This window comes from Schistocerca piceifrons, chromosome 1 (assembly GCF_021461385.2).
Source record: "Schistocerca piceifrons isolate TAMUIC-IGC-003096 chromosome 1, iqSchPice1.1, whole genome shotgun sequence".
NCBI classification, from domain to species: domain Eukaryota; kingdom Metazoa; phylum Arthropoda; class Insecta; order Orthoptera; family Acrididae; genus Schistocerca; species Schistocerca piceifrons.
The window spans coordinates 226235288-227388720 of record NC_060138.1 but is presented as its reverse complement, the minus strand read 5'-3'; the positions used below and the strand labels follow the sequence as shown (position 1 = coordinate 227388720).

Sequence of the window (1153433 nt, the reverse complement as noted above, 5' to 3'; positions counted from 1 at the left end):
AAGAGTTACGGAGATGATAGATAAACTCCAGTGGAAGGCTCTGCAGGAGAGATGCTCAGCAGCTCGGTACGGGCTTTTGTTGAAGTTTCGAGAACATACCTTCACCGAGGAGTCAAGCAGTATATTGCTCCCTCCTACGTATATCTCGCGAAGAGACCATGAGGATAAAATCAGAGACATTAGAGCCCACACAGAGGCATACCGACAATCTTTCTTTCCACGAACAATACGAGACTGGAATAGAAGGGAGAACCTATAGAGGTACTCAAAGTACCCTCCGCCACACACCGTCAGGTGGCTTGCGGCGTATGGATGTAGATGTAGATGTACCGCCACGCATTAATATGGGATTCAGCATGGGTCGATACAGCCGGCCGAAGTGGCCGCGCGGTTCTGGCGCTGCAGTCTGGAACCGCGAGACCGCTACGGTCTCAGGTTCGAATGCTGCCTCGGGCATGGATGTGTGTGATGTCCTTAGGTTAGTTAGGTTTAACTAGTTCTAAGTTCTAGGGGACTAATGACCTCAGCAGTTGAGTCCCATAGTGCTCAGAGCCATTTGAACCATTTTTGATGGGCCGATACATGGTACCTCAGATTGATTGTGCTATTGATCTGTAAACGTAATCATTTCATGGACACCATATGCACTGTTGTAACAATGAATCTTGAGTAAATTGGAAATCTCTAAATGGGTGTACTAATTTTTTCCGGCAATGTATTTAAACTATTGAGAAGAAAACCAGTTAGCATACTCTTAACCAGTGAATATCCACTTGCGTGGCAATCCAGAAAATGCCAATACAGTTCGACAAATTCACTAAGCTTCAAATACAAACCAAAAGACTTAACCAAGAAAGATGAGGCAATCAATAACTCAGAAGTATTTGTTCCAAATAACATTTTATTATTTTTTCCGGCAATGTATTTAAACTATTGAGAAGAAAACCAGTTAGCATACTCTTAACCAGTGAATATCCACTTGAGTGGCAATCCAGAAAATGCCAATACAGTTCGACAAATTCACTAAGCTTCAAATACAAACCAAAAGACTTAACCAAGAAAGATGAGGCAATCAACAACTCAGAAGTATTTGTTCCAAATAACATTTTATTATTTTTTTTATTATTTTCGGTTTTCACTTGCACTGTAGATAGAGGATGCGGTGTCGCTCGTAATCGAGTACTGCAGAGATGCTGTGTGATTACGTAGTATCTCCAGGCACCAGTGATGAAGAAGGAGTAAGACACGCTTGCTGCAGTTCCGAGGCGCCACCGCTACGCCACGCTGTTCAAATACCGCTGCACAAGAAAAACGGAACGAGCGCAGTCTGGGTCGACGAGAGTGCCAGCAGTTTCGTCACCAGTACAGACACGTAGTTCCACATCAGCCTACAGAGGACCGTATCGCCATATGTTGCTCAGATCAAGCCTCGTTCCCGCTTACGTGGACACAGCATTGAGAGCCACCAACGGACACGTATTTGTCACGATTGCAGTGAACAGTTCGTGTTCCGTTACTGCAGACTTGTACTGTCTGCAGCTCAGTGACTTTGGTTGTATTTGAATCTCCACGCGTGCTCTCACAGCCACAGCAACCAGGAGAAAAAGTTAAGTGCGTACTTTTTGTATTAATAAACTCCTCTGTTCGTTGACAGGTCACTTGTATATGTGTTCTAAGCAGTACACCACACAAGGGGACAGGAATAACGGCCAACTTGAGATTATCAAAAGTTTTCAAGAAAGAAAACTTGGATGTACATGTTACCCAAAATTCCTCTTATTACCCATTTGCACAGTTCACAGGTTAATCACAATTAGAAAAATTAGTTGGTTGGTATAACTAACCGTGACGCAGTCCAAATACAAAATCTGTAAGTCTGGTACTCCTTCACTTAACAGCTATTTCAACTTTTAAATCTAAATGGGGTGAAAGGGCTGACCCAATAAAGTGAACATTTCAATTCCAATGGTTTTATTGACTACCCAAAACAATCTCAGGTACCACTCGAGTAAGATTATTTAAGAGACATTCATTACATAAATCATAAGCAAGTTAATAAATAACTTTAACAAACAACTCTAGTTAAGACACATTACTTAAGACACATTCAATTAACATTACATGTAGCCCGCGATTTCCCACCAAAATTGGCCGGCCGGAGTGGCCGAGTGGATCTGGGCGCTACAGTCTGGAACCGCGCGACCGCTACGGTCGCAGGTTCGAATCCTGCCTCGGCCATGGATGTGTGTGATGTCCTTAGGTTAGTTAGGTTTAAGTAGTTCTAAGTTCTAGGGGACTGATGATCTCAGAAGTTAAGTCCCATAGTGCTCAGAGCCATTTGAACCCACCAAGATTCACAGCAGCCACTGAGGCTGAATTTAACCATAACTTTAACAAACAACTCTGGTTAAGACGCATTATTTAAGACCTTTTCAATTAACATTACATGTAGCCCACGATTTTCCGCCAAAATTGAGAGAAGTCACTGAGGCTGAATTTAACCCTAGCTTTTACAAACAACTCTAGTTAAGAAACATTATTTAAGACCTTTTCAATTAAAACTTTACGTTACACTTAGAATAACAGCCCATTGACTTGTAAGATGGACCTTTAGGGCATAGAAAGCTACAACCTTGTGCGATGATGAATGTGTAATAACAGAAGCAAGGTTCAAGCCTGTAAGGCCGAACGGTGGAACCGACTTCGAACCAAGACGTGGCTCCGTTTCCAACCCCACATCGAGTAGACCACCAAAATGTGAACCAAGCAAACGTTACCGAAGAGGAACACCCGAGCTCAGGCGAAGTCCACAGCCCGTAAGGCAAACTTGTAATCTAAAGGGAAACTCTGCGCTTCGGTTGCCCGCTGCCTCAGCTCACTGAAACAAAGACCACATCCGACGACAGGAGGCCAAAAAATCTTTTCTTCACTTCAGCATTCAAGATTGACCAGTGAATTAACATTATAAAATCAAGGCTAAACAACAACTAATGTCACTCGCAAGTGGTTTCTTTAAACGAAACAGTACCTGATAAACAAACGCTTAGCGTGGGGCCCGCATCTCGTGGTCGTGCGGTAGCGTTCTCGCTTCCCACGCCCGGGTTCCCGGGTTCGATTCCCGGCGGGGTCAGGGATTTTCTCTGCCTCGTGATGGCTGGGTGTTGTGTGCTGTCCTTAGGTTAGTTAGGTTTACTTAGTTCTAAGTTCTAGGGGACTGATGACCATAGATGTTAAGTCCCATAGTGCTCAGAGCCATTTTGAGCTTAGCGTGGGAAATGAACTGCCTCACGAGAACTAACACTCACTAGAACTTAATGACACACATATTGGCCACCTTAAGTGGATCTGCAAAGCTCAACACGGTGACCTTTAGAAATAAAAACTCAGATTGCCCGCAGAGGACATATTGACGTGGATTAACCGATATCGCAAGCAAATTAAACACTTGCTAATAATAGCTAATGAACTAAGATTCTGTAAATACATCAATATTATGCGGAAGCAGAGCACACGCTTAGTAAGAGGCATCAAATGAAATCGGACACACATAACATCACGCGTCCGGCAACGTCTTACTTTACCAAGAGCGATCACAATCACAGTTAACTAAGCGCTCTTAATAGTCAGACTACTTAACTGGGAGTCTCGATGCTGGGGCGATTTTGCGAAGATGCCAGACCAACACTTCGCAAGACCATAACAGCGTGTCCCTCCAAGGAAGCGGGCACATCCAGAGCTCACGAGGTTGCCGGAGAATGCACAGCGCCGGCCAACTCCCGCCGACTCCAGTACAACCACGTGACAATCGCCGCCCGGCCTCAGGCACGCCGTCTTCGCTTCTGTCCGCCAACCAATCGCCGACTCGCGCGCCGCCGCGTTCCGTTCTCAAACGTTGTGTCCTCCCCCTTTACTAGCGGTCGACATTCTCTTATATCTCGAGCCGACCCAAGCCCCAAGACAAACCTCTGCACTAGGAAATCGATCGTACTCGTGTCAGAGATACTACTGGCGCCAGTCCCGCAACGGATCAAAGTCAATAGAGAACAATTTGAATGCAGAGTTTAGCAGTCAAGTGCAGTGCTGTAGGACAAGAAAAACACTCATGAATAATAGAATTAATGATAACAGTACTAGAAACGGTGAATGTGAAGCACTTCGTAAGAATGTAATGAAATAATTACATGGAACTCGCCGATCAACTGAAGACTGGGATACAACTCACCGGCTTTGACCAGTGACTTCATATTTTAGTCACAGATATCGATTTATTTTCAAGCCGTAGGTAATAAATCGGTTATCTTCTGTGGCGAAGCGCCATAGTCGTAAATAGAAATAAATGAACGTGTTATTAAGAGACAGATATTGTGTACGCTTTTTATCGCTTGTAGTAATTTTAAATCATTTGTGCACATGTTGTGAGTTATACCTTTGTCTGATAGTGAGTCGTTCCAGTTACTGTTTTCTCTGCAATTGGCTCGTATCTTGTACATGTAGGTCAGCTGAAAGATTGGATACTAGTACTAGCGAAAGCAAAAAAAAAAAAGAGACTTACCTAACACTGGCATCCTGTACCTCAGCTTAACTTCTTCAGTTGACCTTTACTTTTGCCGCTTTTTTCGTCATCGCTAGTGCTAGTATCCTATTCTTCAGTTGATATTAGTACTAGCGAAAGCGAAAAAACCGACATACGTAAAATATGTGTATATACACTATGTCATCAAAAGTATCCAGACACCCCTAAAAGTAACGTTTTTCATATTAGGTGCATTTTGCTGCCACCTACTCCCAGGTACTCCATATCAGCAACCTCAGCAGTCATTAGACATCGTGAGAGAGCAGAATGGGGCGCTCTACAGAACTCACGGGCATCGAACGTGGTCAGCTGATTGAATGTCACTGCGACGGTACATTCACGTGAGCACCATTACCAGCAGCCATGTAGTGTGATTACATTCCTGCCAAGTCTTTCTGCAATATCGCAGAAGGAACATCCAGCTTCTAGTAGTCGTATTACACCACCTCGTTCAAATTTAGCGAGTTGTGGATAATGACGTCTTTGTCACCCTGATTGCATGCTTGACTTCCATCAACTCACCATATCCAGTCTCAAAAGTAATTAACGCTCACAGCCGGTACAGCGTGTACTTAAAGCAAACCTCATTCCATCCTCATAGAGGCGCTACTAGTGCCACTTTTATGCGACCTGTGCGCAATTTGATTAGACAAAATCTTTCAGATGTAGAAACAGGCTTACCAACTTCCGCTAGTCTTGTAGGACTCCTTCTTGGTGTTGCGATTTTTTTTTCGTAAGTGTATATACCAGACGTTTGCCTCTGCCGTTGCGTGACTATCTACTATATGCTACTTTGATATAAATGAACGAGATGTGGTGGTTTCTTTCCTGTTGTAAAACTGATTCTCGTTCCTCTCCCTACGCGTGAGCTGTGGCACTAAATGTGTCGATACTCGTGCCTTTAATGCTCATTTCAGGGGAAAAAAGAGTCTCCGCTCACTTCGTCATGGAAACAGTACTAACTGAACTTTTGTGTTTCATTCTCGATCTACATGACAAAATTAGAGTTTTCTTATCGCCATATCCTGTCATTGTGCACACTGACTTCTTCAAAAAGGTGGGATAATAAAGGATAAATTATTTCCTTAAGGTAGGACACTCATATTTTTACATGAACTCTTTCACAACCATTATTTCGCCAACACTATTTCTTGTGGTGTTGGACCATGTGACGAAGAGAGTGATGGGGGGACGAAAGAGAGATGTCCAATGGGGGATGCGGGATAGGGTCGAAGATCTAGATTTCGCAGACGACATCTGGTTAATGGCACAACGATATCGAAATATCGAAGAGAAATTGGCCAGGTTACAGAGAGAGGTGGAAGTTGCAGGCCTCAAGATAAATGTTCGCAAAACCAAAGAAATGCGGATAAATTCGACCATCACGGATAGGATGGCCATTAATGGAGAGGACGTAGAACAGGTCCAATCTTTCCTCTGTCTCGAAAGTATAGTAATGATTACAGGAGGCGCTGAGGAGGACGTCCGTAGTCGCATCCGCAAGGCAAATGGTGCATTTGTACAACTGTTCCCTGTCTGGAGGAATAGGAACATCTCAAAGAATACCAAACTCCGGATTTTCTGTAGCAATGTGGAGGCTGTTCTGTTGTATGGTTGCGAAACTTGGAAGGTGATTCACCACATCAAAAACCAGCTCCAAGTTTTTAACAACCATGTCTCCGGCATATTTTAAATGTGAGATGGCCAGATATAATGACAAATGAAGATCTTTCGAGGGAGACAAATCAGCAACCAATCAATATATAAATCAAGGAAAGAAAATGGAAGTGAATTGGGGATACTTTGAGGAAACCAGATGGAACTGTTGAAAGGGTGGCATTGGATTGGAACCCTCAAGGAGTTAGAAAACGTGGTCGTCCCAAATAGACCTGGAAAAGGACGATCGAGAGAGAAGCTGCAGAGTATGGGAAAAACTGGAGTGAAGTGAAGAGACTTGCTAGATATCGTACCAGGAGGAGGAATTTCGTCACGGCCCTAACTTCCAGAGGGAATGACAGGAACTAAGTCAAGTAAGTAAATAAGTTTCACAACTACACAAAATGGTCCCTTCAGATCAGTGTCCAGCACAGTGGTCTTAACCGTTTTTGAGGACCATTCATTATCACAAATTAGTGATCTTGGGTATATCCAAATGATCATAATATTGTACTCCAAGGAATTATCCTCAACTGGTCTTCATGATCCGTTCTGCTGAAGACAATTCATTAATGACACAATTATTAAATTCCACTGCTTTATGTGTTTGTTAAAATATCCTTTATGTGCCAGTTGCTGTTTGTATGAGAACCACTTCCCTTCTGGCAGCTCTGATTGAAAATGTTGGTTAGCTTTTCACACAGATCTATAGGAATATTTCAGCCACTCCGTCAGTTGGAAATCCACTTCAAGTGATGTTCCAGAACCTTTTTTAATTCATACATAAGTGAATAGTTGAAGTCTGCAGGCACCATGACTACTAATACAGTGTAAGCATGGTCATTTGAAGACTACAAACAACTACAGCAGAGTTAAGCTGACTCAGGAGACTGTTGACCTCACAGCAGGGCTGCAGGTATGTAGAACCAGGTGGTCGGTCATCGGAGAATCTTACAAGCAGATAGAAAATAATAACCAGTTAATTTATCGTAAGAAATACAGCAGTCAATGGCAACTTCTTGCTGCAGTCAACGCACATCGGCGCAGGCCGGTTCCCATTAGGGCTGCCACGCGTCAAAACCGCGCAGCCGAGCCTTGGTTGCCATGGAAATGCAGTCAGCGACGCAACATAGCCAGTTCTGCGTCGCTTTTTGCCCATGTCGAACCGCGATCACTGCCGCGTGCCGTGCTCCAGGTCCGTGCCGCCAATCAGTGAACGCGCTGAGCATGACGTCAGGTACAGAACCCCCGGCGCGGACGCGGAGGCAGCTATGAAATACTTACCATCCGAAACCATTCGACGAAAAAATTTGATTCTTCTGCATCTTACAGCCTGATATCTTCACTCGATGAAGAACTGAATTTCTTTTTGTTATCGTCGTGGTTACTTGCTGTAACACATTTAAGTCAAAACCCATTGCGCAGGCTTTACTTTTAGTTCATTTTAGGTAATAAATTATTGCATATGAAATTTAACCAATACATCGAAATTGTTTTTAAAGTTTTGAGTAGAACGATAGCTATCACCATTCTCGAGATATTGGATGAGACATCAGCGCGAGGGCCGCGCAAGACGCGACCAGTACTCTGCCTTGCTCGTCCTAAATCATGTTGGTGTATCAGCTCCAAACTACGTAAACGGTTCAAGATACTGAACCGTGGTTTTTTGCGAATGATAGATCGTAGAGAGTAACGTATTTTCTCGTATGGTAAGTATGCAAAATTTATTTATCTATCGAGATTTAAAAGTAACTATAGTTTTACACAATGGATCATCTATTCAAACAGAATTTAACAGCGTGTGAAATGAGAATTAACAGTGACATGGAACACATTAATATTTACAATATTCTATACAGACCAACAGAAGTTAAACCGAAACTAATTTACTGGTATGTCATCAGACGTAATTTCCTAAGTATCCACACCTATTGATTATTGGGTTCTGTTTGTAACAAAAGCTTTTTTCTTGCTGCAATGCATTTTATTTGTTCCAGGCGCATTTCGCCTTTTACTTTAAGACATCTGCAGTGGTATCTGTAATGATTCAATTTTGTTTTGATATGCGATATTTGTATAGTATAAAACAGTGCACATCTTATTCTTTTACATTAATAAGTGATTACCAACAGTTAACCGAGTTTTTGACTGACATCTGGGTTTCCTCTCATTTGGTCTTATGCTGGTGGTCGCACTAAACTTAACTTACGGAACATAACATATTTTCACGTTCTCGACTGATTTTGAGAAGAGAGTTAAGTTCTCGGAGGCTTTAGTTTTCAGCGTGCACTCATAGATCATTTCTCACATTATGTGGGGACGGTCGCTATGAGAAATCTGCAAGCCAGCGTGCTAGCATAGGAAATGGAGAATAACTGAGTACTAAATTTCGGTGTTCCGAAAACGATAATCATGGATCGGGACACCAACTTTATGTCGGAATTGATGAAACAGTTACGCAGTTTGTTACATCTTTGCAAACTTTGGGAGCCCATTACTTCCACAGGCCAATTGAAGAACTGCATGTGGACATCAAACGATAGCGAAAGTACTGAGCCACTGCGGGAACAGTCATCACTGTAATTTGGATACTCTGTTGCTGTGCATGGTAGTGGTGTACAAGTCTAAAACTCATGAAATTATAGGCGTATCGCTATACCAGGTGGCATTTGGTGGAAAATACCATCACTATCTGAAGTGATCAAACGATAGGTGGGCGAAAACGGCGAACCGATACGAAATTTCGCGAGGACGTTGAGAGAAGTATGGAAATGGGTACAAAGAACTAATGCTAAGCCCCTTGCAGCCACAGCAAGTGTGCCGCCTGTCCTGTCCTGATGGAGCTCTAGACTCGCTGTGGCGACGACAAGTTTGTTCCGCTGCTGGTTGTCTGGTTGTTTACTCTGTGTCGCTGGCCGCCTCTTGCTGCAGTGTGATGAAAGGCCGACTCCCACTACAGACCGGCAGCGAGGCGCGCGGTAACTTCAGCCGCAAGCCTTTTAAGCGGTGAAGCGGCAGCTCGCAGAATTGGCGTTCCAATCTGGAAGCGGCAGACGCTACCGGTAGCCAATGACGGACCTCCACTCAGGCTTGGGGTGGGAACCACTGAAACGCGCGGTGGATTTGATCAACTAAACTGTGTACTCACACGAAAGAAAGACGAAGTTGGGTGAAGACGCACCAATTTTTTATGTTTTTTGACGATATAATCTTTCACATATTACAGTATTCGTGTTTTCTTATTCCACCATTAACAGATTTGATGATTGCCATTCATAATTGTTCACTATCTCAATTCGAAAACCGATCACTCCAGTACAGAAACTTATTGTTACTCTCATAACAGCTATTAGTCTTGCAAATTGCACTACCTAAACGCACTTTACCTTTTATGTGGTAGACATCTATTTGTAATTGAAAATGTCTGGCATTTGATCCTCAGTATTTCCTACGTTAAGATCATGTATTTTAATCACTCTGTGAGTGTTAGCTATTGGAACTACCAATGATGGAATATCATACAACTGAGCTCCATCTCTAAACTGCCATTAACATTATCATAACCAAGATAGGCATAACGTTATCAGCCACACCACAATGATACATGTTTACATACCTACGTACACCACAGATGATAAACAGATCGAAACAATGCCCGATGAAACAGATTATTCAGATAGTTAAGCGAGACAAAAATTTAAAATGTGATGAGAAACTGGAATTTGGTAGCAAGCATGAGAAGAGAAAATAGTATGAAAACAAAGACTTGGGGGAAGGGATGAAAGGGCAGGCCACCGGGTATAATTTTGCACAGAGCATAATTTAATCATCTCCAACACTTTTCTTAAGAATCATGAAATAATGATTCATATTTGGAACAGAGTTCCCGTAACCAGATTTTAAATTGTTAGATATTTCCCAGTGGAGACACAAGCCGACAATAATTTATTGGCTTTGAGCTGCAGTTAGTAAAAGGTAACAAATTAAGGAGATGGAACCAGAATAGTCTTAAAGGGACCATTAGGCAATGACCGACTGATATAGATGAAGGAATTCATTGCAGTACGAATGGACGTCTTTGAGAGAAGAAGTAGTGAAGGCAGCAGAGGATGCAAATGGGAGAAAGGTTCCGTAGAAATCCTTGGATAAAAACCGATGTATTGAATAAAAAATATAAAATGCAGCAAATAAAGTATGCAAAAGGGACTAGAGATGTCTAAAAAATAATGTTGACAGAGAGTCCAAAATCGCAGTTGCGATTTTACACTTCGAAAACATAGATGACGAAATTAAATAAGAAAAAGAGCGAAAAAAACTTTGCTCAAAAGAGAAGCAACTGTCAAGAGCTCATTTGGCAAGCCAGAACTAAGCAAAGAATAGAAGGCTGGGAGGTGGAAGGAATATGTAGAAAGAAGACGGGGAGGGGCTATACAAACTAACATGAGCACAATGTTAGATTCCTGTGAAATGTCCGAATACGCAAGGCAATACTCATCCTAACTGTTAGCTTAGTAGACGGACTGAAAAAAGGCTAGCCTGTGTTTATAGGATTTGTATATTTTGAAAAAGGTTTTGACAGTTTTAACTGAAAGACACTCTTTGAGGCTCTTGGAGGTATCAGCGATTAAACAGAGGGACACATGATGACCTATAGCTTGTACAGAAACCAAAATGCAGTTGTCAAACTTCAATGACTTGAAAGGGAAGCAGTAATTGAGAAGGCAGAAGTAGAGAGGATATAAAGTGCAAACTGCCAACAGCAAGAAAAGCGTTTCTGAAAAAGAAAATTTGTTGACATCGAGCATAAATTTAAGTGATTGGGTGGTATTTTGTAAGGTATTTGTGTGGGGTGCAGTTTTGTATATAAGTGAAACGTGGACGATGAACAGTTCTGTCAAGAAAACAACGGATGCATTCAAAATATGGTGCTAAAGAAGAATGCTGGAGGTTAGATATGTAGATCGTATAACTAAAGATGAGGTTCTGAATTAAACCGAGGAGGAAAAGGAAATCGTGCTAGAACTGTCTTAAAGAGGGGATTGTTTGACAGGACATATTCTGAGGCATCAAGGTTCAAAATGGTTCAAATGGCTCTGAGCACTATGGGACTCAACTGCTGTGGTCATAAGTCCCCTAGAACTTAGAACTACTTAAACCTAACTAACCTAAGGACATCACACACATCCATGCCCGAGGCAGGATTCGAACCTGCGACCGTAGCGGTCGTGCGGTTCCAGACTGTAGCGCCTTTAACCGCGCGGCCACTCCGGCCGGCCGGCGAGGCATCAAGGAATCGTCAGTTTGGTAACGGAGGCTAATTTGTAGAGAGATCAAGGCTTGCCAAAGGTAAGCAGATTAGAATGGGTGTAGGATGCAGTAGTTACGTAGGGATGAAGAGGCCTGCGCAGGATCGACTACTGTGTAGCACTGTACCAACACAGTCTTCAGGTTGAAGACCACAGCAAACAAATAGTGAGATGAATTCTATTTCTTGTTAATGCAACCCAACAACAAATAACATCACATTTTATTAAGTAGCTTTGCTGCGTATTTATTCCGAGAATATTTCTTGAACATAGCCTCTAGCACATATCACCTGTGATGCATTTGTGCATGCATCTCTATTATTCACTGCAGACAGCCTTAAGTTATGGAAAATTTACAACTTGGATGCGGTTTTCTTATGGTGACTGTTAGCAAATGATAAAGTTGAATTACTGTTTTAGCCACTCTGGCATTTGTGGTATTTTCCATAAGACATGCAGTCCTTCATGAACCAACAACAAATGACTGGTTACGTATTATCCATGACTTTCGAATGCACTAGCATTTCTCAAACTGTGTAGATGTCATCGATGGTAATACATCGTAATGCAGTTCTGCATATGTTGCCATACGTTTTTTGTGCAGTGGAGGTTTCTCCGCAGACTTAAAATATCATCATATCTCAGGCCTGTTAAAAGATGCAATAATGGCGCATGAAATTATTTTTAATTACAGTTTGTGTCGGGAAAGCTGGTTAGTCAGAAAATAAATACGGCGTATTGGCAACCAAATATCGGATCGGCAATAGGATCATAATACCTAAAGTGTTAACTGTGAACCCAATTATTATAACTGGTCCTTCATAACAGTGAGACTTTATGGATATTGAAGACGATGCACAGATTTTTATATTTGGTAATTTATGCCAATGTGTTTGGCACAAAGATTCGATCATGAATGTAAAATCATTCGATAAAAGAAATCGACTTATCAGAGGCTATATACTCTGGCTGTAAAGACTATTTGAGGGATGCTGCAAATAGTAATTGGCAATCTGGTGTTATTACACGTAATTGTAAAGTATTCTAACCGTTGGCAATAAACAAAATGTCTTACGGCAGAATGAAATAATTAATATCAAGTTTGATTACGTAGCCATCACAAGTATCAAGCACAGAAATATTCGTTTTGTAAATAACAAACGCCTTGCAACTTCCTGATAGATTAAAACTGTGTGCCAGACCGCGATTCGAACTCGGGACCTTTGCTTTTCGCGGGCAAGTGCTCTACCGTCTTTTTTTATCTCATTTTTGTTCTGCATTTTTCGTTGAACTCGTTCAGGGCGGACGTCCGACGACACCCACTCAGGTTGTTCGTTGATCAGTTCACTCAGCTTTTTTAATGCAGAGGGTAGCTAACTCTGTGACCGAACACGCTGAGCTACTGTGCCGGCATGAGCTACCCAAGCTCGACTCACAGCCAGTCCTCACAGCTTTACTTCTGCCAGTACCTCGTCTTCTACTTTCCAAACTTCCCAGAAGCTCTCGTGCTTTGTGAAGTTTAGAGGGTAGAAGACGAGGTACTGGCAGAAGTAAAGCTATAAGCATGCGCTCCGAGTCGTGCTTGGGTAGCTCAGCTGGAAGAGCACTTGCTCGCTAAAGGCAAAGGTCCCGAGTTCCAGTCTCAGTCTGGTGCACAGTTTCAATGTGCCACGAAATTTCGTACCAGCGCACCCTCCGCTACAGAGTTAAAATCTCATTCTGAAAACAAACGCCTTTTTTTCTGTGATATATTTTACGAGTATTTGTTCCAGACATGTTTCGCCTTTTACTTTAAGGCATCTCCAGTGGAATCTTTGCGAAATTTGTATATTACAAAATACTTCACGTTTTATTTCTTTTTTTACATGCATAAGTGATTACTCACAGTTAATCGAGATTTTGGCTGACATATGCGTTTCCTTTCATCTGGTCACAGGCTGTAGGTCGCACTATAACTTCGTGTACGAGACATAAGCACATTTTCACGTTATAACCTTTTTTCTTCAGAATTTTCATGATCTTTGCGTTAATTATTCTTTTGTCATTAACCGTGGACATTTTACCGAAAACTGTGATTTAAGGTCATCGATACATTGTGTTCACTTTGTCTCTTCCTATTTGGTTTGTTAATGTACATGTTGCCAACAAAACGAACTATGTGTTGAAAACTAACGTCTGTTCATTTCTGCTCTCCTTCTGTTCTCCAGAGCCAGGTATAGAAAGTTGAATGTGAATGCAATAGCTGTCGGAGAGTGGCTGAAAGTTTTCGTGTTCAGCTGATTTGCGTTTTGGTCTAAATGTTTTGTGGAGGGGTTCTTGTAAGGGTAAACTCACTGCTTATATTAATCGATAAAATAGTATAATAACTCTTCAACAAATGATTATCATCAGAATACGAACGTTTTTCGGAAAGTAAGGGGCGATCAGTCACGAAATGGAAAATACAGTGGGAATCTGATGAAGCTTTGCACAGATGCGTTGGGCACTGTGTCTAGTACGCCAGTCGATCACATCATGTCACTCTTTTCAGTTCTGAGCTCACACTGAGAACGTAAAGATGGCTAGAAATTAGCGTCTCCCACCAAGTATGAGAGCCTGGCGAAAGATTTCGCATTAAGCTATGCAATCTACGTAACATAACTGTCATGTGGTTCATTCAACACAATTCTTGGCCGCACTCTGCATGGGCAATGAAGATGCTCCTGCAGCGTTTTCAATGGGAAGTGTTTGATCACCCACAATACAGCCCGTAATTGGCTACCCCTGAGGTTCATCTCAAGTGATCCGGTGCCTATGAAAGAAATATTTTGACACCGACAACGAGCTGCATTCCAGAGTAGAAAATTGTCGGAAAGCACTGGCGTCTGTCCTCTATAACGAGGGAATTGAAAAGTTGGCACGACACTACGACAGGTGTCTAAGTCTGACCGGCGACTGTGTGGAGAAGTAACTGAAAGGTGTAGTTAACCATTGCAAATAAAACAGTTTTGATTTTCATTGTGGTTTCCACTTCGCGACCTATCGTTCCTTACTTTCCGAATATCCCTCTTATTAGCACCAAACAGCTTTGGCCTCACCTCTCCACAAAGCAGTTAAACTAAAATTCGAATCAGCTGAATTCGACAACATCCAACCACTCTCTGACACCTATCATATTCACATTCAACTTTCTACAACTCGCCCTGACTAACGACACACAAGCGCGCGTGCGCTCACGCACACATGCACAGATACAACAAGAACAGAAATGAACAGACGCTTGTTTTCAGCACATGTTTCGTTACGTTGGCATTATGTAAATAAACAAACCAAATAAGAAGAGACATAAACTGAACATACTGTAGTTTCGATTTTAAATCAGTTTTTGGTAAAATATCCGCAGCTAGTGACAGAAGAATAATAGCGATCCGCATTAAGTAGCTGAAAGAGCAGGAAAATTGTGAAGAAAAAAGGTTATAACGTGAAAATGTGCTTATGTCTCGTACATGAAGTTATAGTGCGACCTACAGCCTGCGACCAGATGAAATGGAACATATATGCCAGCCAAAAACTCGATTAACTGTAAGTAATCACTTATTCATGTAAAAAAATAAAACGTGAAGTGTTTTGTAATACACAAATATCGCAAGATTCCACTGGAGGTGCCTTAGAGTAGAAGTTGCAACTCTCTGCTCCTAGAAGCCCCTGAGTTACAGTGTGTAATGTGGTGGAGAATAAGGTAACTATGTGGGTGCATGAGAAACCTTAGAAAACTAAAAGCCCGAATTCAAAGAATTTTGGGTTGTTTGGGGGAAGAGACCAAACTGCGAGGTCATCGGTCTCATCGGATTAGGGAAGGAGGGAGAAGAAAGCTGCCGCTGTGACCGAGCGGTTCTAGGCCCTTCAGTATGGAACCTCGCCACTCCTGCGATCGCAGGTTCGAATCCTGCCTTGAGCATGGGTGTGTGTGATGTCCGTAGGTTAGTTAGGTTTAAGTAGTTCTAAGTCTAGGGTACTGATGACCTCAGATGTTCAGTCCCATAGAAAAAAAAAGAAGAAGAAGTAAGGAACCATCCCGAAATTTGCCTGGAGTGATTTAGGGAAATCATGGAAAACCTAAATCAGGATGGCCAGAGGTGGGATTTAACCGTCGTTCTCCTGAATGTGAGTCCAGTGTGCTAACCACTGCGCCACCTCGCTCGGTCAGCATGACAATGATAGACCACGCATGAGCACTGCAATATCTATGACAACCTGACGTCTTCAGTTCACTGTCTCGATCATTGTTCATACAGTCCCGACTTGGCCCCGTCTAATATTCATCTGTTTTCAGAACTTAAAGAACGTCTTCGAGAACATCACACTGAGAGTGATGAAGTGGTGTGTACGGCAAGATTGTGGCTCCATCAACAAAGACAAACACACTCCAGTGATGGGAGCAACAAACTGGTGTCTTGTAGGGAGAAATTTGTTTGGCACCAGGATAATAACGTTGAGAAATAAATACGTACGTAGACATGAAGAATAAAATTGTAGAATGTTAATAAAGTTTTTTTTTTTTTCAAAATGCTGTATGAGCCTCGCATTAAAACATTGGAGGCATTATTTTTCAGCACACCCTCATGTAACGCTCAGGTGTCCTGCAAGTATCTAGCTCAAAGGTCCTAAAATGTCTATCCCAACCATTTCAAACGTTTACTAGCTTCCAAAAATCTTTTTAGATGTACGCATTGATGGTTAAATTCCACACAGTGTACACAGGGCACTCAGTTTCCACAATACCGCACTAAGGCTTGTCTACACATTTTTCAGCAGTAATGTTCGGCCACTATTCAAAGTATGAGTCTGTGCTCTCCATGACCAGATGACATGTTCAAATGGCTCTGAGCACTATGGGACTTAACATCTATGGTCATCAGTCCCCTAGAACTTAGAACTACTTAAACCTAACTAACCTAAGGACATCACACAAACACCCAGCCATCACGAGGCAGAGAAAATCCCTGACCCCGCCGGGAATCGAACCCGGGAACCCGGGCGTGGGAAGCGAGAACGCTACCGCACGACCACGAGATGCGGGCCCAGATGACATGTAATCATGTGCTTGTTTCAAAGCTCCTTCTTGCTGCATGACAGGAAGAACTACAGGAGGCCCAAGGCTTGTGGTATTACACAACATACTGTCATGAATGTTGAACTATGGTTGCATTACAAATACTTTGTAGTTCTCAATCCACAGCAAGCAGTATGTGCTCTTCGCCGCTCGGCAGTGCTGTAATCTACTATATGTAAGACTCCAGTTTCTCTGCTGAGGCCACCTGCATTAACACACTTCTTACTGAGTTTATGAGTGACTTCTAACACATCCGATGGTGGTTGACCCATGCCATCTCTTTTTTGCCATACTGCCGCCGCATTATGTTAGTTTCAATTACTTGTGTCACTGAGTTGCTGCTTTGCCTGCCCCATGAGAGGCAGCAGCAGCGCTTATCGATATAAGCCTTTTGCGTATTAACTTTGCTGGACTGCTATCACTTCCCAGTTGTCGTGTGTCAACCAGTCAGTTGTAGCGTGCCAGCAGTTAGTTCAGACCTGGCAGTGCTTGAGTTGGCATGAAGCATAAGTTCAGTCAGGGCTCGGCAGGAGTGAGGTCCAGACCACCATGACTCACCCGACGGTTGCTGACACACATGATTGGAGTGGCGACGACTTTGGTTGGTCGCCGGTCGGTCGTCTTGCTGGACAATGTGTATTTGGTCGGCAATCGCTTACGTGTTGTCTGTGTGTGTGCCGACTCGTGATTCATCCCTTTTAGTGTACACTCACTGCCATTAGCATTGTCTGGTTCTTAGTGCAAGTGTTTGTGAAACTGTGTGTAGATTGTGTGATTTTGATTGACAAGTTATTTTAAATGTTGTCGGCGTACTGGCTCTGACTAGTCGGTCGGTTGGTGTGGAGCAGCAAGGAAACCTCTGTGGGGCATAGTTTCGCTGGGCCCGTTGGCAGTCTCTACACTGTGTCAGTGTGTGTGGGGCTGTTCCCATTGGTACGAGGTCTTTGGCTCACTGACCCTGATCACAAAAGTGGAGTTCAAATTTAATTTACCAGCAAGTCAAGACTGTTCACATTGTGTAGTTTGGTTCTCGTTGTTTGCTGTTGGGACATTCCCGTGAACAACAATGTGTGTGTTTGAGTTGGCGAAGGTTTAGCCACTGTATGGTTGAGTCTAACTGTATTTGGTTATTTGCAATTGAAGTGAACCAGCGGCATTTTCTGCCTTGTGGCCGTTATCATTCCAGTTACCTGCCCTGGCCGTTGACGTGAATTTAGGCAGTGTCCTTTCCTCACCGTGTTGTCACTGCCCAGCATGGTGTGTAGTTCGACAGCTTAATGTATGCTTGGTTGTGGGCATCCATGCCTTTCACGTTTGCATTGAACTGGTTGTGTGCTGGTCGAGTGGAGCACATTTTACCTTGTCGGTGGGTCCATTAACTTTCTGTTGGTTGGGTTGTCATCGGATCGGGAATGGTTGGGCCGACTGCCTGTCTCCCCTAAGTGAACGTCAGTATTTCAAGCGCTGGCCGACCCCCGAAACTTCTGAGTACCGTTAGCTGCACTGCCTTTTCTTATTCTCTGTTGTGTGTATTTGTATGGTTCATAGCCGATTGTTTTGAATTTAAGTTGAATCGTTTTTAGTGATGTTTTAAGTTATAGGCCTTCAGCCGTTGTAGAATTAAAGGTTTCTTGCTTGTCAGATTTTAGATTGTTTGGGCCTTCATCCTGATTAATATATTGTTTAAAGATAAAGCCTTGAGCCTTCTGCCTAGTAAAATTATTTTAGTTATGTTTTAAATCATGGACCTTCAGCCATTTAAAAATTAAAATTCCTTGCTTGTCAAGTGTTAGATTGCTTGGCGTCTTCAGCCTAGTTTAAGATAAGGCTTTGTTGTTTAAATTTATTTTACATTGAGTTTTAAGTCACGGGGCCATCAGCCGTTTTTAAATTAAGGATCTTTGTCTTTCGAACATCAGACTGTTTGAGGCCTTCAGCCTAATTGAAGATAAGGTCTTCTGCCTTGTGTTGTTTTTATGTAATTTTACCTTGCGTCTTAAATCATCGGCCTTCATCCGTCCTTAAATTATGGTTGTTGTTTTTCAGGTGTTAGATTTTGGGGCCTTCAGCCATATAGTAGAACTTACTTAACGTGAGGCCTTCTGCCTTCTAAATATTCTTTTTGGTGTCTGAATTTTGAGATAATGGCTTTCAGCCATTTTTTTTTAAATTAAAGTGGTTGTTCCCTTAAGGCATAAGATAGTATGGCGTATTCAGCCGATAACTAAGTTCAAGAATTTCTACTGTAATGTTTGGTCAAATAAATAAAGGTATATGCGTTCGAGTGTAACTGACAGCGGCTCATTTTGGCCCCTTTCCACAACTCCAACTACCTGTCCTGCCCTGCGGTTTTAGCAGGGCGTTCACTGGTAGCAGGGCGTGGTTACGCTTGTGCATGCCATTCTAGTTGCTGTAGTTTCACTCTTGCTTCTGTTTCTGTTTGGTGGTACCATATTGTTTTCGCTGTTACATGTTTTGGGTGCTTACCGTAATGGCAGTCAGTGTCCAGGGATCAGCCTCGGTAAGGGCCACCTTGTTTCCGAGTTGGCAACAGGCGCCAACCAGTTGAAGGAAGTGTTCCGGAATTGGTAGTAGCCCGTTTGTATACTGCCGTGCTTCAGCAGGTTGACATCACATCGGTGGTGGTGGGTGGGACAGGAGCGGCAACTGAATATTTGTTTGAGGCTATTAAAGGCCTTGACGACACTATTTGTCTTTTGCAGGAAACGCAGCCAACTGACAGTCAGTTGGATAGGGTGCAGTCACTGATAATGCTTCAGTTCAGACATCACCTTCTTGTCTTAAGGTTCTGGTAGCTGTTTGGTTGTCAACTTCGAACAGTTCCTTCAACTTCGTCATCTTTTGAGGTTTACCTCGGTGCCTTCTTCAGTGTAGGCAAGTCAGGTTGCCAATGGGCATGTTTCCTCTGCATTGTTGAAGTCAGAGAGGATATCTCGCTTCTTTCATTACTGACTTAGTAATGATTTTGAATGGGTCGTCTTGCAGGACTTAGCTCAGTCCCTTTCTGGTGCAGGGATGTTTGGTAGCCAGTGAGCGTGTTCCCTCCGCACAGGGGGGTCCGAGCGAGTGTTTTGCTTGCGGCTGTTCTGATCCATTGTCTTTGCCTTCATTAGGAGCTGCTAGTTATTTCATTTCAGCATGTGACCTCCAGGTTCATGTTTGCACTGGGGAGGTTGAGCTGTGTGTGACTCGTGTTCGTGCCATCTCTTAATAACATCCTGTTTTTTGTTGTACTTCTACCTTGTTATGCTAGTTCCAATTACTTGTGTCACTGAGGTGCTGCTTTACCTGCCTGTAAGAGGCAGCAGCAGCGCTTATCGACGTAAGCTCTGCTGTATTATCTTTGCTGGACTGCTATTACTTTCCAGTCATTGTGTGTCAACCAGTCAGTTGGAACGTACCAGCAGTTAGTTCAGACCCGGCAGTGCTTGAGTTGGCACGTGGCGTAAGTTCAGTCAGGGTGCAGCAACAGTGAGGTCCGGGTCGCCATGACTCGCCCGACGGTTACTGATACACATGATGGGAGTGGTGACGACTTTGGTTGGTTGTCCATCGGTCGTCTTGCTGGACGATGTGTATTTGGCCGGCGATCGCTTATGGGTTGACTGTGTGTGTACCAACTTGTGATTCGTCCCTGTTAGCGTACACTCACTGCCATTAGCTTTGTCTGGTTCTTAGTGCAAGTGTTTGAGAAACTGTGTGTAGCTTGTGTGATTTTGACTGACAAGTTATTTTAAATGTTGTCGACAAACTGGCTCTGAGCAGTCAGTCGGTTGGCATAGAACAGCGAGGAAATCTCCATGCGGCGTGGTTTGGCCGTGCCCGCTGGCGGTCTCTACACAGTGTCGGAGTGTGTTGGGCTGTTCCCATTGCTACGAGGTCCGTGGCACACCGACCCTGGTCACGAAAGTTGAGTCTGGATTTAATTTACCAGCAAGTCAAGACTGTTAACATTGTGTAGTTTGGTTCTCGTTGTTGGCCGTTGGGACATTCCCGCAAGCAACAACGTGTGTTTTTTCGAGTTGGCGAAGGTTTAGCCACCGTCCTGTTGAGTCTAACTGCATTTGGTTATTACGTTCCGGTTCCCTGCCCTGGCCATTGACGTAAATTTAGGCAGTGTCCTTTCCTCACAGTGTTGTCGCTGTCCAGCACGGTTTGGAGTTCGACAGCTTAATGTATGCTTGGTTTTGGGCATCCATGACTCTTACGTTTGCATTGAAATTCCGGTTGTGTGCTGGTCGAGTGGAGCGCAAGGTACCTTGTAGGTGGGTCCGTTTCCTGTCTGTTGGTTGTGTTGTCGTTGGATCGAGTATGGCTGGACCTACTGCCTGTCTCACCTAAGTGAAGGTTAGTATTTCAAGTGCTGGCCGAACTCCGAAACTTCTGAGTACCGTTAGCTACACAACCATTTCTTATTTTCTGTTGTGTGTTTTTGTATGGCTCATATCCGATGGTTTTGAATTGAAGTTGAATTGTTTTTAGTGGTGTTTTAAGTTATGGTCCTTCAGCCGTTTTAAAATTGAAAAATTCCTTGCTTGTCAAGTGTTAGACTGCTTGGGGCCTTCAGCCTAGATTAAGATGAGGCTTTTTTGTTTAAATTTATTTTACCTTGAGTTTTATGTCATGAGACCATCAGCCATTTTTAAATTAAGGATCTTTGTTTTTCGAGCATCAGACTGTTTGGGGCCATCAGCCTAATTGAAGATAAGGCCTTCTGCCTTGTGTTGTTTTTATTTAATTTTACCTTGGGTCATAAATCATCGGCCTTCAGCCGTCCTTAAATTAAGGTTGATTTTCGAGTGTTGGATTTTGGGGCCTTCAGCCAAATAATGTTGTTGTTGTTGTTGTGGTCTTCAGTCCTGAGACTGGTTTGATGCAGCTCTCCATGCTACTCTATCCTGTGCAAGCTTCTTCATCTCCCAGTACCTACTGCAGCCTACATCCTTCTGAATCTCCTTAGTGTATTCATCTCTTGGTCTCCCTCTACGATTCTTACCCTCCACGCTGCCCTCCAATACTAAATTGGTGATCCCTCGATGTCTCAAAACATATCCTACCAACCGATCCCTTCTTCTAGTCAAGTTGTGCCACAAGCTCCTCTTCTCCCCAATTCTATTCAATACCTCCTCATTATTATGTGATCTACTCATCTAATCTTCAGCATTCTTCTGTAGCACCACATTTCAAAAGCTTCTATTCTCTTCTTGTCTAAACTATTTATCGTCCACGTTTCACTTCCATACATGGCTACACTCCATACAAATACTTTCAGAATCGACTTCCTGATATTTAAATCTATTCTCGATGTTAACAAATTTTTCTTCTTCAGAAACACTTTCCTTGCCATTGCCAGTCTACATTTTATATCCTCTCTACTTCAACCATCGTCAGTTATTTTGCTCCCCAAATAGCAAAACTCCTTTACTACTTTAAGTGTCTCATTTCGTAATCTAATTCCCTCAGCATCACCCGACTTAATTCGACTACATTCCATTATCCTCGTTTTGCTTTTGTTGATGTTCATCTTGTACCCTCCTTTCAAGACACTGTCCATTCTATTCAGCTGCTCTTTCATGTCCTTTGCTGTCTCTGACAGAATTACAATGTCATCGGCGAACCTCAAAGTTTCCTTGCTTGCTCAATATACAGACTGAATAACATCGGGGAGAGGCTACAACCCTGTGTCACTCCCTTCCCAACCACTGCTTCCCTTTCATGTCCCTCGACTCTTATAACTGCCATCTGCTTTCTGTACAAATTGTAAATAGCCTCTCGCTCCCTGTATTTTACCCCTGCCACCTTCAGAATTTGAAAGAGAGTATTCCAATCAACATTGTCAAAAGCTTTCTCTAAGTCTACAAATGCTACAAGCGTAGGTTTGCCTTTCCTTAACCTTTCTTCTAAGATAAGTCGTAGGGTCAGTATTGTCTCACGTGTTCCAACATTTCTATGGTATCTAAACTGATCTTCCGCGAGGTCGGTTTCTATCAGTTTTTCCATTCGTCTGTAAAGAATTCGCGTTAGTATTTTGGTCGCCCTTGTATAGACCCTCTATATACTCCTTCCACCTTTCTGCTTTCCATTCTTTGCTTAGAACTGGGTTTCCATCAAAGCTCTTGATATTCATGCAAGTGGTTCTCCTTTCTCCAAATGTCTCTTTAATTTTCCTGTAAGCAGTATCTATGTTACCCCTAGTGAGATAAGCCTCTACATCCTTACATTTGTCCTCTAGCCATCCCTGCTTAGCCATTTTGCACTTCCTGTCGATCTCATTTTTGAGACCTTTGTATTTCCTTTTTGCCTGCTTCATTTACTGCATTTTTATATTTTCTCCTTTCATCAATTAAATACAATATTTCTTCTGTTATGCAAGGGTTTCTACTAGCCCTCATATTTTTACCTATTTGATCCTCTGCTGCCTTCACTATTTCATCCCTCAAAGCTACCCATTCTTCTTCTACTGTATTCCTTTCCCCCATTACTGTCAATTGTTCCCTTATCCTCTCCCTGAAACTCTGTACAACCTCTGGTTTAGTCAGTTTATCCAGGTCCCATCTCCTTAAATTTCCACCTTTTTGCAGTTTCTTCACTTTTAGTCTACAGTTCATAACCAATAGATTGTGGTCAGAGTCCACATCTGCCGCTGGAAATGTCTTACAATTTAAAGCCTGGTTCCTAAATCTCTGTCTTACCATTATATAATCTATCTGATACCTATTAGTATCTCCAGGGTTCTTCCATGTATACAACCTTCTTTCATGATTCTTGAACCAAGTGTTAGCTATGATTAAGTTATGCTCTGTGCAAAATTCTACCAGGCGGCTTCCTCTTTCATTTCTTAGCCCCAATCCATATTCACCTACTATGTTTCCTTCTCTCTCTTTTCCTACCGACGAATTCCAGTCACCCATGACTATTAAATTTTCGTCACCCTTCACTACCTGAATAATTTCTTTTATCTCGTCATACATTTCATCAATTTCTTCGTCATCTGCAGAGATAGTTGGCACATAAACTTGTACTACTGCAGTAGACGTGGGCTTCGTATCTATCTTGGCCACAATAATGCGTTCACTATGTTGTTTCTAGTAGCTTACCCGCATGCCTATTTTTTTATTCATTATTATACCTACTCCTGCATTACCTCTATTTGATTTTGTATTTATAACCCTGTATTCACCTGACCAAATGTCTTGTTCCTCCTGCCACCGAACTTCACTAATTCCCACTATATCTAACTTTAACCTATCCATTTCCCTTTTTAAATTTTCTAACCTACCTGCCCGATTAAGGGATCTGACATTCCACGCTCCGATCCGTAGAACGCCAGTTTTCTTTCTCCTGATAATGACATCCCCTTGAGTAGTCCCCGCCCGGAGATCCGAATGGGGGACTATTTCACCTCCGGAATATTTTACCCAAGAGGATGCCATCCCCCATTTAATCATACAGTAAAGCTGCATGCCCTCGGGAAAAATTACGGCTGTAGTATCCCTTTGCTTTCAGCCGTTCGCAGTACCATAACAGCAAGGCCATTTTGGTTAGTGTTACAAGGCCAGAATAGTCAATCATCCACTGTTGCCCCTGCACCTACTAAAAAGGCTACTTCAGGAACCATACGTTTGTCTGGCCTCTCAACAGATACCCCTCCGTTGTGGTTGCACCTACGGTACGGCTGTCTGCTGTCTGTATCGCTGAGGCACGCAAGCCTAGGTCCATGGTTCAAGGGGGGGGGGGGGACAAATAATAGATCTTACTTAACGTGAGGCCTTATTGTTTTCGGCGTCTGAATTTTGATTTAATGGCTTTCAGCCATTTTTTTTTTAAATTAAAGTGGTTGTGCGCTTAAGGCATAAGATAGTGTGGCGTATTCAGCGTATTTGTACTGTAATGTTTGGTCAAATAAATAAAGTTATGTGTTCGAGTGTAACTGACAGCCACTCATTTTGATCCTTTTCCACAATTCCAACTACCTTTCCTATGTTGCGGGTTTAGCAGGGCGTTTCAGTTATCTCCACAAACATGCGTTTAACTCCCTTTGTTCCGCTCTCTGCAGAACGGCCTATTTGTTGTCACTATCTACCAATTATTGACAGGTTTTAACATGAAATTTCGTATCCTGTTTACAAAATATTGACTTTCATTTTACTTCTGCGACGTCCGAGTTAACTCTTCACGATAGTATTGTAGCTATTTTATCTCCTGGATCGCTGTATCAATCCTATCCTTAGTTCAATGAACGACTGAGCATTCCGAATGTCCCCATGGTACATAACACACGTTTTCGCGTCCCGTGTAAAACGTAACTTGACGAATTGCAACAACTGTTTGTCCGCCCAGCAACCCATATTTGCAGCTGTCAAAGGGTTATCTACAAACGGTAAAACATCCTCACCTGTCTTTCCTTAAAAATGACCAAGTTTATGAAACCGTGCTATAACTTGCAAGGAAACAACAGCGCAAACAAAGAGGATCAACACAAGGACTCTTAACTGCAACGCTACCGTAATACAACTTGCTACAACTCAGTTTACCAAGATGTTGCCAGTGATTGGCAGTCTGCGCATTCCAGAACGAAGCAAGTGGACTTTGAGTTATGCCAGTTATTCACAATAAATTACATGTCCCATTATAATAGGGCACACTCCAGTATATGTTCCTTTCAAAATTCACTTTACGCACCCTCAAATCATCATCTGAGTCTAATGTTGTTAATTGCACTCGAGAACTACACGAAAATTTAGTTTCACCCTTTATTTCGACACTCTGACTGATTTGATGCTCCTCACGTGTTGACACCTTTTCATCTCAGAGTGACAATTTTGCTACCTTTGTCCTCAGTTGTTTGCTGGATGTATTCCTCTACAGTTTCTATTACCCTCTGCAACTCCCTCTAGAACCCTAGAAGCTACACCTGATGTGTTAACAGATGTTTATCATCCTGTTCCTTCTTCCTGTCAGTGTTTTCCATATGTTCCTCTTCTCACCGCTTCTGCGAGAAGCTCCTCATTCCTTACCTCCTCATTTCACCTAACTTTCAACAATATTCTGTAGCTCTAGTATTCTAATTCGTCGATACTCTTTTTTTCTGGTTTTCCCACAGTCCATGCTTCACTACTGCATAATACTGTGCTCCGAATTCTCAGAAATTTCTTCCTCACATTAAGGCTTTTGCTTGATACTAGTGGACTCCTCTTGGCTGGGAATGCCATATTTCCTAGTCTGATTTTCATGTCCTCCGTGCTCCACCCCACATGGGTTATTTTGCTGCCAAGGTAGCAAAATTCCGTAACTTCATCTACTTCGTGATCAGCAATTCTGATGTTAGGTTTCTCGCTGCTCTCATTTCTGCTATTTCTCGCTACTTCCGCCTTTCTTCGATTTAATCTCGAACCATATTCTGTACTCATTAGAGCGCTCGTTCCACTCAGAAGATCCTGTAATTCACGGATAGTAACAAAGTAATTAAAGGAATCTTACCATAGATAACCTTTCATCTCTCTGCGACTATCAGGGTACAAACAGATCCGAGTTTAGTCCGTAAGCAACACACGATGCAATCCTGGAAATTCCATTGAGCATGATTTCTTGTCCATCTACAACAGTGTCCATCTGCAACAGCATTCATGGTGCTGTGGTATCCGTCGAGGCACTCCTCATTGTCGCCATGAATGGGGATTCGCATCATGTATTTGTTTCCTATCATTTCATGCGATACATGGCGTCCTGTAGCCTATTTGAACGGGGAATTCAGTTGTAGAGCAGTTAGCCAAGATTCCTTTGTCTCAAAAGTCGTAGATACAGCACAGTCAAAAAAATGTTCAAATGTCTTTGAAATCTTATAGGACTTGACTGATAAGGTCATCAGTCCCTAAGATTACACACTACTTAACCTAAATTATCCTAAGGACAAACACACACACCCATGCCCGAGGGAGGACTCGAACCTCCGCCGGGACCAGCCGCACAGTCCACGACTGCAGCGCCCAAGACCGCTCGGCTATCCCGCGCGGCCAGCACAGTCAGTGCACCTTTCGAACGACCTGTGGGTGACAGTTCTCACCGCTATCTGTCAATTGGAATGGATTCCACGTCCGCACCACACGACTTTGACTCCGATACACACGTCGATCAACTTCCCTGGTTGCAGCCTTCTGTGCATAACGTGGTGATGCAAACTCGACCATTGGTCCTGAGTGGCCTTCGTGGCATGAGGCATGTTCACACTGCTGTCTCATAGACATCTCAAATGCGTCCCTACTGGTGCTCTACTTTCAACTGAAATGATGCACTCAATAAGAGTGCGGCGCTCTACACGCAGGGAGCGCTCTTGGTAACTGTGTGTACGTTTACAGACAACGTTATGGAAGACCTTCGGATCGATTCAGGAAGAATCACAGTAGCAACACATACATACGACATGTCGGGGAGATTCAAAAATTTTGTTGGTGTGTGTTGAACTATATGTTGGACTGAAGATCTGTGCCACTACACAGCATTTGAAGGAGTCACAAGTAGGAAAGATAATTTCTCTGTACTCACTCTACTGTGCTGATGATGCTATACATCGACCCACGACATTGCTCCGAGTTGCTAGTCGCATCTGATACAAGACGTAGCGGGGTCAAGTTGCCTCAACTGCTTATTGGTCTCACTGCAGGACGTTGCGGAACAGTTGAGAGGGCAGCAGTTATGTAGAATCAGGTGGTCGACCATCGTAGAATCTCAGAAGCAGAGATAAAATGTAAATCTGTTTATTTACCATAAGCGATAAAGCAATTGAAGACGCCGTATTATTGCGTTCAAAGCCCGGTGGCGTGGTTTGGTCCTGGATGGTGGTGTCTGCTAGCGCAGCACATTGTGGTAAAAAGCGGCCAGTGGAACAGAGTCGGCAACAGGAGAGGCGGCAGCAGAAGAAACGACGTCGGCATCTCGGCGAGTGTAAAGCTGAATCAGACCTGGACAGGCAGCAGGCAAGCTTTAGCTGCAAGCTCCGTTGTAAGCTGGTCGCCTCGTTAGCACAAATGCGCAATCATGTAACAGTCTGTATTGGGCTCGGTACAGATAGCATCGAAAAGTGGTGACGAACCAAGGACTCTCGACGTAGTAGGCAGCATCAGTGCACCGCGGATGCAAGGCTTTGGTAGCAGAGGGTGTACGTACAGAACAGGTGGTGGTGTGGCGGGAGTCTGGTACGGATGGCACCTGAGCCCAGGCTGCAAACCACGGTCTCCTGGACGAGCGCCCTGTTAATGTCAACCAGTAGATGGCTCCCAGATGGAATGTACCAGGTTGTTCCTCGCAGCATCAGGTCTAGGCACAGACCGTAGACCAACAGCTGGTGGAGGCAGCGTCAAGTAACAGGTATGTAGGAAGACCGACATCAGGTCGACGACGGGAGTAGAGTACTCGGTGCTGCCTTCGTGCGATGACAGATACAGCATAGCTGGAGAGGGCAGGCCCCAGAAGAGACCCACCACCAGGCTCAGACGTAGTGTAATCCAGGTCACCACTGCGACGATCTGGCCCTCGTATTATGCTGCGTCGACAGTGTTCTAGCCTCAGCAGCAGGCAGTGGAGCTATGCGTGTGGCAACCAGACTCGCCTCAGAGACAGATTGGCCTCTTCGAGATTCTGGTCGAGGAATGTGGTGACAGTTTTCAGCACACTTGGCTACAGGATCTGAAAGGCAGTGGCGCAACAGAACTATGCGAGATGCAGCTAAAAGAAGAAGGGAGATTGGGTTTGACGTCCCGTCGACATTGAGGACATTCGAGATCGAGCACAAACTCTGAATGTGTCAAAAATGGGCAAGGAAATCGACCGTGTCCTTTCAAAGAAACCATCACAGCGTTTTCCCGGAGAGATGTAGAGAAATCATGGAAAACCTAAATCTGGATGGCCGGAAGTGGAACGGTCCGTGCAACTCCTCACGTCGGACGTTCGAGTCCTCACTCGGGCATGGGTGCGTGTGTTGTCCATAGAGTAAATTAGTTTAAGTTAGATTAAGTAGTGTGTAGGCTTAGCGACCGATGACCTCAGCAGTTTGGTCCCATAAGACCTTACCACAAATTTCCAAATTTTTCCGGGCGCGGGTATGAACCATAGTCCTTCCCAGTACAAGTCCAGTGTGCTAACTACTGCGCTACCTCGTTCGGTGAGATGCAGCTATGCATTCTTTTTTTCAAAGCTCAACTTGTAAAATTTTTTATTGATACAGTTCCAAATGAGATTCGCTTTTTAACCGTAGAAGAGCCTAGGTGACACTCAGTGTCTCTCCATGTCTTTGCCAAATCTCTCCCACCACCGCCTGTACATCTTCTAGTATTGGCGCCCCTTAAAAGGCTAGATATGTTAGGTCTGATGAACGTAGTGGTCGTGATATTGGACCGTCGCTACTAATCCATCTGTCCGAAAACGCTTCATCCAAGAACCAGCGAACAAATAACACAGAGTGTTGAGGTACAGTATCTTGTTGGAACACTACCCATGACTGCAGTACCTGTAGCCGACATGCAACGTAAAGTTCCAACATGTTCACGTAAACTCTTGTAATGATGGCTTGAGAGAAAAATAATAGCCCAAAAATTGTGTTGTGCATTATACACCACAGTACATTCAGTTTCTGACTGTCTTATTTGCTACATTACAATACGTGGATTCTCCAACACCCGATTCGGACATTATGTCTGCTTACTTTACCGGAGACGCGAAAACTCCCTTCATCGAAAAAAAGAAACTTTATTAAGGCAGTCATTATCCGCATCGATTCGTTCCAGCGTGTTGTTAGTGAACCCAGCAAGTGTGGCCCTCTCATGTTGTCCAAAGCTTGCAGGAGTATGTGTGCACGGAAATACAGCCGTTTGCGTAAAATCTTCACAACTGTGCTCTGTGGTATGACTGTTTCTCTGGAAAACAGTGCGTCTATTTCCGCGGACTGCGTTGAAACTCTGAAAGCATTGTATCAACATCGTCGTCCGTCACTCCAGGTCTGCCACTTCTTGCCTTGTCGCCATCATTGCCAGACTCTTTAAGCTAATTATTCCATCGTTTAACGATCTGGATCTGGTGGATCTCGACCATAAGCACTTTAGAACTATTGCTGAACTGCATTAGGCGACCGTGTTTCGTGAAACCACAAAACACATCACGCTTTCTCCTGCTTATACGCCATTGTGACAGCAGCACTTCTAAATTACGTGCTTCGAAGTAATTCCTCCGAATTTTTCGTGTGAAAATTCTCAAACCTTTTTAAATACGACACACGTTATCAACATTCTAAATGTTCATTCTTCATGTCTACATATTCATTTCTCAACAGTCACCCCAGCGAAGAACACATTTCTCCCAGCAAGAGACCAGGCTGTTGATACCGTCACTGAAGAATGGATTTGTTGACGGAGCCACAACCTCACTTGTGGTTGCACCGCGTCATCAATATAAAGTGACTTCCTCGAAGTTTTGGAAACAGATGGAAATCGGAATGGGGCCGAGTTGGGACTGTATGCTCGATGACAGCGAACCCAAGGCATCGGATTGTTGCAGATGTCGCAGCGCTCGTGTGTGGTCCGGCATTGTAATGCTGAAAAAAAAAGAGTGGTCCGTGTGTGGACGAACTCTTAGAATTCGAAACTCGGTTACAGCACGCCGTTTCTCACGCACTGGCATAGTAACGTCACACGTTCGGAGCCCTCTAGCAGTAGAGGGCTGCAGATATGTAAATACGAAGAATAGAGTTGTACAACGTTAATAACGTTTGTTGTATTTAAAAAGCTGTAAGAGCTTCCACGTAAAAAAATCGGAGGAGCTATTCGGCATGCCCTGGTATGCTACCTATAACAGGAGAGAGAGATAAATCAGAACCGTTCAAAGAATCCACTCCACACGGGGTAGCCGCACTGTCTTGGGTGCCTTATCACGGTTCGCGCGGCTCCCCCCGTCGGAGGTTCGAGTCCTCCCTCAGGCATGGGTGTGTGTGTTGTCCGTAGCGTAAGTTACAGTTAGATTAAGCAGTTTGTAAGCCTCCGGACCGATGACCTTAGCAGTTTCGTCCCATAGGAACTTATCACCAAAAGAATACACAAAATTGCTTATAAGCTACCAGATGCAACAAACCACGTAACTGTACCTAGCATAGTGCCTTAGAGATACCTTTTTGCACTTATGGAAAGACAATATGCTCAACCTGTATAATGGTAGACGCCAACTAAGCCACATTTTAAGTTTATTCGGATTACTGAATCTCCACCCTACAGACGAATTGCGGTTGGCAGTAGTTGAACATTGGATCTGAAGAGCACCTGTGACAAAAAAACTGATAATCCTTTATTTTTTTGTCGTAGGTTTCTCTGACAATGTTGATTTATTCTGTAATACAAATACATTTATTTCACACATTCAATTTATGGCAATAGTTCTACGTGTAGGTATGTAAGCAGTTCGAGAGTTACGTAAAAACTGGGCTTGGACACGGTAAAATTAAAGTTCAAATTGACCGTCCAGTAATTCTAATTTACGTTTTCTGCAGCTACCCTAAACGGATTAGAACAGAGTCCTTTGTGGCTTCTTTCAAAATAACACAGATCATTATTTTATCGCATGCGTGTTGACTCCGTGCTAGAATGTCGTATCTAACGATTTCATTGCCGACGTTAAATTTTCCTTTCGTTGTCCTATCCCATAAGGCTAGAGTAAAAACATGGAGCAGCTGGATGAGGTTATTACGCTGCGCGGGAAAAAAAATGCAACACGCTAAAGCACTATGCTCAGTGGAACCCCAGTATGATACAATACTGGCCATTAAAATTGCTAAACCAAGAAGATATGCAGACGATAAACGGGTATTCATTGGACAAATATATTATACTAGAACTGACATGTGATTACATTTTCAGGCAGTTTGGGTGCATAGATCCTGAGAAATCAGTACGCAGAACAACCACCTCTGGCCGTAATAACGGCCTTGATACGCCTGGGCATTGAGTCAAACGGAGATTGGATGGCGTGTACAGGTACAGCTGCCCATGCAACTTCAACACGATACCACATTCATCAAGAGTAGTGACTGGCGTATTGTGACGAGCCAGTTGCTCGGCCACCATTGACCAATTGGTGAGACATCTGGAGAATGTGCTGGCCAGGTCAGCAGTCGAACATTTTCTGTATCCAGAAAGGCCCGTACAGGACCTGCAACATGCGGTCGTGCATTATCCTGCTGAAATGTAGGGTTTCTCAGGGATCGATTGATGGGTAGAGTCACGGGTCGTAACACATCTGAAATGTAACGTCTACTGTTCAACGTGCCGTCAATGTGAACAAGAGGTGACCGAGACGTGTAACCAATGGCACCCCGTAGTATCACGCCGGGTGATAAGCCAGTATGGCGATGACGAATACACGCCTCCAATGTGCGTTCACCGCGATGTCGCCAAACACGGATGCGACCATCATGATGCTGTAAACAGGACCTGGATTCATCCTAAAAAATGACATTCTGCCATTCGTGCACCCAGGTTCGTCGTTGAGTACACCATCACAGGCGCTCCTGTCTGTGATGCAGCGTCAAGGGTAACCGCAGCCATGGTCTCCGAGCTGATAGTCCATGCTGCTGAAAACGTTGTCGAACTGTTCGTGCAGATGGTTGATGACTCGGGGATCGAGACGTGGTTGCACGATCCGTTACAGCCTTGTGGATAAGATGCCTGTCACCTCGACTGCTAGTGATACGAGGCTGTTGGGATCCAGCACGGCGTTCCGTATTACCCTCCTGAACCCACCGATTCCATATTCTGCTAACAGTCATTGGATCTCAACCAACGCGAGCAGCAATGTCGCGATACGATAAACCGCAATCGCGATAAGCTACAATCCGACCTTTATCAAAGTCGGAGACGCGATGGTACGCATTTCTCCTCCTTACACGAGGCATTACAACAACGTTTCACCAGGCGACGCCGGTCAACTGCTGTTTGTGTATGAGAAATCGGTTGGAAACTTTCCTCATGTCAGCACGTTGTAGGTGTCGCCACCGGCGCCAGCCTTGTATGAATACTCTGAAAAGCTAATCATTTGCATATCACAGCATCTTCTTCCTGTCGGTTAAATTTCGCGTCTGTAGCACGTCATCTTCGTGGTGTAGCAATTTTAATGGCCAGCAGCGTACGTCAAAGGCGTAGGGAAAAGACGTATAAAAAAGCGAGCCCGAGGCTGAAATGGGAGGGGGGAGGGGGAGGGGCGCTCATTGTGTTGTGCGTCTAGAACCGGAGAGAATGACGATTGTTTAAGTTGCAGGTAAACCACGACGACCATCTAGTGATGGATATTGGCGATCAATCGGCCCGCTGAAGCTACCTCCAACCTTTGCTCCACGGATCCGTCATAGCTGTGCCGGCGCGGGCCGCACCTTGGAACTGCAGCGGCATGACGGGCGAGAGGTCTGCTGGACTCCGCTCTCTGGGTGGCATCGTCCGGCGGACTGCAAGCTGGGTGGGGCAGAGCCGCAAACTCGCGGCTTCCCATATGCGGAGCTGTGTGCGGTCACTGACCGAGCTGCCCTGGGCGGATGGCCGGAGCTGCTAAGGCTCACTACAGTGACAGCGGTCGGTTGTTTCCCTTCGGCGCCCTACATGGGTTCCACGAGTTGCGTTTGAGGGAGCAGCCAGCCGTGGCCCGGGCTACCGGCGCAGCCAACACACGCGGCGGTCACTTAGCCGCGACGTGAGTGGTAGCGCTACGTCTGCAAGGCTGGGGGGTCGGAAGCCGGCGCTGCAGATTCCGGCAGTCGCGATTAGCGTTGACCCACGCTCACCTGCGCAGCACCTCACCAGGATCAGTGGAAGGCCCACTGAGTGCCTTCGATGCAGTAAAGTCAATGACACACTTGCCGGAGTTTCTCTGCCCGCTTCGCCGTTAGTCACCCCTCTCTTCCAAACCATACCTCTCGGTCGCTCTGACATATGACAACAGCAGATCAGGTTGTCATTCAGTACCTTTATGAGGGGCGTACACTGTACGACTTCTTGGGAGCCCTTTACTGCGACACGTGTTTCATTTGGTCTGCATTTATTATCATATGCTCCTACAATGATGAACTGTCACATCACTTGTCAATAAAAGGGGCGGCATTTATTCCGGCAGTGTATTAAGCGATAGAGGGAAGGAAGTTGGAATGGTTCAAATGGTTCAAATGGCTCTGAGCACTATGGGACTCAACTGCTGTGGTCATCACTTCCCTAGAACTTAGAACTACTTAAACCTAACTAACCTAAGGACATCACACACATCCATGCCCGAGGCAGGATTCGAACCTGCGACCGCAGCGGTCGTGCGGTTCCAGACTGTAGCGCCTTTAACCGCTCGGCCACCTCGGGCGGCTTGGAATGGTTCTGGGAAAATGCAGTATATCTGTAAAGGCAATCCAGTACAAGAAGCCTGAGTGACTAATTCAAGAGCATTGTTCCAGTGTCTGGAGTCGTTACTCAGTAGCCATCACGACAGGCGTCGAACTAATTTAGAAGCATACTCAGGGTATGATTGTAACAGGTCGGTGTAGCCCATGCAAGAATGTAACAGAAATGCTACAGGAAATCCTTTGAAGAAAGAAAAATGTCTCAAAACCCTTAATTAATGTGATAATGAATTGCATCAGTCAATGACTGAATAGTTTTAACAGAATTTTTTTAATTTCCGCCCGAGAGATTAATACATTCTTTGGCAATTATTCGTTTTGGTCTATTTAACAACCGCTCTTCAGGTTTTCCAACAATACAGTAGAGTGCTTAAGAAGGATAATACCAAAGAGGATTTAGACCTTGGAGAAGCTGCCCAGAACAGACAATCAGTTTGAAAATGGTAATGAATTACCTCATAAGAAGACAGAAACAGTACGTCATAGCCTTTGTAGACTTCGAAAGAGCTTATGATTGTATTCACAGGTCTTTAGTGATGAAGGTACTAAGAATTTCGGTCTCTATCCCAAATTAACGAAAATGATAAACTCAGCTCTAACAAACACCACACCTAAAGTAAAGTTCAGAGGAGAAATATCTAAGCCATTTAGATTAAAACAGGATTGAAACAGAGAGATGATTTATCACCATTACTTGCTCTGGAGAAAGTGATGCGGGAATGGTACAAGTAAAATCCTAAAAACATAAGAGTTGGAACCAAGAAAAATCAAACATACTTAAATTGCTTCGGATTTGAGATCACTTAGCGTTACCAGCTAACAACACTCAGGAAATCAAAAATCAGATAACAAGCCTACAAAATACATCACGAAGATAGGACTCCAGATTCCATCCGAAAAGACCGGATAATGGAAGCAGATAACGCTGTCAGTTATATTCCTTTACTTATTTAGATCGTTTGCGTGATTAAGGAATTTACGAAGTATGGTAGGCAACGACGAAATTCTTCTCCTTCTTGCTTTTACGGCCTCATTGGACCACTGTAGTCAATCATTTTTTGGCCATCTTCTTCAACAAGTTTTCTTCCCATATTGATCTTTTTTGTCGTACCTCATCTGTAAATACTCTTTGTATTGTTTGTCGCTTTTCTATTTTTTATCTTATTTTCATGTTTTCAGTTTCTTTAATTTGTCTATTTGGTTTTGCAAATCGTCCAGGTTAAATTCTAGCTCTTTCGTATCTTCCCCGATTTTCTTTATCAATCCTGCTTACCGCTTCATGTTCCAAAGTTTCTTTATAATTTTACTTTGTAATCTGATTTCTGGTGTCCTCGTAATGTGACCAGAAAAAGAATTCCTTTTTTCCGTGTAGTGCCCGTAATGGGCTACAGCTCGCTGTACATCACTTCATTTGGCACTACCCACCTTTGTCCATCTTTCCTGATATTTCTTATTTATGTATGTTCTAGATATTCTTCTCTCTATTTCTAGGATTTTATCGAATATGTTTTCCAGGGTGACTTCGAAAAGAGAATCACTTTCGTATGTCACCTCTGGTTGAACCACCGCCTTGTTAAGGTTTAAGTTTGTTTCGAGTAATACTCATTTTTCCGGAGTGGGGAGGAGCGCCTGGTCCCCAGCACGAATCCGCCCGGTGGACTTGTGTCGAGGTCTTGTGAGCCAGCCAGTCTGTGGATGGTTTTTAGGCGGTTTTCCATCTGCCTCGGCGAATGCGGTCTGGTTCCCCTTATTCCGCCTCAGCTACACTATGTCGGCGATTGCTGCGCAAACAAGTTCCTCACTTACGCGTACACCACCATTCCTCTACCACGAAAACGTAGGGGTTACACTCGTCTGAAGTGAGACGTTCCCTGGGGGAGGGGGGCGGGGGGGTGTCCACTGTGGGACGAACCGCACAATAAGCCTGGGTTCGGTGTGGGGTGGCGGAGGGGTGAAGTGGACTGCGGTAGTCCTCGTGGGGTTGTGGTCCACTGCGGCTGCGGCGGGGACGGAGTCTCTCCGTCGTTTTTAGGTCCCCAGTTAACATACAATACAATACATACAAATATTCATTTTCTATTGTATGTGGACCGTATTAATTTTTGAACTTTCATCACTTTGTTAGTTCTTTCTTGCCAAGCAGATTTCTCGCCCAAGTTGAATATTATAATTTCTCCAAGTGTTCAAATAGTTTCACTGTTTTTACTTTTCTGTTATTTACAGTTATGCTGTTGATTACTAGTGGATCTGCTTCCATTATCCAGTCTTTTTGAATGACATCTGGAGTCCTATCTTCGTGCTGTATTTTGTAGGCTTGTTATCTGATTTCTGATTTCCGACCGGGAGAAAAGAGCATGCTATAAATCATCCCTGCTAAAAGAGACATTATCCCTGCTGCAAGTGAGTAAATAATTATTCTCGCTGTCGTATTGCGCAATGTGAGTTGCAGATCTGAAATAGAAATTATCTATTTTCTCAGAACTTCCAGATCTCTAGAAATGTTTTCATTTCAATTCCGTACGCCCAGAAATTCTGTGCCGAGCTTACAAACTCCCCGAAACTTCGGAGAAGATCCGCAGCAATGCCAAGGCTACATTTATATATACAGAGCACTGGTTGACGCAAGGCGTTTGCCGACCTGTGAACTCGAGAGAAACTTGGAAAGTTCGCTGGCATTTTAAGCTTGGCAGTTAGACTCAAGCAAAACGCAGCTAATCTCTGCTATATCCTAAATCGCGTCGCCTCTTTATTCATTTCTCAACCATAAACATGACGTTCACGGTGGAGAAGCCGTTTCTTCAAAGTCAGCAACAAGTTTGTTTAACGTTCAGTCTATATGTGTTTTGCAGGTCATTTTGAATTTATTAAATACACTGCTGATCATTAAATCCTGAAACGGGTCAGTTGAGTCTGTTTCATAAATGTTAAATGCATCTGGCCCCTTGACATTTATGCGGTGCTTAATCCGCTTATCATTTCACTCTACCGTACCTACACGTAGCCCCTGGAAAAGGGAGGAGCGGTTATATTTTGTTTATTCACCTCTGTATAGGCTGCTTTGTTCTCACTCTTCTTTGTAAATACGTGTGCGAGTGAAAGCGCGCGTGCGAGTACTTTGAAAAAGGCGTCCAGTAGGGCCAGAGTTCATAGAGAAATGAGTTTGTATTACCAGCCTAACAGAGTAGACGGTAAGCGTGGAAACTGGAGAGCTTTCCGGTCAATGACAGAGCGAGAGTGAGGGTTAATACGTAACAGGAACGCGGTTAGTACTCGGCCACTGCTAATGGTAACATCTCCCACTACTGGTGGACGGTCCGAACAGGGCAATTTCCGATACACTGCTTGTTCCACTTGTGCCATGTTGTACGTCTGTAGTAGCTCTCCACTGGTAGATGGACAAGATATTGGTGTTACTTAAGCTAACTTAAGATTAAGATTAATTTCATTTATTTCAATCCGTTGGGGCAACCGCCTTGGCGCAGTAGATACACCGGTCCCCGTCAGATCACCGAAGTTAAGCGCTGTCGGGCGTGGCCGGAACTTTGATGGGTGACCATCCTAGCTGCCATGCGCTGTTGCCATTTTTCGGGGTGCACTCAGCCTCGTGATGCCAATTGCGGAGCTACTCGACCGAATAGTAGCGGCTCCGGTCAAGGAAAACCATCAAAACGACCGGGAGAGCGGTGTGCTGACCCCACGCCCCTCCTATCCACATCCTCACTTGAGGATGGCGCGGCGGTCGGATGGTCCCGATGGGCCACTTGTGGCCTGAAGACGGAGTGCTTTATTTCAGTCCGTTGGTTAGGGAACTGTCTTGCGATTCATTTGTTTGCATCTCGTGTTTTTTTGTATGTACTTGAAATTAAACCCTTTGTTCCGGTAGTATAGACACCAGACGTGTATTTTTGCCTTGTAATGTAAAGTATCCTTCACTTAGTTGTTATACTTATTAATAATGGACTTTCATTCTTGGATATTCAACGTGTTGATTGGTGAGAAGTAATTTTCGAATACCCTGACATGCTTGTTTTTGTGTCTGGCAAGGCAACGTTTGACCGTTAACTTGTCCGCGTGTTCGAAAGTTAGTTGTTATAATTAGACGGTGTTGCTCAAATTGTAGATCATAAAGCGTAGAGTGGAACTAGTACCTATAGGTGCAGTTGATTTCTATTTGTTTTATTATTTCTAAATTTGCTGGAAATGGTGTAAATCTTGTCCACCAGCGCATCTCGTGCTTCCCAAGATGCCAGTATGTTTATATAGTATTGCTCAAATTGTTGATCGTAAAGTATAAATGCCAACGAAAACTTGCACACGTTGATTAAAATTCTTCTGCATGTTGTATGTCGTCATTGTACAAAATACTTTAATTACAAACTTAGAAAACAACGTATTTTATACAATGACACGGTACATCACCCAGAAGAGTTTTAATCACCGGCCGCGGAAGCTTACGTAATTATGACCTGCACATGTGTTGAACTTCCCTTAGTATCCCCATTTTCTGAAGTAAATGGAGATGGTCTATATCTGTGTCTTTAGCCCATCATGTATCTTGAGTACCGCCATTTAGGATGCGTGTGCCGAATCACATCATCCTGAGTAAAATGACTACCTATTAATGCAGAAAAATTATTTCAGTCGCAGATTTGACTGTTTTTATTCCTTTCAACGTGTAGATTTTGGAGACCCTCCCCAGGTCCAGTAGGCATCCCTGATACTTTTGATTGCTCTCTGGTCATTCAGATGTCAATAAATTGTGGGGTAAATGTTGTTGCGCCTCTGCCTGTGTTTACTTATGATTTGCATGCTCTCTGTTCTCATTTGTTTTTATCGATTCATGAACATCTATGGCATAATCCACAAGCCACCTAACAGTGTGTAGCGGAGAATACTTCTGGTACGAGGCGTGTTTTTTTAAGTAAGGTCCGTTTTGTTGTAGACATTTAGTAGTTCGCGCGCATACCGCAACGAGCGCATGCGTCGTGTACCGGCATGCCTCGGGAACAACTGTGCTCAGTTTCAGCTCCCTAGCTAACCTGAACAGTTCTGTTCTGTGCTTTCAAAATGTTTAAGACTATCAACTCGCCCGCAGCGTGTGATATTCGCTCAGTGACACGGTTTTTGTCAGCAAGGAAACTGTCTGCTGCAGAAATTCATCGACAGGTTTCCGAAGTCTATTGTGATACTGTTATGAGTGAAAACAAAGTGCGTAAGCGGGTAAGAGAATTCAAAGATGGCTATGGCAACGTCCACGGTGAGGATCGCTCCGGTTGCCCTTCTTTGATTAAAGACGATTTGGTGGCTTCAGTTGAAGCGGGGATTCGTGAGAACAGGCGCTTCACAATAACAGGCCTCTCAAACGTATTTCCTGACATGTCGTGATCAGTGCTTTACAACATTTTTTGTGAACACCTAAAGTTTAGGAAACTGTGCTCCCGCTGGGTCTGGAAACTCCTAACAGAGGACCACAATAACCAAAGATTTGAGTGTGCAACGAAGTTCTTGATTCGTTATCACGAAGGAGGTGACGGCTTCTTGAGTCAGATCGTAACTGGAGACGAAACATAGGTTTCATATATCAAGCCCGAATCGAAGCAACAGAGCGTGGAATGAAGACACACACACACACACTCGCCTGTGAAGGTGAAGGCCAAACAGACTCTGTCCCAGCACAAAATCATGGCGTCGGTGTTTTGGGATAGGCATGGTGTTTTGTTGGTCGACTTCATGCAACGAGGAACTACTATCAATGCAGAAGCATACTGCCAAACCCTGAGAAAGCTACGCAGAGCAATTCAAAACAAAAGACGCGGAATGCTGACAAAGGGAATTGTCCTTCTCCATGACAATGCAAGACCTCACACTGCAGGTCAGACCCGCGATTTATTGGACAGTTTTGGCTGGGAAGTTTTAGACCACCCACCCTACAGTCCTGATCTTGCGCCAAGCGATTACCATCTGTTCCTCCACCTCAAACAACACCTCAGTGGCAACCGTTACAATGATGACGACGACGTGAAAACGGCAGTGAGCTCTTGGTTATCGGAACAGGCGACAAGTTTTTATGAAAAAGGTATTTTGAAATTGGTTGAGAGGTATGATAAGTGTTTCAACAAACTTGGCAACTATGTCGAAAAATAGAGTGAAGTGTGTACTTTCGGAAAATAATTTACTTTTTTTAAATAACCTTTCGTTGTGTACTTATTTTCAAACGGACCTTACTTAAAAAACACGCCTCGTACCACTAACTGATTCCCTGCGAACGGCGCATGGAAGAATGATTGTCAGCAAGCCTCTGCATTAGCTCAGATTTCAAATGCTCTCGTCGTCGACATTCTGTGAGATGTATGTTGGAGGAAGTAATATGCTGCTCGACTTTTTCCGGAAAGTGCTCAATCCGAAATTTTAGTTGTAGCCTCTCTGTGATACACAATGCCTCCCATGTAGCGTCTGCCACTGAGAACTATTGAGCATATCTGTAACACTCTCAGGACTACATGATCTCGTGACGCAACACGCCACTATTGGATCTTCTTTATCTTTTCTCCAAACCTGTCCGTTGGGGGTGCTAGATTTATGAACAATACTTTATGTTCAAAAATGGCTCTGAGCACTATGGAACTTAACATCTATGGTCATCAGTCCCCTAGAACTTAGAACTACTTAAACCTAACTAACCTAAGGACAGCACACAACACCCAGCCATCACGAGCAGAGAAAATCCCTGACCCCGCCGGGAATCGAACCCGGGAACCCGGGCGTGGGAAGCGAGAACGCTACCGCACGACCACGAGATGCGGGCAATACTTTATGTTATCAGAGTGCTTATTAGGGGACTGTTTATGGAAAATTTGACTTTGTAGTCCAGACGTCTATTGAACAATGCACCTCGCGATCCCGTAAAAGTGTAATGTTGATGTATAGAGATATGCTTCAGATATTAACATATTTAATAAAGTCACATTGTAATTATCGAACCTCGTCGCGCTCAAAACATACCCCCCCCCCCCCTTGCACCACATCATTTTCTAATCCGCTCCCTATGACGATGCTTCAGTGTTAATGTGCACGACGCCTAGTTGAGATTCTGAAATTGAGAAAGAGCCAATGATTAAGAAGCAGATCAGTGAATTTGAAAATCATGTATCAACAGTAACGTCACCCTCCTCCTCCTCAACATGGCTATTGCGCAGTAAGTCAGCTACATCCGAGTTACACGTTGTGCGTAATAATAATAAAATAACTTTAAGTATTGAGCCGTTACTCCAACTTGAACATGCAGGGTTATGAATACGACATTTAACGAGCTGCTCGCCACGTCGTGAAGGCCCAAAGGATGCCTACTGGCTACTGTGTCATCATCTGCCTTGTGGACTGTGGAGTCGCTACTATTAGGTCAAGTAATTCCTCAATGAGCATCACGATGCTGAGTAGACCCCACTAAGGAAAAGACCTTGGAAATACCGGGAATTGAACCCGAGCCCTCTCTATGGCAGCCATCTAAACTAGCGACCCATATGCGAAGGTGGACACGAATGTGACACAGACACATACAAATACAATCCCAGACGACCCCTGGGGTCAGAACTAAGACTCAAAAATAAGCGTTATCAGGGAGTGCATCTTAAACAAAGCAGGTAAAGGCACAGCGTATATAAAACTCTCCCATTTCATACTGCAACACCGCCGGCCGCTGTGGTCGATCAGTTCTAGGCGCTTCAGTCCGGAACCACGCGGCTGCTACGGTCGCAGGTTCGAATCCTGCCTCGGGCATGGATGTGCGTGATGTCCTTAGGTTAGTTAGGTTTAAGTATTTTTAAGTCTGATGACCTCAGATGTTAAGCCCCATGGTGCTTAGAGCCATTTGAACCATCTGAACCATACTGCAACACCACGATGGCGACATGCAACAAACATCACACTAACGTACCGTACGTTGCCTTTCATGTCGAGGCCTTCGTCTGACGTTTGCTTAATACTTTTTATGACGTGTCCTCGAAAGCCTCGAGGATTTTGTAAAATGTCAATTTGGCATGAAGTGGTTGCATGCACGGATGAGCTAAAACATATTGCCACCTGCTTAATAGCTTGTTGCCTGTCTTTGGAACGAAATACATCGCCGATTCTGCGTATCAGGGATCCGACAGTTTGTTGGTAGGTTTGTGGAGATATATGACACTAGATGTCTACGCACACGGAAACCTGGTAATCAGGTAAGGCAGGATTCCGTTAAGATTGTGGACGGGGCAGTAATCAGTTACTGTTGCAATTACACACATTTATTTTAAAACGGTAATTCCAGACTCAGGAATAAATAAAGATATCACACGTTATTAATGAAGGAATAAACAACTGTGTCATTAATAGTGCTTTCGGTGTGTTACAATTTACCACAATGAGCATAAAACACAGACGCAGCAAGTAATATTTTAAAAACAAGCCAATGTGATCCCAATTAGAATTTTAAGGCAAGTAACCACAGTCATAGGTGAAGACCTTTAAGGCCAAGAACGGCAATTATAAGAAAATTTAACAAACACACTGTAAAACAGCAATGTAATAGCAAGGTTAATTTAAAAGACAGGCAACCGACCACCGAACGGCTGAGACAAAATGATGGTAAACTCGGTAGCACAGCCATTTAAACCAGCTGTAACGCCAAGAATGGCAATTATATAAAAACATTTAGAAACATACAATAAAACAGCAAATACAGTAACAAAACACAAGAGCCAGTTACAGACGGTGCCCCAGGAATCGACCTCTGAGTAGGTCCGGCAAAAAAACACTTTCGCGAGCGATGAGATAGGCAGCCAAGAGTTGCATTCACTTCACAAGATGGTAACTCAGACTAGTGGCAGTCTAACGAATGACTAACGATAATCTTGCTGAGGCTACCTTACATCCAATAAACCAAATGCAAAATGTAAAAATACGCCAAAGCCGGAACCAGCAGTGTGGACTCCACCCGCAGAATACTGTGCTTAGAGCGCCTGCGCCTGGAACGAGAAAGGAATTTCTACCACCAGAGTAGAAGAATCGCCAACCAACCTACAATCAAGAAAGCTGTCAAAACTACACGCTTCACCGGACAGCAGCGGCCGTTTCATACACTAACTCATAGGGCAGGTAGCTGGGGCGTTAGCGGCCACGAGGTAGGACAAATACGTTGGTTGAACTTAACAAATGGTAACAAACTGAGCGTAATAAATAGTAATTAGAAGTCCAGGAAAGCTAATCAGATCCGCCTTCGCCAAGCACTCCACTCGCTGCTCTTCACCTCGGCAACACTACGAGCAGCAACACGAAAACAAGTCACTGGAGAATCGCAAGATGTAACAATGGCGGAGGTTTCTCTACTTGAATCCAAATGCACTCAACTTAAAACTTGCAGGATCCGGTTTACGACGAGGTCGTGCACCCTTGTGACCACAGGCCTTCGATCCAGCCGTCCATGAGCGCCGCCAGCAGTCCCGTCGTGTCCACGCACTGCACGGACCTGACTCCTGAGTCCCCAACCGAACTGCCACACTCACATGACACGGAAAAGCAATGACGTCGCCCCAAAGATAGGGCAACTGTTACTACATATCGATAACCGCCGCTGCTGCCACTAGAGGACAGGCAACCCTTGCGAAACGACTGGCGCCAGTCAAGACGAGAAGGAGACAAACAACCGCAACCATGCCAACTAATGGATACAGTCTGGCCTCCAACAGAGTGCGGAAACCTACAAACAACACCAATGCGAGACACAGCATGGCTCACACACATCATGTAACTCTCGTAAATAATGGGCCACTGATATGCATAGTGGTGATGGAGCCTGATAGCGACCCAGATTTGCATCAGGCGAATTTGGTCGCCGAGACACCAACATGGCTGCGAGACCCAGACAGTAATACTGCTGAAAGTCGGCGAAGACATCAAGTATGAAGGGATGCGGGTGGTTCCCAGTCGTTAGAGTGTCTTCGACTACTACCATAGGTCCCATTCAAATGCAGGATAATGTCTCCCATAGCATAATAGTGCTCCCATCAGCCTGCAACCATGTTGCCCTGCACGTTTCGAGCCATCGTGCACCTCGATGGCGTTTGTGGAGAGGACCATCGACCTAAGGTAGCAAAAATGTGATTCACCCGAAGAGCCGACACGTTTTCATTGATCGACGGTCGAATCTCGGTGGGTTCGTACCCACTGCAATCTTAATTGACGATGTCGTTGAGTGAACACATAGGGGTGGTCTGCTATGGAGCTCCATGTTGAAGAAAGTACGATGGAGGATGTGCTCCAAAACACTTATGCGCGTGCTCGAGCATTATACTCGTTCGGAAGACAAGCCACAGGTAACCATCTATCCTACTGCACAGAGCAGTAAGCCTTCGAACCCCATCTTCTGTGAAGAATCGTTGACGTCCTACCATTTAGCACCTAGTGATGGTTTCACTGGCCTCCTACCTCTTCCCACAGATGCTCATGACAGAAGCACTTGAACATTCGACCAGATCCGCCGTTTCCGAGATACTCGCCGACAGGCTCTGCGTTATAATGATCTACCTTTTGCCAAAGTCGCTTATATCAATAGATTTTCCCATAACTTCTCTAGGGTGACTCCTGTCCGCGGCTGCTCTGCTTCCATACTTTTGTTACCACGTCACGTGCCCGCAACGCCACCAGGCGGCATCCAGCGTTGCGGTGGGCAGTCGCCATAGTGGTTCTGGTTGATCAGTTTATGCAAATGATCAGTGTATGTATATGATCAGTGTATGCAAATGACGAGCAGCGCAATCGCACAGCGTAGGTGGGGGTAACCCCATCTGCATAAAACGAAAGATTAAGAGGTTATCACTCAGAAATCACTTTTGAATTTCTGCGAGAAGGTCTCACGAAAGAGAAATATGTACCAGCAGGTAGCTCGAGCGTGACCTGTCGAGACAAGCATGTCGTTCCACGATATTGCTACTTGCGTTGAGTTCAGGAGGTCCACACTCACCACCATGCAGGATCTCAATAGCCCAAAGCTACTAGCAACCCGGAGGACATATACATAATTTGCTCAGCTGTGTAGGATCGTACAGCCAAGTCGCGTGCGTTGATTCACAAAATGGACTTGTTAGCATCAAGAAGAGTATCCACAGGAACAGTGCGACGTCGTCTGGAGCACCTCAGAGTGTCACCACAGCGACCATTGTTGTGGCTTTCATTGACATGACTCCAGAATGCGCGACGACAGTGATGAGACCAGCGACAACTTCAGACAAAGCAGTAGCTTAATGTCGCATTTTCAGACGGATTCCATTTCTGTGTACAGCATCACAATGGACGTATCCCTGTGTGGTGGCTCCAGTGAGAACAGTGCCAAATTGTATTCGGCATCTTCATACGAGTCCACGTTTGCCGTGGCGGTATAGGGCTCTAGCTGTGGCGGCAGATGCAACAGGCGCCAACATCTATCCAGACAAACATATCACGGAGCGAGGCTGAAATTCAAACCAGACAACTTACTAGCAGCAAAATAAATGGCGACGACAGTCGTCGGGCCAGCAGCAGCTGCGAGGCGAGCGCGCAGCCCCAATCGACGCGCGCAGGCCGAACTATTTCATACTTCCGCCGACACTAAGTTAAATCTTACAAAACAGAAGTGTCGCTCCGCAAGACGACTATTTAGGCCCGCGCCGCGATGTCAGACGGTAGTTTTGCATCGGGGAGACCTCGCCTGCACGACGCGCTACCAAGGTCTGCTCATCTACCCTTCGCCGTCGCCGTGCAGATGGACTTTGCCAACTGGATACCGCCGGGTGGAGAGAACTTGGTGTTCTCTTTTTGCTACATCTCACACATATGCAGAGTGTCGGACTTAGTGCCACTGCAACAAACTTCATTCATAGAGACTCTAAAGGATTCAACCTGTGACATTTTTGAAACTCAGTTCATCTGAATTTCTTTATGTTTTCTTTTTCTTCAGAAGTTAATTGTTCTGTTAGTGCCAAATCTGTGAATTTATTTCTTGTATTGCAAATAAAATGGTTTAATGGTACACCTGGCTAAGTTTAGTGTGATACAACCGAAGTGTGTCGCTGGGTAAACAACACTATCACCTCTGTCTCGCATAATCGACAATTTCGACAGCAGCTGTTACATGCCTGACATGTTAAGGCCGGGGGCAGTAACGCATCTTTCAACCAGGTAACGAAAGACCGCAAGTTGTTTGTGTTCTCCAGACCCAATATGATACAGAGGGTTTTCTACTGTGGCCCTGGCCAGCAGATTCTCACAGATCTCCCACACACTGAAGATATGTGGGCCTAGGGTGCCGAGATACTAGCCCACCACCACTCACAGGCCTTCATGGTGAACTCTGGCATAGAGTTCAAGCAGCACATAATTACGTACCCTCATGTGTCTCCCATGTCACGAAAACTGACAACGGCCGGGAGAGCGGTATGCAGACCCCATGCCCCTTCCTACCGCATCCAGTGACGCCACTGGCTTAACATAACACGGTAGTTTGCCGGTGCCAATAGGTTCGCCAGGGCCTATGGACGGAGCTTACGTTGACGTGTCTGTTGGCTTGGTGCCCATAAGGGCTAGCGCCGTTAGTGCTGCCAGAGTTGGCAACTCTGGGTACAATATCTCGCACTCTGTGCACTTCCACATCACCTGAAAAGTTAATCATGTACTCTTCCTGCTGTGCAGTATCTACAGAATATGTGAAACTTATTTGTTATGCTTCCTAGTGTTGCTGCCGTGCACATTACAACACAAAAGACTTTTCTACCGAGCACTGAACAATCTGAGCTGGAAAAAGACAGTAGCAACCGATGTCGTAAACCTGTCCCTGGGACTAATGAAAACCTTGCAGAGACGCAGTAACCTGAAGGTTATTTGAGTTGGTTTTAAATAAGTTTAAAGACTGTCGGCCGATCGATCTGAAATGTTACCTTTTAAAGATACTAATCAGAGTCTATGAGGCAAAATAACAGAAGGAAAAACGGAAGAGATACTGCATGGATTTCAGTTTGGGTACAGAATAGGGTAAGTTGTTACAGAAGCAACTGTGATAAAGTGCATAAGAATATAAACAATCAGAGAAAGCCTTTGACCATGTAAGGTGGCATAACATCGCCTCAAGATTGAAACGCGATGCGCTAAGATACACACACACACAGAGAGAGAGAGAGAGAGAGAGAGAGAGAGAGAGAGAGAGAGACATGAGTCAGGAACAACTGCGACAACAATCATATGAGAGTAACGAAGGTAGAATATAAGACAAGTTAATATCGGAAATGGTCGCTGTTTATGACCGATGTTGCTTAAGCCGTCGGAACAAGGGACAAGTTAGTAACGCTGACGTGTGCTCTACGAGTTTTGTGACGTCACTTCCTGCTATTACACTTTCAGGAGCCATTACGTCACGTGGAACATAATAAAAGCTCTTTGATATTTCGGCAACGCACCACGTAAAGTAGAATCAATAGGAAGTTAGAACATTTCCTCCGTATCAAACAGGAAGAAAGTCGCCATAATCTATTTCTTGTGTTCAGAAGAAGCCCGTATTGGTGGGTTTTATGTTATACGTTACCACCATATGAATATATGCTGTTTATAAGCACAAACACCATTAAATCTCGCGAACGAACCGTTATTGGTACGATTTGTCATAATAAAATGACGGGAAATGTCATACTGGTCGTTGAGAATTTTCGAATTTAATTATTTTCGCGTTATACCTCGTGTGTTATGAGAGTAAGCCGTTATAAGACCAACGACCCATTGAAGATTACGAAAACATGTCATTCTTGTTAGGATTTGTCAAAATTATGTGTCAGTTAATAACATTTCAGCGAGACTGTAACATAAAGTACACGGAAAAGCCAAGAAACTGGTACACCTACCTAATATCATGTGTGGCCCCCGCGAGCACGCAGAAGTTCCGCAGCACAACGTGGCATGGACTCAACTAATGTCTGAAGTAGAGCTGAAGGGGAACTGACACCATGAATCCTGCTGGAATGTCCATAAATCCGTAAAAGTACGAGGGGGTGGAGATCTCTTCTGAACAGTACATTGCAAGGCACCCCAGATATGCTCAATAATGTTCATGTCTGTGGAGTTTGGTGGCCGGCGGAAGTTTTTAAACTCAGAAGGGTATTCCTGGAGCCACTCTGTAGTAATTCTGGACGTGTGGGGTGTCGAATTTTCCTGCTAGAATTGACACAATGGACATGAATGGGTGCAGGTCAGAGTCGTATCTAGACGTATCAGTGGTTCCATACCACTCCAACTGCACACACCCCATACCATTACAGAGTCTCCACCAGTTTAAACAGTCCCCTGCTGACATGCAGGGTCCGTGGATTCGTGAGGTTGTCTCAGTACCCGTCATCCAACCAGGATCACAAAATTATACAACCTTTTTGAATACATGCTTTCAGAAGAAACGCTGCTAAGCAAGAAAAGAAAAGACGTTGCTGAGACACCAGATTTATCTTTAAAAGAAGTCGCTAGAGAATATACAGTCCGAAGATATATAAGGGAGTCATGCTATGTTTGAAATCGGAAAGCTGTGAGAGTGAAACTAAAATATGGGATTACAACGGGTCGACAGGGTATATGATGTTATTTTAGTGGTTACGAAATCGAGTAAAATTAAAAATGAATTTGGCACTATGAGCTCACTTGGCAATATGCCCTCGCTTACCCTCTGGCCAGCCGGCCGCTGTGGCCGAGCGGTTCTAGGTGCTTCAGTCCGGAACCGCGCTGCTGCTACGGTCGCAGGTTCGAATCCTGCCTCGAGTATGGATGTGTGTGATGGCCTTAGGTTAGTTAGGTTTAAGTAGTTATTAGTCTAGGGGACTGATGACCTCAGATGGTAAGTCCTATAGTGCTCAGAGCCATTTGAATCCCTCTGGCCTTAATGCATATGTTATAGCGGGAGTGGAAGATTAGGGATGAACACCATCACTAAAATGATCATTAAGAGCTTACAATAAACTGAGAAAAACACATCCACTAGTAAAGGTGAACCATCACTGTACTCGGCTAGGGAAAGTGTAGGCCTACAGTAGCGTATTATCTACCAGTGAAGGGGTAACATCGCTGCTCCCGGGTTATTAACTGTGCTAAATCACTAAAATCTGGACGAAAGAGGGACGGCAAAGACTACAAGTTTTTGAACAGATATGAAGTGCTGGAAGTGAATGGAGTAACCAAATTAATACAACCTGTAAATGAAGAAGGTAAGATTAAATACTATGTTTATGATGATGAACTGTATGATATTCTGCATGATGCTCGCGTAATAACTGGCCACAGTGGAAGCGACCGAATGATGAAATACATGAAGTCTTAGTTGTATAATATAACTTACAGAGATGTCCATATTTATCTTAGTTCGTGTTAGCCTTCTTTACAAAAGCAAAAGGGTCAGAAAAAAGGAACAGTAGTGAAGCAAATGCTGTTCAAGCAGCTAAATTCCAGATGTCAAGTTGATCCCATCGACTGCCAATCGCAGCCAGACGGAGATTACAAATTCGTAATGGTTTATCAGGACCACCTCACTAAATTCGTTGTTCACAGGCCACTGATGTCCAAAACAGCTGAAGAGGTATGAGATAGCATTATTGACATTTTTACGTTGTTAGGCGCTCCCTCAGTATTGCAGCCTAATAATGGTAGAGAGTTCGTCGGCAAAATAATGATCAGCTTAACTGAACTATGGCCCAATTTTAAGATTGTTCACGGTAAACATAGACACAGTCACAGCCAAGGCAGCTTAGAGCGAGGAAATCAAGACAGAAAATATGCTAAATACGTGGATACAGGAGCACAACACCGCGGAGTGGTGCTGTGCATTAAGATTTGTGGCCGGCCGTTGTGGCCGAGCGGTTCTAGGCGCTTCAGTCCGGAACCGCGTGGCTGCTACGGTCGCAGGTTCGAATCCTGCCTCGGACATGGATGTTTGTGGTGTCCTTAGGTTAGTTAGGTTTAACTAGTTCTAAGTTCTAGGGGACTAATGACCTCAGCAGTTGAGTCCCATAGTGCTCAGAGCCATTTGAACCATTTTTTTTTTTTTTTTTTTTTGAGGACAGTTGCGACGTCTCAATCGATGGAAAGCGGCCAGGGAGTCTTCAAATGCAACTGCCAGTAAAAAAGTCAGACTCTGAGGTGCTTTTGCAAAAACAAAATTGTGTCGTGCAGCTCGAAGTTCCATAGTGCACGTCCTTGCTGCAATAAATCATTTTTACATAATACTTCCACTATAACACATACATAGATTCGTTTGGAAAGGATGTCTTGAAACCGTTGTATCCTCCCCTGATGCAAGGTAGCCCACTATTGTTGTAACCCGTCCTTGATAACCTCGATACGGTCAGTGGAACATAGTTGACCTCCGACCTTGTTATATACATGTTCTCATGTTCTGTCGGTGACAGATCTGGAGACTTTGGTGGCCATGGGAGTATATAAACACTAAGCAGACAGTTTATATTGACAAGTACCAAGGGCGCGCACAGTCCTGTTGAAAAATGGCAACATGATACTCTCTAAAAATGGCTCTGAGCACTATGGGACTTAACATCTGAGGTCATCAGTGCCCTAGAACTTAAAACTACTTAAACCTAACTAACCTAAGGTCATCACACGCATCCATTCCCCAGGCAGGATTCGAATCTACGTCCGTAACGGTCTTGCGGTTCCAGACTGAAGCGCCTAGAGCCGCTCGGCCACAGCGGCCAGCCAGAATACTCTCTCATGAGAAGAAACACTCAGGATGTCTGTGAAGTACCATTGTAGTGTAAGAGTTCCCTCAGTCACTACGACGACCAGAAATCATACCCGATGGGTGCCCACACCATGATGCCACCACTAAACCACAGCGCCTCTCCAAGACAATGGAAGAACGAGACCTCTCCCCAGCTCGCCAACATACTCGCCGAAGACGGTCACCCATGGTAGTGCAGAAATGCAGTTTATCGCTGAACATAATGTGACGCAATTTACCAGCAGTCCATGCACTTGACCTCTTAGCGAAGTACCTCATGAATGGACCATGATTAGTGATCACAATGTCGTTGTAACGAAACTAGTTAAAAGAACATCCAAATATGCCAAAACACCGCAAAATATATCTGATTTAAAGAGCAGATACAAGTTCGCTTGACGCCGTCCTAAAAGGCTGTCTCCACTCCTTCCAAACTGTGTAGTTATAGAAAAGATGTGGTCGAAATTCAAAGAAATAGTATCGACGGCAATTGAGATTTTTTCCAAATAAATGAGTAAAAAAACCGGAATGATCCCCCCATGGTACAACAAAACAGGTCATAACACAGTTGCGAGAGCAGCGGAAAAGGTGTACCAAATTTAAAACAATGCAGGGTTAGCGATTTCAAAGAGAGACATCTTCAATAGTTTTCACAAATTCAGTCTCGAAATATGACAGAAAATCCAATGAGATTCTGGTTGCATGTGTGGTACAGCAGCAGCAAGATACAATCGCTACCTTAACTGTGTGATAACAGTCGCAACGATACCAATCACAATGCCATTAAAGAGGGTCTAATACGGTTTTCCGAAATTCCTTGCCAAAGAAGACGAAGTAAATATTCTGTAATTCGAATCAAGAATACCTACAAACATGAGGAACTTAGAAGTCGATATCCTCGCTGTAGAGAAGAAACTTAAATTTCTTAAGTGGGTCGGTTAAGTGGAATGGAAAGAAGACAAGAATTGCTAATCAGATGACTATACGGTAACATCAACAACAGCATAAAATTCGATAACGGGAGTAGGATTCCTTTCGAATAGGAAAGCAGGACAGAGAGTGTGTTACAGTGAACAATTGAGTGAGAGGATTGTTCTCATCAGAGTCGACAGCAAACCGACACCGATAACGGTAGTTCAAGTATGCATGTCAACGTCGCAAGTAGAAGATGAACACACACAGAAAGTGTCCTATATGAGGATATTGAAAAGGTAATCCAGGACGCAAAAGGAGATGGAAATATAACAATCGTGGGAGACTGGATTGCGGGTGCAGGGGAAGAAGTAGATGAAGGGGTTACGGGAGAACATAGACTTGGTAGTAAGAATGAGAGAGGAGAAAAACTAATTGAGACCTGTAATAAATTTCAGCTACTAATAGGCAATATCCGGTTCCAGAATCGCAAGAGCACAAGGTATACTTGGAAAAAGTCGGGAGTTACAGGAAGATTACCGCGCGACCGCTACGGTCGCAGGTTCGAATCCTGCCAAGGGCATGGATGTGTGTGATGTCCTTAGGTTAGTTAGGTTTAAGTAGTTCTAAGTTCTAGGGGACTTATGACCTCAGCAGTTACGTCCCATAGTGCTCAGAGCCATTTGAACCATTTGAACAGGAAGATTCCATTTTGATTACACATGGTCAAGCAGAGATTCAGAAATCAGATACTGGATTGTAAAGCGTAGAGCAGATATAGACTCAATTACAATTTAGTAATGATGAAGAGTAAACTGAAGTTTAAGATGCTAGGAAGAATCAATGCGCAAAGCAGTGGGATACGGTCGTACTAAGGAGTCTAGGGACACGCTTGGAGTTCTCTGAGGCTATATATACTGCGAGAATGAATAGCTGAATAGGCAGTTCAGTTGAAGAGTAAGAGATGTCACTAAAATCATACAAGTTGGAAAGAAAAACATAGATACAACGAAGCTAACTGCGAAGAAACCACGAGTAACAGAGAAGTGCTTAAGTTTAACTACGAAGGAAAGAAGTGCAAAAATGTTGAAGGAAATTCAGAAATACAGAAATACAAGTCACTTAGAACTGAAATAAACAGTAAAAATGCAGGGAGGCTAAGGCGAATTGGATACATGAAAAACATGAAGAAATCGAAAACAAATGTTTCTTGGAAGGACTGACTCAGCATATAGAATAGTCAAATAACTTCCGATGAAATTAAAAACAAGAGCGGTAACATTAAGAATGTAATGGTAATTCCATTGCTGAGTGCAGAGGAGAGAGCGGATAGGTGGAAAGAGTACATTGAAGGCATCTATGAGAGGGGGACTTGTCTGAAGATGTGACAGAAGAAGAAACAGGAGTCGACATGAGAGAGACTGCGGGTTCAGCCTATTAGAGTCAGGATTTAAAAGAGCATTGGACGAGTTCATGTAAGGGGGAATCATTGGGGGAAGTGTCACCAAAACGGCTATTCATGTTGGTATGTAGACTGTACGAGACTCTCGATATACCATCATACTTTCGAAAAACATATCTCGCACATTTCCGAAGATAGTATGAGCCGACAAGTCCGAGAATTATCGAATAATCAGCTTGACAGAGCATGGATCCTAGTTGCTGACAATAATAACATACGCAAGAATGGAAAAGAATATTGAGGATAAGTTAGGTGACGATAAGTGTGTCTTTAGGGAAGGAAAAGGCACCAGAGAGGCAGTTCTGACGTTGCGATTGATAATGGACGCAAGGCTAAAGAAAAATCAGGACACCTTCATAAGGTTTGTCGACCTGGAGAGAGAGTTCGACAATGTAAAATGGTATAAGATGTTAGAAATTCTGAGAAAACAGAGGTAAGCTATAGGGGAAGATGGGAAATATACAATATGTACAAAAACCAAAAGTGACCAACAGACAGGAGGAGGAAGAACGAAGTGCCCGGATTAAAAAGCATGTTAGCCATGGATGTAGTCTTTCGCTCCTGCTGTTATTAATGATAAGACTCAATGATGACGTTGCTATCCTCGGTGAAAGTGAAGAAGAATTACATATATGTTGAAGGGAATGAACAGTCTAATGAGTACAGAATATGGATTGAGAGTAGGTCGAAGAAGGCGAAAGTAATAAGAAGTAGCAGAAATGAGGAAAGCAAGAAACGTAACATTAGATTTCGGGACCAGGAAGTAGAAGAAATTAAGAAATTTTGCCAGCTAGGCAGCAACATAATCCATGATGGACGGAACAAGGAGGACATAAAAAGCAGACTACCATTAGTAAAGAGGGCATTCCTCACCAGGAATACCAAACAAAGGTCTTAATTTGAGGAAGAGGATTCTGAGAATGTGCGTTTGCAGCACAGCATTGCATGGTAGTGAAACATGGACTATAGGAAAACTGAAACAGAAGAAGAGAATCGAAGTAGTTGAGATGTGTGCTGCAGATGAGGAAAATTAGGTGGACTGATAAGGTAAGAAATGTGGAGGTTCTCTGCAGAATCGATGAGGGAAAGAATATATGGAAAACACTGACAAGAAGAAGGGACTGGATTATAGCCAGGATATCTGCTAATACTTCAGGGAATAGCTTCCATATTACCAGAGAGAGCTATATAGGTTAAAAACTGCAGAGGAAGACAGAGATTGGAATGCATCCAGCAAATAATTGATGACATAGGTTGGCACAGGAGAGGAATTCATGGGGGACCGGATGAAAGCAGTCAAAAGACTAATAAAAAAACGCTCGCTAGACGAAAGAATCGTATCTAAATTCTGGAAAGCTGAATAGTCCACACCAGCACACAAGAAGGGAAATAAGAGTACTCCTCTTAATTACAGACCAATATCACTGACGTTGATTTGCAGCAGTAATTTGAAATATACAGGATGGAGAAAAATTGTCTGTCGAAATGCCAGTAGGAAGCAAAATCACTAATGTTGTGTAGGTCGACAACAGACAATTTTTAAACTACAGAAACTTGGCGCCACGCGCTCCGATTGGCCGCGGGATTGCCCTGTTGCCAGATGCTCTGGACAACGCATGACTGCGAATGCTTTGCCTGCTGGAGATCGCGATGTATCCAAGGCGGCACCATCTTTCCACTCTGGGGAGCCTGGGGTCGAATCCTACCGGGGTCCTGACACATTCATTGTAGTTTCATGATAATACGTACCGGGAACAAACCCGTCAACAGCTGTTAGTTCGTGTGAACCGGCAACCATAGCTCTGCCCGTCAATCGAAGAATGGCAACAGGGCAATCCCACGGCCAATCGGAGGACGTGGCGCCACGTTTCCATAGTTCAAAAATGATGCGTTGTCGACCTATACAACATTAGTAATTTTGGTTCCTACTGGCATCAGCTATCCAGGGCTCAAATGGCTCTGAGCACTATGGGACTTAACATCTGAGGTCATCAGTCCCCTAGAACTTAGAAATACTTAAACCTAACTAACCTAAAGACATCACACACATCCATGCCCGAGGCAGGATTCGAACCTGCGACTGTAGCAGTCACGCGGTTCCGGACTGAAGCGCCTAGAACCGCTCGGCCACCGCGGCCGACAGCTATCCAGGGTTAAAATTTCGTGATACAATTTTTCTCCACCCAGTATACTGTGTTCTAACAATAGGTACTACCTCGAAGAAACTCTATATTGAGATTTAGCACAGATAAAGAAAATATCATTCTTGTGAAACACAACCAGCACTTTATTCACATGAAGTAATGAGTGTTATTTAAGGGGATCTCAAATTGATTCCATATTTCTAGATTACCAGAAGGTTTTCAATACCGTTCTTCACAAGCGGCTTCTAATCGAATTACGTGCGTGTGGAGTATCATCTTAGTTGTGCTACTGGATTCATGTTCATTCCATACTACAGGTCCTGTAATTTTTCACTTTCACTGAGGATAGCAATGTCATCAGCTAATCTTATCACCAGTATTATTCAACCCTACAATTAATCCCACTCTTGAACCTTTCTGTCTTTCATGGCTTCTCGGGGAAGCTCGTCCGAGCACTTCGTTCTCGCCGTTCCCGTCTTATTGTTCCCCCTCTTGGTGCTAGTATATATCGCATAATACCCATTTTCCGCTATTGCTTATTCCAGTTTTTCTCAGTATTCCGGATATGTTGCACCATTTTATACTGTAGGGCGCTTTTTCTACGTCAAATATATGAGCGTGTGTTGGTTTTATTGTCAAAGCCAAACCGAGTGTCATCTAGCGGATCCTCAATTCCTTCATCCAGTCTTCTGTGCATTATTGTTGTCAGAAACTTGCATATGTGAGCAGTTAAGCTTTTATTCAGCCGTTGTGCCTTATCTGATCGCAAGTTTTCTAGATCTGTACTCAGCTCGACTCTAATATTGGACCCCCTTTTGTCTTCCATCTCCACTTCCAGTTCTTCTTCTGTCACGTCCACAGACAAGTTCTCTCCCTCGTAGGGCCTTCAGTGTACTCTTCCCACCTACCCGCTCTCTACTCTGCGTTTAAAGCGGAATTTCCTTTGCACCCTCTCGACACAAAGAGCAACAGTGGGACATATTCGGCGGCATACAGCTGTTAGGATACCACAAAAAGAGCATAAGAGTGGAGAAAGTGCAGGTCAGGCAAAAGGTATAGCAGACACTATAGGGGATATTGGGCGTAGCAGTTGCATAGGGCCGATGACCTCGCTGTTTTGTCCCCTCACCCTAATCGATCAGTTGCGTAGATATCAAAACTTTACCCCCTTTAAAAGAATAGATGGAAGATGACAAATACGGTTTCTCAATGTGAGCTATCCGCTAACATATGCTGTGAAACGATAATTTAAGCAAGAACCTCAGCTGTCGACAGGCTTTGGTATACGTCAACGGGACTGTTGAAAATACGAGGTGCCCCGACCAGGACTCGAACCCAGGATCTCCTGCTTACATGGCCGACACTCTGTGCCTCTGAGCCACCGAGGGCACAGATTATAGTGCGACTGCAGCGATTTATCCCTTGCATGGTCCCCTTGAGATCCGCATTCCAAAGTTATTATCCACACACTACATTCGTAGGGCCCCTGCCCTTACACTCATTACTCGTGGCAGACAATCTTACCGAGTCCCGTAAGAGTTCGGGCAATGCGTGTTCATCAAGCACAGGAGAAGAAGTTCAATGGCCGGTTAGCCTTAAATATATGGAGATGGTATCTGTTCTTTCGGAAATGTCCGAAAGTACTGATACCATCTTCATATATCCTGTTGTTGTCTCATACTAGAGGCACTGATTTGAGAGATAAATTCTGGGTTCAAACATTGAGAGAAAGTAAATCGCAAACATTAAGAGTTTAAATTGACTACAATAGAAAGCCTGCAAAAGATTTACAGAGCAGGATAAAATGGTTACAATAGTAATCTTTAGTCTGAAGACTGGTTTCACGTAGCTCTCCACGCTAATCTTTCCTGTGCAAGCCTCTTCATCTCGGCATAACTATTGCAACCTAAATCGATTTGAACTTGCTTACTTCATTAAATACGCCTTGGTCTCCCTCTATAATTGTTACCCCTGATCCATTACCACGCCATAATCATTGCCTGTCTGACGATTAACAGATGCCTCAGAATGTGCCCCATCCCACGAGCCCTCCTGTTAATAATTTTGTGCCACAAATTTCTTTTCATCCCTTTTCGATTCATATCTTGTCTTATTGTGCTTTTGTTGATATACATCTTACAGCCTCTTTCAAGACACTACCCATTCCGTACAGTTTATCTCCCAAGACCTTTTCCGCCTCTGACAGAATGACAATGTCTTCGGCAAACTTCAGAGTCACGATTTTTTCTCGCAGTTGTTTAATTCCCTTTAGTAACCTGTCTTCCATTTCCTTCGCAGCTTGTTCGTCGCTCAGATTAATAGCTTGTTTAGGCTATACACTATCTCCCTCATTTTTCAACTTCTGCGTTTGGTCACGTTCTTCGGCTCTTACAGATGCAGTCTGTTTCCTGTACAAGCCTTCCGGCCGCTGTATTTTATCTGTCACCCTCAGAATTTCAGTGCATTGTTGTTTCTTAAGCTACCAGCATTAAATGCTGAAACGAGTGCCATCAGCATGGTCGTTGAAGGATATGCTGGGACCCCACTGTCAGGTGAAGTGCCCAGGGAGCCCCGCCCGTCGGCTTAGACGCGCTCACCTGCTCTCAACCGTGAACGCCCACCAGGCGGCTCACCTATTATGGAAACGGGCTGCTCAGGGCATGCAGCAATGTCAGTGTCCTGTAGAAACGCCCAAAGCCCATACCTGACCCGCGTATCTAGGCAACTACCACTGATATCGCGACTACTATTGCATTTTCTAATCGTTTGTGTCCAGCAGCTTGAATGGATTTGTTTAAAATGTCAACCATTTTTTTGTTTCTTTAGGTTCAAAAGAAATTTCTTGTAGGATATGTCCGGTCCCACGTTTCTTCCTCTTTGTTCAGTTACTTATTTTTAATGTGATAGGTAGCAAAGTATTTCTCGTCTATGGCACCCTCTCAAGAAACGAACATTTGAAAGGTTGAAAGCTTACCGTCCAACCTCCTTGCCTAGGGACGCCAGATGAAAGTTGATGTCGTCAAGCCCTGAATCAAAATTGCGCAACGGATAACTGGGGAGGGGAGCCTGAGAGCGCTACCTAGAGAGCGTGCCCTTTCTGTACGATACTAGGCAAGGGGCTGGAGGGCTCACACGCTGATGTGTGGGTCCCTGCCTTCTATATCTTTTATTTTAAATGAATTCCTTTAACTTGACTACTATGTGATTTTCGGGGTATGTTAAAGATGGATGACAGTTGATTTCCTATTTATTTTAAACAGTATCACTGAACTTTACAGCGATAGCAGCAATTGTTCCAGTTTTCAGATATTACAATTTTACAACTTATAGCTCGGGTATATTATATACCAATCTGCACGCACTTTTCTACGGGCAAGACGGAATTGCGTTGGCCAAATGTATACCACCAAAGCCTCCCAATATTTTACATAGGACATCCACTACGTGAGGAGGATAACAGGCAAACTGGGGACCAGATACTTTAACACAGGGGGTCAAATTTCCGAAATTAAACGAGAACATTCATTTCCTTGCACAATCCGAAGCTGGAAATAAAATAATTAGTACAAATATTCAAATACCTCTCTTCCATGCTTGAACATTGAGACAGACGCACTGAGGGCCCGTCTGCTCACTTACCCGTCTTCTGTAACACCCCCACCAATATGGCGGGCACCCGGAGGTCTTCCTGGGCCCCGGTGGAGGGGGTGGTCGAACCACTTGGCCGTGACCAACCTCTCCACCCCAAATCTTGTGACACTGGAAAGTCTTTGACTTTTACCTGCCTGTGCTGTCTCTCTGATCCCCTACCCAGGAGTAAGGTTGGCACTACTATACTACAGAACTACTTCCTAACAAAGATTTGGCCACGCTTTACGGAAAGGTGTGAGAAGGATTAGGAAAGTTCATGTGCAGATTCACATTCACGTACAAGCAATGCGTAATATACGACATATATAAATACGTATTATAAAGCCTGACACATTTCTTTCCACCCGTCCACATGGGTTCTGTTGCACCCGCGGCCGGCCGCGTCGTGTAATAGAATTGGCTGCGGAGCCGCCTCTGTTTCTATTTCCCGGGGCGAGCGAGCAGCGAAACCTGCTGCTTATAGAGCGGAAACTACTGTACCGTTTCAAGGTAAGCAAGACAATAATGGATGGAAAAAATTAGGAAGTAATTCATCAAGTTGGACAACTTTGTCTATAGGAATAAGAGCGATCAGGTGATAAAACTGAGTTATAAAACAGTTTGGTTCAAAATGGTATCTGTTAATGATCGTTTTCGACGTCACGTAGATGTCATCTTCAAAAAATGAGCACAGGAAGAGCAAGAATAGCAGAGTTCGAGAAGGTTTGATGAGGATGCCGTGAGAGGGGAGAACAATGAAGTAGCGGTGTAGCATTTAACCACCTGGATGTTGCGGCGGCTCATCGGATGCCCACGCGGCAAACGATCGTTGAGTGCAGACTGATGGCTGCAGAACCACGGGTTAAATACCTTCATGACGTAAACGGATTGCGTCAGCCCCAGGAAATGTTAAGCGCTTCACAAAATGTGAGCTACTTACGTTACGTGGAAATTGCAAAATAAGTTATCGTGAGCTAAATATGAATACATAAAAGTCACTCCATTCCACGACTACCACAGAGGCACTGCTACAGCAAACGTAATACATCTTCAGAACAGGAAAAACAGTCTTGATTGCACAGGAAAGGCTTATTTAACCTTCACATGTGACACGTTTTGCCTGTCCTAGGCATCAGCAGACAACCTGGAGAAATTACACACTGGTGTAAGTACAAATTGCTATTAAAGGCAATGATAAACTAAGAAATTAAAAATAACAAGTCAAGATATACACCAATTGGACTATGGAGCATAGGACCACATTTGCGTTTCGTGGTGTCTACATCTACATCTACATCTACATATATACTCCGCTAGCCACCAAGCGGTGTGTGGCGGAGGGCACAATTCGCGCCAAAGTCATATCCCCTCCCCCCCCCCTGCTTCACTTGCGAATCGCACGAGGAAAAAACGACTGTCTGAATGCCTCAGTACGACCTCTAATTTCCCTTATCTTTGAATGGTGATCATTGCGCGATTAGAGATTTGGTGGTAATAATATATGCTCTACATCCTCGGTGAAGATCGGATTTCGGAATTTAGTGAACAGCCCCTTCCGTCTAGTGCTCCGTCTATCTGCAAGTGTGTCCCACTTCAAACTTTCTATGACATTTGTAACGCTCTCGCGATGGCTAAATGTACCAGTCACGAATCTTGCCGCTCTTCTTTGGACCTTCTCAATCTCTTGAATCATACCGAACTAGTAAAGGTCCCATACAGACGAACAATATTCTAAGACTGGACAAACTAATATATTGTAAGCTATTTCCTTTGTTGAAGGACTGCATCGCTTCAGGATTCTACCAATAAACCGCAATATAGAGTTTTCCTTACCCGTTACTTGTGTAATCTGATCATTCCATTTGAGATCATTTCGAATAGTCACACCCAGATACTTGACGGATGTTACTGCTTCCAAAGACTGGGCATTTATTTATAGGTGATGAGGGTTTTAAATTTCAACTCATAAAATATTGTACCAGAAGTAAGCTTGCCGATAAAAACTTCTTGCTAATCGTAACCATTGATCTTTTAATATATTTTACATTTTCAGTACCTGGCTTGTCATTGTATTATACGCTACGTAACGCCAATACATAAAGATATTCTGCTAATAGCCACTGTTTACCAGCTGGACATCGTCGTGTGGTAACGATGTCTTTCAGTTTTGCAGCAATCCTTTGAGGATATCGACTTATACGTTTACCATGACTACAGTCAGCGTCCCTGTGTGTTCTCTGACTTCTTAGCTGCTATCTTTGTCTCTGAGTTAACTTGAGGACGGTGTCACTTCCAGTACACACTAAACGGTATTGCTTAACAGCTGTACGGCAACATGTAAATATTTCAGTGTTTTCATCGTTTAATATAATTAACTCCTACTTGGACGTCAATTTATGACAGCAAGTACATTAAAATTTTGTGGTCTTTTGCTTATCGGCTTGAAACTATAAGGGAAGATCAGTTTGTAACTCGTACCAGCAGCACTAGATGACACTTCATATTCTCTCGAAGTTCTAAGCTCACTTATTTTAATATAAGAAAGGCTACTTGTCAAGTGATCTGTCACTATTTATCTATTTTATATTCGTATTTAGTTTACGATAACTTATTTTGTAAATTCCATGTAGCATCAAAATCTCACATTTTGTGAAGCATTTGCCATTGGCTAGGACTGATGTAATTCGTTTTCGGCGAGAGATTTGCTCACTATTCAACCCGTGTCCGACGAAGGAGGCCAGTACTATGATTATACGTGACAGATTGCAACAATAGGCTTTACCTCCATTGTTACAAGAACTCAAATACCAGAAATATGGAACCAGGAAAAGGTGGCAACAATCTAGAGACCCCAATGAAGGGCGGAACTTAACTAGATTGCAATGTTAACTACAGGAGCGACTAATTGAAATGGGAAACTGAAAAATGGGAAGACATGAAGTCGAGTGGTAACTTGGTAACTTGTTAGAAGACTGCTAGGGTGAAAAAACCTGAAACACCAGCTGGACACTGGGAACGGACTTAACGTACAACCTGTTCGAAAAAGCACAAGCCTTTACTAAGGATTTCACAACACATAATCGACTCATATAGGAACATCTGCACATACTGGAAAGAGAGTACGAAATAACAAAAAAATGGTTCAAATGGCTCTGAGCACTATGGGACTCAACTGCTGAGGTCATTAGTCCCCTAGAACTTAGAACTAGTTAAACCTAACTAACCTAAGGACATCACACACATCCATGCCCAAGGCAGGATTCGAACCTGCGACCGTAGCGGTCTCGCGGTTCCAGACTGCAGCGCCAGAACCGCGCGGCCACTTCGGCCGGCACGAAATAACAGCTAACCAAAAGCACTACAGATAGCCATACAGGATACCAGGATTGCACCTCGACTAAAAAATTCCAGCTAAGTCAGGACCAAATTAACGAATCTTGCATACAACGAAGCACCTAATTCAGATGCAGTAATATATGACCGGCTCAAGAGACTAACAAAGAAGGTACTCATCCTATCGATTAGAACTTACAACAGTGCTTGCTGAAGTGATATTTCTCGAAAACAAATGGCGACTATCCCACGTCATTCCTATTCCAGAACCAAGGAAAGATTTAACTCAACCAGTAAATCACTGACCAATCGATTTACTGAGCAGTACTGGAAAAACTTTCGAAAGGATCATTATGAACAAACTACCAGATATTTTAACTGAAAATAAGACGATCCGACCAGAGCAATATGGGATTCAGCGGAAGATTTCGGCAGAGCTCCAAGTGTTGAGCATTACGGAAAATGTCACGAAGAATTTCAATTGGAAAACCTCGATCGCTGCTGTTTTTCTAGACGTGGGACAGGCCTATGATAAGGTCTGGCTTCAGGACTTGTTGCGTAATATGAGAGACTAAACAACGATCCCAGACAACTATATTAAACTTATAGCGAGCTTTCGCTAAAACATAAAATGCGAGTGCAGACTGAGGACATCAGATCTGAGGTCAGACTTGTAGAGGCCAGAAGTCCGCAAGGCTCGATCTTGTCACCACTCTTGTTTATAATCCACTTCGACGACATGCCGGCGATTTAAAACATTCAACTGACACACTTCGCAAATGACAATGCGTGCTTTACGAGTGGACACCAACATAACGCGAAGATCAAATGGTTCAAATGGCTCTGAGCACTATGGGACTTACCAACTGAGGTCATCAGTCCCCTAGAGTTAGAACTACTTAAACCTAACTAACCTGAGGACAGCACATACATCCATGCCGAGGCAGGATTTGAACCTGCGACCGTAGCAGCAGCGCGGTTCCGGACAGAAGTGCCTAGAACCGCTCGGTCACAACGGTCGGCTACGCCAAGATCAGGAGACTACAGACACAATTGAACCTTACGACGGTGTGGTGCTGAAATAACAGGTTTAAAATTAAACCAGCCAAAACAACAGCAATGTCTTTAGCAAAAAACGTCCACTACTAGACAGAAACCTTACTATGCAAGGGCAAGAGGTACCATGGAAAACTGTCGAGTATGGAATCACTTAACCTTAAAGACTCTTGCATGGCTAGGAATTGATGAGACTATTCTTCAGTAGGGAGCTCAACATCTTAACAAAAGTAAGACTCTACAAGGCAGTTTTTACAATCAGAAATTTTTTATGCGAGCACGTCATGGGGCCTCGCTACCAAGACCCAAATACAGCACATCCACGTATTACAAAGTACTGTCTTTCGGTGTATTCTTATGGCATCGCTATACACGCGCACCTGAACACCGCATGAGGAGCTGAATATGGAACACCTTGCAGAAATAAACTCAGGTGCAAAAAAGTTCATGAGAAATTTGACCAACGGCGGCATGTCATACGTCACATACGAGAAGTAGGTACAACTAGATCAAAACCCTGTTATCGGTACAGAGTCCCGAGGGCATTAGTTGAGCGGGAAATTAGAAATGAGACACTGCAAATAAAGAGAGAAAACCTCAAAGGAGAGACTTATGGACCTGTGGCCCTAACAAGTCCTCCTGAAGTGCGATATTGTTGAAAGAAAATAACAAGCACTCAACAGTTTACGACCGTTTTGCCGCATGAATATCCGAGGAGTCGCCAGCAGCGACCAGATAGGTAAATGCTACAGCGTCACTTATTATATTTTCCTCTGACGCTATACTCATCCAACTTTCTGTAACTCTGCATTCTTTTTCCTAAGTTCTCATTTTCTGAAGCTGAATTTTACATGTAGTCGAAGCCCGTCATTAATTAAATATTATTGTGATCTAGACAGTTGATCTAACATAGGAAATAATTGTTTAAAAATAATAATTGTCTACTCGCGATTACATTGAATAATAAGCGTTGGTGAGAAACAATTTGAAAAGCTTGTAAGGGCGTTGCAGGGGACGTTGTATTAAGAAATTATTGTTGAGAAGAAAATCGATACGTTGCGCCGTTTCCGAGTTATTTAGCACTGAAGTTAGCCAATCAGGTCATTGCGCGCAAATCGAAGCATTTGCACGCTCTAAAACGCGGTAATGCACAGACATCTATGTGTCCGTGAGTTACACCTTGTTGAAATGCTCATTACCAGTTAAAATGTGCCTTTTTTGGGAAGTGATGAATTTAACCCTGTTGAGCAGAAGCTGCGATTGTTAGATTTAAGGAAACAAAAGGAAGCACACGTATTTAGTAGTAGTAGTAGTAGTAGCTTTATTCGTTCGTAGATCTCTTTTTACAAGGATATACGACGTGTCAAACTATTTACTAGCTTAGACCAATTTAAAATAAGCTAATTCGTATACACATACATTTACACATTTCTAGTTAGAGACAATCATTAGATTTACTCCTGATATACAATACTTTTTTTGACAAGTAACTTATTAAATGAGCTCGTCCACCATTTTTGCACACAATATACGCACATTGCTTCACAACACTTCACTCACTACACACACACAACCCCCCCCCCTCCCACATACACACACACACACGCTGGTGATCTCTGAGCCATTTTCTGTACCACAACTTCCCATTTGCTATCCTGAAAAACTGAGTCAGCATCCCTCTATAATGAGTGAGATGTTAAGCTCAGAAAGAGGAAGATGTGTTAGTATTGTGCAATGCATACCTTGGGGATAAGTTTTTCTAGAAAAGGAAAAACGAAGGAAAAACATAGTGTGAAGGTGTTATATGGAATGTTGGATGTTTTGTAATCATTATTAATATTTATTTGTACAACATTTTTTTACCAAACCCTTACTCTGTTTTATCCAAGTAATCCTTCAATGAATAAAATGTATTGCATAACAGGTACTTTTTAGCTGCCTTTTTAAATAAATTCATTTTTGCAATTTCTTTTACCTTTTTTGGTAATTTATTGTACAGTTTTATTCCTTGGTAGAAAATTCTGTTTTGTGTTTTATGTTTATTTTTTCTTGGCAAATGTAAGTTGAGTCTAGCTCTCGTTCCATGGTCATGGACAGTAATTACCAATGTTTTTTTTTGATGTGTACAACTGACTGGTAAATGTATTCACGCTGAGCAGTTAAAATCCCCAGTGTTTTGAACAGATCTTTACAATGAGCTCGACTTCGATTTTTGGTTATGAATTTTATGGCTCTTCCCTGGAGTTTGAAAACTGTGTTCATATTTTGTGCATTTGCTCCCCATAAAGAATGCCATAGCTAAGAACTGAGTGCACATATGAACAGTATGTAACTAAAAGACACTGCATGTTACACACTGATGATAGGCTTCTAAGGGCATAACATGCTGATGACATTCTGTTTGCATTTGTTACAAAGTCTATAGATGTGCCATCTACATTTAATTTAACATAGTCATTTTCCCTCTTTAAACTGAAATTCATGCCATTAGTTTTCTTTACGTTCAATGTCACTTTATTGCTTATTGACCAGTCGTAAACTTCCTTTAGAGCTTCATTTGCTTTCTCTGTAAGGAGTTCTCTCTTGTTTTCTCAGTGATTATAATATTGCTGTCATCACCGAAGATAATTTTTTCACCATGAGTAACACTACTAGGAAAGCCATTTATGTGTATCAGGAATAGTATTGGTCCTAATATGCTACCTTTGGGAACCACTATATTAATGTATTTTGGTTCTGATATGTGTTTTACTAAATGTTTAGATCTATTTGAAGTATGTGTTATCTCTACCCTTCGTATCCTATATGCTAGGTATGACCGAAACCAATCATTAGCTACCCCTCTTATTCCTAATTGTGGTCAACTGTATCAAAGGCCTTAGAAAGATCCAAAAATATGCCTGTGACACACTCATCTTTGTCAAGAGCATCGAGTACAGCCTTTGTGAATTCTACTATGGCTGACTCCGTATTTTTGCCACTTCGGAAACCAAACTGTGATTCGCTTAAAAGGTTGTATTTATTCAAGTAATTCATTAATCTGTCTTTCATAATTGCTTCTATTATTTTTGAGAATGGTGACAGCAGGGAAATGGGCAGGTTATTTTCCATATCTTTTGAATTACCTTTCTTAAGCAAAGGTACAACTCTTGCCTGTGACACTGTCTCTGGCAGACTGCTTGAATTTGAGCGCGAGACGACCTTATTGGCCAATATCAGTGCTAAATAACTCGGGAACGGCGCAGCGTATCGAATTGTTTTCCTAATAATTAATTCTCAGCACAACGCCCCCTGTAACACCCTTGCAAGTTTTTCAGACTGTTTCTGATCAACCTGCTGAGAATTTCAAAATTAAATAAATCATTATTTACTTTAAAAAATGGTTCAAACGGCTCTATGGGACTTAACATCTGAGGTCACCTGTCCAGTAGAACTTAGAACTACTTAAACCTAGCTAACCTATGGGTATCACACACATCCATGCCCGAGGCAGGATTCGAACCTCCGACCGTAGCGGTCGCGCGGTTCCAGACTGAAGCGCCTAGAATCGCTCGGCCACACTGGCCGGCCATTGTTTACTGCCTGACTTGGAGCTTTTATGCAGTTTCACCTCTACCTGTGTCCGCCTCCGTAGCTGAGTTGTCAACGCAGGTGACTGTCATACGGGGGGGGGGGGTCCCGCACTGGACACCAGGCACAGATGTTTCCCTTGCTGGGAGAAGTGGTACGGGTGCAGTTAGCCTTGTGACGCCAACTGAGGAGCTACTCGACTCATTAGTAGCGGTTCCAAGATCAAGAAACCCGACAACGACAGGGAGAGTGGTATACTGACCACATGCCACTCCATACAAAGCTTCCTAGACATTTCCAGAATGAAATTTTCACTCTGCAGCGGAGTGTGCGCTGATATCAAACTTTCTGGCAGATTGAAACTGTGTGCCGGACCGAGATTCAAACGCGGGATCTTTGCCTTTTCGCAAGAAAGGTCCCGAGTTCGAGTCTCGGTCCAACACACAGTTTTAATCTGCCAGGAAGAAACTTTCTATACACATTCGTTGTTTTGCTGTTAGGGGACTCCGTTTCCTGCGTTCGTTATCGTTTTGCACGTATTATTGTTCTTCACTAAATATGACAGCTTTGACGTTTGCAGGCCATGACTTTGATATGTGAAGACAACGTAGGACTCGTCGTTGTCACATTTTCATTTATTTTAAAAGATAAAAGTTTCGTCTCTAAGCCATCATCAGTTCTATTAAAGCAGTGTGGTAAGATCTTATGACGGCCGAAATGTATTTAGGTGTTGGTTATACTTCGTGCACATCGAAATTTCTTAATCTCTATATACGAGTAGAAAAGGCAATGTCTGAATCACTGACTCATCATCACCTAGCCTAAACCGCTAAGGATAGAAACTTGAAATTTGGAGAGGGTGTTGACCTTATAACGTATGTATCGTTTAAGATGGAATTTTTCGAAATTCCTCCCCTAAGGAAATAGGGGACGAAAGGTATTTTTCTTTTTAAATCAGTCGCTGCAAACTCAGCAGATGAAGGCGATGCTGTAATTTTCCTACACATCGGTCTGGGGACCTGAAATTGCCGTAGTAAATCGCCGAAACTGGTTGGAAATTAGACTGCTGAGAGGCGTTTGATTTGTCAAAAAATGTTTCATTGTTTTTGGAAATTCAACACATAAGGGGGTGCAAAAGAGGATAAAGTGGTTTATGAAAATATTTCAACGTGAAAGTATTTTTAAAGCTAAATCTTTGAAAACTGGTATTTGCTTCTCGGCTGGAAATGAAAAAAATACTCTCCAGAAAGTCATCACGGAATTTATTTCAAGGCTCCACACACTCACTGCCGCAGAAGGAAAGCACTCTGAAGACCTTCGGTGTTACATTTCAGTTTATCTGCTCTAGCATAAATATAACACAAATCTGTCACCCCATATTACGTCGTAATACACGAAAACTTTTTAACGCCTTTTCTGCGCCGCCCTGGTCTGATCTCAAGACGGTCATTGCTCACCTACCCCGGTAACCTAATGACCAAAAATTTTGTGATCATTACTGCAATAAAAGAAATTCACTACAATGTATCCCTGTTATTTATTTCCTATTTATGGCAAGCTGTGACCAGCGTATGTAAACTGATTTCCGAGGTATGAATTTTCAATGAAATCCAGACCATTTGGTGCTTACAGGTATTGATCAATATCAACGGAGAGAGTTGAAAATGTGTGCCCCGACCGGGACTCGAACCTTGGATCTCATGCTTACATGGGAGACGCTCTATTTTTTTTTCTTCTTCTTTTAATTTTTTTCGGTAATGTTCGTTGCATTTGGTCCGGGCAGACGTCACAGGACATCCGTTCAAGTTGATCGTTGATTCCTTTACTCACAAGGGGAGGCCGCCAATTGTGAAATTCAGATTCGATTCATACTGCGCATAATAAAAGCTCATGGCCAGAGGTGTAATGTGGCAAAGTACCAAGATGCACTTCTCGACAGTTAAAAGAAACCGTTGCGGTGAAATGCTCTCTACGGTTAACGATTTTATACAGCACGTAGATGCACTTCTCAGCCGTTGTCGAGAAAATCGACAGTTAAAATAAACCGTTGCCGTGAAACACTCTCAACGATTAATAATTGTAGACAGCGTCGTGGCGCAGCGGTAAGCGCTAGGGTTCGTAATCGGAAGGTCGCCGGATCGAATCTCGCGCCATGCAACATTTTTTTTATTATTAGTTTTTTGTAATTCATATATATATATATATATATATATATATATATATATATATATATATAAACTATTAATGAATTGCTTATGCATTTTGGTGAAGGCGGATCGCTCTCCAATTGTACCGCCTCCATTTTCCGTTTGTTTAACAGGGTGTACCAAAGCTCTCACGTCCACACTGATTTTCGACGATGTTATAAGTTGCGCTAGGGACCGCATCTACCTTCTTTCGAAGTTATCAGGCAACTACGCTTTTATGCGGCGGCTCGTTTCGGCCCATTCAACATCTGTCCTTCAAGTCTAACGAGCGAGTAACGGAGCTTATATTTCATACCTGCCACAGCAAATTTGTGTTCGTGGGGTCTCTATTCTAATTCGAACGTTTGACTTACGCTGTACGTATTCGTTTCGGAATATCGTTTCTACGTTTTCCGTTAACTATACGTGGTTAACATTATGAAGACAATTAATAACATTTGTGAAATACAACTGTTTGCGGAAAACATAATGATGTTCGAAGTCGCCAGTTTTTCCACGACAAACGACTTTCAACAACTTATTTTATGCATAATTGTTGCAACTTATTGCCGGGAATTATATATATATATATATATATATATATATATATATATATATATATATATGTGTGTGTGTGTGTGTGTGTGTGTGTGTGTGTGTGTGTGTGTGTGTGTGTGTGTGTATAGACACATTTGAATAACAAAAAACAAATACTAAAAAAAAAATTGCATGGCGCGAGATTCAATCCGGCGACCTTCGGATTACAAACCCGAGCGCTTACCGCTGCGCCACGACGCTGTCTACAATTATTAATCGTTGAGAGTGTTTCACCGCAACGGTTTATTTTAACTGTCGATTTTCTCGACAACGGCTGAGAAGTGCATCTACGTGCTTTGCCACATTACACCTCTGGCCATGAGCTTTTATTATGCGCAGTATGAATTGAATCTGAATTTCACAATTGGCGGCCTCCCCTTGTCAGTGTTCTTATTACGGAGGGCCAGCGCCTCTCTGACCGAACATGCTGAGCTAATGTGCCAGCTATCCGACTGAGCCATCGACGACACATAGGACAGAGCGACGGCAGGGACTTATCTCTGGCACGCTCCCAGTGGGACTCACACTTCAACTTACTGTCCACACACTACATTTATGATGCCCCTGCCCACTATACACGTTACTCGCGGCAGTCAGTCTACCGATTCCCGCAAGAATTTGAGCAACGTGAGTGGATCCGCACTGAAGAAGATCATTGACAGGTAAGCCTTATCTATATGAAGATGATATTTGTTCTTTTAGACATGTCCATTGGCGATATTGTAGTTCTCTAAGAATGAAATTACAATGAAATCCAGACCATTAGCTACTTACAGGCGTTGATAAATATCAACGGGAACACTTTAAAGCTGGCCACTGTGGCCGAGCGGTTCTAGGCACTTCAGTCCGGAACCGCGCTGCTGCTACGGTCGCAGGTTCGAATCCCTGCCTCGGGCATGGATGTGTGTGATGTACTTAGGTTAGTTAGGTTTAAGTAGTTCTAAGTCTAGGGGACTGATGACCTCAGATGTTAAGTCCCATAGCGCTTGGAGCCATTTGAACAGTTGAAAATGTGTGCCCTGATTTAGACTCGAACCCGGGATCTCCTGCTTACAGTGTCCTTGATGGCTCAGTCGGATAGAGCGTCTGCCCTGTTAGCAGGAGATCCTAGGTTCGAGTCCATGTCGGTGCACGCGCTTTCCACGGCCCCCGTTGATATTTATCAACGACAGTTAGCAGCTAATGGTCTGGATTTCATCGTAATTTCATTCTTCAAGAGCTACAAGATCACCAACGGACATGTCCGAAAGAACAGATACCATCTTCATACATAATTTCTGAGGTTGTCCCTGTTTGAGTAATCACAACTGAATAGCGGAAATTTAGATGGTTAGACTAGAACGAACTCTAGCAGCTTATTTGAACAGTAACAAAGATTCGGACTACATTCATGCAGGTTAAAGTACTTGAAATATAGACAACACAAGGGACATAATATAAACCAAAATTTTTGGTTCACTTCAGTATCATCGTTTGATTGTGAACTTTCAGATTTCAGCGATGGACTGATAGAGCAGCTCTTTAACATGTATCTGAGACAAAAATGTTTGAACTAGTAGAAAAGAAATCAGTGAAACAACGAAGCAACAACTGTCCACTGCCGATGATTAACAATGAATTATATCCAAATCGGCCTTCACTGGGGCGTTAGATAGGATTCACGACCTGCAGGTGATTAACCATGCGTTGTAGCAAGTCGCCTCGCAGGGTAGCCGTGTGGTCTATGGCGCCTTGCCACAGTTCGCGTGGCTGCCCCCGTCAGAGGTTCGAGTCCTCCCTTGGGCATGGGCGTGTGCGTTGTCCTTAGTGTAAGTTAAAGTTAGATTAAGTAGTGCGTAAGCCAAGGGACCGATGACCTCAGCAGCTTGGTCCCATAGAACTTACCACAAATTTCCAATTTTGTATCAAGTCGTCCTCCAGCTAAACTCAAATGAAACAACAGTTATTTTCCATAAATAGGGAAGCATATGATGTCCCATTTTGATTTACAATGGTGACATCATATCAGGCTCTGTATTATCTATAGTGAGTTAAAGTCGCGAAGGGTAGTAAATTTTTAGTTTTGTGGATTTCCGTAAGTAATTTGTACACTTTACATGAGATTAAATCAGGAGCGTGCAAGTCTGAGTGTAACAGAAATAATCGGTGTAACGTGTGAAACCTGCACGGTATAGGAATACAGCGTTTATGTGGTGAAATCTGGTGGGAAGTAGCTGAAACCATGATTTGCAGTGCATCATTCGATGAGCGGTAAGGTAACCACAGCTGAATAATTGACATCGAAATTACTAATTAGGGCCAGCATGAGCCGTTCGCCACCGTTTATAAATCATTCATGCTACGATAGGAATCAACGCTCATTCATCACTGCTCGTTTTAGAGCTGCATGCAGCAGCTTTAGGAGCCGATGTAATTACGTGATGGGACACAAACCGCTGTTTTTTTTTCAAGTGCTGTTAACGGCTATTCGAATAGCTGAAAATTGGAATAGTTAGTGACATTTAGAATTACTAGCAACTCAATTATTTGTTGGATATTTTCCAGTACCTACCTTTCACAACAGTTTTTTACTCTCTACAGCTCCCTCTAATATCGTGAAAGTTATTTCCTGATGACTTTACAGATGCGCTGTCATCCTGTCCCTCATTCCTGTCAGTGTTTTCTACGTATTCATTTCTTCGCTGATTATGCAGAGAAGCTCTTCATTCCTTATCAGTCAACCTAATCTTCAACATCACTTTATAGCACTTAATCTCAAACGCTTCAATTCTCTTCAGTTCTGGTTTTACCACCGTCCTTGATTCACTACCATACAAACGCACATTTTCAAAAATTTCTTCCTCAAATTAAGGCCAATATTTGATGTTAGTAGATATTTTCGGTGATGAATACTCTCATTGTCTGTGCTAGTCTGCTTTTTACGTCCTTCTTGCTCCGTCCGTCAGTGTTATTTTGCTGCCACAGTAGCAGATTTCCTTAACTTCGTATACTTCACGGTCTCCAATTTCGATGTTAAGTTTATCAGTAATTTTATTTCTTCTAATTCTCATCAGTCTCGTCTTTCTTCCGTTTACTCTCAATCCATACTCTATTTTCATTACACAGTTCGTTCAGTTCCTGAAATCCTTCCTCCCTTTCAATGAGGATAGCAAAGTCGTCAACGAGTCATATCATTGATGTTCTTTCTGAATGAATAGTTTTTCCACACTTGAACCATTATTTTATTTCCGTCACTATTTCTTCGGTGAATAAATTGAACAATAGGGTAAAACAGTGCATTCCTGTCTTACACCACATTCAATCCACGTACTTAGTTGTTGGTCTTCCACTGCTATTGTTTCTCTTGGCTCTTGTCCATACTGTGCTGTACATCACCCTTTTTCCCCTATTGCTTCATCTCATTTTTTTCGGAATTTCGGATGTCTTGAACCATTTTACATTGTCGGATGTTTTTTCTTGGTCGATGAATGTTATGAGTGTCGCTTTATTGTTCTTAAGTCTTGCTTTCGTCATGAAGCACAACATCACAACTGCCTCTCTGGTACCTATATCCGGTACCTTTATCTTTCCTAAAGCCAAACTGATCGCCATTTAACACATCCTCAATTTTCTTTTCCATTCTTCTGCATATTGTTCTTGTAAGCCACATGGATTCGTGAGTTGTTAAGCTGATTGTGTGAGACAGATAAAAAAATTAAAAATAATAATAGTTACGTGTAGTTGCATGAGTATGTGTTCATTAATGTTAACACAATCGTGTATACGTATCCTGTAAACTGACTTGTTCCACATCAGTTCAATAAAAGAATCGTTCAAATGATATATGAGCATGTAACTATCTTCATCTGACCTTCCTGCCTTCGGGATTGAGTTGAGATACTTTTCGGGAAGCCTAATGAAAATTCCCAGCATAATAAATTCCATGCATCAAACTGAATAAGCGTTTGGGTGCCACATTCCCTAATAATTTTAAAAATAACGAAGGAGTTTAATCCAAACGTTCCGCCTTATTTGATCGTAAGTGTACCCAGGTTCTGTTAAGCTCACTCTAATATTGAATCCCCTATGTCTTCCAAATCGCCTCCAATTTTTCTCGTATTACGTCATCATCCAAGTTCTCTTCCTCCTCCCCCTACTCCTCATAGAAGTCTTCCACGATCTTTCCAGATTTCCAGTATCTCCCCTGCGTTCAACAGTAGCTACTCCCATTGAACTGTAAATGTTGACGTCTTTGCTTTTAATTTCAGGCAGAGATTATGGGAATCAGTTATAAGCATTATGACTCGGTGAACAACGTGACGAAATATATTTTCTGCAACACCGAGTTAATATTTTCAATTTTTTTCGCCATTAATTCTATTATATTTGTGTCGTCTTTCAAACAAATCGCAACAATTATGAAAGAAAGTAGTGCGTAAGTTAAGGAATACCAGCGTACTTGATGGGAGACACAAGAATAGTAAAGAACACATTACTTGCAGCTGCACATTCAGTTCATTAAATCTGAAATAGTAATAGCCTAATTGAAATAGCTAATTATGTTAGGAAAATCACCATTACCTTGTGAATAATGACGAGAAATAATAAAATCGCATTCTTTATAACATGTGATAAACAGTAGATTAATTCTGAATTCGCAAGGCCATGGAATTGGAGGCTATATCAGATAATAATTAGTTCCCCGTGTTAATTTTTTTTGGCAGTTTCTAATCTCTGGTGCATGTTTCAAAAGAAATCTCTTTATTTGAAACTTAATTCGACATGTTAAATATTCATCAAACCGCATTTCCTTTGTTTAGAACAATTCCATCAATATCTCAGAGTTTACATAACAAGATACAATCTCTCCAATGAACACATTATCCTTATCATCCCCTAATGCCTACTATACTATTGTTTTCAATACAATTAGAGGATAAATGTAATACGTAAGATATCTTGCGATTATATCTAATTACGTATCTTTTTTTTCAATGGCAGATAATATTACCGAAAGTTTACTTCACTCAAATACCAATTAAATATTTTGACGCAGTTGTATAATTTACACTAGTAGTTCATGATAGTGCCAACGGCCTTGCCTCAATGGTAACACCAGTTCCGGCAGATCACCGAAGTTAAGTTCTGTCGCGCTTGGCTAGCACTTGGATGGGTTACCGTTTGGTCTGCCAAGCACTGTTGACAAGCAGGGTGCACTCAGACCTTTTGAGGCCAATTGAGGAGTTACCTGACTGCGATCTAATAGCTCCAGCCATGAAAACTAACAACGGCCGGGAGAGCTGTGCGCTGACCACATGAGCCTCCATATTCGCATCCAGTGATGCCTATCGATTGAGGATGACACGACAGTAGGTCGGTACCGTTCGGCCTCTTGAGCCCTGTCCGGACGGAGTTTAGTTTAGTCTATGGTAAAAATCTGCTATATTTATCACTCGTATGTATGTTTGTATTAAATCGGGGGCCTAGAAACGACTGAGAGGCATCGTCCCGCCATAGCTCTCAGTTGTTCACAGCCCCACAACAGGCCACAGCAGTCCACCCATCCCACTGCCGTCCCACACCGAACCCAATGTTACTGTGCAGTTAGGCCACCAGTGGACCCCCCCCCCCCCCCCCCCCCCCCGGGAACGTCCCATACCAGACGAGTGTAACCCCAAATATTTGCGTGGTAGAATAATTATGGTGTACGCGTACGTGGCACGGTGTTTTCGCAGCAATCGCCGACACAGTGTAACTGAGGCGGAATAAAGGGAACCAGCCGGCATTTGCAGAGGTAGATGAAAAATCACCTTAAAAACCATCCACAGGCTGGCCAGCACACCGGACCTCAACACTAATCCGCCAGGCGGATTCGTGCCCGGGGACTTACACGCCATTCTGCTCAGGAAGCAGCATCTTTGACCGCGCAGCTAGCCGGGCGGGCTTCTTTATCATTTAGTTTACAAAGAGACTGAAAGAATACAGCGAGCGTAGTTGGATTGCAGAACACTGCAGAAAATTTGGACAAGTCAAATCTCGCTTAGGTATTAATCTGATTTATTAGCGGAGTGGTCAACCACTTGTTGTGTTCTCTGCAGATTACGTCTGGTACAGACTTCTCAGAACTAAGGCGGAATCTTGCAAGAACTTAATAATGGAAATTAATTCCTCGAATGACCCACCTGTCATCACGTACTTTTGCAAATAATACTGTGTAGATCGCTCAGTCGTAAAAATCATTATCAAATTGTGGAGCGTTTAGCTTCAACTTATTAATAAAGGAAATAAAATCCTGGAACGAACATTTTCAAATACAAGTATTGCTGTCAGCCTCATTAATTAAATAGTATGGAAAGTACTGTTCACATAACCTGCCAGAATTTTCCATATAGACGTACAGACCCCAATGACACGTAGTGTAGATTCGCACAATCAGCCAACAATATCTTACATCTATATCTGTACTCTGCAAATCATTGTGGAGAGTACAGTAGAAGCTAGTTCCCATTTTATTGGTAATTAAGACTACATCTCTTTGTATTTACGTATGATTGTTTCAATATTTATACGCCCACTACAACTTGTGAAATCGAGCCTTCCCTTTCTCTGCAGGAGTGAGTCGTCGTAGTGTATATGTCATACATATTTATCATTGATAATGCTACAAAAGTTGGAAATTTTTGATAGGTTCCTATGGGACCTAACAGCGAAGTCATCGGTCCCTAGGCTTACACGCTACTTAATATGACTTAACCTAACTTACGCTAAGGGCAAGACACGCACACACCCATGCCCGAGGGAGGACTCGAACCTCCGACAGGATGATGGATGGATGGAGAGGGTTGTACGGGCGCACGACGGCAAGGTCTTCACCGCCTGCTCAGTAACAGATTGAGACGGGTGTCAAGAAAAGACTCAGAACAGTAAGATAAAAGATAACGTAAAACACAGGTAGCAGGCTTGGAAAAATGTGGCCCTACCCACACCGAAGCGTGGAATGAAGCATGCCCCAGCAGTAAAACATGGACAACACAGGAAGAAAGTGGTAGAGGGAGCTAAAACAATATAGCAGATGGAAGTGGCTGGCTGACCGCAAGGAAAAAGGGAGGAGCCAGCCACTGTGCAACACACTAAAACCTCCAGCCTAAACGTTTAGGCCAGAGTCCAGACACATCACAAAACTTTAAAACCCTAAACACACACGTCTCATCATTAGCTGAAACACAGGGCAGATCCCCATCAACTTGTGCTTCTGCCCTTTCATCACGGTATAAAATGCAGTCTGTTAAAATAAGGCGGACAGAGATGTGCACACCACAAGCATCCCGCCGTAATAGAAAGCTATGTGTGAGAGGACAGTGCCCAATCCTAAGACGCGTGAGGGTCACTTCTTCCCCCCTAAGCAACCGGCAGGAGGAACGCCACCGCCGAGTTGTTGACTTCACCAACCGCAGTTTATTGGCCGTCAACGCCAGCCATTCTTCCTCCCACAACTCCATGCACTTCTTGTGGAGTGCAGAAATGACAGACTGCAAGGGAATAGGACACTGGACCACATCCTGCTCTCTGCAGGCTTCCTTGGCAGCCCGATCGGCCCGTATTCCTACATGACCAGGCACCCAGCAGAAGGACACCTCCTTACCCCGCCGTTGGAGCAAGTACAGTTGGTCATATATCAGCTGGACCATCTCCTGAGTTGGGTACAGATTCTGAAATGATTGTAAGGCACTAAGAGAATCGGAGCAGAGGAGAAACAGATTGCCCCGAACACGATTCATCCGCTCCAGTGCCTTCAGGATCGCGTGGAGCTCCGCTTCGAAAACGGTATATTCATCAGTGAGGCGAATCCGAGTAACATGATCAGGGAACACTACAGAAACGCCAAGGAAATTCTACTGTTTGAAGCCATCGGTGCAAACGACGGTAAAACCATGATGCGCATCTAAAATGTTAAAAAACTGAGATTGGAATGTAAAATCTGGTGTACTATCTTCCTTAAAATTAGTCAAATCTAAAATAAGTCTAGGTCTCCGGAGGAGCCAAGGTGGAAATTTGCTCCAACCGCGACAGAAAACATGAAGACCAGCTATATCCATCGCAGATAGGCAATCCTGCGCGCGAATCCCACAGGGCCGCGTCGCTCTTTGCCGGTTATGAAATAGCCGTGCCACAGGAAGCTGAGCAACGGTATGGTATGCAGGTGTGTGCGGTGTGGACAAAGTTTTATACGCCTGGCGCACCGTAAGTAACCGCCGCCGCATATGAAGTGGCGGTTCATCAGGCTCTGCTCAGAGGCTTGGTATGGGGCTAGTTCTGAATGCCCCAGTGGCCTACCGAAGCCCTTCATGGTGCACAACGTCCAACATCTTTAAGTAAGAAGGCCTCGCAGACCCATACACCGTGCACCCATAATCGAGCCGAGATCGCACAAACGCCCTGTAAAACTGGAGCAGACAAGTCCTGTCGGCTCCCCATGTACTGTGGCTAAGACATTTTAAAATACTTAAAGCCTTAAGCGACCGTCGTTTCAGGTCTTTAAGATGAGGTAACCACGTAAGCTTCGAGTCAAAAATGAGCTCCAGAAATCTCACCGTGTCCTTAAAAGTAAGGACAGTGTCCCTCATCCTCAACTCAGGATAGGTTAAAACCGAACGACAAAGGTGAAAAAGAACGCATACGGACTTCTCGGTGGAAAACTTGAAACCATTCTTCTGCGTCCAGTCATCCAACCGTCTAAGAGTAAGTTGCAGCTGACGCGTTGTCGTTGCAAGGTTTGAAGAAGAGCAAAACAAAGAGAAACCATCCACAAATAAGGAACACTGGACAGGACTCTTCACTATGGAGGTAATGCTACTAATAGCGATTGCAAAGACAGTCACACTTAAAACGCACAGGAGAAGCCGCGCGAACCGTAGCAAGGCGCGCGGCTTCACAGCTCGCATAATGCTACGAATACAGGGTGCGTTATGAGGAAAGATACATGGTTTGAGGGGTGATAACATTGATGACTCTGAACAAAAAAGTTCTAATGAACAATGCCCTTTTCCAACCGAATCCAACCTACAGTTATTTGAAAACGGCGGGCAGCAGTCCCTGTCCCTCTTCACCAGCACTCACATGCGAATGCAACGAAAGCGACATTGTGCTACGTAGCGTTGTCTTTACTGATAATTTCAGTGATGACCATCACATCAGTGCAGTTTTAGACAAACGTCCTAATGGAGTTCGGTATCTTGGTTTCCTTAAAAATACACTCCTGGAAATGGAAAAAAGAACACATTGACACCGGTGTGTCAGACCCACCATACTTGCTCCGGACACTGCGAGAGGGCTGTACAAGCAATGATCACACGCACGGCACAGCGGACACACCAGGAACCGCGGTGTTGGCCGTCGAATGGCGCTAGCTCCGCAGCATTTGTGCACCGCCGCCGTCAGTGTCAGCCAGTTTGCCGTGGCATACGGAGCTCCATCGCAGTCTTTAACACTGGTAGCATGCCGCGACAGCGTGGACTGAACCGTATGTGCAGTTGACGGACTTTGAGCGAGGGCGTATAGTGGGCATGCGGGAGGCCGGGTGGACGTACCGCCGAATTGCTCAACACGTGGGGCGTGAGGTTTCCACAGTACATCGATGCTGTCGCCAGTGGTCGGCGGAAGGTGCACGTGCCCGTCGACCTGGGACCGGACCGCAGCGACGCACGGATGCACGTCAAGACCGTAGGATCCTACGCAGTGCCGTAGGGGACCGCACCGCCACTTCCCAGCAAATTAGGGACACTGTTGCTCCTAGGGTATCGGCGAGGACCGTTCGCAACTGTCTCCATGAAGCTGGGCTACGGTCACGCACACCGTTAGGCCGTCTTCCGCTCACGCCCCAACATCGTGCAGCCCGCCTCCAGTGGTGTCGCGACAGGCGTGAATGGAGGGACGAATGGAGACGTGTCGTCTTCAGCGATGAGAGTCGCTTCTGCCTTGGTGCCAATGATGGTCGTATGCGTGTTTGGCACCGTGCAGGTGAGCGCCACAATCAGGACTGCATACGACCGAGGCACACAGGGCCAACACCCGGCATCATGGTGTGGGGAGCAATCTCCTACACTGGCCGTACACCACTGGTGATCGTCGAGGGGACACTGAATAGTGCACGGTACATCCAAACCGTCATCGAACGCATCGTTCTACCATTCCTAGACCGGCAAGGGAACTTGCTGTTCCAACAGGACAATGCACGTCCGCATGTATCCCGTGCCACCCAACGTGCTCTAGAATGTGTAAGTCAACTACCCTGGCCAGCAAGATCTCCGGATCTGTCCCCCATTGAGCATGTTTGGGACTGGATGAAGCGTCGTCTCACGCGGTCTGCACGTCCGGCACGAACGCTGGTCCAACTGAGGCGCCAGGTGGAAATGGCATGGCAAGCCGTTCCACAGGACTACATCCAGCATCTCTACGATCGTCTCCATGGGAGAATAGCAGCCTGCATTGCTGCGAAAGGTGGATATACACTGTACTAGTGCCGATATTGTGCATGCTCTGTTGCCTGTGTCTATGTGCCTGTGGTTCTGTCAGTGTGATCATGTGATGTGTCTGACCCCAGGAATGTGTCAATAAAGTTTTCCCTTCCTGGGACAATGAATTCACGGTGTTCTTATTTCAATTTCCAGGAGTGTATGTTACGAGAATACTTGGTGAGTATTCCTTTGGCAGTACGACGTCGTATGTAAATTTTCAGCACGACGGATTCCTGCACATATCATATGGCTTGTGACGCAGTGCCTCACTGAAACGTATCCTGGTGGTTGGATTGGTCTCCATGGAATTATTTCTTGGCCACCGAGGTCACCCGATCTTACTACATTAGACTATTGTTTGTGGGGTTGGCTTAAGAGAGAAACCTACAAACTCAGAGTGTACACAAAGGACGAACCTCGCTGTATTTTACATGAGTGCGCTCAAGCAAAGAACTGTGCTAACAAGTTCAGATCAGTAACACAGAAACTGTTTACAGGAGCTGCAAACCGCATTGTCGCCAATGGGGATTTTTTTTTACCATTTTTGTGAGGAAGTATGCATAACTAAACAAAATATTAGATCACAACGTTTCATTTACTATCACCTGCGTTTGTCCAGTTCCCCTTTGTTTTCGTTAGTTATCCCGGAAATTGTTAAGAACAGAACCTATGTTCACAGGACGTTCTTTGTTCAGAATCACTAATACTATTACCCCTCAAACCATGGACTTTTCCTCTTGACTCACCTTGTATAATAACGTCACTTCCCACCCGGTGTACAAAATCTGGGGTACCTCATCAATTTCTTACCTCTCCTAACGATCTACACATAACCTATAACTTCCTGCAGTCGTGGTCATTGTCAGTGTTAAAATGAGTCAATAATTAAAAGTGTGTGGATCTCACTTTCCCTGCATTAAGAGTGAAATAAAAATTTCGCGATACGCGGAGGTACGCAGAAAACATCACCCGAAATTGTGCTAAACGCATTCTCTGAAGCTTATTTCGAGCAGGTAGTTCATGAGCCCACGCGAAGAGTAAACGGTTGTCAAAGGACACTGGACCTCTTAGCAACAAATAAACCTGAGATAATAACGAGTATCAAAACGGATACAGAGATTAGTGAACAGAGAGTTGTCGTTGCGAGATTTAATATTGTAGCCCCAAATCCAACAAAAATAAAAGGAAAATACTCCTATTCAACAAAACCAGATACAAATTCACTTGACACCTTCCTGAGAGACGATCTCCACTCCATCCAAATTAAAAATATAAGTGTAGACCAGATGTGGTTTGAATTCAGAGAAGTAGTATAGGCAGCAATTGAGAGATTACTTAAAAAGGTAATAACACATAGAAAATGTTGTGGGGAGAGCTAACCGAAGACTGTGTTTTAGTTGCAGGACACTTAGAAAATGTAACAGATCTACTAAAGACACTGCCTACGACATGCTTGTCCTGTGCTCTTTTAGAACGCTGCTGCGCTGTGTGGGATCCTTGCCACACAGGACTGACGGAGCACATCCAAAAAGTTCAAAAAAGGGCAGCACGTTTTGTATTATCGCGAAATAGGAGAGAGAGTGTCACTGAAATGATACAGGACCTGGGCTGGACATAATTAAAACGAAGGCGTTTTTCGTTGCGGTGAAATCTTCTCAGGAAATTCCAGTCACGAACTTTCTCCTCCGAACGCGAAAATATTTTGTTGATGCCGACCTATATAGGGAGAAATGATCACCATAGTAAAATGAGGGAAATCAGAGCTGCCACGGAGAGATATAGGTGTTCGTTTATTCTGCGCTCTGTACGGGATTGGAATAATAGAGAACTGTGAAGGTGGTTGATGAACCCTCTGCCAGGCACTTAAATGTCATTTGCAGAGTATCCATGTAGATGTAGATGAAAGGCCGTGTCTTTTAAGTCGTTCCATACCACACTGGAGGCGTATATTTCCGCTGCCGGCGGTCATTTTGAACACAATCCGTGATGGTAAGTCAAAAATAAATTTATTTTTCTACATAACCCGTTTAGGCTAGTCCACAGTGAGTGAACTGTAGTCTATAATGTTGTTTTGGAAGATTTACAATAAGTAACTACAGCTACTATAAAAAACGTCACTCAATTCGAAACTTTTAGACCTACAAATTTCTTTAAATGTTGAAATTGGTGTAAGTCGTGGGGTGCCAAATTCGCGAAATAGTTTATGTGTTACAAAATTTCATATTTAAAACACCACAATCGCCCGTTGTCAAGGGACCTATATTTTAATTTTTTCCTATTGAAAGTTTTAATTTCACATCCACGATTTAATCATCCGCTTCGTCTAGTACAGAGCTTCCCAACCTTTTCAGCTGGCGGACCCCTTCTTCAGTCGAAAATCCATGGCGGACCCCTAGTCAGTCAAGAACACAGTAACTTCAAATTTCAGAGCGAAACCCATGGGGCCGGCCGCGGTGGTCTAGCGGTTCAGGCGCTCAGTCCGGAACCGCGCGACTACTACGGTCGCAGGTTCGAATCCTGCCTCGGGTATGGATGTGTGTGATGTCCTTAGGTTAGTTAGGTTTAAGTAGTTCTAAGTTCTAGGGGACTGATGACCACAGATGTTAAGTCCCATAGTGCTCAGAGCCATTTGAACCATTTTTGAAACCCATGGGAACTAAAAGCTTCTTAATGCAGGTGCCATGTTCCCAATGACCCTATATCCAGACACTTACTAGTGGATTTACTCCCTTTGTTCAACACACTATAGCCTGATTAAAATTACTAGGTAATTGAAATTTCCAACGATGCAGCTTTCTTCCTCCAAGAGCAATCGACGTCACGTCCAAACTGTTCGCTGTTGACAAGCTATCGCTTATGGTTTGTTCACTTCCACTGTTTGGCTACTGTTGTGTAAGGAGCATGCATATTTCGTAACAGTCGTGTGTGTGTGTGTGTGTGTGTGTGTGTGTGTGTGTGTGTGTGTGTGTGTGTGTGTGTGGTTTTTCGTGAAATCCGCAAATGTGTGTAAAGTCTTCCTTTGGTCGTCCTCCCTCCTCATTCATTTCAACTGGAAACTTCCCTTGTTGTGAAGGCAATGGAGAAACTGCAGCCATCTTCAATGATCCTGACTTCGGCCACCGATCCATTTTAGAAGTAATCAACTGGTCAAAAATCGACTTATGAAACAGGTAGTGCACTGACAAGGCAAGTTTAAGATTTAATGATGCTGGGGCCGCATACATGCCAGCGAGCACTGTGATTGGTTGACAAAGCTCGCTCCGCGCATTCGTAAAAGGTTTCAGCGCATCTAGCGCCGTGAGCCAGCGCACAAACGACCCGCGTATTGGTGCTAAACAGTCGATCAGAGAAGCCACATTTTCCGGCACTAAACTGTGTATACATTCTCACTTAGGAACCGCAAAGACTGCTTGGGGATACGACTTGAAGTAAAAGTACACATGTTTTTTACACGAAAAAAATAGTGATGAATTTGATTTTCACATTTTTATTCAATTATTTTACTCATTATTTTACACGATTTGGTGAAAGGTGGCCGCGGACCCCCTAGAAAGAGCCGGCGGACCCCTAAGGGGTCCGCGGACCACAGGTTGGGAAGCCCTGGTCTAGTACATTCGTGTTCGCAAGTTATTGCACTGCCCTTTGCAGGACAATCAGCAAGATGAATAATTTTTGCATTTCGAAAAAACTAGGGCGTAGCCTTTCAGATACACGAAATAGCCCACAGCTGATTACTTTTCATGCCTGACGTCAAATGGTTGTCTCGTGTCATTCACAATAACAAAAAGCAGCGCAAAATCGGATAATCCGAACATAACTGAGAAATGTTTTTCTGTTTGCTTTTGATCAGAATTCAACAAAATTTTTAACCATGCTGCATTTCTTCTTGTGAATTCTTCAAATATAATGTACACTCCTGGAAATGGAAAAAAGAACACATTGACACCGGTGTGTCAGACCCACCATACTTGCTCCGGACACTGCGAGAGGGCTGTACAAGCAATGATCACACGCACGGCACAGCGGACACACCAGGAAACACGGTGTTGGCCGTCGAATGGCGCTAGCTGCGCAGCATTTGTGCACCGCCGCCGTCAGTGTCAGCCAGTTTGCCGTGGCATACGGAGCTCCATCGCAGTCTTTAACACTGGTAGCATGCCGCGACAGCGTGGACGTGAACCGTATGTGCAGTTGACGGACTTTGAGAGAGGGCGTATAGTGGGCATGCGGGAGGCCGGGTGGACGTACCGCCGAATTGCTCAACACGTGGGGCGTGAGGTCTCCACAGTACATCGATGTTGTCGCCAGTGGTCGGCGGAAGGTGCACGTGCCCGTCGACCTGGGACCGGACCGCAGCGACGCACGGATACACGCCAAGACCGTAGGATCCTACGCAGTGCCGTAGGGGACCGCACCGCCACTTCCCAGCAAATTAGGGACACTGTTGCTCCTGGGGTATCGGCGAGGACCATTCGCAACCGTCTCCATGAAGCTGGGCTACGGTCCCGCACACCGTTAGGCCGTCTTCCGCTCACGCCCCAACATCGTGCAGCCCGCCTCCAGTGGTGTCGCGACAGGCGTGAATGGAGGGACGAATGGAGACGTGTCGTCTTCAGCGATGAGAGTCGCTTCTGCCTTGGTGCCAATGATGGTCGTATGCGTGTTTGGCGCCGTGCAGGTGAGCGCCAAAATCAGGACTGCATACGACCGAGGCACACAGGGCCAACACCCGGCATCATGGTGTGGGGAGCGATCTCCTACACTGGCCGTACACCACTGGTGATCGTCGAGGGGACACTGAATAGTGCACGGTACATCCAAACCGTCATCGAACCCATCGTTCTACCATTCCTAGACCGGCAAGGGAACTTGCTGTTCCAACAGGACAATGCACGTCCGCATGTATCCCGTGCCACCCAACGTGCTCTAGAAGGTGTAAGTCAACTACCCCGGCCAGCAAGATCTCCGGATCTGTCCCCCATTGAGCATGTTTGGGACTGGATGAAGCGTCGTCTCACGCGGTCTGCACGTCCAGCACGAACGCTGGTCCAACTGAGGGGCCAGGTGGAAATAGCATGGCAAGCCGTTCCACAGGACTACATCCAGTATCTCTACGATCGTCTCCATGGGAGAATAGCAGCCTGCATTGCTGCGAAAGGTGGATATACACTGTACTAGTGCCGACATTGTGCATGCTCTGTTGCCTGTGTCTATGTGCCTGTGGTTCTGTCAGTGTGATCATGTGATGTATCTGACCCCAGGAATGTTTCAATAAAGTTTCCCCTTCCTGGGACAATGAATTCACGGTGTTCTTATTTCAATTTCCAGGAGTGTAACTTAGCTTTAATTACCATTCACAGAATGACATATTGTGATCTGTTGCATCTTATGATAGTGTTTTGGGACGTCGCTGATGTGGATCTTTTTCAAGATAACTACTAATGCTTTTCTAATTCAGTGGTCCACATCTTATGTTTTGAACAGATGAAAGTATATTCCTTATCAGCTAAGAGTAATCGGACGAATTCCCATTACTAATTGTACGGGAGAACATTACTCCAGATTATCCGTTTGAACAAACAACTGGAATGATACTAAAATGCCGTAAAAACTAGCGCAGTTCTGTACATTGACACTTGAGTGACTTTACAACACGCACCACGTAGAGACAAATACACAGCCATCGACATTACTGCCTCCTTTGTTGCAGCCAGAGGATATTTCACTATAGCCTCGTTTTGCTGCAGCTTATATCAGGCGAAAGTTTTCCAGTAACTTACTGCGAGACTGAATAGTAACCCTAACCTAGCTTATTAGGCTTCACTTATTACATCTAATACCTTCACATACAGAAAATATGGATATTGTGCAATTAATTTTCGTAATTGTCTAGAAAGTTACCTAGAAACGATTTCCCGTCCCATAGTTTCTCAAACGTTATTTTCAAGATTTTTTTTGCAGTAAGTTGTCGCCCCGTGCTTTGATCGGTATATCATATCCTCCTTGATCCAGTGTTTTTGATTCCTAATTTACAGAAACTCTCCCCTTTATGCTATGTAGCATCGATTTTTACCAGATTATTCTTCTTGTTATTTCTTGCCTAGAAGCAGAAATCATTGACACACAATTCTTTCTTTTACATCGAGACGAGCAGTATCATTCTCGAACCGAATGAAGAAAATATTTACCTTGAGTTCTATATCTTCCGTTTCACACTACATTTTTCTTTCCTTTTGCTTTCCTACCTTTAGTACAAAGAATCTGCTGATCCTTTTTTTATTATAGATAAAATACAATTTTTATTTCTCTTGACACACACTATGTTGTCATTTTAACCTAATATGGCACAGAAATTGGTTAAGATATTTTTGTGTCTATTTATTTATGATATGCCACTGAAACGGGCAGCAGAGGTCAAACATTCGTTTAGATGCTCTTCAGGAACCGTACATAAACCACACTCTGTGTGCACCATGTATCCAGGTGTGAGCAACTGTACGACTTTACAGGGTTCCTGGCCTGTTAAATACGAAAAGTAGACACTACATCCCTGACACTTTTCTCACTTATCCTGCTCTGTACTTAATACGTATTACCATTATTAGTTCTGGATTTGAAATTCTCGTTTCAGATACTTGCGTATGCAAATTACTTACCACTCTCTACATGTTTTTTACTGAATCTGGATTTTCTTCCTTTTCAGAGCTACAAATTCTTGATATACCTTCCCTAACTAAGTTTCAGTATTGAGTATCAAAGTCTTAATTCATTCTCACTTCCTTTGGTTTTCTTAAGTATTTAATACAGTATTATGATGATGATGTTTGGTTTGTCGGACGCTCAACTGCGCGGTTATCAGCGCCCGTACAAAGTCCCAATCTTTACACAGTCCAATCTCGCCACGAATGATGATGAAATGATGAGGACAACACAAACACCCAGTCCCCCGGAAGAGAAAATCCCCAATCCGGCCGGGCATTGAACCCGAGACCCCGTGATCCAGAGGCAGCATTAATACAGTATATCAGTCAGTAGTTGATTACTCTATGTGATCAAAAGTATCCGGACACCTGGCTGATAATCACTTACAAGTTCGTGGCGCCCTCCGTCGGTAATGATGGAATTCAATATGGTGTTGGCCCATCCTTAGCCTTGATGACAGCTTCCACTCTCGCAGGCATACGTTAAGTCAGGTGCTGGAAGGTTTCTTGAGGAATGGCAGCCCATTCTTCATTGAGTGCTGCACTGAGGAGAGGTATCGATATCGATCGATGACGCCTGGCGCGAAGTCGCCATTCCAAAACATCCCAAACGTGTTCTATAGGATTCAGGTCAGGACTCTGTGCAGGTCAGTCCACTACAGAATGATACTGTCGTTTAACCACCCCATCACAGGCCGTGCATTATGAACAGGTGCTCGATCGTGTTGAAAGATTTAATCGCCAATCCGGAATTGCTCTTCAACAGTGGGAAGCAGGAAGGTGCTTAAAACATCAGTGTAAGCCTCTGTGATAGCGCCACGCAAAACAACAAGGAGTGCAAGCCCCTTCCATGAAAAACAAGACCACACCGTAACACCACAGTCTCCGCATTTTACTGTTGGCACTACACATGCTGGCAGATGACGTTCACTGGGCATTCGCCATACCAAACCACACACCCTGCCATCGGATCGCCACATTGTGTACCGTGATTCGTCACTCCACACAAAGTTTTTCCAGTGTTCAATCGTCCAATGTTTACGGCCTGACACCAAGCGAGGCGTTATTTGGCATTTATCGGCTTGTGTGGCTTATGAGCAGCCGCTCGACCATGAAATCCAAGTTTTCTGACCTCTCGCCTAACTGTCATAGTACTTGCAGTGGATCCTGATGCAGCTTGGCGGTCCCTGTCAGTCAACAGGCGAGGTCAGCCTGTACGCTTCTGTGCTGTACGTGTCCCTTCACTTTTCCACCTCACTATCACCGGAAACAGTGGACCTATGGATGTTTAGGGGTGTGGAAATCTCACGTACAGACGTATGACACAAGTGACACCCAATCGCCTGACCACGTTCGAAGTCCGTGAGTTCCATGGAGCGCCCCATTCTGTTGTCTCTGAATGTCTAATAAGGTCGCTGATATTGAGTACCTGGCAGTAGGTGGCAGCACAGTGCACCTAATGTGAAAAAAGTACGTTTTTGGGGGTGTCCGGATACTTTTGATCCCCATAGTGTATCTCTACACCACTTTGAATATCATTTCAGTTTGAAAGCGTAAGAAACTGATCTCAATATGTAGTTGTTGTTGTTGTTGTGGTCTTCAGTCCTGAGACTGGTTTGAAGCAGCTCTCCATGCTACTCTATCCTGTGCAACCTTCTTCATCTCCCAGTACCTACTGCAACCTACATCCTTCTGAATCTGCTTAGTGTTTTCAACTCTTGGTCCCCCTCTACGATTTTTACCCTCCACGCTGCCCTCCAATACTAAATTAGTGATCCCTTGATGCCTCAGAACATGTCCTACCAACCGATCCCTTCTTGTAGTCAAGTTGTGCCACAAACACCTCTTCTCCCCAATTCTATTAAATCCCGCCTCATTAGTTATGTGATCTACCCATCTAATCTTCAGCATTCTTCTGTAGCACCACATTTCGAAAGCTTCTACTCTCTTCTTGTCTAAACTATTTATCGTCCATGTTTCACTTCCATACATGGCTACACTCCATACAAATACTTTCAGAAACGACTTACTGACACTTAAATCAATACTCGATGTTAACAAATTTCTCTTCTTCAGAAACGCTTTCCTTGCCATTGCCAGTCTACATTTTATATCCTCTCTACTTCGACCATCATCAGTTATTTTGCTCCCCAAATAGCAAAACTCCTTTACCATTTTAAGTGTCTCATTTCCTAATCTAATTCCCTCAGCATCACCCGACTTAATTCGACTACATTCCATTATCCTCGTTTTGCTTTTGTTGATGTTCATCTTATACCCTCCTTTCAAGACAATGTCCATTCCTTTCAACTGCTCTTCCAAGTCCTTTGCTGTCTCTGACAGAATTACAATGTCATCGGCGAACCTCAAAGTCTTTATTTCTGCTCCATGGATTTTAATACCTACTCCGAACTTTTCTTTTGTTTCCTTTACTGCTTGCTCAATATACAGATTGAATAGCATCGGGGAGAGGCTACAACCCTGTCTCACTCCTTCCCAGCCACTGCTTCCCTTTCATGTCCATCGACTCTTATAACTGCCACCTGCTTTCTGTACAAATTGTAAATAGCCTTTCGCTTACTGTATTTTTCCCCTGCCACCTTCAGAATTTGAAAGAGAGTATTCCAGTCAACATTGTCAAAAGCTTTCTCTAAGTCTACAAATGCTAGAAACGTAGGTTTGCCTTTCCTTAATCTTTCTTCTAACATAAGTCGTAGGGTCAGTATTACCTCATGTGTTCCAACATTTCTACGGAATCCAAACTCATCTTCCCCGAGGTCGGCTTCTACCAGTTTTTCTATTCGTCTGTAAAGAATTCGCGTTAGTATTTTGCAGCTGTGACTTATTAAACTGATGGTTCGGTAATTATCACTTCTGTCAACACCTGCTTTCTTTGTGATTGGAATTATTATATTCTTCTTGAAGTCTGAGGGTACTTCGCCTATCTCATACATCTTGCTCACCAGATGGTAGAGCTTTGTCAGGACTGGCTCTCCCAAGGCTGTCAGTAGTTCTAATGGAATGTTGGCTACTCCCTGGGCCTTGTTTCGACTCAGGTCTTTCAGTGCTCTGTCAAACTCTTCACGCAGTATCATATCTCCCATTTCATCTTCATCTACATCCTGTTCCATTTCTATAATATTGCCCTCAAGAACGTCGCCCCTGTATAGTCCCTCTATATACTCCTGCCACCTTTCTGCTTTCCCTTTTTTGCTTAGAACTGGGTTTCCATCTGAGCTCTTGATATTCATACAAGTTGTTCTCTTTTCTCTAAAGGTCTCTTTAATTTTCCTGTAGGTAGTATCTATCTTACTCCTCGTGAGATAAGCCTCTACATCCTTATATTTGCCCTCTAGCCATCCCTGCTTAGCCATTTTGCACTTCCTGTCGATCTCATTTTTGAGACTTTTGTATTCCTTTTTGCTTGCTTCACTTATTGCATTTTTGTATGTTCTCCTTTCATTAATTATATTCAGTATCTCTTCTGTTACCCAAGGATTTCTATTAGCACTCGTCTTTTTACCTACTTGATCCTCTGCTGCCTTCACTATTTCATTCCTCAAAGCTACCCATTCTTCTTCTACTGTATTTCTTTCCCCCATTCCTGTCAATTGTTCCCTTACGCTCTCCCTGAAACTCTGTACACCCTCTGGTTCTTTCAGTTTATCCAGGTCCCATCTCCTTAAATTCCCACCTTTTTGCAGTTTCTTCAGTTTTAATCTACAGTTCATAACCAATAGATTGTGGTCAGAGTCCACATCTGCCCCTGGAAATGTCTTACAATTTAAAATCTGGTTACTAAATCTCTGTCTTACCATTATATAATCTATCTGAAACCTTTTAGTATCTCCACGGTTCTTCCATGTATACAACTTTCTTTCATGATTCTTGAACCAAGTGTTAACTCTGGTTAGGTTATGCTCTGCGCAAAATTCTACCAGGCGGCTTCCTCTTTCATTTCTTAGCCCCAATCCATATTCACCTACTACGTTTCCTTCTCTTCCTATTCCTACTGTAGAATTCCAGTCACCCATGACTATTAAATTTTCGTCTCCCTTCACTACTTGAATAATTTCTTTTATCTCACCATACATTTCATCAATTGAGTGCAGGGCTAGTTGGCATATAAACTTGTACTACTGTAGTAGGCGTGGGCTTCGTATCTATCTTGGCCACAATAATGCGTTCACTATGCTGTTGGTAGTAGCTTAACCGCACTCCTATTTTTTTATTCATTATACCCGTATTTGATTTTGTATTTATAACCCTGTATTCACCTGACCAAAAGTCTTGTTCCTCCTGCCACCGAACTTCACTAATTCCCACTACATCTAACTTTAACCTATCCATTTCCCTTTTTAAATTTTCTAACCTACCTCCCCGATTAAGGGATCTGACATTCCACGCTCCGATCCGTAGAACACCAGTTTTCTTTCTCCTGATAACGACGTCATCTTGAGTAGTACCAGCTCGGAGATCCGAATGGGGGACTATTTTACCTCCGGAATATTTTACCCAAGAGGAGACCATCATCATTTAATCATACAGTAAAGCTGCATGCCCTCGGGAAAAATTACGGTTGTAGTTTCCCCTTGCTTTCAGCCGTTTGCAGTACCAGCACAGCAAGGCCGTTTTGGTTAATGTTACAAGCCCAGATCAGTCAATCATCCAGACTGTTGCCCTTGCAACTACTGAAAAGGCTGCTGCCCCTCTTCAGGAACCACACGTTTGTCTGGCCTCTCAACAGATACCTCTCCGTTGTGGTTGCACTTACGGTACGGCTATCTGTATCGTTGAGGTACGCAAGCCTTCCCACCAACGGCAAGATCTATGGTTCAGGGGGGGGGGGGGGGGGGGGGGCTCAATATGTATCAGTTCTTAATTATTCGTTCGCTTTTGTTTGGCACAGGAACATTAGTTTATCGAAATGAGCGCACTGTCTACAGTTGACGGTTTCTAACAATTTTCTCAATAGTTTCATTGACTATATCTGAAATTAAACTATATTCGTGAGCACAGTTGTTGAGGAACTACAAAATCTAAACGTCAGGAGTTGCAGAAATTTTAACTTACTTAGGCTTAACGAAAGGTTTGTCGCAGTACAAAATGTAATAAGGACTGTTTTTGAGCCGGCCGACGTGGCCGTGCGGTTAAAGGCGCTGCAGTCTGGAACCGCAAGACCGCTACGGTCGCAGGTTCGAATCCTGCCTCGGGCATGGATGTTTGTGATGTGCTTAGGTTAGTTAGGTTTAACTAGTTCTAAGTTCTAGGGGACTAATGACCTCAGCAGTTGAGTCCCATAGTGCTCAGAGCCATTTTTTTTGACTGTTTTTGGTGAGACCAGATTTTGAGTAATTGCTGAAAGTATTCAAGTTTTAGCGGCAGGTAAAGTACACTGACGTGACAAAAGTCAGCCTTTTGCCCAGCGTACTACAACAATTCGACGTAGCATGAACTCAACAAGTCGTTTGAAGTCCCTTGCAGAATTATTGAGCCATGCTGTCTCTATAGTGGTCAGTAATTGCGAAAGTGTTACCAGTGCAGTATTTTGTGCACGAAGTGACCTCTCGATTGTGTCCCATAAATATTCGATGGGATTCTTGTCTGGCGCTCTGGGTGGTGAAATCAATCGCTCAAATTGTCCAGAATGCTCTTTAAATAAATCGCGAATAATTGTGGCCCGGTGACACGGAGCATTCTTATTCATAAAAGTCCACCTTCGAATGGCTACAAATGGTCTCCAAGTAGCTGAATATAAACATTTCCAGGCAACTATCACTGGACATATTTACACAAACGCCGCCTTCTCTCGGTTGTCAAGTAAAGGCCGTCGGCCACTGCGTTGCGCATGGTGAGAGGTAATCCCTGAAATTTGGTATTCTCGGCACTGACGCTTTGTATCTCGGAATATTTAATTCCCTAATGATTTCCGAAATGGAATGACCCATGCGTTTAACTCCAACCTCCATTCCTTGTTCAAAGTCAAATTCCTGTCGTGCGAGCATAATGACGTCGGAATCCTTTGGCACTTGAATCACAAATGACACCTCCGGCAGAGCACTGCTCTTACACAGTGAGTAACCATTTCTATGTGCGTGTATCACTAGTCCGTGACTTTTGTCACCTCAGTGTATTATCAGATTGTATTCTTTTTTTTTTAACTTTGTGTTCTGCCTTACGGCAGGAATTGTCATGGGGGAAGCCTCGTCAGAAGGGTGCACCGCATGAGCGTCTAGCGAAGTGGTATCCCGTTACCTTACACTGATAATGATGAAATGATAATGAGGACAACACAACATCAGTCCCTGAGCGGAGAAAATCGCCGACACAGCCGGGAATCGAACGCGGATCCCTTGGCGTGACAGACCGCCGCGCTGACCACTCAGCTATCGGGGCGGACGTATTTTGTTTGGCGATATTAAAAATATATTGATACGATGTGGAACACTCGGCGTGGTTCACAGTTGTCCAACTATGGATGAAATTTAGTTTTTGTTTTATTTATACTCTTTGCACAGTCAGGCAACTCAAGTGTGATTAAATTCTGCGTAATTGTTTCATTAATAGAGAACTCTCAAGTAGATTTGTTGCTTGCTTTGTTTCTAGTCGATAAACTTGACTCCCGTGGCGTCATAAAATTAGGCTGCACTGTCCATCACCAAAGAAAATTCGTTAGAAACTGGCGAAGCCTTTTCACGAGTCTGATATTTTAATTTATACAGTTAAGCAAAGCATGCATGGGATGTACGTTGCTATACGTGTCTTAAAGATTTATATGAATGTACGGGGTGAATCACTTAAAACTTGCACCGTAAATATTGTGGAAACGGAAAGTGCTATTGATGTTGGCCAATAATAGATTGTAATAAGACATAGAAAGTGTATTTTTTCTGCGGACACATACTTTTTTAAATGGCATACTGCCTATTGTTCACAAATGTTCGAATGTGTGTGAATCCGTAAGGGACCAAACTGCTGAGGTCATCGGTCCCTAGACTTACACACTACTTAAACTGACTTTATGCTAAGAGCAACACACACACCCATGGCCGAGGGAGGATTCGAACCTCCGGCGGGAGGGGCCGCTAAGTCCGTGACATGGCGCCTCAAACCGCGCGGCCACTCCGTGCGGCAATGTCTATTGTCTTTAGCACATTAAAAGTAGGATAAATCAGAATGTCAATGATGTTTGTTGCAGCATTCTGGTGCGAGTCGTTTATAAGATGTGATATTTTAGAAGGTTCCTACACCGACACCTGTTTGTACCATTCAACCCGCGTAGTTGCTTGGTACGATGTTGTTGCGTTTGCTTACAGTGTGCTTGTGTGTTCCTTGAGTGAATTACGACGTGCTGGTCAGTGTGTGACAGTCCAAGCAGTAGGTCGTGAGTGGATGATGGGATTTGCCGCGGCAGAAAAAGCCGACATGCTCTTGGTTTATGGAGAGTATAGCAAGAACGCTGTTCGTTCTTGCACGGTGTGTGCGGCAAGATACTCCCACAGACGTCAAAAAACTTGGCAGTTACTTGTCAACCTCTTCAACCAGTTTCTAACATTCTGCGTGGTGTCTGTTCTAAGTCGTGTCTCCCTACCACTATCGCGCAACGACGCTCTGGGCGTGTTTTTTAGGGAATTGACTAGTTTGAAACTGGGACCTGTTGCTGGTAAGGAGACGCCAGACCACACATGACATGTAGAGTTCAGAAGAGTTCAGTGAGACTAGCGATGATATAACCAAATACTTAATGATTTCAGGGTCAGCTCCACTGCACTCCCTGTAAAAGAATCTTAATACTAACTAAATTTAGTGGAAGGGGTTCAAGGCTTTCCTATTTTTAGTTAGCTGGTAAAATAACGTCGAAAAAGCAGTTGAGCTTACCATTGGAAATTTTATTCTACTCACAAATGATTGTTTATAAATTGCACTATTGATAAAAGGAAATGTTTTAATACAGGATGATAAAAACCAACTGCGTTCAACAAAAATGTGAACGAATACTCCCTGAATGGGTTTCCAAGTTCTACAATGGATCGAAGGATGACCTATGCCATATCACATCTATAATCTAGGTTTAAATTAAGTTTCACAAAAGAGAAAACTATCAAAATGGTCTACAGTGACCTTCAATTATCTTTAATTACTTATATAACTTGTCGTAAATTACAGTGGCTGATGTGGCTCTCAATAATTATATAACAGAAAAATCATCGCGTTTCAGATTTTAACTTACGTAGCAAATGTGAATACCATGAGCTTCAATTGACGATCGACACTATTATTACGTAAAAAGGGGATGTAACAGATGAGACTTCTGCAGTTCTGAGTGAAGCCTTATGCGCTCAAAAATGCGGCAACGCGTGCGTTCATTACCTTGTCGGTGTTTGTCAGGGGGCGGCGGGCAGCACAGCTCCGCTCACCTCGCCGTCTCGGAAGCAACTCCCTCCTAACTTTTCGTTACTACAATTTACCGAAGTTGGTTTAAAAAAAAACTATCTGGCTGTGTTTTCATCTGACCAATCAGGGTCTCAATGTTAACCTTAAGCTCCGCCTACAAAAATTCTGTCTATCCAATGAGAAACGTTATACTTTTCGTGATGGGGCAATGTTTTTAACGTTTGCAACGTAACAGAGACGCGAGAAAGTCTCACGCTAAAATTTGCGGCTGGTGTGGCCCTTTTAGTGTTATCGTAAGATCTATACTGTTCTTCTGGAGGGCTCTAGCTTTTAACATGGGCTGGAGGTGGTCCTGTCGGTTAGCTGGCAACGTGGGTGTCCGTCCCTTATCGTAGGGCCTTCTAGCTTAACACGGTTCTGCTCTCGGCTTCTGTTCTCGTTTCTCCCCTCGGAACTGCGTCTGTCTCACGGTGGGAAGGTATGACATGCATTTAGGCGTGCTGGTGTTAGTCTGTGGTATTCCATTTGCTCACTCGTTACTCGTATTACTTTGGTTAATTTAATGTCACGACTTATTTGGAGCTATGTGACATACTACTGGATTTGCTTATCATGTCAGGGTTTTCATGGAAAGTGTTGGATTTGCCTGACACAAGTTGCGTGGAAGTGGTAGCGTAACACTTAGACAACGTAACAGAAGGAAACAAGTGACGACAGTAGAAGGGAAAATTAATGACCTTGTTGCTGTTGCAGTTGACCCGCACGTTTGCTCCCGCGGAATCGCACGAGAAAGTGTCATGAGTGAGGCAAGTGTTCTACGCATCTTCCATCGAAAACGGTTCCATCCATATCACACGTCTCTCCATCAAGAGTCGCGAAGACGCAATTATGAGAATCGTGTTAACTTCTGTACATGGGCACTGAGAAAGAATACTCCAGATGTTTGTATGTTGTTTAATGATGAAGTCATATTTACCAATTATGGTCAGGCAAAGCGCCGAAACATGCTCTATTAATCTTTCGACAATGGCTTCGTCATTGTGAAACATCAGCATCCATGGATTGTAGACATGTGGTGTGGGTTAGTGAACCATCCGCTCATAGGCCCGTTTTTCATAGACGGAACACTGAACACGCAAAAGTACTGCGGCCTCCTAACAGACAATAATCCGCGAATGCCAGAAGGCGTTCCTGTGCAGACCAGAAGGAACCTCTGGTGTCAGCATGAGACTGCCCAGGCCATAGTGCACTAAGTACTACAGCAAGTCTTAGAAGGATTGTTTCCAGATCGTCAGATTGGACGCAGAAGATCTGAACCTTCGGCCGACCCGTTCTCCGGTTTCGACGCCTGCAGAATTATTTTCTATGATGGAAAGCTGAAAGCCGCTGTGTACAAGGACATACCAACTACACGCGATGATATACAACGTTGTATTACTCCAGCCTGATCGGACATCTCCGCCGAAGTGCTTCCACATGAGCAACAATCACTCCATACCAGACAGGAAGCGCATATTGCCACGGCCGGTGGCCATTTTGAACACAACCATTGATGGTGAGTTGTCTTGCTACTGGTCAGAACCCACATAGCTAGTGAATACACTTGTATTGTTCTTCAGTGTGTGCTACCGTGGGTATTGTACAAGTGTCGATGTGGGAACTTTTCAAGATACGATATCTCGTAAATGACTCGCACTAAAATGCTGCAACAAACACCACTGACATTGTAATGTACTCTACTTTTAGTCTGTTAATATCAATAGGCATTGTTCCATTTTAAAAAGTATGTTTGCACAAAAAATACACTAAGTATTATTACAGTCTGTTGATTGGCTATCAATACGAACCCCTGACTACCAACCCATCCTGTGAAAAACCGCACATTAGCAGCAATAATCGTTTCCGCAATTTTTGCGGTCCATGTTCACAAGCTTGTTCGAGTTTGTGCACGCTATAGTCTTGAAAGGAAGACAACTAAAGGCGTACGAAATATCTAAAGCCATAAAAAGGTCAGATGGTCGAACACGATAGATTTTACACGACGGAGCGACAATGGCAAGGTCTTCGAGATATTTATCGCTTTCTTGAATACTGGTCAAAGCCAAGTGCGAAAACGGACGTTCTGATATTTTTTTTATAAATAAAAGGTCCGCCAGAAAAATTCGCTTGGCTACAAAGGCCGTTTCCCAGAGCGAGAACTAGCACATTGTAAGTGTGAAACATTGGTCCACCTAACCGGTTTCGGCAACCTTGTACTTTGCGCTGTTCCCACAATTGAAAATCCTCGCTCGAAAACATTTTGAGCCCAACAAAGTGATCAAACCAGCATGCGGGTGTTTTTCAGATCTTATAGAACGATAATTCAAGGATGAAATTTACGCACTAGAGTAACTTTTTGCAAAGCGAACTAACGTAAATATTAATTATACAAGGTTTTTTTACGTATTTTCACTGGTTTACTGGCTTTCAGGTGACCCTATTTCGCCGCCAATGCTACCACACTCGATTGAATATATTAATATGATATATTACAGATAAATAGTAATCCATGTTGCTTAACTATTCTAAAAATATAGCAGATATGATTACAGTCGGATTCCAACACTAAAATAATTACTTTAAATTTCATGAATGTTTCACGTAGCTACTTTTGCTTCGGCTAAAAACGTATATAATGATCTATAAGTTCACAAGTGTCTTAAGGTAAGTCTGCTGTTAGTAACAAGTTTCAGATGACTCATATGTGGGATGCACACTAGGGATTCCCTTTCACAGTTGAGACCTCGGTGGCAATTTTTTTTTATTTTGTTGGTCCTAGTCGAAAGACGCCAAAACTGTAGATTTACTACGAGCGTGTTCACAGTTTTATAACTTGCTACACCCACTGAGTAAGTATCTGTATTATTTTGGAAATTTATGGTAAGTTCCTACGGGACCAAACTGAGGTTATCGGTCCCTAGGCTTACACACTACTTAATCTTACTTTAACTTGCGCAAGGACAACACACGCACCAATGCTCGTGAGTGGATTCGCACCTCCAGGGGGGTGAGGGGGCGGGGCGGGAGCCAAGAGGCCTCATACGCCGCGCGGTAACAGAAGTGATCTCTGTTGCTTTAAAGTACTCAGTAACGAATTCTCTGCTTTACTATGATGTGAACCACATCAGTTGATTTCTATTGCATTGCCCCTAGCGTAGTAAAATTACCAGACACACACACTGTTAAGTTAGAGTGACAGACATTTGCTTACCTTTTGTTTGGTTTCTGACGTAAATCATTCTCAATGCAGGTTAACTGCGCCGTCTCTTCTTCCTGGATCGGAAAAAACTGTTACTCGAGATATCACCAAGTGCTTCAGATGAGTCGCAGAAAAAATTGTGTTAACCAATTTTTTTAGAAACGGCTTCTATCATTATTTGCCTTTCTGATGCTGTCATTTGAACCAGTATGGCCTTGTTCTGAATTTTTTCGCAGTTGCAGTTGCACAATTTTATACATATCTGGCATACTGTTATTTCCAAAAAGTATTTTTATGATCTGGTGATGACTTTACCGAAAACCAATGTGTTTATTTTAATTTTTAAAAATGTATGATTAAGAGAACATTTGAAGAGTAGAAGTGGAGAACGTTCTAAGAGATAAATCTCACATTTGTTGAGACAGTGGGTAAAACAATGGATCTCTACTACATATACATAATTTATTTGTATCCAAAATATTCAGTGTCACTTAGCCACGACGTTTTATCTTTGACTGAACAGAAATACATTAGCAAGTTTGTAACTATTAGAACTGTAGTCAACAAAAAGCACTTTTAGTATCTTTTAAATTTTGAAACCACAGATGGAAGCACTTATTGGCAAAAGGGCGATGCGATATCTACGAAACCACATCTGCAACACTACCTCCGCGATTTGGCACATAGGACAAGTCTAGGAACATGAAAGGCTGCCGATAACACGACAGCACTGAAAAAAATGGTACTTAGTTTTCCGTTTCGACTCATACAATTATGTGAAAACGTTATTCAGATGCGTCTAAGGCTGATTTCAGCAATTGCATCATGTTAGTTCGCAGTCAAGCATCTTTCTTTACCAAAGACAAAGTTCCCTTCCAAGGGTAAAAAAAACTCTAGGCATCAACGTGGCAAACAAATTCTCATTCCTTGATAGTGACTGTGTCAACCCTTGACACCAGGTACTTGGAAAAGATCCAGTTCTCTGCTACGCTGCTAATTATTGTTGACAACTAAGTGAACAAGCAAAGTGCCTTTAGTTCAATAATTTCAATTTTAAACTAATCCTTTAAGTTTCTCATTCTACTGGAACAGCTGCAGCGCCTTTTCCCAGGAAAATGTATTAACACTATTACTATCACATTTCCTTTTGTTTGCTAATAGCGGTACAGACATGCTGTTAATTAGATTGGGTAGTGGTATTGAAAAAAACACATTTTTGGTTAAGACAGTTTATTGAACGGAGAGAATACAGAGTAGTCAGAATCTCATCGCTTTCTTCACAAGTTGTTCCATCACGTTCGGTGTCACAACACGACGATCCGCTGCAAACCTCTGCTTGGCCGACTGCAGGCTGCTGGTGCTCTTCCTCTTGACGGCTTTGTTGACCCCTAGAGGCTCAGCTAGCAGCTGCGCACCACCTGGAACGGTACAGAACTGCCAATGCATTACACTCATCAGGGAATCTACCCTTCACACTTCAGCATGCAGTATTAATCAGAATGTGTGCTAGCAGCATATATGATCTCTCAGTTTCAAACCAAAACTGCATCCAATTTATCTACGAAATATAATAGATTAGTACTTGTTCCACAGATCATGAATACACTTCGTGATGAGGTGGTACGTGTCAGGTTAATAAAAGGTGTCTATACAAGATATTACATTGCACAGAATATTAGATGACAATATTTTTATTTTTTGGGGGGTGGGGATGGGGAAATTACCACTTACTACATCCAAAAATTCATCTAATGAGTAGAAGGATTTCCGATTCAGAAATTCTTTCAACTTCCTTTCAAATGCTATACAGCTATCTGTCAGACTTTTGATGCTATTACCCCCTTCTGAGCCAAAGTTAGATTTAACCTTGAGTAGTGAAGATCATCCTTTCTGCTAGTGGTGTAGCCATGTACACTGCTATTACTTTTGAATTCGTTCGGATTGTTAATAACAAATTTCACAAGTAAATGTATATATTGTGAGGCTACAATGAAGATTTCTAGCTCTTTAAATAAGTGTCTGCAGGATGATCTTGGATGAGCTCCAGCAATTATCCTGATTACACGCTTTTGTGCAATGAACACTCTTTTATACAATTATGAGTTGCCCCAAAATATGATGCCATACGACAACAGATAATGCAAATAGCAGTGGTAAGCTAGTTTACTGATATGTATATCGCCAAAATTTGCAATGGCCCTAATAGCATAAGTAGCTGAACTCAAACGTTTCAGCAGATCTTCAGTTTGTTTTTTCCAGTTCAACCCCTCATCAATGCATACACCTATAAATTTTGAATATTCTACCTTAGCTACCGATTTCTGATCGAAGTCTATATTTATTAATGGTGTCATTCCATTTACTGTGTGGAACTGTATATACTGTGTTTTGTCAAAGTTAATGAGAGCCCACTTGCAGAGAAACACTTGATGATTTCATCTGTTAATTCTTGTCTGTTGGGTGTGATTGCTATACTTGTATCATCGTCAGAAAGTACCAGCTTTTCATCTTCGTGAATATAGAATGGCAAGTCATTAATATATATTAATGAACAGCAGAGGATCCAAGACAGAACCTTGCGGCACAGCATTCTTGATTGTTCCCCAGTTTGATAAATCACCAGTTTTTTGCATATTATGTGAACTGCTTATTTCAACTTTCTGCACTCTTCCAGTTAGGTATGATTTAAACCATTTGAGCGCTGTCCCATTCATACCACAGTACTTTATCTTATCTAGAAGTATTCCATTCCAATACATTACCTTGTAATCAAACTTTTGTTTTTCTGTGAGATTATATATAGTTTTGTAGTATGCAAGATTTGTAATGTAGACTCAAATTTGACAGATATGACTAACATTTGTCATTAGCTCAAGTTCATTAAATATGAACTCGACAAGGAAAGATGCTGAGAGTATAGACATGAGGGGAACATTTGTGAAAACTGTTTTGGAACATGAACATACTCATAACACTAATGTATTCTGAAACATGTGAAAAATGAATATTTAAAATTACAGATATATGAGGTAGGTTGTCGCCCCTAATGAACTGCGTGCCAAGACCTGAAGACTCATTTGTTTTGTACTAACTATGGACTTGTAAGTAATCTTCATCGGACAAGTTGTGACATTCATAGATTTTTGATGTCCAGTAACAGACACCGACACGAAGACTTCACTCTTCCCTAACAAATGCTCTAAAACTTTATATTTATGTATTTTGTGCTCTGACATGCAATGTAGCTGCGCCATTGTTTGTACGTCTTTTACACTCAGAAGTTGCTTCGCCATTATCGTGTAAGAGTATCCCACCACTGGAATTCCTATAAATTTCGTGAATAATTACGACTTTTAATTTGGATAAATGTTATGCATAATTATCTTTTTCAATCTCAAAATTTTCGGGCTTTCCTGCAGGAGGGAAAGACATATTCACGGGGCAATGTCTTATTCTCCTACGACACTTTGAAGAAGTGTCTACACTATTCCCATTTGAGTCCTGCAAAGTAACTTTCTGAACTGTGTTTCTCTAGTACACAGTGGTTCAAATATTTAATTGCACTTCCGTGGTCGGAGTATCTCTCATATGCACTAGTCGCAATGTGCCTCTGAGCACTATGGGACTTAACATCTATGGTCATCAGTCCCCTAGAACTTAGAACTACTTAAACCTAACTAACCTAAGGACATCACACACATCCATGCCCGAGGCAAGATTCGAACCTGCGACCGTAGCAGTCGCGCGGCTCCGGACTGAGCGCCTAGAATCGCTAGACCACCGCGGCCGGCAGTCGCAACGTTTCTCATACCTAATTCAGCAGTCAAAACAGTGTGCCAATTTACAGAACAAAACGCAACGATTTTCTTTCCCACTACAATCCAGGAAATTTATTTGTTTAGCTATTTATTATGCAATAGCATAGCTGAACATATGGATCTTTAAAAACTGAAAGGGCTATTTTTGCAACACTAAGATGTACTTCCTTTCATGACAGGAAGGAATGAGTTCAGGTCGCTGGTTCAATGAAGTACAGAGAAATATGGTAACACACTAACATGGAAACACGCTGAAAAATGCACGCTTTAACATAAATGCAGACGCTGGCGAAGCCTGCTGATTGCGCTGTTTTATTTGAATGCGAACGGCGCTTGTGCAATGTCCTCAATACATTGTGTCATTCGAATGCGAGCAAATCGTTGGAGCTCATGTGCTGGATGTTTCCATAACAGAGACAGACTTCGTTTTTGGCGTTTCAATAGGCACCGTAACGGAGATTTATACCGCATACAGCGAAAGCGAAGAACATCATTCACTAAACCACAAAGCGGACGGAAATGTGTGTTGAGTGAACCAGATGGACCATCATTGAAGTTTATTGTGACAAACGTAATGTACGACAGCTGGAAAGTTCACTGCAGAACTGAATGTTGCACTCGCGAACCATGTCGGCGCTAAAACACGAGACTGGGAAATGGAGGGCTATCTGGGATGCCAAGACCACAAATCAGTGGTGCCAATTCCCGTAACAGGAGAACGTGGTGCCGAAGACATAAAAACTTGTCTATGGAATAATGAAGTAGAGTCTCTTGGTCGGATGAGTCGTTTCACACTGTTTCCAACTTCTGGCCGTGATTACTTCGCAAGAGTGAAACATGGCGGTAGTTCAGTGATGATTTTGGCTGCAATATCGTTGGATTCCACGGGCCCTGTGGTTTCTCTGCACGGTCGCATTACTAACACGGATTATGTGACCATTTTGGCTGATCGGGCCCATCCTATGGGTACAATGTTTGTTCCGTAATAATGGTGATGCGTTCCAAGCAGACAGGGCCCCTGTTCAAACAATTCGCATCGCCCAAGACTGGTTTTCTGAGCTCTAAGATGAAGTGTCGCATCGACTCTGGCCACCAGTCTGCCGATCTAAATATTATTGAGCTCTTCTGGTCTACTTTGGAGGATAAGCTGCGTGATCGCTGACCATCCGCATCATGGTTATCGGAACTTGCCACTCTTTTGCAGTGAGAATCGAGTACTATTCCCTCGAAAACCGTGAAGGACTTTCAGAATGAGATTTTCACTCTGCAGCGGAGTGTACGCTGGTATGAAACTTCCTGGCAGATTAAAACTGTCTGCCGGACCGAGACTCCAAAGGCAAAGGTCCCGAGTTCGAGTCTCGGTCAGGCGCACAGTTTTAATCTGCCAGGAAGTTTCTTACCAGCGCACACTCCGCTGCAGAGTGAAAATCTCATTCTGGAAACATCCCCTAGGCTGTGGCTAAGCCATGTCTCCGCAATATCCTTTCTTTCAGGAGTGCTAGTTCTGCAATGTTCGCAGGAGAGCTTTTATAAAGTTTAGAAGGTAGGAGACGAGGTACTGGTAGAAGTAAAGCTGTCAGGACGGGGCGTGAGTCGTGCTTGGGTAGCTCAGTTGGTAAAGCACTTGCCCGCGAAAGGCAAAGGTCACGAGTTCGAGTCTCGGTCTGGCACACAGTTTCGTGAAGGACTTTATCTATTCAGAGACGACTGGAAGCTTGGACGAATGCCAACGGTTTTCTTACACCGTAAGAGGCAAATAGAAGTAGAAGTAGAATTAGTAGTTGCTTGTAAATATTCTGACACTTCCGATACAGTCTCTGGAATAAATTCATCAGCATCTTGCAGACTTAAACGTATGTGAATACTGCCTAATGATTATAGTAACATGGAAGCACCCTTAAAAGTTGTCAGATACACGTATCCTGTCCAACACAATGAAGGTTCACACTGTACTGAAACAATATTTTTCTACTGTTGTAATTAAGAGTATTTTCGTGATGTGAGGCTCAGTACAAACACACATAACTGAACCTGAACTGATGACTGGAGTACAACTTGAAATAGGCCTCATTAGGAAATCCAGTAAAAATGAAAGTGCACATGTTACAGTGCAACTGACCTGAGAAACTGTAATACGGTTGTGGGAATTCCTTATGTTTAGGATCAAAAATGGAATATATGAATGAATGTGAGACACTTAACATGAAACACATCTCTTGATTATATTTTATTTCGGAAAGTATTATTTGTTATGGTCTCTTGAGGAAGAACAAACAAAGGTTTGAGAGCGCCAGAAAAATGTTTTTCGGGCGGCTTTTGGATTCTTGCTATTCGCGGCCCAAGCGGCTAACAGCCCCACTCCAAGTAGCCACAATCTGGGGAAAACGCTGCTCAGTGCGACTTCAGCTACATGCTGGCAGCTGCTCAAACGAATCTATTGTCACTGGTCATTAGTCTTACACAAGACTGGCAATGGTCTGTAAGGTGCTATCCTCTGGCGGGGGATTTAGAAGCGCTATTGGGACGGCCGTCAGAGAGGAAATTTCGCCCCCTGCAAACTAGCCTAGTCGGCTACAAACGGCACCCGTTTAGAAGCATTAGGGAAAATCCAGTCCCTCTTCTTCAGGCCCCTTCCCCTGCCGCTGCAAACGGGACAAGAACACCTGGGCAGCTAACGAAAATATCGCACCCGCTCGTCATCACAGACTCCGTCGAAATTTGTTGTCTGTGCAGAGATTGGGCAGAAACGAAAGTGATAGAAGCGGGAACTCCACGTGGCAAAATCGTCCAGAAATAAGTATCATTTCTGGCGCCGCTAGGACGAGGCATGGGCATTTACGTTAGCGTAGACACCTGACTGTAGAGCTGTAAAGGTAAAAACTGTAGAGGAAGACAGGGGTTGCAATACCTCCAACAAATAATTGAAGATGCAGATTGTAAGTGCTACTCTGAGGTGAAAAGATTGGTACGGGAGAGGAATTGGTGGCAGACCCACATCAAACCAGACAGAAGACCGACGACTCCAAAAAAAATTAAATTTTTACGTTACTTGCATTGGAAATAAACGGAAATAATGCTCAGTATATTTATTAATATTTTCACGAGAGGCATGAAAAGGAAAATCTGAAGGAAATTTGGAGTTGCAAGTAAATTTTCTGGAAAGATTTGTAACCCGCACGAGATAACTTCGTATATGAAATTAGATACTTTAATCTTTTTACGGTTAATAGTTCACACATGCTGCGAAGACATAAGAACAGCGCAAGCAGTAACTTACTCGATCTCTTGTACACGTTATAAACGCAGCATTTTATTGACATGGTTTTAGAGTTTCTGTAGAAAAAATTCTCACTGTGTTGTCACAATTCTATCCGAGAACTTCGCGTTACTCGGTCTAGAACGAACAAGCGAATGAGCTCCGTTGAAGTAGCTAGGGTTGTTCGAAACGGCCGGTGGGCCGAGTTTACCAGCACCGGGAACCTATTTTTTGCGCGTCAACTCCCTAGTGCTGTTCGGAGGTTAAAAATGAAACCAATAGAGTAAATCCGTACACATTAATAACATATCCTCCTTGGAAAGTTATCTGCGAGTCCCCGAGGGTGCTGCAAGTACAATACTTTCTTGGGATTTTTTTTTTTTTTTTTTTGCAATCCTGAATTTTCCTTTGCCGTTTCCTTTTCATGACTGAAGAAAATATTAATAGATACAATACATTGAGCATTATTTCCGTTTATTTGCTGTCTAATGAACGTAAGAACTGAAAGTACAATTTAAAAAAGTTTTCGCATAGATACTCGACCTTCCGATTACCATTCTATGTGCTTTCCGCTCGGTTAGCTGCTGCCTGTTAACTACTTTAACATATATGCCTCACGCCTCGTCCGACCTGCTGTTTTTTCTTCCAAACGGTTGGCCATCTGTATCTCCCACTTAGAACAGTTTCATTTCTGGTAAAGCCCTGCACATACCATGAATTTCAAAGTAATCGCTGATGACAAGCAGGCGGGGCTCCATTGGAAGTAATGGTGTGTTACGTCTCTTCGAAAATTCTTGCGATCGGGTCTTCAAGACCGCTGACTACCACGCACTCTTCCCTGATTGGCTGTCTTGTGCTCGTAGCTACACATCAGTGCATTTCCACCCGAAGATTATTAGGGTGAGCTTTCTATATTCACTAGATTCAACTTACTGTTATGATTTTCTACCCCCGTGTTCTTTATGACAAATTCGATTGGGGAATAATTACATTGCGAGGCAGCAGTTCTTTGAACAGGCTTCTGCAGATTGTTCTCGAGTTCACATAAAACTAATTCGTATAAAATGCCTTTCGGGGCTGGAAACTTAACTTGTTGAAATCAGAATGGGAGAGGGGGGTGGGGGAGAGAAGATATTGTCTCACGAAAGAGTTTTTTCAGCACCTTACCTCAGAAGAGGATGTATAAATACAAAATTAAACCACTCTTCGTACTCACCATTGTCGGGTTTGGTGACGGCGAAGCGTCCGTTGCGGTCTGCGAACGGTTTCGGCATAGAGTGCGGCGTCCTCAGCGGCTGGTAGCCGGCAGCGAACACCCGGGCCTCGCGCTGACCCCGCACGATCTTCTTCTGTCTCCTAAGCCTGCGTGCCAGCAACGAGTCCGACTGGATGAGGCTCAACCAGCTGGCGTTGACTTCACTTGCCGCCAACAGCGACGGGCCGTCCAGCTTCCTGCAGAATAAAAATAACAGCTATTGATACTGACAACAAAGAACTCGTCTTTGATTTACATAAGCAGAAAAGAGTCTCTAGAGTTTCAGACGTGTTAGTACTACAAAATATTTATTTTATCTCACAAGATTAAGGCCTTCAGGCCCTCTCGTGAAACTAAGCAGGCATCCATGGTGAGTTAACAATACAATAGGCATGAACAGTACATAATGATGAAATAATACAAGTTAATAAACCTACTAGAACAACCAGTGACTGTAACTGACCTCAAAATTCAGCTGAAAACAAAAATTCATTAGAAACATACGATGATGATGGGTTTGTGGGGCGTGGGGCGCTGAACTGCGCGGTCATAAGCGCCCATACAAAGTCCCAAGTTGTTATTACGCAGTCCAATTATTACCCAGTACGATTATTACCCAGAACAATTGTTACGCAGTACAATCTAGCCACTGTCACAGATGGTGGTGGTGGTGGTAACGAACACCCAGTCCCCTGGCAGAGAAAATTCCCCATCCGTGCGGGGATCTACCACGGGAACCCGTAATCCAGAGGCAGCAACGCTAGCCACTAGACCACGAGCTGAGGACAGAAACACATGAAATGCACCAGAACACGTAGAAACACAAATAGGTAAAATAGAGCGAATTAGTAAATTTAAGTATCTCAGAAATTATACAGCAAAACAAACTAGGAAAATGTTACAGTTAAAGGGAAAGACGGCATGTTTTGACAAAATGTCTACAACAAGCAGTACGTACCTAGAAAAACAAAACACTGTATCACAGTGGTGAGACCAGAATGTCTATATGCCGGATCGGCATGCCAATGCTTAACGTAGAACTAAGTTGGGCAGAACATGGGTACCTGAAAGAGGGAGTAATACCAACAACAGATCGTTGGAAAACAGCAACTAAGCAACTAATGAGTAGATCGACGAAAACAGAAAGTATCAGAAGTAACAGCAAAGTGAAGATTAATCTTCCTTGGACACCTCTATCGAATGGATAAGAAGAGACTAACAAAACATTTCTGTATTTCTGGAAGAAGAAATTGACAGTAGCATGTATTACAGGAATACGCAAAGTAGAAAACACCAAATAATCTGAAACAGAATTTTTTTTAAATACTGAAACACTTATTTTAGTAGGCTGCGGAGGCAGAAATAAGAAATGCGTAACAAGACGACGAGACAAAGGTAAAGAAAATGTTGAGAAAAGTGCTGGAAAATACGGAACAACTAATAATTGTTGCGTGATTCTAGTTGCTCAATACAAACATCAGTAGTAGTATCATCTTAGTAGTTGTAATAATAATTATAATAATTATTGGCAAATACGTGCTCAGCACGTGTATGATCCATTCACGCGAAAAATAATTCAGACACACAGCAAATAGAAACAGGCTGATTATTGCCAGTGTAAGAACATTGAAAGGAAGTTCTCACAAAGCGCAAAGTAACATTATAATGGAAACGCAGAATGAATTATCTGCGGGTCATTACCCTGTCAGTCTATGGAACTTAAATATTGACGAAGATCAAACATCTACAGCTTATATAAGAAAGAATAAGAGCAGAGTCTTAACCTCTAATAACAGCTGTATAAAATCAGAACGAAAAACTACAAGAGAATTACAGTAAGATACCTCAATATCATAGATATCGACTGTAAAGCAACAGACCATTGGGCGTAGTTCCACGCTGCGACGTGAAGAATTAATACAGTATAGTATCCTGTACGATTAAAAAATACGTTACGACCGAACGGTTGCAACTAAGAAGCCTGGCATCGTTATACACAATGTTCCTCGTAATCGACCTATCAATGACATTTTATACGAACGTTACTGATTAAGACGGCTCATCCAATAAAATGTGGGATGTAAAATTTGATGTAAACCACCTCAGTACAGGCGCCCTGGGATCAGTGTCACATAACCCGAAGGGTGCTCTCTGACAAGGAAACCTCCCCGTCGCACCCCCCCCTCAGATTTAGTTATAATTTGGCACAGTGGATAGGCCTTGAAAAACTGAACACAGATCAATCGAGAAAACAGGAAGAAGTTGTGTGGAACTATGAAAAAATAAGCAAAATATACAAGCTGAGTAGTTCATGGGCAACATATGCAACATCAAGGATGATGAGAGCACAGGAGCGCCGTGGTCCTGTGGTTAGCGTGAGGAGCTGCGGAGCGAGAGGTGGTTGGTTCAAGTCTTCCCTCGAGACAAAAGTTTACTTACTTTATTTTTTGCAAAGTTGTGATCTGTCCGTTCGTTCATTGACGTCTCTGTTCACTGTAATCAGTTTAGTGTCTGTGTTTTGCGACCGCACCGCAAAACCGTGCGATTAGTAGACGAAAGGACGTGCCTCTCCAATGGGAACCGAAAACATTTGATCCAGGAAAACACATCTGATATATTCTATACGACACTGGTGACGGCATGTGCGTCACATGACAGGAATATGTTGTCGACCCACCTAACTTGCACACTTGGCGAGTAGGTAAAAAGATTCTTCTACCTTGCCCGATTTAGGTTTTCTTGTGGATGTGATAATCACTCCCAAAAAAGTGATGAAAACATAAGAGTGTGTCACATAAACTGCAACAAATGAATGCAACAGTTTCGCAGTCGCACAGTTTTCTCTGTGCTCTGTCAAAACATATGTTTTTAACGTTTTCAAATTTTTCCGTGTGTAGACCGTCAAATCCTGCATATGTCCAAGCAAATCTGAACATGTCCTGCAATTTTGGAGGGCGAAGTTGATTATGTGTGAGTGCCTGAACTCTGATAATTGTCTGAAAATAAAATTTTAAACTTTTCACTCGAGGGAAGACTTGAACCAAGGACCTCTCCTTCCGCAGCTGCTCACGCTAACCACGGGACCACGGCGCTCTTGAGCTCACATTATCCTTGATGTGAGCTATGCTTCCCATGGACTACTCAGTTTGTATATTTTGCTTATATTTTCATAGTTCCACACAACTTCTTCCTGTTTTCTCGATTGAGCTGTGTTCAGTTTTTCAAGGCCTATCCACTGTGCTAACGTATAACTAAATCTGCGGGGGGGGGGGGGGGGGGGGGCGATGGGGGAGAGGTTTCCCTTGTGCGTAGAAACCCAGAGTACAGCAAAGACAGAAATACGAAGTATCGTTCTGATCTGAAGCGCTCATACCTTGCGTATTGCGAAATCACTGCGAATTCAGTCCCTCCTTGGTCACATAATTATCAAAGCCTAAGGGTTCCTTTGAAGAGAGAAGGATGAACAATGGTCTTTTGGGGCTTCGTCTGAGGCTTAGAGTAAGATAAGAGGAAAGAGCAGGAAGAATGGCGTTGAGGGAGGAGATGCGTTACCAGAAATCCACCCCTCCCCTCCCTCTAGCTGGCGGGACTTTGCGACTGGTGGTCCGCTACTGCAGCCAATTTGTGGTCCCTGCCGCCTCTAGAATTCAGGCATAATGCTCTCACCTAGAGATCGCGATCACTAAATAAGTCTTCCGACAGCTGACGATACGCAAATGGTAAGGTCTGCATGGGTAACACTGTTACTGAAGCATCTGTATCACATAAGACCAAGAAGAAGAGAGACAAAGCGACGAAGATTTTTATTTTAGTAACAATTTAAACGCGGACCTAGGGGTGTCAGTTTCAGCTATTTTATGCAATGAGTCATTGCTGGGACACGGTATTACAGCGAAAAGATATGAAGAAGGATTAAATCAGAGTTCTCGTATACACCAAGCTTAGTGAATTCTTCCTAAAGGGGCAGAGGGGCTACAAACTGTTTGGCAATCAGTCGCTCTCCACCGAAATTCACTAGATTCAAACTATTCCGGAGTTCAAAATGAAAAGTGGGAGAGGAAAACTTTTTAAAAGCAGTAGAGGTCTATCTTAGTTTACGGACTCATTTATCAGGCGTGGAACCACTAACGACTCTTCACTCTTTGAAGGGTTCGATATTTGCTGACTTCCGATGCCACGAATTCTCCAAGGGATAAGACCTGGGATTCGAACATTATTCGAAAGATAGATGCCTCATCGAGTACTAGCAGTCACTACAACTAGTTCATTAAGTCTTCCCATCCTGTTTGTCCTGTTGTCACACAGGAAATATCTGAAAGTTGACAGAGCCAAATTAGCAATGAAATAGCCAAACCTATTTACTACTTTTACGACAACCAACTTACGGTGGAGTAATATTTACATCTGTTCTTGTTAACAATCAAAACATTCATTAATTAGCATTTAACGTAGTGCAAAGAAGCATTTGAGTTCTGTTCATTTAAGTAGTACCAATCATCCCACTATATATATTATTTTATATCACTTCCCAATGCCGTTAAATGAACAAAATTATACATATAAAAGGTACGTCTGTATTACAGTTGAAAAAATTTGATCTTACCGAAGTATTCTGACATGTTACCACCTAACACAAATTTTCAGCACCTGCCACTGTGAATGAAGCCTCATGAGCGTTCATTTTACGTGAGGCACTTGGTAAACTTTGATCTTTAGTAAGATTACAGTGTAAGTTTTTCTCGTTTTGCGGCGTGTGACCAATATTCAGTCTTTTACTGGAAGTGACCTGCTGTAAAAACCCTATACGCATTTTGCTCCTTGCAAAAAATGACATTTCATTTTTTCAGTCATTATACGTATTATTGTTAAGAAGTGGCAACATTATCAATATTCTATAATAGTTTTAGTAACTCCTGCACGCTTTAAATTCATTAGGCTACAGAGTATGAAATAAAATTTATGTAGTTTCATCATGAATTACGCGTGAACCTACGTCTCATTTATCAGTTCCATGCATCAATGGAAATGGAAGTACGGTGCCTGCAGCAAAATAAGCCGTTACCAGTGGAGGAAACTGAAAGAACACACGAATTCCGTAATTCCTGTCGCAATACAACTGTATCAATCCTGTGTGTTGGGATTTCTGCATAATTGTCTAGATACGTAGAAAAGACTACTTAAAATAGTAAATATATACTCTAGTGTAAAATGAAAGAGTTTTCGAAAAACAAAAACGATGTCCTTCAAACAAAACATTTAGTATGAACTAATTTTTAACTATGTGCCACCAGAATCATTCTTGTTCTGACAACATCTAATATTGCAATAGACACAGAATGTTAATGGCTTCATATCCAGAGAAATAAAGGGCCACAGAAAAGCAGTAACGGTCACGTCTAGCACTTTAAAAGACAACTGCTGTCCCGATCTTGCTGTAAAGTGAGCCACTGCATTTAAATAGGAAAGAAGGCGTAGATTTGAAACTATGTAATAAGACGAAATCCGAACTCTCGTATTTAACTAGCGTGCGAAGAATAGTTTGTGGCAAACGATAAATAACCGGTATCTTCAACACTGGACCCACAGAACTGCTGATGAAAGTAAAAGTAATTGAACAAAAGATATCGAGGCACGCAAAAGGAAAGGGAAGTGCCATAACAGAGCTTAATGTGGAAACTAAAGATAAAAACATTTATATTAATAAACTCGTTATCGCACAATCTCAGTGCAAATATGGAGCACTGCACAAAAAATATAGCGTCAGTCACCATTACATTACCCTGGGAAGCTTGAAATGGGGCTGTCCTATTTCCCATGATCATTTTCAGGAAGTTTTGCCCATAAATGTCAATGAAGTTGCAAATTTGATAAATGTACTCAACGTCTGCAATACCGATATAGTGATCATATTCTTTGTAAAACCGAGCGGGGTGGCGCAGTGGTCAGCACACTAGACTCGCATTCGGGAGGGCGAGGGCTCAAACCCACGTCCGGCCATCCTGATTTAGGCTCTCCGTTATTTCTTTAATTCGCATAGGGCAAATGCCGGAATGGTTCCTTCTAAAGGGCATAGCCGCTTTACTTCTCCATCCTTCCCCAATCCGAGCTTGAACTCCGTCTCTAAATGAACTCTTGTCGACGGGACGTTAAACAAATCTCCTCCTCATCGTAAGAGACTAAAAATCTGGGTTCAGAGTGTCAGAGTAGCAGGGGTAGTATGAGTTGGACAGTCTGGCAATGTACTTCGCTTGAAAGGATGGAAGCTGGCCTGGTGTATAGTGAAGGCAGCATTATTTAAAAAATGACTTTGTAATAATGTTTCGAGGAAGGATATTGAGCAAATGAGATTATATTAATGGGAGAATGATAAAAGCCAACTTTTAACGTAATGCCGTTTTTTAATATATTTAACTGTGTAGCTTCTTAATGTTATAACACTGCTTAGGGTTGAAGTTTGCTATAGAAATTTTATAATGCAGCATAAGGTTTTGACCTGCAGTTGAAACAAGTGTCAAAGAAAGCAACTGTGTAGAAGAGTTATTAAGAAACATTTTTTGCGAACGTCATGTGCGGGAACTTAATGATAAGGTATATTGTTATAGCTTAATGATACATAGCTAAACTTTGAGTTTTTGTTCTCATTTATCAATCGTCTTAGGTACCGATTTTCATTTTACTTTCATGATTGTTTGCACACTCTTATTGCACAACGCGAGTTGTGCACTGAGAAGCATATGTGAAAACTAATAAGATACCGTCTTGTAATGGACATTGCAAGTACGGTAAATGATATTTTATTTTTGACACATCATTGTTCCTAATAGCAACAAATGGTGCAAATGGCTCTGAGCACTTTGCGACTTAACTTCTGAGGTCATCAGTCGCCTAGAACTTAGAACTACTTAAACCTAACTAACCTAAGGACATCACACACATCCATGCCCGAGGCAGGATTCGAACCTGCGACCGTCGCGGTCACGCGGTTCCAGACTGAAGCGCCTTTAACCGCACGGCCATACCGGCCGGCCTAATAGCAACAAGTTGAGAGCAAACGAGCGTTCCGTGCGCACAGATGTGTCAACAACTTTAAGTACCATCAAAGTTTATGTCCACTAAAACGCACAGTGATTGTCAGAGTGTATTTGTGAAAAAGTTTCAGTTCAGAGGGCTAATACCAGTAGATTTCAGTAAAGTGTTAGCTTGTGAGTTTTCAAGCACTTTTATCAGAAAGTCGCGTTACATTTTGATTTAAATTTCTGTGTAATTACAACAACAGTTCTGATACAGTACTTGTTTGTAAGACTAAAGCTAAATATTTGCAAGATTCAAAAAATAAATGGCAATGAGCACTATGGGACTTAACATCTGAGGTCATCAGTCCCCTAGAACTTAGAACTACTTAAACCTAACGAACCTAAGGACATCACACACAACCATGCCCAAGACAGGATTCGAACCTGCGAACGTAGAGGTCGCGCTGTTCCAGACTGAAGCGACTAGAACCGCTCGGCCACATCGGCCGGCTGCAAGATTCGAGGCCAACATTTTAATCTTAGCCATTTTGTTTTCCAGTCAGATGACATACGTAAATTTCGTTGAAAACGAACTGCTTTGTCGCAGACGAATTGTTTGATGAACCGGATAGTGTGGCTTTGGCATCGTGTAGCGTAGGCTTCACATATTTCCGTTCAAAATTAATTTTTCACGTTCTGGTGCCCTGCACCGAGATTTGCATGTTCCGATGTCAATACAAGTTTTACACATTTCTCAGATAGCAATTGGACATCTACGGACACAAGTTTAAAAATGTATAAGAAACTTTGAAGTTGACTTGAACGACAAATTCTTATATGATATAAAATTTTGATTAGTTTTACAACACGACTGAACAACAGTGAAGAATCTGATGGTAACTGACTTCGGCTGGGAAACTGTCGTAGCAATAATATTACACTTGTTTGAATTACCGCTAATATTAAGTATTGTCCTAAAAGTTTGTTTTTGTGCCTGAGAAATGACTTACCATGAAAGAAGCTCCAACAGTGTCAACCATTGTGGTGCTGATATATTCCTCTGTAGGAGCCGATGCTATTGGTGTGTCACCAGTACCACAGCATCGATGGCGGTTGATGGATGCAGTAGCAACCTTTAAAATGTGACGATAATTTTAAAAGAGCGGGCAAGTGCCGTATAAGACTTTCTACTTATGGACTACAGTTCTTCGTCTAAAACTAAAGCGTGGCAGAAATTATGACTATTACTTATTCTACGTTAACAGTGGAGTATCACTACAGATCGTCCATTTCGAACTACTATTCGACTTCGTTATACAATTTCTGAAAGCAAGGGGAAACTACGGCTGTAATTTTTCCCGAGGGCATGCAGCTTTACTGTATGATTAAATGATGATGTCGTCCTCTTGGGTAAAATATTCCAGAGGTAAAATAGTCCCCCATTCGGATCTCCGGGCGGGGACTACTCAAGAGGATGTCGTTATCAGGAGAAAGAAAACTGGCGTTCTGCGGGTCGGAGCATGGAATGTCAGATCACTTAATCGGGCAGGTAGTTTAGAAAATTTAAAAAGGGAAATGGATAGGTTAAAGTTAGATATAGTGGGAATTAGTGAAGTTCGGTGGCAGGAGGAACAAGATTTCTGGTCAGGTGACTACAGGGTTATAAACACAAAATCAAATAGGGGTAACGCAGGAGTGGGTTTAATAATGAATGGGAAAATAGGAATGCGGGTAAGCTACTACAAACAGCATAGTGAACGCATTATTGTGGCCAAGATAGATACGAAGCCCACACCTACTACAGTAGTACAAGTTTCTATGCCAACTAGCTCTGCAGATGACGAAGAAATCGAAGAAATGTATGATGAAATAAAAGAAATTATTCAGATAGTGAAGGGTGACGAAAATTTAATAGTCATGGGTGACGAATTCGGTAGTAGGAAAAGGGAGAGAAGGAAACGTAGTAGGTGAATATGGACTGGGGCTAAGAAATGAAAGAGGAAGCCGCCTGGTAGAATTTTGCGCAGAGCATAACCTAACCAGAGCTAACACTTGGTTCAAGAATCATGAAAGAAGGTTGTATACATGGAAGAACCGTGGAGATACTAAAAGGTTTCAGATAGATTATATAATGGTAAGACAGAGATTTAGTAACCAGATTTTAAATTGTAAGACATTTCCAGGGGCAGATGTGGACTCTGACCACAATCTATTGGTTATGAACTGTAGATTAAAACTGAAGAAACTGCAAAAAGGTGGGAATTTAAGGAGATGGGACCTGGATAAACTGAAAGAAACAGAGGTTGTACAGAGTTTCACGGAGAGCATAAGGGAACAATTGACAGGAATGGGGTAAAGAAATACAGTAGAAGAAGAATGGGTAGCTCTGAGGGATGAAGTAGTGAAATCAGCAGAGGATCAAGTAGGTAAAAAGACGAGGGCTAGTAGAAATCCTTGGGTAACAGAAGAAATATTGAATTTAATTGATGAAAGGAGAAAATATAAAAATGCAGTAAATGAAGCAGGCAAAAAGGAATACAAACGTCTCAAAAATGAGATCGACAGGAAGTCCAAAATGGCTAAGCAGGGATGGCTAAAGGACAAATGTAAGGATGTAGAGGCTTATCTCACTAGGGGTAAGATAGATACCGGCTACAGGAAAATTAAAGAGACCTTTGGAGATAAGAGAACCACTTGTATGAACATCAAGAGCTCAGATGGCAACCCAGTTCTAAGCAAAGAAGGGAAAGCAGAAAGGAGGAAGGAGTATATAGAAGGTCTGTACAAGGGCGATGTACTTGAGGACAATATTATGGAAATGGAAGAGGCTGTAGATGAAGATGAAATGGGAGATACGATACTGCGTGAAGAGTTTGACAGAGCACTGAAAGACCTGAGTCGAAACAAGGCCCCGGGAGTAGACAACATTCCATTGGAACTACTGACGGCCTTGGGAGAGCCAGTCCTGACAAAACTCTACCATGTGGTGAGCAAGATGTATGAAACAGGCGAAATACCATCAGACTTCAAGAAGAATATAATAATCCCAATCCCAAAGAAAGCAGGTGTTGACAGATGCGAAAATTACCGAACTATCAGTTTAATAAGCCACAGCTGCAAAATAATAACACGAATTCTTTACAGACGAATGGCAAAACTAGTAGAAGCTGACCTCGGGGAAGATCAGTTTGGATTCCGTAGAAATACTGGAGCACGTGAGGCAATACTGACCTTACGACTTATCTTAGAAGAAACATTACGGAAAGGCAAACCTATGTTTCTAGCATTTGTAGACTTAGAGAAAGCTTTTGACAATGTTGAGTGGAATACTCTTTCAAATTCTAAAGGTGGCAGGGGTAAAATACAGAGAGCGAAAGGCTGTTTACAATTTGTACAGAAACCAGATGGCAGTTATAAGAGTCGAGGGGCATGAAAGGGAAGCAGTGGTTGGGAAGGGAGTGAGACAGGGTTGTAGCCTCTCCCCGATGTTATTCAATCTGTATATTGAGCAAGCAGTAAAGGAAACAAAAGAAAAATTCGGAGTAGGTATTAAAATCCATGGAGAAGAAATAAAAACTTTCCGGTTCGCCGATGACATTGTAATTCTGTCAGAGAAAGCAAAGGACTTGGAAGAGCAGTTGATGGAATGGATAGCGTCTTGAAAGGAGGATATAAGATGAACATCAGCAAAAGCAAAACGAGGATAATGGAATGTAGTCGAATTGAGTGATGCTGAGGGAATTAGATTAGTAAATGAGACACTTAAAGTAGTTTTGCTATTTGGGGAACAAAATAACTGATGGTCGAAGTAGAGAGGATATAAAATGTAGACTGGCAATGGCAAGGAAAGCGTTTCTGAAGAAGAGAAATTTGTTAACATCGAGTATAGATTTAAGTGTCAGGAAGTCATTTCTGAAAGTATTTGTATGGAAGTGAAACATGGACGATAAATATTTTGGACAAGATGAGAATAGAAGCTTTCGAAATGTGGTGCTACAGAAGAATGCTGAAGATTAGATGGGTAGATCACATAACTAATGAGGAAGTATTGAATAGGATTGGGGAGAAGAGAAGTTTGTGGCACAACTTGACCAGAAAAAGGGATCGGTTGGTAGGACATGTTCTGAGGCATCAAGGGATCACCAATTTAGTATTGGAGGGCAGCGTGGAGGGTAAAAATCGTAGAGGGAGACCAAGAGGTGAATACACTAAGCAGATTCAGAAGGATGTAGCTTGCAGTAGGTACTGGGAGATGAAGAAGCTGGCACAGGATAGAGTAGCATGGAGAGCTGCACCAAACCAGTCTCAGGACCGGAGACCACACAACAACAACACCCTGCCCTTTTCATGTGCCACTATCTATTGATCGCATACTCCAATGCAGCCATAAAAATGACCTTTCACAAATCATCTCCACAGCTGTGACCGAATAAAACTACTTCGGTATCTTTCGTTTCGGCTGAATAACTCTGGCTCCGTAGGTCTGCGAAAGAATGGAAGTGAAAAATTCTGCACGAATAGGAAGGAGCGTTTGTTCAAAGTTTGTAAGTCGGGTAGTGTTACTGTCATTGCGCCACCCAACCAAGTTATAAAAATTATGGAGGGTAACACGATGGAAACTATAATCTACTTTCGCAAAAAAGACGAAAACGGCTGAAGCGAATGATATCACGACTATCAAAATGCGAAATTAACCTCTAAATGACATCGCAATACCAGAAAACACAGTAGCAGGTATCTGAACTGAGTGCTTATTTATTGAACTACCTTTGGCTAAAGCCTCATCACGCGTTTCAAAGCTGGCAATTCATTTCAGGTACGGAGCCAGCAAACCAAAATCCACCTACAGTCGATATATTGATATCGCGTTCACTGTATTTATGTTTATATGAATACAGAAGTGTATTTAGGATCTGGGAAGAACTTGGATCCGGAATTGTCGGCATCTCAAAGTATGAAGTCGTGGAAGAATTGGGACCAATCTACATTTAAAAAAACATGGTTACATACTTTATGTGATGCCGATAATTCATCAAAGTAAACTTTGGCACCAGGCCCTATTCATTCGATTGCCCTTAGTTGTAATATAACCCTAGCTCATGTACACCATTTGAAACCATCTTCACGTGTATCTACTTCAACACACAATATTACGTCCCACTATTCACTTATATACATTGTCAGCAAGAACAGTACTTAAAATTAATAAAATAAACAGTGCATCTGAGAAGTGAACGTGATCTTTACAAAAACACAAAAAATCTCAGCAAGCAACGGAAGGGAGTACATCATTCACCCATAAACGTATGCAATAAGCTTGCAGGTCAGTATTCAGTGGAACAAATGTAATGAAACAGCCTGCATAGCAGTAGTGATACATATAGCTTAGTTCGAGGCAGTAGTGTGTATATCTTGCTTTGTAGTTAGACATTGTCATAACTGATCTTTTACAGTTTCATTATTTTGCTAAATCCATATTATACAACTTTGCTGAACATACTGCATTAGTATGTTGTGCGGCTTAATATAATGCCTTTACTATGAGATACGTTTATTGCGAATATACTTTGTGGTTTTTTTGACTGTGGATATCTATGGAGTTACTATTAACGTATCGCGCAGATTAACTGTGAAACACATTTATGACAAAATGTCTAGCAACGAAGATCGATGTAGACACTACTTCCTTGTAGTAAGTGATATGTAATACTATTGCTGTACGGTTTTCTTATATACAAGGTGATTCACGAAGTTATGCAAATATTTTAATATGTATACTCATTGAATATTGGCGGGTAATGTGTTTCCTAAATGTTTTCTCATCTGAAGACGGCAATCTGCAAAACTAGTTCCCTATGTGCAGATATTTGTGATTGAGGCTAATAAAGTGCTCCCACACGAAGACTACTGCGCCGATGATTATTTACTGCTTCATGTAGAGGCACATGAAGTTATCGGTTAACATTAAGACTTAAGTTTTTTTTTAAATAAATATGGCTTCAACAAAATGTGAAACAAGATCATAAACATCATCGGAAACAACACGAAGACAGAGGAACAGCTACAGGAAAGTGAAGCCTCCCGCTGTTATCACCATTATCCCCTTTAGTACTCAGGATTAAAGCATCGACCAAAGTCAATACTTGATACGACGAAGATGAACATTCCATCTGATTAACTACAAATGCATTCTAATGAAGTGCTACACAACAACGTAATTTTCCTTAACCTCGTTCGTATTGGCTAAACAATGACCAACAAGGAGAAATCTTATCCATCTTATTTGTCCATGCCTTCCGTTTTTGGAAATTCTGTCTCTTCTTCTTCTGTCTCTTACGTAAGATACCTAAAAATCGTGTTGATTATGTTAGCACACACACGTGGAGTATCCATTCATTTGTAAAGTAAATGCATTCTTTATGAAGATCTGACAGAAGGAGGGTGATCCAATGAAATTGCACTTCATCGCACACCCCATACGAAAACCTCTGCCTTCGCTAACGCTATTGGAAGGAAGGAACGTGTCAAGCACTACTGGCTGCATGTAATTATAATGAAAAATGCTTACTCCAGCAATTATCCGATCACTTCTGTTACTTTGACAAAAGTGAACGTAAGTCTCGTATCGTGAAGAAAGTGGAAACTACTAATTTTAAAAGATCGTAGTAACGTAACCGCTGACGCTCTGTAGTCACATGACTAAAGCAAAAAAAAAACTTAATTCCATTCACTAGGGTTTTACCGACTTATTACCCCCGATCAATACAAGCTTAGCTTACTTCATTAAGTCCAATTACGGTCTAGAACAGAAGCAAAAGACATCTGTTCCACAAATCGTAAAACTGTTCCAGAGCAGTACCTACGGTAGTAAAGCAAGCTTCCTTACGAACAAATTTTTTCACAAGATTGTACGGTGTCAGGCTCAAAAAATTACTTCCTACAAACGAACAATATTGTGCAAAATTAGGACAAGGGTCTCATCAATGAACTGGAAGTATTACAGAGCCCACGAGAAATATTTACGTATTCCGTCAACAAATTTTCTGAAACTGATCCCGCCCATAAATTTTCTGCAACTGATGATGTAGCAATCAGAATATAACATGAAACGAACCATCTAGAAGATATAAACAATCTACCGTAACACACCAGTGCTTTGCGTCGCTGCTTCCTAGTTACTTTTAGATCTACATACCGACTTCCGTGATCATACATCTTTACTGGAGGAGGAATAACCTCACGACAGGCTAACGTTGAGCACATAAGTGGGAGGATACTTCATAATCATTAAAAATTGTGCCCTGAAAGCCACATAATACCCAGTACAGCGTTGTATTACCTCAGACATTTCATGATTGTGGAACTATTTAGCAGTATCTACTTTCTTTTGTTTAAATGTTCATCTAGCACACGTAAAATACAAGTATCTCCATTACTGTCTGCATACTCAAAAATACTGCAGCATCCAGTTCAGTTTTGGTCCAAATTAGCAGTTCTTAACGCAAGTCCGCATAAATATACATACTGTACAATAACTAGCGTAGACATTTCAAATCTCTAAAGTTGGTACCTAGCAATATTAAATCATTTTCCACACATACCAAACACTTTAGGAACAGTACCCAGCACATGTGAACTCACGAATGTAGCACATGTTGTATTCTTCAATAGGGTACAGTTTCGATAACCATGCACATTTACTAACAATACCAGATTTGCCGTTAACAGATAATGACGAAAATCTACTGGCTCTAGAACAAATAGGTTCTGGTGGACCTCAAGGTGCTAAACAGGGATTTTCTTCTAGGAAACTTCGCGAAGACGTTTTGAACCTACAGTAACACATCTGTGTTTCTGGAATATTTAAAGCGTTCCATAGCATTAGTGTACACGGCCAAGTAACTGAAGCACAGTGTTCCATTGCGTTTTATAAATGCTGAAGAGAAATTAAGGAAATAAAAAAATAAAATTTTCGGTGCGTAACATTTTATCGACTCGTCTAAAATGAGTCCAGAAGTGAAAACCCATTTACTTCAACCCTTCCTTGCATTAGTTAAATATGAATAGTGTATTCACTTGGCGACGTGAGTTAATTACTACTCTGATACTGAAAATACCACAGCAGTAAAAAGTTCGCAAATTTTCAGTGAAAGCAAACAGTACCTTCTTAAACTACCTTGAACCTTCCACGGCTAAATATGGACAAGCGATGCACAAAGAATCAGTTTTGCATTATTACTCTCCGGATATATCTATCAGAAACACTCATACACAGTAAAGATCCACACTGTACGGCCGAATCAACGAGCGCTTAGCATAAAGATTCTGCTCACAGCTCAGAATAAAACAGCGGAGATGCAGTATCTGACAACTTTAATATTTACGCTTAATTATAGAAGATAATTATAGGAAAACTTACCTGAGAATCATCACGGCTATCTCTGGTGGCAGCATCCCAACGATGTCCAAATCTCCACTGCTTGAACAAGCGCTCGAGAGTCCCACGAAACACAACAGCGAGTAGAACGGCTCCATAGCGATACTCCACTACTACTGATGCACTGCACAGTCAACGAGCAAATGGCGCGCGCGCCTCCAAACGCATGTCTTATACCCGAGCTACGGAGATGACGTCATCCCACTGTTATCTGCGCGTGCATACCTACATGTCCACGCCTGCTTGTGGTTGCCGAAGGTTTGAGTAAACTACACACACTTCTAGATCCAACTTGCTCTTTTGTACGTCTTCAGTAAGTAGTAGTTGTGGTGAAATTGATCATAAACGTGATGGAAACAGGATGAGCTAAAATGATAGGTATTAGATAATTCTTCACGGATTTATTTTCCGTCAACACCTCCCTAAGCTGTAGCACCCAGCACCTGTACTTAATCGGTACCAACATTTGCCTGGTTGTCATCCATAGCGATTTTATCCACCTCCAAGCATCAGGGAAAGTAGCCAAACCTTCTGCATCAGAAAAATCTGCTACAGTTTACCTTTCCTGCCTCACGTTACGTCGGATCCAGCTGACTTATTTCTGTGATAAACTGAAATGTATCCATGGTGAATTCTAAATAGGTATAGAATGTTGCTTCATGTAGGCTAAAGCGCCTTAAATTTTACTGCTTTTAACTGGAATTTAACAACAGGCACAGAACACTGGTGGAATACTTCTGTAAATAAGCAATTGCAGTGCTATATATTGTACTGTATTTGCTGTATGTAGCTCCATAACAGCAAACCGACCTTATTCATGATAAGCCGTCATTTCAGTGTTCAGTTGAATAAGTATTTTTTCTAGAATTGTGTGTATGTCTTGAAGTAGAAATGGTGTTAGTGGAAAATACAGCTGAATACAGTCCGGTATAAACGTGTTTTATTGATGTGTGTCGCACAGGTAACAGAATCAGTTAAAAAGGAACGTACGTGATAAGAACTCAGCTATGGTATGGTGAACCTCACATGTACACTAGTTCCACGTAATTGACTGAGATTTATAATTCGCTATTTAATTCAGTTGGAAGATTCACGTGTGGCAGAGAAGACATTGAAAAGAAACGGCTTAAAGTGTACATGTTACTATATTTCACTCCTGTGGATGCTACAATTATGTACTTCATTCCTTGTATCAGATTTTGAAAACCGTTTCCTATCTGCGTATATTTTGCACTCTTGTTTCGAGATCTGTAAAGAGAAAAAGTAATTTTTTCAGTCTGATATTTCTTTCATAACTAATTTTGATAAACTCTTTTAACAAGCGTTCTGCTACTGTGCCCTTAACCAAGACTTGTTTTAATAGTCATCTAGCAAATCGTTCCATGTTACGGTTAGTGTCTCATCAATTTCTGTATGACAATGATTCATCATAACATGTGGAAGCATCAAAATTGTAGTTAAGCATTTTGTTGTAAAAATGCATTTAAGCATATGAACATATCAAATATTTTGGAAGCCATGGTAGAATGTATCAGGCCGCAACTCTTACTGTGGTTTTAACTTGTCAGTTCTATACAAATGTCTTTATACCGGTACTTACACGCTTTTTGACTTCATCAAACTGAAGCTTAAATTACTATGGATCTTTTCTTCGTTTCCAAATGCCTAAGCGTGAAGAGTTTATGCAATTTAGAGTATTTGCAAGCGATACTGTTAGTCTAACGACATTCTTTGCTAATATTGCGAGATAAATAATACAAGCTCTCCAATTTGAGATTTTTTTTCAGTTCGCTTTATATGCGAGTGTAGTTAATTCATTGACTTTTGTAAACAACTTGTATTCTGACAAAATTTGCTGTTGGCGTTCAAATCCATTTTCCGTACGTTACATCTTAGTATATAATTATGAACGTGATGCTGCTGTGTGTCCTTACATCTGTCATTTCCTTCTTTGTTGCTTTTGTGTTCTTAATTCTAATTAAACGGTATTGGCACATGATTTTCGTGTGGTAGAGCTAATTGTGATCTCTTATTGCAGTGTGACTGGGTGCTGTAATCATCTGCCTTTCGTTGTTAATCACTAACTGCTCTAAGCAGCCCTTAATTGGGTAGTAGTATGCATTGCTTATGAAGAATGCGTTAGCTACCTTTTTAAACAGATGTGTTTTAGCACTCTTTTCATTTCTTTGTTCACTTTATTACACAATTTTTTTCTCTAATTGAGACTGCTCTTTTGAGTTTTTTGTTGTTGTTTTTTTCCTTGCTAAATGTACTTCCAAATTCGCTGCTATTCCACGGTTATGTATAGAACTATTCCTGAAATACTTTCAGTAATGTTTTCCAAATATACGCCATAGACTGATAGATTGGTTACTTGCTGCAGTAAGGATACCTAGTTTCTTAGATAGTTTTTCCTACTGATTCTAGCTACTATTATCACGGCGCTGCTCTGCAGTTTAAAAACTGGGTTCATGTTTTGTGCCTTGGATCCCCAGAAAACAATCAAATAACTAATAATTGAGTGAGCGTAGAAACAGCACGTCGTTGCTAGACGTCGGTTCTTACAAACTGATAACGAAACCCTAACAGCATAAGAATCTGATGATATTCCTTTTCACCAGCATCTTTTTGTGTTCACTCCATGTCAACTAACACTCAGCACTCAATCCAAAAGCTTTTCATAGTTGATAAACTTATCATCTGTGCTTAATGCGACAGAGCTGCCATCGTTGGTCAGTATTCTCCTCTAGTTTTTTTCGGCGAGCCATTCAGTGATTGAAACCTTATTTCCGTTAGGCAGGCCTAGTTAAAAGAGAAACATGCGCAAATTATTGCGCGCTGAAATTGATAAGAGGTGTTCCTCTTCTGCCTCGCCTCTCGTTTAATCGCCAGAGAAGATAATTTCAGCCATCGTTTCCTACCGATAATTACCCAAGGTTAATAGGATCATGCGGCCTGGGACCCACGCCCCATGTGATCGTAAAATCGACGCTAAAACATCTAACACCATTACATCTGACTGCGCCTCGCATATTAATTCCTACAGCAGGCTAATAAGCATCTTAATTTAATAGCCTATTCGCAAAGCGTTAAATACCCCCGGCGTAATTAAGCGTGATAGTTTACGCAAGAAGCTGTTGTGGTCCGCATGTTCGGAAGAAGATGCAGGGCAGTGTGCATTACACACATGTTTAAGTTGTCAAACTAGAGGAGTAGCACGGCAATATAGACCTTCACCGCTTATTGTAGACATAGAAACACTTTGCACTCTTTTTCTGAGAAGCCGTGACCAGAAACGTATGTTCTCTCTCTCTCATTCCTTACCTTATCACTCCACCTCATTTTTAACAGTCTTCTGCGGCGTCACATCCTTTGTTCTGATTTCCCCCAAGTCCTCGGTTCATTACTATATAATGTTGCTCTCGAAACGTACACTCTCAGAAATTTCTTCCTAAAATTAAGGCTTATATTTCATACCAGTAGGCTTCTCTTGGACAGGGATGCCCTCTTTGCATGTACTAGCCTGCTTTTTATGTCCACCTTGCTTCGCCCGTCATTAGTTATTTTGCTTCCAAAGTAGCAGAATCCTAAACTTCGTGATTACCAATTGTGGCGTTAAGCTTCTCACTATTCTCATTTCTGCTACTTCTCATTCATTTTACCTTTTCCCGGTTTATTTTCAATCCGTATTCTGTACTCATTGAACTGTTCATTCCATTCAGCAGGTCCTGTATTTCTTTCATACTTTCACTCAGGATAGCAATGTCATCAGCGGATCGTATCATTGGTGTCCTTTCACCTTTAATTTTAATCCTACTCTTGAAACTTTGTTTTATTTCCTTTATTACTTCTTCGAGATATATACATTTAAAAGTAGGGGCGAAAGACTGAATCCCTGTTTTACAGCCTTTTTAATCCGGGTACTTCGTTTTTGGTCTTCCAGGCTAACTGTTCTCTCTTTGACATATACATATTGTTATATTAAATATACCTTATCCTTATTTTTGTCAAAATTTCGAACATCTTGGACCATTTCACATCGTTGAACGCTTTTTCTTGGTCGACATATCCAATGTACGCGTCTTCATTCTTTTTTCCGGTCTTGCTTCCATTGTCAAGCGCAACGCTAGGAACACTGCCTGTTTGTTAACTTTACCTTACCTAAAGTCAAACTGATTGTCCTGCCAGCTTGTATGCATGAACCGTTAAGCTTATTGTTCAATACTTGTCGCACTCAGCTGTAATTAAAATTAGAAACAAGGCCAGCGTTGGCCGTAATATTGATGGTTTATTGACAGTAAAATCTATTTTCAGTCACTTAGTGATCATCTTCAGTGCTGTGGTGTACAAATTAAACTCACAGGCACTGGTGTCAAGTTATTATCAGTAACCAAAGCCATGAAACGATCACAATTGTGAGTTTAATTTGTACACCGCAGCACTGAAGATGATCACTACGTGACTGAAAATCGATTTTACCGTCAATAAACCATCAATATTACGGCCAACGCTAACCTTCTTTCTAATTTCACGTATATGGTCGTTGTGTACACAGCACTCTATGGAGTCGCCAATCAATCAACTGCTACTTTCGGAATTCTGTGGATGACTTTTTTCCGAAAGTCTGATTATACTTCGCCAATCTCTCACATTCTACGCACCAGCTTAAATAGTACGATACGATACGATGTGTACTATATTGCATTGCCCGTGTTATTCTGATTACGATGCAAAGTTCCTTTCGACATGCATGCGTATCACAGGCACTGCAGTATCGTATTTATCTGCCGATACCGAGCAAGAGACTTTCAATTAAAAAGTTAGTTCAGTACGGGAATATACATAATGGATGTACGAGTACAGGTTGTAGACGCATGGTTGACGACATATGGACGTTTGGGTCTGGTAGTGAGTTGTGCAAGGATAGCGAAACGGTAAGGCGACCGATCACGAAACGCGGAAAATCCGGGTTCGAGTCCCGGCCCGGCACAAATGTTCGTTGTCCTCATTCCATTCTACAGCTGATGATAGTCTTTATTCGTAATTGCGAATTCATTTCATGTGAACGTGAATAGTTGTTCGATCGCCGCTTCCCCCATTGATTTTAGAAGTCCAGATTGAATGTTATCCACCGCTTTTGCCACATTTGATTGCATACCTCGCAGAGCTCTTTTAAATTCTGACTCTAATACTGCTCTATATCTACACTTCATAAATATCCTTAAGACGAGAGTGAAGTGCATGATAGACAGTAGTTCCATTCGCGGTTGCAGCGCAGGAAAAACTGAAAAGTATAGTGCCTTTTATACACCACGAAACTGCACCGTGCTATGCGTATGTCACTTGTTCATTTACAGTCAGTCAGTCAGTCACGAGTCATCGATCTGCGAGAGCGACGCAGGTTTTCAAAAACAAGGAATTCACGTATCCCTTCCTACGCTATCAGAAGTTTGACTGGAGGCGACCAATGAAAGCAGAAAGCACACGGCATTCGTTTAGTTCCATCTTGCGTTGAAATACAATCACTCTTTCATCTCATCCATTGCTATGGCCAACACGCAGTAGCAACCAGTATTCTTACATTTTTCTTGTGTTTTATATGGACGCATTCGGCCATCAACATTCGGTGTAATGATGAGATTGCAGCAAACAGCGAGCATTCGTATGACTGGGATCCATAATAACATCCAGATTAGGTAAAATGGCGTCTCTTCCGCGTCGTCTTCTGCACGTGGACTTCAGGAGTACTACGTCTTTTTTCCTCGTTTTCAGTAGTTTTAGAGTAAGTGGTGATCGGATTCGTCTCTGTGCCACTTATCTGTAAATCTATGTGACTTAGCTTCTCTAAATCGCGATTAGGTTTCTAAAACATTCGTAACGTTATTTTTGTAGTTCTACGGTATGACGTTTGGAATTGATGCTGAATTTTCTGACAATGTGTTTGTCCATAGCTACCAGGGGTAACCTGCAACTCTACTCTGCTTGTAAACTATATTAGGTTTATCTCAGATTTCGCAAATTCATTACTTTACACCCTTCTCGTTGATCTGCCGATTCTATCACGTGTGTGTATTTTGTCTTCAGTCTTTCAGCTGGGTTTCATGGGAAATGTGTTCCATACACTTATGTTGCATTTTGCTCATGGGCTTCATTGCACAAGCGTGCCCTTCTTGCACTTATTTTTTGAAGAAATTTTCGTTGACGGCTGAGACGACGTAATTGCAAATCATAACATTCATCACCTACGCTCTGTATTTCTTCGTTATGGTACGCAGCTCGTGGTCGTGCGGTAGCGTTCTCGCTTCCCGCGCCCGGGTTCCCGGGTTCGATTCCCGGCGGGGTCAGGGGTTTTCTCCGCCTCGTGATGACTGGGTGTTGTGTGATGTCCTTAGGTTAGTTAGGTTTAAGTAGTTCTAAGTTCTAGGGGACTGATGACCATAGATGTTAAGTCCCATAGTGCTCAGAGCCAATTTTTTCTACGTTATGAGGCAGACGACAGAAACATTAGTCCTTACTCAAATCGGGCCTATACGGCGCTATTTCTGATACTTAACATTACTTTGAGGTATGTGTTCTGCAGTCCATGCTCAGGTACAATATTCAAATGTGTTACTTCCGCCGTTTATACCGGAAACGGGGCTCGAATGTAGATGAAGTAGTGCGAAACAATGCGCCTAGGCCATGTGTCTGCATTATTTGCGTGGTTGCAGCGGAGCTACCTAAAATAAAAGAAGCTGGGATAGGCCAGGAAAGGAATGTATGAAATCGGTTTTTATTTTTTTAATTTTGGGGAAGAGTTAATAACTAAAGAAAAGTGAAACAATGGTGAGAATGAATCGAATTGCATGCTGAAGTGTTTGGAAGAGAACAGAGGTAATGTTTGATACCTGTAAAAGTGGAATATAGACAACAATTGAAGACCAAAGGATGAGTAAAGCTAACACGTTCCAACGGATATGGCTTGTAGTAATTATACGGAGGTGAAGAGCCTTGCATAGGACAGACAATACAGAGCGCTGCATCAAAACCAGTCTCTGGACAGAAGACGAGAACAGCACCACTTCGAGTGTTACTATTAAATAACTGCACTTATTTTGTATGAGAGCTGCTGTTGCTGCTGTATAGCGATTAAGAAACCAGAAACCAAATCAGGCATTCTAAAGTCAGGAAAAAATTGCACCTGACCCAGAATCGGACACGAGTATTCTAGTGTAAAATTCTATCCCCTGAGCTGACTGGGTAGCGCCACTACACAGTAATGAATGAAGATACTTGTCCAACATGTAATTACGGTGTTGCTAATTTGTAAATCTTGACAGTCCATTTTTTACCGAAAATGTGCAAGAGACGACACTTTGTTAGAAACTTTTTGAACTGTTAGTATGAAACGAATCGCGCTCTGGCTTCCGAATGCGCGGATTGTTCTTCACCGAGAATATGGCGCGTGTGTTCTGCAAGGTGCTCAGTGCGGTGCGAATCGTTTGGTCAGTACTGATCCCTCCGCTTTGACAGGGGGCACGTACACACTGGGCACTCCACAAACTACGACCTACGCTCTCTTTAATGGGGCGTAACATGCCCCAGAAGAATTATCTGTTTGATGACGATCAGTCTGGCTTTAGGAGAGGCAAAGGCAGCAGAGCGGTGGTACAATAAGAAAATGTCCGTGCAGAGTACGGTGGCCGATACGCAGTGACAAATTTTCGCCCAAACAGCTGGGCGAGTTCATTCGTTTGTTTGGAAGGGGAGGTCGACACTACCACCTAACGACCAATCGGCGGTGACAATATGGAGGCGCACGTCCTGCAATCTTTCTCAACAGAAACGATTCGGTAAAAAAAAATTCAGTTTTGCTTTACTTGTAGCTTTATACGTCAGGTTCATTATGATGTGCCTTTCATTTCATTAATGGTCAAAGTTATTGCGATATTTCCGTGGAAGTAAGACATTGCGCGAAATTCGAAAAAGTTTTCAATTAAAAATAGGGGTCGCTATGATTTCAAGTTTGCCGCTATTACATAATCTGTTACTGCACATGAAATTTAGCTAACGTACTGAATTTTTCTTTAGGCTCGAGTGGAGGTCTCTATCTGTCACTGATCTCGAAGAAATTGATCTGACGTAGCTCATTTGCGATAATGGCACGCCAGCGATAAAGCCAGAGTGAAATATCCTCAACATTCTTCATATTTCATGAACGGTTTGAAACATCGAAATGAGATTTTTGCAAATGATAGTACTCAATGAGGAGAGTTTTTTGCTTTATAGTTATTACGCTAAACTTCATTATCTACCATGTTATTCCACTAACTACATACTGTTTCTATAACAGAATGTAATTTTTAAGGGCCATAGACAGCTGGTGAAACGAAAAATGCTATGGGTCTAAAAACAACGTAAGTGAAGACATTACACATTTATTTTGTACCGAGGATGTGCTTTTTCATAAGATACTGACCTTACTTTTTCTCAGTTCCTCAGTTAATAAAGCTAATAAACTACTGCTTCAGAATTCTCTCACAGCCGCGTCTGCACAACATGTTAGTGGCGCGATAGCGTGTAAACTCCTCTGTGTTTTGGCAAAAGAAGCAAATTTTAACTCGACAACTAGAAAAATGTGTAGGTTTTACTACAAATTCGCCAGTCATGACACTTCTCTGAAAGCTGCAAAGGGTTAACAAGACAGGCGAAATTAAATGACTGCATTTTCGGCGAAATTCTTTTTAGATACAGAGGTAACAGATCTTCTTGAATGGTCACCATGCAAGTGTGGGAGTGGAGGGGGCCTACTTAACCCTTTATTTAGCAAATGGTGAAAATAAAAACATAAAAAAAATTTCAGTGCTTATATTTATTTATTATGCTTAAAGAAATACAATTCAGTCAGTTTTAGAAATTTTTGACAAAAATTATGAAATGTTGCTTATAAGCAACATTGCCAGCAATAGACCACATTTATACATATTATAGAAAAAAAGTGTTTGCCAATAACCTCAAGCAAAAGGTTTCCTGTACATGAATAATTTAATTTATAAACACATTTATGCATTCCTGCTGTGTAATAGAACTGTTTCATTTTCCCTTCTAGTTGAGCCGGCCGGAGTGGCCGTGCGGTTCTGGGCGCTACAGTCTGGAACCGAGCGACCGCTACGGTCGCAGGTTCGAATCCTGCCTCGGGCATGGATGTGTGTGATGTCCTTAGGTTAGTTAGGTTTAATTAGTTCTAAGGTCTAGGCGACTGATGACCTCAGAAATTAAGTCACATAGTGCTCAGAGCCAATCAATTCTAGTTCTTCTTGCAATGGAATTTTTGGAAACTCCAGACACACCAGCACGAACAAAAATCTTAAAACCCCATTTGTGTGGCTTGTTTTGAATATATTGGCGCAAATTACCTGCTCTTGTACCCTTATATGGAACCATCATCTCATCTATAGATAATTCCGACTCTTGTTTCTGCTCATGGTAGTTCTTTATAATTCAATAGGCATTGTTCCATTTTAAAAAATATGTTTGCACAAAAAATACCCTAAGTATTATTACAGTCGGTTGATTGGCTATCAATACGAGCCCCTGATTACCAACCCATCCTGTGAAAAACCGCACTTAGCAGCAATAATCGTTTCCGCAATTTTTGCGGTCCATGTTCACAAGTTTGTTCGAGTTTGTGCACGCTATAGTCTTGAAAGGAAGACAACTAAAGGCGTACGAAATATCTAAAGCCATAAAAAGGTCAGATGGTCGAACACGATAGATTTTACACGAAGGAGCGACAATGGCAAGGTCTTCGAGATATTTATCGCTTTCTTGAATACTGGTCAAAGCCAAGTGCGAAAACGGACGTTCTGATATTTTTTTTATAAATAAAAGGTCCGCCAGAAAAATTCGCTTGGCTACAAAGGCCGTTTCCCAGAGCGAGAACTAGCACACTGTAAGTGTGAAACATTGGTCCACCTAACCGGTTTCGGCAACCTTGTACTTTGCGCTGTTCCCACAATTGAAAATCCTCGCTCGAAAACATTTTGAGCCCAACAAAGTGATCAAACCAGCATGCGGGTGTTTTGCAGATCTTATAGAACGATAATTCAAGGATGAAATTTACGCACTAGAGTAACTTTTTGCAAAGCGAACTAACGTAAATATTAATTATACAAGGGTTTTTTACGTATTTTCACTGGTTTACTGGCTTTCAGGTGACCCTATTTCGCCGCCAATGCTACCACACTTGATTGAATATATTAATATGATATTACAGGCAAATAGTAATCCATGTTGCTTAACTATTCTAAAAATATAGCAGATATGATTACAGTCGGATTCCAACACTAAAATAATTGCTTTAAATTTCATGAATGTTTCACGTAGCTACTTTTGCTTCGGCTAAAAACGTATATAATGATCTATAAGTTCACAAGTGTCTTAAGGTAAGTCTGCTGTTAGTAACAAGTTTCAGATGACTCATATGTGGGATGCACACTAGGGATTCCCTTTCACAGTTGAGACCTCGGTTGCAATTTTTTTTTATTTTGTTGGTCCTAGTCGAAAGACGCCAAAACTGTAGATTTACTAAGAGCGTGTTCACAGTTTTATAACTTGCTACACCCACTGAGTAAGTATCTGTATTATTTTGGAAATTTATGGTAAGTTCCTACGGGACCAAACTGAGGTTATCGGTCCCTAGGCTTACACACTACTTAATCTTACTTTAACTTGCGCAAGGACAACACACGCACCAATGCTCGTGAGTGGATTCGCACCTCCAGGGGGGTGAGGGGGCGGGGCGGGAGCCAAGAGGCCTCATACGCCGCGCGGTAACAGAAGTGATCTCTGTTGCTTTAAAGTACTCAGTAACGAATTCTCTGCTTTACTATGATGTGAACCACATCGGTTGATTTCTATTGCATTGCCCTTAGCGTAGTAAAATTACCAGACACACACACTGTTAAGTTAGAGTGACACATTTGCTTACCTTTTGTTTGGTTTCTGACGTAAATCATTCTCAATGCAAGTTAACTGCGCCGTCTCTTCTTCCTGGATCGGAAAAAACTGTTACTCGAGATATCACCAAGTGCTTCAGATGAGTCGCAGAAAAAATTGTGTTAACCAATTTTTTTAGAAACGGCTTCTATCATTATTTGCCTTTCTGATGCTGTCATTTGAACCAGTATGGCCTTGTTCTGAATTTTTTCGCAGTTGCAGTTGCACAATTTTATACATATCTGGCATACTGTTATTTCCAAAAAGTATTTTTATGATCTGGTGATGACTTTACCGAAAAGCAATGTGTTTATTTTAATTTTTAAAAATGTATGATTAAGAGAACATTTGAAGAGTAGAAGTGGAGACTGTTCTAAGAGATAAATCTCACATTTGTTGAGACAGTGGGTAAAACAATGGATCTCTGCTACATATACATAATTTATTTGTATCCAAAATATTCAGTGTCACTTAGTCACGACGTTTTATCTTTGACTGAACAGAAATACATTAGCAAGTTTGTAACTATTAGAACTGTAGTCAACAAAAAGCACTTTTAGTATCTTTTAAATTTTGAAACCACAGATGGAAGCACTTATTGGCAAAAGGGCGATGCGATATCTACGAAACCACATCTGCAACACTACCCCCGCGATTTGGCACATAGGACAAGTCTAGGAACATGAAAGGCTGCCGATAACACGACAGCACTGAAAAAATGGTACTTAGTTTTCCGTTTCGACTCATACAATTATGTGAAAACGTTATTCAGATGCGTCTAAGGCTGATTTCAGCAATTGCATCATGTAAGTTCGCAGTCAAGCATCTTTCTTTACCAAAGATAAAGTTCCCTTCCAAGGGTAAAAAAAACTCTAGGCATCAACGTGGCAAACAAATTCTCATTCCTTGATAGTGACTGTGTCAACCCTTGACACCAGGTACTTGGAAAAGATCCAGTTCTCTGCTACGCTGCTAATTATTGTTGACAACTAAGTGAACAAGCAAAGTGCCTTTAGTTCAATAATTTCAATTTTAAACTAATCCTTTAAGTTTCTCATTCTACTGGAACAGCTGCAGCGCCCTTTCCCAGGAAAATGTATTAACACTATTACTATCACATTCCCTTTTGTTTGCTAGTAGCGGTACAGACATGCTGTTAATTAGGTTGGGTAGTGGTATTGAAAAAAACACATTTTTGGTTAAGACAGTTTATTGAACGGAGAGAATACAGAGTAGTCAGAATCTCATCGCTTTCTTCACAAGTTGTTCCATCACGTTCGGTGTCACAACACGACGATCCGCTGCAAACCTCTGCTTGGCCGACTGCAGGCTGCTGGTGCTCTTCCTCTTGACGGCTTTGTTGACCCCTAGAGGCTCACCTAGCAGCTGCGCACCACCTGGAACGGTACAGAACTGCCAATGCATTACACTCATCAGGGAATCTACCCTTCACACTTCAGCATGCAGTATTAATCAGAATGTGTGCTAGCAGCATATATGATCTCTCAGTTTCAAACCAAAACTGCATCCAATTTATCTACGAAATATAATAGATTAGTACTTGTTCCACAGGTCATGAATACACTTCGTAATGAGGTGGTACGTGTCAGGTTAATAAAAGGTGTCTATACAAGATATTACATTGCACAGAATATTAGATGACAATATTTTTATTTTTTTGGGGGTGGGGATGGGGAAATTACCACTTACTATATCCAAAAATTCATCTAATGAGTAGAAGGATTTCCCATTCAGAAATTCTTTCAACTTCCTTTCAAATTCTATACAGCTATCTGTCAGACTTTTAATGCTATTACCCCCTTCTGAGCCAAAGTTAGATTTAACCTTGAGTAGTAGCCATGTACACTGCTACTACTTTTGAATTCGTTCGGATTGTTAATAACAAATTTCACAAGTAAATGTATATATTGTGAGGCTACAATGAAGATTTCTAGCTCTTTAAATAAGTGGCTGCAGGATGATCTTGGATGAGCTCCAGCAATTATCCTGATTACACGCTTTTGTGCAATGAACACTCTTTTACACAATGATGAGTTACCCCAAAATGTGATGCCATACGACAACAGATAATGCAAATAGCAGTGGTAAGATAGTTTACTGATATGTATATCGCCAAAATTTGCAATGGCCCTAATAGCATAAGTAGCTGAACTCAAACGTTTCAGCAGATCTTCAGTGTGTTTTTTCCAGTTCAACCCCTCATCAATGCATACACCTATAAATTTTGAATATTCTACCTTAGCTACCGATTTCTGATCGAAGTCTATATTTATTAATGGTGTCATTCCTGTGTGGAACTGTATATACTGTGTTTTGTCGAAGTTAATGAGAGCCCACTTGCAGAGAAACACTTGATGATTTCATCTGTTAATTCTTGTCTGTTGGGTGTGATTGCTATACTTGTATCATCGTCAGAAAGTACCAGCTTTTCATCTTCGTGAATATAGAATGGCAAGTCATTAATATATATTAATGAACAGCAGAGGATCCAAGACAGAACCTTGCGGCACAGCATTCTTGATTGTTCCCCAGTTTGATAAATCACCAGTTTTTTGCATATTATGTGAACTGCTTATTTCAACTTTCTGCACTCTTCCAGTTAGGTATGATTTAAACCATTTGAGCGCTGTCCCATTCATACCACAGTACTTTATCTTATCTAGAAGTATTCCATTCCAATACATTACCTTGTAATCAAACTTTTGTTTTTCTGTGAGATTATATATAGTTTTGTAGTATGCAAGATTTGTAATGTAGACTCAAATTTGACAGATATGACTAACATTTGTCATTAGCTCAAGTTCATTAAATATGAACTCGACAAGGAAAGATGCTGAGAGTATAGACATGAGGGGAACATTTGTGAAAACTGTTTTGGAACATGAACATACTCATAACACTAATGTATTCTGAAACATGTGAAAAATGAATATTTAAAATTACAGATATATGAGGTAGGTTGTCGCCCCTAATGAACTGCGTGCCAAGACCTGAAGACTCATTTGTTTTGTACTAACTATGGACTTGTAAGTAATCTTCATCGGACAAGTTGTGACATTCATAGATTTTTGATGTCCAGTAACAGACACCGACACGAAGACTTCACTCTTCCCTAACAAATGCTCTAAAACTTTATATTTATGTATTTTGTGCTCTGACATGCAATGTAGCTGCGCCATTGTTTGTACGTCTTTTACACTCAGAAGTTGCTTCGCCATTATCGTGTAAGAGTATCCCACCACTGGAATTCCTATAAATTTCGTGAGTAATTACGACTTTTATTTTGGATAAATGTTATGCATAATTATCTTTTTCAATCTCAAAATCTTCGGGCTTTCCTGCAGGAGGGAAAGACACATTCACGGGGCAATTTCTTATTCTCCTACGACACTTTGAAGAAGTGTCTACACTATTCCCATTTGAGTCCTGCAAAGTAACTTTCTGAACTGTGTTTCTCTAGTACACAGTGGTCCAAATATTTAATTGCACTTCCGTGGTCGGAGTATCTCTCATATGCACTAGTCGCAATGTGGCTCTGAGCACTATGGGACTTAACATCTATGGTCATCAGTCCCCTAGAACTTAGAACTACTTAAACCTAACTAACCTAAGGACATCACACACATCCATGCCCGAGGCAAGATTCGAACCTGCGACCGTAGCAGTCGCGCGGCTCCGGACTGAGCGCCTAGAATCGCTAGACCACCGCGGCCGGCAGTCGCAATGTTTCCCATACCTAATTCAGCAGTCAAAACAGTGTGCCAATTTACAGAACAAAACGCAACGATTTTCTTTCCCACTACAATCCAGAACATTTATTTGTTTAGCTATTTATTATGCAATAGCATAGCTGAACATACGGAAAAACTGAAAGGGCTATTTTTGCAACACTTAGATGTACTTCCTTTCATGACAGGAAGGAATGAGTTCAGGTCGCTGCTTCAATGAAGTACAGAGAAATATGGTAACACACTAACATGGAAACACGCTGAAAAATGCACGCTTTAACATAAATGCAGACGCTGGCGAAGCCTGCTGATTGCGCTGTTTTATTTGAATGCGAACGGCGCTTGTGCAATGTCCTCAATACATTGTGTCATTCGAATGCGAGCAAATCGTTGGAGCTCATGTGCTGGATGTTTCCATAACAGAGACAGACTTCGTTTTTGGCGTTTCAATAGGCACCGTAACGGAGATTTATACCGCATACAGCGAAAGCGAAGACCATCATTCACTAAATCACAAAGCGGACGGAAATGTGTGTTGAGTGAACCTGATGGACCATCATTGAAGTTTATTGTGACAAACGTAATGTACGACAGCTGGAAAGTTCACTGCAGAACTGAATGTTGCACTCGCGAACCATGTCGGCGCTAAAACACGATACTGGGAAATGGAGGGCTATCTGGGATGCCAAAACCACAAATCAGTGGTGCCAATTCCCGTAACAGGAGAACGTGGTGCCGAAGACATAAAAACTTGTCTATGGAATAATGAAGTAGAGTCTCTTGGTCGGATGAGTCGTTTCACACTGTTTCCAACTTCTGGCCGTGATTACATCGCAAGAGTGAAACATGGCGGTAGTTCAGTGATGATTTTGGCTGCAATATCGTTGGATTCCACGGGCCCTGTGGTTTCTCTGGACGGTCGCATTACTAACACGGATTATGTGACCATTTTGGCTGATCGGGCCCATCCTATGGGTACAATGTTTGTTCCGTAATAATGGTGATGCGTTCCAAGCAGACAGGGCCCCTGTTCAAACAATTCGCATGGGCCAAGACTGGTTTTCTGAGCTCTAAGATGAAGTGTCGCATCTACTCTGGCCACCAGTCTGCCGATCTAAATATTATTGAGCTCTTCTGGTCTACTTTGGAGGATAAACTGCGTGATCGCTGACCATCCGCATCATGGTTATCGGAACTTGCCACTCTTTTGCAGTGACAATCGAGTACTATTCCCTCGAAAACCGTGAAGGACTTTTAGAATGAGATTTTCACTCTGCAGCGGAGTGTACGCTGGTATGAAACTTCCTGGCAGATTAAAACTGTCTGCCTGACCGAGACTCCAAAGGCAAAGGTCCCGAGTTCGAGTCTCTGTCAGGCGCACAGTTTTAATCTGCCAGGAAGTTTCTTACCAGCGCACACTCCGCTGCAGAGTGAAAATCTCATTCTGGAAACATCCCCTAGGCTGTGGCTAAGCCATGTCTCCGCAATATCCTTTCTTTCAGGAGTGCTAGTTCTGCAATGTTCGCAGGAGAGCTTTTATAAAGTTTAGAAGGTAGGAGACGAGGTACTGGTAGAAGTAAAGCTGTCAGGACGGGGCGTGAGTCATGCTTGGGTAGCTCAGTTGGTAAAGCACTTGCCCGCGAAAGGCAAAGGTCCCGAGTTCGAGTCTCGGTCTGGCACACAGTTTCGTGAAGGACTTTATCTATTCAGAGACGACTGGAAGCTTGGACGAATGCCAACGGTTTTCTTACACCGTAAGAGGCAAATAGAAGTAGAAGTAGAATTAGTAGTTGCTTGTAAATATTCTGACACTTCCGATACAGTCTCTGGAATAAATTCATCAGCATCTTGCAGACTTAAACGTATGTGAATACTGCCTAATGATTATAGTAACATGGAAGCACCCTTAAAAGTTGTCAGATAGACGTATCCTGTCCAACACAATGAAGGTTCACACTGTACTGAAACAATATTTTTCTACTGTTGTAATAAAGAGTATTTTCGTGATGTGAGGCTCAGTACAAACACACGTAACTGAACCTGAACTGATGACTGGAGTAATGTCACGAGTACAACTTGAAATAGGCCTCATTAGGAAATCCAGTAAAAATGAAAGTGCACATGTTACAGTGCAACTGGCCTGAGAAACTGTAATGCAGTTGTGGGAATTCTTTATGTTTAGGATCAAAAATGGAATATATGAATGAATGTGAGACACTTAACATGAAACACATCTCTTGATTATATTTTATTTCGGAAAGTATTATTTGTTAAGGTCTCTTGAGGAAGAACAAACAAAGGTTTGAGAGCGCCAGAAAAATGTTTTTCGGGCGGCTTTTGGATTCTTGCTATTCGCGGCCCAAGCGGCTAACAGCCCCACTCCAAGTAGCCACAATCTGGGGAAAACGCTGCTCAGTGCGACTTCAGCTACATGCTAGCAGCTGCTCAAACGAATCTATTGTCACTGGTCATTAGTCTTACACAAGACTGGCAATGGTCCTGTAAGGTGCTATCCTCTGGCGGGGGATTTAGAAGCGCTATTGGGACGGCCGTCAGAAAGGAAATTTCGCCCCCTGCAAACTAGCCTAGTCGGCTACAAACGGCACCCGTTTAGAAGGATTAGGGAAAATCCAGTCAATCTTCTTCAGGCCCCTTCCCCTGCCGCTGCAAACGGGACGAGAACACCTGGGCAGCTAACGAAGATATCGCACCCGCTCGTCATCACAGACTCCGTCGAAATTTGTTGTCTGTGCAGAGATTGGGCAGAAACGAAAGTGATAGAAGCGGGAACTCCACGTGGCAAAATCGTCCAGAAAAAAGTATCATTTCTGGCGCCGCTAGGACGAGGCATGGGCATTTACGTTAGCGTAGACACCTGACTGTAGAGCTGTAAAGGTAAAAACTGTAGAGGAAGACAGGGGTTGCAATGCCTCCAACAAATAATTGAAGATGCAGATTGTAAGTGCTACTCTGAGGTGAAAAGATTGGTACGGGAGAGGAACTGGTGGCAGACCCACATCAAACCAGACAGAAGACCGACGACTCCAAAAAAAATTAAATTTTTACGTTACTTGCATTGGAAATAAACGGAAATACTGCTCAGTATATTTATTAATATTTTCACGAGAGGCATGAAAAGGAAAATCAGAAGGAAATTTGTAGTTGCAAGTAAATTTTCTGGAAAGATTTGTAACCCGCACGAGATAACTTCGTATATGAAATTAGATACTTCAATCTTTTTACGGTTAATAGTTCACACATGCTGCGAAGACAATCATAAAAACAGCGCAAGCTGTTTCTCGAACTCTTGTACACGTTATAAACGCAGCATTTTATTGACATGGTTTTAGAGTTTCTGTAGAAAAAATTCTCACTGTGTTGTCACAATTCTATCCGAGAACTTCGCGTTACTCGGTCTAGAACGAACAAGCGAGTGAGCTCCGTTGAAGTAGCTAGGGTTGTTCGAAACGGCCGATGGGCCGAGTTTACCAGCACCGGGAACCTATTTTCTGCGCGTCAACTCCCTAGTGCTGTTCGGAGGTTAAAATGGAACCAATAGAGTAAATCCGTACACATTAATAACAAATCCTCCTTGGAAAGTTGTCTGTGAGTCCCCGAGGGTGCTGCAAGTACAATACTTTCTTGGGAATTTTTTTTGCAATCCTGAATTTTCCTTTGCCGTTTCCTTTTCATGACTGAAGAAAATATTAATAGATACAATACATTGAGCATTATTTCCGTTTATTTGCTGTCTAATGAACGTAAGAACTGAAAGTACAATTTAAAAAAGTATAGATACTCGACCTTCCGATTACCATTCAGTGTGCTTTCCGCTCGGTTAGCTGCTGCCTGTTAACTACTTTAACATATATGCCTCACGCCTCGTCCGACCTGCTGTTTTTTCTTCCAAACGGTTGGCCATCTGTATCTCCCACTTAGAACAGTTTCATTTCTGGTAAAGCCCTGCACATACCATGAATTTCAAAGTAATCGCTGATGACAAGAAGGCGGGGCTCCATTGTAAGTAATGGTTTATTACGTCTCTTCGAAAATTCTTGCGATCGGGTTTCAAGACCGCTGACTACCAAGCACTCTTCCATGATTTGCTGTCTTGTGCTCGTAGCTACACATCAGTGCATTTCCACCCGAAGATTATTAGGGTGAGCTTTCTATATTCACTAGATTCAACTTACTGTTATGATTTTCTACCCCCGTGTTCTTTATGACAAATTCGATTGGGGAATAATTACATTGCGAGGCAGCAGTTCTTTGAACAGGCTTCTGCAGATCGTTCTCGAGTTCACATAAAAATAATTCGTATAAAATGCCTTTCGGGGCTGGAAACTTATCTTGTTGAAATCAGATTGGGAGAGGGGGGTGGGGGAGAGAAGATATTTTCTCACGAAAGAGTTTTTTCAGCATCTTACCTCAGAGGAGGATGTATAAATACAAAATTAAACCACTCTTCGTACTCACCATTGCCGGGTTTGGTGACGGCGAAGCGTCCGTTGCGGTCTGCGAACGGTTTCGGCATAGAGTGCGGCGTCCTCAGCGGCTGGTAGCCAGCAGCGAACACCCGGGCCTCGCGCTGACCCCGCACGATCTTCTTCTGTCTCCTAAGCCTGCGTGCCAGCAACGAGTCCGACTGGACGAGGCTCAACCAGCTGGCGTTGACTCCACTTGCCGCCAACAGCGACGGGCCGTCCAGCTTCCTGCAGAATAAAAATAACAGCTATTAATACTGACAACAAAGAACTCGTCTTTGATTTACGTAAGCAGAAAGGAGTCTCTAGAGTTTCAGACGTGTTAGTACTACAAAATATTTATTTCTTCTCACAAGATTAAGGCCTTCAGGCCCTCTCGTGAAACTAAGCAGGCATCCATGGTGAGTTAACAATACAATAGGCATGAACAGTACATAATGATGAAATAATACAAGTTAATAAACCTACTAGAACAACCAGTGACTGTAACTGACCTCAAAATTCAGCTGAAAACAAAAATTCATTAGAAACATACGATGATGATGGGTTTGTGGGGCGTGGGGCGCTGAACTGCGCGGTCATAAGCGCCCATACAAAGTCCCAAGTTGTTATTACGCAGTCCAATTATTACCCAGTACGATTATTACCCAGAACAATTGTTACGCAGTACAATCTAGCCACTGTCACAGATGGTGGTGGTGGTGGTAACGAACACCCAGTCCCCTGGCAGAGAAAATTCCCCATCCGTGCGGGGATCTACCACGGGAACCCGTAATCCAGAGGCAGCAACGCTAGCCACTAGACCACGAGCTGAGGACAGAAACACATGAAATGCACCAGAACACGTAGAAACACAAATAGGTAAAATAGAGCGAATTAGTAAATTTAAGTATCTCAGAAATTATACAGCAAAACAAACTAGGAAAATGTTACAGTTAAAGGGAAAGACGGCATGTTTTGACAAAATGTCTACAACAAGCAGTACGTACCTAGAAAAACAAAACACTGTATCACAGTGGTGAGACCAGAATGTCTATATGCCGGATCGGCATGCCAATGCTTAACGTAGAACTAAGTTGGGCAGAACATGGGTACCTGGAAGAGGGAGTAATACCAACAACAGATCGTTGGAAAACAGCAACTAAGCAACTAATGAGTAGATCGACGAAAACAGAAAGTATCAGAAGTAACAGCAAAGTGAAGATTAATCTTCCTTGGACACCTCTATCGAATGGATAAGAAGAGACTAACAAAACATTTCTGTATTTCTGGAAGAAGAAATTGACAGTAGCATGTATTACAGGAATACGCAAAGTAGAAAACACCAAATAATCTGAAACAGATTTTTTTTTAATACTGAAACACTTATTTTAGTAGGCTGCGGAGGCAGAAATAAGAAATGCGTAACAAGACGACGAGACAAAGGTAAAGAAAATGTTGAGGAAAGTGCTGGAAAATACGGAACAACTAATAATTGTTGCGTGATTCTAGTTGCTCAATACAAACATCAGTAGTAGTATCATCTTAGTAGTTGTAATAATAATTATTGGCAAATACGTGCTCAGCACGTGTATGATCCATTCACGCGAAAAATAATTCAGACACACAGCAAATAGAAACAGGCTGATTATTGCCAGTGTAAGAACATTGAAAGGAAGTTCTCACAAAGCGCAAAGTAACATTATAATGGAAACGCAGAATAAATTCTCTGCGGGTCATTACCCTGTCAGTCTATGGAACTTAAATATTGACGAAGATCAAACATCTACAGCTTATATAAGAAAGAATAAGAGCAGAGTCTTAACCTCTAATAACAGCTGTATAAAATCAGAACGAAAAACTACAAGAGAATTACAGTAAGATACCTCAATATCATAGATATCGACTGTAAAGCAACAGACCATTGGGCATACTTTCACGCTGCGACGCGAAGAATTAATACAGTATAGTATCCTGTACGATTAAAAAATACGTTACGACCGAACGGTTGCAGCTAAGAAGCCTGGCATCGTTATACACAATGTTCCTCGTAACCGACCTATCAATGACATTTTATACGAACGTTACTGATTAAGACGGCTCATCCAATAAAATGTGGGATGTAAAATTTGATGTAAACTACCTCAGTACATGCGCCCTGGGATCAGTGTCAAATAACCTGAAGGGTGCTCTCTGACAAGGAAACCTCCCCGTCGCACCCCCCTCAGATTTAGTTATAATTTGGCACAGTGGATAGGCCTTGAAAAACTGAACACAGATCAATCGAGAAAACAGGAAGAAGTTGTGTGGAACTATGAAAAAATAAGCAAAATATACAAGCTGAGTAGTTCGTGGGCAACATATGCAACATCAAGGATGATGAGAGCACAGGAGCGCCGTGGTCCTGTGGTTAGCGTGAGGAGCTGCTTCCCTCGAGACAAAAGTTTACTTACTTTATTTTTTGCAAAGTTGTGATCTGTCCGTTCGTTCATTGACGTCTCTGTTCACTGTAATAAGTTTAGTGTCTGTGTTTTGCGACCGCACCGCAAAACCGTGCGATTAGTAGACGAAAGGACGTGCCTCTCCAATGGGAACCGAAAACATTTGATCCAGGAAAACACATCTATACGACACTGGTGACGGCATGTGCGTCACATGACAGGAATATGTTGTCGACCCACCTAACTTGCACACTTGGCGAGTAGGTAAAAAGATTCTTCTACCTTGCCCGATTTAGGTTTTCTTGTGGGTGTGATAATCACTCCCAAAAAAGTGATGAAAACATAAGAGTGTGTCACATAAACTGCAACAAATGAATGCAACAGTTTCGCAGTCGCACAGTTTTCTCTGTGCTCTGTCAAAACATATGTTTTTAACGTTTTCAAATTTTTCCGTGTGTAGACCGTCAAATCCTGCATATGCCCAAGCAAATCTGAACATGTCCCGCAATTTTGGAGGGCGAAGTTGATTATGTGTGAGTGGCTGAACTCTGATAATTGTCTGAAAATAAAATTTTAAACTTTTCACTCGAGGGAAGACTTGAACCAAGGACCTCTCCTTCCGCAGCTGCTCACGCTAACCACGGGACCACGGCGCTCTTGAGCTCACATTATCCTTGATGTGGCCTATGTTGCCCATGGACTACTCAGTTTGTATATTTTGCTTATATTTTCATAGTTCCACACAACTTCTTCCTGTTTTCTCGATTGAGCTGTGTTCAGTTTTTCAAGGCCTATCCACTGTGCTAACGTATAACTAAATCAGCGGGGGGGGGGGGGGTGCGATGGGGGGGAGGTTCCCTTGTGCGTAGAAACCCAGAGTACAGCAAAGACAGAAATATGAAGTTTCGTTCTGATCTGAAGCGCTCATACCTTGCGTACTGCGAAATCACTGCGAATTCAGTCCCTCCTTGGTCTCACAATTATCAAAGCCTAAGGTATCCTTTGAAGAGAGAAGGATGAACAATGGTCTTTTGGGGCTTCGTATGAACTAATTTTTAACTATGTGCCACCAGAATCATTCTTGTTCTGACAACATCTAATATTGCAATAGACACAGAAAATGGCTTCATATCCAGAGAAATAAAGGGCCACAGAAAAGCAGTAACGGTCACGTCTAGCACTTTAAAAGACAACTGCTGTCCCGATCTTGCTGTAAAGTCAGCCACTGCATTTAAATAGGAAAGAAGGCGTAGATTTGAAACTATGTAATAAGACGAAATCCGAACTCTCGTATTTAACTAGCGTGCGAAGAATAGTTTGTGGCAAACGATAAATAACCGGTATCTTCAACACTGGACCCACAGAACTGCTGATGAAAGTAAAAGTAATTGAACAAAAGATATCGAGGCACGCAAAAGGAAAGGGAAGTGCCATAACAGAGCTTAATGTGGAAACTAAAGATAAAAACATTTATATTAATAAACTCGTTATCGCACAATCTCAGTGCAAATATGGAGCACTGCACAAAAAATATAGCGTCAGTCACCATTACATTACCCTGGGAAGCTTGAAATGGGGCTGTCCTATTTCCCATGATCATTTTCAGGAAGTTTTGCCCATAAATGTCAATGAAGTTGCAAATTTGATAAATGTACTCAACGTCTGCAATACCGATATAGTGATCATATTCTTTGTAAAACCGAGCGGGGTGGCGCAGTGGTCAGCACACTAGACTCGCATTCGGGAGGGCGAGGGCTCAAACCAACGTCCGGCCATCCTGATTTAGGCTCTCCGTTATTTCTTTAATTCGCATAGGGCAAATGCCGGAATGGTTCCTTCTAAAGGGCATAGCCGCTTTACTTCTCCATCCTTCCCCAATCCGAGCTTGAACTCCGTCTCTAAATGAACTCTTGTCGACGGGACGTTAAACAAATCTCCTCGTCATCGCAAGAGACTAAAAATCTGGGTTCAGAGTAAGTCAGAGTAGCAGGGGTAGTATGTGTTGGACAGTCTGGCAATGTACTTCGCTTGAAGGGATGGAAGCTGGCCTGGTGTATAGTGAATGCAGCATTATTTAAAAAATGACTTTGTAATAATATGTTTCGAGGAAGGATATTGAGCAAATGAGATTATATTAATGGGAGAATGATAAAAGCCAACTTTTAACGTAATGCCGTTTTTTAATATATCTAACTGTGTAGCTTTTTAATGTTATAACACTGCTTAGGGTTGAAGTTTGCTATAGAAATTTTATAATGCAGCATAAGGTTTTGACCTGCAGTTGAAACAAGTGTCAAGGAAGGCAACTGTGTAGAAGAGTTATTAAGAAACATTTCTTGCGAAGGTCATGTGCGGGAACTTAATGATAAGGTATATTGTTATAGCTTAATGATACATAGTTAAACTTTGAGTTTTTGTTCTCATTTATCAATCGTTTTAGGTACCCATTTTCATTTTACTTTCATGATTGTTTGCACACTCTTATTGCACAACGCGAGTTGTGCACTGAGAAGCATATGTGAAAACTAATAAGATACCGTCTTGTAACGGACATTGCAAGTACGGTAAATGATATTTTATTTTTGACACATCATTGTTCCTAATAGCAACAAGTTGAGAGCAAACGAGCGTTCCGTGCGCACAGATGAGCCAACAACTTTAAGTACCATCAAAGTTTATGTCCACTAAAACGCACAGTGATTGTCAGAGTGTATTTGTGAAAAAGTTTCAGTTCAGAGGGCTAATACCAGTAGATTTCAGTAAAGTGTTAGCTTGTGAGTTTTCAAGCACTTTTATCAGAAAGTCAGACGCGTTACATTTTGATTTAAATTTCTGTGTAATTACAACAATAGTTCTGATACAGTACTTGTTTGTAAGACTAAAGCTAAATATTTGCAAGATTCAAAAAATAAATGGCAATGAGCACTATGGGTCTTAACATCTGAGGTCATCAGTCCCCTAGAACTTAGAACTACTTAAACCTAACGAACCTAAGGACATCACACACAACCATGCCCAAGACAGGATTCGAACCTGCGAACGTAGAGGTCGCGCTGTTCCAGACTGAAGCGACTAGAACCGCTCGGCCACATCGTCCGGCTGCAAGATTCAATGCCAACATTTTAATCTTAGCCATTTTGTTTTCCAGTCAGATGACATACGTAAATTTCGTTGAAAACGAACTGCTTTGTCGCAGACGAATTGTTTGATGAACCGGATAGTGTGGCTTTGGCATCGTGTAGCGTAGGCTTCACATATTTCCGTTCAAAATTAATTTTTCACGTTCTGGTGCCCTGCACCGAGATTTGCATGTTCCGATGTCAATACAAGTTTTACACATTTCTCAGATAGCAATTGGACATCTACGGACAAGTTTAAAAATGTATAAGAAACTTTGAAGTTGACTTGAACGACAATTCTTATATGATATAAAATTTTGATTAGTTTTACAACACGACTGAACAACAGTGAAGAATCTGATGGTAACTGACTTCGGCTGGGAAACTGTCGTAGCAATAATATTACACTTGTTTGAATTACCGCTAATATTAAGTATTGTCCTAAAAGTTTGTTTTTCGTGCCTGAGAAATGACTTACCATGAAAGAAGCTCCAACAGTGTCAACCATTGTGGTGCTGATATACTCCTCTGTAGGAGCCGATGCTATTGGTGTGTCACCAGTACCACAGCATCGATGGCGGTTGATGGATGCAGTAGCAACCTTTAAAATGTGACGATAATTTAAAGAGCGGGCAAATGCCGTATAAGACTTTCTACTTATGGACTACAGTTCTTCGTCTAAAAGTAAAGCGTGGCAGAAATTATGACTATGACTTATTCTACGTTAACAGTGGAGTATCACTACAGATCGTCCATTTCGAACTACTATTCGACTTCGTTATACAACTTCTGAAAGCAAGGGGAAACTACGGCTGTAATTTTTCCCGAGGGCATGCAGCTTTACTGTATGATTAAATGATGATGTCATCCTCTTGGGTAAAATATTCCGGAGGTAAAATAGTCCCCCATTCGGATCTCCGGGCGGGGACTACTCAAGAGGATGTCGTTATCAGGAGAAAGAAAACTGGCGTTCTGCGGATCGGAGCGTGGAATGTCAGATCACTTAATCGGGCAGTTAGTTTAGAAAATTTAAAAAGGGAAATGGATAGGTTAAAGTTAGATATAGTGGGAATTAGTGAAGTTCGGTGGCAGGAGGAACAAGATTTCTGGTCAAGTGACTACAGGGTTATAAACACAAAATCAAATAGGGGTAATGCAGGAGTGCGTTTAATAATGAATAGGAAAATAGGAATGCGGGTAAGCTACTACAAACAGCATAGTGAGCGCATTATTGTGGCCAAGATAGACACGAAGCCGACACCTACTACAGTAGTACAAGTTTCTATGCCAACTAGCTCTGCAGATGACGAAGAAAGCGAAGAAATGTATGATGAAAAAAAAAGAAATTATTCAGATAGTGAAGGGTGACGAAAATTTAATAGTCATGGGTGACGAATTCGGTAGTAGGAAAAGGGAGAGAAGGAAACGTAGTAGGTGAATATGGATTGGGGCTAAGAAATGAAAGAGGAAGCCGTCTGGTAGAATTCTGCACAGAGCACAACTTAATCATAGCTAACACTTGGTTTAAGAATCATGAAAGAAGGTTGTATACATGGAAGAACCCTGGAGATACCAAAAGGTATCAGATAGATTATATAATGGTAAGACAGAGATTTAGGAACCAGGTTTTAAATTGTAAGACATATCCAGAGGCAGATGTGGACACTGACCACAATCTATTGGTTATGACCTGTAGATTAAAACTGAAGAAACTGCAAAAAGGTGGGAATTTAAGGAGATGGGACCTGGATAAACTGAAAGAACCAGAGGCTGTACAGAGTTTCACGGAGAGCATAAGGGAACAATTGACAGGAATGGGTGAAAGTAATACAGTAGAAGAAGAATGGGTAGCTTTGAGGGATGAAGTAGTGAAGTCAGCAGAGGATCAAGTAGGTAAAAAGACGAGGGCTAGTAGAAATCCTTGGGTAACAGAAGAAATACTGCATTTGATTGATAAAAGGGGAAAATATAAAAATGCAGTAAATGAAGCAGGCAAAAAAGAATACAAACGTCTCAAAAATGAGATCGACAGGAAGTGCAAAATGGCTAAAGGACAAATGTAAGGATGTAGAGGCTTATCTCACTAGGGGTAAGATAGATACTGCCTACAGGAAAATTAAAGAGGTCTTTGGAGATAAGAGAACCACTTGTATGAACATCAAGAGCTCAGATGGAAACCCAGTTCTAGGCAAAGAAGGGAAAGCAGAAAGGTGGGAGGAGTATATAGAGAGTCTATACAAGGGCGATGTACTTGAGGACAATATTATGGGAATGGAAGAGGATGTAGATGAAGATGAAATGGGAGATACGATACTGCGTGAAGAGTTTGACGGAGCACTGAACGACCTGAGTCGAAACAAGGCCCCCGGAGTAGATAACATTCCATTGGAGCTACTGACTGCCTTGGGAGAGCCAGTCCTGACAAAACTCTACCATCTGGTGAGCAAGATGTATGAAACAAGCGAAATACCCTCAGACTTCAAGAAGAATATAATAATTCCAATCCCAAAGAAAGCAGGTGTTGACAGATGCGAAAATTACCGAACTATCAGTTTAAAAGCCACAGCTGCAAAATACTAACACAAATTCTTTACAGACGAATGGAAAAACTAGTAGAAGCTGACCTCGGGGAAGATCAGTTTGGATTCCGTAGAAATACTGGAGCACGTGAGGCAATACTGACCTTACGACTTATGTTAGAAGAAAGATTAAGGAAAGGCAAACCTACGTTTCTAGCATTTGTAGACTTAGAGAAAGCTTTTGACAATGTTGAGTGGAATACTCTCTTTCAAATTCTAAAGGTGGCAGGGGTAAAATACAGAGAGCGAAAGGCTATTTACAATTTGTACAGAAACCAGATGGCAGTTATAAGAGTCGAGGGGCATGAAAGGGAAGCAGTGGTTGGGAAGGGAGTGAGACAGGGTTGTAGCCTCTCCCCGATGTTATTCAATCGGTATATTGAGCAAGCAATAAAGGAAACAAAAGAAAAATTCGGAGTAGGTATTAAAATCCATGGAGAAGAAATAAAAACTTTGAGGTTCGCCGATGACATTGTAATTCTGTCAGAGACAGCAAAGGATTGGAAGAGCAGTTGAATGGAATGGATAGCGTCTTGAAAGTAGGATATAAGATGAACATCAATAAAAGCAAAACGAGGATAATGGAATGTAGTCGAATTGAGTGATGCTGAGGGAATTAGATTAGTAAATGAAACACTTAAAGTAGTAAAGGAGTGTTGCTATTTGGGGAACAAAATAACTGATGGTCGAAGTAGAGAGGATATAAAATGTAGACTGACAATGGCAAGGAAAGCGTTTCTGAAGAAGAGAAATTTGTTAACATCGAGTATAGATTTAAGTACTAGGAAGTCATTTCTGAAAGTATTTGTATGGAGTGTAGCCATGTATGGAAGTGAAACATGGACGATAAATAGTTTGGACAAGATGAGAATAGAAGCTTTCGAAATGTGGTGCTACAGAAGAATGCTGAAGATTAGATGGGTAGATCACATAACTAATGAGGAAGTACTGAATAGGATTGGGGAGAAGAGAAGTTTGTGACACAACTTGACCAGAAGAAGAGATCGGTTGGTAGGACATGTTCTGAGGCATCAAGTGATCACCAATTTAGTACTGGAGGGCAGCGTGGAGGGTAAAAATCGTAGAGGGAGACCAAGAGGTGAATACACTAAGCAGATTCAGCAGGATGTAGGTTTCAGTAGGTACTGGGAGATGAAGAAGCTGGCACAGGATAGAGTAGCATGGAGAGCTGCATCAAACCAGTCTCAGGACCGGAGACCACACAACAACAACACCCTGCCCTTTTCACGTGCCACTATATATTGATCGCATACTCCAATGCAGCCATAAAAATGACCTGTGTCCCACATTTCATACAATTTCACAAATCATCTCCACAGCTGTGACCGAATAAAACTACTTCGGTATCTTTCGTTTCGGCTGAATAACTCTGGCCCCGTAGGTCTGCGAAAGAATGGAAGTGAAAAATTCTGCACGAGTAGGAAGGAGCGTTTGTTCAAAGTTTGTAAGTCGGGTAGTGTTACTGTCATTGCGCCACCCAACCAAGTTATAAAAATTATGGAGGGTAACACGATGGAAACTATAATCTACTTTCGCAAAAAAGACGAAAACGGCTGAAGCGAATGATATCACGACTATCAAAATGCGAAATTAACCTCTAAATGACATTGCAATACCAGAAAACACAGTAGCAGGTATCCGAACTGAGTGCTTATTTATTGAACTACCTTTGGCTAAAGCCTCATCACGCGTTTCAAAGCTGGCAATTCATTTCAGGTACGGAGCCAGCAAACCAAAATCCACCTACAGTCGATATATTGATATGGCGTTCACTGTATTTATGTTTATATGAATACAGGAGTGTATTTAGCATCTGGGAAGAACTTGGATCCGGAATTGTCAGCATCTCAAAGTATGAAGTCGTGGAAGAATTGGGACCAATCTACATTAAAAAAAAACATGGTTACATACTTTATGTGATGCCGATAATTCATCAAAGTAAACTTTGGCACCAGGCCCTATTCATTTGATTGCCCTCAGTTGTAATATAACCCTAGCTCATGTACACCATTTGAAACCATCTTCACGTGTATCTACTTCAACACACAATATTACGTCCCACTATTCACTTATATACATTGTCAGCAAGAACAGTACTTAAAATTAATAAAATAAACAGTGCATCTGAGAAGTGAACGTGATCTTTACAAAAACACACAAAATCTCAGCAAGCAACGGAAGGGAGTACATCATTCACCCATAAACGTATGCAATAAGCTTGCAGGTCAGTATTCAGTGGAACAAATATAATGAAACAGCCTGCATAGCAGTAGTGTTACATATAGCTTAGTTCGAGGCAGTAGTTAGACATTTTGCTATAACTGATCTTTTACAGTTTCATTATTTTGCTAAATCCATATTATACAACTTTGCTGAACATACTGCATTAGTAATGTTGTGCGGCGTAAAATAATGCCTTTACTATGAGATACGTTTATTACGAATATACTTTGTGGTTTTTTTGACTGTGGATATCTATGGAGTTACTATTAACGTATCGCGCAGATGAACTGTGAAACACATTTATGACAAAATGTCTAGCAACGAAGATCGATGTAGACACTACTTCCTTGTAGTAAGTGATATGTAATACTATTGCTGTACGGTTTTCTTATATACAGGGTGATTCACGAAGTTATGCAAATATTTTAATATGTATACTCATTGAATATTGGCGGGTAATGTGTTTCCTAAATGTTTTCTCATTTGAAGACGGCAATCTGCAAAACTAGTTCCCTATGTGCAGATATTTGTGATCGAGGCTAATAAAGTGCTCCCACACGAAGACTACTGCGCCGATGATTATTTACTGCTTCATGTAGAGGCACATGAAGTTATCGGTTAACATTAAGACTAAAGTTTTTTTAAATAAATATGCCTTCAACAAAATGTGGAACAAGATCGTAAACATCATCGGAAACAACACGAAGACAGAGGAACAGCTACAGGAAAATGAAGCCTCCCGCTGTTATCACCATTATCCCCTTTAGTACTCAGGATTAAAGCATCGACCAAAGTCAATACTTGATACGACGAAGATGAACATTCCATCTGATTAACTACAAATGCATTCTAATGAAGTGCTACACACACGTGGAATATCCATTCGTTTGTAAAGTAAATGCGTTCTTTATGAAGATCTGACAGAAGGAGGGTGATCCAATGAAATTGCACTTCATCGCACATCCCATACGAAAACCTCTGCCTTCGCTAACGCTGTTGGAAGGAAGGAACGTGTCAAGTACTACTGGCTGCATGTAATTATAATGAAAAATGCTTACTCCAGCAATTATCCGATCACTTCTGTTACTTTGACAAAAGTGAACGTAAGTCTCGAATCGTGAATATAGTGGAAACTACTAATTTTAAAAGATCGTAGTAACATGGCCGCTGACGCTCTGTCGTCACATGACTAATGCAAAAAAAAAATACTTAATTCCATTCACTAGGGTTTTACCGACTTATTACCCCCGATCAATACAAGCTTGGCTTACTTCATTAAGTCCAATTACGGTCTAGAACAGAAGCAAAAGACATCTGTTCCACAAATCGTAAAACTGTTCCAGAGCAGTACCTACGGTAGTAAAGCAAGCTTCCTTACGAACAAATTTTTTCACAAGATTGTACGGTGTCAGGCTCAAAAAATTACTTCCTACAAACGAACAATATTGTGCAAAATTAGGACAAGGGTCTCATCAATGAACCGGAAATATTACAGAGCCCACGAGAAATATTTACGTATTCCGTCTACAAATTTTCTGAAACTGATCCCGCCCATAAATTTTCTGCAACTGATGATGTAGCAATCAGAATATAACATAACATGAAACGAACCATCTAGCAGATATAAACAATCTACCGTAACACACCAGTGCTTTGCGTCGCTGCTTCCTAGTTACTTTTAGATCTACATACCGACTTCCGTGATCATACATCTTTACTGGAGGAGGAATAACCTCACGACAGGCTAACGTTGAGCACATAAGTGGGAGGATACTTCGTAATCATTAAAAATTGTGCCCTGAAAGCCACATAATACCCAGTACAGCGTTGTATTACCTCACACATTTCATGATTGTGGAACTATTTAGCAGTATCTACTTTCTTTTGTTTAAATGTTCATCTAGCACACGTAAAATACAAGTATCTCCATTACTGTCTGCATACTCAAAAATACTGCAGCATCCAGTTCAGTTTTGGTCCAAATTAGCAGTTCTTAACGCAAGTCCGCATAAATATACATACTGTGCAATAACTAGCGTAGACATTTCAAATCTCTAAAGTTGGTACCTAGCAATATTAAATCATTTTCCACACATACCAAACACTTTAGGAACAGTACCTAGCACATGTGAACTCACGAATGTAGCACATGTTGTATTCTTCAATAGGGTACAGTTTGGATAACCATGCACGTTTACTAACAAAACCAGATTTGCCGTTAACAGATAATGACGAAAACCTACTGGCTCTGGAACAAATAGGTTCTGGCGGACCTCAAGGTGCTAAACAGGGATTTTCTTCTAGGAAACTTCGCGAAGACGTTTTGAACCTACAGTAACACATCTGTGTTTCTGGAATATTTAAAGCGTTCCATAGCATTTGTGTACACGGCCAAGTAACTGAAGCACAGTATTCCATTGCGTTTTATAAATGCTGAAGAGAAATTAGGGAAATAAAAAAATAAAATTTTCGGTGCGTAACATTTTATCGCCTCGTCTAAAATGAGTCCAGGAGTGAAAACCCATTTACTTCAACCCTTCCTTGCAATAGTTAAATATGAATAGTGTATTCACTTGGCGACGTGAGTTAATTACTACTCTGATACTGAAAATACCACAGCAGTAAAAAGTTCGCAAATTTTCAGTGAAAGCAAACAGTACCTTCTTTAACTACCTTGAACCTTCCACGGCTAAATATGGACAAGCGATGCACAAAGAATCAGTTTTGCATTACTACTCTCCGGATATATCTATCAGAAACACTCATACACAGTAAAGATCCACACTGTACGGCCGAATCAACGAGCGCTTAGCATAAAGATTCTGCTCACAGCTCAGAATAAAACAGCGGAGATGCAGTATCTGACAACTTTAATATTTACGCTTAATTATAGAAGATAATTATAGGAAAACTTACCTGAGAATCATCACGGCTATCTCTGGTGGCAGCATCCGAACGATGTCCAAATCTCCACTGCTTGAACAAGCGCTCGAGAGTCCCACGAAACACAACAGCGAGTAGAACGGCTCCATAGCGATACTCCACTACTACTGATGCACTGCACAGTCAACGAGCAAATGGCGCGCGCGCCTCCAAACGCATGTCTTATACCCGAGCTACGGAGATGACGTCATCCCACTGTTATCTGCGCGTGCATACCTACATGTCGACGCCTGCTTGTGGTTGCCGAAGGTTTGAGTAAACTACACACACTTCTAGATCCAACTTGCTCTTTTGTACGTCTTCAGTAAGTAGTAGTTGTGGTGAAATTGATCATTTACATACTTAGCACAATACAGTCCGGGATAAACGTGGTGGAAACAGGATGAGCTAAAATGATAGGTATGAGATAATTCTTCACGGATTTATTTTCCGTCAACACCTCCCTAAGATGTAGCACCTAGCAACCTAGCACCTGTACTTAATCGGTACCAACATTTGCCTGGTTGTCATCCATAGCGATTTTATCCACCTCCAAGCATCACGGAAAATAGCCAAACCTTCTGCATCAGAAAAATCTGCTACAGTTTACCTTTCCTGCCTCACGTTACGTCGGATCCAGCTGACTTATTTCTGTGATAAACTGAAATGTATCCATGGTGAATTCTAAATAGGTATAGAATGTTGCTTCATGTAGGCTAAAGCGCCTTAAATATTACTGCTTTTAACTGGAATTTAACAACAGGCACAGAACACTGATGGAATACTTCTGTAAAGAAGCAATTGCAGTGCTATATATTGTACTGTATTTGCTGTATGTAGCTCCATAACAGCAAACTGACCTTATTCATGATAAGCCGTCATTTCAGTGTTCAGTTGAATGAGTATTTTTTCTAGAATTGTGTGTATTTCTTGAAGTAGAAATGGTGTTAGTGGAAAATACAGCTGAATACAGTCCGGTATAAACGTGTTTTATTGATGTGTGTCGCACAGGTAACAGAATCAGTTAAAAAGGAACGTACGTGATAAGAACTCAGCTATGGTATGGTGCACCTCACATGTACACTAGTTCCACGTAATTGACTGAGATTTATAATTCGCTATTTAATTCAGTTGAAAGATTCACGTGTGGCAGAGAAGACATTGAAAAGAAACGGCTTAAAGTGTACATGTTACTATATTTCACTCCTGTGGATGCTACAATTATGTACTTCATTCGTTGTATCAGATTTTGAAAACCGTTTCCTATCTGCGTATATTCTGCACTCTTGTTTCGAGATCTGTAAAGAGAAAAAGTAACTTTTTCAGTCTGATATTTCTTTCATAACTAATTTTGATAAACTCTTTTAACAAGCGTTGTACTACTGTGCCCTTAACCAAGACTTGTTTTAATAGTCATCTAGCAAATCGTTCCATGTTACGGTTAGTGTCTCATCAATTTCTGTATGACAATCATTCATCATAACATGTGGAAGCATCAAAATTGTAGTTAAGCATTTTGTTGTAAAAATGCATTTAAGCATATGAACATATCAAATATTTTGGAAGCCACGGTAGAATGTATCAGGCCGCAACTCTTACTGTGGTTTTAACTTGTCAGTTCTATACAAATGTCTTTATACCGGTACTTACACGCTTTTTGACTTCATCAAACTGAAGCTTAAATTACTATGGATCTTTTTTTCGTTTCCAAATGCCTAAGCGTGAAGAGTTTATGCAATTTAGAGTATTTGCAAGCGATACTGTTAGTCTAACGACATTCTTTGCTAATATTGCGAGATAAATAATACAAGCTTTCCGATTTGAGATTTTTTTTCAGTTCGCTTTATATGCTAGTGTAGTTAATTCATTGACTTTTGTGAACAACTTGTATTCTGACAAAATTTGCTGTTGGCGTTCAAATCCATTTTCCGTACGTTACATCTTAGTATATAATTATGAACGTGATGCTGTGTGCCCTTACATCTGTCATTTCCTTCTTTGTTGCTTTTGTGTTCTTAATTCTAATTAAACGATATTGGCACATGATTTTCGTGTGGTAGAGCTAAATTGTGATCTCTTATTGCAGTGTGACTGGGTGCTGTAATCATCTGCCTTTCGTTGTTAATCACTAACTCCTCTAAGCAGCCCTTAATTGGGTAGTAGTATGCATTACTTATGAAGAATGCGTTAGCTACCTTTTTAAACAGATGTGTTTTAGCACTCTTTTCATTTCTTTGTTCAATTTATTATACAATTTTTTTCTCTAATTGAAACTGCTCTTTTGAGTTTTTTGTTGTTTTTTTTTCCTTGCTAAATGTACTTCCAAATTCGCTGCTATTCCACGGTTATGTATAGAACTATTCCTGAAATACTTTCAGTAATGTTTTCCAAATATACGCCATAGACTGGTAGATTGCTTACTTGCTGCAGTAAGGATACCTAGTTTCTTAGATAGTTTTTCCTACTGATTCTAGCTACTATTATCACGGCGCTGCTCTGCAGTTTAAAAACTGGGTTCATGTTTTGTGCCTTGGATCCCCAGAAAACAATCAAATAACTAAGAATTGAGTGAGCGTAGAAACAGCACGTCGCTGCTAGACGTCGGTTCTTACAAACTGATAACGAAACCCTAACAGCATAAGAATCTGATGATATTCCTTTTCACCAGTATCTTTTTGTGTTCACTCCATGTCAACTAACACTCAGCACTCAATCCAAAAGCTTTTCGTAGTTGATAAACTTATCATCTGTGCTTAATGCGACAGAGCTGATTTCACTCTTTCGCTGCAGTGCATACTGTTTGCTTCATGGAAGTCACAGCAATAAACAAGTGGGCTTCCTGCCATCGTTGGTCAGTATTCTCCTCTAGTTTTTTTCGGCGAGCCATTCAGTGATTGAAACCTTATTTCCGCTAGGCAGGCCTAGTTAAAAGAGAAACATGCGCAAATTATTACGCGCTGAAATTGATAAGAGGTGTTCCTCTTCTGCCTCGCCTCTCGTTTAATCGCCAGAGAAGATAATTTCAGCCATCGTTTCCTACCGATAATTACCTAAGGTTAATAGGTTCGTGCGGCCTGGGACCCACGCCCCATGTGATCGTAAAATCGACGCTAAAACATCTAACACCATTACATCTGACTGCGCCTCGCATATTAATTCCTATAGCAGGCTAATAAGCATCTTAATTTAATAGCCTATTCGCAAAGCGTTAAATACCCCCGGCGTAATTAAGCGTGATAGTTTACGCAAGAAGCTGTTGTGGTCCGCATGTTCGAAAGAAGATGCAGGGCAGTGTGCATTACACACATGTTTAAGTTGTCAAACTAGAGGAGTAACACGGCAATATAGACCTTCACCGCTTATTGTAGACATAGAAACACTTTGCACTCTTTTTTCCGAGAAGCCGTGACCAGAAACGTATGTTTCTCTCTCTCTCTCTCTCTCTCTCTCTCTCTCTCTCTCTCTCTCTCCATACTGCATTTGTTCCTGCCATCGTCGATTCTGCAAAGAACCTCCTCATTCCTTACCTTATCACTCCACCTCATTTTTAACAGTCTTCTGCGGCGTCACATCCTTTGTTCTGATTTCCCCCAAGTCCTCGGTTCATTACTATATAATGTTGCTCTCGAAACGTACACTCTCAGAAATTTCTTCCTAAAATTAAGGCTTATATTTCATACCAGTAGGCTTCTCTTGGACAGGGATGCCCTCTTTGCATGTACTAGCCTGCTTTTTATGTCCTCCTTGCTTCGCCCGTCATTAGTTATTTTGCTTCCAAAGTAGCAGAATCCTAAACTTCGTGATTACCAATTGTGGCGTTAAGCTTCTCACTATTCTCATTTCTGCTACTTCTCATTCATTTTACCTTTTCCCGGTTTATTTTCAATCCGTATTCTGTACTCATTGAACTGTTCATTCCATTCAGCAGGTCCTGTATTTCTTTCATACTTTCACTCAGGATAGCAATGTCATCAGCGGATCGTATCATTGATGTCCTTTCACCTTTAATTTTAATCCTACTCTTGAAACTTTGTTTTATTTCCTTTATTACTTCTTCGAGATATATACATTTAAAAGTAGGGGCGAAAGACTGAATCCCTGTTTTACAGCCTTTTTAATCCGGGTACTTCGTTTTTGGTCTTCCAGGCTAACTGTTCTCTCTTTGACATATACATATTGTTATATTACCTATACCTTATCCTTATTTTTGTCAAAATTTCGAACATCTTGGACCATTTCACACCGTTGAACGCTTTTTCTTGGTCGACATATCCAATGTACGCGTCTTCATTCTTTTTTCCGGTCTTGCTTCCATTGTCAAGCGCAACGTTAGGAACACTGCCTGTTTGGTGACTTTACCTTTCCTAAAGTCAAACTGATTGTCCTGCCAGCTTGTATGCATGAACCGTTAAGCTTATTGTTCAATACTTGTCGCACTCAGCTGTACTTAAAATTAGAAACAAGGTCAGCGTTGGCCGTAATATTGATGGTTTATTGACAGTAAAATCGATTTTCACTCACTTAGTGATCATCTTCAGTGCTGTGGTGTACAAATTAAACTCACAGGCACTGGTGTCAAGTTATTATCAGTAACCAAACCCAGAAACGATCACAATTGTGAGTTTAATTTGTACACCGCAGCACTGAAGATGATCACTACGTGATTGAAAATCGATTTTACCGTCAATAAACCATCAATATTACGGCCAACGCTAACCTTCTTTCTAATTTCACGTATATGGTCGTTGTGTACACAGCACTCTATGGAGTCGCCAATCAATCAACTGCTACTTTCGGAATTCTGTGGATGACTTTTTTCCGAAAGTCTGATTATACTTCGCCAATCTCTCACATTCTAGGCACCAGCTTAAATAGTACGATACGATACGATGTGTACGATATTGCATTGCCCGTGTTATTCTGATTACGATGCAAAGTTCCTTTCGACATGCATGCGTATCACAGGCACTGCAGTATCGTATTTATCTGCCGATACCGAGCAAGAGACTTTCAATTAAAAAGTTAGTTCAGTACGGGAATATACATAATGGATGTACGAGTACAGGTTGTAGGCGCATGGTTGACGACATATGGACGTTTGGGTCTGGCAGTGAGTTGTGCAAGGATAGCGAAACGTAAGGCGACCGATCGCGAAACGCGGAAAATCCGGGTTCGAGTCCCGGCCCGGCACAAATGTTCGTTGTCCTCATTCCATTCTACAGCTGATGATAGTCTTTATTCGTAATTGCGAATTCATTTCATGTGAACGTGAATAGTTGTTTGATCGCCGCTTCCCCCATTGATTTTAGAAGTCCAGATTGAATGTTATCCACCGCTTTTGCCACATTTGATTGCATATCTCGCAGAGCTCTTTTAAATTCTGACTCTAATACTGCTCTATATCTACACTTCATAAATATCCTTAAGACGAGAGTGAAGTGCATGATAGACAGTAGTTCCATTCGCGGTTGCAGCGCAGGAAAAACTGAAAAGTATAGTGCCTTTTATACACCACGAAACTGCACCGTGCTATGCGTATGTCACTTATTCATTTACAGTCAGTCAGTCACGAGTCATCGATCTGCGAGAGCGACGCATGTTTTCAAAAACAAGGAATTCACGTATCCCTTCCTACGATATCAGAAGTTTGACTGGAGGCGACCAATGAAAGCAGAAAGCACACGGCATTCGTTTAGTTCCATCTTGCGTTGAAATACAATCGCTCTTTCATCTCATCCATTGCTATGGCCAACACGCAGTAGCAACCAGTATTATTACATTTTTCTTGTGTTTTATATGGACGCATTCGGCCATCAACATTCGGTGTAATGGTGAGATTGCAGCAAACAGCGAGCATTCGTATGACTGGGATCCATAATAACATTCAGGTTTGGTAAAATCGCGTTTCTTCCGCGTCGTCTTCTGCACGCGGACTTCAGGAGTACTACGTCTTTTTTCCTCGTTTTCAGTAGTTTTAGAGTAAGTGGTGATCGGATTCGTCTCTGTGCCACTTATCTGTAAATCTATGTGACTTAGCTTCTCTAAATCGTGATCAGGTTTCTAAAACATTCGTAACGTTATTTTTGTAATTCTACGGTATGACGTTTGGAATTGATGCTGCATTTTCTGACAATGTGTTTGCCCATAGCTACCAGGGGTAACCTGCAACTCTACTCTGCTTGTAAACTATATTAGGTTTATCTCAGATTTCGCAAATTCATTACTTTACACCCTTCTCGTTGGTCTGCCGATTCTATCACGTGTGTGTATTTTGTCTTCAGTCTTTCAGCTGGGTTTCATGGGAAATGTGTTCCATACACTTATGTTGCATTTTGCTCATGGGCTTCATTGCACAAGCGTGCCCTTCTTGCACTTATTTTTTAAAGAAATTTTCGCTGACGGCTGAGACGACGTAATTGCAAATCATAGCATTCATCACCTACGCTCTGTATTTCTACGTTATGGTACGCAGCTCGTGGTCGTGCGGTAGCGCTCTCGCTTCCCGCGCCCGGGTTCCCGGGTTCGATTCCCGGCGGGGTCAGAGGTTTTGCCTGCCTCGTGATGACTGGGTGTTGTGTGATGTCCTTAGGTTAGTTAGGTTTAAGTAGTTCTAAGTTCTAGGGGACTGATGACCATAGATGTTAAGTCCCATAGTGCTCAGAGCCATTTTTTTCTACGTTATGAGGCAGACGACAGAAACATTAGTCCTTACTCAAATCGGGCCTATACGGCGCTATTTCTGATACTTAACATTACTTTGAGGTATGTGTTCTGCAGTCCATGCTCAGGTACAATATTCAAATGTGTTACTTCCGCCGTTTATACCGGAAACGGGGCTCGAATGTAGATGAAGTAGTGCGAAACAATGCGCCTAGGCCACGTGTCTGCATTATTTGCGTGGTTGCAGCGGAGCTACCTAAAATAAAAGAAGCTGGGATAGGCCAGGAAAGGAATGTATGAAATCGGTTTTTATTTTTTTAATTTTGGGGAAGATTTAATAACTAAAGAAAAGTGAAACAATGGTGAGAATGAATCGAATTGCATGCTGAAGTGTTTGGAAGAGAACAGAGGTAATGTTTGATACCTGTAAAAGTGGAATATAGACAGCAATTGAAGACCAAAGGATGAGTAAAGCTAACACGTTCTAACGGATATGGCTTGTAGTAATTATACGGAGGTGAAGAGCCTTGCATAGGACAGACAATACAGAGCGCTGCATCAAAACCAGTCTCTGGACAGAAGACGAGAACAGCACCACTTCGAGTGTTACTATTAAATAACTGCACTTATTTTGTATGAGAGCTGCTGTTGCTGCTGTATAGCGATTAAGAAACCAGAAACCAAATCAGGCATTCTAAAGTCAGGAAAAAATTGCACCTGACCCAGAATCGGACACGAGTATTCTAGTGTAAAATTCTATCCCCTGAGCTGACTGGGTAGCGCCACTACACAGTAATGAATGAAGATACTTGTCCAACATGTAATTACGGTGTTGCTAATTTGTAAATCTTGACAGTCCATTTTTTACCGAAAATGTGCAAGAGACGACACTTTGTTAGAAACTTTTTGAACTGTTAGTATGCAACGAATCGCGCTCTGGCTTCCGAATGCGCGGATTGTTCTTCACCGAAAATATGGCGCGTGTGTTCTGCAAGGTGCTCAGTGCGGTGCGAATCGATTGGTCAGTACTGATCCCTCCGCTTTGACAGGGGGCACGTACACACTGGGCACTCCACAAACTACGACCTACGCTCTCTTTAATGGGGCGTAACATGCCCCAGAAGAATTATCTGTTTGATGACGATCAGTCTGGCTTTAGGAGAGGCAAAGGCAGCAGAGCGGTGGTACAATAAGAAAATGTCCGTGCAGAGTACGGTGGCCGATACGCAGTGACAAATTTTCGCCCAAACAGCTGGGCGAGTTCATTCGTTTGTTTGGAAGGGGAGGTCGACACTACCACCTAACGACCAATCGGCGGTGACAATATGGAGGCGCACGTCCTGCAATCTTTCTCAACAGAAACGATTCGGTAAAAAAAAATTCAGTTTCGCTTTACTTGTAGCTTTATACGTCAGGTTCATTATGATGTGCCTTTCATTTCATTAATGGTCAAAGTTATTGTGATATTTCCGTGGAAGTAAGACATTGCGCGAAATTCGAAAAAGTTTTCAATTAAAAATAGGGGTCGCTATGATTTCAAGTTTGCCGCTACTACATAATCTGTTACTGCACATGAAATTTAGCTAACGTACTGAATTTTTCTTTAGGCTCGAGTGGAGGTCTCTATCTGTCACTGATCTCGAAGAAATTGATCTGACGTAGCACACTCATTTGCGATAATGGCACGCCAGCGATAAAGCCAGAGTGAAATATCCTCAACATTCTTCATATTTCATGAACTGTTTGAAACATCGAAATGAGATTTTTGCAAATGATAGTACTCAATGAGGAGAGTATTTTGCTTTATAGTTATTACGCTAAACTTCATTATCTACCATGTTATTCCACTAACTACATACTGTTTCTATAACAGAATGTAATTTTTAAGGGCCATAGACAGCTGGTGAAACGAAAAATGCTATGGGTCTAAAAACAACGTAAGTGAAGACATTACACATTTATTTTGTACCGAGGATGTGCTTTTTCATAAGATACTGACCTTACTTTTTCTCAGTTCCTCAGTTAATAAAGCTAATAAACTACTGCTTCAGAATTCTCTCACAGCCGCGTCTGCACAACATGTTAGTGGCGCGATAGTGTGTAAACTCCTCTGTGTTTTGGCAAAAGAAGCAAATTTTTAACTCGACAACTAGAAAAATGTGTAGGTTTTACTACAAATTCGCCAGTCATGACACTTCTCTGAAAGCTGCAAAGGGTTAACAAGACAGGCGAAATTAAATGACTGCATTTTCGGCGAAATTCTTTTTAGATACTAGTCACAGCAGAGGTAACAGATCTTCTTGAATGGTCACCATGCAAGTGTGGGAGTGGAGGGGGCCCACTTAACCCTTTATTTAGCAAATGGTGAAAATAAAAACAAAAAAAAAATTTCAGTGCTTATATTTATTTATTATGCTTAAAGAAATACAATTCAGTCAGTTTTAGAAATTTTTGACAAAAATTATGAAATGTTGCTTATAAGCAACATTGCCAGCAGTAGTCCACATTTATACATATTATAGAAAAAAAGTGTTTGCCAATAACCTCAAGCAAAAGGTTTCCTGTACATGAATAATTTAATTTATAAACACATTTATGCATTCCTGCTGTGTAATAGAACTGTTTCATTTTCCCTTCTAGTTGAGCCGGCCGGAGTGGCCGTGCGGTTCTGGGCGCTACAGTCTGGAACCGAGCGACCGCTACGGTCGCAGGTTCGAATCCTGCCTCGGGCATGGATGTGTGTGATGTCCTTAGGTTAGTTAGGTTTAATTAGTTCTAAGTTCTAGGCGACTGATGACCTCAGAAGTTAAGTCGCATAGTGCTCAGAGCCAATCCCTTCTAGTTCTTCTTGCAATGGAATTTTTGGAAACTCCAGACACACCAGCACGAACAAAAATCTTAAAACCCCATTTGTGTGGCTTGTTTTGAATATATTGGCGCAAATTACCTGCTCTTGTACCTTTATATGGAACCATCATCTCATCTATAGAAAATTCCGACTTTTGTTTCTGCTCATGGCAGTTCTTTACAATTGACTCAAGAACAGGTCTTATTTTGAAAAGTCTGTCAGAAGAGTTCACAGCATTCTCATTGTTCGTAAAATGCAGGTATCGGCGGAGTTCCTGAAAGCGCTTCAAACTGAAAATGCTGGTGATTTTTTTTTTCACAATTCATTGACTGAGACCAATAGTCAGTGTACGAAGGCATAGAAACAAGACCCATGTATATCAGAACACCGAAAAATTGTTCCATTTCATTTATATTGGTGTTTACTGACGTGGTAGTTCGTTGCACAGAGTATAAGTTCGTTTCCTGCACAATTTTGTCAATTAGTTCTGAATCAAAGAATCTTCTGAAATAACGCAGTGGTGTATTGCCTTCATCAGAAAACACAGGAGAGAGGCTTTCTGCCCTAGCAGTTATATCTTCCTTTACCCACATGTAAGTGAGTGCTTTTGTAATTTTCTTTTTCACTTGATTGACACTTGAACTAGAAGGATTCACTACAGAACGTCCTTGCACATGTTCAGCTTCTGAGATTTCACTTCCTGAATCAGAATGTATCTCGTATAACCAGGTTATGGAACTGAGATTGACGCTCTGGAATATAGTCTGGATCATCATCACTATAGTCTGCCAAAACTTCGAGTTCAGAGTCTTCAGATTCGCTTAGATCAGACAAAGCCGGGTTTTTGGGTGGAACTACTATTCCTCTCGCTTTTTTAATTCCATAAAATATTCTCTAATCCATAGCTAAAAGCCCCCGAAAATAAAAATGTCTACTCTGTCACGCTGTAAGAATATGTGATACACTAATGGCACATGTCCCAACTATGGGCAATGTTGCTAACAGGCAATATAAAAGTTTTATACTATTTACATAATTCAAAACAATATTAGATTGAAATATTTCTGCTGTAAACTCACCTCTGGGTATTTCTTGAAGAAAATCTACTAAGATTACTGCCAATTTACTGAAAGCCATTCTTTCAGAACCAAATTAAGACACCCCTGTTGCTCACACGAGGAAATCTCTCTAACACCACTGCACAAACTGCCATCTCGTGTGGAAAACCTTGAACTATTACAAAAACTGCATTCGCAGTGCGTAAAGGAACGTTGACTGGAGGCAACAATGCCAGTGTAAGTCCCTGGGAAGTGTTTGTTGTCCCATAAGGCCAACAAAAATTTCATGTTGCTTGAGAGCAACACTGCCAAATAAAGGGTTAATATGTGCAAAAAAATGTTAGTGTAGGCTTCAGCTTAGAATGGCACTTCCTCACATGTGCTTGGCATTTCCCTTACAGCACCTGCCTGCACCCCTACGGTATTTTGTGCGGACTCCATTGATGTCCAAGACTACAGTTTTCTTGCAACAAAGTAATCAGAAAATATCCTTGGACAAACTTGGAATTTTTTCCTGCTGAGCTCGGGTTCAATCTGTATACGATATCTGCATAGGTTCTGATCCTGGGACTACTTAGAAAAAGGTGACATATATTTGTTAAGTTATTTGCTCTCTTATTACAAGTTAAACTCTATATCAGATATCAAATGAATTTCTGTTGAAGGAAGATAATTCCCCAAAACAGTGAAAATGTTGTCGAGAACTGCAAACGAAACCTATTTTGGAGCATACCTTCACAATAATGTTGTGAAGTAGACCTACTTTAAGTTACCTAAATAGCTGTTCCGCTATAAGGTGTCCCAGTTAGAAACAGGCTCTGAGGCATTCCAGACCTGAGAACGGCAGGCGGATGTAATTAACATCTAAACTGGGTAATTAGTTTGTAGGCAAACAGAGGAAGCCTTGGACGAGAAGTAGGCCTGCCGTAGCAATCGAAGATTAGTACTCACCCTGCGTCTGAGAGCCTATAAAGACTACACAGGACCCTTCCCGGGTTGTAATCAACTGCTCTGGGCTGAAACACAAAGTGCGGGAAATAGTCCTTCATTTGGCGTCCCCATTTAGTGCCGTCGCTTACAGATTCTGTATCAGGACAAGCGAAACTACGAGTTACTTTCTTAGTAAACAAAGAGGAAACATAAAATTGTTCAAAACAGAATAATGAAATCAAACTCTTTGCTATAAAAGTACTGAAGGGCGGTACCTGGAGATACTCATAATTTTCTTCGTAAGAATCATTGCAGATGTAGTTTAGGGTTACTTTCTACGTGGATGGCGTATCTGACGCGAAACTACACTGCTGGCCACCGTAAATCCAACACCCTGAAGGAAGCATCCGAATCAAGTGAAATTTACACCATGGGTTTGCAGCGATGAGATATGCAACTGATTAGAATTTCAGCGCTGACGCACATCACGCGCGCCTGTGGCGCCACCTCATAGCGCCATTTAAGGCTTGGCGATTTCGACGAGTGTACGTTCGGCACGTGTGTTTACCTTGTGGTTGTTTCAGAAGACGATCAGTTATGCCTCGTAGACAACAGCGAACATCGTTTGATCAAGTATCCGAGTTCGACAGAGGAAGGATAGTGGCTTACCGAGATTGTGGATTATCATACAGAGAAATCGCTAGTCGTGTTGGATGAAACCAAACAACTGTAATGCGGATATGTGACCGTTGGATGTAGGAGGGTACGACGGACCGACGTGGTCGATCGCATTCACCTCGGTGCACAACTGCACGTGCTGATAGGCAAATTGTGCGCATGGCAGTGACGGATCGCTCAGTGACATCCCGAACCATAGCACAGCACATTGCGTCTGTAACGCATCATCCAGTGTCTGTGCGTACAATTTGACGCCGTTTACAGCAGAGTGGTCTGTCCGCAAGACGTCCATTGCTTCGTCTACCATTGACGCAGAACCACAGATGTCTCCGTCGCCAATGGTGTGATGACAGACGGATGTGGACGGCAGAATGGAATGACGTTGCCTTTACTGACGAGGCACGCTCCTGTCTGCAGCACCACGATGGTCGGATTCGAGTGTGGAGACACCGTGGAGAGAGGATGCTGGACAGCTGCATTATGCACCGCCACACTGGTCTTGCACCGGGTATTATGGTATGGGGCGGTATTGGATATTACTCTCGCACGCCTCTAGTACGCATTGCCGGTACTTTAAATAGCCGGCGCTACATATCCGAGGTTCTGGAGCCAGTTGTCCTTCCTTACCTTCAGGGCTCGGCCACAGCCACATTTCAACAGGATAATGGGCGACCACACGTGGCACACATTGTCCAAAGGCTCTTCGTCAATAACCAGATTGAATTGCTTCCCTGGCCGGCTCGCTCTCCGGATCTTTCGCCGATAGAAAACATGTGGTCCATGGTTGCTCAACGAGTGACCCAGATTACATCCCCAGCTGTCACACCAGATGATCTTTGGCAACGTGTGGAAGCTGCTTGGGCTGCTGTACCCCAGGAACACATCCAACGTCTCTTTGACTCAATGCCGAGACGTGTGACAGCGGTGATCTCCAACAATGGCGGCTACTCTGGCTACTGATTCTGGCAGGAACCACATGTCACGCACGTCTGTAAACGTAATCATTTGATACTTGGTCAACATGTTATCTACAAAATAAATTTTGTTGTGCTACCTCTTGTCTTTCTTGGTGTTGCATTTATGGTGGCTAGCAGTGTATTTTCTATGGATGACTAATCGGTTGTGCGGTGTAATGCTTGTTTGCACAGGAGTGAAAGCAGGGTTGTGAGATTCTAATACGTTTTCTGCTATTGTTAATTCACCTCTACTGTACTGGGACAAAGATGAATGAGCGCACTGCTTGAGTAGTGAATAAGATCCTTCACTCTGTGTTTAGTTTTATCTGTGGATGACTAGTTAGTCATCAGTTGTACAGCTCTGAGACAGTGTTATTTGAGGCGCTACAGCGAGCAGTTGAGGTTTTTAGGGTATGAAATATGTCACTTGTTAATCTCGGAGAAACTATCTGGAATACTTTATTATGGAGATGAAAACTCCTTTATAAAACTTTCTCGTTCTCTATGCTGATGGAGAAGATTTTGGAGGAATGTCAAAGGTGACGATAACTTATAACTTTCATTATTATGTTAATTTCATCTCTTTGTTTCTCATTATGACACAAATAACTCAGCTGGTCGAAATCTTTGCAGTTTCTCAAACAACGGAAACTCCAGGATGGAATGTAACAATATTATGAGAAGGAAAGTTGCTACTGACCATATAGCGGAGATGATGAGTAGAAAAGATTTTCACATTTAACCATTTGTGGCCCAAGGAACCAAATTGAGTTTTGAAAAAGAAAATTATTTTGTATAATTACATTACAAATTATACATAAAACTAATACATAAAGTGAGAAAAGTACTCGAGTGTTTAAACATTCTTTATAAGACATGATTATGTAGTGAAACGACCGGTCCAGTACAAAAAAGTTCTGACGTACGGTACACAATACATTTCGTGGTACAAAGCAAAACAGTTTTTTACATTACTGACGCAGAGACCTACGCCACATATTTCACAATTCCATTTTGTGCAATGAGGCTTAGCTGCTGTGCTACAAAGTGCACATCTACTGGCTGTGTCTCACAGGTATGTGTTTTGCATTATCGAAACGTTTCTCTGGTGCCATGGTGCCACATAGGGCTTGAAATAATTTTATTTTTTTCAAGTCTCTTTCCTCCACTGGGGGGACAGCTTTGTAGCTTCTATTATCAAACCTGCAATGACTGCAAGGCGAAACTCTTTGAGTGACGTGAATCTGCTCTCTTGACATATTTCGTTGACGATCAGGTATAAGTTGGCAACAGTCACTTCTACGAAGTGCCACAGTATGCAATGCCACCACTTTTTACTTTTTCTGTCAATTTAGTACACTGATTTGAATGTATCTGCGTTATCCACATAAGCCACATGGTTGTTGTAATCCTTGACTAATTGTGGACATGAAATTACAGCGACTGTACCATCCTCATTTTCCCTTGCAGCTGTCGACACGTCCTCAACGCTATGATAATTGGAGAGAAACAAGATTCCTTTTTTATCCTTCCACAATATAGCAACAATTCCTTTCGCAGAACACCTGAACTGCAAGTCTCCCCTGCTTTTGTCTTTTCACTGGTAAAATCCTTAGGCATTCAAGCTCGCCCTTGTCGTACAGTTCCACATGCGTACACTTGATGTTGCAGGAGATCCTTCATGAGAGGTAACGAAGTAAAATAATTATCGACAAATATCTTGTGACCCAATCCATGTAGACTTTAAGTCATAGTTTTGACAGCTCTAACACCAAATTTTTTTTCTACAGTATTTCCCACTTTTCCAGTATAAATCTCAAATTGTGAGATGTAGCAATTTTCTTTTGCTCACACCCATATTTTATACCCCTCTTTTTATTGGCTTCTTGGGTATATATTGATTCAAACTGAAACGCCCTTTGAATCTAATCATCGATTCATGCACACTGGTTCTCTGTTGGTTTATAAGAGTTGCAAAAAGTGGAGGAGAGCAAGAGGGCGTACCATATATAATTTGTCATAGCCTCCTTTTTCTTTCTTTGGTTGCTTGTCATTGTCATTTAGGTGAATGTTACCTTCCAACCAAGAAAATATGTTGCGTGAAAATGTCACAGAAATGTACGTATCTCGCATTGCAGGATCAGAAAACCGGTAATCCTTGTAACTGGGTGATTTTTTTTTATGCCGGTTAGTAGATTTATTGCAAGAAATCTACGTATTTCTTCATTTGTATGCACAAAATTTGTTGAGCCACCCATAATTTGCGTTGCATATAGATCTGTTTCATGTGCTATCATTTGTAACTGCTCTGGAGAGAATAGTGTTAGCAAAAATGTCTGTACGTGTTTCTTTGTCCTCTGCAATATTACTGCCTGTATCACCGCAAAACTGTTTTGGACCTTTGGAAATTGGAAACTGTTCCCATACAACAGCAGCATCAGCTGTTTCCAGCACATCTTGCTCTTCATTTGGAGGGTCAAATTTAGTTACAAAGATGGTACCGTTTCTTCATCAAAACGAAGTCGATTTGGTGCTTCAGAAATTTGTATTTCGTTGCCGTCACTTTCACTATCTGATATGCAAGACTCAGTATCATTTGGTATGGCATCACGTATTTGCATCAGCATTTCGGTGTTCAATTCACTTGCTTTGACTCTTCCTCTAGAAGCCATCAGACACACTACATCTACAATAATAGAGCAGCCCTCACTAACCGATGTGTCACAGTGGTTTCGTTAACTTCCCGCGCTGCCCGAGCCGGCAGCGAGCCGTTTATCTAGAAGAGAGGATAGTACATTCCAGTGCCGTGGTGGTTTCACGGAGCAGCCACTGAGCCGCATTTGAGACATTAAATTAAAGGTTGTCTGAAACCATTTGTACGCAAAGGGTTATAGCCCTCGGCTAATGGTCTTAGTCAACAATAGACACACACACAGTCTCGTGTGTGTGTGTGTGTGTGTGTGTGTGTGTGTGTGTGTGTGTGTGTGTGTGTGGTTGACATTGACCGAAAGCTTTAAGTGTGAAAATCTTTTTGTTGTCCCTATCTGCGACTCAGCATTCTCGCTATATGATGCGTAGCAACTTTCTTTCTCATAATATTATTTGTAGTTTCTTTGTCATGAGAGAGTTTTCAGTTGTTGGAATTTTCTAATGTTGTGCAGTCATTTTGTCAATAATCAGAGTCCGACTTTACAAAAACGATTTTCTTTAGAGTAAAACCCATCTTCATGATACATAGTAAACGTTTAAATATTCTGTCACGTGTACATTGCACCTTAGGTCACTCGCAGCAACAGATTGTTTCTGACAAGCAAAAAAAAAATTAGAGTAGATTATTTACCTTTATCTTTTGCATCTGCTCGTTTGTATTTGCTTTCGAGAACTCAGTACTCCAGACAAAAATATAGCAGAGTAAGAGGTAAGTCACTTTTCTTTCAGCGCAGATCTCACCTTGCATTCTTGAGCAAACTGTGTGTAGGATTGTCAAGTGTCATGCTAGGAAGTAGACTAATTGTCAGTAAATGGTATTGGTAGTTTAAAACAGTTGCGCTGTTCCGAGTAGAGTAGTAATTTATTTTTGTCGATATTCCAAGTCAAACATTGCACTTCATATCACGAAAGGTTCATAACGTACGTTGGTACTGAGTTTTAGTTGTATAGTTTTCATTGAGCACACAATTATTTTCCTTTGTCATTTAATTAGATTCATTTTCTTTATTTTAAATTTTGCATTTCACGGCACTCTTCACATGCGCACAGGGCCACCAAGTCTGTTTTGCTCAGCAAGTGAATATGATACCTAACGTACAAGTTACGTGAGGAGAAAGTTTATGAAATCAATATATTCAGTTTCCTCACATACAGACAATTTTCTATAGAAAGCTTACAAGGTAGCCATGTGCTACTCTTCTCTAAGCTGCATCCCACAACGCCCTATCTGTTCAACTTTCCGGATCTTAAGAGGCTTATGTAGTCACCATTAGTTAATGGAAAAGACATGGGAAAGTAATAAACATATACGGCAAGATAGTAGACAGTGGCTCTGGTATAGAAAGAGACAAGGAGACAATGGCTTTGTGAGAGAAAGATAGGGACACAGTGGCATTGGAACATAGCTGACAGTGACAGAACGGTGCTAGGAAAACAGTGAAGGAGACAGTACCAGTGGCACAGGAATCAACAGAAGGAGAAAGTAGAATTCGGTGAGAGCCAGTGATAATGATAGAATCTACGACAGTGACAACAAGGAAGAGAGAGAGTGTGTGACAGTGAGGAGAGAGAGCAGCCGTGGGAAGGAACGAATGAGATAGTAGCAGTAAGAGGCACCAAGAGGGAGACAGTGATAGTAAGACAATAATAGTAGGACAAAACGAAAGAGACATTGGTTGCGAGACAAGAAAGTGAGGGCTAGAGAGAGACAGAGAGATAATGACAATGAGTTGGACTGAATAAGTGAGTGGGAATGGGAAAGTGGGAGTGGATGGGTATAAGCGACTTACAGCGAAGGGCTAGTGGCTATGAATGAGTTACAGTTAGAGGAGCTAATTAGTGTTATTGAGAAGTGATCTGTATTTTAAGAAGAGCGGAATATGTTCTCACACCAAAATTTTGGTGAAAATTTTTAAAGGTGATGAGGAAGGTAGAATGAGACAGCTGGTAACCCACTTTTCACTCGGTCATTTAAAGAGGGGCTTATTCGTTTTTTATATGCTGTGATAGGAGCGTTTTTCCGCTGGTTGTTTTTTTAGTGCTAATAATTGGCACGCTGGATACAACACTAATTTGTTAAAGCCACGAAGCAAAAAGCGAGCGCTGTCGTTAGCACACTGCACTTGCATTCGCAGGACGACAGTTCAAATCCGCGTCCAGCCATCCAGACTTAGGTTTTCTGTGATTTCCGTAAATCGCTCCAGGCAAATGAAGGGATGGTTCCTTTGAAAGGGGTCGGCCGATTTCCTTCCCAATACTATAGACCAGTCAGAATTTGTGCTCCGTCTCTAATGACCTCGTTGTCAACGGGGTGATTAACCCTAATTTCCCTTCCTCCTTCCTTCTATGATGCAAAACTATGATAGTCAGAAAGGATTATTTCGTATGGAAAGAGCACCGTGTTTGACGAAGTAAGCAATATGGCGTTCGAAAAGGTGTCTCAGTTTGTAAGTAAACCTGAAATGCGTGGAGGTAGTGCACTGAAATCTGAATTCGAACTTCAGATTTCCTTTGCATTAGTCTGAAACTCCCCCCCATGAACCATGGACCTTGCCGTTGGTGGGGAGGCTTGCGTGCCTCAGCGATACAGATAGCCGTACCGTAGGTGCAACCACAACGGAGGGGTATCTGTTGAGAGGCCAGACAAACGTGTGGTTCCTGAAGAGGGGCAGCAGCCTTTTCAGTAGTTGCAAGGGCAACAGTCTGGATGATTGACTGATCTGGCCTTGTAACAATAACCAAAACGGCCTTGCTGTGCTGGTACTGCGAACGGCTGAAAGCAAGGGGAAACTACAGCCGTAATTTTTCCCGAGGGCATGCAGCTTTACTGTATGATTACATGATGATGGAGAAAGAAAACTGGCGTTCTACGGGTCGGAGCGTGGAATGTCAGATCCCTTAATCGGGCAGGTAGGTTAGAAAATTTAAAAAGGGAAATGGATAGGTTGAAGTTAGATATAGTGGGAATTAGTGAAGTTCGGTGGCAGGAGGAACAAGACTTCTGATCAGGTGACTACAGGGTTATAAACACAAAATCAAATAGGGGTAATGCAGGAGTAGGTTTAATAATGAATAGGAAAATAGGAATGCGGGTAAGCTACTACAAACAGCATAGTGAACGCATTATTGTGGCCAAGATAGATACGAAGCCCACACCTACTACAGTAGTACAAGTTTATATGCCAACTAGCTCTGCAGATGACGAAGAAATTGAAGAAATGTATGATGAAATAAAAGAAATTATTCAGATTGTAAAGCGAGACGAAAATTTAATAGTCATGGGTGACTGGAATTCGAGTGTAGGAAAAGGGAGAGAAGGAAACATAGTAGGTGAATATGGATTTGGGGACAGAAATGAAAGAGGAAGCCGCCTGGTAGAATTTTGCACAGAGCACAACATAATCATAACTAACACTTGGTTTAAGAATCATGAAAGAAGGTTGTACACATGGAAGAACCCTGGAGATACTAAAAGGTATCAGATAGATTATATAATGGTAAGACAGAGATTTAGGAACCAGGTTTTAAATTGTAAGACATTTCCAGGGGCAGATGTGGACTCTGACCACAATCTATTGGTTATGACCTGTAGATTAAAACTGAAGAAACTGCAAAAAGGTGGGAATTTAAGGAGATGGGACCTGGATAAACTAAAAGAACCAGAGGTTGTACAGAGATTCAGGGAGAGCATAAGGGAGCAATTGACAGGAATGGGGGAAATAAATACAGTAGAAGAAGAATGGGTAGCTTTGAGGGATGAAGTAGTGAAGGCAGCAGAGGATCAAGTAGGTAAAAAGACGAGGGCTAGTAGAAATCCTTGGGTAACAGAAGAAATACTGAATTTAATTGATGAAAGGAGAAAATATAAAAATGCAGTAAGTGAAACAGGCAAAAAGGAATACAAACGTCTCAAAAATGAGATCGACAGGAAGTGCAAAATGGCTAAGCAGGGATGGCTAGAGGACAAATGTAAGGATGTAGAGGCCTATCTCACTAGGGGTAAGATAGATACCGCCTACAGGAAAATTAAAGAGACCTTTGGAGATAAGAGAACGACTTGTATGAATATCAAGAGCTCAGATGGAAATCCAGTTCTAAGCAAAGAAGGGAAAGCAGAATGGTGGAAGGAGTATATAGAGGGTCTATTCAAAGGCGATGTACTTGAGGACAATATTATGGAAATGGAAGAGGATGTAGATGAAGATGAAATGGGAGATACGATACTGCGTGAAGAGTTTGACAGAGCACTGAAAGACCTGAGTCGAAACAAGGCCCCCGGAGTAGACAATATTCCATTGGAACTACTGACAGCCGTGGGAGAGCCAGTCCTGACAAAACTCTACCATCTGGTGAGCAAGATGTATGAAACAGACGAAATACCCTCAGACTTCAAGAAGAATATAATAATTCCAATCCCAAAGAAAGCAGGTGTTGACAGATGTGAAAATTACCGAACTATCAGCTTAATAAGTCACAGCTGCAAAATACTAACACGAATTCTTTACAGACGAATGGAAAAACTAGTAGAAGCCAACCTCGGGGAAGATCAGTATGGATTCCGTAGAAACACTGGAACACGTGAGGCAATACTGACCTTACGACTTATCTTAGAAGAAAGATTAAGGAAAGGCAAACCTACATTTCTAGCATTTGTAGACTTAGAGAAAGCTTTTGACAATGTTGACTGGAATACTCTCTTTCAAATTCTGAAGGTGGCAGGGGTAAAATACAGGGAGCGAAAGGCTATTTACAATTTGTACAGAAACCAGATGGCAGTTATAAGAGTCGAGGGACATGAAAGGGAAGCAGTGGTTGGGAAGGGAGTAAGACAGGGTTGTAGCCTCTCCCCGATGTTGTTCAATCTGTATATTGAGCAAGCAGTAAAGGAAACAAAAGAAAAATTCGGAGTAGGTATTAAAATTCATGGAGAATTAATAAAAACTTTGAGGTTCGCCGATGACATTGTAATTGTCAGAGACAGCAAAGGACTTGGAAGAGCAGTTGAATGGAATGGACAGTGTCTTGAAAGGAGGATATAAGATGAACATCAACAAAAGCAAAACAAGGATAATGGAATGTAGTCTAATTAAGTCGGGTGATGCTGAGGGAATTAGATTAGGAAATGAGGCACTTAAAGTAGTAAGGGAGTTTTGCTATTTGGGGAGCAAAATAACTGATGATGGTCGAAGTAGAGAGGATATAAAATGTAGGCTGGCAATGGCAAGGAAAGCGTTTCTGAAGAAGAGAAATTTGTTAACATCCAGTATTGATTTAAGTGTCAGGAAGTCATTTCTGAAAGTATTCGTATGGAGTGTAGCCATGTATGGAAGTGAAACATGGACGATAAATAGTTTGGACAAGAAGAGAATAGAAGCTTTCGAAATGTGGTGCTACAGAAGAATGCTGAAGATTAGATGGGTAGATCACATAACTAATGAGGAAGTATTGAATAGGATTGGGGAGAAGCGAAGTTTGTGGCACAACTTGACCAGAAGAAGGGATCGGTTGGTAGGACATGTTCTGAGGCATCAAGGGATCACCAATTTAGTATTTGAGGGCAGCGTGGAGGGTAAAAATCGTAGGGGGAGACCAAGAGATGAATACACTAAGCAGATTCAGAAGGATGTAGGTTGCAGTAGGTACTGGGAGATGAAAAAGCTTGCACAGGATAGAGTAGCATGGAAAGCTGCATCAAACCACTCTCAGGACTGAAGACCACAACAACAACAACAGTCTGAAACTTTACACATCTGTTTGTCGACACTTTTCGCTGGCTTCTCGTTACAGTTGAAGAGGAAATATAAAAGCAGAACACTAATTACCAGGGATCAACATTACCTGAGCAAAGGCTAGAATTTACACTATGGTTATTAGCGACTGGAGATATTTACGTTAGTGATTATTTTGCATTTCAAACGATGCTGTATCTCAGATACTGTAGTTTCTGATGTATTCAGTGACATATGCGAAGCACTTCAAGGATTTTACGAAATTATGTGGAAGGAATGTCAATGAATTATGATTAATCAAACACATACGACCTGTCATATACGCTACTTGTGCAAAAGTGCTAAATTGTTCGTTAGACGGCTGATAGCGTGATCCCGAGTAAACCATTTTTATTTATCAGTAAAAATCTTTAATATGATAATGATTAATCAGTCATGTAATTACAGATACCGTGAACGCAAGCTACGAGGATGATCAAGTCTCCCGTATATTTTTAATTTTAATCACCGTAATAGATACAAACACCCACTTTTTCACTTCCAAGGAAATTAATTGTGCTTTTAATTTTTTAACAAAAAGATTTACAAAGCTTGTGTTTTATTCACTTCGTGGCTGGCTAAAGCAACTTACCGTCTTTCTCATGTCCCCAGTACGATCACTGCACGCTTCGGCGATTTTCAGCCAGTTATATTTCTTTTCCTTCGACATTTGAGCTGTGGATCTCTTGGGTCCCAGAAGCAAATATGATATCTATGTTCGTCTATAGCTGGCTCATCCAAGAAATGCGCCCGGCGCGCAAGACGGTGTTCAGCGCTCCGTCCGCGACCGTGTGTCGCTAGTGTCGGCAATCGGCATAGGAGCAAGAGAGAGAGAGAGAGAGAGAGAGAGAGAGAGAGAGCGAGCGCGCTGCAGAGCGAGTGAGACCGCGCAGCACTGCTCTGCGCTGAACTGTCCCGCGGTCAGATCTAACATAAACAAAATATTCTATTTTAGAATTCATTTTATGTTATGGATATAGAGTCTTATTCTTACTGTTGGTAGTTACAAGTAAGTATTTTTGTTATACTTCGTGCTACAATTTTTTGTATCCCTTTTCAGAGTTTACAAACCGGATCCTTAGTTTGCTGTTTTGTACGTAATAATTTTAACTGACCAAGTTTGAAAACTTATTAAAACAGAATTAAGGTTATAAAGCTCTTTAATTCTTACAGTCAACATTGTTAAAGAAGACAATTAACATTTTACACGTTTTTCTTTTTCGAGGAAACGATTTTGTCTAGGCTTGGTACAATATTCCGTGAGACTGCTAACCTCAAGGAATTGGTCAAATTTTTATCGCCAAGGAATGAACGGTTCTTAGTTTTAGCAAGCTTTAAAAGAGGGAAAAAGCGCTCACAAATATACGTGGAACCAAACATTGAGAGAACTTTGGCCGCGTGTTTGTGCAAAAGAGGATATTTCTCTCGTGGAAGACAGCTGTAAAAGTCATCCAAAGTTTTATACATAAGAAAGCGGTCCTTCAGGCGGATATGGCACTGTAGGTCAGTCAGTTCTAGTTGAAGTACTTGTGAGACGTCCTCTGTCCGAAGGGAAAACGGGCGAACAAATATATCTATCGGCTGCCGTTCGGAGGGTCCGCACGGCCAGCTAAGCGCCACGGCTCGGCCACTGCAGCAACATACGAATTCGCCCGGGGCGCTGGCCGCGGGCGATCGCGGGCGCTAGCGCCCCGGGGGCACAGTTTGGACGAGCCTGGTCTATAGCAATATTACATTCCCTTCTGATCGCTCACGCAACTCATATCAATAACAAAAGTGGGCAAAATAGCAGATGGAAGCTTTCTGTATTGTTAGCGCTGAAGCGGAGATGCGAACTTTCTTTGTTGGTAGCTGAAAGAGTGACAACCAACAGAACACGAACGAAAATAGGCGAATGCGAATCGAACGCGCGCGAATGGTGGTTGCTCACGTGCGCCAGTGAGAATTCTCGTTCTTTGCTGCACTTCAGCTTTTGTTCGCTTCGATGTAAAGTGGGCTTAAGACGCGCGTCACATCACTTAATTTAGCGACCTTGACAAGAATCTTGTGCACCTTTTAGCCAAAAATATACACTGGCGATCAGATGTTGTCCATGTGTAAAGTATGTGTTGCATGACGTCTTTCGCCATTCGTTTCCTCCTCCTAATGGGTAGTGCTCTTCGAAAAAATAAAAAATAAAAACGATTTTTCCTTCTTAAAATGATCTCTTGATTGATGGGCGACTCCATGGAGTGTCCTGTGCACCACGACCATATAATGGGTATACTTGGAAGGAGAGACAGCATTGGTCGTATTCTTTTTTTTTTTTTTTTTTTTATTAAACGCAAAATCGATTTTTGGTCACTTAGTGACCATCTTCAGTGCTGTAACATATAATTTAAATTGGTAGGCACTGGTGTCAACAAGCTTACAGCGATCACATGTGATCGCTGTAAGCTTGTTGACACCAGTGCCTACCAATTTAAATTATATGTTACAGCACTGCAGATGATCACTAAGTGACCAAAAATCGATTTTGCGTTTAATTAAAAAAAAAAAAAAAAAAAGAATACGACCAATGCTGTCTCTCCTTGCAAGATCTCTTGATTGTCTAATTTATTGTAGTGTTCATCCCATGTTCGCCAGAAATCTGTTTCGAGTGAAAAGGCGATTTGTGATAAAGTCTCCAAAATCCTTTCATAGCGGAAAAAGAAGATACGTTAAAGAAAGGCAAAACTACGATTGTAGTATTTGTAGTTATAGAGAAAACTTTCGACAGTTTTGACTCGCCTAGACCGTTTGAAATTCTCAAGGTAGCAGGAATATAAAATGGGAGCGAAAGATGGTTTACAACTTCTATACAAACCAGACTGCAGTTGCAAGAGTCAAAAGGACATGTAAGGGAAGTCATAGTTGAGAAGGGAGTGAGGTAGGGTTGTAGCTTATTCCTGATGTTATTCAATCTGTACACTGAGCAAGCTGTGGCGTAAGCCAAGGGCATATTTGGAACGAAAATTAAAGGTCAGAGAGAAGAAACAAAAGTTTTGATGTTTGATGATGTCATTGTAAGTCTTGTATTCCATTCTTTCTCTATTTGCTGGCTAGATTATGAACTAGAGTTTTTGAATTAAAAATGTTTTAGGACTTTTAACTCCTAAGTTATAAATGGAAGTTATGAAATGCTTTTACAGCTGGCTGCCGAACAGACACCAAATCTGAAATAAACTTTCTAGGACAATGGTTCTCAAACTGTGTGGCGCGAACCCGGCAGAGGGGGGGGGGGGGGGCTTATGCTAGGAAAAAAATTATATACCTAGTAACAAAGAAGTTGGTTTATCTTTTGTCGAACAAACGACATGCCGGTGATCTGGTTTGAATTTCGCCCGACGTCGGTGTTAACGCTAGATGTGGTCGACGACAATGAAACCGCTGTCACATTTTCAGCATTGTTTGAAATGATTGGTGGAGCTGCGCGACTCCCTTCAACGCCACCTAGGAACAAAGACTATACACGCGGGCTGAGTAGGTTTTGTTCCTGGGCGGCGTTGCTTCCTTCGATAGTTGGCGGAATATCCTTTGTCTCTTGCGCCATTAGTGTTTCCGTAATTATCCCGCACAGCGCAAGGTTTGGCTCGTGTATCTCAACGCATCCTTATAGTGACAACTATAATTATAGTCTTGTAATTTTGCGAGGAAGACTTGACTGCAGTATGAAGCGGTTCCTCATTATTGGCAAACATCAAGACATTAGTGGTTCGTCAGCTGGCGGAGGGGAGACAGATACTCCAAAGGCGAAAACGAGGAAGTATGATGACAACTATTTATTGCAAGGCTTCACAAAAACTACAATCAATGGTGAAGAACGTCTGCAGTGTGTAGTTTGTTTAACGATTTTAGCTGCTGATAGCATGAAACCTAACAAGACACATCGTGGAACCAAACATCCTGAATTAACGGGAAAACCAAAAGATTTTTTCGTCAGCAAACTAGATGTTTTATTCTCTGCCTGGAAGAACTTTGCCAGAACGATGAATGTGTAGTGTAAGTCCCTTTTAGCCTCTTACCAGATTTCCCACGGAATTGCTAAATACAAGAAACCACGCACGGTTGCGGAAACTCTGGTTATACCAGCAACGTGTAGCGACATTTGCTCAACATTTGAAAAGTATTTCTGTCTGTAAAGACGCAGTGCGTAGAAGAATTTTAGACATTTCTGATGATTTACTCGAAAAGTTAATCGATAAATTGCGCAACAACTATTTTGCACTTCCAAGTGGACGAAGCAACTGACGTTCATAAAGATGCTCATTTGGTTGCTTATGTTCGTTTCGTTAATGAATTTAACATTCGAGAGGAATTTCTTTTCTGTGAGCCGATACTGAAAACAGCTACAGCTGAAAACCTTTTTCACACGTTCAAGACTTTTTTTTTAATGAAAACGGTGTATCATTGAATAGGTGCATTGGAGTATGCACAGACGGAGCTCACTCAATATCTGGAATTCATAGTGGATTGCAAGCGAAAGTTAAAGCTTTAGCGCCTGATGCTGTATGGACTCACTGGCCGCTAAAGAAGTTAGTCCACCTCTTCATGAAATTCTGCAAACGGTTGTACAAACAGTTAATATTATTAAGGCAAAAGTTATAAATTCGAGACTTTTTAAAGTGCTGTGTGAGGAGATGGGAACACACTCGGTTGCTCTTTTTTCAGTAATGCTCGATGGCTTTCAAGGGGTAAAGTATTGAAAAGAAGGTTAGAACTGAGGAATGAGATATTCTGTTTCTTAAAGGTGAGAAGTGTCTCTTTGGCAGACTTTCAACAGCAGAGATTTAAAATGACGTACCTCACTGATATTCTCAATACTTCACTTCAATGTAATCGGGCAACTGTACTATCTTGGAATCAAGAGGTAAAGGCGTTCATAAAGAATTAGAGATGTGGCAAAACCGAATGTAGAGTGGCATACTAGATATTTTCCCTACAATATAGTCACTGTTACAGGATACAGATAATCCGATACTTCCAATGGCGATAAAATCTTCATCATCATCTTGAGCAACATTAAAAGTTCACTTCGAGAAACATTTCACCAAATATTTTGATAAATTTAATTGGATGAAAAATCCATTCACAAATGCTCCTGGACCATCATTTCTCAATATAGAAAAGCAAGAACAACTTATTGCACTCACTTGTGATACCTCACTGATGAGTAAATTTAATGAAGTGCCTTTGTTGGAGTCTTGGATAAATATTAGCAAGGACTTCCCAACGCTAAGCCAAAATGCAATGAAGATCCTGATTCCTTGTGCAACAACATAGTTGTGCGAGACTGGATTTTCAACTTGGTCAGCTATGAAGTCGAATTAATGTTCAAAGCTAAATTAAAGAAAGAGCTTTGAGTGGCTCTTTTTGCTATTCCTCCACTTTTTGAGAAACTTTCTTCTCAAAAGCAAGCTCATCCATCAAACTGAACTTTTTAATTAAAATTTTTATTGCTCTTGTAATTCTTGTTTGCTGAATTGTAAATAATGTTCATTTCATAGTTTTTGAATAAAAGAAAACGTGATAAAGAGAAAAAATTTGTTCCGTATTTTCGTTATAATAAGTCATGTTATTTTTGGTTTCTGCTGCGTAAAATCGTTTTAAATTGAGTTCGGTAAACATAATAAGGAAAAATCTTAAATATGACTATTTTCATCAATAACAATAGGCTAGGAGGGCTTGATACCATTTTTCGTAGTGAGCGGGGGCCCTGAGGAAAAAAGTTTGGGAACCACTATTTCTAGGAGATTTAACAATAAATGTTCTTAATTGTATTTTCTTCTCAGTGGGAAACTTTACCTCTTCCTTCTGCTGCTATTGTCGTCTCGAATACAGCTGCTAATTGTTGACCGTGTCGCCTAATGGGATAAACTTCTATTTCGATGCGGTGAGATGAACTGTTGGTGAAATAAATAGACACGCACTGTGTTTCACTTCACTTTTATTTTAACCCAAAACACTATCATATTTAGAAAACTGCTACAATAGGAAGAGCAATAAAAGTGTTCTCACCCTATCTTCCTCAAGACATCTAGGACACCTCTCTGTGTGCTCACTGAAAAAAAAGTGACAGTCACGTCTCTCTCTCATCTAATAGCACTTCAGCTGCAGCGCATCGCTTCTTTTTTTAACCTACGAATACCTCTTTGGAAATATTTAGCAAGTGCCATTACATTCTGCCAGAGACAGCAACGAACTTGGAAGAGCAGTTAACCGGAACTGAAAGTGCCTTTAATACAATTTACGAGATGAACAACAACATACGTAAAAGAAGGGTAATGGAAGGCAGTCGAATTAAATCAAATGACGCTGAGGGAATTAGATCAGGAATTGAGACTCTAAAAGTAGTAGACGAGTTCTGCTATTTGGGCAGCAAAATAATTAATGATTGCCGAAACACAGAAGATATAAAATGCAGACTGGCCATAGCAAAGAAAAGCATTTGTGAAAAAGAGGAATTTGTTAATATCTGACATCAATTTAAGTTAGGATTTTCTGAAGTTACCTGTCTGGAGCGCAGCCTTGTCTGGAAGTGAAGCGTGTACGATAAGGAATTCAGAAAAGAAGAGAATAGAAGCTTTTGAAATAGTGAGTGCTGAAGATTAGCTGGGTAGATCAAACAACAAGTAACGAGGTAAGGAACCGAAGTGGGAAAAATTTAATTTTTGGCACAGCTTGAGGAAAAAAAAGGGATTGGTTGATAGGACACATGCTGAGCCATCAGAGGATTATCGGTTTCGTACTGGAAGTATGGGGGCTAAAAACCGTCAAGGGGGACCAAGGCTTGAACACAATAAGCAAATACCAACGTATGTGGATTGCGTTGGTTATGTAAAGATGAAGAGACTTGCACGGGCGAAACTAACATAGAGAGCTGCATCAAACCGATTTTCGGAATAAAGTCTACAATAACATATGGCCTACAATTCTGATTCACTCTACGGTTTTTAATGACGTAGCCTTGTATCAGGAGCATTCTCTCTCTCTCTCTCTCTCTCTCTCTGTATCTCTCTCTGTCTCTCTGTCTCTCTCTCTCTCTCTCTCTCTCTCTCTCTCTCTCTGTCTCTCTCTCTCTCTCTCTCTCTCTCTCTCTCTGTGTGTGTGTGTGTGTGTGTGTGTGTGTGTGTGTCGTCTCCCCTGTTGCAAAATCCTAACCGAACTCGTTGTACAAGGACTGGTAAAGCACTCTCTGGACTTATCTGAAAATCGTCACGTGATGTTAGTAGAGTCCGCGCAGACTCTGGTCCTTGGCATATGGTGAACTCGCAATTTGTTCAGTATACCTGGGTGGTTTGGCGACCTGATGACCACTAAAACAGCGAACAGTTTCAATAACTACTGGGATAAAGGAAAGCCGACATTGGCTTGCAGAACATATGGCACACGAGAGGTTCTCTGGGTGGTGGGATGGTGTAGTTGCAGTCGTTGTAAACATTTGCTGGTTTTTGAACTTCCGTTATTCGAAATTTTCTCTGGCATTCCACACTGCAATTAGCAAACGAATACCTGTCAATAGTTACGGTTATAAAAAAAGAACACACGATTTTACGGTTTGGGCATCCCAGATTAGATACATGATAGAAATACGTTTTTAAAACTTTTTAAAGCTATTAAAATCTTCTACAATACTTTTGGTAGTTCCTTTAGCTATCAGAAGTTCCTTTATAACATGATCATGCACAACTAGTTTCGCAAACATGTAATTGCATCCTCAGATGCATACACGTAACTAATTTAACATTGGTTCGTTAAAAATACACGGTCTCCAACGTTCGGTTAGCCGCTTGAGTTTCCAGAACCGCCTGGACTGTATGGTTGTAAGATGAAACATCAAAAATTCCAAGAGGCAGCAGGCCCAGGAAGTGTACTTGAGCACTGTGAGCTGCCGCTGCCAGCAAAATCCACATGGTGGAGACGTGTGTTATTGAAACTTCGCGCTGGCAAAAGCTTTTTAGAAGATTGTAATAGTTTTTTAAATTAAAATATTTCTATCATTAGAAAGGGGCTGAATTTCATTCAGCTATTATTAATTGTTTAAAAAGTTTTCTCCCACATGCATGACTTGTGTAGATATATATATACTGGAAATCTTTCTGAATACCCTTTCGACCACAGGAAGCTGTTACTGTGTGCTGTAGGCAAAAGCAAATTCTGCATCCTCAATAGTGCGTGATGTGTCTTCAGGCGTGGACGAAGCAGTGGAGCTTCTATATGCTGTTCACTACGTCAATTGGCCATTACGGTCACACAACCTGTATCCACAGGATATGTGGTCTCTAATTGAAAAATGTTATGACGATCTCTCCTTTGCCAGAAAATTCCGGATTAGTCCCCTATTCGAACATCCAGGAGCTGTCAAGGCGGAGGTGACCATGGAAAAAAGATGGAGTAACCAACGACGAGATGACATTCCGCGAGGCGGAGGATGGAATTTCAAGGGAAACGCTAAGGCTGGATATAATGATCAGTGAAGTAAAATGGAAAGAAGACAAGGATTTGCAGTCAGGCGAATATAGGATAATATTAACAGCAGCAGTTTATGGTATAGTGAGAGTGGGATTCTTTACGAATAGGAAAGGGTGGGAGAGAATTAGCGACCGTGAAGAGTTCAGTGATAGACTTGTTCTGTCCAGATTACACATCAAACCAACGCCGACGACAGTTCAGACATACGAGTACATGTCGACGTCGCAAGCAGAATATGAAGAGAGAGACTCAGTATATGAGGATATTGAACGGGTAATTCAGTATGTAAACGGAAATGAAAATCTAATAACCGTGGAGGATTGGGCCGCGTTTGTAGGGGTAGGAATAGAAGAGAGGATGCGCGAGAAAATGGGCTTTGTAGTAAGAACGAGAGTCGAGAAAGACCAACTGAATTCTGCAATAAAATTCAGATGCTAATAGCAAATACTCTGATCAAGAATCGCGATAGGAGGAGGTATGTTTGGAAAAGGCAGGGAGACACCGAAATATTCCATATGGATTACGTCATGCTCAGACAGAAATCTGAAATCAGGTATCGGACAGCAAATCATACCCAGGAAGAGATATAGACTCAGATCATAATTTAATAATAATGAAAAACAGGCTGAAATTTAAGAGACTAATCACGAAGAATCAGTGTCAAAGAAAGCGGGGTACATAAGTACTGGGCACTGATGAGACGCGTTTGAAGTTCGCAAAGGATGTGGATACTGCGATAAGGAATATCGTAATAGGAGGTCAGTTGAAGAGGAGTGGACGTCACTAAAAATGGCAATGACAGGTACAAAGAAGGTAAATGCGAAGAAACCTTCGATAACAGATAAATACTTCAGCTGATGGACGAATGAACGAAGTATAAAAAGATACTGGCAGAAGCGGGGCTGTGAGGGCGGGGCGTGAGTCGTGCTTGGGTAGCTCAGATGGTAGAGCACTTCCCCGCGAAAGGCAAAGGTCCCGAGTTCGAGTCTCGGTCCGGCACACAGTTTTACTCTGTCAGGAAGTTTCATTTCAGCGCACACTCCGCTACAGAGTGAAAATCTCATTCTGGAAAGTATAAAAACTTTCATGGAATAACAGGAACATAGCATTATAAACCACTTAGGAGTGAAACAAATAGGAAACGATGGGCGGCCAAGGCGATATGGCTGCTTGGAAAAAATGCGAAGGAATCGAAAAAGAAATGATCGTCGGAGGGACTGACTCAGCATGTAGAAAAGTCAAAAAAAGCTTCTGTGAAATTAAATGCGAGCATGGTAATGTTAAGAATGCTATGGGAATTCCACTGTTAAATGCGAACGGATAGGTGGAAGGAGTACTTTGAGGGCCTCTACGTGGGGGACGACTTGTCTGACAACGTAACAGAAGAAGAAACAGGAATCGATATTAGAATTTAAGACTTAATATCGAATAAGGCAGAAGGGATAGATAACACTCCATCGGAATTTTTAAATCGATGGTACAGCGATCGCTGCAGACGATGATCTGAGCCAGCGAGCCAATACTGCGATTTCCGCTCTGTGATTCCCATAATGATGACTAAGATAATTTGCGATGTAAAAAGCGGGGTTATTTGTATTTTCTGTGTGGAATCACTTCCCTCTACTCAAAACCATAAATTTAATCTCATGAAAATCACTCAGATTAGTTAATGGAAACCACAAGAAAATGTCAAGTGATTCTAGCAGGAGAATTCTTTGCCACTCCACGAAGTACGTAATTCGACCAACACAGAGGCTAATTCTACAGTGTTGTCAATTATACTAGCCACAGGAAGAATACGTCTCCGCAGTTGACTGTTTTCCTGAGTGATCTTGGAATTGAAGAGAGCAGCTCGCATTGCAAAGACCCAGGTCCGAAGTACAAAAAGTATAAGCCAATGAGTTTTACTCTCATTTCTGTAATTAGGCATAAGGGCTAGAGCGAAGATACTACTAATACCCAAATGCATCGACTGCTAAGTAAACATCATTAATCAGAAGCTGTCAATTATTTTGCTTGTGTTTCTTGGCGAACTTCAAACAAAAATGCTCATTGACCAGATGTGATTAACTTTTTTGGAGCATCCGTGATGGATATAGACTTAGTATTTCGCTTAGGTAACAAGTCTTTTGTTTTTTATAAACTTAAAACTAAAGCACTATCCTGAAATAGATAAATGTAAAACACGAACATCCACCGAGAAATTGTCTTAGCTACGAGTAATAAGAGTAATATCCTCAAATTATTCAAGTGAATCGTAAAAAGAAGCAATGTACAATGACCAGGAAATGTGCTGTGATGACGTAAAGAAATAAAAGCAGGGAACGTAAAAAGGAACATAATGCGCTGACAGTGAAGCGTTTAATATGTCACTGTAAAGCAGAACTGCCATTCAATGTACATTAATCACAGAACTAAAAATAACTTTTACCCATAAGTCATTACTGATGCGTTGTCCACAAAAGATAAAAACTCTGCAATGATTAAGCTGTTTACTTTGTAGTTGCACCTGTAACAGGGAAACAGAAACTGCAATAATAGCTTGAGCGTGCGGCACATCTGCAATACGGAGCCTCGCAGGGAGTGCAGTTTGTTCTTACTTTATTGCCTGATAGTTTCATTCTAAACCATCACAACATTTGTATGGAGATCATCAAGGAGTAATTGCCAGAAAAGAACTGCTGCATTAGGAGTAATTAGTAAAATATTTGTTGCTTATGTTCTGAGAGACCCAATGGCATCATATTCTTAAATTAAATATTTACAAAAATTAACTTGGAATTGCATTTATGTCCAAAGCCCCATTGTTACATTAGGGAATGCGAATGGGACGGTTCGTATTGGAATCGATCCAGGAATGTGAGGAAGCTATACAGGTTATTAATTCACTATGCCAAACTACCAGCATTCCCTAACAGCGGTCGTTATAAGCTGGATTGTAACCCACATTTAATTTATGCCAGTGAAAGAATGGCTCTGCAATGTGTAAAGAGCATCTACACGTCTTTACCCCACACTCAACACAGACAACTCATGCGATGATTATTTGCAGAAATGTCTCCTATCCTACAACTTCCTGCAGACAGTTAAATTTCTTCCTCAGCAGACGATAGACGATTGTAGCAAGAAATTTGTAGGTGTAGTAGGAAATTCACTTTTAGATGCTTCATGTTAAACAATTAAGCCTGAATGATCAATAGTCAGCCCTTACAAACGCACTCTAAAATTTATATAGCTTCCTTGCCTCGTATATGTTGGTATCCAGTAGCTGTCGCCGCTTTTCGAACATTCAGCCAGGTCCATAATCTGTTTCATACCAAGCAGGCGTTCTGGACAACACTTACACGCAGGGCATTGGCAGTTAAGCTGTGAGGAGTCAGGTATCTCACATTTTTTCCTGAGCGACTCACTTTCTCTCTCTGACATCTTACCCTGTACCTTTCTTTTTTGCCAAAGGTCCAAAAGAACTTTCTGCGGTTTTGTCTGCAGTGGCCCAATTTTTGCTGACGACTGTATCTACGCAATATATGCAACATAAACTAAATAATATAATTGTATTGTTGTTCTGTGATCATGTGTTTTTAATAAAATAAACCATAATAATGATTATAATAAAATCCAACAAACTTAATTTTGTATTTCTCAGGTTCAGGAATTACAACAGAAATCTATTTTTTAACATGAAATAAGTACTTCATATGTTCAATCCAGTTGTCAGCTAACGAAGCCATTACCCTCTTTCTCCATTCCTTTTACTGGTGTCTGGGAGGATTTCTTACAACCAACGCTGTTTCATTGCTAACTGATATATTGCAATCTAGTAAAGCTTCCAATCTGCTAATAACGATCGGGGATCCAGATTGACTAAAGAGTGCTTAAAACTATTTCTTCTCCGATAGTAAAGATGGTTTTGGGACCAGTTTAGCGAACCTCACATTAAAGCATTTACCGACTTGTATCAGTTAACGCAATCGAAGGACATAATCTGGGAACAGATTCTCGGCCTCTGCGTTAATATCGAAGTGTACATTGTCCTCCTGCTTTAGATTGTGCTTCACAGCATTTATGAAAGACTTTTTTTGTACAACCAAAAATCAGGTGCTGTAAATAGTTTCGACAATGTGTCATCATATGGCAGAGTTTAGAATTTTAAAAACGTGTACATCTTGGAAGACGGTCGCTATATACGAAGCGCCTTCCCAATTTCGAGCACCTACGCTCTGCCTGTGTCACTTGGTGATTCACAGACAATCAATCACTTGTCGTCCCGGTTCGCGGAAGCGGTTCACCTTTGCCAAAACGGGAAAGTGGAGGGATCTCTTACTACAAGGCCAAAGCTTTGACCGGAGCCTGCCAATCGGAATGCTATGCGTGCATCGTTCAATTGTTTCTCTCATGCTCTTTGAAAAGGCACTATCGTCTCGTCTTTCAACCCGGTCACATCAGATCAGATATATTCAGACTCATGTCTTGGGTATTTCATATGCGCGCATTCGACGAGCAACCTTCTGCATAACGGTGAGACAGCAGCAAGCAGAATGCATACCACTTACATTCACGTGATTGAGGACAATGATAACACTGAAGCTATATTTTTCATGTCGGCTTACCGTGAATAATGCTCATCTCGTTTGTTTCAAAACACGTGGTCATTGATATTCGTCTCAGAGTTAATTTTCAGTAAATTCCACAGGCTCACAAACAGCTTCTCACACTCGCAAGCTTGTCTTGCTTGATGTTTATCCGTAAGCGCAACATCTAATTTGAATATCGCGTCTGTATATGGATTACTGACTTTTTCATACAGCTGAGCTTCGCGGATGTATTATCTGACACACCTCCTTCGTTCACAAGTTATACGTCGTGTATCTTGCCTCTGAGTATTTGAGCTTGTTTTCTTACGAAACGTGCTCCAGTCACTTAAATTACATTACACACGCATGCTCGCACTGCCAACATTTATTTTCCTAAGGAAATTCGACAAACCAGGTAAGGCGATGCTGAAGCAACGCTTAAAGCTGTACGCCTGTGGAGAAGGCGTCGTATCACCACACAAACTCTATATTTTCAGATTATTAGGTAGAATAGGCACAGACGAGAAAAACATTTGTTCGTACACAAATTGGCTTATAAGGCACGATTTCTTGGATGCAGAGGCTGTGTGGTATGAAGTTTGCAGTTAATGTTCAAGTTCGCTATTCAGTTATGTTACTTCCGAGTAATTTCTATGCCTTTCGTTGCGCTTTGCGTAGGCTTTGCCACATTTTATTTCTAATTCAAAATCAGATCGTGTTTTCAATGGTTCACATTCAGTGTCTGGGCGTACATTTCAGAGCATACTCCGGATTATTATTTTGTATGATTACTCGGGTACAGTTTTTAACGGAGTGGCGAGTTACAACCTCATGTCCATAGTTTCAAAATACCCTGATGCGCAAAGCTTAAAGATGAATGTAACTATCGCTTGATTTGTTACTGCCAAGTAACATATGTCGATGAAATCTGGACCATACATAGAAAAAACTGCTACAGTGTGGTACACAAGGTAACTGAAAGAAATACGCAATGAAACGAACAGATATGACACTTTAAATAACACAATAACTACACTGTCACCGTAATTCGTGATGGTGTCCTGGACCTTACAAAAGGCTGAACATGATCCTTCATAGGTTGTTTCTACATCTACATGGATACTCTGTAAATCACATTTAAGTCCCTGGCAGACGCTTCATCGAACTACCTTCAAAATTCTCAGTTATTCCGATCTCGTGTAGCGCGGAGAAAGAACGAACTACTACACCTTCACGTACGAGCTCTGACTTCCCTTATTTTATCATGGTGATCGTTACTCCCTATGTAGGTCGGCGACAGCAAAATATTTTCGCATTTAAACTGGTGATTGGAATTCCGTGAGAAGATTCCTCCGCAACGAAAAAGCCTTCGTTTTAATGATGTCCATCCCAAATCCTGTATCATTTCGGTGACACTCTGTCCCCTTCTTCGCGGTAATACAAAACGTGCTACCTTTCTTTGAACTTTTTCGATGTACTCCGTCAGTACTGTCTGGTAAGGATTCCACACCGCGCGGCAGTATTGTAAAAGCGGACGGACAAGCATAGGCATCTGCTTAGTAGATCTGTTACACTTTTTGATTGTCCTGTCAATAAAACGAAGTCTTTGGTTAGCTTTCCCCTTTACATTCTCTGTTTTCCTTGCAATTTAAGTTGTTTGTAATTGTAATTCCTGGCCGGCCGTTGTGGCCGTGCGGTTCTAGGCGCTTCAGTCTGGAACCGCGTGACCGCTACGGTCGCAGGTTCGAATCCTGCCTCGGGCATGGACCTGTGTGATGTCCTTAGGTTAGTTAGGTTTAAGTAGTTCTAAGTTCTAGGGGACTGATGACCACAGATGTTAAGTCCCATAGTGCTCAGAGCCATTTTTGTAATTCCTAGGTGTTCAGGTGAATGTACGCCCTTTAGATTTGACTGATTTATCGTGTAACCGATTCCTTTTAGCACTCACGTTGATGACCTCAGACTTTTCTTTATTTAGGGTCAATTGCCAATTTTCGCACCATACAGATATCTTATCTAAATCGTTTTGCAATTTGTTTTGATCTTCTGATAGTTTTACTACTCGATAAACGACAGCGTCATCTGCAAACAACCTAAGACGGCTGCTGAAATTGTCGCCCAAATGGTTTATATAGATAAGGAACAGTAAAGGGCCTATAACACTACCTTGAGGAACGCCAAAAATCGCTTCTGGTTTAATCGATGACTTTCAGTCAGTTAATACGAACTGTGACCTCTCTGAGAGGAAATCGCGAACCCAGTCACCTAACTGAGACGATATTCCATAAGCACGCAATTTCACTGCAAGTCGCTTGTGTGGTACAGTGTCAAAAGCCTTTCGGAAATCCAGAATCGATTTGAAATCCCTTGTCAGTAGCACCCGACACTTCATGAGAATAAAGAGCTAGTTGTTATTTCACAAGAACGATGTTTTCTAAACCCTTGTTAACTGTGTGTCAATAGACCATTTTCTTCAAGATAATTCATAATGTTCGAACACAATATATGTTCCAAAATTCTGCTGCATATCGACGTTAATGATATGGGCCTGTAATTCAATGGATTACTCCTACTACGTTTCTTGGATATTGGTGTGACCTGTGCGACTTTCCAGACTTTGGGTACCGATCTTTCGTCGAGCGAACGGTTGTATATTATTGTTAAGTATGGAGCTATTGCATCAACATACTCTGAAAGGGACCTAGTTGGAATACAGTCTGCACCAGAAGACTTACTTTTATTAAATCATTTGAGCTGCTTCACTACTCCGAGCATATCTACTGAAACGTTACTGATGTTGGCAGCTGTTCGTGATTCTAATTCTGGAATATTTACTTCGTCTTCTTTTGTGAAGGCATTTCGGAAGGCTGTGTTTACTAAGTCTGCTTTGGCAGCACTGTCTTCGATAGTATCTCCATCGCTATCACGCAGAGAAGGCACTGACTGTCTCTTGCCGTCAGCATACTTCACATACGACCAGAATCACTTTGGATTTTCTGCCGGGTTTCGAGACAGTCGTTGTGGAAACTATTAGAAGGATCTCGCACTGAAGTCCACGCTAAATTTCGAGCTTCTGTAAAAGATCGTCAGTCTTGGAAATACTGCGTCTGTTTAAATTTGGCAAGTTTTTATGGTTGTTCCTGCAACAGTGTTCTGACCCGCTTTGTTTACGAAAGATGATCGGCTCCGTCGTTTGTTAATTTATTTGGTATAAACCTGTCAATTGCTGCCAATATTATTTCTTTGAATTCAAGCCGAATCTCGTGTGATCACCATGGACGGCAAAACATGCTCTGCAACGTGCTCCCATGCTGACCACAGGGTTGGTAAAGGGTTCTTATGACATAGAGTCCAATTCCTCCACAAACGCATATGACAACAGCTGGATGGGTCGGTGGTGCATGTGGACGTTCTGCAGTACGTCTCTCCAAGGCATCCCATACGTGCTCCAGGGGGTTTAAGCGCGGTGGCGGACAGGCCAGTTCGTTCGGCGATTATTCTCTCGTTGCCAGAGCACCTCTACCTGTGCTGTTCGATGTGGTCGCGTATTGTCGTCATGGAAAAATAATTTCAGGGCCGAATGCAGCCCTGAAGAGACGCACGTGGGGAAGTTACCGTGTTCAACGATTTGCGATGGTACCAGAAGCGTAGGGAGTGGATCAACGAGAAGTGGGATCATGTTCTCTTCTCGGATGAGAACAAGTTCTGTCTTTTTTTCCTTATTTAAATTTCCGCTATTTGAATGTAAAATGTTCACTTATTTTAACAATCATGGAAATAAGTAATAATTAATTGAAACCCTCGGCTGCCGACAGGTGTTGCTGATATACCTCGATGGGGACAGCTGAAAATGTGTGCCCCGACCGGGACTCGAACCCGGGATCTCTTACGAGAATCGTCACCTTAGTTGGCGCGAGTAATGAGTGGATGGGCAAATATCTATAAGGAACATTGCGTAGGTAGATTGTGGACAGTTGGGAATATGGGTCTCACGGGAAGCGTGCAAGGTGTAAGTCCCTGCAGTCGCGCTATTCATCTGTGTCCTCGGTGGCTCAGATGGACTGACGGCACGGTAACTCAGCGTGTTCGGTCAGAGGGTTAGCTGCCCTCTGTAATAAAAAAACAGAGTTAATCGATCAACAACGAACTTAAACGGATGTCTTACGACGTCCGCCTCGAGCAGATGCAACGAACAAAAGCGAACAAAATGAGATTAAAAAAAAAAGATGGATAGAGGGTCTGCCATGTCAGCAGGAGATCCCAGGATCGAGTCCTGGTCGGGGCACACATTTTCAGCTGTCCCCATCGAGGTATATCAACAACACCAGTCGGCAGCTGAGGGCTTCAATTAATTATCATTTATTCTAGGGAAGCTGCGCGGTTATCAAAGGTATCTGTTCTTTCGAGAACAGTTACCATCTTCATATATAATCAAACTGCTGAAATCATCGGTCCTTGGACCTGCGCACTACTTAATCCAACTTAAACTAACTTACGCTAAGGACAACGCACACACAATCCCATGCCCGACGGAGGACTCGTACCTCCGACGGGGGGGGGGAGTGAGTCGCGAGTCGCGTGAACCGTGACAAAGCGCCCGAGACCACGCGCTGCCCCACGTGGCTACCAACTATAATTTCGGATTGTGTGCGTAGGTACCCTCGTATGGCGTGAGGTGGGAACAAGTAATGCCCCCAGGAACATTGTAGCACACCAAGAAGAAATGCAGATGATAAACGGGTATTCATTGGACAAATATATGATACTAGAACTGACATGTGATTACATTTTCACGCAATTTAGGTGCATAGATCCTGAGAAATCAGTACCCAGTAATAACGGCCTTGATACGCCTGGGCATTGAGTCAAACAGAGCTTGGATGGCGTGTACAGGTACAGCCGTCCACGCAGCTTCAACGCGATACCACAGTTCTTCAAGAGTAGTGACTGGCGTATTGTGACGAGCCAGTTGCTCGGCCACCATTGACCAGACGTTTTCAATTGGTGAGACATCTGGAGAATGTTCTGGCCAGGGCAGCAGTCGAACATTTTCTGTGTCCAGAAAGGCCCGTACAGAACCTGCAACATGCGGTCGTGCATTATCCTGCTGAAATGTTGGGTTTCTCAGGGATCGATTGAAGGGTAGAGCCACGGGTCGTAACACATCTGAAATGTAACGTCCACTGTTCAAAGTGCCGTCAATGTGAACAAGAGGTGACCGAGACGTGTAACCAATGGCACCCCATATCATCACGCCGGGTGATACGCCAGTATGGCGATGACGAATACACGCTTCCAATGTGCGTTCACCGCGATGTAGCAAAACACGGATGCGACCATCATGATGTTGTAAACAGAATCTGGATTCATCCGAAAAAATGACGTTTTGCCATTCGTGCACCCAGGTTCGTCCTTGAGTACACCATCGCAGGCGCTCCTGTCAGTGATGCAGCGTCACGGGTAACCGCAGCCGTGGTCTCCGACCTGATACTCCATGCTGCTGCAAACGCCGTCGAACTGTTCGTGCAGATGGTTGTTGTCTTGCAAACGTCTCCATCTGTTGACTCAGGGATCGAGACGTGGCTGCACGATCCGTTACAGCCATGCGATTAAGGTGATTGTCAATTCGACTGCTAGTGATACGAGGCCGTTGGGATCCAGCACGGCGTTCCGTATTACCCTCCTGAACCCACCGATTCCATATTCTGCTAACAGCCATTGGATCTCGACTAACGAGAGCAGCAACGTTGCGGTACGATAAACCACAATCGCAATAGCCTACAATCCGGCCTTTATCAAAGTCGGAAACGTGATGGTACGCATTTCTCCTTCTTACACTAGGCATCACAACAACGTTTCACCAGGCAACGCCGGTCAACTGCTGTTTGTGTACGAGAAATCGGTTGGAAACTTTCCTCATGTCAGCGTGTTGTAGGTGTCGCCACCGGCGCCAACCTTGTGTAAATGGTCTGAAAAGCTAATCATTTGCATATCACAGCATCTTTTTCCTGTCGGTTAACTTTCGCGTCTGTAGCACGTCATCTTCGTGGTTTAGCAATTTTAATGGCCAGTAGTGTACTTTCACGGCATTAAAGAGCTGTATAACATGTTTTAAAATCATAGATATTTGGTATACACCATTTTAAGATTTTAAATTCTTCCATATGATGATTTTCTATGGAAAGCATTTGCACCACAGTAGAGAATTTAGTAGCTTTGTGGTCGTATGTGTAAAACTGAATATTGCGTCTCTCCACCAAATGCGTACAAAGGGATTGTTGCAAAAACGATACTGTGGAGACATTTCGTAAAGCCGATACGATATTGCAGTGCCTGTATTATTCCACATTACGATGCAGTGTCCATTTGGACATACAGGCATGTCTAAAGGAACAGGCACTGCGGTGGCAACCGCCGTTATGAAATACATTAAATGTATTCGCAATTCCGAATATAGACAGCAATTAACTATATAATGGAATGACGACAATGAAAATTTGTATCGCACTGTGACTCGAACCCGGATTTCCCTCTAATTGCGAGCGGTCGCCTTACCATATGGCTATCGGAGCACGACTTCCATACGTCGTTAATCATGAGTCTACATCCATTATGTATATTCCCATACCGGCGAGACATTTTATTTGAAAGTCATTTTTCCAGTGTCGGCAGATAAATACAATACTACAGCGCCTGCGTTATTCCGAATTACGATGCAATGTTCATTTGGACACGCATATTCACCTGTTACAGCACCGTCCTGTTGTGATTTGTTTGTAAATTGTTCAAATGGCTCTGAGCACTATGGGACTTAACTTCTAAGGTCATAAGTCCCCTAGAACTTAGAACTACTGAAACCTAACTAACCTAAGGACATCACACACATCCATGCCCGAGGCAGGATCGAACCTGCGACGGTAGTAGTCGCGCGGTTCCAGACTGTAGCGCCTAGAACCACTCGGCAGCCCCGGCCGGCTGATATGTTTATAGAAAGCTCATTGAGTTTATCTTGTACAAGATCCCACTTGGTTAAGAAACGAAAAATTTGGTTTGCTTTGATTCTGTTGTAGGTGCCAAGGCCAAACGTTCGCAGCTTGTGGTCTCGCGGTTGCGTTCTCGCATCCCGAGCACGGGGTCCCGGGTTCGATTCCCCGCGGGGTCAGGGATTTTCCCCTGCCTCGAGATGATTGGGTGTTTGTGTTGGCATCATTTCATCACCACTCATGAAAGTGGCGAAGGACCGAGCAGCGGTTGGGAATTTGTACGGGCGCTGATAACCGCGCCGGCCGGAGTGGCCGTGCAGTTCTAGGCGCTACAGTCTGGAACCGAGCGGCCGCAACGGTCGCAGGTTCGAATCCTGCCTCGGGCATGGATGCGTGTAATGTCCTTAGGTTAGTTAGGTTTAATTAGTTCTAAGTTCTAGGCGACTGATGACCTCAGAAGTCAAGTCGCATAGTGCTCAGAGCCATTTGAACCATTTGATAACCACGCAGTGCAGCACCCCACAAACCAAACATCATCATCAAGGCCAAACAACGCCGAGAGAAAGCTGCAGGCTAAAGAACTGGATAATGCAAAGAAAAAAAGTCAGCTCCGCTATGTTACTTAAGTTGTCTAAGAATGGATGCAACATCTTTATCGGAGCTGGTGAACATCATCACGCCATTCTTAAATAAAAAGAATACAGTTATGAGAGGGGCTGTAAGCTGTGTAGAGAGGCTGTTAGCTATCTTGGTGTCTATCCTCTGGCAGCAGTTAAAGATGACCTCAAATTCAGTGCTGTTATGTTCCCACAATTAGTATCTAAAATGAGCCCTGAAAGCAGCAAAGTGGTTAATTGATCGTAAATCCATCACAAAAATATGGGGTAAGGAACAGAGGCCGGTCGAACTGTTGTAGAAATACATACACTGACGAAAAAAGATCGCAACACCAAGAAGAGGCTGTGTAACAGAAACGAAAGTTTGCTAGCTGTGTTTCTATTCAACATTCGTGCAAGTCGCATAAGAGTGGCGTTAATAGCGCCACTATGAGGATGCAGATCAGTTTTGCTACAAATACTCGCTGTAATTGTAGATGAGCGTTAGTTAACTTTGGTATTGGACGAGGTGAGTTGATGTTAGGCAAGAATGCTTTTAAGGCGACAAAGACGCCATTATCAACGCCTCACTGAGGTTGAATGAGGTCGTGCAATAGGGCTACGAGAAGCTGGATGTTGCTTCTGTGATAATGCATGAAAACTTGGCAGGGATGCAGCCACTGCTCATGACTGCAGGCAGCGATGATCAAGAGAATGTACGGCCGCTAGAAGACCGGTCTCTGGACGGCCAAGTGGCACTACCGAGAGGAAAGACCATCATTTTCGGTGTATGGCTCTGGCGCACCTGCAGCAGTAACGTGATCAGCAGTTGACACCACGGTAACACGACGAGCTGTCACAAACTGGTTACTTCAAGAGCATCTCCGAGCCCGGTGTCCTGTAGCATACGTTCCACTGATCCCAAACTACCACTATTTGCGACTTCAGTTGTGTCAGGCGAGAGCTCATTGTAGAATACGGTGCACGTGTGTTCTGTTTTATCATGACAGCTGATTCAGCCTCGGTGCTAGTGACGGCGGTGTGTTGGTTAGAATGAGGGCAGTTGAGGACCTGCACTCAACCTGTCTGTGTTCTGGACACACTGGACTTATACCTGGAGTGACGAGGGGCGCTTGAAAAGTCCGTGCAAAAATAAAAACCTTTTTTATTTTTCGGCATAGTCTCCTTCTAGATTTATACACTTCGTCCAACGCTGTTCTAATTTGTTGATCCCTTCCAAATGACAGAAACTGTCCAAGTCTGCAAAATAGCTATTAGTTGCTGCAATCAGCTCTTTCTCTGAATAAAATCCTTGTCCTGCCAGCCATTTCTTCAAATTGGGAAACAAATAGTAGTCTGAGGGAGCCAAGTCTGGAGAATAGGGGGGGGGGGGGATGTGAAACGAGTTGGAATCCTATTTTCATTAATTTTGCGACCACAACTGCTGAGGTGTGTGCTGGTGCATTATCGTGATGGAAAAGGACTTTTTTGCGGTCCAATCGCCGGCGTTTTTCTTGCAGCTCGATTTTCAAACGGTCCAATAACGATGAATAATATAAAGCTGTAATAGTTTTACCCTCTTCCAGATAGTCGATGAGGATTATCTCTTGCGAATCCCAAAAGACTGTTACCATAACCTTTTCGGCCGAAGGACTGGTCTTCGCCTTTTTTGGTGCAGATTCTCCCTTGGTAACCCATTTTTTAGTTTGTTGTTTGGCCTCAGGATTATAGTAACGTATCCGTGTTTCATCAACAGTGACGACGCTTAAAGTCCTGTGGATTCTTCCTGAACAGCTGGAAACCATCCTTGCAACACTTCACACGATTCCGTGTTTGGTCAAGCGTGAGCAATCGCGGAACCCATCTTACGGATAGCTTTCTCATGTCCAAATGTTTATGCTAAATATTATGTACCCATTCATTCGAGATGTCCACAGCACTAGCAATCTCACGCAACTTTTCTGTCATCCATCACCATATCATCGATTTTATCAACGATTTCTGGAGCCATATCCACAGGGCGTCCAGAACGTTCAGCATCACTTGTGCCCATATGGCCACTCCGAAAATTTTGAAACCACTTATAAACTGTTTTAGTTGAAGGTGCAGAGTCACCGTAATGTTTATCAAACTTCTCTTTAGTCTCCTGAGGCGTTTTGCCTTTCGTAGAGTAATGTTATTCATCACACTAAATTCTTCTTCGCCCATTTTTTGACAATCACTCGACTTCCCTGATTCACACGAATGCCAAACACAAAGAAATAGACCAATATGGCTGAAACTTGGTGTGCGTTCCTTCCAAAGATGCTACTAACTCAAGATGACCTCGATACGCGCTGGTGGTGCCATCTCTCTGACTTTGCACGGACTTTTCAAACGACCCTCGTATAGCCTGGGGTGCGATTTCGTATGGAAGCAGGAGCACTCAAGTGGCTATCCCACTCACCCTGATTACAAAATTATACGACAATCTTGTCATTCGGTCTGTTGTGGTGCCATTCATAAACAGCATTGAAGCAGGTGTTTTCCCATATGATAACGCTCGCCCAGATGCTCTACAGAGTGTCGACGTATTGATGGCCCCGCCTGCTCGATCCAATCGAGCACATCATAGTCAGACAACTCCAGCGTTACCCACAAATTTCATTTACCATCGTGTACTGACCTACCAAGTGCAACTGGCATGGAACTCCAAGCGACAAACTGACACCCGGCATCTATACAACCTAATGCATGCACGTTTGCGTTCCTGTATTCAGTATTCTGGAAGTTACAATGGTCATTAATGGACCAGCGTCTCATGTTTGCAACGTCTTATCTCGGTCTTACATATCTTGCTAATGTTAAACATTTAAATGTGTTACCTAGATAATTGTATTTCGGAAAATTTCCTTACTCTGCATTAATTATTTTTTCTTGTTGCGATTTTTTCCGTCAGTGTAGTATCAGCCGTTATTATGGAAAGCTTTATTTAGGCTACTAGATTCAACGCCTCAGTAGCGCGCAATATTCCAGTCGCATGTGTGCGTAATACAGAAATCCCTGTAGTAACTGGATTCCTTAAAAGTCTTTCGAAAAATATGTGCTCTCCGCACATGTAACACATTCTGGTGTCACATGTGAGGAGAGGACATACTGTTTGAAAGACTTCTACGGAAACTAGATACCACAGAGGTTTCTGTATTACGCACACACATGACTGGAATACTCCGGACGTTCGCTGTATTGCGGCTTGAAGAAGACGCTACTAAGACGATGAAACTATCAGCGTAAATAAAATTTTTTAAAAAAAGAATGATGGTATATATTGCTACAACACATTGCTTTATGGTTGGCTGGATAAATACACCATTATAAAGAGTAATAAATAAAGCAATTTATTTATGTACACACATAAAAATTGTTTTGCATCACCCCAGTTCTCAGAGCTCCTGAAGATAGACGTTGACTGTGGATATTGTATCACAGACACAGTCCCTTTGAGTGTTCAAAGATGTCACTAAATCCTCCCAAAGATATAAACAACCATGCATGAGCAGCGCCTATTAGACGGTGGGGGTCCACCAGGAAGGAGGTACACAGCTCGTGTTGTCTGTAGTTCAACCATGCCCAAACGGTCAATACCGCGGTTCGATATCGTCCCCATCGTTACTTCGTGCCAGGAAGGGCTCTCAACAAGGGAAGTGTCCAGGCGTCTCGGAGTGAACCAAAGTGATATTGTTCGGACATGGAGGAGATACAGGGAGACAGGAACTGTCGATGACATGCCTCGCTCAGGCCGCCCAAGGGCTACTACTGCAGTGGATGACCGCTACCTATTAATTATGGCTAGGAGGAACTCTGACAGCAACGCCACCATGTTGAATAGTGCTTTTCGTGCAGCCACAAGGCGTCGTGTTACGACTCAAACTGTGCCCAATAGGCTGCATGATGCGCAACTTCACTCCCGACGTCCATGGCGAGGTCCATCTTTGCAACTACGACACCATGCAGGGCAGTACAGACGGACCAAAAAACATGCCGAACGGACCGCTCAGGATTGGCATCACATTCTCTTCACCGATTAATGTCGCATATGCCTTCAACCAGACAATCGTCGGAGGCGTGTTTGGAGGCAACTCGGTCAGGCTGAACGCCTTAGACACACTGTCCAGCGAATGCAGCAAGGTGGAGGTTCCCTGCTGTTTTGGGGTGGCATTACGTGGGGCGACTTACGCCGTTGGTGGTCATGGAAGGCGCCGTAACAGCTGTACGATACTTGAATGCCGTCCTCCGACCGATAGTGCAACCATATCAGCAGCATATTGGCAAGGCATTCGTCTTCATGGACGGCAATTCGCGCCCCCATCTTGCACATCTAGTGAATGACTTCCTTCAGGATAAGGACATCGCTCGACTAGAGTTGTCAGCATGTTCTCCAGACATGAACCCCATCGAACATGCCTGGGATAGATTGAATTTATGGACACTATTCCACGACGAATACAGGCAAGCATCAATGCAAGAGGACGTGCTACTGGGTATTAGAGGTACCGGTGTGTACAGCTGTCTGGACCACTACATCTGAAGGTGTCGCTTTATGGTGGTACAACATGCTATGTGTGGTTTTTATGAGCAATAAAAAGGGCGGAAATGATGTTTATGTTGATCTCTATTCCAGTTTTTTGTACAGGTTTCGGAACTCTCGGAACGGGGGTAATGCAAAACTTTCATGATGTGTGTATGTAGCATAGAAAATGTCCTCGTAAGTTTAAGAAACTCGTTTCGAACTAATAGAAGACCGAATACAAATGGTGGAGGCGCACATCATACAATAAAAACAACAAAATATACATCTGAAAAGAAGCTTTTAGCAGCTGTTAGAAATGTAAAGAAAATAATAAATCCCACACTTTGGTCTTCACAGCAGAAGGCTTGTATATAGGCTGTACTATTTAAAACTTATAACAATGAAACAAGTACATTTTATGGATAAATGTCTACTGACTGCCTGTGTTTCTGTTTTTAAGTTGGGCATCTGATACGTATCGGAAAATCGACTCAAGTTGCAAACCAGATGTCTCACGTTTGATAGAATCGTTAATAGTGATTTTCACAGAGAAAATGGCAAGTTGGGTGCTAACTAGAGGTACTGGAGGTATTTACCAATTGTTGCCAAAATATTTATTACCTTGTGTATACCTTAACAGTATTTGTATCATATTTAGATTTAAATAAAACGCTTCTGAAACCATTCATATACATCGTTCAAAGCGTCCCAATACACTGTTTATATTGTGGATGACACCTGTCATCCGCGCGAGTAACCATGTCAGGTATTATCGCGCGAGAAACGGAGGGTTAAGGAGGGTAGACGGGAGTATAAAAGTACTCCGCCAAATACTTAAGCTGGAGAGCGAGCGCGAAACTTCTCGCGAGGGCTAAAGGTGTTACAGGTTAAGCTAAATATGAGAGACGGGACTGATGACCTCGCCGTTCAGTCCCATAACCCCCTTAGTCACTCAAAGGTAAGATAAAACTTCTTGTCGTTAAAAATTTCCTAACAGTCGTATTGACTTTTCTTTTCTTGTGAATCATTTTCATTATACTCTTCACAAATAATCACACACAATATACAAGAATCTCCTACTATAATGAAACATGTGATTTCTGTTAATAGCTCAGCAGACACAGATTTTAGAGTTCAGAAATAGAGATTAACTGGCATACAACATCTCTAAACATTTCATCCATCTAATACGATACTTTTCTTTTTTTCTTTAACAATGTATGATAATAAAATAATGCGACGCAGATGATCCAGCGGTGTATTTTCGTGTGGGGTGGCTGTCGGCGGGTAGGACACCCCGCGTCGGTGGTAATCAGACCTGCAAAAAGGAAATATACGACGCTGGTCTCCTCTGCTCTCGCTCAGGTACATATACCAGTCAAAATAAACACAATTACGTAGTTTCATTTACTACTTTGACTGAAATACAAGGACTGTTCAATAAAGAATAATTTGTACGGTCATAATTTATCGCTCTGGAATTTAACCTTATGATACTCTGTTAGCATAAAATGTAACAAACACGCCGTTCTAGTTTCATTGTTAGCACTCTCCGCTCCCGCCTTTAAGAGGTGGGTAAGCTGAGGCATATTCAGTACCAAACACGTCGTACTTGCTTCATAGTTGGCACTCTCCGCTCCCGCCTTTGAGAGGTGGGTAAGCTGAGACATATTCAGTACCGTCGACAATCGAGGTGGCGCCACGAACAATATGTAGCTTTGAAAGTGTGCTTTCGCTTCAAGAAACCTTCAGGTGAGGCCTAAGCAATGGCAATGTTACAGAAGAATAGAGAAGAGCCTGTCCTTCCGTGAGGTAACGCAGTTAATTTCAAAGCAAGGTGGATCTGGCCCCCCAGTTACTGCTCTTAGGGAAGAAAACATCAACACAGCAGCTGTTGTTACGAGAGAGAGTCCACAAACTACCTAGCGAACACTTCATGAAATGTTGACAATTTCGTTGAGTACCACTCACAAGTTGGTGAAAATTTACACATGAGACGTGTTTGTGCGCGGTGGGTTCCAAAACTGCTGATCCCAGAACAACAGGACATTCGCGTGTGTGTCTGCTTGCAGTTGAAGCCGATGCCGGTGGAAGATCCGACTTTTCTTTCTAAGGTAATCACTGCTGATGAAACTACAACAAAGCTCAGTGTGAAAATATCATTCAACACCTACCCCCGACGAAGCAAAAGTCGTTGCTTCTGCTGGGAAAGTTGAGACCTTTTCGTTTTTTGGAATTCATGGAATGGTTTATCCACATGTACTACCTGCACATACATCAACTGGACAATACTGTAGGAATGTCCTGAATATTTTGCGAGTTCATATCAGGCGTAAGATACCACATATCCACGAAACAGTGCTGCACCACAGTATAGTACAGATGCTTACTCTAATAAATAATGAAAAATTTTCAAGAATGGAAATGGGTGTTTTTTATGTATTTTGACCCGCCCCCCCTTCCCCCAGCACGAATATGTTCTTTTTTTTGTAGCACCCTCAGTTTTAAAAATAATTTATTACATAAAAATGGTTATAAAAGCAAATGTGTAGGTTTCTTAAGAAATATAACCCATTAAGGCCGCCCCGTGACACGACTGCCGGAAAGATTTTTCATAATAAATCTTTTACAGCATGGCAACAGTGCGTGTGACTCATTGTCTGTTGCTCCTGAGCACCATCTTCGTATCAGTCGCGAGGAAATGTTTCCTTTGTTTGGCTGTGCATTCACAATCTAAATATACCTTTGCGGAGTCTTTCGTTTCGTTTTAGTGGCGCATTTGTGTTTTATAATGTCGGGAGTAAGTTTAAATCACTCAAATAACTTTTTCTACACCTGGGGAGTACACTGTTAAGTCATGCTGACGACATGTAACATTTGTAGTGAAGAAATTGTATGAGCTTTATTTTGGGTGCAATTTAGGTGATCAGGACCGAAATTGGGCTCCACAAATTTTCTGTGTGAACTGTTGGTCACATCGTAATGGCTGGGTGAAGAAAATGGTTAAGTTGCAATGCCTTTTGCTATTCCGATGATGTGGAGGGAACCGACCAATCACATAGGTGATTGCTATTTCTGCTTGGTTAAAATACCGTGGATGAAGGTCAAGGATAGAAAGACGATCAGGTCAGCTATTCGATCGTTGGAAGTTGAAATCCAAGTCTAATCTAATGCAGACACGGAGAATACAAGCTCTGATTTAAATTACAACAGATGATGCCACATCTCTCGACACAAAATAGTTTGTATGCCCTTGTTAGGGACCTGAATCTTTCTAAGGCACAAGCAGAACTTTTGGGTTCACTTATGAAACAATGGAATTCCCTAGACAAAGATTCTATGGTTTGTTTCTTCCACTACATCGTCAGACTACCTTCGCATCAATTTTGGCCTGGAAGACTCACTCTGTTACTGCAGTGACGTGAATGGTCTGTTTAATGCTAAGGGAATGAAATACCAGTGGAATTGCGACTATTAGTTGACGGCTCCAAAACAAGTCACAAAGCGGTATTTCTTCACAATAGCAATGTGTATCCTCCAGTTCACGAAGCTTATGCTACTGTCTTGAAGATAACGTACAGCAGTATGGACCTAACAGCCACAAGAGGCAAATCTGTGTTGACTTCCGAGTAATTGGGATACTTACAGGATTACAATCTGGGTATACAAAGCATTGCTGTTTCCTTTGCTAATGGGACAGTCGTGACGGGAAGAGTCATCACGACAGACAGATTTGGCCTACCTGTGCACAAATGGAACTTCAAAATGGTTCAAATGACTCTGAGCACTATGCGACTTAATGTCTGAGGTCATCAGTCGCTTAGAACTTAGAACTAATTAAACCTAACTAACCTAAGGACATCACACACATCCATGCCCGAGGCAGGATTCGAACCTGCAACCGTAGCGATCGCTCGGTTCCAGACTGTAGCGCCTAGAACCGCACGGCCACTACGGCCGGCGAATGGAACTTGGTTGGGAGAACGTTGCAAACGTTCCTTTGGTGAATTTTAAAACTCTTTGTTACCACCACTTCACATAAAACTCGGACTTATGAAGTCGTTCGTTCTTGAGATGGACAAAAGTGGATCTGGTTTTATGTACTTACGCCAGAAATTCCCTGCATTGAGCGAAGCCAAAGAGAAAGCAGGTGTGCTTGTTGGCCCTCTGATTAGACAGCTTATTCACGATCCTGATTTTGTCACAGCTTTGAGCCCTCTTGAACTAGACTGCCGAAATTCTTTCAAAAAACAGTGTTCTGATTTCTTGGGAAAAAGAGAGCAGACAATAGAGATGTCAGTCAATGAACTACTACAGTCATTGCCGCAATCTCGGTTGTAACACGTCGTTAAAAATGCACGTTCTTCGCTGACACTTGGATTCTTTGCCTGCTGGTGCTCCTGCACAAGTCTCCCATGAACATGGGGAAAGAGTTCATCAAATCATAACTACAGTGGAGAACACTATCACAGACAATATGCCGCAAATATGATGGTTTACAACTGTTAGACACTACTGCAGGATAGTAGTGCCACACATAAGATGCGCATCAAACGTCCAAAAATAATTTAGTTATCTATAAAAACGTATTTCATTAGCATTTCACGCTCTTTGTGTTCATAAATTAGCATTTACAGATGAAATCATATTGTTTGAGCAACACAAAAACCAGTTACAATTAGTGACTATAATCCTTTCATCACAAGAATGTTGTTGTTGTTGTTGTTGTTGTTGTGGTCTTCAGTCCTGAGACTGGTTTGATGCAGCTCTCCATGCTACTCTATCCTGTGCAAGCTGCTTCATCTCCCAGTACCTACTGCAACCTACATCCTTCTGAATCTGCTTGGTGTATTCATCTCTTGGTCTCCCTCTACGGTTTTTACCCTCCATGCTGCCCTCCAATACTAAATTGGTGATCCCTTGATGCCTCAGAACATGTCCTGCCAACCAATCCCTTCTTCTAGTCAAGTTGTGCCACAAACTTCTCTTCTCCCCAATCCTATTCAACACCTCCCCATTAGTTATGTGATCTACCCGTCTAATCTTCAGCATTCTTCTGTAGCATCAGAAGAATAATCCTGATGTAAACATTGCACTATGTATTCTTCCGCGCTTGCTGAAATTTTCATTGGATTTCTGTTTCAAGTGGGACTGCAGCCAAACTGACTCGAGTACTGTCAAGTACGATAATAAGGGTACGCACATCGACTTAGCGATAGTACGGGACAACAGATTTACCGGTTAACTTGGACAGCACTGGCCGGTCAGCTGGTACAGCTAGCCTGCAGTGACGTGGCCAGCTATAGTTCACACGCAAAAAGAGACGAGCAGAGGAGCAATGAGGCTACGGATGTCATTTAATTTTTAAGCAGAATGAAATAATACACTGCAAATCTCCCACAATATGCCCCTTAGACGACTAGACGAAAACCGCAACATGCTATCGTTTTTAGCTAACGTACTGTTGCAATTAAAAACAAGAATGATGAAAATTCCCGGCTTAAATATAGGGTAAGTTTTCTGCATGAGCTGTGTGCAACGTAAGAGAGTATTGAAGGATTTCACCGTGTAGTTAAATATTGAAGCCGCTGAAGGTCAGTCAGTCAGTCGTCTGATAATCTCTTAGCTCCTTCCTTATCCGAACCCGAGAAATACATTTCAGTACTGGAAGTGTCACCTGCTACGTTGATAACAAGCTTATCAACAACAGAATCCACGAAGCCAATCAGAAGCAGCATTTTCTCTTTTATGTCGAACCGTTGTATATCCCGACAGCGTTCGCCAGTTACGTGTGAGAAAGCTGCGTGCGTTAGTTCCGGCATCGTAACAGTATGTTTACTTCTCGGGCCAAATCTCGCAGCTTGGCTCCAGATCAGTTCTATTGGGTTCATATTGTAATGGCACAGTAGCAAACGTAAAAATGTAGCATTTTTATGATGTGCTCGATGCTGTGAAAATGATTGTTTTCCGTTCTACGATACTTATCTCCTTCTGTGGTATAAGACGATGGACATAGTCCAGATAAACAGGATTTGGTTTTTCATTTCTGCCTTAAAAATTAAATTGTTATGTTTTCTTAATTTAAATAACTTTTATGAATCGGAACAATCTTTCATAAAACATCGATAATTATGAATTTGTATTTGAAATGGAAACAGGAATTTCGCGTCCAGCAGTAAGTAGAAACAAGAAGACGTACATCATTTATAAAAAATGATGGGTCTCATAATTACGAGATGTAGGTTTTTCAAATGGAACGACAAAAAAAATGATGCTGGGGAGACGCACGCATAACCCGCGTGTTGGTCACAGTCCCATTGCGCTACTAACTGCGCTGCACATTCAATGTCGTTTGTTGTCAACAGCAATACGTGGAGAGCCCGGAAAACGTCAAAGCCCATTATCTCCGAAAATGTATGAAAAACGTGAAGAACAGCCTGTTTCTCGGCACTTTTTAACTGTGCTCCACGCGCGTCTTTCACTACGAATCAGAAAGCAGCCTCAGCCATTTTCATACTGCGCATTAAAAGCGCGACAGTCAGAGTACAACGCTGCAGAGGCTGTGACTGTACACGATTTTTGAAATAAAAACTACGTAACTAAGAAAAACGTTGATGGCTGTTAATACATTTGGATATTTTAAAATTTCATTTAATGTAACTTGGTAATAAAATATCTAATACATAAGTAGGACCTACTTCCAAGAGCGTAACAACACCAGTGAACGTGTACTATGGCTTCTGACCAATGATCGCGTTTGTGTTTGTTTACATCAGGTTTATTCTTATGATGAACGGATTATAGTACAATTTACACAAACACACTAATACAATGTACACAAAAACCGTGGGTGCTGTGAAAAAAAAAACAATGCCAGATTCGTATTCAGAAGTTCGAAATACATTCAGATAAATTGTTTTGGAGATCGAAAATTTTACAAAGTTGAATTTTGTAGGCCAGTGTTGTTGCATATATTGTTACTGAATACCTTGCAAAAATCAATGTGGAGCGCATCCCTCGCCTTCATTATAGTCCGGATTTAGCCTCGTCTGACTTTTCTCTGCTCCCTAATCTGAAGAAATACCTTCGTGGGAGGCATTTTCCATCATCGGGAGCAGTAGTGAAGACTGCAGAGGCGATTCTGAAGAACCTTTCAAAAACTGGCTACTAGCACGTCTTTGCGGGCTAATAGAAGGGACAAGTGCGTAGCACCCAAAGGAGGTACTTTCAGAAGGACCACAAAAATTTAGAGCAGGCGTCTCCAAACTACGGCCCGCGGGCCAAAACCGGCCCGCGACGGCCGGCAAACCGACCCGCGTTAGCTGGCCGGACATCCCCGGTATCCGGCCCTCCAAATATTTGAGGTGGTACCTATACTGCCAACAATTGAGTTTCGAGGCCTATCGCGACCAATACACCGCGACATTGTCGGAGCTCTATCTTTACGAAGCGGAAGGTCATGGTTAAACTTGTGGTTATCCACAATAAACAGACAGACTCCGTGCAATAGTGAGAAAAAAAGAACGATTAACAGACTAGTTTGGCGAAAACATTTTAAGTAAAAAAATTCTTTGCATTTTGTTCTACTCACGAGTCTGGTGCAAGTCTTTCAAATGGACGCCACTTCGGCGACTAGCCTTAGTAATCAATCATTATGGAAGATGCTTCTTAAGCGAGGTTTCACTTTCTTTTGATTACGTTGTAAAATACACATAGCAAGTAAATTGTATAAAATATTTTTATTTAGAGGTAATTTAGAGAAAATACAACACCTGGTGTACATAATGATATTCTATATTTTAGTTGTAACTGATGTATAAAAATAACTGAAATCAATTTATATCTTGAAAACTGACAGCGTTAGAGCATTCACGTAAAGAAATTTAACATCTTAGTGATAATTAGTGACTTTCATGTAGTTCTAACTTTCCTTTCATAATTACCTCCAGCCGGCCGCGCTGGTCTAGTGGTTCTAGGCGCGCAGTCCGGAACCGCGCGACTGCTACGGTCGCAGGTTCGAATCCTGCCTCGGGCATGGATGTGTGTGATGTCCTTAGGTTAGTTAGGTTTAAGTAGTTCTAAGTTCTAGGGGACTGATGACCTCAGATGTTAAGTCCCATAGTGCTCAGAGCCAATTGAACCATTTTCATAATTACCTCCAGTTTTGGATCAAGTTTACTGGTAGAGATAATCATCAGCGACTTCAAATGCTCATCACTTAATTTTGATCTGTAAATACTTTTTGCATGTTTCATTTTGGAGAAAGTTTTTTCACACAAATAAGTAGTGCCAAAAGCGGAAAAAAAGCCAAGGGCAAATTTATGTAAATATGGAAACTGTGTGGAAGACACTTATAAAATTCCAGTAACGTTGACTAAGAATGTCACTACATTGCAAATCAATAATTTCAAACTGAAGTTCTGCGGGTAATGCTTCTATATCGACGTCAAAGGGATTTTGAAATATCTTGATGTCGTTTGAATTTCCATCGATATCTGAAAAACGTGATTCAAAATTAATTTTTAAAGCGTCCAAAGCTTCAATTGCGAAAGTTACAGGAAACGGAATCTCAGTTTGCTGACTGAATGTTTGTCATCTATTAAAATGCGTGAAGCATACTTTGTTCAACTGAGATTGAAACAAAGCAATCTTTTGTCGAAAGGACTTAACATGCCAGTATAAATCAAGCAGAAACTGGTTTTCACCATGCAATTTTAAATTAAGGTCATTCATATGATAAGTTTGTATAAAATGCTAGCTTCCATAACCACTCACCGTTCCGTAACTCAGCCAGAGGGCGATTCCTTTCGTTCAAAAAAATTTCAATTACTGTTCGGAGTTTAAAAAAACGGGCCACAACTTTACCGCAGCTACGCCAGCGCACTGCAGTATAATACGGCAAGTCGCTTTCCTCAATATCGTCAAGAAACTCGCGGAACTGGCGATGACTGAGTACATGGGATCTGATATAGTTAACCGAAATAACTGGCTTTAAAACTGACACATCTAAATGTTTTCCACACAAAGACTGTTGATGAATAATGCAATGCACTACTAATGGTTTTGAGCCAACGTTATTTTCTACGGCCTTACAAAGGAGATCAACAACACCTTTATTTTTCCCACACATGTTTTTGCCACCATCAGTTGTAAAACCTGTTAATTTCTTCCACTGAAGATTGTTTTTCTGAACTGCCCTTTCAACTTCTTTAAAAATATCTTCGCCAGTGGTCGTCCCGTGAATACTGTGAACATCAAGGAGCTCTTCATACACTTCATAACTTTTGTCAATCCTTCGAATAAAAAGTAGTACTTGAGCAGTATCTGATACATCTGTTGACTCATCTACGGCCAAAGATAACCAGTCTAAGTCTTGATTTTTGTCACGCAGTTGTGATGATATATTTTGTGCAATGTCATCTATTCTTCGAGCCACAGTGTTTGCCGACAAACTTATGTTTTTAAATAAATTAACTTTTTCTCGACACATTTCTTCTGCTGTTGCAATAATGCAGCTCTTAATTAATTCACCGTCGGTAAATGGCTTACACTGTTTCGCTACTAAATGAGACACACGAAAACTAGCACGAGTTGCTGCATGTTGTTCAGTATTTACTTTCTTAAACAGCGACTGCTGGGTCTTTAGCTGGCGTTTCAGAGACTCATACATTTCTAATCGTTCGCATTCTGTAAACTGGTATTCTAAGAGTGCTTAGACTCATATTGACGCTTTATATTGTATTCTTTGAAGACTGATATTGCTTCATTGCAAATAATACACATTGATTTGTTGCTTGATTCTACCACGAAATATTGACATCCCCACTGCTCTTTAAAAATTCTACATTCACTGTCAACCTTTCGTTTCTTTTCCATATTTGTACAGAACTTCACAAAAGATTGTAACCTGAAAATAAAATTGTGCTATTTAATACTAATAAAACTAGGGAGTAGTCTGCCTAAACAAAATGCAGTGAATTTATTTTTAAGGTACTTTAACTACTAGATTACTCACAATTACTCTGTAGTTCCACTAAAAAATACAGTGAAAAAATACTCAAGTCGTGCTATACGTATTTCGATTTTCAGATTTTCCTTGTCTCTTCGAATTCAAACTTTGAATTGTCCCACACTTCGTCGTCTCACCTACTAGTACAGCGCATAAAACACTAAAAAACTCGTGGGACACTTGCAACACAGACACAATCACGCAACAGAACTATCAAATATATGCTCTGGCTCTGCTACTCGCTACAAGACTACGTAACTAAACTTATTGTTGCGCCGCTTGAAATAACAATGCGTTGACATACTCCACCTCTGTTACGTCTTGCAGTAATAATGTTGCTAACAATGATTTTGAGATTTCGTTAACTTTGCAGTACGCTTTCGTGAAGAATGTGCAGTGACATACTTTTTTGTCCGTGAAATACGCCAGAATTTCGGTCAGGTACGTCCACCAATCAAAATTATGTAATTAAATAAAAATCGTAGTTAGTTTCAGTGCTAGCTATTCCCACAACATTAGATTTTTGCGATTTCATCTTTCCTTTAGCCTTACATTTCGGTGATGATGGAGTGCTAGAGTGCTTTAATCCCACTAGGTAGATCTTGGCCCTTATGACTCCGTGGAGGAGTCAACGTGGCCCGCGGACTAAAAAGTTTGGAGACCCCTGATTTAGAGGATGAGTGAAGGTATGTTGCCAAATAAAATTATGATCATTCTTCATTGAACAGCCCTCGTATATTATAGACATCACTTAAACGTAGTATAAATTCACCCGACGTCACTCGGCTCTGCAGGAACATAGCGCACCGAAAGGTTTGGCGCGTAACAAAACATTGGGCTCAGGATATTTCTATGTGGAACTGCCATTGCTCAGTACTATACAGATGACGTGTCAGCTTTTTACGCACAGTCTGTAAGCGGAAACTTAATCACCATAGAATATTATGTTCATCGCTGTTGTTAAGCAGCATTACTTTCTTTTAATGGCAATTCTTTGTTTTGTAACATCTACGGGGCCGATTTTCACGACGCCATAATTGTGTGAACATACTGTATTCACTACTGCGATAGCAGACTTACTCTACTTTGAGTATTTCCACTTCGTCTCCCCCCTGACATCATTTGTTTCTCTGAGACCCTATGCTTCCTTCCAGTCTCCAACTACTTTGCGTTCCAGACACCCGTAAAGCGAAACTACGAAATACATTCCAAGGACGACACACTGTCCCATTTAACGTCTCCGCAAAAATTCCTTGGCCCGGGTGTGACGTGAACAACTTGTCAATTCCAGTTGCGAGGCAGCCTCTGTCGAGGAGTGTTTGGAAGGGGGAGGTACGTCACGAACAGGCCTCCACGATATCGGACGCGCAGTTAACAGCATTATGCAAACAGCGTTATGCAAACAAACAGGCCCCGTCTTTCTCAATAGTTATTATGTCAGTGGCTGCTCGTGAAACAAAACTAACCGTTCAGTTTTGTAGAACACTACTGTTATTTCTGGTGGATCACTTACGAGACCATAACTGAATCAGGGAAGTGACAATAAGTGGATAAGCATCATCATCATTGTGAAAATAAATTAACCGGTGCCACTCCAGGCCAAAAAATAGTTCGTTACTCAAGGTGAAATGGGACATTTGGTTAATGTCGTTTCGGTGGCTGATATAAGAATCCTTCATTTGTATTGAATTTATACTGTTTTCCAAATAAGGAGAACGGCGGTATGCGCCGCCGGAAATCGCAACTTGAGATTACTCATATACTGCACAGAATATAATTGTTTTCCCTTTCTATTTCTTACAGTACCAACAAAGAAACTTTCTCAATGAATAAACCTTTGTTGTCATTCATAGCTATTTAGAATCAAACTACGTCCAACAAATGTCACTCGTTGCGACGAGAGAATAGGCGATCATTTTATATACACTTTTTTTATTTAAATCGCATTCTCACTCCTAAAGGGAGAGAGTACACTGATGAGAGAGCTTATGTTCTTTTCGGTCATAGGTTTGCTTGTTCGATTTGGGCCCCATTTATTTGTAGTGGAGAGAAAGAAGAATTTTGATTTTTTTAAATTTGATATCTGTCAAAGGGGTAAATTGTAATCGTGGCATTCACCTTACAAATGGAGGAAACCACTCTAAAGCCTGGAATGATATTGTGAACAGTACGTTTGATTGGTATTTTTATAGTTTTTCTTTCTTAGGTTTCTTATAGGATATGGTTCCTGTTGCTGGCTAATCTTTCTCGCATTTCTTTTTCGTTGTACTCTTTTTACGCAGTGGGCCACTGCGTTTGGCGGGTAACTGTACTGAAATCTTGGAGAATTGAAAGCAATAATTTTAAGTAGATCCGACGCCATTGTATTGGTACTTCATCTGTTCTGTCCAGTTTTACTATCGAGTTCGGTGAGTCGGTAATTTAAGGTTTACGAAGGCTACTCATAAATTAACTTCCGTTTGGCTATTAAAAAATAGCTGCATATTCACCAACCAGATTCAAACAGTTATCGTACTGTAATACCAGCTTATTTACACCGTTCGATCAAAGAATGGTGATGCCTGGTGCTTCAACCAGTTCTTGACTGCCTCTTTGAGCTCATCGCTAATCGTGATGTGCTGAATAGGCAGCCAAGTCTTCGGCCTGGGGGAACAGATTGGAAGTCACATGATGCCAAGTCCGAACTGGAGGGAGAAAACTGAAAAATCTCTCGGCCAAAAGGTCTGAATTTCTCCTTCGATCGATTCGCAGCATGAAGTGTAAGGACGCACATTGCGTGAAATTTGATGATGATGATGATGATTGGATTATTGTGCGCTCAACTGAGCGGTTGTCAGCGCCCGTACAAATTCCCAACCTTTGCTCAGTCCATTCTCGCCATTGGCATGAATGATGATAAAATGATGTGGACAACACAAACACCCAGTCATCTCAAGGCAGGTGAACATCCCTGACCCCGCCGGGAATCTAACCCGGGACTAGTGCCGTTTGTTTTAACCGTGTGATGTCACAGATTTCTCAGGCGTTTATCTCATGGCATCTATTGTCAAAATTCCTTTGCGATCCGAAAAAAAGTATAACCGTAGGTTTGACACTTTTTGCATTTTTGGGCTTATTGGGAGAATGCGTGTTCATCTACTGTTTGGACTGTTTCGTAGTTTCACAATTCTCGTACTGCAATCCATATCTCGTTCGCAGTCACTATTCTATTCAGAAATTCCTCCCATCAGCCAATAAATAGGTAGCAGCCTTGATGGAAACAATAAAAACATCTTTTCTTCAAAAGATCATCAGTATAATCTGAATGTCTTCCTTGACCACTTTCACCATGCACGTCAGCACATGTGAGTTATCTGTCATGAATTTACTACACCACTCCCTCACTGCACCATCCCTCATAGCCGTATCTCCATACACACGACACAGTGATGGTGAATCTCTTCGGCAGGAAACGATTACGGAACATACCTAGCTTTGGTGGGAGACGCAGCAATCCGTCCATTTTCCTTACACACAAATGGACATAACAGAGAGCTGACAAACGGAGTGTGACCTTCAAAGCCTACTTTTACACCCACGCTAGTGTCATACAACAATAAAAATTTATTTTTAATAACCAATCGAAGGTTAATTTATCAATAGCCCCGTGTTTTGGCTGTTACACAAGTGGTGGCATTTGGTGTAAGTGTGCTAGAACTTGTAGCTATTCTTAAAATTTTCTTTCTGTACTGAATAATAGTTATGTTTGGTTTCGGTTAGCCATTCAGAAAGACCTACATATTCGAGAATTGGTCTAATAAAGGTCTTGTATGTATGAAGTATACTTATTGTTAGAATCACGAACGATGGCGGGCAGCCAATGAGTGTTCTGCAGTGTTCCGAGTGCTCTGCTGTCGTAGCCTATGCGAGCATTAAACGTGGTCGTAGCGAGTTAATTAGTTAATTTTTATTCCATTTGTTGCGACTTATCATGTGGGGGGAGCTGATGCTGCTCTTAGGCTAGATAGATTAAATGTACTTTTCGTTCTAATTGATCCATATTGAGGAGATCCTCTGTGATGTGGAACATTTCAGAAAACAAGAATATACACTTAACATTTGCAAAATAAGGACTGATATGCTTACGTACTTTCCAGAGATCTCAAATGAAATTGCCCTTATGGATGTGGAATTGGTAAAGTAAGTAAATAAATCTTAAGCATACCAACATTTAAAAGGACATAGAACTTGTCACCATATATTAAATGTCCAATAAGCTTAGCTGCATACGATAATCCTTAGGCTATTGGAGCCAAGCATCATCAAATAAAGGGAAATGAAAAACATTTTACAGCACTTATTTACAATGATAGCATTGCTGCACAAAATTTGTACAGAAGTCAGATTGTATGTGATACTCACATTATAACATACACACATCAGTCGATTCTGCTAAGAACTTCATGAATGTAGTAGGAGTTGGCCACTAATAAACACTTTAGACTCTTCTCAAACTGAACTTTATTATTAGTTAAACTTTTTATGGCTGCTGGAATGTTATTGACAATGTGTATTGCTGAAGAGTTGGCACTTTTCTGAATCAAAGGAAGTGACTTTAAATCTTTATGAAAGTTATTCTTATTTCTAGTATTGATTCCATGATTGAGCTGTTGAAAAATAACAACCTTCATTAAGGAATAAATATATTGAGGAGCAGTAGTTAACACCCCCAGTTCCTTCCTTAAACAACCCTCTGCAGAACATTCTTGAGTTCCCACCACAAATAATCCGTATTGCATGTTTTTGGGCTTGGAAAACTTTAGCTTAGTTTGATGAGATACACCAGAAAATAATTCCATATGACATTATGGAATGAAAGTCAGCGTAGTCTGCTAGCTTTCTTATTTTTATATCTCATATGTCTGACAACATTCACATAGAGAATAGAGCTTTGTTTGGGTGCTTCAGCAGTTTTCTGGTATGTTCCTCCCAGTTAAATTTATTATCCATGTGAAATTCTAAGAATGTAAAACTGCCAACTTCCTCTGTCTGTTTGTCGTCATATTTTAGGTATAAACGGGCAGGAAAACATGTACAAGTTCTTGGCAAGGTTCAAGTAGAGGTGCTTTGCCATTGTCTTCCTCCGACCATTTATGAAATATCTACTGTGTATGTGTGTTGTGTTGATGGCTGTGACGAGTGTTTATACGGTTAAGTGTTGGATTTGTGTGGTTGTGGATGAAATTAAGGGAGATGGTGATATCCAGTGCTGGCACACAGCTTCATCTTCTCAAAGAACACCAAGGGGGGCCGTCAAGCGTAACGTCCCCATCCAACGGAAGGTACACCAGTAATACTATCACATGTCCTTACTTCATGAGGCACAGTGAATAGGTTTTGAATTTAATCCAGGACACAGGCGCAAAGAATTTTACATCATGTCTCCTCCCCTTGCCGACCAAATACTGTCAATGAGCATTTTGTCACCACCAGGATTCGAACCGGCGTACCACCGAGTCAAGCGCAGTCACACAGGCAAGCATTATTGGCCTCGACTATTTGAAAAATTGTTGTCATGATCAGCTATAAGTGACTCTTACAAGTTGCAGTGAATAATACAAGGGTGAACAAAAATATGGACACATCAAAAAACACAACACATTATCATGCCAGGGGCCCTGCCATAACGGAACACACCATCGCCACTGGGGATGAATTTGATCAGTCAAAATGGTCACATAATCCTTGACAGTATTGCAACCTTGCAGAGTGACCATGAGCTCTTCAAATAACATGATAAGGCTGCCCCAATCATCCAGGACATTTTCACTCTTGAGATGTAAACTCAACCAGAAGTTGCAAACAGTGTCAAAAAGATTAAGTGACAAAATGTCTTTGTTCCACTGCTCCATAGTCCAGGTTTCATGGCTTCAGCACCATATTTTCCTGCTACACATACTTTGATCAGTGACGAGTGGTTTTGGAATTCCAGTTCACCCTACAGTTCCATGGAGTTCCCTTTATGTTGTTTTGACACTGACAGCATTCATGAGTGCGACATTCAGTTCTGCAGTGTGATTTGCAGCTGTTGTTCCCTTATTTCTCATCAAATCCTCCTCAATTACCGTCTACCAGTTCATCCAACACACACTTTCATCTGTATTGTAACTCATCAGATGATGTTTTTCTGCTTTCCCTGTATGTGGCGTAAATCTGTGATATGGTGCCTCTTGAAACACCAAACTCTTTGGCTACCTTTGTTATGGAAGCACCCACAATATGAACGCTGACAATTTGGCCACATTTGAATTCGCTTAGGATGGACATAATGTTCTCACATCTGCATAGAACAACTATTCTGGCTGTTACACTTGCAACATATTGAGGTCATTGTACTGGTGTCATTCATGGTCAAATAGAACAGCACATCTGCCAGCTTGGCTAGCATCCACATTTGTGTTCAAGCATGCATTCCTCAAGGTTTCTCCATATTTTTATCCAATCCCTATATAACTGGTATTCCTGGAATCCACATCCAGTTCTTGGCAACAGTTAAATCTGGATACTGATGACTGTGGCTGTAACATGTCTTAATATGTAATGTGGGAAGCACCAAGCAATTAGACTTCAATCTTTTAATCACCTCCGATAGCACAAAGAAGTAATTTTGCAAAAATGTACTTTATCTTCAATGCTACTACCAATATTTTGTAAGCTTTCTGATGTTAGGGGTAGCAAGGTGAGAAGTTCTCAGGCTATGCTGCGTTCAAAATTAATTAATTAATCAAGACTTCGGGAAGAGCATGAAGAGTTGCAGAGCAGAGTTGCTACATCATACATGAAACACACACCTCAAGTCACTCAAATGCAAAAACTGTTCAGTTGACAAAGACTGACCTGAGAATAGTGTGCTCTGAAAGATCTGTATTATGTTTTCATTTTTATTTTATCTAGAAAGATGTTTGAACAGTTCAGAGAAAGTTTCTGTAATTGCATTCCCTGATGACGTAATGAAACTTTAAATTATTGAATTTGGGTGAACACATTACACAAACAAACTCTTAAGAATTAATCATATTTTCTTCGTTTCCTCACTGGAACTATATCAGATACCAGTATCTCTAACATTATGTAATTTAAGTTAAATGGGACATATAATATCTTATTCTCACATCAAGATGTAAGTAGTTGACTATTGGACTTTATTTTGAGAGACAGATTGCTAGGTTTATAATTAACCTGTACTTAATTATTCTTATTAACCTTTTTATTGCTATCATAGCAAAACAAACTAAAATCCATGCTTGTTATAACAGGTGAGGACATTTACCTCAAATAAAACTACCAGTACTTGAAGACAGAACAGTAATATATATTGGTCCCTTAGGAATCCTGCACATAAAATTAGACTAATTACAGTATGCACAAAGGAATTAAAACAGTAATTTTTCCAACACTCCATACACAATTGATGTGGGAGCAAACCTTAACATGTCATAATGTTGTAAGTATCCTCTGGCAGGCTTTTCACAGTGGTTTGATGAGAGAGAGAGAGAGAGAGAGAGAGAGAGAGAGAGAGAGAGAGAGAGAGAGTGTATAATAGAGGGAAACATTCCACTTGGGAAAAATATATATAAAAAACAAAGATGCTTTAACTTACCAAACGAGAAAGAGGTGGTATGTTGATAGACACAATAAAATAAAAAACTCACAAACACACACACAAATATTCAAGCTTTCATAACCCATGGTTGCTTCATCAGGAAAGAAGGAAGGAGAGGGAAAGACGAAAGGATGTGGGTTTGGGAAAAATATATCTAAAAACACAGATGATGTGACTTACCGAACGAAAGTGCTGGCAGGTCGATAGACACACAACAAACACAAACATACACACGAAATTCAAGCTTTTGCAACAAACTGTTGCCTCATCAGGAAAGAGGGAAGGAGAGGGAAAGGAGGTATATCGACCTGCCAGCACTTTCGTTCGGTAAGTCACATCATCTGTCTGCTTATGTCTGTATAAGTGTGGATGGATATGTGTGTGTGCGAGTGTATACCCGTCCTTTTTCCCCCCTAAGGTAAGTCTTTCCACTCCCGGGATTGGAATGACTCCTTACCCTCTCCCTTAAAACCCACATCCTTTCGTCTTTCCCTCTCCTTCCCTCTTTCCTGATGAGGCAACAGTTTGTTGCAAAAGCTTGAATTTTGTGTGTATGTTTGTGTGTCTATCGACCTGCCAGCGCTTTCGTTTGGTAAGTCACATCATCTTTGTTTATATATATATTTTTCTAAGGTGATCTTCACTCACACTCAGTTTCTGATAATGGCCTTCTTATTAAAAATGTTGAAAGCTATGAAAATATAATGTTACTGGGTAGTTACTTACTATTGTAAACCATCACTCCAAACTATTAGCTGAATCTGCATAATAGTGAATGACTTTAACTGCTAATACAGATGCTTGAAATCGGTGTCACTGACATTATAATGAAATGACTTTTTCTTACCTTTTAATTATTCAAAATATCTTAATTCTGCCATGCTTTCCTCTGATATTCTGTGCACAATTAATGGCTTTCTACCAGTATTCAGAGATGACTTTATTAACAGCTTATTCGGTGAGTTCATCAGCTGCAGACAGGGGAACATTTTAACTATTCCTGGCAATGTAGCCTTTAATCTGTGCCCATGTCACTTCTATTGGGTTAAAATGACAGTGATGAAGTGGAAGTGTAATGACTGTATGCCTATATGTTTTTGACAACTTTTCAATTTCATGTCTGGAGAAAAAATTATTAAAAAATATTAGTTCCATAAGTACAATATTTTTTTAAGATTAGTGCTTACTTACATTGCTGTTCCAAAACAAATAATCTCTTTTTCTGACATTGCCATGGCAGGCACCTATTTCAACAACAGAATAGTACAGAGCGTTACCAACAGCAAATGTTGGAAGTTTTCTCATATTTTAGTTGCCTAAGAACCACTTGGAAAAATATCACGAGCCATTTCTTCATGAAAACTTCCTGTCTGTATTGATTTAAAAAGCAAGAGTCTGTTGATAAGTGAAACCTTGTGAGGTATCAGTGTGCAAAAAAATAAGTCAACCTTATTTGCCAGCAGGAATTGCCGTTGTTCCTTTAGTTGCATCATCTGTTCAACACTTCTCAACAATGTGGCCAGGATCGATCCACTTTTCATTAAGCCATACTACTTCATTATTGACTACTTTGATCTGCCTTAAAAGTATTGTTGTCACTCAATTCTATCTTCTCTCCCTGTCAAAAGCTTATTCCCACAGACATCATAGTGAAGACCTACCCATAGGTTATGCAGAACTGTAAATAGTAACATGTGATTGCTTTGAAAAAGGCCAGCTACTTTAAGGGTGCCTGGCAGTTTATTTTATTGGAAGTTCCTTTCTGTGATAATAAGCATCAACATGAGAACATATTGCATTACGGCGTACAGTCAAATGCTGGCACTTCAGTCCGGAATGAGAGAGCAGAGAGGGCTGTGAACAAGATGTCAGCCGATTGCACATTGACTGGCCCCTCTCCACGATGTCAATGCAACAGCAGTGGCCTCTATGCTAAAAGAACATAAGCACCATGCCCAACTGGCTGCAGCCCAGTTCTACAGTAGCTTCAAGACTAGTCATTTCGCTTGTACTATGTACGAGTAGCATTGTCTATACTGAAGAAATGCTTATTTTTTCTGTCCCCCTTTGCTTGAGACATATCTATGTAATTCTCAGAGTTAAGCATTGTTAATTACTTTTCATAATAAAACTCATTAATATGATTTGTTTGAATTGTTTGTCTAGCGATCCAAGGAGCAGGTTTCCTAGACACCCCACAGTTGATAACTAGGCAGGTTCCAACATATTGCTTATTCAGAAAATGAATCTGTCTTCATAACCCACTTTTCCATAAACATTTTCTCCTTGTTTCCAGCTTTTTCTTTTTTTTTTGTCACATATTTTCTCACTAATTTTCGCGATAGTACTCCTGTTTATACTCGGTGCTAATTCTTTCAGTCACCTAGTTAACCAAGAAAATAGGGTCACCATTGGGTTTTTCTTTTTCAAAAGTAGATGTGCAATGGACAAACCATTTCTCTCAACTGATCCAAGAGCAACAGCAAATATTTTCTTTGTCTTGCTTCCGGCAAAACAGAACACACAACAATTCATAGTAACAACAAATAAAATATTAACCCCTGCAAAACAAGATTATGTGCGCAACAAATGGTCACAAAATCTAGAAAGCTGCTGGAAATAGAAGTACAGTCCATGTGAGAAATACTGTAATGGTAGGGATGAAGGTTTGGCAACTGTGGGTAGTTGCTGTAGCTGCAGAAATCATGGGCTTGACTGAGTGTGTGTCACACTTCCCATGTGTGATCACCTCACTACTTCTCTCATAGCTGTCAAATTTAAGTAAGTTTTACATAGTGTAGTACTAACTTGACATTGATAACAGTGAGACTTTTTATTACTGCCCATATTTCAGGTAAACTCACATACCGTATGTCAGAAGAAGGCCTAAGCGGGTGTGCTGGTGGAATAGAAGGTATGAGTAGGGCTAGAATGGTAGCAGGGAAGGGGACACACAGGTTGGGGGACAGGGACTAGAGAAAGTTGAGGTGAGTGGGGTTACAGGAACAAAGTCACAGACTTCCCACTAGTGCCACTCTAAAAAGCTTTTGTTGGTGTGCAAAATCCAGATGACAGAGGCTATGAAGCAATCACTGTGAAGCAATCATTGTGTTGGGTGGCATGCTCAGCAACTGGATAGTCCAGCTGTCTCCTGGCAAAGTCGTTTCTCATTTCATGACCACATTTGAAAGCAACCATATGATCTACCAACTTAGCTATAAGCACCATGCGGCATTCTGTGTGGGCATTACAACTAACAAGCTGTCTGTAAACATGACTGGCCACTGCCAAACTATGGTCAGGAGCCACCTGGACCACCCAGTTGCTGAGCTTACCACACAGCATGATGTCCCTGACTTCAGTGACTGCTTCACTGGCTGTGCCATTTGGATTCTTCCCATCAACACCAGCTCCCATAACCCCCCTGGCCTCAATTTCTCCAATCACAGCCTCCTGATGCACATCCCTATCCCTCCCCACCCCACGTCACACCTGTTCTGTAGCCCCCCCCCCCTTCCCCCTACTACCCATATCAGTAAAGACTGCTAGATTGTTACTCACTTCAGATGAAGTCTCAGCAAGGCAGTGCCCGGAGATGACAGAGACTCTCTCTCTCTCTCTCTCTCTCTCTCTCTCTCTCTCTCTGTGTGTGTGTGTGTGTGTGTGTGTGTGTGTGTGTGTGTGTGTTTTTTTGCCTCTCAGTGCCACCTTTATGTTATGCTTTATGTGATGAATAGTATCTATCCTTTCACACTACTGTTATTCCATATGGGATTTTCCACTACTCAATACCAAAACAGAAATTACAAAAAGCATTATTATATTGTAATCTGAAAATCTGTATAATCATGGAGAACATTATCATGAAAATTGGCAATAATGATTGTGGAGCAATTGGCAATAATGATTGTGGTGCAAAAGTTCTGCAAAAAGCAATCTCTGATAATTGTGGGTTAGTATGTTACATCTACAACATGACCTCTAAAATAGAAACAAAGCAAGACACTAGAGAAATTAAGATTATCAATCAACAAAACAGGAACAGTTTTAAAATTACACTCAGAAATGGAAATTGCACTGAAACAATGCAACCACAGGGCACAAATAAGTAATACGATGCATTTATGAACACAATCATGCACCATTTGTGTGTAACATTCCCCTGAGTAATCTGTCTGAAAAAGCAAGGTCACTATAGGCAATGGTTTATAAAATAAATAATCAAACTCCAGGATCTCAAAGACACACAGGATATGGATACATGTTAATAGTCTCCTAGAATACTTCGGCAAATATCTCATTCAATGTTTGTGGATTCAGTAACAAAACAGGTACTCATAAAAATCATTCAGAGACTGAAATCCAAGAAGTCTGCAGAAAATGATGAAATATCACAGCACATAATATGACATGTGAGTCAGCCAACAGCTAAACCACCTAAGGATAAAGCAAACTGCTCATTCAGAGGTGTGCTATTTACAGAAAAATTAAAAATAAGCAAAGCAGTTCAAATATAAGGTGGAATGGGGTAAGTGCAACATAAAATTTGATTAGTTTAAATTCAAAGGCAGAGAACTGTGTTCCTGTACTCAAACTGTGAGACACTTCAATAAGGGATCTCTTTAGCAAAATGCTTGAGTGATTTTGATGTAACTTCAGTAATGGGAGGATAATGTTAATTTCTATGTGATCATCAACATAATTAGCTGCATATGGAGTAAGCATATATTCATGCTAATACATCCACACAGTTGATAGTATAAGAATATGGGTGGAGCAAGTGCTCACAGACTGTTTCTCTGATTCAGAATTTTTACTTCATTCAAATAGATTAATTATAATCCAAGTTATGAAGTATTTAGTAGAGTAGGGTGCAATATGATGTGATTTCAGCTCATGATGAACTTTGAAAATGACACATCAAACAACAATTCTCCTCTCCTTCCTATGCCTGGTTCTGGCAAAACCATCTGAATGTCAGTATCTAAAACCTCACAGATATCTTCTACCAGCAGTCAGAAGAAAGTAAGCCTAGATGCTACTTTTCTTGTAAATTTAACAACTGAACAGTCCTCACTATTCTTCAAGATAACCTTCCTGATATAATGTTTGCAGGTCTTCTTTGTTGCAAAGTTTACTAGCAACCACTTCCCTAGATTTGAAGTGGAAGAACAGGATTCTGTATCCATACTTTCTTCTTCTTCTTCTCCCCCCCCCCCCCCCACCCCCTCCCCAAAGATCTCATTCTGTAAATTAAAGATGTCTGGAGTGGGGCTTCTGCTACTGGGAATACAGAGAGCACTTTACTCTGAATCAGAATCTAGTTGTTGCTTCTTGCTGCCTGTTGAGTTTTTATTCTATTTTGTCTTTGCTTCACATTCCTCCTCAATTTGGGTTTTACTTTGAATAGCGAGTTCCACAGATGTTATAACTTCTGTACCAGTAGCAACACATCTCCTTCTTTTCCCCATCTCTTTTGGAATCTGCTTCACTGAAGAAGAAGCTCCTCAAAAGGAGCACCATCATCCACAGTTTGGTTGGGTGACTGAAGAAAAGGTGTTCCACATTCTCTTGGCTCAGTGCCTGTTTCTATGTTGTTGAGAATAGCTTCAGCTTCTTCACTTGCCTCCATCTTACGATCCTCCCACTGTTTTAGTGCCTCACATCATATTTATCCCTTGGCACTATGTTTCTATCAAAAGGATTTATTCCAGCTTTCCTGAAACCACTGATGGTAAGGTGAGGCCAAATACTTAACCAGGTTTCTCTCTTGAGTTGCAAGAACACACTTTAGGGATTTTCACACCATGGCGATTACGTTACCACTGAACAAGTTTTGTATCCCAAGTGTTCTTCGAGGAACAAAAGACACAAAGATGTAGTGGCTGAAGAAGATGAGTAGTTTAAGGTGGAAGTTTTAGACTGGTGAGATTGGCTTCCACAGCTGCTTCCACAAATCTGTTGTCAACATGGCTTTTGTGGCCATCATATATCAAAAGCACTGGCCTGTTTTCACCAACTGCTGTCAACAGAGAATTATATAAATATGAGAGGAAGATGTCACTGTCTATCCATCCATTGTTGCTACCAGCATAGACGGTTCTGGGATATCTATTAGGGGCAACCCATTGGTCCCAAATGTAGTTACCATTAAATGTAAGAAGTGGAGGGGCTTTCCTCCAGAACCACTGAAGGCTGCTAAGACCATAGTGTTCTCCTTCCTTGTTCTACTAGAAGGCGAAGTCTTTTGACCAACAACTTTAATTATGGTTGGATCTATGCAAAGACTAGTTTCATTGAGATTCTATATATTCTTCTGGGTTAGAATGAAGCTGTAGCTCATCCAAGCATGTTAACAAGTCAAAGTAGTCACTGATGACAAATGGATTGGTCATTTTCATCCTGGAATATTCCACACTTTGTGGCTTCTTCACATACAAATTGTGGTGCTTCTTAAATCCCAGAAACCAGTCCTCTCCTGGAATCCTACTCCTAAAATGAGTCATGAGATCATTCTTTATGACATAACCTGCCACGATATTAATACCTTCTTTTTGGCGTAAGCCAAACCCCCATTTTTCCATTATTTTTAAGCTTGAGGCAACCCTGATGTTGATTACATTTCTTAAGAAACGCAGTACTCCGGTACCAGCACAACAGGATTACCAAAAGGGGACTCCTACAAAAACAGCTGTTTCTAGCCTACCATAATGGTTGGTTAGTTTTATGTTCCATGGGCCATTTGTACAGTTAATCATAATGATGTGGAGTGAGTCATTTTACACTCACATCACACATTCATATGTCAATATGGCTGCATGCTGACTACATAAAGTATGAATGTGGCTTATTAATTACTACCCACCACCTTTTACATATTACAAGTATAGAAATTCTTCTACAGAATAGAAGTAGTTGTCAAGCATAAACTTTTTGAGTTTATTCTCAAATTTATCTTTTCTGACTTCAAGATATTATATATCACTGGACACACAGTCAAAAATTTTGGAGGCAGCATTGTGTTCCCCATTTTGTGATAAAGTCAACCTTGGTGTGGGGTAATGAATATCAATTTTCTTTCTGATACTGTAATAATGTACGTCATTCTTCCTTTTGAACAGCAGAGGGTTATCTTCTTAAGTATTTTGGAAAATGTTATCAGTTATTAAATGAGTCAATAATTATTAACACCTTTTCTATCACCTTTCTATCTTTAACAGTGGTATATTTCAGTCTATTTTGGAACAATGCCTCAAGCTAGTGATGCATAACAATTTCAAAAGAAATACAGCACTTATTATACAGGGACAAGTATTTATTACTCTGTTGGAAACACCATCAAATTATTTTATTTTTGAGAGACTATAAAACTGTCTTAATTTCGAAGGAGAAGTGGCTGAATCATCCATCTGATGAATTTTCAGTGAGTTTCTTTTTCAGCATACTGCTTTGATTTTTTCTTGAACTGTTTGTCGCTGTATTTTATTCTACGTCTAAAAAATGATTGTTAAATAGACATACTGCCTGTGAATGATGATTTATAGTCCTTCCAATTGAAGCTACAATGATATAATCCTGTTCTGTGGCCTGTTGTCCCTGTCTCCCATTTCACAACATTCCATACAGACTTAAGTCTGTTGTTTGAATCACTGACTGCTGATGTGATGTGCTTGTTCCACAATTTTTAGTAAAATCTCCCGCAATTCTGAGTAGTTTTTGTAGCCTGCAACTACTGCAGACTCTTTACTTGTTCTTGCCAACAGATGCACTTAGCTTTTTCTTTCTCAAGATATTTTAATCTCTATGGTTACCAATGTTTCTTCACATGGCTGTTTAATGCCCTTTCTCATTAGCTTATGTGGAAAGCTGTTTTGAAAAATTGGTTTGAATTTTTCATGGACCAGATAAAATTTGTCAGTATTTGATTCCCTCTTGCAAACTATTCTTAAAAACATTTGTCCTGGAGTTGTTAATTATTCTAGTTGATTTCTACTGAGGTGCAGCTGTACGGTAAGGCATTGCCATCCTTATGCAAACAAGCCATTCTTATGTAAACAACATTAAAGTCATTGTGAAGGAACAGAAAATACCCTTATGTTGATGACATGACATTAGTAAATGGAGACAAAAAAAATATGTTCGTGGTGTTCACTAAGAAAGAAAAGTAATATCATGTACATTTCTGGATGAAATTTGGGAATTATATCAGATGACAGTCCCAGTGCAGACAACATATAGTTTATGTCTACTGTAAGTGAAGCGCTGTAATATTCTTTATGGAACAGCATGCACATTACACCAATACTCAACTTGTGCATGCAATGTTCCATGCTCTTTTTGAAATGTATTTACACTGTAGAATCACTGTATGAGGAAACTCCAAAAACAAAAGGCCATTAAGACAATTCTGAATTAAATAAACTGATTTGTGCAGAACAGCCTTCCAAAGTCTGTAAATCATGACGTTTCCACCTATGTACATAATCAGAAAAATAGTTTTATTAATAGAAGATATTACTAGAAAAAAATGCAGTTGCTCATTTATATGACACAAAAAATAAAGACAAACTGTGAACCAGAGCACACAGATATGTTGAAAAAGGCCCTCAGTGATCAAGATGCACAACTTGTACAGTGTCTGCCAGAGTTTGTGAGACAGTATGGGTGAGAAGACATCTCAGAAACTTCTTAACATAATATAATGCAAAAAAAATTGGAGTTCAGAGGAATATATATGTAAATAATTAGGAATGTTTTCTTGCCTGTGTGTGTATTGTAGTCATCTGAGCGAAAGAGTGTATGAAAATAAAACCACAGATAAAATGTAAGTTATAGTATTAATGAATGTTTTTGTATGTCTGTGCTATAGTCACTAGAGTTAAAGAGTTTCTGAGTTTTTTTTAAGTCCTAAATGTGAATCAAGAGACAAATACATACAACATTACTATCATGGTTGCCAATTTGGTGTTTTAAATTGTAATATGTAGGCTATATAGTTTAAGACATTAGATAAAGCTGACTTGTCCTGTATTACAAGTACACAATCTGTACATAAGTTAGCCAAAAGGGACCAAATAAAAACCAATGAAGCAACTACCCATTCTAAGACATGAAAGAATCATTAAATGCATAGGTTAGAGGAAGAAGGGAAACATTACACACTTTCCAAAATGAACTGACATACTGTTTCACTCAATGAGTGAAAAAACTGCATATTTCAGTATCACATGGAAACTGAGGGCAGCATGAAAAGATAAGCAGAAGGAGTGACATATTCGAGGAATATGTCCATTTTTATGAATACAGCATTCTTTCACTATCCATTTATGGCCAGGCCATTGTTATGCTGTGTATATCAAGATACGAAACAGAAGAAATTAAGTGACATGTACATTCAAAGGAGACTGAAAAAACGCAGTTCTTACAATTTACTTATATCCACAGTTTACAGAAATAAAGTCTGACATTGTTGATCAGAGATGAGACTTACAAAGTGTTGCAGAGGTGAATAGTGTCTCAGTAATTTTGACTGTATGTTTGGGAGATCACAGGTGCACACGTCTGACCTGTGAAGATCTACAGGTAACTATCAAATCTGACACACTAAGCCACATAACAAAATGTAATGCAGTAGCTTGTATTTCATAAAAAGCAAGATGAAAAATTTTGTTGTAAATTGCAAGAACTTTAAAAGTTATCAAAAGAAGACCTGATGTTGTGGGCATTGTAAGTGATTACATACAATATCTCTCTCTGCTGCATTAACCCAAACAAGAAATTTTTACCTCAGAAGTATAATGTACTTAATTTTCAATGTTTATGATTTGAAAAATGATAAGGCAATATTTACAGTTGTAGAGGTCTTAGGTATCAGCCCAGGTCATGTTACTTCAGCAAACAGATTTGTTGCCATCTTGAAGTGGTTGCTGACGACTGCTGCTCTGCTGGGGTCAACATCCTGTATACATTGGCCGTTACCTCTTATCACTGGTGGTTGTCTGCAGAGTGCTGGGGTCAATGTCCTACAAATGTTGGCCATTTTCCCCTCCATCACTCCACTCCTACTACTGTCCATGCAGCTACCATTTTGGAGTTGTCAGTAGTGGACTGCAGACTGCAATCCCCTAGTTGCCAAGGTATCACCATGAGGTTAAGACCTCACTATATGGGAACACTTTGCTTTTTCACAGCTCAGTGAAGGACCCCATGTCTGATTCAGTGTAGGCCACTATCATTGTTAATTAGATTATCTTGGATGCTACTTTAAATGGCCTGTTTCAATCACACAGCCCCCGAAGGAGGAAGATCTTGATCTCCATTTTACTATAATATAAAATATGGCCAGTTTTTATACTACGTTCAACCAAAGCTGATTTGGTGGTATCCGGGCACTGGCAAGTGTAGGGCATCCTCTCTTTTACTAGTGCTTGTTTTGTGATGGTTGGTTGGTTGGTTGGTGGGCGTTGAAGGGACCAGATTACAAAGGCCATCGATCCCTTTGTTATGTGATGCAAATGATCACTGCCATCATTAAGCAGTAAGATATCTTGGTGAAAAGTGGTATCATAGTACCATCTTGACATCAGTAGTCCCCATTGCCTTGATAACACCATAAAAATGTATTAATTGTCCATAGCTCCTTGGGTATAGGTTGATGCTGTCTCATGAACACAGACTGACAACATTGCACAAAACAAATATTTCTCCACCCCCCCCCCCCCTGCCCCCCCTTCTTCCTATCTCAACGTTGTGGAAAGGTTTGGTATTTAAACTAAGTTATTGGCACAAAATCTAGTGATCATAAACTTTATGCCACCACCTCTCTCTCCTTCCCTTGCCAGCCAAATACTGCCAGTGAAAATTTTTTCCACCACCAAGATTCGAATCGGCTTAGCCCTGGGTCAAGTGCCACTGCACAAACAAGCGTTAGTGATCTTGGTGATGGGGGCAGGTGTTGCAACATATTAAAAATGGCTCTGTGCTTCAGTGAAGCACGCTTCAAATCAGATGAACTCGCAGCGACCATTTATTTTCATAAAATTTTAAAAATACTTAAAACAGCTCTATGCACAAGTCAAATTGGTTGAACCCACAGGAACCTAGTCAAAAACAACTAATACAATGTCATGTGACTGTGGGATAGAATGCTGAATAAATAATCAAACTGAACAAAATGTACTGTAATAAAGTCATACAAGCAGGCCTCACTGGTGCAATGGTAGGATCACACTCACAAAGACAAGTGCACATTTAAACATAATACACAGAGATGCTGCCGTAACTTAATGTCGGGAGCACCAAGTGGGCACACAGATGAGCAATGGAATGGGTCTGCAGAGGACGCACATAGATGGTGCTCAAAGCAGTCATGTGACAGTCAGCATATTTATATCTAAAATTTGTTGATTCACTATAATGATATCAGATCAGTCACCAATTAAGGAACCTTTAAATTACTTCTGGTAGATAAAATAATAACATCAGTTGTTACTAAATAAAACTGTAGTGTAATCTCCAAATATGGGTGTCATCCCAATAACCAAATAGTAAACAAATTCTTAAAACAACAAGTATCAACTTGACTTTAAAAGTATAATGACTAAGAATAAATCATTTGCAGGGGTGTGGGGATGGGGGAGGAGACCAATAGGACCAAAATGGAATCCATTGGAAGAGACTAACCAGATTTATGTGAAATGTTTGGTTGGATGCCATGCGGGCATTTATGTGTGTGAATTCCGTGGAGCAAAAATATTTTAAGGGAAACCCCCAGTCATACAATAAAATATTTGTTTATTGGCAGTCTGTAGATGATATATTTATAACATTCAGTGGACCTGACATTGATGTTTCTAGGTTAACAATTGAATTTAATACTTTAATACTTTACATGAATCATGATGGGCATCTTAATTATAGATTTACAATTGCAGTTTGAGAACAATACTATTCATTTTAATATTTTTAGAAAGCCCTCAACCAGTAATGCAATTATCCATGCTTCATCACATCATTTGTATCATCACAAACAAAGTTTCTCAATCAGTGATTGACTCTCTCTGGAGCATCTCCCTCAGTGCTTTATTTATAAACAGAGACCCTGATAAGTTAAAGGTCATTGCAGCTACTAATGGTTATGACCCACAGATGATAAGACTATACAAAGGAAGTTATTGGGTAACAGGAAAATACAAAATCGAATCTTTTGTCATCACCACAGAGGTATATAAAGCTTCCATTCATGGGGAAATTATCACATCAGTTAGCCAAGTTATTTAAAATTCTCTACATCCATGTCAGTTTTTCACTACATAACAAACTTCAGAAGTATTGCAAGCATAATGAGACGCCAGCTCTCAGTTGATATATGTCTACAGTGTGGCAAGTTAAGTGTCTGTCATTTTCTGTGTTTTCCTCTTATTATATTTGTAAAATTTTGTGATTTTTTTCTGTTTGAGAAGTTTAATCTCACATTTTTGTAAGTATAAATTCATTCACTCTGTAGTGGAGTAGTTACTCACTGAACAGCGAGCTACATAGTTCATTAATGCATCAGTGTCATTTGGTGACACATCAGGAGGGTAGCAAGTTGCATACCTAGGATTCTGTCTGCTTTTACAGTCTACTTCTTCAGTTAGTGTTGCAAGGACAGTTAAGATGTGTGTATATTGTGTGCGGATGCAGGAGTAGCTGACTGCAATTCGTGAATAGCAGAATACAATTTTGATATGGTCGATTATCTGCAGGCTGCTGCCTGTAGTGGTGGCAGATGTCACTTGTTTTGACCATGTGCTCTGCTTTTGAGGCACCTCCTCGTGCACTCAATGTGGTGGACCCGCCCTCACAGTAGGGTGGGTCGTGGGTGGTAATGCATTCATGTCACTCAAGGCAAAGGGCCAGTGTGTAGACTGGCCACCTGGCCATGCCTTTTCATTCTGTGAGTAGACAACATTCCTTCAACAGGGTCCAAGCAGGCACAGGGTGGGAGAGAGGGGTGGGGGGTGGGGGGAGGGGTTTTCTAGTTATTGGGACCTCCAACATTAGGCATGTTATGGAGCCCCTTAGGCAGATAGCATTCAGGGCTGGAAAGAAAGCCAATTTGCACTCAGTATGTCGGCGTGGGTCTCATCCGAGATGTGGAGGCAGCCTTTCCTGCAGCTATCGAACATGCAGGGTGCAGTCATCTGCAAGTTACAGCTCACATTGACACCAACAACACCTGTCACGTGGGTTCTGAGGCCATCCTAATTTCATATGGCTAGGTGGTGGAGGTGAAGGTTGTTGGCCTCACATGTGGGATACAGAGCTCACAATTTAAAGTGTTGTTCCCAGAGTTGATCAGGTCCCTTTGGTTTGGAGCTGAGTGGAGGGTCTCAACCAAAGGCTTCATTGACTCTGTGACAGTCTTGGCTGCAGATTTCTAAGCCTATGTTACATTGTGGGGATTTGTAGGACTTCTCTTGATAGGTTAAGGATGCACTACATGAAGGAAGCAGCTACTCAGGTAGCAGAGTACATAGAGTGAACATGGAGATTTTTTAGGCTGGAGGGTAGTGTGAAGTGCTGTGATGAACATTTTCCAGTCGATATGCAGGCAGGGAAGTCAGACTGTTTTCAGAATAGAGACTCTTCGACTGTCAAAATTTCATCAGTAAACTGTTGAAGTATTTGTAATAAGTTTGTGAATTCACTGACCTCCAGGAAAGTTCACACACTAAAATTATTCTTGGGGCTGAGACCTGACTGAAACCCAAGCTGAGATATTTAGCAAACTATGGAACATATATCAGAAAGGCAGGTGAGAGCCCATAGGAGAAGGAGTGTTCATTATTGTTGACAAAAGTGTTGTCTTATTGAGGTTGATGTTGACTGTGATAGTGAATTTATTTGGTCAGGTGTTGGTGTAACCAAAGTAATTGTTGAATGTTTTACCAGCCACCTGAGTCTGCTGTGACAGTTCTAGTCATTCAAAGAAAGTCTACAGTCAATAGCACGTAAATATGCAGTGCCTGCAGTACTAGTTTGAGGTGACTTCAGCCTACCGAGTAAAGACTGAGATGTCTATGGATACATTGCGGGGGGGGGGATTCAGATGGGCAGTCATCAGTCATTCAAAATACTTTTGAACATGTTTTCTGAAAACTGTCCTGAGCAGCTAGTTCAACAGTCCACATACAATGGAAATATTTTAGACATTGTAGCTACAAACAGACCAGAACTGATTGACAGTGTCAGTATAGAAATGAGGATTAGCGATCATGATGTCTTTACAGCAACTATGATTATGGAAAATTTGGGAATTTGTGGTAAGGTCTTATGGGACAAACTGCTGAGGTCATCGGTCCCTAAGCTTACACACTACTTAAAGTAACTTACGCTAAGGACAACATGCACACACCCATGCCCGAGGGAGGACTCGAACCTCCGACGGGCGGGAAGCCGCACGGACTGCGACAAGACGCCTCAGACCACATGGCTACCCCATGCGACTGATTATGAAAGTTGATAAATCAACCAAGAAGGCTAGGAGAGTGTTTCTGCTAGATCAGATAAGCCATTGTTAGCATCTCACTTAGACAGTGAATTGACATCACTTAATTCCAATAAGATGGATGTAGAGGTGTTATGGGCAAAGTTTAAGCAGATTGTAAAACATGGCCTAGTAAGTGGATAAAGGATGGAAAAGATCCACTCTGATTTAACAACAAGATTCAAAAGATGCTGAGGTAGCAGAGGCTATTGCACTCACATTTCAAAAGAGAATGCACAAATGATGACAAGTGAAGATTAGTAGAGATTTGTGCATGTGCAAAAAGATCTATGCATGAAGCATACAACAACTACCACTATCACACCTTAGCAAAAGATTTGGCAGAGAACCCGAGAAAATTCTGGTCTCATGTAAAATCGCTAAATGAGTCTAAGTCTTCCATTCAATCCCTTGTTGACCAATTTGGCATGGCAGTTGAAGATTGCAAAATGAAAGCCAAAGTTTTAAATTTCATGTTCAAGAATTCATTCACAAAGGAGAACCGTGCAAATATACCATCATTTACCCTTGAACAGACTACCGTATGGACAGCATAGTAGTAAGCTATTAAAAAACTAAAAACCCGCCTTGATTGCGAAAAAAGCACCTAGTGTTAAGTGTTAACCCAGGCTTCGGCGTAGATAACTACACCTTCTTCAGAACAACAATAAAACCCACGTGTGCCTAAGAAGACCTTTGTCAATGATTTTATTGTTGTTCTGAAGAAGGTGTAGTTATCTATGCCGAAACCTGGGTTAACACTTAAAACTAGGTGCTTTTTTCACAATCGAGGTGGGTTTTTAGATTTTTAATATATTAACCAACGATTGCTGATGCGCTGCAATGTTGAAGGTTCTTATAATAGTAAGCGTCCCTGGCATAGAGAAAAAGCTGACAGATTTGAAAGAAAATAAATCACCAGGTCTGGATTGAATCACAATTCAATTTTACAAAGAGTATTGTACAGCATTGCTCCCTTACCTAGCTTGCATTTATCATGAATCTCTCGCCCAGCACAAAGTCCCAACTGACTGGAAAAAAAGTGTAGGTGACTCCATTATACAAGAAAGGTAAAAGAAGAGACCCACAAAATTGCAGACCAATATCCCTCACTTCCGTTTGCTGCGAAACACTTGAACATATTCTCAGTTTGAGTATATTGAACTTTCTTGAGACAGAGAAGCTTATGTCCATGAATCAACAGCATTTTAGAAATCATCACTTTTGTGAAACTCAGTTTGCTGTTTTCTCACATGATATACTGCAAACTATGGATGAAGCACAAAAGGCAGATTCCATATTTCTAGATTTCTGGAAAGCATTTGACATAGTGCCCCATTGCAGGCTGTTAATGAAGGTACAAACATATGGAATAAGTTCACAGATATGTGAGTGGCTCAAAGACTTCTTAAGTAATAGAACCCAGTGTGTTGTCCTCAACAATGAGTGTTCATCAGGAGTTCCCCAGGGAAGTGTGATAGGACAACTGTTGTTCTCTAGATACATAAATGATTTGGGGGACAGGGTAGGTTGCTTGCTCATGAGGCTGTGGTGTACAGTAAGGTGTTGAAATTGAGTGACTGTAGGAAGTTACAAGATGACTTAGACAAAGTTTCTACTCAGTGTGTCAAATGGCAGGTAGCTCTAGATGTGGAAAAATGTACATTAATGTGGATGAGTAGGAAACAAATCTGTAATGTTTGGATAATGTATCATTAGTGTCATGAAACTTCAACCACAAGCTACTGCTCCATTACAGCTGTATGGGCTACCAAAGGGCCACAAAGATGGCATCCTGCTGCAGTCTGTAGTCAGTAACATATGATATTGAACTTGGACAAACACCTAAATGAACTCCTGAGTCCAGTTGTTGGGGAATGCCAACATCTCATCCATAATTCCATTAATTTTGTACAATAGCTACAGGAACATCACCTCAAGGATAATGATCTGATGGTGAGTTTTAACATGGTTTATTTCTTCACCAGAGTACAACTAAAGCAAACCATGAAATTAATAAACAGGAAATATGAGATCAACCCAATGAGATTTTTTGAGTTTGTGCACACATCCAGATACTTGCTTCTTGATGGAAATTATTACAAGCAGACAGACAGTGTCATCATGGGGTGTCTTCTGTCACCAGTAGTAGTGAATTTCTCAATGGAAGATTTTGAAGAGAAGGCCCTAGAGCAAGTCCAACTAAAACTAAGCTGTTTCTATTGTTATGTGGATGACATTTTTTGTAATTTGGCCAGTTGGATGGGACAGCTCAACTTGCTCCACCCCAACAAACAATTTACAATGGAGGGGGAACAGGATTGCATCCTTCCATTTCTTGATGTCTTGATGAAATGAAAACTGTATAGAAAACTTGAACACAGTTTTTACAGAAAACCTACCTCCAGTAGTCATCAGAACTCCCAGTGTGCACGAGTTTTGTACACACTTACTCAGAGAGTGCAATCCATCTGCAGCCTAAAGAGCCCTGCAAATGAGCTGAAGCACAGGGAGGCAACATTCTGAAGGAATGGATACAGTGGCATGCAGATATGGTGTCCATTTAGACAGGTTGTATCTAGACAACATCAGGAAGAAAAAGAGTAGCCTAAATCACTAGTGTGCATCCCGTTCACTGACAATACCTCCAGAAAAATCAGCAGATGCTGGAGCAACACAGTTTCAAAATTTGTATTTTACTCACCCCCTAGAACCTTCACACTACTAGGGTTAGTAAAGGAAAGATGATCTAGGCCTTAGCAGGAAGGAATCCCCTGCCAATGCAGCAAGGAATAAATTGGGAAAACATAGCAGAAAAGGTGTTGTAAACATGGATTCCACATTGAATTGTGCCAGACCATCAAATCAGCTGGGACTTATTTGATTTAATTCTTTTGGCCCCTATAGGGCCTAGGGCATCCAGGAGAATCTGCCATCCATCTCTGCCTTTGGCCATTTCCCTCAATTCCACCCAGGTCTTGCCTGCTCTTCATGCTTTCGCTTACATCATCATCTTCCTTGTAACTTTAAGCCTGCCTCTGTTCCTTATTCCTTGAGGATTCCATTTCAATGTCTTCTCTTTCATTGCTGCATCTAGCTTTCTCAATGCATACCCCAGCCATCTCCACCTTCTCTCAAGTATCTGTTCTCCTATAGATGTCTGGCTTGTTTTCTCCAAAGATCCTTATTACTTTTTTTCTGGCCACCAGATATTCATTATGTGCCAGAGACACCTATTTATGAAGCTTTGTAGCTGTGATGTTATCCTTTTTTCCTACTTTCCGACTTTCACTGGCATAAGGACAGCTTTCACATTTATATTAAAAATATGAATTTTAGTTTTGCACATTGTGTTTCTGTTTCTCCATATTGGATGCAGTTGTATGAAGGCAACATTTGCGTTCTTTGTATGGTTCTTTGCACCTCTCTGGCTCCTCCATCTTCTGTCATCACACTACCCAAATACAGGAATGAATTGACATTCTCTACATGCTGCTCCCCTGTAAGCAGTGGCACTTCTATGCTCCCAGAATTTATTTTCATTTCCTTTGCTTTACGTACGTTTATTTTGAGCCCAAAAATCTTCATTTCTGTCAGCCTTTGGCTAGTAAAACTATGTTGTCTGCAATATCCAAATTCTCCAGACGTTTCTGGATCCCTCGTTGGATTCCTCATCTCCTGCTCACCATGATGCATGGCGCACACAAAGCACTCCTAATTCGCCCACTGTAAGACACTGCAAATTTGTATCTTTATCTGCTTCAACTTCGTCTGGAGTAACCCTCAGCTGTGGCTCTTGGATGTCTTTATTATTTAACAGCTCCTTAAAATGCCCCTCCCACCTATGTAGCTGCACCTTTTGGTTTCTAATCATCATCCCATCCTTGCTTTTAACTGGTCTTTCATGTCTGAAGTTCTTTGTTGAGAGTCATTTGGTGATATTGTACTGCTTCTTTATATTTCCCTGTCTTGCTGCCTCTTCTACTAACCGTGCCTGTTCATCTATCCATTTCATTTTATGTCACCTTATTCCCATTTTCACTCTTTTGTTTGCCTCCATGTATTCTTTACGCACTTTGATCTTCTGCTCTCTTGTCTCAGAAAAATTCAGTTTCATTTTAGTTCTTTCCTGCAGCTAGTTTCATTCCAAATGTCATCAGACATTCATTCTTTCCTTTATCATGTCTTAAATCATAATATGCTCTCTTCAGCATCTAGATAGCAGGCTTTAAATTTTTGCCAACCTGTTTCAGTTCCTTCCTGCATAAAGTTGTCAGAGAGGACCTTGAATCTGTTTTGTAGTTCAAGGGGAAATCTGTGATATGTTGGTCTTTTAACCATACTCCATCTATTTTTTGCTCCCATCTTCAATCTGAGCTCACTGAAAACTAGGTAATTGTCACTTCCAGTGTCCAGTTGTCCCTTATTTCTGACATTTAACAGAGAGTGTCAAAACTTATGGCTTAGGGCTATATGATCTATCTGATTTTCAGTGGCATGATCTGGTGAGACATTATGGCAGATGCAATGTGGAAACAGTGTGCCTCCAATAAATAGGTCATGCTCAGTGCATGTATCCGTCAGCAGTTTGCCATTTACATTTCTATTCCCAATGCTGTGTACACCTATTGCCTGCCAGCCCTGCATTTTCTGAACCCATTTTTGTGTTCAAGTCTCCTGTTAAAATTTTATGTCTCTACTATTAGTTTGTCTAAGGATTCCATTCAGCTCTGCATAAAATGCATCTTTTATTTCTTGTTCAGCCACTTTAGTAGGTGAATAGCGCTGAATTACAGTTATATTTCACACATTTGTTGTAGAGAGTGTGGCTATTATCCTTTCTGACACTGGTTTCCACTCCAGTAAGCACATTTTGCAGTTTTTAGATACTAAGAGCCCTATGCTGTTCCTATGCACTGCATCTTGATCTGTCTGTCCTATATACAGCATCACTCCACAATTTTGTGTTTGAACTTCTCCAGATTCAGGCCACCTTATTTCATTTAGTCCCAACACATCAAATCTATAGGTCCCCATCTCTTTTTTGAACTGTCTTGTTCTTCCTACCTCTCTCAATGTTTGTACATTCCTAAATTTAATATGTATTTTCCTTTTCAGGCCAAAGGTCATATCCTTGAGATCCATCGGGTTATTTCTCTTTTTAGTTTCTCTGATTTGAATATTTTTGGTGGTGCGATTTATCCACCCATAGCCCCTGAGTACCCTGGCAGAGCTGCCATCTCATTGCCTGGGCACGAGCCAAGGTTTTATTTCAAGGCCTTACTCTTTAGATAGCTTGTGTTCACCTCATCCTCAGAATGCTATCCATCCCTCTATTGTGGGGTGTATGTGCAGCACCGTTGTCCTGGTTACCAAGGCTCTTCTGCTGCCCACATTAGGTGACTATGCCTGCTGCCAAACAATCACAAAGAGGAAAAGGAAGGGATAGGATACTAGACATGACATTTTGAGACACATTTTGTCTGAATCCTCTGTGGAAACCTGCTAGGCTTGGGAGACCCTGCTAGCAGTTACACTATTGCCACTATAGCCCACAACTTCATTGGAACATACAGACTCCACCACCTATATAGACGGCATTTCATTAAGGCAGTGTCTCCTGAGGAAAATCAGTTGTGGCTCGATGAAGTCTGCACCCTGCAACAGTAGCATTGATACTGGTGTCTGCAGTTCGCAGCCCACCATTGGCACCTCCCACCAGGCTGCACAGTCAGTGACATGAGCGGAGTGGTGGAGGAAGTAATGGCCACCATTGCGACACACTACCTATGGTGATGGTCATGATTTTTTAAAATATTTTAATACATGACCTTGTTTCCAGTTTTTTTAGTAACAAGGCTGCAAAGAAGCTGACAGACAACCAGTGGGATGGATTATTTTCTGTGTGTAAAATGGATTGAAACTGTTTCGGAATGTAGTAATAACTTGATCTAAGGTGCCCTTAGTGTGACCAATGGACTGAGCAGCTGGCCATTAGCAACAAGCTCCACAGCAGCAATTTGACAATGGACAATTGTCAAGGAGCCCCCAAATCACTGGAAAAATGATGCATTAATAAAATATTGTACTAGCAGTCTTGTATTGTCTAGTTACATATGATGTCTTATATAGTGTGTGCGCACTAGGACAGATTTGTTGTTGTAACTTTGAACTGGAAAAATATTAATTCATATTAGCCGGGGAATCGTGGCACAAGTAACAGAAATATGCATTGCGAGTGATTTACAGAATTGGTTGTTTGACTTACTGAGCAGACTGCTTAGTGTGATGAATGATTTGTAGTTTAATATTAAAAAGTTATGTTCTTTTCAGTGCAAGAAAATATGTTACTCTCAGGAAGAGCTATAAGTTCTGTGAAGTTGCAGTCATTATTTCTCTCTATCCTGAGATAAGGAGTCAGATGGTTCAAATATTTCAGGTCTTGTTAACTATTATACTTAGTGGTTAATATGGGACTTAGCTCTGATCACTTTTGAGTGTATCTTCTTGGATTGATGACAATATCTATATGCATCCGACTTTGTGTGGGACATTGGTCAGCTATAGACCTAACCACTGAGAATAATCTAGATCCAATAGACACAAGCATCACGACAAGGTGCATACAATGTTGACTTGAGCAGAGCAGCAGTCATCAGCAGTCATCCTCAGATGGTTCATCTGAATATGTCAACAATCTCATTTGCTGAAATATTGTGGAGAGCTTACAAAGTGACGTGGGCAGACTTGAAAATAGTATAAATTAGAAATACACCAAACAGTCATATTGATGAGAGGCTAGTTGAATTTTATACATTCAGTAGTGTGTATGGGAGTCAAAACTACAACCATACCTTGTTTTGGCATGTCACAGTTCTTCCCATGAATGGACAGTTGAAGCCTATTCATCAGTATTACCCAATAAGAGGGTACAGCTTTGTGCCTTATGAGTAACCTGTTGGTGTTGTAAAGTGAGATGGGAAGTGATATGATCAGATTTTTTCCTCTAGACTAACACGAAACCATCACTCAGAGTCCCAAAAGAAATGTAAAAACTTTTCAATTTATAAAATTAATTCAAATATTGGTGGCCCAAGCACTTTATAAAACTACTAAAAAGCCTTGAATACAAAAACCTGTAATTTTCAATAAACAGTTGTGGCCACATTGTTTGCAGCAGTGAGCTGAGTGGATATGTCAAGACGCCATTGTTTATTAACATCTTAGTTACGTTTATATTCAAGCTGCAAAAAGTCACCCAATGTAATGCTGTCTACAACAAAACTTTGCAGCTACATCTAGTTGTTACAATGGAAAGGTTCCATTGAAGGGATAGTCAAAATAATCCAGTAAATCCAAGAATCCAGCAACAGTTTTACCAGGAATGATGGAAGGGGCTTATTGCTAAGGCTGTATTCATTGAAGACAGTAATGATTGTGTACAAATTCCTTTAACGAAAGTATATTAGTCTGTTGAATGTCTAATGTGAAACAAATAATATTGGTACAGTCATAATTTAGAAAAAAATATCTGAATGGTGCGAAAAGTGGCAGTTGACCCTAAATAACGAGAAACGTGAGGTCATTCACATGAGTACTAAAAGGAACTCATTAAACTTCAGTTACACGATAAATCAGTCTAATCTAAAAGCCAAAAATTCAAATAAATACCTAGGTATTACAAATACGAACAACTTTTCTGTGTCCATAAGATCCTTTTTCATACTTCGAATAGGGTAAAGAACATACTCCAGTATACCAAAACATACTATAATGGGATAATTTATGTCATATGATTTCTTCAGTTCTGAGTAAATGTCTTCAGACTTGTGTTGCAAATGTCTAACTGCAAAGTTCTGATTTGGTATACCATTTGACTTTTACTGTCTCCTGAAAGCTCAGGTTTTCAGAACATATCCCTTTTTCTGATAAAATACATTGTCAGTAGCTAGCCCACAATACTAATGTAGTATGTGTTTCATGTTATCTATTTCTGTAATGTCTAAAAAACTTTGCCCTCAAAGTTTCATTCAGTGTATGATCATTAATATCTACTTCTGGTGCTAGCAGGCCATTTTTGCTTGTCTGAAACTGCATTATATGAGTCTTTTTGAATTTAAGACTTGAACTGTTGACTGTAAACCTGTAGTAGGCCAATTCATCTGCACTGACAGCTATGGAACGTGTTACACTAAGAACAAACTGAATGGATGCATTATCCTTTGCATAATCTATGAGTAATTTGTAGCAAATCAGCATTTGTTATTTATTACTGTAGCATGTTTAGGTTGAGTTTTTCCTTAAAGAGAAGTAACACCATATATTACCTGCAATTTTTATAAATTAGCTCTGGTTTTGAGTTTGCTAACAACTATAATTAACCTTGAAACGTTTTAGGAAACTATGGTTATTCTTAGTCAGTCCAGCAACTCACAGAGAAGGTTGAGAAGATCAGCCTTACATATGGAGTTTCTACAAAGCTCAAAATTTGTAGAATTGTCCCCAGAACTGATCATGTTCCTTTGGTTCTGAGTTGAGTGTAAGGAATGAACCAAGGAGTTTGAAAGTTCTCTGAAAAGCTAGGCTGTGACTTCCTGGAATTGCGCCATAGTGTTGAGAACTGTAGGGTCCCCTAAATCGGTCGAGTATGCACTACATATCAGAGGCTGCTACTCAGGTAGCTGACTGTGTGTGGAATGCACACAAGGTTTCTTTTAGATTATGTGACTCTCCAGCTAATCCAGATAATGACAGCTGTAGGAAATGCAGAAGTATCAGTGTAAGATCTAAAGAAATGACTCTCACAGGTGAAAGTATTAAACTCCTAATGGTAAACTGACAGAGCATTCACAACAAAGTGCCATAGTTTGAAGCACTCCTGAAAATCAGTGGAGCTCACATAATACTAAGTATGAAAAGCTGGTTGGAACTTGAAATTGATAGCAGTGAGATTTTTGGGCAAAAATTTAAGTGCATATCAAAAGGATGGGCAAATGGGAAATGGAGGTGGTGTAGACAAGAAACTCGAATCTGCCATGCTAGCAATTGAAGCTGCATGTGAGACTGTTTGTCCAAGACTCAGTATCATAGGAGGCATAAAATGATAATTGGATCCTTCTATCGCCCACCAGACTCATTTCCTACTATAAACAAAAACTTTAGAGACAACTCCAGTTCACTTGTAAGTTTCCCAATCATACTGTAATCATCGGCGGATACTTAAATCGTCCAATTATTAACAGGGAAAATTACAGTTTTGTTAGTGGTGGGTGTGATAAGACAGCCCATGAAACTACTAAATGTTTTCTCTGAAAACAATGTAAGACAGATAATTAGGAGCCCCACTCATTATGGAAATATATTGGATCTAATGGCAACAAACAGACCTGACCTCTTTGAGGATGTCCACATTGAAGCTGGTACCAGTGACCATGACACAGTTGTGGCAACAATAATTACCAATGTACAAAGGATGACAAAAACAAGCAGAAAGATACATATGTTCAGTAAACTAGATAAAAAATCAGTAGTAATGTCATTTCTCAGTGAGGAACCTGAAACTTTCAGCACAGCACTGGATAGATATGTACCCTATAGAACAGTTCATAATGGGAACCTCCATGCTATACAGTCACTATAAAGAAACTGCTAAAGAAATAGAGATTATTGCATAATAAAACAAAGCGTAGGGCTACAGATAGAGAGGTGTTGAGTGAAACGCATTTGGTTGTAAAGAGAGCAATGTGTGATTCCTTCAATGACTACCATAGCAGAATATTGTCAAGCGATCTTTCACATAACACAAAGAAATTCCAGTCATATGTCAAGGCTATTAGTGGCACCAAGTTAGTGTCCAGTCCCTAATGGATGAAAAAGGAACTGAAATTGTGGATAGCAAAGCAAAACCTGAAATGCTTAACTCTGTTTCCAAATGTTTCTTTACATTGGAAAAGCCAGGAGAATGGCCCCAATTTAATCCTCACGCCACTGAGAAAATGAGTGAAATAAGTATTAGTGTCAGTGGTGTTGAGAAACAGCCAAAAACATTAAAATTGAGCAAAGCTCCAGGGTCTGATGGAATCCCAGTCAAAATCTATCTCAATATGTGGCTGAGTTAGCCCCTCTTCTAACTATAATCTATCATAGATCCCTTGAACAAAACATCATGCCCAGTTCTTAGAAAAAGGCACAGGTCACACCTATGTACAAGAAGGATAGTAGAAGTGATCCACAAAACTACCATCCAGTATCCATGATGTTGAATTTGTTGTAGAGTCTTAGAACAATTATGAGTTCAAATATAATGAGGTATCTTGAACAGAATGACTACCTCAATGCCCACCAGCATGAATTATGAAAACATTGATCAGGTGAAACCCAACTTGCACTTATCTTACATGACATCAGAAAACTTTCAATCAAGGCTGTGAGGTAGATGCTGTATTTCTTGATTTCTGAAAAGCATTTGACTCAGTACCACACCTACGCTTATTGTCAAAAATACAGTCATATGGGGTATCAAGCGTAATTCATGACTGGACTGTGGACTTTTTGGTAGGGAGGACACAGCATGTTATCTTGGATGGAGAGTCATCATCAGTTGTAGAAATAGCTTCAAATATGCCCTAATGTCCTAGGGAAGTGTATTGGGACCCTTCATGTTTTTTATTAATAGTAAAATTGGGGTTTTTGAAGATGATGCAATTACCTATAATGAAGTACTATCTGAAAGAATCTGCATAAACAGTCAGTCAGATTTTGATAATATTTCAAAGTGGTGAAGAGATTAGCAACTTGCTTTAAATGTTCAGAAATGTAAAATTTTGCACTTCATAAAATGAAAAAACATAGTATCCTATGACTGTAATATGAGTGAGTTACCGTTGGAATTGGCCCACTCATGCAAAAACACAGGGTGTATTTAAAAGTCTGGGAACACTTTCAGTTATTTATTGCACAAGAACTGAACATTTTACGGATATCATGCATATCACATTTTGAAGAGAAACTCTGAACTTTTTTTTTTTTTTTTTTTTTTTTTTACAAACATTCGATATGCAAACCATGAGTGACTCAGCAGATGTAAAAACGGTAAACGAATTCTTGTCATACCTGTCCCAGCATATCATCATTGACTGTGGCAGTTGCTTCCTGTAATCTCTCCCAGAGCTCTGCTAGATCACGTGGTAGAGGCTGTACATACACCAGATCTTTAATGTGTTCCCACAGAAAAAAGTCACACAGAGTGGGATCTGGTGATTGGGAAGGCCATTTCATAAAACAGCTGTCCCCTTCTGTAGCATGGCTGACCCATCAATGTGGCAGCTCCGTGTTTGCGACTAACACTGACTATTGGCAAATTACCAAACTATGCTATGGCGGTATATGTGAAAAAAAAATCTGTCAGGGTTTCTCTTCAAAATGATGTATGTATGATACCTGTAAAATGTTTGGTTCTTGTGAAATAAATAATTGAAAGTGTTCCCAGACTTGACACAAAGTATTTATAGAAGAATGGAAAAATTAATAGAGGATGACATTAGTAATTATCAGTTTTTGTACCAGAGAAATGTATGTCTGACCCTATGACTTGTATTATAAGACAGGTAAAGAGTTAACAACATTTGTGGATTTGGAGAAAAATTTTGACAGTGTTGTTTGAACTATACTGTTTACAATTCTGAAGGAAACAAGGATAAAATACAGGGAGCAAATAGTTATCTACAACTTGTACAGAAACCAGAGTGCAGTTGTAAGAGTCAAAGAACATGAAATGGAAGCAGTAGTTGAGAAGGGAATAGACAGGGTTTTAGTCTATCCCTGATGAAATTCGGTCTGTACACTGAGCAAGCAGTAATGGAAACAAAGGAGAAATTTGTAAAGGGAATTAAAGTAGTTCAGGGAGAAGAAATTAAAACTTCGAATTTAGCTGATGACATTGTAATTCTGTAAGAAAAAGCAAAGGACTTGAAAGAGTAGTTGAATGGAATGGACAGCTTATTTAATAGAAGTTGTTGGCTTATCAACAACAAATGTAAAACAAAGGGAATGGAATTTAATCAAATTAAATCAGGTGATACATATTGAATTGGATTAGGAAATGAGACAATAAAAGTAATCAATATGCAGCAAAATAACTGATGATAGCCAAAGTAGAGAGGACATAAAATTAACAATAGCAAGTAAAACATTTCCAAAAAAAGAAATTTTATGACATTGAATATAAATTTAAATGTTAGGCAGTCTTGCCTGATATTATTTGTTTGGACTGAAGCTTTGTACAGAAGTGAAATGTGGGTGATAAACAGTTCAGACAAGAAGAGAACAGAAACTTTTGAAATATGGTGCTACAGAATAATGCCGGAGATTAGATGGGCAGTTTGAAAACTAACAAGGAGGTAGCGAACCTAGCCCAGGAAAAAAGAAATATAGTCTCAACTTGACCAAAAGAAGGGACTCATCATGGTTATCAAAACATTGTAAATTTAGTAATGGACAGAAACGTAGTGAGTAAAAATGGTTGATGGAGACCACAGCTCAAGTACAGTAAGCAGGTTCCAATGGATGTTGGCTGCATTAATTACACGGAGATGATGAGACTTACACGGGATGATTGTACATGGAAAGCTGCAACAAAACAACTGAAAACTACAATAGCTGATTTTTTTGAGTCCAAAAGTTTCATCATGGTACTTTAGTTAGCTGACCTTTCTTCAATAACTTTCTGTATTTGAACAATTTTTCTCTGTAGACAAAGGGAACAATTGACAGGAATGGTGGAAAGAAGTACAGTAGAAGAAGAATGGGTAGCGCTGAGGGATGAAGTAGTGAAGGCAGCAGAGGATCAAGTAGGTAAAAAGATGAGGGCTAGTAGAAATCCTTGGGTAACAGAAGAAATATTGAACTTAATTGACGAAAGGAGAAAATACAAAAATGGAGTAAATGAAGCAGGCAAAAAGGAATACAGACGTCTCAAAAATGAGATCGACAGGCAAAATGGCTAAGCAGGGATGGCTAGAGGACAAATGTAAGGATGTAGAGGCTTATCTCACTAGGGGTAAGATAGATACTGCCTACAGGAAAATTAAAGAGACCGTTGGAGAAAAGAGAACAACTTGTATGAATATCAAGAGCTCAGATGGAAACCCAGTTCTAAGCAAAGAAGGGAAAGCAGAAAGGTGGAAGGAGTATATAGAGGGTCTATACAAGGGCGATGTACTTGAGGACAATATTATGGAAATGGAAGAGGCTATAGATGAAGATGAAATGGGAGATACGATATTGCGTGAAGAGTTTGACAGAGCACTGAAAGACCCGAGTCGAAACAAGGCCCCGGGAGTAGACAACATTCCATTAGAACTACTGATGGCCTTGGGAGAGCCAGTCCTGACAAAACTCTACCATCTGGTGAGCAAGATGTACGAGACAGGCGAAATATCCTCAGACTTGAAGAAGAATATAATAATTCTAATCCCAAAGAAAGCAGGTGTTGACAGATGTGAAATTTACCGAACTATCAGTTTAATAAGTCACAGCTGCAAAATACTAACACAAATTCTTTACAGACGAATGGAAAAGCTGTTAGAAGCCAACCTCGGGGAAGATCAGTTTGGATTCCATAGAAATATTGGAACACGTGAGGCAATACTGACCTTACAAATTATCTTAGAAGAAAGATTAAGGAAAGGCAAACCTATGTTTCTAGCATTTGTAGACTTAGAGAAAGCTTTTGACAATGTTGAGTGGAATACTCTCTTTCAAATTCTAAAGGTGGCAGGGGTAAAAAACAGGGAGCGAAAGGCTATTTACAATTTGTACAGAAACCAGATGGCAGTTATAAGAGTCGATGGGCATGAAAGGGAAGCAGTGGTTGGGAAGGGAGTGAGACAGGGTTGTAGCCTATCCCTGATGTTATTCAATCTGTATATTGAGCAAGCAGTAAAGGAAACAAAAGAAAAATTCGGAGTAGGTATTAAAATCCATGGAGAAGAAATAAAAACTTTGAGGTTCGCCGATGATATTGTAATTCTATCAGAGACAGCAAAGGACTTGGAAGAGCAGTTGAATGGAATGGACAGTGTCTTGAAAGGAGGATATAAGATGAACATCAACAAAATCAAAACGAGGATAATGGAATGTAGTCGAATTAAGTTGGGTGATGCTGAGGGAATTAGATTAGGAAATGAGACAGTTAAAGTAGTAAAGGAGTTTTGCTATTTGGGAAGCAAAATAACTGATGATGGTTGAAGTAGAGAGGTTATAAAATGTAGACTGGCAGTGGCAAGGAAAGCGTTTCTGAAGAAGAGAAATTTGTTAACATCGAGTATAGATTTAAGTGTCAGGAAGTCGTTTCTGAAAGTATTTGTATGGAGTGTAGCCATGTATGGAAGTGAAATGTGGACGATAAATAGTTTGGACAGGAACAGAATAGAAGCTTTTGAAATGTGGTGCTACAGAAGAATGCTGAAGATTAGATGGGTAGATCACATAACTAATGATGAAGTATTGAATAGAATTGGGGAGAAGAGGAGTACGTGGCACAATGTGACAAAAAGAACGGACCGGTTAGTAGGACATATTCTGAGGCATCAAGGGATCACAAATTTAGCATTGGAGGGCAGCGTGGAGGGTAAAAATCGTAGAGGGAGACCAAGAGATGAATACACTAAGCAGATTCCGAAGGATGTGGGTTGCAGTAAGTACTGGGAGATGAAGAAGCTTGCACAGGATAGGGTAGCATGGAGAGCTGCATCAAACCAGTCTCAGGACTGAAGACCACAACAACAACAACAGACAAAAGCAAGGAGATATTATGCTAGCAGTACAACATTAAGAGCAACTATTGTATATGCAATTCCTCTTCCAAAGTGGGAGCATTCCTTCAAACCAAAAAGGTGGCCCAGTGGTTAGCACACTGGACTCGCATTTGGGAGGACGACGGTTCAATCCCGTGTCTGGCCATTCTGATTTAGGTTTTCCGTGATTTCCCTAAATCACTCCAGGCAAATGCTGGGAGGTTTTCCTTTGAAAGGGCACGGCTGACTTTCTTCCCCGCCCTTCCCTAATCCAATGAGACCGATGACTTCACAGTTTGGTCTCTTCCCCTAAACAACCCAACCCCCTTCAAATTTTAATTTGTTACTGAGCAAGCTAAAAAAAGTCAGTAGCAGTTTAATGATAGTCAGCACAGGTTGTAACAGCTGCTTCCTTGGTTAATTTGTAGCTTGATTGATTCCTAATCCCACATGTTCCTGTTTCATAAACAGAATGAATGAATGGCAGCAAAATACATTACCACATAAAATACTTCCAGTAGAATTTTTCTTTTTACTCAGTGTTACTGACATTCCTTTGTGTCATGTTGACGCAATTGATAAAATAATGAAAACTTAGATCACACTACTATCAGTACCATGTAAGCAATTATTACAGTCAGGGCTGCCATGCTAAAATCAATGACATTGTAGTTACATTGGATATAATTTATGTCCATTTGAGAAAAAAAATATACAAGGCAGAAAGAGAGAAGTATGGAAGTTAGAACAATTAATAAAAACTATTTGGAAAACCTAAAGCTATTAATCAGCATTAGTTTAATCATGTTGAGCTCGAACTTCTTAGCCAAGATTTCTATAAAATACATCATTGTAGGTAACCAGTTTCAGTAAAACTAAGTTACCATCTTCAGATCTTCATAAAGGTTATTATAAACATCTTGTTGCAGGTACACTCAAAATTTTTCCAGTATTATATACCCGGAAATTTAATGGGGGGGGGGGGGGAACAGGAAATGAGTGATGCGTTGCCACACCAAAATCAATGTTACTATGTACATCACAGTTTGCCAAAACATCTTTCCCATAAATAACACATCACCCCTACAAGGGTACCAAAGGAATTACTGTTACTTAGGTGCTTATCTACAATAAAGTCTTTTAGAGCGATCTCACCCAGGGAGTTCTTCTTCTCTTGAGTAACTGTTAATCAGCATTATTTCTCCCATAATCTCCTCTAATACAGGTTTTCTTGCCTCTCACACTGACCGCATTTCATTTCATTCTTCATATGTCCAGATAGTCTATAAATTTTGTTTCAAATGCTTCAAATATGTTTGTTTCTTTTTGCCACTATCCAACTTTAATATACTATAGCACTATCCTATGGAAGTTTAATTTTTGAGCAAATTCTGTTTAATGATTTGATACTAATAAATTCCTTTTATTCCAAATTGTTTTCTGTGTGTGTATTAATTCAGGTTTCATCTCTTTCTTCTTTCGAATATCTTCTGTGTGTGTATTAATTCGGGTTTCATCTCTTTCTTCCTTTCAACATCTTATGTAACATTAATTTCCACTTCTTCTGTTTTAAAATGTTTAGACACTTTTTATTTGTAATTTATGCTCCTATTCATTACTTTTTTTACCCTTAGGATAAAAATTGTACAAAGCAACTATTCTTTCTTATTTTCAATTAGAAGGCATATCTTAGCATATTATGCATTTTTACATGTGTTCCATATTTTTTCTTTGATGTTGTGTATTGCTTTTTTAGTATATCTGCCTCTGTATTTACACGACTGCTCTGCAGTTCACACTTAAGCGTCTGGTGAAGGATTCATTGAACCACCTGCAGACTATTTCCCTATTGTACCACTCTCAAATAGCATGTGGGAATGTGAACACATAAATCTTTCTGTGTGAGCTCTGATTTCTCTTATTTCATAACAGTGATTATTTTCCCATATGTAGGTGGGCACCAACAAAATATTTTCACATTTTGAGGAGAAAGTTGGTGACTGAAATCTTATGAAAACTTTTCACCACTCCATGAAAAACGTCTTTGTTGTAATAATTGCCACCCCAACAAGTATGTCATATCTGTGACACTCTCTCCTGTATTTCATGATAAATCAAAATGAGCTGTTTTTCTTTTAAATTTTTCAGTGTCCTCCACCAATCCTATGTGGTACTGATATCACATCATGCAGCAGTAATCCAGAAGTTTATTAGGTAAACTGAAATTTAACAAGCTACAACCCTATTTTAACACTTTTTATTGCAGGCTTATCCTGCTTGGTTACTAATTCTGTAACCCAGGCATTGAAAACGAAATAAATATTAAACATTTCCATTTTTACAAATTTCAGTTTATTATGACAGATTTCAACTGTCATATTTGCAAACTCAAGTCAAAATAGACATCACATTATAACTACAGCATCAGTTGGCCTGTGGGCCTCTAACTGTCCCATATTGGCCATTATGATAAATGTGAATTGATATGTGTAGTGGCTGCACTTGACATCACTATGCAAACCGAGTAGCTGGCACAACATTACTGTCAACTGTCATGTCACCACTACCCAGAGGGCCCTTGTCATCAGGAGTGTCCTCTGATGAATCTTGCTCCTAGGTCCAATCTGAGCCAGTTGTAATTCAATTAGTAAAGTACATGCTAATCAGCCTATTTGTTTCGATTACTGTGCTTACCTTCAGGGCTTTGTATCTAGCTGAACTCTAATATTGCATGAGCTGGACTTTGATCAGCTTGCACTGCTCAAAGGAGCATTTTGTAGCCTCTATTAGTTTTGTGTGTAGCTTGCCTTTAGAGAAATTGCAATGTCTGGGACTTGTGACACATGAAAATCAGAATTGTAAAATTTTTGTGATTAGGCAAGAGTGTGGGTTTCCAACCATGTAGGAATTACAAAAAGCCTAATACAAACTGTGCAGAGTTATTAGGAGTAAAGCAGGCAGGCAAAAAAAGTATTAGCAAACTGTAACAAGAATGTCCTTCATGCTGACAATGTTTAAGAGTTTTTCCTTCATTGAATGAACAAAGTCAAGAGTGGAATGCTTACCACTGAAGACTACAGTTACATTTTAGAGCTAGTCAAATTTCAGATCCAGAAAGACAAAAGACTGTGTCCTCGTCAGAAAATCCTCAACTGTATCATCTAACATGGTTACTTGAACCACTAATGAATCCAACAGAACTTGAGTTGTATATAACCTTTTCTAAATCACAAGAAAGAAGAAAAAATATGTGATTACAAAAATATGTAATTACAATCTGGTTAAAATTTTGGTAGTGGAAAAAGGGACCTAATCAATCTCATGAAGACTGGGCTACCAACCTGCATGGGTCAAACAGGAACTGCAGTTTTGAGGTTCGTGCAACCAGAACTATGCTGAGTCCCTAATTTAGGGCATTGTAAGGCATCGTAACCTCAACTTGGAAGCCATGAATAATGTATTGATAGAAGATGTAAATAGCTCATGTCTTTGAAACTGCCTGTGGAGCCCACAGTTTGTTTACAACAGAAGAAAATTTCATGGCAGTCAGCTCTCCAGCAACAGTCATATGGGACATCACACCACCTCCAACAGTGCCCTCACTTGCTCCATGACCAGTAACAGAACAATATGGAACTGTCCTACGTGTTCTTGTACCACTCCTGATGTCAGTTATATTTTTTTCCCTGTTCTGATATATTTTCATTAGTAGTCATTACACTACCTCATCGAAATTATGTGGTAACGCCTATGTAATGCAAAATTGATCACTAGATGTCATGAGAGGCGAAACTGCCAGTATAAAAGGAGATTGGAGGATATTTTGTCGTCATTGGATAAGCAGTAACAGCAGAATTGGTGTTGTGAGAGTTCAGGGGCTTCAAAAATGGACTAATCGTTCAATGTCACCTGAGTAACAAATGTAAAAGGGGCATTTAAACCATTCTAAAACTGCCAAGTTGTCTCTTGGTGATGTTGTTGTTGTTGTGGTCTTCAGTCCTGAGACTGGTTTGATGCAGCTCTCCATGCTACTCTATCCTGTGCAAGCTTTTTCATCTCCCAGTACCTACTGCAACCTACATCCTTCTGAATCTGCTTAGTGTATTCATCTCTTGGTCTCCCTCTATGATTTTTACCCTCCACGCTGCCCTCCAATACTAAATTGGTGATCCCTTGATGCCTCAGAACATGTCCTACCAACCGATCCCTTCTTCTGGTCAAGTTGTGCCACAAACTTCTCTTCTCCCCAATCCTATTCAATACTTCCTCATTAGTTAAGTGATCTACCCATCTAATCTTCAGCATTCTTCTGTAGCACCACATTTCGAAAGCTTATATTCTCTTCTTGTCCAAACTATTTATCGTCCATGTTTCACTTCCATACATGGCTACACTCCATACGAATACTTTCAGAAATGACTTCCTGACACTTAAATCAATACTGGATGTTAACAAATTTCTCTTCTTCAGAAACGCTTTCCTTGCCATTGCCAGCCTACATTTTATATCCTCTCTACTTCGACCATCATCAGTTATTTTGCTCCCCAAATAGCAAAACTCCTTTACTACTTTAAGTGCCTCATTTCCTAATCTAATTCCCTCAGCATCACCCTACTGGCAGTCCAGCTTGCACAATAACTGTATGCAGAAAGTTAAAAAGAAAGTGATACAGTCTTTGAGCAGCTCCTCATGAGCCAGACTTTTCTGTTGTCAGTGTGAAATGTCACTTGAGGTGGGTAAAGAGTGATGTCGTTGGACAGTGGATGCCTGGAAACAAGGGATTTGAAGTGATAAATCTCACTATATCAGAGCCACATGTGCACCCATATCAATGCCTTTGCTTGCAGGTCTTTGAGTTCCTTTGCTTGCAGGTCTTTGAGTTTTATTAACTAGCTACCATTTCTCTGTCGTCTCAGTAGGTGACACCATATTAGTGCCTCAATCAGGATTAAGCACATATGCAGCTCTCACTGCAGGTTCATCTGCTGGAGTGATTGTTTCAAGAGGCGTTTCTCTGGATCACGACCTGAGCTTGCTATCTGTGGAGGTCTGCTCACTCCATTTGGATGGTGGATGTTTGCTTTGAGGAGCTTGCTTACGCCTACTGGACAATCACGCTTCCCTCTGCCAGTGCAGTAGCAGGCCATACTCTGGAGTTCAGCTAGGCCTGTTTCCTGCTGCCTTGGTCAATGAATGTGGCCACATATACTGCCCTATATCTCCTATACCCACAGGCGCCGACTCTACGGGGCCCTAGGGGGCCCGAGCTCCATCAGAAATTCGTTTGGGGGAGGGGGAGGGGCAGAGCCCCAAAAATAATTAAGAAAATTATTAGTTATGTTATGCTTTGTAAAACCACAGAATTATGTTGGAATTTTTTATTTTCCTTGTTTGACGATAGTTACCTTTTAAAATACATTCAGTAATGAGTTAAAACAAATAATTATTAAGGTAGTAAGCAGGTTAACTGAAAACAAGTGGTGTGAATCATGATAGTGTTATGGTGCTGCGGGCACACTTAGAATTTGTCCCAGTGCGTGAACATTCGGGTAAAGTCTGATGCTGGCGCGCCAGCACTGTGGCCGCGGTGACATCAAAAGGACTGGAGCAGAAGTGCCTGGAACTCTCTGCCTTGCATCGCCTTGACGCTTCGAGACATTAAGATGCCATGGCTATATAAAGCCCACCCTGCTGTCACAGTCATTCAGTGTAGATAGTTTCGTTCAGATGTGTTTAGTGTTCCGTCTTTAGTTTCTAGTGGACTATTTTATATGACTATATTTTATTTGTTTACTTTAGTCTCTTTGTGTATTGTGAATTAAGTTTGCAATGGATTAATTTGTTACCAAAAAGGGGCGCTTGGAAGTTGATGATACTGCAAGTCAACCTCCAACAATTATTGTGTCGTGAATTTCTTCATCGTCTTCAGGAGAGAACCATTCACAGTTGAAACCTGGTCAATCCATTAAGGAAAGATCATTTCAGAGGTCTTGGTTGATCAAATATAAATGGCTAGAATATGAAGCATCTACCGAAAATTTGTTTTTTGCAAAACCTGCAAAGAGGCAGATGCTGAAAATCTATTACAATTTGCTTAAAAAAAAAAAAGAAGATGCATTTACTTCCATTTGCTAACTGGAAAAAGGCTTTGGAAAAATTCTGTGTTCATGAAAATATGTTTACGCATAAAGAAGGTGTTCTGAAACTATATTCTATCACCAACCGAAGTGTGGCCTCCCAATTGAATGAACAGTTAAACAGTGATATGAAGAAAGGCCGTTTAGCTCTTGAGACAATTTTTACTACGATGCAGTTTCTATGCCAACAAGGACTAGCAATTAGAGGGCATGAAGATGTAAACTCAAACTTTTTTCAATTGTTGGAACACCAAAAGAATGACATACCTGAGCCTAAAGATTGGTTAGGGCATTCGAGGTATAAGTGGACTTCCCACGATATTCAAAATGAGATTATTGATCTACTAGGAAAGTCTGTGTTGAGAAAGGTTTTGGATTCAATGAAGAGGACTGAACATTTTTCTATTATGGTTGAAAAAAAACAAGTGATTCTTCGATTCACAAACAAGTGTCATTTTGTATTCATACTGTCGATGATTCCTTAACCATCAATGAAACTTTATTGGCTTATACGAGACCCCCAACACTGAATTGCAAACTCTGTGTGGTACCTTAAAAGACGTTTTTGTCAATGGATAACTTAAGAGGACAGTGCCTTGAATATGAAGTAAGTTCGAAGGACTAAAAAAGTTAGTTTTGGATATACAACCAAAAGCACATTATGTGTACTGCACTTCTCACAGTTTAAACTTGGAAGTTGTAGACAGTCTCCACCATATTACGTCTATGAGGGATATTATGGCTTTAGCCAAGGACTTAATAAACACCATAAGGGAATCCAGCAAAAGGATGGGACTTTTCAGAATCATACGCTGTGAGAGCACCAATGCCTAAGCTGGTCTATGACCTCTTTGTCCGACTTGATGGACTATGTGAGCTTCTAGTATCCTCAGAATATTGAAAAACTTCGAGGAACTTCTGGAGGTTTTGAAACATTTTCTGCAGAGGACAAAACAGAGGCAGGTTACAAATGTGCAGGCTACCTTGAGTCAATGAAACAATTCAAGACTTATTTCTTTTTACATCTTTATTGCCATGCAGTGAGCCCAGTAGTAGATGTCAACGAAAAAATTCAATGCCCTCATCTAAGTGTTGCTGATCTGGAAAAAATGTATGAGGGCTTGATTTGTATATTTAAAGGAAGACGTGATAGTTTTGAATACTTTTGGGAATTGTGTTTAAAAGAAACACCTTCAAAAGTTGATGATCTTTTGCTTCCTCGGAATCAAAGTATACCGAAGAAGCATGGAAACAACAAAGCCAGCTCACCGCACACTTTCAAAACCCCAAAGGAATACTACAAAGCTTTTTACATCGAAGTTTGTGAAATGGTGCAATCTTGCATTACCGAGCGGTTTGCTTCAACTAGACTCACACAGGTCATTGCAGACGAACAAGAGTGCTTGCTTTTGGTAAACAGAGGTGAAATAAATTTGGATAAATTAACTGAGTTTTTCAAAAATGACCTAGACATTGAGAGATTGTGCTTACCCTTGAATATGTTAGCCGATATCGCTAATAAAAAACAACTGGTCTTAAAAAACATGTGTGATGTAAGAAAGTACATTACACTAGAGCCTGCAGTTGAAGAAATGTTATGTGAAGTAGTGATGTGCATTAAGGTTCTCCAAGTAGTTCCAATCATGACAGCAACAGCAGAATGGTCAATTAGCGCCCTTAGATGTCTGAAGTCATACCTCCGATCAACAATGGGACAGAAGCGATTGAAAAACTTGGCTGTTCTTCATGCCCACCGAGATGTTTTGGATGAATAAGTCATCAACGACTTCATATTCAGTAATCCAGTCAGACGGTTTACACCTTTCTAAAGGCACTCTAGCCCTAATAATGGCATTTAGGGCAATATCAAAATTCTTTATAAAATAGAGAATTAAATACATATATAATGTTAAATTTTCAGTTTCAAAATATTAGTACTAGTTAAGTACTGTATTACTATATTACTATAGTACTGTATTAGTTATTTTCAAATACTTAAAAATATTTTTAGGGTGTAAGACCCAATTAAAACCCGCTATTTACATGCATTTTGAATGAAAGTATTAGGCATACTGTATTAACTTTATTAACTGTATTAAAGCATTAACTTTGACATATTGTTTTTATTTAATGAACCATGAGCCTCATTCAAAGTAAGCTTAAATTAGCTATTTCACTTATTAATCAAAGTTGCTATTACTGTGCGACTGCAATATTTTATGATTTATTCTTTTAATGATAGTTTAGGATTTATTTAAATATAATTTCAGTCTTTTCAGAGCTGTATATTCACTGCTCTGTAATAGTCTATAAGCATGATTATTACTGTAAATTAAATTACGTTTTGTTTCTTTTTTCAAAGCCAAAAAATGTGTCAGGCTTGTCAAGTTTCCTGGAGTGTTGAGTTATCGAGAGTCCTGTTTTCAGGGTTCTAATGTTGATGACTCGAAAATCCTTAAAAAAAAAAAAAACTTTAAAACTCACTATTTTTCATCTAAAATTTAGAAAATTTCCCAGGGCAAAACCCCCAGTATGGGCCCCTCCAATATTTTTTTTAATAAGTCGGCACCCCTGCTTGTACTTGGTGCAGGAATAACTGTGAGCACCATTTCTTGTGTGCAGTAAAGTGCGCACAGTCCACAAAAACTCCTGTGCCTTTGCTACTGAATTTCATTTGACGATTTTGCAGTAAGCTGATTGATCTTATACTGCTAGCCATTGTTTTGAACAAAGTCCTTAAAGTGGATCAGCACCCCAGTAATAAAGCAATGCCCCAGTTACATTTATTCAGTTGCTAAGAGAGTTTGCAGCTTAGATTGTTCTGTTTGTGAGAACCTGGTCTACAAAGACTAGCTTTTACCTGCACTGCTGGTGCACATTTCCTACGATCAGGTATCTTTAAAAAATGTTATTGTTTTCTGTTAACATTGCTCTAGGAAGATTTCTCTCTACTTACACTATTGGTGTGTGTATTTTATAGGTTTAGGCACCTTTAATTTCTTTTTACTGTCAGTTAACTTTGACTGAGAAAGATTTGCCTTTTCCTGCACTACTGGTGGATGTACTATCTGGGTTTAGGTATCTTCAATATTTTTCATTGTCAGTTAAGACTTAAGTCCATGTGTGTGTTATAATTTATTTAGTTATGTAAATTCTTCTATATTAACCCAATGTATTTGTGGGCTGCACTGTCTCAGCTGCCACTCCTGATTTTCCCTGTCATGCAACCGTTCAGGGTGTGAGCCAAGCTCAAGTTGGTTGCCATGTGTTGGTTCTTCCATGTGTTTCACCGCCTTTGTTTGCTTCTAATTTGTTCTTGGTTGCGCTTGTGCATAATTGGTTATGTTTACTGATTTTTTAATGTTCACTTTCGTATTTTAAGCCTGTACAGAATTTGTATATTCTGTTATCTTGAGAATGTTTGTTCTTAATGATTAAAGTGTATGCACATTGTGGTCTTTGTAATATTGATTTCCAAACAGCCAAAAATATTATTGGAACCAGTAAGTGCGTTTGGGGCAGCTCTCTAATTTTTATAAGGTTCAAAGAGTTTGTTTGGTTTTGATCGTAAAAAGGGGAATTTTTTGTACTGTTATAGAATTATAAATTTCAATTATTCGTTTGTGATGTTCCCATGAGCTTAATGGTTTGTAATTATTATTTATGTTAAACTTGGCCTATGTGGCTAATAGGTATATTTCTAATCTTTGATGATGTTAAATTTAGCCTCTGTGTAAAATACATACCATATCTTAAAAGGATAATTTTATGTATGTTCAGCACCTCACCACTCCCATATCCTAGCTCCTTACCATTTCAGTAGCCTGTGGCAATCCAATGGGAGGGTTTGGGTTTGATGAATGCCTGGAGAATTTTACCTGCCATCACTTGTAATGCCAACAGTGAAGTACAAATGAGGTGGTGTTACAGTATGGAGATTATTTTTCATGGTTAGGATGTAGTGTCATTATTATGTTTAAGAAAATGCTAAATGCATGATATGAACACATTTTACAGTCCTGTGTACTGCGTACAGTAGAGGAACAGTTTGGAGACAACTGTCATAAAGCAGTGTCTGTGAGGTGGTGCGTTGAGGACAATAACATTCCTCTGCACAGAGTCAGACACCTCATGGAAAGCCTCCCCAGCAGAGTTCAATGGTCATAATGGCAAAGCATACACACCCCACATATTACATCCACTGGTAGGTGTCTTGATACTTTTGATCAGGTACTACATGTGATAGAAACACTATGTAGTTAGTTTCTTGTTCATGCTCTATTTTATTAAAATTTATTATTCACGGGATAATTTTCAGACTTCTGGTGATAATAGCACATTTGGTTCTTATGAAAACATTTTCTGTAAAGAAATATTAATGATTAACTATACATGCTAATCACTCAAAGGTAAAATTTTCTTTGAGCAAACAGTTTTTACTGCTAAATGCCAATATCAATGTCCGCATGCACTTGTTTTCAACAATCATTTCACTTTTTTAAAAAATAACTTCATATCTCAAAAGTTACTCATATTCAAAATTTTCATCTTCTGCAATGTTTCAATCAGAAATTGTCATTCTTTCCTAAATTCACTACAACTGTTTTGTATCCCTGATTTTTTTGGTTTCAAAAAATGACTACTTTCACTAAAATAACATGTTAGTTTGTTAATTATTCCAATTAGAAAATTTTACTTTCTCAAACCTTTTTGTGGGCTTCAGAAATCGCTGCACACCTTAAAATCAGTCTTATCAAGAAGTATCTATTGTTTTTGATATATCTAGTTACACTGCTCTTAGTTAGACAACCTTATGTCAATGCCTGTTGCCTATTATGTCTTTGTTCCTTGTAGTTTTCCTGATTTTTAAATTAGTATCTAAATTATAATAAGATTGTATTCCAACAAACTGTAATTTATGGTATTATGTGTGTCTATAAGTAGGTGTTCTACACACAGCCTGAATCAGTCGCTAGTTGACAGTAAATATGTTAGTCGGTCAAAGATTACCATTCAATTTGTAAAGATAATGTAATTTACAATCTGTGTCCAGCAGCCATTACGTTAATATCATGTAGACAGTCTGTATTTAGTTATTATCATTCCATGTCCAAATTATTTAATTTAATGCATTAGTTGGCCACTGGAGAACTCAGTGATATGGTGCTAATATGTGTAGCTTACTAATTGGGTGCTGCTGGGTGCAAATAAATATTGAGAGATTGAAAATAAACTGCTGCAGTGGGATGCATTTTATTTAACATATGTTCATCAAGTCCATTAATAGTGGGAGGACAATGAACAACAAAAGACCAAGAGATTTCTGGGGCATAGTACCACATCAGTTAAGTTACTATGACCTCATAAACAACTACATCAGCAGTGATGGACCACAACGACAGTGCTGTTCCCTTGCTGTAAACATTGCTTCCTGCACTATGCATATATCACATGCCTCCATCAGTGTACAACATGCCACAGGTGTGGCAAAGAGAGATGTTCGCAAAAGGTATGATTTAAACAGTACCGTTGCAAGTGTGTCCCAATCTGCACAAATGAACAAAGTGAGTGATAAATCTACAGAAGTGCAGGCTTCTCAGAATGCAGCCCAACAAATGTAATGGAACTCCGATGTGTTCATAGGTAAACACTCTGTGAGGTTACTTCTGGACATTGGTGCTTCCCTGTTCTTACCAAACAAATCCACTTACTTGAGTTTACAGTCACCACCTACGAAGGCAACTGAAACAAATATTAGGAGTTATGGATGCCATTATGTGCCCTTGCTATGGCAGTTTTCAGTTTTATTCACACACATTACTAGTAAATGTTCTTTTGACAATTTATCCCAAAGTGGACAATTTTTTCGGGGCAGACTCTATACAAGCTTTTGGATTTATAATCCATGAAATAGTACACACCATGCAATCCAAAGGGCTTTGTGCTGCCTAAAGACTCTCTGTGACAGATATGCTCACATCTTCTTAACTACATTAGGGAATGGTATTCTTAACATGATAGGTGGCACGTGCTTCTTCAAAGTTCAGCCGATGCCCCTGTTTCCGACAACTTCAAAACAGAAATGAATAGACTTGCTCGACTTGCTCATGACATTACATTACAAAACTTATCCCCTACTGATACTGGATGAATTCTTTGCAATGTTAGGCTGTGGCAGCCTGTTAAGTAAAACTGTTATCACACAGACATATTTTCAAATGCCCTTGGATGCAGCAAAAGTTTGCCTAGTGCTTAACACAACATTCAGCCTCTGCCATTACAATGTTTTACAAATCAATTGCTAAAAGGTATTTCAAACTGTGCCACATACGTCCTATGATACCATGGTTACAGGTATGGCTCCTCTTTTGTTCTGAAGGCTGGCAACAAAGGACTGAAATGCAACCTGTGGAAGTGTTCTCTCATGTAACTTTCCATGATACATTTAGAGTTCAAAATCTCAACCAATGAACTTAACGAACGGAAGACTGCCGTGGCAATCAACACATGAATGTAATAGATTTACATATGTTTCTGTGTGAGATCAACTATTTGGCCACTTCACTGCAAGCTTAGCTGAGCTCTGTTACCCAGCTATGATGCCAAGGTGTGCATTTTGAATGGTCATCTCACAGTCAACAGGCTTTCAATGCATTAAAAAATTGACTTAAGTGGACACCATCCTTGACAATATATACCCCAGGCATGCCACTGGTAATACTAACAGCTGTCCCCATGCTGCAGTACAGGCAGTGTCAGTCCCAAAAATATCATAATGGCACAGAGCACCTTATTGGATATGCCTTTTAGACCTTATTTGCCTGTTCTCAAATCAAACTGAAGGCTCTCGGTATCACATTTCAGGAATTTAAATTATTCCTTTATAAACAGAAATTTCAACTTGTCACAGTCTACTGACCATTGCTCACCATCTTTGGCCTGAAGCGTTGTTTCCCATGCCACTGCATTTGTATAATTTTCACTATTCTATCCAATATGCGGCAGTGATGCTCCATACTAACACAGATGCATTGTCCCTGTTCCCCATGGACCACAACCTACCTTTTGACAAACACAAATTGGTGTCTTGTCATAGCTGCCACCCACATGAATCCGACATTCCACTGCCTCTCACTTTGTGCAGAATAGGTGACTGGATACATTTCCCAACCTCATGTTCACATCTACTGGCCTTGACTACATCAGCTGCACCTAAGCCAAAAGGTTCTGTTGTAGGTCTCTGAGGAAGCCACTGCCACATCCTGGTTCCCCCCCCCCCCCCCCCCCCCCCCCATTCAGCTATGAGTTCTGTGCTTTCTGAATGTTGTCAGCAGGAGAACCCTCTGATAAATCCTGCATACAAGCCAGTCTGTTGTTGTTGTGGTCTTCAGTCCTGAGACTGGTTTGATGCAGCTCTCCATGCTACTCTATCCTGTGCAAGCTTCTTCATCTCCCAGTACCTACTGCAACCTACATCCTTCTGAATCTGCTTAGTGTATTCATCTCTTGCCTCCAATACTAAATTGGTGATCCCTTGATGCCTCAGAACATGTCCTACCAACCGATCCCTTCTTCTGGTCAAGCTGTGCCACAAAGTTCTCTTCTCTCCAATCCTATTCAATACTTCCTCATTAGTTATGTGATCTATGGCAGCTGTAATTCTATCAGTGAGGTGCACACAGATTACCCTATTGGTTTGATTTATCCTGTTTGCATCTGTAGTGTGTGTTAGTTTTTTGTGTAGTTTGTCTTTACCAAAATATGTTTTGGTTCAGTTCTGTGCCATATACTCAAAGTACACAGCACATTAACCACAAATGCACATTTACTGAAGCATAGCTCTTATACAGAATAAATTTGGTATGTTTATCAATAGTAGCTTCATCTATGTCATTTGAGAAAGTAGAAGAAATTAACAGTTTTGTCAAGTAAAGTATACACTGCTGATTCCCTTGTTTTGATGAAAAGTTTTAACCACAATTAAACTTGCTTTAAAACACACATTATAATTGAAAGATGGTAACAATTCATTGATTGTACATAATCAGTAATGCACTGAAAGCTGCATTCAAATGATTAAAAAGGCCTAACATTTCAATGTGACACAACTGTGCCTGATGAACTGAATACTCTTGCTATGTCTTTAAATTTAAGTCAAGGGCCTCAAACTCTGTGAAAATGCAAACAAGCTCCGAGTACAAACATATCAAAAATTGTTTAAATATATAACTTTTTCTCTGGGTCATATAAGTACTAGAAACTTTGGCAACACAGTTCTGAAGGTTCTGAAGTGAAGTGGTTCATTAACCCAGAACAAAAGGGGGAGTGTGAGTGGGGACCAGCGCTTTATCATAACAGAGTTACATCCTTTGAATAACTGTAGGAAACAATCAATGGTAGAGAGCTGTCATTCAGTGCATGTTGTAATGTAATATGGTCTTTTCAGATTTTCACAAAATAACACGACAGCAGTTATTTTAGGGAATTTAATGCAGTATTTAGTTTCTGTAGTTTTCGTATCTTAATTCCTCCTTGTACAATATATGACAGTTACTTTAGAATGAAACGTATTCCGAGAATAAAGTGTATTTGTCAAAATGTATCTTCAACAAGAAATAATGGGGAACAATATGATAAATTACATAGTTAAGTCTACTTCCTCAAATCAGCAGAACAAGTAATGTGAGTAGCCAAATAAATTTATATCTTCATATACATTGTTGGGATTTTTAACCCACCACATCAAAGAAATAAAATCACTAAACAACCGTACTCTTTATTATACATGTCTTTATTTTTATCTCCAGTAACAGATGACAACAGATTCTGAACATTAGTTATTCAATCTGAATATTTTCTCAAAATATTTGTAAGATGTATGTTAGAACTTGCATGAAATGTGACTGAAAGGTTGTAATTGTGATATGTTGGTGTGATTGGCAATGTGTTTTTCTAGTGGTATGTCATATTCATTTGACATTTCTACATATGGTATTAGCTATGACATCACTTACTTGATCATGCATGGATACAGCAGAGATCATTTTACTTCATCAGTATCCAGTAATGAAACTGACAGTTACAAGTCAACCCATTACAACAGTTTTTAAAAGCATTCAGTGTTATTCTAAGACAATATCTTGGAGTTATTCACTAGAAAGTTATATTTTATTTCTGAGATCAGTTTTTAAGTCTGAACCAGTTTGACTGATGGTTGTGTCAAACATACAATTGAACAATGTTTACAGGCCTCAGTATAAACTGTTTAGTAGCCTTTTTTCACTTTAGTATCAATTTGACAAAATAAGAACAGGTGCTGTTATGAAAAAAGAAAACTGCTCATCAAATTCATATGTTCTTAAGAATTAATAGTAAGCTTGAAGTACTTGTAATAACAGTTTTTTATCATTATACAAAATCATTTTGTACAATATCAATAAGTAGAGCTGACTAGAGATCAAGCTGTTTAAATGAGGAAAGCTGATCTTCAAAAACTGAATACCAAGGAATTTTGGTTAATTAACTATTATTGAGAAACCTTGTAGAGATCAATAAGTCCCCTTTAGCAACAAAGATAGCATGCATTTGATGTACCCTGAGATTTGGCTCTATTCAGAGTGATCTGAATGCGACATTCTTAGGACATTCAGCAGAAATCATTGTCATTAGAATTTGTTTGGAAAGCTAAAATATATCACAATCTCACCAACATAATCACAAACACTTGTTCATAAATTTTTACAGTGGACAAAAGAGAGAATGAATAATCTTTAAGTTTTTCATTTATTAATTATGTATGAAATTATCAAGCAGTTTCAGCTTAGGCAAACTATTCAGGTAAATATTACTTACATACTCCATGAATAAAAACACTTCAGGCTTCCTCATATGTATGTGTACTCCAAAGGCCACTGGTTATAATCTCAGAGATGATAGAGTATTTCACTGACAAAGGTTCAATTTGTGACCATAGTCAATATTTCCACTTCAACAAACTTGGATCATGTGTAACATTATAGCATAACTGAGTATATGTTTCAAATCTCCCCTTTGAAAGTGACCAACTTATATTTTAAAATCTAATATGTATATAAGAAAACAATATATCTGAGGTTCTCATTTACAAACAATTTAACATTAATCCTAAGATTACGATCACAAACACTTTACCTAAGCCAGAAGTGTAAAAACTGATAAAAACTTAACACCTAGTCCTCCAGAGTTTTGATGTCAAAATTGGTAGTTTATGCAACACAACAATTTAATCATTAGTACCAAGTGTCGACCTATCAACATATTAGTGCACTTGAAACTGAGCTTATATATTCGTAATACAATACAATACTGCATCTCAAACTATTTCCAGATTGGATGCCTTACTCGTTTACAGCAATGGAAAATTACGATAACTGAACAATGCATATTAGTCAAGCACATGAAACAGGTTGCAAGTAACATGCATTCGTCACATTGAAACCAATGACTTCTAACAAACAATTTAGATGACAATGCATTAAGGGATCATGTCACAAGGCCTTGTTTCAAATTACAACTCATCTGAGAAAATGTCTTCAAAAGAAAAATTTGGAGTGACTTCCTTTGACTACTACATCTGTATGAATGTGATACATTATAGCAACATTACACAACAAACTGTCATAGAGAACAAAATGTTAAGTAAATGATATTCAGCATTATTTACTAATTTCTGACTCCTTGTTTTAATAATGTGACATGATAAACTGCTCTGTATGACACTTGTGATTTAATTATTTTTTATTGATGATTATTACTGATATGTAGCAATCACATGTTGTATGACTTTTGAAATAATTTGCAAAGCCAGCATTCTACTTGTACGCACTTAACAAGAACAAGGAAATTACTCATCAATTCAATCACAAAATTTATTGCTAACTTAAGAAAATTTGTTTATTCATTTATTGTTCTAACAGGAAGCGAACATTTGTTCCAGTACTTCCCAACACCATGTAAAAATATAGTATAAGTTAAATAAATAAAGAAATTATAAATTCTTTACACTGTGTGTAGCATCTAACACTAAAGATCTAGGCTTTTTATATATTTCATAAACAGTACATATTTCCAGAAAAAATATGAGAGATTTCTGCATATAAATGCATTTTATAATTTACTATAATTAAAATCTTTAAGGAACAGTATTTATATATGTGCCACTGTATTTAATTAATATTTCATTAAAATATAAATAGGCACCATGTAGGATATATGCTGCAATTGTGACACCCATGGTGTACAGCTTATATGTGCTATGGTTGAGATGCCATTCGAATTCTTGCTGTCTCTCTTGACCTGTTGTGTACTTCTGCTGTACGGCAATGTAATTCCAAAAATGTCCTCATGATATCGGTTTTCATCCTGTGAACATTTATTTGGAAAATTTTAAGTGATATTACTGTTTGACAGATTTTAGTTGCTAAGTTAAAATAAATGTGACTAACCAATCTCCATTTCAGCTAACTCTAGCATCAAACATAAAGTGATTTTAGACTCACAAACAAGGAGAGGTCCCCAGATGTGGGCTTCACTTTCTGAATCCATCTATACAGTGGTGTTGGTTAGGGTCCCAGTTATCATACCTTGCAGGCATTCATCAAAGTGGGTCCCCATTTGCGAGTAATTAAAAGGATTTTGTGTGCTGCTCCAAAGCCTTATAATACGATAATTATTTTGAGTGGCAGCTTAGTGTGGTGGTTAACGCTTGAACAGGTGCACCTACGTATAAAGTGTACCATACACAAATAACATTTTCTTGTACCATTTCATTGTTGTTTTCCAATTGTGAGCCCATATCTATTCCTTCATTATTGCTTCAGCTAACACAGTGCTAAGTTGTGCTGTCATACATATGAATGAGCAGCGGTAATATACAATAAACAATGAGCTAGGTGAGAAAAAAATTTGCGATGTGTGCAAGAAAATAACCAAAATTCTAAGCTAGTGGCACACTGCCACAGCTAGCGGCACACTGCCACAATGAGGCAGTTATCTACAAGGTAATTAGCAACCGAATAAGTGCTTGGTTGGGATCTTATTCAACTGTGCTGTTCAGTGCTTCGAGTGGGTCATTACTCTGGGGTAACATTTGTACATGGCAATAGAGTGATATATGAAATTTTATTTTATTGTTGTTTAATTAAACTAATATTAAACTGTGATTTTGCTCATGAATGTTTACCTCGGTAACACACCGACAGCTATTCTTTACAAATGTACAAAGTACAATGCATGCCCGCATAATTTACAAAAAATGGCACATCTGCTCAAGTATGTAAATGATTTGCTGAAGGTGATGGATTCAAATTTGGTCAGGTGCTTATCCTTTTTTGATCTTTTTCAAATTGACTATGATCAATATTTTTATCAATTAAATCTTTCAAATGGAATTTTATTGTTTCTAATCCTTTGCTCTATCATTTTAATGACCATACTAACTTTTTTCTAGACTCTCATTCTCTTTTAATTTGGAATCTTTGGCCATGTGATTTCAATTACATCTATGTATTAACTTCAATACAATTTATTCTATTTTATCATGTTATATATTCATCCATATTACTTGACTCACCATCCCTTGTGTACACCATGTGGCATATATTTTTGTCATCAGTGAAAAATATGATAAAAAAGTTCAGAGAGCATCTGAATTACTTCATGATGAATCCAAAACTGCTAAGCAGTAAGACACAGTCAAACTCCATTCAATCATCCATTCAATTCTGTGTGCACCACCATGTACTAATATGATATGGTATGTCTGGTATGGATTGAAGTTAGGTCATGAAAAGATTAATTTCATAAAATTAACGAAGTTGCTTCCCTTTGAATTTTTTGATAAAACAATGTGAATGCAGAAAGGCAGCATTTATTTTTTGTCCATGGTGCAAGAAGAATTTATGTTTTAAGTGTATGCATGGTGATTACCAACCAACCAACCAAAATACATCTCAAAAACTAAAAATAAATTTATGATTATTGCACAAATGATGAGCCAAACATTAGAAATAAAAAATATATTTGAACCGATTAACTGAATAAAAATAATGTCAAAATCAATTCAATAAAGACTTAGAAATAAAAATTTAAAAGCATCTAATGTGATTTAAATATGTCACTTCAGCATATCAGCTATATACCTTCCCACCCCTGTCGACATCTCCTTGTCAGTTAGAAAAACGCTAGACCATGCAATTCCTTGTTAATATTCAACAGAAACCATACAGTTTAACATGGGTCTAAGCTGACTGATTTCTACTGTGGCATAATTGACTGATTTAATACTGTCCGCTTATTCTCATCTTACAGCAATAGTATTACCTTTACATAATTATTACACTTATCTTTAATAAGCTGTTTAAAACATTCTCATTTTTCTGTATCTATAAGTTTCCTCATCCAGTGCTCAATTTCAGTGCCAAGTAAGCTAATCCTAGGTAACATAACAGATGGTAGCAAACCAGTCCCTTTTTCTAGCAAGCATTATCTATAATTTCCTTCCCTTCCAAATCATTCTAATATTTCTTCATTTTTTCACTTTATAAGTTCTTTTAATTTTAACATCATTTTATTCCATGATGTTTTGAATAATTCCATGTTCCTCTTTCCCCGTATTCCTTTGATCTACATTTGGTTTCCCTTCCAATGCTTCTCTGTACAAGTACACTTACAGAATGTTGTTTCACAACTGCACAATCATATCTGATCACAACTGCATAATCATATCTGAGCATTTTTTTAAAAAGAAACAGTTCTTCACTTGAACTTATTTAGGTTGGGTGTGATGTGGTCACCATGAAGATAACAGCGATCCCATGTTTGAGAATATGTGAAAACCAAAAGATCTATGACCACAAATATTTGTTTTATTCAGTGACTGGTTTGAATTTTTATGATCATTATCAGATTCATCTTTCTTCTTCTTGAAGTTAATAGAAGAGGTAAATAAAATTTACAGCCTCTACTGACATCAAATAGTATAAAAACATGATAAAATTGTAATAAACAGTCATGACCCTGAAGTATGACCTTCGTTAGCACAACAATGACACTACATCACAGGTCATGAGTGTTTTTTACAATTTTATAGTGTTTTTACACTATGTAATGATTCCAATCATGGCTATAAATTTTATTTCCTTCTTTTGTTGACTTCAAGGAGACACATCAATATGATGACGATCATAAAATCAAAACTGGTCATTGAAAAAAAGAAATATATGTGGTCATAGTCTGTATTGGATTTAACATATTACACCAATTTACTCTATGCTATCAGTTTAATGTCTTGAGTACCATAGGTGATTACAGTCAGAATCACAGTCACTCTTCACTATAATTTGTTAGTGGCCTACTGTTCTGATCTAATCTGTGGGTGAATGCTTCTTTGCTGTACTACATTGTTGTAACTTTCAACACCTTTCCCTCTTTTTTTTTAACATTATCAATGTTTCTTTTAACAATGCCACATAAGTTATGTGATTAACTACCCAAAAAGAACAACTTACCGTATGTTTTTACTTGCTTTGAATATTTATTTATTACATATACTTCCTCACATTTGAAGATACGGAGATAAGCGAACAACATGATGGGGAACATATTTGTAAACTGCTTATTTGCTTCGGATAGTGACTTAAATAATGAGATAAAGCTTTCAAACAATTGCTGCATTTCTCCAGCAACATTATGTCTGTCCTCATACATTTTTAAACACTTCTATAATCACATAAATACAATGGGAAAGAAGGATCTAGAGTATCTATTACAGCATGAGAATTCCTCCTGCAATGAGTTACAAAGAAAATTTCATACCAATGAGTGCAGAGAAGAGATAATGACACACTGAAATCACCCACAGCAAAAGTGCTACAGCAAGGTTCTACATTTAAAATTAATGCAACATCACTACATATTCAGTGAAACGGTTGTGAGGATGTATGGCGATATTCTTGCAGTTTTTTTTTTTCAGATAAACTATCCTAGCTGTAAAACAGGTTTTATTATGTTATACTTTGCCAATAACACATTTGGCCTTGTTTAAGGCATCTTGAGATTGATTGGCCTACAAAGAAAAATACAAAGCGCATAACAGGTGTTACACACATGTGCTGCCTTCCAACCAAATGTCTTAGCAGGCAAACAGTCAAATTTTAAGAGACTTCATGCAGTGTCCTTGTAAGCATATCAAGCAGTCCAAAGGACACCAAACGTGGGATCAGGCCAAAAGAAATGCATCACAATATGTAAACATTTAAAGTGCTGTTTTGCACCTGCTGATGGTTTTTTTTATATTTAAAATATGACTTACCATATTTTCAGCACTATTTTATGTCAGGGCACTACACAATGTTCTTAAAATATTGCCAACATTATGTGTTTGCTAAGACATTTGCATAGACAGCAGCATATGCATTTAACAGTTGTTATGCCATTTGTATTTTGCTTTGTAGGCCAGTCCAAAGATGTATTAAACAAGGCAAAATGCAGTATTGACAAAATATAAGATGATGAAGCATGTTTTGAGCCATGAATTGGAAAAAAGTTCAGTAGTCGTGCATGCTACTTTCTAATGATAAAATAACATAAAGGTGATCATAATGAGAGTACATTACTTACCTCATGGGGATGATTACAAGACCTGAACAATCTAATTCAATAAGCTAGTACATAATGCAGATCACAAAACACTGCTTTTACAGTTCATATGTTCTTCCAAAGAATATAATAGGCAAGAAGTAGCCTACCTTAAACCTGAAATCCTGATTTCTCAATTCCTGGCAGATTCTTGAAATATACAAAAGACCAACGTAGTCAATCCATACAATATTTCAGCAGTATTATTTGCCATCTTATTCTAACTTGTACTGAGGAATTAAGAAGAATTCCTCTATACATGTGGGAAGAAAAAAGCAGTTCAGCACTCCGTAATACATCAAGAAGAAGCTAAGGAACACTGTCAATATATTCTGCAAAATATGTGCAGTCATATAATTAGATAGCCGGAAACTCATATCACATACCAGAGTAAGGAGACAATTCCTTGTCCTGGCAGAGACAAGACAATTACATCACTGAGATTTTATATCTGTTATTTTGGCCTAGTTGCAAAAGACTGTAAGTCAAGTGTCGACTTGAGGAGTATTTTCTTTATACACATGTGTGTTGTAAGTCTCTAGTTCAAATGGATAAACTGAAAGAGAGGGCCAATATAAAATCCTATTTTTAGAAAGGTTTATTGCAAGGGAACTCATATGACATTGGTGAAGGTTTGTAAGGGGTCTGTTCCTATGTTTTAAACAGTTAAGGAATGAGCATCTGAATTAAAAATTTTCTTGAAGATGCAGAATATGGTATTTGAGGTTTGGTAATAAAAGGTGAGTGAAATATATGAGGCTGTGGCATCTTAAAGACTTTCCAGAATCACAATTCAGTCATGGAATTTACTTATTGAAAAAATCAATTGCCAGGGTATGTAGAACTAAAAATAAACTTGTGTTCTAAAATGCATAACATAAGAACTATGAGTACTTGATCATCTTTGCCACTTTGAGACACATCTCTTCTACAGAACAAGTGCTCATAGCTCTCATGGTTTGCATTTTGGTGCCCATATCAACTGCACTTTTTTTCTTGATTTAGTCCATGCTACTTTCTCTCAAAATATGGGAAGCAAGACAGTGTAGTAAAAGGGGCGTTACACAGTATTGAAGATGACATGTGATAATAGCTCGTGAAGTATGCATTTTAGACCCATATTTACTAGACATTTTGTCCTTGTTTTGGCCCATAATACGACATCCAAAAAATTTTCAATGGAGTTCTGGTTCACCCTGTGTCTATCACATTTGCAACTTACATCAGTGTGTTTCATGGCCTGGCTGAAAAATATTTCAACGCATCTTTGCAACTTAAGAGCTAAAGTCAAAGATTCCATTGGCTCCATAGGCTGCTCCCTCTAAATTAAAATATGAACAGATCATTTTATGTAAATATCTAATGACAATAAACTAATTTGCTCACCCTCATTTTAAGCATGTAGCTCTCAACATCTGCATCTGTCATAGACCCATGTTCCTGTATTATTAACTTCAGCATTTGATACACATGTTCAGCCATTGTACAGTCTCCACATACATAAAAATGGCCATCTTCCTCCACCAGTTTCTTGTACACTGAAGCAGCTTCTTTGCGTATTAAATCTTGAACGTATGTCTGAAAAATAGTAAACAGAATTCCATTATGCATGTGTCTAATTTTCCAACTATGTTTCTCTTGTAGGTAAAATTAAAACCATAAAATGTACACATTCCTTTTTGTTAGTCATAAACTGTGGTGCACATGAGCCCATCCATATGTGAACATGTGCTTACACCTTCCCTCACACACACACACACACACACACACACACACACACACACACACACACACACACAGAGAGTACAGTCTCTGGCTGTTGAGGCCAGACTGTGAGTAGCAGGGCATCATGGGAGAAGCAGCCGGGTGGTGAGTATAAGGAGGCTGGGGCACGGAGGGGGAGGGATAGCAGGGTAAGGGTGTGGGACAGTAAAGTTCTGCTTGTGAGAGCATACAGGGATGAGGTCCTGAGAGAGTAAGACAGCTAGTTGCAGTCGTGAGGTTAGACAGAGGGCAGGAGGAGGGGGTGACGGGGGACGGAAAAGGAGAGGACTGGGTGCATTGGTGGAAGAGAGGGCTGTGTAGTGTTGGAATGGCAACAGGTAAGGGGCTAGATGGTGGATTGGACTATGACTAATGAAAATTGAGGCCATGAGGGTTACACAAACGTAGGATATATTTCAGGCAGAGTTCCCACCTGCACAATTCAGAAAAGCTGGTGTTGGTGGAAAGAATCCTGATGGCACAGGTTGTGAAGCAGTCACTGAATTGAAGAACATTGTGTTGTGTGGCATGCTCAGCAACAGGATGGTCCAACTGTTTCTTGGTCAGTCTGTCAGTGGCCATTCATGTGGACAGACAGCTTGTTGGCTATCATGCCTATGTAGAATGCAGCACAGCAGTTGCAGCTTAAATTATCAATCATATGCCTGGTTTCACAGGTAATCCTGCCTTTATTGGGATAGGTGATGCTTGTGACTGTACTGGTGTTGGTGGTGTGGGAGGATGTATAGCACAGGTCTTGCATCTAGGTCTACTACAGTGATATGAGCCACCAGTCAAGGGGTTGGGAGCAGGGATGTTTACAGATGAAAGAGGATATTATGTAGGTTCAGTGGGCAGCAGAATACCACTGTGGGACAGATGGGAGGAATAGTGGGTAGGACATTCATCATTTCAGGGCATTATGAGAGGTAGTCAAAACCCTGGTGGAGAATCTGCTACCTTGATATCCCCCCTCCCCCCTACTCCAGCCTCCATTTGAGTCCGTGTGTATGTGTGTGTGTGTGTGTGTGTGTGTGTGTGTGTGTGTGTTTTGCAACTCAGCATTTCCACTATATGGTGAAGGGCACTGTTACATTCCATCCTGGATTTTCCTTTGTTATATTTTTTACTGTTTTTGTAATCTAATCAAAATGGAACCTACAAGATCAAGCACATCTTTCTAAGAATGCGGATCAAAATGTAATGCCTCCTATCTCATAAGAATCTAATAATAAACATACAACAGTGCAATTAATGCAGATGATAGCCTGAAGTGTCCTCTACAAAATATTATGTTCACCATAGCCACAATGCACTTTTACAAATTTGTGTCATTGTTGAACCCAGACATCAAAACAAGTCCAAAATTTTGCTTTTGATCCATTATTTTAAAGCTGTTTTAACCTCATGCATGGGGACACAGTAATGGATGTCAAAATTGTGTGGTGTTAGCTAAAGAAGTTTAGTAATGGAGAAATGAGTATTGCAGGTAAAACATGCTGCGGCTGGCTGACAGGATCTGTCACACATTCCAATTGAGAACCTGCTGATGAAATGATTCGAGGAGACAAATGTGTTATCAGAATCAACAGTGAAACCTCTGTAACCGCATTCAAGAAACTCAAGGAGGCAATAAGAAAGAAGAAACCAAGCTTCATCATGATAAAGCATGCCCTAACATACTGTTTTTCACAACCAAGCAACTGCAAAAAAGGGCTAGTCAGTGGAGCCTTAGGCACTCTATCTCCCTGATTTGCCACATCTGGTTTCTAGCCATTTGGACCTATGAAGGAACACCTACATAGTTACAGAATAAACATCTTGGATGAGGTTGAAAGAGCTTTAAAATCATGGGTCAAGAAGCAAAACCCTAAATTTTTCCACTCTAGTTTTGATTTCTCAGTTCAGCAATAGTGTAAATGTGTACAAATGCATGGTGTCTGTTGAAAGGTAGTGTTGCATATAGTATAGTTCAATTCTCATCTGCACAAATTCTGCTGTTATATATTCATTATTTATTTTTTCATGACACAGGAGCCATTACGTTTCGATCCACCTTTGTATATGAAAGGTCTGTTATTCAATAACAAATGAATTTTCTGTCTAGTTAACAGAGTGAATGGTACAGTTCTTTCTCAACTCATATGTCCTTTTATCAGAGATCAAAAGAGGATTGATTGAGAAAAGTTGGAAAGGAGGAGAAGGTCAATCAATGCTCAGATTCAGAAGGACCCATCCACTGCGAGGCTGACAGAAGACAAAGATGAAGTTCTAGTAGCTTAGTTTCTTATATTCAAATTTTGGATGGACATAAACTTACTGGAAGAGCTGAAGTGCAGCAGTTAATGTTTGTAGCTTCCTGAATCTACAATTTTACATTTTGTAGCAGCTGGCAAGTAATCCCATATATTACTTCTCAGCTCACTGTCATATGCCCTCTCCAGTTCTAGGAGCATTTTTATTAGGTCATTTATTTACATAAAATTATTTCTCACTTTGATATATCATTAAAATATTAGGAGAAAGGAAAATACCCAATAATATTGTTCTTAGATTAAGAGAAGACGCATGATAGTGTGCTGAGGTATAAAATATGGAACTGCTGGTAAAATGGAATGCACCCAAGTCTCTAATTAAACAGACTCAGATGCTCTATGACAAATGTGAGACCAGAAAGTGAAAGTCAATGTGGTTTAAAACAAAGAGAGCTGTGTGTTATTTGGTTTCAATTATTACAACCGTAAATATGGCATTATTTTAATTTCACCAAAGGTTAGGAACAATGCAGTCATGTAAGTGTAGCTAAATTTCCTTTCTCTAGTACAAGCATAATGTGTCAAAAGATGGAAAACTGTTTCTTATGAGGAAAATGTCAATTGATGGGGCAAGGAAAGTTGTTTATAATTGAATTTTGAGAAGATTTAATACTAGATGTAGTCAGTGCTCAGATTTGGACTCTATGGAATGGATCACACACTTCACTTGAAATCCTGTATGCTAGGGTTAATGAAAAGCTTAGTTCACCTACATTTGCAGTACACATGATTTAAAAATGACGATATTAATCTATTCTTGATTTTTCTATTCATAATAAGTGTGAAAGTTGACTTACAAGTGTAAGATATTAAGAATACCAGAAGTTTATTCTAATGAGGTATAATTGTTTTACTATTGGAGTCTCATGTGCAGATATCTTCAGAAACTTGGTATTTTGATAACTGTCTCACAATGCATATAGGTTAATTAATATCCTTTATCATTACTAGTACCTTTCTTTTCTCAAAACAAATGTAAAGTACGAATACAACCAAAAGCAACCTATACAAAAACTTTGAGGGCCTAGTAATGGTAAAGAAAGGAGGACAAATGTATTCAACAATCTGCTAAGCATGTTAAATGTTTTCTGGGTAAAATAGTGAAGTTTAAGATTGAATTAAAGTACTTCCTTTTAGACCACTCTGTTTACTTCATTGAAGAATATTACTGAAAATCTTAAAATTAATGTTTCAGGTTATATTACAATATAATATGGTTGCATAAAAAATAGACTCACTAAGCAATAGTGAGAGAAAACTAATGTGCAAGCTCTCGGAGCTAGTGGCTCCTTCTTCTAGCCAGGGAGGGGGGGGGGGGGGTCTGAAGAGAAAAGAAAAGAGAACAAGGAAAAAGGACTGGTTAGGTTTATAGAATGGAAGAGTTATGAAAAAGTTGTGCAGAACCCCTTGACAAGGTGTTCTTGGCAATTCTCCCCATTTTTCCTGCCATGTCTACAGAGGAGATTTTTTTATCTATCCATATTACATTATATTTTCAAACACTCGTTATTTAGGTTATAATATAAATAATATTAGCTGCACAGTAGTACAATAATTTGTAAAGTTCATTAATTTCATTGTATTGCACTTCTGTAAAATGTACAGCTTTCAATTCTTTACACATCACAGGGACCCAGTCTGAGTGATCCACTGAATAGGGCTCATGGAAGTTAAAAAATGTAAAATAAAAGAAGGGTGAAGGGTAATATGTTTAAAGCTAAAATCCTTCCATAAGAAATTCTTATGTTTCAATGTTATTTCTGGGTATTGTGAAAGCAATTGTGAGGCAGCATGAAAAATACACAAACAATAATTTTTAGTAGAAAAACAATTGATCCCAAGCTGTGTTATTTAAGGACCCAAAACTTATACATGATATTGCACAACATCTTTCGGCTGCTGGATACTGAGTCATTCTCATAGTTAAGTGAATTTTCATTTATATCAACAACTTTTGTTCTTATGCAACGTCCTTGATGCTTAAATGTTAAAAGCTAAATCAAAGGTAGTGCATCACACTGCAAAACCATTCTCCAACTTCAAAAAAATAAACAGACTGTAATCATAACAGACCAGAAGCAATCCAATCAGTAGAGAATCTTGACCAAATAGAAGGAAAATCTGGGGTGCAAATACACTGCATGTAAGGGGTCAGATCAAGATTCAACAGCCAACATGTAATTAACAAATTTAGCAAAATCTTTCAAGCAGACAAATTTTTAAGTACTGAGATAGAAAATATTGAACTAACAGGGATAAATAAGGAATCTAACAAAGAAAGAATTGCAAAACTAAATAAGAGCATACAGACTCATCTGGAACAGATACAACAAAAAATCTGTACCAAAAAATGGAAAATTATGACATTGTAACAAAGTTGTTAAAACAGAAGCTCTACATGCATCTGTTAATTGATGGCAGACCCAAATAAAAATCATTGAAAAACATGAAAGGAAAATTCTCAGACAAATCTCAGGACGAAATAGAAATCGGATGAAAAATAAATCACAGATCAATGAAGACACAGCAAAAGATCACAGGTATCATCAGGAAATAGTGAATACAGTTCTATGGTTACCTATACAGGGTGGACAACTGGCAAAAACGGAAGCTAACAGAGAAGCCTTTCAAGATAGAATGAAATTTATAACATTAATTCACAAAGACCTGAGAAGATTACCTGGCAGAATTCAGAGTGGGCAGAAGAATGTAAAAAGAAACAAAATGAAGCAACAGAGAGGTACTGGGAGAAAAAGAAGAGTAAATTGCTGAACAAGTACAAATGGTCTCTTCAGTAGGGCACAACAAAAATAATAAAGAAAGGTATGTTTGGCAGCCAGTTTCAGTTGTTCTTATTTTGGCATTTTATCTCAAAACCTGGCAGAAAATCCAGAGAACTTCTGGTCATATATGAAGAATGCTACCAGCAAGACACAGTAAATACCTTCTCTGGACAATAGCAATCTAAATACTATTGACAGAGTGCCACGAAAGCGGAGTTACTAAACACAGCCTTTCAAAATCCCTTCACCAAAGGAGACAAAGTAAATATTCCAGGATTCAAATTACAAACCGCTGCCAGCATGAGTAACTTAGAAGTAGATATCCTTGGAGCAGTGAAGCAACTTAATACCACTTAATAAAAGCAAGTCTTCTGATACAGACTGTATACCAATTAGGTTCCTTTCAGAGTAAGCTGATGCAATAGCTCCATACTTAACACTCATATACAACCACTTGCTCAATGAAAGATCTGTACCTAAAGACTGGAAAGTTGCACAGGTCACACCAATATTTGGAGTAATCCGATAAATTACAGGCCCATATCATTAATGTCAATATGCAGCAGGACTTTGCAACACACATTGTATTCAAACATTATGAATTACCTTGAAGAGAATGGTCTATTGACACACAGTCAACACAGATTTAGGAAACATTGTTCTTGTTAAACACAAGTAGCTCTTTGCACACACAAAGTGTTGAGTGTTATTGACAATGGATTTCAAACTGATTCTGTATTTCTAGATTTCAAAAGGGCTTTTGACACTGTACCGCACAAGCAGCATGTAGTGAAATGGCATGCTTATGGAAAATAATCTCGGTTATCTACATCTACATTTATACTCCGCAAGCCACCCAACGGTGTGTGGCGGAGGGCACTTTACGTGCCACTGTCATTACCTCCCTTTCCTGTTCGAGTCGCGTATGGTTCGCGGGAAGAACGACTGTCTGAAAGCCTCCGTGCGCGCTCTAATCTCTCTAATTTTACATTCGTGATCTCCTCGGGAGGTATAAGTAGGGGGAAGCAATATATTCGATACCTCATCCAGAAACGCACCCTCTCGAAACCTGGCGAGCAAGCTACACCGCAATGCAGAGCGCCTCTCTTGCAGAGTCTGCCACTTGAGTTTATTAAACATCTCTGTAACGCTATCACGGTTACCAAATAACCCTGTGACGAAACGCACCGCTCTTCTTTGGATCTTCTCTGTCTCCTCCGTCAAACCGATCTGGTACGGATCCCACACTGATGAGCAATACTCAAGTATAGGTCGAACAAGTGTTTTGTAAGCCACCTCCTTTGTTGATGGACTACATTTTCTAAGCACTCTCCCAATGAATCTCAACCTGGTACCCGCCTTACCAACAATTAATTTTATATGATCATTTCACTTCAAATCGTTCCGCACGCATACTCCCAGATATTTTACAGAAGTAACTGCTACCAGTGTTTGTTCCGCTATCATATAATCATACAATAAAGGATCCTTCTTTCTATGTATTCGCAATACATTACATTTGTCTATGTTAAGGGTCAGTTGCCACTCCTTGCACCAAGTGCCTATCCGCTGCAGATCTTCCTGCATTTCGCTACAATTTTCTAATGCTGCAACTTCTCTGTATACTACAGCATCATCCGCGAAAAGCCGCATGCAACTTCCGACACTATCTACTAGGTCATTTATATACATTGTGAAAAGCAATGGTCCCATAACACTCCCCTGTGGCACGCCAGAGGTTACTTCAATGTCTGTAGACGTCTCTCCATTGATAACAAAATGCTGTGTTCTGTTTGCTAAAAACTCTTCGATCCAGCCACACAGCTGGTCTGATATTCCATAGGCTCTTACTTTGTTTATCAGGCGACAGTGCGGAACTGTATCGAACGCCTTCCGGAAGTCAGGAAAAATAGCATCTACCTGGGAGCCTGTATCTAATATTTTCTGGGTCTCATGAACAAATAAAGCGAGTTGGGTCTCACACGATCGCTGTTTCCGGAATCCATGTTGATTCCTACATAGTAGATTCTGGGTTTCCAAAAACGACATGATACTCGAGCAAAAAACATGTTCTAAAATTCTACAACAGATCGACGTCAGAGATATAGGTCTATAGTTTTGCGCATCTGCTCGATGACCCTTCTTGAAGACTGGGACTATCTGTGCTCTTTTCCAATCATTTGGAACCCTCCGTTCCTCTAGAGACTTGCGGTACACGGCTGTTAGAAGGGGGGCAAGTTCTTTCGCGTACTCTGTGTAGAATCGAATTGGTATCCCGTCAGGTCCAGTGGACTTTCCTCTATTGAGTGATTCCAGTTGCTTTTCTATTCCTTGGACACTTATTTCGATGTCAGCCATTTTTTCGTTTGTGCGAGGATTTAGAGAAGGAACTGCAGTGCGGTCTTCCTCTGTGAAACAGCTTTGGAAAAAGGTGTTTAGTATTTCAGCTTTACGCGTGTCATCCTCTGTTTCAATGCCATCATCATCCCGGAGTGTCTGGATATGCTGTTTTGAGCCACTTACTGATTTAACATAAGACCAGAACTTCCTAGGATTTTCTGTCAAGTCGGTACATAGAATTTTACTTTCGAATTCACTGAACGCTTCACGCATAGCCCTCCTTATGCTAACTTTGACATCGTTTAGCTTCTGTTTGTCTGAGAGGTTTTGGCTGCATTTAAACTTGGAGTGGAGCTCTCTTTGCTTTCGCAGTAGTTTCCTAACTTTGTTGTTGTACCACGGTGGGTTTTTCCCGTCCCTCACAGTTTTACTCGGCACGTACCTGTCTAAAACGCATTTTACGATTGCCTTGAACTTTTTCCATAAACACTCAACATTGTCAGTGTCGGAACAGAAATTTTCGTTTTGGTCTGTTAGGTAGTCTGAAATCTGCCTTCTATTACTCTTGCTAAACAGATAAACCTTTCTCCCTTTTTTTATATTCCTATTAACTTCCATATTCAGGGATGCTGCAACGGCCTTATGATCACTGATTCCCTGTTCTGTACATACAGAGTCGAAAAGTTCGGGTCTGTTTGTTATCAGTAGGTCCAAGATGTTATCTCCATGGGTCGGTTCTCTGTTTAATTGGTCGAGGTAATTTTCGGATAGTGTACTCAGTATAATGTCACTCGATGCTCTGTCCCTACCACCCGTCCTAAACATCTGAGTGTCCCAGTCTATATCTGGTAAATTGAAATCTCCACCTAAGACTATAACATGCTGAGAAAATTTATGTGAAATGTATTCCAAATTTTCTCTCAGTTGTTCTGCCACTAATGCTGCTGAGTCGGGAGGTCGGTAAAAGGAGCCAATTATTAACCTAGTTCGGTTGTTGAGTGTAACCTCCACCCATAATAATTCACAGGAACTATCCACTTCTACTTCACTACAGGATAAACTACTACTAACAGCGACGAACACTCCACCACCGGTTGCATGCAATCTACTGGACTGGATTTGTGATTTCCCCCTTTTGGAGGGTCACAGTTCATAGTAACTGACGTAAAGTCATCAAGTAAAGCAGAAGTGATTTCTGGCGCTCACCAAGCTAGTGTTATAGGCTCTCTGCTGCTCTTTATCTATATTAATGATTTAGGAGACAATCTGAGCAGCCGTCTTAGGTTGTTTGCAGATGATGCTGTAATTTATCATTTAGTATACTTATCAGGAGATCAAACAAATTGCAAAATGATCTCTAAAAGATATCTGAATGGTGCACAAATTGGTAGTGGACCCTAAATAAAGAAAAGCATGAGGTCATCCCTATAAGTGCTAAAAGGAATCTGTTAAACTTCAGTTACACGATAAATCAGTCTAATCTAAAGGCCAAAATTTCCACTAAATACCAAGGAATTACAACAATTATGAACAATTAAAATGGGAAAGAATACATAGAACATGTTGCAGGGAAGGCACACCAAAGACTGTGTTTTATCAGCAGAACACTTAGAAAATGTAAGAGATCTACTAAAGAGACTGCCTACACCACATTTGTTCATTCTCTTTGGAGTATTGTTGCACAGTCTGGTATCCTTACCACATAGGATTAATGGTGTACATAGAGAAAGTTCAAAGAAGAGCAGCACATTTCGTATTATCGCGAAATATAGGAGAGAGAGAGAGAGAGAGAGAGAGAGAGAGAGAGAGAGTGTGTGTGTGTGTGTGTGTGTGTGTGTGTGTGTGTATATCTCGGACATGATACAGGATTTGGGATAGACACCATTAAAGCAAAGGCGTTTTTTGCTGCGGCAGAACCTTCTAATGAAATTTCAATCACTAACTTTCTCCTCCAAATGCAAAAATATTTTGTTGAAACCCATCTAAGTAGGAAGAAACCAACATCACAATAAAATAAGGAAAATCAGAGCTTCCATGGAAAGATATAGGTGTTCGTTTATTCCGCGCACTGTTCGATAGTGGAATAATAAAGAATTAATGTGGAGATGGTTCAATGACCACTATGCCAGACATTTAGGTGTGATTTGCAGAGTATCCATGTAGATATAGATGTAGTTCTTCTACAGAAAATAATCAGTTTACATCAGGGTTTCCAATTTGATCTACAGCAAATTATGCTATTATTTGTTGATTAATACTTCACCTTAGGTATATCAGCTTCACGAGAAAGGGCAAGGAATACTTTGTCCAACACTTTTTCTTCCAGCATTGCTGCTTTTTCATCATGATACAGATCAAGAGCTCGTTGTCGGCAGCCAAAGAACAACCACATTTTGCCAAAACCATCAGTGCCTAAAAACAAAAAGGATCTTTAGAGCTGATTCTCATCTTTTGCCAGAACACTTAACTTCTACTCTTGGTGTTAGTTCAAGAATGTTATTAGTTTCACAGAAACCTTGTTGTGAAGCTTGTAACTGGGCCATCCGGTGCTGCCAGAATCCCCTGAAAGGTGCAATTCCTGTGCCAGGACCCACCATTATAACTGGCCGTTTGACGTCCGTAGGAAGGTAGAAGTTGGGTGCACTGAAAAGGAAGAGAATTTCACTTAAATGAAACAGAAAGAGCATACAATGATTTCCTGCAATTTACAATGAAGGACTATTTTTCCAAAATCTTAAATGTTTTTTCACTGTGATTGTTTATGATTCAGTTCATCCTCGATGTACTTAGTATCTACCAACCTTTCCTTTCCATAATAATGTTATATACATACAAACCATAAAATGATTACATTAAAACTTTAATGAAATATCAAATGTGTTCCATGAAGGAATAATGATAATCGAATAAAAGCCTGAAAGAAGTGAGGGAGGGTTGGGAAAGGGTGGGTGATGTGTGGTAGGGCGGCAACAGCATCAACCATCTTTCCCCAAACCTCCATCCCACTGCTTCCCACTTCCTTTCTCCTGTTGCCCACTCCACCTGACACAAGATCTCATCCCCCTGAAGCTGCAAAACTACTTTAACCATACTGTAGTTAGCTGGTACAATGTAGCTCTATACAGGTGCATGCAAGTGTGTGCATATGTATATATGTGTACTGCAGCTCAAAACGAATTCAGCCAAAAGCTAGCAAAGTTTTCAGTCTTGATTACATTCCTGTCAACAAGTCAATGCCTCTGCTAATTGATGGGGTGCTACCTCTGTTCTTAAATTATTTGTATTTACCAAGTCAGGCCATCACCATATATGTCGTTGTTGTGGTCTTCAGTCCAGAGACTGGTTTTATGCAGCTCTCCATGCTACTGTATCCTGTGCAAGCTTCTTCATCTCCCAGTACTTACTGCAGCCTACATCTACATCTACATTTATACTCCACAAGCCACCCAACGGTGTGTGGCGGAGGGCACTTTAAGTGCCACTGTCATTACCTCCCTTTCCTGTTCCAGTCGCGTATGGTTCGCGGGAAGAACGACTGCCGGAAAGCCTCCGTGTGCACTCGAATCTCTCTAATTTCACACTCGTGATCTCCTCTGGAGGTATAAGTAGGGGGAAGCAATATATTCGATACCTCATCCAGAAACGCACCCTCTCGAAACCTGGACAGCAAGCTACACTGCGATGCAGAGCGCCTCTCTTGCAGAGTCTGCCACTTGAGTTTACTAAACATCTCCGTAATGCTATCACACTTACCAAATAACCATGTGACAAAATGTGCAGCTCTTCTTTGGATCTTTTCTATCTCCTCTGTCAACCCGACCTGGTACGGATCCCACACTGATGAGCAATTCTCAAGTATAGGTCGAACAAGTGTTTTGTAAGCCACCTCCTTTGTTGATGGACTACATTTTCTAAGGACTCTCCCAATGAATCTCAACCTGGTACCCGCCTTACCAACAATTAATTTTATATGATCATTCCACTTCAAATCGTTCTGCATGCATACTCCCAGATATTTTACAGAAGTAACTGCCACCAGTGTTTGTTCAGCTATCATATAATCATACAATAAAGGATCCTTCTTTCTATATATTCACAATACATTACATTTATCTGTGTTAAGGGTCAGTTGCCACTCTCTGCACCAAGTGCCTATCCACTGCAGATCTTCCTGCATTTCACTGCAATTTTCTAATGCTGCAACTTCTCTGTATACTACAGCATCATCCGCGAAATCCGCATGGAACTTCCAACACTATCTACTAGGTCATTTATATATACTGTGAAAAGCAATGGTCCCGTAACACTCCCCTGTGGCACGCCAGAGGTTACTTTAACTCTTCAATCCAGCCACACATCTGGTCTGATATTCCGTAGGCTCTTACTTTGTTTATCATTCAACAGTGCGGCACTGTATCGAACGCCTTCCGGAAGTCAAGGTAAATGGCATCAAATGGCTCTGAGCACTATGGGACCTAACATCTGTGGTCATCAGTCCCCTAGAAATTAGAACTACTTAAACCTAACCAACCTAAGGACATCACACACATCCATGCCCGAGGCAGGATTCGAACCTGCGACCGGAGCGGTCATGCGGTTCCAGACTGAAGCGCCTAGACCGCACGGCCACACAGGCCGGCAAAAATGGCATCTACCTGGGAGCCCGTGTCTAATATTTTCTGGGTCTCATGAACAAATAAAGCGAGTTGAGTCTCACATGATCCCTGTTTCCAGAATCCATGTTGGTTCCTACAGAGTAGATTCTGGGTTTCCAGAAATGACATGATACGCGAGCAAAAAACATGTTCTAAAATTGTAAACAGATCGATGTCAGGGACATAGGTCTATAGTTTTTCGCATCTGCTCGACGACCCTTCTTGAAGAGTGGGACTACCTGTGCTCTTTTCCAATAATTTGGAACCTTCCGTTCCTCTAGAGACTTGGGGTACACGGCTGTTAGAAGGGGGGCAAGTTCTTTGGTGTACTCTGTATAGAATCGAATTGGTATCCCATCAGGTCCAGTGGACTTCGCTCTGTTGAGTGATTTCAGTTGCTTTTCTATTCCTTGGACACTTATTTCGATGTCAGCCATTTTATTGTTTGTGAGAGGATTTAGAGAAGGAACTGCAGTGCGGTCTTCCTCTGTGAAACAGCTTTGGAAAAAGGTGTTTAGTATTTCAGCTTTACGCATGTCATCCTGCCATCATCATCCCAGAGTGTCTGGATATGCTGTTTCAAGCCACTTACTGATTTAACGTAAGACCAGAACTTCCTAGGATTTTCTGTCAAGTCGGTACATAGAATTTTACTTTCAAATTCATTGAACGCTTCAGGCATACCCCTCCTTATGCTAACTTTGACATCGTTTAGCTTCTGTTTGTCTGAGAGGTTTTGGCTGCGTTCAAACTTGCAGTGAAGCTCTCTTTGCTTTCGCAGTAGTTTCCTAACTTTGTTGTTGAACCACGGTGGGTTTTTCCCATCCCTCACAGTTTTACTCCGGACGTACCTGTCTAAAACGCATTTTACGATTGCCTTGAACTTTTTCCATAAAGACTCAACATTGTCAGTGTCGGAACAGAAATTTTCGTTTTGATCTGTTAGGCAGTCTGAAATCCGCCTTCTATTACTCTTGCTAAACAGATAACCTTCCTCCCTTTTTTATATTCCTATTTACTTCCATATTCAGGGATGCTGCAATGGCCTTATGATCACTGATTCCCTGTTCTGCGCTTACAGAGTTGAAAAGTTCAGGTCTGTTTGTTATCAGTAGGTCCAAGATGTTATCTCCACAAGTCGGTTCTCTGTTTAATTGCTGGAGGTAATTTTCGGATAGTGCACTCAGTATAACGTCGCTCGATGCTCTGTCCCTACCACCTGTCCTAAACATCTGAGTGTTCCAGTCTATATCTGGTAAATTGAAATCTCCACCTAAGACTATAACATGCTGAGAAAATGTATGTGAAATGTATTCCAGATTTTCTCTCAGTTGTTCTGCCACTAATGCTTCTCAGTCGGGAGGTCGGTAAAAGGAGCCAATTATTAACCTAGCTCGGTTGTTGAGTGTAACCTCCACCCATAGTAATTCACAGGAACTATCCACTTCTACTTCACTACAGGATAAACTACTACTAACAGCGAGAAACACACCACCACTGGTTGTATGCAATCTATCCTTTCTAAACACCGTCTGTGCCTTTCTAAAAATTTCGGCAGTATTTATCTCTTTCCGTATCTATATCGATTTCAGCTTCAGTGCTTTCTATGCAGCTTCGACAGTTTACAATTACAATACCAATTGCTGCTTAGTCCCCACATGTCCTGACTTTGCCCTGCACCCTTTGAGACTGTTGCCATTTCTGTACTTGCCCGAGACCATCTAACCTGCCTGCTGTGCCTAGTGGACTCCTGACCTATCCAGCGGAACCCGAAACCCCACCACCCTATGGCGCAAGTCGAGGAATTTGCAGCCCACATGGTCACAGAACCGTCTCAGCCTCTGATTCAGACCCTCCACTCGGCTCTGTACCAAAGGTCCACAGTCAGTCCTGTCGACAATGCTGCAGACGATGAGCTCTGCTTTCATCCCGCTAGCGAGACTGGCAGTCTTCACCAAATGAGATAGCCGCTGGAAGACAGAGAGGATTTCCTCCGATCCATAGTTACACACATCACTGGTGCCGACATGAGCGACTGCCAGCAGATGGGTGCACCCTGTACCCTTCATGGCATCCGGAAGGACCCTTTCCACATCTGGAATGACTCCCCCCGGTATGCACATGGAATGCACATTGGTTTTCTTTCCCTCTCTTGCTACCATATCCCTAAGAGGTCCCATTACGTGCCTGACGTTGGAACTTCCAACTACCAGTAAGCCCACCCTCTGCGACCATCCAGATCTTGCAGACTGAGGGGCAACCTCTGGAACAGGACAAGCAGCCATGTCCGGCCAAAGATCAGTATCAGACGGAGACAGAGCCTGAAACCGGTTCATCAGACAAACTGGAGAGGCCTTCCGTTCAGCCCTCTGGAATGTCTTTCACCCCCTGCCACACTTCGAGACGACCTCCCACTCTACCACAGGTGACGTGTCAGCCTCAATGTGGGCAGTATCCCGGGCAGCCACAGCCGTAGTGTGATCGGGATGCGTGGGACGAGCTGGCCGTCCTCAACAAACCCCCATCCGGACCCCCACAGTGATGCCCATTGGCAACAGCCTCAAGCTATGTGACCGAAGCCAACACTGCCTGAAGCTGGGAGCGAAGGGATGCCAACTCAGCCCGCATCTGAACACTGCAGTTGCAGTCCCTATCCATGCTAAATACTACTGTGCAAAGAACGTCTGAACTAATCTACAGAGAGCACAAACAATTCGACACAAAATTTAAATGGTTATTAAAATACACGACTGCCTAGTAAATGCAGTAATGCTGCTACTTGCACACTGCTGACACACTGCTCGGCGGCAGAAGGAGACTACATGATTTTACACTATTCAGGTACTAAAACACGATGCTACAACTCTCAAATACTATAACATGACCAAAATTTATGAATTAAACAATGCAAGTACCCAAAAACACGCAAAGAAATTAAGAATTAAACTATGTAACAAATAAGTGAGCTAAGAGTATACGACTTGCTGCTGGCAGCTGCTTATCCAACAGCGGCAGGGAGCATCCTTCTGAATCTGTTTAGTGTATTCATCTCTTGGTCTACCTCTACAATTTTTACCCTCCACGCTGCCCTCCAATACTAAACTGGTGATCCCTTGATGCCTCAGAATATGTCCTACCAACCGATCCCTTCTTCTGGTCAAGTTGTGCCACAAACTTCTCTTCTCCCCAATCCTATTCAATACTTCCTCATTAGTTATGTGATCTACCCATCTAATCCTCAGCATTCTTCTGTAGCACCACATTTCGAAACCTTCTGTTCTCTTCTTGTCCAAACTATTTATCATCCACGTTTCACTTCCATACATGGCTACACTCCATACAAATACTTTCAGAAAAGTCTTCCTGACACTTAAATCTATACTCGATGTTAACAAATTTCTCTTCTTCAGAAACGCTTTCCTTGCCATTGCCAGTCTACATTTTATATCCTCTTACTCCCCAAGTAGCAAAACTCATTTACTACTTTAAGCATCTCATTTACTAATCTAATACCCTTAGCATCACCCTATTTAATTCGACTACATTCCATTATTCTCGTTTTCCTTTTGTTGATGTTCATCTTATATCCTCCTTTCAAGACACTGTCCATTCCGTTCAGCTGCTCTTCCAGGTCCTTTGCTGTCTCTGACAGAATTACAATGTCATCAGTGAACCTCAACAGTTTTATTTCTTCTCCATGAATTTTAATTCCTACTCCAAATTTTTCTTTTGTTTCCTTTACTGCTTGCTCAATAAACAGATTGAATAAAATCGGGGATAGGCTACAACCCTGTCTCCCTCCCTTCCCAACCACTGCTTCCCTTTCATGCCCCTCGACTCTTATAACTGCCATCTGGTTTCTGTATAAATTGTAAATAGCGTTTTGCTCAATGTATTTTACCCCTTCCACCTTCAGAATCTGAAAGAGAGTATTCCAGTCAACACTGGTAAAAGATTTCTCTAAATCTACAGATGCTGGGAACGCAAGTTTGTCTTTCCTTAAGCCATCTTCTAAGATAATTATTATGGTCAGTATTGCCTCACGTGTTCCAACATTTCTATTGAATCCAAACTGATCTTCCCTGATGTCAGCTTCTAACAGTTTTTCCATTTGTCTGTAAAGAATTCGTGTTAGTATTTTGCAGCTGTGGCTTAATAAACTGATAGTTTGATAATTTTCACAACTGTCAACACCTGCTTTCTTTGTGATTGGAATTATTATATTCTTCTTGAAGTCTGAGGGTATTTCGCGTGTCTCATACATCTTGCTCACCAGATGGTAGAGTTTTGTCAGGGTTGGCTCTTCCAAGACTATCAGTAGTTCTAAGGGAATGTTGTCTACTCCCTGGGCCTTGTTTCAACTTAGGTCTTTCAGTGCTCTGTGAACCCACCAAAAAAAGTTAAGCATATAATTGGTTCTCATATCTTGAAATGAGATAGATGTCTTGTTGTTGTTGTTGTTGTTGTTGTCTTCAGTCCTGAGACTGGTTTGATGCAGCTCTCCATGCTACTCTATCCTGTGCAAGCTTTTTCATCTCCCAGTACCTACTGCAACCTACATCCTTCTGAATCTGCTTAGTGTATTCATCTCTTGGTCTCCCTCTACGATTTTTACTCTCCACACTGCCCTCCAATACCAAATTGGTGATCCCTTGATGCCTCAGAACATGTCCTACCAACCGATCCCTTCTTCTGGTCAAGTTGTGCCACAAACTTCTCTTCTCCCCAATCCTATTCAATAGTTCCTCATTAGTTATGTGATCTACCCATCTAATCTTCAGCATTCTTCGGTAGCACCACATTTCGAAAGCTTCTATTCTGTTCTTGTCCAAACTATTTATCGTCCATGTTTCACTTCCATACATGGCTCTGAATTTTTTGATAACACAGCATATCATGCAAAGGAAACTACATTATATGTTCTCTTTGAACTGAATATGAAATGAAAAAGAAACGTTATTCTAAAAAACAAAAATATTGCAACATCCCACAACATCAAAAACATACAATAGCATATTCAGTAATGTGTAGGTCCTCAATGAACCCTCAGACACTCTTGAATGTGATTAGGCATTCTCAGTACCAACTCATTGCAAGCCTCTTGAGATGTATTTTTCCCCTCCTCAATGGTAGTATTCCTGAGAGCTTTAGTCATTAATGGAGGATGGTGATGCCTGGAAATAGCTCTTTCGAGCAAGCACCATGCATGCTCTATGCAATTCATATCCACTGAGCACAATGGCCTATCCATTCTTTGGATCCCACATGCTATCAGATGCCATCGCATACTGTGAGCATGATGAGGTCAGAAGTTATCACCTTGTAGAGTGAACCCTTCCCCTATAGCCTCTGCAAAACCAGTAAGGGTCACTGAGCCAGGTGGTGCAGTGGTTAGCACACTGAACTCGCATTCAGGAGGACGGCGGTTCAATCATGCCTCCAGCCATCCTCATTTAGGTTTTCCATGATTTCCCTAAATCGCTTCAGGCAAATGCCAGGATGGTTCCTTTGAAAGGGCACAGCCGACTTCCTTTTCTAATCCAATGAGACCGATGACCTTGCTGATTGGTCTCTTCCACCAAATCAACCCAACCCCACTAAGGGCCAGAGACACTGCAGTAGTCACAACGCCTTCAATTGGAAAAAGTGGTGTGTGGCAACCATATATGATCACTGCGCAAAATATGACTGAACCACTGGATTCTTGGTAACATTCCACAGTCATTGACAGATAACTGCATTCCCCTATTTGCTTCCGTATGTGAACAGAGTTGTTGTCAGGATGCAAGCCTCTTTGTACTTCATCTGTGAACAGTGTTTTGGTCCATTGGTCTTGTGTAAAATATTTATGTGCTCTAGCCCATCTTACAGAAGCACCCCTGTGATGTAGACAGAGTGGTGGAGCCCTGAGAAGTCTTGGGCTGTACACCTCCCATCATGAAGTCTGTTGTGCACAGTTTGGGTACTTGCGGTAATCCCTGTTGCTTCTCAAAGCTCAGAACACAGGGTAGTCACAGTCTTTGAAGGGGGTCTCCATACAGATATTACATGCTGGTCCTGAGCTGCTGCAGATTTGCATGCACGGGCTTCACAATGTCGATCTGCTACTGAATGTGTTTCCTGGAACTTTTTCTACAGCCTGGAGTCAACACTTGGCTTAATGTTAACAATATTCACAATGTCAACTTGTCTTGTGTTTTGTCCCATTAATGTGATGATTTTGATATGGTCTGCCATGGAGAGCCCGTTCCAAGGCATTGTGCTACATTATGAGGCCCACAGATGATTGTGCATTCACAAGAACTGTGTTTGTTTACAAGCCATGACTGCCTGGCCCCTGATGAGGCAGAGTGGCAATGTTGAACGAGTTCGAATTATGTAAACAGTCACACTCCTACATAAACACAACAGGAACATCCATAGTGACTAAGGGGTGGGTAATTTGGAAATATGCTAACTTTTTTTGATGAGTGTAGGTAACAACTACTGGTTGACAAATTATTTAGAATCTGGCTTTTAATGCTTCTTTTAGTTTTTTCTGGACATTTTTGCATGGCAACACTCAGTGTTTTGCCTGTGATGAGGATTTTATAGACTCAAATGAGGACATCCTGTTTATCAGAATTGTCTGATGCCTCTTGGGGTAAACTGCTGTTAATAAAAATACTTAATTACAAATTGATGAATACACTAAGCAGATTCAGAAGGATGTAGGTTGCCGTAGTTACTGGGAGATGGAGAAGCTTGCACAGGATAGAGTAGCATGGAGAGTTGCATCAAACCAGTCTCTGGACTGAAGACCACAACAACAACAATTACAAATCTTTCCTTAAAAGAATATGATGTTATGGATGACAAAAGAGGATGACTCACCTTCTTACAAATAAATAAATTTGATCATTTTCTTCAGCATCTCTCAAGAAATTTGAACACACGCCATAGTGCAGTGGACCATCACCATCTACAATAGAAAAAAAGTAATTTCACTTTCTTTGAAAACCATAAAAATTTTGAGTTAGAAATGGTAATATACTTCAGATTTTACATACAGTAATAAACATGGGGCACACAAAGAATTCACTCAATTTAGGCAGTTTCTTGTCTTTTACAAGAACAAAGCAAGTGGCATTCTCCATTGTCACAAATGGTGCAATACCCTCTCACTTAATACTATTCAATTATCAAGTTCAGCATTATTACATACCCTCATTCTCATTACAGAAGGGTCCCTCTCACCCTGCTCACACCCCCCCCCCCCCTCCCCCCTGCACTCCTTCTCTGAGAGCTAGGAAGTGAGGAAGTGTATCGATTGTGCTTTCATGTGAGTCTACTGCGTGTTAAATAAAACTACTTACCGTATACCATATTTTGAGAGGTGGTAGTATGGAACAAAACAAGAAAAAAATGTCCAGTAAACATGGGCTCCAACTTGCGAACCTTAAGAGCTATGAGTACTTGTTCATCCTTCTTACTGTGAAAGATCTTTTCTACTGCACTCTCTGTGCTATTACAAACGATCTACAGAATGCAGTAAGGAAACGAGGTCACATTCCTCTGTTGTTTTCTATGGATACAGAGCACAATAAATGTCTGTTACTGTAAGCACATTCACAATTGGGTAAGCATCACACATGCATTAGCTCTAATGGAAACAGGCTGTGTTGGAACAAGTTTGTGTAATCCTTTTACAGTGTAGTTTTATCTTTGCACTTACTGGTTTAATGCAAGCCTGTTATTCCACATGGGAAATGGTAGACATGATCTTCCGTTATGGTCAGAGATAATAGATAGTGAAGGATATTAAATGACACAAAAGTAGATAGAAAAATATAGGAAATGATTTTTTTGGAGGGGGGGGGGAGGGGGGAAGAGACAGAGGAAAGAGAGAGAGAGAGAGAGAGAGAGAGAGAGAGAGAGAGAGAGAGAGAGAGAGAGAGAGAGAGAGAGAGCAGCTGACACATAAGATAAAACACACAAGACAGAACTGCTACAAGGAAAAATGGTTTCAAAATCTAACTGTTTTCAAGCAGTTAGAAAAAAATTCTATTTATCATGTGGAAACCAAAAAATCACACAAAGAAGATGCTGAAAATGCCAGTTTACAGACCAGAATTTAAGGAAGGGAACAATCAAAGACAAAAAAAAGTTATCCAGGGATTAGAGAAAGAAAGTCAATATGCATATTTTGGGACACAACAGCTGAGAGGGAAATTAATTACTGAAAGTAAATTATCATCTTTCTGTTATTATCACTTTTCTGTTAATTAATCTTTCAAAAATTCTTGAAAAGATGGGTGGGGATGCAGGAAATCAACAACTAACAGTAAATTAAAGCCTGTTAAGTATACTGTACTCTTCCAGAAATTGACTTTCCAAAGTTTTTTGAAATAAGTGCATTCACATATCAATAGAAGAGGCATATCCAGCACAAATTTAAATCTTCTTTTATAATTACTTTGTTTCATGACATACATTAGAAAGTATAGCTGCCAGTCATAGGCCTGTATAGTGTCTTCGCTCTTTTGTAACAGTAAAACTGCAGATATAATCATTGTGTCATCTTTTGATACAGTATATTCACTTTAATTTTTTCAGCTGTTTGTAAGGTCTGACAGGCTCCATAATGTAGATTCACATTTGTATGTGCACAATCTGTACTGTGGTTCTCTATCACATACTCAAAAGAAAAATATATTTGCCTTATTATGAAATTTGAGACTCAAATTCGTTTTGGCCTTACTATTTTTACCTCAGAAATATTAACACCAATATATTGTCTCCAGAATACAGAATTCATATACAACTGCATTGTGTCAGAAAGTTTTAATTCTCAAATGAACTATCTGTTAAAGCTAGCAAGCCAATCACACAGATAACAGTGCAGGTTAAAGCACTTGCTTGTGGGACATGGGAAAGTATGCTGGCCCTAGTTTGAATTTGCCTGATGAAATAGTGGTGAGGGTTGGTGTGCTAACAAACCTGGATGTGGTTTTTAAATGGTTTCCCACATCCCACTAGGTGAATTCCACACTGGCACCTATGTGCTGCCTCAGATACATGCTACGCAAATGTTTAGGAAAGTTTCCCAAACTTGCACATAGAATTTACTCTAGAGGTACTATTTCCATCTAGGCACACTAATTCCATACTACTGGGTGAATAGGAGGCTGATAACCTTAGATGTTCAGTCTCTTTAAATATGCAAGTAGCAGCAACTAGTACGCCAGCTTTGATAAATAATTATAATTAATTATACTGATAATGGACAGCTATAAACAAATTTTTTGGATACAGTAATTTTGAATGATGAAAAAATTAAATTTTTTCTTAACTTTATTAAATTAAGTAGTCTTCCCTGATTGCACTGATATATATTGTATTTTGTTTGGGATGCGAAATGACAGCTATGCACTAAATTTTACAGTTTCGGTTGTGGCCAAATGAAAAGGAGATTACGGTTTATGTAAAGATATTTTAATAACAACATTACAACTACAGTTCATGTGGAACAGTACAACTATACAAAACTGCCACTGATATTGTTACACTGATCCCAGCATGGAGGAAGAGAGTGACTGGCTTCAATGTAGAAATTTCGGAGTTGCTGATGGATTGAGTTTTCCACCATGTCCTGCCCTTCCTTGCCAAAGGTGAACCTCTGACCTTTCACAGATTGTTTTAAGAGGCTGATAATATGTGAGTCCTAAGGGAAGATATCAGAGCTCCCATCAAAATTTGTTAAGGAGCTCAAGGGTTTTCTTGGCCTCACATCCCACCTCATAATGGTGATGCCAACAGAATATAGTGAACCATGCGAGACACTGCTTCCATACAACTCTTTCATCTTGCGATAAATTTGTGAAGTATGCTTTCCCTTACGCATGTGATTAAATTGGGTAACCACTCTTTGTTCTGATTGAGAAGAATTTGTCACGCAACAAACTGTGGAAACTACTCTCCAGAATTGAGGAAATTGCTATGAAGCCAACTGGGAATACCACCACACCATTTCTTAGTAAAAACACTCACACCACTGGGATTATACACAATGCTGCCACAGCAGAGGTCTTCTTTTCAAATGGGCTTACCTCATATATGTTGCTAACACTGCTGATTTCCAGCACCAGTAAATTATCATCTCTGCTGCTTCTTATTTTGGGTTTGGTGAAGTGTTCTGTTTACATCCTACTGAAAGTTTGCGGTCAAAGTGCTACAGATTTCTGCAGGTGTATATATTTATTAGTGTGCAGTAAATATTTGCAATGCCACACATGAAGAGGTATGCTAAAATAAAATTACAAAATTACAAAATAAAATTACAAACAAAGCAGTCCACACTGTTGAGAGGATCCTGTGTATCAGTTCCCCAGGGATGAAAGTCACACATGGCTCCCCTTCTGCTAATTCCAATTTTTATGTTAACAATAATGCTGATTGTAGTGGGTGCCAAACCCCTCCTAATACTTCGTTGTTCAGTTAATTCCAGGCAATCTACACAGTCATATTTTTTACATTTCACCACTTATGTTTTCAAAGAAGAAGCTTAAATAATTGATTATGCAATTGTATCACAATACCCTCTGTATTTTACACATTATGATGATGTAAGTGTAAGATATTACTGCTAGGCAGATATAATTCTTTTTAAGCAATTATTTATTCATTTATGTTAAATGTATTTATTTTTCTAGTAACCTCATAGAACAAAAAGGAATGTAATAATTATTTTTATTGAATTATGTGGATATAAATATAATTAATGTACATTCACATAAGATGCAAGAAGTGCTAACTGGAATGCCAACAGGAAGCTTGAAGATGAAAACTGCAGCACGATGTAGGCTATATAAACATTCTGAGACACATTTTAATATGACTCAAACCTTCATTCACAATTTCCCGCAAGTTGTAGTTTTCAAAATCTCAGTATGCATATATTCTTAAGTTTATAAAGTATAATAGAGGGAAAAATTCCACATGGGAAAAATATATGTGTGGATGGATATGTGTGGATGGATATGTGTGTGTGTGCAAGTGTATACCCGTCCTTTTTTCCCCCTAAGGTAAGTCTTTCCGCTCCCGGGATTGGAATGACTCCTTACCCTCTCCCTTAAAACCCAAATCCTTTTGTCTTTCCCTCTCCTTCCCTCTTTACTGACGAGGCAACCGTTGGTTGCGAAAGCTAGAATTTTGTGTGTGTGTTTGTGTTTGTTTGTGTGTCTATCGACCTGCCAGTGCTTTCGTTCGGTAAGTCACATCATCTTTATTAAGTTTATAAAGTATTGCACAAATTTTCTTCTGTAATTTGTCATTGTCTATGGCTATCTTGTGGATCCAAAATTAAAAGCAGTTGCAACTAAATTACAGAGAAATAAAATTTGCAGTTATGAGAAATATTTTAAAAATTAAAAAAATATTTTTTTCTAGTTAACATACTTAATGTGCAGAATTAAATAGGTCTAGTAACTCAGCCATCATGTCATGCATATATGGTGATTATTTGGTCGCCTTCATATGTGTATTATTGGATTACATCGTACGTGAGTTTGACAGAACACTTTAGAATATCTTTTTTATTATTAGTTCATATAAATATCAATGCATCCTACATTAGTTTTTATAAACATCAATGCATCCTAAATTGTTCAAAATACTTACAAATTGTTTAGAAAGTATCATGCATTAGATGTGATAAATTACAAAACTGTAAAGAATATACATAAGAAATAGTGCTTGAAAGAAAATGGCACTATTTTTCACATAATATGCAGCCAAAAAGTACTCTGTGTCCTTAAGACATGTATCATACCTACAGACATTTTTCTTTCTCGGATTTCCAATGTAGCACACTAGAGGTGGCTCATCTCTCTCTTAATTGAAATACAATTTAGAAATAAAACAATATTATCATACTCACAACAATGGTAAATGACAAGGTACAAAAATATGTGACATACCTTGGGTTCTGTAGACAACAACAGCAACTGTGATGTGTATTTGCTTCTGATAAACACTAGGTGACGACGATATACTATAGAACCGTGGCTGCAGAGGTGTCAACTGTGCTACTAACAAAGCAGCAGAAGGCCGCACAGATGGAAACTCTTCTAAGACCTCCAAAAGGTGAGGAAACCTCCAATGCCTCCAGTCTTCATAAGCTGCTGGTTCCTGTAATGAACAAATTCATTTTTCAAATAAAGCATAAATATATCTGTGGAAGTTTCCAGAATGAGGTTCGCCAAGGCTTGAACTTTTCTTTTTCTCTTCTCAAGCAGAAAATCTGTGAAGTTATACAATTACATGGCCTAAAAAATTAAAACATTTACAGGGATCTGATGTTGTCGTAGTTCTGTTTCACTTAACTATCTCATTGTGCTTGTGTGCTATAGCTTGGTTCAAGACCCAAGGTATACACGTTAACATGCTGTGTACAAGAAATAAATGGCAGATATAAAAGTGATACTGAGACTATGACAGGTAAAAATGAATAAAAAACACACACACACACACACACACACACACACACACACACACACACACACACATCTAGATGCCGGTATTAAATTTTTAAGCTGAACTTCAGAAAAATACAGATTCAGTTTGCCACAATACATTCAAGTCCTACTCTGACCTTCAACTCTATAAAAATTGTATACCTCTGCTGTTATAACTTTTTAAAAATTTCTTCCTGAATATTATCATCAATAAAAATGCAGCTAAAAGCGAAGAGTACTGTGTGAGTTCCACTTAAGGCTTATCATATTTTCACAGCTTATTGTACTTTCTTCCTTTTATTCTCAATTTAAACTTCTCCATTTCATTTCTTTTTTGGTTTTTCACTTCTGGTATCAATATTTTTTCCAGCCAGTTTTTCCCTCTTTGTTTTTATCTCTGATATTCTCCTTTTCACTTGTCATTGTTTGTTGATTTCTGTCATAGTCACATACCAATTAATGTACCAAATCAGATGGAATGTTGCTATTTCACTGTAAACAATGGTCTAAACTTTTGCACAGTCATCATTCTATTTAGTAATTAAATGGAAGATACAGACTTACTGATATGTGTTTACACTGCCCATGTCCAGTACACTTGCCTTGGGGAGGGAAGCGACTGATAATGCAGCCCAGTCATGTGAAATTCTGCAGCAGCCCAATATAAGGCTGCCTGGAAACAATACACATGCACAAGCAAGTGTGTGTGTGTGTGTGTGTGTGTGTGTGTGTGTGTTTTTTGCGTGTGCCTGTCGACAAATTAATGCTTCAGCTTTTTAGTGAGTGATCTCCTTTACTCCTAAAGTATTTGGATTTGACCAGAACTTTTTTGCATAATGAAAATAATACAGGGAAATGGTAAAATAAAAAGTTTAGTAGCTCACAAATTATAAATTAAAAATTAGTCCTAATAGTTACACAAACACAGTACAATAAGAACATCATTTGCAGTAAGCCAGTTGCTCTGCATTATAGATTTAAATAATATTTGTTGCATACATGTTGGCACGAGAAGAGATTGACTATGTTCTTACCCTCACATAGCAACATCTTTTATAATTATTTTGAGCTCCTTAATTGCCTTGTACACTCACTCTGCAGTTTCAGTGTATTAACACTTTGTAGACCAAGGCAGAGCATAGTCAGGCAACAACTTTGTGTTAAAAAGACCGTGCCCAAATATAGGTTAGGCTGCAACTATCTCAAGCTATCTATCACTCAAAAAGTGGACTCATTGCATATGAAAATAATTTACCACCTGTCACTTGAATCATGCTGCATTCTGTTTTCTAGAATTATTTCAAAAGAAACACTAGCGAATTTAACAGCTACTGCTGTGAATGGCTGAGCCAATATGATCACACTGAAATAATTTCATGCATGTTCGTGTTGAGTTTTGCAAGTGAGCAAGGTATTTTACAATCTCAAGAGGAAGAAATTGCCCAATAACCCATATCACACTTTTTTGGGAAGGATAATTATACTTCATGTCATCAGTTACATATGTGACAGCAAAACTTTAAACAACAGAATAAATTGACAGCTTCCTAGGCCTGATGTTCTTCTAAATGGCTGGTGTTAAGCAGTAACAAATTAGTGTCTGTATTAATTTTTTTTTAAATGTCTTACAGTGGCAAGAAGGTTCAAACGTCTCTTGTCCTCTGGATCACTGGCTATGGAAGCAAAATGCTGCAACAAATCTGGTGTTGGTGGTGTAGTGATATCCAAAAATCGTGTGAAAAGTGTCCTCAGAGAACACGGTGGGAGGCGTTCATGAGGTTCCCAGTTTTTGAGAACACCTGAAAAAAAGAGAAAGTTGTCACAAAATTTTTTGTTTTGTTTTGTTTTGTTTGGTGCTCCCTAGACTGCAAGAGGGAGAATATATTTCTCAAATAATGAATTTCACTTAATCAAGTAGGACACACAGAAAACAGAACCAAATGAAAATGTGTTATGCCACAGAATGTTACCTACAGGTTCTGTATTTGGAGTGTAGCATATCTGGTTCATCTTTAATTTATTATGCTGGTTCCACTCCTGCCTTTTTACATATACATAGTAAGGAAAACAATGACAGGAGTAACCTAAAGATTGAATATTGTATAATTTGTCTAATGAATAGCTGAAAGATGTGGATTGGTAGGAAGGATATCAGGAAGGGCTTGATGATGCATAATAGAAGCCTAATGGTGGAAAAGAAAAGTGGATATGTTCCACTGTGGATAAGGACTACATATTACATGTCACATGGAAGACATACTTGTGGAGTAGGTGTAAGGTCTTGGCAATACATTTAGCACAGTTAAAGAGGAATTGTTCATCAAAGTAAATCTGGAGGTTTGGTGGCTATTAAAGTGGAGGTGTAAATCAGATTCCAACAATAATTACTTGCAGAAGTTCTACACTATTTAAAATTTATACAGTATACACAGGATGTCTCAGGATGCGTGCCCATGCAGTCCACCAGTGCAGTGTTTATATCTGGCATCAGCGGCGGCTGGGCTAATAAGTACACCACTACTGCCCACAGCCAGCACCATGGCTGGCAAATACAAACATGTTGGGGGACATTGTCTACTTGTATCTTCTCTGTTGTATGTAAACATTATCAAGACAGACCAGTTCCGTGCCAGTGTGCATTCAGTTGTCAGTGATAGGATTCAGTACTTGGATCATTGATTGTGTATTAATGTTTCTCTAACTTTGTCATGATTCAGCATGCCATTATCAGCCATCATAATTTTTGTGTATGTAATTATTGTCAATAAAGAATGTAGATACAGTACAATGTTATTAGTTACTGAGATCACATTTTGATTTGTTACTGAGATGCAGCTGTTTAAAATGTAACCCAACCAAATGTCCACAGGAGGTCTTAAGCAAAGACAAATTATTAAGTTCAAAAATGATTTTCATAAACTGCACCTCCTACTTCAATGCACTCTCAAATTCTCTTGACAACATCACATGTAGCTATCCTGAGATGATCTAGGGGTTCTCTTATGAGAGCAGCATTATTCATAATCTGAGTTATCAATTTGTCTCTTGTGTTTACGTCTCTTTGTGGTCTTCACCTTTAAACCATGCCAACAATCTAATGAGACAATGTCTACAGACCTTGGTGGTCAAGAAATGTGATCATTTCTGCCAATCCATCTTACGGTGAATGTTATGTTTCAATGATGTGTCATGTGATGTGATGACTAGGATAGCCATACATGTAGCCAAAGAAGCCTCAAACAATAATGCTGGAAGCTTGTTTCCATAATGGGGCTCTGTAGGATGATGCGGTAACAAAACAGGCCCAATATACTGAAGGCTATCACACCAAACCACCAATTTACAGAGAAGTATTCTTAAAAAAGTGGCTCCATTAAGTCTTGTGGGTTTTCACTGGACCATCAATGTGAATTATCTGTGTTGCTGACACAGTCAAGAGTGAAAGTGGCATCAGTAAACAGTATTGATGGGATCGCTTGGCAATTTGCAATTAGCCAACAACAAAAATTTTAATTATCTACCGTCACCTCTTTCTTAAAGATGTTGAGGCCACCGTACATAATAAGGACAGAGGGTGTGCATATTTGATGTCCACCATATATGGTACTCGTACGTCGAACACCGATATGTGTAGAAGTTTTGTGTGTGTGTTTGTGAATGACTGTTCTACCAACTGAATAATGTGTGCCACTCCATACACACACTATTCATTTGCATGTTCTGATGAAATATGACTGTTGGGCACTGCACCAGACTCACACAGTTTAGTGCAAACTGAGTAAACATACTTTAATCTGGGACTCTGCAGTTACAACATGGTCTTTTGTACTCTCTACAAGCAGCAGCAGCGTTTCCATTACAAAAGCTGTATATAAATACCATAATGGTGTAAGCAATTGTAAAAGTGTTGTGGCAAGCTTAAATGATACAGTAAAATTGGCCAAAAAATTACAACCACAGTTGAGAAATTCAGTTACATAAAATGAAGCACAATTTCACAACCTGAACCTAAAAACAAAAATGGCAATTGATACAGAGACCTGCAACACCTTTAGTATTAACATTTGAAATGAAAACTTACCTCTGTAACCACACGCATTTCTGTAACCAATAAAAAGTGGATACACGTCATATGAGTGTTTTATTCACATTTATCTATAATACCACCTCCTAAAATATTTGTTATTCCTCCTGAAGCGCCTTATATATTTTTCATTTGTGAAAAATTAAAGTATAAGGTGGGTGTAATTGCAAGGCATGAGATGACTGGGATAATTAACAGTGTATGAAGAAAATCTGCTAAAGGAATTCAGTTTATTACGGCAAATATCAAGAACTTAAGACAGAAAACAAGTCCTAAGCAAAGAAGGGAAATCTGAATGGTGGGAGGAGTATACAGAGGGTCTATACAAGAGAGATGTACTGAAGGCAGTATTACAGAAATGGAAGATGACACAGAAGGAGATGAGATGGGCGATATTATACTGCGAGAAGAATTTGACGGAGCACTGAAATACAAAACTCTTCAATCTGGTGCGTAAGATGTATGAGACAGATGAAATACTCTCAGACTTCAAGAAGAATATAATAATTACAATTTCAAAGAAAATAGGTGCCGACAGCTGTGTATTACTGAACTATCAATTTAATAAGTCATGGCTGCAAAACACTAACATGATTTATTTACAGAAGAATGGAAAAAATGGTAGAGACCCACCTCAGAAAAGATCAGTTTGGATTCCAGAGTAATGTAGGAACACGTGACACGATAATGACCCTACAACTTCTCCTAGAAGATAGGTTATCAAAAGGCAAACCTACATTTATAACATTTGTAGACCTACAACAAGCTTTTGACAATGTTGAGTGAAATGTTCTGCTTGAAATGCTGAAGGTAGAAGAGGTAAAATACAAGAAGGACAGGGCTATTTACTACTTGTAAAGAACCACGTGGCAGTTATAAGTGTTGAGGGGCTTGAAAGGGATGGAAGGTTGAGAAGGGAGTGAGAAAGAGTTATTCAATCCATACACTGAGCAAGCTGTGAAGGGAACCAAATAAAAATTTGGAGTAGGTTTGCTGATGACATTGTAATTCTTTCAGAGACAGCAAAGGACACGGAAGAGCAGTTGAACAGAATGGACTGTGTCTTCAAAGGAGGATATAAGATGAGCGCCAACAAAAGCAAAGTAAGGATACTGGAATGTTTTTGAATTAAATCAGGTCACACTGATGGAATTAGATTGGCAAATGAGATTTAAAGTAGTAGATGAGTTTTGTTATTTGGGCAGCACAATAACTGACAATGGATGAAGTAGGACATCAAATGTAGACTGGCAATGGCAAGAAGAGTGTTTCTGAAGAAGGGAAATTTGTTAACATCTAATATAGATTTTAAGTGTCAGGAAGTATTTTCTGGAAGTATTTGTATGTAGTGTAGCCATGTATCGAAGTGAAACATGGATGATAAACAGTTTAGATGACAAGAAATAGAAGTTTTTTAAATGTTGTGCTTCAGGAAAATGCTGAAGATTAGATGGTTAAATTGGTTACTGAATAGAACTGAGGAGAAAAGAAATTTGTGGCACAACCTGACTAGAAGAAGGAATCGGTTGATAGGACTCATTGTAATACGTCAAGGGGGTCTTCAATTTAGTACTGAAGGGAAGTGTGGGGTCTAAAAATCAAAGAAGGAGACCAAGAGATGCAACAGTATTTCAATTCAGAAGGATGTAGGGTGCAGTAGTTATTCAGAGATGAGGATGCCTGCACAGTATAGAGTAGTATAGACAGCTGCATCAAACCAGTATTCAGGATGAAGACCATAATGAATTGCACTGTAACAATAGAATCTATGAATAATCTAGAGAAAATTAGAAGTGCCATCTGCACAAAGTTGACTCCACACCTCTTCATGAAACAGTGACATTTCTTGCCACTTTCATACACTTCTTAATGTTTGAAAACATGCATTGAAATTACTTTGGGAAGTAAATATGAATAATAATAATAATAATAATAATAATAATAATGTCACCAAAAATATTCTTCTAATGTTTCTTCTGCACATTGTATGTATGTTTGTTTCTAACAGACACACAGCACTATGTGTTATCACAATAAATATCTGAGGGAAGAATGGATGGAAAAAATTCTAGATATATAAAGGTTCATGCAAGTGGGATACTGAAGTTCACTGACAATCTTACCATTTGAAGTATGTGTCTCCTTCAACATTTGTAGTTCAATTGGCTGGTCGGGGTCAAAACTAGACTGAAGGCGTGCTAAAATACCATCAACAAGCTCACGCCTATTGCAAGGGAAAACCCCAACATGATCTCCTGGTTGGTAAGCTAGCTCACATCCTAACTGGAGAAGCATTGTTGCACGGCTGCAATCAAGAATAAAAGTTTCTGAGTTGTTGTAATGAAACATGCCACAAATACTTTACCATTAGCTTTAGTCTAATACACAGCTATGACATACTTTTTACATTACACCGTGTCTACTAAAATTACAGAGATGAAACAGCCACTAATTTGCCACACTGATTTGCGTTTGGTGAAAGATTCAGCAATGATTCCACTAGAATAATGAGAGTAATTCTTCCCATTAATTTTCCCATAAATGACATAAACACAAATTAATTACGTAAATTATGGCAAATAATTCAGCCATAAATTCTCTCCTAGATCAAGTACATACAGCACTAGAATTTATTAACAATATTATGTCATAATATCATTGGTGTTTATTAAAGTAGCCATGTATGAGATAATAAAAGATTTCATATGGGAGATTTGAGTTGCCTATGAAAACTAGCAGATGACACAATATAGTTGGATATGCTGAAATACAGGTGGAATTATACTCAGGTGCCTGGTTTCCATAAAAATGTCACATAATTTGTAAATACTCAGAATTTAAATTATGAAACTGATCTTGCAGAACTTATTAACTAGCTATATGTATGTCATGTTAATCCTGGTATCACTTTGCTATAATGAGGATTGTGTCACCTAGTTTGCAATGCACTTTTCCAGTGAATAAATGGCTATATGCAGACCATTTACATGACTGATTTGTAAAATACAAACTTTTGTCAAATTTATGAAACTGTTCTGGGTTATTATGTCACGGTCCAATGATTTAACCTTCTCAAAATCCAAATGTTTTGACTCCATTCACGGACGACATAATCATAAGAGGCTGTAATGTACTGTGCAACTGATACATATGATGATGAGACATAACAACACATCAGAAAATTTTTACTAGTTAATGACTTATTTCTAGAAGAAAAGAATAGTTCACTTTAAATACTTTACTTCAAAGCCATAAATTACACCCAGATTAAATGAACAATTACACCCAGGTTAAATGAAATAACATTTAGGCAAGGAAGCATAGCATGACATTTTAAAAAAAAAATCTGTTGTGGAGTTGTTGACTGTTCATTTTGTGCTACTACTGAAGTAAAAATTTTTAGTTAAATGGTGGCATATGTTACACTTAACAAAAGATAAGTATGAGGAAAGTACAGCATGAATGGATGGCAGTTAACCTTAGTATTGCTGTTTGTCATGCTGACAGCTGCAATCTTGAATCTATGGAATGAGATGGTCAGGTGATTTGTTGAAGAAGTGGCTAATAAAGTAAGATTTTTAATATATTCTGTTTTTATAGGGCTTCTGTATTTCTTGTTTAGCACTAGACTAAACGTTCTCAGTCTAACTATAACTAAGGAGGAAAACTGACATGAAAATTACATTTGTATTTAGTGTTATGGTTGTACAATCCACCAATCTCCAAGAACTAATTTCTATTTGTAGCAACATATACTTGTACAAAATCAGTGTAAGGGATGAGACAATAGGTGAAAGTTTGCAAAATGATCCATCACCTTAGTCTTCAAGGCAACACAGTGACAGTCTTGATGACATTTAAATCCTACAGGTGTAAATGGCGGTAGGGAAGGTGACGTGTAAAGCGTAAGTATGGGACTTGCAACAATTTCAAGTGAACTTAAAGCACATATGACTTGCTATCTGGGAAAAAACTGTAGTGGATTTAGTGCCTACCTAACATTCCTGTGGATGGGTTGGGAGCAAGGTGAGGGAAGTGAACCAATTGTAAGTATAACTCTGAAACACCTGGGAAATTTCAAGCAGGAGGTTGGAAGAAGGTGACAAGGAAAAATAATCAAATAGTTTATATTGCTTGCTCAAGACTGGATTTGCCCAAGAATTTGTTCGTTCTGTACCTGGAAGGGAAATTACCAACACTGTATATAATCAGGTTGTGTTTTTAATTAATGCTGCAATGAATTTGTAAAAGATTTTGCTTTATAATTTGCCTACTGCATTTATACTTTTTATAACATAAATAAATTAAGTTTGTTTTTTAGGCTATTGAAAGATTTCGTTTCTTTTCCTATCTAATAAAAGATTGAGATAAACAAGAAATGGTACAACTATGGGTGATCAACTAGTTGTTGATAAATATTAATTACAATTCTGATAGCTTCATATACAGGGTTTGCGAGCTAGGCATTTAAAATAGGGTAGTAACAGACGAAAGTTCCATAGCACATACCGGTATTCAACAAATTCTGGAATTTTGTTTGTGTCAATAACAATAGCTTACAGAGGATTTAGAAATTAAGGGCCTTTCTTCTTGTGTGATAGAAGAGAAAGGAAAGTAAAGAAATGTCATCAGATTATAAAGAAATTTTCAACATTTTACTGTCCAAATAAAATTAAAAGAATAATTAATGTCTGTTATTCGTTAACAACAGAATATTAAATATACTATTAAAAAGCAGCAGAACACTTTTGTTTCACAACTTACTTTGTGGAATATTCTCTCCTGATATTAACATCAGTGGCATTTCCTCACTTGTAACCTGAAGACAACTACTAATTTTAAGTCTTTAATTACACATGAAATTGCCCTCTTCCATGCAAAGCTTAACATATAATGCTATTTTTTTTATATTTATCTAAATCCTAATATTTGGCGACAATGGGCATGTATTGCAGTCTGTTCAGTTTCTTTTTCTGCACATGTGATGGTTCGCATGGCCACGAAGGCAATAAATATAAATGAGCTTTATGTCTGTTTCTCATGTGATCTTACCTGGCATCGTTTCCATGAAGATTAATTTTCCTTACAAGAGTACATCCAGATACTTTCTTGTTGTGACATTTTGAGAGTGCTGTAATAAAAAAGAACAATGCAAAACTATCATTTTGTGGGTTTGTGTTTTGTTTCCTTCTCTATTCTTACTTTATCAGTGATCATATTTAAAAGCAAATAGTTAACATTAACATTCACATTTCATTCCTGACCTTTTGCTAAATCTGCTTGTTTTGATTCAACAAATCTCACTGTAGCAGATGATAAAGTTGGTGCCCTCAAAGCTTGTGTGGCTTCCAGGAATGTTTCATCATCATCAAGACAGAATGTCTCACAGGCAAGCTGTGACATAAATACATTTGTCTCAGATACACAAGAAATTAATTACTTTCTAAAAGGATGTACATGCAGTACAATGAATTAGAAATTAATAGTATCTACTTACACCGAATACATCTGATGCCCATTTTCTGAATGCCTGTTCTTGGCCACAAAGCTCGTCTCCGTGGGACAATTTCAGCAGACGTTCTCCTCCAAGTTCACCAAGTAAGTTATCAACATACTTCCCAAATGCGCAGAAATTTGGGTATGCACTTGAGCCTAAGGCAAACACAGCAAACCTATAAAGGAGTAAGATATTTTTAGTAACTGCTTATAGACAAATAGTTTGAAATCAGGAAGAAATAATGAAACCTATACAATTGGCCATATATAAACCAAACATATACCTAGGGAACAAAGAAAAATAGTTAACCAGATAGCTATTGTTTTTCTTGTATTTAAACTGAAATGGAGTTTGTGTTTGTCAGAATAAATTTACCATAAAATGGCTCATGTAGTTGTATGATGAAAAACGAGCTCAATCAACATGCTTCCCTGAAAATTGTAACCTGAAAAATTCATTTTAAACTGCAAGACTTCACTGACTAGTTTGGTACCTCTAGATACCTTGCCCTGCTCTCTCTCTCTCTCTCTCTCTCTCTCTCTCTCTCGTTATAAATTAGAGTATTTGCTTCTTTTTCCACTCACAGTTTAACAAAAATCACATTAATCAGAAAAATCTACAAACATTTAACTAACCTGTAGTCTCAATGTTGCTACATTGGTGTTCTTTGTGATGATTATGTTATTTTTTATGGTTATGAGTGTCAGCTTTGCAATTTCTATGATCTTTAAAGTAATATTTTATACAAGTATAAAACCAAAGATTAAATTATTTATCAATATTATGAAAATGATAGTTGCTGCTCACTATATAGTGGAGATGCTGAGTCACTGATCGGGACAACTGAAAGACTGTCGGAAGTGGATCCTTCCCACTAACAGCAGATTTTCTGAACTGTGCAAATAATTATAAGTAAGCGAGGTTTCTTGCGTTATCAATGACCCTTTGAGACAAATGCTTAAAAAACTATCTCCTCTTGATTGCACTACTATAATGATCAATATGCTTATGCAAAGAGTCATGTAAGCAAGGTTGTTATACTATCATATGACTTGAGATAAGATCTTAAAAAAGGCTTGTGAAGTAAATTCTCCCTTTTAATTTCTTTTGAAGATAAACAGCTATTATACATTAAAACAAAATTTGTTATGAATTAACTAACTGCTGTTTTCAATTAACAAATTCATGAAGGAACAAGAGTGTGACACACACAATGAGGTCAGTGACCAACTCCATTTATTTTGTGTATTTTGATGAAAATGTGACTTTACCTGAGGTATGCAAAGTAGCTGTAAGAGTTCAGTTCCCCACATGTTACAAAATGTGTGTAAATGTGGTGTGAGGTTTTAGAGTGTTCCTACAATGAGAGAATCACAGTTCGTATACACATTAGATACACACTTTCACTGATGATAACTGATATTATATTTCTCATGCCGTAGCTTATAATAAAATTGTGAAATGATGGGGTGGGTGTAATTATGCTTGTTTATTAACAAAAATTTGTAACTAAACTTTTTTATAAACGACGCCAGAAAAATCTTTATTTGTCAGTTACTGTTTACTGAAGTTACTAAAATGCATTCCTTCAGCAACACACTTGTTTCACTTCAGTAAGTGGTAGCATTTTCCTCCTCTGTTGCCTGTTTACATCAACATCATGGCATCACACTTATTTGCTGTTACTTTTGATATTATCATTGATTTTCCTGAGCGTTATGTATTTTTGGTGTGGCTTGGTGGTTCAGTGCCAGACTTCATATTCAAAGGTCTAGGGTTAAGTAATGAAATGTCACAAAGAGAATGTGTTCAAAGAGGGACAACACCAGGATGTCTAACAGACACACTTATTTACAAGAAAGACATGGGCACATCTGTGTGCATCAAGACCACAGGAACTTACAGTGCTTTGTTAATGAGATATTAACTATAATTCAATTTTCTAATGAATCATTAGTAGTAGTAATAGCAATAATGGTGGTGGCAGTGGTAGTAGTAGTAGTAGTAGTAGTAGTAGTAGTGGTAGTGGTAGTAGTAGTAAATAAAAAAAATAGTACACCCTTTTAGAGGGCTCCAATTCACTCAAGATTTATTCTTGCGACAGTGAATATGGAGTACATGAAATGATTACATTTACAGATCAATAGCACAAGCTTTCTCTGCCTCATGATGACTGGGTGTTGTGTGCTGTCCTTAGGTTAGTTAGGTTTAAGTAGTTCTAAGTTCTAGGGGACTGATAACCATAGATGTTAAGTCCCATAGTGGTCAGAGCCATTTGAACCATTTGAATAGGACAAGCAGTTCTGAGGTACTAGGTATCAACCCATGCTGAAACACCCATATTAGTACATGGTGTAGCCTCCATGGGCAGCAATGTAAACGCTGACTCTGACATCTAGTCGATCATGCAGAGGGTGAATACTACCCTGGGGCACGTTATCCCATGCCTGCTTGACTTATTCACGTAGTTCTGCAAGAACTGCTGGTTGACGGGTCGCATGAGTTACTTCTCTTCCCATCACATCCCACCTGTGCTCGTTTGGAAATAACTCCGGAGATTGTACTGGCCAGGGAAATTGCTGCACATCTTGCAAAGCACATGGAGTTTCATGGGCAGTGCGTGGGCGAGCACTATACTGTTGGAAAACACATCACCTTCTTGTTGCATGAACAGAAAAGGAAGGATCTAACAACATTCTGCATGCACCGAATCGTGGTTACGTCCCCTCAAGAAACACCAAATGTGAATGAGAGTTATGGCTTATCACATGCCAGATATAAGGCCTGGGGTGGGGCCAGTGTGTCTTGCATGGATGAACTATATGAGACAGCACTCTACAGGCCTACACTGCACGTGCAAATGACCATTGTTTGCGTGCAGACATAATCTGCTTTCATCAGTGGAGACGAGACCATGACGCACCATTCTGTCTTCCAATTGATCCTGCGACGGCACCAGTTAAGTAGTGTATGTCAATGCTGTGGCACAAGTGGAAGATGGGCTACAGGTGTGCTTGGCTGTAGCCCCACTGATAATAACCAGTTCACAATAGTTCATGTTGACACGTCTGGACTCACAAGCCCTATTATATATGCTGTGATAGCTCTACGATCTGCCACTGCTACCCTTACAATATGACAATCCTGGTGGGGGTCTGTGCTGTGTATGTCAACAACCTTGTCTATGGGTGTGAGAATGTTGACGTGACCACTGATACCAGCATCATTGCACACCTGATGCAGCTCATCCAACATGTGTGGCAATTCTCCAAAAGGACCATCCCATCACTTGGAGGGCCACAATTTGACCCCTTTCAAACTCGCTCACTTGGTTGTAGGAAGCACAAGTGTGTCTTTGTGGCATGGTTGCCTGCTTGCTTCGCACAAGCTGTTCCTCACTTGACATTGATATATGGGCATCAGACCTTAGGTTTACAAAATGCCCTCAGTGCATCATTTTTATGGTAAGTGACACATCACAAGAAGCCTCCTGGCTGTGAACATTCCCTATTAAAGGGTAGATACAGATGATGCTCTGGTATCTATGCCACTAGGCTATCTTTTGGCTGATGACATTGAAACCATTATCAGTACATCTACTATCACCCAGGTGGCACACGCCATGATTGGATCAAAATTGACAATGTCTTCCCAGGTGTACTAATTTTTTTCTGGCAGTGTAATTTTGACTTACTGCCTGTTGGTTTCTGTCCTTGAATGTTTATCTGACATCTGCTTAACCATCTCCCTGATGTCTCAGCAACAAAAGTGGCTGGCATTGCCTAAGGTTCATCATCCACGGCTGGTGGTGTACTGGAGTTGAGGTCACAGCCACAGATTATAGTACCTGTCACATAAATGTCTAAGGCTTTTTCCCTGGTCATTACCACTGTGCTTTTTCCCTTGCTACCTGCAACAAGCTGTAGCATGGGAATCCAGGATCTGTTTAATTTGAGGCTTTCATCCTTCTTGTTGAAACTATTATCATGTTTGCCAAATTCTATGCCCTTGGATGTCACAGCTCTTCTCCACAGCGAGATCCTACATGTCAACAAATTTTATTATGTGGTCCTCCTCATACAGCACATGATTTGTCACAACCAATTCATGATGGATCACCCAGTCATTTGAATTAGGCTCTTCCACATGTTCATAGTATGCAGTATATTACCAACATTGTGAGTGGGTCTCTTTGGCCGTTTGCCAATCTGAGACACTCTTTGATCTTCTTGGTCAGTTTGTAAACAGCCTTTACACTATGTTTGCACAACGTACAACTGATTCTATCTGTCACTCTGGGGGTGTATGACAGAAAGCCCATACTTGAAAGTTCTTCTTGTGATGTGTCATTTACCATAAAAATGACGCACTGTGGGCATTTTGTAAACCTAAGGTCTGATGCCCATACATCAATGTCATGCGAGGAACAGCTTGTCAATTTCATAAGACATCTGAACAGTGTCTGTGGCAACATAAAATATACTGTCTAGGTAGAAAAGGATCAACAGCTATCCTTTTTAGATGTGCTGGTGATAAGGGAGGGTGAGAACTGATACACACTGACCAATATGTGCACAAACTGTCAAGTCATCACCTCAACAACAATTGCATAGTAAGTATCATAAAACCTAACACTCAGCCAAGTGATACAGTGTCACAACTGCAGTTTCGATACTTCTGCCATACTTCCCCAGGGTAATGGACAGAATCAACCATATATTGCGTAACCCCAGAATAAAGACTATTTTCAAGCAGATCAAGAAGAGCACATATTGTCTTAGGTTGGCAAAGGACAATAGGGTTTCACCACAATGTTAGTAATATACCACACACCATGTTCATGTGGGAAGGTCTATGCTGGAATGGCAGGGCAATCCATCAACACTATGATCACTGAACGTAAACGGTATTGCAGGTTGCTCTATCAGCCATGATAGAGCAAGTGCTGTGCGAGGCAGAACATGTAATAAAAGTCACTGACACAGCAGGTCTTGCTGTGGACAAGAGCTACCACAGCTGCCTGTTCAGAGAACACAAAAATCCACAAACATGGCAATAATTCGAACAAGGAGGAGGTGGATGGATCCTGGACACCCATGCTGAAGCAAACAATCATTTTAGGTAGTAAGGGAAGAAATGCAGAGGTAATTATCAGGGAAAATCCCTCAGACATTGACACAATAGCTATATATAATCTCAAACCGCAGGCTCAACTCCAATCTACCACCAGCATTTGAGGGTGAATCTTTGATGATGTATAAAATAGGAAGTTGGGACCACTCCATCTGATATGACTGCACTCCTGTCAATACTTAATTTTAAATATTTATACTAGCTATAGGTAATACATACATGGTCTAAGCACAAATCTGTCAAAAATTAAACACACTTGGAATCATTGCAATGTATTATGCAAACAATTGTTATAGATATGTTGAGTCCTACAGTCCCACTAGTTTCATTAAAAACCATGTTATTTAAGATATATCAAGAATTGAAATTATTACTACAGCAAGACTTTGAAAATTCTGTGTGAGCTAATATGTATTTATAGCCACCCCTCATTGAAAAGGCTGCCATCTCAATTTTTAAGAAACATACTTTGGTTCCTTGAAACTAATTAACTTAACAGACAACTGTAATCAAAGTTCAGATACACCTAAAACTACTTTAGCTATCTACACTGTTATGCGTGCTAGATTCCTTTATACTTCAACCGTTCTATTTTTCAAAATCAGATGGCACCTTTAATTAAGAACTTGCATCAATGACTGTAAATCTAAATATGGCAGCTGTACTTGTAAATGGGTTATTCACAATCTGAATGCATAACTTGGTTGTGTGATCTTTTGTATTTTCTGAAACCACCACATATTTCACTAACAAAATTATAATCATAACATATAGCTCAATCTAATCAGTAAAATCTAATCTAGCCCTTTTTCAAAATATTATGCAGTTTCATAAGTAACATTTTTTACACCAGTCTTTGTAAGACAACCCCCACCCCAAAACAATCAGTCCTAGGCGAGTTAGTAAATGAGCAACATCTATGTCAAGCAACAGTGACGTAACATTGTCATGAAAGTCTGGGCTAGCAACACTGTAAAGAAGTCTGCCACCAGTGATGTTCACTCAATGCATCTGTGTGACTAAATATGTCAACTTTAGTGAAGTGTATGATTATGAATTTCTTTCGGTGACTATATTGGTGGATTAATAGTATTTTGAAATAGCATTACAGTTATTACTCTCTACATATTTATATATTTCTTTGACTTCCTCAATAACTTGTAGGAGTGCACTGTTTCAATGGCACACACCTGCTGTGTTCTGTGACAACTGTATTTGTTAGTATTCTACTTGATTGTTCTGTCACTGACATACTGACGAGTGGAGAGGTGGAGCTACTTACTTGCATAAAACGTGATGTGAAACTGAATTTCATCATCCTAACATCTATAGAGATAATGAATGTCGAAAAAGTGACATTACTTGAAAATTTATGTAATGTATATCATTAGCACAATTCCCAGAAATCTATTTACAGCTGTTTGACCAATGAGTCTCCGAGGGTTTAATGAACAATGCAGATATGTACTGTCACAAATGTCAGCCACCTATGCTGATGAACAGCCAATACATAAGTTGCCACAAAAGCCTCAACAATTTTGTAATAGTAGTTTTATTCATCTGTAAAAAAAGATCAATTTTATAAGATGATGCTGGAAGTCATGTGGCATTGCAGTTTAAGAACACACACACACACACACACACACACACACACAGACACACACAAGGTTATTCCTATAATTACTTACAAGTCTAGTTCAGCAGGGATGGTATAGGCCCTATTCAGGAAGAGCTTCAGGATTCGATGAGGATTGTTTAACGCATTAATCCATAATGTGATAACTGGCAAATGTGTGGAATTCACATGCAAAGGGGAAGGTTCTAAAATTGGGTGTATGGATTTCTGCTTGTTTGTCTACAACTGGCTTGTGAACAACACCAGTCATTCTTATCCTGTATCATTAATGGGGATAAGAAATGGTTTCTTTCTGCTAACATAAGGCACAAAAAGGAATGGTCAAGACCAAACAAAGCAGCAACTTCTCATATGCAAACCTGCACACATCCACAAAGATAAGGTATGCATCTGGTGGAACGGTGACTGTGTGGTGTACTGTGAATTAATTCCCCACAGTGTAAACATCACTGATGACCTTTGTTGTCAACAAATGGACTGTTTGGAGATGGAATCTAAGAACAATGACCAGGAACATGGCATAAAGTGATGCTATTCCACGATAATGCCTCTCCGTGTTCTGCTAGACTGACAAAAAACTTTAAACATGATTTTGGTTGGAAAGTCATTCTGCACCCACACTATTCACCAGATCTTGCACCCTCAGAGTTTCACCCTTTTTGCTCTCTATACAACAATCATCACAGAGCTTCCCTTCCTGATGAAAATGTGCTCCAAACATGGCTCAATGAGTTCACCTCAAAACCACGTGATTCCTACAGCTGCAGAATTGAAAAGTTACCCCAGCATTGACAGATATTATAAATAGTGTAGGAGATTATATTATTAATGACTAAAGTCTCTGTTAAGTGTATCTGTTGTGTTTATTAAACTTATGGAACAATGCTACAAACTTGTACACCAATCCAATACTATTTTGTTTATATGTACTTGCATTGATGTTATTTAATAATGTAAAAAGCTAGTGCTATGTTGTTGATTTACTTCTCAACACCAATCACTAAGGCATGCACTACAGATACATTTTTCCATGTTGTAGCACTATACACATGAACAGCTTACAGAAGGACCATGACAATGATGATTACCATTTTGCGTACCACACTTTCCATTTGCCTTTGGTGTTTAAGCAAGCATAGTTTTGAAGCACATGCCAAGAATTTGTGAGGCAGTCTTATCTGCAGATTATGTGGAGCACACTGAGGAGATCCATTTGAGAGAAACACGTAACATTTAACATTCATTAACTGTCTCACTCCAGGATGTGCGAGAATATTCTTAAGAGGAGGTTTGGTGATGAATTACGTGTTGAGAAACACTGAAAAACAGTGGGTGAAAATGAGATGCAGAAAACTACTGAGAATGATGGATGATGTTTGTATGATGATAATAATATCTGACTTTATAAGTTATCTGTTATGGCAAGTATTTTCAAAGCTGCAAATCTATGATATCTATGATGAAGCACTAAGAAGGTGCTTCAGATATCTGGGAAGCACGCTAACAAAGAAAGGAATCATCAAAGATGGAATTTTAGAGAGGATACAGAATTGCTCAAAATTTTATATTGTGTATTGGACACAATTAGGAATTAGAAAATATCTACCAAAGCAAAGATAATGGTGGACATGTACTAGTTTTGACCTAAGCATTAGAATGTTGAACTGGAACAAAGAAAGATCTGAGCAGAATATAAGTGACAGAAATGCGCTTTCTGCGAGGGATCCTTGGTAAGATGATTAGGACCAGGATAAGTAGTGAAACAATATGCAGCACACTTCCAATCAGTCCTCTAGAAGAACCTATGGGGGGGGGATTGGCTTAAATGGTTTGGTAACGTTAAAAGAATGGGGCAAGAAAGACTTCGAAGAATAGTTCTGGAATGGACAAAATCTGGAAGAAGATAAATTGGATGACCACGAACAAAATGGGGGGGGGGGGGGGGGGCGGCAAGTGAAGGATGATGTCAACTGAAGAGGCCTACAATGAGATAATATGCCGAACGATGGAATGTGCGAGAAATGTGAAGACTGGAAGAGGCTATGTCACCAGCCTGCATAAGCAGATCCATTTCAGGAAGGGAGGAGGAGGATGAGGAGGAGGAGGAGAAGAAGAAGAAGAAGAAGAAGAAGAAGAGTCAATCACAGCATACGAAAAGTGACCTCGTCAGCAAATTATAGATAACAATTGTATTCTTGCTAGTCTCAAATAATCTGCCTTTGCTCCGAGTACGGTACGTTGCTGTTTATGAGGGTGTAGTTAGGCAGGAGCCTTACACCACTGTTTAAGTTGTTGGGAGTGAAACAGGCAGCAATATTTATTTTGTTGCTTGTAACAATTATTTAATGCCCCCATACACGATCGAACAATTTGTGAAAGTTTACTAGGTAGCCTACGTAATGTATGTGACCATGTACAGTGCCGTTTGATGTGTTTATCATGCATGGACGTGTTTGAGAGAAATTTTGACTAACAGCACATTTGGTAAGATGGCAGATTTTGTTTGTGCTGGTGTCTCGGCGCGCATGGTTACAGAAAATGAGTTTTATTACAATTATCTTAAGTACAGCACAAATTTTTGCACTCTGAGGGAGTTAACGTAATCAAAAGGTTCACGAGTATATTTCTCTCTCTCAATTTCCACCATTTTCTTGACCAGCATCTTGTTTCCTTTATCTTCTTTACACACTAGTGTCAAAGCAAATGCAAGAATTGCTTTGTCAAATTACTTCGCGAGACGAACAGCGTCTGCTTCAGATGAGTCAATAAACTGACATACGGGTACTTTGTTGGTACATGTATTACGAGCTTGTTTGACAAACTCACGGACACAAAAGAACGAAATGACAGACAAGTTCGATCGTGTGCCGGGATTGTTACTGTTGGTTTACTATCACGTGTCGTGTGCTCTGGCTGCCAGAAACAAATCGAGCAGCCGCGATCTTGATTTCAATGCCTGTGTCGCTAAAATTTTCGTAGTATATGCTTGCACGATACGAAATTGGTCAGTTTCGGTGGCACACGGTATTACAGAACTCTCCAAACCGCGGTTGTCGGCACGGTACGGTTTGTTGCGCCACAGCTGCAGGAAGTACGATAACTGTACATAAAACAGTTACGAAACTAAAACTGCGGAGGTTTTGACTTCCTGCTTCATAATGAGCACCGCCACTATTGGCAAAAGTAGGGGAGGTTTTTTCTTCTTTTTTATAAAAAAAGCTTACAAGTTTCTAATTATTGAAACAGCCGAACGCAATAACATGTTTAATAAATTACAACATAGATCCACCGAATCTGATGTTGTTATAAGCAGTAACAACGATGACATGGAAGAAAACTAAATTACTGCTTGCAAAGAAACGCAATATGGGAGGAAAGAGGTAAGTAACGTAGAATCAGTTTGCAAAACCATCTTTGGTTTCCAATACCGTACTTTCATCTTTACCTGTATCCCGCACTGCTCAAACAACCTTTAAGGAAAATTATTGTAACAAGGTACTATTGGATGTGTGTTCATCACGATGCCACATATGATTTACTGAAGATCTTTTTGACTGAAGAAGATGCAGTGCTTTTTGTGTATGTAGATCCTTACAAATGTTCGTCTGCTAATATGAGCAAGACACAGGCGATGAACAGAGCTGCCAACAGCTTCGGAAATAATGCTGTAAACACGTACATTGTTTGATACTGAGGGCACTTCTGTAATAGGCCCCCGATACTCACATCAAAATTTTAGACTTTGGTAGCAGTATAGTTGTGATTTGCCGAAGACAACCAACAATACTATGCGAACTGGTTGTTATGATAACAGACCCCTTCCGACCCTAATGGTTGGGAACCACTGGCATCGTAACCCAGTCGGACTACAATGAAAGATGTTTGTGCTGTGGATCAATACAATATATAGGTGGAATTTCGGTTAGCAAGGAAGATATTGTTTCTTTATTAAATTGGTTAGTTTTTATAGAACAGAAACGTAACTACATACAACGCTGTACGTAGTATTTCTGGTTAAAAATGGCAGCTGTAATGGCTAATGTTGAGAAATCGGAAGAAAAATTGCCTGATAAAGAGTTCGCTCACGAAATAGACGATGGGGAGGCGGAAGAAGGAACACCTGATGCCTCGAAAAAGAAGAGAAGAAAAAAGAAGAGAAAAGAAGAGGCTGCAGCAGCTACTACAGATGCCACACAAGGCTATATCCAGAGACAAGATGAGGACAAAATAGAACAACGTTTGAGGGGTATGAGCATCAGTGGATTTATTGACATATTATCTGGAGATGTTTCTGGAGCAGCTGCACAGAGAAACAATGTAGTGGCACATACTAGCTGTGAAGATGGTGCTAAGGATGGCAAGACGAAGAAAAAGAAGAAGAAAAGAATTGTTGCAACAAAGGAAAAAGGCAACGACAATGGCAAGAAGGAAGAGCAAATAAAGCAGACGGACCCACCATCCATACCTATTGTAGATCTTTTCCCAAATGGTTGCTATCCCGTAGGACAATGTATGGACTATCCCGTTATAGGTGACTATCGTACTGCTAGGCAACGTGTCACTTCAGAAGAACAGAAAGCAATTGACCGCATGAACGTTGACATTTATAATGAGTTTAGAATAGCTGCAGAAGCTCATCGACAGACTAGAGAATACATTCGGCGATGGATGAAACCTGGCATGACTATGATACAGATTTGTGAGGAACTTGAATCAGTAGCTCGCAGATTAATTAAGGAGAACGGTTTGAAGGCAGGTCTGGCCTTCCCTACTGGATGTTCTCGCAACCATTGTGCAGCTCATTATACGCCAAACAGCGGTGATTCTACTGTTTTGTTATATGACGATGTTACAAAGATAGATTTTGGAACTCACATTAATGGTCGAATAATAGACTGTGCGTTCACATTGACTTTCAATCCAAAATATGATAAACTTGTTGAAGCTGTACGAGAAGCAACAAATACTGGAATAAGGTGTGCCGGTATTGATGTTCCACTTTGTGATGTTGGTGCTGAGATCCAAGAAGTTATGGAGTCTTACGAGGTAGAAATTGATGGTAAAACATATCCAGTAAAATCAATTTGCAATCTTAACGGCCACTCCATATCACAGTACAGAATTCATGCTGGAAAAACAGTGCCTATAGTAAAAGGTGGTGACGCTACACTAATGGAAGAAAATGAAGTGTATGCAATAGAGACATTTGGCTCTACTGGTCGTGGTCAGGTCCATGCAGATATGGGAGTTTCTCATTACATGAAGAATTTTGATGCATCACCCGGTCACTTACGGTTGCAGTCCTCACAGTCATTACTGAATACAATAAACAAGCATTTTAGCACACTAGCATTTTGCCGTCGCTGGTTAGAAAGAGTTGGTTGTACTAAATATCATATGGCTTTGAAGGATCTGAAGGACAAACACATAGTTAATGCATATCCACCACTTTGTGATGTTAAAGGATCATACACTGCACAGTTTGAACATACAATTTTGTTGCGTCCAACGTGCAAAGAAGTTGTAAGCCGGGGTAGTGATTACTGAATTCTTGCTGCAGTGTTTTTCTCTTTTTTGTAACAGTTTCTTTGCTTTACTTGCTTGATACACAGTGTTGAATCTTTTGTTACGAAAAGCAGCTTCCTGAGTAAGAGCCGAATCCCATTGCCCATACAAAGGTATGTAGAAGACTTTGAAACACACATTACATACTTGCTTTGTGAAATGTCCAGTAATAGGATTGACCTCCATATTCTGAACGTTGATAAAATGTATCATTTATTGACACATGAAACAAATCAGTGCCAGTGTTTATTGTACAAATGCCCTACTTTCTTGTTCAAATTTTTAATGAATTTGATAGTAAATTTTATTGTGTCTTCCTTAACGTGATTAATTTTTTTTGAATTTATAACGTAACAAAAGTTTAAGATACAGCGTAACTATCAAGTAAGAATTCAGCCTTTTTTTAAAAAACTAAAACGAGCAAAAGACAAAGAGGATGAAACGTTTTGATTCCGACCCCACACATTAATAATTCCATGTATCAGTTTCTGCGAAAATGTATTATTATTATTATTGTTTTTGCTTTATTCATCGCAAATAGTGGATTTACAGATAGTGCACATCACCGTTTCGGTTTACTAGTTGTACAAGGGCAGTGTTTCTGTAAAAGCAGTATTCCCCATTACATGAAGAAAATTGAGAAAGTTGGCACCGTCGGATTGGAGAGGTTTGAATGACGTGGTCAGCAGCAAACTTCAAACTAGATAAAATTTGTGATATGAAACGTATTAATGTTTTGTATGGATATGAACTTCTGTTACTGAATCTCTCTGAAGGAAAAATAAATTGTTAGCGTCGCTGTCTGCAGTGCGGAAAGACCAAGTTCTACCCCCAGGATCTCCTCGGATTTTTGCTGAGGGAGAGATGTGTTGTACAGGCTCCACTCAGCCTCGTGATTCTAAATGAAGAGCTGTTTGAATACAGAAGTCCAGACGTAATCCTGGTTCATCTACTGGCAATAACGGCTGGAGGGGTTGGTGACGTGCTCATCACACGTCCCACGATCATAGATCGCTCGTCGTACTGTTTTGCAGGCAGCAGTTGGCCAGTAGGAACATACTTAAAGTTCGATGATTACGTTTACGTTTCTGGTAACAATAGGATGTCAGTAAGCATTCTGCACTGCTATTGGCTAACGCTGTGAGATCACTCAGGAATACGCTTTGTCTCAGATGTGAGCCATGCATTTAGCAAGGCATTTATTGAATGTTTTAGTTGCTACTGCAGTAATAAAGTGTAAATTGTTATTTTCCTATTGCTAGTTCATTACTGCTACATTCTGTAACTTACCCGGGTTTTAAACTGAACTGGCGACGTTAAAAATACGTACAGAGCTCAGAAAGCGCAAAACATAGTCTGTTTTTGCAGTTTTCTGTCAAAGTGAATGTTGGAAATGAGCATGCGATTTTCTGAATTAGCTATGAGAAATGTTAATTTAAAATCATTAAATAATATGCATCATACGTTTAAAAAACAACTGATAGGTGTACATTTTTCACTCCTGTAATCATACAAGTGCCTCAATTCTAGAGAGTATTGAATCAGCTCATCGCATCGTCGCATATACCCCTGTACTAGTTTTCTTAACTAAAGTGGGAGGAGAATGTTGATCCAAGTTGTCGAAATTCACCCATGTAAAATGACATTAGCTCGAGAGCTTTACAGCGCTGCAAAATGCGATGTACAGGAAACATGCGATGAAAGTCGTAGCCAACATGGCGGCTATAAAGTAATATCAGAGGTGATTGTTTCAAGCGGGCTAGGCTACAAATCAGTCTGTCTGCACAATCTCGTTTTCCGCTTTCGTTTTCGCTGGCTTCGCCAACTAACTAGCAAACTCCGAAAAAGACATGAAAATACGCACCAAAAAGATGACGTCACAGCATTGATTAATATTACGTCATTGGTCAAAGCCGACGACTAGTATGGAATATTCCTCTTGACCTCACCAAAACTGGCATTTAGTGTGCAAAATAGCCAAACCCTGACATCATCAATCTTGGAATCTTGCTTGATAGTTGGTGTTCCAGTGCTGTCAAACAAACGGGGGCAGATGAGCTTCACTTGTCAGTAATCTATCTTCCTACACAACGTAATTCCACAGTAAAGCGATGAAAAAAATGGTTCAAATGGCTCTGAGCACTATGGGACTTAACTTCTAAGGTCATCAGTCCCCTAGAATTTAGAACTACTTAAACCTAACTAACCTAAGGACATCACACACATCCATGCCCGAGGCAGGATTCGAACCTGCGACCGTAGCGGTCGCGCGGTTCCAGACTGTAGCGCCTTTAACCGCTTGGCCACCTCGGCCGGCTAAAGCGATGACAAGAGACACTTTCTTGTTTTGTGATGGGTAGCTGCCTTTGCATTGTCTTTTGACGACAACCAATGGAAACGGGGGCTTCACGCGTCACTCATCACCCACTACTAATTCACAGGAACACGAACTTCTTTAAAAGGATTCTAGCGTAAATTTTAATTACAGTATTCTGGATGAACAGTGGGGATACGCCGGGCACATGTGGAACACAGATTCTTAATTATACCAATTTCCGTGGAGAAACTGTCGTGTTTATGGATCTATGCAAAAATTAATTCGAATTTGTTGAATGTTTCAAGCAACGTAGAGTTAGTTATTTGGCACTCATGTGGATGACTTCACATTTTTCATTATTTAGAGTCAATTGCCACCTTTCGTATCATACAGATACCTTGTCTAAATCATTATGCAATTCGTTTTGATCGTCTGATGAAATGGCAGCATCATCTGCAAACAATCTAAGAGGGCTTCTGAGGTTGTTTCCTAAATTGTTTAAGTAGATCAGGAACAGCAGAAGGGCCATAACACTTCCTTGGGAAACGCCAGATATTACTTCTGTTTTACTCCATGACATTCAGTCACTTACTACGAACCGTTACCTTTCTGACAGGAAATCGCGGATCCAGTCGTACAAAGAGACGATAGACCATATGGACGCAATTTAATTAGAAGTGGCCTGTGAGGTACCGTCTCAAAAGCCTTGCGGAAATCCAAAAATACGGAATCAGTTTGAGATTCCCTGTCAATAGCACTCATTACTTCGTGAGAAATAAAGAGCTAGTTGTTTTACACAAGAACGATATTTTCTGAATTCCTGTTGACTATTTGTCAATAAATCGTTTTCTTCGAAATAACTCACAATGTTCGAATTTTTTTTCAGTCATCAGTCTTCTGACTGGTTTGATGCGGACCGCTACGAATTCCACACCTGTGCCAAACTCTTCATCTCGGTGTAGCACTTGCAACTTACGTCCTCAGTTATTTGCTGGATGTATTCCAACCTCTGTCTTGCTATACAATTTTAACCTCAACAGCTCCCTAAGCACCGTGGAAGTATTACATGATGTCTTAACTGATGTCTTACCACCCTATCCCTTCTTCTTGTTAGTGTTTTCCATTTATTCCTTCCCTTACCGATTCTGCAGAGAACCTCCTCATTCCTTACCTTATCAGTTCACCTAATTTTCAATATTCTTCTACAGCACCACATCTTAAATGCTTCGAGTCTCTTTTGGGTTTTCCCACAGTCCATGTCTCACTGCCATACAGTGCAGTGCTCCAAACGAACATTCTGAGATGTTTCTTCCTCAAATTAAGGTCTGCGTTTGATACTAGTCGAGTTCTCTTGGCCAGAAATGCTCTTTCTGTCAGCGCTAGTCCTCCGTCCGCCATGGGCTATTTTGCTACCTAGATAGCAGAATTCCTTAACTTCATCTACTTCTTGATCACTAATCCTCATGTTTAGTTTCTCATTGTTCTAATTTCTGCTACTTCTCATCACTTTCGTATTTCTTCACTTTATTCTCAATCCATATTTTGTACTCATTAAGCCGGCCAGTGTGGCCGAGCGGTTCTAGGCGCTTCAGTCTGGAACCGTTCGACCGCTACGGTCGCAGGTTCGAATCCTGCCTCGGGCATGGATGTGTGTGATGTCCTTAGGTTAGTTAGGTTTAAGTAGTTCTAAGTTATAGGGGACTGATAGTGCTCAGAGCCATTTGAACCATTTTTTGTACTCATTAGACTGTCCATTCCATTCAGCAGATCCTGTAATTCTTCTTCACTTCCACTGAGGGTAATAATGTCATTAGCGAATCTTCTTTTTGATATCCTTCTACCTTTAATTTCAGTCTCACTCTTGAATCTGTATTTCCGTTATTGCTTCTTCGATGTACACATTGAACAGCAGGGGCAAAAGGCTACATCCCTATCTTACACCCTTTTTAATCCCAGCGTTTCGTACTTGGTCCTCCAATTATTTCCTCTTGGTTCTTGTACATATTGTATATTACCCGACTTTCCCTATAGCTTACTCCACAGTATATGTTCCACAATCCTACTGCAAATAGAGTATTTCTTTTTTTGGATATTGGTGTGACTTGTGCAACTTTCGAATCCTTAGGCATGGAGCTGTCAACAAGCGATCGGTCGTATCTGATTGCTAAATATGGAGCTATTGTTTTTGCATACTCTGAGAGGAACCTAACTGGCGTACAATCAGGTCTGAATGCCCTGCCTTCATTAACTGATTTAAGCTACTTAGCTGCACCTAGAATTCTACTTCTAACTTACCCATGTTGGCTATTCTTCTTAGTTCGAATTCTGGATTGTTTAATCTTCTTCGGTGAAGCAATTTTTTCCAGCCTCATTCTAAAATAACTGTAGAACCTATCTGGATTATTACTAAGGTCGTTCTTCTCTTCTTTTATATCTCACATTTACCCACCTCTTCCTCAGCCTTCACCTCAGCAAAAGAGAATTGTCACTAAGATAGAGATACGTAACGTTAGTTGCTAATATGCAGTTTCTGACAAATACGCGTGCAGTGTACGAGCTTATGTCGCACCACCCAGGTCATACGTGTACAAGCAGCCTTATCAATTTCCCGTCTGTCAATCTAATGCATCGTGCGGCTATTTAAGTAGATTCTGTTACTGGACGTTTATTACGTCAGTTGTATTAGTTACTAAATGTTGTATTCCGTATAGTGTTAATACGTTTAGTGAAAAATACACTCCCACGGCGACTTAAACTCGCACATTGCACACGTATTAGTTAGCCAGCGCATTTGTCAGCCTTTTATAAAACTGGTAGCTTTCAAAATCATGTCTTTTTCCGCGTTTCTTCGCTAGCCAGAAGTCCAGTTCCACAATAACACAGAAATCGCTGCCCAATTTATCCATGTAGTCAGTGGGATATACAATTGTTTTTTTCATCTTTGGGGATGGTACTTGAATCGCAATCCGTTCAGCATCGTGTACCTGTTGCCGTAATCTGCACACCATCGACTTAGTCAACTGTAACACTTTCTTTGCACGTACCATTACTTCTTCCGTCAGCACTGTTTCTATTTTTCCCCATGTCATCACGAATAACTCCAACCACGTTAACAGCAGTCTCTCCTGGCTGCCCACGAAGGGAAGTTCCGTGCTTTCACTATGTGGTGACAACACACATTACTTTGAGCTGGAACGTGGCTGTGCCTTGTTAGGTAGCTGGTTACGCTAGATGAGAATTTCGTATGAAGTTTACTGGGCGAACGTTTACTATTAAATCAGTTACGCTGAAAGTATCATAAAATAATTAATTTGTTAAGACAATAGGGGGTACTACAGAAGCCGGCCGGAGTGGCCGAGCGGTTCTAGACGCTACAGTCTGGAACTGGGCGACCGCTACGGTCGGAGGTTCGAATCCTGCCTCGGGCTTGGATGTGTGTGATGTCCTTCGGTTGGTTAAGTTTAAGTAGTTCTAAGTTATAGGGGACTGATGACCTCGGAAGTTAAGTCTCATAGTACTCAGAGCCATTTGAACCATTTCTTTGTACTACAGGAACAACGCCGGAGTAAGATAGCCGCTAAATTGCAACGTTGTACATAAAGAAATCTAAATGCCACATGTTGTAATGTACAGTGAACATGAATGAACTTTTATTTTATAACTTACAGTAATTCAGTAAGTGTAAATTCAGACCCTGGTGAAACGATCAACGTTTCGACCCCTTTGCTGGGATCCTTCTAGGATCTTGTGCTGTCCACTATTTATTGAGTGTTCAATCATTAGTAGACACCACAATATCCTGAAGAGTTTCCCTGCAGAGGGGTCGAACGTCGATCATTTTAAAGAGTTATGACGCCGCTTAACAGTTCGGAAGATTTTAACTTCAGTGACATCGGCCACGGAAGTCTGCAGAGATGTGTAATTTGTTTACTGGGTGGGTATAAGCTGTACCCTTCTTCTTCATCATCATCTTCTTTTTCCTCCATTTCAAGGAGTAGGTGTTGGCCCATCCCGAAATCAAAGGAATTTAACAAAACTGTTGTCTCCGTCTCAGCATTGGCCTTCCTATATCCCGTTTCCTAATTTGGTTGAAATGTACTGCTTACCGTGGCAGATGTTCAGGTAGCTTCCTTTTGATGTAGTAGTGTCTAACCCCTTCTGTCATTATTGTTTTTACGTCTAGTTGTTGTCTTATATCATCACTCCACACTTTTCTCTTAGCGTTAGTTCAAAAAGTGATCTCAGAAACCTCATCTCAGAAGCTTCAATTCTTCGTTGATCTTTTCTTAGCGTGCTGTTCTCCATACATAAGAGCCAACGTAGCTACCACGTGGTGTAGTTTTACTGTTATCCTCATAGTACTACCAAGGTACCTCCTTGCACAACCATTTATAGCATTATATTTCGATATATCTTGAACCACATCTGAATTAGTTTTGTGTATTCATATCTCTGTTCCGAGATATTTAAATGAATTTACCTATTCTACTGTTGTTTCCCTTTCCTTTTGTTTTATTTGCGGATACAACCATTTCACAATATTGTTAACATTATTCAGTTTCAACATATTTTCGAGGCGCTTTCACTATCTGTTAGCAGAACTTTGTCGCCTTCAAATAAAATAGTGTTTATAAATTTGTTTCTTTCTAGATCCATCATTAATGTCGTTCTCAGATTACAAAAAATTATTTCTGACGAACTGTGCTAGAGACAGCTATGCCGTTTGTTGCAAATGATAGCTTCCCTCGAAGCTTTTATAGCTTCCCTCAAAGCTTTTAATGGATAAAATCCCACATGCCTATTCAGTTTTTTTGCAAATTGTAGTTTTTATGGATACTTTTCTACACGTCCTCTGACGACATCTGATTTCTTTTCTCTCTCTCATATTACAGGTAGCGTAATATAAAAGTGCTGCTGTCACAATGGCTTCTTGGAGGAGAAAACGAATGTGTTTTATGGTTTCTTGAAACACGGGCGCCTATTACAGTTCAACTAAAGTTCCCAATTGCCTGTGGCCGAGATCCGCCAGATGTGAAGAGCATCAAAGGATGGTATGAAAAGTGTAAAGAGACGGGCAGTGTTCGTAACAAGACAAGAAGCATTAGACGTGACGTGAAAACCCTGTTGATATCGTGCATACAGCAGTCCAACGCCGTCTGCAGAAATCAACGCGTCGTGTTACCGGGGAAACAGCAGTACTTCAGCACACTGTGGTGATCTTACACAAACAGCTGCATTTCCATGCATACAAAGTGCAACTTCTGTTAGTTTTGCAGCTGGATGATAGGCCCATTGGTGCTGAGTTTGCTAACACGCTCGAACAAATCCATGCAAACAATGGCCGGCCGCTGTGGTCGAGCGGTTCTAGGCGCTTCAGTCCGGAACCGCGCTGCTGCTACGGTCGCAGGCTCGAATCCTGCCTCGGGAGGTCATCAGTCCCCTAGACTTAGAACTACTTAAACCTAACTAACCTAAGGACACCACACACATCCATGCCCGAGGTAGGATTCGAACCTGTGACCGTAGCAGCAGCGCGGTTCCGGACTGAAGCGTCTACAAACGCTCGGCCACGGCGGCCGGCGCATCCTTTTTCACTGGGCCTAGTATTACGGCAACAGTTTACATTGACACGTTCGAATTTTACGTTGCACCCCACCTACAGGCATTTCAATCTTGGTGCGTTTCAACAACAAAGTGTACCGCAACACTGGGTGTTATTTGTTCTCCAGTTCTCGGATGAAACCTTTCCGGACTGATGGATCGGTAGGGACGGGCCAACATCATGGCCAGAACGTTCGCGAAACATAGTCTCTATTACGATATTGCAGTGCCCGCGTTCTTCATAAATACAATGCAATATTTCCTCGGACAAACATGCATGGCCGAAGAAACAGACACTGCGGCGACTACAGCTCGTGCGAAATACTTGGAATGTATTCGCAGTTGCGATGGACAACCATCAACAGTTGAATGACGTCAATTAAAATTTGTGGCTGACCAGGATTCGAACCCGGATTTCCCGCTTATTGCGCGCTGTGGCCTTACCGTTAGGCTATCCGAGCACTTTTTGCGGCCATACCCAAACTTCCGTATGTTGTCAATCATTTGTCTACAACCTGCACTCCTACATCCATTATGTATACTGTCATACAGGGCAGACATTTTAAATGAAAGTCGATTGCCCGATGTCGGCAGATAAATGCGATATTGCAGTGCCCGTATTGTGCAGTGACTGTTCCTTCGGACATGCATGTATGTCAAAAGGAACATTGCACTGTAATTCTCAATAATAAGGACATTGCAATATCGTATTTATCCATCGACACCAGGCAAGCGATTTTCAACTAAAATGTCTCCTCTGTGCGAGAACATACGTAATGGACGTACGAGCGCAGGTCGTAGACACATAATTGACGACATATGGAAGTTTGGTCTGGTCTTGAAGCGTGCTCGGATAGTCTAGTGGTAAGCCCACCGGAAGCGGGAAATCCGGTTTCGAATTCCGGTGCGGCACAAATTTTCATTGTCGTCATTCCATTTTACAGCTGATGTTTGTCCACATTGGGAACTGCGAATACTTTTCATGTATAATCTCTCTCTTGTCTTTTTTGTGGATTTAAGTTAAGGATAAACTGTGTAATTGATCAGTTGCCGATGTTCAAACTCTTACGGTACGAATAAAAGATGCTCTACCGGCAGTGACTGAAGATCTATTGGCAATCATATGGACGGATATTGAATATCATCTAGACGTTCTATGGAAAACAAACAGAGCAAATGGGGAGCTGTAAAAAAACTTCCTGAGTTAAGCTACCATTTGCAACAAATCGCATAGTTGTATCGAAAGTAGTTCCTTAGAAATGTTCTTTTTAGTCAGGGAAAGGCCTTATGTTCGTGCTATCCGCACAATCCAAACTGACATTAGACACGATGTTTCATGGGAGCGACTGTATTTAACCGAAGACAAAACATAACTTGCATGACAAGTGTTATGTATGGATGGAGCGCGGGACATTTTGTACCGTGCTGCTGCTGCTTCACGCACAAGTACACTTTAACTTTGCTTTTAAAGTATTTCCTGTTCCTGTGAATTAGCAGAGAGCGGTGAGTGACGCGTAAAGCCTTCCCCCCCCCCCCCCCGCCATCGCCCCCTCCCCCTCCTCAATCAAAATCTCGACTGGGGCGCAGCGAAGCGGCCATTAGTTTTTCAAGGGCCTCGGCTTTCGTGTCCGGATAACGCGTGGCACACAATTTGTCGACTGAGAAGCCGCTAAGATTAGTCGCCGACTCCGCTAGTGGGAAGCAGAGGATGCCAGACGCGAATATGTTACTGTCAGCAGTTAATTCGACGTAGTTTTGCCTTCTTTGCTCGCTCTCCTTCTTGCGCCTTCTCCGGTGCCGTATACTTTGAGTTTGATTTCACGAGCAGCCACTCCATTGGACGAGTTCCCCTGCTGTACCGGGCCGGCCGCCGTGACCGAGCGGTTCTAGGCGCTTCAGTCCGGTACCGCGCAGCTGCTACGGTCGCAGGTTCGAATCCTGCCTCGGGCATGGATGTGTGTAATGTCCAAAGGTTAGTTAGGTTTAAGTAGTTCTAAGTCTAGGTGACTGATGACCTCAGATGTTAAGTCCCATAGTGCGTAGAGCCATTTGAACCATTTGCTGTACCGGTTCCGCGAAATTTCGGGATAGGTTCGTTGAAGCCTGTGAGTTTTAAATTAAGCTTCCATAACCGAAATAATGCAGAAGTGAGAGCCACTACCAGTGGTTAAGATAGCAGCGGTTTTTGCACGGAAGGAGGTCAGAGAAGAATCTAATCCCTGAACACCCGCTGTGCACATAGATCTGTACTGCGCAGAGTTGTATATAACTGCTGCTATAAGTCTGCTGTAAAAAGCTGGACACCAGTGCTGTTAGAAGTCTGATATAGAGCTATTCCTCTTGTTTCCCAGCTTATGACAGAGTTCTTTTACAAAACATTTTTGACGTTTCATAACTCGTAATTAATCATATCTGAAGATGATCATTAATTGATAGAAACTAGTAATCATTTATGGACATTTTGATTTGAGACTGTTAAAAGAAATGTTTTTAAAAAGGATTCGATTATGGTTCACCCGGGCTGGTTGTGCGTGCTGTGTGTGGTCCAAGTCTCTGGTTGTCTCGGCTTTGCTCGTAACTTCCCCAAGTGTTCGGTACAGCGTGACATAGCATATGTTGCTATGTGGCATTTTTCGTTCGGTAAGACGCTGTTCAATTCGGCAGAATCGTGGTGTCAGCACTGTTTGTCCTTCGCTATTTGTTCGTGGTATGAAGGATTTTCGCAGGTAAAGTAGTTGTTTGCACACAAAGAGGCAGAAAGATAGTCAAAAGCCTTTAAAAATGAATGGGAATGACAGAAGAGAGGAACGAGAATTTTCATTACGTATTATGCAGTCGACATGTGCTGCAAATTTGCTACGAAATGATATTACGATACCGCGAAGAAAGAATTTAAAGTTTTAGCTGACAATGGAAGAGCAAAGAATTACAACGAGCGGCACATTGTTCTGTACCTGTGCTAAATTTGCGGGCATGCACCACATGAAGAAGTTGGTGGTATGAATAATAAAATTTCTGAAGTCGTGCGTACTATTCCACTGTCAGTTACAACAATTCTCAAACGAACTGAACGAAAAATGTGGGGACTTAATATATTACAGCAAAATACCATGGTTAAAACTCGCTTTTGCTGAATTTATGAAGCAAAAAGGAGTGCTGGAACAGAAATTAGAACACCTGGAATGGATTGCAGACCTCGTATTTTAAGTGGACTTGACGGCGCGCCGCCTACAGTAAGACACTGGAAGGTAACTTCTTTCTGATCTGATAGGGACGCGTTTATAAAAAAAAAATCGGATTATAAAAGGGACAAATTCTGACAATCACAGTCCAGATTCCTAAGCTCACTACTGTCAAAGATAAAGCGAAGTCCGAGGAATTCATTGTGACCTTGAAAAAAATTAAATGCATAGTTTCCTAAACGTTTTGAGAACACTGCCAATTTTACAAGTATTGATTTAAAACAATTACGTTTTCCTGGAGACATACAGAGTCTCGAACTTCATCTTCGATAAGGATAGAAGCTGAAGTAATGAACTGATATTTGTGGCTCCAGGAAAATGTAATTACATCAGATAAACAGATCACCTACACCTAAGGTACATGTAAGATTTCCCCATTACATACAAAACCGGGGTGTTATTCCAATATCGGAGAGCGTCGGCAGAATTGGTGATTTAATAAAGGAAAAATCAAGATGGCCTGGAATGTGAATTGCAATTTTCTTGTGGAGGGCTTTGGACTAGGATAGTCTGAGCAGCTGTGTTAGCCACAACGGCAGGATGGTGTAGTGAATAAGCAGCAGACCTGGGTTCATGTCCTGAAGCTGGCACAAATTGTAGCTGCGCGGAGTGGCCGAGCGGTCTGAGGCGTCATGCCACGGACTGCGCGGCCCCTTCCGCCGGAGGTTCGAGTCCTCTTCGGGCATGGGTGTTTGTGTTGTTCTTAGCAGACGTTTGAGTAGTGTATAAAACTAGGGACCGATGACCTCAGCAGTTTGGTCCCTTAGAAATTCACACACATTTGAACATTTGGCACAAATTGTAGTTCATTCCTTTGGCTTCCAACCTTATCGAAGAATATTACCTCTGTCTTCGAGACCGTTTCGCTTCAAAGTGTCCCTGTCCATGTGCAAATGTAACTGGCTGACCTACAAGGTAATTCCACTTTTAATGACAAATCCTTTCACGCTAAAAATATCGAAGACCTCTATGTTGATTTCCTCAGGTAGAGTTTAGACGTCTCCATATTGAGGCTGCAAAAGTGTTACAATATTTCGATCGACACGTTTGTGTAAAAAACCTTTTTTCGATTATGAAACTAAATAAGTCACGATTATGTGGAAACCCCAGTGCGAAAATGTGTGAACTGTCTGCACCTATCCGTATGCTGACAGTTTGTACCAGATAAAAATTATATTATGCCTGCACCGTGCCTAAAGTAATTAAATAATATGGAAATTTGTTTTGCTTGTGATTTATGTTGTTGCGAAATGTGGAATGTTTTTAAGACCAAGTCGTATGGAGTGCGACTGTACTGCAATGTAAATGTGGCGCGTTTTCCCCCTCTTCCGCCTCCTTAAGCTCACGCTCAGGCAGCGTGACCTGGCGGTGGGGGAAACAAGCAGCAACGCTGAGCGCTATGCCACTAGTGCCAGCGAATGGCTTGCGGGCCTTATTCTTGGCCGCCCGTGCTCAAAGTCACCTTTAAAAAAGATTGTATATTATCAGCATTTCGGTAGGCAGTAATATTTAATATTGATCATTTGACATCTGATTAATATAATGAAACCCGCCATACATTTTTACATGTATTATACGTCTTTAGCGATACACACCCATATTTTCTAGCAACTGTTGGACCATTTACCAACCATCTACCCACATGTATATGCCGGTTATCACATGAAGAATGATGAGTATTCAGGCACATGACAGGAACGATCATTCGAAGCTGTAGAGGATCGAGACTTTTTTCGCCTCGTGAAACTACTGTCGATGGAGCCTTTCCCTCCATTGTATCATTGTATGTTGTAGCCCTGCAACGAGTGCTATAGTGTCTCGCTAAAGAGGCATCATGCCCCACTTGCGTGGTTTAAGAGCACTGCGTATGTACTCTTGCTCACAGTTTGTGGTCCCCGCGCGGTGGCCGTGATTCAAATGCTGTGATGCGGTGTGTTGGACGTGAAGCTTGGCACCACTGGAGGAGCCGCACTCGGCAAAGTGCGCGTCTGAGACCTCAGTGTAAAGGGTCGCGCTAGTGGCAGAACACGGACAGCGTTAGCAGCTGTTTTGACGGCACCGCGAGTGGAGTACCGGAGAAAAGTTAATCCAGTGGGAAACGTTTTATAACTAAAAGCTTTGAGCTTTTCTGTCTACCACAGCGGAGCGATTTCTGGTTTCCTGTGCACGGTCTTTGCAAGAGTGACCTTAGCTAACTTTTTACTTAAATTGCAAAGCACCATTTTTTTCTTTGAGTGTCGTTGCAGTATTGTCTGGCTCTGGTTGTGTTTTCAGCTGTAATGGTCATAGCTTCCTTCCCAGAAAATAAGAAAAAAATTATATGTTCGATTATGACTGCTTTGCAGGGATTATGTACACAAGCTATTATAACCCAGATTTCTATATTCATAGGGTTTAAAAGTGTATTTACATAACATTAATAGTTCATTTATTTTATATTAACATCTTCAAGAATTTATAAATATTTATTCTAAATGTTGAAAGTTTCTCATATTATCTGTTTTATGTATTTTTATTGTCTATGTTTTACCTGTTACCATATTTATGACAGTTTTTTAAATGTTGTATGGTGCCTTTAATGCCATAGAACAACTGCAAAATTACATCATCTTATCATGAGATGTGCACATCAAGACTTGGTGACAGAGATCAGCTGCTTATCGTAAATTTGGTTCACCAATACAATTTTTTATAAATTCTTTTAGTGCTGGTCGAGCACGTGATTAATTCTTAAATACTAGTGAAAATCCTGACAGCAATAAGGTTGTTAAGAACAGCACTGACCTCGAATCAAAATAATTTTGGTTTTTTGGGGAACAGGTTTTTCATGGCAACTTCCAGTTCCTCGCTCTGTACCTTCTCCATGATAAAAGATTTTTTTTTTTTTAAAAATGCTGATGTTCGATAGGGATCCACAATGGAATATTTTTATGTTACAAATAGTATTAAAGAACCTACTTCTTACGACCCCGCAGACTACGCAACCGTTATTAATTGCAGTAATGACTGCAGTAGTACAAACTTTTTTGTGAAAATATTACAAGTATTCAAACATTTTTAAGTGGATACTATTTTTGTTGATGCAAACAAAACCCAGTAAATGTTTTTAAATTTAAAGGAGAACACTTTGTCAGTACTAGTTCTTACTTCTTGGGTGTCTTTTTTAGCTGACATAGTACAATGAGATGAGCGTGCAATATACTCGCATAATGGGAAGTTGTTACCAATAATTTATTTCATTAAGAGCATTCTTTAAAGTAGTATACCATTTTGAGAGACAACTCCAGCCACATTTGTGATTGTATTTCTTGCAGAAGAAAATCATCACAACCATGTTTTTGTTGTTGTTGTGTGCAAAGACTGGTTTCTTGCAGCTCTCCAAGTTAGTCTACCTTGTGTAAGACTCTTCATGTCTCCTTAGTTACTGCAACCGACATCCATTTGCACCTGCTTACTGTATTCAATTTCTCTTTTCCCAGTTCGGTTAAGCACCTGTTCGATAGTTATTCGATCTACCCACCTAATCTTCAGCATTTTCCTGCATTACTATACATCAAAGCTTCTATTCTCTTCTTGTAGATCCTATTCTCCTCTTGTCTGAAATGTTTGTCAGACACGTTTCACTTTCACACTTCAGACAAATACCTTGAGAAATAACTTACGAACACTTATGTTTGTATCCGATATTTAACAACTGCCTCTTTTTCAGGAAAGCTTTTCTTGCTATTGCCAGTGTAAATCTTCTTTTCTCCAACACAAATGTATAATTATAATAAATTTGTTCATTGAACAGTCACATTAATGTGACCACCCGTCAAAAGTCTGACTGACCACCTTTTTCAGCACAGACCGCTGCAAGACGTGCAGAAACAAGGTCAATGAGAGTGCCAGCTGCGTTAGGTTTCTCGGTTGAGGATCCAATGGGCGAACCGCCCAATCCAAGTTGTCCTGCAGATTCTCGATTGTGTTTAAAGCTGGAGAGTTTGGTACCATTCTGCTGCTCTTCGATCTATCTACGTACACTGTGAGCTGTGTAACACATTGCTTTGTCCTGTTGCTAGATGCCTTCATGCCGAGGGAAAAACAATTTGCATATAGGGGTGGACATGGTCCCCAATGATACATGCATACTTGTATTGATCCATTGTGCGTTCCAGGATGACGAGATCACACAGGGAATCCCTTCTGGCCTGGAACATTTCGACGAGTGTTGCAGGATGTTTGCTTTCAGACGTTTCGCACCGTACACCCCAACGGCCATTTGTTCAGTGGAGCCTAAAATGAGATTCATCTGAAAAGGCTACCTGTCGCCACTCATTGAACGTTCAGTTGTAGTATTGACATCCAAATCCCAGCCTTCGTCGCCGATAAACTTCAGTCAACATGGGTGCACGAAAGGGGCACCTGCTGCAGAGGCCCACGGTCGTTGACGACATTCCGCTGGTAGCCCCTTGGTTCATCTGGGCTGCTCAGCAGGTGCACATCTATAAGCCCGCATACCTCTCTGCAGCCGTCATTGATCCCTGTCATCTATGGCCCGTGGTGCACCACAGTTGGATCGGTCCCAGTATAGGATTGAGCCATTCTGTCATGCACGGTATGCTTTAGCCACGGCAGAACTCGAACACTTTACAAATGTAGCGCTTCGGAGGTGCCTCCACACTTGGCGCTAAAGCCAGTCATCGTGCCCTTTTGCACGTTAGATAAATCGCTCCGTTTATGCATTATGACAGCGACTGCACGGTCTTGCGTGTCCCCCAGACACGTTTTACATACCCTCCACTCTTGTTGCTGGCACCTGACGGCTGACTGGTTATTACACGTTGACGTCGAACATAGGCGATGCTCACAGTAATGTGACTGGACCGTGTTTATCTACTACGGTGTAATTCATATGCAGGGGAATGCGTCACAGTCAAAATGCAGAGAAAATACCCATTCTGAAATTATAGGCCTGTATTCATGTATTCAAACATATTGGTAAAATATATTTACATATATATTACTTAATTAAAGTCCACTGGCGCGTTTTTCTATCTATCTGAAGTCCAATCTCAGAAAGTACTGCACAGATTTTGTTGTGGTTTCACTAATAGACTGATTCACAAGGTAGATTTACGCATATAAATTGTAAACATTTCGTGGAAAATAGCTGAACTGTGATGAATTAAAGTCCCCTGCCGCGTTTTTCTGTTGGTATGTGAAGGCTAATCTCGGAACTAATATAGGAATTTTGATACGGTTGCACTAACAGCCTGTTTCATGAGGAAGATTTGTATGTATAATTTATAAACATTTTGTGCAACTTGGCTGAACTACGATGAATTAAAGTGTCCCCTGCCGCTTTTTTTCTTTTTTTGTGTGTGGAAGCTAAGCTGAGAATGTGCTTTAGGGATTTTGATACGTTTTTCACTAACAGATAGAGTCATTCACAAGGGAGGTTTCTCCCTACATACACTACTGACGTATGTACTTTGTACCACACACACTGTAGATCTAAAGATTGGCGCCAGTGATAGAGGGCATAAAGCGAAACTAGCACCTGAGATTCCTTTCAAATTTACGTTTTACACAGTGGAGAGAAATTTACCGAACCGACTTCTAATAAGTTGGTAACGTCAATTGGGGAAGAAAATTCATTTTATCAGATCCCATCAAGCCTAAAAGAACACTTAAACGGTGGTGAGCATATGAAGTGCGGCCCATAAGAAAGGAATTAAACAAAACACCAGTGGTGACAAAGAGTGTCATTAATTACATGTCCGCATTTATGTTTCTGGTTTAGCCACTTAGCTGCTGTGATGTTTTTGGTTTAATTCAACATGATCATCAATTTTTGCTTCCTTCTGGAGAGTGCAAAGGATGATCTCCCTAAAACACGTGTTTTGAACGTATAATTTGTAGTCGTATCATGTCGGAAAACAGCTCGATTACCTTGTACCCAGATACCAATTTCAATTTTTTGATGAGTTTTTACTTGCTGTTACATATCTGTGATTTTTTTTAACAACTGAGGAAATCCATTAGCACAACTTATTGTATAAACATTGCAATGTACATTTTATTTCCTTCACTTAGACAGATTTTATACAAAGTACTGGAGACAATTTTTGCTCATATTTGGGGGGGGGGGGGGGGGTTATAACATTTTCCTCAGTTTTGCATTTTCATCAATTTTGCGTTTTTCACGTCTGGACCGCATGGAAACGTAAAATAGGGGTTTCACTTATTAGCACTTTGACTCCATAGCTCACACTCTTTTTATGTTATCTCTGCCCTTTTGTGATCCATTTACCATGCCTAATATACGAGATTTAAAGTTTAATTTAAGTGTTTATATAATTATTTCACCAGCTTTCTAACACGAGTGGTATGTGGAACAGCAGATAAAGTCACACCACTACGTGCCAACTGCTCCTACACAGCATATCACAGCTTTATTAGTACTTGTATTACACTGAAGCGTCAAAGAAACTGGTATAGGCATGTGTCTTCAAATACAGATATATGTAAACAGGCAGAATACGGCGCTTCGGTCGGCAACGCCTATATAAAGCGAGTGTCTGGCGCAGTTGTTAGATCGGTTACTGCTGCTACAACGGAAGATTATCCAGATCTAAGTGAGTTTGAACGTGATGTTATAGTCGGCGCTAGAGCGATGGGATGCAGCATATCCGAAGTAGCGGTGAAGTGGGGATTTTCCCGTACGACCATTTCATCAGTGTGTCGTGAAAATCAGGAATTCGCTAAAAGAACCAACGAACGCTCAAGAGAATCGTTCAACTCAACAAAAGTGCAACCCTTTCGCAAATTGCTGCAGATTCCAATGCTGGGCCATCAACAAGTGTCAGCGTACGAATCACTCAACGAAACATCACCGATATGGGCTTTCGGAGCCGAAGGCTCACTCGTGGACCCTTGATCAACACAAAGATTTAGTCCTCTCCTGGGTCTGTCTGCGCCGACATTGGACTCTTGATGACTGGAAACATGTTGCCTGGTCAGAAGAGTCTCGTTTCAAATTGTATCGAGCAGATGGAATGTGTACGGGTATGGTAGACCACATCATGAACCCTGCATGTCAGTAGGAGGCTGTTCCATCTGCTGGAGGCTCTTTAATAGTGTAAGGCGTGCGCCGTTGGATTGATATAGGACCCCTGATACGTCTAGATACGCCTCTGAAAGGTGACATGTACGTAACCACCCTGTCTTCGAATGGTTCAAATGGCTCTAAGCACTATGGAACTTAAGATCTGAGGTCATCAGTCCCCCAGACTCAGAACTACTTAAACGTAACTAACCTAAGGACATCACACACATCCATGCCCGAGGCAGGATTCGAACCTGCGACCGTAGCACCTGTGCGGTTCCGGAGTGAAGCGCCTAGAACCGCTTGGCCACACCATCCTGTCTGATCACCTGCATCCATTCATGTCCATTGTGCATCCCGACGGACTTGGACAGTTCCAGCAGGACATTGCGATACCCCACACATCCAGAATTTCTGCAGAAGCACTCTTCTGAGTTTAAACACTTCCGCTGTCCCCCAAAGTCACCATACATGAACATTATTGAGCATATCGGGAATGCCTTTCAACGTGCTGCTCAGAAGATATCTCCACCGCCTCGTACTCTTACGGTTTTATCAACAGCCCTGCGGGATTCATTGAGTCAATTCCCTCCAGCACTACTTCAGACATTAGTCAAGCCCATGCCACGTCGTATTGCGCACTTCTGCGTGCCCTTATTAGGCACGTGTACCAGTTTCTTTGGCTTTTCAGTGTATTTCCCCACGTAAGTAGATTTGAAATTTTTTCTTTCAACGTTTGTTAATTTCACATTTACATGTACGTTATTTGACGACTGACTGCTTTGAGACTGCTTTGAAAATGACATATCTCGAAATTGTAATCGCAATAAAAAATGTTTTAACAGCCTAAAGCGGAATGATTTCATTTAAAAATTTCAAAGGGGCTGTGGACCCACTCATCGCCAAATTTCTGAAAGCATTGGAACTTACACCTTTCTGCCAGAGTTGAGGTTCAGACAGGTACACAGTAAGCTAAACACACAGCAGGCGTGCGGCACAGGCAGCAGGCGGAAGCGCTTACCTGACGTTGCTGAGCGGGCCGAACGTGTCCTCGGACATGATGTCGCTGACGGAGCCGCGCAGAGAGTCCAGGCGGTCCAGCTTGCGGTCCACCTGTAGGCCGGCCAGCTCCGTCTGACTGTTGGCCTTGATGAACGACTTGGAGCTCGCCATGCTGCGGCATCAGAAAGCGATCAGCGGTCGGCGCACTACCGCCACACGTCACTACCCTGACAGCCCCCTTCCCAGCCTGCGGCGGGAGCCCCATTACCTAGACGAGCTACTCGCTCGTTATTTATGGCAGCAATCTCCAGCAAAATCGTAAAGTATTCCCTGCCTTCCCTAACAGAAAAGAGCCACGCAAAGGGAATCGATCTTACTCTCGAAAGATGACAGGTGGTGTTCCCTGCAACGGATACTAGTCAGTACTCTGCGTGGTAACTGGTCTTAGAGCCAGTACCTACTACCTACACTGCATGCCGTTTCCATTTCTAATGTTTCAGCTCCAAAACGCTGTAGAAAGAGAACCACTGCTCAGAATGAAGTCATATTTGAACAGCATATTATTGATGCAGGGAGAAACGTCATGGAATAAAAATTTTACCAATTGATGGCACTGTAAGCGTCTTATTGGGTTTGGCTACAAATGACAGATGAAGGGCGTTACGAGGCCTGTGGTTTCAGTTGCACATTACACCATCAGTAACGTTCTATATGCATGACTGCACAAGTTCGTCAGTCAACAGTTGTGGCACTGTTTTAGGTTGACGCATCTGTGGTGTGCGTACTGTAAGACCTTCGGTACACACACCATCAGATTATTTGACTTGTCGCTCTAACGGAGTAGGCGAGTGTCAGCAATATGTCTCGTGGTCTTATCGTGGCGTGTTTATCTTCTGCCGTTAGGTCAGACGACAGAAATGCCACTTGCACGCTTAGAGTAGCAGATTGACGGTGACCAACTTTAAACAGCTCTTGATTAATTTTCACACACATTTATTAAAATAATAAAAGTCATAGATATTACGTAACTTGATTCTGGATGCTGTTTACAGTTGACAATCTGAAGTTCCTTTGGTCTTATTCTCACATATCTCTGATACTTGACAAAGTGTCTATACATTTCTCTTCATGGCTATGTACAGGAATATGATAATCTTATTAGGCGCGGACTGAAACTTGACTATAGACTGGTACAGACAAATGCAGACTGACTAATCGGAGGTCTGTACACTCGTTATAATAACTCGCGCGTTCAGGTATCACTGCGCGAGTCTGATACGCGAGGAGGAAAGGTTCTACGTTAGCAGCAATCTCATTGGCTGCGTTACATATTAATACGCGGATCGGCGGAAGCAGAATTTGGTCCGTCTCTAAGACAGCACCATCTCGTAGTGCGGAGACGGACGAACGCTGCGCCTGCGCTGTTGTGCTTAGCGGGGCGCGCTCTATTGGGAAAGTTGTGTACGCGCTGACTACGCGGAACTATGTACACAACATCCATCAAGGGAAGGTCGTACAACATGGGATGGGGAAAAATCGGTTTTTTATTCGTCCTGAGGCCAGAAACAGCATAAAAAGCAAAATAGCACCGGTAATTTTTGAGACCATTTCTCTTAGAGAACAGCGTTTCTCTTTTTCTTTTTTTACTTTAACATGAAAGTGGAAATGGAAATGAGCGTTTAGCGCCATTGGCTGGGAGGTCCCTTACCGGACAGGTCCGGCCGCTTTGGTGCAGGTCTTATTACATTCGACGCCACATTGGGCTACCTGCGCGCCGGATGGGGATGAAATGATGATGAAGACAACACAACACCCAGTCCCTGAGCGGAGAAAATCCCCGACCCAGCCGGGAATCGAACCCGGGCCCCTTAGCACGGAAGTCCGTAATCCTGACCATTCAGCTAACGAGGCGGACAAAATGAACGTAAACAGTCATAACTGCAAGAAACTTTTTTTTTTTTTTTAGATTAGTGGTTTCGGTCTGTCTAAGACCATCTTCAGACATACCATAATGAACGGAGCAGGCGCTACAACTCCACGAACGCTAACTGATCTGAGCATGAAGATGGTCTAAAATAGACCGAACCGTTAACCTCAAAAAAAGTTTCCGCTATTGTGACTTTACGTTCAATTTAAAATGACATCGGTTTTTAACTGTTGTGAGACTGGCGCGGGACATGTTCAACAGGGTGTTTAGCGCTTTCGGCAGCAAGTGGAAATCGAGAAACAGCATGTTTCACAACATATCCGAGTGTCTCCGGCGTCACGTTCAGAATGCATTGCGCATTGCGTGCCTTCAGTTCAGCTACGTTCGTAATTGGGACACTGAACACATCTTTCAGATAACCTCACAGCCAGGAGTCGTATGATTAAAGGTCACGTTAACTGGACGGCCAGGTTGTAGGGAAATGACGGCTGATAAATCTGTTATTTCCGAAACGTCTCTGCTGCAACTGCTTTGTTGCCTGTGCAATGTGCGGAGCACCGCTGTCTTGCGTAAAAATGACCCTACCCACAAATCCACGCTGTTGTAGGGTCGGTATGGCGTTGGTATTCAAACAACTATCATAGCGTTTACTAGAGACGGTACAGGTAAAAGGACCCGCAGGACTTATCTCCTCGAAAAATAACGGCCCTACGGCAAAAGATGCGTCAACCCGCATCACATGGTCAGCTTTGCAGAATGAAGTGGTTCCGGCTGATGCGCCTGAGGATTTTCCCTTGCCCATATTCTGCAATTCTGTATGTTGACATGTCAATGGATATGGGCTTCGTCTGTCCACAGAATGTTTCATGGCTGTTCATTGTCCATTTCCGTTTGAGCTAGAAATTACTGAGCGAACGTTGGTCTTGCTGGCAGATCAGCAGGAAGCAACTCCTGAACATGAGTGATTTTGTGCGGATAGCAATGCATCAAGTTTTGTAGGATCTTATGCACCATGCTTGCAGGCATGTCCAGCGTTCGGGCAATTCCCCGTGCACTGCGTGTTTGCACACCATCACACGATCGGCCGATCTCCCCCACCCCTCCCCTCTCTCCCGGCAATGCTATGGCCACATGCCACATCTTCGACAGATGATTGATCAACTGCTTTCTTTCCTCTGCCACATTGCACTTCAAAAGAATCTATCTTTTTGTCGGATTTTGTAACAAGTTTCTCCTGGCCCTTAGCAGGCACGGGAACGGTGCCTTATTCCATACCTTGGGTGTCCAGGACTTCTGCAGAGCTACTGACGCACAGTCGCCTTTCTTGTAAAAAGAGCTTTGCCAGCAGCTCGTAATCTTTCACCGAGACGGTCATGTTGGGCGTACGTTGGCGTGCATATTCTGACGCTGTATATTGACCAAATTTTCGTTAATTTTTTTTGTGCCATGATATTTCTCCCTGAGTCAGTAATATGTTGTTTAAATTTGACGCCATTGTGAACAGTGTTTCTATTTCTACAGCCTTTTTAAACTGGAATGTTAATTATGGACATACTGTACTTAAGTGAGAGTCATAGGCGTCCGCAAGGAGGCTGGGAAAGTGGAGAGCGGAAGAAAAGGGAGCAAAATAAATCTTTTGTCCCTTCCTGGAATATGAGGTTATAAATTTTATGTGGCGCCTGTCCAAAAGAAATGCACAACGTTAAAGTCCCCAGAAGATTACCGACGAAGGCTTGGATTTGGTTTTAGGCGGTATCCCACACCCCAACAGGTGAATACCGCACTGGTATCCACGATCTGCCTCATATACAATTTACGCAAACATTTATGGAACTTTCTCACACTTGCACGTAGAACTTACTATAGACGCAGACGGAAAGGGTACATTGATTCCGCTCTGGGGGTGGGGAAGGGAGAGGTTGAAAAAGAGACTGATGATCCTAGGTGTTAAGTCTCCTGAAACCAATAATCAGTAGCAGCACTTGATTTTTCTCTGAAGCCACGTGCTGTTGTAGAGTTCCTGTGTTATGAGAAAGACACAGTGAAAAACATTCACAAGAGGTTGAAGAAGGTGTATGTGGATTGCGCTGTTGATCGCCGTACGGTTAGTCTGTTGAAACTGGGGACGCCAATTCTCGGGACCTACTGCGCAATGGCAGATCGAGCACTGCACCGGCTAGAGGCAATGTGAAGCGAATTCACAATCTGATTTTGGCTGACAAACGCGTAAAAGTGAATGAACTGTCAACACTGGCAAAACAGCAAATGTTTTGCTGTTGCATGATAACGCGGGGCCACATGGCAGTGAGAAAACCACCACCGAGATCACAAAGCTTGCGAGAACGCCACTGCAGCACTCACCCTACAGTCCTCACCAGGCACTGTGCCATTACCTAGTGTTATTACTTCGTTTACCACAGTGTTATTACCAGCTCTTCGGTAAACTGAAGGAATCCCTTCGTGGGACGAGATCTGAAGATGATGTGTCCCTTGTAAGGGTTACTAAATAGTGCTTCAAACGTGCTGGTCCTACCTTCTCTCGCGCATGTGTACAGCCCTTAGTTCCACGGTCGCGTAAGGCAGTTGAAACGGTCGGAAACAGTCTGGAGGGATGGCATTTTGTCTCTCAAGCATGTATCAACATACTGTAAAAATATCAGAGGTATGGAAAATAATTAATTGGATGTTTACAAGAGAACATTGTGCATTTCTTTTGCTCTGACTCTCACAAAAGGCAAATTTCGCTTTACCGGTGGTAAATGCTATACTTTTTTCAAAAAGCTTAATTCTGTTTCTACCGTTTGAGAAGAATTAATTTGGCATTTTTCCTAGGTTTTTGTTGCTCTCGGTCGTTCGGTTTTTTTTAGTAACTGGACATTACTGATATGTGAATAAAAACATTTCTTGTGAATATCTATATTCGTATTAATAACACAGAAAATGTATCTACTAATGAAACGTGTTTATCATTTCTACATCAAAACAATCTAGTTAAAAAACTCTGAGAAGATCAATATAGTAAGATACAACTTCTGAGAGATTCCTGTCAAAGTTATTTCTTATGGCCCTACAAGTTGTCAAACTCACGGGGTCAGTTATGGCAATATAGGAATCTTACGCCCTCCTGGATAAATTTCTACGGACGCCCATGTACTAAGAGAGTACAGATTTTTGAGGTTTATACATATTATTTTGCTCTCAGGCTGGTAAAATTCAGAAGCTTGCGAATATTTTCTTTATCCACATTATTGGTTTTTACGTTGCTTGTAAGACTAGAAAGCCTGTCGCGAGTTGGGGGTACAATGCTGTTGGAAACTTTTAGATGCGGGGTCATTTGTCATTTTCTATCGCGAAATGGAATAGTGGCAAATGGCGAAGTAGTTTCGAGAATTCACGACAAATAGCTCTGAATATACTTATCGTTTGTCAATATCCATTACATACTCTGGGATTCTTAAAATTGATACTGAACCGATGCGTCTGTCTACGTCACGGGGCAGGATTCGAAAGTTCCCTGAACTTAACGTAGATTTCTTTAAAGCAACTACAACGTTACCATGAGGACAAGACTTCAAATTTTGAGCAACAACACTGACTCGAATATAATGGTGAAATAAACCATTGGTGCAACTAGAGATGTGTATTTAATCATCATTGAAATTAGAAACAGACGTTACTCGAGCATAATAAAGCTCCATACGCAAGCGCCACAGATGCATGACGACCACAGGACACATAGCACGAATATGAAACAAAAAAGCATGTCTTATTAACGAAGCCAGTTTTTGGACAAAATTAAGAAATTAAAATATATATAACACATACATTATGAAGGAATAACAGAGACCTTTTAGTGCTTCGGATAAAAGTTCCTGGAGGTGAAAGGATCTGCCTGGGGAATGAACAGAAACAAATCATTAAACGTTGAGATTCTTCTGTTGCTCTTGTGGCGGACTGAATGGTGCCTATCACAACGTTTATGCCATACTCAGAGAAAATAAGTAACAGATTCTTGACCAGTTGTGGATTGTAAATCGTGGGGGGAGGGGGGGGGGTGACGTACAGATCCCGACTGTTGTGAGGTGCACCGAAATCCATTCACAATACGTTCTCAATAATACGAGTATGCACTTTCTGCGGAACTCATTGACAGCACTGCTACTCGAATTCAGTGTGTATAAATCTTTATATAGTGAGACATGATTACTGAAGAATACACAGAACATTTCTTTGTGTCATGTCAAAGTCTCATTGAATTATTGCAGCACTCGTAAGAACTGCTCCAAATGTTGATACATTATTAACATTTCTACAGTTATTAGTGTGCTTTGATGAAGTACCTCCATAAATTAAAATCAAGTCTACACAACATTCATTTGTTAAAAATGTCTTGCAAACCTAGAAATAAAGATCTGGGACCTATACGAAGATTTCACTAAGCAAATCTTTACTACGAATGTAGCCTTCTGTAAACGAACTGAAGCATATCTCGTAATGAACTTGAATAACGCTGTCAGTGCTCGCAATGAATCTTATTCAAATCCTTCAACATGGTGAAGTGTAACTGACTGGTGAAGTATAACTAACCAAGGGTCCTTTATACCAACGACTACAGTGGCATAAACGTTGGTGTGGCTCGCCTTCCAACAAGTAAGGACAAGAGAAGCACCACAATTTGAAATGTTTTTTTAATCGTCTATTTCGTGTCAGACCTACAAAATACTAATATCAATTTTTCACATCCAGAATCACTTTTTTTCTTTGAGTCAAAACAGAATGTAGTGTCATTTAAAAATCACAAAGCTGACCTTCGTACTGCTCAATCTATTCAACTACGAATACTGATGCATGGCATTTATGCCCTATCACCTCCAGCAACTTTTATTTGAGTGATTTTTGTGTGTCATTGAAAGTAAACACATTATTATGAATGCACTGTTTCACATGCCTCGCCCACTGTATAGGCAGTGAATTCATTACATTCGCTACACTGGGTGCTGCTGAAATAAATTTGTTTTCTTTATCCGTATTTCACTCCCCAGCCAAACAAAAATTACTTAAAGATAAGGATGACGGTTATTAATAAGCCGAAAGACGACACTGAAAAGCTGCGAATGACGTCACACTGAAGCTACAGCGTGAAATATATCAATACTGGCTGGCTGTTTATTTTAAGTGGAGCTCTGCGGTCTATTTCTTCTACAGGTTAGTGAATGTACATGGCAGTAACAAAGTTAATAACAGCGAACCTAAAGTGTCTCGGATTTCAACAGCTCCCGCAGCCCAGTACAACTGGAATAATGATGTACACCTAACTCCGCCAATTATAGCCAGGCAACTCAATACTCACGTGAATTTGTTGGAGCCGTCCGTAGACTCCTCGTCCATTTTCATAGCGTACAGGTTCTGTGCGAACATCTGGAACACAGAAACAAATGCAAGGTCACAATTATTTGATAGCTATGGAATGCTTGTGTGTATGTGTGTGTCTTGAATTGTTCCACGTAAGAAGGTTGTCGACAGTTTATGGATGTGATATAACGTGTAACGCAGTCTGCTACGTAAGCATAATTTTTGGTCATACGAATCATCGTGGGATGAAGAGAAATAATCAGTACCGTAAATACGTACCGCATGTGTCGGTATATTCAGCCGTCGGCAAAACTCATAGTTCTGTATGTCATATACAGGGAACCAAACTTGTTTTCCCACCTCTACGCTATCGTCATTACTTCTTGGAAGTTGTAATGTGAATCATTATGTCTGACATGGCATATGCAATACTTACGTTTTTGTTCTGTTTGAAACACTGTCTGATTTACGGTTAAAGTATTTTGGTCATTACTATTAAAATATCAGTCTACTGAAAATAAATGGTCACGTCTGTGATAATAATTAAACGCAGAAACGTATCCAATAACTGTGGCCATGAAAGGGGCTAGAGCCCCGTCAAGATTTCAGCTTCTAACCTAGGAGGAACATGTCTGAGGGTTAATAATTATAACGTGACTGGATAAAAAAATAGTCTTTCCAATGCACACGCATAGACAAATCGTTAAACCTTTACAGATGGTGCAACAATCGAGTCATATTCTTAACTGCGAGCGCACTGCCTCTACGTGAGCATAAAGCAAAAATGGCTCTGAGCACTATGGGACTTAACAGCTGAGGTCATCAGTACCCCAGAACTTAGAACTACTGAAACCTAACTAACCTGAGGATATCACAAACATCCATGCCCGAGGCAGGATCCGAACCTGCGATCGTAGTGGTCGCGCGGTTCCAGACTGAAGCGCCTAGAACCGCTCGACCACTCCGGCCGGCAGCATAAGGCAGCAGCGATCAGTGAGACATTTGTATTCCAAGCGAACATTGTTCACAAACAGGGGTAAATGTAAACCCGTTGCAAACCCGTGCTCTAGGGGTAGCGTCTTTGATTATTAATCAAAACGTCCTTGGTCCTGGGTTCCAAACCCGCCACCGCTTAACGTCTGATTAATAAACAGCATTGGTGGCCGAAGACTTCCGGCGTAAGAAGCCACCCTCATTATGCAAACGGCCTTGTCAAAGAGGGCGGAAGAGCGGACAGAGGCTCAGGGCAATCTCTTGTCCTTGGGGTGGGTAACTGTTGCCCCTAAAGTCGGAAGAATCGGCAATCACCAACGACATGAGGATGAAGAAGGCAATGGAAAGCACTGCATTAAAGACACATAAAGTGTGTTCACAGGACATGTAGCCTGTATCTGAGAAAAAGTGTCATGATGATCACTCCATTGGCAAAGGATTCCGGAATAGTCCCCCATTCGCATCTCCAGGAGGGGGCTGCCAAAGGGGCGATGACCATGAGAAAAAGATTGAATAACCAACGGAAGGATAACGTTCTGCGAGGTGGGGCAAGGAATGTCAGAAGCTTGAATGTGGTACGGAATGTAGAAAATCTGAAAAGGGAAATGCAAAGGCTCGATCTAGATAAGGTAGGAGTCAATGAAATGAAGTGGTAGAAGACAAGGATTTCTGGTTTGATGAGTATAGGGTAATACCAACAGCAGCAGAAAATGGTATAGCGGGATGTGGATTCGTTATGAATAGGGAGATAGGACAGAGAGTATGTTACGGTGAACAGTTCAGTGATAGGGATGCTTTTATCAGAATTGACAGCAAATCAACACTGACAACGATAGTTCAGGTATACAGGCCGACGATACAAGCTGAAGATGAAGAGAGAGAGAAGGTATGGGAGGATATTGAAAGGGTAATATAGTGCGTAAAAGGTGATGAAAATATAATAGTCTTGGGGGACTGGAATGCAGTTTTAAGGAAAGGAGTAGAGGAAAAGGTTACAGGAGAATACGGGCTTGGGACAAGTAAGGGGAGAGGAGAAATACTAATCGAATTCTGTAATAAATTTCAGCTAGTGATAACGAACTGTCTGTTCAAAAAACACAAAAGAAGGAGGTGTACTTGGAAAAGGACAGGTGATACGTGAAGGTTTGAGTTAGATTACATGATGGTCAGACAGAGGTTCCGAAATCAGTTACTGGATTGCAAGGCGTACCCAGGAGCAGATGTAGACTTAGATTACAATGTAGTAGTGATGAAGAGTAGGCTGAAGTGTAAGAAATTAGTCAGGAAGAATCAATACGCAAAGAATTGGGATACGGAAGTGCTAGCGAATAACGAGATACACTTGAAATTCTCTAAGACAAAGAGGAATAGTTCAGTAGGCAGTACAGTTGGAGAGGAATGGACAGCCGGCCGAAGTGGCCGTGCGGTTCTAGGCGCTGCAGTCTGGAACCGCGAGACCGCTACGGTCGCAGGTTCGAATCCTGCCTCGGGCATGGATGTTTGTGATGTCCTTAGGTTAGTTAGGTTTAACTAGTTCTAAGTTCTAGGTAACTAATGACCTGAGAAGTTGAGTTCCATAGTGCTCAGAGCCATTTGAACCAGGAACGGACATCTCTAAAAAAGGCAGTCGCAGAAGTTGGAAAGGAAAACATAGGTACAAAGAAGGTAACTGAGAAGAAACCATGATCAAATGAGGGAGAGGAGATTGATAACATCCCATCAAAATTCCTAAAATCATTGGGGGAAGTGGAAACAAAACGACTATTCACGTTGCTGTGTAGAATGTATGAGTGGCGACATACCATCTGACTTTCGGAAAAATATCATTCACGCAATTGCGAAGACTGCAAGAGCTGACAAGTGCGAGATTTATCGCACAATCAGCTTCACAGCTCATGCATCCAATTTGCTGCAAAACGTAATACACAGAAGAATGGAAAAGAAAATGGAAAAGAAAATTGAGGATACGTTAGATGACGATCAGTTTAGTTTAGGAAAGGTAAAGGCTCCAGAGAGGCAATTCTGAATTTGCAGCTGATAATGGAAGAAAGACTAAAGAAAAATTTAGACGCGTTCATAGGATCTGTCGACCTGGAAAAAGCGTTCGACTATATAAAATGGTGGAAGATGTTCGAAATTCTGAGAAAAATAGGGGTAAGCTACAGGGAGAGACGGGTAATATATAATAAGTACAAGAGCCACGATGGAATAAAAACAGCGGACGTCCAAGAACGAAGTGCTCGGATCGAAAAGGGTGTAAGACAGGGATGTACTCTTTCGCCCCTACTGTATTTCGAAGAAACAATGATGGAAAGTTTCAGGAGTAGAATCAAAATTCAAGGTGAAAGAATATCATTGATACGATTCGCTAATGACATTGCTATCCCGAATGAAAGTGAATAAGAATTACGTGGCATGCTGAATGGAATTATCAGTATAATGAGTACAGAATATGGGCTGATGGTAAATCGAAGAAAGACGAAAGTAATGAGAAGTAGCAGACATGAGAACAGCGAGAAATTTAACTTCAGGATTAATGGTCACGAAGTAGATGAAGTTAAGGAGTTCTGCTACCTAGGCAGCAAAATAACCAATGACGGACGGAGCAAGGAGAACTTCAAAAGCAGACTAGTACTGGCAGAAAGGGCATTTCTGGCCATGATAAATATACCTGAATCAAACATAGGCCTTGATTTGAGAAAGAAATTTCTAAGAATGCACGTTTGGAGCACAGCATTGTATGGATGTGAAACATGGACTGTGGAAAAATCGAAGCAGAAGAGAATCACAGATGTGGTGCTACAGACGAATATTGATAGGTGGAATGATAAGTTAAGGAACGAGGAGGTCCTGCGCAGAATCAGAGAGGAAGGGAATATGCGGAAAACACTGACATGGAGAAGGGACAGGATGATAGGACATCTGTTGAGACATGAGGGAATCATTTCCATGGTACTAGAGGGAGCAAAAACTGTAGAGGAGGACAGAGAGTGGAATACATACAACAAGTAATCGAGGACGTACGTTGCAAATGGTACTCTGAGATGAAGAGTTTTGCGCAGGAGAAAAATTCGTGGCAGACCGCATTAAACTAGTCAGAAGAACGATGACTCAAAAAATTAGGACGTGACCGAGTCACGAAAAGGGGCAATCGTGTTTGGCCGTGCCCATAGCCACGCTGTGTATGAAGTTGCTGGATTTGTTGGTGTTTCGCGGCGGAATGTTAGGCGTGTCTACGTGCAGTGGTGCATAACACATGGCCACGTAGCACGGCGTCAGAATGGTGATCGGAAGAAGATCCTAACTGAGAGGGACTGGAGACGTCTTTCACCGCTTGTAAATGATAATCACTTCCAAATCCGACAGGAATTGCTGCAGGCAGTGAATGAGGGTCCATCCCAACACGTCAGCGAAAGAACATTGCGACGGGAACTACGGGAACTGCATGCAATGGACACTCGGAGTCGGTCGCCTCGCAAGAGGCCATTCCTCATACAGGCATATAAAGCTGCGGATCTTCGATGGGCTAAAATCATAGAACTTGGACAGTAGCTGACTAGTGGCAGGTAACGTTGTCTGACGAATTACTTCTGCGCCTATATTCAAATGACGCATATCGTCGAGTGCACCGAAGGCCAATTGAAGGATTTCGTGCTGAATATGTGCATGGTACGGTGCAAGCCGAAAGTGTCTGCGATTTTTGGGTGTGTTTCTCTTACCATGAATATGGCCCACCGGCATGCAGCTCGTAACATGATCATTTTATTTCATTGGTTTTCTTTATGGATTTTAAATATTCCTACTTTTCAAGCCCTGATCGTAGGGGCCAGTATATTTAATAATGTGTACAATAATTCGTGCTGACAACATATTTTGGTTCGACAATCGTCAGACCGTCTCATTATTTGGCGTTTTTCCAATGGGAAATTTTAACTACGTGTATTTCTGAAGAAGACGGGTTTAAATTCGTCGAAACAATGGTATACGGTTGAATAAAACCACCTTTTTTCTACTGGTTGACTGATATGTATTCATTTAGTGATATCTAACCGTCGCTGAAGCGGAGCAGTGCTCAAAATAATGTAGTTGTGTACCTATATATTAATGCGCTGAATTGTTTACTTTTCTACAGGAGCCCTGGAACCACTAGTCCGGACATGGGCGTAATATCTGGCAGCATAACGTAATGATGACAAATGCGACCAATCACTAGCCGTCCATGGGCTATCAATGATCACCACGACAGCAGTCACAAAAGTTCGTTACGAAGACGATGGAAGATTTCATAGAAAGCTCGAGATTGTACCCAGATTTGAGGTAACAAGTAAACCGAGAATGTTTTATACACGGATGTAGTCGCGAGAAACTTAGATCTCAAGCGACTTCGAATGATTAAGGGGCCGAAGTCTCGGCGATTTCTGTATAGAGATGGTAGGTTAACTTTCGGCAGTAATCAATATTCAGCATCGTAATTGGTAACTCGGTCCGAGTGGCAATATTGGGTTTGGACTTCGCTGAAGACGCTCCTCCGACAAAAGTGAAGACAACAGGAGAAAGATATCGCCACAGGAGAGGACATATCAACAAAACCACTTCTAAAGTAAGCATGGACGTCATCATAGATTGGCGTGCGGGTGTATATGTCTCCTTGAGCTTTCCAGAATGTAACAACTTGTTTTATCACAACAATACTCACATGATGTCGAAAATACAATTATATCTTAGGCAGTATCGAATCGAGACTGTACCATATCAACTATGCAGTGCATTGTGATGCCTTTCTCTTCCAAAGAGTGGAATAAGTCATCCTTGCTTGTTGCCGGCCGAAGTGGCCGTGCGGTTAAAGGCGCTGCAGTCTGGAACCGCAAGACCGCTACGGTCGCAGGTTCCAATTCTGCCTCGGGCATGGATGTTTGTGATGTCCTTAGGTTAGTTCTAGGGGACTAATGACCTCAGCAGTTGAGTCCCATAGTGCTCAGAGCCATTTGAACCAAGCCATCCTTGCTTGTTATTGATTACGCCCTACGGTTTGATACTACTGTACGGGAGCAAGAGGTAACGATTACCTGTGGCTGTAATTTCTGATGGAGAGCGTCACCTCAGCCGCCTGTTATTGCTAGAAGAGAGTCCATTGTCGCGGATATTAGGGTTTGGAGGCACAGTGCCGTATTTACTAATATCGAAGTTAGCATCAGCATGAACACCGACGAACCCTCGGAGTCCAATACATCATCGGCAATCCAATTATCAGTTACGCGTCTCATTTAGTCTCTAAGTGATCACAATGGGTGTTCTCGCATTATTGTAGACAGCAGCAGACAAAAAATTCTTTCATTATTCGAGCTAATCATATACCACAGACGATACCACTGAAAACCGAAATGTGGATGGAGTTTTGTGACCTGATCCTCCGGAATGCAAGTGCGCTCGATCGTGATGGACGAGACGATACTGATCGAGCCACGTCGTAATCCATATGTAACTTTGTTTGTAGTGTCCAGTCAGCGTTACTGATGTCGTGCTGCGGTTCGCGGTCGGTGCTTGCACTCGTTGGGCGGCAGTTTATTATTCAGTAATCGCAGATTCATGTAGTCAAACCGCGGACACGACTCGCAGGCGAAGCGGAAGCGGGGATTCGCTCTTCGCCGCTCCCAACACTCCGCACTGATGGCGAAATGATAATGAGTGGACGGCACTCTTGAGTAGTCAGAAGCGCGCGGGTGTACAAAATTCAGGCCTGCCTCCCTTTGGCTCACCCACACTGGTATCTTCAGAATATTGTACTTCTTTCCACTCTTGTGCTACCTTGAAACGTCCCCTTTGAACAATTTATACACGACTGTCCTTAAACTGACACACAATATTTTGTTAGCGCAACGCAATCTGACTTTCAAAATTCCCTACAAAAGAATGGCCCTGACTAACATTAAACTATACCTTTCACAAATCACTTACATCACAAAAATCTTCGCTGCTCAAGCTACTGCAACACTGCAAGCGCCACTACTGCCAGCTAAATAAAAGATTCAAACTATGGAAGGCACTAACTACTGATAGGGATAGTTAGCAAATGAAAGATATTAATAGAGAACAAACAATGTATTTACCTTGATATCATCATATAGAAATATAGCAGTTCATGACAAATTTCAAAAGTCCGCCATCTCTCTCCCCACATCCACCACTGCTGGCGGCTCACCTCCAACTGCGCAACGCTACGCGCTGTTCACAGCCAGCTGCCTAACACTACAATGGCGAGTATTACAACAATGCAAAGCAGCCACAGACTGCACACAGCACAGCCAGTGATTTTCATACAGAGGTGGCGTTACCAATAAAAAAAACCTAAACAGCCTACTTACAACCTTACCTCTCCCTACAATTTATCTGTAGCAGTAGGTTTAAGCTTCTGGTCACGAAAACTGACAACGGCATGCTGACCACATGCCCCGCCATATCCGCATCCACTGACGCGTATCGGCTGAGGATGACACGGTGGTAGGTCAGTACCGTTGGGCCTGCCGACGGTTGTTCCGGCGGAGTTTCGCTTAGTTCTTAGTAGATCTAATTTCAACTGGCCAATGATAACGCAGAAAAATTGGTACTTGGCATTTCAGTATCCATCATGGACGCGCCAAAGCAAAAGCAGGAATGCTCAACGTCATTCTCAAATATCCACAAAGGCAAATTCAGAAGTATTGCAACACTTCAATTCTCACAACATTGCGAAGATCAGTGATAAAAGGGGTGATCAGAAACAGTCTGAAAAGCTTGAAAAGAATGTGCAGGGGAGATTGTGGTGGGAAATAACTATTGAGAAAAAAAATCATGATGTTGCGCCGTCTCCGAGTTATTTAGCTTTGAAATTACCGAATCAAGTCGTTGCGAGAGCAAGTTCAAGCATTTGCATGCGCTAAAACGCGGCACAGCACAGACATATGTGAGTCCGCAAGTTACCATTTGTTGAAATGAAACTTCCCAGTTAAAATGTGCCGGCCGGTGTGGCCGTGCGGTTCTAGGCGCTTCTGTCTGGAACCGCGAGGCCGCTACGGTCGCAGGTTCGAATCCTGCCTCGGGCATGAATGTGTGTGATCTCCTTAGGTTAGTTAGGTTTAAGTAGTTATAATTCTAGAGGACTGATGACCTCAGGTGTTAAGTACCATACTGCTCAGAGCCATTTGAACCATTTTTGAGTTAAAATGTGATTCTTTCCGAAGTGACGAATTTCAGCAAGGTGAGCGAAGGCTTTGTTTGTTCAGTTTGAGGAAAACAAACAAAGAACGCTTTTGGCAACACCGCCTCTGGCAGACTGCTTGATTTTGCGCGTTCATGACTGGACTGGCTAACTTCAACCCATACCCATACTAATATTATAAATGAGAAAATAGGTCTGTCTGTTACACTGCTGACTCGACTTTCGAGAAAATTTGGATGCATGAATGCTGAGGAAGAACATAGGCTACTTCAGAAAGCGTGTAGTACAACATTTTTTCTGATTTGAAGGATATAACGCGAAACATGGAAGAATGAAGACTCTCTCAGAAAGCTATTAACTCTTTGACTTTAGGTTTATTGTATCTGTGAAAATGCTTTTATTGTTCCATATGTATGATATAAGATGATTCGACGTAATGGATGCAATGCTTATACAATGAAGAGCCAAAGAAACAGGTACGCCTGCCAAATATCGCGTAGGGCCCCCGTGAGCACGCAGAAGCGCCGCAAGACGACGTGGCATGGACTCGGCTAATCTCCGAAGTAGTGACACCATGAATCCTGCAGGTCTGTCCATAAATCCGTAGGAGTACGAGGGGGTGGAGATCTCTTCTGAACAGCATGTTGCAAGGCATCCATGATATGCTCAATAATTTGGAATTTGGCGGCCAGCGGGAGTGTTTAAAGTCGGAAGTGTGTCCCTGGAAGCACTCTGCAGCAATTATGGACGTGTGGGGTGTCACATTGTCGTGCTGGAACTGCCCAAGTCCGTCGGTATGCACAATGGACATGAATGGATGCAGGTGATCAGACAGGATGCTTACGTGTCACCTGTCAGACGTATCAGGGGTCCTATATCACTCCAACTGCACACGCACCACACCATTGCAGAGCCTCCACCAGCTTGAATGGTCCGCTGCTGACATGCAAGGTCCATGGATTCATAAGGTTGTCTGCATACCCGTACACTCCATGCGCTCGATACAGTGTGAAACGAGACTCGCCCGACCAGGCAACGTGTTTCCAGCCATCAACAGTCCAATGCCGGTGTTGACGACCCCAGGCGGGGCGTAAAGCTTTGTGTCGTGCAGTCATCAAGGGTACACGAGTGGGCCTTCGGCTGCGGAAGCCCATATCGATGATGTTTCGTTGAATGGTTCGCACGCTGACACTTGTTGATGGCCCAGCACTGAAATCTGCAGCAGTTTGCCGAAGGGTTGCATTTCTGTCACGTTGAATGATTCTCTTAAGTTGTCGTTGGTCCCGTTCTTGCAGTATCTTTTTCCGGTCGCAGCGATGTCTTAGATTTCATATTTTGCCAGATTCCTGATATTCTCGGTACACGGTATATGGTCGTACGGGAAAATCCCCATTTCATCGCCACCTCGGAAATGCTGTGTCGCATGGCTTGTGCGCTGACTATACCACCACGTTCAAAGTCACTTAAATCTTGATAACGCGCCGTTGTACCAACAATAACCGACCTAAAAACTGTGGCAGACACTTGGCGTCGCCGACCGCAGCGCCGTATTCTGCCCATTTACGTATCTCTGTATTTGAATACGCATGCCTATACCAGTTTCTTTGGCGCTTCAGTGAACAATTTTCTGCACGTTTAATTCATGCTTCCATACTAACACAAATCACGAGCGCGTCGCATTGCAACCGCTCAGCGTCATGCGCTGTTATACGCTCGTAGTTGTAAACAGGGTAAGGGCCAGGCTACGCAGTTCGCGCCTTGTGGTTAGCGTTGTAGACGCCTCACTATGGGGTTACGGGTTCAGTTCCCACTCACATTGTATATTTTTCGCTCGCGAAACCATTTTATCATCATCGAAGCGCAAGTCCTTGAAATGGCGTCAAATAAACACTTCCATAAGGCGACCGAATATCTCGGACGTGACCCCCTGACCAATAATGGCATATGCAAATTTCATTTCATTTTATTGTACTGATTTGCAAGCGCAGCTGCGGGTGACAGCTAGTGCTAAATAACTCGGAAAGGGCACAACATATAGATTTTTTTTGAACAGTTATGTCCCAGCTCAATCTTCCCCTACGACGCCTTACAAGCTTTTCACACTGTTTCTGGCCACCCTATAGATATTAGCTTCAGTGTTGTTAAGAAATAGATAAAAATACTAAAACTGAACATAGTTCCCATGCGTGGCGAAATCCTAGTATGGCCATATACAGCAGTTGCGGCTGAGTTAGCCCTACCGGCCGGTGTGGCCGAGCGGTTATAGGCGCTACAGTCTGGAACCGCGCGACCAATACGGTCGCAGGTTCGAATCCTGCCTCGGGCATGGATGTGTGTGATGTCCTTAGGTTAGTTAGGTTTAAGTAGTTCTAAGTTCTAGGGGACTGATGACCTCAGCAGTTAAGTCCCATAGTGCTCAGTGCCATTTGAACCGTTTTTGAGTTAGCACTGTTTTAACCACTGTACTTTGTATATCCCTCGAAACGTTCCCAGTGACTCAAAGAAAGGCCAGGTCAGACTAGTCTACAAGAAGGGTAGCAGAAGTAATCCACAAAAGTACCATCCAATATCGTTAATATCCGTTTGTTGTGGAATCTTAGAACATATTCTGAGCTCAGACGTAATGAGGTATCTCGAACAGAATGACCTCCTCCATGCCAACCAGCTTCGATTCTGAAAACATCGATCATGTGAAACGCAACGTGTGCTTTTCTTACATAACATCTTGGAAGCCATGGACGAAGGCAGTCATGCAGTTTCTCGCGCGGCCCTCGTGTCTCAGTCGTGTTTTATAATAATCTGCATCCACCACTTAACGTCCGAAACCAGAAACGTCAACTAACGTTTAGAAGTCAGTTTTATCTGTTGCATTAGGTGTGTATTTTGAAAGTAACCAGTTTTTATTTGTATGACTACCTTGGCCACATTTCCCGACGAGTAATGTGCCCACTTTTCCCGATCGGGCGCCATGTCGTCATGAGTGATCCACAGAGGAAACTACCAAACTGAAATAGGCCAAAAGACGTTGTATAAACATGATATTGGTAAAAATCACTGCTCTCCACACAAGTGAGGTAGCGAGAATATCTTGATGAATTATCTTATATCAGCGATTCTGAAAAGTTTTGCAATGTGCGAACTAGTCTGACAGCTTATCGGCAGACAACAGCATTGTCCACAGTAAAAAATATGCAATGGCCAATTTCCCCTCTTCGCCACTTTACTACACCTACCCTTATCGATTCTACTATTAATCGGTAACCTACACAAACTGGTATCTAAATTAATTAATAACTGTAATTACAATATCAGGCATGATCACAAATGTTTACAAAATGTTTTGTATGAGCCGCGCGGAATTACCCGAACGGTCATAGGCGCTACAGTCATGGACTGTGCTGCTGATCCCGGCGGAGGTTCGAGTCCTCCCTCGGGCATGGGTGTGTGTGTTTGTCCTTAGGATAATTTAGTTTAAGTAGTGTGTAAGCTTAGGGACTAATGACCTTAGCAGTTAAGTCCCATAAGATTTCACACACATTTGAACATTTTTTTGTTTTTAATGTCATTTTTCTTTCTCTCATTCAACTGTATTACAACAGCATTAATAATATCAAGAGCTCAGATGGAAACCCAGTTCTAAGCAAAGAAGGGAAAGCAGAAAGGTGGAAGGAGTATATAGAGGGTCTATACAAGGGCAATGTAGTTGAGGACAATATTATGGAAATGGAAGAGGATGTAGATGTAGATGGAATGGGAGATACGATACTGCATGAAGAGTTTGATACAGCACTGAAAGACCTGAGTCGAAACAAGGCCCCGGGAGTAGACAACATTCCACTAGAACTACTGACGGCCTTGGGAGAGCCAGTCCTGACAAAACTCTACCATCTGGTAAGCAAGATGTATGAGACAGGCGAAATACCCTCAGACTTCAAGAAGAATGTAATAATTCCAATCCCAAAGAAAGTAGGTGTTGACAGATGTGAAAATTACCGAACTATCAGTTTAATAAGTCACAGCTGCAAAATACTAACGCGAATTATTTACAGACGAATGGAAAAACTGGTAGAAGCTGACCTCGGCGAAGATCAGTTTTGATTCCGCAGAAATGTTGGGACACGTGAGGCAGTACTGACCCTACGACTTATCTTAGAAATTAGGTTAAGGAAAGGCAAACCTACATTTCTAGCATTTGTAGACTTAGAGAAAGCTTTTGACAATGTTGACTGGAATACTCTCTTTCAAATTCTAAAGGTGGCAGGTGCAAAATACAGGGAGCGAAAGGCTATTTACAATCTGTACAGAAACCAGATGGCCATTATAAGAGTCGAGGGGCATGAAAGGGAAGCAGCGGTTGGGAAGGGAGTGAGACAGGGTTGTAGCCGGTCCCCGATGTTATTCAGTCTGTATATTGAGCAAGTAGTAAAGGAAACAAAAGAAAATTTCGTAGTAGGTATTAAAGTCAATGGAGAAGAAATCATAACGTTGAGGTTCGCCAATGACATTGTAATTCTGTCAGAGACTGCAAAGGACTTAGAAGAGCAGTTGAACGGAATGGACAGTGTCTTGAAAGGAGGATATAAGATGAACATCAACAAAAGCAAAACGAGGATAATGGAATATAGTCGAATAAAATCAGGTGATGCTGAGGGAATTAGATTAGGAAATGAGACATTTAAAGCAGTAGATGAGAGTTACTATTTGGGAAGCAAAATAACTGATGACGGTTGAATTAGAGAGGCAATGGCGTTTCTTAAGAAGAGAAATTTGTTATCATCGAAAGTAGAATTATGTGTCAGGAAGTCTTTTCTGAAAGTATTTGTGTGGATTGCAGCCATGTATGGCAATGAAACATGAACGATAAATAGTTTAAACAAGAAGGGAATAGAAGCTTTCCAAACGTGGGGCTACAAAAGGAATGCTGAAGATTAGATGCGTAGGTCACGTAACTAAACTAGAAGAAGGGATCGGTTGGTAGGACACGTTCTGAGGCATCAAGGGATCACCAATTTAGTACTGGAGGGAAGCGTGGAGGGTAAAAATCTTAGAGGAACACCACGAGAAGTATACAATAAGCAGATTCAGAAGGATGTGGGTTGTAGTAGTTGCTCGGAGATGATGAGGCTTGCAAGGATGGAGTAGCATGGAGAGTTGCATCAGCGCAGTCTCTGGACAGAAGACCGCAACAACAACAACAACAACAACAACAACAGAAGCTCTGCCTGCATTTCCCGGCTATATGATGACTAGAAATGTATTCATGTTGGAAACAATATGTATGTTCTTCCCGCGATTTAATTGTTAATTTGAAATATTGTTGGTACCTACTGTCTTTAGTTTGCTGCGTTGTGATGGCACTGGGGACACAAAGGTTTCCTGTAGGAGCCGAAATTTAATAGTGTTATCTGTTATAAGTCCACATTCCAAAATTTCTCTGCGCCAGGCAGAGTTTATTAGCGGCCGATTATGTCGTAAGCACACCCGCAAGCTGGTCAGAAATGCCACGTTTTCAAATCATTTCTAATGAGTTATATCTACAACTGCCCAGTTTTTTATTGTTCACATTTCACCTGGTTCAGTTTTCATAAACTTCTCACTCAATTGAAGATGCATGTGAAAGACCAATGAGCTAATGCGTTAGATATTTCTGTACTCCGACAGTATAGAGCATGGTTCCTTCGTGGGAACAATTTCCTCACTTTTGTTACATTATCGCGGAGATTTTTATCATCATTTGTCCTCTCACACTTCTCATATTTCTTTGTCCATGAAATGAATTCTGTCTGTATATTCTGTCTCGTAGTTCTTTTAAGTGTTGTCTTCTTTGGGCTACTAGGATTAAGCTTTAATACTAGTTCCTTTTCTTTTGCGATATCAGTGCTGTTCTTAACTTGCATTTCAGTTCCTCAATCGAAGCTGCGAGTTAAACAATAGAAGCGGCATATTTCAAGACGACACGCCTGTTTGGTTATTCCGCGATTGAAACGATAACTTTCCTCAATTACAGGATTCTCCTTCCCTCGCTTAGAACGTCATTAGATTTCTCAGATGTTCTGTTTAAACCTTGTTTTTATGAGTTACCTGTCTTCTAACTGGTTTGATGCGGCCCGCCACGAATTCCTCTCCTGTGCCAACCTCTTCATCTCCGATTAGAACTTGCGACCTACGTCCTCAATTATTCGCTGGATGTATTTCACACTCTGTCCAGCTTCCTCTAGTACCATGGAAGCCATTCCCAGATGTCTTAACAGATGTCCTGTCATCCTGAACCTTCTCCTTGTTAGAGTTTCCTACATATTCCTTTCCTCTCCGATTCTGCACAGAACCTCCTCATTCCTTACCTTATCAATGTACCTAATTTTCAACATTCGTTTGTAGCATCACATCACAAATGCTTCGATTCTTTTGTGTTCCGGTTCTCCCGCATCTAGTGTTTTTTAAGTATAAAATATTAATTTCTTTGATTAACTGTGAAGCGAATGGTGTCCACATAATAAAAATGTGATTTATTGGTATCATGAAGCGAGAAACCGTGAAATATTCAGCTTCCGCCCAAATTAGTTAGCGGTCTCGAAGTGTCCTTAAATATCACGAGCGGTAACTCCAAAAAGACTAGAACTAAAGGTATACATTTTCTTCATTCACACGATTTGTTAAATAGCATGCACCCGTTTCACGTGCAACGTAGATCTGGAAACGAAACGAGTGAGAGTAAAATGTAAATTGCTGGCGGAGCTCGACATGAGGATATTGCCTGCATTATTCAAAAGCCATCGGAGTTCAGATACAGCGGACGTGAAGCTGCGGCCAGTTGCGACTAAGTACTGCTTCCTCGAGGATATAATCGTCTTAGTCTCCCAGTTACATGCAGGACTCGCTCCTAAAATTAATGCATAAATAGAGGTTTGAAAGCGACCATCTCTGGGTTACGTATCCATCACAGTGCTTTGGGCGTAGCTGGGTTTGTACACTGGGTATGGCGGGGAGGCTGACGAACCTTAGTTACCTAGATATATTGGTTTGAAATCAACTAGATGTTGACGGAGGACAAAAAGCCAAGCTTTTGTTCTTACGCACTAAGCGAATTCAAGGTGTCAGTTACAGCTTCTCATTTATGAAAATAGAGCATTGATTTTAACAACTGAATGACTTGTTGCAAGTTTTACATGTGTAGTAGTACAGTTGTACAGTTAACGTAATTTCTCTGAAATTCCCACTATTAATGCGACGGTTATCGTTTTTTCCATTTTGTCACGTGAAAGGGTAACTAACAGTTTGAAACACTCTATTGACCTTTCATTTTACAAATGGCAGGTTTTCAGTGAATTATTTTCTGTAGCAACTTGAGTCAGTTAAGTCGCTGGATCTATAGAAGCAGAAGACTAAATGAACTTTGGCGAGAAGAGCGTTTAGTTTTCTAACGATTCTTCAACAAAACATATGAAATGTTTTATTATATTTTTATAAGAAATTTGATTAGTAGTCAAAATGTACTCGGTCCCGGGTTCGAAGCCCGCCACCGCTTAAATTCTGAATAATAATCGGCATTGGCGATCGAAGACTTACGGCATAAGAAGTCACCCATCATTCTGCCTATGGCCATGTCAAAAAGGGCGGAAGAGCGGACAGAGATTCAGGGCACTCTCTAGTCTTTGGGGCGAGAAATTACCCCTAAAGGAGGAAGAATCAGCAATGATCAACGGCATGAGAATGCAGGAGGCGATGGAAACCACTGAATTAAAGACACATAACACGTATCCACAGGACATGTGGCCTGTAGTTGAAAAGTGTCCTGATGATCTCTCCATTAGCAAAAGATTCCGGAACAGACCCCCACTCGGATCTCCGGGAGGGGGCTGCCAAGAGGGAGGTGACCATGAGAAAAGCAGCAGGAATTGGTATAACGGGAGTAGGATTCTTTATGAATAGGAAGGTAGGGCATGGAGGTGCTATTGTGAACAGTTCAGTGATAGGGTGGTGGTTATCAGAATCGACAGGAAACCAAAACCGACAACGATAGTTTAGGAATACACTCCGACGTCTCAAGCTTAAGATGAAGAGATAGAGAAAGTATACGATGATATTGAATGGGTAACACAGTACGTAAAGGGAGATGGAAATCTAATAGTCTTGGGGGACTGGAATGCGGTTGTAGGGGAAGGAGTCGAAGAAAAGGTTACAGAAGAATTTGGGATTGGGACAAGGAATGAGTAAGGAGAAAGACTAATTGAGTTCTGTAATAAATTTCAGCTAGTGATAGCGAATAGTCTCTTCAAGAATCACAAGAGGAAGAGGTATATTTGCAAAAGACGAAGAGGTATATTTGCAAAAGACAAGGTGATTCGGGAAGATTTCAGTTAGATTACGTAATGGCCGGACACAGATTCCGAAAATAGGTACCGCATTGTAAGGTGTACCCAGGAGCAGATATGGACTCAGATCACTATGTAGTAGTGATGGAGAGTAGGCTGAAGTTTAAGAAATTAGTCAGGAAGAAGCAACACGCAAAGAAGTGGGATACGGATGTACTAAGGAATGACGAGATACGCTCGAAGTTCCTTAAGGCTACAGATACAGCAATAAGGCTCAGTAGGCAGTACATTTGAAGAGGAATGGACATTTCTAAAACGGGAAGTCACAGAAGTTGTAAAGAAAGACATAGGTACAATGAAGGTAACTGCGAAGAAACCACGGCTAACAGAAGAAATACTTCAATTGATTGATGAAAGAAGGAAGTATACAAATGTTCAGGGAAATTCAGGAATACAGAAATACAAGTCGCTGACGAATGAAGTAAATAGGAAGTGCTGGGAAGCTAAGACGAAATGGCTGCATGAAAAATGTGAAGAAATCGAAAAAGATATCTACATCTACATCTACATTTATACTCCGCAAGCCACCCAATGGTGGCCTTTCCTGTTCCAGTCGCGTATGGTTCGCGGGAAGAACGACTGCCGGAAAGCCTACGTGCGCGCTCCAATCCCTCTAATTTTATATTCGTGATCTCTTCTGGATGTATAAGTAGGAAGAAGCAATATATTCGATACCTCATCCAGAAAAGCACCCTCTCGAAACCTGGACAGCAAGCTACACCGCGATGCAGAGCGCTTGCAGAATCTGGCACTAGAGTTTGCTAAACATCTCCGTAACGCTATCACGCTTACCAAATAACCCTGTGACGAAACCCGCCGCTCTTCTTTGGATCTTCTCTATCTCCTCTGTCAACCCGACATGATACGGATCCCACACTGATGAGCAATACTCAAGTATAGGTCGAACGAGTGTTTTGTAAGCTACCTCCTTTGTTGATGGACTACATTTTCTAAGGACTCTCCCAATCAATCTTAACCTGGTACCCGCCTTACCAACAATTAATGTTTTATGATCATTCAACTTCAAATCGTTCCGCACGCATACTCCCAGATATTTTACAGAAGTAACTGCTACCAGTGTTTGTTCCGCTATCATATAATCATACAATAAAGGATCCTTCTTTCTATGTATTCGCATTACATTACATTTGTAATGTCTATGTTAAGGGTCAGTTGCCACTCCCTGCACCAAGTGCCTATCCGCTGCACATCTTCCTGCATTTCGCTGCAATTTTCTAATGCTACAACTTCTCTGTATACTACAGCATCATCCGCGAAAAGCCGCATGGAACTTCCGACATTATCTACTAGGTAATTTATTTATATTGAGAAAAGCAGTGGTCCCATAACACTCCCCTGTCGCAAGCCAGAGGTTACTTTAACGTCTGTAGACGTCTCTCCATTGAGAACAACATGCTGTATTCTGTTTGCTAAAGCCGTTCAATCCAGCCACACAGCCGGTCTGATATTCCGTAGGCTCTTACTTTATCAGGCGACAGTGAGGAACAATTGTCAGAAGGTGTGACTCATCTTATAGGAGGGTTTAAATAACCTACGGTGAAATTATAACCGAGGGTGGTAACATTAAGACTCCAACGGAAATTCACTGTTAAATGCAGAGGAGAAACCGGCTAGGTGGAGAGAGTACACCAAAGACCTCTGTGAGAGGATAGATTCGTCTGATGTGGTAGATGAAGAAACAAGAGTCGATTTAAAGGTGAGAATGGATCCATTATAAAATCATAATTTAAGAGAGCTTTGGAATATTTAAAATCAAATAAGGCACAAGGGATAGCTAACATTCCATCTGAGCCGGCCGTGGTGGCTGAGCGGTTCTAGGCGCTACAGTCTGGAACCGCGCGACCGCTACGGTCGCAGGTTCGAATCCTGCCTCGGGCATGGACGTATGTGATGTCCTTAGGTTAGTTGGGTTTAAGTATTTCTAAGTTCTAGGGGACTGATGGCCTCAGGTGTTAAGTCCCATAGTGCTCAGAGCCATTTGAACATTCCATCTGAATTTCTAAGATCATTGGGGCAAGGCGCAACAAAACGACTATTCACATTGGTGTATAGAATGTATGAGCCTGGCAACATACCATCTGATTTTCGGAAAAGAATCATCACACAACATCGAAGCCGGCAAGAACTCACCAAGTGCGAGAATTATCGCACAATCAGCTTAACAGCTCATGCATCCAAGTTGCTTACGAGAGTAATATACAGAAGAATGGATAAGAAAATTGAGGATGTGTTAAAAAAGGCAATTCTGACTTGCGGTTAATAATGGAAGCAAGGCACGTTCATAGGATTTGTCGACCTGGAAAAGGGTTCGACAATGTAAAATGGTGCAAGGTGTTCGAAATTCCGAAAAAAAGAGGGGTACGCTATAGGGAGAGACGAGTCATATACAATATGTACAACAGTCAAGAGGGAATAATAAGAGTGGATGAACAAGAATGAAGTGCTCGTATTAAACAGGATGTAAGACAAGGATGTAGCGTCTCGTCTCTACTGTTCAATCTGTACATCGAGGAAGCAATGATGGATATGTTAGACGACCGTGTATCACTATTCATATTGAAAATAAAGTGGGCGCTTGGACGACTAATAGTACGGCGTGACTCGGATTTTATTCTAGGCTAGCGTTTCCCATTTGTGGTAGTCTCATACTTTTTAGGCCGAAGAAAGAGCTACTTACATAAAAAAGCAACGCCGTAAGGGTGTCAGAAAGTCTAGCACCTGCATGTTAGGCAAACTTTGTTTAGGCAAACATTCAGTAGCGCGTGCCATTGCCCCGCAAGACCCGAAACAGAAGCACTATTTAAGAGTAGAGAAGGGCGATGTTCAATGTCACTATTAACTTTTGTATTTTTACCACATCGAAACTGGCAGGAACAGGGAGTTCACTTGCTTTTAATTTGGGAAATGGAAAAATTCAATTTGCGAAAGATGTTTTGAAACATTTTAAAATCACATGTTGTTGATGAAAAGTCTTATCCGATATTGGATTCCTGGTGAGAACCAAATAATATCGTCATGTGTGATAGCATGTTTATACACTCCTGGAAATGGAAAAAAGAACACATTGACACCGGTGTGTCAGACCCACCATACTTGCTCCGGACACTGCGAGAGGGCTGTACAAGCAATGATCACACGCACGGCACAGCGGACACACCAGGAACCGCGGTGTTGGCCGTCGAATGGCGCTAGCTGCGCAGCATTTGTGCACCGCCGCCGTCAGTGTCAGCCAGTTTGCCGTGGCATACGGAGCTCCATCGCAGTCTTTAACACTGGTAGCATGCCGCGACAGCATGGACGTGAACCGTATGTGCAGTTGACGGACTTTGAGCGAGGGCGTATAGTGGGCATGCGGGAGGCCGGGTGGACGTACCTCCGAATTGCTCAACACGTGGGGCGTGAGGTCTCCACAGTACATCGATGTTGTCGCCAGTGGTCGGCGGAAGGTGCACGTGCCCGTCGACCTGGGACCGGACCGCAGCGACGCACGGATGCACGCCAAGACCGTAGGATCCTACGCAGTGCCGTAGGGGACCGCACCGCCACTTCCCAGCAAGTTACGGACACTGTTGCTCCTGGGGTATCGGCGAGGACCATTCGCAACCGTCTCCATGAAGCTGGGCTACGGTCCCGCACACCGTTAGGCCGTCTTCCGCTCACGCCCCAACATCGTGCAGCCCGCCTCCAGTGGTGTCGCGACAGGCGTGAATGGAGGGACGAATGGAGACGTGTCGTCTTCAGCGATGAGAGTCGCTTCTGCCTTGGTGCCAATGATGGTCGTATGCGTGTTTGGCGCCGTGCAGGTGAGCGCCACAATCAGGACTGCATACGACCGAGGCACACAGGGCCAACACCCGGCATCATGGTGTGGGGAGCGATCTCCTACACTGGCCGTACACCACTGGTGATCGTCGAGGGGACACTGAATAGTGCACGGTACATCCAAACCGTCATCGAACCCATCGTTCTACCATTCCTAGACCAGCAAGGGAACTTGCTGTTCCAACAGGACAATGCACGTCCGCATGTATCCCGTGCCACCCAACGTGCTCTAGAAGGTGTAAGTCAACTACCCTGGCCAGCAAGATCTCCGGATCTGTCCCCCATTGAGCATGTTTGGGACTGGATGAAGCGTCGTCTCACGCGGTCTGCACGTCCAGCACGAACGCTGGTCCAACTGAGGCGCCAGGTGGAAATGGCATGGCAAGCCGTTCCACAGGACTACATCCAGCATCTCTACGATCGTCTCCATGGGAGAATAGCAGCCTGCATTGCTGCGAAAGGTGGATATACACTGTACTAGTGCCGACATTGTGCATGCTCTGTTGCCTGTGTCTATGTGCCTGTGGTTCTGTCAGTGTGATCATGTGATGTATCTGACCCCAGGAATGTGTCAATAAAGTTTCCCCTTCCCGGGACAATGAATTCACGGTGTTCTTATTTCAATTTCCAGGAGTGTAGATAATGAGGGTCAACCGACTTGCAGTAGAAGTAATACCCCGAAACTGCACACCATGTGAGGTTTATTTTTATCGCCAAATAAAAAAAAAAAATATTTCGAGGCTTCAAAACTGCAGTTTGCTTCCGGATACCTAACGGGAATTGCAGAGCTGCGTGGATGAAGTAACAACTGAAGTCATAATTTATGATCAACATTCGACACCTGATTTTTCGTATGCAAGGTATCCATAAAAATTAATTCCAGAAACAGAGATATTTTTAAATGTAAACCAAGTCTGTTTTTCACCGAAACTTCTGAAGGAACGATGTAACTGCGGGAAGACTGAATTTATTAGACGTTCTTAGTGCCACGAATGTATTTACCTCGAATGTTTATATGACAATATCGAAAGAAATTGAGGAGATGTAACAGACTGAGTGAAAGAGACACCTAAAGCGACCAAGACTAAACTTTTAATTCTTCACTATTCCAATCCGATAGAGAAATTTGTTACTATACATTATTGATTTACTCATCTTATTAACCGTCCTATTGCTATCATTTTCAAAATACAAATGAAGAAAAGCTTCAGAATGCATCGGGGAACTGAATACAGATCCCCTGTTCCGTTTCGGTCATTACGCCAGTTGCTCTTCCATTGAACAGTGTTTAAACTTGTACATGCATAAGCGGTTGCGCAAAAAATTTCTTCCTCGATTTCTAGGAAAATATGCAATGCCGGCTACTATATTTTGACGATAAATGCTCATTTTCAACTAGCTATCGATCCCATTATATCTGAGTCGACTGCGAATCATTGTATTTAGAGGTGCTTTTCTCCAAAAAGGGAGAGGGGTAAGAGCCAAGATGTGTACACGCCACATGTCAAATATGCGCCGAACCAGATGGTCGTGTCTGAGACCATCCCCGTGTCAGTAAAAGCGCTATCTGCGCTGGATATTACATGTTAGATACAGCTTTAGTAAAACAACGTTTTATTTGGAACTAGAAAGAAACCATCGTCGTTTTCCGTTGTGTGTGTGTGTGTGCGCATGTGTGTGTGTGTGTGTGTGTGTGTGTGTGTGTGTGTGAGTGTGTGTGCGCGCGCGCATGTGTGTGTGTGTGTGTGTGTGTGTGTGTGTGTGTGTGTGCACGTGTGTGTGGGTGCGTGTGACAGAGAGAGAGAGAGAGAGAGAGAGAGAGAGAGAGAGAGAGAGGTCTTCAAATTTTCTTTATTTTCTGCAGGAAGGTGAGTCCTCGACATTTTAGATGTAATCCATTTCAAAACATCAAATCAGTGTATTTTAGCAGCTCCCTGCAAATTTTGTTATGAGGATGTGTGGCCTTGGCTCTATGACTAAACAATATACACGGACTGCCTAAGAAAGTACTGTTGCACTTGCTTCAAAGACCAGCGGGGATATCTTCCATCATTGCAGCTTTTCATGAATAAGAGGCTGCCATAGCCCACCTGTTCGAAAAAGCGTTTGAAGAATGGAAACTGTCATTAAGAGTTGTCCAGAGGGTTTAATATTTCGAGTAAATAAACGGATAACTTTGGTTAGATAGGGAAACAATACAGCAAGTGGGTCTACATGTGAATTAGTACTATGTAAGAACTGAGCATCGTAGATGTATTGAGAAGCTGTTGGCAGTTATCTGCAGTGCTGGTAACAGGCAGAAGTAGTAGAAGGCTCACCTCTCCGTTCTCGGGCGGATCGCCGTTGCCAAAAGTCGAGGTGACCACCAACAGCAGCGCCTCGTGCTCGATGCTGCTCATGTCGTAGTCGGCCATGCAGTAAACCTGGAACACACGGAACCACCACAGTGAGATCGACAGTCGTCAACCGAGAAACACAATTACAATATTTGATGAAAAGCAAGCTGACACCTATTAGTGGACATTCTTTGCCTTATGAGGGATTGGGCTCTGCTGGGTAGAATTTTAATGAGATGAGGTGTTTGAACTTTTTGGCAGCCCATTCTTCTTCGGAAGTCGAAACCAGAGAAATTATTAATGTTGGAATGCGGGATCTAGAGTGAAGTCGACGTTCTCAGTCTGTAATGCTATTGTAAATATAATACTGGCAGTAATCTGTGTATTTTAAAATTTTTTTGTTCCATAATAATTTTGAAAAATTAAGCAAATACTATAACGAGAGTAAGCTTTTGTTAAGTGTAGTTTATCTGTTTAAAATAACCTCTTTGACGTAGGTGGAATAAATGTATTAAAACATATTATGAATAATTATGTAATATTTCAAGTGCAACTGTAATTAATTATGTCAGTTTTGTATGTATATGCTGTCATGCAATTGTAGATGGTTCATACTTAATTTTTTTTGTAAGCAGAAGTGTAAATTGAGAATGTGTAGGGATCATAGGTAGAACGGAACTCCGGTCTGTGGTGGAATGGAAAAGGTGGTGGGGCGCGTGAGTGAGAACCAGTGAGAGCAAGTGGCATATATAGTCGGTAGCTGCACTGCAAGTGGTGAACACGCATTACACTGGTCAAGCACTAGAGGCCCCGAATTTACCTGGAAGACTGGGTTTTGGCCTCGGACCTGTTCTACATGATTGGCGCAGTACGGCAATAAATTAATAGCTCAGAAATTTGCAATTCTGTCGTCGCCATCAAGAGGAAGACAGAGCTATGTACATCAAGAGCCGCACCCGCGCAATGTTACTACGCAGCACCGCCTCACGCCGCCTTCGACATCAGTAACAGGCAAAGTACTTTATTTAGAAGTGTATCACAGTATGAACCATCCATCTTCAATCAGTGGAATATAAGTGTTAAATGTACCTTTGTGTTTAACCGTGATTTTCCTATGTCACTTACCTCAGTAGGGTTCTTACCTAAACGAATTTATTCCGAGTATCCTGATGTTTATTGAAGCTTGAATAATAGTAAATTACTGGCAATAGTACTATTTGGTAGTAAATTTTGAAAATCATTATTAAATACTAAAGTTTGCACGTATCAGTTTAAGGGCCACCGCTTTGCGTGACCATGAGCACAAGGTTTCAATAGTATTTCTGAAAGTAAAGTAACATAATTGTTTAACTGCAAAAATATTAACAGTAATTGTTCGTGTTGCTTCTCCATGTTAAAGAAAGCCAGACAAATAGTGGTATTAGTAAAACGTTAACAGATAACAGTCCTAAAGAAATGAAACTTAGTCGTGTTAAATAATAGTTTTGGTCATATAAATGAAAGCTATAAATTTAATATTTTTTTGTATCCTTGGTGAAACATATGTGTGACTTCTTTAAATAATTATTGAAGTATAGTGATAAATTCCATAAGTAACAAAAAGTGGGATTAATAGTACTTACTGCCAAGTGACCGTAGTAAGTGAAAGTAGGTATTTATTCAGTGTCGAAAATTGATTTCATCTTTTTGTGTAGACACTGTGCCCTATTTGGGCTGGCGGCCGTTTTATTAAGCGAAACAGTTTAGTGTTATAACAGGCTTTGTCTGATAAAAGGTTTCCAAAGGTAATTATTCTCACTGCTTTTCCCCCAAACTGTATGATTCGGAGAAAAATAGTTCGATTCTTTACCATTGGGTTAAACACGGTTAAAATCTCTCTCCGAGAGTCGATGGTTTGGAGTGTCAGTGCTGTGTGATTTTGTGGTGGTGTCCCTGCCGCTACTTACTGCACAGTTCTGACATTCCGAATCGCGGATCTTCCGTCTTTACAGTGGTAGAACTTAAACGTTCTGGTATCGTATTGACGAGAACGCGAAAGTACCGTTGCAAGTCCAGAGATGTTCCTTCGGGTTCAGGTCGGAACTCTGAGCTAGCCAGTTCCTTTCTGGAAAGTTATTGTCCACAAACGATTCCTTCACAAATGCTGCTTTACGACAGTATGACAGGATGCGTTTTCTTGCTGATGCATACAATGATCGTGACACCCCCACTCCATGCCCCACCACTACTCCCACCCCCCCACCACCAGATCCACATAGGCATGCGTATTAAGGCGGCACTTCCAGGACGGGGAGGTCCGCCAGCCCTCGTTCGAATCCGCCCGGCGGATTAAAGACGGAGGTCAGCGTGCCGGCCAGCCTGGATGTGGTTTTTACGCGGTTATCCACATGTGACTAGATGAATACTGGACTGGTTCCCCAGTCCCGCCTTATTTATACATTTCGTAAACATTTAGAATACTTTGAAACTTCGGGACACTTAAGACATGAATAACACCAAATGCAGACTGTTGTGATACACACTGTAAGCGTATTGTCATATCGCTAGCTTAGTTGTGGAGTATCTTTGCGGGCAGCCGCGTCTGTCGAGTCGAGCACCGGACACGGAACTGTTATGTTGTGTAGTGTGTAGCTCTGCATGTGAGAGGCATTGTTAGTATGGAAGTTGAAGTGTTGCTGCAAGTGCTACTCAGTGAAGTGATAAAATAGGTAAATGATTCGGAGGAAAATGCGTCAAGAAGTAATTTAAAAATGAGCAGTGCTGCTATAACGTATTTGTGTATCCTCTCGTTTCGTGTCGTACCGTGCTGTATCAATCATCCGCGCCGTGTTCGGTCTCTCAGAATGAGCTACTGTGAATCAGTAATACTATTTACCACGCAAGAGAGCATCTAAGTGCCAGTGTCTTGTAGCGAGCGTGAGAACGTGCGCTCGATCATCGCGTTTCCGCAATATCAACAATCAGCCCCGCCGCGACGGTTACGCGCACGCTCGTAGGAGTGAGAATTGAGAACTGAAAAATTAACTTTACGAACAGTGTTATATCATTACTAGTGTCAAGGAGGACTATTATCAGGTATCTGTATGTGTGACGAGCGTAAGAACTTTCGATCGATCATTCGGCTTCAACATCATCAACAATCACCCGCATCGTGTCGGTTACGCGTACGCTCGTCTGAGTGATATTGTGGACAGATAATCATCAAGATTGTTAACTGGCATTAACATTTACGACTTAGAATGTAAACAGTGCAACCTGCGTTTTTATTTTATCGTCTCGGAATATAGTTGTTCATACCAAACCTAAGACAGTGTTGTTTTTTGACGTTGAGTGGCTCCCCTAACTCGCTTGCATATTTCTATAGATAATTCCAGGCAAGCCAACAGAAGTGTGGAGCAGAACAATACGACCGCTGCGGGATTACCAGGCACGTGGTGTGGACGGGGCGCACTGTCAAGCAACAGTCCGAAACGGCAAACAGTTTAAAGGTACCACCCCACCCAATTGTACCCCCGGGCGTGTTACAACACGTTCCGTTCTGGGGGCGGGGTAACGGGATAGCGCCCATAATGGAATCCGGCCATCCATTAAACATGCCAATTCATTTTCTAACCGTGTCGATCCTGCACAGATGTGGGGAAGAACTGTTCCTCTACTGTACGCAGTACACAGTGAAGTAAAATGTATTCATATCCTTCCGCGTTTGGTGTTTTCTCAAGGGAACCACACACAAACCAAGAAAAACATCCCCTTAGAGTAAAGCCACTTTCTCCGTAGTTGACTGTTGGCATTACACATGATGGCAAATTAGGTTCTCCAGGCCTCCGCCGATCCCAAACCCTTCCATCGGATTGCAACAGGGTAGAGCGTGATTCCTCACTCAAGTCATCCACTGCACATGGCGTCGCTCTTTGCTTCAGCTCAAGCGTCGCTTAGCTATGAGCACAGAGATGTGTGCCTTATGAAGACCTGCTCGGTCATTGTAACCCATTCTTTGCGACTTCTACTAGTACTTTGGAACTCAGGGGTGATCCTTCCACTGATTTCATGTAATTTTTTCATTCATGCTCTGCAATTTCCGAAAGTCTCAGTCCGTCAGTACATTAGGTGCCTGCTCTTGGTTTTGCTATCGTTGTTCCTTTTCGTTTCCACTTCACATCACCAGCAGTCGACTTGAGCAGCTTTATAACCTGGATTTGTTGCTCAGGTAACGTTCGAAGTCACTGAACTCTTCTCATCAGTCCTTTTTGCTGTAACTGTTCTCTAGTAACAATACAGTAACTCCCATCTGCTCTTGTTATGGCGGCTCCGCCTTTCGTGACATCTAGTGGTCAAGCTACTGTAGGAGAAGGCGCATTCTTCTGATCATGTAGCATACACGTTATAGTAAAGTTTGTGGCGCGTTTCAAATGGTTCAAATGGCTCCAAGCACCATGAGACTTAACAAAATGGTTCAAATGGCTCTGAGCACTATGGGACTTCTGTGGTCATCAGTCCGCTAGAACTTAGAACTACTTAAACCTAAGTAACCTAAAGCCGTCGGTACACGGACCGTGCATCCGAACGTTGAGCGTTGAGCGTGCCGAGTTTCTGACGTCATAGCGTGGAATAGCACGTTCGGGAATCTTTCCGATCGTGCAGAGCAATATCTGGCATGTCAGATATTCTGAGCGTGCGTCTGACCGTTGACCAATGAGATGGCACAGCGCCACCTACGTCACACGCACGCCGTCTCCCTTCAGCACAGAGTTGTGAGGCGCCATATTGGCGTTCATTTCGAACCTATATGTAAATATGCCGTTTCTGAGCACCAGCAAATTGAGAATCACTGGAAAACCCATTGTTAATTGTGTGACCCGTTCCAATAAAATTATGAGGAACATCGTATTCGTGGCAAAAGAATTATTGTAACCTGCGTACTATGAGAGTAGGCTATTTGAAGGCAGCGGCACACTGAAGATCCACCAAAAACGCATTTTTCTTGGTAGAATTTGTTATAGTTAAATTTCAATTAGTAACATAATTATATACGATTAACGGTTTTAGCAAGCGGTAACACAATATGATTAAGTATACCAAGGGTGTTAGGGGTTTAGCGTAGTGGTTAGCTTCTCTGTCTAGGAAGATCTTTTTGTTGGGGTGGTGGTTCGCGTCTTAACACTTCAAAAACATTTTTTCCTAACATTCGCGTTTATTAGGTTCTGATACTTTATTATTAGTTTAATATAAGTATACGCTATAATATTTGATGTTATGTAAATATAAGTTCACCTTTTTTGGAGGGTGATTTTGTTCGATTGGCTTAATCTACAGGACAGCTTGCGCTACTTGTATAAAGTTATTTTGCTCCTTTTTCTTTTACGCTTCGTAATTCACATGTTGCAAGCATTCTGCTACTGGTTAGGAACAGTAATCAAGTAAGCCTGACCCTGGGGTTTTACTAAAATGTGGGAATGATGAAATAATGTTTATCGTATGCAGAGAAGTATTCCAACTTGTACCTCGCTGTTTGTAATGGAACTGCTATAAGCCTGTGTCCTTATTGATTGGACATGGTACTTCCTTTTCGTGGACGATGGAGGAAATGTGCATTTTAATAGAGCTAACGTGGGAATTTTACGCCCGCCCGTTGAGTAAATAGTGTGATTTACGAACTACTAGAAACATCCCTCAACTACCGCTGGAGTGCGTTGCGATCGCGTATACCACGTTGGGCCCACGTACCGCATGCACAAGTCGCATCGTTCCTGAGCGTTCAGCAGCACGTTGACTTCGCACGCTCAACGTTAACGTTCGACAGCACGGTCCGTGTGCCGACGGCTTAAGGACAGCACACACATCCATGCCCGAAGCAGGATTCGAATCTGCGACCGTAGCGGTCGCGCGGTTCCAGACTGCAGCGCGTAGAACCGCTCGGCCACACCGGCCGGCGGGACTTTACATCTGAGGTCATTAGTCCCATACAACTTAGAACTACTTAAACCTAACTAACCTAAGGACGTCACACACATCCATGCCCGAGGCAGGTTTCGAACCTGCGACAGTAGCAGCAGCGCAGTTCCGGACTAAAGAGCCTAGAACCGCTCGTCCACAGCGGCCGGCTGTGTCCTGTTTATCGCTGCACAGTTGCGGTTTCACCCCATTAAGCAGGCGGTGGCGAAGCTGTAGAGAGTTTTCTGGCTCGTGGTGGCAAGTGATTAGCTTTACTGCGACCTATCTATGTGGTCAAAAGTATCCGGACACCCCCAAAAACATACATTTTTCAGTTAGGTGCTTTGTGCTGCCTCCTACTGCCAGGTAATCCGTACAGCTACCTCAGTAGTCATTAGACATCGTCGGAGAGTAGAATGGAGCGCTCTGCGGAACTCGCGCACTTCAAACGTGGTCAGGTGATTGGGTGTTACTTGTGTCATACTTCTGTACGCGAGATTTCCACGCTCATAAATATCCTTAGGTACACTTTTTCCGATGTGATAGTGAAGTGGAAAAGCGAAGGAACACGTACAGCACAAAAGCGTACAGGCGGACCTCGTTTGTTGACAGACAGAGACCGCCGACAGTTGAAGAAGGTCGTAATGTGTAACAGGCAGACATCTATCGAGGCCATCACACAGGAAATCCAAACTGCATCATGATAGGCCGGAGGTGAGGAAACTTGGATTCCATGATCGAGCGGCTGCTCATAAACCACACATCACGCCGGTGTAAGGAGCGTAACCAATGGACGATTCAATAATGGAAAAATGTTATGTAGAGTGACGAATCACGGTACACAATGTGGCGATCCGATGACAGGGTGTGCGTGTGGCGAATGCCTGGTGAACGTCATCTGCCAGCGTGTGTAGCGCCAACAGTAAAATTCGGAGGCGGTGGTGTTATGGTGTAGTTGTGGTTTTCATGGAGGGAGCTTGCACCCATTGTTGTTTTGTGTGGCACTATCACAGCACAGGTCTACATTGATGTTTTAAGCACCTTCTTGCTTCCCACTGTTGAAGAGCAATTCGGGGATGGCCATTGCATCTTTCAACACGATCGAGAACCTGTTCATAAAGCACGGCCTAATAATATCCCTGTAATGGACTGGTCTGCACAGAGTCCTGACCGGAATCCTATAGAACACCTTTAGGATGTTGTTTAACGCCGAATTCGTGCCAGGCCTCACCGACAGACATCGATACCTCTCCTCAGCGCAGCACTCCGCGAAGAATGGGCTGCCATTCCCCAAAAAACCTTCCAGCACCTGATTGAACGTACGCCTGCGAGAGTGGAAGCTGTCGTCAAGGTTAAAGGTCGGCCAACACATTATTGAATTCCAGCATTACCTATAGAGGGCGCCACGCACTTGTAAGTCATTTTTAGCCAGGTGGGTGGATACTTTTGATCACATAGTGTAGCTACAATATATATTGCAACAGTCCGCGCCAAGCGAAAGCGATCTCTCATAATACAGGTTGTTTCCCTCGGCATTTAACTCTAGCGGGAGGGGCCATCAAATGAAAACTTAACACCCGCCACAATGGAGCCATGGAATGATTCCATTCAAAAGTAATCACCATACGCTTTAAGACATTTATACCACTGGGAGATGTGAGATCAATTCGTAGAAATCGGTCGGCCGCTGACGCATCACAACCGCATTCACTCTTGCACTTCTTCGTCCGATTGAAACCGGTCCACGTATGTCTTTCTTCAGGTCGCCAGAGATGTAAAAATCGAACAGTGAAAGATCCTGGTCGTACAAGGGATGTTGTTGTGTTTCCCAACCAAATCGCTGAAGCGTAGCCTTCGTCCCATTGTGGTTGCATGCCCGAGGAACTTGTTTCCGTGTGATCGCCGCAGTCCGTGTAGCAAGCGGGCGAAGAATGCAGGCCACTTCTGCTAAGCAGCTGTCTGAAAGTGTAGTAGACTCTTAGGGGCTAGCCGTATGATGATGTGACAGCTGGACGAACACACTAGAACAGCCCAAGAACCAAGATCATAACAACTGCGTGCACCTGTGATGCAATACTATGCCGTTATCCTACCACAGTATCGAAACGTAATAACATTGGGGCCAAATATCGTGCAGCCTGTTTGTTGTGGCGGGTGTTCAGTTTTCATTTGACTCCCCTTTACAGATAGCAATGGCACGCCTTTTAACTCGGTGAAAACTCCAGTTGCTGCAAGAAATCGGAGATGGGGTGTCCCATGTATCGGCCATACACGATGTGACCGATGAATGCTATGAGATCGTGCTTCTTTTTCACCCTTTGACTCCCTGTGCGTCTGACGACGCCCGAGACACGTGACACGCAAATTTCCGAGGATCGTCTCCCAAGTGATGCACGTAGTTTTAAATTTATTTCTCCTTTTACGTTGTTCCTTCAATATAGGCTTTCTGCTTCTCGATGAGCGCGTCCCAACATTGGTGAAGTTCAGCTGATGTATGTCTCGGATAACGGCTGCAGAAAGTTCCTCCAGAAATGAGTAAGGGCATGTCACGTATATTGTGTTCACTTTCGGAAGAAATCATTATCTGGTGGACTCAGGGCGTATTCAGGGTGCACCAGGTAACACTTCCCACAAGCATCTTCGCGCAACTTTTCAGTTGAGCGGATGAGGTCGACTTTTGTGCATCGTTCAGAGCAGCTGTTGAATAAATTCAGGATAATACAGTCCTGTGACACTTTGTCTACATGAAACTCTGTCTGTAATGACGCTTACATGGTATTCATAAGGAATCATCTTTCTTTGTCTGATGTTTGGTTGATACTGACCAAATTTTTTTGGTTGGTACATCTGACCAACGTTTCATCAGCAGCGATGATTTCATGCAAGGAAGCCTTGATCTTAAACGTCAAATCTTTGTTCTAGGACGAGTGTAATGTCGTGGCGTGTTTAGAACTCAAGGAGTGAGGGATACATTGAGTAGAAATTTTTCTCTTACAAGAATAGATAATATTATCTTTGAATATCTGTATTTTTAGACATCTCCTTGCATGTTGCTCGACCATCTTCTTTAACAGCATCTTCCACAAATTTCACACTTCGTTGCTGTGTTGATCTTAACGATTTTGTTTGTCTGCTTTCGTTGTTTATGCTCTCACGACGTTCTCGAGAGCGATTAGGCCAAAGAGCAACTCTACTGTGGTCCACTATTAAATCACCATAAACTTTATTTAAACCACTGAGGATTTTGGTCCGACATTTGCCGCTTAAATTTTCATTCTTCAAATACTATCTTTGATCCTTAAGACACACAGTACCTGAGATCAGTGCAGACGCCAATTCCAGCTGCCGTTTTTATTAAACAAAAGATGATATCGACGAAAACAAAATCACTGGCTCCTTTCGCACGTTTTCCTCTACAGCTGTCACAATAGAAAATACAGACGTGCCCTTCAGTCCTCGCTGTTGCCAATCAGTGCATTATTTGTGAAATGATCCTCGTGTTCCTTTAACCGTGGCTGCAGGAATGTTCTCTCTCCAGCACAGTAATTCATTCATTTACTCTGGATATACTTCCTCCTCAGTTCACAACAGGCTATGAAAACACTAAGCTAGGTTCGTTAGCAACATCTAAGACAAAATATGCAAAACGGAGCTCCGGCTTACAGTAAAGGGTGTAAGGTGGCTATAATTTCGCACCTTACAAGCACCTATCCACATACTTCGCCGTGACCTACAAACACAATTAGGTATCAGGTGATAGGTTGTACATCGTATATTTGAATATATTAAAGAGACTGACATCGTCACGTACGCCTTGTAAATAATTGTTAACGCTTATTGCATGAAACGTGACGGAGTGTCTTTATTATCATACTAGTAGAGGTTGGAACGACAGTGGAAATGAAACGGCAGGCGGTTCTCAGGCCCTGGCTGGAAGGCCCACGCAGGTGTGTTGGACCTGCTTAAACACAGGAAGTAGCAAGACGGACGTTGTGACACCTGAGCACTGGGGCACAATAGAGTCGCGACCAGGCGGTCTTGTAGCCGGACGGGAAGGATTATACTTCGGAAACTACGAAAATCTTGGACGCAGCTGAGAAGAACGAGGAAGTGTCACCTCGGGAACCATGCAGGCTGGGTTATCTCCAAGGATTTTTTCTCAGAAGCGTACCAGTGTACGAGTATAGGTTTTTCCTCGCAAACTTCCCGCGCTGGACGACAAAAGACTAAAATATGGTCGGCGTTCGGAAGAGTCTGTAGAGAGGGAGAATATTCCGTGGTTTCGGGAATATGATTCGTTTTCGGAATTACGAGGGTGGGGAGCCGAGCCTTGCTGGGAGGCCAGCGGTGGGGAGACGTGGTCTTCGTTGTGAGCGCCCGTATGCGACGGTCGCTCGATATCAGCTTTTGTTGGTACAGACAGACTTGCTGTGTTCGCTCTCAGTAGAGTTTATAATTAGAACAGTTAGGAACTGTACTGTTGCGAATCTATACGATTCTAGACTTCACCTACGGGTTGGAAATCGTCGTTGAGAACGCAGCGTTCAGTAATTGAGAGCACTTCCCCTGCCTATAATTACGTTGAGACGTTATCTGAACTCCGTCTTTGTGGTTGGGAGTTCGCGTTTCCCGTCTGTCGAACACAGAGAGAAGAAGACAGAGTATATTAGTCAGAGGACCGCCTTCTGCCGTCCTAGTGATTGAAAGAGTTTATTTGGGAGTTCGCGTTTCCCGTCTGTCGAACACAGAGAGAAGAAGACAGAGTATATTAGTCAGAGGACCGCCTTCTGCCGTCCTAGTGTTTGAAAGAGTTTATTTGTGGCTGGAGTTCTTCCATCGTCGCAGACGAGTACGAGAACCATCACTTCGACGCACCGGACGCAGTACATACGGTGATATCGAAAATTGCTTCGGCTTATTAGGGCTATAAAAGCTAAACAGCCGTGATCACGTTAGTTTATTTCCACTGACGTTCCATATCACCGTAGATCATCTTTGAAAGCAGTGTCTTCTAGTGTTTGGTACGTTGATGATGTCAGTCATTCCGCGTTATTGGTATTAGACCGCGCAGTAATAATAAGGGGCAGAGCTGGGCAACTGATCAGTAATTTCACTTAGGAAATGTAAACTTTGTAATGCAAAGTTTTTTTTTAATCTACAAAAAAATATATAAGCAGGAACAACGTTCATCATTTAGTAGGATTAGTTGCCTTCACCATTCATTTATGTTTAGATTGTAATTTATAGAATTAAGAGATCCTAAGATCTGCTTCAGTGGGTAGTCAGACAGGGCCAAATCTTCATTTTAGCGTTTATTATTTTCCGTTGCGCACATTCATTCTTACACCCGCCTGCAGTAGCATCTTGGAAGGGTACTAAACTTTCTGGCAAATTACGGGGCAAGTGTACATGCGTTATTATTACAAGTTCCTCTATTCTGAATATTTAATTGATGATGGGGACTAGAGTGTTAATAAAGTTTTGTGTAAATGCACTTGCAAGACAGACAAGATGTCAAATATTAATTACTCTATAACTATAGATGATAAGGTAGTTAGAACGCAAGTGATTATCAGCATTATTAAATTGCCTACAAAATGCAGTAGTTCAAGCGAATAGGTAAATAAATCAAAAATTCATTTGGGCTGACACTGTATTCCTGATTCTTGAACTTTTTATTCGTTCTTCCATCTAGCGTACAATAATAAGAAGTGATGTACAATACGTAATATACCCGAATGAGATTTGGAGCATCCACGTTAACAGCGTACAGTACACAGAAGTCGCGGCCCTTGTGGGAATAGTACTGCAAATTATTTCGGAGGCTGGAAAGGAAACGTCGCAAGTTCTGCACCTCGGCCAGTTCCATTGTCCTCAGCGTTTACCCCTTAGATAGGAAAGATACATCATTTTCGACGGGTGGAATCGCATCACGGCTTTACTACAGCTTTCGTTTCGACGTCACAATATTGCCACCATTCCTCAACAAGTTTGGTGCGTCGATTGTAGTTGTTACTTCTTTCTTTTTACACTTCCATCGCGCGAGTAGAAAACTCACGTCGTAGGTGGTTCGTTTCCGTTTCATGTCTGATGTTGGTGAATTGTAACTTCTTTTCACCTGTATGGTGCTCGCTGATACTGACCATCCTGCAAGATCAACAGCCTCTGCCAGGTCGTATTTCTAAATCGGATCTTTGCTCCGAAATGCGAGAATACTGTTTGTGCCCCAGGCGGCATTAATTCTGATTTGTCATGTTACATTCGTGTATCCACAAACATTTGGTGCAAACGGCCTTTAATAAGTACTCGGTAGTGAACGGGAATGCTGATTTCGCAGGGTTCCCCAATTTTAACGAATGCTAGATGTTTTAATTTATTACGCATTTCATGCTTTCTGAACAAAACTTCAAAATAAAAAAAAATGAAAAAAAGTTCAAATCTTTTGTGAAATTATCTGTCTAAAAGTAATAAGTAAAATAGATCAGAGAAACATCCGACGTGCCTCTGAATGGTGCTCTAAGTCATGTATAGCATATGAACGAGGTGCCAAGTGAGAATTTCAAAATCTTTCTGTAACTTAGAATCTTAGAATTTTAAAGAGTACTAGAGGATATTTGCTGTGTGATTTCGAGCATCACTCAGAGGCATGTCAAATGTTTCACTGAACTGTTTTATTTCTCACTTTCAGATAAAACCGGTCTGAAATGATCTAAATCCGTTCGTTTAGCAGCCTAATGTAGCGAGGGTGGTCTGTTCTGAAGTGTTAGATGGGATTTGGTTCAAATGGCTCTGAGCACTATGGGACTTAACATCTATGGTCATCAGTCCCCTAGAACTTAGAACTACTTAAACCTAACTAACCTAAGGACATCACACACATCAATGCCCGAGGCAGGATTCGAACCTGCGACTGTAGCGGTCACGCGGTTACAGACTGAAGCGCCTACAACCGCACGGCAGATGGGATTTTATTTATGCTGAAACTTTCACCTCATTACTGACTGTATTGTTCTTTTTTATCATTTATGGATGGATGATAAGTTTCATAAAAAAAAAGGTTTTCAGCGGTGAATTGCCGGATAGTGGTGTAAATTTTGCTTAATACACCATACATCCTCTAGTACTCTTTAAAATTCTATGATGTTGAAATATACGGTTGACACCTCATTTGCTGTACATGACTTCGAGCACCGTTCAGAGGCGTGCCAAATGTTTCTCTGATTGAGACAAATAATTTCACAAAACATTTGAATCTTTTTTCAACTTTTTATTTTCAAATTTTTTTTCATCAAGCATGAAATATAATATATTTAAATATTGGTCGGTATTTGATTATTATTATTAAGAGTGTATAGATCAAGAGAAAGCAAGGAAGTCTGAGTTTATGCAGTAATTTGATATTTATTTTATTTTTTTCAGTTTGAGAGAAAGAATTCCACGATTTCTACGCCACTGTAACTTTTTATGTCCAAAATAGCACATAGCATCAACTATTCGTGCGATAGTTCAGTTTTCTCTGAAATCACTAATTGAATTTTTCGTAGTTACGCTTATTACTTTTAAACAACTCTCTCGTGCTACGCTGGACTCCACGCTTGTCTATTTGATACCTTATTTGCCCATTTCCTATTCTTAGTTTGATTATGAAATAATTTGATACCTCATTTGCCCATTTCCTATTCTTCGTTTGCTTGTGAAAATTCGGGCAAAAATTTTCCCTCAAATCAATAACTAAATTTTTCTCAATCAAATAAACCTTTTTTTTTTGGAAAATTAAACCTCCCGTTGGTGAATTTAACACCCCATTTGTCAATTACCGTATATTCGTTTGGCTTTGAAAATTCTGACAAAAATGTCTAATTTGTAGGAGTCTTCTTTTCGCGCCGCTCAAACATTTGACCAAAAGAATCGACACGTTGCAATTCCTAGACTTATAATTTCTATTTATACGAAAATTGTATTTAAGTCATAAAATTATTGTCAGTATTATCTCATTTGTTTGTAACATATTTCGGGCATAAATACGAAAATTAAAAAATGCTATTATCTCATTTTCTTGCTAATGAGTTGAAATAATGCATAGTTCTTGTTTTTCAAGCTGTTTGAAATCGTCGAGCAGAGAGAAAGTCCGAGAAATTTGTGTTGATAGATACGATTTTAAAATTTGTAACATAACTGTTTTTGATATTTTTGTTTTGCTTCTTGTTTTTCATGTCATTATATAATTTTAGCCATCGGTTTTTATTTTCATTGCAGATCCGAAAATTTTTAAAATAATTTTTTTTTAATTTCTCTTTTTTTTCTCTTGTTTAAAGCTACATCTCGGTCTTTTTGTCGTTCCAGGAAATAGATTTCTTCCATAAAGTTCCGGACTGTTCTAGAAATTAGGTCAATTTGCAGCAAAGAAGTTGTAAGTGCATTTAGTATGTCTCATTTGTTTTTACTTGACTTGTGTAGAGCAATCAGTTACAAAATATTTGTACGTTTGACAAAAAGAACGTAAAGTTGTAGAATTTCCGTGAATGAAAGGAAATACTAATGAAAATAGTCTCGACAGGAAATAGTTTTCCTTTCCACACTTCAAGATGAACCCGTAAATACTAGTGTATTCTGTAGACTCTGAATACAGACAATATCACGTTTGCTCCAAGTAAACGGCACAGTAAATGTACACCACTGTCTTAAAATGATAAATTTTTCATTCGCTTTGGTGTTTCTCTTCGTTATAATTCGAAATTGCTGCAAGGATTTCTCCAGTCATTGTGGGTAAAATGATGTTGTTTATAAATTCTCAAGGTAAATGCACTTCGAATGAAGTAACAGTGGAAGTAAATCCAATGTGAAATCTTAGACCCCGTCCAAAGAAGGGTAGGGAATAACGTAAAACGACAGATATTGTACCAACCTGTGCGTTGAAGGCGTGCCCGAAAATCTCTCCCAGTTTCTTGGCATACATCTCCGATTTCCCAGTCTCTGTGGCGTACAGCACTGTGGCCTTGATACGGCGAGACAGCGCACGTCCAAACAGCTTCGACGTAAACTTGACGGCTCTGAAACGGAAAAATGGCGTTAACTTTTAAAGCCACAAGACTGGCATCATCAAAGCGTAATGCAGTTCTCGAGCAAAGGCACATACGTCCGAGACGAGTAGTGAAGCATTGATCATTCATTAATGTGCGGCAACAAATCAAGCAGAACAAATAAAAGCGTAAATGTCGCATGCAGCCGTCATTTGAATAAAATTTTTTGTGCTGTGTGTCCTTTTACAGACTGGGCAACCCATCTTACATCACCCGTCTGAGTTGCCTCTCGTAAGATGCAAGGAAATTTTTTGGACCAATTTTGCTTTGTCCCCCCCCCCCCCCCCCCCTCTACATAGGGACATACTGAAGTGGGTCATCATCATCAGCAGCAGCAGTATAGTAATCATCATGCATTTGACACGGTTAGATAAAGGGCTCGTCCAGACTTTATTTATGTGCGCCCAGTCTGTTCCTGCGTGCTTCACAATGACATCCACTTATCATCTCGATGTTTTATCTCTTGGAATCCACCTCCATTTCGTATTCATTATGGTCACAATTAGGTATATTTCTTGATCGATTTCCTTCTTTTTCTATCTCTCTTATTAATTCGCAACATGTATCTCTCATTGTTCCCCGAGCGATACTTTACCTAAACGGTTTTTCACCAGCAAAGACAAAGACAGAACGCCACAAATCCACAGTGATAATACACTCTGACTGTAAACTTTCCTTTGTAGTCACATCCTGTTTACGATATACACTGCATGTCAGTGTAACTCTTCTTTTTCCACCCAATCTGCCGTAGACTTAAATTAAACTACACATAATGTTATTAGCTGATTTGCTAATGTGTACAACGTTCTTTCCAATATATTTGTTACTTTGAATATTTCCATTAGTTACTTAACACCCAAAACTTGACATTTTAAGTGCATTATGAGCACTTATAAGCTACAAACTTCAAAATCATCAGCAGTAAGCTCTCAGTTATTTAATAATCGTAAAGCCAGCTGTCGCTCGGCTGAGAGAGGGCATGCAGTGTTTCAAAATATCAACTGAAACACCGCCATCTTTTCCCGCCTGAGCGACCTCAGGTAAGTAACGAACAGTTATTTGAACGTATATTACTAAATGTTTATCAGTGTATTAAATAAGTGTTTATTTTATGTTTGTTACATGTCGAGTGCACGCGATCGAGAGAACCCGATGTGGTGCTTATCTACCTACGGACGCGACGTGCGGCAATGCAGGTCACTCGATAGGAGTCAACCATCGGCCAGCTCCCGAGAAAGTCCCTATCGCACTGTCAAGAACATCGATGCATATTATTATACTGAGATGATTTCAGTTTTGTAACGAAATGTTTCGGTTCTCCATCTACATCTACAGACATCGGGTACATCGTACCACTACTAGTCATCTCCCTTCCTGTTCCACTCGCAAACTGATCGAGGGAAAAACGTCCATCTATATGCTTCCGCATGAGCCCTAATTACTCTAACCTTATGTGCGTGTTCCTTACACGAAATGTACGTTGGCGGCAGTAGGATCGTTCCGTAGTCAGCTTAAAATGCCGGTTCTCTATATTTTCTCAACAGCGCTCCTCGAAAAGAACGTCGCCTTCCCTCCAGGGATTCCCATTTGAATTACCGAAGCACCTCCGTAATACCGGTTTGAACTTACCGACCGGTAACAAACGAGCAGCCCGTCTCTGCTTCGATGTCTTTCTTCAATCCGACCTCTTTGGGATCCCGAACTCTCGAGCAACAAAAGAATGGATCGTACTAGGGTTCTATATGCCATTCTCGTTCAAACATGAACCACACTTTCAAAATTCTCCCAATAAACCTAAGTCGACTATTCAATTTCCGCACCACAATCCTCACATGCCCGTTCCATTTCATATCGCTTTGCAACGTTATTCATAGATATTTAATCGACCTGACTGTGTCAAGCAGCACTCTGCTGATGTTTTATTCGAACATTACGAAGTTATTTTCATACTCACCTTCGTTAACTTACATTTTTCTACATTTACAGTTAGCTGCCACTCATCACGTCAACTAGAGCTTGTGTCAATGTCGTCTTGTATCTTCCTACAGTCAATCAACGACTACACTTCCCGTACACCATACCATCATCAGCAAATAGCCGCAGATTTCTGCTCATGTTGTCCGTCAGATTATTTATGTATATAGAAAGTAAGAATGGTCTATCGCACTTCCCTGGGGCATCCCTGACGATACACCAGACTCTGATGAACGCTCGCCCTCGAGGACAAAACGTACGGGGTCCAATTGCTTAAGAAGTCTTCGAGCAGCTCTTGTATCGCGGAACCTATTCCGTCTGCTCGTACTTCCGTTAACCGTCCGCACTAGGGAGCCGTGTCAATGCTTTTCGGAAATCTGGGACTATGGAATCTATGCAGGGTATCATTTGGGAAAGGGCGTAACTGAGCTTCAGATGAGTGATGCTTTCTAAAACCGTGCTGCTTCGTGGACAGAAGATTTTCCTTCTTAAGGAATTTTGTTATATGCCAACTGAGAATATTTTCCAGAATTCTGCGGCAAACCGACGTCAAGGATATTGGTTTATAATTTTGGAGATCAGTTCTTATACTTTTTGTATATAGAGGTATCACCTGCTCTTTTTCCCAGTCGCTTGGGATTTGGCGCTCAGCGAGAGATCTGCGATAACTGCAAGCTGAGTAAGAGGCCAATACCGTAGAGTACTCTTTGTAAAACAGAAAAGGGGTACCATACGAACTTTGCGACTTATTTGCTCTCTACTTTTTCAGTTGCTTCTCTACGTCAGGCACGTCTTTGAATATGTTGGTTGGTTTGTTGGTTGTTTCGGGGAAGGAGACCAGACAGCGAGGTCATCGGTCTCATCGGATTAGGGAAGGACGGGGAAGGAAGTCGGCCGTGCCCTTTGGAAGGAACCATCCCGGCATTTGCCTGGAGCGATTTAGGGAAATCACGGAAAACCTAAATCAGGATGGCCGGACGCGGGATTGAACCGTCGTCCTCCCGAATGCGAGTCCAGTGTCTAACCACTGCGCCACCTCGCTCGGTCTTTGAATATGTCCTCAATACACGAGTCAGTGCGATGGTCAAATGATAATACATTTTTTTGCGATTGCCCTGTGTGAATGATTTGTTAAACGCGAAATTTAAAACTGCAGCTTTCCTTTTGATATCTTCTGTTGCCACACCAGATAGGTCAACAAGTGACTGTGCAGAGTTCTTAACGATTCCTCTCCGAGTTTGTATCGAGTCTGTACTGAATCAGTATACTGTTTTTACGAAGTTATTGTAGGTTGATGTGAATATACTGACGCCTATAAAATCTCGATCAGACAAAGTTATAGGTAAATGATAAACATTTTGAAGTGTTGATAGATTGCACTGCACTCACACTTCTGATACGGTTTTATTCGTCTTGATGTTCTTAGGGAAGATGATCTTCATTACTTGGTTGCCATACTGGATACGATCTGACTTCATTCATATGCTGAAATGGTTGGCAGCAGTTAACGCTCTTGCTCGTATGTTCTAGTGAAGGAACAGCGGTAAGCTTAACCTGTGTTCAAAGGGAGAGGATGCCGATTTAAACGATTGCAGTAAAAGCGTACGGTGGCTGATGGCCGAGGGGCGCGTTTTTTATGCGGAACCTGAGTGAAAACGTTTGCGAACTGCCCTGTTCCTCGGTCTCATTGTGCATACACGTTGGATGGCGCCGGTCGGTCGGCGGCCGCGTCCAGGTAGGTTGACTAGCGCCGAGGAGTCGCTGCTGCTATGGGCAGAGCACTGAAGACTGCCAATAAAGCAGAGGATGGACCCTTGTTAGGCAGGAAGCCGATGAGATGACTGCGTGATTCAGCGAATTTCCGAGGGACAGGTCAGTAGCGCCCAGACGTCCAGACTCTGCTACAAAACATATGTGTGAAGGCACGAGGCTTTTAGTGAGTTTATGGCCGTTTTTTGGAAAGTTCGAAATGAACGCAACAGGAGAGATAATTATCTTTTTATGGAAGGCTGTGGTTCCATCCAGGTCACGCTTTTAGCAAAAGACACAGTATAAACACGTGAGAAAGAGGCCGCAAAGCTGAATCTTTTTTTCCTTTCCTCCCAATTAATTTTTAAAGTTGCTGATTGATCAAATCTGTGTATGCACAGCAAGGGGCGGTCTCCCAGTTTCGAATGCAGCGCTCCAGCTCGTGATTGGCTTCTGCTTAAGTGGGAGTAGTCTAAGATGTAAACGTGCTACGCTACCGAGCTGGCAAGGAAAGCTGAGAGAGAGAGAAGAGGACACTCTTGTACTGGCACTTCGCTGGTAAAGAACTACAGGTCTTTACCTAAATGGAAAGACTTGTGTCCTTTGCTAGTGTGCAAAAAATGGTTCAAATGGTTCTGAGCACTATGGGACTCAACTTCTGAGGTCATTAGTCCCCTAGAACTTAGAACTAGTTAAACCTAACTAACCTAAGGACATCACACACATCCATGCCCGAGGCAGGATTCGAACCTGCTACCGTAGCGGTCCGCGGTTCCAGACTGCAGCGCCTAGAACCGCACGGCCACTTCGGCCGGCGCTAGTGAGCAACTTAGAGCCTGTGCCATTCACCATCTGAACCTTCAGAGATACAGCTTCTAACATCACGCAAACAACGAGTGATGCATGGGTGTACTCATCTGTTTTGAGTCGGCCGTCTAAACATTTGACATATTCTGTCACCCATAGTCGTGGCACAGAGTCAAATTGGTTTGGCAGACCAGAAAACGGGTCCACCTGCACACTGGAATCTACTGGGGTTTCAGAGGCTCATAGGGAAGTATCTGCGTTCAGAATTAGCCGAATGCGAGACCGCGTACTTGCATTTTTTCGGGCGCGCGCCATTAATAACAGATTGCTGCCGTCCACGACTCCAGTCGCCGAACTCATCGTGGTATGCCGCCTTGACCGGCAGGAGGGTAAAGTATTCGCTGCTACGGCGTAGGGCTCCATCGAACTACAGACCTATATCATTGACGTCGGTTTGCAGTAGGGTTTTGGAGCATATACTGTATTCAAACATTATGAATCACCTCGAAGGGAACGATCTATTGATACGTAATCAGCATGGTTTCAGAAAACATCGTTCTTGTGCAACGCAGCTAGCTTTTTATTCGCACGAAGTAATGGCCGCTATCGACAGGGGATCTCAAGTTCATTCCGTATTTCTAGATTTCTGGAAAGCTTTTGACACCGTTCCTCGCAAGCGACTTCTAATCAAGCTGTGGGCCTATGGGGTATCGTCTCAGTTGTGCGACTGGATTCGTGATTTCCTGTCAGGAAGGTCGCAGTTCGTAGTAATAGACGGCAAATCATCGAGTAAAACTGAAGTGATATCGGGTGTTCCCCAGGGAAGCGTCCTGGGACCTCTCCTGTTCCTGGTCTATATAAATGACCTGGGTGACAATCTGAGCAGTTCTCTTAGGTTGTTCGCAGATGATGCTGTAATTTACCGTCTAGTAAGGTCATCCGAAGACCAGTATCAGTTGCAAAGCGTTTTAGAAAAGATTGCTGTATGGTGTGGCAGGTGGCAGTTGACGCTAAATAACGAAAAGTGTGAGGTGATCCACATGAGTTCCAAAAGAAATCCGTTGGAATTCGATTACTCGATAAATAGTACAATTCTCAAGGCTGTCAATCGAACTAAGTACCTGGGTGTAAAAATTACGAACAACTTCAGTTGGAAAGACCACATAGATAATATTGTGGGGAAGGCGAGCCAAAGGTTGCGTTTCATTGGCAGGACACTTAGAAGATGCAACAAGTCCACTAAAGAGAGAGCTTACACTACACTCGTTCGTCCTCTGTTAGAATATTGCTGCGCGGTGTGGGATCCTTACCAGGTGGGATTGACGGAGGACATCGAAAGGGTGCAAAAAAGGGCTGCTCGTTTTGTATTATCACGTAATCGGGGAGAGAGTGTGGCAGATATGATACGCGCGTTGGGATGGAAGTCAGTAAAGCAAAGCGTTTTTCGTCGCGGCGAGATCTATTTACGAAATTTCAGTCACCAACTTTCTGTTCCGAATGTGAAAATATTTTGTTGAGCCCAACCTATATAGGTAGGAATGATCATCAAAATAAAATAAGAGAAATCAGAGCTCGAACAGAAAGGTTTAGGTGTTCGTTTTTCCCGCGCGCTGTTCGGGAGTGGAATGGTAGAGGGATAGTATGATTGTGGTTCGATGAACCCTCTGCCGAGCACTTAAATGCGAATTGCAGAGTAATCATGTAGATGTAGATGTAGATGTATAATTCTCAGAAATCTGCTTCTCAGCACGCTATACTTTGGAACCATATTTTTCTTTACGCAAAATGGCTCTGAGCACTATGGGACTTCTGAGGTCATCAGTCCCCTAGAACTTAGAACTACTTAAACCTAACTAACCTAAGGACATCACACAAATCCATGCCCACGGCAGGATTCGAACCTGCGAGCGTAGCGGTCGCGCGGTTACAGACTGCAGCGCCTAGAATCGCTCGGCCACTTCGGCCGGCTATAATAGCAGACACCTACTAGTTTAACTTTTGTGTTATAATCATTGTCAGTAATTTATTTGTCTTTGCAGATTTACGATGAACGATTACGGTTTGTAATACCGATATCTTGCTAAGAAGTATTTGGAACCTTTATCACGTAGTTTGAGAGAAGCAGCTGCTGGTTGCAAAATGTAACTAGCGCTAGGGCACGCCGACGGAACGTCACAATCCGCACATTTCTGTCTGTTCTAAGTCCAAACGTTATAACTATTCAGCATTGAATGTACTGCGTCTACGTTCGGTAGGTTGCTTTCTATGCAGCCTCCTGCAACTGGAATTTCGCTTAATGCAACAGGTAAGGGAGACTGTTTCAATTTAAAAAAAACTGCCCTTCGAGTAATTACTCTGGGCGGCCTTTGTAGCGCCGGTTGTCTCTCGTCGCCATTAATCGGGCCGCTGACAGAACGGTTGGCGTCTCCCGTGATGGGGAGCCCTCCCGCTGATGCCTAGTGATTGAGGGTGATGCGGTGGGTGGGGAGGGGGGGAGGGGGAGGGAGTGGAGGGAGGGATCGGGAAGGGAGCACTTTATGGCGCCGCCTGTGGCTGGGCCACGCGGCCACAATTAACGGCCGCACCTCCCTACTCGCGCCCGCTTTCGCGTACGCTGGGGGGCAGTTCAAGCAGAACCACCTCTCAGGTGAATCAGAACCGTTCATTTTCCTTTACGAAGTTCCGTAAATCCTGTCGGGGAGTTACATAAACTAATAATCATCTATTCTTCGATATAAAATATGTTATAGGTTGGTCCAGTGAAAAACTCAAGGCAAATAACGTTTCATCTCCTGTTACGTAGGTAGAAGAAGTCCATGTTTAGGAGTGATCCGTTTTGTTTCATAAACTGTTAATGGTTCTATCTGCTATAAAACAACATTTGCTATCACAATAGTGAAATATAAAAGTAACTGCGTGAAGAGTTCGACAGAGCACTGAAAGACCTGAGTCGAAACAAGGCCACGGGAGTAGAGAACATTCCATTAGAACTACTGATCCGCCCGTGGTGGTCGAGCGGTTCTAGGCGCTCAGTCCGGAATCGCGCGACTGATACGGTCGCAGGTTCGAATCCTGCCTCGGGCATGGATGTGTGTGATGTCCTTAGGTTAGTTAGGTTAAAGTAGTTTTAAGCTCTAGGGGACTGATGACCACAACTGTTAAGTCCCATAGTGCTCAGAGCCATTTGAACCATTCTGAATCAACTACTGACAGCCTTGGGAGAGCCAGTCCTGACAAAACTGTACCATCTAGTGAGCAGGACATATGCGACAGGCGAAATACCCTCAGACTTCAAGAAGAATATAATAATTCCAATCCCAAAGGAAGCAGGTGTTGACAGATGTGAAAATTACCGAACTATCAGTTTAATAAGTCACGGCTGCAAAATACTAACGCGAATTCTTTACAGGCGAATGGAAAAACTAGTAGAAACCAACCTCGGGGAAGAACAGTTTGGATTCCGTAGAAGTATTGGAACACGTGAGGTAATACTGACCCTACGACTTATCTTAGAAGCTAGATTAAGGAATGGCAAACCTACGTTTCCAACATTTATAGACTTAGAGAAAGCGTTTGACAATGTTGACTGGAATACTCTCTTTCAAATTCTGAAGGTGGCAGGGGTAAAATACAGGGAGCGAAAGGCTATTTACAATTTGTACAGAAACCAGATGGCAGTTATAAGAGTCGAGGGGCATGAAAGGGAAGCAGTGGTTGGGAAGGGAGTGAGACTGGGTTGTAGCCTCTCCCCGATGTTATTCAATCTGTATATTGAGCAAGCACTGAAGGAAACAAAAGAATAATTTGGAGTAGGTATTAAAATCCATGGAGGAGAAATAAAAACCATGAGGTTCGCCGATGACGTTGTAATTCTGTCAGAGGCAGCAAAGGACTTGGAAGAGCAGTTGGACGGAATGGATAGTGTCTTGAAAAGGGGATATAAAATGAACATCAACGAAAGCAAAACGAGAATAATGGAATGTAGTCGAATTAAGTCGGGTGATGCTGAGGGAATTAGATTAGGAAATGAGACACTTAAAGTAGTACAGGAGTTTTGCTATTTGGGGAGCAAAATAACTGATGATGATCGAAGTAGAGAGGATATAAAATGTAGACTGGCAATCGCAAGGAAAGCGTTTCTGAAGAAGAGAAATTTGTTAACATTGAGTATAGATTTAAGTGTCAGGAAGTTGTTTCTGAAAGTATTTGTATGGAAGTGAAACATGGACGATAAATAGTTTGGACAAGAAGAGAATAGAAGCTTTCGAAATGTGGTGCTACAGAAGAATGCTGAAGATTAGATGGGTAGATCACATAAATAATGAGGAGGTATTGAATAGGACTGGGGAGAAGAGAAGTTTGTGGCACAACTTGATTAGAAGGAGGGATCGGTTGGTAGGACATGTTCTGAGGCATCAAGGGATCACCAATTTAATATTGGAGGGCAGCTTGGAGAGTAAAAATCGTAGAGGGAGACCAAGAGATGAATACACCAAGCAGATTCAAAAGGATGTAGGTTGCAGTAGTTACTGGGAGATGAAGAAGCTTCCACAGGATAGAGCTGCATCAAACCAGTAGCAGGACTGAAGACCACAACAACAACAAAAGTAACTGGTTGGTTGGTGGTTAGTGTTTAACGTCACGTCGACAACGAGGTCATTAGAGACGGAGCGCAAGCTCGGGTGAGGGAAGGATTGGGAAGGAAATCGGCCGTGTCCTTTCAAAGGAACCATGCCGGCATTTGCCTGAAACGATTTAGGGAAATCACGGAAAACCTAAATCAGGATGGCTGGAGACGGGATTGAACCGAACAAAAGTAACTGCACGAGTAGTTAATACACTGCGCAAAAAAAAGGCATCACTTTTTTGAACCCCGTAATTGTCGCTCATTTCGACGCATAAGTTTAAACTTTGGCTATAAGGTATCTACAACCTTTCTCTGTATTGGTGCGTCCTGCGACGTCTCCCTTGCGCTCGGCAACGCTCTAAGAGCGAGGTGTCGGAACATGTGGAAATAAAGGCCACGGCTCAGAAGTTCATGTGATGTTTCAGGTGGGTTAATGATGTCACATTGGCACCAAATTTCACTACAATTGTGCCAAAAGCCATCGTGGACGCGTCACACAAGGGAAGGTCCACACACACCGTCACATTTCATCCCTTCTCTTCTCAGAACCGGGAAACCCACCGTTGAAATCGCGTGGTTTCCTTATGGGTGGCCAAGGAAAACATTTCGGACACGTCGACGCTCAAAATCGACACGGAAAGCCCTCAGGAGGTGGCATAAAGGGTTTCAATGAAACCACTCCTTCCCTTGTGGCGTTGATCCCCACACATCTCGCTGTTGAAAACCACGGTTCGCAGTGCGAAGAGCAACACGGCAACGTCCTTGATAACTTCCGACACTGTTGACACCTCCCGGACGATACAACCTTGCTTTAAGAACATTCCGGGCCCGCAACTCCATTGAACGTAATGTGAGCCCTTTGTAGTGTAATGCGACCGCAGTTCTTGCTCTGGTGTACAGCCTGGAAACGGGACCGTTCAAAACCATTCGACGGAATTTGAACGTGATCTGAAGCAGCGAAGTGTGTTTATGTTTCTTCAACCTCTTGTTTCGCATCGTCTTGTGACGTGATGACGGATGGGTGCAACATTGACATGTGGGTGAATAAGACGGCAAACCATCTCTCTGTAAGACCGCCCTAGTTCTGCACCACTGTCCGTGACACCCATGCACCGTTGTTGAACACTGTTGTACGCCAGCTTTGGATGGGGCAGTGCATCAGGTAAAATTTTCACAGTCCCAGAGCAAAAGTATCTCGCTACATGCTGGCAATGTCGACACGAAGCAGGCGCAATGAAAACATTTCGCTACCGAGACTGAGTCAGGGTAAAATACAACATCGGCGCTTCTGGCGATCCGGGCAGGAGACTTCAGCAGAATGTAGTGGGTCAGAGCAGCCAAACACGGTCACCTCACCTTCGTTATGTGACGAAATAAGGCGAAGGCAGCGAACGGTACCATGAGCTTCTACGAACCGGTCCTATACTACAACAAACTCATTAAGCAAGCACGGCAGAAGGAAAACCACTGATGTCTTCGTAACAACAAGGCCTATGCAGTCAAAACGAATGACAGCAGGTAAACATTTAACTCCATAAATAGCTCAGCAGTTTAGCTCGTGAGGCAGTCCGTCAGATGGATCGATGGCATACATGACGTTCGCACCGGACTCCGTGATTGCAGGTAAGTGGAGTCTGACAAAAATCTATCGTAGATTTCCTGCGTGTTACGGACAACGACAGCTGCTCCTGGGAGAGGTGGCTACCTCGCCATAAACACCAGTCGCAGAGTTCAACACCATAGTCTGCCTCTATTGCAGATAGGTGGATCCGGAGGCCTTTCCTTCCTAACAGAATCAGGTCACCATCAGGAACAGATGAAGAGGACCAACACATCGCGCGGCTACCATTCTGCGGTGCAATGACCAGCAAGATCGGCAGAGTCCTGAGCCGGCAGGGAATCAGACCAGTCTTCCGGCCACCCAGGAAGGTTAAGGACATGTTGCGACCCGTGAAAGATAATTTCGGCCTGAGAGTACCGGGAATTTACAGCATTCCTTGCGAGTGTGGCAAAAATTATGTGGACCAGTCTACAAGAACTGTTGCCGATCGCTGTGTGGAACATCAGCGTCACTTGAAAAACAGGTATCTAGAAAATTCAGCGGTGGCTGAGCACAGTTTGTTAAATAAACATAAGATTTTATTCGATGAAACAAGAGTACTTGCTCACGCTTCAAACTATTGGGACTCTGTCATCAGGGAAGCAGTTGAAATTAGACTCTGTGAAAATAATTTGAACAGACTCCGGTTATGCACTCAGCAATGCATGGAAGCGCGCAGTTGATAAAGAAAGAGGGCAGAGAGAGACTTCTCACATTCCTCGCAGTTCTCCGCCTGTTGCGATGGATGGCACTGCAAGCAACTTGGGTAAAGCGCACAAAGAAAATCTATGGATATAGAGGCCGCCACTTCGGTACGCGCCGTTTTCGCCGTGACGTCATCCAGCCAATGAGAAGCCGTCCACTGCTTATAAAAGCGGAAGCCTCACCGGTCCACGACAGTCAGTTTTACCCTGAAGAAGATGACGGAGGTAGTCATCGAAAGCTTGGGATGTTACCCAAATTTGACGCGGCAAGTAAACCGAGAACTTTTTTTGCAAGGACACCATCGTTCCTGAGATTCTGGCGGACTAAATAGGGCCTACCAGCACGGCAGGCCACTATCGTCTAACTTCACGGCTGCACGGCAACCGTCATGGCAGTACGGCGGATGACGAAGAAGGGTGGTGAGTGGGAGGGAACAGAGCACCTCCCAAGACGGCGTATGTATGTTTAATATACGCGCTGCCGTCACTCACTGCCGCGGCGTCGCGGTACAGACCGTGCCGGGGCGACCGCAGGCGGCGAACCACCACTGCAGCAGCCGGCCGGAACGAGGTGTGCTGTGTCACCTGCCTTGAGGGGGCTTAAGGCCGCTTACGACGCTATTCTTCTGAGGCGCGTTACTTGTATTTCTATGAAAATAAATAATTCTGGATCTTCTTTCACTGTGCTTACCAGCGACAACAGGTCACTACCATCTATCCAAGGAAAACTGGCTACCGGCAAGGAGTGAACTGAGAGAGTTCCTCATGAGACAGAATCAACTCCACTTCCGCTCTCCCAATAGTCGCCTCTTGCAGCATGCTAAAAATGTACCCGTCAGAAACTTGTGGACACCCTAATAGATGCCTTGCGCCTACTTGCCACCTAAGGGTCTTCGAATGGCTTACCTGACACACTTTGTGTAATCTTCTGAGAGTTTGTCGTGTCGAGTCTGAGACGACGGTATGTCTGAAATATTTCCTTGGGCCATCCCTTACCGCGTTATTTCAGCCCTAGATATCGCTGTTCTGTCCACCATCGTAGAGGCATCAAAAGAAGGGGCGAAATTTGGGTAAGATGGGGTGTGACGACCTTTTAATTTTTTGACACGTCCACGATGGCGCTGGGCAGAACTGTGTGAAATTTGATTCCAACGTGACATCATCAACCCACATTACAGCTCACATGAACTTCCGAGCTGTCTTCATTTTTAATAATGTGCCGACACTAGAACTGTTTCACAATCTGTGACCACAGACGTGTAGTAAAGAGAATTTATTGTATATTCCGGTCACTGTTCAGTTCGCAACCATCTCACAGATTGTGAAGCTATTTCCATGTCTGGCTTACGACAGAATCAAAAGGCTCTGTAAACTGAAGCAGCAATAAGTACCGAAATCTGAAGATGGCTGTTATAATCCGAAACCAGTAATCTGATGACAAAAATTCGTGACCATAGACGTGAAGTAAAGGAAATTTATACAAAAACTGTTGATATTTTAAAAAATATCGGAAATCCGATTTATCGATATGTACAAACATATCGTTTCTTGCCCTCGACTTGACGACGCAAATTATAGATATATAGAAGGAAAAGAAATTTAAATGCGGCCTATAAAAATATCGACTGCAGATTGTAACTATACTGCCGGTTTTGGAGTTGTGTAATTAAGAATTGATTTATTATTAGGTATTCTGTACATCAAAAAGCTAGCAGCCACCCTGTTCCCCTTAGAGCAAGAACTGAAAGAAAAACACTTAATTTGAAAATTTGTAAGTTAGTAATGAGACTTTGTACAGAAGAAAAGTTTGTATTACAATAATTTTTTGGTCGACTGTTGTGTTCTTAATTAACAACTTTGTACATGATGCATTGACATGCAAGAGTTCATTCCAGTTAACCTCTCATACCTCTCACTGGCTGCATATCGAAATAAACTTTTTTGTATCACTCTGATATAGGGAAATTGCGTGGTGAAGCTAATAGTTCCAGCTTCTGTTGGTAACGCCGAGCGCCAATGTCGTCTGATTTTCCCCTCACAGGTCTCCACCTGCCGCAAAGACCAGACTTGTCATTTAGATTCTTGTTCATTATTTTCAGCAACTAGCTGCGTTAAAACTTTTTTCAATGCAACTGATGTGCTATTTCTTCACATCGGAAATCTTGTTATTCCATTCTCACCGCCACCCTCTAGTGCAGTTGGACTTCTTGTTTTGTGCCACCTATACTTGCTTCACACAGTTAGACGAAAATTCTGGACGTGATGAAAACTCAAAAAGTAGTAAGACTCCTTCACACAGTGCAAGTAAAATTATGTTCCAAGCCGGCCGGAGTGGCCAAGCGGTTGTAGGCGCTACAGTCTTGAACCGCACGACCGCTGCGGTCGCAGGTTCGAATCCTACCTCGGGCATGGATGTGTGTGATGTCCTTAGGTTAGTTTGGTTTAAGTAGTTGTAAGTTCTAGGGGACTGATGACCACAGAAGTTAAGTCCCATAGTGCTCACAGCCATTTGAACCATTTTTTTATGTTCCAATAGACTTTCAAAAGAACCATTCCAAATATTTATTGAAAATTGCGAAAAAATATAATATTAAAAAAAATATCGGGACTCAATATTGCCATTATGATGTCGATTGTCGATATATCGAGAAAGGAAATATTCCCGGTATAAACTGATGATTTTTGGGGAAATATCGATATTTTATCACCATACCTAGTCGACACCTTGGAGCTTGAAGCGTTGCCAAGCCATAGGATGACGTCGCATGGAGCTATGCTTTTGCAGCATTACAGAGTAATGGACCAGGCACCTTTGTGCCAAATTTCAAACTTATACATCGCAGTGAGAGACCATTATGCGGTTTCAAAAAAGTGATAATCGTTTTACGTAGTGTATAAAGGTGAAAAATGGTTTTAGGTTACGTATGATAAATACTCTGCATTAAAAAATATCGTACGTGTTCTGTGGAAGATCTGTAACATCGTATTTATGTTGATAACGTGTAAGATATCTGCTTATGTTTGTTTCTCTTTTTAACGTGTACTGTGAACAGGGTAAGACGTGAATACTGTGTGTGAGTTTCTAAACAAGAGAAAAACAAGAAATCCGTAAGTAAAAGATACTTCCTAATTCGCCATTATCTATAGGGAAGATATGTCTGCAATTACAAGCTGCGCTTGTTTACGCGACAGGAAAGGCATCAAAATAACGCAGCAGCTCACTCATCGCAAACAAAACGCTTAAAATGCCATAATACGTGAAAAACGAACTTCATAATCGAAAGTATTTCACGAAACGTGTTGTGTGGATAATAAAATTGTGTGTTTTTTTATAGCAAACAAAACTTCTGTTTTTACAGTATTAGGTTTTCAAGAACCATTCTGTAATGTATAAAATAAAGAAAAACACTAATATTTGTTTATTATAAACTAATTTTTGGCTTGTTATGCTATCAACTGGTTAACAACTGACTAGCGCACACTAAAGACACTAGAGTGTAAAGTACCGCTCCTTCAAAACTAAAGCTACCAACGCATAGAATCCTTCATAATGAATTTAGGCAGAAAATGTCGTACTGAGTGCTTATCACTATTGTAACATTTGTGATGCGTGAACAAAATGATGAGTATTAGACTTGACAGTAAATTGATGATAAATATGATGATAATGAGCCTCGCCCCCAGATACCCTTCCAAAACCAAGTGCACACTTAATTTAATTCATAATGAAATACTGATACGAATAAAACGTGTGCGATCTTGTTTAGCACGAAAGATAAAATACAATTACTAGATATTATCCTAGTTCACGAAATCACGTATGTAGACTGGACAATTCGCATATTATTCAAATAAGCAGGGTTATAGAAAGTAGACTGATTATGAGCGTAGCTCGACACTTGTCGAGCATTTTTCATTTTCCTTCGCAGAAATAATGTAATTATCTAGTGTTGTGCATGCTATTTTCCAACTTGGAGACGATGTTCTAACCTCAGTTCTTCCGATAGTGGCCGTTTTTTATATTGTATGCAGGTAGCCCTGCCAGTACAATTACTACCCCAAACAATTTTTTTTTAAAAATTACCTTCTTGTGTTATTTCAGTGTGGACTACGTGCCAGCTAAGCTCGCCCCTTCAGCAGAGGTTGTTTGCTTCCACGAAGTGTTGGCGATGCGCCTGACCCATATGCACTCGAAGTGTGCAACCAGCAGGGAAAATAATGTATGTAGTTTCTGTTTTTCCAGACTTGTCGGAAAGAAGAGATTCCATTTTTGATTCAGCACCCGTACATACAGATGGCGTAAGAGAAACTCAGACGTCAGACGAAATCGGGCAGTGAAATAAATCCAATGGTAACAAGTGAAAATTTGTGCCGGGTGGGGACTAGCTTCGTCTATCCGAGCACTCTTTCCATGTAGTGTGTACTGAGCCACACGTTGAGAATTTGAGTTGGACAAAATGCTTGCTCTGATGGCCCGAGTGGTTAAGGCGGCTGATCGCATGAAGTAGGAAACCCGGGTTAGAGTCCCGGTCCGGCACAAATTTTCGCTTTTTGTCTTTGGATTTATTTCAGTGCCCTACTGCGCCTTAGGTCTGAGTTTCTACTACGTCAGAATAGTGAAGCAAAACTGCTTGCCGCCGCCGAGGAGCGACCAGTTCAAGGAACAAGGTTTATGTTGCTCTCGCACGCTTCTAGCTAGCATCTGCACTCTTCCCGATTCCTCTGTGAACCTACGTCCTAATTGACGCATTTCTCAAGAGAAAACATCTCCGCTTCGCCAAGACCGGTTGGTTAGTTTGCAAATCAAGTTGAGTGCGTTCTAAAGGTGCCCACACCTTGTCTATCCCGTCCAGACTCACACTTACTCCTGCACACCTATTCTCAGTTGATGTTTCTTTATACAGCTTGTAGCACTCCGTTTCCAGAGGCTGCAGTTAACCACCTCATTTTAAAAATACATAACGCAAATATACAATGTGGCAGGCTATCATCGGAGAGCTGAGTGGGTGGAGCATAACGAATCCGTTTACCTGGTTTAATTAATTAAAAAGGGCTTATCCCTTAAAAAATTCTGTTATGATCACTATATCGAACACTCATGATTACGATACAATTTGCATTCTGTAATGAAGAAATTCATGTTCCCACCATAAGCTGCTTTTAGTGAATAATGTCTTGTCGGCGTCTAGTTTAGGTAGGAAGTATCATTTTGAAGTCGACTTAAAAATAAGTCATAATATCTTGGTAGGGTAGGTTAACACTTGTTTTGAACTGTAGTGTGAAGATGTATTATGTTTTAAAATTAATTGTTCCTCACGATGATTTCCTGGCTTTTCTCACGTCGGCACTTTCTAAGAAGATACTTGCTTTGACACGTATGAACTTGCGCCAATGAAGATGTGTTTATTTTTTGTTTTTTATTTTTTGAGGAAAGCTGGGCTGTGAAGAGAAGGAACATTTGATGGTAGGAGAGGTTCTCCTGGAGTTCGCCAAACCCAAACCCTTCCATCACTTTGCCACAGGGTATAGTATGATTCATGAATCCAGACCACTAGATTCCAGTCAGCATCTGTACAGTGGCGCCGCTATTTACACCACATCAAGCTTCGCTTAACAATGACTACAGTAATGTGTGGGTTATGTGGGGCGGATCGAACATTATACCCTTACTTTTTAATTCCCTACGTGCAGTCACTGTGCTAGCTGGACTACTGGTAGCGCTTTGAAAGTCAAGCGTGCCCCTCTCTTGCTGGGAACACTTCCAATGAGGTGTCAATGCCTATGGAGGAATGGCGGCCAATTCTTCCTCAAGACCTGAGACTAGAGAAGGGAGCGATGTGGACGCTGGGGCCTGGAGAGAAGTCGACGCTCGTAACTCACCCCGGAGGCGAAACTTCCTGCCAGACCGAGGAAAAATTTGGAAGTTCCTATGGGGCCAAACTGCTGAGGTCATCGGTCCCTAGCCTTACACACTAATTAATATAACTTAACTTACGCTAAGGACAATACACACACTCATGCCCGAGGGAGTACTCGAACCTCCGACGGGGATAGCCGTGCATTCCGCCGTCGATTTATCAAGAAGCCACCTCTGTGCAAGCAGATTTATGAGTGGCATACAAAATTCTAGGAAGTTGGTTGCATATGCAGCAGGAAGATCACTGTTCGGCCCGCAAGTCTGATGAAAATGTCGAGCGTATCTGAGTTCACAAGGATTCCTCGGACGTTCACAAGACGGACAGGTCAGGAACTTCAACTTCCTCAAATAACGGTGTGGCGTGTTATGAAACGACGCCTGCATATGAAGCTTTACAAGTTGCAGTTACTGCAGCAATTGCTTCCCGGTGACCGTAACACAAAGTTTCTAATTTTGCGTTGTAGTTCTCCAGAACATGGCAGAGGACACCCTTTACAACGACTCATCTTATCGGACGAACCGACGTTTAATCTATCGGGTAATGTAAACCGCTATAATGTAAGAATTTGGGTCTCACAGAATCCTAACGTTTCCGTCGAACATGAAAGAGACTTACAGATACTGAATGTGTTTCGTGCCGTTTCTGTTCAAATGGCTCTAAGAACTGTGAGACTTAACATCTGAGGTCATCAGTCCCCTAGAACTTACAACTACTTAAACCTAACTAACCTAAGGACATCACACACATCCATGCCCGAGGCAGGATTAGAACCTGCGACCGTAGCAGCCACGTGGCTCAGGACTGAACCGCTAGAACCGCTCGGTCACAACGGCCGGCCAGTTTCTGTTCACAAAGTTTATGGACCTTTCTTTTCTGCGGGGGAAACTGTGACAGGAATGTCGTACCTGGGCATGCTGCAAAATTGGTTGTTCCCTCAACTACACGAAGATATCAATGATTTCATTTTAATGCTTGATGGCGCCCCACTTCACTTTCACCTTGTGGTGCGGCATTATCTTAACAACAGCATCTTACAACGTTGGATTGGAAAAGGTGAGCAACAATTGCTTGTTCATTGGTTTTGGCATCCCAGGTCACCAGACCTTACACCTTACGACTTTTATCTGTGGGAATACTCGTTGATCCGTGTGTAGATTGAAATGGGCTATCGTATCTTCGTTTCTCGAGCAACACATAGCTCTCATGTTGAGAGTACGGTATACTGTTTGTGCGAATATAAAACTATAAACTTTTCTCCAATCAGTGACATTTGCAATATCTTTTGTCTCTCATTCAAAGAAGAGCCAAAGAAATTGTTATAGGCATGCGTATTCAAATTCAGAGATAAGGTAACAGGCAGAACACGTCGCTGCGGTCGACAAGACTACAAGTGTCTGGCGCAGTTGTTAGATCGGTTACTGCTGCTACAGTGGCAGGTTATCAAGATGTAAGTGAGTTTGAACGTGCTGTTATAATCGGCGCTCGAGCGATGGGACACAGCATCTCCGAGGTAGCGATGTAGTGGGGATATTTCCGTATGACCATTTCACAAGTGTACCGAGAATATCAGGAATCCGGTAAAACATCAAATTTCCGACATCGCTGCGGCCGGAAAAAAAAGATCCTGCAAGAACGGGACCAACGTCGACTGAAGAGAGTCGTTCAACAGTGACAGAAGTACAACCCTTCCGCAAACTGCTGCAAATGTCAATGCTGGGCCACCAACAAGTGTCAGCGTGCGAACCATTCAACGAAACACCACCGACATGGGCTTTCGGAGACGAAGGCCCAATGTCGTACCCTTGATGACAGCACGATACAAAGCTTTAAGTCTCGCCTGGGTCCGTCAGCACCGACATTGGACTGTTGATGACTGGAAACTTGTTGATTGGTCGGTCGGATCTGGTTTCAAATTGCATCAAGCTGATGGACGTGCACTGGTATGGAGACAACCTCATGAGTCCATGGACCCTGCATGTCATCAGGGGACTGTTCAAACTGGTGGAGTCTCTGTGATGGTGTGGGGCGTGTGCAGTTGGAGTGATATGGGACCCCTGATACGTCTAGATACGACTCTGACTGATGACACATACTAAGCATTCTGTCTGATCACCGCATGCATTCATGTACATTGTGCATTCCGACGGACTTGGGCAATTCCAGCAGAACAGTGCGACACCGCATACGTCCACAATTGCTACAGAGTGACTCCAGAAACACTCTTATAAGTTTAAACACTTCCGCTGGGCACCAGGCTCCCCAGACATGAACATTATTGAACAAATCTGGAATGCCTTGGAACGTGCTGTTGAGAAGAGATCTCTATCCCCTTGTGCTCTTACGGATTTATGGACAGCCCTGCAGGACTCATGGTATCAGTTCCGTCCAGCAATACTTCAGACATTAGTCGAGTCCATGCCACGGGGTGTTGCGGCACTTCTGCGTGATCACGGGGCCCGTACACGATATTAGGTAGGTGTACCAGTTTCTTCGCTCTTTAGTGTACTTTGTCTGTAATAAACAGGCGGAATCTCTTTTTGTTTTTTTTTTTTTTTGAATCGTCCTGTACAATGGCGACCCCACCTCACGTGACATCTAGTGTCCTGATACTGTTGATAAGGTACCAGGTAGTGCGAAATTTCTAGATAAGTCAGATCATCGGTTGGAGAAAGTCAAGAGCATACCACCCCAACAGGAGCATCCCTAGCAAGTTGCTGTGGCTCCAAACTAACAATCTTGTTGATGCAGCCTATTCTTACAAAAAGCAAAGTTTAAGTCGCCAATATTCCAAAACTTATTACGATCTGTTATTGAGGAAGGCTAGGGTTAGAGAAATGGCCTATGACATACGAATACTTCACCACTAGAATTCCATATACCCACTACCGCATTTTTCTTCGTTTCTTGGGAGCTCCCACTGGGAGGAGGGCGTTGCGTGCGGTGCGCCAGAGAAAATCGTGGGAAGCAAAGCAGTGCTTGGAGCACTCTGTAAGAGAGACACTCCGGCAAGTTTGTAAAGCTCGGCTCGGCCGTGCAGGGAGAACTTTGGCGGCGATCGAGCTCGGAACCCAGCAAGTAGCTGCGCACCGAACAGGACCCGCCGTTGCGCCTCGCTAGACCACAACTTTGTCGAACGGCACATTAACAGCTCTGACCTAAACTTTTTTCCCATTAAGTAATTAAAAGCGTCACGAACACTGCGAAGCAAGAAAAGGAAAAAAAAGTTAAACGCTATGTAGAATGTCGAAGGAAAATGAAACTGATGCCATGGTGACATAAATAAAAGATTCAAGTTTCAGGGCAGTACAACAAAAAAATAAGAGTGTCCAAAGCACGTGCTGCATAGACGTGACGGTGGAAGTGATAAATCAAGTGACGGTGGGAGTAAGGGTAGCTGGATGCCTGCAAAATACTTCATAAAGGAACGAATTGATGACAACTGAGGGGAAAACAGAAATATGTAGAACAAAGACGCGGCCTGTTTGACATGTTAAACAGAAATTGGAGCAGAAACGAGAAAGGTAAGTTAATGGTTGTGGAAATGGAGGTAATAAGACAGATCCAAGGAGTAACGTTGTGAGAAAAATGAACAGTTGTGTCGGTAAGGAAACGGTGTGGAATAAAAAATAAAGAAATGGATAGAGACAAGAAAAATATAATTGGATCATGTGGAATGCATAGACCCCACAAGACTAGCTAAAATTTGTAAACATGAACGACTGCAAGGGAAACGTCTACATGGACAACCATGCAAGAAGGGGACAGGAGTCGGTCCAGTACATCCACGGAATGAGGCAGACAAACAGCGGCAACCATAGTCAGCAGAAGAGAAGCAGTACAACCGAAACTTGATTTTGAGCGGTCACCTGCCACGCTGCCCCGAACCCACTTTACGAGGAGATGTGACAGACCCGTGATCGGCCAACAAAATGCTCTAAATCGTGACCAAAAGTCTAAATGTTATGTAATTCACAACAAAATTGGTGCGATCATATAAACTGACATGCAAAACTTAAGGAGGAAAGGAACTTTCGCCTGATACGTCGTTGCCAAGTAACATAGCTCGACGGAACTTCGAGTGCATACAGAGAAAACTGCTACAGTGCAGTACAGAAGAGGTAACTGAAAGAAATACGAAATGTGATGAACAGAAATGACACTTTTATCCAATAGTAATAAGTAGACTGAAGTCGCCGCAGGTTACGATGATCCTCTGGACATTTCAACAGGTAGCACATCATTCTTAATAAGATGAGTGATGGCCACGGATGGCATCGTATGCTTAGCAACGTGCTCCCATGCTGGTCACGGGTTTGGTAAAGGACTGTTTTGGTTTATAGTTCCATCCCGCCACCAGCGCGGTTGAAAACCGCTGAATGTTCATTGTTGCATGTGAACATGCTGCAGCACGTCTTCCCAACGCATGCCGAACGTGATCGATGACACTTAAATCGTTGGAACGGGCAGGCCAGTTCATTCACCGAATATCCTCTCGTTCCAAGAGCTATTCCACCTGCGCTGTTCGATGCGGTCGCGCATCTTCATCCACAAAAACTGGCCCTGTGCGTGTACTGAGGGTTCCGTACGAACGTAATTATGTATAAAAACAGTTCATTCATTCCTGGAACCGAGACCTTCCACAATTTTTGTCTGATATCGTCACTGATACTGGCAAAATATCGGTCCCAGGGATTCCAAGACTTTCCAGGATGAAACTTCCTGGAAGATTAAAACTGTGTGCTGGACCGAGACTCGAACTCGGGTCTTTTGCCTTTCGAGGGAAAGACGGAATGAGAGCTGTGAGGACAGATTCTGAGTTGTGCTTGGGTAGCTCAGATGGTAGGAGAATCTGCAACGAACTGACGCATGGTGCAGGGAATGGCAATTGAATCTCAATGTAGATAAATGTAATGTGCTGCGAATATACAGAAAGAAAGATCCTTTGTCATTTAGCTACAATATAGCAGGTTAGCAACTAGAAGCAGTTAATTCCATAAATTATCTGGGAATAGGCATTATGAGCGATTTATATTGGGATGACCATATAAAATTAATCGTCGGTAAAGCAGATGCCAGACTGAGATTCATTGGAAGAATCCTAAGGAAATGCAATCCGAAAACAAGGGAAGTAGGTTACAGTACACTTGTTCGCCCATTGCTTGAATACTGCTCACCGGGTGGGATCCGTACCGGATAGCGTTGATAGAAGAGATAGAGAAGATCCAACGGAGAGCAGCGCGCTTCTTTACAGGATCATTTAGTAATCGAGAAAACGTTACGGGGATGATAGATAAACTCCAGTGGAAGACTCTGCTAGAGAGACGCTCAGAAGCTCGGTACGGGCTTTTGTTGAAATTTCGAGAATATACCTTCACCGAGGAGTCAAGCAGTATATTGCTCCCTCCTACGTATATCTCGCGAAGAGACCATGAGGATAAAATCAGAGAGATTAGAGCCCACACATAGGCATACCGACAATCTTTCTTTCCACGAACAATACGAGACTGGAATAGAAGGGAGAACCGAAAGAGGTACTCAAGGTACCCTCCGCCACACACCGTCAGGTGGCTTGCGGAGTATGGATGTAGATGTAGATGTAGAGCACTTGCCCGCTGAAGGCAAAGGTCCCGAGTTCGAGACTTGGTCCAGCATAGAGTTTTAATCTGCCAGGAAGTTTCATATCAGCGCATACTACGCTCCAGAGTGAAACTTTCATTCTGGAAACTTTAGAGGATGTTTGAAGTCGGATAAGCAATGAGAAAAAATCTTTTTTTCCTGTGGTATAATTACAGGTTATTACTTTTCGCATTATTTCCTTTACTTGTAATGCGAAACCTTGCTTCTTGTCAAATTTCATGAGTCTATATCAACGGTAAGTCCCCTATAGGTTTTGATGAGTGAGTTTGCGAATATCTAAGTACGTGAACTAAATCTCCGTATGTTTTCATTGTATTGAGTTAGAAACTTCAGTTTCTTTCACCGCCAAGGAAGAATATTCCTTAGTAAGTGACATAAATTTCAACCTAATACGTCAATCCTTTCCTGAGAAAAAGGGGTCTTAATAGACGCACGGACAGGCTGACAGTCAGATAACAAAAAACTTTTTTTCTTGTGATACAGTTACAAATTGACAATTTTCGTACTTTTTCCTTTAGTTCTACTGTAAAAACTTGCATCTTGCCAAATTTCATGATTCTAAGTCAATGGGAAGTGCACTATTGGTCTCTCGATTACATTGACTTAGAGCTTTAGTTTTTTACACTGCCATGGTGTGGTGCAATGGTCAGTATTTCTGTAAAGTAAACAAGAAGACCCGCGTTCGAGTCCCGGCCGCAGCACAAATTTTAATTCATTTCCTCAGATTCCAACATTATAGTAGAGAAAGTTAAATGCCTGGGGTAAAATTTAATTATAAGAACTATAATTTCACAGTAACGTTCACCTGGTTGTGAACCGCGATCAAAGGTTTGACCAGCACGCCCGTGTAACATTATGCCTCCTCGCAACGTCACACGTGGCCCACCAAAACGATCATATTCGACAATATTCTTGGGTGCTTTACGTGTCCCAATCTCTCATCATGTGAGGGTACGTCCAACACATATGAACACTCAGTTTCAAAAGGAATGGCAGACTTTCAACTTTGAGTGACTAACGTTTCCGTAGGAAACTTTGTTGCGGAGAAATGACTTAGCCACAGCCTAGGGGATTGTTTTCAGCATTAATGTTGAACTTGCCGGTGGTGTAACGAACTCATTCTGCAAATAAACGCCTAGGCTGTGGCCGTGCCGATTCGTCGAAAGAAGTTTGCTTTTCATTCATTAAAATATACTCCAGGATCTTGCAACCGTTTGACGTCAACGATATTAGTTTGTACCTCTATATATCCGTATCTTTTGCCCATCTTGTATATGGGAGTAACGTGTTCTCTTTCACGGTTATGCAGGACTATTTGCTGCTCAAGAGATCCTGGATAGACATAAGCTAGGTAACTAAGTCCAACCGGGTTTGAGAGATGCTGCAGATTTGCGGCCAGTGCTGTAGACGGTACAACTTGTTCATAGAAAATAGCAGCGAGCAGCTGTAACATTTCTTTCAATTAGTGTGGACGTCTCGTCGGTTACTGCCCGAATTGTAGGTTGTCCAGGATTGCAAATCTTTTTCTTTTCATGTTCTTATGGTTAGCTTAAAGTAATAGCACAGTGACGTTCGAGAAGATGATACTACAGTAAGTAGCTTCATTGGTTCACGGGCATCGCGTCGGACAATGTTGTGGAAGCTGCACAGTATTTCAACGAGACAGCTGCTAGTCATCTTCAGGTGCTCACCGGCGTGTTGCTGCAATGGCTTGCTAATATACACGCAGAATCACCAGGAAAACATTTTAAAATATGTTTTGTGACTTTTTTGGAGAGGGCCCACATTTGCATACCATTTTCTTCTAGTGCTATTTTATGAGTCTTTTTGTGACTCTGGAATAAATTCATATTAATAATCGTTTTGCGTCTCGTCATTCAGTGTAGTTGTTACAGTTGTTAATGAAGGATAAAAATAATAAAAAAATTATATCAAAAAAAAAGAAAGTACTTTAAAGTCAAAAATAAAATAGAGTGCTCACATTTACAACCTCTCCTCCAGTTTAGCAAAGAGTAAAAGGTCAGTTAACCGCGGCACAAGTTTCATTTTGTGCCATGAATTGTGACCGAATTGTGTCTTTTCTGCAAATGCGCAAATGTGCGAGAATTCTTTCAGAGATAGAGTTATTATAATAGAAAACGTGTTACTTTGCAACTGTGGTTTATGTCAGGACTTTTGCCTGACACTGTCCACTGTCATATTAATGATGCACTTGTAATTGGTAAAATCCTAATTTTTTTATCCAGTGCTTAAACTGATTAAGGGACAAAAAGCCAGGATAGGGGTTTAGTTGATGCTATCGCTACTTTATGGGTTTCATGCATGATGTATGTTTAGCAGGAACGTGTATCCGAGATTCACTCTTTCGTGACATACAACGGCACGTGCGTGCAGAATACAGACTGGTAACTGCGAATTACAGATCTACCTAGTCCAAATTATGCAATATGCAACTGTCATCTGTAAAATATCCAGCTCACCTGGCGATCTGCTTGAAGTGGAACTTGCGTCTTGGTTTGCGACACTTTCCAGAATCCCGTCCTTTCTTCCACACATGCGACTTCCATGCTGGCTCCTGTAACAATGATAATTTATGATGGTACCACCAATCCTGCGCCTCTGTTGGTGCGTAACTTACGTAGACAATGTTGCGACAATGTATGAAATGCATTTATAGAATACGCGGGCAGGAGTCAAGAAGGAGGTAGTAAAATGAGAAAGGGAAATTCAACACAAAGACCTTGCTTGAGATTTCTTCGAGGTGGTTACCGATTAAGATTAATTTTCAAGAAGGCGGAAACATTTGTTTTATTGAACATCTAAATTAGGAGGCATTTGGTTGTAAAAAATAATATGTGAATAATGTAGAAACATTCTACTGATACGCCATAATAGCACAGATCACCTTTCCAAAACAAAAAATGTTTACACAAGCACACTTACCTCACGTTAGAGCAGTGTATGGGTGGTGTGTATGCAGATAAAACGGGAGACATATCTAGATGTAACTGATTATGCCCTACCGCATCGTCTCTGAGTAGCGAGTTAAAGGTCTTCAAAATAAGGTACGTCAACTTTGATTTCTAAGAAAATCTGCAATCCACTCCGAGTCGATATTACAGTGAAAAAAATAAAAAAATAAGATCGATAAAACACGGTATCGCATGGCTCATTATACAGAATGCGACGACATCAGTGAGATGTTTACGGTGTGACCAGATCGTAACGCCCAAATTTCGTTGTGTCTCATGTGCAAAACTAACGAAGACACGGATTAACACCTAACAAAGATATCTCACAGGAGCGTATAAGACACTAAGGGTCGCTACAAAAGTACAAACCTGCAGGTCAGGCCTTGAGAATGTACTCGAGGGGATCCTTTCTCGTAGATGGCGTAGGACTTTTTTTTTTTTTTTCGTCTGTCTTCACAACGGTTAGATACGATGCGTCAAGGTCCTTCTCCTTTGCAAATCTCTTTATCTTAGAGCAGCACTTCCTGCCAAAGACCCCAATTACTTGTTTGATATATTCCAATCTCTATCTTCCCTCTACAGCTGTTTGATCCAATGTCTTAAATACGAGACCTATCATCTTGTTCTTTTTTCTGGTCAGAGTTATCCACAGATTCCTTTCCTCGGCAGTTCTACGGAGTACTTCATTTCTTATCTTCTCAGCCACTTTTCAGCACCCTACTGTAACAGCACATATCAAACGCTTCAGTTCTCTTGTTTCCTCTTATGAATATGCTCCTGAAATTCTTGTCTGTGAGTCGTCATTGTGACAGAGGTATCGGACGCAGGAGTCCCCCACGGACATGAGAAAAACTTCATGATTTTGACATTTCTGTTCAAATTCTGATGACTACTTGTATGTATGTTACGGTATAAAGACGGAGTCAGTCAAGCAGAAATCACAATTAGTATTGTGGTCAGCCGAAATCACGTCCATGAAAAAGGTGTAAAGGGAAATTCGTCGTGTGTGTGTGAGAAACTAGAATCAAATATCTAAAGGATAGATGCATAGCACAGTCAGTTTCTAGACATGAATTATTGTGTAACGCACGAAGCAGGACCGCCAAGTTCCTAATAAACAGGTAGAGGTTGCCTGTCAAAAGAAGCTGAGCAGATTAAAGAAATCAGTTGGACAGGCTTCACAAAACGTTCAGATATACAAAATAACAGTGTGCGATTTCCATGAAAGATAAGTGAGGCAGTAAATGTACAAAGCATATATTGTGCAGAGGCTGTAATCACTGATCGAGACACAGCGGAATAGCTTTACAAGTCACATGTTAAACAGAACTGATAAAAATGAAGATTTTATGAAAAGCATTTTTGTCTAGAAGGAAGTAACATTTCGTATTTCGGGAATAGTTAATAACATCCGAAATACACTGAAGCGCGAAAGGAACTGGTATAGACATGCGTATTCAAATAAACAGATATGTAAACAGGCAGAATACGGCGCTGCGGTCGGCAACGCTTATATAAGAGAAGTGTCGGGCACAGTTGTTAGATCGGGTACTGTTGCTACAGTGGCAGCTTATCAATATTTAAGTGAGTTTAAACCTCATGTTACAGTCGGCGCATGAGCGATTGGACACAGCATCTACGGGGTAGCTATGAGGTGTGGATTTTGCCGTACGACCATTTCACAAGTGTACCGAGAATATCAGGAATCCGGTAAAACATCAAATCTGCGACGTCGCTGCGGCCGAAAAAAGATCCAGCAAGAACGGGAACAAGAACGACTGAAGAGAATCGTTCAACAGTGACAGAAGTACAACCCTTCCTTAAATTGCCCCAGATTTCAATGCTGTGCCCTCAGCAAGAGTCGGCGTGCGAACCATTCAACGAAACATCATCGATAAGGGGTTTTGGAGCTGAAGGCCCACTCGTGTATCCTTGATGACTGCAGGATACAAAGATTTACGCCTCGCCTGGGGTCGTCAACACCGACATTGGACTGCTGATGACTGGAGACTTGTTGCCTGGTTGGACGGATATGGAGACAACCTCATGAATCGATGGAACATACATGTCAGTAGGGGACTGTTCAAGCTGGGGAGGCTCTGAAATGGTGTGGGGCGTGTGCACGTGGAGTGATATGGGATCCCTGATACGTCTAGATACGACTCTGACTGCTGACACGTACGTAAGCATCCTGTTCGATCACCTGCATGCATCTATGTCCATTGTGCATTCCGACGAGCAATTTCAGCAGGACAATGCGACAGCCCACGCGTCCAGAATTGCTACAGAATGGCTCCAGGAAACTATTTTGAGTTTAAACACTTCCGCAGGCCACCAATCTCCCCAAACATGAACATTATTGAGCATATCGGGGATGCCTTGCAACTTAGTGATTAGAAGAGATCTCACACCCTCGTGCTCTTACGGATTTACGGACAACCCTTTAGGATTCATGGTGTCAATTCCCCCCAGAAATACTTCAGGCATTACTCGAGTCCATGCCACGTCGTGTTGCTGAACTTCTGCGTGCTCGCGGTTGCCCTACACGATATTAGGCAGATGTACCAGTTTCTTGGGCTCTTCAGTGTACAATACGCACCTGATTTTAAAGAACAGATACCTCTAAGATTGAGGTCTGGAGTTGACTGTTGTGTAACATGATCCTCGGACTATTTTTATCCTCATAGAAGACCAACATTTCATCAACGTACTTTGATATATTGACTGACCACACCTTTTCATACGTAGTTTTAAGTATTGCAGCAGCCCATATCGTTTAACAAGGTCAGTGTCTTATCCCGAAGTACGAAGGAAATAACGGATATTATTGATGAGCCTTGATGCATTTCGACCACGAGCCCGCGCACACCGTACCGCACCGACTAAGGCCCAGTCTGCAGGTCAAACCGGCACCTGCCAGGAAGCGTCAAGTGCGCTGCTAGAGGTCAGGACGTACACGAACTATCTTTTTACTCACAGCATGTGACTGAAAGTAGTACACAGAGGGCAGTCATCACCGAGTAAGCGTCTGGGCCAAGCGCCGAGAGCAACAGCTGTTGCATAATCGGGATCTTACTACAGTGCATCCTGGAAGATGAGTCGCAGTCCACCGTTAGCTACGCCACGGACTCGTCCCTCCGGGGAACCGCAAGACTCCGGAGCATTAATAGTAGACGTGTGGCCTTCAACGTCTTATCAACAGTTTGGACCTACAATTAATACTGATTGATAACTGTGGCTACACCGACTCTAATTCTCTCGCCCCTTGTGGAGATCGACTGTCACTAGTTGGTGGCCAACTCCAGAATGACTGTCACTAATTGGTGTTCAACTCGAGAAACACTAACTGACCTACTTATCGTTATCTGGCATTACGCTGACAGCCATCAGCATAATTTGAGTTGGTTTAAGTACTATTCAATACTGTCCTTCCACCATAACTAATTAGTCGAAGTATTAACTGTTCTTATTATTTGAATTGGCCTTCTGCAAAAGGATATTTTGTTAGCAGCATATTTAGCCAGAAATTAATTGTTCTTGATGTAATTTGGCCTTCAGTGGAATTATTGTTTCTTAATTAGACTTTCAGCCCGCAGGTCACCACTGGAAAGAGATTTACAGGAAATGAACTTTGTTTCTTTTACTTCTTGAGAATCGTTCTTATTCGCTGACTGCGGATTTAACAAACCCCTAAGCTCCTATCCCAGCAACATCGCTTCCCAGTAGCCACGGCCCTCAGTGTCTTCTTCTTGAGCTGACCTCCACACCCCTAGGTTTGGATCGTTGACACCATTATCATTCCGATGCCATAGTTTTTATAGCATATTTTCGTGTAATTAAACGTTATACCGAACGTCTCTCGTAGTTGTGACTGAAAGAAAATTTTTAGCTCCTTATAAGTTATATCGATGAACTGCATATCTATGTTCTTATTAGTTTCTGTGATGTCCTGTAAGGTATCATGATTCGATATACTTATGATACTTGTGACACATGAAGACAGAATGGGGATGGAAGGTGGTGTAATGGAATGCTGCGAAGCTCAGAAGACCAGAGTAACACAGAAAAGAAACCAGTCCGCCTAGAGACGTCGTCGAGAAGAAGGTATATGTATTAGAAGTTTCAAAGGCAACCACTTGCCTGATACTCGTAGGAGGGCTTGAGCATGTAGAGCGCCATCTCCTGGTGGAAGACGGGGCACACCGAGCCAGAGATTGGCGGCACGATCCAAATCCAGTCGGCGGGGCAGCCGTTGCGTAGCCGCATCTCGTTCTCGTAGTGCTTCATGAAGCTCTCGGAGGCCGTGTGGTGATCCACGATCGTCACGCCCCTCACCTGCAGATGGTAATGCACGTAAGTTACTAATTTACAACAGTACACATTCTAAACTGACCGTTTGTGGTCTTATTGTCCGTGCAATACAGTTGTGTTGAAAGCCGATAGAACATGAACCAGGTGTGATCAAGATCTCATTCAGTGGTAGCAGCCTGACGACCTCGACAGTTTGCGTGAAGGCCACAGTGCCTGTGACAAACACTTCCTAGTTCTGAGTAAGTACTAGTTACGGGCTTCCTGCGTGAAGGTAAGTTTCTTTAACAATTTTTGCACAATAAGGAAGCACACGAAAACACTTCCTAAAAGTATAAAAAAGACACCTTGTAATATAGCCAAGGTACTTTACTTGAAAATTACTTAATACTGTATGGGATGAATTTTTTACGTTTTTTTAAAGAAATGGTTGCATATTTTCCGTTCTGCTCCACCCAAAGGGCAGAATGGCATAAGGCAATTTTTTGTAAAGTTATTGTACAAATGTTGTAAGTTTTAGGAATAACATCATAAAATTAAGATATACAATTCTTTAATGGACAGTTTCGACCAAGGAATATGGAATCTTCAAAAACCGGTAAAAAATGAGAAAATATTTTAATGTTATTATGAAAAAGTATGATTATTTTAATGTTTAGCGCTAAGTTACTGTTACTTTTACATTATTAAATTCCAACACTTGTGCACCAGGTGTGTTGACAGTGATCTTATCTGAGAAACTATTTTATGTTGATTGCATGATATTTTATGAAAATCGCAGTGAGTAGAAATGACCGGGACTCGAACCCGGGATCTCCTGCCGCCGATTTAATTATCATTTCATTCTAGAGAAGCTGCACAGTCATCAATGTATCTGTTCTTTCGGGAACAGATACTACCATCATATGTACGTAAAGAGTAGGATTTGCGACGAGAAAAAAGGTAGCTGTTGAACGAAAAGAGTCTGAAAGTGTCTACAATTCGCTCCAGTGACGATTTGTAGTTTGTGAACGTTTCTTATGGATTCAAAGTTACGATTCCTCTCTTGTACTTACGGAGTAGTAAGGAACTGATATTTTCATCACAACTGACGTCCATCAGCCCTAATTTTCTGAGAAACTTAAAATAATCTCACGCTTCATTCGCTCTGAGTTCGTGGCGGCTGGTAACTGCTTCTCCGGCTTGGGGCGGTGTACTTATCACGACTTAGGTACAATGACATCAATTCGATGGCTCTTCTGGGAAGGTGATAAATGAAGCTATCGTCTATCACTCTGGTATGGAAAGAGCTAGAACTCACTGTCTTCGGAAGTGGTCTTTATTGTCATAACTGAAGTTGGAATAGGAGCCATAATTGTACCGCCAATTTAATCTTCTTCTCTTCTGTAACACTGTTGTATCTGACATTTTATAAAGAAATCAGTCGAGTCGGTTTCGATTCCTGTCTTTCTCTAGTCCTAACTAGCGCTCTGCCCCTAATAACGTCAACTGACCTTGCGATTTTCGTGGGAACCGTCCATGTGTTTGCCTTAAGCGATTTAGCAACAGCGAGTCGCCTGGGAGAAACAACGCTGCAGGTTAGACTACCCTCTAGCAATGCAGGTTGCACGTGGTAGCCTAATCGCCAGGCGGTACGATAACGTTAGCATTTCGAACGGCCTACGGCAGTGGTCGTAAGCATATAACAAACTATGTTGCACGGTAGCAGTGTCATGTGGAACAAATAGAACGCAGTTTCATATTACTACGCAAAACGGGGTATCGCTCCGCGACTTGACGGTAGTTCTGTCGGAGCTCACCTACTGAGGAGCATCGACCTGACCGTTGAAGAAATCCCAACGCACTCTAACGGCGAGTTCGACGGGATATTAGCAAATCAGGGAAAGCGCAAGACATCGCCACGCCTGGAAGAAGATAATCATATTCACTAATTTCGACTTAGTCTCTAAGTGGGGAATTGGCACATGCCAGGAATATTTGTACAGGGCAGACAACCAATAAAAACTAAAATAGCCTTGAATAATAAAATCTTGCTGAAAGTTATATATTTTAAATATCTAGGATGCGACATCACTTATAACAATGATATGGACCAAAAATTAAATAAATTGACTTGCATATGTGGAACGATGCAGAATAAAGCCAGGAAAGAATCCCAGACGAAGTATTATAACACAACAGAAGTAGGAGGAGGAGGATATTAGTGCTTAACGTCCCGTCGACAACGAGGTCGTTAGAGACGGAGCATAAGGAACCATCTCGGCATTTGCCTGAAGCGATTTTGGGAAATCACGGAAGACCTAAATCAGGATGGCCGGGCGCGGGTTTGAACCGTCTTCTTCCCAAATGCGAGTCCAGTGTGCTATTGTGGTGTGCATACTGTAAGACCTTCAGTACACACACCATCAGATTATTTGACTTGTCGCTCTAACGAAGTAGGCGAGTGTCAGCAATGTGTCTCGTGGTCTTATCGTGGCGTGTTTATCTTCTGTCGTTAGGTCAGACGATAGAAATGCCACTTGCACGCTTCGAGTAGCAGATTGACGGTGACCAACTTTAAACAGAATTTGATTAATTTTCACACACATTTATTAAAATAATAACAAGCATAAAAATTACTTAACTTGATTCTGGATGCTATTTACAATTGACAATCAGAAGTTCCTTTGGTATTGGTACGTTATCTTCATGACTATGTACAGGAATATGGTAATCTTATTAGGCGCAGACTGAAACTTGACTATAGACTGGTACAGACAAATGCAGACTGGTACAGACAAATGCAGACTAGCACAGACTGGTGCAGACAAATGCAGACTGACTAATTGGAGGTATGTACACTCATTCATGTATCACTGCGCGAGTGTGATCCACGAGGAGAAAAGGTTCTACGTTAGCAGCAATCTCATTGGCTGCGTTACATATTAATACGCGGATCAGCGGAAGCAGAATTTGGTCTGTCCCTATGGCAGCGCCATCTCGTATTGTGGAGACGGACGAGCGCTGCATCTGCACTGTTGTGCTTAGTGGGGCGCGCTCTAGTGGGAATGTTGTGTACGCGCTGACTACGTGGAACTATGTACACAACGGCTATACAACAGCAGTACCAAACCTGACCTATGAAAGTGAGACATGAGTGACGACAAGACACTAAGAAAGTAGAATACAGGCTCAAGAAATGAGATTTCTAAGAGAGTTGAAGAATGTATGAAGGAAGATCGTAAAAGAAATCAGGCTATAAGGAAAAATTTAGGAATATATAACCTAAACCAAAAAAGTAAAGGAAAATCGGAGAAAATGGAAATAACATGTAGCTGAATGAGTGAAGAAAGTTTCGCAGTAAAGGCTCAGAATTATTAATTTAAATACGTGAAGTAAAGAAGACTACACATCGACATTTTCAGTTATTTCAATAATTGTGATATTTATCAGTGGGCATGCCTGATACTGTTTGTTGGGAGTAGCGTTCCTGTTCCCACACACATATCAGCAGCACGACGAGGCTATTGTCAAGGTACAGAAATCACAGCAGCCGATTGGCAATGAAGTTACAAAATTTAGAGACACCGCCTAAAACCTAAATCTATATGGGTGAACGTGGATTTGAAGCCAGTCCCTCCACAAAGTTCAAACGTAATGAGTCTTCCTACTAGCTCGTACAGGGTATCACAAACCTTTAGATTAATAACTTGTAAATAAGTTCAAGGAACATAAAGTGAGTACTTTGAAATAAGAAAATGTCAGAAATGAATATGCAGTTTTTTGTACTAATTTTGTCCAAATGGAGACAGTAAAATGAATGGAAATAGCCAGCTGAAGCCATGAAGATGAAACTGTCCTTCGAAATGTATGTTAGCGAACAAAATGCGATACTTAAGTGACAGTAGGCAGACTTTATTATTTTCCGTTTAGTTTTCCTTCACACAAAGAGCTTACGCAGTATAGCAACAATTTAGGTTCATAGCAACTGCTCGAAGTCTCAATGCACGCACTGCAATGTAACTCACTGTCTGATCATTTGGCATCTTTCCTCCAACATGTTGTGTAACTGCCACTTCCACGGTGCTCTCCGGACTGTATTCTTCGGTGTGTGTATTTGACGTGACAGATTACAGGTGCTTGTCGACGAATCTTCTTCACACGATACAACGGAATCTCTTAAACTTCGACTTTAGAAATTTTTTTGTGGTGAACCTTTACCGGCTCTCTGTGACTTGAACGCTCAAGCCTCTCTTAAGTTCCTGTCCATAGCAACACGTTTCTCCAGTTAGGATGTCGCCTGTTGGCGAAACGTTTCTCTCTAGATTCGTTTGGCTTTCGAACAACTACTTCCCGCTGGACCAGCATGTCTGCAAATTCTTGCAACGAGTGGCTCTATTTTCTATAGTGAGTTGTGAAATGCAAAGAGTGGTTAATTCCACCGTGAACATATCACAAACGATGATGTCTTTTAAGGTGGCACCTCGAAAGTCGATGCGAAAAGGAGTTATTTCTTACGAGACGTAAGAAGTCTGTAAACACGTGACTCATATGCATTGTTCATTTCAGACATAGTAGCATATAAAAAATTATATTCCGACCATTAATTCATTAGGTTAAAATTAGTTTTATTTCTAATGCGCCACCTGCAGTTATGATATTTTATTATTCCGCTTTGTCCAACGCGTCCCGGAGCTCCATTTCCATTCCCAAAGACAACATTCACTTTCTTGGGTGTTACAACTGCTTCAGATGACAGCATAGTATTAAAACAGCGAAGTTCCAAAGATCTGGATTTTGGGGCTATAAAATCGCAAAACTGGAGCAATAATGGTGGGAAGGGAAATAAATGAAATTAAGGTAAACTCCCTGGCTTTTGCAGACGATTTTTCAATACTTTCAAAAAATCTAACAGAAGCAGTAACTCAAATAAATCATACGGAAAAAATAGGGAATTGTTTTGTCAGGTGAAAAAACAAAAATTTATGACAGAAATGAAAACTGTGCCAAAATACATATAGAAACACAAATGGGTGAAAACAGAGAGACTTAGTAAATTTAAATATCTTAGAGAATCAGCAGAACGTCTTGGAGTCAACAGAATGGGCTACAAAAATCTTCAGTAGATATAAAAGTTAATAAAATAGAGAGAGAATTTGGTTTGACAACAAATACCTACAGCGAGAAATGGAGATCCAGAAAAACAAAACACTGATCATCAGAGGTAAGAACAGAATGTTGATATTGATTTGAATGCTTAATAATGAATAATAAGCCGGCCATGCTTGAATGTACATGAAAATCTTTCTGTGGATACAATAAAAATTAAGGTAGTTGAGAAACGAGAAGTAACAAGGAGATCTATGAAAATCTGGGGGAAACATCAGAAGTAAAGGCAAAACGAAGATTAAATCTTTATTGACGACATGGTAAAGAAACAAATATACGTCTACTTTTGGAACAAGAAAACAACAATAGCTTGGATTACAGAAAAAAGAAAAAGTCGATAAAGAAACAATATAAAAGAGTCGAAAATCACAGAAAGAAAACTTTTCAAGAATAAAATACTATAATTAAAAAACATTCAAAGAAGAGAAAATAAGAAATGGGGAACAACATGGACAGGATAAAGGAAAGGACAATATGGGGAGAAAATGAGGGAGTATGGGAAAAATGGAAACAAGAAAGGAAGGAAGGAGAGGAGTTGTAGCTGTTACGTTCTCCAAAGTGGTCAATAAGGAGGTAAAACAAAAGTATTGTTATTTCATTTGGTCACGAAGTGTTCATCTTCTGCATCTGTGAAAAACTTCCACATTTGCATTTACATTTCAAATAGGACAGCACAAGCATATTAGAACAGGCAAAGAGGCAATTACTAGTTAAAAGCATTGTTCGCATATCAAACATAGGCCTTAATTCATGAAAGGAATTTCTGATAATGTACGCCTGGAGCGAAGAATTGTATGAAAGTGCATCATGGCCTTTGGGAATACTGGAGAAGAAGAAAAGTGAAGCGTTTAGGATGTGGTGCTATAGAAGGACAAAGAAAATTAGATGGATAGATACGATGAAATATGAGGAGGTTCTACGCCGAGTCGGCGAGAAAAGTAAATTTAGAAAACACTGACTGAAGAAGTGTCAGGATAGCAGGACATATGTTGAGACATTGAGGAGAAACTTCCATTCTGCTAGAGGGAGCCAAAGAATTAGGGGAAGACAGACACTGGAATATATCCAACAAGTAATCGAAGACGTTGGGTGTAAGCGACAATCTGAGTTGAGATTGCACAGGACAGGATGTAACGGCGGCCCTGTGTACACGTCTCAAAGCAAAATTCCAGATAAATGCGAGCAGGTCATGCACACCGAGGATTGTGCACAAACCTAATTACGTATATAGATAGATAATCCATCCTGGGAATCGAGGATTTCGACGATTTTTGCCTGTTATCGATATCGATACCTGTATCACACATGTCTCCTCATTCCTGAAAAAACAGGTCGGACAGTTGGATAACAAATGAAAAAAAAAATTTTTCGTGTGATATAATTATAAATACCAATTTTCGGATTTTTAAACTTACTTGTAGTGTGAAAACTAGCTTCTTGCCAAATCTCATGATCTAGGTCAACAGGAAGAACCCTACAGTTTTTCATTAGAGAGTTTGCGTGTGTCAAAATATGTGCCATAAATGGCCGTATCTTTTGACTGAGTTGGCTTATAAGCTTAAAAAATTTTTGCAGCATAAAGGGACCGTAGATATTAGTATATGAGAATAGTGGAAGAGAGGGAATCGTTGCTTCTTCGGTACCAGAGTGTCGCTATGGCTGTCCAACGTACGGGATTTGGGATCGAATTGCTGACTACTCGAGTCTCCACTCAGGCCTACCACAGCAATCGATTGTCTCGCAGCCTTGCGATGAGAACGGCACCAGTTCCCTCAACGAATGAAACCATCGTTTGTCCTTTTTTTATCGCAACTTGCGCACTTGCCATGGAAAACGATAACGAGCAAATTGTGAGAAACTGACATATATGAGCAAAGTTTTTGCACCTGTTGTACACATGTTACTGACGGCTAGTATCTTGATTTTAACATACAAACCTGATCCTACAGCGTATGCTGCCTTGCGAGACTGGGATCTGAGCCTGACATGCGAATTAACGACCGTTGCTCTGGTACATCGTTCACCCTAAATGAGGATTTTAGGTCATTGTTCACGCTCATCGCAGCATACACACTGTAGGACAAAAAAAACGTCCCACCACGAACGACTTATTCGAATGGGACGGAAATCGGTAGACATGATGAACATGCACAGAGAAACATATTATTACAATTTCACAAAAAACTGGATGATTTATTCAAGAGAAAGAGCTTCACAAACTGAGCAAGTCAATAACGCATCGGTTCACCTCTGACCCTTATGCAAATAATTATTCGGCTTAGAACTGATTGACATAGTTATTGGATGTCCGTCTCAGGGATATTCTGACAAGTTCTGTCCAACTGGCGGGGGTCAGATCGTCAGAATCCCGAGATGGTTGGAGGGTCCTGCCCATAATGGTCCAAAGGTTCTCATAAGGAGGAGATCCGGAGGCCTTCCTGGCCAAGATAGGGTTTGGCAAGCACGAAAACAAGTAGTAAAAACTCTCGCCGTGTGTAGGCGGGTATTATCTTGTTGAAATTTAAGCTCAAGATGGCTTGCCATGAAGGGCAATTAATCGGTGCGTAGAACATCGTTGACCTACCGCTGTGCTGTAAGGGTGACGCGGATGACAACCAAAGTGGTCCTGCTCTGAAATGAAATGGACCCACAGACCCTCTGGATATCGAGCCTTGTGGGAGGTGAGAGGCAGTTTGGTATCCCACCGCTGGTATCCCAGACACGCTGGTCATGAGGTCTCATTTCGAAGCTGAAGAAAATTTTACTTCCGTCACTGAGTTCCTAGACAGAATGTGCACACCATGCAAACGGGCTTGTTGGTGTACACAGGTAAGCTGCACTTCGGGTCGATGATAATCATGAATCTGGGACTCTAAGGGTCTGTCTGATGATTGGTCTTTCCGCACGTTCTGTTGTCTGTCTAGGACGACCGTTACCTTCTTGACGCTGTGTCCGGCTATGGTTTACTCGTTCCTGCCAACATCGTCGAATTGTGGCATCACTCCTATTCAAATGTCGAATGATTCGCCGACTACTCCAACTACTCCAACTGGCTTCTTTGAGCCCATCTATACTTCCCCCCTCAGATGCTGGTGTCTGCGTATATTGTTCACCGGCCTATCTGCTTTGATGTTTTGGTTTGTGGGGCGCTCAACTGCGGGGTAACCTGCGCCCGAGGGCCTGTCTGCGAGGCATAGTTACTGTCCAACTGAGTACACGGAACGAAATTCGCCTAGAGCTTACGTCCTTGTATCGACATGTCCCTTGTTTTCTATCATTGCCAGCTGCACGGTGAAACTGCAGTGAAGCGTCACACATTCATCCATTGGCCGCCAAAGTTTACAATTTTTTGCATTTTCCGTCGATACTTGTATGAATATCAATTTATGACCAACTTTCATAGCTCCTTCGCGATGTGTCTTTTTTTGGTTCAAAAATGTTCAAATGGCTCTGAGCACTATGGGCCTTAACTTCTGAGGTCATCAGTCCCCTAGAACTTAGAACTACTTAAACCTAACTAACCTAAGGACATCACACACATCCATGCACGAGGCAGGATTCGAACCTGCGACCGTAGCAGTCGCGCGGTTCCAGACTGTGGCGCATAGAACTGCTCGGCCACTGTCTTTTTTTTTTTTTGTCTGAGAATGTATTTCATTGGCTCCAATATCTTTCTCAGAAAAATCGATACACTAAGATCTAAGTTTACATGATTCGCAGACACTTGGCTCCATGATTTCTCTCCCTGAGGTTAACTGACGTCTGTGTGGACAGAAAGGGCGTCCGTTGACAGAAATGATATGTAGATAAACCAGTAATACCGGCCCCCCATCCAACAACTCTTTAAAGAATCGAGCTCCGTCCTGTAAACCGTCTGTTTCACGCATCTCAGTGTTAACAGCGAAAATACAGTAAGCGATAAACTTTCTTCCTTTCATTGTTTTGTCGGGGTTGTTAGTAAGAAAAAGATTCGGAAAGGTTTGAACTTATGTGTAGGGTTTGTTCGAAGTTGTTAAGTGGTCTTATACCCCAATACTGGGTGAAGTACACAGTGTGCCTCAAGACATACTTTATAACTTTAATGCTTGATTTATTTAAACATTTATCGTAAGGCTATACGTCTTAATGAGCAGTTTAAAACAACGTTTTGAATTTTTAAATTCAATCAATAATTACTTGAAGTACTGAAAACCAAATTTCTGTCGCCCCTGGGGGCCGTTAGATAGGCAACGCGCAATTGAAACTGATGGCCCGATGAAAGTTTAGTAATACACAGAATGAGGCACCCAAACCGGGTCAGCCCAAAATATATCCGTGATGAACGAATATATAGAGGTGTAGTTTTCGCCTAATTATAGCGGACAATATGGTAAATTTATTGACGTTCGCAAGTTCGTACCAATTATGCAGGTTGAATGTGCACAAACAAGTGTCGGTGTTGAACTTTTCAAAATACGGTAATGGCAAATGACTCGCACTAGAATCCTGCAACAAGCACCACTGACGTTCAAATGTACCTCACTTTTACTCTGTTAATGTCAATAGGCACTGTGCCAATTAGGAAAGCGTATGCCTGCACTGAAAATACACTACAATGTGTTTATTGGCTAACAGTACGAGATCCTGAGTAACATTCCAGTTCTTGAAAACCGCACACCAATAGCACTTTCCATTTCCGCAATATTTGCGGTACAGGTTTAGGTGTTTTACCCCGTATGCGATAAAAATCACTTGCGAACGTGAGGAAATTCGCAATATCGTCCGCTAAAACTTGACGAAAACCACACCTCAATACGCTTATTCATCCTGGATACATTTAGGGTGGCCTGTCTTAGCTGCCACACCCTTTAGATAGCACTTTCTCCAAGGCTGAGGGTTGCTTAGTTGCCCATCGCAAAAACTATCCTTCGTCCTCTTTTCCACTGTCGCCAAAACCCGTAGACTGTGCAGTTGTTGAGTGACCCAAATTACCACTTAGTCACTTCGTCACCTGTAGGTACCATAGCGTGCACCCACCGTTTTCTGCGTGTAGTAAGTTCATGCCACGTGTCGTAAACGTGGACAACTAACCTGGAAGCTGTGCAGAACGGCGACGTTGGCCTCGACGAGCGCCTTGTCCTTCCACAGCGTCACCGGAGTCCGGGTATCAAGGCCCATCTTCACCGCGAATGTCTGAAACAAACGTGGTCTTTGTCATAAATGCTGCAAAATATAACGGCTACCAAGCCAGGCGGACTTGACACAAATACCTGAGAAAATTAAGTTGTGCTCTACATCACATACCAAAAATTCTCGAAACTTCCATCAGGCGCTCGTTATGGTATTTATGAGTGAAAGTTTCGGGACTAGTACACCGGGTGGACAAATACGTCGTCTTACGTTGCAAGAGGTGTTTGGCAGCTCATACAGAGGCAGATCTAAAACACACCGTCTAAAACACAAATCCGTGTTTCTATCCTGTTCATAAGTGTTTGGTAAACAACCTGTTTCGTGGACAAACTCTGTATGGGGTTTGTAGAAGTACCATAACAGAATGCTACTGTGGGGATTTATTTGTTTATTGGTAGTGTTACTGCAGCGAGCACAGTCGCTTATTTTTTCGAGGCTTCAAGTTTCCACTCTCGTAGAACCTAAGATTTTTTGTGACACTTAACGATATTTTCACCTCATACATATGAAGAATGCCAAATTATACGGTGGTTCGTGAGAATATAGCACCTCCAATCTGTTCACTAGTGGAAGAACGCGCCGACTTGATGAGTATCTTACGGTGTCGCTAGTTGCATATTTGTGCGAGTTTATATTCAGATTGCCCTGTACTGGGCAATTATCTTTGGATGTTTAGCAATGGACTGGAGCTGTGTACAACCTATAAATCTTTCATTCGTATACTGATCCGTTACCGAAGGGTTTTCAGATCGCAGAAGAAGTTAAAAGAAGAAGCGAAGTGGTGTCGGTGAGAAGATGCAAAGCAGGAGGTTCACGCGGTTACACTCACTCAAATTCTGCACCGTGAAAAACCTAAAGAAAAGAGGTGGCCAGTAGTTCTGTCGGAATATTAAGACGAGAGCAAGAAGGCAGTTACGCATTCAGACCTGTCCCACTGGAGCGTAAAGACTCGTAGCAATTTATTGGAGCTGAGGTACAAACCGACAGCTCTGTACTCCCTGCAGTCGTGGCGACGACGTCATCTGACAATCGTCGAAAGAGGAACCGGGATTTGGCGGCGAGATTAATCTGGGAGACTTGTGAATGGAGCCACGGAGCAGTAGTTTCCCCGCACTGCGTTTTGATTCGGGTTTCTTGCGAAAGACTCTCAACCAAACCAAGACAATTCCGAGCTTATTTCATACTAATGATTATAAATTGCTGTATTCAGTACTTTATAGCAAATAGACTATGGCATCGTTACTAATACTTGCGTTTGGGTACCCTCGAATCACCAGCTCTCAAGTCAGTGTGCTGTTACATCGTCCTTACTTTGCCCGAAAGTATTTGTCTGTTCTCACACATATTTGTTGTGCATACTGAAAAACTAGGTGAGAACTGCCTCCTTTGCACATTGTATTTTCTCAAATGTGTCATGAGGGTAACTGTGATGGGCGATCGTGTTTTGTTTTTCCCTGTTTAGGCGTCCTATGGATCGCAAGAAGAACTGTTCTGATTGAATTTCAGGATTTTAAATATTGTTTCATTAAATTAGAGTTGTCGCTTCAGGTCTCTTGTCAACGTTGCTCCAGTTTTCTCTTTTGTTTTGCTCAAAAAAAAAAATTGTTTCTAAAACCTTCTTTCTCCACCTCTCTCATACAATTTCTCATGTCTTTCGCGCATGTGCAACTGGGATGCCTTGTTTTATTCCGCTTGACAAGTTTGAAAATTTTCTTGCATTCATCCGAATGAGTTGTCCGTAAAGTACATGCCTTCTCTCCTTTTTCTCATCTGCTGCATTCTGTTGTTCATTTTTATTATACAGATCTCCATTGCTTCTCATGCTTTATATACCGTTTCGTTTCAGTTATCCCTACGTTTGCCTCAGGATGTTCCTCTCTCTCACTTTTCGATGTCTTTTATTTCTCCTGTCAGCTCGTGCCAGCTTGGGCTTCGTGTGGGCAACCTGACTGGAGATGAGCCCAGGACATTGAAATTTCGCCAGCACCTATCGAGACCCTTACAAGAAAAATTTCTCTGATGAACATTTTGGTCAGCTACCATAATTAGAACTGGATCGCACTTTCGTGTTTGTTACACAACTGTGGGATATCAGTGCGTACACACTCTCCCCTACTTCTCATTAACTCGCTCGTGATCTTACATGAAACAAAGAAATTTTCAGCAGCTCCTTTTATATATCAACTGAAGACATAAAGTAAGTGTATCAGTGCACGGTAATTTTTAACAGTATATCATCTTCAGTTTTTAATCTAGACCACCCCGTGTCAGATAAATACCGCGTGCTCCTCCTAAGACTAGTCAGGCTTATTTTCTCTTACGTTTCGGCAGTTATTTTGCAATTTCGATTTTGCAGTGTGTTTCTGGAGTCAGCTCGAAAAATTACTGCTCATCATGTGTTTCGGCGATGCCCAGTGTCGGCGGTATGCGTCGGCTTGTTTCCCATAACAAGCAAAATGATTTGGTGTGTTCTTTGAAAAAAAAAAAAACAAACGCCTCATATTTATGATACTGGGACCGTCTATACACAAGGTGAAAGTGAATTATCGATCTCATGGGGGAATTGAAATAATTCAATAGCGAGAAGTGGAAATTTGTGCATGAGGGGAACTCGAAACAGGGTTTCCCACGTTACGCGAGCGGTCGTCTTGAGCGCCTTGTCTATCCTAGCACGACTCCCATTTGACCCAGATTCTCAACTTGTTGCACACACCTTCCGTAGCGCACCCCTCCAACATCCTCATTACTCGCCGCATTTTAGCTGGATTCCCGAAAGAAGCCAGATTTTGGGTGCATCCATCTCGAAGATTTACCATCAATCCAGCTAATATGCGGCGATCAATGGCGATGTGGACAGGGTGCTGGTGGGGGGGGGGGGGCACTACAATAGTGAAGTGTGTTGCATGGGTGTCGTGCTCGGACAGCCTAGCAGTCTGGGTTCGAGTCCCGGTCTGGCACAAATTTTCTTTTCTCGCCATTGAATTATTCCATGCGGCTGAGTCGGCAATTAACTTTCAGCTTGTGAAATTGTGAAAATGATCTTTAAAAGTGAGATTTTACTTGCGCATTCGATAGAGCGGTTCCGACTTAGCCCAATGCAATAGTCGTTTTATCGATATACGAGGGGCGTTCAGAAAGTAAGCTCCGATCGGTCGCGAAATGGAAACGACTATGAAAATCCGATAAAGCTTTGCACAGATGTGTTGGGTAGTGTCTATAGTATAACCCCAGTTAGCATCACGTCGCTCTTCTCATTTCTGAGCTCGCAGTGAGTGCGTAAAGATGTCTAGAAAATAGTGTCTGCCGCCAAGTACGAGGGCCTGGTGAGAAATTTCGCCTGAAGCTATGCAGCTAACATTACATAACTGTCGTGCTGTTTCGTCTTCACGACAATTCTCAGCCGCATTCTGCAGGGGCAATGAAGATGCTCCTGCATCGTTTTCAAATGGAAATGTTAGATTACCCACAATACAGTCCGCAATTGTCTCCCCCTGAGTTTCATCTCTGGTCACATGAACCGCTGTCTTTGAAGACAACATTTTGACACAGACAACGAGGTGTAGTCCAGCGTGGAGAATTGGCGGAAAGCACTGGCGGCTGCCTTCTATGATGAGGCTATTGAAAAGTTGGTACAACGCTATGACAAAAGTCTAAGTCAGAACGGCGACTACGTAGAGAAGTAGCTGAAAGGTGTAGCTAATTGTTACAAGTAAAACATTTCTGATGTTCACTGTGGTTTCAATTTGGCAATCAATCGGAGCTTACTTTCTGAACAGGCCTCGTATATAAAACACGAAGAATAACTGTTACTTCAACAGCGGCTGCGTAGCGCTGCTGCATGGCAATAGTAGTCACCGCGGACCAGGGCGTGCTGTCACTGCTGGTGTACAGGTGATTCTTCGTGTATTACTGTCCCTTTTAACACACATCAATAGAACGGATATCGCAGCAGACTAATTTTGGATCACTCAATCGAATGATCACGTACAATTCAACTTTTAAAAATCATTTTATTTGTAAGAGGAAACAATCGAGTTTTTCCGTCGATACTATGCGTCGCTTGAAAGACGTCATCAGCAATATCTCTCTGTGACGACTCCAGCGACACAATGCAAAACTTAATTTGCAAATATCTGCCGAAGTGAGCCTGACGACTCATATATTACAAATTTAGACCTAAGCCATCTTGATACGGTGGAATCCAGACTGAAAGTAAGAGTTGTAAACTCATATATGTACTTTACATCTTCAACTAAAAAAAATTGCGCCACGTCAGGCTAAGAAGGAGGTAAAACTATTTCTCAGAATGAAAATGTCTGACTGTCGCCTAGACAAAACATGTAAGATTGTGAACTGTATGTCCCACGGTTTGATTTGATACGACTAAAACTTCCTCGAAATTCATATTCTTCGACTGAGAGCTAATATGAACAGAAAAAAATTCCTCAACACTCAAAAAATCCTGATCTGTGTTGGCAAACGTTCCATAATTACTTTAAAGTCAGTACCGTCATTAGACTGTTTTTTTTTATTTGCAGTGTTACATTTACACGATCATGATTTTCGGTTTCAAAGTGCCATTATCAAGTGTTCTAAGTGTTACACAGTGCCTAAGATGGCATACTGTCGAATTATCTTAGGCTCTGTATAACACTTAGAACACTTGATAATGGCACTTTGAAACTGAAATCATGATCGTGTAAGTGTAACACTGCAAATAAAAAAAAAAAAACAGTCAAATGGTGGTATTGACTTTAAAGAAATACGAGGCCTGTTCAGAAAGTAAGCTCCGATTGATTGCCAAATTGAAACCACAGTGAACATCAGAAATGTTTTACTTCTAACAATTAGCTACACCTTTCAGCTACTTCTCTACGTAGTCGCCGTTCTGACTTATACTTTTGTCATAGCGTTGTACCAACTTTTCAATAGCCTCATCATAGAAGGCAGCCGCCAGTGCTTTCCGCCAATTCTCCACGCTGGCCTACACCTCGTTGTCTGTGTCAAAATGTTGTCTTCAAAGACAGCGGTTCATGTGACCAGAGATGAAACTCAGGGGGAGACAATTGCGGACTGTATTGTGGGTAATCTAACATTTCCATTTGAAAACGATGCAGGAGCATCTTCATTGCCCCTGCAGAATGCGGCTGAGAATTGTCGTGAAGACGAAACAGCACGACAGTTATGTAATGTTAGCTGCATAGCTTCAGGCGAAATTTCTCACCAGGCCCTCGTACTTGGCGGCAGACACTATTTTCTAGACATCTTTACGCACTCACTGCGAGCTCAGAAATGAGAAGAGCGACGTGATGCTAACTGGGGTTATACTATAGACACTACCCAACACATCTGTGCAAAGCTTTATCGGATTTTCATAGTCGTTTCCATTTCGCGACCGATCGGAGCTTACTTTCTGAACGCCCCTCGTTATGACTGTGGCCCCACATTATGAAAAAAATATTTCCATAATTACGTCACTTTAGTTACAGTGGACACGCTACTCCGAATTCATAGACGGGTGTAGACCAAAAATTACACGAACGCCAAACACGAGGTTACTAGTAATATTGGAATATCATTTATTTTTTGTTCCACCGCAATGAGATCTTTCATACCAACAACTCCAGCATTCACAGACTGAAGATATTTTGGGAGTAGGAAGCTTGCTTGCTTTTCATCTGATAATTATGGTTACTACAGTGCTTTGTACATTTCAGAATAATTTAGTTTTACGTAGGTTTATGAGGACGTGAAGTCCATGAATAAAAGGCAACTAGCAAATCTCTCACACACTTGTGATGTCACGTTCTCTTCTTCAAGTGCTACACTATTTTACACCGATATTAAAACACACTGGAAATTGATGTCGTAATAACCACTTAAACAGTTCGACGATATGTGGTATACGGTATAAAAATTAACCGTTCGCAGTTTTACTCGTGGTATAAAACATTATGGCTGTTTTCGTCATTGTGGTGCTTGCCGAGACAGTATATTTTACGCGCAAGGGGTAATTAAAAGATCCTACCTCTAACTTATCGCGATACTGAAAAAAAAAGCTCCATAAAAATAGGCACACGCTAAAGATTTTCCACCTCATTCATATTTCACGGCCTGCCATTCTTGAGCACGGCGTAAATTTTACTTTATCGTTGAGCCAGTGGTCGGAAGCGGTATTTTATCTTAGCAGAAGCGAGGGATCGGGAAGAAAGGGGCGTTTTACAGCGGGAAAGTGTCGGTGATACATGGTTGTGACGCGCTCCGCCACTAAATATCCGCTAACGCTGTGTCACCGATACATTACATATATCTTCACTGATTGAACAGTACTCCTTCAGGGAAGTACCCGCATCGTCTTTTGATAAATCTCTTAACATTTCCTGGGTGGTCGAAACAGGCCTAAGCAGACACACTGAAAGAGATATGCCGGAATCTCTTTAACAGATTCCTCAATGTGCTGTGAGCTATCAGAAAAAAAAAATACCGAAATGACAATGTCGCTGGAAAGGACCATACTATATAGCATCCCCGGCCCTCAACTGTGTCAACTATCCTTCGAAATTATTGTCCATTCCTTGAAACAAACGACTCATACCAGACGGCGCCTTTGAAAAATAGGGTGCATGACAGCCCGTGGTTGTATCAAGAAGACTGAAACGAAAAGTTACGTATTATTTAACAAGTTATAAGCCGACCTCGGGGAACAATACTTTAGGCTCCGGAGAAATGTGGGAACACGTTAGGCATTACTGGCCCTATTACATATCTTAGAAGATTGCAAGAAGAAAGGCAAACCTGTGTTTACAGTATTTCTAGATTTAGAGAAATATTACGGCAACGTTGATTGGACTACTGTCTTTGAAATTTTGAAGGTAACAAGGATAAAATACGGGGAAAGAAAGGTAATTGATAACTGGTAAACAAACCAGAAAACAGTTACAAGAATCGTTGAATATGAAAGGGAACCAGCTGTAAACAAGGGAGTGAGACACGTTCGTAGCCTGTCCCCAATGTTATTTAGTGTGTACATTGAGCAAGCACTAGAGGAAACCAAGGAGAAATTTGGAAAAGGAATTAATGTTCAGGGAGAAGAAATATGAACTTTGCGGTTTGCACATTACATTGTAGTTCTGTCAGAGACAGTGAAGGATTCTGAGGAGCAGCTGAGTGTAACGGATAGTGCCTTAAATGAATCATAAGATGAATATCAATAAAAGTAAAACAATGTAGCCTAATAAAATCAGGCGATACTGAAGGAATTACGTTAGTCAATGAAACATTAAGAGCTGCAGATGACCTTCGCTATTTGGGCAGAAAAATAACTGATGAGGTAGAGAGAACATAAAATGCAGACCGGCAGTAGCAACAAAAGAATTTCTGAAAAAGAAGGAATTTGTTAACATCGAATATGAAGTATTTGGAAATCATTTCTGAAGGTATTTGTACGGAGTTTAGCCTTGTACAGAGATAAAACCTGGACGTTAACCAGTTCAGACAACGAAAGAAAAGAAGGTTTTGAAATTTGGTTCTGGAAGAGAATTCAGAATGTTAGATGGATAGATCGAATAACTAAATAGGCGGTACTGAACTGAATTCGTGATGACAGATATTTGTGGTGCAACTTTAGTAAAAAAAACGGAGTCGGTTGGCCGGACACATTGTGAGGCATCAATTTGGTGATGAAATCAAGTGTGGGGGATAAAAACGCAGAGCGAAGCGTATATAGTAAACTTAGCAGTTAAATCGAACGTTGGTTGCAGTAGTTATTCGGACATGAAGAGACTTGACAGTATACACAATCACTGAGAGCAGTAGGAAACAAGTTTGCGGACTGAAGACCACAGCAACAACAAAAACAATGAAAACAATAAAGAAATTCGACATTAAAAGTTCTTCAAAAATTCCCATCACAATATTACAAAGTCAACATATATACGTACTATGTGCTATGTAACATAGTTCTACAAACAAATTTCATTCAGTTGTCAGTTAGAAAGAATGATAACTTCACGGTTCCTTAATTACTTCCTTCTACTTCAAACTATTTTTTTCTCAGGCAAATATTTGCAAATGGTAACAGCAATATTAATCTAAAAAAATAACATTTTGAGAAATCTGACAAGATGTTTTGATCGTCGTATTACGCAGGGATTCGAACGATTATTCAAGTTAGTGTGTGGAGTCTATGAGACTGGTGACATACCATCAGACTTTTGGAATAACATCATCCACAGAATTTCTAAGATAACAACGGCTAATAAGAGCTAGAAATATAGCACAATCAGCTTAACAGCTCATGCTGACAAGAATAATAAAGAAAGAAAAAGGAAATTGACGACCTGCTAGATCACGATTATTTGCCTTTATAAAGGTGAAGGCACAAGAGAGGCAATCCTGACCTTGATAATGAAAGCAAGACTGAAGAAAAATCAAGACATATTCATAGGATTTGTCGACGTGGAGAGGGCGCTCGACAATGTAAAATGGTGGAAGATGTTCGAAATTATGAGACGAATAGTAGTAAGCTTTTGAGAAAAAAGGGTAATATACAATACGTGCAGGAGCCAAGAGGTAATAATTACACTGGAAGAAGTTCTCGAATTATGTAACGGGAGTAGGATTCGTTCTGAATAGGAAAGTAGGACAGGGAGTGAGTTGCTGTAAACAGTTCAGTGATAGGGTTGTTCTCATCAGAGTCGACAGCTAACCAATACCGACAACGATAGTTCAGATACACATGCCGACGTCACAAGCCGAAGATGATGAGAAAGGGAAAGTATATGAGGATATTCAAAGGGTAATACAGTACGTAAAGGGAAATGAAAGTTTAATAGTGACAGGAACTGGAACACGATTGTAGGGGAAGGAGTAAAAGAAATTGTTACAGCAGAATACGAGCTTGGAACTGAGAATGAAAGAGGAGAAAGACTAACTGAATTCTGCAATAAATTTCATCTAGTCCTAGGGGTGGGAAATTGCCCCTAAAGGCGGAAGAATCAGCAATGATCAACGACATGAGGATGCAGAAGGCAATGGAAACCACTGCATTAAAGACACGTAACGTGTATCCACAGGACATGTGGCCTGTAATTGAAGAAGTGTCATGATGATCTCTCCATTGGCAAAAGATTTCGGAATAGTCCCCCATTCGGATCTCCGGGAGGGGACTGCCAAGGGGGAGGTTACCATGAGAAAAAGATTGAATAATCAACGAAAGGATAACGTTCTACGAGTCGGGGCGTGGAATGTCAGAAGCTTGAACGTGGTAGGGAAACTAGAAAATCTGAAAAGGTAAATGCAAAGGCTCAATCTAGATATAGTAGGGGTCAGTGAAGTGAAGTGGAAGGAAGACAAGGATTTCTGGTCAGATGAATATCGGGTAATATCAACAGCAGCAGAAAATGGTATAACAGGTGTAGGATTCGTTATGAATAGGAAGGTAGGGCAGAGGGTGTGTTACTGTGAACAGTTCAGTGACCGGGTAGTTCTAATCAGAATCGACAGCAGACCAACACCGACATCAATAGGTCAGGTATACTTGCCGACGTCGCAAGCTGAAGATGAATAGATAGAGAAAGTGTATGAGTATATTGAAAGGGTAATGCAGTATGTAAAGGGGGACGAAAATCTAATAGTCATGGGCGACTGGAATGCAGTTGTAGGGGAAGGAGTAGAAGAAAAGGTTACAGGAGAATATGGGCTTGGGACAAGGAATGAAAGAGGAGAAAGACTAATTGAGTTCTGTAACAAGCTTCAGCAAGTAATAGCGAATACCCTGTTCAAGAATCACAAGAGGAGGAGGTATACTTGGAAAAGGCCAGGAAATACGGGAAGATTTCAATTAGATTACATCATGGTCAGACAGAGATTCCGAAATCCGATACTGGATTGTAAGGCGTACCCAGGAGCAGATATAGACTCAGATCACAGTATAGTGGTGATGAAGAGTAGGCTGAAGTTCAAGACATTAGTCAGGAAGAACCAATACGCAAAGAAGTTGGATACGGAAGTACTAAGGAATGACGAGATACGTTTGAAGTTCTCTAACGCTATAGATACAGCAATAAGGAATAGCGCAGTAGGCAGTACAGTTGAAGAGGAATGGACATACCTAAAAAGAGCCATCACAGAAGTTGGGAAGGAAAACATACGTAAAAAGAAGGTAGCTGCGAAGAAACCATGGGTAACAGAAGAAATACTTCAGTTGATTGATGAAAGCAGGAAGTAGAAACATGTTCCGGGAAAATCAGGAATACAGAAATACAAGTCGCTGAGGAATGAAATAAATAGGAAGTGCAGGGAAGCTAAGACGAAATGGCTGCAGGAAAAATGTGAAGACATCGAAAAAGATATGATTGTCGGAAGGACAGACTCAGCATACAGGAAAGTGAAAACAACCTTTGGTGACATTAAAAGCAACGGTGGTAACATTAAGAGTGCAACGGGAATTCCACTGTTAAATGCAGAGGAGAGAGCAAATAGGTGGAAAGAATACATTGATAGCCTCTATGAGGGTGAAGATTTGTCTGATGTGATAGAAGAAGAAACAGGAGTCGATTTAGAAGAGATAGGGGATCCAGTATTAGAATCGGAATTTAAAAGAGCTTTGGAGGACTTACGGTCAAATAAGGCAGAAGGGATACATAACATTCCATCAGAATTTCAAGAATCATTGGGGGAAGTGGCAACAAAACGACTATTCACGTTGGTGTGTAGAATATAGGAGTCTGGCGATATACCATCCGACTTTCGGAAAAGCATCATCCACACAATTCCGAAGACGGCAAGAGCTGAAAAGTGCGAGAATAATCGCACAATCAGCTTAACAGCTCATGCATCGAAGCTGCTTACAAGAATAATATACAGAAGAATGGAAAAGAAAATTGAGAATGCGCTAGGTGAAGATCAGTTTGGCTTTAGGAAAAGTAAAGGGACGAGAGAGGCAATTCTGACGTTACGACTAATAATGGAAGCAAGGCTAAAGAAAAATCAAGACACTTTCATAGGATTTGTCGACCTGGAAAAAGCGTTCGACAATATAAAATGGTGCAAGCTGTTCGAGATTCTGAAAAAAGTAGGGGTAAGCTATAGGGAGAGACGTGTCATATACAATATGTACATCAACCAAGAGGGCACAATAAGAGTGGACGATCAAGAACGAAGTGCTAGTATTAAGAAGGGTGTAAGACAAGGCTGTAGCCTTTCGCCCCTACTCTTCAATCTGTACATCGAGGAAGCAATGATGGAAATAAAAGAAAGGTTCAGGAGTGGAATTAAAATACAAGGTGAAAGGATATGAATGATACGATTCGCTGATGACATTGCTATCCTGAGTGAAAGTGAAGAAGAATTAATTGATCTGCTGAACGGAATGAACAGTCTAATGAGTACACAGTATGGTTTGAGCGTAAATCGGAGAAAGACGAAGGTAATGAGAAGTAGTAGAAATGAGAACAGCGAGAAACTTAACATCAGGATTGATGGTCACGAAGTCAATGAAGTTAAGGAATTCTGCTACCTAGGCAGTAAAATAACCAATGCCGGACGGAGCAAGAAGGACATCAAAAGCAGACTCGCTATGGCAAAAAAGGCATTTCTGGCCAAGAGAAGTCTACTAATATCAAATACCGGCCTTAATTTGAGGAAGAAATTTCTGAGGATATACGTCTGGAGTACAGCATTGTATGGTAGTGAAACATGGACTGTGGGAAAACCGGAACAGAAGAGAATCGAAGCATTTGAGATGTGGTGCTATAGACGAATGTTGAAAATTAGGTGGACTGATAAGGTAAGGAATGAGGAGGTTCTACGCAGAATCGGAGAGGAAAGGAATATGTGGAAAACACTAATAAGGAGATGGGACAGGATGATAGGACATCTGCTAAGACATGAGGGAATGATTTCCATGGTACTTGAAGGAGCTGTAGAGGGAAAAAAACTGTACAGGAATACAGAGATTGGAATACGTCAAGCAAATAATTGAGGACGTAGGTTGCAAGTGCTACTCTGAGATGAAGAGGTTAGCACAGGAAAGGAATTCGTGGCGGGCCGCATCAAACCAGTCAGTAGACTGATGACTGATGAAAAAAAAAAAAAAAAATAGCGAATACTCTCTTCAAGAATCACAGAAGGAGGGGTATATTTGGAAGAGGCTGGGAGATACGGGAAGATTTCCGTTAGTATGGTCAGGCAGAGATTCCGCAGTCAGTTACTGGATTATATGGCACACCTAAGAGACTCAGATAGCAATTTGGTAGAGATGAAGAGTGCGCTGAGGTTTAAGAGACTAGCCATGAAAATTCAATGCGCAAGGAAGCGGCATACCGAAGTACTAAGGAATGAGGAGATACTGCGATAAGGAATAGCTCATAGGCAGTTAGCTGAAGAGGAATGGACGTCTCAAAAAGGGCAGTCAAAGAAGTGGGAAAGAAAAAAATAGGCGCAAAGAAGGTAACTGTGAAGAAACCATGGGTAACAGAAGAAATATTTTAGCTGGCCGATGAAAAACGGAAGTACAAAAACGTTCGGAGAAGTTGAAGAACACGGGAATGCAAGTCACTTAGGGATGCAATAAATACGAAGTGCAGAGAAGCTAAGTCGAAATGGTTGCAGCAGAAATGTGAGTCGAAAAAGAGATGATTATCGGAAGGATTGACTCAGCATACAAGAAAGTTAAAACACCTTCGCTGAAACTAAAAGCAAGGGCGGTAACTTTAATACTGCAAAGGGAATAGCACTGTAAACTGCAGAGGAGAGAGCGGATACGTGGAAAGAATACACTGAAGGCCTCTATGAGGATAAGAGTTGTCTGATGTCATGATAGGAGAAAAAACAGGACTAGACAGAGAAGAGACGGAGGATCCAGGATTAGAATCAGAATTTTAAAGTGCTTTGGAAGACTTACAATCGAATAAGGATGAAGGGATACGTAACATTCCATTATAATTTCTAAAATCATTGGGGAAGTGGCAAAAAAAAAACAAAAAAAACGACTAGTCATGTTAGTATGTAGAATGTATGAGTCTGGCGTTAAACCATATGACTCGTGGAAAAATATCATCCGCACAATCCCTAAGGCTACAAGAGCCGATAAGTGCGAGAATTCTCGCTCAACAAGCTTAACAGCTCATGCATGTAAGAAAACAATGATACCCAGAAGAAAGAAAAAGAAAACTGATGATGTGTTAGATGAATATCTGTTTTGGTTTAGGAAAGGTAAAGGCACCGGAGAGGCAATTCTGACGTTGCGCTTGATAATGGAAACGAGACTGAAAACGTATCAAGACACTCCCATAGGGTTTGTCGACCTGGATAAAGCGTTCGACAATGTAAAATGGTGCAAGATGTTCGAAACTCTGTGAAAAGTAGGGGTAAGCTCTAGAGAAAAAGTTAATATACAACTTGTATAAAAAATAGAAGGGAACACTAAGAGTGGGGAACGAAGAACAAAGTGCTCGGATTAAAAAGGGTCTAAGACATGGATGTAGTGTTTCACCCCTACTGCTCAAACTATATATTGAAGAAGTAGTGACAGAAATAAAAGTTCAAGAGTGGAATTAAAATTCAAGGTTAAAGGATGTCAATGATAAGATTCGTTGATGATATTGATATTGTCAGTGAAGGCGAGGAAGAGTTACTGGATCTGCTGCTAATATCTGAGTACACAATATCGACTGAGAATAAAGCGAAGAAAGACGAAAGGATTAAGAAGTAACAGAAACAATGAGAAAAGCGAGAAACTTAACATCAGGATTGGTGATCACGAAGAAGAAGAAGTTAAGGAATTCTGATACCTAGGCTACAAAATAACCCATGATGGTCGGAACAAGGAAGGCATCAAAAGCAGACTAGCACTGGCAAAAAGGGCTTTCCTGGCCAAGAAAAATCTGTAATTTGAGGAAGAAATTTCGCAGAATGTACATCTGGAGTACAGCATTGTATGGTAGTGAATCATGGACTGTGGGAAAACCGCAACAGCAGAGGATCGAAGCATTTGAGATGTGGTGCTACAGACGAATGTTGAAAATCAGGTGGATTGATAAGGCAAGGAATGAGGAGGTTATCCGCGGAATTGGCCAGAAAAGCAACATAAGAAAAATACTCACAAGAAAACTTCACACCAAGCTAGAACAAATGTTAAGACGTTAGGAATAACATCAACGGAACTAGAGGGAGCTGCAGAGGTTAAAAACTGTAGAGGTAGACAGGGACTGGAATACATCCAATAAATAACTGAGGACGCTGGGTTCAAGAGATACTCTGAGATGAAGAGGTTGGCACAGGAGAGGATTTTGTGATGGGCTGCATCAGAACTGTCAGAAGACTGATGACTAAAAAAAAGAAGAAAGAATTACTAAAAGTCAGATGCACATCGGGTCGATTTATGGTACATGCAGTGTAGCATTATGTTTAGTGTTAAGCGTCGCTAGGTGGCATGCGGCAGATCATCGGTTCAAGCCCAACTACCAGTGATTATCTGTTGTTGCGTATTTATCATTTCTTGAAGGTTCTTGAAATATCTTTTGCCTGAATGGTCATATCTGAAAGCGACTTTGCTGCAGGTCGCAAATGAGGAATATGTCCTGCCAAGCCGGCCGCGGTGGCCGTGCGGTTCTAGGCGCTGCAGTCCGGAACCGCGGGACTGCTACGGTCGCAGGTTCGAATCCTGCCTCGGGCATGGATGTGTGTGATGTCCTCAGGTTAGTTAGGTTTAAGTAGTTCAAAGTTCTAGGGGACTGATGACCTAAGATGTTAAGTTCCATAGTGCTCAGAGCCATTTGAACCATTTTTTTGTCCTGCCAACAGGAACATGTATTGCAAGAATAACTATGAATATCGGAATACAGTACTGCCAATTTGGCGTTTTAACAAAACGTAGCCATGTTATTCTCGGATGGAAGATCTTACATCACAAGAAATATAAGACTGTGGTAGAGGAAAGTTCCTTACTGGCAAAGCTGTTCCAATAGGTTCACATACCTAAAAATTCTCTGGGCGGTAGTTTGTTCTTTGAGTTGTTACGCCGAGGCGAGTTCCAGTCGCCAATCGAGATGTATAGGTAAGCTACGAAGCTTTTGTAGACGTAGGCTTCCTCGACCGTTGCCACAGTCAATAAAATTCTTCTGGGTTTGAGGCCGCATTGTCAACTATAAAATTCCAACGTTTCGGCGACTATTGCAAGACACCTTCATCAGAGTGTATTACAGTTAGCAATACCCCTTGAGAAAGGCGTCTTGCAACAGAAGCCGAAACGACGGGATTTTATAGTTGACAATGTGGCCTCAAGCCCAGAAGAATTTTACTGACTATGAAGCTTCTGTCGATTGCTAAAAGCTACTCAGACTCATCTAATTTACATGCCAGCGACAATCATTAAGAATAGCAAGAAGAGTTTCGAATCACAGACGGTCAGGAGCAACCACACGAACAATCTTGCTCCGCTACCACTAAGGACAAAGCAAGGGAAGAAGCTACTATGGAAATGCTAACAGGATCTGACCTGACCAAGGAATAACGATGGCGAGTAATAGCCGTTTTGAGTCAATTTTGGAATGTTTTCAGATCACGAGAAGAGACTGGTCAAGAAGCCAATTAACACTGAAGAACCAAACAAATTGGTACACCTACCTAATATTGTGTATGGGCCCTGAAAGTGCTGCAACACGACATGACATGCTCTCGACTAATGTCTGAAGTAGTGCTGGAGTGAACTGACACCATGAATCCTAAAGGGCCGTCCATAAATGCGCAAGAGTACGAGGGGGGTGGAGATCTCGTCTGAACAGCACGTTGCAAGGCTTCCCATATAAGCTCAATAATGTTCATTTTTGGGGAGTTTGGTGGCCAGCGGAAGTGTCTAAACTCAGAAGAGTGTTCCTGGAGCCACTCTGTAGCAATTTTGGAAGTGTGGGGTGTCACATTGTCCTGCTGGAATTGCCCAAGACCGTCGGAATGCCAAATGGACACGAATGGATGCAGGTGATCAGGCAGGATGCTTACGTACGTGTCACCTGTCAGAGTCGTATTTAGACGTGTGAGGGGTCCCATATCCCTCCACCAGCTTCAACAGTCCCCTGCTGACATGCAGCGTCTATGGATTCATGGTGTGGTCTCCATTCCCATGCACGTCCATCTGCTCGATACAATTTGAAACAGTGCAATGTCGGTGTTGACAGGTCCAGGCGAGGCATTAAGCTTTGTGTCGTGCAGTCATCAAGGATACACGAGTGGGCCTTCGGCTCCGAAAGCCCATATCGATGATGTTTCGGTGAATGGTTCGCACGCTGACACTTGTTGAAGCCCCAGCATTGATATCTGCAGCAATTTGCTGAAGAATTGCACTTTTGTCACATTGAACGATTCTCTTAAGTCGTCGTTGGTCCCGTTCTTGCAGTATCTTTTTCCGGCCGCAGCGATGTCGGAGATTTTATATTTTGCCGGATTCCTGAATTCACGGTACACTCGTGAAATGATCGTACGGGAAAATCCTCACTTCATCGCTACCTCGGAGATGCTGTGTCCCATCACTAGTGAGCCGATCGTAACACTACGTTCATTGTAGCAGCGGTAACCAATCTAACAACTGCGCCAGTTTCTTTGGCGCTTCAGCATAAAACACTATAGACACGGGGAATCATCTACCAATTATCAGGCGCTTATATAGAATGTTACCGAGTGAACGATAGATAATCCAGAGGGAAGTGGAGAAGATTTTGCAAGAGTCCTTGATCCTTGTTAATAAGAAGTCGTTCATGGCGTTTCTGAGTCTACTACTGACGAGTGAACATAATCATGAAGAAGGATGTCTATCCACTGCTGCACATTCATATTGATGACATCCTGAACTGCTTGAAAGGAGCAAAGTATTCCTGAAATACTCTTATGTAAATGCAGACGGACTATTGTCAAATCGTGGCAGACAAGGCTGACAGGCAAAAGACTACCTTCATAACTGCTGATGGTCTCTATGAATTCAGAGTTATGTTGTTTGGACTATGCAACGCTTCAGCCACCTTCGAACATAGGATGGACAACCTGCTTCGACACGGTAGATAAACGACGTGGCTTTACCATCTAGATGATGCTGTTTTTTGAAGACATTTTAAGAGCATCTAAGCCACGTGACAACTGCATTGAAGTGTGTTCAGACCGCAGGTCTTCACCTGAATGCAAAAACGTGCCCTCCATCACCCAACAAAAATGTTGCGGCACGGAGTCTGTCCTGATTAAAAAACATAATAATAAAAAATAAGAACAGTCACAGATTTTTCTATAAACCGACACATTCATACATGATGTGTGAAGGTTTCTCGGAATATGCTCATATCACAGAAAATTCAGAAAGGACTTCTGTACCAAGGCACGTCCATTACAAGAAATGCTGCATAGAGGCGCCAAATTTTCCTGGAATGAGGCACAAAAAAAACATTCCTTGGAGGCGATAACATCTTCTCCAGTCATAGCACTGTATGACGAGAATGCGGAGACCAGAATTCACACCGACGCTAGCGGTATTGAGGTAGGGTAGATCTGATACAAAATCAGGAAAGCGTGTGCCACCAGAGGACTCTCCACATCCGAGAAAAACACAAATGAGAAGGCGTCCATTGAAGTTGTTTGGGCTATCAGTAAATTCCGCCAAATCTATTTGGCAATCCAGTCTGACGGATCACCATTCTCTATGCTGGCTGACTAGTGTCAAAGATCCGTCAGGTTGACTGACGAGATGGGCACTGAGACTTCAGTATGACGTCACGGACACAAAAACAAGGACGTTGACCGCCTTTCAAGGAGAATTCTCAGTCATCATTGTACTAAGTGACATTGATGCTGAACAGAGGAAAGGTCCAGCATTGATAAAACCATAGAAGTATTGAAGATCGACGAACTGTCCAAAGGAGGATTCCAATTAAGCCGGCCGGTGTGGCCGAGTGGTTCCAGGCGCTTCAGTCTGAAACCGCTACGGTCACAGTTTCGAATACTGTCTCGGACATGGATTTGTGTGATGTCCTTATGTTAGTTAGGATTAAGTAGTTCTAAGTTCTAGGGGGCTGATGACCTTAGATGTTAAGTCCCATAGTGCTCAGAGCCATTTGAACCATTTGAATTCCAATTAATAAACGAAACATTGTGCAAGAGAAACTATGATCCGATGGTGAGGAAATGGTTGCTCGTCATCCTAGCTCATCTGCGGCTAGCGATCCCCGAGTATTTTCATGACGTTCCAACATTGGTCACCTGGGATTTGTGAAAACTTTAGACTGAATCAAACACAGGTAGCACTGGCCATGTCTCTACCATTCCGTAAGACAGTATGTGAGCCACATTAAGGAATGCCAAGAACGCCAAAGACGGATGCATGTGTCACAGTTACCTCTGCGGCACCTGGTATCAATTCCGACAGCAATGGCGCTATTCTACAGAATTTGAAATCGACGTCTTGGGGAGGTTCCTGGATTAGATAAGGGGCATTGATGGATAATAATCTGCACTGACTACCTCACCCACTATGCTGTCACCAAAGCCGTGCCGACTGCTTAAGCTCTGAAAACTGCGAAGTTCTTTGTAGAAGACATCAATTTCTAACTCCGATCATGGAAACATTTTACAGTCGAGACTAGTATCGGAGGTAATTTCACATTGTGGTATCTACCATAGGATGACAATTGCCTACAATCCACAGACGAATGGCCTCGTAAGACACTTTCATATGACATTGGCAGATATGCTCTCAACGTATGTCGATGTTGAACAGAAAGAGTGGGAAGCAATACTGCCCGTGGTGACCTTTGCATACAGCGCAGCGAACAAACACACTACAGGCTTCACATTGTTCTTCTCAACGGTCGCGAAGCCGCAGTGGATACACTTCATGCCTAAGGTTATTCCATTCCTTTCTGTTTTTGACAATGCTTCTCCAAAAAGCAAGCGTTCACAGGTCTTCTTTTCCTCCATCAGCGTATGTCTTCACATAGGTCTTCATTGTTCTTAGCAAATTATGACCATAGTTCGTTAAGAATTCTAACCACATGCCCAATACGCATTCCAGGAAACACCATTTTTACCTACCCAGCAATGTTAGGCTGCTTGTACATATAATTTAGCTCTGCATTGTCGAGAAATCTTCAGTAAACATATTCTCTTTCTCTAATCAGTGAACAGATTTTCCTTCTGACTTAATCTCAAAAGTGATGGACTGTTCTACATGGTGAACAAAATAAAACTTGGAAAATATTTAATGTGCCTTAAGACAGGTAACCCAACGTACATCATTCACCTCACAGGTTTTGTAAAAGGTGAATTGCCTATCTTAAGGTGCACGAAATATTTTCCAAGCCGGGTTTATTCTGCACACCTGTAGGTATCGATACTTTTGTGTTGCGTTTCTGACCTCCATAAAGAAAACAAAGAGTGCCAACGTCTTGTATAGTATTAAATGTGTTGAGCGTTCTGTATTTCATCGGGTGCTATTCAGTTAAAACCGCAGAGTGTTATTTTACTGACAACAAGCTGCCTCAATGAAGGGATCGTCGTGAAGGGGTGAACAGATCTCCGATTTCCAAGAGAACAGCTCCTTGACTTCTCTACTACAGGCCGGAGACAAGCTGTCGGTGGCTCCATTATGCTCTGAGTAACATTCACGTGTGCGTCCATGAGTCCAATGGAGCACGTGCAAGGCACCATGATGGCCAGGGGCTATCGTACACTGGTTGGTGACCACGTACACCCGTTCATGACGATCATTTTTCCCGACGCCAGTAGCGTTTTTCAACAAGATAATACGCCATGTTACAAGGTCAGCAGTGTGACAGAGTGGTTCGAGGAACTTGTCAGACCTGAACCCGATCGAACATATCTGGGATATGATTGAATGTGGCGTCAGAGCCCATCACCCCCCTCCCCAGAAGTACACTACTGACCATTAAAAGTGCTACACCACGAAGATGACGTGCTACAGACGCGAAATTCAATCGACAGGAAGAAGATGCTGTAAAATGCAAATGATTAGCTTTTCAGAGCGTTCACACGAGGTTGGCGGCGGTGGCGACACCTACAACGTGCTGATATGAGGAAAGTTTCCAACCGATTTCTCATACAGAAACAGCAATTGACCGGCGTTGCCTGGTGAAACGTTGTTGTGATGCCTCGTGTAAGGAGAAGAAATGCGTACCATCACGTTACCGACTTTGATAAAGGTAGAATTGTAGCCTATCGCGATTGCGGTTTATCGTATCGCGACATTGCTGCTCGCGCTGGTCGAGAACCAATGACTGTTAGCAGATTATGGAATCGGTGGGTTCACGAGGGTAATACGGAACGCCGTGCTGGACCCCAACGGCCTCTTATCACTAGCAGTCGAGATGACAGGCATCTTATCCGCATGGCTGTAACGGATCGTGCAGCCACGTCTCGATCCCTGAGTCAACAGATGGGAACGTGTGCAAAAGAACAATCATCTACACGAATAGTTCGACGACGTTTGCAGCAGCATGAACTATCAGCTCGGAGTCTATGGCTGCGGTTACACTTGACGCTGCGTCACAGACAGGGGCGCCTGCGATGGTGTACTCAACGACGAACCTGGTTGCACGATTGGCAAAACGGCCTTTTTTTCGGAAGAATCCAGGTTCTGTTTACAGCATCATGATGGTCGCATCCGTGTTTGGCGTCATCGCGGTGAACGCACATTGGAAGCGTGTATTCGTCATCGCCATACTGGCGTATCACCCGGCGTGATGGTATGAGCTGCCATTGGTTACACGTCTCGGTCACCTCTTGTTCGCATTGACGGCACTTCGAACAGTGAACGTTACATTTCGGATGTGTTACGACCTGTGGCTCTACCCTTCATTCGATCCCTGCGAAATCCTACATTTCTACATCTACATCTACATTTATACTCCGCAAGCCACCCAACGGTGTGTGGCGGAGGGCACTTTACGTGCCACTGTAATTACCTCCCTTTCCTGTTTCAGTCGCGTATGGTTCGCGGGAAGAACGACTGTCTGAAAGCCTCCGTGCGCGCTCTAATCTCTCTAATTTTACATTAGTGATCTCCTCGGGAGGTATAAGCAGGATAATGCACGACCGCATGTTGCAGGTCTTACACGGGCCATTCTGGATGGCGAAAATGTTCGACTGCTGCCCTGGCCAGCACATTCTCAAGATCTCTCACCAATTGAAAACGTCCGGTCAATGATGGCCGAGCAACTGGATCGTCACAATTCTGCAGTCACTACTCTTGATGAACTGCGGTATCGTGTTGAAGCTCCATGGGCAGCTGTACCTGTACACGCCATCCAAGCTCTGTTTGATTCAATGCCCAGACGTATCAAGGCCGTTATTACGGCCAGTTGAGGTTGTTCTGGGTACTGATTTCTCAGGATCTATGCACACAGTTTGCGTGAAAATGTAACCACATGTCAGGTTTGTCCAATGAATACCCGTTTATCATCTGCATTTCTTCTTGGTGTAGCAATTTTAATGGCCAGTAGTGTAGTTGTGTGTGCAGATGTGGTGCCAACTCCCTCCAGCGACCTACCAGCTGATCAATGTAGTGGTCTGACTTACAGTTAGCCGCTGACACCCGTTCAACAACGGCAGTAAGCGTAAGTACGAGAAGAGCGGCTGTTGGCACTCACCTCCAGCATGTTGTAGCGGTGTGTGTCGCACAGGTTGCGACAGCCGATCTCGCTGCTCATGTACCAGCCGTTGAAGGGCGCGCCCGTAAACTCGAGGCCTCCACAGTCGAACAGCATGTTGGATACGGCGGGCAGCACGTACCACTCCAGGCCCAGCTTCTCGAACCACTCGTACCTGCGGCACAAACGGTGAGTGAGATAGTGGAGAACACGGCAGTGAGCACAGCTTCCTGCCAAAGATAAAGATTTGCGATACTGTTGGGCCTCTGTCTTCTGGTGCAGTCGATGGTGATTCCTGTCACAAAGACGTTGATGCTAGCAGTAGATGACAATGACGGGGCGAATTTCTCCGAAATCATAATATTCACGGTACATACTTGACCATCTACATCTACATTTATACTCCGCAAGCCACCCAACGGTGTGTGGCGGAGGGCACTTTACGTGCCACTGTCATTACCTCCCTTTCCTGTTCCAGTCGCGTATGGTTCGCGGGAAGAACGACTGTCTGAAAGCCTCCGTGCGCGCTCTAATCTCTCTAATTTTACATTCGTATCTCCTCGGGAAGTATAAGTAGGGGGAAGCAATATATTCGATACCTCATCCAGAAACGCACCCTCTCGAAACCTGACGAGCAAGCTACTCCGCGATGCAGAGCGCCTCTCTTGCAGAGTCTGCCACTTGAGTTGATTAAACATCTCCGTAACGCTATCACGGTTACCAAATAACCCTGTGACGAAACGCGCCGCTCTTCTTTGGATCTTCTCCATCTCCTCCGTCAGACCGATCTGGTATGGATCCCACACTGATGAGCAATACTCAAGTATAGGTCGAACGAGTGTTTTGTAAGCCACCTCCTTTGTTGATGGACTACATTTTCTAAGCACTCTCCCAATGAATCTCAACCTGGTACCCGCCTTACCAACAATTAATTTTATATGATCATTCCACTTCAAATCGTTCCGCACGCATACTCCCAGATATTTTACAGAAGTAACTGCTACCAGTGATTGTTCCGCTATCATATAATCATACAATAAAGGATCCTTCTTTCTATGCATTCGCAATACACCAGACGTGGCGAAAGAGGTTCCCAAACATCTGTCAATGACAATCTTTGTACCAACCTCTCCAGTTTAGCGTAGCATTTTCACCCTATTTCCTCGCTTATCTGTTGGATGTATTCCACTCTCTACCTTCCTCTACTGTGGTTATCCTCTACAGCACTCTCTTGTACCACAGAAGTTATTCTCTGATGTCTTAACATATGTCTCATCAGTCTGTCCCTTCTTCTTGTCAGTGCTTTCCACATATTTCCTTCCATGCCGATTGTATCGGGAACCTCTTCATTTTTTATCAGTCCTCTTAATTTTCAACATCATTCTATAGCGCAAACACTTCGATTCTCTCATTTTTAGGTAACGCTGTGTTCGAAACGTACGCTCTCAGAAATTTCTTCTTCAGATTAAGGCCATATTTGGTACTAGCAGATTTGTTTTGACCAGGAATGCCTTCTTTGCTCGTTTTAATCTACTGGGTGATCAAAAAGTCAGTACAAATTTGAAAACTGAAGAAATCACGGAATAATGTAGAGAGGTACAAATCGACACACATGCTTGGAATGACATGGGGTTTTATTAGAACCAAAAAAATACAAACGTTCAAAAAATGTCCGACAGATGGCACTTCATCTGATCAGAATAGCAATAATCAGCATAACAAAGTTAGACAAAGCAAAGATAATGTTCTTTACAGGAAATGCTCAATATGTCCACCATCACTCCTCAACAATAGCTGTAGTCGAGGAATAATGTTGTGAACAGCACTGTAAATCATGTCCGGAGTTATGGTGAGGCATTGGCGTCGGATGTTGTCTTTCAGCATCCCTAGAGATGTCGGTCGATCACGATACACTTGCGACTTCAGGTAACCCCAAAGCCAAAAATCGCACGGACTGAGGTCTGGGGACCTGGGAGGCCAAGCATGACGAAAGTGGCGGCTGAGCACACGATCATCACCAAACGACGCGCGCAAGACATCTTTCACGCGTCTAGCAATATCGGGTGTTTTTTTTATTCTAATAAAACCCCATGTCTTTCCAAGCATGTTTGTCACTTTTTACCTCTCTATCTACATTATTCCGTGGTTTATTGAGTTTTCAAATTTATACTGACTTTTTGATCACCCGGTACTTAACTTCTTGTTTCATTTGTCGTGTGTTATTTTGCTTCCAAGGTAGCAGAATTGCTTAACTTCTTCTACTTCGTGGAGCCGGTTTTGACATCACGTTTACTGCCAAATTCGTTTTTGTTAATTCTCGTTACCTTCGTCTTTCTTTGGGTTATTCTCAGTCCATATTCCGTATTCATTAAACAGTTCATTCGACTGAACAAGTTCCTTCATTACTGTTCACTTTCACTCAGGATAATTTTATCAGTGAATCCTATCAGCGAATCCTATCCTTCAGCCTGAATTTTAATCCCATTGTGGAATATTTCTTTTATTTTCTCCATTGCTTCCTCAAAGTACAGCTTGTACTGTAGGGGCTGAAGACTACACCCCTGTCTTACACCCTATTTTAATCCGAGCTCTTACATCTTAGTCTTCCATTCCTACTGTCCACCGAGCGAGGTGGCGCAGTGGTTAGCACACTGGACTCGCATTCGGGAGGACGACGGTTCAATCCCGTCTCCGGCCATCCTGATTTAGGTTTTCCGTGATTTCCCTAAATCGTTTCAGGCAAATGCCGGGATGGTTCCTTTGAAAGGGCACGGCCGATTTCCTTCCCAATCCTTCCCTAACCCGAGCTTGCGCTCCGTCTCTAATGACCTCGTTGTCGACGGGACGTTAAACACTAACCACCACCACCATCTTACTGTCCGTTCTTAGTTCTTGCAGATATTGTACATTACCGGTCTTTCTATATAGATTACACATATTTTTCTCAGAATTTCTAACATATTTCATCATTTTACATGGTCAAACGCTTTTTCCAGGTCGAAAACTCCTTATAAAGCGTCTTGATTTTTCTTAGGTCTTGCTTCGCTGTCAGGTTTTACGTCAGAACAGCCTCTCTGTTGCTCTTATCTTCCCGAAAGCCAAACTGATCGTCGTCTAACACATCGTGAATTTTTTACCATTCTTCTGTGTATTTCTCTCGGCAGCAACATAAATGAATGAGTCGTAGGCTGATAGCTCTCGAAATTATTTTCACTCGGTATCTTCGGGATTCTATAGACGATATTTTTCTGAAAGTCTAACAGTATGTCTCCACTTACATAGATTCTACACACTAACTTGTATAGTCACTTCGTTGCTACATCACTCAATGGTTTTAGAAATTCCGAAAGAACATTATCAACTCCTTCTGCCTCATTTAATCGCAAGTCTCCCAAGCTCCATTAAACTCTGACTCTGATACTCGATAAGCTATGTCTTCCATATAGTCTTCGATTTCTTCCTCAGTCACGTCGACAGATAATTATTCCACCCCTCGTAGAGTCTTTCAATGTACTCCTTGCAACTATCCGCTCTCTCTTCTGTGCTTAACAGTGGAATTCACATTATGCTATTTATGTTGACACCCTTCCTTTTAATTTAATCGAAGGTTGATCTTTTCTGTATGGTGAATCAGTCCCCCAAACGATGATTTATTTTTCTGTTTCTAACAAGGATCTACCCGCGATCAGATGGGCTAATACCCCGTAAACTGCCTATCTTGCACTCGAGTGACAGTACAAGATGTAACGACGGATTTGAAGGTCAGCTCGGAAGTATCCCAAGACAGTGAAGTGCATGGCAGAGGGTAATTAGCATGGTACGACACGTTAGGGTTTGTTCCTTTTACAATCATTGATGGAGCGAGGGGAAAAATAGCTTAAATGCCTCTGCGTAATATAATTAGTGTGATCTTATATTTGCGGCCTCTACGGGAGTGACGTAGAAGGATCTGCTATAAATTCCTAGATTCCTCAGTTAATACCGATTCTTGAAACTCTGTGAATAGACTTTCGCTACATAGCTGGAGGTCTGTCTTCAAACGTCTGCCGAACGAGGTCCCTGAGTGTCTACAAACCTATGTCGATTCTTTCTGTCCTTCTTTGTGTTGGTCCTATTTAGTATGGCACCACATGCTTGAGCGATGTTTCAGGTTGGGTCTTGTAAGCGATCTTCTTTGTATCCTCTGAATGTTTCGCGACGGAAGTATTGGATAAAACTTTCTCGGTTTTCAACCCGAGTGAGTCGAGATGAAGGACTCAGGCTTTCGACAGCTGTTGCCGCCATCGTCTTCCGGTAGAAAGCTTGAGAGTTATATCTCAACTGAGGTGACATGGAAATGGAGAACATTTTATCTGCTCTCCTTTGTAGACTGATTGCATTTTGCCAGGTTGCTACCAGTGAACTGAAGTTGTTATCCGAGCATGTGTGATCTTTCGCTACAGAATGTTACACTCAGGTATTTGCACGAATTACTAATTCTGCAGTTCTATGATACTGTGTTTTCTTCAGTTTGTAGAAGTAGGAAGTTTTACACTCCTCGATCTTTAACCTTCACAATACCAAGGGTTGCGGGGGGGGGGGGGGGGGGGGGGGAAGGGGGAAGGGAGATTCTTATGCCTACCTCTTGAAAAATACTGTACTCCCGCCAGTTAGTTTAAAAAAATTATTATTTTCAATATTTTCAATGAATTATTCTGCCAGATATTTTAATTTTTCAGTTAAATTTAACATATAAATTTAAATCATGTACTTGGTGTTACTTTCCACAAAGAATATAATTGCAACATTCTCAGTTTGAGGAGCTCACTTGTATATCAGTGTCTCATTAAAAAGTATGTTGTGAGTAAAAGTCAACACCAGTTAACGAAATTTGCATTGTTTATATTTTTTGTGATGGGCATGAAGTACCTCAAGCCTGCTAGTAATCGTTGCTGAAATTGCTTTGCTATTTCTAAAAGGCGCTAAAAAATCTTCTGGTTCAAGGCCCTATTTATACATCAGTACCGCGTTAAAAGGTATAATGTTAATATAAATCATTAACAATTAAAGAATTTTATAAAACTTTTTAGAGTGGACGCAAAGTACACTCTTCTCCCGTTGGTAAGCCGCGTTACAGAAAATGCGCTGGTATTGCTAGAATTAAAGCAATTTGTCGTCTCTGTACCTTTGAAACCTTATCAAGATGTGGCTCAGTATTTATGCAGCATCCTTCCTACAGTGTTTCATTATAAATACTCGTAAATGTGTGTTACGTTTAATAATCTGTGCCGTGTCATTATCATACATCAGAAGAGGCAGAGTCTCAAGTCACTTCCCTGGACCACGTCTTAAATGACGTGGACGAGACACGTTCCGAAAGTATGTTGCGTCACTTTCCTGAAAGGGAAGATGGTACACCAGGTGAAACAAACAAACGTCATTTGAATCTACAAGCGTTGCTGGTTCAACGATGAAAGAGACGTCAGCAGAGGAGGAATGAGGCATGTGTAGAGCGCCGAAGAAGAGAGATTAGCAGCACATCACCATGTCCAAGGTTGTTCGAGCATACGTACATTACTATGGCAGACGGACGTGTACTGACAACGTGGTCGTGGATGGAAATGCGTGCTGTTATCCGGTATGAATGGGCACATAGGACTAGTGTGTCTGTGATTCGTGAACATCTACAGACCGTGTTTAGTGATGAGGTCGTGTCTCGTCAAGTGGATGGGTGAGATTGTACCACACAGACTGCAGCCTCGATATTGCCCCATTGGACTTCCATCTGTTACCTGCATTGAAAACGGTTCTCTCGTGACGTCACTTCCAAACCAGTGTTGAGGTAGAGCAGGCAGTGCGACAATTCTTTGAATCGCAGGGCAGAGAGTTTTACCAGAGTAGTTTATTCAAACTGATTGCACATTACGACAAATGTCTCAATGCCAGGGGTGGTGGTGGTGGTTAGTGTTTAATGTCCCGTCGACAACGAGGTCATTAGAGACGGAGCGCAAGCTCGGGTTAGGGAAGGATTGGGAAGGAAATCGGCCGTGCCCTTTCAAAGGAACCATCCCGGCATTGGCCTGAAACGATTTAGGGAAATCACGGAAAACCTAAATCAGGATGGCTGGAGACGGGATTGAACCGTCGTCCTCCCGAATGCGAGTCCAGTGTGCCAACCACTGCGCCACCTCGCTCGGTAATGCCAGGGGTGAGACGACGTCGAAAACTAGTGCGAGATGTATGGCTCAGGGTGCTATGGTGTTTTTTTGCAATAAAGTTTCTGTGTGAAAAACAATGACGAAATTTACTTTCGGAACGTCCCTCGTACATTTGTTGGTGACTTTCCATCCTAGATAACATGCTGCATTGCCCTACGAGGTAATACTTCATCTAGTGATAAATTTCATTTGGTGCCCCATATGATTGTAATTTCGTTAGCGAAAGTGTATGTATGGTACGGAGTCAAATGCTTTTCTGAAGTCAACGAATACAACATCTGCCCTGCGATGCGTGGCTTTCAGGGTGCTGTGTGACGAAAGGAGAACTTCGGTTCTCCATGACGGATCTTTTAATAAAGAAACACGAGATACTTACGTGGGGTGGCTGAGCGGGATGCGCATCACCAGCTCTGGCGGGATGTCGAAGCAGTCCGGGTCGTGTCCGTTGGCCGACAGCACCAGCGGCAAGATGTCGAACTTCGTGCGCGCGCTCTTCCAGCCCAGCTTCAGACACAGCTGTGGACAAAAGATAAGCCGATTATTAACGGCAAGAGCAAGCTGTGCTGAACAATCTCTTCCACCAAGGGGGCGAACTTACGATACATCGTGGACATATCGTGTCATAGGACCGAGAGATACGGGACAGTCGTTAACACACTGGACTCACATTCGGGAGGTCTGGGCTACCGTTCCACGTCCAGCAATGCACATTTAGACAAAATTAAAATACGGGGGCGTACTGAAATATAGTGCCTCCAAATTTTTTCTTAGAAAATTGTTAAATAAAACTAATTTTATTAAGATTGGACGGCATCCTTTAAGTTTCGGAAACAGATGAAAATCAGATGGGACCAAGTCGGGGCTGTAAGAGGGGTGATCGATGACAGTGTACCAAAGGCGTTGGATTGTTGCAAAAAATGCCTCTAAGCACTATGGGAGTTAACATCTGAGGTCATCAGTCCCCTAGAACTTAGAGCTACTTAAACCCAACTAACCTAAGGGCATCACACACATCCATGCCCGAGGCAGGATTCGAAACTGCGACCGTAGCAGCAGTGATGTTCCGGACTGAAGTGCCTAGGACTGCTCGGCTACAGCGGCTGGCTTGCAGACATCACAGCACTCGTGTGTGGTCTGACGTTGTCATCTGAAGGAGAGGGTACTGAATGTGTGGACGAACTCTTTGAATTCGTCCTTTCAGTTTTCTGAGGGTCCCACAGTCCCTTGAAGAGTTTATGGTGGTGCCTTTGGGCATGAATTCTCTTACGCTGTCGCCAAGGTAGCCCCTGCGGGCCGGCAACACATCTAACACGACACAGGACCGAGGTTGTCTATGCCCAAAGGCGTAAGCAATGGTAAAAATCGGCTGTTTTGGAAACAGACATTCCGTGTACTACTTACTGCAGAGGGAGTTCGAGATGGCCTGCAGGAAGTATTAGTACACCAACATCTGATTGGCTGGCCAATACTATTTAAAGGCTAGAACCAGTACCAGACGTCAGTTCACGCCGAATACCGACCTCAAGGACGTCTACACGGAAAACTTCGTCTTCGTCATCGAAATAGGACTTGGAATTAAGTGTATGTGTGTTACAAAGGACTCTTGTTAAAAAATTAGAAGTTATCTTTTGTTGCCTTTAGTAGGAAATTCTTACTGGCTTTGTGATTGTGACTTTTCGTTTTTATTCGGTCATTTCCATGTAGATTCACGTAAATAAAAGTTGTGTTGTAAAAAACGTTCGAAATGTCAGTTACAACAAATTCCAAACGCCCCACATCTTGAACATCCCAGAATACTTTGAGCATGAATTTACTTGCTGATGACATGATGTGGAACTCTTCTGACCTCGCTGATCCTTTGTGGCGGGCCTCCATTGATCTTTACCTGTTTCTGAGATCAAAATGGTGAATCCAGCTTTGATTACCTGTCACAGTGTTGTTTAGGAATCTATCATCCTCATGCTCAAAAAGGGATATAAGATGTCGATACCAGGCCACAGGCGTCTCAAAGGTGGCGATGGAATTGCAAGTTTCCAGCAGATCGCGATAGTGGTCGTTCGGGATCCAGCGGACCCCATGGTGCACACCCGCTGAGCCACGCCTCCAGCGGCAATGGACAATCAGCGTCCGTTGCCGCCGCAATATAGGACGGCCGGAGGCAGCCACACGGCCTAATCGTACTCTGTTTCTTGCCTCATTATTTGTAATGAGTTGATTCAAATGGCTCTGAGTACTATGGGACTTAACTTCTGAGGTCATCAGTCCCCTAGAACTTAGTACTATTTAAACCTAACTAACCTAAGGACATTACACACATCCAAGCCCGAGGCAGGATTCGAACCTGCGACCGTAGCTGTCGCGCGGTTCCAGACTGTAGCGCCTAGAACAGCTCGGCCACGCCGGCCAGAATTTGCAATGAGTCTTTGTGCGCTTGGAGAAAGCTACCAGTTAAGTAAAGCTTTTGTTTATTGCATTTGCTTGTCCGCTCATCGTTTCTGATCCTGTCTGGTCTTCCTACGACGACAACTGGTGAACCACTCTGTAGCCCACCTCGCCTTAACAGTGTGTACGATGTCGGCCGCTCCGCAAAAACCAAATAAATTGTTGACAGATATCCAGTGTCCTCTCTTAAACGTCAGAAGTGAGCATTCGAGGCACCCGCAGTGCACCCAGTATGGCAATTCTGCATTGACGGCCTGTACACGCTCTCGTTATATGCCACACTTACTTGTGAGCTGTGTCTGTGTTATCTGACGATTTTCTCAGCCCGATTCCGATGAGTCTCGTAGCAAACGAACGCCACATACTAGCGAAGGCGATACAATCACCACCGCAGTGCACAACTTTCATTCCTTTATGCATTTCAATTGGAGTCACGTTTTCTGCGGTTAGAAACTCGATTACAGCACGCTGTTTCTCACGCCATGTTACACGCTACAATTCGGAGCCCTCTAGCGGCAGGTGGTTGCAACTTGCATCAGTGGAGCGGGAAAGTCGACCGAGTAATATGCATGACATCCAATACCTCAACTGATATTAAGAACAGAATAAAAAATTTGGAGGCATTACTTTTAAGCATGCTCACATAAATATCGTACAGCATTGACAGTATTAGAAAATGAGTTGGGCAAGGATGTTCCCTATCTTAATATTTATTCAATGAGTTCATTGAGGGTGGCCGAGCGGTTCTAGGCGCTTCAGTCTGGAAACGTGCTGTTGCTGCGCTCGCAGGTTCGAATCCTGCCTCGGGCATGGATGTGTGTGATGTCCTTAGGTTAGTTAGTTTTAAGTAGTTCTAAGTTCTAGGGGACTAATGAGCTCAGATGTTAAGTCCCACAGTGCTCAGAGCCATTTGAACCATTTTTTGAACCTGTCAGACACTCTCAGTCTATAGAAGCTAAAAGTGAACAAATGGAAAACAAAAGCAGTGGTAATACGGGAAAATGTGGGAGCAATTAGAACCAATACGACGTCAGATGACGTCAGAACGTGTCAGGTGAAACAATTTATTTTTCTCGATAGTACCAGGGCGTACTCAGAAGTAATGCCGCCGAATTTTTTATGTGAAAACTCTTAAAGCCTTTTAAATAAAAGAAACGTTATTAAGATTCTACATCTGTATTATTCACGTCTACAAATTTATTTCACAATGCTGTCACCCTCGCAGTCTACCAACGAGAGACCTGTTTGTTGATACCGTGACTGTAGAATATTTGACTTTGTTGAAGGAGCGTCAACCTCACTTCTGCTTGCACCGCTTCATCGGTGTGAAGTTTTGGGTACAGACGAAAATCGAATGGGGCCAAGTCGGGACTGTCTGGAGGGTGATCGTGACAGTGAACTCAAAGCGTCAGATGCTTGCAGGTGTCGCAGCGCTCGTGTGCGGACTGGCGTTGTCGTGCTGAACGAGAGGGCGCTCCATGTGTGGACAGCTTTTCGAATTCGACACTCGGATATAGCACTCTGTTTCTCAAGCACCAATATTTTTACGTTACACACACCCATGTTACACGCTAAAATTTGGAGCCCTTTAGCGGCAGAGGGCTAAAAATATGTAGAATGTTAATACTCTTTGTTTTATTTAAAAGTATTTATGAGTTTTCCCACAAAAATTCGGAGGCGTTACTTTTCAGCATGCTCTAGTATGATAACAGAGACAATAGATGCTTAAGGGACGTGAAGGATTGAATGCTTTAGCGACAACGAAAAACTTTTTACCTGGGAGACATGTGCATATAAACTTTAGAAAACTTTTGCAAAATGATATGTATGTAAGATACTGTTTTATGGAAGTGAAAGTAGGACTAGTAAATTGGGAAATAATCTACTTGACGCTACTGAAATCTGGATATGGTGGAAAAATGACAAGAATAATCTGGACAGAAAGGGGAACCAAAGGGAGAATATAATTGAAGGAAACGGATAAACGAAGAGAGAAGATAATTAAAGGAAGGAGATCAACGAAGAAATAGAATGAGATTTTCACTCTGCAGCGGAGTGTGCGCTGATATGAAACTTCCTGGCAGATTAAAACTGTGTGCCCGACCGAGACTCGAACTCGGGACCTTTGCGTTTCGCGGGCAAGTGCTCTACCATTTTTTTTTTTTTTTTTTTTTACTACGCTCGCTACCGCTTTTTTTTTTTTTTTTTTTGGGGGGAGGGGGGACCGGTAGGGGCTCGGGGGGCAAAGTGGGCAGGGGTCGAAACCTGAGGCCTGGCCACAGTGTCCCCCGCACCACCACCGAGCCTGTGGTGCTTAGGGAAGTGGGAGAAACAGGAATCAACAGTAGTGGAAGGCGTTGTTATTTATTTATTTGCATGTGTTTTTGTAATATTCACTAATAGCATGAAATTATGGGAACACATATGCGAAAGATAAAAGAAATATAAATTCTAGGTAAAGAAAAAGAAAGGAAAAAGGAAAAGCAAAAAGAAATAAAATCCGCGCAATCTGCTACGCGCTCTCCCATCCGCGGAGGTCAGAAGTAGAATAGATCGTAGGCGGTTGAAACCCAGACACCGCCGGGGGAGAAGGGGTGGGTGCCCTCTGTGCCAGGCACCCCCCAACTCAGTGGAGGTCTAACAAGGACCGCTCGAAGATAGTTAGCAAATAATGTTCGGTAACGTGGCGTGTTTTCGAGAGCTGCATGGGCTGTTCGTAAATAGGTCCAGAAGTCGAGGCGGGATTTAGGTCCCTCATTAAAGAGATAAGCGACCGCCCACCCTTTGACCCACGTAATAGCATGACATTTGGCGGCGGGAAAATGTCGGTCCTCCGGGTATAGAAACATTCGAGGCTCGACTGTGTCTGGTGGCACCCGGAGATAGCAGGCAATGATTTGCTGCACGAAGCGCCATACATCTTGCGATGAGGCGCATGTCAGGCGGTGTTCATCAGTGTCCAGTTGCTGGCAAAGGAGACAAAGAGGGGATTCTGACAAGCCAATGTTGTGCAGGCGCTGCTTCGTGGCAAATTTCCTGTTGACTATGTGATACCACAGCGCCCGGACGTTCGTAGGGAGGAAGGGCTGGTGGACGGTAGTCCACACTATGGGCCACTGGATGGAGGGGTGTTTGGTCTCCATCACATTCCGGGGAACACAGCGCAGCAACAGGCTGTAAAAATCCTTTTAGTCCTAGGTGGGCGTGTATCTGGAAGACTGGTATGTATATAACTGTAGTCGACGAAAAAGGTCGAAAGATGGGACAAATGAGGCACGATATGGCCGACAGACACTGGTGGTGAGGTGGAAGCTGGTAGGAGGACCTCAAGCAAGCTGCGTGTTAGAGATGTACCCTGGCCCATCCACTGTTTTCTCATGGTACTCATGTACAAGGCTGCAGATCGCATACGGACATTGACGAGCCCAACGCCACCATACCGTGTGGGCAGGGTAAGTGTCTCATAACGGACTTTAAACATTGAACCAGCCGTGAGGTAATAGCCAAAAGCCGCCTGAAGGTTGCGCCCAATTGCAGTTGGCAGAGGGAGAACTTGCGCGATGTGAACCAATTTTGATGCCACATAAAGATTAATAAACGCAACCCTTTGAAGTGTGTCCTGGCGGCGCAAGAGGTTCTGGCGGACGTCGTTGCGGATGACGTGTAACAGGCGACGGAAATTCGTTGCCGCCGTGCGTGTGACCGTGGGGGTAAAGGTAATGCCCAGGTACCGGAAAGTCCGCACAAGCGGCAGTGGTGCCACTTCACCCTCCTGGAGGCCTCGTCCAATGTGCATTGCAGAAGATTTGGCGACATTCATGGCACTGCCAGCGGCAGCCCCATAACGGGTAATCAAGTCGAGGACATCCCGAATCTCAGAGCCGGAGCGAATGAGGAGGAGGAGGTCATCAGCATATGCCCGACAGCGAAAAGTGTGTTGGCGTAGGGTGAGGCCAGAAAGCTTGGTCGTCAAGCCCCCAATAAGGGGCTCAAGGGCAATAGCATACAGGAGGGTAGAGAGGGGGCACCCCTGCCGTACCGAACGGCAGATAGGTACCGGCCCTGATATACGTCCATTGACTTGGACACGTGAACTGGCACTGTCGTAAAGACGCCGCATGACGTCGAGAAACGGAGGGGGGATGCCCATTCGGGCTGCCACCGAAAACAGGAAACGATGACGCACTTTATCGAAGGCGCTGTCGATGTCTATAGCGACGACCGCTGCCCGGAGCCTGCAGGCCGCCGCTATCGCAATTAAGTCGCGGCATTCCCCTGTGGCAGTCTGCATGTTAATCTGTCCGCCAGGCGTCGTTTGTTCTGGCGAGAGGATATGAGGGAGCGTAGTTCGGAGCCGCATTGCCAGTAAGCGCGCGAAAATCTTGTAATCGGCATTGAGGAGGGTGAGCGGTCTGTAACTCGTGACCATCGAACCACGGGCTGGTTTGTGGACTGGTATAATGATGCCCTCAGTAAAGGCGGGTGGGATTGCTTGGTCAGATGTTATCAGTTCTTGATACATAGTCGTCCACCGTGGGGCCATGAGGTCCCGAAAGGTACGGTAAAACTCAATCGGTAAGCCGTCAATGCCGGGCGATCTGTTGACTGCACCTTTGGCGATTGTGTTGTTGACTTCGTCTAGCGTGACCGCCACTGTCAAAGCATCCGCCTCCGTGTGGGGGAGGGTGCGCGTGACGTAATTCAAAATGGAGTCGTCTGCTGCAGTTTCAGAGTCGTCATCACTATAAGTACGACGGTAGTGCTCGACGAATGCGCGGACGATGTCATTCTGAGTGGTCACCTGCGTTCCATGAGGCGTTGTCAAAGTGCTGATGATCTGCCGACGACGCCTTCGGTTGTCGGACACTATATCATGCATGGATGGAATTTCTAAATCCGCGTGATCGTGGCGCCGCGTCCGTATCACGACCCCTTGCAATTTCCGGCGTGCCAGCGCAAGTATCTTCGCCTTAGTTCTTTGCCTTTCCAACTGGTTGTCCGGGGTTGGCGGTTGAGCATCCAGATCTCGGAGAATCGCGTAATAGAAGTCAACAGTGGTGCGATGCCAGTCGGCCATGTCCTTCCCGTATCTCATCAGTGTCCTCCGGATCGCCGGCTTGGCGCAGTCCAACCACCATGTCAATGTCGAGCGGTAGCGGGGAAGGCGTCGTTCGCAGGCTGTCCACGTGTCAGTGACTTGTTGGCGACACGCCTGGTCATGCAAGTGTGAGGTATTGAGTTTCCATGGCGCACGGCTGCGCCATACTGATTGCGGCGGAAGGAGGACCGTACAGATGTAAGCGCAATGGTCGGAAAAGGCCAGCGGCCAGCGTTCGGCGCCCCGTATCGCAGATCTAAGAGTTTGTGAGACGTATATCCTGTCTAGTCGGCTTGCGGAGTGACTTGTAAGAAAGGTATGGCCAGAAAGGTCGCCGTGTTGTACTTCCCAGGTATCGTGAAGCAGGAGGTCTCGCATCACTATACGTAGCTCCTGGCATGTAGTATAGTGGGGGATCTGATCTTTAGGATGCAGAACGCTGTTAAAGTCACCTCCTAGTAGGCAATGGTCATAACGCCCTAAAAACAGGGGAGCGATTTCCTCGGAATAAAACTGGGCTCTTTCATGCCGTCGTTCGGTGCCTGAGGGAGCGTAGACATTAATGATGCGTGTCCCCATGGCAGTGAGTGCCATGCCCCGAGCTGATGGAAGGAAGGCGACATCGGTCACAGAAATCCCGTGGCGGACGTAGATGGCCACCCCGCGGCCCATAGGATCACTCGCGGAGGCGTGGGCGGTATAGCCATTAATATCCGGGAGACTAGCCAAGTGAACTTCCTGCAGAAGGGCGAAATCAATATCCGAAGCCCAGAACATCTCCTGCATAAGGCGGATTTTCACCCTGGAACGGATGTTGTTGGTGTTGATGGTTGCTATCCGGTAGGCCTGGTGTCGGATTGCTGGTGGCTGGTCCACTCCGCTGTCCGCGCAAGGGTGTGGGCGTCGCAGCGGAACGTTATCCCGCTGGGCCGCAGGGGAGTCTGGGGAGAGTATGATTAGTGGTGCGGCCGTGACGGCGCAGGGTCCCGTAACGGCTCCTGCTCCGTGACCTCCTCCTCGTGCCACGCCGTGGAAGCGGAAACTGGTGTATCGTCCATTTTGTCTTCAGAAGATGTTGTAATTGTGCGTGGTGTCGTGTCGCCTGTGAGACGTTCATGATTTAGTTCAGCGTCAGCACGGGGCGCAGGCACACCGATAGATGTCTCCGCGCTCATGACGTCTTCGTCAGCAGTAGCGGGTTCTGAGGCTTCGTGCTGGTCGACGGGTACGTCCTCCTCGACTTGTAACGTCTCCTCTTGGCCGGAAACGGTGCGACGTCTTCGCTTGCGACGTTTCGGGGAACGTTGTTTCCTTGTGCGACCCTCCGTGTCCGACGACGGAAGGGAGTCACGTCGTTCTGGCAGAAAGGCCGCTGTAGGAACGATGAGCGAGTCGATCTCCATCGTGTTTCCGAGATCAGGGTCAGCGTCTGGTTGCGTCGGCATCTTCGGAGCGGCGTCAATGGCCGGCCGAGGCGGCAGGTCGTCCGAGGCGCTCTCCGTCAGTGTCTGGTCGGGCTCGTTGGTGGCGTCGTTTGTGGTGACCGGGCGACGTTGCAAAGTGGTAGGAGAAGCCAGAGCAGCGGCATAGGTCACCGGTAGCACTGTAGGTTACGACGTGGGTGGTTTTTCGGCAGCTGGAAGTTGCGTAATACGCCGTTGTAGGCATTCGGATCTAAGGTGGCCTTCTTTGCCGCACCCGGAACAGATCCGAGGCTGGCCATCGTATATAATTATGGCACGGCATCCGCCGATCTGTAAGTAGGACGGGACGTGGCTTCGGAAATCTATGGTGACCTGTCGGACCCCGTTTAGGACAGGATACGTCCGAAACTGTGTCCACTTCTCCGCAGTGTGGCCGTGGACTGTGCCGTATGGGCGTAGTGCCGCGACGACTTCCTCAGCTGGAAGTTCGAATGGCAATTCGAAAATGCGTATCGTTCGCATACCTAAGCCTGCGTGGTCGACGGTTACCTCTCCCACATTGCCATCAGCGTGACAGAAGCGGAGCCCCTGTTTGGTCTCACGTAGTATGCGTTCGCACGCCGCGTCGTTAATGATTTTCACATAGACCGTGCTGCTCACGATGGACAAATGTATGCCTATAATATCGGTCGCCGGGATCTTCACTTCCTCTCGCAGAAAACGCTCCACCTCAAGTGCTTTGGGTCGGGCATAATCGTTGCAGAAAGTAAATCGGAGTGTTGATTTACGGTAACGGTTCGCCATGGATCGTACAAGGTAAGCCGGCACTTAAGCAACGGCCGTCGGAAAGTAAACAAGGCGAGCTCGCGCGCCACACGAAGTCAACACGTACGCGTCCGCTCTGTTGCCCTGCCGAAGGCAGACTGTGCTTTGAGCTACCGAAGCACGACTCACGCCCGGTCCTCACAGCTTTACTTCTGCCAGTATCTCGTCTCCTACCTTCCAAACTTTACAGAAGCTCCGCAATATCCTTTCTTTCAGGAGTGCTAGTTCTGCAAGGTTCGCAGGAGAGCTTCTGTAAAGTTTGGAAGGTAGGAGACGAGATACTGGCAGAAGTAAAGCTGTGAGGACCGGGCGTGAGTCGTGCTTCGGTAGCTCGGATGGTAGAGCACTTGCCCGCGAAAGGCAAAGGTCCCGAGTTCGAGTCTCGGTCGGGCACACAGTTTTAATCTGCCAGGAAGTTTCAACGAAGAAATAGTTTGGACAAGAAGAGAATAGAAGCTTTCGAAATGTGGTGCTACAGAAGAATGCTGAAGATTAGATGGGTAGATCACATAACTAATGAGGAGGTATTGAATAGGATTGGGGAGAAGAGAAGTTTGTGGCACAACTTGACTAGAAGAAGGGATCGGTTGGTAGGACATCTTCTAAGGCATTAAGGGATCACCAATTTAGTATTGGAGGGCAGCGTGGAGGGTAAAAATGGTAGAGGGAGACCAAGAGATGAATACACTAAGCAGATTCAAAAGGATGTAGGTTGCAGTAGGTACTGGGAGATGAAGAATCTTGCACAGGATAGAGTAGCATGGAGAGCTGCATCAAACCAGTCTCGGGACTGAAGACCACAACAACAACAACATCAACGAAGAGATACGATAATTTAAGGAAATGAAAACGAGGAAAGTAAAATTTGTTATATATCTCATCAGACACAACAACTTCATCATTGATATTCTTAAAGGTAAAGTGCTGGGAGAGAAAGAAAGAGTATGACCTAAGGTGAAGGACATGGAAGAGCCGGCTGGAGTGGCCGAGCGGTGCTAGGCGCTGCAGTCTGGAACCGCGCGACCGCTACGGTCGCAGGTTCGAATCCTGCCTGGGGCATGGATTTGTGTGATGTCCTTAGGTCAGTTAGGTTTAAGTAGTTCTAAGTTCTAGGGGACTGATGACCTCAGAAGTTAAGTCCCATAGTGCTCAGAGCCATTTGAACCATTTGACATGGAAGACATCGAAATGATGATAAGGTGTTTCAGTTACATGGGACAGCCAATGACAGAAGATTGGTTGGTTGGTTGATTTGGGAGGAAGGTACCAAACAGCATGGTCATCGGTCCCATCGGATTAGGGAAGGATGGGGAAAGAAGTCAGCCGTGCCCTTTCAAAGCAACCATCCCGGTATTTGGCTGAAGCGATTTAGGGGAACCACGGCAACCTTAATCAGGATGGCCAGACGTCGGTTTGAAACGTCCCCAACCCCCGAATGCGAGTTGTTCAGTGTGCTAACCACTGCACCACCTCGCTCGGTACGACAGATTAGAGTGGTTGCATCTTCAAGGCATCAGCCGTTAATATATGTATGTATGTATGTATGGCATTGTTGGTTGGAAAATCCCATGGATGTGTTCAGCCGTTAAGCGGGTGGTCTTCCTAAGTGCACATTGGCCCCTTTTCTTGTGGATGTTTGAGAGTTGTATCGAATGCGTATTTTTTTAGTGTAGATGAGTATAACGGATGTGTTATGTTTGTGTCGCTCGATGATGATGATAGAAGGGAGGGTGTGAAATCCAGTGGCGGCAGGTTGCCAACTTCTTTAGAATAGCACGAAGGGGGCGGTCGAGCTAGAAGTCCCTATCCGACGGACGGATCACCATTAACAACTTGTAGAAATAAGGAATACCAACAACCGCGTTTTTTTAAATAAAATATTTTAACTACGAGACCAGTTTTGACACTGCATTAGTGTCATCTTCAGGCTCCTATGAAAAGTGAATCATCAGTGCATTAAGACAGATGCCATCATTGGTCTCATGCATTTCTATTTACACAGTGTTCGTACTCCAGTCACTGTCACTGTACCAGTTCTAATGCACTGATGGTTGGATATCACCATTCAGTTTGCGTATGGGACCTGAAAGTGACATTAAAGCAGTGTCGAAACTGGCTGCTCAATTATATATTTTGTAAAAAGAACGACTGTTGATATTTCTTATATCAACAAGTTTGTGAACAGCTGCAATCCCGTGTCCTCTTAGATGGGTCATATAACATACATTAGCAGTGTTACATGCCGTCACTTCATGACACACTGGAGAGAGGATTGCAATTTCATCCAGAACATTGGCACAAAGAGTGGTGATTAGGAATTTTCTGCCACCACCTCTGCTTCCCTTGCTAGGCATACCCTGGCAGTGAACATTTCATCGATCACCAGGATTCAAACTGCATTAGCCCCGAGTCGAGCGCCGCCACGCAAGCGTGCGTTAGCAACGTCAGATTTAGGTTTTTCATGGTTATGCCAAATGCCGAGATGGTTCCTTTAATATTAACCATTTTTTGGATTTGAGGTAGCAATTGTTATACTCGACAGTGAGCTGCTGTGCCTGAGGTACCACTGTACCTCGTTCCGATGTCTTTTCCCGTTGTTTTCTGACAACTTTTTGGGTTTAATTTAATGCAGATGCATAGCTGTAAGTATTTAGTATTTCTTGGATGGTATAGCAAGTGGTTGGAGATTGTAGATGTCACAAAGCAAGAAGAATCCTCAGAAATGAGGACAAATAGATGACAAACGGGATGGCGTTGTGTTAGAGTCAGTAGCTGCGCATAGCGGATGGCGAACCATTTGTCGCAAAAAGACCAAGTGGCAGCGGAGACTGGAACCAGTCTCGCATCACAAGTGAAGGCTTAGATGAAGCAATATTTGATACCGGAATATGCAGGTCACTGTAACACCATCACACTAAACATTTTAATTCTACAGTTAAAATTTTGTTTGTATTTTTTAGTGACTTGTAGATCACACGTATGATAGTTGGTCGGCTCAATCGAATCATGGCACAGCAGAAAGTTATATCGAAGAAAAAGTAAAGACTATTTTGGATGACCATCTTCAGCATTTACTGTTATATACCAATTGTTATTTCCATGGGCTTCCATTTCGCTTAAATTACCAAAGTATCATCAGTGGTGGTTCATAGATATTGCATTCCGATGTGGCACAAATTTTCAACTTTCTCCATTGATTTAAATCAATGCCCACTGGCAGCTAAAGTCGTCAATTCCTTCGTGTCTCGATTCATAGTGGCTGCGTGATGAAAATGGCGGCTGTTCTTTCGGACATGTCCTTAAGAACAAACTCCACGCATATGCAATTGGGTTATTAATTTCAGTAATACTGATTTGATGCGGTGTACTAGACATGTCCTGTACTTCCAGATATACAGAGTGGTCAGAAACAATCTGAAAAGACTGTTATAGAATTATGCTGCACGTTTTATGCTCAAGAATTCTGATGTGCTTGGAGAAGGAAAATCTCCTCTATAAGAATCAACATGGCTTCCGCAAAGAGAGATCCTGCGAATCTCAGCTCGCTCTGTTCCTCCATGAGATCCACAGTGTGGTAAACAATGGTGTTCCAGTTGATATCGCTTTCCTTGACTTCAGAAAGGCATTCGGCACCGTCCCGCACAGCTGTTTAGTGAAAAAAATTATAGCTTATCGAGTATCGGAGCAGATTCGTGACTGGAGTCGAGATTTCCCTGCAGACAGAGCTCAACACGTCACTCTTAATGGAACAAAATCGACATATGTAAATGTAATCTCCGGTGTACCCTAAGGAAGTGTTTTGGACGGTTACTGTTTACAATGTATTCAAATGATTTGGTAGAAAGCTCTCTAAGGCTGTTTGCAGTTGACGCCGTTGTCTGTAACAAAGTAGCAACGCCAGAAGACAGTAACGATTTTCAGAACGATCCCCAGAGAATTGATGAATGGAGCAGGCTCTGGCAGTTGACCTAGAACGTAAATAAATGTAACATACTGCGCATTCATAGGAAAACAAATTTGCTACTGTGTAGCTACACTATTTATGACAAACCGCTGGCAACAGTATCTGATGTAAAGTATCTAGGAATATCTATCCGGTGCGACCTTAAGTGGAGTGACCATATAAACCAAATAGTGGGAAAAGCAGATGCCACACTCAGATACATATGAAGAATCTTGAAGTAATGTAACTCATCCACGAAGGAAGTGGCTTAGAAGATGCTTGTTCGAAGATGCTTGTTCGATCCATTCTTGAGTACTGTCCATCTGTCTGGGATCCCTACTATATAGAACTGATAGAACAGAGCGAGAGAAGATCCAACGAAGAGCGGCACATTTCGTCACGGGATTGTTTAGTCGGCACGATAGCGTTACGAAGATAAGATGCTCAACGAACTCCATTGGCAGACGTTACAGGAGAGGCGCTGTGCATCACGGAGAGATTTGAAATTTCGAGAGAGCATTTTCCGGGAAGAGTCGGACAACATATTACTTCCCCCAACATAGATCTCGAGCAATGACCATGAGGAGAAAATTCGAAAAATTAGAGCCAATACAGAGGCTTACTGACAATCATTCTTCCCAGACTCTACTCGCGAGTGGAACAGGTTTGGAGGGCTCAGTCAGTGGTACAAAAAGTACCCTCCGCCACACACGATTAGGTGGCTTGCGGACTATGGTGTTGATGTAGATATAACGGTGTTTCGGGATACGTTGTGTTGAGAAATAATAGTTAAGAAGAAAGTTCGATACGTTGCATCATTTCGGAGATAATTAGCAATGAAGTTAGCCAATCAGGCCGTTACACCCGCAAATTCAAGCGGTCCGCCAGAAACAGTTCTCATATCGTAGATGATAGTTTACACGACTGTTCAACCTTTGGCTCGGGTTCGATATTTACTGTCGTCACATGTCCAATTTAGCAAACCAAATGAAGAAATGTTATATCAGATGTATTTCGTTTGAATTGCCAAAACATCATCAGTGGTGGTTCTGTAAATCTGCATACAGAATACATTTCTGCGTTCTTTTATTATGAATGTGATGTACGATTTATTTACTGTCGTTTATTGCTCCTTTTTTTGGCTTCTATGTACACAATTTTTGTTCTATGGTGTTTACGATCTTTGCCATTCACTTCACGTTTGTAAATCTTCGCAGAAATTGTCTTCAAAGGAATCTTACTACGACTTCACTTGCCTTACATTAGGCCAATTACTTGGAGGCTTAATCGAAAAGTTTCCATTGCAAATTCATTTGTCCAAACTTGGACAGTGTTTCCTATTGAAAGCAGTAGTGACTCGTGATCACACGCCCATAAGTATCTCGCAAATGGCTGCTTCGCGGAATCTTGTTTACTGGAATCCCTTTGCTTCTCCTTTGTATTGTATACTTCCACCTGCCTCATTTTCCGTTGTTACGATATACACTGAATAGATGATTACGAGTCTGAAATAGCTTCATAGATCGTTCAATGAATCGAATTGAATGTTTTCGCAGCAAATGGTGCGATTTAGCTTGTTAACTTAACAGCCGTGAGTTTCAGGTGTGAAGCAGAGATACCTCGGGGCCAAACACTGACGCATTACTGAGGATCCGGGGCATTTCTGATAGGCGCAGCCGCTACACGCCGCCGCTAACGCTGCCGTTACGACGCCAGCTCAGACTTGAAGCTCAGAATTACGGAAATCCCAATCGTCCTAAAAGCAAATGGAGATTCTCAGGCCGTCGGGAGCAGTTGTTTTTCTCTTCCGCGTAAAGCAATTAAGTCGGTCGTTATTTCATTTAAACACAGACCTTGATGTGGGGGATACTGCAACTGACGCTCCCGTTGAGTTCTAAAGCGGAGAGGCAACTTCTTAGCAGGGAAGCCAGTGTCATTCCAGCTGCAGTTGACTCATTGTTCTCTACTATTTTTTTTTCCACCTTTCAAGCTGTCTGTGGCCAATTGCACTCGAGGTGTGAGCGTAGCTACAGCTGTTGCTCGACAGCCAATCACCTGAAGTTGCTTCTTTTTTTATTTTAGTCATTAATCTTCCCAATGGTTTCATGGGACCTGCCATGAATTCCTCTCCTCTGCCCACCTCTTTATCTCGGAGCAACAATTTCCACTTAAGTCCTTAATTGTTTGCTGAATGTATTCCAATATCTGTCTTCCTCTGCAGATGTTGCCCTCTGCAGCTCTCTCTAGCAACATCGAAGTTATTCCCTGATGTATTAACTAATGTCCTATCATTCTGCCCCTTCTTCTTGTGTTTTCCGTACGTTCCTTTCCACGCGATCCTGTGGAGAAGCTCCTCATTTCTTATCTTATCAGTACACCTAATTTTCAATATTCTTCTGTAGCACCACGTATCGAATGCTTCGTTTCTCTTCTGTTCAAGATTTCTCACGGTCCACGTTTCACTACCATACAGTGCTGTGCTCCAAACGTACATTATCAGAAATTTCTTCCTCAAATTAAGGCCAATGCTTGATATAGTAGATTTCTCTTGCTCTGGAATGTCCTTTTTCCCAGCGCTAGTCTGCCTTTCAATTCGTCCTTGCTCCTTCCGCCAGGGGGTTATTTTGCTGCATAGGTAGCATAATTCCTTAATTTTAACTACTTCATGGTTACCAGTCCTGATGTAAGTTTCTCACTGTTCTTATTTCTGCTGCTTCTCATTATATTCGTCTTTCTTCGACTTACTCTCAATCCAAATCCTGTTCTCACTAGACTGTTCATTCACAGATCCTGTAATTGTATCTCAATGTCGCTGATGTTTATATATTCCGTCCAAACAGTCCTTGGAAGGCCCAACGGCACGGACCGGCCGCCGTGTCATCCTCAGCCCATAGGCATCACTGGATGCGGATATGGAGGGGCATGTGGTCAGCACACCGCTCTCTCGGCCTCATGTCAGTTTCCGAGACCGGAGCCGCTACTTCTCAATCAAGTAGTTCCTCAGTTTGTCTCACAAGGGCTGAGTGCACCCCGCTTGCCAACAGCGCTGGGCAGACCGGATGGTCACCCATCCAAGTGGTAGCCCAGCCCGACAGCGCTTAACTTCGGTGATCTGACGGGAACCGGTGTTACTACTGCGGCAAGGCCGTTGGAACTTCCGCTGAGGATAACAATATCATCGACGAATCATATCATTGATATCCCTTCACTTTAAATTTAGTTCCACTCTTAAACCTTTCTTTTATTTCCGTCATTTCTTCTTCGATATGTAGATTAAACAGTAGGGACGAAAAACTACATCCCCCTCTTACACATTTTTTAATCCTAGAACTTCGTTTCTCATCTTCCAGTCCTATTATTAGCTCTTGTTTATGTTGCATATTACCCGTCTTTCTCTACAGCCTACCCCTATTTTTCTCAGAATTTCGAACATCTTGCACCATTTAAACTCTCGTACGCTTTTTCCGGATCAACAAATCCTATGAACGTCTATTGATTTTTCTTCAGTTTTGCTTCCATCATTAGCCGCAACGTCAGAGTCGCCTCTCTGGTGCCTTTACCTTTCTCAAAGCATCCTAATCGGCACCTAACAGATCCTCAACCTTATTTTCCATCCTTATGTGTGCTATTCTTGTCAGCATCTTGGCTGCATGAACTCTTAAGCTGATTGTGCAATAATTCTTGAACTTTTCGGCACTTGCAATCTCCGGAATTATGTGTATGATATTTTTCCAGAGTATGAACTCTAGTGTTTAGCGAACATGTGCGTTCTGTTAATGAAAACAAGATGTACAGTGCTTTTCCACATCCAGATTCGCAGAGGAGCGTGTGTATGATGACAAGAACGTCGACGAAAACTACGACTGAGGATTTGACTGTGCTGATTAAGTACTGACGAGAAAAGTGGCATAAGAATAATTTACGTCCTGCATAAACAGGAGAAATCCAACCCTATAATTTATTCTCCAAACATGGTATTGTTAGCACCTAAACAATATGTGCTCTAAAGGATATGAAACAATATACAAAAGCAAACTTAAATAGTTTGCAGGAGCGTAGTCAACATATTTTAGAATCAAAGAAATTTCTATCATTGTATTTTTAGAAGAAATAAACAAATTCTTATTGAAGATGAAACATTTGGGGCGTTCCCTGGAACAACGTCTTAACCGAAATCCAGTCAGTCAGTAATTCTTACATATTCCACTATCACGTAAAATGTAGGGTGTTTCACAATTCATGTTTCACACTTCTAGAAGTTGTGAGTGGCCAATGGATGATATAAACTTCATAGTTAAAGTTTATGAACTCTCCGCCAACAACGTGATAAATGTGAACAAAAATGTTTGCTTATAGACTGTTGTCGTCTAGATGAGTTCATAGGAAAGGCTAGCGAGCGCAATTAGTAATGTTCACGAGGTATTCTCTTCACGGGCCTGCGGCAATGTTAACAGAAGGGAAAATTACTTATGACATGAGATTTGATGGACAGCTGCTAATGAACTAGGGAAGAAAGCCAATGCGTCATATCATTTGGAATTGTTTAAATGACATTCTGTCAGAATGATTAGATTGAGTCTTGTGTAAGGCATCTGATGTGTTGGAAGAAGAGCCAACACCGTGTTGCTAGAGGAGGGCGAAATGCACGGGTTTAATTACAAGCAGGCTGGCGTGAGGTCTGGAACAGTTAAGGGAATTTTTAGTAGCAAATAAAGTACGTAGTTGATGTAATACTTAACTTTAATCCACAATTGGTGTACATCGCTCTTGACGGTACATTAATAATAAGCTCAATATAACTGGTAATGGCGCCTTGCTAGGTCGTAGCAAATGACGTAGCTGAAGGCTATGCTAACTATCGTCTCGGCAAATGAGAGCGTATTTGTCAGTGTAGCATCGCTAGCAAAGTGGGCTGTACAACTGGGGCGAGTGCTAGGAAGTCTCTCTAGACCTGCCGTGTAGTGGCGCTCGGTCTGCAATCACTGACAGTGGCGACACGCGGGTCCGACGTATACTAGCGGACCGCGGCCGATTTAAAGGCTACCACCTAGCAAGTTTGGCGGTGACACCACAGCATCATCTCTAGCTCTAGTGACGATTAAAGAATTTGAAAATTTAGTAGCAGTCGTACGATGCAGGCTTTCAAGGCAGGTGTTTTCTTCAGTTGAAGCTTCCGGGTAGGGCGGTCGTGGTCATGTATAAAACTGTTCACTAACGTTTCGTCTCCGAGTGCGGGAGACATCTTCAGAGGTAAAACGGCAACAGCATCAAAGGCCACTGGCGCCCCCGAATTTATAGAGTTGTGTAGAGGGTACCAACACTGGACCCAAGACGAAAAAAGAGGCGCCATTTGAAACGTTGGTGAACAGGACTAGCAGAATTTGCGAGCTGGTTTATTTACGAGATGACTTACTTATCGACTGCTTTTTGGTTTCCTCAGTAAGGAGGTGGATCCCGCACTCCAAGAAGAGAGAAAATCAGCGCTCATACGGAACAACAGCGTCCCATTAGGAAAGTTTTCGTCCCTACACTGACAAGATTACGGATCGCATATGCCAAGTGTCGGCCAAGCACGGGCTGAAACGATCTTTAGACATACCGAAAAGATAATAGAATGCTTAAAAAAGATAAAAGATGCACAGCATCCGCTAGCGGCACCAGTGTTGTAAAAAATTCCTTGTAGTTAAGGGCAAATATATACTGGAACCACAGAAAGAAGTGGATATGTATCTCATTTTTTAAATTTCCAAAAATTAATACTTTAGCAGTGTAAAACTGATCTGATGTATCATCTTGTGTACGATAAGGAAACAATTGTCCATACATTAAAAAACTATCATCGTGAGGTGACTCAGAAACCATATTAATCGAAGTGCAGGTGATGGTGACGGTTTAGACATTTACAAATTTACAATATGTCTTTTCGATCAGCCCGTTGCCATTATTTGTCTGAAGCCTTGTGTCGAGCACATCTGCAGATATCGAGCACGTCTGGAGTGTAAAACAAGGAATATTTTTACTCTATTTTTTGAGTCATCAGTGTTCTGACTGATTTGATGCGGCCCGCCACGAATTCCTCTCCTGTGCTAACCTCTTCATCTCAGAGTAGCACTTGCAATCTCTGTTCTCAATTATTTGCAGGATGTATTCCAAACGCTCCCTTCCTCTACAACTCCCTCTAGTGTCATGGAAGTCATTCCGTGATGTCTTAACAGATGTCCTAGCATCCTGTCCCTTCTTGTTATCATTATTCTACCTACATTCTTTGTTGTTGTTGTTGTTGTTGTTGTGGTCTTCAGTCCTGAGACTGGTTTGATGCAGCTCTCCATGCTACTCTATCCTGTGCAAGCTTCTTCAACTCCCAGTGCCTACTGCAGCCTACATCCTTCTGAATCTGCGTAGTGTATTCATCTCATGGTCTCCCTCTACGATTTTTACCCTCCACGCTGTCCTCCAATACTAAATTGCTGATCCCTCGATGTCTCAGAACATGTCCTACCAACCGATCCCTTTTTTAGTCAAGTTGTGCCACAAGCTCCTCTTCTCCCCAATCCTATTCAATACCTCCACATTAGTTATGTGATCTACCCATCTAATCTTCAGCATTTTTCTGTAGCACCACATTTCGAAAGCTTCTATTCTTTTCTTGTCTAAACTATTTATCGTCCACGTTTCACTTCCATACATGGCTACACTCCATACAAATACTTTCAGAAACGACTTCCTGACACTTAAACCTATACTCGATGTTAACAAATTTTTCTTCTTCAGAAACGCTTTCCTTGCCATTGCCAGTCTACATTTTAAATCCTTTCTACTTCGACCATCATCAGTTATTTTGCTCCCCAAATAACAAAATTCCTTAACTACTTTAAGTGTCTCATTTCCTAATCTAATTCCCTCAGCATCACCCGACTTAATTCGACTACATTCCATTATTATCGTTTTGCCTTTGTTGATGTTCATCTTACATCCTCCTTTCAAGACACTGACAATTCCGTTCAACTGCTTTTCCAAGTTCTTTGCTGTCTCTGACAGAATTACAAAGTCATCGGCGAACCTCAAAGTTTTTATTTCTTCTCCATGGATTATAATACCTACTCCGAACTTTTCTTTTGTTTCCTTTACTGCGTGCTCAATATACAGATTGAAGAACATCGGGGAGAGGCTACAACCCTGTCACACTCCCTTCCCAACCGCTGCTTCCCTTTCATACCCCTCGACTCTTATAACTGCCATCTGGTTTCTGTACAAATTGTAAATAGCCTTTCGCTCCCTGTATCTTACCCCTGCCACCTTCAGAATTTGAATGAGAGTATTCCAATCAACATTGTCAAAAGCCTTCTCTAAGTCCACAAATGCTAGAAACGTAGGTTTGCCTTTCCTTAATCTTTCTTCTAAGATAAGTCGTAGGGTCAGTACTGCCTCACGTGTTCCAACATTTCTACGGAATCCAAACTGGTCTTCCCCGAGGTCGGCTTCTATCAGTTTTTCCATTCGTCTGTGAAGAATTCGCGTTAGTATTTTGCAGCTGTGACTTATTAAACTGATAGTTCGGTAATTTTCGCATCTGTCAACACCTGCTTTCTTTGGGATAGGAATTATTATATTATTCTTGAAGTCTGACGGTATTTCGCCTGTCTCATACATCTTGTTCACCAGATGGTAGAGTTTTGTCAGGACTGGCTCTCCCAAGCTGTCAGTAGTTCTAATGGAATGTTGTCTACGCCGGGGGCCTTGTTTCGACTTAGGTCTTTCAGTGCTCTGTCAAACTCTTCACGCAGAATCATATCTCCCATTTCATCTTCATCCTCTTCCATTTCCATAATATTGTCCTCAAGTACATCGCCCTTGTTTAGGCCCCTTGTATACTCCTTCCACCTTTCTGCTTTCCCTTCTTTGCTTAGAACTGGGTTTCCATCTGAGCTCTTGATATTCGTACAAGTGGCTCTCTTTTCTCCAAAGGTCTCTTTAATTTTCCTGTAGGCAGTATCTATCTTACCCCTCGTGAAATAAGCCTCTACATCTTTACATTTGTCCTCTAGCCATCCCTGCTTAGCCATTTTGCACTTCCTGTCGATCTCATTTTTGAGACGTTTGTATTCCTTTTTGCCTGCTTCATTTACTGCATTTTTATATTTTCTCCTTTCATCAATTAAATTCAATATTTCTTCTGTTACTCAAGGGTTTCTATTAGCCCTCGTCTTTTTTACCTATTTGATCCTCTGCTGCCTTCACTATTTCATCCCTCAAAGCTACCTATTCTTCTTCTACTGTATTTCTTTCCCCCATTCCTGTCAATCGTTCCCTTTTGCTCTCGCTGAAACTCTGTAGAACCTCTGGTTCTTTCAGTTTATCCAGGTCCCATCTCCTTACATTCCCACCTTTTTGCAGTTTCCTTGTACCAAGCCCATATTCTCCCGTAACTCTTCCTTCTTTCCTTCCGCTACAACTGCTTTCCAGTCCCCCATGACTGTTAGATTTTCATCTCCCTTTACGTACTGCATTACATGTTTAATATTCTCATATACTCCCTCTATCTCTTCATCTTTAGTTTGCGACGTTGGTATGTAAAGGTATACCTGAACTATTGTTGTCTCTGTTGGTTTGCTGTTGATTTTTACTCTCATGCAATATTAATAAAGCAGTTTATCGTTTAATGGTGATAAAGTAGTATGAAGGTAACGGAGTCGCCAGAAGGTTGCAACAGACTACGCCCTCACCCATCGGCGGCAGTTCCAAAGCAGCTCACAAAGTGCTTAGCGCGACAAGCGGTGGCGGCGGCTGCGGCGACTCCCACAACGCACAACTTATTATAAGATTACAACTTCTCCAAGAATCCCGCTATTTTAGTCATCCTGTAACGGTGTTACGTCTAATATGCGTCTTCTCACGAACTTGAGAAGCTGCGTACACTGACTAATTAATTACCCACTCTCACCTCCAGTCTCAGAACCAGCAGTAAAGACCAAGGCAGGGCGTTACTGGTGGTACCACGATTTGAAACGGGTGATTCCTTAGGATGTACAGTGGTCTGAAATGCAAACATTGAGATAGGTTCCGACGTACGTATCACAATATTAGCACACATTAAGCATTCATGTTCTATGAAGTGAAGTTTTCCAAAAACATGGTGGGTAAGTCATATGATTTCTCAATTTCTACAATTGATTTATTGAGGGAACGTGAAACACACGTGTACGGTGTTCGTGACATAGCCTCCCTGAAGTTGAAGACATTTCAGGCAGTGCACAAATAGTGTATGAATTACTCTGGAATGCGCAGCCACCACGTGGTTCACTTCTTCGTCGGAACGAAATATTTTCCCTTTCTTTGCCGCTTTGATTTGTCCAAACATGTAATCGCTTGGATGATTGCATCTATTGCACGGGCAGTTTGAGGTTAAGCTTTTCCATGCTGCACAGTGACACCTGCAGTCAGACATCCACATCGTTTCGATCCGAATGTCCGCCGAAAATGACTTTTGAATAAGTCGAAGGCCGAGCGGTTCTAGGCGCTTCAGTCTGGAACCGCGCGACCGCTACGGTCGCAGGTTCGAATCCTGCCTCGACCATGGATGTGTGTGATGTCCTTAGGTTAGTTAGGTCTAAGTAGTTCTAAGTCTAGGGGTCTGATGACCTTAGTTGTTAAGTCCCATAGTGCTTAGAGCCATTTGAACCATTTGAATAAATCGAAATACGACGCACTAGAGATGGTGTTTTCCTTAGTCGAGTAGTGTTCCAGTCAGCACAGAACAGAGTCATCACAATATTGCCTACAGATGACTGCGCCGGAAACTTCTTTAGTTTTGGCGATGAGAAATAACGCTATTTTTAGCTTTCTCTCTTTCTGTTTTGGCTTGGGGGGCAGTGGGACCAAGGTTTCATCTCCTGTAACGATTCTCGCAAGAAAGCCAGTACCTTATGGTTCATAGCGCCGCGAAAGTTTTACACATACGCCAACGAGTAACTCTTTTAGTTCTCTGTATGTCCATCTTTTCAGAGATGGTTGCGTGACTCGCATGTTCGATACAGGATGTCAAATTAAACACCTTTCAGCCGTCTAGTTTACAAACGTATTTTATTTGGCTATTTGTTTTGGCGATTTACTGCGCCACCTTCAGGCCCCTGACCGTTTTGTAGGAAGATTCCATCTCGGTTCTGATAAAAACTGGGGCAACAACAGTCGGCAGATTTAAGGTATAGCTATAGCAAGCAGGAATCTACTAATACCAGTACTGCCTGCCCCTGTTTTTATATGAACCGAGGTGGAATCTTCTTACACATTGGTCAGGGGCCTGAAGATGGCTTAGTAAATCGCCGAAACTGGTAGCCAAATAAGTTTGGAAACTAGACGACTGAAAGGTGTTTAAAAATGGATTAAATGGCTCTGAGCACAATGGGACTTAACATCTGAGTCACCAGTCCCCTAGAACTTAGAACTACTTAAACCTAACTAACCTTAGGACATCACACACATCCATGCCCGAGGCAGGATTCGAACCTGCGACCGTAGCGGTCGCGCGGTTCTCGACTGAAGCGTCTAGAACCGCTCGGCTACAACGGCCGGCTGAAAGGTGTTTAATTTGAGATCTTTCAGTTCTGGCGTGAGATGACGTATCTTGCAGCCACTTTGCGATTTCTAAGCATGTTTCAGACAATGTGATGTGTTGAGCCATGGCTAACGTTCAGATCTGCGACTGTTTCATACACCGTCACACGGCGATTGCCCATCATTCAACTGCTGCAGCAGACTCTGGTATCACAACGCGACGTATCTGAGCTGGGCGGGGTGTATTTGGCACAGATTCATACCGTTTCTGAACTTCCTACTGAAATTGTACACTTGTTGTAGAGACAAACATTCTTCACCACACTGGACTTTCATTTGTCGGAGAACTTCAAGAGGTTTCGTGTCTTCGCTGCTCAGCAATGACAGAACGCTGTCCTTCGTTTGTGTCTGTCGCAAGCGGTGCAACCGTTATAAACTGGTAATGTGGCAGCGTTTCAATTTTATGCAGTTTGCTGCCTCCTGTTGCGATTTCTGTAAAGCGTTAACTTGCAGACAAATAGGTCGGAAAATCGAATGTTTATCACGTTTTTAAGGTATTCCTTTGACGCCCCCTCGCAGATGGCTCATCAGAATTACATAAATAGTGAATGAAATGAAAAAAAAACGTAAACGAAACCGACTAATGTAACACTTTTAAAACTACTTGAACAGAGCAAATAATAGAACAGAACTGCTATAGCTGTTTATAGTATTCTATGCTTTAATTCTTGCTTGCGTTAGCTATCCTACAACAACGTTTTAAGATGGAAACGTGGTTCAAAAGTGGACGCTGACTTTAGTCGTATCACTGCCACACACGAGATTAATCTTTGTTTTCCTGGGCCACCAGTCTCCTAGTTGGTTTGTTGTGCCCCACCACGTTCTCCTATCCTGTGCCAATATCATCACCTTGGGACCGCACAGTCACCGAACATCCTAAACTTTTTTAGCTGTGTATGCTCTAATCTCTGTCTTCTCCCACAGTTTTAACCTCTGTACGGTCCCTTGCACACCATGAAAGTAATTCCTTGATGCCTTAACACATGACTAATCGACTTGTCCCTTCTTCTAGTCAGTGCCCTCCACATAATCCTTTTCTCGCCGATTCTCCGGAGAACCTCCGCTCCAGTATATTATCAGTTCACACATATTTCAAAATTCTGCTATAACGACACATCTCAGACGCTTCAAGTCTCTTCATTTCCAGCTTTTCCACTTCATGGTTCATCGGTAATCAGAGCTGTGCTCCGTACGTACATTATAAGGAATTTCCTGCTTGACGCTAGTATGTATACTTTAGTGAGCTATGCTCTCTACGCCCGTGATACTCTGCTTATTATATTCTTGACTGGTCTGTTAATCATCTTTTGGTTTCTGAGGTAGCAAAATTCAATCACTTTTTTTTTTTTTTGGTCATCAGTCTACTGACTGGTTTGATGCGGCCCGCCACGAATTCCTTTCCTGTGCTAACCTCTTCATCTCAGAGTAGCACTTGCAACCTACGTCCCCAATTATTTGCTTGACGTATTCCAATCTCTGTCTTCCTCTACAGTTTTTGCCCTCTACAGCTCCCTCTAGTACCATGGAAGTCATTCCCTCATGTCTTAGCAGATGTCCTATCATCCTGTCCCTTCTCCTTATCAGTGTTTTCCACATATTCCTTTCCTCTCCGATTCTGCATAGAATCTCCTCATTCCTTACCTTATCAGTCCACCTAATTTTCAACATTCGTCTATACCACCACATCTCAAATGCTTCGATTCTCTTCTGTTCCGGTTTTCCCACAGTCCATGTTTCACTACCATACAATGCTGTACTCCAGACGTACATCCTCAGAAATTTCTTCCTCAAATTAAGGCCAGTATTTGATATTAGTAGACTTCTCTTGGCCAGAAATGCTTTCTTTGCCACAGCGAGTCTGCTTTTGATGTCTTCCTTGCTCCGTCCGTCATTGGTTATTTTACTGCCTAGGTAGCAGAATTCCTTAACTTCACTGACTTCGTAACCATCAATCCTGATGTTAAGTTTCTCGCTGTTCTCATTTCTACTACTTCTCATTACCTTCGTCTTTCTCCGATTTACTCTCAAACCATACTGTGTACTCATTAGACTGTTCATTCCGTTCAGCAGATCAATTAATTCTTCTTCACTTTCACTCAGGATAGCAATGTCATCAGCGAATCGTATCATTGATATCCTTTCACCTTGTATTTTAATTCCACTCCTGAACCTTTCTTTTATTTCCATCATTGCTTCCTCGATGTACAGATTGAAGAGTAGGGGCGAAAGGCTACAGCCTTGTCTTACACCCTTCTTAATACTAGCACTTCGTTCTTGATCGTCCACTCTTATTGTGCCCTCTTGGTTGATGTACATATTGTATATGACACGTCTCTCCCTATAGCTTACCCCTACTTTTTTCAGAATCTCGAACAGCTTGCACCATTTTATATTGTCGAACGCTTTTTCCAGGTCGACAAATCCTATGAACGTGTCTTGATTTATCTTTAGCCTTGCTTCCATTATTAGCCGTAACGTCAGAATTGCCTCTCTCGTCCCTTTACTTTTCCTAAAGCCAAACTGATCGTCACCTAGCGCATTCTCAATTTTCTTTTCCATTCTTCTGTATATTATTCTTGTAAGCAGCTTCGATGCATGAGCCGTTAAGCTGATTGTGCGATAATTCTCGCACTTGTCAGCTCTTGCCGTCTTCGGAATTGTGTGGATGATGCTTTTCCGAAAGTCAGATGGTATGTCGCCAGACTCATATATTGTACACACCAACGTGAATAGTCGTTTTGTTGCCACTTCCCCCAATGATTTTAGAAATTCTGATGGAATGTTATCTATCCCTTCTGCCTTATTTGACCGTAAGTCCTCCAAAGCTCCTTTAAATTCCCTATCTCTTCTAAATCGACTCCTGTTTCTTCTTCTATCACATCAGACAAATCTTCACCCTCATAGAGGCTTTCGATGTATTCTTTCCACCTATCTGCTCTCTCCTCTGCATTTAACAGTGGAATTCCCGTTGCACTCTTAACGTTACCACCATTGCTTTTAATGTCACCAAAGGTTGTTTTGACTTTCCTGTATGCTGAGTCTGTCCTTCCGACAATCATATATTTTTCGATGTCTTCACATTTTTCCTGCAGCCATTTCGTGCTAGCTTCCCTGCACTTCCTATTTATTTCATTCCTCAGCGACTTGTATTTCTGTATTCCTGATTTTCCCAGAACATGTTTCTACTTCCTCCTTTCAATAAATCAACCGAAGTATTTCTTCTGTTACCCATGGTTTCTTCGCAGCTACCTTCTTTGTAAGTATGTTTTTCTTCCCAACTTCTGTGATGGCCCTTTTTAGAGATGTCCATTCCTCTACAAGTGTACTGCCTACTTCGCTATTCCTTATTGCTGTATCTATAGCGTTAGAGAACTTCAAACGTATCTCGTCATTCCTTAGTACTTCCGTATCCCACTTCTTTGGGTATTGATTCTTCCTGACTAATGGCTTGAACTTCAGCCTACTCTTCATCACTACTATATTGTGATCTGAGTCTATATCTGCTTCTGGGTACGCCTTACAATCCAGTATCTGATTTCAGAATCTCTGTCTGACCATGATGTAATCTAATTGAAATCTTCCCGTATCTCCCGGCCTTTTCCAAGTATACCTCCTCCTCTTGTGATTCTTGAACAAGGTATTCGCTATTACTAGCTGAAACTTGTTACAGAACTCAATTAGTCTTTCTCCTCTTTCATTCCTTGTCCCAAGCCCATATTCTCCTGTGACCTTTTCTTCTACTCCTTCCTCTACAACTGCATTCCAGTCGCCCATGACTATTAGATTTTCGTCCCCCTTTACATACTGCATTACCCTTTCAATATCCTCATACACTTTCTCTATCTGTCCATCTTCAGCTTGCGACGTCGGCATGTATACCTGAACTATCGTTGTCGGTGTTGGTCTGCTGTCGATTCTGATTAGAACAACCCGGTCACTGAACTGTTCACAGTAACACACCCTCTTCCCTGACTTCCTATTCATAACGAATCCTACACCTGTTATATCATTTTCTGCTGCTGTTGATATTACCAGATACTCATCTGACCAGAAATCCTTGTCTTCCTTCCACTTCACTTCACTGACCTCTACTATATCTAGATTGAGCCTTTGCATCTCCCTTTTCAGATTTTCTAGTTTCCCTACCACTTTCAAGCTTCTGACATTCCACGCCCCGACTCGTAGAACGTTATCCTTTCGTTGATTATTCAATCTTTTTCTCATGGTAACCTCCCCCTTGGCAGTCCCCTCCCGGAGATCCGAATGGGGGACTATTCCGGAATCTTTTGCCAATGGAGAGATCATCATGACACTTCTTCAATTAACGGCCACATGTCCTGTGGATACACGTTAAGTGTCTTTAATGCAGTGGTTTCCATTGCCTTCTGCATCCTACTGTCGTTGATCATTGCTGATTCTTCCGCCTTTAGGGGCAATTTCCCACCCCTAGGACAAGAGAGTGCCCTGAACCTCTATCCACTTCACCGCCCTCTTTGACAAGGCCGCTGGCAGAATGAGGCTGACTTCTTATGCCGGGGCGGGGATCGAACCCGTGACCGAAGACGTTTTGATTATGAATCAAAGACGCTACCCCTAGACCACGGGTTCAGTATTTGAACCACTTACATATCATTTTTGATATTGTGTTTATTGATAACCTCGTTTCTACTACTGCTTAACACTTCTGCCTTTCTTTCGGTTACTCAAGATATTCTGTGCTCATTTCATTAAACATATCCTGTAATTCTTCCTCACTTTCACTGAGGCTAGCAGTGTCATCAGCAAATCATAACACTGATATCCTTTTACCCTAAATTTTTACCCCAATCCTAAACCTCTCCTTTAACTCCTGGAATAGCTTCTGCAGTGTACATGTTGATCAGTGTAAACAGTGCATCCTTGCCGCACGCCCTTAATTAGTTAGATCACTCGTCGTGTGTGTTGTACGAGATCAGTTGATAACAGCAGCACGTACAACTGTAATATAGCCTAGCGAACGTATGAGAGTAACAACAGAATACAGTATTCCACCTGTGTAGAAACGTTATTTGTCCATGTTATTCTCGGACGAACAATAGCCCGGAGGTGAATTACAACATGATATTATAGCAAAGGCAAGTGATAATTAAAGAGGATTATGTATAGGACTACCCCGAGGTGTGATGGCAGGAGAGATACGAAGGCACATTTTACCCGAAGAGTTATTCGCACTAGAATATGCACTACTGGCCATTAAAATTGCTACACCACGAGGATGACGTGCTACAGACGCAGAATTTAACCGACAGGGAGAAGATGCTGTGATACGCAAATGATTAGCTTTTCAGAGCATTCACACAACGTTGGCGCCGGTGGCGACACCTACAACGTATTGACATGAGGAGAGTTTCCAACCAATTTCTCATACACAAACAGCAGTTGACCAGCGTTGCCTGGTGAAACGTTGTTGTGATGCTTCGTGTAAGGAGGAGAAATGCTTACCATCACGTTTCCGACTTTGATAAAGGTCGGATTGAAGCCTATCGCGATTGCGGTTTATCGTATCGCGACATTGCTGCTCGAGTTGGTCGAGATCCAATGACTGTTAGCAAAATATGGAATCTGTGGGTTCAGGAGGGTAATACGGAACGCCGTGCTGGATCCCAACGGCCTCGTATCTCTAGCAGTCGAGATGACAGGCATCTTATCCGCATGGCTGTAACGGATCGTGAAGCCACGTCTCGATCCCTGCGTCAACAGATGGGGACGTTTGAAGGATAACAACCATCTGCACCAACAGTTCGACGACTTTTGCAGCAGCATGTACTATCAGCTCGGAGACCATGGCTGCGGTTACCCCTGACGCTGCGTCACAGACAGGAGCGCCTGAGAAGGTGTACCTAACGACGAACCTGGGTGCACGAACGGCAAAACGTCATTTTTTCGGATGAATCTAGGTTCGGTTTACAGCATCATGATGGTCGCATCCGTGTTTGGCGACATTGCGGTGAACGCACATGGGAAGCGTGTATTTGTCGTTGCCATACTGGCGTATCACCCGGCGTGATGGTGTGGGATGCCATTGGTTACACGTCACGGTCATCTCTTGTTCGCACTGACGGCACATTGAACAGTGGAAGTTATATTTCAGATTTGTTACGACCCGTGGCTCTACCCTTCATTCGGTCCCTGCGAAGCCCTACATTTCAGCAGGTTAATGCACGACCGCATGTTGCAGGTCCTGTACGGGCCTTTCTAGATACAGAAAATGATCGACTGCTGCCCTGGCCAGCACATTCTCCAGATCTCTCAACAATTGAAAACGAATGGTCAATGGTGGCCGAGCAACTGGGTCGTCATAATACGCCAGTCATTACTCTCGATGAACTGTGGTATCGTGTTGAAACTGCATGGGCAGCTGTACATGTACACGCCATCCACGCTCTGTTTGACTCAATGCCCAGGCGTATCAAGGCCTTTATTACGGCCAGAGGAGGTTGTTCTGGGTACTGATTTCTCAGGATCTATGCACCCAAATTGCGTGAAAATGTAATCACATGTCAGTTCTAGTATAATATATTTGTCCAATGAATACCCGTTTATCATCTGCATTTCTTCTTTGTGTAGCAATTTTAATGGCCAGTAGTGTATATAAGTGAGGTAATATAATGTTAATATCTACAGAAAACATAAATTAGCTGTAAATGCAGAAGACTTTACTACTCTGTGCTAGTAAAACTCCAGAGTTACGTACCATAGCTTCATTTCTAAAATTTTAACTGCCGGAACGCATCTCTCAAACTATAACCCCCCCTTTTCCACTCACCCCAACCCACCACGTCATAGGTACTCGCCTGTAGAGGATGGTTGCACTCGAGAATAGATGTTGCAAACACTGTTTATCCCTAAACTCGGTACAGTTACTGCCTGAAGAGACCAAACAGAGGGTGCCCAGAGAGGCCTCCGAGTGCCATCTCACTGCCTATGAGCGCGACAAATCAGTCACTTACACTACAACCATCCTTGAGGGTGTTGTATTTTTTCCGGTAGTATAATTTATACAACTATTTTGTTACCAAATTTCTCTTTTCCACAAACGCTGTTCTTTTTAGTGCCAGTCTGCAGCTCATATCCTCTTTATCTCCGCCACCAGTAGTTATTTTTGCTGCCGAAATAGTAAAAGTCATCCACTACTTTAAGCGTCTCATTTGCTAATCTAATTCCCTTACATTCGCTGGATTTACAGTAATTTGACTAAATTCAATTACCATTTTTTTAAAATTGCTGTTGTCGTGTATCATATATCCAGCTTTCAATGCGCTATCCACTTCGTTCAACTGATATTCCAGGTTCTTTTCCGTCTTTAAGCGTAGCACAGCTCAAAATATTTCGTTCAATTACGGAAGTTTTATTTCAGTATGTGCAGTATAAAGAATTATAAATATCTCACACTTCAACAGTGAAGTAAGTATAATTCATAATTTATTGCTACTTTATTGAGATTAAGCAACTAAAAACCGACGGCTAATTTTTATCGTTTAAGTTCAATTAGAATGCTATTCCATGAATAATTTTCATTTTAACGCATTTTAATCGCCACGCTATTCAGACGTGAGAATCTGTACAACCGTGCGCTAGCAGCTGCATTTATCATATCCGCGATCCGGTTTTTTTTATCGGAACGTAGCCTGAACAATACAGAAAATCGGGTAATTCCAGGATTATACTTTCGTGCAGAAACGATCATTAACTCTGAGAAAAATCTGATTCGTCACCTATGGACAGGTACACAAATGTATTCAGCATCTGAAAATTCATAGCCACCTTGTTTTCTGTGTTGTAAGTGATACACATAATTTGAAATACTGTGGCAGGGAATACGTAGTACGCCGCGTTTGAACGAAAAGCTACTAATTTTAAAGAATCGTTTTGCGACGTCATGATATTTAATACAGTTATTCAGTCCATTGCTGTATCCGAGAAATGAAACGCAACACAGTTGGCTGCGATGATCTGGTTTCTGTAGGTGTGCACATAAAAAAGCCATCAGAATAACAAGGCCATTTGTAGTGGCGGGCGAAATGCTCCAGGAAAGAAAGTACCGGTCGTAAGGTGGCATATAATTTTCTCTAAAATGTTCCGTGAGCAGGTGGATGGCTGGAAAAAGCTGGATTGTTTTAAACGGAACTGTGTTGTGTGCTGGTTCCAGAAAAGTGGTTCTTGTGTGAGGAACAACTATTTGCAAAAGTAAATTAAGATATGTCATTTTCCCTTATGGAGTTGTTATTGTTAGACAAAAACGTATACTTTTAACAGCGTCAGATTACGAGGGGCATCCAATAAGTAACGCAACACATTTTTTTTCTGAGAGTAGGTTGGTTTTATTCAAATCGAGCTACGTGGCACTGTGGTTAACATACTGGGCTCGCATTCGGGAGGACGACGCTTCAAACCGGTGTCCGACCGTCCAGCTTTAGGTTTTCCGTGATTTACCGCCGCGCGAGGTAGCCGCGTGGTGTTAGGCGTCTTGTGCGGTCCGCGCAGTTCCCCCCGTCGGAGGTTCGAGTCCTGCCTCCGGCGTGGGTATGTGTGTCGTCCTTAGCGTAATTTACTTTAAGTTAGTGTGTAAGCTTATGGGACTGATGACCCCAGCAGTATGGTCCCGTAAGACCTTACCTTAAATTTACAAAAAATTGCCGTGATTTACCTAAATCGCTCCAGGAAAATGCCGGGATTGTTCCTTTGAACGAGCACGGCCGATTTCCTTCCCCATCCTTGATGCAATCCGAGCTTATGTTCCGTCTCTAATGACCTCGGTGTCGACGGGACATTAAATCGTAATCTTCTTTCCTTCAATTTATTCGGGATTCCAATTCACCATATTATTCGCCGTTCTTTTGACTAGAGAATCATATTTTTCATCATAATCTCCGTTGAATGCGACGACCTTATGCCACCTTACTGAGAGGACCTGAGCCGGCCTCTGTGGCCGAGCGGTTCTAGGTACTTCAGTCCGGAACCGCGCTGCTGCTACGGTCGCCTCGGGCATGGATGTGTGTGATATTCTTAGGTTAGTTAGGTTTAAGTAGTTCTAAGTCTAGGGGACTGATGATCTCAGATGTTTAGTCCCATAATGCTTGGAGCCATTTGAACCATTTTTTTGAGAGGACCTGTATGCCTGCATGGTGCCACTTACTGGTCGAAGCATCAGTAACTGGACCACCATCGAGGTACTGCCTGCCGCGAAGTGCATCCTTCGTTGGACCAAACATATGGAATTCGGAAGGTACGAGATAGGTTGGACGAGGAAGAACAGTCCAATGAAGTTTTGTGAGCTCCTCTCTGGACCGCAGATTTGTGTGAGGCTTTGCGTTGTCACGAAGAAGTAGTAGTTTGTTGGCATTTTTGTGGCGACGACAGTGCTGAAGCCGTTTCTTTAGTTTCCTGAGGGTAGCACAATAAAATTTCAGAGTTGACCGTTGCACTATGACGGAGGACATCACACAAAATAATTCGTCAGAGGCGCAGACGATCGTCGCCATGATTTAGCCCGCTTCGGGCGTATTGACCACGAGGAGAAAATTCGAGAAATTAGAACCAATACAGAGGCTTACCGACAATCATTCTTTCCACGCACTATTCGCGAGTGGAGCAGGACTGGAGGGATAGTGGTACCAAAGGTACCCTCCGCCACACACCATTTGGTGGCTTGCGGAGTAGGATGTAGATGTAGACATAGGGATCATCGATTTTCCGCTTTAATATGTGGTTAGGATTGTGTAAAGGGCGACAATTATTGAACGACATGAAAAAAAAATTCAAATTAGTTACAAAGTACTGTGTGCACAGTCCTTATTCAACATGTAAACGTCACTACGGATATTTGGATTTAGGTTATGACATGTTCGATATGCCTGCCATCATTGGCGATGATATGGCGTAGACCCGCTTATGTATCATGATGCTGTCGATGACCTTCTGTATGGCTGTTTTCAGCTCAGCAATGGTTTTGGAGCTATTGATGCAAACCTTGCTTTTAATATAGCCCCACAAAAAGAAGCCGCATGTGTTCAGATTCGGAGAATATGGCGGCCAATCGAGGTCCATGCCAGTGGCCTCTGGGTACCCCAGCTTTAGAATGCGGTCCCCAGAGTGCTCCTCCAGGACCTCAAACATTCACCTGCTTCGATTTGGTCGAGCTCCGTCTTGCCTGAACCACATTTTGTCGGAATCAGGGTCACTTTGGCTAATGGGGATGAAATCATCTTCCAATATCTTCACATACCGTCCGGTAGTCACCATGCCATCAAGGAATGTCGCACCGATTATTCCTTGACCCGACATTGCATACCACACAGTCACCCGTTGAGGGTGAAGAGACTTCTCGATCGCGAAATTCGGATTCTCAGTCCTCATAATGCCGCAAGTTTGCTTACTGACGAACGCATCCAAACTAAAGTGGGCTTCGTCGCTAAACCAAACCAGTAATTCCCATTATGCCCCCGGCTAACCGTGCCGTTTGAACGTCCTAACGCAAACCGTTCAGAAGCTATGACGATTTTATTTCATAAAGTCCAATAATTGTCGCCCTGTATATTTTTTCTGTAATGTTTATGCTGCGAAAGTTTTATTAAAGTTATTTAATTCCGCCTATATGTCAATATATTAACGGTAAATGTTTAAAGAATTGTATGTAGACACGCTGGAGTAGTTAAAGGTGTAACATTGTCTATAAGCGTATCTATCGGTAGGCTTTATTACTGTCTTTGGACGGGGCTGCCTGATAGTTGTTGGAGAGGCAGCCACTGCATTGCTTTACTAGACTGCTTCTGGTTCAGACGTAAAACGTATTATAGGCAAAATGTGCTGAGATTCGTGTGTGGTTATGATGGCGCTGAAATGTTCGTCGTTATGTTGCAATAAGAAGATTTTGTATGTTCAGGCAGTATTTTGAATTGTGTGGGCACAGTACAAAACTTCAAGAGCTTCACTGACAACAAAATACTTTGGGCTCAATGCGGTATATTGTGAATCGACGCCATGAAGAGCCTGTACCATTTGTTGCTACTTAATGTTATCCGCCGAAGCACTTAAGCAAATTCAACACAAAGTAAGATCTAACCAGTTTATCGTACAAGTTTTTACGGACACTCCAGCTTTTAGAACTGATAGTGTTCAAATTATAGTTTTTCATTGTGAAAGTAATTGTTATGTTTCAACCCAAACATTTTCCATAACCAGATCCTTCCTTTCCTTAAGTAAAATTCCGAGTTGTGTTATTTAAATAAGTGAAAAATAATCTAATAACATTTTTTGTGATCATTTTGAAACAGTTCAAACTTTGACAATGCTTTATGTCAGCTCAAAAATGACTCTGAGCACTATGGGGCTTAACATCTGAGGTCATCAGTCCCCTAGAACTTAGAAATACCTAAACCTAACTAACGTAAGGACATCACACACATCCATGCCCGAGGCAGGATTCGAACCTGCGACCGTAGTGATCGCGCGGTTCCAGACTGAAGCGCCTAGAACCACTGGGCCATACCGGCCGGCTATGTCAGCTCACAATTGAACAAACGTTAAATAATAATGACAGCGTGAGCTATATTTCCTGAAACCAAGAGCTAATAACCTCGGAAAGACCATTCAAATGTATTTTGCAAAAGTAACTGGTCATTCTCAGCTTAAATGATTTTAATAATCGTCAGTACTATCACTTTTCCAGATTTAACTTTAAGGTATTTTTATTAAAAGGACATAAAGGTTCAACTACCAGAACACGAATGTCAGTTTTCAATTTTACGTTATTTGTTACTGATTAACGAAATTAGCGTCTTAAGCATTGCAGTGAGCATTACGATACTACAGTTATTGCTAAAATCACTATTTCATAAAATATATTCAATTATTGCCCCATTTTCGAAGCTGATATATACGAGCAAATGCATACATATTCCCAGATAGGTATACTGAAAGCAGCTAACATTAAGCATTAAGGGGAGTAATCTCATAATATTTCGCTGGACGCGACCATTTTGCTAATGAGAATTTAATGGGCAGTGCAAGAGCTTTGTTTGAGCAGCTCCTCTGTTTAACAGCCATAAAAGAAACCATCCTTTCGCAGTAGCATTTCCGTTTCACATCTGTGTCAATGTACTGCGAGAATCTGAGAAGTGTCGCACGCTAATAACAAAACGAGCTGAGTTAGGCTGCTATTGACATTATTTCAATATTACTAGAGTTCAAGATTTTAAACTTGGCTGAAACAGCAACTATTGAAATTCTTCACGGTAAATGATAGCAGACAAACAGTTGCAGGATAAAGATTTATTAAAATTCTTGACCACGGTTTCGGTATATCTAAATATACCTTCATCAGAAGCAAAATACACTAAAATTACAACCTGAAGTGGAGATACACAAAACAATTGTGCCAAAGGCGTCGTTAGTAGTTAAAAGATCATCTCCATTTATACATAATAATTGTGGACAGAGGGTTAATGCGAACACAGCATAGCATCATTACCTCGCCTGAAGTAATTTAGGGAAACCATTGAAAATCTAAGTCAGGATGGCACGATGGGAGTTGGAGGTTTCACCCTTTCAAACACGCTAGTCTGCTATCTTTAGTGAACAATACTGTTTTGTTTACACTTCTTGCAAGGAATATAAAAAGCTATTGTCATTCTGTTCACTCACTTCTGAGCACCAATCACTGAGCATACTACACAGCACCGTATTTCATAATGTAAGAAATTATCGTTGTTTAGGTGGCTTGTTTCAGGTTTTTTACCGTCTTAACATGACGTATACCATTTGCGCTACTGTTACAGATCACGCTAGTATTTGAAGAGAACGGAAAACATATTTTTATCCTAACAAAGAAATTCCTCCAGTTAAATGCATACTTCTCATACAAAGGAGTTAGGTACGTCAGGTAGTACCTAGCTTTCTTTTTTCAAATTAAGGAAATATGAAACGAAAAGGCGCGAGGTTGACACAGACTCACTTCACATGAGGGCGCGCCGTAGCTTTCTAGAGAGCGACCTGACAAGGAGATGAAACGCATACGACTGTACAACGTGACGTCCCGCATTACGGTACAGCTGCGCAAAGATAAGCTATTCTTTGCAGACTGCATCAAGAGTGGCTGGCCCTTCTACCGCTTTATTCGGACGAAATCCCTTTTACCTTGATCTCCTGAAACTCTAAACGCCAATGAACACTACGTGGTAGCAAGACTATAGACGGCGTACTTTTCCGTTACCTTTTTCCATTTCATTTGTAGCTCTGTGCTATTTTTCTTTCTTTTCAATTTGTTGCGTTGTTTTTCTGGAATGAGACTTCATCATTTCACAGTGTGATTTTTGTTTTATTTGTCATATCACATGCTAAGTTTGCTCCTTTTCACCCTGGGATCCATCTGTTTATAATGTAATTCATTGTGAAACAATTCCTGTTGGCTGCTTCTTCATGCTGCTTAGTTTAAATTTTCTTCAAATCGACTGGAAATGCTGTTAGTTCCTTTTCAAAGAGGTACCTGTTTTTCTTTGTAGTTATGCATATTGTCGTTCATAGTAAATAAATGCTCAAACAATATTAATACTTTTTCTTAACGTTTCAGTTATTTCTCTCTTTATTCATATATAACTCATTGCCGAGCATTACAAAGCTGTCATCTCTGATTAAATTTTCCTCATAGTCATTCTTTCCTGTGCTTCCATTACGTTTAATTTCTGACTGGCCCAAAATGTTCGCTTGCATTGTGATTTCAGTACGGAATCATTTTTGCATTACTGGGTAGAAAGTTTTGATTGCAAATTTTGGTGATTACAATACTGAACAGACGTTTCGATTCTGAGATGAGATAACAGTTAGTACGCAGGTTGGTATTTAGAATTCGAAATTGTTCTAGCACACAAGACTTTTGAATTTCTAAGGGCTTTTATAGTTTATTTTCCGTATGTTCATGTTTAGCATTCCTTTGTTCACACGTGTAATTTTTTGCTTCTTTTTGTATGGGTTTGCCCCAGGATTTACCAAACGGTACTGGATAGCAGGTGTGATAAAGAAGCGGCAGAAAAGAGAAGAGCACATTTTTCAAATAGCAAAGAAGTATTAAGTTGAAGAAAATATTGTGAACTAATTTAGACTTTCTACTTGCGTCATATCTATATGTGCTTCTTTAATAATATTGAGTTATAAAGTTCTAAATAAGCATTTATTGTTTGTTTTAATTCTGCCAATTTTCACCACTACTATTTTTGATTCTGCTGTCTATCTAGAAAATGTGACGTGATAGAGGGAATGTGATTTTACCCCAAATTAGATAAATCCACTCATTTACATACCTGATATTGAAAAAATTTCAAATTTGTTGACTAGTGTCATTAAATACTTTTTTACGTTATCACGTTCTCTTTCACCGACAGAAAATTTCTCTAAACCATCTTGAATCAGCTGGCCGGGGTGGCCGAGCGGTTCTAGGCGCTTCAGTCTAGAACCGCGCGGCTGCTACGGTCGCAGGTTCGAATCCTGCCTCGTTCATGGATGTGTGTTATGTCCATAGGTTAGTTAGGTTTAAGTAATTCTAAGTTCTAGGGGACTGATGACCTCAGTTGTTAAGTCCCATAGTGCTCAGAGACATTTGAACCATCTTGAATCATCTCTTCACCTTCCTTATTCATGCAATGTCTGTTTCCAATAATTAGGCCTGTTTGCCATGCTTATAACGTGTTAACCTTCTCTCTCACTCACTCTCTCTCTCTCTCTCTCTCTCTCCCTGTCCCTTCCTCTCTTTCTCTTTATCTAGAGATTTTTACGCCTGCTTGGACTGTGCGGCTGGTCCCGGCGGAGGTTCGAGTCCTCCCTCGCGCATGGGTGAGTGTGTTTGTCCTTAGGATAATTTAGATTTAGTAGTGTGTAAGCTTAGGGACTGATGACCTTAACAGTTAAGTCCCATAAGATTTCACACGCATTTGAACATTTTCACGCCTGCTCCACTTGCTGTCTCTACACAGTGATTTAATTTTGTTTCCCTATCTGTTAGATATTCGTCCCAACTTTGTCAATAAACCATCTTGAACATGGCTGTTAACAGCAACTCCTGAGTAAGCTTCCTTTAATAATGTAAACAGTTAATCAGTTTCTGGTAGTTCATTCTGTTGTTAGGCAGAAATAGAATATTTGTAAGTGCGTTAGCATCGATTAGAAATGATAGAAAAACAGGGAAATATTATCAGTAATTTGCCCAACGTATTTTTTGAATGTGTAAGTTGCTTTACATCATTCTAGAGTAATTAGAGTAATAATGCGATTATATTTCTTAAATTGTGTGAACGAAGTATCACAGATTAGAAGCAAAATTTATCTGATATTTAGGTGACAAATAGTGTATCGAAAAAACGCAGCAAACTCAATGTAACGTATTGTTTTCTAGCCTTGAGGATGATCGTGTCGAAGTCCCAATAATTTTGCATGGTAGGACGACTGGAATGGGGTGAACTCAGCCTCGTATGCCGATTGGGGATCTGCGTGAGCAAGGAGCAGCGGTTTCACGGCCTGGGATGTCGGAGAAACGACCAGGAAAGCGTCTCCGTATCACATCCGCATGACGCCTCATGACAGAGAATGACACGGCGCGGACGTCGACATCCCGTTTGCCATCAAGACCTGGGCGAGGAGCTCGTTTAAGGATGAATTTCTGATCAGTTAATTACTGGTGACGGATTTCGTTTTAGGAAGTGTCTAACTCTTTTGAGTTGCTTCATACTTGTTGGTAATCTTTGGTGGAAAGAGGAAGTGGGGACGTGAATAAGGAAATTTTCTAAACTGACTACAGAAGGCTTTGGGATCGTTTCCAGTGCTCGAAGACTGCTCTTGAAAGATTTTCTGTCATAAAAGCCAGAATGTTTCCAAATAAAACCGTTCGGAATATCAGGATGTAAATGACGGCACAGGAACCTACTGCAGAGGGCAGCGTCAAGCAGAGAAGTGTAATTAGCGGACGAGCTGGTACCATCAAAAGGCAATTAAGCCTTAGCCTCAGTGCTGTGCAGCTGAAGGGCAGAATGCTGAGCAAATTTTTGAAGCTTTCTGCGAACAAGGAACTGAGCTGCCAGGCCTACAGCCTTTAACAATGAAGCGTGTGGGGTTGACGTCCTGTGGGCAACAGAAAGGAGATAACTGTGATTCTCAGCTTCTTATTTCATAGTCGTTATTGCGGAAAGTTACAGGAAAAGGTGGCTCTCATACAATATACGAAATAATCAAGAGGGAAAAATAAGAATGGTACATTGGCCAAACAGGAAGAAATTTCAACGTGAGTTGTAGAGAACACATTAGAGAGAGGGAATATAATCAGTCGAGCTTCTTTCTACCTTGAAAATCAAATTCATACTGCTGATACGATCGAAAGTGCACTACAGTTTCTGTACAGAATATCAAAAGGTTTTGCAATGAACATTCTTGAAGAATTAGAAATCTATAAGTACAGGAGAAAATACTCACAAGAAATATTAAACGAACATACAGAATTTAGACACAAGTACTACTTTAAAAACCTCATTCAACTTTTAGAACACGAAAGTGGATGTGCAACAACCAAAGACTATCGTAACAAATTTTAGTTAATAAAATAATATCGCTGTTCATCTGCACTATCTTTGTAAACATATAATGTTGTAAGGGTGGGACTGTCAAATTACTGTCACATCGTAATCAAAATTTTATATTCAACATCTTGACATCATTTACTATCTTATGAAAACAGTGATAGTTATGAGACAGCCCACGAACGACGTAATATGGATGTCACATCAATCTAGACGTATAATACAGGCACTTTAATATAAATGACACTGACATAGGTACCTGTTCTCACCCAAAATTGTTAATCACAGGTACTGGGAAAGGGCGATAAAGCCCAAACAGTCTGTCGTAAATAAAGAGTACATATTATAAGAGAGAACTGTTCGGTGTAAAAAGAGCGGAAGACAGGAATGGAGAGTTTCTTCCCTACCGTTCAACATGTACACGGAAAACACAGTTACGAAAGTGAAGAAAGCTTCAGCCTCTTCCACCACAGTGAAGATGGGGAACAGTTACAGTACTTGAGTAACTGCTGTACGGAATTAACTCAATAACGAGCAAAGAATATGAGCTGTGAGTATACAAAAGAAAGTCAAAAGTAACGAAGAGTGAACCGAGATTAACAATAAACTGAACATAAAACCTGGGGGCCACTTAGTAAACGAAGTGAAGAAGTTCTCTACCTCTGAAGCAAAATAAGGCATGATGGAGGAAGCAAGGACAATATGAGGAGTAGTTTAATACGGGCAAAGAGGGCGTGCCACCCTAAAAGAGGTCTACTTCTGTCAAACATAGATATTAATTTTACGATAAACATCTAAGTATGCGCATCTGGAGCACTGTATTAAACGTGAGTGTATTATGGTTTGTGAGAAGAAAGTATAAGAGTTTGGGATGTGGTTTTACAGAGCTCTCAAAATTAAGTGGACTAGTAGGAGAAGAAATTACACCCTAAGGAAACAAAATAAAAGATAACTACATCCCACGATGGAATTACCCGAATGGAACGAAAATCAGTAGACGTGACATCCAAGCGCAGTCAAACAAAGGATTACAATTTCAGGAAAGTTGGATAATTTATTTAGGAGAAAGAGGTTCAAAAACTGAGCAATTCAATAGTGCGTAGGACCCTTTCTGGTCATTATGCAAGCAGTTATTCGGCTTGGCATTGACTGATAAAGTTGTTGGATGTCCTAAGGGATATCATGGCAAGTCCTGTCCAATTGACGCGTTAGATCGTCAAAATCCCGAAGCTGCTGGAGGGCGCTGCTCATGAAACTCCAAACGTTCTCAATTGAGAAGAAATCCGAAAACCTTTCTGGAGAAGTTAGGGTTTTACAAGAGCGAGGACAAGCAGTAAAAAGCTCTCGTCGTGTGCGGGTGGGCATTATCTTGCTGAAATGTAAGCCCAGGATAGCTTGCCATGAGGGGCAACAAAACGGGGCGTGGAATATCGTCGACGTACGGCCGTGCTGTCAGGGTGCCGCCATTGACAACCAAAGGGATCCTGCTAGAAAAGAAATGGCACCCCAGACCTCCGTTGTTGGGCCGTATGGCGGGCGACAGTCAGATTAGTATCCTACCACAGTTGGGGGCGTCTCCAGATATGTCTTCCCTTGACATCAGATTCTGTTAGAAGCGGAACTCATCATCGATGACAATTCTACTCATTGATATTCTACGCTGAAGACGTGTCTGGAGATGCCATGGACAGCGGTGGGATACCAACCTCAAAGCCGCGCGGGATTAGCCGAGCGGGCCCGCATCTCGTGGTCGTGCGGTAGCGTGCTCGCTTCCCACGCCCGGGTTCCCGGGTTCGATTCCCGGCGGGGTCAGGGATTTTCTCTGCCTCGTGATGGCTGGGTGTTGTGTGCTGTCCTTAGGTTAGTTAGGTTTAAGTAGTTCTAAGTTCTAGGGGACTTATGACCACAGCAGTTGAGTCCCATAGTGCTCAGAGCCATTTGAACCATTTGATTAGCCGAGCGGTCTATGGGCGCTGCAGTCATGGACTGTGCGGCTGGTCCTGGCGGAGGTTCGAGTCCTCCCTCGGGCATGGGTGTGTGTGTGTTTGTCCTTAGGATAATTTAGGTTAAGTAGAGTGTAAGCTTAGGGACTGATTACCCTAGCAGTTAAGTCCCATAAGATTTCACACACATTTGAACAACCAACCTCAAAGCCGCCGGCCATATGGTCTGACAACTGTGGTGTCACCGCCAGACACCACACTTGCTAGGTGGTAGCCTTTAAATCGGCCGCGGTCCGTTAGTATACGTCGGACCCGCGTGTCGCCACTGTCAGTAGTTGCAGACCGTGCGCCACCACACGGCAGGTCTAGAGAGACGTACTGGCACTCGCCCCAGTTGTACAGCCGACTTTGCTAGCGAAGCTACACTGACCGATACGCTCTCATTTGCCGAGACGATAGTTAGCATAGCCTTCAGCTACATTTGCTACGACCTAGCAAGGCGCCGTATTCAATTGATATTTATTATGTGAAGCATTTATCATCAGGAGAGATGTTCTACAATTGTGGATTGAAGTATTACTTCATCTACGTACTTTATTTGCAGTTCTCAAGATATTGTCCTGTTCCAGACCTCACGCCAGTCAGCGTGTAATTAAACGCGTGCATTTCGGCCTCCTCTAGAAACACAGTGTTGGCTCTTCTGCCAACACTACAACAACCAGGGGTGATGGTCTGGGATGCCGTTTCTTTTCACACCAGGACCCCTCTGGTTCTCCTACATGGTACTTCGGCGATATTTTACGCCCAGTTTTGTTGCCCTTTACTGCAATCCATTCTGGGCTTACTATTCAGCAAGATAATGCCCGCCCGTACATGACGACCTTGTCTTCGTACTTGCCAAACCCTACCTTGGCCAGCAAGATAGCTGGATCTCTCCCCAAATGAGAATGTTTGAAGCATTAGAGGCAGAGCCTCCAACAAGCTCGGGATTTTGACGTGCCAGTTGCTCAGAATCTGGCACGATATCCCTCAAGAAGATATCTAACATCTCTGTCAATCAGTGCAAAGCCGAATAGCTGCTGGCATGAAGTCCAGAGTGGATCAATGCATTACAGAGTCCGTCAGTTTGTGAAGCTCTTTCTCTTAAACAAGTCAGTCATTTTTTTCTGAAACTGTAATCAGTTGTTTGTCTCTTACGTGTACATCACATCAATCGGTTACCTAGTATTCGTATAATACCTTCGTGGTGGGTCTCTTTTTTTTGTCTTAGAGTGTATTTTCTTCTGGAATAATCGAGGACAACGCTGACAAGAAGGGATGGAATGACAGGGCGCGTAAATAAATGTAAATTTCATATGGCGTAGTTGGATAGGATATCTCACAGGGTGGGTTGAGGCGCCTGTGGGAAAGGTGTTCCTCCTCCACTCACAATGACCCTGCACTTTGGTAAGTAGTGCTTTTACCGACTGAGGTATGTAGGCGGCACAGACAACAGGCCCTTTGAGGCCTGAGCTTCACTTCAGTAAATATCAACTTTTTGCTCTCACGAGTTACACAATAGCCGTTCTGTACACTTTGCTGGAGTGTTATTTTTAGAAAGGAAGATATAGCCGAGCCTCAGCCTAGGTGTTGTATTCAGAATAAATCGTTCCCTTTACAACGAAGTATGTATTTGCCTTCCTGAGAGATTGAAACATTCTGGCAGCTGGGGCAAGTGATAGAGCAACCAACGCTTTTTAACAAACGACTGATAAGTCGATTGTTTTTTCTTTCAGTCAGTGGAATGAAGCAACCCTATGAAACGAGTCTCTGCGCCACGTCAACTACTCTGCGCAACAGAATTAAATGTGCCACTGGCACCGGAGGTGTATCAAGTGGTTGCCTAGTTGCAGGAACCTAGCACTTCTTCGAAGGTTTTCTCTGTTAGTCACATTTTTACATTTTGGAATAAATGGGGGCGGGTGCGGAACTGGGGGGTATTACAGGGACTCTTTCCCGTTTTCTTCATGCATGTGTCAATGTCGCACCTCGCCCCCCTCCCCCCCCCCCCCCATAATCACTCCACAGGAAGGAGCATTGTAAAAGCATATGACGCCTTTGCTGTTTTGGATCACGCTCAGATTTCATCGAATAGCTGTCGCACTGCACTCCAAAGGGGTGAGATCATGTTTAGTGGAGTTACTAGCCAACGATGTCATTAGAGAAGGGTTGAAACGCCAGGGAGATGTCAGCAGTATCAAAAATCGTGAAGAATGTCTCTCTGTTGCTCATCGAACTGCAAAATGTCGTTTTTCGCCGCTAAATGTGTGCGAATCAACGTCCCAAGGGAGGGAGCGGTTTCATTGACGCCCTTTATACTATCCCCTGAACCCTTTTAGTGTCGTTTCCGAGCGCCAGCGTGTCTCATAGTAAAACAGCGTGATTTCAACGTCGAGATTCGCAGTTCTGACCTGCATCGCAGAGGCATCAAACCAAGAGGTGAAATGTAAGACGACTTTCTTTTCGTATGACACATTGGCGGCGGCGTTGTGCGGAATTGTGGTGAAATTCGCCCCGGACGCAGTGGCCGTGCGGTTCTAGGCGCTACAGTCTGGAGCCGAGCAACCGCTGCCTCGGGCATGGATGTGTGTGATGTCCTTAGGTTAGTTAGGTTTAATTAGTTCTAAGTTCTAGACGACTGATGACCTCAGAAGTTAAGTCGCATAGTGCTCAGAGCAATTTGAACCATTTTGGTGAAATTCGGCGCCAGTGTGACATCATTAACGGAATTTACACGTCGTATGAACTTCTAAGCTTCGGACTTTTTTCGCATATATCGACACTTTGCTGCTTCAAGCATCGCTGGACACGAAGATGACGTTGCAGGTCGCCACACTTTTGCACTATTACAGAGGAAGGTTGTAGCCACGTCTGAGTCATATTTCAAACTAATGCCTCGCAATGGGAGACAGTTACGGGTTTCCGAAAAAGTGATCATTTAATTGTGTTGCGCAGTCGCTACGAATTTTTTTCACTCACTCGTCGGGCTTCGGAGGTTTCACTTGGTTTATTTAGTTATGTGAATGTTTCCAGAGAGTTTCAGGATTGGATTGTATTCACTTGTATATCTGTTCAGCGTTTTCTGTTATATGTGAGCCTTGGCTAGCATTACCAATTTTTTTTTAAGACAGTTATCTTATTTCGAGGACAAGCAAATAGGAAAAAGTGTACTGCTAATTTTTAAAATTTCTCTATTTATTAATTTATATACGAATGCTATACTCGTACTTCTAGTGTTAAATACCAAATTTTGGTTGGTTTTTAAAGTTTGATAACTGGTGTAATGACGCAAATTTATGTTTAAATAAATGAACAGTTACATTTGAAATTTAAAATTATTGAATCTCTGTTTCTTTTTTCTGCAGATTTGCTCCTATCATCGATATTTCTCTTTCGGTAAGTGCTGAGCTGTGACCTGTACAGGAAGCATATAGAATATATTTTTTTTTAGTTGTGTAGTGACTTAATCACTTGCTTTTTAAGTGCGTTCTGCCACTTGACGTAAGTATATTTTTCCGACAAACGTATCAATCATTAATTATATTTGAATTTAATTAATATAGTTGCAGACTATGAATGGTACTTGCAGATACTGTACATCGCATTGAAGCTATCTCGAGGATTTTTTTTATGCCGTCATTTGATTTATCCTATTCCTCGCAGAGGAGCGTGTCGACAATTTGATGCAGAGAAAAAAGTCCAGTATCGAGTAAACGTAATATTCATAAATACGCACGGAAAAACGAACTGAAAGGTACTTAATGGCACCAAATAAAAACAAAATATCAGCGTGACAATAACAGTGACGACAGGTGATAACAAAGTGCAGTCAACAGCAGTGATTTAACAATACAAAAAGTATCGACTGTTTCCGCTCAGATTTGAATGTGCCGGGATTAGGCGAGTTCAAAACTACATCCAACTGAATCTACTGTTTTCATTCGGTTGTGCTCACACACTAATTTCACTCAGAAGAACGAATTAATAACTCAACCGAAACGTAAAATAACAACCGAATGAATCAGTTCTTTTCATTCGGTTGTTCGTATCACTAGCTGGATTCGGTCTCGGAATCTAGCCTTTCGTGAGCAACACTCACCCCGATTAAGCTTCTCAGTTCCGATGCCCCGAAAAGTTGGAAATTTGTGGTAAGTTGCTATGGGACTAAACTGCTGAGGTCATCGGTTCCTAGGCTTACACACTACTTAATCTACCTTAAACTAACTTACGTTAAGGACACACACACACACACACACACACACACACACACACACACACACACACACACCCATGCGAGAGGGAGGACTCGAACCTCCGACGGGGAGAAGGGGGGGGGGGGGAACTGCGCGAACCGTGGCAAGGCGTCCCAGACGGCGCGGCTACCCCGCGCGGCTCCTGATATCGACACACAATTTTAATCTGTCAGCAAGTTACAAAATAGTACTCAGTACGCTACAGATTGGGGGATTCCATTATAATGCTGACTTACTTACAATCTACCAAAGGCAAGGAGATAAGCTTATCGACGTAACTGGTGGGTCGCAACGTACCTCGGTAAACTCGACGTTGTTGGGATCTCCCGTGATGCTGCCGTCTGGGTTCTTGTAGCCGGCGTAGCTGATCAGTTGGGCATTCCATACTTTGTAGTCGTGCTTTCCGTCCGTGCGCTGCGGGAACACCGTGATGGCAGACCTGTAACACGAGTACCAACACGTCCATGTCTCAAGCTTAGTTACTGTGCTGATACTGCTATGGCTTTTATTAATTGTTGGTCTTATTTATCATGGTAAACGTATTTCTGTACAAATAGTAGTACTGTCCCTATGGAAACCAAGGAACTAGAACTACCTCGTTATTAGCCGGTATGCCGGTTATACGAGCATAATTGGTGGGTTTTTGAAAAAAATAAAATAAAAACCAAATCTGAAGAATTCGTCTTCTTCCGTCGAATCTGACCAGCTGTGGATCACGTGAAACAACTGTTCGGAACTGTTCTTTCGAATGAGGTTCTTCCTTCTTCTTTCCCAGTACTGTATCATTCCCTTGCCATGCTGGCGTAGTTGTCCCTGGATTAAATTCTTCCTCGTTTCCTCTATTTTTTTCTGAAAGCAGGTTTTTTTATAGTTCTGAATTTTTCTGCTTTAATGTTTTTTTCAGTTATGTTCGTTTCTTCTAAGACTTTTTCAGTGCCCTTTAACCACTATTTTTGTTTTTGTTCTTAGTGAAATATTGGAAGGTGCTTTCAGTTAATCTGTTGTCCTCCATTCTTTCCAAAAGCACAAAGAAACGGATCCGCCTTTGCTATATTGTGTCTGACAGTTTCGGGAATTTTTTGAAATGAGTTGTTGTTAGTTTTTAATTTGTAGTTGCCACTTTCTTCTACGGTAGGTCCCACAATTTTTGAAAGAATTTTCTCTCTCTTTTCTCCATTTACTTTTATTTCTCCTACTTTAAGTGCGGCAGTGCACTCTGCAGCATAGAGAGCTTTCGGTTTTAAGTTTCATAGCGTCTAATTTTCTCATAAATGGAAACCGTTCTTTTTATCATAGGTGTCGTTGGAAGATAGTAGCCATTTTATGGGACCGGGCGAGGTGGCACAGTGGTTAGCAAACTGGATTCATATGGAGGTGAACGAAGGTCCAGATTCCAGTCTCGCATCCAGATTTATGTCTTCGGCGATTTCCCTAAAACCCTCCAGGCACGGCCGATTTTTTTTTCATCTTTTCATAACCCGAGCTAGTGCTCCGTCTCTAATGACAGGGCTGTCGACTGTACCTTAAACTCTAATCTTCCTTCCTTTTCCATTTACGAGATCTGGCGTTGTTTGTTTCTTTGGTCAGTCAATCGGTTTGAACTATTTCTCCGAGATATTTGAATTTCTGAACTTTGTCATCTTTTACAGTATCTGTTTTCAACGGTTTGGGGGGACTTAGACATCTGTAACGTTTTCTGTTTTGGATGTTGAGATTTGCAGGTCAGTTTCCTCTGATAGTTTCTTTCCCAGGAGGTTTTTTTGGATTGTAGTTACTTCTGTATTAATGGCAGACTGCATGGTCATCCGCAAAGGCCAGGCAGTTGATTTTGACTGCTTTTGTTTCGTTCCTAGTTTTATTTGTTGATTTATTATAATTAGGATGAATGTTTTCTTCTAGAAGAGAGCTGATGACCTCGCTGTTTAGCGCTCTAAAACACTCATTACCACTATCGTCATTTTCCTTTAGGGTACACTAATTTCCATGTAATCCGTGTTTCACCACCGGAAGACGATGCGGGCCCAAAACCCAAATCCCACAGTGAAAAGTGATGAAAAAACAGAAACAAAAAAAAATGTCCGAAAGTGAACTAAGAAGTCATACAAGATACAGTGTGCTCTACAATTTCCCAAAAAAGTTTTCAGTTTGCGTAGAGTAATGTGTAAGTAATGCAGTTGGGTTGAAATTATTACAAGTAACCTGCTTTTTAAAGACATAAAAAATTGCATATTTTGGATTATCAGCTTTTCTCCTTTACCTATGCAGTCTCCTCATTAACGTGGACAATCCTGAGTTTGTTGTATTTGTCCTAAAATTCGTTTTGAGTTAAAGGCTTATGGCTATATACGCTCTGCACTGTTGATTAGAGACAATATGATCTTATAGGCGAAGGAATAATATACAGAAAAATGGAAATAAAATTCAGGATCTGTCAGATAATAATCAGTTTGGCTTTAGGAAAGGCGAAAGTACTGGATATGTGGCTTTGACGCTGCTCTTGATATTGGAATAATGACTTAAGAAATGTCAAGACCTGTTCATAGAATTTGTTAACCTAGGAAAAGCGTTCAACAATGTAGTCTAAGAAGCATTGGTGTAAGCTATAGGGAAAGGGTAAAAAAGATAGGATTAGTTGATGACGCTGCAGAAGGATAATTACAGGACCTCTTGAATGGAATCGTCTAATGAGTACATAATAGGGATTGAGACTGAACAGAGGAAAGGTGAATGTAATAATCAGAAGCAGAAATGCGATTAACTTACATCCAGAATCAGCCGTGAAGCAACTCAGCTGCCTCGGAAAAAAAACCAACAACAACAAAAAAAAAAAACATGATCGACGATGCGAGGAGAACATAAAAAGCGTGATAGAACAGGCGAAGAGGGAATCCCTGACCATAAGAAGTCAGCTGGTATCAAACATCGGCCTTAGTTGAAGAAATTTCTGAAAATGTACGTTCGGAGAGCAGCGTTGTTTGGAGATGATTCATGAACTGTGAGAAAATCGTAAATGAAGAGAATCGATGCGGTTGAGACGTGGTGCTACAGGTGGCTGTTGAAAACGAGGTGGTCTGATAAGACAAGAGAAGAGGAGGGTCTCTGCAGAATCGCCGAAGAAAGGAGCGTGTGGAAGACAATAACAAGAAGAGACAGAGTGATAGCGCACGTCTGAAGAAATCAGGAAATAAGTTTTGTGACACCAGAAGGAGCTATAGAGGGTAGAAACTGTAGGGAAAGACAGAGACTGGAAAATATACTACAAGTAAAAGAGGACGTAGGGTGTAAGTGCCGCTCTGATACGAAAAGGTTGGTATAGGAGAGAAATTGGTGGTCGACCACATCAAACTAGTCACAAGACTGATGGCAGAAAATGGCGAAGGAGGTATAAACAGGGAGAAGATTTAGTAAAGGCTGTACACATAAAAACGACGACTCAGTTTTAAGGCAAATAAAGCAAACAGAATTTTTGAGAATATTATACACGAAAACCAATATTTTTGATCATATATTGAAAATTAATAATTTGTGAATAAATTTTACTGAAAACATCGGACGAAATGTGCAGATAAAGGTCACAGACGAAAATGATACGCTATGAAAGAAACAAAAAGCCAAGATAATGAAAAATTAACAGAACAACAGTATGATTATGCATACGGGTCGTGAACATTAGAAGCCTATAAATCTCTGATTATCAGTATTATTAATGATATTGTTAAATTAGCTACTTAGAAAGCTCCAGTTTGTTGCAATTTATGGTGTTACATGTTACATTTTTCAGGTCACAGATACAGCATTTCACTACACGGGTCGTCAGTCGTCAGTGTATAATTACCTTCATTTTGCTTCCATTACATTTCGCTTATGTAGTCATTTTCAAATGTACGCATTAGTACAACCCAAGAGCTGTTCATATTAGAGTTAGATTCTAAAACTCATAAATTCACGCAGTTACTTCCGTAATAATCGAAGGTCGGAGGCGAAAGCCCAGATGATAGTTTTATACCGACCATGGCCTCAAATCCAGGAAGACTTAAGTTTTGACTGAAATTTATGCTCAAAAGCTTTTTTGCACAGTGGTTATGATGTGTACCATTTATAACAGTATCAAAGTAAATGGTTTTTCAGATTATCGTGTGGCATGTAGTAATCAGCTAAAAAAGAACCCATATTCACAGCATCATCCTGACGTTGAAAACGATGGTAGATGATTGTCGCAGAGCGTGTGAAACAGCCCAGGCACTGTCTATCCTCGTGGATGGTATCGCTCTCGATCTTGTACACTTTAAACAGAAAGCATAACTTATCAATACGACAATGAATCAGATATGGTTGAAAAGCTACTGAATTGTGAAATGCAGGTAACGCTTAAATGGCACTCGAGAGTATTAGAGACTGGAAAATTGCGCAGGGGTCTCCTGTACATAAGAACGCTAAAAGAACGGACGAACAAAATTTCAGACCCCTAACGTAGTTTTGCTGTAGAATTCTAGAAGATATTCTGCGTTCGAATATGGTAAATTTCCGAGGGACCGAAAAGCTCAAGTCCACAAATCACGACGGTCTTAGAAAGCAACGCTCGTGTAAAACTCGGTTTGAACTTTTCTCACATGATACACTGCGAACTATGGATGAAGGGCAGATTCTATACTTTCAGATTTCCGAAAAGCATTTGACATGGTAACCCACTGCAGACTGTTATCGAAGGTATACAGAATAGGTTCCCAGATATGTGAGTGGCTCAGAGACTTCTTAAGTAATAGAATCAAATACGTTGCCCTCGAGGATGAGTGTTCATCACATACAAGGTTATCGCCAGTAGTGTCCCAGAGAAGCGTTTTAGGACCGCTGTTAGTCTCTATATACAGAAATGATCTGGCGGACTGTGTCGGCAGCAATCTCCGGTTGTTTGCTGAGGATGCTGTGGTGTGCGATAAGGTGTCGAAGATGACTGTAGAACGACTTATACAAACTTTATAGTTGCTGTCGGATGGCAGCTAGCTCTAAATGTACGAGGGCTATACAGAAAGCAGGGAACGTCTTGGCATAAAAAAAAACTAAATACAAGAAATACATTTTATTATATACATCTGAAAGAGCGACTGACATACTTCTTTTCCACATAGTCACCAAACACACTGAGGCACTTATCATAGCGGTGGACAAGCTTTGAAAGACCTTCGTTGTAAAATTCTGCCGCCTGAGACTTCAGCCAGTGAGTCATGCTCGCCTGGAGTTCCGAGTTGTCATCAAAGCGCTGCGTTGCAAGCCACTAGGGAAACAAGTGGAAGTCGGTTGGTGCAAGATCGGGGCTGTAGGGCCGATGAAGGAAAATTTCCCATTTGAATGAATTATGGAGTTGTTTAGTGCGGTTTGCCGTATAAGTGTTTTCGACGCCAGCTTTCCTCGGCATTTTGAGCTGCTCTTCTAAGGCTGTGCAAAGTTTGACAGTACCGGGCAGAATTTATGGTTGCTCCACGTTCGAGAAAATCAATAAGAAGCACATCTTGCCTATCCCAAAACACTGTCGCCATCAACTTCCTTGCTGACAAGGTTTGCAAACATCTTCTTGGTTTTTGGGGGGTCCTTGTGTGCCCCCCCCCTTCCCCCCACCACCATGGACTGTAATTTTGTCTCGCAATTGACGTATTTCACCCAAGTCTCGTCACCAGTTACAATTCGATCCAGTAATGAATCACATGTTTGTGGTAGGCCTCCAGAAATGTCAACACTGCCCCATTCGCTGTTCTTTGTCGTGCTCTGTAAGGAGTTTGGGCACCCATCGTGCTCAAACTTTGTGGTAGCCTAGCTTTTGAGTGGCAGTTTCAAACAACAAAGTTCTTGAAACTTGTGGAAGCGACGGTTTTCACGAATCGTTTCATCAACTTTAGCGACAAGATCGTCAGTCACAATGCTCGGGCGTCCACTCTTCTCTTCATCACGAACGTTGGTTCGGCCATTTTTAAACCGTATGCACCGTTTCCGGACGGAGCTTTCACTCATTACGCTGTTTCCGTACACTTCGCACAGTTCACGATAAATTTCTATAGGTTTTAGGTTTTTTGCAATTAAAAAGCGTATCACAGACCGCACCTCACAACTGGCGGGATTTTCGATTGCAGCGCACATTGCAAATTCGAATATCGAAAAAACCAGACGCGCAGAGACGTTCCCGCTGTCACGGATGGATGCCGACTGAGCTGCCGAGCACGTGCATACCAAAATATACGCCACCGGCGCGTGCCTAGCGGCTTCAGACGGAAACGTTCTGTACTTTCTGAATAGCCCTCGTAAAAGAACTGAGTTAATACGGGTGAGTAGGAGAAATAATCCCGTAATGTTCGGGCACAGCACCAGTAGTGTTCAGGCGTAACGACAAGCGACGACACGAAGATCAAGAACGATACAGCAGACAGGGCTGTGAGACGACGTCAGCGAATAGCACGCTGACTATGACGTCACCAACACAGGAACGGCATCTACACGAAGAGAACAAAAGCGACTCGCTGATTAGTCTCGGCCGCTCTAGAAGAGCCGCACTGGAAGATGAGCCCGTGACTTGTCAACAGTATCATTTACTTGCATGGAAATTACTCTGAAGGATAATGATTGCTTGTGACCAATCTTTGTAAAGACGCCAAGTATTGTCAATCTACTTTATTGTAATAAAAAGTATTAATGTGATTTGCTTGAATCGTTGTTTAGTTATCCGACGAAGCAGCATCCTAAGCAGCCTGCATTACACGAATGGGCAGGATACCACAAGTAGTGACATAGTCATGTCTACATCTACATGGATACTCTGCAAATCACATTTATGTGCCTGGCAGAGGGTTCTTTGAACTACCTTCACAATTCTCTATGATTCCAATCTCGTATAGCGCGCCGAAAGAATGAACACCTATATCTTTCCGTACGACCTCTGATTTCCCTTATTTTATCGTGGTGATCGTTCCGCCCTACGTACGTCGGTGCCAACAAAATATTTTCGCATTCGGAGGAGAACGTTGGTGATTGGAGTTTCGTGAGAAGATTCCGTCGCAACGAAAAAGGCCTTTCTTTTAATGATTTCCAGCCCAAATCCTGTATAATTTCTGTTACACTCTCTCCCATATTTCGCGATAACACAAAACGTGCTGCCTTTCTTTGAACTTTCTCGATGTACAGGGCTATTACAAATGATTGAAGCGATTTCATAAATTCACTGTAGCTCCATTCATTGACATATGGTCACGACACACTACAGATACGTAGAAAAACTCATAAAGTTTTGTTCGGCTGAAGCCGTACTTCAGGTTTATGCCGCCAGAGCGCTCGAGAGCGCAGTGAGACAAAATGGCGACAGGAGCCGAGAAAGCGTATGTCGTGCTTGAAATGCACTCACATCAGTCAGTCATAACAGTGCAACGACACTTCAGGACGAAGTTCAACAAAGATCCACCAACTGCTAACTCCATTCGGCGATGGTACGCGCAGTTTAAAGCTTCTGGATGCCTCTATAAGGGGAAATCAACGGGTCGGCCTGCAGTGAGCGAAGAAACGGTTGAATGCGTGCGGGCAAGTTTCACGCGTAGCCCGCGGAAGTCGACGAATAAAGCAAGCAGGGAGCTAAACGTACCATAGGATGGTGCTCCACCGCACTTCCATCATGATGTTCGGCATTTCTTAAACAGGAAATTGGAAAACCGATGGATCGGTCGTGGTGGAGATCATGATCAGCAATTCATGTCATGGTCTCCACGCTCTCCCGACTTAACCCCATGCGATTTCTTTCTGTGGGGTTATGTGAAAGATTCAATGTTTAAACCTCCTCTACCAAGAAACGTGCCAGAACTGCGAGCTCGCATCAACGATGCTTTCGAACTCATTGATGGGGACATGCTGCGCCGAGTGTGGGAGGATCTTGATTATCGGCTTGATGTTTGCCAAATCACTAAAGGGGCACATATCGAACATTTGTGAATGCCTAAAAAAACTTTTTGAGTTTTTGTATGTGTGTGCAAAGCATTGTGAAAATATCTCAAATAATAAAGTTATTGTAGAGCTGTGAAATCGCTTCAATCATTTGTAATAACCCTGTACTCTGTCAGTCCTATCTGTGCCCATACCGCGCAGCAGTATTCTAAAAGAGGACGGACAAGCGTAGTGTAGGCAGTCTCCTTAGTAGGTCCGTTACATTTTCTAAGTGTCCTGCCAATAAAACGCAGCCTTTGGTTAGCCTTCCCCAAACATTTTCTATGTGTTCTTTCCAATTTAAGTTGTTTGTAATTGTAATAAATGGCTGTGAGCACTATGCGACTTAACTTCTGAGGTCATCTGTCACCTAGAACTTAGAACTAATTAAACCGAACTAACCTAAGGACATCACACACATCCATGCCCGAGGCAGGATTCGAACCTGCGACCGTAGCGGTCGCTAAGTTCCAGACTGTAGCGCCTAGAACCGTACGGTCACTCCGGCAGGCTGTGATTGTAATACCTAGGTATTTACTTCAATTTGCGGCTTTTAGATTAGACTGATTTATCGTGTAACCGAAGTTTAACGAGTTCCTTTTAGCACTCATGTGGATGACCTCACACTTTTCGTCATTTAGGGTCAACTGCCACTTTTTGCACCATTCAGATATTTTTTTTAAAATCGTTTTGCAGTTTGTTTTGTTCTTTTGAAGACTTTATATGTCGTTTAAATATATGTGAGTAAAGTTGCGGAGCGATATGAAATGGAACGAGCATGTAAGGATTGTGGTAGGGATGGCGAATGGTCGACTTCAGTTTATAGGGAGAATGTTAGGGAAGCGTGGTTCATCTGTAAAGGACACCGTATATAAGACACTAGTGCGACATATTCTTGAATAATGCACGCCTGTTTGAGATCCTCATAGGTCGTATTAAATAAGCATTCCTGGATGGAAGTCGACGTTACTTCCGAGGAACATTGTTAAGAAACGTTAGAGTACAGGCATTTGAAGCTGACTGCAGAACGAGTCTACTACCACCGACGTACATTTCGCATAAGAAAAATCAGGATTCATACAGAGGCATACATAAAGTCGTTTTCCCACTCTCTGTCTGCGACGCGAACAGCAAAGGAAATGACTAGTTGTAGTTCAGCGCAGCGGTTCCCAACCTTTTTCGACTCGCGAATCCCTTCTACAACGATCTGAGTGAACCACTGACTTCTAAATATACATACAATTTAAATATACATACAATTTAATTCCAAGCAAAAGGTTTAATGACAAATTAACTCAACCCTTAACAGTTAAAACCTGAAGTTACTCTGGTTACGGCTTAAAAACTCTGCACAACAAATGGGCCTAAATGCAATAATAAATACAAATATTCCTTGTAATTACTCATCTCTTCCTTGGTATTCAGTCAAAAAGTTGCGCCTGCTTTCCGTGGCACAAAGCTCTGAAGTTAGGAACCACAGAAGTTAAATTAATTCTCAAATCAGTTTCAGCAGAAAGTATTTATTTCCTAAACAGGTCTACCAAAAAAGGGAATTTTCGCACAAATATGCGGATGAAAGGGGTAATAAAGCCCTATAAACGTTTATATTTCACCTCCAGAGAATAAGTTTAATCTGTTAACTTTTGAAAAGATATCTGCCAAGTAAGTCTGAAGCCAGATTTCATCTTCCATGTACTTTGCTTTGTGGAAGGCATGGCTGGTGAGACAAAAGTAAACTTCGTATTTAAGCTCGTATAGTCTGGAAACAGTCCTACCTCGAGATAGCCCCGAACTTCAGTGAGAGACAATAAACATTTGCAGATGTTTCCAAATTCCTCACAGAGCGCTTCAAAGATGCAGGAATTTGTAAGGCGAACCTTAATAAAACTGATTATTTTCACTGCTTTGTCCAGCACAGATTTCATCCATTGAGCATGCTTTTAGAAAGAAGGGCCTTTCTATGAATGCAACAGTGTGACCAAATAGCACTCGGCGCTACCTACTTCGCTTTGGAAACCAACCGAGCGTAACACGCTTTCATAGATTTCGCATCATCTAAACAAACGCCTACACAGCCAAGTCTAGTCTATTGAATTTTCTAGAAAGTATTCGTCGATTAGCTTAAATATATTTCCTGCATCTATATCTACATACATACTCCGGAATCCACCATACGGTGCGTGGCGGAGGGTACCTCGTACCACAACTAATATCTTCTCTCCCTGTTCCACTTCGAAACAGAACGGGGGAAAAATGACTGCCTATTATGCCTCTCTACGAGCCCTAATCTCTCTTATCTTGTCTTTGTGGTCTTTCCACGAAATATAAGTTGGTGGCAGTAAAATTGTACTGCAGCCACCTTCAAATGCTGTTTCTCTAAATTTACTCAGTAGCGATTCACGAAAAGAACGCCTCCTTTCCTCCAGAGACTCCCACCTGAGTTCCTGAAGCATTTCCGTAACACTCGCGTGATGATCAAACCTACTAGTAACAAATCTAGCAGCCCGCCTCTGAATTGCTTCTATGTCCTCCCTCAATCCGACCTGATAGGAATCCCAAACGCTCGAGCAGTACTCAAGAATAGGTCGTATTAGTGTTTTATAAGCGGTTTCCTTTACAGATGAACCACATCTTCCCAAAATTCTACCAATGACCCGAAGACGACTAGCCGCCTTCCCCACAACTGCCATTACATGCTTGTCCCACTTCATATCGCTCTGCAATGCTACGCCCAAATATTTAATCGACGTGACTGTGTCAAGCGCTACACTACTAATGGGGTATTCAAACATTACGGGACCCTTTTTCCTATTCATCTGCATTAATTTACATTTATCTATATTTAGAGTTAGCTGCCATTATTTACACCAATCACAAATCCTGTCCAAGTCATCTTGTATCCTCCTACAGTCACTCAACGACGACACTTTCCCGTACACCACAGCATCATCAGCAAACAGCCTCCTGTAGTTCTCTCTTTCAAGGGTTTACAAACAGTACATAGCTCCTGTTCTACAGACTTGTCATTAGTATAATGGACGAAAAGTAAAAACAAGGGAAATTGGTAGCATCAGTCGATTCGTCAAGTTGAATAGCCAAAGAAGGAGCGGCACGAACTCTTACTAAAATTTCATTTTGGACATAATTTGACATATCTTTCATTCAACAGTTGATAATATTGTCGCACAATGGTATCATATTGACTTTTTTGTGAAAGATACTCCAAGCATATACTGTGCTGCGTCATTCATACATGGGCGCACTAAGCTACTGAATGAGGTTTTTCAGTCTTAGCAATTTTGTAGTTAACGCGAAAGATGCTTCAAGAGCATTCTCATTCTCACATTTTGCACATCATACGAAACTAATTACATCATTTTTCCACTTGTTAGCTTTTCGTGTAAAAAAAAAAAAGACAGCAGATTTGTTTACGTGGGTGGGGCGTTGAGTTTCTAAATGGCCTTTAGGTAGTGGTCTCAGACTACTGCCAGTAAGCATATCCCCACAAACAACGCACTGTGATCTTGGACAGTCCTTGTCACCTATATACCAAAATCCAAAGCTAGAGTAACTATCATCCTCTTTTTATTACACTCGGTTCCCTTTTGTCGAATTGACTCAGATCACCAGATGCTGAATGACCTGTTGACACAACACAAACTTACGATTTCGTTAAACCCTGTTTCCCTTTCAAACTTACACTTTTCCACTATTTACCCATGTTAATGGTAACGTAAACGATTCTTATACACAACAGACACCATACTGCGTCTGCCACAAGCATAAAGAAGTAGGTACAAAGAAGTTGGAAGACAAAATTTTCATTGTAGCGAAATCAAATGCATTTGTTGTTACACAACTAAAATCAGGCGTTCGCGGTAAATATGAATTTATCGTGGAGATAATGTGGTATTCAGTCCCAATGTTACACCTAAATAAGAAGGGGTGTCATAGGGTTTACTTAAATTTTAAAATAATAATAATAATAATATTAATAACATAATAATTATTATTATGACAGTGCCGCAGACACTAAGGAAACAGTGAAATATTTCGAGCTACAGGTTAGGATACGATTGTACAGCGTACCCTCCGCCACGCACCGTACGGTGGCTTGTCGCGACTGTATGTAGCCGTAGATGATTGTTGTACTGGAGAGAAGGGGGAGAGAGAGAGAAAGAGAAAGAGAAAGAGAGAGAGAGAGAGAGAGAGAGAGGAAGAGAGCGCACCTGTGGCCGTAGGAATCTACTTTTAGTTCAAGGTTTCAGTTACGGAGCGTAAAATGTTGTAACGCATGTTACTGTAGTGAAACTAGAGGTGTGTGAAGGTTTGGTCTGAATTATGTTAGTACCGAGACGGTGAAACACAGCGCCAGAAAGGAAGAGTTTGATAATGAATAGTAAACAAATTAGGCAATGACCACAAATACGGAAGAAATGATACATAACGTTATAAATTTTCCGTACTAACTCTGCTTGTAATTAATCAAGAAATAAAAGTTTCATGAACCAATTACCAGAACTATACAATAACGCTTTCATGGCCTCAGTTTACTTCCGGTAAAACTTTCGGGCTGCGACGCTGTCGTCAGTACGTAAATCTCGTCACTGACGTTTGCTCTCTGACTGTGGAAGACATTGGTGACCACGATGTAGACGAAGTGAAGGGCTTCTGCTGCCTTAGAAATAAAATGTCTTACTTGCATATCACAACTTACGTTTTACCTCCGGAGATGCCTCCTGCAGTCGCAGGCGAAACCCAGGTAATAGTCTTGTATATCGACCAAGGCCTCACATCACGAAAATCTTAAGTTTGAACTGAAATTATCGGCATGTTGTCAAGCCAAAAACAGCTGCAGGTTCCGGTATTCTAATACTGCTTAGGCTCGGATATGATCTGGGAGTTTCACATGCTACTTATGGTGAATCTGCTGTTACATTTTTATTTTATCTGCTGTTCCATTAAACAGTGTTTGTGTGGTGTCACCGCCAGACACTACACTTGCTAGGTGGTAGCTTTAAATCGGCCGCGGTCTATTAGTACATGTCGGACCCGCGTGTCGCCACTATCAGTGATTGCAGACCGAGCGCCGCCACACGGCAGGTCTAGAGAGACTTACTAGCACTCGCCCCAGTTGTACGGACGACTTAGCTAGCGATGCAACACTGACGAAGCCTCGTTTATTTGCAGAGAAGATAGTTAGAATAGCCTTCAGCTAAGTCAATGGCTACGACCTAGCAAGGCGCCATAGCGATTGATAGTTATCGTATGAAGCATGTCTCATCAAGAACGATGTATACAAATGATGGATTAAAGTTAAGTATTCCAGAAGCTACGTACTTTTCTTTATAGCATTCATTACGTATCCTGTTTCAGACCTCACGCCATCCTGCGTGAGCTTATAGCGTGCATTTCGGCCTTCTCTAGCAATATAACAGTTTGAAACAGAGAACATATACTTTGGAATTCTGCCACATTACGAATGATTTTGTGTAATATGCATAGCTGGAATGATGGTAGGCGATGTCATGGAGATTTGTACTGTTTGTTCCACGGGACGGGACATTTGGGTGTCTCTAAATGAGATGGAATCCCTACTGATTTATCAACGCAACTGCAAATCCAATCCACTAGTCACATCGTCCAGTACATGCAAAGGATTTTAATTTTCAGTCAATAAGCGGTGCTACATTTGTGACGGGACAACCGCAAGTACAGTGATTGGCGAGTCCCGACCGGCATCAGCTTAGTGTTTGCTCCATGCACGATGTACACTGAAGAGCCAAAGATACTGATACAGCTGCCTAATACCGCGAAAGCAGAAGTGCCGCAACACGACATGGCATGGACACGATTAATGTCTGAAGTAGTCCTGGAGGCAACTGACACCATGAATCTTGCAGGGCTTCTCATCTGAACAGCACGTTGCAAGCCATCCCAGATATGGTCAATAATGTTCATGTCTGGGGCGTTTGGTTGCCATCGGAAGTGTTAAAACTCAGAAGAGTGACCTTGGAGCCACTCTGTAGCAATTCTGGACGTGTGGGGTGTCGCTTGTCCTTCTGGAACTTCCGATGTCCGTCAGAATGCACACTGGAATGCGGGCGATCTGACAGCGTGCTTATGTACGTGTCATCTGTCAGAGTCGTACTTAGATGTATCAGGGGTCCCAAATCACTCCAACTGCACACGCCCCACACCATTACAGAGCCTCTTCCAGCTTGAACAGTTCCCTGATGACATTCAGGGTCCATGGATTCATGAGGTTCTCCATACCCTACACGTCTATCGACTCGGTACAATGTGAAACGAGACTCATCCGACCAGGCAACATGTTTCCAGTCGGTGTTAACGGGCTTAGATGAGGCATAAAGCTTTAAGTCGTGCAGTCATCAAGGGTAAACGAGTGGAACTTCGGCTCCGAAAGCCCATATCGATAATATTTTGTTGAATGATTCGTGGGCTGACACTTGTTGATGACCCAGCACTGAAACCTGCAGCAATATGCGGAAGGGTGTCACCTCTGTCACGTTAAACGATTCTGTTCAGTCGTCGTAGGCCCCGTTGTTGCAGGATCTTTTTCCAGCCGCAGTGAGGTCGGAGATTTGATGTTTCACCGGATTGCTGATGTTCACGGCACACTCGGGAAATGGTGTTATAGGAAAATCGCCACTTCATCGCTATCTCGGAGACTCTGTGTTTCATCGCTTTGCGTCGACTATAGCACCACGTTCAAACTCACTTAAATCTTGATAACCTGCCACCGTAGCAGCAGTAAACGATCTAACAACTGCGCCAGACTCTTATTGCCGACCGCAGCACCGTATTCTGTCTGTTTACATATCTGTATATCTGAATACACCTGCGTATACAATTTTCTTTGGTGTATATGCCACAGCCTTTCTACTGTGGCACCAGTAAAGCCTCTGGGTAAGGTGGCAGAGCACATTTATGACCGCCCATGGAAGGTAGCTCGTAAGTTGTGCAGTACTGGGGATTCTCGCTGTATATTGAAAATAAAAACGGCCCTAATACTGATACGTGAGGGACAGAGTTACGTCCCTGTATTACGTCGCTGGTAGGTGGAAAGATAATGATCTGAAATGAAGGAGGGCATTAAGGGGGGCACGTTATCCACGTTTAAAGGTGATATGCAGCTACAGAGAGTAGCCTCCAGCACTCCCTGACCGCCGACACGCGTCAAGCCGCAGCGGGCCGATACAGCGTATTAAGGACACGTGTCACCTGGTACTTCGCTAATTTTACACGGGGACTCGACACTGGTGACGGCACCAGCTGTCGCCTCGGCTATCCGCTGAAGCACACCGTAAGCCGCTAGCCTGTCAGTAACGCACTCAGCAGTCGGCGCCTCCGGAATGAAATCTGAATTCTCGCGTAGCTTCAAAAATACAGTCGATAATGTTGTCAGTTGGATAGGAAAATAACTGACTACGACCGAAGAAGAGAGGATATAAAATGTATAATATTCACTGACTTCTTGCCGCGTCAGTTCCGGGTGAAACTTTGAGCATTCAACAATTACCACCATCGCCTTCGTCAGGAACAATTATCTCGGTTGCTGCTGTAGTGGCCTTATATAACCCCTGGGCTGTTTATGGTTGGTCATCAATTTCGTCATGTTGTAAGAGATGGTGTGAACGTCTGCTCTGGTGCAGTGTCGAGAGCTAGCTTCCATGCACCGCTTACATATGCTAGCCCAGGTCAAATAGTTCTTGCACATTCTTTTTTCTACCACCTAATCATCTGGAACAAAACTTTTGTTTCATCAGAGAGGATTTTGTGTTTATTTGCGAGGCTGTACTAGGAATTAAGTCGGGTGATGCTGAGGGTATTAGGTTAGGAAATGAGACACTTAAAGTAGTAAAGGAGTTTTGGTATTTGGGGAGCAAAATAATTGATGATGGTCGAAGTAGAGAGGATATAAATTGTAGACTGGCAATGGGAAGGAAAGCGTTTCTGAAGAAGAGGAATTTGTTAACATCGAGTATAGATTTAAGTGTCAGGAAGTCGTTTATGAAAGTATTTGTATGGAGTGTAGCCATGTATGGAAGTGAAACATGGACAATAAATAGTTTAGACAAGAAGAGAATAGAAGCTTTCGAAATGTGGTGCTACAGAAGAATGGTGAAGATTAGATGGGTAGATCACATAACTAATGAGGAGGTGTTGAATAGGATTGGGGAGAAGAGAAGCTTGTGGCACAACTTGACTAGAAGAAGGGATCGGTTGGTAGGACATGTCCTGAGGCATCAAGGGATCCCAAATTTAGCATTGGAGGGCAACGTGGAGGGTAAAAATCGTAGAGGGAGACCACGAGATGAATACACCAAGCAGATTCAGAAGGATGTAGGTTGCAGTAGGTACTGGGAGATGAAGAAGCTTGCACAGGACAGAGTAGCATGGAGAGCTGCATCAAACCAGTCTCAGGACTTAAGATTACAACAACACTCAGAAACTGCTGCATTCTCAAGTTCCAGATTTGTAATGTGCCGTAGATGTTCTGCATAGTGGTCGGAAAAGGTACAGATGGACTTCCTGATGTAGCTGCTATCGTTCTCTCAGAGGACATTATATGATGGCTATTCGGACTGAGGGCGCAATCGGTCGCGAAATGGAAAACACAGTGAAAATAAAAACTGTTTTATTTCTAACAATTAGCTACACTTTCCAGCTACTTCTCTATGCAGTCACTACTCCGACTTTCGTCGTAGCGTTGTACCAGCTTTCCAATACCTTAATCATAGAATGCGGCCTCCTGTGCCTTTCTACGCTGGATTACTGCTCGTTGATTGTGCTAGAATGTTGTCTTCATTGCAGTGGTTCTTTTGGGCAGAGATGAAAATTGGAGGGAGCCAAGTCCGGGACGTGTGGTGGGTGATAAAACACTTCTCATGGAAAACGCTGCAGGAGCGCCCTCGTTGCTCCTGCAGTGAACGACTGAGAGCTGCTATGAAGAAAGAAATGCACGACAGTTGCGTTATGTGGAGTTGCATGAAACAAGGCGAAATCTCTCGGTAGACACACATACTGCGGGAGGCACTAGTTTCCAGCCCTCCTTACGCACTAACTGCGCTCAGAACTGAGAAGAGCCAGGTGACGCCGTCTACAGGAATGTTAGAGACGCTGCTCGACACATCTGTGCAAAGCTTCATCGGATTTTCACTTTGATTTCCATTCGCGGCTGATCGTTCCTTACTTTCCGAATAGCTCTCGTGTATTGGAGAGATCCTGATTATCTTCGTAAGTGGCCGGAAAAAGAAATGGTCATTCGAAAACACACAAGCCAGGGGCTCTAAACACCGCTAAAGGGATAGAATGCCACTTCTTACGGAAGACGATGTCGTCCCTAATTTCCACACTGACCGCTAGAGGAACATGGGCGTACACCCACAACACGAGAGGACGGACACAACCACGCGTACACTGCACTCTATCATGCTGGAAACAAAGAAATGGAGCCTTCAAAAAAGGACTGAATGGGTGTAGTGTATTTCCTAACAGTGAAAGGATTGAATGGAACCGAAAGTCATCCAAAAATGACACAGGCGACTCCTCATCCGGCTCGTTTCTTTTTCAATGACAGTAACAAATCTTACAAATAGTTTTCTGTTGAGGATAACTGCAGCAGCTGAAGTAATCCATGTTTCTGAAATAAACCGCTTTCAGCTATATTCGTATATGAACTTTTACAGGAACACAACCGGTTTCGTGCTTTCATATCACATCTTCAGGTGTACATCCACCAGATAGGAAACGTACAATGGACATTATGATAAAAGGCAGATACCCATCTCTATTATCTACGCTCGTGACAACAAATAGGAAATACGCACACGGCAGTAAAACATTTAAGTCGTGATACGGGAAGGAGGAGGACTTATCTTTCTCTTCTGTCATCCGCAATAAGCAGGACGTCACAGTTCAACGTGCTTGTTGAAAAAGTGGCAAAAGAGCGTTTATGTCATACCAGGAAGTGGTGGGTAGTAACCCTCCAGCTGCCTCGCTGTCTTTTATCATAATGTCAATTGTTCGTTTCCTATCTTGTAGATGTACACCTGAAGATGTGATCTGAAACCACGAAACAGGTCGTGTTTCTGTAAAAGTTCATGTTCAGCTGAAAGCTGGTGAATCTAATTTCATTTCTTCCAAGGCCCTAAATATTTTGCTTGACGTACATTCCGTAGTTTGGGGCAGAGACTTTAACTAGTAATCAGAACCTCTTTTCCTCCGGATAAAGGTCATCCTTGTTCTGCCAACGACGGAGGAAGGGCGGACGAATGTTGATGGCACTTTCTTGCACTTCAGGTGGGAAACTATAAAAGGCATTAGATTCAGCACTGTTAAATGGCATGATGATGCAGGAAGCAACGGAAATCACTGCTTTAAAGAAACACATTGTGTATCCACTGGGCATGTCGTCTGCAACTGGAAACTGGCATGATGATCTCTCCATCGGCAAAAGATTCTGAAATAGTCCCCTGTTCGTGTCTCTAGGCAGGGAGTGCCAAGCGGGAGGTGACTTGAGAAACTGAAGACACAGTCGATGACGGGACAACATTCTGTGGGTCGGAGCATGGAATGTCAAAAGTTTTAACGTACTGGGAAAGACAGAAAATCTGGAAAAAGAAGTGTGGAGGCACAGTCTAGATATAGCGGGGGTCAGTCAAGTGAAATGGTAAGAAGACAAAGATTTGTGGTCAGACGAGTGTAGGTGAGCCGTGGTAAAAAATTTGCTGTTTTGAAGAGCACGCCACAGTGCGTTGTGTGAAGCAGTCGCCCTCTGTTTCTGGTGGTGGGGCTGCTGTGGTAATAGCAGCTTTGGTGTCCCCCTCTGGTGGGAAAGCGGAAAGGTTGCCTGTTCACGTGCATTTAAGGGGCACTACGAGCTCTGTAGAGGACTGGATATCCGCACCCACCCGCTTTTACAAGGCCCTCAAAATCCTCGAACGCCATGCGCTCTGCCTTACCTTCTGTATTTGCCTTCCTTCCCGCAAACGGCTCCTGTATGAACTCATCCCCTTCCCCCACCTCCTCCTGTTCCTCCAACATCTCCGCATCCTTTGCATTGTCCGCAGGCTTGATCCCCCCCACCCTCTGGTTTCCTCCTTCCTCTCCACCCCCCGCCCATTGCCGTGCTTCTATCGCTCTCCACCTCCACACCCTCCATCTCCTTCATCAGGGCAATTTCCAGCGCCTCCCCCTCCCAGATGGTGAACTTCGCCGTGACATCTACCCTTTCTTTCAATTATAAACTGGCCTTGTTCCCCCCCCCCCTACTCCCTTGGACCCCGTTTTTCCTCTCCCCTCCTTCTCCCAGAGCGGATTTTCCTCTATCCCCCTCCCCCCCTGAGACCCAACACCCAATCCTTGCCTCTTTCCTTCCTACATCCCTCCCTACCTGGCCCTCTTCAGCGCGCTCCCCACCCATCTCCCCTCTCGCTTCCCCTCCCACCCTCCCTCCCTTCTTCCGGTCTCCCTCATCTCCTTGTACCTGGCAGATCCTCCGTTTTGATCATCATCAGTGTGCAGTGTCAGTGTTGTGTTTAGTGCTTTTTCTCCTTTGCATCAAGGGGTGTGATTTTCATTGTGTGCTGCCTTGAGGTTCGCTGTCAGTGTTTGTTATGTGCTACACCATCGCCGATACTTTTATGCTCTGGTCATCCTGTGCCTTGTGTTCTTTTAACTGTCCCAGTGTATGGTTTCTTGTGAGTGCTACTTTTTTTATGGTTTTTATCTCCATTTTACAGTCGCCCCCTTTTTTTTGTCTATTGCCTACCATGATGTTCCCCCTTTTTTATATCTATGTTCATCATATTCTCTCCTTTGTATATTTTTAAATGTCTTGTATTTTTTGTTCTATGTCTTTCGGCTGAAGAGCAGCGCATATGCTGCTGCCAGCCCGCCCCGATGGGGAATTGAAATACAATAAAGAAAAAAAAAACTCTGTAGAGGAGAGTCGGTAAGTCGAGGCGAGTCTAGTCGGTTGGTCAGCCGGCTCAGTGTGGGGCAGTCAGTGTCTGTCTGTCGTCGGAGTTGGTTGGTTGGTTGGTTGTTTCGGGGAAGGAGACCAGAGAGCAAAGTCATCAGTCTCATCAGATTAGGGAAGGACGGGGAAGGAAGTCGGCCATGCCCTTTGAAAGGAACCATCCCAGCATTTACCTGGAGCGATTTAGGGAAATCACGGAAAACCTAAATCAGGATGGCCGGACGCGGGATTGAACCGTTGTCCTCCCGAATGCGAGTCCAGTGTCCAACTGTCGTCGGAGTGCGAGTATGACTCTCGTTTGGATCAAACTTTAAGCCAGAACAAGAGAGTCTTGCCACTCAGCCAGTAACAGAACTCAGCTAGCGGTCGCCCGGTCGGGGCTGAGTTCGTGCATCTGAGTCTACGCGTTACGCCGCCAGTCTGCTCGAGATGCTCGGGCAACGGTCATTGGCGGTTGGATTGGTCGGTTGGTTGGTCGCGCACTGAGACACAAGATGACTTGTCAGCCTTGAGCGTCGGCGCATATGAGGTCCCAACGTGAGTGCAGTGGGCAACGCCGTATAGAAAGGGATAGTGGCTTCGCCGTTCACACGAGAACAACATGAGCGAAACCACGACATCGGGCTGGCTGGTGCGAGCTGCGACGCCGTGAGACGGGAGATCGGCGCGCCTTCCTGCGTCCGTTGAAGCGGCTGGCAGCGGACGGTTCGGGAGAGCTTTGAGGGTGCTGCGCCAGGTCTTCGCCAGCAATCGCAGTTTATTAGAAGTTAAGTGATTGGAGATATGTTGTTTCATTTACTTGTTAAATTCTACTTGTTTTCTTGGTGAGGTCACCAGCCGCTTTGTTTTTGGGTCGTCCCACCATTCTTCTCCATTTGCCCACCTGCGGGAAGGTGGTTATTGTGAATTGGGCGGTCCGTTTTTCCCTTGTGGAATTGGGGAGGTTTAGAGCAATCTGCGGTTCCCTGTCAATCTGCCATACGTTAATAGGTGCCTCTGTCATGTTTGTCGGATTCGGTGTTAACGTATTTATAGAATTAAGGTAAGGGCCGAATTCCTGAAATATGTTTTTATCTTGCCTATCATCTTTCGAGGCGGTATACGTGTAATGTAGAGCATATTGTACACTTTATGTAAGTCTGAATTTCATGGGTTTTATGTAAATAGTCATTTGTATAAAGTTGCCACACTTCCACCTTAAGAGCCCTTTTAAAAACAAATTGCACTTTTGGTGGAAAATAGGTTCTTAGTGTGAGTGTTTGTACCATTTCCATCCCTCTTACAGGTGAATAGTTAATGGGTTTGTGTGAGCTGTTAAAAATTTTAGTTTAGTAATCTGGTGTGTTGCAGATTTGCACCAGTGTAGTTTTTCAGAGGTCGTTGTGAGCGGTCATGACTGCGGCCGTGTTGAAAGGGAGCGGAAGCTTTTCTGCTTATAATTTTAAAACTATTTTGAAAAAGCTTTAGGAATAAAATTCACATTTGTTAAATTGTAACTTGATATTTCGAGGGTGCTTTTCTGCTTATAAATTTTAAATCTGTTTTTGAAAAGGCTTTTATGAATAAAATTTCAATTGGTTGAAATTTAATATGTTTCCATAAGTTACTCCTTGGCAACTACTTCCACGCTCACATAGTGTGTTAATGTTCTTGATGAATCGCTAGTAAATAAAGAACATACTTTAAGAAAAGATTTTGAAAGTAAATTATCACAGTTCAGTAGGGTAAAATCACCAGCAGCACAAAATCGTATAACGGGAATAGGATTCGTTATGAATAGGAAGGTAGTGCAGAAAGTGAGTTACTGTGGACAGGGTTGTGATAGGGTTGTTCTCATCAGAACTGGCAGCAAACAGACGCTAACAGCAGTAGTTCAGGCATACATGCTGACGTCGCAAGCACAAGATGAAGATATAGAGAAAGTATATGAGGATAGTTCAGTACGTAAAGGGAGAGGAAAATCTAATAGTCATGAGGGATTAGGTTGTGGTTGTTGGGGATGTTGGTTGGTTGGTTGATTTGGGGAGGGGACCAAACAACGAAGTCATCGGTCCCATCGGATTAGGGAAGTTTGGGGAAGAAAAACGGCCGTGTCCTTTCAAAAGGAACTATCTCGACATTAGCCTGAAGCTATTTAGGGAAACCTAAATTAGGTTGGCGTACGCGAGTTTGAACCGCCGTCCTACCAAATGCGAGACCAGTGCGCTAACCACTGCGCCACCTCGGTATGTATCTGTGTAGGGGAGGGAGTAGAAGATAGGGCCACGGGGGAATGTGGGCTTGGCAATAGGAGCGAGGGAGGAGAAAGACTGAATTTTGCCGTAAATATCAATTAGTAATAGGGAATACCCTGTCTAAGACTCACAGAAGGAGGAGGTATACTTGATAAAGACCTGGAGTCATGGAAAGATTCCAGATGGATTACATTATTTGACCAGAGAGACATTCCTAAATCAGATACTGGATTGCAAGGCGTATCCAGGAGGGGAAATAGACTCAGATCACAATTTAGTAATGATGAAAAGTAGAATGAAGTTTAAGAGAATTGCCCGAAAGAATCATTACAAAGGGAAGTGAGACACTAACGTATTGAATAATGATGACACGCCTTTGAAGTTCACTCAGGATGTAAATACTGCGTTAAGGAATACGAGAGATAGCAGTTCAGCTGAAGAGGAGTTAGCATCTATAAAAAGGGCAACTGTAGATGGTGGACTGACAAACATATGTACAACGAAGGAAAATGCTAAGATAACTTGGGTAGCAGAATAAGGAGTTCAATTGATCTACGAAAGAAGTAAGTACAAATACGTTCAGGGAAAGACATGAATACAGTAGTATTAACTCCCTAGGAATGAAACAGATAGGATGAGCGGGACAAACAAGACCAAAAAAGTGATCATCGAGAGCATAAAGAAAAGTCAAAACAACCTTCTATGAAATTAAAAGAAAAGATGCTAACATTAAGAGTGCAACGCAAATTTCACTCTTAAATGCAAAGAAGATAACTGATAGGGGGGAAGAGTGCACTGAAGGCCTTTGTGACGCGATAAAAGAAGAAATTGGAGTCAATATGAACGACATGGGGGATCCAGTATTAAGAGTCAGTAACTGAAAGAACTCTGGAATGCTTAAGGTCATGCAAGAGATAGAGAACATTCCCTCGGAATATCTGAAATCATCGTGAGAAATGGCAAGCAAAACACTATTCAAATGTGGTGTGTCGAATGTATGAGACTTTCTGAAGAAAACCATCCAGACAGTTCCCAGGATATCAAGTGCACGTAAGTGGAAGAATTATTTGCACAGTCGGCTTAACGGCTCATGCATGGAAGGTCCTGAAGAAAATAATACACAGAATAATGGAAAAGATAATTGACGATCTGTTAGATGACGATTAGTTTGGCTTTGAGAGAGGTAACGGCACCAGAGAGGCAATTCTTACATTGCGCTTGATAATGGAAGCAAGACTGAAGAAAAATCAAGACACATTCATACGATTTGTTGACATCGAAAAAGCGTTCGTCAGTGTCAAATCGTGCAAGTTATTCGAAATTCTGAGGAACGTAGCGGTAAGCTACAGGAAAAGACGGATGATATACAATACGTACAAGAACCAAGAGGGAACAACAAGACTGGAAGGTCAAGTACCAAGTGCTCGGATTAAAAAGGGTGTAAGGGAGGGATGTAGCCTTTCGGGCCTGCTGTTCCACCTATACACCGAAGAAGCAATGACGGAAGTAAAAGAAAAGTTCAAGTGTAGGGTAAAAATTCAAGGTAGAAGGATATCAACGATAAGATCCCCTGATAAAATTGCTATCCTAATTGAAAGCGAAGAAAAATTACATGATCTTTTGAATGGATCGACCAGTCTAATGAGTACAGAACAAGGAGGGAGAGTTAATCGAAGAAAGTCAAAAGTAATGAGAAGTAGAAACAAGAACAGTGAGAATCGTAACATTAGAATTGGGGATTACAAAGTAGATGAAATTAAGCAATTCTTTTACCTGGGCAGGAAAATAACACGTAACGGACGGGGCAAGGAGGACATCAAAAGCAGACTAGCACTGGCAAAGAGACCATTTCTGGCTGAGAGAAGTCTACTAGCATCAAACATAGGCTGAATTTGAGGAAGAAATTTCTGAGAACGTACGTTTAGAGGTCAGTACTGTATGTTAGTGAATCATAGACTGTGCGGCAGCCGAAAAAAAAGAGACTCCAAGCGTCTGAGATATGGTGCTACAGAAGGCTTTTGAAACTTAGGTCGCTCGATGGTTTATCATCTGATTGTGCAATATTTTTCAAATGGTTCAAATGGCTCTGAGCACTATGGGACTTAACATCTGAGGTCATCATTCCCCTAGAACTTAGAACTACTTAAACCTAACTAACCTAAAGACATCAGACACATCCATGCCCAAGGCAGGATTCGAACCTGCGACAGTAGCGGTCGCGCAGTTCCATACAGAAGCGCCTAGAACCGCTCTGCCACACCGACCAGCTCAATATTTTTACCACTGTCGAGAATGACGCAGAGTAGTATTAATTTTATTTGACGCCATAGCAAGAACATCACCGGTAGAGGCTGCTACGAATAACTTTATGGTGACTGAAGATGATCAGCTTTATCTAAACTCTAAGTTGATAAAGGTTTATTTCATCAGCTGCTCGTGCGACTGCTACGGTCGCAGGTTCGAATCCTGCCTCGGGCATGGATGTGTGTGCCGTCCTTAGGTTAGTTAAGTAGTTCTAAGTTCTAGGGGACTGAGGGACTGATAACCTCAGATGTTAAGTCCCATAGTGCTCAGAGCCATTTGAACCATTTGAGCCATCAGTTGCTCTTGGCGGCTGGGGAAAGTGACTTTTCTGAAACAAATACATCGGTTCACTGTTACATTACACAGTATGTGGTTACGACTATTGTCACATATTGTCCTTTGAGATATTTCATTTGACGCCCTGTATCAGGGCTGAAAGCAAATACAGTGTTAAAACTTCGCGCATTCTGAGGTGTTCAATTTGTGCTTTCCACTATTGTAGTAAGGCAGTTATTGTAACCTGCTGCGAACCCGCGCTGCTACAATTAACAGATTAGTGTGGTGAGCTACAACTAACAGATTAGTGTGGTGAGTTTCAGGATGCGTACGCTGAAACTGTTCCACTCGGCAGACCTAGCGTGACGCGGTATCTGGCACTGCAGATGCAGCGCTTCCGTTTTGACGGGAAATGAATTGCGCGTATGGGCAGCATTTCGCGCTTCGATCCGCTCTGATGCCCCTGGAGCAGACAGCTTTTAATTTGTCGGCTACGGCTTCGTGTCCAGTGCTGAATCTGATCGGAGATAACCAGACGTGTGAACGCTGCTGGATAATTTCGACCGCAGACAAACTCATACGTATCTCTAAAGACTTGCACATCGAAATAAATTAAAATGTATATTAAAATTTCATTGCAGTTTTAAGGGCGAATACACATTTTTACTCTTTACTGCGGAATAGGTCGCGATGAATATTTCCCTGGAGCTAAATCTCTGTGCCAAAGTGGGATTCGACACCCGAGCTCTGTGTATTGCTGGCAGTATCATCCTACCCTACCTTTCAAACTGCAGGGGACTCCGAGGAGTGCTCCGCAATTGTATAATGATTAGGTGGTGCGTTATCTTGCTGAAGTTACACGTCGTCTGTTGCGTTCTGCCACCGTTTACATGGGTTCTCAAATGAGATTTCCGGCAAACTGTTTTGCCAGTAACATTTGTGACTGGCAGTGTAAACACTCCAACGAAGATTCTGGAACTACGGTACTGGCTACTGGATTTCAGCTTCCACCATCATCTTAAGTTGCGACATGCAGTTGCGAAGGAGGTGGTAACACCAATATTTTGTCATTGATGTTGTAATAATAACACTTAAAGGTATTATTATTATTATTATTATTATTATTACTGTCTCTTCTCGAACGTATGTATTCCATTCATTGCATGTAATTAAGAGGCACATTTCTTTTATGATTAAAATATACATAAAATGTATCATTCGCTGATTCATGTACAAGGACTCAACAGAGTGGTGATTGGTTAGGAACTAAAAGGTGAATGGAAATCCATTTTTGTATGAGAGATGTTAGTACGCCAAAGGCGCGAGGTGGTGCAGTTGGTGCGGCAAGAGAACGTCTGTGAATCAGTGCTTAGCTGCCGAAGTATGAACATCCTGGAGTGGAAAGTGAGGAAAAATTATTTCTAACTTATTATAGAAGGGCCTCAGGTGAAAGTACTGTGAGCACATTGCAACGTGACATTATGTGGAATGCTCTAAGATGTCTGACACGTAAGACAAGACATTTAATAGGATAGTCCATATGAAGGACCACGATTGTGTAATACTTTCCAGCACTATCGCCGCGGTGGATCGTCATCTCGACACCTCCAGGCGAGAGCATCAGTCAGTCATTTCATTCCAGTGCACCAATGAATTTTTAAAATTCAATATTCATGTGTAATGCGAATATGACTGACAGGGACTAGTGGTGGTGATTGCTGATTGGTGTTTTAGGGCAAGTGGTGGGGAATGTGGGCTAACGTCTAGCGCAGCTGCTTTCAAACTTTGTTCATCTGGTTGCACACTCGCTGTCCAGTATCCTGGGTGACTGGAAATCGCATTGTCCTCCGGACGCTCCTACACCTGACAACCCTTTCGTGGCTGCTGTTCGCGAAAGACTGTAGCTCTCTTTATGCGGCAGAGCAGTTCTAAGCTAATTTTGGCTCTAAATAATATTTCCCAACTGAAGTGTGTCATTCGTCGTTTTGCCTACTAACAGCCGGCCGCTGTGGCCGACCAGTCTGGAACCGCGCGACCGCCATGGTTGCAGGTTCGAATTCTGCCTCGGGCATGGATGTGTGTGATGTCCTTAAGATAGTTAGGTTTAAGTAGTTCTAAGTTCTACGGTACTGATGAACTCACATGTTAAGTCCCATAGTGCTCAGAGCCATTTGAACCACTTTTTGAGCCTACCAACGTTTCAAAGTGATTATGTGTTCAGCAATTCTTTTCTGGCTCATGTTTCCTATTGCTCTTTACTGCCCGGCTCCGTGATCAGGCCGATACGATCGACCAACGACTCGAGCATTCTGATTTTTTGAAGCTGCACTCGAACTCGCGATGTGAGCTGAAATGATGTTCCGATAAACAGCACTCACACATTAGCCCGCAAGGTGGTGTAAGAGTTAAAGCCTTGAACTGTAATATGTTTATTGAGTTTCTGATGTATAGTAGTGGCAGGATTCCATGACACATCTTCGGAGTTAGCGCGTACGAACTTGAAGGTTGTCTGAGTTGGCACCAAAACATCTACGTAACTGTTGTTCTAACATCAGATTTCCAGCGAATCATTGTCTGCACCTAACGAAACACGACACAAATAGAAGAATAATTGAAGACTTACTCGATACAGCTCATTTTGGTTTCAGAAGGGGAACAGCTGTCACTGAAGCAATTCAAAAGCTGTGTTCATTAACGGCAGCAGAATGAACAGCAGTCAGAATATCATGCTAACATTTATGTACCCATAGAAACTCATCCACAAAGCGAGGTGGTATGAGAGATTTACAATCCTGAAAAGTTTGGTTCTTAATTACAGAAACAGAAGAATAATTTGTAACATCTTCCAACACTAACTTGGAGTGATGAAAGTGGAAAATCATGAAACACAAGCTCGTGATAAGAAGAGTATAGGGAGGTTGTAGCTTTTCGTCACTTTTCTTCAGTGTGTATGTCGAAGAAGCTATGAACGAACTGGAAAATAAATCTCCGTCGATGAATGGAAGTGCAAACGGCACGCATGGCAGTGTTGACCTGTGCAAACGGCACGGTACGTCTAGCTTGAGAGAGTCAGGAATCATGATGAAACGAATGCACCTTAGCTTAGCATAGAGTGTGGCTCATATATCATAGCAACGACGAAGGTGTTGAATAGCAGTTTTCTACTGCCACAATAATGACTTACAAGGGAACCTCCCCATCGCACCCCCCTCAGATTTAGTTATAAGTTGGCACAGTGGATAGGCCTTGAAAAACTGAACACAGATCAATCGAGAAAACAGGAAGAAGTTGTGTGGAACTATGAAAAAAATAAGCAAAATATACAAACTGAGTAGTCCATGGGTACGATAGGCAATATCAATGATAGGATGAGCTCGGGAGCGCCGTGGTCCCGTGGTTAGCGTGAGCAGTTGCGAAACGAGAGCCTTCTCTCGAATGAAAATTTTAATTTTTTATTTTCAGACGGTAATCAAAGTTCAGGCACTCACACATAATCAACTTCGCTCTCCAAAATTCCAGGACATGTTCAGATTTGCTTGGACATATGCAGGATTTGACGGTCTACACACGGAAAATTTTGAAAACGTTAAAAACATATTTTGACAGAGCACAGCGAAAACTGTGCGACTGTGAAACTGTTGCATTCATTTGTTGCAGTTTATGTGACAAACTCTTATGTTTTAATCACTTTTTTGTGAGTGATTACCACATCCACAAGAAAACCTAAATCGGGCAAGGTAGAAGAATCTTTTTACCCATTCGCCAAGTGTACAAGTTAGGTGGGTCGACAACATATTCTTGTCATGTGACGCACATGCCGTCACCAGTGTCGTATAGAATATATCAGACGTGTTTTGCTGTGGAGGAATCGGTTGACCTATGACCTTGCGACCAAATGTTTTCGGTTCCCATTGGAGAGGCACGTCCTTTCGTCTACTAATCGCACGGTTTTGCGGTGCGGTCGCAAAACACAGACACTAAACTCATTACAGTGAACAGAGACGTTAATGAACGAACGGACAGATCATAACTTTGCGATAATAAAAAAAGTTAAGTTTTCACTCGAGAGTAGACTTGAAACACGGACCTCTCGTTTCGCAACTGCTCACGCTAACCACGGGACCACGGCGCTCCCGAGCTCATCCTATCATTGATATTGCCTATCGTACCCATGGACTACTCAGTTTGTATATTTTGCTTATTTTTTTCATAGTTCCACACAACTTCTTCCTGTTTTCTCGATTGATCTGTGTTCAGTTTTTCAAGGCCTATCCACTGTGCCAACTTATAACTAAATCTGAGGGGGGTGCGATGGGGAGATTCCCTTGTTAGTAACTTGCGAAAGAAGTATCCTACGCGAGAACAGTATTCAATAGAAGAGCTCTGTAGGCATCAGATGTTGATACGGAAATGAGGAAGAAGTTGTCTAAGCGTACGTCTGCAGAAGATCATTTTGTGAAAGTGAAAAGTGGACCATCCTAAATCTGGAGAAGGGGAAAGTAGAAGAATTACAAATGTATTGCAGTAGAAGAAAGCTAAATTTTAAGTTAACGAATACCATGTAAAACACTGAAGTACTGAACAGAATAGGGTAGTCCAGAAATCTATAGCAGAGCCTCATCAGTGGAAAGGACAAAGTGGTGCGATATCTGCTGCTCGACTCACGAATTGCTAACTTGGCATAAGAAGGAACAGCAGAGGCGAAAGACAGTAGAAGCAGAAAAAGACTAGTATAAACACTATAAGGCAAAAAAAGGCGCACCACGATGGAATGGGGCGGAAATCGGTAGATGTGATGTACATGTGCAGACAAACAAATGATTACAGTTTCAGAAAAACTGGATAATTTACTCGAGAGGAAGAGTGTCACAAACTGAGCAAGTCAATAACGAATTGGCCCACCTCTGGCCCTTATCCAAACAGTTATTCCGCTTGGCATTGATCGACAGAGTTGTTGTAAGTGCTCCTGTCCAACCTGTGTTAGGATTCTTTTCCTGATCCTGAAGTTTCTGAGTATCCAGCAGTGAGAAGTTAATTATTTACTTTTTGATAACATTAATAATTAGAGGGCTGAAAGAAATGAGTCAAATTGTTACGCCAGCTTAAAAGGTACTGCAGTTTATAAATTCATACTGAAACGAAATTCGGTTCTAGGCGCTTCAGTCTGGAACCGCGCGACCGCTACGGTCGCAGGTTCGAATCCTACCTCGGACATGGATGTGTGTGATGTCCTTAGGTTAGTTAGGTTTAAGTAGTTCTAAGTTCTAGGGGACTGATGACCTCAGAAGATAAGTCCCATAGTGCTCAGACCCATTTTTTGAAACGAAATTGCTGTAAAATATAGTTGGTTAAAATTTTGATACTGGTCTGATTTGCTTAAATTATTGTTACAAAATTTAACATATGTGCTGTACGTTTCTATTTACGAAAATTGCTACTAAAAGTGTTGCTCAGTGATATCAAAGTGCTAGAATGCCCGTATCATAGAAATTGTTTAGACGGATGACAGATTAAATTTCATTAAACAGGTATTTCGCTTATTACGCTGGTTAGTTAGTAAAGATTTTAGTGTGAACAGTTTCATTTCTTTGTTCATTCTTAACAGTAGGGAACAGAGCGCTAACACGTTGCTCCATTATTTCAATGTTTAGAGTTTACATTGTATTTCTGTATTCTGAAAGTAAAGACAAACAAAGTTACTGACAACAATTCTCAAACAATTTATCCAATTTCGTTGAATCTGGTAACATACTCCTTCCTTTTGACACAGTGCTACGTTTGGGAACGTAGTCAACACTCCGGGCCGGCCGGTGTGGCCGTGCGGTTCTAGGCGCTTCCGTTTGGAACCGCGTGACCGCTACGGTCGCAGGTTCGAATCCTGCCTCGGGCATGGATGTGTGTGATGGCCTTAGGTTAGTTAGGTATAAGTAGTTCTAAATTCTAGGGGACTGATGACCACAGATGTTAAGTCCCATACTGCTCAGAGCCATTTGAACCATTTGAACCATATACACTGAGGAGTGAAAGGTGATGGGATACCTCCTAATATCGTGTGGGCCTCATTTTGCACGGCGTAGTGCAGCAGCTCGCCTAGGCATGGTCTCAGCAAGTCGTCAGAAGTGCCCTGTAGAGATATTGAGACATGCTGGTTCTACAACCGTCCACAATTACGAAAGAGTTGCTGGTGGAGTATTTGTGCACCGACTGACCTCTCGATTGTGTTCGGTAAATGTCGATGGGATTTGCGTCCGGCAATTTGGGCCGCCAAATCATTCGCTCGGATTGTCCAGAACGTTCTTCAAATCAGTCACGAACAATTAGACCCGGTTACACGACGCACTGTCATACATAAAAATTCCACCGTTGTTTGGGAACATGGATGGATGCAAACGGTCTCCAAGCAGCTGCACCTAATGATTTACACTGAATGGTCTGTTCAGTTGGACCAAATGACCCAGTCCATTCCATACAAACACAGCCCACTCCGTTATGGAGCCACCACCAATTTTCACAGTGCATTGTTGATAACTTGATGACATGGCTTCGTGGGGTGTGCACCATACTCTACCCCATCATCAGCTCTTAGCAACTGAAATCCGGACTCATCTGACCAAGACACGGTATTCCAGTCGTCTAGGGCCCAACCCATATGGTCACGTGCCCGGGCGGGGAGCAGCAGCCGGCCGAAGTGGCCGTGCGGTTAAAGGCGCTGCAGTCTGGAACCGCAAGACCGCTACGGTCGCAGGTTCGAATCCTGCCTCGGGCATGGATGTTTGTGATGTCCTTAGGTTAGTTAGGTTTAACTAGTTCTAAGTTCTATGGGACTAATGACCTCAGCAGTTGAGTCCCATTGTGCTCAGAGCCATTTGAACCATTTTTGGGGAGCAGCAGGCGGTGTGATGCTATCTAAGGCACGTGCGTCTGCCGTCTGCTGCCATAGCACATTAACGCCAAATTTCGCCGCACTATCGTAACGGATACGTTCGTCGTGCGCCCCACATTGACTTCTGCGGTTATTTCACGCAGTGTTGCTTGTCTGTTAGCACTAACAACACGCAAACTCTGCTGCTCTCCGTGGTAAGTGAAGGCCGTCGGCCACTGCGTTGTCCGTGTTGAGATGTAATGCCTTAAATTTGGTATTCTCGGCACACTATTGACACTGTGGATCTCGGAATACTGTATTACCTAACGATTTCCGAAATAAAATGTCACTTGCTTCTAACTGCAACTCCCATTTCGCGTTCAAAGTCTGTTACTTCCCGTCGCGCGGCCATAATCACGTCGGAAACCATTTCACATGAATCACCTGTGTACAACTGACAGCTTCGCTGATGCCTTGTAACTTGTGTACGTGGTACTACCGTCATATCATTTCTATATCCCGTCAATTTTATCACCTCAGTGTAAATACAGTCTCGGTAATGGTGCTGAACAACATCAATGTTTAGAATGAACTTACGACTTACGCTACTCTGTATAAGCTAACGAAAAATGTGAAGATGTGAGGAGGAAAAGAAACGAAACCCCCTGGGTCGACAGCGTATGTGTTGTTAATTCGGTGGTTGCAAAAATCAAATCAAAGTTAGAAAGAACTTGGCACTATGAGACCACATATAAGCATGACGTTGCATCCTCTCTTACATGGGGAAAGTGCCATAAACCCGTAGTATTCTCTCACGAAACAACTGGCCCACAACTGTAGTAAGTGAACCTTGATGTCCCCGATAGTGGCGCTGTGACGTAGTTAGCATCCGAGCTGACCCTAATACATGTTCCATCGGGGGCATACCTGGAGATTTTGTTGGCCTCGAGAGTCCCTCATCAAGAGAAAGATAGTTGACAGTCACGTGTCATGAGTGGGCGAGCATTGTCCTGTTGAAAAATGGTACTGCATAACTCTCAGAAGAGGTAACACATGAGAGAGCAGGATGTCCGTGACGTACCGATGTACCGTCAGAGGTCCTTCAACGACAATCAGTCGTCACCTTAAATCATACTCTATATCTTAGTAGACCATGACGCCAGGAATAAGACGTCTGTGCCTCTACGAAACGTCGAATGCATCTGACCTAGCCCCGGGTCGCAACCGTTCTCGCCGACGATGTTTATCCGGGGTAGCGCTCAGCAGTGAATCATCGCTTAACACAATGCGACGCCATTGTAATCTAAGCTTCCTGGTCACGACACTATTTGAAACGCAGCCGTTTGTGTTGTTATGTTAACGGCAGGCTACACATGTTAAGGTAACTCTTTAGTCCGGCTGCAGACAGTCTCATACAGATGGTGCGGAATGACACAGAACTTTGTAGGGAGGACTCCCTATTCTAGGGCAGCAGTCGTAGATGTGAGGGGGTTACGTTGTGCTTGGAGCACAATGCGGCGACCGTCCCTTATGATACTTAGACGGGGTCGAACTTAACCTTGTCGGTAAATTTGCCTGTCCTCACGTTCCCATTCTCACCAAGATCAAGTCACAGTCACATCTGAATGCTCGACAAACTTCGACATTGCACGATTCGACCATCCAAGGATATGGAGCCTGACAATGTGGCCCCTTTCACTGTTAGGTCCTGATAAAGCTATCTCACACGAGTACGCGGCATCTCCGTCTCCTTCACAGCTATTACTTAACATCTGACGCAGTTCACACTCCTTGATTACCCTACGAAGCTTAGTAACAACACTAAAAACGAGCAGCACAAATTCACTTTGATGGCCGTTCCACCTGTTACACAGAATTGCAACTCTGACCATTTACGTACCCGTACATAGCGGATACGTGTACATTGAACCATGTCTGTTGGATGTTTAACTCTTTTCGTCAAGTAGTGTATTTTATGTCCCTTTAAAAACAGACGTGTTAATGTTTTTTAAATCTAAAAATCTGTTAACCCTTTCGGGACGCGTGGCCCGTATGCGTGGTCCGACGCGGCCGTCGTTATGGGACGCGAGGCCCGTATACGTGGCCCGATCGTCGCGTCACACATCCATCGCTGGATCTGGGAACTGGCTTCGAGTAACAACACGGGACGGGGCGCATCCTGACAAAAGGGTAATGGTTCTGGCTAATTTCACGTGGGGATCGTCAACGCTTTCTTGCTATATGTCATCATAGCAAAGAAAAGAGGAGAGACACCAAAGAGTAATTTACAATTTCGGCAGAGTTTCGTCAAGGAGCTTGTGGGCGACGTCAGGGCTCAACCAACCGATCGAAGAAGAGGCCACGCTCTGAGCATGGTGACTTACACAGGATGGACGGCCTGTACCATGCTATCGAAAGAATAGACACAGGAAAACATGGTGACTGTGTCGTTTGCAGTGATCGCTCCAAGACAGGAGGGCGAAAACGGTCCTCTTTTTTTTTTTTTTTTTTTTTTTTCCTTCAACAGGTATCACAAAGTAGCAGAGTACCGAAAGGACTTGTAAAATGTGGTTGCCTATCGAAAAATCGATATGCAAATATTATGAAATTTTGTAGTTTATTGACATAAATTAAATTTTTCATCACTCAAAATGGACTTTTTATTTTTCTCCTCATGGACGTCCCATAAGAGATAAAACTGTATTTTATGTGTCGTTTTAAAGCTAAAACTTTAAAGAATAAGATACAACTAATTTTAATATGTCTAATTCAATGCATCACCTCTCAACTAAAAAAAGTAAAAAAAATTCAATTTTTCAATGTTTCTATTTTAACACCACCGCCAAGTCAAAATGTGCGTGATACGGAATAATGAAAATAGTATGCCAGTGAAGAGCGTGTTTTAAGCTTCATTTACAAAAGAAAAAAATACACCGATAAGTCAAAAACTGTAGATTTTATAAGCGATGAAAGAAACCTAAGGGATATGGAACCCACACAGCGCCGCCGAATTGCTCCGCTTTGGGGAAACGAGCTCCGTCCCGAAAGGGTTAATGATAGTCTTCTCGGGTTTGCAGCCGGATCGTCCAGTGAAGCTTACATCTTATTTTCACGGTCCACCTGACCATCATCTTTTGGTGAGGCACAACTGTTGCTAATTTTCGTCAAAGATTACGGATGCACTTAAAGTCTAGTTAACTGCTGATCTCTGCTGAGAGACCGTCTAACACCTGATGTCGGTCAGTAGTAGGGATCTTAGACAGACTGGGAAAACTGTGCTGGAAGCTATTTAGTACGTTGGATAAACATATTACACAGAGGAATTTTTTAATCATATTCCATAAAGACGAATACATCTATATATTCTAAGCGTATTATCTTAGGAAAATCCACACAGGACGAGATGTGTACCATCGCTAGGTTATGGAAAAACAGAGATCCATATTAGCTACTCAAAGCGCCTACCGGGGTCCGCAGCTTAGTCGGTAATAAACGCTCTTAGCGGCCCACACAGGAAAGTTAAAGGAGTCTTTATTAGAAGGCCGGCGCGTCAGCCGCACAAGGGCTTCATCGGCGTTGTCTGCTCCCTCGACTGTTTGCACGGCGCGTGCGAGATAATCTACTGCGAAAAACTAGATTTTCTGAAACTGCACTTTGATGAAGACGTAAAACACAACAAGCCGGCTAATAGCGAACGAGTGGTCCGTCATATCTACAACCGACAGCGATTTCGAGCGATACATACTTTTTCGAACAGGTTTTCGCAGCTTGTATATGATACTCCTGAATACGAAGCAAGACGATGCCGCAAAGCAGCACTGAATCGATTAATCCTATTGTAAGGGATGGAAAACGACCCGTTGCATACTAATATTAATAACACAAGGAAAAAAATCACAACGATGACGAGAGGGTGACACAGCGGGGATAGCGGTGGTTCAAATCCATGGACAGTCACCGATATTTAGGTTCCCCATTAAGTCGATTGAAGCAAATACTGGGATGGTTCCACTGAGAGGGCACGGAAGATTTACCTCCTCATTCTTTCCTCACCTGGGCTTGTGTACGATCATTAATGACCTTCCTTCCTTCAAGTATTACATGCTGAGTGTGCTAAGTGCATTAAACACGCAACGTCTACATCTACACCTACATATACATCTACATGATTACTCTGCAATTCGCAATTAAGTGCCTGGCAGATGGTTCATCGAAGTACCTACTTCTCTACCGTTCAACTCTCCAACAACGAGTGCGTAAAACGAACACTTAAATCAATATCATTTTCCATATGTAGGTGGGCGCCAACAAAATATTTACACGGTCTGAGAAGGATGCAGGTGATAGAAATTACAAGAAAGGCGCTGCCGCAGTGAAAAACACCTGTGTTTAAATGACTGCCATACCAATTCACGTATCATATCTGTGTCTCTCTCCCCACTATTTTTCGTTAATATAAAGCGAGTTGTCCTTCTCTGAACTTTTTTGATCTCCTCCGTCAGCCTTATCTGATGCGGATCCCACACCGCACATCAGTACTCCAGAAGAGGGCGGACAACAAGTGTAGTGTAAGCAGTCTCCTTAGTAAATCTGTTACATTTTCTAAATGTTCTGCCAATAAATCGCAATCTTTGGTTTCCTTTCCCCACAAAATTATCTCTGCGATCGTTCCACTTTTTCGTAATTGTAATCCCCAGCATTTAGTTAAATTTACAGCCTTCAGATTTGTGTGATTTATCGTGTATCTGAGATTTAGCGGACTCTGTTTAGTGCTCATGTGGATAACTTCACACTTTTCGTGATTTAGAGGCAGCTGCCACTTTTTGCACTATACAAATATCTTGTCTAAATCATTTTGCAATTAGTTTTGATCATCTGATAACATCACATCTTTGCTGTCGATAGCACTCATTACTTCGTGAGAATGAAGAGCTAGTTGTGTTTCACAAGAACGATATTTTCTCAATCCATGTTGGCTGTTTATCAATAAATAGTTTTCTTTGAGGTGATTCATAACGTTCGAGCACAGTAGACGTTCCAAAATCCTGCTGCAAATCGATATTAGTGATGTTGGTTTGTAATTCAGCGTATTACTCCTATTTCCTTTGCTGTGTACTAGTGTGACAAACAATGGTACAGACAAATAATTTGTATTAGAAAGTAGAAGACTTGAGAAAACTCTGGGATATTTAGACAAGGACGCTTCATTTAATGAAATAAAGATTAAGAATCTGTGATAGGTTCTCGTCTGAAAGGCTGAAAATATCGACCAGTCCAGTCTCTGCTTTCGGACTACAAAATGTATGAAACAATAGTGGCACGAAACGACAGCTGAAAAGAAATCAATGAAGAGTTGAAAAAAAAAAGGGCCTTAGATGATCCGATCGGGACCGACCGACCGCCGTGTCACCCTCAGGAGTGGTGACATTTGAATGCGGTATGTAGAGGTGTGGGGGTCAGCACATCTCTTTCCTACCCGTTGTCGGCTCTATGACCTTGGAGCCATTTCTTCTCATTGTAATACGAGGTGTGTTTATTTTTTTCAAACAAAAATACCGTCCCCTTGAAAGCAGTCCCTTCAGCAGATATACACCGATGGAGTCGTTATTTCCAATCCCGGTGGGAGCTCTGAAAGTCTCCAACTTTTAGGTCCTCTAAAATGTCGGTCACATGTTTTTGAATAGAAGTCGCCGTCCGGCGACACCACAGTAGTGGCCGGCGACAGCACTTTAGTATCTTTTGCGTTCTGTTGGTATTTTGTTTAGGTTACAATAAGTTACAAACGTCAACAAGTTTTTTGTTTTTATAAGTACTTGTGCCCTTCGATCATGGAGGACGAAAGAGACAATAGGATTATTTACAATGAATGCACGGACGTCTTGTCTGACATTCCAGACGACTTGGCCAATTAGGAAGAAGACATTGGATATCAAAAAAATGAAAGTGAAGCAGAATCGTAGGAAGATAGTGAAATACGTCCAAGAAGAATTCGGCGAACGCTACGGTTGCCAACTGATTCGGTTGAATCAGACGAAGAAGACAGTGTACAGTGGTCAGACTTTGATTTACCGAGGACCAATAATAAATTTGAAGGATCCCTGAGTCCAGACATATTTCCCAAAGTACACAGAGCGTCGAGGATATCGTAGAATTACATATTGGGAACGATCTATTTGAATATATTAGCAACGAAACCGACAAGTACTACAGTCAAAATTGCAATAGAAGGGAACTGGATTAAAAAAATACCAAATTTGTAGACGTTACTGGACCCGAAATTAGAAAATGGTCTGTGCTTGCAATCCTTACGGGAACTGTAAAAAAAAAAAAAAAAAAAAAAAAAAAAAAGCATGGATCCATGATTACTGGTCAACGAATCCCTTGATAGACACACCGATATTTCGCAAAACGATGTCCCCCAAATGATTCAGACAAATATTATCATTTTTGCATTTTCCGAAAGCAACAATAAACCTGATAATGCCGACCGGCTTGTCAAAGTGCAATTCATAATTGATTATTTTTCCAAAAAGTTTAAAGAAACGTTTAATCTAAGTCAAAACATCTCAATTGATGAAGGAATGATACCGTGGCGTGGACCTTAAATTTTAAAGTTTACAATCCGTCGAAAATTACGAAATACGGCATACTCATTCGGGTGCTGTGTGATTCGAGTACGGGATACATTTCTTCATTCAAGATATATTCCGGCGCTGGACAGCCTTTAGCAAAAACAGTGATGGAACCATTTACACCTTCTGATGGAAAGTGGCATCGCCTCTGCTTGGATAGCCGGCCGCGGTGGTCTAGCGGTTCTAGGCGCTCAGTCCGGAACCGATGGACTGCTACGGTCGCAGGTTCGAATCCTGCCTCGGGCATGGATGTGTGTGATGTCCTTAGGTTAGTTAGGTTTAAGTAGTTCTAAGTTCTAGGGGACTGATGACCACAGATGTTAAGTCCCATAGTGCTCAGAGCCTTCTGCTTGGATAATTATTATCAAAGTGTAGAACTTGCAGAGAAGCTACTTGAAATGAAAATTCGAGTTTGTGGATTTACGGAAAATTAAAGGGCGCAAAAGTCAAGGTGTTTGAAGTTTGTCATCAACGGAAAGGCGACAAACGGCCGACGACAAGCCAAGTAATCCGAATTAGCGCTGCCGGTGCGAAGTGAATTAATTTGTACGAGATGTGCGGACGGTAAAGTGTTAATATTTTTCAATTTCTGTAAATGAAAAGATTGAAAGGGCTCAGATCAGGTGAACAGAAGGTTGTGGAACGACAGGGATGCCTTTTGACGTTAAAAATGGGGCGTTGTTACGATGCGACGTTCACTTGTCTGCTGTGTCCTGTCTGGCTCGATTCACCCTTTACCGCAGCCTTTCAAGAAGATCTTTGTAAAACACTTGGTTGACAGTTTGTCGCAAAGGAACAAATTCTTAACGCACGATACCCCTACTATCGGACAAACAAGTAATAGGTTGTTTTGATTTGCTGAATCGAGCTTTTTTTCAGTCGAGGAGGTGTCTCAGCTTGCCGCTTCTTGCTTTGCCGCTTTTTCTCAGGATGGTACTCAAAATTGAGGATTCATCACCTGTGATCGCCGGACTGAACCAATCCTCTCAAGAATATCAAAACACACGTTTCTTCTTTTGTCCTTTTGTTGAGTTGTGAGCTTTTTCCTACCATTTTGGCACAAGCCATTCGCATGTTCGCAAATTCGGACAAATTTGACGTACGACGAAAGTGTGTAACAGATCACACATCCTCCTTATTGTTAAACGTCGGTCTGATCTCACAAGGGCATGCACAAGTTCGACGTCTTCACTGGTTGTTGAAGTTGAAGGTCTCCCTGAACGAAGTTCATCTTCAACGTGTCTTCGGCCTTCCTAAAGCTATTTTTACCAGCGAAAAACTTGTGCTTTTGATAAGAATCATTTACGATAGATCTGTTTCAACTTCTCAGAGGTCACAGTCGCGGGCATGCCAAGTTTAACACAAAACTTCACGGCATTCCGCTGTTCCATTTTCGTAACACACAACAAAAACACATCTTCAGTGATGGCGCTCTCAAAAGCCACGTCATGGCTGAACGAAGCTGAAACTTGGAATGAGCATCTGGAAGGGAGAACACACCGATCTACACAGATAGACTAACACAGCTTTGCCAGGTCGCTCGCAGTGTTTCCAGTCTCATTACTTTTCTCACACACCTCGCAGCTCCTCAATCGGCATTACGCGGTTGGGTAGACTCCGTTCCACTCCTCCCTCCAAAGAAAAATCCCTGGCAATGCCCGGAATCGAACCCGGGTCCTTCCTATAGTAGTCAGCCTTGCTGACCACACAGCTAAAGATGCGAACTATTAAGAGTAAAATTAATTTAAAAGCTATGGGATACAACAAAATATTCCTCCTCAATTAATATCATCTTTTTGTTGTGCTACCCATCTTCGGATGTTTAGGGTTAGCGTGAACAAAACTGGTACAACATTACTGTCATTATCAATTACTAAGACAGTAATAATTCTAATTTTTCCTGACACTGTTCGCAAACAACCTGCGACAGTGTCACTTGAGTCAGGAAATACTTACGGTTGTGTATTTATTTATATGTGCATTTATTTCACCTGGCCGTATTAGTATCTTGAGGAGCAAATAGACATTCTTAGTGAGTAAATATTACAGTTTGTATCGTACACGAGCAGTAACAGCAACAATAATGATGACATTTGGTTTTTGGGGCGCTCAACTGCGCGGTTATCAGCGCCTATACAAATTCCCAATCTTTACTCAGTCCAGTCACGGCACTTTGATGTATGATGATGAAATGATGAGGAAAACACAAACGCCCAGTCCCCGGGAGGAGAAAATCCCCAACCCGGCAACAATACTGAGAGTAATGAATTCGTCGAATTTAAAAAAGAAAAAAATGTCGGCGTTATTAGCACTAAGAAATTTCTTCAATTCGCTCTTATCGAATGTGAGTGGAGATATCACACAGTAGCGTGTGACAAAAGTACAGAAGGAATAATGTGGAGAAGAAGTTCACTGGTCAGAGGCAGAGCAAGAAAAAAAAGAAAAACATCGCGAACGAATTATCGGAATAGGGCGGAAATCTGTACATGTGCTGTAATGTACTGACAAACGAAGGATTACAATTTCGGAAAAATCGGATAATTTATGCAAGCTAAGGGCTTCACAAATTAAGCAATTGAATACAGCATTGGTCAACCTCCGGTCCTTGTGCAAGTAGTTATTTAGCTTGGCATTTATTGATAGAGTTACTGGATGTCCTCTTGCGCGATGTCGCGCCAATTTCTGTCCAATTGGCGCCTTAGATCGCCAAAATCCTGAGCTGCCCATAATGCTCCAAACCTTTTCAACTGTGGAGAGATCCGGCGACCAAGGTAGGGTTTGGCAAGCACGAAGACAAGAATCAGAAGCCGTGTACGGGTGGGCATGATAATGCTGAAACCGAAGTTCAGTATGGCTTGCCATGAAGGGCAACCAACGGAGCATAGAATATCATCGACGTACCACTGTGCCGTAAGAGTGCCGCGGATGAAAACCAAAGGGGTCCTGCTATGAAAAGAAATGGTGCCCCAGGTCATCAGTCCTGATTGTCATGACGTATGGCAGGCTACAGTCAGGTCAGTATGCCCCCGCTGTCCGGGCAGCAGTGTCATACGTTTTTGGCCTGTATTATCACTGACTGGAGCAGAAGTGTCTTTAGTGATGAGTCCCGCTTCGAAATGAGCCCCAGTGACCAGGGAAGACGTGCACAGACTATGCAAATAGCTACAGTTTTGTATAGTGACATCCTCTCATTATCTAATATTCCACAGTACAACTTGAATTCACACGGGCATAGCTCCCTGTGGAACTTTTGCTAGTCTTATCTCAGCAATACCCTTACACTTACTGGCTTATAAGTATATGTTACACACTACTGGCCATTAAAATTGCTACACCAAGAAGAAAGGCAGATGATAAACAGGCATTCATTGGACAGATATATTATATTAGAACTGACATGTGATTACATTTTCACGCATTTTGGGTGCATAGATCTTGAGAAATCAGTACCCAGAACAACCACCTCTGACCGTAATAATGGTCTTTAAACGCCTAGGCATTGAGTCAAACAGAGCGAGGATGGTGTGTACATATACAGTTGCCCATACAGCTTCAACACGATACCACAGTTCATCAAGAGTAGTGACTGGCTTATTGTGACGAGCCAGTTGTTTGGCAACCATTGACCAGACGCTTCCAATTGGTGAGAGATCTGGAGAATGTGCTGGCCCTGGCTGTAGTCGAACATTTTCTGTATCCAGAAACGCCCGTACAGGACCTGCAGCATGCGGTCGTGCATTATCCTGCTGAAATGTAGGGTTTCGCAGGGATCGAATGAAGGGTAGAGCCACGTATCGTAACACATCTGAAATGTAACGTCCACTGTTCAAAGTGCCCTCAATGCAAACAAGAGGTGACCGAGACGTGTAACCAATGGCACCCCATACCATCACGCCGGGTGATACGCCAGTATGGCGATGACGAAAACACGCTTCCAATGTGTGTTCACCGCGATGTCGCCAAACACGGGTGCGACCATCATGATGCTGTAAACAGAACCTGGATTCATCCGAAAAAATGACGTATTGCTATTCGTGCACCCAGGTTCGTCGTTGAGAACACCATCACAGGCGCTCCTGTCTGTGATGTGGCGTCAAGGGTAATCGCAGCCATGGTCTCCGAACCGATAGTCCATGCTGCTGCAAACGTCGTCGAACTGTTCGTGCAGATGGTTGTTGTCTTGCAAACTTCCCCATCTGTTCACTCAGGGATCGAGACGTGGCTGCACGATCCGTTACAGCCATGAGGATAATATGCCTGTCATCTCGACTGCTAGTGATACGAGGCCGTTGGGATCCAGCACGGCGTTCCGTATTACCCTCCTGAACCCACCGATGCCACATGTACTAACAATCATTGGATCTCGACCAACGCGAGCAGCAATGTCGCGATACGATAAACCGAAATCGCGATAGGCTACAATCCGACCTTTATCAAAGTCGGAAACGTGATGGTACGCATTTCTCCTCCTTACACGAGGCATCACAACAATGTTTCACCAGGCAACGCTGGTCAACTGCTGTTTGTGTATGAGAAATCGGTTGGAAACTTTCCTCATGTCAGCACGTTGTAGGTGTCGCCACCGGCGCCAAGCTTGTGTGAATGCTCTGAAAAGCTTATCATTTGCATATCACAAAATCTTCTTCCTGTCAGTTAAATTTCGCGTCTGTAGCACGTCATCTTCGTGGTGTAGGAATTTTAATGGCCAGTAGTGTAAGATATTCTTCAAAAGAGTACACCACGTATAGAACGTCTGAACTGTCCTATTGTAAGGTAGTCTTTGATTTTGCACTAAGTTAAAGGATTTTATCGCAAGAGTTACTCATTATTTTACATGGTAATCTTTGATTTCGCCCTACATAAAGCAATTTGTAGCAAGAATCACTCATTATTTTATATGGTAATCTTTGATTTCGCACTAAATAGAAGGAAATTTGTTGCAATAATTACTCATTATTTTCCACACATTTGTACATGGAAAATAATGAGTAATTCTTGCGACAAATTCCTATAACATTCAGATTCAAAGAAATAAAATTTTTATTAATCGTTAATACAAAAAGCGAAGTACAGGGGTACACACAAAACGCCGCAAGTGCATATGATGCAATATTGTATCAAAAATTATACTAATTCATAAACGAACAACGAGTACGAAACAGAATTACTAGTTTATGATGGCTAGTAAGTGTAAAGAGGGTTGAATATTTACCCGACATCGACCAATACTGAGTGGGGTGATTTTTGTTTTCAGTTTCTCGTGTTTGATACATAATTTCTTTCCGGGTGGCAAATGTCATTACAAGATCAAAGAGGCAATAATAATCACTACGTGATCACATCAGAAGTTTTTACTGAATACAGTTTAACACCACCCTAGGTCCATTAATGAGCGATTACGGAAAATATTGATGTTTATATGACACCACACAGAATCATTTAATTTAAAGCTTTTAATATCCGGGCGTGGGCAACGCCATATATTACGTTCTGTAATTAAAAAAAATAAAAATGAAAAACTAAAAAAAGGAATTTGGTGTGCCCTAATTACGAACTTTTTGCTTCATTTTGGAAACACGTCTCTGAGGGAGGCTAGGTATGCACAAAAGCAACTTTAGTAAAAGAGCGCTAGTCCGAAAGTCTTATCAGGTGCAAATGCACATCCTGAATTAACTTTTCAGCATAACCAGAATGAGATTTTCACTCTGCAGCGGAGTGTGCGCTGATATGAAACTTTCAGGCTGATTAAAACTATATGCCAGACCGAGACTCGAAATCGGGACCTTTGCCTTTCACAGGCAAATGCTCTACTATCTGAGGTACTGGCAGAAGTAAAGCCCTGAGCACAGGACCTGAGTCGTGGTTGGGTAGCGCAGCTGGTAGAGCACTTGCCCGCGAAAGGCAAAGGTCCCGAGATCGAGTCTCGGTCTGGAACAAAAATCTGCCAGGAATATAGCGCACAATCCGCTGCAGAGTGAAAATCTCACTCTGGAAACATCCCCAAAGCTGTGGTTAAGCCGTGTCACCGCAATATCCATTCTTTTAGGAGTGCTAGTTCTGCAAGGTTCGCAGGAGAGCTTCTGTAAAGTTTGGAAGGTAGGAGACGAGGTACTGGCAGAAGTAAAGCTGTGAGGAGGGGGCGTGAGTCGTGCTTGGGTAGCTCAGATGGTAGAGCACTTGCCCGCGAAAGGCAAAGGTCCCGAGATCGAGTCTCGGTCTGGAACACAATTTTAATCTGCCAGGAATATAGCGAACAATCCGCTGCAGAGTAAAAATCTCATTCTGGAAACATCCCCAAGGCTGTGGTTGAGCCATGTCCCCGCAATATCCATTCTTTTAGGAGTGCTAGTTCTGCAAGGTTCGCAGAAGAGCTTCTGTAAAGTTTGGAAGGTAGGAGACGAGGTACTGGCAGAAGTAAAGCTGTGAGGAGGGGGCGTGAGTCGTGCTTGGGTAGCTCAGATGGTAGAGCACTTGCCCGCGAAAGGCAAAGGTCCCGAGATCGAGTCTCGGTCTGGAACACAATTTTAATCTGCCAGGAATATAGCGAACAATCCGCTGCAGAGTAAAAATCTCATTCTGGAAACATCCCCAAGGCTGTGGTTGAGCCATGTCCCCGCAATATCCATTCTTTTAGGAGTGCTAGTTCTGCAAGGTTCGCAGGAGAGCTTCTGTAAAGTTTGGAAGGTAGGAGACGAGGTACTGGCAGAAGTAAAACTGTGAGGAGGGGGCGTGAGTCGTGCTTGGGTAGCTCAGATGGTAGAGCACTTGCCCGCGAAAGGTAAAGGTCCCGGGTTCGAGTCTCAGTACGGCACACAGTTTTAATCTGCCAGGAAATTTCTTCAGTATAAGTTGTATTACGTTGTGAACACGTTATATACGATTGGTTGACTTTCTTCTGACACCGGATGAAACTCAGTCTGGCGGAAACTACATGCATTTGCATCTCGAAATGAGTAGACAACACACACGATGACGAATGACAAGCCTTTTAAGTATATACTGATCAGCCAGAGCGTTATGACCACCGTGCAGACGATAGCAGCGTCACTTAGCAAGGGATGACTGCTAGTCAAACACACGCACGATGCATGTAGTATCAGTGAGCGTGCTGTACGTGTCTAGAATGGGGAAGGCGTGTGATTCATCTGCGTTTGACCGAGGGCAGAATTCGGTGGCCCGTAGGCTCGGCAAGAGCAAGTCGGAAACTGTACGATTTGTCCGGTGTTCAGGGAGTGCTGCGGTGAGAGTCTTCAACACGAAGCAAAAGTCGTGAGTGTCGGCAGCCACCCCTCGTTACGGATGTCGGACGTCGTGGCCTGGGTAGACTGGTAAAACAGGAAAGGTGGCGAACTGTGGCGGAAATCAAACTTTAAACCTCGGCGGAGTACAAGTGCGTGTGAACATACAGTGCACCAAACACTCTTAACGACGGGCCTCCGCAGTCGACAAGCCATGCATGGGCCAATGTTTACACCACGACATCGGCAACTACGACTGAATGGGCACGTGATCATCGGCGCTGGACGTTGGAGCAGTGGCAGAACTTTCCATGATCTGACGAATCCCGATACCTTCCTCGTCATGCCTATGGGAGGACGAAATCCGTCGTCTTTCAGGGGAACAACTCCTTAACATCTGTACTGCGGGACGAAGACAAGCTGGCGACGGGTCCAATATGCTCCGGGGAACATTCACGTGGGGATCCTTGGGTACAATGGAACTCGTGCAAGGCACCATGACGGCCAAGGAGTATCGTAAACTGGTTACAGACCACGTACATCCATTCCCTTGTTACTTTAAATGTTTCCCGACAGCAGTGGCATTTTTCAACAAGATATTCCCCATGTCAGAAGCTCAGGAGTGTGATGAAGTGATTAGAGGAACACAGTGACGAGTTCCAATTGATGTGCTGGTCCCCACCAACTCGCCAGATCGGAACCCAACCGAAAACATCTGGGATGTGATTGAACTTGGCGAAACAGCTCAACGGTGCCGTCACCGGAATTTACGGGAATTGGTTGACTTGTGCGAGCAGATGTGGTGCGAACTCTCTCCAGCGATCTATCAAGGCCTCACTGTTTCCATGCCACGACGTATCGCTGCGGTGAGAGTTTTTAACTGGAGGCAAAGTGGGCATAACGGTTATTAGGTAGGTGGTCATAACATTCTGGCTGATCAGGGTATTGTGCAGTGACTAAAAAGGTGGGTTGCCTATCTAAATGCTGCCAGGGGCAAAAACCATTTTATTTTCAATACTTCATATAATTATTGCCTGAAATTAAAAAATTTAAATGTTTTCGTAATCTACTCACTAAGAGGTCTAATCATATACTAAAGATTTAACACAATAAACCAATTATAAAGTTAGAACCTTTGTTTATGTATGAAGCAGCGCCGGCCTGTGTGGCCGTGCGGTTCTAAGCGCTTCAGTTTGGAACCGCGTGACCGGGCATGGATGTGTGTGATGTCCTTAGGTTAGTTAGGTTTAAGTAGTTCTAAGTTCTAGGGGACTGATGACCACAGATGTTAAGTCCCATAGTGCTCAGAGCCATTTGAACCATATGAAGCACCGTAGATCACAGCTCGCAAATTACGAGTATATTCATTCAGAATCTGATAATGAAAGCACTTAGCGACTTCCAAAATACTTCACTCATGTAATTTCGTAGACTACCCCGCAATTCGTTGCCATCTCGTGGAAGCGGGTGTACTGGCGGTGGTCTGTGTCATCCGAACACAATATTTCGACGTCGTAACTATGCGTCTTCATTCGGTTTTCCCTGCGACCGCAGTACATCCGATTCCACGAGACAATACTTCACACATAATTTCAAACCTTTTCTAAACTTTTTCTTGCTGAGACTTCCACAAGATATTGAAAGCAAAACTGCATATTTGTTACTCATGCAGTAGAACTTCAGCATCAAGCCTGACGTATTAATGTATCGCTTCTTTCTAGTATCACTCTTTGTAAGAAACTTTGAAGACTGTATCCGCACATACCACTGAATGTTTTTTCAAGATTATATCATTGTACGACATATAATCCAGGAGATACGACGTGATAAACACTGAGATGAATGAAAAACTAGCTTTTCTCAAACCGAAGAGCAAATGTTACATTCTTTAAACGGGGGTTGGGTTATCGGTTAGAGTCTGTGAGTGATCCTAATTGAAAAATCAGCTCGTAAGTGTAACTACCCAAAGACAATAACAAAGTAGACTGAATATGAATATCAGAAGTACTGCTGAAGTTGAAAAATAGCAAAAGACGCTGGAAAAGTACTTGCTGACAACGCCGGCATAGTTACCAGTGGTACTGAAACTGTTGATGGAACATTGTTCCGCTGTGCTATCCACGTCAACAGGTCGGCCTCATATCCTGTAGTACATATCTTGAACAGTTTCTGAATTCGTTATTTTTTTTCTTGTTGTTTCAGTTGTTGCTGTTGGAGCGTCAGCTAGTGTTTCCACAATTCGATAAACTTGGCGGCTTTGATGTACTGCAGGATTTCCGTTCCTCCTCGCCACTGTTATGTCATAACCTGACACAAACCACGCAGGTCACAGCTACGAACTACACAGTGTGTGGAGACAAAGGTCGGTGTTAAGTCAATGGCTGGAAACACTGTAGAGAACTAATGTTATGATTACAAGTACGTATTGACGAGTAAAATCAGAATAAAAGTTCCAAAAACCAGTCCTGAGAGCGAAATAACAAAGCTATCACCGTTCTGAGGTCTCAACAACAACGTAGAAACTACCAATCCAACCACGCGGGCAGTTGTTTACTTACTAGAGTGGGTCTACGCTGATCCTCATGCGATCCTCTTTCTAGGATTGTACTCCTTCTTGGTTCGATGAAGTACGATCATTACTGCATAAGGCTGGAATATATAAAATACCTACCAATATGGCGTGGCTCATGTAGGTCGGGCCACAAACACAGCAGAACAACGTTGTTTAGGACAGCCTTGCTCCACTCGTCTTTTGCAACCCACGAAGTCTGCCACTGCCGTGCAAGGTATTTCCACCAAGCATAAAAGGATATACGTTCAAAATGGTTCAAATGGCTCTGAGCACTATGGGACTTAACATCTATGGTCATCAGTCCCCTAGAACTTAGAACTAGTTAAACCTAACTAACCTAAGGACAGCACACAACACCCAGTCATCACGAGGCAGAGAAAATCTCCGGGCGTGGGAAGCGAGAACGGGATATACGTTCAAAAATTTTGGTTACTGCTGATTCTTTTTGGGATTACACCATTTAAGAGACCGTGGAGATATATTTGAGGGATATTTTGTTAACTGGAGCCGCCACTGTCAATTGGGCAACGTATGGAATCTCCATATTTCCACGACTTGCTCTCAATGAAGACGACACGGTAAGTCGAGGGTACCGGAGGGCGGGAACCAGCCGGACATACGAGTTTCTCGTTTCCAACAACGAGGGCGCTGCTTGTTAGCACTGGTCGGTGGTGCAACGACTATCACGAAGCGTTTGCGGTACGCATGCAGTATGCTACGTAACTGTGCGATATGGGTAGCTAATATGTCTCGACATGTTACCGGAAGATGTGTGACACTTGTTCAAATGAAATATCTTCTGTGGTAGAAAAGTACGACCGGCTGCACTACCGAAACATCATCAAGTATTCAGTTCGTCGTGAAAATTTGGAGATTCGCAGGCAGAAGCTATCGCCTCCGCTCTCTGAGTCGGTTTCCATATCGCTGGAGTGGCCAGAAACCTAGGTTCAAAACGCGGACTTCGCAATACTCTGTGTAACGGTTTCAGCCGATAAGCTTTATGCATTGAACCACACACGGTACCTCCCTGTACATTTCCCTTCTCGTATAGATGAGTGGTATGTACACTATGCGAGAAAAAGTATCCGGACACTTCCAAAAACATACTTTTTTCGTACAAGGTGCTTTCTGCTGCCACCTACTGCCAGGTACTCCATATCAGCTACCTCAGTAGTCATTAGACATCGTGAGAGAGCAGATGGGGCGCTCCGCGGAACTCACGGATTTCAAACGTGGTCAGGTGATTGGGTGCCACTTGTGTCATACGTCTGTACGCGAGATTTCCACACTCTAGACATCCCTAGGACCATTGTTTCCGATGTGAGAGTGAAGTGGAAACGTTTCCAAATGTGTATAAATTCCTCAGGGACCAAATTGCTGAGTTCATCGGTCCCTAGACTTACACACTACTTAAAGTAACTTATGCTAAGCACCCGTGGTCTAGGGGTAGCGTCTTTGATTCATAATCAAAACGCCTTCGGTCCCGGGTTCGATCCCGACCACTGCCTAAATTTTGATAAATAATCAGCATTGGCGGCCGAAGACTTCCGGCATAAGAAGTCAGCCTCATTCTGCCAACAGCCTTGTCAAAGAGTGCGGAGGAGCGGATAGAGGTTCAGGGCACTGTCTTGTCCTAAGGGTGGGAAATTTCCCCTAAAGGCGGAAGAATCAGCAATGATCAACGACATGAGGATGCAGAAGGCAATGGAAACCACTGCATTAAAGACACGTAACGTGTATCCACAGGACATGTGGCCTGTAATTGAAGAAGTGTCATGATGATCTCTCCATTGGCAAAAGATTCCGGAATAGTCCCCCATTCGGATCTCCGGGAGGGGACTGCCAAGGGGGAGGTTACCATGAGAAAAAAATTGAATAATCAGCGAAAGGATAACGTTCTACGAGTCGGGGCGTGGAATGTCAGAAGCTTGAACGTGGTAGGGAAACTAGAAAATCTGAAAAGGGAAATGCAAAGGCTCAATCTAGATATAGTAGGTGTCAGTGAAGTGAAGTGGAAGGAAGACAAGGATTTCTGGTCAGATGAGTATCGGCTAATATCAACAGCAGCAGAAAATGGTATAACAGGTGTAGGATTCGTTATGAATAGGAAGGTAGGGCAGAGGGTGTGTTACTGTGAACAGTTCAGTGACCGGGTTGTTCTAATCAGAATCGACAGCAGACCAACACCGACAACGATAGTTCAGGTATACATGCCGACGTCACAAGCTGAAGATGAACAGATAGAGAAAGTGTATGAGGATATTGAAAGGGTAATGCAGTATGTAAAGGGGGACGAAAATCTAATAGTCATGGGCGACTGGAATGCAGTTGTAGGGGAAGGCGTAGAAGAAAAGGTTACAGGAGAATACGGGCTTGGGACAAGGAATGAAAGAGGAGAAAGACTAATTGAGTTCTGTAACAAGTTTCAGCCAGTAATAGCGAATACCCTGTTCAAGAATCACAAGAGGAGGAGGTATACTTGGAAAAGGCCGGGAGATACGGGAAGATTTCAATTAGATTACATCATGGTCAGACAGAGATTCCGAAATCAGATACTGGATTGTAAGGCGTACCCAGGAGCAGATATAGACTCAGATCACAATATAGTAGTGATGAAGAGTAGGTTGAAGCTCAAGACATTAGTCAGGAAGAATCAATACGCAAAAAAGTGGGATACGGAAGTACTAAGGAATGACGAGATACGTTTGAAGTTCTCTAACGCTATAGATACAGCAATAAGGAATAGCGCAGTAGGCAGTACAGTTGAAGAGGAATGGACATATCTAAAAAGGGCCATCACAGAAGTTGGGAAGGAAAACATAGGTACAAAGAAGGTAGCTGCGAAGAAACCATGGGTAACAGAAGAAATACTTCAGTTGATTGATGAAAGGAGGAAGTACAAACATGTTCCGGGAAAATCAGGAATACAGAAACACAAGTCGCTGAGGAATGAAATAAATAGGAAGTGCAGGGAAGCTAAGACGAAATGGCTGCAGGAAAAATGTGAAGACATCGAAAAAGATATGATTATCGGAAGGACAGACTCAGCATACAGGAAAGTGAAAACAACCTTTGGTGACATTAAAAGCAACGGTGGTAACATTAAGAGTGCAACGGGAATTCCACTGTTAAATGGAGAGGAGAGAGCAGATAGGTGGAAAGAATGCATTGAAAGTCTCTATGAGGGTGAAGATCTGATGTGATAGAAGAAGAAACAGGAGTCGATTTAGAAGAGATAGGGGATCCAGTATTAGAATCGGACTTTAAAAAAGCTTTGGAGGACTTACGGTCAAATAAAGCAGAAGGGATAGATAACATTCCATCAGAATTTCTAAAATCATTGGGGTAAGTGGCAACAAAACGACTATTCACGTTGGTGTGTAGAATATATGAGTGGCGATATACCATCTGACTTTCGGAAAAGCATCATCCACACAATTCCGAAGACGGCAAGATCTGACAAGTGCGAGAATTATCGCACAATCAGCTTAACAGCTCATGCATCGAAGCTGCTTACAAGAATAATATACAGAAGAATGGAAAAGAAAATTGAGAATGCGCTAGGTGACGATCAGTTTGGCTTTAGGAAAAGTAAAGGGACGAGAGAGGCAATTCTGACGTAACGGCTAATAATGGAAGCAAGGCTAAAGAAACATCAAGACAATTTCATAGGATTTGTCGACCCGGAAAAAGCGTTCGACAATATAAATGGTGCAAGCTGTTCGAGATTCTGAAAAAAGTAGGGGTAAGCTATAGGGAGAGACGGATCATATACAATATGTACAACAACCAAGAGGGAATAATAAGAGTGGACGATCAAGAACGAAGTGCTCGTATTAAGAAGGGTGTAAGACAAGGCTGTAGCCTTTCGCCCCTACTCTTCAATCTGTACATCGAGGAAGCAATGATGGAAATAAAAGAATGGATCAGGAGTGGAATTAAAATACAAGGTGAAAGGATATCTATGATACGATTCGCTGATGACATTGCTGTCCTGAGTGAAAGTGAAGAAGAATTAAATGATCTGCTGAATGGAATGAACAGTCTAATGAGTACACAGTATGGTTTGAGAGTACATCGGAGAAAGACGAAGGTAATGAGAAGTAGTAGAAATGAGAACAGCGAGAAACTTAACATCAGGATTGATGGTCACGAAGTCAATGAAGTTAAGGAATTCTGTTACCTAGGTAATAAAATAACCAATGACGGACGGAGCAAGGAGGACATCAAAAGCAGACTCGCTATGGCAAAAAAGGCATTTCTGGCCAAGAGAAGTCTACTAATATCAAATACCGGCCTTAATTTGAGGAAGAAATTTCTGAGGATGTACGTCTGGAGTACAGCATTGTATGGTAGTGAAACATGGACTGTGGGAAAACCGGAACAGAAGAGAATCGAAGCATTTGAGATGTGGTGCTATAGACGAATGTTGAAAATTAGGTGGACTGATAAGGTAAGGAATGAGGAGGTTCTACGCAGAATCGGAGAGGAAAGGAATATGTGGAAAACACTGATAGGAGAAGGGACAGGATGATAGGACATCTGCTAAGACATGAGGGAATGACTTCCATGGTACTAGAGGGCAAAAACTGTAGAGGAAGACAGAGATTGGAATACGTCAAGCAAATAATTGAGGATGTAGGTTGCAAATGCTACTCTGAGATGAAGAGGTTAGCACAGGAAAGGAATTCGTGGCGGGCCGCATCAAACCAGTCAGTAGACTGATGACCAAAACAACAATGCTAAGAACAACACACACACCCATGCCCGAGAGAGGACTCGAACCTCCGCCGGGAGAGACCGCGCGATCCTTGACATGGCGGCACAAACCGCGTGACAACACCGCGCGGCTGTGGAAACGTGAAGGGAGACGCACAACACAAAAGCTTACAGGCCGACCTCGTCTGTTGACTGACAGAGACCGCCGACAGTTGAAGAGAGTCGTAACGTGTATTAGGCAGACATCTACCCAGACCATCACACAGGAATTCCAAACTGCATCAGAATCCACTGCAAGTACTATGACAGGCTGGAGGTGAGAACACTTGGATTTCATGGTCGAGCGGCTGCTCATATGCCACACATCATGCCGATAAATGCCAAACGATGCCTCGTTTGGTGTAAGAAGCGTAAACATTGGACGATTGAACAGTGGGAAAACGTTGGGGGCCGGCCGGAGTGGCCGAGCAGTTCTAGGCGCAACAGTCTGGAACCGCGCGACCGCTACGGCCGCAGGTTCGAATCTTGCCTCGGGCATGGATGTGTGTGATGTCCTTAGGTTAGTTAGGTTTAAGTAGTTCTAAGTTCTAGGGGACTAATGACCAAAGTAGTTAAGTCCTATAGTGCTCAGAACCATTTGAACCAAAACGTTGGGTGAAATGACGAATCACGGAACACAATGTGACGATCTGACGGCAAGGTGTGGGTATGGCGAATGCTCGAGGAACGTCATCTGCCAGCGTATGTAGTGCCAACAGTAAAATTCGGAGGCGGTGGTGTTACGGTGTGGTCGTGTTTTTCATCGAAGGGGCTTGCATCCCTTGTTGTTTTGCGCGGCACTATCAGAGGACAGGCCTACATTGATGTTTTAGGCATCTTCTTGCTTCCCACTGTCGAAGAGCAATTCGGGAATGGCGATTACATCTTTCACCACAATCGAACACATGTTCATAATGCACCGCTAAGTGGTTACAGGACAATAACATCCCTGTAATGGACTGTCCTGCCCAGACTCCTGACCTGAATCCTATAGAACACCTTTGGGATGTTTTGGAACGCCGCCTTCGTGCCAGATCTAACCGACCGCCATCGATACCTCTCCTCGGTGCAGCACTCTGTTAAGAATGGGCCGCCATTCCCCAAGCACCTTTTGAACGTGTGCCTGCGAGAGTGGAAGCTATCATCAAGGCTAAGGGTGGGCCAACACATTACCGATGGAGGGCGCAACGAACTTGGAAGTCATTTGCAGCCAGGTGCCCGGATACTTTTGATCACATAGTGTATGTAAGAGGCGTGTAGAAAAAAAATTGCCTGCAGAAGAAAAGTGTCTGGGTTTAAGTCCCAGTTTCCCACGAAGTTGTAACCTGTAGTTCATATTAGTGAGATTTAAATGTATTTCAATGTGAAAAAAGACAGCTGAATGTTTGCTACTGGAAATGAGGGCTTAAGTCTGTGACTGTGATACGAATTAAATGGGATGCTAGAGGGAATGTGTCACTGCTCATGCCGCAAACCGCACGACGCGTAAGAAATGACTTTAAGGTAAATAATAATATTTGGAACAATAATGTTCGCCGAAGAAGAGCTGGTCACCTGCTGTGTCAGAAAATAATCCAGTCAAATAGTAGATACGCTTTACACAAGGTGGGATAGAGGACTTTATATTTTTTAACTTGTTCATCAGGTTGGAAAGAATGGAAAACCAAGTTCTGTTAAAAAAATTATCTTAGATAAACTTTCTGTACTCAACAATTTTCAGTTTCTTCAAAAATCTCAGTTTTTGTGCTCGTATTGCTTTGAAGTTTATTTCTTTTTAAAAAGAGCACAGAATTATCTACAAATTTAATTACTACAACTTTTTTCTCTAACCAATGCCAAGGGCCCAACAATTCGTCAACATTTACTAATTTCTCAAATTTTGTGCAAAATGGCATCATAACTAGATTTTGAGCACTTTTATTTTAGTTTCTGTGTATAAAGTAGAAATATATTGGAAACGAAAATCTCACTTTGCGGTATTTACTCACTTCATACGCAATCAGTTGGTTCCTGGGCATATATTATGATTCCTGTTGCATATTATGCAACTACAACATTTACTCGTTATGATATATGTGTTAAAAACTCATGACAGAAAGCTGAACCATTACTAACTGAAATATGCAGTCTGAAATAAGTAGCTAATTATACTTGGGTAAAGAAACTGTACAATACATATGAAACATAGGTGGATTTAATGTAATTAAACATGCATTAACTTTTACTGTACTTTATCACTTCTCGATGCGTAACACTTCTGACAGTTTACGTCAACCTTTAGCGCAGTTGATGTGGGTATGTGAGTCACTTCCGACGTTTTGATAGACAGAGTTTCCCGGTGTCACTAGAAATGCCTTGAGTAAGTAGATCGAATGTGTCCCAGATCGACTTGTTCTTCCAACAGTTATGAGCTTCTTCCAATTCGATCATTTCGACGTATCTTCTCTCAATAATTTCCATAAAATCTATTTCTTTTTCACTTTCTGGCACGTTTTCACAGTTGACTACCTTGCAATTTCTGCAGATGGAAGAACATTTGAAATTTGCTTTTCTGCAGGAACATGCTCCAGCACAGCTCTACTTAATTGAGTTCAAAAGAACGTGAGGAACTGACTCAGATGTCCGATCTTGGCTTATTAAAAACGGTCTCGGATCTTGCTTCCAGTCCTATTTCTCGGAAGATATCCTGTTTCCCATCCAACTTCGGACTTTCTGGTAACTCCATAAGGAATAATGTATCAGGGCATCTTTCGTGGGCCGCAACTTCGCAAAATTCAGTTTTCTCTTCATGGCAGGCTCAGTGGATAACAGATGCCGCAAATCATAAACCGTCTGGAAACTGCTGACCCCTCTACTATATAGTGCGATAATAAACTGTTCTCCTTATGTTATTATTTCTTCATGGGTAGCGTCTGTTTTCTTGAATGTCCCTACAGGTGGGTTTACGTGTCCATGTTTCTTAATAACATTGGAAAACTTCATTTTTCCTTAACAGAAAAAAGCGGATGTTGTATCACAGCCACTAACGACGTGAATGAACAGGATATCTTCACTGTCGAACTTGGAGGATGCAGTGCAATAGCGACTTGTCTTCTGCACTTTCCCTGGATTTAGAAAAAAATCCGTAATGAGTAAGGAGGTTGACATCTTCTCCCACTGTCAAAATCGTTGATTCTTGAAATTGCAGATGTTACAATCATAACGTCAGCATCTTCTTGCTCCTTGTTTGCAATCTTCTCGCAATTCCTTTTTAAGAAAAGCGATCAAGTGATTCTTATTTCATCCGTTGTACAAAAACTTGTCCTGAGAGACTCGATTTATTATCTCTGATTCAATTACAACTTCATGTTCCATTTGGTTCAGGTCGTGATTCTGGGTAGGTTGATCCAAAATCAATTGCCTCAGAAGCTAAGTTATGACAGGGTGCTTTGTCATATTGATACAAACACAATCATCATGTGCGCCTTGTTCCCCTACTGCATTGGTACGCAACCATTCTTAGACCATTATTCCTCAGAGCAAGCAGACATTAGCTGGTAACCCCCCCCCCTCCCCCCCCCCCCCCCGCCACGACCATCCCCCACCGCCTCTGCCCCACATTATCACCAACTTCAGCACCTAAATAAGTTGTAGGATGACTTTTCTTGGAACACTTTTATTTTTAAAATGATGAAAGATTTTGTGTGTGTGTGTGTGTGTGTGTGTGTGTGTGTGTGTTGGTGTGTGGAGGGAGAGGAAGTTACAATGAATGGTGAAGGAATTCGTGGTGCATCGAAAGTGCTATGCACAGCTCCTCCTCAGATAAGAAAAATAACTGTCCACAGTGAGGATAGACACTTGTTGTAAAAGATATTTCCTCCTCATCTCCATTGTGGCGCTTGCTTGACCTGCACACTGCTACCCCATTTAAAATCAAACAATTTCAGATGTGTGCACTATACTTATTGTTCGTAAACCATTTGATGGCTGCACTGCTTACTTCTGAACTAGCAGAAATTGGAAGGCTGCATGCTGTTAATGCCACTCTAATAATAATTATAATAATAATAATAAAAATACAGTATACAGCCCTGCAGTAGCCCTTAAGTAGCTATGGCTGTGTCATGCTGTAAGTTCATTTGTGTGTTTCGAAGTGAGTGATGAAGCAATTCATGGACTACTGCAAGCACTACCTACAACTTGCCAAAGATATGTTCTTGAGATATTTAGCATTTGTTACGTATATGTCTGACTTTTGTCATCAGTGATGTAAGGACAAAGCACAACATATGTGTGTAGTGGGTGAAGTATGTGAGGCACCTGCGTTGATGCTAATAATTGAGAAAGAGTAATTAGTACTAAGTTACACAAACAAGCCCACCAGGCTAGCCGCGCGGTCTAACGCGCTGCTTCCCGAGCGGGAAGGCGTGCCGGTCCCCGGCACGAATCCATCTGGGGGATTAGTGTCGAGGTCTGGTGTGCCGGCCAACTTGTGGATGGTCTTTAAGGCGGTTTTCAATCCATCTTGGTGAATGCGGGCTGGTTCCCCTTATTCCGCCTCAGGTACACTGTGTCAGCGATTACTGCGCCAACATCGTTTCCACGTATGCGTTCACCATACTTCTTCTACCACGCAAATATTTGGGGTTACACTCATCTGGTATGAGACCTTCCCTGGGGTCCACTGGGGGTCGAAACGCACAATAGCCCTGGGTTCGATGTGGGGCGGCGGTGGGGTTGGTGGACCGTTGTGGCCTGTTGTGGGGTTGTAAACAACTGAGGGCGACGGCGGGACGAAACCTCTCCGTAGTTTCTTGGGCCCCAGTTTGATACATACAAACACAAACAATGTTAGAATCTTACAAAATGGTGATAATGGTAATGGTATTTTGAAAATAATTTAGTTTCGTGACTGAAACAGAATAGAATCATTTAGTTTTTATCCTTCAAAGAATTTCATTTTGCCTCTCAGGAGGTAATTACCTCCAGGCTGGGAACCAATGCTCTGCAGTATGCAGACCACGATGTTGTAAAATGTGTTCTTATCCTTCCGCATTTACTGTTTTATTAAGGGCAATCAGGAGACCGCACAATAACCACATAGAACATTTCCGTACTGCAACACCACCTACTGTGGCCCTCACTCTTGGTTGGTTGGGTGGTTGGTTGGTTTGGGGAAGGAGACCAGACAGCGTGGTCATCGGTCTCATCGGATTAGGGAAGGATTGGGAAGGAAGTCGGCCGTGCCCTTTCAGAGGAACCATCCCGGCATTTGCCTGGAGTGATTTAGGGAAATCACGGAAAACCTAAATCAGGATGGCTGGACGCGGGATTGAACCGTCGTCCTCCCGAATGCGAGTCCAGTGTCACTCTTGGCAATACAGATCATTGCAGGTAGCGTTTTCAAAGCATTCTCCAGATTCAAACCCTTATATCGGACTGCGACAGGATGTAGTATGACATATCAATCCAATCACTCAGCTACAGTCACCCTTTGTCCAGTGACATCACTCATTACAAGATCTCAAGTGTCACTTAGCGTTGACAATAGAAACACCTGGATGATCAGAAACAGCTCAACCACTGTAGAAAATACCGCACTCTTTTTAAAACCTTCCGCACATTCATTGCGCAAGTTGGACGGCTGGTAGCAGTTTGGAAATTATGAGTAATTCCTTCAGCTGACTTCATGCATTGTTTCACAACCACCCTCTGCGGTGCTCGACTCTCCTTGTCCTTCAGTACATGAGGTCTGTCTGGGCTTGGTTGGGATGTGGTCTTTGCTTCGCGTTTCTGCTTCACTATCTCATCACCAACAATCGACTTGCACAATTTTACAATGGTTAATACTGACGTCACATCCAATGGCTGGTCCACTTTCGAAATCACTGAGCTCTCCCGCTGTAAAGACAACATTAATGACAGTCTAAAATACATGACAAAAGGAGGAGTGTAACATTTAAGAAATCAAATTGTGTAAAATCGTAATATGTAGTAAACATATAACAAAAACCAAACTGTACAGGGACTGTTAAATGTTTAACACATATTAGCACTAAATATTATTTGATTTCTTAAATTTTAAACCGACCATTTTGTTACCTAGTTTACGCTGTTATTATTGTTGTCTTCACACAGGGGCCTGAAGCCCGAAACTGGTGATAAAAGTATAATAAAATTGGAAATATAGACGTCTGGAGGTGTTTTTGATTTGACATTTTATGCTGAACAGCCGAGGTCTCGCAAATATCCTGCATAAAGATGGACTTCCAGAGTCTAGTGGTCAATTCCGCGTTACATAACTTTTGATCAGGTTGTGTCTGTTATTCACTCTTTCTATATTCAGCCTCCAAAAAACTGGTCCTCTAGGCTGGATAATTTATCTGATAATTTCTTTGCGAACTCCTGTGTCTGGTTCTGTGTAACAAAAACTGTAAATTTTTGAGAATGTTGTGCCTTTTTATTTAATTTGTGTTATCACATAATTTTCGTCGTAAGACCGTCGGCCTACTTATGCGTAATGCGAATGGAATATTTGTTGTGAGCACGTTGCCTTTTACTCTTTGATGCAGGTAACCGAAGGGCCTCTATCCTTGACATCATACATCTCCTTCCGTAATCGACACGGCACTGGATTTCTCAAATTTATCATTTATCATCACTTTCGCGGCATTCTTACGCATCGTCAGTGAATTTAGCGGTCCTAATAGCAGGCCGGTATGGTCCTCAAATACCTCTCGCAAACCTGGAGGTCTGACCCCATTGTCTTCCCAACTACACTACTGGCCACTAAAATTGCTACACCACGAAGATGAGGTGCTACAGACGCGAAATTTAATCGACAGGAAGAAGATGCTGTGATTTGCAAATGAGTGGCTTTTCAGAGCATTCACACAAGGTTGTCGCCGGTGGCAACCCCTACAACGTGCTGACATGAGCAAAGTTTCCAACCGATTTCTAATACGCAAACAACACTTGACCGGTGTTGCCTGGGGAAACGTTGTTGTGATGCCTCGTGTAAGGAGGAGAAATGCGTACCATCACGTTTCCAACTTTGATAAGGTCGGATTGTAGCCTATCACGATTGCGGCTTATCGTATCGCGACATTGCTGCTAGCGTTGGTCGAGATACAATGACTGTTAGCAGAATATGGAATAGGTGGATTCAGGAGGGTAATACGGAACGCCTTGCTGGATCCCAACGGCATCGTATCATCAGCAGTCGAGATGACACGCATCTTATCCGCATGGCTGTAACGGATCGTGCAGCCACGTCTCGATCTCTGAGTCAACAGATGGGGACGTTTGCAAGACAACAACCATCTGCACGAACAGTTCGACGACGTTTGCAGCAGCATGGACTATCAGCTCGGAGACCATGGCTGCGGTTCCCCTTGACGGTGCATAACAGACAGGAGCGCCTGCGATGGTGTACTCAACGACGAACCTGGGTGCCCGAATGGCAAAACATGAATCCAGGTTCTCTTTACAGCATCATGATGGTCGCATCCGTGTTTGGCGACATCGCGGTGAACGCACATTGGAAGCGTGAATTCGTCATCGCCATACTGGCGTATCGCCCAGCGTGATGGTATGGGGTGTCAATGGTTACACGTCTCGGTCACCTCTTGTTCGCATTGACGGCACTCTGAACAGTATACGTTACATTTCAGATGTGTTACGACCCGTGGCTCTACCCTTCATTCGATCCCTGCGAAACCCTACATTTCAACAGGATAATGCACGACAGCATGTTGCAGGTCCTGTACGGGCCTTTCTGGATACAGAAAATATTCGACTGCTCCCCTGGCCAGCACATTCTCCAGATCTCTCACCAATTGAAAACGTCTGGTCAATGGTGGCCGCGCAACTGGGTCGTCACAATACGGCAATCAGTTCTCTTGATGAACTGTGGTATCGTGCTGAAGCTGCATGGGCAACTGTACTAGTACACGCCATCCGAGCTCTGTTTGACTCAATGCCCAGGCGTATCAAGGCTGTCATTACGGCCAGAGGTGGTTCTGGGTACTGATTTCTCTGGATCTATGCACCCAAATTGCGTGAAAATGTAATCACGTGTCAGTTCTAGTATAATATATTTGTCCAATGAATACCCGTTTATCAACTGCATTTCTTCTTGGTGTAGGAATTTTAATGGCCAGTAGTGTATCTGCAGCCCTTGGCTGCTGAACCACGCATACGAATGCGCGCTTCCCTCTTCACTCTGTCTCTATACCAGTTATATTCCATCCCAAAGAAATTTTAGCAGACTCTCTCACACTAACGCAGGACGTAGAACGTTTTGACACATACCCATCCTACTGTCGCCTTAGCATCTATAGCCTCTCCCTACATTAACGCTTCAGTTATCATCCCAGCCTGTCTTCCCTTTCCCAACCCTCTACCAGACGCTTCGCAGCCCATGATTCCTCCTCCGAGAGGCTATTCAGCGAATGGACTGGCCTGCCCACTTCTTCGACTTAAATCCAATCCAGCCCGTACTCGTATGTGGCGTGTTAGGGAAGACGTACTGCAGCACGCCCATGTGCTCCAGCGATCATCAAGCAGTTGCCAATCGCACTCACGGAGGAATGGAACGCCCCATCACAAGAAATCCTTACCGACCATGCGGCCAGCATGCGCGTTGGAGAGCATGCACTGGTCCCAGCATGATGACACACCCTATGAGGAACCATGTCCTGCCTTTTGTATTCTCCAGGTGACCATCATAAATCACTGAGATTTGAGGGTAATTATTGTCTTTGAATGAAACTGTCATTTACGCTCGTCTCATTCCGTATTGCTTTTCAGTTACATACTGTAGCAGGTCTCTCTGTCTGTGGTCCAAGTTTCTTCGAGCTGTGACTTCGCAGAAACACATCATGCGAAATTACTTCGCCCTTAAGTTTTCCACATATATTGATGTACGCCGAGAACAAGTGCGTTCCTGTCGCATTTCCCCTGGAGCACTCCAACGTCAGTGATGAACACTCGCCGTCCAGTATAACGTAGTGGGTTCTGTTACCTGAACATTCACATACCTGCGAACCTATTCCGTATACTCGGATCTTTGTAAACAGTCTGTAGTTGGGCACTGTTTTCAACGCTTTCCGAAAATCTAGGGACATGGAATCTACATTTCGTCCTGTTACATGATTTGTAGGATATCATGCGAAAACAGGACAAGCTGAGTTTCGCCCTAGTGATGCCTTCTAAATCTGTAGTAACTTGGAGATCAGCTGCCAAGCATGCTTAATCGGGTCCATGTGAATAGATACCGCAGACCGTTAGATTAGATTGATTTCTCCCTCCAGCTGGAATATGTTCACGAGACGGTCGGGACTGTTGCAACCCTATCATTTTGTAATACGAACTCATCGCCGAAATATTGACTGTCGGACTGGCGAGTATGATCTTGTCCAGATACAGTACATCCTTCTAATTGCTCTCGATAGTGAGCCACGAATGACGCAATTACCTTCTGAACCCGCAGCTTCTCTTGTCTATCATATGTATTGCTAACAGGCCTCCTCCACTCTCTTCTGTCGTAATGCGTTAGTCCTGCACATGTCGACGAAGAGAACTCACATATACTTGTGCTCATTAAAGAGGCCGCTTCCGGGACGAGGAGGTGTGTCAGCCCCGTTTCGAACCCGCCTGGCGAGCAGACAAGCCTGGATGTGAATTATAGGCATTTTCCAACATCCTAGAAGGTGAATGCCGGGCTGGTGCCCACGTCCTGCCTCACATACTAGCTGCACAAACATTTCGAAAATGTCCCCTCACTTGCATACACAATCAGATGGGGGACACTGTTTCCGTCCTGGAGAAGCTGTGGCTGGGGGAATTGGGGTGGGGGGTGGGGGTGGAAGGGGGAGGCCGAGCAGGAGACTGATGATCATGGACGTTTAGTCTCCGTAAATGCATAATCAGCAAGAGCAGCAGCAGGTTTTATCTTGCCCCTCCTTCTTATCGCACCACGGTGCTGGATGGTTTGTACTGTTGTTCGTTATGGACGCCTAGAGACCATATTTGTCGTTTAGGGACGGTAACGAACTGTCTGACTCGACAAAGCCCTTTCAAAAATCTACCGCGTAGTTCTATCAATCTTCTGACTGGTTTGATGCGCGCCCGCTACGAATTCTTCTCCTGTGCCAACCTATTAATCTCAGAGCAGCACTTGCAACCCACGTTCTCAATTATTTGGGGTGGATGCAACGCGACCCCTGTCTTCCTCTACAGTTTTTATCCTTTACACCTCTTACGTAGCATGGAAGTTATTTTCTGGTGTCTTAGCTGATGTCCTATCATCCTGTCCCTTCTATTCGTCAATATTTTCCAAATATTCCTTTCCTTGTCGATTCCGCGGAGAACATCCTCATTCCTTACCTTATCAGTCCACAAATCTTAAACATTCTTCTGTAGTACCACATCTCAGATGCTTCTATTCTCTTCTGTTCCAGTTTTCCATCGGTCCATGTTGCACTACCATACAATGCTGTGCTCCAAACGTACATTCTCAGATATTTCTTCTTCAAATTAAGGTCTGTGTTTGAAACTAGTAGACTTCTCTTGGCCAGGATTACCCTATTTGCCAGTGCTAGTCTTTTTGTACTCCTTGCTACGCTACCTAGTACAATTCCTTACGTTCTTCTACTTCCTGGTCTCCAGTCCTGATGTTAGGTTTCCCGCTATTTTCATTTTTACTGGTTCTGATTACTGTCGTCTTTCTCATTAAACTGTGCATTCTATTCAGCAGATAGTGTAACACTTCTTCACTTTCACTGCGCATAGCAATCTCATCAACGAACCCTTTCGCCTTGAATCCCACTCCTGAAACTTTCTTTTATTTCCATCACTGCTTCTTCGATGTATCGACTGAACAGTAGAGGCGAAAGACTGCATCCCTTTCTTACACCTTTTTTAGTCTGTTCACTTCGCTCTTGGTCTTCCACTCTTACTGTATCATCTACGTTCTTGTACATTACCTGTCTTTCCCTATAGCTTCCCCTTATTTTCCTCAGAATTTCGACTATCTTACATCTTTTGACATTGTCCAGTGCTTTTTCCAGGTCGACGAATGCTATGAATATGTCTTGATTTTTATTTAGTCTTTCTTCAATTATCAACGGCAATGTCAGACTTGCCTCTCTGGTGCCTTTACCTTTCCTAAAGCCGAACTCATGGTCATCTAACACATTTTCTTTTCGATTCTTGTCTATGTTATTCTTGTCAGGAATTTGAAGCTGACTGTGCAATAATTCTCGCACTTTTCTCCTCTTGCGATCTTGGGAGTTGTATGGATGATGTTACGAGAATAGCCGTTTTATTGCCACTCTCTCAAATGATTTTAGAAATTCCGATTGAATGTTATTATCGCTTCTGCTTTCTTCGATCTTAAGACTTCCGTAGCACTTTAAAATTCTGATTCTAAAACTGAATGCCGTATCTCTTCTAAATCGACTCCTGTTTCTTCTTCTATCATGCCATCAGACGAACCTTGTTCCTCATAGAGGTCTTCAATGTGCTCTTTCCGCGTAACCGCTCTCTCCTCTGCATTTAACAGTGGAATTTCTATTGCGCTCTTAATGTTACCACCCATGTTTCTAATTTCACAGGAGGTTGTTTTGATTTTTCTATATATTGAGTCAGTCCTTCCGACAATCATTTCTTTTTCGATTTCTTTACATCTTTCATGCAGACTTTTCGCATTAGCTTCTCTACACTTCCTGTTCATTTCATTCCTAAGTAACTTGTATTTGTGTATTCCCGAACTTCATTGAACATTTTTGTACTTCCTTTTTTTCTTCGATAAATTGAAGTATTTTTTCTGATACCCGTGCTTTCTTTGTACATATGTTTTTCTTTACAACTTCTGTGATTGTCCTTGTTAGAAACGTCCATTCCTCTCAACTGAACTGCCTGTTGAGCTATTCCTTATTGCAGTATCTATAGCCTCGAAGAATTTCAGACGTATCTCTTCATTCTTTAGTACTTCCGTATTCCACTTCTTGAACAGTGATTATTCCTGACTGATCTGTTAAACTTCAGCCTACTTTTACGTATGACCTACGAGCCATTACTTGTATGTAGATTCAAACCGCTGGTACTGTTGAGCACAAAATAACCAAATCTTTCGTATTTTGTGTTTCTCGAAATAAGCTCGAGTGATATCGGTGTGGTGCACACCAAATCGACGAAAAACTTCGCGTGCACACTACCCCACTTGCCATAATCTCATAACAATGCGTACGTTGTAAAACAGGGATTCTCAGACTTTTCCTCTGCCCCAACACTTTGAGAATCCTGGTACTTTGATCGAATACATTGTTTATTTTGAAGGTTTATATAATTTTTAAAGAATCGAGAAAAGCTCGTTTTATTCAGTGATTATTCGAGTTTTAAATCATAACTAATAACACACAAATCATAATTACTGTGACTTTTCAATCTTTCCCGGTGGAGTGAGTGACGTATGGCCGCACTGTTAGTAAACATAGCGGACAGCGCAAGCGCAGGAGGACCACTCTGCGACTTTGGGCAGAGGGAGTTTGAGTATGTGTTCAAATGTTCAAATGTGTGTGAATTCCAAAGGGACCAAACTGCTTAGGTCATCGGTCCCTAGACTTACACACTACTTAAACTAACTTAACGTTAAGGACAACACTCACAACCATGCCCGAGGGAGCACTCGGACCTCCCGCGGGAGGGGCCGCACGATTAGTGACATGGCGCCTCTAACCGCGCGGCCACTCCGCGCGGCCGTTTGAGTATGGCGCTATCCATCTACAAATCATTAGGTTCAAAAAATGGTTCAAATGGCTCTGAGCACTATGGGACTGAGGTCATCAGTCCCCTAGAACTTAGAACTACTTAAACCTAACTAACCTAAGGACATCACACATATCCATGCCCGAGGCAGGATTCGAACCTGCGACCGTAGCGGTCGCGCAATTCCAGACTGGAGCGCCTAGAACCGCTCGGCCATTCCGGCCGGAAAATCATCAGGCTTGCGTGATTTCCACGCCTGCCATTCTTCGCTTGTGTTCTATATACAGAGCGTCAAAGTGCGTATACCGTCAGTCGTAGCTAGCCACTAGCAAGGTTCAACCACTTGAATATGCCGGAGGAAATACTGTGCAATTGGCACAACGTTGTCCGGCAGCAAACCCGTGAAGATTATTTGCATCATAATTATTGTCAAAACGTCGAAAAAAGTCGAAGTTATTAATAGTGTTTTGCAGATCGTTATTCACCTTCCATCGAACATAGTTTGGGAAATCCTGCTTTAAACTGGAAATGACCCTTGGAGGCGTGTTGAATAGAAAACAGTGCCCACAAACCTTCGTGATTGAACACACAGCGCGCTCTGCCAACACACTATTGGTGCTGGCTCTGACTAATTCCACTATGACTGCAGGTTTATTTGTATCTCTATTCCTGTGGTGAAAATTGAGGAACAGTTTTTTAATCGAGAAAAGAGCACCAATGCTGCAAGTCATGATACCTGAAAACTCTTTGTGCAGTTTATCTTAGATTTCTATAGGAAGATTACAGGCGTAATTTCTTCATCGTAAACGGGAACATTTCTATGTTTCTGATGGTTGTCTGTGTCTCTGATTGGGCAATTTCCTTACAGCAGGAATTGTAATTGTTGTTACAATAGTACTCTTCTTCTTCAAAAGCTTTTGTCTTTGTTTCAGTGAGAAGCTGGCGACATATCCCCTTCGTTTCTGCTGCTGATGTAAATATTTTTGTTCGAGTATTCTTGGAGAAAAGCTGTTGCAGACGTTTCTATGCTTATCGATAAAAACCGGCGGATATTGGCACCCATCGCGACACTCCTCATGTGGCGGTGGTGAGATACACTTCGACGTCGAACAAGTCATCGGCTTTACTCCGTATGCACATGGACAATTGGACATTCACAAAAACTGAGTTTCATATTTTTTGTTGGAGGCACACCGACGAAGAACTGAATTAAAACTAGTTGTAATCAGATTGGAGTCCATACAAACCCCGTTGTGTGCAGCGATCGTTGAATGTACACAACGAACAAAATAACAGCAATCGATAGCGGGCCTCAATACAGGGCACCACACATCTCGGACGTCACATTTGCTTCCTATTCAAACATGTATGTAATGGCTACAGTTCATGTTAGACTCCTGTATGTTCTGCATCAACCAATATTGTTTACTATGTGGCTCTTTGGACTAATTCACCTGTTGTTATGTGGTATGTAATTGTGTAATGCTTATGTTTGCTCTTACGATTCGATGTTTACTATCTTATAGTTGTTCCTGATTCTCTTTCTTTGTAATTTTTAGCACTGAAGATGAATATGTAATAGTTGAAATTTAGTTCTGTCGTAATAAAACGACTGTTTTCGCGACTGATTGCTGTTCTTTTCTCCACTGTCTAGAAACAGTTCTCATCGGCCGAAGATTTTCGGGTTTCCCTTAGTTGTAAGACAAATGCTGGATCTGGTAAACCCCTTCTAATATTCCCAATTGGCTCTCCCTTTTTCCTCAACACTTTCTTGCTCAATATTTGGCCGCAAAGTCCCTCGCTGAGCGATGGGTGATTACCTTTAGGTAAAACAAGGACAACCAGCATCCAAAAGCATTTACTAGAGATTTATTATTCTTTCTTTTTATTCTGTTAAGTGTTCATACATACCGTATATTTCCCTTGTTGGTGCTGTATTTTATGTGATTGCAGAGTGCTTCAAACATTCCACTGGTCGTTGTCACGTAGCGACAGTCGAACACCTGCAAGAAGAAAAAGAAAAAAAAGTAAATCACCTGAAATGTACACACAGTAGTAAGTAAAGCCTTCAGAACGATTACATTCAACAGTGTGTTTTTTGCTACTACTAACATTACTTCCCTGTCGATTCTCTTTTAAAGATAATTACGCTACAATTTATTTTGGATGCAGGGAATGCATAGGTAAAAGTGAATCTTCAGGGTCGTTACATTCCATGGCAAGGAGAGGAGGAGGGGGTGGAAGAGGGGAAAGCAGTGTTGTACATTCTTATCTCGATTTCGGGAGGGGCGAGACTCTTACCCCCGTCTGGTTTATGTCCTCTATTCTCTTTCCAAATCGCTTCAGGTGGCGGTTGGATATTTCCTTTAACATAGCCGCAGTTGTTCATTTTCTTGCATCCTCGTCGGACCAAAGTTAGTACTCCCCTTCTAACAATTGGCGGAAGATCAAACGTTTCATCCTTTCGTGCACAAACTTTTCTGTGCTGGATCTTTCCTCACTCTTACCATTACTTCCGCTTTCTGCTTCTGTGTGAATACAAATAATATGTTCCGAGGAACATTTTCACACGAACGGCAAGAGGAAAAACTGAAATTTATTACTTCGGAGTCACATTCGTTAGGAGCCTTTTACCTCTTGTTGTGTCCTTCAGCCCGAAGATTGGTTTGATGCAATCTGCACGCTCGTCTCTTCATCTCTGCAATGCTAAATCAACATTCAAGCATTTACTGCGCTCAGGCACGTCTCTTTAATGTCGATATAGAATATCTAACAAACGGTGGAACGTTTAAGCTAAAATAATAAGGATGTGCTATCTGTCCGATTGGGTATCGCCTTTAATTCGCTAGTCTTGTTAAGATCAGCGAGTGCTAAATTAATCATCCGTGACAGTGGAGGAGGTTACCTTTAAGCAGAATGATCGCTTTCTTTCTTAAAATTATATGCGACGTGTTTTCTCTGTGGGAGTAGCGATTTATTTCACGATGTCGCAGTTAATTGGAGTAGCCTTCTGCTTTCCTTCATCTCATTTCGCAGCGGAGATCCTTATCGCGACGGTCATTCTTACCACACCTATACGTGACACCATTTACGTGTGAATGTGTGGATTTTTGTGCATTAGTGTTAGTAAGAAGTGCAGATCGACGCAACGCATTGGAGATGACGTCATCGAATACTGCCGTCCGAGATCCCATAGCCGATAGGTGGACCGCACTGGGGTGCTATCGCGGCGGATCTTGCTAGACCGCCCGAGCGGCCATGCACTAGGACTGTCTATCTCCTGTTCAGATGGCAACTGCGAGCTTGTGTGCCACTTGATCTACAGTACGTGGATGCACGTAATACGAGAGCAGCGGAGACGCCTCCGGGACGAATACACTATGTGATCAAAAAGCCGGAGACCCTCGTGTAATGCGGAATTGACCAATAGATGGCATGAGAGGCTGACCCGCCAGTATAAAAGAAGGCAGGGATAGTGTTTGTCGGTAGAGAAGCAGGCACAACGAAGTACGTCGGTCAGGAGAGATCGGGGAGTTCGAACTTGGACTGGTCATTGAATGTCACCTAAGAAACAAACCCTTCAGGAACATTTTAATATTTACTGTTAAAACAGTCTTGATCACAATTTATTTTCTACGGTGACCGGTTTCGACCACTACTGTGACCATCTTCAGACCAATGAGTAAGAACATCCTTCTGCTGGAGAATCAGAAGGAGGTTCTTACTCAATAGTCTGAAGATGATCACAGTAGTGGTCGAAACCGGTCACCGTAATAAATAAATTGTGATCAAGACTGTTTTTAACAGTAAATATTTGTAACACATTGGTCACTGTCACTCCCACAATGTATTCAAAAGTAACATTTTAATACTTCTAATGCTTCCGAAACGAACCGTTGCTAATGATTGTTAAGTGGAAAAGCGAACGAGTAATGACAGCTAAAGGAAGACCATGAAAAAATCGCATGAAATCAGCATGAGGAATAATTTGTTAGTACTAAAGCGCTACCAACAGTCCAACTACCTCAACGATTGTGCGTATGGAGTTACTGAGGTACAAAAGTCGAGCAGCTCTTCGTAAGCCACAAATATCTCCAGTCATTGCTAAGCAACGCATGAGGTGGTGTAAAGACCTCTAGACAGGGAATAATTCGAAACGATTGATTTGGAGTGATGAATTTCGTTATGCCATGTGGCAATCCGATGGAACGGTATGTGTGCAAATACCTGGAGAATATTACCTGTTATCATGTGTAATGCCAACAGTGAAGTACGGAGCTGATTGTGTTTACGGTATGGGAATGTTTTTCGTGGACGGAGTGTCGACTCCTACTGCACTTAAGAAGACGCTGATTATGGAAGCATATGTACACGTGTTAAAGCATTGTGTACTGTGGACGGCATAGGAAGAGGTCGGAGACGATCACTGTACCCGCATGACAATGTACCCTGTCATACAGCAGCATCTTTGAGGATATGGTCTGGCAAGAGCCCGGCATGAACCCAGTGGAACACATTCTTTGGTTTGGTTCCGGAGAAAGAATGGGCTTCTATTCCTCCACAGACATTCAGGACTGAGTCTCCATCATTCAAGCCCTCAGAAAGGCGAAGGTTGCACAAAAATCGCTAATTGTTCATCAAAAGTGTCCGGTTACTTTTGATCAGGTAGCGTAGGTATTTAGGAATGTGGGATATCCAACAATCATTCAGTGTTTTACCTAAAGTGGAGGTGTGACACTGTGGATACTCAATTCAATAACACTGCCATTTCCCCAATGAATTTCTATATATACCCGAGTTCGGTTACTTCAGATGAAGCTGATTGGGAGCTACCTGATCAGTAAGACTATGTAGTCCTTGAGTAGCGCCACCATTTTGTAAAGCGGAATATCTGGCTACGAGAATCATTTCGAACATTTTTCGGGATTCTAAAAGTACTATTGATGTCCTTATTCCGTTGAGTAAATGGCAGAAATGAATGGATCTTATTAAAAAGTACAAATTCCATACACATTAGAATTTGAAGTGTAAAATTCGAGATATCCGAAAACCACATGTTGCGATCCACGTAAATTATTTACCTCAAACAACCTAAGCCATCAATTGAAAATGTGGAAGTGGGCAGGTTAAGCAATGCCCCGCCGACGCTACTCTCGTAAGCGTTACAGTCATGCTGCAAGTACGTAGCTATTACAACGGAAGTAATTGGTGTATCTGATAAGGATCAAATGATTCGCGGTTCAGGTCTACAGAGGGATCCAGAAATATGTTTGATAGTTAATATATTTGGAACAAAATGACACATCGCTGCAGTTACGCGCACTAGCGTAGTTCATTGTTTTTCAACAGATCTTGGCGCTTGTTTTCCAGCAGAAGACAGTGCAGCGATGAATTAAGGAAGATTGTCGACTGAGCAACGCAAGGTTGTATTGAAATGCTACTTGAAGAACGAAAACATGAATGGCGTAATGTGTACGGAACTCAGCCATCAACACGTACAACAGTTTATCGTGTTAGGGATGAATTTCAAGTCAACGGCTTTGTTCAGGAAGTGAGTAAGGAGCGGTCAGACCGACCAAAAACATCGACAAGTTCAGCTTCCAGCGCTGCTCTGTTGTCACAATTTATTTGATACTAGCAGACTTTTTTTAGTGGCGGATTCTCGCGTAGCCTATACCAGTCGCCTTCTTATATTCGCCTTGCTCCTGCTGTCATGCGTTATTTTCCTTCTAAGTTGGCAGAATTCCTTCACGTGGTTACCATGTCATCGCCATATTTTGATGTCAAATTAATTCGTAAGCTTATTTTCGTTACTGCTCAGCTTTGATTCCTTCAATTCACATTGTATGCTCGTTATACTGTTCATTCAGTTCAACAGCTCCTGTAATTTGTCCTAACTTCATGGAGGACAGCAATGTTATTAGCAAATATTGTCACTGATATCGTAACATCCAGAATTTTAATTCCATTCCTTAATCTTTCTTTTATTTCTTTCATTGCTTCTTCGGTACAGAGGTTGAGCAATATAGAAAGAAGGTAGCATCCCTGAGCTAATTCCTTCGCAATCCAAGCACTTGTCTCTAAGTCCTTCATTCTTTACGTTCCCTCATTATCTCTCTTTTTATGAGGTTTCGGAAAATTTGCACCATTTTACCTGCAGTACTAGTGCGTATAAAGCCATAAGAAGTGGCGAGTCCTCTTGCGAACCGGGCCGATATGGCACGGTCTTCGAAGGAGATTTTCGTGAATGTATTCTCGCATGTTTAAATAGGATGGAATGGCCACCAATACATCTGCCACAATTTCTAGGCGGTAAGCGATATAGAAATTACTTTTCCAAGATTCACATCCATTTGTTTAGCAACACCACTTTGCAGACGAACTGGGCATTCAGTAAGACAATCTCATCGCTAGTCTATGGTTTGACGAATGAAAGTAAGGATACTTCTGTAACCGTTCCAGCTCGTCAAACCCCAGTGCGACACAGCACATCCGAAACGACACCGAGAGCGAAGTGTGCGCCTTTTACCCATCTCCGACCAGTCGGTATCTATGTCTACACCTACATATATGATTCTTGCTTACAACAGGGATCCAAATCCAGTTTTAGTAAAGTAATGAGTCGACGAATATGTCTTTTTGTACATGTTTGGCTCGTCTCGCCATATCTGCAGATCGGTAAAGGAGACTCTTAAAGGTCTGATGAGGAGCTTCAAAGATCGAAATCGGTTAGCATGGACGAAATATTTTGCGATCAAGACTGATTAATATATTAAAATATTGTGCAGTGGATGGTGGAGGGTACATCGTACCAGAGTTAGCGATTTTCTCTTCTATTTTCATTCGCATATTGAGCACATGGGGAATGACTGTCTTCACGCTTCTGTGCGCCGACTTATTTATGATGTTTTGAAAAAAAAAAAGTGTCTCATATTCCTGCAGAAGGCAGTACTTCTCAAAAATAGAACAATGGGTGCTATAACTATATGTTCTAAAACCAACACCTGTTACGATACGGACCGTTTTACTTGTCATGAGTAATGTGTAGATTTTGGTGGTGTTGGCCGGCTCACTGTTGCAGTTCATTTTGCGTGGCCACAATAATCACGTATGGCACATGTAAATCCTCGAACAATCATGTAGTTGGATCAGGTGGCTTCTGTATCTGCTGTTGTTGTTTATGTGTTTCAAAAAAATGTTCAAATGTGTGTGAATTCCTAATGGACCATACTGCTGAGGTCACCACCGGTCCCTAGACTTACACACTACTTAAACCAACTTATGCTAAGAACAACTCACACACCCATGCCCGAGGGACGACTCGACCCTCCGGCGGGAGGAGCCGCGCAATCCTTGACGCGGCCACTCCGTTCGGCATTTATGTGTTTAACGAGACCAGACATATAAGGTCATCAGCCTCCTACTCACCACCCAAGCCGGAATCAACGTACCCCATCTGTCTGTGTCTAGAGCAAACCCGATGCGCAAGAGTGAGAAAGTTTTCTTAACGTTTGCGTAGTTTGTATGTGACATGTGAGTACCGGCCTGACACTCACCTAGTGGCACGTGGGAAACCACCTAAAAACCACACCCAGGCTGGCAGGAACAGTGACCCTCGTTGTTGATCCACCAGGCAGTTCGAACTGGGGCCGTCTCCTCTCTTAGTGTGTCAGAAATGGGTGCTTTAACGGGTACAGGTTTCTGGGTGGGTGCTTCAGGATCAACAACTAGACAAGAATTGTCGGTGACAGACTCATTGGGGTATACACTTAACCATGAGACAGTGTCTCATGTCCGATGGATTTGTGAAGGGGGTCCGGTACCATGGACCCGCGATTCATCGAACCTGAATCTATTGGATTTATAGCTATGAGGGCGTTTAAATGCGTAGGTGTGTATGTTACGTCATTCTGATCACATGTATGCCAGATACTATGATGATGGCAGAAGAATGGTTGCATAGTCTTCCTCGAACATAGGTTCCGTAGATTCACCCAATATTCACGTGAACTACGCCGTCTTTTTTTAAATGATTCCCATTCATGTTAACTGATTCTTCCATCGCTTCTTTGTACAACAACTCAGTAATAAATGGAGTACTCAATACTGTGTATGATATACGTAATTAATTAATTTTTGTAACTGTTTTTCGGCTTACAAGTACCTCATGAGACTTTAACTGACTATCGCCGTCAAAGAAGTTACAATATTTGTAAATAACACCGGAAAAGATGTTACTCATCTAGACTGAGATAGAAACACACAGTATATGTCGTCTTTGACAATGTGATGGTAAAGCAATTAACAATTTAAAAAGTTGAACAAAAAATAAGCATAAAGAGAGAACCAGGAGGAGGAGGAGGAGGAGGAGGAGATAGTGTTTAACGTCACGTTTTCAGCGAGGTCATTAGAGACGAAGCAGAAGCTCGAATTACGGAACCATGGAGAAGGAAAGCGGCCATGCCTTTTCAAAGGAACCACCCCGGCATTTGCCTGAAACGATTTAGGGAAATCACGGAAAACTTAAATCAGGATGGCCAGACACGGGTTTGAACTGAATGTGAGCTCAGTGTGCTAATCACTGCGCCACCCCGCTGGGTGGGGGAATCAGGGAAAACATTAACGCTACACTGGAGAAACAGTGCCTATATGAGAATCTGAATTAAATTAACGATCATAATAAAATAAAACTAGTACTTTAGAAGATTACTAAAAAATAGCTTGAAGAGCTATTACATATGGAAAGTGATACAGAAACAGAGTAAAAGATAGAACTGACAATCATGACAGCAGTCTATATGGAGGACTTGGGCAATCACACTACACTGCCCACATCTCGTGGTCGTGTGGTAGCGTTCTCGCTTCCCACGCCCGGGTTCCCGGGTTCGATTCCCGGCGGGGTCAGGGATTTTCTCTGCCTCGTGATGGCTGGGTGTTGTGTGCTGTCCTTAGGTTAGTTAGGTTTAAGTAGTTCTAAGTTCGAGGGGACTGATGACCATAGATGTTAAGTCCCATAGTGCTCAGAGCCAATCACACTACAATAAAAATAAACAAATGAAGGAACAGAAATGAACAAACAGTGAGGAAGTTATGGAAAACTTTGTCAGCTTTTATCTAATTAATAGTGCTACAACTGTATTGTCAAAGATGATATTTACTGTACGTTGGTGGCTCAGTCTAAATGAACAATTTCTTTTCCATCGTTGTTTACAAATTTTGTAACTTATTTGACAACGATAGTCAGTTAAAAATGTGATGATGAACTTGTAAACGGAAAACGTGTTAAATAAATAAATTAACCCTGGAGAACATACACAGTTTGTGCCTTTCATTGATTCTCATGCAAGCATCTTGTTACACTTTCTTGTGGGCTATACTACTCTTGTTACGTTACCAGCAGCTAGATTTTCAATTCGTTGGATGTGAATTATCATGTTTACGTGATCAGTCAGACCTGGTAACATTGGCGTTTTATATAGAGTTTCCTTTACGGATGCGCCGCACTATCCGAGAACCATTCCAAAAAAAGTAATTTAACTGTGGTTTCTTAATATTGATTTTTCTGCATGTACTCGTATTGTGGGCAGCTGTTGAACGGTCACAGTTTAGTGTTTCGCGGGGTCCATTATGGGACGTCTCGCCGCCGGCATAATGGTGCAAGAAAATTCTAGCCGTTTCTAGGTAGGTATTTGTAGTTGATTTACCGAGTCAGGTTTCGCTGTGGTAAGACAAGGACATTTATCCCCATAAATTTGAAATGGTTACGTAGCTAAGATACAAAGGAAGGTCCTAAAGAGGGATATATTACAGATGGAACGCAAAATTAGCAGGGAGTAGTGGGAGGAATTATACTGGCGTAGCTTTTATGGGAAGAACCATCCCAGCTCTCAGACGACTTGACGTAAGGAAACTACAGAAAACTTTATCCACAACGGCTGCAATCAGTTTTGAATTGTTCCACCCGAATACGAGTTATTTAACGACTGCGTCTCGTCGTTCGTTCTCAAGAGCCGAGGCACTTGACTAGATTTAGCTTTAATAATACATTACTGTCCGTGTCAGTAACTCGAAAAGTATTAATTGCTATTAGTATGTAGAGACAATGCTACCGGCTTGATCCAGCCATCTATTTAATACTCTTGCACATGCTTCTTTGTCTTTCAAAATCATCTTTTCTAAATCATCCCCTTCTCTTCCCAAACTGTACACAAGGGATGGAAGGATCTTTGACTTACACGAGAGGATAAACTTCTTGTGATGTTAAGTTCTTCTATTATGGAAGCACTGACTCTTCTTTCCACCCATGGTCGCGTAACATTCTTAGCCAACATTACGTCTCGAAGTCATCAATTCGGCTCTTGTTACTAGCTTACACTATCCAGGTCTTGTAGCCATACCGCAACATAAGGAATTCCAATGATTCCACCAAGCGAATCTTGGTTGTTTTGCATAATGTCCGATTCTCCCAGATCTCTGTGAGTTTAACCATTGTGCCTCGGCCAAGGACGATTCGTGGTCTTATTTATCCCTCTTTCTTGTGCCGTTTATCAGAGATCATAGATATGCCAATCATTCACCGCCTCTAAATCTGTTAAGAAACACGTAAACTGGATTTGTTTGGCCTTTTCCACGTGTATCTCTGTAGTGAAATTCCACCATCCCAGTCTTCCAGTGCGCCTCTAATGACTTAGATGTTATAGAGCTGAGGTGACGTTATATAACCTTATCTGACTACACTTGGCACATCTAAATACCGCGAATGTTCGCCATCCAACGTTATAGTTGCAGAATGAGTTCTTTTAATAGAGACCTTTTAGTAATGATATTTGGTGGTTTGGAGTCCCAGGGTCATTGAATACGTGCCATAACTTGTCCCACATTACACAATCAAACGCCATTTCATAGTTTAGGAAACAAATGAAGAACTGAATGATATGCTGCAAATTCGTGACTGACTCTTATCTTCACCTGTATGATAATAACAGTATTGGAATTACACTACTGGCCATTAAAATAGCTACACCAAGAAGAAATGCAGGTTATAAACGGGTATTCATTGGAGAAATATATTATACTAGAACTGACATGTGATTACATTTTCACGCAGTTTGGGTGCATAGACGCTGAGAAATCAGTACCCAGAACAACCACCTCTGGCCGTAATAACGGCCTTGATACGCCTGGGCATTGAGTCAAACAGAACTTGGATGGCGTGTACAGGTACAGCTGTCCATGCAGCTTCAACACGATATCACAGTTCATCAAGAGTAGTGACTGGCGTATTGTGACGAGCCAGTTGCTCGGTCACCATTGACCAGACGTTCTCAATAGGTGAGAGATCTGGAGAATGTGCTGGCCAGGGCAGTAGTCGAACATTTTGTGTATCCATAAAGGCCCGCACAAGACCTGCAACATGCGGTCGTGCATTATCCTGCTGAAATGTAGGGTTTCGCAGGGATCGAATGAAGGATAGAGCCACGGGTAGTAACACATCTGAAATGTAACGTCCACTGTTCAAAGTGCCGTCAATGCGAATAAGAGGTGACCGAGACTTGCAGCCAATGGCACCGCATATCATAAGTCCGGGCGATACGTCAGTGGCGATGACGAATACACGCTTCCAATGTGCGTTCACCGCGATGTCGCCAAACACGGATGCGACCATCATGATGCTATAAACAGAACCTGGATTCATTCGAAAAAATGACGTTTTGCCATTCGTGCACCCAGGTTCGTCGGTGAGTACACCATCGCAGGCGCTCCTGTCTGTGATGCAGCGTCAAGGATAACCGCAGCCATGGTCTCCGAGCTGATAGTCCATGCTGCCGCAAACGTCGTCGAACTGTTCTTGCAGATGGTTGTTGTCTTGCAAACGTCCCCGTCTGTTGACCCAGGGATTGGGACGTGGCTGAACGATCCGTTACAGCCATGCGGATAAGATGCCTGTCATCTCGACTGCTAGTGTTTACGAGGCCATTGGGATCCAGCATGGCGTTCCGTATTATGAACCCACCGACTCCATATTCTGCTAACAGTCATTGGATCTCGACCAACGCGAGCACCAATGTCGCGATACGATAAACGATACGATAAACCGCAATCGCGATAGGCTACAATACGACCTTTATCAAAGTCGGAAACGTGATGGTACGCATTTCTCCTCATTACACGAGGCATCATAATGTTCTACTAGGCAACGCCGGTCAACTGCTGTTTGTGTATGAGAAATCGGTTGGAAACTTTCCTCATGTCAGCACGTTGTAGGTGTCGCTACCGGCGCCAACCTTGTGTGAATGCTCTGAAAAGCTAATCATTTGCATATCACAGCATCTTCTTCCTGTTGGTTAAATTTCGCGTCTGTAGAACGTCATCTTCGTGGTGTAGCAATTTTATTGGCCAGTAGTGTATAAAGTATCTTGATTTTCTTATCCAGTGTTATTTCTTCACGTGGAATTTTTTATTTTTAACAACTTAATAATAATTTAAAAACACTTGTTGCTGCCCCCATTGACGATGGATGCCTCTCGGTGGGTAACTTCATGCTTCCCGTAACAAGCATGTAAACAGTTCTGTTGTATTTGATTTCGGAACTTTGAGACAAAAATTTGTTCTTTAGCTCCGCACTCGTTACGGATTACACTGTACTACCGAGCGAGGCGGCGCGGTGGTAACATCCTGCATCCCTGTTCTGCAGGTTAGAGGTTCAAATCCGCGACCAACCGTACTACGAGTGTTGTTGAGAAAGTAAAGAACGATCGGTCGCGAATTGGAACCACACTGAAAATCAAAAATGTTTTCTTAGCTACACCTTACAGGTACTTCTCTACACAGTCGCCACTCCGACTTAAACATTTGTCGGAGCGTTATACCAAATTTCCAACACCATCTTCATTGAAGGCAGCCGCCTGTGCTGTCCGATAATTCTCTATGCTTGTCTATAGCGCGTAGCCTGTGCCCAAGTATTGTCCTCGTATCCAGCGTTTCATGTGAAAAGGGATGATATTCAGGAAGAGCCAATTAGGGCTGTGTTGTGGGTGATCGAACACTTCCCATCGAGCAGGCTGCAGGAGCGTCTTCACTGCCCCTGCAGAGTGCGGCTGAGAATTGCCATGAAGAAGGAAGTGCGTGGCAGTTGTTAGGTGGGCTGCATTCATTAAGGCGAAGCCTCTCAGCAAGCCCTCCTACTTGGCGGGAGACATTGTTGTTCTAGGCACCTCTACTCACTCACAGTGCGCTCACAACTGAAAAGAGCGTCTTAGTGCGATCGACGGGCATACAAGAGCACTACCCAAAACGTCTGTGAGAAGCCTCGTCGGATTTTCACAGTATTTTCCATTTCGGGACCGATCGTTCTTCACTTTCCGAATAGCCCTCGTAATGTAGGTATTTCATGATTTCCCTAAATAGCATAAGGCGAATGCGAGACAGGTCGTTCGAAAAGGCACGGACAATTTCCTCCCATATCGTTTCTCTGTTCTAGCGTGCGTTCCGTACTTAAAGTCCGATTTAAAGTACAGGATGGACAAAATAACACTGGCCCAGAAAATATTACACGCACCGTAAGATAGACAACCCAATTAACATCTTCCTCCTCGAGTGTGGATGGCCCAAGATGGGTTCCCTGTCTCAATGTGCATGTAATATTTTATGGGCCAGTGTAATTTTATCCACCTCATAGTTCGCATTTGACAGTGTGCTGGACTGCTCCTACTACCAACACACCAATGGGTCACTGACAGTGTCGATTCTTACTCTATCGCCAGTTCCAACGAGAAAAGCATTGTGCCGGCCAATTGTCAAGTGCCATACTTTCCTGAGCGCTGTAATTTCGCTTTTTTTAAAAGAAAAAACTAACTACGGCTGCAATAAAAATTAATAACAGGTTTTTGTCATCCTTTGAGACTCTGTTAAGTTCTGTACATGTGATTTTCAGAATTTTTTCGACCTTTTCGTGGGATAGAGACTTGCTACGAGTTAAATATTGAATAAGTTGCGAAAATAGCCGTTTTCCGTTGATAATACGTAGCAAATGCAAGTCGATACGGAGCTTTGGAAAGATTCGTTGCGGATAGAGGTGCTTTGGCAATCAACGAAAAAGAAAAGTATTTTGGTAGATTCAACAGTTTTTGAGATGTAGCCAGATAGGGCTTAAACTGTGTTCTGTACCTCAAATTACACTTGATCAAAAACTATGATAGAACTCGGCCCGTAATTGGAAATGAGACAGATGTTTGACGCGCCTGGTAACACATAGAGGTATACACCAGACGCTGAAATGAGTTTCATATGTTACGTGATACAACACTCTGACTGCCAAAACCATCAACTGACGGAACGTGAAAATTTCGGTTGACTGGCGATACCGTCACCTGACCGTATACAGGTTCTACCGCTTCTAAATACGAAATCACGTGTATTGGCGGACTCTTTAGGTCTTCATTGCGTTGCATTGGATATTTAGTTACTAAAGCAGCTGTAAAAATGGCCGGCATTCTAAGAAATGGAAAGCATTCCGTAGGCAGCAGTCAAAATGTTGAGAGATTTTCTATCGTCATGGACAGCTGCGTTGGGCGTCTGCTGAGAGTACTTGTGATTTTCCGTCAGATGTCAACCAATTTAAATTACCAATTCGTCTACGAGACGTCAAACCCTACTTCGCCTTCTACATGCTACGCTCGTTATTGCATTCTGGACTCTGATTGCGGACCATCTAAACCGAATAATTTTATTTGTAGTGAAATGTTAGTTGCACTCAATGTTCATGTCAGGTTAAAAGTGTGAGGACGAGAATTCGTAACCAGGCATCTATGGGCACAGCTGTTCCGGGAAGGAAGGATATGGTCGCTGGACTCTGAACACAAGATCTGATAAGAAAATCAGAAATGGCTCTTTTAATAGACCATTCTGTCATACGCCTTCAGTGATTTTAGGAGACTATGGAAGGTGTAACTGTGGATACTGGACAGGGCATTAATCTCCGCTTCTCCAGAAGGCGAGAGAGGCAGTGCAGTGACCGCGCCACACACCTGGCAAAGTTGTTACAATAGGGCGATCTGCACACCATTCACCTACCGGAACACAGCTTCAACAGCCACTACATTTTCTGGAGACATTACAACCTCTACAGCAGCTCTGGTGATAAGGCCACAGCTAAGGACTGTTGATGTACAGAGAAAGATAGTGACACATTGGAGTTTAGAGGCGGTCACTGAAGGATGCTTGGATGTCAAGGCCCGTAATGCACTGCTTCCGAAGAGCGGGTATCCGAAATTCGCAATTGGATACTGCACTCAATATTTCAGTGCTTCGTTAATGATCAGCGATGCTATGCTCCGAACAATGAAAGAACCCATAAAGCCGCCGGAGTGGCCGTGCGGTTCTAGGCGCTACAGTCTGGCGCCGAACGACCGCTACGGTCGCAGGTTCGAATCCTGCCCCGGGCATGGATGTGTGTGAAGTCCTTAGGTTAGTTAGGTTTAATTAGTTCTAAGTTCTAGGCGACTGGTGACCTCAGTAGTTAAGTCGCATAGTGCTCTGAGCCATTTTTTTGAAGCCATAAAATTCTAGCAAATCATCATAAACCAATGCCTTTTAATTTGTCAAGCAAGGCAGCGTGTGAATTCGTGGAAATTTTCCGCCTAACTCTGTTCAAAATTTCATCCAGTTAACTGGTGTGGGTCCAGAAGAACGGCCTCCTACTTTGCCTATTCAGCTGTTAAGCGATTGGTCCGCCACCCCTCTCTGTAAATATGCACCGGATAACGACGGTTAACGAGGGAAGTTAAAAGTTGCAGAAGCCATTTTCTCCTGCTAATAGCGTCGTGAGTGCACCGTTTTCTTCGGAGTACGTTTAACAAGACTTTAAGTTTTGGCGGGGATCTATTAAACATCTCAATTTTACATGTAGGTAACCATCGTGTTTACATAATTTAAGTACCAACAGAATTCATACTCTTTGGTATCGTGTGAAGTGAATATTTACTTCGATTTGATGTTCATTTTTTACGAAGCATGACTACGGTTTCTGCATCAAATCATCATCCTGATAATGAATAATTGCTTATCTCAGTGAATGGAATGGAAATGAAATCCCATGCTTCTTGACAGAGCGTAGGGGAAAGGTGCGGGAGACCTGCACCGCCGTGCTAGGCAAGGTCCTAATGGAGGTGGTTTGTCGTTGCCTTCCTCCGACCGTAATGGGGATGAATGATGATGATGAAGACGACACAACAACAGCCAGTCATCTCGGGACAGGTGAAAATCCCTGACCCCGCCTGGAATCGAACACGGGACCACGTTTTCGGGAAGCAAGAACGCTGCCGCGAGACCACGAGCGGCGGAAACCCCACTGAATAGATGGGTATATATCCAAATTAGAGGATGCAGAATTTTTATCAGTCTTACTGCATTTTCGATGGGATGACTTTGAAGTTAGTGTATACCCACAACAGGACGATACAGTCGTATCATACACATTATCTTGATCAGAATGAATATTCACAGGCCAGAGAAGATGTTGATAGGTTGGGACGGTTTCGAATTATTAGGCTTTTACTCAGCATGGTGGATTTAGCTGCTTGTTTCCTTCGAGACCCATCTGTAATGATAGTGCATGCTGGTATGCAAATCCTGTCCAACTACCCTCCCATAGATTTTGGTTCATACCAATGTTGTGTGTTGCAATGTTCACAGCTTATTGCATTCCACAGAGAACCCACATCCTATCATCTGTGAACAGATACGTTGAAGTCATTAAAGGTAATGGATGTAATCCACCTCCTCCCCTTTATTAAAGATTAATACACTACTGGCCATTAAAATTGCTACACCAAGAAGAAATGCAGATGATAAACGGGTAATCATTGGACAAATATATTATACTAAATCTGATATGTCAGTACATTTTCACGCAATTTGGGTGTATAGTAATAACGGCCTTGATACGCTTGGGCATTGAGTCAAATAGAGCTTGGATGGCGTGTACAGTTACAGCTGCCCAAACAGCTTCAACACGATACCACAATTCATCAAGATTAGTGACTGGCGTATTGTGACGAGCCAGTTGCTCGGCCACCATTGACCAGACGTTTTCAGTTGGTGAGAGATCTGGAGAATGTGCTGCCAGGGCAGCAGTCGAACATTTTCTGTATCCAGAAAGGCCCGTACAGGACCTGCAACAAGCGGTCGTGCATTATCTTGCTGAAATGTAGGGTTTCGCAGGTATCGAATGAAGGATAGAGCCACGGGTAGTAACACATCTGAAATGTAACGTCCACTATTCAAAGTGCCGTCAATGCGAACAAGAGGTGACCGAGACGTGTAACCAGTGACACCCCATACCATCACGCCGGGTGATATGCCAGTATGGCGATGACGAATAGACGCTTCCAATGTGCGTTCAGCGCGATGACGCCAAACACGGATGCGACCGTCATGAAGCTGTAAACAGAACTTGGATTCATCCGAAAAAATGACGTTTTGAGATTTGTGCACACAGGTTCGTCGTTGAGTACACCATCGCAGGCGCTGCTGTCTGTGATGCAATGTCAAGGGCAACCGCAGCCATCGTCTCCGAGCTGATAGCCCTTGTTGCTGCAAACGTCGTCGAACTGTTCGTGCAGATGGTTGTTGTCTTGCAAACGTCCCCGTCTGTTGATTCAGGGATCGAAACATGGCTGCACTATCCGTTACAGCCATGCGGATAAGAGCCTGTCATCTCGACTGCTAGTGATACGAGGCCGTTGGGATCTAGCACGGCGTTCCGTATTACTCTCCTGAACCCACCGATTCCTTATTCTGCCAACAGTCATTGGATCTCGACCAACGCAAGCAGCAATTCGCGATACGATAAACCGCAATCGCGATAGGCTACAATCCGACCTTTATCAAAGTCGGAAACGTGATGGTACGCATTTCTCCTCATTACACGAGGCATCACAACAACGTTTCACCAATCAACGCCGGTCAACTGCTGTTTGTCAATGAGAAATCGGTTGGAAACTTTCCTCATGTCAGCACGTTTAGGAGGCGCCACCGGCGCCAACCTTTTCTGAATGCTCTGAAAAGCTAATTATTTGCATATCACAGCATCTTCTTCCTGTCGGTTAAATTTCGCGTCTGTAGTACGCATCTTCGTGGTGTAGCAATTTTAATGGCTAGTAGTGTATTAATAAGATTCTTGAGAGGGAAGATCTGTGTAGCTAAGAAATTTTTATTTCGTGGTATATAATTCATTCTTCGTTCCCCGCCCACGTCCATGCCACCATTTTTCCTATATCCGCTGTGACACTGATGGAAGGAGACCTGCTTGGGGCCGGCCGTTTGTGGCCAAGCAGTTCTAGGCGATTCAGTCTGGAACCGCGCGACCGCTACGGTCGCAGGTTCGAATCCTGCCTCGGGCATGGATGTGTGTGATGTCCTTAGGTTAGTTAGGTTTAAGTAGTTCTAAGTTCTAGTGGACTAATGACCTTAGGTGTTAAGTCCCATAGTGCTCAGAGCCAATTGAACCATTTGAAGACCTGCTTGGGGAATGAATAACAAATACTTAACAAAACCCGTTTCATTGATCGTTGTGCTGAAGTCTCAGTATTAATTTTCGTTGCGGTTTTCAAGTAATTTATTGGGTCACATGTACGTAAGCTTGCATAGAAACCTCATATGACGCTGCACACGATGGAACACCCATGCCCGAGGGAGGACTCGAACCTCCGCCGGGTCACGGGTTAGAACAATAAGTGTTAAGGAGACACTTCTGGAACTCATTCCCTGGAGAAAAGACGACGTTCTGTTCGAGAAACACTATAGAGATAATTTAGAGAACCGGCATTTGAAGCAGACTGCCGGACTATTCTACTGCCGCCAACATACTTTGCGCTTAAGGACTACGAAGATAAGGTACGATTAATTAGGGCTCACATGCGGGCATATAGACAGTCGTTTCTCCCTCATTCTCTTTGAGAGTGTAATAGGAAAGGAAATCAGTAGTAGTGCCACAGGGTACCTCCGCCAGGCACCATAAGGTGGCTTGCGGGGTGTCTATGCAGATGTGGATGTAGATGTCTTCAAGTAAAACAGAAGTGATATCTGGCGTTTACTGACGAAGTGTTGCAGATCCTCTGCATTTCCTCATCTGCATAAACGGTTTAGGAAACAATCTGAGCAGCCCTCTCAGATTGTTTGCAGATGCTGCTGCTATTTTCCGTGTTTTAAAGTCATCAGATGATCAAAACCAACTACAAAATGATTTGGACAAAGTATCTGTATGGTGCGAAAAGTGGCAATTAATTCTAAATAAGGAAAACTGTGAAGTCATCCACATGAGTACTAAAAGGTAATCGCCAAATTTCGGTTACATGATAAATGAAACAAATCTAAAGGCTGTGAATTTAGCAGCTACATACTTATGGCTTACAGTTATGAATAACATAAATTGGAGCGATCACAGAGAGAACGTCGATGGGAACGCAAGCCAAATACTGCGATATATTGGTAGAAATCTTACAAAACGCAACAGGTCTACTAAAGAGACTGTCTATACCACGCTTATCCACCTTCTTCTGGAGTATTGTTGTGCGGTGTGGGACCCGCATCAGTTAGGATTTAAGGAGGTCATTGAAACAATCCAAAGAAAGAAACTTCCTGGCAGGTAAAAATTGTGTGCCGCACCGAGACTCGAACTCGGGACCTTTGCCTTTCGTGAGCAAATGCACTAACAACTGAACTACCCAACCACGACTCACGACCAGTCTCCAAAGCTTCAGTTCCGCCAGTAGGTAGGAGACGAGGTACTGGCAGAATTGAAGCTGTGGGGACGACAGTCGTGATTGGGTAGCTCAGTTGGTAGAGCACTTGCCCGCGAAAGGCACACAGTTTTAATCTGCCAGGAAGTTTCATATCAGCGCACACTCCGCTGGAGAGTGAAAATCTCGTTCTCAATCCAAAGGAAGGCAGCTCATTTTGTATCATTTAGGAATAGGGGGGAGAGCGCCGCGGATGTGGTACGCAGCACAATGCGTTAAGTGATTCAAGCATGTCCTCATTCCCTAGCCCTTGCGGTTGCGTCAGGTTCTTAGGCTCTCAGCGAGCACCAACTTTACGGAATTTCAACGTATCATGAATAATATCGTACACCACACCGTGGGAAGGCTTGAACGCTGCGATAAGATTCGCAGCTGCACATTCTGCTCGTTCACAGCTGCTGCCTCACTGCCACGATATTTTGCGGGCTTGCAGCTGTTACCGGGTGCCTGGAGAGTGACGAATTTATAAGATTCACTCGCCCCCCTTGGGAGAATGCACATTGCTAAGGTCCATACACTCGTCCCCATATACGCCACGCACGTCTCTTTGAATTTCACACAGTTTTTGCCCTCTGGTCCACAAATATCGTACTACACTTCGCTGCTCTACACTACATCTACATCTACATCCATACTCCGCAAGCCACCTGACGGTGTGAGGCGGAGGGTACCTTGAGTACCTCTATCGGTTCTCCCTTATATTCCAGTTTCATATTGTTCGTGGAAAGAAAGATTGTCGGTATACCTCTGTGTGGGCTCTAATCTCTCTGATTTTTACCTCATGGTCTCCTCGTGAGATATACGTAGGAGGGAGCAATATACTGCTTCACTCCTCGGTGAAGGTATGTTATCGAAACTTCAACAAAAGCCCGTACCAAGCTACTGAGCGTCTCTCCTGCAGAGTCTTCCACTGGAGTTTATCTATCATCTCCGTAACGCTTTCGCGATTGCTAAATGATCATGTAACGAAGCGCGTTGCTCTCCGTTGGATCTTCTCTATCTCTTCTATCAACCCTATCTGGTACGGATCCCACACTGCTGAGCAGTATTCAAGCAGTGGGCGAACAAGCGTACTGTAACCTACTTCCTTTGTTTTCGGATTGCATTTCCTTAGGATTCTTCCAATGAATCTCTGTCTGGCATCTGCTTTACCGACGATCAACTTTATATGATCATTCCATTTTAAATCACTCCTAATGCCTACTCCCAGATAATTTATGGAATTAACTGCTTCCAGTTGCTGACCTGCTATTTTGTAGCTAAATGATAAGGGATCTACCTTTCTATGTATTCGCAGCACATTACACTTGTCTACATTGAGATTCAATTGCCATTCCCTGCATCATGCGTCAATTCGCTGCAGATCCTCCTGCATTTCAGTACATTTTTCCATTGTTACCACCTCTCGATACACCACAGCATCATTTGCAAAAAGCCTCAGTGAACTTCCGATGTCATCTACAAGGTCATTTATGTATATCGTGAATAGCAACGGTCCTATGACACTCTCCTGCGGCACACCTGAAATCACTCTTACTTCGGAAGCCTTCTCTCAATTGAGAATGACATGCTGCGTTCTCTTATCTAGGAACTCTTCAATCCAATCACACAATTGGTCTGATAGTCCATATGCTCTTACTTTGTTCATTAAACGACTGTGGGGAACTGTATCGAACTCCTTGCGGAAGTCAAGAAACACGGCATCTACCTGTGAACCCGTGTATATGGCCCTCTGAGTCTCGTGGACGAATAGCGCGAGCTGGGTTTCACACGACCGTCTTTTTCGAAACCCATGCTGATTCCTACAGAGTAGATTTCTTGTCTCCAGAAAAGTCATTATACTCGAACATAATACGTGTTCCAAAATTCTACAACTGATCGACGTTAGAGATGTAGGTCTATAGTTCTGCACATCTGTTCGACGTCCCTTCTTGAAAACGGGGATGACCTGTGCCATTTTCCAATCCTTTGGAATGCTACGCTCTTCTAGAGACCTACGGTACACCACTGCAAGAAGGGGGGCAAGTTACTTCGCGTACTCTGTGTAAAATCGAACTGGTTTCCCATCAGGTCAAGCGGCCTTTCCCCTTTTGAGCGATTTTAATTGTTTCTCTATCCCTCTGTCGTCTATTTCGATATCTACCATTTTGTCATCTGTGCGACAATCTAGAGAAGGAACTACAATGCGGTCTTCGTCTGTGAAACAGCTTTGGAAAAAGACATTTAGTATTTCGGCCTTTAGTCTGTCATCCTCTGTTTCACTACCATTTTGGTCACAGTGTGTCTGGACATTTTGTTTTGATCCACCTACCGCTTTGACATAAGACGAAAATTTCTTAGGATTTTCTGTCAAGTCAGTACATAGAACTTTACTTTCGAATTCATTGAACGCCTCTCGCATAGCCCTCCTCACACTGCATTTCACTTCGCGTAATTTTTGTTTGTCTGCAAGGCTTTGGCTATGTTTATGTTTGCTGTGAAGTTCCCTTTGCTTCCGCAGCAGTTTTCTAACTAGTTCTCTAACTAGTTGACGACTGTAATATGTGCGCCATATTTGTTTCGTGGTTCAGGCTTCTGTCGCTAGATCTGCACATGATAATAAAATGACCTCTGTAGCGCAAACTTCAAACTATAACGCCGTGAAATTTCAACATTCACCCCCCAAAACCAGGGGAGAAAAAATTATTGTGCGTTGCTTTTGAATTACACCCACAGTCCCACTGTTCTGCACACATCATAGTTGTCGAGATCTGATAAGAGTGCACTGATTTTCGGAATGTGGACGTGTTTCTTTTCCTGTTTCAGGACGCGGAATGTACGAGTAAGTTCTGATCATTTGTGCCAACTTGCAACATCGACCATTCCTCTTGGAACACCGCGTATCAGCAGATGGAGACGTGACGTACTCCAGATTGCCCATAAAATTTCCATAGTGAGTGATGCGTCCACACGCCTTCGCCCCGCTATTGTACTTATTTTAGCAGACAGTATCTGAGAACGCTCGCGCAATATATATATACCGCAGAGCCGTAAAGCGTTATCTGCTCCATCCAGAAGCGGGCGCAGCGACTGGCTCATCCGCCTCCTTATAGGCTAATGAAATAAGAGTCGCGCCGCTCGACGGCGTAACAGCGCTAAGTGCCCGGGCGTCAGCTGGCGGCGCGGACCGCGAACGCTGGACCCGTTTCCGCAGACCTGAGAGCGGCGACTCGTAAAAGCGGCTTTACTGCCAGCTGCTGCACAGACTAAACAAGTGCCGCACCAGCCGGTAAATCTCTCCGGTGCGGTTTATCTGTCCCCGCTGTAGCCGCAGCGCCAGTTCCAAGAAGGCATTTATCTCGATCGGCGCTATCAGTCGCTGGAGCACCGGCGTATATCGCACCTGCTCCAAGTGGGCCTCGGTTGCGTCTTCGAGCGCTGCATTTTAGACGCATTTCAGTTCGTAGCTCAATTACGCGCTAGTTTCCATAAAACAATAAACAAGTTTTAACTCTGCAGCGGAGTGTGCGCTGACTTGAAATTTCCAGGCAGATTAAAACTGTGTGGCCGGACCGAGACTCGAGACCTTTCCCTTTCGCAAGCAAGTACTCTACAGAATATTTTTTTTCTCTAGAACTCTTCCACTTCGTCTTCCACTCATACTATCTTCAAATTATATCTAACTTATAAACGAGAACAGTATCTAATCCCACTGCCACTTTCACCCTAAAAGCTAACTACGATGGATTTATGTTACCACTTGAGGCTTCGCCTACGAACAAAAATGAAACACGCCTCCGATACAATGGTTTTTTTACGTTTTATTTTTTCATGTTTTTTTCTTCCTCTTCCTGGGGTGTTCACAGCAGCTAGACAGTTCGGTAACCAGGTCGTCTTCTCGTTGATCGCGGGTTAAAAACTCTCTAATTAGAGTCTTGTTGCAACCCTTGTTCACTAAAGTACGAGCAGCCCTTAGCGGCTCGCCATCTTACTTACAACTATTCATGACGTCGCCTTTCCGGCTTAGAGCTTCTTTAATATGTGACTTGTAAGTACTGCATCTTTTTCCAGTCAGTACAAACTTTAATTTTATTAATGTATTATATACTTAATATGTTTTAGAACAGTTAGTCTAATCCTGAAGACGACGCTCATAGTAGCGTCGAAACCTGGTCAATTTTGACTTAATATTTGTGACCGAGAGCTTATTTGTTCTAATATAGCTCTAATTACCGTTGAAGTCTCTCGTCAGTCTATCCTGTGCTGTATCTTCAATCTCTTCATATACCCTGTTCCGCCCAATGTTCTGAAGGGTATATAAACAACGACCCTAGGTAATTCCCTAAAAGCGAACCATATGAGGCCTTGCGCCTTAAAACCATGTAGTTGCTCGTTAAATAATGCCCAAAATTCAACAACTCTGCAAAATGGTTCATATGGCTCTGAGCACTATGGGACTTAACGTCTGAAGTCATCAGTCCCCTAGAACTTAGAACTACTTAAACCTGACTAACCTAAGGACATCACACACATCCATGCCCGAGGCAGGATTCGAACCTGCGACCGTAGTGGTCGCGCGGTTCCAGACCGAAGCGCCTAGAACCGCTCGGCCACATCGGCCGGCACAACTCTGCAACGCCCTCACTAAAGTATGAGAACTTATCTTTAACCCCCCCCCCCCTTTCCCCTTCGGAGGTTCGAGTCCTCCCTCGGGCATGGGTGTGTGTGTTGCCCCTAGCGTAAGTTGTTTAACCCTGAAACTCTTAACTCTCAAGGTAGCTTTTCTGTAACGTATACCACGAGATGGCGTCTCTGAGACCCCTATATTTAAACCAAGATTTAAGGCAAAAATCATTGGAAATTTTTAATTTATGCTACATAACATTTATTTTTACAATTATTTAAATATTGTTTAAATGCTTCTAGTTTATTTTATTGCATTAAACAAAGTCTGCAGCATTTGACTATTTATCACACAAAAGTACATAATTTTGTGTGGTTCTTTTAAATAGTAGGCATAAATAGACTATCAGAGTGCTGAATTTTAAAGTTAGCATAATTATACAATTTCTGTAGCCAATAAAATTCCAGGGTTTAAATTTGCGCATAAAAATCCACCCGATAGATACAAAAAGAAAGTCTGCCAAATTGACATTCATTGCTGGAAACTACCACTCAGAACACATTCGATTTTAACAAGCAGGTCAAGTATTTCATTGAAGAAAGAGACAGATCCCCATCATAACTTTCCTGATGTTCTTCCTATGAATGCTACTCTTGTTCGATAGCAGAACAGTGATCACTGGGTAAAGCAAAATCGTCGTCTTTTTCGTTTACTTCTTGAGCTGTATCACTGACAACTCGAGAAAGTTAAAAATGACACATTCGTGCCAACACATTTTGAGCTACACGGTACCATTTTGAAGAAAACAGGTACGCAGTTCACAAGGCGCGTTCTGGGAGACTTCAACACCTGTCAATAACACGTGTCAGCAATAAACACAGAAGGCCATAACCCAACCGACAGCAAAACATCGTAGGTTTGGCAAAATAAGGAGGGTAGGGGGAGTATAGAAGTATTCCACCACAACTGGCCTTGGAGAGCGACTTCGAAAATTTTCGCGCTGTCTGAAAGACCACACCTGGTGAGTTAAAGGTTACGTTTGATTAAGTAGTGTGTAAGATTAGGGACCGATTAACTCAGCAGTTTGGTCCCATAACATAAAAAAAGAAGTACCTTTAACCCACACTGTGACATTATGTCGAGCAACAGGGTAGTATGTGACGTCAGAATGGATCAGGTTGGTGGACTCTACGAGGCGAGGCGTCCGTCGCAGCAACAGTGACAACATGCAACAGTCGGCAGCCGTGTCGTAAACGAGACGGTGCATGTCGTTGTTGACATCGGCATATCGACAACTGACCCACCTAAGAGGGATTCAGGGCCCGACCTCACACCTTTACTTCCGCCACTACCTCATCCCCTACCTTCCACACTTAAAGAAACTCTCTCCCGTAACTTATAAGGCTAGCGGTAGAGCATTTGCTCGCAAAAAGCAAGAGTTCGTGTCTCTGCCCGGCACACAGTTTTATCTGCCAGGAAGATTCAAGAAAATAAGTGATAAAAATAAAGTTTTCAATAGACGGTGCTCCACACCTGGAAGATATTGTACGTGCGTTGAAAAAAGTATCGATAGTTGCTAAGTGAATCTGCCTATTGTGCTTCCAGACTACATAATCAAGATCATCATAAGACTGAAAAGCGTTACCTTAGTATTCTTTTCATTTTTAAGTCCATCAGTCTTTAGATTGACGTGACTTTATCCGCAACTAATTCCTCTCCTGTGTCAACTTCATCTCACAGTAGCACTCACGCTCAGCAGACGCAATTGTTTGTTGGATACATTCAATCTCCGTCTTCCCCTAACCTCCATGTCTCCCTTTAGAGTCATGGATGTTATTCTGCAGATACAAAGTACGTCCTATCTAGTCTTCTAGTCTGTTTTCCACATACACTGCTGATTATTAAAAGTACAGTCCCAGGAATGACAGCAAGTAACGAAATTTTACGTATTGTACGTAAGATTGAAACTATCATAGTGGCAATAATTTGTTTAAAACTTCAACAATATGGATACTTGTTTCAAAGTTTTACTATCTTTGAAAGTACTCACCACTATTATGCATAACCTGTTGCCAGCGATGATGAAGTCGGAGGATACACTCAGCAGCGGTAACTATGTTGACAGTTCGAGTGGTGCGGTCTATTGTTAGACGTATGTCTGTAAGAACTCATCTACATCTACATCTACGTGACTACTTTGCAATTCACAATCAACTGCCTGGCAGCGGGTTCATTTAACCACCTTCAAACCATATCTCTTCCGTTCCATTCTCGAACAGCGAGGGAGAAAAAAGAATCCGTATATCTTTGAGTGCGAGCACTGATTTATCTTACTTTATTATGATGGTCATTTCTCCCCATGTAATACGAAAAACACCGTTGTTTTAATGATTACTCTGCAAAAGAACATGACTTGCGGAGTAGACACTCCGGCCTCTGTGCCGAGCGGTTGTAGGCGCTTCAGTCCGGTACCGCGCTGCTGCTACGGTCGCAGGTTCGAATCCTGCCTCGGGGATGGATGTGTGGGATGTCCTTAGGTTAGTTAGGTTTAAGTAGTTGTAAGTCTCTGGGACTGATGACCTCAGATGTTAAGTCCCATAGTGCTTAGAGCCCTTTGAGCCCCCTTGGAGAAGACTCGTCGCTGGTGATGAGTCATGGGCGTACCACTACACGCCGGAAACAAGGCAGACTTCTATGGAGTGGAAACTTGCTAGTTCCCAGTAAGCAAAACATTCTAAGTGACTTAATATGCTAAGAAATTGTTTGTGACAGTGTTCTGGTGTGTTATTGGTGGACTTCGCTGAACACGGGACCACTGTGTACGCTGCAGCCTACAATATGACTTCGGTTAGTTTGCGTAGTGGCCTTCGTAACAAACGCCACGACATTCTGCTGACGGTGTCAAACTTCTTCATAACAGTGCTCGCTCTGCTCCTGCTAGTGCGAAAATCGCCAAATTTGGGTGGGTGGTGCTCCAGCATTCACCATACAGTCCAGATTTTGCACCGTCGGACTCTCATCTGTATGGTCCCATGAAGAAATTCCTGGGCGGCCAACGCTTTGCGACAGATGCGGGAGCGAAATCAAGTCTGCGGACGGCTATGCTTCAACCAAACGGCCTCCTACGAACAGGGTACCACGATGGAAGAAATGTGTTGAGACGTTGGTGACTGTGTAAAAAAAGTAGGTAAAAGGTGAGAGTTCATTTGTGATTTGCTGTTTCGTTGCCTGTTAATCTTTTCGGTAATAAAATTATTTTGCGTTACTTTCCAACCTTCCGTAGAGGCCTGAGCGCAACTATCCCACTGTTCCACGAGCCGATGGAGTCCTGTGGCTATCACACGAGGCACTCCTTCGCCGTGGCCGAGTTGAAGCGCTTCCCTTTGAGATGTTTTTTTAGCGGTCCAAACACAAAGAAGTCTCAGGACGACGTGCCTGTTTCTCCCACTTGAACTTGGCCATTACTCTTTGTGTGACCGAGGAGACGTGTCGACGCGCTTTATCGTGGAACAGAATCACTCCCTCCGTGCAGGCGCCCAGGCTGTTTGCTCTTGATGGACTTGCGTAGTCTACAGAGTGTCTCATTGCACAAATCGCTGTTAATGATTTTTCTGTGCTAGACGAATTCGATGAGTATTGGAAGACTGTGAGCATCATCGTACCTGCTGAGGGCAGAGCTTAGAATTTTTTGGGAGGAAGTGACGACGCATGCTTCCTCTGTCTGTCGCAAAGTAGCATATGGAGGTTTCAACCGGTTTATTTGTTATGACGTTTCGTACCTTTTCATTCAAACAATCATTAAATTAATGGGCATTAATGTGATATGTGTTTACCTTTCGCCTTTACGATGATTTAAAGCTGCTGGGTAACATTCTCCGAGGTTCTGAATGCCTGCAGAGGGTCACGTTCTTCCTCAAGAGCTGAAACCAGAGAAACTAACGTTTGACTCTGCGGTCTGGAGCAAAATCGAGGGGTCTAACATACCAATGGTCTTCCATTTGGTTCAAGTCGGGACTCTGGGCAGGCAAGTCCATTTCTGGGAAGTTATTATCCACAAAATATTGCCTCACAGTTGCTGCTTTACGACAGACTGTATTCACAATAATCATTTCCAAACCATTCCTCTGCTACAAGTAGTTCACAATACTATAAAATGTGTTCATATCCTGCCACATTAAGCGTGCCTTAAGAGCAAGAAGGGGACCTCACAAGAGTTACAAAAAAAGAAATCCACACCATAATACCATCTTTTCTGCGCCTCACTGTTGACACAACGCACAGGAATTCCCCAAACCCAAACGTTTTCAGCTGGTTGCCACAGGGTACAGCGTGATTCGTCACTCTAGATGACTTGTTTCCAGTCAACCACTGTCCAGTGGTGTAGCACTTTACACCACCTCAGCCTTGCTTAACACTGACTATAAATTATATGGCTCACAAGAAGCTGATCCACCATTGTGCCCCATTCTTTTTTACTCCCTACACAGGGTCGTTGGGCTAACTGGGCTACTGGTCCCAGTTTGGAACTCATAGTTGATTCCTTTCACAGACTCCATGCGATCGTTTACAGCCACCCTCCACAATGTTCGACAGTCCCTGTCCATCAGTACGTGAGTTGTGCTTGGTCTTTGTTTACTTGTGGTTCACCTTCCCACTTAACAGTCCTATCATCGTCGACTTTGGCAGCTTTAGATTGGTTTAAAAGTCCACCATGGATTTGTTACTCAGGTGACAAAAACAATGTCTAGTACACGTTCGAAGCCATTAAGTGCTCCTGACAGATAATACAATACTCTCCGCCTCCTCTCTCATACTGGTGGGTCCGCCTTTCGTGACATCTTGTGGTCAATTCCTCCCAGGTACTTTTGATCAGACAAAGTACAGTGAATGAGGTCGACGACGATCCCTGGTACTTGTGCAGGCCGAAAGCACCGACAGCATATCGACCAGCGCAGTGCCACGAAACGGTATCAAGAAAGTGGTGAGCCACGCGGTAATGGAAAGAGCGCACCTCCAGGAAGACGGAGCTCAACGCCTTCTGTCAACGCCGATTTAACCAGCCACACATCGCTGGTCGAACACGTTCGGTCGCAGACTTTGAGAGCATCAGTACTGAGTAATAGGAAGGCGAAACTTAGGCTGTGTTCTGCGAGTAGTAATAGAGAGTAAATTACTTGTTTGTAGGACGCACAGGAATAATGAGGAGTTAAGAACTGTTTTTCTTTTTATAAACAAAGTGCTCAATTAATCTTACAGAGTTTCGTACAGTTGATTTTAGATTCCTGCCACCAACGATCGCAACTTCTCTCCTTCCTCGCCGCGCGAGATTAGCCGAGCGGTCTTAGACACTGCAGTCAAGGACTGTGCGGCTGGTCCCGGCGGAGGTTCGAGTCCACCCTCGGGCATGGGTGTGTGTGTTTGTCCTTAGGATAATTTAGATTAAGTAGTGTGTAAGCTTAGGGACTGATGATCTTAGCAGTTAAGTCCCATAAGATGTCACACACATTTGAACATTTTTACTCTCCTTCCTTGATTGTGTCGGTGCTGGCTCCCACTGTAGCCAGACCAACACTACTTATACACAGACTGTTGTACAAAACAATTGGCACATATTACCATATGTTGAGTACGGTATTTGACGAGATACAATCCATCCATAGTTGTTTCTTCTCTTATCTGAATGATGACTGTGGCCGAAACGAGTCATAAGAAAACAAGAATTATGATGATTACGTCACATTGTTAGCTGTAGTGGAGGCGATCTCAGATTGTAAACACTGTTGTTCTTGTTATTACAGTAGCTCTTTCGCCCAGATGGCATAAAAATACACAATGATTACTAGTCTTTTGTACAGAAAGTCTTTTGTACAATCCATTTCGTCCACGAAATGGGGGACTGAATCTTTGCCTGCTTTCTGGGAATAAACATGGATTCCGCAAACAGTGATCGTGTGAAACTCACCTCGCTCCGTTCGTTCGCAAGATCTTTATTTATGTACGTCCTAGCGGAGAACGTCGGAAAGTCGGAAACTCAATGAGGCTTTTTGCAGATTATGCCGTTGTGGAATTATACAGAAGTTGCTACTAAATCTAAGCGAAAAGGAGGAAGAGTTGAACAGTATCGAAACTTCGTGCTGCGACGGGCGCTTGGCCCTCAACGTAAGTAATATAACATATTGCACATGAATAAACGAAAAGATCCGTCATTATATGCAAGCAGTTCTGCCGTTGGAACATCCGCTACTGAACATTATGGCAGAGAGATGTTTTATTTTCCAATGCTTAGACCATGACCAGTTTCGGGCTATTACATGCCCATCACCAGGTGTGGTATAGAAAATAAACAGGAGACCGAAGCTAATAATAATTTTTTCACATGCTAGTACACATGAGAAGACGAAAAAGAAGTACCACATAACATTTTAGAAAAAAAAGCAATTGGGCTAGATGCGGTATAACCTAAGTCAATGCGTAAGCGACGCCAGAGAATACAACGAACGACTGCCTTGGTGAAGAAGTATGGAATGAACACCACAACACTTATATTTTGTGCTGCGGTCCCGAGCGCCCCAATGAAGGCTATAGGATGCGGTATACTACCAGCGAGCGCAGAGCTCGGCACACGAAGGAGGGAGTAAACTGGTGAACTATATTGACAATAGTACTGTTGACGGCAAGAATAATGCGGTACCAACTAGCCCGGCCGTTCACAATATGTATTAGTGGTTTACATGCAAAAAGAGAAAAAAAAACATTAAAAGAAGATGCATTAAAAGGGTTAACAGTACATTACGAATGGTAAAGGAACACACTGAAACAGGGGCAGCCCGATAGCTGTTTTCTAAAACGCTATATGGTACTTCTTATCGTGTGTACTAGTGCGTGTAAAAACTATTATTAACTTCGGTCTGTTGGTTATTTTCATAATCGTACCTAATGATGAGCATGAAATAATCCGTAATTATACGTTATTACATGTATACACAAGTGCCGAAGAATCACAGGAAGGAGTCAGATCCGTTAAATACGTGGCAGCAAAGACATTCGGTGCATAGAACTTTCGGCCATTCACTCATTCGTAAGTTGAGTACCGTAGGTTGCCTCAAGATAGAGAACATTTCAGGATTTGAAATGAAATACAGGGCGTTTCAAAAAGAAAGAGCAGATTTCAAACATTTATTTCTCAAAAACTACAAATGATAGAAACACAATTCCAACGGTCCTTCACTCAATATGAGTACCAAATGTTACACAACAAATATCAAAACTGTACCTCAATATGAGCACCATTTGTTACACGACAAATATCAAACCGGTATCTCATTTCTTGCCACACACGACGCAACTGGTCTTTAGTTACCGAATTCACGGCCGCAACAATTCGATGTCGTACCTCTTGAAGAGTAGCGGGCATAGGTGGGACATAAACACAGTCCTTTATGTACCCCCACAAATAAAAATCGCAGGGAGTAAGGTCTGGTGACCTGGGAGGCCACAGACGATGACATTGATCTTGTGCTCCTGCTCTTCCAATCCACCGTCCTGGAATGGTGTTATTTAGGTACCGTCGTACAGGTTCAGAGAAGTGTGGTGGGGCGCCATCTTGCATGAAGATGAAGTGATTTGAATCTTCCTGAAGTTGAGGAAATAGCCAGTTTTCTAACATGTCCAGGTAAATGGTTCCTGTGATAGTTTTCTCCATGAAAAAGAAAGGTCCATAAACTTTGTTTACCGAAATTGCACAAAAGACGTTAACCTTTGGTGAGTCTCTTTCATGTTGAATAACGTCCCTCGGAGTTTCACTCGCCCAAATTCGTACGTTATGCCGATTAACTTTACCAGAAATGTGAAACGTTGATTCATCTGAAAAAATTAATCGTTCGGCAAAATTGTCCTCTTCCATGTCCTGTAGAATTGCAGTTGAAAATTCGAACCTTTTGTTGTGGTCGTCAGGACGCAATGCTTGCAATAACTGCAGTTTGTACGGCTTCATGTGCAGACGGTTACTCAGAACGCGCCATACCGTTGTTTTAGACATGTTTAGTTCGTGACTTGCCCGTGCCGTGGATTTTCTAGGGCTCCTTTCGTAAGCTGCACGGACACGCTCGACATTTTCATCCGATGTGCGTGGACGACCCGTGCTTTTTCGCTTGCAGATGCAACCATCTTCTACGAATCTGTGATGCCACTCATAAATTTGCTTATGACGAGGCGGCTGTTTGTTGAATTGACGGCGGAATGCACGTTGCACACCAACAATGGACTCTAACTTTGCAAATTGCAGCACACAAAATGATCGTTCCTGTGGTGTCGTCGCCATTTTCCTACAAACAAACGCCAGCGCCACTGCGGATTTGCATGGAACTTCTGCGCGGACCATTGAAAAACTTTGAACCTTTCTCTGACAAGAAACGTTTGAATTGTGTTTCTATCATTTGTAGTTTTTGAGAAATAAATGTTTGAAATCTGCTCTTTCTTTTTGAAACGCCCTGTATACTGTACATTAACAAAAGAAATTTGTGTGTACTTAATCAACAGTAAACTGTTACGATATTAATCGTAAAATACAGAGTTTCGGGCATGGTCCTAGTCATATTTTTCTTACTATGCAGTACAACGATTTTAATCATGTTTCACCAATACCATGCATTGTTACAAGCGACGTGTGTTTACACGGAGTACAGTTAATGCAATATTTCGTCGGTATTTGGAGGAACGTAGACACATTAAAACCTGAAATACGTAGCACCCGGTCATCCTCAGAGACCTTATGATTGAACAGAAATCATGGTAGGCTATGCCAATATTTATTTTGTACTGTTTGGATCCGCACATTTAATACCATTAATGTTCGAGTACAATGAAATATAAGGTTTATTTGTTCATATCTTCTTTGGGCTATTTGTTATACTTATGATCTTTGTCTTTGTACAGCTATAAGCTTTCACTGAAGTTGTCTAGACTATCTCTCTCGTCTTGTCTGAGGGTGGTCTAGAACACCGACAGCCGATTGACAACGTACCGCAAAATAAATGTTATTGTGCACCATCACTACTATGTATTTCAGTTTTTAGCAAGAAATAACGCTCACCTGTGGTTGCAACGATAGAGGCTTATTGAAAATGATCATTGTAACTTGTCGATTAGTCAGTCTGAGGTGTAAATCCTTTGGTGAAACAATGAAATAATTTTCGGAAGTGGTATCCAATAACAATAAATTTTCTCCTGAGACGTAGGGGTCCTCTGTCACCTGCTGCGTGAAGAGAACTCGCAGAACATCTCTTAGATGCGTGTCGAAATGCAAGATTTAGTACCAGAAGATTTAAGTCATATTTTTTCTAATTACCCGGGTGGAGGATACGGAGAGACCATGTCGTGCGAGTAGATGTCCGCTTAACTGAGTTGGAGGATCTCATCTAACTTGCGTGCGGCTACGAATCTCATCTCAGCGCTCCATCTTGTAATTTTTGCTGGACCCGATGCGGCTCGCAGAGAGCATGAAACCCACGGCAAGACTGTATACTCTCGTGGTGTCTTGATTCGCACCTCTCTTGGCATTTCGTACGTTCTAAGATGTTGCTTTGTGGCTTGATGTACAGGGCCAAGCTTCAGCGATAATATTGATATTTATATTGGTAACGATGGAACATATGTTGCACCAAATCTTACACAGAAATAAACATCAAGCAACAAGTTGTCAGAGATTAGTGGATGTACGTTCTTTACTTTAAAACAAAGTGATTTTCTTCGTAATTATTTCTGGAAATGGATTCAAACCTAGAAGTGATTGATAACCATTAATGTCGCCGAATCTTGCCACCTGAGCTTCACTGTAGTATAGGTTCACTGCAAATAATGATTTTGTAAACAAAATTTGTTTGTAGAGTCTGATCTGCCTTGTTCTGAAGTTACTGTTTACGAGAGCCACGTGAGAAGATCTTGACCTGGCACAGACATTGCACTGTATGTCCGTGGTGTTCTGTTTTATATGTTGGTTCATTGTGCGCAGTAGCACAAATGCAGTAGCAAAATGATTTTTTATTGTTACCGGGGATTCATCTGCAGTTTCCTTGACACAGATTTTCGAACGGTTGATTTATAATTCGTTACGTCTATGTGGCTCTGGAGGTCTAATTCAGTATTATTAAGGTTATACAGTTTGTAGTAGATGCACACCTTCGACAGATTTATGTGAAAACACTTTAAATGTACTCGAAAGAACTGATACCATTGATCACCGTGCAGCTTCTCTAGAATAAATGATAATTAATTGAAACCCTCAGCTGCCGACAGGTGTTGTTGACATACCTCGACGGCGACAGCTGAAAATGTGTGCCCTGACGGGACTCGAACCCGGGATCTCCTGCTTACATGGCAGACGCTCTAGCCGTCTGAACCACTGGGGACACAGATGAATAGCGCGACTGCAGGGACTTATCCCTTGCACGCTTCCCGTGAGACCCACACTCCCAACTGTCCACAATGTGCGCGAGTAATGAGTGGATGGGCAAATATCTATTAGGTACATTACGTATGTACGGGTTTGAACCGTCGACCTGCCGAAATGCGAGTTCAGTATGCTAACCAATGCGTCACTTCGCTTTGTATGTTAATGTAACTGGACACTGTAAGTTTTCCTGGACAACCATAAGGACCATAGTAAGACAAGGAGGTTTACAGTGGAACAGATGTAGCCGTATACAACTGATTTACCTTATGTCCAAATAAAGGCAGGCACATCAGCAAGACGTATAAAGTAGCGCTAAAAATTAAAATATTCTAGTGCAATGCCGGAGCGGACGACATGCTGCTGACGAAAACATTAATGCAATCTAATTAATCTGAAGATGGTTACGATAGCCCGAAACAGGTTATGGCATTGAAATAAAGCTTTATGAAAGTATTTGTGGCTGGTTACGTTATCCATCAACAATCAAAACGTACAGTCTAGTTCTCAGATTCTGATGCTATATCTTATTCCAAAGCCGAATGGAATCTGTTACATTTGGAAACGTCAGCCACCTGTGACGAAACCTATGACTATGCTTTATTAAGAAACTCTTTTTAGAAGATTTAACTTCGTTTCTACTGCATTACCACATGACACAGAATTAACATTTTCCCACTACTAATGAGCTTCTCCAGCTTCGTCGTCAGCAAAATGCTGTTTTGTGGAATCGGTTAACGCTCTCAAACTTGTTTCCGTAATTTATACAGGATAACGATGGAGCTATGCTAAGGGACTTCTGCCCTTCATTCCCTTATTCTCTCCTGGGGAGGGTGAAAATATTGTAGAAACACGTGTAACGTAATTAGCAGTATTTCCAGAGTTCAACGTTGCGGTCCAGCAGCCGCAGACAGTCGGCGCGTTAGCCTCTTGCGAAGGGAACCTTCCATAGTGCCGCGGCAAGTTATTCATTTTGACAAACTCGCGGCATGGAGTGCTCTAATTAAGGCTAATCGACGCAAGTGTACTGGAGCGAGTGTGTATACCATTCTGAAAGAGAACCTGGGCGTTGGTGCCGAGAGCTGAAGAATATTTAGAAAGGAATGACCGACAGAGACTTCCGTCTTGAATTTTTATCCGTTCCGTTTTTATCAACTAGGGACAGCGTGACAACGTCAGTTCCTTCTTATTTCCTCGCACCTTTTACTGCAATATTATTTTATCTTTCCTCAATGTCTCGTTTTTCTTTTTTCAGACGCCTCTTACTCCTTCTGCCTAGGAATTCTAAATTGAACTCTTTCTGAAAATATGTCTTTCAGGTACTTCTTGTGCATTTATGTTCTATGTTCATAAATATTTTTAATATTTATGTTAATTTTTTCCCATAGATCTGTTTTAGTCAGCTATTGTCGTTCATTCCACATTATGCATAAATAAACATCAGTCGTATTTTCCCTATCGTGTCTGTCACTTTCTCCATGTTTTGATACACGTGATTGCTAAAAGGAATCCGTTGAACTTCGGTTACACGGTAAATCAATCAAATCTAAAGGTTTTAAATCCAGCTAAATATCTAGGAATTACAATTACGAACAACTTAAATTTGAAAGAACGCTTAGAAAATGTTGTGGGGAAGGCGAACCAAAGACTGTGATTTATTGTCAGAACACTTAGTAGATGCAACAGATCTACTAAAGAACCTGCTTATAGTACACTTGTCCGACTTCTCTTCGAGTTCTGCTGCGAGGTATGGAATCCTTTCCACATACGATTAACGGAGTACATCGAGAAAGTTCAAAGAAGGACAGCACGTTTTGTGTTATCGAGAAATATGGGAGAGAGTTTCACGGACATGATATAGGATTTGCGGTGGACATTATTAAAACAAAGGCGTTTCTCATTGCGGTGGTACCTTCTCACGAAATTTCAGTCACCATCTTTCTCTTCCAGATGCGAAAATATTTTGTTAACGCGGACATAGTTATGGAGAAACTATCATCATAATAAAATAAGGGAAATCAGAGCTCGCGCGGAAAGATATAGGTGTTCGTTTTTTCCCGCACGTTGTTCGAAAGTGGAATAATAGAGAATTATTGCGAAGGTGGTCCGATAAACCCTCTGCCAGGCACTTAAGTCTGATTTTCAGAGTATCCATGTAGACGCAGATTAGATGTAGATGTATTATGCCATCAGTGCTTCTTAATTTCCAGGGTCATTTGTTTCTTATTGGACCTTATTCTTCCCTCTAATACACATTGTTTGTCGAATTTGTGATACTATGCTAGACATTCAAATGTATAGAGGCATTCTTGTTTTACTACCATGTAATGAGTTACTTTTGACTTTCCTGACATACACTTTTAATTATATTTTTGTTTTCATTATTCCATTTTGTTTATCCATTCATTTCTGGCACATTTTTCTGTCCCATTTTCTTGGACAGGTACTTCAATTTTTCGACATATTCTGTTCGATCACAGTCTGTAAAAAACCTTTCTTGTGTTAGTGATAAACTTGCGTTAGTGATACACTCTGTAGATTGTTTTAAACCTACTCTTCTGGCTACCTTGTATTTATGTTTAAATTATTAACTTCTTTTATGAGATTAGCGTCATAACAGATGTGGAAATCAGCTTTAAAATAGTGTTTTAAACTGATGAACGCAGGTGAGGCGCTGTAGTTATCGCATAATTTTAGGTCTGCAACCATTTCAAGGATAGATACCGAGCAAAATGGCTTATTAGCGTACATCGCAGAATTTCAGGTCTGTACCCATTTCGAGAAAAGTTTTAGAGCAAGGATGCGTAACATGTAAGCTACTACGCCGCCTTGTTAGGAAACTTTCTTTGACGTCGGTACAGACCTTAAAAACCGCCATGTAAGGTATTACGCCATTTTGCGAGGTAACTTGCCTTGAAATGGCTGCAGACCTAAAATTCTGCGATAAATGTACCGTTTTACCTATGTTTTTCAACTTAAAACACTATTTTGTATTTGATTTGGACCTGATCGAGTATGTAAACAAAGCGATCGAAATGAGGTAACGCCCGATTTGTACGCTACACACTTTAAGCAGAATAATGCAGATACGAGCTTAGCTGACCAAAACTACTATGAAAACTAGCTTAGTCTACGCTTACTTACAGGGTGACAACTATTGAACTACTCGTATATGAAAAAAACGTAAATTAGTTACAAACTACAGCATGCACAAAGTTTATTCAACGTGTAAACGTCACTGCAGATAGTCGGATTTAAGTTATGACGTGTTCGATATGCCTGCCATACTTGGCGATGATGTGGCGCAGACGAATAGCGAGATTCTGCATGACTCGCTGAAGTGTCGGAACATCGATGCTGTCGATAATTCCCGAATAGCTGTTTCCAGCTCAGCAATGGTTTTGGGGTTATTTCTGTTCTCTCTGCCCCAAAAAAAGGTGTCGCATGTGTTCACATCCGGAGAATGTGGCGGCCAATCGAATCACACCCCAGTGGCCTCTGGGTACCCCAAAACAAGGATGCGGTACCCAAAATGCTCCTCCAGGACATCAAACTCTCTCCTGCTTCAATGAGGTCGAGATCCGTCTTGCATGTAGCATATCTAGTCGAAATCAGGGCCACTCTGGATAATGAGGATGATATCTTCCAAAACCTTGACGTACCGTTCGGTGGTCTGCGTGCCATCAAGGAATATCACACCGATTATTCCGTGACTGGGCATTGCACACCACACAGTCCAAAATGTTCAAATGCGAGTGAAATCTTACGGGACTTAACTGCTAAGGTCATCAGTCCCTAAGCTTACACACTACTTAACCTAAAATATCCTAACGACAAACACACACACACCCATGCTCGAGGGAGGACTCGAACCTCCGCCAGAACCAGCCGCACAGTCCATGACTGCAGCGCCTCCAGACCGCTCGGCTAATCCCGCGCAGCTGCACACCACGCAGTCGTCCTTTCAGTGTGAAGAGACTTCTCGATCTAGAGATGCGGATTCTCAGTCCCCCAATTTTGCTTATTGACGAACCTATCCAAATAAAAATGGCCGACAGCAACAAGTTGCGTACGCATGCACATACTAATCCCCGTTATACCCCCTGGCCAACGGTACAGTTTCAAAGTCCTAACGCAAACCGTTCAGAAGTTGTGACGATTTTATTTTCGTACAGTTCAGTATGCGGTAGCCTACAGCACTTTATAGATCTACACTGGACACAACTCCAAATATAAATTTCCTGTGGTTTGTCTAAACTGGTTAAAAAGAATTCCGGAACGATTCCACGACCAATTTTCTTCCCGTCTCCTCGTTCATTCCAAGATTGTGGTAAGTCTCTAATGATCTAACGACAAGGCGTTACACCATAACCTTCCTCAATTCTTGACTGTATGTGATAAAGTCTCTATGTGTGCTGGAACATTTGTGGTTGATATTACGCCTCTTTCGGCACATCGAATGCTACTATTATTCTATTAGTAGAAAAAGATCTTAGGGCCAGTATCTAAGACGGCGCACTGTATCGTCGTATCCTGGCAAGATACCGTAGTTGAATGAAGCGAGCTGAAAATTTTATATAGAATTAATCGGTTTCTAAATATATTTTGTTGTTCCGCATTCTCAAAGATAAGCTCAGTACTTGCCACGATGCCAACAGTACGTCTAGTCTAACCTAATATAATCTATTAACACGGTGGAAGCAGTGGTTCTATGAACCTTCTTCCGAATACTTGACTATTAATTGGAGAAGTAGAATACCCACGAAATGCATCCCTCTAGGCTCCATTGTCACAACGGCATATAGTATTAACCTGTCAGAAAACTACTCCTTGGTTATCCTACATTCAGAGCTGCAGTGAAATCGTTGTGCCCGGCGTAGATAAACGGTGTTCTACGAGCGCGTGCTGAGAAGTAATGCCTCAGACTTTTCTATTTTTTTCTCAATATAGCGATATCGGTTGAGGTGTTACACATTATACACACTACTTTGATGACTCTCCAGCTTCTCTGAAACAAATTGCAACCCTCTGCTGCTTGAGGGCTACGAACTGCAGCGTGCTACATTGCGATGTGTAACGGAACTGTGTCGGTGAGTGAGAAATAGCTTGTTGTGATACAGTTTCCAATTCGAAATTTCGTCCACACGTGGAGTACCAACTTCAGCATGACAATGCCAGACCGCTCTCGTGGGCTGCGACATCTGCAACAGTACGATCATTCTCTATGCATTCCCGACTTGGACCCGTCCGACTTTCAACCATCTCCAAAACTTAAAGAACACCGCCCGGGACCTCACTTTGACAGTGATGAAGCGGTGCAAACAGAGATGAGGTTGAGGCTCCAGCAGAGTCACACATTCTATGGGGACGGTATCAACAAACTGGTCTCTCGTTGGGGGAAATGTGTTCGTCGCCAGGGTGACTATGTTGAGAAATAAATATGTAGACTGTTAATAAACACTACTCATTATCCCATCCAGGCCATGTTGTAAATTACCCGTCTCATTTACACACTCTATTTTCCTTCGTTTTACTTAATATAATTTCTCTTGTTGTGTTACAAAAATTTTACTTTGTGTAATCACAGATGGTTCACTTACGTGCTTAATTTCACTAGTATATCTGTTTATAACTTAGGACCTATTAAAGACAAGATTATTTTGTTCACCTACACGTTTGGGAAATGTCACCAAAGTTTATTGTTCAGTTTATTTTCTTCTATGAACAACTGATGTCTTTTGTATATAGTTTATTGGTTAATGTGTCACACTTATATCTTGGTTTGATTTTATTTGATTTTAACAGGAGAGCTAAAACAGCTTACGTCTAACCCGCCACTGCCCGCACCGAAACTAGGTTTATTGTGCGGTATCGCTCCCTGTATATCTAGGAAAGCCAACCAGTGCCCTTGAATAGTGCAAGGAGTCCCTCTACCAGCTTTTTGTTAGACACAATTTCTTCAGGTCTAGGTGTCCCGAAGATTGCGTATCTTTTACTCTCTAATGCCATGCATTCAAAGATTAGGTGTGATGCAGTTTCTTCACCCTCATCACAGATCCTACATTTAGGGTCCTCTTCCATTATACCCATCGTTTGTAGGTGTTTTTTTGAAGTTCCCATGACCGGTCATCAGTCCAGTCATGAGTTTGATCTCTTTCCTGTTCAATTCTAGGATTACAGAGCTTCTTGTAAAACATGGCTTGCGCATCATTACCTTACCATGTTTTTGTTTATGGACCTTGGTCCAAGATCCTACATGCTGTTTCCTAAGCCATTTCCGTAGTTCTAATTTGATCATAGCCTTGGTGATTGTCAAGACAGGTGCCGGTCCAATAAATGAAGTTGTTGCCGCCATCCTAGCCAATCTATCGGCTTGTTCATTGCCACAGATCCCTGAGTGGCCATGGACCCACACTAGGTACACCATATTGCTTCCCCTAGCTCCATCAGAGCCCTGTGGGAATCTGCAACAATCTTAGATCTTGCTGCAGGAGCTGCCAATGATTTCAGGGCTGCCTGGCTGTCTGAATAGATGTAGATGCTACGATCATTGTAGCACCTACTCATATTCTCCTCCACACATGCCCTGATTGCAGTAATTTCGGCTTGGAATACAGAGGCCAGTTTCCCTAGAGAGATGCTGCTCTCCAGTCTTGGCTGAACCCCGTACAGCCCTGCCCCTGCTCCCTACTTCCCATTATTATGTTGTAAGGGTTGTCGAAGCAGTTAGGAGTTATTTTATAGTCATCGGGCATTTCCCCAGCCATACCTATATTTACCTTACTCACTATGTTAGTGTGTGATTCTGGATATCCAAATGAGACCCAGTTTTGGCCAGTTTTAAGTCTGTATGCCCCAGCTGCTGCCTCCATTTTAACCCAAAGGTGAAGTAGAGACATGTCCAGCATGGCTTTGTGTATAGTGTCACACTTTTATCTTAGTCAAATAATCTTACATTGCATTTACACAGAAATAATCACTCTTATTTGATTCCTAAATCTAATATTTTCATCTCTGGAAATGGAGATTGTAGAGGCATTAGTTTATAATCTTTGATCCAACAAAAATTCACTGCATTGTTCGTGGAGGTATGTACCGTCTATGCAACTAAATGAAGGCAGTTTGTTTATTGCCATACGTGTTTCGTTTCTTTTATTTGGGAACCATCATAAGTGCCCTGAAATACATGTTTCCTTTTACACATACAATAAACGTATTATGTGGTAGATATAGTATGCCGCTATATTACATTTTATCCTCTTTTTCTCCTTTTTTTTAGGTTAGAAGCAACTTTTGTAGTACAAGTTCCGTAATGTGAGCTTATAGTTCGGAGTTACCTATGGTTTTCAGCGCTGTTAACTCATGAGTGTGGTCCTATAGCTGTATTTGTTAGTTTCCATACTCCAGCTAGCCGATTTATGGCGTTCTTTCGAACGTATTTGTCACATCGCATATATCACTTGAACTTTCCAATTTGTGATCAACATATGTGTGTTTGCAGTGTGTAGCGTTGCCAACTGTTGTTGTACGTTTGTCTGTCATTTGTTTGTGTTGCGTTGTGGTTTGATGTTTTTCATTTGTTGTGAGTAAGTGTGTGTGCATGTGTGTTTATTTTGCTGTGTGTAATTTTTTTAATATGATTGTGTGTGTGTGTGTGTTTGTGTGTGTGTGTGTGTGTGTGTGTGGTGTGTGGTGTGTGTGTGTTTTGCCTTTATTTCTTTTTAATTTAAATATGAGTTTATGTGAGTGTGTGTGTGTTTCGCTGTGTGTAAATATATTTTTTTATAATAAATATGAGTTTGTGTGTGTGTGTGGGAGAGGGGTGGAGAGAAAAGGGGAAGGAGATTCATTAATTATTTATCCTGGTTACATTTCGGTTTGTTATTGTTTTGGTGGCTTGCATGATCAGAGAGTTATTGCTTGTATGGATTTGGTCGTTGAGCACCTTCTTTTCCATTCCAATGGCACTTTGAATGTGAAAGTTTTTTGCAATGTTAGGAGCTTTTTGTTGTAATTGTTCACTTTGATAACTGTCATGTCACATTCCGTGATGGATGGTTCATGTCCATGTTTTATCAAGTGATACATGTATTTCACGCCACTGATGATGCTTCGAAAATAAAAGAAGCGAAATGCATATGGCAACAAACAAACTGCTCTCATTTAGTTGCATACACGGTACACACCTCCTCCACGAATTTAGAGCAACTAAGGGAAAGACGGAAAAGTGACCTGTCTTTATGCTTGATGATGGCGTAACAGCCGAAACCTGATTTGTAAAATAAATAATAAAAAAAATACAGAATATTACATCAATGCTGTGTGTGCTTTCATTGATAAGGTATAAAATATTATATCAAGAACCGACGGAACAGTCAACCAATGCAATTAACAAAGTTTGCTTTATTTAAAAACTCTTCAGAGTTTTCACATAAAAAATTATGAGGCATCACGTTTCAGCACTCTGTCATACTTACTGCACCCTGATTTTGATGTCATAATAGACTGTTGGTCACTAAAAAGGAACAAGGTAAAGACATCAAACTGACATGAGGTATTCTATAGATAGATATACGCAAACGATTAGCATTTCGATGGAAATGCTCAATGTTCGTGTGAGTAATCTATAAATAAGAAAATGCATTGGGTTTCACATTCAGAATTCACATCTGAATCTTGTTTCTCTTTATGGGAAGACCTCGTTATGCTTCGTGTAAGGAGGAGAAACGTCTCCCAGCAGGAGTCACAATTCGCCAGCGGCGGGATAGTGGCGTATCGACCTTGAGGTTTATCGTTCGGCGATATAACAGCTCGCATTGGTTGAGATCCCATTTCTGTAATGCGAACGTGGAATCGATGAGTTCATGATGGCCATACTTAACTTCACGCTGGATCTCAGCGGCCCCATAAGACAAGCACCCGTGAAGATCGACTTATTGTTCGGTTGACCGTCAAAATCGATCTTCTGCGTCGTTTAGCTGAGTCAGGAAATGGACTTGTTTTCAACATCATTTACAAACTTAACCGTTTAGGAAACGTGTGCACCCTTGGCCCGAAAGCGCATGATAATGCCCATTTTGATGTCAGGTAAATCGCTTCGTTTCCGCATTCCGGGACCGGCAACACTGTTTTCCCCGTCCCCCGACACACTTTATATACCCTCCGCTGCTAGTGCTGTCAGCTGCAGCCTGTGAGTGGTTATTACACATTAGTCACACTTTTCCATAAGGCATTATATATGCCCGCAGATAAAATTCTTTCATTCTCGAAAGGGCGCCTGCGTAACTTCTAAATTCGTCATGCTCTTATACCTTAAAGCTGCAGATCTTGTTACAATCTTTTTTTAAATTTGTTTTAAAGAAATGGCCTTGAGAATTCGGCATATATGATAACACAGCTGTCCTGCTGTGGATGCGACAGACTCCAGGAAAGTGCTTTGAGGAGGTACTACAGAAGTTATAGGGGCCAATTCAGGAGAATACAGTGAGTGAGGCAATACCTGGAACCTCATTTCAGCTGCCTTCGCTGAAGGGATCCGCAGGCTTTCCGACGTCGTGTTGCAAAAGCATTTTCTCGTGATGGTGTACACTGTCCACACACTGCCACCAATCGCCTGTGGATTGTGTTGATACCCTCCTCCTACAGAAGCCTTGTCGCCTAGCACTGTCCTTGATCACACTCCATGATATCTGCTCATGTAATGGCAGCAGTTGGGAAAATGGGCTGTAGTGTGCAGGGACTACACTCTTAGTGCCCCAGCCTCTATGGTTAGACGAAAATGCTGTAGGACCTTGATAATCCGGCATCCTCGAGGATCTGTCAATGCTGTCTTATCAAATATGCCGGATTCCCAAGGTCATTAAAAAAAATTGGTTTAAAAAAAATTGTGTCAAAATGTACAGCTTTAAGGTTTAAGAGCGTGACGAATTTAGAAGCTATGCAGGCGCCCTTTCGGGAATGAAAGAATTTTATCTGAAGGCAGATATAGTTCCTTGTGAAAAAGTTTGACTAACTCACAGGCTGCAGATGACAGCACTAGCAGCGGAGGGTGTATTAAAGCGTGTCGGGGAGGGGGAGGGGGGGGGGGGGGGGAGAGATCCGCGGAAAGGTGCCTGAATGCGGAAACGGAGCGATTTACCTGAAACAAAATGGGCGTAATCATTCGCTTTCGGGCCATGGTTCAAATGGCTCTGAGCACTATGGGCCTTAACTTCTGAGGTCATCGGTCCCCTAGACTGAGAACTACTTAAACCTAACTAACCTAAGGGCATCACACAGACCGAGCGAGGTGGCGCAGTGGTTAGCACACTGGACTCGCATTCGGGAGGACGACGGTTCAATCCCGTCTCCAGCCATCCTGATTTAGGTTTTCCGTGATTTCCCTAAATCGTTTCAGGCAAATGCCGGGATGGTTCCTTTGAAAGGGCACGGCCGATTTCCTTCCCAATCCTTCCCTAACCCGAGCTTGCGCTCCGTCTCTAATGACCTCGTTGTCGACGGGACGTTAAACACTAACCACCACCACCGCATCACACACATCCATGCCCGAGGTAGGATTAGAGCCTGCGACCGTAGTGGTCGGGCCAAGGGTGGACGCGTTTCCGTAACGGTGAAGTTTGTAAGCTGATCGTGTGGAGCGGTGATTAAGGTATACCGTCAATGGCAAAACGGAGGTACCCAAAAACTGGCGCCAAGGCAAGTGAGATGCACCACGCTGCATAGATGATAGCGGTGAACGATGGCGTAGGGTAATTGTATAGGAGGATAGACGTACAACTGTTGAGCAGCTGACCGCCCAGATGAACCAAGGAGCTACCAACAGTGTCACCTCAGCGACCGTTCAGTGATCGTTGCGGCGTATGAGCCTCCGCAGTAGGCAAATGGTTCATGGACCCATGCTGACTGCAGTTCATTGTCGACGAAGACCGGAATTTGCATGCTGTATCGCAACTGGACGTCCACTGAGTGGCGACAGGTGGCCTTTTCAAGTGTATCATGCTCCAGTGCACAGAAGGCCGTCGGCGTGAAGCGTCTGAAAGCAAATACCCTGCAAAAACCGTCGGAGGAGGTTCACGCCGGAGGAGGGAATGTTATGGTCTCGGGAAGTTTCGCGGCGTTCCATGCATTATATCGCCACTGTGGAAGGCATGATACACACTCCGCCTCGCCTTCCGTATACGCCTCCCGTCCCCCATGCGGATCCTCTATGATCTCATTCCTTTCCCCCAGCTGCTCCTATTCCTCGAACATATCTGCATCCTCTACACCTCCCGCCACCTTGATCCCCCTCACCCCCTGGTTGCTCCTCTCCTCTCCCATCCCCGCCCCCTGGCACGTCTTCACTGTTATGTCCCCCCTACCCTCCATCTCTACACCCTTCATCTCCTTTCCCAAGGTGGCTTGCTTTCATCAGCTCCCCCTACCGGATGATGCCCTCTCTCCCTCCATTTATCCCTCCTATCAACTCTGATCCTCACTCCCCCTCCTTTCCTCTGTCCTTTTCAAAAAAAAAAAAAAAAAAAAATGGTTCAAATGGCTCTGAGCACTATGGGACTTAACATCTGTGGTCATCAGTGCCCTAGAACTTAGAACTAATTAAACCTAACTAACCTAAGGACATCACACACATCCATGCCTGAGGCACGATTCGAACCTGCGACCGTAGCAGTCCCCCGGTTCCGGACTGAGCGCCTAGAACCGCTAGACCACCGCGACCGGCTCTGTCCTTTTCCCGGGCTCCCTCTCCCCACTTCCATCCTCTTTTTTGCCCACCTCCCCTCTCTCTGTCCCCTTCTCTTCCCCGAGTCCTTTTGCATTTCCCTCCTCTGCCTCCTCTCATTCCCTCTCGCGTCTGCCCTGCCCCTCTCCCCCTTTATTAGTCCTCTCCCTCCTTGGTCCCCCCCCCCTTTTCGTTTTTTTCCTTCCTCCCTCCTTGTTCTTCCCCCTCCTCCAGGTCCCCCCCCCCCCCCCCATCTGCCTTTGGCTCGGGAGTGTCATCTTTGTGCTGCCCTTTTCGTGCAGTGTTTTACAGTGAGTGCTCTACAGTGACTGTTCCGTGTTGTGTTTTTTGGAGAAGTGTTGCGAACGGCCATCATACTGTCGCTGGGTGTGCTTTTTATCTCTTGCGAACAGAAACCAGACTGTCGCCGTGTTTTTTTAATTGTGTGTGTACTATGTTCCTTGTTTGATTGCTGTGTCTTTTATTAACATTGCTAACCCCTTTTGCTTTCTGTTTTAACTTTCCGCATTTATCCGCCATTTTACACTTTACGTCACCATTTTATCGCCTGTTTTTATTGTTTCTTTTCTTCTTCCTCTTTTTAAACTAAAGTCTGTACGCTGTAGAGCAGCGTACTAAGCTGTTGCCAGCCCGCCCCTTTCGGGGGAATTGAAAATCAATAAAGGAGAAAAAAGGCACGATACATATCTCGTTGCAGCCAGCGTTGGAAACGGCTTTCAACAGTTGGTCACATTAATGTGATCGTAGAGTGTACTTGGAACTGTAATGATGAGTCAATGGCACACCATTGATGACTGGAGAAAACAAATCGTAAATCAACACGAAACGCCCCTCGTACCCTTTGAGACCGCTGAGCCCCTCTGGCGTGCAGAAGCGCTCGCGCCCTCCGTAAACAGGTCCCAGCGGGCGCTCGGTGCGCTGAGGTGCGCCGCCGCTGTAGACTGGCCAACCCGCGGCCGGCGGCGCAGCGGCGTCCGCCCCGCAATGAACTTGTAGATGAATGATTCATGGCGCCACAATGGCGCCTCAGATTGCCGGCCTCCTCGCTCGCACACGGCAGCTTTGTGGCTGCGGGCGCCGCAGCTAATGACCGCCCGCCTTCCCAAGGTTACGTGTCCCTCCTGCTGCTCGTCGCAGCGTGCGCTGAAGAATAGGCTCCTGCCGCAGCGACTGCAGCCAGTCAGCGGGCACAGTGGAAATGATGCCAGAGTTCGTCACAGAACGCCCTCTACATAATTATCGTCGTTACGCCAGTACTCTTACTCTTCCTACGGTCCTTTACACCGGGTCACCTTTCATTTTTTTTTCTTTATTGAGTTTAGATTCACCCCCCCCCCCCCCCCCCGAAGGGGGCGGGCTGGCAGCAGCTTAGTATGCCGCTATTCACCCTACAGACTTTGTGTTAAAAAAATGAAGATAATAAAGAATAAAAAACAGGCGACAAAATCGGAGACTTAAATGGTAACACGTCAAAAAATCGTGGAACTTAAAACATAGAGCAAAGGGATGATGATGCTAATAAAATGCATATGAAGCAGACAGGTAAAATAACAGACAGAGAATTAAAAAACACGGCGACAGTCTGGTTTCTGCTCGCAAAAGACATAAAATTCACACCCTGCGACAGCATGGTTTCTATTCGCAACACTTTGGAAATACGAACAACACTGGACATTCACTTGAACGCTGCACTAAACAGTTGGCAAATATGACATACCACACCCGAGAGCAGGTGGGGGGAAACTGGACAGATGATGGGAAAATAAAAAGGGGGGAAGGAGAGGAAAAAACGAAGGGGGAGGGGGGGGAAGGAGCCGATGGAGGATGAAGACCCATAAGAGGGGTGGGGGGTGCTGGGCAGACACGACAGGAAGGGAATACAAAAGGACTTGTGGGGGGGGGGGGGGGGCTGAAGGGAGGTAGGGAGAGGTTAGGCGAGGAGAAAACAGGATGGAAGGGGGGGAGGGAAGAGGGAGCTCAGGGAAAGGACAGAGGAAAGGAGGGGGGGGTGAGGATCAGAGTTGATAGGAGGGATAAATGGAGGGAGAGAGGGCATCATCCAGGAGGGGGAGTTGATGGAAGCCACCTTGGGAAAGGAGAGGAAGGGTGTAGAGGGTAGGGGGCACACAACAGTGAAAGCGTCGCAGGGGCAGGGATGGGAGAGGAGAGGAGCAACCAGGGGGTGAGGGGGATCAAGGCGGCGGGAGGTGTAGAGCATGCAGATATGTTCGAGGAATAGGAGCAGATGGGGGAAAGGAATGAGATCATAGAGGATCTGCGTGGGGGATGGGAGGTGTATACGGAAGGCGAGGCGGAGTGCATGATGCTCAAGGATCTGGAGGGACTTATAGAATCAGCTTGTCTTGAACCTCCTTTTATTCGTCGACATTGTGAGGTGTCGGTTGAGCATTTACCATATCCCTGAGCTGGTTCAGAAGCTGTCGCCAGTAATCTGTAGTGACAGATAACTCTTCAGAAGATTGTGCAAACAAAGTCGTGCAAAGGAAAACTACATGCTTAATTACACTGAGGTGACGAAAGTCATTGAATAGTGATATACACATATACAGGTGGCGGTAGTATAGCGTATTCCAGGTATAAAAGGGCAGTGCATTGGTGGAGCTATCATTTGTACTCAGGTCATTTATGTGAAGGCGTGATTATGGCTACACGACGAGAATTAACAGACTTTGAACGCGAAACGGTAGTTAGAGCTTGTGACACTCCATTTCGAAAATTGTTAGGACATCGTTCAGTATTTCGAGATCCACAGCGTCAAGAGCATGCTGGGAATACAAATTTCAGGCATTACTTCTCAACACGGATAATGCACTGGCCTAATGCCTTGACTTCACGACCGAGAGCAGAGCGTAGAGTTTTCAGTGTTAACAGACAAGCAAGACTGTGTGAAATAACTGCAGAAAGAAATATGGGACGCACGACGAACGTATCCGGTAGGACAGCGCAACGAAATGGCGGAAGAGGACCAACGCGAGTGCCTTTGCTAAGAGCACGACGTCGCCTACAGCGCCTCCGCCAAACTCGTGAACGTATCCGTTTGGCAATAGGTGGCTGGAAAACCGTGAAACCGTGTCCTCGTCAGATGAGTCCCGATTTCAGTTGGTAAGAGCTGATGGTAGGGTTTTAGTATGGCGCTAACTCCACGAAACCATGGAGCCAAGTTGTCAACAAGGCACTGTGGAAATTGGTAGTGGCTCCATAATGGTGTGGGCAGTTTTTACATGGAATGGACTGAGTCCCCTAGATGTTCAGCTACTTGGAGGCCATTTTCAGTCATTCATGGGCGTCACATTCGAAAACAATGATGAGATTTTTATGAATAACAGTGAGCCATGTCACTGTGCCATCACTGTTCACAATTGGTTTGAAGAACTTTCTGGATAAGATACAGCACAAATTAAGAGTGGGTAGTTTCATTCACTCCGTATTTAGCTTAGCGAGTGACTTCTGCTGGCTTGGTATGTATTTTGTTGTTGTTATATTAAAAGTAAAATCAGTTGATCATTTGCTTACAGTAAAAGCAATTAAATCTTTCAATAATTAAAAGCAAACTGATGCCTTTTTCCAAATATTGCATTACGTTATGCTGAGGTTACTGAAAGTAATTTTTTTGCATAATAAGGTTTTAGTTAGATTTATTTAGTCATTAACTTTAGTTATAGAAAAGGGTGACAAACTTCTGCTGCCACGCCAGTGCTTATTTGTGTAATTTTCTTTGCCTTACCTCTCTTAAGATTCTGGAGAGTCATTGCCCTAGCGGGATGGCGACCGTTTAATTATCTTTTTAGCTACTGAGTGGCTTTTTGCATTATCGGTACTTCTTGTATTAAATATTACGTGCGGTTAATGAGCTTGCACTATCTTCCACCCATTTCAAAATCATCGTCTGTGTTTACATTAGGTTTAGAATAGATTATTCCTTCAGAAGGGCCTGTTGTACACTTTCCTCCTAGTAACCGGTATTATTTTTCTTCGATAGCGATAGGGTAACCCACTGTAAAATTTCATTAGGCATACACGATCAGAGATTATATACCAATCCAGTAGGCAGATTAGAAAGAAGAAGGTTACAAAGTCACTCCTGTTTCCAAAGATGGGAGAAGATCAGACGCATAGTTATCACTGACGCCCGCCTGTTGCAGGATTCTAAATCAGACCTTCGGCCCGAACGTTATGCTGTTCCGGGTGAGAACAATCTTCTTCCAGACGATCAGCACGTATTTATGGAAAAACACTCGTGTGAAACAAAGCTTGTCTTTTTCAGACACAACGTCTTGGAAACTACGTATGTAGGACAGAAAGTAGATGCTGTAACAAAGATCTGTGCAAAGGGGAGCGCAACCCCTAAGGCATCTCGGGCATGCGTGCTGCCTACATGGCCCCTGCACGTCACACCATCGTTAGCTCTGCATGTCACAGTCACAGCCGGACACCAGCCAGCAGCACCAGCGTTGGCAGAGACCACCACTTCCGACGGACCTATTCGTGTCAGCATAACACGTAACAAGAAAACAGTATCACAGGTATTCCTCCGCTCTTAGTTATGAAGGCTGGCGCATCGATTACAACAGCCTGTCCTTCCGGTTTGGACAGCCTCTCCTAGTCTCTGGGTGGGTGCTACTCACCTCGTCGTCTCAGGACGTTCTCTAAGCCCATCGTAGAAACCGACGCCACTATTCTCAGTTTTCATTCCTCTGCGGGATGACGACTGTATTAAGAATAGACGTCTCTTTTCCTATTTTGGAGCTAATCAGGCCACATTCTCGGACCTTAGACTATTTCCCTGCAAGTGTATTTTCCTACGAAGCTCCTACATATTAGAAACAGTCAGGCGACTTTAGACAGCAGTACCTGTCAAGTCTCTACACCAGTACGTAGGGAGACGCTGTATTTTGTGCCTTTTGTTCTTACCGTAGAAGCTGACGTATTTCGTTGTCAATAAACTTATTAAAACTTGATCAATGTTTTCCCTGTAAATAAATAAATAAAAATAAATAATAAATAAAGAGAAAAAAATGACGGCACTTGATTTCAAGATTAAGGGTGTACGTCTGGAACACGCCACATCGAAAAAGTATTTACAGACAACACCAAGAACTGATATGAAATTAGTCACGTAAAATCAGTTTTAGAAAAGCCGAATTGAAGGGTTTTGCAAAAATGTCATGCATCTATAAAGAAAATCACATGCAAGGTGATAGTGAGTCTAATTCTAGAATTTTGTTGCAGTGTTGTAGTCCTTATCAAGTATGCATGACAAAAGACATGAATTCAGAGGTGTGGTGGTAGGATCACAACGGGTCGGTATGGACCATACCATAATGTAAGATAAATGCTGGAGGAACTTGAATGAGACATTATTGTCACATAACACTAAGTGATTCTGATCCATTTTTGCCGCCATTTGGTGGTTAATCTTACTTAGCAGGAAAGCTTTGCGTTTTTCTGAGTGGAGAGGTGTTATCTCGGTGTGGTCTCTGCGTCCTCCTTGTCGGCAGGAGGCGGATGGTGAATGTCAGTAAACAGGTCATTACATAGGGTGGAGGTCCCCTGGGAGCTGGGCAGTTTTCGCAGAAGGAAGGCTGCAGCCTGCTTCGTGCTTTTGTTGGCAGTCCTTGCACCTCTCCTAGCCTTGAGCGGAAGGCGCCGTGCCATTCACAGAGAACTATCACGCACAACGTTTTTGCCAATCTGTCCTGAAATAAAAAGACGAGACACCAACACATCGCCTGACCATCGTGGGAAGGTCCACTGCTGTCGCTCCAAAATTTGGTCTACTCAACTGAACTGAATTGCCTCACCACTGCTTGGGGTTAAGAAGGCGACCAATCGATGGGACACTGATCCATCCCAGTACCAACCACCTATTAGTTAAGACACATTTTGTGTGCTAGGAGTGGGAAGATTCTGCAGCAGTCCCCTGCTTTTGCCTTGAAATAAGCTATACCCTCGTCTTTCACATTGACAACAGCGTTGAGTCATCCCTCCATTTAGAGCCTTTTTTGGAACTGGAGAGCTGTGGAGGGATATGGTCATTCGGTCGCTCCCTACTGTGAGTGTCATTAGTCTTCCAGCCACCGACTGGTGCTCATTGATGCACAGTTCACTCAAGTTAAATATAAGTGTCACATTTGCAGTAGTTCGATCGGTATTCTGAGCAGCTCGTTACTTGCTTACTTTGCTTGCAACTTATCTTGGCTCGGCTCTGAGCACTATGGGACTCAACTGCTGAGGTCATTAGTCCCCTATAACTTAGAACTAGTTAAACCTAACTAACCTAAGGACATCACAAACATCCATGCCCGAAGCAGGATTCGAACCTGCGACCGTAGTGGTCTTGCGGTTCCAGACTGCAGCGCCTGTAACCGCACGGCCACTTCGGCCGGCAACTTATCTTGTTTAACTTGGTTATAATTTGTGGCATTTTGTTGTATCGTCAACTTTGATTTTGCGAACTGTCTAGATGAGCAGACCATGGTGCGCTTTCTCCATACGGTCATTCCCACATTTTGCTATGTCACAAAAGTGTTAGTGTCATTTTGTAATCTTATTTAAGTTTGAGAACTTCGTTGTTTGTTAATTTTTAATGAGATTTTTGTCAATCATTAGAGCAAATATATATCTGTTAACCTCAGTCTTGACGTAGATTGCAAGATCTCATGCATTGTCCTACAACTTTACGATGTTTAGGCGACCCACAAATAACAAATATAACGTGTGCACAACTAAGCTTGTTCTCACTGTGACAGCGTTATCGCAGCGCACAGCTGCAAAGATTTGACAGCTGATCAAAGATTTGTTTTATAACGAGCATTGCACTTAATGCTCTTCGAATCTCATCCAGAACTGGAACGCACGTTTAAAATGACTAGTCTCATATTACAGTACCGAACAGTAGACGTGATTTAAATTTCTTTTAAAAAGTGCTGAATATCTGTACATGGTTTTATTAGGCCATTCAAGCTAAATTCTAGAACGTGGTATGCCCTCCTTGTAAGGAGTCGAGATTGAGGATGAAAATGAAATTAGGCGGCTCCGCTGACAGAAATTACCCTCAACTACTGGAGTCTGTATCTGGCGGCAGGACTAGCATTCAGAGAATGTGTGAGCGTGGTCTATGAGACTGATGTATTTCCCAGGACGAAACGCGGATCCAGCAGAGAGAAATCGCGGCTCTACCTCTTCAAAATACTGTGTAAACATTTCCGTTGTTCACGGTGCGATAGGCAAGAAAAATATCGCTTTATTTCCGCTTTTATATCGCGTTGTGGCTTCTGCTTGCAGTCCACGTTCTTCTGTGTCAGTGCGCTGCTGCTTCGGAAAAATCCTCATGGCGCTTATCACACCAAGTAGTCTACACCACTACGTGCTATATAAATCCTTTAGTACAAACAGCATGGTTTTACCTTGGAACCGTGTTGCGTGTGAAGAACAAATAGAACAAATAAATCACTTTTTTCAGCTGCAGTTCGTTTGTCAGTAACTGGTTTGTGATGCCATCAGCATGTAACAACGGACTAGTGTCTAGTAGTGGGTAAGAAATTCAACTTAAAAAATTAAATAAGAACGGTGCAGAGAGGCCATGACATTAAAAAGGAAAATATCATACGGAGTGCGCAAAATTCGTGTTGTGTGTTAAATACTTCTACTCTTGATTTTTTTTCTTACTCTAGGGTGGTACAGTTGCATGGGGGAAACGGTGAGACTGGATATAAAATCGAAGTGTAAATAAAGGTCACTATTCAGCGGGCGTACTACGGCAGCTGAAAACCTGGAAACGCAAAGAAATTCTCTTAGTTTACAGAAATAAACCACAGAATTATGTACAGAGCATGTTATGTGTTACGTTACCTAGAATAACTATTTAGACGTGAGAGGAAGAAGAAATGCAAGCAGGCCAAACGTAAGATGGGTCAAACGGTTGCAGAGCTCAGACCACAGCGGGCTGTAAGGAATACTGTTTTACTGCCGGAGAAGAAGAAAACGAGGAAAACCTGAATGGAAACTAGGTAAGATATATTGTTTCTGTTGTGTTGGCAGAAGAGCCAACACCGTGTTACTAGAGGATGCCGAAATGCACACGCTTTAGCTCACGCAGGCTGGCGTGAGGAGGGAAGAACTATACTGACGTGAGGTCTGGAACATGTCAAGGAATTAGAATTCAGAAAGCGGACGGAATTAGTATCATACTTAACTTTAATCCATTAATGATGAACGTCGCTCTTGACGGTACAGGATTCACAATATTATCTGTTCAGAATAGTAACTGAATATGGCGCCTTGCTAGGTCGTAGCAAATGACGTAGCTGAAGGCTATACTAAACTGTCGTCTCTGCAAATGAGAGCGTATGTAGTCAGTGTACCATCGCTAGCAAAGTCGGCTGTACAACTGGGGTGAGTGCTAGGGAGTCTCTCTAGACTAGACCTGCCGTGTGGCGGCGCTCGGTCTGCAATCACTGATAGTGGCGACACGCGGGTCCGACGTATACTAACGGACCGCGGCCGATTTAAAGTGTGGTGTCTGGCGGTGACACCACAGTTTCTTTTTCAAAATCTGTAGGGTCGCAAGGAACGACAGTTATTCCATCTGTGAAATACACCAAAAAATTTTTATAAAATTTTTCGTTTTATTGACAAAATTTGTCTGTACTCAGTCAGCCAATATTCATGTATCATTTATATTTATTGTAGACTAGTAATTCGTTTAATTGTATTCCATGGTAAATAATAAAAACGATTCAGTATTGAAAGTTTGTTCGTCCCTTCATTGTGTGACACTTTCACCTGTGCTAAAAACAATGTGCATCAGAAAAACAAGATGTAATTCACTACGAATGCACGTTAAATTACAGCTCCTGTCTTGTTTGGACGATGCGGCCGATGTATTGGTAGTAAATGCATAGCAAGTCATCTTCGGCAGAGCTATAGCTTGTGAAGCAGTATCTGTTCTCCCAAATTTTGGATTAATAGCTCTTTTGTTCCATTAAGTTTCGGGTGTGCAGCCGCAAGAATTCCCCTTCTTCTAATATCACGGCTGTATAACGTTCAGCCGTCTTCAGAGTGAGCCGCAAGACTGCCGCTCCAGTGCTCGTTTCGTCCCTTTATACTTGTGTGCCGCGCAACTGCGCATGAGGTGACAAATGCAAATGCGTCAGAGACGTTGGTCGGCAGCAGAGACGTGCACAATGCGTGGATTACATCTATGACTCCGCAGTCGATCTGTGTTGGCATGTCGATATATCATTGTGAGCTGCACTGTGACGACGTTTTTTAAGAGTTTATTACACCAAGTGCCGGATTCCAGGATTTATCAAGGTTTAAACCACTATCACTATTAATTAAATTCGTCGTCACGCGAATCTCAATTGCCTCCTTCACTATCGAGTCCAAAAAAGTAATCTGCGCATTGTGCACGTCTCTGCCGCCGACCAACATCTCTGGCGCATTTGCATTTGTGGCCTCATGCGCAGTCGCGCAGTACACGAGTATAAAGGGACGAAACGAGCACTGGAACGGCAGTCTTGTGGCTCACTCTGAAGATTGCTGAACGTTATACGACCGAGATATTAGAAGAAGAAGGAGAATTCTTGCGGCTGCACACAAGAAACTTAATGGAACAGTCTTTGCGCCGCCAAAACCTGAAGATTCACATGATAGCTCTTTTATCCTTGCTGTTTCAATAAACGTACCTTTCTCTTCAGAGCGCGGTGTCTGACTAATGTTTATTCTAGTACAAGAGTCATTCAATAAGTAGTGCAACACATTCTTTTCTCGCCCAGTTTTGGTTGAAAATAATGCGAGAGCTGTTGTGGAACATTATGGAATATTCTCGCTTCAGCTCATATGGTTTCACGAAATTCCGCTAGGTCGCGGCGCTGCATGTAGCCTTCTAAATGGCGTTTGTAACGGAGGTTCGTTCCAAGTAAACAACTGTCATTGAACTTCATTCGGCGGAAAACCAGAGGATCGCGGATATTCATAGGCGCTTGCAGAAAGCCTACGGAGACCTGACCGTGAACAAAAGCACAGTGAGTTCTTGGGCGGAGGATTTATCATCATCGTAACAAGGTCGCGCAGAGCTGTCCGATCTCGCACGTGCCGGTCGGCCACACACAGCTGTGACTCCTCCAACAATGGAACTCTCATTCGACGGAATCGAAAGCTCACAATCAAACACATCGCTGCTCAACTGTCTCTGTTGGTAGTACTGACACACTCGTCCACCAATTAGAGTATTCAAAGGTGTGTGTGCGCTGGGTTCCTCACTGCCTAACAGAAGACCATAAAGAGAGAGTAAGGACCATCTGTGCGGAATTCCTTGTCCGTTACGAGATTTATAATGACATTTTTACTGACGGACCACGTCGCTGGCTCGGACGTCCACTAATAGAGTGGCACCATGCAGCATTACAGGCCCTCCAGTGAGTATGTGCCAAGCAAGATCGTAAGAGATGGAAAAGAGCCACTGTGGAACAACAACCGAGTTAGAAAACTGCTGCGGAAGCAAAGGGAAGTTTACAGCAAACATAAACATAGTCAAAGCCTTGCGGCCAAACAAAAACTACGCGAAGCTAAATGTAGTGTGAGGAGGGCTATGCGAGAGGCGTTCAATGAATTCGAAAGCAAAGTTCTACTTACTGACTTGGCAGAAAATCCTAAGAAATTTTGGTCTTATGTCAAAGCGGTAGGTGGATCAAAACAAAATGTCCAGACGCTCTGTGACCAAAATGGTACTGAAACAGAGGATTACAGACTAAAGGCCGAAATACTAAATGTCTTTTTCCAAAGCTGTTTCACACATCAAGACTGCATTGTAGTTCCTTCTCTACATTCTCAGCCAGATGACAAAATGGTAGATATCGAAATAGACGACAGAGGGATAGAGAAACAATTAAAATCTCTCAAAAGAGGAAAGGCCGCTGGATCTGATGGGATACCAGTTCGATTTTACACAGAGTACGCGAAGGAACTTGCCCCGCTTCTTGCAGCGGTGTACCGTAGGTTTCTAGAAGAGCGTAGCGTTCCAAGGGATTGGAAAAGGGCACAGGTCGTCCCCGTTTTCAAGAAGGGACGTCGAACAGATGTGCAGAACTATAGACCTATATCTCTGACGTCGATCAGTTGTAGAATTTTGGAACATGTATTATCTTCGAGTATAATGACTTTTCTGGAGACTAGAAATCTACTCTGTAGGAATCAGCATGGGTTTCGAAAAAGACGGTCGTGTGAAACCCAGCTCGCGCTATTCGTCCAAGAGACTCAGAGGGCCATAGACACGGGTTCCCAGGTAGATTCCGTATTTCTTGACTTCCGCAAGGCGTTCAATACAGTTCCCCACAGTCGTTTAATGAACAAAGTAAGAGCATATGGACTATCGGATCAATTGTGTGATTGGATTGAAGAGTTCCTAGATAACAGAATGCAGCATGTCATTCTCAATGGAGAGAAGTCTTCCGAAGTAAAAGTGATTTCAGGTATGCCGCAGGGGAGTGTCGTAGGACCATTGCTATTCACAGTATACATAAATGGCCTTGTGGATGACTTCGAAAGTGCACTGAGGCTTTTTGCGGATGATGCTGTGGTTTATCGAGAGGTGGTAACAATGGAAAATTGTACTGAAATGCAGGAGGATCTGCAACGAATTGACGCATGGTGCAGGGAATGGCAATTGAATCTCAATGTACACAAGTGTAATGTGCTGCGAATACATAGAAAGAAAGGTCCCTTATCATTTAGCTACAATATAGCAGGTCAGCAACTGGAAGCAGTTAATTCCATAAATTATCTAGGAGTAGGCATTAGGAGTGATTTAAAATGGAATGATCATATAAAGTTGATCGTCGGTAAAGCAGATGCCAGACTGAGATTCGTTGGAAGAATCCTAAGGAAATGCAATCCGAAAATAAAGGAGGTAGGTTACAGTACGCTTGTTCGCCCACTGCTTGAATACTGCTCAGCAGTGTGGGATCCATACCAGATAGGGTTGATAGAAGAGATAGAGAAGATCCAACGGAGAGCAACGCGCTTCGTTACAGGATCATTTAGTAATCGCGAAAGCGTTGCGGAGATGATAGATAAACTCCAATGGAAGACTCTGCAGGAGAGACGCTCAGTAGCACGGTATATCTCGCGAAGAGACCATGAGGATAAAATCAGAGAGATTAGAGCCCACACAGAGGCATACCGACAATCCTTCTTTCCACGAACAATACGAGACTGGAATAGAAGGGAGAACCGATAGATTTACTCAAGGTACCCTCCGCCACACACCGTCAGGTGGCTTGCGGAGTATGCATTTAGATGTAGATGTAGATGAAGGGGGCGTAAGACCGTCGCATTCAATGCAGATTATGTCGAAAAATAGGATTCCGAGGCCAAAAGAGTGGGGAATAACTTCGTGTATTGGAGTAGACAACATTTCATTAGAACTACTGATGGCCTTGGGGGAGCCAGTCATGACAAAACTCTACCATCTGGTGAGCAAGATGTATGAGACAGGCGAAATACCCACAGACTTCAAGAAGAATATAATAATTCCAATCCCAAAGAAAGCAGGTGTTGACAGATGTGAAAATTACCGAACTATCAGTTTAATAAGTCACAGCTGCAAAATACTAACGCGAATTCTTTACAGACGAATGGAAAAACTGGTAGAAGCGGACCTCGGGGAAGATCAGTTTGGATTCCGTAGAAATGTTGGAACACGTGAGGCAATACTAACCTTACGACTTATCTTAGAAGAAAGATCAAGAAAAGGCAAACCTACTTTTCTAGCATTTGTAGACTTAGAGAAAGCTTTTGAGAACGTTAACTGGAATACTCTCTTTCAAATTATGAAGGTGGCAGGGGTAAAATACAGAGAACGAAAGGCTATTTACAATTCGTACAGAAACCAGATGGCAGTTATAAGAGTCGAGGGGCATGAAAGGGAAGCAGTGGTTGGGAAAGGAGTGAGACAGGGTTGTAGCCTCTCCCCGATGTTATTCAATCTGTATATTGAGCAAGCAGTAAAGGAAACAAAAGAAAAATTCGGAGTAGGTATTAAAATTCATGGAGAAGAAGTCAAAACTTTGAGGTTCGCCGATGACATTGTAATTCTGTCAGAAACAGCAAAGGACTTGCAAGAGCAGTTGAACGGAATGGACAGTGTCTTGAAAGGAGAATATAAGATGAACGTCAACAAAAGCAAAACGAGGATAATGGAATGTAGTCAAATTAAATCGGGTGATGCTGAGGGAATTAGATTAGAAAATGAGACACTTAAAGTAGTAAAGGAGTTTTGCTATTTGGGGAGCAAAATAACTGATGATGGTCGAAGTAGAGAGGATATAAAATGTAGACTGGCAATGGCAAGGAAAGCGTTTCTGAAGAAGAGAAATTTGTTAACATCGAGTATAGATTTAAGTGTCAGGAAGTCGTTTCTGAAAGTATTTGTATATAGTGTAGCCATGTATGGAAGTGAAACATGGACGATAACCAGTTTGGACAAGAAGAGAATAGAAGCTTTCGAAATGTGGTGCTACAGAAGAATGCTGAAGATAAGGTGGGTAGATCACGTAACTAATGAGGAGGTATTGAATAGGATTGGGGAGAAGAGAAGTTTGTTTCATAACTTGATTAGAAGAAGGGATCGGTTGGTAGGACATGTTTTGAGGCATCAAGGGATCACAAATTTAGCATTGGAGGGCAGCGTGGAGGGTAAAAATCGTAGAGGGAGACCAAGAGATGAATACACTAAGCAGATTCAGAAGGATGTAGGTTGCAGTAGGTACTGGGAGATGAAGAAGCTTGCACAGGATAGAGTAGCATGGAGAGCTGCATCAAACCAGTCTCAGGACTGAAGACCATAACAACAACAACATGGGAGTGCTGAATGAAACCAGTCTGCTTTCAGAAAAAAGTGTTGCATCGTTTATTGAATGTCCTTCCTTTCTGAATGAATACGAAAATTAAGAGCAAGTCAGACTGAAAAGAGTTGGGTGTAGGTCTGGTCCTATCGGACAGGATGCTATGTAGCTCCCACTCTCTGACACTATCCCTCTGCTAACCGCCACGTGGACTTTTAATCTTAGTTGATCCATTATGGACCATGGGACAACGGCTGGCACGTATTTCTTCATGCAATAATTTACCAACAGCCGTATGTATTGTAGAAATTTATTTTATAAACTTCCTATGTGCCACCAGTTTCGGCATTACATTGATGACATCTTCAGGCCCCACAAGTCATAGACACAGTCTGTGTCGCCTGGCCACCAAGAGCTGTTGCGTAATGATTTGATTCATGGCTCCAGTTATTTGGCTCCTTCCGTGTATAGCGATTTTACGGCTATGATTCACTGCCAGTTGGCCCAATTGAAGGAAGGTAATGTTGACTTCGGTGCTTGTGTTGACATGTGCCTTTACAAGTGCGACACAACATGTGGTTCATGCACGATGGAGCTCCTGCACATTTCAGTCGAAGTGTTCGTACGCTTCTCAACAACAGATTCGGTGACCGATGGATTGGTAGAGGCGGACCAATTCCATGGCCTCCACGCTCTCCTGACCTCAACCCTCTTGACTTTCATTTATGGGGGCATTTGAAAGCTCTTGTCTACGCAACCCCGGTACCAAATGTAGAGACTCTTCGTGCTCGTATTGTGGACGGCTGTGATACAATACGCCATTCTCCAGGGCTGCATCAGCGCATCAGGGATTCCATGCGACGGAGGGTGGATGCATGTATCCTCGGTAACGGAGGACATTTTGAACATTTCCTGTAACAAAGTGAGTGAAGTCACGCTGTTACGTTCTGTTGCTGTGTGTTCCATTCCATGATTAACGTGATTTGAAGAGAAGTAATAAAATGAGCTCTAACACGGAAAGTAAGCGTTTTCGGACACATGTCCACATAACATTTTTTTTTTCTGTGTGTGTGAGGAATGTTTCCTGAACGTTTGGCCGTACCTTTTTGTAACACCCTCTAGTGTATTTATTTTCTTATTACTTTACGTTTCGACGAGACAGAGTACTCGGCCGCATATGACACGAACTGTTGTTACTTTGTGGATCCACAACGCAATTTGAATCACGAATGCAATTCCTTCGATCACTTAGAGAAAGAAAAATCACTTTTGTCACTATGGTACCGTCTTTAGCCATCAGATCTACCCAGTATTGGTAGTGCTGCGAAGAAACAATTACACTGGATAATATCAACACATTCCTCTATTCGCCAATGCAGTTATGGTTCATAGCAACCACTGAATAAGGAAATTGACCTTTTAATAACGTATCTAGACTGCTCGTTGAGTATCTCTATCTATCTATCTATCAGTCCTTATCCCTCTGCATAACATTGTGATAAGGTTTACTTTAGCTACTGTTTTCTAAACAGTTTTAATTATAGACACTGTGCGCTCGTCGGAAAACTTGTCACATACATTGAAGTGCTACAGTATAATAAAAATCTTTCAAAACAACAATGGAATGCAGCGTGCTCCACCATAACTCTCATAATACACACAGTGTGCTGATAACTATTCTATATACAGCTTAGAGCCAATATTATCGTGAAAAATGGTTCAAATGGCTATGAGTACTATGGGACTTAACTTCTGAGGTCATCAGTCCACTAGAACTTAGAACTACTTAAACCTAACTAACCTAAGGACATCACACACATCCATGCCCGAGGCAGGATTCGAACCTACGATCGTAGCGGTCGCGCGGTTCCAGACTGTAGCGCCTAGAACCGCTCGGCCACTCCGGCCGGCATTAGCGTGAAAAATTGTCGTGATAGGCAGGATAAGAAATATGGAAAAATATAGAAGTGCCAGGTCATACACACTGATGTGATACGGCAATGACATCCGATCGAGAACTATCGCGACAGGGCTTCACACATTTTCTGTCTCGGAAGGGAAGGAGCAGAACGCGCCTCAAATAAACTTTTTATGCGAGCACGGATCTTCTTAGAATAAAGGAGACGACCGCTGGGGCAGCGAACAATTTCCTTCCAAGTCGAGGCCGGGCTATCCCTTGCACCGTTATCAGGACGGCGGGATGGAGGCAAATCTGCACGCTCCGGACGGAAAAGCGAGAGAAAGTCGCTGCGATTTACAACGAAATGCACGTAGCGCGGGCCGATTTACATTTAGGGTGTGAGCGGCGGAGGGTGGGGGTGGGGGGGGGGGAGGGGTGTGGGACGATAAAGTCGTTTGGCGCTTTGGGACGGGCCTCGGAATGAGGAAGCGAACGCTGCGCCGCGCCCGAGCGTCCGGCAAAATCGCCCCGGAAATCCGGGTACCCCGGAAGTCTTAGGCGGCGCTGGGGTGAGCGAGTGGCAGGGGTTGACGCTGGAACAGGATAGGGCAACAAGTGATAGAAGACGATACACTGCTGCGCGGCAGTCCTAAATACGAAGTAAAAGGTCGTTGCTTACTCTCCCTTAATGAAACAACAAGTCCATCATAAACAATGTACGATATAGAAATACGAAAGACTTAATGTAATGTCATATGGCCCCATATCATAACTCTGTAAAATAGAGAATTATCACTGAAAGAGGTTTTCAAATTTCTGTGCGTTCCTTTGGGATGTGGGCTATTTTAAATGTTTTTCGCCCAGGAAGCTACGACCGAATATACAGTGCTCCATAAACACCTTGACCGAACACCATCGAACTGCATTTCCGTGCCAGTTGGACATGCCGATTAAATTTTCATCCATAAGCGAGCTTACTTGACACAGCGTGTCAAATATATGCAAGAACCTCGAACAAAAGTCTAAAAACAAAAGCAGAATGTTTGCTTATGGAAGAACTGGTCGGTCTTGAAAGTGACGAGCAACGACTGCTGCAGTTTTTATTTCACGGCAGCTTATTGAAAAGCAGTAAGACTTTAACAAAGAAACATCTATTGCTTTTATAGATTTTACTGGTAATGTGGTTGGAGAAAAGTTAAGGAGAATAATGGAGCACAGACGTTACCCTTTACAACTTATGTCAACTACAAAGAGTCTATGCAAAGAAACATAAATAATCTTAGATATAAGGCGTACAAAGCGTGATTCAACTGCCACTGCCCACGCAACACCTTCAAATACCACATGCAAGATTTTCATACTCGTATTTTCTAGCTCGCTAGCCACGAACTATTATTCCTACAGAAAAAAGAAACAGGACCATTATATAGGGAATTTAATGTAGTTAAATTTTGTACTGAGATCCTTTTTCGCTAGGTGCTGTAGTTTTCGAAAGATTCGAGAAAAACTTACAAAAGTGATATTAAAACGCGTTTTTCTTGAATAACTCGAAAACTGTGGCCTCTGTCGAAAACGTATTCCAGTACACAAGTTAACTACATTAAATTTCTTACAAAAAGGCCCTGCTCATTTTTTCTGTAGGACTAATATTTTGTCGTAGCTAGCGAGGGAATATGATAATCTTGCGCATGGTACTTGGAGTTCCGGGCTGCATAAAACCCAGCGGTAGGGGCAGCTGACTCGCCCTGTATACAGATCCGATAGAAATGAATAAACGGGTGAGACAAGGCTGTAGTTTATCCTCTACTATGTTAATATTTACGTTGACGATGCAATTTGCAGATAGAATTTAAGGATAAACACTGAGGTGCAACTGAAGAACTTGGTGAAGCTAAAATCACTACTACATGCTGATGACCTCACAGCGATCCTTTCAGGAGTAGCCGATTTACAAAAAGGAATTTATGAACTAAATAAAATATGTAAAGAATATAATAAGGAAATATCATTCAGCAAATTTAAGTCAATGACTTTTTGTGGAAAATATTCAATAAGAACTAAGATAGCAGTTGGTGAAAATGCAACAGAACAAGTAAAGTATTTTAACTATCTTAGATTTAAAATATCGCATCAACATGAAGAAGATATGCAGATTAAATTGAACAGATCTGGAAGTAACTGCGGAACAATTAATAGAACGTCAAAGCATAAAATACGGAAAGGAACCAGACTGAAATTTTATAAAACAGTCGCATAGCTTACCCTATTATATGGAAGTGAATAGTGAATACTGAATAGTGAATACTTTTGAGGTATGCACTTCCGGGCCCACTTTTTCTAGGTCCTTTCTTGTCCTGATCCATAGAACTAGCTCTGAGACTATGGAAAGCAAAGAGCTTGCAGTAGAAGAAATTTGTTTCATTGTATCAGAGAAAAAAAGTGCTCGTACGTAGCTCTTAAGGTATGCATTTTAGAGTTCAAGCTTACTAGACATTTTTGCTTCGGATGATCGCTCCTGTCATATCTCTGAACATTGACCATTCCTGCTGGGACACCCCTGCATATCAGCTGTTGTATTGTATGCCACACTTTGCTTATGTTCTCTGACTTTCAAGATACTAAGCTGTATTATGTATGTAACTGTGTATTTTATGATTTCTCTAAAAACTGCTGAACACTATATCCAAATACACTGCGTTGCAAAAGCGTGAAGTTGGATATCAGTACACAAAATTTTAGAAATTTTTATTGTGTGAATATGCTGCTATAGAAAGAATACCTATAAACAACACATTCAGTCTATAACAATGTAAGTTTGTAGCATGGTAACCGAAGGGGATGGCATGCGTGTACTACCAGCTATATACGGGGATGTGCTGAAAAGTAATGCTTCCTGAATTTTTATGCGTAAACTCTTAAGGCTTTTTGAATAAAACAAAAATTATTAACATTCTTCAGCTTTATTCTTCCTGTCTACAAATTTATTTATCAACCCAGTCACACTAGTGAGAAACACATTTCTCCTAGTTTGTTATCACCGTCACTGTAGTATGTTTGTTGTCGCAGCCACAACTTCACCCCTGCTTGCACTGCTTTATCACTACGGAATTGAAGTCCTCAAAGATGTTCTTTAAGTTTTGAAAGCACATGAAAATCGGATAGGGCCAAATCGGACTGTGTGGAAGCTGGTCGTAAACTAATATATCAGAAAACAGTGTGAAATAAACAACGTTCGAATTGTGAAGAGAGAGCAAAGTTTACTAAGGCCAGTGAAATTAGCAAGCAGTGAATTTTCTGTGCGAAGAGCAAATCTTCTTTGTTGGTTGCAGTTAATTTTTTCCAATAAGAAGATTGTAAATATTTCATATTCTGCTGTATCGTGTAAGAGTAGTAACATTCTAGGGGACCCCCGCCTCGTTATAAATACAGCCTCAGATTAGGTGAGCTTAGCTAGAAGTGTTATGCTATTAAAATAAATGTAGATTACAGAGCTTATGTAATCATCCTTTTTAAATGACTGTAGTATTATCATATTTTCAGCAAGATCTCTCTATAGTGGACAGCGCAGGTGATGTTAACATACTGATTTCGCTTTACGTCAGTCAACGAATGACCACAGAGATCCTGTGTTATTACCGACTGCCTCTGACAAATTTTGATGCCAGTTAATTAAGATGTCTCGCACGAGTCGATTCGATACGAGTTCATTTCACAAATGCTGAATGCCCTCGCTTTCGCAGTGTTTCATTAGAGAATATTAATTTCTCGTTAAGACTTAGCTTATAATCCTCTCCGATTAATTTGTGGAATATCGTTTTTCCAACATTCACAAATACGTTCATTAAAACACGGCTTTTTTATTGACTCCTAGCAAAATTGCTTGATATGTTGTAGTAGAGAACGCCTAATCAGTTTATTAAAACTGCGATTGCTTTTTCAAATTGAGAACTCATTGCACTGTTATGTGGCAGCTATCCTCTTGTCTGCTGGCATGCATCATATACACTGAAGAGCCAAGGAAACTGGTAGACCTGCCTAATATCGTGTAGGCCCCCTGCGAGCACGCAGAAGTGCCGCAGCAGGACATGACATGCCCTCGACTAATGTCTGAAGTAGAGCTGGAGGGAAGTGGCATCATGAATTCTGCAGGGCTGTCCATGTGGAGATCTTTCCTGAACACCACGTTGCAAGCCATCCCAGATACGCTCAATGATGCTCATGTCTGGAGAGTTTGGTGGCCAGCGGAAGTGTTTAAACTCAGAAGAGTGTTCCTGGAGCCACTCTGTAGTAATGCTCGACGTGTGGGGTGTGGCATTGTTCTGCTGGAATTGCAAAAGTCCGTCACAATGCACATTGCACATGAATGGCTGCAGGTGATCTGACAGGATGCTTATGTGTCACCTGTCAGGGTCGCATCTAGACATATCAGGGGTCCCATATCACTCCTACTGCATTCGTCCCGTACCATTACAGAGCCTCCACTAGTTGAAAGAGTCCTCTGCTGACATGCACAGTCCATGGATTCATGAGGTTGTCTCCAAACCCGTACATGTCAATCCGCTCGATACAATTTGTAACGAGTCTGTTCTGACCAGGTAACACTTTTTCAGTCATCAACAGTGCAATGCCGGTGCTGAAGGGCCCAGGCGAGGCGTCAAGCTTTGTGTCGTGCTGTCATCAAGGGTACACGAGTGAGCCTTCGGCTCTGAAAGCCCACATCGATGATGTTTCGTTGAATGGTTCGCACGCTGACACTTCTTGATGGCCTAGCATTGAAATATGCAGCAATTTGCCCAAGGATTGCCTTTTTGTCATGTTGAAGGAATATCTTCAGTCGCCGTTCGTCCCATTCTTTCAGGATCTTTTTTCGGCCGCAACGATGTCGGAGATTTGGTGTTTTACCGTATTCCTGATATTCACGGTACGCTCGTGAAATCGTTTCCTCGTATATTCTGTGCCCCATCGCTCGTGCGACGACTATGGCACCACGTTGAAACTCACTTAAATCTTGATAACCTACCATTGTAGCAGCAACAAGCGATCTAACAACTGCTCCAAACACTTGTCTTATATAGATGTTGACAACCGCTGCGCCGTATTTTGCCTGTTTACTTACGTCTCTATAAATTTGAATGCGCATGCCTGTACCAGTTTCTTTAGCGCTTCGGTGTATCAGTGTAGTTAACATCATGGAAATGACAGACGGATGCAGCGCTGAGATTATGTGCTATTACGAGTTATATGTGAGGCTAGGAAATTTTGGACGAGCGAGAAACAGTTTGTTGATTTTATATATTTTGTATATGCAATTTCACTTCAGTTATTGTGATGAGTAAATCGACATGCGGTACCTACATTATTTTTGTATCGTTGCAGCGTTATGTGTGTCATGAACTTCCAGCAACATCCGCGAATTTTACCATGGGCTGACAATGAAGCAGATTTATGTAAAATTGAGATATTTTGTACGTCACTAGTCACTTCAGCAAAGATCTGTTTTATACATTAATACATTGCAGGAAAAAGTAGTCCACACGTGAAGACGAAGTCGATTTTGATCCGATGACAGCATATGCCACCTGGGAACAGCAGATGTACTGATGATGGTTACAACGTCATCCGCCAGCAGATAAGGAGATAGCGTGGTAGCATAGCTACTTGGGCAACATCCGTGTCTTCTGTTTGATAGGAAATACTAACAGCCAGAAGGCTCAACGCATGGCGAACGTGCGAAACAAGCAGGCAACCATGCCATGGAGACCCACTTCTACATCTACATGTACATGCATACTCTGCAAATCATATTTAACTGCATGGCAGAGGGTTAAAAGAACCACCTTCACAATTTTCTGTTATCCCAATCTCGTATAGCGCGCGGAAAGAATGAACACCTATATTTTTCTGTACGAGCTCTGATTTCCCTTATTTTACCGAGGTGATCGTTCCTCCCTATGTAGATCGGTGTCAACAAAATAGTTTCGCATTCGGAGGAGAAAGTTGGTGATTGGAATTTCCTGAGAAGATTCCGTCGCAACGAAAAACGCCTTTCTTTTAACGATTTCCAGCCCAAATCCTGTATCATTTCTGTGACACTCTCTCCCATATTTCGTTATAATACAAAACGTGCTACCTTCCTTTGAACTTTTTCGATGTACTCCGTCAGTCCTATCTGGTAAGCATCCCACACGCAGCAGTATCCTAAAAGAGGACGAACAAGCGTAGTGCAGGCAGTCTCCTTAGTAGGTTTGTTACATTTTCTAAGTGTCCTGCAAATAAAACGCTGTCTTCGGTTAGCCTTCCCCATAACATTTTCTGTGTGTTCCTTCCAATTTAAGTTGTTCGTAATTGTAATACCTACATATTTAGTTGAATTTACGGCTTTTAGATTATACTGATTTATCGTGTAACCCTAGATTATACTGATTTATCGTGTAACCGAGGTTTAACGAGTTCATTTTAGCACTCAGATGGATGACCTCACAGTTCTCGTTATTTAGGGTCAGCTGCCACTTTTCGCACCATTCAGATATTTTTTCTAAATCGTTTTGCAGTTTGTTTTGATCTTCTGATGATTTTATTACTCGATAAACGACAGCGTCATCTGCAAACAACCGAAGACGGCGGCTCAGATTGTCTCCCAGATCGTTTGGTTTATACAGGTAAGGAACAGCAAAGGGTCTATAACACTACCTTGGCGAACGCCAGAAATAATATCTGTTTTACTCGATGACTTTCCGTCAATTACTACGAACTGTGACCTCTCTGACAGGAAATCACAAATCCAGTCACATAACTGAGACGATAGTCCATAAGCACGCAATTTCACTGCAAGCCGCTTGTGTGGTACAATGTGACCAGCGAGTTTGGAACGGGTCAAATTGTGGCTACCCGAATGGCGGGCTAGTCGTTTCGGACAACATCCGCACAAACTGGACGTGCTGCGTCAGTTGCGCAACGATGCTGATATCAGTGGTCACGTGAACGTTCTCACATCCTTAAACAAGGTTCTGGGCGGCCACACAGTACAGACACCCGCGAAAATCGTCCTACTGCAAGGACAGCAGCGGCAGCTGGGCAGCTGCCACAGCGCAGAAAAGAGGGCTCATGAGGTCGGACTTGTCAGCACGAACCGTTGCGAACTGGTTATTACCTTGAGCCTACAGGCGCGCACTCATTTAGCCCGTGTCGACTGGTGCCGTCAGAGGATCACCTGGAAGATGGAATGACGTACCGTTGTCTTCAGCTATGAAGGTAAATTCTGCCTGTGTGCAGGTTATATTCGTTTGCGAACGCGATGTAGGCCTGAAGAGTGCTGGCCCCACTCCAGGCTTTACGGTCAGGGGTGCGATAAGCTTCAACTCTCGTTCACCTTCGGTGGTTCTGGAGGGGGTGTAATCGGAGCTCGGTACGTGCAGAAGGTTGTTAGACCAGACCTTTTGCCAAAAATGGTTCAAATAGCTCTGAGCATTATGCGACTTAACTTCTGAGGTCATCAGCCGCCTAGAACTTAGAACTAAGTAAACCTAACTATCCTAAGGACATCACACACATCCATGCCCGAGGCAGGATTCGAATCTGCGACCATAGCGGTCGCTCGGATCCAGACTGCAGCGCCTAGAACCGCAGGGCCACTCCGGCCGGCAGACCTTTTGCCGTTCGAGCATAGGAAAGTGATGTGTTGTTCCAACAGCATAATGGTCGCCCACACACTGTCCGTGAAACTCGTCTGCAAGGAGTGCAGCAACTTGCCTAACCAGCACGATCTCCGCCCTTCTGTCCAATCGAGCATGTGTGGATTTGATGGGAATCGTCTACCAACAAGTCTTTTGAGTAAATTGGTAGCCTCTAAATGAGTGTACTAATTTCTTTTCCGGCAGTGTACATAGAGCTACAGCCGTGTATACAAGGACCACTTGCATTCCGAGATCAGTCGTAAGAAGCACGCGTTCCGACAGAATGGCTACGAGGTTCGAGATATAAAGTCACCGTTCTTGAAGAAATGAGAACACGGAAATATTGAACAATCACGTGACGATATACCTATTGTGTTTGTTCCTTTCTGCGGTGGTACATCTACAATAGCTCGAGTTTCACCCAGACTTGGCATGGTAAGCAAATGGAGACTATTTTATTCAAGGATATCGTGGCGATAAATTTCATTCTCGTGGAAATGTCTTCTAAGCCGGGGTTACTGTCTGACGCTGAGTTATTCAAGAGCACGTAAGGGGTCTACCACTTCTAGTACGAAAAGGAGCCTCCAAACATATCAGACATGTAGGCAGCAGGTATGCTTTTCTGAAAGAAAGCTGGATGCTTCTCGGCTATGACGCATGGCGGGAATTACGGTAGCGACCTCTGGACGGCGGATGGCAACACCCTGGAGCGTCCAGCCGGAGGTCGACGCGTGGCTGGCTCTGTCAACTCAATTACCTGCCGCTTTGAGGAGACGGTCCCTGGCGGCCGCGGGCCCCACTTGTCCAATCACAGAGCACCGCAAGTTTACCTGGCAAGGGGGCTTCCCGGAGCACGCACAACAATGACGCGTAGCTCGTTCGCCGTAACAAACGTGTTCGCAGGACTTGTGGCTTAAGATAGAGGCTGCGGCGGTGGATGGCCATTGGCAAAAGGATTTCCGTCTGTCAAACGGGGCCGTATTCGGTGACTACCACACCGCATTTCAGTTATGTGTTTATGTGTGTTACTTAAAGTGTAGTCGATGTCTTTATAGAAATATGCTGTTCAATTTCCGGACATTTATAGGATCTTAGTTCTTTACTGGCAGTTATCAAGCAAGCTGGTGCTGGGGCAGTGGGGTTTCCAGTTGATAATAAAAGGGAGGGTTTACCATTTCTATCATTTGCCTTTCAAACTGTAAGTAGTTTTTGGTTCAAAAGTCCAATGACATACACTCGTTGCTATTACTGACAACCCTGGAGGCTAAGCGAACTCTGTACGATCACCATGACGCAATTTTTGGATCGCATCCGTTGTGCAGAAACTCAAACTGTCGGAGCAGCAACAAACAAAGTTTGAATATCTATTGCAACTATTTAGTGTTTGATACGCGAAAAATCATTTTACAATAGGTAACTACAACATATAACGAATGTTTCCTCTAAAAGTCACATTTATAGGACGAATTGTCAGTACGTTTGTCCTTTCATATGCAGTGATCACAGAATACTAGCATGTCTGCAGCGACTCTGATCAGTTTTGTAGTGGAAGGAATGCAGTCACATGAACACTTTGGAGTATAAGGAATGATGAGATCATCAAGCCCCACCATTCCTTGTCAGAGACATCATAAATCTTATCAATAATGTCGTCTGTGATCAAGCCATTCTTCATTTTCCCTCCGCTCCCCTCCACTCCCTACTTTACAGCCAATCCCAGTTTAGTGTTAAAAAATAGAGCAGCCAATCAAAATCCAAGGTGGCAGATCAAGCTCAGTTGTGTTACTAGGAAATTTACCCCCTCCCCCACCCCCCAAATAACTCAAGCCCCTACGCCAGACGATCACAGTGAAGTATTAAAGGAGGTAGTTAGGTAGTTAGGATACGTCATAAAAATAATAAATTTACAAAAATCCAAGTAGCTCAGTTGTTTATTGTACCCCCTACAACGTGCCCCTCCTTTCCAGCCAATCACAGTGTACGAAGTTTATGAGTCGCAATAATGACGTCACGTTGTGTTATTTCTGTGAAAGCAAAGACACTTACGCACAATCATACGTCTGTATTTAATCAGCAGAATACTAAAATGACGCGTAAAAATGACGCTAAGTTGCTTAAACACACACACACACACACACACACACACACACACACACACACACACAGACGTTAGCGCGCGCGCTATTCCTGATATCCCACTCTATCCTCCATTCTTGAAACATCTGACGTCCTGAATGTCGGCAAGAAGTTATTGAAATGCATCCCCAGAGATTAATTGGAAAAAGACGTTGCTGGCTGTTTCCTGGCTGATATGCACAAAGAACTGGAAAATACAGGGAGAATTTCTTTCAGCCGAGGTTCTTTAAGTAACGTAGCTACTAAGAAACAATTTGACAATGCAGCAGGAACTCTACCCTTGCCGCCTAGAGTCTTGGACCATTAGAAAGGCTGTGACAACTGTGTGATGAATTGAATCTTTGCGTTGACACAGTACTGGAATGTGAGCTCTTTGAACAAGCTGTGGATCTAAAACGTTACCCTGATGCTGAAGAAACAATGTCCCCTATGCAGCATTCGACAGATCAGTCACACTCTGTGGACTGTTGCAACACAAAAAAAACGTTCAAATGTGTGTGAATTTCTAAGGGACCAAACTGCTTTGGTCATGGGTTCCGTAGACTTACACACTACTTAAACTAACTTACGCTAAGAAAAACACACACCCATGCCCAAGGGAGGACATGAACCTCCGGCGGGAGGCCACGCAATCAGTGACATGTGCCTCTCACCGCGCCTCCACTCGGCGAGGCTGTTGCAACACAGTTCCGAGGGCTGGAAACAGGTGTCTTTCTCAGGTAACGCGTTATTGGATACTAGTGTGGGTCCTTCAGCAAAGATTAACAATAACTACAACATGGCTGTTAAGTGATGGGAAGGCTGCTGCACAAAAACAGTTCGTCAATGAGTTTGCTGGTGACGTGTTTCTATTGCCTATCCCCCACGGCTGCTGATTCACTCTTAAACAGATAAAGAGCAAAAGATTCTTATTGTGTGTTCTGGTATGACTTTGTGAGCCAAGTATGATTAGGTGTCAAGACTGACTTCGTCTTTGTACTTCTGGTTCCTCAGTTGTCAACTTCTCTTGGATATGTTAACACGCGTCCAGTCACCCTGTCCATCGTTGTAGTAACGGTTTACTGGAGACGTTTTTCTACCTCTCCTCTGCTGCATCTCTCTCCAATGCCTAATTTACCTGTTTACTTCATTTGCTACATCGTTTTCCAAATTACTAGCTCTCCTCATTTTACAGTTTTCTATTTCACACATCGCACTTCTATAAACCTCTATGCACCAGATGCCCATTTACAAAAATTTCCTTCGATATTTGATACCAGCACTTTTCTTTGTCTGAAGAAAATATTTTTCGTCAAGTCAGTCTGCTAGATATGTCTTCCTAACTTCAGATATCGAAGGCAGTTATGCTTCTTGGCTATTAAAATTCTTCCACAACTTACGCTCAGCCTTTAGAAAGTTTAGTTCTCAGCAGGTAGTTTCACGGTTTGTGCGAGGCTTATTTATCTTTTGTAATTGTAACGATTCTTCTTATGCCCACTTCAGTTTCATGATAATCTTTAAATTCTGTTTGTTGTTATCTTAGGAGAAGATTTCTACATATCTGTATGAGGAACGGTAGCGGAGAGTGGACGAAACTTGCAATTCGCCATTAATAATATTCCGAAGGTAAAACCCTCTCTTGCCTCTCTTATATAATTATTTGACGCAGTGGTTTTAATTTTTTTTAATTATGCTATGAATCGTTTGCAGGCTGAAGCATATATTCAATTACAACTCACTTTTCGAAACACAATGTCACGATTAACGTTTTATATTTATTTTCGAGCATTTTTTTCCAATAGGCGAATGGAAATTTTTGTACTGGCAAGCTGTTTTTCGTGTTCTGAACAGAAAAAAAAACAGAGCTACACCATCTGCCTCCAGAGGGCCAGCTGCGTTGTCGGGAAGCTCAAGTTTGGGGCCATTGTAATGTAGTCAGTGACATTCGATTTCTATCGGTTCAGCTACTCACAGCTGACTCCCAGCCGAGAGCATCTGCAGAGTGCGTGTGAAGTACATAACAATTACAATTAGATCCTCACCTCCCTCTGACACCGACCGACATGGCACTAAGGTTATTGTAATGAACTGATATATGTAATGAGTGGGGCTCCAGTCCTTTCATCCTGATTCATTTCCATACATTCTGGAGTGGTACACTCGCAAACACATGGTCCATTTACTCCCTTGTCCAATCAGAACTTGCGCGTCACCTACTGACCTTGTTGTTGACGTCAGGTTGTTGGTGCTCAGGTTGTTGGTCCCTACTCAAAAATTCCCCAGACGATCTTATCTGAGACCAAATTATACTAAAAAGTATCACTTCTATCGAAAAAAGGAAAGTAAGGCAAGCTAAAAATATATTACAGGTATTGAATTTGATATAAGAGGCAGAGAAGACCACATAGAATAATGAAGCACTGAAACAAAGAACCGAGCGGTCTAGGGCGCTGCAGTCATGGACTGTGCGGCTGATCCCGGCGGAGGTTCGAGTCCTCCCCCGGGCATGGGTGTGTGTGTGTTTGTCCTTAGGGTAATTTAGGTTAAGTAGTGTGTAAGCTTAGGGACTGACGACCTTATCAGTTAAGTCCCATAAGATTTGACTCACATTTGAAGACAAACGAAGAACATCGCCGGCCGCGGTGGCCGGGCGGTTCTAGGCGCTTCAGTCTGGAACCGCGCGACTACTACGGTCGCAGGTTCGAATCCTGCCTCGGACTGGATGTGTATGATGTCCTTAGGTTAGTTAGGTTTAAGTAGTTCTAAGTTCTAGGGGACTGATGACCTCAGATGTTAAGTCCCATAGTGCTCAGAGCCATTTTTAAACCAAAGAGCATTCAAGGAACAAAGAACATAAACATAGTACCAGAAAGAAATTGGCTATACCATTACAAAACACTCTGGACAGATGTTAAGGACACTGAGACGGTTCTGTCTGAAGCAAAGAGGAACGTAAGCTTAATAATGTTGGAGGAACTATACGTTGCAATAACTTCTAGCCTCTAAGATGTGATAAAATCAATGTAGAATAAAAATACTGAAAATACTGTAAAAATGATAACAACTATCGATTTTGTGAATATGTGCTGGTAAAGTGGTTATATAGCTGAAATAATGGAGTATAGGCCTAACCCAAATATGCCCAGTTTATTAAGAAGGGAAATAGATATGAATATTACAGCTACAGATATATTAAAATGTTTTTTTATTCCAGTCTCTGATCACAAATGAATTCTTTAGACGATGACCGGTTTCAGTCTGTAATGACGATCTTCAGATCTTTTTACACCATGTCCTAAAGTGATACGGCCATAATGGCATCGTCAGAACATATAAATATAATCAGCATAGCATCGTCACATAGATCTAAAATAAGGTGTAGAATAGGCCACATCGTCCACATAGTGATTATCGCCAACCAACTATGTGGACGATATTTTAAATCTATGTGACGATGCTATGCTGATTATATTTATATGTTTTGACGATGCCATTATGGACGTATCACTTAAGGACATGATGTAAATAAGGTCTGAAGATCGTCATTACAGACTGAAACCGTTCATCGCCAGTTTAAAATGACTCTGTGGAGGTTGTGGCCTATTTTAGATCATATTTTAGATCTATGTGACGATGCTATGTTGAGTGCATTTATATGTTTTAATGATGCCATTACGACTCTATCACATTAGGACATGGTGTAGAACAGATCTGAAGATGGTAATTACTGAATGAAACCGGTCATCGTCAAAGGAATTTATATTGTGATCAAAGACTGGAATAAAAAAAAAAAAGCATTTAACTCCCAAATCGTTGGAATGGACGTGGAGGAGATGTGTCGTGACCGGCTCGTTCGCCAGACTTGACGCCTCTGCATCTTTTTCTTGATGGGATTCGTAAAAGACATTGTTTATAAATACGTTCCAAACACAAAAATGCGAGAGAGAAATGTCAGAGCATGTGCTTTGATAAGTGCCGCAGTGATAAGGAATACCACTCAATCCATGATAAGAAGATCGGAGCACAGCATTGATACCAATGGTCATCATTCCCAACACCTTCTGTTAATGGGCGTTCATGCCGCCTTTGTGACCTTCGTTGACCTTCAATGACCTTACTGTTCACATCATTGGATTCGTCTCGATAGCCGCTATCAGAAAATAAGTACCAAACTATAGCACCCCATTAAAAAAAAGGAAAAAAAGTAAGTTGACCACATCTCTGACGCGACGCCACCTAGCAACAAAAAACCAACGTCATATTATGGCCCCCGTTGTCCCATCCAACATTTGTCCCACAAACTTTTCAGCTTCCTATCATACTTTCGGAGTTATTCTTGGTGGCAATAGTTATTGACTCAACCTGTATATTTGTTGAGTGCCTCTCCTCAGAGTCGTTGGGCGCGCGTCTCTGGAGTTTCAGCAGATTTCGTTTTTGCACGGCGTTGCTGGAGTCAGGCTGAACATCTACTGCTCATTGCATCTTGTATGCGACGTCCAGTGACAACATATAGCGTCACTTAGTTTCCATTACAAACTAATGTTTTTTAAATCGGAATTTTAAGTGTGCATTCCATAGGGCGCTTGCAGATTTGTCTAGTTCAATATTCATTTTATCGACATGTACTAACAGAGACAGGAAAACGTGAAGAATAAACAGCAATCCATGAGTGCTGTCATTGCTGAAGTACAGGCCATTCTTCGTTTTTTGCTGTTCCTGTTAGTACATGTTGATAAAACGAATATAGCTCAAGACTATTCTAGGACCGCTGTGTCGAATATGCACGTAAGATTCTGGTTTCAAAATCACATCGTCTGTAACGGGACACAAACCGACACTTTCCGCCGACACTGTGCATCACATGAAAGACGTATTTTGCAGTATTTGTCTGGGCGATCCAGCTACATAATGCAAAAACGAAATTCCAAATACCTGCTGAAGCACCAGACAAAATGCGCCTGACGACTTTTAGCAAAGACAGCCTGAACGTATATCGACGACGTGACCTAAATTTGGGCGTACACAGTAAAGCATTTCAAAATTAACAGTCTGCAAGGTGGACATTAGTACACAGATTTTTGCTGAAGATCAGGTAACTGTCTCAGAATGAAATGATCTACAAGAAATTGTTGGCAGTTTAAGTTAAAAAAATGGAGAATGAAATCTGAACATCTCCATTACGAAGACAATATCAAAGGCAGTTTTAGGACAGGGGTCCATGAGAGTCAAGATAGATATTTATAAGCACATCATAGAGCAAATACATTTAAATTTTTGGGGTGCAGAATTATATAGGGGGCAAATAATGAAATACAAGATAAGGAAGACCCGTTCAACTATCTCTAGGGAACTATAAGCAGGACTTGGGAAAAAACCCACGGGATTATGGCTATACCACCACAGCTCTACGCATGCGAAAACTGGATCTTTAAAAAGAGAAATGAACGGAGAATAGAAGTATATGAAATGAACTTCCTGAAGCATTTGACTGGATATGCTTCTATGGGTATACAAAGGAATGACATTCAAGCTGAACTGAATATGCAAAACATTGTTGCCACAATGAAACAAATATTAGTTTTTATGAGAAGACCAAATAAACTGTATGACAGACGCAAGAATCACGAAAAAATATGAAACAATATAAACCAAGAAGCAAAAGGTCTTTTAGAAGTTCAATGAAGATGGTGTGACCAATTTTGAATGAGACGAAAAGAATAAAAAGGTCCAAACCCTCGTGATAGCGAAGATGATGAAGAAAATGATGATCATTGAAACAAAAACTGATATTGTAATTTGATGCAGACTATATGTCAAGGAAAAATTTAGAAACGGAATCGTATGTTCCAACATTTTATGAGGATACAACCGGGCGGCTTCGAAGACTGCCGATATTTCGACAGATAAACACACCACTCTCACTAAATCGCTTCAGGAAAATGCCGGGATGGTTCCCAATCTTGCCTTAATCCCAGCTTGTGCTCCGTCTCTAAGGACCTCGTTGCCTACATGACGTTAACCACAAACTTCCTCCTCCTCTTCCTCCTGCTCCATAGTTTCAAGATGAAAATGCAGCTAGTGAGCGCTGCGCAAAGAATTAAAAAACTTGGGATGCGAATAAGAATAAGGCGTATGTTGAAATACAAGACACACATCATAAAGAAATAGCGCATTCGCACAACCAAAGATGAACAACGTCAGAAGTTGTCGATAGTGTAATGAATTACTCTATCTTGCTATTGTTAAACCGGAGAGACAGCTATATTCCGAGCAGAATTAAAGCAAAAACATCCGTCTCTATTTATAAGGACGGTTGTTACTTTAATATCAGCTACTTCCCATCCCAAATGCGGGAAGTGCTCGTCAGAATCTCTGTGTTTTTACATTCCACATAATTACCGGTACCAAAAGAATGAGTCTGGAACCACGCTACGGTCGCAGGTTCGAATCCCGCCTCGGGCATGGATGTGTGTGATGTCCATAGGTAGTTAGGTTTAAGTAGTTCTAAGTTCTAGGGGATTGATGACCTCAGACGTTAAGTCCCATAGTGCTCAGAGCCATTTGAGCCACCAAAAGAATGTTTTGCATTAACAGATTTGCTCGGCTGTCGTAAGCGTGTGTGATGCTTGTGCTGAACACACCGTTTCTCCAAGGTATTGATGGTCTGACCTTGCAATAATTGCAAGGGACGCGGCAGATACCCGCTTCACGCAAACCAAGAACATCCTTTGTAGATCATAAAATGCCCTAAACTTAAATGGTGGTCCAAAATGTACTTTGTACCATGTTTTCACAGAATCAAACCAATCCTGTTGGTAATACAGAGTAAAGCATAGGCCACAGAGTCAGGTGTCACGTTTTTGTTCTAACCATTGATCCGGTTCACGGTTGTGTAAACGCATTTGATCTGTCTTTCACTATAGCCATTCTGGGGAAGTTAACTTTGAGGTGAAAGACAAGTTTCACTAGAGAACTGAAGTTAAACGTAAGAAATAACAACTTTCAAGTTTAGCAATGAAGTAAATCAGAGAGAAGGACTTTACAGATCAGCTGAAAGGAACAGATAGTGTCTTGAAAAGATGTTATAAGTTGAACACTGAAAAAAGTAAAAAAAAAAAATGTTGTGGAATGTAGTTGAATTACTTCAGGCAGTGCTGAAGGAATTAGATCAGAAAAATTGTTGCTGATAGTAGTCAACGATTTTTAATATTTGGAGAGCAAAATAATAAACTCTTACAGAAATAAAGAGAGCATTCAATGCAGACTTGCAGTAATAAGGGAAACGTTTCAGATAAGAGAAATATGTTAGCATTTAATATAGATTTAAATGTAAGAACACTTTCCTGAAAGCGTTTATCTGTTTTATAGCCTTTATGAAAGTGAAACACAGACGTGAAGCGGCACAACGAGGAAAAGAATAGTAACTTTTGAAATGTGGTTCTGAAGAAGATTAGTGATAAATTAGACGGGGAAAACAGATAAGTAACGAAAAGGCATATATATACAATGACCAGCTATTGTACGTACACTAGTATGTATAGCCGGTGCAATAAGCTTGGCATTTTATGTAATGATCGTTGACATTCCGATGTACTACGCTTGAAACTTCTTTATTTAAATGTGTGTGTTTGTACTTAAATTGCTGAATGACTGAGAAGATGAAACTTCTACGTTATTTGATTCAGAAACAGCTGAGTAAAACTGAACGTACTGAGCCTACTTTCTATTTACTTTTTCTCATCATGTCAACACTGACCCACAATATTCTAGCGCAACGCAATCTGACTGCTCAAAAAAATTACAACCTGAATTTACATAATTAATTCAAAAGAATGGTCCTGACTAAAACTAAATCCTAGCAATAACCTATACATTTTATGAAGCACTTACCTCACAAAAATCTTCATTAGGCGAACTACTGCGATACAGCGCGCGTCAATACTGCCAGCTAAATAAAAGATTCTAACTACTAAAGACACCAACTACCAATACGCATGTGGTCAGCAAAGGAAAGATTTTGTTGCAAAGCAAATAATGTATTTTTTATCTTAGGAATGTGACATCCAGTTCAGACAGGAGTATAAATCGTCATTGACATCTAGTACAAAGGTATATAATCATGAATAATATTCAGTCTCCAAGTCGAACATGTACAGATCGTTAGCCTACGGTAACACTTCAGACCTCTACCCTCCATCAATGCTAACTTCTCACATCTAACATCCATCACTGCTGGCTGTTCACCTCCAATTGCCCTACAGTACTTCCATCACTGCACTTTTAATTTCATAACGAATAGGATGTGAATCGAGTCGGGAAGAAAAGAAATTTCTGAAATAAATCTACTAAAAGAGGGGTTAGTTTGACAGAGCACATCTTGAGCTGTCAAGGAGTCGACAATTTGGCAATGGACGCAAGTGTGAGAGGTAAAAATTATAGAGGAGTGTAGACTAGTATAGCAGGATCAAGCGGGTACACAATAGGTTCCGATAGTTACGCAGCGCTCAAGAGACACAGAATAAACAAATGAACAGCTTCATCAAACCAGTGTCTGGCTGAAGTCCACCACAACAACATCATCATTATAGTATATTTCATTACCTCTGCCGACTACAATCAAATATGGACGTTAGGTCCTGTCTTGCACATCTCAATTGTGATGTTCTAACGTCTTCTTTGATGGGACACTAAAAAAAGAAGGGCTACTTCCTAATTATGTTCCTTGTGAAACTCTTGATGATTAATTTAAAAGAAACTACATAGAAATATTTACAGTACAACTGTTACTGTTTAACACTAAAATCTCGTCGGAACCGACAAAGTTATTCTGCAAACAAGAGGTAAAGGTTTTCATCATATTACATTCATTCGCAGTTCTTGCGTTTGCTTGTATGAGGCACCAATTTAACAAGAGTTTATCAACGAAAGAGGCTCACCTTAAGGATTTTACAACTAATATTCAGCAGTACGTCATTTCAAAGCAGGAAACACAGCTCTGATTTCCTTCCAGTAATATTTACTTCCAGTAGTAACAGTGAGTTCATTCATTGGTAGAGTGATGGAAGAATCATGCCTTAAAAAACTCAGTCGTATTGCTAAGAAATTACTTCCCACTCAAGGCTGGTGTTCGTTCCAAAATATGGGCTCCGATGTAATTACAATATACTACAAAAATTGAGAAGCAAGAATGTTATGCAGTTGTAATCATAGAAGAAAAATAAATGAAGCTCATTGTTTTAGGCTTGTTACACTGTTGATTTCCCTTCATGGTGGATATGTTGTTACGTTTCAAGTAACTGTGTAATTCTGATTGCATATTCTCGAGGAATTATCACAGTTCGTGCAATGAAATAAAATTATATAGCAGACAAATACGCATAAGACTGACGTATATTTTCAGCCTACAGATCGGTGCGAATTTTATTGTCTTGTCCTATGGGACACACAGTTCTACAGAGAACCACGGACTGTGTGCTTTGTACGGTCAGTTAGTTACGTCTGCCAAATGTCAGTTGCAAAATCCAATACCGCGGGCTTTTGGCAAATGTGGTCAGGTTTGTATGGAAATTGTTCCTAAGCCCTATCTCACAGGTAAAATACTGAAAGCGATTTATTCCGTACATTCACATAATTGGTGTGCAGCATTGTGCTGCAAAATACAGCGAACATCGATATTTCCCGCAACGCCTCTGCAAACCATTGCTAACGACGAGAACTGACGCTCAGCTCAATCCAGTCCTGATAAATGGGCCAAATAAAAAAGAAAAAAAAATGACGATATTCCATCTGCGAGTACGTAGTCAAATTCGCTGGAATTGATTCTCAATTTTTCACTCCTATAATATTCTCGTTAATGAATCTCTGCGACCTTCTCAAGCAGAAAGTCATTGATTAAAGAATCGTTATCCTGTTCCAGCAAAGAAGAGCCAAAGCAGCCTAATACCCGGCTTTATAATTTTCTTGACAAAGCGAAGAAAGCGTTTTCTTCCGTCAAAGAGAAATGCCTTTGCTTCATTAGCGCTCGATCCGCTGGGGCAGCGAAGGCTTTAGTACCGGTCGCTGTTTATCCTCAGTGTGTTTATGACCGTTTAGAGGCTATTTGCCGAGAACCTGGCGCTAATTTTTCAGAACGTTGTTAGGGCGCACTAAGACGTTAATTAAGAAAGTGCAAGATTTTTACATTTCCTGTCGAACTAATTTTAAATTTAAAAGATAAATAGCGTCATATCGTTTAAGACATCACCTGAGTCTAGGAGTTATGTAAGAAGACTGGCCGAAGAAAGGTAATCCCAGCTGTATAGCACTTGTGGATTCAGAGAAAACTTTTGACAGTTTTGATTGGAATACAGTCTTTGTAATTCTAAACATCTCAGAGATAAAATTGAGGGAAACGAAATTTTGTCTACACCTTTCACAGGTTACAAGAGTTGAATGACATGAAGGGGAAACCATAGTTGAGGACTAAAACAGGGTTTCAGCCTATCTCCTATGGTAATTAATCCATACAATGAGCAGGCAATAAAGGAAAGCGAGGACAAATTGGGAAATACAAAGTTCGGGAAGCAGATATGTAAACTTTAAAGTTTGCCTAAGACATTGTAATTATGTCACAGACGCCAAAGGACTGGAAAAGTAATAGAACAGAAGGAATAGTGTCTTGAAAAGAGGTTATAAAATGAACATCAACGAAAGTACAATAATGGAATGGAGTCTAGTTAAATCACGTGTTGTTGAGGAAATCTGGTTATGAAATCAGACACCAATAGTAGTACATGAATTTAATACGTGGGTAGCAACATAGCTGACGATGGCTGCAATAGAACGTATATCAAATGCAGGCTGGTAAAAAAGTTTTTATTTCTGTTACCGACACTTTCTGTTTGAAATTTGTCATTTTTTTCCTGTATTGCCTCCTCAATGTGCAGACTGAATACGACAGAAGACAGGATTGTAGCCTATCTCACTCTTCAACTATTGCTTCCTCTTCAGGTCATTCAAATCTTATAACTGCAGTCTGACTACCGTAAAAGGTTTAAATAATATTTGACCTCTTCAATGCTATCCCTAATATCTTCAGAATTACAGAGAGAGTATTTCAGTCTCTGAATCCACAAATGCTATAAGCCTAGGATTGCCTTCCTTCGGTCGATCTTCTTACGTAAGTCCTAGAATTAGTTCTGCTGTAGCGGGACTTTGAATTTCGCCGCGCTACACTAGTTCCCTCAGATAAAAATCATACCGTCGCAGCGGTATGAGCGCTCGACGGCAGAGAAAACACTAAAATTGTAATTCTTTTTTGTTTTTCTATCCGTTTTCTTTATTGTCTCTCGAGAGCGGAAGCTTAATGCAGACGTGATCTGATGCTGACGTAAAAACTTAATAGCTAGTCTTGCTCTGATTTTAATGTGTAGACATATTGAGGAAGTTGTTATGAAATTTGGAGGAGGGAAGCAACGTAAAATAAATTGCATTTAATATCAAGACGGTTTTGTGTACATTAGAAATTCCTGGACAATGAAACTTATTGCAAGATTTCGGAGCAGACTTTTCACGCAGAAATGAAGTAAGAGATTTTTGAAGACATGGACACCGCACGAAACAAGAAGACATGTTAACCTGGTAAACGATGAGCTCTTATCTACGCCATTTCCCCCTGTCAGTTACATTTTGTTATTCTCTGTTCTTTTTCAATAATTTTTGTAGTGGAAATTGGTTTAACTTTTGCTCAAAAACCCAACAAGGACCACCCCAACAATAGCTTTTTCGAATCACGAAGTCCGATAGATTTTCTGTAATACGAAGTCAGATTTGCTTTTCATTCTTTCCCTTTTTCACGGTCATTTACGATTTCAAAACCCCCTTTTTATTCACCATTTCTTCCCACCATTTTCAACCTTTTTTCTTTTCTCTTTTTTATTAACCACTACACTGCCTTAACGAAATGATGCTTTAAAAACGTCATCACTATTCATACATTGAAGTATCATCACCCGAGTCAACTTTCGCTACTGATTAAGACTCACCCCGTATATCAGTTGCTCTTAAAGAAAAGGTAAATTATAAATTTGATAGGAAATATTTTCTGAACTTATTCGTCTGTAGTGTAGTCTTACACAGAACTTTACTGTACATAATAAAAATTTCAGAGAGAAAGAGAACAGAAGCTTTTGAAGACGGTTCCACAGAAAAATTTTGAAGATTAGATGGGTACATCGAAAACTAACGAGGACACTCTGAATCGAATTGGGCGAAAACAGAAATTATGGAACAATTTGACTGAAAGAATGGTTCAGTTGATAGGACCCATCCTGAGGCATGAATTAAATAAGTGAAAGTGTGAGCGGTACAAACTGTAGAGGGAGATTTGGACTTGAATACAGTAAGCAGGTTCAAATGAGTTGCAGAAATTATTCGGAGCTGAAGACGCGCCGAGAGCGGCGTCAAACCAGTCTCCAGACGGATGACCACATCATCAATGGCGACGACATCAACAACAACATCGCTGTGACTGTGAGATGGGACAGCGGTAGATACGCGCGTGTTAGCACACCACGGGTTAACGATGAGAGCCTTTGTGCGGTCCAACATGGAAGTGGTTTTTAGGCGGTTCCCCACATTCTGTTTGAAAGAATTCGTAACTCGCTGCAGAGACGAGGACAGTATCGTCTGCAAGTATGGTGGACGGTTCATGGAACACCTTCTTCAACAGGTACGGATGTACAGTAAATTTTAAATTGTAAGCGATATTGTATTTTTTGTTAATGTAGGTCATGGATGAAGGTTGAGCCCAATGAGACGGGGACTTAACTGGAAATTTACAATTCAAATATGTCTGTAGTAAGCAGGAAAATATTTCGTGCCGAAGTCAGCGGATTTTCGTAGTCACATGTGCCCATGTATATTGGAATGGCTTTGCTTCTATTATCGTATATTTTCACCCGAGTCAGTTTTCGCTGCTAACTATGATTCACCCTGCATACCCCGTAGCGATATTACGGATGAAATTGATAAAATGACATCTCGTAGAAAAGTGTACAAAAAATGCGTTCTTTCCACACTCGACTTGTGAATGAAACGTGAAGAAATTTTAATGTATGATACAATAAAATGATCCATCACGTCAAGCACGAATGAAAAGTCCCAAGCCGCAATATTGATATACTTCTGTATATAAACAATTCCTGTCTTCACCCACGAAGATATGATCTGTTTCGTAACTACAGTTCTCCAAAACATCCATCTGTTGAGCAAGCCTATCTCCAACATACTATACTGAGTGCCCGTTCCGTATTTCACTTTAACGACGCAGCCACGCTACTACCAAACTCACTACCATTTCAGTCTCCTCTCTAGATATCCTTGTCCAAAATTATCGCTCCGTGCGCAGGAACACACGATCGCCACTAAAAGCACATCTGGATGCTATTGCTTTACTAAAACGCTTACAATACAGACTTAAATAGATCACTTTCCAAACCCCCAATATTCCATCGTCCCACCCATGACCCTCCTTATATAATTCCATTCAATCCTATTTTTTTCTTGGCACTAGTAAGAGAGATACTGAAGACGACTTCTAGTTGAATTACAGTAGTTCCTTCAGCCGGTCGCGGTGGTCTCGAGGTTCTAGGCGCGCAGTCCGGAACCGCGCGACTGCTACGGTCGCAGGTTCGAATCCTGCCTCGGGCATGGATGTGTGTGATGTCCTTAGGTTAGTTAGGTTTAAGTAGTTCTAAGTTCTAGGGGACTGATGACCACAGCTGTTAAGTCCCATAGTGCTCAGAGCCATTTGAACCGTTTGAACCTTCAGCGGTATCTTGTATAAAATTACCACTCCGTCGTAAGCAACCTTCATCCCTCACTCGTCCGATTGAGCCGATGTCATAAAAATATAACTGCGCGTAAAATGGTGAACCGCAAAACGTAGAAGTCATTGGACCTGATCTATGATAAAAGAAAGTCGTGTGTCTTACAGTGATACGCTCCTCGTAAAACTATGTCTGATAATTTAGCCACAAAACTGACCATCGCAAATTCTGCATTGCAGCTACGAACGTTCTAAAATATAGTCACTTTTCTGTTGTTCCTTAGTTGCTTCAAAATTCACAGAAATACATTCCGTCTTTGAAATTAAATGAAAGGCAATCCTCGTAAGGCAAAAAATAAACTGCCTTTCATTTAGTTGCAAAGACGGAAAGTACCTCCATGTATTAGTGAAATAATTCTTTGATTTCTCTTATTTATTCCATCATTTGGAGTGAGTCCTTGATACAGTGTGTTATCGGCGTGAATTAATTTTTTCCTTATGACAGACAACACAAAAATGGTTAAAATGGCTCTAAGCACTACGGGACTTAACATCTGACGTCATCAGTCCCCTAGACTTAGAACTACTTAAACCCAAATTAATCTAAGGAAATCACACACATCCATGCCCGAGGCAGGATTCGAACCTGCGGCCGTAGCAACAGCGTAGTTCAGGACTGAAGCGCCTAGAACCGCTCGGTTACAACGGCCGGCTACAGACAACACAATGTGAACATCGTTGTATCGCGTAAACACAGATGCGAAGCGTTTTGCAGTTGTGTATCTCTAGCTCTCTGTGTTTCCGACACGTTAGTGTTCTTCTTCGAGGCATAGCCTGAAACAAATACAGGGAGCTAAAAAAATTATCCAATATTTCAGGAGATGATAGTGTGCGTCAAAACAAGACGAAAATGTCTCATGAGCATGGATCCTACAAAGCATACGTTCTGACGTACGACACGTGTTCTTTGGAGGTGCTCTTGTGATATCATCCATGGCAATGCATTACTTGTCCTACTACAGACGAATACCCGTTAATTAACGTTAATTACAGTCCCTAGCATGGAATAATACGAGTTAAGAAGGCATCACGAACACGTGGTTGCGGATATGAGCCTCGTTGTTGTATTGGCGCTCCATGTCATACCAGGGTCAACAGCGAGCTGCAGTGCAGTGTCGCTGTAAACATTAGTTGCCACAGTGAACTGCAGTGAGTTGTCCGATTTACTCTGTGTGATTGTACTGTAGTCTTCTTACAGCTGTTTACGTTCGCGCATATTTCTCTTAACACCGGGCGCGTACCGTCATGTTTGCCTATTTACGGGTCACGTTTAATGTCATGCTCTTATGATGTTCGCGGTGCGGTGCATGTTTTCTGTCTTCCAGATACTCTGACACAATATAGCAATGGAGGCCTTATTCCTCAAGGGAAATGGCAGACTTGATTTACTGCTACGGTTTAGCAGATAATCTTAGACCCGGACTGAACTATTTCCAGCTTGTAGGGTACCATCCGTTAAAGCTGTTCAGCCGATTATCCCAGCTGCTTGCGAAAACAGTTTCCGTAGCACCCAACGAAGTGACGGTGGAAGGCCTCGTTCAGTTGGCACGCCTGAAATGGAGGAGGGTGTTCTAGGTGCAGTGGTCGACAATCCTGGAACCAGTGTGCGACGAATAGCAGCAGCTCAAGGTATTAGTCATCCTCTGGTCTGGGCGGTGCTTCATGAGCAATTGTATCCGTACCACGTTCAGCGCGTCCGGGGCCTTAGGATAGAAGACCATACTGCCACAGTGCAGTTCTGCCAATGGTTCTTGCGGCAGTGTGGTGCAGATTCACAATTTGCTTCTAAGATTTTGTTTGCTGATGAGGCAGGGTTTACATGAGACGGCATTGTTAATGTCCATAATCAGTGTGTGTAGGCCGATGAAACTCCTCATGCGTTTCAAGGAAAAAGGGGATCAAGATCGATTCCCAGTGTATGGGTAGGCGTTCTTCGCGATAGATTGCTAGGACAATACGTGCTACCACAGAGAATAACCAGGGCTCGTTATCACCTTATCATCGCTTTCTGAAGAACTTGCTGGAGGATGTGCCATGTCAGGACAGACTACAGATGTGGTTCATGTATGATGGCGCACCAGCACATTTGTTTGCTTCGACGCTGACCAGCAAATCTGAAAACTGGTGGAATGGCTGGGGACGTCCCACCTTGGCCTGTTCGATCCCCGAACCCAAACCCACTAAACTTCTGATTATGGGGACACATGAAGAAATTGTTCCACCGCACTCCAATAAGCGATGTGCAGACACAACACAATCGAGTCTTCGGTGCATCTCAGCACTTTCGGAACCAACCAGGGCAATTTCAAAGAGTGTGTGAGTCCTTACAAAGTAGAGAGACATGCACTTAGATGAACAAACATAATGTTGAGCACCTCCTCTGAACAAGAGGTCATATGTCAGAATATATTTTTTGTAGGACCTTAGTTACACGACATTTTCTTCTTGTTTTGAGCATACAATAATCCCCTGAATTGTTGGATGGTTTAACACCTAGTATAATTTCCTAGTATAATTTCGTATAATAAAACAATTCGTAGGTGTTTAAAATGAAGAAAATTAGTAACTTACTTCAGGTTTTTTGGTAACAGCGTCAAATGAACACAAAGTTGGTTCCGCTTACCCTTAGCCAAAAGAAAGCCTCCTACGACGCCAGCTTACAACGTCACCTGCAGTCTGTGTTGCCCCTGAAGCCTTCGTTATTACGATATTTTATTTTCCACTGCTGACAACATCAAAGACGTAGCAGTTGTGCCGTTGTAATTGCCCGGTATGCGTGTGTCACTGCAAATGAATCAAAATGGCTCTGAGCACTACGGGACTTAACATCTGAGGTCATCAGTCCCCTAGAACATAGAACTACTTAAACCTAACCTACCTATCACACACATCCATGCCCGAGGCAGGATTCGAACCTGCGACCGTAGCGGTCGCGCGGTTCCAGACTGAAGAGCAAATGAATCATCTGCAACATTTAAACATGAACGTCCCTAGAATGCAATTTCACGAAACGTTGGTACTGTAGTGTGTAATTTCTACCTTAGAACCTCACCGCCGGCCGTGGTGGCCGAGCGGTTGTAGGCACTTCAGCCCGGAACCGCGCGACTGCTACGGTCGCAGGCGCGAATCCTGCCTCGGGCATGGATGTGTGTGATGTCCTTAGGTTGGTTAGGTTTAAATAGTTCTAGGGGCATGATGACCTCAGATGTTAAGTCCCATAGTGCTCAGAGCAATTTGAACCATTTTGAAGAACCTGACCGGCACGTAGGGCAGTAGTTGGCAGCAGTGTGAGAGACAGAAACTTCCTTTTACTTCTCTTCATGGCTAGGTACACACATAACCTTTCTTTTTTTTACGTCTACGCCAACGTATATTTCGAATTACACATTCCATTCGCTTCCTTGTATAATTAATGATAAAAATCGGAACTTCAATGTTCGATGTTCACGTGTTAATATGATAATGATAGTTTCGTATCACTTAATGACCAGGTGCAAATCTTTCAATTGGACGCCAATGGTTCAAATGGTTCAAACGGCTCTGAGCACTATGGGACTCAACTGCTGTGGTCATCAGTCCCCTAGAACTTAGAACTACTTGAACCTAACTAACCTAAGGACATCACACACATCCATGCCCGAGGCAGGATTCGAACCTGCGACCGTGGCTTTCGCGCGGTTCCAAACTGTAACGCCTAGAACCGCTCGGCCACTCCGGCCGCCAATTGGACGCCAGTCCAGCGACTTGTGTGTCCCTAATCTACCCCAGTTGTCCAACTGGGGAAACAGGAATATACAGTTTAACGCCGAATCCGAACCACGTCTCGTTCCCGGCTACTTCTCGCATGACTGGAAGGTGAAGCCTATATTAAAGGCAGACTGAAAATTTGCGCGTTATGGCTATGATTCGATCCACCGACCTCTCGGTATCGAGGCACGCACTTTACCGTTATGCTATCAACGAAGTCCTATTAAATTGATGAAATAGTCCGAGTTCTATTATCCTTCAGTAATTTTGTATTCGCAATTGGAGAGCAGATACTTACAAGTGAACCTACCCAAAGATACGTTTCAATTTTGATCTGCTTTGAGTATATTGTAGTGTAGAGCAAAATAAGATACACAATTGTTCTCATTACGTGTTAGTTGCTAACCTTCCACCCCCATCAGCTGACGTGCTTTTGTAATAATGAAGTAAAAAAAAAAAGGGAAAAGGGACAATGCTGCTCACTTCGCAGTGTTTCAGAGAGTGTAGATGTGGATGTACTTGGGGCGTATACAGGGTGGTCCATTGTTCGTGACCGGGCCAAATATCTCAAGAAATATGCATCAAATGATAAGACTAGAAAGAACGAGACTCGTCTAGCTTGAAGGGGGAAACCAGATGGCGCTATGATTGGCCCGCTAGATGGCGCTGCCATAGGTCAAATGGATATAAACTGTGTTTTTTTTAATAGGAACCCTCATTTTTTATTACATATGCGTGTAGTACCTAAAGAAATATGAATGTTTTAGTTGGACCACTATTCTCGCTTTGTGGTAGATGACGCTGTAATAGTCACAAACACATGGCTCACAATTTTAGTCGAACACTTGGTAACAGGGAGGTTCTTTAAATTAAAATGCAGAACGTAGGACGTTTCAGTATTTTTTTTCGGTTCTTCCAATGTGACACATGTACCTTTGTGAACTTATAATTTCTGAGAACGCATGCTGTCACAGCGTGATTACCTGTAAACACCACATTAAAGCAATAAATGCTCAACATGATGTCCGTCAACCTCAATGCATTTGGCAATACGTGTAACGACATGCCTCTCAACAGCGAGTAGTTCGCCTTCCGTAATGTTCGCACATGCATTGACAATGCGCTGACGCATGTTGTCAGGCGTTGACGGTGGGTCAAAATAGCAAATATCCTTCAACTTTCCCCACAGAAAGAAATCCGGGGACGTCAGATCCGGTGAATCTGCGGGCCATCCAATCCACCCATCATGAAATATGCTATTCAATACCGCTTCAAGCGCACGTGAGCTACGTACCGGACATGCGTCATGTTGGAAATACATCGCCATTCTGTCATGCAGTGAAACATCTTGTAGTAACATCGGTAGAACATTACGTAGGAAATCAGCATACACTGCACCATTTAGATTGCCATCGATAAAACGGGGGCCAATTATCTTTCCTCCCATAATGCCGCACCATACATTAACCCGCCAAGGTCGCTGATGTTCCACTTGTCGCAGCCATCGTGCATTTTCCGTTGCCCAATAGTGCATATCATGCCGGTTTACGTGACCGCTGTTGGTGAATGACGCTTCGTCGCTAAATAGAACGCGTACAAAAGGCCTGTCATCGTCCCGTAATTTCTCTTGTGCCCAGTGGCAGAACTGTACCCGACGTTCAAAGTCGTCGCCATGGAGTTCCTGGTGCATAGAAATGTCGTACGGATGCAATCGATATTGATGTAGCATTCTCAACACCGACGTTTTTGAGATTCCCGACCGTCCGCAGTTTGTCTGCTACTGATTTGCGGATTAGCCGCGACAGCAGCTAAAACAGCTACTTGGGCATCATCATTTGTTGCAGGTCGTGGTTGACGTTTCGCATGTGGCAGAAAGCTTCCTGTTTCCTTAAATAACATAACTATCCGGCGAACGGTCCGGACACTGGGATGATGTCGCCCAGGATACCGAGCAGCATACATAGCACACGCCCCTTTGGGCATTTTGATCACAATAGCCAGACATCAACACGATATCGACCTTTTACGTAATTGGTAAACGGTCCATTTTGACACGGGTAATGTATCACGAGGCAAATACCGTCCGCACTTGCGGAATGTTACGTGATACCACGTACTTATACGTTTGTGACTATTAGAGGGCCATCTGTCACAAAGCGAAAAAAGTGGTCCAAGTAAAACATTCATATTTCTTTACGTACTACACGAATATGTAATAAAAATGGGGGTTCCTATAAAAAAAAACGCAGCTGATATCCATTCGACCTATGGCAGCGCCTTCTAGCGGGCCAACCATAGCGCCGTCTGATTTCCACCTTCAAGCTGGACGAGTTTCGTTCTTTGTAGTTTTTTCGTTTGACGCTTATTTCGTGAGATTGTAAGTAGGCTGTTTAGGTTTTTATGTTGGTAACGCCACGTAGCGCTCTGTATGAAAATCACTGACTGTGCTGTGTGCAGTCTGAGGCTGGTCAGCACTGTCGCAATATTTGCTATTGTAGTGTTTGGCAGTTGGCTGTTAACAGCGCGTAACGTTGCGCAGTTGGAGGTAAGCCGCCAGCAGTGGTGGATGTGGGAAGGGAGATGGAGTTTTGAGAGCGGATGATCTGGACGTGTGTCCATCAGAGAGAGTAAATTTGTAATACTGCATATCATGAACTGATATATATAATGACTTTTGGACACTATTAAGGTAAAAACATTGTTTGTTCTCTATGAAAATCTTTCATTTGCTAACTATGCCTATCAGAAGTTAGTGCCTTCAGTAGTTAGAATCTTTTATTTAGCTGGTAGTATTGGCGCTCGCTGTATTGCAGTAGTTTGAGTAACGAAGATTTTTGTGAGGTAAGTGACTCATGAAAGGTATAGGTTATTGTTAGTCAGGGCCATTCTTTTGTAGGGATTTTTGAAAGTTGCGCTAAAAATATTGTGTGTCAGTCCAAGCACAGTCATTTATAATTTTTCTAAGGGACGTTTCATATTTGGCCCGGTCACTGTCAATGGACCACCCCGTATAGCAAAGCTAAGAATTACGACACACAAACATGCATGCAAGACGCCCTTGTGCGCTATTCACATTCCTTCGTCCGAATAAAATTTCACCTTTCCTCTCTCTACTGACGCCGACTACTTGGGGCAGCTAAACTGTGCGGCGTTAAAGAACTGCTTCCGAAGCAGCGGCAGCGCGAAAGCGGTCTCTGAGCGCGGGTCGGCGTTAGTTATGCGCGCCACGGTGCCGCCGACGGCAACTGGTGCGTTGCGTAATTGGCCGCCGGCGAGCCGAGTGCACGTGAGCCCCAAGTGCGCGCGCGCCACAATCAGACGGTATTCACAGCCCGGCGAGCAGGAAGCGCGCGGCAAGTGCCGCCGCCTGCCTGACCCCTCTCGTTCCAGAGCTGTCGCTGTGGGTGGCGAGGCGGCCGGTTCCCTAGGCAACCGTCTCACTGTCGCCACGTCTCCGTCCTGGCACTGTCCACTAGCTGTCGGAACAACCTTGCTGGCCGTTAAAAGCTTAGTGCGACGGTGTGGCAACCGCACATCTTCTCCGCAACAGCGACTAGTAGTGTCGAGTTAGTGAATGGCGATAAATGATGGTTTCACAAACGATGTTATACACTACTGGCCATTACAATTGCTGCACCAAGAAAAAATGCAGATGATAAACCGGTATTCACTGGACAAATATATTATACTAGAACTGACGTGTGATTACATTTGCATGCAATTTGGGTTCATAGATACTGAGAAATCAGTACCCAGAACAACCAGCTCTGGCCGTAATAACGGCCTTGATACGCCTGGAGATTGAGTCCAACAGAGCTTGGATGGCGTGTACAGGTACAGCTGCCCATGCAGTTTCAACACGATGCCACAGTTCATCAAGAGTAGTGACTGGGGTATTGTGACGAGCCAGTTGCACGGCCACCATTCACCAGACGTTTTCAGTTGGTGACAGATCTGGAGAATGTGCTGGCCAGGGCAGCAGTTGAACATTTTTTGTATCCAGAAAGGCCCGTACAGGACCTGCAACATGCGGTCGTGCATTATTCTGCTGAAATGTAGGGTTTCGCAGGGATCGAATGAAGGGTAGAGCCACGGGGCGTAACACATCTGAAATGTAACGTCCACTGTTCCAAAATGCCGTCAACGCGAGCAAGAGGTGACCGAGACGTGTAACCAATGGCACCCCATAGCATCACACCGGGTGATACCCCAGTATGGCGATGACGAATACACGCATGCAATGTGCCTTCACCACGATGTCGCCAAACACGGATGCAACCGTCATGATGCTGTAAACAGAACCTGTATTCATCCGAAAAAATGACGTTTTGCCATTCGTGCACCCAGGTTCGTCGTTGAGTACACCATCGCTGGCGCTCCTGTCTGTGATGCAGCGTCAAGGGTAACCGCAGCCATGGTCCCCCAGCTGATAGTCCATGCTGCTGCAAACGTCGTCGAACTGTTCGTACAGATGGTTGTTGTCTTGCAAACGTCCCGATCTGTTTACTCAAGGATCGAGACGTGGCTGCACGATCTGTTACAGCCATGCGGATAAGATGCCAGTCATCTCGACTGCTAGTGATACGAGGCTGTTTGGATCCAGCGCGGCGTTCCGTATTACCCTCCTGATACCACCGATGCCATATTCTGCTAACAGTCATTGGATCTCGACCAACGCGAGCAGCAATTTCGCGATACGTTAAACCGCAATCGTGATAGGCTACAATCCGAACTTTATCAAAGTCGGAAACGTGATGGTACGCATTTCTCCTCCTTACACGAGGCATCACAACAGCGTTTAACCAGGCAACGCCGGTCAACTGCTGATTGTGTATGAGAAATCGGTTGGGAATTTTCCTCATGTGAGCACGATGTAGGTGTCGCCACCGGAGCCAACCTTGTGTGAATGCTCTGAAAAGCTAATCATTTCCATATCACCGCATCTTCTTCCTGTTGGTAAAATTTCGCGTCTGTAGCACGTCATGTTCGTGGTGTAGCAACTTTAATGGCCAGTAGTGTAAGTCAGTCCAATGAAAACGAGACATATGAACAAAAAGTAACTTAAATGTTTATTATTTCAAAAGTAATTGCGGTAGCTGTTAATACATTTATTTCAGTGTGAGACTATGAGGTCAACACTTTCATAGAAAAATGTTAGCCTTTTGCCTGTGGAAGCATGATTGTACTTCAAGCATATCGACGGCCACGAATGTCTTTGTTCAGGGCAACAAAAATATGGAAATCACGTGGGAAGAGATCGGGACTATATGAAGCATGCGTAAGGGGTTCCCTGTAAACTTCTGCAGCGTAGTCGAAACAACCCTGGCAACAGGTGTGGGGTATTATACCGCAACAGACTGAGGCTGTCCGCGTGGTTGGACTCCCAGCGCGCTTAAAATTTTGCAGTGTACACGTACCGCTGTGCATTAAATGTGGCTCCGTATTCCAGACAGCCTGACTGGTCATCATGTCTTTCCTGGAGCTTGCCTACCTGTTGTTTTGACTATGCTGCAGAAGTTCCGCTGGGAAGCCCTCCATTCATTCCCAATCCCTCCGCATGCGATTTTTAGTCGTTTGGAGCCCTGAAGACAGATATTCGTGGCCGTCAAATTGCTTGAGACGAACCGTGCACATCGTAAATTTGGCAGTAAATTTGGTATAGAATATTTTCTCGAGCAGTCTTCTGTGACAACTCTCTCGTGACTCGAGATGACGATAAAAGCCTCATCTGTTGTAAATGTTTGCGACCGACCTTTTACCTTTTTTACAGTGCGTTTGGTCTACGTACAGTAATTACAGGTGTAGGGTGGGATTTAATGTTGGACCGCGATGGCCGGGATGAGTTATTAACTGGGAACCATATTTGTTTTATAGCTCTTTGCCGAGAAATGCATAGACAAAAATGCTAGCTTGGCGATAACTGCTGAGTATCAGTCAGACGTTATCAACCGTGAAACAACACACAATGTGAGGAGCGTTGCTCCAGAATCGTTTCGGAGTCGCGACAGAACTGCCAACGGGGTTGCATCGGAGTTAGTTGTTTTGGGCTCGTACTCAGATTACGTTGCACTTCCGCCACTGGACAAACGGCCTAAAAACCCCATTTCTAAAACAGGTCACTTCAAACAGCTTTGGGGATGAGGAGACAATGAATACATACTCATGTAGGGCGCCAAGTTATCTTGACCTTGTCTGAGGCACACGTTTAAGTTTCACAGCTATTACTAGTGGAACAGAAGAAAAGTTGGAAATCTGTTGCACTAAATATGTATCTAAATGGTCACAGTACTGAAAAGTACACTCGAGGGGCATGAATGGGAAGCAGTGGTTGGGAAGGGAGTGAGACAGGGCTGGAGCCTATCCGCGTTGTTATTCAATCTGTATACTGAGCTAGCAGTAAAGGAAACAAAAGAAAAATTCGGAGTAGGAATTAAAATCCACGGAGAAGAAATTGTAATTCTGTCGCAGAAAGCAAAGGACCTGGAAGAGCAGCTGAACGGAATGGACAATGTCTTCAAAGGAGGATATAAGATGAATACCAACAAAACCAAAACGAGGATAATGGAATGTAGTCGAATTAAATCGGGTGATGCTGAGGGTATTAGATTAGGAAATGAGACGCTTAAAGTAGTAAATGAGTTTTGCTATTTGGGGAGCAAAATAACTGATGATGGTCGAAATAGAGAGGATATAAAATGTAGATTGGCAACGGCAAGGAAAGCGTTTCTGAAGAAAAACTTGTTAACAGCGTGTATAGACTTAAGAGCCAGGAAGTCGTTTCTGAAAGTATTTGCATGGAGTGTGGCCATGTATGGAAGTGAAACTTGGACGATAAATAGTTTGGACAAGAAGAGAATAGAAGCTTCCGAAATGTGGTGCTACATAAGAATGCTGAAGACTAGATGGGTAGATCTAACTAATGAGGAGGTATTGAATAGAATTGGGGAGAAGAGAAATTTATGGCACACCTTGACTAGAAGAAGGGATCGGTTTGTAGGATATGTTCTGAGGCATCAAGGGATCACCAATTTAGTATTGGAGGGTAGCGTGGAGGGTAAAAATCGTAGAGGTAGACCAAGAGATGAATACACTAAGCAGATTCAGAAGGATGTAGGTTGCAGTAGGTACTGTGAGATGTAGAAGCTTTCACAGGATAGAGTAGCATGGAGAGCTTCATTATCCCAGACTCTGGAATGAAGACCACAACAACAACAACAACAACAACAACTGAAAAAAAAAACGGTCGTATGAGGTAGGCGAGTGCACTGACCTGCAGCTTGGACCACTGGATGCGACCGATGCACCTGACGGAGTTCCTCCAGGCCAGCTTGGCGCCGTAGACGAGCTCCGTCTCGGTGAGTTGGTAGGTGCCCGTGGTCGCCACCTCCCGCTGAACCTGCTCCCAGCGCGACAGGTGCGCCTGGCTGTTGTGCCTGCGACATAGAGGGAGGGCTACGTCACTCACATCTCGTGGCTCATCGTGCACACACAAGGCTACTTGTGAAACCGAGATCGTAGTACGAACACAAGGTGCAGCATTAATAGTGTGTTGTTTGACACAGTCACGTCGATTAAATACACTACTGGCCATCAAAAATTGCTACACCAAGAAGAAATGAAGATGATAAACGGGTATTCATCGGACAAATATATTATACTAGAACTGACATGTGATTACATTTTCACGCAATTTGGGTGCATAGATCCTGAGAAATCGGTACCGAGAAAAACCACCTCTGGCCGTAATAACGGCCTTGATACGCCTGAGCATTGAGTCAAACAGAGCTTGGATTGCGTGTGCAGGTACAGCTGCCCATGCAGCTTCAACACTATACCACTGTTCATCAAGAGTAGTGACTGGCGTATTGTGACGACCCAGTTGCTCGGCCACCAGACGTTTTCGGTTGGTGAGAGATCTGGAGAATGTGTTGGCCAGAGCAGCAGTCCAACATTTTCTGTATCCAGAAAGGCCCGTACAGGACCTGCAACATGCGTTCGTGCATTACCCTGCTGAAATGTAGGGTTTCGCAGGGATCGAATGAAGGGTAGAACCACGGGTCGTAACTGATCTGAAATGTAAAGTCCACTGTTCAAAGTGCCGTCAGTGCGAACAAGAGGTGACAGAGACGTGTAACCAATGGCACCCCATACCATCACACCGGGCGATACGCCAGTATGGCGATTACGAATACACGCTTCCAATGTGCGTTCACCGCGATGTCACCAAACACTGATGAGCCCATCATGATGCTGTAAACAGAACCTGGATTCATCCGAAAAAATTACGTTTTGCCATTAGTGCACCCAGGTTCGTCGTCGAGTACACCATCGCAGGCGCTCCTGTCTGTGATGCGGCGTCAAGGGTAACCGCAGCCATGGTCTCCGAGCTGATAGTCAATGCTGCTGCAAACGTCGTCGAACTGTTCGTGTAGATGATTGTTGTTTTGCAAACGTCCCCATCTGTTGACTGAGGGATCGGAATGTGGCTGCACGATCCGTTACAGCCATGCGGATAAGATGTCTGTCATCTCGACTGCTAGTGATACGAGGTGATACGTTGGGATCCATCACGGCGTTCCGTATTACCCTCCTGAACCTATCGATTCCGTATTCTGCTAACAGTCATTGGATCTCGACCAACGCGAACAGCAATTTCGCGATACGATAAATCACAATGTCGATAGGCTACAGTCCGACCTTTGTCAAAATCGCAAACGTGATGGTACGCATTTATCCTCCTTACACGAAGAATCACAACAACGTTTCACCAGGCAACGCCGGTCAGCTGCTGTTTGTGTATGAGAAATCGGTTGGTAGCTTCCCTCACGTCAGCACGTTGTAGGTGTCGCCATCGGCGCCAACCTTGTGTGAATGCTCTGAAAAGTTTATCATTTGCATATCACAGCATCTTTTTCCTGTCGGTTAAATTTCGCGTCTGTAGCACGTCATGTTAGTGGTGTAGCAATTTTAATGTCCAGTAGTGTATCTAGGGGCAACGCTGCAAAGCTATGCGAAATTGAACTAGTACTATAGGGCAGTTTTAGGGAAGGTGAATGGCGATTTCTGTTTATTGGGTGAATTTTAGGAAGGCGTAGCTTATCTACAGAGTCCGCCAGAAATACGTGTACACTCTTCGTCAGGCTGTATCGAGATATGATATTGTTGTTCGATTTGAGTTACGAGTGTGTTGTAGTATGGTCTTTGGCTCAACAGATGTGGGATGTTAGTGCTTTCATCTCGGTGTTGAGAAAACAAGTTGGCTCGAGCACGCGTGAAACTCGAGCAAATGTATTGTGAAGTGATTTTCAAGTTTGACACTGCCGTTGAAGTGCAACGGCTGTGTAGGCGGGAGGTTGAATCAGAACTGCCAACCCGCCTAACAATTAAACGCATCAATTACAAGTTTTAATTGCATCGAACGATTTGTGATATTCACAAAGGAAGGTGAGGAAGACAGCGTCTGCTCTCGTGTTGGAAACGTTTGTTAATTCTCCACAACAGAAATCTGCTACGCAGTGTGCACGTGAAGTGGGGCTTAGCAGTACAAGTGTTGAAGAATTCTGAAAGCTGCAGAGTGGAAAGTTTGGATTCCACGATTAGTGCACGAGATTAATGATGACGATCCTGATCGCCGAACGCAATATTTCGAATTGTATCAACAAATGATAACTGATGACAAACAATTTGTGACAAAACACAATTTAAACTCAAGGCAACCATGAATCGGCATAACAGTGTGCACTGGGCACAGGAAAATCAGCATGTTTATACGGATAAAAAAAAAATGGTTCAAATGGCTCCGAGCACTAGGGGACTTGACATCTGAGGTCATCAGTTCCCTAGACTTAGAACTATTAGAACTACTTAAACCTAACTAACCTAAGGACAGCACACACATCCACGTCCGAGGCAGGATTCGAACTTCCGACCGTAACAGCAGTGCGGTTCCGGATTCAAGCACCTAGAACCGATCGGCCACGACGGCTGGATGTTTATATGGATAAAGCGGTCAATCTATCAGGGTTTCATGTGTGGTGTGGACTGTCTTCTAGGGGCTTAGTAGGACCAATTTTCTTTGATGCTGCTGTCACAGGAGAAGTGTACCTGGAAATGTTACGCACATGAGTTTTGCCAGGTATATGTGCGCTTTATGGAGCTGATGAAGAGGTCTACTACCAACAGGACGGTGTGCCTCCACACTGCCACCTAGCCGTGCGAGCTTTCCTGGATGACAATTTGCTGGGGCATTGGATTGGACGGAGAGGGCCCATTGAGTTCCCTCCACAGTCGCCAGATTTGACACCTGTGGACTTTTACTTGTGGCGAACTGTGAAAAATAACGTCTATCGACGTAAGCCACGCATGCTGGAGGAAGTTCGCCAGGAGATTACAGCGACATGTCCACCGATATCCACTAAAACATTGACTGACGTAGTTGCGGCGACCTCTCGTCGTTCTGTTATTTGTATAGCCGCCAATGGTGAACATTTTGAAAAAAAATGGCTCTGAGCACTATGGGACTTAACTACTTTGGTCATCAGTCCCCTAGAACTTAGAACTACTTAAACCTAACTAACCTAAAGACATCACACACATCCATGCCCGAGGCAGGATTCGAACCTGCGACCGTAGCAGTCGAGCGGCTCCGGACTGCGCGCCTAGAACCGCTAGACCACCGCGGCCGGCCCGAACATTTTGAACTTTTAAAGCAATCGTATGCTAAGCTGATGGTTGTACAACACATGTGATCAATTATTAAATGTAAAATAAACACATAAGTAATGCTTTTAGTTCATTAAAGTGTGTATACATTTTTCTGGTGGACTCTGCATAAAGTGCAAACCATTCGTGAATAATTGTCGAGTACTTGGGATTCCCACCATGTCGGATTAAAGGAATACATCGAAGCATTTCAGAAGCGGGGTGCTACAATTGTTACCGGTATGTGCGATCAATACGCGAGTATTAAAGAGATGCTTCATGAAATCAAATGGGAATACTTGAGGGGAAGACGGCGTTCTTTTCGCGAAAAACGACTGAGAAAGTTTAGATAAGCGGCATTTGAAGCCGATTGCCGAACTAGTCTAAAGGAACCAACGTGCATTTCGCGTAATGACCACGAAGAAATTAGGGCTGCAACGGAGGTATATAGTCAGTCTCTTTTTCTCACTCTATGTGCGAATGTAACAGGAGAGTAAATGACTAATTTTGGAACAATTTAGCCCCGCGATGCACCTTAGGGTGGCATGGGAAATATTTACGTAGATGCAGACGTAGAAGATGTCACCATGCATACAAATACTATTTTTTTGTTTACAGTGCCAGCTTACCCTACGTGGCTGCAAAAACAAGGGGGAAAATGGCGAAGGAACAAGAGTATCTGTAGATGGCCGTCGCTTTGGATTTAGGAAAGATAAAAGCAGAGGGGAGAGAGGGAGAGAGAGTACGGTGGGGGGGGGGGGGGAGGAGGGAGAGAGAGAGAGAGAGAGAGAGAGAGAGACAGGGAAGGTCAGACATGTTTAATATCGCCTACCGCTGCAATGGAGGTGACACGCGAGGAACAATATACGACTATGAAATTCTGCTTTCGTCTCAACAGATCTTCAGCTGAGGCCTATACAATATTACAGGAGGCGTATGGAGAGTCTGTTCTGGCCTATAGCACAGCTAGAAGATGATTTAAAATGTTTAAGGAGGGGAGACAATCAATTTCAAAGGAAAGTGGACCCGGTGCTCCAGTTACTGCTCTTACGGAAGAAAACATCAGCACTGCGAAACTTATCAACACTGCTGCTGTCATTGTGAGAGAGAATCGACGAATTACCTTGAGATCACTTTCTGAAATACTGAACATTTTATTGGGTACCACCCACACGTTGGTGACAGAAAAATTACACTTGACTCGTGTTTATGCGCAAGGGATTCCCGAGCAAAAGGACACCCGCGTGGAGGTCTGCATGCAGTTAAAGTTGATGTTAGAGGAAGATCCGGAGTTTCTTTCAAATGTAATCACTGCTGATGAAACTTGGCTCTATAATTTTGATCCTGAGAGCAAACAGCAAAGCTCAGTGTGGAAATCTAGTTCATCACCAACCCCCAAAAAGCAGAAGTGGTTGCTTCTGCTGGGAAAGTTATGATCATCTTATTCTTTGATATTCATGGAATGTTTTATAAGCATGTTGCACCTGCACACACACCAGCAACTGGACAATACTATAGGGATGTCCTGAAAACATTGCAAGTCCACAACAGGCGCGAAAGACCACATTTCCGTGAAGCAGGCTGGATGCTGCACCACGACAATGCGCGGCCGCATATTGCTAATGCTGTTGCTGAATATCCTGCAAAAATCAACGTGAAGTGCATCCGTCACCCTGCCTATAGTCCGGATTTAGCCCCATGGGACTTTTTTCTATTCCTCTAACATGAAGAAACGTCTTCATGGGAGGCATTACCAATAATCAGAAGAAGGCTGTGGAAGCGATTTTGAAGGACCTCTCAAAAAATATATTTGAAGACTGGCAGAAACGCTGGGACAAGTGCATCGCATTCATGGGAGACTACTTCGAGGAGGACTATCAAAATTATAAGGATTAGTAAAGGTATGTTTTTAAAAAAAAATTATGATCATTCTTTATTGTACAGCCTTCGTAATTATATTTGCCCATAAATAGCATAAGTGGCGTTTTGGTAATTAAACTAGACCGTAGTGCTAAAGTAGTGAAGCCAGCTACAAATGATGATTTTGCTACATCAAGTGCAATTGGTAAAGCTTCCTTGGATGTGTAGCTAGGAATAATACAACAGGTGTAAGCAGAACAATACAAATTTTAAGAACATTGTGCATGACCTAGATTAACTTATATATAAATTCTGTTTATTCCTCACACAAAAAATGCATAGTGTGAGGTACGAAAAATGCTAGCGCTATGAAGTGATAGCTTTCAATATGCAGTTTATTATATAACCTGTAGTACGTAACTTATATTTACAAATAAGTCGTTCTTGCAGCAGTAGCTAGCACGACAAGCCACTAGAAGGGGTAGGGCGACGCCAGAAACATAAGAGCTGCGCTCAGTGGTGGGACATTTTGGCAGACAGCTTATTTCAGAGGTAAGAGTGGTGGCAGCAGGGAGCCCTCGCGACCATTCATGCTGTGGTGAGCTCTTGTCGTCAGCGAGTCTGAGAGAGCCGTTTGAGGGTGACATACATTACTCATGGATCTAGTCTGTTCTGAGATCTTCACACTGGCTTGCAATGCTGCCATAAGTAACATATATGTGTCATAACAACGGACCAGAAGTTTAAACTTTAGTACTTCACTGTGGGCTTCATCAATGTATTATCTCAGATTAACCTCCCCACATTCAGACTAGTTTCCAGTGGCGATTCCGGACGCAGTAGCTCACCCTGGTAGGCTTCTACTTCGGCGGGTGCATAGCCACCTCCTAGACCTCGAAGCAGAGCAGAAGGTCCACGTGGAACTGTACAGTCCTAGGAATCTACCTGGGTTAAACAGTGAAATCACGTTTAACAGGTCGCTAAGGAATCGTGAGCAGTATTAGAAGCGAGGAAGCCAGAACCATAGTAAAGTGGCGTAGTCTCCTGACCCTCATTTATTACATATTCCGTACTCACAATCGTATTCTGCACACCAAGACGCTTCATTCGAACCCAAACTCGATAAGGTAGAGTCAATTTTGTATGAATTCAAGTAAGCGATATGCAAATCTAATAAGTAAATCGCAAGTGCACAATGAGGTTAAAAAAGTCGAGGCTGGTGTACACAACATGACGGCCACAGGAATTTTCGTTCTAAAGAGCCAACAAGCCCGCTGGGAGGCCCATCCCTTCAGAGGAGTGTGTGAACAGACCTACTTTGGCCGGAACGACAGCCCAGAGAAAGGACAGCTTTTACCAGAACGAAGGGATAATGACCCCCGTGTTTGACTTAAAATCAAATTCCGCTACATTGTGTGAGAGTGCCCAGAAGATGCCTTTTTTGCGGGACAAACTGTGTAGTTATGGAGTTCTCACAGAAGGACAGTATACACCTAATGGAGATGCTACGTACATCTGCCTTGGTCGATGAAACGTCATTGTCCTGTTTAAAAGAGCAACGCTGATTGACGGAATATTTCTGACGCAAAGAGCCAGAGGAGTGAGGAAAGACAGCAAATGATATACCCTTGCAATTTTGTCGCTCTTGGAGCGGGAACACGTAATGAGAGTGAGTGCGCTCATACATGTATGCAAAGAGCGAAGAACAAAGTCTCTCATCAGTACTTTACTGGGAGAGCACCTCTGTCATTAGCGAATCGGAGTGATTATATTGAGTCGCTGTTCACTGTGATGGCCGCTACACTTATTGTGCGGTGTGGACCGGTTATCTGACCAGTGTGCCACGCCAATAGTTAGACTAGGGGTGGATAGGAGTCCTTGACTTCATCAAGGGGTAGGGAGAGTTCGATTGGCGAAGGTCAATCCAGACAGAAAGAGATAGTTGTGTTATTTGTCAGCAGCGAGCGATGCAGGCACCAGTCGTTGCAGCTCACGGTATTGTGCGCTACAGCGTATGCCAGCCCCATCTGTCCTCTACAACAATACACTCCATTACATTTCTCACGTGACAGCCTTGACTGTACCTGCAAAAGTTATTCAAGTTGTGTAGGCGCGGCTCTCAGCCATTCTGGCGAGTAATTAACATTCTTAAAGTAAAGGGAGAAAAGAACCTTTGCATACTTTGTGAAATAATAGCATTCCTATCCATAAGAGGCAATCTACTGTTCCGAAAAGAGCCCAGGAATTTATTAATTTATAAGAAAAAGTTTCACCTGATTTCTCAGAATATTTTTGCAATAAATAATATTTTTCGTTCGTTTAATGTTTTTTCTTACACTAACTAGCAATTCTCCAGTGCCCGAGTATTCCACTAGTTACATAAGAATACAGAATATTTTTGTGTCTTTTCCTGACAGCAGATGACTCCAGAAGATATTTGTTGCTGAATGTTTTTCAAGCAGTTCTTGTTGGTACATTATGAGTATCTGTCTGACTTCTGTAGTAGTGTGAGGTGCAAATTGTTTCTTGCAGGAGCCAAAGGATACTTGTTGGATCAATCCATTGTGCAACTTGACAAAATAAAACCCACACACTCACAGACCATCGTCACTTGACAACCAAACAACTATTGAAGTTAGTTTGTAGAGCCTATGAGTCTGGAGACATACTATCAAAATTTCAGATAAATATCATCCTTGAAATTGCGAAAATAAAAAAGGCAGATAAGAAGTATCGATACAATCAGCTTTTAAAGTTATGCATCCACGTTCCTGACCAGAATAACAGACAAGAGATTGGAAAAGTAGTTAAGGATCTGTTAGATGCAGGTAAAGGGGGTCGCAGCGATTGCAAACAGAAGAAAAATCAACACAGAATAAGATTTGTCGACACAGAAAAAAGTTTTTGCAATGTAAGCTGGGGCAAAATATTAGTAATTCTCAGTAGGAGAAGTGTAAGCTACAGGAAAAGACTGGTAGTATGCAACATGTACAAGAGCCAAGAGGGAAAAATAGAACTGGAAAACCAAGAACGAAGTACTTGGATTATGAAGGGTTGTAATTTCTTTCTTCTCCTCTTCGAGCTACAAATTAAAAAATAAATTTTGAAGTTTCAGGAGACGAGCTGAAATTCGATGTTTAAGGGCGTCAAAGATAAGAATTACTGATGGCATCTCAGTGTTCAGTGAAAGTCAAGACTATCAACCCAGTGTAAACCAAAGACAGTCTACAGTTTTGAAAAGTAGCAGAAAAGAGAAGGCGACAAACGTAACGTCAAGTTTCTAGACCACAGATTGACGTAACCGTATTCTGCTACTTTAGAAGCAAAGCAACGCTCGACGACCAATGCGATGAGGACATGAGAAGCAGTCGGCCAGAGGCAGAGAGAGCGTTCCATGTCAGTAAAAGTATCAGAGGTCTTCAGAAAGAAATGAGCTGATAAATGAAAGGTATCTCCGCAGAATGTAGACGGTAGAAAATGCGTAGAATTATGTATTTCTTTAAAACGAGAGATCTACCAAACAGTTACACTTGTATGAATTTTATTAAATGAGAAATTTAGAATCTTTTTATCTCCAAAGCAATGCTCTGTACAAGACGTGAAATTTGTCTTTGCAACGCATTTAAAAATCACCGGTATAACATCGCTAAAAGTAAAAGGAATTTCCTCAAAGTTTCAGCTGACTTTCGAACCGCAATTTCGTGAAATATTTCATGATTGTACGAGGTAGATCTCATAACGGACACAGAGTGCATAATGAATAAATTTTTTTACGTTATACCAGTGAGTTTAAAATAGATATCGAGGAGAGTTTTAACGCATTCGAAAGAGCGATGACAATGGAACTATCAAGCTTCAAAACCAGTCTATTACCAACTTTCTTTGTGGATTTACCTTCCCTAAACGAAGACTTTCGCAGTTGCGAAATCAATAGTCTGCCACCATGAGGAAATGCATCAACTAGAACAACACACATATTTTATGCTGTAAAACGTAATTCTAGAAACTATAAACGAACAAAATGATATCGGGTCCCGAAAATTAGTCGCCGATCCAACGAAACCAAACCTCGTACATGTGAAAAAATTACGCATGATGCTCTAGAACGCTTAGAATCTTTGAAACAACAGACCCAGTGTTAAGGAGTGGATGGGAAACGCACGAGCGGCAACTGGTCCGCCTTTTAAGTAACTCGGAGGAGGACTGAAATCAAGGGTCCTGGGTGACAATGTCGTCCGCCTCCTTTGTCTAGAGAACACAATAAACTCTGGAGAGGTCTCTCATTTTCGCCTTCTTTTCATGTTGCCAGCGAAACCCTCCCTCACTGCTTTATACGTTAGCGAATCTTCCTCTGCACCATTTACGTCTGTGGTACTACACATTGCCACAGCCGTCAAGTAAGAGCAACGGACGACTCCTGGGCGAGTTTCTTGGTACTCCAAATTTTTCCTTTCTATACTCTGCTTGCATATTTGTGCGTGAACCTTGGAGCTGAACTACGAATACGTTAAAGGATCTTTATGGCAATGCACAAATAATAGCTGAAAGAAAACGGGAATAGTCGTTCTTGCGAAATCAGACTAACACATTTCAGGAAACGGGTAAATATACACTATGTGATCAAAAGTATCCGGACACCCCCAAAAACATACGTTTTTCATATTAGGTGCATTGTGCTGCCACCTACTGCCAGGTACTCCATATTAGTGACCTCAGTAGTCATTAGACATCGTGAGAGAGCAGAGTGGGGCCTCAGCGGAACTCAACAGTTTCCGATGTCATATTGAAATGGAAACGTGAAAGGGCACGTACAGAACAAAAGCGTACAGGCCGACGTCGTCTATTGACTGACAGAGATCGCCGACAATTCAAGAGGGTCGTAATGTGTAATAGACAGACATCTATCCACACCATCACACAGGAATTCCGAACTGCATCAGGATACACTGCAAGTGTTACAACAGTTAGGCGGCAGGTGAGAAAACTTGGATTTCATTCTCGAGAGGCTGCTCGTAAGCCACACATCACGCTGGTAAATGCCAAACTTATAGTAAGGAGCGTAAACATTGGCCAATTGAACAGTGGAAAAATGTTGTGTGGAGGACGAGGACTGTCTACCGAGACAGTGTGGCAATCCAATGGCAGGTTGTGGGTATGGCGAATGCCCGATGAACGTCATCTGCCAGTGTGTGTAGTGCCAACAGTAAAATTCGAAGGCGGTAGTGTTATGGTGTCGTCGTATTTTTCATAGAAAGGGCTTACATGACTTGTTGTTTTGTGTGACACTATCACAGCACAGGCCTACATTGATGTTTTAAGTACCTTCTTGCTCTCCAATGTTGAAGAGCAACTCGGGGATGGCGATTGCATCTTTCAACACGATCGAGCACCTGATCATAATGCACGGCCTATGGCGGAGTGGTTACGCGACAATGACATCCCTATAATGGACTGACGTGCACAGAGTCCTGACCAGAATCCAACAGAACACGTTTGGGATGTTTTGGAATGCAGACTTCGTGCCCGGCATCACCGCCCGACATCGATACCTCTCCTCAGTGCAGCACTCTGTGAAGAATTGGCTGCCATTCCCCAAGAAACCTTCCACCATGTGATTGAACGTATGCATGCGGGAGTGGAAGCTGTCATCAAGGCTAAGGGTGGGTCAACACCATTCCGGCATTACCAATGGAGGACGCCACGAACTTGTAAGTCATTTTCAACCATGTGTCCGGATACTTGTGATCACATAGTGTATTTGAATTTATTCTTTTCTGCTTAGAGTTTTTCCGCAATATATGCTTTCTTAAATCAGTGGAGCTTCAGTAGATGGTAATATTAGTAAGTACTGGGTCACTATCACGCCTTGTGTGTTCAAAGTTAATTCTCCCCACTAATATAACTTCGGCGTCTTTTGACATTATGTCGATGACATACCATAAAATGACACTTTCCGGATCAAATCACTGGCTTTAGGACTGGAGTGGAGAACTTGTATCAACTAGAAAGTATCCAGAATGAATTTGCACTCTGTAGCGGAGTGTGCAGTGATTTCAATCTGCTACGAAGTTTCACATAGAAAGTACGTTATTCCCAACTACCTTGAGTGGTTAAATAAATTTTGAAGTGTTACGGGACGATTATTGTACCAGGAAAATGATAAATTAATGAGTAAATGTGGAAATATGGGTTTAGTTAAGTCAACTGAAAAAAGGAAGACAACCTTTGCGAGAACGAGACACTGAAGGTAGTAGACGAATTTTGGTATATGCAGTAAAATAACTGATGATGACTGAAGAGGAGAAGATATAAAATGTTGACTGTCAACGGCAAGAAAAGCGTTTCTAAGGAAGAGAAATTTGTTAACAGCGAATATAAATTTAACTTCTCGGAAGTCTTTTCTGAAGTAATTTGTCTGGACTGTAGCCATGTATGGAAGTGAATTGTGTGTGAGAAACAGTTTAGACAAAAAATAGTATAGCAGGTCTTGAAATGTGGTGCTGTGGAAGAATGGTCACTATGAGATGATTAGATCGTGTGCCGGCCGGAGTGGCCGAGCGGTTCTAGGAGCTACAGTCTGGAACCGCGCGACAGCTACGGTCGCAGGTTCGAATCCTGCCTAGGGCATGGATGTGTGTGATGTCCCTAGGTTAGTAAGGTTTAGGTAGCTCTAAGTTCTAGGGGAGTGATGACCTCAGATGTTGAGTCTCATAGTGCTCAGAGCCATTTTTGATTAGATAGTGTAAATAATGATAAGGTACTGAACAGAATTGGGAAGAAAAGAAATTTGTGGGACAACTTGATTAGAAGAAGGGATCGGTTGACAGGACACGTTTTACGACATCAAGGGATCAACAATTTAGTATTGGAGCGAAGGGGGGAGGGTAAAACACATAGAGGGATACCAGGCCATGAATACAGTAAGCAGATTCAAAAGGATGTCGGTTGCAGTAGTTGTTCGGACAGGCTACCACAGGATAGAGTTGCATGGAGAGCTACATGAAGGCAATCTTTGGACTGAAGATCACAACAACAGCCTTCAAATGTAAAGAACGAAAGTCAGTATTTTTACTTACCAAGCCTAATAGGATACAAATTGTAGAGTATCTGAGTAGTCTGCATCAAATATTCAGAGAGAGAGGGAAGATGTGAAGCAAAAATGGAAAAAAAAATCAAAAGCATCTTTCTATACGCCATAGAAAGTAAGTTCCGTGCGAGGTGTTTAGGGATGGGAAAACCATGTTAGAAAACTGCTATGTTAACAATGAGATCATCTCTGATTCAAGATAAGTCAAAACCTAGGTGACAAAGAGAGTCTGAACGAAGCTAAAATCAGCGTCAGGAGGGCATGCTTCTTTCGCAAATTATCCTCAGGATAATGCCTCTGTTCGCTGGTATGAGCAGTGAACAGAGGCGCGGGTGTGGGACACAGCCTTTCGTACCGCTTACTCATGAAACATTTGTGCATGCCCTGGCTGCTCATCCCAGTTACCGCTGTCCAGAACTGAATAGCGGTTTCAGTTGCTACAGTGTGGCACGTATAACCGCAACTAGAATCCGTGATATTTGACGGCGTACCCCACCCTCAAAATGTTACGCATAACAGTTTGGTGATGATTGTTTTGTCTGACAGGTTGTAATGGTTCTCGATACCAGTAATATCGTACTACTTTCCTGCGAAGTAACAGACATATTTTTGTGACAATATTCACATTTGGTTTTATTAATGTACAGGTACTCCGATGTATCGATATATTACAGTGATATGTTTCTTGTGTGTATTCATTTCTGTAAGACTGTCATAATCTTTGACTTACTTGTAACGGTTTTGGCGCGAATGCGCACAGAACAGTCTTTGTTTCACTTTGCAGAAGTTAAGTTGTTATTTCGCTTTGTAAAAGAACAGTCAGTTCTTGTGTTTGGTTAATCTGTAAATTAAATATATGAAGATTGATACAAAACTGTTTTTTTGATGATGTGACAATTAAGAATAAGTATAAGTGAATTTACAAGAAGTTTAATAAAAATGTGGATCGTGAACACCAAGTCAAAAATTATTTCTACCATACCACTGTTCTTATCTGGGATTGTTTGATCATTAAGAATTTCCTGAAAAACGCATTTGTTAGGTCTTCAAATATTGCTAAAATACATATCTGGACCTTCTAGCAGTCAAAGTGGAATCACCCTAGAATCAACAAGATGAGCCATAACAACTTCGAGGAAATCTACGTGGGAATCCATTGAAGATAAGTGCCAAAATTAACGACATTTTTACAGTGACTTCATTATTTCCATTCTGACGATACCATTCACAGCCAATAACTTTGTTGTTGCCCGATAAAGCGAACATATGCTGCGTGAGCAACATTATTAATCTGATTTCTAACCTATTTTGCAAGTGGTGGTATTGTTAGAAGGTTCAATCTTGACACTGTGACACGTGAAATTTAAAGCTCCTGCACAGCGCTGATGGTGGAGTGTCTCAAGGCTACGATCTGGCCGTGTTCAAATATGCTGATAATGCTTCTGGGCATGCCTCGGGCATGGATGTGTGTGATATCCTTAGGTTAGTTAGGTTTAAGTAGTTCTAAGTCCTAGTGGACTGATGACCTCAGATGTTAAGTCCCACAGTGCTCAGAGCCATATGAACCATTTGAACTACTGCAGTCAAGACAAACAAAACTAACCACATATAGAAATCCAGGCAGTTGTCAAATTCAATGTATGTGATGAATTCTATATAGGTCAGACAGGTCGGAATTCCAGTTCAAATGGTTCAAATGGCTCTGAGCACTATGGGACTTAACAGCTGTGGTCATCAGTCCCCTAGAACTTAGAACTACTTAAACCTAACTAACCTAAGGACATCACACACATCCATGCCCGAGGCAGGATTCGAACCTACGACCGTAGCAGTCGCGCGGTTCCGGACTGCGCGCCTAGAACCGCGAGACCACCGCGGCCGGCGGAATTCCAGTATTCGATACTGAGAACACATTAGAGAGTACGATAGTAACTATAAATTTTCTTCCAGTAAATGAAGACAGAACGACGGCACACAGCGTAAGATAAAGCACAAGATTTAACATATTGGACAAAAAGGGTTCAAATGGTTCAAATGGCTCTGAGCACTGTGGGACTTAACTTCTAAGGTCATCAGTCCCCTAGAACTTAGAACTACGTAAACCTAACTAACCTAAGGACATCACACACATCCATGCCCGAGGCAGGATTCGAACCTGCGACTGTAGCGGTCGCGCGGTTCCAGACTGTAGTGCCTAGAACCGCTCGGCCACTCCGACCGGCGGACAAAAAGGAAGAGTTCGAAATATATAAAAAGAAATGTAATTATCCTCAAGAAATTCTAAGTGAACAGATCAAGTTGAAACACAAACAATACATAGCACATTTCATTGAAATTATTCTTCCAAACACGTCATGAGTAGAAAAATCGAAATCTACAAACATATCAGAGATGAGGTTACCAAGAGATCGAAAATAACCACAGGATAGCATGCGTTTAAGCATAAAACAACATCGAGAAACTGCCATAAACCTCCTAAAATTCAACACCAATAGAAAAAAAGTAAAAACAAGGAAGATGAAATTACGTATGAGCGTAGAACCACATAAACACAAATTATACAAGCAGTATGACGTATCCAGTAAGAACAAAGATATGACCTACAGAATACCATAGAGGCAAACAGCCTGTAACCATACAACATCACCGACTCAGCTACCAATACAACTGTAAGGTAACTTCATTATGAATTAAACTTTCGTAATTCAACCCTTCACAAATAACTGCTCCAGCGAAATATTAACACCTTCTATAACTCTACCAACATCAAATGAGCAAACTTCCACAGTAGTGTGACAGTAACTGAGACATCAGTGTCATATGGATATCGAGACCACCTCATGAAAGCAGCGAACAATATAATATGTTAAATTATCTACTTCAAAATTTTAAAGATTGTACTTTGCTATGTTTGCTGGCACCAGCACAGCGGTCAGCAAAGAGGTAGCAAGAAGATCGATAGTAGGCGCTGAATCAAGCGCGCCTATCAGCAGAGAGGCCAAAGACAAACCAGCAGAGAGGCCAAAGACAAACTCGCAAGCAACACGCCGCCAACTCCCTCTCGGTCGCAAGTACGAGGGTTGTCCAGAAAGTAAGTTCCGATCGGTTGCGAAATGGAAACCACAGTGTAAACCAGAAACTTTTTATTTGCAACAATTAGGTACACCTTCCACCTAGTTCTCTACATAGTCGCCGCTCCAACTTCGACTTTTGTCGTAGTGTTGTATCAACTTTCCAACATTCTCATCACAGAAAGCCACCGCCTGTGCTTGCGGCCAGTTACCTGCACTAGTCTGCAGCTCGTTGTCTGTGGAAAAATTTTGTCTTCAAAGCCAGCGGTTCTTGTGAGCAGAGATGAGACTCAGGGGGAGCCAATTACGAACTGCATTGTGGGTGATCAAACACTTGTCATGGGAAACGCTGCAGGAGCGTCTTCATTGCCACTGCAGAGTGTGGCCGAGAATTGGCATGAAGAAGGAACTGATCGACAGTTGTATTATGTGGGCTGCATGACGCAGGCGAAATCTCTAACCAGGACCTCATAGAGTGGGAGGTCGTTTCAAGGTGTGGCAGGGGGCGAAAGACATTCCGGAGGGCTGAACGGAAAGCCTCTCCAGTTTGTCTGACGAACCGGTTTCAGGCTCTGTCTCAGGCTGATACTGATCTTCGGCCTGACATGGCTGCTTGTCCTGTTCCAGAGGTTGCCCCTCAGTCTGCAAGATCCGGGCAGTCGCAGAGGGTGGGCTTACTGGTAGTTGGGAGCTCCAACGTCAGGCGCGTAATGGGGCCCCTTAGGGAAATGGCAGCAAGAGAGGGGAAGAAAACCAATGTGCACTCCGTGTGCATACCGGGGGGAGTCATTCCAGATGTGGAAAGGGTCCTTCCGGATGCCATGGAGGGTACAGGGTGCACCCATCTGCAGGTGGTCGCTCATGTCGGCATCAATGATGTGTGTCGCTATGGATCGGAGGAAATCCTCTCTGGCTTCCGCCGGCTATCTGATTTGGTGAAGACTGCCAGTCTCGCTAGCGGGATAAAAGCAGAGCTCACCATCTGCAGCATCGTCGACAGGACTGACTGCGGACCTTTGGTACAGAGCCGAGTGGAGGGTCTGAATCAGAGGCTGAGACGGTTCTGCGACCGTGTGGGCTGCAGATTCCTCGACTTGCGCCATAGGGTGGTGGGGTTTCGGGTTCCGCTGGATAGGTCAGGAGTCCACTACACGCAACAAGCGGCTACACGGGTAGCAGGGGTTGTGTGGCGTGGGCTGGGCGGTTTTTTAGGTTAGATGGCCTTGGGCAAGTACAGAAAGGGCAACAGCCTCAACGGGTGTGGGGCAAAGTCAGGACATGCGGGGACCAAGCAGCAATCGGTATTGTAATTGTCAACTGTCGAAGCTGCGTTGGTAAAGTACCGGAACTTCAAGCGCTGATAGAAAGCACCGAAGCTGAAATCGTTATAGGTACAGAAAGCTGGCTTAAGCCAGAGATAAATTCTGCCGAAATTTTTACAAAGGTACAGACGGTGTTTAGAAAGGATAGATTGCATGCAACCGGTGGTGGAGTGTTCGTCGCTGTTAGTAGTAGTTTATCCTGTAGTGAAGTAGAAGTGGATAGTTCCTGTGAATTATTGTGGGTGGAGGTTACACTAAACAACCGAACTAGGTTAATAATTGGCTCCTTTTACCGACCTCCCGACTCAGCAGCATTAGTGGCAGAACAACTGAGAGAAAATTTGGAATACATATCACATAAATTTTCTCAGCATGTTATAGTCTTAGGTGGAGATTTCAATTTACCAGATATAGACTGGGACACTCAGATGTTTAGGACGGGTGGTAGGGACAGAGCATCGAGTGACATTATACTGAGTGCACTATCCGAAAATTACCTCGAGCAATTAAACAGAGAACCGACTCGTGGAGATAACATCTTGGACCTACTGATAACAAACAGACCCGAACTTTTCGACTCTGTATGTACAGAACAGGGAATCAGTGATCATAAGGCCGTTGCAGCATCCCTGAATATGGAAGTTAATAGGAACATAAAAAAAGGGAGGAAGGTTTATCTGTTTAGCAAGAGTAATAGAAGGCAGATTTCAGACTACCTAACAGATCAAAACGAAAATTTCTGTTCCGACACTGACAATGTTGAGTGTTTATGGAAAAAGTTCAAGGCAATCGTAAAATGCGTTTTAGACAGGTACGTGCCGAGTAAAACTGTGAGGGACGGGAAAAACCCACCGTGGTACAACAACAAAGTTAGGAAACTACTGCGAAAGCAAAGAGAGCTCCACTCCAAGTTTAAACGCAGCCAAAACCTCTCAGACAAACAGAAGCTAAACGATGTCAAAGTTAGCGTAAGGAGGGCTATGCGTGAAGCGTTCATTGAATTCGAAAGTAAAATTCTATGTACCGACTTGACAGAAAATCCTAGGAAGTTCTGGTCTTACGTTAAATCAGTAAGTGGCTCGAAACAGCATATCCAGACACTACGGGATGATGATGGCATTGAAACAGAGGATGACACGCGTAAAGCTGAAATACTAAACACCTTTTTCCAAAGCTGTTTCACAGAGGAAGACCGCACTGCAGTTCCTTCTCTAAATCCTCGCACAAACGAAAAAATGGCTGACATCGAAATAAGTGTCCAAGGAATGGAAAAGCAACTGGAATCACTCAATAGAGGAAAGTCCACTGGACCTGACGGGATACCAATTCGATTCTACACAGAGTACGCGAAAGAACTTGCCCCCCTTCTAACAGCCGTGTACCGCAAGTCTCTAGAGGAACGGAGGGTTCCAAATGATTGGAAAAGAGCACAGATAGTCCCAGTCTTCAAGAAGGGTCATCGAGCAGATGCGCAAAACTATAGACCTATATCTCTTACGTCGATCTCTTGTAGAATTTTAGAACATGTTTTTTGCTCGCGTATCATGTCATTTCTGGAAACCCAGAATCTACTATGTAGGAATCAACATGGATTCCGGGAACAGCGATCGTGTGAGACCCAACTCGCCTTATTTGTTCATGAGACCCAGAAAATATTAGATACAGGCTCCCAGGTAGATGCTATTTTTCTTGACTTCCGGAAGGCGTTCGATACAGTTCCGCACTGTCGCCTGATAAACAAAGTAAGAGCCTACGGAATATCAGACCAGCTGTGTGGCTGGATTGAAGAGTTTTTAGCAAACAGAACACAGCATGTTGTTATCAATGGAGAGACGTCTACAGACGTTAAAGTAACCTCTGGCGTGCCACAGGGGAGTGTTATGGGACCATTGCTTTTCACAATATATATAAATGACTTAGTAGATAGTGTTGGAAGTTCCATGCGGCTTTTCGCGGATGATGCTGTAGTATACAGAGAAGTTGCTGCATTAGAAAATTGTAGCGAAATACAGGAAGATCTGCAGCGGATAGGCACTTGGTGCAGGGAGTGGCAACTGACCCTTAACATAGACAAATGTAATGTATTGCGAATACATAGAAAGAAGGATCCTTTATTGTATGATTATATGATAGCGGAACAAACACTGGTAGCAGTTACTTCTGTAAAATATCTGGGAGTATGCGTACGGAACGATTTGAAGTGGAATGATCATATAAAATTAATTGTTGGTAAGGCGGGTACCAGGTTGAGATTCATTGGGAGAGTGCTTAGAAAATGTAGTCCATCAACAAAGGAGGTGGCTTACAAAACACTCGTTCGACCTATACTTGAGTATTGTTCATCAGTGTGGGATCCGTACCAGGTCGGGTTGACGGAGGAGATAGAAAAGATCCAAAGAAGAGCGGCGCGTTTCGTCACCGGGTTATTTGGTAACCGTGATAGCGTTACGGAGATGTTTAATAAACTCAACTGGCAGACTCTGCAAGAGAGGCGCTCTGCATCGCGGTGTAGCTTGCTGTCCAGGTTTCGAGAGGGTGCGTTTCTGGATGAGGTATCGAATATATTGCTTCCCCCTACTTATACCTCCCGAGGAGATCACGAATGTAAAATTAGAGAGATTAGAGCGCGCACGGAGGCTTTCAGACAGTCGTTCTTCCCGCGAACCATACGCGACTGGAACAGGAAAGGGAGGTAATGACAGTGGCACGTAAAGTGCCCTCCGCCACACACCGTTGGGTGGCTTGCGGAGTATCAATGTAGATGTAGATGTAGATGTAGATGTAGATACTTGGCGGGAGACGCTATTCCCTACGCATCTTTACGTGCTCACTGTTCACTCAAAACTGAAAAGAGCGACGCGACACGATCGATGGGCATACTAGAGACACTGCCTTACACATCTTTGCAAAGCTTTAGCGGATATTCCCAGTGGTTTCCATTTCACGACCGATCGGAACTTACTTTCTGGCCAACCATCGTATTTAGGCCCTCTCCGCTGTCCAGACTACCTCAGTTACTAGCTTATTAGTTCAGCGTCTCAATCTCTCACTCTCAATCAATCGCAGTCGGTCAGTTTCGGTCACTAGCTCAGTCACTGATGCTCCAACTCGCACTCCAGTTTGGCATTTATCATTCGTTGCTTAGGGGGATTTTTACTTCACCAGCAGTGAGACCAACGTAGACGATTAGTGAAGAGATTGTACCACAACATATGAACTCCAAAGTTAAGTAGCGTCTTGTTGACGTACATAAAGAACCCTGTTAATGCGTGTGTGCAGTTGTGTTGTATAAATAGGATACCAGCTACCAAACAGCATCCTCTCTTTTGATTCTTGTGGTAAACGACACAACAGTGGCGACAAGCACACGAAACTATGTAGTTTCCACAGATAACCACAAGATGCCGATCACGCCGAAATAGGCCTTTTTTAATAACCAATACAATCCAACGCAGCAGCGTCTTGGTCTAGTAGCATAATATCTTGAGAGTATAGTTAACTTAGTTAAAGTACGCTGCGTAATAGGAAAGACACAGCACCCAGAAGGGAAGTGGAAACAGAATGAAACTTCACGCGTTGATATGGCATGTGATGTCACATCAATCATTACAATACCGAGTCAAATTTAGAAAGAATTAAGCACTACGAGAGAACTCTGGGCTCGATACATGCACTAACTCGGTTAGGGAGTGAGTCCGTTTTACGCCCGCCTGCGGCAATCTGCCCGACAACTATTGTAACTGGTCCTTGATATGTTGGCTACTGGTATTAGGATGGAGTTGGCGTCCGAGCTGCTGCAGGGCAGATCTGGAGCTCTTTTTGGCCACTGGGGTATCTTACCATCACGTTAAAGTTCAGACGCACGCCAAGACGAGCATTGTCTTGTTGAAGAATAGGAACATGGTTTTGGCACATGAGAGGTGACACATGAGGACGCAGGGTGTCTGTGTAATACCGCTGTGCCGTCAGAGCTCCCTCAACCACTACCAGCCGCAACCTGAAGTCATACCCAGCGGCTCTTCAGGCCGACGATGGTAGTCGGTTGTAGTTAGCGATTGACTGTTGAACATAATGCGGCACCATTCATCAGCAGTTCATGCCTCTCTGTTGTGGCACCTCTCCAAGTACAGCCAGTTCTGCTGTGAAGAGCAGCCGACGCATGGGACGCCAATTCGCTAGGCCGACTGCGGTTAGTCTCCGGCCAGTGGTGCAGCATGGCACAGATTTTTGCAAGATGTCCAGTACTTGTTTTCAGGTGGCAGATGCAGATAAGAAGTAACTACGTGCTTGGTACAGAATATGGCGATCCTCCCTTGCAGTGATCTGATGTAATCGACTGGAACTTTGATGACGTTGTGCCTGCCCTCAAGGAGGTATCCTGGTCTTTGAACACTCCTGCAAGAAACAGACGAGCATCTACTTCATCCTCTATACTTAAGAAAACAATGAGTTCAACGCAAATGGTGTTCATTGACCATCACGAACTAGTAACAAGCTTTGTAACTAGTAACAAGCTTTGTAACTAGCTCCTAACACGAAAATAAGATCACACCTTAAATCAAGTGCCTGGAATATAAGTCTTTATTGAGGAAACAGATTGAAAGCTTCTATAGTCAGAGTTCGTTCTTCACTAGTTCGACTGCCAGATGTTTAAGTCGTAACTCTCCTTGAGCGGAGCACATTGGAACAGACTAACACGCAAGTTACGATCACACTTCTTCTCTTGGCTGGCTGCGTCGTAACTACCGTGTTCGGTTTTTTTTCTTTATTATGATTTAATTCCCCTGCCCCATATGGGCAGGGGAGAGCTGTCAGCAGCACAGTCCGCCGCTCTTCAGCCAAGTGACATGACAACTAAGACAAGAATAAAATGTGACATGTATAAGGCGATAAAAAAGGAGAACATAAAACAGAGTGGCCGGCCGAAGTGGCCGTGCGGTTCTAGGCGCTGCAGTCTGGAACCGCGAGACCACTACGGTCGCAGGTTCGACTCCTGCCTCGGGCATGGATGTGTGTGATGTCCTTAGGTTAGTTAGGTTTAATTAGTTCTAAGTTCTAGGGGACTAATGACCTCAAAAGTTGAGTTCCATAGTGCTCAGAGCCATTTGAACCATAAAACAGAGTAAGGGGAGATAATGGAGGTAAAAATACAATGACATGGAGACGTTCATGGGGGGACAATTCAAAAAGTCGACATAAAGTTAAAAAGATACAGTTGGCGATTCTTAAAAGACAAAGAAAACATTGAAGGTACACGCACAGGTTAAAAGTCGGCCACAGTATTAAAAACACTCCAGAACAACACACTTTAAAACCCTCTTGGTGCACACACGGTGAAGAATAAAACTGCCAGGTGGGACCTGCCGAGGGAGTGGCCGGAGAGGATTTAAAAGGAGGGGAGAGCAAGGTGCAGCAGGGGTGAGGGCAGGAAGAAAATAGGAGGGGTATCAGTGGGTACACCAAGAGGCAGGAGTCTGGTGGGGCAGGAGATGAAGAGGGAAGACAAGGCAGGAGGGAATGCAGAGACATTAAAGGGGGAGAAGGGAGGAGAGGGAGCCCTGAGGAGGAGGCGGGAGGAAGTTGGGGTTAGAGTTGGTAGGAAGGGTAGATATCAGGGCGAAGCCCATCATCCGGAAGGACCAGATGGTGGAAGTTGCGTTGGGAAAGGAGATGGATGGTGTGAAGATGGAGAGAGGGTGGGACACAACAGTAAAGGCGCGGATACGGGCTGGGGGTGGTGAGGAAGGGAGGCACCAGAGGAAGAGGGGGATCAATGCAGCGGACAATATATAGAGTGCGGATGTGTTCAAGGAAAAGGAGAAGGTGGGGGAAGGGGATCAGGTCGTAGAGGATGCGCGTGGGGGACGGAAGGCGGATGCGGAAGGCGAGGTGGAGCGCATGGCATTCGAGAATTTGGTCGTGTTCAGTTTTTGTTTTCTTTATTGATTTTAAATTCCCCAGAAGGGGGGCGGGTTGGCAGCAGCTTAGTACGCTGCTCTACAGCCTACAGACGTTTTTTAAAGAAAGGAAGAAGAGAGAAAGAAACAAGAAAAAAAAACGATAAAACGGTGACTTAAAGTGTAAAATGGCGGAAAAATGCGGGAAGTTAAAACAGAAATAAAGTGGTTGGCAATGTTGATAAAATACACAGGAATCAGACAAGTAACGTAGTAGACAAACAATTAAAAAAACATAGCGACAGTCTGGTTTCCGTTCGCAAGAGATAAAAAAATCGCACCCAGCGACAGTATGATGGCTGTGCGCTACACTTCCCAAAAGACACAACACGAAACACTCACTGTAAAAACACTCACTGTAAAATACTGCGCGAAAATGGCGGCACAAATATGACACTCCCGAGTCAAAGGCAGATGGGGGGGGGGACCTGGAGGGGGGGGGGGAAAGGAGGAAGGAGAGGAAAAAACGAAAATGGGGGAACCAGGGAGGGAGAGGAGTCATAAAATGGGGGAGGGGCAGGGCAGACGGGAGAGGGAATGAGAAGAGGCAGAGGAGGGAAATGCAAAAGGACTCGGGGGAGAGAAGGGGGCAGAGAGAGAGAGGTGGGGAAAAAAGAGAATGGAAGGGGGGGGGATGGAGTCCGGGAAAAGGACAGAGGAAAGGAGGGGGAGTGAGGATCTGAGTCGATAGGAGGAATAAATGGAGGGAGAGAGGGCATCATCCGGGAGGGGGAGTTGATGGAAGCCACCTTGGGAAAGGAGATGAAGGGTGTAGAGGTGGAGGGTAGGGGGGACACAAGAGTGACGACGTGGCAGGGGGCGGGGATGGGAGAGGAGCAACCAGGGGGTGAGGGGGATCAAGGCGGCGGGAGGTCTAGAGGATGCGGATATGTTCGAGGAATAGGAGCAGATGGGGGAAAGGAATGAGATCATAGAGGATCCGCGTGGGGGACGGGAGGCATATATGGAAAGCGAGGCGGAGTGCATAACGCTCAAGGATCTGGAGGGACTTATAGAATTTGGAGGGTGGGGGGATATCCAGGCGGGACTAGCATAACAGAGGATGGGACGGATTAAGGATTTGTAGGTGTGGAGGATGGTAGAGGGGTGTCGTGTTCGGTGCGGGCGTGGTCCAAAATACCCACATGGCGGAGGTACACTTCCTCCTGATTGGCTGCACGTAACATTGGCGGATGCAGCAAAAGACGCGTGGCAGGAGAGACCTCTCTTGCTGATTTACACGCCCTCTGTTCTTTGCTCCGGCGTATGCTAAGGCCCTCTGCAGGTCCCGCTGCATATAGCGGAGCCGGAACGTCTTGTACTCGCAGGGGCTGAGCTGGCAACCAACATGACGGCAGTGTGTTGCACTGTGGCATTGGCGCCTGAAATCTTTCGCGACACGCCACTCACATTCACATGAAGTCCATCATCGGACCTCCCCCCCCCCCCCCCCTTTCCCAATGTGGATATGCACGATTCTACCAATTGGCCAAAGGAAGACGCACTACGATGCCCCTTTCAGACTTTGCCTAATGCTGATAATGCTGCCTCACACAACCACACGGCATCTTTTTGTTCTTCACAGTGATAACATATGATGCTGTCCCCACCCCTGGTATACCTTACTGGGTATGGCAACAACGCTACAGACGAACAACACTAGTGCATTCTAACGACTGTTCTACTTTTCACGATGAACTGCAACTCTGAGTATTGACATACCTGCATGCACTTAGTTACTTTGACATTCAGCATGTCTTACCGGTGCTTCACTTTTTTCAGCTGGCGGTACAGTTTTTTTCCACCGTTACAGGCCTCGATCTCCGTTTGATATCTGAGGTGATATTGGGGTTTGAATAACAAGAAATACTTTTATATACTGTTTGTTTAGTAACAACATTGCACCTCAACAAAACAATTGTATGTCCAATATGGCTGCTATCGATGCTGACACCGTAACAGTACCTGAACGGCTGTGGGTGTCAAAGTTACATTTTCCTGTCACTCCCGTTGCTTTGCTGAATCTCGTTCCGTCTGAGGGAGCTTTTTTTGTAATAGAAGCTAGTGACGTCACTGCTATGCCTTCACACCATTTGAAAGGCATGTTTACGAAATGTATTTTAACTAAAAATAATCTTTTCTATAACTTTAAATTACGCTGAAGGCCAATTTTGTGGAAGATTCAGTGCGTCAAAATAAAAATCACAGTCGCTCGCACATTATGTTTGCTAAAATATGAGTTCTCCAGATAAAACTGGTTATCTAAATCAATATACTTTGACCTTGTACTTAAAAACGCTTTTTGAGGGAAGTGTCATAAAATGAACAGAGCTCTCGTATCAGGCTTTGTGGAGTCAGTTGATGGAAGCTATGCCCTACAAGATAAGATGTGATTAAAGGAAACCACAAGCGAAAATTGGAATCCAACTATGAGGCCTGATGAAATAAATGTAGTCAAAATGACTGGAATGAAAAGAGACAGATATTTCTAGCAATTTCATGTTTTAGCTAAAAATGAATGTTATATCGGAAACACATTTATCAAATAAAAATGTAAATTATGATAAAAAAAGCCATCCTTCTGGAGTAACTGACCAGATGTACATCCGGTGCTTACAAGTTTCTCCACTTTGCAAATGAACGGAGAATTTACAAGTGTAGGTGCTGTGTTTACGGCCATTTACCGGTCTTGGAAAACGTGTTTGATATCGTTGGTTCACCAGAAAATTATTTGTTCACACAAATCTTTACTATCAAACAAAAGTACATATCTTCACTAATATGTAAATAAATTTTGGCCCTTAAACTTATGAGCAAGGCAGTACAAAATGGCGGCCAAAATACATCTGCGCGAATTACGGAACTAAACGTTTCACACGACTGAGGCTGACGTACAGGTCTGCAATTAAAATTAAACATATATATACTATCGGAATTAAATTCAGTAGGGCGTGAACCTCGAAAATGAAACTTCCTGAAGAGAATTTCAAAATGGCGGCCACTTGAACATGTAGGTACGTAAAATTGACTTATTTTGTTGCCTTCAAATGTAAATAAATATCAAACACTATGAAAAATATGTTGGTTTTCGAAGTTCACAACAAAATTACAAGTGCCTGCTTTATTAAATTCAAAAGGGCATCCATTTTTGCCGAGTGGTTTTTTTTAGTAATGAGAACCAGTTTAAAAAATGTTTCCTCGAGAAATACGCATTGAAAGTCTTGAATTCGGTTTTTGTGTATACAAATTTTAAAATATTCAGCCTACTATTTATCTGCTATTGCTGTGCCACACATTAAACCTACTTGTTCTTCGAAGATCTTATTTTCTAAGGCGCGAGTTCCTCTAGCCGCAGTTCTTCCGCGAAGCTGCTCCGGAAGCTGTATCACTCCGAACGGTTATGACTTTTCTCGTCCTTTGGTGGCGAATAAACAAACCGTAGTGCCGATAACGAGCCCCACGAGTTTCGCTTCACGCATGACAACCTTAAATCCGTAGTTAAAAATGCCGCATGCCCGATTCCTAGCGGTTTGGACGACTTCTGCATTCTGCATACGAAAACATGTGTTTTGGAGGTTAAGTCCGAATTAATGAATTCATTATCTCATTGTTGTTCTACGTATATGCTGCAAGGCATCTCTCCCTCAATCTATCGTCTGTCAGATGGCCGTACACATTTGCAATAGCTTCAATAACTTCTATCCTCAGTGGTGGCTTATGATCAAAATTATCCATCGTCACGTTCATCTCAGCTTGCCTTCATTTACACCAACGCTCAATTAGTAATAACGCTAGGGATCGTCATTCGTGGAGGTCCTGTGATAAGGTATAGCCATAACAGATTTTTTCATATCAGTTTTGTCGAAAGCATATACTTGACACATCTCGTGGGCAAGTGCAACACCTATATCGATATTTAATTCCACCTTGAATGAGAAAGAAATGTCGATCGGAGTCTAAAACGGCCTAAGGAAAGGGAGTGGCTAGAGTGGGCGTGTAGGTGCTTCCCAGTGTAAACAATTATTTTCCGACAAAATCCTTTTCATTAGATATTCTTAAGACTATAACGAGTCAAAGCATGCGCAACAAACAATTTTTTGAAACCTCGAGATTAGAAAATCCTCCTTAAAATAATGATCTAAATCGTTATTACACACCTAAATGTAAAATGTATTGGAAAAAAAATGCCACGCCAACATAACGGTACTGAAGACAATAGTCTCTCCCCAGTGTATGCCTTTTTGATTTTTCTGACTGAATGGTGCAGAATTTAAAAAATCCTACCGCAAAAATTTCTCCACGATTAACATGAAAGGAACTGTCGCGAGATAAGAAATGACGAAATATGTGCGTTTCGAAACAAACAGGCTCTTTCGAAACACCATTCGAGTGATAATCGTGATGAGTAATATGCTACCTGATATTATTTTCAGCAGAGTTTCCTCTGTAGGTTATAAGTGACACAAAAGCCATTCGGGAACTTTCGATACGCGTCGTGTCAAACCTCGAGACCGGAAAATGCTCCCTAAAATAATGCTGTACATCGTTACACATCTAATTAATTGCACGATATGTTGAAAACGAACGAAAAATTCCACACAACGTTCCACGATAGTACGCCAACTTAAAGATACTGAAGACAGTCTCTCTCCAAGCCTATAGCTTTTTGATGTTTCTGACTGACAGCTGCAGAGTTAAAAAAGATCTTATCTCGAAAATTTATCAGCGGTTTCCGTGAAAGGAACTGTAGCGAGATAAGAAATGACGAGATCAGAGTGCATTTCGAAACAAACAAAATCATTCGAAAGTCCATTCGAATGTTTCTCGTGATGAGTAATGCGCTAACTGATATTATTTTTAATTGAGTTTTCCCTATAGCTTATAACACAGATAAAATGAAGACTTGGCACCAGATAAGTGACACAAAAGCCGTTCGGGAACTTTCGATACGCGTCTGCCAACGACGTGCGCCTGGAACCTCTGCTGCACGAGAAGCGTTAGCGTTTAGTAATCGTGGAGCTATAAAAAGTCTTTCAGAACGGTGGTTTTCAAACTTTTTGAATCCACGGCTCCCTTGACCCGAATACAAGCGCCCGCGGCTCCGTTTCGCAAGGTATTCAAGTCTGGAGATAATAAACTTAAGTTTCGAAAAAACCGAACAATAGTAGTTATTCCTTTATCCACTGTTGACCTAACACCTTTTAATTTACTTTTAATGTTATCACATCTTATCATTACAACGAAATCAATGGGATGAACTTGCTTTTTCATCATCAATTCTTCAAATCTCAGCCAGGATTGGAAATTGCAACTCTCATCTCTTTCTTCACATTCAAACTGCGATCTCTGTTACGTGTTGATGATTGAAAATTCTGCCAACCATCATCACGTAAGTAGGATGTCGATAAATGTATGGATATTCGTAGGGCTTACTTTCGGATACTCCTGCTTCACCAAGTTCCAAAACTCAAGGAGTATGAGAAAGCGAATTTTATTTCAACTTGGAGTCTGGAAAAATATCAATAAATTGCCCTTGTTTTTCAGCCGTAAATGTTGATGGAAATTTTGTACTGAAAGGATCTCTGATACAGTTGTGTTGGCCTACTTCTTCTGGAAAGTGCCTCAGAAATTAATCACTTAGCTGAGTTAAATGATTCACAAACGCAGACTTCAGCTCTTCACTTCGCTGAAAGTCTCTGTCTTCTAAAACAGTGCGAGGAACAGGGGAAACATAATGTGTACCTTTATCATCCAAATTTTTCTTCCACAATAGTAGTTTATTTCTGAAAGCTGACACTTAGTCTGACAATTGTAAAACGTCGGTATCATTACTATGAAGGGATTCATTCAATGAGTTGAGTTTTTTGAAGTCACCTAGAAGATAGGCCGGCCTTAAAACCAAGTCACTTTCTACGATTTTCTCGGAAGTCAAATGTTTCTCTTGAACAAAGTAAGAATAAAATTCATTTCCGAGTACATACACGCTTTTCAAGACATTCCCACGTTAAGGCCAGCGAGAGTTGCTGTAATAAATTGGAGATATGTTGATAGCACATTTGTTGAAGATACTTCCACTTCTAATGAAGTCTGCCACTTCGACCACCGACTGTAAAACCTCGTGAAGGACAGGGCTCATGATTTTTGATGCCAGTGCTTCTTTGTGAAAGAATCAATGTGACCATATACCATGAGCCTCTTTAAGGATTAGTAACGGCCATCCATTATACGACCTCCACCTGTACACACGCCTCCGCAGTTTTATCAGTTGATATTGTCTTCTTCCATACAAAAAGTGTAGTATTTCGATAAGGTCTGTTGTTTTTGTTCTAAAAGTTATTTTCCGGAAGAAAAGTAAAAATTAATGGAATTTGCCGTCACGTATAGACCGAACGCACCAAGTTAGACATGCAACGTTGTGGTTGTCTGTAGCTTCATCTAATTCGAAATCACCAATACGTGTCGGAAGGCTGGGTCGCGTCTGGGCGTCCAGACGCACAGTTTAAAACCACTGCTTTAGAAGAACAGTCGTAGGAGGGCACGGGGTGGCGGCAGGAAGGGCATCCGGCCATCCCTAAAGCTAACATTGTCAAACCAGTTGCAACCACGCCGACCATGCGATCGCTGCTGGACTATGGCGTAAGCGAAAACAAAAGTGCTGGAGAGAACTGACACCATGAACCCAATAAGGCTGTACGTAATACCGTAAGAGTACAAGGGGGTGGAGATCTCTGCTGAACAGCTCATTGCAATGCATACCAGATGTGATCAATAATGTTCATGTCTGAAGACTTTGGTGGCCGGCGGAAGTGTTTAATATCAGTAGAGTATTCCTGGAGCCACTCTGTAGTAATTCTGTACGTGTGGGGTAACGCGTTTTTCTGCTGGAATTGCCCAAGTCTGTCGAAATGCACAACAGGCATGAATGGATGCAGGTGATCAGACAGGATGCCTACGTACGAGTCATCTGTCTGAGTCGTATCTAGACTATCGCGGGTCCCATATCACTCCAATTGTACAAGCCCCCTTTTTGGTTGTAAGGCATATGCCGGAACTGGTAAGCCACTCCCATTTATTCCCAGTTAGTACCCACTTTGCCAAACCATTAGCTTGGCGGACAATGGGCGGATCTCAAAGAGTCCACTACACTCCTAGGACCTAGGACTGCAGAACGAAAACAATAAAGCCTTCGTCACTTTTCGATGGCTCACCTGAAGATGAATGGCAAGTGCCCAATCGAAATATATGTATTGTATGTTCAAATTTCGGGCTTGCAGCCATAGTTTAATTCATTACACACACACAGACACACACACACACACACACACACACACACACATATATATATATATATATATATATATATATATATATATATATATATATATATATATATACACTCCTGGAAATGGAAAAAAGAACACATTGACACCGGTGTGTCAGACCCACCATACTTGCTCCGGACACTGCGAGAGGGCTGTACAAGCAATGATCACACGTACGGCACAGCGGACACACCAGGAACCGCGGTGTTGGCCGTCGAATAGCGCTAGCTGCGCAGCATTTGTGCACCGCCGCCGTCAGTGTCAGCCAGTTTGCCGTGGCATACGGAGCTCCATCGCAGTCTTTAACACTGGTAGCATGCCGCGACAGCGTGGACATGAACCGTATGTGCAGTTGACGGACTTTGAGCGAGGGCGTATAGTGGGCATGCGGGAGGCCGGGTGGACGTACCGCCGAATTGCTCAACACGTGGGGCGTGAGGTCTCCACAGTACATCGATGTTGTCGCCAGTGGTCGGCGGAAGGTGCACGTGCCCGTCGACCTGGGACCGGACCGCAGCGACGCACGGATGCACGCCAAGACCGTAGGATCCTACGCAGTGCCGTAGGGGACCGCACCGCCACTTCCCAGCAAATTAGGGACACTGTTGCTCCTGGGGTATCGGCGAGGACCATTCGCAACCGTCTCCATGAAGCTGGGCTACGGTCCCGCACACCGTTAGGCCGTCTTCCGCTCACGGGCCAACATCGTGCAGCCCGCCTCCAGTGGTGTCGCGACAGGCGTGAATGGAGGGACGAATGGAGACGTATCGTCTTCAGCGATGAGAGTCGCTTCTGCCTTGGTGCCAATGATGGTCGTATGCGTGTTTGGCGCCGTGCAGGTGAGCGATACAATCAGGACTGCATACGACCGAGGCACACAGGGCCAACACCCGGCATCATGGTGTGCGGAGCGATCTCCTACACTGGCCATACACCACTGGTGATCGTCGAGGGGACACTGAATAGTGCACGGTACATCCAAACCGTCATCGAACCCATCGTTCTACCATTCCTAGACCGGCAAGGGAACTTGCTGTTCCAACAGGACAATGCACGTCCGCATGTATCCCGTGCCACCCAACGTGCTCTAGAAGGTGTAAGTCAACTACCCTGGCCAGCAAGATCTCCGGATCTGTCCCCCATTGAGCATGTTTGGGACTGGATGAAGCGTCGTCTCACGCGGTCTGCACGTCCAGCACGAACGCTGGTCCAACTGAGGCGCCAGGTGGAAATGGCATGGCAAGCCGTTCCACAGGACTACATCCAGCATCTCTACGATCGTCTCCATGGGAGAATAGCAGCCTGCATTGCTGCGAAAGGTGGATATACACTGTACTAGTGCCGACATTGTTCATGCTCTGTTGCCTGTGTCTATGTGCCTGTGGTTCTGTCAGTGTGATCATGTGGACCCCAGGAATGTGTCAATAAAGTTTCCCCTTCCTGGGACAATGAATTCACGGTGTTCTTATTTCAATTTCCAGGAGTGTATATATACCGGGTGATCAAAAAGTGATCAAAAGTGATCAAAAAGTCAGTATAAATTTGAAAACTTAATAAACCACGGAATAATGTAGATATAGAGGTAAAAATTGACACACATGCTTGGATGGACATGGGGTTTTATTAGAACAAAAAAACAAAGTATTGCTAGACGCGTGAAAGATCTCTTGCGCGCGTCGTTTGGTGATGATCGTGTGCTCAGCCGCCACGTTTGTCATGCTTGGCCTCCCAGGTCCCCAGACCTCAGTCCGTGCGATTATTGGCTTTGGGGTTACCTGAAGTCGCAAGTGTATCGTGATCGACCGACATCTCTAGGGATGCTGATAGACAACATCCGACGCCAATGCCTCACCATAACTCCGGACATGCTTTACAGTGCTGTTCCCAACATTATTCCTCGACTAGAACTATTGTTGAGGAATGATGGTAGACATATTGAGCATTTCCTGTAAAGAACATTATCTAAGCTTTGTCTTGCTTTGTTATGCTAATTATTGCTATTCTGATCAGATGAAGCGCCATCTGCCGGACGTTTTTTGAACTTTTGTATTTTATCGGTTCTAATAAAACCCCATGTCATTGCAAGCATGTGTGTCAATTTGTACCTCTCTACCTACATTATTCGGTGATTTATTCAGTTTTCAAATTTATACTGACTTTTTGATCACCCGGTATATATATATTCAACGAAGACCGGCTGAAAGCCCGAAATTTGTTTGAACACACAATTCGCCGTGAAAATTTTAAAATTCACATTTATTAGATGCTGATAACGGTGTCTCACACGAGCACTGGGTATGTCTGTGTCCTTCCCACTGATCAGTTAACATCCGACGCTGTTCGCGCCCGCTGTGTACCCTACTATGCCTGGTAACAAAACTAGACAAAAGCAACACTAATGCAGTCTGGAGGCCGTCTACCTGTCACAGAGAACTGTAACTCTAGTCATTTACTTATCCGGCGATGGGGTGTACGTGTACGGAGTTGCCTTGCTATTTGATGACCTCTTGTGACCGATCCACATTTTATGTAGGTCATATCGACCTTCACGTTATGAAAGGCAGCAGTAGTAGTATTACGGAAACACATTTGCCTAGACAACGTAACAGAACTTTTCTCGCACCTTAAATTGGCCACACAATTTTTCCGAGAATGTTGCCGTGAACTCAGTATGAACGAGGAAGGGCTGCCCGATGTGATGTTCCGCATCAAGGCCGGCCCACAGCATCATTGCTACAACGGCGGCAAGAGCTTATGTTATTAACTGCACTTCGAGAACAGTCATAAAATTAGTACTAAAGCCTCGAAACGACGCTCAGCGATCTTCCGGGCCCTTTTCCATAGAAACTGTAAAGTAGACTACTAAAGCTAAGTACCAAGACTAAGTTTAAGTGGCCACTTTGTGCCTCGCGCCGAGTTAAGCCATAGAGACTGTAAACTAAAAGAACATGCCTATCAGATTAACAGCGAGAATAGACTCAGTTGTTGTTTTACTAATGAGTGCCCAAGGTTCTAAACTATCGACGACGCCATCTGTCGATATAAAATTTGGTATGTTTGAGGCTCCCGGCGGAGGTTCGTGTCCTCCCTCGGGCATGGGTGTGTGTGTTTGTCCTTAGGATAATTTAGGTTAAGTAGTGTGTAAGCTTAGGGACTGATGACCTTAGGAGTAAAGTCCCATAAGATTTCAGACATATTTGAAAATTTGAATTTTTGTAACTTTGAGAGGAATGTTACTTTGCATGTGCTACTGTGTGTACCATGTTACATAGCTGCTACTCTCCATGCAAATGAAAATGTCAGACGGATCCAGGTACTAAAGTGTTCCTGTAGCCTTGTTTCTTTAGTTAGCTATGTTTTTTCTCGTGTTACCAGACAATGTCAAACTCTACCAAAATGTGGAAAAAGTAATCACTAGCATGTATTTAAACATTACCTACCAGACAACCAAATAAGATGTAGACATCCTATACTTACTATAGACTCTCAATCAATACATATTACTAAATTACAGTGCTCGCCACGTTTTCCTATCTGTATGTGAAGGATACATTCAGGAGCTAGTATAGGGATTTTAGTACGGTTTTCACTTATAGACAGGCGGTTAATGAGGTATAAAAGTTATGGGATAGCGATATGAATATATGCAGATGGCGCTTGTGTCGCGTACACAAGGTATAAAACGGCAATGTGTTGGCGGAGCGCCGGCCGCTGTGGCCGAGCGGTTCTAGGCGCTTGAGTCCGGAACCACGCTGCCGCTACGGTCGCAGGTTCGATTCCTGCCTCGGGCATGGATGTGTGTGATGTCCTTAGGGTAGTTAAGTTTAAGTAGTTCTAAGTCAAGGGGACTGATTACAGCAGATGTTAAGTCCCATAGTGCTTAGAGCCATTTTGTTGGCGGATCTGTCCTTCGCACTCAGGTGCTTAGTCTGAAAATTCTTCTATGGTGACTGTGCCGTAAGATGGGAATTAATATACTTTGAACGCGGAATGAAAGTTGGAGTAAGACGCATGGGACATCCTGTTTCGGAAATCGTTCGGGAATTCAATATTCCGAGATCCATAGTGCCAAGAGTGTGTCGAGAATACCAAACTACAGACATTACCTCTCACCACGGACAACGCAGTCGTCGACGGTCTTCACTTAACGACCGAAAGCAGTGGCGTTTGGGTAGAGTTGCCAGTGCTACCAGACATGCAACACTGCGTGAAATAACCGCAGAAATCAAGGTGGGGCGTACGACGAACGTATCCGTTAGGGCAGTGCGCTGAAATTAGGCGTTAATGGGCTACGGCAGCAGACGACCGATTCGAGTGCCTTTGCTAACAGCACGATATCGTCTGCAGCGCCTCTCCTGGGCTGGTGACTGTATCGGTTGGCCTGTGTATGACTGATCAGATGACTCACTATTTCAATTGGTTAGAGCTGATGTTAAGTTTCAAGTGTGGCGGATACCTCACAAAGCAATGGATCCAGGTTGTTAACAAGGCGCTGTGTAAGCTGACGATGGCTCCATAATGGTGTGAACTTTTTTTACATGGAATTGAGTGGGTTGTTTAGTCCACCTGAAGCGATCAATGACTGGGCATGTTTATGTTTGGCTACTTGGAGACCATTTGCAGCCACTCATGGACTTCATGTACCCAAACAACGAAAGATTTTTTAAGTATGACACTGCGCTATGTCATTGGGAGAGAATTTTCATGCTTGGTTTCAAGAACATCCTGGACATTTCGAGTGAATGATTTGGCCACCAAGATCGCCCGACGTGAATCCCACGGAACATTTAAGGGACGTAATCATGCCAAAAATCCTGCACCAGCAACACGTTCGCAATTATGGACGACGAGAGACGCAGCGTGGTTCAATATTTCTGAAAGGGTCTTCCAAACGACTTGTTGAGTCCATGCCATCTACTACGCCGGGTGAAAGGAGGTCAGACACGGTATTAGGAGAGATCCCACGACTTTTGTCACCTCAGTCTGATTTATAGCTACAGTAATGACGAGTGTCGAATGACGAGTGGTCCATTGAAAGTGACCGGGCCAAATATCTCACGAAATAAGGATCACACGAAAAAACTACAAAGAACGATACTCGTCTAGCTTGAAGAGGGAAACCAGATGGCGCTATGGTTGGTTCGCTAGATGGCGCTGCCATAGGTCAAACGGATATCAACTGCGTTTTTTTAAAAATAGGAACCCCCATTTTTTATTACATATTCGTGTAGTACGTAAAGAAATATATGTGTTTTACTTGGACCACTTTTTTCGCTTTGTGATAGATGGCGTTGTAATAGTCACAAACGTATAAGTACGTGGTATCACGTAACATTCCGCCAGTTGCTTCGTGATACATTACCCGTGTTAAAAAGGACCGTTTACCAATTGCGGAAATGGTCGAAATCGTGTTGATGTATGGCTATTGTGATCAAAATGCCCAACGGGCGTGTGCTATGTATGCTGCTCGGTATCCTGGACGACATCATCCAAGTGTCCGCACCGTTCACCGGATAGTTACGTTATTTAAGGAAACAGGAAGTGTTCAGCCACATGTGAAACGTCAACCATGACCTGCAAAAAATGGATGATGCCCAAGTAGGTGTTTTAGCTGCTGTCGCGGCTAATCCGCACATTTGTAGCAGACAAATTGCGCGAGAATCGGGAATCTCAAAAACGTCGGTGTTGAGAATGCTACATCAACATCGATTGCACCCGTACCATATTTCTGTGCACCAGGAATTGCATGGCGATGACTTTGAACGTCGTGTACAGTTCTGCCACTGGGCACAAGAGAAATTACGGGACGATGACAGATTTTTTGCACGCGTTCTATTTAGCGACGAAGCGTCATTCACCAACAGCGGTAACGTAAACCGGCATAGTATGCACTATTGGGCAACGGAAAATCCACGATGGCTGCGGCAAGTGGAACATCAGCAACCTTGGCGGGTTAATGTATGGTGCGGCATTAGGGGAGGAAGGATAATTGGCCCCATTTTATCGATGGCAATCTAAATGGTGCAATGAATGCTGATTTCCTACTTAATGTTTTAGCGATGTTAGTGCAAGATGTTTCACTGCATGACAGAATGGCGATGTACTTCCAACATGATGGATGTCCGGCGCATAGGTCGCGTGTGATTGAAGCGGTATTGAATAGCATATTTCATGAGAGGTGGATTGGATGTCGAAGCACCATACATTGGCCCGTACGTTCACCGGATCTGACGTCCCCGGATTTCTTTCTGTGGGGAAAGTTGAAGGATGTTTGCTATCGTGATCCACCGACAACGCCTGACAACATGCGTCAGCGCATTGTCAATGCATGTGTGAACATTACGGAAGGCGAACTACTCGCTGTTGAGAGGAATGTCGTTACACGTATTGCCAAACGCATTGAGGTTGACAGACATCATTTTGAGAATTTATTGCATTAATGTGGTATTTAGAGGTAATCACGCTGCAACAGCATACGTTCTCAGAAATGATAAGTTCACAAAGGTAAATGTGTCACATTGGAACAACCAAAATAAAATGTTCAAACCTACCAACGTTTTGTATTTTAATTAGAAAAAACCTACCTGTTATCAACTGTTCGTCTAAAATTGTGAGCCATATGTCTGTGACTATTACAGCGCCATCTATCACAAAGCGAAAAAAGTGGTCCAATTAAAACATTCATATTTATTTACGTGCTACACGAATATGTAATAAAAATGGAGGTTCCTATTTAAAAAAACGCAGTTTATATCCGTTTGACCTATGGCAGCGCCATGTAGCGGGCCAACCATAGTGTCATCTGGTTTCCCCCTTCAACCTAGACAAGTTTCGTTATTTCGAGTTTTTTCGTTTGACGCTTATTTCGTGAGACATTTGGCCCAATCACAATCAATAGTCCACACTGTATATTGTTACCTGTCCCGTACTTAATTGGAGTTTGAATTGACATCTCGTGCAGTGATGGGAGTTATGAGCTTGTCAGCTCCAGATGAGGCGGTATCTGGCAGGAGAAGCAGCAGTGTAAACAACTGCCGAAATTGCAGAGGGCAGCGCAGCTTGTCCTGAGTCTATACAGATTTTATACATATTTTGTACACATATCGACACCCATCAACAATAAAACCACCAGGGTTGGAAAAACTATTTATTTCTACAAGAGACACAACATGGTTTCAGTACAGGTTTCGATCTTCTGGTGTATATTAAAATGTGAGTCCAGAAAGGATGCATAACTGAGGTTAAAATAAGTTAAATGTGTGATAAAGTTGTGCATCCCTGGTACATGGCATGCACAGGATATCCTCTTCAATCTTAGGCTTGCCAGAAAACCTCTCATAGAGAAGGACAAAGGTTCGGGCTTAGGGACTCGCCACACATGGATTCAATCAAAATAGCGATCTTTCATGCAGCACGGCACCCATGCGAAGCACAACCCAAAGTTGGGCATTTCAACTTTTGCTTGTGCTTCGTACATGTCTGATGGGTGTCTATGGAGCACTATGTTTGAAAGATTGCTTTAGATCTTCATGCGAACCATACTTTGCGTGCCCCTATGCTCGGATCTTTGCCTTTCTCTGCGAGAGGCTTTTTTTGCCAAGCCTGGGATTGAAGAGGATATCCTGCGCGTGCCATGTACTAGGGATGCACTATTTTAATGTATTTTAACCTCAGTTACAGGTCCTTTCCGGACTCGTATTTCAATGCGCACCTGAAGATGGGATGCGTGTCTTGAAACCGGTTTGTGTTCTTTTATTTAGGAGTAAATAATTTTTACAACTGTAGCGGATTTTATCGTTGATGATGAACAAGAGATGAGGATGTCCCGCCAAGAGAAACGATGACATAGCTATTCATATTTCTAAATTAAAGTCCCTCGCCCTGTTTTTCCGTCTGTATGTCTCAGGAAATACTGTACAGATTTTGATACGTTTTTCACCAATAGACTGATTCATAGGGAGGATTGTGTGTATGGCCTAATACCGCTAGAACACACGTGCCAGCCGGCCGTTGACACTCAATGCTGCCGGTGTGAAGCCAGGGCGGGTCGTTATTGAATTAAGAAGTGATAGCATCAGTACTCTTTTCTTTCTTTCTTTTGCTACTGCCTTTATCCCGCATTGTGCGCAGGGTCGGCAGTGTTAAGTACGGATTTGGCATGATTAATTTTAAGGGGTGGCCGGATGCCCTTCCTGCCGCCAACCCCATACCCCCTGGGACAGAATTAGTGTTCAAAAATGGTTCAAATGGCTCTGAGCACTATGGGACTTAACATCTGTGGTCATCAGTCCCCTAGAACTTAGAACTACTTAAACCTAACTAAGGACATCACACACATCCATGTCCGAGACAGGATTCGAACCTGCGACCGTAGCAGTCGCGCGGTTCCGGACTCAGCGCCTAGAGCAGCTAGACCACCGCGGCCGGCAGAATTAGTGTACCCCAGCTGTCTGCGTCTAGTGTAAACTGTGAAATAGTGTGAATGTGTTTCAAATAGCTGCGAGTCGTGTAACTGAGGCGGGACGTGGGGACAAGCCCAGTATTCACCTACTAGAATGTGGAAAACCGCCTAAAAACCACATCCAGGCTGGCCGGCACACCGGCCGTCGTCGTTAATCCGCCGGGCGGATTCGATCCGGCGCCGGTGCGCCTACCCGAGTCCAGGAAGCAGCACATTTGCGCTCTTTGCTAACCTGGCGGGTGAAGTGATACCATCACTATAACGATTAATAAACACAGTATTCAACGGTTTTTACTTTCACTTAGTGAGAAATTGAACTTAGTTCCTTTCACCACTCTCCTTTTCACGGAACTAGAACGATGTCTCCTCTCCCCCTGTTATCCCCCTTCATCTCAGATCAGGGTTAGGTTAATTCCATGTAGAGAGGAATTAAGTGCGAGCGCTACGTTCTAGCATTGTTTTCATGGCCATAGTGAGAAGAATATTGACGTTTCGTAACTATACCTCTATCAAAATTACTGGTTACTTCAATAGAACTGATGCATAAAAAGCCCATGAAACTCGCACTGAATGGATTTTTAGTTGAATGATTAGTTTCTATCACAACAGCATGAAATACGATTAATTTAAAGATCCATGTGTTTTAATAACTTAATCTAGATAATAGAAAATGTGATCCACATAACTACTCGAATGAATTCGTGAAATTTCGGTTACACGATAAAATCACCCAAATGTAAAGGCTGGGAATTTAACTAAATACTTAGGGATTACAATTACGAATAACTTAAACTGGAACGATCACACAGATACTTTTGTGTGGAAAGTTAACCGAAGGCTGCGATTTATTGGCAGAACACTTAGAAGATGCAACAAGTCTACTAAAGAAACTACCTACACTACACTTGTCCGTCCTCTTCTGGAGTATTACTACCGGCGCAGGATCCGCATCACATAGGATTGACGGAGAACATCAAAAAAAGTTCTACGAATGGGAGTTTGTTTTGAATCACCGCAAATCAGCAGAGAGAGTGTCACGGGTATGATACGCAAGCTGGGGTGGCAGTCATGAAAACAAAGACCATTTTCACTTCGGCAGGATCTTTCCTCCGAATCCGAAAAAAATGTTTGTGGCGCCCACACAAATAGAGAGAAGTAATCACTGTAAAAAAAAATCACAGCTCGCACGGAGAGATTTAAGTGTTCATTCTTCCCGCACGCTGTTCGGGAGTGGAACGGTAGAGAAACAGTCCGGAGTTGGTATGAAGAACCCTCTGCTAGGCACTTATAGTAAATTGCATATTGGTCATATAGATGTAAATGCAGACTGAAAACGTTTTGGGAAACCTTGCAGGCATAAGGAATAAGGATTAAAGTGGTAGTTCTTGATTAAAATTCGAACTCTCTTTTCGAAAAACAATCTCGTGGTATATCTTTCCATGCTGCAAGGTGACACATCATACAAGGTGGATGGCGAAAGCCGTTTATGTTTTTAAAAACTTTATGTTCCGTGATGAAGTTGTAATACAACCACAAGAAGAAACTGCAGCTTGTGGTATTTCTACTTTCCTTACCAGTATGTAAAGCTTCAAAATCCAAAGCACCGTATTTGGTTTTCAGAATTCTTTCAACACTTTATGTATCAGGTCATGGGCACCGATATACAGAGTGCAGCCCTACACAAAGCTGAAAATCAATGCATGTTTCCTGTCTGCTGGATTGTCACCGTAATTTTCTGAATCAGAAATTGAAACTACACTGAATCGTGAAGCAGAACCAACAAACCAAAATATATGAGGATTCAAGTAGGAATTGATCAAATCCCAAAAATTACGACTAATGGGATAGAACAGTTTGTTTCTAGTATAATGAGAATATATTTACACAGAACTGATTTGAGTGACAAGTTCCTTAAGACACATTATTCACAGTGGCATGCTATGTACACTTCATGTTGTGCCTCAGACGCTTAGAAAGTAGTACGTTTATAGGATGTATTATTAATGTTAATGTAGCAATACAGTATTAATAATTAAGTTGAAAGTAAAAAAAAGTATTTCATTAATTCTGGGCGCTGCCGTCCGGAACCGCGAGACCGCTACGGTCGCAGGTTCGAATCCTGCCTCGGGCATGGATGTGTGTGATGTCCTTAGGTTAGTTAGGTTTAACTAGTTCTAAGTTCGAGGGGACTAATGACCTAAGCAGTTGAGTCCCATAGTGCTCAGAGCCATTTGAACCATTTTTTTGAACAATACTTTTTGAGGTAAGAATTAAATACGACTTATGTCACTCTATGAGTTTTCAAATGGAAGGCACTGCTTCCACTTTTCATACTGAAATCATGCGCAATCATTTTTTTGTGCAAAGAAACCAAAGTAGGAGATACCACAAAGAAACAACCAAAATTGAAAAACAACAGCCTCCTTAAGTATCATGTCTTATTCATGGAAGATATGCGTAAATCACTAGTTTTACCTAAACTTGCTTACACAACATTTAAAAAAAAATTATTATAAGCTATCTTAAAAATTAAGCATTAAATGAAGCTGATGAAACGTAAAAAAATCTACATATAAAAACTATGAGTGCTGGTTTAGCTTGGTCAAACAGCAAAAAAAGAAATTCGCCTAGTGATAAGCTTGTCTTGCACAGCTGATCAAAACGACAAAGAGATATTACATACAGCTTAATTTTTATGGATGACCATCCTATGGCATGGATGAAGAACTTCAGCTGACGATGTATACAAGAAAAGCTACCACCACAGCTATATCTTAAGAACGTCTTTATTGTCTCACACGACTAGCTTCAGCAACACATTACCTCCATCCCCAGTCCCCAGTGGCAGTGGTGGGGCCTGAGGATGGCGCTAACGTGCCGCCGAAACTAGTCATGTGAGACAATAAAGACGTTCTCAAGATACAGCTGTGGTAGTAGTTTTTCTCAACTTGATTATTATGTAACTTACTTAGTTATTAAAGAAGTTAAACAGTAAGTAGTGAAAACACCATAAACAACGAAACTGAGCAAATGAGGCCAAGGCAGGAACGAGGAATGGAGGAAGTAGAGAGAGGAACGAGACCAAATGAATGAGGCCTAGTAGTAACAAGTCTGGCTGAAAAAAACAGTGAACGACGGTTCCTGGGAACGAGACCGACTGCAGACACGTGAACGACCGTTCCTGGGAACGAGACCGACTGCAGATACGTGAACGACCGTTCCTGGGAACGAGACCAACTGCAGAGACGTGAACGACCATTCCTGGGAACGATACGGAATACAGACATGTGAACGACCTTTTTCTGGTAACGAGACCGACTGCAGAGATGTGAACGACCACTCCTGGGAACGAGACCGACTGCAGACATTTGAACAACCGTTCTTGGGAACGAGACCGACTGCAGACACGTGAACGACTGTTCCTCGGAATGACGCTGACTGGAGAGACGTGAACGACCGTTCCTGGGAACGAGACCGACAGCAGAGACTTGAACAACTGTTCCTGGGAACGAGGCTGAATATAACCAAAGTGAATAGTGAGTGGCCATTCCTTGGTAGCCGTTGTTTGGTCTTTCTGCTCACTTTAGTGAACTGTTCTTTTGGATCCGCCCGTTCGTGAACGACCCGCCTACACAGCAACGCACTGCATGTTTTATACTAACCACGTACTTCTGGCTGTGCTTAAACATTATAATTTTCGTACTTCATCACATAGACTTCCACATTTTACAGGGCGTTTTACCATTTTAAACCATGATACGGCAACATTCCTGCCACTTCGTGAATATTATTCATGAAGGCTGTTGGTAAATATTAACTGTGAAGTTAATGTAGCATATGCTGTATGTATGATCCAGTAGATTTTAGTCTAGATTGTTTCTTCTTGAACTTGATGTCACCTAAATATGTTCATACAGATTAACTCTGGTCATCGCTTAACAAACACACCTAAAATATCAGCTCTGATGATTTCTTAATACTCTTAGAGTTGTTGTAGTCTTTAGTTCTAAGACTGGTTTGATCCAGCTCTCATACTAGTCTATCCTGTGCAAGCCCCTCCATCACCACACAACTATGCAAGCTACGACCTTCTGTTTCTGTTTACTGTATTCATCTCTTGGTCTCACTCTACGATTTTTAGCCCCCCTCCCACTCTTCCCTCTAATAGTAAATTGGTGACCCCCTGAGGTCTCTGAATGTGTCCTATAAAACTGATCCCTTCTTCTAGTCAGGTTGTTCCCAAATTTTTTTTCTCCCCAATTCTGTTCACTAACTCCTCATTAGTTGCATGATGTAACCACCTAATCTTCAGCGTTCTTCTGTAGCAATACATTCCAGAAGTCAGTATTTCATTTTGTCGAAATTAGTTACTGCCCATGTTTCATATCCATTGTTGGCTACACTCCATATAAATACTTTCAGAAGAGAAGTTTAAATCTGTATTCGATGTCAATAAATTTCTCTTCTTGAGAAACGTTCTTCTTGCCATTGCCAATTTACAGTTTGTATTTTCTCTAACGTTATTTTGCTGCCCAAGTAGCAAAACGTGTCTACCACCCTGCCTAGTTTCCTAATCTAATTCCCCCAGCATCACCTGATATTCTTCGACTGCTCTCCATTATCTTTGTTTTTAAAGGGAGTGACACAGATTTGTAGCCGATTCCACATGTTATTCAGTCTGTACATTGAGCAAGCAGTAAAGGAAACCTAAAAAGTTTGGAATAGGAATGAAAGTCCAGGAGAAGAAATAAAAACATTGTGATGGCCGACGACATTGTACACTGAGGTGACAAAAGCCATGGAATACCTCCTAATGTTTTGTAGGACATCCTTTTGCCTGGCGTAGTGCAGCAGATCGACGTGGTATGGACTCAATAAGTCGTTGGAAATGTCCTGCAGAAATATTGAACCATGCTGCCTCTATAGTAGTCCATAATTGCGAAAGGTAGCCAGTGCAGGATGTTGTGCACGAATTGACCTCTCCATTATGACACATTAATATTCAATGGTATTCATATCAGGTGATCTGGGTGTCCAAATCATTCTCTCAGATTGTCCAGAATGTTCTTCAAACCAGTCGCGAACAACCGTGGCCCGGTGACATGGCGCATTGCCATCCATAAAAATTCCATCGTTGCTTGCGGACGTGAAGTCCATGAATGGCTGCAAACGGTCTAAGTAGCCGAACATTCCATATTAGCACAGCCCACACCATTATGGAGTCACCAACAGCTAGCATAGTGGCTTGTTGACAACTTGTATCCATCGCTTCATGGAGTCTGCACCACACTCGAACCCTACTATCTGCTCTTACCAATGGAAATCGGGACTCATCTGACCAGGCCACGGCGTTCCAGTCGTTTAGGGTCCAACTGATATGGTCATGTTTCCAGGAGAAGCACTGCAGGCGGTGTCGTGCTGTTTAGCAAGGGCACTCACGTCGGTCGTCTGCTGCTGTAGACCATTGAGGCGAAATTTCTCTGCACTGTCCTAACGTATAAGTTGTTCTTACGTCCAACATTGATTTCTGCGGTTATTTTCCGCAGTGCCGTTTGTCTGTTAGCAAGACCGCTACTTTCGGTCGTTAAATGAAGGCCGTCGCCACTGCGTTGTGCATGGTGAGAAGTAATGCCAAAAATACGGTATTCGCGGCACACTGTTGACACAATGGTTCTCGGAATACTGAATACCATAACGATTTCTTAAATGGAGAGTCCCATGCGTCAAGCTCCAACTACCATTCAGAGATCAAAATCTGGTAACTCCCGTCTTACGGCCATAATCGCGTTGGACACTTTGTCACACGAATCATCTGATTACAAACGACAGCTCAGCCAATGCAGTGCCCTTTTATATTTTGTGTACACGATACTATCACCATCTGCACATGCGCATATTACTTTTGGCACTTCAGTTTAATTCTGTCAGAGACAGCAATACATTCGGGAGAGCTGTTGAACGGAAAGGATAGTGTCTTAAAAGGAGGATATAAGACGAACAGATAAACAGCTATAGATACCCAATTATTTATTGTCACCTCTGACAAGGCGTTCAGTCTTTTGTAAGTCTTTTATGAGTCTTTTGGTCTTCAATCCCCAAGACGATGTGTGGGAGGGAGGGAAAAAACATGAAGTGACAGAAAAATTACGAGTCGTAGCTCAAATATGAATTTGGATTGAAAAGAGTAACTACAACTGGGAACGAAGTTAATGAACATAAAGAAGTGACTCTTACGAAATGGAGTGTGTGTTGTGAAAGTTAATGTGTACGCACTTCATTAGGGACCAGTGTAACCGCTGGTGGGGTAACCTAACCACCACTTAATTCTCTGCCGGCCGCGGTGGTCTAGCGGTTCAGGCGCTCAGTCCGGAACCGCGGGACTGCTACGGTCGCAGGTTCGAATCCTGCCTCGGGCATGGGTGTGTGTGATGTCCTTAGGTTAGTTAGGTTTAAGTAGTTCTAAGTTCTAGGGGACTGATGACCACAGATGTTAAGTCCCATAGTGCTCAGAGCCATTTTGAACTTAATTCTCTTTCAATCTGATGAATTCTTTCCCGAATGAATTTTCAAGCTGCAGCGAACTGGGCGTTGATTTGAAACTTTCTCGCTGGGGCTCCAGTTTGAGACCTTTTTTTCCTTTTGCAGGCATGTGCTCTACCGACAGAACTATCCAAGTACGACCCACGACACGCCCTCGCAGCTATACTTCCGCCTGTACCTCATCTCTTGCCTTCCAAACTTCCTTGCGAATTCTTTCTTCCAGGAAAGCCAGGCCAACAAGGTATGTAGGACAACTTCTGTGGAGTTTGGGAAGTAGGAGACGCGGTTCTAAAGGAAGTACAGTTTCGTAGGTCATGCTTGGCTAGCTCAATTGGTAGAGCTCTTGCTTGCTAGAAGCAAATATACCAGTTTCGAGTGCCGGTCCCGCAAGCTTTTCTAATCTGCCGTTTCTAATGAGTTCTCATTTTAAAGCCTTTAAAGGGCTGAAAATTTTGGGAATTACAGAATGATTTTGAAGTGTTTACTTGTGTTCTCTCTCATGCACGTGCAGAATCTTTTAGCTACATGACATGGTGCACTACGTTGCTGATTCATTTCATTCAGTAATGCTATAACAAGGAACACTATCTGCGAGGATGGATTCCTAAACAAAATAATGAGTATGGTCCTACACATAAATTAATTATTCTTTCTGCTTCTTGCTTTTTGTACTGCGTTACAGGATACACTGTTTTGTTTGTCACGCGAAATGCAGGGTGAAGACTACAGACAACAGTTACCTTGTAATTAACCCAGTTGAAATAAAAACGACGCGTTGTGAGAAAAGAAAATGAAGCTCAAACTTTTTAATTAAGAAGACAGCAGCGGACATCTTTTTACTGCGGAAGTGACTGGTCCCCCAACCTGCTACCCGGGCAGAAATAACAGCCTCTCCTTGAGAGTGGGAACATTATCCTGCGCTTTTAAATAGCTAGGCTTATACAGAGTGAAAAAACCTGATAATGACGTCAGAGGAGGGTAGGGGACGTCTAATAGAGCAAAATATTGCTGATAACTGTCGTAGAGCTGTGGCCATAAAAGCAGAGACAATGAGCGACGAACGAACAGACGTCTGTCCGGTAAGCAAATGTGTTTCTGTGTGTCTGTGAGTTCCGCTTTGTTTGCATAAACTTTGCAGTGATATCTGAGGTTGGAATTTCGCCCATTAGCTGTAGAAAATGTGATCCGAGAAACTCAGTTTCTGTTTTTTCTTTCGCCAGTTTTCACTGATCTACTGCTGATTGGTGTTCTCTGTTCCACATTAAAAATTGGATTTCTTCATTAGCAACATCACTTTTTACAGCGCCACGAGTCGACTATATATTGCAGTGCTGTTTCTACTGTATAGTTTATTATCCTAACAAATTAATGGCATTAAAGTTCTTACAGTGCGGTAGCTTTAATAGTGAAGAACTACCCAGTAAAAGTCACAGAAAATTTGCTTTTAACGTAACCAATGTTGAGCAGAAATTTAAAGTTTGACAAGGTTAGACTATTCAGCTATAGGCATTATCTTCAACTAATTTAATTAGTAACTGTGTTCCTTAAACCACCTTCACTAGGATCTTGTCTAGAACAGCGGTGTAGTATTCCTGCATCTGCTCACCTTGGCCCATTTCCTGTGTATGGGACCATTTTGCTTTGAACTGCATTGCTAAGCGTTACGGATATTTGCTGGGGAATGTTTAAATGCACATACGTCTGCTCGCTCGTCCCTGATTGGCTGTCGTTTTATAGCACATCCTGCAGAAGCTGGTGTGACGTTTCTTACATATCGTAGCTTAAACCCTGTAGTTGAAACAAATTCAGGTAATTAATAGTGACAGACTCTCCTTTTGCCTTCTTTGTATTTTGTGTTTGCCTTAGATGAATTTGTTTTCAAGCTCTCTAATTTTTTTCAAATATTTTTTCGGATGCAATATGATTTACCTCGGCTAGTGCCGATTTTGTGGGGCACCTTGTCACTGAAGTTGATGGTTTACAGAGCTGTACTGTGGGGTTGCAGACGCCGTATACTCGTAGGAGTAGCTGAATTAGAAACAAGTGCAGTACGTGGAGGAAGCGCTGCCGGTATGATGACGTATGTGGCAGTTGGGATTGCAACGCGACTGGAATGTTGTCAGACATTATACCAACCATCGTTATAACTCTCGAGAGCAGCTTGTGGAAAGCAAGCTGTCAAATGCGGGCAGCTCGTGGCTTTCAGACATGTGGCACACTTCGATATCATAAAGGGACAGGAGTCATCATGTGCGACACAGTCAGACTGGTATCGTTTAAAACAATTATTCCGAGTAGAAGGCCTTCAAATTTTGAACCATAGATTTTATTTGTGTGCGTTCAAATTTTCAGATACGCTCTTTTGCTTATTTCGTCGAGAAGTGATATTCAGGAATCCAAAAGCAGCTTAGTCGTATTTTATTTCTTAATCTCATAAATTATTGAACTTACGAAAACAGGTTATTCAGTACTTCAAGCACTGTTACTACTCCAATGGGCGTTAACAGATGCTACAGGTGATGAACAGAAGCTGTATACTTTCAACTGTCTTTCCATTAATTGACACATTCTGACGTTGAAAACTTCTTCGCCACCACAGTTAGGAACCAGCTGCCTATGAGGTGGCCACCAACCCATTAATCTGAACCTTAGATAAAAAAAAAATGGGCATACACTCGTAAATTGAAGAGATAAAAGAGAAAGTGCAGATAATATCTTAAACAAATTTACTAAGGAAAATCGCCCGGTTAATGATGATTGATTACGAGGAGAACACGGCCGATGCCATCACTCAATTTCCCGGAAACTTCGCTCAGTGGAAGAGGAGCCAAAATAAAGCGAACACGTGTCTCGGCTTGTCCGTAGATACTCGACCGTTTGTGAGAAAGCGACCGGCAAAGTTTACGTAGTATCTTAGATGTCTTTCAGCGGGCGATAAGCCGAGCACAATTGGTGGCAGATCGGCTAACGTCGCCATCTCTCACCTCTGCGTCCTGTGTTCGAAATTCGACAATTGTCTTCATTTTTCTGTTCATTTATCTACCTATGTTCGTAGAAGGTTACTACACGAATGTTTCACATCAAGTTATGGGATGCAAGGGCGTTATATTAACTGTAAAATTATATTAACTGTAAAATTACAGCTGGGTTTCACAATGAATGTAATAAACTTATTATATAATGTACGTGTGTATGGAATTTCCAGGGGTTACAGTCTTTTTAAATTTTCATATTCTTATGTTTAATTCCTGTTTCACTTCGTAATACTTATATTTTATTCTTATTTTTATTCTTCAGGAAGATTTGCTGCATTCCCTTGGATGACAGCTATCATAGAAACATTCGGGACATAGAAATTCGAAACACCACGAGCATCGCTGCGAAGGAGGGTTTGCCATAGCGACATTTCTTCGTGTGAATCTCACTCGAGAAAAAAAAAATCAGATGGCTTTAAGTACTATGGGACTTAACATCTGAGGTCGTCAGTCCCCTAGACTTAGAACCCTTTAAACCTAACCAACCTAACGAGATCACAAACATCCATGCCCGAGACAGGATTCGAACTTGCGAACGTAGCAGCAGCGCGGTTCGGGACTGAAGCGCCTAGAACCGCTCGGCCACAGTGGCCAGCTCACTCGAGAAAGAAACGTTGTCAACGTTACTGAAGATTTCACAAGTTGGCATTAATTTCATGGAAAACCGTGCATAACGAATCACTTTTCTGAAAACTGGGGCTTGCAGTTGATTATGAACCTAGATACACTACAAGAACATTGCCAAAAACAAAGAACTTTTCCATTCATTTACTGTATTTTTTAAAAATAATTCACCAGACTTACAATTTGTAGACGAATAAGGACAAAGTTATTTCAATACACGCTGGACAACATTCGTGTAGTAATCGTCTACGGACATGAGTAGGTAAAGGAAAAGAAAAAGAAAAATAGTAATCTGTTTGTGAACATGGGGCGCAAAAGCGTAAGCTCAGACATCTGTTCGCTTATTTTACATTCTCTTTCACGGAGTGAATTTTCTGGGAAATGTGACTAAGGCACTTGCCGTGTTCTTGTCAGACTGGCAAAACATTAGGATGTGGTTCACACCTAACCGGTTGGCCTCGAAGATGTACACGGCAGTCTATTGAATATTTTATCACATCCGTCTAAAAAGAAGTGGCATCGCAGAAAAATAACAGCTAATGTTAGGATATGGTGGAGTAATGGTTATTAGAGCTGTGCCGCCAACTGCGCGTGAACTGTCTCAGTGGCTGGGTAATGGGAGCCAACTGCAACAATCGCTTCATTAAGGTAGGAAGGCATCGGCTCGTGAGACTGTTAGAGAGGTGGATGAGTGTTAGCGGCAGATGCTGGGGGCTGGGGCAGAGGCTGCTGCGGCAATCGTCTGCTCCTACCGTGCATCTCTTCTGTGTCTCTCAGTTCTCACAGAACATCATAAGTTGTCCTCTGTACAGTAAGAAGTAAGAAGAACAGTAACAATAACTCTAGACGGCACATACGTGATTCTGATAGACATTATGCAAACACAGGTTAGTGTCACAAAGCAATAGCATCTAATTGACACTACTGCCATTAAAATTGCTACACCACGAAGATGACGTGCTACAGACGCGAAATGTAACCGACAGGAAGAAGATGCTGTGATATGCAAATGATTAACTTTTCAGAGCATTCAGGCGCCGGTGGCGACACCTACAACGTGCTGACATGAGGAAAGTTTCCAACCGATTTCTCATACACAAACAGCAGTTGACCGGCATTGCCTGGTGAATCGTTGTTGCGATGCCTCGTGTAAGGAGGAGAAATGCGTACCATCACGTTTCCGACTTTGATAAAGGTCGGATTGTAGCCTATCGCCTCGCGTTGGTCGAGATCCAATGACTGCAGAATATGGAATCGGTGGGTTCAGGAGGATAATACGGAACGCCGTGCCGGATTCCATCGGCCTTGTATCACTAGCAGTAGAGATGACAGGCATCTTATCCGCATGGCTGTAACAGATCTTGCAGCCACGTCTCGATCCATGATTCAACAGATGGGGACGTTTGCAAGACAACAACCGTCTGCACGAACTGTTCGACGACGATTTCAGCAGCATCCACTATCAGCTCGGACACCATGGCTGCGGTTACCCTTGATGCTGCATCATAGACAGGAGCACCTGCGATTTTGTACTCAACGACGAACCTGAGTGCATGAATGGCAAAACGTTATTTTTTCGGATGAATCCAGGTTCTGTTTACAGCATCATGATGGTCGCATCCGTGTTTGGTGACATCGCGATGAATGCACATTGGAAGCGCGTATTCGTCATCGCCATACTGGCGTATCACCCGGCATGATGGTATGGGGTGCCATTGGTTACACGTCTGGGTCACCTCTTGTTCGCATTGACGGCACTTTGAACAGTGGACGTTACATTTCAGTTGTGTTACGACCCGTGGCTCTACCCTTCATTCGATCCCTGCGAAGCCCTACATTTCAGCAGGATAATGCACGACCGCATGTTGCGGGTCCTGTACGGGCCTTTCTGAATACAGAAAATGTTCGACTGTTGCCCTGGCCAGCACATTTTCCAGATCTCTCACCAATTGAAAACGTCTGGTCAATGGTGGCCGAGCAAATGGCTCGTCACAATACGGCAGTCACTACTCTTGATGAACTATGGTATGGTGTTGAATTTGCATGGGCAGCTGTACCTGTACACGCCATCCAAGTTCTGTTTGACTCAATGCCCAGGTATATCAAGGCCGTTATTATGGCCAGAGGTGGTTGTTCTGGGTACTGATTTCTCAGGATCTATGCACCCAAATTGCGTGAAAATGTAATCACATGTCAGTTCTGGTATAATGTATTTTTCCAATGAATACCCGTTTATCATCTGCATTTCTTCTTGGTGTAGCAATTTTAATGGCCAGTAGTATATATTCTAAATATCAAAGAAACGATTTGAAATATGCAGTACATAGTATCTTTTCAGTACCCGTTTCAATAGTTTTTATGCAGTTTCGAATAAGGCTGTGTTTGTAAAACGGTAACTTTCACGGTCGGAAATATTAAACTTACAATAATAATAATAATATCTAACTTACAATGATGGAAATGGTGTGATACAGCAAGAAACACCAGCCCAATATTTATCATTCTTTGTAGAGATGTTCATCACATGACTAGTATTAAATGAATAATCTTTCATTCCTTTCGGAACTAATGTCCACCGGCAGTATAGGTATAGGTGTGGTCACCATGAGCGCGCATATACTCTTGGATTCTTTGTGGTAAGGAAACTGTCATCTGTCGAATACTGTCATCGTCAGGATCTTTTATCGATATCTGAAACACATGCTGTGCAGGTTATGAAAATTGCTAGCCAAGTCTAGTACAACTGTAGAAGTCCTCCTATCGCATCCCAGACATGCTCTGTAGATGCCAAATCAGCGAACAGGCGGGTCACTCAAAGATCAACGCGTTTCTAGAGGCATTTGTAGTGAGAACAGCAGTATTTGGTCTTGCGCTATCATGCTGGAAAACGCCATTTCGCATCCTTTTCGTGATAGGCGTAACAATAGGGTTTACCTTTTTTGCCACATGCTGGTCAGAATTTAAGTCTCCCTTCCAAATTTACGAAATCAGTTCTGAAGTCACATCCAATACTTTCCCACACCCGGATTCCCACTTTCTCACACCTGGATTCCTGTAGCTGGAGAGTTATGGGTCTCAAAAATCGCACGGAATCTATAGATCCCAACCGGAGCTTCGTAATGACACACTGCTAGTGTTGCGGTCTACCAAAACTACGTTCTGGTATCGAAATAAATGTAAATGAATGTATAAGAGGGGAACTGGGAATGAAAGCCTTCGTTTGTTTGTTTCTTCTGGACATAATTATAATCACACATAATCCAGTTTTAGCCCAATGCATATTGTATATCCTTGCAGTATGTAAACTGCATGTTATGAGTAATAAAAATTAGTTGACTGTGTAGTTTCTGCGCTTTCATATGATCAAAACACTTTTTATGCAAGTACAGTTTACATGCACAAACATAAAAATATATATAAAATTATTGTTGTTACTTTGTACTCAATAGCACATTCTTCAATGTGATCAAAGGCAAGAGTTTGCTGTTATTATTGATTAAGGTGGAAGTCGCTTAGGAATAACAGGAACATGCTTTATATAAGCTAGACGACGAACTGAAGCGATGTTTGATATATTTTTGTTTCGCGTTTTTTTTTTTTTAGTTTTACCTTTTTGTTGAGGAAACTGAATTTTCTGGCGCTATTTGATAAATCTGTATTAGTTCCTTTACTTTTTCTACAACATTCCTCTTTTTCACATTATAAATCAACAATTTTCGAATAATAACTGAATTAAACAGTAGCAGTTTCTGTTTTGCTATAAATACTGTTTATTCTTAAGTAACAGACAGAAGTACAACTACATAGGGAAAAAATGTTCCGTAGGTTACTCAGCCCTCTATATATTATGTCATTCAGTTTCTAGACGGTTTACGGCTTCCGATTTTTAGGGGAGTCTTGTTCAAATGGCTCTAAGCACTAACATCTGAGGTCATAAGTCCCCTAGACTTAGAACTACTTAGACCTAACTAACCTAAGGACATCACATACATCCTTGCCCGAGGCAGGATTTGAACCTGCGACCGTAGCAGCAGCGCGGTTCCGGACTGAAACTCCTAGAACCGCTCGGCCACAGCGACCGGCCTAGTGCAATCTAGTAAGACACTGATCGCATACGCAACGAAAGTGATAGTTACGAGGTAACGCCCGAAAGGCATGCTACACACCAAATGTACAGGTAATGCTGGTACGACTTCAAGCTTCTACCAAAGCTACTAGGAAAACTATCGCATTTTACGCTTAGTTAGTAGTCTGCGGTGGCGTATGGTAGTTTTACAACGCTCTACTCTATCCGACCTTCTTCCCCGATTTTACTGTTGTAATTCATCTATTTGTCACACCCTGTTCAACATACCTATGACATTCTCACGGTGTATTCCTTCTCGAAGAAACCGCACCTTTTCTCATTTCTATACTGCCGTACGGAGACCATGTCGTCAGCAGTAGTTTGCCAGTCACCGCACGACAACCAGCTATCGGTGCGGTCTGTCGGTAGAATACACCCTGCTGCGCGGGATTAGCCGAGCGGTCTAGGGGGCTGCAGTTATGGACTATGCGGCTGGTCCCGGCGGAGGTTCGAGTCCTCCCTCGGGCATGGGTGTGTGTGTTTGTCCTTAGGATAATTTAGGTTAAGTAGTGTGTAAGCTTAGGGACTGATGACCATAGCAGTTAAGTCCCATAAGACTTCACACATTAAAAATTGAAGAATATACCCATGTCCTTCATGCCAATGATTCATCTTTTCTCACAGTCCGAAGTCTTTACGTGCACGTCCTCTAGGCGGGCTGTGTTGCGCTATCTATCTGAAAAGTGTCACTAACTAATAGTAATCTGATGGGCCTAGAAACAATTTATAAGGCAGATGTGACGACAATTACTATGCGAGTTTTGAAATCTCAGTTGTGGTAAATGCATTAGCGAACTCGTGAAGGTGCTGATATGCGAGTATTTAGCAGAAATAATAGTTTGCTCGTTCCCATAAAAGCCCACCGAGTCATACGCTACTTCTCCTAGAAGACACTCGTTATCACTTTCCTGTGGACTGCAAATTGTAGGCCGAAGGTGGCCGAACACAGACGAAGCGACCAATTTTAAGTGAGCTGGGCTGCAGTCGCCTTTCTTGCAAAATGTAAGCAGAAGACAATGCGAGTTAACAATTAGCAGTCAACCTTAAATTCATTATAAAAGTCATAATTGCAATAAATAGTGACTTATTAGAAGACTGTACAGTCATTCTCGACATTTTCCTAAATGGCACATTTTTCCTAAAGAGCACTGTTTTAGTGACGACAACCGCTGCATTAAAGGGGAATTGTTCTTCACAGTTTGTGACGAGCTGGTTTCGGAACTATAAGCTATTCGCTATCAGCTTAGGTGAAAGTTTTTATTTATGGTGTAAGTCTTGCTAGTTGACGCTATGTGGGTCTCAATAAACGTAAGTGTAAAGCATGTTAGCCAACAAATGAGAATCTCATCGTATGCACTGATAAATCATCCTAAATTAGTTTACAAGCCGTGTCTGTGTTTTACAATACCAAGTTTGTTACACTAACTCTTATCGTACAAGTTATGAAATACTGGGTGGTTACAATTAAACGTTCCCTATTTGACACGTTATAGTACGGAAACTATTTACTATACCAATACCAAACTTGTTAGCATTAATTTCCAGAGTATGGGATGCATCATCTCCATGCGTCACAGCGCCAACTATGGCCACCAGATGCCATGATCAGTCATCATGATTCACAGTCTCGCACACCTGACTAGTCGCAGTGCCATTGCTGACGTGTCAACATGAGCTTGAAAAAAAAAAAGGAGCAGAGAATACCTGGTGATGCTCTATTATCAAAACAACAATAATGCTCCGGCTGCACTTCGAGAATATCTCCCGCTGAAAGGGTTACGGAAGGGTCCTCTTTCTCCACCTGCTCTGCGGAGCGTGATGAAGAAGTTCGAATCAACTAGAGAACACCGGCCGGTATGGCCGAACGGTTCTAGGTGCTACAGTCTGGAACCGCGCGACCGCTACTGTCGCAGGTTTGAATCCTGCCTCGGGCATGGTTGTATCTGATGTCCTTAGGTTAGTTAGGTTTAAGTAGTTCTAAGTTCTAGGGAACTTATGACCTCAGAAGTTAAGTCCTATAGTGATCAGAGCCATTTGAACCATTTGAGCCAACTAGAGAACTGGGCGCCGCTCCGAGAAGAGGCCGACTACCGGTTGCACAACAAGTTGTTAATGAAATCGCTGTTGCTATGACAGACAACGCTGCAAGCATTTCCCGATGGTGAGGCAGTGCGCATGTTGTTTCACGACAGTTGAACATCCCGTGCTCCACTGTACGGAAGGTGCTTCAACCCATTTTCAATGGTGTCCGTACAGGAACCCCATAATGTTCAGCAGCTTGCATTACATGACGCACAACGACGTGTTGACTTCACTCTCCACTTTTTCGCAAGCATTGACGTTGACGAGGGTTGGCCCTGGGCCATCCTGTGGACAGACGAAGTTGATTTTTCTCTGACGGGTGAGGTGAATACACACAACTGTCGAGTGTGGGGATCTTCACCTCCAGTCATTGCGCATGATCTTCCGCTGTATTGTAAACGTGTCACCGTGTGGTGTGGCTCCACGATTACGTTCATTGTTGGCCCGTACTTTTTTGGAACAGGCTGACACTCAAGGACGAAAGACGTCCAGTGTGACTGGCCAGCGTTGCTGCGATATGCTTCTCCAGCATGTCACACTTTTCCTACAGGAGAGAGACGCACTGAACTCAACAGTTATCATGCAAGACGGGGCCCCACCGCTCATCACTTGTGAAGTTCACCTGCTTATCCGAAACACATTTTGAAACTATCGAATTATCAGCCGATCGTTTCGAAATGCTTGGCCGACACGATCACCTGATCTCACTCCCTGTGATTTCTGGCAGTGGGGCCACACATATGCTTATCTGAAGGGCAGCATATCAAGAGATGCAGCCAGCATATCTGCGGACATGTGTCGTTCTGCTGTGCACACTACAATCCTGTTCTTTCAGACTCTTCTGGACATTGATGGGCGCCAGATTGAGCCCTTCTGTAGCAGTAATGGTACCGGTATGTATTGGTATGATCCACTGTACCAGCACATTAAATGCGTTTCAATTGAACTAATTCTGCTTTACTTCTCTTCCCCATGACCTTGAAATTAATGCTACCTAGTTCGGTACTCGTACGACAGTTAGTTAAATAGGGAAAGTTTAATTATAACCACCTTGTAAATTGGGAAGTTAGAAATGCGTAACACTGTAGCTTTGGTTCTTTATAACGACAGTGTTTCGAAGAAAAAGATATGAACTATTTCGATTTCCAAAATGTTGCAATTTACAGTAAAGATAAATAAACTGAGAAGGTTTCTGTACAACATTTCAGAATTTCTAATGAAAAGTGACCCATTGAAAGAGGTAATCCTTCTCTCATTACATAACGTAGCTACGTAAAGATCTATCCAATCGCGTGACATATTTGACTTTTGCAAGGGAAGCCATAAAAAAGGGCAGGCGACGGGAGAACTTCGTCACATTGTTTACCGATATTATTGTGTCCGCAAGACTTGGAGCAACTGTAGCTGATACTACCGCACCGACTTTAGTGAGTGTGTGTTTATAGTCTTCACAATATGCGCCATACCTCTACATTTACTTCTGGAACCACTGTTCACCACTCTCCCCTCGTTCCCTATTCTATTTGCGAATAGAGCTTGTTAAGAATGGTTGCAGTAAACCTCCGTATTATCGACAAGTTCTCGGATTTTCTCGTTGTGGTCATTCGTGAGGCGTATATGGGAGGAAATAATGTCTTGCTCGACTTTTCCCGGAACGAACTCTCTCGGAATTTCAGCAATAAATCTCTCCCTTATGCACAACACCTTTCTCTTTAGCATGTACCACTGGAGTTTGCTGAGCCTTACCTTAATGCTTTTGCGACAACAGAACAATCCCTTGGCCGGCCTGAGTGGCCGTGCGGTTCTAGGCGCTGCAGTCTGGAGCCGAGCGACCGCTACGGTCGCAGGTTAGAATCCTGCCTCGGGCATGGATGTGTGTGATGTCCTTAGGTTAGTTAGGTTTAATTAGTTCTAAGTTATAGGCGACTGATGACCTCAGAAGTTAAGTCGCATAGTGCTCAGAGCCATTTGAACCAATTTTGAACAATCCCTTGAAGAAATGCCCCTCTTTTCGTTAGACGTTCTCTGCCACTTCTATTAATTCGCCCTGGTGAGGATCCCAGACTAATGAGCAAAGCCACTTATGTCAAGTGAAACTCACATTGGCATCTGCTCTACATTCAGTTTGTTTTCGGTACCCATTCCACTTTATGCAGCTTCGGTGGCTACTTCTAGTTATTTTACAGTATTCTAGAGTTGGTTTTGCGAAGTTTAATTATGATCGTGAAAGTTTTTCATTGATGCAGCTATAATCAGAAGCTAGTTCCTGAGAACCGAACTCAGACACTTCGTACACGGCATTAATAAACATATAGTGACATGAGAGCGAATTTTCGCCTAATCAAATACACAGTTCATTTATGTTTCATTTACGCGCATATGTTTCAGCGCTTTATGTGCTATACGCAGTAGGATTTCACAATGAGGGGGATACCGATATTCACATATACAGTTAGCGGTAGTGTCGTGCACACTAGGCATAAAAGGGCAATGCAATGGTGGACCTGTCATTTGTACTCAGTCATTCATGTGATAAGGTTTCCGGCGTGATTTTGGCGCGCGACAGAAATTAACAGACCTTGAACGCAGAATAGAAGTTGGAGCTAGAACCGTTGGACATTCCATTCCGGAAACCGTAAGGAATTCAATATTCCGAGATCCACAATGTCAATAGTGTGCCGAGAATAGCAAATTTCAGGCAGCAGCCGATGGCCTTCATTTAGTGACGGAGAGTAGTGACGTTGCTAGCAGACAAACGACACTGCGGGAAAGAACCGCAGAAATAAATGTGGGACGTATGAAGAACTTATCCATTAGGACAGTGCGGAGAAATTTGGCATTAAAGGGCTTCGGCAGCAGACGACCGTGCGAGTGCCACAGCTGGAAGCATGACATGGCCTGCAGCGCATCTCCGTGGCTCGTGACGATATCGGTTATATCCCAAGCGACTGGATAATCTTGGCCTGGTCAACTGAATCCCGATTTCAGTTGATAAGAGCTGATGGTAGATTTCGAAAGCGGCACAGATCCCACGAAGCCATTGATCCAAGTTGTTAACAAGGCACTGTGCAACCTGGTGTGTTTACGTGAAATGGGCTGGTTCCTGTGATACAGGTGAAGCAACTGAGACCACTTGCAGCCGTTCATGGACTTCATGTTCCAAAACAACGATGGAATTTATACAAATGACAATGTGCCATATCACGGGACCAGAATTGTTTGCGATTGATTTGAAGAACATTTTGGATTCGAGGGAACTATTCGGCTACCCAAAACACCGAAATCAATCCCGTCGTACATTTATGGGACGTAATCGAAGGGTCAGTTCGTAGACAAAATCCTGCACCGGCAACATTTTCGCAATTATGGACGGCTATAGAGGCAGCAGGGCTCAATATCTGTGCAGGGGACTTACTGTGTCTATGTCACGTCCAATTGCAACACTATGCCGGTCAAAGGAGATCCGACACGATGTTACTCCATGACTTTTTTCTCCTCAGTGTACATTATCCCCCTTCGCTCAACGCCACCAGTCGTTTTCTCCTGGTGGTTGATGTACGTCATACTTTACACAGCTTTTCATAGGTTCTGGTTCTACAATTTTGTACATCATTGCATTAGATGTGTTAAAACTCTTGCTTTGTTGCCTATCACTGTTTTAAAAGGTTACGCACGAGTTCTGTTTTATAAGGAAAACACGAAGTTTCTGCCAGCAGGAGAGCTGTCATTATAGTATGTCATACGTATAGCTCCATTACCGGTTCTAAGGAACGAGCTCCATGTACGATGGCTACGGGCCCTATTGCAGGTATACAGAATGAGTCAGAACCCTTAAGTGAAACCAATACTTCAGATACGCCAGAACGCGAAGAATTGTACGTACATCACGCACCTCTATTTGCCAATATTTCGGCTGAATAACGGTCAGTTGTAAGTGGAGAGAAATGTGCTAGTCTTTTTTCGGTCTGATGTGTCTAAACATCCTAGGACTTTTCGCCGCTTCAATTCAGGGTGCAACCTCGATCTTTCAAAGTGGGCAGTATACACCCAAACTTCCAGGTCACTGTCGAGACAGAGGAAGACGGAAGGCAAACGTTTTTATACTATTGGTCATTAAGATTGCTACACCACGAAGATAACGCGCTACAGACGCGAAATTTAACCGACAGGAGGACGATGCCGTAATATGCAAATGATTAGCTTTTCAGAGCATTCACACAAGGTTGACACCGGTGGCGACACCTACAACGTGCTGACATGAGGGAAGTTTGCAACCGATTCCCCATACACAAACAGCAGTTGACCGGCGTTGCCTGGTGAAACTATGTTGTTGTGATGGCTCGTGTAATGAGGACAAATGCGTACCATCACGTTTCCGACTTTGATAAAGGTCGGATTGTAGCCTATCGTGATTGCGGTTTATCGTATCGCGACATTGCTGCTCGCGTTGGTGGAGATCCAGTGACTGCAGAATATGGAATCCGTGGGTTCAGGAGGTTAATACGTAACGCCGTGCTGGATCCCAGCGGCCTCGTATCACTAGCGGTCGAGATGAGAAGCATCTTATCCGAATGGCTGTAACGGATCGTGCAGCCACGTCTCGATCCCTGAGTCAACAGATGGGGACGTTTGCAAGACAACAACCATCTGCACGAACAGTTCGACGACGTTTGCAGCAGCATGGACTATCAGTTCGGAGACCATGGCTGCGGTTACCCTTGACGCTGCATCGCAGACAGGAGAGCCTGCGATGGTGTACTCAACGACGAACCTGGGTGTACGAATTGCAAAACGTCATTTTTTTTCGGATGAATCCAGGTTCTATTTACAGCATGATGATGGTCGCATCCGTGTTTGGCGACATCTCGGTGAACGCACATTAGAAGTGTGTATTCGTCATCGCCACACTGGCGTATCACCCGGCGTGATGGTATGGGGTGCCATTGGCTACACTTCTCGGTCACCTCTTGTTCGCACTGACGGCACATTGAACAGTGGACGTTAAATTTCAGATTTGTTACGACCCGTGGCTCTACCCTTCATTCGGTCCCTGCGAAGCCCTACATTTCAGCAGGTTAATGCACGACCGCATGTTGCGGGTCCTGTACGGGCCTTGCTGGATACAGAAAATGTTCGACTGCTGCCCTGGCCAGCACATTCTCCAGATCTCTCACCAATTGGAAACGTCTGGTCAATGGTGGCCGAGCAACTGGCTCGTCACAATACGCCATTCACTACTCTTGATGAACTGTAGTATCGTGTTGAAGCTGCATGGGAAACTGTACTTGTACACGCCATCCAAGCTCTGTTCGACTCAATGCCCAGACGTATCAAGGCCGTTATTAGGGCCAGAGGAGCCGGCCGGGATGGCCGAGCGGTCATAGGCGCTACAGTCTGGAACCGCGCGACCGCTACGGTCGCAGGTTCGAATCCTGCCTCGGGCCTGGATATGTGTGATGTCCTTAGGTTAGTTAGGTTTAAGTAGTTCTAAGTTCTAGGGGACTGATGACCTCAGATGTTGAGTCCCAAAGCGCTCAGAGCCATTTGCACCATTTGAACGGCCAGAGGTTGTTTTTCTGTGTACTGATTTCTCAGGATCTATGCACCCAAATTGCGTGATAATGTAATCACATGTCAGTTGTAGTATAATATATTTGTCCAATGAATACCTGTTTATCATCTGCATTTCTTCTTCGTGTAGCAATTTTAATGGCCATTTGTGTAGTTATTTTGGTACAACGAAAGCCGGATGGACGTCTCGGCCACTCAGTGTACCGCAAACTGACACACACCGATTTATATCTTAGCGCCCAGAGTTTTCACCATCCAGTTCAGAAGAGAGCTTTTTTAATTACACTGGTAAACAAAGAAAAGACTGTGTATGGCGAGGACTACTTGGATTTCGAAAACGGTCGTCTGAAGCAAGTCTTCCGAAAGAACGGCTACATGTCACGTGATATAATGTCAGTGTTCTCCACGAAAAGTAAACGTGAAAAGTTGAAGACTCACGTGATAAGTGATCGATTGTATTCCTTCCTTTCTGCCGCCCTGCATCCAGCAAAATAGGCAGTCCTCGGAAAGGATGTATAAGGTTGATTATCCGTCCTCCTACGAAGACAGAGATGCTACGCCCTGTAAAGGACAGTCTCGGTCTCAGGATCCCTGGGATTGACAACATCCCTTGTGAGTGCGGGAGCAGTTACATCGGCCTGTCCACCCGCGCCGTTTACAACGGCTGTTCAGAACTTCAACGGGATATTAAAAAGTCGAGAATTGAAAAAATTTGTATTTGCTGGGCACAGCCTCACAAACAAACATAAAATACTGTTCGATGAAGCAAAACTCTTGTCCCAGGCTCCTACACACTGGGGTTCTGTAACTAATGAGGCTGTACAAATAAGAATGTGTGAGAAAATTTTCGACCGTGACAGCGGATATAACCTTAGCGATCCGTGAAAGTGAGTTGTCGATGCAGAGAAGTGCTAAAGATATTCGACGCAATGTTTACGATACGGCGGAAGCGGTGGAGCCACCATCGCAGACGCTGACGCCATTTGCGACGGCGTAACGTAATTACCGACCACTCAGAAGTCACCACAATAGCAGTTTTGATGGTCAGTTTGTCCTGATGAAGACGATGGAGATAATCGGAGGCCTTACCCTGAACTGACGCGGCACGAATTCCGAGAATGTTTTACAGAACATTGCCGTCGCGAAAGACTTCGTTCTCATATATCTGAGATATGGTTTGTCGACAGATTCCCCTCCAGGTTAGACGAGAGTGCTAATGCGCTGCCTCCTGGACTCGGGTAGGCGCGCCGGCCCCTGATCGAATCCGCCCGGTAGATTACTGACGTCGGTTGGTGTGCCGGCCAGCCTGGATGTGGTTTCTAGGCGGTTTTCCACACCCTGCTAGGTGAATATCGGTCTAGTCTCCAAGTTCCGCCTCAGTTACACACCTCGCAGACATCTGAACACGTTCGCACTATTCCATGAATTACACTCTATGCAGACGGCTTGGGTACACTAATTCCGTCCCGGGGGGTTCGGGGTGGCAGCAGTAAGGTCATCCGGCCATCCCTTTCCACTAACCTTGCCAAACCCGTTCCTAACAATGCCGACCCTGCGTCAGCGCGGGACATGGCACCAGTGAAAGAAAGAGAGAAAGAAAGATGGTTCGTCGACAGATTGTCATCATATTCAACCTCTGTCCAGTTCCTGGTATTGCGACTGCAGCACCACCGTGTTTCACTCACGTTTGTGTAAGCAGACACGGAAGCACCCATCCACGGATGTGTCACCAAGGTAAAACACCATCACGACGCCGAAGCGTTCTCCTTGCGTCTTCCTTTGTGTGAATCGAGTGAAATGGCGCTTTGCAGATAATGAGGCCGTAATCTCTTCGCTCCTACCCGGACTGCGGCGCCACCGATGAAGTAGCGTCTAGGCATTACGTCACTGCAGCCCAACGCCGCACACAAGAGCGCCGGTGTTTGCCTTGCAATCGCGCCCCATCCCGGTAACGAGTGGGCGATTATCGGTGGATTACCCCACCCCCGCTGCAGATCCACTTGTCGGCGCCATCAGCAACGCTGCCTGTTCCCTTCTGCTCGACTGTCCATCACAGAAACTCCGCTCGACATCACCTAGTTTTATGCGATTACAACGAGCTCCATCATGTTCACCGAAATGTTTGAAAATTCTGGACTGCCAAATGCATTCCAGACGAGAAAAAAGCAATCTCACACGATTTTTGAAGGATTGGACAAAATAATGTTAAAACCTGTTATACAAAATTGGTCTCTCCACCTATTTTCTATGTTCTAACTCTTACATACGCGCGTTATCTACTGCTTGTTATACGATACTAAAATGTCTATGTAGGTACTAGTACCGACAAAATGCTGCATGCAGACATCCTAAGTGAGGAAGCTACCGGCGCTGACTTAGTTAATGCAGAGCCTGGTGCCTACTGAACCTATAGATACTGCTGCGTGTACACACTCTTCTCCTAAAAATGGCATAGATACATACAAATACAACATTTCAACTCTCTTTATTGCTCATACCAATTCCTCAAATACCCGGTAACACTTCCTCTTGCGTAGGTTGATGCCTGTATTCGTCGTGGCATAGTGTCCACTAGATCACCAATGAACTGTTGGGCCAGACTGTTCCACTCTTCAGGGGCGATTAGGCGTAGATCTCTCAGACTGGTTAGTGGGTCATCTGGTCCAGAAACAACGCTTTTCAGTATATTCCAGTCATGTTAGATAGGGTTCGCGTCTCGAGAACATGCTGACGTTTGTTATCATGAAGGAACGCATTCACAAAATGGCGCGAGAATTGTCGTCCATTAAGACGAATCCCTCTTCTAAATGCTGACGATATGGTTGCACTATACGTACAGCACTATACGTACAGCAGTCTGTCTTCAATGACCGCATGTGGCATACGTTGGCCCCAATATAATTCTTTTCTTTCTTTTGCTTGTGCCTTTTTCCCGCAATGACGCAGGGTCGGCATAGTTAATCGGATCTGCCCTTCCTGCAGCCACCCCATACCCCCTGGGACGGAATTATACCCCAACTGTCTGTGTCTAGTGTACTCCATGGAATAGTGCGAATGTGTTCAGATGTCTGCGAGCCGTGTAACGGAGGTGTGACGTGGGGACCAGCTCAGTATTCACCTAGTGGGATGTGGGAAACCGCCTAAAAACCACATCCAGGCTGGCCAGCACACCGGCCTCCGTCGTTAAGCCGCTGGGCGGATTCGATCCGGGGCCGGCGCTCCTACCCGTGTCCAGGAAGCAGCGCATTAGCGCTCTCGGCTAACCTGGCGTTGGCCCCAATATAATGCAACCCCAAAGCTTCAGGGAAATACTACCATGCTGCACTCCCTGGAGAATGGACAAAGACGTCCAAGCTGACCACATTGCCTCCAAAAACCTCTCCGACTTCTGTCTGGCTGAAGGCATATGCAAGAATCATCTGTGAACAGAATTTGATGCCAATTCAGACGAATGCATTCACCATGTTGTTGGGCCCACCTTTACCGCTCTGCATGGTGTCTGAGTGTCAAAGTTGGACCTCGCCTTGGACGTCGGAGGTTAAGTTGCACACCACACTACCTATTTCGTACAGTCGAAACTGTGGGTGCACGAAAACCATTATTCAGCATGGTGGCGTTGCTCTCAGGTTCCCTCAGAGCTCAAATCCTTAAGAAGCGGTCATCAGCTGCTGTGACAGCCTTGGAGTGGCCTAAGAGAGGCAAGTGATCGACAGTGCCTGTATCCCTATACCTCCTCCATGTCCGAACAACATCGCTTTGGTTCACTATGAGGCGACTGGAAACTACCTTTGATGAGAGCCCTTCCTGACACAACGTAATAAACGTAATAATACGGATACGACCAGACTTCGGAATAGACCTTTTATGCATGGTGAAACTACAGACATCGCAAATTGTGTACTTCCTTCCTGGGGTTATGACTGGAACTAGCCTGCTATCTTACCCACTCCGTCGCAAAGGCACTGCGCGTGCGTGGTTGTTTACTTATTTATGCTGGTTGAGTGGCATCTGCCAACAACCTAAGGGACGGCGTTATTGATGAAATATACACATTTAACGTCAGTGTTCAGGAGAGCTTGGAACCCAGATGACGCAAAACTTTTTTGGTGTGTATAGTATCTTGACAGCATAAAAAATTCTTGGGAAACTTCTTGTGCTAAACACAGTAGTGAAAGGAAAAAAATAATTTAATAACAGTCACAGAACGCCTTGACCTAAATCAATATGCTGAAAACCAACGGTATGTAAGATCACTGCAATTTTTCGACGTTTACTGGGCGAAATCAGTTGGAATGTAAAAATAGTAAGTTTAATTGCAAATGTTACAAAAATGCTGTTGCGCACAATCCTCAACCCCTTGTGTGATCATCCGCAATGGTTGGGGAATTGCGTGCTTGGAAAGGGAAATGAATTGAGTTCCGCTTTCTGGCCTTGACGGGCTAATCGAAATTCCCGCCGTGTCATCCTCTGCCAACGACGTCATCGGGTTCGGTATGGTGGGGTATGTGGTCAGCACACCGCTATCCTTGACCTTCGAACCATTACTAGTCGGTCGAGTAGCTCCTCAGTTGGCTTCACGAGGCTAAGCGCACTACTCGCCAGTCCTCACCCAGGGAAAAATTTTCTGACGATTGACCGCTCAGGTTATCTCTATATACACTGATAATCCAGAACATTATGACCACCTACCTAATAGCCGGTATGTCCTCATTTGGCATGGATAACAGCGACGATATGTCGCGGTATGCAAGCAATGAGGCCTTGGTAGGTCCTAGAGGGAATTGGCACTACATCTGCAAACACAAGTCACCTAATTCTCGTAAATTCCGGGGAGGGGACGATGAGCTCTGACGCCACGTTCAACCACATCCAAGAGGTGTTCGACCAGCTTCAGATCTGGCGAATTGGGGGCCAGTACATCAACTGGAACTCACCACTGTGTTCCTCTAACGACTCTATCACACTGCTCGCACTGAGACATGGCGCATTATCTTGCTGAAAAACGCCAATGCCATCGGGAAAAAGGAAGACCAAGAAGTGGTGTACGTGGTCTGCAAACACTGTACGATACTCCTTGGCAGTCATGGTGCCTTGCACGAGCTCCACTGGACCCGTGGATGCCTACGCGATTGATTCTCAGAGCATAATGGAGCCAAGGCCAGCTTGTTTCTGTGCTGCAGTACAGGTGTCAAAGAGCTGTTCCACTGGAGTGCAAGATTCGCGCTCTCCCAACGGCACGATGAAGAAGGTATCTGTATTCATCAGACCATGCAACGCTCTGCCACTGCACCAGTTTAGAGTTCAGTTTTCACGTGCCCGATTCATTCACAGTTTTGGCGATGTCATGGTGTTAACATTGGCACATGCAAGGGTCGTCAGCTGCGGGGGCCCATAATTAGGAGTGTTCGGTGCACTGTGTGTTCAGACACGTATGTACTCTGCCCCGCCACAGTTCACCGCCTCTCCTGTTTTACCAGCCTGCCCCGCCTAACCCCAGGACATCTGAACGTGCATTGCACTTGGTTTCGTCACGTGTTGAAGACACTCACCACAGCACTCATCGAACAAGTGAGAAGTGCCCTCGGTCATACTCAAATAGATAGCCCATCTTCCCCATTCTAAACTCGGACAGCACACTGACAGATACTACATGCACCGTGTGTGTCCCTGACTAGCTGTCATTCCTCGCCAAGTGATGCTACTATCTCCTGGACAGGTTTATGTCCATAGTAGGTCGGTGGTCATAATTTTTTGGCTGATTAGTGTACTAAAAGGCAATGTGGCGACTGACTCCCCTACTCACTGACTCATCATCGCCCAGCCCAAAACACTAAGGATGGAAACTTGAAATTTGACGAGGGTGTTGATCTTATATTGCAGGCGTTGTTTAAGAGGCCATTTTTTGAAATAGGGGGTGAAAGGTTTCTTGAAAATATGACGCTATGAAGGCAATTTTGAAACTAGATCTACTAAAATTGGTACTTGGCTTCTCGGTCCGAAATGATGAAATTCAGCATTTTTGGAAATTTAACATCTATGAAGGTGAAATACTGGATCAAAGTTCCTTTTTATTATAAATATATCATTATTACAGAACTACTAAAGTGTTTTTAAAGCTGCATCGGTGAAAATTGGTACTTCTCAGTTACATATAAAGAAACACACTTTTCAGTGTTTTGGAAACTCAACCGCAAAGGTGGTGAAATAGGGGGGTGAAGTCTTTTATGAAAATGTTTCTTTATGAGAGCATTTTGAAAGTCAACTCTTTGTAAATTCGAATTTCGATTTTCAGTTAGAAATGAGAAATTATGTATTTTAGTGTTTTTGGCAATTCAACCACTAAGAGGTGGAATAGGGCGATACGGATTCACTGACTCGTCATGGAAACTTTAAAATTGGATAGAGTGTTGATGTCATACTGCAGGCATCGTTTAAAAAGGTATTGTTCAAAATTCCACTACTAATGGGGTGGGGGTGGGGGAATGTGGGATGAAAGTCTTTCTGAACATACGTTGCTGTCAAGAGAATTTTGAAGCTAGGACTGCAAACATTCGTATTTGGTTTCTCAGTCAGAAATAAAAAGATTTGGAAATTCCATCTCAAAGGGAGTAAAATAGTGGGTGAAAGTTTTTTAGAAGTGATTGATTATTAAAGAACTACTAAAGCAATTGTGGGAAATAATAAAGCATTTTCATTTTATGAAAACTGGTATTTGACTTCTCGGCTAGAAATTAAAAAAAAATGACTTTCAGTGTTTTGGAAATTCAACCCCTTAAGGGAGCGGAAAAAGGGATGCAAAATTTTATGTATTTATTCATTATGAAAGCCTTTTCAAAGCTACATCTATGAAAATTTGTATTTGGTATCTCTGTTAGAAATAAAAGAACACGTGTTTTAGCGTTTTTCGTTATTCAGCCCACAAGGGTGTGAAATAGGGGATGCAAATTTTAATAAAATGTTTCATTATATTAAAAAAAGCTAAATCTATGAAAAGTAGTATGTCACTTTTCGGTTGGATGTAAAGAAACATGTGTTAGTGGATGAAAATTTCTGTGGAAATATCACCACAAGAACGCAAAACGCGTGATTAACAAAAACCTTGTACAGCTACCAGAATTAGTTTTTGATCAGAAGAAGGCCTATGGTCGGAAAAGTCCGTGCTTTAGAAGCTTTAATTAGCGGCAAATGTTTAGAATTCGTTGCAAATTGTGAACTAAATTAAAGAAAGCTATTCAACAGACACCGCGACAAATTGACTATGCAGAATGGCAAAGAAAAAGAAACAGCTCATTAATACATTAATTTTTCAGTAGGCCTAATATGTGTATACAAAATTATTTTTCATGTAATTACCACGCAAACGCCAGCGAAGCACCGGCCGCTAAGATAGTATTAAATAGACATGAATGAAAATAATAGCCACTTAAATTACCTGCCAACTTCTTTTAGGAAATTAGAATATGTAAATGCATAAACATTTGATCTTATAGATGGAATGTATTATGACTTTCATGGCAACAATTTTTAGAATATTCATATCGCGAATAAGCACTCACCGCAGACATAGTCTCCAGTACGTGCAGCCTGATTCCAAGTATATGCCATTCGCTAGGCATGGTCCTATTGGAGGCAATATGGCGAAACCTTCTTCTGACCAATGAAATGGCGCACCCTGCCAGTTATAATGGACCAACAGTTTAACGTAGAGTCCGAATCACGGTGCAAATAAGCGTTTTTCACTTTAACTAACCATTATCAGATGCGAATGAAGTGATAACTGGCATCAAAAATCTTAGGCCTGCATGGGACTGAAATCTTAGACCACTGGGTTTGTAGTCTGACCCCGACTGAACAAGCTACCCAAAATACTGGATATTAAATGAAGAAATGGCTCTTACGTTGAAGCCACGCACCATCATCCAGTCATTATTTATTTACGATTTTTGATTCATTACCCCATGTTTGTATACATCATGTCCTTTCTTGTATTTGTACTAGTAACAATGCAGCTAAATTCCAGCCAAAGGACCTAGCTTTACACCAAATGTCGTGCGACAAGGGCACCCCGACCGGAAGACCGTTCGCCGACTGCAAGTCTTTCGATATGACGCCACTTCGGCGACTTGCGTGTCTATGGGGATGAAATGATGATGATTAAGACAACACGACACCCAGTCCCTGAGCGGAGAAAATCTCCTACCCAGCCGGGAATCGAACCCGGGCACTTAGGATTGACATTCTGTCGCGCTGACCACTCAGCTACCGGGGGCGGACAGTTTTACACTGAGGTGACATAAGTCATGAGATACCTCCCTCCTAATATCGTATCGGACGTCCTTTCGCCCAGAGTACTGTAGCAAACTCGACGTGGTATGGACCCAGCAAGTCGTTCGCAGTTCCCTGCTGAAATATTGAGCCCGCTGTCTCTTTACCCAACCATAAATGCGGAAGTGTTGCTGGTGCAGGATTTTGTGCACGAACTGACCTCTCGATTATGTCTCATCGTGGTTGTGGGTGACCTGAAATCTCCAGTACGTTCTTCAAATCAGTCAGGAGCAATTGTGGTCCAGTGACATGGCGTTGTTCCATTGTTGTTTGGGAACATGAAGTGCAGATGGTCTCCGAGTAGACGAACAAAACCATTTCAGTCAATGATCGGTTCAGATGGGCCAGAGGGCGGATTTGATACCATGTAAACATAGCCATTATGGAGACACCACCAGCTAGCACAGTGCCTTGTTGACAACTAGAGTACAAGGGTTCGTGGAGTCCGCTCAACACTCGAAGTCTACCATCAGCTCTTACCACTGAAATCAGGAATCACCTGACCAGACCACTGTTTTCCAGTTGTCTGTGGTCCAGTCGATATGGTCACGAGCCCAGGAGAGGCGCTGCAGGCGATGTCGTGCTGTTAGTGAAGGCACTCGCGTCGGTCGTCTGCTGCCATGGCCCATTAACGCCACATTTCGCCTCACTGTCCTGAAGGATACGTTCGTACGTTCATCGTACGTTCCACATTGATTTCTGCGGTTATTTCATGCAGTGTTGCTTGTATGTATGTTAGCACTGCCAACTCTACGCAAACGCCACTGCTCTCGATCGTTAAGTGAAGGCCGTCAGCCATTGCATTGTCCATGGTCAGAGGAAATGCCTGAAATTTGGATATTGTCGGCACAGTTTTGACGCTGTGAGTATTGAATTCCCTAACGATTTCCAAAATTGAATGTCCCCTGTGTTTAGCTCCAACTAAAATTCCACATTCAAGGTCTGTTACTTCCCGTCGTGCTGCCGTAATTACGCCGGAAACCTTTTCACCTGAGAACAAATGACAGCTCCACCAATCCACTGTTCTTTTATAATTCGTCACGCGATACTGATGCCATTTGTGTACATGCATATCGTGAGCCCGTGAATTTTGTCACTTCACTGGGGTTTTTCTGTCGTTTTCGTAAATAATTTCAAGCAGTGATTCTATAAAGCCTGAATGTAGCTGGACAAAGTGAGTTATGTGGACATCTTCGCATTACGTACGCGCGAGTCTCACCATACATGATACTTGTTAGCTCAGGTGCCACTATTTGGAAAATTGACTGCTTGAAGCTGAAATTAACCCCTTTCTGAATGATTTTTTTCTCTTGGAGAAAAAAGTATATGTCGGCTTTTGAGGTTACTAGATTCTATTGATAAACAATTTAAAAGAGAACGTGTCTTCCAAAATATAAGAAAAAAATGGTATTTGCGTGTTTCTGATATACCATGCATGCAAGGTGCAATATCTAGTAATTGGTGTTTTCCCATACCTATTTCACTTCGCGACATAAGTGCTGTCCAGTGGCAAACGATCTGCATCAATACTCCTTCACTCAACAGTATGGAAACATTTTGTAACAGTTTCTGTTCTCATTAACCCATAAACAAACCACAGTTGAACATGTACCTATATGAGGAAAGCGATGCAGATTTCCACAGTGCAACGTGAGACAGAGTCTTCGTGCAGTGTGTGAAGTTCATTTGTGTGTGAATAAGGACAGAAATTATTTCAAAATTTTCCATACTGGATAAGTAAAGGAGTATCGATGAAGGTCACGGTCCAACAGACAGAATGAGTAAAGTAATATTATGTGGTGCAGCAAAGAAGTAGAGAGAAAAAAATGAACTACTCGATGTTGCACCTTACGTGCACGGCGTGGCAGAAATGTGCCAAACCAATTTTTTCTTATAGTTTTGAAAATACATCTTTTTTTCAAAATTGATTGCCAATATGGTCGAGTAGCGTCAAAAGATAAAACGTATTTTTTTCACCAAAAGAAAAACGTATATGCAGGAACTGCACGGCAGTTTTCCCATTTGACTTATATACAGGCCGCTGTGCAGTAAGGAGTTAAAATGTCGTGTTTATTTTGTACGTGAGTAATTAGTAGTAGCAGTTGTCTCTCCAATGATATTACAGTTTGAAACAAGAACATTTCTGAATTGTAAATTCTCCCAGTATCTTATCAGGGGAAGCGAAAACTGCAGAATTAATTCTATATTTGTAGAGTACAACTTACAACGATATCTAGGCACATATAAATTGCTAAGCAGCAGAAAAAAGCAAAATTAATCCCTTAAGAGTCCTAAAGCCATTTGCTTAATGAAAGTCGTGTTTTTTCGAATAATTACGCCAGAGTTTCTACATTAAATAAAGAAATCTGTGCAGTGGCTCCCAGAGCTAATAAACATACCAGGTTTAAGATCCATTTACGTGGTGTGGTTAGGATTGTGTAATATATCGTTAGACGCGTTTTCTTCTGGTTTTTGCTTTGCACCCACTGCAGATATTTCCTGCTATTTATTTTATCTGAGGCAGATATAGTGCCTATATACTGACAATTAGTTCACACGAATAATCATGTTAGAAAACGACGATATCAATAAATGTTTGACCAGATTGTATTTTTTTTTCTTTGCTACAAGTAAGCAACAGCCAATGTCACGCTATATACGTTTTTTGTTGGTAAAATAGAAAGTGCGCTGTGTTAAATTTGATACGTGTTTAGCAGAGATATTCCACAGCTAAAGAGAGAAAACTGTAGCAATGGCACCGTACCGAGGCTATTAAAATATCCCAGGCGATACGTCGACTCAATAAAAGCGGTGAATTAGAGAAACAAAGCTGAATAAAAATGAAGGAAACTCCCTATAACTGCGCGTCATATACGGCTTGGAAAGCCTTAGCTATGAATTACAGCCCGCAGATTTAAATCGGTTCGCTTGTGCAGCGGAACGGCTTTTTGCAGTATAACTGGCAATCAATTTCCTTGTGTGCGCCTACTGGCAAAATAGAGGTTTCATTTCATTTAGACCATCTCTTCGGTTCGGAGTACGGCCATTATCATATGAATGGTGGCGTTTCTTTTCAATCGCAAATGCCAACGAATCGAAATTTTACTTGCGTTTCAGGGGTATTCATTTGCCATTTATTGTGCAGTGGTGTCAATTCGCGTATTTCCTCATTCTGCGATATGCATGCTGTTCCGAAGAAGCACATTTTTTCGTCATCATGAGCCAATGGCACAATAGTTTCGTGGACAAGCGATAAGATAGTAAATCCATAAGACAGAAGTTCGTTTCCAGTCGGCGTTACTACAATTACGGCCACTTTAACTACTAGCAGTGAAGTGCTAATGTGAAAGAACCAACCTGTGTCCTGGTTTAGCGTACATGTGAACTCGCTGAAGCACAAATATTTACGTCTGCTGTACTTCATGAAAAGACTGTTTTATTTGTGAGGAGGGATTGGTAAACGCCGCGCGGGATTAGCCGACCAGTCTTAGGCGCTGCAGTCTGCGGCTGGTCCCGGCGGAGGTTCGAGTCCTCCCTCGGGCATGGGTTTGTGTGTTTGTCCTTAGGATAATCTAGGTTAAGTAGTGTGTAAGCTTAGGGACTGATGACATTAGCAGTTAAGTCCCATAAGATTTCACACACATTTGAACATTTTTTTGATTGGTAAAAAGTGAATGAACTCTAGACCTTAAACTTTTTAATTTACAGATACGCAAATACTCATCACCCCTGAGTGGTCGGGACATACGATGTTCACTTGGGGTAAGGTCTGGTGAGCATGACGGATGTGGAAAAGTTTCAAGGGGAAGATGAGTGATCGTTGCAACTATTGCACGGACACTGTGAGGTCAAACATTGTCATATTGCAAAACGACACATTCAGTTAGACGTACATGTCGATTTGGTCCGTCTGCAAGCCAAAGATAATTCTTCAGTAAACCAGAATGTTACGCAATGATCATTCTGTCTCAACTATGCGTGCAACGCTCTGTAATAACACTTCATTCATCCGGCGGGGTCAGGGATTTTCTCTGGCTCGTGATGGCTGGGTGTTGTGTGCTGTCCTTAGGTCAGTTAGGTTTAAGTAGTTCTAATCTCTAGGGGACTGATGACCATAGCTGTTAAGTCCCATAGTGCTCAGAGCCATTTTTTTGAACTTCATTCATTGCAAAAGAGAGTCAGCACGATCTTACCTGTAGATTCTCCCAATGAATTTACCGCCTTCTGCGTCAAAGCGCCGCAAAGATTATTCACTCATGCCAACGTATCTCTTTTTCAGTCCTGAAGTGAGATGTCGTGGCACACACCTAACACACACAAGAGTGGAGAAAAATACGGAAACACAACAAGTTATCGTCCCTAATACGGGTTGGGAAACCCGTGGGCATTCGAAGCACCTTCCAATCGTATCGGAATTCATAAATATAGTCCCGGATACTTTTAAAGGGAACCGTATACCATTCCTCCTGCAAAGCAGTTGCAAATTCAGGTAATGGTGATCGAGACCACAAAGGCGCCTGTGGTGGACTCACAAAACCAATGTTCGACTCCGAGAGCTGTGTGAGCAGGGGTCCTGCAGTCTTGGAATAAAGAAGCACCATTGGGAAACAATCATTGTACCATCGAATAGAGGTGAACCGCCAAAACGATCAAATAATCCTTGGCTGTATTTTTGAGAACTTCCAGAGTATTCATACGGCGCACGGACCACTACAATATGGCCGCCCAAGCCACGTTTCATTCTTCGGAAGTAAACTCGGTCACATTCTGTTGGCCTGCCCCCTTTTAACTGTGCTCAGGCAGACGTTTGCGCTGCCTGATACGCTCCCTGCCCTTTTAACAGATGACACTGCCATGGCAGGCTTAGTTTTGCGTTTTATTCGGGCAGGGGGCTTTTATCACTTAATCTAAGTGTGTTGTCATTTTATTGTGTTGAGTCTGGCCTTTGGTCTACGATTTTAGACTGGGTTTTTTTGTGTGTTTCTGGGTGGTTGGCTTTTCCTTTTTTGTCTCTATGGTCGGCCAACCACTATTACACTCTGTGTGATTTTAATTCCTTTTGTCTGGCGTCTGTCTGAGTCTTTCTTGTTCTGTGTCGTCTCTTGCCATCTCCATTGTTCGTTTTTAGTCTGTGTGTGTGTTTGAAGTTTTTGGAAAAAGGCACAGATGGTCCTAGCAGTCTGCTCCCTTCAATCCCACAAACCAACCAGCCAACCAACCAAACTCGGTCAAAAGTTGGATACAGTGTGCAACGACTCATCCGAAGAATAATGACTGTCTTCCATTGCTCTACAGTCCAGGTTTTATGACTTCGCACCACATTTTTCCGTTACAGACCTGCATCACTGATGTGTGGATTTTGGAATTCAGGTTCGCACTGAAATTTCTAGCTTATGGATCCTACTTATTGTCGTTTTTATGCTGACGTGATTCGCTAGTCCCACATTCAGTTGCGCCGTGGCTTTTGCAGCTATCGTCCTCTCATTTTTCGTCACAACCCTGTTCTATGATCGTCCGTCACACACTTTCGTACGCGTTGTAACACAGCGGATAATGCTTTTCCACTTTCCCCTTACAGTGCCTGTTGGAACACCATAACACTTAGGCTACCTTGATTGTGGAATCGCACACCATACAAGCACCACCAATTTACCCACACCCAAATTCTCTTAGCCTCGACATAAAGCACTCACAACTACACAGAACACTGTCCTAACCACGTGTGACACTTGCAAAGTTTTGAGGGCACGGCACAGGTACCGTTCGTGGTCAAAGACAACAGCGCACACTGCAGGCTTGGCTATTATCTGCATTTGTTTTCTAACATGCATTTCACGCAGGGTTACCACCCTTTTGCCCAACGTCTGTACTTAACGAATGTTAAGCACGCCATGGCATGCTCATAGTTGCGCCTATTTCGTTCACTGACACGGTACATGTCCATCACAAGGCTTCATCTGCTGCAACTGCTACAATACACTCAAGCGTCACAAAGCAGTTTGCCTGACCTGAGCGGGCAGCATCTTCCGCAGAAGCCATGCCATTTTTCAACTTTCTACTCGACTCGTACACTTCCTGTACTGGACCCTCAAAAAAAAAAAAAAAAAAAAAAAAAAAAAAAAGTTCAAATGGCTCTGAGCACTATGGGACTTAACGTCTGAGGTCATCAGTCCCCTAGAACTACTTAAACCTAACTAACCTAAGGACATCACACACATCCATGCCCGAGGCAGGATTCGAACCTGTGACCGCAGCGATCGCGCGGTTCCAGACTGTAGCACTTAGAACCGCTCGGCCACTCTGTCCGGCACTGGATCCTCATTCGACGGTGGATTTCAATATGTTTCGTACTGTCCTTGCTCAGGAAAGGTATGGCAAAACGTTATTCTTCTTTGGTGCATGTCGCAAACGGGGCAGTCACCAGCATCGAAAACTGGTATTGTGGTAGCTTCTCGCTTGTCTGCAGCATGCTGCCACTTGTTGGGCAGTCGTTCAAGCACTTGTAACTGTTCTGCCTATATAGGCGCGGGAGCAGTTTACTGTGCCAGTTAAGGGGAGGTTTACTATCTTTGGCCCGAAAAAAGCGTGTTTCTTGAGAATTTTTTTCTCGGAATGTGTTGATATCAATGTCAAATTTCGTCAAAATGTTTATTGATATTTCCTCTACGAACTGGAATTTTTCGACAGGAAATTTCGAAGAGCAAAGGCGGAAATGCCGTCGGAACGAAACAAAATTTCGATGTACACCTCCACGCGCTGTATGTCACAGGTCAGCCGGCTCGTCTAAGATCAAAATTGAGATGACATTAGTGAAGTATATAAGATTCTTTAGGAGTTGTATCTCGCTTAAGTTATTTGGACCATAGGAAACAAAACGGCGATGAGAAAACCCCAATTTTTTCAAATAGGGTTTTTTTCATCAATTTTTCGGATTCATCAGCGAAGTAAAAATATTTATAGTTGATGGATCGAAATAAAAGTGGTTCAACTCTTACGCAATTTAGTTACCTTCGTCGGAAACAAAGAATCATGCGAAACGGTTCAGTAGATTTGAACTTAAAAAAAAGTAATTTCGAGAAAAACGCGTTTGAAGTTTTGACTCCATATAAATGCAATATTATGCAACGTACGTTCAATCTGCTTTTCCGGGTCCATAAACTAGTCCTTCCTCTTCCTCACAGAGGGCGTTCTGATCGATCTAGGCTATCCTGCGCTGCTACAGAGCCGCTCGTACGGTCGGTGACAAGCGGTTTTCGTCCGCTTGAATCCGGTGGTCGTCCGAACGCTTGGCGAATTGCGTCGAATCGAGTCCCAGGGTGACGTCCATCGTTGTCACGGTCTTCAGAATTTCTGAATACCCTTCCTTGAAGCTGCTCAGTACCAGAAAAGTCGCAATCTCCACAGTCTTCGCACCAGAATGCAAATGCTTGGGGGCTAACTTCCAAACACACGCGTTGAAGCTTTCATTTGAATTTAGTGTGTTTCCTCCAAAGCACCAGTACAATAACTTGTCCTCCGAAAGAAAAAAAACGGGTGCGTGAAAAGGGCCGATTTCAGGCAGGTGCATTTTTTTTGTTCAACCGCGAATAACAAACATTTCCGTTCCGTATTCGGAAAAACCGATTCAGGGGTGGATTCTAAACACTTTTATGGATCGAAAAATGCATTTTTTAAAAAATCGTTTTTTTGAACCAAAAGATAGTAAACCTCCCTTTAAACTTTCAATCGCCTCAACCTTAACAGTTCAGTACACAAAGTAAAAAGTGTCAGTTACAAAAGAACTGCTAATCGAAAGAACCAAGTAGCCATTAAGAGGTTTCACATTGATAATGTATTTCTGGATTTCCAGACGGCATGGGACACTGTACCACACAAGCGGCTTATAGTGAAATTGCGTGCTTATGGAATATCGTCTCAGTTATGTCACTACATTTGTGACTTCCTGTCAGAGAGGTCACAGCTCGTAGTAATAGCCGAAAAGTCATCGAGTAAGAGAGAAGTGATTTCTGGCGTTCCCCAGGGTAGTGTTATAGGTCCTCTGCTATTCTTTATCTATATAAACGATTTGGGAGACAATCTGCGCAGCCGTCTTAGGTCGTTTGCAAATGACCCTGTCGTTTGTCGACTAATAAAGTCATCAGAAGATCAAAACAAACAGCAAAACGATTTAGAAAAGATATCTGAATTGTGCGGAAATTGGCAGTTGACCCTAAATAACGAAAAGTGTGGGCCATCCACATGAGTGCTAAAAGGAATCCGTTAAACTTCGGTTACACGATAAATCAGTCTAATCTAAAAGCCGTAAATTCAACTGAATACCTAGGTATTACAATTACAAACAACTTAAATTGGAAGGAACACATAGCAAATGTTGTGGGGAAGGCTAACCAAAAACTTCGTTTTATTGGCAGAACACTTAGAAAATGTAACAGATCCTAAGGAAACTGCCTACACTGCGCTTGTCCGTCCTCTTTTAGAATACTGCTGCGCGGTGTGGGATCCTTACCAGATAGGACTGACGTATTACATCTAAAAAGTTCAAAGAAGGGCAGCACGTTTTGCATTATCGCGATATATGGGAGAGAGTGTCACTTAAATGATACAGGATTTGGGCTGGACGTCATTAAAAGAAATGCGTTTTTCGTTGCGATGGAATCTTCTCACAAAATTTCAATCACCAACTTTCTCCTCCGAATGCGAAAATATTTTTTTGACACCAACCAACATAGGGAGAAACGATCACCACGATAAAATAAGGGAAATCGGAGCTCGCGCGGAAAGATAGATCGTTCTTTCCGTGCGCTGTACGAGATTGGAATAATGGAGGATTGTGAAGGTGGTTTGATGAACCCTCTGCCTGGCACTTAAATATGATTTGCCGAGTATCAATGTAGATGTAGATGTAGATTACGTATTTATCTTTAACGGACTCCAATCCAATCCTATATTTACATTAAAATACACTGACGAGCCAGAACTGTCCAGGCGATAGCAGCGTCAAATGGCGAGGAATGACTGTTAGTCATCATATGCACGGTGAATCAGTAAGGGTGCTGTCCGTGTGCAGAATTGGGAATGCGCGTGGTCTATTTGCGTTTGACAGAGGGCAGATTGTGATCGCCCAGAAGCTCGGTACGAGCGTTTCGGAAACTGAACGATTTATCGGTTGTTCAGGCAGTGTTGCGGTGAGTGTCTTCAAGACGTGGCGAAACCAAGGTGAATCAACGTCCAGACGTCGTGGGGTTGGGCGCCAACCCCTCGTTACAGATGTAGAACGTAGTAGGCTGGGTAGATTGGTAAAACAGGACAACCAGCGAACTGTGGCGGAACTAACACCAGACGTTAATGCTGGGCGGAGTACAAGTGTGTGTGATCACACAGTGCACCGAACACTCCTAAATCTGGGCCTTCGCAGCCGACGACCCACGCATGTATCAATGTTAACGCCATGACTTTGGGAACTACGACCGAAACTGGCACGTGACGTTCGGCACTGGACGTTGGCGCAGTGGCAAACCGTGGTATGGTCTAATAAATCCCGATATCGTCTTCATCACGCCGATAGGAGGGTGCAAATCCGTGTTTTTCCAGGGGAACAGCTCACTGACACCTGTACCGTGCGATGGAGACAACCTAGCGACGGCTCCATTACGTTCTGGGGAACAGTCACGTGGGCATCCATGGGGCCAGTGGAGCCCGTGAATGACACCATGACGCCGAAGGAGCATCGCACACTGTTTGCAGGCCACGTACACCACTTGATGACGATCGTGATTCAGGACAGCAGTAGTATTTTTCAAGTAGATAATGCGCCATGCCAGAAGGTTAGGATGTGTGGCGAGTTCCAGCTGGTGTGCTGTCCCCTAACTCACCAGATGTGAACCCGATCGATGGAGTGGTTCGAGGAATTCAGTGGCGAGTTCCAGTTGATATGCTGGCCCCCTAACTCACCAGATCTAATCCCGATCTAGGATGTGACTGAACGTCGTGTTGGAGCTCATCGCCCCCCTCACCTCTCCCCGGAATTTACGGGAATTAGATGAATTGTGTGTGCAGAAGTTGTGCCAGTTCCCGTCAGGGATCTACCAAGGCATCATTACTTGCATGCTAAGAAACATCATCGTTAAATTCTGTGCCAAAGGTGGACGTACCGGCTATTAGGTAGGTGTCATGATGTTCTGGGTGCTCAGTATGAACTGTGTGTTTTAGAGTGAAATTTTCACTCTACAGCGGAGTGTGCGCTGATATGAAACTTCCTGGCAGATTAAAACTGTGTGCCGGACCGAGACTCGCAGGAGAGCTTCTGTAAAGTTTGGAAGGTAGGAGACGAGGTACTGGCAGAAGTAAAGCTGTGAGGACGAGGCGTGAGTCGTGCTTGGGTAGCTCAGTTGGTAAAGCACTTGCCCGCGAAAGGCAAAGGTCCCGAGTTCGAGACTCGGTCCGGCACACAGTTTTAATCTGCCAGGAAGTTTCGTATCAGCGCACACTCCGCTGTAGAGTGAAAATTTCATTCTAGAAACATCCCCCAGGCTGTGGCTAAGCCATGTCTCCGCAATATCCTTTCTTTCAGGAGTGCTAGTCCTGCACGGTTCGCAGGAGAGCTTCTGTAAAGTTTGGAAGGTAGGAGACGAGGTACTGGCAGAAGTAAAGCTGTGAGGACGGGGCGTGAGTCGTGCTTGTGTGTTTTAATTTTATAACTAAACATCACCCTTCCCCGAACCGTAGTAACCCAAAGAGCAACGTCAGAATGGGGCCAAGTATACCAGACTTCATGTGATACTTAAATACTAAAATGCTCATTTGAGAAATACCACAAACCGTGTTGTGCAAAGCCGTGTATCCAGAAATGTTGTCGAAGCATACACAAGACGTATTATTAGACAGGCAGGAAAATTTAAACACATGACCAGGAGCTAGAATCCCCACACATCGGAAGTACTTACATAACATCAGCGAACTGTGAGCTGTCAGTCCCGTGCAGTGCAGTCAGGACTTGGCTATTCATTTTCGCCCATTGTTACGACAAAACATAACTCAAGCTATCAGGCAGGTAAGAAATTGTGGGAGCCGTGGTTAGGCATTTTGTGGAACTATAGAAATACACTTCAGGTTTATAATCTATTCACTGGAAAATGTTGGAGGAAGTGCTATGACCTTAAAGAAACTTAACAGGAAAAACCAGTTCGTTTTGCACAGTGAAATTAGCTCTCTTTCACTGCAAAACTCTCGTGAAACGAGTAAACTACTTTTGACCAGGATTCTTCTGAGAGTAGAATATTCTAAAACAGATTGAATGTATCTCTACATATCATAACACAAATATAATGGTTGTGCCACTACAAGCAGACAGGATATTTATTTTAGCATAGTGGCGTGTAATATTTCGCATTACATCTGAACACCGAAACGTTTGCTGGTCTTCTTGTCGCTACCTTCATTCAGCCTTTGTTTGTCGACAAAGCTTTCACTGGGTTCTACTCTATAAGGAATTTCCCTTCCTAATGGGTATTGAATCACGCCGAGTCTTCCCCATGTCTTTTCGTCATCGTTCGGGAAATACAAGCCTAAAGCGTATTTCACTATATTTCTGTATGTTATGCTTTTGTACTCCGTTAGTCACCAGATAATTGCCAATCAGTTTTCTGTCATTCTCTAAGCGGAAATATTTTCATATCTTGCTTAGCATTCCTAGTAACACCTGTTAACACTGATGCTTCAACTGTTACTGCATCGCTGCCGTCCGTTAAATGAATCTTTAAGCTCTGATCTGTCAGTTACGTGGGGACCTAAGATGTTTCCCTCACGACTCCTTTCTCTACAAATTGCTCAGTAAAGACCTTCCCCGGCCGGAGTGATCGAGCGGTTCTAGGCACTTCAGTCTGGAACCGCGCGGCCGCTACGGTCGTAGGTTCGAATCCTGCCTCGGGCATGGATGTGTGTGGTGTCCTTAGGTTTGTTAGGTTTAAGTAGTTCTAAGTTCCAGGGGACTGATGACCTCCGATGTTAAGTCCCATAGTGCTTAGAGCCATTTAACCATTTGAAAGACTTTCAAGACAATCTCACATTAAAGCCACCTCGCATTTTCGTCGTGAATTTCGACAAACACTGCGCGCTCGCAGTGGACCCAGTCACGTAATAATCGATGTTGGTACCGAGCGAGATGGCGCAATGGTTAGCAGAGTCGACTCGCATTCGGGAAGACGACGGTTGAAACCCACGTCCGGCCATCCAGATTCAGATTTTTCGTGATTTTCCTAAATCGCTCCAGGTAAATGCCAGCATGATTCCTTCGAAAAGACACGGCCGATTTGCTTCCCCATTCTTAACAAAATCCGAGCTTTTGCTCCATCTCTAATGACCTCGATGTCGACGGGTCGTTAAATCCAATCTTCCTTCCATATGGGTATTCATATAACATGTATGTACGATATTACGCTAACAGCAAGCATAAGATTCCCCAGCCATAGCCTTCGATCTATCTAGTGTTAACACTGTAACAGGTTGACGTAAGCTAGCCTATTGGGAATTCCATTGTCACCAGTAAAATGGATTCGTCAAGTTTATAATGCGTTGACAAAGTTCGCCAGACCACTCTCCTTGTTTAAATGTAATCACCGACTGATTGGAAAGCAGCAGACGTTCTAAGTGTACAGTGCAAAATTCATGGCCAGGGAGTTCCTTCTCCCGCAAGAGGACGGGGCGAAGTAGGGAAAGAGTTTACGAACTTTGCATTGGTACCACCACAGAATCACTCCTGCGGCCATTTCCGCGGCTGCCACGATCGCAGATATACTGTTATGGTGTCTACACTGACGTGCCAAAAGTCATGCGACAGCGGTACGCACATATAATAGTTGGGGGTTATATAACGTACAGAAGGTACAAAAAGGAAGCGCATTGGCGGACCTGTGATTTGTACTCCAGTGATTCACGAGAAAAGGTATCCGACGTTGATTAACAAACTTTGAATGCGGAATGACAGTTTGAACTAGACGCATGGAACATTCCATTTCGGAAATCCTTAGAGAATACAATATTCCGAGATCCAAAGTGCAAGAGTGTGCTGAGAAACCCATTGTTGTTGTAGTGGTCTTCAGTCCTGAGACTGCTTTGATGCAGCTCTCCATGCTACTCTATCCTGTGCAAGCTGCTTCATCTCCCAGTACGTACTGCAGCCTACATCCTTCTGAATCTGCTTAGTGTATTGATCTCTTGGTCTCCCTCTACGATTTTTACCCTCCACGCTGCCCTCCAATACTAAATTGATCACTTGATGCCTCAGAACATGTCCTACCAACCGATCCCTTCTTCTAGTCAAGTTGTGCCACATACTCCTTCCCAGTTCTATTCAATACCTCCTCATTAGTTATGTGATCTACCCATTCAATCTTCAGCATTTTTCTGTAGCACCACATTTCGAAAGCTTCTACTCTCTTCCTGCCCAAACTACTTATCGTCCATGTTTCACTTCCATACATGTCTACACTCCACACAAATGTTTTCAGAAAGGACTTCCTGACACTTAAATCTATACTCGATGTTAACAAATTTCTCTTCTTCAAAAATGCTTTCCTTGCCAGTGCCAGTTTACATTTTATATCCTCTGTACTTCGACCATCATCAGTTATTCTGCTCCCCAAATAGCAAAACTCCTTTACTACTTTAAGTGTCTCATTTCCTAATCTAATTTCCTCACCATCACCCGAGTTAAGTCTACTACATTCCATTATCCTCGTTTTGTTTTTGTTGATGTTCATCTTATATCCTCCATTCAAGACACTGTCCAGCCATATCTGAGGCTTTATCTCTCACCACGGATAACGCAGTGGCTGACGGCTTTCACTTAACGATCGAGAGCAGCAACGTTTATATAGAGATGTCAGAGTTAACAGACTGCCGAAATCAATGTGAGGCGCACGACCAACGTATCCTTTAGGACTGTGGGGTTGGGGGGGGGGGGGGGGAGGTGGGGTGCGGGTGGGGGGGGGGGGGGGAGAAATTTGACGTTAATGGACTGTGGCAGCAGACGACTGACGACTGACGTGAGTCCTTTGCTAACAGCTGGACATCACCTGCAGCGTCTCTCCTGGGGTAGTGACCATATCGGTTTGACCACAGACGACTGCAAATCGCGGCCTGGTCAGATGAGTCCCGACTTCGGTTAGTAAGAGTTCATGGTAGGGTTCGAATGTGGCGCAGACCCCACGAAGCCATGGACTCAAGTTGTCAACAGGGCACTTTGCAAGCTAGTGGTGGCTCCATAATGGTGTGGGCTGTGTTTACTTGGAATGGACTGGGTCATTGACTGGCAATGTTTATGTTCAGCTACTTGGAGATCATTTGCCGCCATCCACGAACTTCATGTTCCCAAACAACGATGGAATTTTCATGGATGAGAATGCGCCGTATCACCGGGCTACAAATGTTCGCGATAGATTTGAAGAACATTCTGGACAATTCGAGCGAACGATTTGGCCACCCAGATCGCCCAACATGAATCCCATCGAATATTTATGGTGCATAATCGAGAGGTCAGTTGGTGCACAAAATCTTGCCCTGGAAACACTTGCGCAATTATGTACGGCTAGAGAGGCAACCTGACTCATTATTTCTGCAGGATACTTCCAACGACGTGTTGAGTCCATGTCACGTTGAGCTGCTACACTACGCCGGAGAAAAGGTGGTCCGATACGATGTTAAGTGGTATCCCGTGAGTTTTTCACTTCCACGTGTACCTGCCGTGCACCTTAAAGGCATCGATTCGATTCGTATTTCCCTGACTATGGACCGTATAGCATTTCAGAAATAAATTCATCTTTCCTCTCAGTTCAAACAATATTTCTACTACTGTGTGTCTACATGATGACCCGTAGGTACAGATTAAGAATAAGACTGTTGCAGTAAAAATATACGAACATTAATTATAGTAACGTCACATCGTGCGTTGTTGTCGGTTTGACGATATGTTCTCTAGTACTTACCATTACACATTTGTTTGACACCTGTTCCTTGTTCAGTATGTTCCCTCTCATTTGCTGGCCATCACCCGCTGTCTAATGCCTGGAACAAATCTGTAATCGAACTGACAGGGAACGTGCCGCACCTATGAGTGAGAGGCTGCCGGATAAAACTATTTAAATTTCTGACTCTCGTGTAATTATGGGAACTGACTAAAAACGCCACATTAGCATGTCTTAACTTCTACAGAAGCGTATAAAAGAGCCTTGAATGTCTCAGAGCGCATAAACAGTACTGGTCGATGGGTATTACGAGCCACATGTGCGAGGGGGCGGTAGCGCGAGTATCGGAACGGACTTACGCTATCTATGACAAGAAAGGTTCTATAGCTAAAACGTTCAAAAAAGGGAAGTTAATACACTCCTGAAAAAACTTAGCTAATAACATGTTTTTGAATGCATCATTGCATTATTTTTTAGAACCAGCAAGCGCATATAGTATCCATAGCACTGGACAGCACATAAACAAGTCGATTTTTATTTTATTTTTTTAAAAAAAGACAGTTACGTCGATTGAGAATAAAACCAAATGAAACCATGTCTTACGAAAACGAAAGTCACAGAAAGTAACAGCATCCTGTAAGAATGCAACAATTTGGTGGGCTAACTATTATCTACCTAGACAATCAATATTGGGTAACAGACTTTTGTGGCGCAGCTCGGTCTTTGTGTCAAGAGTAATTTTTGGGAATCCTTTTAGTGACCGACAAATTTCAATCTCCTCTATAATTTTGAGTGTAATACCCTTATTTTCCTAGTGCGGCAACTGCAAATTTGAATATAGGCTAAAAACTGAATGGCCACTTACATGTAAATGGCCCTCAAAACTGCCCCAGCGCCCGAGTTGTTACTATGTTCTCTAAAACGGGCCTCAAAGCTTCTTCCTTTCGGGCTTATATACCTGGAATCACAATCGTCACACGTGATGCAATATGCACCTAGTGACTTAGTTACACCGCTTTGTCTCCTGCTCATGTCTAAATATAAGACCATTATTCTTTGGGACAGAATATGCCGGTCTTGTAGACCAGACGCTTACCAATCTTACTAGAAATATTACCATGATAAGGTGTCCTATGATATTTACTGTCACTATAAGCCCCATTACATTTTGGGATGAACGCATTCGATGTGCTAGATCACGCAGAGGTGACAAGATCATTACGCCAAACCTCTAAAATAATACTCTATGGATAGGTTTACTGCTGAATTGGCCGATATGTATCTCGTGTATGGGTTCACTGAATGCAATAGAACAGCGACACGGGAAGCTACAGTGAGCTGATTCCACAACGACGGCAATCGCATCAGATTGCAGTGTATCTTTGATGGTTGTTGCTTTACTCTATGTTTTGGTGACTGAATGCCACAAGTTTTATCACTGTTGAGAAATAATTTTCATAGAAACATAGGTAATGGAGGAAACTACCGAATAAATCGTAGTTACATTACTACTACGCTACAAAACATTGGAAACCACGGGCTCCTATGTCAAAAAACAGAGAAGATGTTCCCGGAACAACGTCCGAAATTTTGTCCGTGTAGTTCGCGTTCACCCTGTATATGTAACGATTGTAACTCATCGTGTTACCAACCCCTCTAACAACGCCATGTGCAGTGACGTGCGTGGGCGACCGAACAAGGACGAAAACAAAGGATGAATTGAGCGTAATTAATGAATAGAAAATCAAGTGATAGATTCGGGACCTTTCGACGAGGAAAAAAAAAACACTTCTCTATCCATAATTTGCGAATAAATTTTATTTCGGAGTACCTAAAGATTTAACCGCGAGTTAAGGCAGCCAAATAATTACACAAACGAAAGGAATCTTGTAATAACAATCCCCTACCTACAGAGGAACCGCGATCTGCAAACGGATCTCGATGGCCGTTCTCGACTGACGTCATTCTGAGAGGAATTAATAAATTGTTCAAAACGGCGGTGACCAATAAGAAGATTCAAGTCCAAAGGAGAATTTTCTTCGTCTTGAGGCGCGCACGAACACAGAACAACCGGCTGTCCGAACGGCCGAGGCTGCGCCAGCTTAGGAAACTTCTGGGGCAAAAAGAAAGCGGCCCGGTCTATGGCCCAGCAAGCGACAGCTAGCCGCCCCACCACGCAGCAGGATGGCACAGGAACTTCTTGTTTTTAGCCATAGACAGAATACTGTGCGCTGCCAACCAGCCCTGATCATCGCCGCTCCTGTCCATTCTGGAACGTCTTATTGGCTGTTCCACTAGCTGCCATCTCGTCAGCAACCGCACATTGTCTATACGTACGCTCCGTCATGCGGCGGTAAAGCTTAACGTTTCGTGAGGTCGGGCACGGTCTAATAGTGATGCCCGGTTTCGACAGACGTTTCGGTTCTTTGCCGATCGCGGTTATTTCGCTATACTAAGTGAGAGCAGCAGCGCCAGCCGCGGGGTGAGGTTCACCGAATGGTACCAAGCCCCCCGCCCCATTTTGTTGCCAAAACCTACACTACTGGCCACTAAAATTGCTACTCCACGAAGATGACGTGCAACAGGCGCGAAATTTAACCGACAGGAAGAAGACGCTGTGATATGAAAATGATTAACTTTTCAGAGCATTCACACAAGGTTGGCGCCGGTGGCGACACCTACAACGTGCTGACATGAGGAAAGTTTCCATGAGATTCCTCATACACAAACAGCAGTTGACCGGTGTTGCCTGGTGAAACGTTGTTGTGATGCCTTGTGTAAGGAGGAGAAATCGTACCATGACGACTTTGATAAAGGTCGGATTGTAGCCTATCGCGATTGCGATTTATCGTATCGCGACATTGCTGCTCGCGTTGGTCGAGATCCAATGGCTGTTAACAGAATATGGAATCGGTGGGTTTCGCAGGGTAATACGGAACGCCGTGCTGGATCCCAACGGCCTCGTATCACTAGCAGTCGAGTTGACAGACATCTTATACGCATGGCTGTAACGGAACGTGCAGCCACGTCTCGATCCCTGGATCAACAGATGGGGACGTTTGCAAGATAACAACCATCTGCACGAACAGTTCGACGACGTTTGCAACAGCATGGACTATCAGCTCGGAGACCATGGCTGCGGTTACCCTTGACGCTGCATCACAGACAGGAGCGCCTGCGATGGTGTACTCAACGACGAACCTGGGTGCACGAATCTTAAAACGTCACTTTTAGGATGAACCGAGGTTCTGTTTACAGCATCATGATGGTCGCATCCGTGTTTGGCGACATCGTGGTGAACGCACATTGGATGCGTGTAGCCGTCATCGCCATACTGGCGTATCACCCGGCGTGATGGTATGGGGTGCCACTGGTTACACGTCTCCGTCAGCTGTTGTTCGCATTGACGGCACTTTGAACAGTGGACGTTACATTTCAGATTTGTTACGACCCGTGGCTCCACCCTTCATTCGATCCCTGCGAAACCCTACATTTCAGGAGGTTAATGCACGACCGCATGTTGCAGGTCCTGTACGGACATTTCTGGATACAGGAAATGTTCGACTGCTGCCCTGGCCAGCACATTCTCCAGATCTCTGACCAATTGAAACGTTTGGTCGATGGTGGCCGAGCAAATGGCTCGTCACAAAACGCCAGTCACTACTCTTGATGAACTGTGGTATCGTGTTGAAGCTGCATGGGCAGCTGTACCTGTACACGCCATCCAAGCTCTGTTTGACTCAATTCCCAGGCGCATCAATGCCGTTATTACGGCCAGAGGTGGTTGTTCTGGGTACTGATTTCTCAGAATCTATGCACCGAAATTGCGTGAAAATGTAATCACATGTCAGTTCTAGTATAATATATTTGTCCAATGAATACCCATTTATCATCTGCATTTCTTCTTGGCGCAGCAATTTTAATGGCCAGTGGTGTAGTTCAGGGTTCTCACTCCGAAACTTTCTCAGTTCAACTTATGTAGCTTTCGGTGAATATTATCTCCATGTGTCATTCTCTGAATGTGTCAATGTCAGTGGTGGCTGCCCTCGGTTAAGAGTACATTGTTTTGTGCGCTTCGCGCTACTTCCTAAATCTTTTATTTCTGTTGCGATTTCTACAACTTTACCCCAGCATCCATTCATATCAGTGGCTCCCTGCAAGTAGGGTCGTAGTCCACACAGTCTGATACCGTGTAGAATAATAATATGAGATACCGACGGCCTATCAGTATTTATCTCTCCCACTAGCTGGGGTAAGTAAGCTCTTTTGATTCAGGCCGCCTAGGGCACGAAAACTGTGGCAGACGGATTAGATGTGGCCCATGTAAGCGCTTAAAACAGACAATCCATGCGGTCAGCAGGCCTACTGCGTAGCAAGTAGCTAGATTTCGCTGGCTTACCTTCTTATGGATGTGAAGTACTGGTCCAGGAAGTCCTTGGCGTGTTTGAGAAGCTCCTCCGGCGATCTCGGTGCTGTGGTACTCCGACCAGGCATGGCCATCAGGCTCCCCAGGCATGCCTTCGGCGTGCATTGTGTCGACTGCAACAGTCAATAATAGTAGTCATCTTTATTTGTGTCAGACGGTCAGCAAAGTGTTTAATTTACTGTTAGGCGATTTCCTGGGATTTCTTGGTTAACTGTTTAACCCTCTTGATACACCAATTAAGAAAATGTACGAAATCTGCATTAGGGATGGCGATTATCGCTAACAACAGGTTTTCGGTTATATCGTTTGCCTTTTAGCACCCCAATTTAACCTTTCTGTTAAAACCGCTCAGGGTAACCTGTTTCTGAAATTACTGACTTTTTCGTTGTTCTGGTCCTATTATTGTCAAAAATATGTTGAAATGTGTGTGAAATCTTATGGGACTTAACTGTTAAGGTCATCAGTCCCTAAGCTTACACACTACTTAACCCAAATTGTCCTAAGGACAAACACACACACCCATGCTCGAGGGAGGACTCGAACCTCCGCCGGAACCAGCCGCACAGTCCATGACTGCAGCGCCCTAGACCGCTCGGCTAATACTGCGCGGCCCATTATTGTCGAAGAAAGATAAAAAAATTTTGACTCTCTCCGTACCAAGATAGAGTGAATTAAAAAATTGCATTAAAAAGGCAAATAAAAGAAAACTTATTCCGTCCACTGTTCTCTGCTTTCCTCGAAAAGTTGAAAATGGTTGAATACCACAAAAAAAATCGCAAGAATTCAAATTTTTTGAAACTCTGCTCAAAAATCAAGTTGCAATCGTGGATCGTATCTCTATCTGTGCATTACGAATGGTCAGTGCTAAAGCGAGAAAGCTGCAGTTGGAGGACTCTGTTTATCGTGTTAATTTGTCCCAAATAAAGGCGTACTATAAACACCTAGAAAGCCATTTTTACTGATTGTCGTAAATGAATTGTTGTGAAGTTTTTGACTTATTACGGTTGCGGTGATTTCCTTTCTCCTGTATTATTTCATAGAAATGGAAAACAACCAAATGAAGCGTTGTACTTCATCGCTACGTCATTTCTTGCTCGTTTCTGCGGCATTGCGATTAAGGAAGGTCGGAAGATTGGGTTTAACTTCCAGTCGATATCCAGTTCATTAGATACGGAGCACAAGCTCGGATTGTGTCAGGGATGGGGAAGGAAATAGGCCGTACCCATTCAAATGAACCATCTCGGAATTTACATGGAGCAACTTCGGGACATCGCCGAAAACCTAAATCTGGATTCTCGGGCATGGGTTTGTAACGTCGTACTCCCGAATGAGAGTGAAGTGTGCTAACAACCGCGCATTGTTATTAAAATAGCACTGAGCGCTTTTCCCAATTTCTATAATAACGCAATATTTTACACCAGTGTAAATTATACGAATAGAGAATACTCCTTGCTTTAAAAAAGATTGTTTAAAAACGAAAAATTACCACTGCTGCTATGGATGATAGATGTTTCGATTTTTTTACTCGGTTATTAGTAAAAAATAAACATCAACTGTTACAACCGAAACCAAACAGTTACTGAAAAATATGGTTATTCAGAGCTAAAATTCCGGTATCGGTTTTAACCACTTGGCTTTTCTCGTCCCCAGTCTGCATTCCACCTCTAAAGCTGTTCTCACAGGGGACGACAAAACGTACGTGGACGAAAAGCTAGTGACGTCACAGCATGGAACTGCACGTTCCGCTACACCGCGGATCGTGAAATAAAGAATCTGGCATGTCAAAGTTTTGCCAGGGGGAGAGGAACGTGGCCAGAGAGATGAGATGTAGATTTACGTCACAAGCGGAACGTAGGGTTGGGTTGTTTCTGCGGGAGGAGACCAGACAGGGAGGTCATCGTTCTCATTGGATTAGGGAAGGAAGGGGAAGGAAGTCGGCCGTGCCCTTTCAAAGGAACCATCCCGGTATTTGTCAGGAGCGATTTAGGGAATTCACGGAAAATCCAAATCAGGATGGCCGGACGCGGGATTGAACCGTCGTCCTCCCGAATGCGAGTCCAGTGTGCTAGCCATTGGGCCACCTCGCTCGGTGGAACGTAACAGCCACCATACTCTACGACGGTGAACAACGTATTTGGTGCGTTTTATTTCTCGGACAGTGAGTGGTACGAATATAAGCTGTTTCAAAGCATTATAATATTGAGGATCTTCCGAAAACGCGACGTTTTAGCTACGATTAGTTATAATAAAATGACAGGAACGGTTTTCTGTTGTTGATGTTTTTAGTCTGTTCTGTGCTACGAAATTATACCGATTCAGTGCTACGGCTCATTCATGATGTACCAAAAGCGCGTCTTTTTCGTACAGTTTGCATATTAAATATAAATAATAGTATATGAACATACGGTGTTTACATGTCATACATCGAGGTACATCAGCCATGTCCAAACGGTAGCGCAGTGGATAGCGTCTTATTCTGTGACCGTTGGAGGGAAAGAGATTAGGTCTGCGTCCACTTCTTTCCAAATTTATTACAAATAATATATTTGCTGCAATTCATGTTGCAAAGGCTGGAATGTTTCACCAGTGACCAGAAATCTTAACGTGACTCCCAGTGTGTATCAGAAAGTAGACGCAAGGAAGGCTTTCAGTTATGAAACTTTCTGTATAACTTTAGTGCAATTTACATAATTCTCTCTCTCTGGGTTTATGGAATGGCTCATGTTTGTATCTTACCGGCAAATATCTTTTTCAATGATCTTGAGCAGTTTCGAAAAAAATTGCTCTTCCATTTGAATGAAATTACGAAACTAATCCCGATCTTGAAACCTATGTGATGAAGTACAAAATTTCAGAATGCTGATAGTCAATGCAACATCGAAAATATGGATATTATGCTTGCGCAAACTGACATTAGACACCATGTCTTACCTATATTCAGTTTAAAAACGAAAATGGGACGAAAATGCAATTATGTTAAAGCACTAGTACGTATCTCAGATTGTTGTAATGTTCCTCTATCAACCCGCTCTTCAACGACAATCGCGAACAGAGTTAAAGCATCTGTTCTACGCGCGTCCATTTTCGTAAAGAAACTGATTGATTTTCGCGTTTTGTTGAAATTACACCATAGTTATGCTTTACATGTCACTCTTCTACCACCACTACCACCACTACCACCACTTCAGGAGTTTCATGTCATCGAGACTGTCATCAATTTGCACAAAAATCGGAAAACCTGCAGTTCCTCATCATTATTAGATGTCACCCCTTCACACCCACATCCAACCCCTTAACGTGTTAGATGTAGCTACCACAAAGGGTGCCAAGTGTGGCTTATGCCCACGGTGATTCTCTCGCTGTACTAAGAGAAATATGTACGAAGTTTGGTTGAATTTTCCCAAGGCATTCCAAAGGTATGCTGGCAAACACACGCAAGCGTGCGAAGTTACCAACACAGAAATCTATAATAGCCTACATACAGTGTCACTTATGAAATATCTACCTATTTAAAATTATCCTGTACTTTCCCTGTATTAGAAGATGTTTCGATTCGAATAGTGCAGCCAAGGAACTACAGAGGTAATTAAAATTCAAACCCGGTAATTCATCAATCGTTCGTGACATTAGCTCTTGAAACAGAGTAAATGAGAAGGAAGGCGAAGGGATCGCTAGGAGAGAAATTTCTGATTGCTCAGGGATGGTACAGAAAAATGTCTGTAATATTTTGAAAGCAATCATCTCAACGCTCTTGGTTTTAGGCAAATATGGAAGTATGAAAAAACTGGATGGTCTAATGAGTATTTGTATCACATGGACCAAATAACTATCTGACCACCAAATTTTAAGTTTTCCATATTTGCCTACAATAAAGTGTGTTGGGATGATTGGTTCCAAATCATTATGGACGCTTCCCAGACGTATCATTGCCCGATCCGATCTTCCTTTGCTAGCGATCTCGTTTACGTAGCCTTAATCTTCCTTTGCCCTTATTTACCCTAAGACCAATGTGAAGCCAGGTTTGTGAGTGATAGGTAACTATACAACAATGACGACAAAGAGAGGTGGCTTAAAAACAGTGTGCGAAAGAAATGCAAGAAAGACAGCGGAATCTTTACATCGAAGAATGAAAGTTTCAAAAGTGCAAGTAAAATTGAGAACGAAAGCTTTGCTGAAATATTCGCTGTTGACATAGGTGTCGTCTGTGGAAGGGAGGAAGAACTGCAGGCCGTGTGAATGGAACGTTCACTGCGTACAAATACGAACTGAGAGTAAAACTAGGAAGGACAGAACTACTGATGAATCATGGATATGAAGTTCGTGACAATAAAAATTGAGGACCATGCAGCAGACCTTGTGAAGGAATACTCTGGAAGCAAAAGAACGCGCGGCGAAGCTGGGAGGACATATTATCTTGCGTTTTGATTCCTTCATGGTCAAAGAGCAATTGGACCATGTCATTGCTCCGTTGACTGAATATAAGGAAGATCAAAAGTTTTTCTGAGTTTTGGCAACTCAGAAGGTTTCTTGTTTTGGAATTCATTGCTCCTCACCGTTCTGAGGCCTTAAGTAATATGGAGGAAAGCCTTGAAATGACCAGTGATAAATACTGGAACAATGTGAAAGAAGTCATCCTCACATCTGCAAACAATAACCTGCAGAGAGCTAAGAAAGGCAGGAAGAAGTTGTTCGATGAAGAGTGCGAAGAAGCTGAAGACAAGGTTATGAAACTACAGGAATAATGACTGCAAACAAATAAGAATCCTGAAATAGAACTTGCTTATCGTCAGGCTCAAACGCAGGCAAACAAAATTAACCGGAAGAGAAAGAAACCAATCCTAAAACAACAGATTGTATCTATTCATGAATATCGTCAAAATAACAACATCCGGGAAATGTATGGTACAATCAACAAACTTAGAGGTTTTAGTTACAAAACCAAGGTGATTAAGGATTTAAATGGCAGTATGATGTTGAACCAAGAAAAATTTTAGCGACAAGCAAGGAGTATTTGACAACCTACTGAATTGTTCCGATCCAGCAGCATCAATTGCTAGTTCCAGCAACAGTCACAACTGTGAGGAAATTCCAGAACCCACATATGAGGAGGTGGTAGAGTGTATCAAACGCCTAAAAAATGGTAAAGCAACTGGCAGTGAAAACATCCTAGCTGAGATACTAAAATATGGAGGAGAAGCATTGCACAGACGTTTATTTCACCTTAAACAGATAATCTGGAAAACGGAGAACATTCCAACAGACTGGAGAGAATTATTAATAGTCCCTATACATAAAAAGGGAGCCAGGAAAGATCTCAGAAACTATAGAGGAATATTGTTAGTCAATACAGGTTATAAGATCTTATCTTGTTTATTGCTATGCCGCTTAAAACCACATGCAGAAATTATAATTGGGGATTATCAAAATGACTTCCGCAAAAACAGGTTCACCACTGACCACATATTTGCAATCAAATCAATAAATGAGAAAGTTTGGGAATATAAACAAAAAATACATTATTTGTTCATCGATTTCATGAAAGCTTATGACTCCATCCATAGCAAAGCTTGTTGAATGTAATGACTGAATTTGGTTTCCCAATTAAATTGATAAACCTCTGAAAAGTAGTCATGGATGAAAATACAAGCAGGGTTTTACTAAATGGATTAAAGTCTGACCATTTTAAAATAAAACTGGGTTAAGACAAGGAGAATTTTCGTCCTCCATTCTACTCAATATAACTTTAGAAAGAGTTTTGAGAAAACTCAAACTGGTACCTGCTGGGATCCTCTAAGAAAGCAAAATTAACGTGTTAGCACACGCAGATGACGCAGTGCTCACTGGAAACAGTGAAACAGAGATTAGGCAATTGTTTGTGGAGCTTGTAACAGAAGCATCAAGACTTGGCCTGAAAGTAAATGACGAGAAAACCAAATACATGATAGTTTAAAGATGTAGTGATCAGTGGGATAACCAATCACACCTAATAGTTGGTAAACACAAATTCGAGCCTGTTGCACAGTTCAAATTCGTGGTATCATTGATAGATGAACAAAATCAGAAACAGGTAGAAATAAAAGAGAGATTGCAAAATGCTAACCGAGCCAATTATGCAATACAAAATCTCTTAGGGTCCAAACTGCTGATTAGGGGAACTAAAATGAAGTTATATAATACAATCATCAGATCAGTTCTGATCTATGGGGCAGAAACATGGAGCCTAACGAAAACAGAACACCAGCATGTACAAGTGTTTGAGTATAAAGTTTATAGAAAAATCTTTGGTCCATATTACGACAATGAATCACAATGCTGGAATAAAAGACACAACACAGAAATCCACAACGACAGTAAACATAATAAATGCTAGAAGACTGCAATGAGTTGGACATCTGATGAGAATGAAGAAGACCAAATTATGTCAAGAAAATTCAGGCAGAAGCCAAATGGCAAAAGACCAAGGGGGAGACCCAGGAGTACTTGGTGGAATGAAAGTGATTGCATATGCGAAAGATTGGTAATAAATAACTGACAAGAGGCAGCACAAGACAAGAGTATCCGGAGAAATCATGTAAGTTGGGCACGGGAACTTCGAGTCCCTTTGAACCTACTACTACTCACACAGCTGTCCTTAAACTTCTTTTGACTTGCTCAGCCTTTGTTTGTCGGAATGGGTTCGGCTTTCAATGTGCAACGCAGCTGTCTCTGATATCGAGGTAGTTTCTCAGTACTGTAAGTAAACCATGATGATTGTTTTCCATACTTCACTATCCTCCGTGGCACGAAGTTATGAAGCACATGGCACAAAATGCGTCTGAATTTCTGCCACACATGCACTAAAGTATCCTTCTCTGCTCTATTGTCCGCTCCACTAATTTAACTATGATAGCTGTATTTACCATATCATCTGAGATTTCGAGTTCTGTATTCTCTATTGCCCGATGTCGAGGTGACAGTATCGAATACAGAAATCTGAGTGTCAAAGATAACGATGTACACATTCCGTCCACCTCATTGCGCTACAGTATTATCCCTTGTACTTTGAACATTTCCGCGGTGTATAGATTGTCACATGGACGCACAAGTAATAAAACTGGAAAGAGAGCGAGCAACTGAAAAACAGCTTCAAGCTAATCTATAAATGAACAGTTGTAGACCTAACATTGTTAACGTTAGATCCCATATCAAGAATCTAAACGAAAAAAAGCCCTCTTCCAGCACGTATGTTGTAGATTTATGGGAAAATGCAGCATGCCATTGAATCTTTCAGTCCACTGAAAAAACTTTGAGGGATGTTATGTCACACACACACAGGGCTGTTTGGAAACCAACATATCATTTTTAACCATTCGTTTACACGTTTCATCTGGCTGAGTCAACATTGTAATATGTGTAGTACATGAGCAGTATATAATGGCAACAGTAACAATAATAAAAATAATGGCAATAGTAACAATGGTAAAAAAAAGATTATATGGGGATGAAAATACGGAATTTAAGTAATGTCGCTATTATCACATTGTGTTTAGAAATTTCGTCATTTTGTTCTTGTGGAATGTGAGGAATGACATAAAACAGAAATGAGAGGTAGCGCTACAGAAGGAATCAATACAGAAAAGAATTTGACTGGATCGAAGAAAGAAGGAAAAATAACAGCTTATGTTCGTGACTGGCGCGTTGTTCATGATACGCAGGACTGCATCATGGACAAATCGTAGACAATTTGTTCGTATTTGTATGTTGTCGTCACAAGGCATCAGTGAGCATGTTAAACGTGACTACAGAAGTTACAAGTCAATGCTCACACAAATAGCTCATACGATTTCTTAGCCGAAGGTTGCCTCAGTATGTAGTAGTGTCCTAGGACATAAATAAGTTAAGACTAGAAATGCACGCTCTAAACACATACAGGTGCAACCATCGCACGTGGAAACAGTTGGCCAAATTTCATAGTTGCTACTTTATGTACCGTGAGACACGGGAGAGTATATTTGTTGGATAACAATGCATTTACATATTTTATAACATGAAATAAAACAAAATTTTGGTGTTTTTATTATATTATTTATTTATTAGCTGCAACACTATAGATTATTCAGAGGATGCCAGTCTTGTTCTTTTAAGCAGTATTTTTCTATTGGGGAATCCTCTTCACCGCTATTGTCAGCTTGAGGGACCTGCCTAACACATCCTTTGGTTGGGAGCAGCAAATGTAATGTATCTTTTAAGAAAAGTTTCCTGACTTTTTTGTCACTGGCCTCAAATTTGTTATAGATGGATTAGATGTCAGTAGTAGCCTGTCTTGTCCAAATTGCACTCTTTTCGTGAGAATTTACTGGAAAACATTTGTCTGTACAGACGGAAGAGCTTATTGCAAGCCTCGGCTGCTTTTTCTGATAAACTACCTATGGGCAAGAGGGCATGTCAAATGACAGTTGGGCCATGCTCCAAAATCTTGTCTACAGTGGGAGACTTAGGATGCCATTGATATAAATCGACACACCGTCTCGCTCTTTCAACAGTATAAACAGGAAATTTATCTACGTCTATTTTATGTCGACTGGAAATAGCTCTAGTATACCCCTGAATCGATAGATGAAGTGCAATTTATGCCTATTATTTCTGCTGATGTTTTAGGGTCTGCAAAAAAATCTAACGGTATTTCCGTCATTGTTATTTCCTTAGGATTTCTGGGAAACAGCTACAATTAATCCCAGTCGATTTCGAAACTTTTCTTGTGTGACTTTTTTTCCGTTTTGAACAAGTTTCTTTTCCTGTTTTGAACGGATTTACCACTTCTTGCAAAGGACAAATGAAGAAATATTCGAAAACTGTAATTCTGTCATGGAATTTAGAAAGGCTGAAATAAAGGACTTTTATATTTACTGCTTTGGTTAATGACTACTCACTGAAGTCTTTTGAGGCAGCTTTGCAAATGTAAGTCTCGATGCTGTCTCTGTTGCTGCACTATGGACTTTTGGATCTACCATAGTCATCAGGCATGTGCGTTTTATGGAAAATTACCCTATGTTCTTGCAATTTTTGTTTCTTGTAATGTTTCAGTTTGCCTTTTGGTATAACCGATTTCTTCATTAGTAACACTAGCTATTTATTGAATAAATCTAATTCTTATTGGTCTGCAATAGCGAGGAGATGATGGTGTAGGTTTTCGTGCGACTAATAAGTTGGAGAGACACTAAAGATGACTAAAATATGCTCACATCAGAACCATGAGTTTTTTCAGTTTTTTGTTTAAACTGAATTTGCTGTGAACCATCACAACCGCATTTACAGATAAGATTCAATGCATTTAAGCCATCTGTTGAAAGATCATCTAAAGTCTCTTCCAGGTACTGTATAATATTAAACGCTCACTTGTGTGATTAGGCAAGGCTTGAAGTTGATCCTTTGCACACGTGACAGTTAGCTGATACAATTGAGTCACATGATAACACTCTTTTTTAGCCACTTGACGGATAGTGTAACAAGGTAGATCTTATCAGCTGTCCGGATAATTTCGCATCGTTTCCTTGTCAGTTTGTCAGTGCGGCTTTCACAATGATTGACAGGCTTGGATATGTGAAAATCATTTTTTTGCTTGTGAGTCACTACGACTCCTATCTAATGCCTGTCGTTATTTAGCCCTTCGTGTAGGAAATGGAGCAATATCTTTAACCATTTTGGAACCATCAACATTTCCAGATTCTCGGCGATTCGTTTTACTGGCATACGTTAATTCTGTTGCTCCAACATTGTTTCTCGGTAGCTGTGTCTTACGCCTTTTGCTGCGTTCGCAAAACTCTAAGAACGACTTCGGTAACCTACGAACTCGATGTATGCAACATGGAATTTTGATGGTAATTTGCAGTCAATTATGGTTGATTTTTATGAACGTAGTTTCAACGTGTGAAGAAAGCCGTAGTTTCTTTAATTTTGACTCTCCAAAAGACAGTTGATGTATAAAACCGTTCTTTTCTTAACCAGCGAAGGTAGGATCTCATAATGCGTAATTTACCATATGGTCATATATTTTAACATTTTCAGAAGATCTCTTCATAAGGTCATGGAGACCTATTTTTGTCATAATTCTGACTTTTGAAGGACTTAGATAAGAACAAAATGCTTTCAGAATTAATTTCGAAGATGACGTTCTTTTATAACTGGCAAAAATCGAACAAAATGAAACTGCGGTATTCTGTGGCAACTTTTTTTTTTAATTTACAGTAGAGGAATGACCTTTTTATCACACTGTATCAACAAATATGCAGGAAAACACCATACACTATAACAAAAAGAATGATTACTAATAAAAGTAGTATATGTATAATGTAAATAAAAATAATTGTAAATAACGCTACATATCCGGGTCTTTCGAATCCATATTGCTTTTCACCACACTTCGAGAAAAAACGCACTTTAACACGTTCACAAACGCAGACTGATTTCAAGCCAGTAGAGAATATCCAAGCGCAACGTAAATACAGACTAGCTCTACCACCCCATCAGACTATCGCAGGAAATTATGCATTCCAGGAATTATTCGCGTTCGAAAAATGGTCATTTGGCCAGCTTCTAGGGCAAAATACCCTTAAGTGCATCGTCTAAAATGTGGCGCGGCTATTGTACTGGGAATGACGTAAGTGTCGAAATGGTTTACCCAATAAACTATGTAAGTGATTATTCATTCATAGCCTCTGTAGTTGTCCTGATTCTAACTTTCTGTGTGTTTACCGGTTGTTGTTTACATGTGAAGTTATGAAAGTAGTATGAACTACAAACTGTTTCAGCTCATTCATATGATTATGAGGGGCGATTCGTATCTTGCAGCATCAATTTTCCTGTCATGAGGTATTCACAGTATGGTGACATCCTTTCTCCTCATCAATGCATTCTACAAACAGGAAATTTTCGTCCCAGGCATGATGACAATGGAAAATGTGATATGTCGAAATCAGAACTTGAGGATTCTGCGACGAATAACTTTGGTAATGCACTTACAACTAGTATGCTGAAGCAGTGCTGTGGCCACACGTCCCATGACCGTCTGGACAGTACCGCAGGAGTGCACTTTACACGTGTAGCATTCTCAGAAGGTGGAGATGCTAGAACTTCCGGATTTCGCAGTTTGTGCAAAATTTGTGCAGGGGTTTGTTTATTAAAATACGCTCCTACCTTCAACATGCCCGTGTTATTCCCTGCTAAAGCGTGGTTTCCGAGTATCACTTTTTGTTAATAAACACAATATTAACATGTTGCGCTGTAAAGCACACAGTAGCCGTTACACCTCATTAATCAATCGTGAACATTTGGACTTCAGTGGCTTGTACCAGCGAGGGAATGTGCGCAATATGCAATCACAAATAAGCAAAGTAAACAAGCCTTAGCTTTTCAGTATCAGAGACAATGGAGATGATACTCATCGCTAAGAAAGAATGATTCATTTTCCGCAAAATATAGCACTTGTGGCATCTGCAAACAGAAATTTTTTTGAGTCATTATATTTGGTGGTAGAACATCGCTATACAAGGGCATGCTGAAAAGTAATGCTACCGATTCTTTATGTGAATACGCTTAAACCTTTTTAAATAAAACAGTCGCTATTAACATTCTACATCTATATTTTTCATGTTTACATATTTGCCGTTTGAGGACTCCGAATTTTAGCGTGTAACATGGCAGTGTGTAACGTAACAATGTCGACGCGTCAGAGACAACGTGCTGTAATCGAGTTAAGAACCTGAAGAGTTCACCCCCACATGGAGCGCACTCTCCTTCATTACGACAATGCCAGAACACACACGAGCGCTGCGACATCTGCAACAATCAGACACCTTGCATTCGCTGCCATCGACCATATTCCATACAGTCCCGAGATGGCAGCACGCGATTTTCATCTGCTTCCGAAACTAAAAGCATACCTGCGAGAACTTCACTTTGGTAGTGGTGAAACGGTCCAAGCAGAGATGAAGTTGTGGCTCCGCCAACAATTTCAGACATTCTACAGTGACGGTATCAACAAACTGGCCTATCTTTGGGAGAAATGTCTTCATCACCAGGGTGACTATGCTGAGAAATAAATATATAGACGTGAAGAATAAACATGTAGAAAGTCAATAAAGCTTGTTTTATTTAAAAAGCTTTCAGAGTTGTTACATAAAAATTAGGAGGCATTACTTTTCAGCTCATCCTGTATATAGAGGAAACAAAAGGACCCAGAAGAGAACCCAATGACAAATCATAATTTATGACCCCAGTCACATTCAGATCTCAACCCCTTTTTTTTGAGACCCTCTACTTTCTACTTTTCAGATATGAAGTGAACCGTTGTTGAGATGATTCACATATCCCATAGTGTTCCAACTTGGGCAAAAGAATTGCTTGGTCAAAACGATAACTGTCGTTTGCACTGCAAAACAAGATAATCGTAAGTAATTGTGCGCCTTCTACCCACAATAAATCTCTCTTATCTTAAATGGCAACTCTCACGAAAACAGTGGTAGGAGTAGAACAATAATCTTTGATTTCGTAGCACTTATAGAACTGTATGTGGACAAAGAAAATTGATATCGCACACAGAATTTCCTTTTTGAGACTTTCAACCATCATCATGACTCTCTTGTGGAATACGCAGCTTCAGAACTTTTATAATACCACCTGAAATAAATTACTGCGGAATGCAATAAATAGGAAGTGCAGGGAAGCTAAAGAGAAATGAAACAGGAAAAATGTGAAGAACTCGAAAACAGTCAAAAAAAAAAAAAAAAAAGGAGAGATTCAGCATTCAGAAAGGTCAAAGCGATCAAAGATATCTTGAGGTTGAATAAGAAGGAGCGCGCGGCTGACAGTCCTTTGGAAGCACTCTTCGAGTTACAGAATGAAGTTTTCACTCTGTAGCGGAGTGTGCGCCACATAAAACTTCCTGGCAGATTAAAACTGTGTGCCGGATCGAGACTCGAACTCGGGACCTTTGCCTTTGGCGGGCAAGTGCTCTACCAACTGAGCCACCAAAGCACGACTCACGCCCCGTCCTCACAGCTATACTTCTGCCAGTACCTCGTCTCCTACCTTCCAAACTTCACAGAAGCTCTCCTCCTTTCGTCCAGGAGTGCTACTTCTGCAAGGTACGCAGCAGAGCTTCTCTAAAGTTTGGAAGGTAGGAGACGAGGTACTGCCAGAAGTAAAGCTGTGAGGACGGCACGTGAGCCGTGCTTGGGTAGCTCAGATGGTAGAGCACTTGCCCCCGAAAGTAAAACGTTCCGAGTTCGAGTCCCGGTCCAATACACAGCTTTAATCTGCCAGGAAGTTTCGATTTTTCGAGTTGTTGTGTGTAACCTATGAGACTCACACTGTATTAGATTACCGGTAAAATACCATTGACACTATCCCGAAGATAGCAAGGGCAGATAAATGCGAGACCTATCGCTCAATCGACTTAACGGCTGATGAATCTAATTTGGTAACAAGAATAATAGGAGAATAGACAAAAAAACTGATAATCTGTCAGATGACGATCAGTGTAACTTTCGGAAAGATAAAAGCATAAGAGAGGCAGTTCTGATGTTAGACCTGACAACGGGAACAAGACTTAAGAAAAATCAAGGCACGTTCACAGGCTTTGTGAACCTCAAAAAGCAGTCGACAACGTAAGATGACAGAAGATGTCAGTATTTTTAGAAAAATGGTTGTAAGACTGGTAATGTACACTACATCTAAGAAGCAATGCGGAAGTAAGTCATAGGTAGAGGAATGGGACTAAAATTAGGGGTGAAATGACATCAACAATAAGACTCGCTGCTGACACTGGTGTCCTCAGTGACACTGAAGGAGAATTACACAACCTGCTGAATGGAATGAACACTCTAAAACGAAGAAAAATGTAAGGAACGACGAGTAGCGACAAACTTACGTTCAAAATTGGGGACCACGAAGTAGACGAAGTGAAGTAATTCTGTAAGCTTCAAAGGAAAATAACACATGAGGGAGGAAGCGAGAAGGTGGAACAAAAAGACCAGCACAGGAAAAGAGGACATCCCTGGCCAAAAGAAGCCTAGTAGTACCAAATGTATGGTGTAATTTGACAAGAAAATTCTGAGAATGTAAGTTTATGGTATATCATTGTATGGCAGTGAAGTATGGGCTGCGGGAAAACCGGAATAGAAGTGAATCGAAGCATCTGAGATGTGGTGCTGCAGAAGGATGTCGAAAATTACATGGGCTGATAAAGTGAGGAATGAGGAGCTTCTCCGCAGAATGATCGAGGGGAGGAGCATATGGAAAACAATGACGAGAAGAAGGAAGTGACTGATAGTACATGTAACAATGAAGATTTCGCGGCGTGTCAGGGTAATAAAATCTTGCCGCATAAAACTGTGAATATTTTATTTATAGAACATGCAGTACTCGTATGACGTGAAGGAGTATCACCTATGGCACTTGAGGTAGCTGTCGAGGGAAAAAATGATTCAAATGGCTCTGAGCACTGTGGGACTTAACTTCTGAGGTCATCAGTCCCCTAGAACTTAGAACTACTTAAACCTAACTAGCCTAAGGTCGTGCGGTTCCAGACTGTAGCGCCTAGAACCGCTCGGCAATTCCGGACGGCTGTGAAGGGAAAGACAGAGATTAGTATACATCAAACAGGTGACTGAGACGTTCGTGCAAGTGCTATTCTGAGGTGAAGAGGTTGGCACAAGAGAAGAATTCATGGCGGACCAAAACCAAAAATTCAGAAGACTGATGAACCAAAAAAATGCTAATTGTGGCACTTCCCCTGGTACAAAACACACAAATGCCAGAAGGACAGTCCAGGAGCCCATTGCAGCATTTACTTTGCGGAACAATTATATCATCACAGAACTGTTTGAACAAACGGGGCTCGGCAGACAATATTTCCACGTTAATATCTGGTAACTTTCCACTTCGTATCACTCTTTAAAATCACTCCAAGGTTCAGGTGTGTCGTGCGTGTTTGCAGATGCTTGTTACCAAGATAAGTCTTTTTTTCCTCCTGTTTGTGATAATCTGCTGTACAAAAAACGCAGATACCTCTATTTATCTAGACTACGCAGATAACGAATACTTCTCACAGTTCCTCGTACCGTGCACCGTGTCATCGGAATTTTTGTTTGGCGCAGCGCACTGAAGATAAGATAATCGATGTTGTACCTTAGGGCATTACTCAAGTCCTCAATAGCTTCCTGAAAGGTTAATAAATCTGAAGTTGAATAACGATACAAAAATTTTAGATAGAATCATATTGACAACTACTAAAACTGATCACTTTCCTTTGCTACCAGTTTTGATCATAAAGGCTTTTCTTCTGTCCTGTGATTGAAATGATTCGATTATGAGCGAAGCCGATAGCAAAATACATTAATTTGTCTTAGGAGCTGTCGGTGATTTGTACAAGATTTTCTTTAAATAATTAATGTCTGTGAAGTAATGGTTTTTGAAAATCTAGAGAAGTTTCAAGACAGAGCAAATTATGACATATAAGGCACACATAAACCGTACTCCTGACAGTAAAATAATTTTGTTTATAATATTGAGGTGGAAGGTTTGTAAAATTGATCAAAAATGTTGAAAATTTTTTTTCCAGCAGATAGTTCTGTAGAATGTTAGAAATATTGTCTCTAGTTTTGGGAGTTTAATTCGTGCTAAAAGCGAAGGAAAAACCACCTCGTTTCAACCAATGCTCAGTGCTAAGCCTCGTTTTCTGCACGACTCTGTCTTCATTTGCGATATTTTATTATTTTCTGCCGCCAGAGAAGAGATCTGTAGTGTATTAAGGCAATGTGCGCATTCACAGTGCGATTAATTATTATTTATTAATGAAATCTACACATAGTGGAACAAAAAACCACAATAAATGCTTTGATAACATCATTTATTTAGAAGAGATGGCCAAAGAAACATTTTGCTCATATATCAGTACTGTTGTTAAAATTTCCTCATATTATGCTTGTCTGGTGCTCAATGGATGAATCAGCGCTCCTATGAGATTAGGATTTGATGAAAGCTGCTTCACTGAAAACCTACTGAAGGAAACTGATGATGTGCGTATTTTTGGCTCTGAAATGTCAGTGTAGTGCATCCTCGAAACTGCACGTCGAAGGTACAGACTAGCAGAAAAGAACTACTGGAAGACGAAAAAGACCAAACGTATAGTTATGGCCAACATTAGGGTGCTTGTTTCTGGCATAAATGTTAGTAAAATCTTTTTTCTACATTTCCTGCAATTTTCATTTTTCAGTGTATAATCACCATTTTCTGTACAACCACTGCAGACAAAAAGGTGAAATTTCCTACATACTTTGTACATACTGTAACAAAACTTCTGTGGTACTCAATTTTTCAAAGTGGATTAATGTCAAAAAATTATTTAAATTTTTTGTGCAACAAATACTCCTATGTATAACGTACGTAAATTTAAAAAGTTGTTGCGAGAGTTGTACGACTGACATTTAAAAACTGGTTCACAGATTTGCCTATCTGATTACTAAGAATAACCTACTAGATTTTGAAAGTGATCATTAAAGTAAGTTTTGAGAAAATGATCCTCATACGATAGTATGTGTTCAACATTCTGATTAAATTATTTGACAAAAGAACTGAAAAAAATCCAGCTTATAGCCAAATACAATTTTGAGAACGTGTGCAAAATATGGTTCAATTATCTCTCAAACAGTAAAGGTTACATTAGCTTATACACATCCGTGTATTTTCTCATGCGTCCCCCCCCCCCCAATCCCCCCATTAATTTAGATACAGACATGCACGGAAAAGACATGAGGTATGTGCAAGTAAATGTGCACATTGCACAAAGCCACAAAGATTAGTCTGTGTGTCATGCTATTTGCTTGAGATGCAATCGCGAGTGATATATCTACACAAAACAGAAAATAGTTTCAATGGTTACGAATGTTGCATTTTGCGAACTGATGGTTAAAACCCCTACTACTGTGAAACCCGGCCCACAAAAAGATCTTGATGCACCAACGAACCATATGTTTACAATGTTTTGAAAAGTCTGACATAAATCACAAAGTATGACGATCTGTTATTAACCATGACCTACACCATTCTCATTCCTCTAAGTTTCGCACCGGTGTATCTCTGTAACCACTAAAAACAAAATACAGGTTTCTATCATGGCTTCCATTTTGAGATTGAGTTCTCTCATCTCTTGACCTATGTCCGCTTTCTCTTTAGGCAAACGTGTCTAGCAGAATTTGAGATCTGAAGAATTTTGAAAATTTAGTGAAGAGACAATGTACTAAACGAGGAACTACTGAAAATACACTCATGTTCAGAAAGAACAGAACACCTTGGATGACTAGATATGGGACGTTTCGTATTCACAATACATGTACATTAGTATGTCCTGCAGAAATGATCAGCATTTCAACCGTATCGACCAGCAGGTTCAAGGTAAACAGCGATATCGCGGCGTAACACCACCTACCGGTAAAATGTGCCTACGGTTCTCGTTGTCGCTGTAAACCGAAGGTAACTGATCAGTATGGCTTGAGCAGATGTGTAGGATGCCTCGCAGACGAATGCGCGAACCGTACCGTCAAATCAGTGAATTTGAAAGAGGGTGCATTATTGGCATGAAAAAATGTGATGCATTCATCTGAGAACTCGTGTGGGACGAATTGTTACGGCAGTGCAATGGTCGTGTGGCGAATGGTTCACGGAAGGCCGTAACAGGTCGCACCATCCAGACCACCCCTCGAGAAGATCAACACCTCATTCGAATGTCAGTGCAGGACAGATCTGCGTCCTCCTCGGCTCTGGCGCAACAGTAGAAACGTAAAACACATTGTACTATCAGGGGTGACGTCCATCGCCGTTTATCACGCGTCGCGTCGTCCACTTCTCCACCTGCCTTTGACGAATGTGCAGAAACATGCTAAACGGAAGTGGTGTGTGGACTGATGTCACTAGTGACATGAATGGCATCAGACAGTGTTCTCCAACGAATCCAGGTTCTGTTTGTTTGAAAATGATGGGCTCATTCTGATTCGCCGCAGACTGGGAGAATGGCATCACAGTGACTGCATTCGTACAAGACATACAGCACCAACTCAAGGCCTTAATGAGTGGAATGCTATTGGGTTACAAATCACAGTTGGTGCGTGTCCAGGCCACTGTTACCAGGTGAATGAAGTCCTGCGACCCGTAGACATACCCTTTCTGCACAACCCACCAGACCATTTTTCAACACGACAATACACGACTACAAGCTATGCACAAACACGTGCCTTCTTGGCGTCACAAGATGTCAGCCTTTTTCCCTGGCACACCAGATCACTAGACTTGTCGTCAATCGAAAATGTGTGGGATGCGACATGCCGGGTGCAGCGCTGTGAGCCAGTGCCAACCACCGTAAATGAAGTTTGGAAGCAAGATAATGCGCCATGGATGGCTATACCACAAGACGCCATTCATATCTTATACCCATCGATGCCATCACACATGAAACAAGTTATCAGTGCCCATTGGAGAGCCGGCCAGGGTGGACGAGCGGTTCTAGGCGCTACAGTCTTGAGCCGCGCGACGCTACGGTCGCAGGTTCGAATCCTGCCTCGGGCATGGGTGTGTGTGATGTCCCTAGGTTAGTTAGGTTTAAGTAGTTCTAAGTTCTAGGGGACTGGTGACCTCAGTAGTTACGTCCCATAGTGCTCAGAGCCATTTGAACCATTTTTTAATCCACTGGAGATTGGAATAACAGAGAATTGTGAAGGTGGTTCGATGAACCCTCTGGCAGGCACTTAAATGTGATTTGCACAGTATCCATGTAGATGTAGTTGTAGCTGGCGGACCCTGTACCTAGTAGGCAACAGGACACATGCTGGCGCGAGGTGACTGAAATGCTAATTGTTTCTGCAAAACATAGTAATGTACATCCAGAATGAGATTTTCACTCTGCAGCGGAGTGTGCGCTGATATGAAACTTCCTGGCAGATTAAAACTGTGTGCCGGACCGAGACTCGAACTCGCGACCTTTGCCTTTCGCGGGGAAGTGCTCTACCAACTGAGTTACCCAAGCACCACTCACGCCCCGTCCTCACAGCTTCACTTCTGCCAGTACCTCGTCTCCTACCCTCCAAACTTTACAGAAGCTCTCCTGCGAACCTTGTAGAACTAGCACTCCTGAAAGAAAGGATATTGGGAAGACATGGCTTAGCCACAGCCTTGGGGATGTTTCCAGAATGAGATTTTCACTCTGCAGCGGAGTGTGCGCTGGTATGAAACTTCTTGGCAGATTAAAAGTTTGGAGGGTAGGAGACGAGGTACTGGCAGAAGTAAAGGTGTGAGGATGTGAGGACGGGGCGTGAGTCGTGCTTGGGTAGCTCAGTTGGTCAGTCTGCTTTCGGCTGTGGTGGGGCGAGGACGTCCGCTGCGCCTCGCCGTGCGCGACCGTGAGCGCTTGCTTGTGTTTACCTTCTCACGGCGCGAGTTGTATTTGTTCCAAGTTCAGTCCGATTATGGCACACACATGGCGCCACGATACGATCAAAATTACTTTCCAACCAGATCACGCGCGTCCTCGAGCCTATGAAATAGAACAGTTCATACGCGACGATCTACGTTTAGATCCGGCGACTGTCGTCGGAATACATTTTTCTATAACGGCGAGCGTGGTTTATGTTAAAATGACCGGTGCAGAGATCTGCGCGACAGTGGTTTCTAAATACTCGAACTCTCTCCGATTCAAACATTCTGACGGGCATATCGGTGCAGTGACGGTGGATCATGCTGGCATGGGCCTAAGGACTGTAAGAGTTTTTGAGCTCCCCTTCGAGGTCCCAGAGGAAGTTGTCAAGGACGCCTTCCGACCATATGGCAATGTTATCAGCCACGCTGCAGAAAAGTGGCAAACTTTCTCGACGTATAAAGTCTACAATGGTGTGCGCCAAATTAAACTTGAGCTCAAGAAATATGTGCCGTCCTATTTGAACATCGGTGGCTGTCGTGCAATCATCATGTACGACGGTCAACCGCGTACCTGTTCCGGATGTGGGCAGGAAGGCCATGTTCGATCGAGCTGCTTACAACGTAGAATTACGCAGATACCAGTGGGAGACTCCGTTTCCCCTAAGGGGACGACAATCCTGCCCCTCACGTACGCTCAGACGACGATGCGCACCATAGTTGAGGACGAAACGGGCGATCAGACACATCCATCGACGCCAGAAGTACCACGGGAGGAAGAGGAAGGACCCTCGGTGCCAACCCATATGTCGCCCCCTCCACAGCAACAACAGCAGCAACAGTCCCACGGACTCCAGACGCAACATAACATTCAGAACGCGATGGACGTGGACGCGAACATTGTCCCGACCGCGGCTTTCCTAGCGGAAGGTGATACGACGCTGGATTGCCTCCCACATTCGGATACGGATGTCCACGTTGGAAAGCAACGTTCGCCCCGACGACGCAAGCGACGTCGGTGGACCCCTTCTGACGATTGCCTCCTACACACGGCCGGTCAAGAAGGTGACATCTCATCAGACAGCATGGATGCTGCGCCTGCTGAGGATCTAAGTGGTGTAGACGGTTCACTTGCCCATACTACGAGTGCCCAGTTACTTCTTGCACCACAAACGCAGCAGGTCGCGTCGATGGATGGCGATCCGTCTACCTCTACCAAAGACGACGTACGTGAGAGAGATTTAGGTGCCGATCAGCCACACAGCATCGTGTTGCACCCACTGTGGTCGGACGATGTTGAGGAACTTCCTGAAGAGGGCACGGGTGACAGGGGAGGGGGCGGCATTGGGGATGCCACTACTAGCGTGAACGACTCATAATTTGTAACGGGTTTGGTGGGTCCGGCATCTCTTGCGGTTAGCTTTTATTGCCAGGGCGTCTACCCTAGGTGAAGAGGCTAGGCAGCACACCTTTCGCCTTGCCACAATCAATATCAACGCGATAAGGGCACCACACAAACTGACAATGCTACAACGCATGCTTGATGCGGCGGACATCGACGTGGCCCTCTTACAGGAAGTATGTGTCGCTAGTTTCCCTGACTTCTACGGATATACCGCCCACATCTCCCACGCCTCTTCTACCGATTGTGGTGTGGCTGTTCTGTTACGGGACGGTTTGGCGGCTACGGACGTACTGTACTTACCGAGTGCAAGAGCCATGGCAGTAACTGTCAACGGTGTACGACTCATCAATGTATATGCCCCTTCAGGATCAGGGAGACGGAGAGATCGGGCCCGCTTTTTTTCGGAAGATATTACGCGTCTATTTATGGGCCACATAGACGATATGGTGATCGGAGGAGATTTTAACTGTACATTATCTCCATCTGATCAGCAGCCACATCACGTCCCGTGTGCGGAATTGGAAATGCTAGTGCGTGACCTCCACCTGATTGACACGTGGCGCCACATCCATGGCCCAGCTCCTGGTTACACCCATTATACAAGCCATTCATCAAGTCGGTTGGACAGGATTTACGTCACAAGCACCCTTTCGACGGCGACGAGAGGAGCAGAGCTCTGGCCCACTGCATTCACCGACCACACAGCCTATATTTGCACCATTGCCCTCCAACCTGCACGTGTGTGGCGCAGTCGGCCCCCCTGGAAACTGAACGTCGCCCATCTGGACGAGCCGGCATGTAAAGGTGCTGTCGAAGAGTCGTGGACCGCGTCCTTACGGCGTCGTGGTCGGTACCGATCGACCCTCAGTTGGTGGATTGAATGTGCGAAGCCTGCTCTTAGACGCACCTTCATGGCTTACGGCCGGGAAGCAGCGGCATGGAGGAGGAGCACGGAAAACTTTAATTACACCGTCCTACGGGAATGTCTTGCTATGGAGCCCTCACCTGACAGGCAGATCATAGTCAATCGCGCGAAAGCGCAGCTCGTCTCCTTAGCACGCCATCATTTACAAGGCGTTGTTATACGGTCGCGTGCTCCAGACATGATACAATCAGAAAGGCCATCTATGCACCACGTGCTCATAGAACGCAGGAGGCGCCGCAGGGCACTGGTAACCGACATGATAACCGACGACGGTCGACATGTGGTTGAACAAGCAGATATAGCAGAAGCCTTCTATGCGCATTACGCTCAACTTTATTCAGCAGTGCTCCCTGATATGGTGACGGTAGACACCGTTTCAGCACATGTCCGCGGTACAGTTCCACCAGACATGGTACCGAATTTACTGGGAGAAGTGACAGAAGAGGAAGTGCTCGACGCCATTGGTAAAGGTGCTCCCCATAAATCACCAGGAATCGATGGGTTACCATTAGAGTTCTATCGAGCCTTTACACAACTGTTGCTACCGTGTTTGATTGAAATTTGCCAGGAATTGATGTCCCCGGATATAACATTGCCTGCACCATTCTTGGAAGGTCTGATTGTCCCCATCCATAAGCCGAAGGGACGGAATCATGTCCGCGACTATCGTCCCTTAACGTTATTGAACAGCGACTTCAAGATCTTTTCGAGGCTGCTATCAGAACGTATTCGCGGCACACTATTGCACGTCTTGTCCGGCGATCAGACATCTTTGGGGGGACCCAACAACATCAGAACTGCGTTATGTCGTTACCGAGATCTCATCTCCCTTGCACGGGTGAGACGTTTGCCGGCAGCCCTCGCGTCTATCGACTTTAGCCAGGCTTTTGACCGTGTGGGCCACACTTTCCTCACGGCAGTTCTACGCAGCATGGAATACCCCGACCCCTTTATCACAGTGCTGACACGCCTACTACATGGTGCAACTTCTCGAGTTCTTGTCAATGGAAGACTGACGGCACCCATGCCGATCCGCCGATCAGTACGACAGGGATGTCCATTATCAACATTGTTATTTGCATTGGCCTTAGAACCCTTGTTGTGTGGTCTCCGAGACAGGCTCACTGGGATACAGTTCGGCGGCTCCATCTATCGCTGCACCGCATATGCGGATGATTTGATGATCGTCATACGAGGAGCTGACGATATGGCCGCGGCTTTGGACTGGATTGCAACCTACGGTACAGCTTCTGGTAGCCAAATCAACGTTGACAAGTCCGTCGCCTTGAGCATCGGGATTGGGCTACCGCAGGAACACATTGCCCCCTTACGCTTCAGTGATACTGTACGCTGCTTGGGCTTAGATTTCATGAAAGACATGCGACGCGCGACGACGCTCAATTATCGACGCCTTCTTAACCAAATTAGGGTCAGAATTGCAAATCAGCGCTTGCGATCCCTCAACATCGTTCAGCGGGCGTATTATGCCAATGTATACCTTGCGTCCCGCATACCGCATGTCGCCCAAACGCTACCCATTCCGAAGCCCTTGGCTCGTAGCATTATGGCAGCGCTGGGATACTTCGTCATCACTGGTATGTTACTGAAGATCAGATACGTATCTCTTACCCTCCCCAAGGAAAAAGGTGGTCTCGGCCTAGTTAACGTCCATGATAGGGCCATTGCCCTCTATGTTAGCTCACATTTAAGTCTGCTGCGCCGTTGTCCTACGAGCCTCACGAGTCTGCTTCTGACGGCGCTACGACCTGCTTCACTAAGAGCGCCGGTGCCACTACAGGACATCCCAGCGCCCCTCTTTTATATAGGACGTTTCTATTTAGAACAAAGTTATTGCAGTGTCGCGCTCAGGACACCACAAATGGCCACAACTCAACGCCTATATCATGACATGCTGCAACGCCGCCCCCCAAAATGCGGTCGAACTAAAATATCCTGACGTACGGTGGCGCGTGGTGTGGAAGACTGTACACGATGCCATGCTTGATTCCGATGTTGTTTCTCAATGGTACGTCGTCGTGAATGGGAAGCTCGTGACGCAAGAACGTCTCTACAATATCCACATGACAGAATCTCCCAATTGTGTGGGTTGTAATACAGTAGATTCTGACGAGCACCGCCTCAGCTGTGGAGAGGCGGAACCGGTTTGGCACCTAGTGCGGCAGATGCTGGCTTATCTCTTACGAGTTAGGCCGGAGCATATATCTGCAGGCACGTTATTGTTTCCGGATGAGACATTTTACCCCAAGACTCGAACCAACTCTGTCACCTGGATACGTGGACATGCCGTCCATTACCTCTGTCGTGACGGGCACAAGGATTTCCTTGACTTCTGGCTCCATTTGCAAGAAAGATATCATGCTATTTCCGGGCATACCAGATATCGACAGTGCTTCGCAAACTACCTATGGAGTGCCTTTCACAGCCCGCCGTGTAGCTGGAATGTTCCAGGCAGTGGCAGATGAGGTCAGAACGAACTGCAAACGACCATATATTGAACAATCTTATCAGTGGGCGCAGTCGCTGGGAAGCCTCACTACGACGTGGTAGCTTTCTTTTCATGCTATTTATGTCTCATATCTTCGATGGCGTCTTCATTCTGTTTTAGTTTTCCCGGCTTGGTTAACTGTGACTGTTCGCACATTGAAAAAAAAAAAAAAAAAAAAAAAAAAAAAAAAAAAAACCAAAGTGAACAACAAATAAAATTTAATAAAGTATTATACCCTTTCCTTTCTTCTTTTATTTTATTTTTTTTCTACAAAGTTCAGAGGCATATTTAATTTTTGTTCGTTGGCGGAACCTGAAGTGGCGGCGAACGGCCGTTCTAGTTAGCTTCAGGATGAAAGTGGCGGTGGCACTAGCTTTGTTTTTGTTTTTAGGCTAGATAGGTTTTTGGGGGTAGTATGGGTGATAGGGGCCAACGCCTGAAGTGGAAGAGGTAATTTTCGAAAAATAAAAAAAAAAGAAAAAAAAAAGTTGGTAGAGCACTTGCCCGCGAAAAGCAAAGGTCCCGAGTTCGAGTCTCGGTCCGGCACACAGTTTTAATCTGCCAGGAAGTTTCATAGTAATGTACATGTCCTGTAAATATGACTTTCATATATCTAATCGTTCAAAGTTTTTTTTCTGAACATGATTGTAATAAGTGAGGAAAAAAACGTATATGTAATTTCCTTACGAAAAGAAGGTGCAGATTACTGGGACGTCTGCTGCACCGTCCAGGAATTTGTTTCTAGGAGGAGCATAAGAGGGAAAAGGGTAGAGTATACAAACGGATTAAAGATAATGTTGGTTGAAATAGTAATAGTAGCATAGGGTACATAGATGAACAGCATCAATCCAGTCGAGAGACTGATAGCTTAAAAAATAATTCCTTCGGTGTGGTTTTATGTATCGTAACAGTCTGTTTTCTTGTCAGTTGAAAACGGGAGCGGAAATTGTTCTTCGAACCCATATATTAACGGTGTCCCTCGCTCTAGCTAGTCTTAAGCGACGGAAATTGACTATTTGGTTCAAATGGTTCAAATGGCTCTGAGCACTATGCGACTTAATTTCTGAGGTCATCAGTCGACTAGAACTTAGAACTAATTAAACCTAACTAACCTAAAGACATCACACACATCCATGCCCGAGGCAGGATTCGAACCTGCGACCGTAGCGGTTGCGCGATTCCAGACTGAAGCGCCTAGAACCGCACGACCACACCGGCCGGCAATTGACTATTTCATGGCGAATATAAAAAAATTAAAATTGACACTTTTAAGTAAGATAACCACGTGAATGCAGTTTTATTCACATATTGTCTATGATGTACGTCGTTTATGATCCTAATTACAGAAACACTACTCTAAAAAGACTACCTTTGATGATAATCATATACAGTTTCATCAATTTACACTGACGAGCCGCATTATGACCACAGCCAAGGTCGAGATGACGCCAATGTTGTCAGCGATCATTGATTCTTTTTCTATGAATTTTGTTCCTAAACCTGACCTTTGTTCTTCGATATACAGGTTGAAAATCGGGGGGAGAAACGCTAGCTCCTGTCCTCACCTGCTTCTTAGTCCGAGCACTTATCTTTTAGTCTTTCATTCTCGTTGTTCTTTTCTGCAAGGATATATAGTATTACTAGTCTTAACATATAGCTGCCGGCCGGAGTGGCCGAGCGGTTCTAGGCGCTACAGTCTGGAACCGCGCGACCGCCAGGGTCGAAGGTTGGAATCCTGCCTCGGGCATGGATGTGTGTGATGTCCTTAGCTTAGTTAGGTTTAAGTAGTTCTAAGTTCTAGGGGACTGATGATCTCAGAAGTTAAGTCCCATAGTGCTGGGAGCCATTTTTTAACATATAGCTTACAACATTTTTTATAAGAATTTTGACGATCTTTCACGGTTTTGCGTCATCGACAGTTTTTGCTAAGTTTACAGTTCCTGTCCAGATACCTTGATTTTTCTTCAGTCTTGCATCAGTTACTCAACCAGTAGGTCGCACTAGCGTCATATATGCAGTCTCCTTTACGCATAAACCACACTTTCCTAAAATTCTCCCAACAAACCGAAGTTGACCACTCGCATTCCATACCACAATCCTCACATGTTCTAGTCACTTCGTTTTTTTCTGAGGCCAAACTGATCGTCTTCTAAAGATACTCCCTTTTCCATCTTCTGTATATTATTGTTGTCGGCTACTGGCTGCTTGACATGTTAAGCTGATTGTGCGATACTTCTCGCATTTATCGGCTTTTACTATCTTCAGGATTGTGTAGATGGTCTTTCTCTGTAAGTCCGATCGTTTATAGGCAGCCTCATAGAATCTGCATATTACCTTGAATAATAGTCTGGTTTCCACTCCCTGCTACAGGACACTAGTAAACTCACTCCATTTACTCGCTTTTAACCCTGTGTCTATGTGTCTAACTACATTTGGACTCTTAATACTTAGGCTTTTGCTTATAGTTTTGTCGAAAGTTATTTTGGATTCCGTTCCTAACGATTAGCATTATATGATTTACCCCTACCCTCGTTTCTCTCTGTCGTCTCGGGAACGTCAGAGAAATCGTTATTCAGTTGTTAGTACTAACTTATTAATGATATAATCACTAAACATAATATCACACTTCAGCTTAGTTAAGTGTACTTACCTCAGAGTTACAGATATAAACCTCCGCACCTTACAGGTTCACAATGCACATTCTTCCTCTCAGAGGGCTTGTTTTCAGGGCGTACAGGTAGAGAATTGAAGCACCAGTCCGATACTTATCAAATATTTTGGAGACGTCTTCTTTAATTATAGGCATGTCGTCCCCTATGTGCAACTGAATAAAACCAATTTTATCATGTCCTAAGCTTTTCGCCTTTATTTATTGAAATGATCATCAGTGGCCTCAAAAATATATATTTATCTTATGTATATACTATTTATTATATGTCTGTTTTTTTATGAGTGATGATGATGATTATGATACACTATTTTCCTTTACTTACTAGACACTGTATTGTATATTGCAGTAAATGTTCCTGTACAGTTGAGTGCACCTGAATTTATGGTTTACTGTTTCATTTCTTTTATCTGTGACAAATACATATTAGTCAGTCGCCAACAACATTCAGTAATTGGCAATAGCATTCAAAACAGAACAGGAGGAAAACGAGTGGTCATATTCCCAGTGCTGTGCTAGTGAAAATTCGTAAGAGTGGAGAGAAAGGACAGCTTCAAAATCAGCAAAGCAAAAACACGTATAGAGCAGCATCTACAAATCTTAAAAGAAAAATTTAGACCTATATTGCGCTGTAGAAAGATGGAAAGAGCCGGAATCATTTCTGAGTAGTCAGTAAAGTAAAATTGTATACGCACCAATATGTATAGAGACTAAAAGAACCACGAAGGAATTATCCGAATGTGACAGAGATCGGTATGCACGTGTACAGACAAAACAAATGGTTACAATTTCGAAAACACTGGACGATTTACTCAAGAGGAAGAGCTACACAAATTGAGCGGGTCAATAAAGCGTCGGTCCATCTCTCGTCCTCAAGAAAGCATTTACCCGGCTTGGCATTTATTGACAGAGTTGTTGGATGCCACAGGCCGGCCGGTGTGCCCGAGCGGTTCTAGGCACTACAGTCTGGAACCGCAAGACCGTTACGGTCGCAGGTTCGAATCCTGCCTCGGGCATGTATGTGTGTGATGTCCTTAGGTTAGTTAGGTTTAAGTAGTTCTAAGTTCTAGGGGACTGATGACCTCAGAAGTTAAGTCCCATAGTGCTCAGAGCCATCTGAACCATTTTTGTGTTGGATGCCCTCCTGAGGGATGTCGTGTCAAATTCTGTGCAACTGGCAAGACAGATTTTCGAAATCCCGAGATGGTTGGAGGGCTTTGCTCATATTGGTCCAAATGTTCTCAACTGGGGGAGATCCGGGGGCCATGCTGCCCAAGACAGGTTTTTGTAAGCACGAAACAAGCAGTAGAAACTTTCACCGTGTGCGGTCGGTCATTATCGGGCTGAAATGTAAACCGGGATGGCTTTCCATGAAGGACAACAAAACTGGGCAGAGATCATTGTCGACGTACCGTTCAAAAATGGTTCAAATGGGTCTGAGCACTATGGGACTTAACATCTGAGGTCATCAGTCCCCTAGATTTAGTACTACTTAAACCTTTCTAACCTAAGGACATCAAACGCATCCATGCCCGAGGAAGGATTCGAACCTGCGACCGTAGCAGCAGCGCGGTTCCGGACTGAAGCGCCTAGAACTGCTCGGCCACAACGACCGGCTCGACGTACGGTTGTGCTGATAATCTAAGGGGTCCTGTTTTGAAAAGAAACGGCATCCCAGACCATCACTCCTAGTTGTCGGATCGTTAGGCGGACGACAGTCAATTCGGTACCCAAAGGCTGTCCGGAACGTCTCCAACCATGTCTTCGGCCAAAAATCTCATTGAGTGTAACAGGATTTTTTTAAAGAACAGACCACCATTTGACTATATATTACTATGTTTCTCTTCTATGATACCTAGATCCCGGCATTTACGTCACTGTCGAGATAATCCTGCTTTGGGCTGACTTTACGAGATATGACGTGTAAATGGTCTAAGAACTCTTGCATTGTACTCGATAATGAAATATAAGTGGGACAGAAAAAGAATACAGTAATATACAGTCCTACAGCGGTTTATTCTTTCAAAAAAATACTACATGACCTTGACTCAGCGCAATAGGAAACTTTTTGGAACAGAATTGTCTTCAACTTCGTGCTTCAGCATGAGCGTCGTTGACCAGAGAAAATGAGTCTGGGGAAGCCGTGGAGTTCGGTGGGGTACCAGACTGATTGTCACTCACAAAACGGCCTGACAACATTTATTTCCATAACATGACCCATTTGTTTGCAATCTGCGGTACCGTTACAGCACAATAGTACGTCGACGATACTCTATGCCCCGTTTTCTTGCCTTTCATGGTAAGCCATCCCGGCCTGTCAACACACGGCGAGAATGTCTACTGCTTGTCTGCCAAACCCTGCTTTGGCCAGCAAGGTTCCCGAATCTCTTCCCAGTTGAGAACGTTTGGTGCCTTATGGGTACGGTCTTCCACCAGCTCAGGATTTTGACGGTTTAACGCTGCAAGTGGACAGCATTGGCACGATTTCCTTCATGAGGACATCCAACAACTCTATCAGTGAATAGCAAGCCAAGACGAATAAGTGGTTGCATAAGAGCCAGAGGTGGATCAAAGTGTTGCTGAAGCTCTTTCTCTTCAATAAATCATCCGGTTATTCTGTAATTATAATCATTTGTTCATCTGTACATGTACACCTCATTCGGATATTTCCTAAGTGTTGTGTCTTTTTTTTGTCTTAGAGTAATGATGCATGGTAATGCCTTTAAATTGGCATGACAAAATTGGTCTTTTTCAGTTACACTTGCCGGCCGGTGTGGCCAAGAGGTTCTAGGCGCTACAGTCTGGAACCGCGTGACGCTACGGTCGCAGGTTCGAATCCTGCCATGTTCATGTATGTGTGTGATGTCCATAGGTTAGTTAGGTTTAAGTAGTTCTAAGTTCTAGGGGACTGATGACCTCAGATGTTAAGTCCCATAGTGCTCAGAGCCATTTGAACCATCAAGTTGCACGTAGACGAATCTTATTCAAAAACTATCACCAAAGTATTTGAGGAGATATTCATCACGTAATGGGAATTACATGACAAACCTTTTATTTCATTCGGAAATGATGTCCATCATCAGCATGAGCTGTGACCACAACGTGTAGGAATGCATTCGTGGCATTTACGCACCTTCCGAATATCAGCGGATGCATTTATTCCCATGTCTGAAGCAAATGCTGTGTCAGTGCATGAAGACTGCTGGTCGGAGGCCGACATAAACGTATATACAGGGTGAGTCAGGAGGAAACGTACTTATTTTGAGGGATTATGGTGATTCTGAAAAAAAATTTGATATGAACGTATGTCCTGTTTTTATCAGTTTCCGAGGAAAGTAATGAATGCGTTGGGGAACAGAACAAAGGCAGGTGATATTAAGTGAAACAATGGTTTGTTTAATTGCGTACATTTTCTAACAAAAAAATTTCAAAAATTCCACTGTCAATTGCAACGCACTTTGCAGCTCTTTTAGACAGCTGCTACTGATCTGGGCTCATTCGTACGGTTCCTTACTTCAGCACACGCAACTAAAATACGAAAATACGAGGAAGAAGTTCCTTCTTTGTGTCTGCTTTGCGTTTGCAGGCTTCACTCTGAAGCCAACCTCACAAACCGTAATGTAACGGAGTAAGATCGTGTGACCTCCGCGGCGAAGAAATGACCCATGGCGATAGGTGCAACACTCAGGATATACCTATTGAAATACTGTGTCATTGGCCATACGAAATGTGCAGAAACTCCGAATTGAATGGCGCGCTTAAACGGTCAATAAAGATAACACTACGTAACCTAATGTCACTTTGGTTGTATTCGCATTTGAGTTCTCGTGAAGAGCGACATGCGACAGACATCCGCGATTTTTAAACGGTTGTATGTGAGATGCGGTTCAGTCAATACCAGGGATCGCCAAACTCGGGCCTGCGGGCAGGATCCGGTCCCGGACGTAATTTCATACGGCCCAGGGCCCGTCTTTTTCCTGGACTTCGATCCGACCCGCCGACGGTACTTGAATTTCCTCGATAAAACGTATTTAACACGAGACGTGTCTGCCTTACTGCTGTGTTACTAGTACTACTTGTAGCCATTAAGCCTGACATTGGATCTTCTGCAGCTGAATCCGTACATGCTGAACCGCTCAAGACTCCATTCCGAATTCTTCGAGCCACCCGTCACGAGAAACTTCGTCCCTACTTCAGCAAGTCAAGATTTCTATCTCTAAATTTCACCTGTTGCCGATAACTGACGTGCGGACTGGGATATCTGTCTTCACAAGGATTTATGGACGCGTCCTCGGGTCATGTTGCGTAAAGACTCTGTTAAATCCCGTCTTATCCCTTAACAGATTCATCCAATGACATGCGCTCAGTCACCGTCAGTTCCAGGCTTTTCTTGAAGGAACTGCTTCTGAAGTCTGTGACTTATAACGCAGCTATGAGGTGGCACAGCTGGGGTATAAAGCCCTGTTTCGCTTTTACAAGCTGTACAACAGAATAGATGTTTTCTCGCTGAAATAGAGAGCTTACCCACAGCCGTCAGATCCTGCCTGGGTCTCAAAGTTGTCGATTTTGGTCGACATCACATCCCGCCTAAATGAACTGAACTTGAAATTTCAGGGAAAGCATAACTTTGTGTACTCAACAGAATCATCAAAAGATTTCGGGAAAATCAGTCACTGTTTGAAGCACAACTGGAAGGAGAAAATTTATCTCTTTCTCATTCCACAGAGTTTTGTGTCACATTCCCCGAAGTTGTCAACCTTGAATTTTCGAAAAAAAAAATCCTAACTAGGAGAAGCATTTTTGTTCGAGAGGTTTTCAGATCTTGACAACCCTGAGAGGGACGTTCTTCTACTCTAGAATACGTTCGATTATAACATTGATGGCGTATCAGCTGATCTACAGTCGGACCTCTTTGATTTGCAGACAAATGCCGTGTTGAAAGCGAAGCACAGAGAAGAATAACTTGTTGAATTTTACCGCTGTTTACCTGATGTCGAGTTCCCGAAACTGAAGAAATTTTGTCACTGGTATGGCATCAGTGTTTTGAGCAACTTACGTCTGTGAGCAACGATTTTCACAAACGAACTGTCCGAACTCAACACGTCGAACGAGACTGACTAATGAACATTTGAAACCAACTGTTTCGACTGGATGCAGCAGTATCAAAGCAAACGGTATCTAGAAAGCCAAACGTGCGTTTCACAAATATCACTAATGTTTTTAGCTGCTTAGTTTCTGAGATTCGGATATGCGAACATTAGATCTGATTGTAGCTATCTTTTCGCTAACGTCGCCGACGCTGATAACATTTTCAGTAAAGAAATAAATACATATGTTGGTTTTCTTTGATTTTGTTGCATTAAACATCACTCACCCATGATTAACCAGGAATTCTGAACTTGATTTTTCGTCTTTTTCACCTGAATTTTCGTTCTGTCTTTTAAGTACTGTATAGAACGATGATGCGGCCCGCGCTTGTCACTTCGTCAGTTATCCGGCCTGTTGTGAGAAAAATTTTGAGATCTCTGGTGAATACTATCACCCCTCGACAAATGTATCTTTCCTCGTGTCTCATCCAACCTCTTCCCAACCTCTTCTACACGTGCTCTATAAAATACAAATCAGGAGACAAGAAGGACAATCAAGGATGTATACATTGCTTGAGGAGTTTGTGGTGTAAGCTGCCGTGTGGGGGTCTTGCATTATCCTGCTAGTATATGCTAATAGGTATGGTATTCGAGGAGGATACGCCATCAGGGTTAACCTTCCTTACCACAAAGTGGCGAATATTCAGCTTCCTTTCAACAGTTACGAAATTAGTCGTGCTGTCATATTCGACTGCTCCCCGGATCATGGTTCCAAGAGTTAAATAGGTATGGATATCGAGAACAGCTACTCCCTCTGTCCTTGCACCAGATCATCCATGTACACGTTCGTATAGATCTGATCGCCACTCACAGATGCTAGATTCATTGCTCAACACCACAGTTGACTCGGGATCCATCCAATGCCACTCTCTGTGGTATGGTATCAGCAATAAATGACGTATGGCACCAGGAGATCTCTACTCAGCTTCCAGTAGTTTGTCCCCGACGACTCGTAGTAAAGCTCTGTTATCAACCGTCTAACGTCAGAGCCACGTGAACTATTCTAGTGTTTTCTCGTGGTGTAGTCCTGGAAGGATCAACATCATTTATAGCAGTATCGATATCCCTGATATTCTAGAAGGTTCTGGACATTAGAGCTTGGCGCCAACGTTCGAGGAGTCCCAAGTAGACGGCGCGCGCGTTGAGTCGGTGGAGAGATTCTGACGGTGGCATGTGGTCGATAAGTGACGGTCTGGCTGAGATCCAGATGCGAGTATAAAAAAGTCCGTTTTCAGACAGGAATAATTCAAAAGGAAGAAGAATATTTGTTTGGTGTCTCTTTGATGATCGAGCTCTTATAGTACTTTGTGAAAATAATTGAGGCGCGGAGAACCGTAAGTGCTTAAAGCACTTCATCGTCGATTGTGAGAGTGTAGCATGTTTATGAGATCTGTTGATTTCATAGTGAGTCAGGTAGGCCAACGTTATATATATATGAACATTCACGAAAATTTGACTCACCAGTTTCTCTGATATTTACTTAAATGTGGGCACGACGACGGTGTTCTTTAGTCCCTTATTTTTCCCAGCGCCTCAGTTATAATGAATTGTAAGTTATTTTCAAATGAAGTCCACAGTGTAACATGGACACAGTAGCTATTCGAAATTTCTGTGTGATTAATGAATGATACTGACCTCTGTGGATAAGCCGGAAGTGTTGTTGTTCAATTGATAGTGAATGATATTAATGATCTCAGAAGTAAAGTCCAATAGTGATCAGAGCCATTTGAACTATTTTGAGCTAATGAGCAGAGACATTCTTGGAGAGGAATAAGCACAGGCAGTGATGGACAACATGTAACACAATAGATAAATAATAGACGTGAAATGGTTTATTTATGACGAAAAATGGTACGGATTCCACCACATGGGATACCAGGATAACAGACATAAACAGCGATCATGTTTGACACAGGTCACACTCCCAAAACATAGGTCAATATCGGACTCATTACAGAATATGCCCTCCTCGGGCACTAAGGCACATTTTGCACTTGTTCTTCATGGTTGTAACAGTAGCGTCTTCTGTCGGGTATACCGCACATATCTGATGTAACAAATCCTTCAATTGCCCTATAGTAGTAAGCTTAAGTCAACATTTATGAACAGAATATGTACAAATACACGTTGACGGAAAAAAGTCAAGCACCAAGAAAGAGTTGAGTGATACATGCGAATCTTGGTAGGCGTATTTCTACATCTTGAAGATGTCGCATTAGAGTGGCGTTCGATGCGCATCAGGTTTGCATTAAATACACGCTGTAACGGCCGTGAGCATTATTTACCTTTAATATTGGACGTGGTGAATTGAATGCCAAGAATGTCTTCAAAGCGTCAAAGAATATCAAAAATGTCTTTAGTCGAAAATTCCTTCAAGGCAACAAATATATCAACACCTCACTGAGTTTGAACGAGGTCGTGTAATAGGGTTAAGAGAAGGTGGATGTTCCTCCCGCTATACTGCAGAGAGACGTGACAGGAACATAACCACTGCACGTGATTGCTGGCAGCGTTAGTCACCAGAATGCACAGTCACAAGAAGACCAGTCTCCGGAATGCCACGTGGCACTACCGAGAGGGAAGACCATCGTGTTCGGAGTGTGGCTCTGGCGATTCTTACTTCATCTGCAGCAGCAATCTGAGCACCAGTTGACACCATAGTGACTCAACGAACTGTTATAAATGGGTTACTAGAAGGACAGCTCCGAGCCAGATACCCAGATTCCACTGACCCCTAACCACCGGCAATTGTTCAAATGTGTGTGAAATCTTATGTGACTTAACTGCAAAGGTCATTAGTCCCTTAGCTTACACACAACTTAAACTATCCTAAGGACAAACACACACACTCATGCCCGAGGGAGGACTCGAACCTCCGCCGGGACCAGCTTCATAGTCCATGACTGCAGCGCCCAAGACCGCTCGGCTAATCCGGCGCGACTCTGGTGATACGACCTGCTGTGCTGTCATTCATGAACAGCATTCCAGGAGGTGTTTTCCAACACGATAACACTCGACCATATACCGCCGTTGTAACCCAAAACGTCCTACACGATATCGTCATGTTGCCTTGGCCTGATCGATCACCAGATCTGTCTTTAATCGAGAGCATATGGTCCATCATCGGACGATAACTCCAGCGTCATCCACAAAAAGCATTACCCGTCCCTCTATTGGCCAGAGTGCAACAGGCGTGTAATTTCATCCCAGAAATTGGTATCCGACACCTGTACAATACAATGCATGCACGTTCGCATGCTTGCATTCAAAATTCTGGCGGTTATATCTGTGAAACACGTGAACTTCATTCACCATTCAGTGCTCGCATTTCATATTTCTAATCCCAGTATTCTGGTATTCGGTAAAATAATAATTCAGGCAATATTAATAATTTCTATGGGTTGCCTGATTTATTTGACGATTTTTACAGCTTGTCTCACACTGATCTGAGAGAGGAGCTTGACGCTAGAAATTTTCTTTATTTATGGGCGAGGGCAACAGTCTTCCTAGCAGCCATGATGGCTTCCCGTTTCCCATCCCTTTTCCGATCGCCAGGGTAGCACGTGGTGTCGTTTGAACATTCTGTAGTGGCCAGAGTTTCTCCTGTTCTCAGTTCCCCAACCTGCCTTACCAACCTTTAACCGCTCTTTGTGCTCGATTTTAATTTCGCGAGGTCGCCTCCCGGTGAGACTCCGGCCCTCTGATTGGCCAGTTTAGGTGCGCGCCCGTTTTTCGCCGGTAGGCGCCAGCCGCCTGCCGCTGGTGCATAGTGGACAAAGGGGCAGTAGTAGAGTTCTATTGTGACCGTGCCCGAGACCGGAGGTGCTGCTTCCAGGAGATGAAGTTCGGTAAGCATGAGCGCGGACGTGCACTGTAGATTCGCGCTCTGCGGCCCAGAGGGAACCTCATAGGTCATTGTGAATAGTTTCACGTCTTGCGGGTTTTATTCCTTTAGTACGGGAGGCTACCTAGCGATTCACGCACAGTAGCATCTTTCTTGGTCTTTGGCTGATTCATGGTGGTGGTCGTTGCATGCCTGCAACCCCTTCCTTTACTGAATGGGATTCTATTTGATAATACGGCGATTGTTACTAAAATTCCTTTTTTCCTGCTATCGTGGCTCGTTATGAACGTAAGTTGGGGCAGGCTGCTGAACTCGAATCTTTCTTCCCCCACACCCATTTGGTTGTATTATTGTTTAATTTTCAACTGTTTAATAAATGAGTCCTTTCATTACGTGAAATCACCCCTAGTGTGACAGAATAATGCAGTACTATAACGGTTGCTATAAGGTCGTGCAGGTCTGGAGCCATTAACGATAGTATAAAGATTCAATATCGAGCGCCTGGCACGACCATTGCACGCATAGCACCGATTATAGTAATGATCATCTTCAATTATTCCCCATTGATAAACTGGAAAGCGTTCACGGTTCAGTGTGAGTACTTGAGCACTAAATCCACTTGATGTGGATTGTGGTTTGGACAAAACATCAAAAATCACAGCCCCTACACCAGATATTACAATCTGAGACACGGAGTTTTGACTCATTCCTATCGAGTGTCCGCCTGACTTGGTCGCGTAGCTCCAAAGGGGCAACTCGCAGAGCGCTTTGACTACGGCAGGGAACAATACGGAGCGTTCCATACACGCTGCGAGGACAGGACGCGGCTGGACACGGCGGACCGCGGCGAGATACGTGCGCGTGCGACTGCTCGCGGATGTTGCCACACAATGCACTGCCCGCCGTCGCTACCGCTGATAACGCTGCAGCGGCCCAAGTCCGCAGTGTCGGCCAACAGCAGCCTCTGCGTGTTGTTGCTCGTTATCGCAGACAGCAAACATACGATGCTTTTCAGCATACACTGATGGGCCCAAACATTCTACTGCGAGACCGAATGGCATCTACGCTTCACGCAGAAAAAAAACAGTATATAATCCGAAGACCCAGCGACTGGTTCGGAATCATTCTAACGATGACAAAGGTCGCAAATCCACTGACATAAGCTTTGACCAAAGGGCAGACTGTTATCGTCCGGCGGCTGGGAACGATCATGACGGAAACGGCGAACTTGGTATGCTGGTCGTGTGCTACTGTCGTGGGCAACTGTGCATAGGACGGAGAAACCACAAGGTGTTGCACGTGGAAACGAGAGATCGGAGGCTTCCCTGGGCCAAATAGGCTAGTCATGAACTCACAGGAAAAAAACAGTCACCCAGTGCACGTCCACAGACGAACCGTTAAGTCATTACAAACAGCTCTGAGATCGAGTCACGAGGTCACACCGTGTGCGCACTGTCTCTGTGAGAGCATAAGGAACTAGCGATCAGGGAGCTACTTTATTTTCAAGCGGACATTGTATGTAAGCATTTGTAAATGTAAGAACGTGACAAAGTGGCAAAAAGCGGCAATCGTGTTTGGCCGTGGCTGTAGCCATATGGCGTGTAAAGTTGTCGGATTTGTAGGTGTTCCCCAGAAGACTGTTCAGTGTGTCTACAGGCATCTTGTCTACAAGCAGTTTAATTCACACTTAACTGGAAGAATTCAGAAGGTCGAAATTAACAGTGCAAAAATCAGCAGAGTCCTGTCAGTGGGGAGGTATCACGAATGGTGTCCTACAGGGTTCAGTCTTCGGTCCCTTATTGTTCTTAATACAGGGCGTTTCAAAAAGAAAGAGCAGATTTCAAACATTTATTTCTCAAAAACTACAAATGATAGAAACACAATTCCAACGGTCCTTCACTCAATATGAGTACCAAATGTTACACAACAAATATCAAAACTGTACCTCAATATGAGCACCATTTGTTACACGACAAATATCAAACCGGTATCTCATTTCTTGCCACACACGACGCAACTGGTCTTTAGTTACCGAATTCACGGCCGCAACAATTCGATGTCGTACCTCTTGAAGAGTAGCGGGCATAGGTGGGACATAAACACAGTCCTTTATGTACCCCCACAAATAAAAATCGCAGGGAGTAAGGTCTGGTGACCTGGGAGGCCACAGACGATGACATTGATCTTGTGCTCCTGCTCTTCCAATCCACCGTCCTGGAATGGTGTTATTTAGGTACCGTCGTACAGGTTCAGAGAAGTGTGGTGGGGCGCCATCTTGCATGAAGATGAAGTGATTTGAATCTTCCTGAAGTTGAGGAAATAGCCAGTTTTCTAACATGTCCAGGTAAATGGTTCCTGTGATAGTTTTCTCCATGAAAAAGAAAGGTCCATAAACTTTGTTTACCGAAATTGCACAAAAGACGTTAACCTTTGGTGAGTCTCTTTCATGTTGAATAACGTCCCTCGGAGTTTCACTCGCCCAAATTCGTACGTTATGCCGATTAACTTTACCAGAAATGTGAAACGTTGATTCATCTGAAAAAATTAATCGTTCGGCAAAATTGTCCTCTTCCATGTCCTGTAGAATTGCAGTTGAAAATTCGAACCTTTTGTTGTGGTCGTCAGGACGCAATGCTTGCAATAACTGCAGTTTGTACGGCTTCATGTGCAGACGGTTACTCAGAACGCGCCATACCGTTGTTTTAGACATGTTTAGTTCGTGACTTGCCCGTGCCGTGGATTTTCTAGGGCTCCTTTCGTAAGCTGCACGGACACGCTCGACATTTTCATCCGATGTGCGTGGACGACCCGTGCTTTTTCGCTTGCAGATGCAACCATCTTCTACGAATCTGTGATGCCACTCATAAATTTGCTTATGACGAGGCGGCTGTTTGTTGAATTGACGGCGGAATGCACGTTGCACACCAACAATGGACTCTAACTTTGCAAATTGCAGCACACAAAATGATCGTTCCTGTGGTGTCGTCGCCATTTTCCTACAAACAAACGCCAGCGCCACTGCGGATTTGCATGGAACTTCTGCGCGGACCATTGAAAAACTTTGAACCTTTCTCTGACAAGAAACGTTTGAATTGTGTTTCTATCATTTGTAGTTTTTGAGAAATAAATGTTTGAAATCTGCTCTTTCTTTTTGAAACGCCCTGTATATATTAATGACTTGCCACTCTGTATTAATGAAGATGCAAAGCTAATTCTTTCTGCTTATGATAAAGTATTGTAATCACTTCCAACAAACAAGAATTATCTGAGAAAATCGTAAATAATGTCCTTCAGAAATTTATTAAGTGGTTCTTTGCAAATGGATTCTCACTAAATTTTGAGAAAACACAGTATATGCAATTCCATACAGCAAATGGCATAACAACATTGATAAATGTAGACATTGAACAGAAGTCTATTGCCAAGGCAGAGTATTCAAAATAACTGGATGTGTGCACTGACAAGAAATTGAACTGATTAAACAGGTTCAGCTACTTATACTATTAGGGTTATTGCAAATTTTGGTGACAAACGCATCAGTAAATTAGCCTACTGTACCTATTTTCATTCATTGCTTTCATATGGTGTCATATTTTGGGGTAATTAATCACTAACAGGAAAAGTATTCGTTGCACAAAAGGGTGTAAACAGAATAATAGCAAGAGGCCACCCAAGATCACGTTGCAGAGATTTATTTAAGGAACAGGTGATATTCACACTACCTTTGCAATACATATATTCACTTACGACGTTTGTTATTAATTACCCACAGCAGTTCAAAAATAATAGCGAAGTGCGTAGTTACGACACTAGAAGAATGAAATCTTCACTATTCTGGGTTAAATCTGACTTTGGCGCAGAAAAGGGTGAATTAACTCGCATGCTGCCACAAAAATCTGTGGTCATTTGGCAAATAGCATCAAAAGTCTAACAGATAGCCAACCAACATTCAAAAACAACTTAACACCATTTCTGATGACAACTCCTCCTACTCAGTCGATGAATTTTTAGATATGAAATAGTAAACGTAAAAAAAGAAAAAAATGTGTAATGAAAACTTGTTAAACTTACACGTTCCACATCATTACGAAATGTCATATTCATGATCAATGGGACGAGTCTTAATATAATGTAACATACGTCACCGTGAAACACTACGTCAGAAGTGTGGTCTGAAGAAGATCCTGACTAAAAGGGACTGGAGACGCGTTTAACTCCTTGTAAATAAAAGCCACTTCCAAACCAAACAAGAATTGCTGAACGTAGTAAATGAAGATCCGTGCCAATCTGTTACCGAGAGAACACTGAGCCGTGTGCAGCTCGCGTTGATGCCGTTCATAACTTGGCATCTTGTGATAGCGATAGAGGCGTCTCGTTTTCTTAGTGTGTTCACTGGTGCCACTACGTTGGCTCGCCTTGTCTGTCCGTGAGTGGCCGCAGCAGCGCTTATCGATAGCGCGTACTATGGTACCATCTTTGGAGCGGACTCTAGTATTTCCGTGTCGTCGTGTGTCCAGGGAGTTGAGTTGGGATGGGGCAGCAGTGAGGGACGGACCGCTGGCGACACTCATGCACTGTCTGACAGAAGGATGTGGTCGCGAGAGTGCACGACCACGTCAAGGACCGGATTTAGCGAGTTTTAGTTCAATGGACCGCGATATTCGAGTAGTGCAACTTCCACCTGCGTGTGTGTGTGTGTGTGTCTGCCCGTCATAGTGCCCTCATGTCACTAAGTTTTCAGTGATGATTTATACTGAGCTCTTTTCCTTGCCTGACTTGAGTGGGGACGACCGCAGCGAACGACTTGCATTTCGTTATCCGACCGCTTGTGGCTTCTCTGTCTTCGTGCCAACTTATAATTTGTCCGTATTGTTTCACAGTGACTGGTTTCAGTATTGTTTGAGACATTGTGGAATTCTTCACCGATTCGTGTGTATCTTGTATGGTTTTTAATGTGCAGTTATTTATATGCCGTCTGCCTTCTGGGTCGTCGTGTGTGCGAGGCAGTCGGCTTCAGACGGAGCAGCGAGGAGGTCCGCAGTGCGGGGGCAGGCCGGGACCGCTGGCGGCGTGGAGGCACTGTCGGACCGAGGGGCTGTAGCTGACGACCGAACCCAGGACATTTGAAGTTGAGTGAACCTTATCCAGTTGTGCAACCTCTACTGTTTGAGATCTCGCTGTTGTTTGCGTGTTGCTGCTCCCAGGGTCGGTGAGACCAACCGCAACAAGTGGAGTCTGTCTGGTTGGCGGAAGCTATTAGCCGCCTTCTACTCCATGAAGTTAGTTTGGATTTAGTATTATTCTTATCAGTTAAGTGCAACCAGCGGCATTTTCTGCCTTGTGGCCGCTGAAGCCCCAGTTACCTGCCCTGGAGGTTAGCGCACTTTACTGGCAGTGTAGCTTTCCTCGTCGTGTTGATGCTGTCCAAACGGCGGGTAGTTCGAAAGCCTTTTGAATTGTACTGTGCATATGTTTTGGGAGGTCTACCCTGGTTCTAGTGTTTCCTTCGGCCTTGGGTGTGTTTCTGAAGACGTGATGCTGTCCACGTCTTAGTCCTTCTCAAAATATTCCATCGTTGTACCAGTGATCGGGCGTTAGGCGGATTTGTTAGTCGGTCGGTCGGCGCTTAAGCTACCCCTAGTGTGAGTTGCCATCCTGTTACGTGATTACAACCTTTGGCTGCCTGTCTCACTGCTTACACAGCTGTAGTCACCTTCCTCAGGTCGATCCAGGGAGCACTGTCTGTGGATTACACTGTCTTATTTGGACAAGTTGCCATAATTGTTTAAAATTTACTCTAATGTTTTAACATTTTATTGCCTTCCCCACTTGTAATTCCGGCCTTCGGCCATTAATTGTTTATAACACTGCACGTAGTCTTCAGCTGACAAATAATTTTCAATCCTGTTTTAGTGAGGCCTTCAGCCATCACTATAGCTTCTTACGAGTTATTAAGATTATCAGAAAGGGTTTTAGTATTTTTAAAGTGTAATTGTCCACCTTATTTGTAATTCAGTACTTGTGTACTCTGAAATTGCTTGTCACCTGTAGCCCACGAATAATTTTCAACCTTCTTAATCAGGCCTTCAGCCGTTGATTGTGTGTAGAATTGTTTGTGGCCTTCAGTCGACCAATAATTTGCAATTTTTTCTCAGTAAGGCATTCAGCCTCCAGTTCAGTAAAATCTTTTAAAAATGATTGTTGAGAATTTTGTTTTGTTTTCTAAATAAAGTGTATGTGTTTCCTGTGGAATCAACGGTAACTGATTAGGCCCCGTCCACACCTTTCTTGCTTTCCCTAAGTCCCAAGTTTCAGACGTTGCGACGGGAACTGAATGCAATGAACATTTGGAGTTGTTCACCTCACAAGACGCCACTGAAACTGAAACGTCTATTTTTCAAGACGACAACAGCAACGTCCATTGGGCTTGAAGAACACATGTCAGATTTACCGAATACTCCCATAACCTATTACCTCTCGACTGGCCTACAAAAGCAACTGACTTGGACCCCGCAGAACCACGTTGGAAAGCCAACAATAGCATACTCACAATTTAGTGGAACTGCGAGATCAAATCCTGACCGACTGGCTTATTCTGGATGCGATGTACCTTCACAGCCTTGTGGAATTCTTTCCTAAACTAATCCAGGCGATTATCAAGATCAGAGGCGGAACTGCAGTGAATTAAATGATGCTTGTAATCATTCCTCCATGGATGACTAATTACTTGCCCGGTGGGTTTGAACTGAGGCAGATCTGACGACAGAATTCAGTGGTGATGCAAGCAAAAGCGTTTCGAAGCACACCGTACAGCGTACATTGTTGAAGATGGGACTCTGCGGCAGAAGACCCCTACGCGTTCCCGTATTGAACCAATCGTCAATCACGACTGAAGCACACACAAGACCATAGAGACTAGACCGTCGATCAAATTTTCCTGTAGATTGCATCAGATTTCTTGTTACTCCAGGTCGATAGTCGTATCGGCATTGCAGCAAGAAAATGAGGTTTTTATTTACAAAAAACTAAAAAACTAAAATAAAAATGACTGGCACACTCTTTATGGCAATGGCGTGACCATCTGGTACCTCCGGAAATCTGAAATTTGGAAATTTGTGGTAAGGTCTTATGGGACCAAACTGCTGAGGTTCTCGGTCCCTAAGCTTACGGACTACTTAATCTATCTTAAATTATCTTACGCTAAGGACAACACATACATTCATGCCCGAGGGAGGACTCGAACCTCCGACGGGGGCGAGCCGCCGGACCGTGACAAGACGCCTTACACACCGCGGCTACACTGCGTGGCCGGAAATCTGAGGACCGTAGGAACCATTCCATACATAGCGACTGCACGGTTGTATTACATTCCACAGAAGAACCAATATGCTTTAAAGTAATCGTGCGGTATAAAATGACTCGACACGGAGAAAAAATAACGGAATACATTCTGTTACTAGTTCTCTCAATACAAAAGAAGGAGGTCAGTCTATTACAAACGTGGCCAGTTTCTCGAATCCCCGAAACTCTTACCATATTTATTGTCCCCTTCAATTACGCTCAACAATAAATTAATTTGAACTATGTATCGCATGAGCTTCAGAAGAATTGAGATCAAATAAGAAAGAAGAAAGAAAAACTAATTTCTAAAACACGTTGTTGTGTAGAATATGCGAGCCAGGCGACTATCATCTGTCGGAAAAATGTCATCCACACAGTTCCGAAGACACCAAAATCTGGTAAATGCGAGAGGTATCACACAATCAGCTCAACAGCTCTTGCATCCTAGTTATTGACAGTAATAATATACAGAAGAATGGAAAAGATGATGAGGTACCCTGTAGGTTGGGCGCCCAGCTAGCCGCGCAGTCTAGCGCGCTGTTTCCCGAGAGGGAAGGCGTGGCGGTCCCCGGCACGAATCCGCCCAGCGAATTATTGTCGAAGTCCGATGTGCCGGCGAGCCTGTGGATGGTTTTTAAGGCGGTTTTCCATATGCCTTGGTGAATGCGGGCTGCTTCATCTTATTTCGCCTCAGTTACACTATGTTGGCTGTCTCCATGTACGCGTGCTCCATAATTACTCTACCAAGCAAACATTTGGGGTTACACTGATCTGGTATGAGACGTTCCTCGTGGGTGGGTGGGGGGAGGGGGATGTCCACTGGGGCCCGAACCGCACAATGACCCTCGGTGCGGTGGATGAATTGCTGTGTCCTGTTGTGGGGTTGTGAACCACTGAGTGCTATGGCGGGACGAAGCCTCTCCATCGTTTCTAGGTCCACGGTTCAATACATATACACCCTGTAGGTTTTAATCATTGAGTTAGACAGTATCAAAATTTGTGGCACAAATGCCCGTATGTTTTTATTGCACTAACTTAGAAGCTTATATTAATTACACCGGCAAGGGACTATAGAACTTAGTGACATAAATTTGAACTTGGCGCGTCTGTCGATTCCTGAGGAAAAGGAAGTCAGATAACGAATGGCAAAAATTATTTTTTTCGTGTGCTCTAATTGTATGTTAACAATTTTGTGTTTTTTTTTCGCATAGTTGTATTGTGAAACCTTGTTTCTCGCCAAATTTCATAATTTTAGGTCAACGGGAAATACCCTAGAAGTTATGATGATGCAGATTGCAAGTATCAAATATGTGACATAAATGACAGTATCTTCCTATCTCATTGATTGAGAAGCTTCAGATTCTTACGCTCTCAACAGACCGTACACGTTAATTTGTGTTCCAGGAAAAAGGGATTTTAGCAGTCGGACAAAGAGACCAACAGATGTACAACGTAGTTCTCCTATAAGGGTTGCGTTCTTACCGAGCGAGGTACAGAACCTTAAAAACAGAATGAAGATTCTTAATTTTTATACCAATAACTTCACTTTTCTGTGGCCACCCAGTCGTTGCACATCAGCAACTGTGCAATTCAGATAACAAACTGTATTGGTCTTACCACCATTCCCTGGCGACTACACGCAATTAAGATTCCATAAGGATCTGGTGCTCATAAGGAGGAAAAAAGAAGACGAAGAGCCGGTCGTTTCTTACAGGCTAGGTACCTCGTAGCAGGTACGACAGGAAAAGAATATAACAGCGGAGTCTCTCTACGGGTCACTTTGGAATTTATTCTCCGCACGGGGCAATTTCTGGGAGACTGCAGGGTAGATGCTTGTTACAGTGTTTGATGGTAAGCTATTCACAGTGGCGGCGTCCTTCCACGGGAGGCTGGCCGCGTTTCCACAGAGTCGCCAGTAGCGGCGGTGAGGGGAAGAGGGGAAGCGCTCAAGGCAGATGGTGGGGTAAGAGGGGCGGCTGCAGATTAATGGGGCTCGCGGATGGGCCGCCTCACTGTTTGATCGCCCATTGAGGCTCAAGCCGCTGCCTGGCCTCCCTGCTGCTCCGCCGTTTGCCGACGCGACGTTGACATAAATGCATCCTAATGGCGCCGCGAGAAACGACCAATTAATTCCTGTCGATTTCGTTTAATGCAGCGGAAGCCGAGCGATCTGCCACAGCGGTGTCCGTCTGGTGGAGTCACATCTGCCGTCAGAGGCTGAGGAGTGGGGTGGGGTGGGGAAATTGAAATGTGGAGAGAAATGGCTACAAAGCTCTCCCATTGCTTCCGGAGCAGTTCAGGGCAGTAAAATCTACCGACGAATGGTTGCGTAGATGAATCTGACAATGGGAAGGTCTCAGACACGACCAACCGATTCAACTCAAATTTGGCAGGTCGCCTGTGTACAACCTAAAACGAAGGAATCTAAGATATTTTGGGTCAACAACCCCGCAATTTTGAGAAAATCACCCCTAAAGGTTATGACGAGCAATCGACTCAAAATTGCAGGGATCGATAATAATTGTAAATAGAGAATTTTTCGTCACCAGGTATGGGGTCCGCAAACGCAAAATTTTCCAGAAATCGAGGAAAGAAACTTTTACAACTGGCGCTTCTGTATCCACATGGCAAACACCTTTCGCCGACAGTGCTGATAGTGCAATGCCCAAGGTAATTGGATGGGAATCGGAAAACCGGGGTTCGAACTCACAGAAACGTAATGGATGTTATTGTTTTCGTTTGTATTTTTCCATAACTCAATTAATAGGGATAGGAGGGTTAATAAGGTAAGTATTATTATCATTCCTTATTGATTTACTTACCTTATTAACCCTCCTATCCCTATCAATTGAGATATGGAAAAATACAAACGAAAACAATAACATCCATTACGTTTCTGTGAGATTCGAACCCGGGTTTTCCGATTCCCATCCAATTACCTTGGGCATTGCACTATCAGCGCTGTCGGCGAAAGGCGTTTGCCACGTGGATACAGAAGCGCCAGTTGTAAAAGTTTCTTTCCTCGATTTCTGGAAAATTTTGCGTTTGCGGACCCCATACCTGGTGACGAAAAATTCTCTATTTACAATTATTATCGATCCCTGCAATTTTGAGTCGATTGCTCGTCATAACCTTTAGGGGTGATTTTTTCAAAAATGCGGGCGTGTTGAACCTAAAATATCTTAGAGACCTTCGTTTTAAGTTGTACACAAGCGACCTGCCAAATTTGAGCTGAATCGGTTGGCCGTGTCTGAGGCCTTCCCCTTGTGAGCTTAGGGTGCACGGCACCTGGATCATTAGCAGCCATAATAATTCTTTTCAGTCACGGAAGTGTGGTTAAATGTTGTGATATAATACGGGAAATACATCCACAGGTAAACTCCGCAAGTCACTGTTCACTGCATGGCGGAGCATAAATCGTATCAAATGAAGAGCTTATTTCAATAGTGGTACAAGTCCATTTTTGTTCATATTGAGATACAGAGTCCTAAAGTTAAATGAGCGCTGAAAAATCTGCAGTTGAGATACCAGAAATATTCAAGCATATGGCTTCTTGCTGGAGATGAACCTTTCTTTCTGTTTATTTGGCTCATTAATTTCAGAAGCATTATAGACAGAAAAGTGGAGGTAATGGACTTGTACCACTATTGAAATAAGCCCTTCATATAAGGGGCGATCAAGAAGTTGCCGTTTGGGGGCATTGCTGCTGCGTATATGCAACACAGTGCGACTCCAGGGCGGGTATACAATCCCCCGACATCTTGGCAGTGGGTTAATGTGGCCTTCGAACGGAAAATGTTTCATCGCCCCTTATACTATCTATTTTCTTTCCCATTCCATTCGGGTACCGAGCGAAATAAAAAGTTTTGTACACTTCTGTAGACTCCAATCTCTTACCTTATTTCTCATGATCCCTTTGCGAGATATACATTGACGAAACAAAACATTAAAGCCTCTCATTTTCCTCGTATGGGGAACCATACCAGTCTGGAGATCTCTTCGATTGTTTCCTAGAAAGCTACAAGGCACAAAGAACTAATAGACGGGAACATGTGCCTCCAAATTAAGAGATCTGTCCTAAAGGCTGAGAGAGAGAGAGAGAGAGAGAGAGAGAGAGAGAGAGAGAGAGAGAAAGAGCTCGTAGACCCGTTGAGAAAAAAAATGACATCAAAGGTAGAAATTAAAAATATCATAATACCGATGAGGTAAGTGGTAAAGTGGGTTCAAAAAATGGTTCAAATGGCTCTGAGCACTATGGGACTTAACTTCTGAAGTCGTAAGTCCCCTAGAACTTACAACTACTTAAACCTAACTAACCTAAGGACATCACACACATCCATGCTCGAGGCGGGATTCGAACCTGCGACCGTAGTGGTCGTGCGGTTCCAGACTGAAGCGCCTAGAACCGCTCGGCCACTACCACCGGCAGGTAGAGTGGGGCTGTAATGAGTAGATAGAAGAGAGACACATAGTGGAAGGACGTTGTGTTCTAGAGAGATACATGGTTACAAGATGACATATCACACTGTCACTACTTCTGTGTACATGAGGAAAGAGTAACTTTATTTTATTCTGAAAGTTTGTTATCTCCGCACACTACGTGCTACATGCTAGTAATATGTGTTTCGACCCGTAAAAATATTTGAATACAGTGTATACACACACACACACACACACTACTGTAGACGAAATTACGAGAAGTTTGCTGACGATAAACGTTTAGAGACTATCGCTGAGAAGAACAATCAGACTTCAGAAAGGGACATTCTGGCACTGATAATATATTTAAAATAAGACATATTATTGAAAAACGTCGGGAAGCTGTCTTAGAAACGCATTTAGCATTTATTAATTGAGAGAAAGCGTTTCCTAAATTAAGAAGAATCTTTTTGCTGACAATGTTGGAAATAAAAGGTTTTCCTAAACACTTTGTTAATGCCATGAAGAGTCCGTATGTAAATACAAAAATAAATTGTAAGTTCAGGTTCGGAAATGTTAGATGAAATTTTAATAAATAAAGGTGGTCGACAAAGATGCGGTCTATCACTCACTTTATTTAATTTGTATATTAACGACAGAGTTTTGAAGTGGAAAGATGAAATATAGTCAGGAATTAAAATAGGACTAGAGTACCATTAAATAGTCCGTTAAACGCTGATGAACAAATAATTATACAAGGAACAGAAGGTAATTTACAAAACACAGTCTTTAGATTGAGCCAAAATGCGACATATTACAACTTAACTACATCTACAAATAAGGCAAAGACAATCGCATTCGATGGAAAGAATCCAGTCAGATGGAAAATAATAATAAATGAGAACATTTTAGAACTAGTATCCCGCGTCAGCTATCTAGGTTGTCAAGCTGTGTGCGGAACAATAGCAAAAATTTTGGGAAGAAAAACAAGAAAGGAAACACAACGAAATTCTGTAAGGTTATGATTGCATTTACTCTTGTATATGGTTCCGAATCACGGACAGCAACATAAAAAGAAAAATTAGGTATACACGCAGAAGAGATGAAGTCAGTGAGATGTTAGGGGGTATAATAAACTGGATGGAATAAGGAATAAAACATTAAGATCAGATTTAAAAATATTTTCAGTTAATGACAAGATAGCAAAGAACAAAATGAAATAGAAGAATCATGTAGATGGGTGACAGAAAAAACACTACGAAAAGTAGATAATGAATTATCGGCCGACTAAAAAGAGAGACGTAGGTAGACCTCGTAAGACTTGGATAGATGGACAACAGGGACGAGAACAGGTAACTACAACACTTTATCCTATTATGCTTGGAAGGATATGATGACGATCGATTTTCTTTCCCATTCCTTTAGCGTGGTGAGCGAAATAAAAATGACAATCTGTACGCTTCAGTACGCTCCATTGTCTTATCTTATTCCCTTAGTCATATGCGAAATATACGTTTATAAAACGTTAAAGCGATTCACTTCGTTCATGTAGGGTACGACAACCGTACATTTATTAAAATACATTTTGAAGTTAACCAAATCGCCTGTTTTTCACAAGAATTCAATTTATACGATACTGCAAGGCCTGCGTTGTTCAGAAGTACGATGCAGTGTTTCTTCGGATTCCTGGTTGTCGGGCTGTAAGAAAAACGACACAGGAAACACACACGAAATTCTGTAAGGTTACGATTGTATTTACTCTTGTATATGCTTCCGAATCACGGGCAGTAACATAAAAAGAAAAATTAGGTATACACGCAGGAGAGATGAAGTCAATGAGATGTTAGGGGCTATAATAAACTGGATGAATTAAGGAAGGTTGGTATTCCATCGGTCTCCGGGGCATAGCCAGACACGTCTTCTAGCTGGAATCTCACTGACGACCGTAGAATTGTCGTCAGTGATGGATCTCGCTTCGAACTGAATCCTGACGGTCATGCATGCATGTCCGAAGGCCCATTGCACCGTACTTCTGAACAGCGCGGGCACTACAATATCGTCTTTATCCGCCGACACCGGGCAAGCGAATTCCAAATAAAATGTCTCCCCTGTATGGCGTGATATCCCTGGCTGTGGTCGCCAGTATTTCATCTTGCTAGAAGTTCGCCTCGATGCAGCTTGATACACGTGGAGTAGCATATGGTACAAAAGTGGAGTGAGGTACAAGCGACAGATGTACTAGTCCCGTGGAAGAGTCCGCAAATTGTCCTGAACTTGCTTCTGAATGGTCGCCACAAACGCCTAACTTCTCTCATTATTTCATTGTATTTAACCCAGTTTTCTGTGTGACAATCGCTCATGGTTACCCTACGAGTCTACCGTTTTTGTTTACCAAATTTCAGTAGTTCTGAGAAATATAAGATAACGGTATTGCAACCGAAGTCCCTCGGACACCTTCGGGCTTCTTTGTCGCCCCTGGGCGACGAATTACTTCCGCTGCACTAGTCAGACTGTTTCGGGCATTCTACAGGGATGGACGTGTAAATATGTCTCGGTCGCTCAGGAGGAACGGACATTTTGTACTCTATATCGGAAGTGCATAGAAAAGTTACCGTACACTTAAGAAAGCTATGCCGAGTGTTGTAAAGTACAGTCTAAAATGCGTGATTATTTAAATAATAAGAAGTGTCGTCAACCTTCATTGTCAGTACTATAGATCTTGCCCCCTGTAGGTAAAGAGACTAACCTGGGCAAGTGTCATGCCATAAAAAGCACAAAAAAAATGGTTCAAATGGCTCTGAGCACCATGGGACTCAACATCTGAGGTCATAAGTCCCCTAGAACTTAGAACTACTTAAACCTAACTAACCTAAGGACATCACACACACCCATGCCCGGGGCAGGATTCGAACCTGCGACCGTAGCAGTCCCGCATAAAAAGCACAATCACGGGTTCCAGATGACGACATAGCAGCCTCCACCGAAGAAGTTTCCACGACCGCCGAGCTGTCTTCTGCGCTGGGGACACAACTTTAGAAGACGACAGAAAGAACTGTTAGGGACTCTTATTCAGTCTCTCCAGCTTCCACGTCTGACTTCCAAGGGACACGCATAATTTATAATTGGAATATACATAGTGGACGTACGAGTGCAGGCTGTAAACACACAGTTGACGAAACATGGAAATTAGTGTCTGACCGGATAGCCTAATGGTAAGGGGACCGCTGGCAGTAGGCGGAAAATCTGGATTCGAGACCCGGCCCGGCAAAAATTTTCATTGACGTCATTCCTTTATATACCTGTTGGTTGTCCATATTTGCATCTGTGAATACTTTTCATGTGTTCAATTTATTGTGTACGACTGGCCACCTTCGGCCTTACAGGCTATATCCGCCGCTTGTTACAGCCACAGTAGTTGCGGCACCTAAGACTTCTACGCTCTGTAGCGTCACTGGGTGACGTTTCCGGAAATGGGTTCTCATCCTCACTCCTCATTCAATGCTTGTCACGATCATTTTGTTACAGACTTAAGACACTCTAAGATAGAAAAAATACGCATCACGAATGCATTAGTCGAATGGAACGGAAGTCAGTACATGGGATGTACGAGGCCTGTTCAGAAAGTATGCTCCGATTGATTGCCAAATTGAAACCTGAGTGAACATCAGAAATGTTTTACTTCTAACAATTAGCTACACCTTTCAGCTACTTCTCTACGTAGTCGCCGTTCTGACTTAGACTTTTGTCATAGCGTTGTACCAACTTTTCAATAGCCTCGTCATAGAAGGCAGCCGCCAGTGCTTTCCGCCAATTCTCCACGCTGGCCTACACCTCGTTGTCTGTGTCAAAATGTTGTCTTCAAAGACAGCGGTTCATGTGACCAGAGATGAAACTCAGGGGGAGACAATTGCGGACTGTATTGTGGGTAATCTAACATTTCCATTTGAAAACGATGCAGGAGCATCTTCATTGCCCCTGCAGAATGCGGCTGAGAATTGTCTTGAAGAAGAAACAGCACGACAGTTATGTAATGTTAGCTGCATAGCTTCAGGCGAAATTTCTCAACAGGCCCTCGTACTTGGCGGCAGACACTATTTTCTAGACATCTTTACGCACTCACTGCGAGCTCAGAAATGAGAAGAGCGACGTGATGCTAACTGGGGTTATACTAAAGACACTACCCAACACATCTGTGCAAAGCTTTATCGGATTTTCATAGTCGTTTCCATTTCGCGACCGATCGGAGCTTACTTTCTGAACGCCCCTCGTACATGTGCAGCAAAGCAAATGATAATAATGTCAGAAAAATTGGATAATTGATTCAAGAGCAAGAGCTTCACCAACTCAGCAAATCAATTTTCATCCATCTGTGGCCTATATACAAGCAGTTTGGCAATGCCTTGGCATTGATTGAAAGAGTTATTGAATGTCCTCCTGAAGCATATAGTGCCAAATTCCGTCCAACTTGCGCCTTAGTTCGTCAAAATCACTAGCTGGTTGGAGGGCACTGCCCATAACGACCCAACGTTCTAAATTGCTGGCCGAGATAGGGTTTCCCAAGCACAAAGACAAGCAGTAGAAACTCTTCACCGTGTGTGGGTGTGCTCTGCTTTGCTGAAATGTAAGCCCAGCATGGCTTGCCATGAAGGGTCACAGAATGGGGTGTAGAATATCGTCGACGTACCATTGCGCTGAAAGGGCGACGCGGATGACAATCAAAGGGGTATTGTTATGAAATGAAGTGGCATCCCACACCATCACTCTTGGTTGTCGGTCCGTATGGCGGCCCGGGTGATTGTCAGGTCGGTACCCTACCACTGTCTGGGGTATCACCAGACACGTCTTCGGCCTGTTGACTGACGTAGAACTGGTGTCAGCTATGAATTCCGCCTGGAATTGAACACCGACGACCAACGAAGAGATCACACTATGCGTTTCTGTTGCCGATCTGAAGCAGTGAGTTTCCTTGTTCAATTTCTTTTATATATCTCTCTCTCTCTCTCTCCATGTGTGTGCGTGTGTGTGTGTGTGTGTGTGTGTGTGTGTGTGTGTGTGTTTCAATATATTCTTTACTCTTCCCACAAGACCCATTTAATTTGTTTTCAAGATTGACGATTCCTAATACGTCGAAAGTGTAGATGACCAAAAAAAAAAAAAGTGACACACAAATGAAATCCCCCGTCTCCTCCTATGAGAGAGATTTTTTTGAAAAGACGAAGCTCGAAGGAAGAGATGTAGTATGGCTATGTTGAGTAAAATCATCGGCCTTCCAACTGAAACGTTAAGGACGCTACGTAAAAAAAAGTCCTCGAAAAGTGCCACAAAGTTGAGTTATACGATACTAAAAATCTTTAGTTCTTGTAGTACGTTTCTATATTGCTGAACTAATTTCATAAATCCCAGGTTTAATGAACGGTTTTCACAGTAGGATCTCGTTGCTGCCGATGAAGGCAGCGACGGAAGATGTGTGCATTTTTTTTTTATTTACTTCATCTACATCTACATCTACATTGATACTCCGCAAGCCACCCAACGGTGTGTGGCGGAGGGCACTTTACGTGCCACTGTCATTACCTCCCTTTCCTGTTCCAGTCGCGTATGGTTCGCGGGAAGAACGACTGTCTGAAAGCCTCCGTGCGCGCTCTAATCTCTCTAATTTTACATTCGTGATCTCCTCGGGAAGTATAAGTAGGGGGAAGCAATATATTCGATACCTCATCCAGAAACGCACCCTCTCGAAACCTGGCGAGCAAGCTACACCGCGATGCAGAGCGCCTCTCTTGCAGAGTCTGCCACTTGAGTTTATTAAACATCTCCGTAACGCTATCACGGTTACCAAATAACCCAGTGACGAAACGCGCCGCTCTTCTTTGGATCTTCTCTATCTCCTCCGTCAACCCGACCTGGTACGGATCCCACACTGATGAGCAATACTCTAGTATAGGTCGAACGAGTGTTTTGTAAGCCACCTCCTTTGTTGATGGACTACATTTTCTAAGCACTCTCCCAATGAATCTCAACCTGGTACCCGCCTTACCAACAATTAATTTTATATGATCATTCCACTTCAAATCGTTCCGTACGCATACTCCCAGATATTTTACAGAAGCAACTGCTACCAGTGTTTGCTCCGCTATCATATAATCATACAATAAAGGATCCTTCTTTCTATGTATTCGCAATACATTACATTTGTCTATGTTAAGGGTCAGTTGCCACTCCCTGCACCAAGTGCCTATCCGCTGCAGATCTTCCTGTATTTCGCTACAATTTTCTAATGCAGCAACTTCTCTGTATACTACAGTATCATCCGCGAAAAGCCGCATGGAACTTCAAACACTATCTACTAAGTCATTTATATATATTGTGAAAAGCAATGGTCCCATAACACTCCCCTGTGGCACGCCAGAGGTTACTTTAACGTCTGTAGACGTCTCTCCATTGATAACAACATGCTGTGTTCTGTTTGCTAAAAACTCTTCAATCCAGCCACACAGCTGGTCTGATATTCCGTAGGCTCTTACTTTGTTTATCAGGCGACAGTGCGGAACTGTATCGAACGCCTTCCGGAAGTCAAGAAAAATAGCATCTACCTGGGAGCCTGTATCTAATATTTTCTGGGTTTCATGAACAAATAAGGCGAGTTGGGTCTCACACGATCGCTGTTTCCGGAATCCATGTTGATTCCTACATAGTAGATTCTGGGTTTCCAGAAATGACATGATACGCGAGCAAAAAACATGTTCTAAAATTCTACAAGAGATCGACGTAAGAGATATAGGTCTATAGTTTTGCGCATCTGCTCGACGACCCTTCTTGAAGACTGGGACTATCTGTGCTCTTTTCCAATCATTTGGAACCCTCCGTTCCTCTAGAGACTTGCGGTACACGGCTGTTAGAAGGGGGGCAAGTTCTTTCGCGTACTCTGTGTAGAATCGAATTGGTATCCCGTCAGGTCCAGTGGACTTTCCTCTACTGAGTGATTCCAGTCGCTTTTCTATTCCTTGGACACTTATTCGTCTTTCAATTGCTCTGCGTCTGTATGTTTGTTGATTTCCATACTACATGACACGCTACATAATAGCCAACAACACTGTCTGCCACCACTTACCCCGGCGCTACAAAAAAAAAAAAAAAAGGCTCTGAGCACTATGGGACTTAACATCTGAGGTCATCAGTTCCCTAGAACTTAGAACTACTTAAACCTAACCAACCTAAGGACATCACTCACATCCATGCCCGAGGCAGGATTCGAACCTACGACCGTAGCGGTCGCGCCGTTCCAGACTGAAGCGCCTAGAACCGCTGGGCCACGCATGCCGTTCCCCAGTGCTACAATTTATGTTCCTTGTAAAACCCATTACCACGCAGAAACTTCTCAACGTTCATCATTTGCTTCGGAAGCGAAAAGATCTATGAAAGCGAGGATAGCGACCGGAGGGTAGAGTGAGGTGGGAGGGAGGAGCGGGATGTGCAGCCTTTGCCGCTATTACGTGGCTGAAGGTCCGCCCAAAGAAAAGACGGGGGAGCGGACAGCGGGCTGGGTCAGCGATCCGAACACGAGGGTATTCCCTGATCTCGGAGCACCTGCTTCTCATCTCCCATCTCCCCCACCTGCCTCCTGATTCCCCCACCCCTTCGTCCAGATGGTCATTACGTCTGTAAAAACAGCCTGCTCTCCACTCTCCCTGGTGGGGACCCGCATTCAGCATACGGGCCTCACGTGCTGATTCAGGTCTTTTCGGCTGCAGGAGGTCTTCTGTTCTCAGCTCTTTTCTCGTCGACGACCGAAGGAAGCAAAAGCAGGTGGACTGCGACACTACCATACTCTTAATTTCAGATATACTAACGACGTCGTTACTGACAACAAACGCATCCAGCGCCTTGGAAAACAAATCGCTTTGTTTTTCAACAGCGAGGTGTTATTGCTCTTCATATTGTAATCTTTGGCCTATCAACGAAAATTTGTATACCACTCTGTGAATTTATATTCGAATTCAACCAGTTCTGCGCTTTTTCCCAGCTCATAAAATTAAGCAAGTAACGTAGAATGTTTTTACTGCATTAGATTATTCTCAACTATGAGAGAAACAAGTGACTGACAGTTTATAAATTTTCCATTTCCGCATTCTGAAGTAAACAGAAGGAAGAAAGAATGACTAAGATTTAGTGTCACGACGAAGTCGGTTGAGACTTTTACGAGATACATTTCACGTGTTCGCCTTTTTTGCTTTCGGAAATCCACAGAAAATCTCTATGGTCAAATGAGGAACTGATTCCGGTTCCTCTGGACTGTAAACCTAGTGCGTTAGTCATTGCACCACCTTCTAAGGGGGCACTTCGAAGATTGCTCCAGTTAATATGCTTAATTTTATACTACATTCCAGAATAGGCGGCGTCAGTAAAAAATCCGAAACAACTGATGTGGAAAATCAATATTGAAACAGAATGAGATTTTCACTCTGCAGCGGAGTGTGCGCCGATATGAAACTTCCTGTGCCCGACCGAGACTCGAACTCGAGTCCTTTGCCTTTCGCGGGCAAGTGCTCTACCATCTGAGATACCTAAGCACGACTCACGGCCGGTCCTCACAGCTTTACTTCTGCCCCTACCTTCCAAACTTTACAGATGCTCTCCTGCGAACCTGCAGAACTAGCACTCCCGAAAGAAAGGATTCTGTGGAGACATGGCTTAGCCAGAGCCTGGGGGATGTTTCCGGAATGAGATTTTCACTCTGCAGCGGAGTGTGCGCTAATGTGAAACTTCCTGGCAGATTAAAACTGTGTGCCCGGCCGAGACTCGAACTCGGGCCCTTTGCCTTTCGCGGGCAAATGCTCTACCATCTGAGCTACCGAAGCACGACTCGCGGCCGGTCCTCACAGCTTTACTTTTGCAAGTATCTCGTCTCCTACCTTCCAAACTTTACAGAAGCTCTCCTGCTAACCTGCTGAACTAGCACTCACGAAAGAAAGGATACTGTTGAGACATGGCTTAGCCACAGCCTGGGGGATGTTTCCAGAATGAGCCATGTCTCCACAGTATCCTTTCTTTCGGGAGTGCTAGTTCTGCAGGTTCGCAGGAGAGCTTCTGTAAAGTTTGGAAGGTAGGAGAAGAGATACTTGCAGAAGTAAAGCTGTCAGGAGCGGGCATGAGTTGGGCTCCGGTAGCTCAGATGGTAGAGCACTTGCCCGCGAAAGGCAAAGGTCCCGAGTTCGAGTCTCGGTCGGGCACACAGTTTTAATCTGCAAGGAAGTTTAATATTGAAATACTTCACCATCAGGCGTTCAGGACCAGAGGGCTCCATTTAGACCACACCTACATGTGAGTCCCAAAGTTAGACATGTGTAGTGTAATTGATGTGTTTGCTTTGCTCCGAAAGTACTCGAAAATAATCTCGCATTTAACTACAAACAAAGTTTTGCTGTCTCGGCACCCATACCTTAGCCACGTGACAAAATATTTAAATTTTTTTAAATATTAAAATCTTCTTATAAACATTTTGGTAGCCGCATTAGTTGTTAGCAGTTCTTTTATTACAGGATCACACACGCCGGGTTTTGCGATGATTCAGTCGTATCCTCAGGTATTTACACGTAACTAATTTACCATTGTTTCGTTAAAATACACGATCTCCCAACATTCAGACGGCGTTAGAATTGCACCAACAGCCTATTGGACGAGTGATGAAAACTGAAGAGATGCCCATTAAGACCTATGTGGTAGAGACGCGACTATGCCTGAAGGAGGAAGGCCAGGCCACCTAAAGACCTAGTTGACATAAAGCGTTTTAAAACATGGCTGCTTAGTTCAGTGACGGTTTATAAATTAAAGTTAAACTAAATAAGCCATCGTTCACAAATTTTAAGCCTTTTGACCAGGTTTCAACACTTCTGTGAGTCTTCATCAGAAATTAAATATTAAAATTGGTCTATAACGTAAATACAAATTTAAAGGTTTTTTTTTATATAAAAGTGTAAATACTGACTAGCATTACAAGAGAGAAACAGTACTTGCATGTCACGTATAAGATAAATATCAAGCCAGAAAGGCTTTAGTCACAAATTTTTTTAAAAAGAATACGTGAAAGGCGATATACTATGGGCTGCTCATACCTATAAAGCCACACGTAGCAACATACTGAGGCGCCCGCGTTAGCAAGTGCGGGCAAGTGAACATTTACTACACACGTAATAGATTACGTACTTACATCAACTCTCCTCTTCATACTCAGCTCTGGGTCCGAGCGGAATTTACGTGTCTTCTGGAAGTGTTTCATTGTTGTAGTCAGATCCAGCTATAGAGATGAATGAATTTGTCACCGTCCCCACCGCTACCCCCTCTCTATTCACCTTTCCCTCTATCATCAATGTCATAACGTCTTGACCCCGTGCAACTGCATCCATGCACCAAAAACTCGAAAATGTACGAGGGTAATCCCAAAGGTAAGGTCTACTATTTTTTTATAAGTACATAGACCTGTTTGTTTCTACATTGGTTTATATCAGTTTACAGCTTGAACATGTAGCTATTTTTCGACATAATCACCATTTCTGTCGATGCATTTTTGTTGACGCTGTGGCAGTTTTTGTATGCCCATGTCATACCAGCTCGTCGTCGGAGCTGAATCGCTGGCACCACAATTATCGCTGACAAGTACTGTGAGACTCTGAAAAAATTCGCAAGGGCAATTCAGAACCGGAGAAGAGGAATGTTGAGCAAGGGCGTACACATTCTCCATGACAACGCTCGCCCACACATCGCTCGGCAAACCGTTGCTCTCCTGCAACCGATTCAGTGGAACGTAATCACCCACCCACCCTATAGCCCAGACTTTGCGCCCAGTGACCAAAACCTGTTCCATAGATTAAAAGAACATTTGGCCGGAAAGCGATTCAGCTCCGACGACGAGCTGAAAGAGGAGGTTCACAACTTTCTGAACAGCATGGCGGCGAGCTAGTATGATATGAGCATACAAAAACTGCCACAGCGTCTACAAAAAGGCATCGACAGAAATGGTGATTATGTCGAAAAATAGATAAATTTTCAACCTGTAAACTGATGTAAACCATTGTAACTGGTGCAAAGAATGGCAGCTAATTCTAAATATAGATAAATGTAAATTAATGCATATGAATAGGAAAAAGAATCCTGTAATGTTTGAATACTCCATTAGTAGTGTAGCGCTTGGCACAGTTACGTCCGTAAAAAAAATTGGACGTAACATTACAGAGCGATATGAAGTGGGACAAGCATGTAATGGCAGTTGTGGGGAAGGCGGATGGCCGTCTTCGGTTCATTGGTAGAATTTTGGGAAGATGTGGTTCATCAATAAAGGAGACCGCTTATAAAACACTAATACGACCTATTCTTGAGTACTGCTAGAGCGTTTGGGATCCCTATCAAGTCGGATTGAGGGAGGACATAGAAGTAATTCAGAGGCGAGCTGCTAGATTTGTTACTGGCAGGTTTGATCATCACGCAAGTGTTACGGAAATGCTTCAGGAACTCGTGTGGGAGTCTCTAGAGGAAAGGAGGCGTTCCTTTCGTGAATCAGTACTGAGGAAATTTAGAGAACCAGCATTTGAGGCTGACTGCAGTACAATTTTACTGCCGCCAACTTACATTTCGCGGAAAGACCACAAAGATAAGATAAGAGAGATTAGAGCTCGTACAGAGGCATATAGGCAGTCATTTTTCCCTCGTTCTGTTTGGGAGTGGAGCAGGGAGAGAAGATGTTGTGGTACGAGGTACCCTCCGCCACGCACCGTATGGTGGATTGCGGAGTATGTATGTAGATGTAGATGTAGAAATAAACAGGAGACCTTACTTTTGGTGTTACCCTCGTAATATTGTGTTACTTCGAATGAATGAAAATATTAATATAATGAAATATTAATTTTCTGAAACTGACATGTTACTGTCATTGCTTAGCCAACTGACTGAAATAACGGAAAGGTATTAGAGTGTTGATAAAACCTTATTCCGCAGATATACGTTCCGTAACAACGCTTATACTTTCCGAGGTAAAAAAAAGGGTCTCACGAAAATTCGTTTTGCAAGACTATCAGACGATCCATGTTTGCTTGACAAAGACACGCGCACCTACGCATCAGTGATATTAACGATGTCTGAAAAACTGCAGTTGAAGGAGTTTTCTTGTTTTGGATGGTTCTGATAATTTTTTATTAATTTAGATGTCCGACAAATGAGCTCATTTATTACTAGAATCATAATGAATTTCCTAACAAAGCAAAAAAATTAAATGAGTCTGTGTCGTATTACCAATCTTAATTTACTTGGATCTGATCTATCTTCATTATTAGCCTAATTATTTAATTATAATTGACAGCGTAATATCGTTTTTACCCTGTGATCTGTTGCCTCCTTGAATTCAACATTTTCCACAAATCCATTACCGGCAACGACATCACTTTAGAGATGGTGTACCAAGAGATATCGTCAATACTCAGGGACATGACAGAAACAATCAGTCGAAGAAAAAAAGTCCAGTAAACATGGCCTCTAAAATGCATACCTTAAAAGATATGAGCACTTGTTTGTCGGAACACGTGTAGTCTACTGAACAATTGGTCATAGCTCTTAAGCTAAGCACTTTAGAGCCCAAGTGTACTAGCCATTTTTGTTTCGAATGATCGTTCCTGTCATCTCCAAGAATACTGACCTTTCCTCCTGCGGAAGAGATTAGGAAAATTATCTTAGTAGGCTGTAATATACCAGAGAAAGTTAACAATAATTACTCATGGGTGTTAGCATTAAACAGTAACCATAGCAGTCCTCAAATTGAAGGATAGGTTGAACGCTGCGAATACTATCCCGTTATTATGCCTTTGCCTTCATCTGACCTTCGAAAGGAATTAGCCAGCCAGTTATAGGAGGCCGTACATTTTGATATGAAATTCAAACCACAGTGCAGTTTGGCAACATCAACAAATAATTGCCAGACGCGAAAGGAGTGATAAGTGACAGAGAAAGTCGTAGGACCACCTGGGGATCGAAGCCCATACCGATAGATACGTAGTTTAACATTTGCCCCACGAAACAAGTACAAAAAAAGAGAATACAAAAGGAGAGAGTAATTCATTTATAGCAATTCCAAATTCGCATCACACACACTGTCTGTGAATGTTTACGAAATAGCAGAAATGTTCAAATGGTTCAAATGACTCTGAGCACTATGGGAATTACCATCTGAGGTCATCAGTACCCCAGAACTTAGAACTACTTAAACCTAACTAACCTAAGGTTATCACACACATCAATGCCCGAGGCAAGATTCGAACCTGCGACCTTAGCAGTCGCATGGTTCCAGACTGAGCGCCTAGAACCGCTCGGCCACTGCAGCCGGCAGCAGAAATGCCCCTGCCACGGTTATAAACGTTGGATGGATGGTAGAGCTGGCATGACTTGAAGGAAGTGGAAGGTGGCAGTATTCAAAGATTGGATGGTTTCAAATTCAGGATAATAAATGGTTTTGATGTATTTGTATTTATTTATTGTGAGTTGGGGTGTTCTCTGTGGGACATGTATGTTTATCAACTGTCTTAGTAGTGAGCCTACACGTATTATGCTTTAGAGCAAGAATGCTAAATTCGCAAGCTGACGTGAACCAGAAAAACAAAATTAATGTTTCAGCAGGTGACAAAAATACATAGACTTCAAATACAGTTTTCAAACGTAAATTTGTTGACAAAAATGTAGTACAAAGCACAACAACAACAAAAATATTAACGTTCTATTCCTGACACTTGACCTCTTTCCTGCTGCTGTCTCGGTAGAAAACCTGTTTGCAGTGATTACTTTAAAAAATAACCTAAGGAAAATGTCTGAAATTTTGGGTCTGACAGGAGATTTATTTCCTTTCATAACTCAGAACAGCTGTTCCTGTCGGTATGTACTTCCAAACAAGGAAATAATTTCATGTGCAAATTATCCCGAATTTTCAAACCTGGCCGACAAATGTTTATAAATTTCAGATATGCCAAGGTCACTAAATTTTGTCTTCAGATTTGAATCACCCTGGGTCTCAATTACCCCCATTTCAGTTTGGTTAGGTAATGATTTCATGTTGATTGTACAAATCGAAGAGAACAAGCAAAACTTGTTTTCCAGTCATTTATAACCTACAAATATTGATTGAACTCATTCCTGAGGCTCAAGATTTTTCCTGCTTTTTTTCCGTGATTTTGTCTCACTTTTACTAGATCTGCTAATGTTTTCTGTTGGGAAAGTGCGTTAACTCATCATTTTTGGAATGCTTTTCCCATTAAAATGACTTCCATATAAATGCTTTCATTTGATCAGACTCATTCGTCATGATTTGACCTTTTCCTTGAAAATTCAGATTCAAATCATGTGTTTAGTTACATCAATCACGAAATATAAGTTTTTTAAGCATATTTTGTCAAAAAACGGTCTTGTATTTTGATTTTCAGTTATTAAAAACTGACATAATTCCTCTTCCAAATACTAGGACTATTTAAGAATCGTGGCACAGGATAGCCGCAGTGTCTCGTTATCGTGTGACGAAGTCGAATTATCGTTGCTTAGTTCATGTAAGAGAGCAGAGAACTGTCGCTGATTTGAATCTCGGGATTTAATGAAACTGATGGTTTTTGGATAGGTTTTAACACTTGTTCTACATTCAGCACCCTTGCGCACAATAATTCTTTAAGCATAAAGCAATGTGTATGATTGACCCAACATAAATTTCGGACTGTTTTCAGTAAATTAAAGAAACCATTGTCCTTCTAGTCATCGAAGGAACTCCATTTGTAGATATATAATATAATTTTGATAGAGGCAGTCCGTACTTTTTCGGAGGTTCGAAAACAAGTATCAACGTAGCTCCTCATACACAAGTGCTTTGAATCGGAATTAGTTCTAATAATTCCTCAAAAATGTTGAAGTCTGTGCCACAAACATGGAGAAACACAGCAACTGAGGTATGCCTTCAATCTTCGTAATCGCACCATAGGCAGTGGAGAAACATTCAATGGAAACGTCTTCGATACTAGATGATTTTGTACTGATCTGAATATTTAAATTCTTCGCGATATCAATAACTCTTTCGCACCTGACTTTCGAGACAAAAGGAGAGCTTCAAAATTAAATGGTTCAAATTGCTCTGAGTACTGTGAGACTTAAGATCTGAGGTCATCAGTCCCCTAGAACTTAGAACTACTTAAACCTAACTAACCCAAGGACATCACACACATCCATGCCCGAGGCAGGATTCGAAACTGCGACCGCAGCGGTCGCGCGGCTCTAGACTGAAGCGCTTAGAACCACTCGCGCACCGGCCGGCAGAGCTTCAAAAGCCTGACCAGCTGATGTATCAACATTGTTTTGTTTATAATCTCAAAAAGACATTTCAAGACGGCGAGTCCGCTTGAAATGTCCAGATTTATTGAACAACGTTCTGTTATTCGTTTCTTACATGCTGAAGGCGAGAAACCAGCGAACATATACTGTAGAATGTCTAAAGTTTAAGGTGAAGGTTGTATGCATCTTGCAAATTTTTAATAGTGGGTAGAGCAGTTCAAAAATGTCGCGACTCAGTGACTGACGAACACCGTTCTGGCCGACCAGTTGCAGTTTCAACTCCCTCACTTGAAAGTCGAATTGATGACATTATTCGTGCTGGCTGCTGTCTGACTGTGGAAATGGTAGTTGATAAGGTTCAAGTTAGTACTGATACAGTTCATAACATCATCTGTAAGAAGCTCAAGCGCCGCAAAACATGTGCAAGATGGATCCCAAAGGAGATGACACTGCTACACAACGAAACAAGGTTGAGAGTGTGCACAGAGCTAAAGGAACGTTGTGAAAGAGAAGATGAGCACTTCCTCAACAAAATTTTAACTTGTGATGAAACTTGTGTTTTCTATTAGGAGCCAGAATCAAAAAGACAAAGCATAGAGTGGAAGCACATCAACTCATCTGCCAAGAAAAAATTCAAAACCCAAGCATCAGCAGGAAAAGCCATGTTGAGGATGTTTTGGGATGCTGAAGGTCCAGCTTTCCGTTATTATCTTGAAGAGCAGCGTACAATGAACAACGAATACTACTCGGATTTGTTTATAAACAAGGTAAAGCCAGCCATGAGAGAGAGACGTCGTGGATCTCAGAGGAGAGGTGTGATTTTCCAGCAAGACGTCCTCATATTGCTCAACTAACCGGTGAAATCATCAACAAAATGGGCTGGGAACTACTGTCTTATCCTCCTTACAGTCCTGCTTTAGCACCTAGTGATTTCCATTTGTTTTGTGCACTGAAGAAGGCATTACGTGGGGAGAGGTTCCAATACAACGAGGAAATGAAAAAGTTTTTGGGAAATTGGTTCAAAATCAAGATAAAGAGTTCTTTGCAGCTGGAATAATGAAGCTTATAGCCCGTCAGAACAAGTGCATAATTGTTCAAGGAAATTACGTTCAGAAGTAGAAAAAGTACAGTTTGGCAGAAATAAACACTTTTCCCTCCAGACCAACTTCTCTCTTTAATTATTGAATGACCCTCGTATCATGTGTTGACTTACGTTGTTCATAATTAAGACCAATGTAGTGTAATTTTGAGACACTAATAGCATTATTGCATATCGAACAGCTTATTTAATAATTTACTTCACATCTAAAGATCTCCAATTCCCACTTTTCTTACAAATTTCTATGTTCCTGTGTAATTCTTCGTTTATGTTTACAACTTTGTTTCAGCACAAACGTGCTGAACACAAGTCGTTGAAATAAATGAATCAGTGTCGATACTGTAAAAACAATAGAAATTTTTTATTAAAACGAATATGTTTCTAGGATAAATAACTGGACAAGTATATAACTGTTTTTCGATGGCAAAATATAACCTCTTTTGATCCACCAAACAGACCAGTCTTCACAAAAGTAATGTCTGCAGCAGTAGCTGTGTAACATAAGGTGTGCTGAGGAGGAAGTAAATTAGGCCGTTGCAAGGTGCAGAGCGGTGAGAGGGAGCAATGCGGATTGCTATCAACACCAGCGCCACTCTCATCAGCGGCTATGGTAAAAATGGCACATGGAAGTAACAACGTTTCATGAAAGTGTATTATAGGGATGTTCCTATTCAAGTGTGTTACGTATTTGAAGCAACGAGCCAGCCGGTGTGGCCGAGCGGTTCTAGGCGCTTCAGTCTGGCACCGCGCGACCGCTACGGTCGCAGGTTCGAATCCTGCGTCGGGCGCGGATGTGTGTGATGGCCTTAGGTTAGTTAGGTTTAAGTAGTTCAAAGTTCTAGGGGACTGATGACCTCAGATGTTAAGCTCCATACTGCTCAGAGCCACTTGAACCATTTTTTGAAGTAACGAACACGACCGCGATGGGCCAGGAATAGCTTCACTGCTAATTGTCTCATTAATTAATACTGCGCACCCTTGCATCGAGCAGCTACAATGCCACAACTGTATGGACGCTGCTGTTGGGACCAGTGGAAAACATCATGTCATAGCCATGAAGAGTACGGACTTCTAGCGATTTGTATAGAGCACACCTAGGGAGCCAAGCTACGAGAACGGACTGTATTGTCAAAGACTTTGGTCACTATTGTTGGTCCCTGAATGCGCGTTAATGGACTCTCCTGTTTTCAAAACTCTGTTTCCCCAGGGGCGCCTGACTGCAGCTAGTTCTGACGGGAGAAGTCTACCGTACACCTAAGTGGAATTTCCTTTTATGCTATTTGGGTATGCTATTTGGGTCTGCCATGTGGTAGTCGCTTACCAAAATATTCACAGCTACAGTCATTCTGGCACAAGTTTATCCCTGACAGCTGCAGTGGACTGTACACGGCCGTTTCTCCCGCCTACCTCAACCAATAACGTTACGCGATTTCATGTACATCTCTCAGGAACGCCTCATTGTTGTCGCAGCTCTTTACAAGACTGTTGTTTCACCTGCTTCCATTTGCGCTTCGCAACTGAAAGCTGGCGGCAGTGCTGCCAGCTGTCAGGTATCATTAGTGGGGGGTACGGAAAAACCTGAAGGAGGGGGCGCTAAAAATATCTTCAGCTACCTTTCCTTTTACCGTAATAAAAAATAATGAAGTCACATGCAAAGTTAAAGAAAGTTTTCAAAAAATGGTTCAAATGGCTCTGAGCACTATGGTACTTAACGTCTGAGGTCATCAGTCCACTAGAACTTAGAACTACATAAACGTAATTAACCTAAGGACAACACACACATCCATTCCCGAGGCAGGATTCGAACCTGCGACCGTAGTGGTCGCGCCGTTCCAGACTGTAGCGCCTAGAACCAATCGGCCACCCCGGCCAGCAGGAAAGTTTTATTTAAACTGATTATTCATATACACAAGACAATGCCATCTTATGATACAAAGAAGTTACAGTTGTGGTTCTCTTCCCTAAATGATGAATTCTGTGTGCCTATTCTTCCTGGAAAATTGGTTAATTTACATTGTCAATATGACAATCAATGTCAGGATGAGTGTTCAACAGAGCTAAGCCATTACATCTATCCTCTTTCATTGCCGACCTCAGTCATGCCTTTGTACGCCGCGACGTTGAAAAACCTCTTTCGACTGTAGCAATAGATGCAGGTAGACAAGCAAATATTTTGTACAGCATGTGCAAAGTTGGATAGTCAGATGTAGCACAAGCAGACAATGAATGTAAACTAGCTTCTTATTAGGAGAATAGTCCGTATTTATAACGCAACGTATTGAATGTTCTCTGTAAAAAAAAAAAAAAAAAAAAAAAAAAAATAAATAAAGAAGAAAAAAAAAAGTCGAATATTCGCAACTTCTCTCGAACTAATACCAGACAGAATAAAGTATCGAGATCACTAGAATGGCCGTGACTTTTGTCGTAGGTATGTGTTAGCTACCTATGTGCCAGACAGAAACGTATAAAATATGATGACACAGACGCGCGTGCTACACAGGAAAGTACAACAACTCGATTCAGTCGAGTCGACGAATGAATAGCTTGCGGTTTGAGTGGTGGAGGAGGCGAGGATGGCAACGTTGGCGGCCCCGCAAAAGTGGGGGGGGGGGGGGGCGACCCGCAGCCCCCCTCCCCCCATACGTATCATCTTAGACCAACTAGGCTATGTAGTTGTGTATTCTGTGCTTGCGCCTAGGTGACCCGATATTTACATATCGTTATATTGGCAGGACAGGACGCACAAACAACCTTTATTACTACCAACTTATTTTCCATATTGCGTAATACCATCACGACGGGGGGCTAGTTTGTGCCCATCAGCCCAAAGGATTAATAGTAGACAAATTTCGATAAATGTGTTTGACTTTTATTGCCAACATACTTTTTAAATAGGCACTGATGTATAAGCAGGGGACAGAACTGGAAATCACCTTTAGCACAGTCTCAGTAACATCTCCATAATGTTTGCACTGAATGGGGAAGTACTTTATGACCACAACCAAAAAATTTAAGAAAATACAAATTTCATTAATTTTCGTTGATTTTCACCCACAACAAACGTTTTAAGATTATATGGATGTGTAAGAAGGGTCCTGAAAGTGAAAGGAGTAATATGACATTTTTTGCAAAAATTCAGACTGACTACATACACTTAGATTTCTGGGGGTTACGTTCTACTGAAAAATTTAAAACAGTTACGGAATCTGATATAAGAGATAATTAAAAACTCCAAATATTATTTAAAAAATTTAAAATATAAAGTACCAGACTAGATTCTGACATCTTTGAAAGGTGGGCACGAAGAACCCCTCTGCCCCAGCCCTTTGGTATGGCAATGGTTAAGGGTTGTGTGCGGTCCAAAGGCCATGAGTCTGATACCCTTGCTGTAGAACATTGCTGAATGACAACGCATTTGGGCATTATTGTCAGACGAGCCACTAGGGATGCATGGATTAGGACATTGTTGACTGGAGAGCCATTTTCGAAATATGAACTAGGCCTTAGGATATTGTTGACTGGTGAAGCTCAGTTTAGAGGAGAGCTGCACATTAGGGATGGCAGTTACTGCTGGAACAACCAATTTTCGATTATGCCAATGTTTTTCTCCAGTTTAACCTGACCGTTAAAACCTTTCAAAATAACCAGAAGTAACTGATTTTCGGTTTTTATTGGTATTATTTCCCGCAATAAGCATAGACTTCTTACAAAGGCTGATAAATTCTAATGAAGGTGAATGAGTAGCAGATCTCGATCAATGTGACGTTTTGGGTATGGCAGAAATCGGTCTCAGTGTCTGCAGTAAAGGTGCTGAAGATGAAGGAGATGGACGCGACGAGAGGAGACAATAAAATTATTGGTAATAAAATTTACCTTCACCTGCAAGAGATGTTGTGGATGTACTCCTCTTATAAGGTGTGGCTAGTTTGTTGTGCCTCCTCTCATTTTTAACCTTTTAAAGTAAATGTAAAATTCTACTTGATTGCCACCAAACTTGGTAAAATAGTTCCAATCTAGGGATAGTCCAATTCTTCAATACAACCTATCTCTTAGTAAGGCAGTGATAACCTACGATATTCACCAAGTGGGACAGCGCATGCACATTGCACATACACCTGTACCAATTGGAAAGCAACACATCGCGGCAGCAGGTACGTTATTAAAGGGCCAGGAATTCCGCATTATGCAAGACACCTTTTCAGTTTCGTTTTACCCAGAAATGTTTGAACACTTTTTGTGCTATCTTCAGCGGGTTATTTTTACTTTCTTACTGTAAAATTGTTGTTACGTATTAAAATTTAGAGAATATTTTGGTACAAGGTATTTACAATTGCAAATCGTTGTAAAATATTATACATCATTTGTTTTCAGTTCACAGTTGAGATATGTATTAACGACCTGATGCACTGTATGTTGTTCATTACATTATGTCTAACGTTCGAGTTCTAACTTACTCGGCAAAAGAGTGGATGTATACGTTAGTTTACATACCTTACACGAAGCTATTGGGTATTTATGTTGGTAGCTAGTCTGCTACATAATGTACAACTTTTCATCCGCAAACAGCAAAACTTAAGTTTTTATTTTTCTGTTTATTATGAATTTACGAACGTAAATGAATATATATCACGTTTTTTATTGCTTAACTTACGATTTTGATGTTGTAGTGTTTTCTCATGTGTTTTGGCGAGGTGAATACGCTGATTTCTGCGACTTATGGTCGTTTGACAACGCAGTTTCTGCGATTTTTCAAACATGGACAAAGTTTTCGCTGCCATTATGTGTTGCTATAGCTGTGTAGTATTGATTTGTTTCGCGGCGTGTTTGTCTGGGTGAGGCGCGCAAATTTGTGGTGTTTAGTTTGTGTGTAATGGCGTGTGTGTGTGTGTGTGTGTGTGTGATCAGGACTGGGGCAGAGAGAGAGAGAGAGAGAGAGAATGGATGTTTTTTTTCTCATGAGCAGTTTTGGCGCGAGTCTTATTTCTACAGTGTTTCAATTGTGGCAAAGATAGTTTTATCGCACAATGATGTGTATCCATTTAGTACTTTCTTCCCTTCAGCTACTGGTTTTTGAATGTGATTTTTTTCTTCTACAGTTAATTTCTTTTCTTTTTTTGGTGTAACTGCAAGATATGGTACATTATTGTCACACAAAATGTTGTACTGATACTTATGTCATGTGCCTGTTGCTGGTTTCTAAGCGTTGGCGTTGTTATTAAAACAGCATTGCTCGTTTTTCCATACTATATACATAAAAACGTATCCGTTCGTTTCTTCTAAATCGTGTATCTCCGAAAATTTTTAAGCGATTGCTTTGAAATTTTGACTCGACGTTGCATTTTTAATACAGGCGTGTGTTTAGATACGATTTCATTAATACATCTAATCGCTAATCTCTGAAAGTTTTTGACTTAATATATATATACGTTTCCCTATCGTTATATTTATAAAAAATGTTATCTTATATATGTTAAAGAAATAGGTACATACAAACACAAACGTATTCCAATGTAACGTTATGTCAAAGCTTCAAGGCATTCGGTCAAAACCTTTCGCATTTACGATTAGGAGTACTTACAGTTTCTATATCAGTATATCTGTAGATGTTTATTTCTTCAAAATATTAAATCTCCGAAAGTTTTTCATGGGTTGATTTGAAATTTTGACGCAACGCTACACTGTGTTTTTGATTAGCTACTGGAATGCGGTCTGGCATTTATGTAATATAGATGCAATAAAAAGCAAAACGTTATAAAAATGTAAATGCTGGTTCGTTCAAAATCGTTAATATCTGAAAGTTATTGTTTGATTACTTAAAAAATTTTATACAACAATGACTTGTAATAGGGGCGTGTTTTATACATATATGGGAAAACATTATTACCAATAATATCTAAAAGAACGATTCAGATTTACTACAAATTTTTCCACATTACGGTAAGAAACGTTTAAACATATATAGACAACAAAATTTTTAATATGTACATACACTACTGGCCATTAAAATTGCTACACCACAAAAATGACGTACTACAGGCGCGAAATTTAACCGACAGGAAGAAGATGCTGTAATATGCAAATGATTAGCTTTTCAGAGCATTCACGTGATGACATGAGGAACGTTTCCAACCGATTTCTCATACATAAACAGTAGTTACCGGCGTTGCCTGGTGAAACGTTGTTGTGATGCCTCGTGTAAGAAGAAGAAATGCGTACCATCACGTTTCCGACTTTGATAAAGGTCGGATTGTAGCCTACCGCGATTGCGGTTTATCGCATCGCGACATTGCTGCTCGCTTTGGTCGAGATCCAATGAATGTTAGCAGAATATGGAGTCGGTGGGTTTAAGAGAGTAATGCGGAACGCCGTGCAGGATCCCAACGGCCTCGTATCACTAGCAGTCGAGATGACAGGCATCTTATCCGCATGGCTGTAACGGATCTTGCAGCCACGTCTCGATCCCTGAGTAAACAGATGGGGACGTTTGCAACACAACAACCATGTGCACGAACAGTTCCAAAAATAGTCATAAAGGCTCAACATCAGAGAGAGAGAGGGGGGAGAGGAGATGGATAGAGGGGTGGGAGGAATTGAATGTAGAGAACGGGAAGGAGGAGGTGGACAGAAAAATGGGATAGTAAGAGATGGAAAGAGAGGGGAAGGAGATGATGGACTAAGAAAGGGGGGAAGAGGTGTTCTACTGAGTGAGGGGGAGAGACAGGGGGCACCACCAGAATATGGACAGAGGGAGAGAGAGAGAAAGAGAGAGAGAGAGAGAGAGGGGGGGGGAGGGAGTGACGGGGAGAGAGGGGGCAGGAGGAGGAGACGGAAAAAACAAGGGATGGGGGATGGGGGGGAAGATTGACTGAGACGGAAGTTGAGGATCTATATCTACTTTCTACATATATTAGAAACGTGTGCTTCCTCTTTTCTCTCTCTTCCATTTAGGTACACGAAGTGACAGCAAAACGTGACCAGGGTCAGCTAGTTTTTTATAATAAACTATATATCAAAGCGGAGGAAATTTTACGAAAAAGGTTTGCTTTAAAAACCAAAAATTATAGCACTGCTGCTACGTCAAATTGATTTGCCGGGTTTTTTACCTGTTATTAGCGAAAAGTGAAAAAACCGGGACCAAACGGATTACAGCAGTTATTCAGAATTAAAATACCGGTATCTTTTAACTGAGGTTGCTTCCATTCCTACGGTACATGACTAGTAGCTTTCTGTTGAAATTTATGAACGCACTGTTTGGAAGGCATGACAGCTAATGAGGTGTATGGACTGAAAACCGAACTGGTAACGTTCTTTGGATTCCCTCCCAAAATTTCGCGCCTCCCAAATTCCTGCTCCCTAGGCAGTTGTGTAATTCTCCCAAAGGGTAGTGGTGGCTGTAGTAGAAGCTTAACCATTAATTTCTTCCATGGTCTCGACTGGACTGAACATTGCCGTTACCTTCTTTCCAACTCATCTCGCTTTTACCTGTCATGATCAAGTACTCGTTTTTCAGTACGCTCTCTTCTGGCTGTGTGTTGTTGTTGTTGTTGTTGTTGTTGTTGTGGTCTTCAGTCCTGAGACTGGTTTGATGCAGCTCTCCATGCTACTCTATCCTGTGCAAGCTGCTTCATCTCCCAGTACTCACTGCAACCTACATCCTTCTGAATCTGCTTAATGTATTCATCTCTTGGTCTTCCTATACGATTTTTACCCTCCAAGCTGCCCTCCAATGCTAAATTTATGATCCCTTGATGCCGCAGAACATGCCCTACCAACCGGTCCCTTCTTCTTGTCAAGTTGTGCCACAAACACCTCTTCTCCCCTATTCTATTCAATACCTCCTCATTAGTTATGTGATCTACCCATCTAATCTTCAGCATTCTTCTGTAGCACCACATTCCGAAAGCTTCTATTCTCTTCTTGTCCAAACTATTTATCGTCCATGTTTCACTTCCATATATGGCTACTGGCTACACTCCATACAAATTCTTTCAGAAACGACTTCCTGACACTTAAATCAATACTCGATGTTAACAAATTTCTCTTCTTCAGAAACGCTTTCCTTGCCATTGCCAGTCTACATTTTATATCCTCTCTACTTCGACCATCATCAGTTATTTTGCTCCCCAAACAGTAAAACTCATTTACTACTTTAAGCGTCTCATTTCCTAATCTAATTCCCTCAGCATCATCCGACTTAATTCGACCGCATTCCATGATCCTCGTTTTGCTTTTGTTGATGTTCATCTTGTATCCTCCTTTCAAGACACTGTCCATTCCGTTCAACTGCTCTTCCAAGTCCTTTGCTGTCTCTGACAAAATTACAATGTCATCGGCGAACCGCAAAGTTTTTGTTTCGTCTCCCTGGGATTTAATTCCTACTCCGAATTTTTCTTTTGTTTCCTTTACTGCTTGCTCAATATGCTGATTGAATAACATCCGGGATAGGCTACAACCTTGTCTCACTCCCTTCCCAACCACTGCTTCCCTTTCATGCCGCTCGACTCTAGCAACTGCCATCTAGTTTCTGTACAAATTGTAATTAGCCTTTCGCTCCCTGTATTTTAGCCCTGCCACCTTTAGAATTTGAAAGAGAGTATTCCAGTCAACATTGTCAAAAGCTTTCTCTAAGTCTACAAATGCTACAAATGTAGGTTTGCCTTTCCTTAATCTTTCTTCTAAGATAAGGCGTAAGGTCAGTATTCCCTCACGTGTTCCAACATTTCTACGGAATCCAAACTTATCTTCCCAGAGGTCGACTTCTACCAGTTTTTCCATTCGCCTATAAAGAATTCGCGTTAGTATTTTGCAGCTGTGACTTATTAAACTGATAGTTAGGTAATTTTCACATCTGTCAACACCTGCTTTCTTTGGGATTGGAATTATTATATTCTTCTTGAGGTCTGAGGGTATTTCACCTGTCTCATACATCTTGCTCACCAGACGGTAGAGTTTTGTCAGGACAGGCTCCCCCAAGGCTGTCAGTAGTTCTAATGGAATGTTGTCTATACTCCTTCCACCTTTCTGCTTTCCCTTCTTTGCTTACAACTGGGTTTCCATCGGAGCCCTTGATATTTATATAAATGGTTCTCTTTTCTCCAAAGGTCTCTTTAATTTTCCTGTAGGCAGTATCTATCTTACCCCTACTGAGATAAGCGTCTACGTCCTTACATTTGTCCTCTAGCCATCCCTGCTTAGCAGTTTTGCACTTCCTATCGATCTCCTTTTTGAGACGTTTTTATTCCTTTTTGCATGCTTCATTTACTGCATTTTTTATATTTTCTCCTTTCATCAATTAAATTCAATATTTCTCCTGTTACCCAAGGATTTCTACCAGCCCTCGTCTTTTTACCTACTTGGTCGTCTTCTGCCTTCACTACTTCATCCCTCAGAGCTACCCATTCTTCTTCTACTGTATTTCTTTCCCCCATTCCTGTCAATTGTTCCCTTATGGTCTCCCTGAAACTCTCTGCAACCTCTGGTTTAATCAGTTTATCAAGGTCCCATCTCCGTAAATTCCCAAATTTTGCAGTTTCTTCAGTTTTAATCTACAGTTCATTACCAATAGATTGTGGCCAGAGTCCACATCTGCCCCTGGAAATGTCTTACAATTTAAAACCTGGTTCCTAAATCTCTGTCTTACCATTATATAATCTATCTGATATCTTCTAGTATCTCCAGGGTTCTTCCATGTATACAACCTTCTTTCAAGATTCTTGAACCAAGTGTTAGCTATGATTAATTTATGCTCTGTGCAAAATTCTACCAGACGGCTTCCTCTTTCATTTCTTAGCCCCAATCCATATACATCTACTATGTTTCCTTCTCTTCCTTTTCCTACTCTCGATTTCCAGTCACCCATGACTATTAAATTTTCGTCTCCCTTCACTACCTGAATAATTTCATCAATTTCTTCATCATCTGCAGAGCTAGTTGGCATATAAACTTGTACTACTGTAGTAGGCGTGGGCTTCGTGTCTGTCTTGGCCACAATAATACGTTCACTATGCTGTTTGTAGTAGCTTACCCGCACTCCAATTTTTGTATTCATTATTAAACCTACTCCTGCATTACTCTTATTTGATTTTGTATTTATAACCCTGTATTCACCTGACCAAAAGTCTTGTTCCTCCTGCCACCGAACTTCACTAATTTCCACTTTATCTAACTTTAACCTATCCATTTCCCTTTTTAAATTTTCTAACCTACCTGCCCGATTAAGGGATCTGACATTCCACGCTCCGATCCGTAGAACGCCAGTTTTCTTTCTGCTGATAACGACATCCTCCTGAGTAGTCCCCGCCCGGAGATCCGAATGGGGGACTATTTTACCTCCGGAATATTTTACCCAAGAGGATGCCATCATCATTTAACCATACAGTGAAGCTGCATGCCCTCGGGAAAAATTACGGCTGTAGTTTCCCCTTGCTTTCAGCCGTTCGCAGTACCAGCACAGCAAGGCCGTTTTGGTTATTGTTACAAGGCCAGATCAGTCAATCATCCAGACTGTTTCCCTTGCAACTACTGAAAAGGCTGCTGCCCCTCTTCAGGAACCACACGTTTGTCTGGCCTCTCAACAGATACCCCTCCGTTGTGGTTGCACCTACGGTACGGCCATCTGTATTGCTGAGGCACGCAAGCCTCTCCACCAACGGCAAGGTCCGTGGTTCATGGGGGGTGTCTAGGAAATCGAAATTTTCCCCGTCAGGCAATTCGCGCTAGAATGGAGAATACTGAATCTGTTGTAGGTAATGGTGTAGTCGCTGGGTCTAAAATATTAGTTATAAGAGATGTCATTTTGTAAGATTGGTAGCGGGGTGGGGGTTTACTGTAACTAACCATGAATGTGGGAAGAGGACTTACTCTCCGTATTATGGGCGTATAAAGCTGTTTTGTGTTACGAAGTGTTTCCATCACGCATATGACTATTTGCATTGATAATGCCAGTCGATCACTTCTCCTGATATGCGACTTATCTACACTCTACAGATAAGGGGTATCATGGACGCAGCATGTCCACGATAGCGATGTATACATTTCCTCCTCAAATCTATATGGCAACTCACCGTGTTTTTCCACTGTCCGATAGTGTCTTGTAGCTTCAGTACGGTGGCCTGCTACAACATCCTAAAATGAAACTTCCTGACAGATTAAAACTGTGTGCCGGGCCGAGACTCGAACTCGGGACCTAAATACTGTACTCTGCTTACGCTTTTCAAAGGACTGCAGTTATATAGGCTTGTAATGGTATTATTGTGTCTGAACGTAGTGAGAAACAAGTACGACTGCTCAATTACTGGAAATAAACCATGGCAGAAAACGTTCAAGAGAGCCGACTTGGAACTGTATTCTATCATATGTTTGTCTTCTGTTTTGGGTTATCACCAAGCGAACAAAATTACGTCTGTTAGGAGCTTTAGCAAAGCCCGGTGTCGGACCCATCCAGTGAAGGACTGAATACAGCTCACCTGACACGCAATGAAATCATTGTCATATAATTACGATGATGGGTTAGGCTCCAGTTAAGTGAACAGCAAAGCGCGGGGAATTTAAATTACCCGAGCCGATCAAAAAGAGTGTGTCCTGCATAACTGCATAGGTTTTTAACTGTAGGGAAATTCTGTCAACAGACTTTTTAATGCTGTACTGTAAAACTTGGTGGAGAATCAGGTTGAGGAAAAGATACGAGAGGACCAGGCAGGTTCTACTGTTCGACGGTCTTGAATGGATTATATTTTTGGTCTTAGACAAATAAGTGAGAAGGTTTATTCTAACACCCAAACCTCCAGATGCCAGACACTGAGATCGGTACGAAACACTGTGTCGATAAAGTATCAACCAAAACACCAATTTAGTTCGTGCTATGTGCTGTCGTCCAGTAGAGGTAGAGGTGGGTAAACGGTAATTAAAAGAAATACCAGAACTATGAGCTTTAATTGTCAAGTTCTCAGGGAGGTGAGTTGGTAGAGTTTCAGATCGTTATAAAAAAGTTGCCGAGTTCGAAACCCCCTGATGATCAATTTTTTTTTCAGATTAAGGGTGAAACTGTTATATAGGAGAATATTTTTGTGCCACGTAAAAGGACGTTTCTGAATTTATGGCACTCTTCTTTCGCTTCGTTAGTTGAAAGTAGCAAACCTACAGCGTTCATTTGTATAGATACCACCACAGTGGGTTACGAACTCGGCACCTTTAGCACGACTATCTGACTCTCTAACAACTCACCTACCACAGATCTTTCATATTCAGAACTCACAGAGGTGGATTGGCTGTACTCCGTAATTATGGCGTTACTTTTAACTACCGTTTACACATCTTCTACTGGACGACAGCGCACAGCACCAACTAGATCGGTCTTTTGGTTGATACCCTTTCGACACAGAGCGTTTGGCACCGATCTGAGTGTCTGACATCTGGAGGTTTGGGTGTAATATTATGAATATGTACTCATCAGCTCACTGTGCGAAGAGATGGAGTATCTAAGAACAGAAGCACAACAAATATCCTAACTTGGAAAATGTACCAGTAATAGTATGCAGTGGTTAAAGAAGGATGAATAATGAGTGAGCCATTCCAAACATCGAAAGGACTTACACATGGCGACAGTACGTCGCCTACCGTGTGTAAAATATATATGCATTACATATCCGCACACTTTAACGGAGTGCATTTTATACCGTGATGCAAGGGCAGAAACAAAAATTGGTGGGGATCTGCCCTCTATTTTAGCTGATGATGAGACGAGTGTATCTAGGGTTTTAAGGTTTTGCGATGTGTCTGGACTCTGGCCTAAACTTTTAGGCTGGAGGTTTTAGAGTGTTGCAGAGTGGCTGACTCCTCCCTTTCTTTCTTACGGTCAGCCAGCTACGTCCGTCTGCTATATTGTTTAAGCTCCTTCTACCGCTTTCTTCCTGTGCCGTTCATGTTTCACTATTGACGCAATGCTTCGTCCCATGCTACGGTGTGGGTACGCACATAGTTTTCAGCTTATGTTACCTGTGTTTTACATTCTGTTTTCTCTTCTCGTTCTGGGAATTTTCCTGACACCCGTCTCAATCTGTTTTTACCTGGGCGATAAAGACCTTGCCGTCGTGCTCCCATAAATACGTCTCCACCACCACATATTTGAACGACAGAATCAATCGTGTAGAGGTAAAGAACATCCTTTCCAGCGTGAGACTATCTAGTCATTCTTAGTTGCCGATGATAAAGTATTTAAAGCGCAAAGTAGAAACAAAGACAAAACTTATAAAATTTATGCCAATCCCTCGACGCGCGGTGGCACAGAAGCCTTCTATTTTGATTATTGTAAAAAGACAGCCCGTGGTTGCAGAATGCTTCTCGTTGGCTCAAAAATGAAGCGTTTCATTCGGGTAGCCAGCAGGTTCTCTCATGCTATGTGGGTCATCAGTCGTAGCAGCGCATGGTAAGACCACGCTCATCAACTGTAAACATGGCCCCAGAACAAATTTCTCGTGGCTGATCCGCCAAGCGAAGGGAGAAAGGAAGATGGCCAAAAGCAATCCCGCAAAAGTCGCTCCTGGGAAGGAGGAAGCGCGGACGGCCGAGGATAATATGGGGAGAGGGAGTAATCGGACATTAGAAGAGAGGTATGGAAGAGGATGACTGCAATGAACATGTATGCTGGCGAATGGGAAAACAGGGCAAATGCACAACAGTGGAGAAGCTCTTAAAAATAAAGTAAGTATTGAGTTTAAAAAATGTTTCCATAAATATGTTAATAAAAGTTATTTGTTCACACCTATGCTTTGTACACCACTTTACGGTAACTTCCCTTAGCGTAACTCCCATCCAATCATCGGCAATTTCAGAACTAAATGTGGCCTGAAATTGTTTTAGAAACTGCAACAACAAGAAAGATGTACAATTTTGACAGCGTCAAAAGGCAAAGGCCCCAAGTTCGAGTCTCGGTCCGGCACACAGTTTTAATCTGCCAAGAAGTTTCATACCAGCGCACACTCCGCTGCAGAGTGAAAATCTCATTCTGGAAACATCCACCAGGCTGTGGTTACGCCATGTCTCCGCAGTATCCTTTCTTTCAGGAGTGCTAGTTCTGCAAGGTTCGCAGGAGAGCTTCTGTGAAGTTTGGAAGGTTGGAGACGAGGTACTGGCAGAAGTAAAGCTGTGAGGACGGCGCGTGAGTCGTGCTTGGGTAGCTCAGTTGGTAGAGCAATTCCCCGCGAAAGGCAAAGATCCCGAGTTCGAGTCTCGGTCCGGCAAGCAGTTTTAATCTGCCAGGAAGTTTCAAATCCAATAAACATGGGTTTCTGAGATACGTCCAACAAACATGCGTCCGGAAATGCATACTTTCTGCGATAAACACGTGTTGACAGTAGCTGTTCAACGTGCCGTCCGTTCTTGACAATGCACCCCTCTGCCGTCGGGCGTAAGGACTGACGCAGCCTTTGGTGTATACCCTGCTGTTGTTGTACCCGCTGGCACGCATTGAAGACACGACCCTGTAGTGTCAGCACATCGTTGATTGGTGTGGCGTAGACCAATTCCTTCAAGCTTCTGGGGACAAGCAGAAGCAGGACTGTGTTCCCCCCCACCCCGCCGATCAGTCCAGTGGCCTCGAAATGTCTGCGTCAGATGTCCGTGCACAATGTGACGAAAGTGTGTTGTTTCGCCAATATGACCATACTGATCTACTGCCAGATGCAACTGCCCAGATGTTAATTGAGAAACGGCGTTGATACCCTATTACATAATGAGAATTACACATAAGAAAGAATGGCGTTTTACCTCCACATTCTATTTTTCCACGTAATCTCCATCCCTTTCTATGGCCTTCCTCCAGCGCGAAACAAGGGCGTGCATGCCATGTCGGTACCAATCCCTGCCCTGGTGTTGGAGCCAGTGCTTCGTTGTCTGAATCACCTCCTCATCGTCCTCAAAATGTGTTCCACGAATGGCATCCTTTAATGGCCCAGATCAGTGAAAGTCCGAGGGGGCTACGTGTGGTGTGTCAGGTGTGACCGCGGCGGATGTTCTCCCCGACCGCAGCGAATCGTGAAGCTCGGCCGAACCGCCTTCTGATCACGTCACCCTCCGTGCCCAGCGACTAACTGTACATCTGTCGACAGCAGATGTTACATAGCCTTTGTACAAGCGTTTGTGAATATTCCCCACAGTTCCTTTCTCTACAGCGAGAAATTCAGTGACGGCACGTTGCTTGTAACGTACGTCACCTACAGACGCCATTTTGAAACTGTCCTGAAGCTACGCTATCTGCCGGAAGTGACGGAAATTTGGCGCACTCACTTATGAGACTTAAAATAATACAAACGGAACGTTTCACATTCGTAGGATTCTTTTCGGCTGAGAAAAAAATGCGGTGAATTACTTTCCGGGCAACCCGCGTACATCTGCCCTTACATGGTGGCACGTAAATTCGCAACACCTTCACTTGTGGACCCTGCCTCATCGGTAAATAAAATCTTGGATGTGAACAGTGCATCTGCGGCACACTTCCGCAACAGCCATAGACAGAAACGCCGTCTGCCATGGTGATCCTGTGGCCTTGAGACCTGAACGCGCTGTAGGTGATATGAGTACAGGAATTATTCATGAAGTAACCCCCCCCTCCCCTCCACGACACGTCTTCCGATGTTGCTAATCGTCGCGTACTGTCAGTAGGGGTTTCTCCCAACGAAAATACGACACGCTTCTCAATGACGGGCGTGCGGATCTTGCAAGGTCTTCCACTGTCAGTCTTCCGAGGTGCAAGAATACCTGCGTTCACCAAACGCTGGAAAAGTCTGCCGAATAGCTTAGCAGAGGGCACTCTGTGCTGGCAACATCCATTTGTTAAACCATAGTAGACTGTCATATCCGCCATTTCACATGTCGAATAATAGGCTTTCATTGTTGATAAATAGTGGAAGAGAGAAAACGTAAACTTACTACACCATTTGTAGGCAAGAACAGTAAACATATAAGTGAATCCGCGTTTGGAAGAAGGTAAAACTCAATGATAGGTACCACGGGTTTACGGTACTGTACAATAAGGCACACAAACACGAAGAAAACTAACACAACTCAAGCCAAGCAGCTGCAAACCATCTAATTGGTACGTAGATTACTGTGAGTACGACATCAAAACACGCTGCCGACAGATTTGACGGAGCGCCAACGCAATGATTGCGCTAATATCGGAAACCAAGCATCACGCAGCACTTCCTATCAACAAGTGTTTATCTCGTGAGGTATGTTTCTCAGACACCATGTTTATTGGACTTAATTTTCTTGTTTCGATCCTGTTTCGATGAATTCTACCACCTCTCAAAATATTCGACACTTTCTTGAACACTATACCCTATATTATATATATATTACCGTGAATGACCGAAATTGGAGAACGTCTAGTTTCGCCGGCGAATGTCAACAGATACCAAATACGTCGGTGAAAGATCGAATATTTCTTTACATTGTTGTACATTCGGACACTCTCCGGTGTGTGTCGACAATCACAGATATGCTCTGGTGGAGGTCCAAAACAGAAGAGTCAAAAACCAAGGCGGCCGAAGTGGCCGTGCGGTTAAAGGCGCTGCAGCCTGGAACCGCGAAACCGCTACGGTCGCAGGTTCGAATCCTGCCTCGGGCATGGATGTTTGTGATGTCATTAGGTTAGTTGGGTTTAAAAATAGTTCTAAGTTCTAGGGGACTAATGACCTCAGCAGTTGAGTCCCATAGTGCTCAGAGCCATTTGAACCATCAAAAACAAAGCGACTGGCTCTCTCCCGCCAAATCCTTTGTTCTGCTCGGAGTCAGCTTTGTCAGTCTTATGAAAGCTTTGACAACGCGGGCAACGTTTTCTTATTTTTTCCGATACCCTAATTTATACTAAATGGATACTGCAGTAAATCGTGATCTTTTTCATGAACAGGTAAATGCATTAATTGCGGGTAAACAAGAAGATAACTGTTTTTGTTTTTCTCAAGAAAAGTATTCTAAAATACTTTCTGAAGTGGTTTCTGCTAAAATTAAATGCAAACTCTTTTGGATAACAGACGATTAAAACGTTTTGATGTTTTAAAAATTAATGATGAAGAGAAGTTAATTGTACCATTAAAACCAGGGGAAACGAACATACAGTATTATGTTACCAATGAAGAATTGTTCAGTATACTATACGAAATTCACATCAGAATAGGCCACGGAGGAAGAACACGTATGCTCAAAGAGTTGCAAGTTAAATACAAAAATATTATATATATAGTTATAACGTTGTATTTAAATTTATGCAAACTGTGTCAAATGAAACACAGTGCACCTAAGAAAGGTATTGTTGTGAAGCCAATGGTTAGTTCTGAATTAAACTCAAGATGTCAAGTTGATCTGATAGATCTTCAGTCAAACAGAGATGGCGAATGTAAGTTCATAATGGTGTGTCAAGATCATTTAACTAAGTTTGTCCAGCTACGACCTTCGAAAACTAAAAGAGCTGAAGATGTAGCGCATCACGTTCTTTCAATATTTTTAACTTTCGGTGCACCAGCAATATTGCAATCAGATAATGGTAGAGAATTTAGTAATCGAGTCATATTCGAAATATGTGCTATGCGGAAAGATGTTAAAATAGTTCATGGAAAGCCTCGTCACAGTGAAACACAAGGCTCAGTTGAAAGGGCCAATCAGGATATACATAGTATGCTAACGGCATGGATGAACAATAACGATACAAACAAATGGTTTATCCTTTGTTCATTTTGCCAAGAACACTACATACCGCGAAGGAATACGCCAAAGTCCTCATGAAGCCATGTTTGGCGTTAAAGCAAAAAGAGGCACAGCATCGTCTTTTTGCCTGGCGAACAAATCGCAAATATTGAAACTGAAGAACAACTCGAAGAAATTGCCAATACTTCTGAAACCGAAGGACAACTCGAAGAAACTGTTTATGCTTCTAAAAAAAATTTGAGCGGTGGTAATACCGAAAACCATATTCCAAAGAAAAATATTAAAGAGGACCTACAACCTACAACGTCTTCACATCAAATTCTGTCTGAGAAACATGAGTTGATTTCTACAAAAGGAGCGGCCGAGAAAGAAAATCTTCTACTGCAAGCAACAAAGATGTTCCGAACCTCGCAGAAACAATTTCCTCCGGCTCAAATTGGTGACAATGTCCGAGTACAAGTCCCTGATGTCGACCGTGGTCGTACAGATAGCCGAAATGTGTTAGTGGTTGTTGATGGAATAGAAGACTCCGATTTCAATAAACTGGCAAATAAAAATGGTACCCTCAAGCAGCTTTACACACGTAATCAATTCGTAATTTGTAAAGAAAAGTTACTTTTCATAGATGAGATTTCTTTTCAAGAAATGTCGCTGACAGAAGCAGCTGCAGCTAATTCGAGAAGCGGGGAACAAGGCTATACACGCTGCCATTGCAAAAAGAAGTATTCCACAATAAATGCAGTGGTAAAAGCAAGGGACTCTTGTGCAATTCAAAGTATCATAATTAAGTTGTTGCAATAAATAATATTTGAATCACATAAGTAAGTAATTTTTTATAACTATTATTTTCTTTTCTCGTGTAGAATGTACTGTATATTTTAAATTCTTGGTCATTCCTTTCAGAAAGAGAGGCGAAAAAGTTACGTCACCCTTCTGACGTTTTATTGAATTACGGAGAAGAAAATATAAATCTCCAACATGTGCGAATGTCAACATTTACCGGTGTAAGTCAGAAATAAGGGTATCTGGCAAATATTTCGGACATACAAATGGCTCTAAGCACTATGGGACTCAACTGCTGAGGTCATTAGTCCCCTAGAACTTAGAACTAGTTAAACCTAACTAACCTAAGGACATCACAAACATCCATGCCCGAGGCAGGATTCGAACCTGCAACCGTAGCGGTCTTGCGGTTCCAGACTGCAGCGCCCTTAACCGCACGGCCATCGAACATACACTAAGCGACTATGTGAATATTGACATTCACCGGTGAAAGTCGACATTCTCTAGATTTCAGTGTTTCAATGTAATATATATATATCGAAAAACGTTTTGCTTCACCCCAGTTCTCAGAACTCCTGAAGACAGACGTTGATTGTAGGTACTGTATCACAGACACAGTCCCTTTGACTGTTCACAGATGTCACAAAACCCGCTGAAAGATGTAAACAACCATGCATGAGCAGCGCCTATTAAACGGAGGGGGTCCAACAGTTCCAGTCATTCCACCAGGAAGCAGGAACATGGCTCGTGTTGTCTGAAGATCAACCATGTCTAGAAGGTCAATACCACGGTTCGATCGCGTCGCATTATTACCTTGTGCTCTCAACAAGAGAAATGTCCAGGTGTCTCGGAGTGAACCAAAGCGATGTTGTTCGGACATGGAGGAGATACAGATCGACAGGAACTGTCGATGACATGCCTCGCTCAGGCTGCCCAAGCGTTACTACTGCAGTGGATGACCGCTACCTACGAATTATCGCTCGGAGGAACCCTGACAGTAACGCCAAATAATGCTTTTCGTGCAGCCACAGGATGTCGTGTTATGACTCAAACTGTGCGCAATGGGCTGCATGATGTGCAACTTCACTCCCAACGGCCATGGCGAGATCTATCATCGCAACCACGACACCATGCAGCGCGGTACAGGTGGGCCCAACAACATGCTGAATGGACCGCTCAGGAATGGCATCACGTTCTCTTCACAGATGAGTGTCGCATATGCATTCAACCAGACAATCGTTGAAATCGTGTTTGGAGGCGACCTGTTCAGGCTAAACGCTTTAGACACACTGTCCAGCGAGTGTAGCAAGGTGGAGGTTCCGTGCTGTTTTGGGGTGGCATTATGTGGGGCCGCCGTACCTCGATGGAGGTCATGGAAGGCGTCCTAACGGCTGTACACTACGCGAATGCCATCCTTCGGCCGATAGTGGAACCATATCGGCAGCATATTGGCGAGACATTCGTCTTCATGGATGACAATTCGCGGTCCCATCGTGCACATCTTGTGAACGACTTCCTTGAGGATAACGACATCGCTTAACTAGAGTGGCCAGCATGTTCTCCAGACATGAACCCTGTCGAACATGCCTGTTATAGATTGAAAAGGGCTGTTTATGGACGACGTGACCCACGAACCAATGATCTACGCCGAATCGCCGTTGAGGAGTGGGACAATCTGGACCAACAGTGCCTTGATGAACTTATGGATAGCATGCCACGCATGCAGCACTGCAAGAGGTCGTGCTACTGGGTAACAGAAGTAGCGTTATGTACAGCAGTCGGGACCACCACGTCTGAAGGTCTCGCTGCATCGTGGTGCAACATGCAATGTGTGGTTTTCATGAGCAATAAAAAGGACAGAAATCATGTTTATGTGGATCTCAATCCCACTTTTCTGTACAGGGTCCGGAAAACATTTTTTGATGTGTGTATATATATATATATATATATATATATATATATATATATATATATATATATATATCCTGGGGGAGTTTCTAGTCTCCTACCAGGCGCCTCCCCAGATGGCGGATAGGGGAATGCTCACCAGATATGGTGGGTACCGGGGAAATAAAATACCCGGGGTGGACCAAAACTAGCAATCTAGGGCACGACGGTTCCACATGTCAGTGGCGGTTTCCCGACAGCGTCTGTTCCACATGTTACTGGCGGCTGATTTGTGTTTCAAGGATCCACAACCTTGATCCTACCAACTGGCACATGTCAGACCAAAATACAATTACAAGTAAAATCATGGTTCGTGTATGTGATAACAAAAGTACCCCAGGTGGTGAAATCCACCCACCTAGCAGAAAGGTGGCAACCGGTCTATCGGATTCTGGGGAGACCGGACCTACACGACTTGTGAGTGGATCGGAGCACTCTGGAAAACTTCCCAAAAATGAAGATTACATTGGAACAGCAAACACACGGACACTAATACAAACCGGAAAATTATACACATTAACAGAAGAATTAAAGAAGCTGAAAATCCAAATCCTAGCAGTACAAGAGACCAGATTTCCTGATAATCAAATCACTGACTACAATGGCTTCAGAATTTTCAAAAGTGGAACGGACAGAAAAATTGATAAAGGGGCAAACATGCTTGGTATGGCCTTTATGGTCGAAAAATCCTCAGTTAAATTTGTAAAATCTGTAAAAACTATTAGCAATAGACTAATGTTTCTTAGGTTGAAACACAAGAATAAATATTACACCCTAATTAATGTTCACGCACCCTGCAACGTTGACAATAGAAAGGACCTAGAAAATGTGGATAAATTTTGGGAACGATTAGAACTTGAAATGTCAAAGATACCGAGGAATGATGTCAAAATACTTCTTGGAGATTTCAATGCACAGATTGGCAGAGAAAAGAAATACAGGAAGACGGTTGGGCTATACCCAGCACACAAATTGACCAACAAAAATGGCATGCGACTAATCCAACTTTGTCAACAATTCAACATGAAAATCAGCTCAACGTCGTTCAATAAGAAACCAAGAAAACAGAAGACCTGGAGATCCCCTATAAGCCAATTGGGAGAATTTCAAATTGACCATGTGGCCATCTCATATAACTTCCAAAAAGAGATCAGAGATATCCAGGTTAGGAGAGGTGCAAATATTGACTCAGATCATTATCTCACAAGAGTTCGGGTCCAATTCACCCCAAGAAGGAAAACACCAAGGATTCCACCAGCAATCCCAAAATTTGACCTACAAAAACTAACAGAATCAGAAACAATTAAAAAATGGGAAAATTCTCCCGCAAACAACTGGGAAACATTCAAGGAAAAAATCACAAAAATAGCGAAGGAGCAAATACCACTGAAGAAGAAGCACAAACATCCATGGTGGAATATGGAATGCGAAAAGGCAATTCAAGTTCGTACAGAAGCCTTTGCGAAGTACAGTTCAAATAAAAATGAGAAAACTCTTCAAAACTTTTTAGAAACACGGAAACTTTCAAATAAACTTATTAGACAAGAGAAGAGAAAGTATGTAACTCAGCAACTGGAATCAATAGAAGCAGATTTTAAAAATTATAATACGCATGGATTCTACAAAACTTTTGCAAACCAAATTAACGGGTATATCCCTCAAAATGTCTGTTTTCGGAAATCAGATGGGAATCTGGCACTAAGCGACGAAGAAAACTGTGAAGAATTAGCCAAATATTCTGAAACGCTACTAAACTGTCCAGAACCAACAGAAGCTCTTCCAATATCCAGCACTAAAGCCCCGCAACAGCAAGACTCTGTACCGCCACCTGAAGAAGAAATTATCAAACACATAAACAAACTCAAAAATAACAAAGCATCAGAAGAAGATGGAATTGTAGCCGAATTTCTCAAAAGTCTAGGGTCTAACTCAAGAAATGAGCTAGTTAAAATTATTCAAAACATATGGGTTACTGAAGAAATACCAGAAGATTGGAAATGTGCCCTAATACATCCGTTACATAAAAAAGGTGATAAGTCGGATGTGAACAACTATAGAGGAATCTCCCTACTTGCCGTCACATACAAGATATTATCAGGTTGTCTTCTTGAAAGAACACAAAAACTGCTAGAACCCAAAATCTCAGATTTCCAAGCTGGCTTCAGACCAAACAGATCATGTCCAGAACAAATTTTAAACTTGAAATTGATTACAAGGATGAGACAAATGCGAAGGAAGCCTACAGTATATGTCTTTGTCGACTTTAAAAAGGCATATGATTCAATTCACAGACCCACACTATTTAAAATTCTTGAAGAACAAGAACTGGATAAGAAGACACGGAACATCATAGAGCAGACATTAACAAATACAAAATGCAAAGTGAAATTCATGGGAAAACTTTCAAAATCATTTGAGATAAAAACTGGGGTTAGACAAGGTGATGGATTATCACCTCTGTTATTTAACTTAGTTTTGGATAGAGTCATGGCAGAATGGGAAAAAGAACTCAAAAAAGAAAAGTACTGGAAACCAATATCACTGGGAACCAAAAAAGATGACCTACAAATCCCCTACTTAGCCTACGCAGACGATCTTGCAATAATGGCAGATTCTAGTGAAATGGCAGTCAAACAGATAGAAACCTTAAAAGAGTGTGCAGGAAAAGTTGGCCTACAAATATCTTTTGAGAAAACGGTGTTTACAACAACAAATCTAGAAATTTCTAAGTTACAAACCAAATATGGAGAAATTAAGAGGGTACCATACTTTAAATATTTAGGAGAGATAATTTCTGAAAAATACTCACAACAAGAAAGAATAATAAAAGCTCGTAGGGGTCTAGGGCTGGTCCAAAACATTTACAATAAAAAATGTCTATCTATAAATACAAAAATTAAACATTATAAGTCGGTAATTAAACCAATAATGCTATATGCCAGCGAAACCTTGACACTTAAAAGGAAAACAGATATGGAAAACCTGAAGAAAGAGGAAAGGAAAATCATTAGGAAAATTCTGGGACCAAGATGGACCAAAGAGGGGTATAGATTACAGAAAAATTCTAAAATTGAAGAATATTCTAACATAGAGATACACATGAGGAAGAGGCGTCTAAAATTCTATGGCCACATAATGAGATACGTAGCATCCCTTGTTAATGGAGGAGAATGGATCAAAAATGTAAAGAAAGATCTGGAATTAGCCAACATTACTACTGAAGACATGAACAAAAGAAACAATTTCAAACTTAAAGTTGACAAATGGGAGGTGAAACCAGAGACAAAAGCGCCGAGAACTGGAACAAAATGGAGCGAAGAAAGAAAAGCTGAATTCTCGCAAAGAATGAAGACCTGGTGGGCAAACAAGAAGAATAAGAAGCCCCAGAAGTGAACCATCTTTACTTAGCGTCTTCCATGTTGGGAGCTTTACGACTAATAATATATATATATATATATATATATATATATATATATATATGACATAATTTGTCTGACATATTCATAGCAAGTAACCTAAAAAAACTCTAAGTAAGATTGGTTTATTTCCTATAACTGTATTACATTAAATCAATTAAAAGTAAAAACATACTACAGCGATGTATAACTGCAAGTATCACAAAAGTATTATTCCGAGCGTTTCCCCCTCCCCCGAGGTAATTATACGCTTGGGGAATTGCGCGAGAAAGGAAACTTGTATGAAATACAAAATGGTTCAAATGGCTCTGAGCACTATGGGACTAAACATTTGAAGTCATCAGTCCCCTATAACGTAGAACTACTTAAACCTAACTAACGTAAGGACATGACACACATCCATGCCCGAGGCAGGATTCGAACCTTCGACGGTAGCGGTCGTTAAATATATATGAGTGAAAATAATAAACACTCACATTATCTGTACATTTCTATTAGGAAACCAGAGCACTGAAATGTAGTTAAACAGTAATGAGTAATTACGGTCATTTAAATATTTCAACAATTTTTAGGATGTTTCTTTCGTGGACAGGTTGTCAAAGATGCCTCTTTCAGCACATGCAGCATATCTGCATGCACCACCCAACACACCTGTACCACAATTCTCTGTCTTTTCTTACTTCCCCACAGATACAAATAGCCCATCAGGTTCTTTGCTTCGTGCAGTTAATGATTTCAGTAAACCAGTGAACTAGTTATCGTAATCATCGTTGCCATCACGAATGCTGGAAATATCCGAAAACTCGCGTTTCCTTTTTCTTTTTTTTCTGGCTGTTCAGTAAAGCATACACACGCAGGACTCCCTTTTTGGTCTTCAGCCCAGGCTGTTCTTTCATTTCCTCCTTAAGTTTTTTCTTCATCTCATCTTCCTCCAGCTTCTGTTACACATGGGTGCACATCTATTCTCTTGCCGCGTTCCATTAGCCGTGCCCAACGTTACATACAAACGGGATCATATTCTGTATGTTAGATTCACTGAACTTACAGCTCGAATCCATAAAATGATATTGTGATTCACAGGTTCTAACAACATATCCACTGAAATGTAAATCAGTAATAGCTATAAGCTTACCTTCTTATTTTCCTTCTGCTGAAAATACATACAACAAAAAAGTTTGCTTCACATCGGTTCCGAAGATTCCGGAACCTGTACACAAAATTGGAACAGAGATTGACATAAAAATCGTTTCCGCACATTTTATTGTTCATGAAAACAGCACATTGCATGTTGCACTATCATACACCTAGACCTTCAGAGGTGGTGGTCCAGATTGCTGTACACACTGGTACCTCTAATACCCAGTAGCACTTCCTCTTGCATTGATACATGCCTGTGTTCGTCGTAGTATACTATCCGCCAGTTTATCAAGGCACTGTTGGTTCAAATTGTGCCACTCCTCAAACAGCGATTCGGTGTAGATCCCTCAGAGTGGTTTGTGGGTCACGCCGTCCATAAACAGCAATATTCAGTCTATAAATGTTCGATAGGAGTCTGGCTGGAGAACATGCTAGCCAATCTAGTCGAGCGATGTCGTTATCCTCAAGGAAGTCATTCACAAGAAGTGCACGACGGGGGCACGAATTGTCGTCCATGAGGACTAATGTCTCGCCAATATTCTGTCGCTATGGTTGCACTATCGGTCAGAGGATGGCATTCACATATCGTACTGCCGTTACGGCGCCTTCCATGACCACCAGCGGCGCACGTCGGCCCCACATAATAACACTCCAAAAGACCAGGGAACCTCCACCTTGCTGTACTCGCTGAACAGCGTGTCTAAGGCGTTCAGCCTGACCGCGTTGCCTCCAAACACGTCTCCGACGATTGTCTGGTCTAAGGCATATGCGACACTCATCTGTGAAGAGAAACGTGATCCCAATCCTGAGCAGTCCATTCGACATTTTATTGGGCTCATCTGTACCACGCTGCATGGTGTCATAGCAAAGATGGACCTCGCCATGGACGTCGGGAGTGACGTTGCGCATCATGCAGCCTATTGCGCACAGTTTGAGTCGTAACACGACGTCCTGTGGCTGCACGAAAAGCAATATTCGGCATGGTAGTGTTAAAAAATGGTTCAAATGGCTCTGAGCACTATGGGACTTAACATCTGTGGTCATCAGTCCCCTAGAACTTAGGACTACTTAATCCTAACCAACCTAAGGACATCACACACAGCCATGCCCGAGGCAGGGTTCGAACGTGCGGCCGTAGCAGTCGCGCGGTTCCGGACTGCGCGCCTAGAACCGCTAGACCATCGCGGCCGGCTAATGGTCGTGTTACTCTCAGGGTTCCTCCGAGCCATAATTCGTAGGTAGCGGTCGTCCACTGCAGTAGAAACCCTTGGGCAGCCTGAGCTAGGCACGTCATCGGCGGTTCCTTTCTCTCTGTATCTTCTACATGTCTGAACAACATCGCTTTGGTTCACTCCGAGACACCTGGGCACTTCACTTGTTGAGAGCCCTTCCTGGCACAAGGTAATAATGCAGACGCTTCCGAACCGCGTTATTGACCATCTAGGCACAGACAACACGAGCCGTGTACCTCGTTCCTGATGGAATGACTGGAACTGATCGGCTGTCGGACTCCCTTCGTCTAATACGCGCTGCTCATGCATGGTTGTTTACATCTTTGGTTGAGTTTAGTGACATCTCCTTGCAGTCAAAGGGACTATCTGTGTTACTCTGTTCATAGTCAACGTCTGTGATCAGTAGTGCCGGCCGGTTTGGCCGTGCGGTTCTAAGCGCGTCAGTTTGGAACCGCGTGACCGCCACGGTCGCAGGTTCGAATCCTGCCTCGGGCATGGATGTGTGTGATGTCCTTAGGTTAATTAGGTTTAAGTAGTTCTAAGTTTTAGGGGACTGATGACCTCAGAAGTAAGTCCCATAGTGCTCAGAGCCATTTTAACCATTTGATCAGTAGTTCTGGGAACCGGGGTGATGCAGAACTTTTCTTTGATGAGTGTAATAAGAAACTGCCCTGTTTTACTTACAGCACACTCACGTATTACACAGATCAGATGACTACCTTACTTTGAGGAATCAGGATAGGGAGAGAGCAGGCGTTAGTTAACGGTGAGCATCAAATACTGAACCCGTACAGTTACCTGCTGTGCATAGTTACACACCTACCTTCTAGAAGCATTTCTTTATCTACACTTGCTATCGGAGAGAATACAGAAAACTTCTGCGTATGTTGTGTATGTAATATCAGAGTTAAGTCCCTTATGGCTGACCCACATAGTGTAAGTTGCCTGTTTATGTGTTTGTATGTTGGCAGCGCTTTATTCTGCATTAATATAGCTGACAGCACTACTTGCCCTCTTTAAGAGACTCTGTGGCTGGTCGGACTCGCAGTTGGAGGTGACTAGCCAGCAGTGATGGAAGTTAGAAGTTAATAGTTAGCAGTGATGGAGGTTAGAGGTTTGAAGTGTTAGCGCAAGCGGACGATCTGGGCGTGTGTCCACCATGGAAATTTAATTCTGTTGATGATTATATAATTTCTGGAACTCTCTGTCACGAACGATTATCAGCCGTGGTAAAAAATTGCTGTTTTGAAGAGCTTGCTGCAGCGCGTTGTGTGAAGCAGTCGCCCTCCGTTTCTGGCGGTGGCGCCGCTGTGGTAATCGCAGATTTGGTGTCTTCCTCTGGTGGGAAAGCAGAAAGGTTGCCTGTTCACGTGCATTTAAGGGGCCCTATAAGCTCGGCAGGGGGTCAGTCGGAGTGAGGCTAGGTCAGTCTCGCGTCACCAGTTACTGGTCTGTCTCTTGTTTGCAATTTGTGCTGCAGTTAGTGTCTGTCTGTTATCGGAGTGCTAGTATGTCTCTCGTTCGGATCAAACTTTAAAGCCAGAAAATGAGAGTCCTGCCACTCCGCCAGTAACAGATAGTGGTCGCCCGGTGGTCGCCCGGTCGGTGCTGAGTTCCTCCATCTGAGTCTGCGCGTTAGGCCGCCAGTCTGCTCGAGTTGCTCGGGGAACGGTTATTGGCGGTTGGATCGGTCGATTGGTCGGTCGCGCACTGAGACACGAGATGACTTGTCCGCCTTGAGCGTCGGCGCATGTGAGGTCCCCATGTGAGTCCAGTGGGCAGCGCCGTATAGAAAGGGGTAGTGGCTTCGCGGTTCACACGAGAAAAACAGGAGCGAAACCACGACATTGGGCTGGCTGGGGCGAGCTGCGACGCCGTGAGACAGGAGATCGGTGCGCCTTCCTGCGTCCGTTGAAGCGGCTGGCAGCGGACGGTTCGGGAGAGCATTGGGCGGGTTGGGAGGGGGAGGGGGAGGGTGCTGTGGCAGGTCTTCGCCAGAAATCGCAATTTATTAGAAATTAAGTGATTGGAGATATGTTGTTTCATTTACTTGTTTTCTTGGTGAGGTCACCAGCCGCTTTGTTTTGGGGTCGTTCCAACATTCTTCTCCGTTTGCCCACCCGCGGGAAGGTGGTTATTTGTGAATTGGATGTTCCGTTTTTTCCTTTTGGAATTGGGGAGGTTTAGAGCAATCTGCGGTTCGGGTTGTTTAGTAAACCCCCCTCTGTCAATCTGCCATACGTTAATAGCTGCCTCTGTCATGTTTGTCGGATTCGGTGTTAACGGATGTATTGCTTAAAGGCCGAATTCTTGAAATATGTTTTTATCTTGCCTATTATCTTGCGAGGTGGTATATGTGTAATATAGAGCATGTTGTACATTTTATGTAAGTCTGCATTTTATAGGTTTTATTTAAATAGTCCTTTTAGGTTATAATGTTGCCACCCTTCCACCCTAAGAGTCCTTAAAAAATTTGCACTTTCGGTGGCAAATAGTTTGAGTGTTGTACCATTTCCATCCCTCTTACGGGGTGCATAGGTTAGGTGTTTGAGTGAATTGATAAAATTTTTTTTTAGTTTAAAGTAATCTGATGTGTGCAGATTTACATCAGTGTACTCTTTCAGACTTAGAGACTTAGAGAAAGCTTTTGACAATGTTGACTGGAATACTTTCTTTCAAATTCTAAAGATGGCAGGGGTAAAAGACAGAGAGCGAAAGGCTATTTTCAATTTGTACAGAAACCAGATGGCAGTCATAAGAGTCGAGGGACATGAGAGGGAAGCAGTGGTTGGGAAGGGAGTGAGACAGGGTTGTAGCCTCTCCCCGATGTTATTCAATCTGTATATTGAGCAAGCAGTAAAGGAAACAAAAGAAAAATTCGGATTAGGTATTAAAATCCATGGAGAAGAAATAAAAACTTTGAGGTTTGCTGATGACATTGTAATTCTGTCAGAGACAGCAAAGGACTTGGAAGAGCAGTTGAACGGAATGGACAGTGTCTTGAAAGGAGGATACAAGATGAACATCAACAGAAGCAAAAAGAGGATAATGAAATCTAGTAGAATTAAGTCGGGTGATGCTGAGGGAATTAGATTAGGAAATGAGGCACTTAAAGTAGTAAAGTAGTTTTGCTATTTGGGGAGCAAAATAACTGATGATGGTCGAAGTACAGAGAATATAAAATGTAGACTGGCAATGGCAAGGAAAGCGTTTCTGAAGAAGAGAAATTTGTTAACATCAAGTATTGATTAAGTGTCAGGAAGTCGTTTCTGAAAGTATTTGTATTTAGTGTAGCCATGTATGGAAGTGAAACATGGACCATAAATAGTTTGGACAGGAAGAGAATAGAAGCTTTCGAAATGTGGTGCTACAGAAGAATGCTGAAGATGAGATGGGTAGATCACATAACTAATGAGGAAGTATTGAATAGAATTGGGGAGGAGTATGTGGCACAACTTGACAAGAAGAAGGGACCGGTTAGTAGGACATGTTCTGAGGCATCAAGGGATCACAAATTTAGCATTGGAGGGCAGCGTGGAGGGTAAAAATCGTAGAGGGAGACCAAGAGACGAATACACTAAGCAGATTCAGAAGGATGTGGGTTGCAGTAAGTACTGGGAGATGAAGAAGCTTGCACAGGATAGAGTAGCATGGAGAGCTGCATCAAACCAGTCTCAGGACTCTTTCAGAGGTGGTTGTAGGCGGTCATGACTACAGCCGTGTTGAAATGGAGGAGGCAAGCTTCTCAGCCCGAAGGCTCATACTGTTAATATTGTTCTTTGCCTCTATATAAAATTGAAACTTGATATTTCGAGGGTGCTTTTCTGCTTATAATTTTAAATTTGTTTTTGAAAAAGCTTTTAGGAATAAAATTCACATTTGTTGAAAGTAATTTCATTTTCCATCAGTTACTTCCTGGCAACTACTTCCACCTAGTGTGATTAAATGTATTAATGTTCTTGATGAATCGCTAGTAAATAAAGTAAATTCTTTAAGAAAATATTTTGAAAGTAAATTCACGGTTCAGATTTTATAATTTTTTGAACTGGATGTCACTTCATTAAGGCAAAATCTGCAACAAAATCTTTCCTTTACTAACCACATGCCTATTAGTAATTAGAGCCGACAGTAGTTAGAATCTTTTATTTAGCTGGCTGTATTGGTGCTGGCTGTATCGCTGTAGTCCGTGTAAAGATGATTTCCTGTGAGGTAAGTGACATGAAATGTATGGGTTAAGGTTAGGATTTTTTCTAATTCAGGGCCATTCTTTTGTGTTAATTATTTGAGCAGTCAGATTGATTTAACGTTGTATATTGTGGCTAATAAATGAATAAGTTTGAGTTGTATTTGTCAGGAATAATTCTGTAGGTCAGATATGAAATGATAAAGACAAGCAAAGTGACAGTACATTCAGTTTCACTCAGTAGTTTGATCAGGTTCACTTGCAGCAATTTTTATGCAGCAGTTTCAGAACTAAATAAAAATGTTTCATCTTCCCAGTGATTTCAGTTTAAGTAAAAACATAAACGTAGAATTTTTAATAGCACCTCTTTTCTCGAGCACAAATATTGCGATGTAAGAACAACAGTCAGTAATAAGCATTTGAGATGTGGTGTTACAGAAGAATGTTGAAAATTAGGTGGACTGATAAGGTAAGGGATAAGGAGGTTCGCGACAGAATCGGCGAGGAAAGGGATATATGAAAAACACTGACAGGTAGAAGGGACTGGATGGTAGAACAACTGTTAGGACATAACGAAATAACTTCTATGGTCCGGAGGGAGCTGTAGAGGGTAAAAACTGCCGAAAAAGACAGAGATCGGCATATGTCCACTAAATAATAGACTGAGATAAATAGGTTGGGATAGGAGAGGAAGGATCCGTGGCTGACGAGCCGCATCAGAGAAGTCGGGAGACAGATGGGAAAAAAAACCTGAGGCATGTATAGAACGCGGTGTCAGATTTGTTACAGACAGTAGACTTGTATTCAGAATAACAGCGGTTCAGATCCTCATTCGATCACCCAGCTTTAGAATTTTAGTGGTCACTGAAGGTGAAGAATTCCGGGATGGTACCTTTTACAAAGGAGCGGCCGAATTCGTTCCTCTTACGTCCACAATGTGAAATTTTGCTCCGTATCTACCAGCCTATTCGTCGACGTGACATTAAATACCGATCTTCTTTCCTCACACGAATTCGACATTCCTTCGAATACATAAATCTTCACGAACAGACCAAATGCACGAGGACACTCCTACACGCGTGGCCCTCAATGAAATGCAGAGCGCATTGTTTAAAGTCGAAAGACGTCATTAACTGAATCATACGGCTTATCACACGGGAATGCCAGCAAGGTCAGCTTCCGGGAAGGGACGTCATTATCTGTGGCTCCCCTCTTCTGCCACCGCTTTATCGCTACGCTGTTTCGGAGCTTCGACCGGACTGCTGCAGTGCTGAGCAAACAGCTCGGACGGAAAGGCGCTAGTGCTTCTCTAGCGCATTAATAAGTGTGCTACGCTAGAGATCGCGGCCACCGCAGAACCAAACGGTGTTTGCCACCGACACCTGAGTGATTCCTACGAGGCTCAACGAAAGGAACGCGTTTTGCTACGTGTCGTAATAAACATGGCACAGTTCGATGAAGCTGTCGTCCTTTCGGATGAAGACACACCAGGCAGCGCACCAAGCCGCCAGTTGGCCGAAGAATGGCCCCAGTTCAGAGTCGCGTACGACGAGTGGATGCACTGTCCCGACTACGGAGCCAGTGCCAACGAAATACTCTTCGTCACCGAACAGGTTCCAGACCTTTCTCATCAAAGTAAGTGGATAGAGGACGTTGTCAGAATCATCAGCAATAAGATATCGACGGATGAGGTCTCAGAAGAGGACGTTATCGGCGTGAGTTTGACGGCGTGGGGACGCGCGGAGAAACATCGAGTAGTAGTGATGGGTATGCGCCAAAAGAAGCAAATAAATTTGCGTCTCTTGAAGAGAAATTTTGAAGGAATCAAGCGCGATAGACCTACATTCCTATCCAACGGGCCGCTAGTCGTCAAAGTCAAGCACGTCAGGCAAAACACGCAACAACCGATTTGGGACAGAAGATAGTTCCGCCAGGATTGTTTGAGGAAGAAATCTATAATTACAGCAGGCTCCACTCCGTTACCTGTTGAAAACCTGTCGCGTGCTCTTGTCCTCAGTAAAGCCTACTTACAGAGAGGCGAATCAACGCGACTGAGCAAAATATACAAGAGACTTAAGAGCTCGAACAGTACTCACCTGCAAGTGGAAGCCATGGCGCTGCGCAGAATGGCGGGAGCAAGTGTTGAAGACAAGATCGGTTTGGCCCTGCACCGATTCGACCGCTACTACAGCAAAAAGTTTACAGTAACGGTGTTTTTGGGACTGGACGGAAAGTTCGTTCTCTACGAGAGCTGGGCACCACCGAAGCCTGGCAGGCCGTACATGGACGTCGTTACAGACGGCAGCGATTTCCACGTGGTCACGTCTATCGGCACAGCCTTTTCTTCCGGTCAGAAGCGCCTATACTGCCGTCTTTGTCGAGTGCATTGCCGTTACGAGAGCGAACACCAGTGCTTAGAGTGCTGCAGACATTGCCGGAAAGTCGGAGTGTGCTTGCCTGGTCAACGCATACGCTGCGGGGCGTGCAATAGGGATTTCGTCAACGAAAGCTGCTTCAAGAGGCACCTGTACGTGAACCGAGCAGGAAAGAGCACATGCGACTTGTTGAAAATGTGTACACTCTGTCTGGAATGGTACAGCGTCGAGGGAAGGGCCAGGGGGCACATTTGCGGCGACAGATTCTGCAAAAATTGCAAAGAGAAGCGTCCACTTTTTCATACTTGTGACGCTAGGAGACAGTCTAATCATGTCGTAGCCACTGTGGATGTCAAGGGAAGTGAGCGACCTCACAGTGTCGCAGGGTCTACTGGTAATTTAGACAATGCCAAGAGGCGCCGTCTGGATGTCGACTCGTCAGATCTTGGAGCTGCAAAAAAGAGAGCAGCCTTCACCGCGTCTACATCACGTGAACCTGGTGATGAACGTAACACTTTCGGTTCAGAGACAGCTGACATGCGAGAAAACTACGCTTCTCGTCCAGCTACAAAATCACCTGCTGTACCACCAGTTGCCCAACAACGCCGCAGCTCTCTGTCTACGGAGAGATGGGTGGGCTCTGCGCAAAATCCCTCTGCTGGTCCATCTCCTGGAGCTGGGAATCTGCCGCCTGGAAGGGAAGCACTGCGAGGTGGAGCTCAGAGCGGAGGCGCTGGAACGGCGGCCGACCTGCCAAACGAAGCCGGGCCAAGTCCTCCTCATCCTGTTCGAGCACTCCATTATCCAGAGGAAAGAAAGATGGTTATTTATGTGGTGTCACCGCCAGACACCACACTTGCTAGGTGGTAGCTTAATCGGCCGCGGTCCATTTAGTACATGTCGGACCCGCGTGTCGCCACTGTGTAATCGCAGACCTAGCGCCACCACCAAGGCAGGTCTCGTGATACGAGAGAGAGCACTCGCCCCAGTTGTACGAGAACCTAGCTACCGCCCAGTTGTACGAAGCCTTTCTCTCTCATTAGCCGAGAGACAGAATAGCCATCAGCTAAGTTAATGGCTACGAACTAGCAAGGCGCCATTAGCCATACAGTGATTGTAAAAGTCTCCTGTGTATCGTCAAGATCGATGTACCACAAGGATTAATTAAAGTTAAGTATTAAACCTGCTCCGTACTTTTCTTCCTAACATTAATTACGTATCCTGTTCCAGTACTTCACGTCCGTCTGCGTTAGTCTAGCGTGCATTTTCAGCCATCTCCACTTCACGGTGTCGGCCCAGATACCTGACACAACATTGGCGACGATTTAAAGTGTTCTTTCTGATTGCTTACATTTAATTGTGTCATGGCTTCGCCACATTCTCCAGATGTACTGTCCGAATTTTATCGCTTGCAGAATCAGCAGACGCAGGCGTTATTGGATGCCCTTGGACAGCTCGTCCAGGGTCAACGTGCGCTGCACACCGATGCGGCCGCCGCCGCTTCACCGCTACCGCAGCCACAACCTGCCGTTGCACCGCCTTTTAGGCACTACGACCCGAACCAAGAAACCTGGCACGAGTGGTCTCGCCAGTTCAACTTTCATCTCGCAGCCTACAGAATTCAAGGTAATGAGCGGCAGCCGTTTTTGCTTTCTTGTGTCGGTGTGTCCACATACCGTGTGATAGTGAAATTGTTTCCCCGACGCGACGTAGCAACTCTGTCCTACGAGGAAATTTTGTCTGCCTTAGATGCCTATTTCAAAGAAACAGTTAATGTGGTTGCAAAACGGTATACGTTTTTTCGTACAAAACGTACGGCCGGTCAAACTAATAGGGAGTGGGTAGCAACATTGCAAGGACTTACTAGGGACTGTGCCTTTGAATGTGACTGTGGTCTTTCTTATTCAGATACAATGGTGCGTGATGCAATTGCACAGAACGTTTCTGATGTTCGCATACGGGAGCAAATTTTGAAACTAGTTAATCCCTCCCTTCAACAAGTGATAGACATATTGGATAGACAGGACACACTTGACTGTGCTCAGGAATCTTTTGAAACTTCGCCAGCCGTGTGTAACATTAACCGGCCCGCTGGACGCGCTGCGCGGCCCGGTAACCGGGCCTCGCGCACGTCCGCACGGCTGCCGCCGCGCGCTAAGCCACGTGTGCCGCGCCAGCCCACAAATGTAGTGAAATCGTGCCCGCGGTGTGCTACTCGACATTCGCGTGAACATTGCCCGTCACGCCAAGCTATTTGCTTTTTCTACAATAAGAAAGGACATGTTCAAAGTGTTTGCCAGAAAAAGCTCAGATCAGACAATCACAATCATTCCAGGCCCTTTGCTTTGCGCCGGAATCGAACCAAGGCCACTCAGGCTCGTGGACCTTCGCCTATGGACATTCATGTCGTTAATTCCGCTTCGTCCAGTGACACTTTCTCTAACAGTAACTGTGTTCGTCCCACAACAACTGTGCGTCGACGTCGCCGGAAATCACGTCAATTAGCAAGTGATTCTGTACCAGTGTCTGTTCCAATTGCACAAAACAGTCGCTCTTGTCGTCAGCAGAACAATAAACTTTTTGTGGACTTAGACTTTGAAGGCAAAGTGATACCATTCCAGCTCGATACCGGAGCTGCAGTTTCATTGCTCAATCACGACACGTACAAACAACTGGGCAAACCTCCGTTGCGTGCCGCAAATGTTAAGCTAACTACATATTCCGGACAGACAATTCCTGTGTTAGGACAGTGCAGCCTTCTTGCAACATACAAGGGACAAACAAAACTTGTGTCATTTTACGTTCTTCGTTCTTCTTCTGCAGTGAACTTGTTTGGTCTCGATTTATTTAAGTTGTTTAACATGTCTATAGTAAATCAGGTCCTATCAGTGAATCAGACTGTGCCTACAGACAGTGTTTCTCGCTTATGTGAAGAATTTGCAGACATTTTTGCACCGGGCTTAGGTTGCGCTAAAAACTATGAAGCACATTTAGAACTGAAGGTAAACGCGCAACCGAAATTTTTCAGGGCGCGCAATGTTCCCCACGCATTGCGTGATGAGGTCGCAAGAACGTTACACGATCTCGAATCACAGGGTGTAATTGAACGTGTGCCAGCTTCTCTCTGGGCCTCACCCTTAGTACTTTTTGCCAAAACCTTCCGGAAAATTGAGACTTTGCGTGGACTTCAAGGCCACAGTGAATCCACAGCTAGTGACTGCTACTTTTCCTTTGCCCCGCCCGGAAGATCTTTTTGCTAAACTGTGCCCGGGAAAATATTTTTCACAGTTGGACCTAGCCGATGCGTACTTGCAAATACCGGTGGACGACGAATCCCAGCGCGTATTGGTGGTTAACACGCATCTTGGATTGTACCGCTTCAAAAGACTGCCATTCAGGTGTGCATCCGCCCCTGCCTTGTTTCAGCAATATTTACAAACTATTTGTGCGTCGGTCCCTACTGCAGCAAACTATCTGTACGATATAGTGATCTCCGGACAGACAGAAGAAGATCATCTTGCGAACTTACGAACATTATTTCAGGTCTTGCGGCAAAATGGTCTTCGCTTGAGGAAGGACAAATGTGTGTTTTTTGCTCGTGACTTACCATACCTGGGACATGTCATTAATGCCCAAGGCATACATCCGAGTCCAGAGCACCTCCGTGCCATACAAGAATTGCCTTCCCCTCAAAATGTGAAACAGCTACAGAGTGTGTTGGGTAAAATTAATTATTACCATAAATATGTGCGCAATGCCTCTTCCATTTCAGCTCCGCTTCATCGCTTACGCCGTAAAGGTGTTCCGTTCGTCTGGACGACGGAATGTGAACGCGCCTTTCGCCAGTTGAAATCGGCGTTGCTTTCTAATACTTGCCTTACGCCATTCCATCCCCAGAAACCCCTTTTGTTGATGGTAGATGCATCGGATTTCGGGATCGGTGCTGTGCTTGCGCACAAAGTTGGCTCCCATGATCGCCCTATTGCCTTTGCGTCCAAATTGCTCTCGTCTGCGCAAAGAAATTATTCACAGATAGAGAAAGAAGCTTTGGCTCTCGTGTTTGGTGTTACTAAGTTCCATGATTTCTTGTATGGTCGTCACTTTACCATCATCACAGACCAAAAACCTTTGACATCGCTTTTTCATCCGACCAAGCCTGTACCTCCACGTACAGCGCAGAAATTCATTCGCTGGTCTATTTTCCTCTCGCAGTACCGCTACGATATCTTGTATCGGTCCACTGCTAAGCACGGAAACGCCGATGCGTTGTCCCGTTTGCCTGTTGCTGCGGATAAAGCATTCGATTCTTCCGAACTTGCTTGCATGTTCATTGATTCGGAAACCGATGAAGTGGTCGAATCGTTTCCGATTGATTTTCGTCGTGTCGCTACAGCCACAGCTGCTGACCCTGTCCTTGCTACTGTTTTACGTTTTGTTGCTACGCAATGGCCTTTGTCAAAGTCTCGGATCGAGGATCCGTTGGTTCGCCGATTTTTTGCTCACAAGGAGAGACTTTTTGTTCGACGTGGTGTTTTGTTGTTGCGTTCTGATAATGATCAGTCCAGAGTCGTGGTCCCACGTTCGTTACAGTCCTCTGTTTTACGGCTTCTTCACCAAGGACATTGGGGTATAGTGCGAACGAAACAACTTGCTCGTCAGCACTGTACTTGGTTCGGAATCGATGCTGCGATTACGAATATGTGTTCTTCGTGCCCGGCGTGTGCCGAACAACAATCCGCACCGCCGTGGAAAGTCTTTGCATGGCCAAAAGCCACTTCCCCTTGGCAACGCTTGCACATTGATTTTGCTGGTCCATTCTGGAATGCTCGATGGTTGGTTCTGGTCGACGCCTTCAGTAATTTTCCTTTTGTTGTCCGGATGTCTTCCACGACGTCCTCCGCCACCATCCAAGCGTTGTCTGCTATCTTTTGCATTGAAGGTCTTCCGCAGACTATTGTTTCCGACAATGGCCCACAATTCATGTCCGCAGAATTTCAGTCATTCTGCCAGGCCAATGGTATTCAACATCTGACATCCGCGCCGTTTTCGCCTCAGTCCAACGGTGCCGCTGAACGATTGGTCCGGACTTTCAAGTCACAGATGTTGAAATTGAAAGAGTCGCATTCTCGGGAGGACGCATTGTTGCTCTTTTTGTCTTCGTATCGCTCTCAGCCCCGAGATGGTCGCTCGCCGGCTGAGTTGCTCCACGGTCGTCCTCATCGCACCTTGATGTCTTTGCTGCATCCGCCGCATCAGGTTCATGTGCAGCGGCAGACTCCTGCTTTTGCTCCAGGCGACGTTGTATATTATCGAAACTATCGAGGTTCACGGCGTTGGCTCGCAGGGCGCATTCTTCGCTGCCTCGGCCGCGCGATGTATTTGGTTTTGGGGGCCTCTGGTGAGGTGCGTCGGCATCTCAATCAGCTGCGCCTCTGTCGTCGCTCGGGTTCTGCCGCTCCCCGTCTGCTTTCAGCGACGGTGCCGTCCAGTCAGCGCCCTGGGGACCCATCTACTGGCTCGCCTCATCCCCAGGTGTTACCGACGATGCCTTCCATTCTGCCCCATGGCGACGCGCCGCCGCCGCCGCAGCAGCAGCAGCCGCCGCCGCCGCCGCTTGTTCTCCCGCCGGCGCCGCCCGCATTCGACGCTTCGTTGCAGCCGCCAAGCGCCTCCCAGGGTCACGCGCCGCCGATCGCTTCCCGTGACCAGCTGTCCTCCGCCATGGAACTCCCGCCCGCTCCGGACCACATGACGTCATCGCGCGTCGGCTACCCCGACGCAATGGAGGTTGATCCTTCGGTCCCTCCTGTCTCTTTACGGGCGCATACACCGCATGTTGAAGTGCACCCTGGACTAGTTTTTCAGGCGTTTCCTAGCTCCCCTCGGACCGAATGGCCGGGTGCGGGTGGCACTGCCTCGCCTGTTGTTAGGCTCCCCACCTCATCGCATACGTCAACATGTGGTCCTCCCCACGGCGGGCGGAAGCCTTATCACACGACCGTTCGCCGATTTGCGGGGGAGGAATGTGGTGTCACCGCCAGACACCACACTTGCTAGGTGGTAGCTTAAATCGGCCGCGGTCCATTTAGTACATGTCGGACCCGCGTGTCGCCACTGTGTAATCGCAGACCTAGCGCCACCACCAAGGCAGGTCTCGTGATACGAGAGAGAGCACTCGCCCCAGTTGTACGAGAACCTAGCTACCGCCCAGTTGTACGAAGCCTTTCTCTCTCATTAGCCGAGAGACAGAATAGCCATCAGCTAAGTTAATGGCTACGAACTAGCAAGGCGCCATTAGCCATACAGTGATTGTACTTAAAGTCTCCTGTGTATCGTCAAGATCGATGTACCACAAGGATTAATTAAAGTTAAGTATTAAACCTGCTCCGTACTTTTCTTCCTAACATTAATTACGTATCCTGTTCCAGTACTTCACGTCCGTCTGCGTTAGTCTAGCGTGCATTTTCAGCCATCTCCACTTCACGGTGTCGGCCCAGATACCCGACACAACAATTTATTATTAAGCTGACTGTAAGTGCTGGCACTTTAGAAGCTCCAACGGAACATCCCGTACGGAATATGATGTTGCTAGCACTGAATTACTAATTATTTTTGATCATAACTGTGATCGATTATCCAATCAATTATGTTTCTACATATAATGCTTATGTTCTTCGTCATCCAGGGACTTTAAATTTACTATGCTCACCGTGATGCCCGTAAATATAAATCAATTACAAGAACTTAAAACTTTAGGATTTCATATCTGTGCTTCATCTCTATAAACTAAATGAGGATTTTCTATGTAAATTCTTATAGTTTAGGTTACTTATGTACGAAAATTCTCCATCTGTCATAACCTCATCGTCGACGGAACGCTAAACATTAACGTCCCTCCCGCCTTTATTAGAATTTTTCAAGCTTGATGGCTAATGTACTTCATAACAGTTATATTTAGTACATGATTTTTGAAACTTTCTTTTGTAGTAGTGTTTGGCTGTGTGTGTGTGTGTGTGTGTGTGTGTGTGTGTGTGTGTGTGTGTGTGTTTATGTCTGCTTGAGGGCGCAATAATATGTGGGCAGTTATTCCATCAGACTGTGGAATAAGCTTAACTTTTATCATAATTAACCTATATGTGGGAATAAACAGAGGTAGTGGGATGTACATTACATTTACGCTGCAAGAACATAAAGTATTTCCAGCATGAATAGATTGTTTGGAACTACAGACAGAAAATCCACGGAAGTGTTGCTAGTAACGGAATACTTCTGTTTGTTTATTTGATTATTACATTTGCGGTGTCATTACAATTTGTACTTTTTGTGCCAAATATGAAATAAAATGCCGTTCAGGAAAATAAAATGCTTTTGAACACGTTTAAAACAATGTACATGCCGAAAAATTCTGCCTCAAGATCCTTTCCCATACATATTTTGCCATATGTGTTGTTTTCTTTTTGCATATAATTCAGTAGTCATGCTGTCCATGAATTGATATTTGTTGGTTCTTTTCAGGTTCGTTTCGGTGACCTGCGTCAAATTTGAATTTTATATTTCTGTATTTTTGACCTGAATTTTGTTTGCTTGTACTCACTGCCACTAGATACCAAATTCTCAGTGGTGAACCAAACCACAGGTGGATCTTTCGGATATGGAATTCTCTCTTCCTTCTTGTAATTTTTTCCGCCACGCATTCTGCAAGAGACATCTCCATTCTCCAGATCTTTAAGTGGCGTATGTTACGTACCAATATAATATTTATGCATGTATTTGTATGCATATATGTATCCTCGTTTATTTATGATGCTAAGTGGTGCCTCGCGAAGTAATTTCAACTCGTACAGACGAAAAACTTATTACTCATTTCCTTCCTCCAATCCTATAATTAAAAATAATGGGGATGTATTTCTTACATCTCATGCATGTGGAATGGGACAATTGTATGCTGAGAAAGCGTTGGAACTATGACAGAATTTTTGCCTGTTTGTAATACATGGACGTGACGTCGAACAACAACGAAGCTAAATGCATACGCCATAGAGAATGTAAGATGGAATTTTGGCAGTAAGTGACACCATAAAGTGATTCAAAAGCTTCATGCTTGACTACTGTTATTTGGTGATGTATACGCTCACAAACAAGAAGGCAACTTGATAACCACGGGATCAAAACAAATGACTGAAGAATGAATCGATAAGCTGAGGAAACTATTCGTTACGAATTTTTCAGCACCGATTTTATTTTCTTCACCTCCGCTGTTTGAGGGAGATGTTTTTAGATTATCTGGGTGTTATGTCTTACCTAGCTACGCAGCGAAAAACAGAGACTGTTAATCCTAGAGTGGTCATTACTATATTCGAAATTAATCGGATGTTTAGGACCCAATGTTAAAATTGTGTGGAAATTAATTTGTTACATCGATGGTCCGTAATAACATGAAAAAACGACTTTATATGTTACTTAGTGTCTACATCATGATGTGCTATTAGGCACTTAGTGAGCACCGTCCATTCAAAACGCACATACCTATTGCCTATTGATGTGAGAGGCAGTACATAGAAAACGTTTTATTCCATTTAGGGAATCCATCAGTTGTCAGTAAAACGAAAGGTAAAGATGGTTCCATTTGATAGTTATGATCCTTATCAACAGACCGAGTAATTTTTAAAGGTAATAGTGTTTTGGAAATCATCAATTTTACCCCTGGCACTTACTTACATTGACAGCATGGCGATTCTTTGATGCCTTAGTAGTTGTCCTGTCAACTGACCCTTTCTTTCAGTCAAGTTGCGCCATAAATTTATTATTTCCCCTATACAACTCAGTGCCTCCTCATTAATTATTCATTCTACCCATTTAATCTTTAACATTCTCTTGTAGCACCACATTTCGAAAGCGTCTGTTGTTGTCTGAACTGTTTCTCGTCTACGTTTCAGTTCCGTATAATGCTACACTCGCACAAATACGTGCATAAAAGTCTTCGTACCATTTATATTTATATAAAATTAGATTTTTTTGAAATGCATTTCCTTCCAGTTCAAATTTGGTCTTCACACCCTCTCTACTCCGACCATCGTCACTTATTTTACTGCTTAAATACGATATCACATCTACTACTTTTAGTGCCTCATTTTCAAATTCTCGCAGCAGTCCTTATTTATTCGCGTTCATATTATAACCTTCTTTCAGGACACTATCAGCTAGTCGTCAGTCAAAATTTTAAAGTAAGCAAACTTGAAAAGTAGACCTGCGAGGTAGGACAATAAAGTAATGAGACTGATTTTCTTTGCAAGATGTGGCAACCCCGCCGGCTTGCGTAGGCACAGTATCTTTGACCTTGGTCTATAAGCTACCTCTAGTGGCTCATCGTTGCATCTGCTCAGTCGTGAGTTGTGCTGTAATAAGTTAACAGGTGTCTGTGTCTCTTATCACCTACTTGTTAGGGCAAATGTAAATCAATCCAGAATTGTTGAGCTGTGTTATCACTGGTGATGAAGTTTTCTTTTTCTCTCTCTCTGGAACGATCCAGAGACAAAACGCCAAAGTTCGCAATGGTAATCAAAGGGATCACCCAGAACATAAAAAGCTCGCATGTCAAAGTCAAAAGTGAAATGCATGTTTGTGAGCTTCTTTGATTCCAAGGGAATTGTTCATAAAGAGTGGGTACAAACAGATAACCAATATTATTACAAAAAATTATTAGTAAGACTTCATAAAAGAGTTCATGTCCATGCCAACAATGCTGATAATTGGATTCGCCATCACGATAATGCGCCATCCCATACTGCTCTGTCAGTACAGCAATTTTTAACCTCAAAAGAAATTTCAGTACTACCGCAGCCATCTTATTCACCAGATATCGCTCCGTGCGACTTTTTCTATTTCGAAAAGTCAAGACGGCGGTGAAGGGACACCATTTTCAAACAACACGAAATGTCCAAAAAGCTGTGACGAGGGTCTTGGAGGATATTACAGAAGATGAGTTCCTGAAATGTTACCATCAGTGGCAGAAGCGCTGGAAAAAGTGTGTACAGTCAGAAGGGAACTACTTCGAAGAAGACAACACTAAACTTGACTAAAACGGTAAGCAAATTTTTTTTTTCATATCAGTCTCATTACTTTATTGTCGCACCTCGTACATTAGCATAAACATTCCATAAATAATTAGTTAAACGTAATTAGACTTAATAACTTCAGAAAGATACAATTTACAATTTACAGGCTTTGGTACATGTACAGAATTGCACAATGTGTTGTACACAAAATCAAAACCCCAGAGGGTAATTATTATAGCAGAGAATAGACATCAACAATTATCACACTGCCTGATAAAATAAGAGTACAATCAAGAAGGGGAGGAGGAATTCTAAAAAAAAAAAAAACAGTTGACAAATTGTCTTTGTCCTTGCCAAACCCTACCTTGTCCAGGATAGTCACCGGATTTCTCCTCAATTGAGAACAATCTTGGTAGTTTGACGATCTGCGATCTGATGTGCCAATTGGGAAAGAATAAGGCACGGTATCCCTCAGGGGAACGTCTAACAACTCTGTCAGTCAGTGCCAAGCCGAATAACTGCTTGCATATGGACCCGAGATCGACCAACACTTGTCGACTCGCCAAATTTGTGTAGCTCTTTCTCTTGAATGAGTCGTCCGTGTTTTCTGAAATTGTTAGCATTTGTTTGTCTGTCATGTACATCTACCGATTTAAGTCCCATTTCGGTTAATTAGTTCGTGCTACTTTTTCTTTTTCTTTCTTATAATGTATTACAAGCCGGTTGGTTGTTGCCGCAGATCTAGTATCCTATAGCGTTCCATTTGGTTCAGATCAGCCGAATTTGTTGGCCGAGGTATGAAAGCGATCACTATTATGCTCCTCAAACCACTGTAGCACGATTCTGGCCTTGAGAGCCAGAGCTCGCTGGAGAGCCATCGTCCTCTGGGAAGACATCAAGTATGAAGGGATGCAGGTGGTCATCAAAAACGTTCACGTAGTCCACAAACTTTAGGGTGCATTAGATTACTACCATAGCTCCCATGGACGCTCAGGTGAATGTTCCCCATGCCGTAATTCTCTCGACTGACATCTGTGGCCCAGTTCATGTTGCGAGCACACGTTCGCCTAGATGATGGCGTATCCAGGCCATAGATCTGGCGTAACAAGAAATAAGATTCATATGACCAGACGACCTTATTCCATTTATTGACTGTTCACTGCTGACTCTCGATGATCCTGTGGCCAGCACAATCCTAATGACAACGTAGTTAGGTCAACAAAGTACCACATAGACGACGACTACTGCGGAGCCCCTTGTTCAACAATCCGCCCTTAATGGTGTGCTCCGGAACACTTATTGCTGCACCAACATTATTTGATGATAGATCTGCCACACATGGCTGCCTATCCTGGTGGACAGAGCGGGCAAGCCTCTGGCACCCTCGTTGTGTGTTGAGGCGTGCACGTCCGACACCTTATCCGTTACTTGTGGTTTCACCGTACTTCAACCACTTTTATAAACACTCAGGACAGAACTACGCAAACAGGCAACCAACTCTGCCGTTTCCGAAATACTTGTTCCCAGAAGCTGGGCCATAAAAACCTGCCCTTTATTATAGTCGTTCATGTCACTCGATTTCCACGTTCACGGCCCGTATTTCCCATCTGTCCCTGCTCTGCCATTACAGGATATTTCAAAATGAATTCACGGGTTTTAAGGCTTCATAGCACATATTACACTCACCTCACAATTATAAATAATACACCAAATGAAAGAGAAACACAAACAGTTTTCCTTAAAATTTGTTGTTGTGCTGTGGTCTTCAGTCCTGAGACTGGTTTGATGCAGCTCTCCATGCTACTCTATCCTGTGCAAGCTTATTCGTCTCCCAGTACTTACTGCAGCCTACATCGTTCTGAATCTGCTTAATGTATTCATCTCTTGGTCTCCCTCTACGATTTTTACCCACCACGCTGCCCTCCAATGCTAAATTTGTGATCCTTTGGTGCCTCAGAACATGTCCTACCAACCGGTCTCTTCTTCTTGTCAAATTGTGCCATAAACTCCTCTTCTCCCCAATTTTATTCAATACCTCCTCATTAGTTATGTGATCTACCCATCTCATCTTCAGCATTCTTCTCTAGCACCACATTTCGAAAGCTTCTATTCTCTTCTTGTCCAAACTATTTATGGTCCATGTTTCACTTCTATACATCGCTACACTAAATACTAATAGTTTCAGAAACGACTTCCTGACACTTAAACAATACTTGATGTTAACAAATTTCTCTTCTTCAGAAACGCATTCCTTGCCATTGCCAGTCTACATTTTATATCCTCTCTACTTCGACCATCATCAGTTATTTTGCTCCCCAAATAGCAAAACTCCTTTACTACTTTAAGTGCCTCATTTCCTAATCTAATTCCCTCAGCATCACCTGACTTAATTCTACTAGATTTCATTATCCTCGCTTTGCTTTTGTTGATGTTCATCTTATGTCCTACTTTCAAGACACTGTCCATTCCGTTCAACTGCTCTTCCAAGTCCTTTGCTGTCTCTGACAGAATTACAATGTCATCGGCGAACCTCAACGTTTTTATTTCTTCTCCATGGATTTTAATACCTACTCCGAATTTTTCTTTTGTTTCCTTTACTGCTTGCTCAATATACAGATTGAATAACATCGGGGAGAGGCTACAACCCTGTCTCAACCGCTGCTTCTCTCTCATGTCCCTCGACTCTTATAACTGCCATGTGGTTTCTGTACAAATTGTAAATAGCCTTTCGTTCTTTCGTTCCCTGTATTTTACCCCTGCCACCTTCAGAATTTGAAAGTGAATTATTAACATTATTTATTATGAACACCGATCACACATCGAGTGGATAGGCGAGTTGTTCCGAAACCTTGATCAATGTGTCGGGAGAAACTGTTGCAATAACACTGTTTCTAAAGTCGGATAGATCAGCTAGTATCGGAGGCACATACGCATGACAGCGTCAGATCGTGTGTGAACGTAGAGGTCATGGATGAATTGCTGTGTCAACCGGCCCCTTAGTCCCAATCCGCCGGTCGGATACAACGTCGTTTAACCAGTCGCGTACTGAGTTACGCCAGTGAGGCGGCGCACCATCTTGCTCCAAATAAAGGTGTGTTGTTTAGCTTCTTCCCATTGAGGCACGGGCCATAGCTGTAGCACATCAAGATAAGAACATCAGTTACAGTTGATTCGCCGAAAAAGAATGGCCCATAAACTTTCCCTGGGGATATTTCTTGGGGCTAGGCGTGAAAGTCTCGCACCTGTTCAAGATGTTCTTCAGTCACTCTTTGTCATTCCACACTCTTCCCATTGCGCACGGGTACATTTGGTGTATTATTTACAACTGTAAAATGGTTCAAATGGCTCTGAGCACTATGGGACTCAACTGCTGAGGTCATTAGTCCCCTAGAACTTAGAACTAGTTAAACCTAACTAACCTAAGGACATCACAAACATCCATGCCAGAGGCAGGATTCGAACCTGCGACCGTAGCGGTCTCGCGGTTCCAGACTGCAGCGCCTTTAACCGCACGGCCACTTCGGCCGGCCATTTACAACTGTAAGTTGAACATAATAAATGCTACAACCCCTTAAGCCCGGTATGCTCATTTTGAAACACCTTGTATATTTTCTATGCCTCGTCACGTGCCAGCATCACCAGCAGACGGCACTCTGTGTCACTTTGAGCAGTGGCCATGATGATTTTCTATATCAGTGTGTTTTGGAGATAGACGTGATACAGCTTGTAAGGTTGCTGTGCTCAGAGATCTTCCTGTTATCCATGTCTGCATACGAACGTAGGGAGCAATAGCATCGGAGAGTTGTAAGAATAAGTAAAAGTGTATACAATAATGGGTCGATGTATATGCGTAGACTGAAGCGTCGAATGAAGGCTTGTACTATGGGCGGGATTCGAAGCTATCTCTCCTGCTCACTACGCAAATTGAAAGTTTCCTTTAAAAATTATTTTTCGTTTGGTTTGGAACTCTTACTGGCTTGGTTGGTTCGTTGTAACTCTGCTATTGTTTAGCTTTGGGTGACTTTGTGCATTTCCAACTGGGGAGAGAAACTAAATATATCTGAATGCATGAATTTGGCCCTGTTTTGTTATGTTTCTAAAAGTGTACTAACTGATTAAATCCCGTACTTAAATATTAATTTCTCAATTTAAACGAGGTCCCTGCGCGTTAATGGTCGGCCTAGTAACTCTGTTCATGAAATGGACCCTATGCACTGAAAATTTTCATAGCAAACTGATTCTGAAATGAAAATATTTTGCCTCGTAAAGTAACTGCTGCTGAATGCAGTGCTTGCTGCTCTCTGTGCGCCAGCTGCAAATTACTAACTGAAGTTGCTGAGAGGTTAGTGCAGTGCTCCAGACAACAGGTAAACTATTTTATACACATCACCGAGTGAGACATTCCGTGAAGTAAAGGCGACTTGGACCGAGGATATGGACAATGTTCTTAGGGCAAATAATTGTTTAACAAATTGTTTGCAAATTGTCTGATATATTAGTACTTGTATGCAGTTCTCTTTACAACACTCATTAACACTGAAACTTCCTGGCAGATGAAAACTGTGTGCTGGACCGAGACTCGAACTCGGGATCTGTAAGAGTTCGATTCTCGGCCCGCCGCACAGTTTTAATCTGCCAGGGAGTTTCATATGAGCGCACACTCCACTGCAGAGTGAAAATCTCATTCTGGAAACATCCCGCAGGCTGTGGCTAAGCCATGTCCCCGCAATATCCTTTCTTTCAGAAGTCCTAGTTCTTCAAGATTCGCAGGAGAACTTCTGTAAAGTTTGGAAGGTAGGACTGGCAGAAGTACAGCTGTGAGGACGGGGTGTGAGTCGTGCTTGGGTAGCTCAATTGGTAGAGCACTTCCCCGCGGAAGGCAAAGATCCCGAGTTCGAGTCTCAGTCCTGCACACAGTTTTAAACTGCCAGGAAGTTTCATATCAGCGCACTCTCCGCTGCAGAGCGAATATCTCGTTATGGACTCATTAACACTGATGAAGCGCAATATTGATCCCGAATTCTTACTCTTACAATTGTTAGATAAATCAGTAATAAACATGAAAATTACCTTACAGTGAAAATTACTCAATCTTAAATGAAAAATCTGAAGTTCCCTAGAATTGATATCTCATTCAAACCGATTCTAACAATTCGCGACTGCGATGTCAATAAATTAAAATACTGTCTTCATTCCTCTTCACACACTTCATTCTAAATCACTAATCAAATCCTTCACCTCTGCTTCACAACATTCGAACACAAATGATTTTACTTAAACACAGATTGTAGTGCTTCGTTATGCTGCCGCTGGGATGGAATGGTACAGCAAAAATATCGTGCTTAGGGTCGTCGTAGATTTCGGCTCATTACAGCATGAAACAAACAGAAAAAACACACATTAGCACACACGTATAAGCTAGTCCTGTGAATAGGTTGCCACTGAATTGCCCACTCTGTTTATTGATTGGATAGCCACTGAATTGCTATTTATTTATTTAATGGGATAATAATAATTATTAAAAGGTGGCAATTTTATTTAAGCACTGTTTTTACTCTTTCGATTGTTGCAAGTCAGCGATAGTGCAATGCTGCTCGCTTTGGAGAATACACATTTTATAAGAATTAGTTGGTCCAGGAAACACTTTTGCGATCACGGTTGTGATTTAGACGGTATTCGCGTAATTGTACTGATTAAAAGTTATCGTTTCCGAAAGACGCAGGTTCGATTAAAGCTGTGTGCACTTTTGCGCCTATATTGAAAATATTCATAACACGTCGCGTAACAAAAAGAAACATGTGAATCACAACCGTGATCAAACGAAGAATATATATGATAACATACATGCTCTTCGCTGATATTCAGGACAGGCTCAGATTAGACCTTGCAATTTTTAGTTATAGGAAATCACAAGACGTTACACTTTAGAGATATTTGTTTTGAATAACTTGTATTTACCTTCTCTCTCTCTCCTTTTTACAGCCTTTATACCTTCACATCGATTTAGGATCTTTTCCTTCTCTACCGACCAGTACGAGAACAAAATTCAGACTCAACAAAATGTCTTACATCGAATTATTACATGCTTAACCCTGAACAATCATATATAGTTTCGTAGTACAAACAATGCTAATTTTTTCCGTGCACTAGAAAGTCTTTGATACACTGAGCACAAAAATGAAAATAATAAAATTGTAATTACATTTTTAATATCATGAATACTACTTTAAATCATGAAAAAGAGGTTTGACATTCTCGTAATATTAATTTTCATCGTTGTAGCACTACAAGATGCACCTAACTTTACGTCTACATTGCCAGGAGTCTTCTGCTCAGCATCTTTCTCACTACTACTCAAACGATAGAACTACCGCGCTCCTTGCTGCAAAGCAGCGATAACAAAACAAACACATCTTCCGGCCACAAAGCTATTCTGACCAAAGACTGCGCGCGCATAATAAGCGATTCAAAACTGTCGCTTAGCATTTGAGATATCCAAAGTATGCACAAATTCCAGACATGCAACTAACAAACTTGCAATAGACCTGTTTCAAGATACTGTAACAAGTGCGCCATGCGCCACCAAGGGAGAGTGGCTCTGCACAACAGCACACATTACGCTAGCGCGCCTCTCTCCTCAATCTAAACTTCCATTCACGCCTCAGTTCACTTGGTACTACCTTAAACTCGAACAGCATAGCAGAGAGTTTATAGCTGTATTGCAATAGCACCTTAGCATCCAGTGAAACGTGGCATTCTAGTTCAAATCCAGGAATAAGTGCTTTTCAAGTCTCAAAGATTTATGATATACATATGCAGACTGAAGTGACGAATAAAAATTTATACCAACCCCGGGATTCGAACTCAGGTTATAAATCCACCCTGCTTCCCGGGATTTGCGAAATTACAAGTTAACAATGACCGTGAATTATGGATTTTGACCCGTGTCGGTATAAGGCATCCGAATCCAAAGTAAATAATGATTATTCCACGGGAAACAGGAGACATTATAACTTGATCGTTATTGAAAGAGTAATTTCATTCAGTAACGATCGGTAAATGAAATAATGGGAATAATTTGGAAATAAATTTTGCCAGTGGAAATTTTGCCGAAAGAAATGATTAAGTTGTAAAAGCAATACTTCCAGAAGTACAGCTGTGAGTACCGGGCGTGAGTCGTGCTTCGGTAGCTCAGATGGTAGAGCACTTGCCTGCGAAAGGCAAAGGTCCCGAGTTCGAGTCTCGGTCGGGCACACAGTTTTAATCTGCCAGGAAGTTTCATATCAGCGCACACTCCGCTGCAGAGTGAAAATCTCATTCTGGAAACTAAAAAATCGGTCGCCAGCTCAACTGATGAGCGACACTACTGTTCAGCACGTGAATAATTGTGTCAAAAATAAAGTTTACCTGTTTGTAGCGCAGCAGGTAGAGCGGTAACTTTTACGCAAGTGCTGTGTCAGGCTCAGTAGTCGTATGAAATAATGTCATAACAATCTAACTACACTTAAACATTAATGGTTAACTTTCAATAACTATTTTGATAATTATTTTGTTCATAATTTGTCAGCTAAATGCAATGCTGACAACACAGATAATTATCTATCGATATTTTGAATAATAGATTGTCATTCTGCCTTTAAAATTACGTACTTTGCACAGTTTAATCTACCGGTAGTGAAATATATTGCCAATAATTGATTAACTATGTTTTGAATGATAGTAATTCATTAGTTGGGCGATTGTCAGGTGGAATAAGCTTTATAGTTTCATGAAATATTCTTGAACTAACTTCAGCTGAATATGCATTGAAATAAATCTTAATAATCAAATTTATTACTTCAGTCTATTATTAAGTTACTACGGTTGGCGTAGGCTTATTAAGTGCAACAATTAACTACGATAACCAATCGTTCAAAACAGTCTGAAATTTACTCTTCAACGTCTATGCAAGTAATTTGATTTTTTCTCTTGATAATGGGGTGACACACTTCGTTCTATAAGGTAAGGATCGGATGGAACCTACTTGGTGTTATTGTCGAGTGGAATGTAACTGCAAAAGTGCTTGTTATTAATTGTTCAACTTCCGAGAAAAGCACAGTCGCTGGCAAGCCTTCTACAATTTTATCCTACGAAAATGACGTAGATCTTACTTCCCTCGTTGTCGGTGGATCGACGGAAGTCCACGGCGGCGACACAATGTGGCAGCGGGCGTTTACTGTTGCGACTTGCGCCCCCAGTGCGCTTCACATTTAAGCCCTCGTTTCTTCAGCACTGTGCCCATTAATCCATAATAACTTGCCCGGCCACGCTTCCAGATATGCCGACTATTACTTTCCCGTCGTACTTAGATCCACACACTAGCCGTTAGATGTAACACAGCTAGGAATAGCAGCACTCGACTGTACGTCTTACCCCGAGCACGGCGTCACTGCTACTACTGCCCGCTGGCGCGCTCCCGCGCCCAGCGGCACGACAAAACAATCTCTCTGACTTCAACGTTAACTAAATATGCCCTGACTTGCCAGTGTTAAATATTACATAATTTAAACATAGTATTTACAATACATAATTACTCTAGACAATACATCGTATACAAACAGTTTCATGTGTTAAGTAAGCGAAAAAATTCATAGCAAAGGACTGCATTGTTACGTAACAAGGTCTCCTGTTCACTAGGCTAGTCCGCTAATCACTACGCCACCGTGGCATAGTGGCTTTGCACAATTTTCGCTCTTCGCTTCAGTCTGCATACATACATCACGTTTGAGACTTGAAAAGGTGTCTGAAACCATATAGTTTCATTTGATTAAAGCATGTGCCTTTCAAGCAGGATCCCCAGTTTTGTTCGTCGATGAGGTGTTACTCCAATACAGTTGGAGAGCCTCTGCAATGCTTTCGAGTTTAGGCGAAATACCAAGGGGCTGAGGCCTGTATGGGAATTTTGGATTGACGAGGGAGGCGTGTTAATATAGCCTGTACAATTGTGCAAAGCCATTTAGCTAGGGTGGCATAGTATTAGTGCATCTGCCTAGTGAGAAGGGAACATGGCTCAAATTTTCACTCGTCGCTTCAGTTTACATTCGTCGCCTCAGTCTACATACATACATCACAGATGTATGAGACGTGGAATGGTCTCTGGAATCACATAGCTTCATTTACAAATGGATCAGTTTTGCTCTGTTGTTGCTAAGAGACATTCTAGCAATTCATCCGCCACTCACGGCCGCAGCCTGCAACAAACTACACCGCCAAGAAACTCATGTTCTGTCTTGAACATTTACAATGGTGACTCAGTCAGTGCTCCCCTCACCTCTTTCTCTTTCTCTTGGGACCGCAAGATGGAGTAGTCGTTTCAGTACAATAATGAGACGTCGACTGAGTACAGTTATACACGAGCGACCTACATAATCCAGTGACAACAATGATAGTGAAATATCACGAAAGACAAACGTCCGAAAAAAGACAAGTAAAGTACTGTTGTGATATTTTATCTGCATTGTGGATCAACTGGGATATAATTACGAGGAAATCAGACACAAATGGTAGGTTTTTCGATGTTGTTACTCTTGTAACTGGTAGGGAGACCCATTTCCGTCATATTTCTTGCTGTTTCTAGTTTACGGGATTTCGGAGTGACAAGAGCAATTAGCGCTCCGTTTCCGAATGGAACAGGAAAGAAATGACTAGCAACTGCGCAAAATACCCAGCGCCGTGCACCTTATGGGAGCTATCGGAGTATGAATGTAGATGTAAATGATTCAGATTCACATTCAGTTACACGTTCTTGATTTATTTCGGTCGCTGAATGACATTCCTATTGTCACATAGCCATGTCAACTTCAAGCAGAAGCTAAGTCATTTATTCCATCTGTCTGCAAGCAGTGTAAATTTTCTTACGTTTTTTAGAGTGTTGTGTACATAGTTCCGCGTAGTCAGCGCGTACACAACTTTCCCACTAGAGCGCGCCCCGCTAAGCACAACAGCGCAGGTGCAGCGCTCGTCCGTCTCCGCACTACGAGATGGCGCTGTCTTAGAGAAGGACCAAATTCTGCTTCCGCCGATCCGCGTATTAATATGTAATGCAGCCAATGAGATTGCTGCTCACGTAGAATCTTTTCTCCTTGCGGATCACACTCGCGCAGTGATACCTGAACGCGCGAGTGTACAGACCTCCGATTAATCAGTCTGCATTAGTCTGTACCAGTCTACATTTGTCTGTACCAGTCTATAGTCAAGTTTCAGTCTGCGCTTAATAATCTTATTAAGCGCAGGAATATGATAATCTTATCATATTCCTGTACATAGCCAAGAAGATTAATGAATAGACACTTTGTCAAGTATCAGAGATATGTGAGAGTAAGATTAACGTACCAAGGCCAAAGGAACTTCAGATTGTCAATTGTAAACAGCATCCAGAATCAAGTTAAGTAATATCTATGATTTTTATTATTTTAATAAATGTGTGTGAAAATTAATCAAGTTCTGTTTAAAGTTGGTCACCGTCAATCTGCTACTCTAAGCGTGCAAGTGGCATTTCTATCGTCTGACCTAACGGCAGAAGATAAACACGCCACGATAAGACCACGAGACATATTGCTGACACTCGCCTACTTCGTTAGAGCGACAAGTCAAATAATCTGATGGTGTGTGTACCGAACGTCTTACAGTACGCACACCACATAGAGTTTTAGCTCTTAGCCTGTTATGTTCCAGGGGCAAAGACGATGAACGAGTCGGATACGTTCCTATGATGGCGTTGGGAATCCTCTACAACTATTCGTGGCTCTTACATTGCACTGTGTTATTAACCTCATCGGCACTTAACCTCTTGGAAAATTTAACTATATGAGGCGGTGACGAAAACCAGATTCTCCACTCCTTACAATGCATATGAGAGTGAAAATGGGAACAAGAAGACGAGAGTACTCCGTAGCGAACTCTGACATAGGTCAGAAAAGAAAAGTGATGCGATATCCAGTAAAATATCAATTTTCGCGACAGCCTTATTTCACCAGTTTTTTGAATGGCATGGCCTACACGTCAAAGAAAAATTCTACTTGCATAAAACTAAAGCCCGTGTGTGTCTTAGACAAACTACATTAGTACACGGCAACTTCCTGCGCTTTGGCCACATTGGGGAATGGGAGCTTGAGATCCTCGTGCAGCAAACTTGGCGGAATGTGTTAGGAATGTGAAATGAACAGCTAAGTTTAATTAAATGCCAGTCTCCAGAAGCACATTGGTTCACGTATATTAGAGGTATCCATGTTTGGCTTTTGATGGTAACTGTGTTACACGGAATTTATAATACGCTCTTCGAATTCAGTGCAGCGAATTATTTAATCATTAATCATAACTGTAATGAACCGCACACTCGTATCCTCGCGCTCGCAAATAGTTAGTGCGGGCAATGAATTCATGAAACTCAGGTACACATGTGGCACACTCAGTCTTATTGCTGAGTAAATATTCGTTCAGTGCTTCACAACGACTTTAACGAACACTGCAACATTCTGTGTGATCCCGTACCACTGGTCGGAGCGCCCGGATAGGGAATTAACGTCACATGTCTAGGCTACCGTTAACACCACAATGCAAAGGGCCCCGTGTGGTGTGGTGCCATAACCGGGAAACATGGACTGCTGAAGAAGGGCGTCGCACTGTTTTCAGCTAGTAGTCGCAGTTCTGCATTACCTCGGATGACCATCAGCGAATATGACGGCCACCTGAGGAGAGGTCCCGTTCCTCCAATGTTTTTCAGAGGCACAGCGGTGTTAGGGTGCCATGGAGTGAAGCGCAATCACTTATCTTCAACGGCTGATAGCAACTGAGGGAACTATGACGGCACAACGGTACTTCACGGACATCCTGCTTCCTCACATATTACTAATAATACAATAGTATCGTGGTGCCATTTTTCAACAGGACTACTTCACAGACATCCTACTTCCTCACATATTACTAATAATTCGACAGTATCGTGGTGCCATTTTTTAACAGGACAATGCTCGTCCACACATGGCAGGTGTACTGAGGCACAGTGGTTTAACGGGGTATAGGACGTCAAAGGGGCCGACTTGCAGCAGGAGAGGCACTACAGGACATTTTAATATCCACTGTCTATACTTTTACAAATAAATCCATAAAATTTTGCCAGCATGACCAGGAAGGATTGAGGATTCACACCCATAGAAGTGGAAGTTAAAAAACAACAAAATAAATATTTTTACTTGTGAAATTTCATCATTTTTTCACTTACTATTGGCTGCATTTGTTGCTGTAGGTACACTTTTCTTCATAAGGAAGTGAGATTCTTCGATGAATTTTGCACAGCATACAAACTATACCTACAGGTCTATGAAACTCCAGAATTATTAAAAACTGTGGTAAAAATTTAGATAATTAGCTATAAAATTTGAGTTTTTTCTAACCATTAAGTTTAAAATGTAATACCTCATTCATTTTTTCATAAATTAAGTAATTTCTAGAGTTTCATACCCCTGTAAGCATGGTTTGTATGCTGTGCAAAATTCATCGAAGAATCTCTCTTACTTATGAAAAAAAGTGTACCTATAGCAACAAATGCAGCCAACAGTAAGTGAAAAAATGATGAAATTTCACATATTTTGTTATGGTTTTGAACTTCCGCCGCTATGAGTATGAATTCTGAATCGTTCCTAGTCATGCTGACAAAGTTTTATGAATTCATTTGTAAAGTATAGACAGTGGAAATTAAAATGTCCTGTGGTGCTTCTCCTGGTCCAAGTCGGCCTGTTTGACCCCCTATCCCCCTAAAAGCAGGCAGTCTTGGGTTTTCGCAAGCCTGGAAATCTTCAATGACCCACTCAGCCTGCTTCATCTGACGACAGGTTCCGCTGTCAAACAAGTCAATCCAACGTGATTACAGGATATGCAGGTATGTATTTGCGTAGGTAGTTTCACTGTACATCAGTTATCATAGCAATATGAACAAATTTAAAGGAAACTGAGGAGAAATTAAGAATTGATAAATATATACAAGTCACTAAACAGAACCCAAGCCCACCAGGGAAAAGTTTTCATCTGCTTATGAGGCAGCTTCAAATAAAACGATAGGTACTTCGCAATGCAAATTTTATAAAAAGTTACTTAATACTCATTCGCGAACCTCAAGCATGTTGCAACATGTTAGTACATTTGACCAGCAGTTTCCGAACTCCATAAAAGTTTTGAACGAGAACAAAGATTTAGTGGCTGACGAGTGTGTGGAAATTTGTGCTAAGGACTTGAGGCTATATAGCAGCACATAGGCTTTCTAAATTTACTGCAAACATTGACTGAAATAGGAAAAAAATATATGGCTCACTGTATATCAAAACCCACATTCTGATGTTATGTAACGTTGCTCGAAGAAAGCTTAGTATGAAATAAAAGCAGCGTCTTTTAAACACCTACTTAATAGATCAACATAATATGCAAAACGAAATTCGTGTTTCTTATAATGCATTTGGGGAATTCTGAATGAACTATTTTGGCCACTTACAATGAATTCAGCGAAACGACAATACACGTCCTGAAGAAAGTAATTAGAATTGGTATAACTCTGGTCATATTTGGCTGAAACACATTAAGATTTACAGAAGCTAGATTTCCAGCTTCTTAGTTGCAAAGGATCTCGATTCTCAGAAATGCTCTGCTTATTGCCGAAAACATTTACTATAGGTGATCTGATGACGTCTCGGATTGAGAACAGAGAGTACTAGTCGAAAGAAGGCGAAGTTGCGGGGAAAATCGTTCATGTTGAAATAAATGAATAAACTCGTAATATGTCAGAAACTAAAACAGGACAAATGGAATCCACCATTTTAGAGCCTTCAGTGACCCAGAATGAATGTATATTTCATTGTGCCTCGTCTTGTGATATTTGGGTAAAAAGAGACTTTTAACACTTTATTGAAATTGTACAGAATAAGCTGCTATATAGCGTAGTACAGCGGGAAAACGGGCAGGCAACCAAGACTATTTTAGCTTGCTAGCGTTGGGCACATCTTATTTTGGATGGAAGTAGAGCTGCCCGTCCGTTAGGCTAACAACGTGAGGCAGCTTGTCTGCCTGGCTAAGAGGCAGGCAGGGATGGGCTGATTAAAATACGAATGTGTACACCTCTGGTCCACGATAGCACTCGTAAAATCAACGCCACAGACAATCATGGCGTATTGATTGCCAAAGATATGATCAATACACTTCCAAGCAGGTCATCATAATTGATACGCCCGCTAAACCCGCTGGGCAGAACAGGTAATAGGGTTGTGGAAAGAGCCAAAGGTTGAGATCAGTTTCTCCTAATTGTCATTTATTGTAATTAAATTACCTTTACAACCAAAGCGGCACATAGCCGGACCTTTACCGAATGCAACTCTTTATAACGTATCACGGCTACATGGAACGCCTAAAGGCTAAGCAGATATAACATACATATGCAAGGTGCAATACCAATGGCTGAAGGCCACAATTAAGTTTCAAAATTTTAAAATATATTACCATAACCTTTAACGGAAGAGGGCCGCAATGTTTAAGCTTGAAAAATAAATTCAAAAATTAATTTTGCAAAATTTTTAAGAAAATTAAAAAAATAACCATAAACCTTGAATTTAAAGTAGTTGACAACAGATAACTAAACACCGGTGGTACTCAGAAGCCTCCAGAGAGGTCGGTCTGCCCTCGTCGACTTAGGCGAGACACGTGGTGAGCCCAACTATAATTGAACCGTCGGAACCCAACCAGGGGACAGCCACGGACCGACCGACACAACGACTTGCTTCCCGTCAATCAGTACATGATAACTCAAACCGGAAAGGTTACAAACGTGTTAATCCAGAATGGAGTGTGTATTAACTGTCAAAATTACACACCATGTTGGACAGTGACAACGTGGTGAGGAAAGAAGACTGCCTGAAATTACGTTAGTGGTCAGGGCAGGTAACCAGAACACTAACGTCCACAAGGCAGAAAATTCCACTGGTGCACTCGAATTGTAATTGACCAAAATAGTTAATTGCACCGCATGGCGGCTAAACTTCAGCAGTAGAAACACTTGGTGTTGCTCACCGGAAAACCTCCCCAACAGCAAACCACCGAAACGAACCACCACAACATGAATGGAGTTGGCTTGGGTAGTTGAAACCACTACTGAACTATGACGTCCTGGGTCGGTGAACCACGAAGCTAGTAGCGATCGGACGGCTCCACACACACTCCGACACTGTGCAGGGGCTGCCAGTGGCCCCAGCCGACTGCAGCGCGCGGAGATAACTTACCCGAACTCCTTACGAGAGACAATGAGGGAAAGTAATAGCAGTCGAATAAAGATACTACGAGAGGGGATATATCGATACGCGCTGCTAATTACGCTCACGGTCAGGCAAAGCAGCAACTCAGTGACACCAGTAATTTAGATTAACGTAGTGAGATGGAAGTACGTTAAAAACAGGGTGTAAAATACATGATGGCGGCAGCACGAACCACGCGCGGCTCAATAATGTTTTGATTCGTCAGTGTACTTTCCAGTTTCGGACTATCCAATAAAGGTATCCTTGAAAAATACTGGAGAAGATCGTGAACCACCAAAAAACGAGTGGTTGTAACAAACTACGGCTAGCAGCCGCCGGCTAACAAGACGTAGGTTGCTAGCAAGGGAACCTCCCCATCGCACCCCCCCCCAGATTTAGTTATAAGTTGGCACAGTGGATAGGCCTGTTTTCTCGAGTGATCTGTGTTCAGTTTTTCAAGGCCTATCCAATGTGCCAACTTAACTAAATCTGAGGGGGCTGCGATGGGGAGGTTCCCTTGTAAGAATTACGAGCGGGTCGTGGCGCTTGTGGCACAGTCTGCATCGGGCGGGGGACGCAGAGGCAGAGGTCTACCGAGCACTGGACAAGATCAGTGCTGTCGGGAGGATAACGTGCGCTGGCACATGCGAAGTTAATTACAGTCCGGTCCCAAGCGACGGCGGCAGCCGCAACTTGCCTGCCCTCAAAGGTTTACGGCCCACCAGGGAACAAAGTCAGGCGACTCGCCCCGCAGAGTAATCACTCGGTTGCGCAATTCTGATGGACAGATATGATGAGCTGGACACTACAGCTCTTAAGTAGAACGTTAGGCGACAGTCAGTTTCACCAACAAGGGAAGCATGTACCCAACAAGTCACAGTTTTCACTCAGCTTTCACACGACTTTAATACGTACAGTAGAGTGTCGATTATCCAAAGTAATTGGGGGACATGGGTGTTCGGATAACTGGTTTGTTCGGATAATCGAACTTGTCGACTTCCCCACCTTGTACTCATTGGATAAAGTGGTTGCAGATTCACCTTCCTCTAAGCTTTTAATAATCTCGTAATTGTCCCTGATAAAAGGACAACACCTTTACGTTTAAGCATTTTGTGTCGTCAAGTTCACTTCTTCACGCAGCAGCACACAAGTGGTCGTAACAGAGAACAGAAGGTGACTGCACCGTGAGAAGCTCTTCTTGGGGGCGCGCAATCCTTCAAACTGCGCGGAGCGGCACGCCCCAACTCTAAGCTGGCGCAGCTGTTGCTGTGAACAGCTTTGATACTGCCGCTACTTCTACTGCCAGTGCCAAGCCGACAGAAGTGTGCCGATTGTTGAAACACAGCGACTGGCTGATTGGCCGGTCAGCAGCGCCTTGTGAAGGCCCCATCAGAAGCTATGTTCCGCCAGCGGTGGCCCAGTGCTGCGACTACTGTGGGAAACTTGGTTTGGTAGTGAGGGGGATGATGGACGGTAGGGTGGGAGAGTAACGGGTGCGAACGAGTACACAGTTCGGTTAAGCGGTCGTTCGGTTGACCGACGTTCGGATTATCGACGCTCTACTGTACTGTTTTTTAATCATCAGTCTTTTGACTGCTATGGTGTGATCCGCCACAACTTTCTCTCTTCGGCCGACCTCTTAATCTCACAATAGCACTTGTAACCGACATCCTCAATCATTGGATGTATTTCAAACTCCCCCTTCAGTTTTACCGTCTACATCTCTCTCAAGTGCTATGGAAGCTATGCACTGAAATCTTAACGTACGAGTATACCTTCCTTTTCCTCGTCAATGTTTCCAACATGTTCCTCTGCCGTCCATTCTGCAGACAACCTCCTGATTCCTTATCTTATCAGTCAATCTAATTGTCAACAGCCGCGCGGGATTAGCCGAGCGGTTTAAGGAGCTGCAGTTATGGACTGTGCGGCTGGTCCTGGCGGAGGTTCGAGTCCTCCCTCGGGCATGGGTGTGTGTGTTTGTCCTTAGGATAATTTAGGTTAAGTAGTGTGTAAGCTTAGGGACTGATGACCTTACCAGTTAAGTCCCATAAGATTTCACACACATTTGAACACTTTTTGAATTGTCAACATCCTTCAATAGCACTACATCCCAAACGATTCGATTCTCTTCTTTCCGGTTTCCCAGCACTCCATGATCCACTTCCAGACAATTACGTGCTCCGAATGCACACTTATCAAAAAAAGTTTTGCATCACTTCGGTTCCGAGAGTTCCCGAACCTGTACAGACAATTGGCATAGAGATCAACATAAACATCGTCTATGCCATTTCCATTGCTCATAAAAACCACACATTGCATGTTGTACTATCTCACAACGACACCTTCACAGGTGGTGGTCCAGATTGCTGTACACACCGGTACATCTAATACCCAGTAGCACGTCCTCTTGCATTGATGTGTGCCTGTATTCGTCGTGGCATACTATCCACAAGTTCATCAAGGCACTGTTGGTCCAGATTGTCCCACTCCACAATGGTGATTCGGTGTAGTTCCCTCAGAGTGGTTGGTGGGTCACGTTGTTCATAAACAGCCCTTTTCCATCTATCCCAGGCATGTTCGGATAGAGCTCATGTCTCAATAATGTGCCGGCCACTGTAGTCGATCGATGTTGCTATTCTGAAGGAAGTCAATCACGAGATGTGTACGATGGGGGCGCGAATTGTCGTCCCTGAATATGCTGCCGATATGGTTGCACTATCGGTCGGAGGATGGCATTCATGTATCGTACAGCCGTTACGGCACCTTCCATGATCAACAGCGGCGTACGTCGGCCCCATATAACACCACCCTAAAACATCAGGGAACCTCCACCTTGCTGCACTCGCTGACAGTGTGTCTAAGACGTTCAGCCTGACAGGGTTGCCTCCAAACACGTCTCCGACGATTGTCTGGTTGAAGGCATATGCGACACTCATCAGTGAAGAGAAACGTGATGCCAATCCTGAGCGGTCCATTCAGCATGTTGTTGGGCCCATGTGTAACTCGCTGCATGGTGTTGTGGTTGCAAAGATTGACCTCGTCATTGACGCCGGGGGTGAAGTTGCGCATCATGCAGCCTATTGTGCACAGTTTGAGTCGTAACACGACGTCCTGTGGCTGCACGAAAAGCATCTTTCAACATGGTGGCGTTGTTGTTAGGATTTCTCCGAGCTAAAATCCGTAGGTACCGGCCTACAGTGCAATAGTAACCCTTGGGCGGCCTGAGCGAAGCATGTCATCGACAGTTCCTGTCTCTCCGCACCTCTTCCATGTCCGACCAACATTTCTTTGGTTCACTCCGAGACGCCTGGACACTTCCCTTGTTGAGAGGCCTTCCTGGCACACAGTAACATTGCGGAGGCGATCGAAACGCGTTATTGACCGTCTAGGCACTGACAACATGAGCCGTATACCTCCTTTCTGGTGGAATGGCTAGTACTGATCGGCTGTTGGACCCCCTCCGTCTAATAGGCGCTGCTCATACGTGGTTGTTTACATCTTTGGGCAGGTTGAGTGACATCTCTGAACAGTCAAAGGGACTGTGTCTGATGAAATATTCACAGTTTTCAGGGGTTCTGGGAATCGGGGGGCTGCAAAACTTTTTGTGATGTGTGTATGTTCCAAAAAATTCTCCACAAATTCAGGCCTATGTTTGAGAGTTATTTCCGCCGGAATGTATTCATTTCCTGTGCTAATCTGCTTTCTATTTTCTCCTCGTTTCGTCCGTATGGGTTATTTTGCTTCCAAGGTAGCGTAACTCCTTCAATTTGGCTAGTTCGTTGCCCCTAAATTTCACGTAAAATTCACCGTTACCTCTCAATATTTTCGTCTGCCCTCCGTTTACACTCTGTCAGTTACTCATTAGACGTCTCATGCCATTCAGTAGGTCCAGCAGCTCTGTCTTACTGAGGTCACAATCACGACAATTAAATACCGAGGTGTTAATTTGCAAAGCGATACGAAACAGAACGAGAACCTAAGGACGGTAGTGTGAACTGCGAAAGCTTGTCTTCGGTTTATGGGGAGTATTTTAGAAAATCGTGGCTCATATATGTATAAAGGAGACCGCGTATAAAGCACTTCCGTGACCCATTCTTGAGTGCTGTTCAAATGTTTTGGCATTCCGACCAGGTCGGATTATAGGTAGTCATCGAAGCAACTGAGAGGTGTACTGCTAAATTTGTTACCGATAGATTCGATTGACTCGCTAGTATTAAGGAAATTGTTCGTGGTCTCAAATGTGAATGTCTAGAGGGAAGACGACAGTCTTTCCGCGGAACAATGTTGAGAGAATTTAGGGAAACGGCATTTCCTGCTGACTGCAGGAAGCTTCTACTGCAGCCAACGTACACTTCGCGTAAGGATAATGACGATAAGATGGGAGAAATTAGGGCTCATGCGGAGGTTTATATATAGTGGTTTTCCTACGCTCTGTTTGCGAGTGAAACAGGAAAGGAAATGACTAATGGTTGTATAAGGTTCCATCCGCCATGCAGCACACGTTGGCTTGCGGCGTACATAAATAAATACAGAATCCAGTTTGCTAATGACTACACACCTCGCTCGGTACATTGAAAGCAACGAGATTTAAGAAAGAAAGTATAAAGGAATATGAAGAATGAAGAAAGAGAAGGCATCTAGATATGAAGGCGCTTCCACAGAAATGATTTAAGGTGGACGAAAAATTTCACAAAAGATATTTGTAAACCTATTTACGTAATATTTGCCAAAGAAGACAACCCTCCAACCTACAAGAATGATGTAATTATTCTCCTTCCCATGGGAGAAAATGAAAATGAAAAAATTCACATCTTTCAGCTTGTTCTTCGTAACGTACAAGACTTGTTCTGTAATTCTCAGAAGCGCACAGAAAATGATTATACACTGTCTAGTCACAGACGAATGGAAAAACTAGTAGAAGCCAACCTCGGGGAAGATCAGTTTGGATTCCATAGAAACACTGGAACACGTGAGGCAATACTGACCTTACGACTTATCTTAGAAGAAAGATTAAGGAAAGGCAAACCTACGTTTCTAGCATTTGTAGACTTAGAGAAAGCTTTTGATAATGTTGACTGGAATACTCTCTTTCAAATTCTAAAGGTGGCAGGGGTAAAATACAGGGAGCGAAAGGCTATTTACAATTTGTACAGAAACCAGATGGCAGTTATAAGAGTCGAGGGACATGAAAGGGAAGCAGTGGTTGGGAAGGGACTAAGACAGGGTTGTAGTCTCTCCCCGATGTTGTTCAATCTGTATATTGAGCAAGCAGTAAAGGAAACAAAAGAAAAATTCGGAGTAGGTATTAAAATTCATGGAGAAGAAATAAAAACTTTGAGGTTCGCCGATGACATTGTAATTCTGTCAGAGACAGCAAAGGACTTGGAGGAGCAGTTGAATGGAATGGACAGTGTCTTGAAAGGAGGATATAAGATGAACATCAACAAAAGCAAAACAAGGATAATGGAATGTAGTCTAATTAAGTCGGGTGATGCTGAGGAAATTAGATTAGGAAATGAGGCACTTAAAGTAGTAAATGAGTTTTGCTATTTGGGGAGCAAAATAACTGATGATGGTCGAAGTAGAGAGGATATAAAATGTAGGCTGGCAATGGCAAGGAAAGCGTTTCTGAAGAAGAGAAATTTGTTAACATCCAGTATTGATTTAAGTGTCAGGAAGTCATTTCTGAAAGTATTCGTATGGAGTGTAGCCATGTATGGAAGTGAAACATGGACGATAAATAGTTTGGACAAGAAGAGAATAGAAGCTATCGAAATGTGGTGCTACAGAAGAGTGCTGAAGATTAGATGGGTAGATCACATAACTAATGAGGAAGTATTGAATAGGATTGGGGAGAAGAGGAGCTTGTGGCACAACTTGACTAGAAGAAGGGATCGGTTGGGAGGACATGTTCTGAGACATCGAGGGATCACCAGTATAGTATTGGAGGGCAGCGTGGAGGGTAAAAATCGTAGAGGGAGACCAAGAGATGAATACACTAAGCAGATTCAGAAGGATGTAGGTTGCAGTAGGTACTGGGAGATGAAAAAGCTTGCACAGGATAGAGTAGCATGGAGAGCTGCATCAAACCAGTCTCAGGACTGAAGACCACAACAACAACAACAGTCACATAAATGTAACCAACTGTCTAAAGCCGGAACAAGCACCTTTTTCAGCGTGAATCGCGGCGAGACTTCTAGAAAGACAGTCAGTGAGGTTCTCGAAGGTATCGACAGAGAGCCATGCCTACAACAGTACCGTGACCACCTAGGCTAGGTTTCTCGTTGAGGATCCATGGCCCAAACAGCGTGAACGTGGTTGTCCCACAGAGTCTTGATAGTGTTTAAAACTCGGGAGTTTGGTAGCCAGGGGAGTACAGTAAACCTGTCCCAGTGCTTTCCGAACGACGCACGTAGACTGAGAACTGTACGACACGTTGCATTGTCTTGCTGGTAGAGAGCGTGGTTCCGAGGAAAAACGAACTGCATGTAGGGGTGGACATGGTCCACAACGATAGTGGCATACTGGTTTTGGTCCATTGTGCTTTCCGCAATGACGAAATCACCCAGGGATTCCTGCGAAAACATTCCCCAGACTATAACACTCCCTCTTCCGCACTGGATTCTTTCTACGAACCAACGGCCATCTCTCCGATTCATCTGAGAAGGCTACCTGCCACAACTCAGTGGAGGTCAAATTGCGGTATGGGCGTGCAAACAGCAGTCTTCGTCGCCGATGAATGGTATTCAGTATAGGAGCATGAACAAAGTGGCTACTACAGAGGCCCATAAGCAACAACAATCGCTCAATGGTCTTCGAGGTGACACAACTGGTAGCCCCTTGGTACGTCTTGACAGCCAGTTGTTCAACAGTTGCACGACTATTCGCCCGAACACATTTACGCAGCCGTCGTTCACCGTTGTTATCTACGGTCAGTGGTGGACCACAGTTGCCTCGGGTGCAGTTTTAGAAAATGGCTCTAAGAACTATGGGACTTAACATCTGAGGTCATCAGTCCCCTAGACTTAGAACTACTTAAACCTAACTAAGCTAAGAACATCACACACATCCATGGCCGAGGCAGGATTCGAACCTGCGACCGTAGCAGCAGTACAGTTCCAGACTGAAGCGCCTAGAACCGCTCGTCCTCAGTGGCCGGTCGCAGTTTTAGAAGGTGCCACTTTGCCTTTCACGGTATACCTTAATCACGCCGTTTCGCAAATGCTTCCATCCATGGACCGAAAGCCAGTGATCACGTCCTTTTGGATGTCAGATAAATCGCTCTTTATCCTATAATGACAACCACTGCACTGTCTTCCGCGTCCCCCCAACAATGTTTATATATTCTTGGCTGCTTGTGATGTCACCTGGCCCCTCTATGAGAGGTTACTGCACGCTGACGTCGAACATATGCGGTGATAACATGAATGCGATTGGCCCGTGTATTTTCATCAGCTTTATAAGTGTAAATCAGACTACGTAGTATTTTTGAATCCTGAATTAAATTATTGAACGTGTTAGTGAGTATGAATTATTATCTGGTCTGGAACTCATACATATTGAGAAAGTATTTTGTTCCATCTTACCTGAATCGGTACTGATTTACCTTAACAACCTTGAGAAACCAGGCATTAATTCTGGCTGTGTTAGCATACTAAAGCCTGTATAAACTCTCCAGACAAAGTGATTGTCACCCGGTCACGACACAAAAAGATTAAAGACTTAGCCGCCATTAGGTATTCTTTTATATCAATGGGGCAAAGTGAAAACTTGTGCTGGACCAGGATTTGAACCCGAGTCTCCTGTATACTAGGCAGCTGTGCAGACCACTACGTCACCCAGACACAGTGGTCACCACAACAGCATGGACTACCCCAACACGCCTCCAGTCAGACTTAAAACTCTCAATTTGTACCACACACTACGGATGAAGTGCTCCTGCTCAATTGTCTCACTACTCGTGACAACCCGCCGATACACATAAGATTTAGAGCTTCGCGTGCATCTGCTCTGAAAGACTAGGCACCATATATATATCACGCCGATAAATTAATACACTTGCTCCTCTGAAGTGTCGCAGAAGGTGTTAAACTGGTACGATTTGGTCAGCTGACCATCCAGCGTCAAAAAACGTCATGGCAGTGAAGTACTATGTACATCCCAGGCGGTTGCGTGGACTCATTGCAGTAAAATGTAAGGACGTGGAGAGGTGCCTAAATGGTAGACGGGACGTATCATTCATGGACATGCCAATGACCGTACCGAACATCAAGTTGTGCGATTTTTTGGGGGTGTCAATGTGTCAATATAAACCGTCGAATGCGTTTACGAGGGACGTCCAATAAGTAATGCAACACTTTTTTTTAAAAAAGCAGGTCGGTTTTGTTCGGATCCCTATACACCATATTATTCCCTACTCTTTTGGCTAAAGGTTCCTAATTTTCAACATAATCTCCATTCAATACGACGTCCTTGCGCCACCCTACGGGAGCGCATGTACGCTCGCATGGCACCACTCCACTGGTCGATGTCGGTGCCAATGTCTTGCTGCATCAGTAACCTCCTCATAATCCCACGTATTACTTCCCGAAGGTGCGAGATCCGGGCTGTAGGTTTGATCCCAGTTGGCACTCACCTCTTTCGGTGCCCCAGCTGGTGAACGAGTGTGTCAGAACTACCAACAGGGACGTACAGCTGTGTAGCGAGGTATTTGATTGTAGTTTGTGGGTCACCTCGAATGAGAATGCCCGCATGAACCAATACCGCAAGAGTCGCAGCTTTGCGCGGCCTTGTTGCGATGATGATAGACACATCGCCCAACGACTCACCGTGCTTTTGTTCACTGGCAGGTCTCCATAGCCATTCTGCAAGCACCTGCGATGTTCTGCTTTTCCGCAAAAACAAGATTAGTGGCAGAACTCTGCTTGGAATGTACGCCATGTTGAAGACTACGTAAAGCGCCCACACCTATCGGAACTTCATGAAAATATAAGGGCTGAAGCGAGAATATTCCAAGATGTCTCACAACAAACTCCGCATTTTTTCAATCGAAACTGGCTGGGAAAAAATATGTTGTATTACTTATTGAACGTTCTTCGTACAAGGAATGCTGTATTGCTCGCAGCCACTCAATATGTCGTAAGAACGGAGGTCGTAAAAAGATCGTAAGCAGTGGTTACTGAGAATCGGCTCCAAGCCCCTCAATATCGCAGGTCTGTCTCTATAACTTGAGGTGATCGAACGATCACAGTTAAACATCTCGCTACTCGACTGAACGTCTCAGTTACTGATACTGACACACTCGTCCACCAGCTGTGGTACTCAAAGGTATGTGCCCGCTGCGTTCCTTGCCACCTAACAGAAGACCGTAAAGAGCTTCCATCTGGTTGGCCCAGTGAAAGATGCACTCTGCAGAAAGCAGTACGTGAATGATGGGGAAACGTTTTTTCAGGCGTCAACAGCATCAGTATAAACTACTGGCCAATACAATTGCTACACGAAGAATAAGTGCAGATGAGAAACGGGTATTCATTGGGCAAATATATTATACTAGAACTGACATGTGATTACAATTTCAAGCAATATGGGTGCATAGATCCTGAGAAATCAGTACCCAGAACAACCACTTCTGGCCGTAATAACGGCCTTGATACGTATGGGCATTTAGTCAAACAGAGCTTGGATGGCGTGTACAGGTTCAGCTGCCCATGCAGTTTCAACACGATACCACAGTTCATCAAGAATAGTGACTGGCGTATTGTGACGAGCCAGTCGCTCAGCCATCATTGACCAGACGTTTTCAGTTCGTGAGAGATCTGGAGAATGTGCTGGCAAGGGCAGCAGTCGAACATTTTCTGTCTCCAGAAAGGCCCGTACAGGACCTGCAACATGCGGTCGTGCATTATCCTGCTGAAATGTAGGGTTTCGCAGGGATCGAATGAAGGACAGAGAGACGGGTCGCGTATCGTCCACAGTTCTAAGTGCCGTCAATGTGAGCAAGAGATGACCCAGACGGGTAACCAATGGCACCCCATACCATCGCGTCGAGTGATACGCCAGTATGGCGATGACGAATAGACGCTTCCAATGTGCGTTCACCGCGATGTCGCCAAACACGGATGCGACCATCATGATGCTGTAACAGAACCTGGATTCATCCGAAAAAATGACGTTTTGCCATTCGTGCACCCAGGTTCGTCGTTGAGTACACCATCGCAGGCGCTCATGTATGAGATGCAGCGTCAAGGGTAAACGCAACCATAGTCCATGCTGATAGTCAATGCTGCTGCAGACGTCGTCGAACTCTTCGTGCAGATGGTTGTTGTCTTGCAAACGTCCCCATCTGTTGACTCAGGGATCGAGACGTGGCTGCACGATCGGTTACAGCCTTTCGGATAAGATGCCTGTCATCTCGACTGTTAGTGATACGAGGCCGTTGGGATCCAGCACTGCGTTCCGTATTACCCTCCTGAACCCACCGATTCCATATTCTGCTAACAGTCATTGGATCTCGACCAACGCGAGCAGCAACGCCGCGATGCGATAAACCGCAATTGCGATAGGCTACAATCCGACCTTTATCAGTCGGAAACGTGATGGTACGCATTTCTCTTCCTTACACGAGGCATCACAACAACGTTTCACCTGGCAACGCCTGTCAATTGCTGTTTCTGTATGAGAAATCGGTTGGAAGCTGTCGTCATGTCAGCACATTGTAGGTGTCGCCACTGGTGCCAACCCTGTGTGAATGCTCTGAAAAACTAATCATTTGCGTATCATAGCATCTTCTTCCTGTCGGTTAAATTTCGCGGCTGTAGCACGTCATCTTCGTAGTGTAGCAATTTTAATGGCCAGTAGTGTACTTGGAGTAATGCACCATACACACTGTGCTGTCATGCAATAAATTTTTTCAGCACCAGTTTTGATCATAGACCATCTTCACTGTGGAAAAATATGTGTTGTGAAAGCTTCACACGACATACATGCTCTTTTACCGGTAAAGTGTACGCCATTGCTGACCTGAAAACTAAGAAAATTGATACATAAAGCTGTAATACAGGCTCACCATGCATAAAACAATACTAAAAACATGAACACATGTAAGAGCAGTAATTGCACAGCAACTCTGACCAAGCACCATTGTAAGTTTTTATACGAGAGTGTATGTAAAAAGTAATGCCTCCCGCACAAAAAAATAGTTAATGAAGGTGTAACAACGGAATCAGTACAGATCATAGCCTCTACACAGCACTACCGTTCAACATAGTCACCTAGCGTTTGCACCCATTTGTGCCAACGTTGAACCCGGGTATCAAAACCATATTGGAAATATACAGGGTTTTGATTCCTGACTCGTAATTTTAAAGGTGTTCATCGATGAATAAAGTGTATGGGGACCCTGTAATGAACATTGGCAATTTTTGGCAGGGTGAAGGAATTTGGTAACGAAAAAAACGGTCACTATAGATAAACCACGCCGCTGCCTGCTGACAACAACTGTAACAGATGCCAATCGAGGACCTGCTGATACAGAGATGTGAAGAGACAGACTCGTTAGAGTTCACTGTCGAAGGCTTTAAACTCATTCGGAGAAAAGTGGGTCAAGAACCAAATGCTGAATTTTTCCATACTAGTTTTAATCTCTGGGTTCAACGATGGCGCTAATGTGTACAACTCTGTGGCGACTATGTTGAATGGTAGTATTGTGTAGAGAACAGTTCAGAATATGATCTGTGCTAATTCAAGAGTTATTAAATCTTTTGTAACACAGAAAGAATTGCTTTTTGATCCATCATCGCATTTATGGCACTTGAAGGCAATTGCTGGGTGGGCAGGTTCAAATGGCTCTGAGCACTATGCGACTTAACTGTTGAGGTCATCAGTCGCCTAGAACTTAGAACTAATTAAACCTAACTAACCTAAGGACATCACACACATCCATGCCCGAGGCAGGATTCGAACCTGCGACCGTAGCGGTCGCTCGGCTCCAGACTGTAGCGCCCAGAACCGCACGGCCACTCCGGCCGGCCTGGGTGGGCAGGGCAAGAACTTAATGGATGAATAAAAGTGGCCTGAAGCGTCTTAGTGTAACTAACAAGGGTTTTCAAAAGTAAGCTTCTGAAATGTGTGAAAAGGGAAGTTTACAAGGTGAGTGTGTTATCAGTTTTGACTGACTTTGTACATTTTTGAGACAACGACTTCTTATGCGAAAGACAGTTTAAAACTGGTGGTTGTTCAAAGACTAATGGAGATATTGTAACGTTTTTAGTTTATTTTTGGGATTCAAGGAAACTGATGTGAGTCTTACACAGCCGGGGAAAAAAAAATAGCAACGCCAAGAAGCTCCAAATAAGAGCGGCGCGTTTCGTCACAGGGTTATTTGGTAAGCGTGATAGCGTTACGGAGATGTTTAGCAAACTCAAGTGGCAGACTCTGCAAGAGAGGCGCTCTACATCGCAGTGTAGCTTGCTGTCCAGGTATCGAGAGGGTGCGTTTCTGGATGTGGTATCGAATATATTGCTTCCCCCTACTTATACCTTCCGAGGAGATCACGAATATAAAATTAGAGAGATTCGAGCGCGCACGGAGGCTTTCCGGCAGTCGTTCTTCCCGCGAACCATACGCGACTGGAACAGGAAAGGGAGGTAATGACAGTGGTTCGTAAAGTGCCCTCCGCCACACACCGTTGGGTGGCTTGCAGAGTATAAATGTAGATGTAGGAGTTGGTGCTAATAGCGCCACTAGGAGAATGCAAATCAGCTTTGCTGTAAATGCACTCTGTAACGGTGTGAGAGTTAGTTAACTTCGAGTTTGGAAGTGGTCAAGAATGTCTTCAAGGTGACAAAGAAGCCATTATCGTCACCTCACTCAAATTGAACAGGTCGCGTAACAGGCCTGCGAGAAGTTGGATGTTCCTTCTGCGATACTGTAGAAAGACTTAACAGAAATTTAACCACCGTACATGGTTGTTGGCAACGATGGTCACTAGAATGTACGGTAGCAAAACGTGTGGGCTCCGGACGGCACGTGGCACTACCGAAAGGGAAGACCATCGCATTCGGCCTATGGCCGTCACACATCGTACTACACCTGCAGCAGCAATGTAAGCAGCAGTTGGCACCACAATGACACAACGAACTGTTAGAAACCTGTTACTTCAAGGACAGCTCCGACCCAGACACCCTCTATCATGCAGTCCACTGACCCCAAACCACCGCAACTTGAGACTTCAGTGGTGTCAAGCGAGAGCTTATTGAAGTGCAGGGAGGAGGTATGTGGTGTTTTCTGATGAAGGATGATCTGCCTCGGTGCCAGTGGTGGCCACGTATAGATTAGGAGGAGGCAAGTTGAGGGTCCGGTGCTAGTCTGTCGGCGTGGTAGACATATTGGACCTCCATCTGGAGTTACGGTTAGGGGTGCGACTTTTATGACAGCTAGAGCATTCTCCTGGTTATCCTACGCAACCTGGCAGCAAATCTGTACGTCAGTCTGGTGGTGCGACGTGTTGTGCTGCGATTCACGAACACTGTTACGGGCAGTGTTTTCCAACAGGATAACGCTCGCCCACTTACCGCTGTTTCAACCCATCTAGCTCTACAGAGTGTCGACATGTTATCTTGGCCTGCTCGATCACCACATCTGCCTCCAATTGAGCACATATAGGACATCACCGGACGACAACTCCATTGTCATCCACACACAGCATTAACCATCCCTGAATTGATCAAGTGCAACAGGCATGGAACTCCCCCCCCCCCCCCACACCCACACACACAAACTGACACCTGTACTACGTAATGCATGCGCGTTCGCACGTTTGCATTCAACGTTCTGGCGGTTATACCGGATGTTAATGTAACAGCATGTCTCATTTACAATGGCTTACCTCGCGTTTACATGAATCTGTGACCTTACAATGTTAACCACTTAAAAATGTAACCTACGCAAATGTATTCCCGAAATTTCATTACTGTACATTAATTATTTGTTGGTGTTCTTATTTTTTTCGTTACTGTATATTAACTGGTTGTCATATTTGATATATGTATGCTAAACATTTTCAAATGTCGATTAGTTACGCCACAGAGGTTCTGGGGTATAAGCACAGTGATCTTTGGTTGTCAGCAGCGCTGTCGGTGCAGTAGGTATTATAAGTAAAGCTAATGATAGATTCGGGTGTTGGCTCTGCTACTGAGCAGACTGAAATAGCTTGCAGAGCACAGAGAGAAAGATTCAGAGAAGTATTAATTTTAATCGTGATTTGGTAATGTCTAATTTCAGAACTGAAGGACTCCAGGTAAGGCTGTTGCTGCACGACTTGTTCGCGAATAGTTATGATGTGTTCGAATAACGGAAGGTTTTCAGAATGAGATTTTCACCCTGCAGCGGAGTGTGCGCTGATATGAAACTTCCTGGCAGATTAAAACTGTGTGCCGGGCCGAGACTCGAACTCGGGACCTTTGCCTGTTCGCGGGCAAGTGCTCTACCAACTGAGCTACCCAAGCACGACTCACGCCCCGTCCTCACAGCTTTACTTCTGCCAGTACCTCGTCTCCTACCTTCCGAACTTAACAGAAGCTCTCCTGCGAACCTTACAGAACTAGTACTCCTGAAAGAAAGGATATTGCGGAGAAGTGGCTTAGCCACAGGGGATGTTTCCAGAGGCAAAGGTCTCGAGTTCGAGTCTCGGTCCGGCACACAGTTTTAATCTGCCAGGAAGTTTCAGCGGAAGGTTTTAATGGAACTTATTTTATTGATTTTGGTTAAGTGGATACATTTCCTCAGTTGTGATTAAGTAAAGTTATCAGTTCATATGACTTTCACTCAGAAGCTACAGTTTTACCGCTCCTTTACCAATCTAATAATGAAATTCGTGGCACAGCAACATTTGTTATAAATGAATATTATTTGTAAAGATCGTTGTGATTGTTGAGGAATGACTATCAGTTTTCGTAATATGGTTTCTTTTAAGCATAAATTACTTAGCAAGTTCAAGTTCGACCACGTCTTCTCAAGGAAGAATTTAATATTTTCCGTTTATGTGTGTAGCCGCATTGCACTCTGCGGAACACAGTAGCTAAGGCTGAGACATGATCTCTTTAGAATAGTCGCGCGTACTTGCATTGCACTGTGCAAGGCTTTTCCTTCTTGTTGAGCCGGTTTGCTGCTGTCCTGCATATTTTATGTTCATCGCGTCGAGCAGTGGCAAGTTTCCGTTGCCACAGGTGAGCCAAAGAAATGTGTTTTCCATTACAGTCAAGATAATTAAATCATTCAGTGTTAAAATTGCATTTCATAATTCATTATCAGTTCAGTTTAGATACAGTTCATTTAACATTTCGTTTCGCATACAGACAGTTTTATGTTTTACAATGTAGTGTTGGCTAGGGCTGTTGATATTATATATATTCCAACTAATATACAGACTTTTCTCATTCCACGGTCCAACGTTTTATCGATCTATCGATATCAAAACGACAATACCGAGTGCAGATGTTTTCATTTTATATTTCTTTCGAAAATTACTTCAATTGAAATTGTAGTAGAAGATAATTTTGCTATCATCGTGTATCACTGTGTGAAGGAGTGTGACCACTTTTTGAACTTTCGTCTGCCCAGTCTTTCTCTTTGACTGTGTGAAACAAATATTGGTAGCACAAAGAAGAAGTGCGGTTGCATTGGGGGCTGGTGGTGTGAATAGAATAACAAGATTTCCGATGTGAAGAAATAGCACACGAGCTGCGTTAAAAAACAATTTTGAACGCAACTAGTATGCTATTCACATCGGCATTCGTCAAAACCATTTGCTGGAAATGATGAACAAAAATCTAATTGACAAGATTGGTCTTTTCGGTGGGCGGAGACGTGTGAGGGTAAATGCCGATATAATCGGCGCTACCAACAGCAACTGTAATGTTTAACTTCACCAAGCAATTTTGACACTACAACTGCTGGTTCGCTGGCATTTGAAAAAAAAAAAAAAAAAAACCGGACCCCTCGGATTCCTTTAATTGTGCCAATTACATGCAGTTACCATTGTCAGCAAAGTGCTTATCACCAAGCGTGAAAAAATGGTTCAAATGGCTCTGAGCGCTATGCGACTTAACTTCTGAGGTCGCCTAGAACTTAGAACTAATTAAACCTAACTAACCTAAGGACATTACACACATCCATGCCCGAGGCAGGATTCGAACCTGCGACCGGTACGGTCACTCGGGTCCAGACTGTAGCGCCTAGAACAGCACGGCCACTCCCGCCAGCCCAGGCGTGAACGAGCAACGTTTTCCTTTCAATTCGTGCTCTAAGGGGGGTTGAACAAAGGGGTGACAATAGCGGAGGCAGCCACAAACATTTGCGCCGTGTATGGGGATTACCTCATTGGAAAGAGCACGGCAAGAAAATCGATTCTTGTTTCAAAGAGGATCGTTTTGACGTTAGTGAATCTCCACGTTCAGGAAGATCTTAGGCGTTTGATGAAGATCGTTTAAACGTATTAATCCAAAATGATCGACGTCATTGTACTAGAGAACTGGCTAATGTTTTGAACTATGATAACACCACTATTGTGCGACATTTGCATGCAATGGAAAAGGTTCAGAAATCGGGTTTATGAGTACCGTATGTTCTAAGCCAAAATCACAAAAATCAGCGGGTGGCCATATGCGAATGTCTGGTTGCTCGTCATCAATTGGTTCGAGAAAAACAATGACCATTCCTATCCTCTGTCTTTACTGGTGACAGAGGATTGGTGTCTTCATGCTATCATAAGGAAAAGAAAGGAATGGTTGAGTCCAAACAAACTCCCCCTAGAAAGACCTGCCCTCATCCACAAGAGATAACGTTATGTATCTGGTGGAACAACGTCGGTGTGGCGTATTACGAGTTGATTCTCTGAGATATAACCATCAATGGAGACAATTATTGTCAACAAGTGAGACGTCTTGCAGACGCAGTCCGAGAACAACGACCTCGAAGACTGCGTGAAGTGGTGCTACTCCACGATAACCCCAGACCGCATTCTGCTAGACTGACGAAAGCACAATACAGGAGTTGGATTGGGAAGTCATTCCGCACACATCTTATTCACACACTCTTGTGTCCTCAGATTTTCGTTTTTTCCGCTCTCTGTCGAACAGCCTTCAAGAAACTTCCTTTTCGGATCCGAACACGAGTTGACGAGTTCTCGGCTTCAGAATCAAGTCGTTTCTACAGTCGTGGAATCGAACAGTTATCCCAGCGTTGACAGACTGTTGTAAATAGCAAGGGAGAACGTAATATTGATGAGGAAAGGCTCTGTTATGTTTATTAAACTCACGGAAAAAGGTTCCAACTTATGCACCAACGTAATACATCTACATATGTACGCCACAGGCCAACGTATGGTGCATAGCGGAGGGTACCTTGTAGCACTACTAGTCTTTTCTTTTCTTGTTCCGCTCACAAATAGAGAGAGGGAAAAAATACAGTCTATATGCCTCTGTACGAGCCTCAATTTATCTTATTTTCACGGTCCTTACGATAAATGTAAGGCAGTAGAATCGTTATGCATATCTTCGTGGTCCTTACGTAAAATGTACGTTCGCAGCAGTTAAGTCGTTATGCAGTAAGCCACAAGTTCCGGTTGTCTAAATTTTCTCAGTAGTGTTTCGTGAAAGGAACGTCGTCTTCCAGGGCTTCTGTGTTCCCGAAGCATCTCCGTAGCACTCGCGCGTTAATTGAACGCTACGGTAACAAATCTACCAGCACACTACTTAATTGTGTCGGTCTCTTTCTTTAATAAGACCTGGTGAGTGTCTCAAACACTCGAGCTATATTCAAGAGTGGGTTGCACTAGTGTTCTAGAGGCCGTATCCTTTATACATGGAGTACGTATACTAGTTTAGCGCCTACTGCTTCGCTCGCGTAGACTGTATGGTATGCAAAGATTTTTTTGTTTTAACCTTCTCAGATTCTTATGTTAGAAACTACAATACCTTCTACACTTTTCACGGCAATTAAGGACATAGCAGTACGGTCTTTTCGGACTGTGACTTCTAACCAAAAAGCAATTCTGGTAGCTGGAACGCAAGGTTTTTTATTAACCATGCCTTTTACATTCTTATGGTGATATTTCCGTAGAAATTTTCCTCTCCAGACACCTGTAAAATACCAGTTTTCATAGACATAGCTTTCAAATTTTTTAGTATAAAAAATTACATTAAAAAATCCATCCCCTATTTCGTCCCCTTAGGGGTTGAATTAAAAAAAAGTGATTTCTTTTATTTCTAAAAGAGAAGACAAATACAAACTTTCATGCATTAGGCTTGGAAAATGCTATCATAATTAAAGAATTTCATAAAACTTTTCACCACCTATTTCAGTCCCTTAGAGGGCTGAATTTCCAAAAACACTGACCACGTATTTTTTAATTACCAACCGAGAGCTGAAACACCAAATTTCGTATATGAAGCTTTAAAAATACTTCTTTAATAATGATTTATTTTAAAAAATAGCTTTCACCCACTATTTCACCCCCACAGGGGCTAAGTTTCCAAAAATGCTGACACACGTGTTTCTTTATTTCTGACTGGAAAACAAAATACAAATTGTAGGTGTAGCTTCAAAATTGCCTTAATAGCTATGTATCAAAACACCATTCATCCCGGAAGGGTGGAAAAATCCCTTCTTACACGATTTCACTGATATAGCGGATTTTTTTGCAGTTAACGAATGAAATCCAGATAATAACATTATATTAATATCATGGCTTTCTTGTAACTTACGCAATGTAAGCAGCGGACAACACGACTGTTGAGAGGAAGCATGAAAGTTGTGTGTTCCATATAGAATTGGCGTTTGGAGTGCATCTCATGGCAATTATGGGACCACGTCTTGATGTAAGTAATGTGTTTCCAACTAATGCGTGGGTGTGTGTCGGAGTGCGGCTGAATGAAGTGGCACAGACAAAAAATAACAAAAAGCAACACGCATAATGTACATCTGTAGGGTCCGGAACCGCCCGACTACTACGGTCGCAGGTTCGAATCCTGCCTCGGACATGGATGTGTGTGATGTCCTTAGGTTAGTTAGTTTTAAATAGTTCTAAGTTCTAGGGGACTGATGCCCTCAGATGTTAAGTCCCATAGTGCTCAGAGCCATTTGAACCATTTTTTTACATCTGTAGGCCGTGTTGCAACTCGCCTCTTGTGAAACATAGTACGCACAGCAATGCACCGTTGACACTCATCACGGTAGAGAAGAATCAAAGAATCGGGTCCACATATAGGTACGATTCTAGGTTGGCAAGAATCTGAAAATTGTAATATCTGCTCTGATGCTGAAAGAACGTACTGTATCTAAAGGATGCAAAGTTGCTGAAGTATTTCGGTAAACGTGTTACTTGAAGCATAAAAAAACTATACAACACATGCTTTGGATTCGCACGTTTTTCTCTGTGCAGTTGTTTTCAAATGATTGCAGGGAAACTATTAGTTAAAACCACTGAATGTTTAGCATGACACGATGAGGATATTTTAGTTATTGGTCACATTTTTTAGGATATTTCAAAGCTGAGGCACTCACTTCCTGTTGTTCGAGCAATTTGCAGTGAATTAATAGTGCGAATTGCTACTGCTAATGTGAGGGAGGCAGAAACTGGTAGTCTGAAACTGTCTTCGAAATGCGTCCCAAAATCATCTCTAGAATTATTTCGAAATGTCGTGTGTTCATCCACAATAAATTTCTGAATCCCATTCACGAAGATCGTGCTCTTGTTTTTATGATCTCTAGAAGGCCTAAATCTCTTTCTCGTCTATAGAGATTCGTTTGGCAGTCTTCTGTATGATTTGAAAGTGTCGAAACAAATAATATTTTTCGCCCCTCCATATAGAGAACTGTGTTCACATCCATGTTTAACTCAACGAAAGAAGTAGACTGAAAGTTGAGTCATATGTTGAACTGTTGCGAAACTTCCTTTATGTAATGGAAGCGAAGCTGCATCCATGTTTCGTTTTGCGTTATGCATAAGGAATATGCATGTTTCATGGCTATGCAGTTGTTCTGGAACGACTGGGTGTGATCAAGCCGACTGCATCTCCCTAACATTTATACAACCGGAAAAAGTGGGAACTACAATGTAACGCGGTATCCGAGCCACTTGTCGTATCTGGAAAATCTCCATATCACCGAGAGATGAATGCTAGATTAAAAGGCAGAGCGAAAGAAGATGATCCAGCTGAGATTCGACCCTACAGCCTTTCAGTCACCAGCCAGAAACTTTACGCTTCTTTTTTATTTATTTTGTTAGTCATTGTTCTCGTATTTTGGTGTGCACGGACATCACATGATACCACTTAACCACTTTACTCAGTTTTTTTATATTTTTGTAATTAGAAAGGACAGCCAGCCCTCTGACCTAACACGCTGAGCTACCCTGCCAGCTCCGATATACCGCCACACCAGATGCAAATGTCGTCACCGTTTCTTTTCTCACAAGGAACTGCTCTTCTCTCGAGTTATGGCGGCTGTTCACTGGGTGGCAATGACATCGTTTTCATAACTTACATGTAATTCATCGTAATTCAGACAATTTGTGCGAAATATTTATAAATTATAAACAAAATTCTTCCTCGTGATTCGGTGTATGTATTAGTGAAAACCGGATCAAAATCTCTACAGCATTTTCCGACATTAGCCTGCACATACAGATGGACATGAGGAGGCGAATTGAATTTAGAAATAGAGAGAAGATAAACTGAAGTCGACAATTCTCCTTCCCTAGTACCGTCGGTAGGTGATGATTCCAATTCATACCGCTCTGCGACGTTACGCCTGGATATTTAGCCGGCGTGACTGAGTCGAGCAGCATACTACTAATGCTGACCTCGAACCTTTCAGGCTTGTTTATCCTACTCGTTTACATTAACTTACACTTTTCTACATTTAGAGCAGGCTGCCATTCATCTGCTCTCAGTCCTAAGAAACTGAAATGGCCTACTTCATTGTCCGCGTCAGAAACTCTATGCATTGCGTTTTGTTGTTAATCAATTCCCTGTGCGTCACGTGTTGATGTTGCTGACTACCCTATTAGTGCTGAATGTTACGCACTGGTTACCGAATGTATGATACATTTGCCACAACGCGGTTCGGGACTGTGTTATCGGATTATCAAGTGCTTAAAGTTTCTGTGCCATTTGTCACGGTGAACGGTAGAAAGCCAGCAGGTTGGTGGTGCCTAATGGAACAGACACTTTAAGCATTTCATAATGGGATGACGTAGTCCCGAAATATGTTGTGTAAAATACACTACTTGCCATTAAAATTCCTACACCTCGAAGATGACGTGCTACAGACGCGAAATTTAACCGACTGGAAGAAGATGCTGGGATATGCAAATCATTAGCTTTTCAGAGCATTCACACAAGGCTGGCGCCGGTGGCGACACCTACAACGTGCTGACATGACGACAGTTTCCAACCGATATCTCATACACAAACAGCAATTGACCGGTGTTATCTGGTGAAACGTTGTTATGATGCCTAGTGTAAGGAAGAGAAATGCGTACTATCACGTTTCCAACTTTGATAAAGGTCGGATTGTAGCCTATCGCAATTGCGGTTTATCATATCGCAACATTGCTGCTCGCGTTGGTCGAGATCCAATGACTGTTAGCAGAATATGGAATCGGTGGGTTCAGGAGGGTAATGCGGAACGCCGTGCATGATCCCAACGGCCTCGTATCACTAGCAGTCGAGATGACAGGCATCTTATCCGAATGGCTGTAACGGATCGTGCAGCCACGTCTCGATCCCTGAGTCAACAGATGGGGAAGTTTGCAAGATAACAACCATCTGCACGAACAGTTCGACACGTTTGCAGCAGCATGGACTATCAGCTCGGAGACCATGGCTGCGGTTACCCTTGACGCTGCATCACAGACAGGAGCGCCTGCGATGGTGTGCTCAACGACGAACCTGGGTGCACGAATGGCAAAACATCATTTTTTCGGTTGAATCTAGGTTCTGTTTACAGCATCATGATGGTCGCATCCGTGTTTGGCGACATCGCAGTGAACGCACATTGGAAGCGTGTATTCGTCATCGCCATACTGGCGTATCACCCGGCATGATGGTATGGGGTGACGTCTCGATCACCTCTTATTCGTACTAACTACACTTTGAACAGTGGACGTTACATTTAAAATATGTTACGACCTATGTCTCTACCCTTCATTAGATCCCTGCGAAACCCTACATTTTAGCAGGATAATGCACGACCTGAAGTTGTAGGTCCTGTACGGGCCTTTCTGGATACAGAAAATGTTCGACTGCTGCCCTGGCCAGCACATTCTCCAGATCTCTCACCAATTGAAAACGTCTGGTCAATGGTGGCTGAGCAACTGGCTCGTCGCAATACGCCAGTCACTACTCTTAATTAACTGTGGTATCGTGTTGAAGCTGCATGGGCAGCTGTACCTGTACACGCCATCCAAGCTCTGTTTGACTGAATGCCCAGGCGTATCGAGGCCGTTATTACGGCCAGAGGTGGTTGTTCGGGGTACTAATTTCTCAGGATCTATGCACCCAAATTGCGTGAAAATGTAATGACATGTCAGTTCTAGTATAACACATTTGTCCAATGAATACCTGTTTATTACCTGCATTTATTCTAGGTGTAGCAATTTTAATGGCCAGTAGTGTATATCACGCGTTTGATAACCCGTGCGTAACATTGTCAGTACCGATTAATGACACAGTTGTAGGATGGCTTAACAGTAGATACCTCGCCCTCTTGGCTACATCACTTTTATTTCGTTCGACGTCTTTGTAATAAGGTTTGTGTCACTTGTAAACGGAAGTGATAATAAAATTCCGAGACATGAACCTATCACTAAATAACTTCAGAAAACGTGAAGTTGTGGTGTGGATGCTTAAAAAAAAATCTAGAAGCGGCCTTTTTCCGGCCTCGGGTTGTCAAATGGCAATCGGTTGTGATGACGAAAACAGTGGATACTTCTGACTGTGTTGCCAGAAGAGACCATGGAACAGAAGTGGCTCGTGTGCAGTAACGATCCGATACTGGATCCCGTTAGGTGGCCACACTAGATATACCCTTCCGTAGCCGGGGTCACTTACACACGTTTACGCGGTAGCGCACGACTAAGGTTGCCCATTCATGGCGGTGGCACAAATTTTCACCCCAAGTATTTACTCGGCTACAGTTGTGCCAGTGTCTTCGATTAAAGTCCAAATCTTTCTTCATTGGGTCATGGAATGGTGGTATGTGACAATGTTGATGGGAGCGATAAGGCCTGTAAACTGTTCGAAAAGAGCAGCCTGTGTTGACGATACTGTGTTTCACGCTATACCTTATCTCATCATCATACGTCACAAACATAACACCAAACTATACATATACTGACACCTGCACATACATTTGGGACACAACTCCCTTTCGCCGCGGTGTAAAGGGACCATTGTATTCAGAGAAGAAAACCATGTCCCATATTATTATTTATTAATTACTTTAACTCCTTACGTGGAGCGTAGGGCTGCAACGAAGAATTACCAGTTTGTTCTGTCTTCTGCTAGTATTTCCACTTCTTCCCAACCTATTCCTTGCTGGTGACCATCTACTTCAACTGATCGCCTCCACGTCATTTTGGGCCTGCCTCGCCTCCGTCGTCCCTGCGGGATGCAATAAAGTGCTTTCTTCGCAATATGTTCATTTTGTCTCCTAAGTGTATGTCCTAACCGCTGCCACTTCCTGCTTCTTGTTTGCAGCACAACTGTTCTTTCCCAGAGTTTTTCGTTAGAGATGACATTTGGCCACCACTCTACCAGGATGTTTCTCAGACATCTGTTGTCGAATGTCTGCAGCTTATGGATCAGCTGATTTGAGACTTTCCATGTTTCACGTCCATATAGATGCCCAGATCCTACATTACTTTTTAAATATCCCCAGTTTAGTCTTCAATGTTATTTCCTTTGATCTCCGGATAGAGCGGAGAGTTGTAAAAGCGCCTTTGGCTTTGTTGGTGCGGCTGTTAATGCCCTATGTTGCACTACTATACGCTTCCAAGGTACAAAAATTATTCACTTTTCCAGTACCTGCCTTCTAAGCTTAAGCTCCGTGGTGTTGTTATCATTTGCCGGATGTCTTTTTTTTGCGTTAATTTTCAAACCGCTTTTCTTCGCGGCAGATTTCAAATCTTCTAGTTTCTCTTTCATGTCGTTGAGCCTGTGGAATAGGAGACAAAGGTCACCTGCAAAATTTAAGTCTTCTAGATTTGTTCTTTAGCTCTATTTTATTCCTCTCACTTTATCCATTGCTTATATCATTACAAGATTCAGAACTATGTTAAATAATACCGGTGAGAGCATGCAACCTTTCTTAACTCCAGATTTCACTGTTACTGGATCTGAAAGCTGACCTTGGTATTGAACGTCGCACATGCGCTTGCCAAGAGCAATTCTAAAAGTTTGCAGTGAGCTCCACATTTTTGTTCTAATTACACTGTTCTAATTATACTGTCCCACAGGTAGGCTAAATATCACCTCAGGGTTTCGCAGTCAACAACGCCAAGTGATTTTCATTTTTTATGTACACATGCAAACTACACATTTTAACCGTGTTAAATGTCATGAAATGCTGTGTTGTAAGATTCCTTTCCCTATCTTTTTTCTCATATCTTGTTTTATGACTTCCACCTTGTTCACATAGCCGTAACAGTCGTCAAGATACACGTCTGTTTGAGACTGAAACTGAGAAGCGGTGACTAGATCTCGATGATACTACGAGGTGTGTGAGAAAATGAACGAGACTGACAAAGCTGCGAGGGATCAGGCAAAGCTCTGTTGTTCTTCTTGCGTTGACCGGTGTGTTCAACTCCTCCAGATGCTCAGTCCTAGGCTCATCTCCGTACAACCATCATGTTATTTATAAAACGTTCGTTATCTTCCATTTGGTGCAAAAACCATTCACAAAAGTGGATTCGTCGAATGTGGTTTTCTGGGCATTGGTGTTCAGTTAATGTGTAATGATATGAATGCAGTTCTCCGTTATGGTTGATTGGTTTGGGGGAGAGGACCAAACAACGAGGTCATCGGTCCCACCGGATTAAGGAAGGATGGGGAAGGAGGTTGGCCTTGCCCTGTCAGAGGCACCATCCCGGCATTTGCCTGAAGCATTTATGGATATCACGGAAAACCTAATTCTGGATGGCCAGACGGAGGTTTGAACAGTCGTTCTCCCGAATGTGTATCCAATGTGCTAACTACTGCACCACCTCGCTCGGTCTGCATCATGTAACACCTCACCAACCAGTCTTCGAGAGATTGCTGTATGGTGTGGCAGGTGGCAGTTGACGCTAAATAAAGAAAAGTGTGAGGTGATCCACATGAGTTCCAAAAGATATCCGTTGGAATTCGATTACTCGATAAATAGTACAATTCTCAAGGCTGTCAATTCAACTAAGTACCTGGGTGTAAAAATTACGAACAACTTCAGTTGGAACGACCACATAGATAATATTGTGGGGAAGGCGAGCCAAAGGTTGCGTTTCATTGGCAGGACACTTAGAAGATGCAACAAGTCCACTAAAGAGACAGCTTACACTACACTCGTTTGTCCTCTGTTAGAATATTGCTGCGCGGTGTGGGATCCTTACCAGGTGGGACTGACTGAGGACATCGAAAGGGTGCAAAAAAGGGCAGCTCGTTTTGTATTATCACGTAATAGGGGAGAGAGTGTGGCAGATATGATACGCAAGTTGTGATGGAAGTCATTAAAGCAAAGACGTTTTTCGTCGCGGCGAGATCTATTTACGAAATTTGAGTCACCGATTTTCTCTTCCGAATGCGAAAATATTTTGTTGAGCCCAACCTACATAGGTAGGAATGATCATCAAAATAAAATAAGAGAAATCAGAGCTCGAACAGAAAGGTTTAGGTGTTCGTTTTTCCCGCGCGCTGTTCGGGAGTGGAATGGTAGAGAGATAGTATGATTGTGGTTCGATGAACCCTCTGCCAAGCACTTAAATGTGAATTGCAGAGTGATCATGTAGATGTAGATATCTGGAACTGCTTTGCAATATCACAGGCACTTCGCCGAGATAATTGGTGTATGGTTTTGAGAATCGCGTCCCCTGTTTGTGGAGTGCGTATAGTCCTTGAACGACCAATGTCCATTACTTGCGAACGAGGACTACCCGTTTCCCGACGGTGTTGCTCCAGGCCAAGAAAAACATTCCTATCAGGATGGCGCTTCTGAGGGTACGTTGTAACAAATGCACTATTAGCAGCCGCAGTAGCTGCTTGGGATTCGGATACACCCAGCACCAACAGGATGTTGACGTATTGATTGCCAGTATACATTGGGAAGCCGGCCTATATGAACTTGACAGGACCAGGTATGGTTGCGCACTGCGCGGTTAATAGACACAAGGATGGAGTTTAATGGATCCCATGGTCATGTGATAGGCTACTGCCATGTGACAAAAAATGTCCTGGTTGTAAACGACAAGACTAGGGAAGAGACGTCTAAAAAATGAAAAAAAGAAACTTAACGAGGTTTCGAATCACAACTTTGTGGTGAATTGTGGGTTTGATGACCCAGCAGTCTACTCAGTGAGCTATGCTGATATGGTAGCACGGGGTGATACACGTTCCTGTGTTTATTCCTATGCGCCACACGGTGTGACAGAGTTGCCAGCTCGTCGTTTTCGTACATGTGTTTTCACAAAGCACCCGATCTGATATTGGTGGACAAAACCTTATCTTGAATCTGGATGAAGAATCGCTTGCCAACCTCCAAGCGCAGCATTTTTTATTCGCCCAGTATACGGATTTGCTGCATGCTGGATTAATAGCAGGACAGCAACTTGTGTTAACCAGTTCGATACAGAAACAGCAAAAATTGCAAGAGTTACTTGTTATTTAATGTTAGTCATGTCACTGTTCATAGTTATACAAGTCTTTGTCATTGCTGTTTGTATAAAGTTAGCCGGCCGGAGTGGCCGTGCGGTTCTATGCGCTACAGTCTGGGACCGAGCGACCGCTCCGGTCTCAGGTTCTAATCCAGCCTCGGGCAAGGATGTGTGTGATGTCCTTAGGTTAGTTAGGTTTAATTAGTTCTAAGTTCTAGGCGACTGATGGCCTCAGAAGTTAAGTCGCATAGTGCTCAGAGCCATTTGAACCATTTTTTGTATAAGTTGACATGGTTTATATTCCATTTCGGAAAATACTGTTTTGTCTCGATGATTTTAAAATGAGTCCATGTAATCCGAAACTAGCCATAAATTAAAGAAAAGGTGAACCTTGCAACTTTGGCTGTTTCTACTCGTAAATCGAACGCCCTGTATATGCCATTGGCGACGCTACAATAGAGATGTTGTGCGTGACGGAAAGATTTACTGTTGAGCGTAATTCTCAAGAAGATTACCGCAACATATTACGTCCTTCCACATACGTCACCCAGAAAAATCACTACCAAAAAATCAGAGAAAGCAGATGTCTTGCGGAGCTTTAGCGCCAGTCGTTCCTAGGTGACATGTAACGAAACACAAGGGGGAGGAAAAAACTACCCTCCGCCACACACCGTAAGATGCCTTGCAAAATATAGATGCAGATGTAGAAACATTTTGAAAATTTTTGAGTTCAACTCAATAATAATATTTTGCTCTGCAGAGGGGCTAAAAAAACTACTCTATTTAAAACAAATATGGCAATTATATTTTAATTACAGCCTAGCTTTATACGGAAGTTTGTTTATACTACAGATATCCCATGAACAGAATTCGAGATGGCGGAAATAACAGATCAAAGCAACCTTATTGAAGCCCGTCCGGTTAGCCGTTGAGTCTAACGCACTGCTTTCCGGGCGGGAAGGCGTGCCCGCAGGTTTAGTGTCGAGGTCCGGTGTGCCAGTCTGTGGATGGCTTTTAAGGCGGTTTTCCATCTGCCTCGGCGCATGCGGGCTGATTCCCCTTATTCCGCCTCAGTTACACTACGTCGGCAATTGCTGTGCAAACATGTTCTTCACGTACGCGTACACCATAATTACTGTAACACGCACTCATTGGGGCTACACTCGTCTGTTGTGAGTCGGTCCCGGGGGGTCCGCTGGGGCCGAACCGCACAGTAGCCCTGGGTTCGGTGTGGGGCGGCAGTGGGATAAGTGGGCCGCTGTAGCTTGTTGTGGAGTTGTGTACCACTGCGGGCTACGGAGGGGACGAAGCCTCTCCGTCGTTTCTAGTTCCCCAGTTCCATACAATACAATACAAAACCTTACTGAATGGCGGTATTTCAGTGCATTGAAGTTTAATTTTTTGGCTTGACTGCTATCAGTAAAACTACTTCATCATAAAATAGTTCCGTTCTGGGAGGAGACTCGTACCAGTCCTGAAAGAGAACGGCTGAGTCTCCGAGACATCTAATCAGCATGAGAGAACCTTAGAAGAAAATATCACCAAAAATGGTTCAAATGGCTCTAAGCACTATGGGACTTAACATCTGAGGTCATCAGTCCCCTAGACTTAGAACTACGTAAACCTAACTAACCTAAGGACATCACACACATCCATACCCGAGGCAAGATTCGAACCTGCGACCGTAGCAGCCGCGTGGTTCGAGACTGAAGCGCCTGGAACCAAATCTATTTCGCTGATATCTGGGTAGAAATGCGGTGCGCTAGGTAACAGTTCTTTGAAAATGGCTGTACAAGCATTTGCGGAAAGAAGAATTCGACATTTTTGTTGCCATCAAAACCCGCAGCATGTAGACAGATACATCTAGAAGGTAGACGAAACTAGGAATAACAGGCGATGGTGGTGGCAACAATACTGCTCAATGGTTCCACACCAATCCTTCCACAGCTTTTTGAACAGGTTGGGGCGAATAAAAGTGGAGCAAACGAGTGGATATGGTTGGACGTGAATGTATGCACATGACCGCACTCCGTGACGCGCCCAGCACCTGTACGACCGCTAAATGGTACACATCTGTTTGGAGCGTAGTGCGTGCTGTGTCAGTATGAGTGGAGCTGTTGGCAGAGGTCAGTCTCGTCGCGGCCATAGCTGGCAGCTCATTTGATCTATCAGCGTGTGATTACTTTCGTGTGGGGAACGCTCAGGTACAAGGTGTATCGCAACAGTCCTCATAGTCTTCAAGAACTGCAGCAGAACATTTCGCTTGAGGCTGTAACAATTCCAGCAGTCCATATTCGGTCAGCCTTTAACAAATTGCTGACGAGGGCCCAAAAGTGCCAAGAGATGAATGGTGGTCATATTCAACACCTTCTATAGTCAGGTTAGTACCATATTTTCTTTTTTCCTATCTAGTTCTTTGTACAAGAGGACTCTTTTCTCGGAGCCACTTTTATTTGCTCCACTCTGTATCTCTGATAATTCGTTGAGGCAACTTGACGTGACCGGTAGAGTCCTGGTCCAGCAGCACATAGCACGTGAGTCTCGTCACAATTAGCGCACTGTAAAGTCACGTCTACCTTGTAGTCACAACAATGTGACTCGGTAGTCTAATGTACCTGATTCCTGAAATACACAGACCGCTGTGAGTAGCGAGCGGATTAAGTACTAACTTCCATATAGTGACGGACCACCCTGTGGTGTCAAGAAGAAACTAGAAGCAGCTTTAAAGTTTCCGGCCTGTGAGTCCGCAAGGAACACAGGGAACATCGTGGGAAGCCAAATATTTGTGTGGAGCTCTCCTCTCCGCTTAACTGGGTTAACGAAAATGAAGGCGGGACGCTCGATCGACCTTTATATCGATCACTCTCTCCTGCCGTGTCGAGGGTGTCGTGACAACCCGCTGTCGTGTCGGGCGGGGTTGCCGTGTCCCACCCTGTCGGAACTTCGCAGCACTGATCCGCAACGCCTCCAAAGTTCGGGAGTGGTTGAAGACATGCTGCGAACTTGTTGAGAAACACTCTCGCTCTGCGCGCAAAAACTATGCGCCAACACTCCTCCCTTGAAGCAACGAACAGTTGTCAGAACACTGTATGTGCTGACTGTCAGTAAAAGCTTCTAAATACACTTTATTATTGGCAAAATATCTTTATTGTATCTTATAGATAAATTGCGATTTTCCAGTTTCAGGTCTAGAGAGCAACCACCAGAACTAAAACTCCAGTATGTTACTGCGGATGTAACATGTCGAGTCGTAATCACACAATCGTTAAATTTAAGTTAGCACAATAAGTGTTTGGTTACAAACTGAAATACTACTTTCGTAACAAGATACTGTATTTTTGGTTTTTCTGTTCTGACGACTTCTCTAGAGTTTACACCGCGCAACTATAATATATTAAATGCATGAATTAAAGAGTGTACTGAAAATACATCACATGTTCCAGCTGTAAGCCTCAAATATAACTGAAAACATTATCAACACGTGACAAATCTTAATAGTCTTGATAGCAATACACTTCATTAGTAACTATACAACCGGTTTTGGCCGAACAACAACCATCTTACGATGGAATAAAGAAACAGAAAAAATTGCCTTTGAGGTTGTTAGGAGTACTGAAAAATATACAAGAGATTTTATAGCAATTAAAAGTGTTTGGAGATATTAAAACATTAAGGGGTACATCTGAAAAAATACACTGGTACGTATAAACTAATGTATTTTTACTGTTTGAGAGATAATTGTACGAAAGTCATTATGTTAATGGCTATAATCTGGATTTTTTCAATGTTTCTGTCAAATAATTTGACGAGGTCATTGTTGGATACTTTTAGAACACATGCTATCACATGAAGAAAATTTTCTCAGAGGTTACTTCACTTAGATAAAAAAAGCCTGGGTACCAGTTTCTAATGTCAGTCTTACAACTTTCGCGACATTTTCTGTAAATTTATGTGTATGACGCATAGCAATTTTCAGAAAAATACATAAAACTACAACTAGTCACTTTTGCGAATAGTTATTTATTATTTCATGAATCGGTTTTCGAACCTTTTCCAGTTCATCTTCAGATGGTTTTCTGGAAGTTACATTACTGTTTCTAGCATAATGCTGGGTGCTGTCTCTGTGACAGAAAGATGGAACATGGACAGTCATAGTAACTACAAAACTAAAAATTTTACATCCATATTGTCAGGTAAACAATACTCATGGCGATACACTAAAGCATGCTCCATCTTCATGTCACCCAGCATTATGCTATAAACGATGATGCAACTTCTAGAAAACCACCTGAAGATGAACATCATTATGCAAGAAACGATGATGTAACTTCCAGAAAACCATCTGAAGATGAACTTGAAAACGTTCTAAAATCGGTTCCTGCTATAATGAATAACTGTTCAAAAAAGTGACTGGTTGCGGTTTTATGAATTTACATTCACTTATCAGTCACGAGCTCTAAAATATCCGTAATGGATAAGCTTAATCAATAGCAATCTTCATTTCACAAAAACTTAAACAAATTTGACAATAATGCACGTTGAAAATTTTGTACCACAGGAAGCTGTGTTACAGTATTTACAAAGTCTGTAGTAAATTTCACTTTTTATCTGCTACGGTTCAGCATAAAACGTTCCTTATACTCTGAAAAATAAAGGTTGCGGGAAATTCAGAAAAAGATTTTACTATAATTTATGCCACTAATAAGTACTTTAATGTTGGCCATAACAACATATTTGGTCTTTTTTGGCCTGATGTAAGTCTTTTGTTCTAGTCTTATCCTTCCGGCATGCTCTTTTGGCAATATCTTTCACTGACATTTCAGCAATAGCAACACCCACGTCATAAATATTCTTCAATAGGATTTCAGTGAAGCGACCTACATCAGACTCTATGTCTTCTAAGGTTCCTGATTCTTCCCTGTTATCGCCGTTGAACACCAGACAAACATCGTATGAGGAAAATTTTAATAACAGCAGATGAGCAAAGTGATGTCTTTGGGTGTCTCTTCTAAATAAGGCTATTCAAGCTTTCATTTGGGTTTTGAGATCCACCGTGTGTGCATTTCTTTAATAAATCGTTATTAATTGCACCGTCAATGGGCACACAGCCTCACATACTCTCTGTCTTCTCTGATGGCAGGAAATAATAAAATACCGCAAATAATGACAGAGAATAATAGAGACGTGCAGAAAAGAGAGCGTGATACTACGCATTTGTTGAAACAATACTGCTTTTAAATCATTTGTAGCACGAATTAAAGCCGGAAAATTAGAGACAATTATTCCGACATGCTACATAACTAACTGCTGGCAAAATATTTAACCTATTTGACCAAATTTACACACATCCTTCTTAAATACAATAAAACAACGTACCATACTTACACTGTTATTTGGTACACGAGACATCAAACGTTGTTAACTACAAAAGCGCGACTGTCAGTAACGTATCAAAATCCATCTTAAATCTGACCAGAACACGTGTGTCGACGTATATAATCAGCAGATTAATCAATGCCGGTGCAGTAAACGAATAAAAACTAAATAAACGAATAAATAAATAAAATTGAAGGAGATCTCGAATTTGTGTAGAATGTCAATGAGACATACAACGCACTGTAGAGTGCATAACAGTCTGCACTGCTTTAAAACTAATAAATTTCATCTCACCAACGTTATCCTTTATAACTGCATCATAGGCACAGCGCGTAAGAAGAAAATCGTGCCTGCTAAATCGCTGAGAGACGTCAACGAAAGAAGTCGTATTTATGTACGCCGAAGCTATGATTTTGTTTTTTTTTTTTCAAATTGATAGCATTAGTGTTTACAATCTTCAATGGACTGAAATTCATCCCTGCAGCTGGAATTCAACTATTTTCGTTTTTAAAAACCACCGCCAGATGTGGTGATTTAGAATGACAACGATAGTCACAAACTACGCGCTACGTATGAGTCTAGACACTGTATTTCCGTTTGAATTGCTCTGTACTTGCCTCTCATGTTGATTTATATTTTTTCGTCCTCACAAGCTACGTATCTAACAAAAACATGGTACTTCTGGTACTGAATGACCTTACTTGTCCGTTTGTTCTATGCGATCGTTCATGCACAAGTTCCCATCCCCACGTAAGAATAAAGTCCAGAGAAGAAAAATTGCGAAGATATCTCTGCGTTATAGGCGCTGTAATAAGCCGTTTAGGTAGTACCCAGTGAGCCAATTACGGTTATTATTTTACGAGTTCGTTTCTACAACCTAAAAGCTGCTAAGATTTCATTTACCGTGGAATAGCATTTGAAGCCACAACGGCTTTCATTTCTAGGTCCACGCCGTGGTGTTTTATAACACAAAGACTTTCATTACATCGAATTTTCTAAAAACTTTCACGCTTCCCAGTCATCAGCAGAAACGCTTTACAAGACCTGCATACGTTTTGGATAAGATATTGGAAACGTCACACCACATCTTGTCGTTGAAAGAGAGATCTCCCAACTTCCGACCCGAAAGCAACTGCCATCGCAAGTGTTTGATGAAAGTATTATTCCCTGCAGACTCTCTCTGAGCGCACCTCATTCTTTTCCGTAATGAGCTTACGTGACTCTTAAAAGCTAGTCAGCACTTCACTGCACTTACATTTCATCGGTATTCTCTTCGACTGGATCAACAACATTTATTTCCGCTTTAAATGGAGACCTGAGGTCAAAGTGAACCTTATCATACGGCATGCTCTCCACTCCATTGCTGAAAGAGTCCATTGTCGCTGCCGTAGGTGGCAGCTCCGTTTATTAAACTTCGCCCCCTGTACACCCCCGTCAGCTACAATGCAATCCTGTATTCCACCTAACACATCGTATAAAAGCAATGAGAAAAATTTAATTATTTTCTATCATTTAGCGTGATGTAATGTTAATGCCAGCAGTGTAAATTGTATATCTGTGGCTCGTGAAAAGTCCTGGTAACTCACAGACGCCTAGGGAGACAGTGTATGAGGAGTCACGTAATCGCTTTACCATACAGGACCAGCAGAACTACCAGCTAGAGAGCTGATGTTGCTGTTGTCTACAGAATGAGCAATTGACACTGATCAGCCAGAACGCTATGATCAACGACCTACTATCGATATAAACCCGTCCAGGTGATGGCAGCGTCACCTGCTGAGGTATGTCTGATAGTCAGACACACGCACGGTTCATGTAGTATCAGTGAGCGTGCTATCCATGTGCTGAAGTGGAAAAGCCCGCGATCTATCTGCGTTTGTCCGAGGCAGACCGTGATGGTCCGGTGGCTCCACACTAGCATTTCGGAAACTGCACGGCTTATTGTTTGTTTGAGGACTGCTGTGGCGAGTGTCTTCAAAACGTGGCGAAACCAAGATGTAACCACGTCCAGAAATCGTTGGGTTTGACGGCCACCATCACTACAGGTGTCTGACGTCGTAGGCTGCGCAGAGTGGTGAAACAGGACAGGCGGCGAACTGTTGGGGAACTAACATCGGACTTTAATGTTGGGCAGGGGACAAATGTGTTTGAACACACAGTGCACCGAACATTCCTAACTATGGGTCCCCGCATCTGACGACCTATGTACACTACTGGCCTTTAAAATTGCTACACCAATAAGAAATGCAGATTATAAATGGGTATTCATTGGACAAATATATTACACTAGAACTGAGATGTGATTACATTTTCACACAATTTGGATGCATAGCTCCTGAGAAATCAGTACCTAGAACAAGCACCTCTAGCAGTAATAACGGCCTTGATACGCCTGGGCATTGAGTCAAACAGAGCTTGGATGGCGTGTACAGGTACAGCTGCCCATGCAGCTTCAACACGATACCACAGTTCATCAAGAGTAGTGACTGGCGTATTGTGACGAGCCAGTTGCTCGGCCACCATCGACCAGAAGTTTTCAATTGGTGAGAGATCTGGACAATGCGGTGGCCAGGGCAGCAGTCGAACATTTTCTCTATCCAGAATGGCCCGTTCGGGACCTGCAACATGCGGTCGTGCATTATCCTGCTGAAATGTAGGGTTTCGCAGGGATCGAATGAAGGGTAGAGCCACGGATCGTAACACATCTGAAATGTAACGTCCACTGTTCAAAATTCCGTCAATGCGAACAAGAGGTGACCGAGACGTGTAACCACTGGCACCCCATACGCCGGGTGATACGCCAGTATGCCGATGACGAATACACGCTTGCAATGTGCGTTCACCGCGATGTCGCCAAACACGGATGCGACCGTCATGATGCTGTAAACAGAACCTGGATTCATCCGAAAAAATGACGTTTTTCCATTCGTGCACCCACGTTCGTCGTTGAGTACATCATCGCAGGCGCTCCTGTCTGTGATGCAGCGACAAGGGTAACCGCAGCCATGGTCTCCGAGCTGATAGTCCACGCTGCTGCAAACGTCGTCGAACTGTTCGTGCAGATGGGTGTTGTCTTGCAAACGTCCCCGTCTATTGACTCAGGGATCGAGACGTGGCTGCACGATCCGTTACAGCCATGAGGATAAGATGCCTGTCATCTCGACTGCTAGTGATACGAGGCCGTTGGGATCCAGCACGGCGTTCCGTATTACCCTCCTGAACCCACCGATGCCACATTATGCTAACAGTCATTGGATCTCGACCAACGCGAGCAGAAATGTCGCGATATGATAAACCGCAATCGCGATAGGCTACAAGCCGACCTTTATCAAAGTCGGAAACGCGATGGTACGCATTTCTCCTCCTTACACGAGGCATCACAACAACGTTTCACCAGGCAACGCCGGTCAACTGCTGTTTGTGAATGAGAAATCGGTTGGAAACTTTCCTCATGTCAGCACGTTGTAGGTGTCGCCACCGGCGCCAACCTTGTGTGAATGCATATCACAGTATCTTCTTCCTGTCTGTTAAATTTCGCCTCTGTAGTATGTCATCTTCGTGGTGTAGCAATTTTAATGGCCAGTAGTGTAACCGATTGAAAACCCGAAATATCAATTAGCCATAGCAGCGGTGCTAAAATTTTTCGTTTTTAAATAAACCTTCCTTTTTTTTAAAAAAAGAGTAATTTTTATTCAGAAAAATTTGCATTGTTTTGAAATATTGGGTTATTATACAATACAGGAAAACCGATCAGAGCTACTTTACTAACAACGAGAACAGGAACGAGCAACGAACACGTTGCATAAGAATTGGTACAGCATTGCTTCGACAATAATCTCCTTGTTGTCGTGTTCTGCGTGTACCTCCAGTATGCAAGACTTTCCCCCGTCTGGTTTACACTGTAGATTCGCGCTGTCGTCGTCGGAATGTCAGCAGTCCTAGTCTGTAAATATTTTAACGAAGTGGCTCACTGATGGTGTACAATGCTTTACTTGCTTTAAAATATCAAAGAACTGTCTGCCATTTCTATGAAATAAAAAAGAGTAAGGAAATTATGGTAAAATTAATATTTATTCATAGTACAAGAATAGAAATTAGCTGATTTGCTGCCTGTGTCTACATAATATGCCTTCTTCTGCTTCTAACCCATGGAAATGAACACACTAACAAAACAAAATATTCGTCAACCTCAGTTTTCACTCTTTGGCACTCACTATTCGTAATGCCCAATAATGGTATGACACCGATTACAGCATGGTGTTTGAGGACAGTTTCGAAAGATTGAAATCGTTAGGACAATATTGGTGTTTTTTGATGCTCTTCAATCTCTTACCGCTTTTCGAGAAAAGTAGCGAATTGTGGATGGACTAAGTCTTCCGTTATTTGCCTATTTATTGTATATTTTGATTCTTTGTCTTGAAACTGAGTGAATCTAAATTTTCCAATCTTTGTTTGAGTTCTACGTTTATTACAAGAAAGAATAGGAATACAAAACGGAAAATCTTTTTTTTCAGAAATCTGTTATTTTGACCGGTTTTAACAATCAGGTTAAAATGACGTGGAAAAAGAACGATATAACAGAAAACCGGTTGTTTTGGCGATAACCGCCATCCCTACCCGATAGTAACTAATATGGGTACCGAGTTTCGTTGAAATCGATCCAGAGGCTTAGGAGAAAATGTTGAACTTACGCGTTTGTAACATCTGATTCACACATTTACCTCTGCTGCTTTACAACATACCACTGCAGAGACGATGATAAATTTATCTGTCGTATTCAGCCGTGCGGCTCGATGTCAGGTCAGCAGAAACGTTGACAATATTATTGGCTCGCCGAAGTGCTGATTGTCGCGACCTGGTTGACTCACTGAACAGCACAAACAAGATACAAACTGCACTTCATGCTTTCAAATGTTTTTTACGTCAACTAAATATTGGAAATAAATACCAACAGGTCGTTTTCAAACATGTTGACGTCACCCCTTTTCTTTCCCCACCTACAACCCTAGTGGTAGCGCACGCTCTTACTCCCACTGTATTTTTAAACCTAACAAATTTTGTTGAAATTGATTCTTACGTTCGTAGGTTACACTTCAATGCCACCCCTTCTCACTTCGAACCTTATGGGATTAAGTGCATTTTAAAGAAAGAGAAGTGGTTACACAATTCACCACTCTGCCTTAATGCGGCACAATAAGGAGTGACGTATTCAGCTGTAAAAGTCTTTGACTACTTACACTGCGCTGTAAATAATTTAACTTCAAACGCGAAATCATATCCGCCTGACAGCTCCATCTTTTTCAAAGAAGAACTTGTGAATCTGTAGTAGTACTGTGTGTGTGTGTGTGTGTGTGTGTGTGTGTGTTTGATTTTCAGAAGGGGGGGGCGACGATTTCACATAGTTAAATATAATCTTCGTTTGCATGTGAGGAAATAAATGTCGAAGCATCAGGAATCACGTAAATGGTCAATATACGTATTGCTGTATCTGTCGCTGACAACGTAAACTAGAATTGGAAACGTGATTCGTCTCTCTTACTAACGTGACGTCGCAACTGTAGTCCATGGCACATGCAAAAAACTATTCTGTAAGAGGGAGTAATACCAGCGGACGTCCAAGCGCAAACGTCATATTACTGCGAACATACGATCAACATGACCTGGAACTGCACCTCAAAGATACGCTAGCACTACTAAGTAGGCAAAACACTGTTAACTACTAACACCTGGAGCGCAGCCGTACAAAGTACTGCGCCAATAATATAGAAATTTAAAGGACAAATATTTATTGATGAAGAATGGTCCATTCCATATACTAACGACGGACATTTTAGTGTGTCATTTTGTTGTTAATCCCATGCTCCAAGTTATTTATACACTTGGTACACGAAAAACATTACGAACCAAGGAACGACCTTTATTTTAATCCAAAAACGAGATATCTCAATTTTTCTCCACTTCCACGTTGAAATAAGTTCTAGAAGTGAAGACAGTGTTGCTGACCCCTGCGGCCATGCGAGAAAGATATGGTCTTATATCTCCTAAAACACTTAGGTTTAAAAACTGCCGTTTACAGTCAGCCGTCATGTGTGACAATGAGCCCCCCTCCCCCCCATCAGTTTGTCCAAAATATTAGTAGTTGAATGAAAAGTAAGTCAAGGCAGGCACAGTTTTGAAAAGTTAATGTTCTCTTCCGGCTAACGTTCTGTCAGTTGCAGTGAATCAATCGAAGAGACTTAAGTGAACGAAAATATCACTTCTAAGCTTGGTTCGAGGTCAACTTCTTGAGTTAATGTATACAATCTTCTGAATTTCCAAAATAGTGCTAACATTTCTCTACCGAAGGGCTCAAAACGGAAACCAGATGTTTTGCTTGGTAGTATATCTGGGCTCCAACACTGATCAGCCAGAACATCATGACCACCTGCCTAATAGCCTGTACGTCCAACTTTGGTACGGCTAAGAGCGGTGACGCGTCGTGGCGTGGAAGCAATTAAGCCTTGATATACCGCTGGAGGGAGTTGGCACCGCATCTGCACACACACACTAAATTCCGGGGACGGGGGCGATGAGCTATGACGCCACGTTCAGTCACATTCCAGACGTGTTCGGTCAGGCTCAGATCTGGCGACTTGGGAGGTCAGCACATAAATCGCTCTTTCCACCGTATTCCTCGAACCACTCCATCACATTCCTGGCCTTGTGACATAGCTTGTTGATACGTGATCGGTATACTGTAGTGTAAGTGGTCCGCAACCAATGTAAGATACTCTTGACCGTCATGGTACCTTGTAAGAACTCCACTGGACTCATGGATTCCCACGTTAATGTTCCCCAGAGCTTAATGGAGCCTCCGCCAGCTTGTCTCCGTCCTAGAGCCGTCAACAAAACATCGATATATCCATGTATCCTTACCTTCCACAAAATATCAATTCATATCAGCGATACTGTACGAAACGATAAGCGATATATCTTTGTCGAAATGGCGATTTAGAGTGCTGATATTTTTAATTTATACTCTATTTTTTTACAATTTTCGGTACATATTTGAAGTTGTTCTCTTGCAATTGTAGTAGAACTTACTTTTACTTCCACCGTGTGAAGGTATCTTGCTACTTATTGAGCTTTCATCAGATCCAATCTTTCTCTTTGACGATGTGAAGCAAGTACACGTGGCACAAAAATCTAAATGACAAGATTGGTCTTTGCGGTGAGCGGAGAAGTGTGAAGGTAAATACAGACGAAATCGGCACTCGGCGCTACCGACAGAAACTGTAGTGTTTAATTTCACCACCCTATTTTGCAACACAACTGCTAGTACTCTAGTGTTGGCAGAAATGAAAAAACACGGAAGTCGACATAAAGTGTTTCGGGAAAATCCGATATGTGACTCAACAGAACGACAGATCCATCAGACACCTTTAATTGTGCCACTTACATGTAGTTACCATTGTTAACAAAGTGGTTATCGCCAAGTGTGAAAATGCATCGTCTTCCTTTCACTTATTGCTCTATGGGGTATAAGAGGGCTGCTGGTTTGTTGATATACAGAATATCTAATAAAAATCAGCACTTAAATATACACACCGAGCGAGGTGGCGCAGTGGCTAGCACACTGGACTCGCATACGGGAGGACGACGGTTCAATCCCGCGTCCGGCCATCCTGATTTAGGTTTTCCGTGATTTCCTTAAATCGCTCCAGGCAAATGCCGGGATGGTTTCTGTGAAAGGGCACGACCGATTTCCTTCCCCGTCATTCCTTAATCCGATGAGACCGATGACCTCGCTATCTCGTCTCCTTCCCCAAACAACCAACCAACCAACTTACATTTACGGCACTAAAACTAACAGTATAATTTTTTAGGTCGGTACATAGATATTTCTTTCCGGTGACATATCGATATATATATACTTTTTCTCGATATATCTAGTGCCGTTAATGACATTCTTTTAAAAATTGATGTATCGAATACTCGATATTTTTAAAAAGATCAACAGTCTCGCAATGCAGTTGTCAAGGAGTTGTTCCCTGGAAGACGACGGATGCGCGTCCTCCCATCGGCATGATGAATGAGGTATCAGTGTTCACCATGCAACGCTCTACCACTGCGCCAACGCCCTGCGCCGATTTCAGTCGTAGCTGACGATGTCGCCGTGTTAATATTGGCACATAACACTACTGGCCACTAAAATCACTACACCACGAAGATGACGTGCTACAGACGCGAAATTTAACCGACAGGAAGAAGATGCTGTGATATGCAAATGATTAGCTTTTCAGAGCAATCACACAACGTTGCCGCCAGTGGCGACACCTACAACATGCTGACATGAGGAAAGTTTCCAACTGATTTCCCATACACAAACAGCAGTTGACCGGCGTTGCCTGATGAAACGTTGTTGTGATGCCTCGTGTAAGGAGGACAAATGCGTACCATCACGTTTCCGACTTTGATAAAGGTCGGATTGTAGCCTATCGCGATTGCGGTTTATCATATCGCGACATTTCTGCTCGCGTTTGTCGAGATCCAATGACTGTTAGGAGAATATGGAATCGGTGGGTCCGGGAGGGTAATACGGAACGCCGTGCTGGATCCCAACGGCCTCATATCACTAGCAGTCGAGATGACAGGCATCTTATCCGCATGGCTGTAACGGATCGTGCAGCCACGTCTCGATCTCTGTGTCAACAGATGGGGACGTTTTGCAAGACGACAACCATCTGCACGAACAATTCGACGACGTTTGCAGCAGCATGGACTATCAGCTCGGAGACCATGGCTGCGGTTACCCTTGACGCTGCATCACAGACAGGAGCGCCTGCGATGGTGTACTCAACGACAAACCTGGGTGCATGAATGGCAAAATGTCAATTTTTTGGATGAATCCAGGTTCTGTTTACAGCATCATGATGGTCGCATCCGATCTCTGCGAAACCCTGCATATCAGCAGGATAATGCACGACCGAATGTTGCAGGTCATGCACGGGCGATTCTGGATACTGACAATGTTCGACTGCTGCCCTGGCTAGGACGTTCTCCAGATCTCTAACCAACTGAAAACGTCTGGTCAATGGTGGCCGAGCAACTGGCTCGTCACAATACGCCAGTCACTACTCTTGATGAAGTGTGTGGTATCGTGTTGAAGTTGCATGGGCAGCTGTACCTGTACACGCCATCAAAGCTCTGTTTGATTCAATGCCCAGGCGTATCATGGCCGTTATTACGGCCAGAGGTGGTTGTTCTGGATACTGATTTCTCAGGATCTATGCACCCAAATTGCGTGAAAATGTAATCACATGTCAGTTCTAGTACAATATATTTGTCCTATGAATACCCGTTTGTCATCTGCATTTCTTGTTGGTGTATCAATTTTAATGGTCAGTAGTGAATTACGAAAAAATATAACCGAGAGCAAACAAATGCCGAAAATTCAGAACTGAAATATTGGTATCTGTTTTAATGGTGTGTTTCTTCCAATCCCTACTGTCGGGAAAGAAATACTATGGAGGTAAAAAAACATCAACTTTTATTTGGAGTGAGAGTTGGGAGGGATAACGCGATGAAGGCCAGAGAATGGGGGAGATGAAATAAACAGAGAGGGAGAGGTGAGGAGATGGACAGAGAGGGAAGAAAGGAGATAGGCAGTGAAAGAGGAAAGGTGATGGAGCGATATAGGGGGAGGAAGAGGTGGACAGAAAGGGGAGGAAGGAGCAGATGGATTAATATAAAAAATGTTCTAATGTGTGTGAAATCTTATGCGACTTAACTGCTAAGGTCATCAGTCCCTAAGCTGACACACTACTTAACCTAAATTATCCTAAGGACAAACAAACACACCCATACCGGAGGGAGGACTTGAACCTCCGCCGGGACCAGCCGCACAGTCCATGACTGTAGCGCCCTAGAACGCTCGGCTAATCCCGCGCGGCAACTAAAATAAAACTGAAGTAAATAAATAACTGCGCTTGCTGGTATCTGTACAGTTCGAACCAAGGCAGGTGAATTTCGACCCACATCATGTCTTTCGGAAAGGTATAGACTAGTAACAGCGTCTATTCCACGCGTGAACGTTATTTATCTTCAGAAATGAGACAACTGTGTTTGATCAGCCTTAGTCTGATTACAGCTTTAAAAACTCAGTTCGTACAATTTCTTGTGTCCCATTTGTAAAATTATCATCACTTTGCCATACCTGTGAGCTCTGTGGCCCCCATTTCTGGCAAGATCGCACTCTGAATAGGTTTCTGAATTGTACCTACATTACGATCTCTCTACGTTGGCGTAGTCGGTTGTGACGTTGATCTTCCGTCGTGGCTTACCTGAAACAACAGAAAACACAAAATTAGCCCATTGACGTACTAGTATTTTTGCTCATAGTCAACACTATATTTACTACTTAAATTTGGGAAAATCAGCCTATTTGTCTTACACACTTTTATCAAAATTATAAATTTTTTTGACAGGAATTCTTTATAAATCTATCCTTAACGCGTATTGGAGTGAGAGGCAGTGAAGGAAATACTGTTTCAGAAGTTATTGTTGGTGTAGCATACCCTAAAAAATACTGGCATGTGCAACACCATTAGACATTTCTCACACTCATACTGTGTATCACTTTACGCCTTCCTTAGTTTCATCGAAAAGAAGCCATAGCTTCTCGGTCAGCGTAATAACGGACGTGAAACCTGCAGCCGGTTTGAGCCCGCTTTATCAGCCGATGGGTTATGTAAGGTCATCACATCTAGTTTATCTCTTGCTGAATTCCCCACAGTCATTGCAGAATCCTTGTTACAGATGCGAAGTACCTACAGAAAGGAATTCCTCTGTATTTCAATCACAGGACAAAAAAATTAGGTCTAATAAACTTTAGAGCAGAGAACGATTTTTTAACTTTTTTTTTTTTTTTTTTTGCTCTTACCTCTCAGCCCAGTTTCGTCTTTCATAGTACAGTTTTGAAAAGCCTATCAACAATTTAATACCAGTTAATTTAATTGGGAAAGAAAAATGAAAGAAAGCATCAGAACAATAGGTGATACAAACGCTGTTGGTGTTAATATTTTATAACGTCTGCATCTCCTGCACTCTAGTACACGTGAGCACAAACAACTGAATCAACCGTTTGTTTATTACAGGCATGACGAAAGAGTATGAAAACAGACACAATGAAAATCATAGTCCTCAATATATAGTCTGGCTGTACATAGTTAGTGTTGCCCGTGCGAAGCCAGGGCGGGTCGTTGGGCCTTGAAAAATTTCAAACGCACTGTCAAGAACAGTAAGTCTGAGTCGGCCATCTTGTCCATATGCCACTGGAGTAGTGCATTCAGTGTGAAAGACTCTATTAAGAGTAGGCGTTGTATCACTTATATTCTGGATCATTGCACACAGATATAACTTCTTTGTATGCTCATTAAAAGGTTACAATAAATAATTTCAGTGCCGGATGGAATATCATCATCTCCATGTTTCACCGTCTCGCCACTAGCTACAACTGTTCAAGAGAAGCCATCAAGTTACATGTTCACACAAGGGAAATTTTCAATTTAGTGGAAAGACTAATACTAATCTACATCTACGGTTACATTTAATACTGTTGTAAAGGTGACCTGATTTTGAAATCATCTGTTAGGTGATAGACAGCCCTAAATGAATGATTGCAAACAGTCTTAAGTGGTACACGAAATCTGTCGTTTTCTAACTTTGCTAAGCAAATAATGAAATAGTATGATCGACGTGACCTGGTTAGTAATATAGTCAAATAAACTTGACAGTGTGTGGGCCCGCCGACATGTTGCCATTTCGACTACACTGCACAAGTTTCGCTGGGAACCTCTCACACAAGCTCCACACATTCATTATCTCTCCCCATGAGATTTCCACATTTTTGGAGCGATAAAGGCAGACACTCGTGGCCGTAGATTTGCTTCGGATGAATAGGTGGACTCCTCGGGACAATTATGATTCCGTAGACAACAGTAAAAATTTTTCCATGAATGCGTTGCCTGTCTGGTCACACGGTGGTATAAATGTATTAGCAGTTAGGACGATTTTGAAATAATAAACAGTTGGAAAAAACAGTTTACATACTTTTTCTCATCCGTTACGTCTTCATTTGACTGGCCCTTGCATATCCACAACGAGAGCACGCGAGGTAATAAGAAACAGTTGAAAAGCTTGTAAAGGTGCTGCACACTAGGTTGTTCTGGAAAATAACTTTTAAGAAAAAAAAAATCGATACGTTTCGCCGTTGCCGAGTTAATTAGCACTGAAGTTAGCCAGTCAGGCCGTTGTGTACGTAAATTCAAGTACCACCTCAGATACAGTTAGTGCCAGTAGTTCTCATAGCGTACACAAACCAAAAGAGGCTGCTCAGCTTTTGGCTCGAGTTCTATCCTTTCTAGCGACCCATCTTCACTTTTATATCGCTCTCTTTGTTTTACTATAATTTATTGGCCTTTGGCATAAATAATTGTTCGCATTTAGGAAACCAAACGAAGAAAGCGTCTGGTGGGCGAGGAAATTTGCACAAACAACGGCCTGATTGCCAATTAATTTGCCAATTAATTTGGAAACGGCACGAAGCATCGATTATTTTCTTACCAGTTATTTCTCAGCACAAGTCTATCGTGTAAGACCCTTACAAGCTTGTACGACTGTTTCTGACGACCCGGTACAACGAAGTTTTCGATAAGCTATAACGAGCGAATTTTTTGACGTATGCAAGTAATTTTCCTTTACAGATGAACCACACGTGCCTAATGATCTCCCAATAAAACGTTGTCGAGGTTTCGCCTTCCCAACTACCGTCCCTAGGTGCTCGATCCATTTCATATGACTTTCAACATTACGCATAGATATTTAATCGAAGTGAGAGTATCAAGCAGTTTATTACTACAATGCTGCCGGCTAGGGTGGCCGAACGGTTCTAGGCGCTGCACTCTGGAACCGCGAAACCGCTACGCTCGCAGGTTCGAATCCTGCCTCGGTCATGGGTGTGTGTGGTGTCCTTAGGTTAGTTAGGTTCAAGTAGTCCTAAATTCCAGGGGACTGATGACCTCAGAAGTTAAGTCCTATTGTGCTCAGAGCCATTTGAACCTTATGCGACTGAGTAGGCATCACTTTCAGATGTAGAAACAAGCCTACCAACATTCGTTTATGTCATTCTTAGCGTTGCGATCTTTTTGCCGGCAGTGTACGTGCCAACAACCCGTGTAGTCTTCGCAGAATACTCCTTTGGCCTGATCCCATCCCAGATTTAAGCTGGCCTTGTAATTTACTGTAATGTTTGCGATGACGAATCCTAAGGGCTTGACTCGATGTGGATACCTTTGAGCACCTCTAACAGTTTGTCCTAAGTATCCATAAAAGGAAACCACGTTCGCTCTCTTATACATTATGTGAGTCTGAACAGCTTCACGAGCAGATCACAGATTAACGGACTTGCAACGTACAGATAAACCATGAAACTACACAACTAGCCATTAAAATTGTTACACCACGAAGATGACATGCTACAGACGCGAAATTTAACCGACAGGAAGAAGATGCTGTGATATGCAAATGATTGGCTTTTCAGAGCATTCACACAACGTTGCCGCCGGTGGCGACACCTACAACGTGCTGACATGAGGAAAGTTTCCAACCCATTTCTCATACACAAACAGCAGTTGACCGGCGTTGCCTGGTGAAACGTTGTTGTGATGCCTCGTGTAAGGAGGACAAATGCGTACCATTACGTTTCCGACTTTGCTAAAGGTCGGATTGTAGCCTATAGCGATTTCGGTTTATCGTATCGCGACATTGCTGCTCGCGTTGGTCGAGATCCAATGACTGTTAGCAGAATATGGAATCGGTGGGTACAGGAGGGAAATACGGAGCGCCGTGCTGGATTCCAACGGCCTCGTATCACTAGCAGTCGAGATGACAGGGATCTTATCCGCATGGCTGTAACGGATCGTGCAGCCACGTCTCGATCCCTGAGTCAACATATGGGAACGTTTGCAAGACGACAACCACCTGCACGAGCAGTTCGACGACGTTTTCAGGAGCATGGACTAGCAGCTCGGATACCATGGCTGTAGCAATTTTAATGGCCAGTAGTGTATATATGTCCCCATCTGACAAGGCTCCTTACATGTCCTCTTCGCAATTTCAAATGGTACAGAAAATATGAAATGGAAAGGCGAAAATATTGGATCTTTCCGCGGTGTTGATCTCCTTTTTCGTCGTCCTCCAGGGAAGTAAGATGTCGACTTGCTGTAATGTCGGATCCCCATCGAGTGCGCGGAAAAATCGTTTAATGGCGTAGCGCTGCCGCAACGAGTAGATGACTAGCGGTCTCGCTTTCAGAGAAGACGATACACAGTGGTATTTTTTGTGTTCAAACACGAAGGACTTCGTCGGGCAAAATATTTACGGCGCCGATAAACGCTGTTTCGGATAAGAGCTGGCGAGGCCAAGGTTTATCAAGTGAAGCCGGCTAACGGCTGCCGAAGACGTATCAGCCGCCGCAGCGGCCAGCGAGAAATCCAGTTAACGGCCGCGTGATACGCGTGCGTCATGGCGGAACGTGGGTGGCGCTATCTGCCCGCACAGTGATCGCTACGCGCGCCGGCGCCGACGATACAGACGGCGGCCGATCGCGACCGCGTCTGCTTTCATTTCGCAGAGCCGGCGCACTGCGCAAGCGCAGTAGTCGGGTCGCTCGGCTGCTGCGATCCCGGCGATCACATGGCCCGCTGCGGCCACCAGCGAAGGCCGGGAGTCCGGCCCGCGTCCTTTGCGTCCGCTAGGCTTCCGCGCGGAACGATTTCGAGTAATAAACGGAGACATCGAACAAGACTGATAAATTCTAAAACTCCTCAAAATTCTTCGATTGACATTTCAGGATACCCAAACTCAAAATATCAAACAAAACAGGCAAATAAAAGGAAACTTAATAACCCGTATAACGTTCGCTGTTTTTCTCGAAATGTAATGAGCGGTTGAATACTTGGAAAAAATCAGCAGTATTCTCCTGCTGATTCTAATTTTTGCAGCATTTGGAGTATTATGTTCGAGTATAATGACTTTCCTGGAGACCAGAAATCTACTCTGTAGGAATCAGCATAGGTTTCGAAAAAGACGGTCGTGTGAAACCCAGCTCGCGCTATTCGTCCACGAGACTCAGAGGGCCATAGACACGGGTTCACAGGTAGATGCCGTGTTTCTTGACTTCCGCAAGGCGTTCGATACAGTTCCCCACAGTCGTTTAATGAACAAAGTAAGAGCATATGGACTATCAGACCAATTGCGTGATTGGATTGAAGAGTTTCTAGATAACAGAGCGCAGCATGTCATTCTAAATGGAGACAGAAGTCTTCCGAAGTAAGAGTGATGTCAGGATTTCCACAGGGGAGTGTCGTAGGACCGTTGCTATTCACAATATACATAAATGAACTTGTGGATGACATCGGAAGTTCACTGAATCTTTTTGCGGATGATGCTGTGGTATATCGAGAGGTTGTAACAATGGAAAATTGTACTGAAATGCAGGAGGATCTGCAGCGAATTGACGCATGGTGCAGGGAATGGCAATTGAATCTCAATGCAGACAAGTGTAATGTACTGCGAATACATAGAAAGAAAGATTCCTATCATTTAGCTACAATATAGCAGGTCAGCAATTGGAAGCAGTTAATGCCATAAATTATCTGGGAGTTCGAATTAGGAGTGATTTAAAATGGAATGATCATTTACAGTTGATCGTCGGTAAAGCAGATGCCAGACTGAGATTCATTGGAAGAACCCTAAGAAAATGTAATCCGAAAACAAGGGAAGTAGGTTACAGTACTTTGTTCGCCCGCTGCTTGAATACTGCTCAGCAGTGTGGGATCCGTACCAGATAGGGTTGATAGAAGAGAGAGAGAAGATCCAACGGAGAGCAGCGCGCTTCGTTACAGGATCATTTAGTAATTGCGAAAGCGTTGCGGAGTTGATAGATAAACTCCAGTGGAAGACTCTGCAGGAGAGACGCTCAGTAGCTCGGTACGGCTTTTGTTGAAGTTTCGAGAACATACCTTCACCGAAGAGTCAAGCAGTATATTGCTCCCTCCTACGTATATCTCGCGAAGAGACCATGAGGATAAAATCAGAGAGATTAGAGCCCACACAGAGGCGTACCGACAATCCTTCTTTCCACGAACAATACGAGACTGGAATAGAAGGGAGAACCGATAGAGGTACTCAAGGTACCCTCCGCCACACACCGTCAGGTGACTTGCGGAGTATGGATGTAGATGTAGATGTAGATGCTCTGGGATGCTTTAGATGTCATTTATGACGAACTTTTAACTGTACTTTCATTTTGTATGCCGATAGCTCGGTCGGTACTTAATAAAGTGTGAAGGGACTTTGGACTAAGATCAGATGAATCATTTTGGTATAATATGTGCCGCTGGACCAAAACATATAAAAAATGTTTGAGCTAGAATACAAACCGAAAACACTACATTGTATGCAGCACACTTAAACACATCTTGGGATCTCGAAAAATTGGAAAAAGTTAAAAGAAGAATCCTAAGGAAACAACCGGGACATTGAAGTAACAGCAATACTGAGTACAAATTACGATGAAACAGATAGCTCTGATTGATAAGAGAAAATATTACTGATGTAACGAGGAAAAGGCTACAATTTTATGGTATGGGAAGACAGTAATCTGAAATATATGAATATATGAAGCTGGTATCTGTACAGATACCATTGGCGATCTTGCAGCTCTCGAAGAATGAAATTATAAATGAATCCCCGTTGATATTTATCAGCACCTGTAAGCTGCCAAAGGTCTGGTTCAAAATGGCTCTGAGCACTATGGGACTTAACTTCTGAGGTCATCAGAAACCCAACTAACCTAAGGACATCAAACACATCCGTGCCCGAGGCAGGATTCGAACCTGCGACCGTAGCGGCCACGCGGTTCCAAACTTAAGCTCTTGGAACCGCATGGTCACACCGGCCGGCCAAAGGTCTGGATTCATTTATAATTTCAGTAATCCAAAATGGTTGAAACGATCACCCGGTCAGCTGTTCCCAGTTGCAGGTTGTCTACCTAACGGCTTATAGGGGAAATAAAAGTTTGATTTTCAATGTTTCACACAGTTATTAACAGTCTAAAAATTTAAAATGCTGCCGCAATCTTCTCAGTAAAGCTGTAATCTGACATTAAAAGTATAATATAATATACCAAGTGTTAAAGTTAGAGACTGTGCGTGTCTACTGGGACAACGTTGCACACTGAGGGAATGAGAGCAGTTATCGAATTCCAACAAACTTTACACATAATTTCAAACCCTTTTGTAAACGTTTTTCTCTGAAACCCTCACAAAATAACGAAAGCAATAACATCCGTCAGTTACATTTTCGCTGTTTCTGCATTCTCACTTCAGTATTGGGCATTACGTTTTAATTAATTACGTCCTTACTACTTACTATATTCTCAACACATTTCCCAAACTGTGTCCAAATGTACCACTGAAGATAACTACAAAATGACTGTAAGAAACAGAGTTCGGAAGATATGACGTCACTAACATTGACATTGTAAGACTTCATTGCTTACATATTCCGCCCTCACAATCATATTCCGCACATCAAGACGTTTCATTCGAACCCAAACTCGATAAGATAAAGTCAATGTTGTATGAATTCACTTAAACGATATGCAAATAACTAGTAAATCACAAGTGCACACCGAGATTGGAATACTCAGGGCTGGCATACACATGCACATTAAAGACATGACAGTCGCAGGGACTTTTAGTTAGGGAGAGGCAAACTGCACCCCGGAGAGCCAGTCCCTTCAGAGGACGAGTCAACCTATCTATGTCGGGCGGTGACCACCCATAGAGCAGACAGCATTTGCCTGTGTGAAAGGGGAGATCGACCCCGTGTTCAGCTAAAAGCAAATTCCACTACATTGTGTGTGAGCGCCCAACCTATGCATTCTTTACAAACATAGCACGCAGTTTCAGAGGTTTTCACAGGGAGACAACAAACGCCAAACGCTGATGCTACAGATTTCCAGATTGGTCGCCTTAAACGAAACGTCATTCTCCCGTTTTAGAAGAGCAATGCTGATTGGCAGACGATATTCCTGACGCCTTGAGCTGAAGGAGTAATGGAAGAGACCGAAAGGTATACCCCTTCACGTCTGGCATGAAGAGGGGCCGTTCCGTTGTCGCTCTTGGAGCGAGAACACGTAACGAGAGCGTGTGCGCTCGCACGTGTAATCAAAGAGCAGGGAACAAGTCTCTTCTCAGTTCGACACTGGGAGAGCGCCTCTGTCGAGAGCGAATCGGAGTGCGACTCTATATTCAGTCCTTGCGATTAAGCGTTGTTCACTATGTTGGTCGCCACACCTATTGTGCGATGTGAACGGACAGAGCTATAGTTAAACACCTGCGAGCGAATTTTTGAGTGGCATTGCGGTGGACTGGTTATCTGACTGGTGTACCACGCCAATAGACTCGGGGCGAATAGGAGTCCTTGACTTTGTGAAGGTGTAGGGAGAGTTTGATTGGCGAAGGTCAATCCAGATAGAACGAGAGTTATCTTATTTGTCAGCATCGAGCAGCGCAGATAGCAGTCATAGCACTTTACAGTATTGTGCGCTACAGCTCTTGCGAGCCCCATATTTCCTCCACAACAGTACACTTCACTGCATTTCACATGCGACAGCCTCGAACGTACCTAGAAACATTCTAACGGATAATTATTCAAGTTGAGTAGGCGCGGCTCTCAGCCATTCCGCCAAGTCAATAACAATCTTAAACTTTGTTAGAAATTTCATTAGCGAATCCTATCCTTAAGAGGTAACTTCACATTCTGAAAAGAACCCGGAAATAACTTGTTCAGTTCGTAACTAAAAGTGGCATTGGATTTCTCAGAACTTTTGCAAAATAAATAATAATTTTCGTTAGTTTCATGTTTTTCTTACACTAACTAGCACTACTCCAGTACCCAAGTATCCCACTAGTTACGTAAGAAATTTTGTGAATTTTTATGTAATTTGCTTACAGCGGGCGACTCCAGAAGATATTTATTGCTGAAAGTTTTTCAGGCATTTCTCTTTAGAACGTTAGGAGCGTCTGTCTGACTTCTGTAGTAGTGTAGGGGTGGAAATTGCATCTTGCAGGAGCCACAGGATAAAGGGTACATCTCAGATTAATCCGTGGCGCAGAATGACATAATAGCACCCACACGCTCACAAAATGTGCGAAAAATGAGCATTTCTTAAAACTAAGCACAAATTACGCGGATTATACTCACCCAGCTGATAATACAACACCAACAAAAAGGAATATAATTGTGATTTTGCGTCTTGAGCAGTGTAGCTTTTAATGTCAAATATTTAACACATTAAGTCATACGTAAAATAAACAGGTGTCAGAAGATGTTTTTACACTGCACAGCAGAGTTAAAGGATAACTTATTAGAAACGCGATAATTGACTCCCATTGCGACGCAGAAGTTTGAAATTTGGCTCAAAGGTGCTGGAACTGTCTTCGGCAACGGTGCAAAAACGTGACACTCTGTGACGTCGCACTCGGTCGTCATATTGGTTCGTGTGAATTACAAGGTGGTTTAATGACGTCACACTGGACTCCAAGTTTCGCTACAGTTCTGCCCAACGCTGCCATGGACCTGTCACTCGATGGCAAATTCCCTCCTACCCATATTTGACCCCTCCCTTTAGATGCCTCTGCAATGGAGGTCACAACGGCAACACCCAGCGTTGAAATCAGGCGGTTTTCTTGTGGGTAGCAAAGGAAAACATTTCAGACACAAACTCCTCTCAGGATCGACACGAGGAGGTCTGTGGGGTGACAAAGGACGTCCATGAAACCGCCCATTTTCCTGGGGCATTGATTTCCACACATTTCGCGGTCGAAAGCGACAGTTTGCAGTGTGGTCAGCAACAGGAAGACATTCCTTTGAATACCTTTGAGGCTGATGACACCCCACCCGGACGATTCAACCCTTCTCTAACGACATCGTGGGCCAAGCAACCCCACTGAACGTGTTCACTCCGCTTTGGAGTGCAGTGCGACCGCAGTTTTCGCTCTGGTGTACAGGTGTACCAGAGACCATTCAAAACAATTAGCGGAAATTTGAACGCGATCCGAAGCAGCATAGGGTTGTAGGCACCTCTGAGACAAATTTAAAACTTCTACGCCGCAATGGGAGTCAATTACGGCGTTTCTAGAAAGTGATCCTTTAATTATGTTGCGCAGTGTACATGGGATTAGTGTCACAAGCTACACTCTAATCCAGTACGATGAAGATCCAAATCCAAGGGATTCACTGAAGTTGACAGAATGAAAAAACAATGGATTGAGAACGGATGTAATGGATAACAGAAAACCTTTTAAATAAGTGACACAAAACGCTGAAAATCAGTAAAAAAATAAATCAGAAAATTGAAGGAAGTGGACCCTGTAGGAATAGAAACGACACTCTAAGGATGATCGCAGTCTGAGGACAAATTAACCACAAAGGAGCATAGCCGAAGCTTATTTAAATAATGGCTCTGAGCACTATGGGACTCAACTGCTGAGGTCATTAGTCCCGAAGCTTATTTAACATACCCTCCTTTAGTATAAAAAAATAAATATTTAGATTGAGAGTAGATCAATATAGGCGAAGGAACGAGGGTTTTTATAGAAGTTTGTCAGTTGCGGGGGGAAGTAAGTTGCCTACCTAAATCGGTAAAAGTGGATTCCATATAGGACCATTTTGTTGTCCGTCTTGCCTGTCTGTATGTCTGTCCCAATGTTCAAAAGAACGGTTACATGTATCAAGATGAAATTTATGTCACACATTAAAGTCTACGGTCCCTTGGTCATGTTAAAACGTAAAGCAATGCAACCAAAGAAACGGCCATTTACGTCACGTATTTTAGTATTCGCGAACACACTCATCAAAATGTACAGGGAACTTCCCGTTGGCCTACAAGCAAGGAATTTGGCAAGAAACAAGTTTTCACACTACAATCAAAGGAAAAAATCCGAAAATTTGTAATTTGTAATTGTATTACCCCAATTTTTTGTCCTCATTTGTAATGAGACTCTATCAATCTGTCTTTAAGTCGCCTTTCTCTGAGGAACGCGTAGACGTGTCAGGTTGAAAATTATGTCACATACTAAGGTTTGTGTTCCCTCGGCAGTATAATAAACGTTAGCTTCCAAGTGAATGAAGTCAAAGGATACGGCCATTTATGTGATTTATTTTGATATTCGCAAAAACGCTCGTCAAAATCTGTAGTGTACTCCCCGTTACCTAGGATCATGAAATTTGCAAGAAACAAGGCCTCAGATCAAAAACACAGGAAAAATCTTGAAAACTGATAATTTCTAATTATATCACACGAGAAACATTTCATTTGTGCATTTGTTACCCTACTGTCTCTCCATATATCCTGAAGAACGGGTAGAAGTTTCACGTTCAAATTTACGTCACGTACTAAAGTCTACGGTCCCTTATCGGCGCAAAAAACTCAACCTTCGAAGTCGATGCAATCAAAAGAAATGGGCATTTAAGTGACATATTTTGATACTAGCAAACTCACTCATCAAAATCTATAGGTTCCATCCTGTTGACTTAGAATCTTGAAATTTGGTAAGAAGAAAAGTTTCAAAGTACAAGTAATGGAAAAGATCAAAAAGTTGTTACTTTATAATTATATTACACGAAAAAAATTTTTATTTGTCATCTGTTATCCGAATTTAAGCCCCAAATGAAAACATTCTGGTAAGTCTTGGAAATCGTGGGATCGACATCTTGCCAGTACCGTTGTAGATAACAGGCAAAACTGTTGGGCCCCTCACTGGCGGCCTGGGTGAACTGTCTATGTACACAATTAAGTTTGTTCGGAACCCTCAGTCTGCGAGTCGTATTCACACCTGCGCATTTTTTATGATTCAAGAAGATAACACTGTAACACACCGACGGAATAATCAGCTCACACAAGAAACGTTATTTGCAGACAGTAAGAGGTACGTGTGCGAGGTACAAGGAGTGTGATGCTGAGTGGTAAGTATGCCGCCGAGACCAGACTGACGCCAGCTTTGGGTTTGTACAGGTAAGTAATTCAACGAACAACAGCTCCCACCTTACGGGTAGGGCTAGGCGGGGTAGTTTCATATTCGATCATGGAGGTAGCTCATAAAATGAATATTTCAGGTCTTACAAGCTACTGACTAAAAAATACATGTAGGGGCTCAAGAAAATTCTCGAGCTATAGTCATCCACAATTTTAAGGAGCTGTTCTCAATTAATATTGCCATCACTCACAATGTACTAGTGGGGGCTTACACCCTTCCTTACTATCAGCGCTGCCACTCTTAAAACATATTTCTGTCAGAGGCATTTGCAAGTCCTGCCTAAAAATGTGCTGCTTAAAACCACCAACACACCTTTGCATATGTGGACTGCTGCCAGCGCGACCGTGCGATGACTGCAGGTCAAATGCACCGCATGGTGATACCCCGAGGTGATTTAAACCTCTAAACTGCCCACCAGAGCGTCGTTTCACCATGTATCAGCATTATTCTTAATTTAGTTAATTTCAGTCAGTAACTGAAACAGAGAGATTCTTCTAATCTTATGGTACGCAAGACGTGACGGACACAGGTTATTTATTTCTTTCATTTCGATCTCTCCGAAGTCAAAAGAGACGAAGGAGCTGCAACATGTAGGTTAAAAGTTTGATAATACGAAGTTCGCATTATATTGATGAGTGTGTCTGTTTACTACATCATTATGACATGACGGAATTCTGAATCAGGCGCTCCGGCAGTTACTTCTCCTATCCAATTTTATAAGAAACATGCTGCTAAGCGCGCAGTGGATCGCGCACCCTGTGGCGGCAATGGCTCAAGCGAGTGTTTGCCGGGCGCTCCAGCACAGGCGCAACGGCCTCTCGCCTCTTTATTGGCAACGCCGCCAGACCTCTCCGCACGGCGCAATATGCGAACAGACGCCTAATGTCTCATTACCCTGTGAGCGGGCTTCACGAATGCCCGCAGAAATATGCGATTCCGCTTTACATTCTCCCCGGCTATTTGCAGCTCCATACTAGACGAGAAAACGCAGATACACGCATCCCTGATGAAACTCTCATGACGCAACAGCCTATCAGTGACAAAAAGCGGTAAATGAATAATGATATCAGCAGCGGTGTACGTCGTGATTTGTGTGGCAGAGGGGTGTGAAAATTAACCACCTATGCAACATTTCTCAGGATGTGCTCTTTGAGGCTTTCCCGGCGCTGCATCTGCTTGACAGATTCCCGGGAATTACGCCGGGTAATATTGTAAAAACCGCACAATATTTCAGCGAGACAACTGCCCGCCATCTTCAGGTGCGACTGTCGCGTCGCTGAGAAGCTCGCCAATGTACACTCCTGGAAATGGAAAAAAGAACACATTGACACCGGTGTGTCAGACCCACCATACTTGCTCCGGACACTGCGAGAGGGCTGTACAAGCAATGATCACACGCACGGCACAGCGGACACACCAGGAACCGCGGTGTTGGCCGTCGAATGGCGCTAGCTGCGCAGCATTTGTGCACCGCCGCCGTCAGTGTCAGCCAGTTTGCCGTGGCATACGGAGCTCCATCGCAGTCTTTAACACTGGTAGCATGCCGCGACAGCGTGGACGTGAACCGTATGTGCAGTTGACGGACTTTGAGCGAGGGCGTATAGTGGGCATGCGGGAGGCCGGGTGGACGTACCGTCGAATTGCTCAACACGTGGGGCGTGAGGTCTCCACAGTACATCGATGTTGTCGCCAGTGGTCGGCGGAAGGTGCACGTGCCCGTCGACCTGGGACCGGACCGCAGCGACGCACGGATGCACGCCAAGACCGTAGGATCCTACGCAGTGCCGTAGGGGACCGCACCGCCACTTCCCAGCAAATTAGGGACACTGTTGCTCCTGGGGTATCGGCGAGGACCATTCGCAACCGTCTCCACGAAGCTGGGCTACGGTCCCGCACACCGTTAGGCCGTCTTCCGCTCACGCCCCAACATCGTGCAGCCCGCCTCCAGTGGTGTCGCGACAGGCGTGAATGGAGGGACGAATGGAGACGTGTCGTCTTCAGCGATGAGAGTCGCTTCTGCCTTGGTGCCAATGATGGTCGTATGCGTGTTTGGCGCCGTGCAGGTGAGCGCCACAATCAGGACTGCATACGACCGAGGCACACAGGGCCAACACCCGGCATCAGGGTGTGGGGAGCGATCTCCTACACTGGCCGTACACCACTGGTGATCGTCGAGGGGACACTGAATAGTGCACGGTACATCCAAACCGTCATGAACCCATCGTTCTACCATTCCTAGACCGGCAAGGGAACTTGCTGTTCCAACAGGACAATGCACGTCGGCATGTATCCCGTGCCACCCAACGTGCTCTAGAAGGTGTAAGTCAACTACCCTGGCCAGCAAGATCTCCGGATCTGTCCCCCATTGAGCATGTTTGGGACTGGATGAAGCGTCGTCTCACGCGGTCTGCACGTCCAGCACGAACGCTGGTCCAACTGAGGCGCCAGGTGGAAATGGCATGGCAAGCCGTTCCACAGGACTACATCCAGCATCTCTACGATCGTCTCCATGGGAGAATACCAGCCTGCATTGCTGCGAAAGGTGGATATACACTGTACTAGTGCCGACATTGTGCATGGTCTGTTGCCTGTGTCTATGTGCCTGTGGTTCTGTCAGTGTGATCATGTGATGTATCTGACCCCAGGAATGTGTCAATAAATTTTCCCCTTCCTGGGACAATGAATTCACGGTGTTCTTATTTCAATTTCCAGGAGTGTATATGTTTGCTTTCTAGAGCAGCGCAGGCGACAGCGGGGGCATAACGTCGTCGAAGACCAATCGTAAACGGCGTATTGTTGCAAGCTTTTAGCGAAAACGTTTATGCGGTTACCTAAACATGTATTTAATTAATGGATCTTACGTGATTTTACTGTGCAAATGTGAAGCTATCCGCCTCGTTGAGCAGACTCTCTTCAAGTATTGCACAGAAAATAGAGAAATCAAACGCCGAAACGAATGCCAAGTAGCCCCGGTCTTAGCTACTGAAAATAAGCTCACATAAGTACGAAATATTAATCAGTACATTCCGCATGCATGGAAATATTTTTCAATTTCGTAGAGAGCGGTCAAGCTGTTTATCGCGTCACATTTTCCATTCCCGTCAGTGTAGTTTCATGTGGTCGTTCTTCTTTGGGCAGTCCCGCACAGCCGCCCACCGCTGTTTCCCGATGTCTGTGTTACTGGTAGTGATTCCAGTGGCAGCCCAGCACATTCCGCTGTGTGCATAGAGCGAATTCCGCCCATCCCTTTCCCATGTCGCCCCCGCTCCAAGTTGAGAGTTTAATATTGCACGGGGGTATACTCCCGGTTACAGGGAAGTTACTATGTTCAACTTGCCCCAGGGCAGCACAGACGGAAGAGACTATTTCATTATCTGGAATGGCTGTACCAATGTACGCCAAAACTGCAAAGCTAAGCCTTTGATCGACTGTCTGTTTCCCGGAACTCTCTGTGGCGCCTTACGCATTATACCAGCCAGAAACGGAAGTATCTCTGTGTTTTAAAAATGGTAGGATTACCTGACCGGTGTCAACCATATTAAAATCCTCGTAAGAGGACAGCCGCGTCACGTTAGAAGTGTTGAAAGTATGAAAATTCTACAGTAAAAATCTCGGACGTTTTGTAGATGTCTTCCACAGGGCAAAGATGGTTATCTGGGGTGTACGTGCGTCTACATCTCTCTTTTCTCACAGTGCCGCTACGTTTCTCCAGCTACATCTACAGTCATACTCCGCAATCCATCTGACGGCGCTTGCCGGAAGGTATCCCGTATCACTACCAGTCATTTCTCTTCCTGTTCCACTCGCAAATAGAACGAGGGAAAAACGACTGTATACAGGGTGGTCCATTGATCGTGACAGGGCCAAATATGACACGAAATAAGCGTCAAACGAAAAAACTACAAAAAACGAAACTTGTCTATCTTGAAGGGGGAAACCAGATGGCGCTATGGTTGGCCCGCTAGATGGCGCTGCCGTAAGTCAAACGGATATCAATTGCGATTTTTTAAAATAGGAACCCCCATTTTTTATTACATATTCGTGTTGTGGTGTCACCGCCAGACACCACACTTGCTAGGTGGTAGCTTTTAAATCGGCCGCGGTCCGGTAGTATACGTCGGACCCGCGTGTCGCCACTGTCAGTGATAGCAGACCGAGCGCCACCACACGGCAGGTCTAGAGAGACGTACTGGCACTCGCCCCAGCTGTACAGCCGACGTTCATAGCAATGGTTCACTGACAAATACGCTCTCATTGCCGAGACGATAGTTAGCATAGCCTTCAGCTACATTTGCTACGACCTAGCAAGGCGCCTTATTCAATTGATAATTAATATTATGAAACATGTACCGTAACGAGAGATGTTCTACAATTGTGGATTAAAGTTAAGTATTATATCAACTACTTACTTCATTTGCAATTCTCAAGATATTGTCCTGTTCCAGACCTCACGCCAGTCAGCGTGTAATTAAACGCGTGCATTTCGGCCTCCTCTAGAAACACAGTGTTGGCTCTTCTGCCAACACTACACGTGTGGTACGTAAAGAAATATGAATGTCTTAGTTGGACCACTTTTTTTCACTGTGCTGTACGTGTCCCTTCATTATCATATCGGAAACAGTAGACCTAGGGATGTTTAGGAGTGTGGATATCTCTCGTACAGACGTATGATACAAATAAACCCAATCACATGACCACATTCGAAGTAAGTGAGTTCCGCGGAGCGCCCAATTGTAACATCCACGAGATAAATTTTAGCTACAGTGCGACTAGAGGAAATTATGCCTGTAACAGTTATAAACATTATCTATCCGACATATGAAAAAACAGTGAAATAAATGATGATAAATATTAATTATTTAAATAATATTTTATGATGTAATTGGACATATCGATGCGTATTATACAAAGACAATGATAATTGTAAATTCCTTTTATGATCTGCGTTTGTCTTCCTTTGTTTTTTCCTTTTGTTGGTTGGCTTTTGTAAGTTGCGGACGCAAGACGTATATCAAACTGAGGTCTGTTAAGAAATTGTAATTATTTGTTAATTATTACTTGAGAATAGGATTCATTATTATTATAAATATGAGTGAATAATTATTTGTAACTTTAATTCCTCTCTCAATAAGCGTTATCTGTGTTAATTATTTCTTTCCGCTGCAAGGAGCGCATCCATTGATGATAGCGATTAGTACCGAGTTTTTATCTGTGTTTCTTACGAAAGTATCAAAGGTTTGCTTGATGAAAATTAGCCTAAATAGTGCACAATATGAAAGCAAAGTTTAATAAGCATTTCAAATACTAATCCTGTTAAAAGGAAATTTTCTCTAACAATAGAAAGTCTCTATCAATTGTCTGCCGTCATCTTAACGATTATCTCAGCGGCAAATTCAAATTACGCAACTCTGCAGACATAAGTGCCGAAGGTAATAAAAATGTGTAAAAATAAATGTGCATCGGTGGTCCCGAACTCATTTTAATGAAAACAATTCGAATCTGATTGGTTCTACAAAAAACAGTGCTCGTAGCATGATCCATATAACAAACTTTCCTTGCTGATGAATGGAGACGAAATTAAATACGCACGAGTTGCGAAGAATATTGTTTCAGGTAACATACGTCAGTGTTGTGCGCGGCTGATATTCGGTGGTTTTAATGATCATTTTGCTGAAGATAACTGTCTCCATCATAATCAATAGTTGTATAGAATCTGTTGTATCAACTGTGATTTAGTGACACTTATTTTTACACCACCTACAAACAACACTTTAACACAACGTTAACTTGGAGTGCTTTAGCAACTTGACCAAATCTTTAGCCAGGAGAAAAAAATATTTTGTAATTAGTCAGTGTAATGAAATAACATCATTTTCATTTACAAATTAGTTAAATACCAAACCACTGAATAACACAGCGAACGCCACACCATTCTGCTCTCTCACGACGTCTAATAACTGCTGACGTCGCTGATATGGATTACCTGGCAGTAGGAGGCAGCACAATGCACATAATATGAAAAACGTATGTTTTTGGTGGTGTTCCGATACTTTTGATCGCATAGTGTATTTGTTTTCAGCTCCTTCAGTGGTTTCTCAACGCCAGTCAGGCGTATTACCAGTCGTCCACACACCACTGACGTCAGATTTATTATATTTTATTGGTTCTAAAATGACACTGGTGGGTGTTAAGAGAGAGGATGGACGTGCTGTTGTTACTCTAATCCTCCGCCGCCTCACTATCCGTAGTGGGTGTTTGTGAATCGTGTTGATAGCCTTTTCACTCCAGTTCCCAGAAGCATCTCTTCAGTCAGAGTACGGTTGCCTACAAGCGCCACTTACAGGGAGGGGGTAGGGGACGGGAGAAAAACGAAAAACGGAAACTTCGCGAGAAATGCATGCTTGAACGCCAACCGGTGTGTCCGAGCGGTTCTAGGCGCTTCAGTCCGGAATTGCGCGCAGCTGCTGCGGTCGCAGGTTCGAATCCTGCCTCGGGCAGCTTCCGTAGGTGTCCGTAGGTTAGTTAGGTTTAAGTAGTTGTAAGTCTAGGGGACTGACGACCTCAGATGCTAAGTCCCATAGTGTTCAGAGACATTTGAACCATTTGCATGCTTGAACGTAAAGGCAGACGCTACCGAAGCCTGCAGGTTGCGCTCTTGTATTTGACCACGAACGGCAGCTGCACAATGTCCTCAATACGTTGCAAGTGGCAGTCGTGATCAGAACAGTGTTGTGCGTAGTTGTGACAGCATGATGTCGGAGCCCAGAGAGTTCGAACGTGGGCAGCTTGTTGGTGCTGGTACTTCCGTAACCAAGCTAGCCGAATTGTTCAAGGGGAACCGAATCGAAGAACTATACCGCATACAAGCATAGCCGAAAAATATCATCCGCTAAGTTACAGCGCGGACGAAAATATGTGTTGGATGATGGCAACGCTCGGTCACTGAAAAGGATTGTGACGCAAAATAAAAGGACGACAGCTGCGAAAGACGCTGCAGAACTGAGTGTTACACTCGCGAGTCCTGGCTGCACCAAAACAACACAGACCGAGCGAGGTGGCGCAGTGGTTAGCACACTGGACTCGCACTCGGGAGGACGACGGTTCGATCCCGCGTCCGGCCATCCTGATTTAGCTTTTCCGTGATTTCCCTAGATCACTCCATGCAAATGCCGGGATGGTTCCTTTGAAAGGGCACGGCGAGCTAGAGTTCCAACAACACTCATCAATGACGTAAATGCCGGTAACAGGAAAACGCAGTGCCGAAACTACAGAAACTGGACTTTGGAGCGACGGAAGAATGGCATTTGGTTGGATGAGTCACACTGTACTAATCCAATATCTGGAAGAGTTTACGTTCAAAGAGTGAACATGGGGAGGGGGGGAATTCCGTGATTATCGGGCAGACATATCGTGGTGTTCCGACGTTACTTCTTGTAGGCGCTATGGCTACTCTGCAAGATCGCATTACTGCCAAAGTTTATGCGACTATTTTGGTTGATCTGTTCCATTCCACGGTACATCGTTCGTTCCCCAATGCTGATACTGTGTTCCAAGACAACATGGCCCCTGTACGCTCAGCTCGCATCGTCCAGGACTGCCTCTGCGAGCACGATGACGAATTAGTGTATCTCTCCTGGCCACCACAGTGACAGGAGTATCAGTGTTATTGAGCTTTCGTGGTCTAGTTCGGAAAGAACGCTGCGTGATTGCTACCCACCTCCATCGTGGTTACCTGGATGTGGCACTATTTTGCAAGAGAATGATCTAAGATTCCGTTTGAAAACGTGAAACACCTGTGTTTATCATTCCAAAATGACTTGAAACTGTTTGGATGTCAACGTTTTCCCTACACCACATTATGCAGAGTAAGGTTTTGAGCTTTTTGGCGTTTACGTATTTTTGTCCACTTCTCATACGAATTAACTATCATACTTCACTTCTCTTAATGCAATGTTTCTTTCACAAACGACTCTTCCAAGAAGAAATTAGCCACTTGTAAGTAATAGGTTTCAGGTATCAGTCGTCCTTTTGAAATTTTACTGGCAGATCTAGATTTCAGCTAGGAACTAGCCATTCTCAATGCACTGCCGTTTTTGATCAATGCATGTAATGCCTGTTGGTCGGGCTTCATCCACAGTTCATTGAATACTCAATATTCAATGAAGTCAATGGTTTAAATTTGTATGCTTTTAGTTGGCCTTTAAATAATGGGCATTCAGCCGTTTTAAAATTGAAAATTTCTTACCTGTTAAGTCTTGCATTGTTTGGGCACTTCAGCCACATTTAAAGCATTTTTTTCTTTACTTGATAAATCTCAGATTGTTTGGGCGTTCAGCCTCATTTGAAATATTCTTTGAGGATAAAACCTTGCGCCTTTTGCCTTTTGAAAATTTGTTGTAGTTGTGTTTTAAATCATGGGCCTTCAGCCGTTTTAAAAATTAAAGAGGTTGTCCCCTTAAGCCATAAGGTTGTGTGACATATTCAGTCCATAGTTAAGCTCGGAAATTTGCGCTGTAATGTTAGGACAATCAAATAAAGTTATCCCGGGTGATCAAAAAGTCAGTATAAATTTGAGAACTGAATAAATCACGGAATAATGTAGATAGGTACAAATTGACACATCCTTGGAATGACATGGGACTTTATTAGAACCAAAAAAGTACAAACGTTCAAAAAATGTCCTACGGATGGCGCTTCATCTGATCAGAATAGCAATAATTAGCATAACAAAGTAAGACAAAGCAAAGATGATGTTCTTTACAGGAAATGCTCAATATCATTCCTCAGCAATAGCTGTAGTCGAGGAATAATGTTGTGAACAGCACTGTAAAGCATGTCTGGAGTTATGATGAGGCATTGGCGTCGGATGTTGTCTTTCACCATCCCTAGAGATGTCGGTCGATCACGGTACAGTTGTACTTCAGGTAACCCCAAAGCCAATAATCGCACGGAGTGAGGTCTCGGGACCTGGGAGGCCAAGCATGACGACAGTGGCGGCTGAGCGCACGATCATCACCAAACGACGCGCGCAAGAGATCTTTCACGCGTCTAGCAATACTTTAATTTTTTTTGGTTCTAATAAAACCCCATGTCATTCCAAGCATGTTGTGTCAATTTTTACCTCTCTATCTACATTATTCCGTGGTTTATTAAGTTTTCACATTTATACAGACTTTTTGATCACCGGTATGTGTTCGATTTTAACTGACAGCCGGTCATTTTTGGCCCCTTTCCACAATTGCAACTACCTGTTGTGTCCTGCGGATTTAACCAGGCGTTTCACTACCGAGCGAGGTGGCGGAGTGGTTAGCACACTGGAGTCGCATTTGGGAGGACGACGGCCATCCTGATTTAGGTTTTCTGTGATTTTCCTAAAATCGCTTCAGGAAAATGCCGAGATGGCTCCTTTGGACAGGTACGACCGACTTTCTTCCTCATCCTTCCCTAACCCTGTGGGACCGATGGCCTCGCTGTTGGGTCCCCTCCCCTGAATCAACCAACCAATCTGAGTTGAGAAGCATCAACAGCGTGTAAAGTAAATGATGGGTCTATTACTGTGTGATGTCATTTCGTGACACAGTTGAGGTTCTGTCCCACTCAGCAGGTGGCGCCAAAGCTGCAGCAGTTTCCTCGCAGCGGCGGCATGATGCGGGGGTCCAAGGAGACCACAGCCAGCGGCACCGGCGTCGACGAGCCACCTACTGGCGGACCAACCTGCGTGCAGTCTGGCCAGGGCTAGCTGAACAAGCAGACACTTGGAGCAGTGGTCAGCGATGTTAACTGTAGCAACGTCGGCTGTACGGTGGAGTGACCGCTGGTTTGGTCCTGCTCCCCGACAAGTCTATGCTCGGGTTGTATGGATAGTGAATGCGCCTTACCACAAGCAGGACTCCCCAAATGAAACTCTCGAATTGATAGCACTTTGTTTTGCTCTTTTACTTGCCTGAATGTGTCACCCACTAATGTCACGCACTTTAATCCACGAGTGGAGTGCCAATTTCCTGTTAAAGTTAACGAACATTTTACTTTAGTTTCTCTTCTTGAGAATTTCGAGAGCTGGAGCTCAGTTATTACGCGGATTTTTGTTACCAACGTTGGAAGCTTGGTTTAATTCTACTGTTTGTTGAATTACATGAAGTAATTGTTTAGTTACAGAAGACTGCTACACAATTACTCTCAGAATATAATTTAGACGGAAGCAATGAGGATTTTTTTATGATTAATGTACTCATTTTGACATAAATATGTTAATAACAGGAGTCGCACGAATGGCTTCCTTTTAAAAACTGAAAAAATACAGCTCGTTATGTTTTTAGCATTGAGAAACATTCCACCTCAGAATGAAATAAACGAGTCAGTGTGCTGCTTAAACAAAGGCGAACAACCGGAGGTACACGGTATCCATGTAACACGCCAATTCATAAAGAAAATACAATATCGCACTTTACAAGATCAGAATGGTTTAAAAGACCCTTCCGACACAGGCAAACGAACGTATTATGAATTCTACGGTGCTTTTGCTGAGAACTTTTAAACTGTAAAAGCCACGATGTATAACTAATGAAACATTTATATTCAGCTAGTTTTGCCTTAATTGCCAAATTTGTGGACGTAGGAAGCAGTAAATTAAAATATTCACTAATGTACTAAGGAATAATATTATGAAGTAACTCGTTACTTGGGCAAAAGTAATCGCTGCACAAAAGAAAGTAATTACACTTGCCGGCCGCGATGGTCTCGCGGTTCTAGGCGCGCAGTCCGGATCCGTGCGACTGCTACGGTCACAGGTTCGTATCCTGCCTCGGGCATGGATGTGTGTGATGTCCTTAGGTTAGTTAGGTTTAAGTAGTTCTAAGTTCTAGGGGACTGATGACCACAGCTGTTAAGTCCCATAGTGCTCAGAGCCATTTGAGCCATTTTTAATTACACTTATGTACATCCTACATATATTTCTTTTCAGCAACTGGGAATATTAATCTCAGCCCCACTGTAGATTTTTATCGGGCACTCCACATATCGAACAAGTCATCGACTTTAACCTGGATGTTCGTAAACAAATACACTTCCGCATAAACTAGAATGTCGTATTTTTTCTATCTGGGGTGTACTGTCGCAAAATTAAAATTAGTTGTCATCCTGTGGTTCTGACGAACATTTTAGTTATAAGGCAAATGCCAGAAGTGCAAATCCCTTGCCAAATTTATAGAACTGGGACACCCTATTGCCCACTACTAACTCGCCTGAAAACTCCCTGACTCTATCGTGGTTGATTCCTTGAAGACCATGATGCATCTAAAAGCTGAGAAGTATAAAATGGTACACTTATTCATTGATGAAACATGTTGTAAGAATCCATTCCAGGTTAAGAGTAATCGAGATATTTACAAATACAATACTTGTAGCAAAAAGGATCTTCATTTCCCTCTTGTGAATCCAGCTCTGGCAAGAATGGTGTTAAGGAGACAGCTGCAGTGCCTAAAATCTGCCTACATAATTGATAACTAATAAACTGATTTAAACTGATAAATAGCAGTGTTTTCAAATCTGTATTACAGTAGTGTCCCCTTGGCAATTTTTTCTAAGCGACATAGGAATTCTTGAAAATAACTAAGCAATTACAAACCTGTACATCACAACAATCTTTCGTAACACGAAGCTTATCTTGAATATGTTTTTTGAAAATGTAACTAGCTACTTCAGCAGGAATATTTTTTACTACATTTAAAGAGAAATGATCAAGCCTTCATTGGACTTACACGTTCATATGTCGGACATCGAACAAGGCTCGGATTGATCAATAATTTGTGCTTCAAAAATCCTCCAAAAGTCACTGTTCCTGCCCTTTGGACTCATAAATTGGCTGTTGACATGCACTAGTACCTTATCATTATATAAAGTACATTGACGGAAATGGAACGTGATACACCATGAATTTCTAGACCGAATACTACCAAAATTAAACTCCCATATATACATGCCTGTGACGTATGTTGATTAAAATATTCTTCTTAGCTTATTTTCAGTTGTTTCACTTACCGATTGGACAACAAAATGAATACATGACGGCTATTGTGCGTCTAGAACAAGTGTTGACTTGATTGGTTAAGGACAATAGTTTAGCAAGAAGAATAGGCAGGCGTCCTTATTGAAGGACCTCATCACGTGAAGGTTGTGGTGTTGGTTGGCTGGTTCTGACGATTACAATACCGATACGTGGGCAGCAGCTCTAGATAGACTGTCACCGAAACCAGTGGGCAACAGATTACTAGAAGCTGCGATAAGATCTCAAGTTGGCATGCGACGTTTACCGCTGGCATCATATTGTAGAGAAATGAAGCTTGCAAGGTGTAGAACCAAAGCCGTCTGGGACAATGCGTGGCTTTCTGTGCTGTTCAGTGATAAGTCTCGTTTCTTTCTGTAGCGGTCCAGTCAATGCTAACGTGACCCTAGGCGACCTGGTGAAAGGTCATCAGGAAACAGCGATTCTCGAGACTTATTCTGGAGCTGTTGGGTATCATAACGGGACTGATTTGAAGGAGGCTGTATGCTCCTCAGTATACGGCAAGAATGACAGACACTGTTGTCAAACCGTATCCATCATGACTAAGGTATTACATGGCATATTCCAACAGGATAATGCAATACCCTCACTGCAGAAGAAGTGCAGACCAGAAGGGCTTCAGAAGACTGACATACCCGGCCTCTTACTGGTCTCTCGTAGAGTGTGTCTGGGATCCATTGTATTGAAAGTTTACCGTATTACCTCCTTGCCTAGGGACGCCAGATGAAGGTTGATGGCGTCAAGCCCTGAATCAAAATTGCGCAACGGATAACTGGGGAGAGGAGCTTGAGAGCGCTACCTAGAGAGTGTGTCCTTTCTGTACAATACTAGGCAAGGGGCTGGAGGGCTCATACGTCGATGTGTGGGTCCTGCATTCTATAGCTTTTATTTTAAATAAATTCCTTTAACTTGACTTCTTTGTGTTTTTTAAGGTATGTTAAAGATTGATGACAGTTGATTTCCTATTTATTTTAAACATTATCACTCGACTTTACAGCGATAGCAGCAATTGTTTCAGTTTACAGATATTACAATTTTACAACTTATAACTCGGGTATATTATATACTAATCTGCACGCACATTTCTACGGGTAAGACGGAATTGCGTTGGCCAAATGTATACCACCAAAGCCTCCCAATATTTTACATGGGACATCCACTACGTGAGGAGGATAACAGGCAAACTGGGGACCAGATACATTAACACAGGGGGTAAAATTTCCTAAATTAACGAGATCATTCATTTCCTTACACAGTCCGAAGCTGGAAATAAAGGAATTAGTACAAATATTCAAATACCTCTCTTCCACGCGTGAACATTGAGACAGACGCACTGAGGGCACGTCTGCTCACTTACCCGTCTTCTGTAACACTCCAGAAGAATATGGCGGGCACCCGGAGGTCTTCCTGGGCCCCGGTGGAGGGGGTGATCGAACCACTTGGCCGTGACCAACCTCTCCACCCCAAATCTTGTGACACTGGAAAGTCTTTGACTTTTACTTGCCTGTGCTGTCTCTCTGATTCCCTAGCCAGGAGTAAGGTTGGCACTACTATACTACAGAACTACTTCCCAACAAAGATTTGGCCACGCTTTACGGAAAGGTGTGAGGAGGATTAGGAAAGTTCATGTGCAGATTCACATCCACGTACAAGAAATGCATAATACACGACACATATAAATACGTATTATGAAGCCTGACACATTTCTTTCCACCTGTCCACATGGGTTCTGTTGCAGCCGCGGCCGGCCGCGTCGTGTAATAAAATTGGCTGCGGAGCCGCCTCTGTTTCTATTTCCCGGTGCGAGCGAGCAGCGAAACCTGCTGCTTATAGAGCTGAAACTACTGTACCGTTTCAGTATATGCCCTTATCAGTGCCCAATCAGAAGTCTTTATGAAGTGACATGACATGTACATCAGGCATTACAAGAATTCGTTAAGATGGAAAGAGCCTATCTACTTCCTTGACACAAAGAATACAATAGAGTATTGGTGTCCATGTCACGCCTCTTATTGACGTTGATACTGGACAAATTTTAGTCATGTAGTGCTATGAACTTCTCCACAATATTTGACAAATATCGGACTGGTGCCCTCTCTTCTCGACACAGCGTGACCTACAGATGTAAAGGGCTGTCTCCGAACGAGTGGCAGGCAGATCAGCCGCCGGCTGGTGCGGTGAGGTGACGCTGGCGGACCGCTTGGGTACGGCCGGCGCGCCGGTGTTCCGGGAGCAAATAAGGCGCGTTATTGGACGCCGCGAGGCACCCCTGCCGCGCCGTGTTGTGCTTGGCCGGGCCTCGGTGGGCGGATACAGCCTTCAGCTTCCCTGCCTGCGCTTCCCTGCTGGCATCGCCTGCTGCAGACTTCCTTCCGGAGGTACTCTATCCATTCCAATACTGCTCCGTACGTTTTACCTTAATCCTTGTGATGCCTCGCATGTCGTGCGAGTCTTTCAGCAGAGTTGCGTCGAAGCCTTGGACGAGAGAGTCACAAAATCGTATGTCGGCGTGGTTAAAGTATACCGTTCATCAAAAACTGGCGCGGAGGCAGTTGCGGAGCACCGAAGGCCATACGAGACAGTGGTGAACGACGGCTGCGGAGATGTGTAAGCGCGAATAGACTTGAAACTGTTCAGCAACTGTGCGCCCACATGAGACAAGGGGCTACAGTGTCTCCTCAACGACCGTTCAGCGGACGTTGCTGCGTATGGGCCTCCGCAGCAGGTGCCTGGTTCGTGCACCCATGTTAACTGCAGTTCATCAGCGATGAAAGCTGGAATTTGCACGCCAGTACCGCAACCACTTAGTGGCGATAGGTAGCCTTTTCGGATAACTCACTGTTTGTGCTCCATCGGAAAGATGCCCGTTGGAAGAGCGGAGGCAGGAGTGGTGGTGGGGGGGGGGGGGAGGGGGGGACCGTTATGGTCTGGAGAATATTTTCGTGGCGTTCCTTGGCTGATATTCTGAGAGGCTCAATGGATCTACACAAACATGCATTAACGTTGGCGACCACGTCCACCCTTAAACGCAGTTTGTTTTTCCTCACAAGGGAACCTCCCCATCGCACCCCCCTCAGATTTAGTTATAAGCTGGCACAGTGGATAGGCCTTGATAAACTGAACACAGATCAATCGAGAAAACAGGAAGAAGTTGTGTGGAACTATGAAAAAAATAAGCAAAATATAGAAATTGAGTAGTCCATGCGCATCATAGGCAACATCGAGTTCAGGAGCGCCGTGGTCCCGTGCTTAGCGTGAGCAGCTGCGGAGTGAGAGGTCCTTGGTTCTAGTCTTCCTTCAAGAGAAAAGTTTAATTTTTTATTTTCAGACAATTATTATCTGTCCGTCCGTCCCTACGATGCGAGGTACACTGCGCCGTAGTATCGGGCAAGGTAGAAGAATCTTTTTACCCATTCGCCAAGTGTACAAGTTACGTGGGTCGACAACGTATTACTGTCATGTGACGCACATGCCGTCACCAGTGTCGTATATAATGTATAAGACGTGTTTTCTTGTTGAGGAATCGGTTGACCTATGACCTTGCGATCAAATGTTTTCGGCTCCCATTGGAGAGGCACGTCCTTTCGTCTACTAATCGCACGGTTTTGCGGTGCTGTCGCAAAACACAGACACTAAACTTATTACAGTGAACAGAGACGTCAATGAACAAACGGACAGATAATAACTTTGCGAAAATAAAGAAAAAAAATTTTTCACTCGGTGGAAGACTTGAACCCAGCACCTCTCGTTCCGCAGGTGCTCGCGCTAACCCCGGGACCACGGCGCTCCTGAGCCCGTTCTGTTCTTGATGTTGCCGATGTTGTGCATGGACTACTAACTTTGTATATTTTGCTTAATTGCTTCATAGTTCCACACAACTTCTTCCTGTTTTCTCGATTGATCTGTGTTGAGTTTTTCAAGGCCTATCCACTATGACAACTTATAACTAAATCTGAGGGGGGTGCGATGGGGAGGTTCCCTTCTCAGTATGATGGCCTGTGCCAGCAGGACAATGCAACTTATCACACAGCTCGCAGTTACGAACTCCCCCGATTTATACGCTCTCGAGACTTTCGACCACCTCGATTGTACCAAGGATCCTCGACCGTGAAACCAAGGCAGCTGGCCACAGCACTGGAGTCGGCATGACTCCACATCACTGTCGGTACCTTCCAGAACCTCACGGACTCTCTTCTTCCACGTCCACGCTGCAAAAACGGTTATTCAAGCGTTCGACCGGTGGTCACATTAATGCGACTGGACCGTGTGTCACGACAAGTAACGGATGGAACTCACCTAGGATGCCTTTTTTTTTTTGGTTTCTCAAATCACTGTGAAAACACAAGAGGATCATTGTTCCATTAAGTTTCGGGTGTGCAGCCGCAAGAATTCTCCTTCTTCTTCTAATATTTCGGCTGTATAACGTTCAGCCATCTTCAGACGTCTTTGTGAGTTTATTACAGCAAGCAATCCGGCACCTGCTGTAATAAACTAACGAAGACGTCGTCACATTGCAGCTCACAATGATATGTCGACATGCCAACACAGATCGATTACGGAGTCATAGATGTAACTCGCGCATTGTGCACGTCTCTCCGCCGACCAACGTCTCTGGCGTATTTGCATCTGTGGCCGTATGCCCAGTTGCGCGGTAGTCGAGTATAAAGGGATGTAGCGAGCGCTGGAGCGGCAGTCTTGCGGCTCACTCTGAAGATAGCTGAACGTTACACAGCCGAAATATTAGAAGAAGAAGAAGGAGAATTCTTGCGGGTGCACACCCGAAACTTAATGGAACAGTCTTTGCGCCGCCAAAACCTGAAGATTCACAAGAGGAAATCCCTCTGAGCACTATGGGACTTAACTTCTGAGGTCTTCAGTCACTTAGAACTTAGAACTACTTAAACCTAACTAACCTAAGGACATCACACACATCCATGCCCGAGGCTGGATTCGAACCTGCAATCGTAGCGGTTGCGTGGTTCCAGACTGTAGCGCCTAGAACCGCTCGGCCACTTCAGCCGGCTCACAAGAGCGTCATTGTTAAACTGGAAGTAAGAAGCTTGTGCGAGCAGCAAACCTTCAGTCACTGGCAGAGCAACATACAGGGTGTACATAAAGTCCGGGAACACTTTCAGTTATTTATTGTACAAGAACCAAACATTTTACAGATATCATACATATGTCATTTTGAAGAGAAACCATGAAAGTACAGCGTAGTTTCGTAATTTGCCGATGGTGAGCGCTAGTTGCAAACATGGCGAGTTCAGGTGCGGAGCGACCTTTCTGTGTGTAGAGTTTGACAAAAACAAGTGTGCTACAGCTGTTCAACGGATGTTTAAAACCAAGTACGGTAAGAAGCCACCAACAAGGAAGGCCAGTTACCACTGGCACAACAAATTCGTTACGACGGGTTGCTTGTGCCCGGCAAAGAGAAGAGGACGTCCCAGTGTGAGTGAAGTGTATATGGAGCGCGTACGAGAGACATTCATAAGGAGTCCAAAGAAATCTGGCGGGTCACTCTTGGTTCCCATATCGAATGCTTGTAAAATAATTTTCAGAGTTTCTCTTCAAACTTCAATGTGTATGACGTCTGTACAATGTTTAGTTCTTGTGCAATAAATAATTGAAAGTGTTCCCGCACTTTATGTACACCCTGCATATGAGTATTAGCAAAAAAACCAGATAAACTGCTGTTGCAGGAGGTGCAGAAGAGGATAAAGGAAGAAATTAAAGGATGGAACCGCGCAGAAATATGGATAAGCTACCTCGTTTTACATATATCTCGTTTTCTATCTCATGTGTAGCCGGCAAACTTACTGAAAAGATCGGAGAACAGTTGACACACTGAATGCCAAAATAACTATGGTCCACTGCCTAACATATTTACAAGTGCGTTTCTGCCGCCAGTACACCATGCTATACGCTTCGACTGTCCTCCCAACCTAGGAGCAGCTCCAAACGAACGCTACGTCTCTTCCCTCACATACGTGATGGATATCATTAACGGAGGTGCCTTTAGGGTCCCACATGGAACAGTTAACCAACAATTCCTCTCCCATATAGACAAAAGTCTGTGTGATATGATGCACAGTTATTTAATTTCCCTTTTTTGCGCAAAATACATAGTTATTAATTTTTCATTAGTTGTTTACTTTTGGGGTTCCGTACTATCCGTTTTTTATGTAATCTATTCCAGATTTTAAAAATTTGATTGTTGTTCGTTTAACTTACCTTCAGCAACCTGATACCCAGTAATCATTAAACTGTTGCCACAACAGGAGAGGCTCAAGGTAATTCGGTGCTCAGTGGTGATAAGAAAAGGAAAACACTACATCCAGTCTCCGACGCTCCTTAAACCTATATCCTTACTAGATTTGTTTTCGCACAGGAGCTAGTTTCTATCACAAAGGACAAAATCTTCGTAAGCTGATGTTTCCTCTTTTCACATAGGTACGGTCAAGCCAGCGTATGCCTCATAGCAGACACTATTTCATATCGTTATTAGTAACTCTGATTTTTGGTTCACCCACGGGTTCGACGAAAACAAGATCAAAGCAGCGCACGTGACCTGTCTTTGATAATGTAGCATGCTGGTATGATCATACGTGAAGCAATCAGTGCCTCCATATGACGTGATATGAAATCAAAAAGGACCTTAGTATACTTCTAGAGCATCTCCCTATGAGTGCTTTCTAAGCGAGCCAAAAAATACCAAATCAGTTGTTGCGGGACCATTACAAACAAGTGGTTGACCAAATAGGTCACAATCGTCCTTACAGGCTTTAGGCGAAAAGCAATGTGAGAGCATAAGATTAAGACAAATCCCTAAGTACTAGATCTCTGCGAGACTTTTCGCTCCTTCTCTCCAAACAGGCATCTATAGCCTTGCGAAACATGAGAAAATAGCACAGCTGAAGACGGTAAGACCATATTAGCGCGGGAGGATGGTAAAGTGAAGTAGTCATCAACCAGAAAGTTAATTTGGCATTGTCTTATTGGCATTCTCTTACCTTTGAAGAGACAATCAGCCGATTATAGACAGAGGTGCAATTTAAAGTGCACTTCAAACATACCGCAGGTCGGTAATTTCCACACTAATAAGTCATTGCAAAAGCTGAGAGTAGTGATTAGTGGGAAAAAAATCCGCACACCAACAGGAAATTTATGTCTGGAACTTTTGATTTGCAATCTGACATTTAACAACCACTTAATTGTCTCTCTTTTTACTATTATGACTATAATAATTATTTTTTATTTAATGGCCACCGAACCATTAGAGATTCAAACAAGACTGCTGGATCAGTATGAATCATATCGGTGGTAGAAAGTGAAAACCTCGGAACTACATTTTGTTAAATTTTGCAGCTGAAGCAAAAACGATGTCTTAAAAAAATATAAAGTGATACAGAAAGTTTCTACTTGTGTAACTGTATAGCAGAAGCCTAATTATTGACAGGTAAGAGAAATCCATGCACTTACAAATCTCTCTTTGTTTATGGAGTTAGTGGAATTACGTGTTTTCACAGACAGATGGAGTTACGAGGTTTATTGCCTACCATCGAATTACAGATAAGTGCATAAGAATGGCTGATGGAAAGCACTTTAATTTTAGTAGTAGTAAGGCAAATATCACAGAAATGCCAAAAATGATGTTAATGAATTCAATTCGTGCTGTTAACCGAGTCTCAGTGAGACCATATTGTAAGCCTAGAGGAGTAGAGGAGTTTCGTTGGTCCTTCCGAAGCAGTGTCAAACGCTTTGACTGATATGTGTCGCTGCTGGTCCTGGTGATCGAAGGAAGACGTCAACTTACTTCTCTTGTAGGGAATGTTGGGAGCGTAAGCACGTGATGACCGCTTAGCTAGACAGTGTGGGCAGTGCGGTATCTGACCGGCACACAGAGGCTCCACGCGACACAGCAATGTCATTTGGATTGCCTGCTAAACAGGCGTTAAGCGGTTCTGGCCTACTGCCCCCTTTCCCATCCCACTTTGCATAGCCTGCCACGAGGGCGAGAATAATGCGTTGCTAGACATCAGTTCAGCTGCCTGGTATTTATGCGAGCTGCACAGCATGATAAGTACTCTACTGGAATCAACAGCGCGTCTAATTTAGGGATGGCGTTATCGGTTATATGTTTTCTTTTTCAACGCCAACTTAACCGAAGTGCTAAAATCACCCAAAATAACCGCTTCCTGAAATAACCGATGTTCTGCTTTTATTCATTTTATTTCCTATAATAAACGCAGAAATCGAAAAAAGATTGAAAAGTCTTATCTTCCTCTGTTTCAAGATTCATAGAATCAAAATATTACATTAAAGACGCTAATAAAAGAAAACTCAGTCCATCCAACATTTGAGCTTTTCTCTAAAATTGATAAGTGAACGAATGCTAAAAAAAAATCAGCAGTTTTTTCCTGCTGATGCAAATTTTTTGAAACTCTGCTCAAACATCTTGAGCGTTACGAACAGTCAGTGCTAAATGGTGAAAAATGAGGTTGAATAACTCTACTTTTGATTTAACTTGTCCGTTTTCAAAGGCTACAAGATTCAACAAACCAGCTACTTTCTGTTTTTATAGTAAACTGCGAATGAATTTTTTCACGTCAGCTACTTTCTATTTTTAATGCAAACTGCGAATGAATTTTTAAGTTTCAAGTTTTCTTCTTGTATGATGTCGAAAGTCTGTTGTTGCTCTTCCAATTCTTAATCATTTAAAACAAATGGCACATGGTACTTCACAGATACCGCATTTCGTAAAATACTTCCACACTAGTGACTGTGCCAATCCGTAATACAACTAATGTTCGCCGACGACAGCGAGAAGCTACCATACAAACCAGGTGGAGCAAGTCTCGCACACTGCATGTACGAGCGATATCAGCAAAGAGACCAGCCACGCGGCCGGCCGTTGTGGCCACGCGGTTCTGGGCGCTTCAGTCCGGAACCGCGCGACTGCTACGGTCGCAGGTTCGAATCCTGCCTCGGACATGGGTGTGTGTGATGTCCTTAGGTTAGTTTGGCTTAATTAGTTCTAAGTTCTAGGTGACTGATGGCCTCAGATGTTAAGTCCCATAGCGCTCAGAGCCATTTGAACCATTTGAACCAGCCACGCGGTAAAAGATACATTATTGTCTCAGCCATGCTGTGCCACCCGACCACGATATTATGGCACTTAGTCCCCCGTGGCAGTTATCGGAAATAGTAACGCAAACGAAGCGCCCTCACTTCTAGGTGAAATAATATTGTTTTCGACTGACACAAATTTTTACGCGATGTGTTTGATGCTCGTTTCTGTCGGCATTGTTATAAAGACAGCATTGATCGCTTCCCCGTTTTCTGTAATAACGCTTTATTTCAAAGCATTGGAAATTTTACAAATTAAAATTACTCGTTTTTTACGAAAGTTTTATTTAAGAACAAAAAATTTCAGCTCTGCTTCTATGGCTAATTGATATTTCGGTATTATTGCTCAAATATCAATAAAAATATAAAAACACCTGTTATAACGGAGACCAAGCAAATACCGAAAAATACCGGTTAGCAGAACTAAAATACCTGTGTCGGTATTAACTGGTCGGTTTCTCTCACCCCTAGCGTACTTCCGGAGACGATGCCCGGCCTTGTGGTTTCGAGCGTCAGTATACACAGCCAACGACGTCTCTTCGCTGGTGACCTCTTTGCGACTGGACTTTGCTTCGGAGCAATGTTTGTCAGATACTGTACCTGACGTCGGATCTCTCCTAAACAGAAATTAAGTATAATACACAACTGATTCCGTAATAAAATGTGTGAACTTTACTTTGACTGGTAACTCACTCATTGTGTTAGTCGTAGCACCTTCGTATAGCAGATATAATCATTTTTTACGCGTGTTAAGTGCTGTAGTACGCCGAGGCCTAGCTAACCTTTTTGCTACAACAGGAAACATGCCCACGCCTTTTCGCAGGGCAGGCAGCACACTGGAATAACACTGCACTTACTGCGTCTAATACTATGATGCGGGGTGTTGAGTTGTTTAGAAGCTAAGGCTAGCAACAAGCGGAAATAGTTCACCTTGGGCCGAAGTCACACGCAGAAATATTTGACACCGGGCAGAAGTCATACAATTTCCTCGGATTTCTTGTCCCCCACAAAAGGGGCAAGCTTTCTGGTTCCTGACGGCTTCACACCTACACTGGCCCATCAGTAGCGCAACCATTGTAGAGCTCATGGCGAGTTAAGCTCAAATTCAGGACTGTTTCTCCTAGAGTGCCTTCTACAGGGTGGACAAAATAAAACTGGCCCTCAAAACATTTCATACATCTTTAAGGCAGGCAATACGTCACCATCACGGGTATGGGAGATGATGTAAACTGGGTTGCTTATCTTAAGGTGTGTGAAATATTTTCCAGGCCATTGCAGAAGTTTCGCTGGGAAGCCCTTACTCATCTCCATTCAGCGCCGATATCTCCCTTCCTGGTTACCATATTTTTTGAGTCGTGAAGAAAGACAATCTACTTTTCATTTGACTGATCCTTGTTAATTCTCTCATATCTAGTTGATACACAGTATGTCCAAATTTTCTTAGCACAAAGACACATAAGATATGAAGGGTAGTTCATTTACGATTCAGGAAAGAAATTATGTCAAATATCTCTGAACGTACGTAACTATGTCCAAAGCAAGCCGAAAAAGCACAAGGGTGATGTCAAAATATTGCCGTAGTAAACCATTTTATGACGAGCAGTGTTTAACTTCTCTCGACACTTAATACAGCGAGAAATTTTGTACGCTTTTCGACTGTGGTAGCATCATTTTGTGAACCATTTGGGAAAAGATTAACGTGGCGGCATCTTTTCGCGGCCTGTAACTTTCCTTGGAATTGTAGCAGTTATTTTTTAACGAATATTTAATAGCTGAATTATATCATAAGTAAAATCCACAATATTATCCATAAAGTCGTATTTTTCAGCCTTTTGACTCCTTTTTTAACGAGAAAAGATAAAATTTTTGATTAAATTTCTAATTTTAAATTTTTAAATTTTTAGATTTCCTCGGTGTTTGAGGAGCAGCACTATTGTACCATCCTTAAAGTGCTGAATGTTTTCTCTTACTGTCTAAATTCGAGGTGTTAAGGATATATAGAAGAGATATTTTGGTATCAGATGGATATAGTTCATACAACCCAATCTTCACATAAGTAAAGGACGTCTATTTTCGTAATAGAGACAATGGGACATACGTATATTTACGGATACTCCATCAACGGCTCTAAGGCGTGCTTGTTTTATTACGTTTATTCCTCTGGTCCTATGAACTATTCCTTTATGGAATAAATAAATATATAGCTCAAGCAGTGATCAATTACAGGAATAGCACAAACATAGTAAAGACATAAATAGCACGACGGCGGTTACATATGCAAACTAGCGAACCCGGCAATGCTTCCAAACTTCTAAATATGTGTGGGAATTGTATGTACGTCATAAACTCCTTCCCTCCCCCTCTCTCTGTCCACCTTCTCCTCCTCCCTCTCTTTGTCTATCGCCCCTCCTCCCTCCCTCTATCGTTCTCTTCTTGCCCCCTCTCTATCCACCTCCCCTTTCCTTGGACGTCGAGCCTTGTTTATTGGTGTTGTGAAGGAAACCTTGATTGAGAATCGACGTCTCTTAAAATGAATGGGTAATTCTATAGAAATCATTGGTATAAGAGGTATGAGAGAGAGATCTCTTCAGATACTGGATCTGTCAGGATAGTAGCTTCAACGGCATTATTGCGCTTGGTTTTAATTTCCGAACAGCTAAGATTACAAAGTTTCGGACGGTTGAGGCTCCGTAGTAGTATGCTAATCATAAACCGATGAGCCATAAATGCAACTTCCCTGCTTTCCGTTAAAAGTGAATGTGTGGAACAAAATGAAGCAACACAGTGTTGTGTATAAAATTTTGCTTGAAAGTGCGTATAAGGAGAAAGAATATATACAGGAGAAACAATGTATCTAATGTTTAAGTGCCCTGATGTCATTCTTTGAACCGGTTTGGACACATTTTCGCGGTACACATTTTTTTTCTATCATGGTCGATTTTAACAGTAAACCTGTAGAATGTCATTTTAAAATGTAAAGCCCAAGTATGTCTGTATGCTTGTTAGAGTATGCGCAAAAATTTGCAGTAACTCCAGCTTTTGTTATGCTTATTTCTGTCGTCTGCACTACATTTCTAGCCTATCCACTCTAGGAAAAAAAAACACGATGCATTACAAAAAAATTATCCGAATGGAACGGAAATCGGTGGATGTGATGTAAATGTACTGGCTAACGAATGATTACAATTTGAGAAAAATTGGATGATTTATTCAAGAGAAGAAGCTTCACAAATTGAGGCGTCAGTAACGCGTTGGTTCATCTCTCACCCTTGTGCAAGCAGTTATTCGGCTTGGCATTGACTGACGGTGTTCTTGTATGTCCTCCTGCAGGATACGATGCCAAATTCTGTCCAACTGGAGTGTTAGGGCGTTAAAATCGAGAGCTGGTTGAACAGCCCTGCCCATAATGATCCACATGTTCTCAGTTCGGGAAAATCTGGCGACCCTGCTGGCCAATGTACTGCTTGGCAAGCCCGAAGACAGGCAGTAGAAACTCTCGCCCTGTGCACGCTGTCATTATATTGCTGAAATGTAAGCCCAGGATGGCTGGCCACGAAGGGCAACAAAACGGTGCATATAATATCGTTGATGTACCGCTGAGCTATAAGGGTGCCGTTTCGAACTGAAGTGGTTCCCCAACCCATCACTGCTGCTCGTCAGGCTGTATGGTGGGCGACAGGTTAGTATCCAACCGCTAACTTGGGCATTTCCAGGGGCCCTACTTTGTATCGTTCATACCGATCGGTGTAGTAGGTTAGTCTCAGTAGTGACGTCATTTTCGGTTCTTTATCGAAATATCCTATTCAGTAAGCTTCTGAGACTTGTTACCGAACGGCCCTCCCACCGATTTTACGACAACTGTACCGAGAGGTTTTGGATTTCGGTCTGGCCCTGTCGATCGGTGAGCTGTGGTATATGTACACCTATAATTTGTTATTTTAAACATATTTAGCGGTATTAGCTTTGGATTTAGTGATTGTGTTACTAAAGAATCACCAGAGGACGCATCCAGTTGGAAAGTGAGTTCATAATTTACTCTTTTCTTTTGTTAGAAATATGGTTAGGTTAGATTGTTACTGTGAATGATTACATCCAAAAAAACGTTTTCGGTCAATATTCTCTCAAAACACGTGTCATTTTTATGCATATAAGAGTTTAAATATCATTAAATATCAAGACATCGGCTCTGATAACAAATATTACATGAGTGTGAACTGACGTTAGTAATGCTTTTGTGTGCTTTTTTCCACAAATGGGTTAGGTAGTAATTATTGAAACGTGTTTACAACTTTCAGGTAACAGTGGAGAGCAATTATGTGAAGCGTGGTATTGGAAACCCTCCAAACTATCACGAATTTATGACTTACGCAGCACCATTTGACAACGAAGTCAGCCTACGTTCTTTTACACAGTACTACAAGAACTTAGCACTGTGTATCTGTTGTTTGGCGCGACCAAGCGGTTACCGCGCGGGGATGCGATCCGAAAGGACGCGGATTCACGCATGGGTGGACGCGAAAATTTTTTTCCTCTTAATTTATCCAACATGTTCTGAGACATTATTATTCGTGTAAGTTAAAATATTTCGGCAATATTCGTTATTACTTACATGTAAGAGCGCACTTCCTCAGTAGTGATTTGCGGTTAGACAAGGAATCTCAGAGCACAGCTTAAATTACTGGGAATGTAACTAGCAGCAGTCATCTTCGTAATCTTGCGTGTCACAAGTCTTTATCTGCGATCGAACCCTCAACCACAGTAGACAGAGATGAAAGACATCTGCATTAATATTTTGAGACTGTAGCACCATACATGAGACATTTTCATTCATGAGATGCATGTTATAAACTTCGACGAACTGCAGGAGCTCTCTAAATTGCTTTTTTTTCAATTTTGTTTTTAAGAACCAAATCTTTGACGTATCATATAGGTAAGTGGGCTACTTAATCATTTGGATCTCTGGGAGCGAGATATAACAACATTCTGTTTACTTTCTTATTCTTTGAAACTCTCAGAATCAATTTTTCGGGTGTTTTTATAGATGTATTAGTACAATGTGGTACTACACACTATTCCTAACTCATTTTTCGAAAAGTAAAATCCAAAACACGATGTCAGTGTAAATGAAAATAAGACGACATAATGCGGCATTTACGACAATCTGCAGAATACTGTCAAATACGCTATCGTTATTAATCATGCATGGACACATGCGGTCAGGGGAACTGTAAAAATTTTTATGCATTTCAGCTGAGAATCATGGAAATGGATATACTGCGCCTGATACTGTTAAGGAGGAGGCAAGGGCGATGAAGGCGGGCACGTCAGCTCGATGGAATGCGGTGTCACGCGTTATGGCAACGTAAACGCAATTTTTGATACTTGGAAGAATAACGCGCCTGTGTCGTCTGTTAGCCGCTTTGTGTTCGTGCAGTGCGCATGCGCGGATCTGCAGTCGCTTGCTTTTGATTGGCTTGCGCTACACAAACCGACAACAGCGCATCGGTTCTCTAGACCGGAACGGTATCGTCTCCGAAATGCATACTGAATAATGCAGGGACTCTAATTCGAGTACTAGACCATTCGGTGCTCTTGAGTACCGAAACGATCGGAACAATGGTGGAAAGATACAGAATAGGCAAGCAGACACGTCTTCCGCCCGGAATATCATTTACTGGAGAAGAATTGTCTTCAGTGACGAGTTCCGCTTAGAACTGAGCCCTGACGACCAGCGAAGACGTATCTGAAGACGCTCTGACCGGCAACCAGGAGTGGTGGTCTGGAGTGCATAGCAGGACCGCTTTGGCTGTCATCTGCGGCGCACTTACAGCACGCCAGGACGTCAACGATATTCTACACTCCGTTTTGTTGCCCTTCATGGCAAGCTATCCTGGGCTTACATTTCAGCAAGATAATGCACACCCGCACAGGGCGACAGAGTTCGTAATGCCTGTTTTCGTGCTTGTGAGACTCTACCTTGACCGTCAAGGTCGTCGGATGTCCAACAACTCTATCAGTCAGTACCGAGCCGAATTACTGCTTGTATAAGGGACAGAGTTGGACCAACGCGTTATTGACGTGCTCAGTTTGTGATGATTTATATAATTTCCCGAAATTGGAATCATTTGTTTGTTTGCATTGTACATCACATCTACCGATTTCCGTCTCTTTTGGATAATTCCATCGTGGTGCGTCGTTTTTTTTAGATTAGAATGTATATAACAATCACTTTAGTGTATAGATATTCACGGATGGCTGCGACTTTAAATTACTGGGAAATCACTGCTTGTTGGCGGGCCGCTCTAGTTACTTTCCATGACAATTAAAAATATGCAATTATAAGATCTGAAACTCTCAGTGTGAGAACTCCTTGAACTAGAGGTCCTGATTGTTGATACCATCTTGTCATACCTCCATATTATTCAAATGGGTTTCTAAATTGTATGTTGAGAAACTCAAAGTACAGTGTACAGTTGGACGCATCACGAAGGAGCAACAACTGTTCTTTGTCTTAACCTACCATCTGGCTCCCATGATAAGCACATCTCTTATGTAACTGAAGAAGAAGAAGAAGAGATTGCTATCTCGCGGAAATTTTAAAGGTCAGCTTGGTACGATGCCGTAGGCTAAAAAACGGCTCCTTTCCTGTTATTGTCTAACTGCTGGCTGGCGGAGTTGTCATTTGTGGCCAACGAAGTTAGGCAGCTTTTGAATGCACGGAAAGCTGAGCTGTGGGCTGCGATGATCGTTCGTGAAATACCTCGTTAGTTTTAACTTCAGTATCAATCGTTATGGCATGATTTTCTTTATGTTTACGATTCGATCAATAGCTTTGAGAGAAGGTTAGAAAGAAGAGGGTATAATCTTAATCGGCATTAACTACAAAGCTCGCGTTTTAATTTTTTAGAAACAATCACTACATGATATTATTGAGATGAGGCATTACTATTGTTTTAAAATTTGTCAACTATTATTGTTAGAACAATAGCAGCCAGTTTCTTTAGAGCGAATTTTCATTTATGAAAAAATGGAAATTTCGTGTGAAGGTTTTCGCTGTATATAATAATAATAATTTCCTCATTGATCGAGGAACTCTTCCATAGTATTTTGTCGACCACTCAGATTTGACACAACATGGAGTTATGGAAAAGTCATAAATTCTTTATTAAATCTTACGACGCAAGAACATTTATTTACCATTGTCCAGACAGACATAGCATCAATTCTGCATACCATTCCTGAACTTTTATATTTGTACTTCAATTTATATCCAATCGCTGATTCGTGAAGCTGTTGACGAGCAGAGAGCCGGCCGCTGTGGCCGAGCGGTTCTGGGCGCTTCACTCCGGAACCGCGCGACTGTTACGGTCGCAGGTTCGAATCCCGCCTCGGGCATGGATGTGTGTGATGTCCTTATGTTAGTTAGGCTTAAGTAGTTCTGAGTTCTAGGGGACTGATGACCTCAGATGTTAAGTCCCATAGTGCTCAGAGTTATTTGAACCATTTTTGAACGAGCAGAGACTAATATGTATTTCTGTTGTGTCACATATAACACATTTTATCGCATACGTTTTGTAACTTCACATATTATTTTTATTATTTAGGCAACAACCCGTGTTATAAATGACATACACTGTATATGAATTTCATGTAATTAAATAGGTTTTACCTACTGTTTTACTGTTGAATTTTGATGTAGATGTTACTCTCAAGTATCTTTTATCTGTGTCATTTGTTAGATTTCGATTCACAATTTATTGTCATTTAAACTTTATCCAAAGATGGTGTTCAAAATATCTTCCTCCATAAAAGTTCTTAAGTCACTTGCTGAGAAAGTAATTTTGGTATATTTAGTCGCCTATGAAAATGTTCTTTTCCTAATGTTTATGTCATATGTCGCTGTACTTTACTTCTTTCACAGTTTGACACCAACTACCAGTTTGACAGTTGCTTTCACTGAGTCGGCTACTGTACTACCACATGCAGTCTTGGCGAAATGAAAATTTATTACACCATATTTTCTATGCGCTCACTTCGTTAAACCTAAAACTAGATCTCCATCTAATTACTGACGTAACTGCGCATGCAGTGATTATCGCAAAAATGCATTACACTGTCATCTTATTTTTCATGATTTCTCCCACTGTCTCACAGCTTACGTCTGACAATGAAGCGTAACATGTAATAAGGAATTATGTGGTCAATACTTTTCCATTATTGTAATTTGTATCAAAAAATTTCGTGTCGCTCAGTGGCCGAGTTCAGGTATATCAATTGGACGCTAATTCGGCGACCTGTGTGTCCCTGATCAAAAAAATGGCTCTGAGCACTATGGGACTCAACTGCGGAGGTCATTAGTCCCCTAGAACTTAGAACTAGTCAAACCTAACTAACCTAAGGACATCACAAACATCCATGCCCGAGGCAGGATTCGAACCTGCGACCGTAGCGGTCTTGCGGTTCCAGACTGCAGCGCCTTTAACCGCACGGCCACTTCGGCCGGTGTCCCTGATCCATCGCAGTCACCGATTCACGGGAAAGGTATTTTAATTTACCGTCAAATCCGATCCAAATGTTGTTCCTGGTGACAATTCACATCGCTGTGAGGCGAACGTTATGTTGAAGACAGAATGTAACACGCGCCCTACCGTTTCCAGGCACACACTTTACAACTACACTCCGAGGCCCACGAAATGAACATGAACGTAAACTTCATTCATAGGTTAGACCATATGTTTGTTCCGAATGGCCGACTGCGCCCAACAAGGCATTGCGAATGGTGATCTCTGATCGTGGTACATGTGATCAAGCATGTCGCCAGTCCTTCCAGCCATTGTTACCAGTAGGTGAATCCCAATGACGTCGCTGCTTCTTTCTGCAAGCAGGACCTCATTCGGCCTCAACGGGGCTGAGTAGACCATGTTCCAGCCGCCCCTGTCTCAGAAGTCTGACGAGATACTGGGAAATGAACCAGAGTCCTTCCGCACCGAAGGCAGCGATTCTAACCATTCGGCTCGCAGGCGGTCGCCCGACAAGGTTTGGATGATTTTTTGCAATTTCGTAAAAAGACATAGAAAGTATATGGGTGTATTGAGCGGGTAGTTCGGTACGTAATGGGAGATGAAAATCTAATAGTTGTGGGTAACTGGAATGCAGTTTCAGGCTAGGAGTAGAAGAAAGGGTTACGGGAGAATATCGGCTTGGTACTAGGAAAGAGAGAGGAGAAAGAATTCTGCAATAAATTTCAGCTAGTAATAGCGAATCCTCTGTTCAATAATCACAAGGGGAGGAGGTAACTTGGAAAAGGCCGCGAGATACTGGAAGATCCAATTAGATTATATCACGGCCAGGAAGAGAGTACTCTATCAGACACTGGATTTTAAGGTGTACACAGGAACAGATATAGACTCGGGTCACAATTTAAAAATTATGAAGAGTAGCTGAACTTTAAGGGACTAGTTTGGAAGAATCAATCGCAAAGAAGTGGTACACAGAAGTACAAAGGAATTAAGAAATACGCCTGAAGTTACCTGAGGCTACAGATAATGCAGTTATGGATAGGACGGTAGGCAGCACAATTGAAGAAGAATGCACGTCAGTGAAAACGGCAATCACAGAAGTTGAAAAGAAAAACCTAAGTACAAGGAAGGTAACTGCGAATAAACAATAGGTAACAGAAGAGATACTTAGTCGTTCGAAGAAAGATGGAAGTACAAAAATGTTCTCGGAAATTCAGGAATACAGAAATACAATTCACTTACGAATGAAATAAATAGGAAGTACAGGGACGGAAAGGCGAAATATCTGCACGAAAAATGTGAAGATAATCGAAAAAGAATTTATTGTCAGAAGGACTCACTCAGAATACACTAAAGTAAAAACAACCTTTGGTAGAATTAAAATAAAGAAGGTGACATTAAGACTGGAATAGAAATCCCACTGTCAAATGCAGAGGAGAGTGGATACGTGAAAAGAGTACACTGGAGGCCTGTATGAGGGGGAGGACTTGCTCATGATTCGATGGAAGAAGAAATAAGAGTCGACAGGGAAGATATAGGGAATCCGGTATTAGAATCAGAATTTAAAAGAACTTAAGAGGACTTAAGCTCAAGTAGAAGGAATAAATAATATTTCATCGTACTTTCTAAAATCACTGGGGAAGTGGCCACAAAATGACTATTCTCTTTGGTGTGTAGAGTGTATGGGGGAGGCGGTATACTGCCACACTTTCGAAAAAACGTCATCCACACATTTCCGAACATAGCTAGAGCCGACAAGTGCGAAAATTATCGGACAATCAGCTTAACATCTGATACATCCGAGTTACTTACAAGAACAATTTACAGAAAAATGGAAAATAAAATTGAAGATCTGTTAGGTGAAGATCAGTTTGGCTTTAGGAAAGGTAGAGGCTCCAGAGAGGAAGTTCTGACGTTGCGATTGACAATGGAAGCAAGACTGAAGAAAAATCAAGAAACATTCATAGGATATGTTGATCTGAGAAAGCATTAGACAACGGAAAAATTCAGCACGATATTCGAAATTCTGAGAAAAATAGGGGTAAGCTACAGAGAAAGAAGGGGAATACACAATATGTACAAGAACTGAGAGGGAACAGTAAGACTGAAAGACCAAGAAAGAAGTATTCGGAATAAAAAGACAGAATGACAGAATCTGTTGAATGGAATGAACTGTATAATCAGTAAATAGTACAGACTGAGAGTAAACTGAAGAATAACGAAAGTAATGAGGAGCAGAAGAAAGGAGAACAGCCAGAACTTAACATAAGCATTGGGAATCAGAAAGTAGACGAAATTAAGGAATTTTGCTAGTTAGATAACATACGAGGGTGAGTCAAATGAAAACCTCCAATATTTTTTTAAAGTATTATTTATTGAGCAGAAGTGGTAAAAAGCTGTATCACTTTTCAACATAATGTCTCCCACGCTCAATGCAAGTCCTCCAGCGCTTACAAAGTGCATAAATTCCTTTAGAAAAAAATTTCTTTGGTAGTCTGCGCAACACTCATGCACCGCGTGGCGTACCTCTTCATCAGAACGGAACTTCTTTCCTCCCATTGCGTCTTTGAGTGGTCCAGACATATGGAATTCACTTGGGGCAAGGTCTGGTGAGCATGGCGGATGAGGAAGACACTTAAAATGCAGGCGTGGTTCAAATGGCTCTGAGCACTATGGGACTCAACTGCTGAGGTCATTAGTCCCCTAGAACTTAGAACTAGTTAAACCTAACTAACCTAAGGACATCACACACATCCATGCCCGAGGCAGGATTCGAACCTGCGACCGTAGCGGTCTCGCGGTTCCAGACTGCAGCGCCAGAACCGCGGGGCCACTTCGGCCGGCTGCAGGCCTGTGATTGCTGCAACTGTTGTACGGGCAGTGTGGGGCCTTGCATTGTCATGTTGCAAAAGGACACCTGCTGACAGCAGCCCACGTCGCTTTGATTTGATTGCAAGCCGCAGATGATTTTTTAGGAGATCTTTGTATGATGCACTTGTGACAGTGGTCCCTCTAGACATGTGATGCTCCAAAATGACGCCTTTTTCGTCCCAAAAGAGAGTCAGCATAACCTTCCCTGCTAATGGCTCTGTTCGAAACTTCTTTGGTTTTGGCGATGAGGAATGGCGCCATTCCTTGCTCGCTCTGTTTGTTTGTTTCCGGTTGCTGGAAGTGAACCCAGGTTTGGTCCCCAGTAACGATTCTTGCAAGGAAGCCATCACCTTCTCGTTCAAAGCGCCAAATAAGTTCTTCACAAGCATCAACACGTCGTTCTCTGATGGCAGGAGTCAGCTGCCGTGGCACCCATCTTGCAGACTCTTTGTGAAAATGGAGCACATCATGCACAATGTGGTGTGCTGACTCATGACTAATCTGTACACATGCTGCAATGTCATTCAGTGTCACTCGGCGGTTTTCCTTCACTACGGCTTCAATTGCTGGAATGTTCTGTTGAGTCACAACTCTTTGTGCCTGACCTGGACGAGGAGCATCTTCCACTGTAGTCACACCATTTGCGAAATTCCTACTCCATTCGTAGACTTGCTGCTGCGACAAACCTGCATCACCGTACTGAACCTTCATTCGTCAATGAATTTCAATAGGTTTCACACCTTCACCACGCAAAAACCGAATAACGAAACGCTGTTCTTCCCTGGCGCAAGTCGCAAGTGGGGCGGCCATCTTTATACTGATACTGCGACTGTATGTGTGCATCTGCACTATGCTGCCACCTACAGGCCATTCTGCCCGTTGTTTGTAGCACGCTTACCAACTTACAGGATAACGGCACGAAATTTCGATTTGTTATTACAAGGTTTTCATTTGACTCACCCCCGTAATAACCCTTGATGACGGGAGGCAGTAGGACATAAGAAGCAGGCTAACACTGGCCAAAAGGACGTTCCTGACCATGAGAAGTCTCCTACATACTTGCCAACTTTCAAAAACCAACAATCCAGAGATTAAGTTTTAAAAATCGGAAGGTACGAATGACCAAAAAGCGTGGCTCAGTTTCAGTACAGTCTCGGTACGACTAATGTCCCTGTGGCATCAGAAAGTTATATAACGAGTATAAAAACGCAATTAAAAGCGCAAGAACTACTCAGGACGTTGATTTGTAAAATGAGGGAAAGGCAACAACTTACCTGTAGTGGACTAGTGCGTGGTGCACAGAAGCGCACGATAAAAAGCAGTTAACTTACGTTTACTTCCATTATAACACTTCAACCATAAGCTTTAATCTTATTTCCAACTTTTTTAATACTATGAAAATAACGAATAAGATACACATGAAGCAATCGCTTGCACAAAGATGAGGCCTTTCGGGATCCAGGTAACAAAATAACATTAATAATCATACGCTACAAACATTTATACCCGATTATGAAGACGTTGAATAAATGGAGATTTCACTTAAGCACAATGACAACACACGAACACAAGTCCAAGCAAAGCACAGTACTGAGCAACACAAGTACACATTTGAAGGTTGCTGGCTTGCGAGACATTTGAGTAAGCCAGCCAGATCGGATTTTCCTGAGGTTTCATTTTAGGCGTTTTACCAAGTTCGTTCAGGCAAATTAGGGTGTGGTCCAGAAACTCTGTCTCGCAAAATACTATACATAAACAGATTAAATGCTATAACTGACGGATTGCGCAGGCCTGACTCCTTTTCGTTAACTGGCGACTGTGGCAACAAGTAGGTCTTCCGGCCATGACGTTCTAACAAAAATTAATTTGCCAAGTCAACAATACAGGGTACCAAGTACGGCTTGATAAAAAGAAAGAGGGCAATGTTTCAAAATACGGCTATACACTCTTGGCGTCGGAGTGTTACAAAAGGTGACGCAGCCATAAACCCATTCGTATTTACAGTGTTGTTTGTATGCGCACTGCTGTTTTTACCTTATACTACATCGGTCAGGCTCCGCCATCGCTTCCCACGACCGGCCCAGCCAGCTCCATACACCAGATTGCTGGCTATTACTACTACTACCACTGCTCTTACTGCAGCCAACACTGCTCTCTGGTCTGAGATTCTCTTATAGCTTACATATCACAGGCAGGGCGTGAGCAATCCATCGAAATTACATCTGCTCGAGTGCCCCAGCAATAAATTTCTTTGCCATGGAGCTCTTACAACAGATATTAATAAAACCTGATCCTACGGCGAGCGACCCATGAGTACAAGTTAAAATTATATTATTTTTTCTTAAGATAATCTCTTATATCAAACGAGACATTACGTGACGTGTATAAATACTAAGGGATGAGGCAGATGTTGGAGCAGAGGGGAGGGGGTGAGCAAGAGTGGGCACTTGGCCCCTCCTGACATCCAGAATATATTTATTTAATTACAGAATTATCTTTTCTAGAAATAATTATCTGTGATTTTTTCTGCATGTTGAATAGTATTCTTAAATGTCGTACCTTGCAGGTTATTTTTTTGGAACCCAACAAGGTTTTCTCTGTAGTTGTGACCTAGTTTCTAGTTCCGAATTTTTATTTTCGTTCTCAAACCAACATTATAGGCGTGAGAATGCAAATATATATTAATATTTTCTAGCTTTATTTCCTACTCGTTGGATACATCTGATCAAATCATACGAGAAAGTATCTTCAGTTCACTAACTCAATAAAGATGGCAACCATCATTTAATTATATAAAAAGGGTGCTTATATTTTAGGTACAAAAGCAGTTTAGCTTAAAACATGTATATTAAGTCTATAGCTATCGATTGTTGAGGATACAAGAACGGGTTCAAACGGAATAAGAATGGGATTCAAATTCAGTGTGAAAGGATATCATTGATCAGATTTGCTGATGACATTGCTGTCTGCAGTGAGAGAGTGGAATAATTGAAGGACCTGTTGATGGAGTGGTCTAGTGAGTATACACTACGGCTTCAGAGTAACGAGAAGAAGGTCGAAACTAATGAGGAGTGGCAAAAATGAGATAAGAAATAAACAGAATGTCAATATTATGGACTACGAAGGTGAGGAAATGAATTCGCTGCCTTGGAAGCAAAATAATACGTCTTAGACGAAGCAAGGAGGACATAAAAAGCGAACTAGCAGATGTAAAGGGGGCCATTTCTGATTAAAAGAACAAAACATCAAAAATTTTCCTTAATTTGAGGAAGAAATTTCTGATAGCGTACTTTTCCAGCATAGCATTGTAAGGAAGTGAAACACACAATGGGAAAACTGAAAAGAAGCGAACTGAAGCGTTTGAAATGAGGTACTGTAGGAGGACGATAGAAATTTGGTGGACTCATAAGAAATTAGGTACTGCGTAGAATCGGCGAGGAAAGGAATAGGTGAGAAACATTGATAAGTACGAGAGACAGGATAACGGGACATGTGCTGAGGCATCAATAAATAACTTCCCTGGCGTAACTGTAAAGGAAGACAGAGATTGGAACACGTCCAACAAGTAAATACGGACGCTGTGTGCGATTGAGAAGCTGTTGCTGGGGATTAGGGGGTGGGGTCACACGGCAGATGTCCCAACGAGAGAACAGAAAAAAAAATTATTGGTGTATCTCTTGGCAAATTTAGTTCTCAGAGCAACACACATCATCAAATTCATCCATTCAGTTATGTAAAAACACTGGAATTTAGTCTTCTCATGGATAATTTTCTGCGGACGCCCATAGTTTCATTGTCAGTGGAGTATAAGCATGAAATATAATTTCAGTACAGTTAGCTGGTGCGTATTAACGAGTTTACGAATTGTTCGTGCATAGTTCGACAAATTCTGAAAAATGATAAAAACAAGAAGTCTGAAGGAATATTTTCGTTTGGACTACAAATTATGCATATGACACATGTTTTATCATGTACACCGAAGTACTGAAATGCAGAACGGAATTCTTTCCTTAAGGTAAGCACATGACTTAGAACTCTCAGAAATGCACGAAATGTGCTTAGAATAAAACAGTGGGAAGAGCCATACGAATTGTAAATAAGGGTGCTACCACAGGAGGCATTTGAATGATTCAGGAGAGGAACTTTGGTAACGTGAAGGAATACGTCTTTCGCTAGCCACATGACCAAACGTTGCCCTGTAACTTGATTTACTTCAAATGCGCTTTAACACCTCATACGTTTGTTATACGACTTGAAGAAACGATCTGAACAGACTTCATAAATGTTCTCCAGTATAATTTCATCTAAATCCAGTAGTATACGGGCCCTTGACACATTGCATGGATAGGTTTGTACTCACTTCCACTTGAAGGTTCCTGTTGCCCTGGAGATGAAAGTCTTGTACTGCTGATCGAGCCGCCTTCAGATAGGAATCCTCGCTGTCCTTCAGAATCACCCTACCCATCCAGCGTTTCTTCCTACATTTCTGCACCATCTCCACTGAACTTGCGAATTATTGTGCTATATAACATATTCACAAACTTTATGTTCTCAGCCCAGATTAAGTTCCTATTTTCAGCATATTGAAACTTTGCCACTAAAGTTGTGACAACGTACATAGGATTAACCTTCCTTCCCTGATATCGATGTACATTTTTGATACTCCAACGCACAACCGAACACTCCAAAAGACGGCCGCCTACTGCAGCTATACTATTTGCACAAATGAAGTAGTGCGGGTACAACACACCACCGTTGAATCGAGCTAGGAGACAAAAGGTGCGTTTTGCATGCAAATGGCACATACCAACGTCTTTTTTCGTTTCTTGTGAGCGATTTATATTTTAAGCACATTTTCTGGTTCTTAGCGTTCGATGTCACACACTTCCGTTGCTAGTATGTCGATGGTCTTGCATTCCAGAAAATGAGCGCATTCTTCAAGAATAATAGGGAATGAAAAAAACAATAACGAAAAAAAAGAAGCAAATGTTACGAAACACTGTGTTTTAACTGCATCTTTGCGAATAAGGTCTCAATTTCCGGCGAGTAACGCGAAATTAATGCAGTGAGCTCTCATATGTGTCATGTAACATATTTTGTGAATATAGTAAACTAGCTACAAAGCCCGGCATTTAATATCTGCCACACAAAATGATTGGTCCTGTGTCTCGTTGATATTAAAAGCGTATGCAATCCGCATGGGAAACTGCGGTCACTTTAAACTGAAGAACGTATTGGATTCGCTGGGTGTGACGAATGAATATGTCTCCACCTGCATGAAAAGATGGTTAGTTGCGCCATCTGTTTTCACATTATGCAGTATCCCGTTGCGTTTTTGGACAATTCGCCTTCTGCTGTTTCAGTTCGGTTGTCACTGTTTCCAAGTAGGGCTGTGTTTGAGCACGACTCGAACTATTCGAACAGTTGACGTCGCAGTTCGGCAAATCTCGTGTTCTGCTCGATCTCTTCATCGGCCTGCGATCTGGTGACTTTTGTTGGTGCTACATCCAAGTCCTGCCTTAGTGTTTGTACGACACTGTGAATTTTAATAACAAGAATAACTGTGAAACATGGACTACAATATCTTCTGGGGTATATGTCATATGTAATAACAACACATAATCAATAACTGCCAATCATCTTTTTGTCAAATTCTCGAGCTTTCATTGGTCACGCGATCTAATGATGTCTGATGGTGTTCTTTCCAACAAGGGTATCGCCGCTGTAATTTAATCTCGCGATAGGAATTACAGTCAGTTTGTCACGTTATATTTCGTTCGTTAGGCATTAAACTTTTCATTAATTTTCTTCATTGTTTCATCTGAATTTAGTAATTTGAAGTAAACCGGTAAATTAATTTTTGGTATGTTTGATAATAGCCCTTATCCTTGATATATTTTATCTATATATATATTTATATACTGTGTATATTAAAAATATATAGCTTATGCCAACCCAAATGTTCATTAATGGATCGTATAAAAATTTGAAGTAAATCGGCCAAGAACTTTTGGAGATTTTTGGTAACAACTTTTCCCCTTCATGTATTAAATAGATGTATGTTTCAAGTCAGATTACTAAATATTTGGTAGACGGTGATATTTCCTCTTATCTTGAAGAAAAAGTGTGTAACATTTCATCAAGATCGGAATAAAAATGTGGATTTCTATGAATTACAAACAAACAAACGGACACTCTTCTTTATACACTACTGGCCATTAAAATTGCTACACCACGAAGATGACTTGCTATAGACGCCAAATTTAACCGACAGGAAGAAGATACTGTGATATGCAAATGATTAGCTTTTCAGAGTATTCACACAAGGTTGGCGCCCGTGACGACACCTACAACGTGCTGACAACCGCAATCGCGATAGGCTACAATCCGACCTTTATCAAAGTCGAGATGACAGGCATCTTATCCGCATGGCTGTAACGGATCGTGCAGCCAAGTCTCGATCACTGAGTCAACAGATGGGGACGTTTTCAAGACAACAACCATCAGCACGAGCAGTTCGACAACGTTTGTAGCAGCATGGACTACCAGCTCGGAGACCATTCCTGCGGTTATCCTTGACGCTGCATCACAGACCGGAGCGCCTGCGATGGTGTACTCAACGACGAACCTGGGTCACGAATGGCAAAACGTCATTTTTTCGGATAAATCCAGGTTCTGTTTACAGCATCATGATGGTCGCATCCGTGTTTGGCGACATCGCGGTGAACGCACATTAGAAGCGTGTATTAGTTACCGCCATACTGGCGTACCACCCGGCGTGGCTGTATTGGGTGTCTTTGGTTACACGTTTCGGTCACCTCTTGTTCGCATTGACAGCACTTTGAACAATAGACATAACATTTCAGATGTGTTACGACCCGTGGCTCTACCCTTCATTCGATCCCTGCGAAACCCTACATTTCACCAGGATAATGCACGACCGCATGTTGCAGGTCCTGTACGGGCCTTTCTGGATACAGAAAATGTTCGACTGCTGACCTGGCCAGCACATTCTCCAGATCTCTCACCAATTGAAAACGTTTGGTCAATAGTGGCCGAGCAACTGGCTCGTCACGATACGCCAGTCAATACTGGTGAAGAACTGTGGTATCGTGTTGAAGTTGCAGGGGCAGCTGTACCTGTACACGCCTCCAAGCTCTGTTTGACTCAAAGCCCAGGCGTATCAAGGCCGTTATTACGGCCTGAGGCGGTTGTTCTGGGTTCTGATTTTTCATGATCTATGCACCCAAATTGCGTGAAAATGTAATCACATGTCAGTTGTAGTATAATATATTTGTCCAATAAATGCCCGTTTATCATCTGTATTTCTTCTTGGTGTCGCAATTTTAATGACCAGTTGTGGATATACAGGTGTTTCTGGAAGAGAGTGCAAAAATTTAACACGACATAGGGGATGCTTCACTGAACAATTTGAGGTATGAAATCTGAGGTCGGAGAAGCCAGCTTAAGGAGATAGTAGAAATAAAATCACATTACTGTGTACTTTTTTATTTACTTTAGTTAACTGGAAATACCATCACTGACACCATGAACGTGTCACGTGTAGTGTTGCTGACAAAATGTGTTGAAACTGACGACCATCAGCCTCAATGCAAGCATAACATCTGCGAACAAGGTTCTGACGCAACCTAACAAAATCCCTTGTGTGTTTCGAATCACAACACAGGCAGCTATAATTCTGGCAACTAATTATCCACTGGGGTCTCACACACAAGTGACTTTAGATATTCCCATAGGAAATAACCAACGGTAATTCAGATCAGGTGCCCTAGTAGGCCTGGAATGGGTCCTCCTCTTCCAATCCAGTGGCCAGGAAATACGGTACCGGAGCAGCTCCATCGGACTGTACAAGTCTCTGAATAGCACTGAGTAATGAATGCTTCTATCGTTGATTCATAGCACTTTCTGTCATAGAACAATGTAAATACGATACAACAGAGCCACCTTATGGACAAGTAAAGTAAACAAAACCTGCATCGTGACTTCCTGGAAATCAGGCTAGTCCTCCTTATTTACTTGCAGAAAATAAAGAATGTACATGTAAATAAACAGCACAGTGCGTGTAAACTTGTACGCATGTTAGTTATAAATAAGCTGGAAAACAGTAATGCTAGACAAAGCGCTATACATGTTTACTTCCGTCTCTCCTTAGGCTGTCTTCTTCGACCCCAGATTTCCTATGTGAGTGTGTGTGAATTACTAAGGGATCAAACTTCGCAGGTCATCAGTCGCTCGACTTACACAATAATTAAACTAACTTAAAGTGCAACACACAGACCTATGCCCGAGGGAGTACTCGAACCTCCGGTGGGAGGGTCTGCGCAATCCGTGACATGGCGCCTTAAACCGCACGGCCACTCCGCGCGGCCTTTCCTGTCAAATTGTTCAGCGGAGCATTCTCTATGTCCTGTTACATTTTTGCACGCTCTTACGGAAACACCCTTATAGGCAGCAGCTGCATTATAAACGGATGTACCATGAAAATTTCTGGCAGTGTGTTGGACGGGGACTCGAAACCGAAACCTTTGCCTTTCCCGGTGTGGCACACACTTTAATCTTCCAGGAATTTTCCGATCAGCGCACTCTCCACTGCACAGTGAAAATTCAGTCGTGTGTAGAGTGGATTATACAAACAGTCTCGACAGCGAATTAAGCCGGATAACCGGCAGATGATGTATTTGTTGATCTAAGCAAACTTTTCAAAAATGGCTCTAAGCACTATGGGACTCAACATCTGACGTCATCAGTCCCCTAGACTTATAACTAGTTAAACCCAACTAACCTAAGGACATCACACACATCCATGCCCGAGGCAGGATTCGAACCTGCGACCGTAGCACCCGCGTTGTTCCGGACTGAAGCGCGTAGAACCGCTCGGCCACAGCGGCAGAGTAGCAAAATTTTTCTCGACCTATATACAAGCCGTGAAACAAAACAAATGGCCAAGTTCCAGTTGGACTTCGGGTACTGACGGTTGTGTACAAACTTAATATGGACTTCGAGCACTGAGGCTTCTGTACAAACTTAATATATATATATATATATATATATATATATATATATATATATATATATATATATATATATATATATATATCCAGGGAATCGAAACTTCCTCCTCAGTTGTCTTCAGATTAGCCCAGACATACATAAAGAAGTGAGGAGTGGGCTTCAGTTTATATATGTAGAGAGGGAAGATGTTTCCATGCAGAATTAAGTTTTTGACGATGATATGTGCAATGTATGTTCAAATGGCAAAAGATATTTTTATGTGTTATAATTACAATTTAACAAGATTCAGATTTCTTACTTTATTTGTACTGTGAAATCTTGCTTCTTGCTGAATTTCGTGGTTCTAGGTCAACGAAAATTCCCCTATAGGTTTTGATGAGAGTGTTTGCGAGTATCAAAATATGTGAAATAAACGGCCGCACAATTTAATTGCATTGACAAAGACACTTATATTTTTTTACACCGCCAAGGAGCCACAGACCCAAGTATGTGATATAGATTTGAACTTTTGCAACAACCTGTTTCAAAGAAAAAGTGTTGTTAAAAGGCGGACAAACAAAGAGGCAGATAACAAAGACAAAAAAATTATTTTTTCGTGCGCTATAATTACAAATTAACATTTTTGGATCTTTTCCTTTACTTGTACGGGGAAATCTAGCCTCTTGTCAATTTTCATTATTCTAGGTCGGGAAGGAGTCTATAAAAGTTTTGATTAGTTGTGTTTTCGACATTGATCTTTAAAATTTTTATACTTCCAAGAGACTGAAGACATTAATACGTAACATAAATTCGAACGTGATGCGTCTGCCAGTTCCCGAGAAAAACGTTCTTAACATTCGAACACACAGACAGACAGACAAATAAGCAGGCGGATAACGAAGCGATCTTACAACGGATCCGTTTTTACGGATTGGGGCAGGGAACCCTATAAAAAAGCAAACGATGCGAAACAGTTGTTTTAAGTTTGCGAATAGATAGTTAATTTCCGGCTAGTAATGCGAAGTTAAGGCAGTGAGAACCGTCTCCGTGTGTAAAGGTCGGGTGAATACACGAAGCGCAACAACGGTCGGAGCGTGGTGGCCGGCGCAGCCTCCATCAGCGGTTACCCCCAACATTTCCGCCCGCCGACAGGGCGGACCGACACACAGACACACACACACACAAACACACACACACACATTCACATACACCTGCGCGTGCGCAGGGTGGTGGCAGTTCGCTGGGCCTCACGCCGGACAACTACCTGTTGTTCGTCGTATGTCTCGTTGAACAGCCGGTCGATTTCGATCTCTTTGGTCTGGTGGTTCCGCAGCCGCTGGAATTTCCTGAACACGGGGCCACGTCTGCTGTAGCTGTCCATGGCAAACCGCACAGTGTTGGCGCTCGCGCTGCGTGAAGTGAACCGCTGCAATATGGGCCGAGCTAGCGCCGGGTACGGACCGCGGTTGTGGACTGACCGCCGTAGGTGACTCGCGCCAGCTTATGAGCAGGGCGCGTGCCGACCGCCCGACTTCCCCACCGCCTGTTGACAAAACAGCCGCTTCGTCACTGCAGTTCCGGAAGCCGCGCCGTCTGCGGGAGGCTTGGTTGGGCCTTTCTCCCACCTAGCTGCCGCCCGGGTTAGACCCCGCCTTGGGAAGTTGCTAGCGCTGCAGGATTCGCCGCTTGCGACACGTTCGATGATGCCATCTGCTCTGTTCTTCCCCTCGCGCGATCCGAACAAAGAAGAAAGTCGCCAGAAAACGCCCGCAGTGCTTCCGACCAGAAGATTTCCCTGTTGTCGACGTCGAACTGGAACAGCGACGCAGCTGACACATTTCTGTGGCACAAGGCCCCCGGGCGTCGTAGCTGTATGTTCACAGGTGGGCACTCAGCGCGGCAGACTTTTGAGGCTCAAATAAGCACAGTACCTATTGTAGTCACTCCCGTCATCGGATCCGCTAATATACGAAGTTGAAAACAAAGAACGAAGTTGTTTTAGGACACAAGCATTGAGCAATAATGGTAGAAAAGTGTTACCCCCATAATACAGGGTGTTACAAAAAGGTACGGCCAAACTTTCAGGAAACATTCCTCACACACAAATAAAGAAAAGTGTTATGTGGACATGTGTCCGGAAACGCTTGATTTCCATGTTAGAGCTCATTTTAGTTTCGTCAGTATGTACTGTACTTCCTCGATTCACCGCCAGTTGGTCCAATTGACTTCGGTGCTTGTGTTGACATGCGACTCATTGCTCTACAGCACTAGCATCAAGCACATCAGTACGTAGCATCAACAGGTTAGTGTTCATCACGAACGTGGTTTTGCAGTCAATGCGGAGTTGGCAGATGCCCGTTTGATGAATGGATTAGCAAGGGGCAATAGCCGTGGCGCGGTACGTTTGTATCGAGACAGATTTCCAGAACGAAGGTGTCCCGACAGGAAGACGATCGAAGCAATTGATCGGCGTCTTAGGGAGCACGGAACATTCCAGCCTATGACTCGCGACTGGGGAAGACCTAGAACGACGAGGACACCTGCAATGGACGAGGCAATTCTTCGTGCAGTTGACGATAACCCTAATGTCAGCGTCAGAGAAGTTGCTGCTGTACAAGTTAACGTTGACCACGTCACTGTATGGAGAGTGCTACGGGAGAACCAGTTGTTTCCGTACCATGTACGGCGTGTGCAGGCACTATCAGCAGCTGATTGGCCTCCACGGGTACACTTCTGCGAATGGCTCATCCAACAATGTGTCAATCCTCATTTCAGTGCAAATGTTCTCTTTACGGATGAGGCTTCATTCCAACGTGACCAAATTGTAAATTTTCGCAATCAACATGTGTGGGCTGACGAGAATCCGCACGCAATGTGCAATCACGTCATCGACACATCTTTTTCTGTGAACATTTGGGCAGGCATTGTTGGTGATGTCTCGATTGGGCCCCATGTTCTTCCACCTACGCTCAATGGAGCACGTTATCATGATTTCATACGGGATACTCTACCTGTGCTGCTAGAACATGTGCCTTTACAAGTACGACACAACATGTGGTTCATGCACGATGGAGCTCCTGCACATTTCAGTCGAAGTGTTCGTACGCTTCTCAACAACAGATTTGGTGACCGGTGGATTGGTAGAGGCGGACCAATTCCGTGGCCTCCACGCTCTCCTGACCTGAACCCTCTTGACTTTCATTTATGGGGGCATTTGAAAGATCTTGTCTACGCAACCCCGGTACCAAATGTAGAGACTCTTCGTGCTCGTATTGTGGACGGCTGTGATACAATACGCCATTCTCCAGGGCTGCATCAGCGCATAAGGGATTCCATGCGACGGAGGATGGATGCATGTATCCTCGCTAACGGAGGACATTTTGAACATTTCCTGTAACAAAGTGTTTGAAGTCACGCTGTTACGTTCTGTTGCTGTGTGTTTCCATTCCATGATTAATGTGATTTGAAGAGAAGTAATAAAATGAGCTGTAACATGGAAAGTAAGCGTTTCCGGACACATGTCCACATAACATACTTTCTTTCTTTGTGTGTGAGGAATGTTTCCTGAAAGTTTGGCCATACCTTTTTGTAACACCCTGTATATATTACTGTATAAAGACGAGGTGTTGTTTTAACCTTCGCGCGGCTCCCCCCCCCCCCTACCCCCACTGGCGGTGTGTGTTGTGTGTTGTCCTTAGCGTAATTTGCTTTCTCTGTCCGACAGATAGCATAACAAATAATCAAAGTTTTTCAAAAATAGTTGAAAATTTCCCGATGGGGACTTATGTATGGCTACAATTATAAAACTGCCATTATTTAGTTGAAGCTCACATGCACATGCTTCTAGATGTTGCTGGATGCAAAATTGTTTAGTTTCCTAATTTTTCACTCTTTGACAGATTGTAACGCATATGGCAACTCCTCCTCTCTCCACTCTCTCCATAGTATCTCTACCTGCATGTGCTGAAAGCTTACATCCACCTACATTTACCATTTCCATACCTGTGACTATATGATGTTCAGAAAGGCATAATACATCTATTCCACTCTCAGTTTCTAATCTTCTAAACAAACAAGAAGCTCATTTACTTTGTTTTTTATCACCTGATATTCGGATGGAATACACTAACATTATTTTTCAATGTGCTTTTAGGAGAATCTTGTGACATACTATCATTATTTTTCACTGTACTGTTATGAGAATCTTGTTACATTTTAACATCTCTAGTACCTGCCTGTCTGAACTTCCCATTAATCCTATTTTCAGTGAGTGTTGGATGATTGAACACTGAGCTTAGCCTAAAAGAAAGTACTCCCATGAATTTCAGTGCCCCTATCCCTTAAAGATTTTGCTATCATCCCAGCCAGTTTACCCTTCCCTTTCCTACTGAGATGCAGGCCATGTCTTCTTATTGCAGTTCAATGATTTAAGACTGCAAAGCTATTATAAACTCGTGAATGATGAAATATTTCATAGATAAATCGCACAAACTCAGAACTGGTGCATCTGCGTATCTTCTGAATAAGAAGAAAAATTAATTTGCGACGTGCGCTAAACGTCAGGCGTTCTCAAATTTGACAGTAAAATAAGAGCATACTGTTGTTTCGCAAATCTTCGGATGAAAGTGCAGCAGCTGTTGAAGCCATGTGGTATTTGTCGGATGATGATGACGTCCCATACTCCGAGGAGCGTAGAGGGCGATGCGGGGGAATGTAGCCAAATAACAGAGGTAGCAAGGCATTCCTTCACTCAACGATACCCGACAAGCCAATATCCATTATATGCTGCGGCGTCTGAGGCCAATTGCTGAGATCAAGGGGCGGTAGCAAAAACTTTGTGGCGTTTCTAGACGCTTTAACTAAGTACGTTAAACTTTATCCCATCAAGACAGCCACCAGCCCACTGATTATTAAAAGTTTGGTCAGTGATTACATACCTAGAGTCTGGAACTCTCGAACTATGCTTTCCGACAATGCGTCGAATTTTACTTCTTTTATTGGAGGAATGCTTTAACCTGAGCCGACATGAAACAGATCTTTTCATGTGGTACTATCCCGAAGGAAATCCCTCGGGACGAGTTTTCAGCGAATGAAACAGGTTGTGGGGACGTTTTACCACAATAAGCAAACAAAGTAAATCGCATATCTAGAGAAATTTGAAAAAAATTTGCGGATGTAGACTCACATCACTCAAACCGAATCAATGTATCAGCAGCCAGAAAGAAATAACGGGGTAAACCGGATTCCAGAAGACCCTACAAAAGATAAATCGCGAGATCAACGAGGACGAACCGCCCTAGTCCACTTCACGGAAAGCACTAGGAACACGAAGATAATTTATGAAATGAAAAGGATGAGAATGTAGCAGTTCCGAGTAGCAGAGAAAGTGTTATTGAGAGCGCACTCTCCTTCGTCACTACTCTCACATGAGGAAGAATAGAAAATGATGCTTGTGTAAGACCTTTTGAGATTCTGAGGGTGCCCCACCAACGGTCGTATCTTTTAGGATATCCTGACATACATCAGGTAAAAGGACTCTTTCCACTTCGGTACCTGGACAAATGTTACTCTCAAAAATCAAGACATGAAGGTTGGTTGGTTGGTTGGTTTGTGGGATTAAAGGGACCAGACTGCGACGGTCATCGGTCCCCAAGACATGAAGAATGAGACAATGATGAGAGATGATCTATATCCAAAAGTCTGAGTTCTTATATACAGAAGCGCCACAGAAACTGATATACGAAAGCATGTTCAGATACAGAGATATGTAAACAGGCAGAATACGGCGCTGCGGTTGGCAACGCCAGTATAAGACAACAGGCGTCTGGCGCAGTTGTTAGATCGATTACTGCTGCTACAATGGCAGGTTATCACGATTTAAGTGAGTTTCAACGTGGTGTTATAGTCGGTGCACGAGTGATAGGACACAGCATCTCCAACGTAGCGATGAACTGGGGAATTTCCCGTACGACCATTTCACGAGTGTTCCGTGAATTATCAGGAATCCGGTAAAACATCAAATCTCCGACATCGCTGGGGCCGGAGGAAGATCCAGCAAGAATGAGTGAAAAGAATAGTTCAACGTGACAGAAGTGTTACCCTTCCAGAAATAGCTGCAGATTTAAATGCTGGGCTATCAACAGGTGTCAGCGTGCGAACCATTCAACGAATCATCATCGATATGAGCTTTCGAAGCCCACTCGTGTACCCTTGATGACTGCGCTACACAAAGCTTTACTCCTCGTCTGTGCCCCTCAACACTGGCATTGGACTCTTGATGACTGGAAACATGTTACTTGGTCGGACGAGTCTCGTTTCAAATTGTATCGAGCGGATGGACGTGTACAGCTATGGAGACAATCTCATGAATCAATGGACCCTGCAAGTCAGCAGGGAATTGTTAAAACTGTTGGAGGCTCTGTAATGGTACGGGGCGTATGCGGTGGTAATGATTTACGATCCCTAATGCGCCTAGATACGACACTGACAGGTGACAAGTAAGTAAGCATCCTGTGTGATCACCTGCATCCATTCACGTCCATTGTGCACTCCGACGGACTTTGTCAATTCCAGCGGGACAATGCGACACCCCACACGTCCAGGAACGCTCTTCTGACTTTAAACGCTTACACCGGCAAACTCCCCAGACATGAACATTATTCAGCCTTGCAACGTGCTATTCAGATGTGGTCTCCCCGCCATCGTACTCTTACGGATTTATGGGCACCCCTGAAGGATTCATGATGTCACTTCCCTTCAGCACTACTTCAGACAATATTCGAGTCCATGCCACGTCGTGTTGCGACACTTACGATTGGTCGCGGGGGGCCTACACTATATTATGCCGGTGTACCAGCTTGGCTCTTCAGGATACGTGTAAATGTACATATTTTTCAAAAGTAGCTGACTAAATTCGATAAATATTTACGTTGTTGCTTTGTTTGTGTATGTCAATGTTCGATGTTTATTCTTTTGTGTGTTTTTGTGTTTATGTGCACAAATCAAGTTATTCCGGGAGACAAATATTTCCCATACTTGGTAACGTTATAATATGTATGTAATGATGATAGTTCAGATTTTGGTAATTGCTATGCTAATAGGTTAAGGACTGGTCACTAAGTTTTAATGTTATTTAAATTTTTCCGGTTGGAATCAAGCAGACATATTCAGAGAATCCATTAATTCATTATTAATATTTTAAAATTTTCATGAGTTAATTTTTAATTCAAATATTGGGGAAATGGTTTCCTAACTAGCTGGATTTTACAATTTTACCAATAATATGACTATCCAACAGAAATTAAGTACGAAGATTAGGTTGTGATGATGCAACTCACATACCCAAACAGCACATGTATCGAACTGGTACAAGAGTGTTAGGCTTTGTGCTCGTTAAATGTGCTCTACACTAAGGGTAAATAACCCTTTTTGCCAGAATCAGTTCTAGGTTCTAAACTAATCGGCAGTTGGTATGAAGCACTCAGATTCATTGAAATACAGATCAGATTTCTTTAAAATTTGGAGGGGTTTTATTCCATAACAGTTTAAAAAAATGTGTAAATAAATTACGAACCGTGAACTTCACAAACGTAAGTGCATGAAGTAATGTGATGTGACACGTGAATGGTAATAAGCATTGGACTTCCTGACAAGCTGTTATGTCATAAGCAGATATGAAGGTAATGTTTTAAGCTATGTTTTAAACGTCGTTAGTGAATCCGCACATTCTCTGTGATAATCTAATCGTTTGAGTGACACGTGGTAACCAGCGTCTTGTACTTATATTGTAGCCGAAAAATGGACAAAGTGTGACGATTAGAGGATGGGTGTAAACGTGTTTAAATGGTAATACACAGGACAACCTAGAATAGTTAACAAGGTCATCATACCTTTTACTGTGCAACGGGAAAGAATGCTCTTTGTGAAAGGTTCAGCTTTTAATATAAAATTTTAATCAGAGATATACATTTTGCCCTAATCACCGGATTCAGGACAAGACTCAAGCATAGATTATTGAACTCATCCATTCTCTTCTAGGACTTTTTTAACTTTTAACGTTACTTATGCGATTTTCTAATCCTTGCATGCTCACACACTCACCATTACTGATAACCTGGGACACTGGGGGATTAATCCATTCACACTCGCTGTGTCCAATGATCGTCCCTGTTCCCGCACATCAACACCAGTTCCAGATCAGAATGACTACCCTTCACCCTCGCTTCCAGTTCAACTGTCCTGTCGTTTTGGCAGGACATCGCTGCAGGTGCAGCTTTACATATTCAAGATACATTCATGTGTGTGCACCGCCGATGTCGTTTACGGCCACCGTGCTCTCAAATTGCAGAACATTACTCAAATTATTGGCCGGCTGGGGTGGCTGAGTGGTTCTAGGCGCTACAGTTTGGAACCGCGCGACCGCCACGATCGCAGGTTCGAATCGGTCATGGATGTGTGTGATGTCCTTAGGTGCGTTAGGTTGTAAGTAATTCTAAGTTCTAGGGGACTGATCACCTCAGAAGTTGAGTCCCATAGTGCTCAGAGCCATTTGAACCATTTGAACTCAAATTATTTTACATGTTTCAACGTCAACATTAACAAACCCTATACCACTGTAATTTTCTCAAGAGCTATGGAATGCAGGTACGAGGGTTGGAACTTCACTAGTGGCAACCATTTATTTACAGCTCGTACAAAATAGATACGTGTTTCAATGTTTTACTGACCAGCATTGTGTATAACCCGTTGCCAGCGATGTGGATGTCGTAGGATACTCTTAGCAGTGCCAGTTGTGTTGACAGTTCGAGTGGCGCGGTCTATTGCCTGACGAATTTGTAGCAGTTCTGAAGCAAATGCCGTGAAGTGTTTCCTTCAGTTTAGAAATCGAGTTGAACTTAGGAGCGCTTAAGTCAGGGGAGTGCAGTTGGTGGTATAGCGCTTAGCAGCCCCATCAGTCAAACAAATCAGTAACAGCTTGCACTGTACGTGCTTGAGCATTGTCCTGCAAAATAACAGTCAGGTCCTGCAGAAAGTGTCATCCTTCTGTCTCCATGCTGTCGTAGAGTGTGTTCCAAAAATTACTGCTTTAAGTGTCTCATTTTCTAATCTAAGTCCCTAAGCATCACCCGACTTGATTCGACTACATTCCATTATCCTCGTTTTGCTTGTGTTGATGTTCATCTTATATCCTCCTTTCAAGACACTGTCCATTCCGTTCAACTGCTCTGACAGAATTACAATGTCATCGGCAAACCTCAAAGTTTTTATTTGTTCTCCATGGATTTTAATACCTACTCCGAATTTTTCTTTTGTTTCCTTTACTGTTTACTCAATATACACACTGAATAACATCGGGGGAAGGGTACAACCCTGTCTCACTCCGTTCCCAACCACTGCTTCCCTTTCGTGTCCCTCGACTATTATAACTGCCATCTAGTTTGTGTACAAATTGTAAATAGCCTTTGGCTCCCTGTATTTTATCCCTGCCACCTTTAGAATTTGAAAGAGAGTATTCCAGTCAACATTGTCAAAAGCTTTCTCTAAGTCAGCAAATGCTAGAAACGTAGGTTTGTCTTTCCTTAATCTTTCTTCTAAGATAAGTCGTACGGTCGGTATTGCCTCACGTGTTCCAATATTTCTACGGAATCCAAACTGATCTTCCCCGAGGTCGGTTTCTACCAGTTTTTCCATTCGTCTGTACAGAATTCGCATTAGTATTTTGCAGCTGTGACTTATTAAATTGATAGTTCGGTAATTTTCACATCTGTAAATACCTGCTTTCTTTGGGATTGGAGTTATTATATTCTTCTTGAAGTCTGAGGGTATTTCGCCTGTCTCATACATCTTGCTCACCAGATGGTAGAGTTTTGTCAGAACTGGCTCTCCCAAGGCCGTCAGTAGTTCTAATGGAATGTTGTCTACTCCCGGGGCCTTGTTGCGACTCAGGTCAGGCCTTTCAGTGCTCTGTCAAACTCTTCACGCGGTATCGTATCTCCCAGTTCATCTTCATCTACATCCTCTTTCATTTCCATAATATTGTCCTCAAGTACATCACCCTTGTATAGACCCTCTATATACTCCTTCCACCTTTCTGCTTTCCCTTCTTTGCTTAGAACTGGGTTTCCATCTGAGCTCTTGATATTCATGCAAGTGGTTCTCTTTTCTCCAAAGGGCTCTTTAATTTTCCTGTAGGCAGTATCTATCTTACCACTGATGAGATAAGCCTTTAGATCCTTACATTTGTCCTCTAGCCATCCCTGCTTAGCCATTTTGCACTTCCTGTCGATCTCATTTTTGAGACGTTTGTATTCCGTTTTGCCTGCTTCATTTACTGCATTTTTATGTTTTCTCCTTTCATCAATTAAATTCAGTATCTCTTCTGTTACCCAAGGATTTCTACTAGCCCTCGTCTTTTTACCTACTTGATCGTCTGCTGCCTTCACTACTTCATCCCTCAGAGCTACCTATTCTTCTTCTACTATATTTCTTTCCCCCATTGCTGTCAGTTGTTCCCTTATGCTCTCCCTGAAACTCTGTACAACCTCTGGTTTAGACAGTTTATCCAGGTCCCATCTCCTGATATTCCCACCTTTATGCAGTTTCTTCAGTTTTAATCTACAGTTCATAACCAATAGATTGTGGTCAGAGTCCACATCTGCACCTGGAAATGTCATACAATTTAAAACCTGGTCCTAAATCTCTGTCTTACCATTATATAATCTATCTGATACCTTCTAGTGTGGTGTCACCGCCAGACACCACACTTGCTAGGTTGTAGCCTTTAAATCGGCCGCGGTCCGTTAGTATACGTCGGACCCGCGTGTCGCCACTATCAGTGATTGCAGACCGAGCGCCGCCACACGGTAGGTCTACAGACTTCCTAGCACTCGCCCCAGTTGTACAACCGACTTTGCTAGTGATGGTTCACTGACAAAATACGCTCTCATTTGCCGAGACGATAGTTAGCATAGGCTTCAGCTACGTCATTTGCTACGACCTAGCAAGGCGCCATTATCAGTTGCTATTGATCTTGTGATTAATGTATCGTCAAGAGCGACGTTCATCATTAATGGATTAAAGTTAAGTATTCCACCAGCTACGTCCGTTTTTTCTAAATTCTAATTTCCTTGTCCTGTTCCAGACCTCACGCCAGCCTGCGTGTGCTAAAACGCGTGCCTTTCGGCTTCCTCTTGTAACCCGGTGTTGGCTCTCCTGCCAACCCACAACAACTAGTATCTCCAGGATTCTTCCATGTAAACAACCTTCTTTTATGATTCTTGAACCAAGTGTTAACTACGATTAAGTTATGCTCTGTGCAAAATTCTACCAGACGGCTTCCTCTTTCATTTCTTACCCTCAATCCATATTCACCTACTATGTTTCCTTCTCTCCCTTTTCCTACTCTCGAATTCCAGTCACCCATGACTATTAAATTTTCGTGTCACGTCACTACATGAATAATTTCTTTTATCTCATTATACATTCCATCAATTTCTTCATCATATGCAGAGCTAGTTGGCATATAAACTTGTACTACTGTAGTAGGCATGGGTTTTGTGTATATCTTGGCCACAATAATGAGTTTACTATGCTGTTTGTAGTAGCTTACCCGCACTCCAATTTTTGTATTCATTATTAAACCTACTCCTGCATTACTCCTATTTGATTTTGTATTTATAACCCTGTATTCACCTGACCAAAAGTCTTGTACCTCCTGCCACCGAACTTCACCAGTTCCCACTATATCTAACTTTAACCTATCCATTTCCCTTTTTAAATTTTCTAACCTACCTGCCCGATTAAGGGATCTGACATTCCACGCTCCGATCCGTAGAACGCCAGTTTTCTTTTTCCTGATAACGACGTCCTCTCGAGTTGTCCCCGCCCGGCGATTCGAATGGGGACTATTTTACCTCCGGAATATTTTACCCAAGAGGACGCCATCATCATTTAACCACACAGTAAAGCTGCATGCCCTCGGAAAAAATTACGGCTGTAGTTTCCCCTTGCTTTCAGCCGTTCGCAGTACCAGCACAGCAAGGTCGTTTTGATTAGTGTTACAAGGCCATTTCAGCCAATAATCCATTCATGCCCCTGAAGAGGGGCAGCAGCATTTTCAGTAGTTGCATTTCTCATTAAGACACTGTAATTGCACAAGAACAGTCTACGGAGCATCTAATACGAGAAGAATAAACTCTATTTAAGATTTTAGTGTCGTCGGGATCTGCCGCTTCGGCGGAGAGGCTTCCACCAGATTCTCCAGCACTCGGAACATCGACTCTGCAGACTTTTCAGCTCTACCGGAACTATAGTCACCCCGTTATTCGTACTATCGCTGCCACTGAAATAAATCTTGACAAGACATTTTCAATTCTGCAAACTAATAGTTTATAGTTTTAAGTTTCCTTACACTTACGCAAATAATTTAGTAAAATTTAATGTATTAGAGACAGAATACTCAATCTACTGAAACCAATAACTTGTCGAGAGATTTAAACTTAATACAAAACGCTAGACAGATTGTATTTTTGGTCGCATACAATGTTGGGTTCCATGTTCCTGGCTACTTACTTCTTATGGCTTATAGTCCCATTAAACTTACTTGATAACTGACGTCTGTCATTTGCCGCTGCAGCGTTGCCACATCCACTCCTAGTTACAGGTGATACACAAGAACGATGGGGCATTTCACAAATGCTGCTAATGTGTAACGCGGAGCAATGTTGGAAGTGGTATGACAGAAATGCAAGATGCTCTGTCGACAGCTGATTTGAAGTGAGAAATTACTTAACTGCGGAAAATAGCGCGGTCTGAATTATAACTCATGTCCTAATCTAACCACAACCTCATAATGTGCAATGTAAAAATGTTCAACTGTGTGTGCCGGCCGGTGTGGCCGAGCGGTTCTAGACGCTACAGTATGGAATCGCGCGACCGCTACGGCCGCAGGTTCGAATCCTGCTTCGGGCATGGATGTGTGTGATGTCCTTAGGTTAGTTACGTTTAAGTAGTTCTACGTTCTAGGGGACTGATGACCTCAGCAGTTAAGTCCCATAGTGCTCAGAGACATTTGAACTATTTTTTCAAATGTGTGTGAAACCTTATGGGACTTAACTGCTAAGGTCATCACTCCCTAAGCTTACACATTACTTAACCTAAATAATCCTAAGGACAAACACACACACTCATGCCCGATGGAGGACTCGAACCTCCGCCGGGACCAGCCGATGTGCAATGTATCACAGAAAACAGCGGTGGTATGGGGACGGTGGAATGCACGCCTCAGGGCGTTTTTCTCGGTGGTGTCCTTGAAGTAATCGATTTGTAACAGTTCAATGTGGCGCCTAGTGGAGCTGAAACTGCTGCTGAAGATCTAGTACGACTAGCCAGAGCCATACGCCGAACTTTCTTCCCTGACGGTAGTACTACCTGGCGTCCGGAACCCAATCTTTTTGCGACTATACATGCTCGTGACCACCGCTGCAAGCAAGCACGTGCAGTTGTTACATTCATACCAGTTCTTTCTGTGGTATCAAGAAGGAATATCCAGCTTCTCTTTACCTATTGCGTGACCTCGTTCAAACTCAGTAGGGTGGTGATAACGGAGTCTTTAGCGCCTTAAAGGCGTTCTTGACTAACATCTACTCACGACGTCCAGTCTCAAAGGTAACTAACGCTTGCGACCACTACACCGTGTGTTTAAAGCAAACCTGATATGCATCCGTCTAGAGGCGCTACTAGAGTTACTCTTAAGCGACTGGCGCGAAATTTGAACAGACATCACCTGTCAGATACAGGAACACGCTTGAAACGTCCCCTTAGAAAACTTAATGAATTACTATGCAGATAAACCTCTTACATTATTTGATTTTCAAACAGCTGAGCAGAACTGAACATACTCAGACATTTCGATCTTTCCCTATTCTGATCAACACTATACAGACACACAATATTTTTAGCGCAACGCAATCTAACTTTCAATAATCCCTACAAAAGAATGGCCCTGACTAACAATAACCTATACCTTTCACGAATCACTTACCTCGTTGAATTATTGCAATACAGCGAGCGCCAATACTGCCAGCTAAATAAAAGATTCTAACTACTGAAGGCTCTAGCTACTGATAGGCATAGTTAGCAAATTAATGGTTTTGATAGAGAACAAACAATGTATTTACCTTAATAGTGTTCAAAAGTCATAATATATGTATCAGTTCATGACATCCAGTCTTACAAATTTACTGTCTCTGATGGACACACGTCCAGATCATCCGCTCTCAAAAATCTGCCATCTCTCTCCTCACAACCACCACTGCTGGCTGCTCACCTCCAACTGCACAACGCTACGCGCTGTTCACATCCAACAGCCCAACACTACAATGGCGAATATTACTCCAACAATGCAAACCAACCACAGCCTTCACACAACACAGTTAGTGATTTTCATATAGAGCGCTACATGGCGTTACCAACATAAAAACCTAAACAGCCTACTTACATAGGCATAAAAACCTAAACGGCCTACTTACACGCTTACCAACTTCCGTTCATGTCGTGCAACTCCTTCTTGGTGCTGCATCTTTTTCCGTTAGAGTAATTCAGCTAATTAAATACGAACTTACAATACCGTCTCTTAGTACGAGACAGCTCTTGACACTTAACTCAAGGGAAGTCTCTGAACTATTGAGTTTTCAAACTATTTCAAAAAATGGCTCCGAGCACTATGGGACTTAACTTCTCAGGTCATCAGTCCCCCAGAACTTAGAACTACTTAATCCTAACTAACCTAGGGATATCACACACATCCATGCTCGAGGCAGGATTCGAACCTGCGACCGTAGCGGTCGCGCGGTTCCAGACTGTAGCGCCTAGAACCGCTCGGCCACTCCGGCCAGCAAACTATTTTGACGAGGCAAAGAATTCGAGAGACATTTATCCAAATTCTGTAGTTCTTCCTTTCACACAGGACAGAACAGTCATTAATCCCACTCTTGAAGCTTTCTTTTACTTCCCTAATAATTCCTAAGGTACCAAAGTACCAAGATTCGGCCAAGCCCATGAGGCGTGCGTGCGTACACTTCCAAACTACACTCATAGGAAATTTGCAGACATCTGACGGGTGTGGGTCGATGGTGGCGTGGCATGAATATGACCATATGCGACCAAAGGACGTTCAGTATGTTTTTCCCCTCGGCCCACAAGAGAAAGCCGGAAGAAGAAGCGGATGATCGCTCCCGACAACAGGAAGCTATAAGAAGATAAGGCGAGACATGGTCGACTAGCCTGCCGCTTATTGCCGATACGGATAGTTAGGAATCTAAGTTTAGAGAGTTGTTTCACTTTACTTACATGGTGGCCAACTAGCTTTTGTTTCTGTCGTCAGTGCACACTTAAAGGATAGAAAATGCTGACAACTGTTGGACACTACGAAATTCAGCGTAACTATCATACAATCATCAACCGACAGCTAGTAATTTATTTCGACTATTCATATTCACCTTTCGCCGACGCGTTAGACGAAATTAGAGCAGTTAGGCATTGAATGCGTGAGATCCGAAAGGGAAATAGTGGGATTTCGGAACATACTCTGTGATCCTACATCATGAATTATCTCGAAGAAAACTATCTACTGACACATCAGCAACACGATTTCAGAAAATATCGTTTTTGAAAAACAACTGGTTCTTTATTCACGTAAAGTAGTGAGGGCTATCGATAGCGGGTCTCGTTTCCATATTACTTCGTTTTCTGTGGGTCTTTTGTGCCGTTCCTCCGAAAAGACTTCTAACTAAATTGTGTGCCTACTGAATATCTTCTCAGCAGCGTAACTGGATCCGTCATTTCCTGCCAGAGTTCGTAGTAACAGATGAGACGTAATCTACTGTAAATGAAGTCATATCTGAAGTTTCCCAAGGAAATGAGATAGGATCTCTAGTGTTCCTAATCTACATAAACCATTTAGGAGACAATCTCAGCAACCCACACTGACTGTACGTAGACACTGCTGTCATTTACCATCTAGTAAAATCGTCACAAGATCAAATCAAACTATAAAATGGTTTAAACAAAACATTTGCAAGGTACGAAGACTGAGAATTTGAACCTGAATAATAGTAAGAGTGTGGTCCACTAAATGAGTACGAAAACGTTTCAGTTGCACGATAAATCACACAAACCTGAAGGATGACGATACAACTAGATACGTAGGGATCACAATTACAAACAACTTCATTTGGAAACATCACACAGAAAACGTTGTGATGAAGGCGAAGCAAAGATTCGTCGTTTTGTTGATGGAATACTTAAACGGTGCAACAATTCTATTGGAGATACTGCCTACTCTGGGACTCTCCTCTGTCTTCTGGAGTACTGCTGCGTTGCACGGGATGCTTACTAGACAGGATTGACAGAAGACTTCGACAAACTTAATAGCAAACTTCTGTTCCGTATTTTCACGAAATAGGGGAGAGAATCTGATATAATTAGCGGGTTGGGGTTAAAACAGAGTACCACACAACACTTATACAAGTCCCGTGAGATTTTATTCGCTAGAAGTTTGTCCCTGATCCTGCTGCTAATGTTTAATTCAGGCAGTCGTTCATGGATGTCATTTTGGCTGCTGACAGTGCGTCATACCACAGGGCCACAATTGTTCGCCATTTGTACGAGCATTCAGAATATTTCAAGCAATTGACTTTGGCCATCCAAATCGCCGACGTGAATTCCATCGACTATTTATAGGACATAATCAAAAGGTCAGTTCGTGCACAAAATCCTGCACCAGAAAAACTTTCGCAACTTTTTTTGAGTCATCAGTCTTTTGACTAGTTTGATGCGGCCAGCCACGATTTCCTCTCCTATGCCAACCTCTTCATCTCAGAGCAGCACTTGCAACCTACGTCATCAACGATTTGCTGGATGTATTCCAATCTCTGTCTTCTTAAACAGTTGTTACCTTCTACAGTTCCCTGTATTACCATGGACGTCTTAACAGATGTCCTATCATCCCGTCCCTTCTTCTTGCCAGTGTTTTCAACATATTCCTTTCCTCTCCGATTCTGCGCAGAAGCTCCTCATTCCTTGCCTTATCAATCCATCCAATTTTAAACATTCGCCTGCAGCGCTACATCTCAAATACTTCAGTGCTCTTCTGTTCCGGCTTTCCCCCAATCAATATCTCACTACGTTACATTGCTGTGCTCCAGACATACAGTCTCAGAAATATCTTCCTCAAATTAAGAGCTATGCTTGACACTAGTAGCCTTCCCTTGGCCAGGAGTGCCCTTTTCGCCAGTGCTAGTCTGCTTTTGATCTCCTCAAATGGTTCAAATGGCTCTGAGCACTATGGGACTTAACATATGTGGTCATCAGTCCCCTAGAACTTAGAACTACTTAAACCTAACTAACCTGAGTACATCACACACATACATACCCGAGGCAGGATTCGAACCTGCGACCGTAGCGGGCACGCGGTTCCAGACTGGATCGCCTAGAACCGCACGGCCACACCGGCCGGCTGATCTCCTCCTTGCTCCGTTCGTCATGGTTTATTTTGCTGCCTAGGTAGCAGAATTCCTGAAATTTATCTACTTCGTGACTGTCAATCCGATTGTTAAGTTTCTCACAGTTCTCCTTTTCATTACATTTGTCTTTCTTCGATTTACTCTCGGTTCATATTCTGTATTCATTAGACTGTTCATTCCATTCACCAGATCATGTAATTCTTGTTCACTTTCACTCACGGTAGCAACGTCATCAGAGAAATGTGTGACATCCTTTCACCATGAATTTCAATTCCACTCCTGAACCCTTGTTTTATTTTCCATCAATGCTTCTGCGATGAACAGATTGAAGAGTAGGGGCAAAAGACTACATCCTTGTTTTACACCCTTTCTAATCCGAGCACTGCGTTCTTGGTCGTCCGTTCTCATTATTCCCTCTTGGTTCGTGTACGTATTATATACTACCCGTCTCTTCATATAGCTTTCGCAATTATGGACGGCTAAAGAGCCAGTATGGCACAATATTTCTGCGGGGAACGTCCAGCGACTTGTTGAGTCCATACCATGTCGAGTTGCTGATCTACGCCAGGCAAAAGGTGACATCGGTGTAGAGTCACGTGTGAACTCCTGACTGGCTGAAATTTTGGCATCTTTCAGTCGGAAATTCACGCTTAACTGTGCTCGGGGAGGTTCAACCCATCGGCTTTCCCCTACGAGGGACGTTTCCCAGTTTTGCTACGAGCATTTGGGTTGGATTTGATTGGTTAGTTTTTGATGGACTGGCAATTGGCGAAAGAATGTTTGGGAGAAGTTGAGAGAGTGCAGAACAGAGAGATGGACATCGGCTAGGCGCTCTGGTTGGATGTTTTGGAGAGCAGACATAACGTTGGGAATCAGCTCTGCGCGGCGGAAGTCTGAGCTCTACTGGGGTACTGTGGTTCGACAGTTCCGGTGAGAAATGTGATGCCAGCTGACAATCTGTCGACAGTCCAACTCGCAGCTTGGACCGTGGTGAGAATCCTCGGCTCAGGCGACAGCGAGTGCGCGTTATCAGTCGTTCGTTTGGTGCGTAATTGCGACTAATTCAGATTTAGGTTCCTTGGTGGTTTCAGTTACGATTCATGGACTCATTGCCAGCTTAGCTACCTGTGGTAGTTGCGTGTGAGGTACACGCCTTGGAGCGAAGTCGAACCAGTCACTGTTTATTTACCAAGTTCGTTTCTTTTATCAGTGATGTGCAAGTAACAGTTTATTCTTCGTCATTGGCAAACAGAAGATGCAACAGGTCTACTAAAGAGGCTCCATACACCACGCTTGTCCTCCCTATCCTAGAGTATTTCTATGCGGTGTGGGATACGCATCAGGTGGAACTGATGGATTGTTACGGCGTAACGATAAGCGACGGCACGAAGATGAAGAACGCAAGAGCAAATAAGGCTGTGGGAGAACGTCAGCCAATAACCGGCTGACAAAAATCGTACTGTGACAGGAGCGCCCTCCAGCAGAAATGGATATAAGCGCCACTCGTGGTATCTCGGTAGCACAGTACTAGACGGACACTAGTAGCACTGTACTAGGAGAGCACTACGATGGCAGTGACGTGTGATCCATACCAATTGCTTACGTGGATCTTGTATACAACATAGGACTTCGATTACTTGCATGTCGCCCATCGCTTGCGACACCGTAGTAAATTCAATGTTACGTAATGCCAGACTTCTTTATTGTAATGACAACTATTAATGTGTTTTGCTTGAATTGTTGTATAGCATTCCGAGAACGCAGTATCCTTTAGGCACCCTACACTAGACGAGTGGGTGGGACCCCACAAGGGCAGCTCGTTTTGTATTATAGTGAAATACACTACTGGCCATTAAAATTGCTACACAAAGAAGAAATGCAGATGATAAACGGGCGTTCATTGGACAAATACACTATACTAGAACTGACATGTAATTACATTTTCCCACAATTCGGGTGCATACATCTTGAGAGAACAACCACCTCTTGTCCGTAATAACGGCCATGATACGCCTGGGCATTGAGTCAAACAGAGTTTGGATGGCGTGTACAGGTACAGCTGCCCATGCAGCTTCAACACAATATCACAGTTATCAAGAGTAGTGACTCTCGTATTGAGACGAGCCAGTTGCTCGGCCACCATTCATCTACATCTACATCTACATTTATACTCAGCAAGCCACCCAACGGTGTGTGGCGGAGGGCACTTTACGTGCCACTGTCATTACCTCCCTTTCCTGTTCCAGTCGCGTTTGGTTCGCGGGAAGAACGACTGTCTGAAAGCCTCCGTGCGCGCTCTAATCTCTCTAATTTTACATTCGTGATCTCCTCGGGAGGTATAAGTAGGGGGAAGCAATATATTCGATACCTCATCCAGAATCGCACCCTCTCGAAACCTGGCGAGCAAGCTACACCGCGATGCAGAGCGCCTCTCTTGCAGAGCCTGCCACTTGAGTTCGTTAAACATCTCCGTAACGCTATCACGGTTACCAAATAACCCTGTGATGAAACGCGCCGCTCTTCTTTGGATCTTCTCTATCTCCTCCGTCAACCAGACGATTTCAATTGATGAGGGATCTGGAGAATGCGCTGGCCAGGGCAGCAGTCGAACAGTTTCTGTATCCAGAAAGGCCCGTACAAGACCTGCAACATGCGGTCGTGCGTTATCCTGCTGAAAAGTAGGGTTTCGCAGGGATGAATGAAAGGAAGAGGCACGGGTGGTAACACATCTGAAATGTAACGTCCACTGTTCAAATTGCCGTCAATGCGAACAAGAGGTGACCGAGACGAGTAAACAATGGCACCCCATACCATCACGCCGGGTGATACGCCAATATGGCGAATACACGCGTCCAATGTGCGTTCACCGCGACGTCGCCAAACACGGATGCGAAAATCATGATGCTGTAAACAGAACCTGGATTCATCCGAAAAAATGACGTTTTGCCATTCGTGCACCCAGGATCGTCGTTGAGTACACCATGGCAGGTGCTCCTGCCTGTGATGCAGCGTCAAGGGCAAACACAGCCATGGTCTACGATCTAATAATCCATGCTGCTGCAAACGTCGTCGAACTGTTCGTGCAGATGATTGTTGTCTTGCAAACGTCCTCATCTGTTGACTCAGGGATCGAGACGTGGCTGCACCATCCTTTACAGCCAAGATGCCTGACATCTCGACTGCTAGTGATACTAGGCCGTTGGGATCCAGCACGGCGTTCTGTATTACCCTCCTGAACCCACCGATTCTATATTCTGCTATCAGTCATTGGATCTCGACCAACGCGAGCCGCAATGTCGCGATACGATAAACCGCAATCGCGATAGGCTACAATCCGACATTTATCAAAGTCGGAAACGTGATAGTACGTATTTCTCCTCCTTACACGAGGCATCACAACGTTTCACCAGGCACCGCCGGTCAACTGCTGTTTGTGTATGAGAAATCGGTTGGAAACTTTCCTCATGTCAGCACGTTGTAGGTGTCGGCACCGGCGCCAACCTTGTGTGAATGCTCTGAAAAGCTAATCATTTCCATATCACAGCATCTTCTTCCTGTCGGTTAAATTTCGCGTCTGTAGCACGTCATCTTCGTGGTGTAGCAATTTTAATGACCAGTAGTGTAGGAGAAATAGTGCCACATGATATGTGGATTGAAGCGGCAATCATTAAAGCAAAGGCGTTTTTCGATGCGACGGGATCTTCTCATGAAATTTAAACCACCGGTGTTCTCCTGTTATTGCGAAAACATTCTGTTGGCACTCACCTACACAGGGGGAATTGGTCATCACGATGAAATAAGAGAAATTAGGACTAGCACAGAAGAATTTAAGTGCTCGTTTTTCACGCGCGCCGTTTGAGAGTGTAACGGTAGAGAGACAGATTGAAAGTAGTTCATTGGACACTCTTCCAAACACTTTATTGTGAATAGCAGAGTAATCACGTAGATGTAGATGTTGGAAATAAGGTTGACTGATGTGATATGGGGAGTAAGTAGGTCCTCTGCAGAATCTCTGGGGAAGCGAACACGTGCTAAATTCTGCGGCCCCTCCCGCCTGAGGTTCGAATCCTCCCTCGGGCATGGGCGTGTGTTGTTCTTACAAGGGAACCTCCCCATCGCACCCCCCCTCAGATTTATTTATAAGTTGGCACAGTGGATAGGCCTTGAAAAACTGAACACAGATCACTTGAGAAAACAGGAAGAAGTTGTGTGGAACTATGAAAAAAATGAGCAAAATATACAAACTGAGTAGTCCATGGACAAGATAGGCAATACCAAGAATAATGTGAACTGAGAAGCGCCGTGGTCCCGTGGGTAGCGTGAGAAACTGCGGTACGAGAGGTCTTTGGTTCAAATCTTCTGTCGAGTGAAAGATTTTTCTTTCTTTATTTTCGCAAAGTTATGATCTGTCCGTTCGTTCATTGACGTCTGTGTTCACTGTAATAAGTTTAGTGCCTGTGTTTTACGACCGCAGTAGACGAAAGGACGTGCGTCTCCAATGGGAACCGAAAACATTTGATCGCAAGGTCATAGGTCAACGATTCCTCCACAGGAAAACACGTCTGATATATTGTATACGACACTGGTGACGGCATGTGCGTCACATGACAGGATTATGTTGTCGACCCACCTAACTTGTACACTTGGCGAATGGGTAAAAAGATTCTTTTACCTTGCCCGATTTAGGTTTTCTTGTGGACGTGATAGTCACTCCCAAAAAAGTGATGAAAACATAAGAGTTTGTCACATAAACAGCAACAAATGAATGCAACAGTTTCACAGTCGCACAGTTTTCCCTGTGTTCTGTCAAAACATATGTTTTTAACGTTTTCAAATTTTTCCGCGCGTAGACCGTCAAATCCTGCATATGTCCAAGCAAGTCTGAACATGTCCTGGAATTTTGGACAGCGAAGTTGATTATGTGTGAGTGCCTGAACTTTGATAATTGTTTGAAAATAAAAATTTTTACTTGAACCTAGGATCTCTCGTACCGCAGTTGCTCACGCTAACCAAGGGACCACGGCGCTCGAGGGGTCAGAAGCGGCTGTTCTGTTGCCTATCTTGCACATGGACTACTCAGTTTGTGTATTTTGCTTATTTTTTTTCATAGTTCTACACAACTTCTTTTTCTCGATTGATCTGTGTTCAGTTTTTCAAGGCCTATCCACTGTGCCAACTTAGAACTAAATCTGAGGGGGGGTGCGATGAGGAGGTTCCCTTGTTAGCATTAAGTTAGTTTAAGATAGTACAAGTAGTATGTAAGTCTAGGGACCGATGACGTCAGCAGGTTGGTACCGTAGGGAATTGACACATTTTGCTGAATTCTGAAAAGAGGAAGAGACAGGATGATAAGGCATTTGTTAAGTCATCGAGGAATAACTTTCGTGAAGTTGAGGAAGACATAGGGCATAAAAACCACAAGGAAAAAATAAAAACGTGTGTGGACCAAGTTAATGCAATAATTATGAATGAAATGAAATTATGTAGGAAGTCAAAATGTTTTAAAACATTCAACTCATCGAGAGCACTTATGGCAAGGTCTCGCCATATCAAATTTTTTCGAAAGGATCATTCGGGACTCTGTTTTGACGGCACCTTACATCACGTATATTGTGAAAAGAACTAAATTCTGTGAGAAAGACAATGTTGTGGTAATGTAGTGGAAACGAATAAAATATAAAGAGAAGACCTCTTGACGCTACAACGCAGTCCTTGCCATGAATTTTTTCGCTTAATTAACACATGAAACTGTTTGTATACGATGTATTGTCTAGTGTAAATATGTCTTGTAAATGCTATGTTTAAATTATGTAATATTTAACACTGGCAAGTCAGGGCATATTTAGTAACTTTGAAGTCAGAGAGATTGTTTTGTTCCGCCTCTGGTCGCGGGAGCGCGCCAGCGGGTAATAGTAGCAGTAACGCCGTGTTCGGAGTAAGAAGTACAATCGAGTGCTGCTGTTCCTAGCTGTGTTACATCTAACGGCTAGTGTGTGGATCTAAGTACGACGGGAAAGTAATGGTCAGCGTATCTGGAAGCATGGCCGGGCAAGTTATTATGGATTAATGGGCATAGTGCTGAAGAAACGATGACTTAAATGTGAAGCGCACTGTGGGCCCAAGTCGCAACAGTAAAAGCCCGCTGCCACATTGTGTCGCTGCCGTGGACTTCCGTCGATCCACCGACAACGAGGGAAGTAAGATCTACGTAATTTTCGTAGGATAAAACTGTAGAAGGCTTGCCAGTGACTGCGCTTTTCTCTGAAGTTGAGCAATTAATAACAAGCACTTTATAATCGAAGTGTGGCAGTTACATTCCACCCGACAATAACACCAAGTAGATTCCTTCCAATCCTTATCTAATTGAACCGAGTGTGTCATGCCATTATCAAGAGAAAATATGTTAATTATCAAATTATTTGCATAGACGGTGAAGAGTAAATTTCAGACTGGTTATCGTAGTTAATTGTTGCAGTTAATAAGCTTACGCCAACCGTAGTAACTTAATAATAGACTGAAGTATTAAATTTGTTTATTAAGATTTATTTCAATGCATATTCAGCTGAAGTTAGTTCAAGGATATTTCATGAAACTATAAAGCTTATTCCACCTGACAATCCCCAAATTAATGAATTATTATCATTTAAAAGAGTTAATCAATTATTGGCAATATATTTCACTATCAGTAGATTAAACTGTGCAAAGTGCCTAATTTTAAAGTCCATTATTCAAAATCTCGATAGATAATGATCTGTGTTGTCACCATTGCACTTAGCTGACAAATTATGAACAAAATAAGTGTAGTTAGATTGTTATGACATTGTTTTATATGACTACTGAGCCTGACACAGCTCTTACGTAAAAGTTCCCGTTCCGTTCCTATGACTACTACTACAAACAGGTAAACTTTATTTTTGACACAATTATTCACGAACTTAACAGTACTGTCGCTCATCAGTTGAGCTGGCGACCGATATATTAATTGCTTTTACAACTTAATCATTTCTTTCGGCAAAATTTCCACTGGCAAAATTTATTTCCAAATTATTTCCATTATTTCATTTACCGATCGTTGTTGTTGTTGTTGTTGTTGTGGTCTTCAGTCCTGAGACTGGTTTGATGCAGCTCTCCATGCTACTCTATCCTGTGCAAGCTTCTTCATCTCCCAGTACCTACTGCAACCTACATCCTTCTGAATCTGCTTAGTGTATTCATCTCTTGGTCTCCCTCTACGATGTTTACCCTCCACGCTGCCCTCCAATGCTAAATTTGTGATCCCTTGATGCCTCAAAATATGTCCTACCAACCGATCCCTTCTTCTAGTCAAGTTGTGCCACAAACTTCTCTTCTCCCCAATCCTATTCAATACCTCCTCATTAGTTACGTGATCTACCCATCTTATCTTCAGCATTCTTCTGTAGCACCACATTTCGAAAGCTTCTATTCTCTTCTTGTCCAAACTGTTTATCGTCCATGTTTCACTTCCATACATGGCTACACTCCATACAAATACTTTCAGAAACGACTTCCTGACACTTAAATCTATACTCGATGTTAACAAATTTCTCTTCTTCAGAAACGATTTCCTTGCCATTGCCAGTCTACATTTTATATCCTCTGTACTTCGACCATCATCAGTTATTTTACTCCCTAAATAGCAAAACTCCTTTACTAATTTAAGTGTCTCATTTCCTAATCTAATCCCCTCAGCATCACCCGATTTAATTTGACTACATTCCATTATCGTCGTTTTGCTTTTGTTGATGTTCATCTTATATCCTCCTTTCAAGACACTGTCCATTCCGTTCAACTGCTCTTCCAAGTCCTTTGCTGTCTCTGACAGAATTACAATGTCATCGGCGAACCTCAAAGTTTTTACTTCTTCTCCATGAATTTTAATACCTACTCCGAATTTTTCTTTTGTTTCCTTTACTGCTTGCTCAATATACAGATTGAATAACATCGGGGAGAGACTACAACCCTGTCTTACTCCTTTCCCAACCACTGCTTCCCTTTCGTGCCTCTCGACTCTTATAACTGCCATCTGGTTTCTGTACAAATTGTAAATAGCCTTTCGCTCCCTGTACTTTACCCCTGCCACCTTCAGAATTTGAAAGAGAGTATTCCAGTTAACGTTGTCAAAAGCTTTCTCTAAGTCTACAAATGCTAGAAACGTAGGTTTGCCTTTTCTTAATCTTTCTTCTAAGATAAGTCGTAAGGTTAGTATTGCCTCACGTGTTCCAACATTTCTACGGGATTACTCATTCAATAACGATCAAGGTATAACGTCTCCTGTTTCCCGTGGAATGATCATTATTTATTTCGGATTCGGATGCCTTATCACGACGCGGGTCAAAATTCATAATTCACGGTCATTGTCAACTTGTAATTTCGCAAATCCCGGGAAGCAGGGGGGCGTTAAAACCTGAAGTAATTCATTAATGGCATCAAGTTATTACGCAAAGAGCCAATGAACCGCTTACACCAAATATTCCTTAGACATCTGAAGTGTCACGAAAAACGAATGAAGAAGGATGAACCATAAATTTTCAGACAGTTGTGTTACTTACATTGATACAAAGGTCTGTTAATTGTTCTGACTGTCCCTCGTATTCGAGACACATTTCATTTACATACATTAACGACAGTGAAACTGATTTACCAGTCAGCGACAAAATAATAGAGTGATAAAAATAGATTAATAAACTGAAACTCTCGCGAACTATTAAATGGGCAGCCGAGTTTATATCACCATGAATCCCGCGGATTACGAAGAACTGTATAACTTTAATACAATTTCGCGCATAGGCTTCGAATTGAACCCAGGACTTCGGCTTGGAGTCTGCTGGGCAAGAATGATACGCCACCACCTCTCCTCTTGCTGGTCGAACATCGGCGCTGGAATTTTTTCACTACCATGAATCGAAGCGGCTACGTCGGAACCGAGATTCACCGCACAAACAATATCGGTTACAGAGGTGGGTAAAAACATAATTACCTCCTTTGTGTTGAAAACATTGTGGTCATTGTCAGCAATACAGGTTTCAGCGGACAGGGTGAGAACTGTTTTCGCGGCACACGGCAGAGCAACTAGTGAGAAACGCATCTGAAAACACTCACAGGTACGGCCGCACGGCAGAAGATGGACGTGATGGAAGTGGACGGCGTGTGACCTTCTTGTTTGGATCCGCTTTCAGCGGGTCACAATGGCCGAGTGCACTTAGCGCTGACCCGCATTCCGTACTTCCTGTTCTGCCCTCTTTTTCGGGAGGAAAGGGGTGTTAGGCGTGGTTTACACCTCAGTGAACACAAGCGAACCAGGATCCGCGAAAATGAGAATTCTCTCTGCTGTAAACGGTAGACAAACGCGAGCGAACTGCGTTCCGTGGTGCTCGGTTCGCATTCGCTAGTATTCACCCGCCGTACAGTGGTTGTCGGTTTTTACTGAATCATGAAAGTGAATATTTCATCTGCTGCCTCGTCTAGTTTTGTTAGTAACATGATTTGCATAAATGATGGAATGGTCTGAAGAGAATGTAGCGTCGTGATAGAGGAGTGTAGGAATCGTAGGTACTTGCGTCAGAAGGAAAAAAAAAATCAGAAAATTGTTAATTTGGAGTTACATGACACAAAAATATTTCTTACATCATTTGTTATGCGACTTTGAACTTACAATTAAAACATTCTCTCGAAAGTCTTGGAATTCCTGTGAGCGATATCTTGCCAATGTTGATGTTGATAACAAGCAAAAATCGTTGAGATTCTTGATTCTCGTCATGGATGAACTGTCTGAATGCATAATTGAGTTCGTACAGAATCCTCAGAGCACAATCCTACCCGCATACAGCCAGCTTTTAAAAAAAAATTGATAAGCATAATACATGACACACTTGTTTACTTTCAAAGATATTTATTGTGTTAACGGCGTGACTTCAAGTCACGTAGGAAGCTAGCGATCATTTTCGTAAATATGCTTAGAGCTGTAGTTAAGCTGGCTAGTAATTGATATTACTTACACAACTGCGGAAGTTCTTACCCTTGTTCTATATTATCACTTGGATTTCTGAAGATCGAAATAATTCCGAAACGCGTCATACATACTTTGCTATTAATGAAATCATTCACCATCTGCTGTATGACTTTCTATGCGATCCAGCCAGCTTAACTACAGAGTTACGCATATTTAAATTTGCTGTGGTTTCCCTATTTAACAAAAAGAAATAAAATCTTGTACCTATTCAATCTGTTCCCGCCTCTTGGATGTATCAAATGAATTTATGTTCTTTCTGAGGTACTTCCGTAATGTTTAAAAAAAATATTTCTTTTCCTTTGGGATTCATGATTATAGGTCAACGGAAATTTCTGTGTAGGTTTTAATGAGCGAGTTTGCGAGTGTGAAAATATGTGACATTATTGGCCGTATCTTTTGACTGCGCTGACTTAGAAACTTAAATTTGTTACACTGCCAAGAGACCGCAGACCTTAGCGTGTGACAGTAATTACAACTTGGTAAACCTATCCTTTCTTGAGGAAAAAGAGTCTTAACAAATGGACAGACAATCATATAGCTTATGATGCAGAAATTTTTTTGTGTGATTAATTACAAATTAAAAATTTTCGGATTGTGTTTTGAAAGCTTGCTAAATGTCAAATTTCATGCTTCTAGACCAACGGGAAGTCCCTTACAGGTTTCAATGAGTGAGTTTGCGAGTATCAAAATATGTGACATAAATGGCCGCACCTTTTGACTGCACTGACTTAAAAGTTTCAATGTTTATGCTATCAAGTGAGGGAAGATCTTAGTATGTGGCATAAATTTCAACTTGATACGTCCATCCGTTGCCGAGAAGAATGGTTCTGAATAGTCGGTCAGACAGATAGACGGACCGACAAAAAAGTGATCCTAGAAGAGTTTTATCCGGAGCTCGTGATCTAGTGGCTAGCGTTGCTGCCTGTGAATCACGGTGTCCCCGGCTCGACTCCCGGTCTGGTTGGGGGTTTTCTGTGCCCGGGGCCTGGGTGTTTGTGTTGTCCTCATCATTTCATCATCATTTGTAACAGTGGCTAGATTGGACTGTCTAAAAAATTGGGACTTTGCACGGGCGCTGATGATGGCGCAGTTGAGCGCCCCACAAACCAAACATCATCATCATCATCATCATCATCATCATCATCTAGAAGACTTTCGTTTTTGCCAGTTGAGGTACGGAACCCTAAAAATATCATTATCGTTGCTTACGTCTACTGTAGCTGTAATTACATGGCTGATGTATCACTGTAATGATATTTTTGATGATAAATAAAAATGATTTATCCGAAATCTCGCTATGCGCTCTTTTACAAAACATATAGCAAATTCTGTCAGGTACCTTGTGCGACAAGTCATATCCACATTTCACATTTCATTAATCGTATTTATTGACCTTATTTACCTTATACGCCATTTACTGAAATCCTTAAATTACTTCGCGTATTTCACTGCAGACAACAGAAACTGAGTTATAGGAGCTACTAAAATGAGAAACTGTCATTGTAACATAAATGCTTCCGGCTGCTAATAGCCAGAGAATAAATGCTAGCATTTCGCAAGGATTCGCTTCGCGTCGGTAATCAGAGTTCTGGTTCTAAATATCCTCCTCAATTGTAATGATAAGCCAGCGGAAAGCGTCAACCAACATATTTGCAAATTCATGTGAAAATTCTAAGAAAAACTGCAGTTTCAATTATATGTCACATGCACTGCCTCCTCACATTTCACGGTTCCGTACAAATTCAGACACTTAAAGTAGTCTTCTGTTACGCCATTTTGTTTGCTTCGTTAAAAACAGAGCGCTGTCTGTGTAAAGCTTCTCTGAACAGATATCGAAGTCAGGTCAGGTTACCTTCCATTCAGATGACGGTTATATTGACTTGTAAATAATAGATTTTAGCTATCAGTCGTCCTTTTTAAATTTTATTGCCAGATCTAGATTTCAACTAGAAACTAGCCATTCTCAATGAACTATCATTTTTGATCAATGCATGTAATGCCTTTTGGTCTGTCTTCATTCACAGTTCATTGAATACAGATATCGAAGTTTTTCACTGTGGCCCTAACTATCCATGGTGTCTCAGGAGGAGTCGTCGATATTCAGGCACATGACAGGAACGATCATTCGCGGCAAAAAGCACACTGAGGCGACAAAAGTAGTGGGATACCTATACGCACATATACAGTTGCGCAAGTATTGCGTACACAAGGTATAAAAGGGCAGTGCATTGGCGGGGCTGTCATTTGTACTCAGGTTATTCATGTGAAAAGGTTTCCGACATGATTGTGGCCACACGATGAAAGTTAACAGACTTTGAACGTGGAATGGTAGTTGGAGCTAGACGCATGGGACAGCCATTTCGCACAATGTTAGAGAATTCAGTATTCAGTATTCGACAGTGTCAAGAGTGTACCGAGATTACCAAATTCCAGCCATTACGTCTCACCACGGGCAACGCAGTGGCTGACAGCCTCCCCCTGACGACAAAGAGCAACGGCGTTTGCGTAGGGCTGACAGTGCTAACAGACAAGCAACAGTGCGAGAAATAGCCGCAGAAATCAACATCGGACGTACGGTGAACGTCTCGGTTAGGACTGTGCGGCGAAATTTGGCTTTAACGGGCCATGGCAGCAGACGTCCTATGCGAGTGCCTTTGCTAACAGCAGGACATCACCTGCAGCGCCTCTCCTGGGCTCCTAAACATCCTGCGGCCTGGACTCTTCCAACGATTGTTGTAGGGCCGTGCATATGAAATACCATCTGTCCGACGCAGCATCAAACATGTTTCATCTGAAAAGGCCACCTGTCGCCAATCAGTGGACGTCCAGTCGCGATACTGGCGTGCAAATTCCAGCCTTCATCGCAAAAGAACAGCACCAGGTGTTTGCTGCCGATGCCCATAAGCAGCAACGTTCAGTGAATTGTCGTTGAGAAGACACTGTAGGTAGCCCCTAGATTCATCTGGACGGTCAGTTGCTCAACAGTTGCACATCTCTTCGCCAGTACACATCTCCGCACCCGTTGTTCACCAATGTCATCTCCGACTCGTGGTGGATCTTAATTACCACATTTTGGATAGCGCCATTTTTCCATGCACGATACATTTTAACCACAGCGACACGTGAACTGTACAAACTTACCGTTTAGGACTTGCTTGCACCCTCGACCTTTTGGGCGTCAGATAAATTGTTCCGTTTGCGCATTACGACAGAGATTGCACCGTCTTTCCCGCCGTTCCCCCGACACACTTTATATACTCTCCACTGCTAATTCTGCCACCTGTCACCTGAGACTGGTTACTGCATATTGACGTCGAACATAGGTGGTGGTCACATTAATGTGACTGGACCGTGTACGTATGTCATGTTATACAGGGGATAGGCCAGAGGAAGTCAACACCTGTACTTACTTGGAAATGGTTCATTACTAAAGGGTTGGACGCCCATTTGCCCGTAATACAGCTGCGATTCTTCTTGGAAAACTGGCATATAATGATTGTATAGTCTCCAGTGGAATGTTATGCCACTCTTGGAGGAGAGCCTCTTCTAACTCCTGTAGTGACGAGTGAGGCGGAAATCTGCTCCGGAGTCTGTGCTCCAATACCACCCACAAGGGTTTGATAATGTTCAAGTCCGGGTACTGTGCTGGCCAGGGAAGACGCTGCAGTTCAGTTGCAAGCTCCTCATACCACCACTGTACTGTCCTGACTATGTGGATGGATGCATTATCGTCCTCAAATATGGTATCATTGATGGGGAACAACTTTTGAATCATGGGGTGCATCTGATCACCTAAAGTCTTCACATAATCGTTGGCTGTAACACGGCCTTCGAGAGTAATGATGGGACGAGCAGAACACCATCATATGGCTGCTCACACCATCACATTTCAACTTATATGCTTAACCGTTGGAATCAACCAATCTGGATTGCAGGCTTATTTTGGTGTTATCCAGACAAAAACCCGGTCCTGTGTCGGAAATAACGAAAACATTGACTCTGTAAGTAGGCTATTTAGGTTTTTATGTTGGTAACGCTACTTAGTGCTCTATATGAAAATCAATGGCTGTGCTGTGTGCAGTCTGTGGCTGGTTGGCATTGTTGTAATAGTCGCTATTGTAGTGTTGGGCAGTTGGTTGTTAACAGCGTGTAGTGTTACGCAGTTGGAGATGAACCGCCAGCAGTGGTGGTTGTGGGCAGAGAGATGGCGGAGTTTTGAGAGCGGATGATCTGGACGTGTGTCCATCAGAGACAGTAAATCTGTAAGACCGGATATCGTGAACTGATACATATATTATGACTTTTGAACACTATTAAGGTAAATACATTGTTTGTTCTCTATCAAAAAGACCGCTACGGTCGCAGGTTCGAATCCTGCCTCGGGCATGGATGTGTGTGATGTCCTTAGGTTAGTTAGGTTTAACTAGTTCTAAGTTCTAGGGGACTAATGACCTCAGCAGTTGAGTCCCGTAGTGCTCAGAGCCATTTTTTTCTCTATCAAAATCTTTCATTTGCCAACTATGCCTATCAGTAGTTAGTGACTTCAGTACTTTGAATCTTTTACTTAGCTGGCAGTAGTGGCGCTCGCTGTATTGCAGTAGTTCGAGTAACGAAGATTTTTGTGAGGTAAGTGAATCATGAAAGGTATAGGCTATTGTTAGTCAGGGCCATTCTTTTGTAGGGATTATTGAAAGTCAGATTGCGTTGCGCTAAAAATATTGTGTGTCAGTTTAGTGCTGATCAGAATAAGTAAAGAGTGTAATGTCTGAGTACGTTCAGTTTTGCTCAGCTGTTTGAAATGCAAATAATGTAAGAGGTTTATCAGCACAGTAATTCATAAATTTTTCTAAGGGGACGTTTCAACTATTCGGACCATATGACATGTTTCCACTGATCAGCCGTCTAGGATTTATGCTCCTGACACCATGTTTTACGCTTGTTTGCGTCGGTTGTCGTCACTAATGGTTTCAGTATAGCAGCTTCGCTTTATGGAGTTCTGCGCGGACAGATACGGTGTCTCGAAGACGGCTATTGAGCCCTGCAGTCACTTTTGTCACAGTTAGTGTTGGCGTACGACTATCTCTGTTATTTAGTTTTGATTTGCGCCCGTCATTACGTTTACACGTCGATGAGTTTCCAAGCTTTACGTAGGCTGTTCATGACTGTTGAAATAGTTGCTCTTGAAACATTCAATAAGTTGGCAGTCTTGGTTATTGATGCTCCAGCTAATCGAGCCCGCACGACCTACCCTCTTTGGAACTCTGTTAGGTCTTTCACTGCACCTCCACCTCGGCCTCTGACTGCTAATACGAATTGTGCACTACTAGTAAGCAACCCGCACTGATGCCTAGTCCGTACTAAACACGCACAGTCCAGCACGACACCTGCCTTATATGCGTTGTTGACCGTCAAACACAACCAACCCATTACTAACACTGTTCACGTTATTTCGCCTATCCTCTGCTAATTGTACAACGTACATGCAAAAAGGTGTGCTGTGGTCCTGTAGGAGAAATGTGATCTCTGTATATTTTTTGTGAGAGAGAACTGACAAACGAAGAAGAACGGCTGAAACTGAGATGTAGAAGTGTAGAGACGGGCAGAAGGGATGTGTCGTTTTGTTAGTAAAGAAGTGCGTTCGTTATTTTGCAGAAAGGAGACGGGTTTCTTTGTAGTAGTAGTCAGAAGTACAATGCGGGGAAGAGAATTGTAGTACGGAGACAGAGAAATCAGTTTTTCCAAATCCAAAGACACAAATTAAAATTAACGAAGCGCACACAGGCAATTTAATTTATCAAGAAGCGTTTGTCATTGAATATTATTCCAACAATCGCTAACGTCAACATAAAGGGGAGTGGTGCCGTTTCGGAGAAAGTGAAGGGTGGTCGAAGAAACTTTAGCGTTCCTGATATTTCCTCCAGAGCTCGTGCTAGGCACCATTGGGGGTGCTCTTGACAACGCTGTGTCTTATCGACTGGAGAGCAACAATGAAAAATTAAATATTTTGCGTTTAGTTTAAGAAAGATGTAACAAGTTACAATTGTGAAAATTTTTGTCTTGAGAGATTCAGCAATAGTATGATATCTACATAAATAAAATTAAGTTGTCGCATGTGTGAGGGATCATCACTTGAAACAGCTTGACTGATGGTTGATTTTTGTTGTTGTATCAGTTATTGTTAGGACAACGTTTATACTAAAGAAAATTTTTGGAATATCCGACGGAAAAATCATGAATTAACATCAGTTATGGTTTGTATGTATTATCATTAGTTAAGAACGGATCACAAATTTGGTTGATTTTTGTGTTTGTTGTCTTCGTAATTTCTAGGACAAGTTTCGTACGAAAGAAATTTTTTGGAAAATCCACTGGAAAAGTCAGAAATTCAAATCAGTTCTGAAGGATTATCACTTGAAAACGGCTCGGCTGTTTGGTTGATTGCTTCACTCTTTTTTTTTTTTTTTTTTTTTTTTGGGTGTCAATTTTATTTAATTAATGGTGTAATGGTATTTTTGGTATGAAAAAGAAAAGAAAAAATTTCGATCAGTTGACAGTTCCACTGTCCATATTTGTCTAACAACAAAATCAGTTTGATAGTTATATATACAATACGTAAATATAAATGTAGTTTATAAAGGGGAAACGTTGTCGCCGAAATAGAAAAATTCTTGACCGAATTTACTACAAATTTTTACACCACACTTTAATAAACGTTCGGACGGACACAAGCTACGTATTTTGTATCATGTATTATATATGCATATATGTATAATATATAAAGAAGAAGCGAAATTACCACAAATCTCGGAAAGTTCTTGACCAATTCGCTTCAAATTTTTACACGATAATCTAACATTCCATCAGACATAGGCAGATACGCTGTACATTTTTGTAGCATATGTAATAAATACATATATGTATGTAATATATTTAGCAGAAAGTGTTGTTAGCTCAAATCTCTAAAAGTTCCTGATAGATTTACTTCCAATTTTTACACGATACTCTAATAAATATATATATATATATATATATATATATATATATATATATATATATATATATATATATATGTAATATATAAAGGAAAGCGTTGTTATTAAACATCTCTAAAAGAACTTGATCGATTTACTTCAAATTTTTACACTATATTCTAAAATAAACATTCAGACGAAAATGGATATTGAGAGGGAAGAGGAAGAGAAGACAGAAAGATGGAGGAGGGGATTATGCGCTGAGAGATGTGGGGAAGGGGGGAGGGGGAGCGAGATGAGGACATTGGCAGAGGGAAGGGGGGGGCAAGGAATATAGGATGTATATGCAATTCCGATATGCATTCAGCAATTGCAAAGCATTGCCGTGTTCAGAAGTTTAAAATTATTGTCATTTATTGTTCAATATTATTTGCACATTTTTAATTAGATAACACGTTTCAGTCACACAGGGGGATCTTCAGATGTGGGTAGTAGAGCCTGTAACCCGTCTTGTTTACTCAGAACCACTCAGAATCAAAGTACTGCATACCCCACGTGCGAGACATAGATGTCGACTCCTCACCAGTCAGCAATTTTAAATAGAACTGTGTATGAGATCAAGACTACCTTTGAATTTATTTAAACAGCATTTGAAGATCGTTGATTTTTAGAAATATAACAACAAAAATAACACACAAAATTTCCAGTAGTCGACAAAGAAGTGACAGCTACACTGACTCCAAAGGCGGAAGTATGTGTCTATCTCGTCGTAAGGTTACCCAATTCAAGAAGGAAACGTTGCGTATAAAAGTCTCCCACCGGTAAGGCCTCATTTACTGAAATCACTGACAAATTTAGCAGCTCACGCTGTAGAGGTGACTCCTTACGGAAATAGTACAATCGGCGGTTTGGCTTCTCGACACGGATGGAGGAAACGCGCTGTCATTGTGCAACGCGGGAAAATGGCCTCCGATTTCGTGCGAGTCATACCGTAAGGCCTGAGGCTATTATGTAACTCATCCTACTAACACGTAGCGAGACACGAAGTGATCCTATGTATGGCTTCTGAGCTTTATTTTCCAAACTGTTTAAGGATTTTGCCTTGTGATATTAGTGCCGTGAACTAGTAATTTGGAGAAATAATGACATTTATAAAGCGTTATGGGATGGAATCCATCGTCTTGTAAGAGAATCAACTGACTATACCATCGAGTACAGACAGACTTTACCGGCATAGATGCGTTACTACTGTCCTTTACATCACTTGTTCCGTTTGGTACCTATCTGGAAAGGAATAAAAAGACAGCGAACTATTTTGACAAATACTTTGTTTTCCACAAGAGCTATTATTTTGCCCTGACTGAGCAGTAGTGATAATCTAATGCAAATAATCACAGTTCCCAGATTTTCTGCGCTCAGTTCTCCAACTTTCATGTAGATTTGTGATTTAATATTTTCGTGGAGACTAGATAAAATTTCACGGAAAATGAAGGCTCACAAACTGCTCCATCACTGGTTTTAGAATTCCAGTTTTACACGTGTGTTCATCAGTACAGCGAGAAATGTACTTCGCAGATGATTTTGCTGTGAACGTTTAGAATGCAGTTAATGTTTTCGTATCGAACAATGCACTTGTCGCGTCTCGAATAAATGAGACGCACGAATGAAAATGGATAGTTTGTTTACCTTGTGTTTCCGTGATAATGAAATAAATTTTCGGGTACAGAAAAATAATTATTATCTCTTAACAGATCTACCAATGTTGGACTGGGAACCGCGGTGTGAAAATACTTGAGTCAGTAAAATTTGAATTAGTTTTTCTAGTTTCGCTCATAACTTTCGATTAAAAAGTCTCTGGGGCACCGTTCCATATCTCCAAATGATACAAATACCCTTCTCATCAACTCGGAAAGTTTGTGCCACCACGTTCGCAAATCCAACAGCAGAAATGTGATTCAGTCTGTGTTTTATGAAACATTTCTACAAAAAACACAGCTCGTTTTTCTTTGCCACTTTCTCTTAACACTTGCAACAGTTACGGTTTGTAGGGTTTGAATGACAGGCGTTTCCGTAATACCTTCCACACTATAACGCGAAGCTGGTACGTTTCGTTGATTTACCCAGACTACGAATGTAAGACAGCCGAACTAGCTCAATTGCTGCATCAGAGAATGCAGGCCGTGCCTGACCCTGTGTCCTTTGTGATTCACAGCCTGTTTCGGTGAAACCATTGTACCCATTAGTAAAAGTTGGTCTTTGGGTTGGTGACTTGCGATATTTAGTCCTGAACTGTTTCTTCGAGAGAGGTAGCGGATTTAGATTCATGAAACCAAAAACAACACTGCACAAGTTTGCATCATTATACGTCTCCATTATGACTATTTGAATAACTCATCAAGCATCCGGCCGAGATGGAAATCCGGAAACTAACACACTATTAGGAGGAATAAAACATGAATATACACCCCATTCAGTGCTCTATCAAAGTAAGTTATTTACGTTTTTCACAATTATAAGAGTCGAGGGGCATGAAAGGGAAGCAGTGGTGGGGAAGGGAGTGAGACAGGGCTGTAGCCTCTCCCCGATGTTATTCAATCTGTATACTGAGCAAGCAGTAAAGGAAACAAAAGAAAAATTCGGAGTAGGTATTAAAATCCGTGGAGAAGAAATAAAAACTTTGAGGTTCGCTGATGACATTGTAATTCTGTCAGAGACAGCAAAGGACTTGGAAGAGCAGTTGAACTGAATGGACAGTGTCTTGAAAGGAGGATATAAGATGAACATCAACAAAAGCAAAACGAGGATAATGGAATGTAGTCGAATTAAGTCAGGTGATGCTGAGGGAATTAGATTAGGAAATGAGACAAAGTAGTAAAGGAGTTTTGCTATTTGGAAAGCAAAATAACTAATGATGGTCGAAGTAGAGAGGATGTAAAATGTAGATTGGCAATGGAAAGGAAAGCGTTTCTGAAAAAGAGAAATTTGTTATCGTCGAGTATAGATTTAAGTGTCAGTAAGTCGTTTCTGAAAGTATTTGTATGGAGTGTAGCTATGTATGGAAGTGAAGCATGGACGATAAATAGTTTGGACAAGAAGAGAATAGAAGCTTTCGAAATGTGGTGCTAAAGAAGAATGCTGAAGATTAGATGGGTAGATCACGTAACTAATGAGGAGGTATTGAATAGAATAGGGGAGAAGAGGAGTTCGTGGCACAACTTGACAAAAAGAAGGGACCGGTTGGTAGGGCATGTTCTGAGGCATCAATGGATCAAAAATTTAGCACTGGAGGGCAGCGTGAAGGGTAAAAATCGAAGAGGGAGACAAAGAGATGAATACACTAAGCAGATTCAGAAGGATGTAGGTTGCAGTAAGTACTGGGAGATGCAGACGCTTGCACGGGTTAGAGTAGCATGGAGAGCTGCATCAAACCAGTCTCAGGACTGAAGAGCACAACAACAACAATATAATTAAAGGTTGCTTGTGTATAATTAAACTGTAAACACCCTGCGTCACGGACGACCGGAGCAATCTCAGTTTCGCAAGATCTCTATTTGCGGAAATCGTGTTGATTTTAATGGTGGAGATATTCATTGTACAACAACGACGTAATACGTCAGCATAAAAAATGTTCAATAATTCTGTAACTAGTAGGCATCGACACCTAGGATGCATGTCCCACGATCCTTCTTGAAAGCAGAAATGAGCTTTTTACCAATAGCTAGCTACCCTCGTAGTTGAAGCGAGGTGCGATAAATCAGAAGGGGAGCAAATTCTTCGAGTAATCTCTGTAGAATCTCAAGATATGTCATCGAGATCTCGTGCGTTTACTCTAGTGCGCGATATTAGTTGATTTTTTTTTATTCCGTGGTCACTTGTCCCAATATCTCGCATTTTGGTGTCCATGTGATTACCGAAAGTAGAAACTGTATTAAGATATTCCGCGTTCAAATTGCTTCGAAAGACCGAATTCGGTACTTCAATCTTCTCTTTGCTATCTTCCATTATAATGCCCGTTATGATCACTGGGAGACTGAAAAGACAAACGTCACATAAGGCCAAAATTTCTTAAGAGATTTTAGTCCTCTATGCAAAATTTTACTTTCAGATTCATTGAATGCTTCTCGCATTATCTTCCTTCGTTTCCGTTTCGTTCAAGTTTGGGACTTGGACCTCACTTAAATCTGCACTGAAGCTCCCTTTACTTTCGTAGAACTTTCAATTGAACTACAGTGGGTTCCTCTCATCCCTTAAAACCTAGCTCGGAAAATCCTGTTCTAGCGCATACTGAACAAAGGTTTGAAATTTACCCATTTTTGTTCCGCGCCTTCATCCTCAGAACTGAAACTATGAGGTTGACTGCTCGGGTACTCTGCAATTTGTATTCTTTCGCTTTTAATAATACCTATCTTAATATTTTTTGTGATACCGTTCACGTCTCTGTCCAACAAGCAGCCCTCACGAGTAGGTCTTCTATTTGCTATTTCACAACTACACCACACGAATCCTTGTCTCGTGCACCAGTTTTGATCGCTTGGCAAAGTTGAGTCTACAACCCCCCCCCCGCCCCCCTCCCCCCCCAACAAACACACACATCCTATCACAGTACCATGATCAGGTAATTTACGACATTGGAACTTACGACATTCTCCAAGTTCCCACTCAAGAGCTGCGCCACCACATTTCCTGCCATAGGTGGTCTAAAGCCAGATCGCTTTCCTTTCGGAATCCGTAATAATTTCGCTTGATATAATATAGTTTTTATGACAATAATTATTGTCTAACACATCTTTGAGGTATAAACAGCTAGGTGATGGCGCTATATCTAGATATTGTTTAATGTTTATATTACGGAAGTCACCGTATAGCAATAAGTTCATGTAGCCATTTTTTCAGAACATATTGGGTATTTGTGTTATTCTTTAACTTTTTACAATCTATAATATACGGGAAACGTATATTTTTGTAGCTATCACGATGGGTTACTGTTCTCTGTTAGCAGTTACCATGCGCCCCGTAAGGCATTTCTCTTAGTTTTAAATCATTAGATGAACCACTTGCGTTATAAGGTGCTGCTTGCATCGTAAGAACGCCAGACGCTCAAGCACAGAGAGGTCATTTTCTGTGCTGGTAAGCTCTTAGCGACGTTCTAGGTTTTTCCCTTCTTTTCTTTCAGTCTCTTTTTAATCTCATTTTTAATATATTATCTGAGATTATTGTTGATACTATTATAATTTTCATCTATTTCCTTCTATACCTATTTCATATAAATGAGATCCGACTGGGGGACTATACCGGAATCTTTTGCCAATGGAGAGATCATCATGACACTTCTTCAATTACAGACCACATGCCCAGTGGATACACGATACGTGTCTTTAAGGCAGTGTTTTCCATTACCTTCTGCATCCTCTTGCCGTTGATGATTGCTGATTCTTCCGCCTTTAGGGGCAGTTTCCCACCCCTGGGACAAGAGAGTGCTCTGAACCTCTGTCCGCTCCTCCGCCCTCTTTGACAAGGCCGTTGGCTGAATGAGGGTGACTTCTGATGCAGAAAGTTTTCGGTCGTCAGTGCTAATTATTAATCAAAATTTAAGCCGCGGTGGGATTCGAACCCGGGACCGAAAACATTTTAATTACGAATCCAAGACGCTACCCCTTTGTTTTTCTCATTTTGTTTGGTATTATTCGTTACGTTTGATCTGGGTGGACGTCACAAGACATCCGTTCAAGTTGATCGTTGATTCTTTCATTAAGTTTTTTATTACAGAGGGCAAGCAGCCCTCTGACCGACCATGCTTAGCTACCGTGCTGGCAACCCTAGACCACAGGTATAACATAACAAGGCGACGGAGAAGTGCTTACGTGGGACATGGACGAAAACATAATTATTGATCTTATAAGGACTGTTCCAGACTTTGGCGAACCTATGTTGTTAAGGAACCCATAACCCTTACGCTCAAAACGCAAAAGAAATTCTTGACGGATGTCCAGTCTGCTATGTTTCAACTGGAGGCACGTTTTCTGCTGTTAGATACACGATTACAGCACGCTGTTTCTCAAGCACCGACGTAATTACGTGACATGCCGCCATGTTACATACTGTAATTCGGAGCCCTCAAGGGAACAGAATAAAAAATCCGGAAGTATTCTTTTCAGCAAGCCCTCGTATATTAAGAATATTCTGTATTGTGATTCTAATGGTTTAGGAATATCGACTCCCGACACAGGAGTTGGCAAACAATGAATTGACATTCTGCTTATCCTAGCCAGATTTTTCCGCATAGGTTGGCGAGAGATAATTAATGTGAGCTCATAAGCTGTCCTTGCGGTCGAATGCATTGTGATGGAAATATGAGTTTCCTCAACGTGCTGTTAATAATGCTGGATGTGGCTTTGTGTTCTTTGTGTTGTTGTGTTGCTTCCTCATGATGCAGCAACTTATGTCTAGAGAAAATCTCTGCACCTGTCTCATTTATCATTTTATGAAATTTTTGTAACGTCATATTTCTTAACTTCAACTGTTTTACACGCTGAAGGTGTATCTCTGTGAATAGGCGGATAAATCATCATTTGCGGGCGCAGATGTAGTGAGTTCCTATTCCCATTTTTGGTGCCAGTCCAATTATATTATATGTTTTCTCCTGGATTGTATTATTCTTACAAAAAGTAGATCAATATGACCCACGTAACTTCTAACAGCGCCAGTACAACCGTGACTTCTTCGTTATCTCAATTAAATCTGAAGTCCACTCCCTATGCTTACTGTTTATGGATCTGCCAATGTCCACCTGTCTGATTCATGAAACGCGGACAATTGTACTTTCGGAGAAAACCTGTAATCTCAATGTTTAAATTAACTGAAGAAGTCGCTGTCTTGGTCACGTTTTGATTTCTTAAAGCCGGTTAGCTGATTCAACTTTACAGTCATTATATCTTAAGAAGACCAGTTGCGAACAAGAAGTGTAGCCGCAAAGCATCTGATACCTTTCAGTTTTCGCTACGGTCGCTGATTCGAATCCTGCCTCGGGCATGGATGTGTGTGATGTCCTTAGGTTAGTTAGGTTTAAGTAGTTCTAAGTTCTAGGGGACTGATGACCTCAGAAGTTAAGTTCCATAGTGCTCAGAGCCATTTTGAACCTTTCAGTTTTACGGTGATCTCCCTCTCAAATGAGACTAATGTATATGTTCATCATTTCTGGACACTTTCATTTGCGTTGCAGGTGTATCGCTCCATCCGTTCAGTGATTATTGCTTCGTCACTGAGGGCCATTAACAATACTGTCAGTGATCGTAGAACCACGTATAACGTGGCTGTTTTGTGTGTTTTCTTCATCTATTTACTTTCCTTGCATCGACAGAGAGATTGTGGACACCTGATTGACCTTTGATAAAAGGTAGGTTCTCTTTCATATAATTACGCATACTCCTTTTTTTCTCAAAATTCCTTGCACCATGGATACGAGCTAGGCGGGATGTTGTTCCTTTTTTCACAGTATTTTCGTTTTCGTCCCTTCATGGTCATCTATTACATAAAGCTCGGAACAGTCCTCTTTAGATCTATAGTTATGTTTTAGTCCATGTCCCACGTAAGCACTTCCCCTTCCCCTTGTTATGTAATATTATCGCTCCTCTGCTTTTCCTTTTGTTGATCAAATTTTGTTTTCTGTGCATCGCCAATTTTTACTCTTTTTTGTTGTCACTGACAGCCATCTGGTCTGTACATATTTGCTTCGGTTCATTCAACACATTCTGACAACTGATCCCCACACTGAACTCGTTCGCAGATGGCAGCTACGCTGAATATCTTATAGCCACTTCTTGTGGATGCAAATGCCAGCAATCGAGCAAAAACCCACTTTGCCTCAGACTGCGGTTAAATTTTCCCATTGAACTGCAGTATGAGGCAAATTCCTCCCTTCATCACCACACTTCTATTTCTAACTCTTTCAATACATCTGCGACACGACGAACATGTCGGATTGATACAAGCCGTTCGATTTCATTTTCTCTCATGCTGTCTAGCTATAGGGTACTAGGTAAGTAGAATTGTTGTGTAGAAAATGTGAAGACCCAGTTCTTGATAGTTCCTATAAAGAAACTGTCGTGAGCATAAAGTGGACTTCTACTGTTCACCCTTGCGGGATTCGTCTTTACTGTTTGGAGGGAACCAGTCACTGAGAGCGAAACTCGAGCCTTCTTCCACCACTCATTTTAACTAAGGTACCTCGAATATTCAACGTCCACATTACATTCGACACGTATTCTAGAACCCAAAGGACAAGCAATTTGTGTAGCTGTAGTCATGGCAAACACTTTATTACGTATACCTCGGCATTAATGTGGTGTATTTGTCAGTTTTTGGCGTAAAAAACGGTAACTGGAACTTTGTGCCATTTTAATGTACAGATGCTTTCCAGCTGATAAAAAGACGAAATCTGCAATTAATACGCAGTACAACTAAGGACAGTAGGAACTTCATGCTTTTCTCCCAGATGATCATGTTGCTTGTGGACCCGCCAGGGTAGCCGAGAGCGCAAACGCCCTGCTTCCTGGACTCGGGTAGGCGCGCCGGCTCCGGATCGAATCCGCCCAGCGGATTAAAGACGAGGGCCAGTGTGCAGGCCAGCCTGGATGTGGTTTTTAGTCGGTTTTCCACATCCCGCTAGGTGAATACCGGGATGTTCCCCACGTTACACCTCAGTTACACGTGTCGAAGACATTTGAAACACTTTCGCACTATTTCACGATTTACACTAGATGCAGACAGCTGAGGAACACTGATTCCATCCCTGGGGGGTACGGGGTGGTGGCAGGAAGGTGTAGAGCGGTACTTAAGATAGGTAAATAAATTAGTGAAATCAATATGAAGTAGAAATTAGAAAATAAATGAAAAACTTAGTTTAGTTTAGAAGAGTTACACACTGGCAAACAGCGGGCAGAGCAGCTGTGGCAACGGCCAGCGCTTGCAAGTCAGCACATTCAGGAGAAGCAATCGCCCTCCCCACATAAGCAGAAGCTGCCGATTCAGCCGTCAGGACATCGCCCGACCAGCTCACGTGTTTCTCAATTGTCACATGTGATCAAAGGCCCTCGCCTACATTCCAAGAGGCAATGACCGACGTTAAGAAGATTCTTCGAGAAGCTTTTCAACGTGACAGAAGAGGCAATGACCGTGAAGTCGTTCACCTCCAGTGAACTTAAGTAAATAAATATGCGAGACGAAGTGGGCCTGACATTAGTTTTCAGTTCAGTTTCGGTTCGAGTGCAGTTCCAGTACAGATCAGTCGGTGCTGAAGACCGTCATGCAGGAAGAGACTACAGTGTACACAGAAGCACCAAGTCCGCCACTGTAATGGAATAGCAAGCAGCAGCCTCGTCGCCAGAAGTTAGAAGGTATTTGAAGACTGATTTTTATGTACCCAGGTGACACGTGAGGACGGGAAGGAGACGGCCTCACATCAGCAGTCAATTGTGAGCTGGTGATGAAGATCTGACAGCCAAAGACCGGCAAGCTGAAGTCCGTTGTTCGAGTCCGGGACACTGGCCTTCCCCCACCGCGCCGCTCCGCTGGCCGACGCACGACACACGCGGCCGCATAGAGAAGACAAACACTGGGACGCCACATCCAAGGTATCACCATCCGAGGCGTAATCAGACGCTGCCGCTCATGCAGCAGAAGGCTTCGCAAACAACACAGCTGCCGCCCTCCCAGCCAGAACAATCCAGTTAGGAAACCATTGTACAAATGGTTCAATAAAAGTTATCTTATGTAAAAATGCTGTTTCATTCTACCTCATACCCGAGCCAAGGAAGAACCCACCCTACCCACATGTTGTTAAGAGAGAAAAATTAATTTATTTAGTGTTTTTCACCCTGACGCAATGCTTTAGAATCAAATGCCCCTTGCAGTAATGCTCATCCTGACAAGTGACTAGCATCAAAAGAGGTTACATCCCGCTAGGTGAATACCAGGATGGTCCCCACGTTCGGCCTCTGTTACACGCGTCGCAGACATTTGAAACACCGTCGGCACTATTTCACTAGACGCAGACAGCTGGGGTACACACTGAGTGCATCCCGGGGGGGGGGGGGGGGGGGGGGGGGGGTACGGGGTGGTGGCAGGAAGGGCATCCGGCCACCCCTAAAACTAACATTGCCAAATCCGTTCTAACCACACCGACCCTGCGATCGCGAAAGAAAGAAGAAAGAGCACGTTGCTTGTGATGTTTCATTCAGTAAAACTTGTAACTCATTGGGTTTGTTGTTGTGTATTTTAAATTAAACTCAACTGGTTTCCTGTTATTAACTTGGTGCGTGTTGTGAGCCCGAACAATGTAAGTGGTGTGATTACGCAAACGCTGTCTGATAAAATGAGTCCCCAGAACTATCTGAAGCTGTATAATTGTATTACAATTAACTTGAACCAAAAATAATTAGAAACCGTAAAACTGTACACTCAATAAGCTGTCGTGTGAAATTCTGCATTGCGCGGTGCAGTGAACCATAGGGTACCGAATGTCACTTTCCAGACGCAGCATTACAGCGTGGAAAATGTGAAGAACCAGTTGCTGTACATCACTTGCGGTTCCAACACATAAAGCTAACAGCCTATATCACAAATTGAATTTTGGAAGAATAACTGTCCAAAAATGCTTTTATAAAATATCCTGTAGTATAATGTACTGTAACTGACAAAACAGAAGTCCCAACACTAGACGATAAACAGGCGAAGGTAGCCCTGCAGTGTAAGAGTGAAACTGTCTGCATAGGAAACGAGATGTGCACTTAACTTTACCTACATCGAACCTGATAATAATTTGAACTGCAGATTGTCGGTAAATGATTTAGCTGTGCCCAGACTGCAGTGTTCAATTGGTCCTAACAAATTTTAATAGCTTATCTGTGGCAACGGAAACTTGGTACTGCTCTAAAATGGTGAACATTAAAATACCGCACAGTTGCAAACCAGCTAAAGAAAGAAAAGCCTCGCGCAATGCTATGCAAGGATGTGCAGCTACGCTAAGCACATTATGCTATCCTGAATGACAATGTTCCGCTCAGCGCAAGTATGCGGAGACACACAACTGCAAAATGAGACTTTCGTGACGAGACGGTGGTAGAAATTAAACTGATTGAATTTACTGAATGATTAAAAGGAGGTATAATGTAAAATTTTGATAGCGTAACAATTACAACTATCTCTAGAAAAATCACTTTTTACTAACAATATGACTCTGCCATAAAATTAGTCAGTGAAATGGCAAAGGAGTTGATCTCCTATAATTCTGAGTGCAAGGTATGTGAACAGATAACTTTACTCGATCGCGTCTCGCCAATCAAACTAACTAACCCAACCCAACAAAATCGGATGAAAATTAGTCTTTCAAAGATTCATCACGAATTACGAGGGAGCAGTCAATGCAGCGACAACATTACCTGAAAATCTTCACACTTCTTTACCCAATCATATTTTCAAAATTTACTTCTCACAGAATGCTGCTAGCAACGGCAATGCTACTGACAACCAAAGCTCACATTGCTTCTACTCAGAACCTCTGTAGCGTAACATACAGACTTTGTTTGAAAAATATCCTGCATACAGACATGAAGTATAATACACCGAATAAAAATCAGAGTTCATATCGCATTTCATAGAATACCAAAATTAAAGTAAAAATCTTACAAACTTTAATCTAAAACTATATGTGAGCTCCTTATTGGTCATTCTTTGGTTGTTGGGGAACCTGTTGACGCCGGCCGGTGTGGCCGTGCGGTTCTAGGCGCTTCAGTCTGGAACAGCGTGACCTCTACGGTCGCAGGTTCGAATCTTGCCTCAGGCATGGATGCGTGTGATGTCCTTAGGTTAGTTAGGTTTAAGTAGTTCTAAGCTCTAGAAGACTGATGTCCACAGAAGTTAAGTCCCATAGTGCTCAGAGCCATTTGAACCAATTTTGAACCTGTTGACAACAAGGAGAATATCTTCCTGTATAATGGTGTCCGGTGAAAGAGTGGCAACGGTGCATATGGTGCCTCTTCCCTGGAAAAGTGAAAGGCAGCCTCACCTTCGCGGTCAGGTTCAAGTGCCTGTAGAACACTGAACATAGCACAGTTAATCCATGCACGGCAACGTTTACCACGAAGCCTATGCGACACCTAGAGTCGTTACGGAATCTTAGCGGCTCCGGTAACTCCAAGGCTATTTCCATACATGAAACGGATGTGGGCTGGCAGTTTCAAAAGTGTTACTTTTGTACTGAAGGTAATATTTGAGCTTTCCAGACGACATTTATACCGGGAAATTCAGTCGGAGGAGCAAGCAAGGCAGTGGAATAGACGGGAACCGAGTGACCAATTTGAGTCCGTCTCTATGGATGTTTATGAGACAGTCAAAAGAGTGTAGACTCCGAGAATGGGTATTGGGGTACGGGAGGTGAAAGGGAGCGGAATCTGTGGTGTGGCCACCGAAAGGTCGAGTGGCGAGTTTGGAGTGCGACAAGAGACAGTAACGCAGCAGTAGGATCTCTTCCCAAAAGAAGAGACTGGTAATCCTATTAGAAGTGGCGGAATGCGGATAGCCACTGTCTGCTTCATGTACACAAGGTGTGGGAGGGTAAAAGTGGTAGAGAGAGAGACTAAGAGATGTATGCAGTAAGCAGATATAGGCTGCAGCAGTTATTCGGAGATGAGGAGGCTTGCAGGAGGATAGAGTAGCATGGAGAGATGCTTCAAGCCAGCCTCCAGACTGAAGACCGCAACAGCAAGATGGAAATAAAACTTCCCGGCAGATTAAAACTATGTGCCGGACCGAGACTCGAACTTGGGAACTTTGCTTGTTTTTCGCGGGCAAGTGCTCTCCCTATTGAGCCACCCAAGCACGACTCACGACTCGTCCTCACAGCTTCAATTCTGCCAATACCTCGCCTCCGACCTTCCAAACTTCACAGAAGCTCTTCTGCTGGAGGCAACTGATAGTTGTTCAGAGGTCAATCTGTCCTGTACAACTCCCTAAGTTCACAAAAAAAAAAAAAAAAAAAAAAAAAAAAAAACTATATGGAGGCAGAGGAACCGGAAGGCAGAAAGCGAATGGAAACTGATGAACAGAAAGATAATACATACGGTACCAGAATGTGAAGGTGGTGTACTCAGGCACTCAGTATTAATTTGCAAGAAACAACAGGTGAAGTAGCTGATTGCTAAGATCAGCAGCTATCTGTCACTAAACAAATTCAGGGAGAGGTTGCAAAACTACCGTCTCCATTTGTTTGCCTCGATCAGGAAGTAAGTAATATTATCAAAGAACAAGGAAATGGTGGTCAAAATGAAATCACCGTTAACACCACAGGGCAGGCGCCAGCAACAGAAATTTAGAAAGCGTCTGCTGCTGCTCCAGATGAGCCGCGAAATAAAAACGCAATAAAATGTGAATGTAGCTCGTAACCAAGGGAAAGGAAAATCCGGAAAGGGCGACTCAAGCCCAAAGAATGTTCAGTAAGAAACGGTCCTACACGAAGCACTGGAGGAACAATCAGAAAGTTTAGAAGGAAATCAGCCTGCTCTTGGCACAAGAGAAAACCTCAGAAGTTGGGGAAAAAAACGGGACAGTAACTACTAAACTGATTGAAGTGTTATTCCATGTTCAGCCTTCGAGGAAACTGCTAATAGTCTAACTGAACCCTGAACTACAGGGAACTAAATTAGTTCATCAAAACAACTACATAGTGACAGCGAAATGATGCAATCTTATTCTGTCACCACTATAGACATAAATAAAATTATGGGCACTTGAGGAATTTTTGTACGAATTCGCGACTGATATTGCCCTGTTACAAGAAGTTCTGTCTGATTTAGTAATTCCCGGTTATGTAAGTTGCATAATTGTCTCTCACGAAACAAGTGTTGGAACAGCTGTTTTGGTGAGGGAAGGGACTCCAGTAAGTGAGGTGGAACGACTGGAATCCGGAAGGAGAAGAGGGCTAAAAAATTATGATGTTACTATCATCAACTTGTTTCCCCCTTCAGGAAGTTCTCACCAAGGTGACAGGGCACGTTTCTTCAAAGATGACATGATACACTTGTTAAGGAAAAATCCAAGGTAGTTATTACTTGGAGGTGATTCTAATCGTGTTTTAAATCGAAAAGATCGGTTGCCTAATGTTACAAGGGTAATCCCAAAAGTAAGGTCTCCTATTTTTTTATAAGTACATAGACCTGTTTACTTCTACAATGGCTTACATCAGTTTACGGCTTGAACATTTAGCTATTTTTCGACATAATCACCATTTCTGTCGATGCATCTATGTAGACGCTGTGGCGGTTTTTGTATGCCCATGTCATACCAGCTCGCCGCCACGCTGTTTAGAAAGTTATGAACTTCTTTCACCTCGTCGTCGGAGCTGAAGAAGGACTTTTATTGATGAAATTCGAACAAAAAATGGTACAATTCTCAGAACCCAGCAGGCTATCATGGACGAGATTTATCGCTATTATTGCGTATATTCTGTAAATCAAACTAGTGAGCATCCTTGGAAGATTCCTTGACATCCTAGCCCCACAGCTGACAGAAGATGACAATGAAAATTTTCTCAAGGTTGTCAGTGAAGAGAACGTGAATGAGACTCTACGCGCCTCACCACCAAAAAAATCCCCAGGACCGGATCGTCTGCCAGCAAAGTTTTACATCCGTTACTGGCCAATAGTAGATGCGATAATCAGACATTATAAATGAGGTTATTCAGGGTAAAATGATTCCGGCTGAGTTTGAAGAGAGTAAAATTGTACTGGTGCCAAAAAATAATGTAAAGAAAATTTTCGTCCAATTTCACTGCTGAATAAATAAATATTGTAAACAAGAGAATTTCATTACTTAGTAAACATCAGAACTGCGCGCAAGGCAGAATAATTTTTCAAAATCTCGCAGAATTCAGGGATATCACTGCAATAACTTCTGTAACAAACATAAAGTGTGTTTTATTTTTTAGATTTTTATAAAGCCTTCGATGTAGTAAATCATTAATATCTTCAACAGACGTCGAAGAAAATAGGTTTCAACGATAGGGTCATACAGTTGATAAAGAACACAGCAACTGGAATAAATGCAAATATAAGGGTGAATTGTCAACAATCCAGGCCGATACAAATAAAACGAGGTGCTTCTCAAGAAAGTCCTCTGTCCATGTTGCTCTTCGCCATTTCACTGGTACCTTTCCTCGGACATGTCCATGGTAGATTAAAATGCTTAACATTATCAGGGAGTAAAATAGTTATGAGCCTATGCTGACGATATGGTAGTCATTATAAGGAATAATGAATAGGTAAACACCCTAGCAAGTGATTGATACGTACTGTCGAGCATCTGGAGCCAACAAAAACGAAAAAATTAAGATCTTAAATCTCAGAGGTTTTGATAATATCAACGTCGAGGGAGCAAAATTATTCCGACAAAATAAAACACTTGGGATCACCCTGACAGCATAGCCCATGAAAATGACGGCTTTAAATTGGAATGTTGCAGTAGATAAAGTGCAAGGAGCCATTATAGTGAATTTAACACGATACATGGACCAAGTTCAAAGAATAATGTATATCAACCCGTGCACCCTTGCTAAAGCATATCATACTGCCCAGCTGTTTACAATACCGAGAATGATAGCGAGACGAATAATGTCCAAAATCACAAACTTTTTGTGGAAAGATGAAGTGTTCAGAGTACCTGGTAAAGTAGCCACTTTAAATTCTAAAAATGGTGGACTGGGATTAACGGATAAAGTCTCCGCACTTTTTATCAAAAGGAAAGTTACTTTAATACGAGACTCGCGAGAAAGCCTAACCAACCAACTTTTCAAGATCATTGAACCTCGAAGCCTGGTTCCCCCGACTGACGTGTAGAATATCAACAGCCGTTTACAGCATGTGAGGGTTTCCATGTTGAGTTCAGTTACATAAGTGTCAAAATCAATAACGACAATTAACATAAAGAGCCATAACGCTGGAAGGAAAGAAAAGCGAAGGAAGGAACAAAATAGAAAGACAGTTTCCAAACATAGATTGGACTGAGATTCGGAAAAAACATTAGTTCTAATGTGCTCACGTCTAATATAAACAGGTCGTGGTACAAAACAGTTAAAAACATAGTTAGCACCAACGAAAGACTGTACGCAATCGGACTCTGTGAAACAAATTTATGTCAACAATGCCATCTAGTTCTACAGTAATTCAAAGATACACTTGCAGCAGTCACATGAATAGTTGGAAATAGATCCGAGAGCAAATAGCTTCGATTACAAGGACATCCCCTGGGAGTATATCGCTGTCATTGATACACAGGCCTGAAGCACACTATTCCCCAGAGGCAAAAAATAACGCAGTGTACTGGTTGCAGGGAAATTTTGTTAATTACATCATTAACAAATTAGGATCCGACACATGCTGTGTGAATACCACAAAATTAGAGAGTATTCGAAACACAAGAACAACTTCGGTAATATGTTAAAAATTATATTTGGATCAATGGGCATTGGTTAATATATTAAAAGAAGACTGTGTTGACAGTGACGTTTTGTAGTTATCTTAAGGATATTATTTAAATTTTTAATGTAAATTTTTGGTGTGTGCTTTTTCTACTTCAGAAAGTCGTTTTGAAATTTTATAAGCTAATGTACAGAACTTATGTGACAGTCAGATTGTGTGTCTAATAGTGTGAAAACACAAAACATTAAAGCTGCATGATTGGTTTATTGTATAATATGAAAACTGACAGCTTTGTGGAAATGTCTTTATCGATTGGTTAAAACCATACGTTTGTATCTGATATAATGTAATATTCAATGGCTGGCAAATTGCCCTATTCGTTTTTGCACTGCGATGTGTAAGTCATTTTTCCAATGAAAGGTCTATTACATTTGTCTGATTACTTCAGATAATTAACATTCCATTAATGTCCAGAAAGTGTAGTTGGAAGGCTTGTCAACTTTAAAACATCTCATTTTCACCATTCTCAAGCATTTAAGAAATTGTCTAATATGATTATTAATTGTATTTATGTTGCGATGGGCATAAATCTATCATATTCTGTACAAGTTTTGGTGACTTCCATTCAATTGTGTGAAATGATCATAGCTAGTCTGACAGAGCCGAGAAGGTTAAAGATCCGTTTCTTCCCTTCACCTGTCTCTCAGGGAGACGATTTTCTTGTGTACATTAATACATTAAAAATTATCCCAAAAACTTGCTGATACTCTTCATAAAGTGCTATTTATGCTTCTGTAAAGATTGGAGCACATGTAATTCAAAGTGCAGTTTTTTATTTATTCGTGTTTGAAGAAGTTTTGAATGTCTTTAAAAACTTTTCTTGATGTTGGATAATTTGGTCAATAACATAGTCTTCTGTTGTATTTCTTTAACATCAGCATAACTGCAATGATCAGATTGTTTTTGTTTAAATTATTTCATGTATAACACGTGTGCATGGTTTTGAAATGTACTTAGTATGTATTTGGAATTTATAACATTGTTCCTAAAATAAATGTTTTTTAAAAGAAGTCGGTAGAGCACTTGCCCTCGAAATGCTAAGGTCCCGAGTTAGAGTCACGGTCCGACACACAGTTTTAATCTGCCAGGAAGTTTCACATTAGCGCACACTCCGCTGCAGAGTGAAAATCTCATTCGGGAAAGATGGAAATACTGTTGCATTAATATTTTTTTGTACGATTATTCATAATCACGTCATGCATCAAACAAGATAGTTCTAGTAATTTTAGCAACTTCTAGTGTATCTTCTGACATTCTTACAAATGGTCTTCGTCTAATTTCACGTTCTGACTAAGAACCCCATGGAGCATAAAACAATATTTTATTATATGTCTGTGTCTTTTCAGATTAATATTCACTCTTGTTCAGTATAAGGGTTTTATTTGAACGCCATAAATGTTTATTGTTTGTAGAGAGTTGTGTACACACTCCCACTATAATTATTTTTAATTCAGGTGTAAACAGCTAACCAAGAATATGTCATGAAATTAACATTCCAAAGACAGAAAATATTTGTAGCTCAATCTGTATTTGGTCTTGCTCATGAGTAAACGTAGTTTCATGTATTCGGATGTAAAGGACAGCAGTCGGTCATAGAATCCGTAATTTATTGCAGATCTACATTTCGACTATAACATAGTCGTCTTCAGTACATTACCAGGTGAATCATATAGGCATAACTATCTATCGCACCGAGGATGACTATGTTATAGTCGCAATGTAGATCTGCAGTAAATTATGGATTATGCGTCTGACTGCTGTCCATTTTTACATTTGAATATTCAACTTATGTATCCTATCATTCCATATTTGTTCAATTTCATATGCATTCTGACTTAGGCACAAGAACGAATATGGTCTTATGATCGGGAGGCTTGACAACTTGTGACGTATACTAAGCGGTAAATGATACAATGTTGTATATTCATTGTTGTAATATGATTTTGGGTTAAGAAAAGTGAAGAAGTGCAGTTGGAGATGGGTCTGGCAGTCTCGAAATCGATGATGCATTAAAGAAATTATAAAACCATCCTTGCAACCACAATCGTCCTTATTACCGTAGTACACCAGATCGACTCTGCTGTGGCTGTGTGATTTACCGGGATCACATGCCTATGTATTGTTAGAAATTATTGTCACAAACTGCGGATATTTGAACGGCGGACATTTTTATCCCATGACTGACTACCTATGTCTGACTTTGACCTTCTGCGCAACTGTCTTTCCTTTTCAGCTCTTCCACTGAATGAGAACATGGCACCATTCTTGTGTCTCACGACACAGAGAGTCGGTGCAGTTATAGGAGACTATAGTGGCATCCGATATGACTGCAGCTCAGTTCCCCATCCCGCCATCCAGATTTAAGTTTTCCATTGTTTCTGTAAAAATTTTCATATGTAGCCTAGTGTCAGAAGTGGGTTTTTGACTGTTGTGTAGTTTGTAATTAAACCGAAACTTATGGCCCTCGTTATCATCGCTTTGATTAAGTAGATTCTCTGGCTTGGGGCTCAGATAAGACTGTCTCTGACTTAAGCTATGAAATCAAGAAGTTTTGCCACGTTCGTTGTTTCAGGTTTGATACATAAATTCTGTTATGTTTTTGTGGTTCAAGGTTGATATCTGCCTTCCACCAACGTACAGAGTGGGGCAAAAAAAGTAGCCTGGACGAGTGGACGTGAAATATGCCTATAACCACACCCCGTGACGTGCACACTACATGTATGTCCGTCACGTGATCCACAACGGTTCCTTGCGGCACATTGACACAATCTTTACGCCAGCCAGAATAGTTATCAGAGGTCAGTTTCCTCGCGGCCCTAGCTGGTCACCCAGGTCACCTGACCTGTCAGTGTACGAATACTTTGTGTGGAGAGCCCTAAAGCCTAAGGTGTATCGCAACAACCCTCATAGTCATCAAGATCTGCAGCAGAACATTTCGGATGAGACGCAGCAATTCCAACAGTCGGGCTTCGATCCAGCTTCAGGAACTTGCTGACCAGCGCAGGAAAGCTCCAAGAGATGAATGGTAATGGTGGTAACTTTCTACATCTGCTATAGCCAGGTTAGTACTGTTTTTCCTTTCCTCTGCTGTGTTTCTATGTACCCTAGAACACTGCGCCACTTTGTATTTGGGCATTACATTTTGCAAGGCATCTCCAAACTGTGGGGGAATATCAAAGTGTGGTCTCCCTCGATGTGGCTTGAAGAATATGGTGTCCTTGCATGACTCCAATGACGAGAAGGCTTCTGTAAATAACAGTTCATGACAACATGTTGAAAACTCGATCGTTGTAAAATTAGTGAAATATACATTTTTACGAAGATCAGCGTATGGCTTCGTAGTGAGGTCGATAGCACTCTGAAGGGTTCTGAAATCATCAGCGTCCATTTTACACGCTGGAATGCGGAAACCATGGAACATGAGGTTACTGTGGGGCATTTCTACAAGAGTTTCCAGCTTTTATGAAGAAATGAGCGTCAGTGTAGCCAGCGAACGTTTCTACAGCAATGAAAATTTGTGATTTGTATCAAAGAAAAATTCGGAGTAGGTATTAAAGTCCATGGAGAAATAAAAACGTTGAGGTTCGCCGATGACATTGTAATTCTGTCAGAGACAGCAAAGTACTTGGAAGAGCAGTTGAACGGAATGGACAGTGTCTTGAAAGGAGGATATAAGATGAACATCAACAAAAGCAAAACGAGGATAATGGAATGTAGTCGAATTAAGTCGGGTGATGCTGAGGGAATTAGATTAGGAAATGAGACACTTAAAGTAGTAAAGGAGTTTTGCTATTTGGGGAGCAAAATAACTGATGATGGTCGAAGTAGAGAGGATATAAAATGTAGACTGGCAATGGCAAGGAAAGCGTTTCTGAAGAAGAGAAATTTGTTAACTTCGAGTATAGATTTAAGTGTCAGGAAGTCGTTTCTGAAAGTATTTGTGTGGAGTGTAGCCATGTATGGAAGTGAAACATGGACAGTAACTAGTTTGGACAAGAAGAGAATAGAAGCTTTCGAAATGTGGTGCTACAGAAGAACGCTGAAGATTAGATGGGTAGATCACATAACTAATGAGGAGGTATTGGATAGAATTGGGGAGAAGAGGAGTTTGTGGCACAACTTGACAAGAAGAAGGGACCGGTTGGTAGGACATGTTCTGAGGCATCAAGGGATCACAAATTTAGCATTGGAGGGCAGCTTGGAGGGTAATAATCGTAGAGGGAGACCAAGAGATGAATACACTAAGCAGATTCAGAAGGATGTAGGTTGCAGTAGGTACTGGGAAATGAAGAAGCTTGCACAGGATAGAGTAGCATGGAGAGCTGCATCAAAGCAGTCTCAGGACTGAAGACAACAACAACAACATCAGAGAAATGGGGGAAAAAACTTTTCGCAAATGTTCCTATGCGCAGTGTAAGGGTACAGCACTGATAAAACTGGTGCACTATAAAATGAGCTGACGTCAGGAGCATTCGTGTGATTTATTTGCAGTTTTACGTAAACCACAGTAACGAATGTAACGCTCACCGCAGTGAGGTTTCTCATGACAACGATGTAATCTCCTATTGCTGAATTCCGTAGAAGAAACACCTCAGCACATCGCAGTTCGTGTGTTCTGTGATCGGTGACAAATGAATGTAAGGCCTGGGCACTTCTACGAGTTTGCCGTGCCGTTTTGTGTCGTAGGTCGATAAATGGTCATGAGTGGGGCAGACCGCGAAAGCTTCGACTGAGCGGGAGAGTCATTTAATGACGCGGACGGTGGGTTTCTGCACGACTTCTCCCGTGAATAACGGCGGCAATTAACGCGGACGTGATGCGCGTGTCTGTGGCAGACAGCGGGCAAGTGGAGGCAAACCAACTTTGTCCTGACTGTCCCCGGCGCTGCTTACGTATGGAGGACCTACTTTCGGAGCAAGGTACGGCCGCAGGAACTCAGAAGATTCTGATGTCTCACCGAAAATGAGTGGGAAATGCGTCATTAATTCACGGTACAGCTGGTGGTTCTCTGCTAATGAAGATGTAAATTTCTGTACAAGGGAAATTACATTCCCCACAAGAATAATGGAGCGAAGAAAGACCAGGAAATGAGCAGACATGTCTGTCCGAGGATTTAGTGTACAATTTTTGGGAATAGAACTAGTTCACTTATACAAGTCTTTTTATATCGCCTTTTCAGCTACAGCCATAATAAAAAAAAAACAGAAGTATCATGTAATTATTTTTGGCAATGACCATACAGCTGACAGTAGTTACAGAAGTCCCTTGTTAACTCAGTTGCAGTTTAGATAGTAGAACAATAAAATGAGACCACGTATAAACATATATTCTTAATGTAAAACAAAAACAATAAAAGACGAACACTATATAGCCAGCAGTGACACGTTAAAGTTAGTGCAGTTTACACAATAGGAAAAATAATAAAGTGTGTGAAGAACATAGATAAGTTGGTAATATAAATTAAAATCACAAAATTATCACCCAGGTTGTGAAACGGACCAGTTCCATAGAATGACGTCAGCAGCAACTTACAACTGAACTGGACAACAGCGTCGTTTGCAGGGATAAGTCCTTAATGCAAAATAAAAGCACAAAGAGAAGTCACAGGGTTCGAATCGGGTTGGAAGGACTAGATCCACACAACTTGTAGGTCAAAGTTGGATACCGGCATCTTTTAGATAGTTCGCGAGCAGCTAATAGGTGTAACAAAAATGTATGGCACAAATTGCAGGACACATTACTCACACTTAGACGAAGAAATTGTGTTTAAGAACATGGATCTGGAGACACTTTGTTTCCTAGAATGAAATTTTTCACTCTACAGCGAAGTGTGCGCTGATATGAAACTTCCTGGGAGATTAAAACTGTGTGCCGGACCGAGACTCGAAATCGGGACCTTTGCTTTTCGCGGGCAAGTGCTCTACCAACTGGGCTACCCAAGCACGACTCCCGCCCCGTCCTCACAGCTTTAATTCCGCCAGCACCTCGTCTTCTATCTTCCAAACTCCACACAGAATCTCTCCTGCGAACCTTGCAGAACATTCTAGAAACATCCCCCAGGCTGTGGCTAAGCCATGTCTCCGCAATATCCTTTCTTCCAAGAGTGCTAGTTCTGCAAGGTTCGCAGGAGAGCTTCTGTGAAGTTTGGAAGGTGGGAGACGAGGTACTGGCGGAATTAAAGCTGTGAGGACGGGTCATGAGTCGTGCTTGGATAGCTCAGTTGGTAGAGCACTTACCCGCGAAAGGCAAAAGTCCCGAGTTCGAGTCTCGGTCCGGCACACAGTTTTAATCTGCCAGGAAGTTTCACATTGTTTCCTTTTTACAACTCATTACTTCCAAAGAGTTTCAACGAGAACAGATCGTAAATTTTTACAATCGGCGTATATGAGACGTCAATCCTCACGTTACTGTTGAAATAAGTCATCAACGAAGAATTTCTGTCAGTGTTTGGAGCGACATTGTTGGTGTCTGTTTGGTAGGGACTCACTTTCTTCCACCCAGATTCAATTGACAAAGTTATTATAATTTCGTGGAGAATGTTCTACCTGATCTGTTAGTAATTGTGCCTTTAGCTGCGCGGCAGAACATGCACTTCATGCCTGATGAAGCACCTCCTCATTTTAATGTCAGTCGGTTTCTAAATAACAGATGGATAGGTAGAGAGGGATCAATTGCCTGACCTCCGCGCTCTCCGGACCTAAACCCACTGCGCATTTATTTGTGGGGGCATTTGAAAGCTCTTGTGTATGGAATCCCAGTACAAGATGTTTAAAGTCTTTGTGGCCGTATTATGGAAGGCTGCGAAATCGTATGTAATGCTCCGAGGATACATCAGCGCATCCGAGATTCACTATGGCGGCGGGTTGTTGCGTGCATCAGTTCCCACGGAGGGCATATTGACTATCTTCCATGAGAAAAAGTTGCATGTGACACGATGGTGCCTTTTGTTCGTGTTTGCTTCCCGTGATCAATGAGTTGGAGAAAATGAGTTGTAACGTAGAAACAAAGCGTTCCCAGACCCAGGTTTATATAACATAATTTCTACGTGTACGTGTGAGGAATGTGTCCTGCAATATGTGTACATTTTTGTTACACCTTGTAGACCGAATTACTAAAGTAAAGCAGTTACACTTGTAGGAGAGGTTAGCCCCTCGCAATCAATTTCTAGTACAGGGGCGCCTGTGCAGCAGAATATTTGGCACACGCTAATATACTGAATAGCCAAAAAAACTGGTACACCTGCCTAATATTGTGTAGAGCCCCCGCGAGCACGCAGAAGTGCCGCAAAACGACGTGACATGGACTCGGCTAATGTTTGAAGTAGTGCAGGAGGGAACTGACACCATGAATCTAGCAGGGCTGTCCATAAATCCATAAGAGCACGAGTGGATGGGGATTCCTTCTGAATAGCAAGTCGCAAGGCATCCGAAATATGCTTAGTGATGTTCATGTCTGGGAAGTTTGGTGGCCAGCGGAAATGTTTAAACTCAGAAGAGTGCTCCTGGAGCCACTCTGTAGCCATTCTGGACGTGTGTAGTATCGCACTGTCCTGTTGGAATTGCCCAAGTCCGTCTGAATGCACAGTGGATACAGATGATCAGCCAGGATGCTTACGTACGTGTCACCTGTCGGAGTCCTATCTAGAGGCATTAGGGGTCCCATATCACTCCGACAGCACACGCCCCACACTATTACAGAGCCTCCACCAGCTTGAACAGTGTCCTGCTGCCACGCAGGGTCCATGGATTCCTGAAATTGTTCCCATAACTGTACCCGTTCATCCGCTCGATACAATTTGAAACATCCGTCCGACCAGGCCACATGTTTCCAGTCGTCAACAGTCCAATGTCGGTGTTGACACGCCCAGGCTAGGTGAAAAGCTTTCTGTCGTGCAAACATCAAGGGTACACCGTGGGCCTTCGGCCTCGGAAGCCCATATCGATTAAGTTTCGTAGAATGGTTCGCACGCTGACACTTGCTGAAGGCCCAACACTGAAATCTGAGTTATTTGCGGAAGCGTTGCACTTCTGTCATGGTGATCGATTCTCTTCAGTCGTCGTTGGTTCCGTTCTTGCAGGACCTTTTTCCGGCCGCAGCGATGTCGGAGATTTGATGTTTTACCGTATTTCTGATATTCAGAGTACACTCTTGAAATGGTCATACGGGAAAATCGCTACATCGGAGATGCTGTATCCCTTCGCTCGTGCGCCGATTATAATACCACGTTCAAGTTCACTTAAATCTTGATAATGCTCCTTTGTAGCAGCAGTAACCGATCTAACAACTGCGCCAGACACTTTTTGTCTTATACAGGCGTTGCCGAGCGCAGCGCCTTATTCTGCCCATTTACTTACCTCTGCGCTTGAATACTCGTGTCCATGCCAGTTACTTTGGCGCTTCAGTGTATGACGTGGTTCAGACCCGCCACCACCGTTGTGTTCTGATCACAGTGTCCAGAAGCGATGATTTTCAACCGGTCTAGGTGGTCGGGATAACACCCATGCCGCAATCTTATGCGGGTGAGAGGGGTCACAGGACATGTGCTAAGCTTGACAGAGGTGAACCATGGCCGAGTGGAGACGTTCGGTTGTGTAGCTACCAGGTGGCCACCCTTACAGTGCTGGGATATGTGCCGTTCACAATTCCGGTGGGGATAACTAGCTTTCTTGACGGTCGAGTTCAAATCCGTGTAAGGGATCAGAGTTAGGCAGATCTGTTCTTCCGTAATGCATGTCTTAGCAAGGCGGTCGAAAGTTTCTTTATGGACAATGCCAAGATGCCCTTTTATCCAAAGTAAACGGACGTCAATGACCATCTCCATGCATCTGTTACGGCCTCCAAGACAAATCTGTTAGTGTGTTTATCAAACGCAGGATATTGTAGTTTCTGCAACACGTTTTGTGCGTCCGTGTGTCCGAGGCGGAAAGTCTGTGTATAATAATAAATTGCCTCTATGATGGCCAATAATTCCGTTCGATTCACTCGGCTATGAAAACATTTGGTATGTGACCCTAGAGGGATTGAATAAGGCGGAAACTTGTGAAACAAGGTTCAGCATCTGTGTCAATAAAGATCCTGCTTCAATTAGGCATACGATTTATTGATGCAGACATCGAAAATTGTTTCAGAAGTTTTTATCCGATGACGGAAGCTGCCGAAACGACTTTACAAATGAAGACATACACTAAGCGACTTAGAAAATTTTATTCAGAAAATATTCATAATGATGGCGGATCCATTCAGGAAATTCACTTATTTTTTGAAAACCGGTAACCTCCTACCCCAGATTTTTTGAAGAATTAAACCTCCACGTATAAAACAGTTTCAAATGTCTGATTACTTTACATGTTCTCCAACTATCTCAGTGCTTATGACATCGTTTCTCCTTAAATATGGCTCGTGCAATGGTATAATTTTGCACTTAAATTCAGCGGAATATCTAGATATTGTGTGCAAAATGTGTTGCAAAATATTAGTAATAAAGAAATAATATACTGTAACGCCATAACTGATACTGCAGTTTTTACGGAACGAATAGCGAAAGTGTAATAAACGATAATTTTTTTCCTTTGATTTTGTGTGGAGTACTAGTGAAAAAAGTATCATATGAAGTCATGTGTAGTTTTTGTTGGAGGTCGCTAAGCGCTGTCATTTTTAAATATTGGATTAATACAGTTAAGTAATTTACGTGTCCTGAGATAAGCTGTCGTAATACCTACATCCAGTTTCTAACTTAATACTTGTCGTCTTGGTTTAAATCCTTAACCTAAGTTCACACCCCTCAATTATAAATTTATAAATTCGGTCATTACTTACATGAAATATGGAAAAATCAGTTTTTTGTTCATCCGGAAGCCGCTAGATAAGCAACCTGCAAGTGGGACCGGTGACAGGGTGACAGTTTTATCCTTTTAGTAACGTAGATACTACACACAAAAAGGTTCTTCTTTTGAAGGACCAATCTCTTTCCAACCCACTGTGTCGTTCAAGAGTCAAGCGAACCTATAACTGAAATTGCACAATAATTGTTAGCTTTGTGGTCCTCAGTTCGACGACTGGTTCGTATGCTGACAGGCTCTAAGGCATTCCTCGCAATGGGAACGCTGTAGAGATCGCTGTTTGTAGTGTCGCCAGCGTAAAAACTGACTTTTGCTGCCGTTCGTTGCCTAACTAGTGGTCTGTTGGCCTAGCGGCTGGCGAAGCGGCACATATACTTTCTGCGCTCTATAGTGTCGCTAGGTGTCGTTTCCGGAATTGGTTTCTCATCCTCACACCACATGTAATGTTTGTCACGATCCTTTTGCTACACATACATCATACACTCTAAGATGATAAAAACGACGCATCACGAAGATATCCGTCAGGAACGGAAATCGGTAGATGTGATGTACAGGGTGATCAAAAAGTCAGTATAAATTTGAAAACTGAATAAATCATGGAATAATGTAGAAAGAGAGGTACAAATTGACACACATGCTTGGAATGACATTGGGTTTTATTAGAACAAAAAAAAAAAGTTCACAAAATGTCCAATGTCCGACAGATGGCGCTGGACAGCAAAACGAATTTGGGCTGCTGAAAATCCTAGAAATGTCGTGGAAACTCCATTACACGACGAGAAAGTCACGGTATGGGTTCGATTTACCACATCTACCGTTATCGGGCCTTTTTTCTTCGAGGAAATGCGTGATTCTCGTTTTGTAACTGCTACCGCGACGGGTGAGAGGTACGCCGATATGTTACACAATCGCATCATCCCCAGCCTGGCTGATAAACACCTGCTGGAACGTACGATGTTTATGCAGGATAGCGCTCCACCCCATATTGCTAGACGCGTGAAAGATCTCTTGCGCGCGTCGTTTGGTGATGATCGTGTGCTCAGCTGCCACTTTCGTCATGCTTGGCCTCCCAGGTCCCCAGACCTCAGTCCCTCAGTCCGTGCAATTATTGGCTTTGGGGTTACCTGAAGTCGCAAGTGTATCGTGATCGACCGACATCTCTAGGGATGCTGAAAGACAACATCCAACGCTACTGCCTCACAATAACTCCAGAGATGCTTTACAGTGCTGTTCACAACATTATTCTTCGACTACAGCTATTGTTGAGGAATGATGGTGGATATATTGAGCATTTCCTGTAAAGAACATCATCTTTGCTTTGTCGTACTTTGTTATGCTAATTATTGCTATTCTGATGAGATGAACCGCCATCTGTCGGACATTTTTTGAAATTTTGTATTTTTTTAGTTCTAATAAAACCCCATGTCATTCCAAGCATGTGTGTCAATTTTTACCTCTCTATCTAAACTATTCCGTGATTTATTCAGTTTTCAAATTTATACTGCCTTTTTGATACCCTGTACATATACAGACGGATAAATGGTTAAAAAAAGTTGGATGACTGAATCAAGAGGTATATCGCGGCAAATTCTACACAATTGGCTCGTTAGGTAGTCAAAATCCTGAGATGGTTGGAGGGGGCCCATGATGTTCGAAACGTTCTCAATTGCTGGCCGAGGTACGGTTTGGCAAACTCGAAGAGGAACATCAGTAACTCTCGTCGTGTGCGGGCGGGAATTATCTTGCTGAAATGTAAGCCCAGGATGGCTTGCCATGTAGGGCAACAAACCAGGGAGCAGAATATCGTCGAGGTACTGCTGTGCTGTAAGGGTACCACGGATGACAAGCATATGAAATGAAGTCGCATCCCAGACAATCACCCCTTGTATCCCACAGCTGTCTTGGGCTTCTCCAGACACGTCTTCGCTGGTCATCGGGTCTCTGTTCGAAGCTTGACTCACCACTGAGTAGAGGTTCTACACTATTCAATATGTCTCCAGACCGAAGAAGTGTATTGAGACGCCCAGGGCCACGGTGTGGCGTCAACTTGAGTGTCTCCCGCCAAACACCTCGACAACCATGAGCGTACGGCCAGTGGACATGTCATACAGGACAGGCAACACATATCAGTGTACTTCTTCATGCTTTCCCGGCGATCTTGGATATTCGGGAATCCAGCCGGATGTTCGCATCGTTCTCGCACGCTATTTCAACAGCGTGCCTTGGTGTCTTCTTCAGGTGCTACCTGAGACTGGTCCTTGGGTCGATCGAGTCCAATATTTATGCCTGGGAGGAGCTGGGCGTTCCCTAATCGGTCCGCGCCGAGTGCTTTTTTAGGTATGTGGATGATACCTTTGTCATCTGGCCCCATGGTAGAGAGAAGTTAGATGAGTTCCTGCTACATCTGAACTCTTACCATCCAAACATTCAGTTCACAATGGAAATGGAGAAGGATGGACTACTTCCGTTCTCGGATGTTCTGGTGAAGAGAAAGGCAAATGGCACATTTTGACACAGTGTGTACCGCAAACCTACGCACACTGGCTTATAACTACAAGCCAGCAGTTGCCACCATCCGGCACAGAAAAATGGAGTGCTCAAAACACTGGTCCACAGAGCACAAACTGTCAGATCCTAATAGTCTGGCCACAGAAATAGAACACTTTCAATCAATGTTCAGCAGGAATGGGTACTCCTCTAGAGATATCCAGAAGGCACTTCAACCTGCCAACTCGCCAAAGGATCCAGAAGAAGAACCAGAAGAGGCAAAGAAGATGGCATACCTGCCATACGCCGAACATATCTCTGCCAAGATCAGCAGGATTCTCCAGAAATATGACATCAAGAGCATATTTTGCCCACCCACCAAAATTGGGGCTATGCTGGGGAAAGTAAAAGATGACCTGGGGCTACGCAAGCCAGGTATTTACAACATACCATGCCAGTGTGGGATGTCATACATTGGCCAGACCACCAGAACTGTGAACATCAGGTGTAAAGAACACCAGAGACATACCAGACTCAGGCAGGCAACTAAATCAGCTATAGCAGAGCATTGTCTGGAACTTGGTCATTCAATGGATTACAATGACACCAAGATTGTGACACAGACCTCAAGATTTTGGGACAGTGTCATTAAAGAAGCCATTGAGATTAAGGTCACAGACAATCTAATCAACCGTGACTCGGGATACCAAATCAGCACTGCCTGGAATTCAGCGCTTGAGCTTGTGAAAACTCAACGCAGGACACTCCGGGATTCTACAAGAAATAGAAGTGGAGACCGAGAGAACAGCCGTGAGACAAGGTGTCGGACTTTAGAGACCAGATCTGACACACCCCAGACCATGAACTCGACTTCAGAAGACGGCCAGGCCGGGCACGGACGGAGGAGGGAACACCGGCGACCAGAGAGGGACAATGTAGCCCCGTCTGGAGGGCGCGGACCTCAGACGGAACACACGACGCGGCGCGGACCGATTAGGGAGCGCCCAGCACCAAACAGAAGTGGAAATCATAGTAACAGTCATGAGATAGAATACCCAACATCTCAGATCGGGTCTGACACACCTCAGATGACAACCACAACCGTTGAGGACGGCCAAAACGGGCGCCGACGGCAGTCGGAACATCCGCGACTGGAGGGGTCCGTTGAAGCCGAGTCTGGCGGGCGCGGACCACAGATGGAACACTCTACTCGGTGCGGACCTATTAGGGAACGCCCAGCTCCTCCCAGGCATAAATACAGGACTCGATCGACTCAAGGACCAGTCTCAGGTAGCACCTGAAGAAGACAGCGAGGCACGCTGTTGAAATATCGTGCGAGAACGACGCGAACATCTGGCTGGATTCCCGAATATCCATATCAGTATTTGTATAATTTGCAAAACAATAATTTTAAAGTCAATTTTTCAGAGATGAAAGAAGTGTGAGATACATTTATGACCTGAACTAATGAAGCATTTAAAAGCCAGTCTATAAGGATACTGACCCATAATTATTTTAAAAAATACCGTCTAACTGTTTGTATCTATCACATTGGAGTAATTAGTGACGGAAGAGGTACAGTTTGATGAAGATATTATTTGTAGCAAGTGTCTGGTTTTATCAGTACTCATGTACTTGCAACTTCTTGTGAGATTAAAAGTGTATGCCAGACCAGTTTAAAGTTCTTATTTTTCTCTCTCTAATATTTAATGAGCGTTTTATTAGTGTTATTGCGTATTATTATTGATTTTTATTTATGGTTTGCTTTAGCGATACTGTTTGCTTCTTTTATTTAAGTTGAGTCCTTTTAATTATGTTTGCGGTGGTTATGAAGTCTATATTGCTTACTGTTCTCCGTAAGTTAGAGAATACTGTGATACCATATGCGTTTCGCAGGAGCAGATCTCGTTAAGTCTCCTTGCTGGAACTTCTCCATCTGAAATCGCTAAAGATAATTTATCGCTCTACGGAAATCGATCGGTACAGCCAAGTGCTATGGTGTGTCATGTGTATGGAACGTGGCGTCCAACTTTAGTTCGTGAAATTATTTTGATCTTCGGAGAAATATTCTCGACGAATCCCAAAACCGTGTAAAACTGCAGGTTCGCACCATCAAACCACACAGGACTTCCGAACGACTTGCGTCTTTATAATCACCGAATATTTCTTTTGAAATGATTAAAGGTTATGAACTATACACACCTGATACTCCTTTTGTGCTTTTGTATGAATTTATTTTCTTCAACACCACAGATTACTGCCTTACTGGCGGCTTCCAACAGTCTCTTCTCCATCCGACATAGAACATCTCTCTTTCAATGTCCAACAAGGAATAATTGTCTCCTTGCCGTAGCTTAATGCAGCCTGTATATGTTTGTTATCGAGTTCGCACGGAGATGCTTAAATTCCACATAATATCTATACCTTGCGCAGTCATTTTACATTTATTGTCGTATTAATAGTCCGTCGCACTTTATTTTTGGGTATTTGCTTCACAAGACGCTATACCAGGATTGAAATCCGAACTTTTGACTTTTACAGGCGGCTACTCTACAGGTTGAGCTATTGACGTACAGCTCACAATCCCGCGCTCGCAGCTTTACTTCTGTCATTGCCCCTTCTCGTGTTTTCCAAACTTCATGTAAGTTCTCGAGAGTACCTTGCAGGACCCTAGAAGAGAGAGTACTGGCGGAAATACAGCTGTGAGGGCGAATTGTGGGTCTTGATTCGATGGGTAAGTCGGGAGAGTAGTTACACGCTACAGGCAAAGGGTCCAGGATCGATCCCGGTTTGTCACGCAGTTTTAATGTGCTAGGAAGTTTCAAATCTGCGTATATTACACTGCAAAACGGAAATTAATTCGGGTCTCATGAGACCTTGTATTAGCCATTTAACAGTAACCATTTATCTAAAAAATGGTTCAAATGGCTCTGAGCACTATGGGACTTAACGTCTGAGGTCATCAGTCCCCTAGAACTACTTAAACCTAACTAACCTAAGGAGATCACACACATCCATGCCCGAGGCAGGATTCGAACCTCCGACCGTAGCGGTCACGCGGGTCCAGACTGAAGCGTCTAGAACCGTTCGCCCACACCGGTCGGCTTAACCATTTATCTCCTAGTGAGTTCAGATACCAAGGGTGGCCTGGTATCTGTTGATGTATTGCTGAATACCATGTACCTTTGATGGTTCGTATTCCCTAACATTGTCCATTCCTTCGCTTTCTTAGTTCTTTGTTTCGTGCCGGCCGGGGTGGCCGAGCGGATCTAGGCGCTACAGTCTGGAACAGCGTGACCGCTGCGGTCGCAGGTTCGAATCCTGCCTCGGGCATGGATGTGTGTGATGTCCTTAGGTTAGTTAGGTTTAAGTAGTGTTAAGTTCTAGGGGACTGATGACCTCAGCAGTTAAGTCCCATAGTGCTCAGAGCCATTTCAACCATTTTTTTCTTTGTTTTGCAAATCATTATACAGCTAGCAAATTACGGTGGGAAAAGGAAATGAAGCAAGTGATATTTATTTCTAGAGATATCTGTTATTTTTCACTGTCGCTAAAAATCTGGACATCTGTGATGTTGTAGTAGAATAGAAAAACGCCAAGGATTCATCTCCATTGCCGAATTAAAATAACCCATTATTAATAAATCTCTCACTTTAAGTTGATCGTGAGAAAAGGTGTTACGTTAAACAAAAATATCAACAAATTATTCTGGTATTTTTCAGCCTCTTTTATGAAAGGGCGGCATCACAAGAGAAGCGACGTCTATTGGCACAGCGGTAATTCAACTGCCGACAAGTTCGCATCATAAACGGAAAGAGGGCGTCTGGGAATGAAGGCCATACAGGCTCAGTCGTCAGTTTTAATGGCAACCACGATTGCTCCGCTTGATATCGTGTGATTTTCTGCGCGAGATTGGAACTGAACATTACGATGCGCTGGTATGACGCGGTTGCCAACACGCTATTGCTTCTGGGTTATTTTTCCTTTCACCATTCATTCTCATGCAGTGAATAGTGATCTATAAGTAGTATTTTTGCCTCCGCGATTTCAGACGCGTTTCGGTAAAAGCTGAACTTTTGCTAAAGGTACTAACGTACATGTTCTTTGTATGTCGTTAATGTACGTTAATAACACTGATGAACTCCAAAGACACGGGCGCAAAGTTAAACAAAGAATTGATTTCTGTTTCTTTCCGTGTCAGTGAAACGTATGGAATCCCCTGAATATTTTAATATATTGCTTATTATTAATAAACAGTTTTAGCACCTTCCTTGTGTTAATTGCATCATGCGCGTGCCACATCACGAAATAGAATGATTCGGTAGAGGATATTTATGAAACGATGACTCTCGAAGCTTTAGCTGCTCTAGATAATGATTTCTTTAGGAAATTTTTGTTTTAAATTTTCCTCTCATGTAGAACGGAGAGAATGTGTGTATTGTCTGTACTAGCCTACGTAAATGTCTACGTATTCCAATAAAGGCAATGCTGTTGCATCTACCGTTAGAAATGGAGGTAGTGGTAAAATGAGAGTGCTTTGGAAACTAAGAACTGAGGAAGTACACCGTCAAAGGATTTCACGAGATGTTTATGAAAAGCAAAAAATTAAATTTATGTTTCGTTTCAAATATGACTAATGAGGCCAGAAAAAAGTTAACAGAGGTGTTATTTGACAGTGATGACGAAGACCACTTGTAAAGTGGAGCAAGGTGCTTCTAATTAACTTTGTTTAATGGCCTCGGTAAGAAAATTTCTACAAAAAGACTTTTTCTTAGATCATACATTTCAACTACATGTGAACTATTTTCCCTACATGTGAACTATTTTCTTTTTTAAAAAATACCTATTCACCCATTTATTCGAATTTTGAGCATTTGTCCAGTACCTGCAGAGGTGAAAATGTGTTCACGTGGGCTCGTATAACGTGACGTATTGAAATTTGCAATGCAAACTTAGTCATTCCACAAAAAACTCCAAATGTCTTTTTATTGATACAAAACTTATTATTAGTTTTCAGAACTTTAACAGTGTAAATCGTGTATTAAAATGAAAAATTTGTATTTTTTTATCTGAGGTAATAAGTCATGACCACTGCAACGTCTGTACAGTGGCTCCACACGAAAACTTCGAACCCGACTGTAATATATACACAGATTAACAGTGTTGTGACATTTAGCCGTTGACTAATGTATTTTACTATTGAAGAATGTGACAGTGGGTTGACATTACTATGTTAATTTACGCCACACATTCAATATTGCCATAGAAGCTGTCAAAAATTACTTTAAAACAGCTGAGGAACATCTGATGAACAAAACCAGTTGCGAATAATTAATTGTTTATCAGCATTTGTTGATGATACAACTAAGATGTTTTCATATTAAGAAAAGAAAAGTGAAAGAAACACAACAATGTAAAATTATGAGTCACGGTGTACAATATTTGTTGAGGCTTTTCCTGGAAATACTGGACTCTAGAACAGGCATCGTACAGAAATTCATACTTAATTCAAACTTGTCTGAACTTCCTTACACGTTGAGTAAAGTTTATATATACATAGAAGGCACAATAATTACCTCCAAAATATATCAATATGTACTGCTTCGCTCGTGTACACTGTACGGTCTGCACAGACAGTTTTTGTTTTTGTTTAATCGAAATTTTATTTTATTCACAAACTGCAAAACGGTCTAATCTGTGTAATCTAATTACGGCCATGGTAGCATGGTCTTTTCCGAATGTACTTCTGACTAAAAGAGATTCTAACAGCTGGGTTCAAGGTTTTAGTTAATCACGCCTTTTGCTTTCTTGGGGTGCTAGTATTACAAAACTTTCATCCCCTAACATATTTGTTTATATCTAACCGAGAAGTGAAATACCAATTGTTACAGATTTAGCTTTGAAAATTTTTTAACGTAACGAAATATTTTCTCAAATATTTTCATGCCCTATTTCAGTTCACTGAGAGTTGAATTTACAAAAAAACAGCGAAACATGCATTTTTAAAATTTCTATCAGAAATGTTAAATACAACTTCCCATTGATTTTGCTTTGTCAATGCTTTCTTAACTAAATAATTTCATAAAATTTTTCGTTGTCTGTTTCACTCCCTTAGGTGTGAATTTTCGAAAAACACTGGATCACATACCAGAACCACACTTGTTTTCGTGACATTACGCTCGCTCCGTAAGGAACGGCCCGGATAATCTTATACACCAGCACGTCGCTTCCAGGACTTGGGGAGGCGTGACCGGTCTCATATAGAATCCGCCCTATGGGTTAAGCGGGTATTCGTGTTTCAAAAGCTTCAAAATTACAATTATATATATGGGGTGGGTCACTAGCTATTGCCACCAAGAATAACTAGTTTCATGGAACAACGGGGGCTATAATATGACGTAGGTTTCTTTGTACCCATTTACAAAAAAAATCACAGCTGACCTTCATTTCTCTGAAGCGACCAAACCTAGCAACAAAAAACCAACGTCATTTCATGGCCCCCGTTGCCCCATGCAACAGACGTCACATGCAACAGTTGTCCCACAAAATTTTCAACTACTATCATACATACGGAGTTATTCTAGGTGGAAATAGATAGTGACTCACCCTGTATATATATAAAATGTTCTGTGGGATCTCCCTAGTTCGGCAGAAACTCCGTTATCGAGTTACAAGGCGAATTGTGAAAAAGTGTCCCCGAAAGCCATTCACAGCGAGGAGAAACAGACATGATGGAAATTATGAACGTGTTCCATCTTGAGATAAGACCAGCCTGTTACTTCTGTGGTGTTACCGCCAGACACCACACTTGCTAGGTGGTAGCCTTTAAATCGGCCGCGGTCCGTTAGTATGCGCCGGACCCGCGTGTCGCCACTATCAGTGATTGCAGACCGAGTGCCGCCACACGGCAGGTCTAGAGAGACTTCCTAGCACTCGTCCAAGTTGTACAGCCGACTTTGCTAGCGATGATTCGCTGCCTACATACGCTCTCATGTGCAGAGACGATAGTATAGCATAGCCTTCAGCTACGTCATTTGCTACGACCTAGCAAGGCGCCATATTCAGTTACTATGTCTTCTGAACAGATAATATTGTGACTCATGTACCGTCAAGAGCGACGTTCATCATTAATGGATTAAAGTTAAGTATCAAACTAGCTAAATAATTTTATTTAAAAAAGTGGATAAAGTGGCACTAGAAGCCTTCCTAAGAGACAATCTCCATTCCTTCCGAACTGACTATGCAAATGTAGACGAGATGTGGCTCAAATTCAAAGATATAGTAGCAAGAGCAATTGAGAGATTCATACCTCATAAATTGGTAAGAGATGGAACTGATCCCCCATGGTACACAAAACAGGTACGAACGCTGTTGCAGAGGCAACGGAAAAAGCATTCGAAGTTCAGAAGAACGCGAAATCCCGAAGATTGGCTAAAATTTACAGACGCGCGAAATTTGGCACGGACTTCAGTGCAAGATGCCTTTAATAGGTTCCACAACGAAACATTGTCTCGAAATTCTGGTCGTATGTAAAGTACACAAGACGCACGACGCAGTCAATACCTTCGCTGCACAGTGCCGATGGTACTGTTACCGGCGACTGTGTCGCTAAAGCGGAGTTATTGAACGCAGTTTCCGAAATTCCTTCACCAGGGAAGACGAATGGAATATTCCAGAATTTGAAACACAAACAGCTGCTAGCATGAGTTTCTTAGAAGTAAATACCTTAGAGGTTGCGAAGCAACTCAAATCGCTTGATACGGGCAAGTCTTCAGGTCCATATTGCACACCGATTAGGTTCCTTTCAGATTACGCTGATAAAATAGCTCCCTACTTAGCAATCATATACAACCGCTCGCTCACCGATAGATCTGTACCTGCAGATTGGAAAATTGCGCAGGTCGCACCAGTGTTTAAGAAGGGTAGTAGGAGTAATCCATCGAACTACAGACCTATACCATTGACGTCGGTTTGCAGTATGGTTCTGGAGCATATATTGTATTCAAACATTATAAATCACCTTGAAGGGAACGATCTATTGATACGTAATCAGCATGGTTTCAGAAAACATCGTTCTTGTGCAACGCAGCTAGCTCTTTATTCGCACGAAGTAATGGCCGCTATTCACAGGGGATCTCAAGTTGATTCCGTATTTCTAGATTTCCGGAAAGTTTTTGACACCGTTCCTCACAAGCGACTTCTAATGAAGCTGCGAGCCTATGGGGTATCGTCTCAGTTGTGCGACTGGATTCGTGGTTTCCTGTCAGGAAGGTCGCAGTTCGTAGTAATAGACGGCAAATCATCGAGTAAAAGTGAAGTGATATCAGGTGTTCCCCAGGGAAGCGTCCTGGGACCTCTGCTGTTCCTTATCTATGTAAATGACCTGGGTGACAATCTGATGAGTTCTCTTACGTTGATCGCAGATGGTGCTGTAATTTACCGTCTAGTAAGGTCATCCGAAGACCAGTATCGGTTGCAAAGCGATTTAGAAAAGATTGAAGTATGGTGTGGCAGGTGGCAGTTGACGCTAAATAACGAAAAGTGTGAGGTGATCCACATGAGTTCCAAAAGAAATCCGTTGGAATTCGATTACTCGATAAATAGTACAATTCTCAAGGCTGTCAATTCAACTAAGTACCTGGGTGTTAAATTTACGGACAACTTCAGTTGGAAAGACCACATAGATAACATTGTGGGGAAGGCGAACCAAAGGTTGCGTTTCATTGGCAGGACACTTAGAAGATGCAACAAGTCCACTAAAGAGACAGCTTACACTACACTCGTTCGTCCTCTGTTAGAATATTGATGCGCGGTGTGGGATCCTTACCAGGTGGGATTGACGGAGGACATCGAATGGGTGCAAAAAAGGGCAGCTCGTTTTGTACTATCACGTAATAGGGGAGAGAGTGTGGCAGATATGATACGCGAGTTGGGATGGAAGTCATTAAAGCAAAGACGTTTTTCGTCGCGGCGAGATCTGTTTACGAAATTTCAGTCACCAACTTTCTCTTCCGAATGCGAAAATATTTTGTTGAGCCCAACCCACATAGGTAGGAATGATCATCAAAATAAAATAAGAGAAATCAGAGCTCGAACAGAAAGGTTTAGGTGTTCGTTTTTCCCGCGCGCTGTTCGGGAGTGGAATGGTAGAGAGATAGTATGATTGTGGTTCGATGAACCCTCTGCCAAGCACTTAAATGTGAATTGCAGAGTGATCATGTAGATGTAGATGTAGATGTACGTCCGCTTTCTGAATTCTAATTCCTTGTCATGTTCCAGACCTCACGTCAGTATAGTTCTTCCCTTCTCACGCCAGCCTGCGTGAGCTAAAACGCGTGCATTTCGGCCTCCTCTAGTAACACGGTGTTGGCTCTTCTGCCAACACAACAAAGTCTGCACAAAAATGGACGAAAGGCGTATCGTACGAGCGGAGCAGTGGATGACGGAAGTTCAAAGAGGCCCGCCGGTCCACAATGGGCACGAAAAAGATGGAGGAGGACTTCCTTTCGGATCTGGAAGGATTGCCGTATGGTCCAGAGATAGGTGACTAAAGGTTTGTTCTGCTTAACTGCGAATGATGTAACCCAAAACCTTAAGAGCACTTTTCTCGAAACTGTATTTCTCAAATTGGCGGAAAACATAACTTGAGAACGGTATGCACGATTTTAATCGGAATTTGATGCTGGCATTTTGAATTGAATTTTCTATCAGCGAACGTAGCCGTTCTCCGATCTCTTCAAAATTTTATTTTCGTTGCACGCTTTAGTCTCGATTTTGTGGGCGTAGGAAATTCCATTTGTTTCAGAACGTTATCATTTTGTTATAACTCCATGTTTAACAAGTATCCTGTGTATTGATTTATTATCCTATTTATTATTCTATATATTGAAAATCAAAATCAAATATATAAAATGAAGTGGGAACTCAGGTCACAATGACTAAAAATTGTTATCTGGACCTGAAACACAAATTACCTACCGCATTCTTATTTTACCTGCTTTAATTTTCTCAATTAAATGTAATTAAATCAAATAGTTTGAAATAGTATGTAGATATATTCGACTTGAGGATGAAGACGCCAGAGAAAACCGTGATGTCAAGGGTAAAAAACGAGTTACGAGTGGCCCTTGAATAAGACAGGTATATCTCTGAGATGAGCTGTTCTTGTTGTGTATGAGGATGGAGATTGTAGGCATAGTCTCCTTGTATTATATATATAGCTGATATTGTGCGTTCTCTTATGAAGTTAACGTTAAAAGTGTGTACTTCTTAAGAAGTGAAATAATAAGTGAGTTACAGAAATGAAAAATGCGTGTCCCAAAAGAGCCATACTGAAAAAGAATTCTGCAACAAGGAAATAAGGTCCATATAAATGCACAGTGACCGAACTTCTACACATGATCCTACGAACAATTCATACATTGCCTCTTACAAAAATAACAGATACAAGGTACTGTCATAACTGATTAGCAAAATTTAGAACAATAGAGGGCAGTTCTGTATAAAAAAGTACTCTGAAGTAAGACAATTTAATTACGCTGCGATTGTCAACTAAATGATGGTATTGTAGGACTGCATCCACAGGTACTACAATCTCTAGTTCAATACATTCAAATACATTCCTGGAAATGGAAAAAAGAACACATTGACACCGGTGTGTCAGACCCACCATACTTGCTCCGGACACTGCGAGAGGGCTGTACAAGCAATGATCACACGCACGGCACAGCGGACACACCAGGAACCGCGGTGTTGGCCGTCGAATGGCGCTAGCTGCGCAGCATTTGTGCACCGCCGCCGTCAGTGTCAGCCAGTTTGCCGTGGCATACGGAGCTCCATCGCAGTCTTTAACACTGATAGCATGCCGCGACAGCGTGGACGTGAACCGTATGTGCAATTGACGGACTTTGAGCGAGGGCGTATAGTGAGCATGCGGGAGGCCGGGTGGACGTCCCGCCGAATTGCTCGACACGTGGGGCGTGAGGTCTCCACAGTACATCGATGTTGTCGCCAGTGGTCGGCGGAAGGTGCACGTGCCCGTCGACCTGGGACCGGACCGCAGCGACGCACGGATGCACGCCAAGACCGTAGGATCCTACGCAGTGCCGTAGGGGACCGCACCGCCACTTCCCAGCAAATTAGGGTCACTGTTGCTCCTGGGGTATCGGCGAGGACCATTCGCAACCGTCTCCATGAAGCTGGGCTACGGTCCCGCACACCGTTATGCCGTCTTCCGCTCACGGCCCAATATCGTGCAGCCTGCCTCCAGTGGTGTCGCGACAGGCGTGAATGGAGGGACGAATGGAGACGTGTCGTCTTCAGCGATGAGAGTCGCTTCTGCCTTGGTGCCAATGATGGTCGTATGCGTGTTTGGCGCCGTGCAGGTGAGCGCCACAATCAGGACTGCATACGACCGAGGCACACAGGGCCAACACCCGGCATCATGGTGTGGGCAGCGATCTCCTACACTGGCCGTACACCACTGGTGATCGTCGAGGGGACACTGAATAGTGCACGGTACATCCAAACCGTCATCGAACCCATCGTTCTGCCATTCCTAGACCGGCAAGGGAACTTGCTGTTCCGACAGGTCAATGCACGTCCGCATGTATCCCGTGCCACCCAACGTACTCTAGAAGGTGTAAGTCAACTACCCTGGCCAGCAAGATCTCCGGATCTGTCCCCCATTGAGCATGTTTGGGACTGGATGAAGAGTCGTCTCACGCGGTCTGCACGTCCAGCACGAACGCTGGTCCAACTGAGGCGCCAGGTGGAAATGGCATGGCAAGCCGTTCCACAGGACTACATCCAGCATCTCTACGATCGTCTCCATGGGAGAATAGCAGCCTGCATTGCATTGCTACAGCAGAAGATATCGACGTTCACGTCAAACTGTTTACAAGGCTTTAGACGATCTGGAGATCAGAGTTGCTAACAAAGGAGCACAGGTTATTTTGCAAGGTCCATCTGTGTTTTGTGGTTGTGTTATTAATTTTACACTTACGCAATTAGACACACATCAAGCTGGCAATGGATGGATTACAGTTGCTGTTGTTCGTTATGATGGTGATAAAGTGAAGAATGTAACTGGTTTGGAAGGTTTTAATCCAAGAGATGTAATAGCCTACCGCACTTTTCATGTTGGAGAAGTGTTCAATAGAGATTTGGGTATATCCTACTTCACATCTAACCAGGCATTTTGGTTTAGAACAAGGAACCATCGTAAAATTAATGAACAGGAGAGTGTGTGTCTGTGGATTAAAGGTGCAGGAAGATGTGCCAAAATACAAGTTACTGGAGATGTAGCGCATTATTATAAAAATTAAAATAAACATTCTCTTATCCTATCCACATTTCCTTTAAAAAAAAAAAAATATTAAAAAAATATTGACCGGCTAGATTCTGATCGCAAGACGTACGCTACATTGACCGGAGGCCATAGAGCGAGAACAATTTTTTTTGCTCGCGCAGAGCATGACGTAAGCACTGAGTTGCGTCATATACACTAGCGCTTGCTCAAGGTCAGCCGCAGCCGCTGTACTAGTGCTGACATTGTGCATGCTCTGTTGCCTGTGTCTATGTGCCTGTGGTTCTGTCAGTGTGATCATGTGATGTATCTGACCCCAGGAATGTGTCAATAAAGTTTCCCCTTCCTGGGACAATGAATTCACGGTGTTCTTATTTCAATTTCCAGGAGTGTATAAAAGTATACTCTCATTCATGTAGTTAAACAACGTCTCTTTATTATACATTTTTATGACTTAATTACAGTTTTTTATTACATCCAGCTACAGAAATTATTTTGTTACAGGTCCAATAGTAGGGCATTGCCGCCAATGATCAGCGTTCCATTTGCAAGGGATCCTTCAATGTGGTAAATCGGTTACGGGAGCGTCAGACGTGGACTCAAAAATGATTTCTTCAAGACAGACTTGAAAAAATTCACGAAATCACATATTTTTCAAGCGTCCAAAAAGGCTACCGTCTTAATGACTGGGCCGGTCTGCCGGCCTGCTTGGATGAGGTTGGCTACTTCAACTCGGTGAATACAGGGCTATTACCAACGTCCACTCTGTTACACTATTCGCAATATTTTCGAAAAATTGCATTTTCACACGGGATAGCACTGTACACAGTCAGCTGTGAGTACAAACATTGTGACTCGGGAGGGGGGGGGGGGGCGGAGTTCAAATCCAAATGGATCGCCGAATCCTAAAAGATATGGGATAAGAAATGAAGATATTAGCTCCGTATGCCTCCACTAGTTGTCGATGAATTACAGCCGAGGAGTATTCTTTAAAGGCGAAAATCTGATTGCGCTTCGCACTTCACTTTCCGACGTGTATCCACCAACATACTCAAACTGGCGGAAAGTCTTCTAAGTTTTAATCGACTCTTCTATGTAAATGTCGGATCTAATTCGCAGTGAGTATTTATGCTCCCCTGAGAGCTCTTGTTACTTTATCTGCTGGACCACACTCGCAGTTCTAGCAGACACCAGAATTAGGCGAGACAGTTATAGAGCCATCATTCTATACTTATTTATTCATTGTTACATGTGACGATCTGAAGGAATGAGAAAAATAGTAGTTTGTTTCCATAGAGCGCTGACTTGCCAGAGACACTGAAATAGCACTGACGGTCACGACCACGGTAGCGTCCGTGAGAGAGAAGAATTTCTGTTGCGGGCGGAGGATTCTGCCGCGGACAGAAAAGCCGAAAGTTATTAAATGTTGCATCTGCGAGGGGGCGGGGCATACCGCAGAGATCTGCAGCGGAGCTGTGGGGCTCCAAACATGTGGCCAGACGAGACACACGTGCGCTTCTGTCGAGCGAAACAAGCACAGACTGCTCCGACAAAAGAAAAATGAACAGGTAGAGAAAAGTAATTCCAAAACATACCGTGCTTGGGTCGAAAAGTGTAGAAAGAACTCAAAAGAGACAGATGGATTTAAAATAGAAAAGTCTGTAATTTTACTTCAGCCAGACTCCTGCACCAACAACGTCGCTAAATGAAAGTCAGTGCGACAAAGATAAGTAATGTGCAAATGATTGATAAGAAAATGTTTCTCAGAGTTTAATGACGTTAGACATCTCGGCGTAGTACACCAAAGAAACAACAGATGATGGTGTTAGTTTTTTTAGACTCAGTGATCGGTGTATTTTTGGAAGTTTGCGCCACTAAGAGAGTTAAGCGCATATGTCTTACGTTCAGAATACAAACTAACAGCGACTTTATTGGGTTAGGATATAGGCATTTACTGATTTCGTTTTATGTGTTAAAAACTTAACGAGATTCCTTTGCTTCTTTCGATAGGTTTTAGTCACATTCTTTGTTAGGTGAAATGAATTTATCAGGTTTGTTTTACGATTTTGGTGCCTATTCATTTCGTTTTGTATACGAATAAAAATGCCTGGAAAACGGTCGAGTCTTTCTTATTACACCAGAATGTGTAAAAGGCAATGCAGTCTCAAGAATCCAATGAAGATCGTGAGGTGAGACTTACTGTGGCTCAAGAATATCAGGCTATAACGCGCTCTTTGGAAACTACTCCTGAAAGCTAGGAGCGACGTAACTCTGATCAAGAGCGTCATGCATTATCTCGCTCCTCTTCGACAGAGGTTCCAACGTAATATCATAGAAGTGGAAATTTTGACGGGAAGTGGCATACGCGAGCGAGGGTTTATACTGTACCACGGAGCGCGCTTATTCCTAACAATTTACCATTTCGATTCAAACGTGTTGAACTCCCAGTGAGCTTTTGCTATGCCATGACCATAAACGAAGGACAAGGACAGACGATGTGTATTGTAGCACGGACCTTAGTGCCAGTTGCTTCCTGCACGGCCAGCTCTATGCCGCTCTCTCCCATTTTAGTGAAGCAAACAGGCCATTCGTTTATGTTCTCCATCATACTATTTCAAAGTTGACATAAAAGTTTTCTGAGTCTCGTACGGCGTCGTAATATAAGAATCATTACTGGAGAAACAGACTTTTCGGTCATGGGTGCAATGGCTCTGACTGTCAGCTCAAAGATGATTTATCCTTATTTTTCAAATTTTTTGTGAGCCTCAATACATTGCTTCCGAAGCTAGAGACGAAAAAACTCGTGGCATATAATAAGTGACTGTGTACAGTCAGTTGGTCATTCAATGGATAATCAAGTCCGGTAGTACCTAATATTAGCTCTACACACACGACGGACATGACCACTCTTCAGTTACGACACTGCAAGGGATGAACACAACAGATTTAGCTGTAAAACACTGACAAGCCAAAAAATAATGACCACTGTCCACAGCTAGATTGAAAACCGACTGGGGGCGTTGCCAGTACGTGGCGGCTTACATAAAAGCCATGAGCGGAGGAGAGAGGCACGGTAGAGCTCTCCAGCTACGATAGCGGTCGCAAACTGGACAATTCACTGGCATAACAATAAGTTTTTGCGTACAGATGCAGCATCCATAAATTTATTAAATGAGAATTCCATTTTCCCTTTCGCTTCCTTACGATCACAATCATTTGCACTGAGGCAAATAAATGCCACGCCAAGAAATAATTAAGGTGGAGTAGTTAAACTTATGGAATATATTTGTTTAGGTAACATATTAACTTGGCAAACGTACATGAAATGTGTGTTATCGATGCTGGATGTCAGTTTATGAGTTGGAGTTCCATGTCTGTTGCACTTGGCCGGTCGATACTGGTGCGGTTAACTCTGGTTGTGAATGGCGCTGCAGTTGTCATCCGATGAAAATACATATGTGCTCGGTTGAATCTTGATCTGGTGATCGAGCAGACAGAGGCAGCGTGTAGACACTATATACAGCATGTTGGCTGACAACAGCTACACGTGTGCGAGCGTTATCCAGATGGAAAATATCTCCCGGGATGCTGTCCACGATAGGGAGCGCAAGAGGTCGAATTACCAGACTGACGCACAAGTTCGCAGTCAGGGTGCATAAGATAGCCAAGATAGCACTCCTACTATCATAGGGAATCGTATGCCATATCACAGCTCCAGGTCGAGGTCCAGTGTGTCTAGCAAGAACACAGGTTAGTTGCAGACCCGCAACTGGCCTAAGGCCGGTAATACACTATCATATTTCTTTGTCAAAGATTTGATCAAAGAAGTGATCAAATACTCCATCAAATATATTTGACAAAGATCTTTGACGTAGTGCTAGAAGGGGTATTACACTGTCATCAAATTTTTCGTAAAAGTTCAAGATGGCTGACAACAACTTGTTGTTAACCTCAGCAGTTGCACGTACCGCAATTGCATTGTGTGCACATGCGGAAAAGAAGTGGGGGAAAAAAAGGAACCACACATACGAGGTTGACAGTCTTAAATTCCTGGGATTACAACTTGATAATAAATTCAGTTGGGAGGAGCACACCACAAGACTGCAGAAACGCTTTAACAAATCTGTATTTGCAACTAGAGTGTTAGCAGACATAGGCAACATAAAAATGAAACAGCTTGCATACTTTGCCTACTTTCATTCCATAATGTCATATGGTATAATATTTTGGGGTAACTCTTTGAGTCAAACAAAAGTTTTGAGAGTCCAAAAGTATGTAATACGTATTATTTCTGGAGTAAATTCACAGATGTCCTACAGAAACCTCTTCAAAGAACTGGGTATACTAACTACTGCCTCTCAGTATATTTACTTCTTAATGAAATTTGTCCTAAATAATATATCTCTTTTTCCAACAAAAAACTCAGTTGATACATACAATACCCCGAACAAAAATGATCTGCACAAGGACTTAAAAGCACTTACTTTAGTTCGAAAAGGGGTCCACTGCTCAGGAACACTCATCTTCAATAATTTGCCAGCAAACATAAAAATTTTAGTTATAAATAAAGATCAGTTTAAAAGGCGCCTGAAAGACTTACTAGTGGCCAACTCCTTCTACTCCATTGACGAATGGAAACAAATGATGTATTGTATTTATTCATACTATTAGTATTGTTATTTCAGCTTAAAAAAATTGACATGTTCCACATCCGCGAGGATCACCTCAGCACGGATCTATGGAACGAAAAACTAATGTAATCTGGGTGAAGCCGTGGGTTTTACAACGACACGATAAAAGCATTCAACAAAACTTGTTACGTGAGCTTACAGTGGAAGACGTCAAGTCGTACATCAATTACTTAAGAATGGCTGAGCATACATTTCTGTATGTGCTCAGTGAAGTGTATCCTCATATCACAAAGCACAATATTCACTTAAGAACTGCTACATCTTCAGAAGACACGCTCACTGTAACACTCCGATTCCTTTCCTTGCTACAGGAGAGGGTTGTGTTCGGTTAGGTTAGGTTAGGTCAGGTCAGGTCAGGTCTCCAATCTTCTTAATCTATTTTTGTATTCAGGGTGCCTCACGTTGTAAAGCGCCCCATCAGCTTCATACATCTCTAGTAATTTAGTAGTTGTCGGCACACACCAATTGTATTTACCGCCAATGTTTATAAAAACACTACAGACGACAGAACGTTGCAGCGAAGCTAGCGCTCCATGTGGTAACATGTCACATTGCAGTGAACAGAAGACAAGCGATTTCTTTGATCAAATCTACAGCGAGGCCCTAGATTTGATAAAATATTGGAGGACATTTGACAAAGTTCCTATTACACCATCAAATATCTTTGACAAACATTTTTGACAAAGATATTTGACAAAGAAATTTGATAGCGTAATACCGGCCTAATCAATAAAGGGCCATCAGTAGCACCGAGGCAGCACCACGATTCGTCAGAAAACCCAACAGGGCGTCAACCTGCCGTCCAATGAGGTTTCGCTTGACACCACTGAAGTCGCAAACGGCGGTGTTCTGGAGTCAATGGAATGCACGTTACATGGCGTAAGGCTAGGAGCTGTCTTTGGGGTAACCGATTTGTAACTGTTCATTGTGTTACTGCGGTGCCAACTGCTGCTAGAATTGCTGCTGCAGACTCAGTGCGATGCGCCACAGCCATACACCGAGTACAACGCTCTTCTCTCTAGGTAGTGCCACGTGTACACCCGGAACACTGTCTTCTTGCTGTCGTACCTATCCGTGACCATCGCTACCAGAAATCACGCACAGTGGCTACATTCCTGCCAAGTCTATCTGCAATATCGCGGAGGAATTATCCAACTTCTCGTAGCCCTATTACAAGATCTCGTTCAAACTCAATGAGCTTTTGATAATAGCGTCTCCGTCGTCTAAAAGGCTTTCTTGACTAACATCATCTCATTACGTCCAATCTGAAAGCTAACTAACGTTCACGATCGTCACAGCGCTCATTTAAAACAAATCTGACTTCCGTAGCTCAGAAGGCACTTCATTTGAAAAGGAACGACATCTCTAAAAAGTCCACCATCTCCGCTCAGAATTACTCCCGCCAATGCACGACTTTTGGCTTAACAGCGAATTAAGGGAATAACATTTTACTCTAATCTGTCATCCCTTACACTTCTTTGGCTGCTGTGTCAGCTTCTTTGTTTCCGTATATTCCTGCATGCCCTGACACCCAGCTGAATATCACATCCTACTACTGTTGTAGTAAATGAAGAATATGCAGAATGTTACGTATCACTGTTTCGCTGGGTGCATTTGTTGAAGACTCTACAAAGCACTAGAGAAATCGAAACAAAGCAGAAAAATCTTCGTATATTCTCGTCTGATCTGTTCCAGTGCCTTCACATTCGCGTGCAGTTCAGTATCGCGCACTGTAAACATCTGCGACAAGCGGATCCGGAAGGCACGATCAGGGAAAGCCGCTGAGCAATCGACGGCGTCTATCCGTTTGGAGTCGTTTGTACAGTTTTCAAATTGTGGTGTTCACAATTTTACGTTGCTGTAAAACATTAATATTCGCCTCACTCATTTCTAAAAGACGGTCTTTGCACGAATCCCAAGAGACTTTATTGCACACGAACGCCTATTACAAGATCGGTTCATGATTACTTATTTTGCCGGCAGGAGTGGCCGAGCGGTTCTAGGCGCTAGATCTGGAGCTGCGCGATAGCAACGGTCGCACGTTCGAATCCTGCCTCGGGCATAGATGTGTGTGATGTCCTTAGGTTAGTTAGGTTTAAGTAGTTCTAAGTTCTAGGGGCTGATGACCTCAGAAGTTGAGTCCCATAGTGCTCAGAGCCATTTGAACAGATATGTAAACAGGCAGAATAAGGCACTGCGGTCGGCAACGCCTATATAAGACAACAAGAGTCTGGCGCAGCTGTTAGATCGGTTACTGCTGCTACAATGGCAGGTTAGCAAGATTTAAATGAGTTTGAACGTGGTGTTACAGTCGGCGCACGAGCGATGGGCCACAGCATCTCCTAGGTAGCGATGAAGTGGTGAATTTCGCTAGTGTACCGTGAACACCAGGAATTCGGTAAAACATCAAATCTCCGACTTCGTTGCTGCCGGAAAAAGATCCTGCAAGAACGGGACAAACGACGACTGAAGAGAATCATTAAACGTGACAGAACTGCAACTCCTTCCGTATATTGCTGCAGATTTCAATGCTGGGCCATCAACAAGTGTCAGCATGCGAACCATTCAACGAAACATCATCGATGTCGGCTTTCGGAGTCGAAGGCCCTCTTGTGTACCCTTGATGACTGCATGACACAAACCTTTAGCCTTGCCTGGGCCCGTCAACACCGACATTGGACTGTTGATGACTGGAAAATTGTCACCTGGTCGGACGAGTCTCGTTTCAAATTGTCTCGAGCGAATGGATGTGTAGGGGTATGGAGACATCCTCATGAATCCATGGACATTGCATGTCAGCAGGGGACTGTTCAAGCCGATCAAGACTCTGTAATGGTGTGGGGCGTGCGGAGTTGGAGTGATGTGGGACCCCTGATACGTCCACATATGACTCTGACAGGTGACGCGTACGTAAGTATCCTGTATGATCATCTGCCTCGATACATGTCCATCATGCATTCCGACGGACTTGGGCAATTCCAGCAGGAATATGCGACACACCACACGTCCAGAATTGCTACAGATTTGCTCCAGGAACACTTCTGAGTTTAGCCACTTCCGCCGCCCACCAAACTCCCCAGACATGAACATTATTGAGGATATCTGGGATGCTTTGCAATGTGCTGTTCAGAAGAGATCTCTACCCCGTCGTACTCTAATGGTTATATGGACAGCCCCACAGGATATTTACAACAAGAGATATTATGTTAATGTTTTATGCATTTGTTATTCATATTTTAACAGGGGCTTAAGGAAAAATTTTATTGTGTTCCTGTGAGGCTGTTAATGTTACCTGCTTTATTGTGTTAAAATTATGCACGGTGATAAAAATTGTTTAACACAAGCTGCGTATGTTTGATAATTATGGCTCTGCTGCTTCCTCTCTTATTATTGGGCGCAAATAGCACGTTCCATCGACGTTTCCAAAGTAGCATTTTTCATGGTTGCAGGAATACCCACATAGCCTTTAATGATCTTTTTCTTCTTTTGCACATCACGGATCAGGCACTTTTGTCAGTTCTGGTTTCACAGTTTTCTCCAACGTATCCTGGGTCATCCTCAATCTGTTTTTCTTCTCGGCATGTTATCCAACTCCATCTTGTGAAGTTTAATATTTTCCATTCTTTGTAAGTGATCGGCCCTATTCTGTGGAGTGATAGGCCCAATTCCGTCTATTATGTAATATTTTATATGCAGTGATTTTACATTCAATTATTCCCTAATATCTTCATTTCCAATGTTATTTGTTGTGACAGAGCCTTTTTTAACACTCCTTAAAAATATCATTTATGTCGACTGTATTTTATTCATCTTGAGTAAGGACCCAGCTGCCATAAAGCAATGTTGGTAAAGCCATTACTTCATAAAATTTCATTTTTTTTCTTTTTAACTTTATTTTTTTGTGGTCCCATATACAGTTTGAAAATCGCTGACTTTACTGCCTCCAATGCATGTGCGTTCCTTTTCTTAACTGATATTAATTACATATCTTCAAAGGAAATTTGGCACTATTAGCTCGCAGAAACTCTTCAATATCTTGAAAAGTACACATACAGAATGAAAAAATTTAAGAAAAATAAACTAATAAAAAATACAGCATATGGGATAGAAATTTGTGGAGTACACGTAAATACAAAATGTAAAAAAATATGAAATAAGACTATGAACATCTTAAAAACAAAATATTCTGGAGATACTCAACGAAATTCTCATCTGCTGCGTAAGATTTGTATATGACATTACTTAATGACAGCGAGAAATGTATGAGGCATGTGCAATTATAAAAACATTTGAAATTAAAAGGAACAGTCAAATGAAGACAGAGAAGACCCAAAGATATCAAAAGCGATAGAAATACAACAGAGAATGGTGGCACATTTTGTCATTTAGGCATCTTACTTACAGAAGACAATAGATACAGCATAGAAACCACAAAAAACAACACTGCAATAGCAAGATGTGCTTTCAATAAAAGAAGTCAACTGTTACCGAACAAGTTGTTTAGTATAACAAGGAAACAAAACTATCTGGCAAAACGTTTATCTGAAGTTTGTTCGCGTGTGACTGAACGCTGTTGCAGACAGGGAGGAAGCAGTTAGAATCAACAGAAATGTTGCCTTTGAGGAGGCTAATGAAGACCAGATGAGGAGACACAAAAGCTAATGAAGGTGTTTGGAAAGAGATCAGTGAGCAGAGACAACAACAAAAACAGCAACTAAAAAACACTTTTTACACATTAATTTAGACAACTTAATCAGTTTTTAATAAATATGTTAGAAGAAACATTTTTAGCAAAGAAATCCACGAGGAGATGAAGGATGAAATTGTAGAGCTACTGGAGAAAACAAAGTGTCAAAATTATCAATAAATTAAAAGAATAGTACAAAATAGCGACAGGAAATAACCTTTAGAAGACGATGATAATGATACAGGACTGTGCCAAACGAACCTACCAACTATAAAATCACCTGCAGAGTTCAAATGTAAAAGCCACAGGTCCCTACAACACCCAAAATATCGTTCAAAGGCAGCTTTCAAGCGCTGTCCATTGTACGCGTGCTTCCGAATGAGTGACGGACTGCACACAAGGGAAAGACTCAAAGCGAGAGAGCGGGATTAAAGTTCAGGCCTGGGCAACACAGGGGCCAGAATGCTGAAGACAAACGCGCCGCAGGATTTGCGAACAGCGCCCTAACCTTTCAGCAAACAAGCGCATTCAAACGAACTTCACACGAAATAGCCCAGAACAAACGTGTGCAGTTGGATCGTACCCAATTATGTAAATGCGAATGGGTGTACTTTTGTTAGAGGAAGCGAAAATTAACCGCTCCGGGAACTGAAAATTTAGTTCGCATATCTGTGGAGCGATACGACTGTTTTCCAAATGTTTCGCGCTCTCTTTTGTTGTGGTTATTGCAAATTGTGTGCCTCCAATACATAAGCCTGGATTCTAATGAGTTAATTGGTTCCACTCGTAAGGCGTACATATAAATTTAATTTTCGGATACAGCGTAAATGAAATTCGATGTGCCTGATATCGAAATAGTCTCACATGCTGTCCACATCTGGAGGTCGTCTCAGACACAGGTATGGAGACTGAGAGGACGATATATTTAGGTACATCTACATCTACGTGATTACTCTACTATTCACAATAAAGTGCGTGGCAGAGGGTTGAATGAACCTCCTTCAAGCTGTCTCTCTACCGTTCCACTCTCGAACGGCACGCGGGAAAAACGAGCACTTAAATTTTTCTGTGCCCTGATTTCTCTTATTTTATCGTGATGATCATTTGCCCGTATGTAAGTGGGTGGCAACAGAATGTTTTCGCAATCGGAGGAGAAAACTGGTGATTGAAATTTCATGAGAAGATCCCGTCGCAACGAAAAACGCCTCTGTTTTAATGATTGCCACTCCAAATCACGTATCATGTCTGTGACACTATCTCCCCTATTTCTCGATAATACAAAACGAACTCCCCTTCTTTGTACTTTTTCGATGTCATCCGTCAGTCCCACCTGATGCCCATCCCACACCGCACAGCAAACTCCAGAATAGGGCGGACAAGCGCAGTCTCTTTAGTAGACCTGTTACACGTTCTAAGTGTTCTGCCAATGAATCTCAGTCTTTGGTTTGCTCTACCCACAATATTATCTATGTGATCGTTCCAATTTATGTTATTTGTAATTGTAATCCCTAAGTATTTAGCTGAATTTACAGCCTTCAGATTTGTGTGACTTATCGCATAATCGAAATATCGCCTAATATAACAATATGTACCTGTCTTGTAAAGGAAATGTAACACTGTGACTGAGGCACTGGTCACACATTCCGTAAGAGCGTGACTCAAATCGTTGTACAGACTTCATGGTTTCCATAAGGTACGTCAGTAAAATATTGGAGTTGACCATCCACGACGAGTTTGGGCGATTTTCCCCACTAGTTTTCCTACCTACAGAACGTTCTGCACTAATTAGCTCTGCCTTATGCGGACGTTCTGACGACAAGAAGCGGCTGACGAGGTAAATAACTTTTGGGAAATCACGTGCGGCTAAAGATTGAATGTGTAACTCTACTTGTTGCGCTCTCTCGCTTGTTTATCCTATTAATTCAAAGACTTCCGAGACTGCATCAATTAAAAATATAGCAAAGTGAAGATGATGATGCATCTGGACAGACTCCCTCCACTTAAATAGAGACCTTACAACTTTCACACGAGTCAACAATGTGTAAGTGTCAGTAAGTGCCAGAAATGCGCCGGCAGTGTGGCCGTGCGGTTCTAGGCACTTCAGTCTGGAACCGCGTGACCACTACGGTCGCAGGTTCGAATCCTGCCTCGGGCATGGATGTGTGTGATGTCCTTAGGTTAGTTAGGTTTAAGTAGTTCTAAGTTCTAGGGGACTGTTGACCACAGATGTTAAGTGCTCAGAGCCATTTTGTCAGAAATGCCGTTATTTGGAATGTTGTTCAACTCGCGCATCACGTAGGTTTGAATTACCCTTTAAGTGAATTTATGCACTCTGTAGTTTTGTGATAGGTTCGTGTTGATAGTACCAAGTGTAATCACCCATGATGGTTTTTTTTTCAGGAAAGATCTCGTTTTGATTTTAAATCAAGCTGCGCTGGGGGTCCATGAGTTGTCGGGTGTCAACGTATGTACAACAGTACAACAAACTGTACAGACAATTTTGGCTGTTCAAAACGTTCTGGAGAACGCCACGAACACTTGACAGAGATGTTTCTCCTGTCAATTACTTAACACTGCATGCTTGCAACATACTGGTCAAACGCACATCTGGTGTTTACAGTGGTTAGTTAAACTTTCCACACATGAATTTTCTCCCTAATGCTCTTAGGTGATTTTTTAATGACTTTAGAATCAAGATCTATACAAACAGATGTGCTCTTTTTCAAAATATACGTTTTAAACATGGCTTCTTTGCATTGACTTAAATAATTCATCTTAGAATATTCACTGTCGTAACAAACTTATCATTCAATAATTACCACGCAAAATTCCATTATATAGTGGAATATATCTAACTGATCACTTACGTGTATTCTGATGCTCACAGGATGCTACACACTGCTACATACAATCGTTGGCATTTTTATAGACTTGCGCAGCAGGCGGATGCACTTGTGTATGATGAAAGGATTACGCATTCAGAAACGTCTACATTAGGTTTCTATTGAGGTAAATATTTCTGTTGCGGACACACTAAAAATTAATATGTGCAGTTGTAGCCGGTGGGTGTGAAAGGGTTGAATATGCCACCGTAATTATTGCACTGGCGTCGTTTATAGAACATAGAACAGGAATACAATTAGTCTCGGAATGCCTCGGATGGATGCTGTACTTGTGTACATAGAAATAAAAAAAATTGGTAAGTGTGTATCGATTTAAGCATCCATATGTCCATGAGTAGATGGGAGAATAAATAAAAAGTAGCTGCCATCTGGTGGTTTCAAATAACGTTAGTGACTGACCCAAGCACAGTAATGCATAATTTAGTATATGGTTATGAATATTATTCAGCTATAAGAAAAGCCCAATACTCGCAGCTGCACTTAGAGCTGCAGTGTGCAAAACAACACAGACACTGGTCAACAGCTGACACTTGGCGCGGTCACGTGAATGGCGATATGATATCTTTACGGAAGATGCAACATGTCGAGCCCACCGACAGCTGAATGAAGTGTTTAACACGATCTGTGTGGATGGTGTAGTTCAGACAGCGAGTCTTTTTGTGGCGTTTAGGTGGTGTATCTAGTACCATGATTTGGGCCCACCCCCTCTGGTTACTGTGAATATGAACCAGGATATTTATTTCAAAATTACCAATGATCTCATGACGCCCCTTTCATCTACTTTTTCATGATTAGTATGCTGTGAAATCTCCTGTCTTCCAAGATGATAACAGCAATGTTCACAGTGCTACCTACGTAAGTTCCCGGGCTGGAAACACTAAGGAAGGTTATCGCACTTCGACTGCCACAACGATTAACCTCTTCTTAATCCTACAAAATTTTTGTTGACAATTAGGAACAGAAGGTGAAACATAGTAACCAACATCCCAACAATTTGGTAGCTCCCAGCGATCTAACCATCAATTAGTGTTTTCTGCTGGATATTGCAAACACGAAGGAAATTGTGGACGCTCTTCCTTGCTGAATTGAGTCACTAATATATTGTACAAATGTGATACGTGTTGGAGGTGGCTAATGTTTTGATCAGTGTCCTTAAATCACTTTCCTGTACTTAAAAACGTCGTACTAGCATTGTGGCTGTGGTCATCATCAACAGAACATTTCACAGTACATGACTTAATCATACCTGTTATCGCTTATATATAAAAAGCTAAGTTTACATGTGCATGTCTGTGATCTTCTCCCAAACCCCTGGATTTATTTCGTCAAAATTTGGCACAGAAACAGCAGGCCTCAAGAGTATCAGCACTGTGGGGTTTATATCCTCCTAACTCCAGCAGAAGCAGAGATACAGGTATATATGGAGATTATGCAGTCCCTGGCATACAGGCTGCCCTGTACAATAGGCATGCTGTTTTGGATCCATATCCACTTAAGAAAATCAACCTGCTTCGTAAGGCAGTCTACATGCCGTGGGGAGAAATGGTTTCCCAGCTCTTGACATGTAGGGTGTCCTCCATGACAGGCATGTTGTATTGGAGTAGTATCACTTTACGTTATCAACCTGATTTGAATGGAGGTCTGTACTGCAGGGGCAAATAACTAATTCTCAAGTGCCTGATTTATAGCCTGCTCTGTATGACAGGCGTGTTATGGGAGTAATGCCAGCCTGATTTATTTAACTGTATTGCAGGGGCTACATGTGACGATGAGCATAGCTGGGACAAGTTGAGAAAAATATTGGAGGTTATCGACAGGGCGGAGGAGGGAATGGACAGAGAGAGGATGGAAGGAGGAGATGCATAAGGCAGATGGAAGGTGTAGAGAGGTAGTGGGCAGGGAAAGGAGGATATGGTCAGAGAGAGGAGGTGGAGACAATGGAAAGTAGATGGAGAAGGAGGAGGAGTGTTCAGTATATATCTCAAGCACGTTCTTTATAAGAGCAACGTTTTGATCTCTGTTGCGAGCGGCCTATATCAGGATGATGAAAATAGATGATGGTCCAAACGATCGTTTTATAAACAAATTGGCGATGAAGTCACATTCTTGGAAACGTTTTACTGAAGAATTAGAGACATCGCTAAAATTCCAGATAATCATGTTTAATGCTGTTCAGGGCTTAAAATTAGCTGATCGTGTAGTTGCCTGAAACGGTGTCAATACCCACTTAGCAAGTCCTTCCGTTATAACAAGGATTTATGTGTATCTGCATGAAGTTTTTGCATTTGTGAACTACTGGAAGGATAACTTTGACACTCTCTAGCATCAAATTTTATCCAAAGAAGAATAACGGACTGAAGTCACGGCATATTAATATATACTCCCGTTCTCGTATTCATATTCCTTCAGGTTGCGATTTGTTCGTCTTATCATATCTGAAATATCCAGTAAATGCTACAATTTTTTTCAACGAGCTTGTGCATGCCGTGAAATGATGTGTGCTAACAGGTTAAGCGTTTTACATATTTATACGAGTTAACGTCCTGAAATAGAAATAGACCAAACTTTGTTTGCTAGATCTATACTACCGTACTATAACAAATGACATGTGAAACAGTCAGTCGTCCGGAGATCTGATCAATTTCCTCTGGTCGTTCATGTGGAATTACACAAAAAATACTACATAAACGTACAGCAATTAAAAAATGGGCGCGTTCAAGTACTCCAGGCAACGAGCCTTATACGCAAAATAATGAAAAATAAAGAATATACCGTGGATCCAAGAAGTAACGATGGCGTGCTGGAAAGTAGTGCCTCCGAATCGTTTTTGCGAGAACCCCTTAAAGATTTTTAAATAAAGTAAACATTTTGCACCTGTGTTCTTAGTGTCTATGTGTTTATTTCCCAACGGCGAACACACTTCTCACAACGAGAGACCCGTTTGTTGATGCCATCACTGTAGAGTATTTGACATTGTTGACGGAGCCACTACTTCACCGCGTCATCACCATCAAAGTGAGGTCCTCTAAGATGTTTTTGAAACAAATGAAAATCGGATGGGGCCAATTCGGGACTATGGCGGCCTATCGATAACAGTGAACCCAAAGTGTAGGATGGTTGCAGATATCGCAGCTCTCGTGTTTGGCCTGTCATTTTCGTGCTGAAGGGGAGCGTGCTCCATGTACATCTACATCTACATCTACATGGATACTCTGCAAATCACATTCAGGTGCCTGGCAGAGGGTTGATCGAACCACCTTCACATTTCTCTATTATTCTAATTTCGTACAGCGCGCGGAAAGAATGAACACCTATGTCTTTTCGTACGAGCTCTGATTTCCCTTATTTTATCGTGTTGATCGTTCCTCCCTATGTAGGTCGGTGTCAACAAGATATTTTCACATTCGGAGGAGAAAGTTGGTGACTGGAATTTCGTGAGAAGATTCCGTCGCAACGAAAAACGCCTTTCTTTTAATGATTTCCAGCCCAAACCCTGTATCATTTCTGTGACACTCTCTCCCATAATTCGCGATAATACAAAACGTGCTGCCTTTCTTTGAACTTTTTCGGTTTACTCCGTCAGTCCTATCTGGTAAGGATCCCACACCGCGCAGCAGTATTCTGAAAGAGGACGGACAAGTGTAGTGTATGTAGGCAGTCTTCTTAGTAGGTCTTTTACATTTTCTAATTGTCCTGCCAATAAAACGCAGTCTTTGGTTAGTCTTCCCCACAACATTTTCTGTGTGTTCCTTTCAATTTAAGTTGTTCGTAATTGTAATATGCAGGTATTTAGTTGAATATACGGCTTTTAGATTGGACTGATTTATCGTGTAACCGAAGTTTAACGAGTTCTTTTTAGCACTCATGTGGATGACCTCACACTTTTCGTTATTTAGGGTCAACTGCTACTTTTCGCACCATTCAGATATCTTGTCTCTATCGTTTTGCAGTTGTTTTGATCTTCTGATGACTTTATTAGTCGATAAACGACAGCGTCATCTGCAAACAACCGAAGACGGCTGCTGAGATTGTCTCCAAAATCGTTTAGATAGATAAGGAACAGCAACGGGCCTATAATACTACCTTGGAGAACGTCAGAAATCACTTCTGTTTTACTCGATGACTTTCCGTCAAATGCTACGAACTGTGACCTCTCTGACAGGAAATAAAAAATCCAGTCACATAACTGAGGCGACATTCCATAAGCGCGCAATTTCACTATAGGCTGTTTGTGTGGTACAATGTGAAAAGCCTTCCGGAAATCCAGAAATGTATGGACGAACTCTTAGAATTCGAAACTCGATTGCAGCAGGCTGTTTCTCACGCAGCGCCATAATTGCGTCAAGCACCTTCCTGGTACGCGCTGTAATTCCGAGGCCTGTAGTGAGCAGAGGTCTGTAAATATGAATACATGAAGAATAAAGATGTAGAATGATTCTATCATTTGTTTTATTTTATAAGAATGTAAGTAGGCTGTTTATGTTTTCTCTATGTAAGTAGGCTGTTTATGTTTTCTTATTGGCAACGTTACGTAGCGCTCAATATGAAAATCACTGGCTGTGCTGTGTGCAGTCTGTGGCTAGTTTGCATTGTTGTCTGCCATTGTAGTGTTGGGCAGCGGCAGCTGGCTGTGAACAGCGCGTAGCGTTGAGCAGTTGGAGGTGAGCCGCCAGCAGTGGTGGATGTGGGGAGAGAGATGGCGGAGGTTTGCAGTTTGTCATGAACTGATATATATATATATTATGATTTGTGATGATATTAAGGTAAATACATTGTTTGCTCTCTATTAATATCTTTCATTTGCTAACTACCCCTATCAGTAGTTAGTGCCTTCAGTAGTTTGAATCTTTTATTTAGCTGGCAGTAGTGGCGCTCGCTGTATTGCAGTAGCTTGAGCAGTGAAGATTTTTGTGAGGTAAGTGATTTGTGAAAGGTATAGTTTAATGTTTGTCAGGGCCATTCTTTAGTAGGGAATTTTGAAAGTCAGATTGCGTTGCGCTAAAAATATTGTGTGTCAGTTTAAGGACAGTCATGTATAATTGTTCTAAGGGGACGTTTCATATGTCGACCCTTAGCCTAGGATACCTCACTGGAATCTTCTGATTTTTCTTGTAGTTTGTGTATTTAGTGTAGCTTTTGTTTATTGCTAGCGCGTAATTGTAGAGAGAATCTCCTTTGTAGTTGTAGCCTTTCATTGTTGTACAGTAAAACAGTTGTGGCATGCATATAGATTTGCACCAAGTATTTCGCAGCTGTAATTAACAAGATATTATTTTCAGTGTTATGTTAATGTGTTCTCTTATTTTTGCTCTTCAAATTGTGTTTTTCTGTGTTGTCGTGTGAAATACTGTGACAATAATGGCGTGTGAAAAACGTAATACTAGGCTCCAAAGTAAACTGAGAAATGACAGTGAAAATGAGAGCAGTGTGTTAGCGCCACCGAGTTATGAATTAACTGATGTTCAAAGTAGTAATTTGGTAATTGTGCATAGGGAAATGGAGCGGGCGGCAAACAATGGCGTGGACAGTGAAACAATTAGTGAAGAGGGAAGCATTATCGATCGATCGGTCGGCAACAGCTCGCCTCAGGAATCCGAAATGACAGGACACAATTTCGCAAATACTGTAGATTCAGGTTTTGGGTCATCACCGTTTTCTCAAATAAGTCAAGACACATTTTCTGCTTGTCAAAATGTGAATGTTGTCGGTGCAAATGCACTGCCGAAAAGCGTAGAGAAACAGATTCCAGACACTAATACATTATTATTGCAATTAATGCAACAAATGGGACAAAAGCTTGAAAAGTTAGACACAATGGAACAACACCAGAGACAAACACAGCAACAGTTAGACACAGTGGAACAAAATCTCAAAAAGTTAGACACAGTGGAACAAAATCTCAAAAAGTTAGACACTACACTTGAACAAACACGTGAAGATTTAACCACTGAGTTACATAACATCGAATCGAAATGTCAAAAAGTCTGTAATGACGTAAAAACACAAATTTGTGAGCATTTTCAACCTATTTTTTCGCGGCATGAAAATGCATTACAGAATCACGAAGCAGCCATAAAAGAGCTGCAAACCATTGTTCATGAAAATCTTGAGACCTTGTGGGCTAAATTTGACTCAGTTGCATCTACCGATTCGGTTACGCAACTTGCAAAAGCTCAGGAAAACTTAAAGGACAAAGTAGATACTCTGAAACTTGGTTCAGAAAAACACGCTGAGGAAATAAGTACACTATCAGAGAAAGTAGCCGAACTTTCGGATCAATTCACTAACTTATCCACAAAGGTAGATGATGATCTGAATGACACAAGACCCGTAGCCTTCACTGACACAGAAGAGTATGAACAAATAAGAAAATTCAAACAAAATCAGAATCAAATTAATACACAACACCAAAGAGAAATCCGGGAAGTACAAGATCAGTTGGCACAAGTAGTACAAGAATTACGCATTTCAGAGGACACTCGCGCTCCAACACGGGAAGAGGGACTTAGAAATACGGAAAAGCCGCAAAATAATAACACAGGGCATTTCGGAAGTAATGAAAGAAATTGGGAATGTGCACCGAATTTTGAGATGGAACGGCCGACACGACCTAACAATGACCGATATGCGACTCGCCGACATGATGATTTTGACTATAAGCTGTTCATTACTACACGTAAATTCAAAACATTTAAGAATTCTGGCAACGACATTCATCCACAAGCATGGCTCCATCAATTCTCTCATTGTTTTCCTCCCAACTGGTCATTGGAGCACAGATTAGAATTTATGTGTGGCTACTTGGAGAATGAACCAGCTGTAAGAATGCGATCGGTAATTCACGATTGCCACAGTGAAGGAGAGTTTTACCATGCCTTCCTCTCAGCATATTGGTCTCAAGCTACACAAGACCGTGTAAAACATAGCATCATGATGATGAAACACTTTGAACAATCTGAATTTTCCAGTCTTGTCAAATATTTTGAAGACATGTTGCATAAGAATCAGTATCTTTCAAACCCATACAGCCCCTCAGAACTCATCCGCATTTGCTTACTCAAATTGCCTGAACATTTACGACATATTATTTTAGCAGGACGTTGCAAAGATGACATTGAAGCATTTCAGGGTCTGTTACAAGAATTGGAAATTGACACTGACAATCGGGGAACGCGGAAACAGGAGCACAACAATTACAGGTCACATCTGTCACAATTCCACGATGAAAGAAATAATAACTGGACACGACAAGGCTATTCTCACAACACCTATCGTGACCAAAACAGACACCACCCGTATGACAACCGTTGGCAGAGTAGTAATAGTTACAGAGAAAGATCGCATTTCCGTAGTAATGAATATGACAGAGATAACCACAGAAACAGACAATATGGGAACCAAAACAATTATTACCAGGGGAGACAGAATAACTTCAGACGCAACAGTTCAGCGCGGAGTTACGATTCAGGGAGAAATTCTCCACCACGTGACCGACAAGGAAGAAACTACGGATTCTACCGAAATGACGACAGACGATATGATCATAACGACAGACGTCAATTGCATCAGAACTGGCGGGATTCAAGCAGAGCAGGGCCCTCTCGGCAAGGCGAATTTGTAGAAGTTAGGTCTCCTAATCCCAATAACGACGCGCGCCAACAAAGAGACAGACAATGACTCGCACAGCAGGCAGCCGCGTGCGCCAGGTGGCTCAGAGAAAAATAACATAGACGCTAACCTTGAGAAAAACTCCAGTATTCTTTACCGACGTATACCGCCTGACAATTGCATTCAAGTTCAAACTCTGAGTACTATGAAGAGTAAAGGTTTACACCACATTCCTCATGTAAAACCATTTATTGACAGATAATCTGCCTTTTAACTTTGTCTTTGCCATAAAACGTTTCACTTCACGTTACTAGTATGCTTTAAAAACTGTTACCATGCAACAATGTTTGAAGTTAAATATCCAGCCAAGAACCAAGAGAAATTATTTAAACAGAAATTACGAATGCATTGTTATTGCGAATAGACGACACAGTGTAATTGTGTGTGTACATTCTTGCTTGTTAGTTGCACGATTAGAACATTTACCAGTACTGCTAATGAGATTTTAATGCAACATTTTGGTTTACTTGAAAATACATTCCGGATTTAAAGTACTTTCTGTGAGATACCAGATGAGACAATAGTTAGTTTATGTGACAGCTACACGATTTTATCACGACGCTACTAATGAGTGACAATTTACAATGTTGCTTATGCGGTGTATCTGTTTTATATCTGCACAGTTTTTTCTGAATTCTTCTATAAAGTGAGACATGTTTTAGTGGTGACTATTGTGGTATAGCTACAAGGAAACAGCCTTTTCTGTAGCACAACAATACGTTACAGCACAGTGCTTTCTTCATCACGGCAATAAGCATTATAACTACGATATCTATACGCAAAGCATTTCACTTTTGTTTATCATGAGGTAAGTACATTGGCTTCTGCAGAACTTAGCTTTCGGAGGACGATAACTACGACACTTCCACACAGATTATGTTGCAACAAGACGCACATTTAGCGCTACAGGACACGCATTTCAGTGATTAATTTTGTACTTAAAACATTTATTTTTAAAGATTTTTGAATTACAAAGAAAGTTTTCCGTGATATATTTCATTCCATTGGTGTAATCTGTAACACCTGAGGGTATAATTACATTAATCCTCAGGGGGGTACACGCTTACTTTGTGTACCATGTGTGTGGCAACCACAAGGAACCCTAGCTAACATGGTATTTGCTTATACAACTTTACACGCCGGTACCATATTTCTCTAACACAGAATTACACAGCTATCTGATTATTTGACAGAGAAACAAACATTCTTTTTACTACGTCAGTGACAGATGTTTACGCAATTACACCGTTGGATAACTTCACACTTATGAAACTGTATTTTGTCTGTACTTTGTAAACTGTTCATATTTTTTCGGAATCATTGTGATACTATGAGAGCTTTGAATGATGTATTTGGTATGAGATCATGATTTTTAAAGTACGTTTGAGGCAGCTGACACTTTTGACATGAGCAGAGAATTATTTTAGGCTTAGAAATTATTGGAGGAAGTTACGACGATTTTGAGATTTGACTGAAGTGTTATGATGTTATTATTACGACGACGATGTGTATTATGTTGTTGAGGAATGTTTATTATGCTACGTATTTCTCATGATGAAATATTGAAGAAGTGTCGACGAATATGTATATGTATAATAAGGTAAGGAATAATGAGTAGTGTTTAGGGACTCTGATTTATGAAAAGGATGTTAGAAACCAAGAAACGTACTTTAAGAGTTATGAAATGTGTGACTGTATCACAATGCTGACCAATATTTTTTTTGGACACTTATATTTATAGGATTTTGTTTCTACAGATTTGCAACGCTAATTCTTGACCTGTGAAATATTTTTATGTGCGACTGTCTCTGTAGCGGAAACTGCTGTCGTAAATATTTCCGTAAGAAAGTTAACGGACCACCTACACATAATGTGTCGTGGGCACCCAGCTGTGTCAGACGCCTGGAGAAAAAGCCATTAGCGCGTGCCTTTCAGAGCACAGGAAAACACCTGGAGAACAAGCCATTAGGGTGTGCCTTTCATCGCTAATGCGACACCCTCGTTACTTGAAAACATATGATTACTCGCACTTTGTGCTAATTGCTGAAATGCTTATGAATTGATGGGAAATATTCGTACATCTGCGCACCTGATTATGACAAGTGTCTTTCTATGAGAGTTGAGAGCTACTGACTTACGAAATGCCACATGACTATTGAATGATGTTTTTATGCTTTGGTTTGCGTAATTGCTTATTTCACTTGATATCTGGTTTCCAGCTGTGTTGCAGCATTGCTTTTATAAAATAAAATGCATTTGCTAATGTGAACACTTTCTGTCAACAGATCTATTAAATAATTATTTTATGATCCACATTCTTTAAAAAAGGAGCACTTGGAAAGGAAAGAACAATAAGAAGGAACTAGTAACTGCATACATAATATTCTTTTCAAGTACATGGTAATATTTCTTTCACAATAAGTTGTTGTGGTGCACCACTTTAATTACATAGACATTAAGATGTGAATATACATTTCCCTTATCTGCATTGTTGTTTTTACTGTAATATTTTTTCTTCTTGAGCTATGTCATGTTTAGATATAAGCTGCTGTTTGCCAGGCATAGTGCTACTGAACTTTAATTTGTGTTACTCTGCTAAGCCAATTTTACTACTCATTGATTTTTCATGTTGCTGCACATTGGCTCATATTAGTTGTAATTTTGCATTTTATCTGTTAATTTAGATTTACGGTAGCTTGCTTTGCAATTTTCCAATTTTTTGGTAATTGCTGTTTATATTAATTGTTATGTGATGCTGCATTGCCTCGTCCCTTAGTTTAGCATCTGAGCTCAGTAGATTTAAGTTAGCTTAAGAGGGGGTAGCCTCTAAGAGAATGAGTTGCGATGAATTGGAAGAAATGCATTGAGAAAACAGGTTTAGGTAGGATTTTCTTGGAAATAAATGTTGAGGTAAGAAATGTGTGAACATATAAATACAGAAAGCATGCTTAGATAGAATTTTTTTGGTGGAAACAAAGGATGAAATAAGAGGAAAGATATATGAAGTTTTGGGTTGGACTGCAGTACCAAATGTTACACTGAAAACGAACCCTGTCCTTTCCTATTGGTGTTATCCCACTATGTGTTTGTGTACCCTTGAGTATTTGTTTTCTTCCTGTCTCTGTGTACTGTTTCATAGCATTTTTTTTTCTCTTCTAATACTAAGCTATATTCACTATGAGGAGGAATACTGTTATCCTCAAATATAAGTTGCATTAATAATATGTTATTTTCTTTGTAAAGTTGTTTACAATTCTGTTCTGTTTCAATGTTCATGTGTGAAATTAATGTTTCGAAAACTATTCTCATTATTTTATGTATGTACTTATGTCACTATTTTTGTAACACTCATGTATATGTTTATTTCTATTCTTTTGTAAAGCCTGTACTACAAATGTTATCTGTATTATTATGTTTTTAATGATGTATTTTGTACCTTTGTAATTGTATTCTTATGTTATAAAATTGTAATTGTCACCAGTTCATGACATTATTAACTTGTTAGTTACATTTCACTGCACACGTTTCTGTTGGTCATAGTATGTGGACAATATATGAGAAGTAGGGACTGTTAGTGTTTGCACGTGTGTTGGTAATTCAGCAAGGGACTGGATAACAGCATTGCTGGTTCTAAGGACAATTAAAAGAAAAACTTTCTGAGTGCACAAGTGGTGGTTTATGGACTTGCTATATTCTCTGCAAGAATCTTCGATGGTGATTGTGCACCTGCACAGTCGCAACGGATGGCTGCTGGCCGTCTCTACCAGGACTACAGTGGGTCTGCACCTCTGGTGGCCCACCAATACCATTATCTCTACAAGGACTACAGTGGGTCTGCATCTATGATGACCTACCAACGCCATTATTTCTACAAGGACTGCAGTGGGTCTGCACCTCTGGTGGCCCACCAATACCACAATCTCTACCAGGACTCCAGTGGGTCTGCTCTGTGATGACCTACCTAACAATACTCTTCAAAACTTCGAATGACTCTGCTGTGGGTTTGCTCCATTGTGGCCCATTACCTGTCTGCATGTCAAGAGTCAGCACTGTTTTTCCGTTGGAAGGACAACACTACTTCTTCAAGACTGCATGGAAATCCACTACTTCTGTGTGCATTGTCTTTTACTGCTCAGACTTTGAGAAAAGAAACGGCAGTTTCACTGTGATGAATGATCAAGACTGTCTTTATAGACTGTGAGAAAATTTGAGCTTTTGACCAACATAATATCAATAAGTGTGTGCATTTGATTTCTTTGTTATTGTAATTACGATGGTGAAAAATTTTAACAAATATGTATTGGCCACTGCCCAAAAATATTTTGTAAAAATTTTTGTGGGGAGCATGGGGGCTATGTAAGTAGGCTGTTTATGTTTTCTCTATGTAAGTAGGCTGTTTATGTTTTCTTATTGGCAACGTTACGTAGCGCTCAATATGAAAATCACTGGCTGTGCTGTGTGCAGTCTGTGGCTAGTTTGCATTGTTGTCTGCCATTGTAGTGTTGGGCAGCGGCAGCTGGCTGTGAACAGCGCGTAGCGTTGAGCAGTTGGAGGTGAGCCGCCAGCAGTGGTGGATGTGGGGAGAGAGATGGCGGAGGTTTGCAGTTTGTCATGAACTGATATATATATATATATTATGATTTGTGATGATATTAAGGTAAATACATTGTTTGCTCTCTATTAATATCTTTCATTTGCTAACTACCCCTATCAGTAGTTAGTGCCTTCAGTAGTTTGAATCTTTTATTTAGCTGGCAGTAGTGGCGCTCGCTGTATTGCAGTAGCTTGAGCAGTGAAGATTTTTGTGAGGTAAGTGATTTGTGAAAGGTATAGTTTAATGTTTGTCAGGGCCATTCTTTAGTAGGGAATTTTGAAAGTCAGATTGCGTTGCGCTAAAAATATTGTGTGTCAGTTTAAGGACAGTCATGTATAATTGTTCTAAGGGGACGTTTCAAGAATTACGAGTTCGGGAGCATTAGTTGTCAGTTCACCCTCGTGAGAAGGGCACCGTAAATATCCAGATGGAAGCAGTGAATGTAGTAGACAGAAAACTGTTTACTCAAAGGCTAAACAGCTGGGTTGTACAGCCTGAGAATAAGGTTTCAGGAATCAAATGGTATGATGGTATGGAGAAAGAAAAATAGGCGGCAGAGAGATTATGAGAGCCCTATCGAAATCTAAAGTCAATGACCCAAATGTGAAGCACCCAGAGGAGGAGATGGAAACGAAATAAAACTTCACGGGTTGATATGGTATGTGACATTATTTCAGTGAGTAATGTATCGTGTCAAATTTTTCAATAAAAGTAACGATGTGAGCCTATTTATCAGTTTGACGTTTTATCCCCTCTGACCTGGATGCATCATGATTCGGTTGGGAATGGTGAAATAAAGTCGTTATATTCCTAAATGAGGCAACTGTTGTAACTAGCCCTTGATGATACTACCACTGAGTCGGAGATAACGTTCGAGCTAGTTCCTCAACTGTGCTACAGGAGACAGACAGGCAACCTTCATGGCTACAAAAGTACCTCATCGTGACAGAGACAGTTCATAGAGGCACGTGCCAAGTGCGACAAGCATTTTCCTGTTGAAAACTGGCATCACTACACTGTCGCGTAAGAGTAAAAATATGAGGATGTGTTTTCCGGTAACGCAGCCACTGCAGCCGCAGCCGCTTGTTTTCTGGAGTTAACGGCAGCCTACACATGTGACGGTAATTCGGTAGTCTGGCTGCTGCTTGTCTCCAACCTATGTTGTGGGATAAAAGAGTATGTTGCAGCGAGTCCATTAGTTGCACTCGAATGTCCGGTGATGCTCCCTTGTCGCTGTCAGACGCGGTCGCCGGGAAACTTTGACGACACCTAGTCTGCCCCCACGTTATCATGCAGTCCACCATCGGACCACTGTCATATCCGACAAACCTAAATAATGCTTAATTCGAAAAGCCGGCCAAACGAAGTACATCTACATCTACAATTATACTCCGCAAGCCACCCAACGGTGTGTGGCGGAGGGCACTTTACGTGCCACTGTCATTGCCTCCCTTTCCTGTTCCAGTCGCGTATGGTTCGCGGGAAGAACGACTGCCGGAAAGCCTCCGTGCGCGCTCGAATCTCTCTAATTTTACATTCGTGATCTCCTCTGGAGGTATAAGTAGGGGGAAGCAATATATTCGATACCTCATCCAGAAACGCACCCTCTCGAAACCTGGACAGCAATACAGAGCGCCTGTCTTGCAGAGTCTGCCACTGAGTTTGCTAAACATCTCCGTAACGCTATCACGCTTACCAAATAACCCTGTGACGAAACGCGCCGCTCTTCTTTGGATCTTCTCTATCTCCTCCGTCAACCCGGTCTGGTACGGATCCCACACTGATGAGCAATACTCAAGTATAGGTCGAACGAGTGTTTTGTAGGTCACCTCCTTTGTTGATTGACTATATTTTCTAAGGACTCTCCCAATGAATCTCAACCTGGCACCCGCCTTACCAACAATTAATTTTATATGATAATTCCACTTCAAATTGTTCCGTACGCATACTACCAGATATTTTACAGAAGTAACTGCTACCAGTGTTTGTTCCGCTATCATATAATCATACAATAAAGGATCCTTCTTTCTGTGTATTCGCAATACATTACATTTGTCTATGTTAAGGGGCATTTGCCACTCCCTGCACCAAGTGCCTATCCGCTGCAAATCTTCCTGCATTTCGCTGCAATTTTGTAATGCTGCAACTTCTCTGTATACTACAGTATCATCCGCGAAAAGCCGCATGTGGACCCTCTTGCATTATGCAGATGCCGATAACACTGCCTCACATGTGTACACGGTATCTCCGTTTTCTCCACAGGGATCTAGTAACGTCGGACTATTCTCGTCCCTACCAGGCGTGGTTCAAATGGCTCTGAGCAGTATGGGACTTAACTGCTGAGGTCATCAGTCCCCTAGAACTTAGAACTACTTAAACCTAACTAACCTAAGGACATCACACACATACATGCCCGAGGCAGGATTCGAACCTGCGACCGTAGCGGTCTCGCGGTTCCAAACTGTATCGCTACCAGGCCTGTAACAACACTAAACACAAAGAACATTAATGAACACCAGTGCCAGAGAATTCCAAATCTAGTTATTTACGGATCCCACCTTGGACTATACGTGTAGGAAGTCCGACCACGTTTTCTGGATGCTTCAGTACTTAGGCAGTAAACACTGATGTGTCAAAACGTTATGACCACCTGCTTAATAGCTTGTTCGTCCGTCTTTGGAACGAAATACATCACTGATTCTGTGTATCAGGGAACTGAAAGTTCGTTGGTAGGTTTATGGATGTCTATGGTGTTAGATATCAATGTACAGGTCATGTACTTCGTGTAAATAACGGGCCGCTGATTTGCGTACGCGGTACCATAGGATTCATATCAGGCGAATTTGGTCGCCGAGATATAACGTATAATGCTCGTCAAACCACTATGGCACGGTTCCGGTTCAGAGATACGGACAATTATACTGCTGAAAGATGACATCACCGTTTGGAAGACATCAAGCATAGGCGGATGCAGTTGGTTCATAAGTGTCAGCATGTCAGCATGTCAGCAGATCCCATCCAAGCGAAATAGAATGTCTGCCATAGCATAATACTGCTCCCACAAGGCTGCGTCCGTAGTGCGCTAAACGTTTCGAGCTGCCGTTGACCTCGATGACAGCGTTTGTGGAGACGATCATCGACCTAGCGCAGCTTACATGATACACCTGAAGAACCGACCCGTTCTCATTGATCGATCCCGTTACTCCAGTCCCCACTGCAATCGTAACGGACGATTTCATCATGTGAATACATACGGGTGGTCTGCTGCGAAGCTCGATGTTCGACGATGTACGATGAACGCAGTACTCCGAATCACTTGTTCGTACACCAGCATTGTGCTCTTTCGGCAGAGATGTTACAGATCACCACCTCCTTCTTTATAGAGCAGAAAAGCCTCCAATCGCCACGTTGTGTGAAGAGTTGTGGACGTCCAACCATTTAGCGCGCGTTGGTAGATCCACTGTCCTTCTACCTCTTCCCGTAGACGCTCACGATTGTAGCAGATGAGCATTCGTCCAGTCTCGCCGTTGTCGAAATACTCGTTCACAGGCGTTGCGTAATAATAATCTGCCTTTTATCAAAGTCGCTTATCTCAATCGATTTCCCCGTTTGCAGCCCATATTTTCGCTAGGGTGATCCACCGTGCACGTCTGTTTCGCTTGCGTAAGTTTGTTACCGTGTCACGTGTCCACAACGCCACCAAGCGACGTCCAATGTCGCATTGGGCAGTAGTCATAATGATGTGGCTTATCAGTATATGCTATACCTTTTTCCTTTCCCCAGCTGACCAAAAAAGAGTGTTGTCTACGCTGACAAAGATTTCTTTCATTCACAGGTCATTAATTAGCCAGAAAATATTTTTTTGTTCTCTTGGAGTGTAATACGACGAACCATTCTAATTACAGACCACCCTTACCTGTTTTCAGAAACTGCATTCCATAATGAATTTTGAAGATAAATGAATAACGGAATCCAGATACAAGTGTAATTCTAACATGCGCACGGACTCATTAGACTTCAGATTCATTTGACTTAAAGGTACCATCGAATTATAATTTTAGAGTTTTAGCTCATCCATCTGTAGCCTTTTCTTTAACGCTACTTGAAGCCTGTGTAGAACTTGTTCTACTGAGAGCATCTTGAAACATATTTAGTATGGGATGCTTCATTATATTAAATCTGAGTCCAAAAAAGAATTTCGGCACCACTGCGTGGCCTCGAACAAAAATGTGGAATGCCACTTTTGGGCTAAAGGGGGTGCACCAGGAAGGGTTATTCTGGGTGCGAAGTGGAGACAGAAACCATCATTACGTTTCTACCGCACACTCTGCTCGGTGCTTTGCAGCAGAAAGTGAAAAATTTAATGAGGGATTCCTTCGGACGGTCCCGCCTCTAAGGGCACGCCCTTAAAGTTGAATCATTCCTCTGCGTGAGACGATGTGTGTTTCGTTAAGTAACAAGGGACCCTGTAAGTGCTTCCTGAAGCACTTGTCTCAGCAAAGTCTGTTGTATGCGTATGACAGGTAGCATTAAAGAAGAGAATCGTGAAGCAATGACACCAATCTGATTTTCAACCGATATCCCTCTAAGCTAATACTGAATCAATGATTCTGGTAGGTAACACTGCTATTACGAGACACTATGAAGTATGAGTCAGGTCTCTGTACTTCCATGTTCAAAGTGTACCACCTGTTTAGTAATGTTAATTTCAATTTATTTGTAAGTCTTCTCCTACAATATATCAGACCTCTCACATTTTTCTACTTAGATTTATTTGTTTTTGCCTAGCAATGAGTAGCAATAAATGGGAGCGTATATCCAAAGAGTGCAAAGAGAAAGAAAGAAGAGAAGAAAAGATCATATAACGAAAAAGTAGAGGTACATGAAAGGGCGTATCAAGTTGAAACGTCTAAGATTTCCGGTAGTTGTTCGTTGACTGTGGTACAGACTACATTGTGACATTGAGCATGGAACCACAGCTGTGTTTCATGATACTAGACAACGGGTTATCTCTCTGAAATTACGGGAAGCTTTGCCTGAAGACTGTATTTGTCAACACGGAAGGAGTTTATGTTTGCCAAACAATCACTGGCAGTTAAATATCTGGGAATGCGTAGGGAATGGAATTTCAAAGTGGAACTTTGGTAATCGTCCGAAGGCAAATACCGCGCTGAGATTTAGGTAAATCCGGGAGAAATGGCGCACGTTTTCAAAACCGCATATGTATGTCCCATGGTGCACTTTTAGTAACACTTTATTGTATAACCACACACACACCCGTTGCCTGTGACATATAATTTTTTGGAGTTTTTCAGTGTAACATTTGAACATAGTTTTTGACCCTGGAAACATCTTTCCATTGCGGGATTTATCATTTATCCCTTATGCTATGTGTGATATGCTGCGCGGCAAACAACCGCAAAGTAAGATTCAATAATTCCTAGTGAAATATTAACTGAAAACTGAAGTAAGATTTGCAAACTTAGTTAATTTTGTCACAATCGACACGAAACATATACAAAGTAGTACAATCTCCGTGTAAAAAATCTTAAGTTGCACAACATAACAAATCATTGTTTTGCAGGTTTCAGGTATAATTCTTCGCACTACTTACATACATCTAGGGATAAGTTTTTTGATTGTTTTGTGTCGTCATCCGGGTCGTCGGGATCTGAAATAGTGTGTATGCTAAGTCATCTGAACGAAAATAAAAAACTTATTTAAAACTGTTATTTGATTTGTGTGGCAAGTATCCCTGACGGAAAAGTGTGTGGCGTATGTACCGGATTTTATTGCGGATCGCATCCCGATATACAGGGCAGAGACACCGCACCGTATAAATTCATGATAGGAAAGATGACCGCGCTAGAATTAAACCACGCCCTGTTGAACTTACTGCTAATATTTGACTATTTAGAATACACTAAGAACTAAGTTTTGAAGAGAGTTTTATAGAATTAACTCAGTTCTTCTCTCAGAGCTTATGTAAAACTTTCTCGATCGAAACGTAACCACTTTCATTATAGCTTGGCGTCTGCTGAGTTACTGCAGTGCCGATACGTACCCACAAAGTCGGTGTTTACAGAAACCACGAAGTGTGCGCAATCTAAACCGCACACGGCGCATCTCTCGGATTTACCCTAATTGAAACTGTCTGCTCGATATGTAGTCAACCACGATGGAAGTTACGTACAAACCCTCGTTCGACCGATTCTTGAATATTGCTTGTCAGATGTCAACCCTTACCAGAAACGAGTGGTGAAGAAAATAGACCCAAAATAAGACCAGCGTGTTTCGCCACAGGATCGTTTGTAATCATGAAAGCGTTACTGAAATGGTAGCAGAACTATAGTGGCAGACATTACAAGTGAGGTTTCTCTTATGTCTATGTCGCGAGAAGATCAACGAAGGTAAAATTAGTGGGATTCGAGTTCAGACGGAGGCTTAAAAATAAATTAAAAATCATTCTTCCCCTTACCAGTTGCGACTGGAACAGGAAAGACGGAAGTAACAGTCTGGTTTTTTTTTTTTTTTTTTTTTTTTTTTTTTAAGTCATTAGCTTTTGACTGGTTTGATGAGGCCCACCACGTATTTCTCTCTTTTGTCAACCTTTTCATCTTGGAGTAACACTAGCAGACAACCTATGTGCCAAAATTATTTGCTAGACGTATCAAAACATCTGTCTTCTTCTACAGTTTTTACCCTCTACAGCTCCCTGTATTACCATGGATGTTATTACCTGGTGTCTTGACAGTTGTCTTAGCGTCATGTCCCTTCTTCTTGTCAGTGTTCCTTTCATCGCTGATTCTGCAGAGGAGAACTTTCTGATTCCTTACCTTATCAACCACGTAATTTTCAACATTCTTCTGTAGCACATTGCAAATGCTTCTGTTCTCTTTTGTTCCGGTTTTCCCAAAGTCCATGTCTCATTGGCATACAATGCTGTGCTCCAAACGTACATTCTCAGAAATTTCATCCTCATATTATGATCTATGTTTGATACGAGTAGACTTCTCTTAGCTGGGAGTGCCCCTTTTACCAGTGCATCAGCTTTTGATGTCTTGCTTGCTCCGTTCGTCGTCGGTTATTTTGGTGCCCAGCTAGCAGAATTCCTTAACACAACAGAATTCCTAAACTTCATCTGCCTCATGAGCATCAATCCCGATGTTAAGATTTTCGCTGTTTTCATTTCTGCTACTTCTCATTACTTTCGTCTTTCTTCGATTTATCTCAATCCATATTGTGTACTAATTAGATTGTTCATTCCACTGAGCAGATAATGAAAATCTTTTTCATTTTCACTGAGGACAGCAATGCCATCAGCGAATCGTATCGTTGATATCCTTTCTCCCTGAATTTTAATCCCACTCTTGGACCTTTCTTTTGTTTCAACCATTACTTTTTCGATGTATAGTTTGAACGGTACGGGCGAAATACTGCGTCCCAGTCTTACACCAGTTTTAATCCGAGCTCTTTGTTCTTGGTCTTCCACTCTTATTATTCCCTCTTGGCTCTTGTACATATTGTATATTACCCGTCTGTCCCTGTAGCTTACCACTATTTTCCTCAGAATTTGGAACGTCTTGCACCATTTGACATTATCCACCGCTTATTCCAAGTTGATAAATCCCAGGTATGTTTCTTCACTTCTCATTAGACTTGCTTCCATTATCAAACGCAAACTCAGGTTTGACCCTCTGGTGCCTTTATCTTTCCTAAAGGCAAACTGATCATCGTCTAACACTTCCTCAATTTTCTTTTTCATTCTTTTGTATATAATTCTTGTTATCAACTTGGATGCATGAGCAGTTCAGCTAATGGTGCAATAATTCTCTCACTTGTCGGCTCTTGCAGTCTTCGGAATTGTGTGGATGATGTTGTTCCGAAAGTGAGATGGTAGGTCGCCAGGCTCCTGCTTTTTACACACCAACGTCAGTAGTCGTTTTGTTGCCACTGACCCCAGTGATTTTAGAAATTCTGAGGAATGTTTATTCGTTCTGCATTATCTAATCTTAAGTCCTCCAAAGCTCTCTTAAATTCTAATGCTGGATCCCTATCTCTTCTAAATCAACTTCTGTTTCTTCTTCTATCACCTGAGACAAATATTTCCCCTTATAGAAGCCTTCAATGTAGTCCACCTATCCGTTCTCTCCTCTGCTCCTTTAAATTTAAAATTGGAATTCCTGTTGCGCTTTTAATGTTTCCACCCTTGCTTTTAATTTCACCGAAGGCTGTTTTGACTTTCCTATAAGCTGAGTCAGTCCTCCCGACAATCGTTTCTTTTTAGAATTCTTCACATTTTTCATTCAGCCATTTCGCCTTAGCTTCCTCGCACTTTCTATTTGTTTCATTCCTATGTGACTTGTATTTTTCTATCCCTGAATTTCATTGAACATTTTTGTTCTTCCTTCTTTCATCGAACAATTAATGTATTTCTTCTGTTACCTATGGTTTCTTCCCTGTTCCTTCTTTGCACCCACGTTTTTATTCCCAACTTCTGTGATTGCCCTTTTCAGAAATGTCCATTCATTTTCACCTGTACAGCCTACAGAGCTATTTCTTACTGCAGTATCTACAGTATTACAGAAGCATATCTATTCATTCCTTAGTACTTCCGTATCCCACTTCTTTGCATTTTGACGCTTTCTGACAAATCCGTCAAATTTCAGCCTACTCTTCAGGACTACTATATTGTGATCTGAGTCTTGCTCCTGGGTACGCCATACAATTCAGTGTCTGATTTCGGAATCTCTGTGTGGCCATCGTGTAATCTAATAGGAATCTTCCTGCATCTCCCGACCGTCATATAACCAGCTGAAATAAATGCATAAACAAGTAAATAGAACCTACAAACTGTTGGGAGTTGGATCGAAGGACATTTCGCTCGTTTGCGTCCCAGATTCTACCAACTGGATAAAAAGCCAGGACTAGTGGAATTGAAGTCGGATAACATCCATCCTGCCCGTGGACTGTTACTCAAGCTTTTTTGAAACAATCCGGGACCATTGCGCTGGGACATTGTCCTGCTGGAAATACAAATCGCTTGAGTTATGCTGATTGTATACGAAGTGATGTACTTTATCACATAGTAAGCTGGTGTTTCGTTCGCCTCTGAAGGGCAGTGACAGACGTTTTATGAATGCGTTGTCCCTGTTCTTTCGGACATGTCTGCCGGAGCTCCAGGTGGCCAAGCGTTTAGATAAAAATGGCGTTTTTGGAGAGTGTTGGGCATGAATTAGCGTGAATCCCAGATAGAAGTTTGTGCAGCGGAGACAGTACAGAACGGCGATCCAATTCCTATTTTTACGGTAGTTACACCGCAAGTAAACCAAAATAATGCCCAGTTTATTGTATTTATTAACGTCGTCATAAAAAGCATAAAAAGTAAAGGCAAAGAAAACTTTGGAATTGCAAATAAATTTCGAGGAAGGAATTTAGTATGTAAAATTACATACCCTTATTGTTTTACAATTAATGATTTAAAAATGCTGGAGTGATACTCATCGTAAAAAGAGAGAAAACAGTAATTTTTTCGGTATCTTGCAAACGTTATAAACTTCGCACATTTGCAATCCAATGGTTGGGGGTTTACATTCATAAAACGTTTGAGAGGAAAAAAAACACGCGTAACGCATCGTAGGGCCGCTGGTGATGAAGAATTACGCTGTCTCCTCGGGATGTGTATTTCGGTCTTGACGCTTCGCGATGCACTAAGCTTTTCGAGATGGGTGCCTTCAACCGATAAATTTCAGCAATACTGAGCCTTGCGTTGCTCATGTTCGTGCCATCTATTATTTAACATCTTGTTTTTACCGTACGGCCGCCTCGTCATTTTAAATTTCACTTACTGGTATCACTGAATTACTGTCTTGTCTGCCCGTGAGTGGCAGCAGCAGCGCGTATTGATATTTGGCCTGCCGTATTATCTTTGCTGGACGGCTATAACTTCCTGGTCGTCGTGTCTCGTGTGGCCCTTTGGACTTGGCAGTCGTTGAGTTCGAACGCGGCAGAAGTGCAGTCGGGACGTAGCAGCAGTCGGGGACGGAGCGCTAGCGAGGCGCGGACAGGCAGTACTCGCCGACCGCTCGGGACACAGGACGAACTGTCCGACGGACGGAGATGGCAGCGGGATCGACCGGTGGTCGGTCGTTCAGTTGGTCGCTTCTTTGGGCGACGTGTGTTTGGTCTTTCAACGTTTCTAGGCCTCGTCACTGGGTCATCCTGCTGGACGTGGCTCTGTTCCTCCGTGTGAGGAGACGTCGTGGTCAATGGTCAAGAGTTAGCTCTGCATGATTGGGTCCGAGCCAGTGTACCCGGATCGCTTTGTCTCCCTGTTCCGGACGGACATCGGGTTGAGTCGGGTTGGAGCTGCAGTGAGCTTCAGATAGTCTAGACTCGCCCGACCGTTGCTGACACACATGGTTTGAGCGGCAACCACCTTGGTTGGTTGTTGGTCGGTCGTTTGGTCAGACGACGTGTGTTTCGTCACCGACCGTCTTTCGGTTTGGTGTGTGTGTGTGTGTGTGTGTGTGTGTGTGTGTGTGTGTGTGTGTGTGTGTGTGTGTCCGCCTGTGATTTTTTCTAATTGTTCATCAGTGATTCGTTTAACGAGTGTTCGAGTTTCTTGTGACAGTGTTTTGTGGAACACTGTGCACCCTGTGTCAGTTCGACTGAGCAATGCTTTAAATGCTGTGATGCTGTTTGCGTACCGCAGTAGCCAGTTGGTCGGTTGCGACAGAGCAGCGAATGAGTGTTTTCTTACCGTGTTGGTGCTGTCCGCCACGGCGTGTAGTTCCACAGGCGTTGCCTTGTTTGTATATGTCAGCGGTTATTGTGCCTTGGCTTATTAACACACCAATATTTGAAGACGAGTTTTACTGGTCTCTTCGCCTCACTGGCATGTTGGTTGTAGTGTTGTTGGTCTGGTGACCGAAATCAGGTAGTTGGTTGGTTCGTCGGCTGTCTGTCTGTTGGGTTGCCTTCCGATTAAGAGATTGTTGGTCAGGATGCCTGTCTCGCCTGAACCGGCGTTAGTGTTACCATTTCAGGCCGACCCTTGGACACTTCTGAGCACCGTTCCGTGTATGTTTTATAGTAACTTCCCTATCTGAGCTTTACTATTATGGTTAATGTGTGGCCTTCAGCCGAGTTTTAATATATCCTGAATTAATGTTCTTGTCTTGCCCTCAAGGCATAATTTTGTTATTTTTTATATGGGGCTTTCTCACGAATTTTACATGAAATCTATTAAGGCTTTAAACCGTTAAATTATTGTTGATGTGTGGCCTTCAGCCGAGTTCAATATCTCTTAAACTGACCTTCCTAAGATTGTGATGCTTTGCTATGGGGCCTTAAGCCCAATTTGCTTGAAATGTTTTAAGATAAGGGCTTGTGCTGTTAGATTGAAACACTTCTTATTGCTTAACATGCGGCCTCCAGCCGAGTTCCGTTTAAATTAAAGTGCTAAGGCATTCAGCCTGTTTAGATTAAAGATTTAGAAAATATTTTGGGTCAAACCTCCAGAAGAACCTTGTATTTTAATTTTTTGATTAGGCCTTGCGTCTTGCATTTTGAGTATGGCCTTCAGCCAATCTACAGTTGGTTAAAGGAGGTCGATTAAGGTTTTCATTGTTTTCCATTCTTATGTAATATGGTGTGAGAACAAATAAAATTTGTATGTTGAGTGCAATTGAAAGCAACCTATGTTGTACCAGGCTTTTCAAATACTGCGACATCTCAACAAGGAACGTTTATTCGGACTGAATTTACGTGGCTCGAATTTACAAGTTCTTCACGGCTATGCTGAATCATGTTTGTTTTGGCGTGGAATTTGGCTTCTAAAGTGCCGTGGGAAATGTTACGCTCATTCGTAAATTCAAATGACTTACAACCAGGTTTTCTCACAAGCAGGATCATGTTTCAAAAACTTGCAACATTATTTTGAACTTTATTTATGCTATGCCGTTCACTGGGGATGTTAAACAGTTCGATCTAATACTTCTTATGTATCTAGAGATGTGATAATCGCAATCACAGAATCGAATGAAGTTCGTTACCTCCATCTCAGCTTGATCGCCCATTTCGCCATTAAATTAGCCGATGACATGCCTGAATGTGGCTCCTGTAGTTATGCACGCTATGCCGTTGAACTCTGGGGTGATAGAAGTCCAAATCGAGTTCAATGTCCATTAGAAAGTACATATAAGAAGTTCCAAATGTTAGAGCACAGCAATCAGTTGTCCTTTCCTTTCAGGTTTTATTAGGCAAATCTGGATTTCGGCTAGGGGCTAGCCATTATCGGTGCACTATTTTATGGTATTAGTGCATGTCCTAGGACGTCAGTTCCCTGTTCTTCGGTCTTCTGTCACAGTTAGTTCAAGTCATGAACGTAACGCCAGTGGGGTGGTATTGATACGCGATACCAAACATGTTTGCCTTTTCTGTACATACATATAAGGATGGGATGAAGTGGTGCCACCCGACCAGCGTCGGAAAGTCGGACACTTTCGCTCCAGAACTGTCGTATATCATATCGAATGAGTTACTCCACCGCTGTGGTTGGTGTGAAGAACCTGATATCTCGGGGAGACACTACTCCAGATGAACACTAAGCTCGTCTTTGTTTTGTACGCAATAGTAAAAGGAAGGAAGATTCGGTTTAAAGTACCGTCGACATGTGGATCATTAGACACGGAGCACCATCTCGGATGGTGTCAATGATGGGGAAGGAAATCGGCAGTGCTCTTTCAAAGGAACCATCCGGAATTTTCCTGGAGTGATTTAGTATAATCAAGGAAAACCGAAATCAGGATGGCCTGGCCTGGTGTTGATCAGTGCACGCTAGCTGATTTTTGAGGAAACTAAAATTTACAGATGGGTAGTGTAATCCACGTGCTAAATAGCTTGCTGCATATTTCCTTTACCACGCAGCTTCTGTTGTTTAATGTGATATAATTTGTGGCCTACTTTTGTCTCGCTAACTTTGAATTCGCAAGCTGCTTGGATGAGATATTCTTGTGTTTTTTCCGTACAGCCTCCACAGTTATATGGTACCTCTCCACAGTCATTTTGTAATTTTATTTGAGCTTTTAGAGAACTTTGCTTGTGGTGTCACCGCCAGACACCACACTTGCTAGGTGGTAGCCTTTAAATCGGCCGCAGTCCGTTAGTATACGCGTGTCGCCACTATCAGTGATTGCAGACCGAGCGCCGCCACACGGCAGGTCTAGAGAGAATTCCTAGCACTCGCCCCAGTTGTACAGCCGACTTTGCTAGCGATGGTTCACTGTCTACATACGCTCTCATTTGCAGAGACGACAGTTTAGCATAGCCTTCAGCTACGTCATTTGCTACGACCCAGCAAGGCGCCATATTCAGTTACTATTGATATTGATATTGTGAATCATGTACCCGTCAAGAGCGACGTTCACCATTAATTGATTAAAGTTAAGTATCAAACTGATTCCGTCCGCTTTCTGATTTCTAATTCCTTGTCATGTTCCAGATCTCACGTCATTATAGTTCTTCCCTCCTCACGCCAGCCTGCGTGAGCTAAAACGCGTGCATCTCGGCCTCCTCTCGTAACACGGTGTTGGCTCTTCTGCCAACACAACATTCCTCTTAGTTGATTTTATGTGAATTATGTCAGTCAGTAAGAGCTAATAGATGTCTTCTATTCTCAGTCCTGGCTGACTTTACAAGGTCCCTTACCGTCCTCAACTATTCCACTTGTAGGCGACCCACATGTAATAAAGTGTTGGTCTCACTGTGAGAGTATGTTCGTTGACAGCAGGGGCCAGACTCAAAAATCAGTTACTCAGAAAATTTAGAGAATGGTACGAGCATTGCACACGCTCTTCTTCTATGGTTATAAATTTGATTATCGACCAGAGAGAATGTCTTCAGTTTTCCCTTGGTCTATAATTTGTGTAGTTCCATGATTCTACGGATAACAAACATTGATACAGAGATAGTAACAATCACTTAAAAAAACAAATTAAAAAAATTGTTTTATCAGTCTTTCGAGGTGTCTGATCCGGCTCGTCACGATTTCCCACCCGCCAGGCGCCAGTCTCTTCACAACAGAGTAGCACCCTCAACGTCCTTAACTATTTCTTCTATATATTCTAACCTTTATATTCCTGTACAATTTTTGGTCTCTGCTGTTCTCGCCAGTACCACAGAACATGTAAGATAAGCCAAAAACTGCACTGCCATCAATGTTACACATTGAGAAGGAGGAGGGTGTCTTGCCAGACGTCTCTAGTAAGCTGGTCGCGTGGAAGATAAAACGCAAGTTTAGCGTGCAGTTTTGGACGTTGTGCAGCGGCTGATGGGGCGCTCAAGGCGCATTTCCCTGTAACCCTGACGTGTACTGCAGACCAAGAAGCTCCCACTCAAAATCTTGACGGCAGGCTATCCCTCTTCTGATAGGTCTGACGTGGTCCACCATAACTTTATCTCCTGTGCTTGTACGTCCACCTTAGAGAAGCCGCTACACCCAATGTATTCAATTATTTCTCGCATTTAAATTGTAAATTCTGTTTACCCTTACAACTTTTGCACTCTCGTACCGTGTTGTTACTCATCAATGTATGAGTGTATGTCCTATAATCTTGATCCTTCTTCCACTCAGCGATTTCCATGTACTCAAGTTCTCGCGATGGCTCTCCTCATTTCTTATCAGCCCACTTCACTTTCAACATCCTTCTAAAGTTAAAAATGACATGCTTCGATTCTCTGCTTTTTCCTGCTTCCCAAAAACCATAATTAGCTTCAGTATAAAGTTGTACTCCACAAGTACAATCTCAATAATTTCTTCTTCGCGTAATGTCTACGACTGATACTAGTAGATTTCTTTTCTTACCGAGGAATGACACTTGCCTGTTCTAATCTAATCACTAAACCGCCCTTGCTTTGACCATAATGCGTTATTTTACTTCCAACGAAACAGAATTCCTTCACTGCGTCTTCTATGTAACAGTTTTTTTTTTGAGTCGTCAGTCTTCAGACTGCGGCAGGCCACGAATTCCTCTCCTGTGCCAACCTCTTCATCTCAGAGTAGCACTTGCAACCTACGTCCTCAATTATTTGCTGGATGTATTCCAACCTCTGTCTTCCTCTAGATTTTTTGCCCTCTACAGCGCCCTCTGGTACCATGGATGTCATTCCCTCATGTCTTAACAGATGTCCTATCATCCCGTCTCTTCTCTTTGTCACTCTTTTCCACACATTCCTTTCCTCCCCTATCCTGCGCAGAACCTACTCATTCCTTACCTTATCAGTCCGGCTAATTTCCAACATTCGTCTGTAGAAAATGGAGAATACTAACTGACCACTGAAAGCTGCCGGTAGACTAATTTTTGGAACAGCCCATTTGCCTTTCACTCCTTCGAATTGAACTCTAGTGACCCAGTCTTACAGACTTCTCAATAATTGATCAAACAGTCAACGACTGTACTGCCGATAGGTAATGTCCAGCGGGTACAATATTTCGAGAATCAGAAACATCACCATATCCAGAGACCAACTGACATTCCAGGCCGCATGGCTGCTCCGTACCTGGTTCGTATACGAAGGCACGTGCTGGCAGCCGATGAGGTGACTGCGTCGGCGACATATCTGATCACCGAAATTTTATGTCCACTCGACTCTATGAACGTGTAACACACCTGTGGACTGTTCCATCAAGTAATATGCCGGAAAAAACTGAAGAATCACTTTTCAGTTGCATACCTGCATGCTTTGCTGAAATAACACTCGTGGCAGAAGAGAATTGTAGCTCAGGGAGGATTTCCGTTAACCATGTGACACACTGCCACACTGTCGACTGTTGACGAAGGTGCAAGCATACGGTATAAGTTCCCTGATATGTGAGTGGCTCGAAGACTCCTTAAGTAATCTAGTATCTTGCCCTCGACGGCGAATGTTCACCAGAGAAGAATATCGTCAGGGGTACCCCATGGAAGGTTGATAGGGCCGATGTTATTTTACATACACAGAAATGATATAGCGGACAGGGAGAGCAGCAGTCTGTGGCTGTATGCTGATGATGCAGAAAGTGTAGTAATTGAGTAGCTGTTGGAGAATACAAGGTGAATTAGGTAAAATTTTTAGTTGGTGTGACGAATGGCAACTAACTCTAAAAAACTCAAATGGCTCAAAGCACTATGGGATTTAACATCTGAGATCATCAGTCCTCTAGACTTAGAACTACTTAAACCTAACTAAGCTAAGGACATCACACACATCCATGCCCGAGGCATGGTCGCGCGGTTCTGAACTGAAGCGCCTATAACCGCTTGGCCACATGGGCCGGCAGCTAACTCTAAATGTAGAAAAATGTAAGTTAATGCAGGTGAGTAGGAGAAACAAACCCTTAATGTTCGAATCGAGTGTGCTGGCCGATACAGTCATGTCGGTTAATTATCTAGGCGTAACGCTACAAAGCAGCAAACGGAATGAGGATGTAGGGACTGTAGTAGCGAAGACGACTGATTGGCTTAGGTTTACTGGGAGAATTTTAGGATGGCGTGGTTCTCCTGTAGAGAGCATATAGGACTCTAGTGCGATGCATTGTTGAGTGCGGTTCAATGGTTAAGTGTTTGGGATCCGTACTAGATGGGTTTAAAGGAAGACATCGAAGCAATTCAGAGGTGGGCTGCTAGATTAGTTAGCGGTAGGTGGTAACACCAAGCAGGTATTACGGAGATGCTTCGGGATCTCAAATGGGAGAGGAAAGGCAGCGTTCTTTTCGAGGAGCACTATTCAGAAAATTAAGATAACCGGCGTTTAAGGCTGAGTGCAGAACGATTTTACTGCCACCAATGTGCGTTTCGCCTAAGGACCACGAAAATAAGCCCCGAGTGATTAGGGCTAGCACGGAGGCATACAGACAGCCGCTTTTCCTTCGTTTTATATGCTGGTCGGAAAGGAAAGGAAATGACCAGCAGTGGTACAGGGTCGTCGTCGATTTCCCCCCCCCCCCCCCCAATAGGCACCATACGGTGGCTTGCGGAGTGTGTATGTGGAAGTTTGGGAAATGATAATGACAGCTTTGGCAGACAAACTTCGATCGAGACATTAGGCCTTAGTTGATAAGAGCAGCGTCCTCGGAAGCTAAGACACTGAGTTACTGTGACAGTCCTGCGCACTGTTGCAATTTGTCGGGGATTCCGGGATCACCGAGTCCAGTCCAGTAACTGTGCGTGCTACACCCGATCGAAATATCTAGAACAAGGACAACAAACTGAAACACAATTTTATGTGCAATTATCAGTCCGTTGTCTCTGACTTCACACACACACACACACACACACACACACACACACACACACACACACACACACGTACATGCACGATGACATGCTAAATATGTGAGAAATTCCCACGAGAACTGGAGCTCGTTCCCGCAGAGCAGTGGAAAAACAGCGTTCGTGCATGTACGAGGACGTTAAAAAGGCGTTGTTTGTTTTGGCAAGAAGGTCGGCTCGCTTGCTTGCTTGTTAAAGGAGTGTGTTTGCAGAGCGCCGTTAGTGATGGACGAGTAACGCGGGGAGCTCACCAGACGAGAAGCGGTCGGCTTATCTGCCTGCACTGGTGCCGCAAGCGGTGAGTCAGGCGTACCAACGCTTGTCTCGTGGGCAGTTATAAGCACTTGGGGCGCCGTTGTCGGAGATAACTTTTCTGGGTGATATGCTGCATCACAATATGATTAATGCCCAAAGGAGAACCTCGCAGGTCATGCTGATACATTAAGGCCACTTACTTGTGAATCCGCTTAGAAAAATCGATTTTTCTCTTCCATCTTAAATACGTGTTAAAAGTTTCTCGAAAAACATAGTAGGTAAAAAAACTAAACTGGACATCGGGAAGCCGTTTAAGAAATCAGCTTAAAGATCTCTCAGTGTGCGTCTACACCCATGTTCCGACTGCTTTCACACGTCAGTGTTGTCATTAGATTCCTGTTTGAGAAACATATAACATACAACTGGTTCTTCAAGTTTGCAGCCCTGTTGTTAAAAATACGCTTTTCGATGCTCTTACGTTTGGCTTGTATGATTTTGGTTTCCGAGTGTTATTTTCCTTATAAACTTTTCTTTAGTATCAGTTGTTGGTTTGCCATTCTCGAAAGGTATTATCCCTTCGCCGGCTGGGGTGGCCGAGCTGTTCTAGGCGCTACAGTCTGGAACCGCGCAACCGCTACGGTCGCAGGTTCGAATCCTGCCACGGGCATGGATGTGTGTGATGTCTTTAAGTTAGTTAGGTTTAAGTAGTTCTAAGTTCTAGGGGACTGATGACCTCAGAAGTTAAATCCCATAGTGCTCAGAGCCATTTGAGCCGTTTTTATTATGCCAGCAATTTGTTTTCACTCTGAGGCAGATAGCAGCCGTGAAGTTCTAGAGTTACTAGAAGTATATTCTGGGTTTAATATAAGATAATAACTGTTGGGAATTGAGTCCATGAGACTGGCGAAGTTGAAAAGTTGAGAGAACTAACGTGGCCAGGGTAACGAGGCGAAGCAATAATAGAAGGAGAGAAGATGACAAACATGTAAACCAAGAAGATTATGTAACTGGAACGTATTAAGAACAACAGAGGTCAGTCATACATCAAATATATCTTTCAATTGAAAATCCCCATATTTGAATTTTCTAACACGTTTATTTTATGCACAGAATATATATATATGTATATATATATATATTTGAGCTAGAGATCTGAATTATTTCGGATGTTTTAGGGTACTATTCGGAGAGAGGTAAACCACAGACAGTAACGTGCTACCAACAGGAAAGAAAATACATACTGAGTAATTATAAAAAGGTATCCTTAATTTTGATTATCAGATGTGAATATTTCTTGAATAAAAACTTGTGGTTGAAATAACATGCCTGAAGTCTACCTCTGAGGTACATCTATTGTTCATGTGTACTTAAAGTTTCAAGCATATGATAGTCAGTGCATAGATTCCAAGTATGGACCAGCATATAAAAATGTAATTTACAGGTCTTCACAAAAATTGTATTAAAATCAATGTGAGAACTAATATGATTAATTACATGTCAAAGTGTGCAGAAAGAAGCATTTCCAGTGTCCTACAATTTTCATCCACTAGGAGTTCACGTTTTTCAAATAGAGCCGTGTAAAATTTCTAAAATTCTTAGTAGCTTTTGAGGCATTCACAGGCAGGTTGTCTTACTTGAGATAGCAGTACTTTTTTTTCAAATGGCTCTGAGCGCTATGGGAATTAACTTCTGAGGTCATCACAGTCCCCTATAACTTAGAACTACTTAAACCTAACTAACCTAAGGACATCACATACAGCCATGCCCGAGGCAGGATTCAAACCTGCGACCACAGCTGTCACGCGGTTCCAGGCTGTAGCGCCTAGAACCGATCGGCTACTCCGGCCGGCGTAGCGGTACTGACCTGATCCTTTCACAAAGAAACCCACTAGAGGAGGCTGAGGAATTTAGCATGAAACCAATAAAGTGATTATCAAAAATGATTTCTGTTGAAATAAATAATCGATTTAGCACCTTGCGGCTGCTAACTGCACCGTCAGGTCGAAAAGTTTTGATACTGGGTTAATAACACTTAGAGATAAATGGTGGTTTTAAAGCTTAACCTCCCTCCACTTGAGTACAAGACACGAAACGTTCATACAACTATGTGAAACTGTCAAAAAATAGTTCTAAAGCCAAGCTCACATAAATATTCCCTTCTTTAAAACTATCGCTCTCGACGGACTTTGCTGTCATTTTCAGGTCTTAAGAAATCTTTTTGTTAAGAAAAGCGTTCATTTTAAGTTGGACCTCACGCCAAGTTTTCATGTTGATAAAAAACAGCGCATTGTAAAAGATCTGCGCCAGTTTTTATTCATGTGACAAGCTGACATGAGGTCCAACATAAAATGGATACTTTTAATAACAAAAATATTTTTAATACATGAAGATGACAAAGTCCTTTGAAAGCTGTTGTTTTAAAACACGAAGCAGTTATGGTATCTTGGTCTTACAAAGTTTTTAGCAAGTGAAACAGATCACTCCTTCTGGCTTCTCAAGATGGGAAAATCCAATGCCAAATAGCCCTGCTTTCGGGTGTGTTATTCAACTCGCGCGTCGCATGTCGGTTATGTCGCCAAAACGTTGATCCTTCAAAGTGAATTTTTATTATGTCGTGCAACAAGAAGAAATCCCATCTCTTCCATAGTTGCGGACGAACCATCTGAATGCTTTTGCACAACCAATCCGTGCACGAAAATAATATAAGGAAGTTACATAGGTGATGGTGGTAAAAATTCCTTGTAGATAAACCGTGAGCTTCAAAGAACACGATGAGCTTTGTCATCAACATCGATTTTGTCATTCGCAACATCTTCGGTCTTGGAAAACCATCAGCGTCCCATTCTGCACTTTGTTATTGCGTGGGAGATTCATATTTATAACACCAAGTCTCGCACTCTGACGATTTTTCCAACAAAAGAACTGGCCACATTTTTCATTTCGGTCAGGTCGCGGGGGGCGTCCATCAGTCGCTGTTTTTGTTCAGGGGCAGGGTGTGCAGGGAAAACTTAGCATACTTTTTTTTCATCTTCTAAATATTCTAGAGAATGTCTTGAACATTTGGTTTAAAGATGTTCAGTTCTTTAGCGATAGCTATACATGAGTGATGATGGTCAGTTTCCAAAAGATCACGAATTTCCTCAATGTTTCCGTCGGATGAAATTGAGGTGGGACGCTCTGACACATCACCGTCACCGAGCGATAACTGCCCTTGTTTAAAACGTTTGAACCATTCAGGCGCTTGTGCAGGAGTTAAACAACTATCGCCGTAAACCTTGTTTATTGACTCAAATATCTCCGTAACCGCTTCACCAATTAAAACGTGAAATCGAATCGCTGATCGTTGCTCCATTGCGAGTTGTGACGAACAATGTTGACTCAGTATGGCCGTACATCCACTACTTAACACCACTTATCGCACTATTTAACGCATCCTGCTCACATCTGTTGAACACAGTTAAGCTGCTACTGTAGTTACTGCACGTACGGCGCTTATGCACCAGGAATAAAATCAGGCTCGGAACTTTTCTGGGCTGACGGTGTATTGTCCAGAGTGCTGCTGATGGACAACACCAGAATGAACGTTTTTATAACATTCTTAGTGCTACAAAGTTTCACATAACCTCGAGCTTCGACGAAATCTATGACCGTCGTCATTGAAAACAACTGAGTCTTCAAAGTTCCATTACTGCAAGAATACTGACAATACTCCACATTAGAGCAGAGTTTTCCAATCCTGTTCCGCGGGACTCTGCTGTTCCGTGGGAAGTGAATAAGAGCTCCGCGAAAAATTGTTAATAACATAGCGTTTATTTTTTAGATATTTTGTAAAAACTGTTTATTTTATTTTGTTGTGATTTCTGTGCTATTATTTACGATTTGAAATTGAAGTAATAACTGAATAAAACAGGTTCTTCACAGTTTTAAAATTTTAGTAACCTAAAATATAAACAAAGTGTTCCATCAAAGTAACAAGGTGACCTTTATGAAACTGGTCCGAAAAACGTTTCTTTCACATCGTGACAAAATAGTCTAAATAGTGAAGATGTTATCTTCTTCTTTCGAATAACCCATTTGGAGGGTACGATGAATCAACTTTGGCTCCTCTTCATTATATTGGATTTCCGTAGTTTCCAAATTTTCTTCATTCTCTTAGAGGGTTGTTCCCCTTCTTTATACCTAGTTGTTTTCTTTCTCTCCTGAAATTCCGCCTTTTGAACTGCCTGTCTGAAATGTGTTCTATTTTCTATTGTGTCTATTGTAATTTCAGCGTTTTCCATGTCCTTTTCAGTCTCTGTGAACCATGTGGGCTTGGATTTGTAGCTATTGAGTAACGTGAATATCCGCTTGCTTACTCTGTTGTTATCTATTCTGAAAATATGTCCAGAGACTGTAGTCTTCTCTTCCGAATTACACCAGTGAAGATGTTATCATTATTAATCCATCTAAAACTACTGTGGACACCAGAAAATGTTGCTAAACTGAAAGACAGCCTGAAGAAAAATCGCATTAAATCCACGTTGACATATGCAAGTGGGAGTTGAAAGACTTTCATGACGTAAAATGAGCTCTGTACCTTTAGCTTAACATATTACCTTTGTACTAGGGACAAAGAATAAGTAATGCAACACACTTTTTTCTCGTCAGTTACGGATGAAAAAATTAGTAATTTGATGTGAGACATCGTGAAATATTCTCGCTTTAGTGATAGGTGTCTGTAACGAAGATGCGTTCCAAGCTGAGAGCTGTCATTGAGTTTCTTTTAGTGGAAAACCAGAGCATCGCAGATATTCATACCCGCTTGCAGAATGTCTACGGACACTTGGCTTCTATCATCATCGCAGAAACATCGTGGAGACATGTCCGACAGTCCGCATTCGAGCTGACCACACACAGCCGGGACCCCTGCAGTGTTAAAATGTGCGTACAGTCTAATTTGAGGTGATCGATGGATCACAATCAAACATCTTGCTGCACAATTGGATGTCTTTGTTGAAAGTGCTGACTCACTTGTCGACCAGTTGGGGTACTCAAAGTCGTGTGCCCACAGGGGTACCTCGCCGTCTAACTGAAGACCATAAGCAGCAACTAAGAACCATCTGCGCGGAATTGCTTACGTGTTACGAGGCTGATCGTGCAAACTTTTTTGTCTAACATCGCTACAGGCGATGATACTTCGAACCGGAAACAAGACAGCAATCCATGAAGCGGCGCCAAACCAACTTCCATCCGAAGGGAAAGTTCAATGCTGCACTCTCAGCTGGTAAAGCCATGGCGACGGTATTCTGGAACGCTGAAGAGGAGCTCACAAAACTTCACTGGACTGTTGTTCCTCGTCCCCCCTGCAGCTTAGATCTTGCACTTCCATCTATGTGACCCAATGAAGGCTGCACTCCAGTACGTGGCTGATGGAAATGTTAATGATACAGTAAGACGCTGATTCCGACGTCTACCAGTGGAGTGGTACCAAGCTGGAATATAGCCCCCCCTCCCCCCCACCCAGTAGGGTGGCGTAAGGCCTCCGCTTTGAACCTAGATTATATTGAAAAACAGGGCTTTGCAGCCAGAAGAGTAGGGAATAATATGGTGTCTTGTACTCCTGAATAAAACTAACCTATTTTCAGAAAGAAAAGTGTTGCATTACTTACTGAACGCCCCTCGTACACAAGTTGATGCTTTGAGATAAACATGTGGTTGCTGGGTTCGGCAAGGTGTTTCTGAATGATGTGGTATTGGGACTTTCTGAGCCTCAGTTTTTCATTATTTCTGAAGAGTCTGGGTTCAGCCTGTACGTGTATGTAAAGTCACAGAGCGAGCCGCACTTCGGATCACATAATCCACATCAGCGTTCTGAACGTCCGTTTCAATGTGTCGTGGTTCGTGCTTGGTATGTAAATGTCAAGCCAGTTTTATTTTTCCACTCTTACAGTCTGGTCAGTGACTAGATTCTTTCTGTGAATAAATAAATGACAAAAACAGTAACATTATGATAGAAGAAGACTGTATTCTTTCCTGGAAAAGCAGTCAACATGTGACAGTAGATGGCGCGCTTGGGCGTATTCAAAACCAACTGCTTCACTATTATGCACATGAGTATAAACAAAGGAGCCAGTAGACGTTTCACAGGACACGGGGGCACCAGTACTGGCCAGTGTTCTCCCAACAATGGTCACGGCATGTTTGTTCGCCGCCGGTCTTCGCTTGGCACGCTATCCGCCCATCAGCGGACGTCCTATTCCGGTACTGCCGTGCAAATGGACGCCATTTCCGCAGATAGTCAGCAGCGGTGACCACGCGTTTGCTCTGAACCCCCACTGGCCGGGGGTCCGCTTAGCTGCGGGATTGCAGTCTTCTGCGGTGACCCTCTAAGGCAGGAGTTCCCAAACTTTTCCTCCCTCGGATCAATTTGAGAATCCTGATACTTTGATGGAACACTTTGTTTACTGTGAAGGTTACTAAAATTTTTAAAATGTGAAGAACCTGTTTTATCAGTTATTACTTCAATTTCAAATCATAAATAATGACAGAAATCACTTGTTTTGGCAAAATATCTAAAAAGTAACCGCTATGTTATTAACAATTTTTTGTGGAGCACTTATTCACTTCCCACGGAATATCAGTATCCAGAGGAACAGAATTTGGAAAACTCTGCTCTAACGTGGAGTACTGTCAGTATTCTTGAAATAATGGAACTTTGGAGACTCAGTAGTTTTCAATGACGACGGTGATCGATTTTGTCGAAGCTCGAGTTTATGTGAAACGTTGTAGCACTAAAAATGTTATAAAAACGTTCGTTCTGGTGTTGTCCATCAGCAGCACACAGTGTGATAGTATACAGCATAAAAATCTTTGGCTTGGATTCATTTATCTATCAGACTATCCTCCAGCAGGGAAGGCGTTTCGGTCCCCGGCGGATTAGTGTCGAGGTCCGGTGTGCTGGCCATCATGTGGATGGTTTTTAAGGCGTTTTTCAATCTTCCTCGGTGAATGCGGGCTGGTTCCCCTTCCTCCGCCTCAGTTACGTTATGCCGACGATTGCTGCGCAAACACTGTCTCCACATACACGTACACCATAATTACTCTATCGGCCAAATATTTGGGGTTACACTTGTCTGGTATGAGAGTTTCCTGGGGAAGGTCCACTGGCGGCCGAACCTCAGAATAACCCTGGTTCAAAAAAATGGTTCAAATGGCTCTGAGCACTATGGGACTTAACTGCTCTGGTCATCAGTCCCCTAGAACTTAGAACTACTTAAACCTAACTAACCTAAGGACATCACACACATCCATGCCCGAGGCAGGATTCAAACCTGCGACCGTAGCAATCGCGCGGTTCCGGACTGAGCGCCTTAACCGCGAGACCACCGCGGCCGGCTGTTTGTTCGTCTCTGGAAGGAAATACATCACTGATTCTGCGTGTCAGGGATCCGACAGTTTGTTAGCCGGTTTGTGGAGGCATGCAGCATTAGATGTATACGCACAGGTCATGTAATTCGCATAAATTACGGGCCGCTAATTTGTCTTTCAGCGCTGGGCGAATACTTCTGCAAAAGTTCGGAATTCTATTACTGATATCCGTATGTTTCTTTCCTTCCTTCTCTCTCTCTCTCTCTCTCTCTCTCTCTCTGTTTCCGTTTTCGGTTTTTTTGCCCAGAAGTGCAGAAAGTTCATCTCAGCAACTTCTAATTTCCTCTAGTCTGACTGGTTTATTGGCAATTCTCACTGCCGTACTTTATAACGGTGACTGTTAACACCATTTAAACTTCCTGTTTATTTCTGGGTTTTTGCTTTTAACACCGTATTAACTGTAACAAGTATTTTTTGACATTTGCTTATGTTTTGTAAATTTGGATTTACTATAGATTGGGGAAATGAAACTCCGAACTTTTTCTATAGGTTTATCGTTTATAACTATTTAGGCTTCAGCTTGGAGGCAACTCGCTTTGGTTTTTGTTACAACTATACTGAGGTAAAATTATTTGATACGTTTAACATCTTAATTGCTGGTAATTTCTGGTCGTCGTCTGAATATCTAAAAATTACCTTCATGACTTAGGGCTACTTTGCGTTTACTGCTGCTTTATACAGCTTCAATTTTTACTGATATCTTCCTGCATAAAAGCTGAGTTATTTAAATCAAATGTTAGAGTTATCGATGCCTTTTCATAATTTAAGAAAAATAGAATTTTGACTGGTTGGATCCCCATATTATTTATATAAAAAATGCTGCCAGAGTTAGGCAATCGAAGCAGAAATACCACTGTCAAAACCAAATTATCCTTTTGTCAGGAGGTCTTCACTTACAATATTTAACATTCGTATGAACTATTTATCGGTATATTTTGTATGCCGAGATCAATGAAATTGTTCCACAAAACATTTGGTATTGACATCTATTCACTGTTTTCAAAAAATTGGGTTTATATAACCTGCGGCCATTCGTCTTGTAACGTGTCCTTCTTTATTGGCAAGAAAAAATATATAGTTGTTGCCAAAGTGCATGCAATGCAGATAAGAAAGATTTGTTCAGAAAATACACATCACAAATGCGATAGCACAATGCAGATGCTAATTTAACACACGTTACTAAATGTAGTATTCTTCTGATAACTTTCATCAGCTTTAGTATTTCACTTCTATCATCAAGGTTTTGATGTCCTCTCGACGTATCAGGCCATAATGGCTATTGTACGTCGTCATTGTCTGAAAGCATTGAGCGTGAAAATGTATTGTAATGACTTCCATGCACAAAATGTAATGACTTCCATGCACAAAATGTCAAAAAGTATGAAATAGGAGTTCGTAGAAAAATAACGCAAAGGACCGACTTTGTAAGTACGCAATAGTGAAACGACACGACGCAATAAGCGATCGGCTGTTTTGCTTCCAATAAATGTTTTCACAGTCCTGATACGCAGACGTGAAATATTAAAACTCGTAAACCAGACTAGCGTATGTGATCTTAAGAGATTCTACAAATGATTGCAGACACATTTGTAGGCAAATTAACTTATTATTCAACAATAATGAACTACACAGAACAATTACACATACCTATGTTCACTAATCGGACACAAGAAGAAGTGAAATGAGCTTCAGAAGAGGAAGACCTCACTTCATTACTTTTGTTTTAGAAAGTGAATAACATTTAGATATAATCAGATCTGCTTTCCGCTATTCATAATATGCGACATTGCATTTACACTGATCAACCAAAACATTATGACACTTTTCTTACTAGCTTGTTTGTTCGTGGCTCTGAGCACTATGGGACTTAACTTCTGTGGTCATCAGTCCCCTAGAACTTAGAACTACTTAAACCTAACTAACCTAAGGACATCACACACATCCATGCCCGAGGCAGGATTCGAACCAGCGCCCGTAGCAGTCGCGCGGTTCCGGACTGAGCGCCTAGAACCGCGAGACCACGGCGGCCGGCTGGGGTTGGTGGACTGCTTTGGCCTGTTGTGGGGTTGTGCACTACTGACGGCTATGGCAGGGCAAAGCCTCTTCGTCATTTCCGGGTCCTCGGCATAATACACAATCTTCCAGCAACTGTGTGGAATAATATCACTTCTGCTTTCAATGATTTTCTGCAGGAGATTTGGCCTTTCTTCCAGAACTATTAAAAACTTTAATCCAGTGAGTTTCACACAGTGGACAGAGGCCCAGATTAAGGGGTAGAAATCTCTGCATTGATGTCGCTCTATTACATCTTGCGAAGGGAAACAGAACTTTATGCTAAGTATTTAAAAAGTCCATTTACAGGTCCAACAAAAAATGAACTGAGAACAAGTTGATTTTTGGAAATGGGAAAATACTGTATCCGACACTATGTTTGAAACCCAAAATGTAACCGCAGGTGTTTTCGTTCACCTAACTGGGATCTATGTACTGTTAACCACTGTACACTGTCAATTAAACTGTATTATGACGAAGAACTACAAGCTTAGCCAGATTCCAAAGCGATGAACTTCCTCATCACATTATCCTCTCAGTCATTTCCATATAAACACAAACATGGAACATGTACCAAGCGATACCAGTCTATCCTTACACGCAGGTGAAATCGCCACTCGTACTCAGGAAGAAACTTTTGGGAATGTAGTCAGAAAACTGTCAAAAGTACAGATGAGGCTGTTTTCGACTACAAATTGTACCTTTGAAAACGATGGTCGGCAACTTTCCCCTGAAGAACAAACAAAACAAAGAGACTGAAATTGATAAGTTATGGATTCTCTTGGATCGCCATACAACACAGAATCATTTAGAAGTAATCGTAAATAGGTCTCTGTCTGGAAAAAAAGCCTTGTGTGAGCGCTGCAGCGTCTGCAGGAATCTGTGTTCTTCGCAGGCTGGCTTGTACTGAATGGGGAGCCTGATACTCTGAACTTGTATTTTGATAATCCTTTATCTGCACCAGAAAATCCATGTCTGTTTGGCATTCGTCTTACCACAGTAAAAAACACTTATAAAAATGCTGCTAGTTTACTGGTTGTTGGAGGCTAACTCATAGTGACCAAGTTAACTGCTTGTCAACTATTTCACATCCAAGCATTGAATGAGACGTATCAGTAACATAAAGGAGGCTAAAACAGATATGTTCAGTCACGTCCAGTGCGTGGGAATCTGCTTTCCAAGTCACGGATGAAGGCCGGATATAGCGTTCAACGTCTGAGTGAAGTCTCATGAGACTCACTACCCAGTCTTAAGATTATACAATGAAAAGGTCAGATGCCACTAGATGTCTGGATTCGTGGCACAGCCTTAAAGTCTTCCAGCAAAAGATGAAACAACGTGGCTCACGTGGACACAGACTCAGATCTGGAGTTGGAAGGTAATAGATAAAAAGAAAGATATGAAGCTGTCCGTGCAAAATGACTCTTTGCTGTTGTGGTTCGCATGCTGAACGGTGCATAATACTCTCTGTCGTACACAATGAAGAACGTAGTGAAGTGAGCACCGAATGGTAGTGAGCTTGCTAGATACCGTTGTAATGGACTGTGACAGACTGGTCTCTGTTGACAGATGTAACACTTATATACTCCACTAATGTAGTCTAAATTATACGTTATTCATATTGTCATTTTGCCTAGTTGGTCTTTGGCTTCTTGCAAGTAAGTTATCATTCGAATCATACATGCCGGCTGTTGTGGCCGAGCGGTTCTAGGCGCTTCCGTCTGGAACCGCGCTGCTGCTTCGGTCGCAGGTTCGAATCATACCTCGGGCACGGACGTGTATGATGTCCTTACGTTAGGTTTAAGTAGTTCTAAGTCTAGGGGACTGATGACCTCAGATGTTAAGTCCCATAGTGCTCAGAGCCATTTGAACGAAAAATATCATCAGCCATATCTGTTAATAAATTGTGGCATTATTATCACAAATTACTACGCAACATTCACATTCATTATTGATACCATTTTTTGCTTCATGTTATTTAGAGTATACTGAATGCATTTGTTAGAAGAAAAGCTTTGTGTTTTTCTCACTAGAAAGGTGTTCACCCGGTGTGGCACCCGGGTTATCTTTGTCGGCAGGAGGCGATCAGTGAATCCCCTTAGGGAGAACGAAGGTTTTCTGGTAGCTGGACACTTTTCAGTCAGGTAAGGCTGCAGTCTGCATTGTGTTATTGTTGCCAGAGCCGGCATGAGCAGAAAGTGCCCTGCTGCAACTGTCATCCGCATAGAATAATTGAGCATCAATAGATGGGCCACGAAGACGCCAGCTGACCATTGTGGGAATGTCCATTACTTTTGCTCCAAAATTAGGTGTACCCAATCGCACTGCCACCGTCCTTGTGAAGTAGCTGACCATTCGATGGGACACTGCTACATTAGTTCTCAATGGGTGTTTTGTATGCCAAGAGTGGGGTGTTTCCGGAGCATTTCCCCACTTTTAATGAAATAAGCTATATTCTCATCCATTGCTCTGGCAACAGCATTGAGCCATCCCCACCACATAGAGTTTGTTTTGAAACTGGGAGATCTGTGTTTTGTGTCATTTGAAAGCCGTCCTCCGTTACTATAACTCGTCCCTCACCACCATTTGGTGTTTATAGATGCACAGTTTGTTGATTCTTGGAAAACAAGTGTTGTATTTGTGGCAGCGCTATCTGTATTCCGAGAAGCTCAAAAAAATGGTTCAAATGGCTCTGAGCACTATGGGACTTAACATGTGAGGTCATCAGACCCCTAGAACTTACAACTACTTAAGCCTACCTAACCTAAGGACGTCACACACATCCATGCCCGAGGCAGGATTCGAACCTGCGACCGTAGCGGTCGCGCGGCCTGAGAAGCTCGCTACTTGATTACCTTACAACGCTACTTGCGTAGCTTAATTTCTTTAGTATTTATGGCACTTTGTTGTATCGTTAACTCTGATTTCGCAAGCTGGCCAGATGAACAGCTCTTTTTGCTTTTTCGCTATAAAGTCTTCCACATTATTAGTGTAATTTTATTTGAGTTTTAAGTAACTTTGTTCTCTGTTGATTTTACTGCAATGTTTGTCAGTCATTAGAGCAAATAAATATCTGTTAATCTCAGCAGTGACTTGCGTTCCAAGGTCTTTTACATGATCCTACAGTTTTTCCATGGTTAGGTAACCCAATAACAATAAATAAAAATGTATTTAAGAGTCGCAACGTGATTCATATTCTGAGCAGATCGTTAATGGATTACTTGGTGATGCAACTTTTGTTGCTTAATTTGATTATAATTTGTGGCATATTTCTCTATTAACTTTGATTTGCGCTTTGTTGGTACAGTCTTCCGCTGATTCTAATGTCTCCAAACAGTGTTAATGCAATTTGGTAATGTGATGTAAGTTTTAGAGAACTTTGTTCTGTCTTCATTTTTATTGCATTTTTTGTCAGTTGTTATACCAAATAAATATCTGCTAATCTCAACCTTGACTTAGTTTCCAAGGTCCTTTACATTATATAACAGCTTTTCTATGGTTAGCTGATCCACTAATAATAAATATAACCTGGTGAACACCAAGTTTGTTGTTTTCACTATGATGGCATTATTGTTGGGCACAGTAGCCGAACGATCATTTATATCAAGAATTTAGAGAAAAGAATACGCATTGCAGTCTCCCGTTTCATATGGGCAAAATCTGATTTACTGTAACCAGAACTGCACTTACGCTCCGTCACTCTAATCCAGAACTTGGACGAAACTCTCAAAATTATGTGTTATCTGTTGTGGACTGGCAAGACAGCCAATCCACTATGACAGGAAGCCGAAAGGCACGCGTTAAGCTCACGCACGCTGGCATGAAGGTCTGGAACAGGTCAAGTAATGGAGACTAGCAAATAAAGTACGTAGCTTCTGGAATACTTAACTTTAATCCATAATTGGTGAATATCGGTCTGACGGTACATGCATCACAAGATAAATAGCAATAGCGCCTTGCTAGGTCGTAGCAAACGATGTAGCTGAAGGCTATGCTAACTATCGTCTCGGCAAATGAGAGCGTAATTTGTCAGTGAACCATCGCTAGCAAAGTCGGCTGTATAACTGGGGCGAGTGCTAGGAAGTCTCTCTAGACCTGCCGTTTGGCGGCGCTCGGTCTACAATCACTGATAGTGGCGACACGCGGGTCCGACGTATACTACCGGACCGCGGCCGATTTAAAGGCTACCACCTAGCAAGTGTGGTGTCTGGCGCTGACACCAGATTATCTACAAGAACTGAGCTCAAGTACGCCTGTAACGTTTTCTCTCATGAGCAACGGTCTTGGTGATGTTCAGAGAATTAACTCGTGTCATCTTCTCCAGGTCCTTGTCTAGTTTTCTGGTGGTCTTTCTCGTGGTCTGTTTTATGGACTCCATTCCAGCATCGCCTTCGTCCATAGGTCGCCATTTCTTTTAGCAACATCCCAGAAACATCGCTATTTCGTAGTGGCTGTCCGCTGCAGGATATCTCTGACGTCAGAAATTGACCTGATGTCATCTATCCCTTTCTCTGTCTTTCCTTGTAATTCCCATGCCTCGCTGTGCATTTCTATGCTTCCGTCTTGTATAATCGTGGAGTGTCGAGGTCTCACACCCGTAAGTCAGCACGGGGAAGTCATATTGATAAAAAACTAATTTGTTTCAGTTTTACTACCGCGTTTGACCTCAAAACAGAGGGATGTGATCCAAATGTTTGCCGACCTAGTTTGATGTGTTGAAAGATTTCCAACCTTAGGTCTCCCGTCATATTTACAAGGTGGCCAAGATTGATGGTTTCTCTGACAACGTCGAGTAGTGCATTTTTGAGTTGTACTTTTTCTATCGTACTCCATTTATTAGGCATAAACTTATTTCTTGGAAAGGTTCATGTTTAGTTCCAATGTCTGTCATTCCGAGGCGAGAACCTGTACTAGCTCAAAAAAATGGTTCAAATGGCTCTGAGCACTATGAGACTTAACATCTATGGTCATCAGTCCCCTAGAACTTAGAACTACTTAAACCTAACTAACCTAAGGACAGCACACAACACCCAGCCATCACGAGGCAGGGAAAATCCCTGACCCCGCCGGAAATCGAACCCGGGAATCCGGGCGTGGGAAGCAAGAACGCTACCGCACGACCACGAGATGCGGGCGCCTGTACTAGCGTCTCGATTTGTGCAAAAGCATCTGTCAGTTGCTCAGCATCATCTGCAAATCTCAGATTGTTAATTTTAAGACATAGTTTACTGACCTGAATGGCCACAATGCGTTCAGTGCCATTCAACGAATTAATCTTTCAGGTAGACGACACTTCATTGAAACTTATGGGTTGACAGTTTTTGAAAAGAATATAAAATTAAGCTTTTTATGCCGCGTGATCCTATGAACGGAATCAGGAGAATGATGGAAGAAATGTAAGACAGTGCCGAACGAAATGCGGTAATGACAACTATTACTTTTTAACAGATTCCATATTGGAACATGCACTAACAAAAGTTGACGTTAGTTTTCTAATCTACTTACCTATGGACTACCAGGCTAAACGAGAGGCCCACCTCTGTTTCCTCTTCGGTGGTATGAGTCACTTACCTGCAAAGAAAAAATGTGATACTATTACAGCACTGAGATTCCTAATATTATGTTAATGAGGTAAGAAATGAAGACGTTCTCCACTGTATTGGAGTGGAGAGGAATATGGGAAAAACACTAAATAGAAGAACGGACAGCATGACAGCCGCTATATTAAGAAATCAGGAAATATGTAGCTTGCAGGGGATCTCAGAAACTAACTTAAACATGTAGTTAAACATGTAGTTACACGATACAGATCGATTCGGAACTACCGTGACGGATTGACAGAAAAGAGTACACATCTGGGGTTTCTTGCAGACACAGCTCTGCTTCGGTTCCTCGCAGCGTGTGAGTGAAATGAGGCGGCAACTGCAAACGTACTCTGAAGTTGAAGTACTATTCTTGTAGGAAAATCATACAATTTGCACACAGATTCACCGCTTTATTCTGGTGGTATACTGACCTAAGGCAACGTGGCTTCCAGAGCGGAAAAAAGTCTTCGGCGAGTCTGAGGACGACCTGGGAAGAGGTGCTATTTTCCCAATATTCTTTAGAGGCGCAGATGTATTAGTACTGGCGTCATGGTGTGCGGAGCCATTGGGTAAGACTTCAGGACAAGGCTGGTGCTGATTGAAGGAATTCGGAAGTCACAACAGAACGTCACGAACATCACGAGTCTACTCGTGTTACCTCTCACACGACAATATCCTGGCGCCATTCTTCAACAGAATAATGCTCGTCCACCCATGGTACGTGTCTCTGTGAACTGTTTGTTGTGGTTAGGAAGGTATCCACATCTTTTCTCAATAGGACATGTGTGGGACCAGTTTGGACGTCAAGGATGATGATGATGATGATGATGATGATGATGATGATGATGGTGATTTGTGGGGCGCTCAACATAGTGGTTATCAACGCCCATACAAACTCCCAATCTTTATGATGATACGATGAGGAGGACAACACAAACACCCAGTGCCCGGCGGTGAAAATCCCTGATCCGGCTGGGAATCGAACCCAGGATCCCATGATCCAGAGGCAGCGATGTTGACCACTAGACCGCGAGCTGCGGACTCGGAATTCAAGCCTACCCCATTGTATCAGGGACATAAAGAACCAATTACAACAGTTGTGGGTCAACTTGCCTCTGAAGAGGATAAAACATCTTGATGACACCCCTCCCAACCGAGTCAGTGGATGCATTTAGGTCAGACTGGGTGCAAAGTCGTACTGATAAGTCATTTTGTAATCACTGCAGTAACATCACACACCCTCTCAACCCGCGAAGTTTCCTCATCCCATTCTGCTTGCTTCACCCTTTCTTGTCAAGCTGTGTGTGTGTGTGTGTGTGTGTGTGTGTGTGTGTGTGTGTGTGTGATGGATGGGCAGAAAAACTCGGAGAGAGAGTTTAATGAAGGCAGGGTAAGGAAGATGGTGTAACCATAGCGTGTAATTGTGAGTCAGAGAAGGAAGGCTAGAGAGGGAGAGCGAGAGAGAGAGAGAGAGAGAGAGAGAGAGAGAGAGAAAAATAATGAAAGTGGCAGTGGGAGGGGATAAAGTAAATGGAGCTTCAATAAAGGTAACTAACTCTGTATTAAAATGTGACCCTAACATTTTACATTTTATAAACCGATTATTTTGTGTGTGATTGTGTGTGTGTGTGTGTGTGTGTGTGTGTGTGTGTGTGTGTGTGTGTGTATGTGTATGTGGACTGAACAGAGAGGAATGGCATGTAGGGGGAAGACAGTGGCGATGGAAAAAAGGGAAACGCTTCAAAAATTAAAGTGCGTGACTGACAGTCTACTGCACACATTCAGACAGATATCGCAGAATGATGGAAGGAAAACTCGTGATTTTCCGCAAGACAAAAGAAATGTTTGCACGAAAGAAATGTGTAAATATTAATGTTGTTTGCTGAAGAATGATCATACGATTGTTTAATAAAACAACTTGTGGGCCATGGTCTTCTCCATTGGCTTTGAAGGACAATTTTACCGGCGAGACCGTGGCTAAGAATGTGTTTTGGGAATAGGAGTCCCACTCGTACACCTTGTTTTCCTTTTTGTCTATTCAGTTTCTAGTTTCAGGGTCTCAGCTCCATTCTCAAACAATGATACCCGCCATCGCGGCGATGCGTTATTCCGACTTGACGGCTTAGCTGATGGCAGTAATGAACACTTGCGAATGCCGCTGAGCCGCTAAACAGAAGAATCATAAAAATGTAAGAGAAGACACAAGATGATCACAATGGCATTTAGACACACTCACACATACAATCAGAAACATTTTCGAAAGACAGGGCATAAACATGGTGGCATACATAACAGACAAATCTGTCCAAAAATAAACCTCAACACCTAAAAAGAGAGACATATATATGAATTGGATTGTAACACTTTTGATGGCAGATACGTAGGACAGACAAGCAGAACGTTTGCTGTCAGAAACAAAGCACACATGAGAGTGTGAAAGTATGGCACAGACCACTCCATATTTGCAGCATACCTAAGAGAACACAGTGCAAGCCAACCTGTATAGGAGAAGGCACTAAAATAATTAGAACAACCAATCAAAACACCTTATAACCTTGCAAGAAAATTACCACATATAAAGAAACCAAAGCAGAAAAGAAAATCCTGTTGAATGACCAAGTACGCATTTATGTTAATAGGTAAAATAGTAGAGTAACGCTCCAACAGACGATTATAACCATAATAACGACACCCAGCCCCTTTCCCCTCATTCGTCCGCGTAACCCTCCACAAACCATTTAAACGAAAACTCAGATCAGTTGAACACCATAACCATCAACCACTCTGACAGCTATTACAATCTCATTCAACTTTCTATAGCTCGCACCGACTAACCCCCCCCCTCCCCCCCCCCCCCCCCACACACACACAATATACAGGGTGTTACAAAAAGGTACGGCCAAACTTTCAGGAAACATTCCTCACACACAAATAAAGAAAAGATGTTATGTAGACATGTGTCCGGAAACGCTTAATTTCCATGTTAGAGCTCATTTTACTTTCGTCAGTATGTTCTTCCACCTACGCTCAATGGAGCACGTTATCACGATTTCATTCGGGATACTCTACCTGTGCTGCTATTACATGTGCCTTTACAAGTACGACACAAAATGTGGTTCATGCACGATGGAGCTCCTGCACATTTCAGTCGAAGTGTGCGTACGCTTCTCAACAACAGATTCGGTGACCGATGGATTGGTAGAGGCGGACCAATTCCATGGCCTCCACGCTCTCCTGACATCAACCCTCTTGACTTTCATTTATGGGGGCATTTGAAAGCTCTTGTCTACGCAACCCCGGTACCAAATGTAGAGACTCTTCGTGCTAATATTGTGGACGGCTGTGATACAATACGCCATTCTCCAGGGCTGCATCAGCGCAACAGGGATTCTATGCGATGGGGGGTGGATGCATGTTTCCTGGCTAACGGAGAACATTTTGAACATTTCCTGTAACAAAGTGTTTGAAGTCATGTTGGTACGTTCTGTTGCTGTGTGTTTCCATTCCATAATTAATGTGATTTGAAGAGAAGTAATAAAATGAGCTCTAACATGGAAATTAAGCGTTTCCGGACACATGTCCACATAACATATTTTCTTTCTTTGTGTGTGAGGAATGTTTCCCGAAAGTTTGGCCGTACCTTTTTGTAACACCCTGTATAATATACTTTCTCTCTCCCGTACTCTCTTTTTCTCTGTCTGTCTGTCTCTCTCTCTCTCTCTCTCTCTCTCTCTCTCTCTCTCTCTCTCTCTCTCTCTCTCTCTCTCTCTTAAGCACACACACACACACACACACACACACACACACACACACACACACACAAAATGGTTCAAATGGCTCTGAGCACTATGGGACTTAACATCTATGGTCATCAGTCCCCTAGAACTTAGAACTACTTAAACCTAACTAACCTAAGGACATCACACAACACCCAGCCATCACGAGGCAGAGATAATCCCTGACCCCGCCGGGAATCGAACCCGGGAACCCGGGCGTGGGAAGCGAGAACGCTACCGCACGACCATACACACACACACAGAAAGATATAAAGACAACAGAATTGAACAGATATTAGTTTTCAGGTTGGTAACACGTACATAAACAAACGAAACGGGAAGAGACATAAAGTGAACACACATTAATTACGACTGCAAGAAATCACATATTTACGTAAATAAGCAAAATGTGAATTGTTTTGTAATATAGAAATATCGCCTATCAGGACGAAACTGTATCATTCTAGACTGGTTGGAGATGCCTTAAAGTAATAGGCGAAACGTATCTGCCACAAATAATATACATTGCAGTAAGCAAAAGGTAGTTTTTATTTACAAAAATACTTAGAACATTCATTTTTGGAACATTTGTGATGAGAAAAGACGTATTTTACTAACGGAGATAATGAAAATCGTATGAAACACGAGAATATTCTATCGTAGGAACACAGGCAGCGGCATTCTCGTGATAATGCCTCTGATGTTCCTTGTTGCCAAGAGGAACTGAAATGACAGTTGGAGTATCTGTTTTTAGCAGTGTGCTGCCAAGGCGTCATGCCGGCAGTCCCTTTTGACGATAGACCACACAGCAGTGTTTCCCCCAGGCAGCCGCAACGTAGCCTTCACTGAGAGAAAGCGCACCCAACGGCAAGACGTCCGCGGAGGAAGACATCCAGTACGTGCCGCCAGGCGCGTCTTCCGGACACTGGCGAAACTCTGGCGCGATACCGTGGCGGAAAACCGCACAACCTGGAAACGCGTGCGCTATACCTGCGCTTGCCAAGGTCGGACGCTGACGTTGATTCCGAGATGCACGTCGCTGGTTCTCTGTAGCTGAGTAATGCAGTGATGTCACCCGTTTTAGATGCAATGCGTAGCTTAGTACCGTATCGTACCTACCTTTTTACGGCTTAGTGCAGCAGTTCGACGTGACATGGACTCAAGAAGTCGTTGAAAGTCCACCGTACAAATACTGAGTCGTCTATAGCCGTCCACAGCTGCGACGTTGTTGCTGCTGCAAGAGTTTGTGCGCTAACTGATCTCTCGACAAATCCCATATATGTTCGATGAGACTCAAATCGAGCAATCTGCGTGGCCAAATAATTTGCTTGAATTGTCCAGAATGCTCTTCAAACCAATCGCGAATGATTGTGGCCCGGTGACATGGCTCATTGTCACCCATAAAAATTCCATCGTTGTTGGGAACATGAGGTCCAAAGAATGACTGCAAATGGTCTGCAAGGAGCCGAACATAGCCATTTGCAGTCAATGATTGGTTCAGGTGGACCAGAGGAACCAGGTCACAGCATTATGGAGTCACCATATAATGATATGTTTACGTAATGCGTGTACATAAACATACAGTTACAAATGTCCCCGTTCGTAGTCGCTAGTTATAACAATATGTTTACTTTTGTTCAGTAACATATAGCTATAATCAGTGGTGGAAATATATTTGCGAACGCCGACCGTGAGCGGCTGTTTCTTATTAGATCGTCTGATCAGTCGGAAGTTGCATTGCAGAGGAGAGTAAATGCCTATTCAAAATATAATTATTTTTGGATAGCTCAACATGAATTTCCTAAGGGACCGTAGATTATCATGCATTTACCAGTAGAATATGGCGCGGAGAAAATATTTCGCCGCATGCAACTTCCGTCCGATTTCGACGAAAGAATTCCTGACTGTGAACACTCTATTTGGCAGAAACATAAAGAAAATTAAGTAACTTCATGAAGAAGTGAGATAAAGATTCTATTCTATTCTAAATAAATAGTCCATACACCAGTTCCATTTGACTCTGAATTTATGGCAATTAATAGATGAACTTACACTGCAATGAAGGATTTAACATGGATGCCGTTTTGACTGGCACTTCTCTTCTCGTAATGAAAATAATTCCTTTGACGTTTTCACATACGCGTCGCAGAATAAATCTACTGCTATGCAGTATTGCACTTTTACTTTATACTAAAATAATATTATTTTTAACAATAATAATACAGCGGCAAGACATGCGCGTCCGACACAAGTTACAAGAGATAAGAGAAGAAAAAATGAGTAACTGAGTAACTGTTGATCGAGAATATCTCGTACATCAAAAGAATGTGTAAAAGTGTTCTTCTTCTGTCCGTTTTTCGCTCCGCGGTTTTCAAAATCAGTAACTCACTGCATCTCTGACGGCGTTTCGACAATGAACAAGTTACGTCACAGGTCGTTCACCTTTTACATTCTCGCAACATTATTTGCTAACTGTAGCTGTTGCCGAGCGACTGCTGTATTAGTGAATTATTTAAAATGATAGGGCAATCACATAATGTTACAACCACCACACTGCACGTCCGCAGCTCGTGGCCTAGTGACTAGCGTTGCTGCCTCTGGATCACGGGGTCCTGGGTCCGATTCCCAGCCGGGTTCGGGAATTTCTCTACCCGGGGATTGGGTGTTTGTGTTATCATCATCATCATTAGTGACAGCGATTGGACTGTGTAAAAAATTGGACTGTGTAAAGAATGGGACTTTGTACGGGCGCTGATGACCGCGCAGTTGTGCGGCCCACAAACCGAACATCATCATTCCACCGTCTTGTACAGTGTCTTGTTGGTAACTTAGGTCCATGGCTTCGTGGGGTCTGCGCCACACTCGAACTCTACCATCAGCTCTTACCAACGGAAATCGGGACTCATCTGGCCAGACAACGCTTCTTCAGTCGTCTAGGTTCCAACCGATATGGTCAGGAGCCCAAAGGGCGCTGCAATCGATTTTGTGCAGTTATCAAAGGTACTCGCACGCGCCGTCTGCTGCCATAGCCGATCAACGCCAAATTTCACGTCACTGTCCTAAGGGATACGTTCGTCGAACGTCCCGCATTGATTTCTACCGTTGTTTCCCGTAGTGTCGTTTTCACGTAGTGTCGCTTATACACTGTCACAAAAGTATTCGGACAGTGGGAAGTTTCACAATGAGTACTCGAGGAACACTGACTATGAAACCCAAACATATTTATTAGCAATATATATGCGTAACAAATTACAAAAGAATTATTGTATTATTTCGTTTCCAAAACATAAATAACAGAAAAATTAACAACAAAACTGAAACATCCCGCACACCCTGCTGCTACAAAAGTATTCGGACACAGTCCAATAAATGTTCATAAGTTGTACGACGAAAATGTCAATACCTTGTGGGTCCACCTTTCATTTTCAATACCTCCTCCAATCTACTAGGCACACTTTCCACAAGTTCTTTCGTGAAATCTGGGCCTATATTTGCCCATTCTTGGCGCACTTTCTCTTTCAAGGTCTTCTTCGTATAGATGTTGTCCGCGCGGAGGGTCCGTTTCAATTTATCCCACAAATGTTCGATTGGGTTAAGGCCTGGTGATTGGGGAGGGGGGGTGCAATACTTTCGGGCAATTGAAGAGCAACCACATTTGTACAATATGCGCGGTATGCTTGGGATCATTATCCTGATAAAAATGAAAGTTGTTCGCAATACCTAGATGTAGTGCACTCTGCTTCAAATGTCCTCGCAGTATATTCAAATACGCTTCCTTGTTCAAATGGTTCTGAGCACTATGGGACTTAACATCTTAGGTCATCAGTCCCCTAGAACTTAGAACTAATTAAACCTAACTAACCTAAGGACATCACACACATCCACGCCCGAGGTAGGATTCGAACCTGCGACCGTAGCAGTCGCGCAGTTCCGGACTGAGCGCCTAGAACCGCGAGACCACCGCGGCCGGCGCTTCCTTGTTCATCGTATCAACAATGAACACTAAATCACTCACACCATTGCCGGACATGCATCCCCACACCATGATGCTGCCACCTCCAAACTTTGCTGTTGGTTTGAGGTTCCTGGCATTCATCTCTTCATTGGTCTTTCGCCACACGTTTGCCTTTCCGTCGCTTTGCCATAATGTAAATTTACATTCGTCGCAAAATATCACCCGATTCCACCATGCCTGATCGTATTCGGCGTATTCCATCGCAAACTGCATACGTTTCTTCTGGTTCACTGCATTTATGAATGGCTTTCGCCGTGCCACTCGACCATGGTATTGCGATCGTCGCAATACTCTCCGCACGGTTTCGGGATGAACTTTTATACCAAGGCCTCCCTCCACCTCACTTGCAATTCGTGTGGCAGATATTTTCGGATTCTGTTGTACCTTTCGCACAATCACACGTTCATCTCTCTGTGAAAATGTCCGTGGCCGTCCTGTATATGCAACGGAATTCCAATCGGTCTTCTTTCTCGAACCGTTTAATAATGTCGTGAACTGTACTTTTCTTCATGTTCACTATTGCGGCAAGTTTTCCCCTCCGCGTGATGATAAACGACAAGTTGCCTTTGCTCGAACGTAGAACACTTCCCTCTGCGTCCCATCGTCAACCTGCACAGGCCCGCGATACGTGATTAGTAATCATCACTATCGTCTCGCGGGAATGTCGGACACACTGCAGTCGCTTCACCCTCTGGGCGTCTGGGAATGAACTACTCTCTCACGTTGTCCACCTTTGTCCGAATGCTTTTGTTGCACCTTCCCATACCGTTTTCAGGAAATATTACGTAACAGACACATGTCCAACAACAACTCTTCGTATTTGAGGTGTGTTTCACGTTGCGACATCGTACCCCGAGTCCCAAATACATAACAAAGTGCAATTTCTGTATTTGTTCATGCGGCAAACTGCAACATTATGCGCCGTTACGTGCTGTCCGAGTACTTTTGCGACTGAGTGTATGTTAGCACTCCACGCGAACAGCGCTGCTCTCGGTCGTTATGTGAAAGCCTTCGGCCACTGCGTTGTCCGTTGCGAGAGGTGATACCCGAAATCCGGTATGCTCGTCACGCTTTTGACGCTGTGTCCTCGGAATACTGAACTGCCTAATGATGTGCGCAGTGGCATGTTGCATGTTTCTAGCTCCGTCGTGACGTTCATTAGGGTGTCGTGTAAACGTTTGGAGTAAATCACTCAAGAACTTTTCAAAACTTTTGGGAACAACGTTTAACTACGACTTGTCTTTATACGTTAGTGAGCCGTGCTCACTCCCAACTTAGCGTTTTCGTGAACTGTCTATCTGTGTTTGGTTTCCTGCTCTTGTTGCGGTTACGTCGTGGTTCTTCTTCCTTCTACGTGTGGAAGCAGTAATGTGTATCGATATTTGCGCCGTGTACCATCTTTGGTTTGGTGCATATAGGTTCCGGCTAGGGGGTCTGGAGGGAGTCGGTCGGTTGTTCCGGACGAGGAGAGTTATCTCCGCGCTGTGTAGCCAGCTGGGGCTGCTGGCAGTCCCTGCGCAGTGTCGGAGCGTGTGTGGAGCTATCCGATCGCTACGAGCTTCGAGGTTCACCGACCTAGGACGTCAAAATTGAGTAGTGGTTTCAACTACCCAACATTCATGTTGTGGTGGTTCGTTTCGGTGGTTTTCTGTTGGGGAGGTTTTCCTGTGAGCAACACCGCGTGTTTCTTTTTTTTTGTCGTCAGTCTACTGACTGGTTTGATGCGGCCCGCCACGAATTCCTTTCCTGTGCTAATCTCTTCATCTCAGAGTAGCACTTGCAACCTACGTCCTCAATTATTTGCTTGACGTATTCCAATCTCTGTCCTCCTCTACAGTTTTTGCCCTATACAGCTCCCTCTAGTACCATGGAAGTCATTCCCTCATGTCTTAGCCGATGTCCTGTCATCCTATCCCTTCTCCTTATCAGTGTTTTCCACATATTCCTTTCCTCGCCGGCCGGTGTGGCCGTGCGGTTCTAGGCGCGTCAGTCTGGAGCCGCGTGACCGCTACGGTCGCAGGTTCGAATCCTGCCTCGGGCATGGATGTGTGTGATGTCCTTAGGTTAGTTAGGTTTAAGTAGTTCTAAGTTCTAGGGGACTGATGACCACAGATGTTTAGTCCCATAGTGCTCAGAGCCATTTGAACCTTTCCGATTCTGCGTAGAACCTCCTCATTCCTTACCTTCACCTAATTTTCAACATTCGTCTATAGCACCACATCTCAAATGCTTCGATTCTCTTCTGTTCCGGTTTTCCCACAGTCCGTATTTCACTACCATACAATGCTGTACTCCAGACGTAAATCCTCAGAAATTTCTTCCTCAAATTAAGGCCGGTATTTGATATTAGTAGACTTCTCTTGGCCAGAAAAGCCCTTTTTGGCCATAGCGAGTCTGCTTTTGATGTCCTCCTTGCTCCGTCCGTCATTGGTTATTTTACTGCCTAGGTAGCAGAATTCCTTAACTTCATTGACTTCGTGACCATCAATCCTGATGTTAAGTTTCTCGCTGTTCTCATTTCTACTACAGTGTTTCTACTACTGAAATTTAGCCGCCATGCGATGGAATTAACTATTTTGGTCGATTACAATTTGAGTGCACCAGTGGAATTTTCTGTCTTGTGGCCGTTAGTATTCCGGTTACCTGCCCTGGCCACTAATGTAATTTCAGTCGGTGTCCTTTCCTCACCTGTTGTCGCTCTCCAACATGGTGTGTAATTTTGACAGCTGAGACATACTCCATTGTGGATTATCACGTTTGTAACCTTTCCGGTTTCAGTTCTCATATACTGATTGACGGGAAGCAAGTCGTTGTGTCGGTCGGTCCGAGGCTGTCCCCTGGTTGGGTTCCGACGGATCAAGTATAGTTGGGCTCACCACTGTCTCGCCTAAGTGAACGAGGGCCGACCGACCTTCCTGGAGGCTTCTGAGTGCCACCGGTGTTTAATTATCTGTTGTCAGTTACTTTAAATTTAAGGCTTATGGTTATATTTTTATTTCTTAAAAATTTTTCAAAATCAATTTTTTAAAATTAACCTTTCAAGCTTAACCATTGCTGCCTTCTGTTTTTAAAAGATTATGGTAATATATTTTAAAATTTTGAAACTTAGTTGTGGCACTCAGCCATTTGTACCGCACTTTGCATATGTTGCTGTTTTTTTTTAATTTTTTATTGCTATCTCACGTATTTATTGCTATCATTGAGCAAGCAGTGAAGGAAACAAAACAAAAATTCGGAGTAGGTATTAAAATCCATGGAGAAGAAATAAAAACATTGAGGTTCGCCGATGACACTGTAATTCTGTCAGAGACAGCAAAGGACTTGGAAGAGCAGTTGAACGGAATGGATAGTGTCTTGAAAGGAGGGTATAAGATGAACATCCACAAAAGCAAAACGAGGATAATGGAATGTAGTCGAATTAAGTCGGGTGGTGCTGAGGGAGTCAGATTAGGAAATGAGACACTTAAAGTAGTAAAGGAGTTTTGCTATTTGGGGAGCAAAATAACTGATGATGGTCGAAGTAGAGAGGATATAAAATGTAGACTGGCAATGGCAAGGAAAGCGCTTCTGAAGAAGACAAATTTTTTAACATCCAGTATAAATTTAAGTGTCAGGAAGTCGTTTCTGAAAGTATTTGTATGGAGTGTAGCCATGTGTGGAAGTGAAACATGGACGATAAATAGTTTGGACAACAAGAGAATAGAAGCTTTCGAAATGTGGTGCTACAGAAGGATGCTGAAGATTAGATGGGCAGATCACATAACTAATGAGGAAGTATTGAATAGGATTTGGGAGAAAAGTTTGTGGCCCAACTTGACTAGAAGAAGGGATCGGTTGGTAGGACATGTTCTGAGGCATCAAGGGATCACAAATTTAGTATTGGAGGGCAACGTGGAGGGTAAACATCATAGAGGGAGACAAAGAGATGAATACACTAAGCAGATTCAGAAGGAAGTAGGTTGCAGTAGGTACTGGGAGATGAAGAAGCTGTGTTCAAATGTGTGTGAAATCTTATGGGACTTAACTGCTAAGGTCATTAGTCCCTAAGCTTACACACTTCGTACCCTAAATTATCCTAAGGACAAACACACATACCCATGCCTGAGGGAGAACTCAAACCTCCGCCGGGACGAGCCGCCCAGTTCTTGCCTGCAGCGCCTTTAGACCGCTCGGCTAACCCCGAGCGGCGAAGAAGCTTGCACTGGATAGAATAGCATGCAGAGCTGCATCAAACCAGGTTCAGGACTGAAGATCACAACAACAACAACAAAATTGCTATCTTAATTGGATTTTTATCTTGTTGATTTGTTAAGATTTCTTGTTTGGAGGTCTTCAGCGGTGAAAGAGTTGCATTCGGTAAAGGTCCGGCTATGTGCCGCTTTGGTTGTAAGGGTTATTAAATTTCAATAAATGACAGTTAGAAGGAGAAACTGACATCAACCTTTGGCCCTTTCCACAATCCTATTACCTGTTCTGCCCAGCGGGTTTAGCGGGCGTATCAATTAGTATAGGCCAGTGGTAGTCAAACATTTTTGCTGAAGAGCAAGTACTGCCATTGTGGGTGGCTCCTCGGGCAGCATATGTACTGATCTTGTTATTAACCGGTAGCCTACATAACTTGATATTACCAGGTTTGATTCGATGGGGAGCAGTCGGCCCAGCGACAGTACTTATTTTCAGTAGTAAAGGTCACAGCAGTCAATCTCAAAAAATGTTTATTGTATATACAAATTTCAGTCACTGCGTGGCCATCTTCAGTGCCGTAAGTGTAGGTTAAACATTAAAACCGCTTACACTAAGGTGACAAAAGTCACGTGATAGCGATATGTACATATACAGATGGTGGCAGTATCTCGTACGCAATATATAAAATTTCAATGCATTAGTGGAGCTGTCTGTGAAAAGGTTCCGGGCGTGATTATCGCCGCACGACGGGAAACTACATCTACATCTACATTTACATCTACATACATACTCCGAAATCCACCATACGGTGCATGACGGAGGGTACCTCGTACCACAACTACCATCTTCTCATCTTCTCTCCCTGTTCCACTCCCAAACAGAACGAGGGAAAAATGACTGCCTATATGCCTCTGTGCGAGCCCTAATCTCTCGTATCTTATCTTTGTGGTCTTTCCGCGAAATGTAAGTTGGCGGCAGTAAAATTGTACTGCAGTCAGCCTCAAATACTGGTTCTCTAAATTGCCTCAGCAGCTATTCACGAAAAGAACGCCTCCTTTCCTCCAGAGACTCCCACCCGAGTTCCTGAAGCATTTCCGTAACACTCGCGTGATGGTCAAACCAACCAGTAACAAATCTAGCAGCCCGCCTCTGAATTGCTTCTACGTTCTCCTTCAATCCGACCTGATAGGGATCCCAAACGCTCGAGCAGTACTCAAGAATAGGTCGTATTAGTGTTTTATAAGCGGTCTCCTTTACAGATGAACCACATCTTCCCAAAATTCTACCAATGAACCGAAGACGACTACCTGCCTTCCCCACAACTGCCATTACATGCTTGTCCCACTTCATATCGCTCTGCAATGTTACGCCCAAATATTTAATCGACGTGACTGTGCCAAGTGCTACACCACTAATGGAGTGATTTCCCTAAATCGCTCCAGGCAAATGCCGGGATGGGTCCTTTGAAAGGGCACGGCCGACTTCCTTCCCCATCCTTCCCTAACCCGATGAGACCGATGACCTCGCAGTCTGGTCTCCTTCCCCAAACAACCCAACCCCCCAACTAATGGAGTATTCAAATATTACGGAATTCTTTTTCCTATTCATTTGCATTAATTTACATTAATATATATTTGAGTTAACTGCCATTCTTTACACCAATCACAAATCCTGCCCAAGTTATCTTTCATCCTCCTACAGTCACTCAACGACGACACCTTCCCGTACACCACAGCGTCATCAGCAAACAGCCGCACATTGCTATCCGCCCTATCCAAAATATCATTTACGCAGATAGAAAACAACAGCGGACCTACCACACTTCCCTGGGGTACTCCAGATGATACCCTCACCTCCGATGAACACTCACCATCGAGGACAACGTACTGGGTTCTATTACTTAAGAAGTGTAAAAAAAGAATAAAGAGACTTTGAAGCGGAATGTTTCTTGAAGCTTGAAGCATGTGACATTCCATTTCGGAAATCGCAAGGGACATTTCAATATTCCGAGATCCACCGTGTCAAGAGTTTGCCGAGAATACCAAGTTTCAGGCATTACCTCACAGCATAAAGATCATAGTAGCCGACGGCCTCCGCTTTGGAGCAGCAGCGTTTGCGTTGAGTCGCCACTGCTAACAGACAAGCAACACTGACTGAAACAGCCGCAGAAATCAATTTGCGCACTGCGGCGAACGTATCCTTTAGGTCAGTGCCGCGAGATTTGGCGTTAATGGTCTATAACGGCATACAGTCGAGACGAGCGCCTTTGCTAAGGGCATGACATCGGCTGCACTGGTGACCATATCGCTCCAAGATGACGGAAAACCGTGGGCTGGTCCCAAGTTGTCATCACGGCACTGTGAAAGCTGGTGGTGGCTCCGTAAGGGTGTGGGCGGTGTTAAGTGTCGGCCGTGTTTAAGTGCACTACACTGTGTCCTTTGGTGCAACTGTATCGATCATTTATTGTAAAGTGTTATGTTCGGCTCCTTGCAGAACATTTGCAGCCATTCACGAGCTTCATGTACCTAAACAACGATGGAACGTCTATGGATGACAATGCACGATGTCACTGAGCCACAAGTGTTCGCAATTCGTTTCAGGAACATTCAGGACAGCTCGAGCCAGTTATTTGGCTATAAAATTTTTGAAAACATTATCAGCGATCTTATATTAATATGATAATTAAAAACAGTCTTGATCGCAAATTTCTTTAAATCGGAGTGACTGGTTTCAACCCTTAAGGATCATCTTCAGACTGAGCAGTCAGTTCAGCGTCGTAGGTCGGCGCAGCTTGTTCCATGGAAGTCCACCTGCCGTTCTGGAGTCTCTCTGGAGTGTCCTCTTTCAACTACTTGGGAGCCCTGATAATATATGATAATTGTATTGGAAAGGCATAAGGGAAAGAATCAAGCAGGAAATAGAGCTTACTTTGCAAATATGCAAATAGTCAGAAATAACCTTGTTACAAGAAAAACGAAACTGCTAATATATAATTCCCTCGTCCGCCCAGTTATCACTTACGGTCACAAGTATGGACGTTGGCAGAACATGATAAAAATGCACTAAGACCCATTCAGCAGAAAATACTACGCAAAATCTTTGGGCCAATAAGGGAGGAAGAAGGCTGGAGAATACGCTACAATGTCGAATTACAAGAGTTAATACAAGGTAGGGACATAGTAAAATTTGTGACATCACAGCGAATACAATGGCTAGGACACTTGGAGAGAATGGGAGAGGATAGAATTCCAAAGAAAATGATGAAATCTGTTATCCATTCAGCTAGGCGAAAAGGGAGATCTAGGAGAAGATGGATTGACGGCGTAATAATTTATCTCACCAGTATGAGAGTCCAGGGGTGGAAAAGAGCAGCAAATAACCGAGAAGTGTGGAGAAAGATCGTTGAAGAAGTCAAGGCTCACCAAGGGCTGAAGAGAGAAAGAGAGACAGCGAAAATCAACTGGTAAATGCAGTAGCGGGGTACTACATAAAAGAAAGGAGACTGATGCTACCAGTATGTTGAATTAGTTGTACCCAAATCAAAAGTTGAATCCAAGAGAGTGTTTATACAACAGAATTCATGCCTTCCACTAATGAAAATATCTCTGCAAGTAGTTTCTTGAGAGGCTATGGAGAAGCGCCGCTACGTCCACTTCACAAAGGAGTTCAAGAACACATCTGTAGTAAACTGTTTGGTTATAATCACTGAGGTTATTGGTTCTGATGAAATGTATGTGGAAGCACACAGTGAAACCCTAACAAATGCTTCATCTAGAGTTAAATGTATGGGGAAGTATCTCAGCCGTTTGAAATAATAGCTTGTGCTGGACAAGGGACAGCTTAACACTTTAAGGTGTAATTGCTTTTCAGAAAAAATGGGTCTGGGATTTGGAGTTAAAAATTTAAAAAACTGAACTAATAGTTCTTGGAAGGAAAACAAATGGAATTAAATCAATCTGCCTGGTTTTTGCAGACGTTTTCCCAATAGTTCCAGAAAATGTGACAGAAGCAAGTAAATTTTCTGGAAAGAAATAGTAAATGGAACTGCTCTCAAAATTTCAGCTGAATCTACAAAATTCATGACTAATATAAAAATGCACTAAAATACGTAGAAACATAAATAGGTAAAGCAGAGTGAGATAGTAAATTCAGTTATTTTGGGGAAATGATTGAGCAGAATGCAATAGTTACTACGGGTTAATAAAACTGAAGCAGTATACGGTTTGGCAAAAAATATCTGTAACAAGAAATGCTTATCTAAAGAAATAAAACTAACCCACTAACCGCAGTGGTAAAATCAGAATGTTTATATGAATATGAATGCTTAACGAATATCATGAAGAGAATAGGCGTTCTTGAAAGACGGATTGTTAGAAAAAATAATAAAAGCAATAGGAACAATAATCATATAGTTGAAAAATGAGAAGTAACGAGATGATGTATAGAGAAATACGGATAAAATACCAGAAGCAACTGCAAAGTGAATATTAATCTTCTTTACAGACCCCTACAGAATGAATGAGAACAGAATTTCGAAACAAGCATTCCTGTAATTCCGGAAAAAGAAATCGACAATAACAATGGCTACAGAAATAAGAAAAGAACTAGAAAGAAACAACATGTACGAATCCGAAATAATAGAAAGAAATTTTTTCAAGAATAAAATACTGAATTTAAAAGGTTTTCAAGGCAATAAAAATGATAAATCGGAAAGAATGTTGGCAGAACAAAGAAAAGGACAACACGAAGTGTTACGTTCTCCTAGATCGGTTATAGGAATATAAAAAAAATAGACTCCGCTTAGTGTCGAAGGAAAGATACAAATTAATATAATAATTTATAATATGAGTTATTTAATTTATAATAATTTGGAATACAAGCAGCCTCGATCCTTTTTTTTTCATGAGACTTGATATTTATGTTTTTCTATGGCACCATATGGCATTCAATTGTCACCTTCATCAGCTGTATGATCCTCATCACGGTGTCATTTATTGTCTTTTTCTGGGTCCAGTTCTCCTGTGCCCTCTGTCATGGGGTATATCTTCAGCTGTTTACTTCCTCGGTGCTCGTGTATGTTTTATGACATCATCCACCCACCTTCCAATTAGGTTGTTGTCTCTTGGAATCCAGTAAACAACGCCTTAGATCCATTCATCATCTACTCCCGTAGCTACGTGTTCCGCTCACCTGAATTTCATTTTCATTACGGTTGTAATTTCGCCTGCCACTCCACTCCTTTCCCGAATCAATTTGTTTCTTTTCCTGTCTCTCCTAGAAAACCTTAACATACATCTTTCCGTATCCGAGTGAGCAGCTTTTATTTTGTATGAGAAGCCCATGTATAACTGTCTAAGATCAAAACTGGTACTATACGTTTCGTAATGATATGAAGTTTAATTTTGAAAATTTTCTTTGGTTTGTCAAAAGCAAGCAATCATTCTCATTCATAAAATAATTTAGAATTGCACGCCATCATTTTCTTCAAATTCTCTAAATACAAAAATCCTTCAACTCGTTCTACAGTTAGATTGTAAATTATTAAAAATGTGTTTCGGTTTCATTTTGTCTTATTATAACTGATTTTAGCCCAATTATTAACTTCATTGTTGAAATTAGTCTGCAGAAAAGTCTGCTAGTACAATGTTTTTAGCAAGTCTAAGATAGTTCAGGTATGTTACATTACTTTCAATTACAGTTTCTGGAAGATTGCTAACAGTAATTTTCGTGATATTATCTCACCTAATTCCACTTTCAGTTCTAAATTTCTCACATCGCTGCTAATGGTAATGAAGTTTTAGCGCTCATGTGTTATATTGTTCCGTATACTGACGCTACTTAAATATTTCTCAAGGGCTGTAAAATACGGATGGTTTTGAAGCTGTCCAAAGCTCCCCAGACTCAATAAATCAGAGACAAAGTAATAATTCGTATTGTTTGTTCCTATCCACTGCTTGAAAATGGTCCATCGTCCTACAGACACATTGTAAGACCAGCATTTACCCTTACCTGATTAAAATAATACGTTTTTTTTCTATTTGATCGTTGATAATTTCAGTAAATATCTTGTACGTTACAAACAAAGGTTGATATATATACTTTTGTATCTGTTCCCTGTCGGCTTTCTTTCGAAGCGTAATTATTTAATCAATTTTTTTCTAGTTTGGAGGCAATTAGCATCATGTAGAAACATTCTGCAAGCAATAATTCAAGTACATTTTGAAGTGTGTATCCTCCACCACGTACCATTTCCCTTGAAACACGATCTCCATACACCTTTCCTGTCTTCATATATTAAAGAATTGTATTGTTTTCTGGATGTCGTTACTTAAACTATTAAATACAAGTGATTTTTATGCATGTTCTGAGTTGCACAGTCCTTTACAAAAAATCTTGGAATAGTTGTATGGTTATCTATCTGTCATTAGTTGTGTTTATCCTACTATCGTAACTAACGAAATATGTTGTTTCCTTCAAATTCTTATCCTTTTCAAATGCACCTTTTATCTAATTTTCTTTTATTCTTCTCTCGTCGTGTCAATAGCATTTTTATTTAATTCAGCAAAGTATATCATATTCCTCTTCATTTGTCTGTAACTCTTCTCTTTAATAACCGCTTTGTTCCATTGGAAAAATTCGTTTTTTTTCTTCTTTTTTACTTCTTTATGTGAAATCTATCTGTGCCTGTATACGCATCTTTGTAAAACCTTGACTCCCTTCCATGTTTTTATAGTCTTTATTGTCTAAGATGCGGAAATGTTTCCTAATATTTGTATATTATACCTCCCAGCACGTAAAGAAACTGTCATAAACTATATTTATGAGGTCCTGACAAATCAACCTATTGGTGTATATCATTTTGTTAATTTCACTGTGGATCATAAAAGTCTATTATTACTTGCACTTCGAAAATGGCTGAGGATCTTCACATTTTGTCACATTTTGTTAAACTTCTTTCTTGTTTTATAAAATCTGGTGAAACTCATTTTTGTTCCATCTAGTCTTTGCCAAGTCAGTTTTCCTTTTTTTCTGGTAGAGTAGGATGGGAACTGACACATTGCTCCTCTCCGCATATACAATTAATACGTGGAGCGTTCAGTAAGTATTGCAACACGCTTTTTTTCTGAAAGGAGGTTGGTTTTATTCAGGATTCCTGTACACCACATTTTTTTCCCTCTATTTTGACTACAAAATCCTACTTTTAAACGTAATATCCGTTCAATGCGACGGCCTTACGCCACCTTACTGGCTTGTGCTTGTGTGCCCGCATGGTACCACTCCAGTGGTCGACGTCGGAGCGAACGTCTAGCTGCATCAATAACCGCTCTATCATCCACGTACTGCTCCCGCGGAGTGTGTCTTTCATTGGGCCAAACAGGTTGAAGTCGGAAGGTTTGAGATCCGGGCTGCAGTGTGTGGCCGAGCGGTTCTAGGCGCTTCAGTCTGGAACCGCGTGACCGCTTCGGTCGCAGGTTTGAATCCTGCCTCGGGCATGGATGTGTATGATGTCCTTAGGTTAGTTAAGTTTAAGTAGTTCTAAGTTCTAGAGGACTGATGACCTCAGATGTTAAGTCTCATAGTGCTCAGAGTCATTTGAACCTGGCTGCAGGGTGATGAGGAAGAGACTGGCGTGAGCTTGTGACGATGACAAACGCCTCGGCCAACGACTCAGCGTGTTTTTGTTCACTGAGAAGTTTTGAAGACATTCTGCAGGCGCCAATCAACGGCTGCGATGCTGCGGTTTTCCGTCAAAAGAAACTCAGTGACTGCTCTCTGCTTTGAACGCACTTCAGTTTCGAAGGTTACGTATACCGCCGCGCCTATCGAAACTTCTTGGAACTATAAGACCTGACAGGGGAATATTCTACGATGTTCTACAACAATTTCCGCGTTTTTTAACCAAAAATGGCATAGAAAAAAATGTATTGCATTGCTTATTGAACGGCTCTCGTTTATGACCTCTGGTATCATCTTCAAAGTTTCCCACTGAAAAGTCATATTAGTTTCCGATCTACATTTCCTATTAAAATCACCCATAACACTCTTAAAGTAGGATATGCTGTCATTTTCTGTAACTCCTAGCAAAGGTCTATCTCTTCATCTGAAAGTGAGCATAAATTCGATGCACAGATTCGAATGTTTTCTTTTTTTTTCTATTACTTACATGACTTATGGTAATGTTCCCAGGCCCACTATTAGCAACGTTGTGGTAAAATCGATACGTAAGGACACGTGACAGATAATATCCTGTAGAAAATAATAATCAGAAATCGTTGTGAGCTGTCTCGGAAGATCAGTTGCTCCTTCTCACACACAGAGGTCACTGACAGTCTACGTTTCCCAAGGAATCGTAAATGCCACTCTTGACGCTCAGTTATGGCCCACCGCCTTCTCCTACAATATCGCCTACATTTGCACGAGCCGGCCGGGGTGGCCGAGCGGTTCTAGGCGCTACAGTATGGAACCGCGTGACCGCTACGTTCACAGGTTCGAATCCTGCCTCGGGAATGGATGTGTATGATGTCCTTAGGTTAGTTAAGTTTAAGTAGTTCTAAGTTCTAGGTGACTGATGACCTTAGAATTTAAGTCCCATAGTGCTCAGAGCTATGATTTCGAGGTGGCGCAGTGGTTAGACAGTGGACTCGCATTCGGGAGGACGACGGTTCAATCCCGCGTCCGGCCATCCTGATTTAAGTTTTCCGTGATTTCCCATAAATCACTCCAGGCAAATGCCGGGATGGTTCCTGTGAAAGGGCACGACTGACTTCCTTACCCATCCTTCCCTAATCCGATGAGACCGATGACCACGCTCTCTGGTCTCCTTCCCCAAAACAACCAACCAGAGCTATGATTTGCACGGTTTCGCTCCACGAGCAGAAGGTGTGGAGCGCTCGAGGCCTGTGGAAGCTGAATGTCGCCGATCTCAAGGATCCGGAGTTCAGGCAGGTCGTAGAGACGGTGGAACAACTGTGTGAGACGCTCTGCAGCGTATCCATCAACACTCCGGTGGTGGCTCGAATGCGCCAAGCCTGCTTTACGTCGTTCGATGATTAATTACGGTCGCGTCAAAATGCTATGGCAACGACATACCATGGAATACTATTTCACAATTCTCCGCGGAATTTGAAACCATGGCCCTGCATTCAACGAGTGGTTGAAATTCAACGGATTAGTGCGAAGATAACTTCTCTTATGCGTCACCGCCTTGAAGGTACAATAGCACTCGCAAGATTCCACGACTGTTTACTAGGGGAACCCCCAGCAATGCATCATATTATCCGACAGAAGGACCGGTGTCGAAGAAAGCTTGTCAACGCCCTCGATATGCCAGATGGTCGCCGACTGACGTCCCAGAATGACATCGCAAACGCGTTTGTGGATCACTTTGCAGCAGAGGAACAGAAGATGGTGGTAACAACTTATGTTCTCCGTTCCTCGACAGGTACCCGCGACGGGGCTGCTGCGGAGATTCTCACAGTGACAATTACGGCTGATGACGTCACTGATGCTCTTTCTCAGGGTGCGGCGAACAAAGCCCCAAGACCCGACGGGTTACCGCACGTTCCATGACATCATGGGCTCACGCTGGTCTGCGATGTATGAAGAATTGATGAACCCTGACCTTCCCCTCCCATTGAATTTGTAGAAGACTTGCTTATCCCCGTCCCCAAGCCATCGGGAGATCGGGGAGTTGGATATTATCGGCCGTTGGCCATGTTAAATCGTGGCTTCAAGATTTTTACCCGAATTCTTGTCGCTCGCCGTCGGCCCGTCATCCCTCAACTCATTTCTCTGGATCAAACATTCTTTGGTGGTGGCAGTAACATTCAGACAGCACTTAGCGATTGCCGTGACGTCACAGCTCTGGCCACTACCTGCCGCAGTCGCGGTGCCTTAGTGACAGTGGACTTCGGCACGCCTTTGATAGAGTGAGTCATGACTTTCTAGACGAACATTGTTGTCCCTGTACTTCTTGGATGATGACTCCCAGCATTATACTTAAAGCTTCTGTTATCATCGAAATCTCGTTCAGTCTAAGCGGCCTGGCGAAGTAGAGAACTTGTATATTGGCCACTGCCTGGTTCTACACGCTGTTAATTACTTGTCTGTAAACTAGGAACGAACGGCTATGGCTCTCTGGACATATCTGGCCCCTTACTGTGGTTTAAATTGAGTGTTACAAACCTTTGTAGCACTTGTAAAGGACCTTAAGACAAATAATTTCGCATGAAATATCTAAGGCTGGAAAAGCTGGAAAATGTCTTAGACCTGTCGTTCGAGAAATAGTTGTTATTGCTTGTTTGTGCTCTACGCAGATCAGATTTTTATCGTAAAGCTGTTTTATTTCGCTGCTAACACAACATTTCACGTATCGAAACCGAGCTCGGTAATACCTCCAGTATTCATATTTAACAAGCGTTCGTCTACTTCGTAAACTACTATCTCATATATTTTACGCAACACCACACCATTCAGCGTGATATCACTGGCAGATTGTTTTTATCGAAAACTAATATTTAAAATTGTAAATTAACATAACAAACATCTAATTCTAATTAAATTTTCTCGGCTTACGTAATGGGAAACAGCGCCTTCTTGAAACAGTGTCTTATAAAGAAATCAACTTTCCAGTTTTAGACGAATATCTCGATTAGGGTACGTACCAAAACATTTCACATTCACGCTGCAGCTCTGCTCAAAATTGTGGAAGACTTCATGAATGCAATTTGCCGATTTTCTAACGATGTTGGCTCCTGTTGGACCGCTAAGCAAATACGAATTGGATTTTCTTGTGATGGCCAGTTCTGAATTGTTACCAGATTGTGTTGAAAACCACTGTCAAATCAAATTCTATATTGCTGTGGTGAATTTAATCGTTGAATTATTGCTCTTATTAGTTTTTTCTCTTAGGCGGCTTGTGACGGGAGCCAAATTTTTAAGATGTATCAATTTATTAGCATCATTCATATAGTTCCTTCCGATGAAATGAGGTGTCGCAGTGGTTAACACATAAGACTTACGCTCGTAGGAGCTGGATTTAAATACATTTCTAATAACGTTAATTTGTATTTTCATTTAGCAATTCATGCGAGTGAAACAGTGTTTTACGTTTAATATGGTGCATAGCCGAGTAATCCGCTATCTTTACTGAAATAAAGATTCCTACGGTTCTTTTCTTTTGTTAATGCCCTTGTTTGAAATAGACATCTCGTTAATGAAGTTAACAATAATTTTTAACTGTCCAATAATAAATAATTTGAAACTAAACCATACGGAAGAAATAGATAAACATTAGAACTCAAGGGAAACAGAGAATGCATTGCGCCATATAAAGTATACCAGAACACAACGAGTTAAAGTAACTGACAATACACACTATTACGTAATAAATGGGGACAGAGAGATTGCTACTGCTATGTTGATTAGCCATCAGGTAAGTAGCAGTCTCGGAAACAGCATCGAGTCTTCCTTCGCCCATTGGATACCTGTTTCCACGTGTATTTCTACAAATTTGAGGGTCCCCACCACGTTTAGTTACAGTCTTGGCAAGACTCGAATCTAGCACCTATTACAATAGATACATATAAAACACAGTCGTTAAATAAGAGTGTGCCACTTACTGTTCTGTGTCCAACATCCTCAGATTGTAAGATGTGACCGTGCCACAACTGACGTAACGTTTCAGTGGAATAAATTCTTCATCACCTTTTAGTTCGTGCAGCTATGCTTCGATATCTGAAGTAGTATTTTTAGACTGTTAATCTCTCTATCAATGGTCCGTTAAGCTCGGTCACTAAAGAAAAAAGAGTTATAATTCCTCTTGAGAAGTGTTGTCAGCAGGTCATACATAAAGCGACATTCACTCTACACTACTCTTGTTTTAATGTGGTCCAAAATCAGTGTAACAGATGAAACTGTTGCCAAATGGCTCAGATGGTTCTGAGCACTATGGGACTTAACGTCTGAGGTCATCAGTCCCCTAGAAAAATGTTCAGATGTGTGTGAAATCTTATGGGACTTAACTGCTAAGGTTATCAGTCCCTAAGGTTACACACTACTTAAACTAAATTATCCTAAGGACAAACACACACAACCATGCCCGAGGGAGGACTCGAACCTCCGCCGGGACCAGCCACACAGCACCTGACTGCAGCGCCCTAGACCGCTCGGCTAATCCCGCGCGGCAGTCCCCTAGAATTGACGATTGAATCCCGAATTTCAGACTGGTAGTCTCACACGTACCCACTGAACCACGGAGTCAGCTAAACTCTATCCAAAATATCGTTTTCATTGCAGTGTAGGATGTACAGCACTGCAGATGCCGCTTGTGGGCACTGTATGTCGTAAGTGAAAGCTTGTTTTCCCGGAAGTGCTTCACTGGATGGAAATCATACCACAAAAGGAAGTATTCTGAAAACTTTCGCAAGCGCGAGTGGCAATGCTATTTCCGGAAGCACAGCGACAGTGGCGTAGCACCGGGTATTCAGCTAGCTCAAAGGCCTATCCACGGACCTGCTAGTGGACGTTAACAATGCGTGCGACCACTCTTCGCCCTTATGACAGCTGGCACGTCAAGTAAGTGTCTGAATGTCCTTGAATGAATGGCAGTCTGTTCTTCCTCTAGAACCGAAACCAGAGACGGTAATAATGTTGGACGCTGGAGTCTGGAGCGAAGTCGATGTTCTAACGCATTCCGAAGGTGTTCCGTTGAGTTCAGGAGTTTCAGAAATATTATTGTCCACAAACCATTGCCACAAACTTGCTGCTTTATGACAGGACGTACTATCGCGATCCTACAGTCATCGTCCCCGATCTGTTCCTCTGCGGTATGGAGTACACAATAATGTAAAATGTGGTCGTGTAATTTCGCAATTAGCGTTTTCTTAGGCGCAATAAGGGGGCTACAAACCACGAAACACATCACCTCCTCCATACTTCACTGTTGTCACTATGCGTGACCACAGGTACCCTAACGTTCTCCAAGTATTTCGCAATTAGCGTTTTCTTAGGCGCAATAAGGGGGCTATAAACCACGAAACACATCACCTCCTCCATACTTCACTGTTGTCACTATGCGTGATCACAGGTACCCTAACGTTCTCCAAGTATTTGCCAGATCCAAACCATTCTGTAGGAATTGCACGGTGTGTACCGTGATTCATGACTCCAAAACACTCGCTTCCAGTCATCCACTGTCCAGTGACGTCGAGTGTCGGTTAACACTGACCAAAGATACGTCTGACATACGACGAGCCGGCCTTTGTGACCGAGCGGTTCTAGGCGCTTCAATCCGCAACCGCGCTGCTGCTACGGTCGCAAGTTCCAATCCTGCCTCGGGCATGGATGTGTGTGATTCCTTAGGTTAGTTAGCTTGAAATAGTCCTAAGTCTTGGGGACTGATGATCTCAGACGGTAAGTCCCATAGTGTTCAGAACCATTTCAACCATCTGAACTCACGATGAGCTGTTATGCCGTTGTACTCCATTATTTTTAACTCCTTACGCACAGTCATTGCTTTAACTGGACTGCCGGCAGCACTTTGGAACTCAAGAGTGATTTTTTTCTGTTCACTCCATGCGATTTCCTACAACCACGATCCGTGGCGCTCGACGGCCCTTGTTCGTCAGTACATGAGGTCTTCCTGATCTTGGTGATTGGGAAGTGGAACCGCGAAGAAAAAACATCAGCTAAACCAACAGTCGCCTTGGGGAGCTTTAGAAGGATTGAAATGTCCCCAGTGGGTTTGTTACTTAGGTGACAGCCAATAACCAATCTACGTCCGAAGTCACTGAGCTCTCGCGACGCACCCAATCTGTTGTTACTACTTCTCTACTGAGAAGTTAACACTTCCTGGCTCCATTAATATTGGTGGATCCGTTTCTCGTGACATATAGCTGCCTATCTTGCATGACACAGGTTGTCTGGTTACTTTTGGCTATATAGTGTGCTTCCCCACATCTTCCTCGAAAACTGTTTGTAGTTCTACTGGCGACTGTTGTTTAGTCACAAGAACGTTTCATAGCTGAATTTTTATAAAACCATTAATTGGTTTCAATATCATGGAACACAGTACCCGCCAGGTTAGCCGAGAGCGCTAATGCGCTGCTTCCTGGACTCGGGTTGGCGCGTCGGCACCGGGTCGAATCCACCTGGCGAATTAACGACGTAAGCTGGTATGCTGGCCAGGCTGGATGCGGTTTTTAGGTGGTTTTCCACATCCCCCTAGGTGAATACCGGGATGGTCCCTGCATCCCGCCTCAGTTACACGTCTCACAGACTTTTGTAACACGTTCGCCCTCTTTCATGGTTCACACTAGACGCAGACAGCTGGGGTACATTGATTCCGTCCTGGGTGTATGTAGTGGTGGCAGGAAGGGCATCCAGACACATCTTTAACTAATCTTGCCAAATCCGTTGTAACCACGCCGACCCTGCGATAAACTGCGGGACAAAGGCGGAAGCGAAAGAAAGAAAGAAAGAATATCATGAAAAACCATGGTCTCTTCGTGAGATATATGTTGGGCAAAGGACCATACTGATTAATATATTGATTGTCTCTTCTGCTAACCTATTACCGCAATCAGTTAACCTCACGGTGTAACGAATGGCTCCTTAACATCAACCCTTCCAAAACACAGGCAATAATTACAGGACAAATCACCCAAACATATTGTCTCCATGACTTCTACCTCACCATTTATGACTGTCCTCTGCAGTGAATTAACACACTAACCCTCACATAATAACCATCCAACAGAAATCCCACAATAGACTGAAACTACTAACAGGCCGAGCTTGGTGATTACACAACTCCCCTGTTCTTCATACCTACAAAATCCTGATCCGATCCATCCTCCGTTATGCAAATGTTTCATGGTTCTCAGTCTCACAACAGTTCTATAATTTCCTCCAAATCCTCGAACGCCATGCATACCGTCTCGCTTTCTGCATCCGTTTGCCACATAGATTCTTTGACATCTTATCAAATTCCCACCCCTCCTCACCACAACTGAACAACTCCACATCACCTATACTATCCGAAAACAAGATTGCAATAACGCCATTGTCTTGTCTCTGATCACTAACACTGGTATGCTGTCATGCCTTCAGAAACACATCTGTCCATTCCTTCAGCTACAAACACTCTATATCCTATTTCAATGCACCTTCAACCAACTCCCTCTCGCATACACAGAGATCCGCCCCAATATTTATTCTTCATACCAACTTTATCCTTACCCACATATCTTACTCCACATCAGGGCTCCTCTCTGCCTCTCTCATTTTCCCTCTATACTCACCCCCGTCCTTAGTCTCTCCTCCATTACTAACCGCAACGTCGTAATTGCTTATCTAATGCATTTACCTTTCCTTAACCCAAAGTGATCGTCATCTAACACATACTCAATATTCTTTTCCATTCTTCTGGAAAAAAAAAAATTGAAAATTTGTGGTAAGGTCTTATGGGACCAAACTGCTGAGGTCATCGGTCCCTAAGTTTACGCACTACCTAATCTAACTTAAAGTAACTTATGCTAAGGAAAACACACACTATCATGCCATAGGGACGACTCGAAACTCCGACTGGTGCAGCCGCATGGACCGTGACAAGACGCCCAAGACCAAGCGGCTACCCCGGGCCGTATTCTTCTATATATTATTCTTGTCAGCGTCTTGGACGAATGTGCTGTTAAGTTGATTGTGCGATAATTCTCGCACTTGTCAGCTGTTGCAGTCTTCCGAATTGTTTGGATGATGTTTTTCCGAAAGTCAGATGGTATGTCGCTAGACTCATACATTCTACACACCATCGTTAATAATCGTTTTGTTGCCACCTTCCCCAATAATTTAAAAAATTCTGATGGACTTTCATCTCCCTCTTCTGCCTGATTTGATGCTTCAAAGCTCTTTTAAATTCTGATTTCCTACACCGCATCCCCTGTCTCTTCTAAATTGACTCCTGTTTCTTCTTCTGTCACATCAGACAAACCTTTCGCCCCTCATAGAGACCTTCATTGTGCTATTTCCAACTATCGGCTCTCATCTCTGCATTTAACAGCGGAATAGCCGTTGCACTCTTAATGTTAGCTCTTTTGCTTTTAATTTCGGTGAAGGTTGTTTTGACTTTCCTTGTTTTGACAGTCCTTCCGAATATCATACGTTTTTCGATTTTTACCCATCTGGCATGTAGCCATTTCGTCGTATTTTCCCTACACTGCCTCTTTATTTCATTACTCAGTGGTGGCTTTTATTTCTGCATTCCTGAATTTTCCTGAACATTTCTGTACTTCCTTGGCCGCGCGGGGTAGCCGCTCGGTCTGGGGCGCCTTGTCACGCTCCGTGCTGCTCTCCTCTTCGGAGATTCGAGTCCTCCCTCTGGCGTGGATGTGTGTTGTCCGTAGTGTAAGTTAGTTTAAGTTAGATTAAGTAGTGTGTAGGCTTAGGGGACGATGACCTCAGCAGTTTGGTTCCATAAGACCTTACCACAAATTTCCAATTGTACATCCTTCTTTCATCGATCAACTATTTCTTCTGTTAGCCATGGTTTCTTCGCATTTACGTTTTTTGTACCAATGTTTCTTTCCAAATTCTGTGATTGCCCGTTTTAGAATGTCCATTCCTCTCCAACCGTACTTATTACTGCCTATTACTGTATATATAGCCTTAGAGAAATTCAAGCGTATCTCGTCCTTCCTTAGTACTTCTGTATCCCAGTTCTTTGCGTATTGATACTTCCTGACTAATCTCTTAAGCTTCAGCCTACTCGTAATTACTACTGCATTGCGATTTGAGTCTATATCTGCACCTGGGTATGCCTTACGATCCAATATTTGAGTTCGGAATATCTGACTATCGTGTAATCTAACTGAAATCTTCCCGTATCATCCGGTCTTTACCAAGTATACCTCCACCTCATGTGATTCCTGAACAGACTATTCTGTGTTACTAGCTGAAATTCCTTACAGAACTCAATTATTCCTTCTCCTCTCTCAATCCTTGTCCCAAGCTCATATTCTCCTGTAACCTTTTCTTCTACTCCTTCCCCTACGACTGCATTCCAGTCCTCCATGACTATTATATTTTGTCTCGCTTTACGTACTCTATTACCCTTTCAGTATCCTCATATACTTTCTCTGTCTCTTCAACTTCACCTTGCGATGTAGGCATGTGTACCTGATCGTTGTTGGTGTTGGTTTTCTGTCGATTCTGATGAGAACAACCTTATCACTAAACTGTTGACAGAAATACACTCTCTGCCCTATCTTCCCATTCATAACGAATCATACTCCCATTTACCATTTTCTGCTGCCGTTGATATTACCTTATAGTCATCTGACCATAAATCCTTGTCTTCTTTCCATTTCACTTCTGTGACTCCTACTATATCTAGACAGTCCTTTGCATTTCCCTTTTCAGATTTTCCAGCTTCCCTACCACATTGAAGCTTCTGACATTCCATGCACCGACTCGTAGAACATTATCCTCTCGTGTGTTATTCAATTTTTTTCTCATGGTTTCCTCGCTCTTGGCAGTCCCCTCCTGGAGATCCAGATGGGGGACTGTTCCGGATTTTCCAATGGAGACATCATCGTGACACTTTTTCAGTTACAGGGCACATGTCCTGTGGATACACGTTACGTGTCTCTAATGCAGTGGTTTCAATTGCCTTCCCCATCCTCACGCCATTGATCAAGGCTGTTTCCACCGCCCTGAACCTCTTTCCGCTCCTCCTCCATTTTTGACCAGGCCTTTGGCGGAATGAGGGTGAGTTTTTATGCCGGAAGTTTTCAGCCGCGAATGCTGATTGTTAATCAAAATTTAAGCGGTGGCGAGTTTCTAACCCGGGATTGAAGACGTTTTGATTATTAATCAAAGACGCTGCACTAGAGCCAACACATACCCCTCAACGTGTATCGAACCATTCTCTTTTCCACGACACTTCTCATCCAGTGCAGATCCTTCAGATGTTAAGTGAAAAGGCAGTGGTCCAGTGCTTTTCTCGTAGATTAATATCACTTTATCGCAGTTGTGTTTTGTTTTAAATTGTATATATAGTTTTCATCCTATTATCTGTCCGTCGTTTCTTTTTTTTTTAATTTAAAACCTAAACAATCCTCAGTATTTTTTCTATCGTCTTTGTTATATCTTTATGAATGCGCTTGGCAGATGAGCAAAGTACTGTACCAGCCAACTCGACGCCCATATGGGGCGTAGCTGATGAAATGACAATAAAGAAAAAGTATTATGTACGTAGGTTCACGGAACTTAAAGAATAAAGTACGCTTTCCTACACAGTGGCTTCCTTGTAGCCCCTTCCACTGGAATTAAATGACCTCCTCTGCGAAGCTTGCGGGCTTGTCCCACGAACCTGTGACGATTAGTTTTATGTGGTCGTTCCACTCCAAATTGCTCCGTACGCATGCTCCCAGAATCGGATGTAACTGCTGCCATGGATTCGTCCGCAGGTCGGGGTATAGTGGCTTGCATTGCTGCATCTGGATCACGGGGTCCCAGGTTCGATTCTCGGTCTGGTTGGGGCTTTTTCTCCGCCGGTGGACTGGGTATCTGCGTTGGGCTCTTCATTTCATCATCATTCGGGAAAGTGGCGAGACTGCATAGTGAAATAATTCGGAATTTGTACGAGTGCGCAATTGAGCGCCCCAAAAACCAAATATCATCATCATCATCATCATCCAGGCATTGGTCAGCAATCGTTTACTCTAACAATAATGCGGTTTTCGACTTATTTATGATATAATACATTTTAATGTTGGCTTTAGTACATTTCGATAAAGTATCCGAGAAACTGAGAGGCACCGCATGGTTAGAGGCGCCGTGTCACTTATTGCGCGGTTCCTTTCCACGGAGGTTCGAGTCCTCCATCAGGAGGAGTTTAAGTAGTGTGTAAGTCTAGGGATCGACGACCTCAGAGTATGGTCCCTTAGGGATTCAGACATATTTTAACACTTTTGAAATTGTGAGGAAATGCACCGGGTATCTGCAGGGCAGACACCATCACGCGGGGATTTTGAACCAGGCTCTGTCGTGTTATATAGAAAGCGGAAGAGCGGATTTGTTTCGATACTTGAAATCTTGATTGGACGTCTTTGACCGTTCACGGAATAAAACGAGTGTTATGTCGTACGGGTATAAAAACTCTACCGCAGCGTCGAGTGTTGTGCTGTGAACCATGTGATCAATAAGACAATTCGTTCTCTTCCACCTTGTATTTAAAGTTAATTGTTCAATTTGATGAGATAAGAGTTTTCTTGGCCTTCCTCGTAGCGTTTTGTCGTTTCATGATAGTAAGAAAAATCGTTATATTTTGTATGTTAATACCAACTTGTGGTTCGTCTTTTACGCAGAGCAACTGTTTGTCTGTCGACACGTCTCACTGAAATTGGCCAAAGCGATTGTAAGCACAACGTGTTTGTGCTTCATTCAGTATGACACTGTTGAACGTTTTGAATTGCTTACCTCCACATTCCGTAATACAATTTCTCCCTATCCATACTCTGTCCTTACTTTCCAGAGAGCGCAAGTAGCAGTAGTAGCAATAAATCACATACTTAGCGTCAAAATATGAGCATCGCATTTATTTGTTTAGGTACAGCGGTAATAAACAAATGGAAATGATCATTAAAAAGTCTTCGAATAATTGGGATTCGACGAGGTACCGGTTCCTTGCTAGAGAAACAGTCTTTACGTCAAGGTACAGGATATGAGGTCGTCATAAATAGCGTGAAAAGCTTGTACGGGTGTTGCAGAGAAGATTGTACTGAGAAAGTATTGTTCAGAAAAAAATTCGATACCTTGCCCCGTTTCCGAGTTATTTAGCAATGAAGTTAGGCAGCCACGTCTTCCACCGCATAAATTCTAGCAACATGCCAGGGGCGTAGTAACCAAATGTGTTCTAAGCCACTCTCACCTAGCTTAAATTAGTTGTTGTGTCAAGGAATCCCGCATACTCGGTTCGCTAGACAAACAATCAAACAATCCGTATTAATGAGTTTTATTAATGCAATTACTTAACTTCGACAGATGTGCCACAAGCAAAGGGCGACGTGAAAAATAATCAGTCTTCTTCAGAATAAACAAACACAAGTCTGTGCTACATAAAGAAAACTAATGACCGATGCTACGATGTGTCGCTAACGAAGTGGCTAACGTTGATGATGATGATGATGTTTGGTTTGTGGGGCGCTCAGCTGCGTGATTATCAGGACCCGTACATATTTCCAATCTGTACACAGTCCAATCTCGCCACTTTCACGAATGATGAGGAAATGATGACGACAACACAAACACCCAGTCCCCGGGCGGAGGGCTATCGTTGAAACTGGTATCGAAGCGGGCCGCCACCAGTCGGGTGCGCCGCTTATGTCCTCTTCACCTAGGGGCCGCTGCTGTCACGTTGTCGTCCTGGAAGGAGGTCGAACAGCGTGCTATTGGCTGACCTCTTCTCATAGCCTTCTCTTCCCTGTCGTTCACGACTGCCGTGCCGGCGCTGACTTTAAGCAGTAACATTAATCACTTTAACTGCTAATGAGCATTGTAACATTCGGTAACTCAAGGACCCACAAATGTCTGTAAATTACCGCATTATAGCAATTGCAAGTATTTGAATTTGTGTGCACAACTTCCTAATTGGATAACTTCAATGCCAAATAAGTAAGAAACAGCGCAAGGTATAGAACTTTTTTCGTAACAACTATTTCTCAGCGAAACCTACCCTGCGACAGCATTATAAATTTTTCACACTGTCTCCCACCACCTTGTAATGTGTGGTAATGTCTGCATTAAATGCAGTGAATAATACACCAAAGGCCACTGTGGCCGAGCAGTTCTAGGCGCTTCAGTCTGGACCCGCTCTGCTGCTGCGGTCGCAGATTCGAATCCTGCCTCGGGCACGTATGTGTGTGATGTCCTTAGGTTTGTTAGTTAAGTAGTTCTAAGTCTAGGGGACTGATGACCTCAGGTGTTAAGTCCCATAGTGGTTACAGCCATTTGAACCATATTTTGTATACGGCCCTCTAACCATCATAGGAAGGGTATACGTTGCAGGAGGGAGCGTTATGTCCGGGGAACGTTTTCGTAGCATTCCCCGGCAGGAAGTAACAATTGTTCACTAAAAGTATGCGTCTACGGTTGCACTTTGTTTCTCCTCGCCATGGTGGCATCTACCAGCAGGACAATGCAACGTGTCACGCAACTCGCATAGTTAGTGCGTGGTTCGAAGTGCACTTTGGTAATTACCACATTCCCCTGGTTACCAGACGCACAGATTAAAACCTAGTCGTGAATCTGTGGGACAACCTCGATCGGGTTCTATGCGTCACAGATCCTCAGCCGAGAAAGCCAGCGTCGCTGCGCACGGCACTGGAATCGGCATGGCTTCACATCCCTGTCTGTACCTTCCAGAAATTCATTGACTCTCTTACTGACTGTCTGCACTGAAAATGTGGCTATTCCGCTTTTGACAAATGATCGCATCGGTGTATCGCATCAGTGTGACTGGACCGTGTACTTGTTTACTCGATATTCTACTTAAAGGTTCAGTGTTACAGTGTTTTCTGATCACCTCTGCTGGTGGTGTGAAACGTTTTATAGTTGCAATGACGACAAGAATGTTTTGCAGGGATTGCCATTCTGTTTCGCGTTCTGCAAGGCAACTAGAAATATTCAACCACGTTCATTAGAGATGCACCATACGAGCGTGTGAATTATCGGAATCATATCAGATCATGTTCGCACTAGTTACTACGACAAAGAGCTCTACTGATTTTTCGTGCAGCTATTAAACTTTCTATTGGTGGAAAGAATTCTACTCAGATATGGAGGGAATATGTCATAATTTCTAACGCCGACGTGGAGTACAAAAATATAGGAGTCTTCAATCTGCCTTCTGCCTCCTCATGGTGAGAACTTTTTATTTCAAAGAGGTTTTAACCGAAAATAGGTAGGTGAAACAAAGCAGTAACGAACGGAGGTCTAATCAACATAAGTTACTTTCAACAGTGTCAGATCGGTTGCAATGCATGCCAAGTGGAATGTTCTCTCGCCTGTCGTTGTGTGTTGATACAAGGCGCGTGTTACTTACCATGAACAGTTAGGAACATGTTTTATCTATAAAGAAAGGGGTTGTCAGAGAAAAAAATCGTCCAAGACGGCTTCTCGTTTGGAAAAATTGCCAGCCGCGGTGGCCGAGCGGTTCTAGGCGTTTCAGTCCGGATCCGTGCGACTGCTACGGTCACAGGTTCGAATCCTGCCTTGGGCATGGATGCGTGTGATGTCCTTAGGTTAGTAGGTTTAAGTAGTTCTAAGTTCTAGGGGACTGATGACGTCAGAAGTTAAGTCCCATAGTGCTCAGAGCCATTTGATGTTTTTGAAAAATTCTTTAGAGCAGCGCACGAAACTGATGCTATCTGATTTGGTGACGGACTGCCAGATGATGGATACCTGAGCCTTACCGCAAGGATAGACAGCTCGCGCCATGCTCCTGGGTTCAGCAGACTTTACTCCCGACAGCGTCCGCCACTAGCAGACGGGAATGGTGTGCGCCGAGGTCTCCTAGCGTGACAGGAGCCAGAGGAGGCACATTCTCTCTCCCATCTTTAGCAGCCGAGGCAAAAGGATTTCGCCTGGAAGGACGGACACGCAGCGTGATGATGTTTGGTTTGTGGGGTGGACTGCGCGGTCATCTGCGCCCGTACAAAGTCCCAATTTTTACACAATATAGCCACTGTCACTAATGATGATGATGATGATGATGATGATGATGATGATGATGATCAGGAGGAGGAGGAGGAGGAGGAGGAGGAGGAGGACAACACAAACACCCAGTCCCCAGGCAGAAAAAATCCCCAATCCGGACGAGAATTCAACCTGGGACCCTGTGATCCAGAGGCACCAACGGTCGCCGCTAGACCACGAGCTGCGAACCGACAGGTAGAATGAATTGGTATTGGAGCTGGACCGATCACACCAGCACTCGGAATACATCAGAACAACAGCGCCCCGTCACCTGAGGAGTGTACAGGAGGTCCTGTGGGCAGCAGCTCACAGAGGAGGAAACCAGCAACCGTGGAAGTACGGCCGCAGCACCACCGCCAAGGCTCTGCCAAAAGACTATACTGGGTGAGCGCTTTTTTGAACAGGTTTAAAATTGTCGTTGCTCGGCTGCAGCATTCAGAATCGTGTACCGTCGTGTCAGCCACGTTTAAGCTGTGGCTCTAAATGCTGTATGGTTAAACCAGTGCTAATCTGAATTATTCAAAGGTTCAGTGTCTTGATCAGTGGTTCTGCTCAGTCACTCGTGATGTACATTTACCTACACACATAAAAAAAAAAGTTTTGCATCACCCCGGTTCCCAGAATTCCAGAAGATAAATACTAACAGTGGATATTGTATCACAGACACAGTCCGTTTGACTATTCATAGATGTCACTAAATCCGACCGAAGATGTAAACAACCATGCATGAGCAGCGCCTATTAGACGGAGGGGGTCCGACAGCCGATCGGTTCCAGTCATTCCACCAGCAAGAAGCTACACGGCTTGTGTTGTCTGTAGTTCAACCATGCCTAGACAGTCAATACCGTGGTTCGATCGCGTCCACATTGTTACTTTGTGCGAGGAAGGGCTCTCAACAAGGGAAGTGTCCAGGCGTCTTGGAGTGAACCAAAGCGATGTTGTTTGGACATGGAGGAGATACAGAGAGACAGCAGCTGTCGATAACATTCCTCGCTCAGGCCGCCCAATGGCTACTACTCCAGTGTATGACCACTACATACGGAGTGTGGCTCGGAGGAATCATGACAGCAATAATGCTTTTCGTAAAGCCACAGGACGTCGTGTTACGGCTCCAACTATGCGCAGTAGGCTGCATTATGGCCAACTTCACTTCCGACGTCCATGGCGAGGTCCATTCTTGCAACCACGACACCATGCAGCACGGTACAGGTGAGCCCAACAACACGCCGAATAGACCGCTCACGATTGGCATCACGTTCTCTTCAACGATTAGTGTCACATATGACTTCAACCAGACAATCGTCGGAGACGTGTTTAGAGGCAACGCGGTCAGGCTGAACACCTTAGACACATTGTCCAGCAAGGGCAGCAAGGTGGAATTTCCCTGCTGTTTTGGGGTGGCACTATGTGGGGCCGATGTACGCCGCTAGTGGTCATGGAAAACGCCGTAACGGCTGTATGATACGTGAATGGCATCCTCCGACCGATAGTGCAACTATATCGGCAGGATATTGGCGAGGCAGTTGTCTTCATGTACGACAATTCGCGGCCCCATCGTTCAAATCTGTTGAATGATTTCCATCTTGGAACTTAGAACTACTTAAACCTAAGGACATCCATGCCCGAGGCAGAATTCGAAGCTGCGACCGTAGCGGACGCGCGGTTCCAGACTGTAGCGCCTAGAACCGCTAGGCCACCCGGGCCGGCGGATAATGACATCTCTCGACTAGAGTGACCAGCTCCAGACATGAACTCTATCGAAAATGCCTGGGATAGATAGAAAAGGACTGTTTATGGACGACCTGACCCACCAACCACTATGAGGGATCTACGCCGAATCGCAGTTGAGGTGTGTGGGCAATCTGGACCAACAGTGCCTTGATGAACTAGTGGATAGTATTCCACGACAAATACAGTCATGCATCAATACAAAAGGGGACGTGCTACTGGGTATTAGAGGTACCGCTGTGTATAGCAATCTATACCACCATCTCTGAAGATCTCACTGCATGGTGGTACAACATGCAATGTGTGGTTTCCATGAGCAATAAAATGTGCAGAAACGATGTTTGTGTTCATCTCTATTCCAATTTTCTGTACAGGTTCCGGGACTCTCGGAATCGAGGTGATGCAAAACTTTTTTTGATGTGTGTAGAATATCATTTTGATAGAATTGCTGACCTACATCTACTTATAAATATATGTATCTACGGGAAGGGCATCTGGCCGCCTCTTAAATTAACTATGCCGAATCCGCTAATGACCATGCCGACCCTGCGCCAATGTGGAACGAATGCACAAGGAAAAGACGAAGTTTTATTAATTTCCTGTACAATTCATTGTGGCCCAAATGGAAAGTAGGATCGTCGTTTCAGAAAAGCTGTTTGTTCATGTGGAACATGTTATCAACCGGCACACAGTGCAAGGAGGCAGGTAGGCAACAGGGAGTGTTGGAGAGAAATGACGTGTTAACTGCTGGTAGCCAACTGGAGCGTTGATCCACACTGAATGCGCTCTCTGGCCCATGTTTCCAACTAGCAATAACGTAAATTGTCTCCTACACCACTGTTTCCTCAGAATTTGTTCCGTCAGCGGAACTGATATTACTCGCCACTATCGTGAATGGGGAACTGCCTCACAGGCCGACATGGGCTTGCCTGTATGTATGCCTTCTGTTGAATATATTGAGGTCATTACCTTTCAATCGGCTCTTTATTGGGGAACCACTCTTCAGATGCCCAGGTCTGTTCTTAGCCTCAAGACACAAAGGAATTAAAAACGTTAGCTGCCAGTGGGCGCTGATTTATATCAGTGGGATAGGTTGAAAATTTATGCTGGACCGTGATTCCAAGCCGGGTCTTCTGCTCACTAGGCAGATTTGCTGACTACTCCACCATCCGGACACAGTGGTCACCAGAACCGCAAGGACTATGTTGGCACGCCTCGCGTCACACCCAAAATCTCAACGTAACACCGCATACTACTGATGTAGTGCTCCAACTCATTAGTATAATTCCCGTAGGATTCGAGCTTGGTGTGCATCTGCACTGAAAGTTAAAAATGGTTCAAATGACTGCAAGCACTATGGGACTTAACATCTGAGGTCATCAATCCCTTAGACTTAGAACTACGTAAACCTAACTAACCTAAGGCTATCGCACACATCCATGCCCGAGGAAGGATTCGAACCTGCGACCGTAGCACTGAAAGTGTCATTGCCCGTAATATCCGTAATTATAGGTGGTTTTCCATAGATGTATGAGTATAGTCAGGGCGACGACGGGCAGTGATCACTTCTGTGCGGATGCAGACGAAGTTCAAATTCTTACGGGAATCAGCAAGGTGCCGCGAGTAATAAGGTCAATCAGCAGGGGCACTGTATCAGTAGTGCATGGTTTGAGTTGAGAATTTGGGTCTGATGGCGTAATGGTCAGCACATTTCCGTAGTAAGCAGAAGACCCAGGTTTGAATCCCAGTCCGGCAAAAATTTTCACTATGCCCATTGATATAAAACAGTGGCCATTAGCAACTAACGTCTTCAATTCCTTTGTCTCTCGGTTCATAGTGGCTGCACAGTACCTGTTCATTAGATTTCCCTCTTGTAAACTGTTTCCAATGCTACAAAATACAGTCGTTCCTCATTTACCTTCAAGACCAATGAGGCTCAGCAGTCACTAAAAGGGATGGCTGGTTCAAATGGCTCTGAGCACTATGAGACTTAACTCCTGTAGTCATCAGTCACCTAGAACTTAGAACTACTTACACCTAACTAACCTAAAGACAACACACACACACACCTATGCCTGAGGCAGGATTCGAACCTGCGACCCTAGTGGTAGCGCGGCTCCAGACTTTAGCGCCTAGAACCGCTCAGCCACTCCGGCCGGCTACCTAAAAGGGTTGATAGAAGGGTACTACCTAATTCTGCGTCTAGAGAGAGGCCCGAAAATGCAGTCAGTACATACTTTGGCAAAAGCGTACCGCAACGTATAGCTTCTATTTTAGTGTCTAATTTGCTCGATAAGACAAGCAGTGGAACCTGAGTACACGGTACATATGGGAAGCGGTGGTCAGCTCCCTATCTGACCGCAGATAATAGCCCGAGAGCATTTGCCGCGGCTGCGCGCACAGCCGGCGCACACGATAATACGTTTCGGGCGGAAGGCGCGGCCGGCGCGGGGGCAGATTGGCGGATATTACGGCCGCGATAATCCCGCCTGATTCAATAACTCGCCGCCGCGGAGCTCACGTCGGCAACAATTGGCCACGCGGCCGCCACCTTCCGCTGGGGGGCGGACTCAGAACGGCGAGGGCGTCCTGCGAGGAACGGCAAGGTGTGCTACCTGCGATAAGACACAGGGCACGAGGCGCGGCGCCGCAGCGGCGTCAAATCGGTACGTGACTTAATGCCGATGTTGGGCGCTTTGCGGGACCTGCTACATGCGCGGGTTCTTTGCAAGAGCAAATACACCATCTCACAAAAAAAAAAAAAAAAAAAAAAAAAAAAAAAAAAAAAAAAAAAAAAAAAACGAAGCACCCAAAACAGATGCTCGGTTCTCAGTGTAACTTTGTACATGTGTGGTATCATGTGTCGATACCAACCCACGGGAGTTTCAGCGTTATTAACGAAATTGCAACTTTTCGTCGGACGCCGATAGTGGTCATGCGGGAAACGGCAGACCCAATGGAGCACGCCCACTGAGCCACGCATCCCCCGCCACTACAAACACCTTTTTTTTCTTTTTTTTTGTCATCAGTCTTCTGACTTGTTTGATGCGGCCAGCAACGAATTCCTCTCATGTGCCAACCTCTTCATTTCAGAGTAGCACCTGCAGCCTTCGTTCTCAGTTATTTGCTGTATGTATTCAGATCTCCGCCTTTGTTTACAGTTTTTTCCTTCTACAGTTCTCTCTAGGACCATGGAAGTCATTCCATCATGTCTTAACAGATGTCCTATCATCCTGTCCCTTCTCCTTATCAGTGTTTTCCACGTATTCCTTTTCTCTCCGATTCTGCGTAGAACCTCCTCATTCCTTACCTTATCAGTCCACCTAATTTTCAACGTTCATCTGTAGCACCACATCTCGAATACTTCGATTCTCTTCTGTTCTGGTTTTCCCACAGTCCATGTTTCACTACCACACAATACTGTATTCCAGACGTATATTCTCAGAAATTTCTTCCTCAAAGTAAGGCCGACATTTAACATTAGTAGACTTCTCTTGGCCAGGATTACCCTTTTTGCCATAGCTAGTCTGCTTCTGATATTCTCCATGCTCCGACTGTCATTGATTATTTTACTGCCTAGGTATCTGAGTTCCTTAATTTCATCTACATCATGATCATCAATTCTGATATAAACGTCCCCGCTGTTCCCATTTCTACTGCTTCTCTTTACTTTCGTATTTCTTCCATTTACTCTCAGTCCATACTGTGTTCTCATTGGACTGTTCATTCCGTTCAGCAGATCATGTAATTCTTCTTCACTTTCACTCAGGATAGCAATGTCATCAGCGAATAGTATCATTGATATCCTTTTCCCTTGAATTTTAGTTCCACTCCTGAAAGCCGCGCGGGATTAGCCGAGCGGTCTCAGGCGCTGAGGTCATGGACTGTGCTTCTGGTATCGGCGGAGGTTCGAGTCCTCTCTCGAGCATGAGAGTGTGTGTTTATCCTTAGGATAATTTAGGTTAAGTAGTGTGTAAGCTTAGGGACTGATGACCTTAGCAGTTAAGTCCCATAAGATTACACACACATTTGAACATTTTGAACTCCTGAAAATTTCTTCTATTTCAGTCATTGCTTCCTCATGTACATATTGAACAGTAGGGGCGAAAGGCTACATCCTTGTCTTACACCCTTTTTAATACGAGCAGTTCGTTCTTGGTCGTCCACTGTTGTTATTCCCTCTTGGCTCTTGTAGATATTGTATATGACCCGTCACTCCCTATAGCTTACCCCTACTTTTTTCAGACTTTCGAACGTCTTATACCATTTTACACTGTCGAAAGCTTTTTCCAGGTCGACAAATCTTATGAACGTGTCTCGATTTTTCTTTAGTCTTGCTTCCATTATTAACCGCGTCAGAATTGCCTCTCTTGTGCCTTTACTTTTCCTAAACCCAAACTGACCGTCATCTAGCGCATCTTCAATTTTCTTTTCCATTCTTCTGTATATTATTCTTGTAAGAAACTTGGATGCATGAGCTGTTCAGCTGATCGTGCGATAATTCTCGCACTTTTCAGGTCTTGCCGTCTTCGGAATTGTGTGGATGATGCTTTTCCGAAAGTCAGATGATATGTCGCCAGACTCATATTCTATATACCAACGTGAATTATCGTTTTGTTGGCACTTCCCCAATGATTTTAGAATTATCTGCACGTTCTGAAGTCCTCCAAAGCTCCCTCTACGGCCAAAAATATGATAGCTGGCGGTAGCCACACAGCCCAGTCGCATTCGGAGCGATTTCGCTACGTGAGGCTACGCAGACGTCACCTAGCTCCGACACCTTAAGTCGCGATATAGTTGAAAGAGCCTCATGTATGTTGCTATTGTATTAGCTGGACTCTATTTCTTACTGTATTATTTGTAATGAATCTTCATACGATTGGAAAAAGCTACCAGTTAAGTAAAGCTTTTGTGTACTGCATTTGCTTGTTCGCTCATCATTTCTGCTACTGTCGAGTTTTCCTACGATGACAGCTGCTGCACCAGTCTGCAGTCAAACTCTCCTTACCATTGTCTATGAAGTCCTACACAACAACATGTACACACCATCGGCGGGTATGTAAATAATTAGAGCTACAATTCTCTGTGACAGGTATAATGGCCACCAGAGTGCATTAATGTTGTTTGCGTTTACCGTAGTTACAAGGGTAAACAAGAAGATTCAGCTGCCCCCACTGCTGTCATTTTGTGCAACCTGCAGTGTGATATCCGACCACGCGCGATATTTTCACGTTCTCCTGCTTGCTACCTGCAAACTATTAGCCCTACAGAAAAAGGAACAAAAACTTATGTGTAGGAAATTTAGTGTTGTTAAACTTTGTAGTTGGATGCTTTTTCGCTGGAGGCAACGACTTTCGACCTATTCGAGAAATACTAACATAAACGACCTCTGCGCCCGCACTCAACACTCACAAATCGGGACTTCTAGCATGTTGTTCGTGGATCTCCCTCTTACCACTGTAGAAAATTTTGCGGCTCGACGAACTATTCCCGATATTCGACCTGTCTTGGTCTCTATCGAATGGGCTATTACACCACCAGCGTAGTTGGCTATCTCATTGAGATTATTAATTTAAGCGTGACCTCGAGAGTAATGAAACAAAAACGGCTTCTGTAAAAGTTATGCTAACACTAACTACGGTGACAGTTCGATCCAAACTAATCCTTACAAGCACAGTGGTTTCATAGTCAGAACGCCTGACGAATACAGTGATGTATTTTTTTATTTTATGCTCAGCTGCAGGAATGACAATCAATGACTACTATAAAAGGTCGACTATCGGGGATAGTTCGTTTAGTGGGAAATTTTTGTGGAGTGGTAGGAGGGAGAGTCACGAGAAACATACTAGACACCCTGATTCGTAAGCGATGAGTGTGGCGTTGTAGGTACGTTTGAAGGTCAGTTTCGTACTTTTTTGTCTTCGACAACTCGAAAACCGAGACCTCCAGGGAAAACGTATCCCAGTACAAAATATAGCTACATTAAATTTTCTACAGAAAACGTCCTCTTCTATTTTCCTGTAGGACTAATATTTTGCACGTAGTGAGAGAGAGAGAGAGAGAGAGAGGGAGAATATGAAAATCTCGCATTTGTTCAGAAAAGACATTGCGGGTGGCATAAAACGAGAATGGTAGGGGCAACTGGATCACCTTGTATATTGGGCGTGAACAGCATCAGACTGAGAAGTAACTTTAAATGACCAAAAGATGAGGGTACTTGTTTGAGACAGTGTTATCAATACCAGGCAGAGTCTGATAGGGGTGTTATTTTGTATTACTTTTTGGCCAGCTAGTCCAGTCATCAACCATCCAGTTTTTCGGAGCGTTCGAATGTGACAGGTTGGTTCGATGTTGAACTGCGTCGGATGTGACGGCAGGCATACTCGCCGACAGGGTTCGGATATACCACGTCTGATCACCACATGGGAGAATCGCTTTATTATGCATCAACTACATCGTAACCCCTTCACATATGAACAAGTAATGGACAAGTAATGGACTCCCTAAAATATTCTGTGCTATCCTGCACAACTAATCGGTAACTAACGTAGATGGACTAGTGAGTTATCGTCCCATGAGTATCCTAAATTATCATCAATATGCATCAAATCCGCGCCGAATATGACGGTGAGTGGTAGTGACTGAGGGGTCTCTGACGTCTCAGTCGTGAGACATGAGCGCTCTGCGCCCTCGTGTGTTTACCTCTCATGCCACAGTATCGTGGGGCCTTTTTTCATCAGGACGATGTTCGACCAGACAGGGTACGTGCCTCTGTGTACAGTCTTCATGCTGTTGAGAAGCTCTCGTGATGAGCAAGAGTCCTAGATCTGTCCCTGACAGAACACGTGAGACACCAGCTCGGACTTCAGTACCGTTCCCGTGCCAGTACCCGGGATATCAACGGCCAGATACAGCAGCTGTGCGACAGCTTACCTCACGTAAAGATACAACGGCTTTATGAGACGCTTCCCAACCGAATCAGCGCATGCAGCTAGGCTAGAGGCGCAATGTCATTCTGATAAGTAGGCTCGAACTACTATACTTCGTAAATTTGTTTCGATTTTCTAATCACTGCAGTGACATCACATACCATACCAAGCCTTGAAGTTTCTTTTCGATCTGCTTCAGTTTACTTGACTGGCAGTTTATTTAGCGACATTTATTTATTGGTTTCTGGACTACAGTTGCAATTTTATTTATTTAATCGTGTGGTGATTTTATACAATATACGGTTGATATAAGGCAAATGATTTTATACAATATACATACGATATAAGACAAGATTAAACCTTAAAGTCCGTGTTTTGCAACCAGTTAATTATGCTGGGAGTGAGAGTGAACAAGTCATCGGGAATTCCAGAGTATGAATGAAGTGGACAGCGTTGGAGTAAATGTTCTATTGTCTGCTCTTCTTGATTACATTCACAGATTGGTGAACTGATCCAGCCCCATTTGTATCTGAAGTACCTAAAACAACCATGTCCAGTCGTTAACCTGTTGAGGCTGCACCAAAGGTTCCTCGGTAGGTCAAAACATTTTGGCTTCTTTGTGGCATCAAGGTGATGGTCTCTTGTTCCCAATGTTTTTGTTGACCATTCATGCTTCCAGCTTTCATTTAGATCAAAACCATCCACGATGAGTTGTCCTGCAGTAACACTTGTTGGTCTTCTTGATCGCAATCATTGCTGTGGCGGATGACAGAATTCCTGGTGCAGTGGTAGAGAGGGTGATGTAGAGATTTTCTTGGCTTCCGTTAGTAGAGCTTGTTTCCGCCTTAAGTGAGTCAGTACAGGTAACCAGTGGGGTGGGGTTGATTTGACGGAACTAGTAATGCATTGTGTCGTTAAGTTTTGTGCCTACCTTCTTCACATATACACTTTCCAGCCAGACAGGTGCACATTACTAGGCAGCAGAGTACACAAGACTGATGCCAGTCTTGGGTCGATTGTTGCTCACGTCCATAGGTATAACCTATATTACCCTACACGTGACCCCTGGGTGGTGCTAAATGAGCAACAGTGTCATAGGTGATATACAATATGCCCGGAAACTAACAGTTGCAATGAGCCACTAAAAGTCCAGAAGTCTACGATCCTATTAGTGTAGAACACATGTCCTTTGTGTAGATTACCTTGGTGTCATGGCGGAAGAGTGAGTTGAGATTTCACACCGAACACGAAAATACTCACCCCGAACAGAATCACTCTAATACAGTGTAATACAGTCTCTGCCCCTGATTACAGTCTGAGTTCAGTGAGGGAAACGGTTCTAAGTTTCCTCAGGTATTCCGTATGCAGTCTAAGCCATTCGTTGACGATCAGATCACGTAGACGTGCCAAATGGCACATTTTGTATTGTAACACGATAGAATGATTTAGCGGGTCAGTCGAGGTGCGTTAGTACGTCTGCCTGTTTTAGAAATGGAAAATGTTCCCTCCGTTTGTGCTATTAAATATGATTATTCGGTATCGCGATTTTGACTGTTGTGCATAGAGGCACTCCATAGATACTTCTGACTTCCGAATGGGACAATAGTCTGAACCTGATTGCTCTTCAAGCCAAGAAGAACTGCGTGCATCCGTATGAAAAGGCGGTTCATTAAACTGCAAGACAGCTGTCTCGTCACGAAGATGTTGAAGGAAGGGCGCCACTCACCAGCACGCGGCACGGGGTCTCGCATGCTACTTGATAAATTTGCTGGATTTGTTTTTTTTACGTGGCCGATACAATTTTTTTGTAGACTATCGAGGTATGACTTGATGTTCATCCTTATGAACCCCTTTAACGTTCATTAATTGTGTATAGTATCCCCCTAAGTTTCCTTTATTTTTTGTTGCTCTTGAAGATGGGATTTGTACCCTGAAACCCGGGTCGTTCGTATGATTTTATCCAAATAAAGAATTTGTCAGGTACAACTGGAGCGGATTTATTGATCACTAAAAATTTTAGTTAACAGTCGTGATGTCACGCAAAGAGTGTACTCTGAGGTTCCAAAAGTATGGGACACCGCTTAATAGCGTATCGGGCCTCTTTTTGCCCGGCTTAGTGCAACAACTCGACGTACCATGGAATCAACAAGCGCTGGAAGTCCTCTGCAGAAATATTGAACCATGCTGCCTCTATAGCCGTCTATAGCTGCGAAAGTGTTGCCGGTCCGGAATTTCGTGCACGAACTGACCCCTCCGTTGTTAGGCCCCCAAATGATCGGTGGGATCTGTGTGGTCAGATCATTCACTCTAAGTGCCCAGAATGTTTTTTAAACCGGTCACCAACAGTTGTGACCAGGCGACATAACCCATTACCTTGGAAACATGAAATCCATGAATAGCTGCAAATGGTCGCCAAGTAACCAAACATAACCATTTCCAGTCAATGAACAGTTTAGTTGGACTAGAGAAAACACAGTCCACACTATTATGGGGTCACCCTGTTGACAACTTCGGTCTATGGCTGGGCCACTCTCGAACCCTACCATCCGCTCTTACCAACTGAAATCGCGACTTGTTTTGCCAGTTTACGGTTTTCCAGTCGTCTAGGGTCCAACCGATATGGCCACGAGTCCAGTAGAGACGCAGCAGAGGGTGTCGTCCTGTTAGCAAAACCTCTCGCATCGGTCGGCTGCTGCTGCAGTCCATTAACGCCAAATTCGCCGCACTGCACTACCAAATAAGTTCGTGGTATGTCGCACGTCGATTTTTGTGGTTATTTCAATCAACGTTTCATGTCTGTTAGCAGTGACTATGCACACACCGCTGCTCTCTGTCGTTAAGTGAAGGCTCTAGGCCACTGCGTCGTCCGTAATGAGAGGTAATGCCCGAAATTTGGTACGGCACACTCTTGATACTGTAGATCCTAAAATATTGAACTGCCTAACGATTTCCCAAATGAAATGTCCCATGTGTCTAGCTCTACCTACCATTCCTCCTACAAGGTCCCTTCGTACGGCCATAATCAGGTCGAAACCCTTCTCATTCGCATCACATGAGCACAAATAGCAGTTCCACCAACGCACTGCCCTTTTACACCTTGTGTACTCGATGTTACCGCCATATGTGTACTGTCACCGCAGTGTATTATGCTAGCTGAAATGAACCGGAATTCGCTCACAGCAACAATTCGTTTCGGCTCTGGAACAGAGCGTAATTGACAGGGCTTGGCACTCCAACAGGGGTTTCTATGGGTTAGAATCTTTTTACGGTCACTGTTTTTGCATGTGTAACATCCCTGCAACTTCTTGAGTAAACAATGTACAGTCTGGGTTATACATACCAACAAACAAGGCAACTATATCGACTGTGTAATCAATGAGTCGTCCAAACATGAAAGCTCCTTTCTGCCATTCTGTTACATCTCTATCTTATTGCTGCGACTGGCACGTACACTTCACTGTCATGCGCAGTGAAATGTCCCATTATCGCCTCGTACCAGTTCTACGCTATCTACAGCACTTCAAAGCGATCATTGTCTTCTATTTTTGGGATTTTTATTTGTCGTCAAAGCATCTACAATTAAATGGAAATGTCGAAATGTGACAACCAGTCAAGAGCACTTCAAGGTCCTCACATCACTGTCAATTGCTCAAAATGAGCACTCCTTAAGAATGCGATATATTGGTCGCTCCTCCGCTCCGCAGTTGGGCGGAAACGCAGATGGAAGGAAACCCCACATCTTCTACATCTTCCTTGGCCAGTCCTAGTGAGATCCAGCCTCGACTAGATTCGGCGTGGTACTTCGAATCCCTTTTCCAATCCTTCATTGTTGGTTATTGAACTAGATGAGCTGTATTGACGGGATGTTCCAGCGCTGTCGCCATTTGGATGTCACCTCAAAAGAGCCGATACTTTCTAAATCAACACAGGGTGCTTTTTTTGTGGAAATTTGTGGCAGGGTCTTATGGGATCAAACTGCTTAGGACATCGGTCCATAAGCTTAGGCAATACTTAATCTCACTTAAACTAACTTACGGTCAGGACAACACACAGGTCTCGAACCTCCGTCGGGCGGGGAGGAGGGGGGGGGGGCGCACGGACACTGATAAGACGCCCGAGACCGCGTGGCTACCCCGCGCAGCCCAGGGTGCTGTTTCAGACTGTCCCGACATACCATCGGTTTCACTGATGCACGGGCGTCGCGTCAAATAACTTTTTGAAAGCTGCACAGTATGTCGCCGTGCTCTAAGATTTGTCTACGATGACGTTATAGTCTCGTCCCTTGACGCCAGCGAATATATTGGAGCAGCACGTCAGTAAGTACCTGAAGATGATGAGCAGCCGTCTCGTTGTAATATTGTGCAGTTGTCACAACATTAACCGACGTAACGTCCGTGAACCAACGGAGCAATCCGAATTGGTTTGCGTGATTTCAAATGACTTGTTGGTGAATCTTGCAGGGCCTCATAAGAGAACGAATTCTTATGAGAGATGATCTTTCTAAGCAAATATATCTTAGCGGCTCTCCTCTTTTAGATTATGCGGAGCAATATTAGCTAAGACAGGCAGGCATTGACTGGGTCTAGATGTGACACTACCGATGATAACTCTCATGGCTTCATTAAGATGAACATCAATCTTTATTGTCACTGTAGTCGACATTATCATCTTGAGAGAATTCACCAACTGTACACGAGTAGGTGTTTAAGATAATTCTCAATTATTTACGCATCCATTCTAATATCTTAACGAAAGGCTTTTTATGTTATTGACTTTTTCAAACGTTGATGTAAGATCGTCTCTGTTGCACCCATAGCATTCCTGCTACAGTCCCTTCCTTCTCCCCACTTTTGCCACCTTTGCCCGCTCTCGACCCCCCCTAGCTCCATTTTATAATTTCACTGTTTTAAACCGTTTAAGTTTTACCTACGCGTTGCTCTATACTATTAACGTTTCAACGAGAGATTTTATATAATTACGCGTTCATTTTAGCACGCCCCCTCTTTTTAAACTCTTGACATCCCCACCTCTTCCTCTTTGCTTTCTTTTCCCTCTCTCAATGAGTCTCACTCCATTTCTCTCCCCCCTCCTCCCCCTACCTCCAACATCTGCCTAATTAAAACATTGATACAAGTTGAAAAATACAGTACTCAGGTATGTTGTGAGCAGACAAGACGGGTTGCTGATGCGGTCACTTACGTAAATTCTAGATTCTACATCTACAGCTACATGGTTACTATGCAATTCACATTTAAGTGCCTGGCAGAGGGTTCATCGAACCACATTCATATTACTTCTCTACCATTCCACTTTCGGTGTCCTCCGTCAATCCTACCTGGTGAGGATCCCACACCGCGCAGCAATGTTCCAGCAGAGGACGGACAAGTGTAATGTCGGCTGTCTCTTTAGTGGGTTTGTCGTATCTTCTAAGTGTTCTGTCAACAAAGCGCAGTCTTTGTTTCACCTTCCCCACAATATGATCTATGTGGTCATTCCAATTTGAGTTGCTCGTAATTGTAATTTCTAGGTATTTAGTTGAAGTGACAGCCCTTAGATTTGTGCGATTTATCGTATACCCAAAATTTATCGGATTTCTTTTAGTACCCATGTGGATGCCTCGCACTTTTCTTTGTTTAGTGCCAATTGCCACTTTTCGCACCATACAGAAATTCTCTCTAGATCATTTTGTAATTGGAATTGATCGTCTGATGATCAGTTTTCAACTACTGTAAAATATTAGATGGTACATATTTAGTTTTACTTTTGTTTTAGATCTGAAGATGATCCAGAGTCATCGAAACATATAATCGGATTATAAAGTGTGCAACTGAAACAGAACTATAAAAGAGAATTAACTTAAATATCTTATGTTTGTTGCGTGGGCACTGTTTTCCCACACAGGAGCTCAATATTCTCCAACAGAATACACGAGAGCGAGTGCAGCATGGCGTAGAGTATTGGAGTCCGCACCCCAGCCGCTTCTGACAATCTTGCGAAGTAGATTTATACTTGATCCAATATTCTTAGATAACTTTATCCATCGGTCGAGCGTGATTCCTAGATATATTGGATCGAAGTAATGTGGTGCTTCGATTCCATCGAAAGTCACATGTGGTTTTCTTTGGATGATACTTCGATTCCATCGAAAGTCACCTGTGGCTTCCTTTGGGCTCCTCTTTTATTTAGGTGGAAATCAATAATCTCAGGTTTATCTAGAGATTAATACGTTCTCTGGTGAGCTTATTTCGATCCACAGTTGAACGAACTGTAGTTTGCGTTTGGCTTGGAGCGCTCCGTTCTACACAGACGGCGCTGGGAGACGCACGTGGGTCCGCTCCACACCACCACCCAGGGACTGAGAGCCTCTTATGTCAGCCAACTTCGACGCTTCTTAAGTGGGCGGACGACACTCCTGCACACCCGTCCCGGTCGGGTTACACGGTTGAGAGTGCTCCCAAGGCACGCGTAACCCCTTTTGCGGATTCTCCATACTGCAGCAATGTCAGCCTCTTCCTGCAGGTACCATTTACGTCCTACCGTGCATCTGCCAGATTCGAGGCGTAGCATGTCGCTGGGAAAGTCTACTGAGACCATCTGAATCATGCTCGACATGAATGGGTGTTTTCTCATTTCAAGTCGAGTCATTTTTGCTTGTAATATTTTGATAAATCTAGAGGGGTTAATGAGGATAAAAGATCAAGTGAGGACTTCAGGGATTAAGAACGGCGCATCCAAGGGATGCTGTTTTTCTGTTCTACTATTTTACCTGCACGTCGGTGAACCAAGTAAGGACGCACAGTGCATAAATGGGACTAAAGTTTATGGTGAAAGGACACAAACGATAACATTCACTGACGGCATTGATGTCCTCCGTGACAATGAAGAAAAATTATGGAATCGTTTCAATGGACTGAACAGCTAACTGAACACAGAACAAAGACTGAGAATGAAACGAGGTATTATCAAAGTGTTGAGGTGTAACGGAAATGAGATCAGCGCCAAAATTACCATTGTAATTGGGTATAACTTAACAGAAGTGAAGCAAATTTTAAATCCTTGAAGAAACTGTGCGTGATAGGAGAAATAAGGAGCACGTAAAATGCTTACCTGGACATGAAACAAGAACATTCCTCGCCAAAAGAACTGTTCGAATATCAAACTTAGGTTTTAATTTCTAAAGGAATTTTATGGGAATGTACCGGGTGATCAAAAAGTCAGTATGAATTTGAAAACTTAATAAACAACGGAATAATGTAGATAGAGACGTAAAAATTGACACACATGATGGAATGACATGGGATTTTATTAGAACCACCCCATATTGCTAGACCCGTGAAAGATCTCTTGCTCGCGTCGTTTGGTGATGATCGTGTGCTCACCCGCCAGTTTCGTCATGCTTGGCCTCCCAGGTTCCCAGACCTCAGTCCGTGCGATTATTAGCTTTGGGATTACCTGAAGTCGCAAGTGTATCGTGATCGACAGACATCTCTAGGGATGCTGAAAGACAACAGCCGACACCAATGCCTCACCATAACACCGGACATGCTTTACAGTGTTGTTCACAACATTATTCCTCGACTACAGCTATTGCTGAGGAATGATGGTGGACATATTGAGCATTTCCTGTAAAGAACATCATCTTTGCTTTGTCTTACTTTGTTATGCTAATTATTGCTATTCTGATCAGATGAAGCGCCATCTGTCGGACATTTTTTGAACTTTTATAAGAGACGAAAGTCCTCGAGAAACTTGTGAAGAAATGATTATGTTGGCTAACTGGAACAACCGAAACATTGTGAGACTTCATTAATACTGTGGGGAATGACTTCCGTGGTACTAAGGGGACCGAAAGAGCACAAAAATGTAGGAAAATACAGATATTGGGAGATATCTATACTACTACATTCACGGAAAAAATCTCAACATCAAAATAAATAATGAAATTTCGGGAATACGTTTGTCTGGGGAACATATTTCAGTAATCAGTATTGAAAGATCACAGGTTAATGTAAGCTATTGCAAAGGTGTAATGCTGGTACATTAATAACCAATGTAACCGCCAGAATGTTGAATGCAGGCATGCATTCATGCATGCATTGTGTTGCACAGGTGCCGGATGTCAGTTTGTGGGATGGAATTCCACACCTGTTGCACTTAGTCGATCAATACAGGGGCGGTTAGTGCTGGTTGTGGATGACACTGGATTCTTAAGAAATGTGCATTAACCTGTGTAGTAAGATCTGAAGATGCTAACAATGATCAACGAAATCGGTTATCAAGTATAAAGGTTATTAATACCGATCCTGGCAAAGAAGATTATCTTCCATAATTTTTGGCTAACATCAACTGACCATGTCCAACCTCAAAGGTAACTAACGCAAATGACCGTTACAACGTGTATTTGAGTTAAACAGGATTTGTATCCTCGTATTGGCGCTACTCGCGGCACTTTCATGCGGCTAGTGTGAAATATGAACATATATGTCTGTAGAAATATGCGTGCACACTTTCGTTTATGTCACACAACTCCCTCTTGGTGTTGCGATTTTTTTCCTGTCAGTGATATATAAAGAAAAGTCCTTGTTTCGATGTGTTACCAAAAATCTCGAAAAGCATTTAACTGATTTATTTCAGGTTTTTTCTCGGTGCTCTAATAAACATTATGATGGACACAGGTTACATATTTCTTAATATATATAAAGGGGCAAACGTTGTTACCAAACATCTTGATAAGTTCTTGCCCAATTTACTTCAACTTTTTACACGATAATCTAATAAACATTCAGGCCGGCACAGAGCACACAGTTTAATACATATAATACATAAATATGAGTATAACATTTAAAGCGGAAATTTGGCCGGCAAAAATCTCGAAAAGTCCTTGACCGATTTATTTCAAAATTTACATGATTCTCTAATAATCATTCAGCCGTAAGTAGGCTATACTTTTTTAAAGGAAAATGTACAGTTTTTCCGTTAAAGCCGACTGATACGAATAAAATTTTGTGCCGTGAAAATATTTGGTTTCGATTTCTTTCTGGTAGTCAGTTTCATTTATGACAGTTAGGAGTTTACACCATTGGCAAATTGTTTCTCCCATACGTATTCTTTCTCCTTAGATTTAATGTTAAACAAAACTTGTATACAAAACATTGTGCCGTTTCGTTTCCTTCCTCGTAGACAGTTTCAACAGACAACAGGAAACTTGTATTTATAGGTTAAAGGCTTATGATTCGACTACTACTACGGAATCTGAATCACACGAAACTTCGTAACCCTAACACATTCGCACATTAAAACTATGGAAGCTTCTATCCCCGAAATCCAGTAGCTCGAGAGGTGTCTCTCAAACCCCGTATACCAATGATCCCAACCTATCTACTTACTGATTTAAACAACTCGATCCTCAAGAAAGGTTTCGTTTGAAACAACAATAAAAAAGGCTCAAAGCTAGAGACGGTGGGGGAAGAGGGGGATGGGATGAACAAAGAGTGGAGGCAGTAGGAGATGGGTGAAGAGAGGGGAAGGAGGAAATTAGTA

At 42.6% G+C, this 1153433-nt stretch overlaps 2 protein-coding genes, 1 non-coding gene and 1 pseudogene across 3 annotated transcripts; 1 reads left to right on the top strand and 3 right to left on the bottom strand.

Moving 5' to 3' along the window:
- Positions 1-33933: 33933 nt before the first annotated feature.
- Trnas-gga lies at positions 33934-34018 on the bottom strand. The gene is given in 2 exon segments: positions 33934-33968; positions 33978-34018. It is a non-coding gene; the product is annotated as a tRNA-Ser (tRNA).
- Positions 34019-263462: 229444 nt separating this feature from the next.
- Positions 263463-969154, bottom strand: LOC124790129 (nitric oxide synthase, salivary gland-like). The gene is given in 26 exon segments (XM_047257705.1): positions 263463-266081; positions 266083-266124; positions 271786-271977; positions 281865-282013; positions 282117-282244; positions 291130-291217; positions 296214-296424; positions 298380-298549; positions 302958-303139; positions 305887-305965; positions 306099-306228; positions 306332-306506; positions 337937-338089; positions 345195-345262; positions 367918-368022; positions 382772-382916; positions 408443-408537; positions 413075-413269; positions 423461-423562; positions 445201-445375; positions 451774-451913; positions 498868-499009; positions 566068-566159; positions 661186-661348; positions 749359-749498; positions 968934-969154. Coding segments are annotated over 26 exon segments (3444 nt in total). The 5' UTR covers positions 969051-969154; the 3' UTR covers positions 263463-266015.
- Positions 317121-318647, top strand: LOC124790134 (methionine aminopeptidase 2-like). Its single transcript, XM_047257719.1, has 2 exons — positions 317121-317346; positions 317422-318647. The coding sequence occupies exons 1-2, from the start codon at positions 317121-317123 to the stop codon at positions 318645-318647; spliced, it is 1452 nt and encodes a 483-aa protein (XP_047113675.1).
- LOC124717757 lies at positions 468165-468282 on the bottom strand (annotated as a pseudogene).
- Positions 969155-1153433: the final 184279 nt, after the last annotated feature.

What these genes read in the sequence shown, in the direction of transcription:
- LOC124790134 (XM_047257719.1), top strand. Translation starts at nt 317,121, where the DNA reads ATGGCAGCTGTAATGGCTAATGTTGAGAAATCGGAAGAAAAATTGCCT. An exon ending in AATAGAACAACGTTTGAGGG is followed by an intron (nt 317,347 to 317,421) that starts GTATGAGCATCA and finishes GAAACAATGTAG; the next exon opens with TGGCACATACTAGCTGTGAA.